This window comes from Schistocerca americana, chromosome 8 (genome assembly GCF_021461395.2).
Source record: "Schistocerca americana isolate TAMUIC-IGC-003095 chromosome 8, iqSchAmer2.1, whole genome shotgun sequence".
In the NCBI taxonomy this organism is placed as follows: Eukaryota; Metazoa; Arthropoda; class Insecta; order Orthoptera; family Acrididae; genus Schistocerca; species Schistocerca americana.
Genome location: NC_060126.1, coordinates 198749400 through 199902832, shown reverse-complemented (window position 1 = coordinate 199902832; position 1153433 = coordinate 198749400). Strand labels below are relative to the sequence as shown.

At 41.8% G+C, this 1153433-nt stretch overlaps 1 protein-coding gene and 1 long non-coding RNA gene across 2 annotated transcripts in view; one reads left to right on the top strand and one right to left on the bottom strand.

Moving 5' to 3' along the window:
* Positions 1–417, bottom strand: part of LOC124545184 (spermine synthase-like) — a 22496-nt gene extending 22079 nt beyond the window's left edge. Inside the window, exon 1 of the mRNA XM_047124045.1 lies at positions 355–417. Coding sequence (XP_046980001.1) covers positions 355–415 — 61 coding nt within the window. The 5' untranslated portion in view covers positions 416–417. The remainder of the gene's footprint in view (positions 1–354) is intronic.
* A 232282-nt stretch (positions 418–232699) lies between these two features.
* LOC124546002 lies at positions 232700–1005269 on the top strand. Its single transcript, XR_006967652.1, has 4 exons — positions 232700–233297; positions 444496–444525; positions 715482–715508; positions 1005057–1005269. It is a non-coding gene; the product is annotated as an uncharacterized LOC124546002 (long non-coding RNA).
* The last annotated feature ends 148164 nt before the right edge of the window (positions 1005270–1153433 follow it).

Sequence of the window (1153433 nt, the reverse complement as noted above, 5' to 3'; positions counted from 1 at the left end):
GTGTCGAGCGGTAATTCGCTTCCGGCAGCAGCGGAAATGCTATAGCTTTATCAGATCAATACAGACGGCTAAAGAAAGTCATCTGGATCGACATGCCCACAGCATTTCGGCTGCTGCAGCTAAAAACAAATCATCGCACGAAGCTTCCCTTTAATAACGACCTGTGCCATTCTCCTTTGTCTCCTCTAGCGGCGTGTTAAGGTACTGTGGCAGGGGGATATCAATGTACACCAGGGCTGCAAACTTAACGTATCGTTTTAATTTTTATTAGATCACAATTAAAACTTTATGAGTACAACCCGTACTGTGTTATCGCAGCATTTGAAATGTATCTTTAAAAATAGCGTAATTTACCTTCATTCGTAGTACACGAACGGTTGACAGAGAAACCTACAAGGATGGTGTCGACGGGCATGGTGGAGAGACTGGCTCGGTAACATGTAGACCCTGCTATATATCTGCCCTCCATGCGGCGCAACGTATCGGGCGTGTTGCAACACAAGGAAAACCGCGGGAGTATATTTCTTCGTGATCGCCTGGTACATCCCCGGTTTTGTTTGCAGGTATGCTTGCTGAATCTTGATTGTTACATAACGCTAGAGAATTGCAAACCACTCCGTTATATCCACAGCAGTTATAATCTCTTACAGTGGCAATTACTGCTTCCTGGAATTCTACAAATCGAGACGCAATATCTTCATGATAATCAGTATACTTCTGTTTTCATTTCCAGGACGAGTCTCGCTCCCCCACATATCTTAAGCTGTATGTTTTCCCGTGGGTGGCTCTAAACGATTGACAACAATACGAACGCTGCACAAATGTGTGTTCCACATCCGCTCCTAAACCATTGGACAGATTTCAACCAAACTTAGTACACGAATCCCTTAGTGTCTGGCAACAATCGTTGTCGGCGTAACAACCACCTGCCTGTCATACGCCGGGAGATATGACGTCATAAACAATGAGATGCGTCAAAAACGGCCGCATCATGTATGACGTTTAAATTTGTTACTTCTGTGCTGAGCCGGCCGCGTAGTTGCCGAACGGTTCTAGGCGCTTCAGTACGGAACCGCGCGACTGCTACGTTCGCAGGTTCGAATCCTGCCTCAGGCATGGATGTGTGTGATGTCCTTAGGTTAGTTCGGTTTAAGTAGTTCTAAGTTCTACGGCTTCAAGGCTTCGAGCTGCAACCACGGACAGGCCCAATTCGACAGTTAACCTGCGTCGCGGTGAGACGTAGCTAAACTTGCGAGAACGATAAGCGTAGATGCAAATTTTTTGAACATCATAGAATTTACACCTGGACTACAAAAATGAAGGCCTGAGCGGGAGTTGAAGTGTCGCCCCATACCCGTTCGTCTTCTGTAGCTCGAACGCAAACCGATTGACCACTGTGAACTCTAACGTCCGCCCTCTACACATAGATGTTTCAGTTAGGTTGTTGTTGTTGTGGTCTTCAGTCCTGAGACTGGTTTGATACAGCTCTCCATGCTACCCTATCCTGTGCAAGCTTCTTCATCTCCCAGTACCTACTGCAACCTGCATCCTACTAAATCTGCTTAGTGTATTCATCTCTTGGTCTCCCTCTACGATTTTTACCCTCCACGCTTCCCTCAAATGCTAAATTTGTGATCCCTAGATGCCTCAGAACATATCCTACAAACCGGTCTCTTCTTTTTGTCAAGTTGTGCCACAAATTCCTCTTCTCCCCAATTCTATTCAATACTTCATCATTAGTTATGTGATCTACCCATCAAATCTTCAGCATTCTTCTGTAGCACCACATTTCGAAAGCTTCTATTCTCTTCTTGTCCAAACTATTTATCGTCCATGTTTCACTTCCATACATGGCTACACTCCATACAAATACTTTCAGAAACGACTTCCTGACACTTAAATCTAAACTCGATGTTAACAAATTTCACTTCTTCAGAAACGTTTTTCTTGCCATTACCAGTCTACATTTTATATCCTCTCTACTTCGACCATCGTCAGTTATGTTGCTCCCCAAATAGCAAAACCCTTTACTACTTTAAGTGTCTCATTTCCTAATCTAATTCCCTCAGCATCACCCGACTTAATTCGACTACATTCCATTATCCTCGTTTTGCTTTTGTTGATGTTCATCTTATACCCTCATTTCAAGACACTGTCCATTCCGTTCAACTGCTCTTCCAAGTCCTTTGCTGTCTCTGACAGAATTACAATGTCATCGGCGAACCTCAAAGTTTTTGTTTCTTCTCCATGGATTTTAATACCTACTCCGAATTTTTCTTTTGTTTCCTTTACTGCTTGCTCAATATACAGATTGAAAAACATCGGGGAGAGGCTACAACCCTGTCTCACTCCCTTCCCAACCACTGTTTCCCTTTCATGCCCCTCGACTCTTATAACTGCCATCTGGTTTCTGTACAAATTGTAAATAGTCTTTCGCTCCCTGTATTTTACCCCTGCCACCTTCAGAATTTGAAAGAGAGTATTCCAGTCAACATTGTCAAAAGCTTTCTCTAAGTCTACAAATGCTATAAACGTAGGTTTGCCTTTTCTTAGTCTATTTTCTAAGATAAGTCGTAAGGTCAGTATTGCCTCACGTGTTCCAATATTTCTACGGAATCCAAACTGATCTTCCCCGAGGTCGGCTTCAACCAGTTTTTCCATTCGTCTGTAAAGAATTCGTGTTAGTATTTTGCAGCTGTGACTTACTAAACTGATAGTTCGGTAATTTTCACATCTGTCAACACCTGCATTCTTTGGGATTGGAATTATTATATTCTTCTTGAAGTCTGAGGCTATTTCGCCTGTCTCATACATCTTGCTCACCAGATGGTAGAGTTTTGTCAGGTCTGGCTCTCCCAAGGCCGTCAGCAGTTCTAATGGAATGTTGTCTACTCCCGGGGTCTTGTTTCGACTTAGGTCTTTCAGTGCTCTGTCAAACTCTTCACGCAGTATCATATCTCCCATTTCATCTTCATCTACATCCTCTTCCATTTCCATAATATTGTCCTCAAGTACATTGCCCTTGTATAGACCCTCTATATACTCCTTCCACCTTTCTGCTTTCCCTTCTTTGCTTAGAACTGGGTTTCCATCTGAGCTCTTAATATTCATACAACTGCTTTAATTTTCCTGTATGCAGTATCTATCTTACCCATAGTGAGATAAGCCTCTACATTCTTACATTTGTCCTCTAGCCATAGCTGCTCAGCCATTTTGCACTTCCTGTCGATCTCGTTTTTGACACGTTTGTATTCCTTTTTGCCTGCTTCATTTACTGCATTTTTATATTTTCTCCTTTCATCAATTCAATATTTCTTCTGTTGCCCTAGGCGTTCTACTAGCCCTCGTCTTTTTACCTACTTGATCCTCTGCTGCCTTCAGTACCTCATCCCTCAGAGCTACCCATTCTTCTTCTACTGTACTTCTTTCCTCCATTTCTGTGAATTGTTCCCTTATGCTCTCCCTGAAACTCTGTACAACCTCTGGCTTAGTCAGTTTATCCAGGTCCCACTCCTTAAATTTCCACCTTTTTGCAGTTAATCTACAGTTCATAACCAATAGATTGTGGTCAGAGTCCACATCTGCCCCTGGAAATGTCTTACAATTTAAAACCTGGTTCCTAAATCTCTGTCTTACCATTATATAATCTATCTGATACCGTCTAGTATCTCCAGGATCCTTCCATGTATACAACCTTCTTTCATGATTCTTGAACCAAGTGTTAGCTATGATTAAGTTATGCTCTGCACAAAACTCTACCAGGCGGCTTCCTCTTTCATTTCTTAGCCTCAATCCATATTCACCTACTATGTTTACTTCTCTCCCTTTTCCTACTCTCGAATTCCAGTCACCCATGACTATTAAATTTCGTCTCCCTTCACTACCTGAATAATTTCTTTTATCTCATCATACATTTCATCAATTTCTTCATCATCTACAGAGGTAGTTGGCATGTAAACTTGGACTACTGTAGTAGGCGTGGGCTTCGTGTCTATCTTGGCCACAATAATGCGTCCACTATGCTGTTCGTAGTAGCTTACCAGCACTCCTATTTTTTTTATTCATTAATAAACTTACTCCTGAATTACCCTTATTTGATTTTGTATTTATAGCCCTGTATTCACCTGACCAAAAGTCTTGTTCCTCCTGCCACCGAACTTCACTAATTCCCACTATATCTAACTTTAACCTATCCATTTCCCTTTTTAAATTTTCTAACCTACCTGCCCGATTAAGGAATCTCACATTCCACGCTCCGATCCGTAGAACGCCAGTTTTCTTTTTCCTGATAATGACATCTTCCTGAGTAGTCCACGCTCGGAGGTTCGAATGGGGGACTATTTTACCTCCGGAATATTTTACCCAAGAGGACGCCATCATCATTTAACCATACAGTAAAGCTGCATGCCCTCGGGAATAATTACGGCTGTAGTTTCCCCTAGCTCTCAGCCGTTCGCAGTACCAGCACAGCAAGGCCGTTTTGGTTAGTGTTACAAGGTCAGATCAGTCAACCATCCAGACTGTTGCCCCTGCAGCTACTGTAAAGGCTGCTGCCCCTCTTCAGGAACCACACGTTTGTCTGGCCTCTCAACACATACCCCTCCGTTGTGGTTGCACCTACGGTACGGCTATCTCTATCGTTGAGGCACGCAAGCCTCCCCACCAACGGCAAGGTCCATGGTTCATGGCTGGGGTGGGGGGGGGGGGGGGGGGAGATCAGTTAGGGAACAAGACACGTAAAACTTCTCTTGCGATTTTCTCGGAATTGCCAGAGCAGTGCACTTTACTACTTGCACATCGTGGTGTTTTGATGGCCTACTAAAGGTGTACAAAGTCTGAAGTAAATCCGTGATCCCAACGTCGTGTCCTCCCCTTGTGAGATGGGCGAAGAACTGCCGCATTCTGCGTGACGTTTAAATTTATTACTTCATTACTACTGACTCCATTCGCGAGCCATTTTGCAGACTGTTATCTACAGATGTCGCTGAATGTAACTAAACGATTATATCGTTGTACAGCACATAATTCGAGAGACGTGACGTCATAAACACTGAGATGAAAATGCCGCGTCATGCATGAAGCTTTAATGCATTTATACCTTACTATTAAGACTCTCCTACAGTCTAGTCGATTTAAGGAAACTACTGAAGCTGGCAGCTTTCAACTGCAAAGCGCAAACGCCTGAAGGCGAAAACATTCATATATGCAGGGTGTATTACAATTAATGGCGCAAACGCGTACAGTTGAAAGTACACTATACTAGAAGCAGAAAAGTCTCAGTAAACATATGGTCAAAAATGCATACCTTAGGAGCTACGAGCAATTTTTCATCTTCGATACTGTGAAACAAATCTCTTCTACTGCATACTCTTTTCTTTCCATATTTTGGGAAGTGGCAGTATGGACCAAAACAATAAAAAAATGTCGGGTAAACATGTGCTCTAAAACGTATATCTTATAAGTTATGACCATTTGTTCGTCAGAAGAGTTGTGTTTCAAGGTAGCGAAGACGAAAAAGTGCTCATAGCTCTTAAGGAAAGCATTTTAGAGCACATGTTTACTGGAAAATTTTTATTGTTTTGGTCCATACTGCCACTTCCGAAATTATGGAAAGCAACGAGTTTGCAGTAGAAGAGATTTATTTCACAGCGTGGGAGATGAAAAATTGCCCGTAGCTCAGAAGGTATGCATTTTCGACCCTATGTTTACTGAGACTTTTTTGCTTCTAGTTTCTTCTTCTTTCAACAGTATGCGTTTACGCCATTAATTATGATGCACCCTGTAGAGCTACGAAGAGGCATTGCCATATAGACGTTTACAAAATAGCGTCGTAGACAAGCGAAACGGAAACTTTTCGGGATATTACACCACGAACACAGTACATTCTTTGTTTTCGTTTCTACCGGAAAACTGGCAAAATGAACAGCCGGGGTTGTCAGCTAGTAAATAAATAAATTCGATTTCCGCCCACTTTTAGTACTAAAAATTTACGAGTGCGGGCTTCACCTCATGAAAAACGCACCTTGCCTCTGCGAAGTACGAAGGGCTTGAATAAGTAATGCAACGCTTTTTTTCTTAAAACAGGTTGGTTTTATTCAGGATTAGAATACGCCATGTTATTTCCCACTCTTTTGGCTATAAAAGCCTACTTTCCAACATGATCTCCTTTCAGTGCGACGCCCTTTTGCCACCTTACTGGGAGGACCTGCACGCACGCACGGTACCACGTTACTGGTCGAAGGCGGAGCCAATAATCTCCCCACATCCACCAACTGCTTCCCGCAGAGTGCATCCCTTCGTTAGGCCAAACAGGTGGAGGTCGCCAGGTGCGAAATCAGGGCTGTAGGGTGGAGGAGGAGTAACTGTTCAATGAAGTTTTGTGAGCTCCTCTCGGATACGTAGCCTTGTGCGACGCCTTACGTTGTCATGAAGAAGGAGAAGTTCGTTTGCATTTTTGTGGCTACGAAAACGCTGAATTTCAATTTCAAAAATGGCTCTGAGCACCATGGGACTTAACTTATGAGGTCATCAGTCCCCTAGAACTTAGAACTACTTAAACCTAACTAACTTAAGGACATCACACACATCCATGCCCGAAGCAGGATTCGAACCTGCGACCGTAGCGGTCGCGCGGTTCCAGACTGTGGCGCCTAGAACCGCTCGGCCACTTCGGCCGGCATTTCAATTTCCTTCAGTTTCAAATTCCTGAAGTTAGCACAATACAATTCAGAGTTGATAGTTGCAGTATAAGGGAGGACACCAACATAGCAACTCCTTCAGAGTGCCAGAAGACCGCCGCCGTGTTTTTATCGGCTGAGGGTGCGGCTTTGAACTTTTCCTTCGGAGGAGAGGCGTATGGCGCCGCTTCATGGACTGCCGTTTTGCTTTCGGTTCGAAGGGATGAACCCGTGTTTCTTCGCCTGTGACAATGTTCGGTCACGATCGGCCTCGTAACGCGCAAGCAATTCCGAACAAATGGTCCTCCGTCGCTCCTTATTGCCTGTACCCTGCGGGTCACACCTCTGAACACCCCGACTGGTGGACGAGTGTGTCAGCACTACCAACAGAGCAGCGAGGTGTTTGTGATCCGTTGATTACCTCGACAGAGATTGTCAGCACGTTCCATCATTTCTGGAGTCAAATTGTGTGTGGCCGTCCGGCACGTTGAAGATCGGTCGCGCTTGCGCGTCCTTGTCGCGACGGTGACACACGTCTCGCCCGACGATTCGCCGTGCTTTTGTTGCCTGCCAGATCTCCGCAGACATTCTGCAAGGGCCTGTGATATCTGCGATGCTCTAGCTTTCCGCCAAAAGAAACTCAATTACAGCTTCTGCTTCCTATCGGAACTTCATGAAAATATAGGGGCTGAAGTGGAAATATTCCACGATGTCCCGCAACAAATTCTCATTTTTTTCAACCGAAATTGACCGAGAAAGAAAAGTGTTGCATTACTTACTGAACGCCGTTCGTAAGAGGTGTGACAAGAAAGTAGTCTCATTACATTACAACCAGCCTTACAATCGTATCTGTATAAATGCACGAATTTCATTTTAACCTATAACTGTGCTCTTACGCTATTACAGATTCAACGTTCTCGATCAATTCAGTGGCAGCGCGCTTCACAAAGGAAGTTTAGAAGCACTGCTTCAGTTTACTTCTCGTAACACTGCAAGGATGAGTGATGTACACTAAGTGATCTGAAGTATCCGGGCACCGCTATGTAATGCAGAAGTGACCACCAAATGTCACGCCGGTACACAAGTAGGCGTGGGTTGTCTTGACGTCAGTAGAGAAACAGTAACAGCAGCTTATGTCACTCACGAGAGCTCAGTCACTTACAACGTGTGCTAGCTACTGGATGTCACCGGAGCACGGCTAAGAAATCCATCAACAACATTTCAATCCTAAAACGGCCCAAGTCAACTGCTGATGTAATTGTGAAGTGGAAAAGCGAAGGAACAACCACGGCAAAACGAAGATCAGGTACGCCTAATGAACTGATGAGTAGGGACAAGGGCTTAATTTCGGTAGAAACGGTTTTCCAGCAAGTCCCAGGGATTCTTTTGAAATCGCTGGAACAAGTCTGCACTGGAGATTTAAAACAGTACACCTGTATTAAATCGCAATGTAACTGAAACTTACCGATGCCGCGGCATCAGTTTAAAAAAAAAAAAAAGGCTCTGAGCACTATGGGACTTAAGTTCTGTGGTCATCAGTCCCCTAGAACTTAGAACTACTTAAACCTAACTAACCTAAGGACATCACACACATCCATGCCCGCGGCAGGATTCGAACCTGCGACCGTAGTGGTCGCGCGGTTCCAGACTGTAGCGCCTAGAACCGCTCGGTCACCCCGGCCGGCCGCGGCATCGGTGAACCCGACAATGGGCTACCAACGCAGTGCAGTGGACAGGAACGTGGGGCGACTTCCTGTGTGTGCGTGTGTGTGTGTGTGTGTGTGTGTGTGTGTGTGTGTGTGTGTGTGTACAGTATACCGATGATAGATGAACTTTGTCCCGAAGCTTTGATCGGTATGTATCGGTAACCTTCGTGTCGAGTCTCTTTTGTTTACCACTGCCAACGATCTTAGCAATACCAAGATATGTTGCGATCGGTACATTTCGCCTTTAAATTAAATCTTGTGGTTTTACTATTTTTATTACAATATATCATGTTTTAAAAAACTGAATTTCGAAACAGTATGTTGTAAAAAATGTTTTTTCACCTAAGTTTTACTACAGATTTTCAAAACTCGAAGCTCGCGATTTTTATGGCTGGGAGAGGTTTAGGTTGTATGGCTGAAAAGTTGCATTCCGTTACCTAAAATTTTAGAAATTAAGCACTGACACGGACCATCGAAAATTGTGGAGGAGCTATACCCTGAGACAATCCGATGGATTGAGAACGGCTGGGAAACAATACCTGCCCTCATGCATAGTGCCAACAGCGACGGAACTGGTATTACGGTATGCGGGTGCTTTTTTTCCTTGGTTAGGATGTGATACTATTGGTGTGCTTATAAGTACTCTAAATGCGGAAAGATATGAATAAATTTTACAGAGTTATGTACCCGTGGTCTAGGAGTAGGTCCCGGGTTCGAATCCTTCCGCTGCTTAAATTTTGATTAATGATCAGCATTGGCGGCCGAAGACTTCCGGCATAAGAAGTCATCCCTCATTCTTCCAACGACCTTATCAAAGAGGGCGGAGGTGCGGACAGAGGTACAGGGCACTCTCTTGTCCTAGGCGAGGGGGGGGGGGGGGAGGGAGGGGGGTCTGCCCCATCAGCAATAATCAACGGCATGAGGATGCAGAACGCAATGGAAACCACTGCATTAAAAACACGTAACGTGTATCCGCAGAAGTGTCATGATGATCTCTCCATTGGCAAAAGATTCCGGAATAGTTCCCCATTCGGATTTCCGGGGGGGGAGGTTACCATGAGAAAAAGATTGAATAATCAAGGGCAGGATAACGTTCTACGAGTCGGGGCGTGGAATGTCAGAAACTTTAACGTGGTAGAGAAACTAGAAAATCTGAAAAGGGAAATGCAAAGGCTCAATCTAGATAAAGTAGGAGTTAGTGAAGTAAAGTGGAAAGAAGACAAGGATTTCCGGTCAGATGAGTATAGGGTAATATCAACAGCAGCAGAAAATGGTATAACGGGAGTAGAATTCGTTATGAACAGGAAACTAGGGCAGAGAGTGTGTTACGGTGAACAGTTCAGTGGCAGAGTTGTTCTTATCAGAATCGACAGCAAACCAACACCGACAACGATAGTTCAGATATACATGCCGACGTCGCAAGCTGAAGATGAAGAGAGAGAAAAAGTGTATGAGGATATTGAAAGGGTAATACAGGGTGGTCGGAAATTCCCGTTACAGACTGAGCGAGGTGGCGCAGTGGTTAGACACTGGACTCGCATTCGGAAGGACGACGGTTCAATCCCGCGTCCGGCCATCCTGATTTAGGTTTTCCGTGATTTCCCTAAATCACTCCAGGCAAATGCCGGGATGGTTCCTCTGAAAGGGCAAGCCGACTTCCTTCCCCATCCTTCCATAATCCGATGAGACCGATGACCACGCTGTCTGGTCTTCCCCAAACCAACCAACCAACCCGTTACAGACTTCCAGGACTTGTAGAGGGGAGTGAGTACATCGTATTTTGAATAGGAACCCATGTCCGGAAACGTCATGGAACGAGACTACAGAGCATCAAAGTTATAGGCGCGGGCGTCTGTAAATGTACGTATACACGGGGTGATTCCTTGATGATGTTACAGACATCATCAGCCCACGTGGGCTCTAAAGTGCGTACCTTAACAGCTATGAACACTTGCTCAGTAGGGGAGATGTGTTTCACATTAGCGAAGATGAACGAATGGTCATAGCTCCTCACGTATGCAATTTAGAGTCCACGTTTATTGGACATTTTTTCTCGTTTTTGTCCACAGTACCACCACTGAAAGTTACCAGACCTACACGCTTCGCAACACAAGAACCAGTACATGTATTCAACTGTCAGAGGTATCAGAACGGTTTTCGTTTATAACTTTCGACTCCGATTCCGGTACAAGGATCGTTACTTCAAATTAATACATTTATCGTTCTCCATCGTCCTAGAAAGTCTGTAACATCATCACGGAATCACCTCGTGTATACGTACATCATTTACAGACGCCCGATCCTATAACTTTGACGCTCTGTAGTCTCGTTGGATGACGTTTCCGCACGTGGGTTCCTATTCAAAATACGATGTACTCATTCCCTTCTACAAGTCCTAGAAGTCTGTAACGGGAATTTCCGACCACCCTGTATAGTATGTAAAGGGGAATGAAAATCTAATAGTCATGGGGGACTGGAATGCAGTTGTGGGGGAAGGAGTAGAAGAAAAGGTTACAGAAGAATATGGGCTTGAGACAAGGAATGAGAGAGAAAGACTAATTGAATTCTGTAACAAGTTTCAGCTAGTAATAGCGAATACTCTGTTCAAGAATCACAAGAGGAGGAGGTATACTTCAAAAAGGCCGGGTGATATGGGGAGATTTCAGTTAGATTACATCATGGTCAGACAGAGATTCCGAAATCAGATGCTGGATTGTAAGGGGTACCCAGGAGTAGATATAGACTCAGCTCACAATATACGAGAGTTGGAACTTAAATAGTGGCAACTATTTATTCACAACTGATACAAAAGAGTTACATGTTTGCACCTGTTAGAGTCCCTCAAAGTAGTCACCGGCGTTGTGTAGAAACCGTTGCCAGCGAGGAGGAAGGCGTAGTATACCGTTAGCAGAACCTGTTCTGTTGATGGTGCGAATGGAACGGTCTATTGCCTGTCGAATCTCTGCAACAGTACTGAAGCGAATGACACGAAGTGGTTTCTTCATCTTCGGAATCAAATCAAAGTCACAAGGACTTAAGTCCAGGGAGCATGGTGGATGGTACAGTACTTCCCTGTCCCATCGACCGAACAGGGCAGCCACAGCTTGCGCTATATGCAGAAATTGCTGCTGCTTCTCTTCGCAAAGCTTGTCGCAGGTGATGCTCCAAAAATGAACTGACAGTCTGCCGTGGAGGAACGAAATGCGTTAGGATAACATACGTTACACCGCTCGCCCACAAGTGACCGTGTTTCCCTCGATTGTGCGCACGCCGGTGACGTGGGACGGGCGAATCCATTTGCTCGGAGGGAAGGTAGGTATGTCAACAACGTGTGCTATCAGCGACGATACTAGATTCCATTGCATAGTGTCTCCACATCAGTGTTGCCACTATTTATGTTCCAACCCTCGTAGTAGTGATGAAGAGTAGGCTGAAGTTTAAGACATTAGTCAGGAAGAATCAGTACGCAAAGAAGTGGCATACGGAAGTACTAAGGAATGGCTAGATACGGCTGAAGGTCTCTAAGGCTATAGATACGGCAATAAGGAATAGCTCAGTGGGCAGTACAGTTAAAGAGGAATGGACATCTCTAAAATCACAGAGGTTGGGAAGGGAAACATAGGTACAAAGAAGGTAACTGCGAAGAAACCATGGGTAACAGAAGAAATGCTTCAATTGATCGATGAAAGAAGGAAGTAGAAAAATGTTCCGGGAAACTGAAATACAAGTCGCTGAAGAATGAAATAAATAGGAAGTGGAGGGGAGTTAAGATGAAAGCGCTGCAGGAAAAATGTGAAGACGTCGAAAAAGAAATGATCGTCGGAAGGGCAGATTCAGAATACAGGAAAGTCAAAACAATCTTTGGTGACATTAAAAGTAAGGGTGATAACATTAAGAGTGCAACGGGAATTCCACTGTTAAACGCAGAGGAGAGAGCGGATAGGTGGAAAGAATACACTGAAAGCCTCTATGAGGGGGAAGATTTGTCTGGTGTGATAGAAGAAGAAACAGAAGTCAATTTAGAAGAGACAGGGGATTCAGTATTAGGAATCAGAATTTAAAAGAGCTTTGGAGGACTTAAGGTCGAATAAGGCAGAAGGGATAGATAACATTCCACCAGAATTTTTAAGTGGCAAGAAAACGACTATTCACGTTGGTGTGTAGAATGTATGAGTCAGGCGACATACCATCTGACTTTCGGGGAAGCATCATCGACACAATTCCGAAGACGGCAAGAGCTGACAAGTGCGACAATTATCGCGCAATCAGCTTAACAGCTCATGCATCCAATTTGCTTACAACAATAATATACATAAGAATGGAAAAGAAAATTGAGGATGCGTTAGATGACGATCAGTTTGGCATTAGGAAAGGTAAAGGCACGAGAGAGGCAATTCTGACCTTGCGGTTAATAATGGAAGCAAGACTAAAGAAAAATCAAGACACGTTCATAGGATTTGTCGACCTGAAAACAGCGTTAGACAATGTAAAATGCAGCAAGAAGTTCGAAATTCTGAAAAAATTAGGGCCAAGCTATAGGTCATATACAATATATACAATAGCCAAGAGGGAATAATAAGAGTGGACGACCAAGAACCAAATGCTCGTATTACAAAGGGTGTAAGACAGGGATGTAGGCCTTCGCCCCCGCTGTTCAATCTGTACATCGAGGAAGCAATGATGGAAATATAAGAAATGTTCAGGAGTGGAATTAAAATTCAAGGTGAAAGGATATCAATGGTTCAAATGGCCCTGAGCACTATGGGACTCAACATCTGAGGTCATTAGTCCCCTAGAACTTAGAACTAATTAAACCTAACTAACCTAAGGACATCACACACATCCATGCCCGAGGCAGGATTCGAACTTGCGACCGAAGCAGGCGCGTGGTTCCAGACTGAAGCGCCTAGAACCGCTAGGCCACTCCGGCCGGCGATATCAGTGATACGATTCGCTGATGACATTGCTACCTTGAGTGAAAGTGAAGAAGAATTACATGATCTGCTGAACGGAATGAACAGTCTAATGAGTACAGTGTATGGATTGAGAGTAAATCGAAGAGAGACGAAGGTAATGAGAAGTAGTAGAAATGAGAACAGCGAGTAATTTAACATCAGGATTGATGGTCATGAAGTTAAGGAATTCTGCAACCTAGGCAGTAAAATAACTAATGACGGACGGAGCAAGGAGGACATCAAAAGCAGACTAGCAATGGCAAAAAGTTAGCCAAGAGAAGTCTACTAATATCAAATAACTGCCTTAATTTGAGGAAGAAATTTCTGAGAATCTACGTCTGGAGTACATCATTGTATGGTAGTGAAACGTGGACTGTGGGAAAACCGGAACAGAAGACAATCGAAGCATTTGAGATGAGGTGCTACAGACGAATGTTGAAAATTAGGTGGACTGATAAGGTAAGGAATGAGGAGATTCTGAGCAGAATCGGAGAGGAAAGGAATATGTGGAAAACACTGATACGGAGGAGTGACAGGATGTTAGGAAATCTGTTAAGACATCAGGGAATGACTTCCATGGTAGTGGAGGGAGCTGTAGAAAGCAAAAACTATAGAGGAAGACAGAGATTGGAATGCATCCAGCAAATAATTGAGGACGTAGGTTGCAAGTGCTACTCTGAAATGAAGAGGTTGGCACAGGAGAGGAATTCGTGGCGGGCCGCATCAAACCATTCAGAAGACTGATGACAAAAAAAGAAAAAATGTTCGGCTTACTGCAGAGGAACAGTTCGGAGACGATGACTGTTTGTTTCAGCTTGTCAGTGCATCCTAGTTAGGTTTAATTAGTTCTAAGTTCTAGGCGACTGATGACCTGAGAAGTTAAGTCGCATAGTACTCAGAGACATTTGAACCATATATATTAATAACTAGGAATCTCCGCACATATGATGTCATCTATTTGATCTGGCCGAATTCTGTCTACTAACCAAATTAGAATGTGAGCATGCGGTAGGCCTCGTTTTTGCCATTCGACTGAATACACCCAGCATCGAGTAATCCCAAAGACGTGTTGCTTAACAATGTAATTTATTAGTGACCGAATTTTTTGCTTGAAAACCCGTGCGGTGATGTCGTGTCGATCACTTGATGTTTGTCCGGGAAGCAGCAATTGAATAATTTCCATCCATTTCGGATTACATGTAAATGTAATGAATAGATCTGGCCGACCATAATGACGAACATATGTCATTGCATCTTGTGCATATTCATGCATATGACGCGGGCTACCTGTGTATGTCGCTGGTAAAATAGTCAATCGACCAACATTTTCTGCATCTCCTTCTGTGCTTATTGCATCGCGTAAATGAATATACTCTTCCGAACGCAATTTAGCTTGATTCAACTGGATGAAAGTCAGGCGCTCCGTTTCGATTTTAACGTACATGTCAACGCAGTATTGTTGAAGCAGTCGACGAAATCGCAACAAATAATTGTCAGAATTTTCACGAATCATCAAACGATATGCGTAATAATTCATCGAACCAACCTTCTTGGTAGTTTCCTCACCTGAAACAAATACAGTAAAAATTGTATTTTAGAACCCCTAATAGGTTAACGACTCTGACAGCTACTCTCTACTAAATTAGGAGTGACAACTTTTTTTGTGTACCAAAAGCAAACAGAATAAAATGTATATCAAGTTAAAATGAAAACAATGATATTGATCTTACCATTCAATGGATTAATCATTTTGATATTAAAGTGATATCCATCGTCTCCTTGCCAAAACATCAGCGGGTATTGTAACGCGTCATATGAACGGTGTGTTTCATATATTCTTTGTAGTTGCCTAGTATTGCGTCGTGTAAGCACAATATCACGTGTTTCCAAGTTTTCACCAACAATCAGGGTTGCCACTTCGATTGTTGGAGCATTAAATGTGCGTTCATGTGTTCCAGCTGGTCTTTTATCGGCTCTGATTACAACTTTATAGTCATCACTTGGCATGCGCTCTAAAGCAGTCTTGAACAGCCTGACCAATGCATGATGTTCATGAAGCATTTGCTGCAAATCTTGGAGAATTGCTCTTTTCGTAGCTGTGTTGATCCCTTGACGCCGGTCAAGTTGTTCTTCCATATTGCCCATGAAGTATATTTGCAAGAATTTGTGCTGTGCACCTTCAATAGATTGCAATGATCCAATGTGATGGCAAATCTGGCCTTGAATCTGTAAATTCAAAGCCATAGATATAGTTAGATTTACAAACACTTTTTTTTCAAATAATAACATACCATTTTTATTTTAGAGACAAATACAGAAATCTAACAAACTACATTCCAAATTTTTTTTACAATCATAGAAAATAAAGTTTTTAACGTAAATTACCTTAAATGTCGGATTATATCCGTGTTCTTCGATAATTTCCGCCCCAAATGAAGTCATTTGGAAACAGACATTGTATTTTTGAGAGTTCGCTAGAAAATGTCGTGATTCTAGTGTTTCGCCATAAAGCAGGGAACGCAATGGCTCTGGTGGCGGGACCACTAATGGTAATGTCACTTTACCACTAAGGCAGCACAAACCAGGCGTTTCAATAGCAAACTTCAATGCGCCACAATGCTGGCAAACAACGTCCATTGGACCAATGCAAACTAAACGATGCAAGCTGTAGTCGATGGTGCAATTATATCGAAGCGCTGCTCGATTCAAATCAATACTTGAACCATTTCTTCTTGCACTTCGAAGATTATTCCTCTGTTCATCTGTACGATAAGCTCGACGATTTTTCGTTTCTAATCTAGCCGTTTCACGGGCTGCCTCTCTTTGCTCTTGTGTTTGAGAAGCACGAATTAAGGCCCTTCTTTGCTCCATCCTAACGCGGCGCTCTTCTCGGGCAATTTCTCGTTCTTCGTCAGTTAATTGACTCGCGATATTCCGTTGCCTAATTGCATTACGGCTCCGCTGGGAAAGATTAGATGGAAATACAGAAGCGTCCGATCTTACCCGTCGGCTTTGACCCATGACGTCACAAATGTAGCGGAAACGACTATAAACGACAATTCCAATATGGCGGATATAAAAACATCGCATACGTATTATCCAATATGGCGGATATAAAAACATCGCATACGTATTATAAACACTGAAATACACAAGTTTCACAAAAAGGCTAATGACTCTAACGGGACAAGCGTGGGAAATTGGGGGTTTTTGGGTGGGGACAAACTAAATATACACAAATGTAGCCACCGACCGCCATACAAAACCACGCAAAACAACGAAATAAATCAACATCACAAAACTGACCAAATACCAAAAAACACATTCCTATCCAGAATCGGACACTTCCCTTGACCTATGTAGCTCAACAGAACCTACCGATCACATCCTCCAATACAAAAAAAAAAAAAACGAACACTTCCCTTACACCTACATACATCTACAACAGCTCCCAATCACATAAATTACGATCGAACACTTCCGTTGACCTACATAGCTCAACAGAACCTACCGATCACATCCCCCAACACCAACCTAAAAAACCAACACTTCCCTTACACCTACATACATCTACAACAGCTCCCAATCACATAAATTACGATCGAACAAAGATAATAATAAACAAGTGGTACTCGATGCCAGGCAGGGGGGGGGGGGCTGCGCCCCCCTCTGACCCCCCCCCCCCCCCCGCCAAAAAAAAACCTCCCAACCTAACCTCGTATTCAGGGCTACGCTACAGATCAATGTGTAGGTCCCTAATGTCACGGGTCAAAGCCGACGTGTGAGATCGGTTGTTTCTGTTGACACAAAACACACATCAAAAACAAAAAAAAACGGAACTTACCTCAAAAAAGTTCCAGCCCCACAAACTAGATTGGCCACCACAATCACACACAAATGCACCCTAACTAACCACTTTCGGCCTATACATTTTACCCACAGCCCTTAAAAAAACCAGAAAAATGCAATAGGCCTCTGGGACACTCTTCCGCCAACAGTACTCATCTAAATGAGACTGAAGGTTGGAAGAGCGCCTCTTCCCCCTCCCAAGAACTGACTTAACCGCTCCCCACATCCCCTCAATTGTGTTAGTGCAAGCCCCAGTATCATAATTCTTAAATTCTAGACTGTGGTTCACTACTAAATGATTAAATCCCCTGTCACCCAACCCCCTATAAGAAGAGAAAGCATCAGAAACTATTGTGGACCCGGGCTCTACATACTCCTCAATTAACCCCACTAATTCAGCCTTCGACCTCCCCTCCACAACCCTAAAAACACATTCAGTACCCCCACCCCCGTGAACAACAGCCCCCCCACACCCAAAGACCAGCCACAGACTTCCCCCTCCCATACTTCCTTTTACCAAACTGCGACTCGTCCACCTCCACAAGCACCCCATGCCCACCCAACTTACCCCTGTACTTAATAAATTCCGAACACACTTCACGACAAAACGAATACCAGTCTAAAACAGTCCTTTCACTCACACCAGTCTCAAACGCGCAAAAACTCTGTGGGCATCTATAACAAAAATAATATGTAATAAGCACAATCTCACGCATGCCCAATCTAGACTTCTCGAACCAGGTACCACGCCTTATAGAACGCCATACGCCATCTTTCCGGCAACACCACATGTATCCGTCGCTGGTCCGAGAGGCCGGAACTTTAACCAATTTCATCCCCTCAAGGCAAAGAGAACACTTAACAACTTCGGCGATTAAACCGAATAGTTGTAAGAACTTGATAAGTTCTAACGCTGTCTCGCCCATCATCGCCCTCAACCGAACACTATTAAGGCGGTCTTTCATATCCATTCCTAAACAAAAAACCACAACCAAATACACTCAATAACAAACTCACCCGACATACAGCAATGAGCATTAAATTAAAACAAACGAAAACCATGAACACACCACCAGAGAGCACCACTAACAAAAACAAGACTAAACTCCGCGCCGTAATGACGTCACACACCACAACACGCTTACGTCACGGGTCAAAGCAGACGAGTAAGATCGGAGGTTTCTGTTGACCGATTAGATCTTCTAGGACGCGGCATTTTTATTAATAGCAATACTGAATATGCACTCGCACAAAACCACGTAAAACAATCGAGACATAGACAATAGCTTATCAAGAAAAATCATAGACAACCTATGAAAAGACATTTACACTTTTGTTAACCTGCAGAATAAATCTTTAATTAATTTAATAAATAATTTACGCAAATTAATGTCTAAAACAAACAAATATAACAGTACCTACCTGAACTTTCGAGACATTTTACACAAAATAAATTTCTGAACGCACACATAATTGGTTGTTACAGTATTTGACAGGATTGGACAACAAATGTTTGACATGTAATAAACAAATGAGCATTTATTGAAATGATGAAGTATTCATTACACATTTCTGAACGCACGCGTAATATTTTTCAATCTTTTTTTTAAAAAAATACACATAATAGTTTATTCATCCATTTTAAATAGTTTATGAACGCATGCATAAATGTCAATCATTACTTACAGATTTTGACAAAAAAATTTGACAGCTCCGAAACTAAAGAACTTTTAGGGAAAATAACGCATTTTTCAAGTATTCGTCAATTTTCATTATTTTTAAGATGTATTCTGCTATTCGGGGCGGAGACAAATCCAACAAATTAAAAACCATGAAAATTTTTATTCTTCAATTTTTCATTATTCTTAAGATGTATTCTGCTATTCGGGGCGGAGACAAATCCAACAAATCAAAAACCATGAAAATTGGTCCAGCAGATCTTGAGTTATAAGTGTTGTAACAAACCCGACTTTGTTTTATATATATATAGATTAAATTATTATTACTCTCTCTCTCTCTATTGCTTCTCTTCAAATCACATTAATCGTGGAATGGAAACACACAGCAACAGAACGTACCAGCGTGACTTCAAACACTTTGTTGCAGGAAATGATCAAAATGTCTTCCGTTAGCGAGGATACATGCATCCACCCTCCGTCGCATGGAATCCCTGATGCGCTGATGCAGCCCTGGAGAATGTCGTATTGTATCACAACCGTCCACAATACGAGCACGAAGCGTCTCTACATTTGGTACTGGGGTTGCGTAGACAAGAGCTTTCAAATGCCCCCATAAATGAAAGTCAAGAGGGTTGAGGTCAGGAGAGCGTGGAGGCCATGGAATTGGTCTGCCTCTACCAATCCATCGGTCACCGAATCTGTTGTTGAGAAGCGTACGAACACTTCGACTGAAATGTGCAGGAGCTCCATCGTGCATGAACCACATGTTGTGTCGAACTTGTAAAGGCACATGTTCCAGCAGCGCAGGTAGGGTATCCCTTATGAAATCATGGCGGTGAATCGAGGAAGTGCAGTACATACTGACGAAACTAAAATGAGCTCTAACATGGAAATTAAGCGTTTCCGGACACATGTCCACATAACATCTTTTCTTTATTTGTGTGTGAGGAATGTTTCCTGAAAGTTTGTCCGTACCTTCTTGTAACACCCTATATATAAAGAACTGTGTGCACTAAGTGGAAGAAAGGACATGTCACAGGCGAAATCCAACTTGTGCTTTTCTCACATGACATCCTGAAGCCATGATGGATAAAGCAAACAGTCGGATGCAGACTTTCTTGACTTGCAAAAAGCATTTGACTCAGTATCACATCTACGAAAGTACTATTACTAAAGGCAGCAGACGAAATTTTGGACTGAGTATTTCTCCGTAGGGAAGACATAGCATGTTATCATGGGTGCAGAGCCATCGACAGAATTAGAAGAAAATTCAGGTGTGCCTTAGGGAAGTCTGTTGGTACCTTTGTTACTCAAGTTGTATAATTATGGCCAGGCAGATAATGTAGATAATACTAAAAGTAACCTCAGTCCTGTCTGTTAGGTGAATATAACTGCAAACGTATTTAGTCAGATCTTGATAAGATTTCAAAGTGAAACAAAGATTGGCAAATTGCTTTAAATATTCAGAAATGTAAAGTTATGTATTCGTGAAATGAAAAAAAAGCATAGTCTTCCGTGACTACAACTGGAATCAGTCAACTCATACAAATACCTGGGTGAACAGTTTGTAGGAGTTTACAAAGTGGAACAAAAAGAAATGACCAAATTTTCAGGAAACATTCCTCACACGTAGCGGAAGAAAATACACTGCCGAGAAAAATTAATACACCTGGAAAAATGACGCCGATTTTAATCCGATAACGGCATATTTCACTTGGGGCATAGTAGATATACCGATAAACGTTTCACCCTCGTCCGCCAACAGACAGGATATGACATAGCCTTTAGAGCGCCATCTATGTCTACCCTTTAATACGGAAGGGTCACAGACAGAAGGCTCAGTGTGGCGCAAAAATGCGAAGTGAACAGGCAACCATGCGTCAGAGACGTACTCGTTCATCCTGTATCCAACCTAGCGAGTTTGAAAGGAGTCAAATTGTGGTCTTCCGAGTGGCGGGATAGTCCTTTCGGGGGATTGACACACAAGTTGGACGTGCTGCGTCAGTTACGCAGCGATACTGATGTCAGTGGTCACTGAACATTCCCACTCCTGTAGACGAGGTTCTGGACAGCCATGCAGCACAGAGCCCCCCAAGATCGTTGTATTGTAAGGGCAGCACTGGAAGATCTTACAGCTGCCACAGTGCAGATAAGAGGGCTTGTAAGCCCAATCGTGTCAACACGAACTGTTGCGAACTGGTTAATAGCTGTGAGACTACGGGCACACACACCTCCTGTCCGTCTTCCACTTAGGCAACAGCATCGACGTGCACGGCTCAACTTTTGGTGTCGGAGGATTACTTGGGTCATGGAATGGCGCGTCATGGCCCTCATCGATGAAAGCAGATTCTGCCTGCACTCAACTGATCGTCGTTTGCATGTACGATGTAGACCTCGCGAGCACTGTCTCGTAGAGTGCATTCGTCCAAGACGTGCTGGCTCTATACCAGGCGTTATGGTCTCTTGTGCAATAAGCTACAACGCTCGTCTACCCTTGGTGTTTCTGGAGGGGACGCAAACCAGCGCTCTCTACGTGCAGAGTGTTGCCATACGTGTTCTTTTGCCGTTCTTTCGGCAGGAAGGCAATACTTCGTTCCAGCAGGATAAAGCGCGCTCACATACTACCCGCGAAACTCAACGTGCTCTGCAAGGCGTGCAACAGCTTCTCTGGCCAGCACAACCTCAGGACTTGTATCCAATCGAGTACATGTGGGGTGTGGCGGGATGAGAAGTGGCTCATCTAACTTGTCAACCGACAACTCTTACAGAGCTACATGAACAGTTTGAGCAGGAGTGGCATAATGTATCCCAGAACAGCATTCGCCACCTGTACAATCGACCGGATGCCACCCGTGGAGGCTTCACCACGTACTTATATGAGTGTTTCAGTATGGGTCGATAGCTGTTACCTCAGAACTGCTCGTAAATGCAATTATTTTATGTACTTCATATGCACTGTTGCAATAATAAGTCTTGAGTGGATTGGAAACCTCTAAAATGGTGTACTAATTCTTTTACGGCAGTGGATGTTATATGGGCATGGGTCCGGAAATGATTTATTTTCATGTTAGAGTTCGGGTTGTACAACTCTTCGCATTTACAGCAGGTTCGGAAGTAGTACTCTTCGTACCCAGACAGTCTTTTGATCAACGTTGCTTGTTGCAGCTAATTGTCTCACGCTGACACTAGTGTTGTTGCTAACAGCACGAAGAAGTTCCTCCTCCAGTTGAGGTATCATCGACCTTCTAGGCCTCCCCCAGTCGCTAGTGGGCTTCAAAGTCCCATGTTCCCTAAGACGACGATCGATTGCTTCAAACCTCCTCGTGTAGGGTCACTTATCAAAGGAAGTCTACGGTCAATAGCGCGTAAATACCCAGATCATGCAGTATTGGCTGGAGGCGACTTAAACCTGCCGAGTGTAGTCTGAGTTGTCTATGGATTCATTCCGGGGGGTACAGTCAGACAGTCATGCGAAATGCGTTTGAAAACGTTTTCTGAAAATAGTCTTGAGCAGCTAGCTTGGCAGCTCACACGCATTGGAAATATCTTAGACCTTGTAGCTACAAATAGGCTGGACCTTATCGGCAATGCCAATATAGAAACGGCGATTAGCGATCATGATGTCATTATAGCAACTATGATTACGAAAGTTAATAAATAAATGAAGAAGGCTAGGAGTGTGTTTCTGCTAGAGACAGCAGATAAACAATTATTAACATCTCGCTTAAACAGTGAATTGGCGTGACTTAGTTCCAGTAAGATGGATGTATAGGAATTATGGACAAAGTTTAACCAGATTGTAAATCGCGGTCTGGAGAGTTACGTGCCTTGTAAGTGGATAAAGAATGAAAAAGCCGCATCATGGTCTAATAACGAAATTCAGCTGACGCTACCCTACGAACATACCCTCATTTGACCATCGGACAGATTTCTATATGGTGTCAATATGTACTAGGCCTCGTGGTGAACACACTGTTTGCCGCCATCTTGGATTACGGTATTTGCGTCATCACCTGACGTCACGGTAGCGCCCTCTGGCAGTGGCGATATGTACTAAGTCAATTTGAGTCCAGCCCTTGTGGCGAACACACTGTTTGCCTCCATCTTGGATTACGTCACAGATGAGAGCGCCCTCTGGTGGTGGCGGAGTGTGCTAAGTCAGTTGGAGTCCGGACCTTGTGTGGAACACACCTGTTTGAAATTGTTTAAATAAAGACTTATGTCCAAGTAATTTTTTCCACGAATAATTAGGAGGAGGTGGCGGTCGGGCGACTGAAGTTAGTACAAGTGTCCTTTCTTTCACGCCATTTTGTTAAGGTGCCATCCTGGGCTCTCATTTTAGCAAGATATTGCCTGCCAGCACATCGCAATAGTTTCTATTGATTGTCTTCGTGCTTGCCGAACCCTACCTTAACCAGCAAGGTCGCCGGATCTCTCCACAATATCAAACGTATGGAGCATTATTGGCGGGGCTCTCGAACCGGTTTGGGATTTTGACGACCTAACGCCCACATGGGCATACTTCGGCAGGATATCTCTCAGGAGGAAATCCAGCAGCTCTGTCAATCAATGCCAAGCCGAATAACTGCTTGCGCGAGATCCAGAGGTGGACCAACGCGTTATTTACTTGCTCAGTTTGTGTAGCTCTTTCTCTTGACTAAATCATGCAACTTTTCTGAAACTGTAATCATTTGTTTGTCTATACATGTACAATATATCTACCGATTTCCGTCCCATTTGGATAAGTCTTTCGTTATGAGTTTTTTTTTTTTTTAATTTTTATCTTAGACTGTAGTTCCGTGCATAACATAAGACTATTTTAATTACCTATATTATTCCACCTCGCATATGATAACTTGTACAGGAAGCACAGCAATGCGAAAAGACACATTGTCAATCGTTGTCACACTACAGTGCTTCGCTGTTGCTGACATATATATAGCCCAACAGTTTGCTCACTTTTCAGACTTCTGTCAAATGAAGAGTAAGACAGGCAAAGAAAAATGTGCCGAGGTGTCGTAGATTCCGTGTCTGAACGATACAGGGACCTCTACAACACTTTCAATCTTGTCGACGGAGTGTCTGTGAAGAGGTCAGACAAACACGTGGTTTCTAAAGACGAGCAGCAGTTACAAAGGCAACAGGCTGTATGACTGACTTATCTGGTCTTGTAATATTAGTCAATACGGCTTTGCTATGTTGGTACTCTAAATACCTCAAAACAAGGGGAAAATACTGCATACATATTTTCTGCTTTTCATAATGCTGATATCATCCCCTTGCTTAAAATGTTTCGGATGTAAAATAGTTCCTCCTTCGTATCTGTGGGAGCGGAGCACTTTGGAGGATCTTATTATCAGGAAAAAAAAACCAGAACTGGCACAGTGTGGAATGTTAGATCCCTTAATCGGGAAGGCAGCGTTAGATATATTAGGAAGGGAAATTAGTAGGTTTAAATTAGATATAGTGGCAATCTGTTAAGTGTGATGACAGGAGGATCAAAATTTCTGGTCAGGTGAGTACAGCGTTATGAATCAGGTAGGGGTAATTCAAGAGTAGATCAAAATGCAGACTGACAGTACGACAAAAGTATTTCTGAAAAAGGAATTTGTTAACAATGAATGTAAATTTAAGTCCTAGGAAGTCATTATATCTCTGTACGGAAGTGAAAAGTGGACGATAAACACTTTAGGCAAGAAGAGAGTAGAAACTTTTGAAATGTTGTGCTACAGAAGGATGCTGAAGACTGGATGGGTAGACCGTATAACCAATGAACTAACTGCCGTGTCGAGATGCTACGCTAACCTGTCAATGAGACTCCAGCCCTGCCATTATCATTAGCAACACCTCATTCGTAGTACGAATACAAAGTTAAATTTTAATGCAGTATTCTTTATTACATTTACGTCATCGTGGCTGCGCGCAGTTACCGCATGTGCAATGGCATTACAGAAGAACACTGGCATGAGTCACCAGTTCATGCATAAAGCATCAGTATGCTATGAATGCAATCAACTGACCCTAACAGTAAAATTAAGGCACGCTGAAAGTGGTAAATATATCTTAAGCGTTGGAACTAGTATATTCTCCGATAATACATATTTATTAGATAAACCTTGTGTCCTAGGCACTTGTTAAATGAGTCTTAATCACAAACTCTAATTCTGTTACACATGACTTTGCCATGGTAATCGTCACATCAACAAATCGTATTGGAATTATTTTCACGCAATATTATGCTAACCATGAACTATCAAATAGAACAATTGAAATTTCGAATACGTTAAGATATTTGTTAACTTCTCTGTGAGAGATAACTTCGGCTAGTGCTGGTCTTTTATAGCAAAAAAATGCTATCGATCGGTGAAATACTCTACGACAGAGTGCGTAAAATTACTTCATTAAACTCAATGCATATTAGCACACTTTACAAACCTTACTGGTAATTGCTGCTAATATTATTTACGGTTATTTCCGTTTAAATAGAATTCTCAAATAATAATTTTAAAACTCGTATCTTATAACGTGAATTCCGATGAATGCAATCAGTTATAATTTTACTATGGATCAGCGATAGAGCGTAATCTACCTCTGAGATATTTAATCTTTTTTATATTTTTAGACTTGTTATCTTTATTTCTTTAAATACTTGAAATAAACTATTAATTAGGGAAGTTATTACTTTTTTCTTTTATCGCTCAGTTGAAATTCTTATTAAAACTTTTTCCGATGTATAATTAACCTTTTCTATAATTGAATAATATTACGACAAATAATGGTTCATTGTTTCGTTATCTCTAAAACTCCTGAAAAAAGACACATCTTTGCGATTGTCACTTTTGGACACGTTGCAAAAAAAAACTGACAGCCCTCAACGTACCCTAATCCTCTCTTACGGAACGAAATCTCTTACTGGCAGACACACTGCACAACTCGTATTCGATAATCGATCACACAGACTAACAGATAAAAATTCCCAACAATATCTACATCGATATCTCACATCAAACCAGCTCATCGATGATATTCCCAACAAATTTAGCGTTTGCGATCTCAGCTAGATCACCGATAGTCTGTCTTTCACAGGCGACTGTTACACGCAATAACTAAATGTTGACTTTCCTTTACATGATCTGAAACAGAACTGACTATCTAACCCATATTAACCGTAGGGGCACCTACTTTTTGACAACATATTACGATTCCATCGCTTTTAACAATTCAATATTTATTGTCCTGCGGCCTTCGCTGCGTCATGTAGTGGCCAGCTGGATGAGATGGGATCCCTAGCGCGGTCATCTGTTGACTTCTGCTGCCGGCGCATTGGGGAGTCTTTGCCGCAACTTCCTCGTACTTCTAAGCGCAGACGTTTGCTCGCTTTTCTACAACATATTGACGTGCAATGTCATTAGCTCCATAACATCAATAAAGTTACAACAATGTTCATAGTTTTAACGTCTTTCCAACCTCTAAATTAATAAGTTGAAACGCTAAAGAATCCGTGACGGCACTCTAAATCTTTTGTCCCGTCACAAGATATTGCATCAAATTAGGGAAACAAGAAATTTATGGCACAACTGGACTAAGAGATCAGCTGATGGGACTGAATCAAGAAATCGTCAGTACAGTAATGGAGTGAAGGGTGAAGCGAGTTCAGATGGAAGTAGGTTCAGTTATGGAGAGACGCACGGTATAGCCTGGCGTGGACAGCTTCATGAGACCAGTCTTCAGACTGAAGACTGCAACACCAGTAACAGAAGACATCCTGTTGTACACTGTTAACGACCCATCTTTATTTGACAACTGATCGAAGCGTTTGATCTAAGTTCCTTCCGAACTTTACTTCTTGCATTTAAGCGTCATCATCGCTGTAAGCTGTTTTGTATCTATATGGTACCTGTTAATATATTGTCCTTTATCTTTACTTACATCGTAATTCACGTCTCCTCGTAAACTTGTTTGCATTTTAGCCGCGCTTACACAGCTGTACTTGCCCGACCCCAGGGCAGCACATGCCAGGGAACGCGTGAGCCACTTCATTTAGTTACTTGCGAATACTGTTTAACAATTTGAGAACAACATTAAGAAAGTTTTATTTCTCTGTGAATATTAAATTATATTTCGACTGCTTTTAATCGGCTATTCAGCTCGTCTCGCAAACCAATGTTAACATATACGATATTACAGTGCCTTTTTTTGTTCAGAAGTACGACGCATGTCCCTTTGGATATGTATGCACCGGGCAAGCGACTTTCAATTAAAATGCATCCCCTGTACGGGAATATACATAATGGATGTGTGAGTGTAGGTGGCACGCTCCCCGTGAGACCCACATTCCCAACTCAATGTCCACACACTACATTCGTAGTGGCCCTGCCCATTACACTCATTACTCGCGGCAGACAGTCTTACCGAGTCCCGTAAGAGTGCGGGCAATGCGTGTGCAGCCAGCACAGAAGAAGAAGGTCAATGGCCGGTTAGCCTAAACTATATATAAAGATGGTGTCTGTTCTTTCGGACATGTCAGAAAGAGCAGATACCAGCTTCATATACCTTTCTAAATAGTCGCCGCTCCGACTTAGACATATGTCGTGGTGTTGTACAAACTTCCCAGTACCCTCGTCGAAGAAAGCAGCTGCCTGTGCTTTCCGCCGATTCTCTACGTCCGCAGCTCGTGGTCGCGCGGTAGCGTTCTCGCTTCCCGCGCCCGGGTTCGATTCCCGGCGGGGTCAGGGATTTTCTCTGCCTCGTGATGACTGGGTGTTGTGTGATGTCCTTAGGTTAGTTAGGTTTAAGTAGTTCGAAGTTCTAGGGGACTGATGACCATAGATGTTAAGTCCCATAGTGCTCAGAGCCATTTGAACCATTTGATTACGCTGGTCTGAATTTCGTTGTTTGTGCCAGAATGTTGTCTTTATAGCTAGCGGTTCGTGTGAGCAGAGATGAGCGACGGAGGGAGCCAATTAAGGGCTGTATTGTGGGTGATCAGACACTTCCTATCGAAAACGCTGAGGAGCGCTTTCATTGCCTCTGCAGAATGTGGCTGAAAATTGTCTTGAAGAAAGAAACGAATGGCATTTACGTTATGTGGGGTGCATTGCTTCAGGTGAAATCTCTCATCAGATTCACATACTTAGCGGGAGATACTGTTGTTTGAGGCATTTCCACGTGATCACTTTCCTCTCTGAACTGAAAATATCAACGTGAAGCGATCGACAGGCACACTAAAGACACTGCCCAACATACATGTGCAAAGTTCCATAGGATTTCCACAGCGGTTTCCATTCCGCGCCTAATCGGGCCTTAGTTTCCGAATACGCCTTGGAACTACGCTAGAGACGCAGCGTGACTCACTCCTACAGAAAGTCAACCATCAAGATCAGCTTCCCTACCGGATTCGCGCGACCCAAAGCCTTCAAAATCGAACGCTTGGTATAGGAAGCGATCGGGGTAGATCCATAGGACGATAGGCATGCACCTCTCTATTATGAGTAGTGTGGTTTACCTTAAATTGGTCAACGACACAGTATGTGATACAATTGTACGTGACCATAAGAATGAGCTGAAATTAAAACATTCTGATGGCAACGTGCAGAAAGTCTCAATCGATCACGCAGGGTTTTCGAATTTCCCTTCGTAGTTCCGGAAGACGTAGTGGTCAGTGCTTTACAACCGTACACGTCCTCAGCCATGTCGCCGAAAAATGGACCACTTTTACGACATATCCCGTTCTTATTGGAGTGAGGCAAGTTCGCATCGAGCATACAAGGCACGCCCCATCTTACCTTCTTATTGGTGGCTGCAGAGCGATAATTATTTACGACCTGCTCGGATTGTGGCAAGGAGAGCCAGGTACAGAGTGCGTCAAAAAGAGAATAATTTTAGGTACCGAAGGGCGAAGTTCTACCACCATCCACGACACCATCCATGCCTCTGTCGTAAGCTGCCGCCTTCCGAAAAGAGTCTACCTTGCGCATTCCAGGAAATGCAGGAAGATCTGCAGCGGATAGGCACTTGGTGCAGGGAGTGGCAACTGACCCTTAACATAGACAAATGTAATGTATTGCGAATACATAGAAAGAAGGATCCTTTATTGTATGATAGCGGAACAAACACTGGTAGCAGTTACTTCTGTAAAATATCTGGGAGTATGCGTACGGAACGATTTGAAGTGGAATGATCATATAAAAGTAATTGTTGGTAAGGCGGGTACCAGGTTGAGATTCATTGGGAGAGTCCTTAGAAAATGTAGTCCATGAACAAAGGAGGTGGCTTACAAAACACTCGTTCGACCTATACTTGAGTATTGCTGATCAGTGTGGGATCCGTACCAGATCGGGTTGACGGAGGGGATAGAGAAGGTCCAAAGAAGAGCGGCACGTTTCGTCACAGGGTTATTTGGTAACCGTGAGAGCGTTACGGAGATGTTTAGCAAACTCAAGTGGCAGACTCTGCAAGAGAGGCGCTCTGCATCGCGGTGCAGCTTGCTCGCCAGGTTTCGAGAGGGTGCGTTTCTGGATGAGGTATCGAATATATTGCTTCCCCCTACTTATACCTCCCGAGGAGATCACGAATGTAAAATTAGAGAGATTCGAGCACGCACGGAGGCTTTCAGACAGTCGTTCCTCCCGCGAACCATACGCGACTGGAACAAAAAAGGGAGGCAATGACAGTGGCACGTAAAGTGCCCTCCGCCACACACCGTTGGGTGGCTTGCGGAGTATAAATGTAGATGTAGATGTACCAATGGATGAATATGCGTCCAAGATGACAAGCGAGGAACTCCCCGTTGAGCAGTAGCAACAAAAGTCCGACGTCGTGGGAACGGAGACGAGTATGGAAATCGGCCGGCTGATGGTACCGACGGCCGCTTTTGTCCCATACTTCGAAGACGACGGGGATTCCAGAAAGCATTCGGATATGGAAATGGATGAACAATAGCCAAACAGAGGTCACCAGAACGGCAAAAGAAAAGACGTCGCACAGTGTCGGACGATTGCTTTCTCTGTACGTGAGACGATGAACGAGAACAGGCAGACGGCACAGTAGGGAGTGCTGGAGTCTCCTACGTCGACCAACATTATACCATAGAATGTGAAGGCCTTCTTTCCACCATCGACCTTCAAGCAAATCCCCAGGATGTCCCAGAACTGGACACAGTAGAGAAAGACATGGTCATAATAGCAGAGGCTAAGAAGGTCCGCCCGCATGAGTCATCTTGGCAAAACTGGGTCGACGATAGGAAATCCAGCCGTCTGCACCCATGGTAATCACGGTTGAAGCAATACCCCCACGGAACCCACTTTGTAACCGACGATGCCCGACTCACTGTAGCCACCGATGTAGAGCACACCGACCAGGACAATGTGTGCCTAACACGCACAGTCCACAATACATAAGACGTCAAAAGGCGTTCCGCATCACATCCATTAATTCTAATATCATGCGATCGCCGATCAAAACGACCTTACCTGCTGATACACTACATGTGGCAGATATAGGTATTGCTATTTTACGGGAAGTACACGTCGACGAATTCCCGTTCCTCTATGGTTATGACAACTCGATGTCACCAGCTTCAGAAACTGGTAGTGGAATAGCGCTACTTCTTAAGGAAGGACATCACCGACTAAACACAGCAAGTGGAATGGCTGTAGCTGTACTTGGAGTGCGGCTTATCGACATCTACGCGCCGTAAGGCACGGATAAACGAAGAGAACGATCACGCTTCTTCATGGAAGAAATAGTCCCGCTCTTTCTATGACGGCACGCTCATTACATCCTCGGGGGCGACTTCAACAATATGCTGGCGCCGAAGAATCAGGTCCCACATTATAACGGGTGCCCAGAACTGAGTACGTTGGTACAAGATCTGCCGTTGGTAGATTCATGGGAACATATCCATGGAGACGGAACTGGGTATTCGTATGTAACTAACTTCTCCACCAGCAGGGACTGATCGCGTCTACTTCACGCGCCACTTCTAACTGACATCCACAATGCAGGACTATAGCCTGCTGCCTTCACCGACCACACGGTATATATCTGCAAGATCGCCCTCCAAAGGCATCAGGTGTGGCAAAGCCACGGCTTATGAAAAGTGAATATAGCCCACCTTAAAGCTCTAGAGTGTCACCATGTTATTAAAGAAGTCGACGTATATACATATCATACGACTTTACGTTGGTGGTTGGAATGTACCAAACCGGCGATACGGCGTGCATTGATTTCGTTGGTACCTGAAAATTCACAGTGGAGACAGCAAACTTTAAACTTCTGTTTCACGGTATTACTAGAATGTACCAACCGGATCCCCTCTCCTGAACGACAATGGCGGTTCACGAGCCATGGCACGAATGATTGCTATTATGCATTCTCATCTGGCAGGAGAGGCGGTCCGCGCGAGGATACTACATCGGGTCGTGGGCGAACGCCCTTCGATGCACCATGTCATTAATGAACATAAGCGGCGCCGCAGAGCCCTATTACGTTCCAATGACATGGCGAATGCCTTCGTTGACCATTACACTCGTTTATACGCCGAAGAAGAACATGGCAGGCCGGCCCTACAAGATGTTGCTCACACGCAGTTTGGGACGCTCGATCAAGAGGCGGAGGCCATACTACGGGACAAAATTGACGATGACGAAGTGCTAGAAGTGATAGGCAAAGGAGCGCCCCTTGGAGTTCTAACGAACCTTGGTGCCTCACTGCTGGACTGAAATCTGCTGCGAACTAATGTCTCTCGACGTACCACATCCGCCTAACTTTGTACAGGGGCTGATCATCCCATTATAAAAATCTTCATGCGGTACACGGCTTAGAGACTACCGCCCACTAACACTACTTAACAGTGATTTTAATATTTTTACCAGATTGATGGAGGCATGGCTTACAAGAATACTGCATCGCTTGATGTCACTTGACCAGATATTTCTAGTCGACAATAGCAGCGTCCAAGCGGCACGCGGCGAATACCGCGATTCGGTCGCACAGGCGAAAGCATGTCAACTACGTGGAGCTCTGACATCCATAGATTTCAACCGAGCCTTTGACAGGGTCAGCCATACCTACATTTCGAAAGTGTTAACGTAAATGATGTTTCTGCAGCCCCACACCGCCACGACGACTACAAGGGGCCACCTCAAAAGTGCTTATTAATCGCCGATTGGTGGGGCCCCTTACTATTCCGAGATCAATGCGACAAGATTGTCCCTTATCCACGATAATATATGTACAACACTTGAGAAGACTTACGATATGGGGACACACTTTTCAGTGCAAGTATACAGACAAGCTATTACTGGTGGTGCCGACTGGCAACGACACAAATGCGGCGTTGGACTGATCAACAGATATGGCGCTGCTACTGGTAGCTGTGTGAACGTAGACAAATCGGTCGCCCTGAATGTTGGTACTGTAGTACCTGCTGACTGGGATGTATGGTTCAAATGGTTCTGAGCACTATGGGACTTAACGTCTGAGGTCATCAGTCCCCTAGAACTTAGAACTCCTTAAACCTAACTAAGCTAAGGACATCACACACATCCATACCCGAGGCAGGATTCGAACCTGCGACTGTAGCGATCGCGCGGTTCCAGACTGTAGTGCCTAAAACCGCTCGTCCACTGCGGCCGACTGACGGCGTTGTACTCTTCCAGATGCAGGACAGTACAAAGTGTCTGGGGATCGTCTTTGCAAATGACGTGAGACCGCCTTCGACGTGATTCAACGGGTCGCCTACATAAATATATACTTGGCGTCGCGTATCCCCCATTAGGCACAGATTCTTCCGATGCGGACGATGATCGCTCGACGTATCCTGGCAGCGCGGGATTACTCTTCAAGATCCAGTATGATGCCCTGATCCTACCCACACGCCTCAGGTTTGTACACGTTCACGATCGTACGGTGGCCCTTTATCTCAGCACGATGTTGAAAATGTGGGATGGACAACAGCCGAATTTGTCGGGACTCTTGATAAACAAACTAACACCAGGTGCTCGAATTGCGCCGGTGAATATAAAGTACATTTTTGAACCATTTCATCATATCAGAGATTTTTGTCCTTGAATGCAGCTACGTTATGAAAGATCTCCCGGCCAGTAGGCCGCTGACAGCTCGAGATATCTATCGAATACTCACGAGCAGGAGCCTCGCCAACCCTGTGGAAGCGCAGCCCCCCGCAATCTACTGGCTGGTGATGTGGCGAACAGTTCACCATACCACCCTTGGCACAGAAACACGAACGACGCGGTAGCTGGTATTTAACGGTAAACAAGTCATCGGATCCTGTCTCCACGCCATCAATATACTGAACTACCCGTTATGCTAAGTGTGTCAGGTCAGAGACGACCACACCCACCGTCTTATGTGCGGTCTCTCTGCGGAACTGAGGCATCTACTGAAGAAGACGATTTCCTTCCTTCTCCGTGTAGGACAACAAGCCATTGACCCTACGACTTTTCTTTTTCTGGACAGAACTTGCTACGTATGAGCCAAGACGAACGCGGTGATATGGATACGAGTACAAGCGGTGCATTACCTGCTTCGTGACCGCCCGAAGAATGTGCTGGACTTCTGGAACCACTTGCATAAACGATATACGGAAATTGTGTGCAACCAGAAATACCAACAATATTTTTCTAATTTCGTGAGGAGTGCGTTCCGAGATCCCCCACGCAGTTGGAATGTACTGGGTATGAGAAGCTGATGTTGAGCACGATGAAGAGGGATACACTGGCCATGACGAAACGGTTATCTCCCCAGCTGTAAGAGACGACGTTCCCACAGGCAGCAGAGCCAGCGAGGACCGCGCTTATACTCACACACCAGTAGAGCTTTTTTTCCCACTTTTTTATTTGAGAACACGTATTATTTCCCTAGTGAATAGCGCCCTGTGGATAACATCGTCGTAAACTCAAAAAGAAGTGTCTTTTGTTTCCTTTGAGTTATTTCATTTTCTTCTACTTATGAGCTGTAATAAATAAATAAATAAAGTTTTTAAATGCGAAAACATGCCTGGCTGCATTATGAGGTACAACAGTTGAGCCGTGGTAAAATTTGCTGTTTGAAGAGCGCGCCGGAGCGCGTTGTGTGAAGCAGTCGCCCTCCGTTTGTGGCAGTGGCACCGCTGTGGCAATCGCAGGTTTGGTGTCTCCCTCTGGTGGGAAAGGGGAAAGGTAGCCTGTTCACGTGCATTTAAGGGGCGCTATGAGCTCGCTAGGCGGCGAATCTGGTCAGTTGGGTCAGTGTGGGGCAGTCAGTGTCTGTCTGTCGTCCGGAGTGCTAGTATGTGTTAGGCCGCCAGTCTGCTCGAGTTTGCTCAGGCAATGGGCATTGACGGTTGGATCGATCGGTTGGTCGGTCGCGCACTGGGACACAAGATGACTTGTCCGTCTTGAGCGTCGGCGCATGTGAGGTCACCACGTCAGTTCAGTGGGCCGCGCCGTATAGCGAGGGGTAGTGGCTTCGCGGCCGACACGAGATCAACAGGAGCCAACCCACGACATCCGTCTGGCCGGCGCGAGCTGCGACGCCGTGAGACGGGAGATCGGCGCGCCTTCCTGCGTCCGTTGAAGCGGCTTGGCAGCGGACGGTTCGGGTGAGCGTTTTGGGGGTTCTGCCCCAGGTCTTTGCCAGTCATCGCACTTTATTAGAAGTTAGGTGATTAGTGATATGTTGTTTCATTTGCTTGTTAAATTCTACTTGTTTTCTCTCGTCCCCAGCTTGCTCGTCTGTCTCTCGTCCGCTTTTGTTAGGCAGTTAGTGTTTGTCTGTCTGTCGGTCTGCCGTACGTTAATAGCTGCCTCTGTCATGCTTGTCGGATTCGGTGTTAACGAATTTATTGCTTAAGGTGTAAAGGCCGAATTCCTGAAATATGTTTTTATCTTACCTATCATCTAGAGAGGCGCTATATATGTAATGTAGAGCATGTTTGTACATTTTATGTAAGACTGCACTTCATGGGTTTTTATTTAAATGGTCATTTTAGTACATAAAGTTGCCACCCTGCCACCGTAAGAGTTTTCTTTTAAAAACAAGTTGCACTTTCGGTGGCAAGTAATTTTTTTTTATGTGAGTGTTTTGTACCATTTCCATCCCTCCTACGGGGTGCATAGTTTGTGTGTTTGTGTGAGTTGTTAAAATTTTTAGTTTAAAGTAATCTGATGTGTTATAGATTTCCACCAGTGTAGTCCTTCAGAGGTGGTTGTGAGCGGCCGTGACTACGGCCGTGTTAAAAGGGAGCGTCAGTTTCTCAGCCCGAAACCTCATACTGTCAACAAAAAAAAAGTTATTTTTGTCTCTGAATGAATTGTAAATTGATATTTAGAGTGTGCTTTCTGATTATAATTTTTAATTCCGGTTTTTTTTTTAAAAAAGAGGGTTTTTAGGAATAAAATTTCCATTTGTTGAAATTTAATTTTTTTTATCAGTTACCTACTGGCAACTACATCCACGCTCACATAGTGTTTTTAAATCGTTAGTAAATAAATTCTTTAAGAAAGGATTTTGAAAGTAAATCCGTGGTTCAACAGTATTGGCGAGAAACGCGACCACGAAGAGGGACGAAGTCCATTATTGTTTTGTACTTACGAAGCTACTTATATCTATTATTTGGCCCACCATTCCACTTGTTCTCAAATCCGATTCCTTAATAATTGAAAAAGTCCAAATGTATTTTTGTTTTAAATAAATGTGGGACAGTACAAAAAAAAAAGGCGACCACTAGCGATAAGCAGGAAATCAGAGTCCTAGGCCCGGTCCGGCACAAATTTTCCTTTTCGTCATTCCATTATACAGCTGATGGTTGTCCACATTCACAATTGCGAATACATTTAATGTTAGCTGTGGCTCAATGAGGCTGTGCCGTGCAGTGCGAAAATACAGGCCTATACACCAGGCACTTTCAGGTGCGAAAATGTATTTCATAATTCCAGTTGATCTCGGCAGCTGAAGTCTGCATACGGTATTTTCGTGAAGCAGACCTTAAGTCGAAAAAATCAAATCAGTTTTGTTGTTGTGGTCTTAAGTCCTGAGACTGGTTTGATGCAGCTCTCCATGCTACTCTATCCTGTGCAAGCTGCTTCGTCTCCCAGTACGTACTGCAGCCTACATCCTTCTGAATCTGCTTAGTGTATTCATCTCTTGGTCTCCCTCTACGATTTTTACCCTCCACGTTGCCCTCCGATATTAAATTGGTAATCCCTTGATGCCTCAGAACATGTCCTACCAACCGATCCCTTCTTCTAGTGAAGTTGTGCCACAAACTCCTCCCCAATTCTATTCAATACCTCCTCATTAGTTATGTGAACTACACATCTAATCTTCAGCAATTTTCTGTAGCACCACATTTCGAAAGCTTCTATTCTCTTCTTGTCCAAACTACTTATCGTCCATGTTTCAGTTCCATACTTGGCTACACTCCATACAAATACTTTCAGAAACGACTTCCTGACATTTAAATCTATACTCCATGTTAACAAATTTCTCTTCTTCAGAAACGCTTTCCTTGCCATTGCCAGTCTACATTTTATATCCTCTCTACTTCGACCATCATCAGTTATTTTGCTCCGCAAATAGCAAAACTCCTTTACTACTTTAAGTGTATCATTTCCTAATCTAATTCCCTGAGCATCACTCGACTTAATTCGACTACATTCCATTACCCTCGTTTTGATTTTGATGTTCATCTTATCCTCCTTTAAAGACACTGTCCATTCCGCTCAACTGCTCTTCCAAGTCCTTTGCTGTCTCTGACAGAATTACAATGTCATCGGCGAACCTCAAAGTTTTTATTTCTTCTCCATGGATTTTAGTACCTACTCCGAATTTTTCTTTTTTTTTTTCCTTTACTGCTTTCTCAATATACAGATTGAATAACATCGGGGAGAGGCTACAACCCTGTCTCACTCCCTTCCCAACCGCTGTTTCCCTTTCATGCCCCTCGACTCTTATAACTGCCATCTGGTGTCTGTAAAAATTGTAAATAGCCGTTCGCTCCCTGTATTTTACCCCTGCCACCTTCAGAATTTGAAAGAGGGTATTCCAGTCGACATTGTCAAAAGTTTTCTCTCGGTCTACAAATGCTAGAAACGTAGGTTTGCCATTTCTTTATCTAAGATAAGCCGTAGGGTCAGTATTGCCTCACGTGTTCCAACATTTCTACGGAACCCGAACTGATCTTCCCCGAGGTCGGCTTCTACTAGTTGTTCCATTCGTCTGTAAAGAATTCGCATTAGTATTTTGCAGCCGTGACTTATTAAACTGATAGTTCGGTAATTTTCACATCTGTAAACACCTGCTTTCTTGGGGATTGGAATTATTATATTCTTCTTGAAGTCTGAGGGTATTTCGCCTGTCTCATACATTTTGCTCACCAGATGGTAGAGTTTCGTCAGGACTGGCTCTCCCAATGTTGTCTGTAGTTCTAATGGAAAGTTGTCTACTCCCGGGGCCTTGTTTCGACTTAGGTCTTTCAGCGTTCTGTCAAACTCTTCACGCAGTATCCTATCTCCCATTTCATCTTCATGTACATCCTCTTCCATTTCCATAATATTGCCCTCAAGTACGTCGCTCTTGCATATACTCTCTATATAGTCCTTCCACCTTTCTGCTTTCCCTTCTTTGCTTGGAACTGGGTTTCCATCTGAGCTCTTGATATTCATACAAGTGGGTCTCTTTTCTCCAAAGGTCTCTTTAATTTTCCTGTAGGCAGTATCCATATCTGATCATTCCCATTGGCGCCACAGTAGTCTCAGTTTCCAGGAGAAGGCCATTAAAGCCTGTTCTACGCTAGAGGTAAAAATTGACTGCGCGCTGGGGTGCACTTCACGCGCCTGTGTGTGAATCAGCCACCAACCACATTGTATGTCAGTGACGTCAGTGATCAATTGACTGTGCCATCTGTGGAGTCTGGTCGTGTTTGACAAAGTTCTCGAGTGCATTACGTGTTCCCACCTCGCTCCGCGTGAGGTTACGTCCAGAACTGTCGAACATGACTGTTATGGTGCTCGAGGCATGAAGTTACATGGGCACGGACACGGGGCACTCACTGGTCAGTGTTATGTGACGCTCTACTTCTTCCCAATGCGCGTCTTTTCAACGATGTATTCGGCCCTGATTTCGTTTTTACGGATGGAAATGCGCGACAGCATCGAATGGCGCAGGTGGGGGAGCTCTTGAAACGAGACGATATTCGGTGAATGGACTGGCCTGTCAGATCCCCCGAGTTGATTCCCACCGTGCACGCGCTGCATGCGTGCGGAGACGTAATGACCACATACATCATATCCACCAACAACAACCCACCAGCTGTGAACCGCATTAGTGAAGGATTAGAAAGCCCTACCAAAGGAAATCGTCACCATCCTTGTGACCAGCAGGGGAGCACGTTGCAGAGCATGCACTACAGTCCGTGGCGATCGCACAACCTATTGAAAACGTCACGTCTTTTGTAATGTCCGAAGAGCCATCATGAATCGCGGCGAGCTCAGTGTAATTGTCTTACTCAAAGTGTCACTTCTATTCATCTTATTGCGTATTTCTTTCAATTACCTTGTCTAGTGTATTGTACTGTACTATACAGTAGCAGTTCTTTCTATATATGGTCCAAGTTTCGTAGAGCTATATCACTTCGCAGTGATGTTACTTTCATCCCTAAGCCTTTGGCGTAATTGTCCACTGCAGTCGACAGCTCTTAATCTCGCTTCTTAGAAGTTTTCAATCAATCCTGAGGCTACAGGACTGTGTGTCAGTCCTACGTGAAAGTACATTGTGTTTTGAAATTCTTCTTTCGCAGCATGCTAAAATTATGTGCTGCGTTCCATATGGAAGCTTGCTATGCTTGATACACTTAAGAACTGTGAATTTATGTCAGCCATACGATCGTTGTGCCACAGCAGGCCACATTGCAAGCATTCTTCGCAAATTTCATCACGGTGTAGTTATTATGTATTCTACATTAGGACATGGAATGGCTGTTTGGGCAAGCATGGGCAAACGTGCAATGACTTCGTTGTGCCACCATTGACGCAGTTGCCTGGTCTCATTATTTCCTCGTAATTTTTGTCAGTAGTATGGTCATAATCCCCGTTATATATTCTCCAGCTAATGTTTTACATTTGAAAATAACGACGTTCGTTGGAACCTTTCTTTTTAAAGGAAATATTTTATATCTGTGACTAAGGCTTCAATATTGTAGTGTCAAATAAATATTTAAGTAATATTTTAGTCACACTGCTTATGACAACCGTGTCAGAATATAGAAATATAAAGAAATGTCACGAGAGAAACACACACAATGTGGTTGTGATAGACCAAAAGATTCGTTTAGATACTAATGAGTGGAATTAGAGTTGCCATCCGACGAGCCTGAGTTATGGTTACATAAGTCTTCACTGCCGCATATCACGATGGTTCCTCAAATTCAACATGGCCGTATTATTCGCTCATCCTTATCCAAGTGAGCTAACGCTCCATCTCTAAAGGTGACACGTAACTCGACACGAAAATTGCGTATTGTCGACTATGTAATCCAACAGCGGTGTCAGGGGCACATTCGCAACACTGCTGGTCTCTATTGCGCAGTAATGTTTGTTGCGAGTGTTTACACGGGGCGAAAGCGAGCTAGTGCACTTGACCGTGGCTACTCTGCATTTACACTGTATAAACATAAAAATGAGCAGGAAAAAGAGAAATCGTGCTTTATGGATACGTTCTTCTTTAAGTTATCGAACTGCTTCCGCATCTTTAACGCCGTGAACTAATGTTGGTTACATACCTTTTCGAGAATGACGAAACACGATACTGAATATGTCCTTTAAAAACTTTTTTCGAAGAGTTGGTAAGCTTAATACCATATTAAAGACTATATGCCAGTTACAATCAGATTGGCGACCTCCGTTCAGTTTTTTGCTGCAGGTGATTCCTGTGGAAGTTTGATATATTCCTTTCTAAACTGTACTTCTCATCAGTATGGCTGTCGGTACAAGACGTTTGCAACACTGTGATGGAACGAATCAAGGAAATTATGTTATTAGTTTTAAATAAAATTAATTAGTTACGTTAAAACTTTCTCGTGGTCCACCATTACAACGATGGAACTACAAATTTCATAAATGCGGTACACCTACGACTAGGGTTGTGGAACGTGGAAAGTAATGTACGCAAATACCGTAATTTAAAAAAAGATAATTGGTAAGCTTCTCCTCAGTGAACACGTAAACATACATGATAATGAGTCTTCAAAAAGCTTTGAAGTCTTATGTACCCAAGCAGGGCCGGCCGGGGTGTTCGAGTGGTTCTAGGAGCTACAGTCTGGAACCACGCGACCGCTACGGTCGCAGGTTCGAATCCTGCCTCGGGCATGGCTGTGTGATGTCCTTAAGTTAGTTAGGTTTAAGTAGTTCTAAGTTCCAGGGGACTGATGACCTCAGAAGTTAAGTCCCATAGTGCTCTGAGCCATTTGAACCTAAGCAGGATAAAATTATGGCTCACTACTACGTATCTTCTACTACGACGGTAGTGCCGATAACTACTTTTTCGAATTTCGATCTTTGTGTGTGTTACGAGGGCGTACTGAAAAGTAATACCTCCGAATTATTCCTTCTATTTTCTGTAGATTTTGACAGATTACATGTCACGTATATTACTTCGTCACTTTTAGCTTCGCTGACGCAAGTTGCAACCCTCTTTCAGTATAGCGCTGCGAATTATTCCTCTTAATGTGGAGTTGTCCAACGTAACTACGTCGATGTGTGAGACCCCCTCACAAAACTGAAATCACTAATTCGAAGGGTCCATCCACTCACGGAGCACGCCCTCCTTCAGCATGAAATTTGCCAGACCACACGCGAGCACTGCGATATCTGCAACAATCGGACGCCTTGGGTTCCTTGTTATGATCATCCCCACACAGTTCTGATTTGGTCCCATCCCATTTTCATCTGTTTACAAAACCTAAAGAACACCTTCAAGGACTTCACTTCACAGCGATGAAGCGGTGCAAACAGAGGCGAAGCTGTGGCTTCCTCAACAAAGTCAAACACACTACACAGAGACGGTATCAACAACTGGTCTCTCGCTGGGAGAAATGAGTTTGTCGTAGTGCGACTATGTCGAGAAATCAATTTGTAGACGAAAGGATAAAGCTGCAGAATAATATGAGGTCGGTGCACAACTTCTTAGCGTTTTTCGTTTGCATGTTGGTATTCCGGTATTGGTTTATTTATAGATTGCCTTTTTTAACTTGTAGTTCATTGTTACTATTTGAGTTTACAAACTGTCATTTTGTCATTTACAGATAGTGAGTGGAGCTGTGGGCGCTTGAAAGTTGAGTGCCAAGTGGAGAAATTGGAACATTTCCGATATATTCTTGTGTTTGAATTCAGTACAAGGGTGACAGCAGCAGAAGCAGGCAGAAACATTTGCGCCGTGTATGGGATAACGCCATTGGACAGAGCACGGGAAGAAACTGGTTTTCTCTGTGTAAGGTGGACTGTTGCGATATTAGTGACTCTTTTCGTTCAGGGAGACTTTGGGAGTTCGATTAGGCTCGATGGGGAAGGTTCAAAAATCGGGTGTATGGATAGTGCATGCGCCAATCCAAAATTACAAAAATCAAAGCGTGGCCGAATGTGGATTTCCGCTTGCTGGTCATTAATTGTCTCGTGAACAACACCGACCATTCCTAGCCAATATCGTTACTGCTGACGAGAAATGGTGTCTTTATGACAATATAAGGAAAAGAAAGGAATAGTAGAAAAAGTAGCAACCCTCCGTAAAAAGACCTGCTCGCATCCATAAAAGGTAATGTTATGCATCTGGTACAACGAATTGCTTCCCCGAGGTGTAACCATCACTGCTGACATTTGTTGTCAACAACTGAGACGTCTTGCCGATGCAATCCACGAACAACGACCAGGAAGATTGCGTGAAGCGATGCTACTCCACGATAATGTCCGCTTGCATTCCCTAGAGTGACAAAAACACTGTACAGGAGTGGGGTTGGGCAGCCATTCGCACCCATCTTATTCACCTGGTCTGGCACCCTCATAATTTCTCCTTTTCCACTCTCTATCGAAGCAAACTTCAGGAAATTCCTTTCCGGATGAAACTGCGCTCCGAACGTGACTCGACGAGTCCTTCGCAATACCACTTGATTTCTACAGTCTCGGAATCGAAAAGTTACGGCAGCGTTGGCAGACTGTTTAAATAGTGAAGAAGAGTATATTAGTGATAACTAAAGTCTCTGTTACGTGTATCTATTGTGTGTATTAAACTGATGGTAAAACGCTGCGAACTTATGCACCAACTCAATAATAAAGTTTGTTTCATTTAAAAAGTTTAATAGTTTTCACATTACAAAAATCGGAGGCATTGCTTTTCAGCACCCCATCGTACTTGCTGTGTTCCCATAGCTCGGATGAAGATGTGTCACATTTAAAGGATTCACCATTGTCTCTTTTGCCCACTTCTATTTTTCCGTAGGCAACAAGCAAATAGAATGCCGCCCATACGCGCGTCATCTTTCGAACAGAGGCGAAATAATATTGTTTTGGTTCTCAGATAACGTGACTTGGCACTGCAGCGCTGACGGCGTGAGGGAAAGAAAGGAAGGCCGCGAGTGAGAGGAAAGTACCCACGGAAAAGGTCAGTGGTAAGTATTGCCCGGCCATGCGAAATATTCCCCATCCTTGGTGGAGAACAGTGGCAACATTAGGAAAATATGTCGGCAGCTACGTGCATAAGCGTGCTCCATCGTTGGTACTGCCCGGGTATAGCACAATATCGCTGGCAATGGGGAGTTAAACGCCAAGCTGTCTTCGAGACGTACGCTGCTAGAGCGTCGCATTGAATATGCATCTCGTCGGCGGCAGGGGACTTCCCGCGGGGCTCCGCGTATTTCTTTGTTTTGGCTGCGACGCGATATCTACATGCCTCGACCGCCTCTGGCGTGCGTATAGTTCACTGTGCGTTGGTTCCGCGAAAAGCCACACGCTTGCCGATGTTGAAATTCTGCAGCAGAAAGAAGGCAGGGCACTTGTCTTTTGTGACCACGCCCTCACTGATATGTTAGCGCAGAGACGAGGTCACATTTCCTTCAGGCCTGAAGGAGAATGTTAGCATGTTCTGGAAAATTCTCATATTTGAAATGCCAGTAGCAGGAAATTGACTACCTGAAATCAATCGCGGCTGTCGGAAACGGGTAAAACTATTCGGGAGCGTTCGCTATCTTTGCATATAAGTCCTTACGTTACCTCCATTGACTACTGTAATCAGTAAGCCACCTTAACTCGTCCTAACAGGGGGCGTGTTTCTGAAGCACTGGCCTATATGAATTCTTCCCGCACTGCCCAAGGCCTCAGACTATTTAGTCCACGGCCAGCCAACAAACTACTAGGCTACAAACAACCTACTAGACGAATATCAATCAGATTTCCGTAAACATCGCAACATATCATCTGCCTTAATAAAGGTAACATGTGGTCTGTAGCTCTCAGTGGGTGCAAAAATGGTTCAAACGGCTCTGATCACTATGGGACTTAACATCTGTGGTCATCAGTCCCCTAGAACTTAGAACTACCTAAACCTAATTAACCTAAGGACATCACACACATCCATGCCCGAGGCAGGATTCGAACCTGCGACCATAGCGGTCACACGGTTCCAGACTGAAGCGCATAGAACCACACGGCCACATCCACCGGCTCCGTGGGTGCACAAGAGGCGACTATTATGTTCTACTTGGATTTCAGCAAAGCCTTTCACACTTCAGTTGAGACATTTTGCTTGTCAAATTAGCAGTCTAAATTTCTAGCAAAGTGCAGTGCAATGGTTTTGCTTATGCGTGACGCCTCGCTAGCAGTGCGTCATGTCCGGCACCGTAAAGTCATCTGGAGACAGGTAGTATCTGGCGCCCCCAGTGTTCCGTATACTCTTTTCATTGTATGTCAATGATATGTCATCAGTTTCGTCCTACTGCAGATACTACATGAACGCTGATGACCGCCAAATGTATCGAAGCACAAAGCTAATCAACCTGAAGCCAGCTACAGAGTATCTCAATATCGACCTTCGTGCACTATCATAATGGATGCAGGATATGGGGTTAAAGCTCAAACCATCCAAACCCCAAGCGGTATTGGTTGGTCATTCTAGCTCATTAGCTCGAAACATCGGGAATCTCTGGGACAAATATCAATTTCTCTTCCTCTGCAAAGAGTCTACGAGCAATAACAAATGAAAATCTAAACTGGACTGAGCATGTAAGTACAATGTGCAAGAAAGTATCAGTATCTCTCCGTGCTCTACAAAAGTATAAAAGGCTCTTCCACCTTGATCTGAGAAAGAAACTTGTACATACACTTACGCATCCAATTTTTGATTACACCAATGTTATCCTACACCTTTCTCAGGAAAGGTCACGGCGTTGGAACTGATTAAGAATGTCTGTGTTTGTTATATCTATGATCGACTCTTTGTTCTTATTTCACCATCATATGCACAGCTGTCCTGGCTGTGTGCAGAGATGTCCATACTGTCTTCTCTATTGGCTTATCAACGTACAATGTGTCTCATATCTATCCTCAATCTTAACACTCTTGCCTCAATAGAGTGGCAACAACACCCATTCCCATCAGAACAAGTCCTTTCTATCCCATTCCACCGTTTAGCCACTTTATTGAAGTCCTTCTCTGTAGCAGGAACCCAACTCTGGAATAACCTCCCACATTGTATTAGAGTACTAAATAACTTCTACAGCATCATAAGACAGTTAATGACATATCTACTAATGCAGCAATACTGATTACCATTGCCTCTGTACGTGCTCGTTACTCCTGTACATTCTTCTTTCCAACCAGATCTCCCTCATTTTCCAGTGTGCTTAGCTGGTGCAGTCTCCTTAAATTCCCTTTCCTCAGCACTCGCTGTAACAGAAAACATCTATTTTATTTCATGAATACAGACCACCTTTTCTTTCTGCAATGCCTATTATTACTGCCAGACACGTTTCGCCTTTTACTTTAAGGCATCTTCAGTGAGATCTAGAATGATACAGTATTGTTTTCATATGTGATATTGGCCGATGACAAGACTCGCTGGAAACACGCCGCCAACGCCCTCTCAGCCGCCAGTATTTAGGATCGCCGCCGCGGACCGGAGGGCCGGATAGTTTAGCCAGTTAGCCAGTGAAACCATGGAAATGTTGACCAGTGATGCTAGCAAAACTGTTCCACACACAATGCGGAGAACTACTTGACAATAAACAAGCCTGCCACAAACTCATATTTAAACAAACAACTTGCAGTGTCTGAAGTTTTCAGTCCATTACTTTATGAAATGCTACAAATGCCTGACAACATGAAAATAAATTCCACCAACTAATCAATCTGATGTTACTCACAGTACTTTTTTGCAGTTGCAGTCATATTGCAATCCATTTCCTTGTAAAACTTCAAATACGGTACTGGAACGAATAAAAATCCATTTTAAAAATGTAGTAGAGGACAAGCAATTTAGGACGATCATGTCGTAAAATTCAGACTGTTACGTCACTGCTGCAATTAATCTTTTGTAATTTATTATAAATTTTAACAAAAGAAATAATGAAATGAAACAGTTTATAACTAATAATGAACAACAAACAGCTGATATCAATCACAACGAAATGAAATATGGAGATCTGTGCATGGCCATCTATTGGAGGAAATGAGCTTGGAGATAATTTGAACAAAAATGGATGGATGATGCCAACTGTCAAAACTTTATTCCCGAGAAACCTAGATAGTGCCATGACGGGACGGGACGGTCAGTGTGGATGCCGCAATTTTTAAATGCATTGCAGAATTTTTGGACGGGATGGGATGTGACGGCCAGTATGAATTGGCCTTTAGAACATTGACTTTGCTCCAGGCCGCAGTGTTCGACATGTATACCTTCTCTGGTTTCGACTTTGAGAAAGAATGGGCTGCCATTCCTCCAGACATTCACGCACCTCATTGAAAGTGTCCCTGGCAGAGTTTTAGCCACCATAAAGGTGAATTGTGAACACACTTCATATTAGCGTCCACCAATAGGTGTCTGGATACTTTTCATCACATAGTGTGTATACGGAGGTTGAGCTTTAATAGCAGAAGCTATTTATCTACAACTTCCGCAAAGTAGATTCACGTTTCAAAGTTTTACTGTCATTCAGAGTGGTCACCAGCGTTGTGTAGAACCCATTGACAGCGAAGTGGAAGTTATAGGATACCCTTAGCAGCACCAGTTGTGTTGGTAGTTAGCGGAGCTGGCACTTCGTTGACGAATCTCTGCAGCATTTCTGAAACGAGTGCCATGAAGTGCTTCCTTCATCTCGGGAACTCGCCAGAGAGTAAGCCCGGGGAATGTGGTGCGTGGTACTGCACTATCGAACAAATTAGTCACAACTCGCGCCACATGAGCCAGAGCATTGTCCTGCGAGATGGCGGGTGAGTCCCACAGAAAGTGTCGCTGCTTTTTTTCTCTAAGCTGGTTGCTGCCTGTGTACCAACAATGAACAGCTTAAGGCCTGGCCACATAGAACACGATCTGCCCGGGCGGTCTGTGACCTTGAGCAGCGGCGGGCTGGCCGCGTCGTTGAAATGCGTGTTGTTGCATCGTGTCGGTCACACAGACGGAGGTCTTGCCGCCGCGGCGACAGATCAGACACCCTTAGCGCCAGTCTGTCTCAAAGTACAGATTCGCCGCCGCGGTCAGCGTCTGTGAGCGCCAGCAGCCGCAGCTTTTTGCTGTGTTCTCACACCGACGTCTGAAACAGCACCGGCGGGGGGCAGATCCGTCGTATCGGTGGGCGTGCAGTGTACTCAGTGGTAATCATGCAAACAGAAAAACTTATCGAACAAGTGAAGATGTACAACTTCTTGTACGATGCAGAATATGAGAAAGAGCACCGAAGCATGGAGGGATATAACTGCCAAACTGGTTCAAAATGGTAAATATTTTTGCAAAAATTTTAATTTTCACAAGAGCAATAAGTTACATAAGATGAAGTACAGTACAGTGTTAAGTACTGGAAATCAGTTAGTGTATATTACATCTTGAAGCAACTGAAAGATGTTACAGCAATTATGTAACCAACCATGAGATCAAAAGAGAAAGCGACACGCAGAAAATCGAACTTCATATAAGCAATTACGTCTCGCATCCGAACGAAAATATGCTAGTCTCATAGTATTTCTAATGTAAAGACGAATTTTTTCCATTCTTGTTTCTAACACCAGCAACTGTAAAGGTTATTCCGTACAGGTGTTTTATAATAAAATTTAAGGCAATATCTCCTATCTTATGAGAAATTGTGTGCTTAACATTAGCAGTCAGTAAAGAGTTTATCTACTTGTTAAAACTGAACAAAGCACAGGGCCTCATGGAATCCCTATCAAATTTTACATTGCGGTGGAAGTAGCCTCCCCGTTAACTACAATCTGTCGCAGAGCCCTCTAACAAAAAACCGTGCCCAGTAGTTGGAAGGAAGCATAGGCCACATCCGACTACAAGAACGGTGGCAGAAGTAATCCACAAAACTACCGTCCAGTTTCCTTCACGCAAATTTGTTGTGATTTGGAACACATTCTGAGCTCAGACATAAGGAGGTATCATCCATGCCAACCAGCACAGATTTCGGAAACATCAGTCATGTGGAATCCAGCTCGTACTTTTCTCACATGACATACAGAAAGCCATAAATAAAGACAATCAGGCAGATGTAGTAGTTGTCTAGTTCCTAAAAGCATTTGACTCAGTATCACACCTATGCTTATTATCAAACGTTCGATCATTTGGGGTATCAAGTGAAATTTGTGACTGGAGTGAGGAGGTTTTGATAGCGAATATGCAGCAAGCTGTCTTGGATGGAGAGTCATCCAGAGATGTTGACGTAAATTCGGGTGTACCCTTGCTTTCCATGTTCTGTATTTATGCTCTTTTGAACGATATTAATAGTAGCCTCAGGTTCTAGCAACATCTGTTGTGAAGTACTGTCCGAAAGTAGCTGTGTAAATAAATATTCATTGATGTGTTGCTGTTGTGTAAGAGCACATGAACCACCAAACTTTTGATCTCTTGCGGAATGATCAGTCATTTTTCTTTGAACGTTGTTAAACGTGATGTAGGCGCGCTAATCTGAAATACGCGGTACTAAATCTACCCCGATGTGCTACATTGCTACTTTAGACTTAGTGAAACTTGGCATCACGGCCGTGAGCACACCTTCACTTTTACACATTTTAAGGAGCTTCTGCACATGCGCAACTAGCATGACATGATTGCCTTAGCCGCGCGGGATTAGCCGAGCGGTCTCAGGCGCTGCAGTCATGGACTGTGCGGCTGGTCCCGGCGGAGGTTAGAGTCCTCCGTCGGGCACGGGTGTGTGTGTGTGTGTGTTTGGTTAAGTAGTGTGTAAGCTTAGGGACTGATGACCTTAGCGGTTAAGTCCCATAAGACTTCACACATTTGAACATTTTTGATTGCCTTATGGGCCAAATACATACGGAATTGAGTCAGCCGCGGTGGCCGAGCGGTTCTAGGCGCTTCAGTCCGGAACCGTGCGACTGCTACGGTCGTAGGTTCGAATCCTACCTCGGGCATGGATGTGTGTGATGTCCTTAGGTTAGCTAGGTTTAAGTAGTTCTAAGTTCTAGGGGACTGATGACCTTAGATGTTAAGTCCCATAGTGCTCAGAACAATTTGAACATACGGAATTGATAAATAATGTGCACAGTTCATGGCGCACACTCCACAGATATGCCAACTCACTCACTATATAATAAAATTAGATCGATCATCAGTGTATGTTATAGTTATACTGATAGAAAAACCTATTTATGGGATTGTGAATGAGATATAGTACATTAAGTTTTGGATTTTATCATACAGTAATATATTAGACGCGCTGAGAACCATAAGGCACATCAGCGTCGATTGTGAGACTGTAGTATCTATTCATGCTTCTGCCATGTGTTGATCTTAGGGTGGGTCAGATTTATCTGTACTGTGGGTTCACATTGTACATTGCATTCACGAAAAACTGCCTCACTGGTTTCTCTGATATTCACTCGAATGTGAGGGGTTGAAGACGGTGTGCTTTTGGCCCTTATGGCTCTCAGCGCCTCATTTGTATTTTAGTCGTCCAGTGACCTTGTGGTAGATAGTACTAATTGAATTTAATAATTCCCGCAAACGGCAGTTTTGTGTTTGCAGTTGGTTGTTTACTGTACAGAAATCGGCTTTCCTGTGCAGCGTCAACATGAACTGTGTTGAACCTGCATTAAGCTCTAACAGAAAAGAAAATTACCGAGAAAAGTTATGGCAAAGGAAGCAGGGCCTCCCAGATCAGACCCGTTGTCTGAGAAATTGACGAAATCAAATAAGCGTGACTACAAGCGAACAACGAAATGTGTAATAAGCGTAAGTTATTGCGTGGATGCAACGTAAGAATGCCTGGTTTTCAGCCCGGAAGTTAATTTCCTAACTAATACATAAATTAGGAATCTTGCGCATTAGACCGAAAAATAAAAAAGCACAAAAACTTCCATTTACACAAAAATGCTACACAGGGAGCAGCGAAAGCTTAAACATTATTTCGTTCATGCCATAGACTTAATTGTGTACAAAACAATAAAGTTCCACAAAAACAATTCTTCCTTTTTTTCAGACAAGTTATGCGTATTACTACTGTTATTATTATTATTATTATTATTATTATTGTTATTATTGACAGCGGTTGAAGTTGTATAAATATGTTGATAAATATAAATGTTACGCAGCAGATGTTATTAATTTCGCACTCTGATATTTATCTGAATTTAAAAATTAGTGAGCACCCAATATGTATACCTAGGAGCCACCACTGAAAATTTCGATGTGGTGCACACATTGGCAACTTGCTTCACATTTTCAGAAATGTAAAATTGTTCGAAAAAACGAAATATCCTATTACTAAAATATCAACGAGTCACAATTGGAATCAGCCAAGTCTTACAAATATCTGTTTGTAATAGTTTGTAGGGATATTAAATGGAATGATCACATAGGCCCTATCATGAGTGGGGCAGGCCAGGTATCACACTTCGGTTTATTGGCAGAATACTGGGGAAATGCAATCAGTCTACAGAGGCTATTGCGTACAGATCACTCATCTGACGCGTCCTAGAATACTGCTCAAGCGTGTGGGACGCATACCAAACAGGACTAACAAGTGATACTGAACGTATACAGAGAATGGCGGCAGAATGGACACAGGTTTGTTTGATCTGCGGAAGAGTGTCACTGAGATGTTGAAAGAACTGAACAGGCAGATACTTGAAGATACACGTATACTAGCCCAAGAAATCCTGCTTAGAAAGTTTCAAGAATCGTCTTTAAATGATGTCTCTAGGAAAATAGTCAATCTGCTGCATAATGCTCCCATGTGGATCGTGTGGACAACGTTACACCACGCACAGAGGCATTTAGTCATTTTCCCGCGCTCCATGCGCGAATGAAATGGAATAAGCCCTTTACAACTGGTACAATAGGGCATATCCACTGCCACACACTTCAGAGCAGTTTGCAGAGTATAGAAGTAGACATAGAATTACGTCTGGGTACACAAAAAAAGAAATTAGGTCTTGGATTCAGTTTCGCAGAGGTGTCGCTTGATTCTCTTCCCTTTAAAGGTATTCATTTACTCAAATGTAGTACTGTAGTAGTCTACCAAAATGCCCATTACTGAAAATGCAACTTAGTTACCTCTGCAGTTAACTGCGCTATAAAATATTAGAGAGAATGCCTCTGTGGCTACGACAGGCTCCGCTTGATAAGTGTTGTCACATTTCAGATAATTTGTTATGTTTGTAACCTCCCCCTCACTTATCGACCTTAATGACAGTGAAAAATTAAACCGCGTGTACCTAATGGAAATTTGGGAAAAGCAATCGTCACCGAAGTTAATCTGTCGGTAAAGAGGGAGGAAAAGGTTACATCTAAATGAAAGTAAAAATGCAAATGAAATTGGTGGAAATTAATTTTGAGAAAAGGGTAAAATTAATAAAGAAAGTAAACGTGCGGTCGTTACGTTAACAATTAATTGGCGTTAATTACATATTTGAGATTTGGGGAAAATTACGGTCGCCAGTCCTATGGACAACTACTATAACTGAAAATGAAAGATTAATGCACATATAATTAGCACTAAAAGCGTGGCAATTGAAGGTCGACACGTGTTGCGTGAAAACTAAATGTTTGTCAGAAGTAATAAATGTCGCTACACTCTGACTTAATTTAGCAAAAGAATTAATAAAACCAGAAAACTGAAAGTTAATTTAGTGACTGAAATTAATAGTGAACTTTGTTTCTGAAGCACTACGAAATTCAATAAAATAAGGTTAGTCTTGGGCTACCTCAACAATCACTTCAAAAGCTACTTGAATCTACGCAATTTAGAAATAAGAGATTTAACTCTGAACTTGAATTAAATGATTCTGGACAATTAACAATAGTAACATTTAGTACGTATCAAGCTGAGCTGCAGTCACAGGTAAGCTAAAATATGCTAGCAAAACTCTAACTCTTAATTTGTGCATGTGTAATCTAACTATTGTAGCCAGCTATGAATACCTTAACTGAACTTTGAGATTAAAGCAGTAAAATGGAATGATATTACTTTAATGCTGGCGTATGAATTTCAACGACACTCGGGTTCATTCCGGAAAAGGAAGGGACCCTGCTTCGTAATGCAATTGGGACAATGAGCAACAAACGTTCATGCTACATTGCTGTAATTTTGTGATTTGAACAGTTTGAAAAGCTGAGGTCTGCCATACAGTTCTAAAACTTTACGTGCTGCCAGTCTTCCTTGTCGGTTGATTGAAGGTTTGAAGTCGTCGATCGAGGAGGTGGCGACAGTCACTCATTGTCGGCCGTCGCTGTTGCACAAGCTGGATGTTGGCGCGCCTTCTTCTCGACACGGTCTCCAGCCGAAACGGGCTCTTGATGTGCGCCAGCTAATGCTTCCCGTCCGCGACCCCGTGTCAGAAACTATCATAGCAATTCGAGCGCAATTACATGCTGCCAAACCCCGAAAGCGCGGCAACTCGCGGGGGCGTCACACAACACACCTGCTCCACTGCACTACTCCAGCCAGACTCTCCTCTGCTGGCGCTCCACCCGACAGTTAACACTACCAAAGATCCTAAACACTTTGGTTCTCCACACGACCTATCGATGTATTCTTTCGATAGCATAGTTTTCCCTAGGCCAGACTCAGCGTATAAATACAAATAATATTCACAAAACAAACCAATTATACATGGACGTAAATGCATATATATATACAAATAGTAAAACAATTACAATATACAAGGACACAGAAATGTTATATCTTCAGGTAACAAAATAAGGAAAAAATTTGCAGTGCAATAGATGGAAATAGGATGATATGCATTTCTGGCGTTACATGTTCTTGTGCAGAACATGCCATATTTTAATGCAAAGTTGCTTTATTGTCTTGAAAACGGTATAAAGTTCTACCTGAAGTGAAAATGCGACTGTTCCGCTTTTATTCGTATTTGTCAGGCATATGGGAAAAACGCCATTTACAACAGAATAAATGATCAACTACTGTAATTTTCAAAGTGTTTTACTTTTCTTTCTTGAATGTTGCGGATAATTTCAGGTCTGGTGTTACTCGACACAAATATCTATTTGATAGGTTTTTCCCGAAAGCTTCTTTGACCAGATCTAGGAAATAGTTAAACTGGGAAATACTTAACAAGAAGAACTCAGAGAACTTTGTCTTCGTTTGATAAATGACGATTGATAAGTATCGTAAATGAAAATTTGGCAAGCCTTGTTGAGACAAGATGGGACATGTTTCAAGTTTTCCATTATCCAACGGTTGGAATAAAATATCTTTTTCTTCATGGCTGTGGAGCGCTCAGGCAGCGCGATCGGCGCCAGCATGCACAAATACAGTATTTTAACTTCTATTTTCTCACATTCTACTGAGATACGGGTTTCGTTCCAACATTGAAAACTATTTCGATATATTAGCTACATTTATTTCACACCAACATGTCACCTAAAACGTACGAAACGTAAAGTAGCCAGCGATCACATTTTTCACAGCAAACCCTTTAAAATTTATGCTACATAGTAGTTGTAAAGAAGGTATCACAATAACTCTAACCAACATCGACAAAGTAGGCACTTCATCATAAATCTATAACGTGAAACTACAAGATATGGAAATATCAACTTTTTGAGCCAATTAGTTGTTTTTTATAGTGAAGAAAATACACAAAACAGAAAGAAGTGGCTTTTAAGTTTTTAAAAGAAGAAAAGAATATCTGTCGAAAGACTAACTACAGGAGTTGACATAGTTTTGCTGCATTTACATACAATATTTTTTACGGCAAGAAATTCGGAAAACTCACTTTTGTCGTGTACCGGTATGAGCCGCTGTATGTGAACCGCTTCCCGCGTGGCGTCCCTCGCCGCTGGAAGCCGCCACCAACTGCCGCGGCGTGAACCGCGCCGGCAGACAAGCCTAGAGAGAAGCGGCTGCGCTTTCTGCTGGAAAATAGAGATGGGGCCCCTCCACGCCCGCACCAACGTGATGACCAAACCACAAGTTCTACTGTCACCTCCGTCAACATGTTAGTTATCTAGTAGGTGGATCGCAGGATGCTGGGCTGTGATGTTATCCGTGCGTCTGAATAAGACTACGCATTAACACAGTCCATCAGGTGATAGATAGCGAACTAAACGCGGATGAGGGTAGCAATTTGAAGAGCAGAGGGGAAAAAAAAGTGCCAAGGCTCGTGCCGCGAGAAAAAAAAAACCTCTGCAACAGTGGGATGGGTAGTAAGAGCAGTAGTGGCTTACTAGCTGCGATAGTTCATGCAAGGTTGGGTTTGTTAGTGTGGGTATCATGCATCATTACCGTGGCAGGCGATGGCGATGTAGCCCGGTTTGCTGCAGCCGCTGCATTCCTGGAACAATCAGGATCGTTATATATTAGTGGGAGATCGGCCATAGATCATCTCACTGTGTGGGGTGTGTGTGTAGCTTGTCTGCATGTAATGTAAGGTACGGTTTCCCTTCGTGGTGCCAGTTATTCGGCAGTGTATTCCAGCTGGATATCCAGTAATGGCGTCTAATTAACAGGGGCTCATCTGTACCGTTGTGTTTGCGTGTGCTTGGCCATAGATGTTAGGTCTTTGCAAGTATGTCTTTTGGTCTTTTATGTTTCCATCTATGGTTGTGTTCGTAGTTCCCCAGATTCAGAATGAACGGGTTCTGCGAATGTCTGGAGTTTCTGTATAGTCTTGTGGTGAGTTTGTGGATTACCTCCGTGAGTCTCAAGTCGGTATTCCCGGTGAAGGTCCACGATGCGTGTGTATCGTGGAGCATTGCTTATGATTTTGAGTACTTTGTTTTGTATGATCTGCAGACGGCGCAGGCGTGTGGGCGCAGCCTATCCCCAGACAGGGGCTGCGTACGTCATCAGGGGTCGAATAAGTGTCATGTACATGGACCTCGACACACTTCTGTTCAGTGTGTTGAGCACAGGCTAGAGCTGTTTGAGCCTCGTGCTTGCTCTGTTGGTCATGTGTTGTATGTGGTCCCCCCATAGTAATTTCCGGTCCAGCCAGACACCGAGGTATTTGACTTTCTCCCGGAAACGTATTGGGCGTGCATGTAGAGTTATTGGTTTGCAGTATCGGTGTTCGCGCTGTTGCTTCGGTCTTCTAGTGAACAGAACGGCTTCGCACTTGTCGACATTTACTCTAACACGCCATTTCTCTAACCAAGGCTCAGCCACTGAATGCGGTCTGTAATCGTGACGTAATGTTTGATGGTTTCCAATCTTGCCCGAGGATGGCTGTGTCATCCGCGTAGATTGCCATCGTTGTGTTGTGTGTGGTTGGGAGATCGTTTATGTAGAGGTTAAACAGTAGGGGCCCCTAGGATGTTTCCCTGGGGTACTCCCGCGTGTATACCTTGTTGTGTTGATTGTTTTCCCTGCACGACAGTGTTGAAACTCCTGTCTGTAAGGTATGAGTGTATGAGACGCACCAGCCCGTCGGGGAACCCCGCGTCACTGAGTTTGCGAATGAGGTCGTTGTGCCATAGACGGTCGAAAGCGATGTCAAGGAACACCGCCCCTGTTGCTTTGTTTCTGTTGAAGCCATGTGTTATATGTTCGCCGACCCGTAAGAGTAGTTGTGTTGTGGAGTGGTGATTCCTGAAGCGGAATTGCTCCGGTCTCAGGATGTCATTTGTTATATAGTGCCTAGTGATGCGTTTGAGAATCACCCTCTCAACACTCTTGCTGAGCGAACTCAGAAGACTGATGGGTCGGTAGCTACCCATCGTTTTCCGGGACAATCCTCAGGCGCAAGTTGTGACTAATTTCTTCGATCGATGGGGCAGGGAAGTGCAGTACCACTCACCATATTCCCCGAACTCAAGGGGATGTTCCAGGTTTCAGGGGTGCCATCACCCGTCTGATGTAAACATTGCTCAGGATACCATTGTTGTGACTTTAGGGTGCTGCTAACAATTTGAAAAATAATGCGTATTCACTTTATAAATTGGTCGAATATCTGAAACTTCCGAAGAAAGATTCAGAGTGCGTCGATGGCGCTAACCCAGAAAGTCATACGGTGTGCCAGAAGGTTCGTCAGCGGATTAAACAAAGGGACGCTGCCTCAACGCATGTCCGAAATGTACGTTCCAAAAACACTCAGCCACTTCTGATTTTGTATTATTGCCATCAAGATGCTATTTTCTGAACGGTGTTTCAACTACTGTCGCCTATCCCACGCATCCCCTGATCGGACTACGACTGTGGTTGCCCGGGATACTGCCCGCATTGAGGCTGATCCCTCACCTGTGGTAGAGTGGGAGGTCGTTTCAAGGTGTGGCAGGGGGCGAAAGACATTCCGGAGGGCTGAACGGAAAGCCTCTCCAGTTTGTCTGACGAACCGGTTTCAGGCTCTGTCTCAGGCTGATACTGATCTTCGGCCTGACATGGCTGCTTGTCCTGTTCCAGAGGTTGCCCCTCAGTCTGCAAGATCCGGGCAGTCGCAGAGGGTGGGCTTACTGGTAGTTGGGAGCTCCAACGTCAGGCGCGTAATGGGGCCCCTTAGGGAAATGGCAGCAAGAGAGGGGAAGAAAACCAATGTGCACTCCGTGTGCATACCGGGGGGAGTTATTCCAGATGTGGAAAGGGTCCTTCCGGATGCCATGAAGGGTACAGGGTGCACCCATCTGCAGGTGGTCGCTCATGTCGGCACCAATGATGTGTGTCGCTATGGATCGGAGGAAATCCTCTCTGGCTTCCGGCGGCTATGTGATTTGGTGAAGACTGCCAGTCTCGCTAGCGGGATGAAAGCAGAGCTCACCATCTGCAGCATCGTCGACAGGACTGACTGCGGACCTTTGGTACAGAGCCGAGTGGAGGGTCTGAATCAGAGGCTGAGACGGTTCTGCGACCGTGTGGGCTGCAGATTCCTCGACTTGCGCCATAGGGTGGTGGGGTTTCGGGTTCCGCTGGATAGGTCAGGAGTCCACTACACGCAACAAGCGGCTACACGGGTAGCAGGGGTTGTGTGACGTGGGCTGGGCGGTTTTTTAGGTTAGATGGCCTTGGGCAAGTACAGAAAGGGCAACAGCCTCAACGGGTGCGGGGCAAAGTCAGGACATGCGGGGACCAAGCAGCAATCGGTATTGTAATTGTCAACTGTCGAAGCTGCGTTGGTAAAGTACCGGAACTTCAAGCGCTGATAGAAAGCACCGAAGCTGAAATCGTTATAGGTACAGAAAGCTGGCTTAAGCCAGAGATAAATTCTGCCGAAATTTTTACAAAGGTACAGACGGTGTTTAGAAAGGATAGATTGCATGCAACCGGTGGTGGAGTGTTCATCGCTGTTAGTAGTAGTTTATCCTGTAGTGAAGTAGAAGTGGATAGTTCCTGTGAATTATTATGGGTGGAGGTTACACTAAACAACCGAACTAGGTTAATAATTGGCTCCTTTTACCGACCTCCCGACTCAGCAGCATTAGTGGCAGAACAACTGAGAGAAAATTTGGAATACATTTCACATAAATTTTCTCAGCATGTTATAGTCTTAGGTGGAGATTTCAATTTACCAGATATAGACTGGGACACTCAGATGTTTAGGACGGGTGGTAGGGACAGAGCATCGAGTGACATTATACTGAGTGCACTATCCGAAAATTACCTCGAGCAATTAAACAGAGAACCGACTCGTGGAGATAACATATTGGACCTACTGATAACAAACAGACCCGAACTTTTCGAATCTGTATGTACAGAACAGGGAATCAGTGATCATAAGGCCGTTGCAGCATCCCTGAATATGGAAGTTAATAGGAATATAAAAAAAGGGAGGAAGGTTTATCTGTTTAGCAAGAGTAATAGGAGGCAGATTTCAGACTACCTAACAGATCAAAACGAAAATTTCTGTTCTGACACTGACAATGTTGAGTGTTTATGGAAAAAGTTCAAGGCAATCGTAAAATGCGTTTTAGACAGGTACGTGCCGAGTAAAACTGTGAGGGACGGGAAAAACCCACCGTGGTACAACAACAATGTTAGGAAACTACTGCGAAAGCAAAGAGAGCTCCACTCCAAGTTTAAACGCAGCCAAAACCTCTCAGACAAACAGAAGCTAAACGATGTCAAAGTTAGCGTAAGGAGGGCTATGCGTGAAGCGTTCATTGAATTCGAAAGTAAAATTCTATGTACCGACTTGACAGAAAATCCTAGGAAGTTCTGGTCGTACGTTAAATCAGTAAGTGGCTCGAAACAGCATATCCAGACACTACGGGATGATGATGGCATTGAAACAGAGGATGACACGCGTAAAGCTGAAATACTAAACACCTTTTTCCAAAGCTGTTTCACAGAGGAAGACCGCACTGCAGTTCCTTCTCTAAATCCTCGCACAAACGAAAAAATGGCTGACATCGAAATAAGTGTCCAAGGAATAGAAAAGCAACTGGAATCACTCAATAGAGGAAAGTCCACTGGACCTGACGGGATACCAATTCGATTCTACACAGAGTACGCGAAAGAACTTGCCCCCCTTCTAACAGCCGTGTACCGCAAGTCTCTAGAGGAACGGAGGGTTCCAAATGATTGGAAAAGAGCACAGATAGTCCCAGTCTTCAAGACGGGTCGTCGAGCAGATGCGCAAAACTATAGACCTATATCTCTTACGTCGATCTCTTGTAGAATTTTAGAACATGTTTTTTGCTCGAGTATCATGTCATTTCTGGAAACCCAGAATCTACTATGTAGGAATCAACATGGATTCCGGAAACAGCGATCGTGTGAGACCCAACTCGCCTTATTTGTTCATGAGACCCAGAAAATATTAGATACAGGCTCCCAGGTAGATACTATTTTTCTTGACTTCCGGAAGGCGTTCGATACAGTTCCGCACTGTCGCCTGATAAACAAAGTAAGAGCCTACGGAATATCAGACCAGCTGTGTGGCTGGATTGAAGAGTTTTTAGCAAACAGAACACAGCATGTTGTTATCAATGGAGAGACGTCTACAGACGTTAAAGTAACCTCTGGCGTGTCACAGGGGAGTGTTATGGGACCGTTGCTTTTCACAATATATATAAATGACTTAGTAGATAGTGTCGGAAGTTCCATGCGGCTTTTCGCGGATGATGCTGTAGTATACAGAGAAGTTGCTGCATTAGAAAATTGTAGCGAAATACAGGAAGATCTGCAGCGGATAGGCACTTGGTGCAGGGAGTGGCAACTGACCCTTAACATAGACAAATGTAATGTATTGCGAATACATAGAAAGAAGGATCCTTTATTGTATGATTATATGATAGCGGAACAAACACTGGTAGCAGTTACTTCTGTAAAATATCTGGGAGTATGCGTACGGAACGATTTAAAGTGGAATGATCATATAAAACTAATTGTTGGTAAGGCGGGTACCAGGTTGAGATTCATTGGGAGAGTGCTTAGAAAATGTAGTCCATCAACAAAGGAGGTGGCTTACAAAACACTCGTTCGACCTATACTTGAGTATTGCTCATCAGTGTGGGATCCGTACCAGGTCGGATTGACGGAGGAGATAGAGAAGATCCAAAGAAGAGCGGCGCGTTTCGTCACTGGGTTATTTGGTAACCGTGATAGCGTTACGGAGATGTTTAATAAACTCAAGTGGCAGACTCTGCAAGAGAGGCGCTCTGCATCGCCGTGTAGCTTGCTCGCCAGGTTTCGAGAGGGTGCGTTTCTGGATGAGGTATCGAATATATTGCTTCCCCTACTTATACTTCCCGAGGAGATCACGAATGTAAAATTAGAGAGATTAGAGCGCGCACGGAGGCTTTCAGACAGTCATTCTTCCCGCGAACCATACGCGACTGGAACAGGAAAGGGAGGTAATGACAGTGGCACGTAAAGTGCCCTCCGCCACACACCGTTGGGTGGCTTGCGGAGTATCGATGTAGATGTAGATGTAGATGTAGATGTAGAATCGGACCACTCTTGTCGCGCCAGCTAGTTGTGGAGACTGGGGCACATTTACGCCGATACCTTTACGATATTAAAAAGAAGTTTAGTTTTATCGTATTTAACATTGCTTAGTCTTATAACATGGTTATTAAAGTGTAAGGTGATACAGATATTTCTAACTTAACATTATATTTAAGAGTGCAAAATAATTTTAAATACGCTCAAGTCGAATGTGTAAACGTGCAACCCATATGTGGCGGGTTTACGCGTCTATACAGCCACATTAACCATATCATAGAACGCAATAATAAGTATACAAAACAGACTTCTAAAATTTTCAAAATATCTTTAATTGGCAGTATACAAAATTACACCAATTAATATCGTAAAATACAAATATTTTACTGGCAGTAAACAAATTCTTTGGCGAACTTCCGCCTGTTAGCATAAAATGGCCTACACAGAAATGTGAATGTTAAAGGCATAGTTATTATCATTATTCAAGCTGAAATTTGTACACACAGAAAATAATGATGTTTCCTGTGTCACAGACGTCGTGAGCCCACCTTTTACAGCAAAGGCCCTGGACTCATTCTTGATTTCTTTTTGACTGGTTGTATGGTTTTAAAGGCAATTTTCATCGTCTTCATCAGAATGCTGCAGGTAATGAGAGAAAGGAACTGGATGGACATTCGTTGACACGGGAGTGCTTGCTAACAGACGCTTTGGAAGGACGAGTTAGCGAGAGGAAGAAAGAGACACGACGTTGATGACGACTTAAAGGGAAACGAAAGTTAGGCTCACCTGAAGAGAATGGCATAAGACACGACAGCGTGGAGAGTTACCATGTGGAAATCTGTCTTTGGATAAACCTGATGTTATCAGAAGCAGGCCTAACCGCATTTCTCATTGTTCTTACTTTTAGCAATTTATTTCTCGTATCAGTACTCGCTCTCATAGAATTAATTATTTCTGCTTGAATTGCATTGATTTTAAATAGCTATGTTTTAGTAATTCCTACTTGTTACTCTCCTATACATTAATATTTTTTAGATTGTGTTTTAAGTTGCTGTTATCTTACAGTTTCCTTGACTGGGGTCTTAGTTAGGATGGCAATGAAAAACGCCGAATAAAAATATCCCAACAGAACTGTGTAAACGTGGCCCATCTCTATGTTCGAATAAATTCGAAACTACAGTAGCAACTTTCAGGCTTTCAAATTATACAGATGTATACAGTAGAAGAAGAATGGGTAGCTTTGAGGGATGAAATAGTGAAGCCTCAGAGGATCTAATAGGTAAAAAGACGAGGGATAGAAGAAACCCTTTGGTAAAAGAGGAAATATTGAATTTAATTTATGAAAGGAGAAAATATAAAAATGCAGTAAATGAAGCAGGCAAACAGGAATACAAACGTCTCAAAAATTATATCGACAGGAAGTGCAAAATGGCCAAGCACTGATGGCTAGAGGACAAATGTAAGGATGTAGAGGCTTGTCTCACTAGGGATAAGATAGATACTGCCTACAGGAAAATTAAAGAGACCTTTCGAGAAAGAAGAACCACTTGCATGAATATCAAGAGCTCAGATGGGAACCCAGTTCTAAGCAAAGAAGGGAAAGCAGAAAGGTGGAAGGAGTATATAGAGGGTCTATACAAGGGCGATGTACTTGAGGACAATGTTATGGAAAAGGAAGAGAATGTAGATGAAGATGAAATGGGAGATATGATACTGCGTGAAGAGTTTGACAGAGCACTGAAAGACCTGGGTCGAAACAAGGTCCCGGGAGTAGACAACATTCCATTAGAACTACTGACAGCCTTGGGACAGCCAGTCCTGACAAAACTCTACCATCTGGTGAGCAAGATGTATGAGACAGGCAAAATACCCTCAGGCTTCAATAAGAATATAATAATTCCAATCCCAAAGAAAGCAGGTGTTGACAGATGTGAAAATTACCGAACTATCAGTCTAAGAAGTCACAGCTGCAAAATACTACCGCGAATTCTTTACAGACGAATGGAAAAACTAGTAGAAGCCAACCTCGGGGAAGATCAGTTTGGATTCCGTAGAAATGTTGGAACACGTGAGGCAATACTGACCCTACGACTTATTTTAGAAGCTAGATTAAGAAAAGACAAACCGACGTGTCTAGCATTTGTAGACTTTTGACAATATTGACTGGAATACTCTCTTTCAGATTCTGAAGGTGGCAGGGGTAAAATACAGGGAGTGAAAGGCTATTAACAATTTTTGCAGAAACCAGATGGCAGTTATAAGAGTCGAGGCGCATGAAAGGGAAGCAGTGGTTGGGAAGGGAGTGGGACAAGGTTGTAGCCTATCCAAGATGTTATTCAATCTGTATATTGAACAAGCAGTAAAGGAAACAAAAGAAAAATTTGGAGTAGGTATTAAAATACATGGAGAAGAAAAAAAACTTTGAGGTTCGCCGATGACATTGTAATTCTATCAGAGAAAGCGAAATAACCTGGAAGAACAGTTTAACAGAATGGACAGTGTCTTCAAAGGAGGATATGAGATGAACATCAACAAAACCAAAACGAGGATAATGGAATGTAGTCTAATTAAATTTGATTATGCTGAGGGAATTAGATTAGGAAGTGAGACACTTAAAGTAGTAAATGAGTTTTGCTATTTGGGGAGCAAAATAATCGATGATGGTCAAAGTAGAGAGGATATAAAATGTAGATTGGCAATGGCAAGGAAGGCATTTCTGAAGAAGAGAAATTTGTTAAAGATCGAGTATAGATGTAAGTGTCAGGAAGTCGTTTCTGAAAGTATTTGTCTGGAGTGTAGCCATGTATGGAAGTGAAACATGGACGATAAATAGTTTAGGCAAGAAGAGAATACAAGCTTTGGAAATGTGGTGCTACAGAAGAATGCTGAAGATTAGATGGGTAGATCACATAACTAATGAGGAGGTACTGAATAGAATTGGGGAGAAGAGGAGTTTGTGGCACAACTTGACAAGAAGATGGGACCGGTTGGTAGGACATGTTCTGAGGCATCAATGGATTACAAATTTAGCATTGGAGGGCAGTTGGAGGGTAAAAATCGTAGAGGGAGACCAAGAGATTAATACACTTAAGAGATTCAGAAGAATGTACATTGCAGTAGGTACTGGGAGATGAAGAAGATTGCACAGGATAGAGTAGCATGGAGAGCTGCATCAAACCAGTCTCAGGACTGAAGACCACAATATCTTGTAAAGTAGATATATTTATCTGTTCTCAGTTCTAAAATGTATGCTCCCTAGGAGCTTCGCTGTTTGAGTAACGGAATTTACTCAGCTTGCTCAAAAACACAGATATGTTATTCGCGCTAAGACGTGCACTCAACTTGTGCCAGAAGTTAGTGGGAACCCTCAGTACATTGTAGTACTAATCGTTCGTTGTCGGTAGTGTTCTAGCAAGAACGCTTCCCAAGGAAAGTACTCAGAGTAAACGTGCCCTGTGCATAAATTTGACCCAGTTTCGTATACTTTGTTGACCTGCGCTGAAGAGTGTCGAAATATTTTCCCTAAAATTAATAATTCTGATGAACAGAACAGTATTGATTACAGTTGTAACAGTTTGCAGTGCACTAAGTAACATTGACATTCGACAATGTCTTCTGGGTGCTTTACTTTCTTTGTCAGCCAGTGTAGTACAATAAAATAGTTATGTAATGTTTGAAAACTTACTTCGTATTTTTATGTCCTGACTTTTAGATCCTTGACCGCCATTTTTTAAGTGACCAGTCTCTAAGTCCCCGTTTCCTGCGAATTGCATGTGACAGCACTAGGAAAGAGTTCATTTCTAACGGGGTCAATTTTCGCATTGTTATTCAAATCAGGAAACATACGTGTAATTCATTTTTTTCTTTAATTTTGAGTATCCATTTGTATATTGAACCTTGTTTCTGAGCAAGTACGAGGGGCACTCCAAAAGAAATGCACACTATTTTTGTAAAAATACAGTTTTCATTCTGCATGTGTGTAAGTGTGTAGATACATACTTCTTGCTTGTTTTCAAACTTGGATGTTGACAGTGACTCACAAAGAATTAAGAAAAACTGTATGCAGCGAACTTTTGGAACAGTACGAGAATGGTGGACATAAATTTCTTGGAAGAATTGTGACAGGTGATGAAACATGGCTCCATCATTTTTCACCAGAGACGAAGAGGCAATCAATGGAGTGGCATCATGCAAATTCACCCAAGAAAAAAAAATTCAAAACCACACCTTCTGCTGGAAAAGTTATGGCTACGGTGTTTTTCGATTCCGAAGGACTCTTGCTTGTGGACATCATGCCAAGTGGAACCACCATAAATTCTGATGCATGAGTGATGACACTGAAGAAACTTCAAGCTCGACTAAGTCGTGTTCGACCACATCGGCAAAATCAGGATTTTTTGCTGTTGCACGACAATGCACAGCCACATGTCAGTCAAAAAACGATGGAAGCAATCACAAAACTCGGATGGACAACACTGAAACACCCGCCTTACAGTCCTGACCTGGCTCCATGTGACTATCATCTCTTTGGGAAACTGAAAGACTCTCTTCGTGGAACAAGATTTGAAAATGATGACTCCCTTGTGTACGCTGCCAAACAGTGGCTCCAACAGGTTGGGCCAGAATTTTACCGTGCGGGTATACTTGCGCTGGTTCCAAGATGGTGTAAGGCAGTTGAGAGGGATGAACATTATGTGGAGAAATGAAAATATTGTTCCTGAAGGATTGTATCTACACGCTGTAAAACTTTCAAACCTGTTGAATAAAAGATGGATTAAAAAAAATAGTGTGCATTTCTTTTGGAGTGACCCTCGTAGTACACTGGGCAGCAATATGAATTGATCACGTTTTAGAAATCCCGTTGTTGCCTCCCATAGCGACCCATAAGACTGATATTTGGCTCTAAGGTGCCTGCAACCTCCCTCTGCAATGCTTGCGGCGACGCTTCAGACAGCAACGTGTCGACAGATGCGGGGCAAAGACCATAGGTCAAAAGATCACGTGAGCTGTAAGGTGGTTTAATTATGTCACATTGACACCAAATTTCACCACAGTTCTGCCCAACGCCACCGCGGACGTGTCACACGATGAGAATGTCGTCACAGCCCCACTTACTCACATTTTACTCCTTCTTTTCACGTCTCTGTGACAGAGATTAGACTCACGACACGCAGCACTGAAATCATCCCTTCCCTCCACTTCGACACTCCTTGGGCGGGGTTTGCCTACCTTCAGCCGCCGGGGTGAATTGGTGTCAAAGTTTCTGGCAGGTACATTGGTAACGTGCTCAACGAAGTTGCGTGGGTGGCACCAAGAGAGTTGCCCAGCTGGGTGTGTTAGAGAGATCTTTTGCCGTTTTATTCACGCACGTGCTAATGTTCCACTCCCCCCGTGGTCACGCCACAGGAGACTGGAAAATAGGAGAGCTGAAGAAGCGTAAGTATCCTTTGCTGCTTCGCATCACGTACAGATTTCGTGGAATGGTTTTGGACAGTCCCTAGTGGTTCCAAACTGTACATTACAGCAAAAATTGCGGTCGTGCTACACCCCAAAGGGGTTCGATCAGTTTAGTGGGGATGCAGCCCCACAATATCCTTAGAGAAGAGTTGAAGCGGCCGAGGGTGTCAGCAGTCTCAGTGGCTGTCAAGAACGTATTCCTGTAGCTCATCGCACTGCGAACTGTCGTTTACGACAGCGAAATGCATGTGAATCAACGTCCCAGTAAAAGGATGGTTTAATTGACGCACTTTATACCTTCCTTCCAAGCCTTTTCGTGTCGATTCCGATCGCCAGTGTGTCCCAGATTTCTTCGCCGCTCAGCCATAAGAAAACCGCGTGATTTCAGCTCTGGGTGTTGCGTTTCTGATCTCCATCGCAGAGGCATCAAAAGAAGGGATGAAATGTGCGTAAGAGCGGATGTGACGGTGGCGTTGGACAGAATTATGGTGAAACTTGGTGCCAATGTAACATCATTAATCCACCTTACAGCTCACGTGAACTTCTGAGCGGTAGATTTTTTTTCCGTATGTGTCGACACCTTGCTGTTCGAAGGATGCCTCAGGGCAGCACGCTTCTCCACCATTACAGAGGAAGTTTGGACACACCTTTGAGCCAAATTACAAAATTATGCGTCGCCATGGGAGGCAATTACAGGGTTTCGAAAATGTGATCCTTTAATTTTACTGGTCAGTATAGTTACTTGAAACTCAAAATTTGATTTAATGAACAGTTCTGATTCTTGTAAACAAGATACATACAACTTCACTGCCATGACTGACGTCAGTCTTGGAAGTCAGTCTTGGAAGGTCTCCAGCTAAACGCCATCTACAGCATTCCAAAATGACAATGTGCCCCTTTTAAGTGACTAATATTTTGTCCGATTAGCTTACTTTGGTTGGTTAATACAGTGCCTGAGAAAGAAGTGCTCAGAAAGCCAATGTAACTTCATACATGTACACACCATCAGCAGGTATGTAAACGATTAGAGTTGCAGTTATCTGTCGCAGATGGAACAGCCACGAACGTGCATCGCTGTTATTCGTCTTATTGTTGTTCCCCGGCCTTTTAGAGTATACAGGATGCTTGAAAAGCGTCAGATGTTGACTAATAACTGTGAAGGGCGCTAAAATACCGCCTATCCGTGTCAGACAGCGTTGTCAGCACCTGAAAGTGTTAGAAAGAGACCTCGTGGTTCTTCACTTGACTAGCTGGTCGAATCGTTCAGATTCCAGATTTATAGGGTATTCGCATGTGACAGTGGCCCGATTTTGCACTGCTTGATAACGTGGGGGAAGGCGTACTCGCCGTCAACGTTATGGCCGACCACGCCTGATGATCGCAAGGGGGATCGCCGTATTGTGCACCAAGCACGTTGTAACCCCTTGCCTTCCCAGAACGAGTGATGGATTCCGTGGAGCATTCTGTGTCATCCTGCACCACTGGACGGGGACTAGCAACAGCCGGAATAGGGAATTACTGCCCCATCCATAGGCTACCGTTAACACCACAACACAAACGGCTGCGTTTGGGAACTATGGACCGCTGATGAATGGCGTCGCACTGTGCTCAAGGGTGAATCGCAGCTCTGCTCTCTCTGCTCTATCTAGGACGACCATCGCTGGGGATTCTGGCGGCGACCGAGGGTGAGGTCCCATTTTTCCAGTGTTTTGGAGAGGCTCTATGATGTTACTCCCGAGCCATCAGGTATGACTTCAGGTCACAGCTGATTAGATTAGATGTACGCTTCGTTCCAATAGATCCATAGTTAGGTAATCCTCCAGCATGCAGAACATGTCAAAAAAACACGAACACACAATGAATATTTACAAAGATCCCAAGTGAAGGGTGTGGCCGACTGGTTCTAGGCGCTTCAGTCCGGAACCACGTGGCTGCTGCAGTCGCAGGTTCGAATCCTGCCTTGGGCATGGATGTGTGTGATGTCCTTAGGTTAGTTAGGTTTACGTAGTTCTAAGTCTAGGGGACTGATGACCTCAGATGTTAAGTCCCATAGTGCTTAGAGCCATTTGAACCAACGTGAAGTGTTCCTCGTGGACGTGGAATAAGTAAAGTAAAAATAATCTTTAAACACTTTTTGTTTAAAAGGTAATAAATATCTTGTCACAAAATATGTAAATGTTCAATACACTGAGTTACGTGTGATAATTCTTAAGCTAAAGCATCGTGGTGCCATTTTTCAACTGGACAATGCCCATCCACACACAGAATGTGTCTCTGTGAGCTGTCTGCCTGATGCTCAGGTGCTCCTTCGGCCAGTAAGATCCTCAGATTTGTCCCTGACTCAGCAAGAATGGAACCAGCTCGGATGTCAGCTCTGTCACAGTGCCAGTATCCGGGATATCGAGAGCCAGTTATAACAGATATGGGCCAGCTTGCCTCAGGAGGGGACATCCTTCCCTGCCAAATGAGAACGTGCATTCAGGCCACAGGGATTGCAAAGTCATAGCGATATGTTGGCTCATACTGCCAGGCTGTTAATATAACTGACTCAATTATGTAGGCCGGCCAGTGTGGCCACGCGGTTAAAGGCGCTTTAGTCTGGAACCGCGCGACCGCTACGGTCGCAGGTTCGAATCCTGCCTCGGCAATTCAGTAACATCACATATCCTTTAAACTCATCAATTTTCAAAAGCATGCTTCACTTTTATTTATTTTTATTTTTTATTTTTTATTTTTTGTCAGGCGATGTACAGGCCAATTCAATTGCCGATGATAATGGCCACATCCAAAATTGTAGCAGAAATTATTTCAGGCTGTAAACAAGCTAAATTATTAGCTCATTTTCATCCTTTACTATCTGAATCAACTTCTTTACAATGGCGACGGTAATGCTTTGAGTAAAAAAAAAAAAAATGAATATCAGCAGCAGCGGTTTGTATGGTCGCAGAAGTTTTCTGAATGGTGAAAATATAATATTGAAACATTCGGATGGAGAGAACCACTGATCTCCGGACGCAGGCATCTGAACGAATTTAATTCAATTTAGTACTGGTGAGTGCAGAAATTGGCATTCGGGCCAAGTATCCCTTTTATTGATTTTTCCTTCTGTAGTAAGTGGTTAAAAAAAAAGAGAAAAAAATTACGATTTACTGCAATCTGCATACTATTCCATATTTCTGATGTTCTTGATCTGATGAGAATTCCTCCTTACCACTATTAGTTTCTTACTCTATCGCTCGCGTCCCGTGAACGCCATATCACCAGATAACATTTTTTGTCCAGTTTAATACCCATGACGATAGTTTTATAGTGTGTCCCAGAAATGTCGCGACGAACTTCTAGGGAGGGGGGCACATCATAAGGAGTGAGACTTGCATAGCAATTAGAGTTGTAAAAATAAGGTAGGCTAACGTAGACAAAAGTTAGCGTGGACTATCGATTAGTGTCTTCCTAGATTCCCTTAGAAGCCGAAAGTGATGAACCGTCTAGAAACTGAAACGTACATCTGGACGTCGTCGCCTGAGGCGAATCGTTTGAGCCTCAGAGCCTTTTTAAGAGGACCAAAAACGGCGTAATCGCAGGGAGAGAGGTCCTGACTGTATGGAGGGTGACCGAGAACCCCCCATTTGAATTTCTGCAAGAGTGCCGCGACTGTGTTGGCCGTATGGGGCTTTACATTGTAGTGGAGCACAATGACCCCACGGGTGAGATTGCCTGGTCGTTTGGTTCAAATGGCTCTGAGCACTATGGGACTCAACTGCTGAGGTCATTAATCCCCTAGAACTTAGAACTAGTTAAACCTAACTAACCTAAGGACATCACACACATCCATGCCCGAGGCAGGATTCGAACCTGCGACTGTAGCGGTCTCGCGGTTCCAGACTGCAGCGCCAGAACCGCGCGGCCACTTCGGCCGGCCCTGGTCGTTTTGATTTGATCGCTTGGCGAAGGGTGGTCAAGACTTGCGAGTAACGCTGGGCATTCCACTGTTGTACCTTTGACTACGCCATTTTTTGTCCCCTTAAAAAGGCTCTGAGCTGCAAACGAATCACCTCGGACGACGACGTCCACCTGTACGTGCGGAACTGATTAACATCGCAGCCCCAGGAATTGTATGAGACAGACATTCACCGTCTTGTGTCACAGTGTGACAAGTGTCTCAACAGCCGGGGTCAATACTTCTAACATACAGGTACTGATTTCTGTAATTACGCCTCCGGCTCGTTTCTTTTTGAACGCCCCTTATATAAAGCGCAGCGTAACCTACGGAACATCATTGTCCTAGATGGTTATCCATCTGTCTGTTATTAAAAAAGAAATAGTATTTATAGAAAAACTGAAATTGTCTACTTTTAATTGTGGTTTTATTTGAAAACTGTTGATTTGGAACATGAATCAGAGGGTTTTATAGTAAAAGTTTTTTAAAAAATATATATATTTACCACATAGCGCTGGAAAACGCAATTTCCCAGAGAGCGGTAAAATTAAGGGAAAAAACTGCAAAACAAAAATGTATCAAACATCGCTTCATGTTACTTCTAACATGCAAGTTGTTTATAAAATACACAATGGACTAACACTGAACGATGTGCGGTTCTAATTAGGCGAGAAGGAAGAGAGAATAAGAGGGAGAGAGAAGAAAGAGAAGTCGTCGGCTCCCAGTTTCTCCCTCACACATTCATTTGTTTCTTTCCCTGCTAATGTTACCAATACTACCGGTTATCCTACTATTTACTACGTCGTTTATGTACTGTACCAAAACTTCCGAACCGTAGTTTTGGTACAGCGCAAATCTGATAGCAAACCATGGCCGCTAGATGGTGCTGTACACGAGAGTGCTAGGCAGCATACAAGGAGCATGGAATGGTATACGAACGACGAGCTTGGAGACGTACGCAATTATCGAGAACGCTTCCCAGACATCATCCGCACCATAGTTTGTTTGCAAGTATGCATCGAATTTTGTGCTAATACGGATCATTAAGAAACGGCTGGGCTATTAAGGGCAGGCCACGATCGAGCGTTCGGCCCTTAAACCCGAGCACCAGCATACGTGTCGTTGCCTCTGACGTAAGAATGTCAGCGTGTTTTGAACGCCGAGTCCTTAAATGCCTTTTATCTCGAAAGGGTGCAGTTATTGTACCCCGATGACCACCCTTCACGAATTCGTTTCGCACAGGGGTTTCTGCAACAAAAAGGCCGAGTTGTGAATTTCCTAGCTTAATGTGTTATTCACTGCTGAGGCCACATTCATTAGGTATGACTTACTCAGTCACCACACTGAGCGTCTGTGGGCACTAGAAAACGCGCACGGCGTGCGGCGCCACGCGGCACAACGTCGCTTCGTAGTTACGTAGGCCTAGTGTGTGGGCGGTCTGGTCGGCGACTGTTTAGTCGGGCCGTACTTTTCACCATCCCGCTTGACCGCCGCGTATTATCAGACCTTTCTGCAACAAGTTCTTCCTGGCTTGGTTGAAGAAGGCCCAGTAAACGTGACGAGCAGCTTGTGTTCACAACATGTTCAACTTAGATTGGCTCTATCTGCTACATGTGTTCCAGCATGTCCCGCACTCAGTGCTCCGTCAGTGTCAGGCATGCGTGGCGTCTGACGCTGCAGACGTCGAGTATCTGTTGTAACACTAGAGCTGTGTTCATGTTGTACACCTTGCGTACTCATCACGTCCAGTAAATATTTCAAATGAACCACTCTCTTGTTTCCTTTCCGATCTTCGGCCTCTGCTACCACTTAACCCTTACATTTGCGGCCGTGGTTTGCTGTGCAGTTCTCAACCCTTATGCTGTGCCCCACTTCCCCTAGAGGTCTGTCGCAACATTTCTGAGCACCGTGTATAATAGTAACCGGTAGAGTATTACTAAATACTAACTGAAATAGATCGTTACGTGCATTTGCTCTCACATGGTCTTCAAAATAGTAGATACTGTGAAAATGACACAAAACCAGTTACTGATCTCATGTAAAACATACGTTTCCGCTTTTTGATTGCTGAAGCAGTCTACAAATGGTTTCTGTCGCAACATTTCTGCGACACCGTGTATAATATAGTAAACGCTAGATTATTACTAAATACTAACTGAAATAGATCGTTAGGGGTACGTTGACTCTCATAAGGTCTTCAAAATAGTAGGTAGTGCGAAAATGACTCAAAAGCAGTTACCGGTACCGATCTCCTATAAAAGATACGTTTCCGTCGTTAGATTACTGAAACAGTCTACAAATGGTTAGGCACATTCCAAATAAACTCTTTGCAGTAAAGCGGGGCACTTTTCAGAGAGGAGACGTTGCAGTGTCCCATTAGGCCTAAAGCTTTTGTTGACGGAATACCAGTTGTTGAAAATGTCTGCCTTATTTTCTTGTGGAATCTGATTATCGCTAGGCTATATTGTAAAGTTCTCAGCTTTATAATAATTATAGATTTTATTTACGATATAGTACTTAATTTTTATCTTTTACTTAAAACGTTGCTTGTGTTGTAAGGTCACAGTATGCATTATCTGGCTACGCTATTCAGCAGCTAATCTAGGCCAAACACTTCATCTATTGAAAACAGAATTTTTATTGAATACATAAATGTTTCTTGGATTTGATAGTTGTCTGTTTCATAATCACAGATTTATTCTAATTTCGAAATATTAAATTGTTTGTAGATGAGAAATTCTGATGTGTTGGACGTCTGCACACATATCTAATACATGTCAGACAACCTTGGCAGACCTTTCCTCACACTCACGCGCAAAACCGCAAGAGAACGGAGAAACCGCCATTGACGCAGATAAAAAAATAAATAAAAATAATGCTTTGTTCTGAGAATCTAAGGATTCCCCGTGCGCGATTGCATCAGTTGTAGGAGTACGTGGCTGCGGAATCCTGATAGTTCCCAGCAAGGTTGCTACACAGCATTCCCAGTACTGCCTTCTTCCAAGTATTCAGCAGTTAGGAACGCTACCTAGGCAGGCGAAAACGAACAGGGGACTCCCTCCAGCACGTTTCCGTCCGGAGAACTCTTTGGTATAACTGTATTATGTAACGAGTAACGTTTCCGAGAATTTTATATAAGAGGCAACTTTGATCATTATTTCATTATTCATCAACCTGTTTGTGTGTTTCGCCTTGGGCGTGCCAGAAATTAATAAATTCATTCATTCATTCATTCTTAACCAATCCACTGAATCATCTTGTGTACAGAGAGTAGGCCTACTACATGATATGGGGCAAGTCATTATAGCAGTTAAACATTTAAAAATACATAACATCCAATTAAATACACCTAGACTTACACAATTGTATGGTACTTATGGATTACAAGATACAGTATTATTGTACTCACAAGTTGTTCAAAATTAAGGTCAACTAAGCCTAATTAAAATTAAAATTTGAGGATACATTTAAAATCAAATTAAGTCCAGATAAGCATTACATAGTACATACAATTAGATAAATTTTTAACAGTTTGTTAGGCCTTGTTGAAATTTACATTTTGAAGACAAATTATAGTACAGAAACATAAGTGTGCAAATATATTACATAGAAAAATCACATTCAAAATATTCATGTGTTATAAAAAAAGTATTATAATAATGTCAATTTGAGCCTTATTTTAAAATTTGCTGGATTCTTAATGTTTTTTATGTGTGGCGGTAGATGATTACAAGGTTTAATCCCCATGCATTTTACACTATCACTATATAATTTGGTGCAATGGGGAAACTGTGTTAGCAAGTATTTCCCTCTAGTTTTGTGCTGGTGGTAGTCCAGATTTTGCTTCAGGCTGCCAATTTTAGCTTGATAAAACTTAGTATCTCCAATATGTACTGGCATGAAAGTGGAAGAATACCCGGTTTTGGGAATGGTTCTTTACACAAGTCTCTCCACTTTTTAAATAACATTATCCTGACAGCTTTCTTTTGGAGCTTAAATATTTTATTGGACTCAGAACTGTGGCCCCAGAACATGAGACATATGTTAGGATTTAGTGGAAAAGAGCACAGCACACTGACTTTAGGATTTTTATACTTGTCACTTCCCTGACTGACAGAAGCGTAAAATATACTTTACTTAGCTTGGTAGCTAAGCTGTCAGTGTGCTTTTTCCAGCTTAGAGTGTCAGAGATAGATATTCCAAGGAATTTAGTTACATTTTCCAATTCAATATTATTTCCACCTATTTTTATAGTTGGGATGGTGGGATTTGTGTTCTGGACTGTATGAAATGTTAGGACTACAATCTTTTTTGTATTAAGAAGTAACCTGTTAGCAGTAAGCCATGAATCCAGTAGAGCTTTACATTGGTTAACTGCAGTTTCAGTGTGATCATCTGACTCAGATATCAGAATATTGGTATCATCGGCAAAAAGGTAGGTATTGCAAGTTGGTAGGTGAAGAGGAAGATCATTAATGAACAGGAGAAATAGGATCAAGCCTAAAACTGATCCTTGAAGGGCACCATGTTTTACGGTTTGCATATCAGAACATGAAACTGTGGATTTTCCTGAAGGGGTGACCTCACATAAGTGCACATACTGTTTTCTGTCTAGTAGGTAGCTTGCAAACGAGTCGTAGGCAGTGCCCCATATGCCATAGTTATATAGTTTTTGTATTCTGTGGTTTACAGTGTTGAAGGCCTTTGTAACATCAAGGAACAACCCCACTGCTGGCTGTTTCTTATCTATGAGAGTGAGAGTTGTATCTAGAAATTTATAAACAGCTTCAACTGTTGTTCCTCCCACCCCCACCCCCTGGAATCGATATTGATCTGGAGAAAGGATACTATACTTATTCAGAAATGATTTTAGTCTGTCAGTCACCAGATACTCAAATATTTTACTAAACACAGAAATGACTGCTGTTGGCTAATAATTATTGGGATCTTGTTTAGAGTCTTTTTTGCATATTGGAATAATTTTTGCTATGTTAAGTAATTTAGGGAATGTGCCTTGCAAAATTGAAGAAATAATGATATGTGATAGATGCTTATGAATTATACTTGAGCATTTGTGAACAAGGAAACAAGGGATTTCATCTTGTCTAGCAGAAGGAATCTTTTTTATTTTTTTGGCTGATTGTATTTTTGATTTCTGGTTCTGAGGTCAGTGATAAGAATAGTGAAGCAGTTGGGTTGCTCATAAGAGGGGCCAGCATAGAGTTATTCTTTAAGTGACTAATAAGGGTTTCAACAGGATTTGTGAAGGAGTTAAATTCATGAGCCATTTCTTTTGTATTGGTAATCAATCTTCCATTTATTTCTAGGATCCTGCTATTTGTAATGTTTTTAGTCATACCTGTATTAGTGTTAAATATCTTCCACATACATTTACTTCTTTTAGTTGAATTTTTGAGAAGTATGTCATAATGAAGGTTTTTAGCTGCCTTGGCAACATTTCTGAATATCTTTTTATAAGCAGTGAAGTATTTTTTTAAACTGAACACTCCTGCCAAAGTTTACTTTGCTCAGGGAAAAAAGCTCCCTCTTTCTTTTGCTGGAAGTTATAATGCCTAAAGTGATCCACTTTCTGGAATAGATATGAACAACTTTTTTAACTTTAAAGGAAAATGGTAATTGAAGTAATGGGAGAAAATGTTTAGGAAGGCTTCATACTTATCATCTTCGGTTTGTGATAGGAAGACTGTCTGCCAGTTTTCTTTACTCATGTGGGATAAAAAATTTAGAATATTGTTCTCTGAAAAGTTTCTGCTTTCTCTTACTACAATTTTGACTAAGACATCCCTATGCAGTAACTTTGCATTTATAATTATAGGATTGTTGTCTGAGAACTCTAGATGTACAGAGTTTGCAACACATTCTATGTTAGTGGCTACTTGGTCAATACAGCTACTAATATGGGATGTAATTCTAGTTGCAGATTTTACTTTCAAATGAAGGCTGGAAGAAGTCGTCAAATTTATGAAGGCTGTCTGGGTGCTGCCATCATTCAACAAGTCAGTATTAAAATTGCCACAGATTGAGTTTCACGAAGGGATGTTGAGTTATACAAATTCTTCCAATCCATCTGTGGCATACAGCAAACCAGTGCTTAACAGCATTTCACAGTGAATGGGAACGCATTATGCAGGTCTTGGTGTCACTCGCGTCCATCTAGAAAAGTTTTTACTGAGTTTAACAAAGGTGATGTTGGCCTTATATATTCGACGATGCCCTTTGGCTACACTGACTAAAGGATCCTTCTAAGAAATACCAAATTAAGATAACCTGAAGATGCCTAAATAAGGCGAAACATGTAGTTGAAAAATAAAAAACTAAAATTGCAACCAAGACTGTTTTTAACCAATATGGATGTAAATTTTTAAAGAATGAGCCTATGTTACCAGAGGGTGATCTGAAAACAGTTATTATGAGTAAATTGAGATCAGTAAGTTGAATCCCAGATAGTTCTATATCCTTTTCAACACTGTGAGAACAGCATATTTGGAGTGGATGGGCTTCAATGCTTTTCCTTGCAAATATGCAACTCCCTCCACCTTTGTAATTTTTCTTGAAAAATTGTCTATTAGTTTGAACTGTGGGAGCACTATATTTTCAATTTCTTGTGCTTCCATTAAGTGCTCAGTTATACATAGAATTTTTGCATCTGAAATTTCACTTTCAGAGTTTACTAACACTTCTAAGTCACATACTTTACTTCTGTAAACTGTACATGGTACCTCAGATTAAACCAGGAGTAGCCACCTTTCAAAAATCTCAACTGAGCAGATATACAGTTAAGCCAACTATTTAACAAGGACTTCATCAAAAATTTGTACATGATTGCAAGATACAGTAATACAGAAATCACAAGCTGCTATTTCACATTCTGTAATACATCTGTAAATCTCTTACGCTACCTAGTACAATTCACTGTTGATCCATAGAAAATTACAGCTGGTATCTTGAACTGCAGAAGGAGGTTATAAATATCGTGAATACAGTTAGCCAAAGGGAAATGAGTAGAGAAATTTTGAAGAACTTTTAATCATTACAATACTTTCCAAGATGAATACACAAACACAAAAAAAAGATGCACCTCTAAGGAATTATCCGAATGGGACGGAAATCGATAGATGTGACGTACATGTATAGGCAAGCAAATGATTACAATTTCAGAAAAATTCGTTGACTACCACTGTGCTGTAAGGGTGCCACAGATTTAACCAGCGGGGCCCTGCTATGAAGAGAAATGGCACACGAGACCATCGTTCCTGGCTGTCAGGCCGCTAGGGGAGCAACGGTGAGGTTGGTATCTCACTGTCTTGTATATTTCCCAGTGACTCCTAAAAGGTGCAATGTGAGCCAGTATGTTAAAATTCTTTAATTTCTGTCTATACATTTTATTAGATCTTTCCTTATCTCTGAGTTCAGCGCCTCATTAGTGATAGGTGGAGTAGTGACAACAACATGTATTATGTTCTTTATTCACATTTAGAAACAATTTTTAATAGATTTCCCTTGTTCCCTACATTGTTTTTTAACATTATCATCCATTTCATTTTATACAAATCCTCTGTTGGATCAAAACTGTAGAAACTGTCAAACAGGTTGAATATATATAGACTGGAAACGTTTCTGGCAGCCAGATATCAATGTTCATTGTAAATAAAAAGCCTTTATTCTGAAGACATGATAATGATTTTCATTTGTTGACAAATATAAGTACAGCTGTGTAAATGTTAGGGCATCGGTAACTGTGTTGACACAAATCACAAACAGAATATTGCTGTGTAATGTTATTTAACCATTAATTTAATGCATTAGTTTTTGCCAGCTACATCACTCAGTTTATCACTAGTTTTTCTCATTTCAAATTCCAGTGTGTTCACTTTCATATTGGAATCTGTACAACAATAAGAATGAACATCATTAGATGTAGAAAATTAGATGACTATCCTTCTGCATAACAGCATCATGTAGTGACAGATTACACACAGCTGCATCTGAAACTTTCCTAACGTCATCAGTCAAACAACACAATATCGGAATACTTTGTAAGTATCGATATGCTGTGCATCTTTAGTAAATAATTAGTATACTAACATAACACTACCAATATCACCATCAAGATGGATTTCTTAGAAAAATTATATCAAAAACAGAATTAATTTAAGAAATCTTATTAGAGAGAGGCAGAATGTCTACCCAGTCCTTACCTTTAAGAGATAAAATTCAATCATTGCCACCTTTTGTTCTAGGAACCCTGGTTTCTGAGTGACTTATCGCTCTTTCCCAACTTCCCCTCTGTTATCCTTGAGAAAGTAACTAACAGTACTGAAAGTTAGGAATATTTTTTTCACTTTTGTGTCTACAGGAGGCAAAATTGCAAGTGCTGATGACAGATGCAACAGAGCAAGTTGGAGTCATCCACTTGTCCTTATACCACCCCTGATAAAATTACAATTTTATTCTTATGAATGACACATGTTATTATTCCACAAATTACCTACTTTATTGTTCAAGGAGAGAATCTTAAACTCTTATTGTTCATAGCGTAATTTCCAGGTGACTAATACTTATAGCATAACTGGTTAGCCTAGAAATAATTTTAATGCGTAAATACTCGTAATTTTAGAGCCAGTGTGCAGGCCACTACCAATCTGTGGGTATCAATCGTAATTCAACATTTCAATTCTTTTTTCATAACAGCCAGTACTTTAATTCTTCCTACCATGGCCTCAGAGCTTCTTTCAACCATAGTTACCTCCTAGAAGTGGTTACTCATGGTTAGTGTTGATCCCAGACAAAGATTTCCCACAAAGCAGCCAATGAAATGAGTGAGGGATGTATCACGAGCTGGATGTGGAGGATGTGACTGTCATTTCGGAAGGGGGCTGGTGCTCCCTGCTCTTGACCCAGACTGAGGCCAGGGAAGATTTCAAAGTTTTAGACGTAGTACGCGGTCATGCCAGGAATATGACGGAGGGGTCATAGCAGTCATCACTCCACACTCCCAGTAAGGTCGGTCTACCCTGACAGTTTCCACAGATGGCCAAAGGTCTTGAGCATGACTATACATGATGATAATATTGAAGACATGCTGGTCAATATTTAAGAGGATATGGACAGTCAGTCGAGCTTGCTAGTTTTACCCTCTGATGATGAGTAGATATTGAAACAATCTTGCTGTCGCATCAGTGGTCTAGGAACAGAAATCATTAGTCCATTAGGTATACATCGTGCTGATACTGTGATTGGAGATGGACAGTATAGAGTTGAAATAGAGGCAATCAGGAAATAGGTTAGGATTTTTAAGTTATTCTGGAGAATGATTTTCTGCACCACTGTCAGGGAGTTGTTAACTTAAATTGCAAATATTCAGTTTAGTTCTTTAATTCATTGATTTGGTGGTAGTAACACCACAGAGACAGGTAGAAACTGGAGAAAGAAGCCTATTCCCCAAGTTTCGATTCAACCCCACATCTCAGTGTTAACAGTCAGTGCACCTGAAATCATATGTAACAATATGGGAGGATTTCTTTGGTGACAACTGAAATCTGAGAGCTTATCAAAACTGTATTTCAGGTTGAACTGCTTAGCCACAATGAATTTTTGGCTCGTCTCTAGATTCATGCCAAATGAGGTCACCCAAAGCAAAGGTTGCTACCAATTCAAGAACTGTACACAAGCACACCACCCCTAAGGAATCTGCTAAAAGAAAGATTGTTGCATTTGATAGAGACCTGCTGTATCCAGTGTTGGAGAAATTAGCATGGCTGTTTGGAAAAAGCCAGTATTTGTCAGCCACAGATATAACACATCACAAAATTCTAACAGTGAGTGTGAGACCGATAGTGCAAAAGCCCCATCGCATCCCTTACCATTCACGGCCAGTTGTGAAGAAAAGTATCCAGCAACAGTTAGATGTGGAATTATTCAATCTTCCTTCAGCCCTTGAGCATCTCCTATTGTTATCATACTGAAGAAGAACATTAATGATGAGAAGACTTATCATCTTTGTGTTGACATAGCAGTAAACGTGATGACTACTCCTAATACATATCTGCTACCTTGCATAGATGAGACATTTGACTGATTAGAAAATTGCAAGTACTTTTCTGCTTTGGACATGTAATCAGGTTATCATCAGATTCCCACTGGGCCTCAGGACATACCTGAAGTGGAATGTGTTGTGCCTTTGGGATTATATAAGCTTATTAGAATGCCTTTCGGTTAGAGAAACACACCTGCTACTTCCAAGCAGCTCGCAGAGAGTATTATTGCAGGGATTGTAACAAACTATGTGTTTGGTATATCTTGTTGATATTATTGTCTTTTCATGGATGACAGCACGCTTCTTAGCTGTTCACTGTATTCTTCTGTCGTGGTTATATCTATCTGCACCTACATCTATACTCTGAATAACCAATGTGATGTGCATGACAGGTAGTATGTACTACCGTACCAGTTATTAGGTTTTTTTCCTGTAGCATTCACATACTGAGTGTGGGAAGAATGATTGTTTAAATGCCTCCATGTGAGCTGTAATTAATCTGGTCTTATCTTCACAATCCGCATGGGAGTAATACTTGGAGGGAGTCGTGGTGTGGGAGAGGTGATAGTATCTTCCTTGAGTCATCATTTAAAGCCAGTCTTGAAACATTGTAAGTAGGCATACTCAGAATAGTTTATGTCTATATTCAAGAGTCTGCCACTTCAGTTTCTTCAGCATCTCTGTGACACTCTCCCAGAGATTAAACAAACCTGTGACCATTAGTGCTGTCCTTCTCTGTATATGTACAATATCCCCTGTTAGTCCAATTTAGTATGGGTCCTAAACACTTGAGCAATATTCTAATATGAATCTGGTCATGCCAGTGTTTTGTGTGTGGGCCCCATTATAGACTGATTGCATTTCACTAGGATTTTACTAGTGATCCACAGTCTGTTAACTATGTCACCTACGGCTGAGGTACGTGTTTGTTCCATTTTATATCCCTAAAAAATTGTTACATTCAGGTATTTGTAAGAGTTGACAGATTCCAACTGTGATTTGTTGGTACTGTAGGCGTAGGATGCTATGTTTCCTTAGTTCATGAAGTGCAAAATTTTACATTTGTGAACATTTAAACGAGCTGCTAATCTTTCATCACTTTGAAATCTTATCAAGATGTGACTGAAAATTTATGCAGCTTCTTTCAGAAAGTCCATCATTACAGATAACTGCATCATCTACTAAAAGTGTGAGATTAGTATTAATATTGCCCATAATGTTATTAATATATACCAGAACAGCAAGGGTCGCAACACACCTCTCTAGGGCACAGCTTAAGTTACTTACACAGCTTTTGATGGCTCTCCATCCAAGATAACTCGCTGCATCCTCCCTACCTTAATCCAGTCACAAATTTTGTTTGATACTCCATTCAGTCATGCTTTTGATAATAAGCATAGGTGTGGTACTGAGTCAATGCTTTTTGGAAGTTGAGAAATACTGCATCTATCTGACTGTCTTGGTCCAAACCTTTCAGTACGTCATGCGAGAAAAGGTCAACTTGGGTTTGACACCATTAATGTTTTCGGAGTCCATGCTGTTTGGCATGAAGGAGTTCATTTTGTTCGAGATATCTCATTAATAAATGCTTATATATTAACAAAAAATATTTATTTACATAAAAATCTATTCCTCACTTATTACACCTGAGTGCATAATATGTTCTAAGCTCCTACAACAAATTGATGTCCAGTATATTAGATGACAGTTTTGTGGATTACTTCTACCACCCTTCTTTAAATGGGTGTGACTGCATTCTTCCAACTACTGGGCATGGATCTTTGTTCAAGAGATCTACAATAGCTTATAGTTTAAAGAGTGGCTAAGTGAGCCAGAAACTGAGTATAGAATCTAAGTTTTCAATTCAGTACTGAAGCTTTGTTTAGTTTTAATGATTTCAGTTACTTCACTCATCCTTTCAGTGGTGACAAGGATTAAATTGGTGCAGTTCCCCTCTTTTGTAATGGAACACCTGAAAACAGAATATTCATGGTTTAGCTTTGCTACTGTAAATTTTGGTTCCTGTCTCATCCGCAAATGAGTGGGCACTAACTTTGGTTCCATTAACAGCCTTTAAATGCATCCCTCCCCCCCATGCCCCCATGAACTATGGCATGGACCTTGCCTTTGGTTGGGAGGCTTGTGTGCCTCAGCGATACAGAGCCATACCATAGGTGCAACCAGAACACAGGGGTATCTGTTGAGAGGCCAGACAAACGTGTGGTTCCTGAAGAGGGGCAGCAGCCTTTTCAGTAGTTGCAGGGGCAACTTCCTGGTTGATAGACTGATCTGGCCTTGTAACACAAACCAAAATAGCCTTGCTGTGCTGGTGCTGTGAACAGCTAAAAGCAAGGCGAAACTACAGCCGTAATTTTTTCCAAAGGCATGCAGCTTTACTGTATGGTTAGATGATGATGGCATCCTCTTGGGTAAAATATTCCGGAGGTAAAATAGTCCCCCATTCATATCTCAGGGCAGGGACTACGCAGGAGGACATTATCAGGAGAAAGAAAACTGGCGTTCTACGGATCGGAGCGTGGAATGTCAGATCCCTTAATCAGGCAGGCAGGTTAGAAAAATTTAAAAAGGGAAATGGATAAGTTGAAGTTAGATATAGTTGGAATTAGTGAAGTTTGGTGGCAGGAGTAACAAGATTTCTGGTCAGGTGAATACAAGGTTATAAATTCAAAGTCAAATAGGGGGAATGCAGGAGTAGGTTTAATAATGAATACAAAAATAGGAATGTGAGTAAGCTACTACAAACAGCATAGTGAGCACATTATTGTGGTCACGATAGATACGAAGCCCATGCCTACCACAGTAGTACAAGTTTATATGCCAACTAGCACCGCAGATAAAGAAAGAGATTGATGAAATGTATGACGAGATAAAAGAAATTATTCAGATAGTGAATGGAGATGAAAATTTAATAGTCATCGGTGACTGGAATTCGACAGTAGGAAAAGGAAGAGAAGGAAACGTAGTAGGTGAATATGGAATGGGGGTAAGAAATGAAAGAGGAAGCCGCCTGGTAGACTTCTGCACAGAGATTAACTTAATCATAGCTAACACTTGGTTCAAGAATCATGAAAGAAGGTTGTATACATACAAGAAACCTGGAGTTACTGGAAGGTTTCAGATAGATTATGCAGGGTGTTACAAAAAGATATGGCCAAACTTTCAGGAAACATTCCTCACACACAAAGAAAGAAAATATGTTATGTGGACATGTGTCCAGAAATGCTTACTTTCCATGTTAGAGCTCATTTTATTACTTCTCTTCAAATCACATTAATCATGGAATGGAAACACACAGCAACAGAACATACCAGTGTGACTTGAAACACTTTGTTACAGGAAATGTTCAAAATGTATTCTGTTAGCGAGGATACATGCATCCACCCTCTGTCGCATGGAATCCCTGATGCGCTGATACAGCCCTGGAGAATGGCGTATTGTATCACAGCCGTCCACAATATGAGCACGAAGAGTCTCTACATTTGGTACCGGGGTTGCGTAGACAAGAGCTTTCAAATGCCCCCATAAATGAAAGTCAAGAGGGTTGAGGTCAGGAGAGCGTGGAGGCCATCGAATTGGTCCGCGTCTACCAATCCATCGGTCACCGAATCTGTTGTTGAGAAGCGTACGAACACTTTGACTGAAATGTGCAGGAGCTCCATTGTGCATGAACCACATGTTGTCGTACTTGTAAAGGCACATGTTCTAGCAGCACAGGTAGGGTATCCCGTATGAAATCATGGCCGTGAATCGAGGAAGTACGGTATACACTGACGAAACTAAAATGAGCTCTAACATGGAAATTAAGCATTTCCGTACACAGGTCCACATAACATTTTTTCTTTATTTGTGTGTGAGGAATGTTTCCTGAAAGTTTGGCCGTACCTTTTTGTAACACCCTGTATAATGGTAAGAAAGAGATTTAGGAACCAGGTTTTAAGTTGTAAGACATTTCCAGGGGTAGATGTGGACTCTGACCACAATCTATTGGTTTTGAACTGTAGAGTAGAATTGAAGAAACAGGAAAAAGGTGCTAATTTAAGGAGATGCGACCTGGATACACTGACTGAACCAGAGGTTGTACAGAGTTTCAGGGCGAGCATTAAGGAACAACTGACAAGAATGGGGGAAAGAAATACAGTAGAAGATGAATGGGTAGCTTTGAGAGATGAAATAGTGAAGGTAGCAGAGGATCAAGTAGGTAAAAAGATGAGGGCTAGTAGAAATCCTTGGGTAACAGAAGAAATATTGAATTTAATTTATGAAAGGAGAAAACAAAAATGCAGTAAATGAAGCAGGCAAAAAGGAATACAAACGTCTCAAAAATGAGATCGACAGGAAGTGCAAAATGGCTAAGCAGGGATGGCTAGAGGACAAATGTAAAGATGTAGAGACTTATCTCACCACGAGTAAGATAGATACTGCCTACAGGAAAATTAAAGATACCTTTGGAGAAAAGAGAACCACTTGCACGAATATCAAGAGCTCAGATGGAAAACCAGTTCAAAGCAAAGAAGGGAAAGCAGAAAGGTGGAAGGAGTATATAGAGGGTCTATACAAGGGTGATGTTCTTAAGGACAATATTATGGAAATGGAAGAGGGTGTAGATGACGATGAAATGGGAGATATGATACTGCATGAAGAGTTTGACAGAGCACTGAAAGACTTAATTCGAAACAAGGCCCCAGGAGTAGACAACATTGGATTAGAACTACTGATAGCCTTGGGAGAGCCAGCCCTGACAAAACTCTACCATCTGGTGAGCAGGATGTATGAGACAGGCGAAATACCCTCAGACTTCAATAAGAATATAATAATTCCAATCCCAAATAAAGCAGGTGTTGACAGATGTGAAAATTACCGAACTATCAGTTTAATAAGCCACTGCTGCAAAATACTAACACGAATTCTTTACAGACAAATGGAAAAACTAGTAGAAGCCGACCTCGGGGAAGATCAGTTTGGATCCTGTAGAAATATTGGAACACGTGACGCAATACTGAGTCTACAAATTATCTTAGAAAATAGATTGGGGAAAGGCAAACCTACATTTCTAGCATTTGTAGACTTAGAGAAAGCATTTGACAATGTTGACTGGAATACTCTCTTTCAAATTCTGAAGGTGGCAGGGGTAAAATACAGGGAGCGAAAGGCTATTTACAATTTGTACAGAAACCAGATGGCAGTTATACGAGTTGAGGGGCATGAAAGGGAAGCAGTGGTTGGGAAGGGAGTGAGACAGGGTTGTAGCCTATCCGAGATGTTATTCAATCTGTATATTGAGCAAGCAGTAAAGGTAACAAAAGAAAAATTTGGAGTAGGTATTTAAATCGATGGAGAAGAAATAAAAACTTTGAGGTTCGCCGACGACATTGTAATTCTGTCAGAGACAGCAAAGGACTGGGAAGAGCAGTTGAACGGAATGGACAGTGTCTTGAAAGGAGGATATAAGATGAACATCAACAAAACCAAAACGAGGATAATGGAATGTAGTCAAATTAAATTGGATGATGCTGAGGGAATTAGTTTAGGAAATGAGACACTTAAAGTAGTAGAGGAGTTTTGCAATTTAAGGAGCAAAATAACTGATGATAGTAAAAAAAGAGAGGATGTAAAATGTAGATTGGCAACGGCAAGGAATGCATTACTGAAGAAGAGAAATTTGTTAACATCAAGTATAGATGTAAGTGTCAGGAAGTCACTTCTGAAAGTATTTGTATGGAGTGTAGCGATATATGGAAGTGAAATGTGGACGATAAATAGTTTAGGCAAGAAGAGAATAGAAGCTTTGGAAATGTGGTGCTACAGAAGAATACTGAAGATTCGGTGGGTAGATCATATAACTAATGAGGAGGTACTGAATAGAACTAGGGAGAAGAGAAATTTGTGGTGCAACTTGACTAGAAGAAGGCATCGGTTGGTAGGGCATATTCTGAGCCATCAAGGGACCACCAATTTAGTATTGGAGGGCAGCGTGGAGGGTAAATCGTAGAGGGAGATCAAGAGATGAATACACTAAAGAGATTTAGAAGAATGTACATTGCAGTAGGTACTGGGAGATGAAGAAGATTGCACAGGGTAGAGCAGCATGGAGAGCTGCATCGAACCAGTCTCTGGACTGAAGACGACGACAACAACAACAACAACAACAACAACAAGACAACACATGGATTCAGAGTTTCTTTGGGTTTTGTGAAAGATCATTGTGCTGCTGTAGACAATGAAGGCTTTACACACTGCAGTGCTGACCGTGTTTAATTCAGCATCTCTATCTATAGCCACATGGTTTGTTTTACACCTATTATGCAGTAGTCTCTGTTTCTTTAAGTTTTATTTACAGTGACTGTATATGATGGAGGGTCCCTCCCCAATTATGAACTGGGTACACACCTATCCAGTGCATGGTCAACTATTATTTTAAATTTGAGCTATAGCACGTCTATGCATTCCTGTGGAGTGCTAAAAGTTTAAAGTTCCTTATAGCAATATGACACTACTGCTTCTTCATCTAGTTTACTGAGCATATATAACTTTCCACTCATTTTAGATGCCCTTTGTACTATGAGCTGCATTGTTGCCAAAACAGCATCATGGTCACTGACACCAGTTTTGATTGGTCACCCTTGGAGAGATAAGGTCTGTTTGTTGCCATCAGATCTAACACATTTGCATCATGAGTGGAGTCCCAAATGATCTGTTCTAGATAGTTTTCGCAGAAGGCAATTTTCATTATTGACTGTTGGGTGATTGAAGTCACCACTGATGATTACAGTATGGTTGGGAAAATTAAGTACAAGTGAACTGAGGTTTTCTCTGAAGTTTTTGGTTACCTCAGGAGAAAATCTACTTTTAAAATTGGAGAACTGTTTGTTCTTTTGCAAGTCTCACATGCAATACATGGGCCATATTATAAGTTCTACTGGAGTGAAAGCAGATCCCTGTCTCACAGATGTGAGGGAAGTACTGTCATTTCTCAGGCTTGCTAATAAATGTTGTATATTTATTCACGATTATGCTCCTGTCACAAAAGCATCAACAAAGTTATTGAAAACGGAGACTGGCCAAGGAATGTGAGATAGCAATAAAACAGATTGAGGATGTTCTGACAAAATCTACCTTGTTAATCTATCCATATTTTGATTGTGATGTGGGTTGTGTCTTAGGCAGGAACAGGTTGGTGAGGAAAAGCAAACTGATTATGCATCTCACCAGCTCAATAAAGCAGAGATTAATTGCAGCACAACTGAGAAAAAATTGTTAGTCCTGGTATTTGGAGTACAGTCTTTTAAGTGATAAATGTATGGTAGATGTTTTGCAATAGATACCAATCGTGGCATTCTACAGATTGGAGCGTGGAATGTCAGATCCCTTAATCGGGCAGGTAGGTTAGAAAATTTAAAAAGGGAAATGGATAGGTTAAAGTTGGATATAATGGGAATTAGTGAAGTTCGGTGGCAGGAGAAACAAGACTACTGGTCAGGTGAATACAGGGTTATAAATACAAAATCAAATAGGGGTAATGCAGGAATAGGTTTAATAATGTATAAAAAATAGGAGTGCGGGTAAGCTACTACAAACAGCATAGTGAACGCCTTTTGTGGCCAAGATAGACATAAAGCCCACGCCTTTTACAGTAGTACAAGTTTATATGCCAACTAGCTCTGCAGATGACGAAGAAATTGAAGCAATGTATGAAGAGATAAAAGAAATAATTCAGATAGTGAAGGGAGACGAAAATTTAATAGTCATGGGTGACTGGAATTCGATAGTGGGAATAGGAAGAGAAGGAAACATAGTAGGTGAATATGGATTGGGGTTAAGAAATGAAAAAGGAAGCCGCCTGGTGGAATTTTGCACAGAGCACAACTTAATCATAGCTAACACTTGGTTCAAGAATCTTAAAAGAAGGTTGTATACATGGAAGAAGCCTGGAGATACTAAAAGGTATCAGATAGATTATATAATGGTAAGACAGAGATTTAGGGACCAGGTTTTAAACTGTAAGACATTTCCAGGGGCAGATGTGGACTCTGACCACAATCTATTGGTTATGAACTGTAGATTGAAACTGAAGAAACTGCAAAAAGGCGGGAATTTAAGGAGATGGGACTTGGATAAACTGACAGAACCAGAGGTTGTAGAGAGTTTCAGGGAGAGCATAAGGGAACAATTGACAGGAGTGAGGGAAAGAAATACAGTAGAAGAAGAATGGGTAGCTTTGAGGGATGAAGTAGTGAAGGCAGCAGAGGATCAAGTAGGTAAAAAGACGAGGGCTAGTAGAAATCCTTGGGTAACAGAAGAAATATTAAATTTAATTGATGAAAGGAGAAAATATAAAAATGCAGTAATTGAAGCAGCAAACAGGAATACAAAGGTCTCAAAAATGAGATCGACAGGAAGTGCAAAATGGCTAAGCAGCCATGGCTAGAGGACAAATGTAAGGATGTAGAGGCTTATCTCACTAGGGGTAAGATAGATACTGCCTACAGGAAAATTAAAGAGGCCTTTGGAGAAAAGAGAACCACTTGTATGAATATCAAGAGCTCAGATGGAAACCCAATTCTAAGCAAAGAAGGGAAAGCAGAAAGGTGGAAGGAGTACATAGAGGGTCTATACTAGGGCAATGTACTTGAGGGCAATGTTATAGAAATGGAAGAGGATGTAGATGAAGATGAAATGGGAGATATGATACTGCGTGAAGAGTTTGATAGAGCACTGAAAGACCTAAGTCAAAACAAGGCCCCGGGAATAGACAACATTCCATTAGAACTACTGACCGCCTTGGGAGAGCCAGTCCTGACAAAACTCTACCATCTGGTGAGCAAGATGTATGAGACAGGCGAAATAGCCTCAGACTTCAAGAAGAATATAATAATTCCAATCCCCAAGAAAGCAGGTGTTGACAGATGTGAAAATTATCGAACTATCAGTTTAAAAGTCATGCGTGCAAAATACTAATGCGAATTCTTTACAGATGAATGTAAAAGCTGGTAGAATCCGATCTCGGGGAAGATCAGTTTGGATTCCGTAGAAATACTGGAACACGTGAGGCAATACTGACCCTAAGACTTATCTTAGAAGATATATTAAGGAAATGCAAACCTATGTTTCTAGCATTTGTAGAGTTAGAGAAAGCTTTTGACAATTTTGACTGGAATACTCTATTTCAAATTCTGAAGGTGGCAGGAGTAAAATACAGGGAGTGAAAGGCTATTTACAATTTGTACAGAAACCAGATGGCAGTTATAAGAGTCGAGGGGTATGAAAGGGAAGCAGTGGTTGGGAAGGGAGTGAGACAGGGTTGTAGCCTATCCCTGATATTATTCAATCTGTATATTGAGCAAGCAATAAAGGAAACAAAAGAAAAGTTCGGAGTAGGTATTAAAATCCATGGAGAAGAAATAAAAACTTTGAGGTTTGCTGATGACATTGTAATTCTGTCAGAGACAGCAAAGGACCTGGAAGAGCAGTTGAACGGAATGGACAGTGTCTTGAAAGGAGGATGTTAGATGAACATCAAAATGAGGATAATGGAATGTAGTCGAATTAAGTCGGGTGATGCTGAGGGAATTAGATTAGGAAATGAGACACTTAAAGTAGTAGAGGAGTTTTGCTATTTGCGGAGCAAAATAACTGATGATGGTCGAAGTAGAGAGGATATAAAATGTAAACTGGCAATGGCAAGGAAAGCGTTTCTGAAGAAGAGAAATTTGTTAACATCGAGTATAGATTTAAGTGTCAGGAAGTCGTTTCTGAAAGTATTTGTATGGAGTGTAGCCATGTATGGAAGTGAAACATGGACGATAAATAGTTTGGACAAGAAGAGAATAGAAGCTTTTGGAATGTGGTGCTACAGAAGAATGCTGAAGATTAGATGGGTAGATCACATAACTAATGAGGAGGTATTGAATAGAATTGGGGAGAAGAGGAGTTTGTGGCACAACTTGACTAGAAGAAGGGATCGGTTGGTAGGACATGTTCTGAGGCATCAAGGGATCACCAATTTAGTGTTGGAGGGCAGCATGGAGGGAATAAATCGTAGAGTGCGGCCAAGAGATGAATACACTAAGCAGATTCAGAAGGATGTAGGCTGCAGTATGTACTGGGAGATGAAGAAGCTTGCACTGGATAGAGTAGCATGGAGAGCTGCATCAAACCAGTCTCAGGACTGAAGACCACAGCAACAACAACCAATCATAGTGCCCTGATGTGGCTTTTAAACTTAAAGGATCTAAGTAGTTAACTTACATGAAGGGCTTTGAAACTGAGCGAATATGATTACAAGGTACAGTATGTTCTAAATTGAGCAAGGTGCGCCAGAACAATGATGTATTGAGCCCAAAGGTTTATGTGTGGCAAGCATATGAGATACTTATTGTTGGGTCGAAGGTAGCACACGATCAGGACACAAAACTAGCAGGACTAGCATGCATGGAACAAAGGAGTGCTAGCTAGTCTTGCAAGTTTTACAGGGGAACTTCCGTGAAGTTTGGAGGATAAGAATGGAGGCGCTGGTGGAAATAAAACCATGACGATGAGTAGTTCAGCTGGTAGAGCACTTGTTTGAAAAAGGTGAAAGTACTGCATTTGAGTACTGGTTCAGCATGCCATTTTAATCTGCCAGGAAGTTTCATATCAGCACACACTCTGCTGAAGAGTGAAAATTCATTCCGGAAATATTTCAAGAATTTGTGCTTACACAAGCTAAGTTTAACACAGCAGAATTTACAGGAAAGTCAGTTCCTTGTCTTCTTAAATGAAAAATTTGATGCTCTCTCAGCTATAGAATATAGCTGTTGTGTTTCTCAATTATTAGTATTTTCCACACAGCACATCATACTGATCACAAAGTAACAGTTACCTGTGTGTTATAAGAGCACTGGTATGTGTGTTATAAGAGCACTGGTACTTGTCATTCAGCTATAAGAAATCTTTAGTTATTGAATTTATATAATGATAACATGTAGAGGGAGTGGTTGGCAAGCTATGCTTTTAATTTTCTCGTGACCTGTCACACAACTTGTCACATATATTTTTTTTCTTTCAGAAATGACTCTGTTCCATCAGTGAATCAGCTACTACTGACACACAGATACTTTTCCTCTGGTGATTTCCTTCTGTCCACTGGAGACCCTACTGAACTTGACAAGGGAACACCCAGCGGGTTTATTAAAAGGATGTAAATGATATTGGACACCATATGCACGAGTCAGTTTTGTTTATTTTGTTTCCTGTAATAATTAAATGAAAATAAAATACACAAATATATATATATATATATATATATATATATATATATATATATATATATATTGATTAATATATTTTTATTCTGAAATAATTTGTTTAAATTTTCCTTTTCTAATTCTAAATGCTCTATGCTCCTTTTATGAACCAATAAAATCCCCCCCCCCCCCCCCCCCCTTTTGATTCTTGTCATCATGCAACTTTTGAAGCAGCACCATCTGCAACTCTGCTAAGTCTATCACAGTTGAGAATAGGTATTTTTATTCCGTAAACAAAATTGACAGTTTTCAGATGAGATGATTGTACAATACAAGGAAGAACATAATGAAGGTGTTACATCTCTAGCTGCTTCCCTCACCACACTTCCCCCAGACCACATAAAGCTGCTGGAGATTATTGTGCAACCCAAAACTATGTATTCAGTGGTTACTGTTTCTCAAATATTTAGGTGGGATGCAATGACAATAGCCTCCAGTTAGGATATATGCCACTGGTAAACTTTTACCACAGAAATATAAAATGGGTTATCATTGTTCATTGTAAATGTTGGCAACTCATTTTCCATATATTCTTCCAATATAATTATTAGTAGCCATTATGTTATAGAAATAGGATTTGTATATGCCCAAGAACTGCAAAAGTGGATGGGTAAATAGTGTTCTGTAATTCAGCAAATGCACACACATCAAAAAAAGTTTTGCATCACCTTGGTTCTGCGAGTTCCGGAACCTGTACAGAAAACTGGAATAGAGATCAACATAAACATCATTTCCGCCCTTTTTGTTGCTCATGAAAACCATTCATTGCATGTTGTACCACCATACAGTGAGACCTTCAGAGGTGGTGGTCCAGATTGCTGTACACACTGGTACCTCTAATACCCAGTAGCACATCCTCTTGCATTGATGCATTACTGTATTCATCGTGGCATACTATCCACAAGTTCATCAAGGCACTGTTGGTCCAGATTGTCCCACTCTTCAATGGCGATTTGGTGTAGGTCCTTCAGAGTGGTTGGTGGGTCACATCGACCATAAACAGCCCTATTCAATATATCCCAGGCATGTTCAATAGGGTTCATGTCTGGAGAACATGCTGGCCACTCTAGTCGAGTGATGTCATTATCCAGAAGGAAGTCATTCACAAGATGTGCATGATGGTGGCATGAATTGTAATCCATGAAGATGAATGCCTTGCCAATACGCTGTTCATATGATTGCACTATTGGTTGGAGGATGTCATTCATGTATCGTACAGCCGTTACGGCACCTTCTATGACCACCGGTGGCGTACATTGGCCCCACATAATTCTACCCCAAAACATCAGGGAACCTCCACCTTGCTACACTTGCTGGACAGTGTGTCTAAGGTGTTCAGCCTGACCAGGTTGCCTCCAAACACATCTCCAACAATTGTCTGGTTGAAGGCACTATGCGACACTCATAGGTGAAGAGAACATGACGCCAATCCTGAGCGGTCCATTCGGCATGTTGTTGGGCCCATCTGTACCACGCTGCATGGTATCGTGGTTGCAAAGATGGACCTTGCCATGGGTGTTGGGAGTGAAGTTGCACATCATGCAGCCTATTGCGCATAGTTTGAGTCGTAACAGGGTGTCCTGTGGCTGCATGAAAAGCGATATTCAACATGGTGGTGGTGCTGTCAGTGTTCCTCTGAGCCATAATCCGTAGGTAGTGGTCATCCACTGCAGTAGTAGGTATTGGGTGGCCTGAGTGAGGAATGTCATTGAGAGTTCCTGTCTCTCTGTATCTCCTTCAAGCCCAAACAACATCGCTTTGGTTCACTCTGAGACGTCTGGACACTTCCCTTGTTGAGAGCCCTTCTGGCACAAAGTAACAATGCAGATGCTATTGAACCACAGTACTGACCGTCTAGGCATGGTTGAACTACAGACAACACGAGCTGTGCACCTCCTTCCTGTTGGAATGACTGGAACTGATCGGCTATTGGACCCTCTCCATCTAATATATCTTTGGGGCAGTTTAGTGACATCTGTGAACAGTCAAAGGGACTGTGTTTATGATACAGTATCCACAGTCAACATCTGTCTTCAGTTCTGGGAACCGGGGTGATACAAAACTTTTTTTTATGTGTGTATTTTATGTAGAATATCCATTATTACTGTGATGAATTAATCTTTCTAAGACATAAATACAATAGCAAGCTGCCCAGTGAGTAACATGCACCAAAATTATTTGTCAAATTACACTCTATGATGTCTGCACTGTCACATATTGTCACAGACTCTGAAAAGACTATGAAAAAGATGCAATGAGGAACATACATTGACGATTTCACAAACCGGATCACATTTCAAAAGTGCTACTGTATTAAATGTCTACTTACAGTTCATCATCTGCCATATAGCTACATATGACAATATATTATCTTACGTAGAAATGTTGCATCTGAATAGAACTAACTGTGGCATACGTCTGTTGAAAACTTCATCAAACTGTTTATTTTAGTATACATAACTTGGAATTTATGTTCGATATATGAGCTACCACCAATCTGTAGGTTCTGCTATCTTTTGTGGGCATAACATTTAGATGCTGTCTTTCTTTAGCAAATCATACTTCTGTTGTAGGTTCTATTTCAATATATGTGTAGCTGTTTGTGAACTGAAACTGCTGTATATTTTTTCTCATGCTTTATTCTGAAGTTTAGGAAGATCTCTTATGGTCAAAAAACAAATACCTGACCCTTTAACTAATTTTGAGGTAGATTGTTATGCTATACATACAGATATTTAACAAGACCGTTAAATGTTTTGGACTAATCTTCTCATTGCAGGAGACTGCATCAGTTTTGCGTTTTCTACTATTCTTTTGAACTTCTTTACAGCATTGATCAGCCTCAAAGTATCCACATGTGAATAGTATGGCGATCTATAATGCTTATAGCTCCTGTTAAACACGTTTTTTCTGCAGACAGTGACTAAATATGAGTGATGAGTATGAAAACACCCAGCATAGTCTACTATTGCTGCCAGCTTAAATGGATGGGAACACTGTTCCAAGAATAACTAACCAAGGAATAAAATGGCATCGTACAACACACACTCAAAGTTGTACCATGGTTAGTACATTCCTTGGTTAATTGTTCCTCTATTTATCCCAAGACTGTACAACACTTAGATTTTTTGGAAGACTTTTCACAGACACAGTGGTGGAACAGATATTATTATCAATTACTGATGACTTATGTAGTCTTGGTGCTGATTGCTAATATGATGGCTGAGGCAGCAATGAAACCATTTGTCACACATTTAGTTCCTACTTTTGGAAGCACTGATGCAATCGTGATAGACAAATTTTATGTCTTCTTTATCTGTGCATGTTTGCAAACTTTTGATTATTAAGCAGTGCAGAACCATCCCTTTTCACTCTAAAGACAATGGCAGAGTTGAATTGGTTCATAAAATGATTACAAGGACGTTATTTTATTATGTTAACAAAATGCACAATGATTGAGACAGGTATATACCCTACATTTTAATTGTCTACACTGCTGCATCCACAAATTAATAGGATATTCACCTGACAATGCTGTATATGCACGAAAAATGAGTTCTCCTTGTGAGTACATAAACTGCCACCGGATATTAATTCATGTGAGACCAAAGGACTGGGACAGTGACTTAAAACTATTTGGAAAAAGATATAGCAGAATAATTTTAAAGGAACTGTTATGCAAATTAAGGGAGGCAAGACATTTTACTACTGCCTTACCAACAGGGTGACTGGGTTTTGCTAAGAAACCTAGTACTCAAAAAGGAAAAGATGAAAAAAATCCTCCCATCCTATGAAAGATTGTATCCGATTATGCATCTGACATCACATGTCATTGTCAAGATACTGTGGTTGTGCACTCCAGTAGTATAATAAAGCTAACCTTTTCATACCTTTCACAGGTCAACTGAAATGTTGGATTCCATATAAATTTTCGCCAGATGTGGCTTAATTTTCTTACTTAAATTGTGTGTTTCCCATCTGTAGATATTTTTGGATTTTCGAAAAACCATTTTTCTGTCAATATATTTTTATTATTTATATCAACATATTTCATAGCATTGATCTCATACTACGAAAATTAGTAATGGCAGTTATTAATTTAAATGATCTTAAAACAAGTTTACATTACAGACAATATTTTTAGTCTTCAGTTCTTATGCAACCAAAATTTCTGTCTTCATTTATAATGTTATTAATTTTACTACTCATAATGAAATCAATTTTATAAAATAACAGGAAGCTCCTATTTTTCATACTGTCAAAATTTGCAGCCTTTGTTAATATTCATTAAGTTTATAAATCTTTACTTAAATGATTATTTTTGGAAAACAATATATAAATTAAAAGCAAAAACCAATCTGAATTAAGACTATCATGTTAGCATTAATATACACAATCCAGAATATGAAACTGTAACACATAGAATATTTTTAGCACCATGCATCTGGACAGATCAAGAGTATGGACATGGAAACAAGGATGGCTCCTTCCTGTGCCAACCTTTTCATGGGTTGCTTGGAGGGAAGCTTTCCTGGGATCCATAGGCCTTCAGGCCTTGGTCTGGTTTAGATATATTGATGACATCTTTGCCGTATGGACTCATTGTGAGCCTGGCCTGGTAAAATTCCTGGAATCTGTAAATACCTTCTCCCAATAAAATTTCACATGGCCCTATTCCGAATCCCATGCCATCCTCCCACTGCAAGACATGCCCTATGCACCATCCTACCACCACCTATTCCAGCCCAGTAACTGGCAAAACATATACTATCAAAGGGAGAGCACCTGTGAAACAGCAGATGTCATTTACCAACTGTTATGTAAACACTGTTTGGCCTTTTGCATCGGCATGACAAACACGCAGTTATCACTAAGGATGAATGGGCATAGACAGAGGGTACGTACAGGCAACACACAATATCCTGTTGCAGAGCATGCTGTACAACATGGCAGTCATGACCGTGGTGCCTGTTTCACCACACATGCCATCTGGGTTCTTCCCACAGAAACCAATTTCTCAAAACTCAGCAGGTGGGAACTAGCACTACAACATGTCCTTGTTTCGTGTCACCCACATGGCCTTAGTTTACATTAATTCCTCCTGTCTCAGCATTTATTCACAGTAATCACTCCTTCCTTCACTCCATTTTAGTTTACTACATCTTTCATTTTCTGACTTGTCTATTTTTCACTGTTCCCCCTCCCACATCCATTGCACACACTGCACTTAGTTTTTCATTCTTATTAACTTGGCATGATTGTTTTAGTAGTAATCTCTGACTTGCATGTTACCCTGTCTTCCAACCTTAAGCTCAGGATTTCAAATATTGCCCGGTCCAGTCCCCAACAATCAGTCTTTCCTTCTCATCCTGTCTGGTAAGTCTCCCCTAACCCTGGGTTCTGGTGAATGTCCTGAACTTTACCCCTTTCACTAAACCTCTTCATCCTTTTTCTTCACCCCTCTTCCTTCCTGTTCAACTCTTCTGACAGAAGAAGGAGACACTGGCTCCAAAAGCTTGTAAAAGTTAAATGCTTTTGTGAGTATGCTTCCCTGCCACCTGTTGGTGAGTAGATTTTTTAAATATTAATTTACATTGTATTATCAATAATTGGTTATTTTTCATTGTTATAACTATGTTCTTTGTATGGCACAAGCAAATTCCACAATGTACTTCTGAAGAAGTGTTACTTAAGCAATTGTAAAATGTTTCATGAACATGCAAATAAAAAAAAAAATAGTTCACAGAGCACAATGTTTCAGTGAATTGTCATTTAAAATAAACCTGGACAAGATCTTTCCAATAAGTTACTGAGGAACAAAGGAGCAGCCCTGACACTGAGACCAGCTTCACAAGGTAAGTGCTATTTATCTGCAAATATAATGCAATATCTCTCACAAACTAGTTTAAATATTGTCTAAACTATAAAATAGTTCATATAACACAAGAATAAAATTGAAATTCTTCATAATGTATGGACACTTAATTAAGAGATTACATTATAATAGGCTGAAGACATATCATTGCAATTTGACACTACCACCAGTCATAGTTTCTGTGAGTCTGCTGCGAGTCAACCCTAGTTGCTAGGAAGTGAAAAAATCATCTGACTCCAGCACATTTGCTTGCATTATGTTCCAGGTATTCTTAAGCCACGTATTAAAGAGACTCAGTGTGGTCCTCTCAAGTAGTTCTTATTGAAATTTTAGTCTCTTTCTTAGTAAATGCAGAGCCATCCTCCGGGACCTCATGGTTTGTGATTGTGTAGCAGTGACCACAGAGAGTCCTTGTTGATCACAGCTTTGTCATTTTCATTTTCATGTTACAATCCATCCACAACTCTATCATCTTTTGCATCAATACTCACTCATGTTAGTTGGACTGAAGTTTTTAATCTTCCATACTCCAGGAAGACTTTGAGTTTAACATACTGCAATCAGGATGAATCAGAAGAGATACTTCCCTGTCAGCCTCTTACCTCTCTGTTATATGTGAGCCAGTCCTTCAAATCTCATTTACAGCCTTGCTTTGTTCAGTTACTATTCAAAATTCCATGCATTTTACGTCCTATATTTGAGTTTCAATGTTCTAATATTCAGTATTCAATGATGAATATTCCATGTTTTATGTTCAGTGTCAATTTGATCACTCATTTGTCCACACATCCTCTAACTCCTTGTTGATAGGGTGGTAGTACGCCATCAGCAGTAACTGTTGAATTGACTCATCGCTACTACTGAGGAGACATTGATAACAGTGGTTTCCATTTGAACAGTTTAGTTCTTTTGCTGGTGTTAAATCTCAGTTCTTCTGCTCCCTCAATAGGAACTGCCCTCCTGCAAAGAAGTAAGTGTGACACATCACATATTGTTTGTGCATGTCCTTAAGGCTCTCATGTCTGTGGAGCACCCATGAGAATTACAGTGTAACTGGTTTTAGTATGGAAGCAATCTCCCCATGGTGGTGAACAAACAAATAGTACCATAACTGTCTGAGACCTAGTTTTTGACTTTCATTTATCTTCCCAGAACTTAGGGATTTGAAGTGGCAGTGGTGAGTCTGATTATGGAATGACAAGTAAGTCTAGTTTATGGTAACTTCTTTTTCTAACTAATTATTGTAAAGTATATGGAATTCGGCAGTGGACTGTCCTTGGTTCATCTGACTTAACTTGGTTTGCCAGTAGCCTCCTCTCAGAACAGGGTGAGACGCATGGCCTATGGTAATGAGAGCATGCATGATATGTGGTTTTCCCAACGATGTGGAGGTTGGTTCATTCAAATCGAGCTATTATCATGGCAATTATGAGTTTTATCATTCACCATAGCTAACTGAAATGAGCAAAGAGGTGATAATATCTTACATGATTGACGTACAACAAAAACACATGCAACACACTAGACTCTCCAGATGTGTGCTGCTCTAATCGAAGTTCATTCCTTCACGTAATTTGTTATGCCCTTATCCTTTTTCAAGAGTTGTTTCATCCGCTTTTTTTTTTTTTTACCTGACGCAGAGTTTTTGTATGCTCTGACCTGTTATGGTTTTTGAAGGCAAGTTGCTTCAGCAGTGATTAGATGCTGTGATAATTCAGTCTCTCTACCAATTTCTTGCTCTCTCTTTGTAGTTGCAGTTGCTTTTACAAATCAGTATTAAGCCAGTTAATGTGGCTGTCAGGCACACCACCTAGAGGTCTCAAGTTGCTAGATTTATGGCAGCAATCATTCCAGTGAGTCAACAGGTGGTGTCATGAGTATTTATACATCCATAATCATTTCACCTTCATCACTTATTGATTATCTGTGCATTTGTGCCAGTGTCATAATACTCTTTTGTGAGGTCTGTTGTTGAGGTATCATCACACTCTGTTATCAGCCTCTTATCTAGTTCACATAAAGGATTCATCTCTTATTGCTTAGACTAACTGTCTAAGTTAATAACACTAGTACCCTTACAACGATCCACACCTTATCAGTCAGTTATGACAAGGTAACAAGTGGAATTTTATATGTTTCTGCAATAACATCTGACACTTGTTCAAACTGCTGTCAGGAGTGTATCCTCTTTTGGTTACACCTCAGTACTTTAGTCATTTCTGCTCCCAATCCCATATGATGTATGTTCCTTCTACATCATGAACACAATAATGATCATCTATCCTGTAAACAACTGTCAAATATCATTACATGAACCTCCCCTTTACACTGATCCTTGCAATCTGCCAAAATATTGGCTCATTCTGAGATAACATCCAGTGTTCCTTGCGTGTATGCAGTGATGTGGAAACTGTTTCAATCATGAGACTCTTTCCCAATGGATCTGTTGCAAATATGCTTCTCGGGTTTGTCGCCAGATCGTATTGTGTAACTCGCACAATATTTCATCGATGCAACTGCTTGACATCATCAGGTGGTGGTAGCTGCTGCTGTCACTGCTGCAAAGCGCGAATGATGGTAATTTGGCAGCAGCATCAGAATTTATCATGCCAGGAGCAGGCAATACGCAAGTGCAGGAAGATGCTCGTAGTTGGAGGAAAGTGGCGCTCCTGGTGTCCCCTACTGGGGGCCGCAGAAAGGCCAACCGCATGTGTGCTATGGGCAATGACTGTGGTGCCAGACACTCCTGAGGTTAAAGTCTGAACTAAATCTCAGTTGCGCATTGCGTCAATTGATGAATCGGAAGTTCTTGTTTTTTCCTGTTTCGATTTAATGGCAACCAGTGCTGGATTCCAGGTGGTGCTTAGTTGAAAACCTGCATCCCTGCTGATAAGATTGTCCACCATAAGGATATGTATGGCCTCCTTAACAACACAGTCCCAGAAAGATGACGCTGGGGGTAAAATTTCTGTCTGTACGTAAAGCATACGATGTCCCATGTCCAGGCAATTCTCCGCTACCGCTGATTTATCAGGTTGCCCCAGGTATCTACGATGATGGTGTTTGATGCAACATCCTTGCACAGTTAGACATGTCTGCCCAATATAAGATTTTCCACATTGGGATGGGATTTTATACACGCCACATTTCCCAAGGCCAAGGTCATCTTTGACTGAGCACAATAAATTCCTGTTTTGCTGGTGGCAGAAAAAGACACTAGATGTCATGCTTTTTGAGGATTTTTTTCTCTTGTCAAAGACATGCTGCCACAATAGGGCAAGAACGCTGTTGCAGTGGGTGTCACAGCATCTTCATTTACACCCCTGCTTCGAGTTTGCTTGGAACAGAATGCATGGCTTAACTGCCTACTGGATAGCCATTCTGTTGGAATACCATTCTCATGTGTTGTGGTTCACCAGGTAGACTGTCGGCATCTGAGACTACGTGTGCACTATGCACCAAAGAGCGTAGAACACTACTGTGTTGCGCACGATGATGGCAACTTGTGGCCTCCAAATATAGCTCTGTATGAGTTGATTTGCGATGCCTGCTCCTGGCATGATAAATTCCACTGCCACCAGGCAATTACCATCAGTCGCGTCTTGCAGCAGTGACAGCAGCAGCTACAACCACCTGATGATGTCGAACAGCTGCATGGATGAAACATTGTGCAAGTTACACAATACAATCCGGTGGCAAACCTGAGAAGTGTATTTGTTTGAATCATTTTTTCAGCTTGGGCTGATAATCTGTCACTAACTGTTAAGGCCATTAAAGTGTGCACTCACTGTCTGCCTTTATGAAGACGACTTTTTAACAGCCACAATGCATTGCTATTGGCTCCTTCTCTTCTGTCAATAATTTTGCTGAAGTCTCATACACCTACACATTACAGGCCTATGATCCCTCAACACACGTGCCTGTGGACCAGCACTTTCATTCAGCCTCATCAGCTACACACTTATTTTAGTTACTGAGACTTCGTGAACTCCTGCTAGAACTTCTCAGCGACAGCCATAGGGGCCTCTGCAGTGGGTTTGCATTTGTGAGGCACCAGTATCAACTGTGCTGCACACTATTTTAGTTCTCTTGCTTGTGTCCTGACAGTACTCTGGTAGAAAGTTTCACTTGAAGCTTAGTGAAGGGAACAGCCTAGAATGAAACATGTGTGCTGTTTTAATCTTTCTCCTCCCAGTAGGTTCTACACATTCTCATTATGTTTACACTTTCTTAATTTATTATACAAAGCAATTTGTGTCTATACATCTACACACATATTTCTGAACTCTCTTCAATAATCTAGTAACACTTTTGTAAGCACACTTTACAATCTTGCCCAAAACAGCCATGTTTTAAGCAATCCTCTCACATATTGCTGGAATTGATCCCTGTGGATAGTGTTTCTAACCCACATATGCTTTAGTTCATTCATTAATGAAATCAACATGTGATTCTTTTCCACACTCCATATAGAAGTTAGGCATGACACATGTAATTTTCTGTTGGAGTACTTGGTGCAGTGACTGACAGTTAATGCTTTATGCACAACACCTGGTACCAATTCATGGGACAGATGATCACAGCAAATTTCACAACTGAAAATATCCCTTGGTTTTGAGTAATTTCATTTAACTAGTTGTCCTATCACATTGACACTCCAGGACATTTATCGAATCTTTCACAAACGTAACTTCAAACGAAGGAACAGTTGGTTTCCCTGTAATGCCAGAGCGACAATAAAACTTAATTTTTTCCTCAAGTTATGTTGTGTACGATCTAAAAACTTCATTTTATTACAAAAGAAGAGGGAATCCAGAACTGAGTTGAGAAGCACTACACAGCTTGAATACGCATCTGTACTTACCAGCCCAACCTTGTGTGACTAAAACCCTTTCTATGATATTCGACTGATAAAAGTATGGGAAATTAATTTTTAGAACATCCATCTACATAGCTTCTTCCAATCTAACACTACCCATAACACTGGGATAAATGATGCATTTCTGATACTAACAAAGAACCGTTGGTAAAATAATTGCTGCTGGTGAGCCTACTGGGTTGTGTGGCCATAGTCCATGAAACTTTTACATTCCTAATGTTTTGTCCAGAACAGCACTGGACATCTTCAGATGTGCTTCTGGTCAGGGGCGCTGACTTATAAAAAATATTGGGGGGGGGGGGGGCATACTGGGGGTCTTGCCCTGGGAAATTTTCTAAATTTTGGATGAAAAATAGTGAGTTTTAAAGTTTTTTTTCAGCATTTTAGAGTCATATGATCAACATTAGAACCCCAAAAACATGACTCTCGATAACTCAACACTCTGGGAAACTCGACAAGCCTGACACATTTTTTGGCTTTGAAAAAAGAAACAAAACATAAACATGCACAGTATTTTTGTAAAAAGCTAATTTAATTTACAGTAATAATCATACTTATAGACTATTGCAGAGCAGTGAATATATAGCACTGAAAATACTGAAATGATATTTAATTAAATCCTAAAACAATCCATTAAAACAATAAAACATGAAATATTGCTGTCACACAGTAATAGCACTTTGATTAATAAGTCAAATAGCTAATTTAAACTTACTTTGAATAAGGCTCAGGGTTCATTAAATAAAAACAATATCTCAAAGTTAATGATTGAATACAGTTAATAAAGTTAATATAGTATGCCTAACACTTTCCGTCAAAAAGTATGTAAATAGTGGGTTTTAATTGGGTCTTACATCCTAAAAATATTTAAGTATTTGAAAATAACTAATACGGTACTATAGTAATATACACTCCTGGAAATTGAAATAAGAACACCGTGAATTCATTGTCCCAGGAAGGGGAAGCTTTATTGACACATTCCTGGGGTCAGATACATCACATGATCACACTGACAGAACCACAGGCACATAGACACAGGCAACAGAGCATGCACAATGTCGGCACTAGTACAGTGTATATCCACCGTTTGCAGCAATGCAGGCTGCTATTCTCCCATGGAGACGATCGTAGAGATGCTGGATGTAGTCCTGTGGAACGGCTTGCCATGCCATTTCCACCTGGCGCCTCAGTTGGACCAGCGTTCGTGCTGGACGTGCAGACCGTGTGAGACGACGCTTCATCCAGTCCCAAACATGCTCAATGGGGGACAGATCCGGAGATCTTGCTGGCCAGGGTAGTTGACTTACACCTTCTAGAGCATGTTGGGTGGCACGGGATACATGCGGACGTGCATTGTCCTGTTGGAACAGCAAGTTCCCTTGCCGGTCTAGGAATGGTAGAACGATGGGTTCGATGACGGTTTGGATGTACCGTGCACTATTCAGTGTCCCCTCGACGATCACCAGTGGTGTACGGCCAGTGTAGGAGATCGCTCCCCACACTATGATGCCGGGTGTTGGCCCTGTGTGCCTCGGTCGTATGCAGTCCTGATTGTGGCGCTCACCTGCACGGCGCTAAACACGCATACGACCATCATTGGCACCAAGGCAGAAGCGACTCTCATCGCTGAAGACGACACGTCTCCATTCGTCCCTCCATTCACGCCTGTCGCGACACCACTGGAGGCGGGCTGCACGATGTTGGGGCGTGAGCGGAAGACGGCCTAACGGTGTGCAGGATCGTAGCCCAGCTTCATGGAGACGGTTGCGAATGGTCCTCGCCGATACCCCAGGAGCAACAGTGTCCCTAATTTGCTGGGAAGTGGCGGTGTGGTCCCCTACGGCACTGCATAGGATCCTACGGTCTTGGCGTGCAACTGTGCGTCGCTGCGGTCCGGTCCCAGGTCGACGGGCACGTGCACCTTCTGCCGACCACTGGCGACAACATCGATGTACTGTGGAGACCTCACGCCCCACGTGTTGAGCAATTCGGCGGTACGTCCACCCGGCCTCCCGCATGCCCACTATACGCCCTCGCTCAAAGTCCGTCAACTGCACATACGGTTCACGTCCACGCTGTCCTGGCATGCTACCAGTGTTAAAGACTGCGATGGAACTCCGTATGCCACGGCAAACTGGCTGACACTGACGGCGGCGGTGCACAAATGCTGCGCAGCTAGCGCCATTCGACGGCCAACACCGCGGTTCCTGGTGTGTCCGCTGTGCCGTGCATGTGATCATTGCTTGTACAGCCCTCTCGCAGTGTCCGGAGCAAGTATGGTGGGTCTGACACACCGGTGTCAATGTGTTCTTTTTTCCATTTCCAGGAGTGTAGTATTAAACAGGTACTAATATTCTGAAATGAAAATTTAACATTATGTATGTATTTAATTCTCTATTTTATAAAGATTTTTAATATTGGTCTAAATGCCATTTATTGTCTTTAGGAAGCTGCAAATGTCGACTCTCTGACTGTATTGCTGAATATGAAGTCATTGATGACTGGTCAGATATCCAATTCACCCAAAACATCTCGGTCGGCATGAAGAACAGCCAAGTTGTTCAATCGCTTCTGTCCCATTGTTGATTGGATGTATGACTTCAGACGTCTACGGGTGCTAAATAATCGTTCTGCTGTTGCTGTTGTGACTGGAACTACTTGGAGAAGCTTAATGCACTTCACTACTTCACATAACATTTCTCCAACTGCAGGCTCTTGTGTAATGTACTTTCTTACAGTTGTTTTTTATTAGCAATATCGGTTAACATATTCAAGTGTAAGTGCAGTCTCTCAATGTCTAGGTCATTTTTGAAAAACTCAGTTGATTTTTCCAATTTTGTTTCATCTCTGTTTACTAAAACTCTTGTTCAACTGCAATGACCTGTGTGAGTCCAGCAATGCAAGATTGCACCATTTCACATACTTCAATGTAAATAGCTTTGTAGTATTCCTTTGGGATTTTGGAAGTGTGCGGTGAGCTGGTTTCATTGTTTTCGTACTTCTTTGGTATACTTTGATTCTGCGGAAGTGAATGATCATCAACTTGTGAAGGTTTTTCTTTTAAACACAATTCCCAAAAGTGTTCAAATCTATCACGCCTCCATTCAATACACAAGTTGAGCCCTCTTATATTTTTTCCTGATCAGCAATACTTAGATGAGGGCATTGAATTTTTTCATTGACATACTCTACTGTGTTCACTGCATGACAATAAAGACATAAAAAGAAATAAGTCTTGAATTGTAACATTGAGTCAAGGTAGCCTTGCACATTTGTATCCTGCCTCTGTTTTGTCCTCTGCAGAAAATGTTTCAAAAAAATTCTAGAAGTTCTTCAAAGTTTTTCAATATTCTCAAGATACTAGAAGCTTGCATAGTCGATCGAGTTGGTCATTGGCACTCTCACAGCATATGCTTCTGAAAAGTCCTCTCCTTTTGTTGGATTCCCTTACGGTGTTTATTAAGTCCTTGTTAGCTGAGGACAAGCCGTATTATCCCTTATATCTGACAGATGGCTACTGGCAAATTCCACTTGCAAAGGCTCCAGTGGATATGGTATCGAAGAGGAATTATTTCAGAATTTTGGAGATGATGAGAAGTAAAATCATAGGACAATTGCCTTTGCAAGCAGAGCACTGACTAAATATGAGAGAAATTATACTGTAACTGAATGTGAAGCTTTAGTGATAGTTTGGGGATTCAAAAAATTCAGATTATCTGTGGGGGAACGAAACTATCATTTATACTGATCACAGAGCTCTCATATTTTTCAAGAAATTTAGGCTGATGCATTCATGGTTGACAAAGTGGACAGTATTTATGCAGCAGTTTGAGTATGAGATCAAATATGTTAAAGGTACACAGAACAGGGTGATGGACGCATTATCCAGGTTACCACTAGGAGCAAATGGTGAAGTAGGTCAAGATTTAGATGAAGGGCATGTAATATTATTTTATATAAAAGGAATTCCTGTAGACAAGAAAACAGAAAATATTTGTAAATTCATGAGGAGATATTAGAATCATGATGAGGTATGGAAAATGGTAAAGCGAGACTTGGGTATGCCAAATGCTAGTAACAAGTTGCCGAAATACTACAAAGTACATGAGAGAGTTTTATTTAGAAGAACCAATGAAAATTCAGAGGATTGGAAGGTGTGCTGGCCCAGTGAATACATAGATGACATAATTAACTACATTCATTTGAGTTTCAGACATGTAGGTGCTAAAAAGTGTGAACAGAAATTGAGAGAATGTGTAATTTTGAACAGTATGGTAAAGAGGGTGAATAACCATGTTAAGACATGTGACAAATGTCAAAGAGCAGAAGTTACAAATCAAATATGCAGGCTTCCAATGCAAAATGTTAAACCAAAAAACTTAATGGATTTATTAGCAGTGGATTTTTATGGCCATTTGCTGAAAACAAAATGATATTTTGCTTGTATTTTTGTAGTATTGGAAGTGTTTTGTAAATTTGTAAAGCTCTATCCTTTGTGCAAAGCAACTGGCAAGGCAATTTTGGCTAAGTTAGAAAAGGACTACTTTGTGAAAATTGGTAAACCCAAAGCTATGCTTTGTGACTATGGGTCACAGTTTACTGGTAAGAAGTGAAAGGGGGTTTGTTAGTCATGAAATAACTGTAATACATACATCGATTTATCATCCGGCAGGAAATCCTGCGAAACTTATATGTGGGAAATTGGCAGATTGTGCCGCACGTAATGTAGAAACAAGTGTAATTCATGGGGACACATCATAGAAAATATCAAGGATGTGATGAATACTGTGAATCATGATGTAACAGGGTTTACTCCTTATGAGATTGTGAAGGGAGAGAGGTCTTTAAGTTTCACAGAGGAGACACTGCCTTTTCCTCATAGGGAAGAATTAAGTTGGGATGAGAAAAAGAAAGTAATGAGGGGATTAGTAGAAAAGGGGTTAGAGGTGAGGAAGAAAAGACATGATGACAGGATAAAGAGGGTAGACACTAAAATAGGAGACAGTGTTGGTTAAGACCTATTAGAAATCCAAGGAGATAAATAGCAAAGTGTCAAATTTTTCAATGTGTACAGAGGACCTTTCGAAGTGGCTAATATCCCACATCTGAAAGCATTCTATGTGATTTATCCAAAGTCAAAGAAAAAATTTGCACTTAAGAATGTTGTTAATTTAAAACTATATAAGGCAAGAACAACACAGATAAAAACTGTGGATTTAATGAAGGGAATGAATTTTCTTTGCAAGATTTGGGACCCAGGAGGAAATACAGAGAGACGATTGGGTGTGAAGAGTGAACCTCAGGGGTTCACTACCCTGTAGTAAACATGTGCAGTGGTGTGTATAGGCCCCAAGCTGCAACGGTGCTGTTTCATTCTTTATTTTTCTGCACTGCTTCCTACTCTTCTACTATTCTTTATATCAGTAAAACAGCTCTTCAACTATTGAACTATCCAGAGCAAGGACTAAGTATACTATGTGACCAAAGTATCCGGACACCTGGCTGGAAATGACTTACAAGTTCGTGTCAGGCCTTGATGACAGCTTCCACTCTCGCAGGCATACGTTCAGTCAGGTGCTGGAAGGTTTCTTGGTGAATGGAGCACATTCTTCATGGAATGCTGCACTGAGGAGAGATATCAATGTCGGTTGGGGAGGCCTGGCATGAAGTCGGCATTCCAAAACATCCCAAAGGTGTTCTATAGGATTCACGTAAGGACTCTGTGCAGGCCAGTCCATTACAGTGATGTTATTGTCGTGTAACCACTTCACCACAGGCCGTGCATTATGAACAGGTGCTCGATTGTGTTGAAAGATCCAGTCGCCATCCCCGAATTGCTCTTCAACAGGGGAAGCAAGAAGACGCTTAAAACATCAATTTAGGCCTGTACTGTGATAGTGCCATGCAAAACAACAATGGATACAAGCCCCCTCCATGGAAAACACGACCACACCATAACACCACTGTCTCCGAATTTTACTATTGGCACTACACATGCTGGCAGATGACGTTCATCAGGCATTTGCCATACCCACACCCTGCCATCGAATGGCCACATTGTGTACCGTGATTTGTCACTCCACACATTTTTGCACTGTTCAATTGTTCACTTACACCAAGCGAGGTGTCATTTGGCATTTACTGGCATGATGTGTGGATTATGAGCAGCTGCTTGAACATGAAATCCAAGTTTTCTCTCCTCCTGCGCAACACTCATAGTACTTCCAGTGGATCCTGATGCAGTTTGGAATTCCTGTGTGATGGTTTGAATAGAAGTCTGCCTATTATACATTACGCCCCTGTTCAACTGTTGGCAGTCTCTGTCAGTCAACAGATGAGGTTGGCCTGTACACTTTTGTGCTGTATGTGCCCCTTCACATTTCCTCTTCACTATCACATTGGAAACAGTGGACCTAGGGATGACTAGAAGTGTGGAAATCTCGCGTACAGATGTATGATGCAAGTGACACCCAATCACCTGACCATGTTCGAAGTCCATGACTTCCGTGGAGCACCCCATTCTGCTCTCTCACGATGTCTAATGACTACTAAGGTCACTGATGTGAAGTACCTGGCAGTAGATGGCAGGACAATGCACCAAATATGAGAAATGTATGTTTTGGGGGGGGGGGGGGTGTCCAGATACTTTTGATGACATAGTATATGTACTACCTGATGTGACTGTATTCTCGAATGTGGCATTTTTCCTGATGATGACAAGATAAGGAGTTAGTGATGGAAGAGTGGTTGAGAGATCAACAATATTAATATAATTATTTGGGAACAGTTTCGTGTAGTAAGGTTGAAAGTACTAACAAAAGCAAAGACTGGTATGATAATGGGGTAATTAATCTGGTTTATAAGTAACTTGAACAGGGAATTTGAGTTCTAGTTGCTGTGCACTGATAGTCATTGAATATAAGAAAAACTGATAATGCGTGACACAGGTGCAAAGTAGTGAAGCTGTGGATGAGATCTGGTTGCGGATGTGTGTGGATGAAAGGATAAGAAGTGATTGCTGGATGAAATCATGAAATTTGATGGGAAATGGTAAGATAATGTAATAGGTAACTACTGAAGTGTGGAAGGAATAGGTCAGAGTAATAGTGAAGAAATATGTGGAAGATGAAATGAGTGATTATTATAGGAAAATTATGAGATGGAGTGAAATGGTGAAGTGGAGAAGGCATAGACGAGGAGGTTAATGAGGAAAGAGATAAAATAAGATGAGCAGTAGTTCAGAGAGGATTATAAAGTAAAATGGAGGAAAGGGTAAATAAATTAAAAGGAAGATTAGAGGATTTTATAGGGAAGCGGTCGGGGACCTTAACATTTTGTAATCGGAAGGACTGATTAGAGTTCAGTGAAGCTTGAAAGGGGATCACTAAGAGAGAAGGTTTTGAGGAATTAGCAATAAATGTGGAAAGTGCTGATCAGTATGGTATGGCACATCATAAAACCTTGAAGGAATTGAGTTAGTGGGAAACATGAGAAATGTACACAGCAATAACAAATTCAAAGAGGGTAACAGATAATATACTTAAATCTACCAGACTTGTTAAACTAGTCACCAGTCCATACATATGGCTGCTTGGTGTTTCCAGAGGAAACAAGTTGCAGTGTAAATGGTGTAAAGCTTTGATTATGGACTGTAAATGAGAAGTGTTTGAAGAATAATTTCTTGTGTACCAGTATATAATTTTTTTGTTTGAAACCAGATAGTTATTTTGTCATGAGAGAGTAAACTGATGGGAAATGTGACGTGCTTGATGGTGATGGTGTGATGAGTCAAGTAGTTATCAGCTCTAAGCAATCAGATGTGGGTTGTTATAGTAGACTGTGGCTTAACTTTTTAAGGATATAAGACAAAAAGGATAAAAGTTACATGTAGTGACAAATAATAAAGAACTTATAAAGAATTATATAATGTAATTGGGAATGCAGCTTGCCGCTAACTTGGTGTATTGTTTTGTCTGTAAAGACGTGTATTTGTTGCCTTTGATTCCTTCACTCTCACACATAAATCTGTACCGTAAAGTAAGGGCCTCCTGTTTTGTCTTTAGGCTGATCCGTGATAAGACAGGCAAACAATTATACTAATGGAGGACTCTGAGTATTTTCTCTAATTTCATTCACTCTCTCTCTCTCTCTCTCTCTCTCTCTCTCTCTCTCTCTCTCTCTTTTCTATGTACGATTTTTAAATATAATATTTCATTACGTGAAATCAGCCCAATAGAATCTCTGGTGGAGCCCTTCGTCTTAACATTCAGCGGCTGGCTTGCTGTAAAAGATCTTTATATCTATTATTATTGTTAAGCACTGCATTCAGTTGGGAAAATCGATCGTTTGAATAATTCGTTCCTTTTACGACAGATTTTGAATTTCAGATGTGTCCGAAGCCTTTTTGGACGATTTTATAAAGACTTGTCGATTGCAGGCTCTCTTCGTCACAGCTGAAACTTTCCCACTAATTACAGGGCCAAGACAATCATCAATGATTCAGACAAAGAACTCATTCGTCATTCACTCTAGAATAAAAGGGTCACAAACCTTATTTTTGAGGAAAATTGTATATTCAATCCATCTCCATTACATGTTCCATTTTCTGTTGATTCCAAGTCTTACTTAATTTGCACTTACAGTTTTTCTCTCTCTTCAAATAACCCGCTAGTGGCACAAACGTTAATAGCTCGCTTTAGCAAGAAGAAGAGCAAATATGTCTGTTTTAGAAACCCGACAATCTTCCAACAGATACCTCCGAAGCTGTCCTCGTTGCCCGTCTATAATAACCATGGAGAATACATATATGTCTCTCTGTTATTCCAAAGAATAAACGTACTGGAAAATACCTTGGCGTCGACGAGCTGTCGGCGCATATATTACTAGAAAATCCGATCAGATGCTTTTCAAAAGCGAATAAATGTGGATGATTTGATTGACCATTATTAATTATTGCGTGGTAGAGGGTAATTTTCCGTGGGGAGATTACAATGCCCCTCGCAGCGAGCGAAGTTTGTGAGCTCAATTTTGATTTACCGAACACACTTCGCGAGCTATCTATTAGTGTGGATAACCCGGAAGTGATAATTGTCAGTCCTACGACTGAAAAAGAATATTGTGTTTAAGACAGACGAAGAAAAGAAATATTGAAAACGGAAGAAATGAAGAGACAGGTACCGCGGCTGTATTGCTTTTACGTGCATCAAGGTGTTATGTCTGCTGTGCACAACCAAGGAAGATGATCTTTCATGCAACTGTTATCGGGGTCTACCCATTCGGGAACTTTCTTAAGCAGGGAAACCTTGGAAAACCTCTTAAGCCTAGACCCCCAGCCTACGGTACATAGAAGATAGGAAAGCCTATAGAAGAAAAAAAAAATAATTTTGAAATAGATCTTTAAAGGAAAGATAGGGATCGATTTATATAACGATTTGGAGAAGAGTGATTTGTGCCTCTAGCAAAAAAAAAAAACATTTTACAATAAATAACGTAAGATTTTCGTTTTACAATCTTGTTCCTAGGACAATATCTTGCGGTGCTAAAACTCCCCCGGGTCTTGCATGTCCCCGACGTCCACATTTGTAGTCAGTCTTCTACGCGGCCCACTTTGTAGTCGGTCTTCTACGCGGCCCACAATGGGAAGAGTAGAAGGAACAGGGACACCCGATTTCACATGCAACATTCATTCCAACAGAATTAGCAATGACCAAAAGGGAAACTCTTCCTGTAAAAGAACTGGTTAGGTTGCACCGTCCAAGATTCTCCTTTTTGAAAGCAAAATCCTTATGGCTTCATGCATCCTTTTTCTTACGACGTACTTCAAGGAATTTAGGCATTAACTAATGATGTTGCCAAAAACATCATCATATTTACTCTCATTTGAATATTCTTTTTGACTTTGCATCCCCACTTGTGCTTAGAAGTCCAAAAAATTCTGACACATTTTCTATCACTGATTTGTTCTTCGTAATTTAAAGGATTCATGCAACTTACAGTAGATTTTGGATTCAAATCATCGAATAATGGAAAGTGTGGTTTATTTTATACAAAGGCATAATCCATCATTTCCTTGAAAAGTCATATAATTTATCTATACTCAAACTTTTTATCCTAAATACATATATTTCTCCGCTTGATTGCTGTAATGTAAAAGTTATTAGCATTGAGGAATGCGGATTCACTTCTTTCATTTATTCTCTGATTCATACGGCGTTCATACATGCGCATATATGGAAATGGATTTTCAAACACAATTCCAAAACGAACACGAACCATTAAATAACTACTAATTCTATGAATATTACTTTCTTTAAACATTCATTAATAAATTAAAAACTCTTAACTTCTAATTATAACACCTTTTCCTTTTAAAGTTCAACATGAATCAGTTTACTCTCGCGTTTGATGCGAGTCTCTTACAAAGCATATCTGTGTCGTCTATATCGATTCTAACTCTCGCGCCGACGTCAACTGTTTTGCGCAGGAAATTATCTTTGCGGCATTAACCGTCGCTCACGATTCACTGCCACAACACATCCCTTCACACGTTTACACATCTAAGCATGCACTTGAAATTATATATGAACATTCACTCGGAACCTCTTTTGCTTATTCAGTGTCATTTGCGGGAAAAATTTCATTCTTCTTGAAGGTTAGTTAGATCCTTTATAAATCTTGATGACATTAGCAATGCTAAAGTTCCATGTTCACCCAAACCACAGGTGAAGCCTATCTCCACTATCTTCTTTGTAGCACCCGATAGTAATTGTTAGTCACTATTTCTATAATCTATGTCACTGATTAATTATTTCAGTTTAAAGTTTTCTAACACTACACACACAGTTTATTGTTATGTTTTTACGAGCGTTCATCTCTGTCACTCGCAACACCATTCCTCCCTATCTCCTAATCTTCATTAAATTTTTTCAAGTCGTTATGGGAAAATAATCCTTTTATTTTGTTCGATCCCGGGTATGCTAACAGATAAGCCCCAGGATTCGGAATTTGTAGGATAATGTATGGGCCAGTATATAATAACTCCCATTTCTTTATACTCTTCTTTATTAAGGATGATTTGGTATGTCTTTTGACTAGTACCTTTTCTCCGACACGGTGTGTCTGTACCCTCTTGATTAATTTGTCATATTGTTGTTTTCTCTGATCAGCCTTTTTCATCATATTTATGATGTCTTGTCTTATTTTTTCTTCCCAAGGCATCTCAGTTTCCTGAGTTTTGGGCATATGTTCAGTCCAGAAGTTTTCCTCTTTTGCTTCGAACATCAATTCATGAGGCGTATATCCAGTTGAGGAGTGGGGCATGTTATTGTATATCTGCTCAAACTCTTCCACATAATTTGCCCACGCAGTCTGCTTATTATGGCAATACGTCCTCATAAATCGATTGAACTCTCTAAAAATTCTCTCAACCAAATTGCCTTGTGGGTGGTAAAATGATGTTAGTATGTGTTTCACACCGACTTGAGACAAAGCCTGTTTCCATCGGAGTCCCGTGAATATCTTAGCATTGTCTGTTAGGATCGCTTGAGGTGTACCAACATGTGGAAGATAATCCCTTATCAATCTTAGTACAATTACTCTAGCTGTAGCCGCCTTTATCGGGTATAGCTTTACGTATTTCGTGCACACATCGAGAAATGCCAACACATATCTAACACCACCTCTTGAAGTAGGTAACGGTCCACACAGATCGCACGAAATTAATTCTTTTGATTCTTGGACTAATATAGAGCATAATGGGTGCTTACTCCCTTTTGAATCCGGTTTTGTTTTTTGACAGATTATGCATTTCTTTAAGACCTCATGCACTCTGCGCTTTATGTTGGAAAAATAACAGTACCCACTTATCTTGTCTGCACATTTTGTCGCACCGAAATGTCCCCAGGTTAAATGGGTGAACCATACGAGTTTCTCTATTTGCACCTCAGGTATACAAACACACCAACGGACTTTGTTTGGCCTTCCACAGCGGAAAATAATTTGCCATCTGATCCGAAGGTTGCTGTTGTAACCTTTGAATGACACTTCCCCATTGAGCATCTCTTTTCTGCAACTGGGCCATATGCGCACACAAATTGACGTAGTATGTCTTAAATGGAATTTCCTGCAGCAGCAATACAGGGAATTCTGAGTTATTATTTACTTCAATCTCTTTAGTCAAACCCTGCGGTGACCTTGATAGAGCGTCAGCAATAATGTTTTGCTGTCCTGAGACATGCACGATCTTAAACTGGTATTGTTGCAGAGCGAGAGTCCATCTAGCCAGTCTGGGGTGTAACAGTTTACACGTTTGTAAAAACGTTAATGATTGATGATCGCAATATACAATAGTCTTTGACCCATATAGATAATAATGAAATTTTTTAAACCCCCAGACTACCGCAAGAGCTTCTAATTCTGTCGTCGTGTAAGTTCGTTCACAGTTGGACAAAACACGACTAGCAAACGCAATAGGACAGAAGGTAAGTTGTCCATTTATCTTGCGTACTTGGAAAAGGCACGCTCCAAGACCCACATTCGACGAATCTGTTGACAAGTAAAATTCTTGCATGTCCGGATGGTACAAAAGCGGTGCATTTACTAATTGCTTCTTTATCTCTTCGAATGCTTCTTGACACTCTAATGTCCAGAGCCAGGGCACATCCTTCTTCAACAGACTATTTACAGCTGCTGCGTTCATGGCCTGATTTGTTATAAATCTTCTAAAAATTGAGGCAAGACCCATAAACCCTTTTAATTGCCTCCTATTTCTGGGTGTTGGAAACTTACTAATCGCAATTAGCTTCTCCTTGGTTGGTAAAATTCCCTTTGCGTCAATTATATGCCCCAGGAACTTGATTCTGTTTACTGCAAAATGGGATTTCTGTAGGTTAGCAGTTATTCCCATGGTTTTGAACATGTCCAACACCCGACTCAGTAAGGTAATATGCTCCTCCCAAGTCTTCGATGCAATAAGCAAATCATCAACAAACACTGTTATCCTGCTTCTGAGTTCTGGGCCTAGTGCATAATCTAGAGCTGCTATAAAGATTCCAGCACTAATGTTGAGTCCGAAAGGAACTACAGTAAATTGGTAACTTCTTCCGGAATAAATAAAAGCCATATATTTCCTTGATGACTCATCCAGCTTGACTTGCCAATAAGAACTCCGCAAATCAATGCTCGTCAAATATTGGACATCCTGGAACCGTTGTATAAGTTCGTCTATGTTTTCCGGATGTGTTCTCACTGGAATTATGATTTTATTTATTTCTCTGGCGTCGAGTACCAGTCTCACAGTCCCATTTGCTTTTGTCACGACCAACAATGGGGAGCAGTATGGGCTTGTAGAGGGTTCGATTAAACCCCATTTCAACATGCGATCTATTTCTTTTTGAACTTGAGCCTTTAACCTCCAGGGAACAGGATAGAAAGTTCTACAATACGTTTCGTGCGGCTTAATGTAGAGATGGGATATGTATCCCTTAATAACTCCTGGCCTTTCATCAAACACGTTTTCATACGCTAATAATAATTCTTTGAGCTGCTTCTTCTGATCTTCAATAATGCAGTCGGATTCATATAACTTCTCATACACTAATTGACCGAAATCTCCTTTGACTTGGAACTCATTAATTACGTGCTGTTTAGAATTTTGTGACATCCTGATTACTTGCACACTTATCCCACAATTATATTTTCTCGTGAGGCTTTCCTTTTTCAACAACTCCAACTCAATTTCTTGTTTATTAACATTCAACCAAATTTTTCCTGATTTAAAATCTATTCTGCATCCGTATTGACGTAGGCTGTTGACTCCGATAATGCAATCTACCACCAAATTTTTCACAACAAGGAATGTGCTTAATATTGCTACATTTCCGACTTCTACACTAAGTAGTGACTGCACTTTTACATTAGCCGATCTAGCCCCAACGGCGCCTATTATTCTGCAATTTTGAACTGGAAAAATTGGTACTCATCTTATATTTCTGATCTTGTTGAATAGGGCCTCCGAAATAACATTTGTGGTTGCAGCTGTGTCTAAAACCGCCACTATAGGTACAGTCTCCAAAATGACATGCACTTCGGCTACTGCCACCTGTTCCTTATCCTCATCTTGAGGTTCTAAGTCCTCGGTCAATTCATCTGCCAGCAATCGTCCATCATTATACGTTAGCATGGGTATACATATCCTGTTGCCCCTCAACCAATTGTTGACCGCTCCTCCGGGGCACGAGTGGGTCCTTACAAGTTTGTTGGATTTTGATTTGCCTGCTGGTTGACATCGTCCATCACTTCGGTAATTACCGGTTGATTCGTAGCTGTCCGTCCCCACTGATGTTGATTATTTGAATTCATTCCCCCCGGTTGATTCCACTTTCTATTACTGTTATTATTCCAGGCTTGGGGTCTGAAATTCCTTTCGTTCCCCCACACGGGATTGTATCTTTTCCCATTCCTGTTGTTCCTTGGATAGCCCCTCGCAAGACTAAAGCCGGTATTACTATTGAGATTTTGAGGGGTTTCTCCACTATTTAACGATCTCTGTGCATTCCCTTGCCTATCGTTTGGCGGAGGTTCTATCTCCCTATATTGGAATCTGTTATTACGGGCTTTCTGGTTGTTCTCTTCGGTAATATCTATATGGTCTAACGTCGTGAGGAACGACTCCAAGTCTTTATCATTGCCATAAATCAATTGATTCCGGATGCTGGTTGGTAGTCTTGCCTTAAGTATGTTTATTATATCTGGCAAGGGCATAGGTCTGTCCCAGTATCTAGTTTTATTTATATATTTTTCAAAATACTTCCTAAGGCTTCCTTTTGAAAAGGAGAAAGGCTCTGGGTAGAGCACCTCCTGCCTTAGGCGTTCCTGTACCCCTTCTGACCAGAACTTTGCTAAAAACGCCTTCTCAAAATCGTCATATGTCGAGCAAACAGAAGTCATGTCCGAGGCCCAGATCGCCCCCGAACCTTGTATATATCCTGTAACGAAACTGATCTTCTGCCACTCCGACCAATTTCTGGGTAGCACTCCTCTGAAACTTCGAATAAAAACAATTGGATGGACCCCCCTTTTGTCAGTGTTAAAAATCTGGAATTGCCGATGCTTTATCATTTTTTCTTCGGCATGGCAAAGGCTTTCGTAATCTCCGTTAGATAAGACTTCACGTGAACAACTAGCTCGTGGCAATTTAATGTTTGAGTTACTTACACGAGTCGGTATTGTATGCGAATGTGCAGTAACTGGCTCTATAGTCGCTGCCAACTTCTGCTGCTGGCCTGTATTCATTTGTTCTGAGCCTTGTTGTGAAACGCGCATCGACTCTTCTATTGTTTGTTTCCAATGCTCTAAATCAGCACCTAACTGCTGTCGCACTTCCTCAAGTCCTTTCGCAAACAAATTCTCTTCCTGTTTGCCAGATAGACTCTGGAATGCTGCCTTAACATTTTGCTCAACGTTTTCACACATTAGCCTTTTATTTTCTAATGTGATTTCAGATAATTTACCCGTTAATACATTAATTTGGTGGTCTATAACGTCTTGACGCTCTGTCAGATGTTCAACACTTTCTTTTAGGTTAGTCTGCGTACGTGCCAATTCAGGAAGTTGTGCAATTGCACATGACATGGCATCTTGCTTTTGTACTAATTGCGGAACCATTTCCACCTGTTCCCGTACGGTATCTATCTTCATAGCGACATACTCCTTCATTTCTACACGTACGCGGTGAGTAGATTCCTCACATTGAGCTTTTACCAATTCTATTTGTGCAGTTAATTTTCGTTCCGTCTCTTCGGCCTGATCTTTAAGTTCCTTGGTCTTCGCCTCTATCCGCTGCTCTAATTCGGAAAAACTGTCTTGTAACTGCTGCTTAATCTCAGTTTTCAAATTTTCCTGTCCTTCAGTAACTGAGGCTAATTTTGTTGCGTGCTGCTCTGCTCTGCTTGACTCATCTTAAACATTGCCCTAGTTAAAACCATATAAATGTTCTACCGTCAATATATATATCTTCCTTCTACTGTCACTATATGTAACTCCGTTCACACAAGAGTACTTCTGTGGCTAGTTTCTTACTGTACTTATACAGATAAATGCAACTGGGGCCGGTCAATCAAACTACATCTAGCATGAACACAATTAATCAATGTTCAAATATCCAATAATACTACATAGAAAAGCGTATACTTCATTTATACTAGCAAGCTTTAATAATAAAATTATAGATCTGGCCTTTTCTCTGCGCCCAGCGTGTTGTTTTATGTTCTTATTTGTAGATCCACTTAATTTGACTGCGAGTATTTCTTCTCTTTTCCAAGCGTCAGTTAAGTTGGCTCGTCGTAGTTCACATGAAGCAGAGAACAAAATTATTTTAGCAACGTCCACAAATGTGTCCTGTCACGGATTGGCCATTATAATGAATTATATAATGTTATTGGGAATGCAGCTTGCCGCTAACTTGGTGTATTGTTTTGTCTGTAAAGACGTGTATTTGTTGCCTTTATGATTCCTTCACTCTCACACATAAATCTGTACTGTAAAGTAAGGGCCTCCTGTTTTGTCTTTAGGCTGATCTGTGATAAGACAGGCAAACAATTATACTAATGGAGGACTCTGAGTATTTTCTCTAATTTCATTCACTCTCTCTCTCTCTCTCTCTCTCTCTCTCTCTCTTTTCTATGTACGATTTTTAAATATAATATTTCATTACGTGAAATCAGCCCAATAGAATCTCTGGTGGAGCCCTTCGTCTTAACATTCAGCGGCTGGCTTGCTGTAAAAGATCTTTATATCTATTATTATTGTTAAGCGCTGCATTCAGTTGGGAAAATCGATCGTTTGAATAATTCGTTCCTTTTACGACAGATTTTGAATTTCAGATGTGTCAGAAGCCTTTTTGGACGATTTTATAAAGACTTGTCGATTGCAGGCTCTCTTCGTCACAGCTGAAACTTCCCCACTAATTACAGGGCCAAGACAATCATCAATGATTCAGACAAAGAACTCATTCGTCATTCACTCTAGAATAAAAGGGTCACAAACCTTATTTTTGAGGAAAATTGTATATTCAATCCATCTCCATTACATGTTCCGTTTTCTGTTGATTCCAAGTCTTACTTAATTTGCATTTACAGTTTTTCTCTCTCTTCAAATAACCCGCTAGTGGCACAAACGTTAATAGCTCGCTTTAGCAAGAAGAAGAGCAAATATGTCTGTTTTAGAAACCCGACAATCTTCCAACAGATACCTCCGAAGCTGTCCTCGTTGCCAGTCTATAATAACCATGGAGAATACATATATGTCTCTCTGTTATTCCAAAGTATAAACGTACTGGAAAATACCTTGGCGTCGACGAGCTGTCGGCGCATATATTACTAGAAAATCCGATCAGATGCTTTTCAAAAGCGAATAAATGTGGATGATTTGATTGACCATTATTAATTATTGCGTAGTAGAGGGTAATTTTCCGTGGGGAGATTACAAACTCTATTAACTGAGTGCATATAAGTAAATGTGGCTGTTAGAAATGGAACTCAGTAATGTAGTGCTAGAAATTCTTCCAAAGACAACCCAGAGTGTGTGATGATAAGTAGCATATAAAATAGTTAAGGATCTAGCGAGATTAGTCTGAAGCAGTATTGTATAAGTTTATTGTAATTATTTGTTTATCTTTGAATTTTTTTGTGTTTGTGCTGTAACTCACATGTCTTGGTGTAGTCTTTACTATATAAAATATTCATTTCTTAAATTGATTTGCTTAACTGATGTCAGTGCTCTGTAAGAATTGTGTAAAACACTTTTTCATTATTGTTAAGTGGGATTGTCCTGTTCTATGATGAATTTTATCTTGGGAGGTTCTGGGGAACATCTCATGTTAAAATGGTAGGGCATATGTGAAGGCATTGCTAATTACCTATATAAATCTTCTTGCTTTAATTTTCTTTCTTTTTCTTTTCTTTTCTTATTTTTTTCTTTTGTTCCTACCAGCGTATGACATAATGTACTACTGTGGTTTTTAAATGTAAAGATGTAATTGTGATTATTTCGTTTGCCAACAGGTAAATGTGTTTCCTGCTTTGTGAATGTGGAAAAGTTTGTAAATTTCTTTTTTGGTATACAATTAATTGTGAAAATGCAGTCAAGAACATTTATAAAGATTTATGTAATTTGCAATAATGATATAACATCTGTAGACAGGGGACAGTGATAGCGGTATCGATAGCCACAAACAGAGGCAGTGTAATAGAAGGTATGGTGGATGATGCGTCTGAGACGCGTGTGCAGGAAAATGATGCTATGTTTTTATTAAAAGCACCCGGAATTGTATGAACAGTGACACCCAACTATGAGAATGTAATTTGCTTTACCACTGCAGTATATAAATCCATTACCAGCAAACTTTAGGAGGAAGTAAACCGGACTGTGAAAGTGCCGCTAACAAGGCTTTATTGTGACTGACACGAACAGTGCTTTTACACAAATGACTTTGCTGGCATTAATATTCAGGTAGTGGAACTGTTGTCTTTCGCATTCTATCAAGCTGTGAAAGTGGAGACTTTAATGAACTGTGCAGTATATCTGACTTTCAATGATGTTACAGAAGTTTGATCTGCGAGAAGAGTGGACATTGTTTACAGTGTGCATCACGTGAAAGAACAATAAACTGCATATTTGTGGCTATGGCTATATGAATGCGATGAATTGTGTAGTTATGGATAAAAGTGTCACAGACAGTGCACAAAGTGTATAAACGAATGCTGTCTACATAATGTACTTTGCAAGACGGGATATGTCAACAATGGTTGCATACCAGCGTCTTGTGGTTTGATACATGCCACTGGGTTACTGATTCAGCTGTGTAGAAACTATAGATCGCAGTGTGGAATGTCAGAACCCTTAATCACGCAGGTAGGTTAGCAAATTTAAAAGGGAAATGGTTAAAGTTAGATATAGTGGGAATTAGTGAAGTTCAGTGGCAGGAGTAACCTGAATTCTGGTCAGGTGAATACAGGGTTATAAATACAAAATCAAATAGGGGTGAAACCTGGTTGGTAGATACTCAGAGAGCGCACAGGATAAGGTTACAATTGTGGATGGGCCTGTAAACAGTTACTGCGAGTTGCACAATCAAACACAGAAATTTATTTTTCTAAGAACCACTTATTTACACACTACTTTAAGGATCACAATTAGACAATATGGCTGAAGGTCTAGTTCATTTCATTTCATTTATTTATTGGTCCATTTGATTCATTACATACTTAACAGTACATTGAATATAGGACACGTCAAAATTGCGAAAGGAGCAGAAACAACCACACACACACACACACACACACACACACACACACACACACACACACACAGAGAGAGAGAGAGAGAGAGAGAGAGAGAGAGAGAGAGAGAGAGAGAAAATTAATTACAGATAACAATCAAAAATTACAAGTGACAAATATAGCAATTTTAATTTAACCATTATTACATAATCATTGTTTACAAGGCTATTTTTTGTCATTTAAAAATTCTTTAACAGAGTGAAAACGTTTTTCCACTAGAAATGACTTAAGATGATGATTAAAAAATATTTTATGTTGCTGCACTTTTAAATCACTGGGTATGCTGTTATATAGCTGAACTGTTGTTTGTGATACACTATTTTGGTACAGTGCTGTTCTACACTGTGACATGTGGATATTATTTGTGTTTCTTGTGATGTGACTGTGTATATGTTTATTTTGTTGAAGATGTCCAGTTTGGTTTAAAAGATACTCATTTGCGAACAGGATACACTCATATATGTAAAGGCTCAGTAGGCTCATTATTTTCATCTGGATGAAATTTGGTCTACATGTTTCCAGTTTTCTTAGGTAGCAGATAGCCCTGATTGCTCTTTCCTGCATCCTGAAGATCTTTATGCTGGTGGCTGAATTTCCCCAGAAGATTAGCCCATATCGAAGTAGTGCATGGAAGTATGCATAATACGCCTGAATAACTGTTGACTTGCTTGCACTTTTATTTAACACGCGCAGAGCATAACAAGCTTTTGAAAGTTTTTTCTCAAGTTCTTTTATATGACAGTCCCATTTTAAATTATCTTGTACCCATAGGCCTAGAACCTTAGTGTCAGTAACAGAGTTCAGTAACGTATTTTCAAGGTATGGTACTGTAACAAAGTTTTGCACATGTGGAGAAGAGTGGAAATTCATAAAGACAGTTTTTCTTTATTTATTATTATTTTAGTTTTTTGAAACCAGCTAGTAATTTGGGACACTACAGTATTGCTACTTCCAATGAGATTTTGTCAGCATCTGTTATTAACATGCTGGTGTCATCAGCAAATAAGATTAGTTTTGCCAATTTAATAAAGTCATTTATATCATCAATATAAAGGAGGAACAGTAGAGGTCCTAGGACAGAACCTTGTGGCACTCTGTACTTTATTGTTGATTTACTGGAGACATGTGTTGTTGTGATAATATTTCCTTGTACTGAAATGTCATCATGCCTTAAAATCACCACTTGCTGCCTGTTTTCTAGGTAAGACCTTATCCACACCTTTTTGATCTAATTTGTGAATAAGGCAGTCATGGTCAATTATGTTGAAAGCTTTTGAATGGGCCAGAAAGATACCAGTAGCACCTTTTCTGTCATTCAGTGCTTTAAGCACAGCTTCTATGTACTCGTACATTGCTGCTGTTGTAGACTTTGATTTACTGAATCCATGTTGATTTGCTGAGAGTAATGAATTTTTGTAATGTAGCTTAGTAGTCTAAATGGTTCAAATGGCTCTGAGCACTATGCGACTTAACTTCTTAGGTCATCAGTTGCCTAGAACTTAGAACTAATTAAACCTAACTAACCTAAGGACATCACACACATCCATGCCCGAGGCAGGATTCGAACCTGCGAGCGTAGCGGTCGCTCGGCTCCAGACTGTAGTGCCTAGAACTGCACGGCCACTCCGGCCGGCAGCTTAGTAGTCTACTGCAGAAAATTTTCTCAAATATTTTGGAGAAAACACTGAGTTGGGATACTGGATGATAATTATTTTCATTTTCAGAGTCCCCTTTTTTGAACAGTGAAGTTACTTTAGCTGTTTTTAGGCTATTGGGAAAGATTACAGTTAAGGAGTTGTTTAATATATATATTAGAGGTTTTAATACATTATCAGATGACTTTTTAAAGACATAGTCTGCCACACCATCCAGTCCACATGAATATTTGTTTTTGAGTGACCTTATTTTTTGTTTCACCTCTGTTCCCGTGACTGTTTGAAGGGACATAGACTTAGCACTAGCATATAATAATTTGGTAGGCGTGTAGGTCCATCGTCATACTGATTTTCGATTAACTGCTTTACTATATTAGTAAAGTACATGTTAAACTTTTCAGCTACCTCTTTTGGATCTGAGTGTCTGTTATTTTCAATTTGAAGAGAGATATTTTGTGAAGTTGACTGTTCTGTACCAGTTTCTGCTCTAATAACCTTCCATACAGCTTTCATTTTATTGTTTGTATTTGAGATGCACTAATCATTTTTTTCGTATTTTGGCTTCTCTTATTACCTTGCTGAATATTTGGTTGTATTTTTTCACATAATTTCTGAATTCTGCAGTAGTATTTCTGTGCTTAATAAGACAGTGAAGAATTTTTTTCTTTCTACTGGAAGTTATAATACCTTTCGTTACCCAACATTTATTTTTTTCCTATCTTAATTATCCTTTTTTTCATTGGAAACGCTGTATGAAAGTAGTGAAGGTATACGTTGTGGAAACTGTTGAACATGCTATTTACTTCAGTTTCACTAAAGACATCGCCCCATGTTTCCCTTGACAGCATAAAATTAAACACTCTAATATTGTCATCACTGAAGTCTCTTTGTTCAACTATTTTAGCTTTTGGTCCACACTTAAGTGTCTGATTTCAGTTCAATAGACAGGAGCTGGGCTTCATGGTCACTGTAACCCATGTTTATAACATTAGGCTATAATTTAGGTCACATAGTCTTATAAAAACTTAGTCAACTGTAGTTTTACTATCGGCAGTAATTCTAGTTGGGGAATTGACTGTGTGTTTAAAACCAAAACTATTGACTATATTTAACATTTCATTTCTAAAGAAAACTTGAGATGCTTTCTGGACCGAATGCCCAAAACCACACCAAAAACAAGAACAGCTGACAGCCTGGCTTATAACTCAAAGCAATTAAAAATAGAAGGTGAAACTTAAAAACAAAAAACAAAAAAACCATGCAATTGAAAACAACTAGCAGCTGAAGGCCTACACTACATGTCTGAAGGACAACTATAATTAAAATACATTAATGAACATTATTTTTCTAACCAAGAAATTTCTTTTTAAACTTACAACAGAACGGCCGAAAGCCTAATTAAAGAAATATTAACTTATAGCACCAATGAAGGCCACACACAAATTTGAAACAATGGCTGAAGGTCTGAACAACAACTCAGACAAACAATTTAAAATAAACCCCTTCCTTCTTATAAAAATTTTCCTTCAACGAATACACACGACTGAAGGCCTTATCAAAAAGGGTTCACATAAATCCTTGGCTGAAGGCCACACATAACACATCAAACAACTAACGGCTTAGGGCCTGGATTACAAACAATTTCAGATAGAACAAATTTTAAGGATTTTTTAAAAAATAAAATCAATCTTCAAAATTTTAATTTAACATGGCTGAAGGCTTTTACGTAAAATTTAAAAAGAACTGAATTAATACACGGTTGAAGGCCTCGCACAATACTCCAAACTAAAATGAAAATCACAATCTAAAACAAACAGAACAAGTGGTACTCAGAAGTGTTCCAAGGGTCGGCCTGAGAAGGTAGCTCAAAAATAAGGTGAAGTGACACAGGCAGCCAAGAGCTGAAGTTAAATAATTGAAGGGGCGAGAATGATACAGCCCAAAGCCACACTTTTCTCAAAATACGTTTTTTGTGTTAGTTCAACTTCTGCTCATCAGGGGAACCTACTACGTAAATATTTTAACTTTCCCTCACTAGATGGCAGAGCAGTTCACACTTGTTGTTCTCATACTGTGAGGAAGCAGTCTTTTTCGAGTCTGAAACAACCCAAAGCCACAGTACAACGGTGCTTCCAAAGAAAAGGCTACTTCTGTGCATAAGCAAAAAAGAAGATTCACATATAGAAATGGCTAGTTCTGAAGACGATTTTTCGTCCAGTGGCAGCAGTTATTGTCCCTCTGATGAATTTTCATCTGAAAATGATATGGTAAGTCTAAAATACTTACTTTTTTAAACATTTAAAACATTGAGGCTTAGGTCTGTGTCACAGTGAAATATTATTGCATAATTATAACTGTTATATACGTGGTAATTAAAATATGTACATGTGAATCATGAACAAATTTTACTTCACCTATTAATTACTGCATTATTGGTAATAATTTAAATATTATAAGCGTATTTGTATAATATATTAATGTTTGGTATATGTGTTAAAGTGCCTTTGGTCTTTCTCATTCTGAATACTTTATTTGGCTTAGATAGCTGATGAATATGAAAGGTCTCCTGAACTATCACCTGGTAAAGAACCTAAAGGCACAAAAAATAGGAGAAATATGAGCAATTAGAGAAGGGAAAAATGTAAATGTCGTAGAAATTATGGCAGAGAGTACATATCTGATAAAACAGGGCAAATTGTTGGTGCTAAAATTCTTGGTACTGGATGTAAATGTAAAAACAAGTCTTGGAGCAAAATTCATGAATGTGTAGAGCAGATATTCAGTTCTTTTTGGGATATGGGTGATTTCAATTGCCAAAATAACTACCTTCTGAGCAATATTAAAATGCAACAAGTGCAAAGGAGGTAACTATGTTTAATGATAATTTGAAATTGATTTTTATATCATGAACTTTTTGTAAATAAAATATTATTATTTTGATTAATATATTTCACTTTTAAGGTACCCAAAGAAAAGGAAAAGCACAATTTCACAGCGAATGGTCACTTTTTCGTACCACGTTAAGGTTAATGGCTGTAATATTTTGGTATGCAGAGAAGCATTTTTAATTGTGCATGGGCTTCAGAACAATCAAGGATGACTTAAGAACTTACAAAAATACTTGCGTGATGGGCACACCACTTCTCCAAAAGACAGAAGAGGTATTTAATGATTAAATTAATGTTGCTTCAAAGAAAAACCATAATTTTGTTCTGTTGTGCTTATTTATCCAGTGTTTTTCTTTACATATCATATTCAGACACAAATTCACTAAATTCGTCTGACCTGGGCATTTATCTTTAAAATCACTTTTTCTTTTTCTTTGTTTCCAAGAAAAAAAGGGAACCCATCAAGGACAATTTCACGAGTAGCAGTTCAGACAGTTCACAATTTCATAAGTAATATACCTATGTATGCCATTCATTGCAGCCGCTCACAGAACCCCAATAAAGTGTACTTCGACCATGACATGTCCATTTCTTCATTATATCAAGAACATTATTTGAAATATTGTGAAGAAAATAATGCACATTTGAACAACTCTGAAGATATTATTAGAAGATTAAAAATTGAGAGGGACACACATCATGCCAAAACATCTGCTGAACAAAATATGATTACACAGCTTTCCAAATTAGCTAGGGAAAATCCTGAGGAATATCTTACAATAGCCTTTGATCTACAACAAACCTTTCCAACACCAAGGCTTACATCTGGGCCTGAATTCTATAAGAGGAAGTTGTGGACTTACAATTTTGGTATTCATGATTGTGGGTCTGAAAAGGGACATATATTCATGTGGAGTGAAGATGAAATAGAGTGCGGATCTGATGAGATAGAAAGCTGTCTGATAAAATTCTTAGAAATACAAAGGTCTCGGGCAAACATTCTTCACATTATTAGTGATAATTGCAGAGGCCAAGGCAAAAACTGGGCAATTGTTGCACTAGAGAGATAACTAGTGCGTTCAGGAAAATTTAAGGCCATTGAATATTGGTTTCCATAAGTTGGACACACGCGACTGCCCTGTGACCGAAATTTCGGTCGAATTGAGAAGCACGATAAGAACAGAAACCGCACTGTGTACACCCCTCATGACTGGGTTACAGTCATTAAAGAATCATGCAAGAATAAGCCATTTTCAGTTGTTAAAATGAAGCAAGCAGACTTTATAGATCTGACACCCCTGCAGATAAATATTGCAAAAAAGGACAAAAATGATGATGGATCTCAGCTCCGATTTTCTAAAGCGACAGCTTTTTGTTTTGATGAAAGAATGCCATCACGTTTAAAAGTGAAGTATCAGTACACTGAATTTGAAGAATTCAGAACTGTAACTATCACCAAAAAAGGACGAGCACATCAGGAGAGTAATCCGTTCCAGCTCTCAAGGAAATACTTAAAAGTCCATTCCAATTTGTGACAAAAAACTGAAAGATGTTATGTCATTAATGCCATACATACAAGATGTTTCGAAGGGATACTTCAACAGTCTGAGTGAATCAAAGGAGCAAAGTGATGAAAATGAAACAGAGCTGACAGATATTGCCTATATTGTGTGAAACATTGTAGTGACTATCATTGTAAGTTATGTTGTATATTGATATACAAATTTTTGTAAACCTTGTGTAAAGTTAGTATGAGAAAGGCCAAAGCCCAATGTTGTCACCCAGGGATAAAATATTTTTTTATTAATAATGTTTAACTTTGTTCACAATATAACTATGTAAACATATACATTAACGCATTAGAGAAATAAACTAGTTTTGTCAAAAAACCCAAAATGTTGAAATATGATTTATGGATTTATTCGAAGTTTTAAAATGCTCCCCTGAAAAATTTACATTTTGTGGCTTTGGATTATGTCATTCTCACCCCTTCAATTGGATGGCAGCCCAAACTAGGGACGGCCCAAGGACCGACCAACAATTTAAGCAATTCCCTTGCGTCTGACAAATGGACAACAATGGAAAATATCGGCCGAGGACGAGGAGACGAACAGCACTATGTCTTCAGAAATTGGCGTCCAAAAACAGCCAAGGTAACAATAACCACTCTAAGCAAAATATGAAGCAATCAACTTAAAACGCTGTTGAACTAGACGCCATGCCGGACAGCATCAACGCGATGAGGAAAGGCACACTGCCGGAAAACTACCAGGGCAGAAAATACCACTGGTGTACTTAACTGGCAAGTAACAGTCAGTTTAATAATAGATCACAATATAGGAACACGGCTGCTAGATTTCGCCAACTCCAGCACATCATACATTGCTGCTAGCACGAACGGTCCAGGGAGCAACAACCAGCAAATGAATGAAGAGATGTGACAATAGTTGAGATTTCATAACAAGTTAACTGATCATTCAACTTCAGTGTCCAGGTTCGGTGGGCAACGAACTTTGTCACTCTCGCAGCTAGCACCTCACGATCCAACAGTGTGTGCATGCCACCAGCAGTCCCGGCCTGGCCTCGCACCGTGGAGACTTCCTCGCTGCTCGGTCCCAACCAACTGACCACCACCACCACCCGGAAATACTAGCGGTCACACCAAATATAGTACGACAGTACTAGTATGGATAAGCGCTGCTGCTGCCACTCGAGGAGGCAAGCCAGAAACTTCGTTACACCAGTAAGTAAGGAAGAAACAAGATGCCAATCAATGGGACAAAATGCCAAAGAACAAATGGCAAGAACACGATCCGCACACGGCTCAAGGGGTAATGCTGGAGTAGGTTTAACAATGAATAAAAAAATAGGAGTGCAGGTAAGCTACTTCAGACAGCATATTGAATGCATTATTGTGGCCAAGATAGACATGAAGCCCACACCTGCCACAGTGGTACAAGTTTATATGCCAACTAGCTCTGCAGATGATGAAAAGATTGATGAAATGTATGATGAGATAAAAGAAATTATTCAGATAGTGAAGGGAGACGAAAATTTAATAGTCATGGGTGACTGCAATTTGATAGTAGGAAAAGGCAGTGAAGGAAATATAGTAGGTGAATATGGACTGGGAGTAAGAAATGAAATAGGAATCTGCCTGGTAGAAGTTTGCACAGAGCATAACTTAATCATAGCTAACGTTTGGTTCAAGAATAATGAAAGACGGTTGTATACATGAAAGAGGCCTGGAGATATTGAAAGGTTTCAGATAGATTATATAATGGTAAGACAGAGATTTCGGAACCAGGTTTTAAATTGTAAGTCATTTCCAGGGGCAGATGTGGACTCTGACCACAATCTATTGGTTATGAACTGTAGATTACAACTGAAGAAACTGCAAAAAGGTGTAAATTTAAGGAGCTGGGACTTGGATAAACTGACAGAACCAGAGGGTGTAGAGAGTTTCAGGGAGAGCATAAGGGAACAATTGATAGGAATGAGGGAAAGAAATACAGTAGAAGAAGAATGGGTAGCTTTGAGGGAAGAAATGGTGAAGGCAGCAGAGGATCAAGTAGGTAAAAAAGACGAGGGCTAGTAGAAATCCGTGGGTAACAGAAGAAATATTGAATTTAATTGATGAAAGTAGAAAATATAAAAATGCAGTAAATGAAGCAGGCAAAAAGGAATACAAATGTCTCAAAAATGAGATTGACAGGAAGTGCAAAATGACTAAGCAGGGATGGCTAGAGGACAAATGTAAGGATGTAGAGGCATCTCACTAGGGGTAAGATAGCCACTGAATACAGGAAAATTAAAGATACTTTTGGAGAAAATAGAACCACTTGTATGAATATCACAGATGGAAACACAGTTCTAAGCAAAGAAGGCAAAGCAGAAAGGTCTAAGGAATATATAGAGGGTCTATACAAGGGCAATGTACTTGAGGACAATATTATGGAAATGGATGTAGATGAAGATGAAATGGGAGATATAATACTGCGTGAAGAGTTTGACAGAGCACTGAAAGACCCAAGTCGAAACAAGGCCCCAGGAGTAGATAACATTTGATTAGAACTACTGACAGCCTTGGGAGAGCCAGCCCTGACAAAACTCTACCATCTGGTGAGCAAGATGTATGAGACACGCGAAATACCCTCAGACTTCAAAGAAGAATATTATAATTCCAATGCCAAAGAAAGCAGGTGTTGACAAATGTGAAAATTACCGAACTATCAGTTTAAAAGTCATGCGTGCAAAATACTAATGTGAATTCTTTACAGATGAATGTAAAACCTGGTAGAATCCGATCTCGGGGAAGATCAGTTTGGATTCCGTAGAAATACTGGAACACATGAGGCAATACTGACCCTACGACTTATCTTAGAAGATATATTAAGGAAATGCAAACCTATGTTTCTAGCATTTGTAGAGTTAGAGAAAGCTTTTGACAATGTTGACTGGAATACTCTCTTTCAAATTCTGAAGGTGGCAGGAGTAAAATACAGAGAGCGAAACGCTATCTACAATTTGTACAGAAACCAGATGGCAGTTATAAGAGTCGAGGGGCATGAAAGGGAAGCTGTGGCTGGGAAGGGAGTGAGACAGGGTTGTAGCCTGTCCCCAATGTTATTCAATCTGTATATTGAGCAAGCAGTAAAGGAAACAAAAGAAAAATTCGGAGTAGGTATTAAAATCCATGGAGAAGAAATAAAAACTTTGAGGTTCACTGACAACATTTTAATTCTGGCAGAGACAGCAAAGGACCTGGAAGAGCAGTTGAACAGAATGGACAGTGTCCTGAAAAAGAGGATATAAGATGAACACCAACAAACATAAAATGAGGATAATGGAATGTAGTCGAATTAAGTCAGGTGATGCTGGGGGAATTAGATTATGAAATGAGACACTTAAAGTAGCAAATGAGTTTTGATATTTGGGGAGCAAAATAACTGATGATGGTCAAAGTGGAGAGGATATAAAATATAGATTCGCAATGGCAAGGAAAGCATTTCTGAAGAAGAGAAATTTGTTAACCTCAAATACAGATTTAAGTGTCAGGAAGTCGTTTCTAAAAGAATCTGTATGGGTGTAGCCATGTATGGAATTGAAACATGGATGATAAATAGTTTAGACAAGAAGAGAATAGAAGCTTTTGGAATGTGGTGCTACAGAAGAATGCTGAAGATTAGATGGTTAGATCACATAACTAATGAGGAGGTATTGAACAGAACTGGGGAGAAGAGAAATTTGTGGCACTACTTGACTAGAAGAAGTGATCGGTTGGTAGGACATGTTCTGAGGCATCTAGGGATCACAAATTTAGTATTGGAGGGCAGCGTGGAGTGTAAAAATCATAGAGAGAGACCAAGAGATGAATACACTAAGCAGGTTCAGAAGGATGTAGGTTGCAGTAGGTACTGGGAGAAGCTTCACAGGATAAAATAGCATGGAGAGCTGCAGCAAACCATTCTTTGGACTGAAGAACACAACAACAAGAAACTTTGTTTGTGCTTTGCCAAAGAAGATTAACAAGTAGAGCTGACTGTATCCCTCTTACAACATCGTAACCCATCAACATCATACTGCCCAGCGCAACACTTCGTATGCAATGAAGAGTTAGGATATTTCACTGAACGCTATCCCCTGATCTAAAAGCTTTCTTTCTCTATTAAAAGTAGTAGAATTATGGCCTCTATTCAAATCATTTCTGTGCTTGTTTATGTTTGTGCACTGCTATGAAAAATAAAAGTACCATTAATGGACTAATAATTGCACTGTAGTCACTGTTGAAACACCAGTAAATATAAACTTATTCCTCCCATTAGAACTATTTCTCATTGTATGACAAAATTATTGCATCTGCATTATTTTATGTGATTTTATGTATTGTTATGAGTACAGCAATGTGATGGCCACTGCTAAGAGTATTTTGTCATGACATATGACAGCGTAAGTAAATTACAGCAACCACCATAATTGCCTGAGATCTGGCCAATGACATAAAAGCTGCTGTTTCACCATTGGTGCATTGCCATGAGTGTGAATCATGTGTCACTTGTCAAAACACGTAGGGAATGTTTACACAGTATTAAAAGCTTTGATATTGCATTGCTACGAGTCATAGTATTGAGAGATGCTGGTTATACTCAAAAGTGGGTAGACATGTGGTGAATCCCCCAAGTATTCATGTAATTATTAAGTGTTGAATGTGATTCACGTAATTTTGTCACCTTTTCTAAATTCTGTCAGATATAGTCTTTGATGTTTTTGAAGTTTCAGAGGGTATATACACAAATTTGTTGACTCAGGTCATTTTCAGAGCAATTTCTTGTCAACATTCAGTTTTTCAGTTCGTAAATAAAGTGGGATTGTGAAAAATTGAGAAGTATAACAAATAGTTTGGTCTTCCACCTAGAATGTTGGGTGACTTCTAAGTTCAGATTTTGTGAATTATTTTTCCCATGAGCTGAGGTCATCACAAAGTAGAACAAATCATGAATAAGTTGCAGTAGCTGGGTGATACTTTCCCCCTCGACAGACGTTCATGGGCACACAAGTACAAATGCATTAATTAACTTGTGATGATGATTTTTTAACTTATGCTGCCTTATTGCCAAACCTGCAGCATTCCACTTTGTCTCTAAATGTAGGTCAGGTGGATGGAATCTGTACCTAATTTATATTTGTTTGACTACTGTATCATTTGCTGTCACTCCACTGTTTCAATAATTTCTAGAGGTATTGCATTATAAGCTAAAAATATGTAAAAAATAATGGAAAAGATTCCCAATTAATCATTTGTGAAACACATACATAGAAAAGTAATAGTGGTTGTGGTATAGTCAACTGTAAAACACAGGATATAGATTTTTGTATTCACTTGGTAAGGCCTGTGCATTTTACAACATCCCTAAAAGAACAGGAGTATGACCTACCATTTTTAATTAGTATAGGACATGATTATTCTGTGAGGGTAAGAGTATTTTAATATTTGCCCCTACTTTGATTATACACATTGGAGTTCAGATTCTGGTTCAACTAAAACTTGTTTTGTAATGACAGGCTGTAAGTTTGCTTTGCCGTTGCTGCTGTATTCAAAGCAAAATAGTTTCTCAGCCGGTAAGGTTTAATCTACTAGGAAAATTTTTTAAAAAAAATTGTATTTGCATTAACTAACAGATATAACATTTTGTACATCGTGATTTACTTACTGAGGCAGGGTAATCTTCATTTCATTTATTTTATATTAGCTGTGTATCATTTATTGTCTTGCCCTCTAACTTTTGTAGTTCCAAGTTGTCCATTACATGTGTGAATACTGATCTATTTTACTGCATATTCCTATGCTAATATTAGCCCTATATCATTTTTCTGCCAACAGTTTTTTTGACCTTACTGATCTGTAGCCATTGAAATTAACTTCATTTATTCTATGAATTCATTAGCTAAGATTTAATACTAAGGGGAATTGTTGTAGCTGTTGATATGTTTATTTCTTTTCATGACACTTTAGTATTATGGAGTGGCATAGTGTATGCAATCCTTTTCATTTTTACGCTAAGGTAATCCTAGGACAAACTTGGTTATAGGAAACACAGTTTTTTATATACATTTCCATAACAATTAAAGAGCTACACATGGGTTTAGTGTTTACACACATGGTGGGATACTTTGGTTAACATTAACTTGTTAATGTGTCTGTAGTGTGCAAAGTCCATAAATACTTCTAGTAATGGCTGTCATGTTAAGAAGAAAAATTATATTGATAATAAACAGTGCAGACTTCTGTTAACTGCCTTAAATTTCTAAACGGTACTTCCCTAATCATCAGGCATGTGTGTACACACAACTGTAGTAAAAGCAAATCATTGGTTTTTAACAAATTTTCCGTATTCTTAGACATTTTCTCCCTCTCTAATTTTATATACAGTGAAATTAGACAGACATTAACTAGTGTCATGCAGATCATAATTTAAGTAATTCTTACCCGACACTTTGGCTTTTTAATTAAAGGTTTTTATAAACCATCCCTTAGCCTTTAATGTACTACTACTGTGTAACATTCCTCTGAGTCCCTAGTTTTGTATCAGTTGTCGAAGTGTTGCAAGGACACGAACACACCTGCTCAAGAGCTAGCCTGCCACCAATCTCGGCAGCCCAACCACCTAACCAACACATTGTCAACTTACACCACTTCATCCAACAACACAATCTGCTGACAACTAAGAGCCTCCATGAATGCCTGTATTTTGTACCAATTACATTACCCACTGTTACCAGTTACATGTCTTGTTTTGATAGGTTTTGAGAAATAGGATTAATTGTAACCTCTAACATTTAAGTCCCCTCCCACCTGGGCAACCCATCTTTTCATGTATAACATAATAGAATAGGCTAACATTTAATGAAAAGTATGATTCTAAACATATTGAAGAATGTGATACTGCCTGGTGATATCTACGCGAAGTTAAATAGATGCAAGACTCGGATTGTAATATTGTTGGATTACTTTACTGATGAGAATATGTCAACTTAAGATGAACTGTTATCAATTACGGTGAATTCTGATTAATTTCTAGAGGTATAGCATTATAAGCTAAAAATATGTGAAAAATAATGTAAAATATTCCCAATTAATCATTTGTGAAACTCATACACAGAAAAGTAATAGTGGTTGTGATATAGTCAACTGTAAAACACAGGATGAATCTTAGGGACAAAAGTCACTCTATATTTGTAAATTAATTATCAGGCATAATTAAGACATTGTTATCAGTGTACATTCCATGTAAATTTAATGTGTGAATTGCAATATTTCAACATACTAACTGCATCTGAAACATTATAAAGATTTGTGAAGCCAAATTCCATAACCAATTTTATAAAAGCATTGGATCTTAAAAGCAAATTCAATTTAACTTCAATTTAAACAATACTTTGTAATTGTTGGAACCTATATAAGCATACGTGGTGGTAGTCATACTAGGTCTGTATGTAATCAGTTTTCAGGCACTGAACCCATGTCAGCCTTTAATTAATATTTAAGAAGTGTAATGAGTGTTTCCACTACATTATTTTTTTATTAAATCAATTATTAATTGCCTGACATGTGTAAACTGGACCCAGATGTTATTTTAGTTATAGGACTTGCAATAAACCTGAATTACATACCTTGGTTATGTCTTCCACAATCAGCAAGTTAAGTAATTGAAATATAGTCACAAAAATTGGTTATGTTTTAACATGGTGTTGGGAGCTGGGAACATTGAAAAATTAGTAACCGAATTTTAAGTTTCAGGTATTCATACATGAGAAAAACTAAGTTTCAAATCAAAATTCAAAATTATGGACATGGACAGCACTGACAGTACTATCGACCAAAACTGAAACACATGGATGGAGAAGAAAAGTAATAAACCAAACAACTGGAAATAATTACATGGGACATCATCATCAAAAAACATAGGCAGAGATAAATTCTGAGGATTTTAGATTTTCTTCTGTACTATAGTGAAAGAAAGTGTTTTAGGTCATCCAAAAGAACTCTCTTTTTAAGATTGTTAAGTATTTAGACAATAATTAGACATGACAAATCAGTAAGAAGCAGTTTTAAATGTCAATCTGGAACTTAGTTTTAGTCTCATTGAAGCAGAGATAGTTATGAACAGTCATTAGGAACTTCATCAGATTCATAACGAGGAAGCAGAGGGTGGAAATGTTAGTAATGTTTGCAGTCCATTCTGAGGTTTTGACCATAGTGATCTCTTAGGGCCCAACACTGATCTTTTTAAACAGCTAAATACATTATAGTGGAACGGTTTAGCAGAATCAAAGCAACAAATACTGAGTTTAGCAGTAAAACAGGTGCACCAAAAAGCGATGAACTATAACAGTCATTGGGGAGGCGGGGTACACTTGATGTTACGAGAAATTATTTAAAAAAATTAAGAAACGAGATTTCAAACTTTAGTAACCAGTTTGCAGAACCAGGTGCACATTTTGGATTTTTCAAAAAAAAAAAAAAATATATATATATGGAAAATGTGGATTTTTTTTTTAGTCATCAGTCCTCTGACTGGTTTGATGCGATTCGCCACGATTTCCTCTCCTGTGCCAACCTCTTTATTTCATTCTAGCACTTTCAGCCTACATACTCAATTATTTGCTGGATTTATCCCAATCTCTGTCTTTCTCTGCAGTTTTTGCCCTCTACAGCTCATTCTTGTACCATGGAAATCATTCCTGATGTCTTAACGGATGTCCTATCATGTTGTCCCATCTCCTTCCAGTGTTTTCCACATATTCCTTTCTCTCCAATTCTGCACAGAACTGCCTCGTTCCTTACCTTATCAACCCACCTAAATTTCAACATTCATCTGTAGCATGACATCTCAAATGCTTTGATTCTCTTCTGTTCCAGTTTTCCACATTTTACATGTTTCACTACCATACAATGCTGTGCTCCAAATGTACATTCTCAGAAATTTCTTCTTCAAATTAAGGCCTATGTTAAATACTAGTATACTTCTTTTGGCCAGGAATGCCCCTTTTTGCCAGTGCTACTCTGCTTTTGATGTCCTCCTTGCTCCATCCGTCTTTGTTTATTTTGCTGCCTAGGTAGCAGAAGTCCTTAATTTCATCTACTTTGTGCCCATCAATTCTGATATTAAGAGTTAAGATTCTCACAATTCTCACCGAGCGAGGTGGCGCAGTGGTTAGACACTGGACTCGCATTCGGGAGGACGACGGTTCAATCCCGGGTCCGGCCATCCTGATTTAGGTTTTCCGTGATTTCCCTAAATCACTGCAGGCAAATGCCGGGATGGTTCCTCTGAAAGGGCACGGCCGACATCCTTCCCCATCCTTCCCTAATCCGATGAGACCGATGACCGCGCTGTCTGGTCTCCTTCCCAAACAACCAAACCAAACCATCTCACAATTCTCATTTCAGCTACTTCTCACTACTTTCATCTTTCTTGAATTTACTCTCAATCCATATTCTGTACTCATTAGACTGTTCATTCCATTCAGCAGATCAAGTAATTCTTCTTCACTTTCACTCAGGATAGCAATGTCATCAGCAAATCTTATCATTGATATCCTTTCACCTAGAATTTTAATTCCACTCCTGAATCTTTCTTTTATTTCCATCATTACTTCTTCAATGTACTGATTGCACAGTAGGAGTGAAAGTCTACATACCTGTCTTACACCCTTTTTAATCCGAGCACTTCATTCTTGGTTGTCCACTCCTATCATTCTCTCTTTGCTCTTGTACAAATTGTATATTACCCAGGTGTTGATGCGCTGCCAAAGAGAAGATGCAGAAGCTCAAACAAGACCCAATGTGTGTTGATGACAAAAAATCACTGTGACTGCACCTCCAGAGGAATTTGGAGACAGACATCTTGGAAATCAATTTCAGGAAAGAAGTAACCTGCTCCTATTCTGTCCATCAGCTCTTCTGGCCCTGGTAAAGGATAAGAATCACCAACTGTCTGAGGGTTAACTGTGGCCTTAAAGTTGACACATAATCACAATTTGCCAGAAGGTTTTGTGAGAATCAACTATGGAGATGCCTACTGACTAGCCATCATCGAGGTAATTATGACTTGATTCTGCCATTTTGTCAGCTCCTGAGCAGCTTTTTCTCTAATAGCTCCAGGAACAGGCCATGCCAGAAACAATCTAGGTTGTACATTGTGCTTCAATGTGATACACACCTCAAAATGTGATGCTTTTACTAAACTGTCCTCCATCACTAAACTCCTCGTGCAATTTGAAGACACTGTTTTGAGGCACAAAAATATTCACTGACAATCCGTTGTCCTGAATTTGCAACCTGTATGAATAAAATGCATCCATTCCAAAAATGTCTAGACTGTATTCTGAGCACAATGTAGTTAAAGACTGTGACAGGCAAGCTACAGACTCTAAGAAATGGAATGTGTTGTCCATTTTACAGCCGGCCGGAGTGGCCAAATGGTTCTAGGCGCTTCAGTCTGGAACCGCACAACCGCTACGGTCGCAGATTCGAATCCTGCCTCAGGCATGGATGTTTCATGTCCTTAGCTTAGTTAGGTTTAAGTAGTTCTAAGTTCTAGGAGACTTATGACCTCAGATGTTAAGTCCCATAGTGCTAAGAGCCATTTGAACCATTTTACACGGGGAGAGTTGCTGGTGACTTTTGGCGCATAAGCTGAGCTAGCCACTCATAAGTCCATCTATTCAGATTCATTACTGATGATCCAGTGTCTAATTGCTTGCACACATCCTGAGAATCTTCAATGTAATAAACAACTTATTTACTTGATGTTGAATAAGTGAAGAGTTCTGAGAGTGAAACACTGATTTTTAACTGAGTCTGGACTTCTTTCATGAAAACTAACTGGCTTAGACATTATAACATTAACATTCATTCTATGACACTTTGAGGAAGGAACCACATCCTTGTTTTGTCCATTCTTTTGTAAGCAGACAGATTGAACACGGCCGTGCTTACCACAATGGAAACATTATGTGTCACCGCAGAGGCATGCCTGCGACTTGTGTGCCTTGGAACAAAGGGGATATGACTTCGCATCTTGTGACTGCTGCTTGGCTCATCGCTATTGTTTACTATCATGTTGTGGCACTGACTGCGCCATACAGCTGTGACATCCATGGCCTGAGTGTGCGAGCTGTTTACTAGCTCTTCCTGCATGCATGACAAAAATATGTGGCGATTCAAAATCAACCGTAACACTGTGAAGAGTGTCTTGTGACTCCTCTAAATCTAGGACTTGTTTTAATGTTGGATCTGGAAACTTCAAAATTTCATCCATAGTGGGCCATCTGAAATGTTCTGAGTAATTGCATTGTACAATATAGTGTCACTGTAATATCTCCCACACTCACAACAAAATTTATACTGTCTAGTTAACCACTGCTCATTGCTTTGGTTAGGCTTTCTATGTAGTCTTGTACCAAGCAGGCACAACGCTCATCTGCTTGTCAAAATATTTGTCTAAAGCAACCAGCAATTCCCCCTACTGAACACTTTCAGCGCAGATGGTGGGAAACAATTTACATGTAAGATGGTACACTTCGACCTCTACTGTCAACAAAAAAAATGTAGGTCCATACCTTGAATTTTATGGGCTGAGAAGTGAGCATCAAACTATGCACTGTATTCAAACCATTCCTCTCGCTGTGCACTGAATGGTCAGAACTGTGGTGCCCAGGCATGTGTTGCTTGTTGTGGTGGTGTGTGGGCAGCGAAGAATGATTCTGTCACATCACTTTGGAATTGCAGTAACTTATTCATGCTTTCCATGTGCTGCTGAATGATTTGATTTAGTGACATGTTCAGTGATGCAGTAGTCATGACTCACAATACAGTAGCATGTGAAAAAATGTATGTGATGTGCACCAAAATGAAAAATAGATCACAAATAGCAACAATAAATTGGCCACTGAACCAATTTAAAAAACAAACACTGTGATATGAAATAATTGCAGTGCTAAACATGGTCTCTGGGAGAAATCAGAATTATGCTTCAATGCAATTGTACAAACACACTGGAAGCATATGCAAATTCAAAAGTGCAGTTTCTTCTTCCAACAACAAAGGCACATGTAATTCTGTTGTAGCCCACAAGGAGGAGTTTTGTCTCCTCTATTGTGGAGTCTAGTGGTGAACGAACTCATCGAGGAACTAAATTCCAGATAATGCTTCTGCCAAAGATATGCAGATGACCTTGTCATAGTAATACTTGGCAAATTCACTGACGCAGTCAGAAATATGGCACAAGGAGGGTTGGACATTGTGCAAAAATGGTGCATTAAACAGGATCTCAGAGCTAATTCTAAGAAGACTGCTGTGGTGCCATTTACAAAGAGACGTATTCAGCATGCAAGTTGGAATCTAAAGCTCTTCAATGAAACTGTACCTGTGAAGGGGATAGTGAAATATCTAGGGGTAACCTCAGATGAGAAGCTAACTTGGGCCCCTCACATAATGAGCATCTGCTCCAAGGCAAAAAGTACTTCAGTGAGTACTAGGAGGGGTTGTGGCAAAAACTGGGGCCTAAGCCCCACGGGTATGCACTGGATATATACCACAGTAGTTAGACCTAGGATTTCCTAGTGTGGTGGAAGAAGGTAGAACAGTGGGTTGCTGCTAAGGAGCTTGCTAAGGTGCAGAGATTAGCCTGCTTAGTCATAACAGGTGGAATTAGCACCACACCAACCGCTGGAATGGAAGCCATGCTGGATATGCCTCTACTTCCCCTTTGTGTTAAGATGGAGGCCACAGCTGGAGCACAAAGATTTAAAACTGGCCAAAACTGGGTCTCATTCGGATATCCAGAATCACACACTAACATAGTGAGTGAGGTAAATATAGGTATGGCTGGGGAAATGTCTGCCGGCTATGTAATAACTCCCAACTGCTTCGACAATCCTTAAAACATAATAATTGGAAGTATGGAGCAGTGGGAGAAAACAGTTCAAAAGCGTACGGGGGACATTGTTTGGTTCACCAATGGGCCGAAAACAGACCAAGGCATTGGGGCAGGGTTGTACAGGGTTCAGCCAAGATTGGAGAGCATCATCTCTCTAGGGAAACCGGCCTCTGTATTCCAAGCTGAAATTACTGCAATCAGGGCATGGGTGGAGGAGAATATGTGTAGGTGCTACAATGACCACTGCATCTACATCTATTCAGACAGCCAGGCAGCCCTGAAATCATTGGCAGCTCCTGCAACAAGATATAAGATTGTTGCAGATTGCCACAGGGCTCTGGTGGAGTTAGGGGGAAGCAATAGGGTGAACTAGTGTGGGTTCCTGGCAACTCAGGGATCTGTGGCAATGAACAAGTTGATAGATTGGCTAGGATGGGAGCAACAACACCATTTATTGGACCAGAGCCTGTCTTGACAACCACCAAGGCTATGATCAAATTAGAACCACGGAACTGGCTTAGGAAACAGCACGTAGGATATTGGACCAAGGTCCATAAACAAAAACATGGTAAGGTAATGATGCCCAAGCCATGTTTTAAAAGAAGCTCTGTAATCCTGGGATTGAACAGGAAAGAGATCAAACTCATGACTGGACTGATGACCGGCCATGGGAATTTTAAAAAACACCTACACATTTAATGGGTATAACAGAAGAGGACCCTAAATGTAGGATGTGTGATGAGGGTGAAGAAACTGCATCACACCTAATCTTCGAATGCATGGCATTGGAGAGTAAAAGATACAGAATCTTTGGGACAACTAGACCTGAAGAAATTGTGTCTAACAAAAAACTGGCAGAGGTACTCCTTGCACTATTTAAGCGCACTGGTTGGCTTTACTAGATCTACAAGGAGCGATACTGCACAATAAACCTAGTTTTGGTGCGGGCAGTGGCAGGTCAGACCTAAGTTGTTTTAGCTCCCCTGTTAAAATAAATAAATCAATCAATTCTGTTGTGACCGTTTGCACAGCATTTGGTTCAATAGCAAAAATAGAGTTAAAAAAACACATGCAATATAACTGTATCCTTAACTTGGTACAATAATTCCACTGAACGTTCTGATATAAATCCAGATGGTAGCTTGGAGTATGTGCAGGTATTGCTACTAACAAGAAGTCCTTCTTAAACTTTAATCAATGTCTGATAACAAGCAGAGGTTTGAGTCTGTTACACTTGCACTCTCAACTCTATCTCAGCTAAGCTGGCTTCGGACAGAGACTCTGGGGACTCGTAACACTGTAGCCGGAACACTGGAGCCCAAACACTGGAGAGTGGAGGCTCTGTGTGACAGCCTCTTATCAGTGTGGTGCATGGCACTGGCAACAATGATTCTAGGGGGCATCTCCCTCAGACAGCTTGTGGCTGGAGGAACTGTTCGCTCATGGCTCATTCTTGTAGTAACCTGCATAATCACTATTTTCAACTTTATACAGCAAATGATGTCCCAGTGTGGTATCAAATGCTGATGATACCACAGAAATCAGTGGAACACTGCTGTCTAGAAACACATTCTGTCACAGGAATTTGAAACTGCTGTGGGATTATATTTGGAGTTTTTATGTAATTAGTGATCAGTAATGTACATAAATTATGAGAATATTTCTTAAATTTGTTTAAGAAGGTAATTCAGTAAAGAATAGGTTCTCTCACTTTATCATGTTGTCGTAGTTAATTTGCCATATATAAGATACATATACACACTTGAATTTTGTACATATTCTACTTTAAATCATACAACTTGTGGTAACGTTAATATCATTGACCAGAAAAAAATGACTCACAGTCTTACCTCTGACGGTGGATGGTAGCAGGGCTGTTTGCTCTGTAACTCAAGTGTGTTATATTCTGTATTCTTGTTCGTATCAAGTTTCTACAAAATAGAGTGCATTGTGTACTCCATACCACTGTGCTGTCTATCATTTTCTATCACTACGTACAAGAGTTCCACATTGATGACCCCTGACTACAACGTCATGCCATATTTTCTTACTTTATTACCAAGGCGGTTACCATGCAGTGAGAATGCAGCCATTATCACACACTGCTGCTATGTATTTTATGCGGACTGGACAGTAATTTCCCTGCAGCCTTGTTTTATGTGCTACATTACAACACAGAACATTCGTGTGTAATTCATCAAACTGTATTTGGATTGGCACAACTATGTGATGTACCAGCTGCCCAGTGCATTTACAGTGTTCTGCCCCTCATCAGTGTGCAAGAGGTGGCTTGCTTGGACATGGAATATATAATCAACATATTTGGTACTGCACAACATCTCGTCCAACAGTCTCCAAAAGACTAAAATTCAGATAGGAGTATCATTACAGCAACAGACAGTGGCATGCTATCCAACTAGTTAGACAGCATGCTCTTATTGATGCTACCATTTTGACTGCACCACGTTCAGACAGTAAACATTTTCACTATTGTGCCTTTCAATCAGTTGAACAGTGCACGGACATTATTTTCTGTGCTGCTATTTTGTACAATCAACAATGTCTAACCCATGATGACAACAGTGGCAGCCACATTGCCTCACTGCAACTTCCATTCGCCTCACCATGGCGAGAACCCAAACTTGCACAAATTCAACTGACTATCACTGAACACAATACCCTCCTCACCGAGCCACCCCAGCTCACCAAAGTTTCGCGTCTCTGCCTGACCCCCATTGAAGAACTCGGTGCCCCCCACCTCATCCTTGACCCCCTCCCCCCTGCCTGGAGAACAAGGTTACTGCACTGAAAAAAACATTCCAGCAGCAAACCACATTTCCATCAACATCTAGTGGGTAACTTTTTACACACAAGAAGCCATCTACACAACTTCTGTACCTCCCCCCCCCCCCCCCCCCCCTGCACGTCTGCTGCTTCCACTCAGAGGATCTGATCATCACAGTTATAGACAAGGAGCTTGTAGTCACAGGGGCCCACAATGACTGCATGGTCTTACTTCAGTCTCTGGTACACCATTTCAAGAAGTTCTCACCTTACCCGAAAATGTTGATCTTGCAACTCAGCATGCATATTTCACTGATTCCACTATTCCTTGCCTCCTCTGCACAGTGAGCTCTTCTCTGAACCACCCGACAAACACATACTGGGGCTGGAGGATACATTTTTCCCTCCCATGCTCACCCATGCGGACAGCACTGTCCATGCACTCACTGACTTCTGTGACTATCATCTCTACACACTGCACCAGACCACCCTCACTTCTGCTCCGTGCCGTCCTCCCATCATCACCTCCAGTGTGCTCCGCACTACTGGGAGAGATTGGGAGGTGAGCGGGGGAGGGGCGAGGCCTGTGGGAATATTAGCATCACTGGCCAGAAAAATATCTGATGGTGGATGATAGCATGTTTGTTTGCTCTGTGATTCGGTGCATTATGTTGTGTTGGGGTTGTTTGGGGAAGGAGACCAGACAGCAAGGTCATCAGTCTCATCAGATTAGGGAAGGACAGGGAAGGAAGTTGGCCGTGCCCTTTGAAAGGAACCATCCCGGCATTTGCCTGGAGTGATTTAGGGAAATCACGGAAAACCTAAATGAGGGTGGCGGGATGCGGGATTGAACCGTCATCCTCCCGAATGTGAGTCCAGTGTCTAACCACTGCGCCACCTCGCTTGATATGTTGTGTATCCTTGTATGTATTGAGTTTCTATAAAATATAGTGTCTTGTGTGCTCCATACCGCTGTGTCGTCTATCATTCGCTATCATTATATACTGAAGTTTCACAGGTGTATACCTGTTAGCACCAATGTCATTAGCACCAATATCAATATATACTGAAGTTTCACGGGTGTATACCTGTTAGCACCAATGTTTGACAAGTAGTACTTTACCTTCAACATGTATACAACAGTTCTCTTATACAGGGTGATCAAAAAGTCAGTATAAATTTGAAAACTTAATAAACCACGGAATAATGTATATAGAGAGGTAAAAATTGACATACGTGCTTGGAGTGACATGGGGTTTTATTACAGAAAAAAAAAGAAAAAAAAAAGAAGAAAAAAGTTCACAAAATGTCCGACAGATGTCACTGTACAGCAAAATGTCAGTGACTGCGCATGGCAAACGTGTATGAAAGGAGCTATAATGAGAGAGAGAATCAGATGCGCCAGCAGTCGCATCACATTGACGTTACCTGAAAAGGCACTTTTAGTGAAGCTGTATTATCAGAAAGGGGAATGTGAGAGTCCAGCGTTACGATCCTATCGCCATAGGAAGGGGATTTGAACGGGTAAAGGTCCGTTGGCAAATGCAGCTGTGGCAAGAATGATTTTGCCATAGGAAGGGGATTCAAATGGGTAAAGGTCCGTTGGCAAATGCAGCTGTGGCAAGAATGATTTCGAAGTTCGAAGCAACAGGTTGTTTAGACGATAGACCCCATAGTGGCCAACCGAGCACAAGGCGTAATGCTGCTGAGACAGTTCAGGAAGAAATGGAGACTGTAGTGGGTTCATCTATGCATGGGGAAGTAAGCGCTCGTGCAGTCACAAGTCACACCGGCATTCCATACACTACTGTTTGGTTGGCACTTAGGCGTACCCTCCAATGCTATCTGTACAAAATCCATCAGCATCATGAACTGTTACCTGGTGATTTAGTGAAGTGGAGGGCATTTGCGGTGTGGGCGTTTCAAAAGATGGAAGAAGATGACGATCGGTTGAGTAAAGTGTTGTCGACCGACGAAGCTCATTTCATTCTCCGAGGATCTGTCAGTGCCCACAACTGCACAATTTGGACTACCGAAGATCCTAGAACTGTTGTGGAAACTCCATTGCACGATGAGAAAGTCATGGTAAGGGTTGGATTTACCACATCTACCGTTATCGGGCCTTTTTTCTTCGAGGAAATGTGTGATTCTGGTTTTGTAACAGCTACTGTGACGGGTGAGAGGTACACCGATATGTTAGAGAATCGCATCATCCCCAGCCTGGCTGATAAACACCCGCTGGAACGTACAATGTTTATGCAGGATGGCGCTCCACCCCATATTGCTAGAAGCGTGAAAGGTCTCTTGTGCGCGTCATTTGGTGATGATGGTGTGCTCAGCCGCCACTTTCATCATGCTTGGCCTCCCAGGTCCCCAGACCTCAGTCCGTGTGATTATTGGCTTTGGGGTTACCTGAAGTCGCAAGTGTATCATGATCGACCGACATCTCTAGGGATGCTGAAAGACAACATCCGACATTAATGCCTCACCATAACTCCGGACATGCTTTACAGTGCTGTTCACAACATTATTCCTCGACTACAGCTACTGTTGAGGAATGATGGTGGACATATTGAGCATTTCCTGTAAAGAACATCATCTTTGCTTTGTCTTACTTCGTTATGCTAATTATTGCTATTCTGATCAGATGAAGCCCCACCTGTCGGACATTTTTTGAACTTTTGTATTTTTTTGGTTCTAATAAAACCTCATGTCATTCCAAGCATATGTGTCAATTTGTACCTCTGTATCTACATTATTCCGTGATTTATTCAGTTTTCAAATTTATACTGACTTTTTGATCAACTGGTACTTACAAAGGTATACAATGCATAAGCAGATATATTATTATTACTGAACTATACTTTTGTGAAAGCGATACTAACATAAGTCTATACTCAATGAAATAAAACTGATTTATGGACTAGTTTATATGTGCAGATGCTTGACTTACACTTGACATGGCTGCCATGTCATTTACATTCATGAAATGTCTTAAACAAAATGCCAGTTACATTTTTTAAGTGATTTGCTTAGATGATTGATATTTGTATGAATTCCCTTTAATGGAACATTATAATATGGTGGAATATGATTTGCCCAGTACTGTTATATGAGATGGAAAGTTGTCTAGTTTCTGCCATGATAAGCAATATATATATAAATAGCAAACACTCATGTACGCCTTGTTAACTGAAGGATTAAAATAAGATTGTACTATAAAGTAGATATTTATAATTGCAGAAACAGAAAAATTTGACACATATGCTATTATACTCTTAATGTTACTTGGCGAGTTAACAAAGCGACTGAATCCATTTTTATTAGTAACAGATTTAATTAGTATTTTATCTTGCAAATTTTGAATCAAAATACTCTACATGCATCTCAAATGCTAGAACAAAACATTAGTCACTAAGAATCTTTAGGCACTGCATATGATATCGTTTTGCTATCTGAAATATAAACGATTACATTGTATACTTGTAGTGTTTAATAATATAATTACCTGTGATATTTAACTTTTAATTGTTTAATGTTAGTACAGTAACTGCTAAGTTTAACCATGCATCAGTTGTTTAGAACTGTACATATTTCCTGAAGTTGTGATCTGACTGTACTGTTAGTAATAGAGACTACGTGTTATTTCAAACAAAGACACAGTACTTGTATGAAACTGAGGAAAAGTGGCACGCTGAAAACTGATGCTTCAAATATGAGTTTTGGCAGTGCTTTCAAGTTCATGGAGGATCATTGAGAAGGCATTTATAAAAAGATATATACACTAATCATTTATGTAACAAAATGTGTACATGGTAAAGCAATTTGTTTCATAAAATATCTATGTAACATAAATTATGTAATAGACTTTTTTCTCTAATTTGTTTTACAAACAGATACGGACACCAGAATTATTATGCATAACAGACCTCCTATTCTGGTACATGCATACCATGACTAAATCTTGTGCATGACATCCTTATGTATGGTACTTTGGGAGAGGGTAGGGGGTGATATGTAATGTAGCAGGATAGGCCAATATTCAATGAAAAGTACAATTACAAACATATAATACCTCACGATGCTTACACAAAGTTACATAAATGCAACAGTTGGAACTGTAACGTCACTGAGTTACTGTATTGGTGTCAGTAAGTTGACTCAAGATGAACTGTGATCAATTAAGATGAATTCTAATTAATTTATAGAGATGTAACAATGTTATGAAAATGAAAGTTGCCACTCACCATATAGTGGAGATGCTGAGTCGCAGGTAGGCATAAGGAAGAGACTGTCACAAATTAGCTTCCATCAAAAATAGACCCCGCCCCCTCCCCACACACACACACACACACACACACACACACACACAAACACAACTACAAATGCACATGACTACAGCCTACGTCAACTGAAGCCACACTGTGTGGCTTCAGTTGCCAGATACTGCAGTCACGTGTGTGTGTCAGTTGTGTTTGCATGTGTGTGTTCATCTATTTTTGACAAAGGCCATAAAGTCCGAAAGCTAATTTGTGACAGTCTTTTCGTTGTGCCTATCTGCGATTCAGTATCTCTGCTATATGGTGAGTGGCAACTTTCCCTTTTATAATATTGTTACATTCCATTCTGGATTGTCCATTGTTTAATTTATATAAATATTGCACTACAAACTAAAAATATGCCAAAATAATGTAAAAAGGCCCAGTTATCTTTTGAGGAATTCATACATAGAAAAGTGAATGTAGGAGCAAAAAAGCACACTATATTTGTAAATTAATTAATGGAAATAATTAAGACACTGTTATGAATGTACAGTCTGCACAAATTTAATCTGAGAACTGCAGTAATTCAACATACTAGCTGTATCTGAAACATTATGATTTGTCAAGCTAGATTCTACAACCAGTTCTGTAAAAACATGAGAATCTTAATTCTATATTCAGCTAACTTTACTTAAAACAATACTTTGCAGTTATTGGAACCTGTACAAGCACCCACACTGGTGGCAGTATTATGTAAGTATGTAGTCAATTCTCAGGCATTAAACCAGTGTCAGTCTTTTCTGTGTTGTGATGAAATTAAGTATTAGAGTGTTTTGGATATGATGTTTTTTCATTAACTCAACATAAATTACATGACATACATAAATTGAGCCCAGATATTATTTTAGGTGGAGGACTTGCAAGAAACCTGAGTTACACATCTCAGTTACATCTTCTACAATCTGCAAGCTAAGTAAGTGAAATGTAGCCATGAAATCTTGATACGTTTTACACGGGAGCTGAAATTTTGAAATTATAGTTGCTGTTTCCACGGAAAGAGAAAGGACTGTGCTGATCATCAGTCTAAGACATATCAGAAATAACTTGTTAACACTTCAAATACTACAGTCAGTGATCAGATACTTCCTACCATGGAATCCAAGCCAATTTTAACCACAGTCACCACCTAAAAGCAATTATTTCTAGTTAGTGTAGATGACAGGCAAAGCTTGAAATGTATGTTGGGGGTGTCAAATGCTGGACATGGAGAATGCAAGCAGAGAATCAGTTGGGAAAGCAGTTGGTGCTCTCTGCTCTCAACTCTTTATCCAGCAGGCTAGATTTCCCCTCCCTCTTCTTTCCTACTACACTTTGGATCCTACTCCATCACCAATCAGCCACTATGTTACCTCTGAATGACTGATAGCTTGTATGCCATATCATAGACTATGTTTTTACCACTTAAATCCATTATTTTCTAATGAGCATATCCAACACCCTCACATCCTGACCTGTGCACACCAGACAGCAGGTACACCGGGGAAACCACATGGAAGTAGACATCAGAGTGAACTAATAAGTTGTTCTTACTTAAGTTATGTACCTCATCTGAAATATCTATGTCCCTCAGCTCAGTTGACACTTTGCTTTTTCCAAAAAATGATATCTCAAAAATTATTTATAATAAAAATTTTCATCTCCCACAATATTCCATTTTTAACTGATGATTATTCCCAAAATTTACCTAGTTTTGTAGCCACAATTTTTATAATTATGAAAATCTCATTTGCATTAGGGTCATATGTTAGTTTGCTAACTAACCTGCTTAAAGCCAAGAATAGTGTAATTTACTGCTCAAAAAGAACACATTCCTGGAAGACAAGTTACAATACAATTAGCAATACACAAGTGGCTGGTGGAGCCTTGTGATCTGGCCTATATATTAATTAGTTCCAACAGGGGCACAGCCGGCAGGCTGCACACTCAACTGCTGTCATATTTTTGAGTTCAGTAGAGGATGACAGCAGCACAGGCAGCCAGAAACATTTGTGCTGTATGGGGGGATAATGCTATTTGATAGAGAATGGCAAGAAAATCGTTTTCACATTTTAAGGAGGATTGTTTTTATATCAATGACTCACCATGTTCAGTTAGACCTTCAGGTTTGATGAAGATTGTTTAAACGTATTAGTCAACAATGAATCATGTCAGTATACTCAAGAACTGGCAAATTTGATGAATGTGATCATTCCACATTCACGCAACATTTGCAAGCAATGGGGAAGGTTTAGAAATCAGGTTTGTGGGCAACGCATGCTCAAATACAAAATCACAAAAATCAGTGAGTGGCCATATGTGCATCTCTTCTTGCTTGTCATCAAATGGTTCATGAACAACACCAACCATTACTATGCTGTATTGTTACTGGTGATGAGAAATCATATCTTTATGCTAACATAAGAAAAAGAAAGGAATGGTTGAGCCAAAACAAAGCAGCAGCTCCCTGTACACAAAGACCTGTGTGCATCCACAAAAGAGAATGCTACGCACCTGGTGAAACAGCAATGGTATGGTGTATTATGAATTGCGTCCCTGTGATGTAACCATCACTGCTGACAATTTCTGTCAACAACTGAGATGTCTTGCAGACGCAATCCAAGAACAATGACCAAGAAGACTGTGTAAAGTGCTGCTACTCCACAATAATGCCCACTCACATTCTGCTAGATTGACAAAAACACTATACATCTACATCCATTCTCTGGAAATAACCGTGAGGTGCATGGCAGAGGGCACGCCCCATTGTACAGGTTATTAGAGTTAGTTCCCATTCCAGTCATGTATGGAGTGTGGGAAAAATGATTGTTTGAATGCCTCTGTGCATCATAATCCCTATGTGAGGCATACATAGGGGTTTTTAGTATATTCCTTGAGTCATCACATTTAAAACCAGTTCTTGAAACTTTGTTGATAGACTACCTTGGTATAGTTTACATCCATCTTCAAGAATCTCCCAGTTGAGTGCCTTCAGTGTCTCTGTGACACTCTCCCATGGATCAAACAAATCTGTGACAGTTTGTGCTGCCATTCCCTGTATATGTTCCATACCCCAGTTAGTCCTGTTTGGTAAGGGTCTCACATATTTGAGCAGTATTCTAGAACCAGTCACATAAGTGATTTGTGAGAAATCTTATTTGTAGACTGATTGCACTTCCCCAGTATTCTACTAATGAACTGAAGTCTACGATCTGCTTTACCAATGACTAAACCTATGTGATCATTCCATTTCATATCCCTACAAAGCGTTACATCCAGGTATTTGTATGAGATGGCCGTTTCCAACAGTGACTCATTGATATTATAATCATACGAATATTATGTTTTTTTTTTTTCGTGAAGTGCACAATTTTACATTTCTGAACATTTAAAGCTGGTTGCCAACATCCGCAGCACTTTGAAATCTTGTCAGGATCTGACTGAATATTTATGCAATGAAAATAATCAATTCTTGATGTTGTTGTTGTTGTGGTCTTAAGCCCTGAGACTGGTTTGATGCAGCTCTCCATGCTACTCTATCCTGTGCAAGCTTCTTCATCTCCCAGTACCTACTGCAACCTACATCCTTCTGAATCTGCTTAGTGTATTGATTTCTTGGTCCCCCTCTACGATTTTTACCCTCCACGCTGCCCTCCAATGCTAAATTTGTGATCCCTTGATGCCTCAAAACATGTCCTACCAACCGATCCCTTCTTCTAGTCAAGTTGTGCCACGAACTTCTCTTCTCCCCAATCCTATTCAATACCTGCTCATTAGTTATGTGATCTACCCACCTTATCTTCAGCATTCTTCTGCAGCACCACAATTCGAAAGCTTCTATTCTCTTCTTGTCCAAACTGGTTATCGTCCATGTTTCACTTCCACACATGGCTACGCTCCATACAAATACTTTCAGAAACGACTTCCTGACACTTAAATCAATACTCGATGTTAACAAATTTCTCTTCTTCAGAAACGATTTCCTTGCCATTGCCAGTCTACATTTTATATCATCTCTACTTCGACCATCATCAGTTATTTTGCTCCCCAAATAGCAAAACTCCTTTATTACTTTCAGTGTCTCATTTCCTAATCTAATTCCCTTAGCATCACGCGACTTAATTCGACTACATTCCATTATCCTCGTTTTGCTTTTGTTGATGTTCATCTTATATCCTCCTTTCAAGACACTGTCCATTCCGTTCAACTGCTCTTCCAAGTCCTTTGCTGTCTCTGACAGAATTACAATGTCATCGGCGAACCTCAAAGTTTTTATTTCTTCTCCATGAATTTTAATACCTACTCCGATTTTTTCTTTTGTTTCCTTTACTGTTTGCTCAATACACAGATTGAATAACATCGGGGAGAGGCTACAACCCTGTCTCACTCCTTTCCCAACCACTGCTTCCCTTTCATGCCCCTCGACTCTTATAACTGCCATCTGGTTTCTGTACAAATTATAAATAGCCTTTCACTCCCTGTATTTTACCCCTGCCACCTTCAGAATTTGAAAGAGAGTATTCCAGTTAACGTTGTCAAAAGCTTTCCCTAAGTCTACAAATGCTAGAAACGTAGGTTTGCCTTTTCTTAATCTTTCTTCTAAGATAAGTCGTAAGGTTAGTATTGCCTCACGTGTGCCAACATTTCTACGGAATCCAAACTGATCTTCCCCGAGGTCCTCTTCTACCAGTTTTTCCATTCGTCTGTAAAGAATTCGCGTTAGTATTTTGCAGCTGTGACTTATTAAACTGATAGTTCGGTAATTTTCACATCTGTCAACACCTGCTTTCTTTGGGATTGGAATTATTATATTCTTATTGAAGTCTGTGGGTATTTCGCCTGTCTCATACATCTTGCTCACCAGATGGTAGAGTTTTGTCATGACTGGCTCTCCCAAGGCTGTCAGTAGTTCTAATGGAATGTTGTCTACTCCTGGGGCCTTGTTTCGACTCAGGTCTTTCAGTGCTCTGTCAAACTCTTCACGCAGTATCGTATCTCCCATTTCATCTTCATCTACATCCTCTTCCATTTCCATAATATTGTCCTCAAGTACATCGCCCTTGTATAAACCCTCTATATACTCCTTCCACCTTTCTGCCTTCCCTTCTATGCTTAGAACTGGGTTGCCATCTGAGCTCTTGATATTCATACAAGTGGTTCTCTTCTCTCCAAAGGTCTCTTTAATTTTCCTGTAGGCAGTATCTATCTTACCCCTAGTGAGACAAGCCTCTACATCCTTACATTTGTCCTCTAGCCATCCCTGCTTAGTCATTTTGCACTTCCTGTCAATCTCATTTTTGAGACGTTTGTATTCCTTTTTGCCTGCTTCATTTACTGCATTTTTATATTTTCTCCTTTCATCAATTAAATTCAATATTTCTTCTGTTACCCAAGGATTTCTATTAGCCCTTGTCTTTTTACCTACTTGATCCTCTGCTGCCTTCACTTCTTCATCCCTCAGAGCTATCCATTCTTCTTCTACTGTATTTCGTTCCCCCATTCCTGTCAATTGTTCCCTTATGCTCTCCCTGAAACTCTGTACAACCTCTGGTTCTTTCAGTTTATCCAGGTCCCATCTTCTTAAATTCCTGCCTTTTTGCAGTTTCTTCAGTTTCAATCTGCAGTTCATAACCAATAGATTGTGGTCAGAATCCACATCTGCCCCTGGAAATGTCTTACAATTTAAAACCTGGTTCCTAAATCTCTGTCTTACCATTATGTAATCTATCTGATACCTTTTAGTATCTCCAGGATTCTTCCAGGTATACAACCTTCTTTCATGATTCTTGAACCAAGTGTTAGCTATGATTAAGTTGTGCTCTGTGCAAAATTCCACCAGGCGGCTTCCTCTTTCATTTCTTCCCTCCAATCCATATTCACCTACTATGTTTCCTTCTCTCCCTTTTCCAATTCTTGATAATATAATGTAAATGGACAGATAAGAAAATCTTCTCACCAAGCAGCGGCAGGGGAACACACACTCACAAAAGGATTGAACTATCACAAGCTTTCAGAGCTTCTGGTGGAAGAGTTGAATGGGAAAAGCACTGGAGAAGTTTAGGGAAAGGTATACAGTTTAGAAAAAGTCACTCAGAACTCCAGGCCAGGGGAGACTTACTAGATGGAATGAGAAGGAAAGGCTGATTGTTGGTGACTGCACCGGGCGAGATTTGAAATCCTGAGAGTTCAAGAGTGGAAGACAAGGTAATATGCAAGACGGAGGTTACTGTTAAAACTTTGTGCATGAGTTAATAAGAGTGAAAAGCTAAGTGCATTGTATGTATGAGATGTGAGAGGGGGGATGTCAAAAAATTGACAAATCAGAAAATGAAAGATGTAGAAAACTAAAATGGAGTATAGAAAGGAGTAGTTACTGTGAATAAATGCTGGGATGGAAGGAATTAACGTAAATTAAAGCCAGGTGGGTGGCGAGAACTGAGGACATGTTGTAGTGCTGGTTCCAATCTGCATAGTTCTGAGAAACTGGCGTCTGGGGGAAGAACCCAGATGGCGCGCGTGCTGAAACAGGCACTGAGGTCACAACTGTCACGTTTTACAGCTTGCTCTGCAACAGGATATTGTGTGTTGCATGTATACAACCTCTGCCTAAGCCCATTCATCCTTGACTGGTAGTCATGCCGATATAAAGGTTGAACAGTGTTTACATAACAGCTGGTATATGACATGCTGTTTCACAGGTGGCTCTCCCTTTGATAGTATATGTTTTGCCAGTTACAGGACTGGAGTATGTGGTGGTAGGAGGGTGTGTAGGGCAAGTCTTGCACTGGGGATGGTCACAGGGGTCCTAAAGTCATGCCCTGAAATGAGGTACATTTTGTCTGAGATTTTGCCCACCACATGTAGAATAGCTTTTCATCTCCCTCCAAATCTCCACAATATCCTTCTCGGACCCTATGCTCCTTCTGTACCCCCACCCTAAGGTTCCTACCCCTCTGACTGTCCCCAGTGCAAGACTTGCTCTACGCACCCTCCTACCATCACCTATTCCAGTCCTGTAACTGGCAAAACATATACTATCAAAGACAGGGCTACCTGTGAAATGACACGTTATATACCAGCTGATATGTAAACACTTTTCAGCCTTTTACATTGGAATGATTACCATCCACTTATGTCAGGATGAATGGGCATAGGCAGAGATTGTATACAGGCAACACACAATATCCTGTTGTAGATCATGCTGTACAGCATGACAGTCATGATCTTATTGCCTGTTTCATCACATGCACCACCTGAATTCTTACTCCAGACACCAGTTTCTCAGAACTCCACAGGTGGGAACCAGCACTACAACATGTCCTCGGTTCTCGCCACCCACCTGGCCTTAATTTACATTAATTCCTTCTGTCTCTGCATTTATTCACAGTATCTACTCCTTTCTTCACTCCATTTCAGTTTCCTACATCTTTCATTATCTGACTTGCCTATTTTTTGCCTTCCTCTTCCCACATTTGTTACATACAATGCACTTCGCTTTTCACTCTTATTAACTCGTGCACAATGTTTTAGCAGTAATCTCTATCTTGCACATTACCCTGTCTTCCATCCCTAAGCTCTCAGGATTTCAAATCTCATATGGTGCAGTCACCAACAGTCAGTCTTTCCTTCTCATTCCGTCTGGCAAGTATCCCCTGATCCGGGGTTCTGGGTGACTTTTCTAAACTGTATCCCTTTCCCTAAACCTCTCCAGTTCCTTTCCTTCACCCCTCTTCCTTCCCATTCAACTCTTCTTACTGAAGAAGGAGCCACTGGCTCTGTAAGCTTGTGAAAGTTCAGTCCTTTTGTGTGTGTGTTCCCCTGCCTCTGCTTAGTGAGTAGATTTTTTTATCTGTCCATTTACATGAATATTTATGCAGCTTCTTTCAAACAGTACTTCATCACAGATAACTGCATTATCTGAAAAAAGTCTGAGGTTAGTATTACTATTGTCTGCAAGGTCATTTATGTACGATATGAACAGCAAGGGTCCTAACACACTTCCCTGGTGCACACCTAAAGTTACTTCTACATCTGAGAATGACTCTTAATACACATTAACATGCTTCATCCTCCCTACCAGAAAGTCCTCAATCCAGTCACAAATCTCACTTGAGACCCCATATGATCATATTTTTGACAATAATCATCACTGTGATACTGAGTCAAATGCTTTTTGGAAATCAAGAGATATGGCATCTACCTGACTGCCGTGATCCAAAGCTTTCAGTATGTCATGTCAGAAAAAAGTGAGTTGGGTTTCACTTGAATGGTGTTCTTGGGATCCATGTTAGTTGGCATTATGTTTGAGCTTGGAATATGTTCTAAAATTCTACAACAAATTGATGTTACGGATATTGGACTACCCTTGTTGTAGATGGGTGTGATGTGTGTGTTTTTTCCTAGAACTGGGCACGGGTTTTTGTTTGGGGGTCTATGGTGGACTATAGTTGTAAATGGGCTAACTCAGCCGCAAATTCAGTATAGAATCTGACAGGGATTCCATCAGGCCATGGAGCTTTGTTCAGTTTTAACAGTTTCATTGTTTCTCATCATCTTTTCAGTGGTACAAGATTAAATTAGGGCAATTCTCCTGGCTTTTCCTTTGTGAAGGGATATTTGGAAACAGAGTTAAGCATTTCAGCTTGTGATTTGTTACCCTCAGTTTCAGTTTCTGTCTCACTTGCTAGGGACTGGATATTAACTCTGGTGCCACTAACAGCCTTCAAATACGACCAAAATTTCTTTGGGTTTTTTGAAGGCATCATGCATTACTCTCTTGACAGCCAAATGTGTCTCATTCAGCATCTCCCTATCTATTAACCTACACTTTGTTTTATATCTATTATGCAGTAATCTCTGTTTATTTGCAAGTTACTTTAAAGTGGCTCTATACCACAGAGGTTCTCTCCCATTAGGGACTGTTGTACTGGGTATATATCTATGCAGTGCATGGTCAACTATTCCTTTATACTTGTGCCATAGTTCCTGTACATGTTCCTGCCCTGTGCTGAAAATTTCTAGTTCCTTACTGAGTATGACATTACTGATTTTTTATCTAGTTTACTGAACATATATATCTTTTTGCTTGTTTTAGTTGTCTTTTGTATCTTTTGGTAATCATTGTTGCCACAATCGCATCATTCTCACTGATACAAGTTTTGACGTGGAGAGCCTCAAAGAGGTCAGGACTATCTGTTGCCATTAGATTCAATATATTTCCATCATGATTGGGGTTCCTAATTATCTAGGTAGTTATCTAGGTAGTTTTCAGTAAAGGCTTTCAGCAATGTTTTACAGGAAGTGTTATCATGCCCACCACTAACAAAACAGTAATTTTCCAAGTTAATTATTGGATGATTAAAGTCTCCACCAATGATTACAGTACAATTGGGGAACTTTACATAGAAGTTAACTGAGGTTTACTCTAAAGTTTTTGGTTACATCAGTCTAGTGGGTGATAGAAGAATCTAATTATCATTTTGTGTCCACTCCTGATATTGAGTCTTGCCCAAAAAATCTCACATGCAGTTTCAATTTCTATCTCACTTGATTTTAGTTTCTTGTCTACCTCCATTTCCCATTTACCTAAGCTTTAAATATAAACTCAACATTTTTCAAAAAATCTCACTGCTATAAATTTTGGGTTTCAACCAGCTTTCTGTACCTAATATTATGTGAGCTTTACTGCATTTCAGGAATGCCTCAAACTGTCACTTTGTTGAGAATGCTCCAGCAGTTAACCATTAGGATTTAATACTCTCACCTGTTAGAGGCATTTCTTTCAATCTTAATCTGGTACTTTGGGGTTTCTACAGCTATCTTTATCTTGTTTGGATGGAGAGTTGCCTAAGTTAGAAAACCCTTGTGTGCAACTATCTGAGTAGCAGCCTCTAGCGTGTAGTGCATACTTGACCCATTTAGGGACATCCTACAGTTCTCAATCCTGTTGTGCAAGTCCAGGAGGTTCCTGCCTAGCTTGTCACACAACATTCAAAGTCTCTGGTTCAGTCCTTCCACTCCACTCAGAAACAAAGGGCCACAATCAGTTCTGGGGACAATGCTGCAAATTGCGAGCTTCACTGAAACTCCATGCATGAGGTTGGTCTTCTCAACCTTCTCTGCCATTCACTGGAATGACCAAAGTATGACCTTGGAGCCCAAATGACAGGTATCATTTGTTCCAATGTGTGTCAAAATCTGCAGTTGGTTGCACCCTGTTCCCTAAATGGTTGCAAAAGTAGCCCCTTCGACATGTTGAATGAACTGCCATTGATTAATAGACCACTACTCTTTTGGATTTGCCTCCTCTTGACACTGGACAAAATAGATTTCTCTAAAACAGTTGAAGTGAGTCCGACTGGCTCAGTTCCATTTTCAGTGAAAGGCAGCACCTAAAACTTGTTGGTTAAGGGAATTGGTACAACGCCCCAAGTCTTCCCTGTAACCTGTAAAGGATGGCTTGATCCACCACTGACACGCCATCCTCAATCAAGTGGGTGCGTAATAACAGATCCTGTACTTCCTGCTGGGGCAACAGGATCCTTGGAAGAGGATAGTACTTGCGGTTTCTCTGGTACCAGGATCACAGGTACACAACTCTCGGGAGCTGCCCTACACACCGATTTGCAGCAGCTGCAAATCATTTGACAGCAGTCATGGTGATTTCCAGTTGCTTATGAATGTCACCCAACTGAGAAAGCAATATGTCTGAGAAAGCATTCACAGAGGGGGTGCAATTTGGCTGGCGCAATGTATTACAGGACAGTAAACAAATAACTTTAAATTGGGCCCACTCATTATGTTTTAATCCATTAAGCTAAAAAGTTCCTAATTCTCTCTATGAATTGAAGAAAATATACAAAATGAGGTTTCCATTAAGGCAACAGAAAAACCTTTGGTAAAAATTATTAGTTTCCTAAAACCTTTTGTGGTCAAAAATGGAGTTAATTTACAATAAATGTAGATAATATGTAGAGCTACTCCTCTTTATGCGAAAACTAGATGCAACATGATATGTAGTTAGAAAAGCTTCTACAATAACTAAATCAAAAACGCCGATACTGCAAATTACTTGTAGATTATGCAAAGGACAATGCGAGCTTCTGAAAATTCTCAAAAATGCACAGCTATTTGCATTGATATACAATGAAATTCAAGGATGATGTATTCTTTGGCAGTAACTGTGAACCACAAACACTGATTTGTTATGAAATTAGATATGTATTCAAAACACTCATACTGGCAACTTAACAAAATATAGTTTTGCAAGCATCCAAAAATTCTCAAAAGTAACATATTTCTCACATAATTATACAGTGAAATTAGAGAATGATTATTTTGGACGAGGATAGGCCTACAATTGATGCCAACTGTACTCAAGAATGTTTGAAGTTTTGCAGTATATCACAGTACAAACCGGTGCTGGTACAGTTAATGACAGAGTACGCAGAAGCAATATGAACAGTAAAATGTGTAACTCTAGAACTTCAAATCAGCACATGCGTGTTGTACATGCAGTCACACATGAAGTAAAATTCCGAAGTTGGCTTTTATATATAAATAAATGTGTGTATTCCATGGATTTTTCACTTGGCTGTTTCTGTGCACACATCTACACTGGCGTGCTGAAGAACAACACTGCAGTATGAGTTTATCTCACTTAAAATCACTAAAATGTGCAGCACCAATAAAGAATGTCTTCTGTCTGTTGCAGCTAACAATGCTAGGAGTTGGTTTGGGAACTCATTCTGAACCCACCTTTTTTACCTGATCTTGTGCACTCAGATTTTCATCATTTCTGCTCTCTATTGAACAGCCTTCAAGGAACTTGCTTTGCGGATGAAAATGCACGCCAAACATGGCTCGATGAGTTATTTTTACAGTCGTGGAATGGAAACGTTACCCCAGTGTTGGGAGACTGTTGTAAATAGTGAGGGAGAATATTTTATTGATGGCTGAAGTATCTGTTATGTGTATCTGTTGTATTTATTAAAGCTATGGAGGAATGCTACAAACTTATGCACCAACACAATACATGGGCATGACAACTAGCAAGCTGTATTCTGCATGAATGGCCTCTGCCAGTCTGTGTCCAAAAGACAGCTGGACCACCCAGTTGCTGAACATGTCACCCAGTACGGTGTGCTTCAGTTAAATCCCTGCTTCACAGCCTGCACCATCTAGATTCTTCCCACCAACAACATCTTTTCTGCATTGCATAGGTGCTAGCTCTGTGTACAATACGGCCATTGTTCCTGTAACCCCTGGCCTCAACTTTCACAAGTCCCTGACCTCCACTCCCTATCCCCTTCCTTACCTCCACCTCAGTACTACACATGTCTTCTATCACACCAATACACCTACATAACCCTTTCCTCTTCTCTACTTCTCTCCTCTCTCATCTCCACCATCTCTAACGACTGCACTGTTGACACAATGTTAAACTCTCCTCTTTATTCCTTCTCCTCTCCCTTTCCTCTTCACCTTCATATTAGAAATAATGGAGCATCCATAATAAAATTTATACACTTTGTCTGACTGATTCAAATTCTGAGTAGTTGTCATTATCTGACTGAGATACATTTTTTCCTGGCATTCAGCAAAGATAAAAACCATGCACCTACTGTGTTTAATATTCTGCTATGTTTTACAGTCCCATTTGAAATCTAAACTGTTTGCTACTGAGTTGCTTTTCTGTACTGTTAATCAAGTGTATTTTATATTATATTCTCAAAAATATGTTGAAAATACTGGCAGTAATGAGATGGCTCAGTAATTCTTCACTAATGTTTTATCCCCTTTTTTGCCAAGTGGTTTGACAACAGCATGTTTAAATCTCTCTCAAAAAGTACCACTGTGAAAATACTTATTATGCAAGTAAATCAATATATTACTAAGGTCAGCTGAACAACATTTCATTAGTTTACTGCTGATTTCACCATAACCAATTGGATATTTATTTTTAAGATAACTGAAAACTTGTTTTGGAGATGGGGGATGAAGATGTATTTCATGAAACTTGTTTTGGAAGGCTTTTCTTATGAACTGTAGGCTATCTGCTACTGACATTAAAAAGTTATAAAATATTCTTGTAATTTAAGGCTGTCTTTGATCAATTAATTACATATCTTTCTCTAATTCATTATGCGCCTGTCTCTAATTTTACTATGTTCCAAAGTCTTGTTGCACGAGTATCTTACTTTTTCTTAAAAGTACATACATTTCAATGCTCTGACTTTGCTTAGGATTTTTCAGTACAGTTTGTAATGTGATTTAACTCTTTTATCAACCATTTTACTTGATGCCAAACAGAGTCTTCTCTTAGTTTTGCATGATATTCTGACCCCATTTGTTATGAAGAATTTTGGTGCATTTAATCTGCTTCCAGTGATTAGTTTCTTATGAAAACAGTTTTCAAAGGTGCCTTTTGCTATGTCATAGAATACATTATATTTTCATTACACCAGGAGTGTTGTGCACAGCCCTGCAGTCTGTATTTTGCAAATCCTTCTTGAATTGCTCAATTCCTTTTGCATTTATTACCCTAATAGTTTTCCACTTCTTTTATTTACATCATTCACTCTGATACTGAACTTCAGTAGTTGACCTCCATGGCCTGAGAGGTCATTAAGTATGTGAATTACACTATGCCTTTGCAGTCCCTCAGCACTTATAAAAATGCTGCCAACAGCAGTGTTGCTGGTTACTATAACTGTTGTTGGCAATTGTGTGAGGGGAGGTAGATTTATGAAATTGGAAGGGACTCAAGAACACATCTACAATAGGTATGCTCTAGAAAATTTAAATTTAAATCTTCACTTAATACTACCTCATCCTGCTTGGAAGTCAAGATGTTTAACAATGCATCAAATTGTTTCACAAATAGTTCATAATTACCACATGGAGCCCTGTTTATTTTCACTATCATTGTTGAGTCTCTATGAAAATCTACTGCAATTCATTGGCTAAGGGATAAAAGATTAAAGGTGAATGATGATAAACCGGAACACATACTTTTCTCCATCAGAAATCTTGATACTGGCATGCACAGTCTGAAGGAAAAGTCAGTGAACCAGTTAGGCACCCATCTCAACAATAAGTTATGTTGGAATACCAGACAAAAAGTTTGAACTACATTATCTGGAGTAGCGTACCTGATATGAAAATTAAAAAGCTGTGTCAGTCAAGACCTCCTCCTGATGGTGTAGTAAGCATTTTTCGTACATTCTTGAACTACAGGCTAACATTTTGGGGAAACTGCTGGAGCTAAATATGTCTTCCTCTGGCAGAATAAAGTAATAAGACGCATTTTTGGTATATGGAACACAACTTCTTGCAAAAAATGTTTCACCGAATACAGAATACTTACTGCTCCCAGTTTGTACATACTCAAAGTTCTTGTTCATTCCAAAGACAATGTATGCATGCGCGCACACCCACCCACCCACCCACCCACCCACCCACACACACACACACACACACACACACACACACACAGTGTGTGTGTGTTTGTGTAAAACTTATGAATTTGGCCACCTATGGATCACCTACAACTAAAGACTTACGGTGTGTCTTTTTCTTCCTTTATTCCCAGTACTTCTTCATTTCTATCCAACTGCTCATCTCTGAACATCTGTCCACACTCTCTTTGGTTGAGATTTTGGCATATCTTCTTCATAGTCTGTGTTTTATATGAGTAGTATGAAGCGATTTCTGTCACACATTATTTCTTCTGTAATGGCTGTTTTGTTAGCATCTTTCTTCACTCTTCTATCCATCCTACCATTTTCTTCAGGTTATTGACATAATTAAAAATTTTCTTTGTAATCTGTGTTTCTCCCATTCTTTTTAAATGTACCATGTAATTTTAGCCATCTCTTCCTCATTGTATCTGTGATTTTTTCTGTATTTTATATAAATCTTCATTTCTCTTTTTAACCCACTATTTTCATTGTTTTTCTCAGGACCTAGACTTTTTCTTAGTATTTTCCTGTCTCTTTTTTCTAGTTCTCTTAGTTCACCTTTCTTATTCAGTGCTAGGGACTCTGATCCATATGCTGCTTTTGTCTTAATAACTGAATTATAATGTCTAATCTCCATTTGAATGAATATTGATTTCTTATTGTAGTGGTTTTGTGATAATTTGTACGCAAATTCTAACTACTTTGCTCTTTTTGTTTATTTGTTGTGTTATCCAGTCTGTTGGTTTGAATTCGTTTTCTGAGGTATCAACTCTTTTAATTTTTCCATCCATTAGTTTCATAAATTTTTCTCTATCGTCTTTGTGTTGTGTATACTTGTTTTTTTCATAAGATACTTTTAGCCCAGTCTTTTCAGCAATATCGTGTAATAGATCAAGCATGACAGTTGCATCTGCTCTGCTTTCAGTTATCAATGTTTCATCATCTGCAAAGCCCAAACATTTTACTTCAAACTTTTTCTTTCCTTGTTCCATGTTTATACTTTTTATGCCTCTGTTTTTAATGTGTATTCTCATGTTTTTACTACTTTATCTACAACCAGGTTAAAGAGAATTAGGGATAGTCCATCTCCTCGTTGAACTTCTGTTTTGATTCTTAACAGTTTAGAAATTTCACCTTGAAACTTAAATCCTTGATATTATATCTGTGAGCATTTTTTCAAATCTTCTGGTATTTTCATCTATCCCTGATTCATAAAGTATCTGAAATAGTGTTTGTCAACTGAGTCATAAGCCTTCTTGAGGTCAAGAAAGTGTCTACAGTACTGCGTTTTTATTTTGTATAGCTCTTGCTCTCAAAATGGTTTTTAAATTAAGAATTTGTTCTGCATATGATCTACATCTCCTAAATCCTGATTCTTACTCTCCTTTGTTAGATCCTACTTGTTCCTGTATTTTGTTTAGTAGTGCTGCAGACAATATTTTTTATGTTACTAGTAACAAGGAGATACCCTTGTAGTTGATGGTGTCTGCTTTATCTCCTTTTTGTGAAGAGGATGGATCAGTGCTTGTTTCCAGTCCAAATGTTTGCTTTTGTCCAAATGTCTGTAATTACCTTGCGAATTTTCTTCCATGTGGATAAGCCACTAATTTCTACATTTCTGCCACTATCCCATCCTCTGTTGGTGCGACTTGATAATCTTTTATATTTTTTCTATTGTAGGTGGTTCTGATGGTGGATTTTCATGTTGTGCTTTTTGAAATTATAATCTGTCAATAGGCTCTTCACAATTTAATAGATTTTCAAAGTATTCAGCTAAGAGCTGGCAGTTCTCTTTAGTGATTAAAACCATGTTTCCATTTTTATCCTTAAAATGTAAGCTCTATGACTGGATTCCTGTGAAAACTTCTGTGAAAGTCTTATAGAAGTCCCCAGCGTTATTCTTTTAAAGTCTGAAACCATTTCGTCTTGTCCATCTTTGTTATACTTTCTTTTTATTGAACCGATTATTTCTGCTGCTTTATTCCCTTTCTTCTTTAAACTCTTCCCAATATTCTCGTTTCTTATTACTGTTCTGTTGTTTTTTCGTGCCACTAGTCGATTGTCAATTGCTTCATTACATAACTCATTCCACTGTCTGTGTCTTGGTATTCTCCGTTGTCGTCCCATTTCTTTAACTGTCTACAACCATTTGAAACTGCTTGCTGTACTCAAGCCTTGGCATACCTCTACAGTTCTTATCCTCCCCACTAAACTCACACACACACACACACACACACACACACACACACACACACACACACACACACACACGTTTCTGTCCATTACCAAACTGATGATTCCTTGATGCCTCAGGATGTGTACTATCAGTGAATATTTAATAAGGAGACTTAATGGGGAAAAATAAATTTGTGACCAAAAGAATGAATTACTATTATTCTAAAAAACATTTTGCAAACTTGTGATATTTGTCAAAAGCTGATGATAAACACCATACAAATACTCAGTCGTATCCAATTGTCCCTACAGGTTCATGGGTCAAAAAGTTATTTTTCTGCAGAAGTATAAGCAAAAATATTATTTAAAGTTGATAACTGAAAATCTTGCAAAAGCCTCTATGGGACCTTGGGGTTCTAACACTCAGTTGTCAATACATTTATGGCATTTATTTTTAGTAATATGAGTGAATTTAGAATGAATTATAAGATTCACATCTGCAATACTATAATTAAAGATAATTTTATTATCTTTGTGTCCACATCTACAGTTCAGAACTGATTAGGTTAGATTAGATACAGTTTTTGTTCCATAGACCCAAAAATGAAATGATTCTCATGGGTGTGGAAAAAGAAAGTATAACATAAAAAACATTGAATATAACAACAATACCCTGATCTCTTGTCAGGAGATTGTCAAAATAGGTCAATAACTACAGTAAACTGGAACTGCTAATATTTGCAGAATAAAACATAGTTATGCACTTTTAATAAATTTATCATACACAAAATACCTAATATTGACTGTTGTGACCAAGTGCTGTCAAAACTGAAGTCTAACAGACATTTTTACTTAAGCTGCTCTACCAGTCCCTGGTACAAAGCACAAGTAAAACAAGCAGAAATATTTCCACATTCAGGAAGCAAACTTTTTTATGGCTATATATCTCACTCCTTTCTGTGCCACACTAAGGTTCGGTTCAATTCAATTCAATTCAATCCCTTTATTCATCCATTAACAATATACATTGTATGGATGTAGTCAATTACAATATAATTTCTTATATTTAATTTGTTACAAAAACTCAGATAATAAATACAAATATTTCAGATCAGTATATATAAATACTATTACTTTTCCATATTCAGATATTCTTCAATGTTATGAAAACTATGTGTTGTAAAAATTGTTTAAGATCTACCTTGAATTTATCAAATTCTTTAATTTTCTTTATTGTTGAAGGCAATGCACTAAAATGTATTTTCGGCTGGTAGTTTACACTTTCCTGGTAGAGTGTTCCTTTGTGGCTGTCTCTGTGAAAATCATCTCTTTTCCTTGTTCCATGGTTATGAACCCGATTATTTAATGTTGAAAATTCCTGGTGAGTTTTCAGAAAGCACACATTCATAGATGTATAAGCTAGGAAGAGTCATTATTTTAAATTCTTTAAATATTTCCCTGCATGACACTCTACAAGGAACTCCTTTCATTAATCTACACTACTGGCCAATAAAATTGCTACACCACGAAGATGATGTGCTACAGATGCGAAATTTAACCGACAGGAAGAAGATGCTGTGATATACAAATGATTAGCTTTTCTGAGCATTCACATAAGGTTGGCGCCGGTGGCGACACCTACAACGTGCTGACATGAGGAGAATTTCCAACCGATTTGTCATACACAAACAGCAGTTGACCAGCGTTGCCTGGTGAAACGTTGTTGTGATGTCTTGTGTAAGGAGGAGAAATATGTACCATCATGTTTCTGACTTTGGTAAAGGTTGGATTGTAGCCTGTCGTGATTGCGGTTTATTGTATCATGACATTGCTGCTCGCTTTGGTTGAGATCCAATGATTGTTAGCAGAATATGGAATCGGTGGGTTCAGGAGGGTAATACGGAACGCCGTGCTGTATCCCAACGGCCTCGTATCACTAGCAGTCGAGATGACAGGCATCTTATCCGCATGGCTGTAATGGATCGTGCAGCCACGTCTCGATCCCTGAGTCAACAGATGGGGACGTTTGCAAGACAACAACCATCTGCACGAACAGTTCGACAATGTTTGCAGCAGCATGGACTATCAGCTCGGAGACCATGGCTGCGGTTACCCTTGACGCTGCATCACAGACAGGAGCGCCTGCGATGGTGTACTCAATGATGAACCTGGGTGCACGAACGGCAAAACGTGATTTTTTCCGATGAATCCAGGTTCTGCTTACAGCATCATGATGGTCGCATCCGTGTTTGGCGACATTGCGGTGAACGCACATTAGAAGCGTGTATTCGTCATCGCCGTACTGGGGTATCACCCGGCGTGATGGTATGGGGTGCCATTGGTTACACGTCTCGGTCACCTCTTGTTCGCATTGACAACACTTTGAACAGTGGACGTTACATTTCAAATGTGTTACGACCAGTGGCTCTACCCCTCATTTGATTCCTGCGAAACCTTACATTTCAGCAGGATGATGCACGACCGCATGTTGCAGGTCCTGTAGGGCCTCTCTGGATACAGAAAATGTTCAACTGCTGCCCTGGCCAGCACATTCTCCAGATCTCTCCCCAACTGAAAATGTCTGGTCAATGGTAGCCGAGCAACTGGCTCATCACAATACGCCAGTCACTACTCTTGATGAACTGTGGTATCGTATTGAAGCTGCATGGGCAGCTGCACCTGTACACGCCATCCGAGCTCTGTGTGACTCAATGCCCAGGCATATCAAGGCCATTATTACGGCCAGAGGTGGTTGTTCTGGGTACTGATTTCTCAAGATCTATGCACCCAAATTGCGTGAAAATGTAATCACATGTCAGTTCTAGTATAATATATTTGTCCAATGAATACCCATTTATCATCTGCATTTATTCTTGGTGTAGCAATTTTAATGGCCAGTAGTGTAATATCCCTTTTTTGAAGTTTGAAAGCTTGTTTTGCCACACCTGTCTTTTCGCAGAAGATCACACCATATCTAAGCAAACTGTTCATATAATGATTCAGTGTTGCAACGTTCCCGAAGCATTCTTAGCACATAGCAGCATTTACTTAGTTTTTTACTCAAAACTTCTAGAAGGTTTTCTCATCTCAAGTGCTCGTCCACCCACATACCTAGGAATTTTGTGTATGGAGCTTGTACAATAACATAGTTTCCTAACTCAGCTATCACTCTTCCTCTAGCTTTACTTTTAATATTACTGAAATTCATCAATACCGTTTAATCCTTACTTACCACCAAAGCATTGTTGCTAAACGATTTTCCTGCCTCATTTATTGTCTTAGACATTCTGCTGTAGATTATCCTTGGTGTATCCTTTTATAAAAATGCTAGTGTCATCAGCAAACATCACCGTTTCTGCAACTGTCAGATGGTTTGGCAAATCGTTTATACACAGCAAGAACAACAGAGGGCCTAATGCGGAACCCTGGGGCACTCCATAGCTAGTTTTTTTGAAATCTGAAATACACTCTTTGCCTTCATGACATATTTGTACTTCCTGTTGTCTATCAGAGAGATAAGAGTTGAAACATTTGAAGGCAAGTCTCCAGACCTCATAAAATTCTAGTTTCATAAGCAATAAGGCATGGCTGATTAGATCAAATGCTTTAGATAAATCTAAGAATATCCCGCAGCTTAATTTGTTCTTGTCCAAGGCATTTAGGGCCATTTTCATGAATTGGAAGACTGCCGTTTCTGTGGATGTGTTCTTTCTAAACCCATTTTGAGCATTAGTCAGTATTTTATTTTTATTCAGGAAGTCAGTCAGCGTTTCATACATCACTCTTTCAATTACTTTAGAGAAACCTGACAATAATGACACTAGCCTATAATTATTTATGTCAGCTGTACAATCCTTTTTGTGAAGTCGCTTTATTTTGGAGAGTTTTAGTTTTGATGGAACACCCCTGTCCTGAAAGAAGTATTAATAAGGTCAGTTAGGTGAGTATCTATACTGGTAGAACTATGTTTGATTACCCTGGCTGGAATTCAGTCAATACAAGAATACATTTTAGTTTTTAGTTTATTAACAGCATTTCTGACTTCACATTCAGTTTCTGGGTACAGGAACATTGTCTTTTCACAAGTTGGTACTTTTATGTTTCTGTTGTTTGAATTGCACAGACTTTTAATTAGGTTCGGTGCTATGTTTGCATAATGTTCATTGACTATATTGGCTATCTGTTGAGCATCTTCTGTTACTTTACCCTCACTTTTAATTTTGAAATTGTGGGTCTTGGTTTTACATTTTCCTATGCTTTTGTTTATAACCTTCCAAATCATTTTGATTTATTGCTTCCCTTGTTAATGTATGAATCATTGCTTAGCCTTTTTGCTGCCTGTAAAACTTTCCTATAGACCCTTCTATATTTCCTCTAGTATGGTTTTATTTTTGTATTTATTTTAGCATATTTGCTTAAGTTTCTAAGGGTGATTGCTGATTTTTTAATCCCTTGTGTTACCCATGTGTTTGTCTTCTCACTGACTTTAATTATTTTTAATGGGAACGCTACATCATAACAATATTTATAATCAGTGAGAAAACTGTCATACTTTTTGTCTGCATCATCAGTTTGTTCTATGCCTCACTGCACCCTTTTTAGCATACTATTAAATACCCTTATGTAGTTTGCATTAATAAGTCTTCTTTGTATATATTTTTCAGTGACTGTGCAATTCTTATTGTTCTCATTCCTTATCATCATTTTTAAAGCCATATGGTCAGAAAAGCCTGTATCTGTTACTTCAATATTGTACTCAACTTTGTTTGTTGGTAAATATCTGATCAAGTGTTGTTTCAGACCCATCCCCATATCTGGTAATTTCCTGCACAGTAGGTTGCATGTTGTATGTGTTACACAGATTTAATAATTGTACCTTGTTCTTACTACTTTTGTTAAAATTAATGCTAAAGTCACCAAGAACTATTGTGCATTGTGACCAGCCTCTCAGTTCATTTAAAAGATCATCTATATAATATGAAAACTGGGTAAAATCACCCGATGGGAACCTATAGATGCAAGCAATGATAAGTTCACAAATACAACATTCAAAATCTTTTTCTTCACACTTCACCTTGCTAAGTTTTGCCTCTTTGGATTTAACGTTGCTTCTAACCTAGATGCATACACCTCCACATTTATAAGTTTCCCTGAAAAAAGCTATTTATTAAGTCAAAGACTGGTATATTTGCTGCACAAATTTGAGTGTCCTGAAGGCAGTACTCATTGATACACAGAACAGAAATCTCCTTAAGATTATAGTTTAAAATTACTTCCAGCTTACACATTTTGTTGCCTAGTCCTTGTATATTCTGATACAGCAAAGTCAATCCACCTAGATTTGGTACACAGCTCACCTTAATGACCACTTTAGGTTTTGACCAAGTCTGTCATATATCAGGCTTGGTCAGCCTTATACGTTTCCGTAATCTGGTTCTGAGTTTTGAGACATACGTTCCAAATTGCTGATACAAGATAATTTGTTATTTACCATAATAAGTATTTTTTTGGGCCAGCAGTGTCTTTCCTATTCCACTTATGCCTTGACCATGTCTTGTATGACAAGTTCTCGAGCACTTACAATTGTCAGAAGGTTGAGTGAGGGATAGTGTAAATTATTTCTCTTTTGAGTATTATAGAGTAGGAGTTGCCTAAAGTCTTTCAAATCCTATTTAAAATGTGCTTTATCTGAAACCAAGTTTTCAATGTTTGTTGGCAATTTATTGAAAATGTCTGTTCTTGAATATTTGATCCCTTTTTGGACCAAGGTAAATGATCTTTGGTTTGTAAGTAAGTTGTTCTTATTCCTAGTATAGATACGACGTACTGAGCTATTGGTTGGAAATACAGATATATTACATGCAACAAATTTCATTAAGGAATAAAAACGCTGAGAAGCAGTGGTTAGAATACCAAGTTCCCTGAACAGGTTTCTGTATGATGTTCTTGAATTTACACCACAAATGAGTCTTACTACACACTGGAAACTTCTGCTTGGTTTGATGAGTTATGAGTTACCCCTGAATATGATCTCGTATTCATAATAGAATGGAAGTAAGTAAAGTATGCAAGTTTTCTTATATTTATATCTCCTACATCTGACACCATTTGCATTGAGTTCTGTATTGTAATGCGAAAGCCTGTAACAGATTGCTGGTAGACATTAGGCATAAACACAAAAACCCCAGATATTCGGAAACAAGGTAAAAGAGTAACTTATGAGCTATCCTTTCTATAATTTAAAGGAATCAGTTATATTAATCCTTTGTATCAAGCTGTAGATAGAAACCACTGAGTGCTGTAACAAGAACAGTGGCTCTCCTGGGAGATGACAGTCATGTGTGAGTGAGATGTGCTTGCTAGTGTGAATGAATGTGTGTGCGTTTCTTTTTCTTTTTGTGGCAAAGGTTGAGGCTGAAAGCTCATGTGTAAGTGTCTTTTAATTGGTCTGTCTGCAACTTAATGTATCATCTTTACAGTAAGTAGCAATCTATGTTCTCCTTATGTTGTTGTCTTTCTCCCAGTATACATGTAAAGTTACATAGAAATAATTGCAACAATTATAAGTGTATTAGATTACTGTGAGTCAGAACTTACTATTTTGCATTTTTGTTTGTTTTTCCTTGGTAAATGTAAACTGGTGCTTGTTCCACAATCATATTCAGAAAATACACACAAAGGGCAGGGATGTGTTAATCATTGACAGTTCAAATGTACATTAGACAATAGTACCCCAAAAGGAAATGGCAGCCGAGGATTGGAATGATAGCCATGTGCATACAGTGTGTATGCCAGGAGGCTTCATCTGACATGTTTAAGAACTGTTCCAGTAGCCATTTATGGAGCAGAATGCAACCAGCTACACATTGGAACAAACTATGCTTTTTGTATGGTCTTTGAAGTCATATTTGCATCATTCCAGGAGCTGGCAGTTTGAGAAGATAAACCTTGATCACAAAATTTCAATGAAGCTCACACATTTACAGCAGTGTCCTGAGGACTGGACATGATACTTTGGTACTGAATTGAGTGGAAGTCATGAACTAAAGAATTCAGAGGTTCTGTGATTAGCTAGGCAGTAACATTCTATACCTGTGCCATAGGGTCAAGATCTTCAGGTTCTCCCTAAATAGGTCAGATGTACACTATACATCAGAGGCTGGCATCCGTTAGGGGGGTGGACACAAGAATGCTTTAGAGTACAAAACCTTCAATCTGGCAGAAATAATGATACATGTAGTAAACTACAAAGTATCAGTGTTACTCGTTGGGCTTAGATTAACTGTAACACTGTCTCTGCTTGTCCATTTTCTGGTTGTTGTCTCGTATGTTCCCATTTGGTGATCAGCTGTTGAAACCCCAGACCATTTGGCCCGGCCTAATTAGGCCTCTCTTGAGTAATTCCTGACATTCAGTCAAATCTCAGTGACAATAGAGGGCATATTTCAGAAATATTTTAAATCTAAAGGCAAAATAGACGTGACTTCTTTGGGTATGTACAGTTGAAACTGGTATCAGTAGCCATAAGGTAGGTGTAGCACAACTGATTACTAATGTACAAAGCATAAGTAAAACAAGCTGAAAGATTTCCACATTCAGGAAGCAAAAAATTTTTATGGCTGTATACCTCACTCCTTTCTATGCCACACTAAGGCTGAGTGAAGGATGGTGTAAATTATTTCTCTTTCGAGTATTATATTTATGAATGTTTCTGTTGTTTCCAAACTGTGGCTGATTGTTGACAACAAACTTCATAAATAGTAAATGTACTGTGTGGTTGTTATCGGCATCACGCGCCCAAGAAGCTGAAGAGTTATGTAGAAGAGGTTATAGAGGGGACACCATGCATTGTGCTTATTAGTCACTTCTGTGCAACAAATTGTTGTTTCCTTTATGTTCTGGAAGAGGCAAGGAGAGGCAAGAACAGAAAAGACTACATAAAGTGGGATCTTCAAGTGGAACTGACCATAAATAAATAAAAAATATTGACAGTGGTGCATGTTTTTAATGGTACATAGTGATGTTACTGTATTAAAACTGACGAACTAATTACCAATACCCTACTTATACGAGCAGGGTACGGTAGAAGGTACTACTTAGAAAGACGCTACAAATACAAGTTGCCAGGGTCATCAAATTACCGGTACCTAACGACAATTAAACAAAAGCAATACTGTTATAGTGCTTCATTCTTCATTACTTACACATAATTGTTGTCATGTGCCTGTACGGTATACCTATATTAATTTCACGTTAAATATAATTAATAAATAAAGTACCGGTACGGTAGTGATTGTTTCTATTTGCGACTGGAGTAATGTTGCAGGCTAACGAACTCGTCAGGCGACTACAACACACGATACGGCAATGTTCCTCAGTGATTGGTCTAGTGTCACCAGCAGACAATCAAAAATGAAAAAAAGGTACGACATCAATTTGGCATGCGAAGCGAAATGTCCTGTGGTTTACCGTTTTGCATCTGAAGTACCGGTACTATTTTTGGACGTTCTGTACAGTAGATATGGTTTTTGAAGGAAATGCCCAACATTCTACCAATGAGGAATATATATATATAAAATAAAAACAAAAAAACCATTGGTAGAGCAGACTATTAACTGTAATTTTTTTATTATGTTCAAAGTAAAACTATTCATCGTATATCGCAGGTAGCGATTCTCAACTATTTCATTACTCTAGCCAATAATGAGAGGGTTATCTATGCGCGAGTTTAAAGTGAATAATCGAGCGGACGCGATTTGCACTCTGCGTGTTTTAATTCTACATATTATTTCTGACAAGGATGCCGTCAACGTTACAACGCAGCTTTCGTACGTAGTTCAATTACTGTATTTTGAGATTTACATACATAAGTGATTTAGAGACATAAATTCCTGTTAGAAATATGTGTTAGCTGCAGTAAGTGCATTACCGGTACATTGCTTGTCCTAGTTAATCTATAAGCCACCAGGAATTTAATGACGCTTGACAATTCTAATAACCTTGATTACCAGATCAAGTATTATTCCCGGCAAAAGCAGATGCCAATAAATTTCTTTAAGCACGTCACAACGTCTTGGAACAAGGAAATATACTATCTCTCGGATCTATAGCCTCTACAATGTTAGCTGCAGTCGAATGGGGAACCGAAGGTACTGAGCTTAGGTTAAATGTTTATAACAAATTTAATAATTTTTGTTAAATTAGGAAGATCTACATTCCTACTTTGGAATACATACTTGCGTACAAAACAGATGGTACTTTTCGTTGAAACATATATATATATATATATGTTTTGAAGATAAGCGACATCATTCTCCGGTATTTGTCTTGTTGATGTTATTAAAAATCTAAAGAATAGTTTTAAATTACCTATACAGACTTCTAGAACTTGAAAGAGCGCCAATCAGATACTGACGTGAATAGGAACCTATGTGCGGAGACGAAGATTCTCCGTAAGGGGACAGACATATAAAACAATATTTCCTCTCTATTGTGCCTCCTGGATACGTGAGACATATAGTAGCGCCTCTGGTAATTAGTACATTATAACTACCGGTAACTTACTAGTATAATTAAGATTGCCCTGTTCTAGATTACACACGAAACGTATCTACATTTCTTTTAATACATGTTGATATTTGGCCATAACTCTCCACTACCTGGCCTTTATTAGGAACGGTTAGGAAGGTTACTAAATTTAATTCAATAACAATAATACCGTAATAATAAAAATACAAACGATTAATACCACCCATGCTCCCCATATTTGACACATTCATTGTGGCCTCTTAATCCAATCAGATGTGAATACTATTCTCTCTTGGCTAGTGCTGGTCATGAGTGGCTTTTCGAAAGGCGGGATTTTCGCGATATTCCAATTGGAATGTGTGAGTTTCTCCGGTTGAATGGGAGGCGAGGGAGTTTTAAATAGCCGGCTTCGTTGTGCCACGGTAGCGTTGTTTCCTTGAATCTCTCATATAGAGTGAGGCATCTGTTCATGCTTTTTGATTCGCTGAAGATATTTATAAACTTTCTTCACTGTGGCGATTAGCCTTAAAATTGGCCTTAAAATTGCATTATCGTGACCCTGTTAACCACCGAATGCACGTATCAAATTCGTTTTTTCAGATGTTACTGTGGTATTTTTTTTTCCAGAATAATAGTTCTACATCTCTTTACGGATTTTCCGTAAGTTAGTACATTGTCAGCAATGTTACTATAACCTTATTAGTCACAGAGACGCATGTATCGCATTCGTTTTTTCAAATGCAGCCATGCGGTATTTTGGTTCCAGAATAATAGTTCTAGATTAGTTCTCTAGCTCTTTACGCGTTCACCAGTTAATACCGGTACATGATCAGATAATATCGGTACTTCATTAATAAACATCACAAGAGAACGAAGAAACATATACAAATTAATAACACAATGACACAAAACTTTTTACTAGTAGCTAGCAAAATCAAAGGAACTTTGTCATAACCCCCAATAGCCTGATATATACATACTGGCTAACACTGTAGTCCTAGTTCATTCCTATCGCAAATACACAATTAATATATCTTATAGTTCGGCGGCGTTTTCTTATGGAGAATTTGGATTAACGAGGATTCAGACCATCACAAAAAAATCAAAGAAACTTCATTTTAAATGAATTTTTACCTCAAAATTGTTATATACATATACACTACTGGAAATTGAAATAAGAACACCGTGAATTCATTGTCCCAGGAAGGGGAAACTTTATTGACACATTCCTGGGGTCAGATACATCACATGATCACACTGACAGAACCACAGGCACATAGACACAGGCAACAGAGCATGCACAATGTCGGCACTAGTACAGTGTATATCCACCTTTCGCAGCAATGCAGGCTGTTATTCTCCCATGGAGACGATCGTAGAGATGCTGGATGTAGTCCTGTGGAACGGCTTGCCATGCCATTTCCACCTGGCGCCTCAGTTGGACCAGCGTTCGTGCTGGACGTGCAGACCGCGTGAGACGACGCTTCATCCAGTCCCAAACATGCTCAATGGGGGACAGATCCGGAGATCTTGCTGGCCAGGGTAGTTGACTTACACCTTCTAGAGCACGTTGGGTGGCACGGGACACATGCGGACGTGCATTGTCCTGTTGGAACAGCAAGTTCCCTTGCCGGTCTAGGAATGATAGAATGATGGGTTCGATGACGGTTTGGATGTACTGTGCACTATTCAGTGTCCCCTCGACGATCACCAGTGGTGTACGGCCAGTGTAGGAGATCGCTCCCCACACCATGATGCCGGGTGTTGGCCCTGTGTGCCTCGGTCGTATGCAGTCCTGATTGTGGCGCTCACCTGCACGGCGCCAAACACGCATACGACCATCATTGGCACCAAGGCAGAAGCGACTCTCATCGCTGAAGACGACACGTCTCCATTCGTCCCTCCATTCACGCCTGTCGCGACACCACTGGAGGCGGGCTGCACGATGTTTGGGTGTGAGCGGAAGACGGCCTAACGGTGTGCGGGACCGTAGCCCAGCTTCATGGAGACGGTTGCGAATGGTCTTCGCCGATACCCCAGGAGCAACAGTGTCCCTAATTTGCTGGGAAGTGGCGGTGCGGTCCCCTACGGCACTGCGTAGGATCCTACGGTCTTGGCGTGCATCCGTGCGTCGCTGCGGTCCGGTCCCATGTCGACGGGCACGTGCACCTTCCGCCGACCACTGGCGACAACATCGATGTACTGTGGAGACCTCACGCCCCACGTGTTGAGCAATTCGGCGGTACGTCCACCCGGCCTCCCGCATGCCCACTATACGCCCTCGCTCAAAGTCCGTCAACTGCACTACGGTTCACGTCCACGCTGTCGCGGCATGCTACCAGTGTTAAAGACTGCGATGGAGCTCCATATGCCACGGCAAACTGGCTGACACTGACGGCGGTGGTGCACAAATGCTGCGCAGCTAGCGCCATTCGACGGCCAACACCGCGGTTCCTGGTGTGTCCGCTGTGCCGTGCGTGTGATCATTGCTTGTACAGCCCTCTCGCAGTGTCCGGAGCAAGTATGGTGGGTCTGACACACCGGTGTCAATGTGTTCTTTTTTCCATTTCCAGGAGTGTACATATATATATATATATATATATATATATATATATATATATATATATATATATAACACACACACCACTATTATATATGAGTATTAGGTTTCTTATGACATATATTCTAAGTATAGACTCATTTCACTCCTAGTAGTTACAAATTTTGTTGAGACAGTGGTGTACTGGAACATTATTTAAAGACTGTAAGTTCTCTCTGATCAATTTGTTTTCCTTAAGGATTTTCCCCAAAGAAATCCATATATGATCTGTCAAATGATGAACTAAAAAAAAAGACAAAAAAATAAAAAAAGGACCACGTGCTGAGAATATAGAAGAAAGTAATAGTTTTGAGAGGAAAATAATGTCTGGTGCAGTATATTAGTGCTGATCAATGTAAAAATAGTTATTTGTCACTTAAAATGTTTTTTAATGTTTCTGTATGTGAAGTTAATATGTAGGTCCAAGCAAATTGCTTATATATTTTAAAGCTGGATGAATTTTATGTGTCTTTTATCATTGTAAAATATGATCATGATGGCTGAAAGTATTGAAAGCTTTAGAGGAGGAGGAGGAGGAGGAGATTAGTGTTTAACGTCCCGTCGACAACGAGGTCATTAGAGACGGAGCACAAGCTCGAATTAGGGAAGGATGGGGAAGGAAATTGGCCGTGCCCCTTCACAGGAACCATCCCGGCATTTGCCTGAAGTGATGTAGGGAAATCACGGAAAGCCTAAATCAGGATGGCCACACGCGGGATTGAACCGTCGTCCTCCCGCATGCGAGTCCAGTGTGCTAACCACTGCGCCACCTCGCTCTGTTTGAAAGCTTTAGAAAGATCTAAGTTAATTCCCACAACACTGCTGTTATTGTCCAAATTACTAACTATTTCATTGGTGTAATGATTTATCACTATTTCTGTACTTCTACCTGTTCTAAAGCCATGCTGACTGCTATTCAGTAGGCTGCGATCATTTAAGTACTTCGCAATTTGTTGTTTCATTAATCTCTCAATTGCTTTTGAGAATACTGAGAGGAGTAAAATGGGTCAGCAGTTTTCAACTTTATGCCAATTTCCACTCTTGAACAAAGGTATCACTTTTAATTTTTTTTAATCTCTGAGAGATCACACCCTCAGTGAATGATAAATTAACAATGTGAGCCAAGTGTTTTGCAATTTGTAAAGGAGCATGTATTGTAAGTGGTGCTGGTACATCATCTACACCAGCTGAACTTTTGCATTTGAGGCTTTTAATCATATTTACTACTTCATGTTCTTTAGTTGGTACTAACTTCTTGCTGTATGCTGGTGTGTTAAACCTAAGTTTATCCTCCCTTGGGCGTGCGTATGTGTGTTGCCTTAGCGTATGTTAGTTTAAGTTAGATTAAGTAGTGTGTAAGGGACCAATGACCTCAGCAGTTGGGTCCCATAAGACCATACCACAAATTTCCAAATTATCCTGATTTTTGAAATTTAAGCTAAGTATTTGGGAAGCATTTATAAAGTAATCATTCGTGTAATTTTGCATGTCTTTTTTTGCCGATATTGACATCGTCGGCATTAGTATGAGTAATTCTCTGCTGTTCACGTACTTTCCCTGTTTTCTTTTTACATAATTCCATACAGATTTTGATTTGTTGCCCAACATTCTTGTTATGCTACTGTTTCTAAGGAGCTTTTGAGTTACCTGGGGATATATTTTCCTGTAAGTCTTTACATATACTATAAAGTAGGGACCTGTGGTTCTTTTCATTTGAGAATTGAGCATTTTTGAATCTCTACAGGATACTTAAATGCCTGATGTAATCCAGGAACCAGTTTTAGTGATCTGACATGAATGGGCTGTAGTCAGTTTCTTAGGAAAACACATTTTAAAACTGGACATGAAGAGAAAGCATCATAAACATTGTTAGTGCTTGACTGTGAAAGCACTTCTAACCAGTATTTATTATTTAGACTACTGACAAAACTAGCACAAAATTTATTTTACAAGAAAGAAGAACATTTCTTTTTTCCACGGGTATAGCTGGAATTGTAAGGACGAGGGCATTATGATCAGATAACACTAAGTCAGTATTAATAATTTCTGTCTCTGTGCTGTCATCATTTGAAAGTTTGTTGTCTATAAAACTTTCTGTTCTTTTTGTTGTTTTTGTGGGGCTTTTTATAAGAAGAAATATGTTGAAGCTGTGTGATATATTAAGAACCAGTTTCCTATATAGAGATTCATGCATGATATCTATGTTGAACTCCCCACAGACAATTACTGTGGCTTCTTCAATAAATGTGATGTCCAAAAGAGACTCCAGCTTACTAGCGAATGTGTGTGTGTCTCCACTAGGAGCTCTGTAAACTGCTGTGATTATTATGTTACCCAGACCCTATGCAGTTTAACAGAAGCAGCTTCAAAATGCTTTTCAATACTCAAAGCTTCTGCCTCACACCCTCTTTTATATTCCATATTAAATTTTAGGAAAATACAAACTCCACCACATTAAAGGACTGCTCACAAAAATATTTTTGCTCAGCATATTAATCAAGTGTCACACACAACCGTGCCATACAGAGCCCAGATGATAGCTGAACATGGCTAGAATGATTTATAATGCATAGTGGAATCCTTAACTGCACAAAGACTCTTATTAAAAAAAAAAATGACCTGCTCGTAAGAGAAACAGATCTTTGGAAACAATGAAATTTATTCATTGGTTCATTATCTTAAAAAAGTAGCTGACTTCCATTCATAGATAAATATTAGGCTACAAATAGGAGATAATGAAATATTATTGCCTCCTTTCAAAGCTGAACCATCCTTGCTAATTTTGGTATGTTAAATTTATGCCCCGTGTGTGTAGGTTCTATGTAAAAGTGTAGCAGTAGTCATTGTTAATATAATGAACATATTTAGTGTGGTGTCACCGCCAGACACCACACTTGCTAGGTGGTAGCTTTTAAATCGGCCGCGGTCCGGTAGTATATGTCGGACCCGCGTGTCGCCACTGTCAGTGATTGCAGACCGAGCGCCGCCACACGGCAGGTCTAGAGAGACTTCCTAGCACTCGCCCCAGTTGTACAGCCGACTTTGCTAGGAAAGGTTCACTGACAAATACGCTCATTTTCCGAGACGATAGTTAGCATAGCCTTCAGCTACGTCATTTGCTACGACCTAGCAAGGCACCATTACCAATTATATTGTGATTATGTATACACAAGAGAGATGTTCTCCAATTGTGGATTAAAGTTAAGTATTCCAAGAACTACGTTCTTTTCTTTATAGGATAATTACTTTACCTTGTTCCAGACCTCACGCCAATCTGCGTGAGCTTAAAAGCGTGCATTTCGGCCTCCTCTAGCAACACGGTATTGGCTCTTCTGCCAACACTTCATTTAGTTCCTAACAGCTGATTTTCTTTTGTTACTATTTAACAGTATCCAACATTCCCAAAAGTATTCTGTCATGCTGAGACTTACACTGCCTTCCCTAAATTTGGAAACAACCAACTGATGGTCAACAGAAAGGAAATACATGATAAAACTGCATTTTATTGTTTTCTAAACATTTAAGTTCAAATAATACTTACATAGATGAAACTATTAAATTTTAGATTCCTCAGAATAGCCATCCTCTGCATTATTTATTCATTTATTTTATTTATTTCTTGTTCCGGTGATCCATGTTGTGACAGTATCACACGATATGGAATGTGTCAGACATCTATCGTGGCACATAAAAACAAAATAATTTCATATTACAGTAAACAGTAACTTAGGTTCTACTGCAGAAAATCAATTTTGAGAGATAAATAAATATTACAAAATAATAAAGTGTTACAGAAAATAAATATTGCATAATATGTGTTTACAATAAACAATAGTCAGGATTACAAATGTAGATTTGGGCACATATTTGCATTTAACAATACAAGAAATGCTGAACACTGTAGTTCAGGAACTCTTCTATTGTATAAAATGATCCTTGTAATAGGAACTGCCTTAAAGTTTTTTAAACAAGGGCTCATCTTCTACCAGACCCTTGATTCTTGATGGGAGGGTGTTAAAAATCTTACAGCCAGTGAAATGGACTCCTTTCTGTACCACACTTAGATTTGCCTGCTGATAGTGGATATCATGTTTTCTTCTTGTCTCATTACTATGATACTCACTATTCAGTTTAAAAATGGATTTTTCTTTCCTTATGAAGCACATCAAAGAGAACATATGTTGTGCAGTGAATGTAAGGATTCTAAGTTTCTTAAAAAGACTCCTGCATGTGGATCTAGGATGGACTCCACACGTGATCCATGTGGCTCTTTCTTGTGCACACAGTATTTTTTTAGCCAGTGCTGATTACCCCAAAATATAATTCCGTATGCCATAATGGGATGAAAATAGCCATAATAGACTGACTTCATGGTTTCCATACTTCTGTAACAAGAAACAATGCATAATGGGTAAGTTGCTGAGCTCACTCTTTTGCATAGATCCAGGATGTGGTTTGACCAGTTCAGTTTGCTGTCAATATGCAACCCTAGGTATTTTGAGGTATCCACCCTGGTTATCACCAGCTCTCATATTTTTACTACTATTTCTTCATCTTTGAATGTTGTGTGGAAGTGAATGTAGTTTTTGTTAGTGTAATTTAAAGGAAGGCCATTAATATTAAACCAGTTCACTGTTTCACTTAAAACCTTATTTGCCGTTCCCTCGAGTTTATCTACTGAATTGTCAATAAGTAGTGTTGTGTCATCAGCAGAAATGGTGAATCTACAATATTCCATAAAGAGAGGTAGATCATATATACAGATAATAAAAAGTAGGGGGCTCAGAACAGAGCCTTGGGGCACTTCACATGTGATGGTACCCCATTCTGAAGATAATGGGACTCCATTTTGACTATCCATTACAGCTTTCTGTTTGGCCGGCCGCGGTGGTCTAGTGGTTCTAGGCGCGCAGTCCGGAACCGCGCGACTGCTACGGTCGCAGGTTCGAATCCTGCCTCGGGCATGGATGTGTGTGATGTCCTTAGGTTAGTTGGGTTTAAGTAGTTCTAAGTTCTAGGGGACTAATGACCACAGATGTTAAGTCCCATAGTGCTCAGAGCCATTTGAACCATTTTTCCTGTTTGACAGGTACAAGTCAAGCCATTTCCCTAACGAACCACTTATATCGAGATGTACAGATTTTTGTAAAAGAATCTGGTGACTGACACAGCCATGCACTTTTGTTAGGTCACAAAGAATCCCAACCATTTTTAGTTTTTTGGTGATAGGTTCCTAGACTTTGCCAGCAAATGCAAATATTGCATCTTCTGTCAACAAATCCTTCTGAAATCCAAACTGACTTTTGCTGATGGTATTTTGATCCCTGAGATGCTTAACTGTCCTGGCATGCATTAGTTTCTCTAAAACCTTTGAAAAACTTGTCAGTAGTGATATTGGCCAATAGTTAGTAGCATCCGTCTTATCTCTCTTCTTATTCAGCAGTTTTACAACTGCATACTTAAGCTTCTCAGTAACTATTCCTTACTTAAATGATGAATCAAAAATGTGTTAAAGAACTTTACTTACATGGCTGCAGCAGTATTTTATTAATATGTTACAAATATTATCAATCCTGGTAGAGTTCTTACTTTTCAGAGATTTAATAACTCTTTCAATTTCTTGAACAGTGTCTGAGTGGTGTCCTGAGCTAGGTACTCTGGCTTTCAAAAGATTGATGGCTTGGTTCATGGAGCCTTGTGAACCCATTTTTCCTGTTACTGTTAAATGTCTGTTTAATGAGTCTGCAACTATTTTTGGATTGCTAACAAGATGACCCTCACTTTCATATGCATATTTTCACTACAAACTGCATTTTCCCTTTTTCCTTCTTTACAAAATTCCAAATAGTTTTTACTTTATTACCTGGGCAATCCAATTTCTGCCTTCAAGTACATGTTCTTTGCTGTTTGTATGTTCTTGTTCAGAAGTTTATTGTAGAGTTTATTTTGCATACTCCTACTGGGATCATTTGATCCACTTAACAGAACAATAGGTTAAGTGCTGACAAAGGCCCAATCATTAGGTTAAGTCACCCATAGTACAGTGTCGAACACTAGGTTATGCAACATGTTTGTCCCATGTAATTGCTTCTTACAAGACCTACATGTCTCCAAACAGCAGAGAATGATGAATGAGAGAAATCCAACCCCACAAACAGATTTTTTTTTTTTTTTATAAAAAACAAATACCCTTGAATTTCCCACTATGAGATCCTTCCTCTCCACCAATTTCCATATATTCCATACACTCCCTGAATAAACAATATTTCCCACAATGTCTAAATTGTTTAAACAATATTCCATACACTACAATCGAGTTCCCTCCAAGTGATCGATCAGCTGAGTCTTTTTCCCACCAGTTTTCAGGAGGGAGGGTGGGAAGGAGGAGGATTACCAGAGGGTGGGGGAGTTTAATTAATTGATTAATTTAATTAAGTAGTCATTCAAACTGATAAGAGTGAGAGGGGCTATTCCAATAACTCAGACTTGAAAGTGTACCTGTAGCAGTGATGGGGAGGGGGTGGGTTGGAGTTTTCCTGAGGGGGGGGGGGGGGAATGGGAGGGTGTGGCGGAACAGTAGGTTAAGTGTCTGTCAATCAAAAGGAAGGATCCTTTTAGCAGAACAATAAGGAGAACAATAGGTTTGCCCCTGAGTGCATTCCTACCCCTGATGTAGGCAACCCACACTAACAAAATGGACTGAAACGACTTTTGCCTTACTGCTATCATACTGTATGTATCATTGTTTGACGTCAAGTTCGCTGCAGATGCCTACACAAAAACCATCCTGCAGCCCAGGTAATCGAAGCCAATACATGCTACCACAACTGATAGAAAAAGAAAATGAGTCACAATTCTAACTTCGAAATTGTCCTCGATAAACAATAATAAACTGCCAATAACCGAGGCACCCTCACTTCCCCCATCACCTCCCCCTCCCCCCCTGTCTTTCTCCATACACCCATCAATTGGGAGGACAAATGTTTCTTCAAATGGCCAGCTGCTTCCCCGAGCACCTTGCGGCAAGGGTAGGTCACGCGATACGCGGCATGCATTGAGGAGAAGGTCCTAGTCGACACAAAAGGGAAATTTAGTACAATTCCACCCATCCCGAGAATGCTCCAGGTGGCTGTTTCAAAAGTCGGCTGCTTGTGAAACAGGAAGCCCCTTCCACCTAAAGCTCTTGTAGCCTCACACTGCAATGTCTTCAAGTCAAAGTATGACACCAGCACCCCTCAGAACGAAAGTAGGTGAAGTCCGTTTTCTTTTAGTTTTATGAGCAAAATCGGTATAGTTTTCACGTTCCACTGCAGGATACAATTCACATCTCATTATTTTGTGATGACAACGAAGTGAACCACCACCGATCAAAAATGATCAGCAGAGACATGTCCATGCGTAAAATCAGGAAAAAAATCTTCGACTATTTTGCTGTGTAAATTAAAGATCACCGCAGAATGTCCTCACTATCTCGAAACCGTCTTCGGAGTAAAAGAAAAAGAGAGAATTTAAACTCTGAAGAAAATACATCTAAATTAAGCAATTTCTTTCAGCTTGTTGAAAAAATTACACGACCTGAGAGCGTCTCTCATGTTCTTTGTCAGTAAATAAACTGTAATGCACGCGTTTATTACAAACATTTCAGCCAATCATCCACGCAATTAGCTCACATGTCGGAGAAAAAAAATCATTCATTTTATGTTTGACAACAACAAGATATAATTTTTGCGGCAGTGAAAAAAAAAAGGAAGTACCTGTCAAGAATCATTCCCTGGTGCCCTAGCCATCTCCTCTACCCACCAGCCGGCACCTCATTGATAACAATTTGTTAGGCTAAGTAATGAAATTGAATATGAGAGACAGTTTGCATGGCGAGTAATTTTCTTTTTTTTTTTTCTTCAGTTGTCGGCTTACGCTCACCAGGTAGGTCAAACTGGAATCCGTCGAGGGAAAATGATTTTCTTTTCGAGGAAGCCTACTGAGAAATGACATCTGAAGCTGACCACAGAGGGATTACACTGCCCACAACATACATTTCGCGAAAGGAGCACACTATTAAAAACGCGATCATAACGCCTATGTTACTACCACCCTGCATAGAAAAGCGGTCTTGAATCTACAGGCACACACGCTGATAGTGTTACAGTTTCTGGTAGAAATGCTGTCTGCGATTTGGAATCAAGTCTATCCATTCAACCACATATTTGCGTTGGATCCTGTAGAGACGTCTTTTAATGATTACAGCCACTGGTGAATCATATTCATTGTTGTTGTTGTTGTTGTTGTTGTTGTTGTTGTGGTCTTCAGTCCTGAGACTGGTTTGATGCTGCTCTCCATGCTACCCTATCCTGTGCAAGCTTCTTCATCTCCCAGTACTTACTGCAACCTACATCCTTCTGAGTCTGCTTAGTGTATTCATCTCTTGGTCTCCCTCTACGATTTTTACCCCCCACGCTGCCCTCCAATTCTAAATTTGTGATCCCTTGATGCCTCAAAACATGTCCTGCCAACCGGTCCCTTCTTTTTGTCAAGTTGTGCCACAAACTCCTCTTCTCCCCAATTCTATTTAATACCTCCTCATTAGTTATGTGATCTACCCATCTAATCTTCAGCATTCTTCTGTAGCACCACATTTCGAAAGCTTCTATTCTCTTCTTGTCCAAACTATTTATCGTCCATGTTTTACTTCCATACATGGCTACACTCCATACAAATACTTTCAGAAACGACTTCCTGACATTTAAATCTATACTCGATGTTAACAAATTTCTCTTCTTCAGAAATGATTTCCTTGCCATTGCCAGTCTACATTTTATATCCTCTCTACTTCCACCATCATCAGTTATTTTTCTCCCCAAACAGCAAAACTCCTTTACTACTTTAAGTGTCTCATTTCCTAATCTAATTCCCTCAGCATCACCCGATTTAATTTGACTACAACCATCATCCTCTTTTTGCTTTTGTTGATGTTCATCTTATATCCTGCTTTCAAGACACTGTCCATTCCGTTCAATTGCTCTTCCAAGTCCTTTGCTGCCTCTGACAGAATTACAATGTCATCGACGAACATCAAAGTTTTTATTTCTTCTCCATGAATTTAAATACCTACTCCGAATTTTTCTTTTGTTTCCTTTACTGCTTGCTCAATATACAGATTGAATAACGTTGGGGAGAGGCTACAACCCTGTCTCACTCCCTTCCCAACCACTGCTTCCCTTTCATGCCCCTCAACTCTTATAACTGCCATCTGGTTTATGTACAAATTGTAAATAGCCTTTCGCTCCCTGTATTTTACCCCTGCCACCTTCAGAGTTTGAAAGAGAGTATTCCAGTCAACATTGTCAAAAGCTTTCTCTAAGTCTACAAATGCTAGAAACGTAGGTTTGCCTTTCCTTAATCTTTCTTCTAAGATAAGTCGTAAGTTTAGTATTGCCTCACGTGTTCCAACATTTCTACGGGATCCAAACTGATCTTCCCTGAGGTCCGCTTCTACCAGTTTTTCCATTCGTCTGGAAATAATTCGCGTTAGTATTTTGCAGCTGTGACTTATTAAACTGATAGTTCGGTAATTTTCACATCTGTCAACACCTGCTTTCTTTGGGATTGGAATTATTATATTCTTCTTGAAGTCTGAGGGTATTTCGCCTGTCTCATACATCTTGCTCACCAGATGGTTGAGTTTTGTCATGGCTGGCTCTCCCAAGGCTGTCAGTAGTTCTAATGGAATGTTGTCTATTCCCGGGGCCTTGTTTCGACTCAGGTCTTTCAGTGCTCTGTCAAACTCTTCACGCAGTATCTTATCTCCCATTTCGTCTTCATCTATATCCTCTTCCATTTCCATAATATTGTCCTCATATTCATGCCACTCTCGTATCTCGAAACGAGTCACCTTTTTTCCAACATATCTGCTAAGGATCCCATACGCCAAGAACTCCAGCGCTGTTTTTTAGACAGTCCCCCTGCATCTTGTAATGCTCCTAAGTCTCTGCCCAGTCCTCCCGGTAGCTTCGTCCATGTGATCGTCCCAATTTAAGTCGGACCTGACCAGAATCTAGAGAGAGTTATATCTAAGACCTTCTGCACCCTGTGGGGAAACAGGATGAGCTGAGTTAATGCGACACGAACGCGCTTTGACCACTCAGTGGAAATGGGAACATGTTGTAGCTCCGCCAACCATGTACAGCGTATAAGGCCAGCGCCAAACGAAGGAATAGTACGAGCAATTATGGTGGTGTTTCTTGTTGGAAAAATTAGGAAGACTCCACATCATACACGGCATGGAGGAAGGGTGAAGATTTTGCTACTGCATTGCGACACATCTCCAAACTACATACAGATACTGCAGTTCAAAGAAGATCAGTGTCTCTCAGGGTGCATTCACGTCTATCACCCAACGTATTTGGCGATACTGTTAAATATACAAGCATTGCTTCATTGGAGCAGGTAGTTCGTGACTTAAGTCACTTCCACAGACCGATGTAAAGGTTCATCACCCATACTGTTGGATGACCATATCCAACAGACGATCATCACACGAGAGGTTTCCTGTATTATTCCTTCATAAGCAGCTTAATACACTGTTTTTTCGGTTGTAAGACACAATCAGTGTGCACCACTATACACTTTGTTTTTCTACCATGACAGAGATCCGTGTCAGCTGCTGTTAACACAATTCGATCCTCTATCTCTCGCAGAAAGCTGAACATCACATGGCATAAACTGTCCAGCTGCCACAACACAGGCAATGTTTAACCGTGACAAAAATGTGGAAGACATCGCAGCATATGGAAACTGGAAGAGTTTGCGGTACTGTAGAGAGCTTTCAACAGCTATTCGACAGGGTAGCAGACGTCTCGCTGTTCCATTTCGAAAAGCATTGTTACTTCATTCTACAGTCATGTACATGATTACTGTTCCGGTTGACCATCGCTGGAAGGTGCTGTTCACAACACGCATGGGTTAGTACAAATAAAAAGAGGTACTGTCACCTTATTGGTGAAAAAAAAAAAATGTTTACGGCATTACAGCATATGCCAATACCACCAGTCTGTAGCACTGGGGGACGCTACCAAACAACTGTATGGGGGTGATGACCTCTACATTTAGTGCCATACTCCACAGCGGTAAGTAGTAGATAACTGGTGTTCCGCCAAGGCTCCCTCCAACCCATGTGAGTGATGTCAGTCAGTTAGTATGCGGTAATCATCAGCGTACCCAGTGAACAGTCAGGATAGGAAAGACACCGTTGATATGGAACAATGTACTGTGATACACACCGCAGTTGATAGCGAGATCAATTTTACCCAGAAGCTGGAGAGAGCTACATCTACAACATTCTGCAACCCGCGTAGAAACAGAGTGAGCTGTGTTAATGCTACAGGAGTGTGTTTTGACCACTCTGTGGAAATGGGAACATGTCGTAGCTCCGCCACCCGTTTACGATGTGTACGGTCAATGGTTCAAATGGCTCTGAGCACTATGGGACTCAACTGCTGAGGTCATTAGTCCCCTAGAACTTAGAACTACTTAAACCTAACTAACCTAAGGACAGCACACAACACCCAGCCATCACGAGGCAGAGAAAACCCCTGACCCCGCCGGGAATCGAACCCGGGAACCCGGGCGTGGGAAGCGAGATACGGTCAATGCCAAAGGAAGCCTGCTCCTGCAACACGACATAGTATAAAAGACAGTACGAACAGTTCTGGTGGTGTTTCTTGTTGGGAAAAATAAGAAGACCTCACATCATATAGGGCATGGAAGAAGGACGAGGGTTTTGCTACTGCATTGTGATATATCTCCAAACTGCAGTACGAAGCAGATCCGTCCCTCAGAGTCCGTTTACGTCTATCAGCCAAACATTCTACCATCGTTATTCTGTATCATACAACAGGGAAAAATTACGAACTGTAAAAGCTCCGCTAACGTCATCCGATAGATTTTTAACCATCTCTCTCTTCTGATATATCGAAAACAATACCATCTGCATGCCGGCATCGAGCATATGCGGTGTTCCTATTAAATATACAGTTACTGATCCATTAGAGCAGGCGGCCAGTGATCGATGTCACTTGCACAGAGCGGTGTCAAGTTTCATCGACTGTACTGCACGAGGACCATCTCCTACAGTTATCGGTCGTAGGAGAGGGTCTATATTTCGTTGTTTGATACTCCGCTTTTTCTGCTGTAACACGCTCTGTACACTGCCATACATTTGTTTTTTTTTCTGCCACTTCGACGTCTGTGTCAGTTTCTAAACTGACATTAACCCATTGTCTCCCCCAGAAAACTAGACATCACACGGTGTAAATCATGTTGGAGCTGCTGATCCCACAACACACCCACACAATGGGTGATTGAAATAAAAGATAGTCACAACATAAGGAAACTGGAAGAGTTTTGAGGCATTATGGAGCGTTTCCAAACTGCTGTCTGAAGGTGACTGACGACCCTCACATTTAAACTCGTCATACACAGTGACGGGATAGTTGATGGCGCTGTGTTCCATTTGATTAATTCCTCATATTGCTGCTATGCACGGGATCACTGTTTCGGTGTTAGCCATCCTTGGAAGGTGTTGCTCCCTCCACCTAGACTCTTTCTCCATCTCAGACAAGCGATGTCAGTAAATCATTATGTGATAATCAACAGCGCACCAGTGGATGGTCGGGGTGGAAAAGACACCGTCCATGTGCTGTAATAATAAGCATTATTGTTGATAGTACGATCAATTTTAACAATTTTATCTTAATTTCAACACAGACCAATGACGTGCCAGCATGCTTACCAATTTCTGTATCACCGATAAACAGCCCCTCCACTACTTTCCGAGTATCATCGACAATGTAAATAGATGACTGTGCAGTACGTTCATTCATTGTTACTCCTACGAACATATACACCAAACTATACCAGAGAGCGACCTACATATCTCTAGCACATCGATCATAGTGCGTAATTTACAATTTTCTCTATGTGGGATGGAGTCGCAGGGCACTGTCGCATTCTTAGGATATAGTTAGAGACCGAAAGATCTCCTCGCAATGTCTTTGACCAATGCTCCCCGCAGCACCGGCACCGATTTAATCTGCAGCTGACCACGTTTCGTGTAGGAACAGTGCGAACCGAAGCTGTAATTGCTGTCCCACACCCACCCAGGAGCACAAGATTTCTCCAGATGCGCGAATGTCGAAGAGGATAGCACCCCTTATCGGTGGATAGTAGATATGAATCTGTTGTGATGATATAACAGACGACTGAGAACAAGAAAGGCGTGGTTTTTGTGCATGATGGAGCTCCAGACGGACGGAGTTTGCTGCATTTTACGTAAATCAACTGCGCTACAATTCTAAAGTATTGTTCTAGTGTCTGGGGTCATTATCAAGAAGGTATTGGTAAGAGAGAACATAAAACACTTGCACTCCTAAGGCTACAAGTTTCTACACTTAAAACACGCTATACTGTTAGATCGTTGCGGTTTCCGACCTATTAGTCGTGAGGAATGCAACGCTGTTACTATCCCGATGTAAGAAATATGTTTCCAGCGCATGACATACATTCTCCTTGTAGGTTTCTCTACGATAAACTATGGTGATAAACTGTAAAATGAAAAACTACTTCCCTAAAACACCGATTCCTTGTGATACATGTACAATACCGCTTTCCAGAGGTGTATAGCCCCAACTATTCACATCAGCTCAGGGTTCATAAATTATATTATGCTCGCATCAGTTCTATATAAAATGATCGTTATTAACGGAGAATGTCTCTTATAAGAAAGAGACAAACACATAACAGCGGTGTTTGACATGTGAAATTACACGTCATGCCGCCACTAACTCCGTAAACAGGACATCTGTCAAACAGATGTATACACGGGGAGTGTAGTACATCACAAACACCTGTCGCTAACTTAGAATCACTGCAGTTATGAAACTGAAAACTCGATTTCATACCCAAGATGCGGCAGGGGGATGGAGTGACAAGTGCCCATCCAAAATAAAAAGTTCTTTCCTGGGCACACTGTTTTTCTTGAAAAAGGCTACCTATTGCAGAGATATTTCCTCAACTATCCATACGCTTTCACTCATGCATGAAATACATCCATTGGGCAAGTTAACAGTCAGCTCCGACATGTGTCTTTATCCCTTGAAGATAACAAGCGGTGGTAGATACGCACCTGTTGCGTTGCTACAAGTGATAGCGGTAAGGTTCTCGCCTCTTTAGGCGCTTGCCGAAGAAAGGGTCGCTTTTGTATCTTTCGCTTCAATGACCTTCGGAGGTCTGTTGTTGAGTGCCAACTCTGATTCGACCACGTTGTACACATGAGTAGATTTGTCATGGAGCAAGAGATTTGTAAGAAGCCTATTTACAAGTTCGAAATGCTGTTTAACAATCTCTTGCTTACTCCGGCTGCTTTTAATTTCGAGAGACCCTCTGCTTTTCTCAAAGAGAGATGATTTCTTTGACAGATTGAAATATACCAGTCGTTTCCAGCCGTGTCTTTTCAGGTGTTTGGTGTTGTTCTGGAATGATAGTCTGAAAGATGCAGTACACAAGTTTTTGTATGAATCTAAATTCTCTTTTTCACAAATATATTATTCTATTGGCAAGAGAAATTTCCAAATCCTTAGAAAATACCCCAAGAGAGTTACGACACGCATATTTTTTCGGTAAAAGAATACTAATTCAGATAATTTCATGTTTTTCTTATCGATGACGTCGATACAAACTCTTAAATGGCACTCCAAAAGTTTTTTGGTTTCTAATATTGATGTCCCTTTCATCGCTACTTGAATGCCTCCTCCATCGGCCCCTCGTGCCACTTCAGTCTGCCCCCTTTTATAGGCGCTCACCACCTAAAGTAAATTAAGTAATAATTAAACAGTATAACAAAATAGTACGTTTAGTAAATGGACTTTAATACCTCATATTCAATCAGGTTTCAACTAACCGTTCTTAAATTCTTTCGAGGTACTCATATTACCCGAAAGTACATTTAAACGCGATCATAACGTAGTTCCCCATTGCAGTAACAGATGGCAGCACCAGTCACGAATGTGGCGTAGAAAGAATACATTATCGTCTCTCAACTTACTTCATATCTTTCATTTCTCAAAAACTGCAGGAAATCCATAGCGAATACCAAATCAATTTTAGAAACCACACATGGACCAATTGTGAATTATTTACCTTCTACACTTTAAAACAATCTTGACGAGATTTCAGATGTCACAAAACTAAACAGACGTGGTCACTGGACAGACAAGACTCCCAACAACCATGGTCACTCACACAATGGCATTTCATCGGTGTTGATATCATGGCGCATGCGTAAAAGCTTACATTTATACATATAGCCCCTGTGTTCAATTAGTGCTCTCTATCCTACATACGCATCAACAAAATTTTAGCGTCAACCCTTTATTTGCGAAATTCAATGTAAAAAAAAAAAAAAAAAAAAAAAAAAAAAATTCTCTGAGGAACGCATGTATATTCATCTGCAGCGTGTTCAGATCATTAAAGAAGTGTAACGACGAAATTGTCTGTTTCCAGTGGAGGGTTTCTCACATCACTCCTGAACAATGTCAATACATGGTGGAACACCCCCTTGCTCGGATGCAGGCTGGAATCCATCGTGACATTCCATCGATGAGGTCATAAAGCCAATCCTGTTCCAAACTGTCCCACAGTTCTGTGGTGATTCTGCGTAAGCTGCACAGAGCATGTGGTCGGTATCAACGACAAAAAACAGCGCGTTTCAATCGATTCCATATATGTTCGATTGGGTTCGTACCGAGGGAACAGGCAGGTCACTCCATTTTCGTGATCCTAGTATGTTAAAGGAACACGATGAACACGTGAGTTATCATCCCTTAAGGTGTAATTTTCACCATAATGTTGTGGATACGGACCAACTATTGGCTACAGAAACTTTTCCCTGTACTGTAGAGCAGTGAGATCGCCCTCAACAACCACGAGAGGTGTATGGTGTCCCCATGTAATGCCACTCCAGAACGTAGCTCCAACACCACTCTGTTGCACATGTGGGACATAGTGTTGGAGCTGTTCGATATTACCAGGTTGTCTCTACAAAAGTTGTCTGCGGTTATGATGGTACAGACAGATCCAAGATTCGTCTGTAAACAACATCTGGCGCCAGACATGAAGCGTCCATTCTGCATGACGTCTTGCCCAGCTGTAACGAAGTCCATGGTGTTGTGATGTACACGTGGTACTCGTCGTGGTCGTGGAATGGAGGTTAGCATCATGCAGTTGTTTTCTGACAGTCTGATGCAATACTTAACGTCTTGTGGCGTCTTCGAATGCCGATTTCATTTATGGAGCAATCCAGCCCACGGTTCCTTTGATTCAAAAGTTGTCGACATCGATCATCCTGTGCACCTATTGAACGCGAACGGCCTGTGTGGTGTAAATGCTTCACACTGCCTGACAATTGGGACAGATTTCATGTCCCACCACATCACTTTGACTCTGGTGCACTCTTCGAGCAATTTCCCGTTTGACAAGCGTTCTGCACATAATGCGATGATGCAGACACGATGATTAGTGGCGACTGCCCTTCGTGACGTGATGGACATTCACTCTGCTGTTCCACAGATGTCTCTGGTGCTTTACTTTCAACTAAAATGTTGCAATCCATGCGGCGTTATATCCACAGGTAACGCTAATGGCAGTGTGTGTGTGTGTAATGTTCGATATTACATTTTCGGGCGTGCAGTTGCAGCTGTTATTTGTCCACTGTTACAGAGTTATTAAATTTAATAGTTTCAGTGGTGTTTCGTGCTGTTTGTGGCGAAATAACGATTTAATAAACTTCTGGAAATGTTCTCTCGCTGTGTTTTGTAGAGTTTTCTGTGTGTTGAAGTCGTTTAGCAAATTTCGTGCTTTAGTTTTCAGTTGACGTTTACTATTGTTTCTAGTAAAATATTTCAATGAAATGTTCGTTCAGTGTTTTAACTTCGTAGAGTGTTCCAGTGGCCGCTTGAATTTTTGGTTTTAGCTAATAATTTTGTGAAGTTTTGTTGGTATTGGTATTAGCTGTGGTGTAGTACTATTAATACAGGTGGTTGTTTTTTTAGTAGACAGAGAATTTCGAGACCGCTATTGTTAGTTCATTAAATAGTTCTGCTGGTATAACTGAACTTGGGTAACGTAGACATATAGTTTTTTTCAGTAACTGTAAAATTTTACCGTGAGTAAGAAGTGTGGACTCTGTCGTAGGTTTGTGAAGAATGGGTTACGGTGTGGGATTTGTTCAAAGCATTTTCATTGGGGGGGGGGGGGGGATGCAGCGGGGAAGCCAGTGGGCATTCTAGCGGGATCCTCTCGTGAGAATGCAGAATCTGTAGTAGAAATAAGTTGATAGAGGAGAAGGAGCGTAAGATCTGTGCCCTTCAGGTGCAGTTACAACGCGCAAAGGAGGGACTAGATAGGATGAGGAGGGTGAAGGGTGGTGGGGAACGGAAACCGGCAGCTGGCAAGAAGGCAGCCGCGAGGAAGTATTCAGGCAGTTATACTTTGCGGATATGCAATAGATTTGACCAACTGTCAGAGTGGAAAGGAGCCTCTTGTAGCGGGGCAGGAAGTGTTGGGGAGTGAGTACCAGGTCACCAGCATTGTGAAGCCCAGTGTAGGGTTGGCTCAGATGACTGACAGCATAGGGGAGTTATGTAGGAATTTTATGAAGGAGGACCGGGTAGTAATAGTGAGTTGAGCAGGGAACAACCTTCATAGGGATGGGGAATACGATATAGCTGGTGACCTGGTAAAGATTACTCAAACTGGCGGCACTAATGTGCATTTCGTGCAACTGTTTCAGCATCATTATCGGCCTCATCTTAATGGGGCAGTTAGGTGCGTTAACTTTGGGAGCTGATGGCAGAGGCCATGGGTCACATTTCAATGGTGCCAGTTGGGTCTATCAGTAGATTGGGTTTCACTAGGCATGGCCAGCACCTCAATAGGTGTGGGAAGGGAGGCTGGCAAAGCTTGTAGGTGACAGAGTAGTGGGTGGTGGTGGGTCCACTCATGGAAAAATTCCAGTAATAGTTGGTGTTAGGGCAGCATCTTTTTTTAGATTGAAGTCAGCTGATAGGTATGCCTGCTTAACCCTTTGTTGCCTGACGGTACTTAAAAGTACCAGTAAGTTTTGACTCTGATTATTTTCTCGTGGTGCAGTTTCGTGATCTGAGAGCCTGTCGGTACGTAACAGTAACTCTGCTCTACTGTTTCATAGATGTTATTGTGCAATACATAGACCTATCTGGCGGTCAGAGCTTGAAATTGTTTTTCGCGCGCTCCTGTGAAAACAGAAGATTGTATGTGGTTGTTTCCATGGTGTTGCCTGAATTTGTGTGCAATTTATTGAAACTTCCGTTGAGTTTTCCATTGTACGTACTTACCTTCTTTGTTTTTTTATAATAGTTTGAAGCATTACGTTACAAGTGAATGAGATAAAGTGGAAAATATAAAGCGGACTTATTAGTACCGTCAGGTTGTGCGAACACTTAATTGTAGCAACAATGCGTTACCTCTCACTAGTTGCTCTGTCCACTTTTTCTCACACAGAAATCCGTAAATACATTTGCCTGTGGAACAATTAGAAGAAACAGGACAGGTTTGCCAGGGAATTTACCTAAAGAAAAATGTCTAAACCGTGGGGAATCAAATCACAGAGAGTCATCTTTAGACCTAACAGTATTTCAAAGGAGGGAAAATAAAGTAGTGTATTTTGCGTCAAACTTCCATGGCACTGAACAGAGCGTAGTGACAAGAAAACAGAAAGATGGAACTGGTATGGCTATACCATGACCAGTTATTGCATGTGATTACAATAAACATATGGGTGGTGTGGATCATGCAGACAGATTACGTTCAACTTTCTTGACAGGCGATCAAAGAAATGGTGGCACCGTCACTTCTGGGGAGCAATAGAAATTGTTTTGGCAATGATTACGTCATTTTCAGTGATCTACATGGGGCACAACCACTGCTGGAATTCAGGAGCGCTGTGGCACTAGGGCTAATGAATAAACAGCAAGTGCCAAACCTCAAAAAGAGAAACTCTGGTAAAGATGAAATAACTCCCCCAAAGACAAGAAAGGACAACTTTTCTGTTCCGAAGAATGCACGTCTTGGTAACCGAGAAAACGATTTTGTGGTGTTCACTTGTAAAAGAGGAAGATGAGAAATGTGTGCGGAAACTAAAATTCAGTCGAGACCACATTCACAATGTAATACATGGAAAGTGTATTTGTGCTACAATGAGAAAAAGAACTGTTTCCTACAATTTCATGAGGTATCACTAACACTAAATATGTGATATAGGTAAGTTACTAAGTATTGTGAAGTTGCTCTAGAATAAATTTATGCGAACTTTAAAAAATAATTCAGAAATATCATATTTCTGTTAATACATTTTCTAATGTAAAAATATTTAATATTCATGTGGAATGAAGTACAAGTTATAAAAATTGGAGCATTTTTCTGCGCACATTGTGATTCTGTCCATGGAGTCTGACGGTACTTCTGAGTACCAGGAGAGAAAAAAGTTGTGAAAAATAAAATAAAATTTTACAAAAAATTCTACCGTCATTTGAGGCCACAATAGCATAAATTCTGCAAAGAAAATGTTAAAAAGTAAATTTTTTCTTATGTCAGGAAACAAAGGGTTAAAGGAAGTCCCTCTAACTAAGGGCTCACCTTCAGAGGACGACATGTTTCCAAGTAGAGAAGGAATTAGCATATTTCGTGAAAATATAAGAGGTATTACAGATAAAGTTAGTGAACTGCTTATAGATGTTGACTCTGAAATTATTGGTATATTGGAGGAGCACCAGTTAAATAATTTTACAAATCAGAGGTTCCCTTTACCAGGATACAGATTAGCTGGCTGTGTTTCAAGGAGCTCCTTGTGGGGTGGGTGAGTGGCTATGTACGTAAAAAACAGTTTTCCATTTGAGTCCGTAGACGTATCACGGCACTGCACTGAACAGATATTTGAACGTTGTGCAGGGGCAGTTGAATTTAGTGAAACTTAGCTCTTAATTCTTGTTTTTTTGTAGGTCCCCTAACTCTGAATTCAGAGCATTTTTGCTCAAGCTAGAGGTGGTTCTTGATTCACTTTGTAGGAAACGCCAGAATTTAGTTATATGTGGTGACTTCAATATAAATTTTGTATATGAAGGTGCAAGAAAAAGGATGTTGGTAGATCTCCTAAATTCATATGACCTGATGCAGACTGTGTTTTTTCCAACTAGGGTGCAGGGGAACAGTACCACAGCCATAGACAATATTTGTATTCATTCTTCATTACTAGATGGGCATTCTGTTAGTAAAAGGGTGAATGGCCTTTTAGATCATGATGCACAAATTTTAACACTAAAATGCTTTTATACTCAAACAAATGTCACATATAGTTACATACTATGCAGGAAAGTTAATCCAACAGCAATAGAGAGTTTTTAAACCTTGTCAAGGAACAAAAGCGGCAGGGTGTTTATAGAGCCGATAACATAGGTGATAAATATAATCTTTCCTTAATATATTTCTCATGCTTTTTAAGAGCTGCTTTCCGTTAGAACGTTCTAAATGGGGTACTAGCAGTAATACGAAGCCCAGGTGGCTGACTAGTGGGATAAGGATATAATGTAGAACAAAGTGGGAATTATATCAAAATGTTAGTATTCACAATCAAGCTACAGTAGCCCTTTACAAACAGTATTGAAAGGTGCTTAAAAATGTTATTAGGATGGCAAAGAGTATGTGGTATGCAAATAGAATAGCTAATTCAGAGGATAAAATTAAAACCATAAGGCCAGTTGTGAAGGAGGTGTGTGGTCAACAGCACAAGGTCGACGATATAAAGTCAGTTCGTAGTAAAAATATTTCTGTTGCTGATAAATGAGATATATGTACAGTACTTAACAATCATATTCTGAGCATTGCTGGTGAATTAAATAAAAATTTAGTTTCTAAAGGGAATCATATAACTTTCTTGGCAAATGCCTTTCCGAGATTGATGTCTGAAATACTCCTCTGTGATACAGACAAGGGGGAGACTGAGTCAATAATTAAATCATTGATGACTAAGGACTCTCATGGTTATGATGGAGTGCCTAGCAGAATATTAAAGTACTGTGCTGCACATGTTAGCCCTGTATTTAGCCATATTTGTAATTTTTCCTTTAGGAATGGTCAGATTCCTGAAGGATTAAAGTACTCATTAGTACAGCCGCTTTATAAAAAGGGAGAAAGGGATAATGTAGATAATTTTAGATCTATTTGTTTGCCGTCAATGTTTGCTAAAGTTATTGAAAAAGCTGTATATGTAAGGATAATTGATCATGTTATATCACACGATTTGCTATCAAATGTACAGTTCAGACTTAGAAGTCGTTTAACAACTGAAAATGCTATATTCTCTTTTCTCTGTCAGGTATTGGATGTGTTAAACAAAAGGTTTCGAACACTAGGCGTATTTTTTTATTTAGCTAAGGCGTTTGCTTGTGTTGATCACAAAATATTGCTCCAGAAGTTGGACCATTACGGAATACGGGGAGTAGCTTGCAGTTTGTTCACCTCTTACTTTAGCAATAGGCAGCAAAAGGTCATTATTCACAATGTTGAGAATGGCTGTGATGTGTGGTCTGAGTGGGGCATGTCAAGTGAGGGGTGCCCTAGCGATCAATGTTGGGGTCACTCCTGTTCCTTATTTATATAAATGATATGCTCTCTAGTATTACTGGTAACTCTAAAATATTTCTGTTTCCTGATGACACTAGCTTGGTAGTAAAGGATATTGTGTGCAACATAGGCTTCGTTTCAAATAGTGCAGTTCATGACATAAGTTCATGGTTTGTAGAAAATAAACTAATGCTAAATCACAGTAAGACTCAGTTTTTACAGTTTATAACACACAATTCTACAAAACCTGACGTTTTAATTACGCAGAATGGGCATATGAATAGTGAAACTGAACAGTTCAAATTCCAAAGTGTTCAGATAGATAATAAACTGTTGTGGAAAGACCACGTTCAGGATCTTATTCAAAGACTTAATGCTGCCATTTTTGCTATTCGACCGGGAAGTGAAGTGAGTGATCGTTCGACACAAAAATTAGTCTACTTTGCTTATTTTCATTCTCTTATGTCGTATTGCATTATGTTTTGAGGTAACTCTTCCTATTCTAAAGGGATACTTTTGTCTCAGAAACGGGCGGTTTGAGCAATAAGTTGTGTAAGTTCACGAACCTCTTGTCGATCTCTGTTCACGAGTCTGGATATTTAGACATTGGCCTCTCAATATATATATTCCTTACTGTCATTTCTTGTTAACAATATCAGTTTATTCCCAAGAATAAGCAGCTTTCACTCAGTTAATACTCGGCAGAAAACAAACCTGCATTTGGATCGGGCTTCCGTAACACTTGTGCAGAAAGGAGTGCAGTATACTACTGCATCCTTTTTCAATAAGCTACCACAAGATTTAAAAAATCTTGGTAGTAATCCACGCGCTTTCAAATCGAAACTGGAGAGCTTCCTCTTGGGTCACTCCTGTTCTGTCGAGGACTTCCTTGAAAAATTAAGCTGATTCTTGTTGTATTGTTGATTGCGTTTACTTAAACTTAAGGCAACACACATGTATGAAATCTCTGGGTGACGCGAAACTTTTGCTGATATGTGTAGTATATTCGGGTTCTTAAACATTTTACTTTTATCTGTTATTACCTTTGTGTTGTAATTTCCTGTACTGACACGTTCCATGACCTTGGAGATTTGCTCCTCAATTTGCTTCTACGGAACTTGACGTGTAAATAAAATAAATAAATAAAAACGTCAGGAGTGATCTTGCGATCGGTGCAATAACAGTCACAATGGCAACACACATGTATGAAATCTCTGGGTGACGCGAAACTTTTGTTGATATGTGTAGTATATATGCATGATATTGTTGGATTTCAGGTTTACTTTTACCTCTGTTGCACAGGGTACCTGAAAAAAATATGGTGTTGATATGATTATGATGATGCGAGGCACATAATCATCACATACAGAGGGTTTGACTGAAACTTCCTGGCAGATTAAAACTGTGTGCCGGACCGAGACTCGAACTCGGGACCTTTGCCTTTCGCGGGCAAGTGCTCTACCAACTGAGCCACCCAAGCACAACTCACGCCCTGTCCCCACAGCTTTACTTCTGCCAGTACCTCGTCTCCTACCTTCCAGACTTTACGGAAGCTCAGTTGGTAGAGCACTCGCCCGCGGAAGGCAAAGGTCCCGAGTTCGAGTCTCGGTCCGGCACACAGTTTTAATCTGCCAGGAAGTTTCATATCAGCGCACACTCCGCTGCAGAGTGAAAATCTTATTCTAGAGGGTTTGACTGTTTTAAGCCCTATTTATAATGCCAATTAACTCCCGGAATGTATTGTGGATTGTTATCAATGAATTTGAAACACATCGGGAATTTTGGATGGGCATCGATGAAGAGACCTGCTGAAGCCTGTCTTGGCATGGACAAGGGCCATGTGGAACACTTGTGCATATCTTCAGTTTGGGTCCTCGGGGGCTATGATATAAGGTGTTTGTGCACCTGCTCATAGTACGTCGTTTCAGAGCAACCATTGGTTTCTGGATCTCTGTTTGTTAGGAGTTTGCTTTATTCATTGTCCTCAACTCGTACCTTTCATTTATACCTATAATATTCAAACACCATTTATAAATTTGCTAAAAGACGAGTTTCAACTGAATTTTCTCCTACTCGACATTCTATTCCTTGTTGCTTTCTTTAGTTCTTGGTAGGATACTTTTTCTTCAAATCTGTCAGATTGCCATATCATCTTCTTCTTCTGCAACTAGTCAGCTATATCTTTCCCTCAACGATAATTTTTTGCAAATATTTTTTCTTAAGTTGCATTTAGAACTGTGTGCCTTGCGCCTTGTCGCCGGGTGACTGTGTTTGCCCCACTCAAGGAGAGGCAAGTGTGTAGGGGCATCTTAACATGTGCGTAAGAGCGATTCCATTCACACCTGTGTCCACACAGGGCGTCTCTACTTGTGTATGGGGCAAGCTACAGCCGCACGGCGACTAGCCACAAGGCGCACCGTTGTAAACACACCTTTAGAATGTGATCGATGTGGTTCATTTTTCTCCTTCCCATATAGTTTGCAAGAGCAGTTGTTTCCTTTATCCGTTTGTGTGCTTTATTATTACTTACCTTGTCTTCTTATTTAATTTCCTTCACTCTTGTATATCCATATTTTGGAGGATGCTGGAAAACGCCTGCCTTTCACATCCAGGCAGAGAAATGTGACATGAGCCCCACCTGGCGATGTTTACACTATCATAGTAGTTTCCGGCCGACTCGCCTTTCGGTTTTAATACATTTGTCAGACACTGTCATGAAACGTTTCAACGCCGAGGTCAACATGTGTGATATTACCGTTTTTGTATATTTAAGAACTTTCAAACACTGTTAAAAAGTATACCATTCGTTTAAAAAACCCATACTTGCCTCAGTATTTCGGCTAACACTATAAAAATATTATATGCTGCTGTGCATGCTATCATTTGCGGCAAAGCTTGTTTCGAGGCATTGAATCGCTTCACGATATAATAGAGATATTACATCCTTGTCGACAGTGTCAGCATAGAGACAGGGGTTAGTGGTCATGATATCATCATAGGGACTATTCTTACTCGTAAATAAGTCAAGAAGCCTAGGAGAGTGTTTCTGCTAGAAAGAGCAGAAAAGCAGTTGTTTCATTTAGTTCCAGTATGATGGATGTAGAAGAATTATGGGCAAAGTTTAAACAAATTGTGGCATGCTCAGGAGAAGTATGTGCGTAGTAAGTTGGTTAAGGCTGGAAAAGATCCACTGTGGTTTAACAATTAAATTCGGAAAATGCCGAGGAAGCAAAGGCTGCTGCACTGTTGGTTCAAAAGAGAATATGTAACTGACGACAGGCAAAGGTTAATAGAGATTCGTGCACCTGTAAAAAGATCTGTGTTCGAAACATACAATAACTACCACCGTCATAACGTAACAAAAGATGTGGCCAATAACCCGAGAAAATTCTGATCCAACGTAAATTCGCTAAGGGACTATAATGCTTCAGCCCAGTGACTATTTGACCAATCTGGTGTGGTAGTAAAAGATAGCAAAAGGAGTGGCAATGTTTTATATTTCACGTTTAAAAAATTGCGCACGCAGGAGAATCGTACCACCATACCGTCGTTTGAACATCCCAGAGACTCCCATATGAATGACATAGTAATTGGCATCCCTCGCATAGAGCCGGCCGGCGTGGCCGAGCGGTTCTAGGCGCTACAGTGTGGAACCGCGGGACCGCTACGGTCGCAGGCTCGAATCCTGCCTCGGCCATGGATGTGTGTGATGTCCTTAGGCTAGTTAGGTTTAAGTAGTTCTAAGTTCTAGGGGACTGATGACCTCAGCAGTTAAGTCCCATAGTGCTCAGAGCCATTTGAACCATTTGAACCTCGCATAGAGAAACAGCTGAAGAAGTTGAAAACAATCAAATCGCCAGATTCGGATGAAATCTCAGTTCGGTTTTTCAAAGAATACTCCACGGAATTGGCGCCTTACTTAGTTTGCATTTATTGCGAATCTCTCGCCCAGCGCCAAGTCCCAAGCGACTGGAAAAAGAGCACGTGACTCCTGTCTACAAGAAGTGTAAAAGAACGTAGCTGCAAAATTGCAGACCAATATCCTTAACATCCATTTACCGCAAAATTCTTGAAATGTTCTGAATTAGGTTATAACACATTTCCTTGAGGCTGAAAAACTTCGGTTCATGAATCAGGATGGTTTTAAAAAGCGTCGTTCTTGTGAAACTCTGCTTGCCTTTTTGTCACTTGATGCACTGCAAACTATGGATTAAGGACAACAGACAGATTCTATATTTCTAGATTTCCGAAAAGCATTTGAACTGGTGCTCCACTGCAGGCGGCTAACGAAGGTATGAGCATATGGAATAGGTGAGTAGCTTCAAGACTGCTTCAGAAGTGGAACCCAATACGTTGACCTCGACGGCGAGTGTTCATCAGAGACAAGGGTATTGTCATGGATGCCCCAGGGAATTGCGATAGAACCACTATTATTTTATATATACATAAATGTCTGGGGGACAGGGTAGGCATCAATCTGCGATTGTTTGCTGACGATGCTGTGGTGTACAGAAAGGTAATGTCATTGAGTGACTGTGGGATGATACAAGATGATGTAGACAAAACGTAGAGATTTAAATATAGTCCTTTCCTGATAGCGATGGCCTCCGTCATTTTATTATACTTCTTAGCCTCCTGTAATCGCTTCTGTGCATTTCATGCATTCTTCACTCTTCGGGCTATGGCTGCCACCCCTCGAGCTAAAGAACCAATAGCAAATATCCCTGCATCACGGGAATGGGATAATTCTACCAGATGTCTGAGATAGTGATAAAGCCCTAGGCATTGTGACATGTCTTTTTCGTCTCATTACTCCTTTCTGCTTCAAGGCATCTTTAGTCGCTGCCACCATTGTCTGGATGCAAATTTTTCGACATGCCACAAGCTTTTCCTTCAGTGTGTTTAGTGTATGACGAGTCGTGTTCATAACTTGTCGGAAATTTATCCCAGCATCCAATTTAAGTTTGGCGCACATTGTTTTATCAAATGCAGATGTTGCAATACATTGCCCTATGCCTATACCTATTTGCTCAGCAGCTTTATTGTTTAAAATTCGATCAACAGCGTGACGTCATGTCAAATCTTCACTTGCGGTGTACGCTAAATTATGTTCCCTGCAGGCCTCATCTAGTAGATTAATTCCTTTTTCAGCTCAGCTTTGTTCCAGATCCGCAGCAGTTGTATCAGATATTTGTAATTCAACTGTCAACTTACTGAAAATACTGCAAAATTCTCTGATCTACTTCTTAGCACTCATGCTATGCTACGGCACTGTTTGAGGTTTGTCCACCCTGTTATGTACCACATCATTAGTATTCAGTGAAATGTTGTATGTTGATAGGAAGACAAACCATTTAACTACAGCCTTGTCCTGCCGACATATTATGAAACACTCTATGAGAAACATATCCAATTCAGAGCTTTTCTATAATTCCTTTGTGCAGAAACTGCCAGAAGTTTCTGCACCTTTAAGATATACATTTATGGGTTTGTTTTTTACAGTTTGGATACTACAATTATCTCTACTGACCAATTCCACAGGTAAAATTTTTCAACGCGGTTTTGTATTTTGAGTCATGCACCTCTGAATTACTGCTAGTGTGGATTCACCATTTTAACACGACTATGTACTGTATTTAGAAGTTCGTTATCATAAACGTTAATTGGTCTCATTTGTATTGTGTGTTTTGTTCAGTTATACTGCCTGATTTCGTGTAGTAGATTCTATAGTCATTTTTGTGATCGTTGAAGATTAAATGGTTTTTTATCATTCTACAATTCTCGCTTTCATCTGGGAGAATGTCGAGTAGTTGTTTATTCCACATTGCTCCATTACAGTTTTGAAGTATCTACTGAAATATTCGCTTCCATTATCAATTTGAAGGTTGTGTAGGCAATGATTCATCCTCGTCTGCATCAATTGTTCAGGCACCTGAGCAACTCTCTTCCCGGTCATTGTTTTCACAGGAAGAGCACAGCCGAATTTGGGATACATACATATATATATATATATATATATATATATATATATATATATATATATATATATATATATATATATATAAACATTGAAGTGTATTTGAAACCTTTATTTACCTGTGAATATTGTGTTACATCTGTAACATCAGCCCGCCATAAACCAGGCAAATCTCATATTATGACACATGTGAAGGGGGAATGTTTCATAAGCCCGTTTGTAGAGTTCTCGGACCACAATCTCCATAATTATTATTCAATAACACATTTTTCTCAAAGCTCCGGAATGACTGATATTCCATTCCTGTGAGCTGTATTCCCTGTAGCAGCTGATACAGTGACCAGTCGTAACTGATCGGTTATTTTGTTGCGGCACCATAGTATACGTTGCTAGAAGTTTTAAAGAATATTATTTCACTAAACTGGGTATTAGTTCAAACTCCTTTCCAACTTGTAGCAACTGCTTACTTAAATGTATAGGAAGCTTTCCCAGTAGATATGACTAATAGAGGCCAAGGGAGCCCATACGATAGTTTGTTTGAGGGGACTATACCTGGAGTATGGAGTATTTTTAATATTTTGGAAGCACCCTATTAAAAACCTGCATAACACCAACTTTTAAATAATTTCCTTTAAAGAAAACCAGGAGAAAGAACACTGGCGTTCTACGTATCGGAGCGTGGAATGTCAGATCCCTTATTCGGGCAGGTAGGTTAGAAAATTTAAAAAGGGAAATGTATAGGTTAAAATTACATATAAAGGGAATTAGTGAAGTTCGGTGGCAAGAGGAACAAGACATATGGTCAGGTGAATATGGGGTTATAAATACAATATTAAACAGGGGTAATGCAGTAGTAAGTTTAATAATGACTAAAAAAATAGAAGCGCAGATAAACTACTACGAACAGCACAGTGAACGCATTATTGTAGCCAAGTTAGACACGAAGCCCATACCTAACATGAATTACAAGTTTATATGCCAACTAGCTCCACAGATGACGAAGAATTGAAGAAATTTATGATACGATAAAATAAATTATTCATATAGTTAAGGGAGACGAAAATTTAATAATCATGGGGGACTGGAATTCGATAGTAGGTAAAGGAAGAGGAGGAAAAGTACTGGGTGAATATGGACTGGGGATAAGGAATGAAAGAGGAAGCAGCCTGGTAGAATTTTGCGCAGAGCATAACTTAATCATAGCGAACTCTTGGTTTAAGAATCGTGAAAGAAGGCTGTATACTTTGAAGAGGCCTGGAGCCACTAGATGCTTTCAGATAGATTATATAATGGTAAGACAGAGATATAGGAACCAGGTTTTAAATTGTAAGACATTCCAGGGGTGGATGTGGGCTCTGGCCACAATTTATTGGTTGCAAACTGTAGATTCAAACTGAAGAAACTGCAAAAAGGTAAGAATTTAAGGAGATGGGATCTGGATAAACTGAAAGAACCAGAGGTTGTAGAGAGTTTCAGAAAGAGCATTAGGGAACGATTGACAAATACAGAGGAAAGAAATACAGTAGAAGAAGAATGGGTAGCTTTGAGAGATGAAATAGTGAAGGCAGCAGAGGATAAATTAACTAAAATGACGAGGGCTAGTAGAAATCCTTGGATAACGGAAGAGATATTGAATTTAACTGATAAAGGGAGAAAATATAAAAATGCCGTAAATGAAGCAGGCGAAAAGGAATACAGACGTCTCAAAAATGAGATCTACAGAAAGTGCAAAATGGCTAAGCAAGGATGGCTAGAGGATAAATGTAACGATTTAGAGGCATATATCACTAGGACTAAGACAGATACTGCCCACAGGAAAATTAAAGATACCTTTGCAGAAAGAGAACCACCTGTATGAATATCAAGAGCTCAGATGGGAAACCGGTCCTAAGCAAAGAAGGGAAAGAAGAAAGGTGGAAGGAGCATATAGAGGATCTATACAAGGACGATGTTCTTGAGGGCAATATTATGGAAATGGAAGAGGACGTAGATGAAGATGAAATGGGAGATATGATACTGCTTGAAGAATTTGACAGAGCACTGCAAAACCTAAGTAAAATAAAGGCCACGGGAACAGACAACATTCCATTAGAACTACTTATAGCCTTGGGAGAGCCAGCCCTGACAAATACCACCTGGTGTGTATGAGACAGGCGAAATACCCTCAGACTTCAAGAAGAATATAATAATTTCAATTCCAAAGAAATCAGGTGTCGACAGTTGCGAAAATACCGAACTATCATGGATGCAAAATACTAACAGGAATGCTTTACAGATGAAGTTTAATAAGTTATGGATGCAAAATACTAACAGGAATTCTTTACAGATGAATGGAAAAACTGGTAGAAGCTGACTTCGGGGAAGATCAGTTTGGATTCTGTAGAAATGTTGGAACACGCGAGGCAATACTAACCCTACGACTTATCTTAGAAGATACATTAAGTACAGGCAAACCGAAGTTTCTAGCATTTGTAGACTTAGGTAAATTTTTTGACAATGTTGACTGGAATACTCACTTTCGAATTCTGAAGGTGGCAGGGGTTAAATACAGGGAGCGAAAGGCTGTGTACAATTTGTACAGAAACCAGACTGCAATTATAAGAGTCGAGGGACATGAAAGGGAAGCAGTGGTCGAGAGGTGAGAAGACATGATTGTGGCGTATCCCTGATGTTATTCAATGTGTATATTGAGCAAGTAGTAAAGGAAACAAAAGTAAGCTTTGGTGTAGGTATTATAATCCATGGAGAAGAAATTGTAATTCTGTCAGAGACAGCAGAGGATCTGGAACAGCAGTTGAACGGAATGGCGTCTTAAAAGGATAATATTAGATGAAATCAACAAAACGACGATGATTGAATCTAGTCGAAAACCTCAGGTGATACTGTGGGAATTAGATTAGTAAATGAGACACTTAAAGCAGTAGATGAGTTTTACTATTTGGAGAGCAAAATATCTGATGATGGTCTAAGTAGAGAGGATATAAAATGTAGACTGGCAATGGCAAGGAAATCGTTTCTGAAGAAGAGAAATTTGTTAACGTTTAGTATAGATTTAAGTGTCAGGAAGTCTTTTCTGAAAGTGTTTGTATGATCAAGAGATGAATACGCTAAACAGATTCAGAAGGATGTAGGTTGCAGTAGTTACTCGGAGATGAAGAAGCTTGCACATGATAGAGTAGCATGGAGGGCTGCATCAAACCAGTCTCTGGACTGAAGACCATAACAACAACAAAGAAAACGACCTGATTATACTTTATTTCGTGCTTTCCCTAAGAGTTAAGGGGAGTCGTGGGCCCCTTTTGCTCCCTAGGTATGGTCGCCATTGGTTCTGTCTGTCCTTGTATCTCACATCTATTTTGCTAACAGTGTGATCGTTTATATAACTGGTAATTTTATATTCTCCTCTTCCTCCTCCTCTTCTCTGTCAATCCTTCATGTGTGAAAGCTGTTAAATACTTTCTGTTACTGGTCTAAAAGTTTCAGAGAGAGAGTGGTCTCATTCCACCTGCTCTATTTTTAGGTTAAATGTATAGGAATAGCCTTACGCAACTCTATAACTGTACATTTTGTTTAAATGCTGCTGCATTCTATACTGACTTGAAGGTAGCACCCATCTTATGTAGACTTATATGGAGTTTTCTCTTTGTATGTCTAAAACTGCTTCAATCTCATCAACCTCTATATTTGCTACATTGATTAATCTCAGACGGTTTCATTGCTTTCTACTGAGCTTTTCTTTCTGCAGTATTTACAGGAGTAGTTTTTTTCATATCTTCTGTTGTTTTTTCAATTTCATGGACCTTTAGAGTTATCATTTTCATAGCATCTCCCAACATTTGCATTTCCATAGCATGAAGTTTAAGTGTTTCGTTGATATTTTCAACTTCATTAGTATAGATTTTTTAAGCCCTTCATTTGTAGCTTCAGTTTTCGTATCAATGTATAAACATATGTTTGGCTTGTATTTCATTCCCTCAGAATGAGTGAATTGCATGAGTACTATTTTGTCCATAATCTACAATACACTGACACAGTTACATATTGGTACACTAATTTTTAAACAGAAACTCCTCGTAACTTCGTGTATATTGCCCATCATTCAGTTTTCTCGTTGTATGGGTAATTAGAAAGCCGTACATTACATTAACTTTATCGTTTTCCATGGATCCCTTGGAGATGAGTCTCTGGGATGCGGAAAGAGTCAAAGTTTTTTATTTATTTTTATGAGCTATAATCCCCCCCCCCCCCCCCCCCATGAACCATGGACCTTGCCGTTGGTGGGGAGGCTTCCGTGCCTCAGCGATACAGATAGCCGTACCGTAGGTGCAACCACAACGGAGGGGTATCTGTTGAGAGGCCAGACAAACGTGTGGTTCCTGAAGAGGGGCAGCAGCCTTTTCAGTAGTTGCAAGGGCAACAGTCTGGATGATTGACTGATCTGGCCTTGTAACAATAACCAAAACGGCCTTGCTGTGCTGGTACTGCGAACGGCTGAAAGCAAGGGGAAACTACAGCCGTAATTTTTCCCGAGGGCGTGCAGCTTTACTGTATGATTAAATGATGATGGCGTCCTCTTGGGTAAAATATTCCGGAGGTAAAATAGTCCCCCATTCGGATCTCCGGGCGGGGACTACTCAAGAGGATGTCGTTATCAGGAAAAAGAAAACTGGCGTTCTACGGATCGGAGAGTGGAATGTCAGATCCCTTAATCGGGCAGGTAGGTTAGAAAATTTAAAAGGGGAAATGGATAGGTTGAAGTTAGATATAGTGGGAATTAGTGAAGTTCGGTGGCTGGAGGAACAAGACTTCTGGTCAGGTGACTACAGGGTTATAAACACACAATCAAATAGGGGTAATGCAGGAGTAGGTTTAATAATGAATAGGAAAATAGGAATGCGGGTAAGCTACTACAAACAGCATAGTGAACGCATTATTGTGGCCAAGATAAATACGAAGCCCACACCTACTACAGTAGTACAAGTTTATATGCCAACTAGCTCGGCAGATGACGAAGAAATTGAAGAAACGTATGATGAAATAAAAGAAATTATTAAGATTGTGAAGGGAGACGAAAATTTAATAGTCATGGGTGACTGGAATACGAGTGTAGGAAAAGGGAGAGAAGGAAACATAGTAGGTGAATATGGATTGGGGCTAAGAAATGAAAGAGGAAGCCGCCTGGTAGAATTTTGCACAGAGCACAACATAATCATAACTAACACTTGGTTTAAGAATCATGAAAGAAGGTTGTATACATGGAGGAACCCTGGAGATACTAAAAGGTATCAGATAGATTATATAATGGTAAGACAGAGATTTAGGAACTAGGTTTTAAATTGTAAGACATTTCCAGGGGCAGATGCGGACTCTGACCACAATCTATTGGTTATGACCTGTAGATTAAAACTGAAGAAACTGCAAAAAGGTGGGAATTTAAAGAGATGGGACCTGGATAAACTGGAAGAACCAGAGGTTGTACAGAGTTTCAGGGAGAGCATAAGGGAACAATTGACAGGAATGGGGGAAAGAAATACAGTAGAAGAAGAATGGGTAGCTTTGAGGGACGAAGTAGCGAAGGCAGCAGGGGATCAAGTAGGTTAAAAAGACGAGGGCTAGTAGAAATCCTTGGGTAACAGAAGAAATATTGAATTTAATTGATGAAAGGAGAAAATACAAAAACGCAGTAAATGAAGCAGGCAAAAAGGAATACAAACGTCTCAAAAATGAGATCGACAGGAAGTGCAAAATGGCTAAGCAGGGATGGCTAGAGGACAAATGTAAGGATGTAGAGGCCTATCTCACTAGGGGTAAGATAGATACTGCCTACAGGAAAATTAAAGAGACCTTTGGAGATAAGAGAACGACTTGTATGAATATCAAGAGCTCAGATGGAAACCCAGTTCTAAGCAAAGAAGGGAAAGCAGAAAGGTGGAAGGAGTATATAGAGGGTCTATACAAGGGCGATGTACTTGAGGACAATATTATGGAAATGGAAGAGGATGTAGATGAAGATGAAATGGGAGATACGATACTGCGTGAAGAGTTTGACAGAGCACTGAAAGACCTGAGTCGAAACAAGGCCCCCGGAGTAGACAACATTCCATTGGAACTACTGACGGCCTTGGGAGAGCCAGTCCTGACAAAACTGTACCATCTGGTGAGCAAGATGTATGAAACAGGCGAAATACCCTCAGACTTCAAGAAGAATATAATAATTCCAATCCCAAAGAAAGCAGGTGTTGACAGATGTGAAAATTACCGAACTATCAGTTTAATAAGTCACAGCTGCAAAATACTAACACGAATTCTTTACAGACGAATGGAAAAACTAGTAGAAGCCAACCTCGGGGAAGATCAGTTTGGATTCCGTAGAAACACTGGAACACGTGAGGCAATACTAACCTTACGACTTATCTTAGAAGAAAGATTAAGGAAAGGCAAACCTACGTTGCTAGCATTTGTAGACTTAGAGAAAGCTTTTGACAATGTTGACTGGAATACTCTCTTTCAAACTCTGAAGGTGGCAGGGGTAAAATACAGGGAGCGAAAGGCTATTTACAATTTGTACATAAACCAGATGGCAGTTATAAGAGTTGAGGGGCATGAAAGGGAAGCAGTGGTTGGGAAGGGAGTGAGACAGGGTTGTAGCCTCTCCCCAACGTTATTCAGTCTGTATATTGAGCAAGCAGTAAAGGAAACAAAATAAAAATTCGGAGTAGGTATTTAAATTCATGGAGAAGAAATAAAAACTTTGATGTTCGTCGATGACATTGTAATTCTGTCAGAGGCAGCAAAGGACTTGGAAGAGCAATTGAGCGGAATGGACAGTGTCTTGAAAGCAGGATATAAGATGAACATCAACAAAAGCAAAAAGAGGATGATGGTTGTAGTCAAATTAAATCGGGTGATGCTGAGGGAATCAGAGTAGGAAATGAGACACTTAAAGTAGTAAAGGAGTTTTGCTATTTGGGGAGCAAAATAACTGATGATGGTCGAAGTAGAGAGGATATAAAATGTAGGCTGGCAATGGCAAGGAAAGCGTTTCTGAAGAAGAGAAATTTGTTAACATCCAGTATTGATTTAAGTGTCAGGAAGTCATTTCTGAAAGTATTCCTATGGAGTGTAGCCATGTATGGAAGTGAAACAAGGACGATAAATAGTTTGGACAAGAAGAGAATAGAAGCTTTCGAAATGTGGTGCTACAGAAGAATGCTGAAGATTAGATGGGTAAATCACATAACTAATGAGGAAGTATTGAATAGGATTGGGGAGAAGAGAAGTTTGTGGCACAACTTGACCAGAAGAAGGGATCGGTTGGTAGGACATGTTCTGAGGCATCAAGGGATCGCCAATTTAGTATTGGAGGGCAGCGTGGAGGGTAAAAATCGAAGAGGGAGACCAAGAGATGAATACACTAAGCAGATTCAGAAGGATGTAGGTTGCAGTAGGTACTGGGAGATGAAAAAGCTTGCACAGGATAGAGTAGCATGGAGAGCTGCATCAAACCAGTCTCAGGACTGAAGACCACAACAACAACGAGCTATAATCCTTGTAAAGGTATTCATCGATGGAGTAGAAGGTGTTGGCCAACAGGAAGTTCTTTAATTCACTCTGAAACCGATCTTTATCACTTACAAGACCTTTGATATGCTCTGGTAATTTACTGAATATGTGAGTACCCATGTATTTGACTCCTTTTTGTACTGATGTTAAGTTTTTATAGTCCTTATACAGATTTTTTTGGTTCTGGTGTTACAATCATATTTTGCACTATTTTGTCTAAAAAGAGACATGTTGGAAATGACAGAGGACATCAATGAGTATATGTACTGAGAAGCAGTAGTTAGAATACCATGTTTCTTAAAGATGTCTGTACATGATGATCTAGGACTGACACCAGATATAATTTTAATGACTCGTTTCCGAATTTTATAAATGTTTTCTTGGTGAGAGGAGTTTCCCTGAAAGATGATTCCATAACTCATTAGTGAATGGAAGTAGGCCGAATAAACTAACTACTTCATTTTTAAATCACCTATTTCTGCTATATTTCGTACTGCAAATGTAGCTGAACTAAGGCATTTCATTAAGTCTAGAGTGTGAATTTTCCAATTTAGGTTGTGGTCAATTTGTAGCCCTAAAAATCCGACACTGTCTACAGCTTTAATTTCATTGTTTGAATACATTATACTTATAGGGTCAGTTATTGTTTGAGAGGTACTAAACTGCATGTACTGGGTCGTGTCAAAATTCAGTGACAATCCATTTGCTGTGAACCACCCATTGATACTTACAAATATTTCATCATCTGATTGCTCAGTGAGATCATGGGTACTGTTTTTTATACCAATACTTGTATCATCTGCAAATAAGCCAAAATATGCAGAATGAGATTTTCACTCTGCAGCGGAGTGTGCGCTGATATGAAACTTCCTGGCAGATTAAAACTGTGTGCCCGACCGAGACTCGAACTCGGGACCTTTGCCTTTCGCGGGCAAGTGCTCTACCAACTGAGCTACCGAAGCACGACTCACGGCCGGTACTCACAGCCTTACTTCTGCCAGTACCTCGTCTCCTACCTTCCCAACTTTACAGAAGCTCTCCTGCGAACCTTGCAGAACTAGCACTCCTGAAAGAAAGGATATTGCGCAAGGTCACTCATCATCCTTATTGTTAAACGTTGGTCTTATCTCACAAGAGCACGTACATGTTTGACGTTTTCGTCTGGGTTTGAAGCTGAAGGTCTCCTTGAGCGAGGTTCATCTTCAACATGGTCTCGAGCTTCCAAAAATGATTTTTGCCAGCGAAAACTTGTTCTCTTGATAAAGGATGTTGCCCATGTGCCTGTTTTATCTTTCCAAGTGTCACACTCCGGGATTCCCCAAGTTCAGCACAAAACTTGATGGCATAACGGTGCTCTAAATTCCGCTGTTCTGTTTTCGTGACGCACAACAAAACACAGCTTAACTGATGACGCTCTCAAAAATCACGTGACGGCTGTATGGAGCGGAAACTTGGGCTGAACATCTGGAAGGGATAATGACACCGGTTGCGTTGCCAGATCGCTGACAATGTTGTCGGTATCAGTACTTTTCTCACACATCTCGTATGTTTTAAATTATTATTGCCCTGTTTGAAAGTGTTAGTAAGATTGACATTGTCTCTTACAAACTTCTACGGGATCCTGGTGTATGATTGGCTCAAATGAAAGACGTCAACACTCATATGTTGGCCAGAACAAAAACATTTCTATATTTGCTACTGGTTTTCCGCTGTTACATTGTCAAATATGAATACACTGGTAGGATTTACTGTTTCAGGTGACAGGATATCGCTGCTTTTGCTGACTGTCAGGTTGGTTACTCTGTCAATGCTGCGCAAATTCTCCTGTAATAGCTGATATTTGGGCTGAAATAATGTTTTTGAATATATATATACACTCTCGAAGCAAAATATACAGGATGTTTTAACAATGTTATAATAACTATCATCGTCCAGCAGCTGTTTGTTGTTGTTGTGGTCTTCAGTCCTGAGACTGGTTTGATGCAGCTCTCCATGCTGCTCTATCCTGGGCAAGCTTCTTCATCTCCCAGTACTTACTGCAACCTACATGTATGTTCCAACAATTATTGCAAGTATACAGAGTTTTTCGGTAAAGAGACTGGGTTTGATAAAAATAATTTATTGATATTATCGGTATATGTTGTTAAAATTCTTCAAAATACTTAACATAGTCGTCGATATATCAGAGCTAACGCGTATCCCACATTGCAAAGGCTCAACTGCCATGACCTTACAAAAATGTCCTGTTTGGTGGTCAGGCATGATAACTTTTGCTTCTGCATATCTCTAAGACACACAACCACCCTTCATTTACTCTACTGTAAAATTTATACGCATTGGACTTTAAATGAAAATGAGAAGACTTTTGCTTTGTGTAGTGTAACTGAAGATATAAAGTATTTTATTCCAAGGCTACCCCTTTTACTCCCCACATAAATAAGTAAAAAATGTTCAAATGTGTGTGAAATCTTATGGGATTTAACTGCTAAGGTCATCAGTTCCTAAGCTTACACACTACTTAACCTAAATTATCCTAAGGACAAACACACACACACACACACACACCCGTGCCCTAGGGATGACTCGAACTTCCGCCGGGATCAGCTGCACAGTCCATGACTGCAGGGCCCAGACCGCTCGGCTAATCCCGCGCGGCAAATAAGTAAAATTAAGACGTGAGTTCAAGGAATCTTGTCTATCTTAATAACAAATATAATTCAGTATCATCATAGATTTATTTCCACAACTCATGAATGACATGAAAAATAGCTCAATTATATTTATGCTCATGTTCAGAAAATGAAGTGTTCAGAAAATGAAGTGTATTGAAGTACAGTTTATAAATTGAAGAGAGGGTGGCAAAATCACTCAATTATGACTTTAAAAATGGATAACATGGTCAGACAGAGACTGGAACACACTATCTCAGTGCGCTTTACTTGGACGCGACTGCTGCTGCTGTGGATACACAGTATAGTGAGTGATATTCACTCTAAAGGTTCTTAGTGCCGGTGCTGCAATATGCTCACCATGCGCATGTAGAAATCTCGAATGCGGTGGCCAGTGTGCCTCTGCATGGGGTTGAACGGTGCACTTCTGTCTCCTCCTCTCGTTTGGATCCACCTTCACACCCAGACTCAGGTACCAAGCTTAAATCGACTTCCCTCTTACTCCACGGCACAATATCAAATTTAATTTTCGGTTCCAAGGCACCAGATGGAATTCTAACACATTCCGCCATGCCTCGTGCAAGTATGTGAAAGACTCCACATGGAGTACTTATCGAAAAGCCGCCAATCGAAAATGGTAGCGCTCTACTGCGCAAATCACATATCACCCTGTGTACCGTACAGCCTCCCTCTATAAGACGGGGAAAATTGTTCCTCCAAACCTAACACATCATGAGGAACAATAAATAAAATATTCCGGGCTATTAAGCTGTGGTCAGATAGATTTTCCTTTAAAACCCAATGTTTCGTCCCCCATTTGCGGAGGACGTTTTCAAGGGAGATTGTAGCTTCTTTGAATGTCCAATTCACACCCTTGCTCCCTACTGACAGCAGAAAAATTCCGTTTATGTGTGCTCCCGTTCAGTAACGTGACATCACCTGCTTTGAATAACTGGGCGCAGTTGGTCGTTGTCGGTTGCCATCGTCCGCTGTTGCTATCACTCCATGGTGGAAGAGTCGTACACGTCTTTTTCAGCATCATTCAATCAAACGCCTTCCTCCTTCCTACTGAAATTTCTGGGGTGTGTAACAATTTCAATGGCCTATCTGTATATACTTGGATGGTATGCTCTTGTGGCTGCCAGTACTTGAGTCCTATCAAAATGAATGTGATGCTCTCCTGGCTGCAAAGCATGTTCCGCAACAGCTGATTTGTTCATCTTTCCCCTCCCACAGTTGCTGTTGTGCTATTCTAGTCGTTTTTTGACCGTTGTTTTTGTTGTACCCACGTACACCTCCCCACAACTACACAGAATACTATAACTTACGCCTTTTTTCCAGCGATTTGCGAGCATCTTGGCCAATTTTAGATAGTCGTGTATCTTATGGGTGGGTTTGTAGATTACCGCGATGTAACGTTTTGCCAAAAATTTTTCCTATGCGTTCAGTAACGTCCTTAACGAAAGGCAGGAAAACTTTCGATTTCACAGGCGCTTGTACATCGCTGTGATTTCTGGGCAGCGGTCTTAGATATTTATTTACCTCAGCGGACGAATAACCATTCTTAAGCAATGCATTAGTGAGGTGTTTTAATTCGATGTCAAGCATATCTGGTTCACAAATGTTCCTTGCTCTATCGGCCAACGTTTTTATGGTGTCTATGGTGTCTCGCTTTTGTTGTGGATGGCTGTTAATAACAGTCTGTGTGCGTGTGTTTTCGGTAAACTGTATGGCCTAGACTACCATCTTCTTTCTTGAAACCTGTCATATCAAGCAAATTTAATCTCCTTCTTCATAGTGAGCTGAGTCCTCGAATTAATCCCGTTGAGATGCTTGTGAAAACGACATAGTTCGTCTCTGCCATGCCCGTACAAAACAAGCGTATCATAGAAAAAAAATGGAACCAGATATTATTGATAGGTTCCATTGGATGCTGTTCGGATTTTTGAATATAGAAATCTTCTATAATTCGGCTGAAGAAGCATCCCACAGACACGCCGTCAGTCTGTTCACAGAAGTCATCGTTCTATTTGAAATACATGATCGTGAGGCGATATTTAAACAGTTCTGTAATATCGGGCGGAAAAATTCACTCCAGCTGTTGCAAACTGCAATCAAGCGAAGCCATAGTAAAATGCAATACCATATCAAAATTAAGTAATATGTCCTACCGGCTGTATCACTGTGCTGTTTAATATGCTGATAAAATATGCCGTATTGTCGACATCAACTGTTTAAATACTGACTCGCGATCACTTTCAAATACAAGGATGAGTTCTACGTACAGACGAATGGTGTGTCTATAGGGAGCCCTTTAATCCCAGATATAGCGAATTTCTTTATGGAGAAATTCGAGCAGCAGGTATTGGAAACTGCAAATAAAAGCGGGAGATTTGGTTCCGTTATGTAGTTGATACACTTGGTTTGTGGAGGCGTGGTGGAGAGAGACTACGTCATTTTCACAAGCATCTCAACGAGATTAATCCGATGATTCAGTTCACCATGGGGGAGGAGGTTGGTGGATGATTAAATTTGCTTGGTGTGCTAATTTTCAAGAAAGTGGGTGGTAGCGTAAGCCACACAGTTTACCGAAAACGCACGCTCACAGCCTGTTACCTACACCGGGATTCGAACCACCACCCACAACAACAGCGAGGCATCCTAAAAGTGTTGACAAATAAAGCAAGAACATTTGTGAACTAGCGCTGCTTGATGCAGAATTAAAACACCTCGCAAATGCATTGCTTAAGAATGGTTATTCATCCGCTGAGGTAAAAAGAGAGGTAAGATCGCCGCACAAACATTTTAGTAATGCACGAGCGCCTGTGAAATCGTTTTCCTGCCTTTCGTTAAGGACGTTAGTGAACGCCTATGAAAAATCTTGGCATAACGGAACATCGCTGTAATCTACAAACCCAGCAAGAATTTGTAGGATTCTGTGTAGTTATGCGAAGGTGTACTTGGGTACAACAAAAACAACGGTCAAGAAATGACTAGATCACAAGGGCAACCGTAGGAGGGGAGAGATGGTCAGGTTAGCGGTTGCGGGACATACTTTGCAGCCAGGCGAGCACCACATTCATTTTGATAGAACTGAAGTACTGGCAGCCACAAGCGGATACCATCCACGACTATACAGAGGTAATAGAAATCGTTAAATTTCAGTACGAAGGAGAAGGGCGGAAACTGAATGACATTTAGATTCCGGAAGAAGGGTACGAGTCTTTCACCATGGGCTGACAGCAACAGTGGATGACGGCGACCAACAACGCCGGATTATTCAAAGCAGGTGACGTCAGATCACTACGCATGAGCACGTCTAAACGGAATTTTTCTACAGCAGTAGCGAGTGAGTGTGTGAAATGGACATTCAAAGAACCTACGATCCCTCTTGAAAATGTCCACCGCACATGGGGAAGAAACGTTGGGTTTTAATGGAAAATCCATTTGACCGTAGCTTGATAGCCCAGAATATTTTATTAATTGTGACATTCTCAGCCGTGAAAGTTTGCATTTTACATGTTTTGAGAGATGAAACAGGTGTCCATTGCTACGTTTTCTGATGTCACAGTTGGCGTCTGTGTCAACACCTGTTATTTTGTGCGCATTGGAAACAGCACGGCTTGTGTGCCTACATGGCCTCGAAGCAATAAAAAATAAAAAATAAACGGAACAGTCACAGTATTGGGTGTCTTGCAATGCCGCCCCATTTCGGCTGCTGCAGCGAAATGTTTTCCCAGGTCTAACTGATACCGATCTTGCAGAAAGGTTCCCAGGAAACAATGTGATGATCCCTGCTGAAATGGCGGAACGCACTTCTCCTTGGCTGAAAATAATTGTCAGTACCTTGGTACGTCGCAACTCGGCAAAAGCAGCTGTAAAATGTTCTGCCTTTGGCCTCTCGGACAATACGATGTGAGCCGCGCAGGGTAGCCGCGTGGTCTTGCACGCCTCGCCGCGGCTCGCGCGGCTCCCCCCGTCGGAGGTTGTAGTCCTCCCTCGGACAAGAGTGTGTATGTGTGTGTGTGTGTGTGTGTGTGTGTGTGTGTGTGTGTGTGTGTGTTATCCTTGCGTAAGCTAGTTTAAATTAGATTAAGTAGTATGTAAGCCTAGGGACCGGTGACCTCAGCAGTTTGGTCCCCTATGGGACCACAAATTTCCAAGTACAATACGCTGCTGCCCGCTCAGGGCTTGCCACTTCCCTGTGTCTTAGGTCGTATCCTCTGCCTTTGCTTCCACTATGCGAAAGCACTAGCCAGAATATCTTTTCGCTCTGTCAACACCTACTCTCACGTCCCACTGTGTTCTCTGACCTGTCACCAATAAACCTTCCCTGCCATAGCTGTGGCTGTTCCACAAAACAAGCGCTAAGTTCCACGACCACTAATAACCTCATGCGCGTAGCTACCACTGAATTCAGTATAACAATCACTGTCAACCCTCTCTAATAGTCTCAATGACCATAGAGCCTCTCTAACCTAATGACAGTACCCTAATTGTATGTGTCTGCTCGACTGAATAAATAAAATAGAACAATGGATCCAAAGTATTGCTGTCTTGCAACCTCTATCAGGGTCTCGGTGATAGCCTGTTGGGTGGTGGGAACAGGCTTCTCTTGAGTTCTGGGAACAGAAAAAGGTTCGGTGTGCTCATATTGGTATGTACAGTGGCTGCAGCAAAGTTTCAGCTTCTAGCTGGGCCAGGTAGGCGATTACAACGAAGGTGGTGTGGGTTGGAGCGTTGTCATGGTGAAGCTTCCAGCAGGAGCGTTGTCATGGTGGAGCTTCCAGCACTTGTCAACTTTCAAACGTTTCTGTTTGACCGCTCTGTACAGGCGTGCAAGGACTTCTTTGCTGAGATACAAATTCTTTGTTTTTTCACTTTGGCCACATTTTGTCCAAATCACTAGTTGAAGGACGTCCAGATCGCTCCATGTCTTCAGCAACCTCCTGTCCATTCTTGAACTCATTTAACCGCTGGAAGACCTGGGGTCTTGGCGGATATCACTGGCTATCTCAAGTGTTGAAGAGTGATGCACTTATTTCTAAGTACGAACAATGCACTATGCTGTGAATGAACTATGTCAAATTGATAGCCCTCCTACTGAACTGCACTGTGAGGATCGTAGAAAGGAACAAGCAAAATGATGATTTCTCAGTGTGTTTTTTTCTTTCTTTCTTAAAAAAACTATATTTGTAGTCACCGTAGATTAGTAAGCTGCTGAATTATGGTAATGGGGACGTATTTCTGTTTATGAATCTAACACAACACACACTAAGTTACGATGATTACAGGTTTTTATTATGTCTTTTTTCACATTAGATCCACACCTACTGGCACTGTCGGGAAAGAAGGAAGCGGCGCAACTGTTGTCTCTCTCTGAGAGGTGTGTGTGTGTGTGTGTGTGTGTGTGTGTGTGTGTGTGTGTGTGTGTGTAGGCAACCTCCACACTTGTTAACTCCTCGGAGTGACGCAGAGAGCGGGGACTCTTAGGTACATAGGACGTTACTAAGATATGTAGCGATGACTCATGACCATTGCCTGTTGTGTTTTGCAGAAGCTCTCAACGTAGGTGCGAACGCTGCGGCTCTCTATGGCCTGATGCTATAATACACATGCTAGATAGAGGCAGTGGCCATTGTGGCGCCGCTGAACCGCTTGTCCAGTTCTTCCTAGCCTTTGTCGTGTACTAACTGTTCAGTCTAGTATTTTTTACATGCGGCTTCTTCCAAAAGTGGAAGAAAGAGAGGTTAAATTAATGTAAATAGGAGTATGGGGTGCTGTTGTTTCTGATGTGTGGGCACCTCTCTCTCTCTCTCTCTCTCTCTCTCTCTCTCTCTCTCACACACACACACACACACACACACACACACACTCCAGCGAGCTGTTGCTACACATTTTTGTAAATCATTTTAAATGGGAACGTGGGGAAATTCAGAACGATTTTGCAGGAATTATATATGCAGGGTGTCCTATTTGTCTTTACCATCCGAAATAACTGTTTGTCCAGATGCAAATTACAAAAACTTTCAAGCAAATGTTCTTTAGCCGTCAGGGGGACATCAACCAGCATGATTGCCTTCGTTGTAGCTTTGTTTTTTTACAGAGATATGAACAGCGGTATGACTTTTTTAAATGGCAACCTGTATTTTTTATTCGGCAATTCATTTCCTCTCCTAAAGACCTATTCAAGAATATATCACAGTGTACCATTCACTGAAACACAACGTTATTAATTACATAACACAACATTGACATTGACGCTCCCAGCGCTTAGTGCAGGTACTCCGGGTAATGGAACACATCCACGTACGTACGTTGACAGAGAACAAATGTAAACATAAGTAGAATGCACACCCGTCATTCCGTCAACCATCGTCAGTTGAAGTGTTCTGTGAATAGGATGTACACCAACGAAGAGAAGGTAGAAATGCTACTCATCTATGGGGAATGTAAGTTAGCAGAACAGTAATTGCAATACTGATTTCTTATGTACGGGTACATTTAGTACAGTAGTTTAGTCCTTCTAAATACTGTGGTGTAGAGTAGGCATACAGTAAAGGCTGTCCTTCCTACAAGCTGCATCGACATCACGTTTCTTTTATTGTTGTTATTGAAAAGTGAAATGCTACGTAGGCTGGAACTGTACTGAGAGCATATCCTGACAAGAACCCACCTTCCTCACGTATGTTTTCTCGTCTTGTTACGACGCTTCAGTATGCGAGAAGTTTCAACACACGACAACGCAATCGTCCTATCATTCGCACAGACGAAGCTGCCGAAGTTACTGTTCTCGCTTCCGTTGCTATGAATCCACATGTGAGTACACGACAGCGTGAACACGAGATGCCCATTCCTAAAACCAGTGTACATAGTATTCTTACACGTCACCGGTACCATCCTTACCATGTACACCTATATCATGAATTGCATGGGAATGATTTCCAGAATCGTGCACAGTTCTGTCAGTGGGCACAGCAGCAAATCCTCTCTAGTCCGAACTTCTTCTCCAGTCTTCTATTTACTGATGAATGTCCCTTCTCAAACAGAGGACAGGTAATTACAAGGAACATGCGTTATTGGTCGAGCGACAACCCACGATGGCGTAGACAGGTGGAACATCAGCGTCAATGGGGAGTTAACGTCTGGTGTGGGATGCTTGGTACTACAATTATTGGCCCTTATTACTTCAATGGTAATCTAAACGGCACAGCGTATGCCAACTCCATCAGACGAACTCTTCTTCCTCTTCTGGATGAAGTGCCACTAAGAACCAGAATGCTTATGTGGTATCAACACGATGGATGTCCAGCACATAATGCCTTGCGTGCACGTCGTGTTCTGAACCGAAGGTATCCTGCCAGATGGATTGGTCGAGGAGGAACAGTTACTTGGCCTGCTAGGTCTCCTGATTTAAATCCTCTGGACTTTTTTCTTTGGGGATGCACGAAAGACGTTGTCTATTGCGATATTCCAACAACTCCAGAGGACATGCAGGAAAGTATCGTGCTTACTTGTAATTCTCTTCAGCAGGCAGCAATGGAAACATTAAATCATTCTTTCGTTCAACGAGTGCACAGTGTATCGGTTATCAGGGTCACCACTTTGAGCACCTTTGAATGTTCTACTCCTGGGCAATGGTCCAGGAGGGTCAAAATCACTTTTGTATTATGTTTTTACTTGATTAGCATTTGTTTTCTGACAACTCCAGCAAGTGGACGAATTTGTGAGCCAAGGCTCATAGGCAGTGTTGTGTTATGTAATTAATAATGTTGTGTTTCAGTGAATGGTACACTGTGATACATTTTTGAATAGGTCTTTAGGAGAGGAAATGAATTACCGAAAAAAATACAGGGTGCCATTTAAAAAAGTCATGCCGCTGTTCATATCTTTGTAAAAAGCAAAGCTACAACAAAGGCAATTATGCTGATTGATGTCCCCATGACGGCTAAAGAACATTTGCTTGAAACATTTTGTAATTTGCATCTGGACAAACAGTTATTTAGGGTCGTTTAGACGAATTGGACACCCTGTATATGTTACTAATTTACAATCAATCTGTTCCGAAATATTTTGCAAATAATAGATTTATCTACGCCTTAAATTCGACCTGAATCACATTCAATCCTATAGAAGCAATAACATGCATGGGTATTCCGCTTCTACGGATTTATAACTGTAGCGCCTAGAAGCGCTCGGCCACCCCAGCCTACTAGATTGTTCTGACTGACTCGTATTTACACTTCGCTCGTGTAAACAGTCTACAAAATCATAGAATGCAGCTCTGATATACTGGTGCCAGCGACACAATCTGTCACGATCCCTAATATACAGTATAGTTCACAGCAGTTTAATGACGCTTCCTTGTTTAATCTAAATAGACGTAGCGCCTGAAGTTCATTCCGGTACTGGCTTCTCCATACATGTCAACGATTAATACCGTTCCTTCCAAACAAATGAAAGTTAATAGGAGCGTCAGTGATTCCACTCGTACCACGTATGCTGAACTAGTACCAAGACAATGAGTATTCTTTACTTCAGTTATTACCTCAAAGTCGCTATCAAGTGCCACGCCTACATACACACACTTAGATCTAGTAGCAGTCAAATTATAGGGCTTTGACGAATACCATTATTCTGGAACAACCTAACTATGGCACAGTGAGTTGAGTTGCGAATACATAGAAAGAAGGATCCTTTATTGTATGATTATATGATAGCGGAACAAACACTGGTAGCAGTTACTTCTGTAAAATATCTGGGAGTATGCGTGCGGAACGATTTCAAGTGGAATGATCATATAAAATTAATTGTTGGTAAGGCGGGTACCAGGTTGAGATTCATTGGGAGAGTGCTTAGAAAATGTAGTCCATCAACAAAGGAGGTGGCTTACAAAACACTCGTTCGACCTATGCTTGAGTATTGCTCATCAGTGTGGGATACGTACCAGATCGGTTTAACGGAGGAGATAGAGAAGATCCAAAGAAGAGCGGCGCGTTTCGTCACAGGGCTGTTCGGTAACCGTGATAGCGTTACGGAGATGTTTAATAAACTCAAGTGGCAGACTCTGCAAGAGAGGCGCTCTGCATCGCGGTGTAGCTTGCTCGCCAGGTTTCGAGAGGGTGCGTTTCTGGATGAGGTATCGAATATATTGCTTCCCCCTACTTATACTTCCCGAGGAGATCACGAATGTAAAATTAGAGACATTAGAGCGCGCACGGAGGCTTTCAGACAGTCGTTCTTCCCGCGAACCATACGCGACTGGAACAGGAAAGGGAGGTAATGACAGTGGCACGTAAAGTGCCCTCCGCCACACACCGTTGGGTGGCTTGCGGAGTATAAATGTAGATGTAGAGGAAGCTCTAATGACTGCTGAAATTGCTGCGGCGTACAGAATACTCAAATGGCTGGTCCGAGAAATCGGGAAGGCCGTCTGTGGGTTGCTGTTGCTGTGGTGGCACAGCCACTAGTAACTCGAACAGCTGGGTGTCTTGGTCCAACATTTCTGACAGCACCGCATTAGGGGTCTGTTGTGCTGTTGAAAAATAACAGAACTTAAGTACAGACGCAAAGGATGTACTATTAATAATAATAATAATAATAATAATAATAATAATAATAACAATAATAAATATAGATGGGTGGACAAATACTTACTTTTGACTGTACAGTGTTCTTTCTTTTTTATTCTGGCCGGAGGCGGTGGCTGATCTCTGCTACTGCTGCTGGTGCTTCATGATCCTTTCACTACTGCGTATAGAACAAGAATGATGATCCTCGCGCAATTGGATTTATAATAAGAAAAGAGGTAAGAGGACGGTTAACTTGATTCCTATCGGTCTTGAAAGAAAAAGAGGGTTTTCCGCCATTTTAAATCCACGCAATTGCCCAGAAGTATGAGCGGACGTAGTGAGATAAGATCTTCATCTGTTCTAAAATTAGTACTGGTATCCGCCTCTTGAAGTCCTCAGTTGAATTCACGTTTTAAGTCAGATTGCTACATAAATTTGTGTTAGAATATTTATGATTGCATTTGTGCAAGAAAGAAACTCATGAAATTTTTATTTCATATTTGCGATTCCCAGTTTCTTAATTTTATTTCGATTGCCTCCACACTGTCATACAGAGTACATACTAACCAGTCTTTTATTTGGAGATGTACTTTAGTTCATTCAAGTGATCTGTTATATCTACCAGAAAAGCAAAATCACACATCCATTTTGCGTCCTTAAATTCAGTAACAAGCCTCCCTATTCCGTCGTTAATGTCTGTATTTTGTCATTTTGATCAGACACTCGTTTAGACATCTTGCCATAGTTAAGCCACCTGTCACTGATGTAACAAACAGTGTTTCCCTATTTGGTTCGACATTCGGTGAAAAGTTAAGAAAAATTTGTACCGCAAACAATGAGTACGAATGAAATTCACTACTTTAGTGACAACTTTCAAGACGCTAAGTTTGAGAATCTAGCACACAAGTTTTCGTATTGAATTAAGCAGTGATATTGCACTGTAGAATTGTTTCCCCCCTTAGCTACTTCTGTCAGGAGTAATTTATCTAATCGTCGGTTCCTCCGAATGAAGGACTTTCTTCAGTTGTCATTGCTGACGGATTTGTAAGTTCCGAATGAAGTCTGCTTATGGGTCCAATAATACCCTCCATTAAATTATTAACTTTTGTGGTTTCTTTAAGATGGTCTAAGTCACCCAGTTCGTCCGCAACACTGAAATCTTTATCGGTTCCCTCACAATAATTGCTAACTGCGCAGTACTGCTTGCATCACAGTTCTTGTCGTGTGCCAGAGAAGAAAATGGAAACTCCGTGGCTTGCCGTTTTAAAGTGTTCGCCAATACGATGAACTACAGTATGTCGTAATAAGTTTAATTTAGGAAACAGCACTTGCTTGTCAGTGCATAAAATCAGCAGCGCATCCAAGGGATTCTTTGACGAACTCCCTATATGAAAAGGGTTTTATTTCCTTGCAGTAATATCCATATCGACGTAACTCGCTTTGCCGAGTGAGTTGGAGTGTGAGAACATTTTCTTAAAAAGTAACTGACACTCCGAAACACTTAGCTCTAATTTCGAACATTTCGTCTTCACGAAACTGACCCTGAAATTTATTACATGATGAAGCATGTTTTATGCTGTTATGTCATGTGATATTATATCTTTTGTGGCCTGAAACTATTTCTTTACTAATTATATATATTGATTTTTCGTTTGTTTCAGTAAAGAAATACTGTTTCCTGCCTTCCTCCGAAACTTTTCCTTTCTTCTTAGTAGGTCCAGAAACCATAATCACTTCACTTTGATACGGACTTGAATATCACGGAAAACAAAACTTTCCGTAGTTTAACACAATTAACACTATTGAAAGCTTAAAGCTATACGTTCGCAGACTACCGAACATTGAACAATGAACGAATATTCAAAGAACTAGCGAGTGCTGTTGTATATGTCGGTGCTTTATAAACTCACAGCTGGCTCCACATGCACTTCATAATTTAAAGTTTCGAAACACTTGGATTGGATGCATTTGGGACTCCAACAAAAGTTCTCTGTCTTACGTATTACGTTCCCGAAAACTTCTGGGGAGCGAAGACGTTCTAAACCAGGCCGCCGTTTAGACACGTCTGATTTAGGTCAGCCTTAAGAAGATTTCCATATGAAACAGAGACCTCCCAAAAGAGTTCACGGAAAGAGTTATTAGTCCCTCGTTAAATATTTTGTATTCGTGTGACGTACTCATCAACCCGCTGATGCATGATGAATACTACACCTCATTCGTGTGAAGCCTTACATTCGTTCTAAATCGCAGACGTTACAGCAATTTGAGATTATGTGCTAAGCACTTGCCACAAATTGGTCATTACGAGCAGCTCGACCCGAAAAAGTAATTTTAGACCAAGATGAGAAAACATCCTCCTTTACATTTTCGTACACATAATGTCAGACATCTTACGTTGACATTTATGTCCTCCAAGATGCCGAGAGCTGCGTGTCTGCATTGCTTGGCGAGCGTTTAGCTGCACTATCATCTCGATTGAGCTGCTAAGTCTTCAGATTTGAAAGCAACAGAAAATCTGTGCTGTTTCTCTTTATGGCCAATGTAGCAGCTAGTAGTACGGCTACCTTTGTACGAGCACATTTTGTTAGTGCGGGTTGCCTACATCAGGGGCAGGTATGCACTCAGAGGAAAACCTATTGTTCTCCTTTGATTGACAGGTGCTTAACCTATTGTTCTGCTAAAAGGATCCTTCCATTTGATTGACAGGCACTTAACCTATTGTTCCCCAACCCCCTCTCTACCAACCCCCTCACTCCTACAGGTACACTTTCAGGTCTGAGTTATTGGAATAGGTCCTGTCACTACTATCAATCTGATTGACTGCTTAATTAAATTGATCAATTAATTAACCTCTCACCCATTGGTAAATCTCCTCCCCTCCCCCAGAAAATGGCAGGAAGTTCAAGTTCCATAAGGGCAATGCAAAATACCACGGCTACCTCCACTAACCTAAGAAAATGGCGGGAAAATGGGCACTTGGGCTATCTCCACTAACCTAAATCATATGACCACCACCTTGTCCCCTGAAATTGGCTGGAAAAGGACTCAGCCTGTGCTGGATAGGATGGACATAAAACTTACTTAACCTATTGTTCTGTTAAGTGGTTTTCCATATCACCCCCATTTCCTTAAACTATTGTACTGCCTTTGATACCAAATTAAGTAATTAGTTATATCCTTCCACCATTTACTCATACACTTTTCGAATTTCACATGCTTTTGTATGCAATTTATGGCGCATTCTTCTTTGTCACCCCCCCCCCCCCCTTAAACTATTGCACTGTGTTTTACTTAAAAATTATGCAAATTGATGTAGTGTTCTGCACTTAGCCTGCTGTTCTACTCCATGTCACCTACTCACGCACCCCTCCTCCCCTTAACTATTGTACCACTAACACCACAGTGATATAAAAATTTTATGCAAATTAATTAAATCAACATTTTTCACATGTATGGGGTAGTTTTTTTAAAATTCGCAGTATCCTACTTGTCGGTGAAATCGATGGACTACAGTTTAAACAAAAGATTGCTAATAAAAAACACATCCCCCACTCGACGCCGACGCCACCATCAGCTGCCAAGTGACGCATAGGTGTCACTTCGGGTCCCACAAGGATAAGGCAGCAACATCTCTTTCATACATGAGACCTGAGAAACTGCACCAAAACGCATGGTCACCCAGGTACCGTTGCTGGCGCGATGACGCATAGCTGCGGTGTGGGTTCAGCACCAAAATAGATGCTCAAATGCTTCCCAGAATAGCACAGGATGCATTCTTCCTAGCGATCCTCATGGGACAGCCCGTTCATCACTGAATTTACCCATGAAACTGCTGCTACTGCTGGTGGTGTGGGAGCACCATTATTTTTTGCTGAAGATGAGTGCTATTAAGGCAGTGAAGTTTAAGATGGGAGATAACAAAATATATATAATGGTTGCATGGAATTACGCCTATCATGCGACACGAATTGGGTTATGGGAGCAGGAGGCACATGACCATGTCCGCTTCCAAAGATGAAGAAAACCACAGACATATCATATGATTAAAAAACTATACACTGTCACAGTGGGAGCAGGGTTGAGAAAAATGATCACAGAGGTTGGGAGGTAAAAATTCATTTATTTCTGACCCAACTTAAAAGTAATTTTACATTTTCGTAAGCAGATACAGCAACACTTTTTCATACATGTTTTTGAGTCGATGGAGAGAAGGACACCAGTAGAATTCCAGGTCTTGAATAGCAGCAAACTTAAAGATTCGATGCATCTGTGAGATCTTCTCCTTCCTCTTCACAAACACGATGGCATTCGTGTGATTGAATAATTTAAGCACTGTCACCACATCCTTTATAGGGTATGCCAGTATCATCCCAGTGAAATCCATGGTAGAAATGTGTTAATCACTTTGCACTCTTCAGTGTCTTTTACACTTCACATACTTGAAAGACCTCAGTGATGCAATGTTTGCCAAGAATGTCTCTATTATTCCAGCATCTTGTGTGTACGCTACACACGCAACGTCTTTAAATATGAACTGTCTGTGCTCACCATCATAGAAACAGCGTTTGCAGTGATGTAAGTTTCTGTATGTCTGTGTATATCCATGTGTTGTGGAAGGCTCATAAGACGTCGTGGAAATAAAACACTAGTCCAATGGCTTGCTTTTCCTGCTACACAAAACAGTTGGACTGATGCCGACTATTTGCTATATAATGGGTGCGCATAGTCCACAACCACCGCAATAGCATAACATGTGTGCTAGGAGACACATTAGAGGAGGTGGTGGGATTGTAGATTGCCAGTGGAATCACACATCCCTGGGTATAACTACTGTGCACCTGGTACAAATCTTCAGAAACGCTTGGCATGAAATGAAAAGGGGTTTAATCGGTTGAATGAAGTGTGTATGGAACATGACATTACATACACTGAAAATAAACATCTATCAAGTCATCACATTGCAGATAGGATTTTAGCTGATAAGGCCAAGCCGATATGGAGAAGATAGGATACTGGTATAGGTTAACGCATTTCAGCATTTGCTGTTGATAAAACCATGCGAGGAAAAATTAAGTTGGGTTTAGGAGTGATGAATTTCAAGCGAGTAATGAATGCTGGACATTGTGCGCTAAACAAGAAGAAGGACAAGGGTGCGAACAGAGTTGTTTGAAGTGTATCCTGACAGCGATGTATGCAGCTAAAAAGGCACTGAAGCAGTAAGATAGGGGAAGAAGATGAGGATCGGTTAAAGCACCTTGAGTTCTACCAATACCTAAGACATCTGGCGGTTTTCTTCCATTTCTCATCCTGGCCCTCTCCACGCTCTCAGCAGTAGGGTCCCTCGCTGGTGGTGCTACAACTATTCCTCGAACGGTCAAGAATGCACAAAACTCCCAAGCACAGTTAGAAGAGGCAAGAAGACATAACCGCATGATGGAAGCAGCAGCCATTGGAAGAGGACTATACTTGAAACCGTACAGGAAAGGACTTGGTCTTTTCATAAATAAATAAAAAGCCCATTAGCAGTCCTAACAGATCGACCACTCACAAATACTGATCTTAAGTTTGTTAGAAACAAATTCAAAATACCAAGATTCTGTGGTGTGTTTATGCAGGATACATTACCGAAGACTATGTGGAAAACTGGTGAATGTGGCATTGTGAATTTAGATTTTGTTGGAGACCCTGGAACTCACTGGGTATCAAATGTTATGAAAAATGCGGATATTGTCTACTATTTCTACTCATTTGATGGCTTGCAAGTGCCAGAAGAATTACAACAATACTTCACTCACAGAAGACGTGTTCTACAATTATCGGCGCTCTCAGGGCTTTAATACATACCTCTGTGGACATCTATGCATCATGTTCTCTTGACGTCTGCAAAGAAGAAGAAGCATGCTTTATAAAGAGGAGCTTTCAACATTCCTTATGAGTTGAGGTTCAGATCCAATGTCATACACTTTGACGTTAATAGAATGATCATCTGTATTACCGCTGCCTCATCCTTGTGGGACTTGAACTGAAAACTACGCATTGCTTGTCAGCTGATGACGGCGGTGGCGGCGGGTGTCGAATGTGGGATGTGTTTTTTACTAGTGATCTTTTGTTTAAACTGTATTTCATCGATTTCACTGGCCAATAGGATGCTCCGAATTAAAAAAAAAACTACCCCCCACATGTGAAAAATGTCGATTTAATTAATTTCCATAAATTTTTTATACCAATATGGTGTTAGTGGTACAATAGTTAAGGGGGGGGGGGGGGGTGCGTGAGTGGGTGACATGGATCATAACAGTAGGTTAAATGCAGAACACTACATTAATTTGCATAATTTTTATGTAAAACACAGTACAGTTTTTTAAGGGGGTGGGTGACAAAGAAGAATGACTCAAATGGCGTTCAAAAGCATGTGAAATTCGAAAAATGTAGCAGAAAATGGTGGGAGGACATAACTAATTACTTAATTTGGTATCAAAGGCGGTACAATAGTTTAAGGGAAGGGGTGGGGTGACATGGAAAACCACTTAACAGAACAATAGGTTAAGTAAGACTTATGTCCATCCTACCCAGCACAGGCTGCATTCTCTTCCAGCCAATTCTAGGGGAGGAGGTGGCTGTCGGATAACTTAGGTTAGTGGAGGTGGTCCAAGTGCCTTTTTTCCCGCCAATTTCTTAGATTTGTGGAGGTAGTCATGGTATGTTGCATTGTCCTGATGGAACTGGAATTTTCTGGGGGAGTGGTGGGGAGGGGTATGGGAAGGGACTTAACATTGGGTGAGAGGTTAATTAATTGATCAATTTAATTAAATAGTCAGTGAAATTGATAGTATTGACAGGGTCTATTCCAATAACTCAGACCTGAAAGTGTACCTGTAGCAGTGAGGAGGGAGGGGGGTTGGGGGGAGAGGGGGTGGGGGAACAATTGGTTAAGTGCCTGTCAGTCAAAGGAAGGATCCTTTTAGCAGAACAATAGGCTATGTACCTGTCAATCAAAGGAGAACGATAGGTTTTCCCCTGAGTGCATACCTGCCCCTGATGTAGGCAACCCGCACTAACAAAATGTGCTCGTACGAAGGTAGCTCTACTACTGCAGCTCACTTGGCACTCATCGTTTTGTGGCAGATTCTCGCTACATTAGATGCACAAGTGACCGCGAATCGTGTGTAGTGACAATTTATATAATGGATTCTGCTCTGACTAAACGCAAACACAGAAGAGGTGTCATCTACAATACGAGCAACAGAAGATAAACACGAGCTGGCGACATGCATGTAACAGGAATAGAAAATGTGCATAAATTAAGATTGCATGTTGAAGATAGTGGAAAGAATGTTAATAAGAAATGAATTAAGAAGAAAAAGTATCTTTGAGTGTATTTGACAGTAGAGGAAGAAATGAAAGACCATACCAGAAAGATGAAAAATGGATATATGTAATTCCTTTGTTCATTTTGACAAACAACTTCTTGTAAGGCCATAAAAAATAAAAACTAGTATTTAAGAACATGAGAAATTCAATTGCGAAGAAATAATAGACGTAAAAATAGATGGACCAAGGAAAAGGAAGAACATGGGAGAAGAAAAGAATATGTAATGGTTGTTTCATCACAGTTTTCAACCAGATTTTTTCATTTTCTTTTGTGCTCACTTAGCAGAGAAAGAACTGTCGTTTGTTTTGTTTGTTGTTAGAAAAGAAGCCGGAAGTACACGACACAATTTCTTGTTGCTGCAGTAAACATAAAGAAAACAGTGAAGTGATGCCGAAAAAGAAGAGATTAAAAACCGAAAACATACCACACTCAGGAGTTGTGATTTTAAACTCGCAGCAACAAAGTTTCAGTCTGTGACTAATAGGAACAGTCACATTTTTCTGCATGTTCCGTATGTTTCAGTGTTGAACTTCTGTTAACTTCGGCTGTATCTGAATATGCCATCCCAAAGTAAAATAATGAATCAGACTCTTATTATGAAAGACTTGGTGGTGTTGGAAGGATTCTTGGAAAATATAATGCAGGTGTGAAGAAAACCGCATACAGTACCCTAGTGTAATCCATTCCAGTTTATTATTCCAGCGTCTGGAGTCCTTATAAAGTACCGTAGGCGTGAAAGCAGACATAGAACGAATTAAGGGTCGCGCTGATAGGATTGTAACAAGGCAGAAGAAAGGACGTGCTCAGTAAACGTAACTGGGAATCTTTGGCTGAAAGACGACGTTGGATAAATTTATAGAATTAAAATCTGTAATATTGGATCGAAGCACTGTCCGCCATAAACTATATTTCCCATTCTCTTGTAAACTCCTCGTCTTTGTTTTGCTATTCTTCAGTGTCATCAGCCACGCGGAGTGGGCGTGTGGACTAGCACGCCTTGCCACGGTTCGCGCAGCTCCCCCTGTCAGAGGTTCGAGTCCTCCCTCGGGCATGGGAGTGTGTGTTGTCCTTAGCGTAAGTTAGTTTAAGTTTGATTAAGTATTGTGTAAGCCTAGGGAACTATTTCAGCCTTACCGTAGCCACATACGATTTTCAGTTATATATTTGGAGAAATGTCGGCTGATAAGCAATACTTCACTTGTTGGTTAGCCTTCGAAAGAAAGTTCTCTTACATAGTATTAGTCACTTGGTATATGGAAATGCGAGGCATGTTTTTGACCTATAAGACATGATTTTCCTCTCAGAACACACTAATGGAAGAAGCCAGGGAATCGCTAATATTGCTGTCAGGTACCCTTTACCATGCACTGTAAAATGACTTCCAATGTGTTTTACAAATGCAGCGCTGTGCTCTTTTTTAACAGCATTCGAAAGCTCTTGAAAACACTAATGTAGTAGAGGAATGCCTGTTACTGTAGGCGCTGAAATTTTGGTGGATATATTCGAGAAGGATACTCAAATTTAAAGACACGGCAGCCGGAATCGGCTATTACGATGTAAACACCGCCAGATGGGGGTTCTGTCGAACCGTTACAACATATAGTCTATGTACTGGTAGAAGTAGCATATTGTTTTGCAAAGATGTCGAAGATAAAACTTATGAGTGTAATAAATGGCATATGAAATTTTTATAATCGTACAATGCATAGGTCATCTTTCAAAGAAAGACGTAATTTCCTATGAAATTAATTGCACCTAAAAGTGAAACTGCACCAGAAACAGGATTTTCCATTTAGGAGTTCATCGTCTTAAATTCTAATTGTGTTATATAGAGCATGTTTTCAGTGCTGCGAAGTTTCAGTTCTCGAGTGCGTGAAGTTATTTCTTTATGTAGGAACTCTAATCTCTGACGTAGTTTACTCCGAATCCGTAAGTTATGAACCAATTGCTGCAACGCCTTTGTTCTTCCCTAGTTGATTTCTTCGGCTATTGCTGCACGTGACCACCGCCTTTTCCTCTGTTTGTCGTAGCGAAGAACAGGAGGATCAAGCGGGAATCTGAACTGAGGTAGAGTGCAGTGTGATGGAAGACGAGCGGACGGCTACTCGGTCCGGTTCCCACCTGCGCAACCCGCAGGTGCTCCACAAACGGCGCGGGCCTGCCGGCCGCTAGGGTTATTATCCTCTGGCCGCCCGCCCGCCCGCTTGGCACCGTTTCAATTCCGGCCAGCCGCTCGCGAATCCCTCTTTTTATTCTATTTCATTTTATTCGCGAGTGCCGCGGCCCGTCCACCGTCCCCCTTCCTTTGCCCTCCCCCCTCCCCCCCGCCCGCCCCCCAAGACCCGCTCAGCTCCTTTCACCCGCTCGCGCGGTCCGGTTCAACGCCCTCTCACCATTTCTGCTCGCGAATTTTAGTTACGCAATGTGCCGCACACTGGCGCCACGGTCGCCTCTGACACCGCCGGCGGTCGCTAGGTGGAGCGCGCGTACAGTTTCTGCTTCCCGGAGGCTGCGGGACAGGAAATTTCGCGACGCGAAATATGTGGGTCACGGCGAACTGGCGCTTCGGAGTGGGAGAAGAGCGGCCAACGGCGGGTGGCCTGGCTGCGACGGCGACGCCGACTCTGCCCCTCTGCCTGCCGTCACCGCTATCGCCGTCGTCGTTCCACTCGATGCGAAAAGAAATTTCGCAACGAGGACGCTAGCCGCCCCTTCCCCTGTGCCCCCGTTCCGCTCCCCTTCTCTGTGCCCCCTCCCGCGGCGTTCGCGAACTTCTCCTCTGGTCGTGCGATTACCGCAGCGCGACGCACCGACCCGCCTGCCTGTCTCTCTCTCCGCGTGGCGCAGTTTTAAAGCCCGGGGACCGTCGGCCGTTTAAAGAGCGGCACCGCCGGCTGCCGGTCATTCCCTTTTGTTTTTTCGCCTTCCTTTCCTCTCCAGTCGCATTTTTCTTTGTTTGCCCTCTTCCACACCGTAAGCGCTCGTCAGCGAAATGGTAGAGGGCGAGAAAGCGCGCGCGGGGCGAGGCAAGTGTCAGCGAGTAATGACGACAGCGGAAACAGAAAAGCCAGCTAGCGGCGGTGGCTCCATATGGCAGCCAGTAGGTAGGCGTGCACGCTATCGCACGGTGCAGTGAGTGAGTGAGTGCTGTGTGGTGTGGTGAGCAGTGTCGTGCCGTGCTGTGCGCCGCTCCCCGACCGTCACACGACTCGTCGTTCGCCGATTTAAAGGAACGCCGTCGAGGAAAGGGCGAGGGGACACGTGTGTGGGAATGGTGGCCACTGCTTGTGCATCTTGACGCGAGTGCGTGTGACGCGCCCCCGGCCCTGCGGAACTGGTATGCTAATTTTCTTGTCTCTCCCTCTGTGCCTGTCTTCCCTTTTTTTACGATCTGGAGAGGGGAATGACCTGTCGGTGGACGTGCTCCATCAGTGAGTACAGTTTCCCGTGGAAAGCAGTCCACTCAAAATAAAACAAAACCAGAAGAAAAGATACAAAGGAAACGCGAGATGCACCGAATCATTTTTGCGCGGTATCGTCCAGAGCGTGAGCTACTGATTCCTGGAAGCTTTTCAGAAACTTCTAGGTTCTCACTCAATTTCCAGCTGTTGCGGGTCTGCATATCGACAGCCCATGATACAATCTTAGCTCTAGACAGAAAACACGTTTTGTAGACATCGTGTGCTTTTCTGGAGAGAAGTAAACGCGCGCAGAAAACGTTTGTCCAGCGAGTAGCTTCCCCAGTGTTGTAATCAAGTTGTGTGGAAATCAGTTAATGAAAACTACGAATTATGCAGCACTAAGGCCAACGCTTCTTCCATCGTTATTACGTAGATTATTAAATACTGGAAGTTTTCTGTTGTTACTCTGTATAAGCGAAAACAAACTATGACCCTCGCATTCCCTTCAATGATACTGTACGATCATCGGTAAGTGACAGATAGCGTTCGCAGAATTAGTAGACACATAACAAACAAAAGATCGGTTCTGTGAATGACATCCTCCTGAAAATCTAAATTCGTAAAGTATTCCAGTGGCTATGGCGTTTAATAAATATATTCGCGAGTTATCAACTGTTTTAACTAAATAGGTACCATGCTTTCGCTTAAAATATTATTTGCGAAAATTAGACTTCATAAAAATGTGTATATAAATTTTAAATATCTGAAGTCGAAGCAGGTAGCCTGAAATGGACAGCGTGATGCAATGACCACAATCAGTGAGAGAAAGTGGTTTTCGACGTATTTTTCCCGTGTGTGTCATTCAGTTACTGTTACTTTTGATAACAGTTGTCGATGTCAGTCTTTCAACTTTGACTTTATGCCTCTTTCCGAGCGTCCTTAGAGAGCAATAGAAGAAAGATTACTTTACAGGAGTGAATTATGAGAGGTGTTTAAAGTTTTGGATGTCGTATTATGGTTACCAACGTAATGCAAACTCAACAGGTAAATCGTATTAAAATTGTTCAAGTAAATCTGTTAACAGTTGCCGTTACCAAGTAGTGCCCATCGAAACGAGCAGTTGTAGTTGAGAGACGCATTATACGATTGTGACTTATTTGGAACTGATCTGAGTCACTACATTAACAGAGGAACTGTTTCTATCAACTCCACTACCCATTCTTTGAAGTGACTTCTGCATAACGACGAATACAAATATTTTTGTTTTGTTTTTTGATCTCTCATTGACGAGATCGTAGCAATATATTAAAAGCCAACAAACATGGCGAATACAAAATATCGATATCTTAATTCCCTGTTTATTTACACGCAAATAAAAGGTAAAGATAACTGAAGACTGCCTTGGCATTTCAGTCACGCAATTCAGGTACGCAAGGAAACCGACATGCGATGACAGTGTGTCTAATACTGTGTGACATGAGACAGAAGACAATAACGCTGTTTCTTAAAAAGGTACAAACCAGAAGTATTAACAGAAAAGTCAAAGGAAAAATAAAAGAACATCATGCTGACACACTGTAAACTTTACTGATTGTGGCACGGACCAGAGCCATGAGGAAAAAATGAGAGAAAAGCATAAAATTATATATAAAAATAGTTTGCTCTGTTTCTCGTAGATTTCAACATATGGTGTTAGCCATTATATTACTGTTACTGTTGCTTTTTTAGTTGATATTTCTCAAATATATTTTGTTGTCTTCTGGACAAAAGACAGTAGCTTTACAGGCATCTTGCTTACTTTCAAATTTATCAGGCATAAAATACAGGTAGTAAAGGGTTATCTACAACTCATACGGACACGAGACGGCTTTTAGAAGCGTCGAAGGACTCGAAAGGGAGGAGTAGTCAAGAAGAAAGTGGGGCACGGTTATAAGATCTTCTCCATGTGAATCGTCTACGTACAGAGCAACAGTAAAGAAGACCAAGTGTAAATCTGGAAAACAAGTTGAAGTTGAGGGAGAAATATAAAAACAGTAACGGTTGCCAACAACATTGTCATTCTGTCAGAAACGACAAAGGATTTGGAAGATCAGTTGAACAGAATGGATAATGTCTTGAAAAGAGCCCATAAGATGAACATTAATAAAAGAAAAACAGAAACAAACGACAGCAGTCGACTGAAGTCAGATGATGCTGGGGAATTTAGATTAGTAAATGAGACGCTAAAAATAAGTATATGAGTTCTGTTATTCCAGTAGCAAAATAACTGATGGCGGGAGAAGTAGACTGGATAGAAAATACAGAAAATAGCAAGGAAAGCTTTCCTGAAAAAAAAATTGCTTAATATTGAATGTAAAAGAATGTATTTTCTGGTACTATTTGTCTGTAATGTAGCCTTGCGTTGGAAATGAAACGTGGACAGTAAACAGTGCAGACAAGAAGAGAACAAAAGCCTTCAAAAGTGGTGCAACATAGTAATTTGTAGGATGGACAAGCGTAAAGCGCTGCATCAAACGAGTCTTCTGGCTGTCGACTACAACAACAACATTAATTAGGTGTTGTTAATAAAGATAAACCTTTGTGTATTTCTTCACGAAGGATGCTGAAACAAGCATTGGATTATAAAACAATAAACACGGTGCGAACTTTCTATACACTACCAGAGAATAGCTAAGATGACATGAGAATGGAAATCTGAAGCGCGGATGGGGATCCACAAGATCAAAAACGAAATCTCGTTGCGGATATGCTGAACACGTGTAAACTGATAAAGATGGTTGATAAGAGAGCTGCAGTGGTGGTGGTCGGGGCCGCGGCGGCGTCGCCTTGCCCTTGCCCCAACGGTCGCCGGTTCAAGGCCGGCTTCGCGCTACAGCAGCCCACCTGCCGCCTTATCTGTATCTCTGTTGTCTGCCGCGCTCACTTATCACACGCATTCTGACACGTCTTGTAGCCTCTTTTGGGCGTTATTTTCTTCCATTACTCGCTGTAGACAGATGCTAAAAATTTAATCCGGCGCTACAGCACTTTCCACTGTTCTCATGCACGTCGACAGAAATGCGTGATATTTACGCAGGCGCTGAACAAAATAATGTGAACATCCACCTATTATGTGTTAGCAGCATTTTTGTGGTCGAAGATAGTCTAAATCTTCCACGTGGTCGTTACGTATGAATACTTAGTTACGGTAAGTACGATGCAATTTCTTAAAAAAATAAACTATTGTTGGGGGACAAATGAGCCATTGACTGTTTTTACAACACAGGCCACAGTCGCTTGATACTATCCAACTCTGGCGTTTCTGAAGGAGAATGAAGATGCACTATTTTATTTTCATGTGCATGCACCCAATATTAAAATATTCAGCCATGTGAGTGGGACCATATCACTTTAGATGCAATCTCGTACTGTCTCATTGAATGAAAATGGTCACCTAAAATAGTTTCATATATCATTTACTATCTCTTTCAGTGTGCCTATAACCTCACTGAAAATCAATACTTCTCGAAAAAGCACTGAAGTTCACCATGCTTCCAAGGAGACCATGCCAAATGTTCGCTTTACATGGTATTCTTCATACGTAATCACTTCCCGTGGTAGGGAGCATTCAAAAAGAGGTTGTTCGGATCATATTAGCTGATCACATCGGTCTGCAGTAGGCGTGCTTCTTGCACCGCTATAAAATTTTCTTTGCATTCACGTGTTTCTGCAGTTCCTGTTGCATCGCTTATGTTGACATATTGTTGTACAGTCACATATTATTCAGATTTCTTGTCGGAGAGGAGAAATCAGCGATTAAAGAGATAAGACAGTTCACCATGGCAACACACACGTTGTGATTGGCAGACTTTATACGACCGCTTGTGTATGAAACAGTGACAACTATCCATGACAACCGTTCCAAAAACTGAAACAGTTTTACGATGTATGGTGCAGTAATGCAGGAAACTATGCAGAACAACTATCCATGACGACCGTTCCAAAAACTGAAACAGTTTTACAATGAATGGTGGAGTAATGCAGGAAACTATGCAGAAATCTGGTAGAAAAATTATCGTATGGCATTAGTGTCCTGGAGACCCCGTCTAGCTTGTTCGGCCGCCTAGTGCAAGTCTTTACATTTGATGCGACTTCGGCAACTTGTCTGTCGATGAAGATGAGATGAAACGATCTGGGCAGTTCAGATTCCGAGCGAAGAAAAGCTCCGACACGTTCGGGAAACGATCCCTGAACCTCACGATTTAAAGGCAGCGACGCTAATCAGTAGACCACAAGATGCGGACTAACTTCAGTAGAAGATATGTACAGAACAGGGGTAAAGTATGTACTGCGATGTAAGCTCCGTGATAGAAATACGTACACTCCGGAGCTGGTATTGTCATTATTTAACCGACAGTTCCTTTTGCTTGTACTTTAAATATCTTCCAAAAAACTCTTCTGAGCCAACAGTATGCCTGTGATCGTTGTGTTGTGTCCATCTACTCATCGTCTCGGAGCTTGCTGATGTGCAATGATGGAAAATGGTCAGTGCAGCGAGGAAAACGATCACATATCTGCTAAGAGCATCTAGAGCTTGTAGTATACCACGTGATAAGAATACGTCGTTTGCTATTCAAAATAGTGGACGAATAGTGATAAGCGACAGAAGAGTACTGTTATCTCTAAGAGGAAGACTAGTCATATCAAGACATTTAGCGGGTTGTATGGTAGTAGTGAAATGACTAGTTCTGTGTATTATTGTAGGGACAATATTCATCCATTGCTGCAGACATTGTTCCCAGCAAGAGAATCCATCTTACAGGATTATCGTATCCCAACTCCAACTACAAGAAATGTTGTAGGCTAGTTTTCTGAGAAAATTACATTTCTTTCCAGGTCCTCAAAGAATCCGTATTTGCGTATTATCGAGCCACTGTTGTCTGTAGCGAAAACACTATTTGAAGTCCAGAATGAGATTTTCATTCTGCAGCGGAGTGTGCGCTGATATGAAACTTCCTGGCAGTTTAAAACTGTATGCCCGACCGAGACTCGAACTCGGGACCTTTGCTTTTCGCGGGCAAGTGCTCTACCATCTGAGCTACCGAAGCACGATCCAGCAGCCCACAGGGAACTGGAAAGGTTTCTTTGCAAGGATTAAGGAGTACAATTCGGAATTAGTATACAGTGATCTCATCAGAATTCTGAATCGCAACGGGTTCATATTATTTTGTCCATTTCGTATACTAAACCAATACCGTTCCGACTGAATAGATCCAGCCGAATTAACGCTGTTGATTAAAAATTCTATTATATACTGTTTGGTTTAACTCCAGGGTCGAAACTTATCAACTGCACTCATTACTTAAAAAATCGTTGCTGTGACTTTTTGTGTCAAGCATAGATTCCATGGATACATTGCCCCAAAAATATAAGTGTTAAGTCGCATAGGCGGCAATGTTCGGATCTAGTATATTATAGAGATCACTTTATGTCCCGCCGAGAAGCGCTGGAAATTAGATTGATGTTTGGCAGCGATACTAAAGGTTTTGTAGCAATTTGTTTACATAGCGCGGCCCATTTGTGGTTTTTTCTACCAAAAAATGGTTCAAATGGCTCTGAGCACTATGGGACTTAACACCTGAGGTCATCAGTCCCCTAGAACTTAGGATTACTTAAACCTAACTAACCTAAGGACATCACACACATCCATGCCCGAGGCAGGATTCGAACCTGCGACCGTAACTGTCGCACGATTCCAGACTGAAGCGCCTAGAACCGCTCGGCCGCTGCGGCCGGCGATTTTTCTACCAACATCTTAACTGTGTTGTGTGTTGCACGTTGACGCATCTGTGGATTTCCATTCCTACGCTAAGGCCACGCATTTCATAAATTTTAGTGGCAATATTTTATAATTTTTTCACTCTGTTGTGTCTATTTACTACATAGTCAATATTAATATCTCCCACACACATATAACGTAATGTACGACATGACAGGGCTTCACATCCAATTGCTAGGTCAAGTCTGAAATTCAAAGAGAGCATTACCCCAGTGTACCTGAGTGCCTCCGCGTGCAGTTATATGGCTTCAAATACGGATTAACTGCTGCTAAGTTCCATGATTTTTTTTTCTCAGTTTGCCCTCGACTTAATCTAACTTTCACTTATGTGCATATTTTTTGTATGAAAAATACCTTGTTGCACCGTGAGTCGGAATCAGACTTGTCCCTGTCAAGCAGTGGAATGAAGGCAAAACAGAATCAAAACGAATCATTCCTAAGACACTGAAATGTTGAAACCAACCTTCGGATTCCTTGCCTTAGTTAACGTGTCACCTCGCTCTGACCTATCAAAAAGGTTATCATGTTTCTGAAAATGAAGATCTTAACGGGCAGTTCGTTATCTTTAGTTTACTGCTGTGTATCAGGCATGTTAGATAATTGTCTCAAAGGGAGCGGATTCTAGCCTGGCACAATTTTTAGCTACTCATCCGTCGTCTCACATTGTTCTCACATTGTGTCCGCTCTCCGTGAGAAAGTAATATGCATGAAAGCAGTGACAAATAGCAGAGTGGTCACTCCCATTTCTCACACCTCTAGTGTTCGTCAAGGCGAAGAGCAGCATTAACATGTGACATTTTACATTCCCTCCTGCATATGTGATACAAAACTAAACCACTTACAACGTGTGTAGGCAGCAATACCGAACATACGTGTTACAGATGTGTATGAAGATTGCTAAAGAGGTTCAGTACTGTGAGTTATTAGATGTTGAGACCTCTCCATAATCGCACTGCAGCCAATAGTACTAGCTGAATCTCTCAGTTTTACTGTGGTTGTTGATTAGTTTCCGTACAAGAAGTCGCACTGGAAGAAATAAACGTGGGCAGTGGTTTTATGGTACTTGTGGCTGGCAGGAATCAAAGGCTTAATGAAATGTTTCCAGTACTTGAAGATAAGTGCCTACCTCATTATACGATATTGTAAGCAGTGTGCAGAGAGTTTCAGCTTCGAGAAGCTCTGGTTCACATTCTTCATAATCACGAAAGATAGCGCTGATGTAGTATTAGCGGCTGAAGAACGATGTGTGTCATATGATAACGTAGAAGTAGTCTGCACCTGCAATCCACACCATTCTGCAAGAACATATTAAAGTAAGAAATATTTTTTGTGTGTGGGTACTGAAGCAGATGGACCAAAGATATACTTAAAAAAATCCGTAGCGTCGCCTTTTATTTTCCCAATTTTTTCACAGCCCAATTTAGCCACAGTTATGAATGATGAGGATGATGATGAAATGATGAAGTCAACACAAACACCCAATCCCCGGGCGGAGAAAATCCCCAACCTGGCCGGGAATTGAACCTGGAACCCCGTGATGCAGAGGCAGCAACGCTAGCCACTAGACCACGAGCTGTGGGCAGTTTCGTTATACTGGTCTTGTATTATGGAGCAGCGTGGCTCAAATCCCCAGACACCAAGATTTATATGTCCCCTGGTTTATATAACATTTGAGGCGAGTGGTGGAATGGTTCCTTGAATAGATCACAGGCCCCTATTCGTGTCCAACTGACTTCGTTGTAAACGACATGTCAAACTCCAACCTATCTTTCTTTTTTCCAGCCTTACCTACATCTAAAAGGAGTAGTAATAATTATCACATCGAAAAGATAAATTTACGTGGTTAATTTTCTGTTGTTTGTAGATACAAGTGTGAAATCCTGTGAGCACAGGTGTGTCAGTCCAATCAAGATGGCTGATGAAATCATCTGGATGGGCGTGATACAACTACAACATTTCTGTTGCTGCCGAAAATGAATTACCACATGATACTCTTCATCAATAGGCTGCGCCATTTTGTTTAGGCCCCAATAGTGACACGCTGCTGTGATGCGCTGCAGGGATTTCAATGTGTACCGGAGGTGCACGCATTAAGCTCTAAACAAATAAAACATTAATCATGTAACTTTATTTTTTCAACCCAAAAAACTTTACGACTATCCCTTGTATTCTCTGCAAGCTACTATGATAAGCATGGGGAAGTGTGCTTCCCAGTATTTCTCTTATTAGGAGTAGGGTTTTCTTCCTTTACATTTACGTATGAAACACGGAAGGAATGACTGCTTAAATGTCCCTATGCACGTTGTAAATAGTCTAATCTTGTCTGTGATGTCCCCATGGGAGCATTACGTAGGGAAGTGTAATATATTCATATATTCCTCACTTCTTGCAAGTTTATAAGTAGGTTTTCGCGGGGTAATTGGCGTCCATCTTCAAGCCGCTGGCACTTCCAGTTTTTCAGAATTTCCGTGACACCTCCACGTGAGGAAGAAAGAAACCTATGGCCCTCTTTGTAAACGTTTATTATTCCTATTAGCTTTATTTGGTGTGGGTGCTACACATTTGAGCAATTTTCTAGGTTGGACCGCTCTAGTCTATGTAAACAATCGCCTTTGTAGACTCATTCTCCCAATATCTTACCAACGAACCGAAGTCTACCACCTTTACCTGTGACTGAGCCTATGTAATTATTATTATGATGCTACAACCAACTGAGTGTTAATAATGGGGATTTACCGATCGAAATTTAATATTCCGATCTCAAAAGAAAAGAATGTTGGCTGTTTTGTACGCTCTTGATGAGTGTTGGAATATGTTTTGGTTGACCTTCAAGAAACAGAGGAAAATGGGAGGCGAGACAGTACCTGGGGCTCAGTTCGAAGAGGCGTCTGAAATAATGCGCCAAAAACAGAGATCAGATGATTACTTTTTCAATATGTCAACGCTCAAACTTAATGATCAAAATATCTACTGACAATTGAACTCCAGTACATTCAAAGTTTGCTGGAGTCCCCCATACAGCTAGCACTGATTCGTGTAACTGCCTTATTCCCACAAATGAAGACGAATGGCACCACTAGGTGTATATGAGGGTGTTAGAAGAAATACTGTGATTTCATTTGTAATTTCTATAGAATAGCAAGAAAATCTCATGGACTCGCTAAGTGTTTATTAGTGTCGGGGAGATGGGTCGCGGATAGATGGTGAGGATGGGGAGGAACAAGTACTAGGTTGTCGCAATCTAATAATCTCATATCATTTCCCCATACTCCTATCTCACAAATACAGCTCACCGCCCTCATGAACACAATGGCAAAATCACCTATTTTTCTGGCGAGTGGATTTGCACTTCGTTGCCTCATGTAACGCAATGCTAGCCCAATTAGAAGTAAAAATGTAGCTGTCACTTCTCCTGGCAAGCAATTGTTATCAATCGGTGGCTGGCAAGTAGCAAGATACCAATCGAAAAATAAATATACTCTCGAAACAGGCTACTGCTCGAAGAAGAAAGCGAAGGAATATGGTAATGGATACAAGTTTTCTCTACGCTGGAGACAGTGCTGCTATTTGGTCTCTCGAGTTGCGGTGCTTCAGGCCGGCTGTCCATGCAGACTATTCACCGGCGGAAGCAAAGGAGTTGCAAGCTAATTTATCTGGTAATTCCTGGAAGCGCGTATATAGAATTGACGTAAGTTATTACTGGAGGTTAGAATAAATATATTACACATGAAACTATAGATCCTCAGAATGCGCAACCGTATGCAGTACTCGAGTATGACATAAATGCGAGGAATTTAGCACCTGAAAATGTCCATCGACGATTTTTTGAATTAACGTCCGAATTATGATCTTGAGAAGGTCTTTAACTAAATTACCTTCTAAGGAACTATAACTTTAGAATGTATTTTTTTGATGTCTCATAGGACTGATGATAGTATCTTCAGTGCATGAGGAATATAGCAGAAAACATACGTCATCTTCATCGTAGGAGAAGAATTAAAGCGAGATGACAACTATTTTCTTGTAACTACAATAAGTGTTCGATTACAAATACATGTAAGGTATTACTCTTTTTTAATATGCATTACAATACGAAAGTTATGCGGTAACGGAGTGGCTACATTATTTAACAAATTAGTAACAACTATCGTAAAGAAAACAAGGAATACTTCTGTGTACTGAGGTTTCATTGCTGTTATCACCCACTGTTCGTGTCAGGTACCGGGAACACCCTATAGAAGAACCAAATGCTGTTTTAAAAATCAAGAAACATTCTTTTGTTTACATTTCTTACGCAAAATTCGTGTTTTGTAAAATATTTTCCTCATAGTACGATAAGCAAATGCTAGTTTTGAAGATCGTCTTCAATGTGGAGATTAGTTTGATGTAGCGCTCTACGACAGTCTGTCCTATGCAAGCTTCTTTATCTCTGCATTCTACATCCATATGAACCTGCTCACGTAACTCAAGCCTCGATCTTCCCATACAGTTTTTACCGTCTGTACTTCCTTCCTTTACCAAAGCAAACATTCCTCGATACCTTAAGATGTGATCTTTAGTCAAGTCGTGCCGTAAAACTATTTTTTTCTCTCGTTATGGTTCAGTACCTCTTCATTGGCTATCAAATCTACTTACATGATCGACAGAATTTTTCTGTAGCGCCAGTCAAAAGCTACTAGTCTCTACCTGTTTGTAGTGTCCATAATCAACATTCCCGTTCCCGACAAGGCTACGTTCCAGATAGATCCTCGTAGAAAATGCTTAAATTTGTATTCGATATTAACACAATCATTCTTTACGGAGAATATATGCCGCTTGTATCCTTTTTACTTCCCCTTTCATCAGTTATTCTGCTGCCGAAACAGCAGGACTTGTCTGCTACTTTCAGCGTTTATTTGCTCATCTAACTGCCACAACATAAGCTGACAATTCGACAACATTTAATTATACTTGTATTTCTTTGTTCTCAGATGAAAATTTAGATTAAAAAAATGACACAGGTAACGAATTTTATGGAAAATTCATAAATTACTACTAGTAAAAAAACGTAAAAACATCGCGTTTTCAGTTGGCACCTGAGAACTGGGTCCATCGGTGATAAATCATCTGAAAGAAGAAGATGGATAACATGAAAAATTAGATGATAAAGGCCATTAACGATATATGATGCTACCACACAATTTCCAACATGCTGAAAATAGGTCACCGTAATACATGACGAGGAGGCAGACAATTTTTCGATTTTATTACAATGCGAGTACACGAAAGTATTGAGATATATAACACAGCATCAATGTTTTTTCTCATTTGGAAAACAGTAATATATGTTTATGGTGCGATAAATGTTTTAGCAGGAAAAGTGCTGATATTACCTGAAAATTTTTGCTCACGTCACTCTGATAGCTTTCACCTGAAAGACCTTCTAAGAAAAATGGATAAGGTATGTATTGTATTATTGCCCAGAAGATAAATAACATCTACACGATTTCATTTAATCCAGTAACAACTTTCATTTCCTCTATACTATCGTTCTTACCGTTCCACGCAACCATTAATTTACATATATTGTTTCTCGTTAATTAAGAGAGAGAACTGAGCTACAAACGCGTGAAACTGAGATGAAGTAAATTCTTGTATTGCTTAATGGCTTTTTTCTCCGCAAACTTACTGGCAGTAGACTTTAATTCAGATATATTTAACCGTAGACGGCACCCTTTCCATGTAACAGAAGTGGATTATCGTAATATTTTAGTCTTTCTCTTTTACACTGAGCAACACTGAGCGACGAATTAAAAATTACATATGTATCATCGAAGGAACATTATCCATGAAGACTTATTTACCTTCTACCGCGATTATTCTCAAGAAGAAGGAGATTATATACCCCATCGTTATGCACGTATAGAAAAAATTGAAAAGGAGGCTAATTACGAATAGAATCCTAAATCGAGAATCACTACACATACAGCACCAAATTAGTGATATATTGAGGACAAGAAGGCATTTCGAAATCTAAAACTGTAATGTAAGAAGAAGGACTTACACAGGGCGAACTAATTCCTGTGCATACCCTGAAGGCTTCTCATATGACTAAATTTTGGAAAAGAAGTAGGGTGGTTTTCGGAAGTTCTTAAGACGATTTACTTCCTCATGAAGAAATAGCCAGTTAATTAAATATGAAATTTTTATTTTGAGCCCTAAGAAGGTGGACACTGTTCGTGAGAGTTTTGTAATTTTGTATACGAACTGAACGATAAAATTTGGAGGGCTGCCGGTGAAGAGTTTCGTCCATGGCTCAGTCTGAGCAGAATCCACTACAATTCAGTTTTCAAATTACATCACAAACATTAATCGTGCCATATTATTGCAAGAGGGTAATAATTTGTTATTCATTGTCAAGGATGACGAAATTAAGAAATTGGTGTGTGAAACAACAGAGAAAATTTCACATTTGTGATTTACCCGCAGAAAATTTTTTCTATATCAGAAGTCTTACGTTAACGATTTGCACTATTTCTAACAAAGTTGAATGCAACGTCGGATGCAAGACACCAAAATTGTAAAATAATTCTGAATTAAACTTATTATAAGTGTAGCAATATAGACAATTGTGCAAGCGCGTGTACGGCAAGGAAGCTCACAGTGATAAAAAAAAGAAGCCCAAAATGAATGCGGCGGATTACAAAAGACAAAGTTTGGGAAAGGTTCAGATAAAAACAAGAAATCTCTGTAGACAACGGAGGAGGCCGTTGAAGAGGAAAAATTACTTCGGTTGTTGATCGCTTGACACAGAGAGCTCTTGAGAAGACAGTTGCAGGACACAATAGGCCGGACACAGCACAGCGAGAAACATAAGGGTATCTAATGTGTAAATGCCAACACTTTTTCCTTTTTTTTTTTGTTATAACATCTAGGGATGTAAGAAGTAGTGCTCTCTGTTTCCTTTCGTAAGATTTTGCTGCACATTTCTTTGTAGACAGCTGTAACTAGTGGAATGAAAGAGATGACTTTTTAATGTTGAAATGGACTAGCGTTAGGTGACATAGGCTAAAGATAATTTTCCTTTTGTATGTTTTCTTGGCTCGACGATGTACTAGCTGGCAAGAATTCAAGTTAAGCCACTGTGTTTCCATTCACTGGGAAAACGTTTGTTACACGAAATCCATGTTCTACAACTGCTTGTGTTTCTGTTTTCATTCGCGTAGTCTTGGTAAAGTTTTTAAACATGAGCTAGTTGGTCTTCCATGTCCCTTGATCTTCCATGCTTCATACTAAGTATTGTTTGCCCACCTTTTACTTTTGTTTGAATGATCTTTTCCACATCGCAGTCGTCTTCGTTAACGGGAATGCGGCACAGCGAATAAGTTCGCTGCGTGGAGTTGACATTTACCCGCACTATAGCTTTAATTTCATTTTGCATAACTTTATCACTCAACGAAGAAGTAGTTTTTCTTTTATAAATTTCCATCTACAATACAAAAGAAAAACCAATTAATAATTTGAATAAATTGACATAAACATAACTGACGGTTTTCACCCGCATTCTACTGATCCGATTCGCCAGAAATGCAAAACATATTGTCCCATAAGTTGGTGGTGGTGGTGGTGGTGGTGGTTAGTGTTTAACGTCCCGTCGACAACGAGGTCATTAGAGACGGAGCGCAAGCTCGGGTTAGGGAAGGATTGGGAAGGAAATCGGCCGTGCCCTTTCAAAGGAACCATCCCGGCATTTGCCTGAAACGATTTACGGAAATCACGGAAAACCTAAATCAGGATGGCCGGAGACGGGATTGAACCGTCGTCCTCCCGATGGCGATAAGTGGGTAATCTTGCAGCTAGCACTATACCCTCTTCTTCATTAATAAATTCATTGGCTAATGATTACTTAATAATTTGCTAAACGAGTTATCAGAGATACATTAATTTGAATCCAACACTATTTTACAAAGTAAAATGTTTTCAGAATTTCAGGCAAACAGCATAATCTTCCAGAAACCTTAACACAGCATTGAAGACACCTAGGAATGTTTGTTTCCTACATCCCAATGTATACATCAAGCGTCAACAGTAAACGTGACAATGGCAAAACATCTTTTACCGCTTAGTATGTGACGACCAGGAGAAAATTTCTAGAACTGACGTAATTCATCTCTCGACTCTACCCGGCCGACCTTATCGCAACGGTATTTGATTATATAAAACAATGTAAAGTATTTCACATTACATTCAAGTTCTGTCATCAGATATGTTGTCAAATTATGATGTTACTAGTCGAGTGCACATCATAGTTAAAAAAAAGGCAGAAAATTGCGAGTGTGTTCATTGAAGTAAAAATATGTGTCACACGAAAACGAAAGTTGTACTTGGCAGATAGTAATGAGTTTATTGAAGAGCTGCTCCAAGAATGGATGAGCAGCTCTGGAAGAAACGACAATATTAAAACATTGGTTACTTCTAACACACGAAGAAAGTTAATGCTTTAATGCTCTCAGAAAACTGAAGAAATATGACAGAAGATTATCTGTTGTGATGTGGTTTTGACATTCCACAAATGAAAAGGACGTTTGATACGAAAAAGCTATGTGCTATGCTCCACACAAGCGACAGACGGTTTTTTGCCTCGATACCCTAACACCATCTCATCCAACTGCATTGCTGGCCTACACATGATGGCATGTAATGTTTTCCAGGAATTCACCAAACCCAAATCCTTCCTGCGGATTGCCACCAGGTAGTGTGATTCATCACTCCAAATCATTCGTACTTACGTAACGTATAATGGTTAATAATCCCGAATTCGTTCTCTCTGAAAGTCATATATCAGTTACATATAAACAGACGATTATCAAGCGACTTATAAATTGTCTACAGATAAGATGCCACGAAAAGCTCTGTCTGCCTGTCTCTCTCTCTCTCTCTCTCTCTCTCTAAGCAAGACTGAAGTATCAGGAAAGACAAACATTTCCATCTCTCAAGAACCGTTGCCCCAGGATTAGAGGTACTATACGATCTTGGAGCTTGCATTGTTAATGAAATATATGGAAACAGCAATTAATGGAATCGAGAGTGAATGAAAAGTAGTCATGCAGTACAAATGATAACACCACGCGTAGTTCACTTAAAAGCGAAAAATATTAAAACTGTTAGAATGCTGTAATTGAACGTTTTGTCTTAATATTTAATTGTTCCATTGCAGAATCTTTGTACATGTCAGTAGAAACTGTATATTTTCATAAATATACAAAAACTAAGCTGTTATATGTTTTTAATGTTATGTATCGTGCTACACATAACAAAAGGTCTTGACAGAACTAGACTCAAGTAACTCTGCTACTGAATTATTCTACCTACAATACATGTTGAAGACATCTTAGTAGAATCTGCTTGCTGTCGTAATTTGCCTGACTCTACTCTCGCAATATTTCAGAGGGTACGTCATCCGGGAAAAGGTTTTATACACAGATGGCACCGCAAGCGTTGTTGCTAACAATCCGCCGATGGAACAAAGTTATCCTTCGAAAAATATTCTTCCGTGGTGATAGAAATTTTCAGTACTGCTATGATGACTGTGCATAAAAAAAAATATTATTCTGTTTTTACCTGACTGCAACTGCATCATTTATTACGTCACTCCCAGTGAGATGATTTTCGATGATAGAATTTTATGAGAATGAGTCGAAAAGTCCCACTTCATTCAAAATATCTTGTTACTGGCTCTTTCCAACAACCCCTTGCCGTCACTAACAGACAAAGAACCTATGTTGATAGCTATATGCTACCATCTAAATATGCTCACTGAAAGTGTCTGTCGAATATTCTTATTCTAGGGAAGAGAGTACGAAGCAAGTGAATATTTGGTTAGTCGAAGAGAACGTTACAACAAATTAGCTCTTCGTCAGAGAGGACTTCTTGCGCTGTAACCTTAGCTGCAGATTCAAAAGCAAGTTTCTAAATTACTTATATATAAAACAACGATTTCCGATATAACTGCGAAATAATACGTAATTTTATCGGACAAGTTTTTATAAATGCTAGTGAGTCACATATTAGGATCAAAAGAATACTATTGCAGAGAAATATAATCAAATATATCAGGAGTACCCAGATTTTGGAGTTGGAAATGATATCTTTATTTGCTATAACATTTGTAATTTTAAAACTCATAGATTTAAAAATAAATAATTTTCCTTATAATAAATGCCACAAATAAACTTATGGAAAGTACTGTGGTGTTACCTTCTGTCGGTCGTTAGTGGATCTCGAGTCTATTCTTGACCTACGAATAGAAACTTTAAAAACATTATTACAGACGTTAGTTGAACCAAGTATTACGTGGGGGCGGGACTAGATAAAGAGGTAATGAGCATACTTCACATAATAATCTCTAAGACTCGGAGCAAAAGTATTACTTAAATGTTCACAAAGATAAACATTGCAAATATTCCTGCAAATAATGATACTTGTATCAGATGTTACAGTGATTAAAACAATCTCTATAGCATAAACATCACTCAACCTTAATCCGCAAATGTCGCAAGTGAAATTATCACTGGTATGTCGTAACACAAGTGTCTCCCCTTGCAAGCTAGGCATATGCTGCTGTTTTCTGTTTCTTCATGTAATGAACTTCTTTTTATGTGCAGTGAACACAGATAGCAATACGCACTGACTGATCGAACGTAACCGGACATCCATTAGAGGATATTAATATTGCGCGTGCCCACCCACTTTATGACGGCTTGAATTCTACTGTGGATACTTTTAATGAAGTGTCTATGGAGCTTAGTTTTGAAGAGCCGCGGTCTGGAGCGAAGTCGGCGTTCTGACTCATCCCAGCAGGCCAATCCATTTCAGGTATGTTATTGTCCATAAACCATTTCCTCACACAGGCAGCTTATGACAGAGTGCACTGTCATGCTGATACAATCAGTCATCGTCTCCGAACACTTCCCCCACAGTAAGCAGTACACTTTGCCATAAAATCAGTCCATATCTATCTAAATTCCGCATTTTCTTAAGCGCAATAAGAGGACGACACCTTAAACGTGAAGGACACCACCCAGACCGTAACACCACGTCATCCGTGCTTCATTGTCAGCCTACCCGTGATGGAAGATAACGCTCTCCAGGCATCCGCCGAACCGAAACACTTCTATCGGATTGACACAGCGTATAGTGTTATTCATTACACGTAATCTCATCCACTGTCCAGTAGCACCATACTTTACACCGCCTCCAGCGTCGCCTAAATCGATTATTCAAAAGTGTGGCTTCTGAGGGGTTCGATCATTATATCCTATTCTTTTTAACTCCCTACGCAGAATCAGTGGGCTAGCGGGACTTCTCGTAGCTCTTTGGAACCCACGAGTGTTACTTAGGCGACATCCGAGGGCTAGTTCACTGAGCTCTCCTGACCGACCCATTCTGCCGTTATCACTTCTCTACTGACAACACTATACTCTTACCCTCCATTTGTACTGGCGTGACATCTAGTGGTCAATTCCGTATTTCATACGCTGTCTGGATACTTTTGATCAGACGGTGTATGTTCTCAGAGTGTCATTTATACAGTTATACAATAATACATATGTTTCAGTACCCCCACTTTTTTCGAAGGAGTTGAGTTTTTAACCACGGTCTGTAAATTAGACGGCATTTCCAGCATTTCAAACAACAACAAGTCGCAGAAAATTCGTGTTTCTATATTTGCGGTATCATAGCTGTGCAATTTATTTTTAACAGAATCTATAAGCATATCCGCTAAAAACTGAGGTTTTGTCTTCTATTTTTGCTGTAAACTTAAACAGTTCTGTGTTGACATATGCTTATTTTGGCTTGATGCAACACCCTGTTCTAGTCCTTTCTTATTATACTTTATGACCTCTACAAAGGTTACGGTTTCACGGTGACCTAAAGTGTATTATTTCTGGCTCCTCGTGTTCAAAAGCAGAAAATCGGCCAGTACTAAATTTCAGAAACGTGTAGGGTGAAACACAAGTAGTATTTAGGTTGAGACCACGGCGCTCGTGTAGGGAAATCTGTAATGAGTATGTGTAATATGGTTTAACCCTTAGCACACTTGTTGTATTATTTGTTGTTTTTATGTTGCTCGTGGACTTCGACCCACATCTTTTAGCTGATATCAAACCCTGTTTCTTGAAAACAGCTGATATTGTTCTTTGACCAGAAAGTAAACAAAAACTTCCACAAATAACGCTTTCTGACAACACTGTGAAACGTCGGACTGATGATGTGGCGGAAGACATAACAAACCAGGTAGACAGACCTTGAAAGAATCACAATTTTCCGCAATACAGTTAGACGAAAGTACAGATGTTGCAAATTGTTGCCATCTGTTAGTTTGCGTTCGGTACATACAAAGCTATTTTCTACGGAACTGACAACTGCTTCAAAAGCTGTTCATATGATGACAGCGATATCTGAATTCTTTTGCAAGTATGAACTGTCGTGGCAAAAGCTAATCGGCGTATGCACAAATGGCGCCCCGTCATGGATCACGCTCAGAATTCGTGCAGATGGTCAGAGAAAAGAATCCCAATGTTCTTTCAGTTCACAGTGTTATACACCGCCAAGCTTTGACAGCTAAGACAGTTCCAACGAAATTAACGACGTCTTAAAATTATGCATCAAAACTGTGAATTCATGTCAATAAAAGTGCGTCAAATAGTCGTCTTTGTACGGTCCTGTGTGAAGATTTGGAAATAGAACATAATCAGTTGCTGTTTCATATGGAAGTACGCTGGCTATCAAAAGCAAACATGATAGCTAGGTTATTTGAACTTACAGATGAAGTGATTCAATTTTTGGGAATTCAAAACCAAACTGAATTGTGTGTGGGGCTCCAAAAGCCAAGTATTCAACTTGTTGGCTTATCTGCTAGATATTTGCTATTCCTTGAATTTACTGAACTTGAATTTGCAAGATGGAGGTTCGAGCACAATTTATCATCGGGGTGCCATCACAACGTATACCTATAAGTTTCAACTTTGGAAACGTAAAATTATAGCCTGCAATTATTCCTGTTTTCCCAAATTATTTGGAATGCTGGAAGAAGCACTCATTAAGCAAACTGATACTACGAATAAAATATAAAATCAATTGCAGCATCTAACTGACGAAATCAAACGCTACTTCCCTAGCTCGTGTTATAATGACTCTTACAGACTGGCAATGGATCCTTTTACGTTGACACAGATGTTCTATAGGAAACACTGCAAGAGTAAGCCTTGGAAATTAGAAACGATTCTGCAGCCAGATATGACTTTAAGAAGATGGATAAGCCGTTATTTTGGGTAAAATATCTGAAAGTGTATCCCAGCACAGCAAAGTAAGCACTGCAACTGCATTTAGCATTTTCAAACATTTATTTGTGCGAAACGGGATTTTCAGCAATTGCAGTAATTAAAACGAAATATAGAAGCAAATTTAATATTGCTAGTGGTTTACGTAGTGCACTTTCTTCTACTCAACCAAGAATTGAAAATCTTTGCAAAAATGTGCAAGCTCACCCGTCACATTGATTTATTTTTTTTTATTACCAAATGTGAGTGCAAATCGTATGTGTTCACAACACAAATTTATATTATAAAGTTTATGAACTTTTTTTTTATTACCCTTATACGCGCGAACGGTTGCGACAAGCCATAGTTCAGACGTCAAATATCGCCCTAATTCGAAGCACTTTGTGTGAGCTGTCTTCTGTTTCAGCCTGCTTGCAGCCTCACCAATCTATCAGCAGTTTTCATTTTTCTTCTATTCATTGCGATGTATTCCAACAGACTTTATTATTTTCACATCTTTTTGCTACAAATAAGCACCGCATTTGAAACTGGCAACTCTGTAATGGGTAGAGCCCGAATTTCCATGCAAATACGTGCATTGAACATTTTAGGGAATAAATGCCTATGTCGAAGAATTTTGTATTTAGTGTCTTCTATTTAGAAATTTATAAGGGATAGAAATAATTTTCCTGCCTTCAATGGAGGTGTTGCAATAACTTGCATAGGTCTAATAATTACTCTCTTTTCACGTGTGAATTGTTATCAAACTGAAGATAACGTGAAACTTGTGGTAATTTTAGAACCGAAACATTTTTCAATTTTTGGAGTGCTTCGTTTCATAGAATTGTGTGTAAAATACAACACAATAGGCCCAAACCATCTACGTCCTAAGTCTATATTAAGATGTTAGTCGACAAAGCAGAAAAGTTTCCTTGTCGCTCGCAAAGGAAGTGGCCGACGGAACGCACATTTTTAGTTGTTCTTCCCGTGGCATGTCTGAACACTTCGTATCGATAAATCTTTTTTCCCACTGGTGCCATCGTCAAAATCTTATTGTTGTGTCGTTAAAGACCCTAGGGAAATGGTGCTGTGTCGTGGTGTGTTATCCGCGCTGCCGACAATTTAAATAATAACGAAATGAGCGATTAATTTGCTTAGCGCGGTAACGTCTTTAAAACAGTTTGATTTTTCTTTATACATGCGAGTAACGCATTTGAAGATGAGCGTCAGTCTGTAATACGCAGTCTCGAATCTACGTTTCTTCCGTGTCAAATTTTTACCACTGCAGCTTTCTGGCACGATTCGCGCGATCTCGTCGGATGGCAGCTCCGAACCAGAGAGAGATAAACATTGCCCCTCTCACGTCACCCCTCACTACAGTGACAATGGTTCTCTCTCGCTCTCCTACACCAGCACGCCCTTGAGATAAAACATTAATTTCAAATGTTCGAACTCTAACAGATACTCTATCGCTCTTAATGCAATGTACGCGTGAACATCAATATACATTTATGTAGAACTGTGAAGTATACTCATCGCACTTACCACTACTGCAAAATGAGGTCTTGTCCCAAAATGAATTTTTAAGAATGAATATTGTTGTTGTGGTTGCTGTACGCGCAATTTTAGTTAGCGACTTACCTCAAAGGCGTACGTTATGCAGAGGGAATGTTGTTTAGCCGCCGTGTTCACGTTGTCGATCCACAGGTGCGTGCGCTTCCTACGGAACGGAACTGGTGCCCGTCGGCCAACGTTTCGAATAGAAGCACATGCGAAAATGAAGTAAATGTAAATATAAAAGTGAAACTGAATTTTGATACTGCGTATTATTATTGTTTTTTGCTTATTTGTGCAATTTTGACCTTGTGGCAGTTCATGAGTGCACACATTTTTAAGGTATGGTAGTGTATGGAAATGGGGCTCTAATAATGAGTCTTCATGAATCCATGTTACTTCCGTGCGATATTTACTCTATACGAGGCGCACGCAGCAGCTTTATGTTGGCAGTGCCGAGAGAGAAATTAATACATACGCATTTCCTGTTTCACGACACTCTCTCCTCGCCAAGTACACACTACTTTCCCTTTTAACCGCCCCCCCCCCCCCCCCCCCAACGGCCAAGACAATGAGATAATCGGTCGCGTGTGTAGGTGTTTGCTGTAGGTAATACAGTATTATTATTGTGAGGGGGTGGGGGGGGGGGGGTAGGCGTGAAGTTTCCATTTTTGACAGTAGAGGGGCGAGATCAAACATGCCCTAGACACTCCAGTATTAACGTACCTCAACCGTTCCAAAAACTCCTAAATCGTTGAAAATAGGCGCTTTGTTAAATAATTTAAAGGTGTTTCTTCTTGGTTTTATCAGTAATAGCTTTTAAACTTCTGGTATTGTATGTTTTTGGAATATAATACAAATTCACATTTTGACGTTAGTAAGTGCTTATTGTCATGCAAAGGATAAGAAAATTAATGATTTTTTTTTTAAAAACCATCTTACTCTTACTCGAACTGAGAGACATTTGTTTCCTGGTGAGTATGGGTATACGCTAGTAAACTGTCACCAACTTGTCCTCATCATACTATTGCTTGTTCAGTAGATAGTTATGGAATGATACAGAAAATGACAATGACTATTAATTGCACGAGGCAAATATGATAGTCGCTGTCAAAGTTCATAGTTTTAACGTACTTTGGTATATTTCAACAGCAGAAATGTAGTCTAATATTATAGACTTTTTTATATCTTTTATACAAAACTTGCACGTACTTCAGAAAGCTGTCTCATTGTGATAATCCTTAACAACATGTTGCTAACTTGTCAGCACCGAAAAGAGAGCCTCGCAGTACTTAAAATGCTCATTATGTGTATTCGTTGTGGATCTGGTTTTCCGTGGTAAAAAATTGCAAATTTGTGGTAAGGTCTTTTGAGACCAAAACACTGAGGTCATCGGTCCCTAAGCTTACACACTACTTAATCCAAACTAACTTACGCTGAAGACGACACACACACCCATGCCCGAGGGAGGCCTGGAACCTCGGACGGTGGAGGCCGTGCGGTCCGTGACAAGACGCCTTAGACCGCGCGGCTACCCCACGCCGCTGATTTTCCGTGGTCTTCGATATTTTTTTTTATTTCAAAATGGGCATTTTGTCTCTGTCCAGGGCGGGATATCGTCGCTGAAATGAGAGACTCCTTATATTGTTGGCTATAATACTGTTTTTATGATTAATGGATAAATTCTTCCTTCACTTTCTTTTAAATATATTCCTCTGCGAAGGTACTCCTTGTCATATACCTTCGTTCAAGGCTGCAAGTTGTAGTTCTATGTGTAGCAGTATTAATATTGTTTCTGTGTCTTGCCCACATGTTTAGCCTATATCTCATTTTATTTTTTTGTCTCATAGATTCCAAGTATGAGAAGACTGCTATGTTTCAGTCTTAGAACATTTGAGATATTTTATACTGAAATACGTCATACTATTGTATTGTATTAAAATCTTGGTTAAGGAACGTCTTAATTATAAGCACACGATACACCGTTGTGTATGTTCCAGTTAAAATCCAAAGCAGAAAGATATTAACTTAGTAAACAAGGCATTGACTTTATTATGAACAAAGGCCAAGGCACACGAGTTTAGAAAATTAACAACAAAAGTGGCTAATTATGAAATAATGACAGTATATAGTAAATTAATTTTTACCAACGTTGAATCAAATCATCTTTCAAACAGACGCGCCACTTGTTGGGTACGCATTGAAATGACAAAATCTATTTTGTTGTCACTCTCTCGCTGTCTCAACTGCGACTCGAGGCCGCACATGGAACCCAATAATACCGATCCTAAGGAAGCAGGCTAAACTCCCTTGCATTTAGCGCGATAAATGCTGTAGCAGATGGTATTTGATAGTTGACAAATCATTCTTGCTAACGTAAAACGAGGCAATGAGGAGAGAATTAATTCTCTACTAAATTCAGTTATCTATGTTTATTTCAAAGTAGTTATTTCACGCTGTGTTTTATTATATTTCATGGCTTTTACGTGTAATTTTTAATGTTTGCGTGACATAAGAATTCTAAATACTCTCAATTAACTTACCAAAACAGTTAGACAGAATTTAGCCTCCACATGTTCCGGTTTTAACAGTAAATCTTCTGAACTTAATTTAAGTCTTTTCATAGCTTTCGAAGTTATCATTAATAAGGGCGCAGAAATTGTGACATTTCACTCTCGGTGAACAGTAGCGGTATCACAGTCGCGAGATGCGTCAGTGCGAATTTCGCCGCCTGTATCTTCAAACGAACGTTACCTTGGCAGTGTATAAACATAGATGGAAAATAATCTTTGTAGTAGTATAAAAAATAGTGAAATTTTTGCTTCTATTAAAGAAAACAATTACTTTACTCTATTTACAACTAGTGTAACGTAAAATTTAGAGCTGCAAATGAGTATGTACTTCAAACCAGTAACAATGGGAACCGTCGATGCGACAACCAGTCGACATTGTAGGGATGCATTTCGCAGAATTATCGTGCTGGATAGATATATGTGTACATATAGAGAGCATCACTGACAGCATGAATGTCAACGTTTGGAGGTTTCTTGTGACTTGGGATAAGAAACTCTAACCCTCCTGCAGATGTTAACTGAAAATATATGGCCTAGGATCAGTTTACAACAGATGCACATGTTCCTCCGAAGAAGATGTCTGCACTATAACAAGCACGCAATAATGACATTCTTTTGCGCTTCCTTTACTGAATTTACTTTCTACCTAATTGTGTTTGTAATAGTATCCTTACAGACATGATTTAATCTTGCTCTAAATAGGAAAGCACAAGACATATACGCTAAAAACAAACTCACTGAATCTGGAGCATGTTTTTTTCTGGCTTTATCTTCCTTCGTTTGATATCACTTATCTTGGGAAAAAAAACCAACTGCACATAATGGACTACAAAGAAACACATCTCTTTTGTAAGATTATTGTGTTGCACCAAACGAACGGAACACAAGAGACATCGTTCATCGAAGCAGAATTTGTTTTAACTTCATACAAACGATAGGACGGTTCCATATTTTCCGACGACCTGATATTCTCAAAATACCTTAATTGCAGCTGAGTTAATGCTGCCATTTTATTTCCATGGCTTGGGTGTCGCGAGTGCTGATCTGCTCCCTGTTTGGTTTCCAACAAAACAGTATGATTGGAATCCAGACAGCGAACAGCGAACACTTAGACGATATACCGTGTAAACGAATGGTAATAACACAGCTGCAGATTCTTACAGTGTACAAAACGTGAATACGGTAAGTCATTTTTGTATCATCTACGTACTTCACGAGAAAAGGAATTGTCTGTTGATATACTGGGGATACAGATTTCATAGTGACGTTCTTCCCAGACCCCCAACGAAGCGTAGCCACGACGGTGAAACAATAGGGTGAGGACAGCGGTGAAACTTTCCGTGGTCACTTTGGAAGTTCCACCGAGCGAGATGGCGCGGGCACTCGGGACTCGCTTTCGGGAGGATGACGGTTCAAACCCGCGTCCGGCCCGCATGATTTAAGTTTTTCGTGGTTTCCCAAAATCGCTTCAGACAAATGCCGGGATGGTTCGTTTGAAAGAGCGCGGCCGATTTCCTTCCCTACCCTACTCTATTCCGAACATGTGCTCCCTCTCTAATGACCTCGTTGTCGACGGGACGTTAAACACTCATCTCCTCCTTCTCCTTTGTTAGGTCCCCAGATGTGTTTCTGTATGAAATATTTAGCCCAAATTGACCTCCTACTCTACAAAAAGTCTACGTGTTACGAAAACCGTTTACCCACAAGCTGTTATCCAACTTAAGCTCATATGCTAACCTTTGACTAATCAGAAACTAAGCTGAACTGAACTGTAACTGGTCTGAATACAACTTGTCTCTATATTAAACCCACAACTAAAGTGAAACATTTATCTGGCCCTAATCAATATATCCACTTATCTTGCGACTCGACAACATGGTTGCAGATTTCTCGAAAGCGCGACAGCAAACAATATTCAGGACAAAGATTTTGGAATGAAGTATATATTCAAAAAGGCGGAGTAAAGCTTCTCGTGATCTTCATAGATAACATTGGTCTGAACAATGCTATGCTTAACATAGCGAACAATGATTTTAAAAGGATATAATGTTAAAAGAGAATTTCTACAAAAACGAAAGAGCTTAATCAGTTGTATGTTAATGCATGACTCAGAGAAGCGAAGTGGTCTTTCTCTCAGCTCTGAGCAATGACATAATAATCATTCCGACAAACTAGCTGTGCAGTGTCGCAGTCCTAACTCAAACTTCTTCTCTTAATGGAAAAATAACGTTATTCAAAGTTTATGTTCTTTTCGCCTTTCAATATATACATAATATTCATCCTTGCTGACCTTTACAATAAATCTTTCTTCACCTAACAGATGCAATCACAAGTCAACGTAGCACTACTGAATACGTCTATCACCTACCACACTTCAACTAAAAATGTATCAGACTGAGGAGAGGCAAAGACTGTGCTACAACAAGACCAAAGACTGTTTAACAGTAACATAACCTGCTCTCTCTCTCTCTCTGACGTGCACAGCGATAACTTGCAAAAATCAAAATGACAAGCTCACTTCCAACTTAACGCCATTGCTGTCCGGACATGCTCTTGCACCTCTCTGTTCCATGTAGTTGTCTATAGATGACTAGGAAGTACGACGTGCATGATTGCTGTGACTGAAAAAGGGTGCTTATGCTGTGAATGAGGTATGTAAGTCGAAATAAAATAAAAAGCGCATTGGATGACATGTGAGCACCATCTTGGAAGTGCCGCACTCCCGGAGCGCAGGCAGGGCCCCGCGCGGCGGCGAGTGGCCCGCGGCCCCGCCGCGCGCCCCGTTAGGCCTAATTCGCGAACCCGCCTCGCTGCTGCTGTTACCGCAGTGCAAAAATTTGCGTGCCGCGTACGCCCCACAGTCGTGGCGGAGTGGCGCGAAGTCCAGCTTCTGACGTTAGTTACACGTTGGTATTGTAACGATACAGGTCGCATTGTCACCCTCAGTATAACTACTCCGGGCAAGTAACCGCGTCGTCATGTTGTTCCGTAAACCAACGGTGCGGTCACTGGCTGTTGGAAGTTGCCTTCATCAAGGTGCTGTATGTACTACTGCTCAATACTCTCACTATGAACTAGTAAATACAGGCTCCCCATCAGCCCCGCTGATGGACAAACGCCTTATCTTCAAGAAACATATAACACGCGTGGCAAATAAAGCTGTGTGGTTGCTGCCTCATATCCGTTGACAAACAGAAGGTCGTCTCTAAAAGGAAAATTACTTACCTATTCTACAAGTCGATAATAAGGCCATTAATGTTGTATGCATGCCCCATTTGGGGAAAAGCTGCGTCTACGCAAATTAACAAACTTTTGGCTGTCCAAAATAAGACATCGCGCATAACATTAAATCTCTATGTTTCGTTACAAACTCAACAATCCACAATGGCTTAAAAATTAAAACTGCTTCAGAAGAGATCCGCTCCACATCTGAAAGCTTTTACAGCAAACTTACTTACTCAGTCAACCCACTAATTTGTTAATTATCGACGTATGACATACATGACCAGCATAAACAACCAAATCTGATACTGTTAATCACATATTAACATATGTTACAGATCAGACACCATTGTAATTAATATTCCGTTCTTTTTTATTATAGTGCTGCGTGTTGTGTAATATTTACATATAAGAATCCTTGTAAACCATCATTCATTAAAATTTAGTTATGAGCTAGTCGTTGTAACACAAAACTTAATCTACAGACATGTTTATATATTAATCCTTACTTTGTCACTTTGCTGCATTTTTATTACCTCCACTGTAAGTTTTTGCCACAATATTATGATGTTATGTTTATTGTACAAAATGTTTACATAGTTGGGTATAAGAACCCTCGGGTCGGAACACTACAAAATAAAATATATAAAAGGAAAAATGGGCCGCTTAACAACAGTGGCTGGAACGTTGATCTATAAAAGAACATGACGACGCGGTCAAATACCCAAAATAACTTTGTTGAAAACAGTGGCTAGTTTTATGGACACCGCCAAACGAAGTGTTAAAAGTAACCGTCTTAAAAGATCGTATCGCCCTAAAATGACACATTATCTGTTTTCAAAACTCACTGACGTGGTCCATTTAACTGGCATCTTATTATGTACGTAGCGTGTCACATTACTGCGCTAATGGCGGCACATCGGTGGAAACGTTTTACCTTGAAAGAACAAAATACAAGACTAGGCGATTGAATGTTTCGTTCTAGGGCAGGAAATAGTTCTTCGCATTAGCGTTTTCGTTACTTTAACAATTTTTAAGAGGTTGGAACAATATAGGATATTAATGTGTGCAATGTGCAAGCAACACCACGCTTCTCATCGAAAAAATATGGTAAAGTGTTGTGCTTCAACTAAAGACTCTGACGGAATGACGTACCCACGCTTCTGCTTAAAATGGCACAGTATGTTAAATGCCTCAATGCAGTTTCGTTTCCTGTAAGGAAATAAGAATTGCTAAAACATTACTCTCTCATTTATAGTGGTATTAAACGTAGTGTGAAAGAGAGTGGTGAATGTCACTGTGCATAAAATTTTTTTGGCATACACTGTTGATTTAGGAATGTCCGTGGAAATCAATTTGCTCGAAGCTAGACTGCAAATGATGAAACTTATGAACTTGTTTCATCACGACACGGAATGTGAAACAGTTTATAAAAGTATCCAGTGCAAATTAAATGCTTAATAGAACTGAGTCGTAATAACAGAACAGAAATATTTCTGTTAAGTGCAAAAGAAACTCTGTACTTCATAATTTACCTTCCATTATATTTACTGATAATTCCATCGACGAGCAAAGTAGAAAAAAATCAATATGTAAGAGAATTAGTAAGATCTTAATATTTAAAACTAGTAAAATAAAATAATGGAAGAAAGAAAATGATAGAACCCATCAGATCAGATAATTTAGAAAAATAACGGACTTAAAACATCCAAGTGACGGAGCTATCTTTTACTGTAATGACATAAGGTTTTGTTCTTTGCCCGCAGAAAATTAAGTGCAATGTTTTTAGATTCAACTCACGACTCTGTGTGTAAGTATTTCAAAATTTCCATTCGAGCAAAGTGCTTTGTGCTTATCTTATTTGGAAAATATGCTGTAATTTGACATATTTATTACGTTTCTATTTTGCGAGAAAAGTATGATTACGTTCATTGTTTAAATTATCTTCAGGGTAAAACCGCTCTACGTCATTATACCCATGTATAAGCCCAAAATGAAACATTTGCTGTGGTTCTTTTCTAGATTTTAGAACGTCTTATTTGAGACATTGACTGATTGATTTTGTGTTGCACATTACTGTGTGGCACGTTCTTGTTTTCAGTGTTATAAATAAAACATACTTGAACTTAAGCACGTCTTCACACACACCCCTAAACCGAAGTGAGGAGCCATTTTATGTGGGTTGCCCTTCACCCACACGTATATGCTTAAAATCAGCAAGGAGTGCGTCGTATAGGTTAATTTCTACGATGTCATACATTAACATTTGTCCCTGTTACGTACAAAAACGGAACGTGGAAAAAATGCATACATGTCTTTGTGCGAGCTGTTATTGGAATAATTTTATCCTCATGACCTCCAAGTAGAAACGTAAAGGAAGAGTATCAGCAGATTCTCTTTTGGTCCGACTTCTGCGGGTTCCCAGGTCCGTATTATAGAAGTTTTAGGCTTCTTTCAGCGTTGAATGATACTAAATAGATTGAAGATGGAATTTCGAACTGAGTATTAATAAAATAACTGTTTGAGAATAAAATTGTCATTACACTATATACTTAGATTTGTCGTAGTTTGTATTAAAAATTAATCCACATAAATTCTCAAAAGTATGGATTGTGCCACCTTGTGAAAACATGAGCCTATTTTTGGAAGAACGACGTTCTGACGATGGAGAAAGTGATTATGGTATTATACACTCTCTTTATTTCTTTTCTATATAGTCACAGAAATATTTACAATTATGATTAGCTTCATGTTCTTTGATTTTGTCTAAAAGCATTGAAAGGGAGTGTATATATTGTCTGGCTTCGTTATCACCACACGCAGCAAGTACCCGCGTTGATCATGACATACGATTCGCATTAGGGAGGAAGGGAGTCTCAAACATCCGCTGGGATGTCCAGCTTTAATTTTTCTGTGGCTCCCCTAAAGTGATTAAGGCGAATGCCGAAATAATTTCTTTGAAATAGACGTGACTGATTCCCTTCCTTGTTCTAGTTCAATCCAAGCCTGTGACATTTCGCTAATGACTCTGCCGTCGACGGTACGTTGTAGCGTAACATTCCTTCATTTGTCTCGTTTCATCTGTGCTGCTTGTCACATTCAGTTTATTTTGCGAAAGTGACGTATTCAGGATAAAATACCGAACAACATTATTTTTACGAACGTTTAGGAAGCCGTTAAGGGAACAGTATTGCGAACGACAGAAATAATGGCAAACCTACACGAACGTACGGAGAAACTAATAGTATACGCGTTGGAATAGAATAAATTAAGGCAGTTGACCAACAAGCTAGTACAAAAATATCTTCATATGTTGTGTTCCGGTTGTGAATGCTGCTGACAATGTACAATACCGAACACATAAAAGTGTATCTCTGAAATGGTGCTATAGAAATGTTCGTAGGAAAGAAAGTAGTAAATAATCTGTTTTCTCATAAGAATAAAAATTGTATAATATTAGATAGACAAAATATCGTGAAACGATAGCTTTACGCCGGTCCGGCAGTTTTTGCTGTGGTACATTCCGCATGTGAGGGATGTACAGCCTCGTGTTCCGTTAGTTTATAAACAAACTAGAACAATACATCGTACAGGGAAAAACCCGAGACTGTAGGACAGGGGGGGAAACATTTTAAATGACGCTATTAGTAGTGAAAGAATAGGCTCGAACACAGCTCAGATAATAACTGTACTATTACTTCTTCTATGTTCTGTAATCATTCCAAAGATGTTTTTGAAATGTTGCTACATAACAGATTTCAACGATTTTTCTTTATGGTTTTTTATTTCTCATAGTTGTACTCGTTATTTACGTAAAAAGCGCACGAGCAGCATTACTGGTTATTAATATGGATACATAAACATTCACATTTACTTGTAGATGCTTACCCAGTAAACCATTGTATATAACACCGCGAAGAACATGATGTACCTGTTTAGTTGTTTCCCTTCCTTGTAAAACTCGCATTGGGACAGAATGATGATGATGCTATACCCTCTGGTGAGCTTTAATCTCTTTTGTCTTGTCCTTATGGTCTGTACTTGTAATGTTAGATAATGACGGTAGGATATAAACCTAATTAGTTGGTTTGGTACGCCTCTGAATTTCTTCAACTTCTTTCAACCACTGGAGTAGTAGGCAAGAAGTCTGGCGGGAAACTTCTGTGCTATTTACTTTGCAGATGCTGTTACCATACCGCAATTCTCCTAAACATATACATTTCGCTTTGTCTGAAAATGATTTTGCGTGGTCGCCTAACCTCCACTAGGTATTTAATCGCTATGACTGAGACCAGTTATAGTTAATACCGTAACAGAATACTGTGGTTGCTCTAATTCGCATCAGTCGTATTCTGTGACAGCTACTTCAGAAAGCTCGCAACCTATTTCCTCCCCACTCATGTGAATTGAAACGGTGTTTTTTCGTTTGTTAGTGAACTCTGTGCTCTAAGAAAATTAAATTCTAACTTTCTTTCGTAAGTTACGAGATTTTTCCTCATGTGATTTGCATTATCGAGGATAATGTTGAACACTAGCTGCCATGTATTACACCTTCTACAAATGTTGTTAGATTTGATCTGGATTCGTGCACAACTGCCTTGGGTTAATAGTTTCCTGTAGTTAACATTATCAGCGAATTACCTGAGGCGCGCTTAAGTTTACGTGAACTGAATAAGCTTTGTATCGGAGAGCCGGCCGGAGTGGCCGAGCGGTTCTAGGCGCTTCAGTCTGGAACCGCGTGACCGCTACGGTCGCAGGTTCGAATCTTGCCTCGGACATGGATGTGTGTGATGTCCTTAGGTTAGTTAGGTTTAAGTAGTTTTAAGTTCTAGGGGACTGATGACCTCCGCTGTTGAGTCCCATAGTGCCCAGAGCCATTTTTTGTATCGGAGAAGTTTTGCATTGTGTCTATTTCACAAGCGGGGTCTTCAAAAACTAGCTGAAGTAACAGGCAGTTGCAACAAGGAAAAAGGTCATATCACTATTTTAAACTCAAAATAAATATGTAACTTTCATATTCTGGGGAACTATTGTTATAACTTGGTTTCCTTCACTCAGATGCTTGTTGAAATGCTTCAAAAAGTGACACTTCCTTTTTGAAAAAAACTTATTTGATGCTAACCCAGTAGTATTTGGTAATTTACGAGGTGTAGTAGAATGCTTGCGCACTTGTGTTTCGAAACTAGTAGAAATATAGAGGCAGTCTGAATTTTACAACAAATATGTCTGCTCCTCTAGGTCGCCTGTGCCTGTTAAACATACAGCGTTATGCGACAAAAGCTCATTTCGCTCTCGCTCTTCAAATATTAGTATTCGAAAGAAGCTTGTCCAATACATTTGTAATAACAGCAAGAAATTCTCGCGATAATAGTAGTAAGAAAGGTTCTAGGTATCTAGTGTGGTATTTTTTACTCACCACGGTGAAGGAAACGGTAGGTTATTCGTGAGCCACGTCAGTTGTTGCTTATTGTGTTCAGACAGTTTTTGAAATTAAGTTCTGTTTTGAAAATGTAAAGATGCTTTCCAGAAGGTCTTTTCAAGACTGCTACAGTGAAATTGCAACTTAACTGTAATAACTGGACTCTTAAACTGTTTTTCTGAAACAAATTGTTTTCGTTTGATGAAAAACGGACGGATATTTTGTGACATGAATGGGATGGCATACCACTGTCATCTCGATACATTAGTACTGTATGTTCCTTTTCGGAGTCTCTTAAAACGAGCAGCTGCCAGGGACGCATCGAAATGACCCACAATGTAGCCTGTAGTTATAATATTCTTGTACCCAGAGCACTTTCATAAGTGAGAACACTATTATCGAACCACTGTGTGGTACCTATAAATGTCTCTGTTGTAACTCTAAAGTCGTTGCTATATTTTTGCAAAACAATATTTTCTTATAACGTTTTCCTGGCAAACTCTACGTTTGTAATTCAGTTCTGCGTGAGAGCCGCTGTATATAGTCAGTGACTTCCGTATCTGAGAGCGCATGAATCCGATATAAGGCATCCATTGCTTAAAGACATAATGCGTCTACTTAACGTTATTAAAGGTGTTTTGACTATTTATCTCGTAGCAGGCTTCAAATTTTACTATATAATATCCGTAATATAATCTCTGTTACTAGTATAACGTATGGAAATTACTTATTCAAGCCTGTAGCGTTCATAATCACGCTACGTTGATTATTTTTCCATATTTCGCCCTTGGCTAAAATTTTTATTGAGCTTTAGTTTGACAAAAGCTTTGTTCTACAGATTACTCAAGAGAGCCGAATTTATTTTCGTCGTTAAATACTATCTATATCCAGGAGCCATGCAGTTTGTTTTCCGATTCAGCAGTTTCATTTTTCCTCCTCTGGGTTTTCTTGCTGTGCGTGCTGCTTCTCGCACTTGTTCTGTTGAGCAGTCACCATTTCACGGCAAAGAATCCGAAAGTGAGGATTGAAGATTTATTCCATAATGTCATTTCTATTTCATTCGTCTCCCTATTCCCAGCTTACATATTATAATAAAATAATATAATATTTACATGTCTTTTAACATTTCTCTACAGTTTTGTGGCCTTACAATTTTCCTGTGTGCATTGACATGTTTTGCGATCAGCCTTACGGAACTTGCGACGTTATTCACTAGATATTTTATATAGAGAGTGAACCAGAACTCCAGCGACAAACAAAGAATTCGTGTAGAGTGATTTAAGAAACCCTAGAAAATTTGAACTCGGATGAGTGACAATGCTATTGTTCGGCGATATTATTTCTGCTCTCTCATTTTGTATTTTGGTCTTCCAGTTTCATTACACAAAGTTTTTGATCCGTCCGTGTCGTACGTATTAGTAAGGTCTTGCGATATCTATCTACTGGTGCGATATCTATACTTGCGCACGTTTCCATAAGTAGGCGACCTTGAATCTCTAATGCAGTATAAACAGACGGCTACAAAAAATGTAATGCCATATGCTGTAGCAAAATGTTTTACGCGTCCAACATTTCTGAAATGTTCAGACTGTATGCCGAATCGAGATTTCATCTTGGCACTTGCTTTCAGAGTACAGAGCTCTTTCACTTGCATCCTTGCACTAAACACGGGTCATCTCAAGGTGTTGACTTTTCACTAACATTCTGCATACCTTCTCAAATATGCAGGCGCTCTTCCATGACGCTGTGGGATTACAGTGGATTACATTAGACTGGCTATAAGAACTGTTTGGGATTGCATAGTTGTGAAAAAATTAGTAATGACTCATCTTCTGATGAGATAAAAGTATTATAATTGCAAGGGATCCATGTAGAGTTGTACCACAACATAGTAAGCACATAATTTTTAAAATATGATTTTGTGACCCATACGGTGTCGTGACCCATTCAGTCACCAAGTATCAATTGTTCAGATTGCCCCACAGACCGCGAGGAAAAAAAGAAGATAATTTTCCAGAGGGACAGGGAAATGTAATGTTCAATGAATTTTACTACTTTTCACTGTATTTTTATGTCATTCCAGAATCTTCACAGGAAATACTAGTATATTATTGATACTTGTAACGCTTCGTTGACGACAAAATATGCATAAATTATTTCCATACTCTCTCGGGACAGTAAAATGTAACATCAAAGTCGACATTTAAAAGTTGGATAAATTTAGTTTCTGTAGTTCGGAGAATTTCATTTAGCATTTTATGACAAACGTTTCTTTTTTTATATTTGTTTTTTTTCACAAGCTTGATTCCGTTAGAGACTGTTATCATCTTTGGAGAAAACAAATGATCCTTGGTTTTCTATTTTATTTTATTGCTCAGCTTTTGACTGAAAGAAACACATTGCGAAGTGAAGTGAATGTGCATCACATCATTTCATTCGCTGGAATTGATCTGTATGTGTTTACTTTCTAATTAGACGAAAGGGACTTCTAGTCTTGTATGTACCATGTCGCTGACGTGTTTCACGACACCAAATGCTCCTTCGATTTCTCGTCACAACACATTCATTCTTTTTATAGAAGTTTTTCTCTTGTTAATGTTTCGTGGTTAATTGCTTCGCCATGTCACTGAAGGGTTTGGCATCAAATGTCTGTCGTATGTTCGCGGAAAATGAATGTGATGGTTGATCTCACACATTTCTTGATTTAGTTTATTCTAGGAAAGAAACATCACATGCGCATCGAATAGATATAATTTTCTAACGCTGATGCCATGTATATGTCGGGTGTTTTTTTAATACAACTTTTGAAGTCTGAATGAATTCACCAGCTAATTTTTTTGTGAAATCAATTTTTTTCTACGTTAGAAAAGAGCTTTTTACCCATTTACGAGGCGGAGAGGTCGCTTCAAATGGATGTGGTTTGGATTTCGTAGCAAAAATTAGTGTGAAACAAGATAAACGTGGAGTGTGCGAAAGAACAGTTGGTAGACGTCTTTTGACCATCCATAAGTACAATAGGTAGTATGGCCCTTGCCCACGTAAAATAGGACGTTTCTGCTTTTAACATACATCGACTTCTAAATAACCAAAACGAGTTTTCTTCCCAACTGTGAGTACACAGATTTGACCCTTAAGTGGAAATACAAATTCTTCTTTTCTCTCCTACCTCTTCTCCTCTCGTTCTTTTAACTTTTTTCCCAAGCTGTTATTTTGGCACACCATCTTCCCGAAGCCAAAATGCTGAAGGCAACAGCGAAATACGTCTATCTGAATCATGAACTGCCGTCGACACGTCTTCTGTTCCAATTCGTTTGCATCAAGGGCTTTTCAGCTGCGAGGAATCAGTATTTATCAAACATATGTTTCCGGCCTCTTACTGTAATCAAAAACAAAGACGTATTTTATTATTTTTTTGTTCTACAACTTTTTTCCAGATCTTTCTGCTAGGCCAATCACATTGGCTTTCAGGCTTAATTTCTGTTGCTTAAGATGTACGTTGTAATAGCTTCTGTGATTGATCCTGTGCTTTTTTATAGCACTTTATTTATCTTAGAAACTTAGTTTGAAACTTTTCGCTTTAGAGTTTTTGTCTATTCCTTAATAAGGTTAGTAAATTTCTGGAGCTATAGTCTCCTTATAATAAGTAGAACAGCTAGTAAAGTAATTACCAATATTTTCTGAACTTGACTAGAAGAAGGGATCGGTTGGTAGGACATGTTCTGAGGCATCAAGGGATCACAAATTTAGCACTGGAGGGCAGCGTGGAGGGTAAAAATCGTAGAGGGAGACCAAGAGATGAATACACTAAGCAGATTCAGAAGGATGTAGGCTGCAGTAAGTACTGGGAGATGAAGAATCTTGCACAGGATAGAGTAGCATGGAGAGCTGCATCAAACCAGGCTCAGGACTGAAGACCACAACAACAACAACGTTCTTAGAGTGACCCCAGTTTCTACTCATAAGGCATTTTTCGATAACCTGAGAGTGGTTTCTATGTTATACAAATTTTAATCCGTATATAATTAGCCCATCGTTGAGAACGAAGTGTTCTGAAGAATTGCAATACGTGATTACCTATCTTATTCTCTCAGAAAACCAGGAGCTCGGTACGGTCACCCGTTTTGACTCTCCTGAAAGGTTTATTGCGGTTGCAACGTGCAGCAGAGCAATGAAAGGTTTAATTTTTAGCTGAATTTGTAAGCTTGTGCCTAACCGTAAACCATTATTCAGCATTTATAGCAGAATTCGTTTTGCATGGTCATCGAAATAGCCATATGAAACATATGCGAAGAAAGAAAAGAAGGAAATCGAAGCAACACTCCAGGCTGTACCCATTTTCGGATATCTCACATCATATATAAAGTATCTATCATTTCCTCATAAACGCAACATCTCGCTTATCTAGTTTCCTAACTGCTGCTATCCGCAAAATAAAAATATTCTCAAACCCCTTCTCCAGTGTCGCTATCCGTCTGAAACAAACTTCCCTGTACTGTATGGAAAATACAACATTCTGTTGCTGTTAAGAAAAAGCTGAAGCTCTTTATTTTGTCATTCATGTGATTTCTCTCCCAAAAACGGTTATGTTTTTTTCCCTTCCACTTAATTTGATTTTCCCCTTTTCTTCATTACGTGTTTTCTGTCACTCGCCAATTTCTTCTATCCCTTCCCATTATCGTTTTCCTAACGTCCTCTGCTGTCACAGCTATGTTCAGGCAAGCACCTGTAAATTTCCTCTGTTATTCTATTCTTAACAGACATTTTTAACTATGTTTTCGTCATGATTTTGTGGTTACTCGTTGTATTCTTTCAATCATTACTGTTTCTAAATGTTCGATTACATGGTAAATAAAACACCTAATTAACGAAGCATACTGGTAAAATGTGAAGAATGCCCTGTTACATGAATTCTAATTAGAGTAAACGAATCTGTAATTAAAATGAAATACAACAGTTTTCTTTGATTACTGCTTATTTCGCTAGTTGAAATGTGGTATGAAAGATGAAAAATGTATGCGTACACTATTATGAAGGAATCAGGATTCTGTGTAATATGTGTCTGTGTGTCCCATGCACGGTGGATTTGTCTAAGTGTGTACTTTGCGACAGGAAGTACAGCCCATTGATATCTGAACTAAAGTGTTAACGTGTGTCTTTTATGGTGACTATTATTTCTACCGTGGTGCCATTTACAGTAATGAAAACATTACCCAATAACCGGTAAGTGAAAGTTAGATGCACAGTAATTGACGCATATCAATAACTACCAATATTACATTTCCTATGACCAGATATATGATCCTATCTATCTTAAAAGATAGGCTAAGGAAAGGCAAACGTACGTGTATAGCTTTTGTAGACTTAGAGGAAGCTTCTTACTAAGTTAATTGAAATATTCTCTTCGACATTCTGAAGATAGCAGGGTTAAAATAAAGTGACCGAAAGGTTATTTTCAATTTTGACAGAAATCAGACGGCAGTTATAAGAATCGAGGGGCATGAAAGGGAGGCAGTGATTGAGATGGAAGTGAGACAAGGTTGCAGCCTATCCCCGATGTTATTCAATCTGTACATTGAGCAGACAGTAAAGAAAACCAAAGAAAAATTTGGAGTAGGAGTTAACATTCATGGGGAAGAAATAAAAACTTTGAGGTTTGCCGATGACATTGTAATTCTGTCAGAGATAGTATAGGACTTGGAAATACAGCTGAACGGAATGAACAATATCTTGCAAGGAGGCTATAAGATGAACATCAACAAAAGCAAAACAATGATGATGGGATGTAGTCGAATTAAATCTGGTGATGCTGAAGGAATTAGAATATCAAACGATAGACAAAGTTGTAGATGAGTTCTGCTACTTGAGCAGTAAAATAACTGATGATAGCCGATGCAGAGAGGATGTAAAATCTAGACAAGCAATGGCAAGAAAAACGTTCTGAAGAAGAGAAATTTGTTAATAACGAATATAGACTTAAGTGTTAGGAAGTATTATTCGTATTTATGTGTCTAGAGTGTAGCTACGTGTGGAAGTGAAACACGGATGATAAACAGTTTAGACAAGAATGGAAAAAAGCTTTTGACATGTGGTGCTGCAGAGGAATGCTGAAGATTAGATGTGTAAATCACATAACTAATGAGGAGATGCTGAATGGAATTGGAGAGGCAAGAAATTTGTGGCACAACGAGATTAAAAGAAGGGATCTATTGATAGAACAGATTCTGAGATATCAAGGGATCACCAATGTAGTATTGGAGGGAAATAAGGGGGGTAAAATTCGTTAAGGGAGACTAAGAGTGGAGTGCAATAAACAGATTCAAAAAGATGTGGTTATTCGAAGGTGGAAAGCCTTGCACAGGATAGAGTAGCATGGAGAGTTGCATCAAACCAGTCTTTGGTCTGAAGACCACAACAATAGGATGGTCCAAACGCTGTGCACTTAGTAATAGTTATAGTTTTTAAGGATTAGTGTAAGGGTCTAATTACCCGCGACTATATTTGAAGATGCTAGTGAACTGTTACCCAATTTTAGGCTAATAAGTGAAAATAGTATTCTTAATAAATAAATAAATAATAACAAAATGACGTCCTTTTCTAGAGTTAAAAAAGAAACTCTTCTACCAGGAAGCGATGGAGAATAAAAAAAAAAAAAAAATTGGCTCTGAGCACTATGGGACTTAACATATTAGGTCATCAGTCCCCTAGAACTTAGAACTACTTAAACCTAACTAACCTAAGGACATCACACACATCCATGCCCGAGGCAGGATTCGAACCTGCGACCGTAGCGGTCACGCGGTTCCGGACTGCACCGCCTAGAACCGCACGGCCACCACGGCCGGCCGATGGAGAATCCATTAATATAAGAAATTTTATAAATAGTCATTGATCCTCATCAGGAACATCTTTCTATATTCTTGTTCCTGTTCTTGTTCTCGTTCTTTATCTTCTTCTTCTTCTTCTGTCTATCATCAGATCAAAAGTCCTCAGAAGCTTTAATTTAGTACTTAACGAATCCACCTTCCGTTAGTTCTGCCAATATTTATTCTCACTCCTGACTGATGACGAATAATTCCTTTGGACTGTCTGTCGTTATAGGTACAATGTACACAATTTGATCTTCTGATTCTAGAATTTAGTTGTTTTCTTCTAAAAGGCATACGCTAAACTATAACCACATTTTTCTGTTTTTCATATTGTACCTCTTAACACCTAAATGTTTCCTTACAAACTTGTATCTTGGATGTGTTTCGTCCCTTCCTTTCGTAACATAGCGTATGGCCACAAATACAGCTATTACGTGTAAACCATTAAAATTATGTGAGAACTATTTCTTGACGGGGCATAATGCAGTGCTGTGGAGGTGTGTGTGTGTGTGTGTGTGTTTGGTGCTCACGAGCGCTCAACGGCGAGGTTATAAGCGCCCTCGGTGGTTAGGGATTGAAAGGCTTCGCAATCAGGATGACCTGAATTCATAATTCTAGTCCGGACATCCAGATATAGATTTTTAATGGATTCCGTGAATAATTCCAGAATGAGTTTTGAAAAGGCCACGACGACAGATTCCTGTGTCACGATTGTGTGATTCGAGCTTATATTCCTCCCCTAGTGACTTTGTCGTCGGTAGGACGTTAAACCTTAGTGTTGATTTTACAGAAAGCATGTTGCACAAACTAGTGTTGATGAATTTTTATATTTTGCCAATATGGGATTTATCCATGCGTGCGTTAAATATTTATAATGGCTGTCACGAAGAGTCTAACAATACGGTGGCGTGAATGAGCGAACTTCTGTTTCGGTAGTGTAATAAAAATTATTGCTGCCAGTAACGTGTCAAAGAATTCTTACAGGAGCCAGCGGCGGAGAGTTGTCACGAGCTCATTGTTACACAAATAAGATTTTCTAATAAAAAAGACTTAGATATCGAAAGAGTTTTCTGAACTGACCGATCTCCCGCAAGTGATATTGTAAAAGTGAAATGGGGTTTAAGAAAACTAAAACACAAAACAAAGTATAGTGGGGTTGTAAATGCGATGTGTTACAGCTCTATGATAATCTAATGAACAGGTGAAATACTCCATTTCCAGGCCATGGGCAAGAAAGAGTACCAAATTTACAAGAAGGTCTTACAGCAAGAGCAGGCATCCGCTTTAGACGTGATTTACGGATCTTGGGACTACTTAATTTCGGTCTAAAGAACACAGAAGCTATGTTTAGATCACTTGTGCATTTTATGGAAGTTGCCTGTTACAGTGAAAATCCCCATGTGAATAGCCTAACACACAAGAGAGGAGAGTATACTGAGAATGACGTAGCAGTAAAGTTGAAACTTCCTGGCACATTAAAACTGTGTATCGGACCGAGACTCGAACTCGGGACCTTTGCCTTTCGCGGGCAAGTGCTCTACGAACTGAGCTACCCAAGCACGACTCACGACTCCTCCTCACAGCTTCAATTCTGCTAGTACCTCGTCTCCTACCTTCCAAACTTCACAGAAGCTCTTCTGCGAACCTTACAGAAATAGCACTCCTGGAAGAAAGGATATTGCAGAGACATAACTTAGCCACAACCTGGGGATGTTTCCAGAATGAGATTTTCACTCTACAGCGGAGTGTGCATTGATATGAAACTTCGTGGCAGATTAAAACTGTATGCCGGACCGAGACTCTTCAGCAGTAAAGTTAATCACAGGAATGTATCAAAAATATTTCGCATTCCTACAGTTGCTATTACGTTGACATAGCACATGCTTATCTCCATAGGAAACAATGGCGATATTTTTAAACTGTTCATCTGCATTTTGCAGTCTTTCCTCTTGACAGTTTACTTAGAAACGTTTTAGAGTTTTGTAGTTTCCTCAGCATAAAAAATTCTCCATTTATATTACTAATTTATTACGTAAAATTTCGCCTTCTTGCCTTCTCTTTATGGCCATAAAGTCTGGAACATAACAGGTGATCAAAAAGTCCGTATAAGTTTGAAAACTGAATAAATCACGGAATAATGTAGATAGAGAGGTACAAATTGACAGACATGCTTGAAATGACATGAGGTTTTATTAGAACCAAAAAAATACAAGAGTTCAAAAAGTGTCCGACAGATGGCGCTTCATTTGGTCAGAATAGCAATAATTAGCATAACAAAGTAAGACAAAGCAATGATGATGTTCTTTACAGGAAATGCTCAATATGTCCACCATCATTCTTCAACAATAGCTGTAGTCGAGGAATAATGTTGTGAACAGCACTGTAAAGCATGTCCGGAGTTATGGTGAGGCATTGGCGTCGGATGTTGTCTTTCAGCATCCCTAGAGATGTCGGCCGATCACGATACACTTGCGACTTCAGGTAACCCCAAAGCCAATAATCGCACGGACTGAGGTCAGGGGACCTGGGAGGCCAAGCATGACGAAAGTGGCGGCTGAGCACACGATCATCACCAAACGACGCGCGCGAGAGAAGTTTCACGCGTCTAGCAGTATGGTTGGTTCTAATAAAACCCTACGTCATTCCAAGCATGTGTGTCAATTGTTGCCTCTCTATCTACATTATTCCGTGGTTTATTGAGTTTTCAAATTTATACTGACTTTTTGATCACCCGGTATATCCCGCCACCGTGTCTGATTGGTCAACGTTTGTAAAATCCATACGGTAGAAATTTGTTCTATCGCCGACACCGGCAAGAACGTTCCTTGGTAGTTTCAGAAAAACTCGAATGATTGCTGTTGTAGCTATATAGTTTCTTAACTTTCCATACAGTGTTCAAATGACCATTTACTGCTCCAATAAAGCAGGTCTTAGTCATCTTGTAGAATATAACAATGGTTTTCATTGAAGTAGAGAAAAATGCTTTGTACGAATTTTTTCGTATTTCATCCATACTAGGCAGCTTCTCCTGCCACAGATACTTAAGTATTAAAAATGAAAATATAGTTTGCGGATAATATGAGGTTATGAACGCCGATAAACTTGACGAGCTGCGTGAAGAATCTACGTTCAGAAGAATCTAATGCAACTGTGAACAGCGAAGCAGGGCTCTTCACCAAATAGATAGAATACAGTATGTTACTTAGAAACGAAATAAACTGAGACACACATTATCTTGTTTTGTCTCGTATTGTCAGTTCACTGAAGATATGAGTTCACACATTATCAACGAGAGGAAGCAACCATGTCTTTAAAAATCCTCCAGCTACCAAGAAGACCAAATCGAAAAGCAAGAAGCCCATCATAAGAGTCACTTAAGAATAGCAGACTTACCTAAAAGGTAATAAAAATCATCAAACACTAAAAAAATGGCGCAGTCCCTTAAGAGACGACAGTCTCGTTGTACCCGCGCTCGTAAGAGAGATGAGAAGGATTTGGATGCTCAGAAATATCTGTGTTCTTCGAAGTGGTCTGATGAGATGAACCTAAATAACATTGTCTTGTACAGCGGTTACTTACGGGGAAAAGGATCTACGATACCCGAATATTAATAAAGTTTGCCACATGGTGCAGCCGATATGCAGCGGAGTACATAGCCGTTTACTTTGAACACGTGGTGTGTCACGCGGCTACGTTCATTCAGAGCGAGCCCTGCCACGGTGCGTGTAGATAACCACGCGTTGCCGCTTTCCCTGCGGGCTGTGGCCGATCTGGGCGATTCCACTTCGCTTTGTCCGTGGTCATTCTACTTCGCTTCAGCGTTTTTTCACTCAGGTACGACACATAGAATAACACAGACCTGAAATGGGATCCATTAAGCTGAAACTTTCCCTTTCCATCCACCGACTTACTTCCTACAAAGCGGTCTAGGGAGCGTGCTCAGAATCCTTGTAGCCTTTTCACCTAAATAGCTCAAAATGGTTAAAATGGCTCTGAGCACTATGGGACTTAACATCTCAGGTCATCAGTCCCCTAGAACTTAGAACTACTTAAACCTAACTAACCTAAGGACATCACACACATCCGTGCCCGAGGCAGGATTCGAACCTGCGACCATAGCGGTCGCGCGGTTCCAGACTGAAGCGCCTAGAACCGCTCGGCCACCAGCGGCCGGCCCTAAATAGCCAGCAAAATCTTCCTTTCGGCTGATGGGGCGTTATCATGATGAATATTACGGCTGGAGAGCCCTGGTCTTGGATATATGATTTAGCGTCTTAGGGAAACATAGGTCCGGGCAGCTACTACCAGTGATTTTTTTTTTGGCTGTTCTTAAGAAATCGTAATTTCCAGATTATGTAGTTGTAGATACTACTTGAAACTACCTGACAGATTAAAGCCGTACATCGAACTAGAATTCGTATACGGAACCTTGCCTATGGTAGGTAATGTTCTAACCAACTGAGCTCTTCAGACAGCGCCGCCACAGCTACTGTCGTACTAGCAGCACTGTCCTATCTTCTGTACTTCGTCATGGTACTTACTGTTTCTTTCTGGCTTCGTCTTAACATTGTTGTAATCCGCAACGACGCTATTCATTCTGTAGGATGCTAAAGTTTCCGATTTTTTAAGGTTTATTTGCACCATAAGATGCGACTTGTCATTTGCATGTCGTCAAGGAGATAAAATAAAAATTTCTCTTTGCTGTGGTTTTGCAGAATGGCGTGAAAGTTTCCAGAAACATTTTCCAAAGATGAAGTAGAAAATCGCAATAATCAAACGCAGAAGTATGTGCAGCTGCTTGTTTCCGAATAGTTCTGGACTTGTCACGTTTGCTATAAAACACCTTTCCAAACAATCTCAGTTCTTTCTGCTTGTTGAAGATTCCTTCCCAAATCTCAGATATGAAATGCTCTGAACAGGAAGATATGTACATCCCAAACCAGTTCATAATATTAGTACATCGCATCACTCCTTTGTCTTGGTTGTAATACCATACAATCTTTCTGATTTGTATTCATCTAAAGCTGCGATTTACGAAGAAATCGTCAACAAGCAGACTGAATTGAGAAGAACAGTATTTATTTTATAGTTTATCAACTATTTTTTGGAAAGGTGGAATAATGTTAGATGTATAGTATTTACGTGACTAATCTGCATATGTAATTAACAGTGGTTACATATTATAAAATTTCTCTAGAATTACACCATCGCATTTAAACGTTTGCGAACTGTACCCGTGTAGCAGCTACCGTACAAGGACATAAATAACAAAAAAGGTGTGTGTGTTTTATTTTGTCGAATAAATTTCTTTCTTCTCGAAATTCGCACTCGATTATTTTACTGAGCCGCGATTTTTTCCGTAAAAGGTACCTAGTTTTGTCTTCTACTACCGTATCTTTCTTCGTTCAAATTGTTTTGTAAGCAGTTGCTATACGGAAAGTTTGTAGTTTATGTCTGATAGATTGCTGTACCTCCTCAGCTAACATAACTTTTGACAGAATGACTGTTGCTCCTCAGCTAATATAACTTTTGACAGAATGTAGAGCACATTCACCAAGATCCATCGCAAATAAAATAACGTCTTTGCTTCTCACGTAAAACCCAGGACATCTTTCTGTACAACTAAGAGAGAGACCAACTGTCGTGCACAATATTATTTGTGGTTCACTTTGTAAGTTATTTAATTACCTCCATATTACATGTTCTACTAATCACATTGACTTGGTTAGCGCTCCTAGCTCCAGGCTCAAAGGTTCTAGGTTCGATTTTCGAGTTTTGAGGAATAGGAAGGTGCAGAAAAGCCTCATAAGGACAGATGACAACTGAATCCTTTAAAAATTGGGCTCTAAGCAACCGAAGATGTGTCTCATTGAAGTCTAGGAGATTCATTTATACCCTCCTACTAGATCTACTAGTTTCCACCAGCGTCCAGGAATCTGTGTGTTCTTAAATATTTAATGACCATATTAGGGGTTACGTCAGTGTTTCACAGCTTTGCCTTCGGGTTTGTCAAAGTCTCTCAATGTTTATCAAATCTAAATCCATTCCTTGGCAAAACTCTCCTTGTTTGCCGATAAGCTGACGTAAAATAAATGAAGCGTGACTGATGCTAAGTCCTTTTATAAGATCTATTCGTTTTTCTATGAACAGGTATCCTCCTATTATTTTCAGTTTGCTGTTAAGAAATCTGACAGTTTTGAGAGAAATCAAGAAACTGCTAGAGAGTTCTGTTGCAAATTACGCCAACCGTAATAATCGAGATGAATAGTTAAATAATGGTAAAACACTAAAGCAGGTGGCAGTCGAGTTAATAGGAAAGAAATAACTTCCGTTATCTGTATGCTGACAAGAAAAATCGAACTCCAGTTTCTATCGGCATCTTCGAGGACAACTTGCGATAGTAACATTCGAATTTCTCCATAACACTGTCATCATCATATGACATCCTACTTCACTTTCATCCGATAAGTTGCTTTTTTTTTCAGCCTCTTCAAACATTTTCATCGTTTCACTGCTTTTCAATCCCGGCTACTTTTCGCTTCCAAACCGAAAATGTACCCATCACTTTTCACGGCCATAAAAGTTTCGTATTTTGTTACATCAACTTCCCTGAATACATTTTAACCCACCTCTGACATTTCTCCTCTCTGGCTCACCGTTCCCTTCCCGATTCTGAGTACTTTCTATTTTACTTGAGTTCTCGATTGTTATTCTGCCAAACCGTCGTCCTTCATTCTTCATGGATCTGTGTTATTATTAGCTGCTGCATTGAAGACGTACTGTGTATGGCTCTGAGCACTATGGGACTTAACTTCTGAGGACGTACTGTGTAGATAAAACGTTTTACACTGGGTTGATGCCGATTTACGACGTCATGTTAACATATCTAGAAAATCAGTAGTCGCTTTCATAGTTCAAGAGACTGTTGGCACCAAGTAGTATTTGACACTGAAACTTCTCGGAAACAGTCTTTCGACAAACGAGTGTTAAAATTCCAGTGAGCGACTAGCTTAAAAGTATTACTTCTTCCGCATATTCTTTGTTTGTATACAGTCAGAGTAAACTGTATTGAAATCAGAAGCATTTAAATAGGGCTTTCTGTACCATTGGTCAATGATGGAAAGAGAATCAATGAAAATCTGTGTAAAAAGAGATATATTAACCTACTGCACAGACATTTAACTTTTTATGTAACCATTAATACAGGCGAGGTATAATTGTGACTGAATAATCAAGTTATGTTTGGAATGCTTGTGATGTCACGAAAGACATTCACAGCTGTATAAAATAGGAACGAAGTTGAGGAAAGCTTCATCTGACAACAACACCTACAACTTCTGCGAGATGACAACAGATTTCTCATGAACTAGCACTATATACGGTGTCTTCTTCTTCTTATTCTGCTTCTTCGGCCTCAGTGGACTGCTCCAATCATTTTCTGGTCATCTTCTTCAATAGCTTTTCTTTCCGAATTGCGCAGTGTCTTACATATATTCTGATTTTTTTTTACCATTTCTCATCTGTAAATACACTTTTCATTGTTTGTCATTTGTCTATTTTTGGTTTAAATTTTATTTTTATATTTTTCAGTTTCTTTGAATTTTCTGTTTTATTTTGCAAATCGTCCGTGGTTGATTCTATTTCTTTTCATATCCTCTCTGATTCCCTTTATGTATCTTACTTCTCGCTTCATGTTCCAATGCTTCTCTTTAATATTTCTTGGTAATCTGGTTTCCGGTGTCCTCACAACGTGACCAAAGAAAAGGATTCTTTTTTCTGTGGTAGTACCGTCCATTTTTTTGATATTTGTTATTTATGCACGTTCTAGCTGTTCTTCTCTCTACTTTTAGGATTTTGCCGATTCTGTTTTTCCTGGTTGTACCACTGTCTTGTAACGTTTTAGTTTAGTTTTGACTGACAGATATTTTTTATTGTATGTAGACAATATTAATTTTTGAGCTTTTGTAATTTTATTACTTTTCTCTTGCCATGTAGATTTCTCGTCCAAGTTCCATGTTAGATTAATTATAAGTATTTAAATTGTTTCACTATTTTCATGTTCCTGTTATTTACTGTCGTGTTGTTTACTACTAGCGGATATGTTACCATTATCTCAGTTTTTTCGAATGATATCAGATATCCTTTTTTATGCTATATTTCGTAGGCTTGTCATTTGATTTCTGGCGTCTTGACTGTTATTAGCTAGTAACGCTGTCATCTGCGAATCCCAAGCAATTTAAGTTTCTTTGTTCATTTTTGGTTCCCAGTTTTATTTTTTTAGGATTTTGCTTGTACCATCCTTTCACACGTGGTCCAGAGTATCGTAAATGGCAGAGATATTTCTCCTTTTAATTTTACTTTAGATTTCCTGTTTGTTAGAGTTAAGTTTATCATTCAATTAAATTGGGGTGGAGACCGAAATTCCTTAGCACTTCAACATTGAAGATGTATTTATACAGTCATTAGCTTTTTTGAAGTCTACAAAGTAAGTAACTTGCAGTTTGTGCCCTCTTTCGTAGTAGTCCTTTACCAATTTCAATGTGATTATCTGTTCTTGTCAACTTCTCCTGGATCTAAATTCTCCTTGGTATTCTCCTAGTTCCAGTTCAAGTTGGTCTTTACAACGTTTGTATAGAACTCTTGACATGACTTTATATCTGATATCCAAGAGGAAAATTCCTCTATCGTTTACTAGATTTGATTAGTCTCCGTTTTTGTGTAAATAATGGATTACAACTGCAGCCCAGTGTTCTGGTAATTCTTCTTTGTTCCAGATTTTCACTATGCATTGCGGTAATGATATCTTCGCTGGTTGTGATGCGTATTTCGAAAGTTCCACAGGTGTTCGACCTTCTCCACTTGCTTTTTAGTTTTTGAGTTCTTTGAGAGATTTATGGACATCATGGATTGCAGGTGAGTTTATATTTTCTGCTGGTGTTTTAATAGGGTATCTGTGTTTATATGAAGTAGTTCTTGGAAATCTTCGCAATTTAGCAATTTTTTAAAGTGTTTGTGCCATGATTTTTGTATTTTTTCTACTGCTTTGGGCCATATTATTATTTTAATCCTTTAACACTAATGTTGGTGGATCATATCTTTGTAGTTGTCTGCTAAATATTTTGCAGTAGCCCCTTGATATTGTTTTCTTGCTATTCGTTTCTATCATTAGGAGTATATCTTTTTGATTTTGGCGTTTGACCCTTTGGGTTATCTTTCTTTGTTCTGTGAATTTCAAATGTGATTCTTCTGGCTTTGATGCCTTAACCAGGCTTGGTTTCTATTTACCACTGTTTTATCACACTCGTTGTTCCAACATTGGTGTTTTTTCTTTGACTCATTGGGACTATCTGTTCAGCTATTTGTTTTAACGTGGGAACTATTTCCTCTAGATCATCTGTTATTTTTGTATTCCTTGTCTGCTCTTCGTATTTTTGCTATTTATCAGTTTATGAGAGTCGTAGTTTCTCTTCTGTTTGTGCTGGGAGTTTTTATTTGTCAACCGGGTGAGTATAATTTTTATCATGTAATGATATGATACACTATCTGTCCTCTCAGAACTTTCCCTTTGTAGATTTTCCTGTTGTAATGTTTATCTATACAAACATAATCCAGTTGCCGTTCTCCTTCTTTCCAGTCTGGATGGTTCCAAGTTTTGAGTTTATTTGGTCTTCTCTTGGAGTGTGTTCAGTTTGAGCTTATTTCAAATAGTATGCAGAATTCCACCATTCTTATGCCATTCCTGTTTGTCCTTTCTTATGCTGGCCATTTCCCTAGTTCGTCTCTATATCGTCTTTCCCTTCCTAACTTGGTACTAAAATCTCAAATTAAAGTTTTGGTGTTTTTTATCTATGAATGTTACTGTGAGATCTAAAAACTCCCTAAATTCACCCATATCTTGTCTGTGTTCTTTCTTATTTTTTTCGTCATTCGTTTGGGCATGGGGATTTATCACTGTGTGTATTTTATTTGCGGCTTTTATGGTTAGTATTGATAGCCTGGGAGATTATGACTTAAATTCTATTACGGATTTAATTATTTTGAGATTGACCACAAATTCCGTTACAAATTGTGGACTTCGCTTCATTACTCTTTTTCTGGCTATTCCCTCATAAATTCTATATCTTTGTGATTCACTTGGCTCCTGATCAATGTTTCTCATTTCTTGAAGTACAGTATGCAGCAAGAAACTTTAATTTTTGCTCTACTGCTGTTCCGTATCGACGGGTGTTATCTTGAAAAGCGAATGTTTACAACGAGAATAAATGTCGTAACCGCTTTATGAGTTAGGCGGATAGTTGTCGGGGAAGAGGTGCAATTTCGTAAAGAAATTTGCTTGTGTTAATTTGAGCCGAGTCGAAACTACTGTCCACAGTCCTTTGTTGACAGTTTTCCCTAGTTGACAAAAAATGATTTGGTACTGCCTCCCACTAACGCTCTGAAGCTCCTTGCTGACGTCAAGGTCGTTGTGAAGTTGTACTTAATACGTGAGTCCTTGTAAATGTCACGCATGTGAGACACAAAACTAAAATGCCTGGCGCATCCTACCGTCGATGTTAGCAACTTTTCCTGTTATGAATGGTTCAAATCTACCAATTAGTATGAACATTAAATTCACTATTTTTTGTGTTACTAAAGAAAATGTGCAACCAAAAGAATCTTCGTTTTTTTCTGTACCGCAGATGTTTAGCAGCATATTGTTAACACATTTACTTAGGAATGTCAGTGTTAAACATGCTCGGGAGTCGTCCGGAAAATAAAGTTTGACAATATAAACAGATGGTTCAAATGGCTCTGAGCACTATGGGACTTAACATCTGTGGTCATCAGTCCCCTAGAACTTAGAACTATTTAAACTTAACTAACCTAAGGACATCACACACATCCATGCCCGAGGCAGGATTCGAACCTGCGACCGTAGCAGTCGCGCGGTTCCGGACTGAGCGCCTAGAACCGCGAGACCACCGCAGCCGGCTATAAACAGAAAAGTTAGTTAAGAATATTATTTATTAAATACCAAGCGTTTACATACTTTATGCTACTTTTTCAAACAATTTACTCAATTACTAAGAAATTTGTAGTAGGGTCGTCAAGTTTGTGTATGTCCTCTATGAAGAGGTTTTCAGCATAAGATAACAAAGGTTTCATGTACAACTGTTCGTGAATATAAGCATCAAAGTACATTTTTTTGTGCACCACAGAGAACCTATTTCAAAAAATTATGATCTTTTGCAGTATTCATTGATATTTCATTATCGAATACTTGTTGGATAGTAATCTTCTTTTCCATTTTATCTTGTTATCATTTTTGTTAATAATATTCAGATGACTTACTAAATCATTTCAGTATCAGAGTGATCGAAATGATAAAGGAAAGTGATTCATTTCTTTCATGTGGCGCTGTTTGATACTATATTCTAACCTGATACTATGCTTTTATTACTACTTTTGTAGCTATGTGCTGTATGATTAAGACAGTTGTACGGAACTATTTTTAAAAGTAAAGAATTCTTATCAATTGTTTAATTGTAATTTTGTGTTTTGACTTTTCCATTGGGTTTCATTTCATTCTGTATCAGACGTCATCTTTGGAAATAGCATTTGCAGGGACTTTATTCCACCTGTAATAGAGTTTGCTACCACAGAAGAAAACATATTTAGAGAACTTAACAAAAGACATGAAGGCTGCGGGAAAAGCTCTTAGGAGAAAATGTAACGAAGAACAGAGAAGTTTAACAGAGAGCAAAAATATTTGAGGCTTGTTCACTTTCTATACTCATTTTCCTGGTATGGATGTTTTATCATTGTTTAGCTGCTTTTTCATAGATCTCGTACATATTAGGTCGTATTCATCTGACTGTTCACCACGTGCCTACATAATCCTCAGCAGAAAAAGTTAACACACCTCTACCATTTTCTTGAACTTTGAAGCACAAGTCGGATTTAGCCAGTATATAATTGTTCAGTTTGATGTGACGGTAAAATAGGCTTACGGACTAAAAATATTTCATACAAAACCTTTAACCCAGTTACTTATTTTTTGTGGCTTCCTGCAAACGTACATATCTCAAATCCATATTTCGTAGTGAATAAAACACTTGAATTTTCTTTAGTTTGTGAGTCAGCCTACTTAGCTTCGGTGGAATTTCATTAGCACCTCTTAGAGTCGATTAAGTTCGGGTTATTTTTCTTAGACTGATTTTCCGTAGTACTCTGAATACCACTTTCCTTTCTTAGTTTAAGTTTTTCACTACATGAAGTGGATATATTACTAAATCCAGTGTATTTGAGTGAGTAGTTAATACATCATCTTATGATATAAGAATGCATGATTCCTGATGTATTCCTTCAATCATTATTTAGGTGTAGATAAAATGACATGAGATATTTCCTACTAAATAATTTCTTTTAGACATTGTGAGTATCAACATCACCTTTTCGTGAAATAATCTTTTATGTTAAACTGCAATTAGGGATCAACATAGAAAAGATACGAACATCAGCGGGGCTTGAGATAGCTTCAGAATGATTTTCAAATTTGAAGACATCTCTTCGTTTTCAAACATATCTACCAAAACCGTTCGTTAAGTACTTTCCCAAGTAATGGGAAAAAAGCAGGACAATAACAGTAATGTTTATTTCTCATTACTGTACCTACGGTCTTCGAATTATCTACGTGACGGACTCCTTTTAAGTCCTTGTAGATAGCGCCAGGTCAATTTGTGTACACCCTGTACGCAACATTTTCCTTTTGCAGTTACAGCTGGCTGGTAATAGGTCCTGTCGTTTCATCATCCTCTTAGAAGCATTTGAATATTCACGCTGTTGTCTCTAACATTCGCATAAACGTTCAGAATCCAAAACATTTTATGCTGTACAAACGTCGGACACAACGTCAACATAGCGAACACTCCCTGTAATATTTCTTTATGTTTTAATAGGGACAGTGGACGTTACATTTCAGATGTGTTACGACCCGTGGCTCTACCGTTCATTCGATCCCTGCGAAACCCTACATTTCAGCAGGATAATGCACGACCGCATGTTGCAGGTCCTGTACGGGCCTTTCTGGATACAGAAAATGTTCGACTGCTGCCCTGGCCAGCACATTCTCCAGATCCCTCACCAATTGAAAACGTCTGGTCAATGGTGGCCGAGCAAATGGCTCGTCACAACACGCCAGTCACTACTCTTGATGAACTGTGGTATCGTGTTGAGGCTACATGGGCAGCTGTACCTGTACACGCCATCCAAGCTCTGTTTGACTCAATGCCCAGGCGTATCAAGGCCGTTATTATGGCCAGAGGTGGTTGACTCTCTATATGGCTCTGAGCACTTTGGGACTTAACTTCTGAGGTCATCAGTCCCCTAAAACTTAGAACTACTTAAACCTAATTAACCTAAGGACATCACACACATCCATGCCCGAGGCAGGATTCGAACCTGCGACCGTAGCGATCGCGCGGTTCCAGACTTTAGCGCCTAGAATCGCTCGTCCACCCCAGAGGTGGTTGTTCTGGGTACTGATTTCTCAGGATCTATGCACCCAAACTGCGTGAAAATGTAATCACATGTCAGTTGTAGTATAATATATTTGTCCAATGAATACCCGTTCCTCATCTGCATTTCTTCTTGATGTAGCAAATTTAATGGCCAGTAGTGTACGTCTACACGGCGGTCCGTTATATGGTAGAGTGAGAGGACTCTCTCAGAGAGGATAGGCAAGCCACGCAGTCTGCTGAAATGAGGTGGCTTACGACTTCGCCCACGTGGCAGCGCCTTGCCTTGTGGCAGCGTGGGCGCACGCGCCGCTGCATCCGACTAGGCAGCCCACGCCAGAGCACAGCAGATACGTCGCCTCGGAATAAGGCTTAGCATTACTGTCACAAATATTTTCACTTGGTTTGTAAAAGACGTGTTGAAGATTTAGCGATTAACCCAAAAATTATTTAGCCGGAACAGGAGAACCGTCACTCCGACTCATACAGATGAAGCTGCATCTCTTCTTCTTCTTCTTCATCTTGCGTTACGGCCCTTGTAGGACCACAGGTAGCCCCTTCGTGGACTGCATTTTCCTCTTCTTCTCCCAGAACGTCTCCATTCTTTCTCTTCTTCTCTTCCGCTCTTCTTGCGAGGTCTTCAGTTTCCGTTTCTCCTGTCGGCCCACTGGGGACACCTTAGCCTTTTCCTGTATTCTTCTCTGTCATTTATCTCCGGCATATTTGTAGGTGTATATTTGTTCCTCCAATTTTCGTTTCCTTCCACCTTGATCCCCAATTCCAACCAGTCCTTTCGAAGTTCAACAACCCACTTGGTTCCTGTGTATCCCCTTGTCCTCCCTGTTGTTTCCCACACTCTCTTCGTCATTCTGTCTATACTCATCCTAACTACATGTCCAGCAAACCTTGCCCTTTTTTGTCTGATTTCCGCTGATTCTGTTCTCATGTTCCGGTACAATTCTTCCGTAGGTCTTCGCATCCACCTCTCTCCACCTCTTTTGGGACCTACTATTTTTCTCAGTATTTTTCTCTCTTTTTTCTCAAGTTGTTCTGCCCCATTTCTTCCTAGTGCCATCGTCTCAGCAGCATATAATACTCCATTCCTCACGGTTGCCTTGTAGTGGCTTATCTTTGCCTTTATGGATATATTCTTTTTATTGTATATCTCTCTCGTCATGCAGAAGGCTGACCTCCTCTTCTTTATCCTGTTATTCCCTCCTTGCTCCTCTTCCTTCCTGTTATAAATTCTCCCAGGTATTTAAATTTGTCCACCATTTGCACAGTGCCTTCCGGTGTTTCCCAGTCTGCAGTGGTATTTAATGGCTTTTTCTTGTTATAGGCGATCCTTGTTTACGTAATAGTATCGGTCATATAAACGTACCAAAAAGAACATTAGGAATTGTTTCTTGTTGTGTTGACCCGCCTGCTAGCCCAAGCGATTCAGTACGTCTGTTTTTGCCTTTTTGGAAATTTGTGAAGTTGTTGGTAACTAGCACTTCGGCCCATAACAGCAATGGAAGAGGAAGGGAGTCTTAGAGTACTTCCTTAAAGGTGAACTTCTGTCCTTACTTTTAAGGATATTTTGCGGTCTAGCGACTATAGTGAACGCAGATGCGTCCTTGTAAGACGCACAGTACATCCGTTACGAAAAGGAATTTCTTCATGTGGTGATCAATGTGAAAACGAACGGCGTTTGGTATTTAGCTCTCATTGAGGACGGGATCGTTAGAGACGTAAAACACATGTATGCAAGGAGAGGGAGAGTGAATGTGCTGTGCCTTTTTCAGAGCAAATATCCCTGCATTCAACTAAAGGAATTTGGAAAAAAACCGGCAACATCTTGATTTTGATTGGTGATTGAACCCTTCGCCTATTGGATGTAAGTTCAGGGTGTCAACCACTGGTCACCTCACTTGGCTGCACCCCAGAAGTCAGATAAGGATTGAATGAACATTCCCAACAAATCATAACCCACTGGCCTACATGTGTATTTGAGAGGAGCAGAGTTCAAATGTCTATACCGGTGATTCTAACGCCCACTTGGTCAAAGCTCTCGTTCTCAGCAATCCCCCACCCCCGAATTATCTTATGTTAATCTTTAAGATCTAAATGCGGAAAAGTGATCCACGTTATTTAAAAACAAAAATTGACATTTCTTTTAAATTTAATAATGAACAGCGAGTTTACACAGAAACGTGACAAAACAGAATTAATCTTCTGAACTGACATTCAAATAAACGTTAATATGATGGATGGATGAGTCCCTCATCTATTGCATGCGGTGTCTGGGCTTAGCTATCAACAGTGAAATGTTGTTTGCTGCAAGCCAGCATCAGTAACTTGTTGTGAACCATTGCGAAACATGTTTGAGAGAGCGGGTCACATGTCAAATTTAACTTGGAGGTGCTTAAAGAAACTTAAAACCACGTTCACCATGTCAGGACGTGCCACTATCAGATGTTCTATTATTCTCGAAGGCTTCATGGCCTCATTAGAGAAGACTCTTTCACAATTGGGCACTATGGTAGCTGCTGGTTTGTACTGCTGGTGATGATGATGAGGTCCCATACGGTTCCGGACTGAAGCGCCTAGAACCGCTCGGCCACTGCGGCCGGCCGTTGGCGATGGATAGCATTAGTTATTTCGACCGTTCTCACCAGATGTCACCACCAACCAAGAGCAGAAACTCGAAGTGAGGAAGGTATTAGTATTTGCTCTGTAGGTTCAGACATATCTCAATCGCCCCCACCCCCCTCTCACAGTAGTCCAAAACAGTGTAACCGCTCACTGATTTCCTCGCACCACCCCCCAGTGGTGAGGTACCAACCACAGTGAGAGTCAGTGGTCTATGAGATTATAGTTCCTAGGACTTTGTAAATGTTTTCACATGTATGCCAGGATTGTTTCTTCAATAAAATGACGAGTGACGAGTAATAACTTCTTTATCATCATTCAGCTGAGTTATTACCTCTTCTCTAACAGTAGACTGGAGACATAAAAAAATAAGATTAATCGTTCCACTAGTATAAGATTGGGTGTAGCATGAAGGAACATTCGAATTGCGTTCAAAGGCTCTGCGGATAAAACTACACAATTCACTCACTCACAGAAACAGTTGTGCCGAACTGAAGTATGCTCACAGGTACAATGGTGGGTTCTTTTGTTTGTTCCGGGAGGAAATATAGTGGAACTCTAATACTCTTCACTTGAAGTATTACTGACGTAATGTTCACATAATGTCCTGCCTAAGATTTAATATATCGTCGGCCTATGTGAACGATGCTGTCGTGTTGATCGTTAACTGCGAACTGAGCCTAGCGCTCCTCTGCTCAGCCGTAAGCAAACGTTGCGGTAGCGAAGAGAAGCTCCAGGAGGCGTGTCTGCGCAGGCATTTCTCATTCGTCGGTGAGGCGAGCAGCGGCTATCGTTACCTATACTCTTCTGTGGCTTCGTTGCGAGGTGCCAACCTTGCGTTGAGGTCCCGATCTTTGGGCGACACCACAGAAACGAACGAGTTTCGGTTGGAACTATGGAATGAATAAAAATAAGGACAAGAAGGCAGACTTTTGTAACTGACGTGTATTGCAAGGGATAAAATTGCATTGGTGGTAGCGGAAAAACAGCGAAAATTGGGTTCTAACAATGAACATATCAACAAACGAAAGACAGAAATCGCATTAGCACATCGTTAGCCTGATAGGAACATGTAATGCCAAAAGGTAAATGAATCAGTATATTATGAAGGAAAAATACGTATGCAACAATCAGACCATCTTGACTCTGATAGTGTGAAAACGACATTTCGAGGAATTTTGAAGTCAACACCAGACGTTTAAGAGATTTAATCTTTGTATGACAGGAAAATCAAAGCTCATGGTTACTAAAGTGCGCGTCATTTACGACGGCGGCCGAGTTTAGGTTCGTTCTGCGCATCTGACGTCACAAAACACAGTCAGCCAATAAACAGAGAACGACGTTGCCAGAGCTTGACTGCAGTACAGACTACGGACTAGTGGCTTCAGTTTTAGAAATGTTCAGTCATAAATAAAGTAATTGAACAAAAGCAATGTCTTGATAGCAGACTTTCTTTATAGAAAGTTTGGAAAAAGCATTCTCTATACCAATTGCTTCATATTCTATTAATTAATTAAACCAAACAAGCAATAAGCCTCCTAATTCAGGAGATAGCAAGGAAAAGTGTTCGTATCATTCTCACTAACCGCTTTTTCGCAATAAAGAACAGTGGTAATTGTTTATTTCCTATTGTACTTCGACGAAACGTGAATAATTCATGGTCATATCAACAGTGTTTGTCGGTATTTTGCGTGCTGTTTAGAGTCCTCCAGAAAGTGGTTTAAAAGACGAGCTGCATTAGCGTAATGGGTAAGATATTTGACTACTAAGTGAAAGGTTTTGAGTTCAAACCCTGTTAGGTGAACAGTATTTTGTTTATTTAAAAACAATATCGAAGGGTCTTACTTCATGAATTTTATTCGTTTGAACGTAATTTTTAAAAGTTTCTAGTTCTTTGTCTCTTCATTATAATCATAATGAGTTTTCGGTTTTTCTAATTTTGTCCTCCAATATATCTTTTCACAGCAATTAAAAACAATGAAAAGGCATACATACAATATTCATGTTATCTGTTTTGTTTGTATATCTTCTCTTCTGCAGTCACTGTTTTACTATTCATATTGAAATGTATTCTTTCTACAGTATTAAAAGTATTATTTAGAGCAGAATTTCGGCTCGTACGTTGCCGAGCTACTTGATTGTCTGACGCAATTATTTGCTTCGCTGCTTTGGCAACATCATCATATTCAATGTTTTCGTCAACTGATCTATGTTTTGGCAAGTATTTGCTGTCCGTTGTGCCAAACAAAAATTTTTTGCGCATTGCGCCTCACTGGCAATATATTTTAGTTTCTATGTTTTATTACGTCCACAATTCGGTTTTGTGTACTTCGCCAATTTTAATCAGAACGACTCTGGTATAAATAAAACTTTTATTACAGTCGCGAAAGACAGAATATTTCTCAATATTACATACGACACCTATCTGGTACTTAAATTAAATGAGATATTGTTATATAGTAAATTTTATATGAAATTTAGGTATACTGTCCACATTTCATTCTCAACATTGTGGCAACTAAAATCGACCATAAGGAAAGTATACGCTATGGACCTCTGCAAACTCTTCAAAATTTCGTGCAATGTTTTACTACATTTAATGTTGCACAATAACTGCGTTGAACATAGAAACAAAATTAAGTCATTTTTGTTTCTGTAATGTATCCCTCTTGCCTTTTAAACCTTTGATTGAATGCCCTGTTTATTTTTTCGTTTTTCTTTAAGCTGTAATGTACATATGTAACTTTTACTACTGTATAGAGTACTTTTGTAAGTCTTTTTGTCTTTACTTTTCCTTTTGTTCTTCTTGCTGTAGGCCTTAAAGGCCCGATAAGGCAATAAATGATGATGATGATGATGATGATGGGGGGAAGGTATCGGTCAAGAAGATGTGTAAAAATCAGATTTTTGGGCTAAATAGTTTTTGTGAAATCGAATGATAAGTGTTTCAAAGCAGCCGGAACACCATGTGTCAGCACAGGCGAGCAGTGCAGTGATGACAAAATCGCGCACAGCGCGGAATGCGGGGAGCACGTCTGTAGCAGCGAAAGGGTTAATGCGGCGGTGGTGGCTTCTACTTCATAAACTGCGCGCTCCCTCCTAAACGTAAGTTTGCGAACTATACTATACTACGGCGCTGCTTCTCTTGGTCTCGTGCGTCGTTTGCAACTGGCAACGCAGCAATCTCCCGCGTCTGGGCGGGCATGCGCGAGCCGCCAAGATAAAAGAATTGAACTATAAGTGTTCCATCAAAGGAGGTTGCAGTTGGGCTAAGAAGCAGAATAAAGGCGTGGAAGGCAGATACCTCTCTCTAATTAATGTATCTAACACCTGAAGAGACGATAATTTTGCTTTATTTTCCTATGCGTGTTTGTCTTTTTAACTAACGCAAATGATGTTGACGAACTGTCTAAGCGCTCGAATCTTGATGTCCGTTCGCACTTTTTCGGTGCAAGGAAGTCTCGCAGCATCCACTAAGCCTCGTGAGACCATGCTTTGATATAGCATCAGAGGTGCCTTGATTAGTGTGAAGCTTATGAAGGCTGACGTGAAGCAATATTCAATACACATATCATCCTTTATTTCTGTTTGATCTGTTAACGTCACCACTTGGGCGGAACGTAATCTTAATATCTGCAGTGCAGAAGTGCGGGCTGTTCTGCTAATTTTTCTTCCACAGCTTCTTACCAGGCTAGTTAGAAGACGGTTTGTATTATCCGCTGAGGTGACTTGAGTCACCTGGTAGCCAAAGCACAAATTGGAAGTGGTGCCATGAAGTGTATGAAATCAAACTGAACTGATTGATGCTGTCGTACATTAGTGAACCCGGCAACGCTTCGGTTTGCTAAATGTGTATGGCAATTGGATATGTATCCTGATCGCCTTACCCCCCTCCCCCCTTCTCTGTCTGTTTACCTCTTCCTCTCCCATCTGTTTGTTTACATTCTTCACCTTCACTTCTCTCTGTCCATTACATCCTTGCCCCTCTCTGCCCATCTCCTCCTTCCTATCTTTCCCCACCTCATCCTACCACCTCTCTATCCACCCCCTCCATCCCCATCTCTATTTCCTCCCTGCGATCCTCCACTGTCCATTGGATCTGCCCTTCTCTCGCCGACCTTTTGAGCCTTGTTTATCGTTATTGCGAAGGAAACCTTGATTGGGAATTGAAGTTGCTTAAAATGTATGGGTAAATCGGCTAGGATCATTTGTATACTGGATATGAGAGACCTCTCCCGCTGCTGGATGTGAGGATAGTAGATTCGGTGGAAGATTTCCCATAGCTTTGATCTACAAGCGGGTAGTATTACAAAGTTGTGGACGTTCCGATTCGGCAGTGGCATTCTAATTATAAGCCCGTAAGCCATAAATACAACATCCGATTTGCTCTTAAAACTGACTAAAGATAAGAGCATAACAGCACGTAGTTGTGTATATAATTTTTGTTTGAAATTAAAAACAGAAAGAATGTAAGTTGGAGAACAATTTGTCTAATGGTTTAAATGTCGTGCTTTGATAGTAACGACTGACTGGGAGAAAGAAAACAAAACCGCACATTCTCACAGCACACCAAGTTCTTTCTCGCGTTTCAGTAGAATACCTGTACATTTGTGTTTAAAAAAGTATATTGCGTATGTCCATCTAAATGTCAAAAAAAGGACTATCGTACAAAAATTTGAAATAAATTGGTCAAGAACTTTTCGAGATGTTTGCTACGACTTTTCCCAATTGTATATCTACTTCAGGTATATTTAAAAATATAGAACCTATATAAGTGGTTGTCAATCTGGTCCCTACCGCCCACTAGTGGGTGTGCCAGCTTTCATGGTGTGCTATAGGGTTTTTAAAATGATTTTCATAAGATTTTCGTAAAAATTAGACTTAAAGTATTTGGTAAGTAGCTGTTGTTGTGTGCTTTAACTTGCTACAACTCTCCTTTATAATTTTTATCAAGTTAAATTACTTTCGTACTTTATAAATCACCATTACTGTGGAGCCGGTGGATCTTTGACTTACGGTATCATGAACGTGCGTGAGTAAATAACTAAAGGCATTACTACCGATGGAGAGCCAAGTAGTCAGTCATGATCACTTAATAAGCGTTTGACATCAGATTTCATGGAAGAATTGCAAGTATCGCGCGTATGTTAGATGCTACTATGGGGCGTTCGTAACTTCCTTGACGTGTGGCTTCAGTGCAGCCGCAGAAGCAGCCCTTCGCGAGAGGATCGATAGAAAGTGGAGACCAAATTTCAGAATGAGACAAGTTTGAAATTCAAGTTCTCGTCTACAGTGTGGTAATTACGAACGAAGCAAAAGTTAGATTGTACTGAGGAAGAAAAGAAAACTTATCCCCCAAACACGTTACCATGAAGTGGTGGTGGTGGTGGTTAGTGTTTAACGTCCCGTCGACAACGAGGTCATTAGAGACGGAGCGCAAGCTCGGGTTAGGGAAGGATTGGGAAGGAAATCGGCCGTGTCCTTTCAAAGGAACCATCCCGGCATTTCCCTGAAACGATTTAGGGAAATCACGGAAAACCTAAATCAGGATGGCCGGAGACGGGATTGAACCGTCGTCCTCCCGAATGCGAGTCCAGTGTGCTAACCACTGCGCCACCTCGCTCGGTCACCATGAAGTGACTTAGGGAAACTGCGAAAGACTTAAATAAAAACGACTAAATGGGCATTTAGCTCATCTTGATGAGCATGTTAGAGATTTCAACAATAGCTCTGGCGGCGCATTCACCTGATTTGAAACTAGCTAAGAATTCACGGTATCTAGTTGATCTTCTACAACACTCACCCCCAAATTCGGTGATGTGACTAACCCATGAAACGATACAATTAAGTATTTTCCTCGCTGAGTTACAGTACTCGATTTACCTGTGTATGATTTGTGTCCAATAAGATATTTCCATGTGACGCGTTACAGGCCATCGCCCATAATACACTGAAGAGGCAAAGAAAATAGTGTACCTGCCTAATATCGCACAGGGCCACCGCGAGCACGCAGAAGTGACGCAACACGACGTAGCATGCACTCGACTAATGTATGAAGTAGTGCTGGAGGGAATTAACACCATGAATCCTGCAGGGCTGTCCATAAATCCGTAAGAGTACGAGGAGGTAGAGATCTCCTATGAACAGCGCGTTGCAAGGCAACCCAGATGTGCTCAATAATGCTCATGGCTGGGGAGTTTGGTGGCCAGCGGAAGTGTTTAAGCTCAGAAGACTGTTCCTGGAGCCACTCTGTAACAATTCTGGACGTGGGTGGTGTCGCATTGCCCTGCTAGAATTGCCCAAGTCCGTCAGAATGCACAATGGACATGAATGGATGCAGGTGATCCGACAGGGTACTTACGTAAGTGTCACCTGTCAGAGTCATGTCTAGATGTAACAAGGGTCCCATATCATTTCAACTGGGCACGCCCCACGTCATTACAGAGCCTCCACCAGCTTGAACAGTCCCCTGCTGACATGCCCGGTCCGCAGATTCATGAAGTTGTGTCCATACCCGTATACGTCCATCCACAATTTGAAACGAGACTCGTCCGACCAGGCAACATGTTTCCAGTCATCGACAGTCCAATGTCGCTGTTGACGGGCCCAGGTGAGGCGTAAAGCTTTGTGTCGTGCAGTCATCAAGGGTACACGAGTGAGCCTTCGGCCCCGAAAGCCCATGCCGATGATGTTTCGTTGAGTGGTTCGCACGATGACACATTTTGATAACTCACCATTGAAATCTGCAGCAATTTGCGGGGTTGCACTTCTGTTACGTTGAACGATTCTCTTCAGTTGTCGTTGGTCCAGTTCTTGCAGGATCTTTTTCGGCCGCAACGATGTCGGAGATTTGATGTTTTATCGGATTCCTGATATTCGCGGTACACTCCATTGCTATCTCGGAGACGATGTGTCCCATTCCTCATACGTCGACTATAACACCATTTTGAGACTCACTTGAATCTTGATAACCTGCCATTGTAACAGCAGTTAGCGATCTAACAACTGCGCCAGGCACTTCTTGTCCTATATAGGTGTTGCCGACCGCAGCGCCGTGTTCTGCCTGTTTACATATCCTGTATTTGAATACGCATGCCTATATCTGCCTTTTGTTGGCGATTCAGTGTATAACATATATGCAAAATGTAGTAGATATAATTATACATTGCATTAGCATACTTATTTCCATTTAACCTAACGTAACTGTAGATCGTTGGAGGAAATAGTGGAAAAGGAGGGGGTGAAGCAGTTCACAAACTACCTGTCTGCTGTCGTCTGGTTCCACTGTTGCTCAAAGTTTCGATACGAATTCGTTATTTTCGTTACATACAACATAGAACATTGTTAGCTTTACACCAGGAATTTATCACTTTTTGCTGCAGTTATGACTTCGTTGTGTTGCTGTACATGGCGAATCGTAAGAGGGTCGCAATCAGCGAATAGTTGAAGAGGCTGTTGTCGATCTGTACGATGGTCTTTTTTTAAGAACATATTGTCAAACAGCACGGTTTTCCATAGTAGGTGCCTGGGCGTTGTAATTATATAAAAATATTAAAATTCAATTTCAGTTATTTAAATTAGGATAGAGAAGTCACAGTTCAAAATAAATCTTGCTCTCGTTGTTAACGGAATGCCTATGAGACCTTCAGCAAATATGAGTTTCTTGCCGTTTAAGATTCTTATATTTATATAAGTCACTAATTACTAACGTACCCTTTTTACATAATTTATGGAGAGAGTTGCTGAATAATTATATACCTTTAAATTAATAATTTAGTTAGGATCTCATCTTTCCGTTTAAAATGTAGGGTATTTCTTAAATTTCTTCCAAAGACCCTTGCTGCTGGAACACAGTCGAGGATTTTTTGTAAAGAGCGAATATCACATGCTTCTGTAGTATCCTTTGATATAACTGAAGTCGTGTTTTTCAAGTCTGTAGTAATCACTGTGTTGTGTTTAAAGATTCTTACGTATTTTTCTAGCTTTCTGTATGTAATATTTCGTACATAGTTTTCAACCTCCAATTTTGTCTAGTTTCTTACAAGCTTTACCGAACTAATTTCAGTTAACATGGAAATGAAACGTAATATTTTTGGCTTTAAACAGCTTAGCCAGTTTACATATATATTAACATTATTACATATATTGTCCCTCACCCCCTCCCCCACCGACAACCCACCGAACCATGGTGGGGTAGCTTGCGTGCCTTTGCGATACGTATAGCTGTGCTGCAGTTGCAGCGGCATCGGAGGGTATCTGTGGAGGGGCCAGACAAATACGTGGCTTCCGAGGAAGGACAGCAGCCTATGCAGAGGTACCGGTCTGGATGACTGAGTGATGAGGCTTTGTAACTAGCCAACATCGATTTGCTTTTTTGATACTGCGAACAGCTGAAAACAAAGGGAAACTTTAGCCATAATTTTCCCGATGACATGCAGGAGTGTGGCTTAATAATGATGACACCCTCTTAGGTAAAATATTTCGTAGGTAAAATACACTGGTGTGTAAAATTTAAGGACGAAAGTAACTTTCGTATCATGTGTCACTGCCAAGTAACATAGCTTGATAAAACTGGTATCATACATAGAAATAAATGCTACACTGTACTACATAAGGTAACTGAAATTAATACACAATGTGATGAACAGAAGGATTCTTTTATTCAAAGCCAATAAGTACACTGAAGTCAGCACGGTACATGATGCTCGCCTGAATGATACAAACGGCAGAACATGTTGCTTGATAGGGTGTGTGGTCACGACAGACAGCAGTGCATACTCCGCAACGTGCTGCCATGCTGCCCACAAGCTAGGTAAGGAGTTATTATGGTAGGGCGTTCCGTTCCTCCACCACCACCATGGCCCTTGCGCAAGTGGACGTGGTGCAGTACGCCTTCACACCGCATTCCACATGTGATCTATGCGATTTAAGACGGGGGAACGGGCAGACCAGTCAATTTGCCGAATGTTTTTCGTTCCAAGAGTTCCTCTTGCACTTTTCGATGCGATCGCTCATTGTCATTCATAAAAATGAAGTTGGGGCCGAATGCAGCGCTGAAAATATGCTCTTGGGAAAGGAGTACATGTCACAGTAACGTTCACCTGTGAGTGTACTGTGTTCAAAGATTTGGAGGTCGGCACGTCCATGCAACATTATGAATTCTCACACCATAACACTTGACCACCAAAACTAACGTGCTTGGTAATAATGTTTCTGGATGCTTTGCGTGTTCTTACCTCTCACTACATGAGGGTACGTCCAGAATCACTACTCAGATTGAATCAGGTCTCGTCCGAGAACTTGTTTATCCACTCCCTTATCCTCTTGGCACCATTATTAACGGTGACGCCAATGTGCATGTCTTCCGACAAAGAGATCGCCCCCACGCAGCCGCTGTGTCATTGTTTAGCGTGAAATTGCGTAGTGACCGCTACGGTCGCAGGTTCGAATCCTGCCTCGGGAATGGATGTATGTGATGCCCTTAGGTTAGTAAGGTTTAAGTAGTTATAAGTTCTAGGGGACTGATGACCTCAGATGTTAAGTCCCATGTGAACCATTTTTTTGAAATTGCGTACTTTGCAGTCCTGTTAAATGTGGTTGCAATTGCACCCGCGGTTTGACGTGGATCCCTTCTCGCCTGTTGCACAGTGTAGCGGTCATACGCTGGTGTAGTTGACCGTGGTCAGCCACCTCCTCTCCTTTGTGCTTCAGATCGATCGCCAGGCACATGAAACGCTGTACCAAACTCCTGGGCTACATTCGCCACATTTCGTCCTTCTTCCTGTTTCCTGACAATTCTTCCCCGTGTAAACTCTTCGAAATATTACCTGCAGGCTATTGTGTAATGAACACCACCACCACACCGCACCGTAACTGCACAGTGATGGTCACACATTGACTTTTCCCGTTCTGTGAAGTATTCGCGTTGGGGGGCAGCCCCAGTTGGCGCTATAGTCACGCTGGCCTCAAGCCATGTGATGTTCAACTTCATTTGTACGACTGAAAGACCTCACTTTCATTCATTTCCATCGAGTAGGTAATATGTTATGTTGCTTTACCTATCTCGTACTTAATTTTGCAGAGCAGTGCAGTTACCCATTCGGTGTCCGAGTGGGGACTAATCTGGAGGATGTCATCAACAGCAAACTCAAGACTGGCGTAACGCTGTACCAAACTCCTGGGCTACATTCGCCACATTTCGCCCTTCTTCCTGTTTCCTGACAATTCTTCCCCGTGTAAACTCTTCGAAATATTACCTGCAGGCTATTGTGTAATGAACACCACCACCACACCGCACCGTAACTGCACAGTGATGGTCACACATTGACTTTTCCCGTTCTGTGAAGTATTCGCGTTGGGGGGCAGCCCCAGTTGGCGCTATAGTCACGCTGGCCTCAAGCCATGTGATGTTCAACTTCATTTGTACGACTGAAAGACCTCAGTTTCATTCATTTCCATCGAGTAGGTAATATGTTATGTTGCTTTACCTATCTCGTACTTAATTTTGCAGAGCAGTGCAGTTACCCATTCGGTGTCCGAGTGGGGACTAATCTGGAGGATGTCATCAACAGCAAACTCAAGACTGGCGTTCAACGGGTTCGAGCGTGGACGCTAGACGCCTTACACTAGTAGGTAGATTAGAGAATTTAAAAAGAGGGATGTCAAGATTGAAACTACACTTCTGGAAATGGAAAAAAGAACACATTGACACCGGTGTGTCAGACCCACCATACTTGCTCCGGACACTGCGAGAGGGCTGTACAAGCAATGATCACACGCACGGCACAGCGGACACACCAGGAACCGCGGTGTTGGCCGTCGAATGGCGCTAGCTGCGCAGCATTTGTGCACCGCCGCCGTCAGTGTCAGCCAGTTTGCCGTGGCATACGGAGCTCCATCGCAGTCTTTAACACTGGTAGCATGCCGCGACAGCGTGGACGTGAACCGTATGTGCAGTTGACGGACTTTGAGCGAGGGCGTATAGTGGGCATGCGGGAGGCCGGGTGGACGTACCGCCGAATTGCTCAACACGTGGGGCGTGAGGTCTCCACAGTACATCGATGTTGTCGCCAGTGGTCGGCGGAAGGTGCACGTGCCCGTCGACCTGGGACCGGACCGCAGCGACGCACGGATGCACGCCAAGACCGTAGGATCCTACGCAGTGCCGTAGGGGACCGCACCGCCACTTCCCAGCAAATTAGGGACACTGTTGCTCCTGGGGTATTGGCGAGGACCATTCGCAACCGTCTCCATGAAGCTGGGCTACGATCCCGCACACCGTTAGGCCGTCTTCCGCTCACGCCCCAACATCGTGCAGCCCGCCTCCAGTGGTGTCGCGACAGGCGTGAATGGAGGGACGAATGGAGACGTGTCGTCTTCAGCGATGAGAGTCGCTTCTGCCTTGGTGTCAATGATGGTCGTATGCGTGTTTGGCGCCGTGCAGGTGAACGCCACAATCAGGGCTGCATACGACCGAGGCACACAGGGCCAACACCCGGCATCATGGTGTGGGGAGCGATCTCCTACACTGGCCGTACACCACTGGTGATCGTCGAGGGGACACTGAATAGTGCACGGTACATCCAAACCGTCATCGAACCCATCGTTCCACCAATCCTAGACCGGCAAGGGAACGTGCTGTTCCAACAGGACAATGCACGTCCGCATGTATCCCGTGCCACCCAACGCGGTCTGCACGTCCAGCACGAACGCTGGTCCAACTGAGGCGCCAGGTGGAAATGGCATGGCAAGCCGTTCCACAGGACTACATCCAGCATCTCTACGATCGTCTCCATGGGAGAATAGCAGCCTGCATTGCTGCGAAAGGTGGATATACACTGTACTACTGCCGACATTGTGCATGCTCTGTTGCCTGTGTCTATGTGCCTGTGGTTCTGTCAGTGTGATCATGTGATGTATCTGACCCCAGGAATGTGTCAATAAAGTTTCCCCTTCCTGGGACAATGAATTCACGGTGTTCTTATTTCAATTTCCAGGAGTGTAGATATTGTGGGAATGAGTAAAATTCGATAGTGGGAAGAACAGGACTTCTAGTCAGGTTAGTGCACAAAATTAAGTAAGGTTAATGCAGCAGTAGTTCTAATAATGAAGAAGAAAGTATGAATGCGGTAAACTACTATATACAGCATAGTGAAAGCATTGTCGTACCCAAGATAAACACAAAGACAACATCCATACTGAAAAGCCAAAGAAACTGGTGCATCTGACTAATATCGCATAGGGCCACCGCGAGCACGCAGAAGTGACGCAACATGACGTGGTATGGATTCGACTAATGTCTGAAGTAGTGCTGTAGGGAAATGACACTGTGAATCCTGCAAGGTTCTCCATAAATCCGTAAGAGTACGAGGGGGGTGGGGGAGATCTCTTGTGAAAAGCACGTTGCAAGGCATCCCTGATATGCTCAATGATGTTCAACATGTTGCTACAGTCGGAATAGTTCATATAAGGTCGTACATCTTCATTTACTCCAAAGTTACTCATTTATTTATTTATATCAAGGTTATCTGGCGCTATGAAATTACTGATAGATAGTATTTATGACCGGTAGACTCCTCCTAACGCCTGAGTGCGAAAAGGCAGCTTTTTTAGGAAATTTTTATTAATAACAATTACTTGATTCATGCCAGAGTAATGTAGTTTCCCTGCTTGTCTCTTTGGTGGCGTCACGGGAGATTTCTGCATCGGCACCTCATCCTACTGGCTCCGAAAGCGCATGGCCAACTGTTCCTGCTAGCCAGCATGGGAATCTACCGCTCGCTCCTTACTCCGTACGTACTGCAGCGCTGATACATTCGCTTCACGTACGTGAAATAGCAGACCTGGAAATAAAGTAAACTGCCCTCTTTTTATCTGCAAATAAGGGGGAGCTTACAGACTGTTTAGTAACGCTCCATTTTGAAAGAAAAAAAATTGAGCCTTAGTTCCCTCGACTTCGAATCATAATTGATGGTACACGACCTCATTTGAAAATGACTGAGGGAAAAAAACCAAAAAAGTAGCTGTCTTAGCTCGCCTGAAGCAGTTTAGCGAAATCATGTAAAACCTAAAAGAAAACACTCATAACAGTTCAACAGTTGAAACATTGTGTCACCACATTATTATACGAAACACTTGTTTGCTAAGACGTGTGTTAGGTTCCGGTGTCTACAGAAAGTTATTGAAATCTTGCGTGTCAACAACATGTCACGAGTTTCTAATGTTAGAATAAATGAAATATTGTCTGTCGGCAAGTCAAAGTAGGGATGTTTTTCAGCGTTAAATGCGTTCTAGTCAAGTAACATACTTAGTCATTTTTAAAAATTCTGTCATAGAACCACCACCAGAAGAAAAGTAGACAATTTCCATAAACAGTTTAGGTAGCAAGATAGGAGCTGAAGACATGGCATAATTGAATCCCAGGGGTGGCGTTCTAGGCGCTACAGTCTGGAACCGTGTGACCGCTACGGTCGCAGGTTCGAATCCTGCCATGGGCATGGATATTTGTGGTGTCCTTAGGTTAGTTAGGTTTAAGTAGTTCTAAGTTTTAGGGGACTGATGACCTTAGAAGTTAAGTCCCATAGTGCTCAGAGCCATTTGAACCAATAGAATTCCAGATATCGTTGCGTAGTGACTTACGGCGAAATTGGCATTTACGATCTATAAATTATGTGCAAAACGAGAAAAGTTCCACAAGTTATTGTTCACGTAATAGATAAATCTAGACGGAAGACTGAGGTTTGAAGTCCAGTCGGCGACAATTCATAAGACTGAACACAAGCACAGATAGAGAAACAATGGTGAAAGAAATAGACCATGTCATTTTCAAAGGAATCGTTCTAGCATTTGCCTTTAAAGATTTTGAAAAATAGCAGGAAACCCAAATCTGAATGACGGGATGGGGATTTGAACCACCGTAGTACCGAATGCACATGGGATGTATTCCCAGTGCGCCACCTCGGTTGGTTCATTAAATACACTCAGGTATGATGTGAACGTCGTGCTTTACGTCTGAACGCCTGCATAACCCTACGTTTTTTATTATAATAACCATCAAATTGGTTATCTACGTCTTTCAGTCGTGTTACGACGGTCCTTCGTCCATCGCCGTTTGAAGAACGAAGAGTAGTTCGGTGAACTACATTAGGATCATCACATTGGTATGTGATATGCATTACTAAGTAGAGTTCTGGTTCAGGAAAGGAGATATTTCACTCCGTCTTCCTTATCTGGTGTAGTGTTGTAATTTGCTTGATACTTCGCTGTTTGGCGAATTTAATCTGCCGGCCTAGCTCGAATTAATGGTCCAGAAATCGGTTTTAATCCTTTCCGAAATTCAGTTTGTTAACAATTGAAAGAAGATGAAGGTACGATAGTTGTGAAACTGAAACAGATAAAACCCATTTTTTTTCAGCGACTTATTAAATCGCCTCGGAGTTTTGACCACTAATCTTTAGTACAAAACCCGGTTCATGTTTCACGGTGCATGGACTCAGTTGCAGGTTGCCTGTCTATCGGCTTGCAAGGACAACGAAAATTTAATTTTCAATATTTCATATAATTATTAACAGGATTTAAAACTTTAAAATGCCGACATAATCTACTCATTAAGAGGTTTCTTACGTTAAAGGTTTAATACAATAAATTAACTATTCTAATTATAAATTGTGTATACGAGTATGTCTTAAAGCAGCGTAACTCAGATTACCCAGTCTATATTTATCCAGTACTTAAGAATGAGAGCCCTTACAGACTTGCAAAAAACTTGGAACACAACTTAAGCAATTAAGATCCATCCATAAAATGACGAAAGTAAAATAAATAAATAAATAAAAAATAAAAAAAACGTTAAAAACGTTATTGATTACCACAATTTCGCCGTTCATGCTGTAAAACTTTATCATCAAGTATGAGGTTTTAATTTATCACTTCTTTACTATTAATCTAAAAATGGTTCAAATGGCTCGGAGCACTATGGGACTTAACATGACATAACATGTGAGGTCATCAGTCCCCTAGAACCTAGAACTACTTAAACCTAACTAACCTCAGGACATCTCACACATCCATACCCGAGGCAGGATTCGAATCTGCGACTGTAATGGCTACTATTTCTCTATTCGCAACACATTTTACAGACGGTAAATACATTTACCAATGAATGTACTTGCAAAATAATATCGTTGTAAGACACACAGTTCAGGAGATGTGACGTCATAAACAGTATTAGAGACCTTTAATCATAATTTCAAACCTCTTCTAAACTTTTACTTGCTACATGCTTAGCATCAAATGTTTAACACATGAACTCATCCGCAAAGTAATCAGACATTTGAAGCTGTTTTAGACATGGGATTTCGATTCTTTAAAGAACCGGGGTTTTACTGCTAAACATGAAAGAACTTAAATCTAATAGACACTGTAAAAACATTTGTTATTTCAAAACGGCTTTCAGTCCTATTTAAGAAGAAAAAGTTTGATGAAGTTTCTACTATTAAGACAAATTCAAACGGCGACTTAGTTATATTGTACGAATAAATTAGCACGAGAACCAGTGGTGTGCAGCTACGTGAACATCAGGCAGTGTGGCGGTTGTTACATTTGTTATTCTCTCATAGATCAGTGAAAGAACGGTTATTCGCGTTGAAATTTCGCCCTACCGACACTAGAGCACTTCTTATTCTCTAATGAATAATTGTCTTTATAATAATGTACATCCGATGGCAGCCGTGTGCCAGAATATTATCATTCAGACAACTGGTCAATGAGCTTCACAACATGGGGGTGAAATGGTTTAAGGCAATGTTGGTCACAAAAGCGAAAGTCGTAGGTTAAGCTTGATAACACTTCATGACCAGATATTGCATACGTCTTTTTACTATTTGTTTTCCTTTGGAGAGTTCTGTTCACGGATTTACAGAGAAGTCCCAGTACCTTGTATGAAGCAGATACTATTCCGTGAAGTTTACTATCTACATCTACATATACCCTGCAAACCACTGTGAAGTGCATGGCAGAGGGTACGTTCCAGTACCAGTTACAAGGGTTTCTTCTCGTTGTATTCACGTATGGAGCGCGGGAGTTACGATTGTTTAAATGCCTCTGCGCGTGCTGTAATTAATCTTATCTTCCCCTCACTGTCCCTGTAGAGCGAGCGTTGAATGTTGTAAAGTGTTCCTAGAGTTGCCATTCAAAGCCGGTTTTTGAAGCTTTGTAAGCAGGCTTTCCTGGAATAGTTCACGTCTATCTTCAAGAGTCTGCCAGTTCAATTTCTGCAGCATCTCTGCGACACTCTTACACGGGTCAAACAAACCTGTAACTATTCGTGCAGCCTTTCTCTTATACGTTCAATCTCCCCTGTTAGTCCTATTTGGTACGGGTTCCACATACTTGAACAGTATTCACGAGTGATTTGTAAGCAACCTCCTTTGTAGACTGATAGCATTTCCCCATTACTAAACCAAAAACCGAAGTCTACCACCTGCTTTACCCACGACTGAGACTATGTGATCATTTAATTTCATTGCCTACAAAATGTGACATCCAGGTGTTTGTATGAGTTGGCCGATTCCGACTGTGACTCACTGATATTATAGTCATAGGATACTACGCTTTTTCGTTTTGTGAAGTGCACAGTTTTACACTTCTGAACATTTAAAGCTAGTTGCCAGTCTTTGCACCACTTTGTAATCTTATCAGGATCTGACTGAATATTTATACAACTTCTTTCAGACAATACTTCATTACAGATAATTGCATCATCTTCAGAAGTCTGAGGATTCTGTTAATATTGTCCGCGTGAACAGCAAGGGTCCCAACACACTTCCCTGGCGCACGGAAATTTGTGGTAAGGTGTTATGGGATCAAACTGCTGAGATCATCGGTCCCTAAGCCTACACACTACGTAATCTAACTTATACTAACTTACGCTATGGACAATGCACACACAAAAACACCCATGCCCGAGGGAAGACTCGAACCTCCGACGGGGGGAGCCGCACGGACCGTGACAAGGCGCCTAGGACCTCGCTGGTTGGCATGGAGAATGTCATTCTGTTCGAGATACTTCATTATGTTTGACCTCAGAATATGTCTTAAGATTCTACAACAAACCGCCGGCCGGGGTGGCCGAGCGGTTCTAGGCGCTGCAGTCTGGAACCGCGCGACCGCTACGGTCGCAGGTTCGAATCCTGCCTCGGGCATGGATGTGTGTGATGTCCTTAGGTTCGTTGGGTTTAAGTAGTTTTAAGTTCTAGGGGACTGATGACCTCAGAAGTTAAGTCCCATAGTGCTCAGAACCATTCTACAACAAATCGATGTTAAGAGTGTTGGAGAGTAGTTTCGTGGATCATGTCTTTTACCCTTCTTGTAATCGGATGTGACCTCCGAGACAGAAATTCAAGCTAGGCTGTGACTTGCCTACTGCACAAATATACCACATCTGTTAACCATTAGCCTATCCTTTCGATATACATTTAAATGTTCCCCAGAAATCTCATTGCTTTCAGTTTCAGATTTCAACCAGCTTTCTGCACATCTGCTTTTCAGGAGCGCTTCAAACACTGTGACTTTGTTACAAATGCTTCGGCAGTTAACTGCTAGGAGTTTAATACTCTTGCCTGTGGCGGGAGAGGGGCATTCTTTTGGATCTTACATTTATGAGTTTCCTACAGCTGTCGTTATGTGGATGGCGAGTCGCCTGGATTAGAAACCCTTTTGGTCACCCCACAACAGTATGCTGCCAGGGTAGCGGCCTCTGATGTGTAGTGCACAGCTGACCTATTTAGGGGGATAATACAGTTCTCAGCCCTATGGCGGCAGTCCAGGAAGTCACAGCCTAGCTTGTTACAGAACTTGAGAAGTCTCTGGTTCCGACCTTCCACTCGACTCAGAACCAAGGGACCATCATCAGTTCTGGGGACATTGCCGCAAATTGTGAGCTTCGCTGAAATTCTAAGCGCAAGGCTGGTCTTCTCAACATTCTCTTTCGCGAGCTGGAATAATCCATGTATGACGTTGGAGGCCTGATGACAGGCAAGATTTATTCGAAGTTGCCTCACAGCCTGCAGTTGGTTGCACCCTGTTCCTCATTGGCTGCCGGAATAGCCGCTTCACCAAATCGAATGAGGCCCCCAGGAATATATACTGAGTGCACCTGGTGTTTTTCTTGTCCCTTGCTGCCATTTCCGTAAGGGGTACCATTATTCGTCGTAGTGTGAACTGCCAAAAATTAATATACCCCTACCATTTTGCGTTTGCCTCCTCTTGACACTGGACACATTAAGTGAGTCCCACTGGCTCAGTTTCCGTTTCAGTGAAAGGCATAACCTTGAACGTGTTTGCCAGAGGGATCGGTATAACACCACTGTCTGACCCGTACAGGGTGCAAGAGATACCACTGACACGCCACTCCCAGTCAGGCGCATGACTAATGACATTCCGTACTCCCTTCAGAGGAGGTAGGATCCACAAGAGAACATGATATTTGAGGAACTTTTGGTAATGGCTCCTCACGCAAAGACTCCCGCGAGCTCTTTCAGCTTCCGACACATCGATTCGCAGCAGTCGCCAATCGTTTGACAGTAGTCAGGGCGATTTACAGCTGCTTACGAACGTCATCCAACTGATCCCAAGTTCGAGAACAACATTTACAGTGGGGCTGCATTGTGGCTCGTGCAGCGTATTACAAGCCAGTGAACTAAGAACTTTGAACTAACCCTCCTGACTATCTTTTATTGTGTTGACCTAAAAATTACTAATTACCTATAAGAATTGAAGAAAATGCACAAAACAAAATTTCTATTAACACAACCGAAAACCGTGTGGTGAAAATAATCAGTTTCGTAAAATTTTTTGAGGTGAGTTTCGTTAACAAACATGAAAATAGAGTTAATTTACGATTAATGTAGATATTATACGCCCCTCATTAGGAGAAAACCAAATGTAACACAATATGTTAGTTACATTTTCTTGCTACCGTAAGTAATCACAAACGCCGATTTGCTACGAATTAGATTATGCACAGGACAATGGTAATTTCTGGAAATTCTAAATACATACCGTTTATTTGCATTAATATGCACTGAAATTCGGGGTGATCTATTCTTTGGCACTAACTGCGAATTGCAAACCCTGATATACTGCGAAAAATAAGTTGTCCGCAACATTCGTACCAGTACCTTATGAAAATTTTGAAAAATGTAGATTTCTTAAGCATCCGAAAATTCTCAATATAACTTATTTCTCACATAATTATACAATGAAATTAGAGAACAATTATTTTGAACAAGGATAGGCCTACTGTTCTCAAAAATTTTAAAAGAGTACATGTAATGTAAGCCTACATTTGGCGATAACAGTACGAGTTTATTGCGCACTCGCAAATGTTCGAAATTTCACAATGTATCACAACACAAACGATATTGATACATTCAGTGAAAGAGTATGCAGAAGCGTCAGGAACAGTGAAATATGCGAATGTAGAATTTATAATCTGCAAACGAATCTGGCACATGCAGTTTCGCACAAAGAAAAATTCCGAATTGGCTTTTACATATACATAAACGTGCGAATTGCGTGGACTTTTTACTTAGCTGATTCTGTGACAATTTCTACACTGGCTGCCGAAGATGAACTCTGCAGGGTCAGATTATCTCAAAGGACCTGTCAATCACGGAGTTTGAAGAGTCGTGGGTGTGTTGTAGAGGGAACTGTTCTGTGTACCTGGTTAGCGGCTTTTCGGAGGTTGGAACACTTTCACAGATTGACATCTGCACGGAGTGACACTTGCACGGAGCCTGAGTCTCTTTTCGGCCTAACCGACTTTGCACAGTTACAGCCACGCTAAACAGTCTAGCAGTTCAGCTCAGCTGCTCTGCGAGCTGAAATTCAACATCTCTTTTTCATATCTTGATGATGAAAAGAACCGGGGCAGCCACGTAAGAATCATAATATTTCTAACGACTGTTGCAGCCTTATGATGACTGCCGTTTTAGGACGAAATTTAAATTGACAGATGTATTTTTCCTTACAATTTTATTTAAACGTTAAACATAAATACACAAATGTCAGTGAATATTACTTATTTTGCATTTCGCTAAAGGATCAATGTCTGGTACCATATTTCGAGTAATGCTAATTCGAAGAAAAGCTCTTAAGTTAAAATCTACTAGTGAGCTTCTGTGGGTGGATTTCGTTCTCTTCATTCAGTAAAATAGCAATATGTACATGTAAGTCTAAACATCGACATAATCGTAGCTACAGACTTGTTAAGTCGTGAAAAGACTACGAGACTAATTTTGTTGTGAAACTAATCATGCAAACACTGTTGGTAAATATATTCTAGCCGTAGCAGAGTTTCCGCACTGTAACATAGCCCGAAAATCAGTGAAACTGCGCAATCCTTTGCAACATGAAAAAGCAGTGTTGTAACTTGATATAACTGCAGATTCATGCGTTGTGTGTTCCTTTTGATCTTTTGTATGAAAATCTATTGTAACGTTGTGAGACCTTAACTTTTCCCGGCGAATCGAATGTTCAAATAACTTACGGGTTTGCTGCCGGGTGACGTCGTCGAACACCGCCGATATTTTGACAGGCGTACACCCTGCCATTCTCAAGGCACAAATGCACATTTTTTTCTTCCTTGCATTTGTGCCTTGAGAATGGCAGGGTGTACGCCTGTCGAAATATCGGCGGTGTTCGACGACGTCACCCGGTAGCAAACCCGTAAGTTATTTGAATAGTGTAACATTGTTGTAAACTGAATTTTATCGTCGTATTCAAAGTTTTGAAGCACATTAATCTAACACTATGCGTATCAAGACACCATCGCATTCAATAGACATCCTGCACTGATACGTAGATGTGGAAGTGTCTGGCCACTTTGAAGTTCCTAACGCGACTATTATGCTACTTTTCTATTTCACATCTTTGCAGTGCTTATCCTTAGATCCAAAAACGGTTTGACTGTACTCGAATTACACGTGTGTCTATGGAATGTTTGAAATACTGACCGTTCACCAAAAGATGCCAAAGATAACTCTTGATTTCGATCACCATCAAACAGAACCATCTTTACTCCAACCATGGTATAAACTCAAACTGGGAAAAACGCAAGATTTATAGGTAAACTGAAGCGAAACAGCTGGCACCTAGTCGTTGGAAATCAATTACTATGCCCACTGACTGTGTAAATATAAACTTAAGGAACACACTGAAGTCCTGTTCGGAACAATTAACAATCTCTAAGGAAATAGACATTGGCTTACAAACAGATATCCCTTCCCTTGCACCTCCTCGAGATGGCTGTGAGTGGACTTAGAAAATTCAAGAAAAGGCTACCCTGATCTTGAAATTACAAGAAGAAGACTCATGTAATCATGAAGGGAAAGCGTCATTGTGCCAGAGAATTTTAATGGGACTGTGTCCTGTAGTAACATTCATTTTTTGATAAAATCTTGAAATCCATTTTACCACAAGTTTGTTTTTCTAGGCTGTGAGCCACCTTTTTCGTCATAAATATTAACCAACCTGAATGTAATTTTTCCAGGGAGTAGTTTTGATGAATTTACTTACTTCGCTGCATCAATATTATCTAAAACGTAATTTGCTTATTCTGTCATCACATTTATGTACCGATAATTAAACAAAATTTAAGGCTGAAATTTGAAATAAACAATGAAAACAAATTATTAACATTTCTCATAAAATGAATACACAGAACCGTTGAACTAGGTCTTGTGAATGTACTGAAAAAGTCAGGCATGTGAAGAATACCGTTAAAATAATGTCAGAAATTCAAAACTCGAAAACTAATGAAGTTATGGAATTTATTTTACTTGGGCATTGCTACATCTTTACATAACAGACACGATTTTAAAATGTGGTTGCTATCGGCAAAGTAGAAGGAAATTTTTTTTGGGTGGAATCTCCCCTTAAGCACCGAGCCGTATAAAATGTATGTTCGTATCTAAGGCTACGCCGAAACTAATGAAGGTCATTTCTTTGAAGGCAGCATATTGTTTTCACTTCTCCTACGCTACCTAACGACGTCTGGCCATCGCCTTTTACCGCGAGCGCTCGCAAACCAGACGGCGAGCGAGCGTGAACGCTCTTGCTCGCCTTGCCGCATCCTCAACAGACCTGCTGTTGTCATGTGTTACTAGAAATTAGTTCTGACCTGGATTGAAATGTTGCAAAACTGCGACCAGTCACTTTTTTATGATAATTTCTTTTGTCTTTACTAGCTTATGCGGGTTTGCTCGTTTGCAAACGGAGGGAGAAAGTATGGATTTAATTGCCTGTTACTTGGCTGCGTTTTCGCTGCAAAAATTTCCGGTGTCCGTCCATACAGAGTTTGATTCTAAAAACCACAAGGCGAATGCCGCGATTACTTCCCAGAAAAGGATCGGCGGGTGTCATTTCCAGGGAACACCACGAGGAGATAGTTTCTTTTCGTCCACCATTAAACTTATTAACAATATTTACGAGATTGCTAATGATTACATTGAACTACTTTTCAATAGTTACAAAATTTTCAGTGACTCTGAGGTTTAGTCGTCATTGTAACTTCTGTGCGTAGGCCACACAAGTCAGAAATGATTCTAATGTCCTATCAGTTCTAAGTTTCTTTAAAGCCTTTTCAATCTTTTCGTCAGTATTCATTGCTGATTTCTTCTTTTCCCATATAAGTTTAAAATTAGTCGGTAAAACTGGTGTCCCTGGTACTCTTCATCTTCTCGAAGATTTTTCACAAATAAATATACATTCGGATGAACGTTTGGTATTAATGTATTTATTCTCCGGTTCCATCCTGCTGAGACGTTGTTACTGCGATGGCGTCTTCCACTGTAATTCCACATCTCTCTTGGCATGTGTTCTTTATCAAGTCACTGATCCACTAAATAGTCAGAAAAATTCTGAAGCTTTTGGTTTTCAGGCGTGCTCTCCTTAATATGCAGCAAACCATCATTCAACATTTCCAGGGGAAAATGTGCTAGAGTAGAACATATTCTCATGTGACAGCGTATTTCCTCGTTTTCCTTACAGACTGGAACGAGGCCGCAACACTTACTTGTTTGCACAAACGTTGATTAAAATAATAACTGCAACCAGTATCCTCTGTTCCAGAAAACAATCTGTTAGCAACTTGGACGATGGCAATTTCGAAGTACATTACCAGGGATGCAGGTTTCCATCCAGGCACTTTAGTTTTAATAGCTTATAAAAACGTTCATCTTTTTCTCAATTTTTATTTGGCAGCAAAGCGGTAACAACTGGAATGATTTTTGTTCCCTTCCAAGACCTATTAAGGTCGGCGTGGAGTGTAAACAACAACTGTCCAAACTGCTTACTCGAACGCTTAAGTGTTCCATCCAAAAAGAATGATTTGCAGTTTGAAAAAGATGCTTTTCCCTTTCCGCTGTCAAACACCAGTATTTTTTCATTCAGTCCCCCGTTATCATCTACAAGTAAAAAGTTGCTGTCATCATTCATCGGTTAATTATTTTCCTGAAAGGATATTCCTTCAGAGTAGGTGGGTTCTTGTGTAGCTCCCATATATTTTCGCCTAATGCAGTTTAAAGAGTCCTTCCCTCTTCTGTGTGATATTACTCACTCATAGTCTCGACTGAAGAGCTGCCCTACTTATTCAACGTAAACTGATTAAACTGTAGCGTCTGTTTCTTTTGCCCGCTTCCTTCGCACTTCATTTGCTGATTTATGTCCAATACGAAAAGTCTACCTTCCCTTAAAACTGTGTAATTTTTTGTCGATAGTCTTCCTGTGTATTAATCGTTTTTAAAGTTTACTCAACGCCAGCAAGTCACTTCGTTTGATTATATAGCCCACTATATACCGATGCCCGTCGAAAATCAGTAAAGGTTTCCCTCTTGCGGTCTTGGTGAACTCCATTATCTCAACATTAAAAAAAGGGACACTACTTGCCAGGCAGAGGTCAACTGCGTACCGAACTCTGGGAGAAAGCCACACACACTGCGAACTGGTGCGGGGGCAGGGAACTTGATGCAGGAAATGGGCTTTGGCCTCCCCCAGAATACGTTGCAGGCAGCGGCGGACAAGCCTATGTACCCAACACATTCCCTCTCGTTACAAGTGTCACTCCATGCAAGAGTCACAAACTCATCAAACACAGCTCATAGTCGCCGAGAAAATCGATGTTGAAGTTCCACGTGTAACTTGTATATCCGCAATATTAACTGCTGCTTCTGTCGAGCGACCATAGCGCAAGTGGTTAAGGTTCTTGGCTACCATGCTGACGGTACGGTTTTCTGACCCTGTATGTTTATTTTTACAGATAGGTTAAAATTTTCACGAAAAGAAAATCAAAGCACTTCCAACTCGCAAAAGATTAATATAGAAATAATCGCTTCACGGGGAGATCCCATAAAAATAATGCACTTGCTGTCATAGGAATTATCAAATACGTGTGATTCACATCGCTGTTGATCGAAAGAAGAACAATCCTTTTGAATACAAACAAACTGTGTAATCTAGAACCCCTTCTGAAACGTCAGTGTGCCTGAAAGTCAGTGGTTTTCATTGAATGTGCATAGTGCTGTACGAATTTGTGTTCCATTGTTTCTGCGACGAATACCATCCGGAATTCTGTTCTAGAACAGCAAGCTGCTAAATAAGGCTAAAATGTATTCTGATGACCTTTTAATTTTTGTTCTAAAATGAACGAACGTATATTTTCATTGTGTTGTGTTTTATAACGATTGTAACTTTAATGGCCCATTGAGTATCGATATATAATTCACGAACTCGCTATGAGCATCCAAAGAGTCGCTTGTTGTAAGGGCCTTTACAGTTTCCTGCTTTAGTTTTGAGGTCATAAGAGAAAGCTTTCGGCGCAGTCTGCGAACTTGGTAGCACAATGTTTGACACTGAACTCTCATTCGGCAGGTGCAGCGGTCAGATCCCCGACATGACCCTCCGATTTAAAATTTCAGTGGTGTCCCGAAATCATTCCCGGCGAATGACAGAATGATTCTTCGTATAAATCATATCTGGCTGTCATCCCAGTCATTATTGGCCTGGCATAGTTATGCATCCGTAAGGACTTCATTGTCGACGGCAGATTAAATTATGGTTTTTCTTCCTTCAAACAGCTTGTCTGTAGCGTTAAAAGTGACTGGTAATAAATCTCTCATATATTTGGGATCAGGATTGTTAGTAGTTATGCTATAGTGAAGTCCCTCTGCGGATTTACCACAACGCGTTATTTTTTTATGGTTCATTTATTTCACTCTAAATCAACGCATACAGTGAGATAAATGTGCTTTAATCGTTCAACTGTTTTTAAATTACGTACCCCATATGAGCCAAAAACTGTATATTAATAAACCAATACATACGTAAACTATTTTTATTGGTAATGTGTAAGTCGTGTAGCGCAGGAAAAAAGAATTTATCTGAATGTATTGTCGGCGTGCATAATACACTCCTGGAAATGGAAAAAAGAACACAATGACACCGGTGTGTCAGACCCACCATACTTGCTCCGGACACTGCGAGAGGGCTGTACAAGCAATGATCACACGCACGGCACAGCGGACACACCAGGAACCGCGGTGTTGGCCGTCGAATGGCGCTAGCTGCGCAGCATTTGTGCACCGCCGCCGTCAGTGTCAGCCAGTTTGCCGTGGCATACGGAGCTCCATCGCAGTCTTTAACACTGGTAGCATGCCGCGACAGCGTGGACGTGAACCGTATGTGCAGTTGACGGACTTTGAGCGAGGGCGTATAGTGGGCATGCGGGAGGCCGGGTGGACGTACCGCCGAATTGCTCAACACGTGGGGCGTCAGGTCTCCAGAGTACATCGATGTTGTCGCCAGTGGTCGGCTGAAGGTGCACGTGCCCGTCGACCAGGGACCGGACTGCAGCGACGCACGGATGCACGCCAAGACCGTAGGATCCTACGCAGTGCCGTAGGGGACCGCACCGCCACTTCCCAGCAAATTAGGGACACTGTTGCTCCTGGGGTATCGGCGAGGACCATTCGCAACCGTCTCCATGAAGCTGGGCTACGGTCCCGCACACCGTTAGGCCGTCTTCCGCTCACGCCCCAACATCGTGCAGCCCGCCTCCAGTGGTGTCGCGACAGGCGTGAATGGAGGGACGAATGGACACGTGTCGTCTTCAGCGATGAGAGTCGCTTCTGCCTTGGTGCCAATGATGGTCGTATGCGTGTTTGGCGCCGTGCAGGTGAGCGCCACAATCAGGACTGCATACGACCGAGGCACACAGGGCCAACACCCGGCATCATGGTGTGGGAAGCGATCTCCTACACTGGCCGTACACCACTGGTGATCGTCGAGGGGACACTAAATAGTGCACGGTACATCCAAACCGTCATCGAACCCATCGTTCTACCATTCCTAGACCGGCAAGGGAACTTGCTGTTCCAACAGGACAATGCACGTCCGCATGTATCCCGTGCCACCCAACGTGCTCTAGAAGGTGTAAGTCAACTACCCTGGCCAGCAAGATCTCCGGATCTGTCCCCCATTGAGCATGTTTGGGACTGGATGAAGCGTCGTCTCACGCGGTCTGCACGTCCAGCACGAACGCTGGTCCAACTGAGGCGTCAGGTGGAAATGGCATGGCAAGCCGTTCCACAGGACTACATCCAGCATCTCTACGATCGTCTCCATGGGAGAATAGCAGCCTGCATTGCTGCGAAAGGTGGATATACACTGTACTAGTGCCGACATTGTGCATGCTCTGTTGCCTGTGTCTATGTGCCTGTGGTTCTGTCAGTGTGATCATGTGATGTATCTGACCCCAGGAATGTGTCAATAAAGTTTCCCCTTCCTGGGACAATGATTTCACGGTGTTCTTATTTCAATTTCCAGGAGTGTATGTTACTGTTGCATTAGGTAAATCACAGATTATAGGATTCAGCCATAGCCGAGAAGTTTTTAGGGTAGGTAATTCTTACCATGAAGTACCTCTCAGCCAAATAACATAATTGTCATTGTCATCTTAAGATGTGCACGTGACGACGGTACTATTTCCTCTTAGAATCTTTCCTGGCCGAATTCCGTGCATTCGCGACCAAGTGTTTTATTTAGAGAATAAAAAACAATAATTTTCGAAGGCGGTGTACATGGCTAGGGACAACTGTGGACGGATGAGATTTCTATTAAGTTAACCAGTTAGGTCCTTCGGAACAGTAACCAACAGAGAGGGAAGCTAAATTAGACCTAGATTCGCCTATCTACGCTCTGGACACTGCTTTGTCTTACTGACTTCCGTTACGCTGTATTTAAACCGTGCAAGCTACGTTACGGTGTTTGGCGGATGACCATTGACCTCAACATGCGTTTCTCGTGAGAAATTGTACCAATGTTACTTGAAACTCCCAAAATACTCGTCTTAAATTTCTAGAAGTTTGCTTGCCTATTACCTACATAATTCTTCTTTTCGCACGTGACATTGCCGTCTGCTATTTCTTCGCCAGACACCATAAGTTTGATTCTTTATTTGGAATTAGTCTTATTTTCAATTTACGTTAACGAAGAAATTTGTAGCAGCAATAGCTGCTACTTCTCTTATTGCAAATCATAAACAGGGAGATAACAAAATAGATCTTTAGAAATTACTCATTATTGAAATGTCTCACTAATAGGTCCAAGTATGATGGTTATTAAACTTCGCACGTTACTTCGAAAAGTGTAAATTATACTACTATGAGATTTCTTTACCCTAGTAGAAAACGTTTTAGAAGTATCCTCTTGTTATTAGTGTAAAATTCCTGCTGAATATAAATGTTTACGTACATTACGTCTACAACATTCACCTGTTTGGCCATGTCACAGAATTATTTTGTGCCCTGAATCCATCCACCCATATAATAACATTCTCAAAAACATAATTCATTGCTGCTGCACACTTCTGGAAAGAAGTGCCCCGTACTCTTCGAAAAAGTTATCAGTACGTTGCAGCCAAGAATTTGAGGAAGCCTTTACTTTCTTCATCCTTGTGACTTCTCTCTCAGAAATTAATATAATGACTATTTGTTATCTTTTCAGCTTTCGTCGTTAATTCTCTCTCTATAGTAGTAGTAGTAGTAATAGTAGTAGCTTTATTCACCTGTAGATCTCTTTTTACAAGGATATGGGACATGTCAAAGTATTTACAATTTAAAATAAGCTAATTCGTATACATATATATTTACAGCCTTCTAGTTATAGACAATAAAAAATGGTTCAAACGGCTCTGAGCACTATTGGACATAACTTCTGAGGTCATCAGTCCCCTAGAACTTAGAACTACTTAAACCTAACTAACCTAAGGACATCACACACATCCATGCCCGAGGCAGGATTCGAACCTGCGACCGTGGCGGTAGCGCGGTTCCAGACTGTAGTGCCTAGAACGCTCGGCCACCCTGGCCGGCTAGTTAGAGATAATCTTTAGATTTATTCCTGGTATACAATACTTTTTTTACAAATAAATTATTAAATAATGTAATGTCACACTGTTCACTCATATCTCACTATCAGTCCCTGCACACACTATACACACATTGTTTCATAACACTTCATTCACCACACACACACACACACACACACACACACACACACACACACTGGTAATCTCTGGGCCATTTTCTGTACTGCAACTTCCCATTTGCTATCCTGAAAAACTGAATCAGCATCCCTCCATAATGAGTGAGATGTTGAGCTCAGAAAGAGGAAGTGTTAGTATTGTGCTATGCATAGCTTGGGGGTAAGTATTTCTAGAAAGGAAAAAAGAAGGAAAACAACATAAAGTGAAGGTGTTATGTGGAATGTTGGATGTTTTATAATCATTATTATTGTTATTATTTATTTGTGTAACATTTTTTTATAAAACCCTACTCTGTTTTATCTAAGTAATCCTTCAATGTATAAAATGTATTGCATAACAGTACTTTTTAGCTGCCTTTTTAAATAAGTTTATTTTTACAATTTCTTTCATCTCTTTTGGTAATTTATTGTATAGTTTTATTCCCTTGTTAGAAAATGCTGTTTTGAGTTTTATGTTTATTTCTTCTTGGCAAACGTAAGTTGAGTATAGCTCTTGTTCCATGGTTATGGACAGAACTGTTTGTGCAGTAATTACCAATGTTATTTTTTATGTGTACAGCTGACTGATAAATGTATTCACACGGAGCAGTTAAAATCCTCGGTGTTTTGAACAGATCTTTACAATGAGCTCGACTACCATTTTTGGTTATGATTCTTATGGCTCTTTTCTGGAGATTGAAAATTGTGTTCATATATTGTGCATTTGTTCCCCAAAAAAAGAATGCCATAGCTAAGAATTGAGTGTACATATGAATAGTATGTAACTGAAAGACACTGCTTGTTACACACTGATGATAGGATTCTAAGAGCATAAGATGCTAATGGCATTCTGTTTGTAAATATCTTTGTGTGTTCACACCACTTCAACTGAGAATCAATATTCATTCCTAGAAATTTTGCATTTGTTACACAGTCTATAGAGGTGCCATCTGCATTTAATTTAACATTGTCATTTTTCCTCTTCAGACTGAAATTCATGGCATTCGTTTTCTTTATGTTCAATGTCACTTTATTGCTTATTGACCAATCATAAACTTCCTTGAGAGTTTCATTTGCTTTCTCAGCAAGGAGTTCTCTTGTTTTCTCAGTGACTATAATATTGCTGTCATCAGCGAAGAGAGTTTTTTCACCATGATTAACACTACTGGGAAAGTCATTGATGTATCTCAGGAACAGTATTGGTCCTCATATGCTACGTTGCAGGTAATGTATTTTTATTCTGACAAGTGTTTTACTAAATATTTAGATCAGTTTGAAGTATGTGCTATCTCTGCTCTTTGTACCCTATCTGTTAGGTATGATCGAACCCAGTCATTAGCTACCCCTCTTATTCCTAATGCTCCTAATTTATTTAATAGAATCGTGTGGTCGACTGTATGAAACGCCTTAGAAAGATCCAAAAATATGCCTGTGTCACACTCATCTTTATCAAGTGTGGTCGACTGTATGAAACGCCTTAGAAAGATCCAAAAATATGCCTGTGTCACACTCATCTTTATAAAGAGCATGAAGTACAACTTTTGTTAACTCTACAATGGCTGACTCCGTATTTTTGCCACTTCGGAAACCAAACTGTGATTCGCTTAAAAGATTGTATTTATTTAGGCAATTCATTAATCTGTCTTTCATAATTGCTTCTATTATTTTGTGAGAATTCTGACAGCACAGAAATGGGCCGGTAATTTTCTATGTCTTCTGCATTACCTTCCTTAAGGAAAGGTACAACCCTTGTCTGTTTTAACTGCTCTGGAAATGTCCCTGATGTGAAGTATTCATTTATTATATTTGTTAAGGGGCCTTGTATAACCTCTGTGCATTGTTTCAGTACACACATTGGCACTTCATCTAAGCCTACCGACTTTTTATTTTTTAGTTTTTGAACAGTTTTATTGAATTCATTCTCTGTGGTTGGAAGTAACATCATTGTATTTAGTTCAACACTATTTACAGGTGTTATATTTCTTTTAGGGAATTTTTGCTGGAACTTCTCTGCAATACTTGAAAAATGCTCATTCACGTAGTTTGCTAAGTGTTGTGGATCATTTACTACCTTATCCCCCTCCCTTAGCAGTATGTCATTCTGCGTTTTTTTGCCTATCCCCATTTCCTTTTTTATAACATCCCAGACTGCTTTTCATTTATTCTCTGAATTACAATTATTTTGTCATTAAACGACTTTTTTGCAGCAATCACCACCTTCCTATAGATCTTTTTGTATCTATGATAGAAATTTAAGAATTCTGGATCATTGCGAATCTTTTTCATGGAACCGAGGTGTTTAAGTGTTTGGGAGGACTTCTTAATACCTGCTGTTATACATCTATTTTTGTGAGATGTTGATACAGACATGCATACTTTTGGAAATGTCTTTTCAAAGTTCAATTTAAACAATGTGGATAATTTAGAGAATTTCATATTCACATTGGTTTCCTTGTACACTTTATCCCAGCTTTGCTTTTCTAGTTCTTTTGAAATTTTTTTTATTTTGATTTCTGATAGATGTCGTTTGTAGGTTCGTAGTTTAGGGAATGATTCGATGCCTGATTTTACTGTTGTTATTTGACATAGATGGCCTGATAGTCCGAGAATATTTTACAGCTACATCACATTTTTCCCTGTCCATATTTGTGGCTACATGGTCAATTACTGATGCAATCGTTGTAGTAACCCTTGTTGCACTATTGACCAATAGGGACATGCCAAAACTTTGAAGGATGCTTATGAAGGTGCTGCTGGATCCATTTATGATATTAGTGTTGATGTTAATGTCCCCACACAGAATTATGTTGACCTTTGTAACTGAGACTTTATCTAGAACTTCTCATAATTTATTGAAAAAAGTTAATTCAATAGCTGATATTTCAAAGTGTTTGTCTTTACTTACTGTACTGAAGTCATGTCTTGATTTGAACTGTGTTCCTTTTCTGTTAAAAACGCATGATCCTCCACCCCTTGAAGTAGTTTTGCAGTATGAGTTTGCCTTTTCATACAATGATAATACTACATGTTAGATTTCTGTGTCTCTACACCAGCGCTCAGTAATACAAACTACTGTGCAGTTCAAAGATTGGAGCTCAACTTCTAGTAGTTGTATTTTATTTTTTATTGACTGTATGTTTTGATGGAGAATTGTTAAGTCTGTGAAATGCCCCATGTTACTCTTTCCAGTGGTTTGTTTTTCTTTGTGACATCTGGTATATGTGATATTTGAAGTGTTAAATTCTGTTTTGTGAGCGATTGTTTCAGTTTATTTTAAACTGCTGGAGATACTCTCTAGGCAGGGGAACCTGTTGTCTGGATTTATCCTAAAAAAGACTTACTTTTCCTACCTATGACGACAGGTATTTGACCGTGTGTGGTCCATGATCCAACCCCTATACTTTCATGAATCAGCTTACCAATCTTCCCTTCACAGTCCTGTTTAGGTGTAGGCCATGCCTAGTGAAACCCCATCTGTTGATAGTCCCAACGGGAACCAGAGAAACATGAGCAAAATTGGCTGTCCTCATTGCCATCCCTAACTCCACATTGATTCACCTCACAGCTCCATCAGGGTGTGGTCGATCATGACTCCGGAACAGCTCAACAAAGTGCACATTGGTGCCATGAGTCAGGAAAGATATCTTGTCCAGGTCACCACCTATGTCATGTGCCCCATCCCTGTCCAAACTGTTTCTCGCCCCGCTCACTATCACTACATGGTCCTCTTTTGTAAGGTCCTTGCATAAAGACCCTAGGTCCTCCAGCACATGACTAGCTCTGCATTTGGTTTGAAGATACTGGTGGCCTGGTACGCTGCCCCTAAACTTTCCTGTAACCGAGGGCCTACACCTCGCCCATGGCTACTACCTAGAAGCACTTTTTTTTCTTCCTAAGGCTTTGTACATACCTAGGCTTCTTGGCCTCGGTTGAAGTGTGCTGCACATTTCTTGCTCCACGTTCTACCTGAGGCTCTTCTCCACTTAGATTCCGCACGTTCTTTCATCCCTCCTTCTTCGCCCTCCCCTTCGTCACATCCACTTCTACAATAGTCTAAATATTCTTAACAGTGATAATTATCTCTGATACTGTCCTACTCACAAACATTATTTTTGTAGTAGCTGTTACTGTAATAACTGTCATTAAACGTTATATTCAATACAAAACGCAAGATATAATTTGAATTATGTTACGAAATAGTGTCACAATTAATCCTCTGAAAATGTGGAAGTTCCTGGCTGTACATAAGAGAGGCCTTATGACTGATCTTACGATGGCAAATAAATCCATAAATTAAATAAATCAGAAAATATATGAGGCAGAATATTAACTTAACAACGCAAGTATAGTGTCAGAAGCAATATTTGTGAATAGGCTTAATTTAATCGGATAGTATAACTCGAACCAAAGATTATGAGTTGAGTTGACGATAGCCTTGAAGTGGAGATAAGTTGTTTACCCTTGTTTGCTTGTGCTGATAGAAGAAAGATTGAAGGGATTTGGAAGGCGATGACAATGACAATTTTGGAGGAAGCATATCAGCAACCACCAAGAATTTAAATCTTAATAGCCGAGAAAACTTTACGTCAATTTCTTCTCTAACAAAACGACGAGTGATTGCGGAGAGACGACTTCATACTGGAGAAGTATATAGGTACGACAGAAAGTGAACAGATACGAGAAATTCATCGGAAAAGCTAAATCCGACGAAGACGTTTCACGTGTAAAACATCAACAAGCATTAAGGCGCGGGAGAAATAAGAGTATTCTTTGGCGTTAAATGTATGATAGACATAGCTTGCTTTTGTCCCGGTCCTTAATAACAGATAACTTGTGCCATTTCTTAATTGTGGAGCTCAGCTGCAGGGTAAATAGATCTTTGCGTAAGCAGTAGGTACTGTTAAAGTCGTAAAGTATGAACAGAAAATAAATAGCTGCAGTTGGTTATGGTAATGTATTCTCGCAGTCCAAGGAGAATTAGGCTGACATCGCTTTATCAGTATATTGTTACTATGATTTTTATACTTAAGTGCTACCGCCAGGAAAATAAAATTCTTAACCAATTGTTGTGTGACGTCGAGTAGCACGTGTCTTCTGGTGAGTGCCAAGTGCCACCGAAAGTACTAACAAGTATTTCGGCATTATAGTGCCAGGAAAAATACTTTCTGCTGCGTTTAGAGTGAGTGGCTGATAGAGAATTTGAGTTACCACTATTCTAAATAGATAAATTGTCTTCTCGGTCCATTCTTTTTCTTCAGACTTCTCGTTACCCGCACTTTATGACATGGACTATCAGTTCCGCCGAATTATTCTAATTTAACACATTATCGATTGATGGCTGGTTTTCATGTCGTATAAACTCTTTGATTATTTATTTTACAACTAGCAGACGTTGCGGTCCTCTTGGCAATGCTAGTTAATTCATCCAGCACAATTTCACAGATCATGCCATTAAAAATCTTTTGTGTGACATGTACAAGAAGCCACGGACAAACATTTCTATTTGTGTGTTTAAAACACAGCCTCACGACTTTTGTACATCCATTTTAAGCGGTGTCCTGCAAGCAGGAGTCGCTGCAGAAAGGCAGAAATAGTTTACGAGAAATCACTTGTATCTGTTTATTGATCTACACGTGTTTCTCCTATATGTTATATCTATTTTAAGTATTAACGAACAAACATAGACCAACAAAATGTTCAGCATGTATTATAGGTAACAGCGAAAACCAACACGGGTGAAAGTATACGGTAAAATTAGTTTCTGTTATATGCTCCTTTCACCTTACGTAGCTGCGACGTCAATAAATAGTTTATTATCTTTTGAAATATGATGAAAATAGTACTATCTTAGAGCACTTTATGCTTCTATTTGACCATAAATGGTTTCTGCAATGCTGGCCACATGGACATTTAGAGCGGAATAAAAAGGAATTATACGCTGGAAGATGCAGTCTCCTACAATGAGCAATACCTTCCCCAGTTGAACTTAGATAATGAATGTACATCATTTACTTCCATCATTTACTTCCGGTATGATGGATGCAGAGGAATTATAGGGGCAAGGTTTAAATGGATTGTAAATCACACTCTGGAGAAGTATGTGCCGAGTAAGTGAATTAAGGACGGGAAACACTCACCGTGCTTCAGTAATAAAATTCGAAAAACGCTGAGGAAGCGAAGACAATTAGACTCTCGTTTCAAATGAGAACGTGCAAATGACGATACGCAAAAGTTAGTAGCGATTCGTGCATCTGTAAAAAATTGGTGCGCGAAGCATAGAACAATTACCACCGTCATAACATAGCATTCGTCGAAGCAATTCAGAGGCCGCCTACTAGAATTGTTACCGGCTGCTTCGATCAACAAGCAAGTATTAAAACGATGGTTTGGCGAACCAAATGGAATCCCTGGAGGGAAGGCGACGTTCTGTTCGAGGAAGCTGTTGAGAAAATTTAGAGGACCGGCCCTTGAAACTGACTGCAGAACGATTCTACTGCCGCCAACATACACTCCTGGAAATGGAAAAAAGAACACATTGACACCGGTGTGTCAGACCCACCATACTTGCTCCGGACACTGCGAGAGGGCTGTACAAGCAATGATCACACGCACGGCACAGCGGACACACCAGGAACCGCGGTGTTGGCCGTCGAATGGCGCTAGCTGCGCAGCATTTGTGCACCGCCGCCGTCAGTGTCAGCCAGTTTGCCGTGGCATACGGAGCTCCATCGCAGTCTTTAACACTGGTAGCATGCCGCGACAGCGTGGACGTGAACCGTATGTGCAGTTGACGGACTTTGAGCGAGGGCGTATAGTGGGCATGCGGGAGGCCGGGTGGACGTACCGCCGAATTGCTCAACACGTGGGGCGTCAGGTCTCCACAGTACATCGATGTTGTCGCCAGTGGTCGGCGGAAGGTGCACGTGCCCGTCGACCTGGGACCGGACCGCAGCGACGCACGGATGCACGCCAAGACCGTAGGATCCTACGCAGTGCCGTAGGGGACCGCACCGCCACTTCCCAGCAAATTAGGGACACTGTTGCTCCTGGGGTATTGGCGAGGACCATTCGCAACCGTCTCCATGAAGCTGGGCTACGGTCCCGCACACCGTTAGGCCGTCTTCCGCTCACGCCCCAACATCGTGCAGCCCGCCTCCAGTGGTGTCGCGACAGGCGTGAATGGAGGGACGAATGGAGACGTGTCGTCTTCAGCGATAAGAGTCGCTTCTGCCTTGGTGCCAATGATGGTCGTATGCGTGTTTGGCGCCGTGCAGGTGAGCGCCACAATCAGGACTGCATACGACCGAGGCACACAGGGCCAACACCCGGCATCATGGTGTGGGGAGCGATCTCCTACACTGGCCGTACACCACTGGTGATCGTCGAGGGGACACTGAATAGTGCACGGTACATCCAAGCCGTCATCGAACCCATCGTTCTACCATTCCTAGACCGGCAAGGGAACTTGCTGTTCCAACAGGACAATGCACGTCCGCATGTATCCCGTGCCACCCAACGTGCTCTAGAAGGTGTAAGTCAACTACCCTGGCCAGCAAGATCTCCGGATCTGTCCCCCATTGAGCATGTTTGGGACTGGATGAAGCGTCGTCTCACGCGGTCTGCACGTCCAGCACGAACGCTGGTCCAACTGAGGCGCCAGGTGGAAATGGCATGGCAAGCCGTTCCACAGGACTACATCCAGCATCTCTACGATCGTCTCCATGGGAGAATAGCAGCCTGCATTGCTGCGAAAGGTGGATATACACTGTACTAGTGCCGACATTGTGCATGCTCTGTTGCCTGTGTCTATGTGCCTGTGGTTCTGTCAGTGTGATCATGTGATGTATCTGACCTCAGGAATGTGTCAATAAAGTTTCCCCTTCTTGGGACAATGAATTCACGGTGTTCTTATTTCAATTTCCAGGAGTGTACATGTCGCTTCAGTACCACGAAAACAAAGCAACAGAAATTAGGGCTCGTACCAAGGCATATAGACAGTCGTTTCTCCCTCGCTGTATATGCGAATGGAACAGGAAAGGAAATGGTTAGTAGTGGTACAAGGTACCCTCCACCACGCGCCATACGATCGGTTGATGAAAATGTTTGTAAATGGAGATGTTGATGTGGAACTAACACAGTCATCTAAAATTATTTCATAAACGATAGCAATTACTTTCCTCTCAGCGTTGCCATTGGAACTATGCGAAAGTAGCCTCGTTAGACCATTACATTTGTCCAGTAAAGTCTAGGTTTTGTGCTCTTTGCATTACTGAAGCTTCTTCTGCTTATATATCTGGTTTACAAACTTCGTCTAGTGAAAGACCCTCAACCAGTCATCAACTTGGAAAATTTCTAAACCTTGGGAGACGAGACTATTGTAGCGACATACTGATGTAGAGACAATTTGTCAGTAGAATAATTTCCATTCCGAAGGTGGACTTACATGTAAAGCAGACACTCAGAGCGGTAGCCAAAGTACACCTACAGAACAAAAATACATCTGTCAAGATGACCACATCATATTCCCAACGATATTTTCTTCTTCTTGGTTTATTCTTTTATCCAATATTGTCCAGTATCTAAAGAGTTAGTTTCACTTATCTGTCACAGTACGAAACCTGTAGGTGCTAACTCACTCGCTTATACAAATTTAAATTGAAACGTGAACAGTGGCTTTCTGATTGTGACAGTTCACACTTAAAAACAACCATCCTCACAAACCGAGAAGTGACCAAATTAATTACCATCTTCATAGGTTGCGAAGCAAAGCAGTGCAAGATGAATGGGAAAAAAATCTTACCAGAACTATTGAAAAGAAGAGATAAAAGATAGAAAGGATAATGTATGAACAGAATTTTAAAGATAGTGATAAACATTTCATTTAACAGGAAAATAACACGTGTGAGACTGGTTCTGATCTGCCTTTCTACCACACTTGTGCAAGGACTCTCTGTGTTTTTGGAAATCTGGCGTTGAACCTATGGCCTGCAAGCTAGGAAGATACCATTTCATGCATGCAGAATGCATGCAGAAGAGTGCATCAGTATGGACAGTGATGTAATCAATGATCGCAATGTCTGTTCCACTACACTCCCTGTAAAGGAAACGTTATGGCTAACAGAAATTAGTGCACGGGTTCAGGAAAAAATGAAAATCTTCGATTTTCGTTATAAAGGTTTATTTTTACTTCATGACAGAGCAATTCTAGAAAAATTACGTTCAGGATCGTAAAATATTGATACTGGGTGTTCACAACTGTGAAGCGAAATTCCTTAAAACAGTTCATCAAATCCATAGTATAAAGCACTATACAGTGGCCGATCAATCGTTTTTGTTAGAGAGGGTATCTCGCGTTTCTGCTTCACTTAAGCCCGACAGTCGTGAATATGTTTAACTACAGGTCATGGTTGAATGTACAACAAAAAAAGGAGAGACGGAGATGACCGTGGTTCTAAGTGTCAATTGAATATCACACACGAGTGTGTTTGTTTACCTTTGGTCGGCGGCGGGAGTGGCTGCTGTCAGCGCAAGCTGTGAACCTGAGAATCTATTCTAAATCTCTCAACTGTTAAACACCAATTGGATACATTTCCTACATCTTCGGTGAAGCCGAGACTCCTAGTTATTCCCTAGCTAAGTTAGTCGACATGGTACACGCTATTTGGCTCGAATAGCACGTCAATCGCTCGCAAGCATTAACTGTCAGTGCTCTCCATACTACAAGGCTTTGTAGTTTAACTCCTTATGAGTTAAGACGAGCCTGTGAACAAGTGTTCACATAATGCCTCTCGCCATCGTCTCAGTGCGGCGCGAGTCGCCCTGATTAAACTCTCGACGATTTTCTGCAAGGGAAGAAGCGAATTGCTGCCTGCTATTTGCCTGCATCAAAGCTGGTGGCCACGCATTTTCTTTATGACCAGTCAGAGCATTCGTACTTGTTATAACTCCATCCACTAGAGTTTTTGTAGCCTATCACAGGCGTCGTTTCTTTCATAGGGCAGAGTTTAACTTCTGCTACATAATACTGAGATAAAGAGCTTTTTGTTTCACGTGAGTTTTAACACAGGTGGCTACAGTGTTCTGAGTTAGGTTTCTCCGAACGTTTATCTTGCACCTCCTTCCGTGTTCCTGTAGAAAGGTTTTCCGAAGGGTCATCGTCAAAAGCAGGACAAGGCGGGCGGCTTTTGCTGATGGCTTGTGCAGTAGCTCCGGTGTCTCATTGTGTCCTCTCGGTGTCCAGCTGTGGTTTTTCTTCGGCCTGCATGGGACAGGCATTGCCACTGTAAAATTCTCCTTCCCTCAGAACTGCTTCTCGTAGCTCAAGTCGGGGAAATTATTTGCGTGCAATTACTAGTGTGAATGTTAGTTTATTTGTTCAGTATGCATATCAATAAAATTCATACACTTTCACATAACTATGTCATGTGACATATCATGCTAACCGGAATTGTTTCAGGAATTCAATGCAAGGTGTGTCATTTGTTTGACACCTTACAACTGACATGATCATTAATTAATATTACAACAATTCGATATGCCAAAAACAGTAATTACACACACACGCACACACACACACACACACACACACACACACACACACACACACACACACACATCCATTAGTGGTACAAAAAAACCTTATTTGCTTGCTTAGTTTGCAACACAATCAACTTGTAAGAAATGTCGTGTCATTTACCTTTCTTCACATATGCACTCATATCACTGTAGGCATCTTGTTGCTTGGTATAGAGGCTTGTATCAGTTTGTATGACACTAACTGCTTAATGCAAAGGTCCTTACAGGTATGTTAAACAGATGCAGAAAACTATAGGCCTTTATCTGTGATGTCGGTCTGTTTTAGAATTTTGGAAGATGTTTTACTCTCACGTGTTACGCCATTTCTGGAGACCGATAATCTCCTCTGTAGAAATAAACATGAATTCTGGAAATAATGATCGTGTGGGGCCCATATCGTCTTCTTCGTCCACGAGACACGAAGGTGGTTGATACCGGCGCCCATGTTGATGCTGTGTTCCTTGATTTCCGTAAGGCATTCGATACAGTTCTGTACTGTCACCTAATGAATAAAGTATGAGTGTACAGAGTATCAGATCAGCTGTGTGATGGAATTTAAGACAGAAGTATTGAGATTTAAAAGTAACCTCGGGCGTACCTCAAATGAGTGTTACAGGTCCATGTTGCGATCAGCCAGCCAAGTGAACTGGCGATGTTACAAGACAAGGAGACGATGGTCGGTAATTTAATGTGATCTTAACTATTTCTAGTGGCGCAGCGAATTTATTGAAACATTAGATCCTTCTTTTTCCTACTTCCTTGGTGCTAAGAATTTATGTGCCTAGCGTCAATTCCAAACGCTGTGATTAATTTTAATACTTATTTGTGGAATGTGTGAAATGCCGAGGTAGATTACTTCAATTCTCGATATACTAAATCTATAATTTTTTGTGTTATTTCCCATAGGCTAGTAGCTCTCCAAACTCGGCCTTTTTATCATCATCCAGCAGCACTTGTTTGACACCTCCCATGTGGTGTAATTAGGCCATTTCGGGTTGCCTGAGTCGTTAGTTTGTTTCCCACGAGCGAGATGTCCCAGTGCTTTCGCCATTGAAGTCTCATTCGGAAGAGGAACGGAGTTCATACTCTCCTCTGTCCTGTGGCTTCCCCCCAAACGTTTGCTGTGAATGTCGGAATGGTTCAAATGGTTCAAATGGCTCTGAGCACTATGGGACTCAACTTCTGAGGTCATCAGTCCCCTAGAACTTAGAACTACTTAAACCTAACTAACCTAAGGACATCACACACATCGATGCCCGAGGCAGGATTCGAACCTGCGACAGTAGCGGTCTCGCGGTTCCAGACTGTAGCGCCTAGAACCGCTCGGCCACTCCGGCCGGCAATGTCGGGATGATTCCTCCGAAGAGGCAACAGCAGATTTCCTGTCTCGTCACTGTTTAACCAGAGCTCGCATTTCGTCTCTAGTAATCGTATTGTCCACTGGACGTTAAACCCTCATTTTTATTTCTAGTGTATTGATATTCTTCTCTGCATATCTTTACTGGCTGGCGGTCTCTATCTTGAATATTTAGGCCTTCATCTTGAATGCTGCCACTGATTATTCACAACGAACGGAGGTCGTACATTGTCTACGTTGCGGCCAGAGCACACACTTTCCTATCCCTTCGTTTTCATCGTGGTAGGCATCACACCACGCTTATGTCTGTTCCAACAGCCGACAAGGTGTATGTATATGATTGGAAAACAGATGACGAACAAGCACAGGGCACAGGAATTCCATCTAGTATCGGCTCCGAGTAGTAGTCTTCTAGAGTAAACTTGACATTGGATGATCCACACACACACACACACACACACACACACACACACACACACACACACACACACACAAATCATGGTGTAAATATGTTTGAACGAAAATTGCCACAAATGAAAATTAAAAAACCACATGAAAACAATAATTGTGTTGATAGTAAATTAATGGTAATGTTACAACCATTCGTATACACGGTCCAGTCACATTAGTGTCACCAACGTCTATGTTCGATGTCACCGTGCAGTAACCACTCACAGACGGTAGGTGGCAGCACTAGCAGTGAAGGGTAAATGCGGTAATCAGTGCAGTCGTTATCGTAATGCGGAAACAGAGCGAATTATCTGATGCCCAAAAGGGTATGGTCATTCACTTTCGTCTCAAAAGTGGAAGCATTTCTGAAACGGCTAAGTCTGTAAACCTTTCGCGCGCCGTGATTAAAGTAAACCGTGTATGGCAAAACGGCGCTATCCAAAACCGGCGTCGAGGTAACAGTGGTGTACCACGGCCGTAGATGACAGGGATGAACGACGACTGCGGAGGTGTGTACGGGCGAATAGACGTCCAACTGTTGAGCAACTGACCGCCCAGATAAACCAAGGAGCTACCAACTGTATCTCCTCAACAACCGTTCAGCGAACGTTCCTGCGTATTGGCCTCTGCAGCAGGCGCCTAGTTCATGCACCCATGCTAGCTGCTGTTCATCTGCGACGAAGACAGGACGTTTCACGCCGATACCGCAACTGGACGTCCACTGAGTGGCGACCGGAGACCTTTTCGGATGAATCACTTCACCGGACAAGTGGTCGTTGGTGTGTTCTTCGTGAAACATCTGAAAGCAAGCACCCTTCAACAGTCGTCGAAAGCGTCCAGGCCAGAGGGTATTTCATGGGTGATCTCGCCATTATGGAAGACACAATGAATCAACACAAGTATGCATATATCATTGGGGACTATGTCCACTTCTACATGCAGTTGTTTTACCTCAGCAGGATGGCACCTACCAGCAGCACAATGCAACGTTTCACACAGCCACATGCGTGATTCGAAAAGCACATTGATCAGCTTACCGTACTCCCCTGGCCACCAAACTACCTGGATTTAAATCCAATCGAGAATCTGCGGGAAAGCCTCGATATTTCTGTTCGCACCATGGATACTCAACCGAAAACTTAGCGCCAGTGGTCACCGAACTAGTGTCGGCGTGGCTCCAATCCGTTGCCGGTACCATCCAGAACCTCAATGACTCTCTTCCTCTACGTCTCGCAGCGGCCCTCGCTGCAAAAGGCGGCTATTCAGACTTTTGACAGGTGACTTGACAGTGTGTATTTCTGTATTAAGGGATGACTATTAAGGGATGACTGGAAAAAACCTACAGTAATATGTATAACAGCAAAGTGTGATTATTGAGCAATACAGCAATATCAATGTTACATGTGCCGTGAATTTTAACCAGTGATGATGCCGGATCAGTTAACTGTTATTCAGTTTCGGGCATAAGCGCATACTTAACCGAGAACAGTTCGATTTTGAATAAAGAGCTGTATAGTTTCCGATGACATGATGAATCGATTTTCTTGCAAGCGTATACCATCGAGTGAAATATTCTGTCATTATCTGGCTGCTAATGGAATGATAAAACAGCAGAAGACATAACAAAGCCAGCTTACCTTAACGGAAACGCTACGCTGAGTTAAGCAGTTCGTGAATCAACGAGATTCATGTTACACTTGCGAATGAGCCGAAATGTGAAGATATATTATTGCACATTTTGTAACGTTGTTGGACGGTCGAGAAGTTAAGCTTTAACTATACCATGTTCTTGCCAATAACTACAATATAATGACATAGTTTCCTGGAAACTGTTTATTAATGTTCGTTGCTTCCTTCGCTTACTACAAGTCGTTCGTTAATTCACCGAAGCTGGCATACTATATGCAAGGAATAAATGGCTGTCATTTTTCATACGACTTGGAAGTTTTCCACCGACACCTCTAAGGTAATACAAGCACGGGACGTAGATAGTAAAAGATATTCGTTTTGACATGTGAAAGTTGTCACACAGAGGTATAAATGGATTACGTAGTCCATAGATGCTAGTAAGATATGTATTTAAATGCAGAAAAACGGATTTAATGTCCTAACAGCTAATGAGCTCTGACATTTGGAATGGTGACTTTCGCTTAATTCCTGTCCAATAAATCTGAGTCACGAAGAAGTGACATATTAGTACATACAAATATGTTCGGAGTGAACATGTATGCGTACGTAATATTTGCAACGTCACGACCTATCAGAAATTTTGGTTATAATCTCACTTGATACTATAATGACGTACACATCACACTACTTACAGGTAAGTTGAAGAACATGGACTATTTTCAGGAGTTATTAAAAAGATCGCCTGGAATGTTCCTTTTGCATCATTTGATCCTTTATCAGACAGCTTCGCAAAAATTTATGTGATTAATGCCATGTTATAGAAATAATTGTCTTTTAATCACGAAAAGTCGATGAGAGTTTATGTGCATCAACAAACTAATGTGGAAATTCTAAGTACATCGTAGAATTACTTATTACAGCAATATATTTTGATGATTTTCCGCAATTGGAGAATGTAATCGGAAAGTGTGTGCTAGGCTTCCGCCACATGCCAGTACAGTAAACTATGTCCAGAATTAACCGCAGTGGTTGCCGGTACCGCCAACTGAGGTATACTATCTGATCAGACGTATCCGGACGTTCCTATGTAATGCGGAATTGGCCGCGAGATGTCATCAGAGGCTTATCCGTCAGTATTCAAGGAGGCAGGGAGTATCGCGTTGTGAGAAGACAGTCAATAATAAACAGCAGAATGAGTCGGTCAGGAGAGGCCAATGATTTCGAACGTGGACTTGTCATTGGATGTAACGTAACAGAGCCATCAGGAATATTACACCTATTCTGAAGCTACCCAAATCGACTGTTAATGATGTGACTGTGAAGTGGAAACGCGGAGGAACAACCACGTCGAAAGCTGGAAGATCTTATGTAAGGACGGACAGGGACTGTCGAGCATTGCAGAATGTGACTGTGAAAAATCAAAGTGCTGCAAGCAGTCTAGCTGGCACAGTGACTGTGTGTAGCTTGTTAAAAAGAATAGAGTACGACAGTCCAACGCGTGTGACAGCCACTGGACAGTGGATGACTGGAAACGATTGATGTGAACTGAGGAATCACGTTATACCGCAGTCCGATGGAAAGGTGTGGGTCTGGCGAATGACTGCCAACAGAGAAATACGGAGGAGATGGTGATATGATATGGAAATATTTTTCGCAGTTACGGTGTGGCCCCCTTGTAGCCTCAAGAAAACACTAAATGCGGAAGGGTATCAAAACATTTGACAGCATTTTATACTGCGTACAATAGAGGAAAAGTTCGAAGACGATGACTGTATCAGCATGACAACGCATCCTCTCGTGCAGCAGCAACTGGAGGACCTTGCTTTGTAGATAGTAACATCACTGAAGTAGACTGACCTGCCCAGAATTGCGACTCGAACCCTTTGGAACACCTTCGGGATTAGTTAGAAAGTCGACTTCACTCCAGACCCAGCGTTCAGCATCACTACCTTTTCTGGTTTTAGCTCTTAAGGAAGAATGGGCTGCCAGTCCTCCACGAACTTTCGGACACCTCATTAAAAACGTTCCAGCTGAGTTCAACGATCATAAAGAATGGACACCCTCCCATATTAATGTCCGGTGACAGGTGTTCAAAAAATGGCTCTGAACACTATGGGACTTAACTTCTGAGGTCATCAGTCCCCTAGAACTTAGAACTACTTAAACCTAACTAACCTAAGGACATCGTACACATCCATGCCCGAGGCAGGATTCGAACCTGCGATCGTAGCGGTCGCGCGGTTCCAGACTGTAGCGCCTAGAACCGCTCGGACACCCCGGCCGACTTGACAGGTGTCCTGATACTTTTGAGTCAATAGTGGAGGACGTTCTCCTGCCAACAAATACGAATTTCTCTTGCCACTTCAGAGCAATTAAGTGGTTGCAACGTACTGAGCCTGGAAAACGTCGACGTTTTCCACTTGTCTGAGGTTGGAGCTAGAAAATAACTCAGTTTACTTTACATTGTTAATTTTACTTCTTGGCAATTAATTCCCTTTCATGGTATTTTGTATGTCAGAATCTGTTAACGTAGACCTTATGTTATACTAGTTAATTCTCGGCTATTCCTGACAGATAATAGCTTTTTATCGCTGTCATTGTACACGGTACAACTTATATATTCGGATACAATGGCAAGGTATTTATCAAGCAAGAATCCTCACTATAAGGAGCGCATTTGTTTTTCTGGACTGGTTATTTTTTAGGAGCCAAATTCAGTAGTTTTATCGACGCCGAGTAAGGTTTCCATCTAAAACCCTGGTCATTGGCATTTCACTTATTATTTCCCTCTCACTATCATAAAGTATAAAAACGTTCAGTGCTACACTGGTAAAAGAAAAATATCGATGAAATACAAGCAAGAATGTTACCCCAAACTGTTACTATCGTTCTAAAGCCGACTTTGATTGATATGCTACAGATAGGAAGTCACTGATCGCCCCACAAATTCTTTCGTCGAATTTATCTTTGATGTATCTTGTCTGTCTTTGGGAATGAGAAACTTCTAACTTTTACAGAAAGCCCAATGCTTCTTCCTGCTCAAAATCGCATGATTATGCGTCTATTTAGATTTTTAAATTTGGGTTATTGCTCACTGACCCCAAGAAAGAGATGTTCCACATGTCAATATTTTCATTTTATTTTTGCACTTCTCTTCACGTTGCCTCTTTCATTTTGTTAAAATACAGAAAATACGGTCGTTAATTTTTCGTTTGATATTGAGTAATATTTTTAATTATTATACTGTCTTTTAATTGAAATAAGAATGACTCTTCGGGCGTGATACTTCATGTGGCAGCAAATTGCAGACCCTGCGGCTGGCGGGGAGCAGGGCGATGTAAGCGTTCTATTGAAGTACCGTGACGACAAGGTGGCATAAAAGTCGTCCTGTCCGTAAATATGCCTGGCCACTTTATTTATTATGCCCACTAAGCGCATTTCCAATTAAAATATTTTAGACCAAGTCGAAATCTGTAGCAAACTGCGTCATTACAATGGGATACCATATACATCTTAGGGTTAGTTAGTTAGTTTTATGTTACATGGATCATTTGGACGATAGACTGTAATGATATGGAACGATTTGTTACACATACACATCGAAACTTGATTTTTAAATATGGGTACGTGCTGAAAATTTATAATTTTTTTTTATACCTACAGATGTGAGTTAGTAATTCTACCCATCACCTTACAGTGATACAAATTCTTCTACAGAAGACAAGGAGTTGTCAAGAACAAGCTTTTTCAGTTGTCGTTCTTAATTTTTCTTTGCTGACTGTCAGATATTTTATATCAATGAGTAAGTGATAAAAATTTTTTGTTGCAGCATCATGCAACCATTTTTGTGATAAAGGCAACCTTATTTTGGAATAGTGAATATCGTTTTCCGCTCTGGTATTGTAATTATGTACATCATGTTCCTGTTCATTTGCTGTTGATTATTTACAACTAAGTTCATGTGGGAATAAATATACTGTGAAACAGTAGTCAGAATGCCCAATTTCTTAAACAGATGTCTACAAGATGAACGGGAGTGTATACCACATTACTCTTGGAGCACGGTTTTGCACAGTGCAGACCTTCTTTCCTAAAGATGAGTTACCCCAGAACGTTATTCCATATGACATTATTGAATGAATATATGCAAAATGTGTTAGGTTACTGCTTTATCTTGCCACAAGGTTTACAATGATTCTAAATGTAGATGTGGCTGAACTAAGTCGTTTTAGGAGTTCCAAAATGTGCTTTCCCCAATCTAAATTCTCATCAGTATGAACACACAAGAATTTTGATGTTTCCACCTTATTTATTATTTCCTCATCATCATTTGTGTCTTTTTAAAACTTCTGTTCTGTATATACGCTTGGTTGGATAAAAATATTAGAGTCATCTGCAAGAAGAATTAATTCTGTTTGTTGTATATCAGACAGAAGATCGTTTACGTAGATCAGGATCAACAGTGGACCTAATACTGAGCCCCATACATGATTTCTCCCCAGTTAGAATTACGTCCACGGACTACAGTGTTTGAATTGCTAAATATAACTTCCTGCATTCTTTCGTTTATGTATATTATCCATTCAATTTATCTAGGTGAATATTGTGACTCATACAGTAAAATACTTAATCAAATGATTCTTGCAGTAAACTAGGTGAGAGAGTGAGGCACAGTGATTTCTCTTAGCTCGCTGTTAGTATAAGTAAGGAGTTTGATCGGGATAAACTTATTAAAAAAACGTGCTTAAATGATTTAAAGAGTTCCATGGATTAAGAATTTTTTTGCGGACCTAAGATGTATACTATTATTCCGTACACTGATTAAAGAACAGTTTTTGGAACTATGATTCATTTTAAAGTGTGTGTAACACTAAAAGATATGTATGTCGCTTATGACGGCTGATATACTTTATTGAGCGTTCGGGGCAAGTTAAAATGAGGAAGTTCTTGTTATGCAGAGGTCAATGTGAGTCTATGTTAGAAACAAAATTGATCGTCTTATTAAGCAGTTGTTAATGAATAATGCCTCAGATCATAATATTAAGCGTGTATTAAAGAATAATGTCTCAGTCTAAAGGACAGTGCTGGTTAAAATTTGTTTGTGAATATTTCCAGAAGAAATTGCAAAATTGCAAAGAACAGGAATAGGCCACTGACTGCAGTTGTTCTGCCCGAGGATTCACATTCAGTCGGACGAACTGGGTTTTTGGTTCTACCTGTTTCAGTGCTGAAGGCCACAACTAACTGCATTTCCCAACAATTTTACACAAAGTAAGGATTATCACCCGATAATACGTCCAGTATTAATAAACAGTGAATTCGAAGACGAATGTGAAAGGTAAATTAAATTAAGTTAAATTCGCTTACTCATATCAAGTTAGTACTCAGTTCGATTCTGTGGCGCTCGGCTCAGAAGTAGACGGTTGAATACTTACAAGATGGGGAAGGATTTTTCATCCCCGGCATTTGTGTGGCAAGACGTTTACAGTTGGCGGCATACAGTTCCTCATCAGACTTTGTGGCATGAATGAAACCCCAGACCTAACCACAGTGGCTCGCGGAACGAGATTATGTGATTCTGTTGACGATAATCCGCCCGTCGGAGGGGGATTTAAATTCGGCGGCCTCTTGTTCCTATTCGAGAACAGTAGGCTATGAGTCATTATAAAATTCGCTTTCTCACTTCTTTTTAGTGGAATTATCATCCACAACAATACAAACACAATACTACACTGTAAAGCACTCAACATAGCCATTTACACGAATAATAACCTAACAAATACAAGGATTGTACCACAAAGTAGTTATCACCTGACGAAATACATCGGTAACTCTTTGGGCTGCTGTATGAGGGAAATGGGTTTCGAGGGCATATCAGTAATGTCCAGGTGGGCTTTTATCAATCACTTTTGTAGCTCATTGATAATGAATGACTGGCATAAAGCTGCCAGTCAGAAACACTGAATGTTATTCTTTAACAATGCCAGTGGGGACATGCGATCTGCTGATTTAAAACATGTATGGATAGAAGTCCTACTTCAGGATCGTCAATTTTCTTTATTTACTACCGGTTTCGGCTTATTGACGAGGCATCCTCAGATCAGTTTAATATGTTGTTCAGTGTGTGACAATCACTACACATCGTAGTGTTCTTAGATGTAAGTAACCCTAAAGTGAAAAATCGTGGTTGGTTCTTTAAACTGACAACGTTAATCACTAATCATATAATGATTTAACAATATATGATTAGTGATTAACGTAGTCAATTTACAGAACCAACTACGATTTTTCATTATAGGGCGACTTAGCTCCAAGAGTACGCGATGTATAATGATTGGCCCACATTAAACAACATTAAAGATTGATCTGAGGGTGGCTCGTCAATGAGCCGAAACCGGTTATCAATAAGGGAAATTTTCGATATTGACGTAAGATTTTAGTTCACATGTGTTTTTGTGTCATATACTTACCAGCATTTTTGTTTTGAAAACTAATCAACAATGTGCAACGGCCAAACATGTATTTCTTCGTCTTGACGCTTACAAGCACATGTAGTCCGCATATCACGAGAATGTCAGAGTTCATTAGAACTGCAATTCCTCTGTGAGCTACTGCAAGGATTCGCAAGTGGTCAGCTATATTAATGTATCACATGTTAAGCAGGATGGACGATAAAGTTTCACATCTCCTTGTAATTTGAGACTGGGCACACTGTCTCCTTGAACAAACGCTTTCTCTCTCTTTTTCTAATTTATTGGCTTTCGGGACGTGCTTATGCAGCCATCTCAATAGTTAAATGTCAGTTATGACGATACGAACGTAAGGACACCACAATACCCCGTCCCAGAGCGGAGAAAATCTCCGACCCTACCGCGAATCGAACCCGGTCCCATTCGGGCTACAATCCATCGCGTTGACCGCGCAGCTATCGGTCGGACATTTGTTGGACATACATGGGGAAGGTAATGGACTTTATACTCTTCGAGAATTCATACCATATTCTTCTTGAGTGATCTGGTGACGGAAATGCAAATTTAAATATGAACGTCCGGAAATGAGAACGAGTCGTTCTGCTCCAGAATGCGAGTTTATTGATTTAAATAACTGCGCTACTCACTATGAGTTGCAGTTGTATAATTTCTGAAACATAACACAGTTACAGTATACACAACTACAAAATTATATCAGGTTTTACAGTGGTCGCCAGTGGATTCCGTTAGGGCTGTGTTTTTCAACCTTTTTGAATAGGTGACCCCTTTCCAAGTAAAAATATTCTGGCGACACCCAGAACCATAATAAAAGTATGTCAGCGATTTAAAAGGCAACGTATTTAATTTTCTTTCTAGTGATCTCTATTCCAGGTTTTGGAACTCTCGGAACCGTGGTGATGAAATTTTTTATATTTATTCTTTGCCGCGGCAGAGGCGTGGGGATGAGATGTCAGCGGGTGCACAGTCGCGCGTTTTCGGTCACTACAATCAGTTGTCCGAGTACGCCAGCAAGTACGGACGTGATTATTGTCTTCGCGCTTCGCTCTGAGCGAGCATAAAGTGGACAAGTTTTTTTTTGTTTTTACCAGCCATGCTTCAACTGCTTTCTCCTGCGACCGCGACCCCCGTACACAAGGCTTTGCGAACCCCTTCTGAAGTCTGAACGCAGCAGACGTTTCTGGGAAGAATTAGAACGTCAACATCATTCCAGACCCTGTGTCTAACGTCACTGCCACCTATGGTTTCGGCTCGTGAGTAAGAATGGGGTGCCATTCGTCCACAAACATTTAGAAACCTTATTGAAAGTGTCCTCAGCAAAGTTCAACCCATCATAAAAGCAGAGAGTGGTCATACCCAACGAAAATATCCACTAATAGGTGTCCGGATTCTTTTTATCAGTTACTGTGGATATACCTACGACTTTGGCGGCATGTGTCCAGAACACTAGTGTCCGTCCTCCTACTTAAAATATTACTTCATTTTATGTTGCTACACAGCCTAAGTCTCAAATTAGTAACATGAAATATCACAGTACGGCACATAAATATTACCTTTTTCGCCATATTATGCTGTTTGATGCCTCTTTCATGCAGTAAACACATATGTGTCATTCATTTTAGGACATAGCGGTATATTTATAATCTTTTTTGGTGTCAAATAAGTGTGGCAGTATGTTATATGGTTTGAATTTCGTGCATCTTCTGATAAAAAAACTTTTAACTGTGGTAAAGGACCACCTCAAGAAACGTTTAGTCGTTGCTTTCAGGGTATTCCTCCATTTTTTCCTATGACGGTCAGGAGAGATCGATATTCTGCCATACATGTAAATGGATCTACATTTCAAAGATATTGTGCCCACTGTTGAGGCAAACTATTATACCTCTAAATTATGTGCATTCGATGCATTTTGCAAGCTGTAACCCCATTTTATACTAATAAACACGATTGTAACACTTGACTAACAGATATGCTACTCACAGTGTTTTATTTTTGCAGTATGTGACTTCTTCATATATTTCAAGCCGTACTTGACTGATCGACATTGTAATTCTGTCAGAGACAGCAAACCTGGAAGAGCAGTTGAACGGAATGGACAGTGTCTTGAAAGGAGGATGTAAGACGAAGATCAACAAAAGCAAATCGAGGATAATGGAGATGATGCTGAGGGAATTAGATTAGTAAATGAGACACTTAAAGTAGTAGATGAGTTTTGCTATTTGGGGAGCAAAATAACTGATGATGGTCGAAGTAGAGGTGATATAAAATGTAAACTGGCTATGGCAAGGAAAGCGTTTCTGAAGAAAAGAAACTTATTAACATCGAGCATAGTTTTAAGTGTGAAGAAGTCTTTTCTGAAAGTATTTGTATGGAGTGTGGCCATTTATGGAAGTGAAACATGGACGATAAATAGTTTGGACAAGAAGCTTTCGAAATGTGATGCTACAGAAGAATGCTGAAGATTAAATGCGTAGATCATGTAACTAATGTGAAGGTAGTGAACAGAATTGGGGAGAAGAAGAATTTGTGGCACAATTCGACTAGAAGAAGGGATCTGTTGGTAGTACACATTCTGAGGCATCAAGGGATCACCAGTTTAGCACTAGTGGGAAGTGTGGATGGTATAAATCGTAGAGGGAGACCAAGAGATTAATACACTAAGCACATTCAGGAGCTGTGGGATAGAGTAGTTACTCGGAGATGAAGAAGCTTGCACGGGGCATAGTAGCGTGGAGAGCTGCATCAAAGCAGTCTCTGGACTGAAGACCACAACAGCAACAACAACAACAATTGATTGATTTCCCTTCCGTATTTATAAAGCGCATATTTCGAACGGATCAATATTATGTTGACTTTATGCTATGTATAGCATCATAACCGACTGTCGTACTGATGAGTACATTATCTTCCAACTTGTAATTCACTTGTAATTCAAGCAACAGGTATTGAAAAAAGGTCAAATCCTTTTAAAGGCTGCCAGTATTTGTGAAAAACAGGTGTAAAAGCAGTTACTGATTTGTTGTAAACGAAATGCAGTGGAATATTGGTTAGAGACAGAGAACAGTAGTGGGAGGGGGGGGGGGGGGGGGGAGAAGCACAAATAACATGTGAGATTAAATGGAGCAATTCTGTGTGCGCGCATTAATTGTTGTTAGTAAATTTTGGAATATATTTTTCATGAATAATATTTCAAGCAGTCTATGGGCACTATATTATTGTGGCCTGGAAACTTTTACAAAATCTTATGCAATTAAAACCTTCAGTGCTTAGACTATCTATGGCGAAGATTATTATCTCCTCAAAATCGCGTCAAAATCATATTTCACAATTCATCAGCATGAAGACAATCCCCCGGACGAATGCACTATTGAGACCATGCCAGGCACTGTAAAATCATCAAAATTAAAGTGGTTGCTTGCAGATCTAGTTTTTTTTTAAACTGTGACTACTGAAACCGACCCATAAAATCTGCGTTCAAAGAAACTTTTATTTCAGGAATAAACTGAATTTCCGTTTCTGCAATGCAATTTTGCTTTAAATGACGAGAATTCTTTGTAAAGGTTACCCAAATTTCAGAAACAGTTATAGTAGCCTCTTTTGATTCTAGATGCTGATAAATCTTTGCTGTGTCTTATTACAGGTCGTAACCAGCCGATACAGCAATTTCCATGCTATATGCGTGTCTTGCACGACATGCTCTATTTATGTACTCGACTAAATCCACATGTTAATTAAATCGAAATCGGCTTTATACGGAAAACCCTTAAGATTTCAGTGTGTTCACAACAGCCAGAAATCCAGCGCATGTTCATGGTTTGAATATTTAGATTAATTACTACAGGGTGACCTATGGGAAACAGACGTTTTTAGATTGGCTAGTACACTGCTGTAAGTGACGATAGGGAGATGAATATACGGCAACCACATCGAACTGTTCGCCATTTCGGAATCAACCGAGCCGTGGACGATGGGTACAAGTTTTTTCTTAAAAATCAACGTACTTTTGTTCATTTGAAAACCGTCCGTTTCCAATTGTTCACCATGTACAATTTTTTGAAATGATAATTACAAACACAGGAGGCACCAGTTTTTTCTAATTTATCATGTGTAGTTGGAAGCACATCATTTCAATTTTCCATTGTAGATTTCTAGTTTTTTTTTTATACTGCGATAAATCGAAAGTTAAGTTTTTATAAATAGCAGACGACTTGCTTATAAGAATAATAATTCGTGACAGTAAAATACAATTAGAAATGTGACTATAGATTTTGTCGTAGCAGAATTTGATGCCGGCCGGAGTGGCCAAGCGGTTAAAGGCGCTGCAGTCTGGAACCGCGCGACTGCTACGGTCGCAGGTTCGAATCCTGCCTCGGGCATGGATGTGTGTGATGTTCTTAGGTTAGTTAGGTTTAAGTAGTTCTAAGTTCTAGGGGACTGATGACCTTAGAAGTTAAGTCCCATAGTGCTCAGAGCCATTTGAACCATTTTTTTAGAATTTGATGCTTCAGCTCCGAAACTGCAATGAGAGTTACTTACTAAGCCATGACAGTAGTTATACACGTATTGTGTGTTTCAGCAGACTGAAATTCGAAGCCATTTGATATCCATTGGTGGATAAAAGCCTCGTTCAAACTTTTCTATTCTTTTTGGTCTTCAGATCCGCGTTGCTCCTGTATTTTTTCTAATGTTATCTACGCGACTCCCACAACGTTGTCGTCTCAGTACGCTCTCATCTCTCGAAAAACGACAACCAACTCCCTTGGCCCTCCTATTGTCTATTTGCTTGAGAGCGTGTTCCACTCTGTTTTCTGATCCACTTTTACGTTTTTCTGCTTTCTGCTTTGAGAGAGAGCTGCCCTCAGCTTTTGAATCTTTTCTTATTAAAAGTCCACGTTAATTGGTTGGTTTCTTTTCTCAGAGACAGCCGTTGTCCAGTTATGAAAACCCTGCATAGTTCACCATGAGCCCTTCAGACCAGTTTTACACTCTTGTTTATTTCTTTTTCTGGCCGTTCAATAGCCCAGATTGCCCTAAACGCAAAAATTCTTCAACTGGTTTTATGACTTCATTGTTAATACGCACAATATTTTTTCAGTATGTTCATTGTACACTATTTTAGTCTTAATTTAATTGGTTTTCCGGCCCGCTTTCATACTGGCTCTATTAACTTGTTCCATTCGTTGTTGAAGTTTATTACCACTATAGAGAAACAGTACGATGTGATCAGCGAAACTGTTGTGGTCCAAATATGTTCCATTAACAGGTATTCCCCTTAGTTTTCCCATATTTTGTATTTGAAAACTTCTTTAGAACTGTTGTGAATTTTTGGTAGTAAAGAAACTCCTTGTCTGACTCACCGATATTTTCGGAACGTGACGCTGTCCTAAACTTGTACTGGCACTTTGGGATTGCCGTATATATTCTTCAGTATATTAACACAGACTGATCAGTTACCTTGTTTGCAAAAGCCGTTGATATAGATTTTATTGAAATTGAGTAAAAAACTTTTAGAAAACATATAAAATCACATGCAGAGCGCTAATTCATTCTCATTGCTCCATTGTGTAATTTCGTTCGCGACTTCCAAACGGCCGATTGTGCTATATCCACTTCAGAAATCAACTTGTTTCTTTTTCTGCTGAAATGTGTTTTTAAACGCATATAGTTCTATAATTTCTTGTGTCTTGCGTGTCTCCTTACTAGTGAAATACCATACTTAAATCACTGTACCGGTTTTGTGATCTGCCTACTTTTACAAACATTCTGCAATAATTTTAGTCGTTCCTTTTTTATAACTTTTCGTCCTGCTTTAATAATTTGTGCTGGAAGGTAATAATCCCTCGCAACTTTCCCTTTCTTTATTAGTCAGATGGCTTTTTATACCTCATATTGCATCAGTTTATTATTAATTATCAACATTTCACATTCATGTGTTGCACAATACAAACATTTAAATAAATCATGTACTTCTTGTTCTTTTTTCTCTGTTGTTAGTTACTGTTCCATCTGGCATCCTAACTGATGAAATGTGGAGTCTACTGAACATTTAATTCGTGTGATGCTTTCCCTGTACTCTACTTGTTTTCAGTTGTTCCTCTTGTTAAATTTTCATTGTATCTTTTGATATACACATGGAGGCATCTCCGAATAATTTTTATTATTATTTTGTTTAATTCAGCATTGAATGACATGCCCTTATCGTAATATTCTTCTCCTCGGTCCATTTGTGATTTTCTTTTGTTTTGCTTTCTTCGTGCCTCGCAACAGTTTTTGCTCATTTGGCATGTACTGTGATTAAAAGTTGATAATTACCTTTTATGTAAACAGAAGCAAAAACATTCAAGTTAACACGTCTCCAGAAACCAGACGTTTCCGAGAGAACTCGTTGTGGATTCAACACTGCAGTGAGTTATGACTTCCTTCTAACACTTTTTTCTTTACATCATATCTTCGACCATATCACCGGCAGTGCTACACACTTCACTTATGAGGTGGCCCCAGAAGGAAAAACCCAGTGGATTGACTTTAGGTGATCAATGGGCCGAGGTACAGTTCAAACTATCCACCTCATGCAATACTGGCGAATTTGATATCATCTTACAATAAAATGTGCTGTTGCCCCATCACGCATCTAACACATCCCCCAATCATGAGTTGCACTAGCTAGGCCAATATTTCATACTGAAGTCCGAGGTGGCCCATAATACACATTCATAATTATTCAGACCAATGTTTACTTCTAAACATGATAGAATTGCAATCCTCTGTATAAAAAAAATAAATAAATAAATATCAGATAGCTGTGAAAAAGTGGGCCTTAAGATAAATCTGTACAAAACAAATACTATTCACAACAAGCAGGTAACTGTGAGACAAATAATATTGAACAACTGTCTAAAAAGTCAATGACTATGTTTATTTTGGACATTGAATTAATGTCAAAACAGTCTTAAAACATGAAATGTTTCGACGACTCAAGCTAGATTGGAGTGCTTGTGGAAGAAACGCAACAGTTTTTAAATGTAATATGTCAACACTCTTAATAAAAGATTAAGCGTACTTATTACTGATGCCAAGAACCCTTGGCTGTTCATTCAGTATAAATATAAAAAACTCCAAACATTAACTTTTTCGAAATACTCGTTTATTCCATTAAACCGTTTTTCGAATTGTTTCAGGCTCATCTAAGGTTACCTCTAGGTCTTATTAAGAAAGATGGGAAAACATATGAAGACATAATGACAGTAACAGGAGTTTAGGATGTGTGGAAAGGTTCTAAAAGAGAAGTGGGGAGGATATGTCGCACGAAGGAAGGACAGAAGGGGGACAAAGGGAGCGCTAGAGTGGAACCCCGCAGAAGGACGGGGATTACAAGGCAGACCACCAGGCCCTTGGGATAAAGAACTGCAGAAAGTCATAGGCTTCAGTTGTCACAGGACAGCAGGACATAGAGAGGCATGAAAACAGCAATTGAAAATGTATTTGCTAACTTAAGATTCTGTGCCTCGGTGATAAAGTGCCAGAGTATAAATCCAGTGATCTCGGATTCGTTTCTCTCTTAATCCTGAGATTTTTATTTTAACCTTTGGCAAAGTTCATTGATGTTAAAAATGCCGAGTCACACCGTGATTCGGAATCCAAGTTAAACTGTAGGAGCCCCTATAAGTGGCTGGATAAGTCACTTAAGAGCTCGGAGGAAGGCAAGCGTATACCACTTTCAACAGAACCATGCCTAGTAAAGTACTATGGTGCCCAAAATGATCTTTGATTGTTGGCAGCTATACTCATTTTAGCTTAAGATTAAAGGGGTCACACTATTGGAAAGATTGAATGAGCTGAATAATAAACGAGTTTTAGTTTTTGCTAGTAGTTATGATATACTCTGTCTGTGTGTATGTGTGTGTTAAGATAAAACAATAAATTTCCCATAGACGCAAGCTATTGTTTCAGCGCGTGATCTGGTATTTAGAACTGGCAAGAGAATTTAGCTCGAGTCCGCGACGGACAGCGACATGTTTAATTTGAGCTTAGCGCGTGTGACGGCTGTTGGTGGCCCTGAGCAGTCGTGACAGGGTCGTCGCCCCTGCCGAAGCAGCCGTAACCTTGGCGCGCTGGCGCCGCCGCCATCTTGGCCCGCTGCCGCCGGCCCGGCTGCCGCGCGCGACCGGAGGGGGTGTCGAAACTGTACGACCACAGCATTTAGGTCCACGACTAAATAAATCCTTCAAAATTTTAAAGCCTTTTGCCACTCTCTGTTGGAACTGACTGATGTAGCGTTACTTTGTGCGACTAGAGTAATTTTAGGTTAATCAATTCTGAACCGTCCGCTAAATTCGAATACACTTAACGTCTTCACTGTTCAATAAACGTATGTGTGTTTTGTAACTATATTCTGGGGCAATTCTGCCCTTGCAAGCTGTATAATTAATTTGGCAGTCTAACAACAGCTAGTCCATTATCGGTACTCGGCTTATCGTTATCGACTCTTCGTTAAGATATCTCTAGTATTGATTACCAGAACACTAAGGACAAAAATGACTTCATTACTCATGCCTTACCCTTAGTCTGCGACATAAATTAGACTAAGTGTTGTGTATGTATGAATTGAAACCTCTACTTTATATACAATGTAACCATATTTTCATTAAGAAAATGTATCGTTTTTGTAAATCAGTTGACGTATTCCACATCATTGCTAGATGCCCATGCTTATACCTGGTAGAAACGTGACGTGAGTGTGTTCTCTTAGATATTCACTTTCCACTGACATGTGGCATTACACCTAGCGCACGAATGGGAAAAAGTTACGATGTTGGCGAAGTTATGGACTTTTCAGTGAAACCGATATGCTCGACGTCCCTTTTCGTAATATTCCGGTGCATCAAGTAAGAATCAGTCTTATCAACTGGGATAAAAACAGAAATAAACGGAAATGAGCCGCTGTCAGTGAAAGGTTAGACGACTCTCTGTCCGGATAGAACAAATATTGCTGCGTAGGGCTCCAAAATACTCGTCTCAGACCCCCAAGTAATGTTCCCAGTAGGTGAGAATATTAATAATAGACTATATGAGCAATTGGAAAAAGTGCTGCGGTCTAAAGCACTATTGAAAAGCTGTGGGATACACATAATACTTGGTAGCTCAGTTGGCTAAAACAAAAAATTCAAGCTCCGTGAAATGAAAGGCGTTAATTTCGTAACAGCAGATAAGACTTTTAACTCAGCTGAGACGGAAGCTGAGTTTGCGTTCGAAATGGTTTCGACAAGAATACCTATAAAACATAGGATTATGGTTGTAGTTGTATCCTTTTGTTGGTCTCCATACTCATCTATGGAAGTAAGTAACACTTTCGATGGAAGCGGTGCACTAGCACATATGCTCCCTAATCACGGGGGGGGGGGGGGGGGGGGATTTTAACCGCCCACACTATAATAGGTTGAGAATAATTCAAAGTCGTTAGGTACCGCACAAGACCAAACATTGTTTGAAACTGTTTCAAAAACTTTCTCTGACATCCAAGATGTTGTACCAGACGAAAAGGCAACAGACAGGTTGACCTTACTGATGATTTGTTTTTGCACAAATAGAAGATGAGATCAGTGATTAAGATATAATTATAGCATCAATGGTCACTGAGCATAACAAGCCACAAAATTGAACAAAAATGTCTCTCATGTTCAATAATATTGGGAAGAATTGGGTTATCTCATTTGTTGCACAGGAGATACGATTATTTCATTCGGGCGACAAATCTTTAAAGGATTTCCACTGATTTTCATGGATAGCTATATTTATTTTATTTTTGCTGTGTGAGTGGATGCCCTTCCTATCGCCATAGTCGTCAGTTAACCTTTGTGAATCGTGTAGATGTTTGTTCTGTGTGTTATCGTACTCTGCCTGACAAAAACTGTGAAGTACATAGAAAGGGAGAGGGAAATGAAATGAAAGTACACGGATAAGTGATGTTATTTCAGCGATTACAACATCAGGTCAAATTTAAAAAGAAATTTTCAGTATGCGCTGTACTATCAGTATGACGCCGCACCCCTTCAGACCTGGATGTATGTACTCCCCATCGCTGTCACGTCCCAATGCCCAACAAATCAGTATATAACACGATCTGATCAGCCGGCCTTGAGTACGCGACATCTCCGTGACATTCTCAGTGCTCACTCAACACCTGACGCTGTTCATGCCTCTTATATATCCCACCACGCCTGCTAACGACACTCAACAGCACTAATGCAATTCTCTGTGACAGCTAGAACGGCTACCAGAGGACAAATCTAATCATTTACAAACGACACGATGGTGTGCAAGCGTACGAAGTTACAACGGCATCCGACCGTGTCCTCTGGGTGCTTTACTGTTTTCATCAGCCAGTATATTTAATGCGGCGGAACTTGGGGATCGGCCCAGTATTTAGTTAAACGAATGTGTATCACCACCATAGGGGAAGCACACTCACGCTGTCCGATTCGTTAGATCAGTGATGATTAAGCCGTCACACGGCCTGCTCAGTGTCTGGCTCTCCTCAATCACCTCTGTCCCGAAAGCTATGGCGATGCACACTAAGCTATATGTACAGGTAAGCTATATGAGCAGGTGACAGGTCTAGAATTAAGCCAAAGAACTTCAAAAGCTACACACGTTCGTTGGTAATTCTATCTCTTAGACATAAACAGACTGATCATTTGAAACGTCCCCTTTTGAAAATTATAAATTACTGTGCTGGTAAACCTCTTACGTTATTTGATTTTCAAACAGCTGAGCAAAACTGAACGTACTGAGACATTTCTCTCTTTACTTATTCTGATCAACACTAAACTGACACATTATTTTTAGCGCAACGCAATCTGACTTTCAATAATCCCTACAAAAAAATGGCCCTGACTAACAATAACCCATCCCTTTCATGAATCACTTACATGCAGTCTTACGAAATTACTCTTTCTGATGTACACACGTCCAGATCGTCCGCTCTCAAACTTCTGCCATCTCTCTCCCCACATCCACCACCGCTGGCGGCTCACCTCCAACTGCACAACGCTACGCGCTGTGCACATCCATCTGACCAACACTACAATAGCGAATATTCCAACAATGCCAACCAGCCACAGATTGCACACAGCACATTCAGTGATTTTCATACAGAGCGCTACATGGCGTTACCAACATAAAAACCTAAACAGCCTACTTACACATTGAGTTCGAATTAATGTGTTCAAAAATGGTTCAAATGGCTCTGAGCACTATGGGACTCAACTGCTGAGGTCATTAGTCCCCTAGAACTTAGAACTAGTTAAACCTAACTAACCTAAGGACATCACAAACATCCATGCCCAAGGCAGGATTCGAACCTGCGACCTGGTCTTGCGGTTCCAGACTGCAGCGCCTTTAACCGCACGGCCACTTCGGCCGGCTAATTAATGTGTGCTTGTCTGCTGGATAATGTTGTATTTGCAGACTGGGGTACTCGCCTGCTGAGGACTCTTCTGGTAACTGCATATGTGGGAGATACCATCGTTTCGCCATATGATGACAAATATGTCGACACTACCTTAGAATAAAATAGAATAATAAGATAATATAGCTTTTTGGTGATCTAAGATTGTCTTTCGTACACATTTAAACAACCGCCACGTGGTGTGGGCTATAAAGTGTGGCGACCGTAATCTCGGGCGCCCAACTACCCTGCTCTTTCTTTACTATTGTGTGTGTGTGTGTGTGTGTGTGTGTGTGTGTGTGTGTGTGTGCGAAATCTTATGGGACTTAACTGCTAAGGTCATCAGTCCCTAAGCTTACACACTACTTAGCCTAAATAATCCTAAGGACAAACACACACACCCATGCCCGAGGGAGGACTCGAACCTCCGCCGGGACCAGCCGCACAGTCCATGACTGCAGCGCCTTTACTATTCGTTTGCAAATATTGTCACAGTGCGACCTGCGCGTAGCTAGTATCTCAGCAAATGCCGTTAGTAAACTTACGTTACTATATGTGTTTCATTACTTCCTGTTCACTGTTTGTGCAACCAATGCTGAAATGGAAATGTGAGATCGTCAAATGATGACGTAAACTGTAGTGTTCTCTTTTAGTTTACTTCCGGCATGAGGAGACTCGGTTATAACAAATACAGAGCCTTCAATCGATCTCTCTATCTGCTCTGCGTCGGCCATTGGAAGTATCCTAGAATAATAAATGCCTTTTTTTTCTGGAGCAGCCATATTTGAAGATCTTAAAAGAAATCACCGCAAAGCCATTCTACGTATCAATCAATTATACCCTTATTAATTAGTAATCTTCGTCTACCTATACGTTCATAAATAATAATTGACTATCAAAATAAACCAGAGAAACATAAACCAACCATTAAATAAAATGAACTTCTACAATCCCGTCACAAAATTATCAATGTAAAACTGTAAATGAGGCAAATCGGGGAAGTAATAAAATATTATACTGCAACAGAAAATTATGATGTGGGGCAAGACGCTATGGAAAATTCTCTGGGTGCGTGGAGGCAATGCTACCTGGGAGCTAGGTGTGGGTAGTCGGTGTGGCAGCGTGGCGCCTGGCGCCCCTCCAGCCATTGGTCAGGGAGCGCACCCCGACCTACCTCGTGCCGCCGCCTACTCCGCCCCCTATCGCGGGAGGATTCAATTCGCTGACCTACCACCGCAGGTCAGTGTTAACGTCCCCGGCTTCTGCGCCGCGCCCCTCAGTTACACGAGGTTTGGAGAGGTTGTCAACCATGGCCTATATGAAGTACTTCATATATTTGTCTGGAAACAACCTTCCTGATTTCTTTAATTATTTTTGAACTATGCGAACGGAAAAAAGTTGGGTACTGTGATTAAATACGTATAGTAAAAATGACGTAAACACCACTCAAGGCGTTAGGCCTGTTGCGACTGGCCGACTGCTGTCTTCAAGGCACTACGCGGAGCGGCTCATGATCGTGGGACGTGTGATTAGAATGACGCCAATCACTCTACCCGCTATTGTCATTAGATGAATCCTGACGATGAGACCACTGCTTCTTTATTAAAATATCTCCTGCTCTGGCCTCTCTAGGCTGAATGGACCCCGTTGCATACCTCTCTACCACAGAAAAATCCGAGAAAGTACAGGAATCGAATCCAGGTCCTTTCCCAAGAAAGGCAACGACGCTGACCATTTGACTACAGACGAGGTGTTAACTGTGTATAGCCATAACCGGTTTATTTCAAATGTTTACATGTTAGTCAAATAAATGTTCGGAGGGTGAACATACAGTGTGGGAACACTTTCAATTATTTATTGTACAAGAACATTGTACAGATATCATGCATATGTCATTTTGAAGAGAAACCCTGAATTTTTTTTTTTTCATGTATACCGCCACAGGGTAGTTTGGTAATTTGCCGATAGTCGCTCAAACATGGCGAGTTTAGGTGCGGAGCGAGCTTTCTGTGTGTTGGAGTTCGACAAAAAAAGTGTAGTACAGCTTTCAACGGACGTTTGGAACCAAGCACGGTAAGAAACCACGCGAATGCATTGAATTTGAGCGTGATTCCTCGAAGGTAAATGTTTTTTGTTCCTTGTCACGTCGAATACTGCACGGGCCATTCTGCTTCGCCAAGAGCACTGTCACTGGATATTCCTACTTGGACATGTTGCAGCGATGGCTGATGCCTCAAATTCAATGGGACTCTCCGTTCATCTTCCTGCAGGGCTCCACCCCATTTTCATCGTGAAGTTCGTGGGTACCTGAACACGGAGCTGCCGCATCGATGGATCGGCCGTGCTACAGAAGGGGACAGCTGTTTCATGAAATGGCCTCCACAATCACCAGATCTCACACCGTGTGACTTTTTTTCTGTGGGCACACATTGAAGATCTGGTGTACCGCCTCTACCACATGATGCAACAGAGCTCTGGAAGAGAATACGGGAAGCGACTGCTATAGTCGACGATACCATGCGGGGACGGGTATGGCAAGAATTCGATTACCGTATTGGCATCTGCCGGGTCACTCATAGTTCGCATATCGGATGTTTCTTAAAAAGACTTTCAGAGTTTTCTTCAAAATGCAATATGTGTGACATCTGCACAGTGTTTAGTTTTTGTGCAATAAATAATTGAAAGTGGACTTTGTGCACACACTGTATATAAAGGGGAAATGTTTGCAAATATTTCGAGAAATTGTTGACCGATTTACTTCAAATCTTTACACTGTAATGTCGTGTATGTCTGGCAAACATAAGCTACATGTTTTTCGTGTATATGGTGTATAGATATATATGTACTATATAAAGGGGAAAAGTTGTTAACAAAATCTCGAAAAGTTATTGACCGCGGTACTTCTGAATTCCATACGATATATTAAAAAATGGTTCAAATGGCTCTGAGGTCATCAGTCCCCTAGACTAAACCTAACTAACCTAAGGACATCACAGACATCCATGCCCGAGGCAGGATTCGAACCTGCGACCGTAGCAGCAGTGCGGTTCCGGAGTGAAGCGCCTGGAACCGCTCGGTCACAGCGGCCGGCCGATATATTTAAAATCACTATACAGGTTTCTGTTACAAACGACTGCGAGAAAGAAAATGCTGTGCTGTGATAATGTTTGCATTCGTATACTTTCTCGCAATCAGTTTTAAACAAAATAGCCGGGAATTTTAACAATTAGACAAACTGTTTCTCCCGGTATTCTTTCTCCTTACACATCTTGACCACGATTTTACCGCACTTGGACTCCCGTGGCTGTTATCCGAAATACACGGTGACGCTAGAGTAAACAAGTACAGTGACGACTAAGGAAACCGCATCGCGCTGTGAATAATTGCAATAAAATTCTGTATGTATTAAGTGGTTCAACGTGACTTGGCAAAATATCACGATAAAAAGCCGACTGAAGAGCTCTCACTCCCACGTGCAATAGCCGACTCATAAATTTAAGCAAAGTATGTGTACACATCTACGTGCTATTTTGTTTCCTTCCACACAGTCGATTTTAATCGAAAACAAGAAAGCTCTGTTTATGGCTTATCAGCTCATGATTAGAATACTATTGTGAAATATGAATCGTCCGTAAATTTGTACAGCTACCCGTTTGCAGATTAAAACTATGGAATACACTGCCACTGAAGCCTCTATTCTCACACATTCACAGCAGGATAAGTCTCTCATGCCCCGTATACCAATGATCCCATTTATTTTAAGCGGCTTCAATTCCCAATCAGGTTTCGTTGGCAATAACAACAAGAAAAAGGCTCACGGAAATTGTAGGTGGGGAGGGAGGGAGGGGGGGCTAATGGACATAGAGAGTGGGAAGGAGGAAATGAACAGATAGAGAATGGAAGAAGAGGTGGAGAGAGAAAGACAGGTGACAGGAGGAGAGACAGAGGGTGCCCTGTAAACCGCACGCAGTGAAATTTGGACGCAGGAAAGGTCGAGGAAGGGTCCACTAATCCACCATGGCCAATACCGCGTCTTGTCCGGCAGGTAGAAGAGCCAAATGCCCGCCCCAGCGCGCTCTTGTGTGGTGTGCTGATGAGGACTAGGGCTGCTCGAACAAGAACTCTAATGCCTAAATTTTTACAATCGGAAGTGATTATATAATTATTTTTGTTTCTGTCGGACCCTTTAATAATAGTTTTTACTTACGGCCAGATCTTCATAAAGTGCAATGGAAAACATTGAAACCGAATTACAGAAACGGAATTTAAAAATGTTATCTCTTCTACTCAACAAAGCATGGTGTATACTCGCAGATCAGCATATGGTACATGTAATTTATGAGGTCATTCTAACGAAAAGTCCATTTTGCACGCATACAGGGTGAACCAGAACTCAGCCGCTCTGAAAATACCTGCAAAACAGTGACAGTGTCGACGGTACACAACGTGTGTCCTTTCTTTGGAAAGAAACTTGTTCAATTCACTCACGGCACTTACTCTTGTTAACAGTAAGACCTCCTTCACTCTTCTTCCTCAAACTTCCGTTCAATACTGCGCGATTCAGTGTCGGGTTTATTTTCCCGCAGAGTCAATTGCACGTTAAAAGTGGTACACAAAGTACAGAAAGCCTTACTGACGGAAAATCGGGCGGTTTCAATGAATGCAATGGGAAAACGACACGATGATGATGTGATCAGCTGTTCCCGTAGCGACAGCAACTAAGTAACATCAGTTTTGCAAATGTACATAGACGACCACAAATAACCGGATTCATGCATGTCATGCATTACACTTTGGTGGTTGCGTATTACAGACTGTATTAGTGTTGTGAAAGCCGCACGGGGTAGCCGTGCGGTCTCGGGTGCCTTGTCACGGTCCGTGCGGCTCCCCCCGTCGGAGACTCGAGTCCTTACTCGGGCATGGATGTGTGTGTTGTCCTTAGCGTAAGTTAGTTTAAGTTAGATTAAGTAGTGTGTACACCAACTGCGGCATGGTCGCGTATACAAACAGTGATCCAATACTGTCAAATGTTTTTTATGGTTCAAATGGCTCTGAGCACTATGGGACTCAACTGCTGTGGTCATTAGTCCCCTAGAACTTAGAACTACTTAAACCTAACTAACCTAAGGACATCACACACACCCATGCCCGAGGCAGGATTCGAACCTGCGACCGTAGCAGCAGCGCGGCTCCGGACTGGAGCGCCTAGAACCGCACGGCCACCGCGGCCGGCAATGTTTTTTATTCCATTCACAATATGAATTCTTTAGACGATGACCGGTTTCAGTCCGTAATGACCATCCTCAGATCTTTTTTACACTATGTCCTAAAGTGGCCTTATCACTTTAGGGCATGGTGTAAAAGAAAGATCTGAGGATGGTCATTACGGACTGAAACCGGTCATAGTCTAAAGAATTCATATTGTGATCAAAGACTGGAATAAAAAACATTTTTAAGTAGTGTGTAGGCTTAGGGACCGATGACCTCAGCTGTTTGGTCCCGTAAGACCTTACCACAAATTTACAACTGTTGTGAAAGTATTTTTACAGAAACAAAGATAATTCTGGTAAAAAGCCTGTCGAGTCGCAATTACGTTATTACTTTGTAACGAGCACTGGCGACCACGGGTCCTTATACTAAAATCTTCTTCTTTTCCTTAAGCGTTTGTCCCGCATTTGTATGAGTTGACCGATTCCAGCTGTGACTCGTTAATATTGTAGTCATAGGCTACCACGTTCTTTTACTGTTGCGAAGTGCGCAATTTTACCTTTCTGAGGATTTAAAGCAAGTTTTCATTCTTTTCACCACTTTGAAATCTTATCACGGTCTAACTAAATATAGCCCGATGAGCCAAAACATTATGACCTCCTGTTTAATAGCGTGTTGTTCCAATTTTTAAACGCAGTACAAGAGAGATTCTACAAGTCCCTGACAGGATGCCAGAAGTATGTGACACCAGATGTCTACGCACAGGTCAAGCAATTCCCACAAATCACGGGATGGTGGTTTACGGGCACGCAGTTGGCGGCCGATATGTGTTCCGGTGACACATTTGTTGGCCGAAACATCAATATGAGTTCAATATAATGCACCTCAAACCGCCGTAGCACCATTCTGACCTTCCATTACGGGCAGTTATTCTGCTGGCAGATGTCATTGCCGTACTGCTGTCATGACGCCTTCGATTACTATCACAGATCCTATGGAAGATCAACTCAATGTACCCCATAGCATAATTCTCATCGACTTGCATCTGTGGCGTGGTGCATGTTTCGTGCAGCCATTCGCCTGGATGACCCAACAATCGCCTTAGTGTAACAAGAAATGCGATTAATTCGACAGGCGACACTTTTATATTGGTCCACGGTGAAAACTCAAGTGATGCTGTGCTCACTTCGATCATAACTGACGATGTCCTTGGATCACGACAAGAATGCGTAGGGGTCGTGTGATGGGAGCTGCATGTTCAACATTGCCCTTTGAAGGGTGTGCTCCGAAATACTTGTGCCTGCACCAGCAATATACTCTGTCGTCATATCTGCCACAGATCGCTGCCTACCCTGGATTACACAGTGGGCGATCCTCCGACTTCTCCGTTTTGTGATGAGACGTGGTCGTCCAATTCCATACGGCCTACTCGCCATTTCACCATACTTCAACCTTTTTCTTTAACCGCTCGTGAGCAATGTACCATTTATCGAAACCGCTGATATCAATGAATTTCGGCATTTGCGGCCCACACTTTCGCTGTAGTGACTGCCCATTCCTCTCTCTTCCGCTTACGCTCTTTCTTTACTACGTCGCCGGCCGGGGTGGCCAAGCGGTTCTAGGCGCTACAGTCTGGAACCGCGCGACCGCTACGGTCGCAGGTTCGAATCCTGCCTCGGGCATGGATATGTGTGATGTCCTTAGGTTAGTTAGGTTTAAGTAGTTCTAAGTTCTAGTGGACTGATGACCTCAGAAGTTAAGTCCCATAGTGCTCCGAGCCATTTGACCATTTTTACTACGTTACGTATCCGCATCACTACTAGAAGGCATTCAACCTCTCGGTGGGTGGTGATCATAATGTTTTGGCTCATTAGTATATGTGTATCTTTCTTTCAGTAGCACCTCGTTATTGATAACTACATCGTATGCAAAAGTCTGAGGTTACTAGAATATTGTCTGTAAGGTCATTGCTGTACAATATTAACACATGACTCCCTATAGACTTTCCTCCATCTGCTGATAAATTTCCATCCAAGTTAACTTGCTGCGTTCTCCCTACCAAAACATTCTTAACTCGGTCACAAACTTCGCTTGATACGCCATACGATCGTACTTTGGATAGTAATCGTAGATGTGGTACTGAATTAAATGCTTTTCGGAAATGGAGAAATACTACTGGCCTGATCCACGGTTTTCAGGATGTCATGTGAAAAAATTGCAAGTCGGGTTTCACGTGGTCGATGTTTCGGGATCCACGCCTTTTGGCATGGAGGAGATACGTAATTACGTTTGAGCTCAGAATACGTTCTAAGATTTTAAAACAAATGGATCTCAAGGGTACTCGAGTTAATTTTGTCGTTTGCTTCTGATGCGCTTCTTGTAACTGGTTGTGACGTGTTCCTTCCTCCAGTCGATGGGCACCGTTTTTTGTTTGAGGGATCTAACTCAGACGTAAATCTAGGAATAGAATTAGAAATGAGTCCAGCATTGATCAATTTTAGCGATTTCAGCTTTTTCCAAAACCACAGACAATGATATCTGTGTTACTTCTCTTTGCAGTGGTGCGAGAATTATGAGGGAGCAATATTCCTGGATAATTCTTGATATCATTGCCGTTATTGCAAAGTGAAAGCTAGTCCACATGAGCATTAGGGCCTATAAAAGTGTCCATGAAGTAAGATACAATTTAAAAGAACAGAGTATTCATCACAACTTACGTAACACAAAAGAACAAAAACATTTTAAGGTGAGAAAGCGTACACACTGAAGCGTCAAAGAAACTGGTATAGGCATGTGTATTCAAATACAGAAATATGTAAACAGGCAGAATTCGCCACTCCGGTCGGAGCGCCTATATAAGACAAGTGTCTGGCGCAGTTGTTACATCGGTTACTGCTGCTACAGTGGCAGATTTTCAAGATCTAATTGAGTTTAACAGCGGTGTTATAGCCGGCGCACGACCAATGGGATACACTATCTCCGAAGTAGCAATGAAGTGGGGATTTTCCCGTACGATTTCATGAGTGTACCACGAATGTCAGGAATCCGGTAAAATACCAAATCTCCGACATCGCTGCGGCCGGAAAAAGATCCTGCAAGAACGGGACCAACGACGACTGAAGAGAATCGTTCAGCGTGACAAAAGTGCAACCCATCCGCAAATTGCTGCAGATTGCAATGCTGGACTATCACCAAGTGTCAGAGTGCGAACCATTCAACGAAACATCATCGATATGGGCTTTTGGAGCCGAAGGCGCAATCGTGTGTCCTTGATGACTGCACGACACAAAGCTTTACGCCTCGTCTGGGCCCGTCAACACCGACTTTGGACTATTGACGACTGGAAACACGTTGCCTAGTCGGATGAGTTTCGTTTCAAATTTTATCGAGTGGATAGACGTGTACGGGTATGGAGACAACCCCATGAATCCGTGGACCCTGTATGTCAGCAGGGGACTGTTCAAGGTGGCTGGGGCACGGTAATCGTGTGGGACGTGTGCAGTTGGGGTGATATGGGATCCCTGATACGTGTGGATACGACTCTGACAGATGACACGTACATAAGCATCGTGTCTAATCACCTGCATCCATTCATGTCCATTGCGCAGTCCCATGGACTTGGGCAATTCCAAAAGGACAATGCGACACCCCATACATCCAGAATTGCTACAGAGTGGCTCCAGGAACACTCTTCTGAATTTAAATAATTCCACTGGCTACCAAACTCCCCAGACATGAACATTATTGAGCATATCTGGGATACCTTGCAATGTGTTATTCAGAAGAGATCTCCAGCCCCTCGTACTCTTACAGATTTATGGACAGCCCTGTAGGATTCATGGTATCATTTCCCTCCTGCACTACTTCAGACATTAGTGAGTCCACGCCAAGTCGTGTTGCGGCACTGCTGCGTGCTCGCGGGGCCCTACACGATATTAGGCACGTGTGCCAGTTTCTTTGGCACTTCAGTGTAGATTTTCATATTAGGAAAGAGTATACATGGTAGTGCTACTAATGACAGTGCCACTGAAGGGGAGTTATTACATACGGTTTTCCGAAATTCGTCCACCAAAGAGAACAAAGTAAACATTCGTGAATTCGAATCAAGAACTGCTGCCAACGTAACACAGAAGTAAATATCCTCGGTGTAACGAAGCAACTCAGATGACTTAATAAAGGAAAGTCTCCCGGTGCAGATTGTATACCAATTAGATTTCTTTCAGAATCTGCTGATATAATAGCTCCATATTTAATAATCATGAACAATCTCTCGCTCGACGAATGATGCGTACCCAAAGACAGAAAAGTTACAGTGGTCGCACAAATAATCAAGAAAGGAAATTTGAGTAATACACTGAATTACAACCTATATGACTGACATTGAATCGCAGTAGGATTCTGCATCATATACTGTGTTAGAACATTATGAACCACCTCCGCCGGCCTCTGTGGCCGAGCGGTTCTAGGCACTTCAGTCTTCTTTAATGAATCGAACTCGCATGCATATAACAGATTCAAAAGTCTGATTATTTTACAAATGAGTTAATGTGATAAATATTTGGCGTATAGCATATATCCGAGAGAAAGTTTCGAAGAGGTTTTAAATTATGTGTAAAGTTTGTCGTAACTCGTCAAGTGCGCTCGTCAAATAGTGGATGAGTATAGTCCGGTTACTTTGCAAGCCGTAAGGTACAGTACCTAGAGACATGTATGCTCTTTCCAACTGTAGAACTTTACTTGCGGTGTTAAACCTTTAAAGCATGATTGTACAGTTTGATGAGTAGATTATGACAGTATTTTAAATTTTTAAATGCGGTCAGTAATTATATGAAATACTGAAAGTCAAATTTTTGTTGCCCCTGCAAGTCGTTATACGCAACCTGCAGTTGGAACGGGTGACTGTACCCTGGGTTAGCTCTTTAGTAATATAAAAGCTGCTTTGCGACTGTGCATCCTAATATAACTAGGTTGCGTTTCGTTTCTTACTTAACAACTTAGCTTTTCACTTTGTTCATAGAATATAACTTTTCTTCTCAAAGTGCCTTTCTAACAATATTGCTCAGTAATTTGTATCCTGTTTTAAATGTAAAGTTATTTGTCGATTGCAATTAGTTCTCTTTGGCTTACATGTAGTTCTTTCTTCTTAATGCGGGTTTGTGATCTCACATTTCAGTAATTTATGTTTCGTTTGCCTGAAAATTAAAATTTTTGTCTTCTAGAAAACATGGAACTTCATTTTAAAAGAAATTAAATTTGTTACTCGTTACCGTAATGTCGCAGCCCAGGTTGTAGGACCCAAAATGTTGTGTCTGAAATTCTAATTTAAGTCATTGCTCATTGATACCTTAATTCTAGAATAATTAATTTGTTTGGAGTTAGTTTATGTTTAAAGAGTTAAATATATTCATTGAACTGGTTGCTGTGCTAGTTACTACAAAGCAGTTAAACTTGCTACAATGTGCGTACAGTCGTAAAAGTGAATTGGTAGGAATGTCGTACAAACATTAATGTTGGTACGCACGTGTGTTGAATCATAGTAAATAAGCATAAACAAAGTGGTAAAAGCTGTACAGCTGAGTGACTGATAGAAAACCAAATACTGACATGCTACTGCCGAAGAGCAAGATCCTCCCTTGACGTTTTGCCTGAGCAAGCACTGCGGACACAAATAAGGAATTACAAGTTACTCTTATTTTCTACAGTAAGACAAGGTTTTAGAACAGCACAGACCTTCAGAAAATCAAAGGACTACCGTTGGGACTAGATCGACGACGGAATAGCAGAAGCAGGTAACAGAGTGCTTTGGGTGGTTCAAATGGCTCTGAGCACTATGGGACTCAACTGCTGAGGTCATTAGTCCCCTAGAACTTAGAACTAGTTAAACCTAACTAACCTAAGGACATCACAAATATCCATGCCCGAGGCAGGATTCGAACCTGCGACCGTAGCGGTCTTGCGGTTCCAGACTGCAGCGCCTTTAACCGCACGGCCACTTCGGCCGGCAGAGTGCTTTGGGGTGGCTTGCGTAGCCAACGGCCCTCACGTCCACACCTAGGAGAGGTGTGCGGAATGTAGACAGCTGGCGAAGCTGCATTCTCGAAGCAGCGACGTCTAGTGAGGCATCAAACTGCTCCAGTGCTCAAATTGGTCAGAGCTCTGCGTCCCAGTGTTCTCCTCCTCGGCTCCAGTCGAACTGAGCTATATAACAAAAAGTGTTCTGCAGCTCTTATTCTCCTTTTCCAGTGACTTACTGTCACTGATTCATCCACCGTATGTTCTCCGACCAGTGGGATGTTATGTTACGGACTCATGGCTTGCACTGCCTACATGGCGCCACTCTATTAATCTGACAAATATTTTCTTCCTGGAGACATGTTGTGATCGGAATTTCTATGTTTTTCTGCCACGTGCTTCTGTCGATGGGAAAGTTAGTCCAAGCGCCCATCCGCTCGCATCTTTCGTGCGACTGTTCCGTCCTGCCGCTGTCGTACTCAACGGTTGGACGTTTCCTATGTTCGGGAGTACAATAGACAGCCTAACCGCTTAACCTAGTTCCAACGACCTGGGACGAAGATTTAAACACGATCGCTCGCCCTTCGAGCCATTCCACAGTTCAGCAAATCGGTTCAACCGTGTACCAATCTCGCAAGACTTTCGGAATTTAAGTACGCAAGATCCAACGGGTTTAATTTTGCGAAATTTTCGTAAGTAATTACAACTTCATGTAATACTTGTGTTAGTAATACCACAAAAGGTTTATTAACAATCAATACAATATAATATAAATCAATATAAATATAAATCAATAGCATTTATCTCCAAGTTCTGGATACATTAATAATTCACATAAATAGCACTCTTACAACGCAACAACACAAATCAGTAGTCTTCAAGGGTGTGATATCGTTCGAAACATACGGGTCCATGTAACAGAACTTTGCATCTCTTGCACTCCCACTTTGTTTCACTACCTTTTCTATTTTCGTGCAAACCTTAGAGAAGGCTTTCATTTTGATGCCGTTGTGTCAGTACGCTTAGGAAAATCGGCACATTGTTTCGCGAGCAGTCTCTTTGGTGATACTCCGTACGATACTCATCCTCGTCCTTTGTAATCTGGTTTTGGTATATTCTTCAGTTATGATACGCCTATTTCAAACCTATAATCAACGTAATTCTGTTTTTTTTTCAGTTATTTATTTTGTTGCACAAAATGTACGAACTGAAAAGACAAATAACGAACAGATAAAAGAAAATTTTTGATATCTTTTCGTATATTTTCTTGTGGTTGGAAAGCACGCTAATATTTGGTCTTGCTGATCAGTTTCAATCATTCCGTTGTTGTACCCAATAACACAACTCGGTTTCGAAGTACGTTTGGGTCCTGGTCTAATCATTTTTTTTTCGTGCTTTGTCGTCGTAATATGAACATCTTGCTATCTTTCCATTTTACAGCAAGTATTCGATTGTAGCTTCTCATTATCTGTTCCTCCCTCTTTAATTTTACTTACAGGAATCTTTTGGCATATTCTTTGTATTCGCACGTACTGTGCCAATGACATTTGTTTTATAATTTGCGAAGTTCGTAAAAACTTTCGGTGAGGAGTGCCTGTTATCTAGGAATAAAGTGTGTCCTCTGTGTAACATCGACTGTGATAGCTTTTTTACAATACTTTCGGAGGAGCTATCGTGCCCCGTACATATTTTAAAGTTGCAGCACGTGAGGCAATACTGACCCTACGAATTATCTTAGAAGATAGATTAAGGAAAGGCAAAACCTACGTTTCTAGCATTTGTAGACTTAGAGAAAGCTTTTGACAATGTTGACTGGAATGCTCTCTTTCAAATTCTGAAGGTGGCAGGGAGCAAGAGGCTATTTACAATTTGTACAGAAACCAGATGGCAGTAATGAGAGTCGAGGGACATGAAATGGAAGCAGAGGGAGTGAGACGGGTTGTAGCCTTTCCCCGATGTTACTCAATCTGTATATTGCGCAAGCAGTAAAGGAAACAAAAGAAAACTTTGAAGTAGGTATTAAAATCCTTTGAGGTTCGCCGATGACACTATAATTCTGTCAGAGACAGCAAAGGACTTGGAAGAGTAGTTGAACGGAGTGGATAGTGTCTTGAAAGGAGGATATAAGATGAACATCATCAAAAGCAAAACGAGGATAATGGAATGTAGTCGAATTAAATTGGGTGATGCTGAGGGAATTAGATTAGAAAATGAGACACAAAAAGTAGTAAATGAGTTTTGCTGTTTGGGAAGCAAAATAACTGATGATGGTCAAAGTAGAGAGGATCTAACATGTAGACTGGATATGGCAGGGAAAGCGTTTCTGAAGAAAAGAAACTTATTAACATCGAGTATAGGTTTAAGTGTCTGGAAGTCTTTTCTGAAAGTATTTGTATAGAGTTTAGCCATGAATGGAAGTGAAACATGGACGATGAATAGTTTAGACAAGAAGAGAATAGAAACTGTCGAAAGCTGACCATTCTCTGGACTGAAGACCACAACAGCAACAACATGGGACCTGAATGTGACTCACATAATATGTAAAACGTAATACTCAATCGTGCCATTTTTTATGAACTGAATAGTTTGTAAGATATACTTCCCTTAAATGTCATCAGCGATTCATCGAAGGTAATGTCCTGTTTCGTTGTATACACTTCTTCAAATTGTTGATTCAGAAGCTTGGTCACAGGTCTTGTTTTGCTCAATTTGTCTGTATTGGCAACAGATCATTATTTACTAAGTGCAAACATCTTGTAATGCTACAGAAGAATGCTGAAGATCAGATGGGTAGATCATGTAACCAATGAGGAGGTACTGCTGTACTGAGTAATTTAGTATTGGAGGGCAGCTTGGAGAGTAAAAATCGTAGGAGGAGACCAAGAGATGAATACACTAAGCAGATTCAGAAGGATGTATGTTGCAGTAGTTACTTGGCCATGAAGAAGATTGCACAGGATAGAGTAGGACGGAGAGCTGAAGCTGACCATTCTCTGGACTGAAGACCACAACAGCAACAACATGGGACCTGAATGTGACTCACATAATATGTAAAACGTAATACTCAATCGTGCCATTTTTTATGAACTGAATAGTTTGTAAGATATACTTCCCTTAAATGTCATCAGCGATTCATCGAAGGTAATGTCCTGTTTCGTTGTATACACTTCTTCAAATTGTTGATTCAGAAGCTTGGTCACAGGTCTTGTTTTGCTCAATTTGTCTGTATTGGCAACAGATCATTATTTACTAAGTGCAAACATCTTGTAATTTGGCGATATCTTTTGACGGCATTATTTTTCTAAATATGGCGTTTCTGTAACAGCTCTCTTGACCCAATCAGTCAAATACCTCGTGTTTTTTCACCTGCGCCATTATTATGGACAATGGAAAATATATTTGCATTTCATTACAGTCCACAGGAAACTAATAGTTGACGAGTTTTCGTATTCAGTTTGTATTGGTTCGTTTTTGTTCTGGGTACCGGTTAGTATCGGTTGCAGTATTATATTAAATATATCTGGTTGTCTTTTATTTTTTCCTTCCTGACGTAACGTTGCCTCTATTGTGCCAGGAGTAATTGTATGGTTCCAGATTGTCCGACAATTTCGTATTTCTCTCCAAATCCAGGGCTCTGGCAGTTGATCCTCGCCAGTGGTATCATCGTCAATGATCAATCGCCTGCATTTTTGTCGTACAGGACGTATGCAATCACTGCTGTCACTGTCGGTGGCACGAGTATCAACATAACACATTTACGTTTTGAATACATTCTGTGGGGACCTATCCCTGATATTTAAGAACAGCGTATTTCGACGTGCGAACATGACCAAGAATAACGTGTAACTGAATGTGATACAAATAAATAATGAGAATCTATCACAAGCCTGTCCTGCGCTGTTTGTTGTGGGGCACATAAGTCGCGACAAACATACCACGGTCCAGTCCCGCGAAGTTTACATGTCAACCGACCGACGTACAGTACCACGGTCCAGGCTCGTGATCACTATATATGGCCCGAATACAGGACCCGTTTCTGTCCCGGGAACACATATTTGCTGCGTTATTTACTTGGAACGCCTCATCTTATTCTTCTGGCACTCTCTTGAATCTGAAAACATGATTAAAACTGAATTTAATTTTGTGTTAGTTTAGTGTAACTTATTCCGAAATATTACTGTGACCCTTCAGTTGTCACGATACAACAAGAAATTCATTACTGTTGTACTGCTTTTACATTGCTGCATGTTACTGGGCTAAATAGTAACTTGCCAATAGACATATGAGTAGGTTCCTTATTTCTCGGTGTAAATGTGTGCATCGTTAGTTTTAGCCTTGTATGATACAAAATAAACATTTGAATAACGGCGAAGTATATTTCAGTTTAGTTCACTTGTAAATAAAATTTGATTAAACGGGGAAAAAAACAGTTAAATTTAGTGTTCTTCGAGCGGTAGAGACTGACACTTCATTCAGTTGCCATACTTTTAGCCTTTGACACTGCAGTAGTATCTGTTTATTGGCGACTGTTCAAAAATGGCTCTGAGCACTATGGGACTCAACTGCTGAGGTCATTAGTCCCCTAGAACTTAGAACTAGTTAAACCTAACTAACCTAAGGACATCACAAACATCCATGCCCGAGGCAGGATTCGAACCTGCGACCGTAGCGGTCTTGCGGTTCCAGACTGCAGCGCCTTTAACCGCACGGCCACTTCGGCCGGCGGCGACTGTTCAGTTTCCCTGATTCCCCAGTAGGCGCAATGCATAATCTGTGCAGTAGTATAACCCCCACACTACATTAAATACAGATTTCGGCACACTCAGAATGTGTGTGAAACTACGTGGGCTAACTTCAGTTACGTAAGAAATACGCTGTCTAACAAAAAAGGGAAGCACCCAGAAGGTGAGGGCGAAACGAAGTGAAACTTGAGTGATATTAACATCGAACTAAATTTAGAAAAAAATCATTGTGAGGACTCACCCTCTCTGGTCTGGATGTATGCACTGATTAGGTTGGAAGGATGTCATAAATCCTTTGTTTTCTCTCCTGAGATAAGCTGGCCGACAACTGTTGTAACTGGCGTATCCACGATGCCTACTCCTTTCACCGCAGCCGGCTGCCATCATGGTGTAGTATGGCTGAAGATGGTCACAGTTGACTGAAACTGGCTACCATTGGCAATATTCTCCACAAGAAATGTTCTCAAAAATTATAGATGACCCATTTCTTGGGAGAAAGATTCGTGAAATCTCATGTGTTGGGGAGCCACATGACTAGAGCTCCTTTACTGTTGATGTTTGAGTAACTTTTGTTTCCAGCTCCACTTACTGTCGCGTGTGATATTTTGAATAACGGAAGGTTCCGTATGGAAATGTTGTAAGAAGCTTAGATATTAGCTAATGGCAAAGTATTTTTCACAAGTGGCACAGTTATAACACATTTATTAGATTTTAGAAATTATTTCTCTTCCACTACTTAACCGATTTCTGTGTATTATAAACCTACATTGGGGTGAAAAAAGTCATGGGATACCTCCTTACATCGCGTTGGACGTCATTATGCCCGACGTAGTGCAGCAACTCGACGTGGGGTGAACTGAAGTCGTTGGAAGCCCCTGCAGAAATTCTGTCTCTACAGCCGTCCATAATTGCGAAAGTGTTGCCTGTGCAGGATTTTGTGCACGAACTGACCACTCAGCTATGTCCCATAAATGTTCAATGGGATTCATGTCGCACGATCTGGATGGGCAAATCATTCGCCCGAGTTGTCCAAAACTTTCTTCAAACCAGTCACGAACAACTGTAGCTCAGTGAAATGACGCATTATCATCCATAAAAATTCCGTCGTTGCTTGGGGACATGAAGTCGACGAACGGCCGCAAATGATCTCCAAGTAGCCGTACGTAACTATTTCCAATCAACTATCCGTTCAGTTGGACAAGAGGACCCAGTCCATTCCGTGTACACAGAACCCACACTGTTATAGTGCCACCTTCAGCATGCAAAGTGCGTTGTTTACAACTTGGATCCATGGCTTCGTTGGGTCTGCGCCACGTTCGAACCCTACAATCAGATCTTATTAACTGCAGTTAGGACTCATCTGACCAGGTTACTGTTTTCCAATCGTGTAAGGGCCAATCGATACGGTCAAGAGCCCAGGAAACGCACTGCAGGCGATGTTGTGCTGTAAGCAAACGCACTCGCGTCGGCCGTCTGCTGCCATAGCCCAAATTTCTCCGCACTATCCTAACAGATACGTTCGTTGCATGTTCCACATTGATTTCTGCGGCTATTTCACGCAGTGTTGGTTGTCTGTTAGCACTGACAGCTCTACTCAAACGCTGCTGCTCACGGTGGTTCGGTGAAGGTTGTCGGCCACTGCATTGTCCGTGGTGAGAGATAATGCCTGAAAAGCGGTATTCTCGGCGCTCTCTTGACACTGTCGCTCTCGGAAAATTAAATTCCCTAACGATTTCCGAAATGGAATGCCCCATGTGTCTGGCTCCATTCCTGCAGTGCGGCCATAATCACGTCGGAAAGCTTTTCACGTGAATCACCTCGTTAGAAATGACATCTCTGCTAATGCAAAGCCCTTGTATGCCGGCCGAAGTGGCCGTGCTGTTCTAGGCGCTCCAGTCTGGAACTGAGCGACCGCTCCGGTCGCAGGTTCGAATCCTGCCTCGGGCATTGATGTGTGTGATGTCCTTCTGTTAGTTAGGTTTAATTAGTTCTAAGCTCTAGGCGACTGATGACCTCAGAAGTTAAGTCGCATAGTGCTCAGAGCCTTGTACGCCTTGTATACGCGATACTATAGCCATCTGTATATGTGCATATCGCTATCCGACGGCTTTTGTACTCTCAGTATAATTCTTAATATCTATCAGGAGCATATGATCGTAGGCAATAGGTCTACCAAATTTTCGAATTTGTAGCCTCGTCCGATGTGCTTTCTTTTGACGTTAAACTTCAAAAATGGTTCAAATGGCTCTGAGCACTATGGGACTTAACATCTGAGGTCATCAGTCCCCTAGAACTTAGAACTATTTAAACCTAACTAATCTAAGGACATCACACACACCCATGCCCGAGGCAGGATTCGAACCTGCGACCGTAGCGGTCGCACGGTTCCAGACTGAAGCGCCTATAACCACTCGGCCACACCGGCCGACGTTAAACTTCAACTATTTCTGTGTAACTGCGACGACGTTCTCTCAGAACTTCTCGGGTCCGGGACGCAAACAGCATCCTATATTCAACAGAACGTTATTGTTGTCGTCATCATTTTATCTATCTTGTAAAGTACGGGGGGGTAGTTATAAAGTTTTAAGTATCACTTAGAAGAAAGAGAGGTACATATTTGGTGGTACATGTCTTACAGTCATGGTACACACTGAAATTGCTGTGCTACAGTAAGTTCCTTTTAACAGCGAAGCAGTCCATTCACAGAGTGCATATGGGCAGCATCATTTTGTTGCAGCGTGGTGTGGTGCGGCAATTTCATTGCGAACCGGGAGTGTAGACGTATACCTCCGAATATACAAAATGTTAGTAGTAACTACATTTTCTAGATGATAATTAAGATTTTACGTCTGCTCCTTATAAGTACTCAACTAGCCTTCGACAAGTTTTTTGGATCCCCAAACAGTGTTCTGCGGTAATGTGGCCCGATAATTGCAGTGAGTATCAGGACTGGAAATATGTACCTGCAAACGAACAAAAAGTTATTTATGTACTTTATTTTTTCGAGGTCAGCAGCGGAATACGAGTCTCAGAGTAAGGAAGGAATGGGACGAGGGAAGGAGGCAGGTTATTCAGTTTAGAGGCAATATCATTATAACACGAGAGTATTCGCCAACGAAATAAATGGAATTCACAAAATCGTGGACAGCAGATTTTTTCCGTAGTGCTGACCTGTACGTTAGAAGAGCCTTATATGGTGCTAATAGTTGCAGTTGAGGGCAGAATTACAATGAAAATGGATCAATTTAGTAACTGTATCCTTTGCTGAAGCAAGTATGTGTGCCCTAAGTCTAGCTCGATTGTTGTACTAGACAGACGCACTACAATGGAGCAGCAAATCCATCTACTGTACAGTATGCTGATGACCTTGCACTGCGTGCAGGAGCGACTGGCTGATACACCGTCCCAAGAAGGCGTCCAGCAACGCTACATCACTAACAACGCCCAAACCCGAAAGATGATAAAGGGGTGACGACAGTTATTGTGGTGCAATAATCAAGCGCAAGGAGTGAATGATGATCCGCGTAGTGGGTAACACAGTAGACTTGTTTTTGGGAGATGCGGCTTTCAGATTCCCGCCTGGATACTCAGATATTCTGACATTTTTTGAAATTGATTAATACAGAAACTGGGATGGTCTCTTCGAAAGCAGACTGACGTTTTATTTTGCATTCTTGTTGTATCTCTCTCGTGCTCCGTGTCAAATGACTTCGTCATCAACAGCGCATTAAATACTCATCTTCTTTGTTTTCCCTTTTTTTTTCTCCAATGACCACCGCCTGAGTGTCCTTACGGTACACAAAAGAAGAGCATCTTCGTCCTGTCTCGTTCATTTCAGAGAGTACTTAACATCGGCAGGGTGATAAACTCATTACACTTGAGCTATTCCCTCTTTAAACCCCTCGCCACGAAAAATGTGAACGGAATTTAAGTTTTTGATTGTTGCCCACCAGATTATTTTAATTTGTAACTTTCATTTTCATTAAGGAATTTTGAAATGCTCGTAGATCAATTTCGTTTACTAAGGCGTTTCCTGTGAAGCTAACACCATTCTTAAATTTGTTTGTAGATATTATATAGGAGGCATCAATCATTTTTGAATGTACAGCCTTTGCAAAATTTTCTTCCCTCGAGTTTTTCACAGGTTTCTCTATAAACTGTACAAGGCAGGACCTGGAAACTTAATTTCTAAAGTCTCCTTGGAACCTTGTAGAGAAAGCACATGTAGTCGATCTCTCACATTAGAGGTATTACTTTTATCCTTACCTACAGACCGCTTCACGACAACATTTTAATCTAGAACAAATGATAATCTAAAGCATATTTGTGATTCTGTATCCGAAGCGAACAGTGAATTCCATTACTCTGTTTTCATTTTCTTTCATTCTAAATTTTCATGCACTTATAAATGGTGAACTCGAACGATACTGAAAACATTTCGGAAACTGTTAAGTGGTGTTTTCGAAGTATTTTGTTAGGGTCTCGTGGTCTCTGTTGGGTCGTTATATAGTAATAATGTAACTATGTTTTAAAACGGCTTGTTACCCAGTTACCACTGTTTCCGTGTAAATAGCTTCAAAACTGTGAAAAAAATACGGCATCACCAAAATGTTGGGTAGGGTGGTGCCTCTGAATTATGGGGAAGGGTGGATAGACATAAGAAAATATTCTACTGCTCAGCCGTTGTACACAGCTCGGACGCCATTATGTTACGGTACCATTGCTAGACAAATTGCGCACTAGTGGCAAGAAGCTTTTTCCAACTGTATTTAATCCACACAATAGTCATCCAGAAGGAAATGAAGAGATAATACAGTATTGCTTAAAACAATTCGCCATGCAGTATTAAGACTCTTTAAAAAAGGGTCTATTCTTGAAATACATGGATGCTAGCTATAAATCTTTCCAATGCCAGTTGTATAGCGTCAATCTGGACAAAACAATTGGGAAAATCTGTTATAAATTTAAGAAACTGCTTACATTTAGAAAATAATAAGAGAATGGAGCCATGTGAATCAGGCTTCATCGTGATTTTTGGATGTAAATGTATGTATTGCATTTTTTATTGAAGTGTTTATGTAGCCTAATTACACACAATAATCACTCAGTCTTTCTACAAAATTTGCTATTGGTAAAATTTGACGTTCATGGTGAAAAGGAGATAGTGTACGAAATGCTGTGAAGGGATTTAAGTGCACTGGAATTTTTTCCTTTTGTCCCAACACTATACCATCACACAATTTCCTCCCTCCATGCACATTCCTAAATGATGAGTCCTACTTAGTTACCATAGAATCAGAAGACTACACAGATCCTTTAAATTTTTTAATTCTCCAAGAAATTCGGAAAGTTAGAGATCAGCATCATTATCATCATCATAATCGTCCTCATCCTCATCGTCATCATCCTCATCTGTTTTGCCAGCCCCAAATCAAACCACCGGTAGAGTCCAGGCAGAGTACCGTGGCACGTAGATGCACAGACGGCATGGTATGCGTGGGCAGAGCGGTAATTGTGGGGGCTACGGGCAAGTGCTATAGGGGGCAATGCCGGGCGCCGGAGGGGAAGTACAGTTCTCCCTCCACGCCCACACTTGCATGGTGACCATTCAAAATGATCTGTCTCCTCTGGACTGGTTAGTATCTAAAAGGAATTCCGCCGAAAATGCAGCGATTTCTTTTCGCTAGGCTTGTTAACCATTTTTAATGTTCAGACAAGTGCCACTAGTGGCGAATTTTGAGTAAAAGCTACGCACTTCACTTGTTGCCATGTTAAAATGTGCTTCTTTTGCCAAAACACAGCGGAGTTTATACAGTCTCACGTCACTAACATGTTGCGCAGACGCAGTTGCGAGAGAATTCTGAAACAGTGGTTTATTAAGTTTATTAATTGAGGAATTCAGGAGAAGTAAGGTTAATATGTTATGAAAAGCACATCCTCGGTACAAAATAAACGTGTAATGCCTTCACTTATGTTGCTCGAAAACCCATAGCACTTCTCGTTTCACCGGCTATCGATAACTTTTAAAAATTCCATTCTTTCAGCGAAAAAGTCTGTGGTTAGGGGAATAACATGGCAGATAGTGAAGTTCTGTATAATGACCATACAGCAAAATACTCTCTTCTTTTCATGCTATCATTTGCCAAAATATCGTATCTCAAACGATGTATGAAATATGAGGAATGTTGTGGATATTTCACTCTGGCTATATCGCTCACAGGGCGTTATCGTAAATGAATGTGCTGTGTCACATCAGTTTTATTGAAACTTGTGGTAGAGATCTCCACCAAAGACTAAAGAAAAATCCCATGTCTTAGCTAAATTCCATACGCAACGACATATTGTGTGGTATGCTGCAAATACAAAATCATAGCGCTCACTATTTTTCATTGAAAATGTTTCGAATTTCGTGCAGTGTCGTCCATGTAAATACCGCAATAACTATGACCATTAACGAAATGAAGGGTACATCATAGTGAACCTGATATATAAAACTAAAAGAAAAGCAAAAACTAATTTTTTACGGTATAGTTTCTATAAAATGGTTTGAAAAATATTGCAGGGCGTGTGCTTCGATTCTGTCATCACCAACCGACCGATAAGTGTCAAAAAATGTCGGCCTCCCCTTCCGAACAGAAGCGTGAACTCGCCCAGTGCTTTGGACGAAAATTGGTCACTGCACATCGGCCATCATATCCTGTGCGGACTCTACCACAGGTGCGAGAGGAGAGCAAAATTCGACTTACCTTCTGATTTCACCAGTGCATCTAAGTCTTTGAAGAGGGAAGAGAATATTGCACTTTGAAATTTCCCAAAGAAAGGAGGTCAAGGGTTGCAGAAATGTTCAAGAGAAACTTTCAAATTCAGAAGAGGATTCATCTTCGCCCCCATCTGTAGCTGCGTCAGAGGAATAAAACATACCTTTTGGTATCTTCAGCATTAAATATTATGACCCTAGATCTGTGAAGAAAGGGGAATGAATCAGATGTGATAAGGGCAAGGTGCTGCTTCACGAAATGTGTGTGGTGGCTGCTGGTCGTAACCAATTCCGATGCGAGAAACGTATGTAACAATCACTGGAGCAGTTTAAAAGTGTAATCGTCCATATTGCGTACAACTATATGTCAATTTACAATGATTTACGTAGCTCTATTTACGATTCAAATAGCCACACAAATTTTTGACTTTTCCAGTATTTCAGCATCTTAAATTTTGATTTTACAATGAAGAGGAATAGATCTTGAAGCAATCTACCTTTATCATGCAAAACTTATAATTAGGATCTATTCACCATTACAATGTCACATATGTAATAAAATATGTACTATCCCTTTGGGGTTCAAAATGTTGAAAAAAAATTCATTTAGCCCCACCTTGTACTAAAACACAAAACAAAGGGTAATGCAGTAACCCTCAGATGCAAAAGCACTGTGATGTGGCGCCGTCGCTGCGGACCAGCTGAGCATGACGTCACTGTGCAGCTGTGACACTGCAGTCAATGAATCCTTGCAACTCTTCGTCCGTGAACGCATCCATAAGGCTGTGTATCACAGTTAATGCGTAGCGACACTGCTGGAAAAACAAGCCCGAGACAGAACTGAGCAGTACTGAATAAAAGCTTCAGCCCGAAGAGTAAAATGAACATTACACTTCTCAAGAGCAAGCGCCATAAGTTTGTTTCTATAAAAGACGCATAGCGCATACCATCGACATTTGCGTTGTTGTATAGGTGAAGATACCCCAAATGTTGTTAAGAACTCAATCGAAGTGCGATTTCCCTATAACGAGCCACTGAAACCCCTTGTCCAAAAATAACCCTGAAAAAATGAAATTTTATCGGTGGATCGTGTTCACGCTCTATAACTGTTCAGAAGAAATGTGAATTATTTATCTATGCGAGTCCATCAAATGAACTTTCACAAAGGAGTTCTTCAGCTCTCATTTCTTGATGCTTCGTTTATATCTTCCATTATTGTATCTAATTTTCATTTTTCTATAGAGTCAAACCTCGGACCGACCATCCAGAATTACATTTTTCCCAGTCATTGTTAATAATTACAGGCAGTTTTAAGGGTATGTACTCAAACAGAATCTAATGAGGAACTATGTTCTATCTTTGTGACAAGAATTTTAGTAAATTCTGGTAATAGAAGCGAGGTAAATATACAATTGCAACAGCAAAAGATTATATATTAATGTAGAGCAAAGACTACATTTGTGTAGTTAACATATTTAGGTGATAAACATTGGAAGATCGCAAGTTAATGCACAGTTGAGATAAGGTATTGCAGATGTGAAATGCTTGACCATCAGTAACCGGTTTAACCGCCAGAATGTTGAGTTCAGGCATGCAAACGTGTCTGCATGTCTGCATTGTGTTATACAGTTGCCGGATGGTGTTCCATGCCTGTTGCACTTGGTGCCGGCCGGGGTGGCCGAGCGGTTCTAGGCGCTACAGTCTGGAACCGCGCGACCGCTACGGTCGCAGGTTCGAATCCTGCCTCGGGCATGGATGTGTGTGATGTCCTTAGGTTAGTTAGGTTTAAGTAGTTCTAAGTTCTAGGGGACTGATGACCTCAGCCGTTAAGTCCCATAGTGCTCAGAGCTATTTGAACCATTTTGTTGCACTTGGTCGTTCTATACAGGGGCGGTTAATGCTGTTTGTCGAGGACACTGGAGTTGTCATCCAATGATGTCCTATATGTGCTCGATTGGAGACAGATCTGGTGATTGAGCAGGCCAAAGCAACATGTCAATAGTCTGTAGAGCATGTGGCGTTACAACAGCGGCATGTGGGCGAACGTTATTCTGTTGGAAAATACTCCCTGGAATACTGATCATGAATGGCAGAACAACAGGCCGAATCAGAAGATTTCCTCACAGTTTTGTAGTCCGGGAGCGTGGAATAATCACGAGAGAGCTCGTGCTGTCATACGAAATCACACCATAACTCCAGGTGTAGATCCGGTGTGTCTAGCACACAGACAGACTGGGTGCAGGTCAGTAACTAGCCTCCTTCTAACCACCTCACAGCCATCACTGGCACCGAGGCGGAGTCAGCTATCATCAGAAAGCATAACAGCCATCCACCCAGCCTTCCAATCAGCTCTTGATTGGCACTACTGAAGTTGCAAATGGTGCTTGATGCTGATGTCACGGATGGTTGTGTTTGGGATCAATGAAATGTACGCATCAGGGCGTCTGGTTTAGAGCTGTTCTTGGAGTAACCTATTTGTAATAGTTCGTTCTGTCAGTGTTGTGCCAACTGCTGCTCAGATTGCTGTTGCAGATGCAGTACGATGCGCCAGACCCACACGCCGAATACGGTGGTTTTCCCTCTCGGTAGTGCAAAGTGACTGTTCGGAGGCAGGTCTTCTAGCGATCCTAGCGATCTTTCATTCTAGTGACTACGACTGCAGCAATCATGTACAGTGGTTACATCCCTGCCAAGTCTTTCTGCAGTATCGCTAAAGGAACAGCCCTGCGCAAACTCAGTAAGGTGTCCATAATAGCGTCTGTCACCTCAAAGGCATTCATGACTAACATCAACTCACCACGTCTAATCTCAAAAGTAACTAGCAGCCACGGTCGTTAAAGCGTGTATTTAGAGCAAATCTAATTCGCATCCTCATAGTGGCGCTACTAGCGGCACTCTAGTGCGATTAGCGAGAAATTTGAATATATATTATTTTTCAGACATAGAAACACGCCTACCAACTTTCGTTTATGTCGCACAGCTCTAGAGCTCTCTCTCCGTGTTGCAATTTTTTTTCCGTCAGTGTATTTCGCCATATCTTCTTTCTTCGCTGTCTAATTGCTGGACAGCTTCTCGCTTTCCTCCTTTTTTTCCTTGTCCTTTCTGAATTAATTGGAAATGGTCAGTCGTACAGCAGTGGAATAAAGACTTTTTCCACGTCATTTGATTTAGCTCTTTTCCCTTTTGTGGGTAAAGAGTGGTGAATGTGCTACCTTTAAGCTATATGTCACCTTATCTAAATGTTGCCGCCCACCAAGAGATGACAGCTCGGCAATCAACTGCTACGATATTTTACGCCATTCTACTGTAGCCGGTATCCCAGTCCTGCTGAAGCAGACACAATGACATGGAAAGGCAGAATATTCTACACTCCACGAAGAGTCTTTTAATCCTATGTACACCGTTTTTAATGGCAGTTGACGTTCAGTGAAGTTCTGTATTCCTTGGCCTTATATACACTTCTAATTGTGTTTTACGCAGCCGATAGTGCAACGCCATGTTCTTACACGTGTAATAAATAATTTAGGTTGTTTTTACTTTATGTACTTCTAATAAGATAGCTTTACGGAAGTCGAATATTAATTGGAACATGGGGAGCTATGTTATTTCCCCACGTGGTTCTATAGATTATTCTTGTAAACAATTGCCGGCCGAAGTGGCCGTGCGGTTAAAGGCGCTGCAGTCTGGAACCGCAAGACCGCTACGGTCGCAGGTTCGAATCCTGCCTCGGGCATGGATGTTTGTGATATCCTTAGGTTAGTTAGGTTTAACTAGTTCTAAGTTCTAGGGGACTAATGACCTCAGCAGTTGAGTCCCATAGTGCTCAGAGCCATTTGAACCATTTTTTTTGTAAACAATTTTCTGTACAATATTTTTGCGCAGAAATAAAAGAATAAAACTAAACTCAGCAGTTACATTGAAAAAACGCCAATAGATGACATCTGAAGCTGTTCGAAAACGGTCTTACAGACCAATGTTAAATAGCTGCAGGATTGTTATAAACTTCAGAATTGTTATAAACCTTAGGACGGTTAAAAAATGCAGAATGTCGTGTAATATTTGAGGAACAGAATGAATTGCATTGTCGAGTGCACCTGATAGAGTCCAGGAAAAACAAAAAAATTACACATTTCATGTGATTGGATGCCTTTTTGATACTCGTGTGTGTGTGTGTGTGTGTGTGTGTGTGTGTGTGTTTTGGCATACTGTGCTTTGGTATGGTTGATGTATTGATGGGCCTTTTTGTATCAGCTATAACAATCTTCACCTCAAAGGTTTTATTTCTGCTTGGGTTATGCTGCACCAAGTATTATTGTATGTAAACGTTATTTCACACCATGCAATATCGTCAATAAAAACTCTTCGGTTGCAAGCCGCGTTGTTTCGAATAAAACACTCTAGCTTTCAACAGCTGTCTCCACCACCGTCATCAGGAGTTGAAATATCTAACTGCCGGGGCTGGCATTGTGTTATGGTTATATAGATGTAATGGCAGCGTCTGGAACCTTCCGGAAGGGCCAAATTAGCGCGTGTGCGGATTTCAAGTTGGGCAGCTTCGAGCAGCTCCGTCGCGCCGCGAAACCGAGTAACATACATGACGTGAGCGGCAGGCGCAGAGTTTGAAACCGCCATTCCCGCGTTCCCAGAAGCGTCAAGCCTCTCTGGAAGGTTCCAGGCGCTGTCTTTACATTTATATAAGCAGGACACCGTGCCAGCCCCGACAGTCAGTGGTTTCAACTCCTGATGACGATGGTGGAGACAGATATCGAAAGATCGAGTGCTTTATTCGAAATGACGCATTTGTATATCAAGATGATTTTATTTGAAGCATGCCACCGCGAAAGACTCTGAGGACACATGCAGTATTGTGTAGGACTCCGTCAGCAAGAGAAATGTAGCAATCCACTGCAGAGAGACGACAAAGCTGTAGAGATATAAGAATAATGCTGTTACAATAGGCTCTGTCACTGCCTAATGATTAGAATTATTGTCCTTTCAGGATATGACAAAATTACTCGACTGTGATTATATAAATGAACGTTGCAGCCAGATAATTGTTTTATTGTCTTGATAATGTCCTTAGACATCGTGTGTGACATTCCTCGTCGTACAGTAGATTCAATTTTGCTGATGAGATGTATATAATTAAGAGAGATCTGAAGTGTACGGAAGTATGGGAGTACATTTCAACCAACCACTTTACTTACAACCATCAAATGAATGAATATGCGGATCATATTCACATTCCGATGAAACAGGCTGTTACATGCAACGATCCATTGTATAACGTGCGTACACCGTACAAAAATCGAATTATCAGCTACGTGCAACAGTATTCTGCCTTCTGTTCTCATATCGCATGGAAGGGAACGAAACCAACCTCATACTTGCATTTAAATTTCTGACTAACACTACATAAAAATCTGATGTCGCATTAGTAGTTTTAGCTTGCTGATTGGTTCGAGTAACTACTGGTTGTCATGTTTGTTCACAGTACAAAGTATATACAGAAGTAATCGGCCACAGAATATCAGTGGCAGATGGCGTGGCCTTCACTTAACAATATTCGGTGTGCACAAGCATATTATGGGTTGAACAGTACTGTACATCCTTAAGGGCTTCCAGTGTCCATTGTCAAGTTCTGTACAGGTTTCTTAATATCACGTCGTCGTACCAAATACTACGTAGTATGTAGCAGTGCATGTGAAACACTAATAGCAGAGATGTGTCCAATGGAAAGATGTTAACTGAAATGTGAGTCAGATGGCACCACTCATCAGACCAGCGGTTTCCAAACATTTTTGGAGAAACAGAAGCCTTTTGAAAAACTAAATATTTCACGGAGGCCTAAAATAAGCGAAACCTGGTTTTATATCCATTCTTTAATTGTAATCGTTTAATGGATGTCATACAAAAATAGGTACATTGTACACTGCTGACTTCTACAACTATATGGAGAACAACACACAATAATACAGTACACAAAATAATACTGTATTGTTCATTTGTAAATTGATAAAATTGTTTCCATGTAATGGGAGGTACGCAACTGTTTCTTGATAGAAGCGAGTTGAAGACACATTTGAGGCTCAAATGGTTCAAGTGGCTCTGAGCACTATGGGACTCAACAGCTGTGGTCATAAGTCCCCTAGAACTTAGAACTACTTAAACCTAACTAATCTAAGGACATCACACACATCCATGCCCGAGGCAGGATTCGAACCTGCGACCGTAGCAGTCGCGCGGTTCTTGACTGAGCGCCTAGAACCGCTAGACCACCGCGGCCGGCTTTGAGGCTCAACATGCACTTTATTGCATAAGCTGAGAGTCGCGTTTCACACAGATTTGTTGTTGGGAGCAGAAGAACAGTCAAGAGCGTATCAAGTTGTGGATATTCATCTTGAACCCTGAACCAAAAATTAGTAACTGACATTGTTTTTAACAATAGTTCCATGCTTGAATCTGATGTCATTTGTAAAAAGGATTCAAAAGTTTCATTTGACATAGTTTTCTGGTTTCTGAAAATTCGCTACAAATGGGTTCTGAATCGATGTATTAACTTTCTGTTTTGTATTCTGCTCTTCATAAAAATACGTCTCAGATGATGGGCGCATATCGTGAGGGCACTAAACCAGTTCTTCACTAACTCAACTTGTTATTTCTGCTGTTCCACCAACGAACACATAAAGCGTTAAAAAGCTTTTTAGTTGTCTCTTACCAACACAGGCAATCTAAAAATGTAATGCTTTTTGAAGGCCGCTGCTTTGTTATTAGTACTGAGAGCTGTTGTTTGTTTTTCTTGCTTTTTTCTTGTAAAGATAGATTCACTTCATTAATTTTTCCAGGTGTATCTGCCAAAAAGCTAGCCAGAAACAAGAAAGTCACGTCAGTCCAAAGTTATTAAATTAAAAGAAATGTCAGTCATAAATCTTGTAATTCAGCTCTTTCTTAGAAAAATCTTGCTGTGGTCTTACCACTTCTGACTTTGGTGTGAGAAGGTAATGTTTTTGTCTGCCTCCATAATCTTCACACAGTGCTGGAAACAATCGTACTGAATAGGGCGTGATGTTAGTAACTGATTATTTCTCCTGCTTCATCAAGAACCAGTATTAGATTTTCCAACATCTTGTTTGTTGCGAATGCTTGTTTATGCAGGATCCAGTGGCTGCTACTACAATTTGACGCTTTGCTTTTTATTAGTGATAGCGCTCCTGTTATTTTACGAATCATTGCCTAGGTCCCATCTGTACGGCTGCTACTACAATTTGACGCTTTACTGTTTATTAGTGATACCGCTCCTGCTCTTTTACCAATCATTGCCTGGGTCCCATCTGTACGAAAGTCGACAAAATCAGTCCAGTCGAGATAGTTTATTTTAAAAAAAATAGTGAATCATGTAGTCTTTGGAGTCGGGGTGTGTAGTTTTTCTTAAATGTCGGTGCATCTTAGCAGGCACCATGGAAATCTTCGGAATATACCTTGCTGAATAACATGCAGAGACAAGGACGTCGCCAGCCCGACGACTAAGAGTGTGTGTGTGTGTGTGTGTGTGTGTGTGTGTGTGTGTGGGTGGGGGGTGGGGGCAGGTGAGTGGATCGGATGAATGTACGTTACAACAAAAGAAGGTAGTCATAGGAATAAAAATTTAATAAACCAAATAAAATTTATTGCAACACAGGCTTTTTCTCTCGTTTTAAAACGTTTATAAATTTTCATCATAGTTTCTCAGAATAATGTTATGTGAATTTTTATTAATCTACTTAAATATCACGCCACAGTACTACTGTACAGGTGAGAGCACAAAAATTTTAATGCTTTTCCCACGTCAGAAATGTTTCCCGACTGTTTTGAGATATCAACGACAGTTACTTTAGTTGAATTCTATTTATTGAGCCACAGTATTCACCAATTTTTCATTACGTCTTTTTTATGTTTAAAATGTGGGGCAAAAGAACCCCGGGCGCAGATCCCCGAAAGGGGGATGGTCGGCCCAGGTGCCTAAGCAAATACACAAGAAACGCAAGTTTAGTATCTGCACTATTATTCTGAACCAAAGTCTGGGAGAAGAGGCCCTCACTGAACTTATTATTGTTAAATATCTTATCGCCATTTTCCATGCGGAACATAATCTTAAGGACATCCGTTGACAGTTTTTATGAGTATAACCTGAATTTTACACAGGACGGGGAAAGAGCGATTGGTTGCTTTAACTTTGGACACCAGTGTATAGCAAAGTAGAGGAATCCTCCGAGGCGGTTCGAGCTGTTTGTGAATCAGGGAGGGATGGGGAGAGTGTAGTGACGTATGTAGATAAGACAGCGCGCGGGGGCAGGTGGGGCGGGGGGTGGTGGAGGAGGAGAGGGGGCGGATGCGGGAGAGGAAGCGTCAGCACAGCAGCTGCGTACATATGTAGTAATGAGTATCGAGTTGCCACATACCTACTCGTGCCAGCTAAATTTTTTTGTTTGTATGTTTTGATCGTAGCTTTATTGTGAATTATTATGCTGCTTGTCGCCTTTTTTTTCATGTATTACGCACTGAGAGAAGAGACAACTTTTCTGAAACCAACGATGATACATCAATAGTGAGGTTACAAAAGTCATGGCATACTTTCTAGTATCCTGTCGGGCCACCTTTTGCCCGGTGTAGTGCAGCAACTCGATGCTGCACGACTCAACAAGTCGTTGGAAGTCCCCTGCAGAAATATTGAAGTATGCTGGTTCTGTAGCCATCCATAATTACGAACATGTTGCCGTTGCAGGACTATGTGCACGAACTGACCTCTCTGTTCTGTCCTATAAATGTTCGACGTTTGTCCAAATCAATTGCTCGAATTCTCCAGAATTTTCTTCGAAGCAATCGCGAGCAGTGTTGGCCTGGTGACATGGCGCATTCCCATCCACAAAAACTCCGTCATAGGTAGGGAAAATGAAATCCGTAAATGGCTGAAAATGGTCTCCAAGTAGCCGATCATAACCATTTCCAATCCATGACCAGTGCAACTGGACCAGAGGACCGAGTCCATTCCATGTAAACACGGCCCATACCATTATGGTGCCACTATCAGCTTGCACAGTGCCGTGTTGACAATTTGAGCCATGGCTTCGTGAAGTCTGCGCCACACTCGAATCCTACCATTACAATCTCTCATGGTTTTCCGTCGTCTAGGGTCTAGCCGATATGGTCGCTAGCCCAGGAGAGGCGCTGAAGGCGATGTTGTGCTGTTAGCAAAAGTATTCGCGTCGGTCGTCGGCTGTCATAGCCCATTATCGCCATATTTGCCGCTCTGTCCTAACGGATACATTCGTAGTACGTCCCACGCTGATTTCCACGCTTATTTCACGCAGTGTTACTTGTCTATTAGCACTGACAACTCTATGCAAACCACCGCTGCTCTCGACCATTAAGTGAAGACTGTCGGCCACTGCGTTGTCCATGGTGAGAGGTAATACTCGTCACACTCTTGACAGTGTGGATCTCGGGATATTAAATTCTTAAACGATTTCCGAAATCGAATGTTTCACACGTCTAGTCCAGCTACCATTCCACATTCGAAATCTGTTAATTCCTATTGGGCGGCCATAATGGGGTCGGAAACCTTTTTAGACATGAATTACCTGCATTCTAATGATAGCTCTACCATTGCACTGCCCTTTTATATCTTGTGAACGCGATACTACAGCCAACTGTACATGTGCATATCGCTATTCCATGATTTTTCTCACCTCAGTGTATGAGACTCATTTATCTCAGTGTTCAAATGGTTCAAATGGCTCTGAGCACTATGGGACTTAACATCTGAGGTCATCAGTCCCCTAGAACTTAGAACTACTTAAACCTATCTAACCTAAGGACATCACACACATCCATGCCTGAGGCAGGATTCGAACCTGCGACCGTAGCAGTCACGCGGTTCTAGACTGAAGCGCCTAGAACCGATCTTGAATGACATAAATAAAACAGCCACTCATTATGTAACCCCTTAGCGACCGTCTTGGCCATCTTCAAAATTATCTGAGCAACATGAATTGTGTAAATTGGCGCCATGTTCAAAAGTACATTTCTATGTCAGGGCCATTTGCTCTCGCACATAACAACCAGTGGGACGTCAGCATCAAGTGTGATGCCTGCACAGCAAAGATGCAATGACCACTCCAGCAGACAACAGCCAGAAGGTATCGCATGCCCACTGAGGCAGCCGGTAGCAGCATGATCGCCCCCGCCGACTTGCTTGCCCCTGAGGGGTCATGTGGCTGCAGATAGACCCTGCTGTATCCTGGCACTTCATGGCATTAAGGCCAGCGCCTGCGCTATACCAGGCAGTTCATTCCTAACAAGCTCTCTGGGGAAGAAGCCGATCACAGTAGTGGTTCATCCCTAAGAGTCCCGCTAAGCAGGATCTTTGATGTCGTACTGCAAATAGCAATATCCTCTGTATGGAGAGGCATAGCCATCACCAGGCTTCGCCAAGACGTGGCCTCTGCGCCGGGGACATGTGTGGACTTCGGTATGTGTCATTGTAGAGCTTTGTATTATTAACCTTTCCATTCCAAAGTGAACTCAGCGATTAACTTCGATATTTCTTGGGGCCATGAGTACAACAAACAGTTAATATGCCATTCAAATACAGTTCATGACTTAACCACATACTGTCAAAGTAAAAATTTACTCCAAGGAGGAGGTTTGATTTAATGTGTTTACTAATAAACTTGTTCTGCATTGTTTACCTGGGTTGCTTATTGCGCCTCCAGCAGCAAGGGACATGTCAGTTGGTGAGGAGGGTTTTTTGTTGAACTCAGTTTTTCAAACATATGCTAAGTTCCAGGTAGACAGTGTATCCTTCATATAACTTCCAAGTTTCAAGTGAACTGACGTAATTTCCACCCCAGCATGACTGAGCCGAAGTACGTTATCGTCCAACTGTTACTGCTTCTCCAGACGATGCAATAAACTCAAGAATTTCTGCTGGAGACAGTGGTTACCGTCAGTATAATGCGATAGGAAATCTCTAGCTATCTGTCAAGCATTGGTACGCTGGTGAGAGGATTCCAAATGGCGTCCTTGTCATTCCAGCTATTTGACAAAAAGGTCGAGCGATTGCCAAACTACGTGGCATGGCTTGAACAACATTGCTTCATGCATGGTCTAATTGGTGACATTCAGCAACCCACGTTCTTTCAGGCCTAAGCGGCCCCTACTAAACTGTACCATTTAGTGCAGCAACACGTTCGAGCGACGTGCCCATCCAAGTAAACGGATGAAGACGTCCTTACTAGACTACTTTGACCCCTGAGTGCACATCAGTACTGCCTGTCAGTGTTTTTCAACTGCAATAAGCACAGTTGAAAATCATATAGAGTGGATAGCACAGTTACAGGATCTTACCAGACACTGCCGTTTTCATTGTGCAAACCCCATGCAAACAGTCTTATGCCACGTCCTCAGTTTGGGACATGTTCTTCATTCACTTATCTGGTGAAGGGCTCCACAATAGTCTCCTTCAGCTTAAGAACCCGTCACTGGATATATGTCTTCTCATCATTGGGACTTTTGAGCAGTTCATTAAACCTTCATTAGAGTTTCGGTGAGCCAAATGTTCGGCCTGTGAAAAACAGGTCACAAGGCCGAAGTTTGTCACTCATCTCCCAAATTGAATGTGGATTGCGCTCGCCTGGAATCTCCGGATTCTGAATCAGGCAAGGTGACCAGTGTATGCAAGTCCAGGCCATTCTCCCTATTTCGAGTAGGTGCTTAACACTGGTAGTGGTTGTCAACACCATTCCAAGGGTTTTCCAAATTCGATACAATGTCATGAGTGACCACTGTCGATTGGGAAACATATCGTCGTCTGGGCCCTCCTCCGCTTCAGAAGTTCTCCAAATAACTCAAGAGCTACAGCAACGACACCATCGCATTCAAGAACCAGTTTAATGCGCAGGCCCAGTACCAGGCAACCTCATGTAGAGCATGCCTCCTCATGGTTGATGTGACAGGGGCTACGAACATTCTGCGCTTGAAAGTCCATGAGTATATTTACAGCATCCAGTCGTTCATCGCCAATTCATACGTACAGGGTATTTGCGCTGAATATGATTTGAGTCTTTTCTCTTTCCTCTATCAGCATCACAGGTTTTGAGGCACGTGTCGTGCTTCTCCCCTCGGCTAACACCCAGCTTCATGAAAGAACACGTTGTTTCTTTTGCACTCTGGGATAAGCTTGAGAGTGAGCTCCAAGGCCAGGAGTAAGAGGGCATTCTGACCCCACTCCCCAGCAATCCGTGGGCCACTCCCATCATCATCATAGAAAAATCGAATGTTTCGCTAAGGATTTATGGAGACTTGAAAACTACGATTGATTCCCAAACGTGTTTACTGCATCTTACATGAGAAGAACTGGGGGGGACAGGTCCAGAGGATATGGCCAAACCACGCAACATTCAGACAATCTAGAAACTTCCAATCCCCTTTGACATAAAACAAGTAAAATCCATACTTGCACAACTCAGCTACTATAGAAAATTTATTTCTGTGGCAGCAGCCGTTGCAGAACCACTCCATCAGCTGCTGTGGAAAATTTTTAAGTGGAACTGGACTCCCATATACGACAAGGCTTTCCGCAATCTCTAACAAGATCTTCTTCACCCAACTTGCCTGACTAAACCCTTCCAAGCTCTTAATTGTGGAGGCAGACGCATCAGACTATGGCTTGGAAGAGGCTTATAGGATGGAACGTTCTATTGTGTATCTCTCCAAGACACTGCCACAAGCACAAAGTAATTACAACCAAATAGACAAGGGGAACCTTGCTTTTAGCTTCACCCTGAAGAAGTTCCACAGTTACGTCTATGGCAGACATTTTACTCTATTAACTGATCAGAAACTTCTTTTGCCACTGTGAAAGGCCATCTCCAACATTACAACAAGAATGATGTGTTGTCTCTAGCGATGGGCATTATTCCTGTTGTGGTGCACTTATGACATACAGTTTAGGTCCGTAGTGCAGTATGCCAATGCCAATATGCTCTTAAGGCTGCCTCTTGGACAAGACCTAGAATTTATCTCGGTTCCAGTTATCTGTTTCCGTACGTATGCCAAAGTGGAAGACATGGTGGCCAACTTCCCCTAGGATTTAGTAGTCATCACCTGCCAATCTTTAGGTGAGCCAGTCATCAGGGAAGTGTTTCGATTAGTGGCCAGCAGAATGGTTCAAATGGCTCTGAGCACTATGGGACTTAACTTCTGAGGCCATCAGTTCCCTAAAACTTAGAACTACTTAAACCTAACTAACCTAAGGACATCACACACATCCATGCCCGAGGCAGGATTCGACCCTGCGACTGTAGCGGTCGCGCGGTTCCAGACTGTAGCGCCCAGAACCGCTCGGTCACACCGGCCGGCAGTGGCCAGCAGACCACAAACATCTGGACCACTCAAAAATACAAGCATACTGATAACACGGAAATGAAGCATCAGCTCTCAATGGTATCCTATTGTTTCATGGGGACAATGGTCACACCAAGTGGTAATTCTGCAAGTTTTGAGACAATGCGTCCTGATGTTCCTTCACAAAGGTTACTGAGGTTTAGTTCTGACCAAATGACTGGTTTGGCCTCTGTGTATTGGAGAGATATTGACAAAGATCTTGATAAATGGTTGCAGGATGCATCATCCAGGGGAGTAAACAGGTGGCTCCAGCTCAGCAATATTTTTGCTGGCCAGACGCATCATCATCGTAGGATCGCCTTCGCTTATACATTGCAAGCCCTTTCTTGGGATACTCCTGGTTAATAGACAGCGATGCAGACAGTGGTTTCCCATATGTATCCCGAGTGACTTAAACAATGAAAATAAGCCCTCGCTCACATTTTTGCATCTAAGGGCTCAAGGAAACCATCATGACAGGTACTGGCACTCACTTTACATCTGCTGAATTTGGCACTTTTTGTTCAGAGAATGACATTACCTGCATGCACACAGCACCTTTCCATGCAGCCTCTACTGGTCTCACAGAGCAGTTTGTCCTCAAATTCAAGACACAAATGGCCAAGCTGCAGTGGCACTATGCTTTCAATGAGGTGCTCACATTGTTTTTAGCCGCCTCCTGCTGCTCTTTACACGATGGGTCTAGTCCAGCTGAAAAACTGCATGGTAGGCTGCATCGATCACAACTCTTCATTATTCACCTGGCTGTCCTTAGCCTCTCCTTCTTTTCGGTGATCGGGTTGCCACTGATACTCCTTGTAGGATAAAGTTTGGATGCTCATCTTCTCCAAGGACTGTCAAAGCTGAATGCTGGCAATTGTAATACATCTGCTAGGTCAAACAAGTTCATCAATCTCATGAACCAGATGCTGACTATCATGGACGTTGACAGCAGCCCTCTGGGTTTGCTGATTCTGCAAGTCGTTGATGCCGAGACCATCACTTCCTGGGACTTCGAGATATATCATACACACTAGTCCATCTGGAGGGAGGAGGGAGGTTTCACCAGGGACCTTCGCCTTCTCACATGACAACCAGTCAGATATCAGCATCAGGCGTGTGTCCTACACAGCAAAGCGGTATGAGCACTTCTGCAGATGACAGCCAGAAGGTTTCTTGTGCCTATTGGGCCACCAGGGGGCAACATGATCGTTACAAGAGGGCGCTGGCCCAGTAGTCCTCCTAGCACTCAAGGAATCAAGTGGGTGCAAATGGTCCCTGACAGACATTGACTGCAATAGCAGTTCATCAGTCAGTATTTTGTCAAGGAACCAGAAGGATCCTCAATACTATATTCCAAACAGAAACATCCTCTGCATAGAGAGCTAGTGCTCTGACCAGGCCGCTGTATCGGAGACCTGTGTGGTCTTTCGTATTGACAATCATAGTGCTTTTTGTTATTAACATTTTAATTCCGAAGTGAACTCAGCAGTTAACATTGATTTATTTTAGGGCTGTCAGCCCAACAATCAGTTATTGTGCCGTTCAAGTATAGCTCTGTTTTAACTATATACCGTCTGTGTAAGAACTTACTGCAAGGCGAAGAAATTAAATTCATGTGTTTACTAATAAACTTGTTTTGCATTGTTTACCTGGACTGCGTTCTTATGGCAACTCCAGCAGCGTGGTTGATATAATATACAAAGGACATGAATTATTTATCAAAAATAGGTAATGATATGGATGATATCTGTGTTATTTATCAAAAATACGTATGTATGCACACAATGAATATGTCAAGTGTCACAATGTTATTCTCATATCTAAAATATCTGTAAAAAATATGTAAAGATATTGCTAATATTGGTTTATGTTGGTATTAATTTCCTAACTACATATCACACTACTGCTCTAGCAAACTTCAGTCTATATACAGCACTTGGTTTTATTATTATTCTGTTACTGTATAGAACAGATGTTAGGTAAAATAATGTCTCAGCTACTGGAAGAATGCAATTATTGTGTAACTTAAGATTAAGATGCACTTGACGAATAAAACATGTCTGTGGACTCTCAAATTAGGTGCCACAATGAAATTTCTATGTCTGAATTATCTGTACTTACGTTCTGTAACAGTTCAAAAGACGTTGCTAAAATGACATGCTAAACATGCAGTGCACTAGTAGTTGACACTTCAGTTTAGTCCTAAACGAAGCTATGTTATTGGTGATGCAAAAATGAACTTTCATCGCCTGACCAAGAACTATTTTAGTGAGGAAGAAGTTAATGCACCAAGGAAAATATAATTAACGCTATTGACTGGCTAATATAACTTTATTTATTACTTTTGGTCTTCGGTCTAACCATGGTTATATTCCATTTGCGAACAAAAACCAACATCTGAGTAAGTTTGCGATATTTACTGATTGCAACTCAGGTCCCAAGGCTATCTAAAAACGTCTGCAGAGTATCTCCATAATGAGATACTAAATCACACTAGCGTCTACACCACGTTTATCCAACTACGTCAGTTTTGCAAGACTTTAGCACAATAAATCAAACTGAAAACGATATGTTTCGATGAGATCTTTAATGCATTGTATGTATTCTTATTGAATATTTTTGTAAAAAACAAGTATAACTTCAGAATGTACCAAACACAATATGTGTATGTTAGATCCGTAAATGCTGCTCACTTGCTTATGTCAAAGACAATGATGGGCACAGTTCCATACAGATCTCTGTTTGTGAACAACTTCGGTCTCTGCACCAGAATAAAATTGACCATATTATTTATTAAAATGTACATAGATTTATTATTTATCAAAACACACACACGGCTCACTTATTGGCACTATTGTTCTAAGTTACTGATTGAAGAGCATTTTGTGTGGACTGACTTATGCTATCATGCAATGGAAACTACATGATGCCTCGATGAAAAGCGTACTGAACCGTAGGTTCAACATCTGAACTTAATGTACATAAGTATATGTAAGAAATGAGAGTTGCTATGCTTTCAACTACCCATTTTCAACTGCTTTTCAAAGCCAGCCAAATGTACCTTAACCTTTAAGCTAGAGAAGTAGGGCCAATGATTTAGCCACTTCTGTTTTGATAAATTATACAGACAGAGTATAGTTTCTTTAAAGTATGGTGTAAGAATGAACTATTTTCATCGACAAACACACATTATTTTTTTAAGTTAGGTCAGTAGTGCCACACGCGTTTTGTGCTTTTATAGAAGAAATCTTTACATATTTTGATAAATAATACAGACAATACGCAATACACAAAGTTCGAATTTTCGTTTACGGTCAGAGATGTGTGGAACTATGATCGTCATTGCATTTGCCATAACTAAAACAATAGTGTTTACAAAGCTAACATATCATGTCTGGAGCAATTCGAAGTTATAATTGCATATTACGAAAATACGCAGATTAATTGATACATCTCACTAAGGATCTCGTAAAACGCACCGTTTTTAGTATGGCTAGTTGTGCTAAAGCCTCGGAGACTGTCACGTCGATGGATAAGCATGCTATAAATAGTGGAATTATTTAGTATTTGATGATGGGGATACAGTCTGTAAATTTTCAGAGTCTGGGAACCATAGTTGCGATAAAAAAATGTCGTAGCCTTGATAAAAAGTTTATTTTTGCGCAACAGTGAAATGTAAGCACAGGTTGGTCGAAGATCAAAAGTAATAACAATGCTATATTAGACAGACAATAATGTCAGTTAGATTTTTCTAGTGTAGAACATGATGCATTATATTCTACGACTCTAAAATGATGCTTGGTCGGGTGATGAAAGTTTGTTTTTGAACAACCAGTAACATAGCCTCATTTAAGTGAAAGAGGAACTGTTAACCATTACTGGATTGGCTGCTTAGCAGTTATTTTACCGACATATTTTTTTGTATTGTTATATAACAACAATACAGACAATTTAGACATGGAAATCATGGTTTAGACATCAAGTGTATCTTAACCTGTATGTTATACAATAATATTGCACCCTCACAGTCGCTGTCACATTATTTTAGCTGACATGAGTTCATGAGTTTTAGACAGGTATAGACCGATAATGCAAACAACGTAGGCATGGAATTGTTTAATTCGGGCTCAATTGCACCTTGCACCAAGAGTGATACGAAGATCCTAGTTTGGTCATTGTACAGTGCAGCTAAACATGTAAGTTAGATCATAGTATTTTGTAGAACCAACAGTTCGACAGTTCATATAATCACTGTGTGTATGCTTTTTTGAAATAAAAAATGAAGACTTTCTAAAGGTGAAAATAACGTTGTGACACTTTATATAAGCATTCTGTTTATGCTTCCATATTTTTGACAAATAATACATACATTTTAGATGTGGAAATACTGTAAGCGACATCAGTATTGTCATTATCCTTACGTATTTTTGATAAATAAATCTGGTCATTCTGACACTTAAACATGGCATCAATTTATGGAATTTCATGTCATTCAGATACTTTGAGCACAGCAAAGTTTTCGACTCTGAGGCTACATATTGACTCATACTGACTGGCTACTTCACTTATGCAATTCAGGTCATTCAGATACTTTTGAACATGACACTAGTCTACATAATTCGAGTCGTTTGGATACTTTTGAACATGGGGCCATTTTATGCAATTCAGGTCGTTCGATATTTTTGAACATGGCACTCATTTTTGCAGTTCAAGTCATTCGGATACTTCTGAACATTATGCCAATTTACGCAATTCAGATTGTTCAGATAGTTTTGAACATGATACCATAATGGCCACCAGCACTAATGGACTAGTTCCACTACCTGGGATTGCATTGATTGGTGGTTGCAATGCATGACTGGGCTAGTTCCACCATTTCTTTCAAAAATTCCACCCATTTTTAACTTATGACAACTGTGCTAGCTCTGTCATCTTGGATATTTTCAAATTTCCCGCCATTGCGTGGTCTGCGTGGTCATGGATTGCGTCAACTTAGGTGGTGACATCATTGCCCTGCCCATGTACGTAGGCAGTCCACGCGTGTGACGTCATGTGGTTGAGGTCATGTTTGAGAAAACGAAGAATAGAGAGAGAGAGAGAGAGAATCAAGTTATTTTTCCTAGTTAATCCTAAATTTACCATCATGGTCTCATGGAGGGATTAACTACTCTGACTGATACAATAGCTGGAGAATCCGAGAGAGACTTTGCAAGACAAACTCGATGAACCTACTGGGAGAAAAGCAATTCTTGCATTAGAGATACGTGTTGTAAATATGCACTTAATTATTGAACAGGAATTAGACAAAAATACGGGAACATCACCAGAAATGCATACTTGGACATAAACACAGGTGCTAGCCAAGCCTGCAGCTTGCGCTGATGTATTTGACCACGAACGGCACATACGAAACGTTCTCAACAGGTTGCAAGTGTTAGTCATGGTCAGGATAGTGTTCTGTGTTGCTGTGAGTGCTCATGTCGGAGTTAAGTGAAGCAGAACGTGGTAAATTGTTGGTGCTCGTATGGTGGTTGCTTCCGTAACCAAGATAGCCGAGGTGTTTGGTGTTTCAAGATGCATCATCGAAGATTCATACCTCATAAAGAGAAAGTGTGTGGTGTGTGATGCTGTACGGTCATTGAAGAGGACTGTGACGAAAAATGAAAAAATGGAAGAACGTCAGCTGCAATAAACACTGCAGAACTGAATATTACTGTCGCGAATCCTGTCAGCACCAAAGCAACACTAAAGCAGCTCCCATAGGCGCGGAACTGCGGGACGCGGTGGAATGTCAGAAACAGTCTTCAGTGATGGAAATGTCCTTAAACAGGAAAATTTGGTATCGAAGACATGAATCTATCGAACAGTGGAATAAAGCAATCTGGTCGAATAAGTCTTATTTCATACTGTTGCTAACTTCTGGCTGAGGTTAGGGCGAGGAATGAAACACGTCGTCGGGTCGGTGACGATTTCGGCAGCCATATCGGGGTATACCGTGGACCGCATGGTTACTCCGCAAGGTCGCATTGCTGCAAAGGATTATGTGACGATTTTGCCTGGTCAGGTCCAGCCCATGGTACAATGTTTGATGTTTGTGTTCCAAGACAATACGGCCCCTGTTCAAATAACTCGCATCGTCCAGGCCGTTTTTTTGAGCAAGAGAGTGAATTGTCGTATGTCCCCTGGCCACCAGTCACCATTTAAATGTTTTTGAGCCTCCCTTGTCTGCTTTAGAGAAAAGGGTGCGTGATTGATACTCGTCTCTATCTTCGTTACCTGTACTTACCACTATTTTAAAGGAAGAATGGTAAAGTTTCCCTTGAAAACCATACAGGACCTCTTTTTATCCATTCCGAGACGACTGAAAGCTGTTTTAATTGCCGCGGGTGAAGGACACAAGAAGTTAGAAAATTTTTTTTTGAGGCCGACTGCAAATTGAACCGAGAAGCTTTGAATGCTCGGTTTCACAGTTGCTCACTAAGTCATCCAGTCAAACAGATAGATCTGAAAGTGAGAAACGTAACGATGGCTGTAGGTATACAAGAAAATAGTTTACATTGTCAGAGATGTTGATGTGCACTTACCGTTGTCATATATGTATGTAAATTGTGGATTTCATCAAATGACTCATTTCTGCTATTGCAGCAAAATGAGTAGCTGGGTGAATTTTACATATTTGTTGGTGTACAGATTCTTTCCTCCATGAACCTGGCTTATTAGTACAATTGATTAAGATCTAAATCCGGTACGGATAAGTGGACTTTAATAAACAAGTCGTTATCCTTTAGTCTTCATCTTCATATGAATGTTCTTGCCTTCTAACATGACAGTTGTCACTTTCACTGGGCACTATTTGCCCTCATGAGCATTTTGCAGCATCGTGTCTTTCTGAGTACTCGGCTGGATCTCCGAATCCTAAATTAGTAAATATCTATTAGTCTTTGGTGCACCAGGTGATACATACGACCTCCGCGAATTTCACGATGTCCTGCTTGAAGTAGTTGCTAGATGATCTTCCGTTCCCTTGACACAGTCACAAGCTATTTTCGTGGTCAAAACTAATGTCACTTGCTTTACAGTACGTTCTAAATACAAGTGACGGATAATCTCTGGCGAACATATTCCAGTCTGTCAGGGTCATGATAGACGAGATGACCAGGCACAAGCGTGTTACTAAATTGTATATAGACTGCATGAGACTCCGTCACGAACCGCATACAACGACCCCTATTCAAAAATCTGGGAATTCTGACATTGCCCTCACAGTATATATTTTCTTTAATGTCGTTTGTTGTTAGCAATATTAGCCTATTCCCAAGAGTTAGCAGCTTTCACTCAGTTAATACTAGGCAGAAATCAAATCTGCATGTAGAATGCACTTCCTTGACTCTTGTGCAGAAAGGAGTGCAGTATTCTGCTGCATCCATTTTCAATAAGCTACCACAAGAACTCAAAAATCTTCGCAGTAGCCCAAACACTTCTAAGTCTAAACTAAAGAGTTTCCTCATGGTTCACTCCTTCTATTCTGTCGAGGAGCTCCTGGAAGAGCTAAAAAATTAAGCAAATTCCAGTGTTACACTGTTGATTTTCTTCATTTAAACTTACGACTTGTCACCTGAATATGTTTTTTTGTATTTCATTTTATCTGTTTCTAATATCGTGTTATAATTTCATGTATTGACTCGTTCCATGACCATGGAGACTTCTCCTTAATTTGGTCCCACGGAACAATAAATAAATAAATAAATAAATAAATAAATACAATGATTCTTACATCAGTTGTGCTCCATTTCTAGTCAACGGCAAGCGAAGAGTCAACTATTTTGAATCTACTGACCACCAACATCTCAGATTTGGTTTAGGAGATTTTTACACCTACTTCACTGTGAATGGAGCGTCGTTTTCCAAATTAAACGTCATACAACTCACCCCACCAAGTGAGGTGGTGCAGTGGTTAGCACACTGGACTCGCATTCGGGAGGACGACGGATCAAACCTGCGTCCGGCCATCCTCATTTAAATTTTCCGTGATTTCCCTAAATCTCTTCAAGCAAATACTGGTATGGTTCATTTGAAGGGGCACGGCTGACTTCCTTCCGTGTCCTTCCATAATTCTTTAGGACCCAGGACCTCGCTGTTAGGTCCCCTCCACGAAATCAACCAACCAACCAACTAATCGTAAAGAAATGTGAAGTCTGGAACGGTTAAGGGTAAGTTTCTGTGTCATCTCTGAATAAAGGACGTTGCGATGTGTCAAACGGCCCTTTAAAGGAAGAATATAGGATGCATTTGGACAAATTTCGAAACTAAAGGAACTTGTTTTTGACAGTTAATTATTACTGTTAATCTGAAAAGTAAAGATGCGGTAATTTGAAAAAAAAAAAAATAGCAGAAATATATCCTTTGCTGATTGCATGAGACATAAGTTGCTTAACTATTGGGTGCAGAAAAGTTCATTCAAAGTGACTGCATACTCACCAGATCCCTCTAAATGCAAAGCTCCAGTTATGACAGAACAAGAAGATGTTTCTCTGGACAACAGTGTGACAGTCGATGATGACTTGGAAGCTCACCACATACCTGTGAATACGCTGTGCGTTGCATACGAGAACCTCTAGCAAATTAATCATACCTTTCAGATCTCGTCCTTCCATTTTTTCCCCAAACTGAGGGAATACTTTCGTGGAGAAAATTTTACAGACAGTGAGATGACTCAAAGAGAAGGTGGCGGTGTAAAACGAGTCGAACAGCTGCACAAAAAATGTACGGGAATTGTGTTTTGCAAATACAGCTAACGCTGCTGCTCTCTTCTTGTGTGTGTTCTTTACTGTCCACGTTTCACTTCCGTACAAAGTTACACTCCAGATAAATACCTTCACTTAATAATTCCTTACTCTCAAATTTATACTAGATATTAAAAAATTCCTCTTTTTCAGAAATACTTTTCGTGCTATCGCCAGTCTGCATTTTGTATCCTCTCTATTTCGACCATCATCATTTATTTTTCGGCCCAAATAATGAAATTCATATACTAATTTTCTCACTTCCTTATTAATTCCGTTAACATCATCTGATTTAATTTGACTAGATTCCATTAGCCTTGTTTTACTTTTGTTGATGTTCATATTTTAACCTCTTTTTCATTCTGTTCAACTGGTCTTCCATGTCCTTTGTCGTCCCCATCACAATTACAATGTCATTGGCAAACCATAGAACTTTCCTACAACCCTGTCTCATTCTCTTCTCAGCTACTGCTTCCCTTTCATGTCCTTCACTTATATAAATACCGCTTGGTTTCTGCGCAAATTGTAGACAACTTTTTGGTACTTGTATTTTATCCTTAATACCTTCTGAATTTCAAAGAGTGTGTTATAGTCAACATTTTCAAAAGCTTTCTCTAAATCTACAAATCTTGTAATGGCTGATTAGCCTTTTTGTAGCATAACTTTAATGTAAGTCATAGAATCATATTGCATCGTGTATTCCTACTCTTATCTGGAATCAAAACGATCTTTTCAGAGTTCAGCTTTTACCAGTTTTTCCATTCTTGTGCACATAAATCGTGTCAGTATTTTGCAAGTACGACTTAGTGAACTGATAGTTCGAGAATATTCATACCTGGCAGCGTCTGTCTTTTTTTTGGAATTGGTGTTTTTACATGTTACTTGAAGTGTGAGGCTATATCGTTTGTCTCATATACCTTTCAAATCAGGTGGAATAGTTTTGTCATGGCTAGCTCACCCAAGGATACTAGTTATTATATGAGAGAAAGTCGTCTAGTCCAGGGGCCTGGTACCGACTGTGGAGTTTCAGTGACCTGCAAAATTCTTCTCGCATTTTCATGTCTCCCAAGTTATTATCATCTACTTCCTCTTTCCTTTACGTAATGTTGTCTTCAGTTTCATTTCTCTTACATAGCACTTCAATATATTCCTTCCACTTTTCAGCTTCACCTTCTTTACTTAGTACTGACTTGTCATCACAGCTCTTGATACTCATACAGCTGATTCTCTTTTCTTCAAAGATTTTCCTGCAGGCTGCACTACCTTTCCTCTAGTTATGCATGCTTCTACATCCTTGACTTTCTCGTATAGGCATGCCTGCCTAGCCGTGTTGCAGTTTCTGTCAATATAATTTTTAGAAGTCTGTATTCCACTTTGCCTCCTTCGTTTCCTGCACTTCTGTATTTTCCCAAATAGTCAGTTCTATTAAATATCTCTTGCGTTACTTCGAAGTCTCTAATGGGGTTTGCCTTTTTACCTACTTCGTCCTCTGCTGTCTTCACTATTTCATCTCTCAGAGCTACCCATTTGTGTTCTGTTCTGTCCCTCACCCCTGTTTCAGTCAGTCCATGTCAATGTTGTTGTTGTTGTTGTTGTTGTTGTCTTCAATCCTGAGACTGGTTTGATGCCGGCCGCGGTGGTCTAGCGGCTCAGGCGCTCAGTCCGGAACCGCGCGACTGCTACGGTCGCAGGTTCGAATCCTGCCTCGGGGATGGATATGTGTGATGTCCTTAGGTTAGTTAGGTTTAAGTAGTTCTAAGTTCTAGGGAACTGATGACCAGAGATGTTAAGTCCCATAGTGCTCAGAGCCATTTGAACCATTTGAACTGGTTTGATGCAACTCTCCTTGCTACTCTATCCTGTGCAAGCTGCTTCATCTCCCAGTACATACTGCAGCCTATATCCTTCTGAATCTGCTTAGTGTATTCATCTCTAGGTCTCCCTCTACGATTTTTACCCTCCATGCTGCCCTCCAATACTAAATTGGTGATCCCTTGATGCCTCAGAACATGTCCTACCAACCGATCTCTAGTCAAGTTGTGCCAGAAACTCCTCCTCAATTCTGTTCAATACCTCCTCATTAGTTATGTGATCTACCCATCTAACCTTCAGCATTCTTCTGTAGCACCACATTTCGAAAGCTTCTATTCTCTTCTTATCCAAACTATTTATCGTCCATGTTTCACATCCATACATGGCTACACTCCATACAAATACTTTCAGAAACGACTTCCTGACACTTAAACCTATACTCGATGTTAACAACTTCTCCTCTTCAGAAACGCTTTCCTTGCCATTGCCAGTCTACATTTTATATCCTCTATACTTCGACCATCATCTGTTATTTTGCTCCCCAAATAGCAAAACTCCTTTACTACTTTAAGTGTCTAATTTTCTAATCTAATTCCCTCGGCATCACCCGATTTCATTCGGCTACATTCTATTATCCTGTCCATTCCGTTCAACTGCTCTTCCAAGTCCTTCGCTGTCTCTGACAGAATTACAATGTCATCGGCGAACCTCAAAGTTTTTATTTCTTCTCCATGGATTTTAATACCTACTCCGAATTTTCCTTTTGTTTCCTTTACTGCTGCTCAATATACAGATTGAATAACATTGGGGAGAGTCTACAACCCTTCTCACTCCCTTCCCAACCACTGCTTCCCTTTCATGCCCCTCGACTCTTATAACTGCCATCTGATTTCTGTACAAATTGTAAACAGCCCTTCGCTCCCTGTATTTTTCCCCTGCCACCTTGAGAATTTGAAAGAGAGTATTCCAGTCAACATTGTCAAAAGCTTTCTCTAAGTCTACAAACGCTAGAAACGTAGGTTTGCCTTTTCTTAATCTAGCTTCTAAGATAAGTCGTAGGCTCAGTATTGCGTCACGTGTTCCAATATTTCTACAGAATCCTAACTGATCTTCCCCGAGGTCGGCTTCTACCAGTTTTTCCATTCGTCTGTAAAGAATTCGCGTTAGTATTTTGCAGCCGTGATTTATTAAACTGATAGTTCCGTAATTTTCACATCTGTCAACACCTGCTTTCTTTGGGATTGGAATTATTATATTCTTCTTGAAGTCTGAGGGTATTTTGCCTGTATCATACATTTTGCTCACCACATGGTAGAGATTTGTCAAGACTGGCTCTCCCAAGGCTGTCAGTAGTTCTAGTGGAATGTTGTCTACTCCCGGGGCCTTGTTTCGACTTAGGTCTTTCAGTGCTCTGTCAAACTCTTCACGCAGTATCATATCTCCCAATTCATCTTCATCGACATCTTCTTCAATTTCCATAATATTGCCCTGAAGAACGTCGCCCTTGTATAGACACTCTATATACTAGTTCCACCTTTCTGCTTTCCCTTCTTTGCTTAGAACTGGGTTTCCATCTGAGCTCTTGATATTCATGCAAGTGGTTCTCTTTTCTCCAAAGATCTCTTTAATTTTCCTGTAGGCAGTATCTATCTTAACTTCTAGTGAGATATGCCTATACAACCTTACATTTGTCCTCTAGCCATCCCTGCTTAGCCATTTTGCACTTCCTGTCGATCTCATTTTTGAGACGTTTGTATTCCTTTTTGCCTGCATTTTTATATTTTCTTCTTTCATCAGTTAAGTTCAATATTTCTTCTGTCACCCAAGGATTTCTACTAGCCCTCGTCTTTTTACCTACTTGATCCTCTGCTGCCTTCACTACTTCATCCCTCGAAGCTACCCATTCTTCTTCTACTGTATTTCTTTCCCCCATTCTTGTCAATTGTTCCCTTATGCTCTCCCTGAAACTCTGTACAACCTCTGGTTTAGTCAGTTTATCCAGGTCCCATCTCCTTAAATTCCCACCTTTTTGCAGTTTCTTCAGTTTTAATCTACAGTTCATAATCAGTAGATTGTGGTCGGAGTCCACATCTGCCCCTGGAAATGTCTTACAATTTTGAACCTGGTTCCTAAATCTCTGACTTACCGTTATATAGTCTGTCTGAAACCTGTCAGTATCTCCAGGCTTCTTCCATGTATGCAATCTTCTTTTATGATTCTTGAACCAAGTGTTAGCTATGATTAAGTTATGCTCTGTGCAAAATTCTACCAGGTGGCTTCCTCTTGCATTTCTTCCCCCCAATCCATATTCACCTACTATGTTTCCTTCTCTCCCTTTTCCTACACTCGAATTCCAGTCACCCATGACTATTAAATTTTCGTCTCCCTTCACTATCTGAATAATTTATTTTATCTCATCATACATTTCATCAATTTCTTCATCATCTGCAGAGCTAGTTGGCATATAAACTTGTACTACTGTAGTAAGCGTGGGCTTCGTGTCTATCTTGGCCACAATAATGCGTTCACTATGCTGTTTGTAGTAGCTTACCCACACTCCTATTTTTTATTCATTATTAAACCTACTCCTGCATTACCATTATTTGACTTTGTATTTATAACCCTGTATTCACCTGACCAAAAGTCTTGTTCCTCTTGCCACCGAACTTCGCTAATTCCTACCATGTCTAACTTTAATCTATCCATTTCCCTTTTTAAAATTTCTAACCTACCTGCCCGATTAAGGGATCTGACATTCCACGCTCCGACCCGTAGAACGCCAGTTTTCTTTCTCCTGATAACGACGTCCTCTTGGGTAGTCCTCGGCCGGATATCCGAATGGGGGACTATTTTACCTCCGGAATATTTTACCCAAGAGGACGCCATCATCATTTAACCATACAGTAAAGCTGCATGCCCACGGGAAAAATTACGGCTGTAGTTTCCCCTTGCTTTCAGCCGTTCGCAGTACCAGCACTGCAAGGCCGTTTTGGTTAGTGTTACAAGGCCAGATCAGTTAATCATCCAGACTGTTACCCCTGCAACTACTGAAAAGGCTGCTGCCCCTCTTCAGGATCCACACGTTTGTCTGGCCTCTCAACAGATACCCCTCCGTTGTGGTAGCACCTACGGTACGGCAATCTGTATCGCTGAGGCACGCAAGCCTCGCCACCAACGGCAAGGTCTATGGTTCATGGGGAGGGGGGGTCCATGTCAATGGTCCCTTTGAAACTCTCTACAGCATCTGTTTCTTCGAACTTATCCATGTCCCAACTTCTTAATTTCCTACCTTTCTTCCACTTCTTGATGTTAATCGTCATTTCATAACAATAAATTATGGTCTGAGTTCATATGTACCACTGAAAATGTTTTTTAGTTTAAAAGCTGGTATCCGAATCTCTGGTTTATTATTCGGTAATCTATTTCAACCTTTCTGTGGCTTCAGGTCTCTTCTACGTTTACAGCCTTCATTCATGATTCATGAACCAAGTGTTAGCGGTTATTAAATTATGCTCTCTGCGAAATTCAACTAGGCAGCTTCCTCTTTCAACTTTCCATGTTCTCCTGCTATTTTTTCTTCTATTTCTTTTCCTTGTTTCGAGTTTCAGTTACCCACTAGAATTAAATTTACGTTACCCTTAACTACCTGAGTAGCTTCTTTTATCTCATTATGCATGCTTGTAATCGCTTCATCATCTGCAGGCTAGTTGGCATATAAACTTGTCCTATTATTATGGGTGTTGGCTTCATGTCCATCTTGGCTACGATAATGCGTTCCCTATGCTGACCACTGAAGCTTACACACGTTCTGATTTACTTAATCACTGTTAAGCCTTATCCTGAATTGCCCCTATTTGATTTTATATTTCTTCCTGCCACCGCATTTCACTAATCCCAACACTACCTAATTTCAATCTATTCACTTTCCTTTCCAAATTCCCTTGCCTGCATACCCGAATATGGTATGTAACATTATCCACTTGACCCGCAGAAAACCAGTTTTGTTTTTTTCTAATTAAGGCATCCTCCCGAGTAGTCTCCGCCTGGAGACATGTATGGATGACTATTTTAGCATCGGAATATTTTACCGTAGAGGCTGCAATCCTCATTTAACCATACATGTCTTTTCCCTTCGCTTTCAGCCGTTCGCAGTACCAGTATAGCAACATCATGCTGGCTAATGTTACAATGTCAGATCAATCAGTCAGCCAGACTGTTGCCACTGCAACGACTGTAAAGGCTGCTGCCGCTCTTCAACAACGATATGTTAGCCTGGTCTCTTCACAGATACCGCTCAATTGTGGTTGCACCTACGGCGCAGCTGTCTGTATTGCTGAGGGTTGTGACCCACGGCACCTTGGCGAGGTCCATGGTTCACGGAGGAGGCTAGCGACGATAAGGGTCACAAAGGGGGGGGGGGAATCGACTGATACAAGCGACTTTGACGATGAGCAGATTGTTAACTTCCGGCTCCAGGGAATGGGCATCTCCTAAATGTCGAAGCTGATCGGGTGTTCGCTTGGTGCTTTCGTGAGCGTCTATGGAAAGTGGTTGAAGAACTGTGTAACAACGAGTAGGTGACAAAGTGTTGGAGATCACACCTCGTCACAGAATGTGGAGGTCGTAGGCTTGCTCGCTCTGTAAAGTAGGATAGGCGGCGATGTCTGTCAAATTTGACGACAGTGTACAATACCGGACCCGGCGCAAATGTTACGCAGCACATCGTTGATTGCAGGCTGTTGAACATGGGGCTCCACAGCAGACGACCACTACATGTTCCCATGTTAAAGAGACGAAAATGTGAGTTATGAACGTGGTAGGCTATGGATCTTCGAGAATGGACCGCTGATAAATGGAAACATGTTGCCTGGTAAGATGAGTCAGTATTTTTTTTTTTTTTTTTTTTTTTTTTTTTTTTTTTTTTTGCATCATGTCGATTATCGTGCCCAGTTTAACTATCATCTAGGGATACAGATGTTCGAACTTGCAATGCACTACGGGCAAAAGCCGGTGGGATTAGTTTCATGCTATTGGGGACGTTCATCTGGGCTTCCATTGGTAGTAATCGAATGCACCATGACAGATATGGACTGTGTGAACATTATTGCGAACCACCTACGCCCTTTAATGTTTGATGTCTTCCCCAAAGGCGATGGTATCCTCTAGCAAGATAACTATCCTTGTCACAAGGCCAGAATCGCGCTGCAATGGTTTGAGGAGCACGATAGTGAACGCATGTTGTGTTTGTGCCACTAAATAGACCTGATTTGACCCCATGTGTCAGTTTCGCGCCCACAAGCCTGTAATTTACGGGGATTGTGTGATCTGTGCGTAGAAGTCTGGTGGCACATGTCTCCGAAACTTACCAAGGACTTATCCAATCTGTGCCACGCCGAATCACTTTTGTTTTGGTCCACCAGTGTATATACCTGAAAGTCACTTTACGGAATATGATGAATACTGGTACAGCCATCTTCTGCTTAAGGCCGTAAACGTATCTTGCCGTTATTAATCCGTTTGTATCCCGAGTTCTGATGCTGCCCAAGGCCTGGAGAAGTGAGTCAGCATTATTAACAAATGTTTAAGACTTACTTGTAATGCGTTAATTGACAAGTGTTATTTGTAGTATTGACAAGATGAAGCGTAATATAAAATGTAGCATGGCCACAGTTGAGGGACGGGCCGGCAGCTCCTACATTGCCACTCTTCAGCCATTGAATGGAAAATTAAAAAATTATGTTTCCTTGGTGAAGGAAAAAGAATGTGGGATGGATACTGGGAATGGTCAAGAAAACAAATGTAGGTGGCAGGAGGCGCGTAGAATTTTAGTTATGCAGGTAATGGGTAGAAAGTCTCCGCCTTTTGTCCCAAGGGTCACCAATACTCACATCTGAGTATTCCCCAAGACTTCCTGATTCTGTTACTAACCTGCCAAAGATTTTATCTAAATGCCAGAGAAGTCTTGAAATAGTCTTGTACCACATGCAGGAGTTTTATCCTTCCGGTCAAAAGAAGCATCAAAAATGCCATGAGAGGAGTATAATACTCCTGGATCAGCAGATTCAACAAAAAATGGTGGGGATTGGTAGTACCATAGTTCAGAATGGACAAGATCCCTTCTGTCATCCAGTGGCGATACAAACCTACAACTAAGACATCCGTTTGGTATTACACTCTGTAACGGTATCATATGTGATCAGGCGACTCAGAAATGTCCACTTGCCGGCCAGTGTGGCCGAGCGGTTCTAGGCGCTTTAGTCTGGAACCGTGCGACCGCTACGGTCGCAGGTTCAATCCTGCCTCGGGCATGGATGTGTGTGAAGTCCTTAGGTTGGTTAGGTTTAAGTAGTTCTAAGTTCTAGGGGACTGATGACCTCAGATGTTAAGTCCCAAAGCGCTCAGAGCCATTTTTGAAATTCCATTGGAAAACGTTACTTGTTGTCAATATGCAGTCCGCAGATACGAAATACATGATCGTAGAGGACACTGGCGAATTATGAATCGGCAGTTGCACACCATTAAACAATTCTTGACGACATCCTTCTACACTTTCTGGAATATATTTCGCTGATAATTCGTAGTCTCACGAATTTTCAGGATAATGATGTTTTGAAAGACTTTGTATGCCAATTTTGCCAAGTTAGAGGTCACAGCTATTGTTTACCAGTCGTCTGAACTCGAAGATGCCAGAGCTGCAATCATGCACACTGCCTAGGCCTACAGGTGGCAGCGCGATTGCCGCCAGATGTCACTGGTCCCGTGGATCTATTTGCCTTCATGGGCCACGAGACCCCAAATAGTTCCAGCAGTATCTCTTCGCGCCATGGGTGTTTAAGGGCAGTACAAAACTGCTTTGAGGTATCGTCCATCGAGCTCTGGGCCAGGTGTTGACTGCTCTAGCAGTTCTTCAATCAGAGTCTCCATGGGAACCTTTGCTATGTATGACGGCGTGCCCTACCAGCTACTGCCTTCACCATCATTGAGGACTCGGCCCCTATATCAGACACAACCAGGAAGCTGGTATCGGCCATCAACTTTCATTACATTATTTTTTTCTACTTTTAAATTGAATATCAGACCTTGACTGTTTCATTAGTAAGACCATTGGCCTAAGTTTAGGCTTGTACAAATCCAGCGCTAATTACGATCTACTTTAGTGTTTAACTTACCCCGAAGAAGGAGTACTTCAGTTTGGGTACTTTCCAATAAGACTGTTATACATTATTTACCTGGGCTGTGTTCGCATTGCACCTCAACTGGCACAAGACTTATGAAGTAGTGACGAGGAATTTTTTCTGTTAACCAAAATTTTCATGTGTGTTTTACGCCCCACGTGGACAGTGATGGTGTGTATATGACTTCTACATCCTGAAGATAGCGATTTTTAATCGATCATGTCTAGCCGTGCAGATGTTTTACTCAGATGATGTTGGCGCTCCAGGACGTACACAAGTCATGCAAGCGATGGTGGACAGGATGCCTAACATCACCATATCCGATCCAGAGCTGTACAACTGGCTGTCCTGCATCGATTCACTGGTGGAAGGATTCAGAGGACGCAGCCGCCGTTACAGGGTTTGACTGGGAGATCGAGCCCTGGGAAAACTACATGTCAAGAATGAGCAGCATCTCCTGGCTCATGGGATGACAGGAGACACCCAGGAACACACTTTCTCCTTAGCCTTTGCAAACACAGATATTTACGATTTACTGCAGCAACTCAACCCTGAAGTGGGGCCCAATGTTCTCCTATACGATTGCTTAAAGACCAGTTTAGTAGAATATTTCGACTCTCAGTTGCACGTTGCTGCTACCTGCCATAAGGTTTTTAGCTGACAGAAGCTTAGTGGATGATCTTAACAGAGAGCGGATAGCCAAATAGCAGTTTTATCCTGTGATTGTCGATTCCAGTGTGCAAACCTCAGTGTAAGCAGGCAAACACAACTTCTGTGTTGGGAGACATGATTTTCGTACATTCCGTTGGTGGTACACTGTATAACGACCTCCTCAAACTCAAAGGTCCGTTTTGGACTTGCCTCCCCATCATTAGGTCTTTTGCGCAGCCTTTACAGTCCTGTGCGACATTGCAAGACCATTCACAAGTATTGCAGCTCGCTAGACTCGCCGGCACAACCCTAGCCACATACTGCTGATTTATCTGCAGCTGGCAGAATCTTGACCAATGGGCATCACCCACAATGTCTGCCCTCATGCAGCAAGTGTTTTATCACTCACTCACACACTCACAGTAACAATGTTATTATCACTTGACTAAATGTTCTTCCTGCAGCAAGACGTGGCACAAGGCGGAAATTTGCCAGTTGTCCCTCAAGGTGAAGTAGATTACACTTGCATGAATGTCCCTGCCCTAGGACTTGATGAGGTGCCCAACACCTACGCTCTTTATGTCTTACATGTCCACACTGCATTTTCCGTCTCTGATAGACTCTTTAAAGTTCACAATGGAATCAACACAGTCATGGTGGAATTCCAGGTTGATACAGGTTCTTCCATGATTTGAGTACACCTCCACTACAGGAATTATCAAGTCAACTGCATATTTACAGCAATAACACTATCGAAATGATGCCAAAATTCACGACTCACATTCAGTATCATTCAACCGTCTTCATAACGTGTATCTTGATGGTTAACATTGAATATACCAAAACATCCTTGATTTGGACTTTTTATCGCTTTGGGCTTAGATGTAGACAGCTATACTAACAGCATTCAGCCATCAGAAGCTAACTCCTACTTACACGTCGTATGCTCCAAGTACAGGACAGTGTTTTCTCATCCTACTACACCGCATCACCCTCTTCCAACAGCCACTCCTCGCATCTTCAAAGCTCAGAATGTTCTATTTGCTCTCCAAGATAGGCCACAGACAAACTCCACTACCTCCGAGACGGCCTTCACTCCGTTCACCAGTAGTTAGTAGGCCAACCTCATCGTTGTTGTGGAAAAAACGAAGTGGGCACTTCGGAGGTGGAGGAGGAGGAGATTAGTGTTTAACGTCCTGTCGACAATGAGATCATTAGAGATTGAGCACAAGCTCGGATTAGGGAAGGATGGAGAAATAAATCTACTGTGCCGTTCCAAAGGAACTATCCTGACATTTGCCTGAAGCGATTTAGGTAAATAATGGAAAACGTAAATTGGGAGGCTGAAAACAGGTTTGAATCATCGTCCTTTCAAATGCGAGTCGTGTGCTAACCTCTGCACCACCTCCATCATCTGAGCACTTTCGATTTGTGGTTAGTTCAAGTGATAATTAACGCACAGTCAGTCACTGGCATCTAACGAATACAAAAGTGGATGATACGGCATGCCTCGCAAGTGTCAAGATTTTTACCAAGACTAATTTGTGAGATGCTTACCTTAAGCTTCCTCTGGACGGGACATTGTGTTCATTAACACTCCATTCATACTATTCTGCTATAACAGGCTTCCTTTTGATATTTTCAATGCTCTGGCTATTTTTCAACGATACTTGGAACAGCGACCATTTGGAGAACATTCTAGTCCCTTGTAAAAACGCTCAGGAGTTGGTGGCAAACGTTGATGCACTTGTTTGCTGTTCTGCAACAAGTCAGTCTCAAATGAAACAGAGACAAATGCTGTTTTTCGTCCCACAAGTGGAATACCTTGGCCACGCTCTTAGTGATTCATGAATACAACCCACCCAACAATATTTCGAAACTGTTCAGCAACTTTTTGTCCAGAATGACTTGAAGGAACCGCAATCTGCACTCGGGCAACTTAATTATTATAGGAAATGCATCCCACGTGCCGTGGCCACAGCAGAACTGTGTCATCAGCTGTTGTGCAAAAATGTGAAATGGCATTCTACCCCCTTTTCACCAACTGCGACATAACCCCCTCTTGATAAGGCTTTCTGAGATCTCACGTACTCCGTGCTCTGCCTTATGGCCTGCAATTTGTTGGGACCTTTAATGAGAACTGTTCACACTTATAGTTATGGCTTTGGTTTAGTGTTATCCCAAAAAAGAAAGAGGGAAGATTGGGTTTAACGGCAGTGTTATACCGTGAAGTAGATGATTTAGGAAGTCCTATTGCATTCGTATCCAAAACATTGACTCCGGCGCAATGCAACTACAACTGAGTAGTAAAGGAGGCTCTGTTTACTGTGTTAACTCTCAAGAAATTCCACAATGTTGTGTATGGCCGACGTTTCACGTTATTGACTGAGTACAAATCACTTTTACCATTAATTAAGGTAGATTTTAATATTCCAATCAAATCAGCACGCTGACTTCAGAGGTGAGCATTGTTTTTGTCTAGATACTCAGTGACATAAGATATTCTCAACAGCTCAACATGCCAATACTGATCTCCTCCTCCAGTTAGAATTGGAACAGCATACAGAATTCTATTTGGCACCAGATTTTTGCTGCTCAGTGTGCACATAAGACAAAGAAGTTACAGCTACTCTTCCTCTGAATGCAAAACACGTCGACCATCACTCCTTTGAGGACTCATTTACCTGGGAACTACTCTGTCTGGTGGTGGATATCATCCAGAAATCTAAGCCTTCTGGCACGGACACCATGAGTTCTCCATTCTCAGAAGAGTCCTCTTGTAGCAAGCAGAAAATGGCCTAATCGTGTCGTGATACCATCCATCTTGTGGCCAAATATTTTCTCTCAGGGGAGATGTGCTCATGAAAAGACTGGCTCAACAACGTATGTATTGGTGAGGCATCAATGCAGATACTGATAATATCGTGGCAGCATGACGTCTGCCAAAGCAAACAGACAACACTTGCTCACAGATACTTCGCTTGGCAAGATGCTTCAGCGCCATGGTCGCAAGTTCATTTAGACTTTGTAGGCGCCTTTCTTGGCTATTCACGATTTATCATGTTTGATGCAGGAACAGGTTTCCTCTACGTTTCTCAGGTGTCTTCAGTAATCTCGACACAGAACATCAAGAGTCTGGCAAAGATAATCTAAAAAACCAGGGTACGGACAACAGGCCTCAGTTCATTAATGTAATTTCCTTCCTAAGCTAAACGGCTGTCATGGAGTCTTGAATGAATCGTGTGCGCAACATCTTCCGAATTTACCTCTTTTATTTTCCTTCCAACACCATTGTCCTTATGCACACAGCGCATTTAATACAACATCCAAAGGATTAGCAGAACATTTTGGGCTCACCGTCAAGTCACACTCAGCAAAGTCGCATCATGATCATGATGTGGATGAAGCCCTCACTCTGTTTTTGGCATCTTGTGGTTCCACTCCTCAGGACGATGTCAGCCCTAGCGAAAAGCTCCGTGGGTGGCAGCACCATTGAAGACTGTTCACCCTCCTTTCTACAAGAGCACCATCTCCCCCTCAGCGGCCTTGGCACCACCATTATTCCGTCGAAGTTGACGTCAGGACGTTGGTCCTGTCCAAAAACCGTCGTCAATTCGGCCCCAGCAGTAGTCACACATTTATCAGGATGGCCCATAACAGAAGTACAACTACATACTGACACTGTTTATCACAAGCATGTCAATCAGCTGTTCCCACATAAAACAGCAACGCCTCCTAGCCGTAGACTGTCATGGTGTTGTGTTTCAGAGTCAGACATCATCACTACCGAGATCTTGACGACACAGCACATGTGCAACAGCCATTGGTTCCACGCCCTCTGGCCCATGGTGAGGATAGCCAGGTCCTGGTCTAGACACCAACTCCAATGGACAATGACTTCCGCCCACCAGGGTGACCAGTACGACAGCCGCCCAAAGGGGAGGCGTCAAGTTGCTCAGACATCATGATCTGCCACATCCTCTTGTCCTTCAAGGGAAGGAGCAGAGATGCTGCACACTGGTGTTACACTGTACTGTGTGGCATCTCTTCTTACACCAGTGGTTTATCAGTGGCCTAAACTCGAAGTGGATGATAGAGCATGAATTATGTGCACTACCTCGGCCAACAGGCAGCAGTGAAAGTGATGCCAGACGTCAACACGGGAGCGACAGTTTCCCTGGTCAATCTCCTGACATACACTCATCTGGTTACCCAGCATTGGACCAGCCTTCTCTCAAGGTGATTGCATATGGTGACAGCTCTGTTCTCGTCAGAGGTCAGTTCACCACTATGGTCATACACAATATGATTACATAGCATTAACGCTGTATGTTGTCAGCAGTCATTCAGCTGGCAACATTTAGGCATGGATGCTTCCTCGCTGTTGGGGTTATCCATCATGGACAAAGTTCAGATTATTTTGGACATAGTCTCTTTCCAGGGACTTGATGACCTTTGTGCCTCTTTTGCATCTCTGTTTGAGATGGGTCTGGGGTGCACCACCAATTTCGAGGCACTTATTTCTTTCCGTTCAGATATGGTGCCTCATTTCTGTCGAGCACATCCTTTTCCAATTTCTGTATGGATGGCCGTTAAGATCGAATTCGATCGCTTTCACGGCGCTGGGGTCATAGAACTGGACAAAACTAGTGCTTGGACCAAATGGCTCTCTCCAGCTTTGTGGAGATTTTAAGTCGATGATCAATAGACGAGGAATCGCAACACCTTGACTTATACAAACACAAGCATTTGTCTTTTGGAACCTCTTCTGCTCCAGCAATCATCTGTAGGTATCTGGAATAGTTAACCATGTACATCCCGGCTTGTTACAGATACTGTGCACGAAGGCCACGTGCATAACCTCTGTAGCCATTTTACTATATTGTGTGATGCAGGGCACAAGTGTCATCTGCCAAACGCCAGATTTTTCAGGATCAATTGGACTACCTTGGCCACTTGCTAACCAAAGACAGGATTCAGTCTACTGATCGTAATGTTTTCGTTATTGACTCTCCCATGTCCCCAAAACTTCCAGGAGTTGCAGGCTTTTTTGGAGAAAATGAATTATTATTCTAAGTTCCTTCCGCAGGCAGCAACATTATGCGATCTCTCAACCAGTTGCAGAAGAAAGGCGTTCCGTTTCAATGGTCGGCGACCTGTGAGCAGACCTTCACACAGTTGAAGCGCGTGTTACGTTCTGTACCCTGCCTTAGGCCCTTTTCCCCATCGTGCCCCCTTGTTTTGGCTGCAGACGCTTCTTCCTATGGCACTGGGGCAGTGCTGGCACACTGTAATCGTGATGGTATGAAGAAACCTATCGCCTATACATCCAAAAAGCTGACGCATGCCCTACACAATTACTGACAGATTCAGAAAGAGGCGGTGGCGATCGTCTTTGCCGTGAATAAGTCCCATATGTACCTATTTGGGACCCGGTTTACCCTCATTACAAACCAAAAACCATTAGTAGCACTCATTGGGCCACACTCACGGCTTCCCTCCAGCATTGGGCTCTTTTCCTTAGCTCGTACACTTACACCATCGAGTACAAGCATACTGCACAACATGTAAACGCGGATGCCCTCTCGTGTTTACCCTCAGGCCAAGACATGCCATTTGAGCATCTGGAGATCTCCTATTTTCACATCGATGTGGAATGACAACATACCTTTATGGTTTTTCCCATTACCGTTGCTCAAGTTGTGGCAGACATGTGCCGCGTTTCTATCTTGTGGCATGTCAGACATTGTATACTTCATGGATAACCCACTCATTTTTCGGAGTCAGTTGATCCAGAGCTCTAGGCCTGGGATTGCGTCTCTCATCATTTGTCTATCATCCTCAATGGACTCTGGTGGATAGGGAAGTGGGTGCCCGTCATGTTGTCATCCTGACTACCTAATGCACTCACGTCTGGGGACTCCTCCATCGTGGGCATTGGGGTACATCATGGTTGAAAGCCTTTACCAGGTGACATGTCTGCTGGCCAGGACTGAACAAGAATGTGGAGACTATGGTGCGCCACAGTTCTGCATGTGCTTACCATCAGGCTGTTCCACCTCAGTCTTTCGCCCCTTGGCCTACTCCCTATCACCATTGGGATCGCATTCGCCTTGACTTTGCTGTGACCTACCTCAGGTCTATGTGGCTCATTGTCATGGATGCTTATTCCCGACTACTCCCATGTGGTCAGGATAGTGTCCACCACCACAAGTCACACTAAATACCCTTCTGCAGATTCTCGCCACTGAAAGGCTTCCCCACTCCATTGTAACTGAAAATGTGGCCCAATTCACAGCTATGGCCTTTGAACAGTTCTGCACCGCCAGTGGCATCAAACACCTCCTACAATGACGAAGTGGAGTGGATGGAGCACACATTTAAGCAAAAAGCGTTGAAGGCTGTGGTTGCATATACCACAACTGTGATACTTATGATATTCCTGAGCACCTACAGATCCACCCTGTCCATGACCACAGCCCAGCAGAACTCCTCCATGGTCGACAGCCTCATACCATCCTCTATCACTTGGCACCCCAAGCCAAGGAATTCCAGACCCAACATGCTGGACAATATCTTTCAGGTTTGGCTGCTTGGGGCATTCGTATGGGGCCACAGTAGTGGCCACTCATGGACAGCATCTTATGACTGTTGATACCCCATTAAGTTTGGAGCGTCAGTACATTAATCAACTCTGTCCTCACCTCCAACCTACACCTCCAGTGATGGATCGCTCTGAGTTGTAGTCCTTGGCCCACACGTCCCTCCACCTCATGAGGACCGTTTGCACTCCGAGACACCATTGGTAGCTCCTGTAGACATGCATATGGAGGTCGATACATCACCACAGCCACCATATTCCCTGTAGTCATGAGTGATGACCATAGCAGTTGCGTCCCATAGTGCTCAGAGCTCAGAGCCCTGTAGTCATCCCTCACACGGCAGTTCCACAGCGCAGTGGCCAAAGTCCCACGTTCCTTCCTCTAGCTGGTGCCCTCCACTGATGGGACGCCACATGTTCACTTCCCAGAACGTCGTCCAGGGCGCTACAGGCTCTATGTACCCTTTTGTGGGGGGCGGGGGGGGGGGGGGGGGGAGGGGACGGATTTGGTGTCCCGGTCTGACAATTTTGACAGCTCACCTGAAGGCATGGACTTAGACGACAGCCGCTGACCAGTATTCCTATAGGTTACAAGCGCAGTTGTCGCTGCCACAGTACTATGCATGGGCTACGCCCATAAAGCTGGTAGTGCAGGGGCTCTCGTGATCTTTTGTCTATTCATTGTCGCTCTGATCGCTGATAGTTGGTACCTCTTCATATCCAATTTAGTTTTGTTCTCTGGTCTTGGTATTTCGCTGTGTGGTCTGTTTGTCAGTCGCCCCTGTTGTGTATGTCTGTGTTGTACTCCCGATTGCCCTTTGACGCTGTCGGCCGGTGCGCTCCAGTCTCGCTCGATTCTGATTTATAGACTTGAAGCTGACAACTGCTCTCGCAGTTCTTCAGAGTTTCAATAGGAACCTTTATTATGTATGACGCCATGCCTCACCAACCACCACCGACGGGGAAAGCTGCCAGTGCCTGCCTTCACCATCACCAGGACTTGTCCTCTGCTTCGGAGACTACCAGGAACTTGGTACTGGTCGTCAACTTTCACTACATTATTTTGCTCTACTTTCCAAGTGAATATAAGACACTGATTGTTTCATTATTAAGGCCTTCTGCCTATGCTCAGGCTAATCATGAGCTATCGCAGATTATTGTAGTAATTAACTTTCTCCAAAAAAGGAGTATGGTTGTTCAGGTACTTTCAATAAAACAGTTATACATTGTTCGCCGGGGCTATATTTACATTCTGTCTCGACTAGCTCAAGTTTACCATGTATGATGACTTCATTATGAGAGAGATTACGCAATGCGTAACTACTGCACCATCGCTTGACAGCCACATGACAGTACAGAAGCCTGTGATGAATATGTTCGCTTTTGCGTTTTCTGATGCAAATATATTAGTGATACTAATGGAAGACTGGCGTTTTAACATTTTAGCCTCACACGCTAAGTGACTTCCTAGTTGTAATACCACTCACACGAAAGTAACATTAGATCATTAAGGTCTACTTTTGGTACTCGACTGCGTGAACAGGTCAGGGTTACACTGATTCCTATCCTATGGATGTGTCAGAGGAAGTATCTGCCGATGTCGCAAATTAATTTTTATACCTAGAACCTGCTCAGAATGGAATTAGTATAATTAAGATTTTATTCTGATAATAACGGATACGTACCAACAACCTTTCGCCAAAATATTGCCGGTACTGCTATAATCTGTTTACAGTGTGTCTTCGCAAAGTCCGAAAAAACGCAGTATGACTCGAATTTCACTGTCTGCGAATGTACGTTCATTCACTGTAACTCGTCTTAAAACTTCTACACCAGGGAAACAAGTTACTAATATGATTTACTACATCTGGGTGTTGCAGACTAATTTGGTTGTTACGTATGGATGTTGCAGACTAGTTTGGTCTGTGAGCGAGTATTTTTCATTTCTTGTGTAGACCTACGTTGTTACTTCTTGGGCCGCCAGTATGTCCAACACTTTATCCGCGCATGTGTGAAGCTCCAGTATACAAAGAACTTTACACTGTATTGTCAAAATAACTATCATAACTGCTTACAAGTCAATCTGCAGCGCATTTGTTTGTTCAGGAGAGTTTGCAACGTTGTAAATAAAAACAGTATCTGTTATTCGGACTCTGTCGGTGAGCAAATATCTGACCAAGGACAGAATGAGCAATGCAATGCAATAGCTCAGACGAACCATAGGAGGAGAGATCACTCACAAATTCTGGTCATATGTAAAGCTGTTTGTGGTACCATAGTTAGTGTAGTCTACATACAGCCATGGAGGGAACAGGAGTTGTATTCCGAGTAGTAAAGCAATAGTAAATATGCTGAACTCCATTTCCAAATGTCCCTGTACAAAGGAAAATCCGGGAGTATCACCCTAATTTAATTCTCACGCTATTGGACAGATGAAAAATGTAGACATTAGTGTAACTGGAGTTCAGAAACAGCTGAAATCTCTAAAATTCAATAAAGCTCCAGGACCAGATGGAATCCCTCTCAGATTCTACACCGACTTTGTGATTGAATGAGCCTCACTTTTTACTATTATATTTGGTAGATCCCTCGAACAAAACACTATGCCCCGTAGTTTCAAGAAAGCACATGTCACACCCGTCTTAAACAAGAGCAGCAGAAGTGATCCACAAAACTGGAGTCCGAAGTCCTTGGCATCCATTTGTTGTAGAATATTAGAATATATTTCGAGCTCAAACGTAATGTGGCATCTCGAACAGAATGATCTCGTTCATGCCACCAGCATAGATTCCGAAAATATCGATCATGTGAAACCGATTTCATATTTTTCTCACAGGGCATTCTGAAATACAAGGATCAACACTGTCACGGAGTCGCAATATTTCTTGACCTCTGAAAGGCATTTGACTCAGTTCCACACTTATGCTTATTACGTAAAGTGCAATTGTTTGGGGCGTCCAGCGAAATTAATCACTGGACTGAGTGACAAGAATCATGCAGCATGTTATCTTGAACGGAGAGTGATCTGCAGATGTAGAGGTAACTTCGGTTACACTTCCTGGAAAGTGTGTTGGGAGCATTTCTGTTCATTAATAATCTTGCAGACAACATTAATAGTAACCAAAGAATTTATGCAGATGATGCAGTTGTCTGTAATAAAATATTGTTTGAAAACGGTGCGTAATTATTCATTCTATCTTGATAAGATTCCAAAGTGGTGCAAAGATTGGCAACATGCGTTAAATGTCCAGAAATGTAAAATTTCGCACGTAACAAAACGAAAAAAAACGTAGTACCCTATGAATACTATATACAGGGTGGTCCATTGATCGTGACCGGACCAAATATCTCACAAAATAAGCGTCAAAAGAAAATACTACAAAGAACGAAACTTGTCTAGCTTGAAGGGGGGAACTAGATGGCGCTATCGTTGGCCCGCTATATGGCGCTGCCATAGGTCAAACGGATTTCAACTGTGTTTTTTAAAAATAGGAACCTCCATTTTTTATTACGTATTCGGTAAGTACGTAAAGAAATATTAATGTTTTAGTTGGAGCACTTTTTTCGCTTTGTGATAGATGGCGCTGTAATAGTCACAAACATATGGCTCACAATTTTAGGCGAACAGTTGGTAACAGGTAGGTTTTTTCATTAAAATACAGAACGTAGATACGTGTGAACATTTTATTTCGGTTGTTCGAATGTGATACATGTACCTTTGTGAACTTATCATTTCTGAGAACGCAAGCTGTTACAGCGTGGTTACCTGTAAATACCACGATAATGCTATAAATGCTCAAAATGATGTCCGTGTACATCAATGCATTTGGCAATACGTGTATCGACATTCCTCTCAACAGCGAGTAGTTCGGCTTCCATGATGTTCGCACATGCATTGACAATGCGCTGACGCATGTTGTCAGGCGCTGTCGGTGGATCACGATAGCAAATATTCTTTCCCCACAGAAAAGAAATCCGGAGACGTCAGATCCGGTGAACGTGCGGGCCATGGTATGGTGCTTCGACGACCAATCCACCTGTCATGAAATATGCTATTCAATACCGCTTCAACCGCACGCGAGCTATGTGCTGGACATCCATCATGTTGGGAGTACATCGTCGTTCTGTTATGCAGTGAAACATCTTGTAGTAACATACGTAGAACATTACGTAGGAAATCAACATACATTGCACCATTTAGATTGCCATCGATAAAATGGGGGCCAATTATCCTTCCTCCCATAATGCCACACCATACATTAACCCACCAAGGTAGCTGATGTTCCACTTGTTGCAGCCATCGTGGATTTTCCGTTGCCCAATAGTGCATATTATGCCGGTTTACGTTACCGCTGTTGGTGAATGACGCTTCATCGCTAAATAGAACGCGTGCAAAAAATCTGTCATCGTACCGTAATTTCTCTTGTGCCCAGTGGCAGAACTGTACACGACGTTCAAAGTCGTCGCCATGTAGTTCCTGGTGCATAGAAATATGGTATGGGTGCAATCGATGTTGATGTAGCATTTTCAACACCGACGATTTTGAGATTCCCTATTCTCGCGCAATTTGTCTGCTACTGATGTGCGGATTAGCCGCGACAGCAGCTAAAACACCTACTTGGGCATCATCATTTGTTGTAGGTCGTGGTTGACGTTTCACATGTGGCTGAACACTTCCTGTTTCCTTAAATAACGTAACTATCCGGCGAACGGTCCGGACACTTGCATGATGTCCAGGATACCGAGCAGCATACAAGGCACACGACCGTTGGGCATTTTGATCACAATAGCCACACATCAACACGCTATCGACCTTTTCCGCATTTTAACACGGGTAATGTATCACGAAGCACATACCGTTCGCACTGGCGGAATGTTACGTGATACCACGTACTTATACGTTTGTGACTATTGCAGCGCCATGTATCATATAGCGAAAAAAGTTGTCCAACTCAAACATTCATATTTCTTTACGTACTACACGAATATGTAATAAAAAATGGGGGTTCCTACTTAAAAAAACGCAGTTGATATCCGTTTGACCTATGGCAGCGTCATCTAGCGGGCTAACCATAGCGCCATCTGGTTTCCCCCTTCAAGCTAGACGAATTTCGTTCTTTGTAGTTTTTTCGTTTGATGCTTACTTATTTCGTGAGATATTTGGCCCGGTCACTATCAATGGACCACTCTGTATATATCGGCAATGTACAACTGTTAGAATCACTCAAATCGTACAAATATCTGAGTGTAACGAATTGTAGGGATTTGAAATGGAACGACCACATGGGCTCAGTCGTAGGTGAAACGGGTGGCAGACTGTGTGTGGTTCATTGACAAAATAGTATGGCAATTGATTCAGTCTACAATGGAGATTGCTTACAAATCTCTCATGCGACCCATTGTACAATATTGCGCAAGTATGTGGAACGCATAGGTAATAGGACTAACGGGGGTATTGTAAGTATACAGGGAAGGGCAGCACGAATGGTCACAGGTTTATTTGAGCTATGGGAGAGCGGAGATACCCGTGGTCTAAGGGTAGCGTCTTTGATTCATAATCAAAACCTCTTCGGTCCAGGGTTCGATCCCCGCCACCGCTTAAATTTTGATAAGTAATCAGCATTGGCGGCCGAAGACTTCCGGCATAAGAAGTCAGCCTTGTCAAAGAGGGCGGAGGAGCGGATAGAGGTTCAGGGCACTCCCTTGTCCTAGGGGTGGGAAATTGCCCCTAAAGGCGGAAGAATAAGCAATGATCAACGACATGAGGATGCAGAAGGCAATGGAAACTACTGCATTAAAGACACGTAACGTGTATCCACAGGACATGTGGCCTGTATTTGAAGAAGTGTCATGATGATCTCTCCATTGGCAAAAGATTCCGGAATAGTCCCCCATTCGGATCTCCGGGAGGCGACTGCCAAGGGGGAGGTTACCATGAGAAAAAGATTGAATAATCTACGAAATGATAACGTTCTACGAGTCGGGGCGTGGATTGTCAGAAGCTTGAACGTGGTAGGGAAACTAGAAAATCTGAAAAGGAAAATGCAAAGGCTCAATCTAGATATAGTAGGGGTCAGTGAAGTGAAGTGGATGGAAGACAAGGATTTCTGGTCAGATGAGTATCTGGTAATATCAACAGCAGCAGAAAATGGTATAACAGGTGTAGGATTCGTTATGAATAGGAAGGTAGGGCAGAGGGTGTGTTACTGCGAACAGTTCAGTGACCGGGTTGTTCTAATCAGAATCGACAGCAGACCAACACCGACAACGATAGTTCAGGTATACATGCCGATGTCGCAAGCTGAAGATGAACAGATAGAGAAAGTGTATGAGGATATTGAATGGGTAATGCAGTATGTAAAGGGGGACGAAAATCTAATAGTCATGTGCGACTGGAATGCAGTTGTAGGGGAAGGAGTAGAAGAAAAGGTTACAGGAGAATATGGGCTTGGCACAGGGAATGAAAGAGGAGAAAGACTAATTGAGTTCTGTAACAAGTTTCAGCTAGTAATAGCGAATACCCTGTTCAAGAATCACAAGAGGAGGAGGTATACTTGGAAAAGGCCGGGAGATACGGGAAGATTTCAATTAGATTACATCATGGTCAGACAGAGATTCCGAAATCAGATACTGGATTGTAAGGCGTACCCAGGAGCAGATATAGACTCAGATCACAATATAGTAGTGATGAAGAGTAGGCTGAAGTTCAAGACATTAGTCAGGAAGAATCAATACGCAAAGAAGTGGGATACGGAAGTACTAAGGAATGACGAGATACGTTTGAAGTTCTCTGACGCTATAGATACAGCAATAAGGAATAGCGCAGTAGGCAGTACAGTTGAAGAGGAATGGAAATCTCTAAAAGGGGCCATCACAGAAGTTGGGAAGGAAAACATAGGTACAAAGAAGGTAGCTGCGAAGAAACCATGGGTAACAAAAGAAATACTTCAGTTGATTGATGAAAGGAGGAAGTACAAACATGTTCCGGGAAAATCAGGAATACAGAAATACAAGTCGCTGAGGAATGAAATAAATAGGAAGTGCAGGGAAGCTAAGACGAAATGGCTGCAGTAAAAATGTGTAGACATCGAAAAAGATACGATTGTCGGAAGGACAGACTCAGCATACAGGAAAGTCAAAACAACCTTTGGTTACATTAAAAGCAACGGTGATAACATTAAGAGTGCAACGGGAATTCCACTGTTAAATGCAGAGGAGAGAGCAGATGGGTGGAAAGAATACATTGAAAGCCTCTATGAGGGTGAAGATTTGTCTGATGTGATAGAAGAAGAAACAGGAGTCGATTTAGAAGAGGTAGGGGATCCAGTATTAGAATCGGAATTTAAAAGAGCTTTGGAGGACTTACGGTCAAATAAGGCAGAAGGGATAGATGACATTCCATCAGAATTTCTGAAATCATTGGGGGAAGTGGCAACAAAACGACTATTCACGTTGGTGTGTAGAATATATGAGTCTGGTGATATACCATCTGACTTTCGGAAAAGCAACATCCAAACAATTCCGAAGACGGCAAGAGCTAACAAGTGCGACAATTATCGCACAATCAGCTTAACAGCTCATGCATCGAAGCTGCTTACAAGAATAATATACAGAAGAATGGAAAAGAAAATTGAGAATGCGCTAGGTGACGATCAGTTTGGCTTTAGGAAAAGTAAAGGGACGAGAGAGGCAATTCTGACGTTACGGCTAATAATGGAAGCAAGGCTAAAGAAAAATCAAGACACTTTCATAGGATTTGTCGACCTGGAAAAAGCGTTCGACAATATAAATTGGTGCAAGCTCTTCGAGATTCTGAAAAAAGTAGGGGTAAGCTATAGAGAAGACGGGTCATATACAATATGTACAACAACCAAGAGGGAATAATAAGAGTGGACGGTCAAGAACGAAGTGCTCGTATTAAGAAGGGTGTAAGACAAGGCTGTAGCCTTTCGCCCCTACTCTTCAATCTGTACATCGAGGAAGCAATGATGGAAATAAAAGAAAGGTTCAGGAGTGGAATTGAAATACAAGGTGAAAGGATATCAATGATACGATTCGCTGATGACATTGCTATCCTGAGTGAAAGTGAAGAAGAATTAAATGATCTGCTGAACGGAATGAACAGTCTAATGAGTACACAGTATGGTTTGAGAGTAAATCGGAGAAAGACGAAGGTAATGAGAAGTAGTAGAAATGAGAACAGCGAGATACTTAACATCAGGATTGATGGTCACGAAGTCAATGAAGTTAAGGAATTCTGCTACCTAGGCAGTAAAATAAGCAATGACGGACGGAGCAAGGAGGACATCAAAAGCAGACTCGCTATGGCAAAAAAGGCATTTCTGGCCAATAGAAGTCTACTAATATCAAATACCGGCCTTAATTTGAGGAAGAAATTTCTGAGGATGTACGTCTGGAGTACAGCATTGTATGGTAGTGAAACATGGACTGTGGGAAAACCGGAACAGAAGAGTATCGAAGGATTTGAGATGTGGTGCTATAGACGAATGTTGAAAATTAGGTGGACTGATAAGGTAAGGAATGAGGAGGTTCTATGCAGAATCGGTGAGGAAAGGAATATGTGGAAAACTGTAGAGGAAGACAGAGATTGGAATACGTCAAGCAAATAATTGAGGACGTAGGTTGCAAGTGCTACTCTGAGATGAAGAGGTTAGCACAGGAAAGGAATTCGTGGCGGGCCGCATCAAACCAGTCAGTAGACTGATGAAAAAAAAAAAAAAAAAAAAAAAAATAGGAGAGCGTCAGGGAGATGCTGATGAAACTGAAGTGACAGACGTTTGAAGAAAGACGTAAACTATCCCACGAAAGGCTACTTACAATGTTTTAAGAACCAACTTCAAGTGATGAAGATTGGTTATACGTATGTGGCACTTCAACAGAGATTGCGAGAATAAGACTAGACTATTACACTGCGCATATAGCCTTTTAACCAGTTATTTTTCTCGAGTTCTATACATGAATGGAACGAAGAGAAATCTTGTGGTACAATGTGGTGTTCCCTCTGCCTTCGTTTGCAGAAATGAGTAAAGATGTAGAACAATGAACATAAAGATGAACTTTTAGAAATTATTTTACTATATTACGGAACCGTAATCGAACTGTTTTCGTTTTTACCCCTCAGAAAATTTCTTTTTACCCATCAGGATGTAATTACTCAAGGATGGAACCACTATGCTAAGTTTTGTTTTCTAGTCCCGCTTGCGGCGTTCCTTGTCAAGACTTAACGTTAAGGCTACGTAAAAATGTAAGAATACAGTTACTAGAAGTAGTCACTTTTTTCGTGATGACGCCCCTGCAGCAGCAGCTGTTGGCAGAGATGGTTTTTGGCAGTTCGCGGCCGTGGGCGAGACAGTCCCAGAGACCGGTTGCGCGTCTCATTAAAAGCCACCCTGCCGGCAGGCGGCCGGCGGCACCAAAAGGAACAATCACTCGCTTTGCAGCGCTCACACTTGTTGCTGATGCGCTCCTGCTGTGCCTCGAATTATTAAATTCTCCCATCGTGGTACCCTCTTCGCTGTGGAACCGGCAGCATCCGGGATGTAAAGCTATGTGACCTGGGATCGTGGTGCGGGTTATAAATTCTTGTACAAATATGGCAAGTCTGTAATCACATCTGGTTAAGTTCACAACAGAAACGCCTCCCTCTCAATCAGGGTGGCTCGCTAGATTCTCTTGTCCAATTTCCCAGTTTTTTGGAATTCACAATATCACAAATTATAGGAAACATGAGGATTGAAATCGCCGAACCAGACGTAGGATTTGACCTACGATGTAATGATGTCGAGTGCGAGGTTACACGTGCTCGAACAGAGATGGCAGAGAACGATAACAATATTTATTTTGGTTCTATACAATTGTTTTGTGATATAGTGTGTGGTGACAGTCTGGTTTATGTTGCAGTCCGATGTATACGTCACATTATAATGTAACAGTCTTGCTAGAGATGGTAAAGCCAGCGGATGAGATATCATGAGAATAGCTTTAATTCTCGTTGTGCCGCGTATTTCTCGTATTTTTAATTTGGCGAGTTGTTAATGTTCATCATTTTGATGACATAATGAGTCAAAGAATTCTATGGTATACACCTTGCAAATAATAGCCATCGCCGACATGAAACAAATTAACAAGCAGCTACGACGTGAATTTCGCACCGATATCTACTCGATAAATCCAGCCGCACAATTCCCACCAATCTCATACTGGACAGTTTCTCAAAACTAGCAACGATATCTGCATTTGGTAGTACAACTTCGATTCACCTCTGTAGCTAAACTGAATGATACTTTACGTCTCATACATAACAATACATTCATCACAGTTTCTTAAAATATATAAAAACAACATAAAAACATACACATATTTGAGGAAACTTTATCATAAAAATATCAAGGCTCGTACAGAATAAATGCATACAATGCAGCACCAGTTGGTTCTATCTGTGAAACAAACAACGTAAAAATAATTAGATCCAAATTAAATATATACCTGTCCTGATCCTCCTTAACACGCCATCCCTATTCCAACTCCCATTCGCCACCACCTCAGAACCGAAATAATCCCATCCACATCTATATATCCGAAACAGAACCTCTTTTTCTGCCACATCTACCACTCAAATTGAAATTTAGCTATTCAGTAATAAAAGAAGACTCTATTCGATGTGAACCATAAAAAATAAACGGATGCAACGTTCCATTCCTGGTGATGTTATGGATAGTCTACCAACCATTTCGTCCCGGCAGTGGCACATAAATCCATCACTGGTACGCGGAGGAGCAACTCTTACTAATTTCATGGTCTTCAAGAGCTTTCACAATAGCAGCTCTGCCGCCAATGTCTTGTATATGCTTTTCGCTTTGGTCTGTTTTCCTTAGCGCATACTACATTTATTAGCAGTTTTATAGCTATAGGTAACAATCATCTTTTATATCGTCCTGTCTTTACCTTTTGGTTTAATTTTTCTTGCACTATTGCCTTTAACAGCCGAAGTTTTCTCACAAACTGTGCTGTCATGATACTTGAGACAGCAATCATAGGCATCCATGACATTTTTATGAGTCACTGATGCAGCAACTAAACAGAAGCAGAAAATTCGCCGTTGTTGCCGATTTGTTTCGTCGACTCAGTCTTATTACGATACTAGACGTAATGGCGGCTCAATGCTGCATTCTGCAATGTGATTGGACAACGGGAAAACTAAAGACTATGTGAGTGGATCATTGCTAAATCAGAAAACAAGCGTTGGAAATTAGGTGTTTATAGCAATGTATGCTAATTATTTTGTACAGTTTCTGCACATGGGATACATAACTAATGTGCTGCACTTTACTAACTTAATTTCCATTTGTAACTCTAGTTTGGACTTTACTATTTATCTACAATAGTAACTTTTGGTTTTCTGGAGATAAGGACGGATAATAACTTCGGCGGGTAAATACTTTCTCAATATTTCTGATAAAAAAAAGAAACAACGAATGAAGAAGATAGTTAAAACATCGGACTTGTTTCGGGTAGGTTTCCAGTTTGCGTTGCGCGAGCATCGCATAGACCCTGTGTCTAGCTGAGTTTGTCTAGTGGAGTTCTGCTGAGCCTGTGTAGCACGTGTATAAAACTTGAGAGTTTGTGTGACGGGGGGTGACTGGACAAATTCAACTACACACAGAGGAACTAAACACAGTACACCAGGAGCCAGAGAGAATGTGTATAACACATAGGTGCTGCACATGTGCTGCACTTTACTAACTTAATTTCCATTTGTAACTCTAGTTTGGACTTTACTATTTATCTACAATAGTAACTTTTGGTTTTCTGGAGATAAGGACGGATAATAACTTCGGCGGGTAAATACTTTCTCAATATTTCTGATAAAAAAAAGAAACAACGAATGAAGAAGATAGTTAAAACATCGGACTTGTTTCGGGTAGGTTTCCAGTTTGCGTTGCGCGAGCATCGCATAGACCCTGTGTCTAGCTGAGTTTGTCTAGTGGAGTTCTGCTGAGCCTGTGTAGCACGTGTATAAAACTTGAGAGTTTGTGTGACGGGGGGTGACTGGACAAATTCAACTACACACAGAGGAACTAAACACAGTACACCAGGAGCCAGAGAGAATGTGTATAACACATAGGTAATAAACAAACTGAACAATGAAATAAAAAAGCAAATTAATAAAAAGCAAATCATGAAAAAATTGTCCGCCACAACAGAGAACTGAGAACACAAACACGTAAAAACCAGGAACGCCTTACAAAGAATACAGTATGGCGCGTGCTAACATACAGTAACAAAAACGTCCACAGATTGTAGAAAATCCTGAAGAAACAAGGACTACAATTATCATTCAGTACAAACAACACAATACAGAAATATCTGAACACTAAGACTACCTCCACTGGAAAATTCTCCAAATTTGGTATGTATAAGTTAACTTGTAGTTCATACTAATCTGTCTACATAGGCCAAGCATACAGAAATTTCAAAACGAGATGGTTTGAACACCTGAGAGCCTTAAAAAGTAGCACTACACACTCCACTTTTGCAGGTCATCTCATACAAGAAAATCACCACTCAAATAACACTGAGATTGATCTTTAGATCCTCGGAGAAAACAATAGCCTCTACAAAAATACATAATATAGGAGAATTTTAGCACACAAAAAGCAATGAAAAAGAAAAAAAACAGAAAGTCTTGAATGAACCAAGAACCCTCATATATTTAAAAACAGCTGTTTTCTCAGTCCCCTCCCCCTTTCCACCTCTGTCTCTCCATCCTCTCTCTCTCTTTCTCTCTCTCTCTCACACACACACACACACACACACACACACACACACACTAAACATAAGGTTAACAATGAACAACTAAGTAACAACAATAACATAGCACCTCTCACTGAATATGGAGGCACAAATGTCTTCTCAAATCACGTTTTCTGGAAAGTACATGTGAGGTATAAGTGTATTTATGCAGCAGAGGTACACAACAGGGCAGAAAATGTAAGTACAGCAACATACATATCCACCACCCACGGAAAAGTATACTTCCAAAATTTATAGATTTTCTTCATAACCGTTTTGCAGATCACACGCTGTCAAAACGACAAAAGGGGCGCAACAACCTATCTGTAAAAACACATTCTGACCAGCAGTGTAATTTTCAGGTGAGGAATCGAAATAAACCAAACAAAATACACATGATATAGTTTTTAGGTATACAATACATGAACGATCATAGACTTCGTATAATACTTTATAGAAATAAATTTGATCAACAGAAGATGACACATACGTGTTGAAATATGTCTGGGTGAACAGAAATAAATAAACAGAGTTTTGCATAAGGCGGCAATAAAAAAATAATAAATAAACCGCAAACATGGAAAAACATCATGAGGAGCTTCCAACGTGATCAATGGGATTCATATGCAATGATACTAAAAATGTTGCCCAAAGAATATTTTCAACATTTTCGTATAAAACCAATGGAAAGCGCAATATCCTAGATTTCTTGGAAAAAGTAAAAAAAAAGAAAGAAAGAAAGAAAGAGACTCTATCTTTTAGACACGACTAGCATGTAAGAAAATAAGCGTTGCCATTATTGTTGTTCCATACTAGGTTTCAGAGTTAAGAAGACAATAATGTTGTAATAGCCATACGCTAACGCCAAATCACGTTTGTGGAAGCGTTACGCACGAGATGCCGCAGAATTAACATTGAAAGTAATGAGTATAGAAATTCAGATGGATGTACTAAATGTCCCTGGTCAGTTTGAAATATTCTGCGGTTGGACTAGTTTTAAAACGGGCATAAACGTCTCCTGCGAGCAGCATTGTATCTTCCAGAATACATTATTAGTAAGTTGCTGATAATACGACAGTTACACGTGATTGACTTCAAAATTTGTAATTCCGTCCGTCGTTTCCTACAAGAACGGGAGTATCAGAGAAGCTACTGGTCAAACTGGAATCATCTCGAGTGAGAATATACGCTGCCAGATGTACCGGAGGACACCAAAACATAAAAAATAGTTTGCAAATATTTCAGTATCGCTGAGCCAGTCAATAGGTCCCTTCTCTACGCCATGGCCAGCAGAACTCTGTGATATGTGGAGGGCTACGAAGATAGTTATATGATTTTATAAACGGAGCTTTTCTCTGTACGACCAAAAACACAAACAAGAACTTTTGAGAAAATAAAATATAGGCTGGCAAACCATTGTAAATAAACGAGTACTGTTAGATCCGTGGGAAACACCATATAAAACTGGAAGAAAAAAATGAAGTCTTTAACGGTTCTTTCCACAGTGAGAGAAGAATGCAGAACGACGATTTGATACCAGAAGGCCACTGACACGAATGTTCCGTAGTGCTAAGGAAAATAAGTGAGTGAGTTGATGAACTATTCGAAAAGTCTAAGAGTACATCCTTTCTTCATAGGAGAGAGAAAAGTAATATGCAGTTTACGTATGTAAGGGTAAGACGTCCTGTCCAGTCGAAATTCTAGTAGAAGTAATAAAAACATTTGAGAAGTGGCGCATAAAATTGGTCCTGTACTCACTAAACTGTAAGAGTTTAACAACTGCTTTGCATCATGTAGATTCCACAATCTTTGGAAACGAGCACTCATAGTTGTTCTTAGAAAAAGGTCAGATAAAAAAACCTGCATCCCCAGGCTTCGCACACCGTATTTCTTATCGATGCTATGGGCAAAAGCTTGAAGAGACTTTTTTGTGGTAGTCTTATGTTATTAAATACGATATGGCACGACTGAGTAGTAGTTCATTTTTCACAAAGGTAATAATTTTTTTGGTGGCGGCTTACACGAAACTGTGGTAATCGAAAGGTTGGTTGTGGAGAGTAGCGTGCTGCTGCGCATTTTAATGTTTGACAGCATGTTATCTGCAAAGTAGTCGGAAGAAGTTTGTTTGTATGCTAAAACAGATGTACATGTTACAGTTTTAGGCCTCAAGTATAAATACAACCGAAAAGTTACTCAATATATTTACAGAAACAAAAACGAGGCCCACAGAAGATGACACATACTTTTCTAAACGTGTGTGGGAAAATAATAAGAAAAAGGAGAAACATTGTACTTTACAGAAAGCGAAGATTTTATAGAGTCAAATTTAATTAATTCGCAGATACGGAAAAATATGTCAACAGAGGCTGCGGACTTTAGCAAGGTTATTTCGCCGTGATTCAATATTCGTGTTGAAAGAAGGAGTACCCGAAAGACGTAGAGTGCGTCTTCAACAGCCAGCGATGGTTGAAAGATGACTCGCGTCATTATCCGCTTTTACAGTATGGAGCAGCGCCAGAGCTCTGCCGAAGGCGTTTTGCCTGAGGCATTCTCGTGCACGTGGGAGACGATTCCGGTGCTGTGCAGCATCGCGCGATGCAGAGGTCGTCAGACGGGCGGGCCGTCGTAATGACCGCGTCCTCAATGGCAGGGGACGCAATATTTACGTTTATTAATGTCTGGGGGTAGCGGTGGCGCTGGCGGTGGCGGTGGAAGACCGTTGGCGGCTGCGGCTGCGGCTGGCTGGCCGCCGTCCAGAACCTGTACCGCACCCGCCACCGGCCACGGCCGCCTCGAAATTTGCACGTGTCGCGAATGTGAGGAGCCGCTCCAGCCCGGGATTCGCACAGCAGAACCAGCTTCTGCAAAAAGGCCGGCTCGCGCGCCTGTCCCTGTGGGAAACTGCACACCTAACGGTCGCTCAATTTGCATATGCACTTTCTCTACCCTCGTCGACAACTGCGTCGCTTCTTCCGGCAAGTTTCTTCCATTCTTCCACCCTCTGGCGTGTGCCCTCGTCACTGTCACTTCTTTAGCTCCTACCAGTCGTTTCTGCAAATCACTTCACTTTTTGGATACTGCCGACCGCTATTGTACTAGTGGAAAACCAGATTGAAGGACATACAAAACCTTAACGTCTGGCGATAAGCGGACAGTAGATTAAATTTCCAATGTAAAATCTTATTTGAGTGCGAGTACGAATAATTTTCTTTTAAATGTTTTCTTTAGTTTTGAGGAAGCCGGATGAAAATGCCATCAACAGTTCCTTACATTAGGCGTGCCATCAAACCCGTTATCCTCTGATATTTCCGGAACGGATGAGTGTATCGACATAAGCTCTTAGCCAAATAGATGAGTACTATTCTATCTAATCAGTACTCGTCATCAGTTGTTTCGTCAGCTATTGAAGAGCCACGCAAGACATGGGTATAACTATGTGGCGCTTGTGCAGTGAATCTTTTCACAAAAAAGAACATCTTCGTTTTCAACCCCGCTACCCAATATCTGCGATACAAAGCAACTGAAACTGTGCTGTTCAGTAGTCTTAGCCTTCACATTGATCGCTTTCGCTGGCTGTTTTTGAGAAACATTGCACTGCGAACCATAGCAAGTATCATATCATTATACTATTTTTTGTATGTCGCACACATGCTATTAAATGAGAACATGGTACCATTTCAGGCAGCAATAACTGCATCAATGTTTCGACAGACGAAAAAATCATTAATGTTTGAACATACCTAAACCAATCGCTCTTTTGTCAATAACATTACTCTGATATTCTCATAGTTTATGGAAATATTTGAGATTGAAGTCTTATGTAACTCACATAGAGAAGTCGGGTAGTCACTTAACAGTTTGTGCCAAAGGATATTTTGCGCCATTATTATTGTTCCCTTTCTTGTTTCACTCGCAGGTTACTTGTCTATGTTCCTGATCTTTCTAATCGCACGCACCCTACTCTTTCTAATCCTGTGGTCATCATCCTTATCCGAAGTGTACGGCAGATGCACTAGAACTGCTTTGCCGTATGTCTCCAATACTGCTGATTTGAACTGACACGATAGCATGCCTAAGAAAAATATATCGTTCTTCCAGCTACTTAATTATATGTTCCCTACATTCGTAGAGTTTTCGTAACAAATCGGTGTCTTCCATTTGATTTCTCTAAAAGTAATTTCTCATATTCAGTCTACTGCATAACTGTTCGTAGCTGTACCCGCTAGTAGCTAATTTCTGTCCGTAATGTTGTAATCGCCTCGTGATGACTGGGTGTTGTGTGATGTCCTTAGGTTAGTTAGGTTTAAGTAGTTCTAAGTTCTGGGGGACTGATGACCATATATGTTAAGTCCCATAGTGCTCAGAGCCATTTGGACCAATGTTGTAATCGAAATGTGTGTGAAATCTTATGGGACTTAACTGCTAAGATCATCAGTCCCTAAGCTTACACACTACTTAACCTAAATTATCCTAAGGACAAACACACACACCCATGCCCGAGGGAGGACTCGAACCTCCGCCGGGACCAGCTGCACAGTCCATGACTGCAGCGCCCTAGACCGCTGGGCTAATCCGCGCGGCGTTGTAATCGAGTTCTTCGCGATTTACTATGTGGTTGCTCACGTCAGAGACAAAATTACTACTTCATAGAATGAGTGACAAAGCGTGCAAGATTTTCTTTCCGTTATCCGGCAATAATATTGTCGTGTTGGCGACAAAATAGTCGGCAAGTAGCCTGACTGTGGCCCTCTGTTTGTTTAACCGAGCTTTCATGTGCGTGACAAATATCAACGGTGCTACCACAATTCATTAGCCTGTCGAGAGTAACAATGATATTATATTAGAACACTGTAACTGCGAGTTGTCACGTTGTGCTAAGTGGCGATTATTCTAGAGTAGCTGTGTTTCAATCGGCGTCCCAGCTTTCTGATTTAGAAGCTGCATTGATTTCGCTACAGTTGAACTGGCTCTTATCTGTCATTCCATTAGCACTTGCACTTCGGTTCAGACATTGAATGCTGTTGTTTACGATGGAGAAGGGTTTCTTGTCGTTTTCCTAAACCAGTTTTGGGTGTGTATGTTGTTCCTTTTAATAATTCCCTTTCCCATTCTTGTCCAGTCAGAACTCTAATGATCTCGAGATCGACATCGACGATGTGTTTGGCTATAGCCTATCTCGTCTTCTACATGACTAAGCCATGCCTGTTCAGTATCCTTTATTCCAGGAGCGATAGTTCCCCAGGTGACGCAGAAGAGCTTCTGCTAAGTCTGGAAAGCAGGAGATGAGGCACTGGCGGAAGTCAAGATATGAGGACAGCTCATGAGTCGTGCTCGGGCAGCTCAGTCGGTAGAGCACTTGCCCGCAAAAAGAAAAGGCCCTGGTTTCGACTCCCGGTCCGGCACACAATTTTAAACTGCAAGGAAGAATCCAGATTTCTCACGTGTGGATAAGTTCTTTGATTTACACATGTCAACAGAGGTGAACCCTTGTGTTGGTACTTTAATGACGGTTCAGTTTAATTATATAGAAGTCAATTTTGTGCTGGCATCGGAATCATGGCCTGTTACATGCGGTTGTGTAAATATTTCATGACTTTGATGGTTTTCAATTTATCCTATGGGAAGTTGAATTGCATATCCATCTAATGTACAGTTTTTGTGTAAGTAATTCTACTTGTTTACTTTGATCAGTTTGACAGCTTATTTGTTTTATCACGTGTGGTCATTGTTCGTTTGGTTTGGTTGATATAGTCTTTCTGTGAAGACTAACATATAGTCTTCCAGTGACGACCGAAACCGACAGAAAATAAGGAATAAACTGACAAGCTGATAGCAAACATTAATTTTTTCATATGTGAGAACTCATAACTTGCTTCATTTATTATATGAAGTAGCTTCGTCTACGAAGTTCAGCATCCTTCTTTCCTGTTTTTATGTGCTTTGGATGATTTTTTGTGTTTCTTTGTCATGTTTACCTTACCTGAATTTCGATTTATTTGTATCCTTGTTCGTACTCAGGTATTAAACTTTTATAAGCAGGCTAACACCACTAGTACTTACTGCTTTCTTATCGTATTCTAATATTTTACTAATACCAGCAGCAGCGATGCATAAAATTTTAATGAGGCGCGTTTTGGTGGCTCGTTCGATGAAACACCAAATCCAAATATTCGCAATACGATCGACCGTAGATATAATTATTATTCTGTCATTTGAAGTTAATTCCTCTCTGGCAGTACTGTTTCTAAGTGGAAAGCTACTAGCTGAATTCTGGTTTGTATGTCGTGTTAAACGGTGCGCTACCTCGTCAGTAACTGGGTGACCCGAATCACTTAACGCAGAAAAGCGGGTACGTATCCCATCCCGTAGGGACTTGCCTTATAAAATGCTTTCGGATTCATAATTGCTTTGATAATTAGTGCAATGTTTTTTTCATTTATTTAAAAAATATAATGATGTTGTAAAAAATCTCTGGTCAGTTTTCATTATTTGTTGTTATACCTTGCTTAAAATAATCTGATTGCCCTTTCAGCCCAGCTTTATAAGTCAACGGTTGTAGAGCAAAGATAGTATTTTGTTCTTTATGCAGCTCACTATTTCTTCGTAAGGATCTCTTTACGTAGGATTCCCTTCTGCGACTTAATCCAACTTCATACTTGGTGCCGTGGAATCTATCTATTCGTTTCTTATACAGAAAGAGAAAATATTTCGGCACCATCCCGCTTATAACGTTAATCACCTTAAAATCTGATCACCCTCAGACTGATGCGTTCCATCTTCAGACACGCATCATCAAAAGAATCAGAATACCTTGTAGATAAAAGGCAATCTGGTTTCTATAATGACGTGTGTCTGAAGATGGAAGCTTGCTCTTATGAAACGCGTTAGTTTTAATGTAATCATGTTGTAAGCTGATAGAGCCGAAATATTCTTCCGGATGATTAAATTACAACTGCAACTTTGTTTCCATCTCGCTGTCGGTAAAATGAAAATGAATACCATGTTCTAGAAAATTTGCCATGGCATATTTGATGGCTTTTCTAACATTTCCAGAAATCTTGTGCTGGGATACTTCGTCTCGTGGCAAAAAACTAAAAATATAAAATATGTTATCAGTGGAGATATATTTCACACCAGAACGCATGACTTTAGCGCGTGTTCATCGTGGAAACTGCTTATCTGCACACGCAGACAAGCAGAGCAACATCGCGAACCACGTCTGCTGAGGGCAAAGTTGTTCAATGTTAGAAGCTCTGCGTGCTAAGGGCAGGGGAGAGGTAGGGCCGACAGTGAAGGGTAATCTATTTTCAGTAGGAGACGAGTGTGTTTTGATATGTGATATTATTTGAAAATACCTGCTCGTTATTGTGTAAATCAGTAACAGCAGTGGACTATACTGATTGCATTAGCTATTTTGAGAGAGAAGAAGCACAGTTAAGATCTACAAGATGGTATTATGCGACGCATCGCAGCCTTCAATGGTATGGATATTCTCTTCTCAATTTTCAACTCATGTTAACACGAATTTACAGACGTTATCAGACAGAAAAAGAAGAAAAAAAATGGCGATGACCACGAAGGAAATAGCAGAATGGAACGGAAGTTGGTAGATGTAACGTACATGCAAAGAAAAATAAATGATTACAATTTGAGAAGACTTGCATGATTTAGTCAAATGAAAGAGCTTCATAAATTGAGCAAGTTCATAACGCGTTACTCCACCTCTGGCACTTACGCAAGCAGTTATTCGGTTTGGCATTGACTGACAGAGTTGTTAGACATCCTCCTGAGGGATATCATGGCAAATTCGGTCCAACTGGCGAGTTAGATCGTCAAAATCCCGGTCAGAGGCTGGCCAACTTAGGGTATGGCATGCATGAAGAGAAGCAGTAGAAAGTCTCGCCATGTGCGGACGGGCATTACTTTGGTGAAATGTAAGAACAGGATGGCAAAACGGGGCGTAGAATATCGTCGACGTACCACTGGGCTGTAAGACTGCCACAGATGATAACCAGAGGGATCCTGCTATAATAAGGAATGGCGCCCCAGACCATCACTCCTCGATGTCAGACCGTATGGCGACCGACAGATAGGTAGCTATCCCACCGCTGTCCGGCGCGTCGACAGTCACGTCTTCACAGGTCATCGGGGCTGATCTCTGAAGGCAATTCTACTCCAGTCAGTTAGATTCCAGATCGAAGACGTGTCTGGAGAGGCCCAGAACGCACGCAGACATATGGTATACAGGGTGGTCCATTGATCGCGACCGGGCCAAATATCTCACGAAATAAGCGTCAAACGAAAAAACTACAAAGTACGAAACTTGTCTAGCCTGAAGGGGGAAACCAAATGGCGCTTTGATTGGCCCGATAGATGGCGCTGCCGTAGGTCAAACTGATATCAACTGCGTTTTTTAAAAAATAGGAACCCCATTTTTTATTACATATCTGTGTAGTACGTAAAGAAATATGAATGTTTTAGTTGGACCACTTTTTTCGGTTTGTGACAGATGGCGCTGTAATAGTCATAAACATATGGCTCACAATTTTAGACGAACAGTTGGTAACAGGTAGGTTTTTTAAATTAAAATACGGAACGTAGGTACGTTTGAACATTTTATTTCGGTTGTTCCAATGTGATACATGTACCTTTGTGAACTTATCATTTATGAGAGTGCATGCTGTTACAGCGTGATTACCTGCAAACACCACATTAATGCAATAAATACTCAAAATGATGTCAGTCAACCTCAATGCATTTGGCAATACGTGTAACGAAATTCCTCTCAACAGCAAGGAGTTCGCCTTCCGTAATGTTCGCACATGCATTGACAATGCGCTGAGGCATGTTGTCAGGCGCTGTCGGTGGATCACGATAGCAAATATCCTTCAACTTTCCCCACAGAAAGAAATCGGGGGACGTCAGATCCGGTGAACGTGCTTCGACGACCAATCCACCTGTCATGAAATATACTATTCAATACCGCTTCGACTGCACGCGAGCTATGTGCTGGACATCCATCATGCTGGAAGTACATCGCCATTCTGTCATGCAGTGAAACATCTTGTAGTAACACCGGTAGAACATTACGTAGGAAATCAACATACATTGCACCATTTATATTGGCCGGTCGCGGTGGTCTCGCGGTTCTAGGCGCGCAGTCTGGAACCGTGCGACTGCTACGGTCGCAGGTTCGAATCCTGCCTCGGGCATGGATGTGTGTGATGTCCTTAGGTTAGTTCGGTTTAAGTAGTTCTAAGTTCTAGGGGACTTATGACCACAACAGTTGAGTCCTATAGTGCTCAGAGCACCATTTATATTGCCAGCGATAAAATGGGGGACAATAATGCTTCCTCCCATAATACCACACCGTACATTAACCCGCCAAGGTAGCTGATGTTCCACTTGTTGCAGCCATCGTGGATTTTCCGTTGCCCAATAGTGCATATTATGCCGGTTTACGTTACCGCTGTTGGTGAATGACTCTTCGTCGCTAAATAGAACGCGTGCAAAAGATCTGTCATCGTCCTGTAATTTCTCTTGTGCTCAGTGGCAGAACTGTACACGACGTTCAAAGTCGTCGCCATGCAATTCCTGGTGCATAGAAATATGGTATGGGTGCAATCGATGTTGACGTAGCATTTTCAACACCGACGATTTTGAGATTCCCTATTCTCGCGCAATTTGTCTGCTACTGATGTGCGGATTAGCCGCGACAGCAACTGAAACACCTAGTTGGGCATCGTCATTTGTTGCAGGTCGTGGCTGACGTTGCACATGTGTCTGAACACTTCCTGTAACCTTAAATAACGTAACTATCTGGCGAACGGTCTGGATACTTGGACGATGTCGTCCAATATACCGAACAGCATACATAGCACACGACCGTTGGGCATTTTGATCACAATAGCCATACATCAACACGATATTAACCTTTTCCGCAATTGGTAAACGGTCCATTTTAACACGGGTAATGTATCACGAAGCACATAGCGTTCGCACTGGCGGAATGTTACGTGATACCACGTACTTCTACGTTTGTGTCTATTACAGCGCCATCTATCATATAGCGAAAAAAGTTGTCCAACTAAAACATTCATATTTCTTGACGTACTACACGAGTATGTAATAAAAAATGGGGGTTCCTATTTTAAAAAAACGCAGTTGATATCCGTTTGACCTATGGCAGCGCCATCTGGTTTCCCCCTTCAAGCTAGACGAGTTTCGTTCTTTGTAGTTTTTTCGTTTGATGCTTTTTCACCTCGCGCAGAAATCGCAATGCGTCCCTTTCAGATTGGCTTTGGGAATTGTAGGGTATTTCTGATAAGCTGCTTCTTATTGTGTAGCCCATATTTCTATCCGATTTTGGTCACAGTTGTATTCGGAGGACATTTTTTCCTCCATTCGTTCTACTGCCCCCTAATGTGAGTGTCGTTATACATTCAGCTGCTTAGAGTATCTGGGATTGTATTCAGTACCAAATTATTGTTTTTATTGACACTGTTTTTTACCGCACATTTCCTGCGTGAGTTGGTATGCTGTGGGAAGCTTTCTAGTCCTAGCATCATTTGTATCTTTAGTTAGTCCAGTAATTTGAATTATTTCTTCGAGGTTATTTAATTCTTAAACTTTTTTTAAATTTTCGGAAATAAATTTTTAGCGGATTGGTTGCATCCAAAATGTTTTTCATATACTCTTATTTAAATCTGGATATGTAAAGGCCTGATTTCTTTGCAAGTTTTCTCCAAAGCCTTTGTGAATAAGAGCTACATTATGCCGTCAGCTAAATAATTAGGTTATCTGCATAATCAGGGCAGTTACTCAGGACATTTCTTCTATCGGTACCGAGTGACTACTTATTCCAATTTCATACCATGACTTGTTCCCATTCTCGAATTTTTCGCAATATAAACTTCTCAAGTTTTGTGAGTTTTGCATCATTTTCATGTCTACAAACCTGTGTGGGCTTATATTCAGGAGAAACATGAAATTAAATAACAAGTCTTATGAAACTAAAAAAAACTATGAAATGAAAACCGTAGCCAATATAATGGCATTCTATTCGAAAGAGCCCAAATCTGGGTACTATTCATTACTGCGTTGCTTCACCCCATATATTGCAACGTGCTTGAATCCTCCGAGGCATGCTGTTCAAAAGGTGGTGAAAAAGCTGTTCAAGCCTGTCCCTGTTTTCGAATGTGGCGTTCCTGAGGACATCTATTTGTAATGAAGGTTCCTGCGACGATCCACTGCGACATTCAACTATCCCCATCCATACTAAATCGGGTCATGTTAGCAGATACCGCAGGCCATTCCATTCTGTTGATTCATGTTTCTTGGAGGAAAATGTTTTAGAAGTTATGCGCAGTGTGCTTGTGCGTTACTGTCTTGAAAGACCAACTCATCGCCTAAATGTTGACTGTAGGGCTAGACACTAGGATTGGAGGATCCTCTCCTGGTAATACACAGTCCTCAAATTACCTCCGATGATAGTGATAGGTGAAATCATTACTTGCCCACTTTCCCTCTAAACTCGTGAGACTACTTGAAGCTACACTGAACAGCCAAAGAAACTGGTACACCTGCCTAATATCGTGTAGGGCCCCACGAGCACGGAGAAGTGCCGCAACACGACGTGGCATGGACTCGACTAATGTCTGAAGTAGTGCTGGAGGGAACTGACACCATGAATCCTGCAGGACTGTCCATAAATCAATAAGAGTACGAGGGGGTGCATGTTGCAAGGCATCTCAGATATGCTCAAATAATGTTCATGTCTCGGGAGTTTGGTGGCCAGCGGAAGTGTTTAAAGTCAGAAGAATGTTCCTGGAGCCACTCTGTAACAATTCTGGACGTGTGGGGTATCGCATTGCTCTGCTGGAATAGCCAAAGTCCGTCGGAAAGCACAATGAACTTGAATGGGTGCAGGTGACCAGACAGGATGGTCACGTACGTGTCACCTGTCAGAGTCGTATCTAGGCGTATCAGGGGTCACGTATCACTCCAACTGTACACGACCCTCACCATTACAGAGCCTCTACCAGCTTGAACACTTCTCTGCAGACATGCAGGGTCCATGTATTCATGAGGTTGTCTCCATACCCGTAGACGTCGGTCGGCTCGATCGATCTGAAACAAGACTCGTCCGTGTTTCCAGTCATCAACAGTCCAATGCCGGTGTTGAGGGGGTCAGGCGAGGTGTAAAGCTTTGTGTCGTGCAGTGCAGTCATCATGGGTACACGAGTGGCAATTCCAGCTGAACAATGCGATACCCCACACGTCCAGAATTGTTACAGAGTGGCTCCAGGAACACTCTTCTGACTTTAAACACTTTCGCTGGCCACCAAACTCCCCAGACATGACCATTATTTGAGCATATCTGGGATGCCTTGCTGCGTGCTGTTCAGAAGAGATCTCCAACCCCTCGTAATCCTACGGATTTATGGAGAGCCCTGTAGAATTCGTGGTGTCAGTTCCTTTCACCACTACTTTCGGCATTAGTGGAATCCATGCCACGTCGTGTTAGGGCACTTCTGCGTGCTCGTGGGGGCCCTACACCATATTAGGCAGGAAAATTGGAAATTTGTGGTAAGGTCTAGTGGGACCAAACTGCTGAGGTCATCGGTCCTTAAGGTTATGCACTACCTAATCTAACTTAAACTAACTTATCCCAAAGACAACACACACCCATGCCGTATTGAGGACTCGAAATTTCGACGGGGGGGGGGGGGGGGGGGGGAGACCACGCGGGCCGTGACAAGACGCCCCCGACCGCGCGGCTATACCGCGCGGCTATCAGGCAGGTGTATCAGTTTCTTTGGCTCCTCAGTGTATAACATAAAAATGAATCAATACTGTCTGTTTCTCCTCCTTTGTAATCTGACGTCTTTTGGTGACATGGACAAACTACGAATAATCAAACAGTGTCAAAATAAAGTATGTTACTGGATCTACTTTTGAGAACTGTGCTTACTTGAATCTTGAAAGCTACATAAAAATGAACTCAAGTAATAAGTGAATTTGTTGCAACAATTCGGATGCATTTATTGATGTGAAAAAACACACCACGAAGGAATTATCCGAATGCGGCGGAAATCGGTAGATGTGATGTACATGTACAGAAAAAGAAATAAGTACAATATCATAAAAATGTATCATTTATTCAAGAGAAAGAGCTTCACAAAGTGAGCAAGTCAGTAATGTGTGGGTTCACCTCTGATGATTTTGCGAGCAATTATTCGTTGTGGCATTGTGTTGCATGTCTTCTTGAGGAAATTCTGTCCAATCGTCGCGTTGGATCATCAAAATCGAGAGTTGGCTGAAGGGCCCTGCCCATAATGCTCCAAACGTTCTCAGTTGGGGAGAGATTCGATGACCTTTTTGACCAAGGTAGGTTTTGGCAGTATGAAAAGCAGTAGAAACTCTCGCCGTGTGCGTGCATGCATGCTAAAATGTGCCGCGGATGACCACCAAAGGGGTTCTGCTATGAAATGAAATGGTACTGCATATCGTCACTCCTGGTTGTCGGGCTGTATGGCGGGTGACAGTCAGGTTTTTATCTCACCGCTGCCCAGGACGTCTCCCGTCATGTATTCGCTGGTCAACGAACCTGGCATCTCATGCAGTAGTTTTAATTCTGAACTCGAAAAATGGCTTTTTTACTCGCGTCCAATCTTTCTGTTTTAGATTTTATAAAATAAAAAGTTCAAGAAGGGGAAGAAAGCCTCTTCCAGCTGAACTAGTCAACAATCACTGATGAACGTGGCGGAAGGAAAATTTGCAACTTGCCATTTTGGAGTCTGCGCAGGGAAATGATTGCCTTGTTCATATTGCCTCTACCAAAAATTTGGGATTTGTTCTGTGTAGTCAGTGGTTAATAGGCATGCAAGGGAAGGGAAATATAATTTTAGAATACTGTTTGCAGACACATGCTTGGTGTATAATGATATATATTATTGCTACGGTCACTTTACTAGTAGACCACTGTACACATTACAAAGCTCCCACATAGCGCTAATCAGAAATACCATAAACCACTCAGATGTTCTTTAACATCTGCGCATTTTGTCAGACGTTGCACACTTGTAAAGCGACCAGCTGGGTAAGAACTCGTCAGTGCTGAGTGACTAGAGTACCACGTAAGTTAGCTGTTCTCATTTGGTTTTCAATTCCTACCTGAAGAAAAGTCATCGCTCCTTATCCTACTTATTTGATTAACTTCACGTATCTCTTAGTGCGCCTTTGTGTTACATCACAACGTTGAACGGAAAATACTTCTATTTTGAGCACTTAAGCGTACAATGAACGCTTCACGTAGAACTGTAGTTCTGAGTTATAAGCCTCCTTCACTCACATTTCGCTTCCATCCCCGCTCCCATTGGGTGATCTTTACGAGCTTTCCCATTGCAGCCAGCGACTTCTATCGCAAGTAATATACACATATCTGGAAAACGCCTGGTGAACCGTCACCTACCGTTTTACATGTCTCTTATCCGCTACAAAAACCAAGAAATCATTCCATTCTATTCAGTTGTTAGCTGCTGTATGCAGATGTTTGACAGACGTCAGCGCCTGAATTTAGGCAATATTTTCAGATTAATATTCTTGTACAGTATAGTCTAATTGCTTTATTGTATGACCAGCGGTAGTTTAATGACATTTTGAGATAAACGTTAGCTTATTGATTTCTTTTACAGTGTGTATTATCTGTTCCTTACGATATTACTTTCGTTACTGCTAAAGGCACTTACGAGAGCAATTGTAAGTCCAATGTGAGTTGATTTCAGTGACACGAAAACTACATCGGAGGGAGAGATTTTGAGTTCAACAAATAGCCAACATATTCAATGGCAATCCCTTTCTCACGGTTGCTGTAGAAGCCGATGTCTTTCGTAGCAGGTTGCATTCTCCTGGCTTTGTACGCTAATATGATAACGTGCGACGACCTGTTGCGCATGGAATCTACGAACAGCTGGTAATGGCGCTTAGAAGCATGATTTTGTGCCAGTATCGTGGCTGTTTGAGTCGGAAGCTTAAATAACTAATTTTTAATATTATTACTATGATGTTAAAAATCTTCTTTCTGTTGATTCCTTCAGTACAGAAAGTTTTCCTGTGAAAAATGTACCATTTTCTTTCAAGTTTTGTCGGAACATATCACAGTTTGTAAAACGAACAGTGTAAATAAAATAGCACATCTGACTATGACGATAAAGATAATTTGCTGTAATTCTAGAACACACACTCAGATATACATAGGGATCAAAATAAAGATAGTAGGTTTATGAACATAAAGCAAAAACATTAACAATGGCTTTTTGCTGTTGTCTTCACTATTAGAATCAACTTGTACTTGGTACGCAACCACGGTCTCAAAATTTCAGTTTCCAACAAAATAGAAAAATGGAAAAAAGTTAATAACTATGTGCATCTCAAGCAGAAAGGGAGTTCAGAGATTCCTATGTGTCAGCTTTATGCGAAATTCGAAGAATGAAACTTTGAAGAAGGACGTTGAAATAATAGTAAACGGTGACTTTTCTTGATAGTTTCACGCCACTTAAGGAAAATGAATTCTGCAGACGCCATATAGTTTATCGGATATTAATAGAAAAGTGTATGAAAACATAATAGTCAAACAATGTAAACTCCGTAGGCTTACTGTTGTGCACATAGTTCCGCGTAGTCAGCGCGTACACAACTTTCCCACTAGAGCGCGCCCCGCTAAGCACAACAGTGCAGGCGCAGCGCTCGTCCGTCTCCGCTCTACGAGATGGCGCTGTCTTAGAGATGGACCAAATTGTGCTTCCGCCGATCCGCGTATTAATATGTAACGCAGTCAATGAGATTGCTGCTAACGTAGAACCTTTTTTCCTCGCGGATCACACTCGCACAGTGATACCTGAACGCTCGAGGTATTATAACGAGTGTACAGACCTCCGATTAGTCAGTCTGCATTAGTCTGCATTTGTCTGTACCAGCCTGTAGTCAAGTTTCAGTCTGCGCCTAATAAGATTACCATATTCCTGTACATAGCCATGAAGAGAAATGTATAGACACTTTGTCAAGTATCAGAGATATGTGAGAATAAGATTAACGTACCAAGACCAAAGGAACTTCAGATTGTCAATTGTAAATAGCATCCAGAATCAAGTAAGTTTTATGATTGTTATTATTTTAATAAATGTGTGTGAAAATTAATCAAGTTCTGTTTAAAGTTGGTCACTGTCAATCTGCTACTCTAAGCGTGCAAGTGGCATTTCTATCGTCTGATCTAACGGAGGAAGATAAACACGCCACGATAAGACCACGAAACATATTGCTGACACTCGTTTACTTCGCTAGAGCGACATGTCAAATAATCTGATGGTGTGTGACTGAAGGTCTTACAGTACGCACACCACACTTACCACATAACAATAGTCATTCAAAATATGAAACCATCGGAGAAAGGGTGCCCCAGGGCTCTATTTTAGGTCCCTTTTTGTTCCTATTATATATTAATAACCTTCCATATGCAGACAGACTTATGAGCTATAATCAAAATGGGTCAAATGGCTCTGAGCACTATGGGACTTAACTTCTGAGGTCATCAGTCCCCTAGATTCCATATGCAGTGTCACAAAATGCAAATTTTGTCTTATTTGCAGACGATACAAGTATTGGTATAAAAAACAGTACCTGTGATCTCACTGAGCAATCAGCTAATGAAATATTTGTAAGTATCAATGGGTGGTTCACAGCAAATGGATGGTCACTGAATTTTGACGAGACCCAGAACATACAGCTTATGACCTCACAAAGAATACCTGACCCTATAAGCATAATGTATTCAAACAACGAAATTAAAGCTGTAGACAGTGTCAAATTTTTAGGGCTACAAATTGACCACAACCTAAATTGGAAAACTCGCACTCTAGACTCAGTGAAACGCCTTAGTTGAGCTACATTTGCTGTATGAATGATAGCAGAAATATGTGATTTAAAAATGAAGAAGTTAGTTTATTCGGCCTACTTCCACTCACTAATGAGTTATGGAATCATCTTTTGGGGAAACTCTTCTCACAAAGGCAACATTTTCAACATTCAGTAACGAGTCATTAGAATTATATCTGGTGTCAGTCCTAGATCATCATGCAGAGACCTCTTTAAGCAACATGGTATTCTAACTACTACTTCTTAGTACATATATTCATCGATATCCTTTGTCATTTCCAACACGTCTCTTTTTATACAAAATAGTGCAAAACATGATTATAATACCAGAACCAAAAACATTCTGTATAAGGACTCTAAAAGCTTAACATCAGTACAAAAGGGAGTAAAATACATGGGTACTCATATATTCAGTAACTTACCAGCGCATATCAAAGGTCTTGTAAGTGACAAAAATCGGTTTCAGAATGAATTAAAGAACTTCCTGTTGTCGATGAATATCTTCACAAGGATTATAGCTGCCGGCCGGGTAGGCCGAGCGGTTCTAGGCGCTATAGTCTGGAACCGCTCGACCGATACGGCCGCAGGTTCGAATCCTGCCTCGGGCATGGATGTGTGTGGTGTCCTTAGGTTAGTTAGGTTTAAGGAGTTAAGTTCTAGGGGACTGATGACCTCAGAAGTTAAGTCCCATAGTGCTCAGAGCCATTTGAACCATATAGCTCATAACTCTGTCTGCATTAGAATTGTACAATATCCACGAATCCGAGAAAAAAAAAACTTTGACTCTTGCCACATCCCAGAGACTACTCTCCAAGTGATCCATGGAAAACGATAAATGTAATGTAATATCAACAATGTAAGAAAAGCCAGATTTCCACTTACCGAAGAAGACACGTTAAGTTGCAGACAGTCAACAGCCTTCATGAGTAAGAGAGAGACACACACACCATTCATACGCACAAGCAAGCAGACCTCATGCACACATGACCGCCAACTCCCACATTTCGGGTCGAGCTGCAATGTGCTTGCTTGTGTGTATGAATGGAGTGTATCTCTCTTTTACTGATGAAGACTATGACCGAAAGCTTTATGTAAGTGTGTTTTAATTGTGTCTTTCTGCAACAAAACGCAGTATTCATTTGATGTGTGTTGATACTTGAACTCTTCTTTCTTGTGTATTCATCGAGTCATTTTTTTTCAGTTCTGTACTGCCATCAATCGGTTTATAAAGTACGTATGTAATAGTTGTGATGCCCTAAATATTCCTTATCATGAAACTTCCTGGCAGATTAAAACTGTGTGCCCGACCGAGACTCGAACTCGGGACCTTTGCCTTTCGCGGGCAAGTGCTCTACCATCTGAGCTACCGAAGCACGACTCACGCCCGGTACTCACAGCTTTACTTCTGCCAGCACCTCGTCTCCTACCTTCCAAACTTTACAGAAGCTCTCCTGCGAACCGTAGCACTCCTGAAAGAAAGGATATTGCGGAGACATGGCTTAGCCACAGCTTCTGTAAAGTTTGGAAGGTAGGAGACGAGGTACTGGCAGAAGTAAAGCTGTGAGTACCGGGCGTGAGTCGTGCTTCGGTAGCTCAGATGGTAGAGCACTTGCCCGCGAAAGGCATAGGTCCCGAGTTCGAGTCTCGGTCGGGCACACAGTTTTAATCTGCCAGGAAGTTTCATATCAGCGCACACTCCGCTGCAGAGTGAAAATCTCATTCTGGAAATTCCTTATCATAATTGTGGCTTACGAAATACAGTTATCACCCCTATATCACTAAACTGACAAACTATTTGTCCAATTAGTAGTCCTCAGCTACCATGACAACGTTGGATGATTCCAGCCATCATGATAGGATCGTAAGTGGCTTCTAGAGCATAAGCAGTTGAATACCTTAGCGGTCCCTCACTAACAGCTACTTTTTTTGATTGTCGCGAGATCTGCACTAGTCATTTATCTGTAGTAAGTCATACTGGTTAGGTTTCATGCCAAAATACAGGATGCTTATAATTAAATTTTCGCTATATGAGCCAGTGTAAACGAAAAACTATGTACAATATGAATACCCAACTTTATAGGACTGAAGTTCAGAATGTGCGCTCCAGGATTTGTGTTGTTAGTTTCGTTAGTGTAATGATTTGCCGTTACGCACTGGTACTGGTACGGCGGCGCAGGGTTGAAACGCAAGCATCAGTGTTCATTATGGTTGCAGACACTCAACATTACTCTGGACAAAGTGAGTAATCAAAACAACAGCAATAGTGCTGCTACTCTTCGCGTGTACTGACGCGTTAAGGAAATTCGACTTAACTGGCCATTTGGGGATTGCCCTTGGGAGGGACCGACGGCCAATTGGGCCACATGTTGTTGAACAAGTTACTGCTGTCAAGGATGTGAATACTGGACGCAATGTGCAGTCTTCGAACAGTGCACGAGCTGTGTCACGACTGCTGAACATTCCTTGGTCCAACATTCGAAAAGTGTTGCAAACAATTGTGAAATGTTACCTCTAATACAGGTTGTCGTGTATGGACATGATCGCCTCATTGAGGAACGTTTGTAACATGGAACGGAAATATGGTATGCGAGTATCAAATGTTGCACTCTCATGAGCAAATTAAAATGTGTTTCATTCAATGATTTATTCATTATTGCTCTTCCGAATGTTCTTAAAAATGTTTCCACAAAGTTTCATTGTCCCACGATCACTTTTTGGTGTGGGCCGTCTGAAGTAGCGAAAGTTTTATTATAACGCCCTGTATTTTCTTTACTCGTTCACACTGTGCCACAGCTTCTAAATATCTGAAGAAAATCATTACTAACCACGAAAAAGCTTCTGCAAGTATATTCTTTATTGCCGACATTAGTTTCTATCAATAAAATATCTTCAGCCGGCCTATGCCAACACGGGAACATACGTGTTATTGTATTCAGGACTACAAACAAGTTCCCGATGTCAGATCACAGGGAAATTAAAGTTAAAACTGTTTCGTGGAGTCAAAAACCGTAACAAAATATACTATCGTGACCATACAACATTATATGTTTGCATCATAGTGTCAGCAGTTGAGTACGACATCACAGAAACATATCTGTTAGACGTGTATTGACGCTGGCTAGTATCAACGAAACTTAAGGCTGGATCAGCTGGTATCTTTTCACCGAAGCCAGCGATAATTATTCTGCGATGTGAAGATGTAATGTTATTGATTATAAGATATAAGAAGCAATGGATTTCATTTTTTTCTTAGATAAAATTGCAGTTAGAGCTCGTCTTTTAACGTACTTATTCATCTTATACGTTGGATAACAGCCGTCCTTTGTACTAATTAACTTGAATTCCAAATTTGTTTTCATACATTTTCTTCTTTTAATGAGCAAGATACTGAGAAGCCCATTTTAACTCAATTTTATCCTCTTGAATCCACTTTGTCTTTAATCTACATTTTTTTTTTATCAAGGCGTGATATGGAGATTTCTCTTAGCTAATCATTCGTTGAGCAACTTTTGAATGAAAAGGCAGAAAGAAGGACGATTGATGTTCAACGTCCCGTTGACAACGGTAGAGACTGAGGACAAGCTCAGATAAGGAAGGATGTAGAAGGAAACTGGACGTGCCATTTCATGGGAAGTATCCCGGTATTTGCTTTAAGCGACCTAGAGAAATCATGGGAAACTTAAATCAGGATGGCCGGACGTGGATTACAAACGTCATTCTCTTGAATGCGTGCCCAGTCTGGTAAACAATGCGCAACCTCGCTCGGTTTTGGAATGAGGTTGCACCAAATGCTTGAACACTCTACTTTTTTCTCCTGCTGCGCTACAAGCGTTCGACTGTTATCGTATATCCTTGCAGAGCATATTCTAGTGTGTACCGAGCGAGGTGGCGCAGTGGTTACACACTGGACTCGCATTCGGAAGGACGACGGTTCAATCCCGCGTCCGGCCATCCTGATTTAGGTTTTCCGTGATTTCCCTAAATCACTCCAGGCAAATGCCGGGATGGTTCCTCTGAAAGGGCACGGCCGACTTCCTTCCCCATCCTTCCCTCATCCGATGAGACCGATGACCACGCTGTCTGGTCTCCTTCCCCAAACCAACCAACCAACCATATTCTAGTGGCAGAAGTAATGGAGTGCTCAACAGTTTCACCTTACTACTGAAAGACGGCATGAATTTCAGAAATACACACATAGCTATCGTGGATCGAATATTTCGATATTGTATTTTTTAGAAATTTTTGACTAATTAAAATGTATGAAACCAATTTCTAAGCGCTAATTTAAATACGTTTATGGTAAGACACTTGGTTCCATTTCCGTAATAGCGCTATCTCAGCGGTTTATTAGGTGTGTTACAACACAGCCGGCACTTCTCTGAAGACATTATTAAACTTCCGAATAGTAACAGATTATTTGTGCTCATTATATCTAGTTACTGTAAGACAGGTTTTGTTTCGTTATTGTGAAATAATAATGTTTATACATGTGAGCAACTTCTAATTACTAAAGTCTATTAAAATACTAGTCCACAAAATGAATGTATTATTTAATTGTGGATTTATTTACCCTGGCTGTGTTCAGGAGGCGACGCCAACTATTACGTTTAAAGAAGCTTTCTTCAAATTTTGTTGTCTCACATCCATTTCAATCGATGTCAGAAGACACGTTTTCTGAAGGTGTATCGCTGTAGACACTAAATTCACAGAGTTTGGGTCGGATGCTGAGAGACATTATGTAATGTGTCAACTGTTGACATTAGTGTTGTTTTGTCTGATAGTGATCTGTAATTATATAATATTTACTTATTTTGCAGGTTGACCACAGGAGCCATAAAACTTCGTCGGTGAGTCTTTTGCTTCACATTTATCTTTAATTTTAGTGTGTAATGAAGTCAGCTCTATTAGACAAGTCAACTAGCCACAGGTAAACAGGTAAATAGATGAGTACCCATGAATTTCTGAATTAAAGTTCATTGCTTTCAGTTCTAGGCGCGCAGTCCGGAACCGCGCGACTGCTACGGTCGCAGGTTCGAATCCTGCCTCGGGCATGGATGTGTGTGATGTCCTTAGGTTAGTTAGGTTTAAGTAGTTCTAAGTTCTAGGGGACTGATGACTACAGATGTTAAGTCCCATAGTGCTCAGAGCCATTTTTAATTGCTTTCATTTGCCCAATTAAGCTCTATTGGTTTTTGACATCCTATTGGTTGATGTTAAAAACATTTCCTGTGGCGGCAAATCAACATGACAGAGACGAAATAAGGCAGTCTAGTTTTGAGGACATCGAATGTCGAAACGTCTTTTCTAGGCGCTAAAAGAAGTCACTGAAATGTGTCGTTATTCACCTCAAACATAGGTCAGATTTGGAATGGTCATGTCAGTCGGTAAACTGGGAAATTTTATTCGAGTATGCAAATAGTTATGTCCACTTAAAAATAAAGCTTGTGTTAAGAAATAAAAACCTGTGTCTGTTCAATATCATGGGTCAGTTACGCAGTAGTTGGGAAAACTGTGTTCTACGTCTACATCGATACTCGGCAGCCATCTTTCGCGCATGGCGGAGGGTACTCCATACCACTATTATTTATTTCCTTTTCTGTTCCACTTGCGAACTGAAAGAGCGAGAAACGGCTGTCTATATGCCTACGTATGAGCTCTTAATTTCTCGAATCTTATCTTCGTGATCCTTATGCACAATGTATGTTGGTGGCAGTAGAATCATTCGATAATTCGGCAGTCAGCTTCAAATGCTGGTTCTCTATATTTTCTCAATAGCGTATCTTGAAAAGAAGTCGCTTTCCCTCCAGGGATTCCCATTTGTGTCCCCGAAGCATCTCTCTAACATTTGCATGTTGTTCGAACCTACCAGTAACAAATCTAGTAGCCCGCCTATGAATTGCTTTGGTGTCTTCCTTTAATCCGACTTGGTACGCACCCCAAACACTTGAGCAGTACTCAAAATAGGTAGCACTAGCGTCCTATATGCAGTCTCCTTTACAGATGAACCACACTTCACTAGAATTCTTCCAGTACACCGAAGTCAACTATTCGCCTTTCCTACTACAATCCTCAGATGCTCGTTTCATTTCATATCGCTTTGCAATGTTACGTCCAGATATTTAAAAAAACATGAATGTGTCAAGCAGGACACTAGTAATGCTGTATCCGAACATTATGGGTTTGTTTTTCCTACTCATCCTCATTAGCTTACGTTTTCCTACATTTAGAACTAGAAATTTTGTCTAAGTCATCTTGTATTCTCCTACAGTCACTCAACGATGACACATTGCCGCACACCACAGCATCATCAGCAAAGAACCGCAGGTTGCGGCGCACACTGTCCGCCAAATCATTTATGTACGCTGATCAGCCAGAACATTATGAACCACTACATAATAGCCGGTATGTCCACATTTGACACGGATGACAGCGGCGATGTGTCGTGTCATGGAAGCAATGAGGCCTTCGTAAGGCGTTGGAGAGAGTTAATACAACATCTGCACACGAAAGCCACCTAATTCTCGTAAATTCCAGGGAGAGAGACGATGAGCTCTGACGCCACGTTTAATCACAATCACATCCCAGATGTGTTCGATCGGGTTCAGATGTGGCGAATTGGATGGCCAGTATATCAGTTGGAACTCGCCACTGTGTTCCTCGAACCACTCCACCACACTCCTGGCCTTCTGACATGGCGCATTATCTTGCTGAAAAATGCCACTGCCGTCGGACAACATGATCGTCGTGATCTGCAACCAGAGTACGATACGCCTTGGCTGTCGTGGTGCCTTGCACGAACTCAGCTGGACCCATGGATGCCCGCGTGAATGTTTCCCAGGGCATTATGGAGACGCCACCAAATTGCCTCTGTCCCGCAGTACAAGGTGTCAAGGCTCTCTTCCCCTGGAAAACGACGGATTCGCACCCTCCCGTCGGCATGATGATGAAGGTATCGCGATTCATCAGGCCTTGCAGCGCTCTCCCACTGAGCCAAAGTCCAGTGCCGATGGCCACGTACCCATTTCAGTCGTAGTTGCCGATGTTGTGGTGTTAACAGTGACACATGCATCGATCGCCGGCTGCGGAGGCCGATCTTTAGGAGTGATCGGTGCACTGTGTGTTTAGACATACTTGTACATTGCCCAGCATGAAAGTCTGATATTAGTTCTGCAGTAGATCGTCGCCTGTCCTGTTTTACCAGTCTGCCAAGTCTACGACGTCCGACATCTGTAATGAGGTGTGGCCGTCCAACCCCACGACGTCTGGACGTGGTTTCACCTTGGTTTCGCCACGTGTTGAAGACGCTCACCACAGAAAACCTCGAACACACGACAAATTGTGCAGTTTACAAAATGCTCCGAGCCATCACAATCTGCACTCGATCAGACAGATCGCGCGCCTTCCTCATTCTGCACACGGACGGCACCCTCACTGATAATATATGCACTGTGTGTGTGTCTGACTAGCAGTCATTCCTCGCCAGGTGATGTTGCTATCTCCTGGACGGGCTTACATCAATAGTAAGTCGGTGGTCATAGTGTTCTGGCTGATCAGGGTATATAGATAGTAATAGCGGTCCTATCACACTTCCCTGAGGCACTCTTGACGATACCCTTCTCTCTTACGAACATTCGCCGTCGAGGACAACATACTGGGTTCTATAACTTAAGAACCCTTCGAGCCACTCACATATCAGTGAACCTATGTCATATGCTTCTACCTTCTTTAACATCCTGCAATGGGGCACCGTGTCAAACACTTTCCTGAAATCTAGAAATATGTAATCTGCATGTTGGCCGTCACCCATAGTTCGCAGTATATCATGTGAGAAAAGGGCAAGCTGAGTTTCGCACGAGCGATGCTTTCTAAAACTATGCTGATTCACAGACATGGCTCTGAGCACTATGGGACTTAACTTCTGAGGTCATCAGTCCCCTAGAACTTAGAACTACTTAAACCTAAATAACCTAAGGACATCACGCACATCCATGCCCGAGGCAGGATTCGAAACTGCGACCGTAGCGGTCCGTAGCGTGGCCGGCAAACTTCTCGGTCCCAAGAAAATTCATGATATTCGAAATGAGAATATGTTCAATGATTCTGCAGGAAACCAATGTTACGGATATTGGCCTGTAATTTTCCAGGTCCATTATTTTGCCTTTCTTATACACAGGATTCATCTGAGCTTTTTTCAATCGCTTTGGACTTTGCGCTGGGCAAGATATTCGCGATAAATGCAGCTAAGTAAGGGGCCAAAACCGTAAAGTACTCTTTCAAAAACCGAATTGGGATTTCATCCGGACCTGCTGACTTATTTGTTTTCAACTCCTTCAATTGTTTCCCTGCGCCAGTGATGGTTATTACCATGTTGTCTATAAGCAAATCTATTCGATGGTCAAACGACGGTATGTCTGCACGATTCTCCTGAGTGAACGATTTCTTGAACGTGAAATTTAAAAATTAGGCTTTCGTTTAGCTATATTCGACTGCCACACCATACTGGTCAACAAGTGACTCGATAAAAGCCTTAGATCCACTGAGCAATTTTACATAGGACCAAAATTTTCTCGAGTTCTCTGCCAGATCTTTTGCTACGGTGGTAGTAGCAGTATGCTTCGCTCATAGATCTTTTCACAGACGAACGAACGTCTGCTAACCTTCGCTTATCGTCATTTGCGCGTTCTCTTTTGAACCGGGAGTGCAACAGCCTCTGGTTCCTCAACGGTTTCCGAATCTCGTTGTTAAACCATGATGGGTCCTGTCTGTCCCTAATCCACATACTAGGCACATGATCTCTCGACCACGATTTACAATTTCTGTAAACTTGGCGCATAATTCTTCTACAGCCATCTTACTGGAACTAAGTGATGTCAGTTCACTGTTTAAGTGATATGCTAACAACTGCTTATCTTCTCTTTCTAGCAGAAATGCTCTCCTAGCATTTTCGACTGATTTGTTAACCACAGTTGCTACAATGACATCATGTTCGCTAATCTCCCTTTCTATACTGATGTTGTCGATAAGATTCGGCATATTTGTAGCTATAAGTCTAAGATGTTTCCATTGCGTGTGGGCTGCTGAATTAACTGCTCAAGACAGTTTTAGAAAACGTGATCCAAAGTACACTCGGTCGGTTGAGGTCGCCTCAAACTAGCAATGCGTGACCTGGTATTTAGCCGGCCGGTGTTTCGTGCGGTTCTAGGCGCTTCAGTCTGGAAACGCGTGACCGCTACGGTCGCAGGTTCGAATCCTGCCTCGGGTATGGATGTGTGTGATGTTCTTAGGTTAGTTAGGTTTAAGTAGTTCTAAGTTCTAGGGGACTGATGACCACAGATGTTAAGTCCCATAGTGCTCAGGGTCATTTGAACCATTTGAACCTGATATTTACGCGCTATTGACCAGAGACGTTCTTTGAGTGACTAACTGTCACAGAAAAATCAGGTGGCCGGTAAAAACATTCAACAATTAACTTGGTTTCACCTAGACTTGTTGTATGTGACCAGATAACTTCACCGTCACACTCAACTTCGACCCAAATAAAAACAATATTTTAGTCGACTGCAGTGAACACTCCCCCTCTTGTGACCTCTAAACTGTCTTTCTGATATACATTCGCCGGCCGCAGTGGCCGAGCGGCTCTAGTCGCTTCAGTCTGGAACCGCGTGATCGCTACGGTCGCAGGTTCGAATCCTGCCTCGGGCATGGATGTATGTGATGTCCTTAGGTTAGTTAGGTTTAAGTAGTTCTAACTTCTAGGGGACTGATGACCTCAGATGTTAAGTCCCATAGTGCTCAGAGCTATCTGATATACATTCCAAGCTCGAAAAATATCTCAGCGATTTCCTCTTCGGATTTCAGCCAACTCTTTGTCCCAAGAATAGTTTGAAGGCGAGAACTTCTGGGAGGTCAGTAAATTCGGGAACTTTGTTACAAATACTTTGACAGTTTACCGATAAAATTTTGGCAGTCAAAGTGTCTAATCTGACCGCGGGGTGACTTCCCGTCACTCGGGGAATTCGTTTTGGGTAATAATAATAATGGCGTGTGTCGAGGGCCTCCCGTCGGGTAGACCGCTCGCCTGGCGCAAGTCTTTCGATTTGACGCCACTTCGGCGACTTGAGCGTCGATGCGGATGAAATGATGATGATTAGGACGACGTAACACCCAGTCCCTGATCGGAGAAAATCTCCGGTCCAGCCGGGATCGAACCCGGACGCTTAGCATTGACAGTCAGTCACGATGACCACTCAGCTACCGGGGGCGGACGTTTTGGGTAATGATGAAAGGATAAATAACTTTTTATTTGCGACGATCTGCTGTGAATAATTAAACTTAAATTTTGAATGTGTACAAAAATGTGTGATTGCGTAGTGTTTAAACGCTTCAAAATTCTCCGAACCTGCTGGCTATTTTAAATACAGAACTACTCCGAAAGGCATGCTTGTAACGGATATGAAACGTAACAGCAAAACTTTGTCGCAAGAGCTATTTCATATACTTACATACCTGCGTATTAAGAAAGAATTCTTTTTCTACAAAAGAATTGTTGGGCTTGACAATATATGCAATAGAAATACACTGGAGAGCCAAAGAAACTAGTATACGCATGCGTATTCAACTACAGAGACGTGGAAACAGGCAGAATATGGCGCTGCGTACGGCAACACCTATGTAAGACAATAAGTGTCTGGCTCAGTTGTTAAGTCGGTTACTGTTGCTAAAATGGCAGGTTATCAAGATTTAGCTGAGTTTGAACATTGTTATAGTCGGCGCACGAGCGATGGAAAACAGCCTCTCCGAGGTAGCAATGAAGTGGGGATTTTCCCGTACGACAATTTCACGAGTGTACCGCAAGTGTCAGGAATCCGGTAAAACATCCAATCTCCGACATCGCTGCGGCCGAAAAGAGATCCTGCAGAAAGGGACTAACGACGACTGAAGAGAATCGCTCAACGTGACAGAAATGCAACCCTTCCTCAAATTGCTGCAGATTTCAATGCTGGGCCAACAACAAGTGTCAGCGTGCGAACCATTCAGCGAAACCTCATCGATATGGGCTTTCGGATCCGAAGACCCACTCGTTTACTCTTGATGACTGCATGACACAAAGCTTTACACCTCGCCTGGGCCCGTCAATACCGACATTGGACTGTTGATGATTGGAAACATGTTGCCTGACGAGTCTCGTTTCAGATTGATCGAGCGGATGGACGTGTACGGGTATGGAGACAGCAAGGGACTGTTCAAGTTGGTAGGGGCTCTGTAATGGTATGGGGCGTGTGCAGTTGGAGTGATATGCGACTCCTGATACGTCTAGATACGACTCTGACAGGTGACACGTATGTAAGCATCGTGTCTGACACCTGCATCCATTCGTGTACATTGTGTACGATCGTCGTTCACAAAGTAAGTTCCGTTTGTTTATATAAAATAAACGTGTACAGATACAAAAAAAATATTTATTGTACAATTATCTTCAACTGTTAAACTACTTTTCTGCATAGCTTCTGAAAATTTGTAGGCCCTTGACATAGCGTGGCACAAGTTTTTGTATGTCTGCTTCATAAGGTTACCGCCTGTGTATTCAACCATGTGGTAACATGTTCTTTCAGCTCGTCATCATCGCTGAAGTTATGACCACCAAGGACAGATTTTAGGTGTAAAAGAGATGAAAGTCGCTAGGAGTGAGGTCCGGGCAGAACGGAGGATGATCAAACGAATCCCAGTAAATTTCCGTAAGAGTTGTTTGGTCACATTCGCCGTGTGAGGTCAGGCATTATCGTGGAAAAAAACAACACTTTGTGACGGTAATCCTCAGCGCTTGTTCTGTATTGCGCGGCGCAATTCCTTAATGGTCTCGCAGTAACCACGTGCATTGCTTGCTTGGCCTCGTGGCAAGAAATCAATCAACAAAATGCCTTTTCTGTCCCAAAAAACGGTGCACATGACCTTTCGAGGTGTCAAGATTTGCTTGGGCTTAACCTCCGTTGGGGATGATGTATGCCTCCATTACACTGATTGCTGTTTTGCTTCAGGGGTGTCATACGATACCCAAGTTTCATCCCCCGTGACTACCCGAGAAGGAAAACCATCGCCTTCTTCTTTGTAGCGTGTCAAAAACTCAAGTGCACTGCCCATACGTTGAGTTTTGTGTCGTTCAGTAAGAATTTTGGGTTCCCAACGAGAGCAAGGTTTTTGAAATTTCAGTTTTTCGGTAAGAATTTCATGAATTAGTGATCGTGAGATTTGCGGAACTTCCATAGCAAGGGCACTAAGTGTAAACTTACGGTTGTGCTTAATCTTCTCTACAATTGTGTGAACCAGTTCATCAGTAGCCATAGACGGGCGTCCACTTCGTTCTTCAGCGTGCACTTTATCACGTCCTTCATTGGACAGCCTGACCCATCTTATAACCATTGAACCACTCATAACATTTTGTCCGTAAACCTCGCAGATTTGCCGATGAATTTCCTTCGGCTTAACTTTCTATGCATTTAGAAAATGAATCACAGATCTGATTTCATACGCGGCGGCATTTTCAATTATGGCTGACATTATAAAGAAGCGCTACAAAGCACACGTCAGCAGCAGCGATATAAAAATGGCGTACATGTTTTTCCCTTGAGTCAGAGTAACTGCCGCGCATGCTCGGAACTGCGATCGTAGCGCTGCCGCGGATAGAAATAGAAACGGAGCTTTGTGGACGACCCTCGTATTCCGACGGACTTGGGCAATTCCAGCAGGACAATGCGATATCCCACACATCCATAACTGCCACAGAGTCGCTCCAGGAACAGTTTTCAGACTCTAACAACTTGGCTTCAAAGTCTTTTATACCAACAAGCCAAGTTGTTCGAGTACTTCAGGCATGCAAAAACATTAAAATGGAAATACTGAAAACTAACCTAAGCACAACGTTCAACAAAGTCTGCTTGAAAGAGGATTTGACCCCCAAATATGTAAAACTAAAAACAAACAACAGTTCTTTCCCTGCCAAATTGGCTCAAAAGAAAGGTGAAAAAATATGGTTGAAACTGAGGTGAAACAACAGTACAAAAAGAAATACCACTTAAATATGTTAGCATATAAATTGCACTTAGAATTACTACTACTCACGCATCCATCTCAAGTACCTTTCTTCCAAAATGTCATTAATGAAGCTCTAAACGAAAATTTCAACAGAATTAAAGCAACACATATGAAGAAACTAGATCAGCTCAGACAGTAAGATACTTACCTCACTTACAACACCAAAATTCAGACTTCCCACAAATTTTTCCCAAGAGTAGTCAGTTCCACAAACATTCATTTTAACACCAACGAACTCTCTCTACTAAACAAAGGCCTTAAACATAACCTAAAACCTGAACTCAGTCAGCAGAACATTAGAGACATCATTTGCTCAGTCAAAATGGCAACAGATGTAGTCAAACTAAACAAAAAAGAACAAACAGAACTAGGACATAAAACTAACAAATTAATAGAGAAACACTTTAACAATAATCCCCTAAAAGAAGCTAAAGAAGAGAACCAGTTACTTAAGGGGACCACACCCTGCCTTTCTAACCCATGTTAATTTAAGCAAGTATTTGACCCATTTCTGAAAAAAACTATTTGATGCACGACCTTAATATTTTTACTGTATGTTACATCATGCTAATAGAGTCAACTGTACTAAAATCTACTGTATTCATTATATAGCTTTTAAGAAATACTTTTTTAAATTTATTAAAAAAAATATAAAGTTTTCTCTGCAGAATATATTTTTTGTGAACTTCCTAATGGGGGAATGTTAGTGAATGTAATACCAGAGGTGGCTTTTTATGTTATTCTGAATCTCTGAAAATTTCATCCCTTTATGCATGATGGTTTCTGATATAATGGGGCATATGTACTGAAAATTATAGTTTGCAGGAAATTGACTTTAAAGAAAAACTTTTGAAATTTGTTACTTACAGGTAATTAAAAGTGTCCTGCTGCATATGATGGCCTTTCTTTGGCCTCTAGTAGGTCTTCCAGCTTCTTTATCACCTTCCTGGATGTTTGTCTTGCTTTCTTGGCCATATTATATGCAGACCTGTCTGCATCAGCTATCCTCATTTTATCACATTGTTGCAGCCCAGTGATCATATTTTCACCAGGATTAATTCCCAGTTTTATCAGTACCCAACACTTTCCAATATTACCACAATTGAATGTAATAACACCATCATGAATTCCTAGCTTCATTGTGTGCATGCCTGCAAATACAGTTTTAAGAAGGCAGTTCCAAATTATGCTGTTGAAACATTCATTTGGGTTCTGTGTCTGCCCATGCAGACATTTCCTTAGAAGCTCAGGATGAGCTAAGTGTCTGGAAATAGGTTTAATTGCTGTAATAACAGCAGCAGTAAGAGAATGCTGGTGAGAATAAGATTCTCCAGTTGCCTGAGTCCTATTGCATTTGCACCACGAATTTTCCCCTGGTGAACACAATCCATGTCATGGCTTATCATCAGTAGAGGACTTATGGAAGAATAAGGCCCAAACATCTCTCTTCATTGCCTCCAGATTTTCTTTATTTCTCTTAATTTCCTGCCCATAGTATACCTGCAAGTTTTCTATTTCAGTTTTAGTTAACCGACCCTGTCCGGTCAACAATTTTCCATCTTCTAATTTTTTTCCTCTCATATCAAAAGTTAGTTTTCTCAGCCTTGTTCCCAAATGTTTTTGAACATGGCCTACACATTCTATTTTGCTAATAATGGCATCTCCGTATGGCTTAGAGTTCACAACATTGTTGTATGCCTTACTGTCACCATCGCCCAAATATTTGGTGTTCTGTACGCCTCTTGTTTCTACGGAGCGATGAAATATTTGATGTACTCCATGAGATTCCATACCACCACTTGTTCCTCTAAAATTAGCCACACAATTGTGTTCTTTATGTTCATTGAGTTGACAACATTTGCAATATTTAGACATTATCTCCAAATCTAACACTTTACCGGTGTCTACGCTCGTGGCAGTCATTACTCCATTCAGGGAAGTATGTCCTCTTTTCAGACAACTTCCATCAAGTGCACCTGCAATAACCGAACCCATCATTTTCTTCCACTGCTTCCGTAGCAGGCAGTTTCATGCTTTCCTCACTGACCTCACATACAGCTTTCACTAATATTACAGTCAGTTTTTCAAACTTGTTTGGTGGTTGATATAAGTTCATCACTGAACAAAATGTTCTCCCTGCATCCATACCCTTGCCACTGGATCAGAAGGCATAAACTAATCTATTATTGATTTCATAAGGGCCACTTGCATCTTGTTTTGAAGAACTCGTAAATGAAATCACAGCTGAGCATTTAGTGCAAATTAAATCCAAAGCGATTGCTAGGCCGTTTCTCTCACTGGCACTCTCACAAAGTTTCACACTCTGTGACTCACCACACTGTCTACATTGTACAAATTTGGAAATTACATCTGATAATATTCTCAGATTTATAATAATGTTACTGCACCCCTTGTCACTTACAGTAAATTCGTTGTAACTCTCTTGAAATGATGAGAGCTTCTTTGATGATGCACTTGTTGAAGATTTTCAATTAGGAACATCGTTGGCAGGCGACATAACCTCTTGTACAGAAAGCTTTCTAACTTGTTTCCTCTAAACTGTCGTTTCTTGAAAATGCCTTTACGTTTCGTCATCTTCAATAAACAAAACAAAACACACGTAAAAAAGCACTGCAAACGTAAGTATAACAACTACTCGCAATCACACTTGAACAAAACTAACCGCGTGTTTGAAAGCGTGTTGTTTACAAAAGCAGAAACCAAAGAATACCGACCGTTGCATTCGAAGGATAGCCGACACACTCGAGAGTAAAAAAAAATCCCTAACGTGCAATGTAGGGGATATAAATATCTAAAATATATGCAGAAAAGTGGGTAACAGAAGAGTGGGCGTGGCACATAAACACACATGGTACGAAAATACTCTTTAAATGCTCAAAAAAATTTTTTTTTCCGCTAAATCCTTTTCAGAGTACTTAAATAAAACCTTACTCTATCGAAATATGATGAACCATCAACAAGAAGCTCATTGAGGGCAATGCACTAACAGTAAAATCTGACAAAGGCAATACAGTAGTTATCATGGACAAACATGAATATGTAAATAAAACACTTGAGTTCTTTCAGAATAACCATATACAAGAAATCTCTCATGGCCCCACACAGGAATTCAACAGCAAACTAAAGAAACAGTTGAATAAAACATGCTTCTTATTAACGAGGGAAGAAGCACAGAGATTAACAATTATGAATCCAACAGTCCCAAAGTTAAGAGCGCAGCGTAAGATCCATAAACCTAATATCCCTATAAGACCAACTGTCAATGCTATAAATCATCCAAGCTACAAAGTTATGCGTAAGCTGCATTCAATTTTACAAAAACAATATAATTTTAAAACCTCATTTACAGTGAAAAATAGCTACCAAGCAATTCAAAGTATTAAAGATATTCATATCCCATCAAAAGCAAAGCTCATATCCCTGGATATAGTAAACTTATATAGCATCATACCCATCAAAGAATTCATAGATATAATCAAAAATAAGTTATTAAAAGGTCAGGCTATGTTCCCAGATGAAGTAGTTGAATTAATAGAATTGCTAGAACTTGTTCTTTCACACAGTTATTTCACATTTATTGGCAAAATGTACAAACAAGATGTAGGCCTAGCAATGGGAAGTCCTTCAAGTGAAATCACTGCAGAAATGTTCATTAACCACGTTGAAAATAAACTTCTTAACAACAAAGACATAATAACCCAGAAAATAGTACACTACTGCAGATATGTTGATGACACATTCATTGTATACAATGGAACTGACGAAGAAATAGAAACTCTAGTTAACAGATTCAATAATTTACACAACAACATCCAGTTCATCATAGAACATGAGAAACATAACAAAATTAATTTTCTATGCATGACAATAAGTAACACAGACCAAACACTAAATATCAATGTATACAGAAAACCAACATACACAGACACAGTCATTAATAAATCTTTCACACATCCGAACGCACATAAACAAGCTGGATTCAGATCCTTCTTAAACAGAGCTCAGATATTCCCACTTAATGGTACTGACTATGAGATAGAAATGAACACTATCAAATACATTGCACGTAATAGTGGCTATCACGAACATGAAATAGACACACTATCACAACGCATAACTAAAAATAGCAACAAACAATGTGACACAGATTCAACACACAACATCCAAAAAACCAGGTACATAACGTTACCATATTTAGGTGTCATATCAGACAAAATAGCCAAGCTGTTAAAAAAAGAAAAACAGACAACAGGATCACCTTTGCCACCAACAAAAACTTAAGAAAGAAACTGATACATGACATCTCACATCCCACAGAGAAACTTAACAAAGCAGGAATCCATAAAATTACATGCAGTTATTGCAACAAATATTTCATTGGCCAATCGGGAAGAAATTTTAAAACTAGCTTTAAATAACACATTGACTGTTTCAGACTTGGCAAACCGAGTAAATCAGCTATAGCGAAACATATAAATGAAACAGGGCACAGTGTTACGATAGACAACGATCTCAAAATACTACAGAATTTAGAAAAGAGCTGGAAAATGTGCATCTTGGAAGTAATGGAAATATTCATCCATGGCCACATGGGGAATAACGAGATCCTGAATGAAATGACGAACTTCAAAAATTCACATTTCTTTTCCAATTTCACTACAGTACTCCTAGAATAAAAGACACATAACATGCCAGGCGTTTGACTCTAGCCCCAGCAATAGCTTAGAAGTATGTAAAATAAATAGTTTATATCATGATGTGTTCAATAATATTGTAACAGCTGCTCAGTTGTAATGTATTTCGTCAACCTACATCTGTAATACGATAACAAGACGTGTAGAAGATATGTAAATATGTGACACCACATAGATCGACAAATCGATAGTCAAATCGAAACCGGCGTATTTCGACCACCATCTTGGCCACTGCACTACAGAACTGTTTTCGATCGTGTTTCCAAGTTACTGCTATGTTAGGCCCGTGACGGTCACCAGTGACGGTCACCGACAGAGATGCATTCGTCTGAACTGGAGCATTCACACCGGGACACTACAACGCCTCACCGGGCCACTGTGACGCAGCAGTGACTCACCCTCGCCACATGTGACGGTCACGGTCACTGTGTTCACAGCAGCACAGTCGGACAAGCATTAGTTTGAATTGGAGTGTTCGCACTGGGCACAGATCACAGACACAGCGCTGCAGATTTGCCAACAGACAGGCAGTAATTTCTGAGACAGTGCCACGAAACATTCATTATATATTATATTGTTCACATTGTAACCATGAGTTTAGATTTCATTAACAGGGAAGATTTTATAAGTGAAGTAGAAAGTCGTCCCGCTATTTGGGATGTCAAAAGCGATGACTATAACAACAAAGTGGAGGGTAGTAACCTTCAAGCACATCTGCATCCCTCGCCCCCTTTTCTTCTGCGTCCTAAGGCGTTCCAGCTTATGGTTCAAAAAATAGAGTTAAAATAATTTTTCTTAATTACAATTATTTACGCATATGTGACTATTACAATAATGCATTTTATTTATTTATTATTGAGGCACAAGTTCCTGACACACTATAATTTTAATTGTAAGTTCCAATCAGTTCAGTGAATACAATAATATGACTTCTTACAGTTAACATACTAATAATGGCACAGTGCACATCACAAATACAATGCCAGATGAGCAATGAAGCCTAATATTAGCGTTCACATAACATTTCTAGCAATTACATTTTTTGCAGCTGTCAAGCCACTTCACCTTCAGGGCTAACGAAGTAGTTTACAAAGTAATCTCTGATACTGTTCGTAAAATTTCCTCCACGGACTAAGCGAGGTGACATGTCCTGCAATCCCAGAATAGTTAAAGTATCCTCAAACGACATAAAGAGTATAAAACAATCCTTTCTCCAGCAGATCATGTAGCAATGGATGTACGTGTAATAAACGTTTTGTCTTTATTCTCCTCCTCCTCCTCCTCCTCCTCTTGCTTAGAAGTACCAACAAATTTCCTCCTCGCTCGAGTCCATTTCACTAACTAATCAGTTGGCAATACCTGCGGTGTCGGACACCGGTGATCCAGGAGTGTTCACCACAATTACCGGTGACCGTCACTGGCGACCGTCACCAGTGTCCCAGTGTGAAACGGGCCTTAGCGACAATTTGTGAAGTGACCGAGAGAGCCAGGGAAATGTAAACACCGCAACGCATCACAACGAGACTTCCACGCCAGAAGAACAAAGTGAGCGACCGTTATAAAACATTTTCGTGCAAACATCAGTCCAGCTTCCAAAGTGACATCGCCCCTTACTAAGATTTCTCTTCTTCCACAGTATGACAACAGCATTTACGAAAAGAGTACGTAACATCAGCATGACATTACTGTAAAGCTGTTTTTGTAATGCCATTTAGCCTGAAGATCAGGAATAACCCTCGAAACATGTCGCTAAATAAATAAGTAATACAATAGTTGACAAAGTTTGTGACTGGTAGCGATGATTTAAAAAAAAAAAACTTCACATTTTTCTTGAGACAGTCACGGTTTAGTAGTAAACTGTCAGCGTCTTGTTTCCTGTATTGAAATTTAACTGTCATCTGTAACGGGAGATTTGGGCGCACATAAGCTTTCGCGAATTTGAAACGATCTCAAAATAAAATTCTCGAGTCATGCGAGAGAACACAAGAAGCGGAAATGTCAGCTTCCATATTTGTGTGAGACATGCCACTGGTCATTAATGGAATAAATAATTTTACGAGGAATCCTTTAGGTTCTCATTTATTATTTGGTCAGTGTCTTTCTTAAAAGGAACAGGTCCCTAGTACAGCTTCTGATGAAAATCTGCCTCGGCTCTGAATATAACCTGTTTCGTTGTATACTACCTCCCAGAAGACCAAAAAGATCGCTTACCCCACTTATTGCAACATTTGATTGCCAGGGAGCATTTACAGTATGAAGTTCTTGGCTTGTATCAGATAAGCCACACGCCAGCGGCCCGGCGGGAAGCCGGTAATTACACGTCTGCTCTATCTACTCCTCTACAGCGTGTGTCTTCTTTTTCTTCTTTTTGGCTTCCCCTGAAGGTAGATTGTTGTTTTATGAACAGATGACTCAAAGAGTGCGATGGAGAGGGAAATAGCGACAAAAGAATAAAGCGCAAAAAGAACGACGTCTCCTTCCCCGTCTATTTCAGTTTTCAGGTTTTTGGATTTCTTCTTCGGCTCTATATTACTATTCTTTTAATATTTGCTTCTACACATATTTACAAAAACCACCGTACTCGACTATCTGCTTTGCATTTTCTACTCTTTGTCTCTATGAAATTTTTCCTTTCCAGGGGTACCTTACTGTGGCAACCTAGTTATTCACAGATATTAATCATACCCGTCCCTTCTTGTGGTATGGTTTTCCGAAGATTTCTTTCCTCACCTTTTCTTTCTAGTGCCTCTCCATTTCGCACTTTATCTGTTCTACCTATTTGTTACAACCAATTGTAATACCGTATCTTAAATCATTCCAATTTCTATTCCACACGATTCAGTAGTCCGCATATCACTTTGATTGACGAATTCCAGACGTACCATTTTATGAAACACTTTCTCAGTCCACGTCAACGTGTGATATAAATAGAACACTCGCATTGAAGGAAATGTGCCTGACCTTGCTTTTTTCCTCTTATCCCTCTTGCTTCTTTTCTAGAAAAAAATTTACACGTCGTTTAATTCACATCTTCTTCAATTTTAATGTTCAATATGCCATTGTGCTCTTCTCCACGCCTCATCATTTTTTTTCTTAACTTTGTTCACCCATAATCCATATTCTGAGCTACCCAATGAATTCAACAGGTGTCGTTTGTGCATAGCGCTGCAGGATAAAGTGGCCAGAAAGCCAAATGAATGTGTAAAAAAATGCCGCGTAATGGTCGTCGTTCTAATTGGAAGAAATTTATCACTGTGGATAGAAAATTATGGAAGACTGAGTCTTTCAGGCCACAGAATGCTGACCACCGTTTTTCAAAAATAATTATTTGCACAACAGGAGTTCAGGATGGATTTTAAAGTGGACATGCATTGTGATGACGTCTGTATCTCCCTCGGCCTTAGACACAGAACACGGACGTGGCGTTATCGAAGGATGATTCACCTGAAATGCTGTGAGAAAGGCATAGACTATTTCAGTGAGGAAACTGGACCTCGCGGCTACTTCAGTGTCTGTGCGTTGCTTCGCTCGGATTTACGTGAGTTATTAATGAATGTGCTCTAGATTTCCCATTACGAACGCCTACGATCAATTACATTGAAAACCACACTATTAAACTTCGTTAGCACAGTAAACATACAAAAGTGGCTGGTTTGAACAGCGACCAGGCAGCCCACACATACCGACCAACGCCGGGCTATTACCAGTTTTGGTAGCCGGGCGACAGCAACTGATGTGAAAGTTGGGTGCTGGCGTTAAGGAGGGCTTGCGCGTAGACTGGAATGCGGTCTCTCCTAGCAAGTGCCCGCCTCAATGTGCAAATCCAGTACACGACTCAACACTAAACAGGCAAATTTCTACACAGATACCGATTCGATCAAGTGTCTCCGTTATCACATAAGATTAATTTTTCTTTTTTGTATTCGTCCCAACCAGATGGCAGTCTACTTCTTTCGGGACTACGCAGACATTCCAAAAGTGGGCAGACAATGGGCTATCAAAGATGGATTCATAAAATTTGCTTAGACAGGGATTCCATACTCCACATCGGTTCTGACAAACCGTATGTCAAAGAGATCGTGAAGAACAATAGGCACCTAAGGACTTCTAGTTATGACAGCGTCTCAGCAAAACTAATAAAATCTTGTGATGATATGGTAGCGATTTCCGCGAGATGTGACTTCTGTAATCGGTCGCTGAGGCAACCTGTATTGCCTGGAAGACAAAAATATTTATAGAACCTTCCTACGGTTCGCGCGGCTCCCCCCGTCGGAGGTTCGAGTCCTCCCTCGGACATGGGTGTATGTGTTGTCCTTAGCGTAAGTTAGTTTAAGTTAGATTAAGTAGTGTTTAAACCTAGGGACCGATGACCTCAGCAATGTGGTCTCATAAGAACTTACCACAAATATCCAAAATTATTTATAAAGCTGGAGATCAGCAACTTATGTCTAATTAAAGGCCCTATCCTTTCCGAGTTCGAAATTTTTTGGTTATTTACATCACAACAGAATATTAAACCATATTTTTGAGAATAACCTTTCAGTAACAGCTCTTTTTGGTTACCGTAAAAGGTCCTCTATTGAACGAGCAATATGTCGTCTTGGAAACTCAATTGTGATAGAAATATGCGAGAAGAATTCCTTTAAATGTATAAATCATTAAACAGCTGACTCAGGGAAATTGAATTAGTATGCTGTTAAACGTATTCCCCGTGCTTGGACGTATTGGATGGATTGTTATACTATCAGTAGAAAGTAGAGGATCACATTAGCTGGGATACTAAACAAGTAAGATTAAATTCAGTGAGGTAAACATGAAATATGCTGGTCTGAAACATCCTCTTCTTGGTGTACATAAATGATTCACCCGCAAAACAGAAGGACTCTCCAAAACCTGATGACACAAGTGCACTGAAAATGGCCAAACACATTCACAATAAACACGCCAGGAGAAAAGTGAAGCATACTCGCAACTGATTCACAGCCAATAAATTAGCCCTTAATCTTACAAAAACTCATAATATGCAATTCCATACAAATATGAATAACTTATAGGTACCAGAAGTAGAGATAATTGTGAATGCACCGGATGAGTCTCAATGAGTGAAGTTCCTGGACATCTAAATGGTTGATAAACTGTCGCGGCAGAAGCGTAATACAGCTGAGTTCTGCCTACTTTGCATTTAGAACTCATTGTGACGACTTACTAGCATACTTTGCATACTTTTACTTAGTACTGTCCTATGACATAATCTTATGGGGCAATGTGGTTAGTGTCAAAGAAATATTTATTCCACGAAGGCGTGCTATAAGAACATTTTGTGACGTTGATAACGTTGGTAACGGAACATTTTGCACAAGCCTCTTCATGGACATGAGTTCTTACACTCGCATGCCGATGTCTATGGTTCTTGATGGTACTTATTGTTAATAGCAAGAATGAATTTAGAATAAATTCCTTAAAGTAAAACCACAATATATAAATAAAAATTATATTCATAAGGAGTTTCATATTCTGGTGCAAAAGTCGCGGGTTGGCCTGAAGCAGGATGTTGAACATACCCAAATATTTAAACACAAATCAAAAGAATACTCCATTATCATGTTCTACAATTTATCAAAATATTTGGACGTAGGAAAATGGATCCTGCACAAGGCTAATATTTGTATTAGGCAGATGGCTTTAGGAGTATGTGGAGAGCTGAGGTTTTCACCTGCCGTTGTTAGCTGCCTTACCAACGTCTATAGACACTGCTGTGGGGTAGCCATCCTCCACAAATGATACTTGTACATCGGTGATTAATTGGATCATCTCTGTATTCGTACCATAGCCCTTCCGAAAGCATAACTCCGTCGTATCGCCACTCAAGACTATACTTTACTATAGTTTACAGGACCTTTAGTACATACTTAGCGGCGTTATTGGTCTATAACTGGCTTCCTTTATCAGAACGACTCCTCGCTCAGGAATTTCAACTTACTTCACCGCGTGTCATGACATAGACGACAGAGCAGGTTTTGTCCTTGTCGTGACAAGTAAGTCAACACGGCATAATTCATGCTATTGAGGTCTGATACAGTATTCTTTCACACATGATAGCCTAATTATTTAGGAACTATCGAGTTTTTTCCCTCTGTCTTATGTCTCTTACTCGATGGAGTCGTGAATCATTATTTGAAAGAAGCAACCGGTGTGTCTTATGAGAGTTTTGTGCCTGCTAGAGCTCGTGCTGATTCATGTTCTCTTTACGTCGCGCTGAATCACTGTTTGAGGAGAGACCTTGTTTAAAGTTGTGAGCAATTTCGACCAAGAGCCTTTCTTCTTCTCTTTCAATACCCGTTTGTTTTCGACTCTCATCTATATCGAATGGAGTTAATTTATTTCATCTATGGTCCATCAACAGAATCGTAGAGCCTGCTCCGAGTCCTGCACTGCTGCACGAAATTTATCACCTTACCACACCGAAAAAGCGGCTGTTTTATGCTTGCTTCCTCTTCAGTGCTGGTCTTCAAGTTCTTGTAGTCTGCCTGTACCTCACCGCTTTCTGACAAATCCACGATATTCTCTACGATATTGCTTTTCCAGAAAGCAACCTTTCTCGTAAGGCCTTCTAGACTTAATACGTAATTTTCGCCTCAGTTTGTTGAATGATGGCAACTGGAAGGTGATCAGGGGCTAACGGTTCTTCTCCTACTTCCTGTTGCATCTTGATCCAATGGCAACTGAGGCTTCGACTCAAGCATCGATATCGACACAATATAATCGCTGACAGATATTGCGGCCCGCGTTGGCAGGCACCCAGAATATGCCAAGTGGTGTCTTAAGTACAGCCCACGGTCATATATAAGAAACTGCAACGGCACTTCGGTTGTGCGAATTATTTATGACATCGCCTGAATTGATCAGGAAAACATGCCATTGCCCATAGATTCGGATATGTGCCAGATTACCGTATTGCAGGACCTTGATATTGCATACGACTTGGCTTTGGATCATTGAACATTCTGCTTAGCATATCTTGTACTGTTTTGGGCTCTAGCGGAATTTGACACAGCATGGATAGAGAATGAACTAATTCACTTGCACTGTGGCTGTCATCTGACTGTGTGAATAAATCAGAGTATTCGGCAAGTTCGGTGCCATATACTTTAGTGGCAATGAGGACTCTATTTAGCGTGACTACTGGGGTCGAACCCTGAACTCTGATTGTAACATATAGTGCTGTCATGGACTCAGAATACTTGATGTTATGAACAAGCTAATTTGGAACAACTAGTACAGTGGTCTACCCATGCAATGCAGCACTCACGTACAGTTCCAACCTTCAAACCATCGCACATTTTGAGCCATGTACTACCTCTGATGAATGTTATTCATCGTAGTTACCTTTTGTCAAAAAAATCCTAAGTTTCTCTCTGTGATTAGTAAGCATGAGACGATTAGTAAGTTTGAGTCGATTGATTTTTCTGATATTTGTAACGTGTTTCCATCCTAATGTGAGCCACTTGAATGGCGCTTATAAAAAAGATCTCATCTCATCCAAAAGTGTGGCCGTACATGTGAAAACTTTGACAGTAAACAGTCTTAAACAGAATCTTAAGTGCGCTGTTACACACACACACACAAAAAAAGAAAAAAAAATGGTTCAAATTGCTCTGAGCACTATGGGACTTAACTTCTGAGGTCATCAGTCCCCTAGAACTTAGAACTACTTTAACCTAACTAACTTAAGGACATCACACACATCCATGCCCGAGGCAGGATTCGAACCTGCGACCGTAGCGGTCGTTCGGTTCAGGACTGTAGCGCCTAGAACCGCTCGGCCACTCCGGCCGGACGCGCTGTTACACAGCAGAAATATGCTATGGGCAACACCAAGCACCAAGCAAGGAAATCCAGGCCAATGCTCCCTATCGCAATCAAAATGACGAACAGTCAGAAAGCTGACGTTGCAGAAAGCAGAACAAACCCGAAAGATAGTCTCACCTCACTCAAGCAAGCGGTCGGAACCGTAAGCTCAGCGGCATGACCTCAGCGAGGAAAAGCGTTCTAACAGCGCACATTTATTTGCCAAGTGGGAGTAAAAGTTTCACAAGAACACGTGTCAGCCTACTGACATGGCTGAAAGGCAACAAGCTGAATTCCTGAAATCATTCTTGCGAAGTAGAGGGGTAGTGAATACCGCTAATGGATTAGGAGAAGTAGGCCACATTTGATCATCGCCAGCCAGGAATAACGTCATTGCCTCAGACAAGCAGTAATAAACACTCAGGGATCCGGCCCTCGACGTCTTTACTTTGCAGTACACCAGCTTCCAGGCTGAGCCTGTTATGCCCTGCTACAGTTTACCGATATGACTTCCGCCTTCTAGACTGCTACCTGTCGGGTTTCTGCACCCGGTCGTCGTGAGCTGCAGACCTTGCAACCACTGATGAGAAGACTTGGATACTCCTACCTCTGGCTTGCGGAGTCAGATGGATGGTGTTTGGTGCACCGTCCACCCGTCACTGTGTTTGAGATGTGCGCTAACCGCTGCGGCCCCACACTAGTACCTGTAAGCAGTCATCGACGTTCCTAACCTTCCTTGTTGGAGTGACTATGCTGTTGTTCATTTACGTATCGTGCAGAGCTGCTTAAAGATTACTCGACCACACTCCTTCGATGTCTGAGAGAGTACTATAGTAGTACTCCGTCGCTGCTCTGGGCGCCAACGCCAGATGTGCGGGTTACGCTGGCCGCCAGCAAAGCCTGCTACTCGCCCGACACCGTGTTTTCGTGAACCGGGCGTCATCAGAAGACGTCCTCCACAGCACTTTTCGAGGCCGTGCGCTGCGCTGCCACTAGCCTGGGCACCGATACAAACAGGAACGCAAGAATGTTAACTGTAATGTAATAAATTCTTATTTCGCCAACGATTTATCATCAGAGCGCAGTGCTCCGACTGGCCTGGTCCACCGTACTTCACGCTCCGTCATCCCGACAACAGTAGGGTCCTCAACCCAAGTCCCTATAGCGCAATGTCATAATTCGTTACACTCCTCATCGGGGAGTGGTATTATAAGTCTTGAAATTAAACAACTCCGTACTAGACGTAATTCTTGCTATCGCTAAAGCTTGCAAAATCTCGATGTCAGCACACCATTTGTTCGGCGGACGTGCTATGTATTCTGTGTCTGAAACTTCTCCTATCCACGTAGGTCTCCAGGTGGCCGGAAAGAAGAGAGTACGTCAACGGATAGTGATGTACCACACTGCTCTGTTTATAGAAACTGTTATGCACACAGAGTATATACGAGGGTCACTCCAAAAGAAAGGCACACTATTTTTGTAAAAATACAGTTTTCATTCTGCGTATGTGAAAGTCTTACAGTGTGTAGATACATTCCTCCCACTTGTTTTCAAACTTAGTTCCAGTGAGTGGCGACGTCACAGTACGTCTTCAAGATGGCTGCTACACTTGACGTTCGTCAGAAGCAACGTGCTGTCATAGAATTCCTGTGCTGTGGATACGAGACAGTGGGAAACATCCACAAGAGGTTGATATAGGTGTATGGAGATGCTGCTGTCGATCGCAGTACAGTTAGTCGGTGGGCAAACAGGTTACGTGATGAAAGCGGGCACGGCAATATTGAGGATTGTCCTCGCAGCGGCAGGCCTCGTACTGCACACGCTCCACATAAAGTGCAGAGAGTTAACGAATTGGTGACTGCTGACAGACGCATCACAGTGACGAATTGTCACACTACGTTGGGATAGGGGAAGGAAGTGTTTGCGGAATACTAAAAGTGTTGGCGGTAAAAATGGCTTGTGCAAGGTGGGTTCCCAGGATGTTGACAGTGGCTCACAAAGAAACAAGAAAAACGGTATGCAGCGAACTTTTGGAACAGTACGAGAATGGTGGAGATGAATTTCTTGGTGGCTCCATCATTTTTCACCAGAGACGAAAAGGCAATGAATGGAGTGGCATCATGCAAATTCACCCAAGAAAGAAATTCAAAACCACACCTTCTGCTGGGAAAGTTAAGGCTACGGTGTTTTTCGATTCCGAAGCACTCTTGCTTGTGGACATCATGCCAAGTGGAACCACCATGAATTCTGATGCATATGTGACAACACTGAAGAAACTTCAAGCTCGACTGAGTCGTGTTCGACCACATCGGCAAAAGCAGTATGTTTTGCTGTTGCGCGACAATGCACGGCCACATGTCAGTCAAAAACCCATGGGAGCGATCACAAAACTCGGATGGACAACACTGAAACACCCGCCTTACGGTCCTGATATGGTTCCATGTGACTATCATCTCTTTGGGAAACTGAAAAGCTCTCTTGGTGAAACAAAGTTTGAAGATGATGACTCCCTTGTACACGCTGCTAAACAATGGCTCCAACAGGTTGGTCCAGAATTTTACCGTGATGGTATACAGGTGCTGGTTCCAAGATGGCGTAAGGCAGTTGAGAGGGATGGAAATTATGTGGAGAAATGAAAATATTGTTCCTAAGAGATGTATCTACGCACTGTAAAACTTCCAAATATGTAGAATAAAAGATGGATTTTTAAAAAAATAGTGTGCATTTCTTTTGGAGTGACCCTCGTACTTCGTTGCGCGATATACTTCCCTCAAGGCGATCTGCAGCTATTCCGCACTGGCGCCGTAGTTTTAGCAACGTGCTGCGGAAAGCCCTATCTTTCCAATGTTCAAATAGCGCTTATAAATTACATGTGTTCTCAAAAAATATTTGAGCTAGGAAGTTGAAATTTTTTACAGGTTATTTATTGGAGTATTGGCTACAACTTGACACAGGGATTTTTAAAAATTTGAATTCAGTTGTTAGAGATTAGTTCTTTCTGTTATAATGAAAATTCACTACTTTTTGCGACATTTCTTGCTTATAAATTAACAATATACAGAATTTTGGAAAAAGGCTGTCTTAAGTTATACAGAAGGGGCTGTGTATCATTTTCTGAAAATTCGAAGCAAATTGGTTTGGTAGATCCTGAGAAAATATGTAATTTGTATGAAAAAATAAAACCTTTGGGAATCGAGCGACAAAGTTGGGGTTATCTTTTTAGTGCATTCCAGGTCCATAGGACGTTTTATCTTCATCTTCTGCAAACACCTCCTCCAGCTTCCTCTTTGTCCTCCTCCTGTTTACTCCGGCATGTGTTTCTAGGCTATTTACAGACCTGTCAACAACCCGAAGACGTTCCTTGTCTAAAGCAAGCATCGTTTGTACCTTGTTGAAACCTAGCTTGATTCCCATATTTCGAAATACTTTGCTCCTTACAACGTTGCCATAATCGAAAGTAGCAACAGCATAACGCACACCAAAGTGAAGTGTTTCTATTCCAATAAACACAATCTTGGGATTTTTTTGACCATACAACACTATTTACACTTTCATTGGGGTTTTGAGTTTCTCCATGTACACACTTTTTCAACACTTCAAGTGCTGCTAAGTCTATGAAAATAGGTTTTATCGCCTCCATCACTGCATCAGGCAGATTCGGTTTATGAGTGTACACTCCACCAGTTAGCAGTCCCTTGTTGTACTTAAACCAACTGTTTTCTCCTTTGGGACACACGTAATGATGGCGACTTTCATCGGTTGAAAAAGTATGAAAAGAAAGGAACACAAACAGCCTTCTTCATTTCACCGACACTATGTGTGTTTTGAGTAATAGCCATTCCATAATAGTTCTGTATTTTGTCAGTTAAACTGTTAGGTAACCTTTTCTTTCTATCCATTCCTTTACCATCATTGATTTTTTGTTTTTTGAACGAAGCTTTCAGTTGCCGAAACCTTGATCCCATTCGTTTCTGTACGTGTCCAGTAAACTCAAAATTCTGCTCTACGTCATCTTCATCATAGGGTTTCAGTTCTTCAATATATTTGAGACTTTTAGAATCACCGTCACCAAGATAATTCACATATCGCACTTTATCACACACAACTACCTGCAACAACAGCCACTTCCATTCTTCCACTACTACCACTATAGTTAGCTGCGCAATTATTTTCATGTGTGCCTTTATTTTTTTGTGCCCACCTACAACATTTAGGTATTGCTGTTACATCTAAACATTTCGCTGTATACATACTGGTGGCAGATACTACACCTTGAAGAGATGTGTGTCCCCTTTTATGCCAGGTACCATCGAATTCTGCAGTCAAGCCTCTATTACCACTGTTTTCTGTTACTGTCTCTTCCGCAGCCTTCTTCGTAAATTCTATACAAACATCTTATATTTTAGACCCTATAAATCCATTATGCTTCGTAAACTTGCTTGGGGGATTTGTAAGATTCTTCATGCCACAGAAAACTGCACCTGCAATAGCACCCTTACCAATTGTACGCAAGGCATAAACAACTCTAAATGTTGTATTCATAGATTTTGCTACTATTTTCTTAATTCAGAGTTACTGCAACACTGTTCCAAGAGGTGGTCATGTATGAACATTTATCACACTTCAGTTACATTTCAATGGCAAGTCCTATTTGATTTTTTATACAGAGTTCCAGACCGACTTCATTACACTTAATACATTTTACACAGTTTGCAAAAATCCCGTTGAGAACTGATACATCAAATGTGTCATTCACATCCAATTCGCCCATAAAACATTCATACTTTTCACTAAATGATACAAGCTTCTTCTGCTAAGTACTTTCTTTCCCATTTTCATTGCAATGGGCAGCTGTATCGGCAAGATTAGGTTCACACACTTGGTTATCGTCTTTACTATTTACGGCAATAACACCGACATTTAGCTTTCCAACGTTTCTCCTTTTTCTTGAAAGCCTTCAGAGGATATCTATTCACTTTATGTTTACCCCTTGATTATCCTTCAATAAAACAGAGACTTCAGTGAACAGAATCCACTACGAATATTTTCAGAATTACAAAAGAGTAATAAAACATGAAACACACGACAATCGAGCGAGCGATATATATCGAACTATCACAGATTAGCCTCAACACTTATTTTGTAACACTTATTTTCTCTCACATTACTAAAATGTACATGATGAGCATGTAGATTCGTGAGTACAACATTTGACAGCGCCACAGAGCGTCACGCCCATGCAGAACATATTTCAAAAATATTAAAAAAATTAGGTGTTATCTTCTGCACTGAATAAATTATATATCAATTGAAAGGGAAAAGTCTGTAGATTTTTAAAATGCAAAAAAGTAAAAATTTAACATTTCATGATTTTGAACCTTTCCGGAGCTCCTTAAGTACTGTGTCCAGTGACCTTTCCAGAATGAGTAATGTGATTATTGTAACAAAATCTGACACATGAGTGACGTCTTCGTAGCACGCACCAATGGCCAACAGGAGATTCCGTCACCACCACCACCACCACCACAGACCGCAGGAACAGCCTCGAACACGGCAGCGCAAACATGTCAACATATTTTTCGCTCTTTTGTATGTCCATCCTTTTAGTAGGAGGTCTCTGGAACGACGGCCGTTTACTATCGTGACAAATAAAAACACCTACAGCCGTCCTTATGATTGTATTTTATTTTGTCGCCACCAGTTTCAACGCTTCAGTGCGTCATCTTCAGGCTGTTTTTGACGCGCTACAGGTTGATATGATCCCCATGCATAACACATCACTTGCCAGCATTACTGGATACGCAGATAATGTGTCAGCAACCCAACCGTCAACCATCAACAGTCACTCAGATTCACAGTGACACAGCACAATTGGTAGCAGATATTGCAGTCTGCAGCACTCACAACACATCAAGTGGTGCCTACATGCATGGTGCATGGCCAGTAGCAAGGATAGGCTTCAGCCGTGCAACAGCACTTTGGATTTTCAAACTGGTTGTGAAATTGCCTGAACTTATTGTTGAAACCTGCCATTTCCTTTGGACTCGGATACATACTGGATTACAACACTGGACGATTTTGACGACTTGGAAGTGGACCCCTGGACATATTGATTAAACTCTCTCGTTCCCTTTTGGGCTTTAGTGTGGTGAATAAATCATAGTATTCGTCGAGTTAAGTTTCGAATACTTCACTCCTAATAGAAGTTCAGTTTGAATAGAAGTGCAACCAAGATATATGTCCACTGCAGGTGCCTTTCGGTGGAATTCTTGGATCCTTCTAGGACAGGCGTCGTTAACTGCTTATAGAGTTTTCGTCACCTGCGACTTCGGGGAGTAATTCATACGATACATTAACAACTTAGTGAAAAACCTGTGATAGCGCCTAAAACCGTTCACTGATGATGCAGCTAATCTCTGAAGATTTTTTAACCAGTTAAGAGTTCAGTAATATCCAGCTGGATATCGGGGTGCAAAGATTGGCCACAGTTAGAGAAATGAAAAACTTCTAAACTTCATGAAACGTAAAAGAGTGATGTACTTTGACTTCACGATAAATAGTTCACAACTAGAGTCACCCAAGTCATACAAATATTTGGGAGTAACAGTTTCTAGAGATATGGAGTGGAGCGATTTATAGGCTCAGATCTTGGTAAATCAAATGAGAGGCAATGATTAACAGGTGAGATACTGCAGAACAGGAGTTTCCCTTCAAAAGAGACTTCGTACTTATACGTAACGTGTATTTGGCTCGTACTTGATTACTGCTCTATGGGATTTTTATAAGGTCGGACTACTGGTAGACATTAAGCGCACTCAAAAAAGGCCGCTTTCTTTTCACAACAGGACCATTTCGGTTATCATCCGCGGCACTCTTACAGCACAGCTGTACGTCGACGATATTCTACGCTTGCTTTTGTTGTTCATGGCAAGCCATCTTGGGCTTACATTTCAGCTTGTCTTCGTGCTTGCCAAACCCTACCTTAGTCAGCGAGGTCGCCAGACCTCTCCCCAACTGAGAATGTTTGGATCATTATAGACATTGCCCTTCAACCATCTCGCGATTTTGACGATATAACGTGCCAGTTGGACAGAATTTGGAACGCGTTATTCACGTGTTCAATTTCTGAAGCTCTTTCTGTAAAATTATTATCACTTGATTGTCTGTACATGTACATCACATCTACCTATTCCCATCGCATTCCATTCGTGGCGCGTCTTTTTTTGGCTTAGAGTGTATTATTATTAGTAGTGGCCATACGCAAAGAGTTGGTAGCCAGTTCAGAAGTCAAAACCCCAGAAATCAAGTGATTTACAAGCTGTGAGTATAGCCCACACATTTAAACTTTGTTGACTTTGAATGGAGGTACTGTGTGAGAGTGAAGCAAGAGTCGGTTTGGAGGCGACTGGTCCAGATTTCTATTCTGAGAAGGAGATGTAGGTAGCACTCGCGGTACACCTTCATTTATTCTAGCTCACAAACTATAGAAACACAAAACATGGAAAAGAATCGTTGCGGTATATATGAACGGCTTATTTCAATAGTGGTACAAGTCCATTACCTCCACTTTTCTGCCTACAATGCTTCTGAAGTTAACGATCCAGACAAACAGAAAGAAAGGTTCATCTCTAGCAAGAAGCTATATGCTTGAATATTTCTGGTATCTCAACTGCAGATTTTTCAGCGCTCATTTAATTTAGGCCTCTGTATCTCAAGATGAACAAAAATGGACTTGTACCGCTATTGAAATAAGCTCTTCATATCTAAATATGTATGCGGTAGTAGATTTGTGACTAGGATGGCAATGAAACAAAAAAAATGAAATGACAGGAACGTACTTGGAGCATGAATTATGTTCTGCCCTGACTGAGAACAAACCAAATATAAAAAAGGTTATTAGAAATAAGCTGTATCTATACTGGTTTACTAAAACACATACAAAATATAAATATTATCGGTATGCATGCGACAGCATGAGCTACCAAAATGTTCCAAAACGCCGCGCATAAAAATAACGTTTTTCCGGTGCTCATACCTCTGGTTCTGTTGGTGATATAATGATAGGGTCATGTGTTTTGGCTAGACCTCGGGCTAGGAACAATTTGTATACCCAACTGAAGGATCGTCTTACAGTCCAGGATCAAGACTTGAATATTACACAGTTCTTCCATTTTAAGGAAATGAAGCAAAACGTGTGATTCTTTTTGCATTAGATATGATCTGCAGCGAGCCTTAAGGGCCTGATGGAGGCATGTTTTTGTTCATGGTCGGTTCCTGAGAAAACCCGAAAAAAGCATTTTTCACCTTTTTTTATCCGTTGGAAGAGGATATCTAAATAAGTAACAGAAGCAATTTGCTAAAGTTTTAACTGTATATTTTTTATGCATTTATGCAGGATTTCCATCTTCTCTTTTTCAAACATTTTTATCCGTTATTTAGAAACATCCAAAAAACATGGTTTTTGGGTACCAAGACCGGAGACGTGGAGTCCAAGATGGCTGTGCATAGCAAGTGGCTGTAATTTTTACAATAGATTCCTACGATCCTGATCTCAAATAGCTTTGAAAATTTTTCTTGACACCCTTATCCGTTTCAGAAATACAGAGGTCCAAAGTTAGTCTTCTTGTACCCATAAAATATGCACGTAAAATCCGATGCAAAACGAAAACATAGTTATAAAGTGACGAAGCACAGAGAAATGTGCATTAAAATGTCCCCGTTATCATCAGGAGCGTTCTGGAAAAACCGTGTTTTAGTGCTGAAGCAGATGAAGAATTGATGTGCGCGTGGAATCCAGTATGAGGTGTAAAATTCGTTTTGCGTTATTTGAATTTCACATAAGTAACATGTCAAAATTTTACTGACCCGTGAAGTTAGTGAAGATGCTAACAAACGGTAAAATCCTCCTCTCGGAGCACAAAAAAGGCGAATATGGTCCTATTTGAAAGACTATGACTGAGAAGTTGGGTGCCAGCTGCCCCATTCTACCTTCCTCAGCACCTTTTAAAAATTTTCCCAAGCGACGTATTCGTGATTTTTATGCTGAGAGAGGATAGTGGTAGTGGCAAAGAGACGAAAAAGTAACTAATACTGGGAGGTAGTAGACAATGGTTGTGTTATAGAAAGAGCCAAGGAGACAATTTCATTTTGAGAGAAAGAGAACAGTGGAAAATAGCTGACAGTGAGAGAATAGTACTAGGAACAGATTGGAAGAGACAGTGCCAGAAGGGGTGGAATAAAGAGAAACGGAAAGTGGAAGTGGCTGAGAGTCAGCGATAATGAGAGATAGTTCATGGCAGTGAAAACGAGAAAAAGAGAGATAGTGACAGTGAGAAGAGACCGTAGTAGTAGCAAGGAAGGGGTGAGATATTATCTGTAAGCGAGAGCAAGAGGGAGACAGTGTCAGAGGAGGCTGTAGTAGTGGGACAGAACGAAGGGGACTGTGGCTATGTCACAGGGAACAGTGACAGAGGGACACAAAGAGAAATGACAATGAGTTGAACTGAATAGGTGAATGAGAATGGACAAGTAAGAGTGGATGGGTATGAGCGACCTACAACGATGGACTAGTGCGTGTGAGCGAGGTACAATTAGAGGAGATTATGGGGATGAGAGGTGAGCTGCATGTTATAAAGAGCGCGAATGTGTTCGAACGCCAAAACTTCTGGGAAAATTTGTAAAGGCGCTAAGGAAGGTAGAATGAGGCAGCTGGTACCCATTTTTCTGTCAGTCTTTTAAACAGCAGCATATTCACCTTTTTGTATTCCAATGGGGGCATTTTTCCTCTAGTTTATCTTACACCATTTTAAAAAAGAAAATATTCGAAGAAAATTCTTTTTCGTACTGAAGGTTAGTTCGACACTAATGCTGGTGATGACGAGGGCACAGGGATAGTATTGTATTCTATGTTAACCGGGGACCCAGAAACGACGGATAGGCTCCGTCCCCGCCGCAGCCGCAGTGGTCCACAACCACACGACGGCTACCGCAATTCACTTCACCCCTCCGCCGCCCCACACCTAACACAGGGTTATTGTACGGTTCTGCCACCTGTGGACCCCCACAGGGAACGTCTCACACCAGACCAGTGTAACCCCTATGTTTGCGTGTTAGAGCAATGGTGTTGTACGCGTACGTGGAGAACTTGTTTGCGCAGCAATCTCCGACATAGTGTAGCTGAGGCGGAATAAGGGGAACCAGACCGCATTCGCCGAGGCAGATGGAAAACCGCTTAAAAACCATCCAGAGACTGGCCGGTTCACCGGACCTCGACACAAATCCGGCGGGCGGATTCGTGCTGGGGACCAGGCTCTCCTTCCCGCCCGGAAAGCCGTGCGGTCTAACCGGGCGGGCCACAGGGGTAGTGGTCTCAGAAAGGTTGGGAACCAGCTGTTTACGGCTGTTCGCAGATGATGGAATAGTCTATAAGAAGGTAGCAACGCCAGAGGGCAGTAACAATTTTTAGATGGACCTATAGAGGATTGATGAATGGTGCAGGGACTGCAGTTGATCCTCAACGTAAATAAATGTAACATATTGCGCATACATTGGAGAAGAAAGCCATTGCTGTACAAATATACTATGGATGAAGTTTCTGGAAACAGTACCCAAAGTAAAATATCTAGGAGTATCCACACGGCACGATCTTTATTCGAATAACCACATAAAACAGATAGTAGGAAAAGCAGATGCCAGACTGAAATTCATAGGAAGCATCTTAAGGAAATGTAATCCGTCCACAAAAGAAGTGGCTTACAAGACGTCTATTTGACCGATTCTTGAGAATTGTTTTCAATCTGGGGCCCTAACCGGATAAGACTCATAGAAGACATAAAGAATATCCAAAGAACAGCAGCGCGTTTCGTCAAAAGATCATTTAGTCCGTGCAAGGGCGTTACAGAGATGATCAAAAAACTTCACTGGTAGTGGCGTTGTACATCAGGGAGAGGTTTAGTACTGAAATTTCGAGAGAGTGACATGACCACATCGAGAAATCGGAGCTAATACAGAGACTTACCGACCATCAGGCTTTCTGCGCGCTGGTCGCGAATGGAACAGGGAGAGAAGATCAGTTAGTGGTACCTGAAGTACGCTCGGCCACAAATAGTGAGATAGCTTGCGGAGTATGATGTAGTGACTGGAGTGGAAATAAACCTTAAAACGTGATTAATAAAATGTACCCTCTTCCAGCCAGTTCTCAGTGATTATCAGACTGGACATGTACTGCAGCGGTTTTAAAATGGCTATGAAATCTCGAAGCTAGTCGAGAAAAATGCCTAGGACTTCGATAACTATGGCAAGACAAATTATTTATTTCTGTTAATCCGCAGTCACTTTACTTGGCACGACTGGGTAAAATTGAGACATCGTCTCTGGCTAAAGAAAGGGTTATGAAAGATCAGTTCGGGCTGGCCAGGCGAAGTTACACCAGGGATTACTTGCTGATAGGGTTGAGTTGTCGAGGCTGTTAATACAGTCTGGACCCAAGTTGAGGAAACGGAGTTGTAATAGCATTGACAAAGCAGAAGACAGATCCGCTGCGCTGCACGCTCTAGCCGTGGCTCTGTTATGGCTTACATGACAGGAAACGATGCTTTAACAAAACAGGGATGATTCAAGCTCGAATAAATACGATGATTACCCATTTCTGGACAGAGGTATTCCACTCTGCCGGCCACCAGCTGTGAGGGAGGACCTACGATGATCTACGAGTCCACATGATTCAACAAGTCACCAGCCAGAGGTACTGCTGTTCGCACACAGTCCGATGCTGCTGACTCAACCCCCTCCAACTGGATTCGTGGCTATTCCACGCTGGGTTTACGGAGTGATTCCGCGCGACATAGCGCGCTCCGTCCCGAGCAGCCACGTTGCCTCTAGCCTGCTTTGTGGGTTGCCACCCACTGCTGGAGCCAGGGACCATGTCGACTCGCTGCCATTATCGTTCCACGGGCCGTGCGACGATGTACGCTGGCCGCGTGCTGACGGCTGCACCTCTTCACCGACCGTAAACAGCTTACGCCCTGGGGGCGTAGGCTTCTTCGAGCATCCTCAGGACTGTTGTGGTTTTTTGAGAAGTAAACGAATCTTTCAACAACGCTTTTCCCATCACGACACGTCGGACGACTGCCGGGAATCCACCCGCCGCTCTACTGGTTCCCCGCCAAGGATAGCGACCTACTTGCCTCCTGACCTCTGCCAACCCAGCTACATATTCAACGTAGAGCCCTCCCCCCGCCTACCCCCTCACCCCCATCTCAGCCTCTATACCCCAGTGGTTATCTACTTGACCCTGTACCACTTCCTAAAGTCTCAGACTTCGTGGGGATCTTAAAATCTAGCTTTCATTGTCTTTTTTCCCCTGCTTAACAACTTCAGACTACAACGGATGGATAACATTATGGAACCAACAGAAACACAACACATTATCGTGCCTAACACGATGTAGAAAAACCGTTGGGATTCAAAATAACTTCCATTCGTCTCGGAATCTATAAATACAAGTCCTATATGATTTTCAAGGGAATATTATACTATTCTTCCTGAAAAATAGTGGCAAGCTGAGGTAACGATTGTGGAGTTTTATAGCGATCGATTGTGGAGTTTTATAGCGATTACGCAGCCTCCCCTCCAAAGGAGACCACAAAGACTCAGTAATATTGAGACAGGGCAGATGCAACAGTTCATCCTCGTGCTCCCGAACCTCACCGTTAGGGAAGAAGCATTGTACCATGGGATGGACCTGATCAGCCAAGACGGTGACATAATCCTTGATATTAATGCGACCTTGCCGAGGAATTATGGGGCCCATGGAATACCGCAATATGGCCAACCAAATCATCATCGAACCCCGCTATCTTCCACTTTTGGGACGATAAGCCTGCCATAAGTTGGAAACAGTCTGCAACAAACTCAACCGAACAAATGACTTTCCTCCATTGCTCCAAAGTCCAGGTTTTGTGGCTTCAGGACCTCTTTCTCCTGCATCGCTGAAGATTGTTTCTTAAATTTCACCTCGCCTTGAAATTCCCTGTTTAAAGTGCCGCTTTAGTGTTATTTTGGTGCTGGAAAGGTTCGCGAGTGCGACATTCAGTTCTGCAATGGCTTCTGCGGCTGCCGTACCCTTATTTTTTGTCACAGTTCTCTTCAATGACCGTTTGTTACAATTATTCAGCACACACTTTCGTCTGCATTGTGACTTAAGGAAGATGTTTTTCTGCTTTCCCCGTATCGGGTAAAAGTCTTTGATACGGTGCCTCTTGAAATACCAAACACTCCAGCTACCTTGGTTACGGAAGTACCCACTATACGAAAACCAACAATTTGCCCACGTTCGAATTCACTTAGTCCCGACATAATGCACTCACACCTATACAGAACACTGTTCTGACCACGACTGACATTTACAACGTACTGAGGACATTGCACAGCTGCCGTTCGTGGTCAAATACAACAAGGCAACCTGCAGAATTGGCTATCATTTGTGTTTATGCTCGAGCATGCATTCCTCGTGGCGTGTCTATATTTTTGTGCAGTTCCGGTATGTGCATTTTATTAGCTAATGAACAAGGCCCCACATAATTAACTGGGTTTTGAATTACTCAAACATCTTTCGGATGATAATAAAAAAAATGGCTGCTACTTGAAATTGAACAGAGAAGAAAAGAATTCAGTAGGCCAGTATTAGTATATAGATACACTAAAGTTCTGGTTAATACTATATGGAACACGTTGTCTAACCGGACTCATTTAAACAAGAAGTTTTTACTGTTGCGTTTCTTGTTCATTCTCTTCGTCGTGGACCACATTTCTGCTTGTCAGCCTCTTCAGATGTCTCGTCAGCTTACAAATGGAAAATACACTCATGACAGACTAATAGAAATAGAGGCTTGTCCCTCCCAGTATCGTTCAAGCATTTTGAATTGACACCACTTCATCGTTCAGTACTCCAGTGTTATTGCATGTATATTCAAGTAGCGTCTCATTACAATTGTTCGTCCCAGGTTTAATATAGTACACTGCTGGCCATTAAAATTGCTACACCACGAGGATGACGTGCTACAGATGCGAAATTTAACCGACAGGAAGAAGATTCTGTGATATGCAAATGATTAGCTTTTCAGAGCATTCACACAAGGTTGGCGCCGGTGGCGACACCTACAACGTGCTGACATGAGGAAAGTTTCCAACCGATTTCTCATACACAAACAGCAGTTGACCAGCGTTGCCTGGTGAAACGCTGTTGTGATGCCTCGTGTAAGGAGGAGAAATGCGTACCATCACGTTTCCGACTTTGATAAAGGTCGGATTGTAGCCTATCGCGATTGCGGTTTATCTTATCGCGACATTGCTGCTCGCGCTGGTCGAGATCGAATGACTGTTAGCAGAATATGGAAACGGTGGGTTCAGGAGGGTAATACGGAACGCCGTGCTGGATCCCAACGGCCTCGTATCACTAGCAGTCGAGATGCTTGGCATCTTATCCGCATGGCTGTAACGGATCGTGCAGCCACGCCTCGATCCCTGAGTCAACAGATGGGGACGTTTGCAAGACGACAACCATCTGCACGAACAATTCGACGACGTTTGCAGCAGCATGGACTATCAGCTCGGAGAGCATGACTGCGGGTACCCTTGTCGCTGCATCACAGACAGGAGCGCCTGCGATGGTGTACTCAACGGCGAACCTGGGTACACGAATGGCAAAACGTGATTTTTTCCGATGAATCCAGGTTCTGTTTACAGCATCATGATGGTCGCATCCGTGTTTGGTGACATCGCGGTGAACGCACATTGGAAGCGTGTATTAGTCATCGCCGTACAGGCGTATCACCCGGCGTGATGGTATGGGGTGCCATTGGTTACACGTCTCAGTCACCTCTTGTTCGCAGTGACGGCACTTTAAACAATGGACGATACATTACTGTACGCGCCTTTCCGGATACAGAAAATGTTCGACTGCTGCCATGGCCAGCACATTCTCCAGATCTCTCACCAACTGAAGACGTCTGGTCAATGGTGGCCGAGCAACTGGCTCGTCACAATACGCCAGTCACTACTCTTGATGAACTGCGGTATCGTGTTGAAGCTGTTTGGGCAGCTGTACCTGTACACGCCATCCAACCTCTGTTTGACTCAATGCCCAGGCGTATCAAGGCCGTTATTACGGCCATAGGTGGTTGTTCTGGGTACTGATTTCTCAGGATCTATGCACCCAAACTGCGTGAAAATGTAATCACATGTCAGTTTTAGTACAGTATGTTTGTCCAGTGAATACCCGTTTATCATCTGCATTTCTTCTTGGTGTAACAATTTTAATGGCCAGTAGTGTAGAAATTCCAAGGTGGTCACCGTGAATCATTACTCGCAGCTAGCGACGTTATCCTCTGAACGTGACTACCATATATTTTTTAGCTGCACTCTAAACATCTAATTTGTCATAATTTATCATATTTCTCATTGTGAAAACCAAAACAAATAGAATAACACAGTGACAAATTCAGATTGGGTGTCGGATGCGCATTCCTCAACATTTACGAACACACTGCACTACAGTGAAAGCAGGTACGCCGGGCGAGACGGCGGAAGTGTGAAGACACTGGATTTGTATTCGAGAAGACAGAGATTCAAACTCCTATCTGGTGAACCAGATTTAGGTTTTCTGTGTGTACGCTTACCACTTCTTTTGAAACTATATCTCACAAGGGGAAGGCCTCAGACACGGCCAACCGATTCGGCTCAAATTTGGCAGGTCGCTTGTGTACAACCTAAAACGAAGGACTCTAAGATATTTTGGGTCATCACCCCCTCGTTTTTGAGAAAATCACCCCTAAAGGTTGTGACGAGCAATCGACTCAAAATTGGTGGGATCGATAGATAATCGTAAATAGAGCATTTTTCATCATCAGGTATGGGGCACTCAAACGCAAAATTTTCCAGAAATCGAGGAAAGTAACTTTTATCGAAACGCTTTTTGCCGACAGCGCCGATAGCGCAACGGCCCAGTCCGGTGTTAGTAGCGGTGGGGCAAGGTCGTCGTGCCTGTGTCCCCCTGTTAGCGCACCGCGCGCGCGTTTTTACTGTTTACCTTCTGCTGCGGCGAGTGTCACGCGTCCGTGTCTCGGTAGTGCCATGGCGCACTCGCATCGCAAGTCCACAATTAAGATCACATTTCAAGCGGACTACGCAAGACCTCGAGCACTTGACATTGAACGTTTCATCCGGGAAGAACTTCATATTGCACCTCAAGACATCATTGGGATCCACTTTTCTATAACACAAAGTGTCGTCTACATAAGAATGATCAGTGAAAAGGTGTGCACTGATGTTGTGTGTCGACACGCTCATGGACTTAAATTCAAGCATTCTGATGGTCACATAGGAACTGTCACGATTGACCACGCTGGACTAGGCCTTCGCACTCTGAGGGTCTTTGAGCTGCCATTCGAAGTCCCGCCAGATGTTGTGATGACAGCTTTCAAACCGTACGGCAACGTGCTAAGCCACTTGGCTGAAAAATGACAAACGTTTGAGACGTACCCCGTCTTAAATGGAGTGCGACAAATTAAGATTGAACTGACGAAGCATGTGCCATCCTATTTAGTAACTGACGGCTGCAGAGCCATTGTCATGTACGACGGACAACCGCGTACTTGCGCCGGCTGTGCCCAGGAAGGACATGTCCGATCCGCCTGCATTCAACACCGACTGACTCAGACACCGGTTGGTGAAGTTCCATCCCCGGCGACGCCTGCTTCACTCCCCATCACGTATGCAGCGGCTGCAACCGCAACAGCTGTTCCTGCCCAGGATCGTAACACCGCATTGCAGTCAGTGGTCGATGACAATGTGGCATACAGCATATCCCCCTCTACGACGTCATCGGCAGACTTGCCTCAAGACGGTGATCAATTGTACCACCAAGACGAGTCTAAAGAGAAGATGGAAGTAGAAACTGAAATTGTCCCGACCTCTGCCTTCCTACCAATGGAGACCACATCAGATGATTGTCGCCCGCACTCTGACACAGAACAACATGTCCGGAAACAACGGTCCCCTCGAAAACGCAAGAAACGGCGCCATACGCCATCCGATGATTGCCTGCTTCGGATGTGTGACCCGGTCGAACATCCGGCGTCGGACGACACTCAGGACTCTACCACCACAACTCACCCTTCCCATCACGATGCTACGGCGGATACAATTTCTGAGCCTCAGCCTGACAACATCACTTCTGCTACTGAACATGCACGCAAGCGCTCTAATGACAGCACTCATTAACAGTTACCAATTGCTGCATCTGATTCTTGGTCGGTTGATGTCAAGGATGAGCCACAGCACCAGGAGGATGCCGAAGGCAGAGATGCTCCCTCGGCTGTACCCAGCACCAACCAACAACAGTGACTACGGCTGTATCGTCAGCCTCTGTGGGGCCGCCCCTGCCGCCCACACCTGGCCTCCTACACAATCCAGTTGCCGACCTGGCTGACCAAACATACCGTCTAGCGACGATTAACATCAACAACATACGTGCCCGACATAAACTAGCGATGCTACAGGATCTACTCAACGCAGCAGACATCGACAATGCGCGCCTTCAAGAGGTGCATGTCACAGACTTCAAGGGACCCTATGGCTACAAGACTTGGGTCTCACATGCGTCTGCCAATGGCAGTGGTGTGGCGATCCTCCTCCGCGAAGATATATCCGCAGAAGACGTCGAGTGTCTCCTTGACGCCAGAGGCATGGCTCTTACTATCCAAGGAGTCAAACTTGCTAACATCTATGCACCGTCAGGATCTGGTCGGCGTCGCAAACGATCCACCTTTTTCGCTCATACAATCACGCTCTCTTTATGGGCCGTCAGGACGCCTTGATAATGGGAGGGGACTTCAACTGTAGCCAAGCACCTAAGGATCAGTTACCACATCATTCTCCCTGCGCAGAACTTACGACAATTATCGGATTTACTCACTACACCAGCCATTCCTCCAGCCGCATCGACCGGATTTACATCTCGCGCTCCATAGCTGTGGGGACAAGAGCTGCAGAAGTTTGGCCCACAGCTTTTTCTGACCACGAGGTCTACATTGCGCTATTACCCTCGGCCGCCAGAAGGTATGGCACAGCCGTGGTCCTTGGAAGTTGAACGTCGCCCACCTCGCTTCTCAGGAATGCCGCCGCCTTATAGAGAACACGTGGGACTCTTGTAGCCGCCGGCGTGGCACCTACCGGTCTACACTGTCGTGGTGGTTACTCTGCGCCAAACCAGCCCTCCGGAAGACCTTGATAGGCTACGGCCGAGATGTTGCAGCATGGAAGAGACATACCATGGACTTTTACTACAGCATCTTAAGGGAATGTACAACACTGCCGTACTCACCTGTACGGCAGGTGACGGTGAACCGTGCCAAGGCACAGATCATCAGATTAACACGTTGGCACCTTGAGGGTGCGATCGTCAGAGCGCGCACTCAAGACAGAGTGGCCCAGGAGGAGCCGTCTATGTACCACGTCATTGCAGAACGACGGCGCCGACGCAGGGCACTGATCCAAACTATCACGACGGAAGACGGACGACGCCTTGATACCCAGCGCGACATAGGAAACGCCCTTCATGCTCACTACACTAGGCTGTACTCGGAACATCGACATCCCCCAGAGGTGATCGCCGAAGTCTCTCAACTCACTTACGGCTCGATCTCTCCGACAGCGGCGGTGGATTTGACTGCAGATGTAACGGAAGAGGAAACCATTGAAGCAATACAGGCTGGGGCTGCTCATAAGTCCCCGGGACCTGATGGCCTTCCTCTGGAATTTTACCGGACGTATCAACAATTGCTGGCACCAGAATGGACTGATATTTGCCGCGATCTTATGTCTCCCACGACGCAGATACCTGGGGCCTTCCTAGAAGGACTGATCGTGCCCATACACAAACCACGAGGCGGATCCAGGATCAGTGACTATCGGCCCTTGACCTTACTCAACAGTGACTCAAAAATTCTCACCCGGCTTCTGGCGGCACGCCTAAAGTGATCAGTACGATGTGTTGTGTCGCAGGACCAGGCATCGTTAGGCGGTGACCATAATATTCGCACTGCATTGTGCCGATATAGAGATATGATCGCGCTAGCCAAAGCTCGCCAACTGCCAGAAGTTTTGGCCTCACTCGACTTTAGCCAGGCCTTTGACAGAGTCGACCACACATTTTTCATGGAGGTACTGCGACACATGGGGTATCCGGACGTCATAGTTAATGCACTGATGCGTCTCCTACGCGGCGCGACGTCCATGGTGTTATACAATGGTCGTCTTACGCCGCCGATACAGATACAGCGATCGGTGCGACAAGGCTGCCCTCTTTCGGCGGTATTGTACGCCCTCGTCTTGGAACCACTCCTCTGCGGCCTCCGACAACGCCTGACTGGGATGTCCCTTGGTGGACACACTTTTTGCTGCACTGCCTATGCGGATGATCTGGTACTCCTTCTTCGCAATAATGACGATGTTCGTGCAGCACTGGCGTGGGTGGCGACCTACGGCGCGGCATCGGGGAGCCACCTCAATCTCCACAAATCACACGCCCTGTCTATAGGCAGAGGCCTACCCGACGAGAGCGTCGCACCGCCACGAATCAGTGACACAATCCGCTGTCTTGGCATTGATTTCACATCTGACATGAAGCGTTCAACAGCCCTTAACTACGGGCGTTTATTGAATCAGATGAGAACAGGAATAAGTGACCACCGTCTGAGACATCTAGACCTCCTGCAACGGGCACGATATGCTAACGTCTATTTGGCGTCACGTATCCCCCATTTTGCACAGATACTCCCCATGCCACCTACCCTGGCTCACCGCATGTTGGCGGGTTTGGGATCCTTTGTTAATACGGGCATGTTATTTAAGATTCGTTACGAGTCCCTAACCCTCCCGAGGAGCAGAGGGGTTTAGGCCTTTGTCATGTTCAGAACAGAGCGAAGGCCCTGTTCGTCAGCTGTCACCTGCAACTGTGGCGACAAAGTCCGACGTGCCTCACAAGTCTCTTACTGGAAGCCTTACGACCAATCTCACTCGCACCCCCTGTGATGATATCGGACATCCCAGCACCTTTTTTCTACATTAGCCAATTCTTCCTTGAATTAAGCTACATCCGCACCGCACTACTACCCACACGCTTGATGGTGACGAGGGCGATATATGCTGCCATGCAAATGAACAGTACACCGAATGTGATTGAAAGCAAACACCCCAATACAAAGTGGCGCGCTGTGTGGCAGGCAGTGAATGCCACCACTCTTGATACTAACGTGCAATCTGCATGGTACGTAACTGTTAATGGGAAACATTTGTGCCAGTCCCGCCTACATCACATCCACCTCGCTGATTCACCCTTGTGTGCCACATGCCAAGTGATTGACACGGATGAACATTGTTTCGAATGCGGGTCGCCAAAGGACGTTTGGGATTTGGTGCGTCAGATATTGGCTTTTCTCACACGCACGACTCCCGACAGGATAACTACCCGATCACTTCTTTTCCCCGATAAGATTTATTTCCCAAGAGCAAAAACGAACTCTGTGACGTGGATCAGCTGCCACGCTGTTCACTACCTCTTCGGTAATGGCGAAATGACAGTACCCGATTTTTGGTATTACCTCAACGAACGACATTGTGCGATCGTCAAGAACCCTAAATATAGGCAATATTTTTCTAATTTTCTTTGGAGCGCATTCCATAATCCGCCTCGCAGCTGGATTATCGATGACATGAGAAGATAACCATAGCACCTCTTCCCAGTTCCTTTTTTTTATGAGATTGAACAAACAACGGAAACAACACAGCAACGAGAAGACAGTCATCGTAAAATTCGCAGCGGGCTATAGTATGGAGCATCCTTTGTCAAAAATGGTTCTGAGCACTATGGGACTCAACTGCTGAGGTCATTAGTCCCCTAGAACTTAGAACTAGTTAAACCTAACTAACCTAAGGACATCACAAACATCCATGCCCGAGGCAGGATTCGAACCTGCGACCGTAGCGGTCTTGCGGTTCCAGACTGCAGCGCCTTTAACCGCACGGCCACTTCGGCCGGCCATCCTTTGTCGTAACGGGACGACTTCCTACTATTCTGTTTATGTAGCCGAAGAGGAACGGCCTTCCTTTTATCCATTTGTATAAAAATAAAATAAAATAAAAATAAAAAAAGCAGAAAATCAAACCTTCCAAAATCCTTTTTCCTTTTTTTTCATTTTTGTTAAAAAAAGGTGGATAGGATACCTGGCTACTAAAAAATTGCCCATTTGTGTTACGTACGCATTTTGTTATTGTAAGTAGTGCAGAAAAAAAAGTGGTCAGCGCTACAGTAAAATAAAGAAGAAGAAGAGAAAAAATAAACAAAAAATAAAGAAAATTAAAAAAATTAAAAAAGTCTTAAAAAAAAAGAGTTGGACTTGAAATCCAATGGGTTCTACCCGCACAGGTTCGAATCCTGTCCGCAGTGAAAATTAATAAAAAAAAAACGGGTAAGGTAGCTGGCTGGGAATCGGAAAACCCGGGTTCGAATCTCGAAGAAACCTAGCGGATGTTCTTTTCGTTTGTATTTTTTCATATCTCAATTGATAGGGATAGGAGGGTTGTAATGTTGTTGCTTTAATTTGTTATGAAAGCGGTGCCGATAGCCAATAAAAGCTGGTTAAAAGCTGTGAGCTGTCTGGGGAAGTTAACCTTGCATTTCTGCGCAACTGTTTCACCAGGTATCCAGTCTAGCTTACCAAATTCCCAACCAGACTAACATTAATTATAATCTTTTAATAGTCATACGACAACCGGTGATATATATAAAAGAGAATTTAAATAAAAAGAAATAAATCAGTTTATATTTGGAAATTTATTTTAACATTGATCATTGAAATTTCAGCATATTAAACTTGATTCATAACTAAACTGGTGCCTTATTTAGGATTGTGAAAATGTGAGATTATAATCTTACGGAACACATCAAATATGGAGCCAAGATTGGGAGACTGCATACAGCACTGCATTCATAAAATAACACACGAAGAACACATTCAATTTTCACCCAAAGAAGTTACGTTCGTATCACAATCCTGTCCGTCATGTAATTACCACACACTGGTATACTAAATTCATACTAATTCTCTGTGAAATCTTCCCGAAAAGAATAGCTGAGGGCTACTTTGATGATTACACCACATGCTTCACGTGGTCAACTTGGTTTACACAAAGAGTGTAACTCCACAATAATTTTGATAATTAAAATAAATTAGATCGAAAAGCAATTTACAAAAGAAAAACCTCGAACTTGTTGCTATCGTCTTACTATTAACCTGATGGGTCAAACAATTGTATAAGCACGTGGTACTGGTCTCACAAAGTACACCCCACGTGGGTTGAACATAAAGAAAAGTTGCTATATTGAAAAATATTGTCAAGACGAGACGTTATGATCTCACGCACATTCGCATTTAAGATTGATGATCTTAGTTAGAGTTACTGATCAACACGTGGTTCCACTTTACTCACAAAGTAGTGACAAAGCAACTACCGGAATATATTCTGAACTTCACACTCGAATTACACTGCGCTGCAATTTAAGATAACATTAGATATTTTAGAGCTAAACCTGAAATAAAGGTGATTAAATTTTCAGTTAGGCTGAACTTAAGAAATCCATTGTCCTACGGACTTAGCAGACACGCGCTTAGCCGGAGATCTTACCACTTCAGACGCTCGCCACGGACAGACTGCTGTGGTCCCTTCCTGAGGGTGGCTGACAAATACAAACGGAAGTGGCCAGAGGGGCAGCTTCCTATACCAACATGACATGGGACGGACAGGACCGTACTAAGAATAGAAACCTCTTTGCTTTTAGAAAGCGTAGCTTTCTGTTCCGACGTTGGTCCTACTGTTCTCTAGCAGACAGGCTTGTCTGCTACCATCCAGCATGCAACTAGAAATACATTTGCTCATTCATCCTCTCACACAGAAGGGAAGGGGGATGACAGTATCTTATCATATACAGTATATAAAAGAAAGCGGATGTAGGTTCCGTATGAGACTGTGTGACATGAATTACATATAAACTGTGTTTTAAAGTGTAGTAGTGTGACAGATCGTTCTTGTTTATGTGTAAAAGTAACACGTTCCACTACTCAGTCTCCTCCCAGATAGTCAGAAACGCCACAGTAAATTTAGAAGAGGAATTTATGCCGTAAATGACAACAGATTTAAGAAATTAACATGAAAGGAATCCAGCAGAGACCTTTCATAACCCCAACGCTCCAGGAAAAGACTGTGCAGGGAATTTTCTGGCCATGCTAGGACATTCCCAAGCAGGCTTCTCACACCCTACTTAAACCAAAAGTGTAAAGAAAAGACAAAAGGTCACCAGCTACTTGCTAAAACACAATAATTTCAACAAATCTTTAAAATCTACCAATTTCAAACAGAAAAAGAACACAATCTGTGACACCTATTTAAAAGATCGTGTAGACCTAATTCGGTCAGCAAGTAAAAACAATGGTCCCTGTGTCATTAATATGAAAACAATTTCTGGTTGTTACCCTTATGGAGTTCACCAGTATTTGCTCATTGCAAGAGCCAACTGATCACAGGAAAATTTATGACTGTTTATTAACAAGTAAAATTTATGAAAATAGCAAAGGTGGCACAGCAATTAAAAAAGAACATGAAAATAACATCAGTATTATAAAGCAGAACATTACAATGCACAATCTGCAATGACTTTTCTTGATACTGAAGTACTATACCATGAAGACGAAGCAGAAGGTGATTCAGTGGAAGATATCCCGACTAGTGAATCGCAAAATAGTCATAACACTTTGGAAAAAATGGTTCAAATGGCTCTGACCACTATGGGACTTAACATTTGTGGTCATCAGTCCCCTAGAACTTAGAACTACTTAAACCTAATTAACCTAAGGACATGACACACATCCATGCCCGAGGCAGGATTCGATCCTGCGACCGTAGCAGTCGCGCGGTTCCGGACTGAGCGCCTAGAACCGCTAGACCACCGCGGCCGGCACTTAGGAAATCTCCACGTCACTGGGAATATGTGCTTCATCTGTTCCCGATTATTACGAACCGGTTACTAAACGATTGAACTACGGCACTATACCCCTTGAAGTAAAATTAAAGGCGGTAGTGCTAGCCAGGAATAATCGTAATTTGAACTTACAAACACTGCAGTAGAATGGAGCAACAACAGCCCTGAAAAGGAAGAAGGAAGTGAAATTGTGGGAAAGTGATATCGTTAAAGGAGGGACGTGAGATGACATGTGAAGCTTACTTTAGAAGTCCATAAGTAGTATTGCATTTAGTGTGATTCCCTCTAAAATTTCCTGAATGACACTCAGATTCCTTATTTGTAGCATGTAGCCCAGGTTTATAAGTAACAGCTTTGAAGAAGGTGTGTACAAACCTCCAGCTCCTATTCTTTTGATAATGCTTCTGAAAAAAGGAAGATACGACAAACACCAGGCTATAAACAAACGTAACGAGAATGTAACAACGAGAATAACTCAGGAGTGGGTTGCAGGTGCAGCGCTTCAATATACGGCATTAGGATTTTACGTTTGCTGCATCATTATCTTTGGCAAGAAATTTCAAATCGGAGTATAAAATTCGTCAACGGCAAGTCACTAAATACGTCTCTCATAAGGAGGTACAAAATACAGAAGATATACAGAAAGTGGCGGCTGTTTTCTGCACGCAAACGGTGTCACTTATGGTGATTACGTGATCAACACCGATCAAACACGATGCGAGTATCGGGTGAACATTCGACGCACGTTATCGCATAAGGGAGAAAAACGAACCCTTGTCACAGTTGGTAGTAAAAACGAACTAACACATTCGTACACGGCGCAATATGCCATCACAGCCTCTGGAAAAGTGTTGCCTAAGGTTTTCCTGTATTTACAAGAAACGAGTGTTACATTTGGTCCTCGGGTTATTGAAGAGTTCAATCGTTTAACCGACTCTCTGAAAAATGTTTACATTACCTGCTCCAAATCCGGGAAACTGACGAATGTGATTTACAGAGAATTTCTTGAGAATGTTTTAAAACCACACGTTTCTGATAACAAGTCTTGTCTAATATTGGATTCCAGGAGTGGACAAATTAATACTACAATATATGACACAATATTCATAGCTGGCGAGGGTCTGCCGACGGGCACAGTAAAAGTAATACCGCCAAACTGCGCACCTCTATGCCAGCCGTGTGATGTTATTTCTATCGCCAGGTTAAAAACTTTATTTCAAGGCTTCAGAATTGCAGTGTGCTTCTGGAATCCCAGCGCGAATTGCACAACCGCATGGATGGAATAACTATTCACAGCATAATTCATAACCAACTTTTCAGGCAATGATATCGTGTGCGTGGTACGCATCAAAGTTAATTCCCGAAAGACATATGTTTAAATGTAAACCAAGTTTGTTTTCCGCCGACTCTTCGGAAGGAACAGTGTAGCTGTCGAAAGATTGCATTCATTAGATGTTCTTGGTGCCGTGAGTATATTTGTTTCGCCGGCCGAAGTGGCCGTGCGGTTAAAGGCGCTGCAGTCTGGAACCGCAAGACCGCTACGGTCGCAGGTTCGAATCCTGCCTCGGGCATGGATGTTTGTGATGTCCTTAGGTTAGTTAGGTTTAAGTAGTTCTAAGTTCTAGGGGACTAATGACCTCAGCAGTTGAGTCCCATAGTGCTCAGAGCCATTTGAACCATTTTTATATTTGTTTCGAATATTTATATGACAAGTAGCATCCATCAAGTTGTTCGAAGAAAAGTGAGGACACTTAACAGTGACTGGAAGAGCCATTGTAAAGTGACCTGGAGTAACATTTTAGTTGTTTACTATCCCAAGAGGTTTGAGAAATTTATTTGCCTACCTTATTATTACCATTCCTTATTGATTTACTTACCTTATTAACCCTCCTATATCTGTCAATTGAGATATGGAAAAATACAAAAGAAAAGAAGAACATCCGCTAGGTTTCTTCGAGATTCGAAACCGGGTTCTCCGATTCTCAGCCAGTTACCTTGGCTGTAGCGCTATCGGTGCTCTCGGCGAAAAGCATTTATCATGTTGGTACAGAAGTGGCAGTTGTAAAAGTTTCTTACCTCGATTTCTGGAAAAGTATGCGTTTTCGGACCCCATACCTGATGATGAAAAATGCTGTTTACAATTATCTATCGATCCCGCCAATTTTGAGTCGATTGCTCGTCATAACCTTTAGGGGTGATTTTCTCAGAAACGAGGGGATGTTGACCCAAAATATCTTAGATTCCTTCGTTTTAGGTTGTACACAAGCGACCTGCCAAATTTGAGCATAATTGGTTGGCCGTGTCTGAGGCTTTCCCCTTGTCAGTGTTCATACAAGATTATGATCCGCTTTTATGGCCTGAAATATCTATATCTACATATATACTCCGCAAGTCACCGCGCGACGCATGGTAGACGATACCACGTATCACTACTAGTCATTTCCTTTCATGTTCAATTCGCAAATAGACCAACGACAAAGGAGTGTCCAGAAGGCTCCGTACGAACCTTAATTTTTCGCTTTTGTCTTAGTGGTCCTTACGTGTAATATACATTGGCTGCAGTAGAATCTTTCTGCAGTCACTCTGAAGTGCCGGTTCGTTAAATTTCCGCAATAGTGCATCGCGAAAAGCGCGTCTTCCCTCCAGGGATTTTCATTTGAGTTTACAAAGCATCTCCATATTACTTGCGTGCTGATGGAACCCACCGGTAACAAATCTAGCAGCCTTTCTCTGAATTGCTTCGATGTCTTCATCTAATCAGGCCTAGTGGCGATTCCAAACATTCGAACAGTAATCAAGAATGGATAGCACAAGCGTTCTATACGGCGTCTCCTTTCTCAAATTTCTCCCAATAACAAGAAGACAAGCACTCGCCTTCCCTACTACCAAACTGACGTTCTCATTTCCTTTCATATCGCTTTTGCAACGTTACGCCTCGGTATTTAATCGATGTGATTGCGTCAAGCAGCACCCTACTAATGCTGTATTCGAATGTTACAGAATTGTTTTCCCATTCATCCACACTAACTTACATTTTTCTATATTTAGAGCAAGCTGCCATTCGTCAAACCAATTAAAAATTCTAAGTAATCTTGTATACTCCTACAGTCACCCAACGACACCACCTTCCCGTCATTAGTAAACAGCCCCAGATTGCTGCCCACTCTGACCGGCAGATCACTAATGCATATACAGAGTGTTACAAAAAGGTACGGCCAAACTTTCAGGAAACATTCCTCACACACAAAGAAAGAAAATATGTTATGTGGACATGTGTCCGGAAACGCTTACTTTCCATGTTAGAGCTCATTTTATTACTTCTCTTCAAATCACATTAATCATGGAATGGAAACACACAGCAACAGAACGTACCAGCGTGACTTCAAACACTTTGTTACAGGAAATGTTCAAAATGTCCTCCGTTAGCGAGGATACGTGCATCCACCCTCCGTCGCATGGAATCCCTGATGCGCTGATGCAGCCCTGGAAAATGGCGTATTGTCTCACAGCCGTCCACAATACGAGCACGAAGAGTCTCTACATTCGGTACCGGGGGTGCGTAGACAAGAGCTTTCAAATGCCCCCATAACTGAAAGTCAAGAGGGTTGAGCTCAGGAGAGCGTGGAGGCCATGGAATTGGTCCGCCTCTACCAATCCATCGGTCACCGAATCTGTTGTTGAGAAGCGTACGAACAAAAAAATGGCTCTGAGGACTATGGGACTTAACTTCTAAGGTCATCAGTCCCCTAGAACTTAGAACTACTTAAACCTAACTAACCTAAGAACATCACACACATCCATGCCCAAGGCAGGATTCGAACCTGCGACCGTAGCGGCCGCGCGGCTCCAGACTGTAGCGCCTTTAACCGCTTCGCCACCACGGCCGGCCACGTACGAACACTTCGACTGAAATGTGCAGGAGCTCCATCGTGCATGAACCACATGTTGTGTCGCGCTTGTAAAGGCACATGTTCTAGCAGCACAGGTAGAGTATCCCGTATGAAATCATGATAACGTGCTCCATTGAGCGCAGGTGGAAGAAACTAAAATGAGCTCTAACATGGAAATTAAGCGTTTGCGGACACATGTCCACATAACATCTTTTCTTTATTTGTGTGTGAGGAATGTTTCCTGAAAGTTTGGCCGCACCTTTTTGTAACACCCTGTAGATCGAACTGCTCTGGAATGCTCCTGACGAAACCCTTGTCTGTGATGAACACTCGCCGTCGACAACAACGTACTGGATTCTATTACTTAAAAAGTCTTTGAACCTCTCAAATAACTGGGAACATAAAGCTTATGCTCTGACATTCCTCTACAGTCTGCAGTGGGGCACCGTATGAAACGCTTTCTGAAAATCTAGGAGTATGGAATCTGCCTGTTGCTCTCCATCCATGGTTTGTAAATTGCTAGAAAAGTGGAAGCCGAGATTCGCACCAGCGATATTTCGAAAATACGTCTGATCTGTGGACAGAAACTTCCATATCTCAAGGAAATTTATTATATTCTAACCCAGAATGTGTTGAATTCTATAGCAAACCGATGTTCATGATATTGGTCTGTAATTGTTCGGGTCTGTTCTTACACCTTTTTTATACAGGGTGTATCATAATTAATGGCGTAAACGCATACAGTTGAAAGTACACGATACTAGTAGCAAAAACGTCTCAGTAAATATAGGGTCGAAAATGCATGCCTTAAGAGCTACGAGCAATTATTCATCTACATCTAAATCTACACGATTACTCTGCAATTCACATTTAAGTGCTTGGCAGAGGGTTCATCGAACCACAATCATACTATCTCTCTACCATTCCACTCCCGAACAGCGCGCGGGAAAAACGAACACCTAAACCTTTCTGTTCGAGCTCTGATTTCTCTTATTTTATTTTGATGATCATTCCTACCTATGTAGGTTGGGCTCAACAAAATATTTTCGCATTCGGAAGAGAAAGTTGGTGACTGAAATTTCGTAAATAGATCTCGCCGCGACGAAAAACGTCTTTGCTGTAATGACTTCCATCCCAATTCGCGTATCATATCTGCCACAGTCTCTCCCCTATTACGTGATAATACAAAGCGAGCTGCCCTTTTTTGCACCCTTTCGATGTCCTCCGTCAATCCCACCTGGTAAGGATCCCACACCGCGCAACAATATTCTAACAGAGGACGAACGAGTGTAGTGTAAGATGTCTCTTTAGTGGACTTGTTGCATCTTCTAAGTGTCCTGCCAATGAAACGCAAACTTTGGCTCGCCTTCCCCACAATATTATCTATGTGGTCTTTCCAACTGAAGTTGTTCGTAATTTTAACACCCAGGTACTTAGTTGAATTGACAGCCTTGAGAATTGTACTATTTATCGAGTAATCGAATTCCAACGGAATTCTTTTGGAACTCATATGGATCACCTCACACTTTTCGTTATTTAGCGTCAACTGCCACCTGCCACACCATACAGCAATCTTTTCTAAATCGCTTTGCAACTGATACTGGTCTTCGGATGACCTTACTAGACGGTTAATTACAGCATCATCTGCGAACAACCTAAGAGAACTGCTCAGATTGTCACCCAGGTCATTTAAATAGATCAGGAACAGCAGAGGTCCCAGGACGCTTCCCTGGGGAACACCTGATATCGCTTCAGTTTTACTTGATGATTTGCCGTCTATTACTACGAACTGCGACCTTCCTGACAGGAAATCACGAATCCAGTCACACAACTGAGACGATACCCCATAGGCCCGCAACTTTATTAGAAGTCGCTTGTGAGGAACGGTGTCAAAAGCTTTCCGGAAATCTAGAAATCTTCGATACTGTGAAACAAGTCTCTTCTACTACAAGTTCTTTGCTTTCCATATTTTGGGAACTGGTAGTATGCACCAAAACAAGAAAAAAAGTCCACTAAACATTTGCTCTAAAATGCATTCCTTAAGAACAATGAGACTTGTTCTCTTTGCTACTTTTAAACACAACTCTTCTAATGATCAAATGCTCGTAACTTTTAAGGTATGCGTTTTAGAGCACATGTTTGCTTGACATTTTTTTCTTATTTTGGTCCATACTACCACTTCCTAAAATATGGAAAGCAAAGAACTTGCAGTAGAAGAGATTAGTTTCACAGTATCGAAGATCAAAAATTTCTCGTAGCTCATAAGGTATGCATTTTCGATCGTGTACTTTCAACTATATGCGTTTACGCCATTAATTATGATACACCCTATATACACCAGTCACGTGCGCTTTTTTCCAGTCGCTTGAGACTTTGGGCTGGGGTAGAGGTTCGCGATAAGTAAGGGGCTAATGCCGTAGAGTACTCTTTGTAAAACTGAATTGGTATTCCATTCGGGCCGCGCGGGATTAGCCGAGCGGTCTAGAAAGCTGCAGTCATGGACTGTGCGGCTGGTCCCAGCGGAAGTTCGAGTCCTTCCTCGGGCATGGATGTGTGTATGTTTGTCCTTAGGATAACTTATGTTAAGTAGTGTGTAAGCTTAGGGACAGATAACCTTAGCAGTCAAGTCCCATAAGATTTCACACACATTTGAACATTTTTTTGGTATTCAACCCGGACCTGTTTTCAACACTTTTAGTTGTTTATCTACGCCATGGCGCCTGTTACTGTGTTCTTTACTTGGGAGTGTGTGCGATGGTAAAATGGCTCTGTGTTTGTACGATCCTCCTGCGTGAACGATTTCTTAAACGCGAAATTTAAAATTTCAGCTTTTCTTTTGCTATGTTCTACTGGCATCCCTGACTGGTCGAGGAATGACTGACTAGTGAGGCGTGCTTAGTGACTTTGTTTATGACCAGAGATTCCTCGGCAAGACATTTCGCTAATGTATGATGGTGGACGTTGTTGCCTGCTTCGTCCATTGATCTTCTTACGGACGCATGGATTTCTTTTGCCTATCGTTATTTGCAAGTTCTTTTTTGAACCGAGAGTACAACGACCTCTGTTTCCTCAGTTTTCTGAGGTACTCAGATAACCCATTAGACACAATCTGACTTCGAATGTTGGTTTCGACAAATCTTATGCAAATCGGAACGAAACGGAGTGTTAGTCGGAGGTAACAAAACTGAGTATTGAACTAGAGTAACTGAAAACCTCATACCATAGGACCCCAGAGTGTGTAAAAATCGCGCCTTATAGTCTAGGTTTGTACAGGACAAATATGTTGTCATCTGTTGCCTACACTACCTAATAACCTGAAACTAGAGATCTTCTGTGCTGAAAACAAGAATTTATGATGATGTTGCACCCGCCTACGTGTAACTCGAAAAACTGCTGCTGGATTGCTGCAAATTTCTTAAGGAAAATAAGTGCAAGCATGCATAGCATAAACCCTGAGCAAATCGCAGTAGAAGCGAAATGAATGTGTTTTGTATTAAACAGTGTTAAGTATTCCAACATGGAGGTAAGGTGCACATGATAAAATTTGTGAACAAGGAAAAAGGGTAAGGTAATGAATTCGCAGTGCTCAAATGTACGAAAAATCCAGTATAATACGTGAGCTTTGTAACAAATCAGAACATTTCACATCCCTTCCTAACATATGGCACAAAATTACAAAATGTTTAGAAATAACTTTCCGAGTGAGAGAATATGGCACTGAGTTTACAGATGCTACAGATTTCTACATGTTCTGAAGCAACTTAAAACGAGAACAAAACACGATGTTATGCATGGCAAGTCCACTTGCAAATGGCAGCAAAAAACGGTACGATTTTACCTGACTTCAACACAATCGCAGTTTCCAATCTTGTGAGTATAACCCGAATACTCGCAGTTTGCCGAAATCTCACCATTCTGTTAAGAGCTGCTGATTGAATGCGCCAGTGTCAAACACACAAGACAAGAGTCTCAAGACCTCTGCTCTGGTGTTCTCCCCAAGTAGAGAAAAAAGACGAAAGTGCTTTTGTTTTTGAAGCTGTAAGATGTTCTTGCATTGTATGAGTACGCTATGGTAGACCGTTCATTGAGCGCTTTATCCTCGTCTTTCCTTTGACGTCCTCATTCTTCTTTCGCTACTTACGCACAGTATGACAACTGACATGCAGCCACATTTTTCTTCCTAGACTGTAGAGCTGCTCACAAAACCACATGCCGAATGAGGCCACATTGCTAGCACTTCGCGCCAGAGAGAAGTCCTGTCGACGTCACCATACTGATTTAGGTTTTCCATAGTTTCCCTAAATTACTTCAGGCAAACGTCGGGGTGATTTTTACGTTAAAGCCATGGCCGACTACTTGTCGCCTATCTTCGTCAAAGCATACCTGTAAGTATGGAATTGCCTGTGTGTATGAATTTTGTTATTTTTGTTGCTCTTAAACTGTAATATCACTATGTGTCTAGCAATATTGTAAAAGATATGGTCAATAATGTTGTAGTCTGGGGAGTTTACTGGCCGGCAGAAGTGTTTAAACTCAGAAGTGTTCCTCTGTAGCAATTCTGGATGTGTGCGGTGTCGCTTTGTCCTGCTAGAATTGCCCAACTCCGTCGGAATGCACAATGGACATGAATGGATGCAGGTGATCAGATAGGGTGCTTACGTGTCACCTGTCAGAGTCGTATCTAGACGTATCAGGAGTCGCATATTACTGCGACTGCGCACGCCCCACACCATTACAGAGCCCCACCAGCTTGAACATCCCCAGCTGATATGCAGGGTTCATGGATTTATGAGGTTGTCTCTATACTCGAACACGTCCATCCGCTCCATACAATTTGAAAAGGAACTTGTCTGACCAGGCAACATATTTCCAGTCATCAGTAGGAGTGGGTCTACGGCTCCGAAAGCCCATATCGATGATGTTTCGCTGAATGGTTCGCACGCTGACACTTGTTGATGGCCTAGCACTGAAATCTGGAGCAATTTGCGGAAGGGTTGCACTTCTGTCACGTTGAGCGATTCTCTTCAATCGTCGTTGGCCCCGTTCTTGCAGGATCTTTTTCCGGCCGCAGTGAAGTCGGAGATTTGATATTTTACCGGACATCTGACATTCACGGTATACTCGTGAAATGGTCGTACAGGAAAATCCTCACTTCATCGCTACCTAGTAGATGCTGTGTCCCATCGCTCGTGCGCCGACTGTAACACCACGTTCAAAATCACTTAAATCCTCATAGCCTGTCATTGTATCAGCAGTAAACGATCTAACAACTGCGCCAGAAACTTGTTCTATATAGGAGGTGCCGACCGCAGCACCGTATTCTGCCTGTTTACATATCTCCGTATTTGAATACGCATGCCTATACCAGTTTCTTTGGCGCTCAGTGTAGTGGTAGTTGTAGTAGTAGTAACAGTAAGACGGCCGGCCGAAGTGGCCGTGCGGTTAAAGGCGCTGCAGTCTGGAACCGCAAGACCGCTACGGTCGCAGGTTCGAATCCTGCTTCGGGCATGGATGTTTGTGATGTCCTTAGGTTAGTTAGGTTTAACTAGTTCTAAGTTCTAGGGGACTAATGACCTCAGCAGTTGAGTCCCATAGTGCTCAGAGCCATTTAACAGTAAGACGGTTGGAGAAGAAAAAGGGGAAGGCACTCGGCCTGTAGCAAATCATGCGATACTTGATGCAAGACTTAAGGAAGAGACTACTTTTTACTTTATTTTATTTTTTTCGTTTTAGCTTTAGGCAACATCGATCATACAACCAGTCATAGTTATATTGTACAAGCGTAACGTACGGCTCGGTAGCTGAGTGGTATCTCAGCGTGTTTGGTCAGAGAATTAGTTGCCCTCTATAAAAAAAAAAAAGAGGGTAGATGGCTATCATGCGGAGGACCCGGGTTCGATTCCCGGTACTGCGAACTGGTATGTGGTGCACTGAGCCTCGCGATGCCACTTGAGGATCTATTTGAGGGAGTAGTAGCGGTTCCACGGTGTGGAAAGCCTGCAAAACGGACGGAAGATAAGGCAAGCAATAACATTTGGTCTTGGCTCTTTCAAGACACTTGCTGCTGAGTATTTTTTTGGGTCAAATACGACGAGTTTCTCTCGGAGTCGGCGTATACCATCGCTTTAGACTTCGATTTCTCACTCTTTAGGTAGGCGAATGCTGTGCTCGTTACTTCGCATATAAAGGGAAACAAATATCGTCGCTGAAGATGTCAGTGCCCTGGCAATAATGTCTCACGACGTAATCCATATGAAAACGCCGTATCTTTGGCGACGTCTAAGAACTGCAGGGAATCACGGTTGTCCGCAGCTCGTGGTCGTGCGGTAGCGCTCTCGCTTCCCGCGCCCGGGTTCCCGGGTTCGATTCCCGGCGGGGTCAGGGATTTTCTCTGCCTCGTGATGACCGGGTGTTGTGTGCTGTCCTTAGGTTAGTTAGGTTTAAGTAGTTCTAAGTTCTAGGGGACTGATGACCACATATGTTAAGTCCCATAGTACTCAGAGCCAGAGAATCACGGTTGACGACCCTGGTTACCTACAGATGGTGCAGTTTAGCTGTAAAGGCTGCTAAGACACGTTCGTCATGCTACTGGTAAGAGATAAAATTTGTAGTCTTACTACAGATTACGGTAAGCGCACGAGGATCGCATACATATGAATGTTCTTAAAGAAATCACTTTTATCCAGATTTCTTTACATTACAAACTTTGATATAAATGCACACAAATACTCTCATAGGAAACGTAGGTATGTATCCTGAATAGTTAGTAGAAAATTTTGACTGTCTTTCCGGTATAAAGTCAGCATGCTCTCTAACCATTGCAGTTCTCCTAATATATCGGGAAAAAAAGTCCATTCTCGATAAACAATCCTGATACAGAAACCACATTTGCCGGCTGAAGTGGCCGTGCGGTTCTAGGCGCTGCAGTCTGGAACCGCGAGACCGCTACGGTCGCAGGTTCAAATCCTGCCTCGGGCATGGATGTGTGTGATGTCCTTAGGTTAGTTAGGTTTAACTAGTTCTATGTTCTAGGGGACTAATGACCTTAGAAGTTGAGTCCCATAGTGCTCGGAGCCATCTGAACCATTTGAACCAAACCACATTTAAATAATGTTGTGTCCTAGGTGTTATACATTAATTTGTTGAGAAACGAGGTACCAAATAATTTTTGTTAATTAATTTATTGGAATATGACCGCAGAGAGTCCATCATCTCTAGTATAATGCGTGGGGCACACAGGAAACGGGAAATAAGGAATATTTTTATAAACCATGTCCGTAGAGTAATGAATACTTTGGACTACGCATTTCAAATTGTTGTTGTTGTTGTTATGGTGGTCTTCAGTCCTGAGACTGGTTTGATGCAGCTCTCTATGCTACTCTACCCTGTGCAAGCTTCTTCATCTCCCAGTACCTACTGCAACCTACATCCTTCTGAGTCTGCTTAGTGTATTTATCTCTTAATCTCCGTCTACGATTTGTACCCTCCACGCTGCCCTCCAATACTAAATTGGTGACCCCTTGATGCCTCAGAACATGTCCTACCAACCGATCCCTTCTTCTTGTCAAGTTGTGCCACAAACTCCTCTTCTCTCCAATTCTATTCAATACCTCCTCTTTAGTTATATGATCTACCCATCTAATCTTCAGCATTCTTCTGTAGCACCACATTTCGAAAGCTTCTATTCTCTTCTTGTCCAAACTATTTATTGTCCATGTTTCACTTCAAATTAAGTTTTTGTTAATGAACGCTGTAGACAATGCTGGCTTCTGTTCCACTGGTTTCCTGTCCACAGAGATGTTCACCGATACGTAGGCAAATATGTACCTAAATGTTAATCGTGTGTTGTTGTGTCATGTTGTGGTGAACGAGTAAGAAATAAGAGCAAGGGAGAGGTGGAAGCCTATGATGTAGTCCCTCGGTGTCGAATAGCAATAAGGGACCCGCCTATCACAAACCCATCTGCAATGACCTCCCTCGGTAAATCAGAAGTATCATATTCCTCAGCTCGTAAGATACGCCAGGGAAGTTGAGATATTAGCCACAGTTACTGGCACAAAGTCCGATAACAAGGAAGTACATTCCTATAAATATCTTCCTTTTGCCGTCCTACTTTTGACGGCTGAAAATTATTTCTACTTATAAGATCGAAACCTACCATCTCCACATCTGCAGCCAACACAGTACACGGCGTTAATCACCTCCGCCAAGAACGCATGTACAATGGTCTACGAAGAGTGTACGCTCTAGTAAAGGAAGGAAGCTGAGTAAAACACCACAGGAACAGAAGTTATCAGTGCTGTTTGTCTAAATATTTGATGTCAAAAGCAAATTATCTTCGAGCTCACCGGTCGTGTAACGGTGGGTGGTGTCGGCAACCTGGCAGATTTTGCAGTAAATAAATCATTGCGTACAGCTTGTTGAGCTGATGGACGTGTGCGTGTACACTGATCGTCAGGCTGTAGGGTACACGACAGCAAGGAACAACGGACCGACGGATGACGTAGACCACTGGGCGACCGGGGCAGAACACTAGCAAATTTTTTCGGCAAATTCCTGCACAGCGAGTGTTTACCCGCGGCGGCTTCCTGCCTGCCGGCCAGTGTAAACAGCTGCGCGCCGCCGTCGCCGCCTGTGTCGCGCCTGCGCCGCTCTCATTGTCTGCCATCTGCCATCTGTGTAAGAACACGACTTCAAGGAAAAGAGAGGACACACCACTCAACCTGGCCCTGACCCTGGACTAAGATGAAGGCAGGAGTGAAATACCTGGACCTTCATGTTGCCAGTAAATTCCAATGTCGAAGTTCACAGAAGATGCTGTAAACTACGAAAATTCCAACATTTTATTACGCGCTATCGTCTGTACTAGCTGGGGAACGGATGCATGTACAAGATTATACTGTGCCTTGATACATCTATTAATACGGATTACGCATGACTTTGCTTTGAGTCAGATCCTAACACAAGTCTTTCATGACTAGATAATATCTGTATACTGTGTCTCTGAAACAGTGGAATCTGTTCCGACTAACACTCTTAATTAATGTAAATGATCCGCCCCAGCCCCTAAGTCGCAAATATTTAAGCGTTTGTTTTCTTTTACTAAAACGATCACAGCTCTTACGGGTTCACATACAGCAAGACGTTCATGCCTTAATAGACTTGTGCTCTCCTTCCAGATACTGGCTCAACAAAAATTTTTCTTCGTTTGTTGAGCAATTACACAATCCAGGTAATTTATCAATAGAATTTTATCTGCACAAGAAATACTCTACAACGATTCACATTACTTTATCAGAAGCTCAGAACTACAAGTTTTATTGGAGTTAGACTTTGGTTTTGGAGACCGGAATGGCTGCGTTTGACAGAACATCTCTCCACCCATAGAAACGGAAGGCTCCCATATACCGACGCCTCGAAGAATGAGGAAAGATGTGGTTGTGCTTATTTGGATAACAGTTAATACCTTTGGGAATAACGATTAGGAGAACTGAGCTTGTGGCTATACATAGAACGCTTCGCTAGGCCGAGAAGCATCTGGATGATCACATCGCCTACGTTTCTGATTCCGTATCAACGGCTTAGTGTATCGTCCGGTGACATTGGACGTCACGAATCCGATATTAAAGCTCGCAACTAGGAATCACTGTGCTATCGTGTGCTGGCTAAAAGCTCACTGCTGCATTCCTGGAACTGAAACAGCAGTCAAGCTGGACAACGTAGCCGATTACGAAGGGGAGAGGGCACATAAATTCATTACTACTATTTTTGTTTCACTGATTCGAATACATTCACAACATAGCATTCTTATTTACATACATAAAACCCCCTCTCCCTTTTTCACTCTCTCTCTCTCTCTCTCTCTCTCTCTCAATTTTTCCTTGCCATAACACTGAGTACTACTATTTTTATTGAACTGTCTATTGTAATAGTAATTACTTTGTGCGCTTCAAGGCCTGGTGTAGGTCTTTCAATTGGATGCCACTGCAGCTACTTATGCACCCCTAACTTACCTTCCCAATTCATCCAACAGGGGGAATGGGATCTACAGTTTAAAGTCAAATCCAAAACACATTTCGTTTCTTCATCCTGCAGAGAGGTTAAACCTAAGCTAAAGACAGAACTGAAAAATTTCTTCAGTTTGACTTGACTTCGATTCTTAAATCTCTGTTTCGTATCGTGTGTTTCAGCACTTCTTTTTGTTTTATGTACCTGTCTGTCTTTTGTGATTTTTTTTCGGCAGTTCTGTGCGGATGTCGAATGACATCTCTCAAATTACATCGGTGCTGATTTCACACAGTATTTTTTATTACAAAGGATCGCCAATGCTCCTGGCAGAACAAACTGAGTTATTGTGACAACTGGCACTTGAAGCCCAACTAATTGTCCATAAATACCTCTACATCCGCAACAGAAAAAGAGCTCCATGATAGTTCCAAATATCCTGATATTTGAAGTGCTATGGTGTTGTTACCATCCTCATAATCCATGTTCAGTTGCCGATGAGATTAGATAACCATGACTGAATTTGATTGCCAGTTGTGATGTCACCTGAATTGTCTCAACAATTGTAACACTACGAGACCTAAAATGTCAGAAAGGGGACTATTTTCTGTGTAGATGAGATTCTGTTCTGCACGTATCTGTTGTTAGAGCACAGTGAGGAGCAATGTTTGCAGGACTACTACTTCTGACTCTACAATGGCATTTGTGGGAATCTCTGGGATGGGATCTCCAACAGTGCATCCTTGAGCTCTGTTGACCAGTTAAACTTCACTTCTCTCTTCAGAAGATGAATGAGCGCCTGAGCTGTTTCTGCTAATTTTAATAGAAATTTCCTGTAACAATCCGCCACTTCAAGCAAGACTGCTGTTCTTTTTCTATATACAGTTCCAGGAAATCCTGTATGGTTTTTATTATCCTGGGATCCATCCATACTCACTCTCAATTACTGCAGTTCTTCTAGTCTGGAGTGACACTTCTCTAAACTGAGTGTTAGGTGAACCACGTGCAGCTGCGTGAACATTGCCCTTAGCTGTAATATATGCTATTTCATGTTCTTGACAAAGAAGTCATGTCATCTAAATACACCATATACTGTGTCGGTTTAGATTCTGGCGTTAATCTAAGAGGCCCTGAAATATGGCCAGTGCATTTTTCAATCAAAACAGCATATGCTGATACTGGTAACGGCCTGATGAGACCATAAATGTCTATGGGTGATCCATTGGATCTCTAATTGATGATGATCACTATTCATATCCATCGTAGAAAAATGTCTACATTGCCCTGTATTACCCGATGTTTTCGTTATATTGAGGATTTAATAAGCATCTGTAACTGTACATTTGTTAAGGTACTGGTAGTCAGTACAAAAATGATATGTTTTTATGTCATCTGTACTTTTCTGCAGAACGATTACCAATGGCACTCTCCAGGAAGTGGTACTCTCATCCATAATGTCGTCTTGCAGCTGTTGGTTAATAAATTCTTGCGTCATTGATTGCAGGTTATGTGGTATACGGTCGAGTTTATGATACATTAGCAGTTCATTTCCAGTTGGAATTCCATGCTGTGTCACAAGTTGCTGGCAAAAAACCATGAGGACTAAATAGATCCTCATATTCTAAGAATAACTGCTCCATCACCATCTTCTCTGCTCCTTCCAGATATGCTATCTTTTCCCATAACATTGCTAAACAGGCAGATTTTTTAAGAATAGTTTACCCTACTTAAAATATCTTCCAGCAAGATCTCCAAATCTCTTGACCAATTTCATGTCCATAGTCCTCAAATTTCTATCCTGACGTGTACTACCTATTCAGTGTCTCACTTCTGTATGTGTACAGTATCCATGTGCATGAAACATGGTTATTTATCCAATTCATCATTTTCCTCGAGCAACTTATTTATAAAAGCTGTTCCTCTGTGGCTGTTAACAGGTTTTCTTTGAATGCTAACACATACTATCTTCACATACCGAAAAAACTAGACACTAAGGTAGCAGTAGGATATAGGATAGGTACCAGCACTCACCAAAAACAAGTTCTTTATTATTCGATAGCTACATAGAGGAGGTCGACCACTGTGCCTCAGGTACTGATTGTAGTGGCTAATAGCAGAAGGTGACAACTAATGAGGAGGCGAAATGCTGTGGCAACATAACAGCAGCTGTTGCCCTTGCTGAACGCTAGTCGGTTGTCAGATGTGCTGTGCAGAAAGCTTTATGGCTGGGCTTGGGTACGCTACACACAGTCTGTGGCAGCAGGCAGGAATGTTCAATGCTCCAAGTCGAACCCAAGATCCTTGGAGACTGGCTGGAGTCTCCGGTGTGGCACCCACTGGGCGGCTTCACCCTGACTGTTTGAAGGCCAGAACTATCAGGGCTAGCTGATGATTTCTAGTCCAGTAGTTTCCCCTAGCTGACAGTACAGCTTGATGAGATTACACTAGGCTAGCTGCACATTCCATTGATATCTGGCACGGAGACTGCCGTTGGACGGCAAGGTGCTGAAGGACTACTGCTATAGGCTGAGCAGGGAGCACACATACACACACTGGCTGGGTGCATTATGAATGCATCACATAGTTAGCTATAGAAACGCTGTGTTGTACTGCACCATGTACCAATTTAGTCCACTAGTGTTTGTAGAACACTGCATTTTAGGATACTAAACCATCAGTATTGCTGTGCCCAGGTGCAGAATTACGTCAGTGACTGGCTGCTTGAGGCTGATAATGATTTTGTTGTAAGCCAAGGAACTGGAGTGTTGGACCTTTCTGCAATAATTATAGAGACGCACAAGAAAAGTTTCGTAAGTTAGGATTTAGAAGCGATCAGAGGGAAACCAGTTCTATCAGTAATACTCTCATTCGCTAATAGAGACAAAGTAACCCGTTGAGAAATTTTACTCATTGCTTCTCCAGAATACTTTTTCTAGGAAACGTCATTGTATATGTCTTCCCAACACAACAATAGTTATATCTGTTATGTTCTTCACAAACTGAAATCGCTTCTTGCACCACCACACAAACAGATGTACCAATTCAATACTAGCTTCCGCCCCTGGTAGCTGAGTAGTCAGCGCGGCAGAATACCAATCCTGGGTGCTTTGTTGTCCTAATCATCATCATTTCATCCCCATCGACGCGCAAGTCGCCGAAGTGGCGTCAAATCGAAAGACTTGCGCCCCAGCGAATGGTCTACCCGACGGGAAGCCCTAGTCACACGACATTTTAATACCAGTCTGAAGGAAGTCAGAACATATAATGGAATTAAGCTTTGTCATAAAGCTAATAAAATTTCAGAATTTTTCATCTGAATTTATTTCTGTGTATCAGCATGTTTTCCCTGTTCATGTTAGGCATCTTCAGTGGTCAATAATATATAAAAAGATTAATTTTATTTTACATTTTTTGATGGGGGATTTGTAGCGATTCTTACTCAGTTTTGTTCAAACCTGGCTATTTCTCTTTATAAGTGTATGTTTGTTTTTTTACTTACATTTATTTTGTGTCCTGTTCATGCAACCATTTGTTGTGCTTTGGATACTAAATGTACATAGTACAGGTTTCTTCCAGTAAACATTTCTTTGCACCTAAACTTTACTGCCGTATACTACACATGCTTTCACTGTTTGGTCACATGCTTTAGAGGTGTCTGAGGTATCATGGGGGCTGTTGCAGGGGAGAATATTGTGGGATGCTGGACTGGTAAAAGGGGATGGGTGGATAGTGGACCTCAGTGATGTGCCTTTCTATTAGTTCAGTATTGTTTCATTCTTTCTGAACTTGTTTTCCTTTCTTCTTCAGAGATGTTTTTATTGGCTGGTTCAAATGGCTCTGAGCACTATGTGACTTAACGTCTGAGGTCATCAGTCCCCTAGAACTTAGAACTACTTAAACCTAACTAACCTAAGGACATCACACACATCTATGCCCGAGGCAGGATTCGAACCTGCGACCGTAGCGGTCGCCCGGTTCCAGACTGTAGCGCCTAGAACAGCCCGGCCACTGCAGCGCGCTTTTTTTACTGACTTGAAACTTTTGTAGTTTTATGTGTGGGCATATTGACTGTAATTTGGAGTTCTCTTAAGTCATTCTCGGTTTCCTTAAACCAATTTGGTTCGGTTTCTTTGTTGCAGAAGAAGTCAAAAAATTGTTTTTGTTGATCTAGTTAGGTTCATTCTAAGGATGTATCCATAAAAATCAATTCTTTTTTCCTCCCTGCGTTCTCAGCATTATTATAATTATAATAATTATTATTATTTTATCATTGTTATTTATCTTCCTTTATTTTTTTTTTTATTTTTGTAGCAGATTGTGAATTACTCTGAATATTGGTCTTCTGTTGCTCTTCATTTGCTTATCGAGAATGTTTCATAATCAACTTGTGGCTTTCCACATGAAATATTCTCCCTTTGTTTTGTTTTTATGGTTTAAGGTTTCCATGTCTGATTTTATCCCAGTGTGACAGTGATTTTCTTTCATTAGATGTTCTGCACATCTGAAGTGGGTACAGTCACTCTTCAATGCCTTATATGTTCTTTGTATCTATGTTAAAATTTCTTGCAGTCATCCCACTGTATTTAGAGTTGCAGCTGTTACATGTTAATTCATATATTTTTTAACTCTTGTATTTATCTTTCGCTTCTGTCAAAGTTTTTGATTTCCTTTTTGCTATGTGTTTGATGGATATATTAATTTTATGTTTTTTTTTTAAATATGATATTAATCTTGTGTGTGAGTCACTTGTGGTATGTTATAGTGCGCCATCTTTTCTTGCTGTAGACTACGTTTTCTGTTTTGTGTGTTATTGTTATTTGTAGGTATATCCAGACTATTTTTAAATTTGCTGTCTTCTGTCTGTATTTTCTTTTTAATGGCGTCTTGTCGTCTGTGTACTTTTCTGTTTTATGTTCATCGCTTTCTGCTATGTTAATGATTATGTTTAGCTCTTCTTGATAGTTATCTTTGTTTAAAGGTATTCTGCACAATCTGCATGCCAAATGTCTGATCTCCTATTATTTGAGAATATGAATGGTTTGATTCCTGGTGAATTATCATGTGTTATTTGGTTCCTTTGTGAAAATGTGGACATTGTGTCTGTTGTTAGATTTTATGATTTTGAGTTTATGGTAGTGCATTGCTTCTTCTGCTTCTGTTTCACTGGTGAATGTTATGGTGTATGTTATTTATCTGTCTACATAAGCTGTTATACGTTCTTGCAGTTCATCCGTGAGGCATATTATGTCATCTACATATCTTTTCCAGTATATTACTTTATATTATTTTGTTTCTATTACTTTGGTGAAAATTCTGTTTGTAATGTGTTTCAATAGCATATTTGCTAGTATGTATGAGACTGGGCTTCCTCCATCTCCACTCCAAAAACCCCACTCCAATTTCCTCTGCGACAGCTTCCATGGTACCTCAGTCCAAAATGAATGTAGGTAAAAACCACAGCCATATACATACTGATAGAAGCAGCAGGTTTGGATAACACTCTCAATGTATCATTACAAATCTTCTATCAAAACATATAAAGTAAAAATAGTCTTTTTTATATTTTACAGAACACTGAAGATGCCTAACATGAACAGGCGAAAAACGTATGGTACATAGAAATAAATCCATTCGCAAAAGAATTGGAATTAGTGACTGAGGAAAGTGGCTACAAATATTAACAACATGTAATTTAAGTTGAGGAGTAGCATGTGTACATAGAAACATTTCTGGTGAAATGTCAAAAGTATTTTGCAATTTACTGTGATGTTAATATGAATCTCTGCTTCCCCAGCTCAGATTTCAGATCACGGTTATGCTCTTCTATTCTTGCAGCATTACGGTAATAGAAATGAATTATTATTTCTTGTGCTTTAACAAGACAAAGTTAGCTGTTCCAGTTATATACCTTCTTGTGTCACTACTGCTGGACAACTGTGTCTCTCACATCCAGATCCTCTACATTATACAGAGTGTCTCAGCTATCTTGTCCACCCAAAAATATCTCTGGAACAATAACAGCTATTGGAAAATGACTTTCACCGGTATCAATGTAGGGCTGGGGCCCATGAATGTACATATTTGGAAACATTCTAAAACGAAAGCATATGTGTTTTTTAACACAAACTTATGTTTTTTAAATGGGCCTCCTATATTTTTTCTTCAGCAATCCATAGCATGACAAAGCACATACACAATGGCGTTGATTGCATCGCAAAATCCCCATTACATCCCGAGATATTAGGACGCGAAGTTGACGCTTGAAACACCCGACATGCGCTGCTACCGCACGTCCTGAGGCTCAGGCGTGAACCTCATGCTGCCCGTAATCGCGATGTGATTGACATGCGTAATCACACTTCCATACTTATCAAGAGGTCCGAAACGAATAATACGGTTTGCTGCCATCCTGCATTAACGCCGTACATTCCAGCAGGTATTTATCCCATAGGCTAGGGGTGATGCGGATCTGTAACACATCTGTGTACCGCAACGTTAGTCTCAAAGTTAACTTCGCTTATCGTTAATCCGTTACTAAAAAGGTAATGCCGTTCAACGTTAAAACTTTACTTTCCTGTAGATCTAGCGCAAGTGACAGTTAATCATTCACTCGTAATAGTAAAATTCATGTTGATGGTTTTAGTGAAACGAGCAAGTGGACTAAAAATTTTTTCCGTTGTTTAGGTAAAAATGTTTTGATTTGGGAAGTTCAGGTAGGACATAGAAGATGAATGTAAACATGTTTAACCAATTAGTTTTATTATCACATAATTATCAATGTTATGTTTATCTAATGCGTTAAATGACAAATTGTTGCAAACAAATGTTTCTTAACATCACTGGGTAAAATGGCCCTTTGTAGAAACTTCCACTGTGATACCAGCACTACATACTAAACATAGCGTTCACATCTCATGCTCAAAGTGATGCCTATTGGCTTGCATACATAGGGTCACTCTGCGGATGAAGGATGCCCTACTTCGTGCTACTGTTCCCTCTTTGATGGCTGTACAAGCATCAATAATGCGTTGCTTCATGTCCTCTGGTGTTGTTGGTTCATGTTGGTAAACAGCATCCTTCACTGCTTCCCAAAGAAAATAATCCAGCGGTGTAAGGTCCGGAGATCGGGCAGGCCACCTAACTGGGCCACCTCGTCCAATCCACCTACCAGGGAACTTACGGTTCAGAAGTCGTCGTGCTCGTAAGGCGTTACGTGCATGGCATCCGTCATGGTGATACCACATGACCATTCTCCGGTTCAGAGGTACGGTGTCCAAGAAAACAGGAAGATTGTGTCGTATAAATCTGGAGTATTGTCTGCCATTTTGGATGCCATTTATAAAGAAAGGTCCGATAATGGTATCTCCAATAATCCCACACCAAACATTAACTTTCCACGGACGTTGATGCTCTACCTGACGGAGCCATTTTGGATTGTCTGCGGACCAATAATGCATATTCCTCATATTGACAATTCCTTTGTTGGAGAATGATGCCTCGTCGGTAAAGAGAACATCTGCAAAAAAATTTGGATTAGTCAGAAGTTTTTGCTGAGCCCACCGACAAAATGTTACCCTATTGCGGAAGTCATTTACATGAAGATCCTGGTGTAAATGAACATGGTAAGGATGAAATTTATGACGTTTAAGAATACGCTGTGCACTTGATTTCGACACACCAACTTCACGTTCAATTTGACGTGTGCTGATTTGAGGATTCACAGCTATGGTAGCGAGCACAGCAACGTCAGCACGTTCATCTGTGCGTGTTCTAGGACGATGTCGAGGTCTTGGATTTAAGCTTCCCGTTTCACGTAGACGAGATGTGAGACGACCAAACATCCGGCGCGAAGGCGATGGCTTGTCAGGGGATCGTCTTCTGTACAGTCGTTCTGCCTGAACAGCATTTCGTCCACCTACAGGTATATAGAGTAGGGTAGAAAACAGACATATTAACTTAATAATCATAATGTTCGCTAACAGTACTATCAACAAACAAGCAATCTCATAACGTATTTCCCGTCAACGTACATTCTCCATAGATCAGCAGCATTTCTACCATATCTTCATGTGTGTACATTATACTGTACAGTATAAGTTCCACAACACAACGTTTATTCACAATGTGTACTACCTCCGTGCCGTCACTAGATTACTCTGATGCACGACTACACTGGCAAGCGGTGTACTGCACGCCAAAGCAACAACAAATGGGATGCTCGGAGGGTGGTGGAGTACAGGAGTTTGCATGGGTCGCAAATCATAAACAAGGCGAAGTGGTAACTGTGGCAGTAGTGGGAACTACGTTGGACACTTGACTAGGTAGAGCCATGCCCTGCGCGACAGGCACAGTGGGTCATATAACGCATTAGATAAACCTTATTTTGGGTGTGCAGGATAAATAAGACAACCTGACGGGTGTACACCGATCGGTACTGGCTCATATTGTGTACGTAGATACATAAAACGTGCAAGAGGGAAACCATTATGTGCTTATGAGAGTTGATGGCAGCAGACCGTATTATTCGTTTCGGACCTCTTGATAAGTATGGAGGTGTGATTACACATGTCAATCACATCGCGATTACGGGCAGCATGGGGTTCACGCCTGAGCCTCAGGACGTGCGCTAGCAGCGCCTGTCGGGTGTTTCAAGCATCAACTTCGCGTCTCAATATCTCGGGATGTAATGGGAATATTGCGATGCAATCAACGCCATTGTGTTTGTGCTTTGTCATGCTATGGATTGCTGAAGAAAAAATATAGGAGGTCCATTTAAAAAAACATAAGTTTGTGTTAAAAAACACATATGCTTTCGTTTTAGAATGTTTCCAAATATGTAAATTCATGGGCCCTATTGATACCGGTGAAAGTCGTTTTCCAATAGCTGTTATTGTTCCAGAGATATTTTGGGTGGACAAGATAGCTGGGACACCCCGTATATGAGCAAGTTGAGTAGATTTTTTGTCACATTTAACGATTTGGAACGAGTTGTACTAAACAAAACTAAAGACCAAAATTGTCAATAATGAGTTCCCGTGACTAATGCGTAAGCCTGGCTGTCAGGCTATGCATTGACAACTTTTCTGTTTTTCCTAGTGGTCCGTTTCCTAAATTTTCTCTTTGGCATCGAATATGACACATTACATTGAAGCTCCTCTTTTTAAATGCAAAGAGTTTTCTATGTGTTTTTCTCTACTTATTCTTTTCAGATTATTGTTGTTTCTTCTGTCACTAATCAATTGAGATTTTGTGGACCCGTTTATAGTGCAACCTTCCAAAGAACTAGTGACTTTATGATGGCTTTCTTTGAGGTCCATGTTTGATTGTATTGGAAGCCACAATCGAATGTAGCAGTTCAGAAAGCAAAAACCTAACTGAAGCTTCAGAGTGTCGTGTTCAGTATTCCCCCAAACTTCTATAATTTTCTTTATTAATTCATTCGTGCCATTGTTATTGAATTTGATAGCAGGTACAGATTAGGTGCATGATTCTTTCTGATTTGTTTGAATCCAAGGAACTCTCTACAGTGTAAGCAGTTATCTGTGATTTATTCTCTTTTTACGCAGTATTTTTATCATTCCTCTCCGTTATTGTCTCTGTTCTTCAGTAAGGATTCTTCTTAATTTGTGTGTATCTTTTTTTTTTAAAATCTTTAAACTGTTTACGTTTTGAATTTGTTTTGTGTTTTGAATGCTTCTATCTGGTATTACTGCCTTTTTAAGTCATACTGAATGTTGTTGATGCAATTGTATTTGTTCTTATTGTTGCAGTAATACTATACATCTGTTTGGTTAATCCCCATTCTCTCATTATTCTAAAATGTGCAGTAAAGGTAATGTGCCTTATAGTGTTACTGTTTATATTGAAATTATGGGAGGGTATTGCACTTTGGTAGAAGTTTCGTACTTCCAGTCCTGTAATATGAGCTTAACATGTTTTCTTACTCCTTGTTAAAATAATGGATTCACATTTATGTCATGCAGTCTTTTTCTGATATTACAAAAATTACTCTGGAAAATTAAGGCTTTTCAAGTATGAAAACATGCTCAAGGTAGAACATGGTCATGTACCTAAGAACAAATAATCTACTGAAATTTAATGCCATTGCAATTGAGAAAATCATGTCAGTACTGTATTCAGTCGTCCATTCGTTACATTGCCAAATTCAGTGTTATTAACGTTCAGTCATATAGTTGGTACCAGCAGATTTCTGTTTTGGACAGTGTGAAAAGTTAGTCTGACTGTCTTTTTTACATTAAGAAGCTGCGTGTTATCTTTAAGTCATGAGTTTAATTTATCTGTGGTTCTGTCTACACCAGACTGGAGAGTTTCTTCTGTAGCAGATATGAGAACTGTAGTGTCACCGCCAGACAGAACAGTTTTAGTCTTTGGTAGGCTATATGAAAGATCATTTATGTAAACAAAAAGCAATAAGGGGCCTAAAACTGAGCTGTGGGGAATGTCTTGCTTTATGATTTGTGTGGAAGCATCTTCAGCTATGGCTGTTCTGGGAGGGCTTAATTTCATTTAATTCAACTTACTGCTATTGATCTTTCGGGTAGATTTTAAACCAGTCATGTGCAGTTCCTCTTATTCTATAGAAATACATCTTTTGCAGCAGGATGCTGTGATTTACTGTGTCGAAGGCCTTTTTGTGAGGTCTAGAAAAGTACCTATGGCTGAAAGTTTTTATTGACAAGCTCCAGAATAAGATATAATAATTCATGTAGTGCACAATCAGTAGTTTTCTTTCCTTGGAAACCATACTGAGCAGCTGACAAGATTTTTGCTTTGTTTCAAAATGAATTAAGTCTGATTGCAATTATATGTTCAAATACTTCACTAAATACTGAGAGCACGGCAATAGGTCGATAGATGCTAGAATCTTCTTTACTTCTGTTTTTATGAATAATTATGATTCTTGCAATTTTGAGCTTACTAGGATATATACCATTCAGGAATGAGGAGTTTATAATGTGAGTCAATGGTTTACTGACAGGGCTGTTGCATTTATGAAGGAGAAAGCAGAGGTCTTTGTCTTGTTCACCAAATGATATTTTTTCTTTATTTTGCTATGAATTATTTCTTCTATCTCTGTTTGTGATGTTGGCATTAAGAACAGTGTGTCAGGGTATAAATTTGGTGCTAATTTTAGTAGATGATTTTTGTTGAGGTGGTCAGTCAGATATTCAACTGTTTTTGTGAAGTAGTGGTTGAATTCATGTGCTGTTTCTTTTTGCTGAAAAACGATTTTCCTTTTACTTTTAGATTAATGTCACTTGGCTGTTGTTTTCCTCTACCAATGCTTGTATATATGATTTGCCACATGCATTTGCTTTTATTTTAGAGGTTATCATTTTGTAGCTTTCTGGCCGCACTAACTACATTCCTAAATACCTTTTTATAAAAAAATAACGGTTTTCTTAAATTTTTCGTTACAGGCTAGTCCAGTTTTACTAATAGACAGAGGTTCTCTTTTCCTTTGAGATGATCTGATGATTTCTGTGACGATCCAGTTGCAGGCTTTTCCGCCGCTGTTTATACCTTTCGTGTCTAAGGGGAAGTAATAGTTAATGTAATACCGGAAAAATCTAAGGATGCTACATATTTGCTGTCTACAATTTGAACCTCATATACGTTTTACCAGTTTTCTTTCTGCATATCAGAGAGGAAAGCGTGCATATTGTTTTTATTTAAGTTTCTCCTCTGTAAACATTTTTTTGGGTTGAATCTTGTTCATTGGCAAGTTAACCTGCATAATCAACGCTTTGTGGTCTGAGAATCCTAAAGTTACACAGGATAACTGTGCAATTGATGTTACTGGCTACGTGGTCCAAAAAATAAATGCCGTAGTTTGTTATCCTAGTCGGAGTTAACCATAAAATTAGCGGTTCAAAAATTTTTGAAACCAAAATGACTGGTGTCTTCTGAGAGAAAATTTATGTTAAAATCACCACATATTAAAATACTAAAAGATTTTCTTTCACTTAATTTTTCTATTACTAATAATAGATTTTTGTGAAAGGAGCTCATGTTGCCGTAGGGTGGTCTGCAAATTGTTGTTATATAAACATGCAAGTCTGTAAGCTCAATGCCTGGCAGTTATATTTCATTTTCAAAGCAATGGGAATTGCATATGGTGTGGGAGTAACATTGATTTTTATGAATATGGAGCTCCCTCCACCGCTAAAAGCTTTTCTTGAAAAGTGACTCCCAAGCCTAAAATGTGGTAATGCAGCACTTTCTGTTTCGAAAGACCTCGTGAAGTGCTCATTAATACGCATCTTCTGTGCATATGACAGATGACTTTCACCTTTAATTCAGGTTTCTGATTCATTTAGGTTATGTTTTTAGTCCTGATACTTTTGGTTAAGTTGCATTGTACACTGATGAGATTTATTAGACACTGCCTTATTATTTGTAACTGCCTGTAAGGTTCATTGGAAGCATTAATGTGGATCTCACTAAAATGTATAGAAGAAGAAATTTTTATAAATGCTCCTCGAAACACAATCTCACATCTAACAACAACAAAAAAGACCGTAGAAAATAGCGGGAACTACTTATGGTGTCTCTAGCGCGTATTTACTTCATGCAATTATAGACTCAGCCACTAGACTGATTATCGATCAGAAAACATCATGTGTTTCTAAGTACACTACCCTCTAGGTTCAACAGTCTCTCCCCTACTTTTTGCAATGGAGCACCTGGTTTACAGACGTTTGAGGTTAGGCGAGATATGCTTCACTACTTTGTCCCTCAGCTCTGAAGGACTTTCATAAATTGTACCATGATGATCGCATTTTCTACGTTCTTTATACATTATTGTTTGTGAAAATTATAGCATGATGCAGGCACCATCAGAAAGTAAGTAAGATGGCATAAGAGGTATACTAACGCAAAGCTACGATCCAGTTTATAAGGCAGCAAAACAGTTATCGCACAATTGTAGCAATAGTCAAAGTTATGTCAATACCGAAAGATGAACTCTACAGTTCGTCGCTGCTTTACGATTCTGATATATTTCAGCCCTTGACGTCATACTATGAGCACCATTCCTAGGGTTATCTCTCATTACGTTCTCTTTGACCCCATCTTCCATACACGCACGGAGATAGCATGATTATGGCTGGATTTTCTCAAACCACATTCCGCCAAGGCCAGTTACTTTCCTGATTGCAAATGTCATAACTTTGTTGCATGATGTCATTTACCATTGCGCTTATTGTTCTATGCTTTTAACTAGCATATCCTGATTTGAATGTGGTTTATGTTTCGTATCCTCTCCAAGGTTTCTTCATGGTGTTATACGACACGTTAACAGTCGCATACTAAATCCTGCTTGCCATGAAGTCTTCAGTCACCTGCGTCCGCAATCATGAAGTATCGTCTCATCTCGTAAAGTGCCGTCTGTAGTCCAAATACTGCTTCGTATGTAAGTTTTAAGTGCGCCATCACTGTGTGACGGAAAAGAATAACAGAAATGATGTGAATCTTCAGGTTTTGGCGGCGCAAAGACTGTTCCATTAAGTTTCGGGTGTGCAGCAGCATTTGCATCTGTAGCCGCATGCGCAGTCGCGCGGTACACGAGTAAAAACGGACGAAGCTAGCACTGGAGCGGCAGTCTTGCTGCTCACTCTGAAGATGGCTGAACGTTACACGGCCGAAATATTAGGTGCACACCCGAAACTTAATGGAACAGAAATGATGTCTCTCTCGTGCTTGAGTGTGTGTGTGTGTGTGTGTGTGTGTGTGTGTGTGTGTGTGTAGCGGGGGTGGGCAGAGGTGAAAAATGTTATATAATGTGACATAACTAGTCCATCGATAATATTACGCAGTAAAAACAATGTGTGATAAACATATGAAAATGCTACTGCATACAACATGAAAACAGGCTTCCGTCCAGTAGCTTCGCTAGTCTGATATTCCGTAGCACGCATTTGTCTTTACAGAATGAAATAGTGTAACTGCACCGAAGGCTTACCGGAAGTCGAGATAACAGTCAGTACCTCCTGCTGCTGCTAATTGTCACGAAACATCGGTGGACGTGTGTTACTTCACATCCTAACTTCGTGCCCCGTATTTATACGGATATTCATAGCTGAAGTCCGGCGGGAAGTTTTATATTTCATATTTGTGATTGGGAGAAAGGGTTCCTATGTTGTTACACTGTTTTCTACCACTGAATAGTTCAGTGATATAAGTTTTCATATTCTAATGAATTATCTTGGAAACTTCCAGATGAGATTACAGCAACAGATCAGGTTCACTACCACCTCAACTGTATCCACACGAATGTATATGGCTTGTATTTGTAGTGTGTGCGCGTATGGACTATAACAGATGTTTTTCCTTCCTTTATTCAACAACTTCCTTTGTTTCTTGCTATTCTCAAAATTATTTCCTATCCTCATCTGTATATCTTTCTAAAGTTCGTATTCTTAGTTGGGTGCATATGGCCACTTCTGAATAATGCAGAGAGCCTCACTCTGTGACTGCTCAATGACACAGCTGGGAGCTTATAGTTTGGAGTCTACTGGTGAACGAAAAACATGCGAAACGTGAATATTCTGCTGTAGCTATATTTTTAGTAACCAGATTTCGATTTATAAGACCATCATCTGACAGCAACTGGCCATCGCTGTCGGAAGCGATATAAAATATACAATATTTACATCTGACAAAGCAAAATATGAGGAGCATAAAATTGCCATAACTGAAATCTAAGTTATCAGCAAGGGGAGGGGCATACCGACCTGCTACACAAATCAGTTTCATCTAGTTTCCTTAATTATTTTTTTCGCACTTCTCATATGGCTTGTCTCACTCATCCTTTCTTTTAATTTTTTTCTTCGTTGTTTCCAAATGAGGAGGACACTAACGTTTATTTACTTCTTTAACTCCCATTCTGTTATCATCTTTTATTTTTTACATTAGGGTTCCTAAAATTCTTCCATCTTGAATTTGAATTTATTTGTACGTCAATTTTTATTAGATCTTAATTAGCATCTATTGGCCATTCTTGTGAGTTTTCATCACTGTAACTGAATACACTAGAATACTTTGATGGTTGAATTGTTTTTTTATGGATTTTAAATTTTCAATATTTGCCAAATATTTCAATGTTTTAACAAGTGTACATATCTTCGGCATTTGTGTGATATTCTCCATGTTTATGGAAACCTTTCCCGATTTTTGTGCTCGCAACAGCAGACAAATCCTTGGTTATAATTTCCAGTTTAGACGTAACATGGATTTGAACTTATAACCTATTTAGTCTCACGTGTCTATCTCTTCACGTGCAATAAAGTACTTGGTTTCCATAGGTTCTGGTATTCATTCAAGTTCACTGGCATGCTACCTTCCTTGACAACGGCGATCAGCTGTCGTTTGATGATGCTTTCCGAGATGAAAACACATTAACTTGAAAAGAATAGAACGTTCACGCCTCGTGCTTTTCAGTTTGTTGTACGAAATCGTTCTAACATGCAGTGACAGAAAAATGTATTGACAATGCCGTACTAGAGTTTGAATATTTTTTATAGATGCTCTTTTCTTAACTTAAGTTGTTTAAATTTATTAACGAGCTGTTAAGACATAGACAGAATCGTGCTAGTTTTTCTTACTGTACTGCAAACAGCTTAGAGGACAATGACACTTCTTTGAGACAGCAACATGCCTATCGTATAGTAAAGAGCTCATTCATGGCATTCTCAAAAGGTTCCCGAGGCTGTTGGCGAAAGCCCGGCGATAAAAAACAGCCACGTGTTCATCACTGAGGATCTGGGTGCCGCGCCGCCCACATGTACTCCCACATGTAGTTAGCGCTCCCGTGCACTCTGTCTCAGCCCTCTTTGAAAAGTGCTCGTCTAACAGGGTCACGACTATCTACACTCGGAAACCCAGAAAGATATTACAGTATGTCATTTTTATTCACGTAGACTAGTATGTGAAGAACGTTTTGCCACCGGATGGTGTTCGAAGCTTTCGGAGCTGGTTTGGAACTACATGAGATATTCATTTCTATCATTGATTGCTTCGTACACTGATGATCTAAATGGAGACGACTGAATTGTTATTGTTTTTCAGTCCTGCTGTTTCAAATTTGTATGTATGTGCATACATTTCAGTAAACTACCGTACTGATTTCCAGACTCGGACAAAGAAAAAAAATTAAAAACCTTTCAGACACGTATAGTCCCTACGTTTTTGCTGTGAAGTTTCATTTGAAGATGGATCACTGACCTAACTGAACATAGACAACAGTTACGATTGCTGTAGCAGCTATTTTCTATGTGATACTTAGTAAAGTAAAACTATCACGACAAATCAAGTTTCGCTTTTCCCTGCGTGTAGGTAATGACAGAGCAGCTCATGCCCTCACAGCTTTCAGTGCTGGGTGCCACACAGATTTTTAGATTTTTATAAGTTCACAAATGTATTTGATCCAGATGAGCCCAAGATTTTGTTCATAGGAATAATCAAAAATCAAAAACATTTGGTGTCCTTCTATTTGTTATATATATATATATACTGCGATTAAAATTACTTGTGCTTTATAGACTGTAGTGGCATGGGGGCTATGTTGCCAGCACGCAGCCAGCCACAGTTCTGAAGGCGCTACGCGTACCCACAAAGTAGCGAACAGAACTCGCACGTGGCGCTCGAGAAACAGCTACGACTGGCAGGCGGCTAACCCCTACCAGTCTATTCGCTGAATGTCAGTCACAAAGTAATTTCAATCAGAACGTAGCACACCGCCAATGGACGGTGCTTAGATGAGGCAATGTTTAATGTTTAGTTACTTTGTACTTCTCATTAAAAATAAAGACTGTAATCTACGACCCTGTAAACAATGCTATTCCTGTTCTATAACAGGCCCCAAAGTGGAAATTTGTACACGGCCAAATACTTTTAGTCTAAGTGCAACATATAAACAGTTACAGTACAAAACACAAAAAACACGGTTAGCGTGATTCACAGACAGATGGTGTTCATATTCCAGTGAAATGAAGGGGAGATGTACGTGGGGTGAAAACTCGTAAAATGTGGCGCAGACTCAGTGAAGTAATATCACAAAAACAAAATGTAGCTACGTTAACTTTTCTTTCTCTGGTTATTTCATTAATATCTTAACGTATATTGCTGGCTTCTTCAAGCGAAACGTGAAAATATTCCTTCTCAGGTACAAACGCAGTGAGTGAAAGTCATTTACTGATTTTGCTTTTGAGTGGCGATATGTGTTTCGGATCGCGCTCTCACGTGGGGGCTTTCACATGCAGTTCCTTTTGTTTTTATGTAACGGTACACCGCTTTGGCTTTGGTAGAGCTATACATCGAGGTAGTTTAAGTCGGTTTCGCAACACTCGCTATCTTTTTAAAACAATAAAAGAGAGCTTATGCAAGTCTTACTCTTTATGCTCGTAGATGACTCTCTTGTAGCACATATGTATATAGAAGATTTACGTTATCCCAGGCACTCGAAGCTTATTTCTCTGCCTAGCAAGTGACACGTGGACGAGCACTTCCTTTTTCTTTTTTATCTAGTTGTGAGTGGATTAGTTTTTTCTTAGACACCTGTACTGTCCAGCTTCACCGTCTGAATCACGTTGCACGACCAAATGTGACAATCGACTACGTAAACAATAAACTTGATTATAAAGCGGGAACAGATATTGTCGAATGTGTATATATAATTCATGCTGTAACCCAAAGTGAGCTGCCGCAGGAGCGACTACTGGTCAAAGAATATGATCATCATTCTGATCTCAGTCGACCTGTCATGAATGTTGAGACTCGTACATTAAGCGCGCACACACTGGATGTATGAAGTCCCACCACTCATAGCATTGCCAGCCAAATGCCTGCACGTGCAGTGTTCTACGCGTTATTTTACCTTTTCTGACTCTTACCCTTCACATCTATTCTCCCATTCGATCCGGGAGAGCCTGTCATCAGTGAACGAGCGTTTAATTTTTAAGGGATGTGTAGAAGGGAGGCCAATCGCTCGATGGGAGTAATTAAAATTGCACGGCTAACTAACCACCTGAAAAGGGGTGGTCTCCTGCCGGCACTAACGAATTGAGTCGGATGTGAGCTTTTATTTATTTTGTATTTTACAAAAGGAGTGGGATGTTGTAAAGAGCGGGAGACGAGGGAACTGAAAAAAATAAAAATAGACCGCCACGTTGGCACGTAGTGAAGCTCTGGCTGGATAGTTTACTCGCTCACAACGGGGTAGAGGGGTAGGTACAGGGACCCTCGACCAATGGCGAAGCGGCGCGGCCGTGACGTCGCCCCCTGACGTCAGCAGACCCCTCCCCTTTGCCGCGCACCGGCAGTCCACGGCTGCCACGGCCCGCGGTAGGCGGCACGCGCTATGGCCCGACTCACGGAGAAAGGGACGCGGGGTGAAAAAAAAAACAAAAAAACGAAGAAAGCCTCCCCCTCCTTGAGATCCACACGTCTTTACGTCTCCACCTGCTCCTTCTTTGCTGCTGAACACCTTCACCTATACCCTGCCTATTCCCTGCTGAACACCGTCTCCGCCGATAACCAAACGCAAGGATTAACCGCACCGGTCCATCTCTTTTTGGCCATTTCCCAGCCGCGGGTTAGCGACAGGTGCCATTTACCGCAGTGCGCGCGTCGGGTTTGCAGTGTTTGCCACAGGCCGCCCTCAGGACCTCGCAGCTACAGTGGTCCACGAAGGTAGGTCGTTGCCCAACGCTTCACTCTTTGTCGTACCTCATTCCCGCTCTGCAGATTTAAGTGAATATCGCACTAGAATCTCTTCGTTGCCTCTAGCCTTCTGCCAGGAGCTTCCTTCAAATGTTAACGAAAGTTACACTGACGAGTGTTACTGTAAATGCAGAAATGTTACTTTGGCGGTCTTGCGGATCAGTGAGGTTTTTTCTCAGAGCGTATGATTCGGACAGAGAAGGGCAAAAGCGCGTTTCTCACATAATGGTATGTCAAACCCATAGCTGTAGCGTATTAACTTCTTGCTCTGCTAGCTCGCCAGGCAATTTTAGTGTAGAGTTTATAAGGCTGATTTTCATGTAATAGTGCGTAACGTAATTGGGTGACGATTCTGGAGATAGATCTACCTGCACTGACTTCATCGTCACAGAAAACATATATTTCATAAAGGCAATTTTTTTTCATGTAAATATTCTTACAGTTCCTTGATTCTGTATGGCAAACTGTTTAGTCACAATGTGAGCATTTCATGTGCTATATCGAAAAAAAGAAAATTTTACTGAGAATAATGAGCCTGAAGTACTCAATCGGTAGAATGTCCGTGCGAACGTGAAGATCTCATTCTGGCGTACTCGAGTACTTAAAATCTTATTATGTCTGTCTGCGTGCCACAGTCTCCGCCCCAACACGTCACTCCCTTCCCATTTTCCCCCTCTTCTACATTCTTCTCACCGGCTCCTCTTCCGCACCCCCCTACCTTTCCCCTTCTCCCGGTACCCCCGCCACTGTTCCCTCCTACATTCACTTTCAATTTTTTCATCACTTAGTTTTTGTGTCACGTGGCTTGTAATTACAAGGCTTTTAGGTTTTTGTTGGCATGAGGAAGGAGGGAAGAGGCGGTTCTTTCGATGCCATCATTCCGCTGTTCCTCTCAGACAGGTCTTACATTTGAAATTCGTATGTCAAAGAGCGACAAAAGAACCATTAAACGTAATATTTTTGTTTTGAATCCATTGTTAGTTACTCACCTTGTTTTCCTCTTACTGCGTGCCGTACTCGTTTATTTTATTGTCTGCTGCATATGTTGTTCACTTTCATTTACATCATCTAAACAGTTTTTCGCTGTTGTATGGAAACAGTTTTAAATTCGAATAAATGTCCGGCATTTCAACACAGCTTTAACTTGTTACTCTTTACGTTACGTTTCACTGCCTATAGTATAAGGTTTGTGACGCGCCTATTTATTCATTTTTACAGCCACATGTGAGTTTTGTTGTTACTTTTGAACAGTTGTATTTTATACGTACTTGACATGTATCCTTAAAATTAGATGTTATTTCTCCACGTTTATAAACATTTGTTGACAATGTTGCTTTGAGACAACCGTTTTTCAACTGTGCAGCGCTTCTGAAAGTACTGAATTCTGTAATAATATGCTACTCCATAGCTACTAAAAAAGTGTGTTACAGCGCTTCACTACTTTATCTTTGTTCATTGATGAGGATGAACTAAGCTTCGGTTTCATTTTTTTAAATTTATTTTTTATTTTGCTTGCATCGTTCTGCTCCAAAGCTTGACACTGTCCGCTAAGGCTGAGTTACATACACGAGCAGGGCTTACTTTCTCGGATTATATGGCTCAAGGCCAGTCGTGTCTTACTGTTTCTATATTTTTAACGCTAGGACCACTTTGGTAGTCTCAGACTTTTAAGTTTGACTTGCTGGTATGCATTAGTTAAACTTTCTTATCTGACTAGTAGTGTCCATTATGTCGTTCCCTAGCCGGCCGCTGTGGCCGAGCGGTTCTAGAGGCTTCAGTCCGGAACCGCGCTGCTGCTACGGTCGCAGGTTCGAATTCTGCCTCGGGCGTGGGTGTGTGTGATGTCCTTAGGTCAGTTAGGTTTAAGTAGTTCTAAGTCTAGGGGACTAATGACCTCAGATGTTAAGTCACACTGTGCTTAGAGCCATTTGAACCATTTTATCTCGTTCTCTTTCTATCCAGAGACAGCTTACAAATAGACAAAAATTTAATCTTAAAATATTCTGTTTGGTAAACAATTACGCTTATGTAATTAGTGTAAACTGCTGAATGACGGAAACAAATAATTCAATAAATCAACACTTGGCTCCAAAGCAATAATTTGGTCCATGACTACGAAATTAACAAAAATACATTTTTCACTATTAGTTAAAATTGACTCTATGTCATGAAACGGTGAACTGTGCTGCGACAGTCATTGTTGTCCAGTGATGCACGATATCTGATAAATGGAGTTGTCTTTAAATCAAACTGAAAATGTTTATTTTTGACACCTTGCGTAGGTTAGACAGTTAGCGTAAAGGATTGCGTGCCCACATCTATTATTAAGCTGAAATACTATATCCTGTTGTATTTACGCATCCGTAAATGGGTAATCAGCAGCGATACATCAACATTCTGATAAATAGTTTTTAGGTAACTCATTTTACATCATTACGGTGTATCATGCAAATGATGAACGCAGATAACTTCAGTACAGTGTCACTGCATGAGGTCAAATGTGACATAGCGCTCCCTTTTTATATTGTAATCAAACGTAAATGTATTCCGGTGACCATTTTATTCTCAGGGTACATTGATATTCTCATGTAAATGGACCTTGTAGCACTATTCTCTTGGATATATATATATATATATATATATATATATATATATATATATATATATATATATATATATCCTTTATTTTGTTATGATGATCGTTTCTCCCTGTGCAGGTCGGCGTCAGCAAAATATTTTCTCATTCAGAAGAAAAAATTCGTGGTTTAAATTTCGTGAAAAGATCCCGCCGCAACGAAAAACTACTTTGTTTTAATGATTTTCACCCAAATCCTGTGCATGTCCGTGACACTCTCTCCCCTATTTCTTGATAGTACAAAAGGCACTGCCTTCTTTGAACTTTCTCGGTGTGCTCCATTAATCGTATCCGATGCGGATCCCAAACTGCACAGCAGTACTGTAGAAGAGGACGAATAAGTGTAGTGTAGGCAGTCTCTTTACTATATCTGTTGGAGCATCTAAGTGTTGTGCCAATAAAACGCAGTCTTTGGTTCGCCTTTCCCACAACATTTTCTGTGTTCTTTCCAGTTTAAGTTGTTCGTAGCTGCACTTCCTAGGTATATAGTTGAATTCACGGCATTTAGATTTGACTGATTTATCGTGTAGCCGAAGTTTAACGGATTCCTTTTAGCACTTATATAGATGACCTCACACTTTTCATTATTTAGGGACAGTTGCCAAATTTTCGTTACTCAGATTGTCTCCTAAATCGTTTATAAAGATAAGGAACTCAGAGGGCCTAAAACACTACCTTGGGGGACGCCAGAAATCACTTCTATTTTACCTGATTTTCCGTCAATCACTACGAATTGTGACCCGACAGGAAATCACGAATCCAGACGCGTAATTGAGTCAGTATTTCATAATCACGCAAATTGATTTGAAGCCGCTTGTGAGATACAGTGTCAAAAACCTTTTGGAAATCCAGAAACACGGAATCAGTTTGAAATCCGTTGTTGATAGCATTCAGCAGTTCGTGTGAGCAGAGAACTAGTTGTGTTTCGGAAGAATGATGTTTTCTATATCCGTTTTTACTGTGTGCCAATAGTTTCTCTTCGGGGTAATTTATAATGTTCCAACACAATGTATGTTTCAAAATCCTGCTGCATATCGACGTTAAGAATATGATCCTGTAATTTAGTAGGGTAGCGCCTGCAAGATGCTGAATATCCACCTTCGCCAAAATCAATTCGGCGGTTGGCTTATCCATTTGCGGAGAAAAATGAAATATCTAGTCGATTCAGTAAGTGAAGTAAGCTGGCAGGCTATGACTGATTGAATCTATTCTTGCAAAGACATCCCACTGTTGTTGTAGGGAATGGCCTGGTCTACCCACTGCAAGAGGGCTGGGAATGTGTCAAGAAAAGTTAGAGAACTATTTTCCCTTGTTATTGCATACTTGCAAGGAAAACAAGTTGTGTCAGTAGCCTGAGAAAATTTGTGACATGGAGAAGTGTGGACTTCATCTGAGCAATGAACCTGGGAAGTCTAGCAGTGAAAGATTTCAAAGGTGTCCATCATGTAACGTCAGAAGAAAAACGCGCAACCATATCCCTAACTGCTTGCTGCAATGCCGAATGGGAATTCCTTCCACAATTTTGCATATTTGAAGCGAACAGGAAGAAACCTGGCTCCCACGTCGAAATGAATCATAGGTCTGCTTATGTGAGTACGATGTGTTTATGAACTGGTTGAACAATCATTTCATTCATCATTTGAATTTGCAGCTCCTTGTGGAATGAATCTGACAAAGTATTGCTAATTTGGGACGGACACAGGTCACACTCTTCTGATGTCAATCTTCTTGATTTTGCAGCTGAGAACCACATTATTCTCCTCAACCTTCCTAGCCATACTACGTAATACTTGCAACCCCGACGTCTAATCTGCTTCAAGCTAGTAAAAAAAATTGCAACAGGCTACCAACCATTGGGTTCACAAACATCCAGGCCACAAAGTTTTTCGTTTGCAGTTTGGACAGCTGCTAAATTTGCACAGCATTGTGCTGCAACTGTCGATGATGGCACTTCTGTATTTTAGTTCTGTGGATGTATTCACATGACCCATCAAAAACCCCAGACTACGCATTTGAAATATACGACAGAGCAACTGGCGGTACAGTTGACAATTTCAAAAAAGCAGGAAATGTAATACCAACACGCGATGTAGAACAAGCTAGTAATCCTACTGTACCAACCACGAGTCATGTTTCAGCACCTACGCATGCTCCAGCGCTACACACCAAAGCAGAGCTAGCTACTCTTATGTGTAATGCAGGATAGTTCAGATGTGCTGCAGGACCATCCAGAAGTCGTGGAGAACAATCTAATAATTACTCTTTTGATGATCTAAGCCCTGTTCCTAAAACTTCAACATCTAGGCAGACCAAGAGGAAAATGTACAGTTTAAGGATCCTAACGAGCAGTCAAAAAGAATACAGATGAGAGACAAAGCACAAATGAACGGATTCGGCGAAGGAAGCAGTTGAGACCAGCAAACAGTTCATCTTGAAGCAATGAGGAATCTTTACATCTGAGTGACACAAATTGAGAGAATGACAGCAGCTATATTTTTGTCTTGCCTGTAAGTGCTCCTTTTATGACAAAAAGGACCCAAGTGTGATTGGACCCAATGAATTTCCTGTAAGAAGTGGATGCAACTGGACTATGGAAATGGTAGTGACTATTGTAGTATTTGTAAAACCTAAATAAGTTAATACTGAAAAGCAAACGAAGGCCTTAAACTAATAACGCTGACTGCCAGGCTATTCTTGTTTGTATTTTTCATAATCAAAATAAATTATTTTTGTTGGTTATACTCAACTGATACACAAATTCTGTTTCTTTCTCACCGTTGCATCTTCCCCCCAGTACAGGTGGCATCTTACCCAGTCATCAGTGGAAGATACCAGCCGTAGAGTGCTTTCAATATAACTACTATCTATCATTTATTCAAATATTTACTGTTTATATTTTAAGTTAGTTAAATGCAGAATCAAGCTGCTTTAACTCAAAGGGAGGTCAAACTTTTTGGTTCAATCGCTGTGGAAGAAAACTGCTTAACTACGGCATCTTCTTCCGACAAACCTTACACATATGTTTACGGACATGTGTTTAATAAGGAGAGGACAGAACAGGTGGCCCACTGTGGCTTTGTTTAAGGAACAATCCCGCCATTTATCTGAAGTGAATAACGAATACCACAAAAAATCTAAATCATGATGACCAGAAAGAGAATGAGCCTCCATCCACCCGAATCTAAGGCCAGTGTCTTAAGGGGACCTGGTCGTCACGAGGGCCCCAAAACCTGGAATCTTTTTATTTGATAAAATTCTCTGATTCTACAAAAATATACTTTGTTTGTAGTACCTATTTTAGTGTTTAAATGCCTTTCTTTAGTAGATGCGGCGAGGGAACGCCTAGCTGTCACAGTACTGTCAAGCACGAAACCATGCCTACAATGTCTCGTTGTTTAATATAGGCACCGGTATTTTCTTAATAGCTCGTCTGTGTAATATCCTTGAAGAACAAATCGACTGTACTCTGAGCGGGGATTTATTGCAATCGAGCTTTCTGTCTATACAAGTAGATTACTTGAGTTTAGTTATGTTTGTCGCTTGCGTTCATGCTATAAACTTTTTGTTATGAGTGCTTATTTCAACCATTTTACATCGTAAATGGTAATCAGAATTATCTTGTTGTTAGAAATTGAAAAATGAAGATATTATTACGCCACACCGAAGTGAGTTTAGGCCTAAAAGTTCGCCAGTCGGCGCTTCGAAACACAAATTGAAACATCCTTCCGAAAATGAACAAGATGGTTTTGTAAATACTGAAAATAACTTACATTTTAATTAGTAAGTTCAAACTTTCAGAATTGCTTTTGTCTGTTGCTAATTGTAAATTATGTAACTGAAAAATCCCTTACATTTAGTGAGGACATAAGTAAGAGAAGAGTCCCGTCCAGCAAAATTGTCAGGTAACGAATTGTACAATGACATCTCCTGTAACATGTACAAAATATAGAGAGGTGAATATTCGCCTTGCTTATGGCATGAGGTGTACTGGGAATGGAAGAAAAGCAACCCAGACATTCTGTGCTGTGATAGATCTCCCATCGCCACTTGCCACATCTGAGTCGTATTACAAACGTTTGCATAATGCCCTAACAGTAGTCACTGGAGATTCTATGCAGAAGGCAGCGAAAGAAACTGTAGATATTCGTGAATCTGTTCATATTGTTGCTGCATTGGATAGTTTCCGGCAGAAGAGGGCCATGCATCGCTGAATGGAGTTGTCTCAATTACCTCTACAGATACATGCGAAGTGCTGGACAAAACAATACCAAGGTTGTACCAGTGTGGCAAGTGAACACAAATGTAACAAAAGCTTTGAAGACTTCGGTACGGAAAGTGAGGGGGAGTCTCTGTTTTAGTAGATCAATTGCTAGACATTGCGTGCTATACGTTAACTGGCTTGGCTGCTAAAGCATATGGTAAAACTGAAATTTTTTTTTAAACAGCATGAATAGGACATGTACAGAAGAGAATGGGGGCAAGAGTTATGAAATCCTGCAAGGATGTTACAGCAAGAAATAGGTCTCTGATGGAAAAGCAATTGGTGGACATGGCAGACTCACCAAATCAGAAATAAAAAAAAAAAACCTCACAGAAGATTGTGGTCTAGCAAACAGATGAAACAGCGAAAATGCCAGTGAGCTGAGAAAGGCAATTTAGGCAAATCTGTTTCAGAGAATATCCACTGATGAGCATCCGCAGTATGGCCTCTGCAGAAAAGGAAACACTTCATGGTGTAAGCATAATAGCTGTGAAGCAAATGGACAAAGACGTACACACGCATAACCCATGCCAGAAACTGTTATGGTAGGGCTAAAGCCAATATAAATATTCTGGAAAAATGTTGGCATGGCAAAATAAAAAATGAATGCTTCACTGGTTGTCTTTGGGAACGCTTCCCAAAAACTGTTTTTGTTGGCATGTCAGCTTTTCATTTTGGTGTACTGGATGCCATAACATGTTTTGATGATGCAGTAACAAGCAGATTAAAAACCATGAGCAGACCAGGCATCAGAATTGGGAACATAATGAAAAGTCAGCTACTACGAGTGAACAGGCAACATGTAGCTGAAGCTGAAACGCTGCTGAAAGCATGACGGAGGAGGATAGAATACGGAAGAAAAGATAGAAAACTGAAGTAAATGAAAAGGACACTCAAAGTCAAGATCATGGAGCTGGAATATTTTGACATATTATCACTGAGAAAAAAATTATAAGCAAATCTTTAGTTTCAGTTTCTCATAATCAACGTTTTCTGATACTTGGGTATCATTATCTCCACCAAATTAAAGCTACAAAAACAAAATTTTGCTTAGTAGTAATATAGTACTTGGCTACACGGTGAACCACATTATTCAACAATGTATTAAATATTTGAAGCTTGAGCATGTCATATGTTCTTAAATTATTAGGAGAAAACATTGACTTCTTAAAGGCATTTCTTTAAAACAGACGAAACAATAAAATGATAGACAAGTTAATAATCAAAACAATAAAATAGGTTTTGTACCTAAAATAAAAATTACACGTAATTCAGTATTTAAGATAAAAATAAGTATTCACTCCACTATTTATTCCACAGTTTTTAAATTTTTTTCACATAGAGGTAACAATATATTAATTTTTGCTTAAAGTTGGATTCCAATATCTATTAGAATTTTTGAGAAATTAAATTTCAAATTACCAGTAAAAACTACCGGCCATGCTGTCCAGGTCCTCTGAATAAATGCCCTACCTCCGTCAGTTATACCTAACATACGGTTCTCTTCCATTTGCGAATATCTAAAGCAGTTTAATTATATTAAAAATTATTCACTGTTCATTTAGTCTGTAGACTGCGTGCAACCACGCCTTTGTTACAACTCGTTGTCATCTTTTCTGCCTGTCTGAAAAGCTGAGCCAGCGTCCCCACATGATGTGTAAACTGTTGAAGGTGAGATGTTCGTGTTATGCGTCAAGAAGGACTGTCTTTTTATTATGAACACCTGCTTTGAATTTTCTTAGCAATCTTTACTCTATAGTATGCAATATTAAGAGGTATCCTTTGACTGGCTTTTTAAATTAGTAGATAATTAATACTAATTTGTAATAATTATGTGTTGTTAACACAGTCTACAAATTTATTATTTATGACTGAGTTGACAGAGTTATATTCCCTCGTCAGAGTGAAAGCCATAGTATTTGTTTTCTTTGGTTTCAATGTACGCATCTTCGAGTCGTTCATTTACTTTTTCATCTAGGAGTTTTGGTGTTCTATTAGAGACTATGATGTTGCCAGCCTCAGCAAACAAAATTTTTTCTCAACATCTTGTAACTCTGGAAAGTATATTAAGAAAAGAATTGGTCCCAATATACCCCCATGAGGAAAACTTGTGTTAATATTTTTGGGGTCTCTTCTACCGAGTGTTTCTAATTTGTTTAATGATATCTTATGGTCAACATTGTCAAAAGCCTTGCACGCGTTTGGAAATATGTCCCAACACTGTCATCCTAGTCGAGAACTTTAACCTTGTCGAGGACTTCAAGTACCATTTTTGTAAATTCTGCTATGGAAGGTAATGTACTTCTGCTACTTTGGAAGCCAAACTACTCTTTAAGAAGATTTATTTATCCAGGTAATTCATTGACATGTCTTTCATGATTGATTCTATTATTTTTGAGAATGACGATACTAGGGAAACTGATTTATAGTTTCAATATTTTCCTCAATACCTCTCTTGATTAGGAATACAAACCGTACTTGCCCTATATATTCTTGATAAATACCTGAAACAACTAATTTATCACGTGTGTTTATCGAATTTGTCTGCACGTCTTCACAACAGAGATTCGCATCTCATCTAAGTCTCCTCAGTTATGTTTTAGTTTTTGTATTTGCTTCCTGACTTCTTGTTCGGTTGTGAGATACATCATCATCGTGCTAGCTACGTAATTCATATTGGATGCTGCACCTGCAATAGGTAAATTCTGTTGCAGATCCTTTGAAATAACTGAAAATCATTCATTTAAAAACTTTTCTAGCTGTTATGGGTTTACTGCTAACTTACTTCCCTCTTTGATTATTGTGTTGTCGTACTTGTGTTTTGCTTGTCCTATTTCTAGATTTATGACTTCGATACTTTCTTACTTACTTCAATGTTTTGCTTTATACATGGTGTGCACAACTTAAGGACGACGGTAACTTTCGCATGAAATGTCACTGCCAAGTAACATAGCTCGATGAAACTTTGACCATACATAGAAAGAACTGCTGCAGTATCATGCAGAAAGCAACTAAAAAAAACCGCAATGCAACGAACAGAAATGACACTTTTATTCATACACAATAATTACACTGAAGTCACCGCGATTTATGATGGTCTCCTGGACCTTATAAACGGCGGGATATGGTTCTTGATATGGTGTGTGATCACCGCGGACGGCAACACATGCTCTGCAACGTGCTCCCATCCTGGTTCGAAGTTGGTTAAAATGTGTGTGAAATCTTATGGGACTTAACTGCTAAGGTCATCAGTCCCTAAGCTTATACACTACTTACCCATGTCTGAAGGAGGACTCGAACATCCGCCGGGACCAGCCGCAAAGTCCATGATTGCAGCGCTTTAGACCGTTCGGCTAATCCCGCGCGGCTCGAAGTTGGTAAGGAGTTCTTGTATAGGGCGCTCCATTCCTCCACTAGCGCGGCTGACGACTGCTGCATGGCCATTGGTACATGTAGATGTGTTGCAATACGTCTCTCTCATTCTCGTATGGGGTGTAATCCCAAGAAATTGTGCCATCTCATCCTTCGACTTCTCATAAGTCCCATGTATTCTACACACCCGTGTAAGTTCTTTGAGCACTCCAAGATTCTCTCCCCCTCTCAAAAATTGACGAAGGCGTCCTCTACCTGTCTCACCGCATTCGCATCTTAGGTGCGTTAAATACAACCTGTATCACGCAGCGATGCCTGGTTATTACCATATTTCTTGCTTCGCGAACGGCACCCCCCCCCCCCCCCCCACCCATCCAGGTGCTGGTCCCACAATGCTTCCATTCCGATGACGACCAGTAGCCCGGTTATGATCTGCATTATCTTCCCTCCCGGCGTACCTTACCTGAGAACGGGATACCTATTACTCTTTCCTCCCTCTAAAGTCCCCTGTTGCCCAGCAGCAGTCCATTTTGCCCGTACTAAACGTTATGCTAGACCTATATTCAACACATAGAAAACAAAAATCTTTTCTTTTCTCCTAGGTCTTAACCAATACGGACTGCTTATCACTACTTCACCTGAAACCTCTCGTCCGCTCCTCCACATCCTTTTTTTCACTTTCCATTTCCGGTCTGCTCCTCCATATCTTGGGACAACCTCTTGGCTCCCTCGACAAAGTTTCAATCATCCCACGTGCATAATTGTCTTTCTCGTCGGCAACTGATTCTTGACGTTCACTGGTGACGTAGTTCTCATAACTTGATATTGCGCTTGATACTTCGTAATAAATTCTTCATATTTCCCTTTAAGGTGTAATAAACCGATAACCCTACCCATTGGTCGACCTTGTATTGTGGTATTCTTGCTGCACGGATCACTGATTCCTCTTGCTTTTCCGATGTATTCGCTTGCGCACACTGTTCCATATTTCTCTTATTACCCTAGGAAAGTCCTTAACCGATTCTCCTGTCTTCCCCTTCTTGGTTTTCAACAGGTCATATAGCGATGGCATTTTACGACCATATATTTTGTCATATGACGACAACTCTGTACTTGTTTGCTTCTTCGAGTTGCACCCTGAAAACATATACCTCAAATAGACGTTCCAATAAGTATGGTATGGGTCCACATAGCGTCCTAGCATCTTCCCTATGTTTCCATTAACTCTTTCCGTTGATGTTGCAGAGAACTCATCCTCAATTCCTTCACTCATAACAGCTTACACAATTCTTTGGACAAATCTGACATAAAGTTGGTTCCCTGGTCTAGTATTATCGTTTCAGGTACCGCAGATTTTAGTATCCAATTGTTTATTAGCGCTTGTGTCACTGTTGCTGTCTGGCATTGCGACCATTTACAAATATCTCGAAATATGATATATAATCATGAGTACGTATTTATTCCCTGCAGGTGTTTTGTTGAAGGAACCTAAAACATCAATACCAAGGAATTCAGAGGGTACTAATGCTTCATGTAATCTCTGCAGTGGTACTCCCTTTTGACACAAATTAACTCTGTTCGCTCAATGAATGCAGTTACGCACATACTGGTTCATGTCCATCTTCCCATTTTTCCACCAATACCTCGCCGCTACTCTTCTGTGGGTAGACCTACATCCTTCGTGACTCACTAACACTTGATCCTGTGTCTCTTGTAGCACTCTATTCCTCAGATTTGCTGGTGCTACTATTTTTGGTCCCAACTTCGTTTCTCTGCACAGCAACCCATCCTGCAAACTACACTGCTTACCTCGTTATCAGTTGTCTGTGCTGTTTGCCTTTCGTTAAGGTCATTACCATCTATTTGCAACATTGTTACTTTCCTACTTAAGCCATTTGCATTCCCATGTTTATTTGTAGATTTACGTATGACCACAAATTCTAGCTAACTCAGTCGTACTGCCCGTCATTCAGCCTACTCGACGGGTCCTCCAGTCACAGCAACCACTTCAACACTGCATGATCCTCTATCATTTGAAACTTTTCCCATAGCGATAACATTGAAGTAGGTGGTTCTACAGACAGGACTGTCGTGAAGTAATTCCTCTTTGCTGAGTACATTTGCCTTGATGCACCTAGGCTACCAAATGCTCTACGTCCTCTATTTCTTGAGATAGCACACAACCAAGTGCGTGACTGGGCACATCGCGTGACAGAATGAATTCTTTGCTGAACTCTGGAAACATTGAGGTTGAATTGATATCAAAGCTTCTTTCAGTTTTTGAAACGCACTTTGGCAATCCTCTGATAAAACAAATTTCTGAAACTTTCTATTCTGGCAGCATCCACAGATCCCTTTACGAATCTTCGGTAGTAATTTGTGATCCCAAGTAACGATTGTAGGTCTGTTACTGACTCAGGCACAGAAAATTCACTTATTGTTTTAATTAACGTCGTGTCTGTCTTACACCCATACTTTATAATTATGTGACCAAGGTATGCCATCTATTCCAACACAAAATTACACATTGTCTAAAATTCGCTGCCCTGAACCTTAGGAAAACTTCCCTCAATCTTTCTATGATCTGTTGCATATCGATCGCATGATTATATCATCCAGATAGTAAAGGCTTTGCTGTGGTTTCAGTCTTCTGAGAACTCCTTCCAACAATCTATGAAACATCGCTGGTGCGTTATTTAATCCGAAAGGCATCCTCCTATACTGATAATGGCCCCTCAGTGGTGAAAATGCTGTTATTGGTCGATCTAACGCTGTTTTTGGTCGATCTCCCAGAGCGACTTCTAGATGGTGGTAGCCACTCCTTATACCTCAAATCCCTAGGGGGAATGCCCATCTTTTCAAAATATCGTAATCTAGTTAGTTACTTTATGTTTTAGACTTGTGAAAAAAATTACTGTTTTTAATAAATTCTTCTACTAGTTTCTATACATGTTTGAAATTTTTCAGTTGAACTTAAACAAATTTTTTAAGACTTAATAGTAGATTTCACTTTCTCCGATGAATGCCGTATTCAGTAGTTGCAGGTTCAGAGCCTTACTTACACATCAATATCTCTTTTAAATCTAATTTGAATTAACGACATTGGCATTTTTATATTTTTTTGAGTCCGTAAAGTTGTAGTACACGAAACTGAAGGAGCGTTGATATTGGTAAGTGTGCGCTGAAAGGTATTTTCACGTTCTGGACCCTACTTACACTTCAGTACCTCTTTAAAAGGTATGTTGTCAATATAATTTAACAACAATTAACAAATTTTGTTTTTTTAATTTTTTAGGGTGGACACCAAGTAGCCCACCCTCTTGGTAATGCACGTTATTGAAAATGCCTTGATACTGCCTAGGTTAAGTCCATCGTTGAAAAATATTTCAATGGCCCAAGGTTTTCGTTATTTTTGCCAAGGGTAGGCACCTGTTATAATCTTAGCATTCAGATGTCGACAGTCGCGACAAAATCTGTACTTGCATGATCCATCAACTGTCTTATTGGGCATGAAGACAATTCTGGCTTCCACTCATCGGCTATTACTCTCCTCAACGGTCCCATTCTTCAGCTGCAGATCCATAAATTCTTCCAGAGTCAGCTGGAAGTATCTCAGTATTTCCTATCTCGGCACTTCCTAGCCATTGCTTGTGTTCCACCAGATCCCCACTGGCAAATGATACATGCGCCCCTGTGTCCAACAATATCCACATGCGCCCATGTGTCCAACACTATCCTGTGATCCTTCTTTCCTAGTATTCCTCTGACCGCATAATCCACCTCTGCATACGACTTGACATGGTTTGCGTGGCTCCCCCCGTCGGAGGTTCGAATCCTCCCTCGGGCATGGGTATGTGTGTCGTCCTTAGCTTAAATTAGTTTAAGTTAGATTAAATAGTGCGTAAGCCTAGGGACCGATGACCTCAGCGGTTTGGTACCACAATCCTTACCACAAATTTCCAAAATTTCCATAGCTTGTTTCCGTTAATACCTTTCATTCATATCAGATTTATTCCTTTGCAATTCTCCACTTTAGGATTCTTAGCTAGCGCCGTAAATTCTTCGCGTTATCCATTCCATTGTGCACAAAAGTACAGCTTGGTTCTTAAAGGTGTGTCCGGCTCTTAGTTAATTCTCTGAATCAGATTAAAAAAAAAATTTGCAGGCAAGGAGTTTTGCACCCAAAGATTCTAGGTGGAATCGCTGTAAGAACGATAGAAAGTAAATTTTATAATCAGTATATATTATAAAAGTAAATGTACAATGTGCGTGCCGCTAAAACTCAGAAACAAGTCCTGGCACGATAAAGGGAGTTAAATGTTGTGGTAGCCCTGTGTCCTCTGGGGTTGGAATACTTGTACAGCGTTACACGTGCACGGAGCCTGGGGCTCTTGCCGGGCTAACCGCCTTTTCACAGGTACAGGCACACTAACAAGTCTAGTAATAATAATGAGCGTACGGCATTGGTGGCCGGGAGACCACTCGTGGGGCGGTTCGGCCGCCGCGCCACAAGTTCTTTAACGCCACTACGGCAACTTGTAAGTGAATGAGGATGAAATGATGATGAAAGACACACAACACTCAGTCATGTCGAGGCAGAGAAAATCCCCGACCCCGCCGAGAATCGAACCCGGGACCGCTACCACAAGACCACGAGCCGCTGACAAAAAGGCTACTAGTTCAGCATAGCTCTTCGTGCGAACTGTCCCACCTTCACACCACAGCAGTGAGCAGACATGTAACACTTCAAGTTTGTTCATTAACACGTTTGGTGGCAAATTAATTTTTAAGGCTGTTGTACTGGATGACATGATGGACGGTACAACATACAGCAGTCTTAAGAAAGAAGCAATGGATCGCAGAAAATGGAGAGGCAAAGGACCTGCTAATATAGCAGATAACTGATGATGATGATTATTGAGTACTGACAGTGAAATTCAACATAATGAGAACTGACAACGAAATTCAGCATCTCTTTCAATATTTTTATGATGCAAAGAACGGGGGTCAGCTAAGTGAGAAACAATATATTTCTTACGACTGTTGCAGCCTTAGGAAGTCTGCCGTCTTAGGACGAGATTTCAATTGACAAATTTACATTTCATTGCCATTTTATTTAAACGTTAAACATAAAAACACGCAATCTCAATGAATATTACTTATTTTGATTGTCGCTAAAGAATCAATGTCTGATACCACTTTTCGAGCAATGCTAATTCTAAGACAAGCTCTTAAGCTGTAATCTGCCAATGAGCTTCTGTGGGTGGGTTTCGTTGTCTTCGTTGCGTAAAAAAGCAGCATGTACACGTAAGTCTAAATATCAACATCTAAACACGTAGTCGCAGACTTGCAAAGTCGTGAAAATTTACACGGAGAAACAGAAATCTACGAGTCTAATTTTGCTATGGAACTAATGACACAAACGTCACACTATAGGTGTGTAAGTTCCAGCCGAGTTCCCACGCTGCCAACATAACCCGAAATCAGTGAAACTGCGCAATCCTTTGCAGGCTGAAAATTAGTACGGTAACTTTATCTAACTGCAGATTCATTCGTTGAGTGCTTTTCCTGAAAACGAAAACGTGTTTCATATTTTTTGGAAAATTACTGAGACGTTTATTTCCGCCTCTGTATGATGAATACTTTCTTCAGTCATATCGCTTAAAAGCATTTTCCCTTTTTTTGTTTTAATTTTTGCGCATCGACTTCTCGCTGATCGTCTTCCAAGTGTCTATAATCTTTTGCATCGAATCTATTGTAACGTTGTTGTAAACTGAATTTCTTGGCTGTTTTCAAAGTTCTGAAACACATTAAAAGAACACAAATCATATCAAGAAACCATCGCATACAATAAAAATATAGACTGGGTATCCTGTCTTGATATGAAGATCTGCATGTGTCTGGTCGCTTTGAAGTTCCTATCGCGACCAGCATGCTACTTTTCATCCATTTAGCAACAGCTACTCTCCATTTTAAGGGGAGACTCCATTATATATAATGGCTATTTCACATCTTTTGAGTGTGTATTCTTAGATCACAAAACGATTTGACTATATTCGAGTTACAAGTACGTCTAAGGAGTGTCCGAAACACGGATTGCGTAAGGGGCTGTGGCACCGAAAGATGCCAACGATAATTTTTTTTATCTCTTATCACCATCAAAATTCCTGCAAGATTTGCAGGAAACTGAAACGAAAAATTGACAGCCAGTCGTTGGAAATCAATCAGTTTGCCTATTGACTATGCAAATATAAATTTAGGGAATATGCTGTAGTCCTGTTCAGCACAATTAACAAACTCCAAGGAAACAGACATTGGCTTACAATCAGATAACCCTATCACTGCACCTCCTCAAGAAGATTGTGAGTAGATTTTTATTTGGAAAGTTCAAGAAAAAGGCTACCCTGATTTTCAAATTACGAGAAAAAGCCTGATGTAAGCAGGGGGCAAACATTATGGTGAATTTTAATGGTTATGTGTCTTGTAATAACATTCATTTTTTGATAATATGTTAAAATCTGTTTTACCAGAAATTTCTTTTTCTCAGCACAGCTTTTTTAGCATACATAGTAACCAATCTCAATGAAATTTCTTCAGGAAGTAGTCTTGATGTGTTTGTATATTTCTATGCGCTAATATTATCGAAAATGTGATTTTTTTTATTTTATCATCAGAGTTCTGTCCCGATAAATACAGAAAATTTAAGGTTAGAATTTGAAATAAACACTAAAAATAAATTATTAATATTTGTCATAAAATGAATGCACAGAACCGTTGAATTATGTCTTGTGTATGTACTTACAAAATCTGGCATGTGAAAATTGTGGTGTGAGTACCAAAAGATAGTTTTCAAGAATACCGTTAAAATCATATTAAAAATACAAAACTCGAAAACCAGTGAAGTTATGGACTTCAAAACTGGGTCTTGCAACATCTTTACATAATAGACACGTTCTTAAAATATGGTTGTTAGAGCCAAAATAAAAGAAAAATTACGTTTTTGGGTCAGACATACAGGGTCCTATCAAGCACATTAGTTTTAATAGCTTTAAAAGAATTTCACATGTTCCTCGATTTTTATTTGGCAGCACAGCGTAAACAACTGGAATGGTGTTCGTTTCCTTCAAAGAACTTTTAAGGTCGGCATAGGGTATACACAAGTGGCCAAACTGCTTGCTCGAATTCTTGAACGTTCCATCCACAAAGAATGATTCGCAGTTTGATAAACACGCTTTCCCCTTTTCGCTGGAAAACACCAGTATTCTGTCATTCGATTTCCTGTTATCATCTGCAAATAAAAAATTGCTACTATCATTCATCAGTAAACTAATTTGTTGGAATAATAGTCCTCCAGAATCGGTGGGAACTTGTGTAGTTCCCATATATTTTCGCCTAATGCGATGAAGAATTATTTCGCACTTCTGTGTGATGGTAACGAAGTTAGTAAGTCGTAACCTCGACTGAAGAGCTGCCCTTCTTCTTCAACATAAACTGATGAAACTGTAGCGTCTGTTTCTTTTGCCTGCTTCTTTGCGGTGTCAGTGTTTTCCCACTGCATTCGCTGCTTCATCTGGAATACAAACATGGCTACCTTCCCCTAAAAATTTGTTATTGTATGTGAATAATGCTCCTTTGCATTTATTCTTTTGAAAGTTTACACAATGCCTGTAGGTTACTTCTTGTTTGTTTATATAGTTCACCATATACTGATGCCCGTTGTAAAACAGTAAAGGCTTCTCTTTGGTGGTCTCGGTGAACTCCATTATTTCAACATTAAAACACGGAACAATACTTGCCAGCCAGGGGTCAGCTGCAATACTGAATTCTGGGAGAACGCCACGCACATTACGAAAGATGCTGGGTCAGTAGAGTTCCCCAGAATACGTCGCACATACATCGGCGGACAGGCCGTCGTACCCTGTCCACTCCCTACAGTGTCCCGGGTACCTTACAAATGTCAATATATTCCTACTCCGTACAAGTGTCACGCCATACAAGTGTCACAAACTCCCGTCCCACATCCATAAAGAAGGTGCCGTTTTTACCTGAAGTGCATGCTTTTGTGGATATAAGGGCTGGGAAGTTTCGCCCTCTAGAAATATCTAGAACACTCCAGGACATTCGAGAGTATTCGAGAACGTTCCAGAACATTCGAGAGTATTCGAGAGCGTCCCACAACGTTTCAGAATGTTCCGGAATGCTCCGCGATGATCCGGGTGTTCTGGAATGTTGGGAATAGTCTGGGACATTCGAGAAGATTCCAGAATGTTCGGGAACATCCCAAAACATCCCAGATCAGTGTGGAACATTCCAGAACACTCTCGAATGTTGTGGAACATTCTGGAACATAGTGGACCATTCGAAGACTTCTTGGTTTGTTCTGGAATTAGCCAGTAGTGGGGCTACTCATGGTTTGGGGGTTGGTTCGTACGTCAGATTCTTATCAGCAACGAAGGGAGGAACTGAAGTAGTAGTACAGTGAGTGAACAAAACGAAATAGTGACGTATGAGCAGTCGGCCATACAGTGACAGAATATAAACAGAAAATAAAGTGTTTAAAGTGTACTTAGTGTATTTGGTAGCAAAAAGCAGATTTAATTTATATTTTAGACAATGGCCAAACGTAAAAGAGGAGGAGACCTTACCAGTTCTGAAACAAAACGGAGAAAACAAAAAGAAGAGAGGAGAAACGCAATAGATGAAGAGCGCGAAGCACGGTTAATACGCCGGGAAGAAAAATGAAAATTGCTGTTTATAAGCAATTATTGAAAATAGTTAGAACGTGTTTTCAATAATTTTTTTTACCTTTTATAGTTTAAGTTTATCCATTCATTCCAACTACCACACAATCTAATATCAACTCCCTGAGCGAAGTCCCGTACCCCAGCTAGTCCCTTAAAACTGAAAGGGAGAATACTTTTTTTTTCTTTTTTTCTTTTTTTTAGCTTGCGGCTCACTGCCCATGGGCAACCATTTCGAACAACGAAATAATTGAAACAAACAGTGTTCAAATTATGCAAAACTGGTATTTAGCAACGACTGCGTGAAGACCTTTCAGTTTATAATTCCTTAACAGTCTCATGTAATAAAAAAGAGATTAAAACTATTGTATTTGTTATTTCTAGGACAAAAATCACCTAGACAAGAAGTCAAAAACCTAAAACTTTCATGTTACATATCGTTAGTTCTGTTGGGATGTTCGTTTCACGAAGGAATTTATTGGTGAAACGAGTTGTGAACCGCGATAAATCAAGTTTCTACAGTAAATCTCTGATCAGATAAATGTTGAAGTTACGTTTAGATTCGGCGAAGGTAGTAAAAGTCAGTCATTACTTTCTAATAATTAATTGTAAGCAATTAAATGCTAATTGTGTGGGATTCTTAAAGGATATCGATTGCGTGTTAATTAACGCTGCTGTGCAGTAGTACAAAAGTAATAAAACTCTGCTCAGTCCTGATAAAGGAAATAACTGTTAGGTTTCTTAAGTAAGGAGACAGGCAATATTTCTTGTTTCTTAAGTTAGCATTGTCCTTCTCTATCACTTTAGAAACATTTTGTGATTGGTTCCACGCGTTGCATTTGCGTTATAAGCAAAACGAAACGTCGTCTAATGTCCACCTTGCGAGTATGGCGTCAAGCACTTTCGATACCACGTCACATGTGGCAACAGCGTGCTCTTGGATCAAAACCATAGTGGCCACTTTAGGCACGTTTGTCGCCGTTGTGATGGCCTCGTTGAATGCCTACAGCGCCTCCCTCGTAAGTTGCAAACCGTCGGAACGTTTCGCCTCATATTCTGTCGACATTTTATCTGCTGTTCCTGTGTCCCCGAAAATGTATTTATGCACTGAAGGACGTACGTAGGATTTGCCAGAGGGGGTGCAAATACTTAAAGAGGACCCTGAGGAAGCTCATGTTTTTCATTTTATGCTGAAAAAGTATATTTATTTATTCATTTTATGTACATAATTGGCATTCACGAGGCCTTCATACATATAGTATTCAGTACATAAAATAAAGCAAAGCTTTGCCTAAAATAGTGCAACACATATTCTCAATAGTATATACAGGATGTTTGGAAATTCCTGTTATGAACGTCTAGAACTTGTAGAGGAGAGGAAGTATATAATATTTTCAATTGGAACCCACGTGTGGAAACGTACCGTTTTCGTGTACAGTCGTTTGAAAACATGTTTTTTAGGTTGGTTTGCAACAGGATAGTCATGATTTGGGGAGGGGGGGGGAGGTGCTTACGGCGGATTGGATGGTGTCATTTGATGTCTATTCTACCTCTGTGACCTAGCTCCAGCCTGATTCACGCGTCGGTAACAGTTCGTATGGAGTGTTGAAGGTGGTACGGATGTAGTTTCTGGTCGTTCATAGCATACGAGACGGTGCTTTGAGCAACATCCATTGCACGTGCAACTGCTCGTGTACTCGTTGCCGGGTTCTCTTCAACATGATGCCGTACGGCCTCTTCCAATGTGTGCGCCGTCTCCTTCGAGCACCACAGTCACGCCTGCTGACGGTGGAGAAAGTTACCCCATACTCGAGGCAGTTGCGTAATTTTGCTGACAAGGGTATGCGATAGAGTCGGGCGTCGTGCACAAAAGTGCTGATAAAGGCGCCGAACAGCTCTTCCATTATCGTTAAATTGACCATACAGAAGGATCATGTCGGTGTATTCTGCATGTTGCACTCACAGGCATGTGAATGAGGCTCGAACCAGGTCAGAGAGGTAGATAGATAGACGTCAAATGACATTAGCTAATCCGACGTAAGCAGCCCCCACTGTGAACATCCTGTTGCAAACATACATAGCAAACATGTTTCCAAACGGCTGTAACACGGAGACGGTACGTTTCCGAGCATGGGTTCCTATTCAAAATGTTATGCACTCACAAATCCTCGAACTTTGAAATGGGAATTTCCAAACTCCCTATCCAAATACGCAAGTAAATATTTCTTTATTTGGGAATATGATAACTTCACTCGACTGGCAAACGAATTAACATTCGAATATAATGCATTTCCTCTTTGTTAACAAATCACAGCTCCATCTTCTTATACAAGGTTCACTACAGGAGAGCAGCAGAATCTTACCGTTGGGTTGAATAACTTGTAAAGTTAAACAGGCTCAAACCCCTTTCTACAATTGCTATTTTTCTCTTACTACAATCTTGTATTTAAATTTACGGCTTATCTGAAACCAAGTCATAATTTTTTCAGCACGTCATAGCATCCACGTTCCTCAAAATGATCTCAAATTTTATTCTTCTTTCATTTCATTAAGATTCTTCAATTTCCTTAATGATCAAAACTGCTTTTAAAATCATTACTTCAACTGTCAGCTTAAAACTGTAGCAACCAAATTTATTTGTAAAACAAAACGGAATATACAAATACTATGAGCTACGTTTTGGGACCTTGACATTGATTCAGGTATTAATTTCAAACGGACTTCTAATGTATGCGACCTCATAAATGACATTTTGTTTATCCATGGTAATACGGTTATAGAGGCTTCGATGTCAATAAACTCCTCTATGATGTACAATATACGTTGCCGTTTATACGTCTTGTTCGCAATATCCGTTAAACAGTGTGTCCAACCGTCGCAACTGTTATCGTATTTATAAAAAACGTTTATATGATGTTTATTTACAAGTACGTTAGAGTTGTGACGGTTGGCCTCACTGTTCAAGGATATTAAGACATTTTACAGTAGAACATCGTTATTGCATTGAAACATGAAGATATGATATATCGCTGGTGCACAGGTGAGTCATCTTTATGCACATGTTCATAATACAAAATGACGATCATTAGCAGCCATCCAATGTAACCATGACTTTTCGCGCCGGGTGTCTCCAACGAGATGTTTAGCTCGCCATCGATCAGCTCTTTTAATTTAAGCAGAGGAGTTGCATCTTTAAGGAAATCGGAATCTGTCAGGAATGATAGGAAATCGGCAGGAATTAGCTTTGAGGAATTGGCTTTGGCCTGTAGTAAGGGACCAACCCAGACATTTGCGTAAATTGAAAATGGGAAGCCACAGAAAAACAGTTTTCAAGGTTACCGGCGGTTGGATTCGATCCACCTCGTCTCCCGAACACAGAGATTGCTAGCTCAGCTCCTCAATGCGCAGAGCTACCCCGCTCGGTGAAGGATCTGGAAACAGTTGTTTGTTGTACATTGGTTCCAAATAAAATAAATCCTTCGCAATGGAAGATGGAATTCTGATACTGCATGTTTTCCTTTAATTGTACATGTTTAGTCATCTGATAGTGCGTGACTGCATACACATTTTAAAATTTAATTGCGCAGGGAATTCGTGGCTTCCATTATTTAATATCGAAAGAGCGTAAATACACTATGTGATCAAAAGTATCCGGACACTTGGCTGAAAATGACTTAAAAGTTCGTGATGCCCTCCATCGGTAATGTTGGAATTCAGTATGACGTTGTCCCATCCTTAGCCTTGATGACAGCTTCCACTCTCGCAGGCATACGTTCAGTCAGATGCTGGAAGGTTTTGTTGGGGAATGGCAGCCCATCCTTCACGGAGTGCTGCACTGAGGAGAGGTGTCGATGTCGGTTGGTGAGGCCTCGCACGAAGTCGGCGTTCCAAAACATCCCAAAGATGTTCGGTAGGATTCAGGTTAGGACTCAGTGTTTGCCAGTCCATTACAGGGGTGTTATTGTCGTGTAACCACTAAGCCACAAGCCGTGCACTATGAACAGGTGCTCGATCCTGTTGAAAGATGCAGTCTCTATCGCCGAATTGTTCTTCAACAGTGGGAAGCAAGCAGGTGCTTAAAACATCAATGTAGGCCTGTGCTGTGATAGATCCACGCAAAACAACAAGGACTGCAAGACCCCTCCATGAAACACACGACCACACCATAACACCACCGCCTCCGAATTTTACTGTTGGCACTACACACGCTGGAAGATGACGTTCACCGGGTATTCGCTACACTCACACCCTGCCATCGGGTCGTCACATTGTGTACCGTGATTCGTCATTCCACACAACGCTTTTCCACTGTTCAATCGTCCAATGTTTACGCTCCTTACACCAAGCATGCGTCGTTTGGTATTTACCTGTGTGATGTGTGGCTTATGAGCAGCCGCTCGACCATGAAATCCAAATTTTCTCACCTCCCGCGTATCTGTCATAGTACTTGCAGTGGATCTTGATGCAGTCTGGAATTCCTGAGTGATGGTCTGGATAGATGTCCGCCTATTACGCATTCAACTGTCGGGGGTCTCTTGTCAGTCACAGACGAGGTCGGCGTGTACGATTTTGTGCTGTACGTGTCCCTTCACGTTCCCACTTCACTATGACATCGGAAGCAGTAGACCTAGGGAAGTTTAGGAGTGTGGAAATCTCGCGTACGTTCGAAGTCAGTGAGTTCCGCGGAGCGCCCCATCCTACTCTTTCCCGATATCTTCAGACTACTGAGGTCTCTGATATGGAGTACCTGGCAGTAGGTGGTAATATGAAAAACGTATAATTTTGGGGGTGTCCGGATACTTTTGATCTCATAGTGTAGATTTTGGACGAAAGGGCGGAAGGGGACACATGCAAGACGCAGGTGGCTCGGAGAATTCAAGCAGACCGCTGAGAAAATCTGTTAGAAACGAATGTACTATAAAATATGCCATTATCACATATCCCATCCGCTCTCCACAAATCCCTCCCCATCGTTCCGTTTTCATACTTGCGTACCGCCCGTGTGACCAGATTGGGCGATATCTTGTCATTCGGGCTAATAATGACAGAATTATGAGCAATTTATTTAAGGAAATGCAACCAACACCGTTTCGGCTACGTTTTTCATTAATCAACGCGATATTTGAACAGCACGGGAAAGCCAGGTGTATTTTTATTTAATGTTATTTGATTTTAATTTAATGTTATTTGTAATGATGTTTGCCGCTCCGCAGCATTGTGTAATACTCAAATATTACAATCTCCAAGGTTCTAGACGTCCCCAAATAATGACTCCAGTGCTAACATTAAACTCCTATAGATAGGTAATTAGGCTATTATTGTAGTGCGTATATATTTTTAAGTTATCATTCGTACAGACTACAAAAGATTTCATGGGAGTGTCGTGGTATGAACATAGGTCACAGGCAGATGCCGGCAACTATATCTTAAGTATTACAAACCACACTATTCATGAAACTTCCTGGCAGATTAAAACTGTGTGCCGGACCGAGACTCGAACTTGGGACCTTTGCATTTTGCGGGCAAGTGCTCTACCAACTGAGCTACCCGAGCACGACTCACGCCCCGTCCTCACAGCTTTACGTCTATGAGTAACTCGTTTCCTACCTTCCTAGTTCTGCAAGGTTCGCAGGAGAGCTTAAGTTTGAAAGGTAGGAGACGAGGTACTGGTAGAAGTAAAGCTGTGAGGACGGGGTGTGAGTTGTGCTTGGGTAGCCGAGTTGGTAGAGCACTTGCCCGCGAAAGGCAAAGTTCCCGAGTTCGAGTCTCGGTCCGGCACACAGTTTTAATCTGCCAGGAAGTTTCATATCAGCGTACACTCCGCTGCAGAGTGAAAATCTCATTCTGGGCACACTATGCATGTTATAAGCTGATCGTGATGTCACTTCATGCTATGACTTCTAAAATAAGAACACACATTGACATTACTGGTAAAATCTTGTTATGTGATTGGTTGGTTCTTGATGTCGCCTTAAACAAACGCAGGCATCCGTCAGCCTGAGCAGACGTATACGGTAGCCAACACTTCACAGTGTTCTTTTCTTGGCAGCAGAAGGCAAAAACGTTGAGTATATAGAAACTCTTCGATGAAGTCAGCCATCAGTACCTAAGGAGTGTGTTGCAGCATTTTTAGATTTCCACAAGCAACAATCAGGTTAACAACGAATACTGTCGCTATCGGGTTTAGCGTAAAAGATCATAACCTTTGTTTGGAACGCTGAGAGAGAATCGAGAAAACCGTAAATAGTAATAGAGGGAAGCGATCATTCGTCAGTGTGCTTGCAAAAGGTACAAGCAGCAAAGTATTTGTTGTTAAATAATGCGCTGCGGTAATTGTTTAACGCAGGATACCGGTGTATTTGCCTCGGCAATAGGCATAGCGGCAAAAATTTTGCGGGGAAGTTTTCGAAACAATTTACAGGAATTGTAAAAAATCTGTGACTATGTCATATAAAGTAGAGATTGCTGACGTTGTGACATAATACTTTGTTGGGATTTCTAACAGAAGTGGGCTGTGTGACTATCTAACAACAAACAGACGAACAATCGCTAATGCTACACATATGTCCCAGCCTTGTCAATCGTGATCGTCTCCATTTTTTTTTAAATGCTGTCTGCATTTCGACTGGAATACACCCCCAATATTAATAAGAAGGATTCCATTCCGTCTTGGCGTGGTGGTATAGCAACGATTTATTTCCACTATTTAAAAAACAGTCGTAGGTTGCATAATGCTCTTTATTAATTTAAGAGCGATGCGTTATCACGGCTGCTTCCTGTCGGCAGCTCCTATCTACTATATGTGGGCTTTTCAGGAATGCATCTATATTGTTCAGTGGCCAGAGTGCGGGCAGGGATGTGGAGGGGAGGATTCAGCCATTATCTAGAGCAATACAGGTCGGTGATTCCCCTTCTGTCGGGTGCGTAGGATGCTTAAGCATCTCATATGTGGGCGTCGATGGCTTTTGAGCACTGCTGGTTTAGTCATCTCGTCGGCTTATCGAGAGTCAGCACGTGAACGCTGCTCAGGAAAAGCTAAATTCTTATTGGTCCAAAGAGGAAGGGGGGTTATGAGGATTCTTGAGGGTTGTAGGGACATGGAAGAGTGTTTCCGATCGCAGCGGTCTCTCTTGTCAGCCTCCAAGATACTAGTAAATAGTAACGGAGGGATGTAATCATTCATCACTGAGCTTGCAGAAGGTACAAGTAGGAGTGGAGTAACTAACATTTTTCAGCATTTTGCAGAATCTGAAATACAAAACATCTAATAACTTACAAGAACCAAATTTAGAACGGATGTCAATGTTTGGAATAAATATGTTGGAGTGCTTCAACTTACTGGCCAAAGTTTTCAAAATTTTCCGCCATTTTGCAGAATATCCCATGATTTCATAAAATTGTAGTAATTCAATCGCACACTGTAATTTCAAAGTATCTTAGGTCATAAAATACGTTAATATTAACAACCATTTTGTAGGATATTCCAAAAAATTCCTGATAGCTTGCTGCTAATAGTGTTAAGGTATGAAATTTGAAGGTGGTCATTTTGGACCATAAATTGTGATAATGTTAACTACCATTTTTAAATACACATTATCACACAATTCGTCTGGAGGAATGGAGAGACTAACATTTTCTCACATTTTTGCAGAAATGATGTGATGTCATTAATTTATGTACACACTGTATGATCAAAGTATCTTATGTCTTAAATTACTAACAGCCATTTTGTAGAATATGCATCATTAATTTATACGCACCATGTAATGTCAAAATGTTTTATCTCATAAATTATGGTAATATTCACCACCATTTTTTACGTAAGATAACTCTGGTGCTGGTGGCCCTCTAGCTACAGCATACCGATTTCAAATGACATGCCTGAAGGAGCTGGGACAGTAAGAAATTTAGTTTTTTATTAATATGATTTATAACAAATACCCATAGCCTGATCTCAAACAAACCTGATCCTCTTACTATGATGCACAGCCCTCGAATAACGTGGCCCACACATTTGCTCTAGTAATAGAAATAGGAATTTGTTTCTTATTGGTTCAGAGAGAAAGGGGTGGAGGAGGCGGGGGGGGGGGGGGGCTAACCGTTTTTGCTCCAATTTCATATGGCTCTAGATGCATGGGCGTGGTATCGGGTTACATATTGACCTTTAAAGTAACTTGATTGACAGAATAGCGAGAAGTGGCAATCAGTATGTGACTTGTGGCTGCCCTGATAAACTTAATTTCAACAGTCGCTGTTTCCCGTACAAGCAATGCCTGCTCTCGTTGAACGTGACTCACTCTCAATTGCCCTAAGACTTGGGCGAGCATGTGACCGGTACTGGGTTCAGTTCTGATCTTGAATGTACCACATACAATTATCTCAGGTGTGTGTGTGGGGCAGGGGGAAAGGGGATGTCGCTGGGGGACGAGGGTGACAAGCCCATTTGTCTCAAGTGTAATAAGATATGTTATATTGTGACAAGCCCATTTGTCTCAAGTGTAACATGGTATGCCAGAAATCTTATATTGTCTCCGAAGGTCAAGAATATCTAGAATTGTCAGTGTCCTCCTACTTGCATTTTATAAAGATCAAGCAGAATTAATTCTTTTAGCAAATGATACAAGTATTATAATCAGTCCCAATAAATGAACACTAATAAGGAAATTTTAATTGATGTGAGTATAAGGATTGTTGTCTGGGTTTCTGTAAACGGTCGCTCTCTTGATTTTAATAAAACTTAACTTATTCTTTTATGACAAGTAAAGTGATAAATTTAAAACATGTGCAGGGTTTATTAAGAAAGAAACAACCATAAAACATTTTGGTTCCATGTATTATTGAGAATTCAAATAGGAAAAAAAAACAGTTTTATAGAAGTAAAATAGCTCAATTCATTCACTTTTGCAGTTCATGCTTTTTCGAGACTTTGAGAGAGACAAGTCATTTACTTTTTCCATTAAATTCATATGGAATTTTATTCTGGGGCATCTGATCTGTAAGAAAGAAAGTCTTCATTACACAAGTGCGTACCACATATATGGATTTCATCCTCGATCATCATGTAAACAACTGTTAAGGAAGCAGTTGTTTTGACTACAGCATCGTACTATAAATATTCTTTGATGAAATTTGTTTCAAACAATCCATCAAAGTTCAGAAAGAATAACAATGTCCATATATAGAATACTAGCAGAAAAAATTATACTTCACAGTAGCTTACAAATGGGTGAACAATACTGCTACGGGAATCTTTGGTCACATACCCAATGATATTAAGTATCTGACAGCTAGCGTAGCTTATTTGGTGCAAAGGTGTTAAAATTTACTGGTGTTATTATGTTGTTTTCTGTTATATGAAATCATCTGTAAATGGTCAAAATACAATCTTGTTTACATATCAATTGAATTAATATCCTGGAAACTGACTCGTTTCACATAACTATGATATATCGTGCAAAGTAACCCATGAAACATGTACAACTTCGGGAGAATCGCCTCCCTCAGCCCAACCGCTGTGGGCAACAAAATGTCGTCAGCAAAAATGGCTATTTATGTCGGATAGACGGACCACAATGCAGTAAATCTTTCTCCGTTTCAGTGATTCAGTACTTTCTGTGGTGTACATCAGTCACAACTTCCACTATTGGAGCGTAGCAGCTTTAGAACAGAGAACATTTAAACGTTATCAGCAACGCAAAACTGGAAACAACATCATAGACTGAGGAACGCAATACAGCAACACGCACTTGTGAGAAGGTCCTTAGATTCAATAACTTCGTCATTTACTGAATTCTCACAAAATATTTTATGTCTTCCCTACAATGACGGCAGTTGCGGCGACCGATGGACGCTTAACACATGACTCTTGCAGGTGAAGTACAGCGCCGCAGACTGGCCAGGAAATACTTTCCCTTTCCGTTTTCAAACAAACACCTTGCTGGGGGTGTCATGCTTCGCCGCTGTTCTATAGAAAGTGATGAAATATCTCCGGAAACGCAGCAGTTTCCAAGTGAAAATGCATGCACTCGTGTGGTATGGTTATCACGAAAAGCCATCTCGATTTCATAGCTTTGTTCTACGTTTCTTGTTTTCATGCATTTATTGTTTTTAGAACACGTTAACTATACATTTCATGAAATCGACATCACAAAATATGATTTTTAAACGCTACACGTAAATTCAATCGGGCATGTATCCAACTTATTTTCAGTGGACTTTGAAAACGGTGCATAGCTGAACGCCTTCTGAGGTGTAGGAAGACATGTAGACACACTGACTGAAGTGCAGACCAAGCAGTTAATAATCAAACATTCTTACTGACGAAATGCATCACTTGTGCAAGCGACGGTTAATAGACATGAAAGAAAACGATATACCTTATGACAGAGTTTCTTGTTGCCAATCTCTTGTCACCACTCCGCAATGAGCTTATACGAGAGTCACTCCAAAAGAAATGCACACTATTTTTGTATAAATACAGTTTTAATTCTTCATGTGTGAAAGTTTTACAGTGTGTAGATACATCCTTCCCGCTTGATTTCAAACTTAGTTCAACCTGTTCCCGTGAGTGGCGCCGTCACAGCATGTCTTCCAGATGGCTGCTATACTTGACGTTCGTCAGAAGCAACGTGCTGTCATAGAATTCCTGTGCTGTGAAAACGAGACAGTGGGAAACATCCACAATAGGTTGAAAAAGGTGTATCGAGATGCTGTGGTCGATAGCAGAACAGTTAGTCGGTGGGCAAGCAGGTTACGTGATGAAAGCGGGCACGGCAGTATTGAGGATTGTCCTCGCAACGGCAGGCCTCGTGCTGCACACACTTCAGACAATGTGAAGAGAGTTAACGAATTGGTGACTGCTGACAGACGCATCACAGTGAACGAATTGTCACGCTACGATGGGATAGGGGAAGGAAGTGTTTGCAGAATACTGAAAGTGTTGGCGTTAAAAAAGGTTTGTGCCAGGTGGGTTCCCAGGATGTTGACAGTGGCTCACAAAGAAACAAGAAAAACGGTATGCAGCGAACTTTTGGAACAGTATGAGGATGGTGAAGATGAATTTCTTGGAAGAATTGTGACAGGTGATGAAACATGGCTCCATCATTTTTCACCAGAGACGAAGAGGCAATCAATTGAGTGGCATCATGCAAATTCACCCAAGAAAAAAAAAATATTCAAAACCACACCTTCTGCTGGAAAAGTTTATCGATTACGAAGGACTCTTGATTGTGGACATCATGCCAAGTGGAACCACCATAAATTCTGATGCATAAGTGATGACACTGAAGAAACTTCGAGCTCGACTGAGTCGTGTTCGACCACATCGGCAAAAGCAGGATGTTTTGCTGTTGCACGACAATGCACGTCCACATGTCAGTCAAAAAACCATGGAAGCCATCATAAAACTCTGATGGACAACATTGAAACACCCGCCGCCTTACAGTCCTGACCTGGCTCCATGTGACTATCGTCTCTTTGGGAAACTGAAAGACTCTCTTCGTGAAACAAGGTTTTATGATGACGACTCCCTTGTGCACGCTGCCAAACAGTGGCTCAAAGAGATTGGTCCAGAATTTTACCGAGCGGGTATACTGCCGCTGGTTCCAAGATGACGTAAGGCAGTTGAGAGGGATGGAAATTATGTTGAGAAATGAAAATATTGTTCCTAAAGGATGTATCTACACACTGTAAAACTTTCAAACAGGAAGAGATGGATTAAAAAAAATAGTGTGCATTTCCTTTGGTGTGACCCTCGTAATATGAATTTTTTCCAGTCCTTGTGAGACAAAAAAAAAGTAATGTGTTTGTGTGTAAAATTGGCGATACTTCTCAAACTACAGGCCGCAGATCTCTTGTTTTTATGTCTGGTGCCCCCTTTTGTTGTTCTGCTGTGCTCTACAATCGTTGTGCGGTGGTAGCTGTTGTGTTTGTAGAGATATGGGTGTTTGAATGGTCGCCGTCGCAAGCTGGTGATCACTGGACACTGTCTCTTACACATCATTATATTTTTCAAGGGAAAAAATTCGAGGTTATTCCATAGCGTTCTAGAGCTTTAACGGTAATGAGTATTTTCAAATTTTCTATGATATTCTCGAATATTCTAGAACACAACTTGGAAACAGCACATATTGTATTGATCCTGCAAACACTTTTTTAACCGATGAGTTGTGAAACTTAGTAAAGACAGAGAACAACTCATCGAAAAAGTGCTCGGTTCCTATTTGAGTTAGGAACATGGGGTAAAATGTTCTTGGTTTAGCCCGGACAAGCGGCCGTTTGTGTAGCCATTCGAACATGTATCTTATTGTAACTATGTTTCAGTACATTCAACAAGGTTTGAACGACGAACCGGAGCTGGCGCCCAGGCAGATTGTGGTAATCGATTAATTCCTCTTGCAAAAGATTTTAATTGGACTGAAATTAATGCTCAGCTAATGGCGCCATTTGTATGTGCACCGTTCGGATTTTACGTGCAAAAACAATCACCCTCGTACGAATTTTACGGTCGAAAACAGTCACCTTTAAATAACTCCGTACTGGAACGAGAATGATTGTTCAAATTTAGTCCACCGATATACCGGAACTTCGTCTAAAATAAGTTTTAATCGTTCGAAAAAATCTTGCTTCTATTGGATTTTACTTGCAAAAAGCACGTATTCGTGGGAGGTTTTTGAAGCGCGCCACTTCGTACTTTACACTTGTGGTTATAGGTACGGAAAGCTGGCAAAGGCCACAAGTTAAGTACAGCCGAAATTTTTTCATTCAGCCTAACAGTATCTGGAAAGAATAGATTAGATACAGTTGGTGGTGGAGTATTTATTGCTGTCAGAAGTAATTTGATTTATCTTGTAGTGAAATTGAAGTAGGTAGTTCCTGTTAAATAGTGTGGGTAGAGGTTATACTTGACAATCGGACTAAACTATTTATTGGATCGTTTTACAGACCTCCGACTCAGAAGATGTAGTTGCTGAACAGTTCAAAGAAAACTCGAGTTTCATTTGAAATAGGTACCCCAATCACACAATTATAGTGTGTGGTGACTTCAATCTGCGCTCGATATGCTGGAAAAATTATACGTTTATTTCCCTCCATAAACCGGGTTTTCTTGACCAGACACTCTTGTTTTATTTGTGTCGACATTCATCTCATAATCTCTTTTCAAAATAATACCCAGTCTATTCAACCAACACCTTAGCCATCTCTGCCAGAATTCAAACGTCGTCTATAAACCCAAAAGATTTCGTTTCTTCTGCCTATACTTTAATTTCCTCTTCAAATTTCTCTTTAATGTCTCTTACTGCTTGTTCAAAGTACATTTTGAATAACATAGGGAATAAGTTCCTTTCTCAACCTTCCTTTCACGTCCTTCGAATCATATAACGGCAATCTTTCGTCGTACAAGTTGTACATAACATTTAGCTCCTGTGTTTTATACCCGCTACCTTCACAGTTTCAAAGAGTGTATTCCAGCCGACATTGTCACACTCTCAATAAATCTACAAATGCTATAAATGTCGGTTTGCCTTTTCTCAGTCTACATTCTAAAATAAGTCGCTCCTACATTTTCCGGAACCTGTTCGATCGTGTCCAAGCTTCGTTTGTAGAAGTCACTCCATTATTCTGTAAATAATTTCCAACAGTTTTTGCAACCTTATTAAACTGATGGTTTGGTAATACACACGCCAGTCAGCACTTGATTTCTTTGGAGTTGGGATTATTTACATACTTCTTAAAGTCTCGCTGTATTTGGTATGTCTGATATGTCCTGCGTACAAGGTTTTCAGTAATTCCAAAGAAATGTCGTCTACTCTGGAGCCCTTGTTTTGACTTCGGTCGTTCAGTGCTCTGTCAAATTTTTCTCGTAGTATCATCATATTCCTGTTTTATTTTCATCTACTTCATCTTCATTTCCTTAATACTGTCTTCCTCTGTTGGGAAATTTGACTGAAAAGACGAAGTCTGCCCTCACGAATTGGGAATGAATGATGTTATAGAAAACGAAATAAAGAAATCTTCAAATTCCTTCGCTTTATATAGTATTTCTGTATATTCCTTCAACCTTTCAGCGTTCCCTTCCTTACTTAGCGCAGGATTTCCATTTCGGGTCTTGGTATTCATACATATGCTTCTGTTTTTTTCCAAAGGTTTCTCTAATTTTCCTATGCGCAACACCTCTCTTTCTCGAAGTCATGGATGATTCTGCAACTTTGTATTTACCATCTTGCAATTCCTGTTCTGTCATTTTACAATTCCTGTCAATTTCATTTTCAGACAGACTGTATATACTCCCTTTAGCTTGCTTCACTTGTTTGTTTCCTGCTTTAGTAAAAAAGAAAATTCAATGTGTGATGTGTTATTGAAGGGCTGCTACTGGGTTTGTCTTTTTGGCTTTTATATCATCTGCAGCCTTTACTGTTTCATCTCTCGTATCTACTCATTCCTCCTCTATTATATTCTTTTTAGATGTTTCAGTCCGTCGTTGCCGAATATTCGCGTTGCAACTCTCGACAATTCCTGATTCTTTCATTTTGTGAAGGTGTCATTTCCTTGATTTCGTACTTTTCTGCAGTTCCTGTGGTTCATAACAAGTTATAGTAAGAGTTCGCAGGTACTCCTATAAATGTTTTGCAATTTAAAATCTAGCTTATAAATCTGCATTACTCTTATATAATCATTCTGAAACTCTCCGGTGCCTACTGATCGCTTGCAGTATACAGCCTTATTTCATGATTCTTAAACCAAATGTGGGCAATGATTAAATTGTGCTCTTTGCAAAACGTTACTAGTTACTTTGGTCTTTCATTCCATTCGCCCAGTCCATTTTCCCCCGTTTTCCATTGTCGTCTTTTCCTACTACATATTTGCGATTCCCCACCACATTCAAATATTCGTCTACGTTAGCGAACTCAATAATTTCTTTTACTAAGTTTGTCACCATATTGTATTGTTTCAGTCTCCCGTTAGTCTCATCTGCGAAACTAACAGGCTATACTTGAATTGCTGTGATGGGTCTTCGCTTTCTGCAAGTTTTGGCTACGCTAACGCGTTGCCTATGAGTGTCATAATAGTTCACCTACATTCCTACATGACCACTACTTGGTTTTGTGTTGATAATTCACCAGACCATAAATTTTATTCTTCCCACTAACGCAATTCACAAGGTCACTTTACATCTAACTTCGATCTCTTCTCAAGTTCTCTAACCTATGTACCCCATTAAGGAACATAAAATTCCATGTTCGGGAACTTAACTTTATTAGTTTAGAGTGCCAGAGGTTTTTTTCTGACAACAATGTCTTACTGAATAATCCTCGCCCGGAGATCCAACTGAGGGAAAATTTTACCTCTGGAATATTTTACCTAAGTAGATACGATCATCGTTAAACCATAGAGCAGGGCAACGTATCCTTGGGAACATAACGACTGTAGTTTCCTCTAGTTTTCACTCGTTCGCAGTACCAACATAACAAATCCATGTCAGCTAATGTTAGAGTCAGCTCAGTGAGTTATTCAGACTATATTCCCTGCAGCTACTAAAAGGGCTTCGTCCCACTTCATGAACGATATGTTAGTGTGTGCTCTCCACAGAAAGTTCTCCGACGTAGCTGCATCTATCGTACGGCTGCCTGCATAGTTGAAGAACGCAATTACCCCGTCGCGGCAAGGTGCATGGTTTGTGGAAGGACGTTAATCTGTATTCAGTTTTCATCACTTTCTTTGACCAGTGTTGTGTCTTTTCCTTGTCGTAGGAAAACAACAATTTTTATCTGTCTCTCCTTCTTCTACAGTTGGTTTTGTCACGTTCTACTGTCGACGCTGTTATGGGAATAAAAACCACAAGTACTTATTCTTATATTATTGCAACTGTCAACCGTAGAAGGCCCGTTACTTCTACCATCATCAGCTTACACATTATACAACAATAACAAGAAACTACTACTACTGCTACTACTACTACTACTACTACTACTCCTCAATAATAACAATACTACACTGAAGAGCCAAAGAAACTGGTATAGGCATGCGTATTCGAATACAGAGATATGTAAACAGGCAGAATACGGCACTGCGGTCGGCAACGCCTATATACGACAACAAGTATCTGACGCGAATGCCGGACATTTGCCACGCCGGACATTTGCCACACTTGCCCCTTCGCCAGGTAGCTTGAGTAGCGATCCCTCAGGTAAGGGACGCCCTTCCTGGTACTTCTTCTGTCCGCTTTCAAACCGCCGTCTCCACATCTTACTCGATATGACCAGTACGTAAGGGACCTTCTTCATCTTGGTGAAATACAGAGCTTCTTTTCCGAAATCGAAATATTTATAACTTTTGGGAAACGAAAGCAATACCGACGATTTTGTCAGTATGTAATTAGTTCTGCCTAGTATAAATATATATCCCTCTGTCTGTGCGGTAGCTTCCTTTCACGCTTACTGATTGCGATAGAAACAGTCCATCGCCATGGGAGCAACAAGAAACGAACGATGTAACGAGAATGCGAATGTACATTAATCATTTCTTTTTGATCACTGCATTTGTGCCTACTTAATTACTACAACTGCATACCCAAAAGACAATAAGGAAAGAATAAATGGGTATGTGAATGTTTGAAAAGAAGAACGACATACTCCATATTAATTTACTCTCTAAAAACATTAGTAAATAAAGTGTAGCGGGACAATGTTCAAAACATAACTGAAAACATGTTTACTAAATATAGATAAGAACATCTATGATTGACATGTCACCTAAAGTCAACGTACAGTTTTAAAATGTTAGAAATAAGGAAATGAAGTAATACAGAATGCTACGCTTGTAACGTACGTTGTTGTTCTACATTGTTTAGCTCTGGTATTGACAGAGTCACAGAGAAAGCATCCTAGGTTCTGGAGGGAAAAGCCGTAATTGTAATTATCTGGACTACAACAGAACCAAGAAGGACAACTTAAGGAAAAATAATGTAATGTGTGTTCAAGCTCACAATCGACATTGAAGCAGATAGTTCCTGTGACTTTGCGTGGGCAGAGGTTATATTCGACAACCGGAATAAATTATTAACTGGCTCCTTTTACCGACACTCTGTCTCAGATGAAACAGTTGCTGAAAAGTTGAAAGAAAACTTGAGTCTCATCACAAATAGGTACCCTACTCATACAATAATGGCAGTGACTTCAAAGTTCAAAAGTTCAAATGGCTCTGAGCACTATGGGACTTAACATCTATGGTCATCAGGCCCCTAGAACTTAGAACTACTTAAATCCAACTAACCTCAGGACATCACACAATACCCAGTCATCACGAGGCAGAGAAAATCCCTGACCCTACCGGGAATCGAACCCGGGAACCCGGGCGCGGGAAGCGAGAACGCTACCGCACGGCCACGAGCTGCGGACGGCAGTGACTTCAATCTACCTTCCGTATGTCGACAAAAATACATTTTCGTACCCTACTGTAAATAGAAAACAACTTCCGTAATTGTTATAAATGCTTTTTTTAAAATTATTTTTAACAATTAGTTGACGAGGCCATTCAAATTGCAATTGGTTACGAAAACACACTTGACCTCTTAGTCACAAATAATCCTGAGCATCACGACGGATACAAGGATTAGTGAACACTAAGTCGTAGCGAGGCTCACTTCTGTAACAAAGAAATTCACCAAAACTAAACGCGAAATATATCTATTTATAAAAGCAGCTGAGATAGTCTCCAATCATTCCAAACTATGTAAATGAAGACCATATGTGGCTTAAGTTCAAAGAAAAAGTATCAACAGCACTCGAGATGTTCATACCAAATAAATTAATAAGAGACGGAACTGATCCCCCCATGGTACACAAAACACGACAGAAAGCTGCTGCAGGAGCACCGCAAAAGACACGTATAATTTAGACGAACGCAAAATCTCCAAGATTGGTGAAATTTTTCTGAGGCTCGAAATTTGGTGCGGATTTCAATGCGAGTGCATTTAATAGTTTCCACAACTAAACTCGCTCTAGAAATGTGGCGGAAAATCCAAAGAGATTCTGGTCCCATGTTAAGGAAACCAGCGGAAAGGCTGAGTAAGTACCTTTACTGCGCGACAGCGGCAGTAATGTTACTGATGACAGTGCCACTAAAGTGGAGTTACTAATTGCATTTTCCGAAATTCCTTCACCAAAGAAGACGAAGTAAATAATCCAGAATTCGAAATGAGAACAGCTGCAAACATAATTTAGAAGTAGATATCCCTGGTGTTGCAAACCAACTCAAATTACAGTCAGTGACAGAGGAAATGATCAAATATCTTTTCAAAAAGTCTCTAATGTATAAGAAAAGTAGGTCTAATAAATTTGTTTGTGATGTTCTTTTGTAACAATTAATTTCCAGTAGTAAGCTCCTGGCTTTTACTGGCCTGTTTAATGATAATCAACAATTTAGTAAGACATTTTAATTTTTAAAGGAATATATCTAAATGTACTTACGTAGATTGACATCTTCTATAAATGTTTGCATCTAAACTGAAATAAAAAATATTTTAGGTGCCAAAATTGTCAACCTTAGGATCAGATCAGTTTTGGTATGTCAATTTTAGGTGCGATTTGAAGGTTCAGTTCCCATTTTCTTTTACAAAAGCGTATACTATCAGTTTAACAAACCATGATATTTTCGGTGATAGTTGCTACTCTTAAGCTTCAGAAAATAATTTTACAACTCTCAATTATTTAATAGTATGGCCAAAATACTGGAAGGCAAAAAAAGGTTATCTTAACGTGACAGCAATAGGGATACTTTTTGAGGCTTGAAACACTTTTTAATTTTTACATTAAAGGCTGATTCCCATCACACTTTGCACAGGCTTTGGACCGTCAAAACGATAGATGACTATTTACCATTCTGGCGTGTGTAAAATCAGCCTAAACACGCTGAACTAATGTACACTCTGTTTACAATTACAACTTAATATTAGCTCCGATTATGCTGCTTCTGTGTTTTAATAATTTTAACTCAGTAATCTGCGAGGACTCAGTGGTCGTCATAGTTTCTTAATACATTATTGTTAACGTATTTTAGTCCAGTTTCTGAATATGGGCAATGGCTTTCAAGCAAGGCCTAATGTTGCCAGTCTCTTCACAATTCTTTACGTCTCTCTCTGTCCTGTCGTCCAGATTCAAGTACTTCTTGTTCCTCTTCTTACCTTCAAGATTCATTTCCAATTTCATGTACATTCAGTTTGTGAGCTCTGCTTTCTTTTTCAAGCACTCTACCAAATAGTTGATTCTAGGGTGAGGGTTTCCAATAATACTATGTATTTTGTTGTGACACCCTTGAACAGCTTTCGTCGTTCGGTGCCTTTATCTGTAACAGTCCCACATTTCTATTGCGATATCCTCATTCTCTAGCCAGTTATCCACAAATTAGTCAAAAAATTGAGAGAACCTTCTGTTATCAGGATCTTCTGCATGAATCTCGCTCAATCCATCCATTGCTTACGTCCTCCGGTTTTACAAATGCCAGCGCTGCACACATGCTGACGTTAAGTCTCAAATCCTCGTTCTGGCGGTACTCCTCAGTTAGACCGAGAACTCGAATTCTTCTCCATAAACTCTTCTTCATATGGAAATAGAGTCCATTTATTTCAGTTGTAGGAAAAACTTGACGAATATCGCAGCTGCCTCAAAGTCGACCTTTACTTGTTTAGGACACCACTCAGGGACTGCCTGTTTTATCAGACAAACATATGTGTTTTTCTTCTTATTAGGGAGCAGTGCAAATACAGTAGGAAGAATGTTTGTTTCTTTAATCGGGCCTCCTAAGTCTACGTGTATGGTGTAGACTTGTGCAAACTGCTTGCTGCAACTCTTAAATGTTCCATCCATAAAAAAATGGGAACATGTTTTTAAACTTCCTTTTCCTCTGCTTCCACTAAAAATCATTATTCTCTCCTCTAATCTATCGTCTTCCAGAAGAAAACTACTGTCATCTTCCATTTTTAATAGATCTTCATGAAGATCAATTTCATAAGAGTTCTTAGGCTCTTGTTGGTTCCCCGCGCTTGACTCCATCGACGACGCGTGGTTCTCTTCATAGATTCTGAATAAGGCATCACTGTAACAAAGTCATAAACTTTATTATGTAGATTTCCCATTTAATCCGCGTATATCTCCGATAACTGTGTAGTTTCTTCTCGAGACCTTCTCTTCGCCCTTTCCACTTGCTTTCCCACTTTCAGAGCCGCATCGTCAGGTGGTCCACAGAGATGTTCTAATACGTTCAACACTCCTCCGTTCCTCGAAAGCAGCTTTCCCTTGCAATGATCCGCTTTTCGGCGTAAGCACATCCATGTAGCAACACTTTCTTTAGATTCCCTCTGTTCAAGATACGCGTAAGCCTTGTAATGAGCAGGAGGCCTGTCCTTGCTCATTGTAATAGCGTCCAAACTGATAGTCACGTTAGGAACTTCGAAAGCAAACTGGGTGGGCGGGTGAGGAAGGGGGGGGGGGGGGGGCGGGACGGAGGCAAGGGACCCAACCCTCGGAGCAGGTAAAATCGTGGCAAATGTCCGGCGTGGGAAATGTCCGACATGGCAACTGTCCGGATACCATCTGACGCGGTTGTTAGATCGGTTACAATGGCAGGTTGTCAAGTATTAAGTGAGTTTGAATGTGGTGTTATTGTCAGCGCACGAGCGATGGAACACATCTCCGAGGTAGCGATGAAGTGCGGATTTTCCCTTATGAACATTTCACGAGTGTACCGTGAATATTAGGAATCTGGAAAACATCAAATCTCCGACCTCGCTTCGTCTGAAAAAAATCTTGCAAGAAAAAGACCAACGATGACTGAAGAGAATCGTTCAACGTTCCAGAAGTACACCCCTTCCGCAAATTGCTGCAGATTTCAGTACTGGGACATCAACAAGTGTCAGCGTGCGAACCATTCAACGAAACATCATCGATATGGGCTTTCGAAGCCGAAGGCCCATGCGTGTACCCTTGGTGACTGCACGACACATGAGCTTTACGCCTCCACTGGCGGTCAGCACCGACGTTGTACTGTTGATGACTGGAAACATGTTGTCAGGTAGGACGAGTCTCATTTCAAATTCTATCGAGCGGATGGACGTGTACGGCTTTGGAGACAACCTCATGAATCCGTCGATCCTACATGTCAGCAGGGGACTGTTCAAGCTGATGGAGGCTCTGTATGATGTGGGATGTACGCAGTTAAAGTTATATGGGATCCCTGATACGTCTAGATAAGACTCTGACAGGTGACACGTGCATAAGCATCCTATATGATCACCTGCGTCCATTCATGTCCAGTGTGCATTCCAATGAACTTGGGCAATCCCAGCAGGACAATGCGGCACCCTACACGTCCATAATTGCTACAGAGTGGCTCCAGGGACACTCTTCTGAGTTTAAACGCTTCCGCTGACCACCAAACTCCCCAGACATGAACATTATTGAGCATATCTGGGTTGCCTTGCAACGTGTTGTTCAGAAGAGATCTCCACGTCCTCGTACTCTTTACGGATTTATGGACAGCCCTGCAGGATTCATGCTGCCAATTCCTCCCATCACTACTTCAGACATTAGTCTAGTCCATGTCACGTCGTGTTGCGGCACTTCTGCGTGCTCGCGGAGGCCCTGCACGATGTGAGGCAGGTGTGCCAATTTCTTTGGCTCTTCAGTGTATGTCTCGCTTACCAATATTTTACCATTTTAGCGCTTCTTTTACTTTTTTATATCAGTGAGACGACTGACAATGAAGTACAGATGAGCACTATTTTGACTTGCCACACAAGACTCATTTTACATTCACATTAGTTTTAGGAAGACGGAAACTCTTTCCTGTTTCAAAATTGCGGATAATTACTCTATGCGTTCTGTAAAAGGCCAGCGACGCCGTCGAGTGCAGCAACATTTTGCTGCCCCTGTATTTCAAGGTGACGGGGTCAAACCCCATTACTTCCTTTTTACCATTGCGCCACCTCTCTTACGAATCTGTATTGCTCGTCACAATTAACGCCGAGTGCACATTATTCCATGGTAGGCGACCACTGTCTTCCACCATTATCCTCGAGCTTCTTTCTTCGATTTCGTCCATCTGTGGACCACGTGAAGTAGCTTGATGTTTTATTCTCTGATTTTCATCCTTTCTAGTATTTCTTCTTGCTTTCAGTGTGTCTTTTTCGTCTTTCATCTGTCGGTACAGTAATGCACTTTTTGACTTTTTCCTGCAAACCCCTGAACTTCCCAATTTTGTTTCGTAATGTCCAAAATCTCTGCTTTCGTAACGTTGATTTCTGCTAACTCCTTTTTCACTTCCTTGAATCAGTGAATTGCCTTTTGGGATTTTGTTGTAATGGTCAGATGTTTTTTCAGTCAGGCTTTCCGGGTCCCGGGTTCATTCGAACAAAATTATCACAAATGATATCCTCTTTTCCCTGAGAGCATCAGATAGTTTTCAGTCTGCGTGTAGATTTCTTCATTACTTCTTCACAACCAGGCACTCCTATTTTAACAGTGTTGTAGTGTTGGCTTTTTGTTTTTAACGACAGTGACTTTTGATTTTAAATCTCCTTCGTTAAATGGTAAGTTATTTCCATTTTCTGTGTTCTATTTTTGTTTGCTTTTTTCTCTGGCCCGTTTGGCTGTACTATTTCCCTTGAGTACTTAAATTTATTCACTCTCTTGAGTCTACCGTATCTTGTTCTTAGGACTTATGGAAGATTTTTTGATGTTCATTACGAATTCTGTCTTCCCAAAAGAAATATGTAATCAGCCTTTCGTCGCGTATCCTCGAGGTGTTATATTCGTCATTTTTCCTCCTAAAATAAAAGTGTGTTGAGCAAAAGAGATGTCTTAAGGTACTGTTCGCCGATCACTGCAGTGGTTGGATGAAGACAGCGCTTTATCTGAAAGAGAGAATGTTGACTAGTAGTGTTGTATTTGTGATATATTTTTGCAAGCTAGTGAAAGATTGAATACTGCGTGGTAGTTTATCATAGTGCATGAAATGAAGCATTCTTTTTAAGCAGATTAGAGCAATCAGTAAAAATGAAAATGTAGCATTCGTGTATGTATTGAATGACGGAAGGTTCACTGATGAAATTAACTATGAATCCATTATAAAACAGCTCATTCAGTCCAGTATACTGAATTTCTGCAAAGGTTGTACATCACCTTCCGTCATACTGATTGAGTCTTGAGGAGCCCTTCTTGCAACAATGGCCTTTCTGATTTGTCTGTACCCTTCTCATTCCAGCGCACTTCTCATCCACAACGGTCCCACAACGTCTCTCTTACTATCCCCCTAGGTATTGAGTATATTGTTTTTCGTTTCTGTTTATGAATTAACGTTGTGTAAAATATCCACCAACCTCACTGCAGCACCACTAATTATCCTGTTCTCTGGCTCTGGATGAGTTAGTTGCTGTTCGTAGGCAACTGAAAATCGCCCTGATACTGTCAAGCGCTTCGGAGATGCTGTGAATAGGTGTGTAGAGAGGGTTACTGAGAGTCATGTAGCATAGATACGAATGGTACCTCAGGTGCTAGGCTCTCCCATGCCTACTGCCTCCTCTATAGGAAGTACAGTACCTCCCTCTATTCTTCCACTTAGCTTTGAACGGCGTGTCGTTGGCGGCTCTAGACGTACTTTACAGGGGCCACAACAACCATGGAGAATTCAGAATATACACCACTCCCCCTAACCAACAAGTTCGAGATGCTGACCTCCAATGAAGCTGAAACTGAGCTAGCGAGGCTCACTTCGCCAGCTGGGAAACGTACTATGCCCCGTGTCAATTGGAGCCAAAAACGAAAGTGTAAGAATCAGTTAGTCGTCAGCAGGTCGGACATGTCGCAAACTAATGGTACCCTTTAGGGAAATGACTGCGCTTATTGTGTATGCCTGGGAGCCTTATTCAGGCTGTTGAAGAGACTATTCCGGCAGCTATTGATAGGACGGGTTGGACAGGGTGCAACCAATTGCGGATTGTGGCGCACGTTGGTACAAGTGATGCCTATCGTGTGGGCTCTGAGCTAGTACTTGAGTCATTCATAGACACCAGTCTTGCTGTGGGAGTTGCAACGAATCTCACAATATGCAGCATTGTCCCCAAAACTGATGGTGGTCGCCTGGTTCTGAGTATAGTGGAAGTCTTGGACCAGAGATTCCGAGGATTCTACGACAAGCTAGGCGACGGCTTCCTAGACTGGCGCAATATATTCAGAACAGTAGGGTTTCCCGTCTCCCATCTACGCCGAGAACGAACGTCCATGGCATACAATTTCTATAAAGAAGCTTCCAGAGAAGGAAATTACCGTATATAGGTGTAAAACAAGGGATAGGGCTGTAGACAAATGTTGACGTAAAGACGGGCAATGCATGGGCCTTCAATCACTTCTGAAGCAGAATATTATCGAAAAATCTTTCACAAAACCCCAAGAAATTCTGTTCGTATGTAAAGACTGTTAATGGTACCGAGTGTCCAGACATATATGGGACTGGAACTGAAACTGCGGGTAGCAAATCAAAAGCAGAAATCCTTTCAAAATGTTCCTTTACAAGGGAAAACTCAGGAGTACTGCCCCAGTTTAATTGTCGCACCAGTGCAAAGATGCGTAACGTACACTGTCTGATCAAAGTATCCGGACACCCGTTAGTGGGCATTAATATGGCGTGTGTCCACCCTTCGCATTTATGACGGCTTGAACTCAGCGGGGACACATTCAGTGAGGTGTCTGAATGTCTTTGGAGGAATGGCAACCCCTTCTTTCTCAACAACAGAAACCAGGGAAGGTAGCGATGTTGGACGCTCAGGTCTGATGCGGAATCGACGTTCTGAAGCATCCCATAGGCGTTCTATTGAGTACAAGTTGGGTCTCTAGATAGGAATGTCTATATTGGTAATATTACTGTCCAAAAACGATTGCGTCACAGGTACTGCTTTATGATAGCGTACAATGTCTTGCTTACTTACTTACACTACTGGCCATTAAAATTGCTACACCATGAAGATGACGTGCTACAGACGCGAAATTTAACCGACAAGAAGAAGATGCTGTGATACGCAAATTATTAGCTTTTCAGAGCATTCACACAAGGTTTGCGCCGGTGGCGACTCCTATAACTTGCTGACATCAGGAAAGTTTCAAACCGATTTCTCATACACAAACAGCAGTTGACTGACGTTGCCTGGTGAAACATTGTTGTGATGCCTCGTGTAAGGAGGAGAAATGCCTACCATCACGTTTCCGACTTTGATAAAGGTCGGATTGTAGCCTATCGCGATTGCGGTTCATCGTATCGCGACGTTGCTGCTCGCGTTGATCGAGATCCAATGACTGTTAGCAGAATATGGAATCGGTGGGTTCAGAAGGGTAATACGGAACGCCGTACTGGATCCCAACTGCATCGAATGACTAGCAGTCGAGATGACAGGCATCTTATCAGCATGGCTGTAACAGATCGTGCAGCCACGTCTCGATCCCTGAGTCAACAGATGGGGACGTTTGCAAGACAACAACCATCTACACGAACAGTTCGACGACGTTTGCAGCAGCATGGACTATCAGCTCGCAGACCATGACTGTGGTTGCCCTTGACGCTGCATCACAGACAGGAGCGCCTGCGATGGTGTACTCAACGACGAACCTGGGTGCACGAATGGCAAAATGTCATTTTTTCGGATGAATCCAGGTTCTGTTTACAGCATCATGATGGTCGCATCCATGTATGGCGACATTCCGGTGAACGCACATTGGAACTCGATATTCGTCATCGCCATACTGGCGTATCACCCGGCGTGATAGTATGGGGTGCTATTGGTTACACGTCTCGGTCACCTTTTGTTCGCCTTGACGGCACTTTAAACAGTGGACGTTACATTTCAGATGTGTTACGACCCGTGGCTCTACCCTTCATTCGATCCTGTCGAAACCCTACATTTCAGCAGGATAATGCACAACCGCATGTTGCAGGTCCCGTACGGGCCTTTCTGGATACAGAAAATGTTCGCCGGCCGCGGTGGTCTAGCGGTTCTAGGCGCACAGTCCGGAACCGCGCGACTGCTACGGTCGCAGGTTCGAATCCTGCCTCGGGCATGGATGTGTGTGATGTCATTAGGTTAGTTAGGTTTAAGTAGTTCTAAGTTCTAGGGGACTGATGACCACAGACGTTAAGTCCCATAGTGCTCAGAGCCATTTGAACAGAAAATGTTCGACTGCTGCCATGGCCAGCACATTCTCCAGATCTCTCACCAATTGAGAACGTCTGGTCAATGGTGGCCGAGCAACTGGCTCGTCACAATACGCCAGTCACTACTCTTGATGAACTGTGGTATCGTGTTGAAGCTGCACGGGCAGCTGTACCTGTACACGCCATCTAAGCTCTGTTTGACTCCATGCCCAGGCGTATCAAGGCCGTTATTACGGCCAGAGGTGGTTGTTCTGGGTACTGATTTCTCAGGATCTATGCACACAAATTGCGTGAAAATGTAATGACATGTCAGTTCTAGTATTATATATTTGTCCAATGGATACCCGTTTATCATGTGCATTTCTTCTTGGTGTAGCAATTTTAATGGCCAGTAGTGTACTTATCTTACTTTATGCGATCAGGGCCGGAACACAGCGCGAAGACACAGTTAAAACTTTCGGTCTACTTCGGTCTTCTGCTATCAGTTTCCAGTTCTCCAAGACTCACAGCCGCAACGGGTCTTGTCATCCCCCGTCTATCTGGTTCTACGTTTTCCTCCCGTTTGTTGCCTATTGAGATCAAGCTCGTAGCAATTTTGAGTAATTTCGTTTTTCCAATTTCCACTAAAGGTCCGGCTCTTTGGAGTATTTTGGTTTTCATCGTACCAACGATGTTAGGCTCCTTCAATAGTTATTCTAGTTATGTTATTGTGGCACCTTCTGCAGGCCGGCCGATGTGGCCGTGCGGTTCTAGGCGCTACAGTCGGGAACCGAGCGACCGCTACGGTCGCAGGTTCGAATCCTGCCTCGGGCATGGATGTGTGTGATGTCCTTAGGTTAGTTAGGTTTAATTAGTTCTAAGTTCTAGGCGACTGATGACCTCAGAAGTTAAGTCGCATAGTGCTCAGAGCCATTTTGCATTCTGCAGTAGCTGGATCCCAGACTGGTCAATATACTTTCCTGAGGACCTTTCTCTCAAACGTAAGCAGTCATTTAAGGTCACCTGTCCGTGAACTCCAGATGTGACAACGATATAATAATGCTGGCGTTATTAGTGTTTCGTACAGCCTTAGTTTTATTTGTTGTTATATTTATCAAGTAATACTAGTAGCGTCTGTTTTCCGCATGCAGTCTTGTCTTTATCTCTATTGAAGTTGATATTATTTCAGTAAAAGTAGATCCAAGAAAATTGAATTTTTTTCAGATGGTTATACATGGTATAGCTCTCTGTCAAATCCTCGGAGTGATGGGGCTTTCTTCCTACAGTCATGTGTTCGGTTTGTTTGGTACTAATTTACAGCTCGAATCTCGATGCTACTGACCTCAGGGTCTCAATATGTTAGAGTTCTTCTTGTGTGCGTACTGTTAGGTCAATGTTAATTGCATGGGCCAAATATATTTTCACTGTTGATTCGAATACTCTGACAGTTCTCTTTGTTGAACTTCTTCATTACCTTTCCGAGTGCCAGATTGAGAAGGACAGGTAATAATCCATCTCCTTGTCTTAATCCTGTATCCACTTGAAAACTTTCTGTCATTTTATTGCCTATCTTAACATTAGCTTCTGTGTCGTTTGAGCATATCTCTACAAGTCTCATCAATTTTTTTGATATGCCAAATTCAGTTATGGTTTTAATCACACTCGGTTTCTGGATACTACGAGTATAAGAACTTAGAGTATATCAGGAGAAGATGTAATTCTCGACCATATTCGTACATTTTCTCACATATTTGTTTTAAGACAAAAATTTGGTTGGTGGCAAGATGTTGAGTAGCGCTATGCTGCTGTAGTTGTCACATACTGATGTATCTTTTTGTATCTTTTAGCTAATAATTTTGTGAAGTTTTGTTGGTGCTGGTATTAGCTGTGGTGTAGTAGTATTAATACAAGTAGTTGCTTTCTTAGTAGACAGAGAATTTCGAGATCGCTATTGTTAGTTCTATAAATAGTTCTACTGGTGTAACTGAACTTAGGTAACGTAGATGTATAGTTTTTTTTTAGTAACTGTAAAATTTTACCATTAGTGAGAAGTGTGGGCTCTGTCTTAGGTTTGTACGAGGTGCATTCAAGTTCTAAGGCCTCCGATTTTTTTTCTAATTAACTACTCACCCGAAATCGATGAAACTGGCGTTACTTCTCGACGCAGTCGCCCTACAGACGTACACATTTTTCAGAACACTGACGCCATGATTCCATGGCAGCGGCGAAGGCTTCTTTAGGAGTCTGTTTTGACCACTGGAAAATCGCTGAGGCAATAGCAGCACGGCTGGTGAATGTGCTGCCACTGAGAGTGTCTTTTATTGTTGGAAAAAGCCAAAAGTCACTAGGAGCCAGGTCAGGTGAGTAGGGAGCACGAGGAATCACTTCAAAGTTGTTATCACGAAGAAACTGTTGCGTAACGTTAGCTCGATGTGCAGGTGTGTTGTCTTGGTGAAACAGCACACGCGCAGCCCTTCCCGGACATTTTTGTTGCAGTGCAGGAAGGAATTTGTTCTTCAAAACATTTTCATAGGATGCACCTGTTACCGTAGTGGCCTTTAGAACGCAATGGGTAAGAATTACGCCCTCGCTGTCCCAGAACATGGATACCATCATTTTTTCAGCACTGGCGGTTACCCGAAATTTTTTTGGTGGCGGTGAATCTGTGTGCTTCCATTGAGCTGACTGGCGCTTTGTTTCTGGATTGAGAAATGGCATCCACGTCTCATCCATTGTCACAACCGACGAAAAGAAAGTCCCATTCATGCTGTCGTTGCGCGTCAACATTGTTAGGCAACATGCCACACGGGTAGCCATGTGGTCGGTCGTCTGTCAGCATTCGTGGCACCCACCTGGATGACACTTTTCGCATTTTCAGGTCGTCATGCAGGATTGTGTGCACAGAACCCACAGAAATGCCAACTCTGGAGGCGATCTGTTCAATAGTCATTTGGCGATCCTCCCAAAACAATTCTCCCCACTTTCTCGATTATGTCGTCAGACCAGCTTGTGCGAGACTGAGGTTGTTTCGGTTTGTTGTCACACTATGTTCTGCCTTCATTAAACTGTCGCACCCACGAACGCACTTTCGACACATCCATAACTCCATCACCACATGTCTCCTTCAACTGTCGATGAATTTCAATTGGTTTCACACCACGCAAATTCAGAAAACGAATGATTGCACGCTGTTCAAGTAAGGAAAACGTCGCAATTTTAAGTATTTAAAACAGTTCTCATTCTCGCCGCTGGTGGTAAAATTCCATCTGCCGTACGGTGCTGCCATCTCTGGGACGTATTGACAATGAACGCGGCCTCATTTTAAAACAATGCGCATGTTTCTATCTCTTTCCAGTCCGGAGAAAAAAAAATCGGAGGCCTTAGAACTGGAATGCACCTCGTAAGTAGTGGGTTACGGTGTGGGATTTGTTCAAAGTATTTTCACTGTGTAGAATACAGTGGGGAAGCCAGCGGGCATTCTAGCGAGATGATCTCCTGCGAATGCAGAATCTGTAGTAGAAATATGTTGATAGAGGAGCAGGAGCGTAAGATCTGTGCCCCTCAGGTGCAGTTACAACGTGCAAAGAAGGAACTAGATAAGTTGAGGAGCGTGAGGGGTGGTGGGGAATGGGAGCTGGCAGTTGGCAAGAAGGCAGCTGGGAGGAGAATGTATTCAGACAGTTACACTTTGAGTATACGCAATAGATTTGACCAACTGTTAGAGTTGAGTGGAGAGGAGCCTCATGTAGCTGTAGATTTAGGTAACATGCAGCAGTCTTCAGCAGTCAGGAGGCCTAGGTCAGTTGCAAAATCTAAGAGAAAGAAGGTTCTGCTGCTAGGTCGTTCGCGCGGTAGAGGTGTGGGCCAGCAGCTGCAGGATGTGTTGGGAGTAAGTACCAGGTCATCAGCATTGTGAAGCCTAGTGTACGGTTGTCTCAGGTGACTGACAGCAAAGGGTAGTTGTGTAGGAATTTTACGAAGGAGGATCTGGTACTGATCGTGGGTGGAACAGGAAACACTCTTGATAGGGACGGGGAATATGATGTAGGAGGTGACTTGGTAAAGATAGCTGCGCAAACTGATGGCACTATGTGCATTTCATGCAACTGTTTCAGCGTCATGATCGGCCTCATCTTAATGCGGCTGTCAGGCGCGTCAACACGGGGCTGGTGAGGGCGCTGATGGCAGAGGGCATTGGTCATATTTCAATGGTGCCAGTTGGTTCTATCAGTAGATCGGGTTTCACTAGGTGTGGACTGCACCTCAATGGGTATGGGGAGGGGAGGCTGGCAAATTGTAGTGGGTGGTGGTGGGATCACTCATGGAAAAATTCCTGTAGTAGTTGGTGTTAGAGATGCACCTTTTTTGGATTGGAGTCAGCTGATGGGTATACTTGCTTAAAGGAAGTCTCCCTAGGGCTCACCTTCAGAGAACACAATGATTCCAAGTAGAGAAGGAATTAGCATATTTCATGAAAATATAAGAGGAATTAAAGTTAGTGAACTGCTTATAGATGATGACTCTGAAATTATTGGTATATCGGAGCACCACTGAAATAATGTGACAGTTCAGAGGCCTCCTTAATGTGACAGGTCAGAGGCCTCCTTTACCAGCATACAGATCAGCTGGCTGTTTATCAAGGAGTTCCTTTCGGGTGGGAGAGTAGTCATTTACGTAAAGAACAGTATTCCATTTGAGTTCATAGACGTATCACGGCCCTGCACTGAACAGATATTTGTATGTTGTGCAGGGGCAGTTGAATTTAGTGAAACTAAACTTCTAATCGTTGTTGTTTATAGTTCCCGAACTCCGACTACGGAGCATTTCTGCTCAAGCTAGAGAGGGTGTTGTGTCTAGGCAAGACAGCCTAGACACAATGAGAGGAAGCCGAAAGGCACGCGCTTAAACTCACGCAGGCTGGCGTGAGGTCTGAAACAGGATACGTAATGAATGCTATAAAGAAAAGTACGTAGCTTCTGGAATACTTAACTTTAATCCACATTTGTAGAACATCGCTGTTGATGATACATGTTATAACCACAATATATGTAGCAAAGGATTATGGCGCCTTGCTAGGTCGTAGCAAATGTAGGTGAAGGCTATGCTAACTATCGTCTCGGCAAATGAGAGCGTATTTGTCAGTGAACCGTTCCTTGCAAAGTCGGCTGTACAACTGGGGCGAGTGCCAGTACGTCTCTCTAGACTTGCCGTGTGGTGGCGCTCGGTCTGCAATTACTGACAGTGGCAACACGCGGGTCCGACGTATACTAATGGACCGCGGCCGATTTAAAGGCTACCACCTAGCAAGTGTGGTGTCTGGCGGTGACACCACAGAGGGATCTTGATTCACTCTGTAGGAAGTACCATAAATTAGTTATATGTGGTGACTTCAATATAAATTTTGCATATGATGGTGCGAGAAAAAGGATATTGGTTGATCTCCTAAATTCATATGATCTGGTGCAGACAGTGTTTTTTCCATCTAGGGTGCAGGGGAACAGTAGCACGGCCATAGACAATATTTTTATTCATTCTTCATTACTAGATGGGCATTCTGTTAGCAAAAGGGTGAAGGCCTTTCACACCATGATGCACAAATTCTAATACTAAAAGGCTTTTGTACTAAAACAAATGTCACATATAATTACAAACTATGCAGGAAAATTAATCCAACAGCAATGGAGAGTTTTTTAAACCTTGTCAAGGAACAAGAGTGGCCGATGTTTATAGTGCCGATAACATAGATGATAAATATAAAGCTTTCCTTAACACACTTCTCATGCTCTTTGAAAGTTACTTCCCATTAGAACGTTCTAAACGGCATACTAGCAGCCCGGGTGGCTGACGAGTGTGATAAGGATATCATGCAGACCAAAGTGGGAATTATATCAAAATGTTAGTAGTCACAATAAAGCGACAGTAGCCTATTACAAACAGTATTATAAGGTGCTTAAAATGTTATTAGGAAGGCAAAGGGTATGTTGTATGCAAACAGAATAGCAAATTCACATGATAAAATTAAAACCATTTGGTCAGTTGTGAAGGAAGTGTCTGGTAGCAGCACAAGGTCGACGATATAAAGTCAGTTAGTAGTAAAAATATTTCTATTACTTGTAAATCAGATATATGTACAGTATTTAACAATCATTTTCTGAGCATTGCTGATGAATTAAATAAAAATTTAGTTTATGCAGGGCATCATTTAACATTCTTGGCAAATGCTTTTCCGAGATTGATGTCTGAAATACTGCTCTGTGATACAGACGAGGGGGAGATTGGTTCAATAATTAAATCACTGAAGACTAAGGACTCTCATGGATATGAGGGAGTGCCAAGCAGAATATTAATGTACTGAGCTGTACATGTTAGCCCTGTATGTAGCCATATTTGTAATTTTTTCCTTTAGGAACGGTCAGTTTCCTGAAGGATTAAAGTATTCAGTAGTAAAGCCGATTTATTACAAGGGAGAAAGGGCTAATGTAGACAATTTTAGACCCATTTCTTTGCCATCAGTGTTTGCCAAAGTTAATGAAAAGGCTGTGTATGTAACAATAATTGATCTTTTTGTATCACACGATTTGCTATCAAATGTACAGTTCGGCTTTAGAAGTCATTGAACAACTGAAAATGCTATAATCTCTTTTCTGTGAGTGGTAGTGGATGGGTTAAACAAAAGGTTCCAGAAGCTAGGCATATTTTCTGATTTAAGTAAGGAGTTTGAGTGTGTTGATCACAAAATATTGTTCCAGAAGTTGGACCATTACGGAATACAGGGGTTAGTTCACAGTTGGTTCACCTCTTACTTTAGCAACAGACAGCAAAAGGTCATTATTCACAGTGTTGAGAATGGCTGTGATGTGGGGTTTGAGTGAGGTACGGTCAAGTAGGGGGTCTCCTTGGTATCAGAGTTGGGGCCTCTCCTGTTCCTTATTCATGTAAATGATATGGCCTCTAGTATTATGGGCGACCCTAAAATATTTCTGTTTGCTGATGACACTAGCTTGGTAGTAAAAGATGTTGTGTGCAAATCTCCAGATTGTCTTCATCGCTACTCTGACAGTCAACTGATCCGATACACATTCAGCACCTCTTGCCGTCTTGAAGTTTTGTATCCACTTCTTTATTCTTGTCTCTGTCAGCACATGGTCAGTTGGTTCACTGTATTCCCATCCAGGGGTACTCAAGTTCCTAGATATATTTTTTTTTCCTGTCTGAGTCAGTTCCGTTTATGAACATCCGTCTCTCAAGATGATTTGAAGTGTTCAGTTGCTGTCTCTAATTCCTCGTAACATATATCTTTTTTTGTTACGTCTCTCTCTTCGTTGAGTGCATGACAATTTGTACATATGTCTGTGTTTGGTTGGTGTCCATTGTTATAAGCGAGATTCAACATTTGATTATTTTTAAGTCTACAAGACTGGCCCACAGAATTTCTCCGGCACAAAATAATTACCTACTGAACAGTTCGCTTCCGAGGCTCCATGGAACACGACACAGTTTTCCATTTCTATAGACCAGGTCTCTCTTCGCCTTGTCTCTTGCAGAGTCAGCAAGTCTATTCGATATTTATCCGCTTCCCTTACTACACATTTTGCTACCACATGTCAGTACAGGCTTCTGGCGTTCCAGGTTGCTAGTTGTATTTTCATTTCGTAGTCCATGTTCTCAGATCATTCTGCAGAACTTAGTCCTAAACGAGGCCCTTGTATGAGGTCCGTACCTATGGTTCATTTATTTATTTCCAGGACGGATTGGTAACACGTCGCCAATCCCTAACTTGAAGGACCGGAATTTATTAGTTAGTCGTGGTTTTCTCACGTAGAAAGATTGACCTCTCCGTGCCTATAGAGGTCTTTCTGCCCTTTGGTTTTCTGTTAGGTTCTTCCTTCCCTTTGTCTTTGGGCTAATTCCTGCTTGAAAGATAGCAAGGGCAGTACTTATAGCAGTACTTACTCGCTTTAACACAGGATCGGCACTGAGTAGATGTGGTGTTCACTGAGCATAAGCTTCTTTCTCATGTCCCTTTAACCTGTCGCCTCGGTCTGCGGCTACTTATTCGGGTCCTTACTAATTCGTAGCTAACAACCATATCTGAGGGCCATCTGGTATCCGCCATCTGTGATTCATCCGATAGCTGCGGCCAGCTCCGGTCATTGCGTTGTCGATACGTATAATATATTACAGCATTGTGTACTGCGTACAGTAGAAGAATAGTTTGGAGACGTTGAAAAACTAATGTCGCCTCCGAACTATTCCTCTACTGTTCGCAGCTGTAAAATGTGTTCATATCCTTTCTTATTTAGCGTTTTCTCAAACGCAATAAAGAGACCACACCCTAACCACGAAAAACACCCCCAGACCATAACACTCACGTGCTTCACTATTGGCACTATTCACGATGCCAGGTAACGCTATCCAGGTATTCGCCTAACCCTAATCTTCCCATCGGATTGACACAGGATATAGCGTGATTCATCACAACAATGGCATCGCTCTTTATACCAACTCAAGCATCGCTTGGCATTGATTACAGAAATGTAATCCAGGTGGACATGGCATCCCAGTTTGGTTTTACGAAGAGTACTGTACGTCACTGACTCATTAGTTATCTTGCATTAATCCCGAATCTCTGGCCCAGCGCAATTTCCCAAGCGAATGGAATAAACTGCAGGCCATTCCCGTTATGAGGAAGGTTCATAGGACAGATGCACATAATTATAGGCCTATATTGTTGACGTCAGGCTGTTGTAGAATTATGGGACACGTTTTATGTTTAAGTATTATGACTCATGGAGAATGAAAACTCCTCTATAAAAAGCAACATGGATTTTGCAAATAGAGATGTTGCGATACTCAGTGCAGTCTGCTCGTCCATCGGATGCATAGCGCTGTAGACAACGGCGCTCAGGTTGACGCCGTGTTACTTGACTTCAGATAGGCATTTGACACCGTGCCACACAGCCGATCAGTGGAAAACAAATACGAGGTTACCAAGTGTAGGACCAGATTTGAACTGTATTCATGATTTCCTTATAGACAGAACTCAACACGTCGCTCATATTGGAACAAAATCGAGAAATGTAAACGTAATTTCCGGAGGACCGCAAGGAAGTGTGATAGGACCATTACTGTTTACAATATATATAAATGATCTAGCAGGAAGCGTCGGAAGCTCCTTAAAACTATACGATACGTTTGTCTATAATAAAATAGCAACGACACAACCGCGCTACAGCATACTAAGCAATCGAGCTGCGACTCACAGAGATGCACATGGGTGTCTCTCACACAGAGCATCCCAGTGTGCCCCGGGGAGCTACGACACCAAGAATCGCTTCTCTGCTTTTGGCAAGATGAATGTGTAGTTATTTTAATATAAGGGTTCTTTGTTTATGATAAAATACAGTCAAATCACGAACAAGTCTTACAGCTTCCTTTACACGACACGTGGATAGCCTTACCTTCGTCTACTTTACGACGACCACGATCTCTCAAGACAAAAGCATGATGACCTGCAGAAGACTGATGAATCGGACCAGCTCTGGCAATCGATCATGAACATATATAACGTAACATTATGCATACATATACGTTAATGATGATAAAGTGTAAGAACAGTATCTACCATGAAATATCTAGGAGTAACTATCCAGAGCGATCTTAAGTGGAATGTCCACGTAAAATAAATTGCAGGAAACGCAGATGCCAGACTAAATTCACAGGAAGAATCTTAAGAAAACGTAACTCATCCACGAAGGAAGAGACTTACAAGGCGCTTGTTACACCGATTCTTGTGAACTGCTTATCAGTCTGCGATCCTTACCAGGTCGGACTGATAGAAGAACTAGAGAAGATCCAACGAAAAGCGGCGCGTTTCGTCATGGGTTCGTTTAGTTGACGCAAGAGCTTTACGGAGATGCTCAGGGACGCTACAAGAGAGGCGTTGTGCATCATGGAGAGCCTTACTATTGAAATTTCGAGAGAGCACTTCCGGGGAAGACTCGGACAGCATATTACTTCCTCCAATTGCTCGAAGTGACCGCTGCAAGAAAATTCGAAAAGATAGAGCTAATACAGATACTTGCCGGCAATCATTCTTGACATGGCGCCATTCGCGAGTGGAACAGAGAAGAGAGGATCCATTTGTGGTAACAGAAGTACCCGTCGCCACACACTATTAGGCGGTTAGCCGAATATATAGCTGAAGGTGATCTCGCAGACAATATTAATAGTAACCTAACAAGTTTCGTAGATGGAGCATTTATCTGCAATGAAGGACTGTCTGAATAAAGGTGCACAGATATTGGGTCGTCAATAAAGGGAACTTGCGGCATACGTTCAGAAATGCAAAATTTTTTAAATCATAAAACGAGAAAACGTAGCATCCTATTACTACAATGTCAGTGAGTCGTTGGTGGAATCAGTCAACTCCTACAAATACCTGCGTGTAACAATGTGTAGGGATCACTTAGTCTCAGTCTTAGATAAAGTAGGTGGCAGCCTGCGGTTCATTGGCAGAAAACTAGCGAAATGCAATTATTCTACAAAGGAGATTGCATAAAAAAACTCGAACAGCCCATCCTACAGCATTGCTCAAATATGTGGCACCAGTACCAAGTATAATGAACAGGGAATATTGAACGTATACAAAGAAACGCAGTACGAATGATCACTGGCTTGTTTAGCCCGCGGGAGAATGTCACTGAAATGCTGAAAGGACTGAACTAGCAAACGCTTGAAGAGAGACGCAAATTATTCCTTAAAATCCTATTTACAGAGTTTTAAGAATGAACTTCAGGTGGTGAATCTGGGAAGTACTATAACTCCTATCGATACGAGAAAACATTACTTTTATCTTTAGCGTTTTCTGTTATCAATATGATCTACCTTCATACTGTTCAGCGAGACTACGTTCGAGACTAAATGGGAGCGGCAGAAGAAACAGGTAATATACAGAATAAAGAGAAAACTGTGCTCGAAACACCTCATGCCAACATCTTGTCTCCCAGCTGTGTTATAATAATTATAAAAGTGTTCTCAATCACCAGCACGAAGTGATAATTTTGAAGTTATACTGATCTACTGCCACTATTTCGAAAGAAGTCAAATTGTATATACCATTCAGTTGTTTCATGCACGACAGCAGTCGCTTATTTACCAACGGAATCTCTACATCTGCTGTACCATATATAGTATCAGAAAGCATGAAAAAATCGAGAGAGAACGTGTTACATGTTACAAAGTAGTGGAAGAATAAGTCATTTCTTTGCTAAATATAAAACTCTCCGTCTGAGCACGCCTCGGAAGTCCCAATGGTACCGTCCGCTCGCCATGTCATCCTCAGCTGGGATGCGGATACGGAGGGGCAAGTTGTGAGCACCGCGTCCTCCCAGCCGTTGTCACTTTTTCGTGACTGGCGCCTCTACTTGTCAGTCAAATAGCTCCTCAATTGGTCTCACAAAGGCTTGCCAACAGCTCTCGGCAGACCCGGATGGTCACCCATCCAAGTGCTATCCAAACCCGACAACGCGCAACTTCAGTGATCCCGTGAGAACCGGTGTTACCACTGCGGCAAGGCCGTTAGCTGTGGTAACTATAGGAAGACAACAATTAGGCTGTCACATATAGCGAAGAAGCCACTGCGTATATAGTGACTCTGCTGCTCTACATGTCTGGAAGGAAGGGAGATTTGAGTTTATTGTCCCGTCGACAACACGGTCATTAGAGTCGGAGCACAAGCTCGGATTACGGAAGGATAGGGAGGGAATTCATATTATAATATCCACCAATCGGCAGAGCTCGCTAGTTATTTGCTGACGAACAATACTTTTCAGAAACGAAGCTGAATCAATAGTATTTGTTTCAAGCGTTCTTCTGTTTTCTTATTCTTGCTTATTATGAAATTAAAGTACCTTACTCGTAGAGAGGTAGTTCTTCAATTATTCCGTTGTCTTTCCATTAATTTTTGTGCCATGTAGGGCTCTCGGCCATGATATTATTATTAGATTGATTACTCATAACCACTGATTGATAACTCTGTTAAGACAAATTATCACACATTGTGTAAACACTGTGTTGATTCTAGAAATAAGGATAATATCATGTGCAAGCCACAAGTTGTACAATGTTTTGATCACTGATGCTGATGCCACGCATCTCATTCGCATTCGTATACTGTAAAATATTTTCATATAGTTAAGTAAACAGTTTAGAAGAAAAAAGCATTTCCCTGATATACTTCTATTGCAGCACTAATTATTAATCTTAGGTGTGCTTCGATGGTAAATTTTCTGACAATTCAGAAAATATTATTTTGGCACTGCCTGTTTAATTAGAGTTTTTAGAAGGGGCAAATGTTCTACATAATCGAGTGCCTTGACAATACATGTCACACATAATCTTATCTTGTACTCAAACGTTTAAACAATTTGACAGATTACCAGAATTAAATAACGTAGTTATTTAACACTATTGGTAGGCCTAAATGTTGCTGAAATCATATATGTTCTTCATAGGCAGTGCATGGTACGTAGTTTTTATAACTATTCTTACGATTCCTGCATACTGTGTAGATAAATAGTGCATTTTAATCTTCATTAAATTGGTGGTTTGTGATTACTGCACTGTCCAATCACATCAATGTGACGACCTGTCAAAAGCCGGAATAACACCGCCTTTAGCAGCGTGGACCTCTGACAAACGTGCAGGAAGACCGACAGGGATGTGAAGCCATGCTAACTCCAGTGCCGTGGGTATCTGGGTTAAGGATTCACCCGACCAAGGTGATCCCACAGATACTCTGTTCGATTTAAATTCGAAGAGTTTGGCGAGCAGGAGAGTACGGTGAACTCATTCTGGTGGTATTTGAACCACGCACGTACTCTGCGAGCTGTGTGACACGTTACATTGTCCTGTTGGGAGCTGCCATCCTGCGAAGGAGAAAGAAACTGCGTGTAGGGCGGACATGTCCCCGAGGACAGATACATGCTTGTGGAGATCTATTGTGCCTTCTAGAATGATGAGATCACCGAGGGGCCACTACGAAAACGTTTTCCAGACTATAACGCTCCCTCCTCCGGACTGGGACCTTTTCGACAATTGCAGCATATTGTTTGCTTTCAGACGTGTCGTGCCGTACAAGCCAACAGCCACCTGTCATTTGTAAACACAACCTTTCGCCACTCAATGGACGTCCAGTTGCTGAATTCGTGGCTGGCCCGGGGTGGCCGAGAGGTTCTAGGCGCTACAGTCTGGAACCGCGCGACCGCTACGGTCGCAGGTTCGAATCCTGCCTCGGGCATGGATGTGTGTGACGTCCTTAGGTTAGTTAGGTTTAAGTAGTTCTGTTCTAGGAGACTGATGACATGAGAAGTCCCGTAGTGCTCAGAGCCATTTGAATCATTTTTGCTGAATTCGCGTTGCCGATGAACAACAGCCAGCATGGCTGTATGAACCAGGCGCCTGTTACCCGTACGCAGCAACATTCGCTCAACAGAGGTTGAGGAGATGCTGTTGGTATCCCCTTGTTTGATCTGCTCAGTTAGTAATCTGTTGCGCGTTTATTCGCTCATACACATCTCCACAGCTCTCGTTCACGCCTCCCATCTATAGCTCGACGTGCACCACAGTTGCCTCGGCGCGGTTTTGGATAGCACCATTTTGTCATGCACGGTGCACTTTAACCCCGGCGGCTCGCGCACTAGTTTACGACTTTAACCCTTTCAGAAATGTTCCACCCTTGGCCGGAAAGCCAGTTATTATGCTGTTTTGGACGACAGATAAATCGCTCCATTTCCGTGTTAGGCCTCCGGCAACGACTGCACTGTTTTCGGCGTTTCCCCGACACATTTTATACATCCTCCACAACTAGTGCTGCTACCTGCCGTCTGTGAGTGGTATTGCACATTGACATCGTGGTCACATTATTGTGACTGGACCGTGTATTTTTTCCGTTAAACCTTCCGCACTTCCAATGCGGACACTCTTATATTTCTTACGTGTCTATGAAATTACGAATTAAAGTATCGCAATAGAAGTGTCGACACTTGCTCATATCAGCGATGTTGGTTTCGTCTTAACCTTACGAGGGGAATATAAAAGTAAAGGCCATTGTGTTAAGTTAGAGAAGAGGCTCCAGGAATGAGGTGTTCACAAGCGCACTGTAGTTTTGAGATTGCCTTAGCCCAGCAACACAGGCGCTCGCTGCAGGAGCGGCGGCCAGCGCCAGGTGCCTCCTTGCGCGCCGTCCCACGCGCCACTCGCGCCCAGCGAAAGTACTGCAGCGGCGGCGCGCCGTAATTGTGCGCCGTAGAAACCGAGAGCAGGCTGCTCGCCGCTTTCTCTGCGACCCGCCTTTTCCTGCCGACACTGTCCAACCGCATCCGGTTCCGCTGTCAAGTAATTACCCTACCTGCATGCGGATTTTCAAGACTTTTACTTTCTGCCAGTGGCATTAAATGGCAGAACAGATTTTAGCGAGGATGGCCTAAAAGGTAGCCCTGAATATGTTAAGAGTCGTTAACGCAGTTATATTCGAAATAGCACCTATGATTAGGGAAACATTGCGTTGGTGTGAAATGCTTTCAGGCTGACGTACGTTGGATTTGGGCCTGAAGTTTCAAAAAATAGTAACACACTGGAAAGGACCTCTTTACATCATACATATGTATTAATCGATGTAATACATTTCTGAACATTCGGCTGTGCGAGATTGGGTCCTTCGTATAGAACATTCTAAATAAAAAAGAAGTATCTTCCCATAATCCTAATGTCTTCCCCGTAAAAACATTCTTTTGAGAAGTCGCTAATAAATCATTTCAACATGTTGGATATGTATTTTGAATTTTGCATGGTCACGCAGCTTGGCTTCTTTTAATAATGATCGCCAGCTGTTCGTTTCATCTTAATTTCACTTATCAGAGATACCCAATCTACCCACCTAAACTTTGACATTCTTCTGCAAGACCACGTTTCAGAAGCTTCTTTTTCTCTTCTTGTTCGTACTGTTTATCGTCAACATTTCACGTTCACGTAAAGCTTCACACCAAATATCACAGAATAGCTTTCGTAAATTTCTGTTCGCTCTCAACATATTTCTGTTTGTTACAAAAGCTGTTCTTGCCAATGACAGTCCGCATTTTATATAGTCGTTAGTTATGACACGACTTATTTCACCGTCCAAATACAAACCTTCCATTCTTGTTTTAGCGACACTTTTCCTAACATAATTCCCCGATTCCACCTGACTTTTAATGATGTTTAAATTCTTTCTAATGACCCATAAGATCTTGGCTGTCTCTCATAGAATTACCATGTCATCGACAGTCCTTTAAGATTTTATCCACTGAAGTGACAAAAGTCATGGAATAGCGACATGCACATATAGAGATGGCCACAGTATCGAGCACACAAAGTATAAATGGGTAGTGCTTTGACGGAGCTGTCATTTGTACTCAAATGATTCATGAGAAAAGGTTTCCGATGTGGCTATACCTTACAACAGGAATTAAGAGACTCTGAATGCGGTATGGTAGCTGGAGATTGATGAATGCACATTTAATTACGGGAATCCTTAGCGAATTCACTATTGCGAGATTCACAGCGTCAAAATCCTGCACCGGCAACACTTTCGCTGTAGAAGCAGCATGGCTTAGTATTTCTGCAGGGGGCTTCCAACGACTTGTTGGGTCCATGCCACGTCGAGCTGCTGTACTACACCGGGCCGGAGGTCGTACGATCCGATATTAAGAAGTATCCCATGACTTTCGTCACCTCAGTGTCTCTCTCCCACGAATTTCAATTGATTTTTCAAATTTCGAATTAGTTTCCTTTACTACTCGTACTTGCTCTATGCCTAGATTGAATAACACTGAAGCCGGCCGGAGTGGCCGAGCGGTTAAAGGCGCTACAGTCTGGAACCGCACGACCGCTACGGTCGCAGGTTCGAATCCTGCCTCGGGCATGGATGTGTGTGATGTCCTTAGGTTAGTCAGGTTTAAGTAGTTCTAAGTTCTAGGGGACTTATGACCACAGCAGTTGAGTCCCATAGTGCTCAGAGCCATTTGAACCATTTTGAATAACACTGAGGACGGGTTACAGCCATTTCTCACTTTCTTTTCGACTCTACACAAAAGGATTTATTTGGAATGTGAGGCGAAATACGGAAATTATGCTATGCATGACGCAGCTTGATCACAAAATCAGACACAAAAGTAAACAGTAGATGTCAAATATTCGAAACAGAAAGACAAGTACGAGTCACGCCCTGTCCTCACAGCTTTAACTCCGGCAGTACCTAGTCTCCTACCTTACTCGAGTTCGAGTCTCGGTCCGGCACACAGTTTTAATCTACCAGGAAGTTTCATATCAGCACACACTCCGCTGTAGAGTGAAATATTCATTCTAGAAAGACAAGTATTTTTCTTGATATTAATTTAATACTGCAGTTGCATGCTATCATTACAAACACTCATTTGTAATAACCTCTTTTTTAAATACTAAATTTATTATTTAGAATACAAGACGTAGTACTTGTTTGGTAATTACGCTAAGTTTGCATGAAGCAACTTAAATATGAAATCAGACGTAAGCAGTGAAGTACAAACACTCATCAGGTGCAAGAGAAAAAAAAATCACTTGTACTCAGTCTAATTTGTGTCTTGTGTCTTGGGCTTGCGAGAATTCCGAAATAGGGAATTTACCCACTTCTGCTACTCGTTGAGAGGGGTTTGCCAGATTCTAAGTCCTTTGATAAGTCAGTGGAGGAAAACGTTCTTGAAAGTATTGTTCTGTAAATTTTGTATTGCCTTTCTTTGCGTACCTTTAATTCACATACAGCTAAATAACCGAATTAGCCAGGCTGTGTGACAATGATTCTAACTAACCAGCCAGGTATTATGAAACGTCGTCTGATTCTCAGGCTGGTTTTTCATTGGAAAATCATCTTCTGAAGTTTCCCCACTCTAAAATCAAGAATAATGGATGAGGGAGCTAGAACCAAGAAGCAGATAAATCTCAGATATTAACACACAATAAAATAATCTGGATTTTGCAAAAACAAAAGAAGAAGAAGACGCGAGGGAAACTAACGTGGAAGCCGCCTGCATATCGAAAGTATTGTAACGCTCCGGTAGCGGCGCAGCATTTACACTACCTAAAAAAAAAAAAAAAAAAAAAAAAAAAAAGGTGAAACCCCCAGAAGGGAGAAGGAAATGAGGAGAAACTACACAGGTTGAATGGTATGTGATATTATTTCACTGATTACAAACTCGACTCCGAACTTTATAGTATGAGACCACTTATTAGTATGACGTTGGACCCCCACTGCCCTGTATGTATGCTCTGATCCAGGTGGGGAGGACGTTGTATCCTCTTCTGAGGCAAACTCTCCCACAATTATTGTAACTGTTCTTGTATACCCCGGATAGTGGCATTGGGATGGAGTTGACGACCGAGGCCGGCCGCTGTGGACGAGCGGTTCTAGGCGCTTCAGTCTGGAACCGCGCGACCGCTACGGTCGCAGGTTCGAATCCTGCCTCGAGCATGGATGTGTGTGATGTCCTTAGGTTAGTTAGGTTTAAGTAGTTCTAAGTTCTAGGGGACTGATGACCTCAGATGTTAACTCCCATAGTGCTCAGAGCCATTTGAACCATTTGACGACCGAGTTGGTATTACACATTTTGTGTCAGGGTCAGATCTGGGAATATGGCCACTATAGTACCACGACATAATGCAAACAGTTCATAGAGAGACGTGCCATGTGTTGAAAAATGGCTCTGCGATACTGTCGCATGGGCGCAGGATGCCGCGCAGGATGCCCATGATGAAAGACTGTGCCACCAGAATTCCCTCAGTCACTACAAGCAGTGAGCAAAGTCATACCTAATGGCTCCCCGAATCATGACTCAATGAGCAACACCGCTGTGCTTCTCATTCATCAGTAATAAGTGCTTCCCGGTCACGGCACTACTCCAGACGCAGGCGTTCGTGTTGTGATGTCAATGACAGCCTGCGCGTGGGACGTCTGGTGCTAGTCTCCGGCCAAGTGCGGGATGATACAGAATCCTGTAGACAGTCAATTACTTTTTCTCGCATGGCAGGCGTAGATGATAAGAGGATTCGACAGTACCACGATCCCTGACGCGTAGCACGCAGAAGTGATCGAGCAGAACGTCGACGACGAGTATGCTTGCCCTTACGTTCCAATGCTGTCCGACATCGGAGCACCGTCATATCCGGATGTTTTCAAACTCAGTCGTATGCTGAAACGTTGTCTCTCACAAATATGCTCTTTCTACGTACCCTTTACAGCGAGCACCTAATATCTGTCATTGTTACGACCCTTGTATACCCTACCAGGAATGGTAATAACACTAATCACGAACAACAGCAATGCAATATGGCGTCGCTGTAGCTGTCATAGAGAACAGCAACTCAAATTACTTAAATACTGCGGTTGGTGTGTGCGCTTACGAAGTTACATTGACAACAGATTATGTCTTCTAGATGCCTCACTTTTTTTCTGTTAGGCAGTCTGTTTCTTATGTTTCAGTGGAAAACCTAAAATTAATATACCACGCCTGATTTTAGTATTTATATTTTATTACATTACAAAAAAAAGCTATTGATATTTTTTTTCGAATTTAAACTTTGCCCGTGAAACAACGCTTTTCTTGACATCTTGGATATTCGGGAATCCAGCAGGATATTCGCGTCGTTCTCGCACGATATTTCAAAAGCGTGCCTCGCTGTCTTCTTCAGGTGCTACCTGAAACTGGTCCTTTGGTCGATCGAGTCCAGTATTTATGCCCGGAAGGAGCTGGGCGTTCCGTCAACGGTCCGCACCGAGTGTTCCGTCTGTGGTCCGCGCACGCCAGACTCGGCTTCTATGGACCTCTCCAGTCGCGCATGTTCCGACTGCCGTCTGCGCCCGTTTTGGCCGTCCCCGACGGTTGTGGTCGTCATCTGAGGTGTGTCAGACCCGATCTGAGATGGAGGGGTCCATTGAAGCCGAGTTTGGTGGGCGCGGACCACAGACGGAACACTCGACTCGGCGCGGACCGATGACGGAACGTCCAGCTCCTCCCAGGCATAAATGCTGGACTCGATCGACCCAAGGACCAGTCTCAGGTAGCACCTGTAGAAGACAGCGAGGCACGCTGTCGAAATATCGTGCGAGAACGACGCGAATATCCTGCTGGATTCCCGAATATTCAAGATGTCAACAGATCGCCGGGAAAGCATGAAGAATAACACATTTCTTGTTTGTGAGATCACTCGAGGCATTGTCGGTTCAAGATATTAGAAAAGGAAACTTTGCTTGTCTGCATTTAACGCCAGCGTATTTTGTAGATGATGTAGGCAAAATGCTTATTATGTGGAAAGTTTCAATCAAAATACCTCAGCTTTGTGCACAGAGGAGGAGTTTTGCAAACATAGTACTGCCTACTAAGCCAGTCCTCTCGTGGACTACAGTGATGATACGGTTAGAGAACTTATGATTTACGAAGGCAATAGTTAATTAGCTTTCTGTCCGTAACAGCTAATAGTAAAGAAAGCAGACGGCCCAGCATTATTTGTGAGTCGCTTTGGAACGGTTTCCATAATGCGCAGTTCTGCCGCTGCGATGGGTGTTTACGTTGAAAGCGAGTAACCGAGCTTTGACATGATAAAGGTGACACTAGAAAGAGCGACGGCCTTTCCGGAAAAGCCAAATAAGCGAATAAATGGGAACGGGTACAGGGTGCGCAGCCGGCTGGCCGCGACGGGAGTGGCGTGCGTGGGCGGCCGTCGGCTCGGCTCGCCTCGCCTCGCCAGGTGTCCGCTCCGCATCCAGGCAAACCGGTTCCGCGCATCCGCACCCTAACAATTCGTCCCGCGGCCGCAGACGCGACTCCGTTGTCCGGGCGACGCTCTCGTCTCGATGTCTGCGCGAGCGGAGGCGTCAGTCTGGCACCAAGTAGTACGCCTCCAAACGTTCCCGGAAACTGTTAATTAAATTTTTTGCGTCTTGCTTGGATTTATTCCTGCACTATCGCTTCCATAGTTGTCCCCTAGGCACCAAATACAACGATTCCAAAGTTACTCCCACGTTTCAAACACTTCCTGCAAGTCTTTGTTTGTTGAGGTCTTTAGTACACTTTACGATTTCACGTAATCTTCTTCACTGTAACATATCATTACTCCCTTATTTCGTTTTTCGTCTTGGGACAGAGAAAGAAGTCACAGGGAGTCTCATAGTGTGATTGGTGGGGTATAACTGTCAAATTGTTCGTAGTCAAAAATTTATGAATAATGTAGGCCGCATGCGATCATCCTAATATTGCTATTCTTTTCTATAAGTTCCCGTTGCCTGTTTATGCACGTATGCCATATACCACATCATCAGTACGTTATGGGGTAAAAGCGACATCCTGTATCGGGAGCTTCAGTTGTCCCACGTTGCTGACAGCTGCAACGAAAAAATAACATTTTGAATCTCAGGTTTATGGTCGGTTGAAATTAAATAAGGCAGGAAGAAGAGGTAAACTACAATTCATTTTTTGTCTTTATAATGGATGAATATAAGAAGTACGACGCAAACACAATATTGGCACATATAGGCTAAGCATGCAGTTTAAGGGGAACACAATGACCGTCTTATAATCAAGGTGGAGTCATTTTATTCATCAACTTGAGACTAATCGACGTAGCTGAACATGAAGAGTTCGATGAAGAAGAAATGGCTTTAAATAGAGGAATACACCACTTGAATGTTCTTTGTTCTTACATAACCTCAGTGGTATTTTTCAAGTTTTAGCAACACTAAGACGTTGTTCCTTTCCGAATGTGAGGAATAGCACTTTATCTGGCAATCACAGATGCTTTTTCCCCACACTTTACTCCATTTCAAAATTGACTGTTTCTTCATAATCCTGATGTACCCCATAAATCTATCCCTTCTCTGTAATGCCTTAGTAACTTCTTTTCTCTCCGATTCAATCCAGTACTTTTTTTACAGCTATCCAGTCTAACAATCTAATCTTCAGCATTCTCCTGCAGTACCACATTTCATAACTTGCTAATCTCTTCTGATCTATTATGTTTAAGTGTTTCGTTGCATGTAAAAGTACACTCCAAATAAATTGTTTCACTTAAAGACTTCCCAACACTGAAATTTAAATTCAATGTTAACATATTTCTGTTTCTCACAAATGCACTTTGTGAAAACATGCTATTGCCAATCAGAATTCTATTACCTGTCTACATCCGCCATTGTCATTTATTTTACTGCCTAAATAGCAAACCAATCTATTACTTGTACTCTTTGAGCTCCTAATGCAATTCCCTCAACATCACCTAGCTTGAATCGTTCATTTTTCCATTTCTCTAGTTTAACTTCTATTGATATTCACCTCATAACCTCTCTTCAAGAGATCATCCATTCTGTTCAACTGATTTTCTCTGACAGAATAATAGCGCCATCTGCAAACGCTAAAGATTTTATTAATTCGCTCTCCAAATTTTTTCCTTACTTGCCTCAAGATTTTAAACATACGTAGTTTTGATGTTTGCTCTTTGTGGCTTTCGATGTGTATGTGTGGTTAAATGACTCTGTTATGTTTTTATTCACAATGACAGATGGTTTCGTTTTACTTCAACAATTTTTTTTTTTTTCGCTACCGTAGTATGTATTTTACCTTTTAAGTTACGCGAGATTCTCGCGCATAACACTAGTGTCCTCTCTCGTTAGATGTGTTCCGTAGCGCAAGCTTCATCTGCTTGACACCAGGACACAGGTAAATTGGTTTCATATTTTCTATTTTACGTAGATGTTTTTAAATGGTTCTGATATGTTTTATTTATTAAGACAGAAGATTTGAATTAGCACAACTTTTAATAATATTGATGCGCATGTGTATGTATCCATTGGGTCTTAATGTGCGCGAGTGTCTCGCGCATACCACAAGTGCCCTCTCTCGGTGAAACCGTCTGCCCTTGGGCTTTCACACCCTCTTCACGCTAGTTCACAGGCGAAGTAATGATGCTACGCTGTGTTCGCATCGCCCCTCTGTCCATAATTATGTTGTATAAATGGAGATGATGTTTTAACTACTGACCACGCCTTGGCACAATTGTTTTATGTATCTCCACTGCAGGATGTGATTTTAGTAAGTGACTAAAAGTTTTTGTGCTTGTAATTGGTAATTTTACAGTTACTTAAGCTATAGTGTTTTTTCTTTCTCAGTTCCGATGCTAAGTTTTTGCTAATGAAGGTGTCTTCCTGTTCAGGTGTATTTTACTTCTCATGAAGGTATATTTAGATATACCGAAGCCGTGGTCAAGGATTTCAATACGTCTTTATCCTGCAACTGTTTGGCTGTTATCATTTACCGTGAAGTCCTTACTTGCCATTTTATTGCCTGACTCAATAACGCTAGAAGCATTCTCTGAAAATTATTTCGAGCAGTTAGTTCATGAGCCCACGCGAATAGTAAACGGTTGTGAAAACACACTTGACCTCTTAGCAATAAATAATCCTGAGTTAATAACAAGCACCAAAACCGATTCAGGGATTAGTGAACACAGGGTTGTCTTAGAGAGACTGAATATTGTAATCCCCAAATCCTCGAAAAATAAGCAAAAAATATACCTATTTAAAGAAGCAGATAAAATTCACTTGCCGCCTTCCTGAGACACAGTCTGCACTCATTCCAAATTAACAATATAAGTGTAGACCAGATGCGGCTTGAATTTAAAGAAATAGTGTCGGCAGCAATTGAGAGATTTATACTAAATAAATTATCAAACGACGGAGCTGATCCTCCTTGATACACAACACTGGTTAGAACACTGTTGCAGAAACAACAAAACAAACATGCCAAATTTAAACAGACGCAAAATCCCCAAAATTGGCGATCTTTTACAGAAGCTCGAAATTTAGCGCGGACTTCAATGCGAGATGCTTATAAGTTTCCACAACGAAACTTCGTCTCGAAACCTGGCAGAAAATCCACATAGATTCTGGTCGTATGTGAAGTATGTTAGCGGCAAGAAACAATCAATGCCTTCTCTGCGCGATAGCAATGGAGGTACTATTGAAGACAGTGATGCCAAAGCAGAGTTACTAAACACAGTCTTCCGAAATGCCTTCACAAAAGAAGACGAAGTAAATATTCCAGAATTCGAATCGAGAACAGCTGCCAACATGAGTAACGTAGAAGTAAATATCCTCGGAGTAGTGAAGCAACTCAAATCACTTAATAAAAGCGAGTCTTCTGGTCCAGACTGTATACCAGTTAGGTTCCTTTCGGAGTATGCTGATGCATTATCCATACTTCACAATCGTATACAACCGTTCGCTCGATGAAAGATCCGTACCCAAAGACTGGAAAGTTGCACAGGTCACAACAGTGTTCAAGAAATGTAGTAGGAGTAATCCACTAAATAACATGTCCATATCGTTAACGTCGATATGCAGCAGGATTTTGGAACATATGTTGTGTTCGAACATTATGAATTACCTCGGAGAAAACGTCTATTGACACACAGTCAACATGGGTTTAGAAAACATCGTTCCTGTGAAACACAACTAGCTCTTAATTCACATGAATTGTAGAGTGCTATTGACAAGGGATTTCAAATTGATACCGTATTTCTGGATTTCCGGAAGGCTGTTAACACTGTACCACACAAGTGGCTCGTAGCAAAATTGCGTACTTATCGAATATCGTCTCAATTATGTGACTGGATTTGTGATGTCCTGTCAGAGACGCCACAGTTCGTAGTAATTGACGGAAAGCCATCGAGTAAAACAGAAGTAATTTCTGGCGTTCCCCAAGTAGTGTTATAGGCCCTTTGCTGTTCTTTATCTATATAAACGATTTGGGGGACAATCTGAGCAGCCGTCTTCGGTTGTTTGCAGATTACACGGTCGTTTATCGACTAACAAAGCCATCAGAAGATCAAAACAAACTGCAAAACGATTTATAAAAAATATCTGAATGGTGAAAAAAGTGGCAGTTGACCCTAAATAACGAAAAGTGTGAGGTCACCCATATGAGTGCTAAAAGGAACTCGTTAAACTTCGGTTACACGATAAATCAGTCTGTTCTAAAAGTCGTTAATTCAACTAAATACCTTGGTATTACAATTACAAACAACTTAAATTGGAAGGAACACATAGATAATGTTGTGGGGAAGGCTAACCAAAGACTGCGTTTTATTGGCAGGGCACTTAGAAAATGTAACAGACCTACTAAGGAGACTGCCTACACTACGCCTGTCCGTCCTCTTTTAGAATCCTGTTGCGTGGTGTGGGATCCTTACGAGATAGGACTGACGGAGTACATCGAAAAAGTTCAAAGAAAGGCAGCACGTTTTGTATTATCGCGAAATATGGGAGAGAGTCTCACAGAAATGATACAGGATTTGGGCTGGACATCATTAAAAAAAGCGTTTTTCCTTGCGACGGAATCTCCTCACGAAATTCCAATCACCAACTTTCTCCTCCGAATGCGAAAATATTTTGTTGACACCGACCTACATAGGGAGGAACGATCACCACGATAACATAAGGGAAATCAGAGCTCGCACGGAAAGATGTAGGTGTTCATTCTTTCTACGCGTTATACGAGATTGGGATAATAGAGAATTGTGAAGGTGGTTCGATGAACCCTCTGCCAGGCACTTAAATGTGATTTGCAGAGTATCCATGTAGATGTAGATGTAGAACATGGCGGATAGCCTCCAACCTTGTGCATAATAAGTCATTCTGTTCAGCTTCCAAGCGCAATGGTGTCAATTTCAATATTTTAGATTCGTACCTTCTGTGATACTGCTGCTAATAGCAGATTGTACAATAAAAATCGTTCCAATGTAACAATTCTTGATCTCATGACAAGAATATGTTTACGTACATCGGAGTGAAATGATTTGATTAGGGAGGGTAAACCTTACCTAGTTGATGTACATTGTCACTAAAACGATCAGTGAGGGCTTACCATAAAGTGAAAAAAAAACACATCCACTAGTGAAAACACATCCACTGTACTCGACTAGGCCGGCCGAAGTGGCCGTGCGGTTCTAGGCGCTGCAGTCTGGAACCGCGGGACCGCTACGGTCGCAGGTTCGAATCCTGCCTCGGGCATGGATGTGTGTGAAGTCCTTAGGTTAGTTAGGTTTAACTAGTTCTAATTTCTAGGAGACTAATGACCTCAGCAGTTGAGTCCCATAGTGCTCAGAGCCATTTGAACCATTTTTTTGACTACAATTTTTTGAAGAGAAATGAAGTGCTGGAAGTGAGTGGAGTAACCAAATTAATACGACCTGTAACTGAAGAAGGTAAGATTAAATACTAAGTTTACGATGAATAAGGGTATTATATTCTGCATGATGCTCATGCACTAACTGGCCACGGTGAACGCGACCGATGATGAAATGCTTGAAGTCAAAATTCTGTAATATCATATATGGGATGTCCAACTTTATATTAGTTTGAGTGAGCCTTGTTTATAAAAGCAAAAAGGTCGGAGAAAAGGAATAGTAGTGAAGCCAGTGCTGTTCAGGAGCTAAATTCCAGATGTCAAGTTGATCTCATAGACTTCCAATTGCAACCAGATGGAGATTACAAATTCGTAATGGTTTATCAGGACACTAAATTCGGTGTTCTTATGTCACTGAAGTCAAAAGCAGCTGACGAGGTATGTGACAACATTGTTAACACTTTTACGTTTCTAGGCACTCCCTCAGTATTGCAGTCTGACAATGGTAAATTCATTAACAAAATAATGAGCAGCTTAACTGAACTATGGCCCAATTTTAAGATTGTCCACGGTAAACCTCGACAGAGTCAGAGCCAAGGCAGCGTAGAGCGAGCAATTCAAGACATAGAAAATATGCTAACTACATGGATGCAGGAGCATAACACCGCGGAGTGGAGCCGTGCATTAAGATTTGTGCAGTCAGTGAAGAATAGCGCTGTACATTTTGGAATTAAAAGATCTCCGTACGAAGCGATATTTGGCTGCCCTCCTAAACATGGTTTGTCATCAACAAGTTTTCCTCCTGGAGAATTGATGAACGTTCACTCTGAGGCTGACCTTGAAAATATAATTAATCAAGTGAATGTTAGCAGTGAGACAGAGACTGAAACGTTGCAGGATAATGATCACAGTAAATATCCATCGCAAGAGGCTAACATACCAACAGGAACAGAGGTTGACAACTGAGAGAAAGAAAGTATTCCTGACGATAATGACTACTGCCTGACTGATTTAGACGATTTATCTCATGCAATTAAAAAACAAGGAACTGAAGCGTAGAAGTGCTTAGAAGAACATGCGCAAACAATGCAGCAATATTCAGATCGCTGCTTTCCAACAGTGAAAAAGGGCTGTACTGTGAGATTTCTAGTTCTAGACTTCGATAGAGGAAGAGGAGACGCTAGGTCGATCTTAAGTGTCGTCCACGAAACAATGACCGATGGCTGCCACCGAATCTGGACGAGAGATGGTGTGCTGAGCCAACTATACGCACGGTAATAAATTGTTTGTTTTTAAATGGAAGGGACGATGCGATTCCCATTGCGGCTATAATTACAACATTTTGTTTCAGGTCCCAGGTCAGTACTTGCCCTCCAAGAATAATTTCAGAGGAGGAGGTCCCAGCAGAGGAAACTGCTGCCCTGAGGACACTAGCGACGTTTCAATCGATGGGAAGGGGCCAGGGATTCTTCAAATGCAACTGCCAGCAAAAATGTCAGACTCTGAGATGCTTTCGCAAAAACAAAAATGTGTTATGCAGCTCAAAGTGTCATGGTGCACGTCCTTGCTGCAATAAATGAATTTTTCGCAATATGACTATTTTTGCAAATTACAGATGATAAATGCAACTTTCGAAATACGTCTGTTTCGTTATTACAGCCATGGTTCACATTCCTAACCTCTTGGCAGTGAAGGTATACATTCACTAGTGATAGTACACTATCGTTAGTCAATGTGTATTGTCTGACAGAACTGGAATCAGTAATCCTCTTTCACTAAATGGGCCAGTGAAGGTGCACTATCACCAATGATGGTACACTTTCCCTGAAACCCCCACTTCCACTATAACACATATACTGCCATTGGCACTTTGTACGATTCAGTACAACTGTAATTCGTGGAAAAGGAAGGCATGAAGCCACTACAAAAAGTGACATTTCCTAGAAACTTCCCGTTAGCTGTTAGCTCGCAGATGGTTTCGCACACCTCTAAAACCTTTTAAATCTAGCCCATTCTCTTGCCCATCGCAAACGTCCGTTCCTGGAAAACGTCTGTGAAAATCGAGACATCCCTGGGCAATAACGAGTGGTTGGGAAGCAGTCGCCAGAGGCACCTGCAACCACGCCTAGACAGTCAGCACCGCGGTTCGATCGCGTCCGCGTTTTTACTTTGTGCAAGGAAAGGCTCTCAACAAGGGAAGTGTCCACGCATCTCGGAGTGAAGCAGAGCAATGTTTTTCGGACAAGGAGGAAACACAGAGAGACAGAAACTACTGATGACATGCCTCGCTGAGGCCGCTCAAGAGCTAATACTGCAGTGGATGACCGCTACCTACGGATAATGGCTAGGAGGAACCCTGACAGCACCGCCACCATGTTCAATAATGCTTTTCGTGCAGCTTCAGGACGTCGTGTTACGACTAAAACTGTGCCCAATTGGCTGCATGATGCGCAACTTCACTCCCGACGTCCATGGCGAGGTCCATCTTTGCAACCACGACATCATGCAGTGTGGTACAGATGGGCCCAACAACATGCCGAATGGACCGCTCAGGATTGGCGTCACGTTCTCTTCACCGATGAATGCCGCATATGCCTTCAACCAGACAATCGTCGGAGACGTGTTTGGAGGCAACTCGGCCAGGCTGAACGTCTGTCCAGCGAGTGCAGCAAGGTGGAGGTTCCCTTCTGTTTTGGGGTTGCATTATGTGGGGCCGACGTACGCCACTGGTGGTCATGGGAGGCGCCGTAATGGGTGTACGATGCATGAATGCCATCCTCCAACCGATAGTGCAACCATATCGGCAGAATATTGGCGAGGCGTTAGTCTACATGGACGACAATTCGCGCCCCCATCGCGCATATGTTGTGAATGACTTCCTTCATGATACTGACATCGCTTGACTAGAGTGGACAGCATGTTCTACAGACATGAACCCTACTGAACATGCCTGGGATAGATTGAAAAGGGCTGTTTATGGATGACGTGACCCACCAACCACTCTGAGGGATCTACGCCGAATCGCCGTTGAGGTGTGAGACAATCTGAATCAACAGTGCCTTGATGAACTTGTGGATAGTATGCCACGACGAATACAGGCATGCATCAATGGGAGACGACGTGCTACTGGGTATTGGAGGTACCGGTGCGTACAGCATTCTGGACCACCACCTCTGAAGGTCTCGCTGTACGGTGGTACAACATGCAATGTCTGATTTTCATGCGCAATAAGAAGGGCGGAAATGATGTTTATGTTTATCTCTATTCCAGTTTTCTGTACAGGTTTCGGAACTCTCGGAACCGCAGTGATGAAAATTTTTCTTGGAAAACGGGGGTTAAATCGCTGGAGACCGCATTTTCCACCGTTCAGATACACCTCAGCACGTTTTATTCATAACACGTACACAGGAACTAGAGTTTTCTCGAACCGTTCTTGAGCAAACTTTTTGGTTAAAAACAGTTGATAATTTCACATCTTATAGACTCACATCGCTCCTTGAAAATGGACTATCTCTGTTTTCGTTATTGGTCATAGTTATTATATTGTTTCGAATTTGTATAATGATTTCATAGAGTTTGCGTTGAAAAATGTATTTGCTGACTGCTTTACGTTTCGTGCACTTTGGATCACACATTACTGCACAAAAATGTGGCTTATACGGAAACTATTTTTAAACAATCTCATTTGTTTCATATATGAAACTACGTTATATATAACGGAGTTACGTCACGTCATAGCTCTCGAAACTGGAGGCACAGAATATTTACTATACATTCAGTGGTAAGCTCAACAGAAAAAAATTGATCGCCCCAATGCACATGCACAGATGAATTGTTAAGCTTTTATAGATGGCGCAGCGATCGAGTTACGTTCTCAACGGCGTGCGCACTGACTCTGTGTTAGCATAACGCAATACCGATCAGTGATACATTTATGTTTCAGGCGGACATTGCACGTAAACATATGTAAATTTAAGGATGTGACAGACTGGCAAAAAGGGACAATCGCGTTTGGCCGTGCCCATAGCAATACGGTGTCTGTAGTTGCAGAATTTGTTGGTGTTCAGCGGCGTACTGTTGACAGTGTCTACAAGCACACACTGGCCGCAAAACAAGACGTCAGAATTGTGGTCGGAAGAAAATCCTGACAGAAAACCCGGACACGAGTTTCACTGCTTGTGAATCAAAACTGTTTCCAAACCCGACATGAATTGCTGCAGGTAGTGAATGTAGGTCCATACCAACCTGTTAACTAGAGAACATTGCGATAGGAACTGCATGGAATGAACATTTGGAACCGGTCACCTTGCAAGAGGCCATTGCTGACACATGCACATAATGACAACAACGGCAAAGTTCAGCGGGCTGAAAAATGTTTTTCTGATCACTTCCCCATCCTATTACATCTCGAATGACCTGCAAAATCATCTGATTTGAACCCTATAGAATATCTGTGGAACATGTTGGACCAACAAGTAAAATGCCGATATCAGCATCCCCACAATAGAATTGCGCGAATACTTTGCGAGTGGCTTAACCTGGATGCGACCTTGTGAACTCATTAGCTAACTGAATTCAGCTGGTTATCTAGTCGAGTGGTGGAATTAAATGATGCTTGTAATTATTTTTGCAGGATGTTCCATCTTCTTGTCTGAGCTGTGAAAGCTTTGTTCACAAAACAACATCGAGTAACCGTTAATGTTGGAATATATTAACAGCAGTTCGAAGAAAGAGCAAGTACGGACGAGTTTAATAGTTTCAATATATCCATTGTGGACGATGATATATCCATTGTGGATGATGAACTGCGACTGTAATTTAAATTGAAGATTTATCTGGTAGTAAATATGCAACCATTCGCCTTTTTTAGTTTTTTGATACGATTTATTCAATTTTCGAGCCACTGGAGGCTTATCATCTCATAGAATTGTTACAGGAACATTATGCTGTGGACCAACTGTTGCTAAATTCAGCGCTGATGCTGCTGGCGGAAATGCGGAAATTTAGTGCACTGCCGTCTGGTATCCATATGAAATCTCTTTCCATAATGTACATTATTAAGCTATGTATTCAAATGTACACAGTATTCAGCTGCGCTTGGTTTTACACTGTTCACAGAAAGTAAACACTGGATGTTTTTACAAAGAATATGGATATAATAGATATTATATTTTACTACAGCATGGTCTTTGGCATGAGATACATTCTATTACGCAACAAATATTACTAGTACAGATACTATATTTTAGAAAATGTTGCTATCTACAGGAGTGGTTTTATATTGCCAACGTACTTTTAATATGGGTGAACAGTTATACAAAGATAAATACATATAGTAGATATTTACTACGTAATTAAAATTTTTCATAAAGTACAGAATGTCATAGTTGTTAAATGACAAGGAGAACAGCATTTATGCAGGAAGGTGAATATGTGTTATTACTGTCGTTTTTGTTGCTTTGGTATCAGGATCTCCTGGAAATTCTGGAAGAAAAAGGCATATGTTGATTCAGTTTGTTCATTTAGGATATTCTGAGGTGATTTTAGTTTGTGGATGTAACTCTCTAATTGCTCAAGGAGGGCCATCTGTATTCCTTTTTCGGCAATGTGTAACACTGAAAGATTGTCATTGATATCACCAACAGAGTGTTCGCGATGAGGAATAGGAATATGTGATGCAAAACTGGAGTTATTTATGTTTTTGAGTCGAAGTGCGTCCGTATGTTCTTTGTCGCGGATTGCAAAATATGTCCCTGTTTGACCTATGTAGAGAGTTTAATAGTGTTCAATACACGACCTGTCTAACCTGAAAAGGAAACATGAGATTAGAGATAGGGATATTTAGGACTGTTCGGTTTTTTATTGACGTCATGTTGATCAGTTCTGCTTTCGGCCGAGTTGAAATTGATGTAAGATAATGATCAGTGATTCTTTGGAGACTATCGACTCACTATAATTCGTATTCTGTTTTCAACCTGTTGGGTGATCCCGTGATAATGTTTTAAACTTTCAGAGATGATGGTGAAAGGTAAATATATCAATCTGTGGTAAGGAGCCCTAGTCGGAAAACTATCCAGTCCAAAGATATAGTCTAAGCAAAAATCTACTCGGGTTCCACCTTAACCTCGCGCAGCGCTCAGACTGAGGATCCCAGCTATCAAAACCTGATCGTGAGGCCTGCTGAATACTCCTCAATACCCTCAGATAATTTCCCTAGTTGATAGACTTGTAACGGTGCACGTAATTTGATGTCTGCCAGAAGTACAGCAATAATGGATTCCATTTACCTGCACAGGTTTCACAAGCTGCTACCTTTACAGCAGTTGTTCAGAAAGCCGTCTCCCAGCGTCAGTGCAGGCATGGCATCGTCGCACAAAGTTCGACTCGATCGTTTCCGGACCAGTGTCCATTACCTCAAAGTAACACATTTACTCTTCTCCATCGTCCCTCAATGTTTGTAACGTCGTCACGGAGCCACCTTGTAGTTAACTAGTTTGTGAACTGGATTAGGTTATCATAGGTCATTTCCCAGCAAAAAACCTTTACTGATCTAGGTAAATTGTGGCATGAAAAAATATTGTTTAGTATTAGTATCTTTCTAAGTCTAAGTCATTCACTCCCCAACTTGTTTTTTCGAAAAAGTCTGCAGTATTACTTGATAACATTTTAAATTCGCCACTACCGTTTCTGATATTAGCTTGAAAGATAGTCCACTTCGTTGTTACTCCCAAACATTAGTGTAACTTGAATGACAGTGTCTGGGTGACCCTGTAAGTCAAAGGACACCACACTTTTCCGTTTCGTAATAAGCACACATTTCTATTTCTCTATATTAAGATCTAGTGCCCAGTTTGGCACTAGGCTGCTTTTTTCGCCCCCTTCCGAGTACTTACCGGATACTACTGCAATTTTTACTAGACTCAGTTTCCTCTTAGATTTCTACCTCGTATACGGAGAACCTAGATTGCAACTAATACAGTGTCATGCTTGTTGGGAAATTCTCAAGCTATTCGCAAACCTAGTTAGATATTGCAGAAGAACATAATTACTTGGGAAGACATCTGAGAGGTACTAAATCAAAACTCCGAATCAACCTAGTTTGCCTTACGTACGGCACTGACGTTATCATGTGTGAGGAGAAGAGTACAATTGAGCATCACATGATCCATGTTCTCGGAGCCATTGTTGATTTCCATTTTTCTTTCAGGCTGATCATAATATTAGAAAGTAGAATTACAAATTGTCGAAGAGACATCAAATTCTAATTCTTGATACTTATTTTCTTCATAAACGCGTTTTTTTCGTTTCTGAAATGTAGATTGTTCATAAGAATTGTATTTATATTCCTGCCGAGTTCGCATAACATGGTCTCATTGTTATAACACATTTCCGGCTGGTGATCTTTATCCTGAGATAGTTTGCTAAATAGGTCTTAATGTAATCCAAATAAAATTATTTTATATTAGATGCTGACTACTTCATAGGAGACAACGTATGGTATTAACATAAAATGACCCAACCTCATGTATCGATTTTTGACACCGAGTGAGGTGGTCCTGTGGTTAAGAAACTGAACTAGTGTTTGGGAAATACAGAGCTCAACTATTTATTTGGTCGTCTTGATTTAGGTCGGGTGTTCCGTGGTTCCTGTTCAAGTGAAGAAGAATACGGTCCCTCGAAAAACGCTGCATCCAGTGTCTTTACGGATGCTAGCACTTGGTGAACAAGTAGGTGGGAGAAACGCAAAAAATGCAACAAGCAGTCGGCGTGAGACGTGAGGCGTCCGGGTGCCGGGCCACGCCGTCGCGGCGCCGCTCGCCGAATTTCGGCAGCCCCTGTCTCATGCGCCGCCCCCGCCGCACGGCTCCTTCCCCGGCTGGCGCACAGATGGCGCGGGAAGCGTCCTCTCCGACAGGGGGCGAACAGCTCGCATTGTCCTTTTATCCATGACCCGTGTCCTGACCCGCGCATCACCCACTGAGAGGTCACCAACAAATGTGTCACTTTCTCCACACTTAACTTTTCTCGACTCTGGACTGCCACGAAGGTATAGGCATCGAAATGTCGCGGGAGGGTGGGGCTTCTTCACTCTGCGAATGTTTCCGTTTTGTCCAGCAACATCAGTAATCGGTGCTATGTATTTCTTTCATTGATTGCTCTGAATTTTCGTACGCAGCGTTACTCGGCCAATCCTAAACACCTTTGAAACTATTCTGCTACTCCGACCCTCTTCTAACAAAATTTTTGTAGAGTATTTCGCAGCTATTATAATTTTTCCAAAAATCTTTTTTTCTTATTTTCTGTTTCGTATTTTCTCCGCGTCTGTCTTCTTCTCATTCATTTGTATAACAGCCTTTCATGTTGTTCCAGTTTATATTCTTTTAACGTAGTTTCTAATTGAACATAATTTTAGATATTTATTTTTCCATATAGTGCTTTGTTCCGGAATAGTAAACTTCGAAATGTCTTCGATTACCGCGTGACAGTGCCCGGCAAGACTATTTCCTGTTATTGATTAATATGATAATCTCGTTAAAGCCTGCCATCTACACTGGAAAGTGTCGTCGCTATTTTCAGTAGAGGACGCGGCCCAAATTTCGGGTAGGGTTTAAAATTTTGGCTAGCTACATGTATGGTATCGGGAGGTGCTGCAGCCTCGCGGAAACCGTGTAAAAAAGTGCTTCAGGGTACGTCAGTTGCCCTTTAAGACTGTCACGAAAGTTCATTGTCGCATGCGACTGTAGTCAACATGTACTCCATTTTGACCATCTTAAAACTTTTGCAGAATTGTGTTAGTTATTTTTTCATACAGTTTCTCTGTTTATGAATAGTCTTGTCTCAAGTATATCGTGTTAAGGGTAACCATAGCTTTCAGAATATCTTTAGTTTTAATACCCACTATTTTTCATTGTTTTGTAATTAAACTATAACTCACGTAGCAGTAATAGTCTGAATTTTGGCTCTTACGTATGGTCTAAATTTGGGCTATAGCCAGATTCTCGACAATTCGGTCGATATGGCTGTTCTGAGCCATTTTTGTTCGAGAATGCCGTGTAAAATGTCCAAATTATCTCGCTGGGCAAGAGAAAGAAGTGGAACGAAACATATATGGCCAATGCGAATTGTGCAGTTGGGGATAAAACTATGGAGACAACATCTCAAGAGCTCCCATCCACTTAGGTTAGTACTATGATGGGTACTTCTGACGTGTCAGACCCTTGAATTCATTAACCCCAGCCAAACAGACCTACCGCATCGTCTGTTAGTCCTTACGAGGTACAACATTTCTCCCGTCCCAAAGGTAAACAAAGTAAAAAGCAAAAAAGACATAAAGCCATCTCAAGTGATCCGATAACTGACACCGTTACAAAATAGTGTTGGAAATGGGTGCTAAACAAGAAAACAACATTTCTACTAATCCTTGTCAAAGAAACTCTGGGAAAAAGAAACTGAAGTTTGAAAAATAGTGCGAAATTTCATCCAAAAAATGACAGTTAAGGAAAATGAATGAAAAAGGAAGAATATAAATGAAAATGGATGAAAAAACCAAAACGATAGCCCAGATGAGTGACAGATAAATGAACCGAGCACACCACTACTAGAAAAAATCAAGGCAAACACTAATGACCTAAAATGCATTTTTTATGAATGGAACTTTTCTGATGACGTGCGCGGAAATTTGTGTTTAATGTGCATCATGTGTCATGTGTGGGCATACAACGAATGTGCAGCGGATGATGAAAACTTTTATATTTGTGACTTTTGTCACGTGAATAGAATGTTTTATATTATGTAACAACGGTGATTTAAAAATAAAATATGCCATATTTTTCAACCGCAGTATAAAATGTTTATAATATTGTATTCTATAAATAATTCGTTTTTCATTCCTTTTAATGAGTTTTTTCCAGAAATATCTCAATATTTTTACGATTAGCTCAAATTTAGACCACACATCTAGGTTGTGTTAACTTGCCAATATTTCTTTAATTCCAAAGTAAGGAAAAATATTGAGAATATGTTACATTTCAGCATAATGGTTTAAAGCCGTGAACTTCGAAGTATTGCTTACTGCAACATTCTTAATTTCTTTTATGTCTTAAAATGGTAGCCCAGATTTAAACCACTTTCCCTATATTGTCGCCCGTTCAGTTTTTATTGTGTCACTATGGCTTGCATAGTAAATGCGAAGACTTGTTTACTTTGCTTACTTTCACTCTACTGTGTTCTATGGATCTATGGTATTATGTTTTGGGGCAGCTCTGTGTACTAACGAAGAATAATTTAGCTCGAAAAAAGACGATCAGATACATTTGTGGTATCAGTTCGCAACTCTCGAAATTCTAACATTCTCATCCCAGTTCATAATCATTGTCAGTCGAATATTATTTTTAATAACATTTCCACACATTTAATCATTTATAAGTTGTCCTTACTTGTATAGTGACTATGTCGCAGCTAATTGTTGTTGAAATCTAGCTCCTGCTTTATTTATTTATTTGTTGGGTTTCGCAACATGCCCATAGTGCCACTTCAGCACTGAAAATACTGTATTACGGATTACAGTTTGTTTTGACGATTCAAAGAAGACGCATAATCAGCGATTATATGTAATCACCACAAGTACATGGTGTTATTGGTTACTTTATTATTGCAGACTGAATGGCAGTTTCGCTTAGTGAAGAAGTATTTCATAAAATACAGACAATACTATTAGAGTTTCTCCCTTCATGTTAGTCGACACGAATCCCATTTGCTCTGCACAAACTCGCCGGGTCCATTTCTTTACTAGTTATTGATCCCACTTCCTTTATTTAAAACCTTGTGTTATTCGTAGCTTTCCATATGTGCCAATGACAGCATTCTTAACAAAAAATGTTTATAATTTCATGATCATCAAAAGAATAAAATGTATCATCTCCTCATAATTTTTACAGTGTAACCACAAGTCATAGCTGAAATAAAAATGAATGAGTTTCTTAGTTTGACAGAAAAAAAAATTACGGCAGCTACTGAAGAGTATGGTCAGAGTATGGTCATCCAAATAAATCCCCTGCCTCTTTTCTTATAGTGTCGCATTTACAGTTGGTATTCTGAATATTGTTCGTAACTATGCTTTAAGTCAAAATCATTGTTACAGAAGTGTGAACAAAATTCATTGGGCTATGTTTCAAGTATTTCGGCGACCAGTAACGCGCTAGCAGACAGCTTCCTCGCGTCTTGGAAGGGCGATATTCCCAAATGCCAGCCGGCTGAGTACATCAGCTGAGCAAACGTATTCCTCCTGTCGGTAGTCTAATGGAGAATCGGCAACCTTGTAGGATATGTTTGACAACTATGTGATCGTTGATGTACTTCCTGGTGTGGTTAGAATTGTCCTGCTAAATTCAATTGATATTTCGTTCTCATTTCCGATAAATAAACTGACTGATTCTCACTTAAGATGAAACACTGGAGTGCCAAATTTGTTATTTGATTTCGGAAAGTTCATTTCATACAGAATCTATATATGATCTCATGTTTAACATTACTAATTGTCTCTATTAATGAAGAATACCGCAGTGAGAGCTACACCTAGGAGTACCGGCCCGCTATATAATGATAACGTGGTTGCTTTATGTATGGAACGCTGCAATAGCACTTGGTTCTAATCGCGCTGAAGATCAAAACATTTCGTTTGCTTTTTACTTCTTCTTTTACCGAGCTATAAGCTTCCGGATTACGGATTACGGAAATCTTGACTTCACGATATTCAGTCTCATTGCAATTTCGATTTAGCGGTCCTAGGACCTAAAGATCTCTTGCACCTTTGTTAAAACTTACGTCTTCCTGCTTATATCGACACACATTTTAATTTTTTTTAAATACATAATTCAAGTGATTGTGTGTGGCTTTGAATAACTTGATGAATGTGTTCATTTTGAGTCTACTTTCACTGCAAGGTTTAAATATTTTGGTAGTATTCCTGAAATGCTTCTTGGGTTGGACGAAGGACTTCACGTAGACACAGGTCATCTGGGGCTCAAAAGTGCGTAATATCTTCCTAACGCGTGATGTTCAGGCAGGTTCGTGTTGCAGATATTGTTCGTTGTATTAAATTAGACTTGAGTCGTAAGGCTATCCTGGTAAGTTGTAAATCATTTGTACTAGAACAGAAAAGAACAGAATATATTTTTATAGCGTTTCTCATTGGTTTATATAATATAAAAGTAAACATAAGAGAGAAATTGATCGTCACCAACATATTCCCCCCTCCCCCATTAACTAAATTAATCTGACGATAGTCAGCCAGTTTCTGGATTCTCCATCTGTAGTGAGCTGCTACTTTGGAGATAAGGATGTCGATAATTTAACTGTAAAGGGCATTTTCGTCCAAAAAAAAAAAAATCTTCTTGATGGCTGTGCGATAAGGAGCGAGAACGTCAAACCCTTGGGAGCGTTAAACCTGAAGAAGAATTGCGGTAGGGACGGCTTTCAGCCAAACTCCTGGACAGTTCCTTTTGTGAAATCAGCTGTGTGTAGACTCGCACTCTCGTGCAGTAGCAAAACTGGTTGCAGTTTCCTTGGTCGCTTTTCATATGATCGACCACAAAGCGCTTCATTTATTGAGAGCAGATAACAGCTGCGATGGCCACATCCATGGCATGCAGTTCTTAACGCCATATGCATAACGTTACATTCTGAGGACTCACACTGAAATTTGTTAGGGCCAATCAAAGTTTTCTATTTATGAAGTTAACGCATAGTCGTTCAAATCCCCGTCTACAATCCTGGTTTGCGTTTTCCATTATTTTCTTAAACCGTTTAAGGCAAATGTTCGGATCTTTCTGGTGAACAGGACAAGTCGATTTCATTTCCCAACCTTTCCAACCATAGCTTCCCATTTGTTCCAATGAACTCATAGCTGACGGTATGTTTAACCTTTAGCTGCCTTTCTTTCATTTTCATTCAACATTGCTCACTGAGTGCATATTTTCCCACGGAGGTCAAATGGTCGCAGTTCATCATATTTTCCAGCTATTGGGTATGCCATATTGATAAACCCTAAGGAGGTCGTTCATCAGAGGCCATTGGACTTCTTGAGTGTGTCGAATAATTTAGGTCTAAGCGGTTCTACTTGAAATGAGTAAACAATTGTCTATGTGTTTATCTCATATACGGCACAAATCTTTCCTGCTGCCTCCACTGCCTGCAACCGTCTATTAAATGCAAAGAGAACAAAATACCACAAATATTAGACTTTTTCCATCTAACGCTTCGTTTTCTAGAGCGTACACTACAATCCTCGTAACCTTAAAATATGCAGCGTTCAGTAAGAGCTTAGTAAAAATGTCAGCTGATGAATATATTAACAACATTCCATAAAAATCTGCATGAAGTTGTGCACTAACCTAGTTTTTTCAGATAAACTTGGCCTTCGTGGGTTATGAACATCAATAATTTTCGTATAAACGTTGGTTCCAAATTCACGTCAAAGACGACGTCCGTTCGGTACTGATCAGAGGAGAGTCGGTGCAGGTTGGACCATGACAGAGGCGAAAGTCTTTCACCAGGTAAGCTTCCTTACATGAGATTTTTCTTATTATTAATGAGCCATTCGTCATGTAAGGCCACAGAGCACATATTTCTTATCATATTTGAGTTCGAGGTGTGGAAAATATTGGTGCTGGATTAGGATTCAAACTCTTCCCTTTCGCAATGTTTGACCCCGTTGAGAGGATACATTTCCAGCTTTTCATGGTTTCTCCACGAGTCCGAAATTCCCAAAGTCTCCAAGGAAAGTACGTGTCTGGGTTCGAAACCTGATCTGGCACGAAAGTTTCCATCGTGTCGTTTCAAGCTGTAGCACGCGCACACCAAACCACAGTTTACAAGTAATTAAAAATTTTAACGCCCCTCGTGCGTTTCCAACAATATTGATTGGTGCCGGTTTCGACTCCCAGTCAGGCACAGAACTTTTCGTCACATCATATCAGGTTCAATCATGGCACTCCTAGTAACTGGTGAAAAATAATTCGATAGTCAACGTCTCTTCAAGTATAGTCAGCAACGATGATACGTGTAGTGTTCGACTCCCAGTCAGCACAGAATTTGATGTCGTATGTATTAGTGATTAGAAATCAATGACGCTATGTGCTGGGTCCGAATACCGGTAAGGAAAAAATTTTTCGTCTCGTCATTTCAGTTTCAATCATGTCGTTACTGGCGAAGAACTAGGATTTCTAACATTTGATTGTGCTTAGCAAACAATCCGATTAGGTGCTGGGTTCGAATCGCCGCCCAACACAAAACTTTATGTCATTTCAAGTCCGCCTCCGTAGCATAGCAGTATCGTTACCACTTACCACGCAGGGGGCCCGGGTTCGATTCCCGGCAGGGACTGGGTGTCGTGTGCCCTTCGTCATTTTCATCATCATTGACTCGCAACTCGCCGTTGTGGCGTCACCTTAAAAGGACTTGCAATACGGCGGCCTAACTCCCCCTAATGGGGCCTCCCGGCCAACAATGCCATACGATCATTTCATTTTTTTTCATTTCAGGTTTAAACATGTTTACACTTTGTTGCTCGTGATTATCATCATATTTAAGATCTTTCGTGGTTAGTTAACAGGAATTTAAGCTGCTGGATTGGAGTTCTGGATCCCATTCCATCATAAAAGTCTCGTTGTACGATTTCAAGGTGAAAGGTGCTTCTTGAAATGTTATTTATTGTAGTAAATTTGAGTTGTCAAGCGTAATGCCTGAGTCTTTTCTAACAACGTGAGTCCTGATATTTGAATCATCGTGGTATTAATTTGCATCTGGACTGTTAATCGTACAGAGCAGTTATCTCTTCTAATAACCATTTTGTATAGGCAAACGACTGTACTAGACAGAGAGCAGAGGAGTTGCAAGACAGTTGCGTTATGGGGGTTACACAGAAATCAGGCGAAACGGAATTCACGTCGTTTGGATGCTAATGAGCATGATAGTAGATAGTGAAATATATTTAGATGCTGAGCGTTCCATATTCTGCTGAGTAGCACGTAAGAGTACAGTCAGTTAGCTGAGCTTTGGTCTTCCCCTAACATTCTGATTACCATGAGCATTAGATTAGCAGCCCAGCGAGCTGTTTCTTGATGTTGGCACTATGGACGAACTCTTACAGGAGTAATACTCATCTTGGGGTTGAAGCTCTTTTTTTCCGTGTTTGCTTTAACAATACATATGTTCTTGGATGGGGTCTGCCTTTAGTAAAACACAATTTTGTTTTTTATCCCAAACATGTTTCACTGCAGTTGCAGCATCAACATGTATTATGTTTTTACAGTCACCGCAAAAACATAATACATCAGGAAAACCACACCATGCGGTAAAAAGGTATGAATTCATAATTTATGTGTTTCTTCAAAAATCTGTAATTACGATTTTAATAACTAATATTTACATGTGTGCAAACAGTAAAGAACATTCTGTATCTTTAACAGCCATAAAATAAAAGCCCACTGATGATACTGCAACTGCAGTGAAACATGTATGGGATAAAAAACAAAATTGTGTTTTGCTACAGGCGGACCCCATCCAAGAATATATGTATCGTACAGTAGTGTATAGCTTACTATAGCGTTGGATGTTAACAAGGTTTCGTGGCGTCTTGGGAATTGACGACCGAGATTCAGAAGATTACTTGCAAGTGCGTTTATGTGGTACGTGTTCAGAGGACATTATAGAAATATATGGTTTGGATCTTCTTCCTCTATGCAAGCACATAGAGGGGTGGCGCTTAGATTGATCCGGTAGATATGGTTGTTGAAATTCCAGTGAACAAATTTCAGATTTGCTATTCCTCTCGCGAAGCTCCTTGATGTTTGTGCCTTATTATACCATGACACTCTTGGAATCGTGAGATAAATTAGTGCGTAATGACTGCCTTAGATTTTAAATGTCCGCGACCATACCTCTTGTCAGTCCTAGGACAACCGCTTCCTGAAGATGGGTATCATATCTGTCAGAGGGAGTTTATCATATTTAATAGCTCCATGCATAGATCCCTGTTTTACTAAGGCATCTAACTGTTCATTTCCAGGTATCCTAAAGTAGCTTTTCATCTGTATCATCACGATGTAGCGACAGTTTCTTTGCAACCGAAACACAACGTCGACAATTACTTCAACTATAGGGCTGGTACAGCTATTACGATGATTTATAATCAATTGTAGGGCTGACATATTATCAGAAACGATGACTAATGTGTCTGCTGTGGTCATCTGTGCGAGTAGTAGGGCTTCTAAAATGGCAGTCATCTCGGCTGTCATAATAGTGAAGAGTGGACCGAGCTTGTATAGGCCTTGTTACTTGCTTGAGGATACCCAATAGATACTACCAGCGCCATCACCGGACTTGGACCCATATGTAAACACAGCGTATGCATCGTGATAATGAGACGTGAATTCCTTTGCCATTGGGTTAGTTAGGTCCCCGTTTTAAAACGTTAAACTGATCCTGGCATCAATCTACAGAGTCGACGTTTCGTATTGCCTATTGCAATGTGCTGGAAGAGGACTTTTCGACACCTGGGCCCTTTAATGCCTGCATCTGCATATATTGAGCCTCGACGGGTTGAAGTCACTTACTTATCCAATATCTTCCGTATACACAGTAGGATGTTAATTCCCGGATTTTTCCTCAAGGGGCTCATATTCTTCGAACCAGAGTCGCAGAGGAATGTTAGTTTGTGGTTCATTCTCTTCAGTCAATAATGCTTTAGCTGTGTTGATAGGATTGCAGGCTTGCAGGCTTCTTCAGATCTGGTAATGGTATGTCGGAAATGGGGAATCCATCTTAGTTTATCGTCGATTATCATTCCACGATATTTAATAGTTTGCTCAGCTGAAAAAGTATGTCGTCGCAGGTGCATTGTTTGGAGAACTGTAATCCTACAATGAGTAAAGACCACAAGAGTAGACTTGGTATCAGAGATTTCGAAGCTATTTTCCGTATACCACTCATGCAGACGTATGAGACTACTGGCATCTTCAGATGACGAGACTGAAGATTACTGTTTTCGTAATATATGCATACATATTCTGCGTATTGTAATATTTGGATGTCACTGGCAAAAAGATCAGTAGGGAGACTGAATAATAAGGAAGCCAATACAGATACCTGCGAATGTCCTCTGCTACTTTCTCTGGGTCCCTGTGCAGTTCCGTGTTTGCAAAATGACTATTTTCCTATGCTCAGGAAGCTTATAGTGTTATGCAGTGTGGTTTTGGAATCTGAAGTTTCTCCTGTTTTTTCACTAAGATTGAAAAATCATACTTGCTTTAGTCATGTCTATGAACGCAAGTGTCATACAATTATTCCGGGAGAAATTTAGGTGCATGCCAGTAACTAACTGTAGAAAGAGTTCACTTTTTCCTTTTCGAAACCCAAGTTTTTTCCGGTACTATTTTCTTGTTTTCACACCACCATTCTAAACGTCGCTTAATAATTTCCATTACCTTCGCCGAACACGGTAGTTAGGTGACAGGTCGATACGACTTGGGTTTATCTCATCTTTTTCCGGGTTAGTGGATGGGAATGACACGACATCGTTTCAGCGAATCGATTTCGATATTTTGAGTCTGTACGCTATGCTAAATTTTGAGCAGCATCAGTTTCTCTTTGTGTGGGATGTATATTAGCATTGGATAATCAGTATAATACGGGCAAGGCGCAGTACCCTTAGTTTAAAAGAGCACCATCTGGAGTTCTTCCAATGAAAAGGATTGTGTAATTATCCCGTTGTTATCTTCATATTCCGCGTCGTCTTCCTTGTCCACTGTGTCATGTGGGGCTACCACATACAGAAGGATGCTAAACGTTTTTCTGATGGTGGATGTGTTGCATATACATTATAGAACAGTTGTTTACGTTCCTTGTCACATTCCAAATGCTGATTATTTGTGTTTCTTTGCAGACTGTAGTGCAGAAATTTTGCCACGATATTTTTTTGCGCTTGAATATTTTCTTGGCTATAGCTTGCGTTATCTTAAGAGCAATAAAGTTCGTATCCTTAGAGAGATTTTTGTATTTCTTCAATGCTTCCCCTCGTTCGTTGAGGGTTGCGTCATATTTTGAATCCCACCAACAGGGTGATGGCCAGTGAGTAGACCACGTATGTCATTTTTGATGTATCGGGACTTCCATAGATGTATTGATAAGCGATACCACGACCCCATAGTCCCTTTATGGATACTCAGTATCGACGAGCGATTCCAGTTTTTCTTCCAGTAGTGTTTCGTATACGGTGCATTTCGCTTTGTTTGTTTTCTATTTCCGGCTGATTGCGTGTTTAACGGTCTCCCTGCGTTCTGCGTTTATTATGATTTGAATTGCCAGATGATCTGAAACTACGGCATCCAGTATCACTACCCATCTCTTTCCGGTTGACAGTGCAGGGATGCTCTGCTCAAGTCCACAGCCGTCAGGACTCCATTTGGTCGGACTATTCGTGTGGGTGAGGCATCGTTTAGTAGTATTACGTTTTCCGATTCTAATACACTACTGGCCATTAAAATTTCTGCACCACGAAGATGACGTGCTACAGACGCGAAAATTAACCGACAGGAAGAAGATGCTGTGATATGCAAATGATTAGCTTTTCAGAGCATTCACACAAGGATGACGCCGGTGGCAACACCTACAACGTGCTGACATGAGGAAAGTTTCCAACCGATTTCTCATAGACTGCAGTTGACCAGCGTTGCCTGGTGAAACATTGTTGTGATGCCTCGTGTGAGGAGGAGAAATGCCTACCATCACGTTCCCAACATTGATAAAGGTCGGAATTGTAGCTTATCGCGATTGCGGTTTATCGTATCGAGACATTGCTGCTCGCGTTGGTCGAGATCGAATGATTGTTAGCAGAATATGGAATCGGTGGGTTCAGGAGGGTAATACGGAACACCGTGCTGGACCCCGAGGGCCTCGTATCACTAGCAGTCGAGATGACAGGCATCTTATCCGCATGGCTGTAACGGATCGTGCAGCCACGTCTCGATCCCTGAGTCAACGTTTGCAAGACAACAACCATCTGCACGAACAGTTCGACGACGTTTGCAGCAGCATGGACTATCAGCTCGGAGACCATAGCTGCGGTTACCCTTGACGGTGCATCACAGACAGGAGCGTCTGCGATGGTGTACTCAACGACGAACCTGGGTGCACGAATGGCAAAACGTAATTTTTTCAGATGAATCCAGGTTCTGTTTACAGCATTATGTTGCTCGCATCCGTGTTTGGTGACATCGCGGTGAACGCACATTGGAAGCGTGTAATCGTCATCGCCATACTGGCGTATCACCCGGCACGATGATATGGGGTGCCATTGGTTACACGTTTCGGTCACCTCTTGTTCGCATTGACGGCACTTTGAACAGTGCACGTTACATTTCAGATGTGCTACGACCCGCCGGCCGGCGTGGCCGAGCGGTTCTGGGCGCTACAGTCTGGAACCGCGCGACCGCCACGGTCGCAGGCTCGAATCGTGCCTCGGGCATGGATGTGTGTGATGTCCTTAGGTTAGTGAGGTTTAAGTAGTTCTAAGTTCTAGGGGACTGATGACCTTAGAAGTTAAGTCCCAAAGTGCTCAGAGCCATTTTTTGCTACGACCCGTGGCTCTACCCTTCACTCGATCCCTTCGAAACCATACATTTCAGCAGGATAATGCACGACCGCATGTTGCAGGTCCACTACGGGCCTTTCTGGATACAGAAAATGTTCGACTGCTGCCCTGGCCAGCATATTCTCCAGATCTCTCACCAATTGAAAACGTCTGGGCAATGGTGGCCGAGCAACTGGCTCGTCACAATACGCCAGTCACTACTCTTGATGAACTGTGGTATCGTGTTGAAGCTGCCTAGGCAGCTGTACCTGTACACGCCATCCAAGCTCTGTTTGACTCAATGCCAAGGCGTATCAAGGCCGTTATTACGGCCAGAGGTGGTTGTTCTGGGTACTGATTTCTCAGGATCCATGCACCCAAATTGCGTGAGAATGTAATGACATGTCAGTTCTAGTATAATATATTTGTCCAATGAATACCCGTTTATCATCTTCTTCTTGGTGTAGCAATTTTAGTGGCCAGTAGTGTATATCCATTAGTATTTTTCCCGTTTCGTTGCCATTTCTGCAGCCCCACAATGCATGGTGGCCGTTAAAGTCACCTTGTAGCAGAAGGGGTTTTGTGGCGGTGCCAATGATTGTTGTTAATTGTTGTTTGGAAAGCCTGTCGTTAGGTGCTGAGACCAAATTCAGATGGAGCTCCTTGATCTGTAGGCGGATACCTACCTATTTGTAATGCATCACGTGGAGAGCCAGTATTGAGAGCAGAAAAGTGGATATCTTATTTTACGAACAACGCTGCACCTCAGTAGCCATCATTCCCGTCGTCTCTAGTTACAGAATAGCTCGGGAATGTGAACGGTTCGTTCGGTTTTAATCATATAACGGTGATGGCACAAATGTCAATCTTAGTTCCGAGCAGGAAATGTTGAAGGCCATCTTTGCTTCCCTTGACCGATTTTCCGTTCCATTGGATGATTCTATAGACAATGATTGGCGCTCTTTGTCGTTGTGAGCCATGCCGGAGGCCGCGGTTTGTTCCATCTGCCCAGGTGTGCAGAAGCAGTCCAGCAGCCGAGGCCGCTTTCTTCGGTCCACCACTGGCAGATGCTGCCGCTTTGTATGAGGCCTCTGCTGACGTGCTGACCGCAGCATCGCGTCAACCGCTGCCATCGCCCATTGGTACATGCCACTCACCGTCCTTCTGACGGCCTGTTGGTGATACCTGCACGTTTCACAGGCCACACCCACCTGTGTCACAGAGGCAGGTGAACACCACTTCAGGTCCGATAATCCGGGAGGACGGTGGTTCAGCTCCTCATCTGGACATCCAAAGAACGTTAAACGCTAATCGTCCTTCCTTTGTCCAGCTCCGATTTCACCCTGCAGTTTCTACGGAATGAAACACTTATTCAACTACAGATGTTTCCATGACGGGTCACTGTCCACTGCAGCCACACCCCGGGATGTGAACTGCACTGCATTCTTACATATCACAGCCAGTTTCATCCACTACCGTAGAGGTCGTACACCACGACCTCTACCAGTAATATGCTTACATGAACTTGGAGCCAACAGTTTTGCATCATAATTATTCCTATGCAGAGGTTAGACCTGTAGATCGATGGTAATAAAATATCACTGTGGAGGATCATGTAATAAAATACTTAGAGGCAGCAGTTCTCCATCATAATTATTACCATGCAGAGATCATGCTTGTACATAATAGTAATAATAATAATAATAATAATAATAATAATAATAATAATAATAACACATCCCAGAGCAAACATACAAAGAACAACACCCATCAATTAAACAATCAGAGGAAAACGAAATCTTAAGACAACCACCAGAACAAGCACAAATAGAACAAGACGTGACCCACATGTTGGATATAGAAGAAACATTTCAGCTGACATACATAGAATACAGAGACACAAATACAGACATTATACCATTCTTGCATAGACCACCAAATATCCCACAAGTCTAAACAACAATAACAACTATCAACACAATAAAATAAATGAAAATACAACTATGGAAGAGTTACAACTACTGGTTTATATAGGAGCACTCACTACACTAAATATACAAACTAGGCAGAGATCAGAACCAACCAACACACAGAAGAAACCCACAAAACCAGCATGGCGACACAGGCTACAGATCAGAATAGAAAAACTGAGAAAAGACATTGGACAGCTAACACAATTTATAAGAAATGAAATATCAGACAAAAAACGAAAAACGTTAGGTAAAGTATCACAACAAGAAGCGATAGAGCAATTAGATGAAGAGAAGCAGAAATTACAAGCATTGGCCAAAAGACTTAGAAGATACAAAAAAAGTGAAAATAGAAGGAAACAAAACCAAACATTCAACACAAACCAAAAGAAATTTTACCAGACAATAGATAACACACACATTAAAATAGACAAACCACCAAACATGACATGGAACACTTCTGGAGCAACATATGGTCAAACCTGGTACAGCATAACAGGCATGCACGGTTGATACAAGCAGAAACAGACACATACAAGATGATACCACAAATGCCTGAAGTGATAATTTTGCAACATGAAGTCACCCAAGCAATTAATTCTACTCACAATTGGAAAGCCCCTGGAAAAGATAAAATAGCAAATTTCTGGCTAAAGAAGTTCACCTCAACACATTCACATCTAACTAAATTATTTAACAGTTACATTGCAGACCCATACACATTCCCTGATACACTTACACATGGAAAAACTTATCTGAAACCTAAAGATCAAGCAGACACAGCAAACTCAGCTAAATATCGCCCCATAGCATGCCTACCAACAATATACAAAATATTAACTTCAGTCATTACACAGAAATTAATGACACATACAACACAGAACAAAATTATAGATGAAGAACGAGAAGACTGTTGCAAAGGGGCATGAGGATGTAAAGAGCAACTGATAATAGATGCAGAGGTGACATATCAAGCTAAAACTAAACATAGGTCGCTACACTACGCATAAATTGATTACTAAAAAGCATTTGATAGTGTACCCCACTCATGGTTACTACAAATATTGGAAATATACAAAGTAGATCCAAAACTGGTACAGTTCCTAAACGTAGTAATGAAAAATTGAAAAACCACACTTAATATCCAAACAAATTCAAACGATATTACATCACAGCCAATACTGATTAAGCATGGAATATACCAAGGAGACTCATTAAGTCCTTTCTGGTTCTGCCTTGCTCTGAACCCACTATCCAACATGAAGTAATACAAATTATGGATACAATATAACTGGAACATACCAACACAAAATCACACATTTGCTATACATGGATGATCTAAAACTACTGGCAACAACAAATCAACAACTCAACCAATTACTAAAGTTAACAGAAGTATTCAGCAATAATATAAATATGGCTTTTGGAACAGACAAATGTAAGAAAAGTAGCATAGTCAAGGGAAAACACACTAAACAAGAAGATTACATATTGGATAACCACAGCGACTGCATAGAAGCAATGGAAAAACCAGATGCCTATACATATCTAGGATACAGAGAAAAAACATGAACAGATAATACAAATACACTCCTGGAAATTGAAATAAGAACACCGTGAATTCATTGTCCCAGGAAGGGGAAACTTTATTGACACATTCCTGGGGTCAGATACATCACATGATCACACTGACAGAACCACAGGCACATAGACACAGGCAACAGAGCATGCACAATGTCGGCACTAGTACAGTGTATATCCACCTTTCGCAGCAATGCAGGCTGCTATTCTCCCATGGAGACGATCGTAGAGATGCTGGATGTAGTCCTGTGGAACGGCTTGCCATGCCATTTCCACCTGGCGCCTCAGTTGGACCAGCGTTCGTGCTGGACGTGCAGACCGCGTGAGACGACGCTTCATCCAGTCCCAAACATGCTCAATGGGGGACAGATCCGGAGATCTTGCTGGCCAGGGTAGTTGACTTACACCTTCTAGAGCACGTTGGGTGGCACGGGATACATGCGGACGTGCATTGTCCTGTTGGAACAGCAAGTTCCCTTGCCGGTCTAGGAATGGTAGAACGATGGGTTCGATGACGGTTTGGATGTACCGTGCACTATTCAGTGTCCCCTCGACGATCACCAGTGGTGTACGGCCAGTGTAGGAGATCGCTCCCCACACCATGATGCCGGGTGTTGGCCCTGTGTGCCTCGGTCGTATGCAGTCCTGATTGTGGCGCTCACCTGCACGGCTCCAAACACGCATACGACCATCATTGGCACCAAGGCAGAAGCGACTCTCATCGCTGAAGACGACACGTCTCCATTCGTCCCTCCATTCACGCCTGTCGCGACACCACTGGAGGCGGGCTGCACGATGTTGGGGCGTGAGCGGAAGACGGCGTAACGGTGTGCGGGACCGTAGCCCAGCTTCATGGAGACGGTTGCGAATGGTCCTCGCCGATACCCCAGGAGCAACAGTGTCCCTAATTTGCTGGGAAGTGGCGGTGCGGTCCCCTACGGCACTGCGTAGGATCCTACGGTCTTGGCGTGCATCCGTGCGTCGCTGCGGTCCGGTCCCAGGTCGACGGGCACGTGCACCTTCCGCCGACCACTGGCGACAACATCGATGTACTGTGGAGACCTCACGCCCCACGTGTTGAGCAATTCGGCGGTACGTCCACCCGGCCTCCCGCATGCCCACTATACGCCCTCGCTCAAAGTCCGTCAACTGCACATACGGTTCACGTCCACGCTGTTGCAGCATGCTACCAGTGTTAAAGACTGCGATGGAGCTCCGTATGCCACGGCAAACTGGCTGACACTGACGGCGGCGGTGCACAAATGCTGCGCAGCTAGCGCCATTCGACGGCCAACACCGCGGTTCCTGGTGTGTCCGCTGTGCCGTGCGTGTGATCATTGCTTGTACAGCCCTCTCGCAGTGTCCGGAGCAAGTATGGTGGGTCTGACACACCGGTGTCAATGTGTTCTTTTTTCCATTTCCAGGAGTGTATTAAAGAAGAACTAAACGAAAAATATAGACAAAGACTAACAAAAATACTGAAAACAGAATTGACAGCAAGAAACAAGACAAAAGCTATAAATACTCAATTGGAGTAGTGAAATGGAGTAACACAGACCTAGAAGCGCTCAATACACTTACACGAACTCAATGCCACAAATATAGAATACATCACATACATTGAGCTACAGAAAGATTCACATTAAGCAGAAAGGAAGGAGGAAGGGGATTTATAGACGTAAAAAACCTACATTATGGACAGGTAGACAATTTAAGAAAATTCTTTATAGAACGAGCAGAAACTAGCAAAATACACAAAGCAATCACTCATATAAATAAATCGGCTACACCATTGCAATTTCATAACCACTTCTACAACCCTTTAAGATCACATAATATCAACAGATACGAAGAAAGTAAATTGGAAAAAGAAAACACTACATGGCAAGCACCCGTATCATCTAACACAGCCACACATCGATCAAGATGCATCCAACACATGGCTAAGAAAAGGCAATATATACAGTGAGATGGAAGGATTCATGATTGCAATACAGGATCAAACAATAAACACCAGATATTACAGCAAGCATATTATTAAAGATCCCAATACCACAACAGATAAATGCAGACTTTGCAAACAACAAATAGAAACAGTAGCTCACATCACAAGTGGATGTACAATACTAGCAAATATAGAATACCCCAGAAGACATGACAATGTAGCAAAAATAATACATCAACAACCTGCCATACAACATAAACTAATAAAACAACACGTTCCCACATACAAGTATGCGCCACAAAATGTACTGGAGAATGATGAATACAAATTATACTGGAACAGAACCATTATAACAGATAAAACAACACCACATAACAAACCTGACATCATACTCACCAATAAAAAGAAGAAATTAACACAACTAATCGAAATATACATACCCCATACATCAAATATACAAAAGAAAACAGGAGAAAAAATTGAAAAATACATCCAACTGGCTGCGGAAGTCAAGGACATGTGGCATCAGGATAAAGTTGACATTATACGAATTATACTCTCAACTACAGGAGTCATACCAAACAATATCCACCAGTACATCAACGCAATACAGCTACATCCAAACTTATATATACAACTACAGAAATCTATAATTATTGATACATGTTCAGTTACCCGAAAGTTCCTAAATGCAATGTAACATATACCGTACAATTAAAAGGAAGTCACGCTTGATCAAGGTCCGCATCACTTTCCATTTTTAACCAGACATAACGTCTGAGAAAGGAAAGAATAATAATAATAGCCGCCCGGGGTGGCCGAGCGGTTCTAGGCTCTTCAGTCAGGTTCGAATCGTGCCTCGGGCATGGATGTGTGTGATGTCCTTAGGTTAGTTAGGTTTAAGTAGTTATAAGTTCTAGGGGACTGATGACCTCAGATGTTTAGTCCCATAGTGCTCAGAGCCATTTGAACCATTTTCAGTAATATATCTTCTGGCGGATCATTTAATAAAATTTTCCTATGTCAAATTATTTTAGCTTTCTGTCTTCTGACTAGAGAATTAACGATGAGCAACTGGAGTTAGATAAAATTTTACATTCAGTGAACTTGTTTAACGTTTCTAATTGTTCATGAGACATACGATAGCAACAGAAGAAACGGTCTTCACAATATCTCGGTTCCCTGCAACGATGCTCAAAATCACCACAGTCTTTTTGTTTCCTATTGATACGATTTTTCTTGTCTTCCCTGACGCGGGTGCAAACAAAAGCAAGAGCGCTATTCGGCTATTGGGTAGCTACGCCGTGACCGCGCTCTGTCTGACCACCACACGGCCAACCGTGGCTGGCAACAGCGAGTTCTGCAAGGGTGGACAGGCCGCTTTCTGAGTGATCCTGAAGGTGACGTTATAGGACCATAAGGAATTAGAGGTAAGGAGACCGTTAGTTTCAGTCTTTCCTGGATTGTAAGAAGCAGTCAAACCTTTCTTTAGACTGTCATATATCTGGAAATGAGCTAGCATCGACTAAAGCACGGTAACTGTGTTCGTCGGGGTATTAGGTAGCACTTTTTCTTTTCGTGATTTACAGGGTGTTTCAGTGATGATAATAAAAACTTAATAAGCTTGATCAATTTGAGGTGTGGGCCACACACTGCTGCATGTTAATATTACTGCTGATCTGCTGACGATGATAAAAATCGAAGTAATCGAATTTTCGTAACAATGGTATTTGCGCACTTGCTTCAAGTGCACGGTAACAACAATTGCTCAGAGTGGCGATTCCATGGGTCTACATCGACGTGATTCCACAGCGCGGAATTGTGCCGTACTTACCAGGACAACATCGGCGCTCTTCGTCCAGTGTCTCAGACAACAAAAATTTTTACTAGATAATCTTCAGTAGTCTCACCATATATCTGGTAACAAGCTCTCAACACAAAAAGAAATCAAGCTTGGACAGATTAGGGGAAGCAGATGGCCACGAAACAGTACGTCGTCTCCCTACGACGTTTCAGAGAACGTCTGACAGGTGTTTGCGAGCAATTTGTGCAAGGTGAGCTGCGAATCCATCAGTTAGAACTAAATACTTCCACGTAGATTATCTATCTTCCAACGACATAAGAGATATCTCTCGCTGAAGCTCAGTGCACGCTGGCGGCGCAGTTAAACAGGAAAGAATCAAATACAGTTCTTTAAACGGTCATTGAGCATGCTCGCCTACAGGTTCGCAGAAAGTTGCTGAAGGGTTTTCACGACTGTAGCACTGAGATTTTCAACTGTTTCTTAGATGAATATTGCGATATTAAATATTCTGTCCATGCTGACACAGGCGTAACTCGAGAGAACTACGTATGTAGCATATTGAGTAACGCCCATACAGCGCTGCAAATATCCGATGACTGAACACAATGTGATATCCAAAGTCAAAAGGAATTGAAGCTTGCACGTTTGTGAAAAGTAGGATGTTGTTAACGTTCCCGTATTTCTTTGCACACAGCAGTGTGCGATACACGCATCTCACGTGCAACTAACTGAATTATCCTGCTCTTCGCGAGCATACACTGCTTCTTCAAAGCCGGAAGATCGCACAGTTTGTTACTCTCCTCAGTCATCGTATTGTGCTAGCACTTACTCTATCCCCAATAACTCGTGGAACAGTTCCGTAAGTATGGTGCGTTTCGGATGCATCCGATATGGACACTTCGCAATCTATCAGATTCTTCATAGTTTTCATTTGTCTGTGTGCGAAAGTGATACCCACTGATTCCACAATCGGAAACAAAGCCACTTCACTGAGTACCTTCGTCTTGTACGCAGAGAGTGCAGTTTTGCAGACCTATAAATTAGAACTATGCGAGTGTACACTCAGTCCGTCAGCAGTGGATTAGTGGAGTTCTTGTGTCCACTCGATTTGATTTGCTCCCACATGCTGGTCGTTTTGCCTTCCCTACAGTGTTAGCACCTATCAACATAATAAGTCAGTTAATTATATCGTAGAAACAACGATTCGTAAGTTTCATGTTGCACTGCAGAGTTATCCTAAAATATGTTTGGCTCAGTAATTTTCGGTTTATTCGTTACTGGACCAGAGTTCCTATTTCAAACTGATTCATGGATCAAGGTAATGAAATGGGTGCAGTATTTCTTGACTTCTGACAGGCATTTAAATCAGTACTACATTGACGTTTATCATCAAAAGTACAATCATATGGATATAAAACGAGACCAGTGACAGGGTCGAGGATTTCTTGGTAGGCAGGACGCAACATCTTGTTTTGGGTGTAGAAACATCTGTAGTTGTGAAAGTAATTTCAGATGTGCCCCAGGAGAGTTTGCTGGTACGTTCGCTGTTCATGTTGTGTGTTCATGACTTTGCAGACAATATTAACAGTTACCTCAGACTACTCAGATATTGCAGTTATAGATAATGAAGTATAATCTGAAAAAACCTGCACAAATATTCAATTAGGTCTTGATAAGGTTCCCAAGATGTTTCACATGTTGCCAATTTTCTTTAAATGTTCACACATGAAAAATTTTGCAGAACTCAGAATCGCAGTATACTTTGACTGCGATATCAACAAGTCACAAGTTAAATCAATGGACTCACACAAATACATAGGCGTATAATTTGTGGAAATATAAACGGGAATGAACACTGGCTCATTCGTAAGTAAAGCAGAAGGCTGACGTTTGTTCATTAGTAGGATAGTGAGAAAAATGGCAGCCTATAAATGAGATCACGTATTAAACACTCATTAAATACAATTTAGAATATCGCTCGAGTGCGTGGGACCTATACGAAATAGAACAAACGGGCGATACTGAATTATTCAAACAAAGGTAGCACGTGAGGTCACAGGTTTGTTGGACTCGTGAGAGAATGTCACTGAGAAGGCAAAAAACATAAATTAGCAATCACTTCAAGATAGACGTCAACTTCGTGAATTCCCTGGAGGGAGACGACGTTCTCTTCGTGAGAATTTCCAGATTCGACATTTGAGGCTGACTGCAGAACGATTCAGCTGCCATCATCGTACTTTCCAAAGATAAGATACGGGAAATAAGGGCTCATACGGAGGCATATAGAGCGTCGTTTTTCCCTCGCCCCGTTTGCGAGTGAAACAGAAAAGGAAATGACTAATAATGATACAAAGCTCTCTCCACCATGCAACACACGGTGGTTTCTGGAGCATATACTTAGGTGTAGGTATATCACGTAAAGAGCTTTATAAAGTTTCAAGACCCAATATTAAGTGAGGATTTAGAAGTATAGCCTACTTAATCCCTGATTTGAAGACAAGGCTTTTGAGCAATCATTCTACCTGAGCTTCATACGCGATAGGCACGGGAAGGAAAGCTAGTTCGCAGTACAATGGGCAGTATCCTTTTGCATCTACTTCATAGTCATTTACGGAGTATGGGTGTAGATGTAGATGATGGTTTTAATTATGGATTTTCAAATTTATTACATTTTTAAGTTTGCCTTTTTCTTGTAAAAATTTCTGAGTGCATTACGGCGTATTCTAGGACTCTGTGACACAGCCTCGACAAATGCGGGTTAAAGCTTTGAAATAGCACTTGCTGTCAGAGAGGTCTGCTGTAATGAAGCGTGGAGTGATGTACGTGAGGCCCGAGGCGAGCTGGCCGGTGCAGCTCGCAGCTGCGCGGCCCACGGCGCTGCCTGCCCGCTCAGCCGGTTGTGCAGGAGTCCCTCTACCTCAGGCAATAAACGTTGGCGCCTCACATGACTCACGCAGCCGCTTCTTTCAACCAGCTAACTATACACTTACACGGACCTTGCTTTACGAGCAAATATCGGTGACTCCGGCAGTTCCATGTCATCTCACCCGACCGGTCTCAGGTCTCAGGTCTGAGCGTACTGCCGGATTTCCGCGTCCAAAAGTCGCTGCATCACGCTCACTGACAAGACTAGACGTGTACACGTGAACTATTTTTGCTGTTGTGATGTTATAAAATTGTGGGGTGCCAGTTTAGAAGGCAATGCAGAATATGGTACTCGATCTAGTAGGGCAACAGTGCATTTGTTAGTGCGGTTTGCCTACATCAGGGGCAGGTATTCACTCAGGGTAAACCTGTTGTTCTCCTTTGATTGACAGATACTTAACCTATTGTTCTCCTTTGATTGACAGCTTCTTAACCTATTGTTCTGCTAAAAGGATCCTTTCTTTTGATTGACAGGTCCTTAACCTATTGTTTCCCCCCCCCCCCTCCCCTCCCCCCCAACATATCAGGAAACTTCTGACCCATACCCTCCCCCTCGCTGCTACAGGTACACTTTCAGGTCTGAGTTATTCGAATAGACCCTCTCGCTCTTGTCAGTTTGATTGACTACTTAATTAAATTGATCAATTAATTAACCTCTTCCCCTCTAGTAAACCCCCATCGCCTCCCACCCTCCCTCCCGGAAACTGGCGGGAAAAAGACTCAGTTGATCAGTCATTTAGAGGGAATTCGATTGCAGCATATGGAATATTGTTTAAATAATTTGGACAATGTATAGAATGTCGTTTAATTATTAATGCCTGTGTATGGAATATTGTTTATTTATTTAGTTAAAGAATTTGTCCGGAATCGAATGCAGAGTATGGAATACTGTTAAAACAATTTAGGCAAATGTGTGGAATATTGTTTATTTAAACAATTTATAGGATTCAAGGCAGTCTATGGAATATAGCTAATTTATTTATTTAAAATTGTTTTCAAGGAATCGATACCCCTCCTCGCTACCCCCTGCCTCACCACCTCCCCACACTTCTTCACCTCCTCTCCTTGCAAATGGCCGCTGTGCGGTGGAGAGGAAGGATCTCATGAAGGGAAATTTAAGCGTATATTGTTTATTTATAAAAAAAAATATCAGTTTGCAGGCGTTGGATTTCTCTTGCTCATCATTCTCTGCTGTCTGGAAGGATGCAGGTCTTGTAGAAAGTAATTAAATCGATCGCCTTTCTTTTCATTCCAACTGCGCAAGGAATACTGTCATGAAACACACATCACACGTAATTACACAGTTAAAAATCTTTCGATCGCGAAGCACGCACAGCCCACTGCCCTTGTTCACTGGACCACACAGAAAGCCACTGCACACGCTCACAGGAGTCGGTATGCGCTGGCGGTCCCCGCAGAGCAACGACGCGGCCATCAGCTGCCGAACCACGCTGCCGAAATACACTCACGTGTCAGTTCGCATGCATGTACATAGACGTACAGAAAACTGAGCAAACGCACTGCAAATATGGAATATGTGGGGTGGAGGCGACTGGATGCAATAGAGTAGAGCGCTATACTATGCCTCCTGACAAGAAAAAAAATTAGTGCATTTGCTCTAGGTGTTGTCGACTGTACTACATATCTAAGCAATTTTAGAACACGGGATGAGATGTCATGTCATGACCGCACAGATAGAAGTAACATGAAATCAATAAAGTTACGAAAAATGATGGAAAATACGTATAAATTGAGAGAAAATACACCGAAATGCTGGAAAATTGAGGATGTACTTGCGTATCTTCTGGTTGGCGCAGAAGAATTCTTGTACTTGGGAACGAGTACGCAACAGCAAGAGGAATACGAGCATCGGGAACCGGGGAAAGTGTCAGTTTTTTCGTCAAGGCAGCATTTTACTGTATGTCTATGAGGTAATAGTGATACACTTGAGTTGACTGCTGTCTTTGATGCTTTCCAGGAAAAAAAGAGAACCATCTGCCTCTAAAATTACTTACATCTGCATGAAAGGATGGCAGAGAGTAGATGGAATGGTTAGTTGAGATGGAGTTGTAACTAGGTAGGATTTAATTGTAGACCGATGATGGAGTCTAAAATCCTAAAGAGAGAGAGAGAGAGAGAGAGAGGGGGGGGGGGGGGGTAGATGTCTCTGCAGGTCATTTGAGCATTTTCTTCGATGTTCTGTCAGGATGCATCAGTAGTGTGACATATACTGTGTTCGACTCGTATTGTTGTGTACTTAGTTCCGTGTAATCAGCGCGTACACAACTTTCCCACTAGAGGGCGCCCTGCTAAGCACAACAGCACAGGCGCAGCGCTCGTCCGTCTCCGCACTACGAGATGGCGCTGCCTTAGAGATGGACCAAATTCTGCTTCTGCCGATCCGCGTATTAATATGTAACGCAGCCAACGAGATTGCTGCTAATGTAGAACCTTTTCTCCTCGCGGATCACACTAGCGCAGTGATACCTGAATGTGTGAGGTATTATAACGAGTGTGCAGACCTCCGATTAGTCAGTCTGCATTTGTCTGCGTTAGTCTGTACCAGTCTGCATTTGTCTGTACCAGTCTATAGTCAAGTTTCAGTCTGCGCCTAATAAAATTACCATGTTCCTGTACATAGCATCCAGAATCAAGTTACGTAATGTCTACGCTTTTTATTATTTTAATAAATGTGTGTGAAAATTAATCAAGTCCTGTTTAAAGTTGGTCACCATCAATCTGCTACTCTAAGCATGCAAGTGGCATTTCTATCGTCTGACCTAATGGCAGAAGATAAACTCGCCACGATAAGACCACAAGACATATTGCTGACACTCGCCTACTTCGTTAGAGCGACAAGTCAAATAATCTGATGGTGTGTGTACCGAAGGTCTTACAGTACGCACACCACACGTATACAATGTGTGTTCTGTGTGGGTCTTAGAGCAGTGTCTACTTGTGATCGTTAACAATAAACCTTTTGGTCATCAAATGCCTTCCATCTCATGTGTGATGAAACGTGACACATTCCTCTAAACGAATGAAGATTTATGCGATGTACTCCATTCTCCTGTCGAATCTTGGATATAAAACCAAGACTTCAGTTTCATATCTAAGATGATTCTAAGGTAGTGATAGGAGTTTGCGAGGCACTGCAATCCCTGTGAATACATCTGCTTGACAGATATCCTGTTTACAGAGTTAGTGGTGGCACAATGTGTAATTTCACATGGCAAAAACTGCTGCTATGCATTTATCTGTTTCCTTCTAAGAGGTGTTCTCCGTTGCTAATGATCATTTTATACAGGGCTGATGCTGGCATAGTATAATTTCTGAACCATGACTGGATGTGAAAAGTGGACGCTATACATCTCTGGAAAGCTACATTGTGCACATATCACACAGAATCGATATTTTAAGGAAGTAATGTTTTCATTTTATAGTTTGTTGCCGTAGTTTATTGTAGAGAAACCTGCAACAAGGATGTATTTCATACGCTGAAAATATATTTCTTACAATGGAATATTAACAGCTTTACATTCCATATGATTAATAGGTCGGAAACTGGAGAAATCTAACATTATAGCCTGTTTTATGTGCGGAACCTTGTAGGTTTAGGAGTGCGTGTGTTTATGGTCTTTCTTACCAATACCTACTAGGTACTGATCCCAGACACTAAAACAATACTTAAGAGTTGATAGCGTGCTTGATTTATGTAAAAATGTTCCAAACTCCATCCATCTGGAGCTCCAACATGCACGAAAACCAGTCGTTTCTTATTCTTCTTAACTGTCTGTTATCACATCACAACAGTTTCAAATCTGTTACTACACACGAGTAAGCGGTGCTACCCTCCTCGACATGGACGCATCTGGAAAAATCTTGTGTACTTAGATGGACGGGGACTCAGCTACCTCCATTCATTCGTGAGACACGGAATGTAGTGGTCATCTTCTGGTCAGCTGCAGATTAAATTGGTAATGGTGCTGCAGGATGGGATGGTCAAAGACAGTGCAAGGGGGCCTTTCAGTCTCTAATTTTATCCTAAGACTGCGAGAATGTTCTGTGACTTCCATCCGCAAAGAGATAGATCATAAATTATGCACTATGTTCGAGGTGCTAGAAATACACTCCTGGAAATGGAAAAAAGAACACACTGACACCGGTGTGTCAGACCCACCATACTTGCTCCGGACACTGCGAGAGGGCTGTACAAGCAATGATCACACGCACGGCACAGCGGACACACCAGGAACCGCGGTGTTGGCCGTCGAATGGCGCTAGCTGCGCAGCATTTTTGCACCGCCGCCGTCAGTGTCAGCCAGTTTGCCGTGGCATACGGAGCTCCATCGCAATCTTTAACACTGGTAGCATGCCGCGACAGCGTGGACGTGAACCGTATGTGCAGTTGACGGACTTTGAGCGAGGGCGTATAGTGGGCATGCGGGAGGCCGGGTGGACGTACCGCCGAATTGCTCAACACGTGGGGCGTGAGGTCTCCACAGTACATCGATGTTGTCGCCAGTGGTCGGCGGAAGGTGCACGTGCCCGTCGACCTGGGACCGGACCGCAGCGACGCACGGATGCACGCCAAGACCGTAGGATCCTACGCAGTGCCGTAGGGGACCGCACCGCCACTTCCCAGCAAATTAGGGACACTGTTGCTCCTGGGGTATCGGCGAGGACCATTCGCAACCGTCTCCATGAAGCTGGGCTACGGTCCCGCACACCGTTACGCCGTCTTCCGCTCACGCCCCAACATCGTGCAGCCCGCCTCCAGTGGTGTCGCGACAGGCGTGAATGGAGGGACGAATGGAGACGTGTCGTCTTCAGCGATGAGAGTCGCTTCTGCCTTGGTGCCAATGATGGTCGTATGCGTGTTTGGAGCCGTGCAGGTGAGCGCCACAATCAGGACTGCATACGACCGAGGCACACAGGGCCAACACCCGGCATCATGGTGTGGGGAGCGATCTCCTACACTGGCCGTACACCACTGGTGATCGTCGAGGGGACACTGAATAGTGCACGGTACATCCAAACCGTCATCGAACCCATCGTTCTACCATTCCTAGAGCGGCAAGGGAACTTGCTGTTCCAACAGGACAATGCACGTCCGCATGTATCCCGTGCCACCCAACGTGCTCTAGAAGGTGTAAGTCAACTACCCTGGCCAGCAAGATCTCCGGATCTGTCCCCCATTGAGCATGTTTGGGACTGGATGAAGCGTCGTCTCACGCGGTCTGCACGTCCAGCACGAACGCTGGTCCAACTGAGGCGCCAGGTGGAAATGGCATGGCAAGCCGTTCCACAGGACTACATCCAGCATCTCTACGATCGTCTCCATGGGAGAATAGCAGCCTGCATTGCTGCGAAAGGTGGATATACACTGTACTAGTGCCGACATTGTGCATGCTCTGTTGCCTGTGTCTATGTGCCTGTGGTTCTGTCAGTGTGATCATGTGATGTATCTGACCCCAGGAATGTGTCAATAAAGTTTCCCCTTCCTGGGACAATGAATTCACGGTGTTCTTATTTCAATTTCCAGGAGTGTATGTAGAGGGCTGTCTGGTATTCTTTGATGATGTATGTGTTTGAGAATTAACAATGAATGGACGTACTGCACATCCATTTATGTACATTTGAAATGACACTCACAAAGTAGAGAAGGGGAGGGGGGTCTAGCTATGATACTGAAATTGGGAAACATGCTGTTGCATCATTGGTTGGTGTTGAAATTACTGTAAAATTGCTAAAATTATTCGTACTATCAACTGTGATGCTTATTATTACAGCACATCGACGGTGTCTTTTCCATTCCATCCATCCACTGATACGCTGTTGGTTACCACATAATGATTGACTGACATCGCTTGTTTGAGATGGAGAAAGAATTTTGGTGTAGGGGCAATACCTTCTGGTGATGGCTAACACTGAAACAGTGATCGCGTACATGACTGCAATATGAGGAATCATTTGAAACAGAATGCAAAGCCTTCAGCTATTCTGTCACTGTGACAGATGAGTTTAAATGTGGAGGTCGTCAATCGCCTTTGGACAGCACTTTGGAAACTCTCCACAATGCCACCAAACTCTTCCAACTGTCTTTTATTTAAAATCATGCAGTGTGTGTGGTGTGTTATGGTAGCAGCAGTAACAAACTGATTTACACTGTGCGACAATTAGTTTGCTGTGAGAAGCAATGGATCAGAACGTGATAATGTCAATTTAGAACCCGGCACAGATTTCGAAGTCATGGCAGGAAAAACAAAATGTTTGGCAGTGTACAAAGGGTGTTACAGCATAAAAAAACAATGTTTCACACAGCAACACAGGGTCACAGGGAGGGTATCTTGTTACTTGCGGTATAGTTTATGGGATACGATCATCCTCCTACAGTACAGGTGATGCCACTTTACACTGGTCTGTGCAATGGATCAATACCTGTATATTTAATAGAATCGACACATGTGCTCGATGCCAGCATGCAGACGGTATTTGTTTTCAATGTATGGGAGCAGAAAGATGCGGTAAAAATCTTATCAAGTTCTCTATCGGATGAGGTTAGTGGAGATTTATAGTTCGTAATTGAATAACGATGATAGCATGTTGAGGTGATAGACATGAATGGGCCCTGACGGACGCAGATCTGTTTCAGACTGTAGTACTTGCTTGTTGTTTGGGCACGCATCACAACCCAGTAGCTAAATCCTCATCTTTCTCCCAGTTCCCGTACTGTCTTTTGTACTACCTCAAGTTACAGGCTTCGTTTGGCACTGACCTTACACATCGTACGCTGTTGGCAGAGCTGTGACAACATTTTCCTGTTTCCACTGAATGGTCAAAACACAGTCCTGTTGCAGTAACTCAGCTTAGCCTGTTTCTACAGGGGTTCCAGAAGGTGGTAGTTACAACTCTCTCCGACTTCTACTCAGTTCCCACTTAAACTGGAACGATCTCATGCACAAAGCTGCAGAAACATCAGCAGTTGCAAGAGGCAGAGGGTCTATCTAAAATTATACTGTAGCTGATAGGTTCAAAAAAGATGACTCGTTTCGGGATATGGAAGTGGCAGAGATACGATTCACTAGTGTCTGTAATCATTAAAGGACTTCTCCACAGGATCTGATGCAGGCATGTGGTTGAATGGAAGACTTGATTCCAAATACCAACCAACATTTCTACCAGAGAGCGTAACACTAGAGATCTGAACAGCTAGTGTACATGACTTAATACTTCAATCAGCATACCATCTACTGTTTGTGATCCTTCTCAATCAATCATTGTCTATAACTCAGTTGATATATCACCGAAAACCTGATGTGACATCAACACAGAATGCATTACAAATACTGGAGAAATATGTAGGGGCAGCATGAGGCAGTTGTAAGTATTGGTTTTATACCATGTTCCTTAGCCGAATCATTTTCTAATTTAGGTAATTTTATTATCAGGTTGCACCGTCAGCGACATGTAACCGCACTGTTGGTTTGATAATATACACTCCGGCGATCATCGTCTATATTCAGTGTCATGGTATTTGTCTGGAAAAACCACTTCCTTTGGAGGTAATGCCATATCTCAATTTATAAAGCTGGTATAGCTTTTAACATGGATACTTGGGTGCACCTGCAGTGCCAAGACCGCTTGTGACAGTAACATACAGTAGTTGTTGCGATCGTGTTTTCTAACATCTGACAGTTCATAAGACGATTATCCCTCTCTTTCTAAGACACAGTGGTACCACTCGCAAGAGAAACTCATGAGACATGTCCACCCATAGTTGATTTTCGCTCAGTATTATTTCATATTGCCAGCAATCAGTTATTGGCGAAATATTATACTTAGTAGTTGGGTATGCGTGATAGGTTCGCCTTGAGCATCAGGCTTATAAAGTATGTATTTGTGTTCCAACATGAGCAAAGGAAATGACTATGTCCAGTCGTAAGAAAGGTATGGATTTGACGTGGAATACTGTGATAACTGTTGTGTCTAGACAAGACAGCCTAGACACAATGAGAGGAAGCCGAAAGCCACGCGTTAAGCCAAAGCAGGGTGCGTGAGGTCTGAAACAGGATACGTTATGAATGCTATAAAGAAAAGTACGTAGCTTCTGGAATACTTAACTTTAACCCATCCTTTTGGTACATCTGGAGATTGTGGCGATACAAGTGAGACTCTTTAGATACATGCAATGTTACTAATGGCGCCTTGCTAGGTCGTAGCCATTGACTTAGCTGAAGGCTATTCTAACTATCTGCTCGGCAAAGGAGCGAGGCTTCGTCAGTGTAGTCGCTAGTAAAGTCGTCCGTACAACTGGGGCGAGTGCTAGTCCGTATCTCGAGACCTGCCTTGTGGTGGCGCTAGGTCTGCGATCCCTGACAGTGGCGACACGCGGGTCCGACATGTACTAATGGACCGCGGCCGATTTAAAGCTACCACCTAGCAAGTGTGGTGTCTGGCGGTGACACCACAATAACAAAGGGAAGAATATGTCAAGTCATAATAATGGTACAGATATTTCTATTGCCACAGCCACAGCTGGGTGTATTTCCTATACTTCGCTGATTGTCGAATGTCCACAATTGCAACATTTAATTATAAGTATAGCAATAGAATATGTATGTAGCCAGTTTTGTAGGACAATTCTGTCTAGGGGACCGGACCACACTTGCGATGGCCTGTGGTGGGAATGATTCACATTTCCCGTTAACGGCAGCAGCCATCTGAATGGAAATGCCTGTTGGGATGCTGGAATGTAGCTGACTTAACCATGTCGTCTTCTAGATGGCCGAATAGCGATCTAATACTTAGCATGTATTGGATAGCTTTCTTGATCGCATGGAAATTTGAGATGATTCAATATGGACATGTTTTTGCGCTGGACCATTATTCCCTCCCATGTAAATTGTCCGGTTGACTGCTTCTTCACATTTTGCGCCTTTATTTAATTGTGGGAACATCGATTGAGGTGTGTACATCTAAAGGGTGAAAGACGGGTGGAAGACATGTTTGCTGGTTCTCTAGACATGAGAAACACCTTAGTTGAGTTTGTAAATTATGGGGATGATCTGGAATCACCGACATTAGTATTTGCGAGTGGAAGTATGAGTTTTGTCTATTTTTTTCTACTTTTCACGTAAAGGTCTTTGCAGACGGGATAAGTTTCTAGTTACTCAGTCGTTTACACCATGCTCCACCTCGGGTTTCTAGAGAAATAATTTCCAGTCTATATCTTCGGAATTATACTGTGTGAGCGATACTGCTATGCAAGCGATACTGCTACGTGCTTGATATCGAGAAATATCGTGTAAATGGTATAATATTCTAGCAAACCACATGAAAGTACATGTGTTCTTGTAATCCTGGAGTCTGGAGAGAGGTGTAGAAAGCAAGCAATCAGGTCAGGATCAGAAACAGTAATGCCTTTGTGCCGAGGGGAAAGGAGCCGAACTTTGTACAACAGGTCTGAGAGTGACTTCAGTGCACTGAGGTGGATGACTTGTGACCGTCGGTGGATGACCGCCCGACCTCATGGGAAATATCTAGTTCTGGGAGAAGTATACCTACAGTGCATGTGCTTATGCTGTCTGTCTTCACAGTATATGTACAAGTGTCTGGCGGTCGATAGCTGTATGCATGACGCAAAAGGTGCCATTTTATACAGTGCAGTATACGAATTGTATGTTTACTACATCGACACGATATGCGGTGATATATTGCCAGGTTGGAGATTGATTCCATGCTCTAATTTCAAGCTTCTGTCCTCATTGGCGGAGCAGTGTAATTGAGCAAAAGTCTTTCCGTATTTGACGATCTGTAGGCCACTTTTTCTGGGTTTAACTGTCAGTGCAATATGGCGATCTGTACAAAATAATTTTGCCGCTGAATGTCTCGTCTGCAGAAAGAAAAACGCGGACAGTGCTTCCACATTGGCAGCACCAGTAATTTGGTGCGTAAATTCAGTAAGAGCCTATCAGAATGCTCCATTCATTAGCAAGACATCCTTTGTACTGTGACATAGGAACCTATACATAGTGGTGACAACATTTGCATTTTGGAGATGTTTGTTGAAAGCAGGACTTAATGATTTCCAGGAAGGGTAACACATGTTGTATGGGGTGCCACATTAGGACAATCAGGAGGAATGCATTTGGCGTTATTCTGGGCTATTCTGTTAGGAGAAGAATTTCCATCCAGACAAGTTGAGGCATTCTGAAAGCCCCTGCAAAAGCGATTGTTAACTATTTCTCCAGCACTTTACTATTTCCAAGAGGTACACTTGGCTCTTATTTACATAGACATGTGACGTCAGTATAGCATTGAGAACCTTTTAGCTGCAAATGCTACACAAACATCTCGCACTTGTCAATTAGGCCTGCACTGGACCGGCAGGTACGCATGGTGGCTGAGTAAACACATCTGCAGCCGGAGGCGTCTCAGATGCCGCGTTAGGATCGGTAGGGAGAATGCATTCTGTGCTATTCTGTGAAGCATTCCAACACTTTTCTATAGCGCGTTCAGAGGGTAGACTTGGTTCTTATTTACATACACCTGTGACGTAAGAATAACATTGAGAATCTTTCAGCTGTGTCTGCAAGGCTGAGCCATATGTAAACATCTTGCTGAGGGTGATATGCTATGTGAACATCTCGCTGGACCACAGGGACGAAGGCTATGTGTCATGGCGCCAGCAGCGGTGTCTAGGTAGACACTCGTTTTGACAGGTATTTCTCATGTGTCAAGTATGAAAGGGATGCCGCCACCTGGGAGCAGAACTGACACCCAAGCATGATTCGGCAGCGTAGCTCGGTACCTGACGGCTGCGTCGTCGCTTTGTGGGGGCTGCCAGTGCATACCAACTCCTGAGAGCGTGTGCAGTGGCCTTCTGTGTGGTCCAGTGGAGAGGGAACGTCAGGTGGTGCGTGCTTCACGATCGAAAGATTTTTAACTGTGTAATTATGTGTGATGTGTGTTTCATGACAGTATTCCTTGTGCAGTTGGAATAAAAAGATAGGCGGTCGATTTAATTACTTCTTACAAGACCTGCATCTTTCCAAACAGCAGAGAATGATGAACAAGAGAAATCTAACCCCCCACAAACTGATTTTATTATAAATAAACAATATGTGCTATAAATAAACAATATATACTTCATGAGTGATTTTATTATAACTAAACAATATATACTATAAATAAAAAATATATAATTCATGAGATCCTTCCTCGCCACTGCACAGCGACCATTTTCAGGGAGAGGAGGGGAGAGTGTGTGAGAAGGTTGTGAGGCGGCGAGGGGGGATGGGGTGGTGAGGAGGGGTATCATTCCCTGAATTTTTTAAAAATAAATAACTATATTCCATACACTGCCTTGAATCCTATAAATTGTTTAAATAAACAATATGCCACACAGTGCCTAAATTGTTTAAGCAATATTCCATATACACCATGATGTTGTAACCTGTATGTGTCCTAAGATCCGATGATGGCAGCTTTAGTTTCGCCAAAATCAGTAATCATGGAATAAAAAGAATATCTGTGATTTTGGCTACCTGTTTTTTCTTTTACAAGCATCTAGATTGCTCCCACATAGCACAATGTGCTCCCTACAAAATATTACATTTACTGCTATAAATAATTAAACAATATTCTATACATTTTCTAAATTGTTTTAACAATATTTCATATGCTGCAATCGAATTCCCTCCAAATGACTGTTCAGCTGAGTCTTTTCCCCACCAGTTTCTGGAAGGGAGGGTGGTAGGGGATGGTGGTTTACCAAAAGGGGAGAGGTTAATTAATTGATCAATTTAATTAAGAAGTCAATCAAATTGATAAGAGTGAGAGGGGCTATTCAAATATCTCAGACCTGAAACTGTACCTGTAGCAGCGAGGGGGAGGGGATAGGTTGAAGGTTTCGTGAGAGGTTGGGCTAGGGAGATGGGAGGGGGTGGGGAACAATAGGTTAAGGACCTGTCAGTCAATGGAGAACAATTGGTTTGCCCCTGAGTGCATATCTGCCTCTGATGTAGGCAACCCGCAATAACAAGATGCACTGGTAACCCTGTTGCCCTACTGCTTACATTATTTCTGGGGTCCGTTTATATGACACCAACTGTGATGGAACTAGCAGTCACATTTAGATGATTTGAAAAAATTCTAATGATGAGTGTAGCACTACTGCAATCAAGTTTTTTGAAGGACTTATAAGTCTAGGAATTTTAGAAACAAAACCATTAAGGTTCAGAACTTGCAGAAATCTGTTTTGATTGTAATCGGAGCAGTTGTGCTAAGTAATGTTTTATGAAGCAGATTTAAATTCTTGAATGATGAATAATGCATTTCATTACTATGTATTAAAACCGAATACCGGGCAGAAATTTCTTTCTCCGTTTGAGGCAATGCTAGATGTTTGTGACATATACTCAGCCAAATCGACTGGTAAAGGAATTCCATTATATGGTTTCTCCAGTTCCAGCTTCAACTGCCATTTAATCTAATTGATAACGACAATTGTGATTGCCCTACGTTCGAGATGAGGTGCAAACTGAGGATAATAACAATTAGAGAGATCTCTTAGAGTGCTTTATGTACAGACAGCCAGTATGTTACAGAAGCTTCGAAACAGTCAATCTGGTGTGCTTCGATAGTGCAGTTAGCAACAACTCCCTACGTTAAGTAGGAATCCGTATAAGAGTGCCCGTCCGCTACACAATTTTAACTCTTCACGCATAATCAACAAAGGATGTACCCACACAAGAGACCAGGAGATTCCCACTACAGTGTGTGACTTAGGAAGTGTCTTTGAGTGTCTACATACAGCAGAGATCTGTCACCAAGCCACTATTAGGAAGCTAATCAGGTTTGCTTTAAATACATGATCAGCAGTTACCTTTGAGACTGGATGTGGCGAGTTGTTGATAGTCACGAATGCCTGTTAGGCGGCAATGACGCCATTATCTACACCTCACTGAGTTTGAACGAGGACGTGTAATAGGGCTACGAGAAGCTGAACGTTCCTTCTGCGATAATGCAGAAAGACTTGGCAGAAAATTAGATCTTTTCATACCTAGACGAACATGTTTCCTAATGTTGAGAAAAATATATTTATGCAGTACGAGCTATTGGCGTCCCATATATGATCTGTCACCAAGCAGAATAATCATCTGCAAGTGCTCAGATATCGAATAAATCAGTAAGACGGAGGAAATAACATCGTATGTATACCCTGCGAAAGCCATAATGAAGGACAATTTGAATGTTAAATATAATAATGACATTAAATAGTGTATAAAACTACACGTACTGCGCCCGTAGCAGTGAAGTTCTATCTGACACTGGCATTCAGAATATTAATCATGTTTAACATTCATTTTTATTCTCTTAGTCAAGACAACTCTAATAATAAAGGAAATATAAATTCCTTTAGACATTTATCCGGAACAATAATAAGCGACTCACGAGCAATGGTAAGCAGTGTTAATAGGAGGCATGATTATGAGAATGAGTCTGTGAGGCAGGAATGTTGGACCATTATGTGATAGGACATCAGACGGGGATCGCAATCTTTTGATGTAAACCGTGCTGCACCACAGTTAGCATCAGGGTACGTTATAGTAAAATTTCACGAGGGTCACCCTCTCTCGAAGTAGGAGGAAATGCTTTGCCATTAGGCCTGTGTTCAGGAGCAGTCTTAGCAGTAACGCAGATATAGTCTTATTTGTTCAACATCTATTTTGAAGAGGTTCTGTACTTATTTGCTTGTTGCGAAGCGTACTACTACATACAGAACGCAGAAACTAGTAGGAGGAGGGAACTCGATAGTCTCCCATCGGATCCCTGACTCAATAACGTGGCACACCTCATGACATATACATGATTCTCTCAAAGAGAAAAGTTGAAATAGTAAATGAAGATTACGATAAAAAGAAGAATAGCAAAAATAACAAAACATAATTAATAATAATAATTCTCGACTAAACTCCGTCCGAACAGGCTTCGGAATGTGAAACGGTGTCGACCGACCGCCATGTCATTCTCAGTCGAAGTCGTCACTTCATGCGGATATGGAGAGGCATGTGGTCAACACACCACTCTCCCGGGTAGCTCCTCAATTGGGCTCACAAAGGCTGAGTGCATCCCTCTTGCCAGCAGAGCTCGACAGACCTGAACGGTCACTTATCCAGCTGCTAGCAAAGCCCGACAGCACTTAACTTCGGTGATCTGACGGGAACCGGTATTACCACTGCGGCAAGGCCGTTTGCAAATAATAATAATAATAATAATAATAAACACACAAAACAAAAACTTACTTCAACTTAAATTTACAAATGTTAATAATGGTAAAGGAAATGGGATGTTGCCGGTCATGGAATATTTGTACGAACTATCTCAGCATTCGTATGGGACGATTTGAGACTTCATACCATCACAAAGGTAAAGTTGGAATGACACGTGGGAGATGAAGTCCTTTTATTCAGATTTAGTTCTCGTGCAACCGTGACTTTGTAATAGGTATGGTTACATGAGAACTGAAGTTTTTGAGACGTGATAGAAGGTGTAACTGCCGAGTTCATTTCTGCATTGACTAATTTAGCCAAAATACTGCACTGGTAGACCTAACCTTCTTAGTCATGTGACACTCTAATCTTCTGTTTCCATTTGGATTCCACTTTTCTCGTTTACTGCGCGATTAACAGCGAGGTCTTTTTTTCCTAAAGGCCATATCGCCAAGTTCAAAAATGGTTCAAATGGCTCTGAGCACTATGGGACTTAACATCTGAGGTCATCAGTCCCCTAGAACTTAGAACTACTTAAACCTGACTAACCTAAGGACATCACACACATCCATGCCCCAGGCAGTATTCGAACCTGCGACCGTAGCGGTCTCGCGGTTCCAAACTGAAACACCTAGAACCGCTCGGCCACAACGGCCGGCATATCGCCAAGTGGATGAGTTAAACGATACTGTACATCGTTCAACCATTTGGCAGCTGAATGGGTGACTAGCACTATCGTGTTAATTGTGTTATCTGTTTCTGCGTAAAATTCATACGATGTAACTTAGAGATCTATTAAGCCTTCTTCAAGCGTACGTCGAAAACTACCTGAAAGCTGCTGTCCTGGTGGCTGATGAGTGCAAATTCTGTCACATATTTCCTCCCCAGTATAAATCGAAACACGTGGTGGTGACTGAAACTGGTATCGGAACAAAACAGTGGGCTAATCGGACGACAACTTTTGAAACGGCGTGGATAAAAATAATCGCTTGCATCCGATAAATATGGCACCTAATTTACGTACAGCAGTTTGACACACGGATCGCTTTGTGGCATAAATTTTGCGTGAGTCTATAAGGATGTTTATAAAGGCTGCAGTGGCCACAAACGCAGAATAATAAAAACACTCGTGTTTGGTAATCTTCATTGCCATACGGAATTCTGCAGAGACGTTTCATAATGTTCTCATAACGTTTATTCCACAGTTTGGTTTCGTGAGCCCTAGAGAACAGGTGACAAATGAATGCAGCGGAAAGAGGACGAGACTCACTAGCACGGCGACGGACTGCGCAAAAAAGACGCTATGACAGTGCATGATCTCTCTCTCTCTCTCTCTCTCTCACACACACACACACGCACACACACACACACACACACACACACACACACACACACACAATTCTCGTAAAGCAATATATAGGGTGTAACTAAATACTCTTAACAGACTTTGAGGACGGGTTCCTAAACACTGGTTCTAAAATACATATGACCATTTGTTCTTCCTCGCTGCTGTGAAATACATCTCTTCTATTGAACGAGTGCTCATAGCTCCAAAGGTATGCATTTTAGTGTCCATGTTAACAGCATTTTTTTGTTTTGGTCCATACTACCTACTCTCAAAATATGGAAAGAAAAGAGGTTGCTGTAGAAGCGAAGTGCTTCACAGTATCGATTAGGCAATTGCTCATAGCTCTTAAGGTACGTATTTTACAGTCCATTTGTACTAGACACTTTTTTTTTGCTTTGATCTAGGGAAGCTATCCTCAAATTCTTTAAGGGAAGTTTAGACACACTCGTTATATAGACTAAGAGGACTGTGAAATTGTCTAGCGTTCAAGTAAGTTCGAAAGTCCTCCAAGGAAACGGCGACATCATCGCGAAAATCTTAGTATACAAGGCCCTTTGCATAGCTCTCGCTCGTGGCGGGATATAACTCGTCGTCCCATCTATTGTTAGCTTTTATTATTAAGTTCGTTTGTAGAAACATGTAGAACAGCCCTAAATAGTTAAGTATAAGTGTAAATTTTTATGTCTTGGTTCTTATGGATCAAGAGTCTAGGTTCCAGTCTAGGAAAAGGTCCCAGTGATGCCTGCAATGACAGGATGGCAGAGTATCATCTATGACATGGAAAAGGACCGCGATGTTTCATAAAACAGCCAGCATTTGCACTTTAATCAGGCACCTACAGCTGGTGCATAACTACAACTTAATATTTTCTTACTTTAAAAAATAGATGCACAGATTCAGCTACCTGATGTGTGGAATTAAATGGGTGGTGTGTACAAGTGATGGCGGTGGTTTGAGATGTAAATGACTGCAGCGCACAAGAAGATGGCGCAGGCATCAAAACTGGTGAGGTGGTGAGCCGGAACAGTGGGGGTAGGGCCACGCGGGGTCCTGCGGGAAAGCCCGCCAGGGATCGATGCGCGGACCGCCGTACCTGGCACCGGCGGCGGGCACGCCTAACGGATTCTGGTCGGCCGCTTATCCTGCCGGCTCTGGCGAGGAGACACTTGCACACACTTCCCTCCATAGGTTAGGCCCTAGGTACTTAACAACAGTTTTAATTTCTTTCTAAGGCAGATTTCTTGTTTAGTGCTATCCAAGTTTTCCTAGACTAATAGTCGGCACAGTTGTCAAACACAGCATTAGTTCTACGTTGGTGGGGGAGCTAGTGGCTGTAGGTTCCTGCCAAATCACTTCATCCAAATAGCTAGATGTTAAATCTAAGACAGAGCGGAACTAACAACATTATCTTCCCGGAGGAGTAGTTCGTGTCTCTAGCATTAATCTGTATTGAAACATTCCAAGACTAATTTATGTTCTATGTTGTTTTGCCGGAGCTGTTGCTGTTGTTGTGGTATTCAGTAGGAACGACTGACTTCTTGCAGCTCCCAAAGCTAGTCTATCCTGTGGAAGCCTCTTCATCAATGTGTAGCTACTGTAACTTACATTCATTTCAAACTGTTTAACTGCAATCATTGGCGTGGCTCCTCTTATGCATTTTTTCCACTTCCCCTCTCCCCACACTTCCATCCACTTCAAAGTTGATAACTCGTCAATGCCTCAGGATGCGTTCTTTCAACCGATCTTTTTAGTCACGCTGTGTCATAAATTTCTTTTCTCCCATAACCAATTTAGAAATTCATTATTAGTTATCGATCATCTAGTCTTCAACATTCTTCCGTAACATTACATTTCAAAAGCTTTAATTCTCTTCTTGTCTCAACTGTGCATCGTCCACGTTTCACATCTTTATAAGTCCAAAGATCAGATGCCTACCTATAGACAAGACTTTCTAGATCTTAAATTCATATTCGATGTTAACAAAATTGCCTATTTCAGAAACGTTTTTCTTATTGTTGCCAGTATGCACGTGGTATCCTCTAGCGCAGCCTTAGTTATTTTCTTGTCCAAATAGCTTACATTTTCAAATTCTTTCATCCACTAAAGAGAGGGTATCGCTTACGTCGAAACCTATATGAAGCATACACTTTTAATAAATAATGTCCGGTGCAGTGCAGTTCCTGTCGAGAGATTAGGCGTCGAAGTCTTATGTTTGATGTTAACCTTCTCCGCAGTGTCTTAAGTAGTTATTTGTCTTGTTGGCAAATCGACCTGTTTGTTGCTTCTCGGAAATGGAGGCGCGTGAGCACTTGTCACTGTACTAAATTCCAGTGACCTCCGAAGTACGTGAAAGTCTTCTTTCATTTAATGACGCGACTGGCTGGGTCCAGAAAATATCATTTAAATCTCACTTATTCGATGGTACTGGCGTGGTACTTCAGTGGGTCACTGCTGCCACTATTGTATGCCGTGGAAGATTTCTTCAAGGTGCTTAAATCTCTGGTCAGACGGTTCAATCATCACACAAACGTCGAAATCGCAGGTACTGAGAAATTAATCGCGAAATAGAAACTCAACCATAATCGTTCAATAGTGGAAAAGTGTCTGGACCAGATGAGATTCCTGTGAGATCCTAAAGCGATTACGCGAAAAAACTTGGTCCCCTTCTGACAGTTTATCATAGATTGGAAAAAATTTACGTAATTGTAGGTCTACATTTCTTACACTGATCTTTTGTAGAGTTTGGAACATCTTTTATGCTCATGCGTTATGACAGTTCTTGGAATACCGTGAAATAGGAGTTTGTGAAACTCAGCTTGCTTTTTTTTCCATGAGCGCTATAGAAAAAGGCACCCAAGTTGACGCCGTGTTCTTTAGTTTCCGGAACACGGTCGATACGGGCTCTCGCTGTTGTGTAGAGAACCATATACTAACTTCAGACACTTTTCAGAGCTTCTCATGTTCAAATTATTTTATTTTAAAATTTATGTTTGTCTTTCTCGTGTATGCTGACATAGTCATTGAAGGTTAACCGACATATATATGCTGTGCTGAATTTACATGTATCTGAAGGAGAGCACAGTGTTTGTGATCTTGCTTTTCAATGTCACAACAAACCAGCTCGAGTATGTAAGAAGCGTTTTTCTCTTCATCTCAGATTTTCATAAAGCCCGTCCGGTTATTCTAGTAACTGAAGAAAGAGTGTACAGTACTCTCCATGTTTTATTAGAGACGATATAACTCATTCACATGCATTCAGCGTCATTATAATAGCAAAACTCGGAATACAGCACTCGTTTCCAAGCACAGAGGCGTCATGGCACCCATACCGCCGAACGGGGTTAGAATAGTTTCTAACCTCCTTGATCTCGTCAAAAACTGACGGAGGAGATGGGACACCTGTGACCAAAGTGTCGGGTGATGTTATTGCGTGACCTCTGGCAACGTCTGGTTCCGTTGTCGGTGCCACTGCGACCGCAGCGTTAATGGGACGGAATCAGTAGACGTAAGAGTAATTTCGGGTGTACCCAAAGGGATCATCACAGGACATATATAAATCATGTCGTGGATGTCGTCAGGAACTCCATGAGACTGTTCACAGACGACTTTGTAGTCTGTATGAAGGTTGCAACAGCGGAAGACGGTAGCGAAAAGCAAGAAGACACTACGGAGTGTCGATAATTGGTAATAAATAAATGTAAGATATTGCCCATAAATAAGCAGAGAGATCCGTTACTGGAAAAGCAGATTCCAACCGAGATGTATTGTAAGATTCTTAAGGAAATGTAATCAGTCTACGAAAGAAATGGCTTACAAAATAGTTGTAACCGGATTCTGGGACATGGCCATCATTCTGGAACCTTTACTATGTTACATTAATAGAAGAGACAGAGAGCGGAGCCAACGAAAAGGGGCACATTTAGTCGAGGAAGATACGACTCGCGAAATAGCCACGACATGAAAAACAGGGAAATTAGTGCTAATACGGTAGTTTATCGATAGTCGTTCTTCCCACGGGGCATTGTCGAATTGAACAGGGAAGGGGGGATCATTTAGTAATACCAAAAGCACACTCCGCCATACACCAGACCACGTCTTGTGGGGTATAGGTGCAGTAGATGTAGTACGAAAAACAGGAGTTGGCATTGGTCCTAATCTGGCCCTTATGCAAGCAGTTATTCGGCTTGTCATTGATTGGTAGAATTGTTGGATATCCTCCTGAGAGTGATCGAGCCAAATTCCGTGCAATTAGCGCCTTAGATCGTCAGAATTCCAAGATGGTTGTAGACAGCCGCCCAAAATAGTCCAAATGTTCTCAATTGGCGATAGATCTGGCGATGCTGCTGCGTTTGACAAGCACGAAGACAAGCAGCAGAAACTTTCTCCCCGTGCGAGCGGGCACTATTTTGCTGAAATTTAAGACCAGGATGGTTTGCTATCAAGGACAATAAAATCCCGGATGTACGGGTGTTACTGAAAAAGAAATGAACGCTATTTTTTTTTAAATCCATCTTTTATTCTACATGTTTGAAAATTTACAGAGTGTAGATTCATCCTTTAGGAACAATATTTTCATATCTCCTCATAACTTCCATCCTTCGCAACTGCCTTACGCCATCTTGGAACCAGCGCCTGTATACCCGCACTGTAAAATTCTGGACCAACCTGTTGGAGCCACTGTTTGGCAGCGTGCACAAGGGAGTCATCATCTTCAAACCTTGTTCCACGAAGAGAGTCTTTCAGTTTCCCAAAGAGATGATAGTCACATGGAGCCAGGTCAGGACTGTAAGGCGCGTGTTTCAGTGTTGTCCATCCGAGTTTTGTGATCGCTTCCATGGTTTTTTGACTGACATGTGGCCGTGCATTGTCGTGCAACAGCAAAACATCGTGCTTTCGCCGATGTGGTCGAACACGACTCAGTTGAGCTTGAAGTTTCTTCAGTGTCGTCACATATGCATCAGAATTTATGGTTGCTCGACTTGGCATGATGTCCACAAGCAAGAGTCCTTCGGAATCGAATAACACCCTAGCCATAACTTTTCCAGCAGAAGGTGTGGTTTTGAATTTTTTTTCATGAGTGAATTTGCATGATGCCACTCCATTGATTGCCTCTTCGTCTCTGGTGAAAAATGATGGAGCCATGTTTCATCACCTGTCACAATTCTTCCAAGAAATTCATCTCCACCATTCTCGTACTGTTCCAAAAGTTCGCTGCGTACCGTTTTTCTTGTTTCTTTGTGAGCCACTGTCAACATCATGGGAACCTACCTGGCACAAACCTTTTTTAACGGCCAACGCTTTCAGTATTCTGCAAACACTTCCTTCCCCTATCCCAACGTAGCGTGACAGTTCGTTCACTTTGATGCGTCTGTCAGCAGTCACCAATTCGTTAACTCTCTGCACATTATCTGGATTGTGTGCAGTACGAGACGTGCCGCTGCGAGGACAATCCTCAATATTGCCGTGCCCGCTTTCATCACGTAACCTGATTGCCCACAGACTAACTGTACTGCGATCGACAGCAGCATCTCCATACACCTTTTTCAACCTCTTGTGGATGTTTCCCACTGTCTCGTTTTCATAGCACAGGAATTCTATGATAGAACGTTGCTTCTGACGAACGTCAAGTGTAGCAGCCATCTTGAAGACATGCTGTGACGACGCCACTCGCGGGAACAGGTTGAACTAAGTTTGAAAACAAGCGGGAAGGATGTATCTACACACTGTAAAACTTTCAGACATGCAGAATGAAAACTGTGTTTTTACAAAAATAGTGTGCATTTCTTTTGGAGTGACCCTCGTACAATATCGACGACGTACCACTATGCTGGAAGGCTGCCGCGGATGACAATCAAAGGGGTCATGCTGTGAAAAGAAATGGTACTCCTGTTTGTCGGGCGGTATGGCGGCGGACAGTCGAGTTGGTATCCCATGTCTCGCAGGCCATCAGGGCTCTCTTCGAAGCGGGATTCATCACTGAAGACAATTCTGTTCCAGTCACAGATATTCCAGGCCGAATTTGTTAATATACAAATGAACGCTAAGTCAGCTCAAAAAAAGTTTTGCGCCACGTGTGTATCAACGAAGTTGTGTGGCCTACATTCAAAGGGAGATGCGAATGAAAGAATAAGCCATACGAAACAAAACAATTACACTGCCCTGAATTAAAACAAAGCGAGACTAAAATAAAGGCTGTCTGTTCGAAACTGCTAGTGTGCTCCCATGTGAGAAATAGAAATCTGATTTCGGATAATATTTAACAAAACATGCAACTTAACATGTTCGGTTCAACTTTGGCATACTGTCCGTAAAGTGGTCGAGACGTTGCTACTTAACTCTGTCCGAATCTGTCGAGACAGTTCTCTTGAGATTATACGTTAATAATAGTAATAATAGCATGTGTCCCAACGCCATGGTGGAATCTTTCCAATTGGATACCACTTTGACTGCTTGCCTATCTAGCCCAGTAATACAAGCGGGGAAGGGAGACCTACTGTTTAGCGTCGAATACGAACACCGTGTTGTTGCTGTTGGATTTTCAAATCACCGAAAGGTGAAAACTAGCTGAAAGGCAGACTGAATATTTCCTTAGTCCGATCATGATTCGATCTCGCCACCATCTTTCCTCCAGGTGCGCGCATCGCGGGTAGACCACCAGACCCAATGTAGATCAGACACCGTGTAAGGAGTATTTTTGCGCTGTATTGCGAGTTTCAACTGCTCTCAGGCACACCCGATCGGGTCATGTCAGCATACACCGCAGGCTATTCCTTTCTGTTGATTCCTGCCTTCTGGAGCAAAGTGTTGATGTCGTGTCTTTCGTCGTCTTGATAGACGGACCCATCATCGGTAGCTTGATTGTACGGCTTGGACAGTAGGTTGGAGGAGTCTACTTCGATAATGCATGACCCTCAAATTCCCCTGGAAAGCGTCGAGTGGCATCCGACAACGCTACTTGTTAGTGGTCCAAAACATGATTTACCCGCTTCCCTGCTGACCTGTAGGACTGCATGCCTGATATGTGCGTTTTTAACTGGACTATTTCACGCTCTTCTGCTGGCCACCAGCCATCAGAAAAATCCTGCACTCGTAGCTGCAGAGAAACGAACGTCTATGGTCCAGGTTTGCTCCCAAGTCTTCTCTTGCTCACACTCTTTACGCACCACGGTTCTGGAAAGTTTTTGCTGTACTAGACGCCTCAAGTCTAAATTGATCGTGTAGAGCCGGTTGTGTACTGTCTGACAGCTCTCCCAGGTGCCTGCAAAACGGCAGCCCTCAGCTCTGTTACATTGTCTTGGGTGACACTTACGGGATAGCGGCATTGTTGGCTGCAGTCGACAACTACATAGCAGATTTTCACTGGTTGTTGCCGTTGATAGTGGCTGGATGTTCAAATCAGTCCGCTGTAGTGTACGCCAGTTTGGTGCGCTGACAACCCTTCTTGCCGTTCAGGACAATGAGCGCGCCGTCTAACCTCCTAATGAATTTTCGAAGCTGAACAGCGTATATAAGCCACATTGTCTCGTTCGCTATTGGTGAGAAAAGAGCGTCGTTTTGTAATATACTGAGATTGTAGGTTTTCTTTTACATCCACCTCGCAGGTGTCTATACGTAGCTTTTTTCCTGTGGTCAGAAGGCTATTGCGAAAAAGGTTGCAGATCAAAACACACGTTTTATGTTATCAGGGTGTTGTACACTTTTATGAAGCATTGTATTCACCAATGAGTAAACTACAGGAGTTGTAGATGCTGTCACTGCGTGACTTCCGTCTCTGAGGACCGAGGGAGGACAGTTGCCCCTGGAGCAGTCGGGACCAGACTGCGGGACCGCGGCGCAGCACGGCGCGTCGCCCACACCGCCCACGCGGCGTGTTGACCTCGCCTGGCGGCGGCGGCGGCAGCCGTCTAGACGCTATTGATCCCGCCGGCGTCTCGCCACGCCGCCCGGGCCTTCCGAGAGAGAGGCCCTCGTCTGTTGCTCTGTAGGCGCTGCCCACGCTGACGCTAAGCGCTGAGTAGCTTACAGAACATTGTACTCGCACCTCCCGCCAGTCGCGCCAAACCTGTTTTACTGCGCTCGTATAAACTTCGGCTTAGTTCGAAAGTGAGGTTTGTCAAACTCCTTTCCTGCTGATCTCCGTCGTCTCGTGGTAGCGTCGCTGCCTCGTGATGCATGGTCGGGAATTCGAGTCGTTTACTGGAGAGTGACCTTAGTGTGTGTGTGTTCTGTGACTGCAAAATTTTAACGTACCTGTTGTTATAGCAAAATAAATAAGATACATTGAAACGCATGCTCACACAAAAAAGTAACTCGGTCTTGAGATAAAAATTGTTATAAGCTACTAAAAAAAATTCTTTCGTTTACCCAATGTTGCCGCTATGCTGCCACCGTCTCATTTGGATTTCTGCTAAGCCACACTGAAACACGATGAGACGACAGCTAACTACAGCCCTTGCCCTTACATCCTTCTGTCGCCGTCACCTGGCTAGCCTTGCTATTGACCACGGGGCATGACCAACAGTTTTTCTTAAGTGTTCTTAAGTGTTCTCAGTCCTTATCACTAGTAGAACGTTAAAGAAAACTCCATTTTCTGTCCATAGTAACCCCATAATTTGCTGTATTCGCCACGAAATAAAGAAATATAGTACAAAATCATGTATTCCGTTGTGATTGGAATAGTAATACTACCGCCCCCTACTGTGCCCTAAAAGCTCGGGCAGTCGGTTGTAAATTCTTCGCCATAGCATTTCAGGCCGATAGTCTCGATAGTGGAAGGCGGCCAACATTGTTCCTTCTTATAGGGAATCACGCTTAATTAGGAGAGTGAGGGAGATAGACAGGAGATTTAACACTAATAAAAACGATGAAAGGTAATTACTGAGATATATTCCACTGGAATTCATAAGCGTATACCTCGGAGTAGCCTTCACACAAGAGTTCATACACTTATGTACAGAGATAACAGCCTATGCAGAAGTCAGCAAACATTGACACCAAAAGTTCTTAAACGACACATGGATTATTAATGTACCTGAGAGAATTAAATTCATGTAAAATTGCAATATGTTACAGACAGAGGGGAATGCTTTCGACACATTACCGCGTGTCGAAGTTTGTCATTTCACAGAAACAACACGACGTAGTTGCCATTGCTAATTGAAAATAGTGACATTGCTATCTTCTGCTCATTGTAATGAACGGGTGAACTGTAATCTGACGCAGGGCATCAGGTTTGAGGAGCGTAATGCGTTCGCGTAGGAGTCGTCTTGCTGGTGCCGTCGGTCTGAAGAGAAGCTTGCAAGCTGGATCTGGGACGACCACGCTCTGATATTTCATGGCCATGGAGTGCCAAGACTCCAATCAGCTTGCGATTTCTAACAATAGGGCTAGTACCAACTGCTGGGAGAGACAGCTGCCAAAAACTATCTGCTGGGATTTGGGGAACCGATAATGTGTTTTGTCGTCTTTGTTTCATTGCTCCTCCTCAAGTAGGATGAAGAGTGATTTCAATTTTTACCTGAATTTAGTGGTAGCCACCATCTTGAACAAATACTGAAATCCTCTCAGAACTACCGCATCCTAAAGCAGATTCATGAATACCGTTCCTCAAAGTGTCAGGAATCTGTCTGTAATAGACTCTTTTCTCCCTGAACTTCAAAGGTTTAATGTGCATTTAATGTTTGGGAAACCCCGAAATAAAATTGATAACTCGACAATAATATCGGTGAGTCAATAATTAAGTACGTGTCTGGAATTTGCAATGATGTGTACTGAATATTAATTATTAGGGGTTTGTTTCTTTGTTAGTGGCTTCTCGCAAACGTACGTGTATGCGTCTCGACACACGACGAGTCTGGTTCAAATGGTTCAAATGGCTCTGAGCACTATGGGACTTAACAGCTGAGGTCATCGGTCCCCTAGAACTTAGAACTACTTAAACCTAACTAACCTAAGGACATCACACACATCCATGCCCGAGGCAGGATTCGAACCTGCGACGGTAGCAGTCGCGCGGTTCCGGACTGAAGCGCCTAGAACCGCTCGGCCGCCAGGGCCGGCGACGAGCCTGGCTAGGAACGTTGCGTTACAGTATGAGTGAGTCTTGGTGCTGAAAGAAGTAGCACAGTGGTTAAGACACAGGACTCTCTTTCGCGAGACTGGCGATCAGCTCCTCGTCTTGAGCTTCAAATTTAATTTTTCTGCGGTTTCCCTGTTTCGCTTAAGAGATGGTTCCTTTGGAGTGGACACGGCCCATTTCTGTCCCATTATTCCTCAGACTTTTTTATAGGATTGAAATGAGGTTAGTCGTAATGCGGTAGGGTACCTGAGCGTTCATCAAACCAGGAAGTTATGCGTGCATCTTGTGAACAACGCTATTATCTTGCAAGAGGAATATCCTCAACATACTCATATGAAGATACAGAAGAAAGGGCAACATATGGTCACCGATGACGTTGAAAAAACGTCCTAGTTCATATTCATGGAAACCCGAAGGAGTGGTCCCAAATCATGTTTCGAAAAATACCGCGAGAACATCACTCATCCGCCTCTGTCCTGAATTTCATCCTGCACGTATTGCAGACTAGACGGTTCATTGCGTCGCCGGTGCACCCAGTGGCTTGTATATTTGAAAAGAGGCAAAATCTGTACTCGTCACGCCTCCAGTCAGCTGCTGACTGGTTTCCCAGTGCAGACGTGCGGGTTTGTGTGCCACTGTGAGCACTGGCCTTTTGTGAGGTACTCGGCTCCAGATGGTCATGCCATGCAATTCCCATGTAAGGGCGCAAAATTTTTGGTTTACTTATTCTAGGATTGAAGACAACTGTGTAGGTTGAAATGACATGTTTAATGTCGCAATATTGACACAGAACTGCACGGTTTTACACAGTTTCCATTGTGACACCAAAAAACAGTTGTCTGTATAACGCATCTCGTCACGATCAGAAAGTGAAATAATCCTAAACACAACAATATTAAATATTAGTTCTCAGAAGGTTAAATTATCCTAAACACGCCAATATTCAAGTTAAACTAGAAGTTTCTTTACAAAATTGTTTGTATACTTACGTTATGATGTTGGTCAGTACTACGAAAATCGTCCGATTCCGGTTCAAAATTCGGTACTATTTTTAGGATGACAATAAAGTTTACGGTGAATGGTTAGTTATGTGACAAATAGAGCAAAAGATTACGTAAGGTCGCTCGAGTTTACAGTGCACGCAAGCTAGTGAACCGACAAGTTTACGCCTCTGCTCGCGGTATTTACCTTAAGCTGCGATGAGCTGTCGGCTGCTAGGCCGCTCTCTTCTGCTGAAATTCCTATAAAACTAATTACACCTTTGCTGAATTTTCCATCAGAAACTTTCTCTATGTTTCTTGTTATGCGAGAGAACGTGTACTCATCCATAGTCTTAGAATGGGGCGATGTACACGCGCACGGTGGGAGCAGCGGGGCATATTATTATGCCCGCTCAGTTCTCAAAAGAACAATTAACTAATTGGCTGGTTCATTTCTCTACAGTTAGCGCTAAACAGTGCTACAGCTAATTTGTAGCTGGATATCAGCCGCTGTGAAGGCAGTGTCCACACAAATTACTACTCTGCATCGTACAGAGTGTTATGCGCTCTATTCTGTACTTGACGCCAGTTCGGAGAAGAGTCCACGAAAATTTCCGTCTTGTCTTACTCACAGCCGAACTGTCTGAGTACTTTCGTTCTTCACGTCACGGCTTTTTTCGACCAATAGGAGCTTTCCTCTTATTTTGTGGAAACTTTCTCTAACAATTACGAGGTCCCTATTATTAAATTGCGTCGAAGCTTTGTCTCTTTTCTCCTTCCTAGCGTGTTTCCGCCAATCGGATGTTTTGTGCCCATTCCAGACGCCTAAATGTTTACATTGACACTGTCACATGTGTGCGGTAGCATTCTCGCTTCCCACGCCCGGGTTCCCGGGTTCGATTCCCGGCGGGGTCAGGGATTTTCTCTGCCTTGTGATGACTGGGTGTTGTGTGATGTCCTTAGGTTGGTTAGGTTTAAGTAGTTCTAAGTTCTAGGGGACTGATGACCATAGACGTTAAGTCCGATAGTGCTCACAAGGGAACCTCCCCATCGCACCCCCCTCAGATTTAGTTATAACTTGGCACAGTGGATAGGCCTTGAAAAACTGAACACAGATCAATCGAGAAAACAGGAAGAAGTTGTGTGGAACTATGAAAAAATAAGCAAAATATACAAACTGAGTAGTCCATGTGCAACATAGGCAAAATCAAGGAAAATGGGCGCGAAGGAGCGTCGTGGTCCCGTGGTTAGCGTGAGCATCTGCGGATCGCTCGGGTCCTTGGTTCAAATCTTCCCTCAAGCGAAAAGTTTGATTTTTTATTTTCAGTTTATGTGACAAACTCTTATGTTTTCATCACTTTTTTGGGAGTGATTATCACATCCACAAGAAAACCTAAATCGGGCAAGGTAGAAGAATCTTTTTACCCTTTCGCCAAGTGTACAAGTTAGGTGAATCGACAACATTTTCCTGTCATGTGACCCACATGCCGTCACCAATGTCGTATAGAATCTATCAGACGTCTTTTCCTGTGAAGGAATCGGTTGACCTATGACCTTGCGATCAAATGTTTTTGGTTCCAATTGGAGAAGCACATCCTTTCGTCTACTAATCGCACGGTTTTGCGGTGCGGTCGCAAAACACAGACACTAAACTCATTACAGTGAACAGAGACGTCAATGAACGAACGGGCAGATCATAACTTTGCGAAAATAAAGGAAGTAAACTTTTCACTCGAGGGAAGACTTGAACCTAGGACCTCTTGTTCCGAAACTACTCACGCTAACCACGGGACCACGGCGCTGCTGCGCGCAGATTGTCCTTGATTTGTCCTCTTGCGCATGGACTACTCAGTTTCCATATTTTTGCTTATTTTTTCATAGTTCCACACAACTTCTTCCTGTTTTCTCGACTGACCTATGTTCAGTTTTTCAAGGCCAACTTATAACTAAATCTGAGGGGGGTGCGATGGGGAGGTTCCCTTGTCAGAGCCAACTGTCACATGTGTACCACTCGCTGGACACGTGATCGAATTTGGAATTCCGAAACGCAGTTTTCTAAACGCTTTGTTTCCTGTTCTCCCTCAGATTGGCCATTATACCCGCTCTCCCCATCTGAGTCACCTGGTCGGTCGTTGACTATCCGCCTGGAACACCCCTTTGATTGGTTTCCGTGGTACCCCCTGTAGCGCGGCCTTGCCTCTGCCCTCGTCCCTCTGAATTCCAAACTAAAACGCCTCTTGCTACTTGTTTCAATTTCCGCTCAAACATGAATTATAGGAATGGTGTGTTAATTACCATCAATTGAGTGTCATCCCTTTTTGCATTACATACTGCTAGGCAAATTTGCTCATTACTGCCAAATTGAGTTAGGTGTCATATTCACCTTGCTGTTGCGATGTATAAAGCTTTCATGTAAGGTGCTAATCTGACTGTTTATTCTGCCACCTTACACTCTCTGTGTGTTCGCTCTAGATCTGGGTGCTGAGGTCGTCCTGGAGTCACTGACAACCGCAATTCCTTTCAGGTTTCAAATTTATTGTCACTGACAAGGCAGACACTCGTCTCAGTTCCTGTCGGTTAGCTTACTCTTACGCCTACTGTTCTTACGGCTGTTACATGGCTGCGTGTTGTGGACCATTCCTTATAGACGTGGTGGACAGTCTGCATTGATACAGCAACAAATCGAACAACCTTATTCACGTTGTGATCAAACTCAAAATCGATATCTGCCTTCTGTCATTCTGTCGCGTCCCCATGACGACCGATCTTACTGTACTTATGCATAAAACCAACAGGTACATTTGCTGCCATGACATTCAGCAGCAGTGGAGGTTTACATGACAGTGTGGTGCCAATTCTACACGATGTACAGTGGTCAATGTCGATCAGTGACAAATATTGTTTTGGTGAGCTTACATGCACTAACTGAAAGTGGGAACTGAACACTTCCAGTTTGGCGCTGATAGTGGCGTGAAGACAATCATTCAGAGAATCTTACTGTGCCAAACAAGGAATTACGTACTACATAATAAAATTTGGAACCTGTAGTGGCTGTGTTTGCCTGCTGAAAGAATGGTCAATTTTTTCTTGAATTTTTACTTTTCTTTTTTTTTTTTTTCGAGAATTGTTCTGTCATTGCAGACCTTTCGAAGGGCGCAAGTGGTATAATGTCGTATTGTGAGGAGGTGGATAATCGTTCTAAAGAGTTTTAGTACCACTTGGATTTATGTCTGTATTTTTGGCGTGCGCCAAGGAATGTGCACATGCAGGTCGTGCTGGTTTCGGATGGGAATTATTGCTAAATACACAGCGAAAACGAAATGAATTTAGACCTTTATTACACACTGAGTGCGTTGAGGGACCCTGCTGATCTATGCATGTTCCACAGACGCTCACAAAAGATTGTAGCGTACCAGATGTGCGCCATAGTAGCGAGAGCGAGTGACCTCTAGGGCTACGCATGTTCTGCGTAAAAGGTGTTGATGTAGTGGAGCGACCCTTAATCTGTAGCATGCAGACACCAGCAGGGTACTGCAAGCGAACAAACAGTTAAATATGATCTGTCAGCAGACAACTGTATTTTTCGCCATGAGGACGATTGCAGATGTAGCAGACGTCCTGTTTGAAATCACTGAAGTATAATCTTGTAACGGAATACTATTGTCGCCCTGAACGGTACTTCGCCGACAAAACATCGTTGTTGCTTTGAGAACGCTGAGCTGATGATAATTTCCATTGGCTGTCTCGAGTTGTTAGTAAAGGTACCCTTTTAAATCACGAGTTCTATGCTCCATAACAGAAACATGATTATTAAAAGTATGGCTGCTCTTATTCTGTTGCTCTCCAGTTGCACTGACAACTAATACGGTGCACTGAGACCCAGTTACCCTCCGTGTAGTGTAATCTAATTTACAGCGACTTCTGGTATCCACGCGTAATTGAGCATGTAAGCCAGATGAAGATATTACAATTGATTCATGAAACAGTGCCCATTGAGAGCTAAGAATCAATGCATATAGCGTCGAGTCTCTAGTGATGAACAAGTGATCTAAGAACTCACACATTGCACATACTCTGTATGTGCGCCTTTTGTATGGCTAGCACGAGGTCTCTCGGCGCAATTGAGCGCGCCACAGCCGCAGCGAACTGATTTATTGGGCCAGTTTAAGTCCTGTGCATCATCATCATCATCTTGGACAGTTTCCAGCCACTGGCTGGGTCTGTCGGGAACACAAGCCTCTCCATCGTGTTCTGTCTTTCCACCATTCCCCCTCTTCCACCTTCGTTCAGTTCTCTCCTCTTCTCGTCACACATTCCTTCACCCCCTTCACCCATCTATCTCTTAGTCTTCCCCTGGGCCTCTTTCCCTCCAGTTGCAGATCAAACATCCTCTTTGGAATTCTTCCCTCATCCATTCTCTTCATGTGTCCATACCACTGCAGTCTTGATTTTTCTATCCTGTCCTGTACTGGTTCCTCCTTTAGTCTTTCCCTCACATACACATTTCGCAATCTGTCTCGTCTTGTTACACTCAACCTGCTCCTCTGGAACTTCATTTCACTAGCTTGTATTCTACTTTTGTCGCTTTTGTGCATTACCCATGTCTCACTTCCGTATGCCAATATAGGGACAAAGTAGGTTCGGTATATAATTCCCTTGGATTTCTGTGGCACCTCCTTGCTCCAAATAAGCCCCCTAATGCATTTGAAGAACTGCCCTGCTTTTCTGCACCTTTCATTTATTTCCATTGCGTTTCCCCCCTTACTTTCAATCATGCTTCCCAGGTACTTGAAGTCCTCTCCCACTTGTAGTTTTTCCCCTCCACAAGTTATATCCACATTTGGCCTATTCTTCTTCCTTGCTGTGACAATTATTTCACTTTTCTTTGCAGAGAAATGCATTCCATATTGTGCTGCCGTCGCCTCCCATTCATCTAACTGCTCTTGCACCTCCTTCTCGCAATTTCCCCATAACATCAGGTCATCGGCAAAAAGCACTGCTTTCATTTTATGATCTCCAATTGCATCTGATACTTGCTGTAGGATTTCATCCATAACAATAATAAACAATAAAGGCGAAAGTGCACTTCCCTGTGGCAGCCCATTTTCCAGCTTGAACCATGCAGTACGTTCCCTCCCCACTTTCACACAACTCTCACTTCCCTCATACATTTTTCTGACTTTTCGTGTTATCTCTTCATCTATCCCTTTTGCGTTCAGCACATCCCAGAGCTTGTCGCTATAGATACTGTCATACGCCTTCTCAATATCTAAAAAGGCCATGATTAAGTCCTTCCCGTACTCATAGTGCCTTTCCTGCAGTTGCCCTACCGCAAATATGAGATCCGTTGTTGATCTTCCCGGTCTGAAACCATACGGCTCCTCATGCAGTCTACTTTCAATACTGCTTCTTATTCTCTTCTCCAGGATCCTTTCATAGATTTTTCCACAGTGGCATAGCAGGGTGATTCCTCTGTAGTTCTCACATCTCCTTTTATCCCCTTTCTTGAAGATCGGGACTATAATTCCTTTCTTCCAATCCTCAGGAATTCTGTTCTCCTTCCACACCACCCTCAGCACTCTGTATAGCCACTGGGTTCCTACTTCTCCTGCTGCTCGTATCATATCCACTGTTACTTCGTCCCAACCTGGTGCCTTGCCCCCTTTCATCCTCTTTATGGCTTCTTCCACTTCATTCCAAGTTAGATCATCAATTTCCCCATTATTATAATCGTCTGCTGCCTTAGGCTCTTCATCGCTGTTAGTTACCCGCTTGGCGGCATTCAACAGATCTTCAAAGTACTCCTTCCAAATCTTTTTGAGCTCATGCATTTCCTCCACAACTCTTCCATTATTATTCATGATCCTCAGGCACTCGCTTCCTCTTATTTCTTACCATGGTGTAAAGTACTTTTTTGTTCCCTTCACTGTCCTCTTCTAACATTCTTGTCCATTTTTGCATCCACTTCTTCTTCTCCGCCCTTACTATGGTCTGTGCCGCTTTCTTGTTTTCCTTATATTTTACCCTAGCTTCCTCTGTTCGGGTCTGGAACCATTCTCTGAAGGCTTTGTTCTTTCGAAGTACTGCCTCTTTACATATGTTGTTCCACCATGGGGTTTCCTTACTTCTCCTCTTTGTGCTAGTTCTTCCGCACACAGTCTCAGCTGCCTCAACTAGAGCCCTCGTAAAATCTCCCCATTCTTCTTCCACTGTTCTCTGATCTTCCTTTGGCAGCTTCTTCCTGATCAGTGTCTGGTACTGGGTCCTCCGTTCATCCTCTTTCAGCATCCATGTCTTCAACCTTTTCTCCTGTATGTCTGTTGCCCTCCTATCTTTTTTCTCTCTCAGGGTGGCTACCAACAGCCGATGGTCACTGTCTAAGGCCTCAGATGGAATGACCTTAACATCTGTGAGGCTGCTCATCATCTGCCTATCCACTAGTACATAGTACTGAAGTTTGGGACGAGTCTCCACTGTACCAAGTTATTTTGTGGCTACTTCTCTTCTTGTACCACGAATTTGCGATCGCCAGCCCATTCCTCTTCCAGAATTCCAGCAACAATTTTCCTTCTCTATTTCGGTTCCCCCAGCCCTCTGGTCCCATTATCTCCTCGAATCCTTTCCTGTCTGTGCCAACATGTGCATTGAGGTCCCCTATTATAATCTGATTACCTCCATTTAGCTGCTTTTGCATGTCATCTTCAAATTCCTCCTTCTCCTTTTTTGTACACCCCACCTGTGGGGCATATGCTTGGATGATTTCAATGCTTTTTCCTTTCACTCGTACTCTGGCTTTTATCATTCGGTCATTGATACCTTCCACCTCCTCCTGCAGACCCTCTCTGACCGCTATTGCCACTCCATTTCTTCCCCTCTCATTCCCTATCCAGTACAGTTTACATCCTTTACTTAGTGGTTTTTCACCAACTCCTCTCCACCTAGTCTCAGCAAGTCCCAAGATGTCCAATTTCCTCCTTTCCATCATTTCTACAATTTCTTCTAACTTCCCAGTTAGAGTCCTTACGTTTAAGGTGCCCAGTCGTAAACCATCTCGTAATCCTTTTGCATTGGTTGGTCGGTTTCCTTTAAATCCGTTCCGTGATCCGAGGCATGTTCCCTTTTTGAAAGCAGTTGATTTATCCACTACTGACTTGCTAGGCCTATCGCAGCTTCACCAGAGCCCCGTTAGCCGTCACGTTTCATGGTTCCCATAGGGCCTTCCCAGCTACCGTAGCGGTCCTGGGGCACACGAAGTCCCCGCTGTACATCGCCCCTATAGGCAGTCCCCTACTTTGTGCCGTTGCCCATCTCCCACGACTTGGACGAGGGGTTGGACTTATGGGAAATGCAAAATGAGGAAATTTGCTGTCAGCTATTTGTGGATATTTTTCTGTGTTATAAGCTAGATAATGTTCTTAGGAAACTGGGATATCTCTTGAATGTGCTACATACGTGTTATATCCGAAAGAAGTTGCCAGTTCTTTCATAGTTTACTTCATAATGCATTTTCGCAGTTACCTACTAGCAGTCAACACAGACACTAATGGAAAGTTCGAACAGATCTTGTGGAACAGCTCCACTGCAATCCCATTTTCTGCCAGCGCTAAGGCCTATAGTGCGTGTATTAGTTATTCTAACTCCGTACAGTTGCGTTACCTTTTACACTTATCCAAAGTACATGTTACAAACTTGCACTGAAACGACGTGGCCACTGCTTCGTTTTTTTGGGAGGTGTAAACCAGTGTGACTTCTGAGCGTTCTCTACATCTATTAAACCTTCAAATGAAAGCTACAACTTGTTGAGCATCGAATGGCAGTGGGTACTTCAAACTGTTGTTAGTTGTTTTATTTCAAACTTTACGGAACTAGAAGTTTTATTTATATACGCACTTGTAGGCATTATAATCTCTCTTATCTTTTCTGCTTGGTCTTTGTGTGACACATCTAATGGAATCAGCAGAGCTATTTCACTGTCTGTCTGGATTATTAGTTCTCCAACAGTGCTTCGCAAGAAGAACGTTTCATTTCTTCCAGCTACCTAATGTAAAGTACCTAGTTCACCATAAAAAAATATATATATTACATTGATAAGTTCAGTCTGAAGCAATACCTACAGCCAGATAGGATAGCGTGTAGCATACCGGACTCACATTTGTGATAACCGGTGTTCTAGCCCTCGTCCGGCTACCTCGATTTAGATTTTCCTAGGGTTCACTAAATTGTTGAAGCACCGGTGCTTCATTTTAAGACGATACAGTCGACTTCCTTCTCCGTCTTTTCCCTTCCCGAGTTAGTGCTCTGTCTCTGATACTGCCAATAAATGACTTAAAATTGTTGTATGATCCCACGATCATTGTTAGTCGTTAGTGTAATGATCAGTCTGGATCGCTTTTTCACTTTAAAAAAAATGAGAAAGATGGAAAATTAAAATAACCAATACTAATAACCTCGTCACCGACGGGCGGGTAAACCCTAATCTTCCTTCTTTTTTATGTAACACATTCTTGGATTCCGTTGTGCTCATTCTTCGAGCAGATTAGAGGACACCAAACACGAAAGCAGAATCCATTTGAGAATATTCTGGCTGTCATTTTTACAGATACACTATACGTTCCCTTGAATTCTCCTAGCACACCCAGTGATTCGATAATCTTCCATGTTGCAGGTATTTGTACACTTCGTGCCGGCCGCGGTGGTCTCGCGGTTAAGGCGCTCAGTCCGGAACCGCGCGACTGCTACGGTCGCAGGTTCGAATCCTGCCTCGGGCATGGATGTGTGTGATGTCCTTAGGTTAGTTAGGTTTAAGTAGTTCTAAGTTCTAGGGGACTGATGACCACAGAAGTTAAGTCCCATAGTGCTCAGAGCCTTTGTACACTTCGTAACATCAGCTCTAGATATTTGATTGATATAATAACAATTTGTCATCAATATTCTTATCTTATTAGCAAAATGGCTAAGCAGGGATGACTAGAGGACAAATGTAAGGATGTAGAGATGTATAGATACTGCTTACAGGAAAATTAAAGAGACTTTTGGAGAAAGAGAACCACTTGTATGAATATCACGAGCTCAGATGGAAACCCAGTTTTAAGCAAAGAAGGGAAAGCAGAAAGGTGGAAATAGTATATAGAAGGTCTATACAAGGGCGATGTACTTGAGGACAATATTATGGACATGGAAGAACATCTTTTCATAACAGCGCCTCTCCCCGATGCTATTCAATCTGTATACTGAGCAAGCAGTAAAGGAAACAAAAGAAAAGTTCGGAGTAAGCATTCAAATCCATGGAGAAGAAATAAAAACTTTGAGGTTCGCCGATGACATTGTAATTCTGTCACAGACAGCAAAGGACTTGGAAGAGCAGTTGAACGGAATAGACAGGGTCTTGAAAAGAGGATATAAGATGAACATCAACAATAGCAAAACCAGGATAATGGAATGGAGTCGATTTAAGTCGGGTGATGCTGAGGGAATTTGATTAGGAAATGAGACGCTTAAAGTAGTAAGGGAGTTCTGCTATTTGGGGAACAAAATAACTGATTATGGTCGAAGTAGAGAGGATATAAAATGTAGACTAACAATGGCAAGGAAAGCGGTTCTGAAGAAGAGAAATTTGTTAACATCGAGTATAGATTTAAGTATCAGGAAGTCGTTACTGAAAGTATTTGTATGGAGTGTAGCCATGTATGTAAGTGAAACATGGACGATAAATAGTTTAGACAAGAAGAGAATAGAAGCTTTCGAAATGTGGTGCTACAGAAGAATGCTGAAGATTAAATGGGTAGATCTCATAACTAATGAGGAGGTATTGAATAGAATTGGGGAGAAGAGGAGTTTGTGGTACAACTTGACTAGAAGAAGGGATTGGTTGGTAGGACATGTTCTGAGGCATCAAGGGATCACCAATTAAGTACTGGAGGGCAGAGTGGAGGGTAAAAATCGTAGAGGGAGACCAAGAGATGAATACACTAAGCAGATTCAGAAGGATGTAGGCTGCAGTAGCTACTGGGAGATGAAGCAGCTTGAACAGGATAGAGTAGCATGGAGAGCTGCATCAAACCAGTCTCAGGACTGAAGACCACAACAACAACAACATAACCCCAAAGAATTAAACGAAATGATAATTCTGCATAGAGAAAAGAAAGGGAGAAAGCTTGATGTTTTGGAAGAACTTGAAATTTTCAGGCACACACCAAATCAAGATGACATGTTGAATGAACAAGTGCAGTTGAAAAATAGAAATTTCTTTAATGCTTTTAAACCAGTACTCTCAGTTTTATGATACTTGTAATCCAGGTTTTCTCCTCCTTTTCAGAAACATTATTTTACCTCTGTTAAGTTACGCTCATTACTAACACACTAGATGACCTCTGTGCCCTAGTTATGCAAGCTGTCTTTTCAAATTTTGTGTTATATAGAGAACTGATCTTCTTCATTACGCAAGTTTTTTTTTTCCTTTATTGAATTTCAATTCCCCCCGATGGGGGCGGGCTGGCAGCAACTTAGTACGCTGCTCTACAGCCTACAGACTCTTTTAAAAAACGGAAGAAGAAAAGAAACAAGAAAAAACTGGCGATAAAACGGTGACTTAAAGTGTAAAATGGCAGAAAATTGAGGAAAGTTAAATGAGAAGCAAAGGGGTTGGCAATGTTAATAAAATACACAGGAATCAGACAAGTAACATAGTAGACACACAATTAAAAAAACATGGCGACAGTCTGGTTACTGTTCGCAAGAGGTAAAAAATCACACCCTGTGACAGTATGATGGCCGTTCGCAAAACACCTCCCAAAAGACACACAACACGGAACACTCACTGTAAAACACTCACTGTAAAAACACTGCACGAAAATGTTGGCAAAATGTTGCAAAAGGACTCGGGGGAGAGAAGGGGGCAGAGAGAGGGGAGGTGGGAAAAAAAAGAGGATGGAAGGGTGGGAGAGGGAGTCCCGGGGAAAGGACAGAGGAAAGGAGGGGGAGTGAGGATCAGAGTTGATAGGAGGGATAAGTGGTGGGAGAGAGGGCATCATCCGGGAGGGGGAGTTGATGGAAGCCACCTTGGGAAAGGAGATGAAGGGTGTAGAGATGGAGGGTAGGGGGGACACAACAGTGAAGACGTGGCAGGGGCAGGGATGGGAGAGGAGAGGAGCAGTCAGGAGGTGAGGGGGATCATGGCGGCAGGAGGTGTAGAGGATGCGGATATGTTCGAGGAATAGGAGCAGATGGGGGAAAGGAATGAGGTCATAGAGAATCTGTGTGGGGGACGGAAGGCGTATAGAGAAGGCGAGGCAGAGTGCATGATGCTCAAGGATCTGGAGGGACTTAGAGAATTTGGGGGGGGGGGGGGCAGATATCCAGACGGGACTGGCACAACAGAGGATGGGATGGATTAAGGATTTGTAGGTGTGGAGGATGGTAGAGGGGTGCAACCCCCATGTCCGGCCAGAGAGGAGTTTGAGGAGTCGGAGGCGGTTGTGGGCTTTGGGTTGGATGGAGTGGAGATGAGGGATCCATGTGAGGTGACGGTCAATGGTGAGGCCAAGGTAGGTGAGGGTGGGGGTGAGGCAGACAGGATGGGCGCAGATGGTAAGGGAGAAATCCAGGAGCCGGAAGGAGCGAGTGGTATGACCTATGATGATTGCCTGGGTCTTGGAAGGACTGATTTTCAGGAGCCACTGGTTACACCATGCAGCAAAAAGGTCAAGGTGATTCTGGAGAAGGCGTTGGGACCGTTGGAGGGTAGGAGTGAGGGCGAGGAATGCGGTGTCTTCGGCATATTGCAAGAGATGTACTGGAGAGGGGGGGGGGGGGGGTTTAAGTAAACGCACTCATCAATACAACAAAAATCAGCTTAATTTTTCAAGGAACTCCTCGACAGAATAGAAGGAGTGACCCATGCGAAAGCTCTTCAGTTTCGATTTGTAAATATGTCGATTATTGCTAAGATTTTTGAATTCTAATGGTAGCTTATTGAAAATGGATGCAGCAGTATACTGCACAGCTTTCTGCACAAGAGTTAAGGAAGTCCGATCCAATTGCAGGTTTTATTTCTGTTGAGTATTAACTGAATGAAAGCTGCTTATTCTTGGGAATAATCTGATATTGTCAACAAGAAATGACAGTAAGGAATATATATATTGAGAGGCCAATGTCAAAAATACCCAGACTCGTGAACATGGTTTAACAAGAGGTTCGTGAACTTACACCACTTATTGCCCGAACCGCCCGTTTCTGAGCCAAATATATCCTTTTAGAATGGGCAGAGTTACTCCAAAATATAATACCATAGGACATAAGCGAATGAAAATAAGCAAAGCATACTAATTTTCGTGTCGAAAGATCACTCACTTTAGATACTGTTAGAATAGTAAAAATGGCAGCATTAAGTGTTTGACCAAGATCCTGAACGTGGGCTTTCCATAACAGATTACTGTCTATCTGAACACCTAGAAATTTGAACTTTTTTGAGTTTCACTAATCATATGCCCATTCTGTGAAATTAAAACACCTGGTTTTGTTGAATCGTGTGTTAGAAACGGTAAAAACTGAGTCTTACTGTGATTTAGCATTAGTTTATTTTCTACAAGCCGTGAACGTAGGTCATGAACTGCACTATTTGAAACCGAGCCAATGTTGCACACAACATCTTTCACTACGAAGCTAGAGCCATGTGCAAACAGAAATATTTTAGGGTTGCCCATAATACTAGAGGGCATATCATTTATATAAATAAGGAACAGGAGTGGCTCCAACACTAATCCCTGCCCCCTCCCCCCCAATTGACCGTAACCCACTCAGACCCCACATCACAGCCATTCTCAACGCTGTGAATAATGGCTTTTTACTGTCTGTTGCTAAAGTAAGAGGTGAAAAAATTGTGAGCTACTCCCCGTATTCTATAATGGTCCAACTTCTGTAGCAATATTTTGTGATCAACATAAACAAACGCCTTAGTTAAAGCAAAAAATATGCCTAGCGCTCGAAACCTTTTGTTTAATCCATCCAGTACCCTACACAGGTAAAGAGAATATGGCATTTTCAGTTGTTAAGCGACTTCTAAAGCCGAACCGTACATTTGATACCAAATCGTTGGATGTAAAATGATCAATTATCCTTACATAGATAGCCTTTTCAATAACTTTAGCGCAAACACTGGTGGCATAGAAATAGTTCTACAATTGTCTACATTACCCCTTTCTGCCTTTTTTATAAAGCGGCTTTACTACTGAGTAATTTAATCCTTCAGGAAGCTGACCATTCCCAAAGAAAAAATTACAAATGTGGCTAAATACAGGGCTAACACGTGCAGCATAGTACTTTAATATTCTACTAGGCACTCCATCATATCCATGAGAGTCCTGAGTCTTCAGTGATTTAATTTTTGACGCAATCTCCCACGTGTCTGTCTCACAGAGGAGTATTTCAGATATCAATCTCGGAAAGGCATTTGCCAAGAAAGTTATATGATTCCCTGTAGAAATTAAATTTTTATTTAATTCACCAGCAATTCTCAGAATATTATTGTTAAATGCTGTACATATATCTGATTTATCAATAACAGAAATATTTTTATTACCAACTGACTTTATGTCGTCGACCCTGTGCTGCTAGCCAGTCAGTTCCTTCACAACTGAGTATATGGTTTTAATTTTAATTTTATCCTATGAATTAGCTATTCTGTTCGCATACCACAGATTATTTGCCTTCTTATTAACATTTTTAAGCACCTTAAAGTATTGTTTGTAATGGGCTACTGTAGCTGGGTTATGACTTCCTCTACGTTTTGATATAATTCCCACTTTGTTCCACATGATATCCTTATCCCACTAGTCAGCCACCCGGACTGCCTTTTACTGTTAGTATCCCGTTTCGAACGTTCTAATGGAAAGCAACTCTCAAAGAGCATGAGAAATGTGTTAAGAACAGCATTATATTTGCCACCTATGCTGTCACCATATCCTGCCACCCTTGTTCCTTGACGAGGCTTAAAAAACTCTCTATCGCTGTTGAATTAACTTTCCTGCATAGTTTGTAATTATATGTGACTTTTGTTTAAGTACAAAAGCCTTTAGTGTCAAAATTCGTACCTCATGATCTGAAAGACCATTCACCCTTTTACTAACAGAACGCCCATCTTGTAATGAAGGGTGAATAAAAATATTGTTTATGGCTGTGCTGCTGCTCCCCTGCACCTTAGTTGGAAAAAACACAGTCTGCACGAGATCATATGAATTTAGGAGATCTACCAACATCCTTTTTCTTGCACCAACACATACGAATTTATATTAAATTCACCACATATAACTAATTTCTAGTACTTCCTATAAAGTGAATCAAGAACCCTGTCAAGCTTGAGCAGAAATACTCTGAAGTTTGGTGACCTACAAACAACAACAATTAGAAGTTTGGTTTCACTAAATTCAACTGCCCCTGCACAACATTCAAATATCTGTTCAGTGCAGTGCCGTAATACGTCTAGGGACTAAATGGAATACTGTTCTATACGTACATGGACACTCTCCCACCCCTCAAGGAACTCCTTGAAAAACAGCCAGCTAATCTGTATCCTGGTAAAGGGACCCTCTGAATTGTCAAATTATTTAAGTGGTGCTCCGACATACCAATAATTTCAGTGTCAACAACTATAAGCATTTCACTAACTTTATCTCTAATACCTCTTATATTTTGATGAAATATACTTATTCGTTCTCTGCTTGGAAACATGACGTCCTCTGAAGATGGGCCCTTAGTCAGAGAGGCTTCCCTTAAGCAGGTATACTTATCAGCTGACTTCAATCTAAGAGAGGTGCATCTCTAACACCAACTACTACAGGAATTTTTCCATGAGTGATCCCACAATTACCCACTACACTGTCACCTATAAGCTTTTGCCAACTTCCCCTTCCCATACCTAATGAGGTGCAGGCCATGCCTAGTGAAACCCGATCTACTGATAGACTCAACTGGCACCACTGAAATGTGATCCATGCCCTCTGCCATCAGTGCCCTCTCCAGCTCCATGTTAACGCGCCTAACAGCCGCATTAAGATGAGGCCGATCATGACGATGATTCAGTTGCCCGATATACACATTAGTGCCACCAGTTGAGTAGCTATCTTTACCAGGTCACCACCTACAGAATATTCCCCGTCCCTATCAACACTATTTCCTGCTCCACCCACTGTCACTACTGATCCTCCTTCGTAAAATTCCTACATAACTTCCCTATGCTGTCAGTCATCTGAGACAACCCTGCACTAGGCTTCACAATGCTGGTGACTTGGTACTCACTCCCCAACACTTCCTGCAACTGCTGGTCCACACTTCTACCGTGCGAACTACCTAGCAGCAGAACTTTCTTTCTGTTAGACTTTGCAACTGACCTAGGCCTCATAACTGCTGAGGACTGCTGCATATTTCCTACATCTACAGCTATAAGAGGCTCCTTTCCACTCAACTCTGACAGTTGGTCAAATCTATTGCACATACGCAAAGTATAACTGTCTGAATACCTCCTCCTCCTAGCTGTCTTCTCGCCAGCATTTGGAATTATTTAGGGAATGACAAAGTCTTCGTTTCCATAGCACTTTTTTCCACTGATTTAAATAATGTTTCGCTCCAGATAAAATTTCTAGCACATGTTGATTCTGATATAATTTCTTGGTAAAGTAGTTTGTGCCTTTGCTAAATAGAATCTGCCTCTCAGAAACATATGTTGGACAGATGCGTGAGAGTGTACAGTTTCTTTCAGTATGTTCTCGAAATAGTGTATTTTGTTATCATTCACAGTAATTCGCTTGTAGCTTAAGGATCTGTTTATCTCGATATTCTAACAAATAGCAACCGTTGTTTAGCGAAATGCAAACCCCATCTGTTTCATTTTTTTCCTGCTTAAGTGTGTGTGTGTGTGTGTGTGTGTGTGTGTGTGTGTGTTTGTGTGAAAGAAATAGGCAGGAGGGGTGGTGTACTCGTCTTGCTGTTGTTGGGGTGCCTGAGAGCTCTTGAGAACAAGGGCTGAGTGGCGGCTCAAAGGCCCAATTGTGCCGCGCGGGTCTCGATGCAGCGATCTCCGGAGCCGCGCCCGCTCTACCCTTTGCTGTCCCAACAAAAGCGCGCTACTGCTTGCGACGGAACGTTTAGGTAATGACCAGATGATACAAGGCGAACGTTGCGCCGTTTCCTCTAGACTGATATCGGGTATTCATAAATGTGACTGTTTCACTGGTTGGCCTGGTCAGTCAGGTGTATACCATTTCTGTTACGAAGGTAACAAATTAATCAGCATCGATTTATATCATGATGACACTATATTTCTTCGAGACAATTCCTCTAACTATACGTCAACATACAAGTAGCTACAGTCTCCCAAAACTGAGTGGGGTGATGTAGTGGTTAAATTAGCAACTCAAACTGGTTTCTCCGAAATTGTTTAGACGAACACCAAGATGGTTCCACAAGAAAGGTCAGAGACAAATCTGGACCTCACCCTACTGTAATTTAACTATTACACCGACTGTAATGACGTAAATGTCAACGGAAGTACTTATTGGCCGAACTGCTCAAGCAAATTAAATTCGTAAAATTTGTTGGAACAGTTCTCAACAGTCATGACTGGGAAAATTCTAAAACGTTAGAATGAAGTTATCATTGCAAAACTCTAGCATCTTCTTACCAGTGGTAATTCCAACTCTCAAAGCATTTGTACATAGCTGAAATCTTTTAATGAATCATTGTAAATATGGATTGAGACAGTCTATGTTATACGAGAGATGTGGTATTTCCACTTTTGACCCATTGCTACCTGCCAGTTGTAGGTCATAATGTTTGCTAATTATATGTTTGTAGTACCATGAATGCTGTACTCCAGTGTTCTTTGCTTACAATTGTTAATGTGATAAATGAATTGCGTATATTGGAGGTCTGTCCTTTTGATGTTAATGTGAATGATGTTGCACTCAATTGAGAATACTGATAATTTATTTAGAGTTGATTTGTCATTTATGCGTACTACTGGACAAAACTTCCTCGGAGAGCAGGCGATTTCAAATAGCTAACGGACTCCGCTGACACAACATGTGCACCAGGTACAACCAAGGTTGCCATCGCTGGCAGAGCACAGTATGTTTGTAAGTATGATAGCTCCCATCCCGCCGCCCTCTACTATTAGATTCTCTGGAGTAAACATGCACGTCGCTATTCCTGAAGCTCACTGGTGGTGCTAGGAAGTCTGAAGAAGGAAGGAGGAACATAGGGTTTTAACGTTCCGTTGACACCGAGGTCATCACACACGGAGCACACGCTCGGAATGTTTCAAGGATGGGAATGTAAATCAGCCGCTCGGAATGTTTCAAGGATGGGAATGTAAAGCGGCCGTCCCCATTCGAGGGAACCATCGCGGCATTTGCCACCACCGATTTAGGGAAATCACGAAAAACATAAACCAGGATGGCCGGACATGGATTTGAATCATCGTCCTCCAGAATGCGAGTCTAGTATGCTAACTACTGCGCCGCCTCGCACGGTGGGAAATTGGAAAAGCTCTCACGCTGCAGAATGAGTGTTTGCTCTAAAATACCTCCGTAACTCAGTTACATAGCTGAGTACATAAAAATAGTTAGTGATTCCAACACGTTTTTTCTTAACAAAGGCGACGTAGTGTGCTTCTGCTCTTATCGACAAATTCACAATACCTCTCCTTTCCCCCTCCTCCACTTCATAGAATGTGGCGAATCAGTAAAGAATAAACAATGAAATTTGGTATCTTGAACCTCTTTACATATCACTATATCAAAATTAGTGAATGTTCTATTCGTTAAAAAGCTATGAAAAAGTTTTTTTTCCGCCTCAAAATGTTTAACAATTTAAGTCCACATCGGTACTGTTTGAAATATAACTCTCGACTCATAACTACTGCCACCTGCTTCATTGTACAATCGTGTCATTTCTGTTCTTCGAACTGTCTTCTTTTATTGAAACTTTCACTAGTCTTGCTATATCAACAGCAGCTCCGACAATCGAACCTACAGCGCTTACGCCTTCTGCAAACGTCAGAGTTGCGAATAATGTCGCGTAAGCCTGCAAATGTTGTAGTTGTGAATAATATACACTCTTGAGAACATCATCAGATCATCATCTTCCTCCTCCTCCTCTTCCTCCTCCTCCTCCTCCTCCTACTCTTCCTCCTCCTCCTCCTCCTCCTTCTTCTTCTTATTATGTAGTGCATGTCGTTTCCCTGCTTTCATCTTGAATTTAGCTTGTAAAACTTTATCAACAATTAATGCTATATACTTTTTGATTCTTGAATCATTGTTTTTAGAGACAGATTTGACTTGATCAGGCGATTTGGGTTCTGCACTGTGATGGCTATTGATGTATTGTCACACAGTCTACAAGCTTTGTCTTCTGAATTTATCCTTTGGTCATCACGCGCGAGATATCTTCTCAGTTTAGTTTCAGGTCCACAGTGATTATAACCAGGAATATGTAGTTGTAGAAGGAAATTATTTATTAACTTGTTAACCAAATCTCTGTTGTACACTCTATAGGGATTCTGAGGTATATTCAGACATCTGCGGCTATTGTTACACCTTTCCAGCTGTTGTTTGTTTGCTGATTCATGGGAAGCCACTGTTTATATCAGTAACAACACAGCAGTAGAAATTCTGATGTGAAAGTCAATTAAGAAAAATACATCACAGGCTATGTCAAAACGAAAGAGGCAATCGTTTTAGCTCCTTAGCCACCGTTACACTGTTTTACTGCGTTTCATTCTACTGGTATTGAGATGAAGCCACCGCTGTTAGGTAACTGTCGATAATTTAGAACTACAGATGAAAGGCATCGTGTCAGCTCATACGAATGTTTGGGACTTACTGTTGTATCAGGTGGAAGTAATGTAAGAAATACATCCGTCAACGGTGAGGACATTAGAGATGTACCAGAAGCTGAAGTGATTAAGGCAGGGAAAGAAAATCGGCCGGATATTTAATAAAAGAACCATTCCAACATTCGCTTATAGCGACTTTAGAAAATCAGAGAAAAACGAAATCTAGATGATCGAACCGTAATTTGAACCCAGATTCTCTCTATTGTGCGTCCTGCATCGTGTGTACTGCAGCACTTTTCCCACTTCAGGGGTTTTACTTAAGTATTTTCTTTTATTTTTAAACGATTCCCTGATAACATCTTCAATCATTATCATATTAAATGGCCATTATCATCATGGACCATGCAGGAAAGCAATCATTGCTGCTTCGTGGTTTCTGCGTTACATCTCAGCAGCATATTATGATTCGCAAATCCTCATACATTCGAACTCTGTGAACAATCCATGCTACTGAATGCGTTACCAAAAAGAGAAACACGTCCATGCCTGCATATCATGCAGGACTTCCATCTCTGCCAGCGACGCAAGAGAAAAAAGCTATCAACAAAAGACGATACTGTTTTATAATGATAGGCATGCACTTTATAGAGGTTCAACAGAATATTGTGGTCCGCAGCTCGTGGTCGTGCGGTAGCGTTCTCACTTCCCACGCCCGGGTTCCCGGGTTCGATTCCCGGCGGGGTCAGGGATTTTCTGTGCCTCGTGATGAGTGAGTGTTGTGTGCTGTCCTTAGGTTAGTTAGGTTTAAGTAGTTCTAAGTTCTCGGGGCTGATGACCATAGTGCTCAGAGCCATTTGAACCAGAATATTGTGAATACCCGCGAAATAAGGTGTAGGGTTGCACTGAAGTTGAGATGAGCGTGAATCTCCAAAGCACTGCCAGTTAAGACAGGCAAAGGTAAAACGTCGACCTCATAGTCTCAGATGTTATTGAGTTTGAGACATATTAAACTTCTGGACTATGTAATGAACATACAGTTCTTCTGTTTGTTCCGCGAAAAAAATTCTACATCGAGATATAGGCTGCTAAGAACGACACCGACCTAAGGCAACCTTCCTCTGGTGTGTACAATATTAAAATGCGGTATCTCGGGAAACTGTTTGTTTCCACCTCCGACTACTGAATGAATTCCGAAGCAGTTTTAAAATACATGTTCTAATGGCCCCTGATTGGCGTTGGGAGCAGCGGAATTTTTGAAAGTGCAAATTTCATATAGCCTCCTGATAATCTCTCCATGCTGTGTCATTATTGAAAATTCTCAGACTTTTTTCGACTGACTATGTGCTTAAAAAGCCAATGGCCAGACATCTCTTAGCTACCTTCGCAAAAAAAGTATAAATATGAAAAAAATTACTACACTCTTTTAGAGGTTTCCAATTCACTCAAGATTTATTGTTGCAACGGGGCGTGTGAAGTACACGAAACGATTACTCTTACATATCAGTAGCATAAATGATTCTGAGGTACGGGGTGTCGACACATGCTGAAACAACCAGAGATACAGTCGCCGTAGGCAGCAATGCAGGCACTGTCTCTGGCATCCAGTCGATCCTACAGATTGGGAATACTGTCCTTGGATAAGTTATGCCACGCCTGCTCGACCTGTTCTCGTCGTTCTGGAAGAGTGGTTGCCTGACGAGTAACACTCACATCTCGTCCCATCATATCCCACATGTACTCAATTGGAGACAAGTCCGGGGATTGTGCTGGCCAGAGAAGTTTCTGCACGCCTTGCAGAGCACTTTGAGTTTTGCGGGTAGTCTGTGAGCGCGCTTTAGCCTGTTACTACGAAGTATTGCCTTTCTGCTGAAAAAACGGCAAAGAACGGACCTAACACCATTCTGCACGTACTGAGCGCTGGTTAGCGTCCCCTGCGGAAACACCAGCGGTGAACGGGAATTGTAGCTTATCACACCCGAACAATATGGCCCGGGGTGGAGCCAGTATGTCTTAAACGAATGCACTCTACGACACAGCGCTCATCAGGTCTACATCGTACGCGCAAACGACCATCAGTTGCCTGCAGGCAGAATCTGCTTTCATCGCTAAAGTCCATGGCGCCCCGTTCCAAGTAATCCTTTGACGACACCAGTCGGGCCGTGCACGTCGATGCTGTGGCGTGTGTGGTAGGCGGGATGTGTGTGCCCGCAGTCTCCCTCCTAATAACCGGTTCGCAACAGTTCGTGTTGACACGTCTGGCCCCACAAGCACTCTTATCTGTGCTTGGGTAGCTGTACGATATGCCATTACTGCCCGTATAATACGAGGATCCTGGCGGGAGTCTGTGCTGGGGGCAAGTCCAGAACATTTTCTATTGGTGTGAGAATGTTTATGTGACCACTGATACTGCTACCGAGCACAACTGACGGAGCACGTCCAACTTGTGAAGCACTTCTCCGAAAGGACCACTCCGTCACTCGGAAAGCAACAATTTGGCCCCTTTCAAACTCGCTCAGTTGGCTGTAGGAAGAACGAGTGCGCCTCTATGGCATGGTTGCCTGCTTGCTCACATGTTTGCTCCACACTGAGCCTTCTGGCTATGAGCAATCCCTATTGAAGCCTTTACGTTAGCTAATGGCTGACGGCATTGAAATCATTGTCAGTACATCTACTATCCCCCAGGTGGCATATGCCATCATCAAATTAAATTAGACGTGGCTTTCCAGGTGTACTCATTTTTTTCCAGCAGCTTATATCCTCCCTTCGGAAAAGTGTGTCCAAGTTCTTCTACTGTAACTTTTCAATTTTTGTATAGGAATTTAGAAAAGATTTTGCCCAAACTTCCATTCCAATTTTTATTTTCAAATATTGATCAATGTCATACAATAAAACATACCCTGGAGAGTAGAACTTCCACGAGTGACATGAATAAAATTCTGCCACACAGAGAACAAGTTTCTACTACCGCAATTTTCACGTATTTGGACTTTTCGAATCTCAATCTTATTTGACATAGCATTATCTTATAATTATTATTAAGGATAGCTAATAGACACAGTTTTCAGACATAGTAAATGCTACCAAAACATATATACTAATTACAGAACACTCATGTTCCAAACAATACTACTGTTGTGCACTACATATAGAAGTAAATTAGCAATCCAAAGAACTAGGCATATGTTCCACTGAGTCAGCATCTTCCTTCGGTGCTGTGTGATGCCATCCTGCTGGGGCAGAGGGAGCTGGGTTACATACTCTCCGAAAACACTGCGAATTGGAAGTGAGCACTAGTGTCAATGTTCATGTCCTACAGCTGAAAACCTTTATCGTGCATACGGTGCACGTGGGAGCATAACATTCACAACAATTCCATTTAACTCAAAACTGGTATCTACAGTCTCTGTAATCCACCAGTCACCGTCAATACACAGACGACGAACATCCCTTTTAGTAGACTATGAATCTGAATGTCCTTCTGATGTTCTTGAGATCTTCGTTGGACAAATGAAATTTCATCTTTCTCGCCCCTTAAAGTTTGCCGAATAGCCGGCCGGAGTGGCCGTGCGGTTCTAGGCGCTACAGTCTGGAACCGAGCTACCGCTACGGTCGCAGGTTCGAATCCTGATTCGGGCATGGATGTGTGTGATGTCCTTGGGTTAGTTAGGTTTAATTGGTTCTAAGTTCTAGGCGACTGATGACCTCAGAAGTTAAGTCGCATAGTGCTCAGAGCCATTTTTTGCCGAATACATATGTCTTCTTAATTCCTTTTACAGGGGTAGTCTGGTTAAGCTATTTTTCTATTTTCCGCTGGCTGAATTCTTTGAGCAACACGATAAGCGCTGTTGGTGTGGATGACTTTAGCGACTCTGAAATGCTCCATATGTTGAATTACAGTTGTATTCGAGCGGCAATGATTATGTTTCATAGTGTGGTGGTCCAGTAGGTCTCCTACGCCATCGCAAGGTACTGTATACTCACTCCAACGGCACAAGCGACTTTATGAATTCAAATATTTGGTAGCGATTTTCGAAATGACTTGGGACACCATCAGAAACAGTAAAGATCTTGTCTGCCTATCAAGGCAATTGTTGATCAAATTCATGAATTGCCAATAATTCATTTACTGAGTCATGTTCCCTGTTATTAGTTTAACTGCAGTGCTTGTGGTATTGTTTCGAAAATATGCCATACCTGTGGTTGCCGTCACTGCGGGAACGGCTCAGCAGAGCGCCGTTCTTCAGTCGCACACCAGCCAACTCACTTATCCGTATTGTCGTGTATTACTGTTAATGTGCTACTAACAGTCGAAAAAACAAAAACAAGACACACAGCGCGTATCGTCGACATTTGCAAAGTTGTGCGATTCAGATACAAAGCTAATAGTGGCTCGAAACTAAATGAAATGCAATAAGTCTGTAATGGTCCGTCAGAGACTGTGGGTCCCTTGTATCTTCACAAGGTATCGCTGAACAACCTCTGAAAGTGTGTCAGTGGTCCGCACTGTATTTTATTGTTCAGTATCTGTAACGCGATTCTCTTCTTTCCCTGAAATAAACAGGTCTCATGGTCTACACCAGAAACTAGTAAGAAGTTTACACGTCCAACCAAGGTTTCATATGTTACGTCTTCAAGTAAGTTCTTGACAGTTACCACGAAAATTTCAAAATTTGTGCAATACACACATAAACAGTTCTCTAGGTGTAATCTATAAAATTTTGATCTTTCAACGTGGAATACAGTATGCCCCATCTTAAAAATAGCGGAAGTTTCTTTAACGTTGTAGGTCATTTATCTTTTCATTTTTATCACATTTCTTCGTGCTAGCTGATACAGTAATTGTGTCTTTATTGCTGGCACTCTGGTGAGAGCAGTCCCATTTATTTTCCAGATAAAATAACTTCAATTTGAACATGAGCTTAGTATTTAGGATGACCATAATAAGGATCTCGGTTTCCAAAAAATTTTTCAATCTTCAAATTTCTTGCTTCGTCCAGTAAGTATTTTGTTGTAAATGGAATGCGGTGAAAAATTTTGTTTTTTTGTAAAGGTCATTGGGATAACTGTTAAAACTTGCACCTTTTTCTTGTTGGCGGCATGTGAATCGACAGCTGAAATGATGTTTAGTCCAAATTCGTGACATGTTGTACAAGCTTCAAATGGTTGAATTTCTTCTCAGAGTGGAATTTCTAACTTTGAAAATCGTGGTCAGTTTTTTTCACCACTCATAGATTCAGTAAATTCTTAATGATTCTTTAACGCATTCGCCTTATGACCTCTCATGAACAACAGACGTTATCGTAGCGGGTGGTTTGCATGCCTTAATGATATAGGTAGCCGTTCCATAACGCAGGTGCAACCACAATGTGGGGACAGTAGTGGGCGAACGGCGGAAAGGAAGAGCAATTACAGCCGTTATTGCTTTCTTTGAGGCCATACAGCTCTGTTACATGATCTAATGTTGATGTAATCCTCTTGGATAAAATATTCAGGAAGTAAAATAGTCTCCCATCCAGATCTTCGTGCGGGGCTACTCAGAAGGACGTCGTACTCAGGAAAACAAAACTGTATTTCTACTGGTCAGAACGTGGAATGGTGCATCCCCTAATTAGTTAGGTAGGTTAGAGAATTAATAAAAGTAAATGGATAGGATGATGAGACTTCGTAGGCTTTTCCGGCGTAATGAGTCTTGAAAGTCTCTTCGGGTTTGCTGCTGGATCATAAAATCAATTGATTCGATATTTCGGCGATCCAACTGGTCACCATCTTGGGGAGAATCCTGCTTCTGCTGATGAATCCCGCTGAGAACTGACGCCAGGTTTTTTTTCCTTTATTGTCATTTGTTCACCTTATACAAAGGCGGGCTGGCAGGAGATACATCTACTCCGAGAATTACAATAATTGAGAAAAAGGAGACAGAAAAGTAACAAATCGGAGGTTAAAAAACAGGAGATACAATAAATAAAAAACATGAAGCCGTTCGCACTCGACGAAAACACACGAAAAAACTGCTGTCACTGCACACAAACACTGTCGAAGGAGACGGTACAAGTGAACGAGGAGCGTGGCGGCGAAAAACACTAAATCAGAATCACGACGGCACAGACACTAAACTGATGACGATGATCTCCGGCGCGCGAATGTCCATTTAGTGTGTGTGAGTCCGGGGACGTGCCAATAGGGGAGGAAGGTGGTGGAGGAGGGAGAGAGGAGAGCAGAGATGCCAATGGCAGGGGAGTTGGGGGGGAGGAATGAAGGTAGGAGGGGGTTGGGGAAGCCCGGGGGAGGAAGGGAGGGTGGACGGAAGGAGAGTGAAGGGAGAGAGGGTGCCCTAAGGAAAGGACACAGGAAGTGGGAGGGGAGGATCAAAGTTGATAGGAGGGGTAGATGGAGGGGAGGAGGGCATCATCAGGGAGGGGGATCTGGCGGAAGCCACCTTGGGAGAGGGTATGGAGAGTGGAGAGATGGAGAGCAGGTGGGACATGGAAATACAGACGTGGCAGTGGATGGGGGCAGGAAAGGATGGGAGAGACCAGCGGGTGAGGAGGATCGAGTTTACGGGAGGTGTAGAGGATCTGCATCCATTCGAGGAAAAGGAGGAGTTGGGGGAACGGAATAAGGTCCTACAGGATCCACGTGGGGGAGGGGAGACAGATGTGATAGGTGAGGCGAAGAGCATGGCATTCTAGGATCTGAAGGGATTTGTAAAAGGTAGGGGGAGCTGAGATCCAGACAGGGTGGGCGTAGCAAAGGATAGAGCGAACGAGGGATTTATATGTATGGAGGATGGTGGAGGGGTCCAGAACCCATGTACGGCCGGAAAGGAGCTTGAGGAGGCAGAGTCGGGAGCGTGCCTTGGCTTGGACTGTCCGGAGGTGGGGGATCCAGGAGAGGCGACGGTCGAGGGTGACGCCTTAAGGGTGGGGGTGAGGGCGTTAGGATGGCCATAGATGGTGATATAGAAATCGAGGGGGCGGAAGGATGGGGTGGTTTTGTCTACAATGATCGCCTTAACCAACCACTGGTTGAACTAAGTGGTGAACCGGTCAATATGGGATTGGAGAAGGTGTTGGGAGCGCTGCAGGGTGGGGGCAATGACAAGGAAGGCGGTGTCATTGGCGTACTGGAGAAGGTGGATGGGGTGTGAAGGTGGTGGCAAGGTACAGAAGAGGGGAGAGGACGGAACCTTGGGGCACACCGGCGTAGGGGAGGAAGGTGTAGGAGTCCGTGTTATGGATGGTGGCGTAGGAAGGACATTGGGAAAGAAAGGAGCCGATCAGACGGACGTAGTTAATAGGAAGGGCGAAGGTTTGAAGCTTGAAGAGGAGACCTGAATGCCACATGCTGTCATAGGCTCGTTCAAGGTCAAGGGAGAGGAAGATAGCGGAGCGATGGAAATTAAGCTGTCCGGAGAGGAGATGAGTGAGGTGAAGGAGAAGGTCATCAGAAGAGAAGGACGGCCGAAAGCCACACTGGGTAACGGGATGGAGGCAGTGCTGGCGGAGATGCTGGTGGATGCGTCAGGTTAGGATGGATTCCAGGACCTTGCTGAAGACCGAGGTAAGGCTGATGGGTCGATAGGAAGAGACAGCGGACGGGGGTTTACCGTGTTTAAGGAACATCAGGATACAGGAAGTTTTCCACAGGTCGGGGTAGTAGTCGGTGAACAGGACTACATTATAGAGCCTGGCCAGGGTGGAGAGGAAAGAGGCAGGAGCTTCATGAAGGTGGCGATAGGTGACACGATCATGACCAGGAGCAGTGTTGCATTTCGTGCGGAGTGTAGCGATGAGATGGCGATGAAATTGGTTCAAATGGCTCTGAGCACTATGGGACTTAACATCTATGGTCATCAGTCCCCTAGAACTTAGAACTACTTAAACCTAACTAACCTAAGGACAGCACACAACACCCAGCCATCACGAGGCAGAGAAAATCCCTGACCCCGCCGGGAATCGAACCCGGGAACCCGGGCGTGGGAAGCGAGAACGCTACCGCACGACCACGAGATGCGGGCAGATAGCGATGAGATCCTGTGTAGTGATAGGGGCATAGAGTTCGGTGTGTGCAATGTTGTCCAAGTACTGGAAACCAGGTGTGAGGGGAGGGACAGAGGTGTCAGTTTGGTCGCGGACATCTGGGAAGAGGGAGTAATCGAACTGGAGATCGTCGGGGATGGTAAAGACATCGGAGAGGTAGGAGGCAAAGTGATTGGCCTTACTTAGGTTGTCAGGGAAGAGTTGATTATCATGAAGGAGAGGATAGTAGGGAGGGGGTTTAGACCCTGTAAGGCGGCGGAAGGCTGACCACAACTTGGACGAGTTTATAGAAAGTGTAGCATTGAAACGGGCGCATGTCTGTCGCCAGTCCCGGCGTTTCTTAGCCGCGAGCAAGTTTCGGATGTGTTTCTGGAGTCGCTGGTGGCGTCGTAGTGTCTCCGGGTCACACGTGTGGAGGAAGGCACGGTAGAGACGGCGGGATTCGCGGAGGAGGAGGATGGCCTGTGGGGGTAAAGTAGGATGGTGGGGGTGGATGGCGTCTGAAGGGGCGTTGGCCTCCATGGCCTCAACAAGGTCTGCTGGAGAAAGGAGGCGGCATGGGTAATATCATCAGGTTGGTGGTAGGTGAAGGGGTGGCCATCGACCTGGGTAGATAGGGTACCCCGGTAGGCATTCCAGTCGGCACGGGAATAATCATGGACGTACTTCGGGGGAGGTTCATTACGAGGGTCGGGGCGGGGGCGACGACAGTCTGAAATGGTGAGGAGGACAGGGAAATGGTCACTACCAATGGGGTCCAGGACATCCACTGCTATGCAGCCAATAAGGTTAGGGAAGGAGAGGATGACATCAGGAGTAGAGTTGGATTCAGGGCGGGTGTGCTGGGGAATGGGGACGAGGTCGCCTTGAATGGAGGAGAGGAACCGATGCCACCGCCGTAACTGGGTGGCGGAACGACTATAAATGTTGAGGTCGGCGACGATCACGTAGGAGGAGAAGGTGCGGTTAATATGGGAGAGGAAGTCAGAAGGAATAGGTGCGTTAGGGCGGACATAGATGGTGGCGCAGGTGATGGTAAGGCCAGGGAAGAAGAGACTAAGGAACAGGTGTTCGGTGGGATCGGGAAGGAGAGGTTGGAGCCGAACTGGGATCTGGCGGTGGTGACCAATGGCAACTCCGCCACGCGCTGTCGGAATTATCGGAGTGGTGAAGGAGGTAGTGCGAGGTGTGTATGGTGTGGTGGGGCTGCTGGCTGGAACCGCTGGCTGGGACCGCTGCTGGCTGGCTGGCAGGCTGGCTGGCTGGCACCTGCAAAACCCTAACACTTCGATTAATGACAAAAGCCCCAATCGAAGGGCGGTATTCATACCGAAGTACCGCCGGAGATGCTGGCGCCAGGCTGCAAATCGACGTCTTGTATAGGCCTCTGTACCGTACAAGGCGCATGCGCCGACCATCACGGTTCCTGCCCTCCAAGACTGTGCAGGTGGCGCCGCCCTTAGTAGAACACCGGCGGCAACGATATATCGCACTCAGAGACGATTTTCGAACATTCGAGCTCGCCGTACCGAAGAACGTTCTGCTTTGATGCGGGATAGTACAGGATCCCATGCCCTGCCAAGAGGAAACCCATTGTCTACATTAATTGAATTTTCTGCCAATCTAATTTCCATTGCCTCTTTATAGACACGTTTCCAAAAACCGGAAGTAGTGGCAACTATCACTGTTTTGTCAAATTTCATATCGTGTCCCTCATTTAAGCAATGTTCTGCTACATCTGATTTCCCCTGCTGTAATAGCCTCGTATGACGGCTATGTTCCACACACTTGTTATGAATTGTGCGAAACGAACGGCCGATGAAAACCTTCCCACACTGACACGGCATTTTGTATACACCGGGTTCCCTAAGCCCCAAAGCATCTTTCACAGAGCCAAGGAGTGCCCTAATCTTGGTAGGTGGACGGAACACACTCTTGATGTTAAAATTCCTTAAAATTCTTCCACTCTTAAACGAAATGCCTCCAGCATAAGAAATAAAGGCGAACGATCTATGTTCCTCTTCATGCACATCCGGTGACGGTCCAAACTCCATAGCCCGACGAATCTGCTTCTCACACTATTCATTTTCCTTAAAAACAGCCATCAAATGCGCAAGTTCTTGGGTGAAGCTGTCCGCATTGGAAATGGCGCATGGCATAGGATGAGGTTAGATATAGTGGGATTTAGGAAAGTGTGGTGTAGGAAGAACAGGACTACGGGCTTGATCAGTCTGGATTATCAAGACAAAATCAAAAGGAGGTAACGCAGATGTAGGTCTAATAATGAATAAGAAAATAGAAATGTTTGTAGTCTACTGTGAACTGCATAGTGAACGTATTATCTACTCAAGACAGATGCAAAAGTCAACACCCTTTGTGGTGTCACCGCCAGACACCACACTTGCTAGGTGGTAGCTTTAAATCGGCCGCGGTCCATTAGTACATGTCGGACCCGTGTGTCGCCACTGTTTGATCGCAGACCGAGCGCCACCACAAGGCAGGTCTCGAGATACGGACTAGCACTCGCCCCAGTTGTACGGACCACGTAGCTAGCGACTATACTGACGAAGCCTCGCTCATTTGCAGAGCAGATAGTTAGAATAGTCTTCAGCTAAGTCAATGGCTACGACCTAGCAAGGCGCCATTAGTAACATTGCATGTCTCTAAAGAGTCTCACTTGTATCGCCACAATCTCCAGATGTACCAAAAGGATGGATTAAAGTTAAGTATTCCAGAAGCTACGTACTTTTCTTTATAGCATTAATTACGTATCCTGTTTCAGACCTCACGCCCATCTGCGGAGCGTAGCGCGTGCCTTTCGGCTTCCTCTCATTGTGTCTAGGCTGTCTTGTCTAGACACAACACCCTTCACAGTAGTACAAGTTTATATACCTGGTAGACTTTTGCATAGGGCATAATTTAATCATCGCCAACACTTAGTTTAATAATAATGAGGGAATGTTGTACCAAGCGAGGTGGCGCAATGGTTAGCACACTGGGCTCGCATTCGGGAGGACGCTTCCGGCCATCCAGACATAGGTTTTCCATGATTTCCCTAAGTCGCTCCAGGCAAATGCCGAGATGGTTTCTCTGAAAGGGCACAGACGACTTCCTTCCCCATCCTTGACTCAATCCGAGCTTTTGCTCCGTTTCTAATGACCCAAAAAAATTGAAATTTGTGGTAAGGTCCTATGGGACCAAACTGCTGAGGTCATGGGTCCCTAGGCTTGCACACTACTACTTAATCTAACTTAAACTAAAGACGGGTGGAGGGGAGGGGGGGGGGGGGGGAGCCGCGAGAACCTTGATAGGACGCCCTAGACCGCGAGGCTACCCAACGCGTCTGACCTGAATGTCGACGGGACATTAACTCAATCTTCCTACCTTCCAGAGATTGTTATATAATTGGAAGTGCCCTGTGGAGACTGGAAGGTTCAAGACTGATTTATAATACTAACGCAGAGGTTAGATTTTATAGTCTAAGACGTTTCTAGGGCTGTTTTGGGCTTTGACCACAATTTATTGGTTATGAACTATAGATTGAAGCTGAAGAAACTGCAAAAAAGTAGGGATTTAAGAGAATGGGATCTGGATAGAATGACCCAGAAGTTGTTGGGAGCTACAGAGGAACCGTTAGGAACGTTGCACTGAAACAGGATTAAGTAATACACTGGAAGATGAATACATACCTTTGAGAGATGAAATATTGAAGGTGTCGTGGTACAGTTGAGCTTTTGACATACCTCTGTGAATGACAGAATAATCCACACCACTCGTACAACCCTAGAGTCTGATCATTCCCCGTGTGCTCACATGCATTTAATCACAAAAGGTAACAAACAGTTTGGTCATCTAGCTAGGAAATATAAGAATAGTTCTCATTAATTCATCCTTAATACAAGGTTCCCTACTAACATATGCATGAATAAGGAAGGATCTATTCGAGCTCAAGAAATGCAGAGAAAACTGACAGTAACATGGGACTGTGCTAATCTAACCATTGAGTATCCTGGCAAATAATAAAAAATTTAAGAGAATAGGATAAAACTTTAATCTACAAATGGGTTTCGGATAAACAAATGTGGGTTGGGTACACGGTGATTCTCTGAATCCACCAGGACAATGAAAAAATACCACATTCATATAACCGATCTGATCAAATCATGAATGAGCCTTCAGACATTCGAGAAAAGCATAAGATTCACGGAACGTATCAACCCAAACAACACGCCTACAAGCACCCAAGCTGCAATTTCTTACTATATTCTGCATTCAGTAGCGGAAAGCTGCGAGCCCTGTGATCTGCTGCAGACTGCAACACATGAGCTGCTGATTGCTACAACAGGTCTTCTTTACAGATGCGGGCACAGTCCTCTATTCGGTGTCCCCAGATCAAGTATGTCAATTCGTGTCTCTATCTGAAGCGTTCTCAGCCAGCACACAGTTCTCCTCTCTACCCCGGAAACTGGCGTCTCGAATTCCCATTCTCTGCTATTTTTTTTAAAGATTAACCAACGAAGAGCCCCCTTAACTTTTCAGACATGAGGCTGTTCACTCCACTTAAGGTGACGCCAGAAAGTCGACCAGTTGCTTTTCAAAAAGAGGAGAATTCCTGGCCACAATGTAGCTCTGTCGCTTCACACAGAACGCAAGACTTCCATCAGTTACTGACTTTCCTCTGTACAGTGTTCTCGGATGGCGACCCTTTGGCACGAAACAAAGCTCCTTTGAAATGTGTTTTGAGCAGATGACACTGCTTGTAAAAAGATTCTGTGTGAGTGCAGGTATTTATCATGGTGTGTAATATGACTTCTGTGAATGTAGACCGTGTAGAGGCATTATGCAAAAAATTGACAGAAAGCAACACTCAGACGCCAGCCCCACACAGTGCTTGGGTTTACAAATGCATCTGCCACTAGCGGATTCTTTGTTCCATCCCATGAGTTTTGCTAACTGAGCAACAGTATTATTAATACTGGCTGAAATACAGACGATATATAATACACACTGTCGGTAGTTGTAAAAGCAGTTCTTGAAAAGAGTAATTTGTTAATATCTAATATAAAATTAAGTGTTAGGAAGTCTTTCCTGAAGGTCTTTGTCGGGGGAGTGGTCTTATACGGAAGTGAAAAATGGGCGATAAGGAGTTCAGAAAAGAGATGAACACACTCTCGGAAAATTTTACAACACCTTTGAGGACTACGTTCATTTATACCGAAGTATAACATGTCTATACTGAGGGGTTGCAGTGTTAGTGATTCATTTTGTTACGTGGCCAGTTTTCGCTGCATAGAATATTTTGTGCACATATCCCTGGATCAAATGGTCGATTACTGTCATTGTGTATAATATGGGCAATCGAGGTACAGTAGTTCCAGTGATTATTCCTTTTATTGCTTTCAGTGCACTTCTCTTTTGTAGTATGGTGGAGAGACTCCTCAATTGGAAACCTACAGACTGACTAGCAGAAGTTAAGAATCCTTTTAAAAAGGACCGGCTACCATAAACATGTGCTGTATGTACAGGAATTTTAGCTTTGTCCACAAAGGTTCTTCCGGTAGCTTCACTGTATTGTGTCATATCTTTTGTATCTTAAATAATCTAGAAATTCTGCTACTGAATAGAAGCAATGATCAAATAAGAATGCCCTTAGCATTTTACAAAAGAGTAAGAATGATGATATGTCTTTTACTTTATACGGAAGGCTATCGTAAATTTGTATAGCGCTGTTTACTGTGTAGGTTTTATAGGCTGATTTCCTTATTGACTGGATATGAAACTTTTCCTTTTGTCTTGTATCATGTTCATGGATATTAAAATTTTCATTTACACATTTTAAATTGTTTCTAATATATTTACAGATTTTCAGTATATACATACAAGGAAGAAGGAGAGTTGATGACTTTTGAAAGAGGGGTTTGCAAGAATGTGTTTGCCGAGCATGTTGCATTGCTCTTACAGTTCTTTTTTGAGTTGAGAAGATGACTGAACTAGGTGGTGTACTTCCCCAGAATATAATTCCGAACAATAGGATGCTGGGGTATTGGGCAAAGTAGGTAGTTCGGACAGTGGTATAACTTGCTTTGACAGAGAGTAAACGCAGACTGTAACATATTTTATTTAGTGTTCCAGTAATTTTGTTTAAATGTATGACATTTTGTTGGAGATTATTGTCACACTGGTGCAGCATGCATCACCCTTTAAATAGAAATTTAGGAATCTTGTTTTTTCGGTGTTTATCGTAAGTCCATTCCCCTCAAACCATCTATTTAGCTGTTCTGTAGTCTTATTGACAGCTGTTTGAAGCTGACTTAGGTTATTTCCTGTAATTAGGATGCTTGTGTCATCTGCAAATTGTGACTCAATGTTCAAGTCTAGATCATTTATATACAGGAGAAAGACGATTGGCCCAAGGATGAATCTGCGAGGGACTCCTTTATTTAGAACTTCTGCATCTGAGAAGCATGTCCTGGTGTTTTCCTTTAGTTCATGTTTCATTTGTATTTTTTATTTCCTGTTTGTCAAGTATGAAGTGAACCATTTTAGTGACTCTCATGCCATATGCTTGGAGCTTCTCCAACAGTATGTTGTGGGCCAGTATGTCAAAGGCTTTACTTAAGTCTAAAAATGCAAGTGGCTCTTTGTTTTTTGTCTATTGCTTGCAGGGAATTTTATATAAAATCATAGATTGCACTGATTGTTGATTTATTTTTCCTGAAACCGTACTGAGAATCAGTGAGAATTTAGTTTTTCTCTAAGAATTTCATTAACGTATTATACATTACTTTTTCTATGATTTTACTAAAGCCTGATAACAATGAAACTGGTCTATATTTCTTTTGTCTTCTTTCTTGTGGATAGCCACCACGTTAGCAATTTTTAAACTGTCTGGGAATGTGCCTGTCAGAAAAGATGAATGTGCTATATCTGCAAGAGGAAGTGAAATGTTTTTAATGCATTGCTTTATGATGTAATCAGGAATACCATCAATCCCTGATGGCATTTTCCTACGAGCTGATGCAACACTGATGATTTCATCTGGGGTTGTTTCATCAATGTAGATTGAAGAGGAACAAGAGTGTGCTTTGTTTTTCTGTTTCTTTCTAGTACCTGTTTTGTCACTGACTATTAAATTACTTGTGATCTCTGCAAAGTAACATTTAAAAAGATTTGCGATGTGTTGTGGATCAGTTATACTCTTGTTCTTATGGTTAAGAGTGATATTTTCCATTTTATGGGACACTTTATTTGCTTTCTTCTTTATGACTTTCCTTTCAGTGTGGCTTTTATTTGCTGATTCTGTTATGAACTTATTATTGACCATTGTTTTTGCCTGTTGTATCACTCTTCTGTAGATCTGAATGTATTCCTGTGTGTAACTGTTTAGAAAAGGGGGTATGTTATTGTTTTTCCTGTATTTGAGTAATTCTCTTTTCCTCGGACTTGATATTTTGATCCCTGTTGTTATCCATAGCTTTGCTTTATTAGTTGTGCCTCGTATTTCTTGTGTTTTTAGAGGGAATGCAATTTCAAAGTAACCAATGAAGATGCTAGAGAATTTCTCAAACTTTTTGTTGGTGTCATCTATTTTCAAAACTTCTTCCCACCTTTCTTCTGGTAACAGCGAGTTGAATGTTTCTATATTGTGTGTATTAAACTGTCTTGCTGTTACAGTTCTTTTATAGTTCTGCTTGGGCAGTAAGTGGCTTTGGATGGTGACAACTTGAGCATCATGATCACTATGTCTTGTACTTACACATTTTGCAGTACAATTTGTATTCATAAATATTTGATCGAAGGCTGTAGCAGTAGTTTTTGTGAGTCTTGTTGGGATTGTTATAGTCTGTTTTAAGTTGAAAGTATCTGGGAGGTTGAGCAACTATTCTTGTCTTTTGCTGGTTCCAAGAAAATCAATGTTGAAATCTCGACAAAGCACTATTGAATTTTTTTTTTAGATGAAGCCTGTTTAGTACATATTCAAGATTATCTAGAAATAATTCAGAATTTCCATTTGGGGAGCGACAAATATATGCTACAACTCTACAACTGTGTTTGACTTCAGTGAGTACCAGCTCAATGTCTCTTTCTGCACTGAGATGTTGAAACTTGTTGATTGATTTATATTTTAACCCATGCCTGATGAAAATTGCGGTACCTCCATTTTTATAGCTGTTTCTACAGAAATAATTTGCTAGTGTGTATCCTGGTATAGAAAAAGAGTCAATTTGGTCATTATTTAGCCAGTGTTCTGTAATGCACAGAACATTTATAAAGTTAATTTCTGTATTTAGTTAGAACTCTACATCTACAACTTTGTTTCTTATTGACTGAATATTTTATTGGCAAACAGAAAGATGTTTGTTGCTGTAATTTATTTGATTACCAATACCGTGATTTATATTAACATTTGATATTCCTAAGGGCATTTTTATTATATCACTGACTTCATTCTTGCTTGGTAAGGATATGTCCATAAAAAACCATCTATGTGGGAGCCTGGAGTCTCCTCCTGCATTGATTAAGTCTGCTTATTTTCTTCCAATGTGCTGTACACCGCTTCTGGATAACAGGAAGATGATTGGCGTGTTGGCGAACAGAGAAGATGTGATGATGTATCTGTTTTGTTTGGTGCTGTATGTCTTACCTCCGATTTCTTGACAACACACAGGCTTTTTTTTCCACAACAAGCTGCTTCCCTTGCCCATTTAGGTGTAGTCCATGTCTAGTGTGCAATCTATGTCCTATACCACACACATCAATGGCTTCTACGTTTTCATATTGTGTGAATATTTTCGAGAGTAACATGTTTGCAGCATTTATCTCTCTGTTTACTCACGACCACGGTGGTAGATCGTATCGGTATGGAATAGTCATTAACAGGACAGTTGAATGAGTCAAGTGTCCTAAACGCTTCTTTAATTCATCAGGAGCTTTTGGAGTTTCATTTCTAAATACGTCACTTGTTCCTCCAAACAAAACAATAAAATCGTTATGAGTTAATTTGTCGACTCCAGTCAGGTGGACGAGATTTCACATTTCAGACATGGGAGCAGCAGGCTTATCAAATGCTGTTGCTTTTTGAGATATTCTGTCACGGACCTGCGTAGCAATTCCATGATCATGACTGTCAGCAAGGACAATAAACTTTGTTTCTTTTTCGTGTTTTGTCACACTGGCGCTGTGCATTGTAATGACTTTCGGAATTTGCGGCAGATAGCTATGAATCTTCATTAAACCTTGGAGAGACGCATTACAGTGAGTCCTTTTTTTGTGTACACTTTGAAGCCCAATATGATTCGTAGTATCAATAAGGACATCCTGATTTCTGTTTCCTCGTCACTGTATGTCTGAATTGTTTATATTGTCGGAGTTATTTTCGAGATTAGTAACGGATTAGTTCGTCTTGTCTTGTGAAATTACACTACAAACTGTTGGGCTTTCCTGGTGAATAGTGTGCACTTTAACCCTCTTGTATAATTCTATCTTATATTTTTCAGGCGCTTTATTATTGGTATAACACGAAATGCATTCTTGATCGACATACAAAATCCTAGTTTTACTAGTCTGGCACATTTCAATGCTGTAATTAGCAACACTTCTAGAATTAAGAATCACACTGTTCACATTCGACATAGAGCACATGGTTGTTGCGTTCCGTAAATTAGCCACATCCTTCTGAAGTCGATCAATTTCTTTACTGAGGCTGCGAGTTTCATCAATAAACTTGTCGCACAGTAGCGATAATTCACAATTTAAGTCACTGTCCTTTACTTTAACTGTTTTCGTCGTGTTTTTGCTGCCGCATGTGATGTACTTACAAAGTGCTAGCAGTTTCGGATTTTCTTTCACAGAAGGATCAATTTTTCCGCTGCGAAAATGGAGACACTTTTACATAGCACACTAATAATGGCATTCTTTGCTGTTTTGTTGCACTTTCGACACTTTTTTCCAGTTAGATACTATTTTTCACGGGAGCCCAAACGACTTATTCTACTATAGCTGCCGCCATATTGAAATCACACCTCTATTAATGTGTATGTGCTTCGTATGATATCCATGTTGTCATGTTTTATGTGGCCATCCCTCCCTGCCGTGTAGGTCACCAGAGATCAGACTTTAGCATCATAGGGGTTTGCAAAACAGCAAGTCGACACTCCATAATTTGTCACTGTCATCGTCAGCCTAATGGCACTCTGGATGCCTCTGCGTGCGCCCTCTATTTTGACTCTACAGGCAGTAACTGTTCTAAGTTTAGATGTGAACAATGTGTGCAACATCGATCCCAGGGTACAATCATTCTCTGCCGAAGGGTACATTCTCCTGGTGAACAACTTCAGCCATTTGAACAAGGTTGCAATACGGGTCCGCGTTAAGCTAGGCGGGTATATTTACACTATATTGGTGGCGTGTAGCTGCTTTCAGCAGCGGTCTGTGGAATATATCCACACCCATAGTTGATGCAGTACAGAGACAAATCAAAAAATGGTTCAAATGGCTCTGAGCACTATGGGACTTAACAACTGAGGTCATCAGTCCTCTAGAACTTAGAACCACTTAAACCTAACTAACCTAAGGACATCACACACATCCACGCCCGAGGCAGGGTTCGGACCTGCGACCGTAGCAGTCGCGCGGCTCCGGCCTGAAGCGCCTAGAACCGCTCGGCCACCGCGGCCGGCTAGACAGACATCAAAATGGACGCATTGGGAGTGGATCAGTAACCCCTTGTCCTGGAGTTGCGTCGTCGTTCTCCAGTGATAGATCCATGCAGAGAGGCATCGTACGTGTTTTTATGATTCCGCAATGTAATGCGAAGTGCAGTGTAGAAGTTCCGATTCTCAACGCTAGTATACTAAGGTGACGGCAATATAGCTGCAGCCCACATGATCTGAGTTACAATGACAGGGAAAAAGGAAAATACAGGACGGATACTTGTACTTTAGCCCAAATAACACGGATTCAAAATTCACGTAACCTGATTCAAATGGTTCAGATGGCTCTGAGCACTATGGGACTTAACATCTATGGTGATCAGTCCCCTAGAACTTAGAACTACTTAAACCTAACTAACCTAAGGACATCACACAACACCCAGTCATCACGAGGCAGAGAAAATCCCTGAGCCCGCCGGGAATCGAACACGGGAACCCGGGCGTGGGAAGCGAGAGCGCTACCGCACGACCACGAGTTGCGGACACACGTAACCTGAAAATAACCTATAATTCACTCTTGTTTTCTGCATGGAAACTGAAAAATCAAGAGATGCACACTCGTGCATCTGATGGTGAACTCCCTTGTGCACTGGCTCTTTAAAAAAAAAACGTTTCAGGCACTATGCTTGCAAAATTCAGCACAGAAAATTGTGTGTGGGATGGACGGTGGCTACTTTGTCGAAAGTAGCACAACTAACTATAGGAGGCAATTGTACTCGGTAATTTCTAGTGGGATACTAAGATCGCTGACATTTTACATTTAGACTAAGTCTCAGTTTTTGCGGACGTGCTGCCACTGAAGATAGATCTTCATTTATCTTCAGGTGTGGCACTAAGTAAAGGTGGAGGTCGTCTGCTTAAAAATATTTACTGGACGACACAACCAACGAAATATCACTGACATATAAGGGAAACAAAAGTGGACCTAGGACTGACCCCTATGACATTCCTAATAGAACATGTTACCAGGACGACTTTTCATTCCCACACACAACACATTGCTGTCTGTTCTTCATGTAGCTTTCAAACCACTCCAGCACTTTATCTGATAAATTTAAATGTCTCAGTTTTTTGTGCAGTATGCCAGAGTTGACAGTATCGGAAGTTTCGCTGAAGTGTAGTGTCTGTATTGTGGCCTCACGATTGTCTGTGGCATATTTCAAATTATCAGTTATCTTAATTAGTGCACTGTTTGATCTATGGTGTTTACGAAAGCTGCTCTCTCTCTCTCTCTCTCTCTCCCTCTGATGGTTTGAAATATATATTGATCATGAATAAGCTGATATTGTTCCCTTTCACTTAAGGAGGACCACAGTCAGCGTCTTCATTGTTCGATTCTCGAGATTGTGTCCTGTTTGCACCACTGAAGTTGCATCTATGCATTCATTTTGTTTATGAAAGAGTTAGGAATAGCACTTCGTCCACGAATCTTCTGTTCAGGCTGCTCCTGTATCTTTGTGTGCGCACCGGTGTCTACTCTAAATGATTTTAGACTCACTAAACATTCTTGATGCTGGCATTGTTTTTAATTCCCACAGTTTTTGTTCCTCTGAGCTTGCTAGAGCAGTGGCGGAAGCAGCTAGTACACAGACACCGACGATACGCCTTTATTGGCAGTCTTTTACGGGCTTGACTTTACAGATGATAAGCCCAAGACTATGGCGATCACTGTGGTACTGTTAGCTCATTACACCTCCAACAATGTTGTGCGAGGAAAAAAAAAGACGCGACATGTCAGCAAAGAAGCTCTGTAAACGAAAGGCTTTCGCTAGAGCGGTGATATTATTTAGCGTAGCGCAGCCGTGGCAGGCGTGCAGGGCGCATCTCATTGCCGCGGTGGCACCTGACTGCAGCGCAGGTTACCGCCGGGCGCGGCCTTGAACTCCCGCTTGACTCAGCGGCGGCGGCCAGACGGCCCCAGAAACAATAAAAACAGCCGCCCGGCGCGGCCCGCCTCCCGCGCAGCCAGACGCCAAAAAACTCGCCTCCTGCCTGCGCCGCGCCGCGCCAGCCGCACACCGCCGAGGTGTCGTGTCTGCCAGACACGCTCCACCACATTTACAAGTCGACCCACTCACCCGCCGTTTCCCACATATCCTAGCTGCGACTCTAGGCGACGTCAGTTGATTCTTATAGCCACCCTCTTCTCATGTAGAGACTTTCGTTTCACTCTCTGGGATGTGTCAGTTTTCTCGCGACAGATTTTAAATACCCTACAGTTTAGCAAAGCTATTGTTCTGTGGGCAACTGCCCTATCGGAACATCAACATCTACAGCCATACTCCGCAGTCCAGAGGGCAGTGTGTGATGGTGGTCAGCTAGTGCACCAGTATCATTTTCTACCTTCTTATTCCCTCTGCAGATGGGGCCCTGCAGAAATGACTCCCACTAGGCCTCCCTACAACATTGAATCCTAATTTTAACGTCGTTTTCTAGAGGTGATCGTTTTATGGAAGGCAGTACCATGTTCCTCTATTCACCCTGGAAGCTCTACTTTCGCGAACGTGAGAATATAAACGACATATTTACTTACAAAAATTTTTCATAGGACTTTGCTAAGCATTAGGTTTTGCCTTCGCTCTTCTTTTGTAGTCATGCTCTTCGCGAAGGCCGGCCGCGGTGGTCTAGCATTTCTAGGCGCTCAGTCCGGAACCGCGGGACTGATACGGTCGCAGGTTCGAATCCTGCCTCGGGCATGGATGTGTGTGATATCCTTAGGTTAGTTAGGTTTAAGTAGTTCTAAGTTCTAGGGCACTGATGACCTCAGATGTTAAGTCCCATAGTGCTCAGAGCCATTTGAACCATTTTTTTCTTCGCGAAGGTCTTTACTGAAACTTCTGTAACTCTTACGTTAATCTATTATAACTTAGTATTTTCCTTTTTTCAGATCAGTTGTGGGTGGCGATATTTCAGTCTTGTTTCTCGTTCAACTGTAAAAAAAAAAAAAAAAAAAATGGTTCAAATGGCTCTGAGCATTATGGGACTCAACTGCTGTGGTCATAAGTCCCCTAGAACTTAGAACTATTTAAACCTGACTAACCTAAGGATATCACACACACATCCATGCCCGAGGCAGGATTCAAACCAGCGACCGCAGCAGTCGCACGGTTCCGGACTGCGCGCCTAGAACCGCGAGACTACCGCGGGCGCCGTTCAACTGTAACTTGCACCCAGTACTCCCCCATCCGTTTTCAGTCATCCGCCTTTCTTTCTTCTGTCCATGTACTAACACTTTCTGGCACTGGCTTTACTTACAAATTGTGGTGTGTTTCCAGTTTCTTGTTGAATAGGCCACTGTCCAGGATGTCTTCATTGGCGATCCACACTTAAAATATTTCGCTCAACCTCACTGAACCAGACTTCTCTTCTTGGTATGTAAAGCTGACAGCCACCACACTTTTGTTCCCCAAAGTTGCCATTTTAATTTTGAAGTTAAGTTACTAATTTGAAGGGTAGTATTGTATGTTAACCGGGAGCCTAGAAACGACGGAGAGGCTCCGTCCACGCCGCAGCCGCAGTGGTCCACAACCCCACGACGACTATCGCAGTCCACTTCACCCCCCGCCGCCCCACACCGAACCCAGGTTTATAATTTGGGGGTTTGTCACATTTTCACAGTATTTGGCACACTGAGATAGTGACACAATGCAGAGAGAGAGAGAGAGAGAGAGAGAGAGAGAGCAACGGTAGAATCTGAATAAACAGTTTTCATAATACTCATCTTGTATTCTTCTTCTTTGTGGTAATTTGTAGGCTCGTAGTTCGTTCTAAAACATAAGTTTTTCTACTTGTCTAGACGATGCTTGGGTCCATTTTATGAAACAATATGAACAGTCGTGGACTTTTTGGAATTGAGCACTTATATTTTCGGTCATTCCACTTCACAACATAACAAACATAAGTTCGCTTCATTTAATTAACCAACTTTTTACATGAGTTCTGCAAATTGAAGCAGCAGACCATGCCGCCATGCAGTGTAAAATATGACCATAAGATCAACAAATGCTACTGCAGCCTTTAATGTGCAATGGTACCCTGCTTCGATGAAAGATATTAGTGCCAATATGTGATCACAGTTTAGCAACATTCTTACTAGTAGTTTAAAAACTACCCTAAGTAGTGATACGGGCCTGCAATGTTATGCTCCCCTGCCATCTTTACGAGGTTTTTCGATAGCTACTACCTTTGCCACCCTAAATTTTGTGGGCAGTTTTCCAGTATCATATTACGCACATCAAAAAAAATTTTGCATCACCCCGGTTCCCAGAAATTTTGGAGATAGACGCTGACTGTGGATGTTGTATCACAGACCCAGTCCCTTTGACTGTTCAGAGATGTCACTAAACCCGTCCAAAGGTGTAAACAACCATGCATGAGCAGCGCCTATTAGACGGAGGGGGTCTGACAGCCGATTAGTTCCAGTCATTCCACCAGGAAGGAGGTATACGGCTCGTGATGTCTGTAGTTCAACCATACCTAGACCTTCTGTACCACGGTTCGATCGCGTCCGCATTGTTACTTTGTGCCAGGAAGGGCCCTCAACAACGAAAGTGTCCAGACGTCCCGGAGTGAACCAAAGCGATGCTGTTCCGACATGGAGGAGATACAGAGAGACAGAAACTGTCGATCCACATGCCTCGCTCAGGTCACCTAAGGGCTACTACTGCAGTGGATGACGGCTACCTACGGATTATGGCTCAGAGGAACGCTGACAGCAACGCCACCATGTTCAATAATGCTATTCGTGCAGCCACAGGACGTCGTTTTACGACTCAAACCGACTCAAACTGTGCACAATAGGCTTCATGGTGCACAACTTAACTCCCGACGTCCATGGCGAGGCCCATGTTTGCAATCACTACAGCATGCAGCGCGGTACAGATAGGCCCAATAACATGCCGAATGGACCGCTCAGGATTGGCATCACGTTCTCCTCACCGATGAGTGTCGCATATGCCTTCAACCAGACAATCGTCGGAGACGTGTTTGGAGGCAACCCGGTCAGCCTGAACGTCTTAGACACACTGCCCAGCGAGTGCAGCAAGGTGGTGGTTCTCTGATATTTTGGGGTGGCGTTATGTGGGGGCGACGTACGCCGCTGGTGGTCATAGAAGGCGCCGTAACGGCTGTACGATACGTGAATGCCATCCTCTGACCGATAGTGCAACCATATCGGCAGCATACTGGCAAGGCATTCACTTGCATGGACGACAATTCCCCCCCCCCCCCCCCCCCCCATTGTGCACCTCTTGTGAATGACTTCCTTCAGGATAACGACATCCTTCGACTAGAGTGGCCAGCATGTTCTCCAGACATGAACACTATCGAACATGCCAGGCATGGATTGAAAAGTAGCCGACCGGTCTAAGGGGCTGCAGTCAAGGACTGTGCGGTTGGTCCGGCGGAGGTTCGAGTCCTCCCTCGGGCATGGGTGTGTGTGTTTGTCCTTCGGATGATTTAGATTAAGTAGTGTGTAAGCTTAGGGACTGATGACTTTAGCAGTTAAGTCCCATAAGATTTTACACACATTAAAAAATATATATATATTGGAAAGGGCTGTTTACGGACGACGTGACCCACCAACCGCTCTGAGGGATCTACACCTATTCGCCGTTGAGGAGTGGGACGATCTGGACCTACAGTGCCTTGATGAACTTGTGGATAGTATGCCACGACGAATACAGGCATGCATCAATGCAAGAGGACGTGCTACTGGGTACTAGAGGTACCGGTGTGCACTGCAATCTGGACCACCACCTCTGAAGGTCTCGCTGTATGGTGGTACAACATACAATGTGTGGTTTTCATGAGCAATAAGAAGGGCGTAAATGATTTTTATGTTGATCTATGTTCCAATTTTCTGTACAGGTTCCGGAACTCTCGGAACCGAGGTGATGCAAGTTTTTTTATGTGTCTAATAGCCACTGCTTAGTTTTCGGACCCGCGTTTTTGAGGAACTCTGGATACATTTCGTCGAAACCAACCGATTTGTTTGTACGCACACTTGCCAAAGCTTCCTTCAGCTCATCAGTTGTGAACTCACGTGAGACTTCTGGACGGGGACAAATTGTGAGCGTTTGGATCGTAACCGCCCCAAGTCTAGTGCGGTTCTTGTTTATAGCTGCTTTAGACTTCTAAAATAATTGTGTCGCGACTTCGTTTGGTGTGATGTTGTTTTGGCATCCGATTTCTTCATTAGCTGCCACGCTTTACGACTCGACTGGGTGAAGTCGAGGTTCTCTGTAGCTTATTGCCATTTCCTTCATCTGCGGTCATTCAGTGCTTAAAGAATTTCGTATGCTGTTTTGTTTGAATGTGTTGCACATCACACTCATGGGACCATCCTGGGATGTGTTGTTTTCTGTTTCCTTTGAGTATCGTTCTTTTTTCTACCTTTGACTGATTTAGTAAATCTGTCATAGTTCTTAATTTGCACAGGAATGAAATCAACAATCTCGTCGAGTTTGTCATCAAATTTTTGTCAGACAGCTTTTTTAAAATTCCGGCGAGTTTTAGCAGTTGAATTTACTAACGGTGTCTTGATGCCATAATCTGTTAGAATGGGACTATGTTGAACGTACGGGAATGAGTGTATAATTTTCCTGTTTGCCAGCTCATTTCATTACCTTGAACGGTAATAATAAAGCATAGATCTGGTAATGTGTCTTTGTGTTATCTTGCGATCGGATCATTCCTTTGTACTTCGTACTAAAATCAAATACAGCTTATTCAAAGACAGCCAATCATGTAAGATGTTGCCATTTATATCATTATCCTTATATCCCTGAGCGTGGTGGTGGCTATTAAAGTCTCCAACTTAGATGGCAGGGTTAGTAAAAACTCCGAATGGGGGTGTGGGCCAGAGCACTATTGGAGATTTGCAGATGCTGATAATAGCAGTCTACATATTATCACTGCCAAGGTAGAAGTGTTGTCTGTGGAGTCCTTGGAAACCACTCTGTAATCGGCTGTGTTCACCCTAAGGTATGTTGCTGTTCCGTATACATGGTGTTCGTCGTGAAGAGTATCTGCCAGTCTATAACTTGGGATTTTTCCTCTGATTTGGAAATCACTCTCAAATTTTGTTTGAATTTCTTGCAACGTCATTATGTCCACATATTCTCACAGCACAGACGTGAGATATTCACATGTACTTTTAGAGATTCCTTCAATATTCAGGTCACGGATATCCAGGGTTGTAACCATTATCAGAATTTTGGGGTCTTGAGGAAGGCCGTTTGGAATTAATGTTTTTATTTTTTCTGCCTGAATTTTTCATTGGTTTCCTTTTCTGCTTGTACGGTGTACCGATTGAATAACATTGGGAATAGGCTACAACCCTGTCTCTCTCCCTTCTCAACCACTGCTTCCCTTTCGCGCCCCTCGAATCTTATAATTGCCGTCTGGTTTCTGTACAAGTTATAAATAGCCTTTCGCATCCTGTATTTATCCCTACTACCTTCAGAATTTCAAATAGAGTGCTCCAATCAGCATTGTCAAAAGCTTTTTCTAAGTCCACAAATGCTATAAATGTATGTTTGCCTTTCCTTAACCCATCTCTAACAAAAGTCGTATGCTCCGTATTGCCTCGCGTGTTCCTAAATCTCTCCGGAATCCAAACTGATTTTTCCCTAGGTCTGCGTGTACCAGTTTTCCTATTCTTCTGTAAAGAATTCGTGTTAGTATTTTGCAGCCGTGAATTATCGAACTGATTGTTCGCTAATTTTCACACGTGTCAGTAGCTGTTTTCTTTGGAATTTGAAATATTAAATTCTTCTTATAATCTGATTGTATTTCGCCTGTCTCATACATCTTGCACGCCAGGTGGAAGCGTTTTGTCATAGCTGGCTCTCCGCTGGCTGTCAGTGTTCCTGACGGAACATCTTTTACTCCCGACGCCTCGTTTCTACATCTACATAGATACTCCGCAGTCACCATACGGTGCTTTGTGGAGAGTACCCTGTACCACTACTAGTCATTTCCTTTCCAGTTCCACTCGCGAATAAAACAAGAGGAAATCCTTCTCTACGTGTCTCCGCTTGAGTCCCAATTTATCGCATCCTATTTTCGTGGTCCTTACGCGCAGTGTATGTTGGCGGCAGTAGTATCGTTTGGTTGTCAGCTTAAAATGCCGGTTCTCTAAATTTTCTCAATAGTATTTCTCGAAAAGAACGTAGCCTTCTCTCCAGGGATTTCCATTTGAGTTCCTGAAGCACTTGTTTGTTGTTAAAACTTACCGGTAACAAATATAGCGGCTCGCCTCTGAATTCCATCCATACGTACCAATCATAACAATGTCACTTGCAACAGTTGACCATCTGACCAACTACCTGTCCCTGCTGACGTCTTCAGGCTCTCCAGGAACGACACCACATACACAGCTGACCTGTCTGGAAAGGTGGTAATGAAACTAGTGGCGGCTGGATCTGTTATAGGCTCCAGTGGCAGGATCGCCACTAATTGATCCTCCCTAACTGCCATTTGGGTTGATAGCCTGTAGTATCTGTGGTTAGCTATGCTAACTTATCCAGTAATATCAGTATTGCCTCCCACTCTGACACAATCTGTGCCCCTGATTTCACCACCATAGAAACTTTATCTCCAGCTTAATGTAAAACTATTCGCAATGACTCACACAAAGTACAGCTCGCAATGAAATAGGTCACACTCTTTGCCTCATCGCGAATTCTCGACTCAGTGCATTCCCTAGCCATATGACCTTGCCCACGGCAAGTAAAACACATGGCTGCCACTGGCTCTGTACACAATGCACTGTGCACCCACAAGTTACGTGTACAATGGGAACACCCCACAGGCTGCAAATAATGCTCCCTTGTATTGTCCCTAAACTGCAACACGTTAGCCAGTTCTCATAACTATACTAATATGAGTCTCAAATTAATGCAGTTGCCCTGCCTGAACCCAACATCATTTGCACACACGAGTGAGATTAACAGATTGTTTACTCACGCTACGGTGTTGACACTGCGAGCTGTGATTGTGATGCCCTGTTGCGTAGAGGACGAACCTCCAAGCCCCTCGTGATGACTACTTCTTACACAAATGGAGTGGACTGCAACTGCAGTGCCCACATTAGTAGAATGGTTCAAATGGCTCTGAGCACTATGGGACTTAACTTCTGAGGTCATCAGTCCCCTAGAACTTAGAACTACTGAAACCTAACTAACCTAAGGACATCACACACATCCATGCCCGAGGCAGGATTCGAACCTGCGACCGTAGCGGTCGCGCGGTTCCAGACTGAAGCGCCTAGAACCGCTCGGCCACACCGGCCGGCCCCACATTAGTACAGAAATAGTTTGTAGCAGTGGGTACGATGAGGTGGCGAGACATTGCCAGCTCAAATAAAAAAAATTAAAAGATCACATCATGGAACTACAATTCCAGCATCGCTGCTCAATGACAGTGCCCCTCTAAGTGCTGCTAGCATGGCCGCGTGAGTGGTTGCATTTGTGAACCTTCTCTCAGCTCCATTGACATGCCTGGCATTGCTCACTGCAGTATCAACAGACACAGTACTTGTAGTGTACTTCCCACTTTACAGCCATTTGCATGACGAGCCAGTGGGGCGCACAGAAGGATACAGGAGCCCTCGTAGCAAATGCCAGCACGTGGTGCAGGAACTGCCCCTGCAAGAGACGGTATATGGCTCCTAGGTGCCCTCAGGGACATAGTAGCGTGAGTGGCCTGAACTACACCCCTCCAGGGCAGACATCTGAAAGCCAGAGCTCAATGTTGGAGAAGGGCCACCACTGGTGAAAACTACGCTGAGGAAGGGAGACTTAGTACTCGAATATGGCCTGGCAGTGGCTGATACTTGTAGTGGCTGTATGCTGTTCCATGTCTACATGGCAACTAGCATAGCCCTAACGTTTTGGTGCATACTACCGGACTGATCCTGCTTCTTGTAAAATTTGAGAGCATTTATACTCAAATGTAAACCTCTTCCTGTGTTGAAGTGCCACATTCCATTGCGTACTCAATATGTAGCAGCAACCCACAGTTGTGGCAAGAGGTAGCTGTTCCAGAGCCTGGCTGATAGGTTAGCTGGGTCACCAGTAATGCAGGTGTGCAACTCGTCTTGATGTAGCATATATTGTGCCGGCAGTTGTAACCGTGGAGTTACAATTTCCTTTGCACCTGTGGTTATCTTGCAAACACTGTGGCAGTGCTACTGTCTTCTGTGGCTGTGCATAAGAACAAAATCTCCGTACTAGTAGTATATTCATGGGGTTTCTGGACCAAAAGCATTTCCATCTAAAAATTCAAGGTTGTAAACTTGGAATTTTATTCTTTATAAATAACAACCAAAAAATCTCATTTGCCTATATCGAGAAGACTAAATTCTCATTTTCTCACTTAAAAATTTTCAGATGTATTAAATTTTTTTCTTTGTAAATAAGAACAAAAAAATCATAGGCACATTTTAACTGAAAACGTTATAATAAAAATTAAAAATCATTCTATATAAATATAAAGAAAACAAAATGAGCAATGAAGTTGAACTATTTAAGACCTAAGAAAATTATAGTAAAGGAAAGTATGGATTGAGTTGTAACAATTTAGAAAATTATTACAAAGGAACTGGTTATTCATATGTATCTAGAGAAGGTCTGTTGGAATATGTTGATTATTTTAATAGGAAAGAAATGAATAAAGGAAAAATTAAAGAGACAGGTAAATTATAAAACTTTAAAATAACTCCAATCAATTGCTAAAACAGAAAATTTAAAGAACTATTTCAATTTTAACAAAAATTAATGGATCTTATTGTAAATCCTATAGACAATATTAATAACAATAATGGATTGAATAAATTACCTTTAAAATAACTTCATCAAATTTGTAAAATGAAAGAAATAAAAAATTCTGAACATAGGAAAAGTCAATTAATCGATGTTATCAAAAAATCTGAAGGTAAAATTAGTCGCAATAACGATTTGAGTAAAAAATCTTCAAGTAAAAAAATGATAATGAGAACTAGTTTCAAAAAATTCTAGTAGATAAATAACAACATATAAACAAAAATTACCAACAAATTTACCAGTTTTCAATTTTCAAGGACATGATGATTTTTCAAACCAAATAAATGAATTTATAGAAACAGTTCTGCTTTTGAATCAAGAACCAACCACCAAATTAAAGAATATTTTAATTCAAAGAAGAGCAAAGAAAGTTAACATGGAATTTGATAGTAATTTTAAAAGACAAGAAGTACAAGAATATAATTTTAAGAAAACTAATCAAGTATTATTAAGAACAACTGATGTAGAAGATTATTATGAGAAATCAGCAAATAAACTATTAAATGAAATGAAAGAAATGCAAAAGAAAAAATCTGGCTGGTCTTTATTGTATATAGATAATTTTAATTAAACATTAATAAACACAATCCAATTTTTGGTTTTTCTTATATTGATTTACCAAAAATAATTAAAGATAAAAAGCTGTAATTAATGTAAGGAACGAAGATCAAAAAGTTTTCTTTATTCAATAAAATCAGCTTTATACCCAGTAAATGATCTTGTAGACAGAGTAAATAATTATAAAAATATTGGATTAGAATTAGATGATTTTTAAAAAAATAATATTCAGTTCAGTTAAACGATGTTTCAAAATTTGAAACGATTTCTAATTTTTCAAGTAATGTTTCTGCATACAAAAGCAATGTAACATAAAATATTATTGTATATCCTTTATAACATACACAAAATAAACATGAGAAACATGTTATCTTCTTTTAATCCATGAAGAAAATAATTCATATTATAAAAGGTTTGTCGAGATTGATTAAATCGCAAGCAACTAAATACAAAACGAAAATTTATCTTTGTGATCGATGTTTAAGGTATTTTTATTCACAATAAAAATTAGACATTCATGAAAACGATTGTAAAGAACATAAACAAGTAAAAATAGAGTTGTTTATAAAAGATCAAAAAAATGAATTTAATAATCATAATACTTCAGTACAGCTTTCATTTGTGATTTTTGCAGATTTCTCGTGTTTATTAAAAGATATTCAAACTTATCAACCAAATCCTGAAAAATCGTATATTAGCAAGTATTGGAAATCTTTTCCAGTTTCGTTTAGTTATTATGTTAAATATTATAATGGAAATTATAAAAATGCAGCTACTTGTACAGATAAAGGTGGAGCAGATAATTCGTTGAAATGTTAAAAGAAGAGTGAAGAGAAATTGCTAGAGTATGTGAACGAAATATTGCAATGAAAATAACTAAGGAAGATTTAATTTTTTTAGTAAACATGTTGAAGATGGATTCAAATTAAGATTTTTCGATATGTTTAAATTTATGGCTTGATCTGTTAATAAACTTTCTTGTAATCTTACAAAAGAACAATTTGGAGAAACAGCAAAACAATTTTAGTAGATATTTCAAAGGTCTTAGAGATACATGTACTAAATCTTATAAACTTAATTCATCTCAGGATTTTACAATTCCAGGATTACTTTGGGATTTTATGTCAAAAATGACAAAAACTGAATTTCATTTATTACATGATTCTGATATGACTTTGTTTCTTGAGAAAGGGATTTGGAGTGGAATTTCATAAAGTATTAAAAGATATGCAAAATCAAATAACAAATATATGAAAAAATTTTGAGCCAAAAAAAAACAATCAAATTATATTGCACATTTAGATGCAAATAATTTATATAGTTGGGCAATGTCTCAATTTTTTTCCATTAAAAAAATTTTTAGTGGATGAATGTAAAATGTTTTAGTTGTGAAAAAATACTTAAAATGTCACATGATTATAAATATGGTATTGTGTTAATGTTGATTTAGAATATCCAAGAAAATTACATGATTTACATAAAGATTTATCTTTAGCACCTGAAGTAGGAAATAAATTATTAATAACTTTAAATAATTAAGAAAAATATGCATTATAGATATCGGAAACAATGTTTAAATCTTGGATTATAATCAAAGTAAATTCATTTGATATATCAGATTGGTTAAAGAATTTATTTGATTTTAATACAGAAATGAAGACAAATGCTGTTAATGAATTTTAAAAAGATTTGTAGAAATAAATGAATAATTCGAAAACCAATGGAAAATGTTAGAAATAGACGGTATATTAAAATAATAACAGATCCAAGAAAATGTACGAATTGGCCCCAGTCCCTGAACTTGTGACGTCACGCTAGTTGGCTTGTCTGCCACACTTCATCTATTCTCTACTGCGTTCAGGGCCCACGGTAAATCAATATATAATTGGAAGGATACCGTCTAAAGGTCTTAAATTTTTTGTGTGCTATCGAGATCTTGTATGCATTTTAAACACAGTGTCAAAAATTACTGAACTCTTATGAAATAGTTATGCACTCTCCGCCGGAGACGGCTACTGGCACTCTAAGACCTGTAGTATCACTTGCTCGTGGCCTAGTTCTGCCTCTGGATCACTGGGTCCCGGGTTCGATTCCCCGCCGGGTGGGGGAATTTCTACGTCCCAGGGCTGGATGTTTGTGTTGTCTTCGTGAATGTGGTGAGACTGGATTGTGCAAAGGTTGGGAATTTGTACGGGCGCTGATAACCGCGCAGTTGAGCGCACCACAAACCAAAAATCACCACTTGCTAGATGTACGCAGCGCAGCCTGTTTTCCTCGTGGGCTTTGCACGAGACCGAGTGTCGTCAGTTGGTGCGAGGGGCTGGCGCCATGTTTGTAACGGTCGCTCCCGCCTCCCTATAAGCGACAATTCTCCGTCTTTGTCGACGATCGATGTGCAAAGGCCGCTCCCATCCCCTACTAAATGTGTACCCCTGATCCCTGTTAAAATTGTTGCTGTTTATTCTAATTTCGGCCGTTTCTTTTATAACTGAATGCTAAAACGATAACGTTTGTGCCAAAATTCCGTCTTTTCAAATTGTATGTTATGCACATTTTCTAGGCAATGTTCAGCTACGGACGACATCGCAATTTCCATTTGCTTAATATGTCGTGAGTGCTCCGCACAACGCTCGCAGCAGTGCGAATAGTTTGATCTATGTTAGTGTCATCACATTCAAAGAGGACACTATGCGCGCCAGAAACTCTTAAGACCTATGTTATCCTTAACATATCTCTTTCTTGGATGCAGGTCGGAACACTGGTCTCAGACCATGTCTTTTCAGCACGCATCCTGTTTTGCTAGTATTGCTCCGCATTATGGGAGAAGCTCAGTCGGGCCGGCCTGAGTGGCCGAACGGTTCTAGGTGCTACAGTCTGGAACCGCACGAACGCTACAGTCGCAGGTTCGAATCCTGCCTCGGGCATGGATGGGTGTGATGTCCTTAGGTTAGTTAGGTTTAAGTAGTTCTAAGTTCTAGGGGACTAATGACCTCAGCAGTTAAGTCCCATAGTGCTCAGAGCCATTTGAACCATTTGAAGCTCAGTCGGCTTAGCCTCTTCCGCCTATTCACGAGGCGTCTTTTGTCTGTGGTACCTGAAAGCTTTTGCAGTTTCTCCCTTGCTGTAATCACCTCCTCTGCACACGTGCTTCAGATGCTGAAATTCAGACCCTAGATGGTCGGCGGATAAATAATCTATGCCCTATGTACTAACGTGTTCAGCACCGCTTTCTTGTGTACACGGTGGTGAAAACTCGTGGCATTCAAGTAATGGCCAGGGTGCGTAGATTTCCTATACACTGAATGAACAAGCTGGCCTGCTGCCTTCCTCTCAACTAAAATAATCAAGAACGGAAGACTGTTACCCCTCTCCATCTCGACAGTAAATTTAATGTTGGCATGGACACCGTTTTTGTGGTCGACAAAATGCTGCAGTGTATTTTCACCATGATCCTATATCAAGAACGTGTCGTCATCGTATAGAAGGAATTAAGGTGGACGCTACCTCGCAGAGTTCAGAGCTTGCTCCTCAGAGTGCTGTACGAAAAAGTTCGTGACGGTCGAAGACAGTGTATCTTGTGTAATAATAAATAAGCAAATACCACGCATAAATATTTGACGGGAAATCTCTGTTAATTTATTTTGTTTGTCATTACAAGAAACTGCCTATTCTTGTTCTGACAATGAATACTGTGTAAACGCTTTCTCTACTCGGCATAGCGTATCTGTGATTTATTTGAATACAGCATTTTCACTCATTCATTTTTCATTTGTCTATCTCTTCCTTAGTTTTGTGGAGGTGCAGGTTTTCTCGTGCCAGTTATCTTTACTTGTGATTTTGTTTTCCAAAACTGCTGGCCGGAGTGGCCGCGCGGTTCTAGGCGCTACAGTCTGGAGCCGAGCGACCGCTCCGGTCGCAGGTTCGAATCCTGCCTCGGGCATGGATTTGTGTGATGTCCTTAGGTTAGTTAGGTTTAATTAGTTCTAAGTTCTAGGCGACTGATGACCTCAGAAGTTAAGTCGCATAGTGCTCAGAGCCATTTCCAAAATTTGTTTACCAATACTTGTGTTGAAATAGCAACTAAACTCAGTTTTTGTTATTTACATACGCACATACTATCGGCTAAATTGTCGTCTTTCGTCATTGTTAACTTAATTTTAAAAAAGCGGTATACCGCATTATCTCTGAATTGCTTACTTTCTTATTTTCTCGCATCAGGCCTTGCACTCCAGTTTCTATCTGATCCATTCAGTGTGCACATTATTTTTAGTTATTACTTGTCTCTACATGTTACTACAAATATTTGTATCGGTATTAAAAATGTGAGATGAAATATTTTTACAGTTTAGCAGAATAAACGCTGGATTGACATCCATGACAAGCTAAAGCTGTATGGCGCAACGGTTGAGTATCATTGAAAACTGAACACTTGCTCCTTTGGTAAAAACTACATTGTCCGCAGCTCGTGGTCGTGCGGTAGCGTTCTCGCTTCCCACGCCCGGGTTCCCGGGTTCGATTCCCGGCGGGGTCAGGAATTTTCTCTGCCTCGTGATGACTGGGTGTTGTGTGATGTCCTTAGGTTAGTTAGGTTTAAGTTGTTCTAAGTTCTAGGGGACTGATGACCATAGAAGTTAAGTCCCATAGTGCTCAGAGCCATTTGAACCACTTGAAAAACTACATTCCAGCATTTGGCTGAAAGGACTCAACGGGAAACATGATTAATTATTGATTGTGCTTCTGAGTACGAGGAGTTCATTGTCTCAGTGTCTTCTCCATCTCTCTCGGTGAAGATGTTCTTGTTCGGGTGTTGATGCAGCACATGTCTTTAGCTTTCCTCTATTCTTTACTTATAAAATACTGCAGTGAAACAAATAATTCTTTTTGAAGTGCATAACAGAAGGCTGTATTAGTAATTCTGTATTACTACAGATTTCGTTATTGAACTGTCTTACAGGTATCCGAATCAACCAAAATAAATAAAAAGAACTGCATAAAAATATGAAAACACGCCGTTTGCTAATAGGCTGTATAAGTAGTAATATTTAACAAAATTATCAATATTACTCACAGGCAATAAAAATTGCTAATTCATAAAACAACATATTACATATAACCTCCGCTGTTATGCATATGTAGAAAGACAATATGCGCTTATACACAGAAGAAGGGGTGACCCACTAGAACAGAAGATAAAACTGATCGTTATGCAGTATACACACTCGTATGCTACAGAGTAGATGCCTAGGATGGTTGGTACAAGAAATATATATATATATATATATATATATATATATATAAACTCCGTCCGAACAGGCCTTGGAAGGCCCAACGGTTCCAACCGGCAGCCGTGTCACCCTCAGGCCTACAGGCGTCACTGGATGCGGATATGGAGGGGTATGTGATCATCACACCGCTCTCCCGGCCGTATGTCAGTTTAGGAGACCGTAGCCGCTACTTCTCAATCAAGTAGCTCCTCAATTTGCCTCATAAGGGATCAGCATCCCGCTTGCCAACAGCGCTCGGCAGACCCGATGGTCACCCATCCAAGGGCTAGACCATCCCGATAGCGCTTAACTTCGATGATCTGACGGGAACCGGTGTTATCACTGCGGCAAGGCCGTTGGCTATATATATATATAGCTAGGAGCATAATGTTCAAATGTAAGAGTTAAACTTAAAAATTGAGGAATAAACTATGTCTCATAGAAGACCGGGTGTATTACGTTAAGTTCCAAAGATAGAACAACACATGATTCTCTATCAGGATTTGTTATTCAACATAAAACTGACTTTCTGTGTATGAATAACTGTGAAGATTTTATGCATAGTATGTGTTTTTCGACATCACAAATTGTTATGATATTTGAGTAATATTAATCTTTCCTGAGTAGTACTTCACCTACAGATTATTAGCAAACGACATATTTTCGTATTTTTATTTAATTTTTTTGCTTTGTTTTGGTCGAAACAAATACCGAAACCGCTTGCGATAAAGAATTATTAACACAATTCTGTATCACGCGTTTCCAAATATACAGTGCTTCTGTTGGAAGTCGCCTGCAAAAAATATTCAGACAAATAAGGGCATTATATTTATATACTGACAGAAAAAAATCGCTAGACTAAGGAAGAGTTATGCGACATAACGGAAGTTGGTAGCCCAGTTGCTAGATCTGAAAGATGATGTCTATTCAAATTTCGCTCCGGTCGCATGAGAGTCGTACTAGTAGAGCTGTTGTGGGGACGCAAATAAGGTTTGCTTTAAAAACACACTGTAACGGTCGTGAGCGTTAGTTACCTTTGAGATTGCGCGTGCTGAGCTGATGTAGATCAGGAATTTCTTTAAGGTGACAAAGACGCCGCTATCAACACTCAGTGAGCTTGAATGATGTCGTGTAAAAGGGCTCCGAGGAGCTGTATGTTCCTTCTGCGATATTGCAGTAAGAGTTGACAGGAAGTTAGCCACTGTACATGATTGCTGGTACCGGTAGTCACGACAGTGTACGGTTGCAAGAAGATCAGGATTCGGACGGTCACATGGCACTACCCAGAGGGAAGACCATCATGTTCAGCTTACGGTTCTGGTGTATCGCACTGCTTCTGCAGCAATTGGAGCAGCAGTTGGCACCACAGTGACACAACGAACTGTTGTAAATCGGTTACTTCAAGGGCAGCTCCGAGTCAGACTCTCTGTAGCGTTCATTCCACTGACTCCAAACCACCGCCACTTGCGAGTTCAGAGGTGTCAAGCGAGAGCTCTTTGGAAGGCAGTGTGGAGGTCTGTTGTTTTTCCTCATAAATGCTAGTTTCGTCTCGATGTCAGTGGTGACCATGTGGTGGTTAGAGGGAGTTCAGCGTGTGCAACTAAGCTGTCTGCGTGCTAGATACACGGGACTTACACTTGGGATTATGGTCTGGGGTGCAATTTCGTATGACAGCAGAAGCGCACTCGTGGTTATCCCACGCACCCTGACTGCAAATTTGTACGTCAATTTGTTGATTCGACCTGTTGGCCTGCCCTTAATGAGCAGCATTGCAGGAGGTGTTTTCCAACAGGATAACGCTCGCCTACACACCACTGTTGTAATCGAACATGCTGTACAGAGTGTCGCCATGTTGCCTTGGCCTGCTTGATCACCAGGTCTGTCTCCAGTGGCGAACATACGGTACAACATCGGACGATAACTCCAGTGTCACCCACAAACAGTATCAACCGACCAAGTGCAACAGGCATGGAACTCCATTCCTGCACCTGTACAACACAATGCATCCACGTTTGCAAGCTTGTCTTCAACATTCTGATGGTTACATAGGTTATTAATGAACAAGCATTTCACATTTGCAATGGCTTACCTCGCGCTTACGTTAACCTGTGATCTCGCAGTATATTAATCACTTACCTAGGCAAATGCATTCCTGAAATTTCATTACTCGACATTAATTATTTTTTGGTGTTGCAATTTTTTTCCCGCCAGTGTATGTATATAAACATAATAAATGCGAAAGTAACTCTGTCTGTTCCGCTTTCACGACTAAACTGCTGAATCGATCTAGATGAAATTTGGTGTAGAGACAGCTTGAACGCTGAGGAAGGACACAGGTTGCGTTAGGAAATACATAGTATAACATATAAATTGATTTGAAGAATATAACGTGAGATGTGGGATAATAATTACTCTTTGAAAAAGATGTTTGTGATTTTTGAATTTTATAGTAATTGTGAAAATGGTTTTATTGTTTGTTATGTTCTACATAATACGATCCAACATAGTGAATGCAGTGCTCGTATGATGCTCTACGTGTTTAATCTATATTTCCATAGTAATATCTGTCATAAGCACGTTGCATTTTAGCCGCTCTGCACCACTCTTTCCGTATAACTTCTAAGAGGCGTAGTGACTTGTATAAACAGAAAGTGGTCATGTGGTTGGCGTTACCTGCTCCTAGTCATGGGTTCGATTTCCGGCCAGAACCTTTTTTTCCGCTCGTGACGTGACTGGATGTCTACGTTGTCCTCATTACCATTTTATCATCATCGACGCGCAAGTCGCCGAAGTGGCGTCAAATAAAAAGACTTGCACCAAGTACCCTAACATCCCGACCGGGTCTCCCACTCAGTAAAGCCATACGCGTATTTCATTTCATTTTACTGATAGCGAGCGGAGCCGCAGGTAACAGCTAGAATACAATGTTTATACAATCATCAACGTGTTCAATCCATACTGTTTCATAATTGCATACTAATATTATAAATGCGAAAGTAGCTCTCTCGGTTACGTTTTCATGACTAAACCGTTTAACTGATGTCATGAAATTTGGTGTGAGTTAGCTTGGTCCATGAGGAAGAACGTAGACTGCTTTACAAGGTGAGTAGTACAAGATATTTATAGATTTGATGAATATTACACGGTTTAGGGAAATATATCTATTCTTTGAACGATGTCATGTTTGTAAAAATATTGTTATTAGTTGGTGTGTTCTGCGTAATATGATTCAACGTAATCAGAAGAACGTCTTTAATCCGTAGTTCCATACTAATACCAATATTATTAAATGCGAAAGTAGCTCTGTCTGTTATGCTTTTATAGCTCTATCGGCGAAGCGATTCCGATCAAGTTTGGTATGGAGACAGCTTGAATCCTGAGGAAGATCATAGACTAGTTTAGAAAGTTTTTTTTATATTTTTGAGTGCTATTTTCATTTTTAAATGTGGTACACGTGAGTGTGATGCAGACGACGCTGGCGCGATGGTTAGTGACTCTTAATGTGTACAGATTACTCCCTGACAGTGCGTATCCAATGTTATTATTCACACGCTTTATGATATTGAGTTGCTACACGTCTTTGCATAGCTGGAGAGTTTTTGTGGACATACAACAATGAAATCCGACGGTAAGCCTGAGAGCCATATTTAAAACAATTCCGATGTGCCTTGAGTACTTAAGTCTTGTTTTGCGCATAGATCAAAGAGAGTTCGAGCTGCGATCGTTATTCGAAAGCAATTAACCTCGGAGAAATCTTAGACCCGTTGGACCATGAGAGCTACAGAAACAGGAGAACAGTCAGAATCCTGTCGCATCTTTGACGCTGAACGCCACGCATCTCTTACAGCTTCTGAGAAGCTTGAAGACTCACAACGACTGCAACTGCTGTGTTCGGATGCAGGCTGAGTTGGCATCCCTTCGCTCCCAGCTTCAGGCAGTGTTGGCTTCGGTCACACAGCTTGAGGCTGTTGCCAATGGGCATCACTGTGGGGGTCGGGATGGGGGTTTGTCGGGGACGGCCAGCTCGTCCCACGCATCCCCTGATCGGACTACGACTGTGGTTGCCCGGGATACTGCCCGCATTGAGGCTGATCCCTCACCTGTGGTAGAGTGGGAGGTCGTTTCAAGGTGTGGCAGGGGGCGAAAGACATTCCGGAGGGCTGAACGGAAAGCCTCTCCAGTTTGTCTGACGAACCGGTTTCAGGCTCTGTCTCAGGCTGATACTGATCTTCGGCCTGACATGGCTGCTTGTCCTGTTCCAGAGGTTGCCCCTCAGCCTGCAAGATCCGGGCAGTCGCAGAGGGTGGGCTTACTGGTAGTTGGGAGCTCCAACGTCAGGCGCGTAATGGGGCCCCTTAGGGAAATGGCAGCAAGAGAGGGGAAGAAAACCAATGTGCACTCCGTGTGCATACCGGGGGGAGTCATTCCAGATGTGGAAAGGGTCCTTCCGGATGCCATGAAGGGTACAGGGTGCACCCATCTGCAGGTGGTCGCTCATGTCGGCACCAATGATGTGTGTCGCTATGGATCGGAGGAAATCCTCTCTGGCTTCCGGCGGCTATCTGATTTGGTGAAGACTGCCAGTCTCGCTAGCGGGATGAAAGCAGAGCTCACCATCTGCAACATCGTCGACAGGACTGACTGCGGACCTTTGGTACAGAGCCGAGTGGAGGGTCTGAATCAGAGGCTGAGACGGTTCTGCGACCGTGTGGGCTGCAGATTCCTCGACTTGCGCCATAGGGTGGTGGGGTTTCGGGTTCCGCTGGATAGGTCAGGAGTCCACTACACGCAACAAGCGGCTACACGGGTAGCAGGGGTTGTGTGGCGTGGGCTGGGCGGTTTTTTAGGTTAGATGGCCTTGGGCAAGTACAGAAAGGGCAACAGCCTCAACGGGTGTGGGGCAAAGTCAGGACATGCGGGGACCAAGCAGCAATCGGTATTGTAATTGTCAACTGTCGAAGCTGCGTTGGTAAAGTACCGGAACTTCAAGCGCTGATAGAAAGCACCGAAGCTGAAATCGTTATAGGTACAGAAAGCTGGCTTAAGCCAGAGATAAATTCTGCCGAAATTTTTACAAAGGTACAGACGGTGTTTAGAAAGGATAGATTGCATGCAACCGGTGGTGGAGTGTTCATCGCTGTTAGTAGTAGTTTATCCTGTAGTGAAGTAGAAGTGGATAGTTCCTGTGAATTATTATGGGTGGAGGTTACACTAAACAACCGAACTAGGTTAATAATTGGCTCCTTTTACCGACCTCCCGACTCAGCAGCATTAGTGGCAGAACAACTGAGAGAAAATTTGGAATACATTTCACATAAATTTTCTCAGCATGTTATAGTCTTAGGTGGAGATTTCAATTTACCAGATATAGACTGGGACACTCAGATGTTTAGGACGGGTGGTAGGGACAGAGCATCGAGTGACATTATACTGAGTGCACTATCCGAAAATTACCTCGAGCAATTAAACAGAGAACCGACTCGTGGGGATAACATATTGGACCTACTGATAACAAACAGACCCGAACTTTTCGAATCTGTATGTACAGAACAGGGAATCAGTGATCATAAGGCCGTTGCAGCATCCCTGAATATGGAAGTTAATAGGAATATAAAAAAAGGGAGGAAGGTTTATCTGTTTAGCAAGAGTAATAGAAGGCAGATTTCAGACTACCTAACAGATCAAAACGAAAATTTCTGTTCCGACACTGACAATGTTGAGTGTTTATGGAAAAAGTTCAAGGCAATCGTAAAATGCGTTTTATACAGGTACGTGCCGAGTAAAACTGTGAGGGACGGGAAAAACCCACCGTGGTACAACAACAAAGTTAGGAAACTACTGCGAAAGCAAAGAGAGCTCCACTCCAAGTTTAAACGCAGCCAAAACCTCTCAGACAAACAGAAGCTAAACGATGTCAAAGTTAGCGTAAGGAGGGCTATGCGTGAAGCGTTCATTGAATTCGAAAGTAAAATTCTATGTACCGACTTGACAGAAAATCCTAGGAAGTTCTGGTCTTACGTTAAATCAGTAAGTGGCTCGAAACAGCATATCCAGACACTACGGGATGATGATGGCATTGAAACAGAGGATGACACGCGTAAAGCTGAAATACTAAACACCTTTTTCCAAAGCTGTTTCACAGAGGAAGACCGCACTGCAGTTCCTTCTCTAAATCCTCGCACAAACGAAAAAATGGCTGACATCGAAACAAGTGTCCAAGGAATAGAAAAGCAACTGGAATCACTCAATAGAGGAAAGTCCACTGGACCTGACGGGATACCAATTCGATTCTACACAGAGTACGCGAAAGAACTTGCCCCCTTCTAACAGCCGTGTACCGCAAGTCTCTAGAGGAACGGAGGGTTCCAAATGATTGGAAAAGAGCACAGATAGTCCCAGTCTTCAAGAAGGGTCGTCGAGCAGATGCGCAAAACTATAGACCTATATCTCTTACGTCGATCTCTTGTAGAATTTTAGAACATGTTTTTTGCTCGCGTATCATGTCATTTCTGGAAACCCAGAATCTACTATGTAGGAATCAACATGGATTCCGGAAACAGCGATCGTGTGAGACCCAACTCGCCTTATTTGTTCATGAGACCCAGAAAATATTAGATACAGGCTCCCAGGTAGATGCTATTTTTCTTGACTTCCGGAAGGCGTTCGATACAGTTCCGCACTGTCGCCTGATAAGCAAAGTAAGAGCCTACGGAATATCAGACCAGCTGTGTGGCTGGATTGAGGAGTTTTTGGCAAACAGAACACAGCATGTTGTTATCAATGGAGAGACGTCTACAGACGTTAAAGTAACCTCTGGCGTGCCACAGGGGAGTGTTATGGGACCGTTGCTTTTCACAATATATATAAATGACTTAGTAGATAGTGTCGGAAGTTCCATGCGGCTTTTCGCGGATGATGCTGTGGTATACAGAGAGGTTGCTGCATTAGAAGATTGTGGCGAAATGCAGGAAGATCTGCAGCGGATAGGCACTTGGTGCAGGGAGTGGCAACTGACCCTTAACATAGACAAATGTAATGTATTGCGAATACATAGAAAGAAGGATCCTTTATTGTATGATTATATGATAGCGGAACAAACACTGGTAGCAGTTACTTCTGTAAAATATCTGGGAGTATGCGTACGGAACGATTTGAAGTGGAATGATCATATAAAACTAATTGTTGGTAAGGCGGGTACCAGGTTGAGATTCATTGGGAGAGTGCTTAGAAAATGTAGTCCATCAACAAAGGAGGTGGCTTACAAAACACTCGTTCGACCTATACTTGAGTATTGCTCATCAGTGTGGGATCCGTACCAGGTCGGGTTGACGGAGGAGATAGAGAAGATCCAAAGAAGAGCGGCGCGTTTCGTCACTGGGTTATTTGGTAACCGTGATAGCGTTACGGAGATGTTTAATAAACTCAAGTGGCAGACTCTGCAAGAGAGGCGCTCTGCATCGCGGTGTAGCTTGCTCGCCAGGTTTCGAGAGGGTGCGTTTCTGGATGAGGTATCGAATATATTGCTTCCCCCTACTTATACTTCCCGAAGAGATCACGAATGTAAAATTAGAGAGATTAGAGCGCGCACGGAGGCTTTCAGACAGTCGTTCTTCCCGCGAACCATACGCGACTGGAACAGGAAAGGGAGGTAATGACAGTGGCACGTAAAGTGCCCTCCGCCACACACCGTTGGGTGGCTTGCGTAGTATCAATGTAGATGTAGATGTAGATCATTAAAGGTTCAGCGACAGACGGGGAGATGTCGTGCTTTTACATGCAGAACGTGGGAGGCTTCTAGAGAGTGTGCGTTTCATTGGGCTTCATTAATGAACTAGGTTAATAGACGATTAATCGTCTTTGGGAGAAGGGATCAGAATTTCGGTATTACAATGTGGTGAAATGGAAGGAAGAAATGGTTGCTATGTGTTGCTCTGGTACAAAATCTCACTCCTAGTACTATGTGAGCCCTAAGAATCCCTGTAAACTCTACATCTTTACGAATGCAATGAATTGAAGCATTTTTAAATGTATTTAGAAAATACAATGCATGCTTTCGGATGACTTCATTTGCTGTGGATTTTCGCCTACTTTTACGATTTATGGTGAAATTTACGATAGAATTGGCTCTTTGCTTCCACTAGATCATCATCACCAATGAAGCGGACTGTAGGTGTAATAACGTCCAAAGTGTGTAGAAAAGAGGTAATTTTAAAAATTCATAGAATTAATTCATTATGTATCTATATATCAGCACCACAAACATTTATTCATACACCCATAGATATCTGTATCACTATGTATCCATATATATCTCCACTATTTAACATATAGGCTATCTAGTCTAGACTAAACATATACACACATAAAAAAAGTTTTCCATCACCTCGGTTCCGAGAGTTCCAGAACCCATACAGAAAATTGGAATAGAGATCAACATAAACATCATTTCCGCCCTTTGTATTGCTCCTGAAAACCACACATTCCATGTTGTACCACCATACAGCGAGACCTTCAGGGGTGGTGGTCCAGATTTCTGTTCACATCGCTACCTCTAATACCCAGTAGCACGTCCTCTTCCATTGATGCGTGCCTGTATTCGTCGTGGCATACTATCCACAACTTCATCGTGGCACTGTCGGTCCAGATTGTCCCACTCCTCAACGGCGATTCGGCATAGATCCCTCAGCGTGGTTGGTGGGTCACGTCGTCCATAAACAGCCCCTCTCAATCTATCCCAAACACTTTCGATAACTTTCATGTCTGGAGATCATGCTGGTCAGGGTCGAGCACGAAAAGCATTATTCAGCATGGTGGCGTTGCTTTCAGGGTTCACCCGAGCCATAATCCATAGTTAGCGGTGATCCACTGCAGTAGTAGCCCTTGGGTGACCTGAGCGAGAAACATCACCGACGGTTCCTGTCCCTCTGTATCTCCTCCATATCCGAACAGCATCGCTTTGGTTCACTCCGAGACGCCCTGACACTTCCCTTGTTGAGAGCCCTTCCTGGCACAGAGTAACAATGCGGACGCGATCGAACCGCGCTATTGACGTCTGGGCATGGTTAAACTACAGACAACACGAGCCGTGTACCTCCTTCCTGGTGGAATGACTGGAACTAATCGGCTGTCGTACCCCCTCCGTCTAATAGGCGCTGCTCATGTATTGTTGATTACATCTTTGGGCGGGTTTAGTGACGTCTCTGAACAGTCAAAGGGACTTTGTCTGTGATACAATATCCACAGTCAACGTTTGTCTTCAGGAGTTGTGGGAACCAGGGTGGTGCAAAACTTTTTTTGATGTATGTATTTATAAACTACTAGCGTACTTCCTCAGCCTCAGTAATCAAAACAAAACTACTGATAATCGATGGCAGCTGCAGGTATCTTGTAGTCATCTCTCCAAAGACTAGTCTGATGCAGCTCTCCATGCTACTCTATCCTTTGTAAGTCTCTTTATGTCCGAATAACTATGGCAACCCAAATCCTGCTGATCTGCTTGCTATATTCATCTCTTGGTCTCCCTTCACAATTTTTACCCCCAACGCTTCCCTCTAATGCTAAATTAGTGAGCACTTGATGTCTCAGACTGTCCTAGCAACCGACCCCTTCTTATAGTCAAGGTTTGCCACAAAGTTCTTGACTCCCCGGCTCAATCAGTACCTCCTCATTAGTTACCTGATCTATCCATACAAGCTTCAGCATTCTTCATCACGTATATAATACTCCAGAGGATAATAGTGTGAATCAAAACAAGACATAAATGTTGTATGACAACGGATCCTAGAAAATATACTTTCTGGTACATGACATAAACAAATGTTCATAGGAAGAGATTTTGTGACGTCATCCGTGGATATGCATTACTTGTCTTACTACAGACAACTACCCGACTATTAACGTTAATTACGACTCTGCATGGAATACTGCGATTTGGAAGGCATCACCAACATGTGGTTGGGGATATGAGCACTTTTGTTGCAATGGCACTCCGTGTCACACCAGGGCCAACAGCGTGCTGGGAAACTGCCGTGAATATGGATGTAAACAATAGTTGGCTCAGTGGTCTGCAGTGAGTTGTTCCGTTTACGTTGTGTGATTGTACTGTAGTCTTGTTACACCTGTTTATGTTCGCGTACATTTCTCCTAACTCGGGGTGCGTACCGTGACTTTTGGCCTATTTACAGGTCACTTTTAAAGTATATGTTATTGTGATGTTTGTGGTGCGTTACATGTTTTCTCTCTTGCAGATACTCTGACATAAGCTAACAACGGAGGTCTTTATTCCACAAGTGAAATTGCAGACATGATTTACTGCCTATGGTTTAGCAGATGGAGTTAATCTGAGAGCCCGTAACCTATGCCCTGAACAATTTCCATAACGCGGGGTACCATGTGTTAAGCTGTTCAGCTGATTGTTCCAGCGTCTTGGGGAAACTGGTTCCGTAGCACCCAGCAAAGTAGACAGTGTAAGGCCTTGTTCAGTTCGCACGCCTGAAATGGAGGAGCGTGTTGTAGGTGTAGCGGACGACAATTCTGGAACCAGTGGGCGACGAATAGCAGCAACTGAAGGTGTTAGTCATCCTCTAGTCTGGACTGTACTTCATGAGCAGTTGTTGTATCCTTACCATGTTGAGCGCGTCCAGGCCCTTGCGGCACAAGACCATCCTACCAGAGTGCAGTTCTGCCAGTGGTTCTTCTAGCAGCATGGTGCACATCAACGATTTGCCTCCAAGAATTTGTTTATTGATGGGAGCACGAAATTGAATTATAAATTTCCATAATCAGCATGTGTGTGCTGATGAAAATCCTCATGCGGGTCAAGAAACAATTCAACATTATCGATTCTCAATCAATGTATGGGTAGGCGTTCTCGGCGATAGAATACTATGGTCATACCTCCTACCACAGAGATTAACGCGCCTTGTTATCACCGCTTTATGAAGAACGTACTGCCTATCTTGCTGGAGGATGTGCCATGTCAGGACAGATGAAAGATATAGTTCATGCATGAGGGCACACCAGCACATTTTTTCTGCATTGTGCGTCGCACCTGACAAGGAAATTTGAAAACCAGGTCCCATACCGTGATCTGCTCGTTCCCTGGACCTAATTCCACTAGACTTCTGGAAGAGGACACATGTAGCAGTTGATCTACGCCACTCCAAGAAACGGTGTGCAGACACTACGCAATTGTCTTTTCCGTGCATTTCAGCACATTCAGAACCAACCAGCGCGATTTCAAAGAGTGCGTGAGCCCTTGCACCGAAGGGCAGAGGCATATATTGAGATGAATGGATGTCATGTTGAGCACCTCCTATGAACAAGTGGTCATATGTCAGAATGTATACTGTGTAGGATCCACGGTTATTAGACTTTTTTCTTGTGTTGATGTGTCCCAGTCCCAGTCGCAGGATGCCATCTACCGGCTTCCAGAAATAACGCAAATTTGATTTTCAGGATTTGTAAGATTGTTGACCGAACTTAAACATTTATAATGCTGTCACAATCTACTCCTTGAGAGATATAATCTTATGTCAAAGATTTGACACACTGTGACAAGTATTACAGTTAGAAACTGTGTGTCTGTGTGCGTACGTGTAATTCATGGCGCGCAAATTACCTAGTCTATATTTATCAAGTATTTGAGAATGGAAGCACTTACCTAAGGATTTCCCAAAAAATTTACCCAAAATTTTAGACATTATGCAAACATTTCCTTGCTGACAACCTTCACAAAATGATGAAAGGAAAGAAGTCATCACGTACTACATTTTCTCTGTTCATGCATTAAAACTTCAGCACAATGCTCAGTCTTTTATTTTATAATTTTTTCATTAATAACTCTATTCGCAGATAGCGTGCACGTACCCCACTGAATGGATCTGCAAAATTATATCATTGTATGACACGTAGGTCAGGAGGTACCACCTCATAAACATTGAACTGCTGGAGAAACTAGCTTTTGGTGGAAATGGAGCATAAATTACCCATATTAAATTCATACAGTGTTTGATAATGACAGCACTTCCTATCTTCAAACAAACTTTAAACATAATTTCAGATGTTTTCTGCTTACTTGCGTAACGTCAAATATTTAACATAGTAACTCATTTGTAAAGCAATCAAGTTTTAAAACTGTTTAATGTATGGGAGGTTGATTCTTTAAAGAATCGGAGTTTTATTGGGATAAGTATATTATGTATGTAAGACTGCAATTAAAAATAATTTCGTCTGTTACAGGACGCGGTGACGCCGCCACCTTCTGTGGTAAGTAGACGCGCTACAGCTGACGCTTGGGTGCACAATGGGTTTTGTTGCAAGTGGTGCCGTATCAGTTGCCTTGGGCATGTATCCTTGACTTCTCAAAACATTATCGCGATGTCTCCGTTCCAGAAATACTGCAAATTGATGGAAGGATTCAACGATGCCAGATAACTGAATTGATTATAGAGGAAACGTGAACAGCACGATTTTCTCGATCGTGCATAGTATTCTTGGAAATAGTAATCTTCCATACATTCCAACTGTGTTTAACAAAGAGCAACAAGCAAGTATTCGGAAGCAATTAATAGTCCACAACCTCGCGGGATGTAGATAAAAAATTTTGAGCAAACATCGGCTACCCCCACTGCTTTAAATATACAGTTCACAACGTAAGATTACTCCTTGACAGTAAGTTTGACACGTAATTATTTTTTAATTTGTGCCAAAGACTTACGACAAAATCAGATACTATCGAATACGAGATATTTTTCAACAATTAACGAACAGCACTCCTCATCCAGGCTAGCCTCACCTTTAGTTGCTCCGTACAGACAGTTTAAGAAAAATGACAAATATTAATGTTGAGGTTAAAGCTTATTTTTTGTACACATGTAAGTTGTCAAATAAGTGTGTTTCGAAAATGTACTTTGCCTTTAGAAACACAATTTTTATCTGTACATGTTTCAGAGATCTTTATCATCAGCAGCGGGCCTTTTTTTATCGAGCAATAAATAAGCAGCTAAAAATGTGCAGGATATTACATATAGTTTTCGGATTATTATAATTCCAGATGTTTCCTTGTCACTGCCATCCCTTCAATTAAAGTTTTTAGTAGCAGCTCATACCGTAATACCTGCACACTCAGTCCTCATATTCGTTTCATTAAATTCTTTGTTAGACATTTTTCTCATTGATTAGTAGGAAGATGTGTTTGTTCCTGACTCTATCGATCCATCTGATCTTCAACTCTTTTAACAGCACATTTCAGATGCTTCTGGTCGTTTCATTTATGTCCTTCCGTGCTGTCCACGTTTCACACCCAAACAAATCTACGCTACAAAAATAGCTCCTTATGAAAATTTTTGTGTTCTCAAAATTTATATTTTTGGGCGATAGAATTTTTTAAAATAGAAACTCCTATTTGCCTGTGCATACCAAGCTACTGAGTCCTTTTTGAATCTTCTTTTTGTGTCTAGTCGACGTCTGAGATAATGAAATTCATCTCTCTCTTCGAGAATCTCTTCTCCTAGTTAGCATTCAGCCACATTTCCGCCTGTTGCGCACACTACTTACCTTAGTTTTCGTTTTGTTCATGTGCATATAATAGCCATTAAGTATTTCAAGCTCTATTTCATTAAGCACACAACCCAATTCCAGTTCACTATCAGCGGATATTATCATGCTATTATTCTATCTGGGCTAAACAACTTTCCTGTTCAAATAGTCCTTTATTCCGTGCGAAGCTTTCTCCGCATTGTCACTACCATCACGAATTTATTCCCTCACTTACGAATACACGTTTCTACGCTCGACCTGCTCGCCTTCGTGTTATTCGCATAGCTTTTGCGCTACGCTTAAATCGCAAACAGAACTGTAACTTAGAAAAAGCGTATACAGTATAGAAGTTTCACCGTTGATAGAGCATCCAGATTTAGATCGAATGGAAATCAACTAGTACCAATATTAATACGAAAGGGAGTCCCATTCGTTACGTACCTAGTTGTAAGGAAACTCCCTCTACAAAAATTATGTACCTCCAGAATCACAACTTATACAAAGAACGTCATATTTTATAGTTTGCGCAGTAGTTAATTAAAACTGCAAGGTTTCCAGCGGCATTTCCGTACAAAATCAGTACAGAATATCCTGTTTTACACCATATATTGACGATACCAGATTTGCGGACACAACGAACTGTTACCAGTTGAAAACATAAATTTTACGAGTGTATACTGATCTAGGGTTAATGTAATTGATCTTATAATCTACGTGGAACTTGATATAAAGTCTATCAAAGAATTCTTATCAGTGTCTCTGACACGAATTAAAGAAAGTTACGACTCATGTTGCTGAAGGATTAGATGGGTTGTATGATGCAAAGCATTGCGTTACAATTTATTTTTTATTTTTTTCGAGGTATTTCAAATTAAAGCATATACTATGAAGAACGAGATGGATAGCAAGAAATGTATCAAGCTCATTGGGGGTAGTCTAAGAAATGTTGAAAAATTCTTATGTCTCGGATGGTCTAAATTCTACATCCTTTTTTTCCCGGAACTAAAAATTAGCAGAAATTAGTTTCAGAATACCGACGTGAAAAATATAACCACAAAATATCACTTTGCCATCGCAGTTATCAGGTGTTTAGAGAACAAACCAGGACTAATCACATATCCTCAATACGAAAGCTCACTCGCCTTTGCTAGTTGCGAATTGCGAGCTGCTTTGACCACAACTACACGTTCAGAGAGCGCTGACCTTCGGCCCCGTAGGCCAGAGATTCCGCACCGCGCTATTTGTTAGCTCAGTGGCGTCAAATTGGGACACGTCGAGGGAAATATGTAGGTCAAGGGGAGCGAGCGGCTCACCTGGTGGCCGCTTCGCCATCTCTTCAGTCGAACCCTCCCGATCAATACCGAGCGTCGGCTGGGAGCCGCGAAGCACTTCGGCCGCTTCCGCCGGCGCTCGGCGGACTCCCCGATCGTTAAACGCCGATCTGGAGCGCCAATGCCGGTGCCGTGTACCCCGCAAAAATTGGCGTCAGTTTCACGTTTGTTTACCGTAGTGAGTATCACATCTAAGTAGTTCGCAGTGTAAAGACGAATGCGGTCGTAGTGAAGGAAAAATTTGAGGTGAAAGGAGTGGGTACGGAGTGGGTACGGAGAAGCGTGGAACGCACGGCCAAGCGGCGCTATTCTTGCCTCGGACAGCGTACAGCGTCCCGGTTAATCTGTCGTCCCCGGATGGCATCTCGAGACGCGGCGCGTGGGCGTGCAGGAGAAGTGTCGGAGGGTGCTAGGGACGGCCGGTTTCGGCGGCGGTCGTGGCGCGGCGCTGGCAGCGTCGCGCGCCTGAGGTCGATTTGCTTAGGCAGGCCCGCGCTGCAGAGGCGGCCGCAGCCCGCGGGGTGGACCGCCGCCGCCGCCCCCGCTGTTTACTTTTGCGTGTGCTCCGGTGCCGTCGCGGCGCGGCGCGCCTGGGCGTCTTGCGACGGCGACGCCGGCGTCACGGTAAGGCTGGCCGGCGAGCCCCCACCCATCGCCCGCGCGGCGCATCCCCACCCCACGCTCCCCTTTGTGACAACCGCCGCTGCCGCAGACTGGCTCACTCCAGCTGAGAAGGGCCCATCTTGCTTAGACCATAGGAGATACAGATCGAGCTGCCATCATTACGGAGAAACCAACGTCTTGGTCAGCTGACTAGTGGCGCAATCCATTTGCAGACGATATCTGGGATACCGTTCAGTTTATCTCGAGTGCAGTATTTTCGGTAAAAGCTTCTTTATTCCAATGATGCAGTCCTGTGCAGAGTTTGGTTCCACCGGAGGATATTTGACAACAAGTAAATTTGTTTTAAAAACATACCCAAAAAAATTGCGAGAGTAAGTCAGTGAATTTACAAACACCACGGAGTGATATCGTTACCTAGCCGACGTGTGCGGTGTTCTAGTTCAGAATATTTATTTGTGTCTAAATATTACAAATTGAATGATAAGGGTAATTAAATATCTGTCTCGTAAGAATACCTTGGTCCTTACACCTAAAATTCCATGAATGACGAAGACATTGAGACTGTAGATAGTTAATATCTAATTCACTACAAGAATTCTCTCTTTAACCAACGTTTTCTAATATATTGTCCTTTTTTTCTAAACATTGTTTCGTTATCTGTACTGGATTAAGTGAAGGTCAGAAACACAAATGCTTGTTTAGAGAAAAAACCGGGCATTATGGATATAAATCGATCTCATTTCTTCTAAATCCACAATAAAACGTGCTCGCGTGTTGTTGAGTAATGGTCACAAACCTAAATGCTTCCTGCCAAACGCTTACATGTTGTTGAGGAATCATCACAAACCTAAATGCTTCCTGCCAAATCTTTACTCCCGTGGAAGCAGTGAGCTAGATGCCTTACAGTGATACAACAAGAATTCGCTGAAGATCTATAATTATGGTGTTTGTTACCATAAATGAACCTCAGTACAATGTTTCAATCATCTTTTTATGTTTTGACTTGGCAAGATGTGAAATCGATACCCATCGCATTAATGTTGGGAATTTTGAAAAAATTAGGTTACCTATGCTACTGGATATGTAAACTAACACAAGTCGTTTAGTTGTTAAAATAAATGCTTGATTTCAGCTGTAAATGAGGAAAACTTTATCTGATTGCTCCACTCCACAATATGGGTGATGACAGAAACTCAGCTGTTGCCTTCTGTCACGTGACTTAGATGTTAGTTTCAAACACGACAAGGAGCGTGCGCCGTCTATATTTATTTATGGCCGACGCCCTCATGGAATGATCGCCGTGCGCATTCGTGTGCAAATAAGTTGACGTGTAAATATTATGTAGTTAGTGTCAAAAGTTAGACTAGTCATCTTTATGTAAGGAATGACGGTCAGTATTGTCCACAGATATGTGTTGGACGCTATTTATAGTTTGTTTAGTTTCTATTCCAATTTATTTAAATCGGTCTTTATTCTCTGTGGGTAACTGTCTCGCTAGCCGGTCTGACATTTAGTGTGATTTAAGTCTCGAGCTCTCGAGTAAGTAAAATTCGCGGTACTGTGATCTTGATAATTACCACTATTCTAAACTGTTTTCTAGTTATCTGTTCGATGTGGTACAGCACATAGAAACGTTTTATTTCGCTTTGTCGTTAAAGAGTGATGCATGCTACATAGGTTGCTTAATGAATTGTCACAGTTGGAAGCTTCCATGTGACAAAAACGACACTTCAGTGGCAATTGCAGAATAGTGCGCTTGTCCGAGATCCCTGTGTCAAAATATACATCTAGCATAAAAGGTTAACCAAATTCGCGACCTTGGACGCCACTCTGCTATTCTTTTCATAACAATAGTACGAAAACGTTACTTACAAAACCTACTCTCGTGCTTATTTGGGGTAGTAAATGTACGTCAAAGATGCTGTAATCACATGTGCGACTAGTTGCTTCAGTCTAGGCGCTGTAGCTTTGCTGTGAGGCAATGCAGTCGCTAGACTTACATATAATTCGCGAGTTCGACTCCGGATCTAGGTGCGTTTTTTTTTTATTTTGTAGCTTTGATCTGCCCAGTATAACGAACAACCAAAATAAGCTTAGTAACAACCTTCATTTTCTGGCCTAATGAGAGTAGTGTGTGTACTTTTTCTTTCAGTCTCCCTCTAACAACTCCAAACATCTTCCACCTATTACAGCCATTTTTGAGGGTAGTTGCTCAAGTCTGTACCTAGTATGTTCCGGGCCTCTGTCTCCTGATATCCATGATTGTAAGCCAATCTCATGCATAACATAATAATCTTCGTCTTGTGGTCTTTAGCAGCTGATGCTGCACTATAATTGCATAGTTTTTATAATCAGTTACGGTGTGCATTACGGATTTGTCGGAAACAGTGCTTTTCTAGTTGTCTGACACGGTTTTTTCATCAGTTCTTTCAATCTGATCTTCAATACTCTATTCCTTATCTTATAATCAGAGTTCAAAAGGGTGGTGGGTCTTAACTTAGATTTCTTCCATTGTTGTATCTTAGAAAATAGTACAGGTATGTCTGTTCTTCGTTTATTACTTTAGCTCTTACTTTCACACCATCTAGCTGTTGCGATTTGATACATCAAATGTTAGCTTCAACGTTGTCTATCGCACACGTGGTTTCTACAACTACGGAAAAACGCACGGAGACATGAATAATAGAAGTTTAAGTTGTCTTCTTGTTCCCTCCTTTTGCAGCTGGAAAAATTATTAAAATTTTCCTAATCCTAGAGTTTGCCAGTTTCACCCACCAATCCAGTGGACTCGGATATTTATGCATTGTTATGTACAGGTCAACCATACATCATTCGTGTTCTAATTCCTTGTCTACATGAGTGTACTGACATTCAGCTTCCTTGTCTCTCCTGCACGTTCGATTTTCAGTGATAGAATCTGATATGTATCGTATGAGAGCAATGGTAGAATTTTATATGTATCGTATGAGAGCAATGGTCGAAGAAGGCGAGAGGAATATTTCAGAATTAATTACATCTGTTTTTAACTACCTTGTTCGTAAATTTCATCCAGCCAGCTTGTTGGTGCATTTAGTATACAGATTTAAGCCAGTAATGAAGCATTTGTTGATTTCCACGTGCCGTAGAAATCAAGGCTTGTCATGAATGTCTCTAGTTCTGCTGAAGTGTTGCAGCTCGGATGCTGGTTCGGAACATTTAATTTGCAATTTGAATCGCCACTTCAGACAGTTTTCTGTGGGTTCTTACGCAACAAGTGTGTTACATCATTCTTACAAAATTTTGCTTCTTCTGTTTCATTATGTGACCCAGAACGGGCATACACATTTACTATTACTGTGTGTGTCAAGAAAAAGTCCTGATAATCCACTACCTGAATCGAACTGCTATTTTTCAGAAAATGGAACTCTTTGCGTCACAAGTATGTCTGTTCCTCTTCAGCCATTCCTGGTGATATCCAAATAAGATTCACATCCTGGAACATGGACTTCCTCTACTCGAGCTCCTAGTAAGAATGCAACAAGTAATGATATTTTCAGTTTACTCATTGGTTTATAGACGTTGATTGTTCCAATCTTATAGATCTGTTTCAGTAAATTCCAGCGTATTTTGGGATCGATTAAAAAAGAATTCAAAAATTTCCCTGTGAATCAGGAGGTTTATCAGCTCAGGATTCGTATTTCTGACTGCCACTTACTTGTCCCTGTTCTTCTTCTTCTTCTTCTTCCTTTACTGTGCGTTGATCTAGTCTGTGTAGGCTGCGTTGTACTCGGCATTAGGCAAATTTATTTTTATTTAACTTTGCAGCCGGATGCCCTTCCTGCCACCGCCGTCGGAAGGGGAAAACGTGTGCGCCGCCTAGCTATGAATCGTGTAGACTTTGTTCTGTGTGGTGTCGTATTTTAATTGTTCGTATATCGTATTTCCTTAGGTGTAAATTGGCAAACAGTCCAGAATTTTCCTAAACGAGTGTGGGAAACCAGCTAAAAACCATACCCAGGCTCTCCAGTGCACCAGCCAAAGTCGTTAATCCGTTGCGCAGAGTCGAGCCCGGTCTGGCTCCTCCACCTGTCTTGCAAGGTAGCACACTGCGCATTACGCAATACAAACTCGGTCAGTGCCACATGTCTGTCACATACCCTCATATTCTTTTGCGTGCAGAGCTTTAGTGACACGTCACTTTATCTCTGTTTTCAGTCTTACGTTTCTTTTGTTACTGTCACCTGGGGTGTCAGCACCGTTTCTCATAGCGCAGCATAGTATGTGCCATTTCCACATCATAAATTTCTTGCTGAATTTCTTCACTTTGTTCTATTCCACTCGCTTTGTTTTCCGTTTCTGTCTGCTCATTCGTATGACTCTGACGCTGTTAATCCGTGTTACAGTTATCAGTTTTTAGTATCCATGGATCTAATTTGCTCACTATTTCCATTTAATTGGTTTTCACTGTGTTGTTCGTCATTCTCATGACTGGACTGCGATGCACTGAAATCATTTCAGATTGACGAAATGGATGCATACGTATTTATACGATGGTAGCCCTTGTCACTAAGATGTTTTACAGGCCTCTTGCGGTCACAAGAATCCCTCAAATGCTCCGTTGAGTTGCAAATTGATCAAATAAGGGGATGCTTTTCGAACACACAGTCTGTGGCCACGAATACTTCATTGCTGTTCCATAACTCTTATCGACGCTTTACTGTAACTTGTTGCAAAGTGTATGGTGTGTATCAGTAGCAAGCGGTGGGATGTGGTTGTGTTACGTGATGATGTGCTATGCCTGTGTTGTTGCGGTAACTAATAGAATAACAGGAATGAATATGGTGAAACTTGATTGCAACATATATCCAACTTCTCTCGAATAGCACTACGGCAGCTGCTGAAGAAGTCGTCTTCCGACGAATGTATCACAACCAATAGTGTCATGGGCGTCGACCGTGAAGAGGTTTCAAATGTAAAAAAGCGGATGATTATGGTTTAGTGTTACGTTTGCGACGGCGTCGTTAGAGACTGAGATTGAACAGATCGAATTCTATATGTTTAGAGTTTTGTCTCGACAACTACCCATTGACCTACCAACCTACTTTTCTATGCAGCAAAGTTGAACGATCCAACGACCTCCTACCTGACGATTGAAGAAAAAATATCGAATTTAAGCGTATCATCAAAACCAGACGCTGTCACATCCTGGTCGCTCACCACTGACCATAGCAGTGTGACCATTTGCTGTAAATCGTCAAACATGACCACTCCTACCACTTCTTACGACCTAGGATTTTTTTTTACAAGCGGCTTCCAACTATTGTGTGTTTTATTTGCGTTTGGTTTCAGAAAACCATTGCGTCTGTGCAATTCGCTACTAAAAACCTACCTGTTCTTAAGAGCGCATTTGTGTATTAGGTCCAATGGTGGCTAAGGCGTTATTACGGATCTCGTCACTAGCTGCTTAGATATACAGCAAATTATTGTGGCACTGTGGACGAGCGTACAACTTCCCTTGCTAGACTCGAGTAGCAACAAATTACTACGACAACACTGAGAAATAAGACGAAGGTTGCCCGTGGAAACTAAACTATATCAAATCATAAAAAGTCGTTTTGGGATTCTCTTTGAAAATTTTTGTATGATACTGTCATATGAGATTTGACTGTGGTTGTAAACCAAACCAAAATGCAGTCTGTTATTTGTGAGGAAAATCGATTGCTTCGACTGCATGACAATTAAGCAGCGTACTGCATAAATCGAAAGTTGGTCAACCAAAGTACAAAAAGATACGTTTATAAAATAAAAAAGTGGTGTACGCTGTATTTCATCTCAGTATTGTGTCTAAGTGTTTTGTAAATGTTGCGGAGGAAGTGTTTTGACAGAACGTTTTGTGTTAAAAAAGGTATTCAGTAACATAACTACAACATCACAGACCGCTGCTCAGAGTTCCCACCAAACCACAATAAGGCGTATCTCACATATTCTGTCAATTACGAATACGAGACTGTTATAGGCTACCCGTAATGACACTACGAGTAAGCTCACGAGTCTGAGTTACATAATGTCCCAAGAAACAACTCCTACTGTATCACACGTAGATGAGATAAACTTCGTGAGTCTTGTGATAAATTAGCTATTCTTTCTGCAAGGGACCGAAACTGCATTGCAGAATTCTATATTTCATGTTCAGAGGTTGAAGATAATATGAACGACCTCATGTCTGTGCTTCACTTCCGAGGTTTGTTATTGAGACTTCTGCAACACATAGTAGTCTCTTGGTACCCGCTCGTATTAAATTGAACAGCCAAAGAAACTGGTACACCTGCCTCATATCGTGTAGGGCAACCGCGAGCACGCAGAAGTACCGCAACACAACGTGGCATGGGCTCGACTAATGTGTGAAGTAGTGCTGAAGGGAACTGACACCATGAATCCTGCACGGCTGTCCATAAATCCGTAAGAGTACGATGGGGTGAAGATCTCTTCTGAACAGCACGTTGCAAGGCATCCCAAATATGCTCAATGATGTTCATGTCTGTGGAGTCTGGTGGCGAGCGGAAGTGTTTAAACTCGGAAGAGTGTTCCTGGAGCCACTCTGTAGTAATTCAGAGCCGGTCGTGGTGGCCGAGCGGTTCTAGGCGCTTCAGTCCGGAACTGCGCGACTGCTACTGTCGCAGGTTCGAATCCTGCATCGGGCATGGATGTGTATGATGTCCTTAGGTTAGTTAGGTTTACGTAGTTCTAAGTTCTAGAGGGCTGATGACATCAGATGTTAAGTCCCTTAGTGCTCAGAGTCATTCCAACCATTTGAACCATTTCACGAGTGTACCGTGAATATCAGGAATTCGGTAAAACATGAAATCTCCGATATCGCTGCGGCCGGAAAGAGATCCTGCTAGAATGGGGCCAACGACGACTGAAGAGAATCGTTCAACGTGGCAGAAGTACATGGTGAATGCCTTGAGGTCTCTTCATGTGTAAAGTTTCTATCTCGACCATATTCTTGTGCGGGATTTCGGAGCTTGTTCAGGGATATTTCACATTTGTTTGGTGGAGATGCCAGGAACTTCAAACCGTCTGCATTACCATGGCTCCGATTAGGCAATGTAAGTACATTCGTTTACACAGACACGAACTAGAATCCAAGCAGTACATCGTTTTCAAGGTCCGTATATTCAGGATACCCAGTGGATTCCAAAACAGCGACAAGTTAGCTGCACATCAGGCGCCCATCACCGTTTTCCAGAGACGATGGTCAGGATCCGACGAAACGGTTGAAAGGATTCGATAGAATTGCCAAATTCAGTAGGCGGGTTGACATGATTTATTTTGCAAATGCGTACTTTTACCTAGGCGGCTAGCAAAGACGGCAAGCCCAGCAATGGTTCGAGAGCGACAAAGAGAAGCTTGATAACTGGGATAATTTCCAGGCTAAATTGAATAAAACATTTCGTAGCTATTGTATATGACTCCATTTAGCAAGCAAGCGCCGCCCGCTGCGGCAGAGCGGTTCTAGGCGCTCCAGTCTGGAACCGCGCTGCTGCTACGGTCACAGTTTCGAATCCTGCCTCAGGCATGGATGTGTGTGAAGTCCTTAGTGTAGTTAGGTCTAAGTAGTTTTAAGTCTAGGGGCTGATGACCTCAGATGTTAAGTCCCATAGTGCTTAGAGCCATTTGAACCATTTTTGAGCAAGCAAGCTAATACAGTAAACAGAAGATTCATTTAACTCGAATTTCTCTAACCGTGCGAAGACTCAAGGCAAATAAGCAGCATGAAATAAGTCCAAGTCACAACAGTCGAGGAATTCATCAAGTGGCGTCAGCAACCGACCTATGCACGTACCGCTAACTGCTGTACTAAGTATAACGCCCCTCAGAAGGACAGGCATTTGTAAGACAGAGGAAAAAACGCCTTTGTGTTTCCACTGCGGGCGTCTGGAACACGTAGTACGCTACTTCAGAGAAAGACGGCGAGTTTTCGATGACCAGTATTCTGGCAGACGTCAACTACCACAACATTTCTATTCGTACCGTCAACTGCAGACGATTATAGTCGACATAAGGGACGAAACGGTTCGTCGTACACTGGATGAGGTCATCCCCAACTCGTTTTAGCCTTTCACTATCGCCATGGCCGTTCGCGTAACCGCCTAATTCAGGGAAACCAAGCGACACTACCACGTATGGCGGTGAGACAGCCACAGATGAAAATTCTATTTGGATTTCAGGAAATCTTATTGACATCACCATTGATAGCCAGCCCGTCCGGCGCTACTCGACGCTGAGGCATCCTATTCTGTAATGTCGATGCAGTTGTTCGCAAGGTTCGCCAAACCGACAGGAACATGTATTACAAGAATAGGTATCAGTGACAGAGCATAGCCTTTGAATTTTTCGTTTAATCAGAATGCAGTCATAATGTTAATCTCAGATGGGGCTTCTTGAAGACATCAGAAACAATTATAGACTGAGAAAGATCAGAGCTCCGGATTGACGAATCTATTTCAACAAGGAAACAAAAGTGATTGCTCTGGGCGGATGTTTGCCGCTGAAGATGTCGTTATCCCATCATGACCAAAGAAATGAGTTGTAATCATCAGTCGATCTACTCAAACTGCGAAGCTTTCGTCGATTGCAAAACTGTATTCAGCTTCACGAAAGAAATATACATGCCAGAGACGATCGTAAGCATATAGGTGGTCAAGGACACCTTTGGATCACTAACTGTCGCTAGGAGCTTCAACTCATCTACATCTTCATCTACATCCATACTCCGCAAGCCACCTGGCGGTGTGTGGTGGAGGGTACTTTGAGTACCTCTATCGGTTCTCCCTTCTATTCCACTCTCGTATTGTTCGTGGAAAGAAAGATTGTCGGTATGCCTCTGTGTGGGCTCTAATCTCTCTGATTTTATCCTCATGGTCTCTTCGTGAGATATACGTAGGAGGGAGCAAAGTACTGCTTGACTCCTCGGTGAAGACACGTTCTCGAAACTTCAACAAAAGCCCATACCGAGCTACTGAGCGTCTCTCTTGCAGAGTCTTCCACTGGAGTTTATCTATCATCTCCGTAACGCTTTCGCGATTACTAAGTGATCCTGTAGCGAAGCGCGCTGCTCTCCGTTGAATCTTCTCTATCTCTTCTATCAACCCTATCTGGTACGGATCCCACACCGGTGAGCAGTATTCAAGCAGTGGGCAAACAAGTGTACTGTAACCCACTTCCTCTGTTTTCGGAATGCACTTCCTTAGGATTCTTCCAATGAATTTCAGTCTGGCATCTGCTTTACCGACGATTAATTTTATATGGTCATTCCACTTTAAATCACTCCTAATGCCTACTCCCTGATAATTTATGGAATTAACTGCTTCCAGTTGCTGACCTGCTATATTGTAGCTAAATGATAAAGGATCTTTCTTTCTATGTATTCGCAACACATTACACTTGTCTACATTGAGATTCAATTGCCATTCCCTGCACCATGTGTCAATTCGTTGCAGATCCTCCTGCATTTCAGTACAATTTTCCATTGTTACAACATCTCGATATACAACAGCATCGTCTTCAAAAAGCCTCAGTGAACTTCTGATGTTATCCACAAGGTCATTTATGTATTATATTGGGAGCAGCAACGGTCCCACGACACTGCCCTGCGGCACACCTGTCTGTAAGGGCTGCCGAACCCCACCAGGAAGGCGACCTTAGGGCCATCGATGAAGAATCGTGTTCCGATATCACCACACAGAACGCATGGAGGAAGCTACTACTGAACTGCCAATAGGATTTGGCCTGGTCGAGAAAGAACGTGTGGGAGTGTCAGCCGTTTTTTGCCAATTTACGGGTGCTTTCAAAACCGAAGTGGCGAAAAGGCAGATAAACTAACCCATGGCAAAACGCCGAATTAACGCCGGCAATCATTCATTAGTTAGCCAGCGCTCGTATAGTGTGTGCATACTGAGGGACGAAAATCCGACAGGAAGTGGAAAACATGCTGCAAAATGATATAATTGAACGTTCAGAGTGTCCTCGATCCTCTTCTGGGCAACCTTGTGGTACTTCTGCATTTATTGCCGCTGACTGAACAAAGTCACGAAAAAGATGTCAATCCATTACTGCACATCGGCTATTTGGAAGGAGCAAAGTGTTTCTCAGCTATGGACATAGAGACAGACTACTCGTAAATCGAGTTTCACGAGGCTGGTCGGCAAAAGGCTGCCTTCATAGTTCCTGACGGGAGTTACGAGTTCAGAGTTATGCCTTTTGGGCTATATGACGCCCCAGTCACCTTCGAGTGTCTGATAGACAACCTGCATCTACGCTTTAAATGGGCGCCATGCCTTTGTTATTTGGATTACACTGTCATTTTTCGAAGACATTTGAAGAATGTATAACAAACGTGTTGTAGTGTGTTCAGATTGCAGGCCTCCGTCTCAATCCGAAAAAGTGCCTCTACATCTTGGGGCATCCAAATCAGAGAAATTAAGAGCCAGTACTGATTTTCAGACTCTTCGGTTCATACATGATGTGAGAAGTTTTCTCGGAATGTGCTCTTTACTACCGTCAATTCATAAGGGACTTCTGTACCAAGTAACTTCCATTGCAAGAATTGCTACAGGAAGACGACAAGTTTTCCTGAAAGAAGGTACAAGAAAGATGTTTTCTTCTACTCAAGGAGGCGCTAACATCTTCTTCAACCCTAACATTGTATGACGTGAATTCCGAGACAGAACTTCACACCAACGTTGACAGATATGGGGTAGGTGCAGTTTTAGTGCAAACTTATGAAGATGCCCCAAAATACTCTCCAAGATAGAAATGAAGTAATCTACAATTGAGAAAGAGCGTCTTCCATCTGTTTGGGCCATCAAAAGTTCTAGCTGTGCTTATTTCGCAAACCATTCACCATTGTCACAGACCGTTCTTTATGCTGACCGACTAACAAGAAGGATCCACCGTGCTGACTGGTGAGGCGGATACTGAGGCTACAAGATTATGATGTCTCAGTGATATACAAAAGCAGAAGCAAAGACAAGAACGCGTACTGCCTTTCAGGGAATTCTTTGGTGGAACACAACAACGGGGACGAAATCTCAGTCACTGTTGCTTAAATGACACTGCTGCTCAACAGAGAGAAGATGCAGCACTGCTAAAACCATAGAAGCTCTGAAGGAGAATTGAAATCAATAAATAGAGCATTGAATAAGATTAATTATGATCCATTGCGGTGGAAATGGTTGCTCATCATCCATGGTTGCTAAGGCCAGCTTCCCTGAAGCATTCCCATGACGCTCCGACATCTGACCACCTGCGATTCGTGGAGACTCTAGACAGAATTAGACACAGATACAACTGTTCAGGTCTCTACCAATTCGTTAGGCTCTATGTGAGCCACTGTAGGGAATGCCAGTGACGGAAATATATGCCACAGTTACATCTGGGACATCTGGTACAAACTCCGCCTACAGCAGCAACATTCCTCCGAATTGGAATCGACCTCTTAGGACTGTTTCCGAAGTTGACGAACAAGAATCGATGGATAATAGTCTCCACTGACTACATCGCCCGCTACGCTTTCACCACAGCCGTGCAGACTGCCAAAGCTCCAGAAATCGCGAAGTTCCTTGTAGAAGACGTTACTCTGAAACACATACCACTCCGTGTGATGATCTTTGATCGTGGTAAAGCCGAGACTGTTGTCAGAGGTAATTTCACAGTGCAACATCATCCGCAGGATGACAACTGCCTACCAGACACAGAAGAATGGTTTCGCAGAACGCTTTAAGAAGACATTGGTTGACATGCTCTCGATGAGCTTTGATGTCGAACAGTGACTCGGATGTAATGCTGCCCGTCGTGACTTTCGCATACGACATAGTGAAGAAAGGCACTATAGGCTCCATACCTTTCCCGCTTCACGGTCGTGAGGTCCAAGCGACAATGAATACACTTCTCCCGTTTCAAGTGGGCGACACTCAGGACGACTACTTGAAACACCACATCACCAGGAGGTAAGAAGCAAGGGAGCTGGCTCGCATACGCCCAGGAGAAAGACCGAGAGCGCTTTAACACCAAGCATCGGCTAGTGACGTACCTCTTGGAAGACTTGGTATGAATTTTTATGGCTCTCGGAAAGTGGAACAATCACAGTAGTTACTACACTACTGGCCATTAAAATTGCTACAACACGAAGATGACGTGATACAGACGCGAGATTTAACAGACCGGCTGTGATTTGAAAATGATTAGCTTTTCAGAGCATTCACACAAGGTTGGCGCCGGTGGCGACACGTACAACCAGCTGACATGGGGAAAGTTTCCAACCGATTTCTCATACACAAACAGCAGTTGACCGGCGTTGCCTGGTGAAGCGTTGTTGTGATGCCTCGTGTAAGGAGGAGGAATGCGTACCATCACGTTTCCGACTTTGGTAAAGGTCGGATTGTAGCCTATCGCGATTGCGGTTTATCGTATCGCGGCATTGCTGCTCGCGTTGGTCGAGATCCAATGACTGTTAGCAGAATATGGAATCGGTGGGTTCAGGAGGGTAATACGGAACGCCGTGCTGGATTCCAACGGTCTCGTATCACTAGCAGTCGAGACGACAGACATCTTATCCGCGTGGCTGTAACGGCTCGTGCAGCCACGTCTCGATCACTGAGTCAACAGATGGGGACGTTTGCAAGACAACAACCATCTGAACGAACAGTTAGTCGACGTTTGCAGCAGCATGGACTATCAGCTCGGAGACCATGGCTGCGGTTACCGTTGACGCTGCATCACAGATAGGAGTGCCTGCGGTGGTGTACTCAACGACGAACCTGGGTGCACGAATGGCAAAACGTCATTTTCTCGGATGAATCCAGATTCTGTTTACAGCATCATGATGGTCGCATCCGTGTTTGGCGACATTGCGGTGAACGCACATTGGAACTGGATATTCGTCATCGCCGTACTGGCGTATCACCCGGCGTGACGGTATGGGGTGCTATTGGTTACACGTCTCGGTCACCTCTTGTTCGCCTTGACGGCACTTTAAACAGTGGACGCTACATTTCAGATGTGTTACGACCCGTGGCTCTACCCTTCATTCGATCCCTTCGAAACCCTACATTTCAGCAGGATAATGCAGGACCGCATGTTGCAGGTCCTGTACGGGCCTTTCTGCCCTGGCCAGCACATTCTCCAGATCTCTCGCCAATTGAAAACGTCTGGTCAATGGTGGCCGAGCCACTGGCTCATCACAATATGCCAGTCACTACTCTTGATGAACTGTGGTATCGTGTTGAAGCTGCATGGGCAGCTGTAGCCTTACACGCCATTCAAGCTCTGTTTGACTCAATGCCCAGGCGTATCAAGGCCGTTACTACGGCCAGAGGTGGTTGTTCTTGGTACTGATTTCTCAGGATCTATGCACCCAAACTGCGTGAAAATGTAATGACGTGTCAGTTCTAGTATAATATATTTGTCCAATGAATACCCGTTTATCATCTGCATTTCTTCTTGGTGTAGCAATTTTAATGGCCAGTAGTGTAAAATTCTTCTTTAGGTTGTATCGTATCCCTCGTCTCTTGTCGGACATCACATGCGCATTCGAAATACTTCGTCAAGTAGAGAAAAGCGCAGAGATGACGTACACGTCCTCCGTACGAAACCCCAATACAGTCCTGAGGTACAAATCGATGATGGTTGCTTCTCTTTTAAGGAAAGTGAAGACCATTTCGGCGATAGCGAGGACTCGACAGTAGGGCTACCTGCGATGATCATCACAGTGAAGTGGACGAGACTCGGCCCCAGTGAGAAATTCTGAAACAGCGGGTCGCTGTTTCGTTAGAAGAGCGAGCAATCACGTGAGGTGAGGTGCATGTAGTGTGCAGTATTGATTAGCTTCGCTGGTTGGCGTGCTGTGGGTCATCAGTTCGAACCAGACCACAAGGAATTATTTGTTATTTAGAATTTATCGTTTCTGGAAGGTCCTCTAAAACTTCTATGTTTGTATATTAAGTAATATTCGATGTTTGTATAAATATAGTACATAGTAGCACTCTCCATTCAGGAGAACGGTTCTGTTCTGGCTTTATCTTTATGTTGATTCATAATAAATACGCTTTCTGTGGTAAGTGTTATGCTTCGTTGACGACCCTGCTTTCGGATTAGGAGTTGAGTGCGGTTACGACGTGTCAATAATGTAGTTATTATTTATTAGGTTTTTATTCTAATTACCTTCATTTGCGGGAAAATATTTTCACAACTGTGAAGAATAAAGAAGTCTGTAATACACCATCGGTGCAAAAAGTTCGAGGACTTATTTTGTCCTACGTTAACAGCGATGTCAATGAAGCAACTATGGTGTCATCTTGAATTAACAACAGTAAACCAAAGGTCTGCATTCGACCAATCAATCGTGGGTAGGCAGTTCTAAGTAGTGAATTGTTTTGATTGAAATCCATAATACTGAAGCGAGTGTGATAGCCGAATTGAACAAGAAGGACTTTTCTGACGAGTTCTCGTGTTTTTATAAACGTTCTGTGCGTTGAACTAAAGTAGCATTAAAACCACCATCTTAACTTTAATCTCCTTGTTATTAATAAAGTCTCGAAGTTTTTTGGACTGTCAGAAATTCAGTTACCATAAGACAGAAGGATCCATTTTGTCGCATGTACAGCTCACTATAACATCTTCGTGCCCCTATTTCACTGTATTCAGTGAATACATACAGGAGGTGCATATCGACCAACTCTTCGTCTGTAAACCTATCCATACTGGTGTGAATCACTTCTGACGTACAATTAACACTATGGGGTAAACAGACCCGAGAGAGAATTGAAGGCGAAGAATTAAGACATTACCGTTGTCAACAGCAAGTACCGGGAGAACATTGTAAAAGTTAGTTTCTAAGCAAGACAAACGTCGCGTACCGATGATATTCGTACTGTTGTGGAGATATTTTCAGTGCAATACGAGTACGTAGATGAAAGTAGATAGGAAGTGAAACCAAATGCTGTTGCTCTGTAGCGAGACACCGAAGATTAACTGTCCTTTACACCGACGTAACAAGAAAAACATTTCTGAAAAAGATTAGTTTATTAACATCTAACACAAATTAAAGATTTAGGAAGTGTTTTCTGAACGTTTTTGTCTATAATATAATCTTGTACGGAGACGAAACGTTAGCAGCTGAGACAAGAAGAGAATAGAATCTTTTGAAATATGGTGTAGAGAAGAACGCTACAAATTGATTGAGTAGATCGTATAGCTAATGAGAAGGTGCTGAACCGAACTGAGGAAAAAAGACACTTATGCGAGAAACTTACTAGAAGAAGGGATCGGTTCATAGGACACGTCCTGATGCATGAAGGAATAGTCAACCTGGTACTGGCGGGAAATGCCGGTGTTAAAAAGTGTAGAGGGAAACCTGGGCTCGAATGTGTAAGCTGGTTCAAATGGATGCAGGTTGTACTAGTTCTTCAACGAGTAAGAGGCTTGCGTAGAATAGATTAGCACGGAGAACTGCATCAAAACAATCTTCAGACTATAGATCACACCAGCACACTGAAATATTCAAAAATTAACCCTGACAAATTCGGAAATTTTATCGGTGGAGTACACGATGTCCCAGTCAGCGAGGTGACTTAGGTGAAAGTAGAGTCACGGCTCTTAGCGGTGCCGTGTTGGACAGGGAATGTAGGAACGTGATGCACCGGGCACCTCCGCCAAGTCCGGCAACAGCGAAGGCGGCGGGCAGCTGTTTGTGGCCGCCAAGGCCGCACGTGTCGCCGCGGAAGTGACCGGCGCCGGCCCCGGGCGCGCACGTGCCGCCCACCTGGCCGCACCGCCCCGCCCCCACCATCGACGGCCGCCGCCGCTGCAGCTTTGATGAGGCGCTTTCTGCAACAGCAACAGACCGCCCGCAGTCTCACGGCGCGCGCGCTTGTGCACATGACAGTTGTCTATGTGTCTGATATTGTATTTCCTTTGTCACCAGTACCAAGTGCTACGTCTGATATCTTTATATCTGATTATCCTGAGATAAGCACACCGTATAAAAAACAGTCACCCCCTGGATACATCAGGCTAAAACCGTGGAACACCGCCTCGCTTTGGGAAGCAAGAAAGTACGCAAGTTTCTTCTCGTGTGCCACATCCACCTGTAGCGATTCATTACGATTATTCTCGTAGAGCTACCAAATTGAGGGATACTGATTGCTACATTTCGCCAGCTCTCCCACTCTCCCAAATAGTGTTATGGCGCTTAGCGCCAGCTTCAAAAGACAAGTGTCCGAGTGGTAAACAAGCGTACAGAATACAATTCTTTTCAGGAAGGTGCATAAATCAAACATGGAATAAATAACAAACATCAATGTAAAATACACAATTGTGAATGCTCAGCTTATACACTGAAGATCTGCATGTGGTGGAGCACAAAGTCCTTTGCCAACTGATAGCGTTGACATGTACGACTTTTTCACAAAAGTAACTGTTCTAACCGTCAGTTGACGTCTCTGCGGCGCAGGAAACCTGAATAACGATGTACGTCACTATAATACTGGCGTCGTTGTTGACTATACTGAGTCCCGATGAGTAAGTGGAGAGTAATTGCTCTGTCGCAGCAGACACGGCGCATTTATGTGCGGTCGTGTATCGCGCCCTGGTTGCGCTGCCGCACGTGGGGCATGGGTCTGGCGCTGCTCGGGGTCTCACGAAACTCACCCTGAAGACATTGCAGAACCACCTCCAGCCTGAACTACACCCTCCACACACTGCGGATTAAACGCCACGATGGGTTGTCGGTGCGCTAGACGCCTAGTATCTTTTGAAAAGCGAAGTACACACCTTTAGTCAACTAGTTTCCAGCTTGTGTGTTGTTTGCCCGATTGAAGCGGTGCAGCTTTATCTGCCGCTGCGGGTAATGGCCTTTTACGAGGCACCCGACACCAAATGTCCATTGCACGCAGTTCCCTTCGCAATGTTTGCTCGAAAACTGCTTTAGCTGGATCTATATTCACGGACAGCATCAATTCTTGCTGGCTGCGGAACCGATTGTTGTTCGCAATCTGTTAGACTCATTTCCAGTCCCTGTCGGTTAGGGTCTCTATACTACTACTGTCCATCGGGCCTATGATGTGTTACTTAGCTGCTCCGCGTTGATATACCAACAAACTGGACAACTTCATTGACTGTATACATGATCACGCTAAAGCACATGCACGATCGTCGGTTTCTGATATTGTTAAGAATCGACGTCGAGCGATCTTACCACGCTAATTCGATACAACTGACTGGATACAAACATCCGCTTCACTATCATGACCTTGTCCTCTCTTAAACAGGTGTCTGTATTTTATCTGGTGAGCTTAGCTAAATAATAACTGAAAGATGAGCAACTTAAATAGTTATAAATTTAATGATGATGACAAAATAGTATGCCATTCAACTACTAGGAAGATAATTACCGTCATGTACTGAAGGCCATGCGTATTCGTTCTAATCACGTTTTGTCTACACTTTACATTACTTTTTAGTTTCAGTATCTCATGTTTTGCTCCAGCTCGCCTATTGCGATTTTCAAACCACAGTCGGCTATTGTAAAGCACCTCGGTTCCGAGAGTTCGGGAACCTGTACAGAAAACTGTAATAGCGATAATCATAAACGTCATTTCCGCCCTGTTTATTGCTCATGAAAACGTTGTACCATCATACAGCGAGACCTTCAGAGGTGGTGATCCAAATTTCTGTACACACCAGTACGTCAAATACCCAGTAGCACGTCCTATTGCATTGATGCATGCTTGTATTCGTTGTGGAATACTATCCACAAGTTCATCAGTGCACAGTTGGTCCACATTGTCCCACTCCTCAACGGCGATTCGGCGTAGATCCCTCAGAGTGGTTGGTGGGTCACGTAGTCCATAAACAGCCCTTTTCAATCTATCCCATTATCCTGAAGGGAGTCATTCACAAGATGTGCACAATGGGGGCGCGTATTGCCGTCCATGAAAGCGAATACCTCGCCAATATGCGCCGATATGGTTGCACTATCGGTCGGAGGATGGCATTTACGTATCGTACAGCCGTTGCGGCACCTTGTGTGACGACCAGTGGCGTACGTCGGCCCCACATCATGCTTCTCCAAAACATCAGGGAACCTCCATCTTGCTGCACTCGCTGGACAGTGTGACTAAGGAGTTCACCGTGACCGGGTTGCCTCGAAACACCACTCCGACGATTTGTTGGACGCATGTGCGACACTCATCGGTGAAGAGAACGTAGTGCCAATCCTGAGAGGTCCATGCTGCATGTTTTCGAGCCCATCTGTGCCGCGCTGCATGGTGTCGTGGTTGCAAAGATGGACCTCGCCATGGACGTCGGGAGTGAAGTTGCGCATCACGAAGCCTATTGCGCACAGTTTGAGTCGTAACATGACGCCCTGTGGCTGCACGAAAAGCATCATTCCACATGATGGCGTTGCTGTCAGGGTTCTTCCGAGCCATAGTCCGTAGGTAGCGGTCATCCACTGCAGTAGCCGCCTTTGGGCGGCCTGAGCGAGGCATGTTGCCTCCACGTCCGAACAACATCGCTTTGGTTCACTCCGAGACGTCTGGACACTTCCCTTGTTGACAGCACTTCCTGGCACAAAGTAACAATGTGGACGCGATCGAACCGCGCTATTGACCGTCTGGGCATGGTTGAAATATAAACGAGAGCCTTGTATCTCCTTCCTGGTGGAATGACTGGAACTGATCGGCTGTCATACCCGCTCCGTCTAATAGGCGCTGCTCATGCATGGTTGTTTACATATTTGGACGGGTTTAGTGACACCTCTGAACAGTCAAAGGAACTGTGTCAGTGATACAATATCCACAGTCAACGTCTATCTTCAGGAGTTCTCGGAACCGGAGTGATGCAAAATCGTTTTGGCGGCGTGTGTATGAAATTGTCTCCTGGATATGAAAAATGAATCGATTTTGAAGTTGAAGAAAGCAAACAGAACGGCAAATTGCGCAAAGAACGCCTACTCCACTGATTATTATGCTTTATACGTTTAAAGACAAACATTAGCAAAAGTACAGTCACATGCGCATATTAAAATAAGCAGATGTATTCCATACAACAGTTTATTAAAAATAAAATTTACAAAATACGCTTTTTCGGGTCGTCCGTTTAGAATGTCAATGATACTGTGAACTGACTGATTTGCAGTCTAAACATCGATAGCTCTGTCATACAGAACGCGCTCACACATCCAGACGGATCTTATTTAAATGGACTGTGGAAGCAGAAGTCCACATTTATATAAAAATAGACCTTGTATTCAAGTTAAAATATGAAAAAATTTTGATATGTAGGTCTTGGAACACTTTTGAAGAACTTATATCACTGATAATAACTGGAGTAGAAGAATAGTGTACATCGTCAAGCAGACACTGATTAAACATAATCAGCCTCGAGTGTCTAAAATCATATCTTCCCAGAATCAGGCCATATACTTACGATAATATGCAAGAAATATCAAAAAGCAGTTTCGTGAACAAGTTGTTCTGTTTCAGCACGGTAAAACACATAGTTGAACTGGGTCACATACAAAAAACGAGCCAACCAATTTAAAGATAAATTAGTTAACAGACCAATCGAATTCTGTTCCAATCATGCCTTTGCTAATTCAAATGATCTCATCGTATGAGTCCGCGTCCGCAGCTGAGTGGTCAACGCGACAGACCCTCACGCAAGGGACACGGGTTCTATTCCCGGTATTGCGGGGGATTTCTTCTTGGTGGGAGGACTCGTACGAGGTACACTGAGCCTCGCGATGCCAGTTGAGGAGCAACCTGATTGAGAGGTCCTGCTTGCAAGCTCAGAACGTCGACGATGGCCATAAATGCCGTGTACTTATCTAGTGCGCCACCATAACGCATCCGATGATGACTGAAAGGATAATACGGCGGTAGGTCGACTATCGCGTGGTCCTCAGTATCACATCGCACGGTTTCCTTTTCATAAAATGGTTCAAATGGCTCTGAGCACTATGGGACTTAACATCTGTGGTCATCAGTCCCCCAGAACTTAGAACTACTTAAACCTAACTAACCTAAGGACATCACACACATCCATGCCCGAGGCAGGATTCGAACCTGCGACCGTAGCAGTCGCGCGGTTCCGGACTGAGCGCCTAGAACCGCTAGACCACCGCGGCCGGCTCCTTTTCATAATGTAACACCATATCCTTTATTTCAAAATGATGTAATTCCGTATCCTTTTTGTCACTAAGTAAAGAATAAACTAACACGGAGAAGTATAATGTCGTCTTTAGAAGCAAGTGTAACGGCATTTTCAAGTACGTTATTAGTTTTACGGATATTAACCCCCTGGGAGAACTACTAAGTGGAAGTAAGTTTCCGATTTGCATCGTGAGCAATAACAATTTCACTCGCGCCTAGGCCTGTTCCAATTGTGTGACTAGACGACTGACTTTCGTGATTTTCTGTACTCAAACTACAATGAAGATCGTCCGTTTTCTTACTCACTTGATATATTGTATCTGATTTTCTGCCGAGCTTTACTGAAGAGGGATAAATTCTTTTCCTGTCTCTGGGTTTCTTTATTGCAACCATCTACACTACAAGTAAATTGTATAATAATGGAAGGCTGTAAGGAACGTTAGTAAGACACGAAATTCTAAAATCGAACCATGGTATTTATTGATATTTTTGTAAGTGATAACGAGGAATTTGAACAATGATACTAGAAGAATTTGAACAATGATAGCAAAGAATGCTCGTTTCAAATGTTTGCAGCTTTCACGAATTATCACCGGTTATGAGAGTAAACACTTCGTGTAAGAAAAATTGTGTCGTTCACACACTGTACGTTCAGCAGCTGCAGTGTGTATAATTTAAAATTTAAACACAGTTTCTGCTACTGTGCTTAATATCCCAAGTGAATGCCAGTAGATGTGGAAACTTATTCAGTACTGATGCGCTTTGCTGGAAACAATATTTTATATTCCGAGGATTAATTTAAGGAACAACACATACGTCATGAATGTCCAGGAATTGATTGTTAGGTGTGGGAGATACAGTAGTGCGTCGGCTTTGTCCTGCTTTTGGCGGTCAATTTTGCATTAATCTAGTTTACAAGCGGATTAGCAATAGCAGCTATACCATAAACGCTTTGTGTGTGCAGTTAACGTTTCAGTATTTTCGTCAGAAGTAAGTTCTTCAGCCGGCCGGTGTGGCCGTGCGGTTCTAGGCGCTTCTGTCTGGAACCGCGTGACCGCTACGGTCGCAGGTTCGAATCCTGCCTCGGGCATGGATGTGTGTGATGTCCTTAGGTTAGTTAGGTTTAAGTAGTTCTAAGTTCTAGGGGACTGATGACCACAGATGTTAAGTCCCATAGTGCTCAGAGCCACTTGAACCATTAAGTTCTTCAGACATACTTTGAGCTCAGCAGTAACTCTCTCCGTAGTGATATTCTGGAGATAACTGTCGCTCTATAGGTACTGAAATACTATGATGAATAAGTTAATCCAGCATCTGAAGTACTAGTAGGGGAGGAACAACGAAGCTGCTTTTATAAAGATATAAGGTCGTTGTGACTTCCGCGATAAGGAAATGGCTGACAGGAGAAGCGATTACTGTGGAGAATCAAAGGCGCGGCAAGATATCTGAACGCATTTTTCGTAATTCAAGAACGTGATTAGCAATAAATGGGACTGTGTATGAGAATACGCAGCGCTACCGTCGCTATGGTACACCTATATAACATATAGTTACATTCCGCTGGTACACTAAAATAACCGTAACATGACAAGTTTGCCTTAAAAAAAAATAAAAAAAAGACGCTCATGGACAATTTAAACAGCTGCGAACTGAAATGGTAGGCTAGCCGGATTATGAGAGTCGGGAGCGAGAAGAAGTTCCTAATTTATATAAACGATTTAGGAGACAATCTGAGCAGCCCTATGTGATTGTTTGCGATGATGTTGCCGTTTACCGTCTAGTAAAGTCATCAGATGATCAAAACCAATTGCAAAATGACTTAGACATGTTTATCTGTATGGTGCGGAAAGTGGCAATTGTCTCAGAATAATGAGAAGTATGAGGTCATCCACATGAGCACAAAAAGAAATGTGTTGAATTTTGGTGACACCATAAATCACACAATTTAAGGGCTGTTAATTCAGCTAAATACGTAGGAATTACAATTACGAACAACTTAAATTGGAACGATCACATAGTTAATGTTGTGGGGAATGCAAACAAAAGACTGCTTGTGGAAATATTTTATTGTCGCCAACCTACGTCGGGAGAATTGATTATTGTGAAAACTTAAGAGAAATCAGAACTCGTACACAAAGACTTAAGTAATCGTTCTTCGCTGTTAAAGAGTAGATCGGTAGAGAAAGAATCTGAAATTGAGTAGCCAGCCGTTGTGGCCGAGTGGTTCTAGGCGCTTCAGTTCGGAACTGCGCTGCTGCTAAGGTCGCAGGTTCGAATCCTGCCTCGGGCATGGATGTGTGTGATGTCCTTAGGTTAGTTAGGTTTAAGTAGTTCTAAGTCTAGGGGACTGATGACCTCAGATGTTAAGTCCCTTAGTGCTCAGAGCCATTTGAACTATTTGAAATTGAGTAGATGAACCCTCTGCCAGGCACTTAAGTGTGAACTGCTGAGTAGCCTCGTACATGTACATGAACTGCATTATGCACACCTCCCAGCAACAAAAATATACACTGGACATCCTACTTCTTCAATTTCCGTACTTAGGATGCAGAGAATCTTACAGAATGTCAAAACTTGAGTCTGCCGCCAACGTAAGGGCCTTGAAACTACTAGCGAACTTCCTTACCACACAGTGTGTGAATATATAACAATCATATTTTAACAACAAAAAAAGAAAAAAGTCTGCGTAGTTACCTGTTCGTAAGTGCATTGTTGTGATGTGAGTGGGGTAGTATGTATTGAAGAGTCTATTCGCCGGGTGAAAATTTTGTGAATATGTACTGCGAACGATAGTGGTAGCTGTGTGACGTGCGAGATTGCTGTTGCTTGTCAGATCAGTGCCCAACAGAAAAGAATATAATTCTCTGGAATATCGTCGTGCCTGAGTTAGCAATCGCACCCAGTAACCTTCAGTGTTGTTGAGATACGAAACGCGAGACAGCGGCGTGGTGCAGCGGTTAGTTGGCGCCTGTGCAACAAGGCCGCGGGCCACTGATCTAGGAGAAGGCGCGGCCGGTTGCGCGAGGAGACGAGAGGCCCGCCAGACGGGCTTGCGCAACGCCGTCTGCGCCGGCCAGGCGGCGGCGAAAGTGGCACGCGCCGAGCCGCGGCGCGGCGCGACGCCCCACCACTGGGCACGGCAGCAGCGGGCGGCGTGCTTCTCGCTGTCACATTCATTTCCACCCGTGAGCCCGTATTCTCGCCCGTCTCTCTTCACAGTCCTCATACACTGTCGAGTCACTTTAATGTGCCTACCTGTCATAAGCCACGGACCGCTGCGGAACGTACAGGATGAGAGTGAGGTTCTGCATAATACCGACAGGGTTGTGGACCCATGCCGACTCCGGTGTCGCGGCCAGCTGAACTAGGTTTCTCGGTTGAGGATCCATGGTGCGAGCAGCCCAGTCGAGATGGTCCCACAAATTCTAGATTGGGTTTATATCTTGGGAGTCTGGTGGGTAGGGCAGTACGGTAAACACATCCTGGTGATCTTCGAACCATGCACATACACTGCGAACTGTGTGAATTGTTGCATTATCCTGCTGAAAGATGCCATCTGCCGAGGAAAAACAAACTGTGTGTACAGGTGAACATAGTCCCCAAGAAGATATGCAAACTTAAAGTTGACCTGTTGTACCTTCCAGAATGAAGAGATCACCAAGAGAGAACATTCCTCAGCCCACATCTCTCCCTTCGGCTGCCTGAACCCTTCCGACGATAGCTGCATAAATGCAATGTCTTTGCTTTTAGACGTTTCACGCCATAAACCTCAATGTTCTTTTTTACGACGGAGCATAAGACGTGGTTCGTCTGAAATGGTCATCTGTCGCCACACAATGGACGTCCAATTGATGTTTAGGCGTGGAGATTCCAGCCTTCGTCGGGGCAGTGAACACAAAGTTAGCGTTACTGACTTCTGGTCAATGTTAACGACAGGGAAATTTTTGGTCTAGCATCTCCCACTGGTGAATGTTTTTCGTGTTTGACTGTCATGGATAAGAGGGGAACAGACTATTACTCTCGTAAGACGGCGCTGTTACGTCATGTATGTTTACTATCGCTGACGGTCATTTTATAGGAGATGATGAGAACATAACAAAGTTTTAGAACTATAAGCGCATATGAATTTGATAAACAGCTACTGTTATACACATCCGGGAACCGATAAATGGTTTGCGTAAAACAGAACAATGTTGTACGTTGTTCAAGGTAGTAATTACACCCTCTTAAAGTTTGTGATCGTAATGTGTGGAACCTGCTTGCGGGATGTATGTACCGCCAGATGGGATGTTCGCATTGTGTGGTTTGCCACCTCATCCTGTGTGCATACATCTCATACTCAAGAAAGGCGAAAAAATGGTCTACCATTTTAAAAATTTGCGCAGTTCGTGAGATACATGTGTGGAGCGTTTAGCTTTCAAGTTGTGGCTGTTTCGTGTCTTTGGGGGAAATGCGATTACCTTAACGTGGTAATTCAAGGGATAGTACTATCATATGTCAGAACTGCAAGGGAAGACTTTTGAGGCTTACCATAAGCAGCGTGAATTCGACATGTTATTCGTTGATTTAACAATAACATTGACAAGGAAATTCAATGATTTCCTATGTGTATGTCACCTATCACCTTTACAAATCGTAAGGGGGCTCCTTATGTTAAGTAAGCACTGTAAAAGTTCCGTGACATTACGGAAAATTCGACTGGCCGTGGTCGACTAGGCAACAGCATTGCATACCGGGTGACGCTGTCGGGTGCTACCGACCGCTCACCGCATTCCGTCTGCGCTTCGAATCTTGTGATTCAAACTGTAGTCTGTTTGTGGAACCTTGAAGCTGTGCCCTCGTGCTGGGAGAGCATGCTGGAGACCGTTGACTATACTATACCAACTAGATGGCATAGAACTCTGATGGTGATAGTAGTTCAATTTTTCGTCTTGAAATGTGGTACAACTTTTTGCTGCTTACCAAAATTCTCGTAGAAAATATCATACTTTCCCATCATTTGTATTTGTTGCCTTTTTTGGCTATGATTCGACTTGTAAGTAGTATAGTATAAGTGTATCTCATTCTCAAATGCTTTTTTTACATGCCTGGTGCATCGCGCGTTTGACGGCTCTGTGATGGATGTAGTTTATGTTAGTGTCGGTAAACAGCAACATCTAATTTATTTTTGTGGTGAAATTTACAAGCATAGCACCTTAATTTTTTTCTAGAGTCACCACACAAGGGTCCACCGTAGCGTTGGAAATCGGAGCTTCTAGACACCATTTCGCCTTATTCGCGTTAGATTATCGAATCAGCAGTATGCATGTATTGTGTCTCTATATCTATATCTACATGGATACTCTGCAAATCACATTCAAGTGCCTGGCAGAGGGTTCATCGAACCACCTTCACAATTCTCTATTATTCCAATCTCGTATAGCGCGCGGAAAGAGTGAACACCTAAATCTTTCCGTTCGAGCTCTGATTTCCATTATTTTATCGTGGTGATCGTTCCTCCCTATGTAGGTCGGTGTCAACAAAATATTTTCGCATTCGAAGGAGAAAGTTGGTGATTGGAATTTCGTGAGAAGATTCCGTCGCAACGGAAAACGCCTTTCTTTTAATGATTTCCAGCACAAATTCTGTATCATTTCTGTGACACTCTCTCCCATATTTTGCGATAATACAAAACGGTCTGCCTTTCTTTGAATTTTTTCGATGTACTCCGTCAGTCCTATCTGGTAATGATCCCACACCGCGCAGCAGTATTCTAAAATAGGACGGACAAGCGTATTGTAGTCAGTCTCCTTAGTAGGTCTGTTACATTTTCTAAGTGTCCTGCCAATAAAACGCAGTCTTTGGTTAGTCTTCCCCACAACATTTTCTATGTCTTCTTTCCAATTTGATTTGTTCTTCATTGTAATACCTAGGTATTTAGTTGAATTTACGGCTTTTAGATTAGACTGATTTATCGTGTAACCGAAGTTTAATGAGTTCCTTTTAGCACTCATGTGGAGGACCTCACACTTTTCACACCATTCAGATATCTTTGCTAGATCGTTTTGCTGTTTGTTTTGATCCTCTGATGACTTTATTAGTCGATAAATGACAGTGTCATCTGCAAACAACCGAAGGCGGCTACTCAGATTGTCTCCAAAATCGGTTATATAGATAAGGAACAGCAAAGGGCCTATAACACTGCCGTTGGGAACGCCAGAAATCACTTCTTTTGTACTCGATGACTTTACTTCAATTACTACGAACTGTGACCTCTCTGACAGGAAATCACAAATCCAGTCACAAAACTCTGACAATATTCCATAAGCATGCAATTTCACTATGAGCTGCTTGTGTGGTACAGTGTCAAAAGCCTTCCAGAAATCTAGAAATAAGGAATCGATCTGAAATCCCTTGTCATTAGCACTCAACACTTCATGTGAATAAAGAGCTGCCGGCCAGTGTGGCCGAGCGGTTCTAGGCGCTTCAGTCCGGAACCGCGCTGCTGCTACGGTCGCAGGTTCGAATCCTACCTCGGGCATGGATGTGTGTGATGTCCTTACGTTAATTAGCTTTAAGTAGTTCTAAGTTCTAGGGGGACTGATGACCTCAGATGTTAAGTCCCATAGTGCTCAGAGCCATTTGAACCATTTTCTTTAAATAAAGAGCTAGTTGTGTTTCACAGAAACCATGTTTTCTAAACCCATGTTGACTGTGTGTCAATAGACCGTTTTCTTCGAAGTAATTCATAATGTTCGAACAAAATATATGTTCTAAAATCCTGCTGCATATCGACGTTAACGATATGGGCACGGCGCTGTCACTGATGGGTGGTGGCACGACGGTGTGGCTGGTGGAGCTGTACTGCCGTGTCCTACGTGAGCGACAGAAGCGAGCGACTTCTGGCTACGCGACACTCCAGCGACAAGCAGCAGCATCGGGCGAAAAGCTTGGTTGTCCTGCATGCGAGCGACCATGTCGCGCTACAAGATAGCTGCTTAGAGCCAACCAGCTGTTTCTATAAAACGGCGTCCTTAACCTGCAGAATACTGCAGCTGGAGAGTAAGGCTACAGAATTAGCTTTACTTAAGAAAATAAAACGAAAAGGAATGCTGTGTATGAAATTTACAAAGGGAGGAATCTACATGGAGAATTTCATAAATATCATCAACTAGGAAGATCACCAGACAAATTCTTCAAATACACGTGAATGAGCAGAGGAGCATTCGACTATCTCATCAATAAATGAAATACGAATGTTTCTTTACATGATCAAGAACTTTGAACAGCCAATAAATTTGGAGGAATGACTACTACATGACTAACTACGCTAAATGCATACATAAGTATACAGATTGATACCAGTGAACGAAAGATAGCTGTGGTGTAGGAGTAGCGTGTACAGTTCGTGATTTCGTGATAGGAAGAAGGTCTGCGGTTTGATTCCAGGACGTTATTACATTTTAGTGACTCAGTTACAATTCTGTATGCTATGGTAAGTTTTATGTATACTCTTTACACTGCATCGATAAGTATATTTTTAAGTTCTTGCCAAAGAACTTGATCTTCACGTCTATCCCAGTATATCACACACATTTAATTCCTAATAAATTAAAATGAACCATGAAATTTTACAAATATTTGATGCAAACGTAATTCATCAGTCGTCAATGTTAAGGCCAAGCGTTTCAATTACTCTAAATAGTCTGTAAAAGTAAAGCTTGCAAAAATTTTGAAAAGGAAGTCAAACGTTTTGTGTAAAGATTTGTCTAAAAGTATGAAATAAAAAATATTAGGGAAACGTTTGGTGCACGTCATTTTCTGTTCATGATTTCGAGCATCATTCAAAGGCACGTAGAATGTTTCTCTGACCTACGTATTTCTTTTACACAAATCATTTCATAAAATATTTTACTGATTTCTTTCATTTTTTAATTCCAAGTTTTATTTAGAAAGCATGATCTTACTGACTCCTCGTTTGCCTTCCTAACACACTTGATTCGAAGGAAGCCTTTTTGATATTTAAGTACTGCACCAATGTATCTGTTTATGTGCAAGATAACTAGGTCTTGAACAGATACATTTTTTGACACTTCGTTTATACAGATTGGCGTCAGCTTTTCGTGAAATATTTCAATTTTTCCTCATCTTATTAATTCAGTTTTCGTTAATTACCCTGATTACTTTCAACCAGTTAAATATTTTCATGCCAAACTAGACCTCATGCTGGTCACTTTGATATCCCGTTTACCTGTTTCTCTCCCTTTGTTTGGCTATGAAAATTTGGACAAAACCTCATGGTGGGTCATTCCATCTCAAATCAACTAACAGTCTGAACCTTGATATCTCAGATTTGGATGAATTTGTTTTCAGGTAATGTACTCACTGACACTAGTTTAAATTTGAAATTTCAAATTTTTCTGACCTTTGGTTTTTGAGTTTCAAGGGTTCAAAAATAAAAAAAAAAAACTCCGGTTTTGATCAATCGATGATTGCTTTAAAATGCTGTAGCTCAAAAACTATACAACCTGGAGAGCTCAAACTTGCACCATTGTTTTCCTCTATAAATTCCCTTCAATTTGATATGTAACATGACTATGCTACCTAAATTTGAAAATTTTAAACTATTCCAAAAAAACATTTTTTGAAATTTCCAAAATACGTACCCTTGGATTTTTTTATAAAAATTGTATGTGTTGCCCAGTCTAACTGACTACATGCATGCAAAATTTCAAAATGGGATCTCAATGGGTTCTTGTATAAAATAATATATTACTACTGCAATACGCACTAGTGAGGTGGAAAGCAGACTATTTCTACGCTATGAATACTAAGGTAGGCCTATGTAATTCTAACAAACTTAAATTATTTTGTTAGCCTTTTCATGCAACATTACCCTCTTATTGTTTGTTAATTCATTAAATGATATTTTAATGCGAGAATAAAATATATAAAATAATAATAACTTAAGAATCTTAACGATTTTGTACGACATTCACTTTTTATTATAAAAAAGTGAGATTTTCATATAGGGTCAAGGCTCTAGTTTTGGCCACTACCCTACTTATGGCCACCTTGATGTAACAGGGAAGCTACACTGCATCCTTTCATCTTATATTATAAATGGGAGGGAAAACTAAAACATCTGCAGTATATCTTCATTTCAGATTGCCTGAAACATAATGCAGTCGCTTTCTATGTATTCCAGAAAAAACTGCTAGAAATCATAAACCAAAACTTGCCTTTTGCACTTAAAAAGATTACTTACTTTTCTGATGGCAGCGCTGCACAATATAAAAGTAAGAAAAACTTCCTTAATTTGTTTTTGCATAAAACTGATTTTGATTTTGAAGTTGAGGTAGAGTGGGAGTTCTTTGCAACATCCCATGGCAAGAGTGCATGTGATGGTCTTGGTGGAACTGTTAAGCGGCTAGCTGCTAAAGCCAGCTTACAAAGACCATATAACCAACAAATAACACCCAAATCACTTCATGTATTTGCCATGGAAAACATAAAAAACATTGACTTTGAATATTGCACAACAGAGGACTATGAACTGACCAAAGAATACTTACTTCCTCGGTTTAGTGACTCAAAAGTGATTGTGGGAACACAAAAGTTTCAATCATATAAACCCTGCACACAGAGTCAAATTGCTGTCAAGCCTTATCATTTTAGTCTGGATGAGTCTCTTGAATATGTGACAACAGTGAACCAAATAACACCGTCACATATGGAAAATATTATTTCTGGTTTTGTGACAGTAGCAAATGACGACTCTTGGTGGCTAGGATGCATTGAAGAAAAATACAGTATTTACAATATGTACTATCCACAACCAAGAGATATATTAGATGTCCCAAGAAATACTGTTTTAAAAACAGCGAATCCAACAACAGCTATGGGAAGAACCTACACTTTAAGTGCTAAAGAAATGAAGTTGTCTTCTGTTGCTTTGGAAAAATATCTTAAAAGATCATAAAAATTATGTTACACCTACCCTCACTAAACACTAAGTTGTATAGATACCAGGTGTATTAACTTTGTAAATACCAGTTGGTATTAGAAATACAGTTCTATCCATGCAGATATCAACAAGTTAATCTTTTCCCAAGTGAAATAACTTATATGCGAATTTCTAATTTAAGGAACTTGTTGTAAATGATTACAAATAACACTGGAAAACCAAGAAAAAGATAATCTCTGCCATTTACAACTAAGGATGAAGGTGAGTGGCTTTATTCAAAATTTTAACTTGTAGCACGGCTATATTACCAATTGAAATGTGTTCACTTCCTTCTGATGCATAGTTAAAAGAATCATGGACATTAAATTAAAACAATACAATATCATTTAATGAATTAACGAACAATAAGAGGGTAATGTTGCATAAAAAGGCTAACAAAATAATTTAAGTTTGTTAAAATTACATAGGCTTACCTTAGTATTCATAGCGTAGAAATAGTCTGCTCTTCACCTCACTAGTGCGTATTGCGGTAGTAAAATATTATTTTATACAAGAACCCATTGAGATCCCATCTTGAAATTTTGCATGCATGTAGTCAGTTAGACTGGACAACACATACAATTTTTATGAAAAAATCCGAGGGTACGTATTTTGGAAATATCAAAAAATGTTTTTGGATTAGTTTAAAATTTTCAAATTTAGGTAGCATAGTCATGTTACATATCAAATTGAAGGGAATTTATAGAGGAAAACAATGGTGCAAGTTTGAGCTCTCTAGGTTGTATAGTTTTTTAGCTACAGTATTTTAAAACTATCATCTACTGATCAAAAACGGAGTTTTTTTTTATTTTTAAACCCTTGAAACTCAAAAATTCAAAGATCAGAAAAATTTGAAATGTCAAATTTAAACTAGTGTTAGTGATAACATTACCTGAAAAAAAAATCATCCAAATCTGAGACATCAAGGTTCAGATCATGTAGTACAATTGGTTGATTTGACATGGAATGATCCTGGTGTTAGTTATAGGGATCACAAAATTACCAACCACTGCAGTCCAACTGCAAGGAATCCCTCCAACAGAGAATTCCGCCAAAAACAGCGCATCTTTTCCAGCCTCCAGTGACTACATGAAACTGTTCCCTACCATAAAAAAGCATTCAATATAACGCAGCAATCTGACGTCACCCCTCCTTACGCCAACTGTATGTCTTCCCGTCAATGTCCATAGCGTTGCAACCGGCTTCGAGAAATTCAAAGATGACCGCTACGAGTCTCGAGTTTGATTCCTGTGGTCTGCGTTTTCTACAAGCGGTAGATACTAGTATTCAAAAGAAGTCAGAAAAACACGGAAAAGTGGTCCCCCCACTCCCGCACGCGGCGCCGTACCGCCCGAGGCCGGAAATTAGCCGCCTGCAGTCCTTGTGGGAGGACAATGCTTGTCACCCCCTGTAGGTTCGGGCTCAACCCCACTTCCCAGGAACTTACGTCACCCAGGCTGCGGTCCCGTACACCGGTTACCGACCTTGTAAGTAGCCTGTTTGTATGTTGGCAGCGCTATAGACGGTGTTAATATCGCTGACAGCGCTCTGCGCCCTCGCCAAGAGACTCTGTTGTTGGACGGACTAGCAGCTAGCGAGTGGATAGTGACGTGTATGGTCATGTTTTTCTTAGTGGAGACTCTGCGTTGGTAGAACATTATTTTACATGTCCAGGACTTCGATATACAAAATAATTAAAATGGAACGTGATAAATAAAAGTACAATACAGTAATACAAGATTCTGAAAGTAATAATATTATACTGCTCGACGCATATGGTTTTCTAATAAACTGACCTCAATCTCCAGAATTCGGCGGTTTTGATGGCTTTATCACTTGCTGCATAAAGATCTTCTGTGGTGCAAGGATCGGGCAGGTTTCTGCATACCAGGAGATGTTGTGTGTTCTCGAGGTCGCCATACTCACATAGTTTCTCGTCAGTAGTGTAATCCCACTTGCTGAGGTTCGCCTTGCATCTTGACACTACTGTCCTCAGTCGGTTTAGAGCGTTTCATGTCACATGTGGCAAATGAAAGCCGGCGGCAGATTCCTCTTTGATGTTCTTTCTATCCCCTTCAGTTAATGAACCTTGCCACACCTCTGTTCGACGAGTTGCAGGTGCTGACGGAATTGCTGATGTTGTGTGCATGAAGCTCAAGCTCCTTCCATGAAGCTCCTTCTTGGTCTCAGCCTGGGTCTTCGTGCTTCATGCCGGAACAGGGGATGCCTGGGGTCAGTTTTCTGCTTATTTTTCACAGTTTCTGCGGTTGTTCTTCTGCGGATATCAGGTGGCGCTATACACATAACTTGATAGATTTTGGCGGCAGGAGTTAGTCGTAAGTAGCCAGTCACAATGCGTCCAATCTCATTCAATGCTTTATTCATCTGTTTAGCATGTATGGAGTTGCACCAGACTGGTGCTGCATATTCTGCTGCAGAGAAACATAGTGCCAGAGCGGATGTACGGACCACGTTAGGCTGTGATACCCAGGTGGTGCCAATAAGTTCCAATATGATGTTGTTCCGTCCAAGTGGTTTCAGCCTTGTTTCTTGGCAATGATCTTTGAATGTGAGACTACGTTCCAGCTTTATTCCCAGGTATTTTGGAGTATCGCAGTGGCATAGCTGTTGCCCTCTCCAGGTAATGCTTAACTTCCTCTTGGCTTCGTGTTCCCGGTTTCTTAGATGGAAGGCACCGACCAGCGTCTTCCTGGATTTGGGTTCAATTGGATTTCATCACAGTACTTGCCAGGATCTTAGGCTGCTCTCAGCTTCGCCTCCACTTCCTCAAAGGCTTAGCCTTGAGCTGCAGTTGCTCTGTCATCTGTATAAATAAATGTTCTTTTTCCAGAATTGACTGGCTGGTCTTTAGCGCAGACGTACAGCAGGGGCGCCAGTACGCTATCTACAGAGAGACCATTCTTCAAGGTCATCCGTCAGCTCTTCCTGTTATGCAGAATGACAAAAAAACCTCCTATTTTGCAGCAAACACTGGATGACATGTGTTAAGCAGTAGTCTTTTGTAGCTGACTATACCTTTCTAATCAACTTCTTGTCGCCGACGGTCTATGAATGCCACTCCTGTGACTTGTCTTGTTTCGCGTCCATCTTCTATATAGTGAGTCAGATTGAGGATTTAACCACACCATGATCTTCCTGGGCGTAAACCCGACTGCTCATTTATAAGGTTTTTATCAACAGGTTTTGAGATGCGATTGGGGATCACCTTTACAGGACTTTGTTCAATTGGCAAAGAAGAGAAACTGGATGGAAGATTTTAGGATCAATGGTTTGAGGATTTAGTTGCTGCTTCATAGTTTGTTTGTGTACCTTATCCAGTTTTTTTTTATTAGTCTCACAGGAGTTGAATTAGCATTTATGGGTGAATTTCTTCTTGCTATAAGATTCCAGGATCTGCGGCTGGAATGCGTAAAATTCAGTCTAGCTGTTGTATGTTCCATTTCTTTCTTCTGTTTTAATTGATAGCCTTCAATAGAGCTTCCGGTATTATATCAAAATGTGATTTCTGTTATTATGTGTACAATCCAATACATTCAGAAGTCGAGATCCGCTTGGTATGAACTTCTACTATTTAGCATTAGAGCATTTACAAATCGGTCATAATTGATTAATCTGAAGAGATCCACTGGACAGTGTAATTAATTCCATTCTTAAACTGATCCCCTTCTGGGCGATGAAAGATTAATCGAAGTTTCGGGACTGAGGTAAAAAGTAGAATTTTAATAATATACTGGATGACCTCTGGTTTGTGTTAGCTGTATGAAAATGGCATGACAAGTTTCCATATATCATGCTTTCGTCGCTCGACGTTGCTGAGGACACTATACACAGATCAGGAGAATAATCGTTTTGCCACCTGCCAGATCTGATTGTACCTGGAGGGTTATGATTGTAGACGAGATTGAGATTGTTCCCTCCACACAATTTCTGAGAGCGCCTCTGTATCCATCTTATTCCTTATATTCCCATTCATGGCTATGGTAGTTAAAATCCTCAATACATACTAGAGGTTAACTGAAAGTGTTATTGAGGGTGTGTATCATTAGTCTTTGAGGATGTACAGGTATTTGATACTGTGAAATTTGTAAGCTCATCTGCTAAGATAAATATATCTGCTAGCGTGTTGCGACGTAACATATGCATCGTTTCGATGCTTCTCATCATAAACTGCCTCAGCAATAGTAAAGCCACTTATTATTCCTCTCATATTCTCATATACATCCCCTTAGCATGGATCTTCCATATTGCTGTTACATGGACACCATTTTCCTGCTTCGAACATGAGAGATATACCCTCTTTGGTGGTGAGATCGACTACATGCTTGAATGAGAGATTTGTAAGCTGCAACCAATGTTAGTTGAGTAGTATGCTGTGTCTGTGTCTGATAGGTCCTGACAAGGACTGATTGTAAGTGCGTTTCGTTGCGTATCTTCTGTTTGTGTGTAGCAAAAGAGTTAGCCAGTATTACATCGTTGCCAGGTTACATCGTTTCCCATACAACTGACTTCAGTGATTGTAGACAATAATTTGACTGAAATAGCACATCCTACTTGACATCAATTCGTGTGCCCATCGATTGGCATGCACGTTTTGTAACATATTGTTATATCCGGATGCCTCTGTGAATCACTCACATCACGCTGTACGTGTATTCTGCCGTGACATTAGTTTTGTACTTAAAAACAGTGATATTAATACCGATTTGCTTATTCGTCGAAGTAATATCGCCTTGACTCAGAAATACATAATATGTTAGTGAATTTGTCGGATCAGCACTTGCTACTTCTTCACCTGTTATTCTTTTCTTCCAACGAATTTGAAATTGCATTGTTCACATCCTTCCAAAGGTTTTTCATTAATGATTTTATACATTCAAATACTCAGCCTCCATAGCCAAGCGGTCAGCGCGACAGACCCTCATGCGGGGCACCCACCATGGATTTTCCCTTGGTGGGAGGACTGGACCGGAATGCTACCAGCCTCGTGGTGCCAGTCGGAGAGCTACATGGTTGCGAGTACCGCCTCCAAGGTCGGAATGTCGGCAACGGCCAGAGGTGCCGTGTGCTTACCTCATGCACCTCCATACCCCATCTGATGATGAATGACTGAGAATGACAGGGGTTCGGTCCAGTATCACATGGTCTTCAGAGTCTGATCGCGGGGATTATGATCATAGGTTATCTTCGGTATACTGTTACTTCCAGTTCTGTTTATGTTTGCTTATGATACACCGAGGCGTTGCAGAGAAAGTGATCCTTAAGGTTTCGCCTCTCCCACATGTTACCAATACGTCTTTTGAAATTGAGGTTATTTTGCCTTGAGCATTTATTGATTGTATCAGAATCTGCTTTTTGTGTGACGTAAAGCGTACATGTAACGATATTTATGTGATTTACATCTAGCTTCTGTTTTACACATTTTTCATTCCTTGCTGTCGAGAGTTGGGAACAAATTTTGTTCTTTACAACCAGATATCCCAGCAGGCTGGGAGTGGGCCAGAGAGGCAGAGGGGCAGCCAGTGGGAGAGGAGACTTTCAGTTCCGCCATTCGCCTGATAATCGAGCGAAACCTTTCGAAATCTTTAAGTCTATTTGAATACGTCTCGCTGAAATGTTGCTACAAATATCTACTATTTTCATAAAGAACTGCAAGAACAAACATTCGTGCTGCTCTTCACTGAAACCTGTTGAGTTATGTGAAGTAGCAGGTAAAAGGTAATGGAACAGTGAATTACCAGTAAACCCCCGATTGTCTAAAGAATCGATCTCCCGGGCATTAGACAACTTCCAAAGTATAATTACTTTACAAATGAGTTAATGTGTTAGGGACAAATGTAAGAATTTACAAGCACTTAATACTAGGGGAAAGATAGATACAACATATAGCAAAATTACAGAGGCCTTTGAAGAAAGGAGAACCACTTGTATGAATATCAAGAGCTCAGATAGAAAACCAGTCCTAAGCAAAGAATGGAAATCTGAAAGGTGGAAGGAGGTGTGAATTTGCACCATTCCTCAAACACATTGGTGGCGTAACACCGTATTAAGCTGTCGGTACACTTGATTCCTTGCATAATTTAAAAAGATGCAAAATCGCGACCCGTCGGACCACATTGCACATTTCCACTCAGCCATGCTCCAGTTTGTGTTGACCGGACCATCGAAGCCTTGCAGCTACAAGTTCCTAGGTAGATGGGGTTCTAAGTTAAGTGGCATAGTAGTGCCAACAATAAGAACTGGTTTGTAGTTTACAATGATACAAAGGCTGTGAATAACAGAAGAGTGAATGACAATAGCATTTATTATTAACGTCTAAGATTCATAGTGTTTTCTAAGTAAACGTTGTATTTTTGTTATATGTCACGTTTGCCTTTAGGCAGGTAACCGAGGAAAAATTTAGGAAAGGTTTGAAATTATGCTTATTGTTCATTGAAGGTCGCTAAGTGTTCTCATTATGAAATACTAGATGTACTTTTATACAAACAGGTAAGAAAAAGATAGTGTTTCACGTATTTAAATGTTTATGACGTCATAGCTCCTGATCTGTGCGTCGTACAGTGATGTAATGTTGCAGGGGATACTGTCCGAAAACTGTGTTGCGAATAGAATTAGCAGTAAATAAGTAATAAATTAAAACGCCATTGTACATGAAGAACGAAAATATAATAAACGATAACTGTTTTCGTTTCACCATTTTCTGGGGGTGTCAGTGTCAGCTATAAAATGTTTCGTTAAACTTTGAAATTATGTGTAAAGTTTGTTGGAAGTGGCTAAGTGCTCTCAATATCAAATACTGAACGGATGTATCTGGGTTTCTGCGCACCGTCCGTTACGATGCCTCAAGACAAACACACAGTCTCTATCTGCAATACTTGTCTTATTATGTTAATGATTTAACACAAGATGTTACCTCTTAATGACAGCATTTTAAATTTAGTCGAAAGTTACGCGAAATATAAAAAAATCGAATTTTTGTTGCCGGTATGCTGAAACTGGCACCGAGTTCCGGAACAGAGTTTTAGTTATATTGACTGCATTGTGTGCTTGTTTTGTCAGTACTGTAAAATGATTGCTATTACGACTGTATAAATATGTTAGAAGCTACTCACCACCCTCGACTTACGCCATTATTTTAGAAATAGTTAGAGAAAGTCAGAGACGATACGACCATCTACAAGCTGTGCTCTGTGATGCAACGTCTCGTGATTATTCATGTTCTACACACAGTGCTGTAACGAACGCTGATGTGTTAACAGGATCGTATTATTAGCTTTGTGGGCTTAGCCATGAAAATATCTTAGCGCATGGCGTCTTATGGTCCTCTGAAACGATTATTACTGACATTAATTAATGCAGAAATGACGTACAAACGGCGTCATTGTGAAAGAACTGTGCTGACAGGCATCAGTGAGACGATAAACGCATCTCCCCTTGACGACAATTTATCATCATCATGTGGAAAGTAATGTAGTCTCACCTAGCATTTGTTCCATAGATCCAGTCTACGCAGTTTATCTACTGTTTTCTTATGTTCTCATTTTTCGTTTAGTATCAGTTTTGGGTGCTTATAATTAAACTTTCACTGCTTCAGCCAGTGCAGAAGGAAAACTGTTTATCGTATAGGTACGCAATTTTATAGGAACGGTGTTCAGACTGTGTCCTGTAGAATTTCCGTTCTTAGCGGAGAGGTCCTCTTACCTCACGGAGAGTTGCGGAACATAATTCGGAAGTTTAAAGTAACTGGCCATATGGTAATTGCTTCCGGGAGAGGGCGACAGTCAGTTGTGCCACGCATTGTTGAAGAAGTTGCCACGGCTGAGAATGCAGGGTGCAATGTGTGGCCTTCAAGTAGTGCACGAGCTGTGTCACAACAACTAAACATTCCGTGGTCCACCCCGTTCGAAAACTGCAGAGAACAATTGTGAAATGTTATCCGTACAAACTTCTCATTACTTTTGCAGAGAGGCGTCTAAGTCAAATGTTTCCATAACTTAAACAAAAAACGTAGAAAATAAGAAAAGTTTTGCAAATATAACTCGTGAAAGAGAAAATAACTGTTTCGCGTAAAGACGGAAATTATAAAGCATGCTAAAGCTCATGAAAGAAAGCAGCCGACACTAAAGTTCGGTGGGTTGCCGCCATAGTAACGACGATCAAAAATATTACTTCCAAGCCGGTAGCCTTGCTGTCCGGTTGTGTTATGTTTATGCTGTAAACAACTACATGTTTCATAGAAGAATATCGGATGGAAAGGCAAGGACTGCAACTTGAAAACGTTTGCTGTTACACCTCAAAAGTGTAGGGCCGCAACACCTTTCTAACGGCAATCTGCACTTGGTACTCCACCGGAAGGTTGATAATATCGAGCACCGTGCGTAGAACGCTTCATTAAGGTGGTTTGCATGCGTGCTGGTGACCGCTTTTCCGGAGGGTTGTATTTGTGGTGCACATGTGAATATTTACACTGTGAATTTCCAGTCAAAGAAGGACTCTTCTCTTTGCGGATGAGCCATAATTTGGCTTGCAAAATAACGGTAGACCTGAATGAGATTTCACTCTGCAGCGGCGCTGATATGAAACTTCCTGGCAGATTAAAACTGTGTGCCGGACCGAAACTCGAACTCGGGACCTTTGCCTTTCGCGGGCAAGTGCTCTACCAATTGAGGTACCCAAGCACGACTCACGCCCCGTCCTCACAGCTTTACTTCTGCCAGTACCTCGTCTCCTACCCGAGTTCGAGTCTCGGTCCGGCTCACAGTTTTAATCTGCCAGGAAGTTTCATATCAGCGCACACTCCACTGCAGAGCGAAAATCTCATTCTGGAAACATCCCCCAGGCTGTGGCTAAGCCATGTCTCCGCAATATCCTTTCTTTCAGGAGTGGTAGTTCTGCAAGGTTCGCAGGAGAGCTTCTGTAAAGTTTGGAAGGTAGGAGACGAGGTACTGGCAGAAGTAAAGCTGTGAGGACGGGGCGTGAGTCGTGCTTGGGTAGCTCAATTGGTAGAGCACTTGCCTGCGAAAGGCGAAGGTCCCGAGTTCGAGTCTCGGTCCGGCACACAGTTTTAATCTGCCAGGAAGTTTCAACGGCAGACTTCTTTTGATTTAGGTGGCAACTAGGAAAAAGAGAATTCAGTGTCTGTGTTGGGCATCATAATATCGTTAGGAGGGCACACCGAACGTCCGTGGCATTCCATGAGGTAGTGTGGCTGCACAGGCTTGTGGAAAAAGGGGATTAAGGCTTAATATCATCAGAAACAGAACGAAGCTCATATTCGAAACGAATGAAGAAAAAACCGGCTGTGTCCTTTTTTAAACGATCCTTCCTGTCATTTCCCCTAGGTGATTTAGGAAAACAGAGACCTGTGGAGATGACATAATTGATAGTTACATAGTTCTTGTGCCAGCACAATAGGTGGCTATTTCATTCTTGATCACAACAGCACTTGACCACACACAGTTCGCCTCTCATGAGCGACGGAATTAGCGACACATATTTACTGCAAATTGTCTCTGAAGACCTCGCATAATCGTTGTATGTCTGTATTAATGCTCCAGTACATGCGAGCTTTGACAGTTTAATATGCCTTCCCGAGTAAACTTACTTCCTTGCGTAAACAGAACAACTTCAGGACACTAAGGGTCTTGACTAGCTTCTTACAGAGTCCATTGTAAAAGCTCGAGCCAAGTTGGATAATCGTCTGGTCCGAGGGCCAGTACTCTGGTAGGACGAAAAGGATAAAGCATATTCCACACTTAATTATGGTGAACATCGAACTCAGCGGCCATTGCTTGTGGTCTGTCCGCTTTGGGCCTACATATCAGCAATGTGCCGATATCGTCCAGTCGATGGTGGATTGCAGTAAATGTGCAACAATATAGACATCTTTGTGCAGGGAAACGTTCGTGGTACATTGGCTGAGCTTTTCGACCATTGCCTTCAGCCGCACAGTAAACAACGTGCATGTCTCTCAGTTCCCTGGATTTGCTGCGCTCATGTTATGTACTGCGACTTCAAGCAGGCACAACAGCGATACATACTACGGTTTACTGGCTCGTCGTGTGCGTCTGGACGTCACAACGCTATGTTCCTCAAATCAACTTTGGTATAACGCTGTTTAAATAAAGTACTTTTTTTTATCTTCTTCGCCACGGACGTACTTGCGAATACTTCGTGCTCTCTCCAATAAGCGTTTCCCTCTCTTGGTTGCGTAACGAATATTTGTTGTGCGCTCACTCGTAATATCAGTCACCTTTGGTACTGAATTTTTTATCATTCTGCATGGCAGTGGTGGCAGTTATCTACATTTTGGAATCCGAAAACTGATCCGAAAAGAGCCGTACAATAGCAACTAATAGTTACCATTAATTAAGAGACATTTATTTATTTTGTTTTAAAATTAAAATGAACTTGAGTGTTGAATACAGTGATTCATACACACAAGCAGTCCCAAAAATCATTATAAGTGTCCGCTCTAAAAGTCCCACAAGTCCATTTTTGTGTTCTCGCATAGATGGTACACCATGGATAGCAGTGCTTACGATCTTCCCTTTGCCACTGCTTTTTTCACTAAAACACCATCCATGGTTCCTTTAATGTCGCAACCTCGAGCAGTAAGTATCCTTCAATGTAACGAAGCCTAGGAGCGTTTCTATTACCTACAAGTCATTTGTTAATTACAATATCCTACAAATATGACAAGAAGTTGTTGATATCTGTAAATTCATGCAAAATCAGATCATTTCTGAAGACTCACAATTTATTTACAGTATAGCAGTATAATTCTATAGCAGTATAGTGCTAATAACAGGAACTTGCAAATCTATTGCTTGTTTTCTAGCAGACCTTGCTAAATTATTATTTGGAGTTTCTCATTTCAGGGTGTAAAACAGAAAAAAATGGTGAAATATTCATCTTTATCTTTATAAACACTCCTTCCATGTGAGATTTCTCTGGTTTTGCAATATTAAAAGCCAAGGCGAAGCCAGCTTCCGTTGATAAATCTGTTTCAATCTTAAACATGAGCATTACCTTACTCTGATGCTGAAGCTTTTCCTTCAGTGACGTCAGTTTAGTTTTCCCTAACTTTATGAAACCACACTGCCGTCTTCTCGCAGTTTCAGATTACTGGTCTCGAAGTGTGACACTGTTTATCTCTACAGAAACGAATTCCTCTTCCGACTCTTTGTTAAATAGTGTATCCATTTCCTCATATTTACTTCTTAGACAAGATCATAATTGTTGGAGCACCAGCAATAATCTTACTGCATAGAGAACTACAATCATGTTACTCGCTGCAAATATGACTTACTGACTGCTAACTGATGCATATTTTTATCGAGACTACAAGAAGGTGACATGTGTTAAGCATTGCCAAGTCGATAAGGGCTACACTAAAGTGAGGGAAGAGCAGTATGTGCCTCGCGAGCAGCGTTGTGGACGTCTATGCAGTACATTGTTTAACATTGCTTTTAGTACCTGTCGAATATACACTACCTGACAAAAAAGTGAAGCACTCAGAATACATGGTTGGATGTCAGTGTAACTTCGTACACTTATACTCCACTGGTGAACATGTAAACGACTTGTGCTCCAACTCTCTGCGACAAGTAGAATGACCACCAGAGAGCATCAGTGTTGTTCGTGTTTAGTGTTGCTACCAGGCCTGGCAGAGCATATAAGTAGCTTGAAAAGTGTCGATGCTGAGTGATTATTGTGGAGAGCACGGAGATGCAGCTTTATCGGCACCTGTCAAGAGTAGATTATTAAATGGCCCTTATTGTGGTCGAATCGTGCAAAATCCAGATTTGTGGCGCATTCCGATGTGGCAGTGACCCGATGCCGTACTCACTATCAAGATTCCGATGGAGCGCATCTGGCCACCACAAGGGAGAACTGCCGTATTGTGCCCGCCACTCGAGAACAAGTAATGGACACCCTGCAAAATTCTGCGTCACTGTGCGCCATTGGTCGGAGACTAGCTGCAGCTGGATAGGGAGTTGCCGTCCAGTGCATAGGCTGCCGTTAATACCACACCAAAAACGGCAACGGGTGGAGCAATGCCGTGACAGGGAATCGTGGACTGTTGATGAATGGCGTCACAATGTGTTCAGGGATGAACCACGGTTCTGTGCTGCTGCGGATGATCTTTGCCGGCGATAAGGCGGCGACCTGGTGAGAGGTCCCATTCTTCCAATGTTTTGAAGAGATACAGCGATGTTACTTCTGGTGTCATAGCGTGGGGTTACATCGGGTATGACTTCAGGTCACAGCTGGTAGTGACTAAGGATACTCTAGATGTGCTGACTTTCCTTCGTCTCGAATTATGACGAAAAATGAGGTCAGAAAAAGGCCAATGGTCTACATCCTGTGTCCTCATGGTCACCTCTTAACAAGACAATGCTCGTCCATGCACGACACGTCTCTCTATGAACTATAGGTCCAATGCTTGATGTTAAGTTACCGTCTCAGTCCATGCATCCAGGCTAGAAAGGGTGCATCGTCATATTGATTTCCATTTCGTTTCCTTCATCCCTTCTGGGAATTTTACTTTTTTTGTCAGGCTGTGGAAGTTTTGTCTTTGTTTCCGTTTTTTCAACGTCCAGCTTATGGCATGTAAGTATTTTACGTACCAAGTATTATTCATCACTTTGGACCAAAATCATTTTGGCGGATAATTATTTTTGTGGATTTTTCTTTTTTATATAAACCGGTGTACTTAAAGTAGCATGCGTTAGCCTATAGTTTTTTCTTTAGTTTAGGACGCAGATATGAATGCTTCCAGGTATCAAATGCCCGTCGTTGAACTGACATCGAAGGCACCCATCTCGTATCTGGGAGGGTGACGGTTAAAAACGCCGTCTGGGCATCCAGATTAAGGTTTTTTGTGGTCCACCTAAATCGCTTAAAGCAAAAGCCGGTATGATTCCTTTGAAGCGAATTTCCTTCCCCATCCTTCAGCCATCCAAGCTTGTGCTTTGTCTCTAGATACCTCATCATCGATAGAATGTTAAATCCTAATCTCACTTCTTTATTTCTTTACTGACTCTTTCTTAATGTTGCTTACTGCTAAAATGCTATCAATGTGTACTGTTAATCAGTTTTTACTTTTATGTAAGCTGATAAAGAATGTAATTGGATTTAAGGAATATTACGAGGAAAACACGTGGAAAATAATGACTATTTCGATATTGTATTGACGCAGTTCCCCTGCGCCCTAAACTCGAATGCATCCATCCATTCATCCAGGCAATACGTCTTTCATTAGTAACGCACTATTTAGCAAAAATAACAGAAAAATCCGAACAGAATCTTTAAATTTAGGTATATGTGAAACTTAATTACTTCACTTACACATATAAAGTTGTTGAGAGTAGTTAAGAGGAGAACGTAAAACTTCCTACATTAAACAAAAATGTTGTCCGGGCACTGATCTACAACCGAGAGAAAATTTTTACATATTCATGACTGCCGTTACATCAGAACTAGTCCGACAGGAAGTGCTCAGAAAAGAGTATTGTGTTGCAGTTTGTGGTAGCTGTATGCAAGTTAATTGTCTGATTAATGCACTTGCAGCAGGTGTCGCATTACATCAGTCAAGGTACGAAATGTCAGTTATGCGAAACAGAAGACGTCTCTTTAAATTCACGAGCTAGCTTTCCTTCGTCTGGAATTATGACGAAGAGTGAGGCCAGCCAAAGACTAATGATCTACATCGCGTGGGTATTCTGTGGGTAGTAATAGGAGGAGTGACATGGGGATACAAGTCTCAATTGCTCCCAAAATGAGCAGTCGTCACACTCTGCATGATCTTCAATTCGTGGGTTCATTATAAGCAGGTCAAATGGGTGGCCTTACCACGCTGCCATGACGAAAGACAGAACGTACTGAGATGAGAACTGCTTGGATCAAAACAAGTAGGTTGTTGTTGGTGTGGTCTTCAGTCCGAAGACTGGTTGATGTAGCAGTCCATTCTACTCTATCTTGTGCGACTCTCTTCATCTCCGAATAACTACTGCAAACTACATCCTTCTGAAACAGCTTATTTTATTCATCTCCTAGTCTCCCTCCACGATTTTTACCCCCCCCCCCCCCAAACACACACACACTTTTCTCCAGTACTAAATTGGTGATACCTTGATGCCTCATAATGTGTCCTAGCAACGGATCCCTTCTTTTCGTCAAGTCTGCCACAAATTCCTTGTCTCCTCAGTTCTCTTCAGTACCTCCTCATTTGCTACGTGTTCGACACATATAATATTCAACATTCTTCTGTAGCACTACAGTTCGAAAGCTTCTGTTCTCTTTTTATGTAAATTGTTTATCATCCATGTTTCAATTCCATCCATGGCTGCACTCTAGACAAATACCATCAGAAAATACTTCCTCGCACTTAAATCTATATTCAATGTTAACAAAATTCTTTTCTTCAGAAATACTTTTCTTAGCATTGCCAGTCTATATTTTATATCGTCTCTACTTCGGTTATCATGAGTTATTTTGCTGTCCAAATAGCAAAACTCATCCACTACTTTAAGTGTCTCGTTCCCTTAGCATCACCTAATTTAATTCGATTATATTTCATTTTCCTTGTTTTGCTTTTGTTGATGTTCATCTTATATCCTCCTTTGAAGCCACTGTCCATTTCGTTCAAATGCTCTTCCGCGTCCATTGCTTCTCTGACAGAATTTGGGGGACTGATGACCTTCGCTGTTTAGTCCCCCTTAAACATCCCAACAACCACCACCACCTCTGACAGAATTACAATGTCTCAAAGTTTTTATTTCTTGGCCCTGAGCACTATGGGACTCAACTGCTGTGGTCATTAGTCCCCTAGAACTTAGAACTACTTAAACCTAACTAACCTAAGGACATCACACAACACCCAGTCATCACGAGGCAGAGAAAATCCCTGACCCCGCCGGGAATCGAACCCGGGCGCGGGAAGCGAGAACGCTACCGCACGACCACGAGCTGTTGACTTTTATTTCTTCTCCCTGAACTTTAATTCCTATTCCACATCTTTCTTTGGTTTCCTTTACTGCTTGTTCAAAAAATGGTTCAAATGGCTTTGAGCACTATGGGACTCAACTTCTGAGATCATTAGTCCCCTAGAACTTAGAACTAGTTAAACCTAACTAACCTAAGGACATCACAAACATCCATGCCCGAGGCAGGATTCGAACCTGCGCCCGTAGCGGTCTTGTGGTTCCAGACTGCAGCGCCTTTAACCGCACGGCCACTTCGGCCGGCTACTGCTTGTTCAATGTACATTAGAGTAACATCGAGGATAGACTACAACCCTGTCACACTCCCCGCTAAACCACTGCTTCTCTTTCATGTCCCTCGACTGTTATAACAGCCGTCTGGTTTCTGTACAAGCTGTAAATAGCTTTTCGCTCCCTGTATTGTAGCACTACTATCTTCAGAATTTCAAAGATACTGTTCCAGTCAACATTATCAAAAGCTTTTCCACAAATGCTATACATGTATATCTTTCCTTAACCTATCTTATAATTCGGAGGGGCAGTATTGCCTCAAGTGTTCCATTTCCCTGGAATCCACATTGATCTTCCCCGAGGTCTGCTTCTATCAGGTTCCCCATTCTTCTGTAAAGAATTCGTCTTAATATTTTGCAGCCGTGACTTATTAAACTGATTCTTCGATAATTTTCACATCCGTGAGCAACTGCTTTCTTTGGAATTGGAATTACTACTTTCTTCTTAAAGTCTGAGAGTATTTTACCTGTCTCATACATCTCTCGCACCTGATGGAAGAGTTTTGTCATGGCTGGCTCTCTCAAGGCTATTGGTCGTTCTGACGGAATGTAGTCTACTCTACGTCCACATCCCTTTCTATAATATTGCTTGCAACTTCATCTCCCTTGCGTAGACACTCTATATACTCCTTCCACCTTTCGGCATTAAATTTTCGAGTCTTTCAACTATCTTTATAATTTCTTTTATCTCATCAAATGTTTCTTCAGTCTCCTCAGCATCTGTGGACCTAGTTGACATGTAGACTTGTACTACTGTCTAGGCCTGGGCTTGGTGTCTGTGTTGGCTACAATAATGCGTTCACTATGCCGTTCGTGTTGACTTATCCGCATTCGTATTTTCTTATTCATTATTAAACCTACTCTTGCATTACCTCTATTTCATTTTTTATTTATAACCCTTTATTCACCTGACCAGAAGTCCTTTACCTCCTACCACCGAACTTCTTTCCTCCTGCCACCTAACTTCCATAACTCTCACTATACCTAATTTCAATCTATCCTTTTCTCTTTTTAAATTTACTTACCTACCTGCCTGATTAAGGGATCTAACATTCTTCTTTTCAATCCGTAGAGTGCCAGTTTTATTTCTCCCGATGACGACATCCTCCTAACTATCCTCGCCCGTAGATCGGAACTGGTGGCTATTTTACCTCAGGAAAATTTTACCCAAGAAGACGCCATCATCATTTAGCCGCACAGTAGAGGTGCATGTCCGCGGGAAAAATTATGGCTGTAGTTTCTCCTTGCCTCCAGCCGTTCGCAGTACCAGCACATCAAGGCCGTTTTGATTGATGTTACAAGGACAAATCAGTCAATCATTCAGACTGTTGCCACTGCAACTACTGAAAAGGCTGCTGCCCCTCTTCAGGAACCACACGTTTGTCTTGATTCCCGTTAATCGCTTCAGGCAAATTCCGGGATGATTCCTTTGAAAGGGCATGCCAAATTTCCTAGCCCTATCGTTCTCTAATCCGAGCTTGTGCTTCGTCTCTAAGGATCTCACTGTTCAATGGTTCAAATGGCTCTGAGCACTATGGGACTCAACTGCTGTGGTCATTAGTCCCCTAGAACTTAGAACTAGTTAAACCTAACTAACCTAAGGACATCACAAACATCCATGCCCGAGGCAGGATTCGAACCTGCGACCGTAGTGGTCTTGCGGTTCCAGACTGCAGCGCCTTTAACCGCACGGCCACTTCGGCCGGCTATCTCACTGTCGACTGGGCATTAAATACTAATCTCTTCCTCCTCCTCTAACAGAGAAGTTGAGGAACTATAAATGCGAGTCATTGGAAAAAGCACGACGCTGTTATCAAAGGAATTTAATGGGTTGGTTTACACGGAGTGATTTCCGAAACGTGAGAAAACGTCACCCGCAGAAAGCACAATTTGCCGACGAGAATTCCTCTTCCATTTTGGCCTACGGTTTAGTTAATAATTAAAGTCATAGGTCTTTTGTTTGTAGAAATTACCTTTGGAAATTCTCTATGGATGAACTGGCAGCTGCGCTCGAATGTCAGAAGAGGCACGGGTAAAGCTCAAGCACATAATGCTAGCAAATTTGCACTTTCTATCATGTGCGAAACAACTAAGCGGGCACACCAACAGCTTGTCACAATATGAAAACTGTGAGTTGCGACAGGACGTCATATCAAAGCAACGTCCCAATGATTTTAGCCCTACTAGAGATTCATGATATTTCCGAAAATATGGTTGTACCTGAGGGAAACAGATGACATCCATGCGCCACTCAGAAATCAGTTTCTTCAGATGTTGTGTTTGTATAGGGAGTTCATATCGTTATGTACTCCTATACATTTGACGTCTATAAGTAATACATTTTGCATCTGAGCAGCCCAATGCCCCAGTTCTATTCAAATTCAGAAGTGTCTGACACAGGAAAAAAGGAGTTTTGTGCCGCAATGACTGCTATTTTTTGGAAAAGCAGTGAAGTTAACGGTTAGTTGCACGGGAGGAGGCAGTACGAGGGTGATCAAAAACTAACGGGAACTTTTGTTTTCCGTAAAGAATCTTTATTTATTCATCAACATCAACATTGACCTCTTCAAAGTAAACCGCTTCAGATTTAATATATTTGTGGCAGCCCTTTTTTCAATTTTGGTAGCACTTCTAGAACTCACTTTTAGCTATGGTGTTTAACTCCTTCAGCGATTCTGTTTCTTCTGTCTAATCAGTTGTGGCAAAATGACGTCCTTTCAAGGTTCTCTTTAACCTTGGAAATAGAAAGAAGTTACAGGATACCATGTACAGTCTTGTTTTTTTCCAAAACAAAATCACAAACAAACATTACCGTGATGCAGTCTCCACGAGTGGTTTTACCACAATTCTGGTCGTTGTCATCGGATTGCTTCACGCAAACGGCGCATGACTTCTGGGTAGTATTCCTTAACGACGCACCACCACAGGCAGGAACTCATGATGCACTGTCCCATCGTATTCGAAGAAAACAGTGAGAAAAACCTTCATATGTGATCGAACTTGTTGATTCTTTTCGGTCTTGGCTTTTCAGGCAGTCTCGATTGGGACGAATGAGCCTTGGAGTCGACGTCATACCCATATATCCATGTTTTGTCACCAGTTATAACCTTTTTTCAGAAATTCTGGATCGTTGTCGGCATCATTTAGCAATTACTGAGCGATGCCTATGCGACGTCATTTGTGATGGAAATCTACAACTTCGGAACGAACTTAGCTGCTACCCGTTTCATGCCCAAAACACCCGGGAAAATTGCATGACATAAGCCAGAGGGTACACTGACATAATCAGCAACCACTCTGATGGTTATATGTCGATTTTCGAGAACCATTTATAGTACTTCATCCACATTACTATCGGTAATTGATGTGGTAGGGCGTTCAGGACGGTCATCGTCTTCAACAACTCCTCGACCCTCTTTGAAACGTTTATACCATTCGTAAACTCTTACCTTACTCATAGTAGATTCGCCAAAAGCCATAGTCGACATTTCGTATGCGGCACTACACTTTATTCCATATTTCAAGAAAAATTTAATGCAGATTCTTAGATCCATTGTTTTCGAAAGTAAAAATTCACCGAACACTTAAAAACACGTATAACCTTTTCGACTGCCAACAATAAACTAAATATTCAAAAGAGTCAAAAATGCAAACACACATGAGGAGCAAGTTCACCAACAAGATAAGAAAAATATTTGAAGATTATATACGTAAAGTCCGCGAAATTATTAAATTCTCGTTAATTTTTGATCACACCTCGTATATGATGTAGATACTGAGCGGCCGCGTGACTTGTTTAAACGACGGGTGGTCGCCTCTTGGCAACACGACCTAAGCGCCTGTACACTAGCGACTGCCCAAGGTGCTACCTCACGTGCAGGCAACCCAGTGAACCCTGCCCTGTACATGGACTGCTTTGTGTGCACAGACAACGGCGCCCTTTGTAAAGGCGCTCTCGCTCGCACAATCTATGGCGATGGGGGCCAGTGGTGAGGAATTGGACACAGCAGACTGGAAGGCAGCTGTTTAAAGTAATACTGGTCCAAACTTTCCTTACTGGAATACAAAAGGCAACACTTGTATCTATAAAAAAATGTGTAAAGATTAGACGTGACAATGTGAGCGCTCTCGTACAAAGTCACATTTTCAATGCGCAAATTGCCACACTCAAACTTCAGTATAGTTTTACTGTCGATTTTGGATAAGATTGTCGTTATTCGGCGTGTTTAACCAACTGTAATATCAGATTGTAAGTATACTGTCTTCTCTATCATATCCCTCTGTTTCATTTCCTCCTTAGGCATCCGTGGCTTCAATTTTAAACGTGTTTATCTGCTAGCTACTTACGTTATGTAAACTGAAAATTGCTCACAGAGCTGAAGCAAACGAGGAATGCCAAATCAAGAATATACGAGGGTTGGAACTTTAATAGTGGCAACTATTTAGCTACTGCTTGTACAAAATAGATACGTGTTTCAAAAGTTTTACTGACCTCCAAAGTATTCACCAACATTGTGTATAAACCGTTGCCAGCGATGTGGAAGTCGTAGGATACTCTTAGCAGTGCCAGTTGTGTTGACAGTTCGAGCGGCGCGGTCTATTGCCCGACGAATTTGTAGCAGTTCTGATGCGAATGCCATGAAATGTTTCTTTCAGTTTAGAAATCGGGTTGAACTCACGAGGGCTTAAGTCAGGGGAGTGCAGTAGGTGGTATAGCACTTAGCAGCCCCGTCAGTCAAACAAATCAGTTACAGCTTGCACTGTACGTGCTTGAGCATTGTCCTGCAAATGATGGTCAGGTCCTGCAGAAAGTGTCATCACTTCTGTCCCTAAGCTGGTCGTAAGTTGTGTTCCAAAAATGAACAGCATAGAGGCAGAAGTGATGACACTTTCTGCAGGACTTGACCATAATTTTGCAGGACAATGCTCAAGCACGTCTTGACTGATGAGGCTGCTAAGTACTATGCCACCTACTGCACTCCCCTGACTTAAGCCCTCGTAAATTCAACTCGATTTCTAAACTGAAGGAAACACTTCACGGCATTCGCTTCAGAACTGCTACAAATTCGTCGGGCAATAGACCGCGCCGCTCGAACTGTCAACACAACTTGCACGGGTAAGAGTATCCCACGACTTCCACATCGCTGGCAACGGGTTATACACAATGCTGGTGACTACTTTGAAGGTCACAAAAACTTTGAAACACGTATCTGTTTTGTACGAGCTGCAAATAAATAGTTGGCACTATTAAAGTTCCAACTCTTTTATCTCATCTATTGCAGTGCCCTCAATATCTTGTGCAATTCTGCATAAAATAGGTAAATTCAACGAGCAGACAAATCTCTGGAAAACAATTGTACAGCATATTTGGACCCATCTGTGGATACTGCTATATGGAAGAAGCAGTCAAATGAAAACGAGACAGATAGAAAAAAGTAAGTAAACTGTTAATTATTTAAAAAATAATCGCCATAACTGTTAACACATTTATCCAACAGTGAGGTAAAACGATCAGTGTCTTCATGGAAAACGGTCTATAATGCTCTGGGGAACACATAAGTGGGAATCCATGGGTCCAGTGGAGCACGTGCAAGACACGATGACAGCCAACGAGTATCGTACACTGGTTGCGGACCACTTACACTCCTTTATGACCATCATGTTTCCTGACGGCAGTGGCACTTTTCTACAAGATGATTCCAGGAGTGTGATGGAGTGGTTCAAGCAACACAATGGCGAGTTCCAGTTGATGTGCTGGCCCCCCAACTCGCCAGATCTGAACCCGGTCGAACACATCTGGGGTGTGATTGGAAGTGGCGTCAGAGCTCATCGCTCCGCTCCCTGGAATTTATGGGAATTAGATGACTCGTGTGCGCAGACGTGGTGCCAACTCCCTCCAGCGATCCACCAAAGACTCATTGCTTCCATGGCAGCGTTGCCGCTGTTGACCGTGCCAAAGATGGACATACCGGCTATTATTAGGTAGGTGGTCATAATGTTCTTGCTGATCAGTGTACATAATATGAATAATTTTTCAGCACTCAGCGGTACGTCTTGCAGAGTTCAAATAATGCATGATAATACGCTGGTAAAGTATTTATACTAACCTGGATAAGCATAAGGCAGATCAGTGTTTGTGACAACGTAGACAAGTGGCACGTGAAGGCGAAGGTTCCTTAAAAATACTGCATTATAGTCAAGCAAGGTGAGCACATGGTGCTTCTAAGACTTGTTAAAAGTGGTATGTATCCAATTTTTGTGGTCGTCACTTACAAATGTCACAATTAATTAAATGTTTCGAGCTATTATGCCGTGGTCGAATGGATTTCACCTTAAAACCCAATGTTTCGAACCCATATGCGGAGGACAGTTTCTAAGGGGTTCGTAGCTACTTTGAATGTACGATTCACATCCTAGCTCGCTACTGACTACAGCAAAATTCCGGAAGCGGAAGCCTGGTGACATGTCGCATTCTCATTTATAAAAATGAAGTCCATGAATGGCTGCAAATGATCTCCAAGTAGCCGAACATAACCATTTCTACAACTACATCATACTCCTCAAGCCCCATCTAATGATATGTGATCGAGGATACTTTTGTACCACTACCTGAGCCCTCCAACCCTGTTTCACTCGCGAATAGACCCAGGGAAGAATGACTGTAGGTAAGCCTCTGTATTAGCCTTGATTTCTCGAATTCTCTGCGTGGTCATTAAGCTAGACGTCTGTGGAAGAGAGGGAGGGGGGGGGGGGGGGGGGAAGTAGGAAGTACTCGTTACATGCTGTCTGACTCTTTCCGGAAACTGATGTCTCGAAATTTCAGTAGTAAATCCCTCCGTGATGCACAACGCCTCTCTTGTAGCGTCTGCCAGTGGAGTCTGTTGAGCATCTCCGTAACGCTCTTGCACAGGCTAAACGATTCCGTGACGAAACGTACCGATATTCTCTACGTCTTCTATCAGTCCTACCTGGTAGGGATCCCAGATAGATGAACAAAACTGAAGAATCGGTCGAACAACCGAGGGAGGGACTGGGTTAAGAACTTCTGCTGTGAAACACTTTCGGAAGACCGAATCCAATACTTCAGCCTTCTCCCTGCCATATTACGTTTCGGTGCCATTATGGTTACTAAGTGAATGAATGGATGATTTTGACCCGCTTACTAATTTTACATACGACCAAAACCTCTTAGGATTTATACGCAGATCGGTTGAAAAAGTTTTACTGTCAGAGTGATTGAACGCTTATCTCATTGTTTTCCTTACGTTCATTATGAAGCCGCCACCAACTTGCACACTGCCTTGTTCACTACTTGGGTCCATGGCTTCGTGGGGTCTGCACCACAAAAAATGGTGCAAATGGCTCTAAGCACTATGGGAACTAACATCTGAGGTCATCTGACCCATAGACTTAGAACTACTTAAACCTAAGTAACCTAAGGACATCACACACATCCATGACCAAGGCAGGATTCGAACCTGCGACCGTAGCAGCAGCTCTGTTCCGGACGGAAGCGCCTAGAACCGCTCGAACCCTACCATCGCCTGCAAACAACTGAAACTGGGAGTAATCTGATCAGGCCACGGCTTTCCAGTCATCTAATGTCCAACCGATATGGGATCACGAGCCCAGGGAAGGCGTTGCAGGCGATGTCGTGCTGTTAAGAAAGGTACTCGCGTCGGTCGCCTGCTGGCAATTGACGCCAAATTTCGCTGCACTGTCCTAACGGATATGTTCATCGTACGTCCCACATTGATTTCTGCGGTTGTATGACGCTGTGTTTTGTTTGTTTGCGCTGAAAACTCGGTGCAAACCCCTCCGTTGTCGGTCGTTAAATGAAGGCCGTCGGCCACTGCGTTGTCAGTGGTGAGAGGTAATACCTGGAATTTGGTGTTTTTGGCACAGTCTTGACACTGTGGTTCTCAGAATATTGAATTCCGCAGCGATTTACGAAATGGAATGTCCCATGTGTCTAGCTCCAACTACGATATCGCGTTCAAAGTCCGTTAATTCCCGTCTTGCGGCGATACAGCGCATACCTTATCACACGACTCAACAGAGAAAAGCTTTGACTTTTATACTTTGTGTATGCAATACTACCGCCGTCGGTACATGTATATCAAAACAGTCTCTACACTGTAAATCGCAGCAAGAAAAGCAGTTGTTTACAAAATTATACAGAGGGATCCAAAAAAATGTATCCACTGTTTAAAAGCCCATAACTGGAAAATTAATTGACGGAGTTGTCTCATCTTTGGTAGTGTAATAGTTTGTAGTTCCGGCAATCGCCACACAAGCGATGCATTGCGTTGTTTTGTTTTGTCAGATGACAGTCGCTAGATAGTCAGTGTTTTGTTCTTAGTTGCACATAGTTACTCGAGTAAACATGGCTGGCGCCAGGCTTACATTCGATGAAAGAAAGTCAGTTTTGAAGTGGTATTTTAAGTACGAAAACATTAATGAGGTTCAACGGCAATGGCGAAATGAGTATCAAACAGAGCCACCGACACGTTTAACGATTCGTCGCATTCGAGACAAATTTGAAGCCGAAGGCTGTGTTAAAGATGTACACAAACAACGATCTGGACGACCTATAACAGTAGCAAGTCCAGCTAACTCCCGTCGTGTGTTACAACAATACACTCGCTCTCCACAGAAGTCTGTGAGACAGTGTACCCGTGAAACTGGATTGAGTCGCTCAAGTGTTCGGCGAATTTTGATGACAGCAAAGTGGAAGTGCTACTCCCACGATTGCTACACGCAATGAACGAGGACGAGCCAGATCGTAGAATGGAGTACTGCGAGTGGTTTACTAACATGGTGCGCAACGATAAAGTGTTTGCAGAGATGATTGTGTGGTGTGATGAGGCACAGTTCAAACTCAGTGGTACAGTAAATCGCCACAATTCCATCTACTGGGCAGCCGCAAATCCGAACGTCCATGTAGAAAAAGCCGCGAATTTTCCAGGAGTAAACGTGTGGTCTTACCGGGGCTTGATTGGGCCATTCTTCTTTGACAGCGCAGTTACCGGTGAGATGTACTTTCAGGAGCTTCAGACATCCATTTTACATGCCATCTGAGATTTGTATGGAGACGGAAGAGTTTACTTTCAGCAAGATGGTGCCCCAGCCCACTACCAAAATCGTGTTAGGGCGTATCTCGACGAAAATCTACCAGGAAGATGGATAAGCCCTAGAGGTGTGGAGTATCCACCACGTTCCCCAGACCTAACTCCTCTGGACTTTTACCTGTGGGTAACACTAAAGGACGTCGTTTATCGACAAAAGCCACGCACACTGGATGAACTTCGAGAATCCATCGTACATTCATGTGCAAATATCCAACTGAACACGTTGCAGTCAGTAGTTCGTGCTGCAGTTCGGCGGCATCGTTTGTGTGTGGATGTTAATGGTGACCATTTCGAACACCTACAGTGATATCTTTAAGATGGACTTTTAAACAGTGGATACATTTTTTTGGACCCCTCTGTAGAATCGAGATGAAAGAATTTACAGGAGCTTTGATGGTAAGTGCATTTTTCGAAACAAGCACCGATCATCGCTGCCGACTGCGGCACGGCAAAGCATCTGCCCGATCTGAGAATATGGGCAGTCGGCAGGGAGGGCGTACGCCCGGTAGCGGCGAGTGGTACCTGCGAGCGCGGTAAGCCACGCAGTTACGTAAGGCGCACCGGAGAGAGCCGGACGGCTGCGGCCGGGCGGGCTGCGCTGCTGCCGGCGCGGCGCGCGGAATGCGAATTTTGCCCCTGGCGTTCCTTTTTTCTCGCTTTGTGTCTGCGCGGCGCGGCTCGGCGCGGCGAGCGCAGGCAGGCGAGCGAGCACGCAGTTTTTCCCTTTTGGTTTTTTGGCGGCGCGGCGCGGACCGCTGGCAGGGCAGCCAACGACACCCAAGGCCGGCGGTGGCCCGGGCCAGCTCGGGCCGGCGCTGTTGCCGCTGCAACTCGGCGCAGCCCGCCGCCGCCGCCGCCGCTGCCACCGCTACCCGCCTCGCTGTTGACAAACACCCACCTCCACTGCGGCCGTCAGCTGTCGCACACGTCGTACATCTGCCACGCTAATGTCAAACGTCATCGACTGACTGACTGGGAAAACCGTGATTCCATTGGCACTATAAACTCATTGACCAAAAAAAAAAAAAAAAAATCAGTCCCATCCGCTACACGCCTGTCCGCCTTTTAAGCTATTGCTAAGTGACACCTAAACGAGAGAAATATGCATGGAATATATATGTTACGTTGGGGCTGAAATTCATAGCGCCTTTGTTTTACATGTTGGTATTCCGAGTACTATGGGTTTCTTTATCGTCATTTTTTGTTTGTAGTTCACTGTTGCTATTTGAGTTTACATATTGTGACTTTCTTATTTAGACCTGTGGACGCTAGAAATCGGAACATTTCCGACATATTCTTCTGATTGATTTCAATAGAGAGGTCCAGAAAAATCTACTTCGTATGTGGGGATAATGCCACAAGATAGAGCACGGCAAGAAAATGGTTTTCTCGTTTTTAGGATGATCGTTTTGACACTAGCGATTTCCATGTTTAGGAAGACCTTCGAAGTTCGATGAAGATCGTATAAACGCATTAATCCACAATGATGCATGTCAGTGCACTCGGGAACTGCAACTGTGATGAAATATCTACCATCATACTGCATTTACATATAATGGGGAAGGTATAAAAATCGGGTATGGGTACCGCATGCTCTAAGCCAAAATCACAAAAATCAGCAAGTGACCATAATTGCATCTCTGCTTGCTCGTCGTCAGTTGGCTCGTCAGCAACATCGACCATTCCTGTCCTGTATCGTTACTGGTGACGATAAATTGTGTCTTTACGCTAACATAAGGAAAAGGAAAGAATGGTTGAGCCAAACAAAGCAGCATCCACAAAGATAATGTTATGCATCTGGTGGAACACCGACCGTGTGGCGCGCTATGAATTCTTTCCCCGAGGGTGTAACCGTCACTACTGACATTTGTTGTCAACAAGTGAGACGTCTTGCAGACGGAGTCCAAGAACTACGACCAGAAAGACTGCGCGAAGTGATACTGCTCCACGAGAACGCCCCGAGCATTCCGCTAGACTGACAGAAAACTCTATGGAGGAGTTGGGGAGGGATGCCATTCCTCACCCACTTTATTCGCATAATCTTGGGCCCTCAGATTTCCGCCTTTTCCGTTCTCTAGCGAACAACCTACAAGGAACTACCATTCCGGATGAAAATGCGCTCCGAATATAGGTCTTCAAGTTCTTCGCATGAAAACCACGTGATTTCTACAGCTGTGGAACCGAATAGTTATCCCAGCGTTGGTAGACAGTTGTAAATAGTGAAGAACACATTATCAATGACTAAAGTCTCTGTTACATGTATCTGTTAACTTATGAAAAAACTTTATGAACTTATGCACCAACCTAATAGGAATAAAGCAACATATAACGTCAAGTACCACAGCAGGTATATCACAGTAATAATAAATTTCGGGCAGTGTCATTAAGAAATAATATTTTCAAAAGCCAGTTACATTAATTGTAATGGAGGACTGAAATTCGAGAGTATGCAAAGGAAGAGAATAAAAAATAGTAAAACAGCTTGCACTTGAGAAATGAATGAAAGGAGAAGCCGCCTGATAGTAGGCCTATGTGCATGGAGCACTGACTACAGAGTCTTGGTTTAAGAATTATAAAAGACGGTTGTATAAGTGGAACAGATCTGGAGGCAGTGGAAGGTTTCAGACAGATTATTGTAAAGGTCAGAGAGCAATTTCGAAACCAGATTTTAAGCTGCAAAACATTTCTAGGAGCAGAGTGGACTCTGACCGTAGTTTATTGATTATGAACTGCAGATTACAACTGGAGAACCTGCAGAAAGAGTTGGGATTTGCATGAATTGGAAGAACGAGATATTGCGATTTACAAAAGAAATGTTAGACAAATTACTTGAAACTGGAGGGTAGGTGGAAGCAGCACAATAAAACTTTGAGAGATAAAATAATGAAAGCAGCAAACGATCGAATAGGCACAAAGACAAGGCCCATTTGAAGCTCTTGAATAACACTCGAAATACGAATACTACATACGATAGGAGAAAGTATAAAAATGCAGCAATGAAACAAACGAAGGAGAATACAGACGACTGAAAAATGACTTTCACAGGAACCGCAGAAAGGCAAGATAGGAACTCCTAGAGGAGAAATGCAAAGCTCTAGAAGCATGCATGACTATGACAAAGACAGATTCTGTCTATATGAAAATTAGAGATCTTTACAGAAAAGACATGCTGTTCTATTAATATCAAGGAGCTTATATGGCAAGCCAGTTCTAAGCAAAGAAGTAAAAGCTAAAAAATTGAAGGAATAGACAAAGGAAATGTACTTAAAGCCAAGAATGCAGAAAGGCAAGACGACGTAAATAAAGCAGGAGATACGATACTCCGAGAAATATTTGAAAATGGGTTGAAAGACTGAAATCGAAACGAGGTACATGGGAATAGACGAGTGCCCCTCCGAATTATTCATACCTTTGGGAGAGCCAGTCCTGGGAAAACCGTTTCACATGTTGTGCACGATGTAAGAGATTGGCAAAATACGCCCAGACCTCAAGGAGAATATAATAATTCCTGTTCCATAGAAGGTGGGTGCTGATAGGTGTGAATACTATCAGACTATCACTTTAAAGAATCAGATCTGCAAAGTAATAAAATGAATTATTTACAGAACAATAGAAAGAGCGTACAATCCGAGCTTGGGGAACATCAATTGGCGTTCTAGAGAAATGTTAAAACATATGAAGCAATACCGATCCTACGACTTAACTTAGAAGAATAGATTGGAGAAATGCTACATTTACAGCATTTGTAGATTTAAATGATCCTTTTTAGAATGTTGACTCGACTACACTCTAAATTCTGACAGTAACAGGAATAAAATTCAGGGAATGAAAGGTTTTTTGTAACTTGCATAAAAACCAACTTGATGCTAGAAGAGTCAAAGAACAAAATGAAATGAAGCTAGTCGTTAAGATGGGAGTGATAGTGGTTGTCACCTGCCACCAATGTTATTCAGTGAGTGAACTGAGTAAGTGTAAAGGAAACCAAAGATAAATTTTGAAAGGGAATTTAAGCTGACAGAGGAACTTCAAAGATGAGTTGAACGAAACCCGTAGTGATATGTTGTACACCGTTTAAGACACAATGAGATTAGTGCCTAGGTGGATTATGTAGAAAAAGATTATTAAATATTCGTAAACACAAGTCTCCTTCATGGAGTTTAAGTTACTTACTGATGAACGTTGGGTTGGTACTTTGAGTTCCAACAAGGAAAGCAAGTAATGATCAAGTGGGCAAAGGCCAAAGTGAAAAACAAAAGATTTAAGTTCAGGTTCATTTAGAATGTGCAGGAATTAATAAAATAATGTTGGTCACAGCAAAGGGAGGCAGTATGTGTTTAGTTTGCGTAAGGCCAAAGTCTGAAGATGTAAAGTCACTGCCCTAAGCTCGATGAGGATTGGAAGTTAAACAGCAAGGCGACAGTCCGATGATGATTCCTTAGTAGGAGCACTAAGTGGTGGACTATTACTGCGCTCGGCACCTGGCCCTGAGAACTCGAAAGAAGGACTGGTTCGACAGCTACGAGTGAAATGCTGTCCTGTGGTTGTGCACCAGTGTAAACACTGTTGCTGCACATGGGCAAGGCATGGCCTGCTAGTGGACTCGTGATATCGTGTAAGAAACCAGTGCCCGCGATCACAGAGCCACAGACATGGGAGCACGCTCTGCTAGCTGTAGACCTCTTGCCTATCCCTGCCAAAGACTCTGTATGCAACAAGCCAGCATGTTGTTGTTGTCTGGAATATTTAGCAACATTCGAGGCAAGCGTTGATCGGCGGTTCGCAACGGGCACTTCTGCCTCTGATAGGAGATAATGCGTGAAGCGTGTCCGTCCACGGGATCCGAGTGTGTGGTTGGCTGCTGGTTGCTGTCTTGTAGGAGACACAGCATCCCTTCCCCCAGGGGAAGAGATGGTGATTTCATCTTGTTGGAGAGTGACGATCTGGCGTTCTTCCTCCCCCAGGAAACGATGGCATGACTGTTAGGAGATACAGGGCGAGGAGTCAACGCGGCAGTGGTCCTGAGGAAGTGGCATCAGAGATATTCAGCAGCTGTCTCCATAGGCAAAGTTACCAAACCTTCCACGGAGCGGCATGGGCGGACTTGGGGCGGTTGGTAAGACTGGCAGCAGCTGAGGGGTGTGATCCGGAGCGAGTCTGCAAGGATACCAAAGACAGTAGTAGATATACTACATTCAGATGGCTGACAGGCGTCTAAAAGCACTGTCTAAAAGACTCAGGAAAAGTGCCCATGGAATGCGGATGTGAGTGAGAGATAGAAAAGCTGTGCCTGGATGGTGTATGTGAGCGCAGAAGCACCTGAGAAGTACAATTGTTGTTTCAAAAGGCATGGATGAGTATGGTAACACTAGGATGTAAAATAATGCTTCCCAGAGGGCATAGACGGTTGCACGAGCACTTGGGAATTAAAATTGTTGTGCCGGAGGTCACAGATATGTGCAGAAGCACTAGGGTTGTAAAATGATCGTACCCGGAGCTTATGGATGAATGTGGGAGCACTTGATAAGTGGAACTGTTATGCCCAGAGGGCACTGATTGTGGAGGAGCAATAGAGACATCAAATGATTGCAGGTGGAGGATATATACGAGTGTGGGAACACTTGAGGTGTAAAATTATTGTGCCCAAAGGACAGAATTGGATGCAGGAGTAGTAGAAAAATGGACAGACGATTGCACAGAAGAAATATTTGTAAAATATGTGCGTAGATTGAGCATAGAAAAGAGGATCAGAGATTGTGTGTGAGGATTAGGCACCTACTAGACCGAAGAACTCAACAAGACAGTTGTCTTAGCCTCTCTCACCTCGATTCTCCACAATCCTACCTACACGTGGTGCCCCCATTAAGCTGAGCAACCCAGTGGAAGGTTGGGGAACCAACCCCAGCGGGAAACTGGGTCAGCAAGCCGACAGGATGTGGAGGACAGTGGAAGACAACGGAAACCACCACTGGAATTACTTCCCTAGACGTTGATGGGATGGACCTCTTTGTGCAATATTCCGGAGGTAAAGCTTCCCCTCAATCGGATCTCTGGGAGGGGAATACAACGAGGACTCCAGAGATTAGGGCAAATGGAAAAGGAAGGAAGGAGACGGAAAACTTATTGAGGATTTGGAGTTGGAACGTTTTAACCCTTCTCCAGGAAGAGAAATTACAAAACGCCAAACATGAAATGACAAGAAACAAGTGGGATATGCTCGGAATGTGTGAGGTGAGATGGGGTGGTTGTGGAGAACTAGAAAGTGACGACCTCCGATTGTACTATTCAGATGAAGATAAAAATGGAATGTATGAGGTTGGAATTTTGATGGTAAAAGACTGAAGGGCAAGATTATCAAGGCTGAATATGCTAGGAGAAGAATAATGATGATGAGATTGAAAGGGAAAAGAAAGACTTAGTTATCATCCAGGTATATATGCCAACAAGTAATCATTCATATGAAGAGGTAAAAGAATGTTATGAGACGATAGAAAACTTAGCAGAGAGAGAGAGAGAGAGAAAAGAAATGCATGTATTGTTATAATGGGTGTTTGGAATGCGGTAGTTGGTGAAGGACCAGAAGAAAAATCTCTGGGAAAATTTGGACTGGGAGAAAGAAATGAGAGAGGGCAAATACAGTTGGAATACTGCAATGAAAATATCATGGTAGTTGGAAATACTCTATTTAGATACTTGGATATCTTGATTTGACAACAAAAGATACCAAATTGATAACATAATGATACAACAGAGATACCGACATTGTCTCAAGAGTGTCAAAAGCTATCCAAGGGCAGATATTTATTCAGATCATATATTAATAGTAGCTGAGGTTCTAGATAAATTGAAAAGAACCTGGAAAGGACAGAAGTGAGAGCACATTAATTTGAGAAACTGAAAGACAAAGACAATTGTGAAAAATTAGAGAATGCATATTGTGAAATCATGGTGCAAGGACAGGAAGCGGAATGCACAGAACGAAGGTGGGATTGTTTTGAAAATGGGATCAAAAAGGCAGCTAAGGAAACGCTCGGAGTCAAGGAGAGGAAAAAAGTAAAGAAAGAATGGGAAACACCAGATATGATAACCAAGATGGATGATCACAGGAGGTTAAATAATGAATTAAGAAGGGAGACAGTAAAAGCAAAGGAGAAATGGCTGACAAAAAAGTGTTACAAGATAGAGAAATTAGAGACAGAAGGAAAATATGATTTGATCTTTAAAGAAGCAATGGATTTGACATCCAGGGAAAAGAGAAACAACAATGGACTGAAGGAAGTAGAGGCAGCAGATGGTAAAATGGTAAGTGAACCCCAAGAAATAATGAGAAGATGGGAAGAATATATAGAATGGCAATACGCTGCAGACAGCCGATCAAGTGAAGAAGACCTTGGGATAGAAGGAGAAGATAAAGTTGCAGTTAATGACAAAGGAAATGCAATACTAATTAGTGAATTGAAGAGTCTATGAAGGATATGAAATATGGAAAGCAAATGGGAATTGATGAGATTCCTGCGGAACTGTCAAAGTCATTCGTGAAAGAAGGGAAAATGGAGTTGATTGAATTGTGTAATCAAATATACACGACAGGAAACGGGCCAAAGGACTTTATAGAAAGTATCTTAATACCTACAGAAAAGAAAAAGAACAGCAAAAAGTGTGAGGAACATAGAACAGTGAGCCTGATATCGCATGCAGCCAAAGTCTTGCTCAGGGCGCGTAACAGAAGGCTATATGGAAAGCTGAATTGCTTAATAGGAGATGAACAGTTTGGTCTCAGGCGAGGAGTGGGAACTAGAGATGCCATTGGGCTACTGAGAGTGATAGGGGAGAGGTACAAGGAGAAGAAAAGGAAGGTGTATGTTGTGTTCATTGATCTTGAAAAGGCTTTTGACTGTGTCAGATGGGACAAACTGATGGAAATCCTAAGGAAACATGGAGCTGACTGGAGGGATAGACGGCTAATTAGAAATTTATATTTGAATCAGAGAGCAAGGTTAAGGACAGGAGGTGTGATGAGTGAAGAAGTAGAACTGGGAAGAGGTGTAAGACAAGGTTGTTGTTTATCACCAACACTGTTCAATATACATCTGGAGGAAAGTTTTGATGGAAGGAGAGGAGCTTATATAGGGGATCGGAGAGTGGAGTGTATAAGATTTGCAGACGACATGGTTGTGAAGGCAGAGAGTGCAAGAGAGATGGAAAAAATGTTAGATGATCTAAACACAAAATTAGAAGAATATGGAATGAAGATTAACAAAAAGAAAACGAAAAGCATAGTAATTGGAGGAAAGGGAAGATAATAACGTATGAAAATAGGGGGAGTGGAAATAGAACAAGTGAATAACTTCAATTACTTGGGAAGTGTAATAATGGATGATATATATTGCTCAACAGAAATTAGGAAAAGAATTGCAATGGCAAAAGAAGGAATCAAGAGGAAACAGAAATTACTTTGTGGACCACTAAATAAAGATCTGAGAAAAAGACTTGCCAAATGATACATCTGGAGCGTTGCACTATATGGTGCGGAGTCCTGGACATTGAAGAAGGAAGCTGAAAGAAGATTGGAGGCACTAGAGATGTGGATATGGAGAAGAATGGAAAAAGTGAAATGGGAAGACCGAGTAAGGAATGAAGAAGTATTAAGAAGAATTGGAGAAGAAAGAAACATGCTAAAAGTTATGAGAAGGAGAAAACGGAACTGGATTGGACATTGTTTGAGGAGGGACTGTTTATTGAAGGAAGGAATGGAAGGAATGGTGGAGGGAAAAAGGGAAAGAGGAAAAAGAAGATATCAAATGCTGGACAATATAAAAGACGACAAATATTCAGAAATGAAAAGACTGGCTATGGACAGACAAAGGTGGAAGAGCTTAACCCATGACAAGACCTGTCGTAAGGCAGAATACCATACTACTACTACTACTACTACTACTACTAGACCGAAGGAAAGGAAGTAAGCTTGACTGCTGAGGTTCACTTCTGGGAGTCGCTGTAGGGTCTGTGTGTGGGGAAGTTTTGAGTTGAGGGTTCTGGTGCTGTGCCAGAAGCAAGAAACTGCGACAGTAACATCCGGAGGTGGCTGACCCTAGAGTGCTTGTGGGACCATGGTGTCGTAATGAAGCAGGCTAGCTACTCCAAACGGCTTCACTGCATCTGCTACATGTTGGGCAAGAAATATGCGACTTGAGGAATTGCTTCAACGTCAAAGACGAATATAGTCGTCGTCAACTGATATGACAGATTGTTGAGACGTAGCGTAGGAGCGAAGGGCCCTAATAGAGCAGATGAAAAATCGTTAGCTGATGAGACGAACGTTGGCAGGTGGTACAGGAGCCAGCGGCAGTGCTGGAGCGAATAACCACTTCGTCGTAGTTGATGGAAGGTGCGTAGGAGCGAATGGCGTCGCTATAGCTCATGAAAAGTCTTTTATCCTTGTCAGCAGCTGATAGGACGATACTTTGAGCATAAGCGCTGGAGACAGTAGTGGCGCCGGAACCAATGAAAATATTTACCCGTCTCGCGAAATGTTGGGACATAACTTAGAAGCCCTGGAGGCAAAAGCAAATACTGTTGACTGGGATTGATGAGAAACTGAATTCCAAAGAACATACTTCATTGCGAGATGTTATGGTCGGAATTTGGAGATGTGGGGAAAGTGGGATGGTGCTGGGGCCAGAAAAAGCCCTCATCACCAACTGATATGTTACGTACTGGTTGAGGTGCAATGGGAATACAGCCCAAGAAGACAATGCAGAACAAATATTCATAAACACAAGTCTCTTCCGTGGAGTTTAAGTTACACATGAATGAAAATTCAGTTGGTTCAAAAATGGTTCATATGGCTCTGAGCACTATGGGACTTAACTTCGGAGGTCATCAGTCCCCTAGAACTTAGATCTACTTAAACCTAACTAACCTAAGGACATACACACACTCATGCCCGATGCAGGATTCGAACCTGCGACCGTAGCGGTCGCGCGGTTCCAGACGGTAGCGTCTAGAACCTCTCTGCCACCCCGGCCGGCAGTTCAGTTGGTACTTTGAATCCCAGCAAGGAAAGCAAGTAATGATTAGACGGTCAAAGGCCAAGGTGAAGAACAAAAAGATTTAAGTCTTGGTTCACTTGCAGAGTTCTTGAGTTAATAAAACAGTTCGTCTTGGTCTCAGAAAAGGGAGATAATATGCACTTATTTGGCATAAAGCCAAATTATGAACAAGTCAATAGGGATCAGAAATTAAACAGCAAGGCGACAGTCCGACGACGGTTATTTACTGAAAACTCGGATTGACAGACCACAATTGTGCTCAGCACCTGGCGCAGAAAACCTAAAGGAATGATTGGTTCGATGGCTAAGACCGAACTGCTGTTCTGTGGTTGTACCCTGGTATAAATACTGTTTGCGTACGTGGATGTGGCATGACCTGCTTGAGGGAAGATGACATCGTGTAGGAAAATAGTGCCCGCGATTACGGCGCTGTGGTCGTGAAAGTGCAGTCTGCTGGCAGAGGAACTGGTGCCACTGACTCTGTCGACCAAAAGCCAGCGTGTTGTTGTTGTCTGGAATATTTACCAACATACGAGCTGGGTACGGATCAATGTTCGGCAACAGGCTCTTTTGTCTGTTGAGGTAGACAAGGCCTGAAGTGTGTTCAATTGCGGTACGTGAGTGTGTGGTTGGCTGCAAGGAAAATAGGAGGGACAAAGCAGCAGTTTTTATTTTTTATTTTTTTGGTCATCAGTCTTCTGACTGGTTTGGTGCGGCCCTCCACGAATTCCTCTCTTGTGCCAACCTCTTCATGTCAGAATAGATCTTACAAGCTATGTCCTCAATTATTTGTTGTGTGTATTCCAATCTCTGTCTTCCTCTAGAGCTTTTGCCATCTACAGCTACCTCTAGTACCATGGAAGTCATTCCCTCATCTATTAACAAATGTTCTATCATCCTGTCCCTTCCTTATCAGTATTTTCCACATGTTCCTTTCCTCTCCGATTTCGCGCAGAACCTCCTCATTCCTTACCTTACCAGTCCACATAATTTTCAACATTCGTGTGTAGCACCACATCTCAAATGCTTCGATTCTCTTCCGTTCCGGTTTTCCCACACTCCAGACGTACATTCTCAGAAATTTTTTCCTCAAATTAAGGCCGATATTTGGTATTAGTAGACTTCTCTTGGCTAGGAATGCCCTTTTGCTCATTTATAGTCTGCTTTTGATGTCCCCCTTGCTCCGTCCGTCATTGGTTATTTTACTGCATAGGTAGCAGAATTCCTTAACTTCATCTACTCCGTGACCATCATTCCTGATGTTAACTTTCTCGCTGTTCTCATTTCCGCTACTTCTCATTGCCTTTGTCTTTCTTCGATTTACTCTCAATCCATACTCTGCACTCATTAGACGGTTCATTCCGTTCAGCAGATCATATAATTCTTCTTCACTTTCACTCAAGTTAGCAATGTAATCAGCGAATCGTATCATTGATATCCATTCACCTTGAATTTTAATTCCACTCCTGAACCTTTGCCTTATTTCCATTATTGCTTCATCGATGTACAGATTTAACAGTAAGGGCGAAAGGGTACATCCTTCACCCTTTTTAATACGAACACTTCGTTCTTGTTCGTCCACTCATTATTCCTTCTTGGCTGTTGCACATATTGTATACGACCCGTCTCTCCTTATAGCTTACCCCTACTTTTTTCAGAATTTCGAAAATCTTGTAACATTTTACATTGTCGAACGCCTTTTCCAGGTCGACAAATACTATAAAAGTGTCTTGATTTTTCTTTAATCTTGCTTCCATTATTAACCGCAACGTCAGAATTGCCTCTGTGGTGCCTTTACCTTTCCTAAAGCCAAACTGATCGTCATCTAACGCATCCTCAATTTTCTTTTCCATTCTTCTGTATATTATTCTTCTAAGGAACTTGGGTGCATGAGCTGTTAAGCTGATTGCGCGATAATTCTCACACTTGCAAGCTCTTGCCGTTTTCGGAATTGTGTAGATGATGCTTTTCCGAATGTCAGATGGTATGTTGCCAGACTCATACATTCTACACACCAACGTGAATAGTCGTTTTCTTGCCACTTCCCCCGAATGATTTCAGAAATTCTGATGGAATGTATTATCTATCCCTCCTGCCTTATTTGATCTTAAGTCCTCCAAAGCTCTTTTAAATTCTGATTCTAATACAGGATCCCCTCTCTGTTCTATATCGACTCCTGTTTCTTCCTCTATCACATCAGACAAATCTTCCCCCTCATAGATGCTTTCAATGTATTCTTTCCACCTGTCCGCTTTCTCCTCTGCATTTAACAGTGGAGTTCCCGTTGCACTCTTAATGTTATCACCCTTGATTTTAATGTCACCGAAGGTTGTTTTGGCTTTCCTGTATGCTCTGTCTGTCCTCCCGACAATCATTTCTTTTTCGATGTCTTCACATTTTTCCTGGAGCTATTTCGTCTTAGTTTCCCTGCACTTTCTATTTATTTCAGTCCTCAGCGACTTCTGTTTCTATATTCCTGAGTTTCCCGGAACATTTTTGTACTTCCTCCTTCCTCCTGTTACCCACGGTTTCTTCGCAGTTACCGTACCTTTTTTGTATCTATGTTTTCCTTCCTAACTTCTGTGATGGCCCTTTTTAGTGATGTTTATCCCTCTTCAACTGTACTGCCTACTGAGCTATTCCTTATTGCTGTATCTACAGCCTTAGAGAACTTGAACCGTATCTCGTCATTCCTTAGTACTTCCGTATCCCATTTCTTTGCTTATTGATTCTTCCTGACTAATATCTTAAACTTCAGTCTACTCTTCATCACTACTATATTGTAATCTGAGTCTATATCTGCTCCTGGGTACACCTTACAATCCAGTGTCTGATTTCGAAATCTCTGTCTGTCTTCCCGTATCACCCGACCTTTTTCAAGTATACCTCATCCTCTTGTGATTCTTGAACAGAGTAATCGCTATTACTAGCTGAAACTTGTTACAGAACTCAATTAGTCTTTCTCCTCTCTCTTTTCTTCTGCTCCTTCCCCAACAACTGCATTCCAGTCCTCCGTGACTATTAGATTTTATCCCCCTTTATATGCTGTATTACCCCTTCAATATCCTCATACACTTTATCTATCTCTTCATCTTCAGCTTGCGTCGTCGGCATGTGTACCTGAACTATCGTTGTTGGTGTTGGTTTGTTGTCGATTCTGTTAAGAACAACCCTGTCACTGAACTGTTCACAGTAACACACTCTTTGCCCTTCCTTCCTATTCATAACGAATCCTACTCCTATTATACCACCTTCTGCTGCTGTTGATATTACCGTATTACCTGAAATCCTTGTCTTCTTTCCACTTCACTGATCCCTACTATATCTAGATTGAGTCTTTGAATTTCCCTTTTCAGCAGGTAGTTTTTGAAAACAGGTTGTAAGATGAAAATCAACAAAAATAAAAGGTAGTGAAATATAGCCGAATTAAATCAGAAGATGCACAGGGAATTAGATTAGAAAATAAGGCACTAAAAGTAGGAAATGTCATTTGCAGTTTGGATAGCAAAATAATTCATAACAGTCAAAGTAGGAAGAATATAAGATGTGGAGTTGCATGGCAAGAAATGCGTTTCTGAAACAGAGTTCGAGCTTTATACGTGACTGGAACGATTGAGAAATTGAAACAATTCTGTGAGCGCTGTAAGAAAATCGTAACTGTGAATTAGAGAATAATCGTGTATCGTTGTGGTGTAAATGAAGTGCCTCAACGGAACGTAATTTCCGTCGTACGGAACTTATTGCTTCATACACTGAGTACACTTTACCAGTGCTCAAAATACGAATGATATACTATGTGCACGCAATTATCTTGCAAGGTTGCCACGAAACTGTCTACTTTTAAAATCCTCTTACTTATCTTTGTAGAACACATACTGTCTTAAGGTGTGATTTAGTGCAGACTTAGCCGGCCGAAGTGGCCGTGCGGTTAAAGGCGCTGCAGTCTGGAACCGCAAGGCCGCTACGGTCGCAGGTTCGAATCCTGCCTCGGGCATGGATGTTTGTGATGTCCTTAGGTTAGTTAGGTTTAACTAGTTCTAAGTTCTAGGGGACTAATGATCTCAGCAGTTGAGTCCCATAGTGCTCAGAGCCATTTTTTTAGTGCAGACTTATAGCAAAATATCTCTAGCTGCGTTAGTTTATACTAAAGACCTGCCTGGGGGCAGCTGAAACGTTTGACCCTTCAAGGGGTGAACGTGGCTTAATAGCCTGGGCCTGTACTAGTTGTGGCCAGCCAGGCAGGATGGCTGATGGGCTGGCCGGCCAGCTGCAGCCTGGTACCCAGGCGAGGCTGAAGCGAGCGAGCTGGCGGTGGCAGCCCAAAGGGTCCCCGCCCGGGGACCAGCATGGTTGCAGCACATAAGTCTGCCGCTCCTTTTGACATAAATATGTTGACTTCCTCCCCTGGCATCAGTACAAGAGCGGCAAGCAGAAATACACATCAAGCCGGCTGTTGCAGTGACTCACTGGGAAAGATCAACTCAAGAGTCGCCAATCTTATTGGAGAAGGTAGATGTCAGAGAAGCTTTCAGAAGGTATGGCGTGTCACATATCAGTGTAACGAGATGGTAACGTACTACTTTGAAAGAGACACTACCATCAGAGCTCCTCCTCATGCAGGAAGTCAGCAGGAGTTCAGGGAGCTAGTGTCTAAAAGCAGAGATAAACCCCTTTGTGAACGTGAAGCAGATGCGGCGGGAGACCAACTTCCCCAGCTCCAGTGACACGATTCGCCGAAATCTGAGGGACGCTGGACTGCACGCACATCGATCTGCCGTGAAATACGAGCTCAGCGAAGACAGTGCTTTATACTGGCTGGCATATGTGGAGCTCCATCTGAGTGTGTCGTGGGAAACCGTCATTTTCACTATCGAGAAGGAGTTTTGAACCAGTAACGACGGTCGAAGAGTCGTTTACAGGTCACAAGGGACTCGACAGTGACGCGAATGTGTAACCATGATGAGAAGAAGTGGGTGACTATCTTTTCCTGCTGGGATGAATTTCTGCGAGAGATTCTTTGAACTTTTTCGATGTGTTCCATCAGCCCTACCTCATAGGGATCCCACACCGCGCAGGAATACTCATGAAGAGGATGGACAAGTGTGTTGTTGGCGATCACTTTAATTGATTTGTTGAATCTTTACGTTTTCCACTAACAGACGCGGCCTTTATGTTTCCTTCCCCTTAATATTTTCCATATGACAGTGCCAGTTTAACCTGTTCGTGATCGAAGCTCCTAGATATTTAGTTGAATTGACAACTTTTAAATGTGAGCGATTTATTATGTAACCCAACTTTAACAGAATTGTTTTGGTGTTCATGTGGAGCACATCACACATTTTATTGTTTTGCGTCAATTGTCACATTTTGCAGGGTGAAGATATATTTGGCACGGACTTCAATGCAAGATGCCTTTAGTAGGTTCCACAACTAAACATTGTCTCGAAATTTGGTAGAAAATCCGAAGAAATTCTGGTCGTATGTAAAGTACACAAGCGGCAAGACGCAGTCAATACCTTCGCTGCGCAGTGCCGATGGTACTGTTACCGACGACTGTGCCCCTAAAGCGGAGTTATTGAACGCAGTTTTCCGAAATTCCTTCACCAGGGAAGACGAATGGAATATTCCAGAATTTGAAACACGAACAGCTGCTAGCATGAGTTTCTTAGAAGTAGATACCTTAGGGGTTGCGAAGCAACTCAAATCGCTTGATACGGGCGAGTCTTCAGGTCCAGATTGTATACCGATTAGGTTCCTTTCAGATAACGCCGATACAATAGCTCCCTACTTAGCAATCATATACAACCGCTCGCTCACCGATAGATCTGTACCTACAGATTGGAAAATTGCGCAGGTCGCACCAGTGTTTAAGAAAGGTAGTAGGAGTAATCCATCGAACTACAGACCTATATCATTGACGTCGGTTTGCAGTAGGGTTTTAGAGCATATACTGTATTCAAACATCATGAATCACCTAGAAGGGAACAATCTATTGATATGTAATCAGCATGGTTTCAGAAAACATCGTTCTTGTGCAACGCAGCTAGCTCTTTATTCTCACGAAGTAATGGCCGCTATCGACAGGGGATCTCAAGTTGATTCCGTATTTCTAGATTTCCGGAAAGCTTTTGACACCGTTCCTCACAAGCGACTTCTAATCAAGCTGCGGGCCTATGGGGTATCGTCTCAGTTGTGCGACTGGATTCGTGATTTCCTGTCAGGAAGGTCGCAGTTCGTAGTAATAGACGGCAAATTATCGAGTAAAACTGAAGTGATATCAGGTGTTCCCCAGGGAAGCGTCCTGGGACCTCTGCTGTTCCTGATCTATATAAATGACCTGGGTGACAGTCTGAGCAGTTCTCTTAGGTTGTTCGCAGATGATGCTGTAATTTACCGTCTAGTAAGGTCATCCGAAGACCAGTATCAGTTGCAAAGCGATTTAGAAAAGATTGCTGTATGGTGTGGCAGGTGGCAGTTGACGCTAAATAACGAAAAGTGTGAGGTGATCCACATGAGTTCCAAAAGAATTCCGTTGGAATTCGATTACTTGATAAATAGTACAATTCTCAAGGCTGTCAATTCAACTAAGTACCTGGGTGTTAAAATTACGAACAGCTTCAGTTGGAAAGACCACATAGATAATATTGTGGGGAAGGCGAGCCAAAGGTTGCGTTTCATTGTCAGGACACTTCGAAGATGCAACAAGTCCACTAAAGAGACAGCTTACACTACACTCGTTTGTCCTCAGTTAGAATATTGCTCCACGGTGTGGGATCCTTGCCAGGTGGGATTGACGGAGGACATCGAAAGGGTGCAAAAAAGGACAGCTCGTTTTGTATTATCACGTAATAGGGGAGAGAGTATGGCAGATATGATACGCGATTTGGGATGGAAGTCATTAAAGCAAAGACGTTTTTCGTCGCGGCGAGATCTATTTACGAAATTTCAGTCACCAACTTTCTCTTCCGAATGCGAAAATATTTTGTTGAACCCAACCTTCATAGGTAGGAATGATCATCAAAATAAAATAAGAGACATGAGAGCTCGAACAGAAAGGTTTAGATGTTCGTTTTTCCCGCGCGCTGTTCGTGAGTGGAATGGTAGAGACATAGTATGATTGTGGTTCGATGAACCCTCTGCCAAGCATTTAAATGTGAATTGCAAAGTAATCATGTAGATGTAGATGTAGATTAATACAATTCCCTTGGCTTTTCTGAGGAGTCTATTAGACGGCAGCATTAACTGCCACAAACCTAAAAGAAATGTATCGATTGTCTGCCAAGTAGTTTGTATATACACTCCTGGAAATTGAAATAAGAACACCGTGAATTCATTGTCCCAGGAAGGGGAAACTTTATTGACACATTCCTGGGGTCAGATACATCACATGATCACACTGACAGAACCACAGGTACATAGACACAGGCAACAGAGCATGCACAATGTCGGCACTAGTACAGTGTATATCCACCTTTCGCAGCAATGCAGGCTGCTATTCTCCCATGGAGACGATCGTAGAGATGCTGGATGTAGTCCTGTGGAACGGCTTGCCATGCCATTTCCACCTGGCGCCTCAGTTGGACCAGGGTTCGTGCTGGACGTGCAGACCGCGTGAGACGACGCTTCATCCAGTCCCAAACATGCTCAATGGGGGACAGATCCGGAGATCTTGCTGGCCAGGGTAGTTGACTTACACCTTCTAGAGCACGTTGGGTGGCACGGGATACATGCGGACGTGCATTGTCCTGTTGGAACAGCAAGTTCCCTTGCCGATCTAGGAATGGTAGAACGATGGGTTCGATGACGGTTTGGATGTACCGTGCACTATTAAGTGTCCCCTCGACGATCACCAGTGGTGTACGGCCAGTGTAGGAGATCGCTCCCCACACCATGATGCCGGGTGTTGGCCCTGTGTGCCTCGGTCGTATGCAGTCCTGATTGTGGCGCTCACCTGCACGGCGCCAAACACCCATACGACCATCATTGGCACCAAGGCAGAAGCGACTCTCATCGCTGAAGACGACACGTCTCCATTCGTCCCTCCATTCACGCCTGTCGCGACACCACTGGAGGCGGGCTGCACGGTGTTGGGGCGTGAGCGGAAGACGGCCTAACGGTGTGCGGGACCGTAGCCCAGCTTCATGGAGACGGTTGCGAATGGTCCTCGCCGATACCCCAGGAGCAACAGTGTCCCTAATTTGCTGGGAAGTGGCGGTGCGGTCCCCTGCGGCACTGCGTAGGATCCTACGGTCTTGGCGTGCATCCGTGCGTCGCTGCGGTCCGGTCCCAGGTCGACGGGCACGTGCACCTTCCGCCGACCACTGGCGACAACATCGATGTACTGTGGAGACCTCACGCCCCACGTGTTGAGCATTTCGGCGGTACGTCCACCCGGCCTCCCGCATGCCCACTATACGCCCTCGCTCAAAGTCCGTCAACTGCACATACGGTTCACGTCCACGCTGTCGCGGCATGCTACCAGTGTTAAAGACTGCGATGGAGCTCCGTATGCCACGGCAAACTGGCTGACACTGACGGCGGCGGTGCACAAATGCTGCGCAGCTAGCGCCATTCGACGGCCAACACCGCGGTTCCTGGTGTGTCCGCTGTGCCGTGCGTGTGATCATTGCTTGTACAGCCCTCTCGCAGTGTTCGGAGCAAGTATGGTGGGTCTGACACACCGGTGTCAATGTGTTCTTTTTTCCATTTCCAGGAGTGTACAAGAAATAGCAGAAGGTTTACGTCACTTTACTTGTGGAATCACACTCATCACATCCGTTTCCCTAGGTGACTTCCCATCAGTGACTGCGAATTGTGCCATTTCAGACAGGAAATCACGAATCCAGTGATACAATTGAGATGATCGTCCATAGGAAAGCAATGTGGTCGGAGGCCGTTCATGAGGAATGATATCAAAAGCCTTTTTCGACCTTTGTAAATACAAAATCAATTTTAGAGCCCCTGCACGCAGTACATCGTGCGAATAGTTCCAACTGTCTCTCATAATAGTGCTGATTTTCAATTCCATGCTGGTTGGATGTCAATAGGTAATATATTTCTGGGTATCACATAACGTTGGGACACAGTATTTATTCACTCGTCGTGCTCCATGTCGATGTCAATGAAATGAATGTGTAGCTCAGTGAATTACGTTTATTTTCTTTCGTATGTGTGACGGTGTCTGTGCAACGTTCCATCCTCCTCCCTCACCATAAATACTGAAATACTCCTCATGACGTCGTAGGAAAAATAATTAAGCCGCTGCATCGTTGGTGCACAACATATAGTCCTAAATTATTAGCCCACTCAAGGAAGACATTGCCTGTGGAAACATAATCGCCCTGCTACGACTATAATAGTCCGGTGACGCTGTGATACTTCTGTTACTTCCTGTAATGACAGAGAATTATGTTGCAAGATTCGCTTGATAGGTATTTGTGGTATACCAATTAAAGATTCTGAATGAATTCAACTTTGGTGCGTCATCGACTTGTCAAATATATGTTTACAGACAGGGGAGATTACTTTCACACAGCAACTGTAACGAATCTCGTTGTCTGTACTGCGAATTATCTGTATCAGCCATTACAAGGGCAATGAGGAGGCGATGAACGCTGCACTTAGTCGCTTGCTCTACGAAAATGTCAACGCCCGGTAAAGAGTGGGAGGCAGTAGCTCTCATATCCAAACTGATGCAAGAGTAACATTCTACCTCCTCTGTGACAGAGCTACAAACAACTATATCGAACTCAGAAAGACATTCTTAGAATTTTTGTCATAAGACGTCTCAATATGTTCAGCAACCAGTAGATCTAGAGGCAAGAAACATAAAATACTGCAGAACTGCTACTGAAAATACGCTAATCTCTTAATGAAATGGTATCTTTGAATACCCTGTCTTTCATTCAGAAATTACTCTCACAGCTACATTGTCGTATTTATGCTGTAGTTCGGTAAAGTTACTGACAAAAGACTTCACGTTCAATTAAGATAGCCATTCGTTGTATGGTATTATAATGAGACACCACTTGTATTAGTCAGTGCATATTAATAACGTTCCCGTTACGTTATTGAACAAAGTAAACACAAATATCACCGGCCGTTGTGGCCGAGCGATTCTAGGCGCTTCAGTCTGGTTCTAATCCTGCCTCGGGCATGGATGCGTGTGATATCATTAGGTTAGTTAGGTTTAAGTAGGTCCAAGTTCTAGGGAACTGATGACGTCAGATGTTAAGTCTCATAGTGCTCAGAGCCATTTGAACCATTTTTGAAACACAAATATCAGAGAAATGGTCAACAATATATTCAATCTCGTTATCTAAAACTGCCTGAAGATGCGCGGGTAGTTTTTCAATCCCACGCATGTAGCGGCTTCCTGATTCTGAGTTAAGCCACATTTAAAGTGCAATCGCCAAAACAAAACAAACAAAAGAAAACAAAAATAACTTTGTTGGTTGTTGATCAATAAGCGTCGAGAGAGGTAAACACATGTAGGTACCGCATAAGTAGATGTGTGGCAGGTGTGTTTGCCAAACAGGCTCTTTGGTACTGTCTTCCAGGTCGCATGCGATCCGTAGAACGCCAGTTTTGTTTCCCCTGATGACGATCTCCTCTTGAGTAGCCCCCGCCCAGAGATCCGAATGGGAAACTGCTTTACGTCAGGAATACTTTACCCAAGAGGACACCACCATCATTTAACCGTACAGTAGAGCTGCATACCATCCGGTAAGGTTGCGGTTGTAGTTTACACTTGGTTTCAGCAGTCCCCAGTACCAGTACACCAAGGCCGGATTTGGTTGGTGTTACAAGGCCAGATCAGTAAATCAACCAGACTGCTGCTCCTGCAACTGATGAAAAGGCTGCTGCCCCTCTTTAGGAACCACACGTTTGTCGTCTCAACAGATACTCCTCCGATGTGGCTGCACCTACGGTATGGCTACCTGTGTCGCTGAAGAGTGCAAGACACCTCACCGACGGGAAAGTCCATGGTTGAGATCTGCTAAATTCAAAGCGTATTTACATTTAAAGCTCTCACTAGAACAAATAACAGACTAAAACGATAACAAGTGACACATTTTGTAGCATCGAACAAAAACGCTACGAACTTACGTATAAACGTAACACTTCCTTGAGAAATCTAGATGGTTTAACGTCACATTTCCTTAAATGGGCGATGTAGATTGGATACGCATTTTTTTCGTAGCTACTTCATCCGCGAATATGTTTGCTGACAGAGAAAAAGAATCAAAAAATGGCGAATATGCTTCCTAAAGAAGAGTTTCATAGTACATGCATAGCTGTATTTCAGCTTCCACTATTACTTCACATTGTCGTGAGGCATTCAAACGTCCGTTTATTCCAGTCCATGTCCAGCACTGCGTGATGAGTCTGTCCATCATGATACATAATTTCTGGGCCTATTACTTTCTACCAATGGGCAAAAATAAAGCAAACAATCACCCCTCAAATATCAAGTATTCTTTCATGTATTAGAAATAATATTTGATAATGTTTGCGTTTCGATAACATCAGATAATATCAATTTTTCGGTACATAACGCTGACTTTCAGAAAAACTTAATGATTTTACTTGAGCAGGGACAATTGAAGGTCGCATGACATATATTGTCAAATGAGTGGGCGGTGAATCCACTTACTTTACTTTTTCAAGTTACGGAGCTGTTGCAAGCACCGAAAAGTGTCAGTCATGTGCAGTGTAATTTTAGGAGAAATATTGACTCATAATGTTTGTCGAACATTAAAATTTCTAAAACGATATTTATGAGATTGTTTATAGCACGGTTTCAGACTTGGACAGATTGGCGCAAGACATGAAGAAACAGAAAGCCGTAACGGACAGGTGGAGGAGTGGTGGCGAGAAAAATAAAAAATGAAATGTGGAAAAAATATTGGAGCTGTCTTTTGTGTACGTAGCTGTGTGAGCAGGTCTTTATCTATTGAAAGTAAGGTGTATGAAAGGGATGAACGGACATTCACTTCAGTGTCGAGACAGAAGTGCAAAAGTCGGCAGATGGAGTGGAAAAGAGAACAGGAAGGAAGTGACGAAAGCAGTTTCAGTCAGATGTGTTGCGTCATTTGGTTTGATAGACACCGGACCACAGTGGAGTTCCATGACTTACCAGCTGATGGCCGAGTTCTCCGAGGTGCAGGAGTGAGATTTGGCGTGAGGGAAGGGGGTGGGGTGCGATGGGGGGGTGTTGGCAATTTTGTGTTTTAAATTCAATACTGTCACATGGTGACACACTTTTTGCGCACTCCCAACCAGATGCACGATACGTTCCGATGATATTTTATGGATATATGCAGCACTCGCCGTTGTCGAGTATATCAGCGGTACAGTTCATTCTACGTCTTAGGCTAAAGCCAAAATTTCTAATGAATGTGTACCCATCAACCTACGTGAAATTTGCAATCAAAAGTCGTCGATTACAGTATAAACTGTGTAGCACACTCTTAATGCGGATTCTAAGGATGTATACATTCCACCAAATCCAACAGTTCGTGGTTTATGGAGATAGCACAAACAGCCGTAATAACAATGAGCTTACTTAATACAAAACCTGTAGGCTATTCCGAATCCACTGGGCTGTAATCTACTGATTTGCTTCTAATTGAATGAGGTGTCGTATGTTGGTCTTCAGCCGTATCCATACACAGTAATTCAGTGATCTTATATCAAACAATCTGTATTACACTAGCTCAGGTGATGAGCGATTTATTATCTAAATGTATGGGCTCAATAGTATTTAGTCAAGTTCTTTAGTAAAGTTGACTCAGCGTGGTTGGCCATTCAAGTAACTTTCTCCAACCTATCTCATTTACCACTGTAGCACCACTTGACGTGTGAGAACACTATCTGTTTAATAAACTGCAGTAGTATACTTCTATCAAAATAACTTTGCTGTTGGTATTTCAGAGAGTAGAGTGGTAGACGCCAGCCGCCAGCTAATCGCAGATATTTTACTAGTGCCGCACTGTCGCTGTAACACCATTTGTTTAGGTACATGCACATCCCTGTGAGCGTGGCTGCACACGGGCAACACTACTCCCAACCGCCGCAATCGCTAGATACTTTCATTCCAGCTATTGCTTGGCTTCGTTCAGCTCTTATTTTTCAGTCAACTGTTTCTTGTGGACCAACAACAGGGATCGTTGGTTTGATGATACTATAGTTAACTTCTTTTTTAGAAGAGGAGTGCTTTGGAATATGAAATACCCGTTGTACAAAAGTAAAGCAGCCAATGCAGTCACAACCGATTAGTAAGAAGAGGCGATGGGAATGCCGGAGTTTTGAAGGAAGGAAACTAGACAGAAAATATAAAGCATCAAGTGAGAAAAACAGAAACGTATGATTTCCGTAGTCGAATGTTTTGTGTCAGGATAGTTAAACAGCGGCCACTAACAAGAAGGTAGGACACTGAAAGCAATTTTGTTGCTGCAGGTATAGCTCCTTTAGTTGAGTGGATTTAGGCTGGTTTTACCTTAGTATGCGAACTAAATCACTTAGCTAAATTAGTGGCCTAGTATGTTTCAGCCCTTAATCCAAGTAGTCCAATCATCCTTTCCACTTTAAATACTGCTATACGTCCGATACAGAAATGCTTAAATACTATGCACGAACGAATGTAGCCCATCGTGCATGAACCGTTTGCGTTGGCATGCATAAAAGACACAGCTAGGGGATCAATAAACTGCGTTCGTAGACACACAGGTATACATAAACATAGGGCATCACTAGATAGAATCGTCAGAGAGAGTTTGAACGTCGACGTAACGTTGCTTCATGAGCTGATACGACGAGTTTCCTTTCTTTCCGCCCTTAACATTACTTATGTGGTCAGTGTACGGTATTTGCTTCTATGGCCACTGGAATATGCTCCAGAACTTTAATTACGGAATCTTCTTTGTATTTCCATACAGATTAATAATTCTGGTGAAGTGTGTCGTTTCAACAATTCAGCGTCAAGCTGCAGTAATAAGTGTCAATTTTGCTACTCTCGTAGACTAGTTGAGGAGGCCTCGGACATACGGTATAACTTCGTCCATCGCCCACCTGGAAGATTGTTAAGTGTATCAAAGATGCAACTTTCACTAGGTGCTCACATTTTAAAGAGCGTTTGGGGACAGAAAGGTAAATACATTTGTTTCGTCCACAGTTCCGTTGGGCCTGACGTTGACCGTTAATGATGATTTACGTGGACTCCAGACACAGCAGTGTATGAGCTAACAGCACTGCTGCAGAGCCATGCACGTACAAGATTACTATTGCAGTGTCTTCTCCTCCGAGCCATGTCGTACCCCGTGCCAAATTCACTCGCAAAGAGCGCATCACAAACCGTTAGCTAAATGCTCACCTAATATTCACAGGCTGTCAGAACTTCTACATGTCTACGTAATCCACTACCCTGTCTCTGGGTGTGGGTAAATTATTCAATGCATCCAATGCATCCACTGTAGCAACAGTGTTAGAATATTTCTGATAATGTTTAAATTCATCTCTTTGTGCCACTGAAATGTCTACGCAGAGGGCCCATGAAGTTATACAATTTTTTTTTTCCTTGGCAAAATTTTCGGAAGTGTGAAACTTTGATGAACGGCTCTCGTTGTGAGACTTATAACTGATTAAATCATATGTGATGGGTGTGCCAGCGCTGTTTTCATTAGCTCTACAGTCACTTATACACAGAAGTTTCGCAGATGGACGATCATATTGCAATATTAGCTAGGAGACATAGCAAACAAGTGAAATAGGTGAACACATTAGCGATAGGGAGTATCGTCATATCAGTTGGCAGGTGAATACTATACCATGTTGTCTGTTACTTGCAACGGCTGCCCCTCACAGCGAGTACGAGCCAAACAGATGATTAAAGGAAAGGACAATTTGATGAACAGGTAGACAAATAAGAAGCAAACGCTATCTCTCTCACATACGACCATCAAAGAAATGTTGAACTGGTGTTGCTGTGCCGAAAGACTTGTCATAGACAGTTCGGCAATGTAGACGACTTTCGTTTGTTCTCATCGTCTTTGAGTGAACGTATATCAACAGAGAACGATATGATGGGATGCGGCAGAATCGTTATGTTTCTTCCACAATTTCCCACTAAACTGCTCAAAAACTGTTTCGCACCCTTTACATGTCTGCGACATTGTGTGGTGTTGTATTCAAGGGAAATATAGAATGAAAAAGTAAACGTTAGAAATCAAGAAAATAACTTAACTATGCAATAAAAACAAAATATCAACCAGAATAAAGGCAGTCTGTTCGAAAGTGAACGTCTGTGACATTAAAAACTGCTGCTGGGTAACATCAGTACCGTGTTGCTCCACCCCATGTCTTGCTTGGATCCTCCTTCGCTGCTTAAACATGTCTTACTCTTCAACGGCGGCCCTTCAGATGTTACCCACTATGTGAGTTGGACTCATGCGACGACGCTTTGCAAATTTTAAAAAATCCCAACCTTGGTCAATCGGGCGTATGCCAGCGTATACTGCATTGCGTTGATTCCTGCTTCCTGAGTGGTGTGTGATGTGGGCGTCAAGTGCGCTTGCATTATCATCTTGAGAGACGAACCAGTTGATAAAATGTTGACTATAGGGTAGACTTTTGGCTATCCTGATACTTCACAGCCCTCAATGTACCCTCGGTAGCGATAAGAGGCATCCAGTACCTGTAGTTGATACCACCTCCTCGCTGAACCCACGCCCGAGGAGCAGTAGCCTACGCACGGGACAGTAGTTCCCCAGTGTAGGATGACACAATATGTGGCCTGTTCACAATTTGTTTACTTGTTCTCGAACGGCAGTCGATACAGTGTGTTTTGTGCACAATATGACGCTCCTCTCTTGCGGTGGCCAGACGTGGTCGACAGAAACCTTGACGACGAGCATTCTTGACCTCACGTTTCCAAATTGTGAAAAAGCATACATACCACTGTCACATCCGAATGCCTCACAAATCTGGATATTGGACAATACGACCAGCTAGCCAACTGGAGATCCACATTGAGCCCCCTTTCAAGTTCTGAAAGGAGCTAATAATGCTATCTTACAGGATTACGCTGCATCTCCGTTTGCTCTACAGTGTTCACTCAACATCTGACGTTGATCACATCTCATTTGTACCCTAGCAGGCCTGGAACAGAAAACCAATCAACATTAATACACTCTGATGGTCGTTCTACTTGTCACAGAGAACTGCAACTCTGATCATTTACATACCTGCTGATGGAGTGTACATGTTTGAAATTGGACTGATATCCGGTCATGTCTTCTGGGCACTTTACTTCTTTGCCAGGCAGTGTATTTTAATATTAAATAATTATAAAAATGTATCACAGAATCTTTTAAATTTCATATTGACCTCTGCAAGCATATAACTACAGGACAATCGTTCAGTACAATGCTGCATTTATCGTAATCGAGTAACTAACAAGATCAAATATTTCAAACAATATGGAATAAAAATTTTATTGAGTACCATCAGATGTATGACATCATCGTTGCAAAATTTTGCTATTGACCTTAATATGTAGGAGCTACATAACATTTCCAGTTCATTTCTCAGAACAGAGCCTCACTCAACTCATAACTAACAATGAAATCACTGCAATCTAGTCAGTCTTTTTTATCACTGACGAACTGCATCATAAACATCAAGGTACCCAAAAGTTCCTCAGTTATGAACTTCTGTGCACTTACTGTGGTAAATGACATTTTTTCTGTATAAACTCCTGAACACTTGCTTCTGATTATTCTGCAAATTTACTTGTTTCAATATTTTTGAATTAATGATATCCATTTCATCTGTCATGCTCTTGGTGTTCTTAGAGTATAAGCTATTATCACTTTTTAGTATACTTTATAAAAGTTTCCTGTCATGATAATTTGTTTGAAAACGACCTATCTGAACCAAAGCAGGTGCTACTCTGACTCCAGCAGTCATGGGAGTCGTACCTATGTTGGTGATGACCGCCTGGGAAGTTCTTTCCAGAATCTCAGTTAACATGAAGCTGCCAATAGTAAGTAGTTGCTTGAAGTTCGTTTTGTTTTGTGTTCTTAGTGCAGGGTGGCTACATCAGGGGCAAGTATACATGCAGGGGCAAACCTATTGTTCTCTTTTGATTGACAGTTCCTTAACCTATTGTTCGCTTAAATGGCTTTTCCTGTGACCCAACCCCCTCTCCCTCCTCCTCCCACTCCCCTCCACTTCCCCCTCCTCCTCCTCCTCCCCATTCCCCTCCACTTCCCCCTCCACCTCCTCCTCCCCTATCCCTGTGCTTAAACAATTTAAACAGTATGTGGAATATTGTTTATTTAAACAATTTGCGGGATACTAGACAATGTATGGAATATTTAAACAACTGTGATGCTTTATCATCCCGATCACATAAGGAAACACATATTTACACTGTCACAGACCGCTTAAACATATTTGAGAAACTCTCTCGCTTCTCGGTTGCCATCTCGAGTGGTCTGTATGCGTGAACCAACCGGTCTGATACCATCGCACGCGAGAGATGCCATCCTTTCAAAGCAAATACCTGATTGGGAATCAATCCTGAACTACTGCTGAAGTTAATAAATACACTAAGTAATCAAAAGTATCAAGACACCTGGCTGAAAATTACGTATAAGTTCGTGGCGCCCTCGATCGAAAACGCTGGAATACAGTATGGTGTTGGGCCACCCTTCGCCCTGATGACAGCATCCACTCTCGCAGGCATACGTTCAATCAGGTGCTGGGAGGTTGCTTCGGGAATGGCAGCCCATTCTTCACGGAGGATTGCACTGAGGAGAGGTATCGACGTTGGTCGGTGAGGCCTGGCACGTAGTTGGCGTTCCAAAACATCCCAAAGGTGTTGTATAGGATTCTGGTCAGGACTCTGTGCAGACCAGTCCATTGCAGGGATGTTATTGTCGTGTAACCACCCCGCCACAGGCCGTGCATTATGAACAGGTGCTCGATCGTGTTGAAAGATGTAATCGCCATCCCCGAATTGCTCTTCAACAGTGGGGTAGCAAGAAGGGCTTAAAAAACCAATGTGCTGTGATAGTGCCGTGCAAAACAGCAAGGGGTGCAATCCCGCTCCATGAAAAAAATGCGACCACACCATACATAACACAACTGCCTCCGAATTTTACTGTTGGCGCTACACACGCTGGCAGATGACGTTCACCGGGCATTCGACATACCCTCACCCTACCATCGGATCGCCACATTGTGTACCGTAATTCGTCATTCCACACAACGTTTTCCCACTGTGCAATCGCCGATAGTTTACGCTCCTTACACTAAGCGAAGCATCGTTTGGCGTTTACCAGCGTGATGTGTGGCTTACAAGCAGCCGCTTCACCATGAAATCGAAGTTTTCTCACCTTCCGCCTAACTGTCATAGTACTTGCAGTGGATCCTGATGCAGTATGGAATTCCTGTGTTATGGTCTGGGTAGAAGTCTACCAATTACACATTACGACCCTCTTCAACTGTCAGCAGTCTCTGTCAGTCAACAAACGACGTCAGCCTGTACACTTTTGGGCTGTGCGTGTCCGTTCACGTTTCCACTTCACTATCACATCGGAAACATTAACTAGTTTCCGGTCACGCGATCGCGATGTAGGGTGTATAAGGCGGACACAGTGGCTATTTCAGACACACACAAATTGACGGTGTCACAAAACTATTAGTAGGCTGACCCGAAACAGACTTTCAAAAAAATCGTTGCATACAAAGAGAGAGAGAAAGCTATAGTTTGCAGATGACCTAGCAGCTAGCATGGAATACTTCATTCCGCCATGAGCTCTATACTGCCCCAGCCTTCCTGGTGCGCTTTCTTTCGGTGCATTTCACGAACTGCTTTAGGAGTTATTGATTCTGGTGAGGAATATCACATCTTGAAGATGTCACTAATGTTCCCTTAGAAGATGTGCCACGGGAAAAATTAATTAAATCGTTAATAAAGCTGTTGTGTCTAGGAATCCTGTATATTCAAACAATCAAACAACCCGTATTAATGTTTTTTATTACAACAAGTACAAATACAATTTTGGTCTGAGAATTCTTGTAGTCCTTTATTCATGATCATCCCAAGGGCAATTACACAGATGTGTCGCAAGCAAAGGGCAACATTGAAAATAATGTATTGTTCAGAATAAACAAACACAAGTACCACTTCTACTCCTAGCGACCGCTTCTAACAACAGTCTGTCAACTGAACTGCTGTGATTGCTGATCTCTAACTGTGCTACGTAGAGATTGCTAATGAAGAGGCTACACTGCGTCGGCCAACAAAGTGGCTAACGTTGAAGCTGCTATCGAAGTTTGTGCCACCAGTCGGGCGCTGAGCTTATGTCGCTGCTGTCGCGTTGTCGTCCTGGAGGGACGTCGGTCAGCGTGCGATTGGCTGACCTCTCCTCACAGCCCTCTTTTCTCTGTCGTTCCCGACTGGCTTTCAACAATTTGTTTCACACAGTTGAAAACTACCCAAAATAAAAAAGGTCGACACTGCACAGTAGTTAGCGTGCATAAACAACATGTAATGCTTTTGACAAGAAATGTCATTAAATAACCCAAACCCGTTATTATTTGACATCAGGATTGGAAGTGGTTTTGTATGAAATGACAGTTGAATTTTAAATTTCGAGGTGAATTTATACCGTCACGGTTACAGAGCTCCCGACCACTTTGGGTCTGCTAAGAGTATTTTCTTTTTTAAAGCACTACAGAATTCCTAAGTTAACTGGTTCTCTCCGCTACACCATGACGAAGAAGGAAGGAGGAAAGGGTCTACCATGCAGTGGTACAGAAGCAACAACAACAACAAATACCTACGCAAGACAGAGTACTGAGAAGCTGTAAACACGACTCACATTTATACCGCGATACAATAGTAGTAAGTTGTCGTAGTAATAAGATGTCAGAGATTGCTATATATCGGGAATTTGACGTTGCTATTACGTTTTTAAAGCACTATAGAATTTCTAAAATTGTTTCTCTAGACTACATTCGGAAGGAGGAAGGCCTACTGCATGATAGGATAGAGACAACAGAGAACACCACTGCAAGACAAAGTCCAGTGCGATGTATTGAGAAGCACTAAACGTGACACTCTTTAACCATGATCCAGTGCGTAGCAGTAGCTAGCATGGCTAGATGTCACAGATCGCTGAAACATTCGTACATCCGGTACGCTTATATCCCGATGTAAACTCGAAGCTTGACACCGTCGCCAGGCCCCAGAGGTCGGTGGAAACTACCTCTCCGGCTGGACCCGCAGTCTTGGACGCGCATGTATGCCAGATTGCACCACCCCCGGCAGTGGAGGGCATACACGGATGATTGAAGTGGTAGGAATTCGTATGTTATATTTCCAGCACAAACACACGCCCATAATGAATCTTCTCTCATGCAACACACACGTACGCTTCTGTCGCGCTCACCCAGCACACTGGTCACTTCGCCAGCCCTTGCTGCCGTGGGCAAGATCAGAAAGGTCGACCCGTTACAGGCTGAGTTATTCCCCAACTTCCGGTCACTAAAGCCTCGTGACCGCCCTGGAGCCAGCCGCGGTGCGCTGTGAAACAAGCACTTGCAGCTTAGATGCATAGAGTAGTTCTAAACAATGCCACTCCAACATAGACCCACCTGTTTACAAAAATCTACTTTATCCTATCTGAGGCAGCGGCGCTAATGACCATAAATCACGAATTTCTCACGTGAAATGTAGATTTCTCCCATTTATACGAGTTATTTCCGAAGACAGAAGAATTCAGGACGTACACACGTTCTCACACCGCCAAAGTATCGTTACTTGTTGCGAGAACCCTGTAACAGTATGGCATAGGATGCATTTCCTCTATGCATTTTCTCATCAGGTAGGAAAAAATCTTTTCTTACCTCTTACGTCATGCATCACAGGACTAGAATGTGAACCTCAATTGTGGCTCATGACAGAGTGCTAAGATCTACTACCTCTACCACAGGACGCCTCCTCACTTTCGAACTCCCTTACAGTAAGCATATGCTTCGCCACATAAGAAGTCTTGTTCTTGTTGAGAGCCGGCCAGGGTGGCCGAGCGGTTCTAGGCGCTACAGTCTGGAACCGCGCAACCGCTACGGTCGCAGGTTCGAATCCTGCGTCGGGCATGGATGTGTGATGTCCTTAGCTTAGTTAGGTTTAAGTAGTTCTCAGTTCTAGGGGACTGATGACCTCAGAAGTTAAGTCCCATAGTGCTCAGAGGCATTTGAACCATTTTTTCTGGTTGTGATCTTCAGTCCTGAGACTGGTTTGATGCAGCTCTCCATGCTACTCTATCCTGTGCAAGCTTCTTCATCTCCGAGTAACTACTGCAACCTACACCCTTCTGAATCTGCTTAGTGTATTCATCTCTTGTTCTCCCTCTACGATTTTTACCCTCCACGCTCTCCTCCCTTGATGCCTCAGAACGTGTCCTACCAACCGATCCTTTCTTATAGTCAAGTTGTAACACAAATTCCCCTTCTCCCCAATTCTATTCAGTACCTCCTCATTAGTTATATACCCATCCAATCTTCAGCAGTCTTCTGTAGCACCACATTTCGAAAGCTCCTATTCTCTTTTTGTCTAAGCTATTTATCGTCTATGTTTCACTTCCATGCTTGGCTACACTCCATACAAACACTTTCAGAAACGACTTCCTGACACTTACACCTATACTCGATGTTAACAATTTTTTCTTCTTCAGAAATGATTTCCTTGCCATGAACAGTCTACATTTTGTATCCTCTCTACTTCGACCATCGTAAAAAACTCATCTCCTACTTTAAACGTCTCAATCCCTAAACTAATGCCCTGAGCATTCCCTAATTTCATTTGACTACTTTACAATATCCTCGTTTTGCTTTTGTTGGTGTTCATCTTATATCCTCCTTTCAAGACATTATCCATTCCGTGCAGTTGCTCTACCAGGTTCTTTGCTGTCTGTGACAGAATTACAATGTCATCGGCAAACGTGAAAGTTTTTATATCTTCTCTCTGGATTTTAATTCCTACTCCAAAATTTTTTTGTTTCCTTTACTGCTTGCTCAATATACAGATTAAATAACATCGGAGATAGACTACAACCCTGTCTCACTCCCTTCGCAACCACTGCTTCCCTTTCATGCCCCTCTACTCTTTATAACTGCCATCTGGTCTCTGTACAAATTGTAAACAGCCTTTCGCGCCCTGTATTTGACCCTTGTCACTTTCAGAATTTGAAAGAGAGTATTCTAGTCAACATTGTCTAGGTCTACAAATGCTAGAAACGTAGGTTTGCCTTTCCTTAATCTAAGATAAGTCGTAAGGTATAGACGTCACGTGTTCCAACATTTCTGCGGAATCCAAACTGGTCTTCCCCAAGATCGGCTTCTACCATTTTCTCCAATCGTCTGTAAAGAATTCGTGTCAGTATTTTGCATCCGTTACTTATTAAACTGAAAGTTCGGTAATTTTCGCACCTGTAACACTTGCTTTCTTTGGCATTGGAACTATTATATTCTTCTTGAAGTCTGAGGGTATTTCTCCTGTCTCATACATCTTGCGCACCACACGGTAGAGTTTTGTCAGGGCTTGCTCTCCCAAGGCTGTCAGTAGTTCTGATGGAATGTTGTCTACTCCCCGGGCCTTGTTTCGACTTAGGTCTTTCAGTGCTCTGTCAAACTCTACACGCAATACCATATCTCCTATTTCATCTTCATCTACGCCCTTTTCCATTTCCATAAAACTGCCCTCAAGTACATCGTCGTTGTATAGACCCTCTGTGTAATCCTTCCACCTCTCTGCTCTCCCTGTTCTGCTTAGAACTGGTTTTCCATCTGAGCATTTGATATTCATGCACGAGGTTCTCTTTTCTACAAAGGTCTCTTTAATTTTCCTATAGACAGTATCTATCTTACCCCCTAGTGATGTATATATACCTCTACATCCTTACATTTGTCCTGTAGCCATTCCTCTTTAGCCATTTTGCACCTCCTGTCGATCTCATTTTTGAGATGTTTGTATTCCTTTTTGTCTGCTTCATTTACTGCATTTTTATATTTTCTCCTTTCATCAATTAAATCCAATATCTCTTCTGCTACCCAAGGATTTCTACTTGCCCTCGTCTTTCTACCTACTTGATTCTCTGCTGCCTTCACTATTTCATCTCTCAAAGCTATCCATTTTTCTTCTACCGTATTTCTTTCACCCGTTCTTGTCAATCGTTCCCTAATGCTCTCTCTGAAGCTCTCTACAACCTCTGGTTCTTTCGGTTTATCCAGGTCCAATATCCTTAAATTCCCACCTCTTTACAGCTTTTTCAGTTTTAATCTACAGTTCATAACCAATAGATTGTGGTCAGAGTCGACATATGCCCCTGAAAATGTCTTACAATCTAAAACCTGGCTCCTAAATCTCTCTCTTACCATTATATAATCTATCTGAAATCTTCCAGTGTCTCCACGCCCCTTCGACGTATATAACCTTCTTTCATGTGTTAGCTATGATTTCAAGTGTTAGCTATGATTAAGTTACGCTCTGTGCAAAATTCTACCAGGCGGCTTCCTCTTTCATTCTTTAGCCCCAGTCCATGTTCACCTAGTAATTTTGCTTTTCTTCCTTTTCCTGCTATCGAATTCGGATCACCCATGACTATTAAATTTTCGTCTTCCTTCACTATCTGAATAATTTCTTTTATCTTATCATACATTTCATCAGTCTCTTCGTCATATTCGCAGATAGTTGGAATATGAACTTGTACTACTGTGGTAGGCGTGGGCTTCGTGTCTATCTTTGCTACAATATACGTTCACTGTGCTGTTCGTAGTAGCTTACCCGAGCTCCTATTTTTTATTCATTGTTAAATCTACTCCTGCATTACCCCTATTTGACTTTGAATTTATAACCCTGTATTTACCCAACCATAAGTCCCGTTCCTCCTGCCACCGAACTTCACTAACTCCGACTATATCTAGCTTTAACTTATCCATTTCCTTTTTAAATTTTCTAATCTACCTGTCCCATTAAGGACTCTTGACATTCCATGCTCCCATCCTTAGAACGCCAGTTTTCTTTCTCCTGATAACAATGTCCTCCTGACTAGTTCCTGCCCGGAGATCCGAATGGGAGACTACTTTACCTCCAGAGTATTTTACCCAACAGAACGCCATCATCATTTAACCATACAGTACAGCTGCCTGCCCTCATGAAAAATTACGACTCTAGTTTCCCCATGCTTTCAGCCGTTAAAAGTACCAGGACAGCAAGGTCGTATCAGTCAATCATCCAGACTGTTCCCCATGCAACTACTGAAAAGGCTGCTGCCCCTCTTCAGGAACCACACGTTTGTCCATCCTCTCAACAGATACCCCTCCATTGCGGTTGCACCTACGGTACGGCTATCCGTATCGCTGAAGCACGCAAGCCTCCCCATCAACGGTAAGGTATATGGTTCATGGTAGAGGATCAGGTGGGGAAAAATCTTTCCTTTTCTGTTACATCATGCGCCACAGGACTAGAATGTTAAACTCATTTTTGGCTCATGACGGAGTGCTAAGATCTACCTCAATCACAGGACGCCTCCCTACTTTCGATCTCCCTTAAACTCACCAAAAGCTTCGCCACATACCAAGTTTATTAAGGTAACAGCAAAGAGAAGCTATAAAAATCAGGTTGATACTACGTGTCACTTTATAAATTCGGTAAGCCGGCCGGTGTGGCCGAGAGGTTCTAGGCGCTTCAGTCTGGAACTGCGCGACCGCTACGGTCGCGGGTTCGAATCCTGTCTCGGACATGGATGTGTGTGATGTCCATAGGTTAGTTAGGTTTAAGTAGTTCTAAGTTCTAGGGAACTGATGACCTCAGATGTTAAGTCCCATAGTGCTCAGAGCCATTTGCACCATTTATAAATTCGGTAATACATCTGATTTTATTACAACGGTCGTCTCCTTGTGTAGGTGAGAGACTGAAATATCGCTAAAAGATATCGCTACAGCGAAAAAAACGCCAAGTCAAGGACCATTTCCGTGGAGCCGTAGCCATCACTTCAGCCCGCCAGGCAGCACGTCATTGGTATCAAATTGATAGGGTAATTAATTAAATTGATCGTGAGAATCACTTTGCATGGCGAGTAATTTTTTTCCAGCAGTCGGATTACACTCAACACGTAGCTCAAGTGGGAATACCTGGAGGGAAAACGGTGTTCTGTTTTAGGAACGCTATTGAGAACCGACATTTGAAGCTGACCCTAGAAGGATTCTGTGGCCGTCAACATACATTTCGCGTAAGGACCACGCGATTAAAAACACAATCACAACTATTATGTTACTGTTACCATGCAGCAAAAGTGGTCTTGGTTCTACAGGCACACACAAGAGTCACTGATAGTGTTACACTTTCTGGTGGAAATGCTGTCGGTGATTTGGAAACAAATCTGTCTATTCAACAACATACTTGCGTTGGATCCCATGGAGATGTCTTTTAATGATTACAGCTACTGGTGAATCATATTCGTGACACGCTAATATCTCGAAACGAGTCACCTTTCTTTGAAACAATCTGCTACAGAAATCATTCCCGGATGCCTTCCATGGCCGGCTGCGGCCGCAGTCGCAGCAATGGTTTTCACCGACTTCTGAGCGTTGGCGCTGGTGGAGAGCTTCGTGTGGACATCGGGACATGAACGCACGGGATGTGCGAGTGTTTCAGTGATTTCTGACATCTACCCATGACAGTTACTGCTATGCACTGGATCGTGTTTTAAGTGTGTCGTGTTAAGTGCTTCTCAATACATCGCGGTGGGCTTCGGCTTGCAGTGGTATTTGTTGTTGTCTCTATCCTGTCATGCAGTAGCTTTTACTCCTTCCGAATGTAGTGGAGAGTACCAATTTTGGAATTCCATAGCGCTTTAAAAACTCAATGGCGACGTCAAATTCCTGATTTATAGCGATCTCTGATATCTAGCCATGACAACTTGTTACTATGGATTGGATCGCAGTTTAAGTGTGTGTCGCGTTTAGTGCTTCTCAGTCCATCACAGTAGACTCTGTCTTGCATAGATATTTGTTGTTGTTGTTGCTACTATCCCATCATGTGGTAGACACGTTCCTCCCCCTATCTTGGTCCTGATGTAGCAAAGAGAACCACTCAACGTAGGAATTCTGTAGCGTTTTAAACAAGAAAATATAGACCTATAGTGGTCGGGAACTCTGTAACCGTGACGGTAAAAATTCACTTCGAAATTTGAAACTTAAACTTTCATTTTATACATTTTACGACTATCAGTTGTGACGTCAAATAATAATAGGTTTGGATGGATTATTTAATGAAATGTCTCGTCAAAAACATAACACTGTTGTTTATACACGCAAATTACTGTACAGTGTAGATCTTTTTTATTTCGAGTAGTTTTAAACTGCTTGAAGCAAATTGTTTGAACGCTGTATTAACGATTTAATTAATATTTCCCATGACACATCTTCTAAAAGAACGTTTGTGACATCTTCATGATATCATATTCCACACTAGATTTAATAACTCCTAAAGCAGTTTTTGAAAAGCACCACAAGAAAGCGTGCCAGGAACGCTGCGGCAATATAGAGCCCACGGTGGGGTGAAATATTCCATGCTACCTCCTATGTTATCTGCAAACTATAGCTTTCTCTGTCTCATTGTATGCAACGATTCCTTTAAGTCAGCTTTGGGCCAGCCTGCTACTAGTTTTGTGACTTCCTCAATTTGTGTGTGTGTGTGTGTGTGTGTGAAATAGTTACTGTCTCCGCCTTATATATATATATATATATATATATATCCTACATCACGATCACGTGACCAGAAACTATTTATTAACGTCAGCAGTAGTTCAGGATTGGTTCCCAGTCAGGTATTTGCTTTGATAGGATGGCATCTCTCGCGTGCAATGGTATCCGACAGAAGTTGGTTCACGCATACGTACCACTCGAGATGGCAGCCGACAACCGACAGCGGTGCGGCGAACCCCTCCGGTGCGTCCCGACTCCAGGCAGTCCGCGCACGTGGAGAGAAGCGAGTTTCTCAAATATGTTTAAGCGGTCTGCGACAGTGTAAATTCGTGTTTCCTTATGCGATCGGAATGAAAAACATAGCAGTTGTTTAAATATGCCACACATTGCCTAGTATTTGGTGAATTGTTTAAATAAACAATACTCTACACACCGTCTAAATTGTTTAAGTAGTATTTCATATACTGCTATCGGTTTCCCACCGAATTCTTTACATAAATAAATAAACTATATTCCATACACAGCCTTGTATCTCATAAAATGTTTAAATAAACAGTATTCCAAACATTATCTAAATTGTTTAACAAATTCCATACATGCAATCGTTTTCCCACCAAATTCTTTAGATAAAAAATGGTTCAAATGGCTCTGAGCACTATAGGACTCAACTGCTGTGGTCATCAGTCCCCTAGAACTTAGACCTACTTAAACCTAACTAACCTAAGGACATCACACACATCCATGCCCGAGGCAGGATTCGAACCTGCGACCGTAGCAGTTGCACGGTTCCAGACTGCGCGCCTAGAACCGCGAGACCACCGCGGCCGGCTTTAAATAAAAAAATAAACTATTTTCATCCAATGTTTTGTATGCAGTAAATTGTTTAAATAAACAATATTGTATACATTGTGTAAATTGTTTAAATAATATTCCATATGTTGTAACCAATTTCCCAGCAAATGCCCAATCAAATAAGTCCTTTTCCCACCAAAATCCGGCTGTTAGAGGGGAGGTGAAGGTCTGGGGTCTTCTTTCCCAGAAGAAAGGGGGCTGATTAATTGATTGATTTAATTAATTAGTCAATCAAATTGATACTAAAAGTGTGCATGTGTGAGCGAGGGGAGTACCCATAGGTAAGGGGGAGGAGGAGGGGATGGGTGAGGAGGAGGGGGAGGGGAAAGAAGAGGCTGTGGGGGATCGGTGACATAGAAGAACACTTAACTGAACAATAGGTTAAGCACTTGTGAATCAAAAGGACAGATTATCTCCAGGAGGTCATAATCCTCTTAGCAGAACAATAGGTTAAGGACCTATCAATGAAAAGAAATCAATTGGTTTGCCCTTGAATGTATAGTTGCCCTTGATGTAGGCAACCTGAGCTAACAAAACGCCGCAAAACGAACTTTGTCCTACCACTCACAATCTGATTCAATTTCTCACATCTCTCAACAGTAATGTCAGACTCAACACCAAAGTTAAGTTTCATTTCAGTGAGAAGCAGCCTATTCAGGTCGCCATTGCAGCACAGTTAACCCTTGGTTGATCATGGTCGTACAAAATCTTCAAAAAATGTTAATGGTTTGTGTAGATGCAGCTCTTATTCCGACCAGGTCATCATATTTTCATCCAGACAGTTATCTGTCCAATCTACTAGGAACACCTCAATTTATTTGCCGAAATACTGGCATATGAAACATGCGGGCTCTGTCACTTGAGTACTCCAAGAATTTGCCTTTGCAGTATTTCTGGCCAGGTAATCTGAAACACATCGTTTGCATTGTGTACAAGTAAGAATTTATACACTAACATGCACTCTACATTTACAATGAACACAGAGCTGCTTGCTTTCGAAATGTAGATATAAGACCTACATAAGGAGTTAATGGTATACTTTAAGATAATGAAGCACATAAGAAAAAATAGGTAAATTATTTTGAAAGAATGGGTGATAACAACGAGTTATTAACAATAATGTATTATTACGAAGGCAGAGGGGAACGTAGTAGGGAAAGACCACAGAATATGTGAAAAAGGGTGAGAGACTATCTTAGGTAGGATTGAGCATGCCTTGGAACTCTTCGATGTCTCGAGGATGGAAGCTTGTCCATTATGAACTACAAACTAGCTGGTATAGAAGCAGTATAACAGTGCACAATGGCAGTCTATAATGCGTATTAGGCCTTACAGATCCTCGGATGCGCTTCTTTCAAGGTGTTTTTGCAGTGCTTCAGCACTTTCTTTACGCTTTTATATATCATGTGCGTTGTCCTCGCGTCCTAGATTTACCCTTTCTTTGCCAGTCACTTTGCAAAATATTATTATTATGATAAATTACTGTCCACTTTGCCTATTAGCATTCGTAAACTCCCATTTTAAATACTCGAAAAGCTCAAGGAGTATTTGGAATGCTTTAGTCCACACACACACACACGCACACACACACACACACACACACACACACACACACACACACACACACACAGCTCATCAATAACACTAAAGTTAGTCTAATATGGAAATCGTCATGGCAGTGGCCTCCTATCCAAACTATTGCGTAAGTAGAATGGAATGCAGTTTAGCCTTGAATGAGAAACTGCGAAAGGCTGGTGTGAGCTTGCCTGGTCTGCATCAAATGGACCTGAGAGGTAGATCGATCCTTGAAATCCAAATATCTAATGAAGTTATGCAGAGGAGTTAAATTAACGCAGTTTTTATGACAAGGTATCCCTAGCACTTGATTCCAAGAACCGACATTCCTACAATTATTATACTTATTAATTTAATCAGAGGGGATCTATTGAGTGTTAAATTAACCCTATGACGCAAGGAAATCTCAGTTTCATTACTAGTTATTGTGTGTGCACAGATCAACAGAAAACATTACAACCCTTCATTGTACTTCAGGAATATACAACTGATACATGAAATCAATTGCAATATTAAACACACTAAGAGTTTGAGAAGGCTTAGAACGTTGTTACTTTATTTTGCTATGAAAGCGGTGCTGATTGACCATAAAAGCAGGTTAAAGCTGTGAGCCGTCTGGGGGAAGTTAACCTTGCATTATTGAGCAACTGTTTCACCAGGTATCCAATCTAGCTTACCAAATTCCCAACCAGACTACCATTAATTATAATCTTTTAATAGTCATACGACAACCGGTGATATATATATAAAAGAGAAATTAAATAAAAAGAAATAAATCAGTTTGTATTTAGAAATTTATTTTAACATTGATCATTGAAATTTCAGCATATTAAACTTGATTCATAACTAAACTGGTGCCTTATTTAGGATTGTGAAAATGTGAGTTTGTAATCTTACAGAACACATCAAATATGGAGCCAAGATTGGGAGACTGCATACAACACTGCATTCATAAAATAACACACAAAGAACGTTGAAACATACGCAAGAGGAAATTAACCACAACCAACCGATTCAATTTTCACCCAAAGAAGTTACGTTCGTAGCACAATCCTGTTCGTCATGTAATTACCACACACTGGTATACTAAATTCATATTAACTCTTTGTGAAATCTTCCCGAAAAGAATAGCTGAGGGCTACTTTGATGATTACACCACATGCTTCACGTGGTCAACTTGGTTTACACAAAGAGTGTAACTCCACAATAATTTTGATAATTAAAATAAATTAGATCGAAAAGCAATATACAAAAGAAAAACCTCGAACTGGTTACTATCGTCTTACTACTAACCTGATGGGTCAAACAATTGTATAAGCACGTGGTACTGGTTTCACAAAGTACACCCCACGTTAGTTGAACGTAAAGAAAAGTTGCTATATTGAAAAATATTGTCAAGACGAGACGTTATAATCTCACGCACATTCGCATTTAAGATTGATGAACTTAGTTAGAGATTACTGATCAACACGTGGTTCCACTTTACTCACAAAGTAGTGACAAAGCAACTACCGGAATATATTCTGAACTTCACACTCGAATTACACTGCGTTGCAATTTAAGATAACATTAGATATTTTAGAGCTCAACCTGAAATAAAGGTGATTAAATTTTCAGTTAGGCTGATCTTAAGAAATCCATTGTCCTACGGACTTAGCAGACACGCGCTTAGCCGGAGATCTTACCACTTCAGACGCTCGCCACGGACAGACTGACCTGGTCCCTTTCTGAGGGTTGGCTCCCAAATACAAACGGAAGTGGCCAGAGGGGCAGCTTCCTATACCAACATGACAAGCGACAGACAGGACCATACTAAGGATAGAAACCTCTTTGCTTTTAGAAAGCGTAGCTACCTGTTCCGACGTTGGTCCTACTGTTCTCTAGCAGACAGGCTTGTCTGCTACCCTGAAGCATGCAACTAGAAATACATTTGCTCTTTCATCCTCTCACATAGAAGGGAAGGGGGATGACAGTATCTTATCATATACAGTATATAAAAGAAAGCTGATGTAGGTTCCATATGAGACTGTGTGACATGAATTACATATAAACTGTGTTTTAAAGTGTATTAGTGTGACAGATCGTTCTTGTTTATGTGTAAAAGTAACACGTTCCACTACTCAGTCTCCTCCCAGATAGTCAGAAACGCCACAGTAAATTTAGAAGAGGAATTTATGCCGTAAATGACAACAGATATAAGAAATCAAACATGAAAGGAATCCAACAGAGACCTTTCAGGCTGTCGGATAAGGAAATGTATATCAATAATAGGCAGATTCATTAAACCGTATGGCCTCGCGTGAATTCAGTGACTGCATTATAAGCTGCACGTGCCTGTGAATTCAGCCACGGTGAGCCTGCGTGATTTTTCTTGAATCCGGCGCAGTCATAACTTTATTGGAACTTGGTCAGCCGGACCTGATATTTCAATCTTATCACATCTGTGTGTAGACGAAATGTCTGCAGACGTGTAGGTGGAGGTCTCCAGAGTACCGACTGTTACCAATCTAATTGCATGTAATTCCTTTGCGTCCCTCCAAGTCCAGGACCGACCGTGCTTTCTGCATGTGAAGCAGCGCTAAGTGAAATCTTCAGACACAGCACTCCCAGCATCTCCTCGCGCGTGCTTTTGCGCTAAAATACATTGTCCGACAAACATAAGATTTTTCCTAGCTTCCGCCAATAGTACTTTTAGTTTTACTGCCACCATGCATTGTAAAAAACTTAGCATCCAGTCTGTTGTCCGTCGACCTGCTCTGTACTAAGAATCTGTGCTTAGGGGCTTCAACATGAAGCGGTTGTTTCGAATGTAAAAACACTGAAACGGCACTTTGTTTCTTCAGGAGTTCTGAGGACGCTTCTTCTGCTCGTGGGTGACAGATTCCTCGCATCCCATTGTCGTCTCTTGCCCCAGTCGCCTCCGCAACTGATGGCAAAAACGACGCATAGGATGTCTTTCGGAATGTTTTGCTAGCTTTCAGGCTACAGAAAAAGATAGGCATTTGTAGAAATGGGCCTTCCACTCCTGTCTTATGCCAATTTTGCTGCACGTCCAACTAAGCTTAAAAAATAGGTCGTGCTTTCACAGGAGAGCCGAAAGCTGCACAGTAAAAGAAGGTCGCGCCTCTACTGCGAAGATTCATTATGGTGTCGTCTAGGTGGAGAGTGAGTCTGTCAGTATCGTCCCTTAGCTGGCGAAAGCTGGCTTTCTGTCCACCGTGACGCCACACCTGAATGCATTTAATGTGCCTCCCAGTCGTGTCCTAAAACTGCGCGTCCGCCCCTCGCGGGCCAAGTGCGAGGAGGGATCAGCCCGGCCACTACCCGCGCTCCGCTCTCGGCGCCCCACCACGTGTTTCACAAGTGTGAAATCCAACTTAATCATGAGCACATATTTTAAATTATGGAACAAGTAGATGGTATGGTGTTAAAATCAGTGCTATTACTCTCTTTTCAAATCAGAGATAGATCCGATCGATTGAATATGATTTATCGAATTACGAGGGCCATTCTATAACAATGCACACTATTTTTTTTAATCCATCTTTTATTCTACATGTTTGAAAGTCTTACAGTGTGTAGATACATCCTTTATGAACAGTATTTTCATTTCTCCACATAATTTCCATCCCTCTCAACTGCCTTACGCTGCCGCGCGGGATTAGCCGAGCGGTCTAAGGCGCTGCGGTCATGGACTGTGCCGCTGATCCCGGCGGAGGTTCGAGTCCTCCCTCGGGCATGGGTGTGTGTGTTTGTCCTTAGGATAATTTAGGTTAAGTAGTGTATAAGCTTAGGGACTGACGACCTTAGCAGTTAAGTCCCATAAAATTTCACACACATTTGAACATTTTTGCCTTATGCCATCTTGGAACCAGCGCCTGTATACCCGCACGGTAAAATTCTGGACCAACTTGTTGGAGCCACAAGGGAGTCATCATCTTCAAACTTTGTATCACGAAGAGAGCCTTTCAGTTTCCCAAAGAGATGATAGTCACATGGAGCCAGGTCAGGACTGTAAGGCGGATGTTTCAGTGTTGTCCATCCGAGTTTTGTGATCGCTCCCATGGGTTTTTGACTGACATTTGGCCTTGCAATGTCGCGCAACAGCAAAACATACTGTTTTTGCCGATGTGGTCGAACACGACTCAGTCGAGCTTGAAATTTCTTCAGTGTCGTCACATATGCATCAGAATTTATGGTGGTTCCACTTGGCATGATGTCCACAAGCAAGAGTCCTTCGGAATCGAAAAACACCGTAGCCATAACTTTTCCAGCAGAAGGTGTGCTTCCGAATTTTTTTTTCTTGGGTGTATTTGCATGATGCCACTCCATTGATTGTCTCTTCGTCTCTGGTGAAAAATGATGGAGCCATGTTTCATCACCTGCACAATTCTTCCAAGAAATTCATCTCCACCATTCTCGTACTGTTCCAAAAGTTTATACATTTTTCTTGTTTCTTTATGAGCCACTGTCAACATCCTGGGAACCCACCTGGCACAAATCTTTTTTAACGCCAACACTTTCAGTATTCTGCAAACACTTCTTCCACTATCCCAATGTAGCGTGACAAATCGTTCACTGTGATGCGTCTGTCAGCAGTCACCAATTTGTCAATTCTCTGCACACTGTCAGGAGTGTGTGCAGTACGAGGCCTGCCGCTGTGAGGACAATCCTTGCCGTGCCCGCTTTCATCATGTAACCTGCTTGCCCACCGACTAACTGTACTGCGATCGACAGCAGCATCTCCATACACCTTTTTCAACCTCTTTTGGATGCTACCCACTGTCTCGTTTTCACAGCAAAGGAAATCTATGACAGCACGTTGCTTCTGACGAACGTCAAGTGTAGCAGCCATCTTGAAGACATGCTGTGACCTCGCCACTCATGGGAACAGGTTGAACTAAATTTGAAAACAAGCGGGAAGGATGTATCTACACACTGTAAAACTTCCACACATGCAGAATGAAAACTGTATTTTTACAAAAATAGTATGCATTTCATTTGGAGTGACCCTCGTATTAGATGTATTTGCATATCAGAAACGGAAGAAAGTGAGGAGGCTATGGAACTTCTGATGCTTCTCAAAATTGAACTACTTACTGAAATGAGATTTCTTGCTCCGTCTGGACGCTCTCGAGGCGTGTTACTTCCTTTCTTCCGCCCAAACTAACGATTTGTAACGCACGGTAAGTGATGGAAGTGATCAGTCCAACCGATGGCAGAAATTAGCTGATTCGTGTTCATACGACATCTGTCGTCCATTAGTATTAAATAATATGTGAGATTGCGGCTAGAGATGCGATTGTTAACCCTGTCTGAAAAAAACGTATCATCACGCATACGGATGCAATAAGATCTTCTCCCCGAGCGAGGTCCCGCCACAGTTATCACAATGGACCGTTCAAATCTGCACCCGACCATCCTGATTTAGGTTTTCCGTAATTCTCCTAAGTCGCTCTAGGAAAATGCCAGAATGGTCCCTTTGAAAGATTTCGGCTGACTTCCTTCCCTATCCTTGAAACAGTCCGAACGTCTGCTCCACCTTGAATGTCGTCATTGTCGACTGGACGTTAACCACTAATTTTCTTTCCTCCTTAAAATCTTATCGCGTCAGTTCGTAACGAAGATGGAAAGAGTATATTCAATTTAACGCTGAAATAAGTGCAATTACACAACGCGAAAACCTTTATTTACAAATACGGATTTCAAAAAACATGTGCGTAAATAATGCATACTACGCTGGAACTTATTTACGCTTAAGTGTGACTGCTGGAAACTCGTAGTTGTATCTAGGATAGACTGAGACATTCAAATCGCAGTGAAAATCATAGTTTCGGCAGCAATGATGGAGGAGAAAAATTTGCTCCTCATCTACTTTTCTGAAACCAACCTCATCATTCCATAATTTTCAAATTTCTAGACTAAGTGTGGAAACAAGGTGACGAATCTTATCGGCACGTTCATCGACCGTATAGTTTCGAAAATAGTGTCCTTCTTGTCGTACTAATATTTTTCCACCAAATCATGTTAACAACGTCAGAGCGTACGCCACCAATGCGTATGACAGTGTTATGAGGATAATTCCTGTCACTAAAAACATCTTGCAACAGTGTCACAGATGCATTGGTGGTGTCTGCTCTTTCTTTGTCCTGCATGGAATAACCGTAAGTCTTTTCGTTATTTGTTTGTTCTTTAAAAAAGATCACACTCGTGTTTTTATATCATGCATATATGATGCAACTGATGATGACTTTCAGGACTCCAACGTCGATTGTTCAACGATTTCACGTACTCCAATACATGTAGCCATGCTTCATAAGAAAAAAGGGCATTTGAGGATCAACCTCTCCTTCGTGCACAGACTGCATTATCCAGACGCAGTAGTGACATCGAGTAACAGTATCTGACTGTCCTGTTAGTCGATGCACTGTCATTACTTCAGAAGGTTTTAATTTGGAATTTTGCACAGCACAGCACTGTCAGCATATGCTGCAGACATACCAGCCTGAAGCGCTAAATCACGCAACGATATTCTGTAACTTCCTCCCAAAGCATTTCCTAACTCGTCATTTCGGCTGAAACTTATTCGTCACCTGCCAGAGTCCGAGGAACGCGCCAAAGCGCCACTGTCAATAGGACTCGGTCTGCTCAGCATTGTACTTTGCGCAACAGTTACATGCGTAGCGCATGGTTGTGAAAGCTCAACATTTTTTAAATGGATTCCGTATGAACTGACATATTCACTTAAAAAGTGTCATATGATCTTTGACCTTTGACTCGCTGTGGGTCTGGGAGTTACAATAGGCTGGAGGTATTCCTGCGTGTCGTAAGAGGCAACTAAAAGGACTCTCACATGTTTCGGCCTTTGTGTGATGGTCCCCTGTAGGGTTTGGCCTCCATTTTTCAAAATTTTTTCGAAGAGCTAGGTAATTGGAGAAGGATGCCTTATATGATGCATAGTGTCCATCATGCGCTGAGACCTCTCGAATCCTTCGTCAACGTGGATCTGTACTTCCGCTCATTCTCCAGCTGTTGGGCGATGTCACCCTCCTGGGTGCATTTTCCCTCCATCCTCTGCGCACTATCGCTTTCTGCGCTGTCGACGATAACGGACTTCTAAGCTCGTTTTCGCCTGATACCAGCACGGTAGCCAGTCCGTTGTGGTGGGGCTGCCATATACCCTGTTGGTTTCAGCCCACTGACCACACAGGGATCACTCTGCTGATACCTGCGCCGTTAACTCCCCATGTATGCCAAGGAGTAGATGCCTGCCACCCTGGGGAATCGGGATTCCTGGCAATGGCCATCCTGCCAGGTGGACTTTGCTTCGGCTGGGTGGCACCTGTGGGGAGGACCCCTGGTTGGAGTGGGTGGCATTAGGATACATGAAACGCCATGAAGTGTAGTACATCATCTCTTGCTGGTGGTCAACACCAGCAGTGGTCAAGGTCTAATTTCAATGCTAAGAAATACGACCCCAAATCATCCCTCCCCCCCGCCCCCCCCCCCCCACACACACATACCCCCTGGCCTCACGGTTGGAGGAACATCAGTCTAAGGTTGGCAGCAAAGCTTGTTCACCGCAGAACCACGCATGTACAAGAGTTAATGGGAAATCTTTCTTGTCAATGAAACCTCAGTTTTTTGTTGAGCATTTAGATGACAAGTTTTGGGAGGTGGAGGGCTTGTCCAAAATGCGGTCAGGGTCAGTCTTGATCAAAACAGAATCCTCTGCCCAGTCACGGGCACTATTTGCCTGTGACAAAATGGGGGATGTTTCTGTTTTCATCACACCCTATAAGAGCTTCAATATCATCCAGGATATCATATTTCACAGGGACCTTCTTTTGCAGTCTGACGATGAGCTGCGCGTCAATTTAGAGCAGCGAGATGTCCATTTCGTTCAGCGCGTCCACAGGTTGCCACTGGTGCCTTCATTTTGGCCTTCAAGAGTGTCACATTACCCGAGAAAGTCAAGGTGATAGTCTACCGCTGTGACGCAAAGCCATATATCTCTCCCCCGATGCAGTGCTTTAAGTGCTGTAAGTTCGGCCATATGTCTACTAGCTGTACTTCCAGCGGTAGCTGTCGGAATTCTGCACGTCCTTCCCATCCCAATACTCCCTGTGCCTCGCCTCCCACCTGTGTCAACTGTGGAGAGCGCCATTTGCCTTGTTCACAAGACTGTAGGATTCTCCAGAAAGAAAGAAAGCCGGCCACGGTGGCCGAGCGGTTCTAGGCGCTTCAGTCCGGAACCGCGTGACTGCTACGGTCGCAGGTTCGAATCCTGCCTCAGGCATGGATGTGTGTGATGTCCTGAAGTTAGTTAGATTTAAGTAGTTCTAAGTTCTAGGGGACTGATGACCTCAGATGTTAAGTCTCGTAGTGCTCAGAGCCATTTGAACCAAAGAAAGAAAAATAATGGAATACAAGACCCTGGACCTACACTGAGGCTAAGAGAAAATATGAGAGGCTACATCCTGCGCACATGACGCCAACCTACGCAGTCGCTACGACAATGGTTCTAAAGTTTCCCATTCCACCGCCTGCAGTTGGCTCCGCATGCCCTCTTGATGGTGGGGGCACTTACTTCCCTGTTGCTCCTGCACAACCTACTTCAGAAGCAACAACCCCTCTCAGCTGGGGAGGTGTAAGTCTTCTTCGGCTCCTCTCGCCAGGAAGAGATCCCCTGGTTCACTCCCTTCCCAGGGAGTGACAGCAGCCAGTGGCCGAAGCAACCATAGGTAACTGGCCGTAGGGCTTCAAAAATTGGTTCAAATGGCTCTGAGAACTATGGGACTTAACTTCTGAGGTCATCAGTCCCCTAGAACTTAGAGCTACTTAAACGTAACTAACCTAAGGACATCACACACATCCATGCCCGAGGCAGGATTCGAACCTGCGACCTTAGCAGTCGTGCGGTCCCAGACTGAAGAGCCTAGAACCGCTTTGCCACCGCGGCCGGCCGTAGGGCTTCACGGTCCTCCTCAGTTCCTGAGAATGAATCAGTGAAGCCCTCCCAGCTGGACAAACCTAAGGAGCAGCGAGAGAAACCTAAAAATAAGGCGGCTGGGGTGGCCGAGCTGTTCTAGGTGCTATGGTCGCAGGTTCGGATCCTGCCTCGGGCATGGATGTATGTGTAAGTTAGGTTAGTTAGGTTTAAGTAGTTCTAAATCCTAGGGGACTGATGACCTCAGGAGTTAAGTCCCATAGTGCTCAGAGGCATTTTAGCCTAAAAAGAAAAAGACCCCCAAGAACCAAGGCAGTGTGGTGGCACCCACACCACCAGCCAGTACCTACAAGCTCAGTGTCTGAGGATGAGGTGGAGATTTGGGCATCCGCTGAGGACCTAGATCTTGCTGGGCCCTCAGACACAATGGATGTCGACCACACAGTTATTCATGTGCTGGCAGCAGGTGACCCTGAGTTGTAGACTGCCTCATTGAGTGTTTGATTCCATCCCATTCTCATGATCATGTAATGCTCCAGTGGAATTGCGGCGGCTTTTTCCACCACCTGGCTGAGCTGTGGCAACTGTAAAGCTTTACATCTGCTTTCGGCATTGCCCTCCAGGAAACCTGGTGCCCGGCAATGTGGACCCCTCCCTACCATGGCTATAAGTGATATTACAGGAACCTTAGCGACTATAATAGAATGTCAGGTGGAGTTTGCGTCTATGACCTGAACTCAGTATGTAGTAAACCTGTGCCCCTTCAAATTCCTCTTGAAGCAGCGGCTGTCAGTATAAGGACGATGCAAGAAATAACTGTCTGCAATGTATATCTCCCTCCAGATGGTGCAGTACCCCTGAACGTATTGGCTGCACTGACTGATCAACTCCCTAAACCTTTCCTACTTTTGGGAGATTTTAACGTGCATAGCGCCTTGTGGGGTAGCGCCATGATTACTGGCCGAATTAGGAAGGTTGAAAATTTGCTGTCACCTCTGCCTCTTAAATACAGATGCCCTCTCACATTTCAGTGTGTACATGGCACATATTCGGCCACTGATCTCTCTGCAGTCCTGGTCTTCTCCCATCTATCCACTGGAGTGCCCTTGTCGACCTGTGTGGTAGTGACCACTTCCCCATCTTCCTGTCACTCCCCCAGCGTCATGCTCACTGACGCCTACCCAGATGGGCCTTAAACAAGGCAGACTGGGAAGCCTTCACCTCTGCTGTCACCGCTGAATCTCCGCCACATGATGCCACTGATGCTGTTGAGCATGTCACTACAACGACCGTTTCTGCGACGGAGAAGGCGATCCCTTGTTCTTTAGGGTGCCCGTGGCGAAAAACAGTCCCTTTGTGGTCGCCAGAAGTTGCCGAGGCAATTAAAGATCGTCGGCGAGCTCTACAGCGACGTAAGCGGCACCCTTCCCTTGAGCACCTAATAATCTTTAATCGGCTATGTGCCTGCGTTCGCCGGCCGGGGTGGCCGAGCTGTTCTAGGCGCTACAGTCTGGAACCGCGCCACTGCTACGGTCGCAGGTTCGAATCCTGCCTTGGGCATGGATGTGTGTGATGTCCTTAGGTTAGTTAGGTTTAAGTAGTTCTAAGTTCTAGGGGACTGATGACCTCAGAAGTTAAAGTCCCATAGTGCTCAGAGCCATTTGAACCATTTTTTTGCCCGCGTTCACCAGCTTATAAAACGACAGAAACAGGAGTGTTGGGGGACGTACGTATCGACCATTGGGTGCCATATGTCAGCTTCCCAAGTCTGGACGAAGATCAGATGTCTTTTTGGATACCAAAACCCAACAGGTGTCCCTGTCATTAACATCAATGGTGCGTTATCTACCGACGCAAACGCGATTGCTGAGCACTATATTTGAGCCTCAGCCTTTCGCATCCTCAAACGGCGGTTGAAAAGGAAAGTCCTCTCATTCACTACATGCCACAGTGAACCATATAACGCCTCATTTACAGAGTGGGAGCTCCTCAGCGCATGTGCACATTGCCCCGAAACAGCTCCTAGGCCGGATCGGATCCGCAGTCAGATGATTAAACATCTCATGTCTGACTACAAGTGACATCTCCTCATCATCTTCAACCGGATCTGGTGCGATGGCGTCCTTCCATCGCAATGGTGGAAGAGCATAATCATTCCGGTACTCAAACCAGTCAAAACCCACTTGATGTGGATAGCTACCAGCCCATCAGCCTCACCAACTTGCTTTGTAAGCTGCTGGAACATATGGTGTGTCAGCAGTTGGGCTGGGTCCTGGAGTCATGTGGCCTGGAGTGAGGGCTGCTTCTGTCAGGGTCACTCTACCAATGATAATCTTGTGACCCTCGAGTCTGCCATCTGAACAGCCTTTTCTAGGCGCCATCATCTGGTTGCCGTCTTTTATGACATGTAAAGCATACTACACGACCTGGCGACATCATATCCTTTGCCACATTGTATGAGTGGGGTCTGCGGGGCCCACTCCCGATTTTTACCCAAAACTTCCTGTTGCTCTGTACCTTCCATGTCCAAGTCAGTGCCTCCCATAGTTCCCCCCCGTATTCAGGAGAATGGCGTTCCACAGGGCTCCGTATTGAGTGTTTCTCTATTTTTAGTGGCTATTAACGGTCTAGCAGCAACTGTAGGGCCGTTGGTCTCAGTTCTCTGCATGCGGATGACTTCTGCATTTCACATTGCTCCTCCAGTACTGGTGTTGCTGAGCGGCGCCTACAGGGAGCTATTAACAAGGCGCAGTCATGGGCTCTAGCCCACAGCTTCCAGTTTCCAGCCGTGAAGTCGTGTGACATGCATTTCTGTCAGCATCACATCGTTCATCCAGAACCAGAGCTTTACTTTAATGACTATCCACTAACTGTAGTGGAGACATATCAATTCTTGGGACTGGTTTGCGACGCCCGATTGATTTGGCTACCTCACCTTCGTCGGCTTAAGCGGAAGTGCTAGCAGCACCTCAGTGCCCTCCACCGCCTGAGTAACAACACTGTGGTCCAGACCGATCTACGCTGCTGCAGCTCTACAGAGCCCTTATTCATTCTCGCCTTGACTATGGGAATGTGGTTTATCGTTCGGCGGCTCCCTCTGCGTTGCATTTACTCGACACATTGTGTGGCGTTCGCTTACCGACGATAGCTTTTAGAATGAGTCCGGTGACGAGTGTCCTGGTGGAGGCCGGAGTCCCTCCATTGAAGGTTAGGTGTGCACAACTGCTCGCCAGTTACATTGCACATCTTTGTAGTTCTCCCGCACATCTGAATTACCATCTCCTTTTCCCAACTACTGTGGTTCATCTCCCACATCGGCGGCCCAGGTCAGGGCTTACAATTGTGGTTCGCGTCCGGTCCTTGTGTCTCAACTGGAGTCTTTCCCATTACCAACTCTATTCGAAGTCCAGTCATGTGCACCTCCATGGTGTACACCTAGGCCACAGATTCTTCAGGACCTTTTGCATGGCCCTAAGGGCTCCGTTAAGGCTACGGCTCTCTGCTATCACTTCCTCTCGATTCTCGACATGTACCAGAGCCATGAAGTGGTTTACACTGACAGCTCAATGACTGAAGGTCACATAGGCTTTCCGTATGTTCATGGAGGGCATATTGAACAGCACTGCTTGCCAGATGGCTGCAGTATTTACACTGCATAGCTGGCTGCCATATCTCGTGCTCTTGAGCACATCCACTCATCCCCTGGCGAGTCATTTCTCGTGTGTACTGACTCCTTGAGCAGCCTACAAGCTATCGACCAGTTCTACCCTCGCCATCCTTTGGTAGCGTCCATTCAGGAGTCCATCTCCGTCCTGGACAGTCGCATCGTTCAGTGGTGTTTCTGTGGACCCCAGGACACATCGGAATCCCAGGCAACGAACTTGCCGACGGGCTGGCCAAATAGGTTATGCAGAAACCGCTTCTGGAGATGGGCATCTCCGAAACTGACCTGCGTTTTATCTTACGCCGCAGGGTTTTTCGGCTTTGGGAGATGGGATGGCATAACAGTACGCACAAAAAAACTGCATGCCATTAAGAAGACTACGAATGTGTGAAAGTCTTCCATGCAGTCCTCTTGTAGGGAATCAATTGTACTCTGCCGGCTCCGCATTGGCCATACGTGGCTAACATATGGTTACCTCCCCTGTTACGAGGACCCACCTTGGCGTCGCTGTGGCTCACAATTGATGGTCGTTCACCTCTTGCTGGAGTGCAAACTTTTAGCCACTCTGCAGCGGAATTTTAACTTTCCCAGCACCCTACCTTTACTTCTGGGCGACAATGCCTCAACAGCAACTTTAGTTTTACGTTTTATTCGTGAGGGTGGGTTTTATCATTTGATCTATGTTTTAGCACATGTCCTTTGTCCCTCTGTGTCCTTCAGCCTAATGCTTTTAGGGTGGAGATTTTAATGTGTTGCAGAGTGGCTGGCTTCTCCATTTTGTTCTCATGGTCAGCCAGCCATGGTAATCTGCTCTCTCGTTTTGATCTCTTCTACATGTTTCTTACGTTTCTCTGTGGTTTTCTTATCCACTTTTGTCCATTTTAGTGTTTGTTGCCCTTCTGTCATTCTTGTGGTTTTCTCTTTTCTTCCAGCTGTGTTTTGTATGTCTCGCTTATTTTACTCCCACCCTTGTATGATTATTTTAATCGGAACAAGGGACCGATGACCTAGCAGTTTGTCCCTGCCCCCCTCTTTTAAACCAACTAACCAACCTTTGATCATTGCCTTTTCATGCGGAGTAGAGAGGGGTGGAGTCTAACGATACGACTAGACATCGGACTCGAATCTTTCATTCCACAATGGTTGGTCAGCTGTTTTAAAACAATCTTACAAATTAAAACTATGTGCCGGACTGGGGCTGTAATCTCTAAGCTTTCCTTTCGTGGGGAATATTCCTACCGACTGATCTATCCAAGCTCAGATCACAAAGAGGGGTGTGAGCAACCATAGCATCCAGCATCATTCTACAAGGACAACGTCAGATCAGTGGGAAAAGGTTGAACGAAATGTATGGTCTGAAATGGGATTACTTCAAAAAATAGGAATATTTTAACGAAAAAACATAGTCCTTCGCTGTCAGATATGGAACATGCATCCGAGTTTCTCTATTTTTTTCGTCATAACGAATAAGGAATCCGAATATATGATGAAGTATCGTATGTACACACTCATTGTGGGACACAGGCTATCTCGGCTATAAGGATACAAATCGCAGAGCTCTTGTGTGAATGTTTTTTATTTCTTGATTTAACCCTTCTTAGTTAGCAACCTGAGAGTTGTGAACAGTAGTAAAGAATTGGTCGGACAATAGTTCTGTAGAATACTTGCTTCGTGTGTGGGTTTGCTGAACACTGTGTAATGGCATAATACTGCACTATAACCGCTGACACTTCCAACAGCCACAGACGAAGACCTGTCTACAAAGCAACCACTTGCTGTTGGATAACTTCCACGTCAACCTCCTTCCGAGCAATTGCATCGTCACCTAAACATTGCATCAGTTCAAGACGTTTTGGCGCAACACAGAAACATGGCTTCTTCTCCAATGGTCAGCTTTGGACAGTGGTATTTACACCTTCAGTACCAACCCATTACCGTCAAACAACTGGGCAGTAGTATAATGTCCAGACGGTGCCAGTCAGCACCTACTTATGATGTAGCCACCACAGCTATCTCCTGGACGTGCATCAGCGTCTGTTGACTCTGCCTAGGATCCTGGCAGCGAACCATCCATCATCGCCACATGGTCCAAGACACATGTGACCCATTCAGCGCCACTGCTCCGCATGCTGTGGGGTCCATGCTTTACACCTTGGGTAGACCCAATGGGTGAACCTGCCTATTCCCTGGCCGCTGATAGTTGCATGCTGCCCTTCTGTAGTAGCCAGCATCACCTGCAGCAATACAGAGGTGGTAAAAGCTGTACGGTGCCCTCCTCGAAGAAAGCCTGCATTGGTGCATCCATACCAGGGTGCTCGTGTTTGAGGGTCATCATCCACTGCCTGTTGTCTGCCTGCTGCAGACACACTGCTCTAATTTTTTTCTTGTGATTGTTAATAAAGAGTAGTAGCAACAACATGGCTGCCTACATCATCTACAGTCCGCAGCTCGTGGTCGTGCGGTAGCGTTCTCGCTTCCCGTGCCCGGGTTCCCGGGTTCGATTCCCGGCGGGGTCAGGGATTTTCTCTGACTCGTGATGACTGGGTGTTGTGTGTTGTCCTTGGGTTAGTTAGGTTTAAGTAGTTCTTAGTTCTAGGGGACTGATGACCATAGATGTTAAGTCCCATAGTGCTCAGAGCCATTTGAACCATACATCATCTACGATTTCACCCACTGCTGGCAGGTAGTCACTCCCCCACAACTTCCTATCGACATCTCCGTTACATTTGGTGCCAGAATAATTGGTGGAGGCTGTAATGATTGATCAACCAAGGGCAGCAATGAAAAGGATGCAGGAGCATTAGCCGTCAGTGCTAGAATCAAGTAGGTGCAACTAAGTTTTGTAACTTCTCTTGCTGTGTTTTTCCTTTCCTTTCTTTTTCACTTGCGTAATTGTTCGTGTGTGGTGGTTACTGATAATGAAGATTTGCATGGGGAAATAGACTGTTTAAAGGGTGAAAGAAGGGAGACCCTTTTGTGGTAAACCTGGGGAAGATGTTGCTATCTTTTTCGATAAGTTCCAGACAGCCACAAAGTTATGGAACTGGAGTATCAAGCCGTTGTTAAGTTTGATTAAAATTAGTAGTGTATGCTAGAATATATATAACGAGAAATGAGAAAACGCAAGATTCGCAATCCTTCATGGAGTAATAGAAAAGGTTAGTGGATCATTACAGAAGAAAGAATAAGTCTAAGTATTATTGGGAACAACGTAATGGTATAGTTAAAAGTTTTGTAGACCGAATCAGGAAAATCTATTAGTAGAGCACTTGCCCGCGAAAGGCAAAGGTCCCGAGTTCGGGTCTCGGTCCGGCACACAGTTTTAATCTGCCAGGAAGTTTCATATCGGCGCACACTCCGCTGCAGAGTGAAAATCTCATTCTGAAAATATCCCCCAGGCTGTGGCTAAGCCATGTCTCCGCAATATCCTTTCTTTTGGGAGTGCTAGTTCAGCAAGGTTCGCAGGAGAGCTTCTGTAAAGTTTGGAAGGTAGGAGACTAGGTACTGGCAGAACTAAAGCTGTGAGGACGGGGCGTGAGTCGTGCTCGGGTAGTTATGTTGGTAGAGCACTTGCCCGCGAAAGGCAAAGGTCCCAAGTTCGAGTCTCGGTCCGGTTTTAATCTGCCAGGAAGTTTCATATCGGCGCACCCTCCGCTGCAGAGTGAAAATCTCATTCTGAAAATCAATATTGATTCATGAGGATGGTCTTTCCAAGAAGGCCATTTTGTAGGAATCAGCAAAACAGGCACTTGATGTGTTTCTATGGGTTGTACTGGTGAAATGTCGTGCACATGGAATTTCTGAAAACTTGGACAACGTAGTAGCAAGTGCAGCAGCGTTCGCTGAAATTGAGTCGGTAACTAGGCTAAGAGAGAAAGTGTGGTTTCTAATACAGAGGCTATATGTTATAGATGAGGCTCTCTGGGTCACATTAGCAATTCTGTAGGAAGCTATGGCGTTAAAGCCGCCAGCATGCGGGGCACTCTGATCGAAAATGTCTGCAGGTGCTTGGAAGATGGAATGATGGTAACACGCACACGCACGTTTAACAGGACAGTGGGCAGTGACCACTGTAAAATGCACCCAATAAGTGTTACGGAGGGTAACCCCTTGGGAAATCAGGGGCAGAAATTTGTTTAGTTGTGTAACTTTTTGTTAGATCCAGGTAACAGGTATCTTATGGCGAGCCAGAGTATATTTGGTGCCGTAAATTTTAATCAGCCACATTATAAATTAAGTGATATGGGTTGTATTACTGTATACTCACTCATTTTACCATTTGTGGATTTCCAAATGGGGTGGAAAGACTTCTGACTCTGTGTACAGAAAGTCTGCTTAGCAAGGGCATAAGCTACGACATCATTATTGGGCTAGATTTTCTGGTTAAATATCACACCAAAGTCTATCTGCCGCAGCGGCTAGTGGAACTAGTTGGAACATCATTCCATCTTGCTTTTATTGCTGAAAGAACTGAACTGTCACAAAGAACAGACATAGGGTAATCCAGTTAAGCTGTGAACATGGTCTCTTAGATTTGGCTCATGAGATACAGTACTGAAGGCACAGGAAGACTACTTTGGATAAATGTAGGAGTTCATTTACCAAATAATACTTTATGTGTAGTGGAGTCCTTGCCAGGAAACTAGGAACTGGATCAAGCACAATGTTTCACATCACGTAGTTTATCCTTTGTGTACAAAATTGATGGAATCCGACGGACCTATCGCTGTAGACAATTTTGATCTGGAAGAGGTAAAGCATTCAAGGAGTACAGTGACAGCGAAGTTACAGGTCTTAGAGGAGACTGAGTTGAACAGGGATTTCAGCATAGAATACTTGAAGCCGGGATAGTCTGTCGGTAGAGATATTGGGGAAATATGCAGAATTATTTAACCTGCCTGGACTATTGACAGCTACACCGCTTGTGTAGCACAGAATTCCCAATGGTGACGAGCTGCCTTTATACTGAGAACAGCTTCCCATATCATATACAACCACTGATGAAGAAGTTTATTGATCAAAAGCCCCAGGATGGAATTACAGAAGAATGCACCAGTCCCTGGGCAGTACCTGTACGCATTCTTCCAAAGCACTTCTCAGATTATAAGAAGGCTTATAGACTGTGCTACGACTATAGATTTTTAAACCAACGGATAGTTATGGATGTGGCTAACTTTACAGAGACTTTACACAATCTGGGGCAATGGCATTATTTTACCACCCTGAATTGATGAAGCAAGTACCACCAATCAGAGGTAGCACCAAATGATTGACCGCTTTTTCATTACCAGTATCGTTCAATGGCATGGTGTTTGAAAAATTCACCGTTGACTTTCTAAGACTTGTTTGATGGGGTGCTACGGGGTCCGAAACTGCAGCAATGTGTGGTCTACTTAGACGATTTTGTTGTATTCTCAAAGGACATCCGGAAGCACATGGTGCACCTATGATTTTTGGCTGTGTGAATTTTAATAGTTAGTAATGATGATTACCAGAGTATTGAGGGCAAACCTACAACCAAGGTACACATGCCAATTCGAAAAAATTCCCAACCATTTGCCTGCTAACTCGTGTCCTATCTTAATAATTCTGATCGTAATTCCTACGAAAATGACTAAATGAAGTTCACATTTTAAATACAAATCAGATTATCCCTACGAGCCTAACCACACTTGTTCTGCATCCATATCAGTGGCTTAACACCACTGCAGTCGAGTTTGTCACTGGTGGTAAATTTCTTATGTCACCTTTAATTTAAGTCATTCCCTGTCTTTCTTAGTAACCTCACATCTATCAGGTAATAGCTTTTATACCAGATCATGCACAAGACATACATTTGCAATCATCTCTATATGTGGGCACAGGGCCTGCCGCGGTGGCCGAGCGGTTCCAGGCGCTTCAGTCCGGATCCGCACGACTGCTACGGTCGCAGGTTCGAATCCTGCCTCGGCCATGGATGTGTGTGATGTCCTTAGATTAGTTAGGTTTAAGTAGTTCTAAGTTCTAGGGGACCTCAGATGTTAAGTCCCATAGTGCTCAGAGCCATTTTTCATCGGTCCCTAGGCTTATACACTACTTAATCTAACTTACACAAAATTACAACTGCAAATACCTATGCACATGTGTAAAATATTTTGGCGTTTAGATGTAGCTTTACAGATTTTTTATAACGGCTGTTTTCTAGGTGAGTGCAGTCATTTAAGATAATGGTGGTTTTCAGAAAGCACTCATACTGCTATCGATCGTGGAATTACTGCAGTGCTGAACCGCGCCGGTCACCGTCTGTCCCACAAAATGGCATAACAGTCCCTGGATCATGTGGGTACACCCTGTTTCGTTCCAAGAAGGCTGCCAAGCGCCCCAGAGATGTCATTACAAGCGAAAACAAATTATTTCAAGAGATGGGGTCACACCGGTTATTCTCAGTACCAAGATCGGTAGTCATCATTTTCAGCTGCTATGAACAAGGTCTTTTCGCGACACACAGTGAACGGAACTGCAGGGCCAGAGGTTGTTAATAAACTGTACACGTTGCAACATTTCAGGACCTTCCTTCTGGTTAGTCGCAATCATCAGCAGAACCACAACTCTAAACACAAACAACTCGTTAATCTACCTGCCAGGTCTACCCTTCGGTGTCTTGCCCAAGGAGAATCTAACTTACTTAAATGACACACACGAAACCTGTTATGTTGCTGGATCAGGTGATAGCTACACAAAGTGGTCGTATGACGATGGAACATGTGCTGTACCAAGTGTAAAAATATCGGGCGGAACATTACAAACTCATCACTTTACGAACTTACACATCCGCTGCTTGCGTAAGTATTGTGTACTGCCACATCAGACAATGAGATGCCAGAGTCCCTTCCTTAGGCCGGCCTGGGTGGCCGAGCGGTTCTAGCCGCTACAGTTTGGAACCACGCGACCGCTACGGTCGCAGTTTCGAATCCTGCCTCGGGCATGGATGTGTGTGATATCCTTAGGTTAGTTAGGTTTAATTAGTTCTAAGTTCTAGGGGGACTGATGACCTCAGAAGTTAAGTCCCATAGTGCTCAGAGCCATTTGAACCAACCCAGCCTTACCTTCTTTTAACTTTTCGGTCCATAGTAACCATGTCAGCGCTATTGGAGAAGTGACTCAACATCAGTGAGTGAAGTGAAGTTTTGCAAAAAGTATAAACGGGGGAACTAGAAACTCTGTCTTTGAGAATCACAAGAGTGGGGTATTGTACATAATGCAATATCAGAGGGAAGAAGGACACGCCAAGGTGAAAAGTTCTGCAAAAACTCTAAACTGAAAAGCCATGCAGATGAATATAAAACGTTAAAACGATCATAGATACGAATATATTAGTGCCTCTGTTGCAGCTACACTCTTAAACAGCAATCTGGTTGGACGGACTTATATAAGGAGGGAGGAACTGCAACAGCATGAACCTCCACCAGAATCCACAGCCGTAACCAGGCCGCCGTCGCGCCAGAAGCTGAGGCTAAAGACCTGTCGACAAAGAAATCCTTTACTGTTGGGCCACTTTCATGTCCGCCTTCTTGTGAGTGATGACACGCGCACCTGGAACACTAGCCCCATTTCAGACGTTGAAGCGACAAGAAGTAACAGCTGCTTCTGCAAGCGTCAGTGACATACAGCGGTATTAACAAGCCCCAGGACCAAGCCATCACGATCGAACAACTAGGCACTAGTATCATGTTCAGTGTGTGCCTTTTATCTGTACCCTTTATTTTAATAACTGTGTAGCATACAGTACCGCCGTTGTTATCGACTCTTGTATCGACCCTCGTATCGTACAGGCTTTTGTTTGTTTTGGTTAGTGTAGCAGTGTCAGTTAGACCGTCAGTGACAGAGCACCTCGAGTTCCTGCTGGTAGTAACCCAAGGATACCGTTCGTTTGTTACATATTTTTACGAGCTTCAAACAGGAGCGATTTCAGTAATGGATAAGAACTCTGACTGCAGTGTACAAATGTGAGCCGAATAGGTGACCCTTCGCTCACAGCTCCAGCTGCTGCCAAGGGGCATCAATGTGGGGCGTCAGATGCGAGGAACGTGTCCCCCGATCCACTGCTGTGGCCGTCCTGGTTACTGCCTGCACTGAGGTCGACCCCTCACCCGTAGTCGAGTGGGATATCATTCAAAAGTCTGGCAGGCAGCGAAAGACTTTCCGAGTGGCCGATCGTAGAGCCTTCCCGGTTCGTTTGACGAACAGGTTTCGGACGGTATCTGGGACTGACGAAGTCTCTAAGCCGGATTCAGTCGTCTACCATGTCCCAGAGGAAGCTTCTCCGCCCGTAAGATCTGGGCATTCACAGAGGCTGGATTTGCGGGTACTTGGGAGCTCCAACGTTAGGCGCGTAATTGGTCCACTTAGAAACATTGCTGCCTATTAGGTGCACTCTATGTGCACACCGGGATGAGTCATTCCAGACGTGGAAAGGGTGCTTCCGGATCCAATAAAGAGTACAGGGTGCAGCCAACTGCAGGTGATGACTCATGTCCCTTTGGATCGGAGGAGATTCTCTCTGGTTTCGGACGGCTGGCGGAGATGGTAAACTGCCAGTCTTGCTTGCGAGATTAAGGCGGAGCTCACTATCAGCAGCATCGTCGATAAAAACGACTGTGATCCTTTGGTGCAGAACCGAGTGGAGAGTCTGAATCAGGGGCTCAGACGGTTCTGTGACCGTGTAGGCTGGAGATTCCTTGACTTGCGCCATCGGGTGGTGGATTACCGGGATGCGCTTAATAGGTCAGGAGTTCACTGCACAGAGGAAGCGGCTGCACGCGTATCGGGGGCTGTGTGGAAGGGACTGGGCGGTTTTTTAGGTTAGAGGGTCTCAGGGAACCACAGAAAGGGCGTCGGTTTAAGAGGGGGCAGGTAAAACACAGTAAGGTAATTGTAGAAACGATCGGTATTGTAGTCGTAAATTGTCGCAGCTGTGTTGTGAAAAGAACCAGAGCTCCAAGCCCTAATAGAAAGCACTGAAGATCAAATAGTTATAGGTACGTAAAGCTGGCTAAAGCCGGAAACAAGTTCAGTCGAATTTTTTTCAAACGACCTAACAGTGTTCAGAAAGGATAGATTAAATACAGTTGTTGGTGGAGTATTTATTGCTGTCAGAAGTAGTTTACCCTACGGTGAAATTGAAGTAGATGTTTCTGCGGAATCGTATGGGTGGAGGTTATACATGACAATCGGACTACCCTATTAATTGGACCGTTTTACCGACACCCCGACTCAGGAGATATAGTTGCTGAACAGCTCAAAGAAAAGTTGAGTCTCAATTCAAATAAGTACCCCACTCATACAATTATAGTCGATGGTGACTTCAATCTACCCTCGATATGCTGCAAAACTTATACGTTCAAAGCCGGCGGCAGGCATAAAACGTCATCCGAAATTGTACTAAATGCTTTCTCAGAAAATTACTTTGAACGATTAGCTCATGAGCCCACTGGGAGCGAAAATGGCTGCGAAAGTATGCTTGACTTCTTAGCAACAAATAATTCTGGACAAATAGGGAGTATCATGGCGGATACAGGGATTAACGACGACTAGGGAGTTGCTGCTAGGTTGAATGCTGTAACAACCACAACGATCAAAAAGAAACTCAAAGTACATCTATTTAAGGAAGCTGATGAAAATGCTCTTAACACCATTTTAAGAGACAGTCTCCACTCCTTCCGATCTGATAATGAAAGCGTAGAAAAGGTGTGGAATGATTTCAAAGAGATAGTATCGATGGCAATTGAGAGATATGTATCACATAAATTAATAAGTGATGGCACTGATCCGCCGTGGTACACAGAACAGTGCAGATCGCTGGTGCAGAAGCAACGAAAAAAGAATGCCGAATTTAAAAGAACACAAAATCCCCAACATTGGAAAAGTTATGCAGAAGTTCGAATTATAGCGCGTGCTTCAATGCGAGATGCTTTTAATAATTTCCACAACGAAACTCTGTCTCGGAATCTGGCAGAAACCACAAAGCGATTCTAGTCATACATAAAGCACTCCAGTGGCAAGACACAATCAATACCTTCACTGCGCGATAACAACGATGAGGTCGATGATTAGACAGTGCCACAAAAGCAGAGTTATTAAACACGGTTTTCCGAAACTCCTTCACCAAAGAAGACGAAGTAAATATTCCTGAATTCCAATCAAGAACAACTGCCAAGATGAGAAACATATTAGTAGATATCCTCGGTGTCGCAAACAGCTTAAATCACTTAATAAAGGTAGGACCCCTGGTCCAGATTGTATACCGGTCACGTTCGTTTCAGAGTATGCTGATACAATAGCTCCATATTTAGCGATTATATACAACCGCTTGCTTATAGAAAGATCCATACCTTAGGAAAATTGCTCAAGTCACACCAATACCCAAAAAGGGAAATAGGAGTAATCCGCCGAATTATAGGCCCATATCACTAACGTCGATTTGCAGTAGGGTTTTGGAACATAACTAGCACGAATTCAAAAAATATCGTTCTTGTGAAGCACAACTAGCTCTTTATACTCATGTAGTAATGAGTGCTATCGACAGAGGATGTCAAAGTGGTTCCGTATTTTCAGATTTCTAGAAGGCTTTCGACACCTTCCTTACAAGCATCTTCCAACCAAACTGCGTGCCTATGGAATATCGCCTCAGTTGAATTCGTGATTTCCTGTCAGAAAGGTCACAGTTCGTGGTAATAGGGGGAAAGTCATCGAGTAAAACAGAAGTAATACACGGCGTTCCCCAAGGAGGTGTTATAGGTCCTGATCTATGTTAACGACATAGGAGACAATCTGAGTAGCCATCTTGGATTGTTGCAGATGATGCTGTGATTTACCGTCTTGCAAAGTCATCAGATGACCATAACGAATTGGAAAATTATTTAGATAAAATATCCGTATGATGCGAAAAGTCCCAAATGACCCTGAATAAAGAAAAGTGTGAAGTTATTCCCATGAGTACTAAGAGAAATCCGCTAAGTTTCGATTAAGTGTTAAGTCACACAAATCTGAAGGCTGTAATTCAACTAAATACTTAGTGATTACCTTTAAATGTGAACATTTTTAGGTTAGGCTTTACCGTGACTGTTATTGACATTAAATGAAACAACAAGATGTGCCACTAGGCAGTGCCACAAGTTCCTCCAAAAAATCGTAACGCAACACACGCACAAATGTCATACTAACTAATGTAAATCCACTCGATGATGGAGGTTTAAACCTTCGAAACCGAAGACTGAGATTCACTGGCAGAATACTTACAAGGTGCAACTGGTCTACTAAAGAGACATCACGCTTGACCGTCCTGTCCTGGAGTATTGCGGCGCGGTGTGGGATCCGCATCATGTGGGGCCGAAGGATGACGTCTAAAGAGTTCAAAGACGGACAGCTCATTTTGTATTATCGCGAAATAGGGGAGATAGTGCAACAGACATGATACGTGAATTGGACTGGCAATCATTAAAACAAAGACGTTTTTCGTTGCGACGAGATCTTCTCATGAAATTTCAATCACCAGTTTTCTCCTCCAATTGCGAAAACATTCTGTTGGCACCCACCTACATAGGGAGAAATGATCATTACGATAAAATTGGAGAAATCAGGGCTCGCACGGAAAATTTTAAGAGCTCGTTTTTCCCGCACCGTTCGAGAGTGGAACGGTAGAGGGACAGTTTGAAGGTGGTTCATTGAACCCTCTGCCAGGCACTTTATTGTGAATAGCAGAGTAATCACGTAAATGTAAATGTAGATGCTACTCATCGCTGCACGGGGAGCAAACCGCCATCCGTTGACTGACTGAGCTCCTGGCAGTCAGCCCTCTGCTACCTCCACACGGCCCACCAACTCAACTGCAGTGAGATGTGGCTGGCTTGGCACCGCCGTCCCCTAGCCTGTGGGGCCCCGTGCTCAACACCTAGGGCGGGGTTGCTGGGTGAGCCTGCCTATTCCATGGATGCCGGTCGTCGCTCCACCACCACGCCATCCTGTCGTAACCAGCATTGCCCACTGTAATGCAAAGGTAGCAGAAGCTTGTGAGTTATCGAGCATTTCGCTCTCATCTAAATATATGGCTGAAAGAGACAGCCTTCCAGTAATTGTGAAACGAATTCTGTCGTCCAGGACTGTGTGCCACAAAGAGCGCAGATTCACCACGAGGTGGGGAAATGCACAGGCGTCTATTGTGTTGAATGAGGCCAGGCTGATCAGGCCTAAGCGTTGTAGTGTTCGAGTGAGACACGGCAACCTACGTCATAGGGAAACCCCATAGGGGCTGTTTGTGGCCGGGGAGGCGAAGCAGTGTTAAATATGGCGGACCTAAGATCGGAAACAAAGGGAAACATTTATGAAAACTATTTAATTCTGTTGTAACTCAAGGAATGAAACCACTGTAATTTTAATCAACCATCTTTCTCAGATTTTTACGGTGATCCCAATAAAACTTGAATATTGACCATATCTATAATAGTTTATTATTTATTGTTAAAGTGAAATTAACAAGTATTGTCACGAAGACCTGAACACTAAAATCTGAACGCTTTGGTCAATCTTAACGATCGACATTTCATATAAAAGCGCATCATTAAAATGACAAATGTTGTAAATATCAACTCGGTAACTTTATTTGTTTAAAAGATACAGTAAATTTAAATTATCAGTATTTACAGTTAAGAATCAGCTCATCATTTCCTCCACACAAAACACTTTGAACGATGACAGCATGATGCCTTATTGAATCATTAGGTAATAGAATATTTGTTGTAAAGTTTAGTACATAGTAGTTACTTTTTTTCTTTATATATTTATCAGAAAGCACATTGGTACAAGGCTACTGGCCGCGACATCCAAAGCTAAGAAGGAAATTGTATTGGTTTTGTGTAAAAGAATTTAACGTTTATTGTGTAATGGATATTATTGTTACTTTATATACACTCCTGGAAATTGAAATAAGAACACCGTGAATTCATTGTCCCAGGAAGGGGAAACTTTATTGACACATTCCTGGGGTCAGATACATCACATGATCACACTGACAGAACCACAGGCACATAGACACAGGCAACAGAGCATGCACAATGTCGGCACTAGTACAGTGCATATCCACCTTTCGCAGCAATGCAGGCTGCTATTCTCCCATGGAGACGATCGTAGAGATGCTGGATGTAGTCCTGTGGAACGGCTTGCCATGCCATTTCCACCTGGCGCCTCAGTTGGACCAGCGTTCGTGCTGGACGTGCAGACCGCTTGAGACGACGCTTCATCCAGTCCCAAACATGCTCAATGGGGGACAGACCCGGAGATCTTGCTGGCCGGGGTAGTTGACTTACACCTTCTAGAGCACGTTGGGTGGCACGGGATACATGCGGACGTGCATTGTCCTGTTGGAACAGCAAGTTCCCTTGCCGGTCTAGGAATGGTAGAACGATGGGTTCGATGACGGTTTGGATGTACCGTGCACTATTAAGTGTCCCCTCGACGATCACCAGTGGTGTACGGCCAGTGTAGGAGATCGCTCCCCACACCATGATGCCGGGTGTTGGCCCTGTGTGCCTCGGTCGTATGCAGTCCTGATTGTGGCGCTCACCTGCACAGCGCCAAACACGCATACGACCATCATTGGCACCAAGGCAGAAGCGACTCTCATCGCTGAAGACGACACGTCTCCATTCGTCCCTCCATTCACGCCTGTCGCGACATCACTGGAGGCGGGCTGCACGATTTTGGGGCGTGAGCGGAAGACGGCCTAACGGTGTGCGGGACCGTAGCCCAGCTTCATGGAGACGGTTGCGAATGGTCCTCGCCGATACCCCAGGAGCAACAGTGTCCCTAATTTGCTGGGAAGTGGCGGTGCGGTCCCCTACGGCACTGCGTAGGATCCTACGGTCTTGGCGTGCATCCGTGCGTCGCTGCGGTCCGGTCCCAGGTCGACGGGCACGTGCACATTCCGCCGACCACTGGCGACAACATCGATGTACTGTGGAGACCTCACGCCCCACGTGTTGAGCAATTCGGCGGTACGTCCACCCGGCCTTCCGCATGCCCACTATACGCCCTCGCTCAAAGTCCGTCAACTGCACATACGGTTCACGTCCACGCTGTCGCGGCATGCTACCAGTGTTAAAGACTGCGATGGAGCTCCGTATGTCACGGCAAACTGGCTGACACTGACGGCGGCGGTGCACAAATGCTGCGCAGCTAGCGCCATTCGACGGCCAACACCACGGTTCCTGGTGTGTCCGCGGTGCCGTGCGTGTGATCATTGCTTGTACAGCCCTCTCGCAGTGTCCGGAGCAAGTATGGTGGGTCTGATACACCGGTATCAATGTGTTCTTTTTTCCATTTCCAGGAGTGTAGAACGTGGAAGTGGTCAAGCTTTGATTATTTAAATATGTTAAAATGTAAAATAATGTAGAATAAGCCATAGCCAATCAGGTGGACGGCTTCAGGGAAGAGAACTGCACTAGTAAGTTGAGAGACGATGTTCGACACGCGGGAGAAGCGGCCGGAGACGGGCAGAGGGACAGTGCTGGTGCAGACGCGAAAGCGGACAGTTCGGCTGGAGACACCAAAGTGGACAGTTCTGGTCCAGACACCAAAGGGTACAGTTCGGATTGAGACGCGAAAGCGGACAATCGTTTAGGTAGCTAGGAAGTGAAACGACTTAGAAAATTTTGCGTTGTGTGGTATCGCGAGACTTTTTCTCTGAGCGGTGAGCAGCCGCGCGCCTTGTGTGAATTCTAACTTTTCGTGTAGATAACGAGGTGGAGTATTGGACTTGTATTTCGCGATGAGATTGTGAATGATCGAAATGTATCCAATGAATATGTGCTCGAGTGTAACAGTAACACTAAATACAAGCACTTTCGCTATTAGTTTTCTTTCTGAATAAGCATTATTTGAACCAAATCGCAACTTTGTGGCCTACATAATTTATGGGTCGTTGATTTAGTTCCCGATATTATTATTACTGTTATTATATGTTATATTAACTTTGTATGTTTCATACAATTTCGCAAACTTGCCATCAGTCAGACAATTTAACCAAAAGGTCACAAGTGTCTAATTTAGGGCGTGTAATAGCGACACGTGCGGTTCAACCCCTAGACAAGTTTGAGCCAAGACATTTCGACGAAGAGCAACCGCATGTGAGCCCGAACATCTTTCGGTTGATCCCGGACGAGCTCCCAATTGCAAGCTAACGTCCCAAAGATGTGATGAACATAGGACCAGTCTTTAGTTTTAGTAGTACTGATCTTGTTTGTTACAGCTGTAGTTGCTTGGTTCTAGTTGAAACAATAATCCGATAGAAAAGCCTTTGTTACGACCCAACAAAACTTAAATAGGATTTGATTTATTTGCCTAACTATGCATCTTTATTCATTGTTTATTCATTACGGAGAACTGCCAGAATAGGGGTGAGCAAGTCATCGGCACACACGTCACAGCACACAAACATAGAGCAGCGCCCACAGATTTTCCACGGCGGAGGGGGCGATACGAGAGCACGTTGGGGCGGCACGGAGGAGGATACACCGGACGCGCCGTCTCGCCGCTCGGTTCGACGCCCCGGGGAGCGGCAGCCACAGCCGCAGCCGCGGCAGATCAATGCGTCTGGTGCCTGACCTCGGATGACCTCTGGTGTGGCGCGGCCGGCGCGCGTTGCCATAGCTACAGCCGCTCGCCGGACACCACCTTCGCAGCTCCTACGCCAAACTCCCGACTTCACTTCAGTGCGCCTTATAACCTCTGCTCACCTACCCATTCTGAGTCACAATCGGCCATTTTACGGATAGCCCGTCTCCAGTCGGCCTTTTACCTGCTTTATTTGAAAATCGACCTGTCAGCGGGAACAATGTATGCCTAGTGGAGCTGCTCTTATAGTCTCCACAAGTAGTGGATCGAAAAAATAAAACTAGCCGAAACTGCGTACTAAACGCCGATCTAAAGTTTATACAACAGTCGTTCAATGTACTGGTGAGATTTTCTTGGCGCTGACGTGATGCGAGTCCATATACCGGACAAGCTGTATCAGGCTTCATTAGAAGAAACGAAAACTATGGATACAAGTGTACCTACATCTCTTCATTCAAAAACCTCCCGCAGAAATGAACATGCACAAATCAGTGTGAAAGATTTAACTCTTCCACAACGGAAAAACGTGTAATGATTAGATAATCCACAAATCCCTAGGTGGAGGACTAAAACTTTTGGATCAAAAAAAAAAGAAAAGGAAGATTAGGGTTTAATGTCTCGGCGACAACGTGGCCATTAGAGATAGTGATAGGCCAAGTACAATGAGAAGACAAAAGTCATGGGATAACTCCTAATGTCCTTTTGCCCGACGTACTGTATCAACTCGACGTGGCATGGACTCAATAAGTTGTTGGAAGCCTCTCGCAGAAATATTGAGCCATGCTGACTCTACAGCCGTCGACAATTGCGAACTGGAGCCAGTGCAAGATTTTGTACATGAAATGACCTCTCGGTTATGTCGCATAAATGTTCAATGCCATTCATGTTGGGCTCCCGAACGGTCCTAAATGTTCTTCAAACCAATTGCGAGCAACTGTGTCCCTGTGACATGGCGCATTGTCATCCATAAAAATTCCATAATTGTTTGGGCATATGAAGTCCATGAATGATTGCAAATGGTCTCCAAGTAGCCGAACATAACCATTTCCAGTCACTGATTGGTTCATTGCGACCAGACGACCTACTCCATTTCATGCAACCACAGGCCACACTATTATGGAACCACCACCAGCTTGCACAGTGCCTTTCTGACAACTCGGGTTCATGGCTTCGTGTGGTCGGCCGCACACTCAGATCCTACCATCAGCTCTTACCAGTTGAAATCGGGACTCATCTGACCAGGCCACGATTTTACAGTCGTCTAGGCTCCAACTGGTCCAGCTTATATGGTTGCATGGTTGCGAACCGAGAAGAGGTGCTGCGGGCGATGTCGAGCTGTTAGCAAAACAGCTGTTTGCTGCCATGGCCCATTAACACTAAATTTCGCCACAATGTTCTAATGGATACGTTAGCTGTACGTCCCACATCGATTTCTGGTGTTACTTCACGCGGTGTTGCTTGTCTGTTAGCACTGACAACTCTACACAGACGCCGCTGCTCTCAGTCGTTAAGTAAAGGCCACCAGACACTACGTTCTCCGTGGTGGGAGGTAACGCCTGAAATCTGATATTCTCGACACACTCTTCACGCCGTGGATCTTGGAACATCGAATTCCCTAAAAATTCCCCTTCTGTGTATCTAGCTTCAACTATCATTCCGCGTTCAGTGTCTGTTAATTCCCGTTGCGCGGCCAAAATCATGTCGGAAATTTTTTCACGTGAATCGCCTGAGTACAAATGACAGCTCTACCAATGCACTGCCATTTTATACTATGTTTACGTGATATTACCGCCATCTGTCTATGTGCATACCGCTATCCCATGGCTTTTGTTATTTCAGCATAATACACGAACCTGCCAAGGAGTAAGGCAGGGTTGCAACTTTCCCCACTGCTTTCAACTATAGGAATTGAAAGAAAACTACAGAAGTGGAGTAGAAGTTCGAAGTTAACCGGCGCCGTACCTTTCTGACCGAATGTAAGAAGGCCATAAAGACATATTTAAAGGAATGGGTAACATGCGAGTACATAGCACGAAATATCGCTTAAGGATAACAAGGACAAAGACGTAGGATCGATGGTAGCAAAAAGGGCAATAACGACTTGTTTAATATCGAAACCGAAAGGACACAATAGTGGAAATAGTGGAAGAATTCTCATATACAGGGTGTTACAAAAAGGTACGGCCAAACTTTCAGAAAACATTCCTCACACACAAAGAAAGAAAATATGTTATGTGGACATGTGTCCGGAAACGCTTACTTTCCATGTTAGAGCTCATTTTATTACTTCTCTTCAAATCACATTAATCGTGGAATGGAAACACACAGCAACAGAACGTACCAGCTTGACTTCAAGCACTTTGTTACAGGAAATGTTCAAAATGTCCTCCGTTAGCGAGGATACATGCATCCACCCTCCGTCGCATGGAATTCCTGATGCCCTGATGCATCCCTGGAGAATGGCGTATTGTATCACAGCCGTCCACAATACGAGCACGAAGAGTCTCTACATTTGGTACCAGGGTTGCGTAGACAAGAGATTTCAAATGCCCCCATAAATGAACGTCAAGAGGGTTGAGGTCAGGAGAGCGTGAGACCCATGGAATTGGTCTGCCTCTACCGATCCATCGGTCACCGAACCTGTTGTTGAGAAGCGTACGAACACTTCGACTGAAATGTGCAGGAGCTCCATCGTGCATGAACCACATGTTGTGTCGTACTTGTAAAGGCACATGTTCTAGCAGCACAGGTAGAGTATCACGTATGAAATCACGATAACGTGCTCCGTTGAGCGTAGGTGGAAGAACATGGGGCTCAATGAAGACATCACCAAAATTTCCTGCCCAAACGTTCACAGAAAATCTGTGTTGATGACGTGATTGCACAATTGCGTGCGGATTCTCGTCAGCCCACACATGTTGATTGTGAAAATTTACAATTTGATCACGTTGGAACGAAGCCTCATCCGTAAAGAGAACATTTGCACTGAAATGAGGATTGACACATTGTTGGATGAACCATTCGCAGAAGTGTACCCGTGGAGGCCAATCAGCTGCTGATAGTGCCTGCACACGCTGTACATGGTACAGAAACAACTGGTTCTCCCGTAGCACTCTCCATACAGTGACGTGGTCAACGTTACCTTGTACATCAGCAACTTCTCTGACGCTGACATTAGGGTTATCGTCAACTGCACGAAGAATTGCCTCGTCCATTGCAGGTGTCCTCGTCGTTCTAGGTCTTCCGCAATCGCGAGTCATAGGCTGGAATGTTCCGTGCTCCCTAAGACGCCGATCAATTGCTTCGAACGTCTTCCAGTCGGGACACCTTCGTTCTGGAAATCTGTCTCGATACAAACGTACCGCGCCACGGCTATTGCCCCGTGCTAATCCATACATCAAATGGGCATCTGCCAACTCCGCATTTGTAAACATTGCACTGACTGCAAAACCACGTTCGTGATGAACACTAACCTGTTGATGCTACCTACTGATGTGCTTGATGCTAGTACTGTAGAGCAATGAGTCGCATGTCAACACAAGCACCGAAGTCAACATTACCATCGTTCAATTGTGCCAGCTGGCGGCGAATAGAGGAAGTACAGTACATACAGACGAACCTAAAATGATCTCTAACATGGAAATTAAGCGTTTCCGGAAACATATCCACATAACATCTTTTCTTTATTTGTGTGAGAGGAATGTTTCCTGAAAGTTTGGCCGTACCTTTTTGTAACACCCTGTATAGGAAGTAAGATTGCACATGATGGCCGACGCAAGACAGATATTAGATGGGCGGAAGTGCAGAAAACTTCCTTCATTTAAAGAGCTCTACAGGTATCAGGTATTTATACGGAAGTGGGAGGGACATTCTTGGATGTGTACATCTACAGCAAAGTACTGTACGCAAGTGAAAATGGGAAACTGGAAATAAGGAGAAGAGGATACTGAAAATATTTGAAATGTCGAAGAATGGTAAAACGTAGGTTCAAATGGTTCAAATGGCTCTGAGCACTATGGGACTTAACTTCTGAGGTCATCAGTCCCCTAGAACTTAGAACTACTTAAACCTAACTAGCCTAAGGACATCACACACATCCATGCCTGAGGCAGGATTCGAATCTGCGACCGTAGCGAAAAACATAGGTGAGCCGATGTATGAAATGAAAGAGTACTGAAAAAGACCCCTACCAGAAGACCAGATATGCTAATGGAATACTTGCTACGACATGTTGGAGAAGTTAACCTGACGTTGGAAGGAATATTAGATGGGAAAATTTGTAGGGGTAGAATATGTAAAAACATATTGTGGATGGTTCAAATGGGTCTGAGCACTATGGGACTTAACAGCTGTGGTCATCAGTCCCCTAGAACTTAGAACTACTTAAACCTAACTAACCTAAGGACATCACACACATCCATGCCCGAGGCAGGATTCGAACCTGCGACCGTAGCAGTCGCGCGGTTCCGGACTGCGCGCCTAGAACCGCGAGACCACCGCGGCCGACCATATTGTGGAGTTATAGAGAATGTTGGATGTAATAGTTACATAGAGATGACTAGATCAGCATAACCTAAGAAAATCTCGATAAAAGCGTCAACTATCAGACTAAAAACAGAAAAAACAATGCTTTTCTTTTTGAAATATTGCGGCACAAAAGTTTTTATTTCCATTTTCAGAGCTAATCGGCGTCGGACTTTTCTGCAATGTTACCTTTAGATGAGCAAATTGTTACGGTGTTATGAATAATTTCGTAGAGTAATCTAATGCTCTATTTGCTATTTATTACTGTGTCGCAACATGTCAAAAACACAGGTCGGACCAATTTTACTAAGTGAACAGCGAAAATATAGCAAGCGATAAACATTTCCCCTCTCATCATTTTGTGTGCGTAGCGGTGGCGCCGGGGGGGGGGGGGGGGGGGTGAGAGAGGGGCGAATTGCGAATTATCAGCGAGAAAAAGTTTTGTAAATATTTAAAATTACGTGTAAAATTTGCTGAAAGTCGGTAAGGGTTCTCATTCTCAAATATTGAATGGATATGGTGTGGGTAATTTTGCAGATGTGATTTCCAGTTCCTCAAGACATACACACAGTTTCTAACCCTGATATTTCTCTTGCACAACTAAATATATTAAGGAGTAGAATCTGACAACATTTCAGATTTTTAAATTGGGTCAACAATTACACTGGTTTGCAAAACGTAAGGACGAAAGCAACTTTCGCCTGATGTGTCACTGCCATATAACATCGCTCGATGAAACTTGGCCACACGTGGGAAGAACTGATACGGTATAGTACAGTACTGTACAGAAAGTAATGCAAAGAAATAAGCGTTGATACCAACAGAAATGACACTTTTATTTAAAGAATAATTACACCTAAGTTACCGCGATGTGTGATGGCCCCTTGGACTTTACAAAAGGGGGAACATGGTTCTTAAAACGGATGGCACTGTGTGCCCTGCATTGCGCTCCCATGCTGGCTGGCTACGTGATCGGTAAGGAATTCTTGTGGCACAACGTTCCAGTCCTCCAGCAGCTCGGTTCATAAATTCTGGATTCTGATTTTGATTGAGATATTTTGGTTCAATCAGTCGATTTTATTCTAATATCTATCTGTTTGACATAGTTTAATATGGGCTTCATCTCTAAGCCATTGTATACTTGCTGTAATTCAAGAGAGTTACTCTTAATACTTTGGTCTTGTTGAACCTGTGTTCCCGATTAAAACCTCACAGTACGTGACCAGTCCGTCATTTAGCAGCTGTAGTAAATAAAGAAAGAAAGACAGAACATGCATCTTTCATTATGTATAGACAATGAATGGATCCATTCCCTCCATATTGTCTCACGCAGACCAATAAAAAGTGCGCCGGCGCAACAGTATCCTGAAACCGTAACAATATTTATATGCCACACGAACGTAAATCGGTGATATAGCAATAATGACTAATGCTATTTTAAAAAAGGAAACTACATATTGCGAACAAAGCGGCAGCACCTACTACGATTTGCATAGAATACTGAACTGTTGTCTCTTGAGCTTCGATTGCGAAACGAGTACTACTGTACAATTCGTAAAAATCTCAGATCAATGCTCTTAACAGGAGAGGAGCAGGTAAATAACAGTACGAGTCCACGAGACGAGTCTTAGCCCATTCCACAGTTTGAATACAAAAATGTACGAGAAGCAGATAACAGAGAATAAACAGATAATTTTTAACACAAAAACTAAACTTTATGTTCTTATGTTTTCTTCATAAAAATCAGAAAGACTTCAAACTCAATTTGAAAAATTACCCAAATTTTTGAAATATTTTCTGAGAGTTGTTGGGGCGCCAGCATTCCAGTCCACAGCGGGTCGCTGGGTCGACCCTCTGAGGCTGACGTGGGGTCCGTAGCCAGCCAGTGCTAAATCACCTGGATAGCTCGAACGAGTCTTAATACGGTACCTTCTACCTCTTCCCACTACATTTGGCCATCCTGATACATTTGGTGGCAGAAACTCCCACTACAGCACCTTCAACTAGAAAAATATGTGTAAACATAATTCAGTGATACTAAATCTGTATGAATCTTCTACATGTGTTGACTGCTGGTCTAATAATGTTACAGTGCAATTTGAAACTTTTTTTCAATTTCACATTTGATTTTTATGTGTTTTAGTAAGAAACAATTTGAATTTGGTACAGGAAAATTACAATACTCTAGTGCTCCTTAGTTTACCAAGTGCGAATTATCTATGGGCTTAAGATTTAGCTCACCATAACTGCACCGTAATTTGTGGTGTGAAAGAATTTGCATATAAATGTGTAAGGAGTGGTAGAGGTAAGTTAAAAAAATGGAATTATACGGCATTGATAATAACAACAAACCGAAAGGCTAGTCATTCAGGTTTAATTATTCTTCCTGATTCAGGAGCATCTACTGTCTGTGAACTGTGCAACATCTCGTCGACTACAGTTGGTTGATTGGTTAACTTGGGGGAGACAAACAGCGAGATAAGATCCCGTCGGATGAGGGAAGGATGATGAAGGAAGTCGGCCATGCCCTTTCAAAGGAACCATCCCGGCATTTACCTGAAGGGATTTAGGGAAATCACGAAAAACCTAAATCAGGATGGCCGGACGCTGGTTTGAAGCGTCGTCCTCCCGAATGCTCGACTACAGTAAAGAGTAAAATATCGTGAATAACAGTTTAGTTTATTTCCGTTCTTTCGAAGATTTTGTGACACTCTCATAATGGAATGATCCCATCGCCAGTTACACTCGTTGTACTTCTATTTTGCGATCTTATTGCATTTACGTTTAAAGTGCAATGTTTTCATTGTTGATGATATAGATGAAAGGAGAGGATGAAACACGATACCGGTACATTGTTACCTGCCTATATATTTCTTCTTGCCATAATTATTAGCCCCTTTCAAATATGTTCCTAGGACAGACTGTAAACTAAGTTATGTTCCGTATTCTATCGTTTGCGTAGTATGCCAAGAAAGTGCTGCTCTTTTTGAACGTCTCCCTTGATGGTTGGGTGGTTTCACCATACGGAAAATAAAGGATAGCAGTAAGGTAAACCATCTGCCAACAAACTACGTCCATAGAGTGCCCATGCCATAGACAACTACTAACAACATCACGTGTCGATACTTCATAAGGATCTGAACGCTCTGACAATCAAAAACTTGACAGCACAATCATTCCATCCACGCTGTATGTTGTAGTTAAATTTTGTGCCGCTATTGTGCAAACGCGAAGTTTTCTATAGAATTAAGTCCTACTGTCCACCCTTCTTTAACTAATTTATTCGTATGTACAGATAGTTGACATCAACGTCACACTGCGAAAATTATTGTGAATATTAATCATTAGTGTGCGAACTGACCGAAGAATCGAGTGTATACAGTCCGTAGTGAGCACGTAATGTGGGTAGGCTTAGGGTGCCGGAAGTGAATATGTCAATAGTGATATGAGCTGATGCCATTTCCGCCTGTTTTAACAGACACCCGTTGGTGGACCGCACACAGAGAACCGCATGGCATGTAGGACAGACGAATTGGTTAATCTTCCTTGCAAGAATGCTGACCACACTGCTCATGTGTTACAACCAGCACAATAGATATTCTGGGAATAAGTTCGGCTAAGAACGTTAAAAGGGTATACGATCTTGAACACTAACTATATAACTATAGCCCCATGCGTAATTGGCGTCGCAGAAGACCAACATTTGGCCGCTACACGCCTTGCAAACGAAGAGCATGCAGTAACAGGAACGAACTACAACATGCAAAAAAAGAAGAAGAGGAAGAGCTCAGCCAAAAGTGTTGTTAAAAGTAATTATAGATGTCACCCAAACACCAGAAGAAGGGAGATAGGTGAAAAGGAACGTTTCGTTTGGAGATGCAGAAGAAGAAATATTGTAGCTTGAGATTCGGAAGAGGAAAGAGGTCTTGGAATGGGCGCTGGAGGTAGGTGGTACATATCGTTTCCTGTCCACGGTTGTCAGCTCGTCCTCTTCGCTGTTGAGGATGCTGGATCAAATTTACAGTATTCAGAGGAAGGGGACATTTGCCCAAGCTTCTAAATGGAATGTCATTGGACTGACATGGCTGATTTAAAGGGAGTGTAATATTTCCATGACGGCCGGTGTTTCCCAGCACCTGGGGAAACAGACGTCTTTAGGTCCTGGCAGGAAACAGCACCAATGCAGTTATCTCTAATCAAGTACTGTCTATAAAAACTGCACAGATATTGTTATATCTTTATGTTATATCTTTAAAAAAATCAGAAGGATGTACAGTTTGGCAGGTCGCTTTAAATGCTCAGAATTGTAAAATTGTGCGCTTCACAAAAAAAGAACATTGAATATTGTACTACAGTGTCAACGACTCGCTGACTCGATTAATTGGTTCTATGCATTCTATAAAGGAGACTGCGTCCAACACACTGATGCGGCTGATCCTAGAATATTGGTTAAGTTTGTGGAACCAGAGGAAATATCAGGGGATATTGTTCATATACAAAAAAGGGCAGCACGAATGGTCACAGCTTTGCTTGACTCAAGGGAGGGCTTCACGGAGTTGTTGAAAAAATTGAACAGACAGACGCTTGGATAGCCCAATTATGCTGCGAAAATCTACTTACGGGTTTTTAGTAATTAACTTAATCTCCGATTATACTAATGACACTGCGTGTCGTTCCCCTAGTTACCTCGAGACTAAGATTAGACTAATTACAGCATTCACAGTCGTTTTCAAACGATCATATTTCCACACTCCGTAACGAATAGAAGAGAAACAAATTCTTTTGCATACATTTCACGGTGGTGTGTAGAGGGTAGATGCTTGAGGCTAACATCGATCTTGGGGAAATCTCCTAGATATGGCAAATTTTAAATATGCGCGCGTCTGCGCAACAGTACTCTGTAAGCAGGCGCCGTCGGCCTGGTGATGACTTCCGTGGCGGCTCCTTTGGATGTGGTGCACGGCCAGGGGGGAAGGTGGGGGTGGAGAGGAGGAAGGAGGCGTGTGCCGCGGCTGTGGCGTGGGCAGGGGTGGGGGTGGGGGCGGGTGCGGCGCTTCGAGAAGGCCAGACGGCGGCGGCGCTTATCTGGCGGTGCGGCCTTGGCGTCTGCGTCTGCGTCTGGCGGCCAGCAAGTGGCTCTCCGCTGGCTTCTCCCTCAAGTCACCTGGTGTCCAGATAGTAACGCCAACACATCACTTCTGGCACATCCTTTTCGTAGTTTTTTTGTTGTCCCCATAGACTGGGATTGTTCTCAGCTGCCAGAAAAGCCACGATGATTGTGCTGTAAGAACATTCAAAAATCAACTAGGAGTATCTAGAGTTATCGGATCTCCTCTCTTGATAGTACAGTGCAGCATAACATGTTTTGGTCTCAACTCTGTGCCAGCCCTGTTCGCTATTGTGTACGCTAGAGCCGTTTTCCCATATCAGGGAGCTGGGAGGGTGTGTTTGTCCTGGGGATTGTAGACTGGACTTCTGTAATCCTTGTAAAGAGCTTTTGTTTGGGGCCTAAAGGGCTTGTAACCCCCCAGGACATTAGGTGTTCTCTAGTAGCCATTAGGATGATACTGGCAGGAAGTAGTGCTTTACAGAATAGCGTGGTTAGTGTGAGCAGGAAATGGCTAATGGAAACGCCAGTACTGCGCCCTGATTAGTAGAAAGCCCTAGATGTCAAACAATACAATGGAGCGGTTGAGAGCTCGCGACGGCCCTCGGCTCTGTAGGAGGGAAGTTATGTCTCTCTGCGACAGTGGTTTTGTTTCCAAATGGTTATTATTCCGGAAGAAAAAGTTAGTGATCCTTTCTGATGAACGTGGGTATTTGTCGAGTATGGAAAACCTATAAAAATTCTAAAATGCATTCCCGTCTGCAGGTGTGCAATTAGGGTAAGGCGTTTTCTGGTTTTCTAGCCGAGTGTGCTAGTTTTGGTAGGTAGAAAGCAACCTTAGGTTGTGCACCCAGTAGTTGGCTAAAGGCGATGTTCGTTAAACGAAGCGGACTTGATGATGTCTAGCAAAAATTCCGTCAGAACAGGCCCGGAAGGTTCAGTGGAACCGACCGACCGCCATGTCATCCTCAACGATATCAGTCAATTACCTCCTTAATGGGCCACACAAGGGCTGAGTGCACCCCGCTCGCCAACAGCGCCTGGTAGACCCGGCCGGCCACTCACCAAGTGCTATCCAAGCCCGACAGCACTTAACTACGCTGATCTGACGAGAATACGTGTTACCATAGCGGCAATGCCATCGGCGATGGGGTCTCTTACAAACACCTAAATTCGCTTGTTCGAGTATAAACTTGAAGTGTAGCGTTTTTGTGCAGGTCCTTGCCCCTTCGACTTTATTTACCTATTTATTTCACCTTATCTGACTAGGACCATCAGGCCCTTTCTTATATCACACCGGGGTTTCACACGTACGGTACCCTTTTTGCATTATAGTTACCTAAGAAATAACACTTTTAATACGCCAAAGAGTATTAAAATGATTGGAGTGTCTTTAGAAACAATGTTAGTAAATAATATTGGCTATGAACTAGTAAAGTTAATACTGGCAGTATTAATACTACAGGAGTTGCTGCCGCCAATAGTGATAAAGACGGTAATAATAACAATAGTAATAATAATAACGACAGTAATAACAGTAATGAAAGTGGCAGATATAAAAAGACGTTGTAGGTGTACAAAATAGATGTTTTCTGATACAGCGACTTCTAGGAAAAGAACATTAAACTCTTCTCTCATTATGTTTGCACAGGAAATTATTGGCCATAGCTGCTATAAACCAGTGTGTGATAATGTAATTATTGTTAGTTGAAAATGTAGTCAATTCTAGTGATCACACTCAAGATCTTCCTGAGAGTATTTTATAGGTACAAAGCCCCAATTAATTATTGATTTTGAATTAGGGAGCGGTTTCTCCTTCCATCGTTATTCATAGCAACTCTTACTTTAGACTGATGTTATAAATATATCTGTGCAGAGAATAAGTCAGAGCCCGCGAATAAAAGAGTATGGACGAAATATATGTATAAAAGTCTAATGACAAGTCAGCTATGCAGAAACAGGAAGCAAAATTTACACTTCTTGCACAGATATAAATTGTCAGAAATTAGCAATAGAAACTAAATTAATTCTGTTGGGTATGAGGCTACTACATATTTTCTATGATTTATGTCAAAGTAGTTGATTGCTTGACCATGTTACACATGCCTATGAGTAGGGGCATTGTTTAATCGGGAGTGAACCTCATCAGTCGTTCCTTTGCAATTACGAAACACGAATTTACCCTAAGAATCCCTCCAGTATGATACAACCTTCCGTTCTTCACTGTTGTTTTTGAGGTATGTAGGAAAAAACTGTTCGACTTTCAAATAAAATATTTCTATTACCGTAGTGCAGACCTGGCCAAGATACGCGTTCCCAGAACGTGCTCGTGCTCCACGATTGCAGCCAAATCCGCTGACAACGGGAGAGTGCGAACTTCCTCTCACCGATTTCATTCATATTGACAGGTTGTTTACGGCACGACTAATGTTTCAACATACGTAAATATCAAGACGCAACTCACAACCGTTTTCGAGTTTGAGCATTTTAGGCGTGCTTATATGTTTCTTGTAGTCGCTAGTAATCAAGGACCACGTAGCCAAGCGAGTAAGCGGTTACTTTCATAAGCGTGAGGTCTGTGGGTCGAATCTCTCTTTCGGTACCCTGTTTTAATTGATTCCCACGTAATTCTCACAATAGATATGCGTGCTACGCCGCGAAGTTGTGTGATGGCCGAGAACGTTTACGAATTTAGCCCAAGTTTGTCTTGCTATAGCTACCTTGAAAAGGCCGTGCACGTGCAAAATACGCCGTTCATTAGAAGTGCTGCATGTTGCAGTAGCTGTTGTTTCCCATGTTCCTGTGATCAATATTATCCTGACTCATGGAGTGTTCCATATGTTTCTCCAATAGCGACTAAATCCAGTGTTCGAACATTAATTAATGAATATTACGAAAAGTAGGTATTTACAGAATAAATCATTCCTTCGTTATCAAATCAGATCAGAAATCCAGCGATGTGGATATAACTGGTTATTTGCTAACGCGATTTTTTTAACATGTTAACAAAATATCATTAATTCTGTTCTATTTTTCTTTACCTAAGTTGACTCACTAATTACTATATGGCTGCATGTTTTATAATGTTTTTCTTAATCTCAGAGTTAAATATGAACGTAGTCTTTCCTTTCAAGAGAAGAGAAGTGTTTTATTTTTATTTTTTCAAGAGAAGAGAAGTGTTTTATTTTTATTTTTTTATATTCTTATTGCGTAACATCAGGTCTGACTAGAAAAGTAATGGTTAAAGTTCTTTGTAATGTTGTAATTCACATACGAAATTTATTTTTCATTTCGAGAATCCATTCGCTGCCCTCAAACTCCACTGTGTCACTGAGCGAGATGGTGCAACGGTTAGCACACTGGACTCGCATTCGGCAGGATGACGATATAAACCCGCGTTCGACTATCCTGATCCAGGTGTTCTGTCATTTCCCTAAATCGCTGCAGGCAAATGCGGGATGGTTTCTTTGAAAGGGCACGGAGAATTTCCTTTTGCATCTTTGAGACAATCCGATGTTTTGCTCCAGATCCAACAACTTTGTTCTCGACAGGACTTCAAACCCTAATCTTCCTTTCTTCCACCGTATTCGCTAATGAGAGTAGTTCGGCCTGTTCTAAATAAAAGACTTATTGCCAATGCCACTATGGCTCCATCAGCTGTAAATTTCAATAACAAATCTCATCCACGTCTGGCATCTATCTAACAACAGTAATTCCAAATAATTTATTACAGTAATTCGTGGATATTCGAAGCAGACTTTCGTTCGACTGGAAATAACGTTGTTCCTGGTAATTATATTGTTGTTCAGTATCGCTAGGAAAAGGGTAACTTGGATGTTTCTAGGCTGAGTCGACAGTGAAAACATAACGAATCGAATTATCTAGTAAACAACAATAGTAGCCCCCATTTCACCGTCAAACTCTGTAATAGAGTATTTCTCTGAACTCTGATCAAACTGCAATCCTTATCACACAAAGAAAAGAAAACAGTAACCTCTCTCAATAGATAAGGTCCTGTCACAACACAGTTACCTCAAAATGGATAATGATCGGAAATACTACCGACCAAACACTGTTTCCACCCAAACAGCTACAACAAAGATTCGAAAAGTTACTGATTCAAATATCAACTAAGGGTCACTCAAATTTTACTCGATCGATAATTCTTTTATCTATATTTTGCCATATTACGATAGTAACAGTTTCCCACAAAAAAACTTCGGAATTTAATCCGAAATGCCATTATAGATCGATATACGCAACAGATTGTACTTAACTGAACCCAAGAAGCTGATTTCCATGTAACGTTTTAGGCGACTTTACGCAGTGACCCATCCATGTAGTTGGATCTCGATCAAAACCCGAACTCTTCTAAAAACCATTCTTAACTGGTGCCTGAAGTACAACAGAAACAAACGAACAGCGTTAATGACCCTTTTAACAATAATTATATTTTATGCAATTGCTTACGTGCTTCGTTAACATCCATGCAGTGTGCGCCCATTTGCTTCCATTTCTTCAATGCATTTCCGAAACTCTCCTTAGCAATAGGGTAATGTATGTTCTGGCGCTCTTTTGATATGCAAATTAATTAAATTGTCACAGCTGATTGATTTATGACTTTAACCTACTATTCTGCTAAACGGTTTTTCATCTAACCATTTTCCCTCACCTCCAATTAACCTATTGTTTTACTAATTAGTGTATGATCCCCTGGGCATAATCCACACTTCTGAGAAACCCCCATCCCTCCTCCTCCCTTTAACGTATTCTTCTGTTAATTGATTTATGACGCCTTGTGGTTGATTGATGACCCCATGGGAATAATCGATCATCCTGAGAACCCCCACCTCTCCCCTTCTCTTCCACCTTCCCCACCACTCTAGAAAATCTCCATCCCTCCCCCTCACCGATACAAGCACACTTTTGACATCAAATTAATTGAGTAATTAATTAAATCGATAAATTAATTAACCCCTCTCCTCTGCAAAATCCTCCCCCTTTCCTATCCTTCTGCACTTCCCCTTCCTACTTCTCCCAGAAAAAATTCACGAGAAAAAGATTGGCTTAAAATATCACAACTAAACAATATGGCTGAAGGCCCAGTTAAAGAAAACTTGAGATGCTTTCTGGGCTGAAGGCCCAAAACTACACAGCGAACAGAAGAACGGCTGAAAGCCTGGCTTAGAAATCAGAAGCAATTAAAAATAGAAGGTACAATTTTTTAAAAAAAAAGAAACATGCAATGAAAACACTTAACAACAGAAGGCCTGCACTACACGTCTGACGAACAACTATAATTAAGGCACATTAATAAACATTTTTTTAGCAAGAAAATTTCCTTTTAAACTTTCAACAGAATGGCTAAAACGTGACTAACTTATTGCACGGCTGACGGCCATAAACAAATTTGAAACAATGGCTGAAGGCCTGAACAACAAGTAAGATAAATAATTTAGAATAAACCCCTTGCTTCTTATAAAAAAATTTCGTTTAGAGAATACACGTGGCTAGAGGCCTTATTAAGCGGTTCACGCAACTCCTTGGCTGAAGGCCACACATAACACATGGAACAACTAATGGCCTATGGCCTGGATTAGAAACAATTTCAGATGGAACAATTTCTAAAAATAAAAAAAAAATTTAAAAATCAATGCTCAAAATCTTAATTTAACACGGCTGAAGGCCTTTATGTAAAATAAAAAAAAAAACTGAATTAATACACGGCCAAAGGCCTCGCACAATACTTCAACTAAAATGAAAATCACAATTGAAAACAAACAGAACAAGGGGTGCTCAGAAGTGTTCCAAGGGTCGACCTGGGAAGGTAGCTCAAACGTAAGGTGAGGTGAGACAGGCAGCCAAGAGTTGAAGTTAGGTAATCGGATGGCAACCCAAACTAGGGACAGCCCAAGGACCGACCAACAATTTAACCAATTCCCTTCCGTCCGACCAACGGCACGGCGATGTAAAATATCGGCCGAGAATACGAGCAGCACTACGCCTCCAGAAATTGGTGCCTAAAAAGAGCCAGGGGAACAATAACCACTCTAAGCAAATATGAACCGAGCAACTTAAAAGGCTGTCGAACTAAATGCTGTGCTGGACAGCAACAACATGACGAGAAAAAGGCACTATGCCTACAAACTACGCTAACGACCAGGGCAGGTAACTAGAGTATTAATGGCTACAGGGCAGAAAATACCGCTGGTGCACTTCAGTAATAAGTAACAGTCAATTTAATAATTAGTCACAACATAGGAAGACGGCTGCAAGATTTTGCCGACTTCAACACATCATACGATGCTGCTAGCCAGAATGGCCAAGGAGGCAACACCCACAAATGAGCAAAGAGATGTCACAGTAGTCGAGGTTGCATAACAGATTAACTGATCACTCAACTTCAGCATCCAGTTTCAGTGGGCAACGAACTTGTCGCTCTCGCATCTAGCGCCTCACGATCTGACAGCGCGTGCACGCCGCCAGCGGCCTCGGCCTGGGCTCGCGCCGCAGAGAGTAGCTTGCTGCTCTGTCCCAACGGACTCACTAGCACGCAGACAGCATTAAAATAACTGCTCAGTCAAATCACACAAGCCACACATGGTTCTGCGAAAACACTCCGACAAACAACTCGAACAATACTAAAACCAAAAAATGGTTCAAATGGCTCTGAGCACTATGCGACTTGACTTCTGAGGTCATCAGTCGCCTAGAACTTAGAACTAATTAAACCTAACTAACCTAAGGACATCACACACATCCATGCCAGAGGCAGGTTTCGAACCTGCGACCGTGGCGGTCGCGCAGCTCCAGACTGTAGTGCCTAGAACCTACTAAAACCAGTCACTGTGGAACAACAAGAACAAATCACAAGTCGACACACACACGCAAACACACACACACATACACACACACACACACACACACACACACACACACACACACACACAGAAAACCCAGAAGCGGTTGGCGACCATATACACGTAGTCCGAAGAAAAGACTGACCGAACGACCAACCAAGGTCGTCCACACTCAAGTCATGTGTGTTGCCAATGATCGGGCGAGTCATGGCTGTCCAGACCTCACTGCTACTCCATCCCGACTGCCTTCGGGCGGACGACGTCCCAGAGACACTGGCTCGGACCCAACCTTGCAGAGGGAACACCGGCCCAATGGCCACCCGACATCTCTGCACAAGGTAGGAACCGACCAAAGTCCCGCAAAATGATTAATTGAAGGGCCCCAGAAGCGATTGGAAGACCAAATAAACGTCGCCTGATGAGACGACTGACCGAACGACTAACCAGCGGTCGTGCCCGCTCAAGTCTACTTCCATTGGACAGTGGATGTGTGTCCCCGAGCAGTCGGGCGAGTATTGGCCTTGCGGACCTCCCTGGAGCTCCATCCTGACTGACATCCCGACATATGACTACCCAGAAATACTAGTGGTCGCTCCAAAGATAATACGACAGTGCTCTTATCGATAAGCGCTGCTGCTGCCACTCGTGGGCAGGCAAGCTAGCAACTTAGTGACGCCAGTAAATCGAATAAGAAACGAGGCAGCAGTACTGTAAAGACAAAATGACAAGCAATAAACACCACGAACACGAGTTGCGCACGGCTCACTGCTGTAGAAGAAAGAAAAAAGAAATTAAGTTCAATGTTTGATTTAAGGAAAGAAAGAAGAGAAGAATACAAGCAATCACATGGTTATAAGCGGAGTGAGTAATTACCTTTCCCGCTCTGGAACTACGGTGTGAGCAACTCATCTGTGTTGTCTGGTATTTCTACCATCTCCTCAGGGAAGTCATTCTCCTCCTCTAAAAAGGATAGGTCGCGCTGCCATTCTACCTGTTCTTCTAGGGCCATTTCCCCAAACCATTCAGATATTTCATTCTTGTCAGAATTGATATACTGCTGATCCATCTCGCCCACAACAGCAATAAGATATATATATTTAAATATAGATATTTGTTAGGGAAAAAAGGTATACTACTACAGACACAAATTAAAAAAATTAGAATTCTTTTTACACTTACAGGAATGCTCTACCGTCTCATTAGGTACTGATAACTGCTGCTGCAGATGGCGAATAGCCTAGGAGGAGTAAGCTGCAGCCACCCTCCTTGTGTTTACCCTTGCAATCAAGAATAAAATCTTGGAGCTGAACTGTAAAACAAGGAGAAGAAACTGAATTACTGACGAGAACTTATTAACATAATACATATTTTTATTGGACTCCAGACTCCAAACGTCATCGAGGACACACTGGATGGAGCTACTGCCTATGACATCTCAAATTGTTTAAATAAACAATGCATACAAAAAAAGACTTATGTCTGTCCTGTCTGGCAGCCCAGCGCAGACTGAGTCCTTTTCCCACCAATTTCCGGAAGGGGGAAAGAAGGAGAGGGGAGCAATGCATCCAAAATAAAGACTTAATCCATCCTTTCTGGCAACCCATCACAGACTGAATCCTTTTCCCACCAATTTCCAGATGGGGAAGTTGAGCGGAGGGTGGAGGGGAGGGGTTTAGATTAGTGGAGGTAGCCCAATTGACCTATTTTCCCGCCAAAATTTGAACTTCCTGCCATAACGTCACGGTGGCATTACCACATCTATGGCCACCTTCTTGGATCCGCCATCTTGAGTAAATATGACAACAGTGCAACGTTGGGTGGCACATACTTTTCTCTACTACTGGCATCACGCTCATGGTTAGATCTGGACGTCGATCTTCACTTACAAACTTCCTATCCCCTGAGTTGGATAGACCAAACTATGAACTGCTGGGTGTTCAGACTGTGAATAAAGACGCTGTGAACTATATCCGGACGTGTAGTGCTCATGCAGATCATTTAGAATTTCGCATCAAAATGGTGTCTAAAGAAGAAGGTAAAGGAACACCCATCAGTTTTAGAAAAATACACAGTGAATTAAGTGTGTACAAGAAATCTTTATTTTTAAAATACTGTACTGTTGTGAAATGAACCAGTGACTTCTTACTGCTGTATACCATTGCTGTGTATAAATAAAAAATTATTATTGCAAATCTTTGTTTTTTTTTTCTTATTTAACTACGTCATCACTATATAATGTGATGCCACTGTGGCGCAGTCGGTAATATGATTGTGCTATAGTGGCTAAAGATATTATTATTACAAATGTTCACTTCGACATAAAAACCCATTACACACCTAACCATGATGTAGTCGGTATCGTGGCAGTTTGGGTGAAACACTAGAACTTTGTTGTAAGTGACTGGTCCTGTGATGGTGCAGAAGAAGACTAGAAGAAGGAGAAGAATGGGATACTTCTACCCAATAATATACCAGTGATAATTGTAAATCCATACAACTGTGGAAGGATAAATGTTCTCATGTCACTACTGACACACCCAGATGCATCCTTCTTTGAGCGTGTCTGTATACGAGGGAGTTAAAAAAAATAAAAAAAATAGCGGAGCTTGCATAGCACGCATTTGTTCCGCTAGGCGAGTGTAGCGCAACTCTTTGCCAGTTCAGTGCAGCCTATGTTGTCGACCTGGCTTATTCTGGTCATCTGCAGTGATTGTTCTAGCTAGCGCTGTTTTGTTCATGTTTCGTCTTTTATAATGGTAGGTTTAAGGGAGCCACGTGCAGCTGTGAATTTTTGTTTTCTACTTGGTAAAAATGCCGCTGAAACTGTTTTAATGTTGAAAATAGCTTACCAGTATGACGCTAGGGGAAAAACCAAAGTGTACGAGTGGTTTGCTCGATTTATAAATAGTGACGTGTCGATCGATGACAACCCCTCTTTCTGGACGTCCAACAACTGCCCGAATCTACGAAAATATTGAAAAGATTGCTTGTGCTCACAGGCCGTCAACAAACAGTTGATCAACTGTCAAAGATTAATGTGTTTTCTTGCAGCTCGGTTCAGCGAATTTTAACTGAAGATTTGGGAATGAAAACTATTGCTACCAAGCTTGTTCCTCGAGTTCCGACTGACAATCAAAAGGAACATCCATTACTGGTGATGAGTCATGGCGCTATGTTTACGACCCAGAAACAAAGCAACAGTCAAGCCAATGGAAGAAGTCATCGTGATCCTGTCCAAAAATGTCGTCAGGTCAACTCAAATAGCAACACAATACTGATTTTTGATGCCAAAGGCGTGGTTCACTCAGAGTTTGTTCCCCCAGGTCAGACTGTCAATCAAATCTTTTATTCACAAGTTTTAAGAAGACTGCGCAACGCACCTGCACACACAGCCATCTCTGTTACACAGTTTTTGGCTAAATATGGCATAGTTCCGCTGCCCTACCAATCTTAGTCGCCTGGCCTAACTTCTTGTGACTTTATCTTATTTCCATATAGCCGGCCGAAGTGGCCGTGCGGTTAAAGGCGCTGCAGTCTGGAACCGCAAGACCGCTACGGTCGCAGGTTCGAATCCTGCCTCGGGCATGGATGTTTGTGTTGTCCTTAGGTTTAACTAGTTCTAAGTTCTAGGGGACTAATGACCTCAGCAGTTGAGTCCCATAGTGCTCAGAGCCATTTGAACCATTTTATTTCCATATATGAAAAGGGGCATAAAAGAACACCAATTTAACAATATTAAAAAATTCAAGACGAAAACGAGGGAGGAGCTGTCAGCTATTTGTACAGATGACTACAAAAACTATTTCGTAAAGTGGAAGCACCGGTGGGATCAATGTGTTAGTTGTAATGGGGAGTATTTTGAAGGGGTAAGGTGGTTTTGTAAACAATTTGAAAATATACAGCTTATAAAATAATTCCGTTTTTTTTTGGTACCCCTCGTATTTTTAAAAACACTGTTTCGACCCAAGTACCAGCTACTGCAAAAGATAAACACGGTGTAGATGTTTAACATATACGGAAGAGCAGTCAAATACCCCCACCAGAAAAAGCAAAGCCAAACATACATTCGTACTTGACGATGTTGAGACGCCCTGCTAAACCCTCAGGACAGGACAGGTAGTTTAAGTTGTGGGAAGGGACCAACATAAGCGGCTGTCAGTTACACTCGAACATAAAACCTTTTATTTGATCAAACATTACAAGAGCCAAGAAAATATAAAAAAAACACAGCTTTAGTTTTGGAACTTAATTAGCGGCTGAATGCGCCACATAATCTCATGCCTTAAGGACAAGACCACTTTAATTTAAAAACGGCTGAAAGCCAACAACTTAAAGCTCAACTAAAATCAGAAATTTAAAAGGGAAAGCCTTATCTTAAAACAGTTCCTTAATTAGGCTGAAGGCCTAAAGAATCTCAAACCTTAAGAGCAAAAAACTTAAATTCAAAATCGGCTGAAGGCCCAACACTTAAGACTCAATAACATTAATTTTAAAAATGCCAAAGGCTTTACATAAAACAGTTCTTAAATTAGGCTGAAGGCCCAAACCATCTAACACCTAAAGAGCAGAACAACTTTAATTCAAAATCGGCTGAAGGCCCCAAGAATCTGACACTTTAAGAGCAAAACAACTTAAATTCAAAATCGGCTGAAGGCCCAACACTTAAGACTCAATAACATTAATTTTAAAAATGCCAAAGGCTTTACATAAAACAGTTCTTAAATTAGGCTGAAGGCCCAAACCATCTAACACCTAAAGAGCAGAACAACTTTAATTCAAAATCGGCTGAAGGCCCCAAGAATCTGACACTTTAAGAGCAAAACAACTTAAATTCAAAATCGGCTGAAGGCCCAACACTTAAGACTCAATAACATTAATTTTAAAAATGCCAAAGGCTTTACGTAAAACAGTTCTTAAATTAGGGTGAAGGCCCAAACCATCTGATGCCTTATGGGCAAAACAACCTTAATCTAAAAATCGGCTAGAAGCCATACAAGTAATAAACAACGTGAACAAACAAGGAAAGTTAGTACACCCAAGGGTGCTCAGAAGTTCCGAGGGTCGGCCTGGAATTCAAACACTAACACTCACTTAGGTGAGACAGGCAGTCGGCCCAACCATTGTCGATCCAACGACAACCCAACAAACAGACAGTAAACGGACCTACCGACAAGATAACCTCCGCTTCACCCGACCAACACACAACAGGGAGTTCAATGGAACAACGTAGAAGATATTGGCGCCAATAACCAATTATACATTGAGGTGTCAAACTACACACTGTGCTGGGCAGTGACAACACAATGAAGAAAATACACTGCCTGAATTTACGTCAGCAGCCCTGGCAGGTAACCGGAACGTTAACGGTCACAAGGCAGAAGATTCCACTGCTGCACTTCAATTCAAGTAACCAAGTACAGTCAAACTCCACCGCAGGGTGGCTAAAATTTGCCAACTTGAAAACACTCATTGATGTTCCGGGAATATCCCAACAGCCGACAACGAAATCCAAACGACACAATGTGAACAGTCGTGACTTGCTGGTAGATTAAGTCAAAACTCAACTTTCATGTCCAGGATCGGTGAGCCACGAACTTCGTAGCAGTGGGAACAGCACCATACACTCCGACACTGCATAGAGGCCGCCAGCGGGCCCGGACAAACTATGCGCCGCGGAGATTACATGGATTATTTTCCTTCGCATGACTGTGGACACATTGGCAAAGTCACACATAAATCTATCACTCAATGAAATGATGTATGTGAGCATCGGTGAGTGGTTTGATGTTGCGTTTTGTTCTCTTGAACATAGCGTCTGAGGACAACCCAGGTGCCTTGTAATAAAAAGAAGAATATGTGGCCATGCACAGACTGTGGAACTTCTCGAAAACATCCGCAAGCAAGTGCACGTCTGTGCCCAGTAAAGCTGTGTATATACTCCTAAAGTGGAGATGCTGCATTCCCACCAGACATTCACAGCATTTTCATACTCTGCATCCAATATAGCATCAACTGTAAGGTTGCTGGAGTATGCATTTATATCGAGAAGCCCGGTTTTGTTGAGTTTTGCCATACTATCTAGGTACTAGTGTGGAAAAATCCCTTCCTAGCCGTGAGTTGAAAATTTTGCTCATCGGGAAATACAGCTTGAGTGATGTGTATATCCCCCAAGGTAGAGATTCAACGAGTTTATAGAGTGATGGCTGTATGAAATGTTGTGAGTCAAGAGAGTGGAGAGTAATTCTTGACATCATTCGTTTTGAGAATGAAATATATTTTTCAACGCTTTGAGGAAGGACACTGGCCTGACTTTTCTCGATGCTGAAATCAGCCAAGTGCTCAACAGGAAAATGAGTATCATATCCGCTTAAGTTATGGAATAACACGGGTATGTGTCCTGGTAACTGGTACTTAAAATGGCATGTATTATGAGTCGCACCACAGAATTTCCCTGTAACATGAGTGATCCCTATGAGGAGTTTCCGCCCTTCTGTCTAACGGCGGCCCACAAATGTGACAGTCAGGTCATGGGAACGTGTCGCTGTAAAGCTTATCAACCTCTCACGAAAGTTTTTCAAACTCAATGAGCAGCCAAACTGCAGGATTATCCCCGACACAAGATTTGTAGTGGTTAAGACTTGAATCATAGGATGGTACAATTTGGAATGCAGCTGTATATGGTATGTGTTTTTCTGTAAAGATAGCATGTCGGCAGTGAGTCACATTCCCCAGCAAGTAACAGGAGCAAAGAGATATTCAAAATCATCATACACCACAAATGGGCATCGCTCCTGATGGTGAACATTCTTAAACTTCACGAATTTGTTTTCCTCAGTGGGCATAATCACACATAACGCGTCCTTGAAAACGAGATTTTCTACATACTTTGCTGTGAATTCGCTTGCTGAAAAGGCACTGAGGCACCTTAAATGGCTCTGAGCACTATGGGACTTAACATCCGTGGTCATCAGTCCCCTAGAACTTAGAACTACTTAAACCTAACTAACCTAAGGACATCACACACATCCATGCCCAAGGCAGGATTCGAACCTGCGACCGTAGCCGTCGCGCGGCTCCAGACTGAGCGCCGAGAACCGCTAGACCACCGCGGGGGCTGAGGCACCTTAAGCAAATATGCTATACGCGTGTGTTTTTTGACAGTTGGAAGGAAAGGAGTTGTGACATTTCTTTGATCCAAACATAATGATAATTATCATTCTCTTTATTTTTCTCATTTAAAAATAACAGCATGTTTACATGCATCTTATACTCACCGACAAATTTTGAGAAATGGAGGAGGCGAAGATTATGTGCTCAGTTTTCCCACCTGACTTGTGTTTCTCCAGGTCATGAACATGAACCAATATTCCAGAATTCTGCACCTCAAACTTAGGTATGTCCTGAACCTTGATAAGGAACTTGATAACATCAAAGTTATACCTTCGGGGAATAGTATCTTTATGCATGTGGTAATTTCTCTCACAAGCAAGGATTCACCATGAAAAACAAGCCTGCTCGTTTTTTTTTTTTTACGACATTAATGGATGACTTCTTATCAGCTATATCCTTAGGAAGCTTGATATAGATGGATCCTCCATTTACCGGATCATAGACAAATATTGTGGATATCAAGGTCTACTATTTGGCTGAGTGCTTTAGCTGACCTTCTAACTTTCACCTCAGAAAACCAGTCCAATATAGCACTTAAGGTGGACTCACGAAACCACCTAGCGATAGATGTGCTCCACATTATCACTCCATCCCCCCCCCCCCCTCAACATACTGAAAGCTTGCCTCTTCAGTAGCAGAGGCTTTTTTTTGGGGGGGGGGGGGGCGGGACTTACGACAGTTCAATGCACAGCACGGCACTGCATTTAATGGCGGAATAATCAACAATCTTGAGGAGCTCGATTTCCAGAACAGAAAGGCATGCCTTCAGAAATCCTAAAGTTCATGGTACTCTCCTGCTGGATTTTCGATCCTAGTGAAGATAACCCTTCAGTATGTTTGGCGGGCGGGGAGGGGCGGGGGGAAATGGAGTGATAATGTGGAGCACATCAATCACCAGGTGGTTTTGTGAGTCCACCTTGAGTGCTATATTGGACTAGTTTTGTGAGATGGAAGTTAGAAGGTCAGCTAAAGCACTCAGCCAAACAGTACACCTTGATATCCATACACATGTCTATGAGTCGGTAAATGGAGGCTCTATCTATATCAAGCTTCCTAAGGATGTAGCTGATAAGAAGTCATGCATTAATGTCGAAAATAAAACAGAGCTGCTGGAAGTGTGGCTCGCTGGGTGTGGACCCTCCAGGTTCCACATGACCGGTATCGGCGTTGCACTGAAACTTGCATTTCCATTGTCACCTTAACACCTGTGGGGTGATATCGATATGTTATCCCACAGGTAGCTGGCTGTATTTCAAAATGTACAAGTGTTCACAACTGACTGGATCACGTCATCGGCCTGGCCGCTGAAGCATCCGTGCCAAATGGGGAAAATTACATAGTACAAACCCTGCCAGAATCCCACTTTCCATCACTGAGAGGGTCTGTCACCACTTAACCCCCACCAAAGATGAAATCTGAAACTATTGCCCCCCTATGTTAGAGCAGGATTCACAATTGACTGCAGCATGCAATACGGCATCTCGAAAAGAGACACTTTCAGTCGAAGCCTTGATACTTGTACGAGATCGATGTGTCGTATATGGCCGTCATCCGAGTGTAGCGCCCGAATTAAGTCGGTGTTGCCGAGTGAGGGAGGCCCGGAAAGACGAGCGTATCGTGGGACAGGTGAGAAGTGAGGAGAGGAGGGGCGCGGCAGGGCGTGGCGTCTGTCACTCACGGCCGGCCGGTGTATCGATTTCGGCGGCGAGGTCGCTGGCCGCGGCCTTTCTCACTCTCGCCCGCGTCGTCCCGGAACGGCCGCTGCGACCGCCGGCAACACTTCTGCGGCACTAGTAAATACACTCGTCTCGAAGCTAATCTACACTACCAGTTAAACACACACACACACACACACACACACATTGGGAGTAATATCGTAAAGATCCCATGACGGTCACGAGAATGCAATTTAAAAAACGTTTCTTTTTAACGTTGCAGTTAACAAACTGCTAAAAATATATCAGATATATGTTTTTCAATACTGCTTTGACCGCACCTTGTCGCCTAAGAAATGTCATTTACATGTCGAATTAGTCCAAAGACAGTCTCGCTGTGGAAAGGTCTTTGATGGTACTTAAGGTTCTGGCTGTATTCTACGATGTGAAGATTACACTTAGGTGACAAAAAGTAATCGGAAAGCGATATGCGCATAAACAGATGGCGGTAGTATCAGCCACACAAGGTAAAGCACATTGTACTGGCAGAGATGTCTCTCGTACTCAGGTTCAAATGGCTCTGAGCACTATGGGACTTAACATCTGAGGTCATTAGTCCCCTAGAACTTAGAACTACTTAAATCTAACTAACCTAAGGACATCACACACATCCCTTCCCGAGGCAGAATTCGAACCTGCGACCGTAGCGGTCGCGCGGTTCCAGACTGAAGCGCCTAGAACCGCTCGGCCACACCAGCCGGCAACTCACGTTATTCATGTGAAATGTTTCCGACGTGATTATAGCCCGCACGACGGGAATTAACAGACTTTGAACGGGGAATGGTAGGTGGAATAAGACACGTAAAACATTCCATTTCAGAAGTCATTAGGAAATTCAGTATTCCGAGATCCATAGTGTCAAGAGTGTACCGAGACGACCATGACTTCTCGCCACGGATAACGCAGTGGCCGATGGCAGTCACTTACCGACCGAGGACAGCGGGGTTTGCATAGAGAGAGTTGTCAGTGCTAACAGACAAACAACATTGCCTGAAATAACCACATAAATCAATGTGGGACGTACGACGAACGTATCCGTTAGGACAGTACGGCGAAATTTTGCGTTAATGGACTATGGGAGCAGATGACCAATGCGGGTGCCTTTGCCAACAGCACATCGCCTACAGCGCATCTTCTGGGCTCCTGACCATGTCGGTTGGACCCAAGACGACTGTAAAAACGTGGCCTGGTCAGGTGAGTCCCGATTTCAGTTGAAACGAGCTGATAATAAGGTTCGAATATCGCGCAGATCCCACGAAGCCATGGACCCAAATTGTCGACGAGGCAGTGTGCAAGCTGTTGGTGGCTCCAAATTGGTGTGGGCTGTGTTTGCATGGAATGGATTGGGTCCTCTGATCCAACTGAAGCTATCACTGACTGTAAATGATTATGTTCGGCTATTGTTGATGATTTGCAACAGTTCATGGACTTCATTTTGTCGCCCGCATCTCGTGGTCGTGCGGTAGCGTTCTCGCTTCCCACGCCCGGGTTCCCGGGTTCGATTCCCGGCGGGGTCAGAGATTTTCTCTGCCTCGTGATGGCTGGGTGTTGTGTGCTGTCCTTAGGTTAGTTAGGTTTAAGTAGTTCTAAGTTCTAGGGGACTGATGACCATAGATGTTAAGTCCCATAGTGCTCAGAGCCATTTGAACCAACTTCATTTTGTCACTGGGCCACAACTGTTGGCAGTTGGTCTGAATAACATTCTGGGCAGTTCGACTGAATCATTTAGCCACACAGATCGCCCGACACGAATCCCATCGGACATTTACGGGAGATAATCGAGAGGTCAGTTCGTGCACAAAATCCTACATCGGCAACACTTTCGCAGTTATGAACTGCTGTAGAGGTAGCATGGCTCAATATTTCCTCAGGCTCTTCCGACGACTTGTTGAGCCCATGCCACGTCGAGTTGTTGCACTACGCAGGGCGAAACGAGGTCGGATACGATATTGGTAGGTATCGCGTGACTTTTGTTACCTCAGTGTGAATAAATGTAATATTTCGAAGACGTAGAATTCAGGCAACAGATCAGAGACTATGTAGTGAACTTCTTTCTGGGTCATTGAAAACTGTAATGATAAGTAACTGCAGTGGACGCATGCACTGATTCGGTAGGGGAACTGTTATCTCTTCTCCTGGTCAATTGCTCGTTGAGATACTGGATACTGGCACTGAGAGCAGCTGACGTCCGAGTTGGTTCACACATGGTCAATCAGGGGCAGACCTGGGGTTCTTGCTGACCGCGGGACCGCGTCACGCAAGCATTTCTTAGAGACACGTGCCTTGTGCAGTCGAGCATAGTCCTGCTGAAAAATGACAACACAACCCTTCTGGGTGACAGATTAACAGCTGCGTATTTCATTATGTTCGAGACGTACCATTCTGGAGCCACAGTAGTAGTGCAACGGTGTGGATACAACCCCAGATAACGATTTTAGCTCAAAGTCACGCCCACGCTTCCAGGAAATCTCTCGCACACCTCAACACACGTCTTGAGCAAATAAATGAGGCACTTTCAAGGTCAGTGTGCAACCTGCTATGTGTCACGTGTCCTACCCACGCCTTGGGGCATTTGTGTGTGGCATATTCAAGGTCAAGATGTAACCTAATACCCCATCCATGCAACTTGGACAATTGTATAACAAAAAAAGTTTACTCATTTACTGTAGCGGTTCTACCACAGATAACGATCTAAGATGTAGTTATCCTCCCTCCACTGATATAGCCTAACAGGATGCCTTGAAAAAAGGAGGGGAAAATATTTTCCCCCACTCTTTTCTCTCCAGATAAATGGCAACAAAACTAAAGTAGCAGGAAACCCTCTTCCCATTTTCTCACTAGAGCAATTACTTGACTGCCGTTATCTGAGGTCTGTACGATGTAGTGAGAGGATCATCACCAACAGTTATCCTACTCAAAAAGTTACCATAATTTTGGAGATAAGACACTTTGGCATTACAGCGTGTGACAGGGTTGTGGTTAAATTACTACAATTTAATCACGTTATGGCATCTTCTGCAAAATGACAGAAAATATTAACATAATGTATGACATAAGACAGTTCGATGTTACAGCCTTTTATAGATATGAGTGACACCTGTTCTGTAGGACCTATCCAACAAAACAAACGCCACTCATACCTATAATTCCATGGGCAGGACGACTGTTTGATGAAAAAGCTGTACAACCAACGTCCGAAACCCCTGTGCGGACCAGAAATGTGAGTAGGGGGTTAACGGGCGGGAGTCGTTGCGATACGGCTAGCGAGAAGTTGGGAATTTGGGTCTGACAGAATGCCTGTCCGAATGACCGAGGCAGCTAAAGCAACCGTTCTAGAGAAGCGAAGTGTCCGTGTTATAGTCCCGGTCTGGCACAAATATTCAACTCTCGCCCTTGCATTGCCACAATGGCCCTGTGCAGCTTAAAGTCATTGTTGCCATCCTTCATCCCAAAACAATTATTACAGTGTGTGAGTGGAGCGCTGCTGGATTACTCTAGATTAATGACGTCACGAAATTTTCTGAGAGCCCTCCAACGTTCGAGCACCTCCCATTGTCATTTACAGTTTCGACCAATTTTCTTCAAATACCCACGTGTCCATTTTAAGATATATGTAATATGAAACTTTAAAAGTTTAACAGTCACAACACTTAAACAAATACATCGATATCCCGTATTAAACAAATAGAACAGCCTGGTACTTTAACGAATACACCTTTAGCTATCGTTAAACAAATAGCACACAGCAACGAAGTCTCGGCTATCCTTGCATTATTAGTGTGTGACGTCACTATAAGACTGCCCCGAGTAAATGTTTGACTAACGGCAGAAAAGTCCCTGAATGTATGGGGTGTCCGGGAAGTAAGGACTAATTCAAATTTTGCGCCATTTTGTCACATGACGGTTGGCAGCCGTGATTTTTTCATGTTTGTTATCTGCAATCCTTCTCATTAGTAGTCTGATAGCTTTTGTGTGCTGAGCGTTGTTGTTTGATGTTTATTTTCGTCATGGAGCAGTTACAACTGAGCAACGTATCAAGTGATCAAATTTTTTTTACAAAAACAGCGTAAGTCTCACGGCAACGATTCGTGAATTGCGCGTGATACTTGGCCGTAATGCTGCTCCAACCGAATGATCAGTTCGGAGGTTGATCCGGAAGTTTGAGACCACGGGTTCTGTTTCAAACGTTAAGAAAACAGGACGACCGTGTTCTGTTCGAACACAAGAAAACACTGCTGTCGTGCGTGACAATGTGATCGTAAGCCCCAGAAAATCGGTTCGCCGACGATCTCAACAACTAAATTTACCACCAAGTTGAAATCCTTTCGCCGGCTGCAGTATGGAACCGCACGACTGCTATGGTCGCAGGTTCGAGTCCTGCCTCGGGCATGGATGTGTGTGATGTCCTTAGGTTAGTTGGGTTTAATTAGTTCTAAGTAGTAGAGGACTGATGATCTTAGAAGTTAAGTCCCATAGTGCTCAGAGCCATTTGAACCATTTTTGACATCCTTTCAAAAGATCTGAAAATGCATGCGTGCAAGATTCAACTTACACAAGCGTTGAAGACTGCAGGTCATGGCAAGAGACGTCCACTTGCTCAATGTGTCTCAGCTCGACAAGCGGAGAACGTGAACTTCACTTCAGATGAGACACACTTCCACCTCTGTGGATACGTCAGTAAGACGAACTGCAGAATTTGAGGTAACGAAAATCCGCTAGTGACTGTGGAAGATGAGATGAATCCACAAGGCACGACTGTATGATCGGCCCGCACTTTTTTGGAAATGATGGGGGTTCAAATGGTTCAAATGGCTCTAAGCACTATGGGACGTAACATCTGAGGTCATCAGTCCCCTGGACTTAGAACTACTTAAATCTAACTAAGCTAAGGACATCACACACATCCATGCTCCAGGCAGGATTCGAACCTGCGACCGTAGTAGCAGCGTGGTTCCGGACTGAAGCGCCTAGAACCGCTCGGCCACAGCGGTGGATTAACAATGAGGGCGCTGCCGTCACTGTGAACGGTGACCATGATGGAAACATACTTTCTGATTGGTTATCCTCTCTTATTGATGAAAATGACGATTTTTGGTTTCAACAAGATGTGCGATACTTCTCACATCTCGTGAAACGACTGCTCTGCTGAATGAAAAGTTTCCTCAAAAAATTACCTCTGCGTGGCCACGAGGAATGGCGTGCCATATCGTGCGATCTTACGCCTTGTGACTTTTCTTTGTGGCGATTTGTGAAATCGAAAGTGTACGTGAACAAACCACAACCTATACACCAATTGAAGGAAGAAGTGAAAAGGGTTACTAACGGCATCCCACCAGATGTTTGTGAACGCGTGATCGAGAACTTCAGTGAACGCATTCCTCGTTGCGCTGCCTAGGGTGTTATAAGGAGGATATAATTTTTCATACATAAATGGGAGAAATTACTTAATGTGATTCGAAGAAAAACTCTACATTTTCAATAAATTTGGACCTTCTACAGTACTTCAATATTCGTGAAGAAAAAAATAATGACATAGTATGTTAAAGGAATAATGTCACTATAAGACTTTCCAAAGTATACTTCTAAATGAAACACAAAAAAAATCCACTCACGACGCATCGTTAAATGTACACTTTAAACAAGCTCGGTACTACTGATACTGAATGGATAGAAATATGCAATTTATTTAAAAACAAACAAACTAATGAAATGTCTATGATTAATCCCCCACATGTTCACACACGACCTATCAGATAACGAGAATCGACTGACACCACTGCTCGTGATACACGAGGCACCTTCTGCCCACTCTATAACCTCTGTGCACGATAGTAAGTGGCAGGTTGCAGCATGCATCTCGCGCCGCCTATCAGCGGCCGTGGTCTTCCATGAACTGATAATGTTACTGGAGACAGAGAGAGAGAGAGAGAGAGAGAGAGAGAGAGAGAGAGAGAGAGAATAGTCTCTCACTGTGTCGCACAGGCGCAATCAAAAAGCACCCCACGCGCCTGAGATAGTACTGGTGCAGCTCACGGAAGTCGCACTTGCGTCTTCCAGATATCAGTCGATTTCAAAGCTGCTTCGATTATTAAAGACGTCTGCCCGCCACCAGCACCTATGCTCATTTGGAAACCAGTGACACTGGCTCTGCCGCTGCCACGTACGGTAAAGCCCACGCACAGGCCACACATGTACGCACGCGCTCCAGCGGAAGTAACGGAGTTCTGTGGCTATGTGTGACGATAATTGAATCAAAGTGCTACTTGCTTAAGCGTCAAATACAACACAGGAAAGTGACTGTAATAATGTTTTAATAACTATGCTATTAATCGTTCAGAATATTTTGAAAAATGAACTGTTACTAACGTTCCGTATATCAGCGAAGTTCACCTGTACAGTAATATTGTTTTAGAGTTCACTGTATTAAAAAAATGCTCTAGGACACTGGAAATGATACTTATACAATGAGTTGTGTCATGGTCACAGTCTGACCATCATGAATGAATCATTAAATATGAGTTTTGTTTACATACACGGTGGTAAATTGTCATTGGTGTGTACATGGCGCAACCTCACATTTGTTCCTTCAAGGTAAAGTTTGCACTTCTTAGCTATGATACTTCTCTTTGAAGAAATATGAAAGCCGAAATAAATAATAAAATTTATTCTAAAAAGGAATTTTACGTCATTGTTCCATACAGCAGTTTTATCTTCGTTTAATCGGTATATATTTCCAGGGACTTTTAAAAAAGCATGAAAAACAGCCTGGACCCCAACATAGCAGAGAGGTAATCTATTCATTTCAACTCACAATTCGATCCTGCTTAGGCAGCACTATTTTTGTATCCCTTGGTTATAACCTTAGCATTTCTTAATGAATGTCTTACAATGTTCTACGTTAGTATTTAGTCACATACTACTGGACGTCAATACTGTGTCTTCCAGCCGCGTGGAGTGGCCGGGGCGGTTCGAGGCGCGACGTCACGGATCGGGCAGCCCTTCCCGCTGGAGCTTCGAGTCCTCCCTCGAGCATGTGTGTGTGCATGTGTGTTGTTCTTAGTATAAGTTAGCTTAAGCAATCTGTAAGTCTAGGGACCGATTGCCTCAGTAGTTTGGTCCCTTAGGAAATCACATTTTTTCAATATGCAATCTACATTTAGTAAAAGAATAACCACGACTTACAAGTGTGGGAAATGTGTGCTGATTATGCGAGCATTTGTCTTTTTCATAGTTCATCCTTGTAATAACCATATGCTGCTGGCTCTAAAGGAGAAAAATCCTTTAATTTTATTTACACGCTGCTTAGTACAGTATCTGCACCGTGTCAGATTTCGACTAGAGTGGATTGTGTCTCACCCCTATATGGACACTATGTGAACTCGTCCCTTTTAGTTTTCTAATAACGCACTGTATGATGACATATGTTTTTAGGAACTTAAACAGCTTTCGAAATACAAAAACTTTCCCAGATGATGCTAGTGTCTATATGGGGACAGTTCCGAGAAAATCAGGTTCGTAACATCTGCATGCTAACTTACAGTGTTTGGTAGAGAGTACATTAACACCGCATCATGTGGAAAGAAAGGCTGCAATTCCTCGTTGTAGTCATCTTGTTAGATATGTGTACAAGGAAGTAGTGTATTTCCAAAACATACCCCCTGGGATGTTTTCTCAACAGTAAATCTCAAAAAACAGTAAATGTCAAAAAATGGCTCTAAGCACCATGGGACCTAACAGCTGAGGTCATCTGTCCCTACTTAAACCTAACTAACCTAAGGACATCACACACATCCATGCCCGAGGCAGGATTCGAACCTGCGACAGTAGCAGCCGCGTGGTTTCGGACTGGAGTGCCTAGAACCGCTCGGCCACAACGGCCGGCTATCATCCTTGTCATACTGAGACAAAACAACTCAGCTGCAATTTGTGTGCAGCAACCAGTTCAACATCAATGACAAATGCAATACATTATCAGAAATTTTAATTAGGCCAGAATTTCAAAACGGTCTGGACGTAAACAGGCCTATTGATCGTACCTGACCTGGAATAAGTAAATGTTTGAATTTGTTTGCAAAATAATTACTACAAATCTTGTATTTCATATATTTGCAAATACTGGAGACAAAAAAATACACATTAACATTATAGCAATTATTTTATCTTCAGTTTCTGGATAATCTGTTGGAGACAAAAAAATACACATTAACATTATAGCAATTATTTTATCATCAGTTTCTGGATAATCTGTTATTTACAACTGATTTAACACGAAGCTCTTACCTTGAGTCTATCGAAAGATATTTTTCTGCAATCAGAATCGCAAAACAGATATAATAATTTCTCCGACTGCCTCGAGTTGGAAAGTTCCTAGAGAGTCGTTCCATTCTAATTTAAACCTTGAGTGTACGCACGCGAGACTGTGGTGTTTTGTGTTACGGAAAGGAACTGTCGCCCAGTACTTAGACCACAGTCCTGTAAACAGATCCCTGTTTATTCCAGAAGCAGAACGGCTCGGTATAACGTGTGCCACTGTTCACGGCAAGGCAAGTCGGAAAAAGCAAATTAAAACCGAGTGTACGTCGGCTATTGTTTTGACGAGACGCGGGAGTGCCGTCGGGAGCCCCTCGGCCTCGGCGCGGCAGCAGTGAAAGCGCAGGCCAGCTGGCAGTTTTCCGCGAGCCGACCGCTTTGTTTTCCGCTCGGTCGAGCAGCCAGGCCAGGGCTGAGCTCGCGAGCGCGAATGGCACAACAACGGCTGGCTTGCGCCTCCCCAGCGCCCGGCACAGCTCTTCCACGCATGCGCCGCGCCGCGCTGTTGCTACGGGGCTGTGACGTCACAGTCAGAGCACTCTGGCCTCGCAGACACTCCGTCTGCCCCGGCGAGCGAGCGACCTCGTCTCTTGCGACCTCGTCTGCCGTTTCCGGTACGCCGGCGGCGAGCAACGAATTGAGTAACTGTCTGTACGTCTGCGGTAGCGACCAGCGTGACACATTATCCTCATTATGACGTCCTCCACGCAAAACCTGTGCTTAAATCGTTTCGTAGAAAGAACCCAAGAAGACATTTGTTTCCTTTCCAGTCAAAATGAATCACGGAATGAATCCACTGTTGTTAAAAGAAAAAGGATACAATCTGCTCTTAGCAGAGCCACACTTCCTGCTGTTGGAAGTAAACTAGAGCAGCTGCTTGCCTGCAGTATGTTTTAATCTCATCTCGTCAAGGATTTTGAAACATCTGTAAAATGCGTTCGACTACGATATTGATAACAGAGACTGGGTTTAGGATAGGAACGACGTAGGTTAACTGAAGAACGCGAGATTATCTGATATTAGGTAAAAATATCTGTTGTATCGTTGTGAGATGAGCAGCTTCACCCTTCTAAAGAACTAGCCCCTCTCTCTTTCAGAGATTTTGTTTCCTACTAATCTATATTACTAAACTGCTATCCCAGAAACTAATAGCAGTTGCAGGTTGCCTATCTAACGCTTCAAGGCGCAACAAAAATTTGATTTTAAGTACTTCATATAATTATTGACCGAATTCGAAAATCTGAAATGCTTTCATAATCCACTCATTAAGAGCTATAATCTTACGTTAAAAATTTAACACAATAAGAGAAGTATTACCGTTAGAAACTGCGTATATATCTTGAGGCAGCGTAACTAACGGCGCACAAATACGCGGACTACATTCATTCACTATTTGACAATGAGTGTACTTAGCGGCCGCCAACAAACTTCATACGTTATTTCAAACCTTCACGACCACAAAATGCTGAAAAGAAAGAAGTTTATGGGTTACTGCATGTTCGCTATTCATGTAGTGAGAATTCCTCATCAGACATGACATTTTAATTTATTGCATTTTTACTACCGACGCTATCCGTAATACATTTTGCAGACACCATCCACAAATACCACTGAATATATCCACAAAATTATGTCATTCTACGACACATAGACCAGGAAAAACGGCATCATACACATTTAGATGCGTCAAAAACTAGCTTTAGCTTGTAATGGCGCATAAATTACGTGCATGACATTCACACAGTGGTTGATAATCAGAACACCCGCTACTTCCAACAAACTTTAAGGATAATTTCAAACATTTCCTGACTTTTTATCGCTTACATGCTGAATATAAAATGTTTGGGACATTAACTCGTTTGTAAAGTAGCCAGACGTTTGAAGCTGTTTTATTCATGTGAGTTCAATTGCTTAAAGAGTCGATGATTTACTACTTAAACACTAAACTGAGCAAATGAGCAGTACACACAAACTTAAAAAAAGAAAACCTGGCGTTTAAAGCTGCCTGTAGTCCGAAGTTTGATTGAAACACTGTTGTTCTTTACTTGGCATGCTCCTATTGGAGGATCTGCCTTCTTTCCACCTCGGAATTCACTAATCTAGACAGTTACAGGAGACCTCAATTTGAATCTGGACTCTGATACACGATACAATATCGCATTTTTCAGATTAACTGTCATTGCTAGAGGGGAGAGGAGAAAGGAGCGAAAAGATAACGGGGCAGTGAGACCCAAGCTTTTGGATTTCTAGTTTGACGCTTACCCTCTTTCCGCTTTCCACCCCTGTTTTACGCTCTCCAACTTTTTGGCTCATGTATTGGCATTCTCCCCCGTTTAATGTTATTGAAGCAAAAAAATTGTTTCACAAAGACTGTCTTTTTAACTTAAGATATTGCCTCGTTCTGTCTTAATAAACATTTCTCTCTAACTTATGATGATTATTAATTATGTTAAAGTGTTACACACTAATAAAACTTAAATTCTTTTGTCTTGTATATACGTAAAAGAACAACACTAGTAAGAAAAACTCAAAATCGTTTAATCGGCTTGCTAATAATTTTCTAGTTAATTTTGAACATAAAAATGTAAAGGATTTAAACGAATATTCTTTCCTCTCTTATGTTAAATGTTTTTATTGCACTGAGAGTGTGTAACAAAGAAAGTTTTAAAATACTTTGTCGTACTTACGTTGTAGGTTAACCCGTTAACTGCAAAATTGTATTTCTTCAATCTGCATTTATTTCTGGGTTGCCTGATCGACAAAGATTCTGGAAAAAGGAACGTAAAATAATAAAAAAAATGACCTTGAAATAAACGGTATATTTTATTCGATCCTCAAATGAGGATACATTTCCTCTTATTTTCTGTGCCAGACAACAATGCATTCAGTATGGGTTACCCCACATTGCACACAGAGAACTCATTCTTGACATTTTTCTTGCAAATTCCACGTTTTATTTCTTTCCCCAATGTCGTGCGTTCAGCTCGCCCTATTTGCCCAAGAAATTCACAGTGCCGTAGACACTGGCGAGCAGATTGATGCCGTATTCCTGGACTTCAGGAAGGCATTTGATACGGTTCCGCACTTACGTTTAGTGAAAAAAATACGAGCTTACGGAATATCGGACCAGGTTTGTGATTGGATTCAGGATTTCCTAGAAGAAAGAACACAACATGTCATTCTTAACGGTTCAAAATCTGCAGATGTAGAGGTAATTTCGGGAGTACCGCAGGGAAGCGTGATAGGACCTTTATTGTTTACAATATACATAAATGACTTAGTTGACAACATCGGTAGCTCCGTGAGGCTATTTGCAGATGACACGGTTGTCTACAAGAAAGTAGCAACATCAGAAGACTCGTACGTACTCCAGGAGGACCTGCAGAGGATTAATGCATGGTGCGACAGCTGGCAGCTTTCCCTAAACGTAAATAAATGTAATATAATGCGCATACATAGGGGCAGAAATCCATTCCAGTACGATTATGCCATAGGTGGTAAATCATTGGAAGCGGTAACGACCGTAAAATACTTAGGAGTTACTATCCGGAGCGATCTGAAGTGGAATGATCACATAAAACAAATAGTGGGAAAAGCAGGCGCCAGGTTGAGATTCATAGGAAGAATTCTAAGAAAATGTGACTCATCGACGAAAGAAGTAGCTTACAAAACGTTTGTTCGTCCGATTCTTGAGTATTGCTCATCAGTATGGGACCCTTACCAGGTTGGATTAATAGAAGAGATAGACATGATCCAGCGAAAAGCAGCGCGATTCGTCACGGGGACATTTAGTCAGCGCGAGAGCGTTACGGAGATGCTGAACAAGCTCCAGTGGCGGACACTTCAAGAAAGGCGTTACGCAATACGGAGAGGTTTATTATCGAAATTACGAGAGAGCACATTCCGGGAAGAGATGGGCAACATATTACTACCGCCCACATATATCTCGCGTAATGATCACAACGAAAAGATCCGAGAAATTAGAGCAAATACGGAGACTTACAAGCAGTCGTTCTTCCCACGCACAATTCGTGAATGGAACAGGGAAGGGGGGATCAGATAGTGGTACAATAAGTACCCTCCGCCACACACCGTAAGGTGGCTCGCGGAGTATAGATGTAGATGTAGATGTTATGTGTCCGGTTCGACTAGTCCTGAGTCCAACAGGACCACGTGAAGTGGAAGTCTTCGAGAATGATGGACGACCTGCCCTTTTTGGATCGGAAGCAGCGGACGACTGAGTACGATATACCCTTGCCACCAACCCTATGAACTGGAACAGTGGAATATTTTCGTTCGTGAGGCAGTAGATGACGCGAATAGCACATGATCCACTGCCTGAATCCGAATCTCACTTATTCCTCGTGAATGAATTGTTTTAGGTATGGAACCATTCCTTATCGATGCTCAAGCTGCCAGAAAAAAACTTGAAATTTCATTAAATTCTTATTCATCAAGGCCATCAAGGGAAGAATTTTGAAAAGTTTATACCTTTCGTCAATTGAGGGTCTCTTCAGATGTGCGTTTTCATTGAAGTGAAGGTGGCACATGATTTCCAAATATCTGTTGTGGCTCGTACACTGTCGTATGCACTTTATATCAAATTCATTCTTCATTCCAACGTAATTGGTCCTGTGGAAGAACATGGTACGCATTGAAGAGCAGAACACCTTAGAATTTTTTGTGTTGCGTTGGATCAGAAATGATTATTGGTCTGTGTAGGATAGTGGACACTTTCACTGGCAGTCAAGTTCAGGGCTCTTTCATTGAAAAATACCCCAAAGAAATCAGCTGCAGACTTTCCTTTTACTACTACTACCAATGGCATTGGCTATATTCAGTTTTTGCTAGGTAGGCGTAAGTTTTACTTTAAGTGCCATTTTTAGTTCTTCAATTAGAAGCGATTATATTATATTTTTCTTGCTATGGCCTGCATTATCTTTGCCCTCTCTGTTTTCATTAGTATGAAGTTCCAGGGTACCTGGAACGTCAGCTGTAAGAGTATATTACAGTATATTTTTGTGGATACCATTAGGTCAGATACCTCATCAGCGCAATCTGGAAGAAGCTCCACTAAGTCAATGGTCTCACTCACTTCACTGTCCTCACCAGAAGAAGCCAAGAAATTGGGGTTATTTACGATGTCTTCAATTTACCTTACAGAAGCGCTTTACAGCGACTCAGTGTTCCTTGGGAGGAAAGAAAAACAAAATCTTGTTTTACGCAGAAATTGCCATGAGCCCCAAATGCGGATCAAAATTCAGAAAGCCATCATGCGAAAATAAAATAAGCCTTCGAAACAAACAATCGATAAACATCGTCTAAAACCATGAAAGATTACACCAGAACATATTTACTGGAAGTTATTTACATTGTAATATAACTTTTGTTGTTTTGAAGGTGTTCAAGTCTTGTAACTCTGAGAAACGTTACTTCTTCACGCAAATAATTCTCTATAGTTCACTCGTTTAACAACAACTAACAATCAATTCACAAGCTTGACAAAGGTCTATACAAAATGCGAAATAGTGACAATTGCTGTCGACGTAATTACAAGTATAAAATTTTCGTTACAAGGTCAAAACCCCAAATGTGGATCGTGACAGTTGGTGGGCTAATCCTTGTCTTCCAATGTTGCTGCGGAAAACAGTCCTAAAGATTTTGTCGTGCGGTGTTTGACGAGCTTAAGATGTAGTGAGTGAAGTGACCAGTTAGTTAGTTATAGCTATTTTCGCTGTATTTTAGAGATACTTTCCAATGCACTTGCAAATCGTCTCTTATGGATATCATTTGAGTTGATGTCTTAATTTCCGTCGCCAATTTGTTCTGCGGCCAGTTTCACATCCGAAACGATTCTTTATTAAGAACAGATGAGCAGTGAAAATTTGACTTTGCAGTGTGAGCCCTGTGCTAGTTGTAATGTGTGTGAAAATTTTTCCAAGGTTACTACCGTTTCTGTCACCGCACCACACCAAGACGGTGTGACAGAAAATGAGTTTGTGGGTTTTTCCACAGATGGCTGACCCACTTTTTTGCGGGAATTTAAAGTGTTAGTTCAGAGTCACATAAACAGTCGAACACACTGTTTCTTCGGATACATCTTTCGCTAATGAAGGATGTTTGACATTTGAATAAATTTTTTCTGATCGTGTGAGCGCGTCGTGTTACGATAAAACTACCGAATTTTTATATAATATTGGTGACAGACTTTGTCAGATTGTTGTTTGAAAATATTGTGGTCACACACCTGGAAGAATTTTATGCAGGTGAACTCGGCCACGGCAGTCAATGCTCATAAACGTTTGAGTGTTTAATTAAAGTCATTATGCTACTTTGTGAAACACCCATCAGTGGTAAATGGTTCCTGTAGTGGATCAGCCATATTACATTAAGCAAACTACGAAAAAACACCATAGAAGTCGTTAATTTAAGCTGTTTAACATAGTACCCTGTGTTTATCAGCATTTTTAGTCTTTTCATGGGTGGCATTGGTCGCCTTTGATGCTCTTTTCGAAACATGATACATGTACCGAGACAATGCTTCAATATTAGGCGCCGATCAACTAAACTGAATTTTAAAAAAATCTTCAATGGTTTGTCACCATTTTATATGGTTTGTATGGGCGTTCTGTATTTTATTTAACAGGCTTCAATGAATAGTCCTTACACACAAGACAGGAAACAGGAATCGTGATAGCTCGAAATCCCATTTAAAAGTGCAACATCATGAACTATTATCTGAATGTCGGCTCTATGGGGATTCTAGTACATGTTATTACTGTGAGGAGTAATACTTGTGTCAGATCAGGGGGATGCTATAAATTGGTTATCAGCTAAATGAAACACATCATTAAACAATTACGGCTATAGTGCAGGCCTACTATCCAGAGTATCATTTGATTGCGAAAGTTGGCAGCGAGAAGAAACAACGTGGTAGCAGCTACAACTCCAACGATCTCTACCTATTCTTTACTAGGGACATGAGAAGCCAAGGAAATGTGGGTGCACTGTGCTGGAATTGAGGATTCGAGCTGCTTTCATATAAAGAGAAAATGTGTTATACATAAGCAGAAAGAACAATTTCATTCCGTTTGTAAGATCTCTATAATTTAAAAGACAAATTAATTTTCTAACAAAAATACAACCTATTTTTTCAAATTCGTCTGTAATCTTTACATAGTCCTACAAAAATTTACAATTTCTTGTGATACGCTCACGGAAAATTTTTATTTCAAGGCTTTACGTTGAAACGTTTCGAAAAATTTCGATGCGAGTGAATACAGAGATCATTTTGCACGGAAATGTATAATTTTCAGTATTTCGATTTTCCTGTAATGACAAGCTTATATAATTCATGCTTTTTCGAAACAAAGTGCCTCAAACGAACCTTAATAAACATTCTGGGTGAATGGCCTGCGCCATCAAATTATCTTGAATGTAAAAGGACTGTCGAAAATCTCTATGTTCATTAAATATACACGCTTGTAAGAATTTCATATGCGTCTGCAGAAAGGTGCAGTCGATTTGACACCTGTGTTTTGAGTACCAGCGACCGTAGCGGTCACGCGGTTCCAGACTGAAGCACCTAGAGCCGCTCGGCCACTCAGGCCGGCTAAGGGAATTATTCAGCTGGGCGTAACTCGACTGGGATGACCGGGGCACTGCTCCTGAAAAGAAAAATAGGGAAAAAATAGCGAAAAATCAAAGTAGTCGGGCAAAGTAGAAAAATTAGTAAAATCGATCAGTCAAGAGAGGTCTTTCGATATGTTAAAATACTCAGATATTGTTCTGGAAATTATTTTGACGTACGCATCATTTATCTCTTTTATACAGGTCAAGAATCAGTTTTCATTAGGATATGGACATCAGTGGACAGAAGATACGGAACGAAAGAGACTAGGTGCGAACAAGTGATTCAGGCAAGGCTATGACGAAATATCCGCCGTGAGCCGCGGACACAATAATACCCAGAAAAGAATCAAGTGACAATTTAAATTTAGTTCTTAAAGGTGCTGTAGAAGCTAAGAGTGTAATCAAGAAACAGCCCTGCATTTTGAAAGTTGAGAACATCTACAAATTTTTTGGTCACAATAAGCTTCAAAAATGGTTCAAATGGCTCTGAGCACTATGGGACTTAACATCTATGGTCATCAGTCCCCTAGAACTTAGAACTACTTAAACCTAACTAACCTAAGGACATCACACAACACCCAGTCATCACGAGGCAGAGAAAATCCCTGACCCCGCCGGGAATCGAACCCGGGAACCCCGGCGCGGGAAGCGAGAACGCTATCGCACGACCACGAGCTGCGGACAGTAAGCTTCAGTGGTAGGATTTTAAACTCGGTGCACGAGTACTGCAAAGGTAACGCTAAAGAAACCACATTCAACACGTTGAGCTGACAGACAAGAAACCATCTATACACTAAGACAGTCACTGACGTCCCTCAGACTCTGACAAAACATAATCGTAAGAGTAAGAAATGCACCGAGCGAAGTGAATCAGCAGCTCTTAAAAATATAATCTCACAACATTCAGTTTCAGAAGAAAGCTCTAAAAACGATTGATACACGACGTAACGCCTTGAAGTCTCAGAGTGTGGACGTTGCAGCTGCAACGGCGCTGTCAGAAATAAAATAAAGACGTCCCGTCGACGACGAGATCGTTAGAGATGAAGCGCAAACTCAGGTAGGGAAAAGATGAGTGTGGAAACTGGTCTTTGCGAATGAACAACTCCGGCATATGCCTCAAGGGGTTAGGTGGAAAACGATGGAAAACCTCAGTTTTGACGTCTGGGTGGGGATTTGAACCGCCTACGTCCCATATGCAAGAGTTCAGTGTCTTACCACTGCGCCACAACGCTCGGCTGCTGTGAGAAATAGGTAGCCTCAAAGGATCATGCAACAACTACTTGACTAAAATTTCAGCATCTGTGAAAGATGAAATAGGCGTTACAAGTTGCCTATCAAACGATTTCAAGCAGCAAAGATGCACTTCGATGAGCTTTTCGGGGACAAGAGACTGATAGAGGCCGTAACTAAACTTAACTTGTTCCGCTAAAAGACTTAAAGTAACATTTTTTTATCCAGTGATAGCCTACATTTATTCGCAACTGAATACCAGGTTTTAAAGATTATTGTGTGTTGTAGACGTATTCGTAGCAGTGCAGCCTTTCTTCATATCCACTTACTTTCGTCCGAAGAACGAGGTCTCATGTCAAAGTTGGTACATCACGACGTAACCACAAGTATAGACAGTCGCTGCCTGATGAAGGTCCATACTGCGCCGCTGCCGGAAGAGTGCTTAGGTTAGAGCGCAGCGCCGGTCAGCCCACTCCCTGATCGTTACCTACGAGCACAGAATCGTCTTACTTCAGATCCAGCGGCATGCGTTGTACTAGAAGTCATGACTTTATAGCGAACTATGTAGTCAAATGTACACTCAGAAGAGATCTCATACTGTAATATATCAAGTGATAAAAGATACAGTGTACAGCGACTGTAACCCACACAGTGACATTCCTGTGCACATGAATAGTTTCCAAGCTAAGTTTTTCAGATTGTTCGAGTTTTAAGAAAGTAATCTAATATTTTGTGTGTTGTTGCATCTGCTCGACCTCCTCCAGAAGTGAATCTAGCCTGCTAGGACTCATTATGGTTCCGACGCGAATGTCTCAAGCGTTTTTCGCCCGGCGCTACAATGGCAATATGGGTAGTTGCTAGTGCACTCCAGTATGTTGTTTCGTCCTTCATAATACTTACAAGGGAAACGACAATGTGAGTATTTTATTCCAAAGCATATGCTACCGCCCTGATCTGCCTTGTGGTTATTTTCAGTTTTCTCCTAGTCACGGCGGTCAAAACAATATTACTATATTCTTGTGTCTATTATGAAGTATTTCGAGCCCCAACGAGAAATGTCTCCGATCGAAGTTGTTCAGTTTCAGGACACAGCAGATTGAACGAGTTCTTGGTTCAAATGGCTCTGAGCACTATGGGACTCAACATCTTAGGTCATAAGTCCCCTAGAACTTAGAACTACTTAAACCTAACCAACCTAAGGACATCACACACGCCCATGCCCGAGGCAGGATTCGAACCTGCGACCGTAGCAGTCCCGCGGTTCCGGACTGCAGCGCCAGAACGAGTTCTGCTCAATGTATAACGTATGATAGTTTTACTGTCGGAGCAAGCAGTTCCACCACCGGTTGCTGTTCCCAAGTTTCGCTAGTTTAACAGTAAAGAAGAGAACTGGTCGAAATACTGTGCCCAGCTCGGAACATACGTGGTAAAGTATACAATACTAAGGGTGTGATGTACCTTGAATTTTTGTTATCGGCTGTTGATGGCGACGTGAACTGCCTATGTTTTCCGCGACTCTCGTCCGGAAGATATTGCTTATGAGAAACTCGTTCATAAACTAGATGAACGTCACGAATCGCAAATCCATGTCACGGCGACAAGAATTAAGTTTTTTCGTCTTAAGAATCACCCTCCAGTCATTAAAATAGTGGATTGCTGAAGTTAAAGGGCTAGCAAAACACTGAGATTCAAATTTATTGTTGGCTAAGCTGTAGTTATGTTTTGTTACGTGATGAAATCACACAAAATGTGATTCTAAAATTGCCAGATCCGGATCTGAAAACAGTTTTGTCAGTTATAGAGTCTCAAAGTATAATGGACACAACTAAGTTGATATTGAGATTCCGTCTGTTTCTCTTGCTCGTAGAGCATAAGGCACTCGTTCTAAAGTCAATGTTAAAAACCAACAAAAGCAGGGCTCAGATTAACAATGGACATAAATATAAAACCTTTCAGTCACGTCATGCAACAGGTGTAATTCAGAATAAGGTGAGGAAGTTTTGCCCTCAGTGATTTTCAAATTTTAACAGAAAAGCTTGTCCTCCTGATGATGAACAGTGTTTCCAGTGTGGTAAACAAGCTCCTATCCAGACAATATGTTTACAAGGCAGCTAGCGCAAGCGCAATCTAGCGTGCAGCTACAGTGTAGCTTTCAGGAAGCGAATATTGTGTCATTACCACCAGCGTGAATGAAGGCTCGCATTTGTGCATCGCGGAAACCTTCTGCTGTAGTCCACAGACAGAAGACCAAAGTTTAAGTCATTAAGAGTGGCTCCAAAAACAAATTTCAGTTAGACACAGATGCCAGTGTTTCCGCCATCAGTAAAGACACCTATGAAACAATCGGCATCCCAAGGTTAGAGAAGCGTACTTCTGTTTTGTGTGCTTATAACGGACGTGTTGACGCTGGATGTTTGCCATCAGTTTTTCGTGGCATTCTAAAGAGTGTTTCATTTCATGTTATATGTTCTAAAAAGAGTGCAAATCTTTTTGCCTTAGACTTGTTTCATTTGTTCAACCCGTGCTTAAAAGACTATGTCTTACAAATTAGTGTCCGAGTCCCTCATACTAATGTTTCTGACTTGTGCAATAAGTATAGTGAACTTTTTGAACCAGGACTGGGAAGGACTGAAGATTTCGAGGCGCACATTATAGAGAAGACAATGTGCAACTACGATTTTATCATGCTCGAACTGTCCCCCTTACTATACGTGAGCAGGTTGCTCAGGAAATGCAACGATGGAAACGCAAAGCAATAATACAACCCGTTTATGCAAGTCAGTGGGCATCATATGGAGGTTTATGTCTCTGTGCTGATATAAAAGCAACAGTAAACACGCATATTCCATGTAGTCATTTCCTCTCCCACAACCAGAGAAATTGGTAAACAAATTAGGATAGGACAGATTTTTTTCCAACACTGCGTTGTGGGAGGCATACTTACAGTTGCCACTGGGTGAGTAGTTAAAGCAGTATTTTGTAATTAACACTCATCTGGCTTTGTTCCATTTTCAAAGACTACCGTTCGGAAATACTTCAGCGCCTGCTGGTTTACATTGTTTCCTGGACACAAGTAAGTGCACATGTCCCTTCATGTAAAACATATATTGGCAATATTGTCGTCATGGGTCCGACGCCTGATCGTTCTTCAACAAAGAACTGGATTGTTTAATATATGTAATAAATGCGCAGGGTATTCATGCTGTTTTTTCACAGTTGTCTGTGATTAAAGAACTGCCGGTACCCAGTAATGTCGAGGAGCCACAAGCCGTCATGAACAAACTCACACATTACATTAACTTTATTGCAAACAGTGCACAAATTACTGCTGGGCTGTACCTGCTGTCACGGAAAGTTGTTTTTTCTTGTGGCTTAAAGAATGTCAGGACGTATTTCAGCTAGTAGAGGACAGCTTGTTAAGTTGTCGTCGTCTATTTCATTTCGACCGAGCTAGGCCTGTTGTGTTAGCCATTGTGGATACAGCTTGTTATGGGATTGGAGTTGCAGTCTTCCATAGAATTGGTTCATCTGGTCGACCTATTGCTTTCTCCTCGACAACTCTCAACAATGTATAGTGCACTTACAGTCAACTTGGAACAGAGGCGCTCGTTATTATCTACGGTGTTACCAAGTTCCAGAAATATTTGTATGCTCCAAGTTCTATTTGATTAAAGATCACCAGCCTTTAATAGCTTTGTTGAATTCTTCCAAGCCTGTCCCACAGTGAACAGCTCAAAAATTGCAACGTTGGGCTCTGGTGATGTCTAAACTCTGTATACAGAAGGCATTGTCCTGACTGACTGACTGAATCATCATCGCCCAACCCAAACCACTAGCGATAGAAACTTGAAATTTGGAGAAGGTGTGAATATTATGCTGCAGTGGTCGTTTAAGAAGGAATTTTTCGAAATGCCACCCCTAAGGGGGTGAAATAGGGTATGGATTTTTTTAAGTGTCGCTATTACGGCAATTTTGAAGCTAGACCGACGGAAATTGGTATTTGGTTCTCAGTCAGAAATACAGAAATACGTGTTCCAGCATATTTGGAAATTTAGCACTGTGGGGGTAAAATAGTGGGTGAAAGCATCTTTTCGAAAATATATCATTATTAAAGAACTACTAAAGTATTTTTAAATCTGCGCTATGAACATTGGCTTATCAGTTCCAAACACAAAAATACATGTTTCAGTGTTTTTAGAAACTGAACACCGGAGGGAATGAAACAGGGGGTGAGATTTTTATGGAAATATTTTATGATGAAAGCATTTTTAAAGCTAAATCTATGAAAATTTGTATTTGGCTTCTCTGTTAGAAATAAAACTTACACATGCCACTGTTTTTGGAAGCCGGCCGGGGTGGCCGAGCTGTTCTAGGCGCTACAGTCTGGAACCGCGCGACCGCTACTGTCCTGCCTCGGGCATGGGTGTGTGTGATATCCTTAGGTGAGTTAGGTTTAAGTAGTTCTAAGTCCTAGTGGACTGATGACCTCAGAAGTTAAGTCCCATAGTACTCAGAGCCATTTGAACCTTTTTTGGTTTGTTTTTGGAACTTCAACCCCTAAGGTGGTGAAATAGGGGGTGAAACGTTTTATGAAAATATTTTATTGTGAAAGCATTTTTAAAGCTAAATTTTGGATATTGGTATTTGGCTTCTCTGTTAGTCTTGAAGAAATACCGCCGGCCTGAGTGGCCGTACGGTTCTAGGCGCTACAGTCTGGAAGCGCGTGACCGCTACGGTCGCAGATTCGAATCCTGCCTCGGGCATGGATGTGTGTGATGTCCTTAGGTTAGTTCGGTTTAAGTAGTTCTAAGTTCTAGGGGACTGATGACCACAGCAGTTAAGTCCCATAGTGCTCAGAGCCATTTTTTTGAAGAAATACCTGTTCACTGTTTTTGGAAATTCAATTCCTAAGGGAGTGAAAGAGGGTCAGACTGATTCACTGACTCATCATCGCACAGCCCAAACTGCCAACGATAGAAACTTGAAGTTTGGAGAGAGTGTGGATCTTATACTGCAGCCATCGTTTAAGAAGTGATAGTCCGAAATTCCGCACCTAAGGTGGTTAAATGGGGGCTGAAAGGCTTTTTGAATGAATGTCGCCAAAAAGGAAATTTTGAAGCTAGAACTACGAAAACTAGTATTTGATTTCTCAATCAGAAAATAAAAATACGTGTTTCAGTATTTTTGGAAATTCAAACACTACAGTGGTAAAATAATGGGTGAAAGCTTTCTCTGAAAATAAATAATTACTAAAGAACTACTAAAGAATTTATGAGGCTACATCTACGGCAACTGTTCTCGGTTAGAAATGTTTCGCCGGCCTCGGTGGCCGTGCGGTTCTAGGCGCTTCAGTCCGGAAACGCGTGACTGCTACGGTCGCAGGTTCGAATCCTGCCTCAGGCATGGATGTGTGTGATGTCCTTAGGTTAGTTAGGTTTAAGTAGTTCTAAGTTCTAGGGGACTGATGACCTAAGATGTTAAGTCCCATAGTGCTCAGAGCCATTTGAACTATTTTTAGAAATGTTTCAGTGTTTCTGGAAATTCTACTCCTAACGGAGTTGCTGCCACGGATGCCCAGAGTCAGCAAATGAGCTCTCGTGATGTGTGTGTGGAGCATCAATCGATACCGCCGCGTTCCTTTCTCAGTGGGCACATTCGTCTGGACTGTGACAATGCATACACACTGATGTCGCGGATCCATTCTGGAGCATATGTCGGTTGTTGTTGGAAGACACGTACAGTAAACTTCTATTTGAAGTCTGCACGACATCTACCACTATAGGCTTTGTCTTCTATTTTTTGTCTTGAAGGTCCGTCCTGAGGTCCTTGTCTCGGACAATGGATCACAATTCACGCCAATCAGTTTTCAACAATTTTGTGCCAACAACGGCATACACAGAATAACTATTGCTTATTTTCACTCTCAGTCTAATGGTGAAGCTGAACGGTTCGACCGACCATTAAAAAGTTCTATTCCTCCCACACAAGGGTGCAAGCGTAAAAAAATTTCTTGCTTCCTACTGTTTGCTCCTTGCCACATGACAGGAAGCTGCTGGTAGAATTATTTTGTTCAGTCGGGCTAGACAAAGTTTCAGCCACAGGATGAAATTTTCTTCAAAGTTTTTGGCAAGAAACGGCGTTAGGAGCTTTGTGTCAACTCACAGCTCTTCCATCGTTCCTCTGGACTGCATCGGCGACACCAGAACCAGCTGCGGTGCTCTCAAGTCAGTTCTTCTGTCCCAGAATATTTGCTCACAGACCTAACAAACCGCTGGGATCTGCAACAGTAGTCATCTCTGCCTCTCCACCTGTTGCGGTTGGCGCTACCCAAAGCGGTGCCAGTCGAGACCGACGTCCCGCGGCCGCTGTCGCCGACGCCAGTAATCCTGCAGGCTGAGCCGATGTTCGTGAAGGTGCCGTCCCCAGCCAGCCATCACGATGCCCCTGGAACTCCGCTTGTAGTCAACCGGACCACTGCATCTGCGTTACTGTGGCCGGGTTTTTGGCAGGTGTTTCCGGTCGCTCACAACGTGGATACCGGGATGCGAACAGGAAGCTGCCATCGTCTGTCGCTAGACTCCCTATCTCCTCATCTACGTCTTTATTCAAGCCTCCCCCCTGTCGTCGCCACGTGACACAGCACTGCACAACATCGGTTGTAAAGTCTGAGATACAGGTATGCAGTGTCGTCCGAGGAGCAAGATCCCATGTCAAAGTTGGCACATCACAACGGAACGACAAGTAAAGACATTTACTGCCTGATGCAGCAACGAATTAGAAACATCGTCGTAGATACACCCCAAATAAGTTTGTCGTACGTCCGACCTTTGCATCTGCACAGTGAGTGCACTAATGTGTGCAAACTTAGCTTACCACTTACCGTGCAAATGGACAAAACATATGAACTGTCTTCTCAAGCTCAGGGTGTCAAACAGACATTCTAAATAAATATGACCCTGGCCCTGTAAGGCACCTAATATCAGGTGCGGATCATAACAAAAATGATTAGAAATGCTGCTGCCACATACCTAGAATGCATGAACTAATAAAATTGAAAGTTTGGGGTCTATCCTAGAAAGACAAACCAGCTATTCCCTACATTTACTTTATCAACTGTTGCTTCAGGAGTCAAGTGATAAATAACAATCATGTTCAATTACTTTCGACACTCAATAACAAAATATTTAAGTCTTGTACATATTGAAATGGCGATTATTAAAATCGTTATCTTTATACATGAAAATTTTTTATCACAGGAAAGAATGATTATTAAGAATCCACATCAGCTCATTTAAATCTATGTTGTCGTAGCTGGTCAATGCACTGAGTGGATGGAGAACAAATTTACCTTTTGAACCAATGACAAACCTCTCATGTACTCAATGTGAGGGTAGGTTAGTATCCTAGCTTTTGATATTCAATGCTCAAAATACACGCAAGTTGGAGTGAGCAAAACCTAGACTCAACATTTACTGTGGCCTAATGTGCGATAGTACTTTACCAAGCAGCATCTGCAACGGCATTGTCTCTGTGCTGGATATGAAACGCTAATTCCCTACTCTGGCCTTGACTGAATTCATTCAGTCACAACTTTCCTGCGTTCCGTAGAACATCAATCTTTTCCTAGTCGAAATAATGGCTATTGCACACTCACTATGGGTTGGAGTGACATGCACAGTTTCTTTGCCCGCAAAAATTCCCGCAGGAATACTTAACTACCACTTTGCTATCTGTCGCCACGATATGTGAAGCGTATCGTCCTCACTTCTCAGAAAGCAAAATTCTCAACGCCCTCGCTTATTTCCACACACTTGTGCGGTCTGCCACGAAACGAGAGAGAGAGATAGAGCCTTAAGGTCTCAAAATGCTATTATATAATGGGGATCTCCCCACCGTGTCGCGTCTGCATCGCCAAATATGACTTCAGCCAATTACCGTCTCGCTAGAGGTGAATAAACATTTTTATTTTTATTGCTGGGCCGCAGTCTAGCCGTGTTAATGACGTGCAGCCACTTACCCTCTGTCCCGGCCATATTTACGTTAAAATGAATAATGTATTGTTCTGGTCTTATCCCTTTCTGCGCTGTACCTCGCCATTCTCTTGCTAAATGGGAGTTTTACGATATCATTAACCACCTGCTCGGTTCGTCTCCAAAATGGGTTTCGCTTTAACTTCTTTGTTCCATGCCATTATCCATATTAGTAGAGATTGTTTTGGTAGTTTTCGGTACATGAGATTAATTGCAATTGCCTTTTGTTGTTATAACATAATTATTATTTTCTGAGGACCTCATACTGTATCATCCTGTCATTATGGATCAATCTCATGTAAAGTCCATAAAATCCGGATGCTTCACAAGTTCCATACGCCTACACTGCCAGAAGAGCACTCACGTAAGATTGCAGTGCCGTTCTGCCCACTCTCTAATCATCATCTACATCTACATTTACATCATACTCCAGAAGCCACCTAATGGTGTGTGGCGGACGGTGCTTTCGGTACCACTACCTGATCCCTCCAACCCTGTCCCACTCGCGAATAGTGCATGGGGAGAATGATTGTCGGTAAGCCTCTGTATTGGCTCTAATTTCTAGAATTTTCTCCTCGTGGTCAATACGCGAGATGTATGTGGGGGGAAGTAATATATTGTCTGACTCCTCTTGAAAAGTGCTGTCCCGAAATTTCTATAGTAACTCTCTCCATGATGCTACGAGGACAGCACCGTCTTACTTCAGATACAGCAGCGCGAGTTATATTAGAAGTCAGAACTATAGCGAACTTTATAGTCAGGTATATATTGAGAAGAGGCTCTCATTCAGTAACATATCAAATGATAAAAGTTATACTGTACAGCGACTCTAACCAATACAGTGAAATTCCTGTAGACATGGACTGTCTGCAGGTTAAGTATTTCAGATTGTTCAAGTTTTAATAAAGAGAGTGAATATTTTCAATATGTTGTACACTGTGCAACACAATTAATGGATCACTTATTCGAAATCCCATAGTTATAGCCTACTGCAACTTATAAGTTTGAAATTTTGGATAAAAGTTGCCTAAAACCTTCCTCTGTAATGATGCAAAAGCGTGGCATCCTGCGACTTTACCCTTGGTCTAAAACGACAAGATGTCGACACATGCGAAGAAATGGTAGAGCTCCGAATGTCAAGTGAGGTGTAAAATTAGTTAAAGATGTCAGAGTCGCTGCCGTGATCACGTCACAGAAGAGCGCAAAACGGGAGGGCTGAAAAAACAAAAAACGCCCTTTCTGCTTCGGTTCTGGTTCAAATTCCGTCTAATGGTTTTGCACGGTCCCTTGTGGTTTCATACCAGAATAAAATTTGGGGTCGCACTGCTCTCCAAAGACGTGCGATAATGTTCAGTGGGGTTACTGGGCCATGATGTCTTTAGAGAATCACAAACGTCGAGCCTCCTACGAAAGTGTCCCGTAGAGATCGTGCAGAGGCGCAGGTGTCATTCTTCACACACTCCATCTACGAATGGAACAGAAACAGACTTTAATGTATGGAGCAATAAAAAATATTCTCTGCCACACAGTTTACAGTGAGTCACAAAATAAGGATGAAGACTTCGATGTGTAAACTGATGTAGGAGATAAAGAAGTCGAAATAATAATTTTTATAAAATAAATGACCATTTTGCACATTTCAACGCCACCGTGGAGAAAAAACTCATGTAAGTATTCTGTGTTTTATGAGTAGTAGGCCGTAATCCAAAGCATGTTATGTGCTTAACATTTCGTCCCCTACTGCTGGAGACATAATCAGAAGCAATAAAGAATAACACAGCAGTTTGAAACTTAGACGAACTCAGCACGCCGAACCGCTTAGGCTCGTACAGTCTCGCTGACGTATTTACGGATCCTGTTGTGGGGAATAGTTGATGCTGTTTGCTATATTTAGCGCAAAGGCTCACAATTTGCCTAATTTCAGTCCTTCAAACGCACAAAAATAGCTTGAACAGAAAGCAATCATTTAACAGGAGGCCGCGCGGGGTAGCCGTGCGGTCTCGGGCGCCTTGTCATGGTTCGTGCGGCTCCCCCCCGTCGGAGGTTCGAGTCCTCCCTCGGGCATGGGTCTGTGTGTTGTCCTTAGCGTAAGTTAGTTCAGATTAGATTAAGTAGTGTGTAAGCCTAGGGACCTCAGCAGTTAGGTCCCATAGTCCTTACCACGAATGTCCATTTAACAGGAAAGAACCCTTCAGAAGCACGAAAACAACCTTAACAAAAAAAAAAAAAAAAAAATGGTTCAAATGGCTCTGAGCACTATGGGACTCAACTGCTGTGGTGATCAGTCCCCTAGAACTTAGAACTACTTGAATCTAACTAACCTAAGGACATCACACACATCCATGCCCGAAGCAGGATTCGAACCTGCGACCGGAGCGGTCGCGCGGTTCCAGACTGAAGTGCCTAGAACCGTCGCTGCCTAAAATCGCGGATTTGCGCCGACGTCTGTTATGGAGCATGTGGCGAGGAATAGTTAACACTGCTTGCTTTATTGACCAATAATAACTACATTTGTCTCATTTCAATCCTCCTTTCCTGTTAAGGTTGGCCGGCCGGAGTGGCCGAGCGGTTCTAGGCGCTACAGTCAGGAACCGCGCGACCGCTACGGTCCTACCTCAGCATTGGAGGACTGACCAGGCATCGAGTGGTCATACAAGATGGGGCCAGACCACATCCCACCAAAGAGGTGTTTTGCTTTCTTCATGAATATTTCGGGTCGCAATGTGACTCCTTGTGACTACTTTTGGTGGGGCACATTGAAAGACACATTCTACCAAATCCAACCCACTATGTTATAAGAGATTGAATTGGTGAATTGTGTGGCATCTGAATCCGTTTCCATTGGGACGTTACAGGATATGATGGCAAATATCATTGTTCATTTGCGCCATCTCCATACTGCGAGTGATAGAAATTTTGAAAAGACTGGAATGCGATTGCAAACAACGCTTGCGTCAGTTTAATTGTACTCACCAATACTGTACAAGTGCCATATGTTAGCAGCATTTCAGACTATTTCAAAACTTTTGTATAAACTTCTTACAACTTTGACAGTAAACATACCTTTCGTTGCACTCCTCTATCAATCTCAGTTTTTAAGATGTTTCATTTTGAAATTGGGGATTCCGTCGCTGGACAACCTGTATATATGTACTGAAGTGAATAAGACAATTTCAAGACAATTTTAGTTAAGCATCATCAAAAGGAAACAGTTTTCAGTACTTCCTGAGACGAATTACGTTAGTGTTGCGAGGAGGTGGAGTATCGGGTATTACGTAGAACTCGTGTTTTAACAAAATATACACTGAAGAGCCAAAGAAACTGGTACACCTGCCTAATATAGTAAGAGCCCTCACGAGCATGCGGAAGTGCCGCAACACGACGTGGCGTGGACTCTACTAATGTCTGAAGTAGTTCTGGAGGGAACTGACACCATGAATCCTGCAGGACTGTCCATAAATCCATAGGAGTACAAGAGGGTGGAGATCTTTTCTGAAGAGCACATTGCAAGGCGTCCCAGATATTCTCAATAATGATCATGTCTGTGAAGTTTGGTGGTCAGTGAAAGTGTTTAACCTCAAAAGAGTGTTCCTGGAGCCACTCTGTAGCAATCCTGGATGTGTCGGTGTCACATTGTCCTGCTGGAATTCCCAAGTCTGTTGGAATGCACTTAATGGATGCCGGTGATCAGACAGGATGCTTACATACATGTCATCAGCCAGAGTCATATCTAGATGTATCAGGGGTCCCATGTCATTCCAATTGCACATGCCCCACACCATTACGTCTGTAATGAGGGGTGGCTTCCCACCTCTACGACGTCTGGACGTGGTTTCACCTTGGTTTCGTCAAGTGTTTAAGACACGCATGCATTTCCCATTCTACACACTGGCAGCACGCTCACTGATACTACTTGAGCCAGCAGTCTTCCCTTGCCAGGTGACGCTGCTATCGACTGGACGGGCTAACACTGATAGTAGGTCGGTGGTCAAAATGTTTTGCTGATCAGCGTATAACTGATCCGCCTCGACGGGCAATGAGTCCACTATTCACATTGCAGATGTACAGTTACGTTCGACCTCCAGTAGGAATCTAAACATTAGCGAGCATGGAAGACGTGTACGGGAACAGTGGATAGATGGCGCTAGGTATGAGTGCGTGTCGGCCGAGAGCATCTCGGAATAGTTCGCGCATTTGCGATAAAGAAATGTGTCCGGATGATGCAGTGGTTAACGCAACTGCCTAATAAGCAGGCAATCCTGGGTTCGAGTCCCGGTCCGCCACACATTTCCACACGTCACCGTTGATTGTGTAAAAGTCCCGATTGAGCTGATATTCTTTCCTTCCCTTTCCTTTCTTCCCTCGCCTGTCCATCTTCAATTTGCATAAAACTGCGTTGCTGGTTAAAAACAGATTCTCACAAATACAGCCTGATTTTGGATTTAACTAGCAAATCCAGTAACGCTTCGCAATTGCTATATATGTGTTGGAAATGGATAAAATTACTCATTTCCTTCTCCTTCCTCTCTCTGTCCATCTCCTCTTTCCCCTTTCTCTGATCTTGATCCTTGTTTGTTTTTATTGCCAAGCCGCGCGGAGTGGCCGCGTGGTTTGAGGCACCATGCCACCGATTGTGCGGCCGCTCCCGCCGGAGGTTCGAGTCCTCCCTCAGGCATGGGTGTGTGTGTTGTTCTTAGTATAAGTTAGTTTAAGTAGTGTGTAAGTTTAGAGACCGATGACCTCAGCAGTTTGGTCCCTTAGGTATTCACACACTTTTTTTTTTTATTGCCAACGAAATATTGATTGGGAATTGAAGTCACTTAAAAAAGAATACGTAAATGGGTTGGGATCATTGGTATACAGGGTATGAGAGACCTCTCATGCTGCTAGATCTATGAGGATAGCAGTTAAAGTATTTCGCTTAGATTTAATGTGTGAACGGGTAGGATTACAAAGTATCGGACGATTCATATTCTGTAGTAATAATTATAAGCTGATAAGCTATAAATATAACATTGCGATTTGCTGTCCACCTATTTAGCTGAGTGGTAACGTGCTTGCTTAGATGCAGCAAGCCAGGTTTCGATTCCCGGACGGGTTGGAGATTTTCTCCGCCCGTGGACTGGGTGTTGTGTTGTCCTCCTCCTCATCATCTCACCATCACCGACGCGCAAATCGCCCAATGTTGTGTCACCTGAAGATTTTCACTCGGTGGCCGACTTTCCCCAGACGGGATCTCCCGGCCAATAATGCTACACGATAATTTCATTTTTTCCCCTATTTCCTGTTAAAACCGAATGCGAGGAAAAACAGTATATATGGAGAAAAAATTTGTCTAATAGTTTAAACGACCTACTATTATTGTTAAAAGTGGCTGCGAGAAAGAAATTGAAGTCGCTCATGTATTACAATACAGCATTTTTCTTTTCGCAGTCGGCTTTAACAGAAAAAAAAAACTATATTGTTGTTTAAAAAAATTATGGTCTATGTCAGTCTGAATTTTTACTAGACTATCATGTAAAAATTTGAAGTAAGTCGGTCAAGAACTTTCTTAGTTATTTTGGTGACAACGTTGAGCAACGACTTGTCTTTAGTAGTGCAGATTAAAATGTAATTTGGGTAGCGCGCAATAGTTGTTATGTGCAGTGATACAGACAATTTTTCACTTAAAATAAATTATTCTTTTTGAGTTATTACCATAATTATTACATTTTTTGACTCGTTTGGAAGGAGAACAGCCCGGTAATGATGTCTCGTTTCCAACTTGACTGTGCTTACGCCTCTTTTCATTAGTTATCTGAAATAGGCATATAATCATCAGCATTTCTACATTTGAAAAGCTTACATTCTCTTCTTGTGCAGGTTGTTTTTCGTCAACATTTCGGTTCCATATAAAGTTACACTCTAAACAAATGCTTTCAGAAATTAAATTCAAATGGCTCTAAGCACTATGGGACATAACATCTGAGGTCATCAGTCCCCTAGACTTAAAACTACTTGAGCCTAATTAACCTAAGGACATCACACACATCCATGCCCGAGGAAGGATTCGAACCTGCGACCGTAGCAGCAACGCGGTTCCGGATTGAAGCGCCTAGAAACGCTCGGCCAACGCGGCCCAACATTTAAATTTATAATGTATGTTAACATATTTCTCCTATTCACGTCTTTTTATTGCTAGTCTGCGGTTTATATAGTCTTAGCGTCTGCCGTCGTCAATTATTTTGCTGTCCAAAGTGCAAAGTTCGTCTACTACTTTTAGCGTCTCCTTTCCTAACCTATTATCCTCAGCATCACCCGACTTAATTCGACTACACTTCATTATCTTGTCTTGCTTTTATTTATTTTTATCTTATGCCTCTTTTCTACACACTATCCATTTAGTTTGCCTCGTCTTCGACGCCTAAAAACTGACAAAAATGTAATGTCATCAGCAGACCTCATAAAGTTTTTATTTATTCTTCGTGAACTTCAATTTGCATGCCATATTTCTCGTTTGTCTGTTTTGCTGCTTGCTCAGTGTAGAAATTACACAGGTTACAACCGTGTCCCATTCGCTTCTGAAGTACGGCACTGCTTCACTTTCATAGCCTTCGACGCTTATAACCACCGTATGGTTTCTATACAGGTTACGGATAACTTCTTGCTCCCTGCATTTTATCCCTTCTATCTTAATAATTGCAGTACTCTATGGAATCACTATTCTCAAAAGCTTCCTCTAAATCAATGGTCGTCAACCTGGTCCCTACCGCTCACTCGTGGCTGTTGCAACTTTCATGGTGGGCGGTAGGCGGCATGAATTTTAAAAACATTTTCATTAGGTTTTCATAAAATTTTGACATCACGTGTGTAGTACGCAGTTATTATTATGTATATGCTTTAACTTGTTGTAATTCTGCTTTATAAATTATAAGATAAAGTTACTTCCCTACTTTATAGGTAACTGGTACTGTGGAAACGGTGGACGGTTAGCAAATTTCCTATTAACAGATGTACAAAAATGGCCGTTAGGTAAGAAAGGTTGACTACCTCTGCGGTAAGTCTACGAGGGCATGCTGAAAAATAATGCCTCTGCATTTTTTATTCTGTTCTCAGTATCGGTTGGGGTATTATATGTCACAAATACTTTATTACTCGGTCGACTTTCCCGCTTTGTTGACGCAAGTAACAACCCTCTCCCATTAGAGGGTTCCCAAATCTAGCGTGTAATATGGATGGTGTGTAACGTAACTACGTTGATGAGCCAAAACATTTTGATCACCTGCTTAATAGCTTGTTTGCCCCTCTTTGACACGAAATACATCACTGATTCTGCGTATCAGGGATTCGACAGTTTGTTGGTAGGTTTGCTGAGGTATGCGACATTAAATGTCAACGCACAGGTCATGCAATTTGCGTAAATAACGGGCCGCTGATTTGCGTACGCGGTGATGGCACCCTATAGCGAGCCTGATGGGTTTCATAGGATTTACATCAGGTGAATTTGGTCGCGGAGACATCAACGTGAGTTCACTATAATGGTCCTCGAACCACTGTAGCACGATTATGACTCCCAGACACGGACAGCTAAACTGCTGAAATACGACACCGCCGTCGGCGAAGACGTCAAGCATGATGGGATGCAGGTGTTAGCATGATTACTACCACTGATCCCATGCAAGCGCAGGAGAATGTCTTCCATAGCATAAGACTGCTCCCACCAGCTTGCGCCCGTGACGCACTCCACGTTTTGAGCCGTCGTTCACCTCGATGACGGCGTTTGTGAAGGCGACCAGCGACCTAGAGTAGCACAAATGTGATTCACCCGAAGACCCGACACGTTTCCATTCGTCGGCAGTCGAATGCCGATGATCCTGTGCCCACTGCAACCTTAACTGACGACGTCTTTGGATTAACATATGGTCTGCTCCGTGTTCAACAATGAACAGCGAACGGTGTGCTCAGAAATACGTGTGCGTGCACCAGCATAGTGCTCTTTCGGCAGAAATGCCACAGATCACCATCTATATTACTTTACAGAGCAGACAAGTCTCCGATCCCCACGTTCTGTGAAGAGTCGTGGACGTCCAACAATTTAGCGCCTGTTGGTAGTTTCACTGTCCTTCCACCTCTTTCTGTAGATACTGACGACGATAGCAAGTGAACATTCGACACATTCGAACGTGTGTTCGAGATAGTCGTTCACTGGCTCTGGGCAATAATAATCTGCCCTTTGTCAAAGCCGCTTATCTCAGTGGATTTCCCCATTTGCAGCCCATATCTTCGCTAGGGTGTTACCTTGTCCGTGTCTGCTCCGCTTACATAATTTTGCTATCGCATCATGTTCACACTATGCCACCAGGCGGCATCCAACGTCACGATTGCAGTGTTCATAATGTTTTGGCTTATCAGTGTATACCGATGCGTAAGAAACAGAGTGCTGTAATCGAGTTTTGAAGTCGAAGATTTCGTCCATCCTATGCTTCACCACGACAGTGCCGGCCCTCACACGAGCACTGCGGCCTCTGTAACAATCCGGCGCCTCGAGTCTACTGCCATCAATCATCCTCCGTATAGTCCCCACTTGACACTCTCAGATTTTCATGTTTCCAGAACTTCAGGGACACTTTCGAAGATTTCACTTTGAAAACGTCGAAGCGGTGCAAACGGAGGAGGTGAGCTTGTGGCTTCGTCATGAAAGTCAAACAATTTACGCTATCAGCAAACTGCTCTCTCGTTGGTAGAAATGTGTTCGTATGTTCGTAGCCAGGGCGACTATGTTGATAAATAAATGTGTAGACATTTAGAATAAATACACACCATATACGAGGGCCACTCCAAAAGAAATGTACACTTTTTTTTTAAAATCCATCTTTTATTCTACATGTTTGAAAGTTTTACAGTGTGTAGATACATCCTTTAGGAACAGTATTTTCATTTCTCCACATAATTTCCATCCCTCTCAACTGCCTTACGCCATCTTGGAACCAGCACCTGTATACCCACACGGTCAAATTCTGGACCAACCTGTTGGAGCCACTGTTTGGCAGCGTGCACAAGTGAGTCATCATCTTCAAACCTTGTTCCACGAAGAGAGTCTTTCAGTTTCCCAAAGAGATGATAGTCACATGGAGCTAGGTCAGGACTGTAAGGCGGGTGTTTCAGTGTTGTCCATCCGAGTTTTGTGATCGCTTCTATGGTTTTTTGAATGACATGTGGCCGTGCGTTGTCGTGCGACAGCAAAACGTCCTACTTTTGCCGATGTGGTCGAACACGACTCAGTCGAGCTTGAAGCTTCTTCAGTGTCGTCACATGTGCATCAGAATTTATGGTAGTTCCACTTGCCATGATGTTCACAAGCAAGCGTCCTTCGGAATCGAAAAACGCCGTAGCCATAACTTTTCCAGCAGAAAGTGTGGTTTTGAATTTTTTTTTTTCCTTGGGTGAATTTGCATGATGCCACTCCATTGATTGCGTCTTCGTCTCTGGTGAAAAATGATGGAGCCATGTTTCATCACCAGTCACAATTCTTCCAAGAAATTCATCTCCACCATTCTCACACTGTTCCAAAAGTTCATACCTTTTTCTTGTTTCTTTGCGAGCCACTGTCAACATCCTGGGAACCCACCTGGCACAAATCTTTTTTAACGCCAACACTTTCAGTATTCTGCAAACACTTCTTCCCCTATCTCAACGTAGCATGACTATTCGTTCACTGTGATGTGTCTGTCAGCATTCACCAATTCGTTAACTCTCTGCACATTATCTGGAGTGTGTGCAGTACGAGGCCTGCCACTGCGAGGACAATTCACAATATTGCCGTGCCCGCTTTCATCACGTAACCTGCTTGCCCACCGACTAACTGTACTGCGATCGACAGCAGCATCTCCATACACCTTTTTCAACCTCTTGTGGATGCTTCCCACTGTCTCGTTTTCACAGCACAGGAATTCTATGGCAGCACGTTGCTTCTGACGAACCTCAAGTGTAGCAGCCGTCTTGAAGACAGGCTGTGACAGCGCCACTCACGGGAACAGATTGAACTAAGTTTGAAAACAAGCGGGAAGGATGTATCTACACACTGTAAAACTTTGACACATGAAGAATGAAAACTGTATTTTTACAAAAATAGTGTGCATTTCTTTTGGAGTAACCATTGTAATAAAGTCTGTTGTACTTTTAAAAGCTTTAAGAGTTTTGAAATAAAAAAATTCGGAGACAATACTTTTCAGTACGCTCTCGTACAGTTCTATAAATGTGTGTTTTGTTGTTCTTCAATCTACCGTCTAAAATAAATCGCAGAATCAGTACTGCCGCTGGTACTGATATAGTTCTCTGGAATTGAAACTTATTTCCACCAGTCACTGTATGTCTTGAAAAATGATAGATTAGAATGAAAAAAAAAAAAAGTGTACGTCTGAGGCCACTGAAGGTGCTGGTAAATAAACTGAACGAAACACGAATATCGAAATGTATTTATTCAACATGTATACTCAGAACAGTTTGTGTCTTGAGTTCGTTTTGCGCAAGTGTGTCAGCTCTTTACATTGTTTTTCGAAATGCAGATTCTAATCGGAAATGAGTTTACGTCACGGGTTGTCGCTCGCGACCAGTGTTGTGGGACTACTGCCGGTGTGACGGAGAGCAGTGGTGACTGCGATATGTGTAAAGTGAAGCGGTCAAGCGGTCAATGGAGCGGCTGAATGAGGAGGGGGAGAGCTCGCGTCCCGCCCGGCAACAGCTGGTCGCACAGCTATCGATTCCTGCGCGCCGCAGCCGCAGCCGCCGCCGTCCAATCAAGGCCATCCCTCTGCCTCTTCCTCCACGTCTCTGACGCTGTGCGAAACTCTTTGTCAGTTCCGCCAAGAGGTTCAAGGCAGAAACCCAGCGGGCATTATGAAGAAAAACTTGACGTTGAACTGCTGGAGAACCGATTTATAAGCCGCTGCAGTCGTCCAAATTCTTGTTCCCACTCTCTCTGTTTCTTCCCCAGTTCTTACGAAATGTATTATCGATTTTCTTTCTTAATAGCTAAGCGTTCTGTCCCCATCGAGAATCAGAATTAGCTCAGTCGGAAATAGACGGGAAGCAAGTGGCCACTGTCCGTAAACTACGTGTTAAACAAGAAAAGAGAAGGTAGCTTTAACCATACGGAAGATGTCTTTTAAATATTCCTGCTGAAGAAAAGAATACTCTACCAATGAGCTATTGAGGATGTGATGTTAATAGCTAAACGTTCTGTCCCCATCGAGAATCAGAATTAGCTCAGTCGGAAATAGACGGGAAGCAAGTGGCCACTGTCCGTAAACTACGTGTTAAACAAGAAAAGAGAAGGTAGCTTTAACCATACAGAAGATGTCTTTTAAATATTCCTGCTGAAGAAAAGAATACTCTACCAATGAGCTATTGAGGATGTGATGTTAATAGCTAAACGTTCTGTCCCCATCGAGAATCAGAATTAGCTCAGTCGGAAATAGACGGGAAGCAAGTGGCCACTGTCCGTAAACTACGTGTTAAACAAGAAAAGAGAAGGTAGCTTTAACCATACAGAAGATGTCTTTTAAATATTCCTGCTGAAGAAAAGAATACTCTACCAATGAGCTATTGAGGATGTGATGTTAATAGCTAAACGTTCTGTCCCCATCGAGAATCAGAATTAGCTCAGTCGGAAATAGACGGGAAGCAAGTGGCCACTGTCCGTAAACTACGTGTTAAACAAGAAAAGAGAAGGTAGCTTTAACCATACAGAAGATGTCTTTTAAATATTCCTGCTGAAGAAAAGAATACTCTACCAATGAGCTATTGAGGATGTGATGTTAATAGCTAAACGTTCTGTCCCCATCGAGAATCAGAATTAGCTCAGTCGGAAATAGACGGGAAGCAAGTGGCCACTGTCCGTAAACTACGTGTTAAACAAGAAAAGAGAAGGTAGCTTTAACCATACAGAAGATGTCATTTAAATATTCCTGCTGAAGAAAAGAATACTCTACCAATGAGCTATTGAGGATGTGATGTTAATAGCTAAACGTTCTGTCCCCATCGAGAATCAGAATTAGCTCAGTCGGAAACTGACGGGAAGCAAGTGGCCACTGTCCGTTCAATGGAACTATTCCGACATTGGCCAGAAGGGATTTAAAGAAATCGCGGAAAATTTACGTCTAGATGCTTAGACGACAATTTAAATCCGAATCCTTGCGAATAAAAGGGTATAAATTGGTAAAATACAGTGGGAAGTGAGTTCATTCTGTGACGACATCCCAGTGACGTATCTAATGACCAGGACACAACTAAATTTAAAAACCTCATTCGACCAGCATCTTCTAACCAAACGCTCCTTCTGGAATCTTCAGATTTCTCAGAAAAATCTTCTTCGCACCAAGCTGACATATGCAAGGTTTGGAGTAATCTGATACCTAAATTTTCTATCTGGAGACCATGACGAGATTTTACATTGATAATATTGTTTTACGGTTTCTTTCGAATTAGTCACTCAGTCAGAACGTCCAAAGTGTAATGTTTCATTCAGAAGAAGCAGTTCACAATGACAACAAAATATTCTTACTGAGTATGTAAATTCTGTATGGTGACATTTTAATCCGTGTGAATGTCTGTCTGGTGTGGCTTTATGCTTACTGGTGGCTTCGTGTAACCGTTAGCTGTAACTATGCAAAACTTTCGAAGTCTGGAGATCCTATGTACATAGTGGTGTAAGCTAATTGCTTTCTTTGTCAAGCCCACATATCAGATCTTCTAAATGTGATTCCTGTATAAACTTTATGCGTATTCTTTAGCTTTGCACTTATGATACAAAACATTTTTTAATATTTTGGGAATAATAAATCGCAATTCATATCACGCTGGAATTACAGCGATATCAACTGTTGTGAACATTTTTACTGAAGACACTGCAATATTTCGAAAACTACACATCGGATCAAAAAAGTTGTAAGTCCAGTTTGGTTGTCAAGGAGGGGGGCATCCAAGGATATCACACTCGAGGCAACTTAGAAATCTTCAATGGCAACACCTCTTTTTTATTGCAAATTACGATCCTAAGGCAAAATCTACATACGTTTTGCCTGTAGCATTTTCTTCGTTTCGTCACAGATGACGCTGTAAGCGGAGCAATAGAAATGGGTACACAATCGTAATTTACTCACTAGCCCTTGAATATGCAGTGGCACGTGGGACCCCACCTCCATGCTGCGATGGTAAAACAACCTAGCATCTCATAACTTCCAATTGGAAACCCCATTCGCAACGTTGTATTCCTCCGACATATCGAACAGGGGACTACTCTAAGCGCGACAGTGGCCGTGTAGCGAACTACGATGTATCACAAAAGGCAATACACTACGACTGGAGTCCAAGTGTCGCACAGGCTTAGAACAGATAGCGGCTCTCAACATTACAATACTTCCACAGTTTTATTGCCTGTACAACTACCTATCATTTGTAGAACAGACGTGCAAGTGGGCGATGAATGTTGCAACCACAGAAGAAAAAATTTAAATGATCGTGATTGATGGAGAATGTAGGAGAAATGTTGAGACTGCTGTTGACTTGTACGCCAAGCGTTTTCCAGAGAAAGCTTGCTCTCATTCGTTCCATTACAAGGTTGTGAACGTCTTTATGTCTGATGGCAACTTACAGACCTGCGAAAGGAAACGAAGCAAACGTGCTACAGGAGAAGTTAATGAAATAGCTGTACTAGCGGAAATGCACCACAACCCACGAATAGGCGGCCGGCAATTGCACCGCGGTTCCGGTATGCCTGTTGGTGGTATTGTCACAATACTGCAGCGTCATAAGTATCACCCGTACCACGTGTCACTGCAAGTACTTCAGGGCGTCGATTTCCAAAACCGGGTAGTGTTTTGTGAATGAGTCCGTCAACAAATCTTATTATAGGCTTACGTATGAAATTTAATAGTAACCTATGCATTTCGGTGAAGTTAGTGAAATAAAGACATTCAGAGAACACCGTTATTTTGCAGATAAGAAGGTTGTTCTTTCCGTCAACAAATCATGTTGTAGGCTTACGTATGAAATTTAACAGTAACCTATGCATTTCGGTGAAGTTAGTGAAATAAAGACGTTCAGAGAATACTGTTATTTTGCAGATAAGAAGGCTGTTCTTGTACTTTTGAAATATGATGTTATACAATTACTTTACTATACTTGTGGCAGACATGATTTACTCATTATTTTATTTTGTGCTGTTTCCATTGAATTTAAATAAACCCTGAAAATTTGACAAAACCTAGTGTTCTTGCGCTTAACTATTTTTTTTTTTTTTTTTTTTTTTTTTTTTTTTTTTTTTTTTTTTTTTTGCGGAAATTACGTTTTACTTCATGAACTTCAGAGTGCTACAGGCGATTTAAGGAAATGAAATTGATGAATTAAGTTTCTGCCCATATTATTATAGTTTTTTCTTAAAATTGTGGTTATCAGCCTTTTGGAATGTATTATCGATCCTAACATGTTACACTGCGTGAAATAAAATTATGATCAACAGTAAAGCTCTTAATTTCACACTTGACTCATATGAGATCTGGTTAGAGGGTATGGGAGAGTAATTATTATTGTTGGGCTTTCCTTAGATAATGCAGATTGTATGTAGAGTAGAGCAACTTTAAGTATTCCATAAAGAGAGTATCTCTGAAGATTTGTAAATTGCTAGTTGAATATTAGCTGTTAATAGAATTGTAGCACTCTGTTTCTATGAATTATGTTCACCTTAATTCTGTGTCGTTATTTAAAGTCTTTAGACTGGTATCATGCTGACATGTTGTTGTTATTGTGGTCTTCAGTCCTGAGACTGGTTTGATGCAGCTCTCCATGCTACTCTATCCTGTGCAAGCTTCTCATCTCCCAGTACGTACTGCAACCTACATCCTTCTGAATCTGCTTAGTGCATTCATCTCTTGGTCTCCCTCTACGATTTTTACCCTCCAAGCTGCCCTCCAATGCTAAATTTGTGATCCCTTGATGCCTCAGAACATGTCCTACCAACCGGTCCCTTCTTCTTGTCAGGTTGTGCCATAAACTCCTCTTCTCCCCAATTCTGTTCAATACCTCCTCATTAGTTATCTGATCTACCCATGTAATCTTCAGCATTCTTCTGTAGCACCACATTTCAAAAGCTTCTATTCTCTTCTTGTCCAAACTATTTATCGTCCATGTTTCACTTCCATACATGGCTACACTCCATAAAAATACTTTCAGAAACGACTTCCTGACACTTAAATTTATACTCGATGTAAACAAATTTCTCTTCTTCAGAAACACTTTCCTTGCCATTGCCAGTCTACATTTTATATCCTCTCTACTTCGACCATCATCAGTTATTTTGCTCCCCAAATAGCAAACTCCTTTACTACTTTAAGTGTCTCATTTCCTAATCTAATTCCCTCAGCATCACCCGACTTAATTCGACTACATTCCAATATCCTCGTTTGGCTTTTGTTGATATTCATCTTATATCCTCCTTTCAAGACACTGTCCATTCCATTCAACTGCTCTTCCAAGTCCTTTGCTGTCTCTGACAGAATTACAATGTCATCGATGAACCTCAACGTTTTTATTTCTTCTCCATGGACTTTAATACTTACTCCGAATTTTTCTTTTGTTTCCTTTACTGCTTGCTCAATATACAGATTGAATAACATCGGTGAGAGGCTACAACCCTGTCTCACTCCCTTCCCAACCGCCGCTCCCTTTCATGCCCCTCGACTCTTATAACTGCCATCTGGTTTCTGTAGAAATTGTAACTCTCCCTGTATTTTACCCCTGCCACCTTCAGAATTTGAAAGAGAGTATTCCGGTCAACATTGTCAGAAGCTTTCTCTAAATCTACAAATGCTAGAAACATAGGTTTGCCTTTCCTTAATCTTTCTTCTAAGATAAGTCGTAAGGTCAGTATTGCCTCACGTGCTCCGATATTTCTACGGAATCCAAACTGATCTTCCCCAAGGTCGGCTTCTACTAGTTTATCCATTCGTCTGTAAAGAATTTGCGTTAGTATTTTCCAGCTGTGGCTTACTAAACTGATTGTTCGGTAATTTTCACATCTGTCAACACCTGCTTTCTTTGGGATTGGAATTATTATATTCTTCTTGAAGTCTGAGGGTATTTCGCCTGTCCATACATCTTGCTCACCAGATGGTAGAGTTTTGTCAGGACTGGTTCTCCCAAGGCCGTCAGTAGTTCTAATGGAATGTTGTCTACTCCGGGGGCCTTGTTTCGACTCAGGTCTTTCAGTGCTCTGTCAGACTCTTCACGCAGCATCATATATCCCATTTCATCTTCATCTACATTCTCTTCCATTTCCAGAATATTGTCCTCAAGTACGTCGCCCTTGTATAGACCCTCTATATACTCCTTCCACCTTTCTGCTTTCCCTTCTTTGCTTAGATCTGGGTTTCCATCTGAGCTCTTGATATTCATACAATTAATTCTCTTTTCTCCAAAGGTCTCTTTAATTTTTCTGTAGCCAGTATCTATCTTACCCCTAGTGAGATGAGCCTCTACATCCTTACATTTGTCCTCTAGCCATCCCTGCTTAGCCATTTTGCACTTCCTGTCGATCTCATTTTTGAGACGTTTGTATTCCTTTTTGCCTGGTTCATTTACTGCATTTTTATATTTTCTCCTTTCATCAATTAAATTCAATATTTCTTCTGTTATCCAAGGATTTCTACTAATCCTCGTCTTTTTACCTGCTTGATCCTCTGCTGCCTTCACTACTTCATCCCTCAGAGCTATCCGTTCTTCTTCTACTGTATTTCTTTCCCCCATTTGTGACAATTGTTCCCTTATGCTCTCCCTGAAACTCTGTACAACTTCTGGTTTAATCAGTTTGTCCAGGTCCCGTCTCCTTAAATTCCCACCTTTCTGCATTTTCTTCAGTTTTAATCTACAGTTCATAAGCAATAGATTGTGGTCAGAGTCCACATCTGCCCCTGGAAATGTCTTACAATTTAATACCTGGTTCCTAAATCTCTGTCTTACCATTATATAATATATCCGATACCTTCTAGTATTTCCAGGATTCTTCTATGTGTACAACCTTCTTTTATGATTCTTGAACCAAGTGTTAGCTATGATTAAGTTATGCTCTGTGCAAAATTCTACTAGACGACTTCCTCTTTCATTTCTCTCCCCCAATCCATATTCACCTACTACGTTTCCTTCTCTCCCTTTTCCTACTCTCGAATTTCCCTCACCCATGACTATTAAATTTTCGTCTTCCTTCACTACCTGAATAATTTCTTTTATCTCATCGTACATTTCATCAATTTCTTCATCATATGCAGGGCTAGTTGGCATATAAACTTGTACTACTGTAGTAGGTGTGGCTTCGTGTCTATCTTGGCCACAATAATGCGTTCACTATGCTGTTTGTAGTAGCTCACCCGCACTCCTATTTTTTTATTCATTATTAAACCTACTCCTGCATTGCCCCTATTTGATTTTGTATTTATAACCCTGTATTCATCTGACCAAAGGTCTTGTTCCTCCTGCCACCGAACTTCACTAATTCCCACTATATCTAACTTTAACCTATCCATTTGCCTTTTTCAATTTTCTAACCTACCTGCCCGATTAAGGGATCTGACATTCCATGCTCCGATTCGTAGAATGCCAGTTTTCTTTCTGCTGGTAACGACGTCCTCTTGAGTAGTCCCCGCCCGGAGATCCGAATGGTGGACTATTTTACCTCCGGAATATTTTACCCAAGAGGACGCCATCATCATTTAACCATACAGTAAAGCTGCATACCCTCGGGAAAAATTACGGCTAGTTTCCCCTCGCTTTCAGCCGTCCGCAGTACCAGCACAGCAGGGCCGTGTTGGTTAGTTTTACAAGGCCAGATCAGTCAATCATCCAGACTGTTGCCCCTGCAACTACTGAAAATGCTGCTGCCCCTCTTCAGGAACCACACGTTTGTCTGGCCTCTCAACAGATACCCCTCCGTTGTGGTTGCACCTACGGTACGGCCATCTGTATCGCTAAGGCACGCAAGCCTCCCTACCAACGGCAAGGTCCATGGTTCATGGGGGGAGGTATACTGTACTGTACCTATATTTCTAGCTTCTGCTAATATCTTTATCTATAAATAAATATTACGCCTGTAGCCAGCAGCTCACAAAGTTCGGTAACATCACCGACTCCTGCTGACTTGTTTGAGATCAAGTCGTTCAGTGCTCTTTGGAACTGTGGTAACATTACTGTTCTGCAGCGGTCGGGTGAGGTGGATCTCTAGTGTCATTGGTGTAGCTGGGTTGTCAGAGATCACACTGGACGGGGCAATGGTGGATCAGCGAGTGAGTCCCTGTTTGTCGTCCAATGTTTCATCATGAAAATAACATTGTTAAAACATTCATTTATCGTTCGGCAAACTACAAGTGTCGTGACAATGCTCTGCGAACCCAACCCCCTCCCAAGGGGTAGCCCGCACACGGTCTGTGAGAAGGTGTGCGGTCAGCGAGCGACTTGTCGCAAGCCGCATGCGCCATCACTCGGCCGGTGAAATGATGACGGCACGGACTCGGCAAGGACGCTGAATCCAGCAGCAGGCGGCAGCCCACTACATCAGACGCAGACTAGAGGCAGCCGCGCAACCCAGGGCGAGGCACTCCGCAGCGCACAGAAACACGCCACGGGCCCATGGCTTTCAGCAGCAGTGCCTGCCCACGCATCTAGGGGCAGACAGCAAGCGGCTGAGTGACTGCACGGCCTTGGGCTCGATATGTAGACCACTAGGATGGGAGGCCGGCGGCGATTGAAGTATGGCCGAAGATGGCGCACGCGTTGGAAGGCGCAGGTCAGCAGCACTAGACTCAGCGTGAAGAGAACAGAAAGGCCGCACCTAACAGCGACAGAGTCCGATGGTGGCAACTTTTAGATTCACGTTGACTCGAAGACCGTCGTGGAACCTCCCTGCAAGCTGATGGGCGTCAGAGTGCATACTTCCGTTTAGAAACGAGTGGTATTTATACGGACTTGGCCTTTCCTTTTTTTGTTTTGCCAAGTAATCAATTCCCGTTGTGTAAGCCACAACAGAGTCACTATTTGAAGGTGAAGCAATAAGATCACGCACGACATAGTGGCTCCGCATTTGTGCTGTGTGAACAATGTTACGACCCTGGCCACACTGCTCCTCGGCGTTCTGTGACAACTGCTTCATGCTGTACTTGTGTCAGCAGGTCGCTCCACATGTGAGCGCCCGACCAATCACAGTCTGATCCACTTCCATGACGCTCTTGCATTGATCTGGCGATTTCTTCATTTTATTCGCCTTGTCAGATAAAGCGCAACATGCCTCACTCTTTTCAGCAGGTCCAGTCCACCTGACTGAGTTCATGGCAATTCTGCAGTGTCTCGACACTTATCATACAAGTTGAGAGTTAGGTACAGTACATTCAATTTTTTCTTTAGAGTAGTTCAGCTTAAACCAGAAGGTTCATTGATGGTTCCTTAATCAAAACGGTACTTTCTATAATTAGCCTGCTGAACTTTCCTTGCCTTTTCACAGGAACATGATTCCATTGGCTTATCAGTTACAATCTAGTACAATAACATTACCAAATTCTCTCTCCGGGACAAATTCTTCAACTATAACTTACATAAAATAGTTCCACTCAATTATTTCTTAACCTCCTTGTTTATCAGGTGGTTTCTAACGCCCTGTTTCTTTTAGATTATGGGAATGTTGTCTATGGAACAAATGACTGGATTACGTTTTATCAGAAAACACCTTCCGAAAACTATGTTCATACAAAACCTACGTACATTGCTCTCGCTCACAGCCCACTGGTCGGTAGCTATAATTCTTCTCTTTACTGTAATGCTAATTACAGATGGACTACTTCTTGTAATGCTATGGTTTCTGGTACCTTTGCTCTCCAGAACCAACTTCCTTCTGCCCTTTGGCACTTTATCGTATGAACTCAGTCTCGGTGATTTCGTTCTTAGTTCGGTTGATCTCACCCTCACGTCAATAGAATTTTGTGTCGGTCTATCAGTTGAAACAGTCTTCTTCGGCTAAAACAGTATCTCCCCGAGTTCTCCGGTGCAGTGCCGTAGAACAGTTAACGATGTATGAGAATGCAGGCGTTCTCGGCGAATCTCGATGATAAAATCTTCTCGGGTTGACAGCCGAGTCAATGCGTTGTTATCCAGCAACGTTTCAGCAAGTTTCGTGCTTGCTATCTTCAGGCGAAGTGGCAACTTGCTGAAACATCGCTGGAGAACAACGCATTGACTCGGCTTTCAACCTGAGAAGATTTAATTACGGTTAACGATGTGTCTTCTTACCCTCAGTATTTATAGCATTGCCAGTATCATCAATTTTACGAATCTCCTGATCCTTATGTACACACACCTGGACGGATTCATTCTTGACGGCCTAATCACTAGCCATCTAAGCAGTTTACCTCTCTCTTCTCTTCCCCCTTCCCTCCATCACAGATGTCGACGAATGTGTGACCTTCGTAAATAAATGCGTCTGAGCTACTAAATGAACCACAGCGTTAGCAATGTAACTAACATCATCAGTAGCTTGCTCTGCATCCTACACGCTGTCTAAAATCAAATTACCGTCTGCAGTTACACGCTGCGCGACACAGACAGTGGCCCATTGCTTTTCTGTGCATCTCACCTAGACTTCATGACCTCCGAACATCACTTATTATCACACAGTGCCGTAGTATTACTGCACCCAATCCAACATCACTCCTGTTGCCATCCACACACTCATTTACGTCAGTGCAGCACACACTCACTGAGTGTGGTACTATAGCTTACTCAGACTCCATATTTTCACAAGATATTGGAGCTGCTAATTCTACCGTCCTCTCATAATTTCCACAACGCTGGCACTTTGCGCATCAATTCAACTTACACTATTAACTTCTTTCTCTTTATTTCCTGCTTCCAATTAAATACTACTCTTCGCCTCCTGTAAAGACTAATGCTCTTTATCACTGGAGAAACATACTGATTGTAGTGAATCCACTAATCTTACCATTGGTGATACTTCTTCTCTGCCCCTTCTGGAGTAATTGGACTTCAACAATTTCGGTTTCTTTCCTTCTCACCTTGTACTTTCTCTGCTATGACTGCCTTGCTTCCACAACCATTATTTTTCACACTCATTTGCATTGCTTCCTTGAATCTCAGCCAATTCAGCTGCTAAAATTCGCAACGTTTCGTCCATGGTAGCTCCTTGTGGTATCGAAATCAACATAGCTGGCCCTTTAGCAACTACACAAAAAAAGGACAAGAGAACAACACAGAACGGCGATGAGAACTCTGAAATATACTGTAAACGTAACACTTCTTATTATAATCTTCCATGTGAATCGTTACTCATGACTGCAACTTACATACTTAAACACATCATTTGATCAAATACTTTGGTCATTCAAAATGGGGCAATCTAACACACATATTGCCTGCGTTCTCTTTCCTCGTAGTGTACACACAATTACCTGCCCAGTTACATTAACATGAACACCTGTCAAAAGCCTGAATAACGATCTGTTGCAGCACGGAATGCTACGAGACGAGGAGGAAAAGTGTCAGGGAGATCCTGGAAGGAACCACCGGGGATATGGAGCCACGCCGACCACAGTGGCCAGCTGCGCTAGGTTTCTCGGTTTGGGATCCATTGCGCAAACAGTCCGATCGAAGTGGTCCCATAGATTCTCAATTGAGTTTAAATCCAGGGAATTTGGCGGCCAGGGGAGTATGGTAAACACATCCTGATGCTCTTCGAACCACGCATGTACACTGCGAACTGTGTGGACACGTTGCATTGTCCTGCTCATAAATGCCATCGTGCCGAGGAAAAAACAAACTATATGCAGAAGCGGAGATGGTCCCCAAGGAGATGTGCATAGTTGTGCTGATCCATCGTGCCTTTCAGAATGACATCACCCAAGGAATGCCACGAAAACCGTTTCACATTACAAGGTGACTGGTTTCAGACATTTCATGCCGTACACGCCAACGGCACCTGTACCATGTAGCATAAAATGTTATTTATCTGGAAAGACCATCTGCCGCCCCTTAGTGGACATCTAGTTGCGGTATTGGCGAGCAAATTCCAGCCCTCGTCGCCGATGTGTGTATGAAGCAGGTGTCTGCTGCGAAGGCCCCTACGCAGCAGAGTTCAATGAACGGTCATTGAGGAGATATTGTCAGTCGCCCATTGATTTATCTGGGCAGTCTGTTGCTCAACAGTTGCACGTCTCTTCACCCGTACGCAGTTCTGCAGCCGTCATTCACCTCTGTCATAATACATATATGGCCCGTGGTGGACAACTCTTACCCTATCGCCGGTTTTGTATAGCGCCATTTTGTACTACAGTGGCATGAAAATATTCTTCCAACTTTTGCTAATTTAGGAAATAGCCGGGAAACCAATGTTCACGCCCTTTTGGGCCTCAGATAAATCGCCCCGTTTCCTCATTATGGCAACGACTAAATTTTTTCCGCGTCCCCCCCACCCCCCTCTCCCGAATGCGTTGTATGTCCTCCACTGCTAGTGCAGCCACCTGCGTTTAAGAGTGGTTATTGCATGCTGACGTCGAACAAGGCTGTCGTACCATTAATGTGACTGGAGAGGTACAATAAACATCCGGCGAAAAGACCACTGCCTCGCCATGACCCTCGCAGTCAAACAAAACACAATAAAACACACAGCTGCCACTTCTGTCACGTAGAAGTGACAGACCCTTCTGCCACCAAATGTAGAGACCAGAGGTGGTTGGCCTTTACAATGGGTGATGGAACTGTGTTGGTTGAGGTCAGGAAACCAGGAGTTCAGCACTTGCAGAGTATTGGTTTTGTGGCGAGTGGATGGCGCGTTGTCGTCCGAAGTTTCGACATGAAAACACCATCGCTAAAGCATTTATTTATTGATCAAACTACAACAGACGTGACGATCCTTGGAGAAGCCAAAGCTTAACAGGCTTTAAGTATACACAATCTGTGAGAATGTGCTGAGGTCAGCAAGAGATTCGTTATAGCAGGCCGCATGCGGCGTCGGTCGGCGAGTGAAATGATGACGGCAGCTGCTCGGCCAGGACACCGACTCCAGTAGCGGGCGGAAGCCTACGGCAGCAGCCACACAGACCAGAGGCAGCCCCACTGCTCGAGGCAGGGCACACCAGGGCGCGCATGTTCGATCTGTGGGCCCAGCGTGGAGGCCGGCTCTTGGTAACTGTGCCTGCTCCTGCAACCGAAGAGGACAGCACGGAGTCTGCTCTCACAGTGGTGGCTGAGTGACTGTTCGACCATGGGCTCGAACTGTAGACCACCATGACAGGAGACTAGTTGCGGCTGAAGTAGGTTTTCAGATGACCCACCAGACGGAGGGCGCTAAGTCAGCAGTATTACACACACTGAAAACAGCAACGTGCAGACTCTTGTTGACTCGAAGTTCGGCGTGGACTACCATACAAAGCTGGTGGCTGTCAGACTACCTACTTCATCTAGAAATGAGTAGCTTTTGTAACGCTCGTCCTTGTTTTATCAAGGTACTGATTCCCATAACATAAGCCACAACAGAATCATGGCTCGGACGTGAAGTAATCAGGTCACCCACGCTACAGGGGATCCGTCTTTCTTGATGTGTCACTGGTATTACGGCTGTACCGCCTCTGCTGAGCCGAGTTGTGTGGTAGCTGCTTGATGCCGTGGTGACAGTACTTGCTGTATCAGCAGATGCCTTCTGATGTAAACGCCTGACCGGCGCCAGTGTGATCCACTTCGCTTTAGCAGTAAATGTAGCGGCGTCCTTATTTTATTCAGCCGTGTGAAGTAAAATAGTTGCAGCACAACAGTTCTGCTCGCCCTCCATAACTTCTATGTTTTGGGGCAGTTTTTCTTCTTCATACAGGCGTTTGATGTACCCATCTGCCTCTCCTTTTAGCTCTGTTTAAAAAATATTTCTGCACCTTTGGGGATTGATACCCTTACTTTATACAGCTAAGCAGCTTCATTTTTTACAATTATTTCTCATTTCTTTATATGTCTCTGCGATCGACTGTAATTTATCTTATCACTTAATTTCACTCCTAAGCTGGTTCTGCCTCAGATTTAGCCTACTTATATTTTATTCTTTCATCTGTAAGATGGGCTGTTGTGCTATCGTTGTCTGTACTTATTGATAGAGGTCAGTGTCGCTGGCTCTAAATCACCGGGTCCCGGCTTCGATTCCCGCTTATGTCTGAAAGCTCGGAAGTTATTCTAATCATTTCATCTCATCTTCATCAACATGCACGTCGCCGAAGTGGCGTCAGATAGGAAGATTTGCACCAGGAAGCCGAACAGTGCTAATTGGGTTCAAAAAATGGCTCTGAGCACTATGGGACCCAACATCCGAGGTCATCAGTCCCCTAGAACTTAGAACTACTTAAACCTTACTAACCTAAGGACGTCACATACATCCATGCTCGAGGCAGGCTTCGAACCTGCGGCCATAGCGGTCGCGCGGTTCCAGACTGAAGCGCCTAGAACCGCTCGGCCACCCTAGTTGGGATCTACTAGCCAATAATGACATATGAACATTTTATTTCTGCTGTTTTTGAACGAGTGGTGTCCTGTCCGGTCTTAACAATGTCCCTTTCTATTATACTGTTTGTCATTAAAATTGGGACAAATGAAGATGGCACGCGATTAACGTCAAATAAAATGTACCACGCCCTTTGATACGTTAAATATTTGCTTTTCCGCGAAACCGCACAAAATAAGTAGGAGTAAGACCTAAGGCTATCTACAACCTGTAAAAAGAAAAGATTACACAGTGGAATTTTCACTTAAAATATAGAATTTCAGTGTCAATTTGTGAGAAGATCATATAACCCCTCGTTTAAGAAGTATAGACGACTGCCAGCATATGTCAGAATTAGAAGGCGGCAAGATCGTGGACTACTGACAGCATTTATGTTTTTATATCGCTGTTCACATTGGTTTGGGATCCCGTGACTGACAACCGAATATGGAAGTTATGTGCTCAGGAGGACCGTACTTAACGTTTCACAAGGTCCCAATGGTTCCACAAGATTAGAGCACGAGAGGACAGACATACATTTCTCTCGGCCGCAAAGGATCGTACGGCGGTGTAATTTACCTTGAGTCAAGAAATGGGATGATTTTCAGCAGAACAAGTGTTCATACGAGTAGTGCGACCCCGTCTGGTTATCACGGATTGTCAGTACGGCAACCATTATTGCAGTTTTCCCTGACGCTGCAGCAGAGGGAGGCGCCTATTTGCGCGCCACTGTCGGCACGCCTACAAAATGACGATATTATGCCACCCTTGTGTCCAGTGATGTCGGTGGCTGCAGCGCTGCCGGCTCGCTTCTTCTTGCTGCAGCATCGACTGAACCGTAACAATGCTTGTCTTGTTGACAGTCCGTAGTGTTTCACTGTATTGTCCGTGGTGATACTTGTCTTGCTGTAACAAACTTTCTCGCTCAAGGTACCTGATGGAGTTGTATTAGGACTAGTCCTAAAGTTTTAATTATCACCACGAAAATATACACTGAAGGGACAAAAGTCATTCGATACCTCCTTATATCATGTTGGACCTCCTTTTGCCTATCCTTGTACAGCAGATCGACGGGCAGCTGACTCAAGAAGTCATCGGGAGTCCCCTGCAGAAATAATGAGCCATGCTGCTACTATAGCCGACCATAATTGTGAAAGTGTTGCAGATGTGGGATTTAGTTCACGACCTCTTGATTATGTCTCATAAATATTCGGTGGGATTCATGTGGACGATCTGGGTGGCCAAATCATCCGCTCAAATTTTGCAGAGTGTTCTGTGGTCCCGTGACATGACACACTGTCGTCCATAAAACTTCTTCGTTGTTAGGGAACATGATGTCTATGAATGGCTGCACGTGGTCTCCAAGTAGCCGAATGTAACCGTTTCCAGTCAATGATGGGTTCAGTTGGACCAGAGGATCCAATCCATTCCAACACAGTAGACAGCATTATGGAGCCACTACCAGCTTGCACAGTGCTTTGTCGACAGCTTGGGTCCACGGCTTCGTGGGGTCTGCGCCACACTCGTGCCCTACCATCAGCTCTTACCAACTGAAATCGCGACTCGTCTTACCGAGAGGGCCACGAGGCCAGCACAGGCGCTATAGACGATGTGACGCTGTTAGCAAAGGTACTCTCGTCGGTCGTCTGTTGTCGTAGCCCCTTAAACGCCAAATTCCGCCCTGACCTAACGGATATGTTCGTCATACTTCCCACATTGATTTCTGTGGTTACTTCGTGTAGTGTTGCTTGTGTGTTAGCACTGTCAACTCTACGCAAACGTCTCTGTTCTCGGTCGTTAAGTGAAGAACGCCGGCCACAACGTTGTCCGTGATGAGAGTTAATGCCCGAAATTTTGTATTCTCGGCACACTCTTGACACTGTGGATCTCGTAATATTGAATTCTCTAACTATTTCCGAAATGGAATGCCACGTGTATCTAGCTCAAGCTGCCATTCTGCGTTCAAAGTCTGTTAATTCCCGTCGGGTGGTCATGATCACGTCGGAGAGCTATTCACATAAACCACCTGAATACAAATGACTGTACCGTCGATGCACAGCTCTATTATTTTCTGCGCGATACTACCACCATCAGTGTGTGTGCATCTCGCTATACCATGACTTTCATCACTTCAGTGTAAAGTTACGTCATTAATTTTCGTTTGTTTGCAGGTGCATGTCTGCTGTTCTAGAACACACTAAGATCACCACGCCAGAGTCCGTAGCGCGTCACTAAAGGGAGCGAAAGCCAGCGGCACAGCCCATTAATAAAATGGATTAAGGTGCAGTAGTTCGTTTTCTGTATTTGTTAACGAACGATGCTGCAACAATCCACGCTCAATTAGTGTAAGAGTACAACAATAGTGCGCCATCATATGAAATGATTACTGGTTGTTAGGTGGCGCAAGAAGGAAGTAGCGTGCGACCTCTATTTAAAGAATAGGGAACTGTAGGAGACCTGGAGGCCCCTTTGTTTGAAGAGCAATGTATGACAATAGAGGCAATAGGACAAAAAGTGAAAGTCGGTTATGGGTAAGTCTCAACATCTCGCACGACATTTTGATCCTGACAAAAATCGCCGCCCGCTGGGGGATTAGTGGAATACGTATATTTTGTTTGTGGCCAGTTCACTTTTAAGGGGTGAAACACACCGCAGAAGATAACTGGGCATTTTATGTTTTAAGACAATATCCTCGAAACAATGATGTATGAAAAATGGTTTTAATGTAACAGTTGATATGTTGTTAATGTTCTTGAAAATTGTATACTGAGATGGCAAAAGTCATGGGATACCTGCTAACATCGTGTCGTGTCGTGGCATGGACTCAGTAAGTCATAAGTTTCCTGCAGAAATAGTGAGCCATGCTCCCTCTATAGTCATCCATGATTACAAAAGTGTTGCCGATGCAGGACTGTGTGCGCGAACTTACCTCTCGATTATGTCCCACAAATGTTCGATGGGATTCATGTCGGGCAATCTGTGTGGCCAAATGGTTCAAAAATGGTTCAGTTCGCTCTGAGCACTATGGGACTTAACTTCTGAGGTCATCAGTCCCCTAGAACTTAGAACTACTTAAACCTAACTAAGGAAATCACACACATCCATGCCCGAGGCAGGATTCGAACCTGCGACTGTAGCGGTCGCGCAGTTCCAGACTGAATCGCCTAGAACCGCTCGGCCACAACGACAGGTGGCCAAACCACGCTCTCGAATTGTGCAGAGTATTCATCAAACCAGCCGCGAACAAATGTGGACCGGTGACATGGCGCATTGTCATCCATAAAAATGCCATCGTTGTTTGTTGCAAAATATTTTGTTCGGATACTTGGAGTCCATTTGCAGCAAACAACGATGGTCTCCAGGTATCCGAACATAACTATGTGCAGTCAGTAATCCGTTCAGTTGGACGAGATGACCTTATCCATTCCCTGTAAACACAGCCCACACAATTCTGGAGCTACCACCAGCTTGCATAGTGCCTTGTTGATGTCGTGGATCCACGGCTTCCTGGAATAGGCACGACATTCGACCTCTACCATCAGCTCTTACCAACTGAAATCGCGACTCATCTGACCAGGCTACTGTTTTCCACTCGTCTACGCTCCAGCTGGTCCAACCGATACGGTCACGAGCTCACTAGAGTCGCTGCAGGCAATGTGCTGTTAGCACAGGCACTAGCGTCGGTCGCCTGCTGCCATAGCCCATTAACGCCAGATTTCGCTGCAGTGTCCTAGCGGATAAGTTCGTCGTAATTCACACATTGATTTTTGCTGTTATTTCACACACTTTTGCTTGTCTGTTAGCACTGACAACTCTACGCAAAGGACTTTGCTGTCGGTCGCTAAGTGAAATCCGTCGGCTACTGCGTTGTCCATGGTGAAAGGTAATTACTGAAATTTGGTTTTCTCGGCACACTTTTTCCATTGACAATTTCAGAATATTGAATTCCCTAACGATTTCCGAAATGGAACATCCAAGGCCCCTATCTCCAACTACACAATAAAACCTGCACCCTAAAAGGACTACGGTGGAGAAAACAAAGGGACAAAGGACATGTGCTAAAACTTAGATCAAATGATAAAACACATCCTCACGAATAAAACGTAAAACTAAAGCTGCTGTTGAGGCATTGTCGCCCAACGCCGAAGATAGTGTGCTGGGAAAATTAAAAGTCCGCCGCAGAGCAGCTAAAAGTGGATAGTCCAGCAAGAGGTGGACGACCACCATTTGTGAGCCACAGCGACACCAAGGTGGTTCCTCGTGACAAACATGGTTCAAATGGCTCTGAGCACTGTGGGTCATCAGTCGCCTAGAACTTAGAACTGCTTAAACCTCACTAACCTAAGGACGTCACACACATCCATGCCCTAGGCAGGATTCGAACCTGCGACCGTAGCGGTCACGCGGTTCCAGACTGTAGCGCCTAGAACCGCTCGGCCACACCGGCCGGCTTCCTCGTGACAGACGAGGTAACCATGCATTAGCCACGTATGGCCAATGCGGAGCCGGCAGAGGACAACTGATTCCATGAGAGAGAACCGCATGGAAGACTTCCACACATTTTTAGTCTCCTTAATGACATGCAGTTTGTTGACTGTCTCCCAAAGCTGAAAAACCCTGCGGCGTATGACAGAACGCAGGTCAGTTTCGGAGATGCCCATCTCCAGAAGCGGTTTCTGCGTAGACTGTTTGGCCTGCCTGTCGGCAAGTTCATTCCTTGGGATTCCCACGTGTCCGGGAGTCCACACAAACACCACTGAACGATGGGACCGTTCCAGTGCAGAGATGGACTCCTGAATGGGCGCTACCAAAGGATGGCGAGGGTAGCATTGGTCGATAGCTTGTAGGCTGCTGAAGGAGTCAGTACACAGGAGAAATGACTCGCCAGGGGATGAGCGGATGTGCTCAATAGCACGAGATATGGCCGCCAGCTATACAGTGAAAACACTGCAGCCATCTGGCAAGGACTGCTGTTCAATATGTCTTCCATGAACATATGCAAAGCCTACATGACCATCAGCCATCCAACCATCGGTGTAAACCACTTCATGGCCCCGGTACATGTCGAGAATCGAGAGGAAATGATAGCGGAGAGCCACAGGGTTAACGGAGTCCCTAGGACCATGTGAAAAGTCCAGAAGAATCTGCGGCCTAGGAGTACACCATGGAGGTGTACGTGAATGGACCTCGCGGAGAGGTGGTAATGGGAGGACTCCAGTTCAGAGAGTAGGGACCAGATGCGAACCGCAATCGTAAGCCCTGACCTGGGCCGTCGATGCGGGAGATGAACCACCTTGGTTGGGAAAAGAAGATATTAATTCGGATGCGCAGGAGAACTTCGAATATGTGCAACGTAACTGGTGAGCAGTTGTGCACACCTAACCTTCAATGGATGGACTCCAGCGTCGACCAGGACACTGGTCACTGGACTCGTTCTAAAAGCTCCCATCGCTAGTCAAACGCCACAGTGGTGCACTGTGTCGAGTAAATGCAAGGCTGAGTGCGCTGCCGAACCGTAAACCAGACTCCCATAGTCAAGGTGGGATTGAACAAGACCCCTGTAGAGCTGCAGCAGCGAAGAGCGGTCTGCACCCTAGTTGGTGTTGCTCATGCTGCAGAGGGCATTGAGATGCTTCTAGCACTTCCGCTTAAGCTGACGAAGGTGAGGTAGCCAAGTCAATCGGGCGTCGCAAACCAGTCCCAAGAATCGATATGTCTCCACTACAGTTAGTGGATAGTCATTAAGGTAAAGTTCTGGTTCTGTATGAGTGGTACGACGCCGAAAGAACTGCATGACACACGACTTCACGGCTGAAAACTTGAAGCTGTGGGCTAGAGCCCATGACTGCATCTTGTGAATGGCTCCCTGTAGGCGCCGCTCGACAACACCAGTACTGGAGGAGCAGTACGAAATTCAGAAGTCATCTGCATATAGACTGTTAATAGCCACTAAAAATACAGAGGCAATCAATATGGAGCCCTGCAGAATGCCATTCTCCTGAATATGGGAGGAACCATGGGAGGCACAAACTTAGACACAGAGAGTATGGAGTGACAGGAAGTTTTGCATAAAAATCGGGAGCAGCCCCCACTCATTCAACATGCCATGGATATGATGTCTCCAGGTCGTGTCGTATGCTTTACGTAAATCAAAAAAGGTAGCAACCAGATGTTGGCGCCTGGAAAAGGCTGTTTGGATGGCAGGCTCGAAGGACACAAGGTTATCAATGGCAGAGCGACCCTGGTGGAAGCCGCCCTGACATGAAGTCAGTAGGCCACGTGACTCCAGGACCCAACCCAACCATCAACACATAATATATTCCAGCAGCTTACAAAGAAAGTTGGTGAGGCTGATGGGCTAGTAGCTATCCACATCAAGGGGTTTTTGTCCGGGTTTGAGCACTGGAATGATAGTGCTCTCCCGCCATTTCGATTGAAAGACGCCATGGCACCGGATCCAGTTGAAGATGACGAGGAGATGTCGCTTGTAGTCAGACAAGAGATGTTTAATCGTTTGACTGTGGATCCGATACGGCCCAGGAGCTGTTTCAGGGCAATGTGCAAGGGCGCTGAGGAGCTCCCATTCTGTAAATGGAGCATTGTAGGGTTCACTGTGGCGTGTAGTGAACGAGAGGACTCTCCTTTCCATCCGCACTTTGAGGGTGTGAAAGGCTGGGGCGTAGTTCTCTGACACAGAGTCTCGAGCATCGTGCTCAGCAAAGTGCTCGCCAATCCTGTTTGCGTCGGTAGATAACACGCCATTGATGTTAATGCCAGGGACACCTGTTGGGGTCTGGTACCAAAAAAAAGGACGTCTGATCGTCGTCCAGACTTGGGAAGGTGACGCATGACACCCAATGATCGACACGTACCTCTCCCAACACTCCTGTTTCCGTCGTTTTATAAGCTGGCGAACGCGGGCACGGAGCCTCTTCAAGGCGATTAGGTGCTCTAGGAAACTGTGCCGCTTATGTCGCTGTAGAGCTCGCCGACGCTCTTTAATTACCTCAGCGACCTACGGCGACCACCAAGGGACTGTCTTTCCCTGGGGGCACCCTAAATCGCGTTTTCCGCCGCAGAAACGATCGTTGTAGTGACCTGCTCAACGACAACATCGATGGAACCGTGTGGTGAAGATTCAGCGGTGACAGCAAAGGTGAAGGCTTCCCAGTCTGCCTTGTTTAAAGCCCAGCTGGGTAGGCGTCCATAGGCATGACGCCAGGAGAGTGACACGAAGATGGGAAAGTGGTTACTACCACACAGGTCGTCATGTTCTCTCCAGTGGATAGATGGGAGAAGGCCAGGACTTCAAACACAGAGATCCATGGCCGAATATGTGCCATGTGCCACACTGAAATATGTAGGGGCGCCTGTATTTAAGAGGCAGAGGTCGAGTTGAGGTCGAATTGTGACAGTAAATTTTCCACCTTCCTACCTCGGCCAGTAACCATGGCGCCACCCCACAAAGGGTTATGCATGGTAAAATCTCCCAAAAGCAGGAAATGTTTTGGGAGTTGATCAATCAGTGCAGCGAATACGTTCAGGGGTACTGCACCATCTGGAGGAAGATATACATTGCAGACAGTTATTTCTTGCATCGTCCTTATCCTGACAGCCACAGCTTCAAGAGGGGTTTGAAGGGGCACAGGTTCACTACATACTGAGTTCAGGACATAGAGACACTATTATATTCGCTATGGTTACTGCAATATCCCTTATAGCCAAGGAGGGCAGGGGTCTGCATTGCCGGGAACCAGGTCTCCTGGAGGGCAATGCAGAAACCAGATGTAAAGCTAAACAGTTGCTATAGCTCAGCCAGGTGGTGGAAAAAGCCGCCGCAATTCCACTGGAGGATTACGTGATCGTGAGACTGGGAAGGCATGAAACACTGAATGAGGCAGTCTATGCCTCAGGGTCACCTGCTGCCACCAGATGAGTACCTGTGCAATTGATATCCACTGTGTCTGAGGGCCCAGAGAGGTCTAGGTCCTCAACGCACGCCAGAATCCCCTCCTCATCCTCAGACACAGAGCTTTTAGGTAGTTGTGGTGTGGATGCCACCACAATGCCTTCGTTCTTGGGAGTCATTTTCTTTTTAGGTTTCTCTCACTGCTCCTTAGGCTTGTCCAGTCGGGAGGGCTTCACTGATTCAGTTTCAGGGACTTAGAGGGAACGTGAAGCACTACGATCGGCTACCAGTGGTTGCTTCAGCCACTGGCTGCTGTCAGCTTTGCCACTGGTAGGAACCTGGGAAGGAAGTGATCCAAGGGATCCCTTCCTGGCGAGAGGAGCCAAAGAAGATTTACGCCTCTCCAGCTGAGAAATGGGGACTGACGTCCCTCATGGTTGTGGGTTGTTGCTCCTGAAGTAGGTTGTGCAGGAGCAAGAGGGAGGGAAGTGCCCCCCATCATCAAGGGGGCGTGTGGAGCCAACTGTACGTGGCGGAATGGAAAATGGTAGAACCATTGTCGTAGCGGCGGCGTAGGTTGGCGTCGTATGCGCAGGATGTAGCCTCTCATATTTTCTCTTAGCTTCAGTGTAGATCAGTCGGTCCAGGGTCTTGTACTCCATTATTTTTCTTTCTTTCTGGAGAATCCCGCAGTCTCGCGAACAACACGAATGGTGCTCTCCACAGTTGACAGAGGTGGGAGGCGGGTCACAGGGAGTATTGGGATGTGGAGGACGTGCAAAATCCCAACAGCTGACTCTGGAAGTACAGCTAGAAGACATATGGCCGAACTTCCAGCACTTAAAGCACTGCATCATGGGAGGGATGTATGGCAAAGCACTGCTTCGGGGGAGAGATATATGGCTTTACGTCACAGTGGTAGACTATCACCTTCACTTTCTCGGGTAATGTGTCACTCTTGAAGGCCAAGATGAAGGCACCAGTGGCAACCTGTGGACGCGCCAGACGAAATGGACATCTCGCCGCTCAAAATGTGCGCGCATCTCATCGTCAGACTGCAAAAGAAGGTCCCTGTGAAATGCGATACCCTGGACGATATTGAAGCTCTTATGGGGTGTGATGGAAACAGAAACATCCCCCATTTTGTCACAGGCAAGTAGTGCCCGTGACTGGGTAGAGAATGCTGTTTTGATCAAGACTGATCCTGACCGCATTTTGGACAAGCCCTCCACCTCCCAAAACTTGTCATCTAAATGCTCCACAAAAAACTAAGGTTTCATTGACAAGAAAGATTTCCCATTGACTCTTGTACATGCAAGGTTGCGGGGTGAATAAGCTTCACTGCCATCCGTAGGCTTGTGTTGCTCCCACGGTGTGGCTGGGGGGGTGTGGGGGGGGGGGGGGGGGAGAGACGAACTGGGGTCGTATTTCTTAGCATTGAAATTAGACCTTGGCCTCTTAGAGAGTCCTGGTGTTTGACCACCAGCAAGAGATGATGTACTACGCTTCATGGCGTTTCATCTGCCCTGATACTACCCACTCCGACCAGGGTCCCTCCCCACGGGCTCCACCCAGCCTCAGCAAAGGCCACCTGGCAGGATGGCCATTGCCATGAATCTCGATGCCCCAGGGTGACGGGCATCTACTCCTTATATACATGGGGAGTTAGCGGCGCAGGTATCAGCAGAGTGATCCCTGTGTGGTCATTGGGCTACAACGATCAGGGTATATGGCAGCCCCACCACAACAGTGGGGAAATCAGGCGCAAACAAGCTTAGAAGTCCGTTATCGTCGACAGCGCAGAAAGCGATAGCGCACAGAGGAAGGAGGAAAACGCACCCAGGAGGGTGACATCGCCCAACAGCTGGAGAGTGAGCGGAAGTGCAGATCCACATCGACGAAGGATGCGAGAGGTCTCAGCGCATGATGGACACTATGCACCCTGTAAGGTGCCCTTCGCCAATTATCTCGCTCTTCGGTAAAGTTTTTAAAAATGGAGATCAAACCCTACAGGGGACCATCACATAAAGGCCGAAACGTGTGAGACTCCTTGTAGTCGCCTCTTGTGACAGGCACGAATACCTCGGGCCTGTTCTAACCCCTGGACCAGCAGTATGAAGAGTTTGTGCAAAGTGCAGTATCGTTTTTGTTTTGTTGGTGACAAAAAGAGAGAAGAGTTGGAGTGAGATACAGTGCTGGTTCATTGCTTGCTCCTTTAGAATAGTAAAAATGGGATCGCCCAGCTTAACATTTCCATTTGACGAACGCCGCCTCACCATCAGTAGTCACCTGCCCGCACTCCACGAGACACTGTGGATATTTTTGGAATGTAATTAGGCCAATGGCGGAAGGTATGATGTTCAGAAACTTACACTCCTCCCTCCCCCTCCCCTACCTCTCTTATCAACCATGTACTGGCAGTAAAAATTTCTTTCTCCCTCAAGAGTCGCTCCCCACAGCTCTGAGTCGAGCGCTACTGCGCAACCTCGCATTAGCGATCTCTCTTTCTTAGAACGATAAACTGAATGGTCACGAACCCCACGTTTACTGTAAAGCGTTGCTCACTCTTTTGATCAGTAGTGAAGAATATGCCAGGACTATAATGATCATTTCTGCACCTTATTTTACTGTATGACTTCTGCTATTCATTTTAAATAGGTTCATGCAGTCAATTCATTGCTCTGCGATGCCTGTGAAGGAATTCGCAGCCGTTTAAATCGAGGCCCACTTGAACTTCACGAATTACCATTATGTATAGCTCGTACCAATCGCTTTTGGACTAAAAATTTTGATGCCCGAAAATGTTATCCTATATGCCGTCACGGTATGAAAATATGCGGAGTCAACAATTTTCATTGTACCATTGGTGCTGACTGCAAATAAGACTCCAGTCGTTAAAGGAGGCTACATCCAGCTTCTGTAGCAGTTGCGAAGTACGTCTTCCGCAAGAGTTTATCAACTACAAGTATTTCTAGAAACGTACAGTTTTTGTAAAAAAAGTACAGCTGTTATAATCCGAATGTTAGTTTGAACATATCAGTGTTTCATTGGGCAGGCTCCTTTTGGATGAGCTATGTCCTTTCCCTCAATCTTTAAACTTTCTTACCCACCCTGTAGTTTAACTTGAACTCTGAACGACGAAAAACTCGGAATTTCTCTCATTCATACACGTTGCCCGTTGTCAAAGAAGTAACAAGAGACAAATAAAAATCCCAAGAACTTTCGATTTGTCGTTTGGCGCTCAGCCACTTAGGCACATTATTTTCAAGGGCCTCTTTCCGGCCCTTTAGCCTCACCTTATGGTCGGCATAAAACCGTCTCAATTGGCTCAAACTTGTAGCTCGTAATGATATTTTCCTCACGGCATTTGCTCTAGAGAGCCTTCCAGATTGCTGAAATAACTCTTTTTAAAACTAAAGCCTCGTCTTGATAGAAAATAAGATTCCTCTTGAAAAAAATAAATAACTTTTTCATGTAAAAGAATAAAATAAATATTCGTGAAAAAGAAATCATGTCAGGAAAAGAAGTTGGGACAAATTACTCTAGAAGGCAACAAGAAAGAAAACTATTCCTCACAAAGGAAAAAAAGACAGTAGCAACTCTTCTTTTAAAAGCAGCGTCGGTACGTTAACATTTCTGCTTTTCAACCGTATAGAAGTTTCAATTAGATAGTAACATATTTTCTAGAGGAACTACTGAAGATGCCGTGTGAGTGACATAGGCCAGATCCGCGATCACTTTCCTTTTGACTGGAGCACACGAAACAGTGTTCTAGGGCGTCTTGTAGAGAGTGCTTATGCAATATGGTCCGGTGCCGTTCCGATTCGAAACAGTTACAATCGCGTCACCTCCTTGTTAATGACAACGTCCCAGTATTGCGACTTGACGTTGGTGCGCGGCAACATTTGACGTCTATTAAGCCACACTTGCGCTCAGTTCGTTCTATGATAAACAGTTTGTTTTGGATGTAAGGAAGGTAATTCGAACAATCTCGTGAATAATATAGCCGTGGATAAGCATAATTTGTCCTCACTAGCCTCGATGTGGTATTGCCTGACATACGGAAAAGGGTAGTCTGCGTCAGGTATTTGAATTAGGCCGACATGTCTACAGGTCTTTGGTGGAGCATTAAAGTTTTTTTCACGGAATTTGCTTGCTCTTGAAGGGTGCGATTGTGACCTTTACGAACACAATGGGAAAATGAAGCCATGGATTTAAAAGACAAGTTCCTGCGACTATGGTCAGTGTTGCTCATTTGGAAAAGTACTTTAAACAGTTTTTCTGACCATAATCGCTCCCCGACGAGAACAGTGACACAACTCAAAAATGGAATAGCTGAGAAAACTCGACTTAAAGAATCAATTCTACCAGTGCAAAAATGCTCGTATCGGAGGATAAAAAGTGCGAATATGTTGCTGTTTATTTAAAAGACTCTTAAAAATGGGTACCATCTGGCTCATTCTACCTTACTCAGCACCTTCAAAGATTTTCTTAAAAATTTTGTGCATACAAACATGTCTGCGCTCGTTTTAACATGCAGTTCACCTCAAACTCCCTCAAGCTCCCATAGCTGTAACTCACTCACATCCACTAGTCCAACGCTAAGAGTCACTCATACCTGTAAACTTCCAGTTACCCTTCCTCAGTCATTCACTCAGCCTAATTCACTGACATTATTTCTTTGTGTCTCTCTCTCATTGTCTCCTGTGTCACAGCCACAGTCCTCTCATTGTCACTGTCACCCTCTTGCTCTCTCTTACTGCCAATATCTCATTCCTTCCTTCCTACTGCTATCTCTCTCGTCCTCGTTGTCATAGTCATATATTCTGTCTTTCATTATCACTGGCTCTCACTATTTCTTTATTCCTCCTCCTCTGGCTCTGGCTCTTCCAATCTTCTCCTAGCACTGTGCTGTCACTGTCAGCTATGTTCCACTGCCACCGTGTCCCTCTCTTTCTCTCACACTGACATTGTGTGCTTCACTCTTTATATAACACAGCCATTGTCTACTATCTTACAGTATTTATTCTTTTCCGTCTCTTTGCCATTGGAACTGTCCTCTTCTCTTTCAGCATAAAAAAGCGCTAATATGTTCGCTTGTCAAAATTTTTCGGAAGGGTTTTAATGGCGCTGAGGACGGTAGAATGAGGCAGCTGGTACAGCACGTCAGTCTTTTAAATAAATAGGAACATATTCGCATTTTTTGTGCTGTGATAGAGTTTTTTCGTTGGTTCTCTTCTTTTCCTTACTGTATCTCAAATGAAAATAAATGTATTAGTCAGTCAAATATAGATAGTTTGCTTACGTGAAACTGAATTAACGCAAAACTGCACTGACGAAAAAAATGGCAACACCAAGGAGGAATTGTGCGACATAAACGAAAACTGAAAAGCTGAAATATGTTGTCTATTGAAATTTCGTGCCAGCCGCATAAGAAGACGACACAAATCAGGTTTGCTTTATATACGCACTGTATCGGTCGTGAGCGCTAGGCACCTCTGACACTGGACGTGGTGAGTCGATGTTAATCAAGAATACGTTTAAGGTTACTTGCTAGTGAATCTGCTACAAAAATTCAAATTATTTCCCGTCTTAAATCAACATTTAGAGTTTTGTGAACAAAATGGTAGTTGAATGAATCAATTCGGACTTCGGGAACATCTTTAAAAAGAAATTTAAATATATGTTGGTATGTGAAGTACCTTGGAGACGGAACTCCAATGGGTTTGCAGATGTGTTGGAAAATATGCCTTATGGAAGAACTGTAAAAATTGAAAAGTTAGAGTGTGTTGCTCATGTCCAAAAGAGGATGGGCACACGTTTACGTAAGATAATAAAATATATGAAGGGGAAAAAGCTCAGTGATGGCGGGGTCGTCTTACTAAGGAAGAGGTGGACAAACTGCAGATCTATTATGGTTTAGCCATAAGGAGGAATCGAGACAATATTGAGGCCATGAAGAAAGCAGTATGGGCTACCTTTTTCCATAAGGCTTCTACGGATGACCATCCACAGCATGCTCGCTGCGACAGTGGTGTAGACACATGGATGGTGTAGATACAAAAAAGCAATAGCAAGTGGTGAGACTTATGCACACCATCACTCCCTGCCATTTGAAGTATTGTAAGCAATTAAGCACATATACAGGGACTTGAGTGACACTAAAATATTGTCATGGTGCTTACGTGGAAAGACACAAAATGTTAATGAATCCTTCAACCATGTGATATGGGAACACCTGCCTAAAACTGTGTTTGTTGGTTTCAATATCATGAGATTGGGTGTATTAGATGCAGTTATTTGCTTTAATGGTGGGGCAGTTAGCAGATGTGATGTTTTATAGTTGTTGGGACTAGCTCCTGTTTTCAATATGAGACAAGTACTGATGGCAATTGAGTCCTTGAGAGTGGCCGAAGGCGAAAAATGGGTTCGTGAGGCAACCAAAGAGGCCAGAACAGCAAAGAGAGCAAGAAAAGGAAGAGAGATGAGGAACACACAAACCAAGAATATTATGCAACCGGAGGGTTTTAAGAACAACAGAGGTGAGTAACAGATGAAATGTACCTTTAAACTGAATTTACCAAGAATCAAAATGTTCTGAAATGTTTATTTTATGCAAAAAATCTATTGGAGCTAGAGGTCTGAAATTTTTTGTGGTATTTCAGGCTACCATTTGGAGAAAACTAGACTGGAGACACCAGCTTACTATCACCAGGAGGAAAAATATACTCATATTAATTATAAAAAAATTACCTTGATTTTGATTGTCTAATTTATGTATTTATAGTATAAAAACCATTGATTGTAGTCTAACTTTTAGATAACAATGTCATAAATGTGTGCAAAAAGTTTCAAGCATCAAAGAAAAGTAGTTAATAAGTCTATAGACTTCAAACGTAGACTGGCAGGAAAAATTTTAAATTACTGACCGACATAAATGTTCATATAATAAAGTTTATATCAAAGCTATTCTGATTATTCTTATACCAAAATCTTCATCCTTAAAACACTTTCACTGTCCTAAAATTTCTTCGTATTCAGAGTTCACGTTATGTAGTTAGACCTTCATAAACTTTATGAAAATTCCAACTGTTTTTCCAGTCGTTCACTGACAAGTTACCTTAAGACGACTTAGACGCCATTCCCAACACCTCAGTTAGTTCGAACGAGGTCCTGTAATATGGCTACGAGAAGCTGGATGTTCTTTCTGCGATACTGTAGAAAGACTTGCAGGAATGTACCACTGTGCGTGACTGCTGGCAGCGGTGGTCCGAGAATCTACGGTCGCATGAAGACCGGACTCCGGACGGCCACGTGGCACTGGCGAGAGGAAAGATAATAGTGTACGGGGTATGGCTCTGACGCATCGTACTGCATTTTCAACGGCAATTTGAGCGGCATTTGGCTTCACAGTGACAAAACGAACTGTTAAAAATTGGTTACTTGTAGGACAGCACCGAGCCAGACGTATTGTAGCGTGCATTTCACTGTCCCCAAACCAAAACTATTAAAGACTTCAGTCATGTCCAGCGATAGCTCATTGGAGAGCAGGGTGACGGTCTGTTGTGTTGTAAGTAGGCTGTTTAGGTTTTCTTATTGGTAACGCCACGTAGCGCTCTGTATAAAAATTACTGGCTGTGCTGTGTGCAGTCTGTGGCTAGTTTTCATTGTTGTCTGCCATTGTAGTGTTGGGCAGATGGATGTGAACAGTGCGTAGCGTTGAGCACTTGGAGGTGAGCCACCAGCAGTGGTGGATGTGGGGAGAGAGATGGCGGAGCTTTGAAATTTGTAAGACTGGATGTCATGAACTGCTATATACATTATGACTTTTGAACACTATTGAGGTAAATACATTGCTTGTTCTCTATCAAAATCTTTCATTTGCTAACTATGCCTATTAGTAGTTAGTGCCTTCAGTAGTTTGAATCTTTTATTTAGCTGGCAGTAGTGCCGCTCGCTGTATTGCAGTAGTTCGAGTAACGAAGATTTTTGGTGAGGTAAGTGATTTGTGAAAGGTACAGGTTAATGTTAGTCAGGGCCATTCTTTTGTAGGGATTTTTGAAAGTCAGATTGCGTTGCGCTAGTTTGTGTAATTAGTGTAGATTTTGTTTATTGCTAGGGCGTAATTGTAGAGAGAATCTCCTTTGTAGCTGCAGTCTTTCATTGTTGTACAGTATAACAGGTGTGGCACGCATGTAAATTTGCACCAAGTATTTCGCAGCTGCGCTTGCAATTAACTAGATATTATTTTCAGTGCTATGTTAATGTGTTCTCTTAATTTTGCTCTTCAAATTGTGTTTTTCTGTGTTGTCGTGTGAAATATTGTGACAATAATGGCGTATGAAAAACGTAATACTAGGCTCCAAAGTAAACTGAGAAATGACAGTTAAGACGAAAGCAGTGTGTTAGCGCCACCATGTAATGAATTAACTAATGTTCAAAGTAGTAATTTGGTAATTGTGCATAGGGAAATGGAGCGGGTTGCAAATAATGGTGTAGGCAGTGAAACAATTAGTGAACAGGGAAGCATTATCGATCGATCGGTCGGCAACATCTCGCCTCAGGATTCCGAAATGACAGGACACAATCTTGCAAATACTGTAGATTCAGGTTTTGCTTCCTCACCGTTTTCTCAAATAAATCAAGACACATTCTCTGCTTTTCAAAATGCTAATATTGCCGGTTCAAATGCACTGCCGAATAGCACTGAGGAACATGTTTCAGACACCAGTGCACTGTTATTACAGTTAATGCAACAAATGGGACAAAGGCTACAAAAGTTAGACACAACGTTTGAACAAAATCAGAAACAAATGGGACAAAATCTTCAAATGTTAGACACAATGGAACAACACCAGAGACAAACACAGCAACAGTTAGACACAATGGAACAAAATCTTCAAAAGTTAGACACAATGGAACAACACCAGAGACAAACACAGCAACAGGTAGACACAATGGAACAAAATCTTCAGAAGTTAGACACCACACTTGAACAAACACGTGAAGATTTTCACTACTGAGTTACATAACATTGAATCGAAATGTCAAAAAGTCTGTAATGACGTAAAAACACAAATTTGTGAGCATTTCCAACCTATTTTTTCGTGTCATGAAAATGCATTACAGAATCACGAAGCAGCCATAAAAGAACTGCAAACTATTGTTCATGAAAATCACGACACCTTGCAAGCTAAAATTGACTCAGTTGCATCTACCGATTCGGTTACACAACTTGCAAAAACTCAGGAAAACTTAAAGGACACAGTAGATACGATTTCAACACAAATGGACACTCTGAAACTTGGTTCAGAAAAACACACAGAGGAAATAATTTCACTATTGGATAAAGTAGCAGAACTTTCAGATCAGTTCACTAACTTATCTACAAAGGTAGATGATGATCTGAATGACACAAGACCTGTAGCCTTCACGGACACTGAAGAGTATGAACAAATGACAAAATTCAAACAAAATCAAAATCAAATCAATACACAGTACAAAAGAGAAATCCGGGAAGTACAAGATCAGTTGGCACAAGTAATACAAGAATTACATATTTCAGAGGACACTCGCGCTCCAGTACGGGAAGAGGGACATAGAAATACGGAACAACCACAAAATAATAACACAGGACACTTCGGAAATTATGAAAGAAATTGGCAAGGCGCATTGAATTTTGAGATGGAACCGCCGAAACGAAGCAACAATGAGCGATGTGCGACTCGCCGACACGATGATTTTGACTATAAGCTGTTCATTGCTACACGTAAATTCAAAACATTTAAGAATTCTGACAACGACATTCATCCACAAGCATGGCTTCATCAATTCTCTCATTGTTTTCCTCCCAACTGGTCATTGGAGCATAGGTTAGAATTTAAGTGTGGCTACTTGGAGAATGAACCAACTGTAAGAATGCGATCGGTCATTCATGATTGTCACAGTGAAGGAGAATTTTATCAAGCCTTCCTCTCAGCGTATTGGTCTCAAGCTACACAAGACCGAGTAAAACATAGCATCATAACGATGAAACGTTTCGAACAATCTGAATTTTCCAGTCTTGTGAAATATTTTGAAGACATGTTGCATAAGAATCAGTACCTGTCAACCCATTCAGCCCCTCAGAACTCATCCGCATTTGCTTAATCAAACTACCTGAACATTTATGACGCATTATTTTGGCAGGAAGTTGCAAAGATGACATTGAAGCTTTTCAGGGACTGTTACAAGAATTGAAAATTGTCACTGACAATCGCTGAACGCGAAAACAGGAACACAACAATTACAGGTCACATCTGTCACAATTCCGCGATGACAGAAATAATAACTGGACACGACAAGACTATTCTCTCAACACAAATCGTGACCAAAACAGACACCACCCGTATGACAACCGTTGGCAGAGTGGTAATAATTACAGTGAAAGATCACATCTCTGCAGTAGTGACTATCACCAAGACGATCAGGGAAACAGACAATATGGGAACCAAAATAATTATTATCAAGGGAGACAGAATAACTTTAGACGCAACGGTCCAGCACACAGTTACGATTCAGGGAGAAATTCTCCATCATGTGACTGACAAGAAAGAAATTATGGAATCTACCGACAGGACGACAGACGATATAATCGTAACGACAGACCTGAACTGCATCAGAACTGGCGGGATTCAAACAGGGCTGGGCCCTCTTGGCAAGGTGAATTTGTAGAAGTTAGGTCTCCTAATCCCAATAACGATGCACGCCAGCAAAGAGATAGCAGACAATGACTCGCACCGCAGGCAGCCACGTGCGCTGGCTGGCTCAGAGAAAAATAACATAGACGCTAAGCTCGAGAAAAATTCCAGTATTCTTTACCGACGTATACCGCATGATAATTGCGTTCAGGTTGAATCTCTGAGTACTATGAAGAATAAAGGATTGCACCACGCTTCACATGTAAAACCGCTTATTGAGAGATAATCTGCTTCTTTGTCTTTGCCATAAAATTTTTCACTTCACGCTACTAGTACAATTTGTCACACTGAGAAACTGTTAACATGCAACAATGTTTTGAAGTTAACTATTCAGTCTAGAACCAATAGAACTTAGTTAAACAGAAATTACGAATGCATTGTTATAGTGAACAGACGACACAATGTTGTTATTTGTACATTCTTGCTTGTTAGTTGCACGATTATGTAACGACTATCAGGCTTACATACTTAGAACATATACTGCTAATGAGATTTTAATGCAACGTTTTGGTATACTTGAAAATACATTCTGGATTTAAAGTACTTTCTGAGAGATACCAGATGACACAGTGGTTAGTTTATTTGATAGCTACACGATTATATCACTACGCTACTAATGTGTGACACAGTTTACATTGTTGCTTTTGTGGAGTATCTGTTTTTTATCTGCACAGTTTTTATGTATTATTCTGGAAAGTAAAACATGTTTTAGTAGTAACTTTTGAGGTATAGCTACAATGAGGCAGCCTTTTCCCTAGCACAACAATACATTATATTATAGTACTTTCTTGATCACGGTAAGGTACGTAATAATTACGATATCTATACGCAAACATTTCACTTTTGTTTATTACAAGGTGAGTACATTGACTTCAGCAGAACTTTGCTTACAGAGGACGATAACTACGACACTTCCACAGAATTATCTTATGGCAAGACGCACATTTAGCGCTAAAGGACATGTATTTGAGTGATTAATTTTGTACTTAAAACATTTACTTTTTAAAGATTTTTGAATTACAAAGAAAGTTTTCCGTGATACATTTTATTCCATTTCTGTAATTTGTAACACCTGAGGGTATAATTACATTAATCCTCAGGGGGTACATGCTTACTTTGTGTACCATGTGCTTGGCAAGCACAAGGAGCCCTAGCTAATTTGGTATTTGCTTATACAACTTTACACATGATAATTGCGTTCAGGTTGAAACTCTGAGTACTATGAAGAATAAAGGATTGCACTACACTTCACATGTAAAACCGCTTATTGAGAGATAATCTGCTTCTTTGTCTTTGCCATAAAATTTTTCACTTCACACTATCAGAATACATAGAAAGAAGGATCCTTTATTGTATGATTATATGATAGCGGAACAAACACTGGTAGCAGTTACTTCTGTAAAATATATGGGAGTATGCGTGCGGAACGATTTGAAGTGGAATGATCATATAAAATTAAGTATTGGTAAGGCGGGTACCAGGTTGAGATTCATTGGGAGAGTGCTTAGAAAATCTAGTCCATCAACAAAGGAGGTGGCTTACAAAACACTCGTTCGACCTATACTTGAGTATTGCTCATCAGTGTGGGATCCGTACCAGATCGGTTTGATGGAGGAGATAGAGAAGATCCAAAGAAGAGCGGCGCGTTTCGTCACAGGGTTGTTCGGTAACCGTGATAGCGTTACGGAGATGTTTAATAAACTCAAGTGGCAGACTCTGCAAGAGAGGCGCTCTGCATCGCGGTGTAGATTGCTCGCCAGGTTTCGAGAGGGTGCGTTTCTGGATGAGGTATCGAATATATTGCTTCCCCCTACTTATACCTCCCGAGGAGATCACGAATGTAAAGTTAGAGAGATTAGAGCGCGCACGGAGGCTTTCAGACAGTCGTTCTTCCCGCGAACCATACGCGACTGGAACAGGAAAGGGAGGTAATGACAGTGGCACGTAAAATGCCCTCCGCCACACACCTTTGGGTGGCTTGCGGAGTATAAATGTAGATGTAGAATGTAGATGTAGATGTACACATCGGTACCATATTTCTCTAACACAGAATTACACAGCTATCTGATTATTTAATAGAGAAACAAACATTTTTTTTTTACCACGTCAGTGACAGATGTTTACGCAATTACACAGTTGGATAACTTCACACTTATGAAATTGTATTTCGTCTGTACTTTGTGAACTGTTCATATTTTTTCGGAACCATTGTGATACTATGAGAGCTCTGAATGATGTATTTGGTCTGGGCTCATGAGTTTTAAAGTACATTTGAGGTAGATGACACTATTGACATGAGCAGAGAATTTTTTTTAGGTTTTGAAATTATTGGAGGAAGATGAGTGTGACCAACTGATAAATCTCAGACAACAGGCGTGGCAAAATTGGTTGTGCAACAAAAATCAAAAGACCCTGGAAGATCTCAAAGATAACAGGAAAACAGTCACAAAAGCAATACGAACAGTCCGTAAACAACATGAAGACAAAAAATTGCAAGACATAGAAAATGATTTCAAGAAAAACAATTCCCGAAATTTCTACAGAGTATTCAAACAAAAATTAACAAAGTACTCTCCTCCATCACTCCAGTTCAAAAATGACCATGGGGAAATTGCTCATACCAACACCGAAAACTGTGAAATTCTTGCAAAATACTTTTCTAAACTACTGAATTGTGAAAAGCCTGCAGAAAAGTTTGAGTTCCATCGTACACAACGAAACCCAGACTCAAAGCCACCAAGTTTACAAGAGATTAAAGAGATAATTCAGTCACTGAAATATAACAAAGCATCAGGAGAAGACCAAATCATCGCAGAATTATGGAAAAATGCAGGAGGAAATCTTATTGCAAAACTCAAAGAAATTATACATGAAATCTGGAAAACTGAAAAAATCCCCACAGATTGGAAGACTGCAATCATACATCCTCTGTACAAAAAAGGAAGTAAAACAGACCCCAACAACTATTGTGGAATCTCTTTATTGTCAATAATACAAAATTCTGTCTAGAGCCCTACTAAACCGCGCAGAACCTCAGCTGGATTCAAAACTAGGCGAATACCAAGGTGGGTTCAGAAAAGGTCGATCTTGCGTAGAACAAATCCTTAACTTGAAAAACTCAGTGAAATATTTACATAGTACTTCAAACAAAAGTTATGTCATCATGTTTGTCGACTTTAAAAAAGCATATGACAGTATAGAGCGAGAATCTCATTTTGAAGTATTAGCAGAATTTGGACTAGATCAAAAGACAACAAACATCATAAAAGAAACACTCACGGAGACCAAATCCAAAGTAAAATTTATGGGAGAATTGAGCACAGAATTTGAAATAGACACAAGAGTACGACAAGGGGGTGTGCTGTCCCCAGTGCTCTTCAATTGTGCTCTTGAAAAAGTTGTTAGAGAATGGAAAAAAGCAGGTGCACCAGCACACAGACTGGGACCAAGACATAAGGGCATAGAATTACACTGTTTAGCATTTGCTGATGACATGGCACTGATCGCACAAGACATTACTGATGCACAGAAACAGCTAGAATTATTACAAGAACAGGCAGCTAAAATAGGATTACAAATTTCATTTGAAAAAACAAAATTTATGACTGACGTCAAAGATGCACCTTCTGATCTCAAAATTGGTAATAACTACATCTCTCAAGTAAAAGAATTTAAATATTTAGGTGAATGGATTGCAGAAAATTGTAATGAAAAGAAATCTGTCAGATCAAGAGTCCAGAAAATGGAGATGGCGTTTCAGTTAACAAAAAACATTTACAACAAAAAGAGTCTCTCATGGAACTGCAAAATACGACACTACACAACAGTAATTAGACCCGAAGCTCTCTGCGCATCTGAGACACTAAACCTTCAACATAGAACACTAAAAGAGGAATTAGAAGTGAAAGAACGTAAGATAATGAGGAAAATCCTAGGACCAAGAACTATAGATGGGGTACATTATCCAAAACCCAATGCAGAAATATATAAAAATGTCTCCAAAATAACAGACACAATGCGCATGAGAAGAATCCAATTCATGGGGCACTTAGAAAGAATGGACTCAAACAGGTTAACGCACAAAATCCATACATTTTTAAAGAACAAAACTACAAGACCGAACTGGTACAAACAGACAGAAAAAGACCTGAGAGAATTAGGGTCTCCAAATCTACATGATAGAAATGAAATCAGAAAAATCACGGGGTTTTGAGGAAGAAGAGAGAAAAACTAACCGACATACATGGTCTACGCAACGAAAGCTAGCCCATTCGTTGTTTATGAAGGAATACTGGGCAAAAAGGAAGGCCAACAAATGTTGATCACGCGTGGTCCTAAGTGATCCATCCACGAAGAAGAAGAAGAAGAAAGGAGGAAGCTACGACGTTTTTGAGAATTGACTGAGATGTTATGATATTATTACGACGACGATGTGTATTATGCTGTTGAGGTATGTTTATGATAAATAAGATGATGCTACCATATATGAGGAATTTGATCATGCTACGTATTTCTTATGATGAAATATTGAAGAAGTGTCGACGAATATGTATATGTATCATATGGTAAGGAATAATGAGTAGTGGTTAGGGACTCTGATTTGTGGAAAAAGGATGTTGGAAACCAAGAATCGTACTTTCAGAATTATGAAATGTACATATATGCATAAATGTATCACAACACCAACAAAATTTTTTGGACACTGTTATATTTATAGGATTTTCTTTCTACACATTTGTAACGCAAATTCTCGACCTGTGAAATTTTTTATATGAGACTGTCACTGTAGTGCAAACTGGCGTTGTAAATATATCGGTAAGAAAGTTAAGTGACCACCTTCACGTAATGCGTCATGGGCACCCAGCTGCGCGACAGTCGGCTGAAAAAAAGCCATTAGTGTGTGCCTTTCAGAGCCACAGGTGGAAGAAAAGAGGCCATTATCCTCGCTATTGACATTTCTTTGTAGAAAGCGTCGCAAATACGACACGCTCAAACTTGAAAACATATGATTACACTGTGGAGCTCTTAATTTATGATATTTACTAAAATTCCTAATGAAATGATGAGAAACATTTTTACATCTATTGTCTTTCTAGTTGAGAGATTGCTCAATTTGTTTAATATCTAGTTTCTAGCCGCACTGCAGCATTGGTTAAAATAAAATTTAATAGCTGTACTAATATAGATATTTTATGCCTACAGATCCAGTAAATAAATAATTTTATGATCTACTTCCAAAAAACGAGGGAGCACAAAAAGACATTTCCCTTCACAGGAATTGCATAGATAATTTTTGACAGTGACTTGGTAAATTTTTGGTACAATAAGTAAAGGTGATGCATCACTCTAGTATTAAGATGTGACATAGGTATTAAACATAGCCATCTTTACTGTAATATTTTTTATGCTTGAGCTTTGTCATGTTTAGATATTAGTTATTGCATTTGGTGCTGCTGTTTGCCAGGCATAGTGCTACTAAATTTCACTTTGTATTACTCTGTGAAGCCAGTTTTGCTACTGATTTATTTTTCTTTTTGCTGCACATTGGCTCATATTAGTGATAATGTTGCATTTGCTCTCCAAATTTAGATTTACTGCTGCTTGCTTTGCCAATTTGCATTTTTTGTCATTGCTGTTTGTGTTAATTGTTTTGTGCTGCTGCATTGCCTCGTCCCTTAGTTTATGCATCTGAGCTCAGTAGATTTAAGTTAACTTAAGAGGGGTAGACTATATAAGGAACTAACTATGATGAATTGGAAGAAATGCATTGAGAAGCTATAAGAAAATGGTTTGGCCAAAGAAGTATTTTGAAAGTGAATATGAATAAAAAAGTAGGGTTTAGAGACAACAGGTTTAGGTAGGATTTTCTTGGAAATAAATAATGAGGTAAGAAATACGTGAACATATAAATACAGAAAGCATACTCGGATAGGATTTTTTTGGTGGAAACAAATGTTGAAATAAGACGAAAGATCTATGGAATGAAGTTTTGGGTTGCACTGCAGTACCAGATGTTACACTGAAAACAAACCCTGCCCTTTCATCTTGTGTTATTCTGCTATGTGTTTGTGTACTCTTGTGTATTTGCGTTTTTCCTGTCTTTATGTGTTTAGCTGATGAGAGTTATGTTGTAGCATTTTTCTAATACTATGTTATTTACTTTGTAAAGATGTTTAGACATTATTTATTCTGCTTTGTTTTAATGCTCATGTGTGAAGTTGATGTTTCGAAAGTTATTCTGATCTTTTATGTATTTACTTATGTCATAATCCCTGTAGCACTGATGTATATATTTATTTCTATTCTTTCGTAAAGCCCCTATTACTGCAAATGTTATCTGTATTGTTATGTTCTTTAATGATGTATATTGTACCTTTGTTATTGTATTCTTGTTATAGAATTGTAATTGACACCAGTTCATCAAATTAAGTAACTTGTAAGTTACATTTCACTGCACACGTTTCTGTTGGTCATAGTATATGGACAATATGTGAGAAGTAGGGACTGATAGTGTTTGCACGTGTGTTAATAATTCAGCAAGGGACTGGTTAACAGCATTGCTGGTTCTAAGGACAATTAGAAAAAAACTTTGTGAGTGCACAAGTGGTGGTGTATGGACTTGCTATATTCTCCACAAGACTCTTCGATGGTGATTGTGCACCTGCACAGTCGCAACAGATGGCTGCTGGCCGTCTCTACAAGGACTACAGTGGGTCTGCATCTTTGATGGCCCACCACTACCATTATTTCTACAAGGACTGCAGTGGGTCTGCACCTCTGGTGGCCCACCAATACCATACTATCTACCAGGACTACAGTGGGTCTGCTCTGTGATGACCTACCTACCAATATTCTTCAAAACTTCGACTGACTCCGCTGTTGGTTTGCTCTGTTGTGGTCCATTACCTATCTGCATGTCGAGAGTCAGCACTGTCTTTCCGTTGGAAGGACAACACTACTTCTTCAAGACTGCATGGAAATCCACTACTTCCGTGTGCATTTTCTTTTAAAGCTCAGACTTTGAGAAAAACACTGCAATTTTACTGTGATGAACGATCAGGACTGTCTTTATGGACTGTGAGAAAATTTTAGGTTTTGACCAACATTGTATTAATAAGTGTGTGCATTTGATATCTTTCTTACTGTAATTATGAAAAAAATTTTCAAATCTGTATTAACCAGTGCCCAAAACAATTTGTAAAATTTTTTGTGGGGAGCATGGGGGCTATGTAAGTAGGCTGTTTGGGTTTTCTTATTGGTAACGCCACGTAGCGCTCTGTATGAAAAATCACTTTCTGTGCTGTGTGCTGTCTGTGGCTAGTTTGCATTGTTGTCTGCCATTGTAGTGTTGGGCAGATGGATGTGAACAGCGCGTAGCGTTGAGCAGTTGTAGGTGAGCCGCCAGCAGTGGTGGGTGTGGGGAGAGTGATGGCGGAGCTTTGAAATTTGTAAGACTGGATGTCATGAACTGCTATATACATTATGACTTTTGAACACTATTGAGGTAAATACATTGCTTGTTCTCTGTCAAAATCTTTCATTTGCTAACTATGCCTATTAATAGTTAGTGCCTTCAGTAGTTTGAATCTATTATGTAGCTGGCAGTAGTGGCGCTCGCTGTATTGCAGTAGTTCGAGTAACGAAGATATTTGGTGAGGTAAGTGATTTGTGAAAGGTATAGGTTGATGTTAGTCAGGGCCATTCTTTTGTAGGGATTTTTGAAAGTCAGTTTGCGTTGCGCTAAAAATATTGTGTGTCAGTTTAAGCACAGTCATGTATAATTGTTCTAAGGGGACGTTTCAGTGTTTTCTAATGAAAGCTGATATTCCCTCGGTGCCTGTGATGGCCTTCTGTTATTAGAAGGAGGCCTGTTCAGGACCTACAAGCAACCTGTCTTTGTGCTGGACACACAGGATCTACATCTGTCGTTGTGGTCTGGGGTGCGATATCGTGTGACAGTAGTGGCAATCTCGTGTTTATCCTACGCACCTTGACTGCAAAACTGTACGTCAGTCTGATTATTCGATCTCTTGTGCTGCCTTTCATGGACAGCTTTACAGGAAGTGTTTTCAACATGATAACGCTGGATCAACATGTCGCTGTTGTAATCCAACATGCTCTACACAGTGTCAGCATGTTGCCTTGGCCAGCTCTGTTATCATATCTGTCTCCAACTGAGCACATGTTGAACATTATCGCACGAAAATTCCAGCATCATCCACAATCAGTGTTAACTGTCCTTGTAGTGACTGACCACGTGCAACAGGCATGGAATTCCATCCCGTAAACTGACATCCGGCAACTGTACACCACAATACCATGCACGTTTGCATGCTTGCAGTCAACATTCAGTTATAAAGAATGGAGAGTCATCGCCAGATGTAAAAGTATGATCGGGAGTGCCTCAGGGAAGTGTCATTGGACCTTTGCTGTTCATGTTGTATATTGGTTCGAATGTAACCAGTAACCATTAACTGGCTTCACCAGTTATTAATATACCAGCATTTCACGTTTTGAAATGGTTACCTCGCGCCTACGTTAACCTACGATCATGCAATGTTAATCACTCGAACATTTTACCTAGACAAAAGTATTCCCGAAATTTCGTTATTCTGCATTAATTATTTTTCGGGTTGCGAATTTATTTCGATCAGTATAATTTTACACCTCAGACCGAATTTAGGTGCAAAAACATGTTGCGCGTGCTTCAGTACTGCAACATAGGAGTCCCAGATAATAACGGAGACACTTTACGACTTATTTCTCCGTGGAACGTCACTTTATAAACCACGTTTTCGCCTCACAGCGGATTTTACATGTGTATTTTATGTGTACAATTAGGGTAACTTTGAATCTCTGTATCTCTGAAACGGATAAAGATACCTTGGTGCTGCTGCAAGTACATCGTTATAATCACTGGCTTTATACAAGTAGTGTGAGAGTGTATAAGCGCCATGACATTGGAAACCACCTCCAGCATCTCCTCATGCCATCACAGATCCATCTCCATCTCCTCCACCCATTGTGGCATGTCATCATTCTCACACGAACCACTGTGGATCCACTGGTCCAGTTCCCCTAAATCATATCAACATATTGATTTAATAAACTAAAAATGTATACGCACTCAAAACTAAGATTTTTTTATTATACACTTACAAGAGAGCTGTGATAGGGAATGCATCACATCCTCCACCTCGCCCTGCTCCTCTTCCTCAAAATCCCCTACAACAACAAAGAATGTGTCGTGTCAGTACAACGACAAAATTTTGGAAGGAAAGAATTTTTTTTTAAGAATGTATCCCAGGGACATATATATATATATTCACAGCACTTCCAAGAAGAGAAACATATGTACTTACAGTGCTGCTGCTGGTGTCACTGCTGCATCCCAGCTTTCTACTGATCCATCATTAGGTGGATATATATACTGAAACAATAAGAGGAGGATACGTATTCAATACTACGAAATTCTTAGTGACTGAATTGTGAAAAAAAGTTATAGTTATCGAATTGAACATGTACTTATCCGGTAATACCCATTCCTCTGATTACCTAAGGCATTTGCCACTGGCACTGCTGCTGTTTGCTGCTGCTGACTGCTTCGTAGTAGATGCACTATCGAAAACTCTACGCACTAACGAGGACCACTGAATGTAACAAGAGCAGAATGAGGACGACTGGGGGTAAGGATAGGCTTTGTATACCTTCACAGACTCAGCATTAAGCAATAGGAATACAGCTTTTTGAGGAGGGATGAAAACATTCATCTACGCGTTTGGACGCGTTGTTCATGCATGAGTTCACACAAACAGGAAGTAACCATTTGAGAGAGAAAGAGAGAGATAGGAGGCGAGAGTTCCCTATCAAAGAAATGCTACCACCTGATGCTTTGTTCCGGCAAATCCTTGGGCAGGCAGGCACGTGCATCTGCCTGGACCAGTATGGGCCATCTGACACAGGCATGGCCGGGCATGGTGGCCGAGCGGTTCTAGGCGCTTCAGTCTGGAGCCGCGAGACTGCTGCGGTCGCAGGTTCGAATCCTGCTTCGGGCATGGATGTGTGTAATGTCCTTAGTTAGGTTTAAGTAGTTCTAAGTTCTAGGGGACTGATGACCTCAGATGTTAAGTCCCATAGTGCTCAGAGCCATTTGAACCAATATACAACATGAACAGCAAAGGTCCAATGACACTTCCCTGAGGCACTACCGAACATACTTTTACATCTGGCGATGACTCTCCGTTCTTTATAACTTTTAGTCACAAGTTTCGTTCGGTATCCCATACGATTGTACTTTTGGTAATAAGTATAGATGTGATACTGAGTCAGACGCTTTTCGGAAATTGAGTAATGCTGCATTTACCTGATGGCTTCGATCCATGACTTTCAGTATGTAATGTCAAAAATGTGCGAGTGGGGTTTCACATGATCTACATTTTCGGAATCCATGCCGGTTGGTCATTCTGTTCAAGATATTTCATATGTTGAAGCCCAGAATATATTCAAAGATTGTACAAAAAAATGAAGGATATTGGATGGTAGTTTTGTGGATCACTTTTGTTACTGTGCTTGTAGCCGTGTGGGAGCTGGGTTTTTTTTCTTCCAAGTGCTAGACACAGTTTTTGTTCAAGGGATCTACGGCAGAATTGAAAGAGGGGCTAACTCAACCATAAATTCAGCATAAAAGAATGCTGTATGCATGGAAGAAGCCTAGAGATACTGACAGGTTTCAGATAGATTGTATAATGGTAAGACAGAGATTTAGGAACCAGGTTTCAAATTGTAAGACATTTCCAGGGACAGATGTGGACTCTGACCACAATCTATTGGTTATGTGACCTGTAGATGAAAACTGAAGAAACTGCAAAAAGGTGGGAATTTAAGGAGATGGGACCTGGATAAACTGAAAGAACCAGAGGTTGTACAGAGTTTCAGGGAGAGCATAAGGGAACAATTGACAGGAATGGGGGAAAGAAATACAGTAGAAGAAGAATGGGTAGCTTTGAGGGATGAAGTAGTGAAGGCAGCAGAGGATCAAGTAGGTAAAAAGACGAGGGCTAGTAGAAATACTTGGGTAACAGAAGAAATATTGAATTTAATTGATGAAAGGAGAAAATATAAAAATGCAGTAAATGAACCAGGCAAAAAGGAATACAAACGTCTCAAAAATGAGATCGACAGGAAGAGCAAAATGGCTAAGCAGGGATGGCTAGAGGACAAATGTAAGGATGTAGAGGCTTATCTCACTAGGGGTAAGATAGATACTGCCTACAGGAAAATTAAAGAGACCTTTGGAGATAAAAGAACCACTTGTATGAACATCAAGAGCTCAGATGGAAACCCAGTTCTAAGCAAAGAAGGGAAAGCAGAAAGGTGGAAGGAGTATATAGAGGGTCTATACAAGGGCGATGTACTTGAGGACAATATTATGGAAATGGAAGCGGGTGTAGATGAAGATGAAATGGGAGATACGATACTGCGTGAAGAGTTTTACAGAGCACTGAAAGACCTGAGGCGAAACAAGGCCCCAGGAGTAGACAACATTCCATTGGAACTACTGACAGCCTTGGGAGAGCCAGTCCTGACAAAACTCTACCATCTGGTGGGCAAGATGTATAAAACAGGCGAAATACCCTCAGACTTCAAGAAGAATATAATAATTCCAATCCCAAAGAAAGCAGGTGTTGACAGATGTGAAAATTACCGAACAATCAGTTTAATAAGTCACAGCTGCAAAATACTAACGCGAATTCTTTACAGACGATTGGAAAAACTGGTAGAAGCCGACCTCGGGGAAGATCAGTTTGGATTCCGTAGAAATGTTGGAACACGTCAGGCACTACTCACCGTACGACTTATCTTAGAAAATAGATTAAGGAAAGACAAACCTACGTTTCTAGCATTTGTAGACTTAGAGAAAGCTTTTGACAATGTTGACTGGAATACTCTCTTTCAAATTCTAAAGGTGACAGGGGTAAAATACAGGGAGGGAAAGGCTATTTACAATTTGTACAGAAACCAGATGGCAGTTACAAAGAGTCGAGGAGCATGAAAGGGAAGCAGTGGTTGGGAAGGGAGTGAGACAGGGTTGTAGCCTCTCCCCGATGTTATTCAATCTGTATATTGAGCAAGCAGTAAAGGAAACAAAAGAAAAATTCGGAGTAGGTACTGAAATGTCGCGTGATGAGGGCCTCCCGTCGGGTAGACCGTTCGCCTGGTGCAAGTCTTTCGATTTGACGCCACTTCGGCGACTTGCGCGTCGATGGGGATGAAATGATGATGATTAGGACAACACAACACCCAGTCCCTGAGCGGAGAAAATCTCCGACCCAGCCGGGAATCGAACCCGGGCGCTTTGGATTGACAGTCTGTCGCGCTGACCACTCAGCTACCGGGGGCGGACGGAGTAGGTATTAAAATCCATGGAGAAGAAATAAAAACTTTAAGGTTCGCCGATGACATTGTAAATCTGTCAAAGACAGCAAAGGACTTGGAGGAGCAGTTGAACGGAATGGACAGTGTCTTGAAAGGAGGATATTAGATGGACATCAACAAACGCAAAACGAGGATAATGGAATGTAGTCGAATTAAGTCGGGTGATGCTGAGAGAATTAGATTAGGAAATAAGATACTTAAAGAAGTAAAGGAGTTTTGCTATTTGGGGAGCAAAATAACTGATGATGAAGTAGAGAGGATATAAAATGTAAACTGGCAATGGCAAGGACAGCGTTTCTGAAGAAGAGAAATATGTTAACGTCGCGTATAGATTTAAGTGTCAGGAAGTCGTTTCTGAAAGTATTTGTATGGAGTGTAGCCATGTATGGAAGTGAAACAAGGACGACAAATAGTTTGGACAAGAAGAGAATAGAAGCTTTCGAAAGGTGTGGTGCTACAGAAGAATGCTTGGATAGGTCACATAACTAATGAGGAGGTACTGAATAGAATTGGGGAGAAGAGGAGTTTGTGGCACAACTTGACTAGAAGAAGGGATCGGTTGGTAGGACATGTTCTGAGGCATCAAGGGATCACCAATTTAGTATTGGAGGGCAGCATGGAAGGTAAAAATCGTAGAGGGAGACCAAGAGATGAATACACTAAGCAGATGCAGAAGGATGTAAGTTGGAGTAGGTACTGGGAGATGATGAAGCTTGCACAGGATAGAGTAGCATGGAGAGCTGCATCAAACCAGTCTCAGGACTGAAGAGCACAACAACAACAATAATTTGTTGCGGGATGTATCAGGCTATGGAGCTTCGTTCAATTTTAGCGATTTCAAATGTTTGTCAATGCCACTGAAACTAATATGTACTAAAACTCATCCTTGCAGTGGTGCGAGAATTAAACTGAGGAAATATTCCCGGCTTTTCTTTTGTAAAGGAACATTTGAAAACAGAGTTAAGCACTTTTGCTTTTCCTTCCCTACCTTCCATTTCAGTTCCTCCCAAATAGCTGGAGTGGCGGGATATTAGAGTATACAAACAAGCTTGGACAGTAGGAGAGAGGTACTAGTAGAATTGACGCTGTGAGACTCGGTCGCGCCTAGAAAAGCTTTGGCCGTGTATGGCAAGGTTCCTGGTTCGAGTCCCACTTCTGCGCACAGCGTCAATGTAGAAAGTCTCGGGATTTACTCTGTTTTATTCAAAGTAACAGCGCGTTAGATGTGACCCGAGAGTGTTTCTCTGTCCTGAAGATGATTTTCTGTATTTTTCAGTAACAGCCCTTAACTTGTATCCGTAATCCTTGTACCATTTGGAAACAAAAGAATTGTCGAGAGCATGTTGTGGCTTTGTTTTGGGGTCTCTCTTAGACAGTCGTTACTCAATAAGTAATTTGGCCCTTAATAAGTCTTTTGTGACTGTATAATGCCTTATTTGGACCAGACGTATTTCATTTTATTTTAATCTCCGATGTGCATTAAACAAAGCGAAACGCGTCTGGTCCAAGTAAGGCGTTTTGCAGACGGAGTAACTGCCATACTACTTGTAACTTGCGAGAGGCTCGCTGCAGTGGAAGGTAAGTCATTAACGTTAGTCAGGAAAAGAAGTGACGAACATACACGTCCCATGTTGCAGGTATCCCAAGTCGCATTCTCACTAGCGAATTTCGTGTAATGACCGTCAGCGTTGTACTGCTCAGGCACGACTTGAAACCAATTGAATGTTGCGTAATGTCGTAATAAATGGCGTGCACTCATTACCCGCTGCGTTGCGGGAAGCGCAACGCCGGCCGGCGGCTGACCGGTGACCGAGTTTATCTCGACTCGACAGCTGTATCCTCGATTTCTGTCTCGTCTGGCGCTCGTGGCCTCCAGACGGTGTGACGCAACGCCGCCGCCGCCGCCGCCCGCTGCACGGCCCGCTGCAGCTCGGCTGGCTCCGCGTGCCTCCGCTAATGGGCACGTCCACTCAGCTGGCCTGTCCCACACACACCTCACCATCTTGTCGTACTCAACTCTTACTCACAAAGCTCTCCCACAATATTCACCAAGATTACTAATATTTGCCGTGGTGTTACGAAACGACCCCGAATAGTAAGAGTACAGTATGTAGTACGCGGTCTTACGTGGGCCTTATAACTTGTGAGTGACTTGTTTCAGACAGCAATTATCCATTATCAAACTCGTATGCTGCAGGGCAACACAGACCGACCTATCAATCCAGTATTAGTTCGAAGATAAAACTTCATGTCCTTGTGACTCTGTCCCGCTTCTGCGCAGGGTCGGTACGGTTATTAACACCTTTGGCATATTTAAAGTAAGGAATGGCCAGATGTCCTTCCTGTCACTACCCCATTACCCAACGGCGTGAAAAATGTATACCACAACTGTCTGTATTTAATGTTGTTCGTGTCAAAGTAATTGCAATTCTGTCAGAGACAGCAAAGGACCTGGAAGACCAGTTGAACGGAATGGACAGTGTCTTGAAAGGAGGATATAAGATGAATATCAACAAAAGCAAAACGAGGATAATGGAATGTAGTCAAATTAAGTCAGGTGATGCTGCGGGAATTAGATTAGGAAATGAGACACATAAAGTAGTAAAGGAGTTTTGCTATTTGGGGAGCAAAATAACAGATGATGGTCGAAGTAGAGAGGATATAAAATGTAGACTGGCATTGGCAAGGAAAGCGTTTCTAAAGAAGAGAAATTTGTTAACATTGAGTATAGATTTAAGTGTCAGGAAGTCGTTTCTGAAAGTATTTGTATAGAGTGTAGCAATGTATGGAAGTGGAACATGGACGATAAATAGTTTGGACAACAAGAGAATAAAAGCTTTCGAAATGTGGTGCTACAGAAGAATGTTTAAGATTAGATGGGTAGATCACATAACTAATGAGGAGGTATTGAACAGAATTGGGGAGGAGAGGAGTTTGTGGTACAACTTGACAAGAAGAAGGGATCGGTTGGTATGACATGTTCTGAGGTATCAAGGGATCACCAGTTTAGTATTGGAGGGCAGCATGGAGGGTAAAAATCGGAGAGGGAGACCAAGAGATGAATACACGAAGCAGATTCAGAAGGATGTAGGTTGCTGTAGGTACTGGGAGATGAAGAAGTTTGCACAGGATAGAGTAGCATGGAGAGCTGCATCAAACCAGTCTCAGGACTGAAGAAGACAACAACAACAACGTGTCAAAGTGAACGAAAGTTTTTGAAATGTTTGCGAATCGTCTGCTGCGGGACTTGGGCACCAGCTCCGTATTCACTCAACGGGTTGCCCGCATCTCGTGGTCGTGCGGTAGCGTTCTCGCTTCCCACGCCCGGGTTCCCGGGTTCGATTCCCGGCGGGGTCAGGGATTTTCTCTGCCTCGTGATGGCTGGGTGTTGTGTGATGTCCTTAGGTTAGTTAGGTTTAAGTAGTTCTAAGTTCTAGGGGACTGATGACCATTGATGTTAAGTCCCATAGTGCTCAGAGCTATTTGAACCAACCATTTCAACGGATTGTGGAAAGCCGCGTAAAAACCACATCCGGCTAGATGTAAGAGAAGTTGCATCATTATTGGCTGCTCTCGAAGTTCATATACTTATTATTTACTGTAAATAGTTCGAAGATCCCTCTCTGCAGTGCCACAATGTAGTTATGAAGTGTCTTTTAACTCTTACACATTGACTGCAGATTGTCAATAAGAATTCTTAATTATCTGCACTCATTATTTACATCCCTAATAATTTTCATAACCTAATCTTAAAATTAGAAAAAAAATAGTTCGTGCTTCAGGAGAGTTGTACCTGTTCACATTTTACTTATTTCGGTGTCACTTCATTTGTTATTTGCTTCTTTTCAACTTCCGTTTGTAGAAAAACACATTTTTATTTTGTATGTGCCATTAACAACATAGCAGCACGTAGGTTTGTCAGCTTTACGGAACACAGGAAACCGAGCGACATTATGGAGAAGTAAGACAGTGCACCCGTATGCTGGAGGATAGCGGCTCAAATCCCAATAAGATTTAAGTTTTCGGTGATTTCCCTAAGCTGCTTAAGGGGAGCCGGAGGTGCATATGCTGCGCACGTTAAAATCACTAAGTTTGAGGAACATTTATGAATAAACTACCAAATAGAAAAATTTGAATTTTTTTTACATATAGAGTGGTTTAGTATTGCAGTTATGACAGAGGGATTTTGGAGTATCTTTTCTAGTTTCCTTCCAATTATTTTTTTTATTAATGACCCAAATTTTTTTACAAATAATTGCTTTATAATTAAACTGAAATGAAACTACTGAACATATTGCCAAATGGCTGTGTTACAATGTAAGTTTGACCACTAGGAGTGCTGTATAAAAATTTCATCTCTCTAGCTTGAGTGGATTTTGAGAAAATGTTCCCTATATTCGAAAAATTCTAATTTACGGGAAATGGCTATCAAAGTTTCTCAATACATTCCTGCACTATAGGATGGATTATCAGGGTCTTCTTCTGCATCCTCCAAAAGCTTCCTCTTCTGTCTTCTTTTCTGGCCTGTTGTTTCATCATACTTCATATGCCTTTCTCTCTGTCAATATTTCTTAGTGCTCGTACAGTGTTCACCCCAGCTGTAAATCCTAATGCCTTCAGAACTTCACACTTCACACTGTTCCCTTGGTTGTAGGTTGCTATTGCATCATAAATGCCAAAGTGCAGTGTTTTTATGCTTACAAACACCCTTTTAGGAATCACTTTCCAAATCAAATTGTTTACGCTCTCCCGTATAGACATTTGTGTAACAGTTCTGGCTGTGCTAAGTCGTGAAAAATTGGTTTTATTGCATTTATCACAGCTGCTGCCAAACCATGCTTGTGATCATAGTCCTTTTTTGCATTATATTTGCACCAGGAATCTTTTGGGCACAGACTGTGTGGAGGGTATTCATTGGAAGAGGCAGTATGAAGGAACAATGCCCATACTGCTTTTCGCATGTCACTAACATTACTAGTATTTTGCCTTATACCTACCCATAGTATCTTTGTAGACGTTCAATCACCTCATCAGTAAGCCTGCCTCTCCCTCCTATTGTCTTTCCATCACTGAGCTTACTTGAACCCAAAGTTTGTTTGAGCCTTCGAAGCCGTGCAACCATACGCTTTTGCACATGCCCAATGCATTCCAACTTTTCAACTACAAATTCATTTCCATATGGTTTCAGTTCCTCTATAGTCTTGAAACCTTTGGAGTCACCATCCCCAAGGTAGTATTTGCTAGAAGATGTCACAGGGCTATGGCCAGCCATGTGTTGCTTAGCAGAAGAACGCACTGTTTCAGTAATTGTAGTATCGCAACTTGGTATTAGTGTTAATTTTCTTTTCCCTACGTTCTTCCTCTTCTTATATACACGGTTACTAAAACGTGGCATCGTAACCAGAACAACGCTTTACACAAGAAGTATAATACCACCAACAACAGGCACAACACTGAACTAATTCGAAACGGTAAACAGCAAAGAGACGATGTTCCGCGCTCTTAGCGCTTCATTTGTCACAGAAAACAATGTAGCCAACCCTTGCACACTCGCCGTATGCGTAACATAAGGCGCTGTATGCGTAACAGGCCGAGAAAATCCCAAGCAGTTCGCCAGGAAGTCACGAGAGGGTGTTAGATGCATTCAGCGGCCGCCCATTTCTTCTGCAGGCGTGGGGGAAAATGGTAATAACTCCACTTCTAGGGCGAGTAGAACAATAATTCAAAGTTTACATTAAAGAGGAATGTTCCAATTAATTTTCGGTAGCAAAAAAAAAAAAAAAAAAAAAAAAAAAAAAGAAAAAAAAAATCGTAATTTTTTTTGGATTTGACCACCTCCGGCTCCACTTAAGGCAAATTCCCGGTTGATTCCTTTGAAAGGGATTACCCATCCTTCTCCAGTTCGAAGTTGAACTTCGTCTCTAATGATCTCGTCCTCAACAGCACTTTGTGCCATGATTTCCGTTTCTGAATCTCGAAGTTCTGCTACTTAGAACTGACCCAAGTTCATGGCGAAAAACAGTGATTGTGTTAGGTTGGTACATAAGTTCGTAGCGTTTTCGTTTTATATGTTGGTATGCCAGATGCTATGGTTTGTTTATCTATTGCCATTTTTTTGTTTATGGTTCATTGTTGCCTTTGCAGTTTACGTAGTGTCGTATTGTCATTTGGAGATAGTGAGCGCCGCTGTGGACGCTAGAAAATGGTGTGACAGCGGCGGAGGCAGCCAGAGAAATTTAGCGCTGTGTTTGAGGATAATGCCATTGGACAGAGCACGGCAAGAAAATCGTTTTCTCGTTTTGAGGATGATCGATTTGACTATAGTGAAACTCCACGTTCAGGAAGATTTTCGGGGTTTGATGAATATTGTTTAAACGTATTATTCCACAATAATCCATGGAAATGTACTCTAGAACTGCAAATGTGATGAAATATGATCGTTCCGCCAACGTGCTACATTTGCATGCAGTGGCGGTGGTTCAAAAAACTGGTGTATGGGTACTGTATGCACTAAGCCACTCTAGAACTGCAAATGTGATGAAATATGATCGTTCCACCAATGTCCTACATTTGCATGCAGTGGCGGTGGTTCAAAAATCTGGTGTATGGGTACTGCATGCACTAAGCAAAAATCATAAAAATCGATGGGTGGCTATATGTGCATCTCTGCCGCTGTATCGTTACTTGTGACGAACAATGGTGTGTTTATCCTAATACAAGAGAAAGAAAGGAATGGTTGAGCCTAAACAAAGCAACAACTCCTCCCGTACAAAGACCTGCCAGCACCCGCAAAGATAATGTTATGTGATTGGTGGAAGAGCGACGGTGTGATGTACTACGAATTACTTTCCAGAGGTGTAATCATCACTGCTAACATTTACTGTCAATAACTGTGACGTCTTGTAGACGCAGTCCAAGAACAACTACCAGGAAGACCGCGTGAAGTTACGCTATCCCGCGATAACGGACGCCCGCATTCCGTTATACTGACGAGAAACACTATACAGGAGTTTGGTTGGAAACTCATTCCGTACCCACCTTATCCACCTGATCTTGTGCCCTCAGATTTTCATCTTTTCCTCTCTCTGTCGAACAACCTTCAGCGAACTTCCTTGCCTGGTGAAAATGTACTCCGAACATGGCTTGACGAGTTCTTCGCCCCAAATCTACGTGATTTCTACAGTCGCGGAATGGAAGCGTTACGCCAGCGTTGGCAGGCTGTTGTAAACAGTGAAGGGGAATATATTATTGATGACTCAAGTGTCTGTTACGTATACTTGTTGTGTTAATTAAACTTGTTGAAAACGCTACGAGCTTATGCACCAATTCAATACTGTTCAGATTTCATAAATGGGTAAGTGCCATACTAGAAATCCGAACATTCACTACCAATCGATCATAGAACTTTTTTTGTATCACTCATGGCTTCTTTTACTTGTGGCAGTGATCTGTTAATGTGGAACATGCGACGCTATTCGAGACTCAGAGTTCAGGCCAGCCAGTCGATAGGCCACAAAAAGGCTAAGGTATATAACGTCGAATAGGACCATGGCTAGAGATGCATTGCAGCGTTTATACCTAGCTTCTACATCTACGTCTACATCCATACTCCGCAAGCCACCTGACGGTGCGTGGTGGAGGGTACCTTGAGTACCTCTATCGGTTCTCCCTTCTATTCCAGTCTCCTATTGTTCGTGGAGAGAAAGATTGTCGGTGTGCCTCTGTTTGGGCTCTAATCTCTCTGATTTTATCCTCATGGTCTCTTCGCGAGATACACGTAGGAGGGAGCAATATACTGCTTGACTCCTCGGTGAAGGTATGTTCTCGAAACTTTAACAAAAGCACGTACCGAGCTACTGAGCGTCTCTCCTGCAGAGTCTTCCACTGGAGTTTATCTATCATCTCCGTAACGCTTTCGCGATTGCTAAATGATTCTGTAACGAAGCGCGCTGCTCTCCGTTTGATCTTCTGTATCTCTTCTATCAACCCTATCTGGTACGGATCCCACGCTGGTGAGCAGCATTCAAGCAGTGGGCGAACACGTGTACTGTAACGTACTTCCTTTGTTTTCGGACTGCATTTCCTTAGGATTCTTCCACTGAATCTTTACCGACGATTAATTTTATGTGGTCATTCCATTTTAAATCACTCCTAATGCGTTGTTGTTGTTGTTGTTGTTGTTGTTGTTGTTGTGGTCTTCAGTCCTGAGACTGGTTTGATGCAGCTCTCCATGCTACTCTATCCTGTGCAAGCTTCTTCATCTCCCAGTACCTACTGCAACGTACATCCTTCTGAATCTGCTTAGTGTATTCATCTCTTGGTCTCCCTCTACGATTTTTACCCTCCACGCTGCCCTCCAATGCTAAATTTGTGATCCCTTGATGCCTCAAAACATGTCCTACCTACATGTACCTAATGCGTACTCCCACAAAGTTTATGGAATTAACTGCTTCCAGTTGCTGACCTGCTATACTGCAGCTAAAGGATAAGGGATCTTTCTTTCTATGTATTCGCAGCACATTACACTTGTCTACATTGAGATTCAATTGCCATTCCCTGCACCATGTGTCAATTCGTTGCAGATCCTCGTGCATTTCAGTACAATTTTCCATTGTTACAACCTCTCGATATACTACAGCATCATCCGCAAAAAGCCTCAGTGAACTTCCGATGTTATCGTCAAGATCATTTATATATATTGTGAATAGCAACGGTCCTACGACACTCCCCTGCGGCACACCTGAAATCACTCTTACTTCGGAAGACATCTCTCCATTGAGAATGACATGCTGCGTTCTGTTATCTAGGAACTCTTCAATCCAATCACACAATTGGTCTCATAGTCCATATGCTCTTACTTTGTTCATTAAACGACTGAGGGGAACTGTATCAAACGCCTTGCGGAAGTCAAGAAACACGGCATCTACCTGGAAACCCGTGTCTATGGCCCTCTGAGTCTCGTGGACGAATAGCGCGAGCTGGGTTTCACACGATCGTCTTTTTCGAAACCCATGCTGATTCCTACAGAGTAGATTTCTAGTCTCCAGAAAAGTCATTATACTCGAACATAATACGTGTTCCAAAATTCTACAACTGATCGACGTTAGAGATATAGGTCTATAGTTCTGCACATCTGTTCGACGTCCATTCTTGAAAACGGGGATGACCTGTGCCCTTTTCCAATCCTTTGGAACGCTACGCTCTTCTAGAGACCTACGGTACACCGCTGCAAGATGGGGGGGGGGGGGGGGGGGGGGGGGGCATGTTCCTTCGCGTACTCTGTGTAAAATCGAACTGGTATCCCATCAGGTCCAGCGGCCTTTACTCTTTTGAGCGATTTTAGTTGTTTCTCTATTCCTTTGTCGTCTATTTCGATATCTACCATTTTGTCATCTGTGCGACAATCTAGAGAAGCAACTACAGTGCAGTCTTCCTCTGTGAAATAGCTTTGGAAAAAGACATTTAGTATTTCGGCCTTAAGTCTGTCATCATCTGTTTCAGTACCATTTTGGTCACAGAGTGTCTGGACATTTTGTTTTGATCCACCTACCTGTTTGACATAAGACCAAAGTTTCTTAGGATGTTCTGCCAAGTCAGTACCTAGAACTGTACTTTCGAATTCGTTGAACGCCTCTCGCATAGCCCTCCTCACACTACATTTCGCTTCGCGAAATTTTTGTTTGTCTGCAAGGCTTTGGCTATGTTTATGTTTGCTGTGAAGTTCCCTTCGCTTCCGTAGCAGTTTTCTAACTCGGTCGTTGTACCACGGTGGCTCTTTTCCATCTCTTACGATCTTGCTTGTCACATACTTATCTAATGCATATTGTACGATGGTTTTGAACTTTGTCCACTGTACTTGAGATAAAACTTTTGTGTTGAGCCGTTAAGTACTCTGAAATCTGCTTTTTGTCATTTTTGTTAAACAGAAAAATCTTCCTGCCTTTTTCAATATTTCTATTTACGGCTGAAATCACCGATGCTGTAACCGCTTTATGAGCGCTGATTCCTGTTCTGCGTAAAACGTTTCAAATAGTTTGGGTCTGTTTGTCACCAGAAGGTCTAATATGTTATCGCCACGAGTCGGTTCTCTGTTTAACTGCTCAAGGTAGTTTTCAGATAATGCAGTTAAAAATAATTCACTGGATTCTTTATCCCTGCCACCCGTTATAAACGTTTGAGTCTCCCAGTCAATAACTGATAAATTAGAATTTCCACCCAAAACTAAACACGGTCGGGAAATCTACTCGAAATATTTTCTAAATTTTCCTTCAGGTGTTCTGTCACAACAGATGCTGAGGCAGTTGGCCTATAGAGACATTCAATTACGATGTTTGAGCCTGCTTCTGATGGAAGACGCTTTGATTTCAGGATTTAACTCTTACATACAAGAGAGTACACAGTTAAGGGTAGTAGCCATCTCCGCTCGACCTCCAGATAAAAAAGAAGTTACTAACTACGCAAACATATCGAGAGCCATTTGTTGCGAAATCTCAACATTTGAGGAAAAAAATAAATTTGGCTTGCCGAGTAACATAGCTCCATGAAACTTGGACCATGCATAGAAAGAACTACTTCAGCATAGTACGAAGGTAACTGAAAGAAATATGCAATGAGACGATCAGAAATGGCACTTTTATTATGACAATAATCACTCTGAAGTCGTCGCGATTTATGATGATCCCATAGACATTAAAAAAAAGACGGGACATGGAGTTTGTGATCCTCACGGACAGCAGTCGTGCTCTGCAACGTCCTCCTATGCTGGCCACAAGCTTGCTAAGAGTTCTTGTGGTAGGATGGTCCCTTCCCTTCCTGCATCAGCGCGATTGACGACTGCTCGTATGGTTGTTGATGCGTATGGACATGCTGTGATACTCTCCAGAATTCATCCCACACTTCCGCCGTGGGATTTAAGTCGGGGAACGCGGAAGCCAGTCCATTCGACGAATATCCTCTCATTCCAGAAGCTCTTCCACCTGCTCTGTTCGATGCGGTCGCGCATTGTCGTCCATAAATGTGAAGTCAGGAGCGAATGCACAGCGAAAAATAAGCATATGGGGAAGGAATGCTGTGCCGCAACAACGTTGACCGGTGAGTGGACCATGCTCAAAGATCTGGAGATTAGTACGCCCATGCAACGCTATCCCTCCCCACACGATAACACCTGGATCACCAAACTGATTATGTTCGACAATGCTTTTATTGCATTACATGTTTCCACCTCTTCTCGTACGACGATACTACATGCATTATCACAAATCGTTATCATAATGGCAGACACTGATTCAACGTACACTATTGGCCATTAAAATTGCTACACCACGAAGATGACGTGCTACAGACACGAAATTTAACCGACAGGAAGAGGATGCTGTGATATGTAAATTGTTAGCTTTTCAGAGCATTCACACAAGGTTGGCGCCGGTGGAGACACCTACAACGTGCTGACATGAGGGAAGTTTCCAACCGATTTCTCATACACAAACAGCAGTTGACCGGCGTTGCCTCGTGAAACGTTGTTGTGATGCCTCGTGTAAGGAGGAGAAATGCGTATCATCACGTTTCCGACTTTGATAAAGGTCGGATTGTAGCCTATCGCGATTACGGTTTATCTTATCGCGACATTGCTGCTCGCGTTGGTCGAGATCCAATGACGGTTAGCAGAATATGGAATCGGTGGGTTCAGGAGGGTAATACGGAACGCCGTGCTGGATCCCAACGGCCTCTTATCCGCATGGATGTAATGGATCGTGCAGCCATGTCTCGATCTCGGAGTCAACAGATGGGGACGTTTGCAAGACAACAACCATCTGCACGAACAGTTCGACGACGTTTGCAGCAGCATGGACTATCAGCGATGGGCATGTTCATCCTGTTGGACCCTGCTGGATCGTTAGTGGACTGGGTTTCCATGTTAGACAACCTCTGAGAGCTAGTGCAAGGATTCTTGAAGTATTATCAATCTGGACAGGATGATCATAAATTAAGTAAAAATTATTTATATGGTAACTATGATTGGTTCATCATATGACCATTTTACGAAAGGATTTACCTTGAGGTAATACTGATTGCATCACTAGGTAAACTGATTGAGATAGAGCTAGAGAGACATTTGGGATGTCTGAAGGGTAGAGCAGAGGGCTTGGAAGGCAGTATCATCAGCTCACTAGAGGTGGTGGACGGGAGAGGTGTAGAAGATCCATAACAGTGGTGAGCGGATAGGTACGGAAAACGGAGGTGTATTTGATGACGAGGTAGGCGTTGGGATAGAAAGAATGTAACAGCGTGGATACTGTTGACTGGAAATTCATGCACCTGAAGTTTTAAGATGAGACGAGAATATTGAAAATAACCTATCTTTTTCGAGATCGAGAGACCAAGACTGGCGGATTTTTGTGTAACTGAGTGATTAGGATATGTGATGAATGAGGTACAGGAGTTGGTCATCAGAAGGAAAACAGGGTCAAAACCTATACTAGGTGCTGGTTGAGTGCGTTGGGGGATACCGCTTCGAACACCCTGCTAAACACTGAAGTAAGTCCTATAGGGCGGTAGGTGGTGGTTCTACGCAGAGGCTTATTTGAACAAGTTAGGATTTAAGAGGTTGAAACTTCCTGACAGATTAAAACTGTGTGCCGGGCCGAGACTCGAACTCGAAACCTTCTGCGAAGTTTGGAAGGTAAGAGATGAGGTACTGGCGAAAGGAGAGCTGTGAGAATGGGTCGTCAGTCGTGTTGAAACGTCTTTATTTATGTGTTTACTTATTTGGACTAAAATAACTCAGAAGGCGAAACTTCTAAATTTAATTCTGAAACTGCTGAGTGAAACTGAAGTACTGTTTCTTTGCTTGTCTTTATCATTTCATATCTGCTCTACAGAATCATTCCTGACAAATACAACTCAAAGGCAATCTGACTGCTCAAATAATTAACACAAAAGAATGGCTCTGGATTAGAAGAAATCCTAACAATAACCTATACATTTCATTAGACACCTACCTCATAAAAAATCTTCATTACATGAACTACAGCGATACAGCAAGCACCAATACAGCCAGCTAAATAAAGATTCTAACTACTGTAGGCTCTAACTACTAACAGACACGTGGTGAGCAAATGAAAGATTTTGTTACAGGGCAAACAATGTATTTAGCAAATTTTACCTTAATAATGTGACATCCAGTTCAGAAAATTATATAATCGTCCGTGACATCCAGTTCCAAAAGATTAATAATCGTCAATAGTTTTTAAATATCTATGACGGACACGTCCAGACCGTCCGCATGCGCTAGCACTTCAGACCTCTAACCTCCATCTCTGCTAACTACAGGGTGTTTCAAAAATGACCGGTATATTTGAAACGGCAATAAAAACTAAACGAGCAGCGATAGAAATACACCGTTTGTTGCAATATGCTTGGGACAACAGTACATTTTCAATCGGACAAACTTTCGAAATTAGAGTAGTTACAATTTTCAACAACAGATGGCGCTGCAAGTGATGTGAAAGATATAGAAGACAACGCAGTCTGTGGGTGCGCCATTCTGTACGTCGTCTTTCTGCTGTAAGCGTGTGCTGTTCACAACGTGCAAGTGTGCTGTAGACAACATGGTTTATTCCTTAGAACAGAGGATTTTTCTGGTGTTGGAATTCCACCGCCTACAACACAGTGTTGTTGCAACAAGACGAAGTTTTCAACGGAGGTTTAATGTAACCAAAGGACCGAAAAGCGATACAATAAAGGATCTGTTTGAAAAATTTCAACGGACTGGGAACGTGACAGATGAACGTGCTGGAAAGGTAGGGCGACCACAGAGGGCAACGCGCAGCTAGTGCAGCAGGTGATCCAACAGCGGCCTCGGGTTTCCGTTCGCCGTGTTGCAGCTGCGGTCCAAATGACGCCAACGTCCACGTATCGTCTCATGCGCCAGAGTTTACACCTCTATCCATACAAAATTCAAACGCGGCAACCCCTCAGCGCCGCTACCATTGCTGCATGAGAGACATTCGCTAACGATATAGTGCACAGGATTGATGACGGCGATATGCATGTGGGCAGCATTTGGTTTACTGACGAAGCTTATTTTTACCTGGACGGCTTCGTCAATAAACAGAACTGGCGCATATGGGGAACCGAAAAGCCCCATGTTGCAGTCCCATCGTCCCTGCATCCTCAAAAAGTACTGGTCTGGGCCGCCATTTCTTCCAAAGGAATCATTGGCCCATTTTTCAGATCCGAAACGATTACTGCATCACGCTATCTGGACATTCTTCGTGAATTTGTGGCGGTACAAACTGCCTTAGACGACACTGCGAACACCTCGTGGTTTATGCAAGATGGTGCCCGGACACATCGCACGGCCGACGTCTTTAATTTCCTGAATGAATATTTCGATGATCGTGTGATTGCTTTGGGCTATCCGAAACATACAGGAGGCGGCGTGGATTGGCCTCCCTATTCGCCAAACATGAACCCCTGTGACTTCTTTCTGTGGGGACACTTGAAAGACCAGGTGTACCGCCAGAATCCAGAAACAATTGAACAGCTGAAGCAGTACATCTCATCTGCATGTGAAGCCATTCCGCCAGACACGTTGTCAAAGGTTTCGGGTAATTTCATTCAGAGACTACGCCATATTATTGCTACGCATGGTGGATATGTGGAAAATATCGTACTATAGAGTTTCCCAGACCGCAGCGCCATCTGTTGTTGAAAATTGTAACTACTGTAATTTCGAAAGTTTGTCTGCCTGAAAATGTACTGTTGTCCCAAGCATATTGCAACAAACGGTGTATTTCTATCGCTGCTCGTTTAGTTTTTATTGCCGTTTCAAATATACCGGTCATTTTTGAAACACCCTGTATAAACTTCTAACCTCCATCACTACGCCGGCCGGAGTGGCAGAGCGGTTCTAGGCGCTACTGTCTGACCCGCGCGACCGCTACGGTCGCAGGTTCGAATCCTGCCTCGGGCACGGATGTGTGTGATGTCATTAGGTTAGTTAGGTTTCAGTAGTTCCAAGTTCTAGGGGACTGATGACCTCAGAAGTTAAGTCCCATAGTGCTCAGGGCCATTTGAACCAATCCATCACTGCTGGCTGTTCACCTCCAACTGCCAGTCCGACTAGCCACAGAGTCTCTTACAGAGGACGCACGGTGCTGTCAGAGTTATTAATGCAGTCTAGTGCGCTGCCAACTTATAAACATAAAAACAGGCTACTTACAGTGTTTGGGTAGCTCAGTCGGTAGAGCACTTGCGCGCAAAAGGCAGAGGTGCCGAATCCAAGTCTCGGCCAGGCACAAAGTTTTAATCTGCCTGGAAGTTTCATATCAGTGCATATTCCATTGCAGAGCGAAAATTTCATTCTAGATTCAAGAGGTTTTTCGCTGCTCAGGATAGTAATATGTATAGAGAACAATACTATAAATGGTTGAAAGGATTAGTACAAAGGTGGGGAGGGTGCACTGTTTAAGGTGTTTGTAGGTAATACAGTTGTGGCCGAGAGCAAAGTTGCTAATTTTTATGTACAAATGGGTGGGGTATGCTCAGTTTTGGCAGTATGCTGTTGCCCTTTTAGTGAGGAATAGGGATTAGGTGAGGTGGAGATAGTCAGGAATTCTGAAGTTATCGGAGAAAGAGCACGTAAAGCGATTAGATTTTTTCATGTTATCAGACATGGAGAAGCTTACGTGGGGGACTGGTTTGGAAGGTGTGGAATCGCCGTCAGTGAGATGGTAGAAAGTTCCCTAGTACTTGAAAAATTATGGGGAGTGTATAATTATGTCTAATGTTAGGTATGGTGCAACTCTCAGCGGGTTTTTACAGTTTAGTAAGCTTATGATGTGTCTTTGTCTGTGCCGCTAGCGTGTAAATGCTTCCTAGTCACGAGTCCGTATGCAGAAACTGTATAATCGACAAGGTTTGAAGAGAAAGAGCAGAGCGTTGGAAGGAGAATGGACTGTTTATGATAACTACGTTAGGTAGGATGGAGCTTGGGAGGATGATATGTCTGATAAGATTTTGAGGGAGGAGATGGCATCAGAGGTATGATGAAGTTGCAGAAAGGTAAGTGAGTGGCTTCAAGAACGAGTATTCCTGGATTCTCAGTAGGACATCCAGGTGAAGGAGTAGTCTTGGATAGCTTTCTGACGAACGTTGGGATTTGACATGTAAGGTTTGCGCTGTCATTATATTTTACTGGATTAGACTGTCAATACATACATTTTGGGCGAGATCGATAAAAGAGTCAATTTTTTATAGATTCAGTAATTACCACAAGCCTATAGTACTGTTATATACAAACAAGAAAATTGGAATGGGAATGTAAAAATGTCTATTTTTCTGTCTGCAAAAGATGGACAAAACAAAATATTATTCTTAAGTGCATAAGTTAAGGATTACTGGAGATCCTTGGAAAAACTACGTTATCATGGAAATACGATTTGCATCCAACTGTAATGAGACAATACGAACCGAGTGACGTGAATAGCAACCCAGTACGAGATCGTGCGACACTGCCTGTTGCTTCGAAAAATCGAAGCCTAGAACGTAGAATGGCTGCTACTTTCTGCATGATCAGAATCTGGAGAGCCCCAAGCCCATGAAAAACTCTACAAACTTAGTCAAGCTTGTGGTCGTAGAGCTAAATTACTGCGAAGATACAAGGTTTGAATGACACACAGTGACAAATTAAGGACAGGTTAAGCTAACGAGATCGAGAGCTTTGGTGAGAAATGGAATTGAGGGAACTGGTTTGTAGGTATCCATAGTTGACTCGGGATTCTGATGGCTTTTTTGCTTCGAGCGATCGTGCCTCTCATAGTGCTAATTATTGGCCATTCCTTTAGGGACACCCTGTATAGTCTTAGCGACCCCCGTATACAGTTAACCTGCAGGAATATAAATGCAATGAGGGTCCGAGATACAAACCGCCCTTTGACCTTAGGGTTGCCTACATGATGTAGCATGGGTAAATGCTTGACATCTCAAAACGGCCTTTGGCCTTGAGCGCATGACATCATCAATGACCTTAAACACGTGACACCATCACGCCTGTCTGCTTCCCTTCCTTCCAATCCAGGCCACTCTCTTCCTCTCCTCTCTCCTCTCCTCTCATCCATTCAGAACTCAGGATTTTATTCGTCATTAAAACGAAACAGCCAATTATAGTGCAGTGTTTTACCAGCAGCTAAAACGAACTGGGCCAACAGTATGCAGCAAGCATCTTGGCCATATTAAGAAGTATCACAACAAGCTGAGTTTCAAAACGGTTGAATTAACTATTAGAAATATTTAAAGATATTAACAATACTTTTCACATCTCTCTCCATTTTATACTTGACAAAAATGGTCATGTCAAATATTGTCCCTATAATTCTGTCTCAATTGTAAACTTCAAGTTGCATGTGTGCACGAAGAATAAAAAAAAAGTAAAGGGTGCAACTTCCAGTTTTTTCACATCAAAAATAGGGAAACACTTAAAATTCTGCATCATTAATAAATTTCATCATACACACACACACACACACACACACACACACACACACACACACACACAGTAGTAATACACATTCATGTACATCATGAATAAGGGTTGCTACACTTTCATTTAAGCAGTTTCGGCTAATGTTGAAAGTCACTCAGTCACTATAATGATGCTATGCTATGGTATTAACTTTACGTTGCAGTACAAAATACAAGATATGGCACCATATCAGTCCTTTCAAAATAACCTTGTTTAGCGAAACATTTAAACATCATACCTTGTTTTTATTGTTAATTGTTGCATATTTTCTAATTTTATTAAAATTGTAGACTTTGAATTTAGCATTTTATGGCTCTGTCATCTTCATGTTATTATACACAGTAGAGAGTGTACTATGTTATTGTGACTGTACTGATAAACTAAATCTTGCAGTGTATCACTCCATTCGAGAGAACTTGTGCAGTGAAGTCATTGAACATCTTACCCTTAAGAGTTCTATTGATTAGGCCTGCAACTGAGGCTTTCAGAATAAAAGACAATAAATAGTGATTTTGTAATACCTTCATGAAATTATCCTTCCCTAAGTCCCTTTGTAAATGATCCAGAATCCAACTAATACTTTTTCAGTATATTTTTGTAAGTGCATCTGCAACTCAGTACCAATTTTAGTCTTGAGAGCAGTGTCAAATTTATTTCTGAAGTATGCATCAATTACTGTTCAGTTACTCAGCTGCACCAACTTACATACTGAATACAAAAGCAAGATCTCATCAGAATGAGGCATTTCAAATAAAATATTTCTTCACACAATATATTACAGAAAGGAAGGGAAGGAACAGATAAAAATATTCTAGATATAGATTTATTATTATTTATTATAAAACATTACATTTCTTTCCTTTTTTATCACATAATTAAATGTATGAATTTAACTCACATTCTTATTCACTTTTAACAGTTCAAATCTCATACATGTGGTATTTATAAAAATTCCCTCAATATTCTAAAGGTTCTCCCAAAGTATATTTTGTATGATCATTAAGATCATCATCATCATCATCATCATCCTGATCATAATCATTATCATCTTCCTAATTTGTGAGATCAATAAATGTTAAAGAAAAGAACAAAATCATGGAATGGTGTATTTACAAACATGATGTTAATTTTAATATAATTATAACAAACTCTGAACTCTTAATAGTCAGTAAAGAAGAACATGTGATCAATACTCTTCCTTCTGTCGTCATTCAGCATGCAGGACCATAAACGACTGTCACTGTTATATAGACTACCAATAAGAAGGAATATGGAAGATGAACTCTCATGCGTTTTCTTTATCTCGCAGTGTTTTCCGCTACCTAGCCCACAACAACAAATCTATCTTGCAGAAATTGAAGTAGACATGTGTTAAAAAGCTATCTCAAGTAGATGTAATCCCATCCTGGTCTGCCTAGTTGCCTGAAAACTTCTGCTCTGTTAAAGGTATTATGCACCCATCTCCTATATTTGCAGATGTGAATGCAGCTGGAGGCTGCATGAATCATCTCGAACTATGGACCTAGCGAGATGGTGCGGCTGCGTTGGACTCACATTTGGGAGAATGACATTTCAAATTCCCGTCTGGCCATCCAGATTTAGGTGCTCTGTGATTTTCCTAAATCCCTTACAACAAATGCCGAAATGATTCCTTTGAAAGAGTACAGCTAATTTCCTTACCCATCCTCCACAGATCGGAGCTTGTGCTCCACCTTTAATGACATCATTGTTTACAGGACGTTAAAAGCTAATCGTCCTTCCTTCTTATTCTGAACAAGAAAAAGTGTCTGTGAATGTCTTGCTACCTAAGAATTAGACAGAATATCAGTTTTGTTAACTGAACAACAACCTGAGTGTTTTAATAACGTTGCATCAGAAGACTGCAGCCTGCAGAGAAGACATCTGAATATTGAAATCGCATTCAGTGATGACCTACCATTTTCATTATCCAGATTTGTGCTCAGGATACATAAAAGCTTCCGAAAGTTGAACTTTATGGTCTTGAAAACCCAATGTTTCAGGAGTTATTAGGTATGTTTAATTGAAACTGAGATGAGTAAATAAGACTACAAATAAAAAAGCTACAGTATGATTTTGTATGGTCGCTATGCTTTCAACTACCCACTTTCAGCAACTTTTCGATGTCAACCAAATATTTTAGCACCTCTGCACTAGGTTAAAAAAAATTATCCTGCCATACAAAAGTCTGTCATCCTCTGCTGACGATGCTAACTTATGCTATCCCAAAGTGGAGGCTACATAACACTTCACTGAAATAATATGCTGAACAGTAGATGGTGTCTGATATTAACCCTCTGTTGTGGTGATTACAGTTACCCAACACATTCAACACTTAACAAAATAAGTGCTGATGGTGGGTGCCAGCTAATCGAGCTTAAAAACGGTATTGTACACCAGAAGTGGACAGTCTCTATGCCATACATGATTTAAAAAAACGAAAACAAAAATTGTCTATGTTATTTATCAAAATCTAACTTCAAGGAAACTGTAAGAAATTGCTCCCTTATGCATCATCGCCTTGTTACAAAAAAACTGCAGTGAAGTTACTGTTCGAAAACTGAAACAAAGTAATAAAAAATATCCTAAGCAGACAAGATGGTGACAGTTGACACAAACAAATAGGCGTTCAAATTTCAAGTAGTCCTCAGACATCAGAAGCTGAGAATGTAGATGACCATAACATGATAGTGGATGTCAGCTACTGGACATCTCCCTCACCCCACAATCAGTTACAGCCAGCACCAAACAAACTGTCCCATTTTATATTCAAATCATTTTTCTTCAACTGTCGCACACACAGCCACATTCTCGAAAACAACTCCTCATCTCCAAAATGTTGCTGCTGTCTTATATATGCTAATCACATTCTATCATAATTTGTGTATAACTTTACATGCCTGTTAAATCTACAATTTTAAACTCTGATCAAGATGCCCAGCTGGTTACATTATATGATATAGCTCCATACAATAATGCAGAATAGTCCTTCAAAGTAGTGTATTCAACTAAAAATTTAACAGTTCAGAATTTTAGGAAAAGCTTAGAACAGTTAGACTGGGATCAGATGTACAGGGAACATGATGCTAATTTAAACTTTAACTTGTTTCATGATACCTCTGTGAGTATATTTGAAAACAGTTTCCCTAAGAAAACAGTGAAATATAATTGCAAGAAACCATGTAAAAAGCCATGGCTTACTAAAGATGTAGAAAGGGACAGAAATATCTTATAAACAGAAAAGGGAAATGTATCTTATAGCTGAGTGGATTAATGATCCCAAAACAGTGAAACATTATAAAAACTGGTGCACTGTATTAAGAGAAGTTATTAAAATGTCTAGAAGTATGTGGATTATGTCTGAGATTAACAGATCTGATAATAAAATTAAAACAATTTGGAATATTGTTAAAAGGGAAACCTAGAGCACAGGAAGGCTGTATTTCTATTAAACAGAATGAAAAGTTTGTTAACAAGAAGTCAGAAGTAGAAAACATTTTTAATAATCATTTTTTAAGTGTTGGAGAGAAAGTAGGATCTAGTTATTCAATGAAAAATGCAAGGCACTATATGGAAAGGCACCACCTATACAATGTAATAAAAATGAAATACAGCCCACCTCTCCTATTGAAAACAGGAAAATAATAAAATCACTCAAATGTAAAAGGTCACATGGAATTGGTGGCATTTCCAACAGAGTACTAAAAGCTTGTTCCCAACAAATAACTGGGATTCTCAGCCATATATGTAGTAGCTCACTGAAACAGGGCATTTTTCCAGATAGACTAAAATACACTATTGCTAAACCATAGCATAAAAAAGGGGATGGGTCTGGCGCTAACTTCTACTGCCCAACCTCGCTTCTGACAGCTTTATCCAAAATTCTTGGAAAAAGAATGTACTCAAAGTAGCCTCAGATATTTGTAAAAATGAAGTATTAACAAAATGTCAGTTTGGTTTTCAGAAAGAGTTTTCAACAGAAAATGCTATATATGCTTTTACTGATCAAATATTAAATGCACTGAATAACCAAACATCACTCATTGGGATAGTTTGTGATCTCTCAAAAGCTTTTGATTGTGTGAATCATGAAATTCTGCACGTTAAGCTAAGTATTATGGTATGAGTGGGACAGTACACAAATGGTTTAATTCATATTTAACTTGGAGAAAGCAGAAAGTGTAAATTAACAGTACAGGTAGTCTGCAAAAATCAGGAGAGTCCTCTAAATGGGGAGGTATCAAGAATGGTGTTCCACAGGGTTCACTCTTGGATCCCTTATTGTTATTAATATATATAAATCACTTGCCACTCTGTATTTATTAAGATGCAAAGCTAGTTATTTTTGCTGATGATACAAGTATGGTAATCACACCCAATAAACAAGAATCAGCTGAGGAAATTGTAAATCATGTCTTACAGAAAATCATTAAGTGTTTCTCTGCAAATGGGCTGTCACTAAATTTTGAGAAAACACAGATTATACAATTGTGTGCAGTAAATGGCATAACACCATTGACAAATATAGACTATGATCAGAAATCTGTTGCTAAGGCTGCATGTTCAAAATTTCTGGGTGTGTGTATTGATGAGGAATTGAATTGGAAGAAACACATCAGCGATCTGCTAAAACAGTTAGGTTCAGCTACTTATACTAGTACTGTTATTGCAAAGTTTGGTGATAAACATACCCGTAAATTACCGTAATATGCCTATTTTCATTCACTGCTTTCATTTCGGGGCAATTCGTCATTAAGAGATAAAGAATTCATTGCACAAATGCACGTAATCAGAATAATAGCTGGTGCTCGCCCAAGATCACCTTGCACACATTTATTTAAGGAATTCGAGATATTTACAGCACCCTCGCAATGCATATATTCACTTATGAAATTTGTTATTAATAACCTATCCCAATTCAAAAGTAACAGCGAAATGCATAGCAACAACAGTAGAAGAAAGGATGATCCTCACTATTGTGTATTAAGTCTCACTTTGACACAGAAAAGGGTGAATTATGCTGCCACAAAAATCTTTGGTCATTTGCCAAATAGCATTAAAAGTCTGACAGATAGCCAATTAACATTTAAAACCAAATTAAAAGAATTTCGGAATGAGAACTCCTTCTACTCAATAGATGAATTTTTAGATATGAAGTAGCTGGCCGGAGTGGCCATGCAGTTCTAGGAGTTTCAGTCTGGAATCGCGTGACCACTACTGTCGCAGGTTTGAATCCTGCCTTGGGAATGGATGTGTGTGATGTCCTTAGGTTAGTTAGGTTTAAGTAGTTCTAAGTTATAGGGGTTCTAGTTATGCTCTTGCCTAGAGTTTCTTTTAGTTTTGTTTGAGATTTTTATTTTACATTTTTAATTTTTTCGCAATAATTTTGTAATTGTTTTATGTTGGTGTTGTCTCTGTTTTATACTCTTCATGTTGTTATCGCTGTTACCATGGATATGTGTTATTTAATCTCTGATTTATTACTTTACCCGTTTTCTTGATTTATAATGTGAATAACGCTCTCTACGTACTTTTTGTGCTTTAGATCGGTTTGTAGGTTCAGTAAATTTGTTGGGTTGCTGTATTCATGTGAATATATCTGTGTGTTCCTCGAGGATGTTCATGAATGTTGCCTTGTGGGTAATATGGATGATTTCTAGTGCATCGTTTATAGGGTTTTACGTCGTGTTTTTCTGTTTGTAAACGTTGAAAAAATGTGGATGGGTTGTTTTCACTTTCTCTGGTGTGCTGTTTATATCTAAGGTTGAAGTTTCTACCCGTTTGCCCTATATAGAATTTGTGGCATGTGCTACACGAAATTTTGTATATGCCGGAATTGTTGTATATGGGAATTTTCGAGCTGCCTTTGTGAATTTTGTGTTTGAGGGAGTGTCTGTTTTGAAATGCAAATGCGATGTCGGTTTTGTTGAATAATTTGTTGATTTTGTTCCAGATGTTTGCTAGATAAGTTCTGGTTACGTATTTTGTTTTCTTCTTTTTCGTTATGCGTGTGTTTAGTGTTATTTCTTTATGTATATTGTGCCTTTCAGGTTGTGTTTTTCTGTAGTATAATTTGGTCACAATTTTGGGGTCGTAATAGTTTTGCTTGGCAATGTATTCCAAGAATTTTATTTCCTTCTGAATTGCTTCGTTTCCTAGTGGTAAATTTATTAATATGCTCAGAATTGCGTGGAAGTATGCGAGTTTGTGGGTTTTCGGATGACATGAGTGTGAACTGATAATGAAGTCTGTCATGGTAGGCTTTCCGTAAATTTCGGATCAATGTTTGTTGTTAGTGTTCTTAATAGTTAGGTCGAGAAAGTTAATTGTTTTGTTATTTTCGTGTTCTATGGTAAATTTCATTTTCGGATGTAATTGATTCAGTGCTTTATGTATTTCGTATATGTCAGTAAGGTTATCTTCTATAAGCATTGAAGTGTCGTCTGCATACCTAGAATAGTATATGCTATTTTGATTAGTTGTGGTTTTTGTTTGAATAAATTTTTCTTCTAAGCTGTTAAGTAACACGTCAGCAATGATTCAGCAATGCTACATCCCATCGCGACTCCATCTTTTGTGTATACATTTTATCATCAAACTTGGAGCAATTTTGCTGTAAGACAAGTTTTGTTAGTTGGAATATTAATGTAATGCACTGTACTGAGATTTTTCTGTATTTGAGTAGATTTTGTTCTATGATCTTTATTGTTTCATGGATTGGGATGTTCGTGTATAAAATGGTTCAAATGGCTCTGAGCACTATGGGACTTAACTTCTAAGGTCATCAGTCCCCTAGATCTTAGAACTACTTAAACCTAACTAACCTAAGGACATCACACACATCCATGCCCGAGGCAGGATTCGAACCTGCGACCGTAGCGGTCGCGCGGTTCCAGACTGAAGCGCCTAGAACCTCTCGGCCACACCGGCCGGCGTTCGTGTATAGGTTAGTACGGTCGAATGATACAAACCTTGTACTTGGGGGTATTTTTATGGCTTTGATTTTTTCAGCTAATGTTCGAGAATTCCTTATTGTATATTTTCTGTTTTATGTGTAAAATTTGTTAAGGACGTAGTTTAATTACTTCCTTATATAATATGTGGGACTGTTAACATTGTCTACTGCAGGATGTATAAGAAGAGATTGTTTATGTATCTTAGGGTGTCCACGGAGATTTGGTGTTCTCAGGTTCATGGGTATACATCCTTTTTTCACATTATGTAAGTATTGTACGACATGCTTTAATGGTTTTCTTGGTTTGGGTTACAAATTTGTTTGTGGGGTTCGTATTGGTTTGTGTGATACCATTGCTACCAAAGAAATCGTTAACGTTTTGTATGTAGTGATTTTTGTTTATGGTAATTAAACTATTGCCTTTATCTGATTTAATTGCTAGGACATTGAAATTCGTTAATTTTTCATTAATTTGGCGTAGTGTTTTGTTATCTGAATAGGTGTTATAGCTTTTCCTGGTTCTGAGCTCTCTTCCTGTTGCCTTTGCTATTTTGATAGTTATTTCATTCTGCTGTTTTATCGGTAAGTTTCCGATGTCTAGCGCTACTTTTGCAAATGCTATTCGCTGTATTTGTACAGTATTGTGGAATCTAGGTTCGATTCTATACTTTAATTCTTTATCTAGTAGTTTTTGCTGTTGGTCATTGAAAGTAATTTCAGTCATGTTGATGGTTCTTTTTTTTTTAATTGAAGGGAGAAATTATGTATTTAGTTTTGGCAGTGGAATATTGTTTTTCTGTGAGGCGTTTGATTTTACTTTTGTCAATGGATCTGATCTGGGTGCTGATGTTATGCACACACATATTTATAAAATGTGACATGGTGTTAAGAATTAATGGAGCAGTATAGTTACTTAATTTTAGGTGAGCCGTACACATATCTCGATTTAGGTGTTCCTTATAAGATAGTTTACAGTTAATTTCTCGTTGGACCTATAATTTTGCTCCATATTGTCTGATGTGAGGTACCAATGTCGCCTGAGTGGCTTGGAGGGCTTGCTCCGAGCCAAGCGGCTCTTTGCAACTGCTCCCACGGAACATTCTCTCTCGCATTCGCAGTTCCACGGCGGCATTAGTTCTTAGGACACTGGTTCCTGTTTCTCACCATTGACTCGTCGTCATGGCGAGTGTAGGCTGGTGGCCACGGTCTAGTCGATCTTCCTTCGTATATCACATTATGGTGCCCACAGCAGTGAGTTTAGTCTTAGCTGACATGTGGTCGATAACGGCACTTTCTCCAATTTTTCTCGCTTTCCTGAAAGTATGACGTCACTACCTGACACTTCGACGCTATATCTGCGTTATACCGAACGCTTGATGTTACGTAGTTGAATCACACTGAACTCGCATTCGGGAAGACGACGCTTCAAATCCCCTTCCAACCATCCGGATGTAGGTTTCCCTACATCGCTTGAGGCAAGTGTGTTACTTTTCTCTAAAGCTAGAAAAAATTCACGCTATCCTTGTGTCACATTGAAGGTACTTTACCTATTTCTTCCTCTGCTGCCCAAATATATTCACTCGTCTTCTACTGTAATCCCTTCCCCTACTTCAGTCAAACATTGTGTAATCCTTACTCTGAATCTATTAATGATCTCTGGTTTCTTTTTATCAAGATCGTATTATATTCTTCCTAACTTGTCGGAGTTTCTTCAGTTTTATTTTCAGTTCATAACCAGTAAATAATGTGCAGGTGCCACATTTGTCACTGGAAATGTCTTAAAGTTTACAATCTAGTCCCTAAATCTCCACCTTAACATTATATAATCTATGTGAAGCCTCCCATCGTCTTCAGATCTCTTTCATGTATGCAGCCTTCTCACATGATTCTTAAACCAAGTGTTAGCGACGATTAAATTACTCGTATGCTTTGTCCAAAATTCTACCAAGGATCTTACTACTTTTTTCCTTCTTCTCCTTATTCTACTATAGACTTCCCGTCCTCCATCACAAGTTAATTTTTGTATTAGTGACGTATGAAAAATGGTGCCGGACTGGGACTTGAACCCGAATTTTCCGCTTATCGCAAGCGATCGCATTTTCCACTTTGTCAATCTGTGGACGCTCTCCGGACCGACCCAAAATTCCATGTGTCACTTTGTCTACATCCTTGTGCTGTAGCCCACGATAGTCATCACTTAATGCTTGCCAACATTATTAACTGGATCCCCGCAACAGATACTATGAGACTACGAGAAATCGATCTATGTTGTTACTGTCATAGCCTTTTTAATACTTAATTGCATGTCTGAAAGAACAGACTTTGTTGACGATTTGCATTTCACGAGTGTTTCTTGAATATCAGAAATCCGGGAGAACATCAGATCTCCAACATAGCTGCAGCCGGAAAAAGATGCTGCAAGAATGGGACCAACGACGACTGAAGGGAATCGTTCAGCGTGACGGGAATGCAACGCTTCCGCAAACTGCTGCAGATTTCAATACTGGATCATCAAAAGTGTCAGCGTGCGAAAAATTCAACGAAACATTAGCTATATGGGCTTTCAGAGCTGAAGACCCCCTCGTGTACCCTTGATGATTGCACGACACAAAGCCTTACGCCTCGCCTGGGCAGTCAACACCATTGGACTGTTGGTGACTAGGAACATGTTGCCTGGTCAGACGAGTCTCGTGTCAAGTTGTATCGATCGGATGGACGTGTACGGGTATGAGTCCATTGACCCTGCATTTCAGCTGGGTAGTGTTCAAGCTGTTGGAGGCTCCGTAATACAGCGGAGCGTGTGCAGCTGGATATGGGACCCCTGGCACGTTTAGGTACGACTCTGACAGGTGACACGTACGTAAGTATCCTGTCTGATCACTTGCTTCCATTCGTGTCCATTGTGCATTCCGACTGACGTGAGCAGTTCCAGCAGGACAACGCGACACTCCATACGTGCAGACGTACAACAGGGTGGCTCCAGGAACAGTCTTCTGAATTTAAACATTTCCGGTGGTTACCAAGCTCCTCGGACCTGAACATTATTTAACATATCTGGTATAACTTGCAACGTGGTGTTCAGAAGAGATCTCCACTCTCCTCGTACTCTTGCAGATTTATGGACAGCCTTGCAGAATTCATGGTGTCAATTCCCTCCAGCAATACTTCAGATATTAGTCGCGTCCACGTCGTGTTGCGGCACTTCTGCGTGCTCACGGGAGCCCTACACGATACGAGGCAGGTGTACCAGTTTCTTTGGCTCTTCAGTGTACTACGCGTTCAGGATGTTGCACTGATCATCATCATAATATATCAAGGATTCTGTAAGGATAAGTCTGCTCTTGTCGAGGATTTAGTGGGGGCGGAAGGAGGAGGCAGAAAATGGTCCCGGGTTAGTCGTTCACATAACCTTCTTTTCGAATAGAGTCTTCTTCTTCGTAGCTTCTACAAGTCAGTCTTATCAATCTGTGCGAGTTATAGGGCGTCGTATATTCCAAAATGCTGCTTTCGTGGATGCCCGTGTCTTTTTTTATCATTACATTATTATTGTTGAACCAAGCAATACGGCACATTATCATCATATTCTTCCTTGTATTATATCACGTGATGATTGAAATCGTGGATACATTGCACATGCTGTGTCACTGTGTGTGTGTACTTGGACAACTTTTTTTAACATACGCTGGACTGTATCGGTTTTCAACTACCGCAATCGATCACCAACGGTCCGGAGGGAATTAATTCAGCAATTTTAAAACACACACACACACACACACACACCCGCGCGCGCACACACATACACATACACATACACATACAAAAGCCACTCCAGGCAAATGCCGGGATGGTTCCTCTGAAAGGGCACGGCCGACTTCCTTCCCCATCCTTCCCTAATCCGATGAGACCGATGACCACGCTGTCTGGTCTCCTTCCCCAAACCAACCAACCAACATACAAAAGCGCGCACGCGTGCGCGTAAACCATGTAACACCTGAATCTGAATAACAGAACAAGGATTTGGTCCTCACCCAAAATACGCATGTCAGACTCTTTAAGTTTCAGATAAAAATGAACGGTTGCTGACAGTTTGAAGCTTTGAGAGGAGGTATGGGGCGCGCATGCGTTGTTCACTCCGCAAAAGCATTTCCCGAAAAAGTCAAGGGACTAATTTCGAAACGCAGCTCACTACACACCTTTTATCTGTCGATAAGAGACAGAGCATCGACCGAGTCATATCGCATCATATCCTCCCTCTATAGGTGCCAGCTCGGCCGCGTAGGCAGGAGAGCTCTCAGTCTGGAAAGCTGGAGACAACTGTTGGTAAATTTAAACTAAAGTGTGCTTCGATAACTGGCTCAGTGTTTCAGAAACGCCCGCGGAGGGCATTCTTCTGGATTGGAGTCCCAGCGTAAACTACATTACAGAGAAAAGAAAAAGGTTATTTCTAACAACAAATACTTATAACCATTTTTTCTAAGCGAGTTCAGGCCAGATTCATGTCGAACTAGAGAAAATATTAAAGTTCGACGACCTTCTTGTCTACCGTGTCTGTGCACTACTTCAGTGCAATAGCTGATACCAGTGGTACCATTGTAGTAGACTGTCTATATATTGGTAGTATGATGATGTCATTGTTCAAAATGGTATGCATTGTCAGACCCTCCGTCTACAACGAGAGTCTGAAATTTTTAGCGGCGAACCGGGACAGCTGTTCATGTGAGAAAGCGCACCTGTGGGAATTTCCCGGGACTGCCAACTGGCGAACCGGAGAGAAGACGAGCGCAAGCAGGTTGGTACCGCCGGCATGCTATTGACCCAGGGAGGCGCGACCCGCGCATTCGGCAGAGCCGTGTTTATACAGCGCGCTCTGTGGCGAGACACGTTAAGTCCCCCAGATCCAGGCCGCGGCTTTCCATTGACCACCCAACGGATTCCATTTTTTCAGAACTACCCGCTAAGGGCATGCTTCTGGATTGGAGTCCCAGCGTAAACTGCATTACAGAGAAAAGAAAAAGGTTATTTCTAACAAGAAATACTTATAACCAATTTACAAGACTCACAGTCAGTCGTACGTCGTCTCATCGATTACACAAATTTTCTAAGGTGGACCACATACGAGTGACGGATCGCAGCCATTCGTCGACAGGTCGTGCGATCTGTCCGCAGATCGTAGTGTGAGGAAAATCGATGATGATAGCGATTGATCGCTGATTGCAGTGATCGATGGCTGATCGCTGTAAATTCCTATACAATTTAACAGCCGCATTTTACGTGTGACAATATGGCTGCCTGGCTGCGACTTGGTTGTGTAGTTTTGTTTTGTTTCACTTTGTCCGCGTTGAGTAACAACTTTACGTTGGAATTTATAATTATCCAAGCAGCAACAATCGCTCTCCAAATTTGAAGCCATAGTCGTCATTTACGTTAAGAAGTACTGCAAATATAAAAATACAGATACCCTCAGAATTTGCAGTGGCTTGGATTTTGAAGCTTGTCCTGTAGAAGTAGAATTAATAGGAGATTCATAGTAATAATGACATACTGGCCTTCATCAGGTGATTCTGAGTTATTTGTTAAACAACTACATGTATTAAGCTATTAAAGTTTTTAACTTCCAAACTGACTGACTTACAGTATGCTAATATTCAACTGGACATCTTAATTTAAATGTTTAGGGCAATCCTATTCTAAAGCTATAAACAGGTACCTCGTCTTTTCATACAACCTAACTCTCCCTCATACAGTTTACAGCAAGTGTAGTGGTAATGAACAGTGCTGCTGTTGACAGCGTGTTTGTAGATACGTCAAGAAAGCAAAATACTTACAGTTAAAGTGCCAGACTAATGCATGAAAAAGGAATTCAGAAGAAATAAACGAAAAACAAATTGTATTACTACAGTGAAAACCGTATGTAAGCAAATTTCCTTCCATGAAAAATGAAAGGGAGAGTAAAAACCTGCTAACAAGAAGAGCATTTCAAGACAAGTTTACTAAATGTCAACTCATTTTTTCGCAAATATTCGTCTAGATTCGAAAATCAGTTGCCATTGTTGCTAAACATAGCAGTAAATTTTCCATAGCAACACATGCTGATATAGAGGCGTTCGTGTTACTGGTTGAAATTTCTTGGTAAATCCCTTGTGTGCTGAGAGTCAAAATGATTGGCCGATTGACCTGTCTCCGTGTGTGGGTCCTCTAAGACACCTAGATAGATACTCAATATTGGGAAATTTGAAGGAAGAGAGAGATACTGTCCAACTTCCAATCAACCATGGTGACATCAAACACAGAGCACAATCTCCTAGAACATATGTGGGCATTCCATATCATCACCAGTTCTTACATCCAGGAATTTGTATAAATTCATTGATTTCAATTGTGACTCATTGATATTACAGTCAAATGTTATTATGTTCCTTCATTTTGTTAGGTAGACAATCTGACATTTTTTAACATTTAAGAGAATTGGTTCGTGAACCGAAGGAGAAATCAAGAAAAAATTGTTAGTTTTCTAAATAGTGTGGCTTAGAGAATAAGAGTTTTAATCCCATGTAACGGTTACCATCTTTTAACAGATTATTTGGAAACAATTTGATATATGAACTACAGCTTTTGGTCTTATAATTTTTTCTGAATTGTATTTTAGTTGCAATCAGAATAAAGCACATTAATTATTTATGTAGACCACAGGTACACATATCTCAAAATAAAAACAAACCAGGAGCCTGATTTTTTTCTGGAAGTTTCTTGCGCTGTTATGTTTAAAGCAGACTGTTAAAAAGATGTTCCTGTCGTAAATTATGTTTCAAAAAAAATTTTAAAGATCATTATCAAAAACTACAGTAATTAACTCATATTTTTTCTTAAAAATCTTCAATTTTATAACTTAAGTCATAAGAATAGTCACCTACTTTTTACTTAAATATGTATTAAGACAGTATACAAAACTGCAGCCCTCTGTCTCCAATAGTTTTAACCAGTGTGAACCAGAACATTAAAAAAATGAACTTCTGGGGAATTCAAGTTAAACTTTGTTCCTCTACCTATCCTACATAATACTAACGCATCCTAGATCCGTATTCATATTGTTTCTGGTGTTGTTCTCCTTCCAGTTCCTTTTTCAGACGTCCTCTTTTTGTTTCTGCTTCATTGGTGGCTTCCAACAATGATATCTCTGCTTCAAAGAGTCTCCTGCAGCAGTATTACAGTCACTGATGTAATAAGAGAATTCCTCATCGAAAAACCAAACGAAACACTCAGCTGCTCAAGAGCAATAAATTGCAATATGTGAGTAGCACATCTATAGACTGTATAACAAAGTTTCTATTAGCGAATATTGATTCTTTGTTGAAGTAATATAAACACACAAAGATACTTTCAAACAGAATTTCATCAGCATGCTATACCCTTAGAGTCCTGTCATCAGTGAGGCACAGTCAGTGGCTTTTAGTTTTATATTATTCATATACACACTCATTTCTTAAGTATAGCAGTTTTTTCTGGGGAACAAATGCACAAAATATAAATGCAGTTTTCAAACTACAGAAAAAGGCCATCAGAATAATAATCAAAAATAGTAGTCGAGCTCATTGATAACATCAGTTCAAAACACTTGGCATTTGAAATGCTCTGTTTGAGTTCGTTTACCTATCAGTTACATACATCAAAAATAACATTGATAATTACTGCACAAATAGCTCTGTCTGTGACCATGGGACAAGTTCTAGACCGAATTAACATATACGAGAATACACTAAACATAAACGCAAAACAGTATTTTATATCAAGGAATAAAACAGTGCAATTAATTATGCAGTTTGTCCGAAACTGAGCACAATAAACCGAAAAAGGACTCTGAAGAAATTGCCAAAGGAGGATTGTAAAAAATTTAGCACAAATAAGTAATAATAACTGTAATACAACATCTAACATCCACATAACGCTTTTACACGATATTTTTTTTCTTTTTTACTTTTCTGTAAAAAACTTTCTCCTAAAGCTGTGCAGTGTGTAACACTAACACCTCTTTCTGGACTCAGCACCTCACTCATTATAGAGCGGTGCTGACTCAGATTTTCAGATTGCAAATGGGAAGTTGTGGTACACAGAATGGTCGTGAGTGTTATGAAGTAGCGTGTGTATAGCATGTGCAGCGACTGGGAATGAGAAATGAATAAACAGTGTATTATCAACCTATCACATGAATAAATGTCTGTTTTGTCAACCAAACGAGGTAGCGCCACTTTAAACAGAGTAGCCCTGTATTTAGGTGCATGGAGGCTCCAAACTCCATCCAGGCATCCTGATTTAAATTTTCTATGGTTTCCCTAAATTATTTCGGGCAAATGCCAGGATGGTTCCTACTGTAAGGTGACAGATGTCTACATGTCCCATCCTTGACATATTAGAGCTGCAAGTATGTAAATGTCTGTAAATGTCAATTACTTTATTTTTGTTTTTCTGAAATTTTAATGCCAAGACATGTCCAATATCCTTGTAAAAGAAATCTATGGATCAATAAAACTGCTGCTACTACTACTAATGCTACCTTAAATACACTTTATAGAAAAACCTGGATATGAGTGTGGTATACATATTATAAGCATTTATTGTAAATAATGATGGAAACTGGTCATATGTTGGAGAGATCACATAAATCTTTGGATCAATGGAAGTTAACAATATTAAAGGATGCATTAATTTTCTTAAACGTCCTCGTTTGTATGGTTACATTGTATCTAAATGTGGCGGATCGACTTTATGCAGCAGAAGAATTTCTTGCAGAATTAAAAACTTATGGAGTAACTACATTTAATGGACATTTGTTTGCAAACTTAAATTTTTATATGGAAATTTTCGAGGAACGTGAGCTGGAAGAGCTGCCAACATACACCAGTTTAATGCAAGAAATAAGAGACAAAATTTAAATTTGCGATTGCTCTTGGCCAGGAGAATTGCGAGAAGGGACCGAGTTAATTTTTAACGTCATAAAAAAGAAATACTTTACTGGAGAAAAATTACATATTTATCGGAATTCGAGAATATACATGCTTTTATTTGTCAAATTATTGCTTGGAGAAAGAGTTAGACGATTTAGATATGAATTTAAATTACAATTCAATAATTAAGCCTGACGTTGTTAAAACTACATCATGCCTGCATAAAAACAGAGTGATTTTCTATGTGTAAATGTACATGCAGACATGAAAGGGATAGTATGTGTGAGAGAGACAGAAGAAACTATGTCATAACTGAAGATTCATCAGTGAGGCTTACCTGATCATTGCTCTGTAGAACAGTTAATCTGCTTCCTCCCATATTTTCGTAATCAGAAACTGTTGCTTTCGAAGTAAATGTGCTTCTATTTTTGTAAATGTTACATCACAACTTCTTCATAGTCTAATGGTGCACTAGCCTGTTAATGGCAGAGGATTCTTAATACCTCAAAACTGCACACAGCATGCTAGCAGCCAAAACATCCAAGTAACTACAAGAATGTAATCTATTAAAAAAGAACGTGGAGCATTGTAAGATGCTATACTGAGAAATGAAAAGGTTGTAAACGAGGAATACGTCTAAGTAGATGCTATTTAAGGAGGACCGAACTGGTAATCTAACATGGAAAGATTAGCACTTTGCTATGTCGGAGTGCTGGCTATTCTATGTGTTTTTTTAATGTCCCTGTAAATATATACCAATTAATGAATACGTAAAATACAACGAATAACCGCATAGAATTCTGCTTTAAAATCGTTTTGTTCATAACAGTACATAAACTGATACCATCCTCCACATTAAAGACACACTGATAGTATTTTTGACAGCTCTCATGAGGGACACGCCAGATCTATAGATGATGCTAGATGTTTGGATACTTCCAATCACATGTTGTATGTCGTCAGCTGACGTAAAAATGGTCACTGTAGAGGAGAACTTTGCTAATGATAATAGTAAGTCAGGGGGATAGAATGTTAATAACGATTCATTACCGGAAATAGCCCCAGGTATTAGATAGCTAATAAAAAAGATTAGATTGTGTAATACATGCAGTGTCTGCAATCTGCGGTCTAGGTCATGAGTTACAGCTCGCCAGCTGTTAACTACCATGTGTGGGCAATTTTTTGATGGTTAGTGCCTGGGTAGCGGAGGGCAGCCAAGAGGCCACTCTCCATCTTAACCGCTCTCTCTGGTAGCATTATCTATCGTGTATGGGTTGCGAAAAAAATCCCCGAGAGGCCATCTCACTCGCAGTCATTTATCCGGTGTGAGGGCTATTCTGCCTGTGTGACAAAAAGTGGCCTTTCACCACAACATTTGCATGCCAGTATTGTAACTTGCATTGTAGCGGAAGCAGGAGGACTGCGAACCGGTCGGTGCAGGAAGTGCGGAGGCCTCGCGCATTTTGAAGTCGGTTCCGGAAGATATGCTTCTGTTTGGATACTTTTACCAATCCTGAGCAGTTCCGATGGCGGCAATAACAGCAGAGGTGGGAAAAATTCTTTATAGTTGACTGCAGCTTTTTTTATGAAAAATACTTGTCTGTAGAAACACCTCTTCTCAGAATTTCGAACCGATATTTACAAGTTTATTGTAATCCTATAGTGCCATACTGCTCTAAGACAGTGTTATAGTGATGTTATTGTTTATAACCATTAATAATGCGAGGATAAGTTCCTTGTAGTGTTTTATATAGTAAGAGCATATTTGTTACACTGTACTAATTGTTTCTCAGGACATTCAATGCATTTGTTAAAATATGACACTGCGCAAATTGTTTAACATTTATGTCTAATATTTAATGTTCATGTGTCTTAGGCTGGCGATCTTAAAAACTGGGAGACAATCGGTTTAAAAAAGTAAAAAATTTCTCCAAAATTATAAACAGCAATGGGAGGTGGTCATATATTGTAGTGCTTACAGAAAATGTCATGGCTTTTAACGAACTATGACGTCATACATAAATTATGCAGGCACAAGTTCCTCATGGACTAGGTAGAGAACAATAATTTATATATTTCAATAGTGCACTGTGGTAATTGCTAAACATTACATGTCTCATATTTGTGTGTGTGTGTGTGGTTGGCCATCTTGAAAGGTGGGGGGAATTAGGCAAATAATTACCTAAACATTGTAGATAGCAATAGGAGGTGGTCGTAAGTTAGGTTGCTGTTTTTAACACACTATCATGCTAATGAGAGAAAGAGGTTAATAATGCTTTTTCTTTCTGTTATCCCTGAGAGCAGTTGCTGGTCTCTCTGATGATCCTGCCACTATAGTTCACTTAACTCAAAGGACAATGCTCACATAATTGGATTAGAGCGAAAATGGAGAGGGGCAGTTTGTTTTCCCACCATTTTTAAGTCATCCTATTGCCCTAGATGAACAAGGGAAGGGGGTGGTCTCTATTTTCATGCCATTTTTTAGTCAGACAATTGCCCAGGAGGTGAAAAGGGGAGTTTCCTTGAGATGTGATTGATATTAGGTTACTGCCTGACTTTGGATATGTCACATGAAAGTCTCCAAGAGGCGTGGGCGATAACCTTGAGATGAGATCGTTATTTAAGCTGCTTTTGGTACTGTTTCACTACTCAAGACCCCCCTCCCCCTTCTACCCACCCCCCTCCTCCCTTTGGGTTAGTGGGCGTAGCTGTAAGAAAGCAGTGGTCATTCCCATCCACAAGAAAGTTAACAAAGGCTATCCACAAAACAACTATGCAGTCTTCTTGACATTCATCTGTTGCAGAATGTTAGAAGATATTCTGTGTTTCAACTTAATGACGTATCCCAATAGGATGGTCTCCTTCACACCATTCTGGAAATATTCGTCAGTATTGCTTGACTTCCGAAAACTATTTGACCCAGTACCAAACTTACGCTTATTATTTGATTGGGGGTTTCTCTGTAGGATGCACACAAAATGTTGTCTCGAATGGTGAGTCATCGACATATGAGATGTAACTTCCGGTTTGCCCCAGGGAAGTGTGCTGGGAATCTTACTGTTCATTTTGTATATTACTGTGATGAGCTTGCACACAATATTAATAGTTACGTCAGACTTTTTGCAGATGATGCAGGGTAACGGAATAGATAATGAAGTATAATGTAATACCGTCTGGAGAAAGCCTCACAGATATCCATTTAGATCTTAATAAAATTTCAAATTGGCACGAAGATTTCCAACTTGCTTTCATTGTTCAGAAAAGTAAAACTGAGCTTTTCTCAAAATGAGAAAGTAAACGTGTTATCCAGTGACTGCAATGTCAGTGAGTCACAATTGGAATTAGTTAACTAACACAAGCACTAAGTGTAGCGATTTATGTGGATGTGAACTGGAATGATCACATAGGCTCAGCTGTAGACGAAGCGAGTGGCAGACTGCGGTTCATTCATAGAATACACGAAAATGGATTATTCGGCAGAAAATTGTTTACAAGATGGCACGATTGGTGACAGGCTGCTCCGACTCATGGAAGAGCCTCACGTAAATCCTGACAAAACTGAACAGACACGTGCATGAAGACAGATGTCAACTATTCCATGAACGCCTGGTCACAAAGATTTAACATCCAGTGTGAGTGAGAAATCTAAGAATTACTACAGCCTCCTACGTAGCAAAGACAAGATCAGACTTATTACTACTCGTACAGAGGCCTTTAACCATTCATCACGTGCTCCAAAGGCGAATGGAGGGGTAAGAAATGCTAGTAAATGGTATGAGGTGACATACTCTTTTGCCCCGCACTGCGTCTAAGCTTGCAGAGTGTGGATGTAGGTGGGTTTCAAGCGCATCACGTGGGCTGGGATGTGTAGTTAGGCGAATGGATAGACAGGTGGATTAAAAATATGTTGCCTGCTACATTCCAAGAGATAAGACAAGACCGAGACGAAGGTGTGTACTTGACATAAGAAAACATGCAAGAGCAGCATCTGCATACGGCTGCACATCGTAAGATACTAGCTCTGGAGGGAATCGATATGCAACGGTTTAGTTTTATGACTGTGGTGTTGTTGTGCTCTTCAGTCCAGAGACTGGTTTGATGCACCTTTCCATGCTACTCTATCCTGTGCAAGCTTCTTCATCTCCCAATACCTACTGCAACCTACATCCTTCTGAATCTGCTTAGTGTATTTCTCTCTTGGTCTCCCTCTACGATTTTTATCCTCGACGCTGCCCTCCAATACTAAATTGGTGATCCCTTGATGCTCCAGAACACATGTCCTACCAACCGACCCCTTATTCTAGTCAAGTTGTACCACAAATTTCTCTGCTCCCCAATTATGTTGAATACCTCCTCATTGTTTATGTGATTTACCTATCTGATCTTCAGCATTCTTCTGTAGCGCCACATTTCGAAAGCTTCTATTCCCTTCTTGTCCAAACTATTTATCGTCCACGTTTCACTTCCAAACATGGCTACATTCCATACAAATACTTTCATCAATCTCTTCGTCATCTGCGGAGCTAGTTGGCATATAAACTTGTACTACTGTGGTACGTGAGGGCTCCATATCTATCTTGGCTACAATAATGCGTTCACTATGCTGTTTGTAGCAGCTGACCCGCACTCCTATTTTTTTATTCATTATTAAACCTACTCCTTCATTACCCCTATTTGATTTTGTATTTATAACCCTCCCCCCCCCCATGAACCATGGACCTTGCCGTTGGTGGGGAGGCTTGCGTGCCTCAGCGATACAGATAGCCGTACCGTAGGTACAACCACAATGGAGGGATATCTGTTCAGAGGCCAGACAAACGTGTGGTTCCTGAAGAGGGGCAGCAGCCTTTTCAGTAGTTGCAAGGGCAACAGTCTGGATGATTGACTGATCTGGCCTTGTGACAATAACCAAAACGGCCTTGCTGTGCTGGTACTGCGAACGGCTGAAAGCAAGGGGAAACTACGGGCGTAATTTTTCCCGAGGGTATGCAGCTTTACTGTATGATTAAATGATGATGGCGTCCTCTTGGGTAAAATATTCCGGAGGTAAAATAGTCCCCCCTTCGGATCTCCGGGCGGGGACTACTCACGGGGATGTCGTTATCAGGAGAAAGAAAACTGGCGTTCTACGGATCGAAGCGTGGAATGTCAGATCCCTTAATCGGGCAGGTAGGTTAGAAAATTTAAAAAGGGAAATGGATAGGTTAAAGTTAGATATAGTGGGAATTAGTGAAGTTCGGTGGCAGGAGCAACAAGACTTCTGGTCAGGTGACTACAGGGCTATAAACACAAAGTCAAATAGGGGTAATGCAGGAGTAGGTTTAATAATTAATAGGAAAATAGGAATGCGGGTAAGCTACTACAAACAGCATAGTGAACGCATTATTGTGGCCAAGATAGATACGAAGCCACACCTACTACAGTAGTACAAGTTTATATGCCAAATAGCTCTGCAGATGACGAAGAAATTGAAGAAATGTATGATGAAATAAAATAAATTATTCAGATAGTGAAGGTAGACGAAAATTTAATAGTCATGGGTGACTGGAATTCGAGTGTAGGAAATGGGAGAGAAGGAAACGTAGTAGGTGAATATGGATTGGGGTTAAGAAATGAAAGAGGAAGCCACCTGGTAGAATTTTGCACAGAGCACAACTTAATCATAGCTAACACTTGGTTTAAGAATCATGATAGAAAGTTGTACACATGGAAGAACCCTGGAGATACTAAAACGTATCAGATAGATTATATTATGGTAAGACAGAGATTTAGGAACCAGGTTTTAAATTGTAAGACATTTCCAGGGGCAGATGTGGACTCTGACCACAATCTATTGGTTATGACCTGTAGATTAAAACTGAAGAAACTGCAAAAAGGTGGGAATGTAAGGAGATGGGACCTGGATAAACTGAAAGAACCAGAGGTTGTACAGAGTTTCAGGGAGAGCATAAGGGAACAATTGACAGGAATGGAGGAAAGAAATACAGAGGAAGAAGAATGGGTAGCTTTGAGGGATGAAGTAGTGAAGGCAGCAGAGGATCAAGTAGGTAAAAAGACGAGGGCTAGTAGAAATCCTTGGGTAACAGAAGAAATATTGAATTTAATTTATGAAAGGAGAAAATATAAAAATGCAGTAAATGAAGCAGGCAAAAAGGAATACAAACGTCTCAAAAATGAGATCTACAGGAAGTGCAAAATGGCTAAGCACGGATGGCTAGAGGACAAATGTAAGGATGTAGAGGCTTATCTCACTAGGGGTAAGATAGATACTGCCTACAGGAAAATTAAAGAGACCTTTGGAGATAAGAGAACCACTTGTATGAACATCAAGAGCTCAGATGGAAACCCAGTTCTAAGCAAAGAAGGGAAAGCAGAAAGGTGGAAGGAGTATATAGAGGGTCTATACAAGGGCGATGTACTTGAGGACAATGTTATGGAAATGGAAGCGGATGTAGATGAAGATGAAATGGGAGATACGATACTGCGTGAAGAGTTTGACAGAGCACTGAAAGACCTGAGTCGAAACAAGGCCCCAGGAGTAGACAACATTCCATTGGAACTACTGACGGCCTTGGGAGAGCCAGTCCTGGCAAAACTCTACCATCTGGTGAGCAAGATGTATGAAACAGGCGAAATACCCTCAGACTTCAAGAAGAATATAATAATTCCAATCCCAAAGAAAGCAGGTATTGACAGATGTGAAAATTACCGAACAATCAGTTTAATAAGCCACAGCTCCAAAATACTAACACGAATTCTTTACAGACGAATGGAAAAACTAGTAGAAGCCGACCTCGGGGAAGACCAGTTTGGATTCCGTAGAAATACTGGAACACGTGAGGCAATACTGACCTTACGACTTATCTTAGAAGAAAGATTAAGGAAAGGCAAACCTACGTTTCTAGCATTTGTAGACTTAGAGAAAGCTTTTGACAATGTTGACTGGAATACTCTCTTTTAAATTCTAAAGATGGCAGGGGTAAAATACAGGGAGCGAAAGGCTATTTTCAATTTGTACAGAAGCAGATGGCAGTTATAAGAGTCGAGGGACATGAAAGGGAAGCAGTGGTTGGGAAGGGAGTAAGACAGGGTTGTAGCCTCTCCCCGATGTTATTCAATCTGTATATTGAGCAAGCAGTAAAGGAAACAAAAGAAAAATTCGGAGTAGGTATTAAAATCCATGGAGAAGAAATAAAAACCTTGAGGTTCGCCAATGACATTGTAATTCTGTCAGAGACAGCAAAGGACTTGGAAGAGCAGTTGAACGGAATGGATGGTGTCTTGAATGGAGGATATAAGATGAACATCAACAAAAGCAAAACGAGGATAATGGAATGTAGTCGAATTAAGTCGGGTGATGTTGAGGGTATTAGATTAGGAAATGAGACACTTAAAGTAGTAAAGGAGTTTTGCTATTTGGGGAGCAAAATAACTGATGATGGTCGAAGTAGAGAGGATATAAAATGTAAACTGGCAATGGCAAGGAAAGCGTTTCTGAAGAAGAGAAATTTGTTAGCATCGAGTATAGGTTTAAGTCTCAGGAAGTCATTTCTGAAAGTATTTGTATGGAGTGTAGCCATGTATGGAAGTGAAACAACGACGACAAATAGTTTGGACAAGAAGAGAATAGAAGCTTTCGAAATGTGGTGCTACAGAAGAATGCTGAAGATTAGATGGGGCCCGCATCTCGTGGTCGTGCGGTAGCGTTCTCGCTTCCCACGCCCGGGTTCCCGGGTTCGATTCCCGGCGGGGTCAGGGATTTTCTCTGCCTCGTGATGGCTGGGTGTTGTGTGCTGTCCTTAGGTTAGTTAGGTTTAAGTAGTTCTAAGTTCTAGGGGACTTATGACCACAGCAGTTGAGTCCCATAGTGCTCAGAGCCATTTTTGATTAGATGGGTAGATCACATAACTAATGAGGAAGTATTGAATAGGATTAGGGAGAAGAGAAGTTCGTGGCACAACTTGACGAGAAGAAGGGATTGGTTGGTAGGACATGTTCTGAGGCAGCAAGGGATCATCAATTTAGTATTGGAGGGCAGCGTGGAGGGTAAAAATCGTAGGGGGAGACCAAGAGATGAATACACTAAGCATATTCAGAAGGATGTAGGGCAGTAGGTACTGGGAGATGAAGAAGCTTGCACAGGATGGAGTAGCATGGAGAGCTGCATCAAACCAGTCTCAGGACTAAAGACCACAACAACAACATTTATAATCCTGTATTTACCTGATCATAAGCCCTGTTCCTCTGGCCACTGAACTTCACTAACTCCCACCATATCTAACTTTAACATATCCATTTCCCTTTTTAAATTTTCTAACCTATCTGCCCGTTTAAGGGATCTGACATTCTACGCTCCGATCCGTAGAATGCCAGTTTTCTTTCTCCCGATTGTATAAACTGCATATTCATCAAACAAGGAGACGCCATACAACCAAAACTATTCTCGGCCGTCCTAAAGGAAAAAGAAGTTCCTGCCAGTGACTAAAAAGCTCGTTAAACTTCATTATTTCCACATGTTATGGGTTTCAGGTAACATATTCCAGATTTCCCCCCTGTCAGAGTGGCTGTATTGTCAGCGACATAATTAGCATTTCCTTTTCAGGAATTAGTTGTAAATATCCAGAAGGTTCCATCCTATAAAATATGAAGGATGTGGTATAGTGCTTAATTAGATGGGGCCTTCACCTGAAAAAAGAGGACTTTATATCTGCCACCTGACATCGTGCTTTTGGGTTCCCGAAGTGACAGCGTGACGGCCGATTTACTTCCCAATCAGTTTGTTCCATCGACGAGGCGTTAAATTATGTACACTCCGTTCCTCTTCGTCAGTCCACAAACTAGTCGTAGAGCGTATGCTCGTGATGTATTACTCCTCCTGCCCTCCTAAAGCAGTATATTTGTGTTTTCACGGTACCATTTCGACTGCTTACTGAGTATCAGTGTATCTACTCGACAGTTTCGCTCTGGGTACGTTCGTCATGCCCCGTGTGCAGACACGCAGCTTACGGCTACGCTAGCGCAAATGCAGCCACGCAAACGGTACAATTATCCGTCAAGGACGAACGAGCGCAGACTGATTTCGCCATGGCCTGGATGTCGTAAGCAGGACAGTCACGCACGCGGCGTCTGGCCGTGACGGAGCGGCGCGGCCAGCCCCAACAGGTACGCGCCTGTGCTAGTACCTGGTGACGAGTGGAGTGTCTGCGCGGCTGGCGCTCGCTGCCTTATCGCATGTCTGCGCCGCTCCGGAGTTCGTTGCCCTCCCCTCCCCTCGTCGCTCCCCCCACCAGGCCGTTTCGCGAAGCGGAGGCGGCGCCGCTACGTACCGGAGGCAGCAGCCGCTCGCAGAGTCCAGCCGCTGCCAGACATCCGTATCAGTTCTGCCAGACACCGTTTGCGTTTCCCAGTTTACAATTTACTCACGGCTCACCGTTTAGCTTAGTTAGACTGTGCTTGTTTCCTGTGCCGGTGCCGTTTTGTGAGCACGTGACGTCGCCCAAGTGTTTGCTTGTGTTCACGCGCCAACGTTTGCCCGTTTCTGCTCCGTCGTGTATCCTCGACAGCAACGGGGACGAGAAACGTATATATCTCGCTTTGAGGGAAAACTTACCGAAATTGCGCTTTGTGAACCATCAGTTCAACTGCATAAAGTGACGCAAACATTGTAAGTTCAGTTGCCTAAGTGACGGTTGAATTCTGTCGCCGCGGTTTTTGGTTCAGACTGTATCTCAGATGCTGCTTGTGGCCAATGCGCGAAAGTCGTCTACAACGAAAGAGCAGTGCCCTGTATCTCAGTCACTTTTCTTCCCAACGATGGATATAATTTTATATTTCACTCAAAAAATAATAGAACTGTGTGTGCTTCTTTATCAGAAATAATTTTATTATGCAACAAAGAACGAAAATGCAATGAAATGTAGAGATATCCATAGATCATTTTCTGTGAAGCTGAGCGTGACAATGTTTATTGTGGCTTCTTATGAAATTCAGATTTCACACGTACCTTATGTCACTAAACACATTTGTGTAACAACCTATGCAGTTTGACACTGAGTAATCTTCTGGTACCTCTCCTGTAAGTTACGGGGATATCCTTATTAGCCCATTGCACAATTTGTTGAAGCGACAGTTACTCTTCTAATGGCACCAGCAAATCGCGTAATTGCATTAACCAATGTTGATCACATTATGCTATCTCGCCATGGGCGTATTAGGCTGTACCGTGAGAAAACATCAAAATAATTCTGAAATAATCAAGTCCTAGAAGCGTGTTGGATTACAGCGATCTGCCCTATTCACGATTAGACGCTATAATAGATGACGTGCCAGTAACTGAAACTTGTTCTCAAGTTGGCAAGCTTGTAAACATTTTTCTCTCGTTCACCGCACTCACATGAACGTAACAGGTTGAGTGGAAAGATGCTAGTGTGTTTGGTAGTGTGGTTTTATTTATTAACTGTAATAATGACATAGACTTAAAACTCACAAAATATGCGGCAGCATACTGTTAATAGTTTTCATTCGTTACTATACATACCACGCTTTACTACTATTTTTAGAAAGTGCCACATTTCGTCGGCTTCCTTCAGCTTCAACGAGAAGTGACCAGAGATACTTGTTTTAATTATTATAATACACTTTCTCGGTGTCTCTGTTTACCTTGTGTGAGAGTTCTAGCAAGTTTGTCACGTATTCTTGTCCGTACGACATGAAAGCTCAGTATCGTTTTTTTTTTTTTGTAATAATGCTGCTCAGTAAACATATCAGCATACTTGTTGTTCGAAGTGTTTTATGTTTCTCTGAACTTCATTGGTAATGCATCACTCTTTTAGCCGTGTAACTGATATTTTCCTGTCCTTTTTTACTTCCACTATAATAGGTAGATTCAAAGTCTAAATTATAGTTTCTTTTAAAATAAAAAATAAGTAAGCATGCACTTTCTTCCCTATTTAATTAGCGGAAAGGCAACAAATTTTCTTTTTTTTGTTTCGATAGATTAATATATTGCGGCATTATGAGAACTTATTACTTAATGTCGTCTAGTTGAAACGCAAACTCAGTGTAGCCGCTTATGTACTGTATAGCGGTTTATCTATATCTTCATGTTCCAGTATTCATTATCTGAAGGACGTTGCACAATACGTCTTTTCCTTTGGACATTTTCTGCTTCACATTTTCACGATTAACGTCTTCATCCCCTTTAACGTCTTATGTATTATAGTGCGTCGCAAATGCGATTTTGTGGAGTATTGTCATGTTTTAACTTTTTAAAATGATATTCGTCATCCTATTCTGTCAGATAGCTCACTCAAGTAGTGGGCTTTCGTACAGTGTGGTGAAAAATGTCACCTGATAAATTTCATCGTAATAGCATTCGGTAGTTCGTATGATTTTGTTAGGAGCTGCAGCTATTATATTCCTCTTCAGTTGCTACTTAATTTATGTTCATCATTGATAGAAACAAATATTAAACGTCTTTTGGAATTGAATGTTACTTTGTTTGGTTAAAGGCAAAATAAACAGTCTCTTAGAAAAAACGTATACTTGTTCCCATCTATAAACTAAACATAATCCTGTTATTTTGTTCAGACGGTGCCCTATAGCTTGTAAATGTTTGGAGAAAGGCACATTTAACATTTAGCAAGAGTCGCTGCCGAAATAAACCATTATTCATTACCAGTTATGATAACGAATCATCAGCGAGTAACATAACATGATTTGCATCAATCTGCCCCGTAAGGCGTCGTTCTTAAGGTGACATCAAAAAATAAAATTCCAAGCACGCTATATCACTGAAACCGCCATAAATAATGAAATGCATTAATATAGTTAACAATAAAATGCACCGATGTAGTTAAATAATTCTACTACACCGCCTGTATTCAGGAAGCTGAATAGAAACACTGTAGTGTAAAAAACGGTTTATTTCATTAGCAACACTTGGTAATTCTTAAATGACTTTCTTTAATCTACTGTTTCTCCACTTTTTAACTGACAGGGTCGAGTATATATGCTGACGTGTATCAGCTTTGGAATTAAACGTTGCGGCGCTGATTTCCAGCATTTCTTATTCATTCTGCAAATCTACTTTCCAAAAGTTGCCTAAAACAACGATCCGTTGTGATTAATGATTTAAGCTGCATACTGAAGGCTACAGAAGTAAACAAATACCTTTATAGCGCTTGTGGTCTACGAAAATGATAACTTTGCTAACTCCCAAGAACAGTATCTTTATGGCACTGAAAACGTTTAGTCGTGAACACACGCCGTTTCAAAACTTGTAATCCTGATGAGCACTTGAGCAACAGCAGATTTTTTTTTCAATGTGTCGTACATACTATGCATCATCAAATACTTGTTACTTGCTAGCTTTGTTGAATGTTGCTGCTGACTGAAGAAATAATTGTATTCAGATTACATGAATGTCACAAGAAAATAATTTTGAGAGCTATTGAAATGTATGTTTTCAGAAGATATATCATGGAATTTAGTCATAGGATGAGAATCGGTATAGCGAACACGAAATACTGCTAGGCCTAAAACACTACCGTCTGTACGGCTGCTGCGATGACTACCCAGGATCCGTTTTAAAGGTATAAGGGAAAGCGACAATTCTTACTCTCTAACATCTAGGTCATAAAGATCAGGGCATGGGTTCACTCGGACAAACAGAGTATCAGCTGTGATCTTCTTGATTTAACATACAATCGCTCTCCTGTTTCACTTGCTTGTCTGTAGAGATTACAAGTTTTTTCAGCCATATTTCAGCAAGGAAAGAGAAAGGTAGTAGCTATTCCCATCTGCGAATAAAGGGAAAAGAACAGGAAATCAACCACTATTCTTACATTCCGAAAATCTTAATCGAGATTAGAAGATGGGATCTCAGACGAAATTTGCAGTGAGTACGCGTAATAAGTGAAGCGTTTTTCGGACGTTTCCCTGACGTAACTCAGGGTCGTACTGAAGAAGGCGAGGCAGAAAAAAAGTGTGAAATGAGAAACTGTCAAAATAGTGACTTCTTTCGCTCGAAAATGCCCGGCCACGCAATTATTGAAGTTCTGAAGTAGGCTGCAGTTTGAGAGTTCTGCAGATTTTTATTACATTACCATTTTGATAATGAAATAATGCTGATATCTCACGGGCTAATCGCCAGTGACTCTCATTTACACACAGTTTGTCTGTTATCTTTGTTTGTTGAAACACAAACAAATATTTTATGTTCAAAAGTCTCCTTTTTAAAATTTATAACATTTCATCGGTAGTCTTGTTGTAACATTAAATTATTTTTATATTACAAATTACAGTGCTTTAGACTAAATGCAGTGATATAGTTTTGGATTGTCTACATGATGAAATAGGTACTGCTAGTAATTTTATAAGCGTTCGTAGTAACCTGTTATGTTGAAGTAGTACTGCCTTTCGACGAAACATGTGCCATATTTCCATTCTGCTGTGAACGTATTTGTAATACGGCAAATGGGAAGATTTGGCTCATGTAAGGACATTACATTTCGTCAACTTCCTTCCATCTACAGTTCTGATTTTGATAGTATCGTACAATTTTGTCTCCTTCAAGAGATGAATATTCAAGTGTGGAATCAACCAGGCAGAAATGAAAATGGAATCTTTCGACCACAATGCAACACTTGAAAATTACAACTTCTTAGTAGTTCTTTGAGCTAGTCTTGGAGAGTGCATATTTGAATTCAGAATGCACAAGCGTACATATCTTACTTAGAAGACCTACACAGAGTATAGCATCATTTTCTGACCTTTAACTGTATCTTCTCTATTTGGCATGCGTGTAAACTGAGGTGGTAGGTGCGAACATAGCAAGTAACCCACTGTTACTATAGTAAGATCGTATAGAATATAGTGAATGCTTTAAGTACGTTTGATCATTCCAAATCTGCGAGTATGTGCGTTTCTGTAGACATTATCAAGTTAAAATTAGTGCGTGAAATCAGAGAAGTAATACTATCTCCTCGACACATTTATCTTTTAACAATTTTGCTTTCTTTGCGGAAACTAATCCTAGATAACAACTCAGTGAGTCATCGTATTTCCTTCACTTACAGGTTTAGATAACAATTACCTATTGTATTTTTGCATGACCTCCATTCACGTCATCCTTCTGAGAGTTTCTTTTGAATGTATTGCAAATCACTTCAACGAAAGGTACGTGATATGCATTATACGAGGTGCATTTAGAGTAGAATAACTTCCTTGTGCATCCCAGAATGTTGGGCTTCTGAAGTTCCCACATATTATGTTCCTACGAGGCATTCTGCTGACAATCGAAAAGTTGTGATTATCAGAAACGAGACACGCTCTTGTATTAGCAAATGAGTCGTCGTTCATTTAGTGTTAAATATCGTTCACTTGGAAGGCTAATCTTTATGTTCATACTTATCGGTTGCAGATTAAAAATCCTTATTGGTTATAGGAGTTGATTCACGCAATATCCATCGCAAAAATGGTCTCTGGGATTATTGAACTGTAGCGTGAGACTTTTTATGGCGCATTCAATCCTTCATTTACTGTTCAAGTAAAGTAGGGGATGGTTCGCACTAAATCCTAGAAAACTAATGGGGGAAAAATATTATAGTGTCACTAAAACAACGTAAACTTTACTACTCCATATTTTAGTCAAAAGAAGTCATAGTTATACAAAAGTTAATTGCGACTATACTGTTTCCAGAGGTATGTCACCTACAAAATAAGTAACAAAGCCCTGTTTTACCCCCTATACTGGCAGTAACAGATGGGCGGGAACCGCGAATTGTTGCCAACTGCAATCGTAAATTATACGAAGATTTAGTAATTTTGGGCTAAGCAAAAATTAATATTTTGACTCATTCGTAATAAGTAATCTAAAACCAACTTTACGTAAGATTTATGTGGTTTCTCTACGTTTTCTACACTAAATCAATTTAAATGTAAAAAATCCTGTAGAATGAAACTTAACTGCAAACTGCAAATAGCACAAAGATGTGATTGCGCACGATTCCCCACCCCCATAAGAAAATTACACACAGTGGTTGGGGGATTGTTCGCTTGAGAAGCAACTGCCCAACTTACCTGCACAGTAAAATGTATCTCTGTTTTATTTTCTACATTTTTTTTTGAATTTCTATGGCTTCCAGTTACCACTTATGATTTTTGTTCACACAATATACAATAAAGTACTTACTAGTAAATTATTCGCATCCTGAAATGAGTTCCATTTTAAATGTTGTGTGTCGCGCACTGAGATTTTAGTCACTCTTTTCCAACTATTTAGTGTAATTATAAAAAATCTTGTTTATTTTAACCCGGCTCTGTTATTCAGCTTTTGTGTGTGTTCTTATTGTGTTTGAACTATAACGATTTGAAATATTTTGGCAAGAATATGGAGTAGTTTCGAAAAGAACATACAACTACAAAGTACTTTAAGCTATGAAGCAGCCAATAAAGTAACAACTTTTATCCCCCTCTACAGCAGACCAGATTTAACATCCAGTACAGAGAATAGTTGTACTCTTCCATACCATAGTTTCAAATTTTCGGAGAGATGGTGTTGGCACAATTTTGACAAATGTTCCGTTAAAGTCTTTTCCTTGTGTTTCCTACTGGAACGCGGCTGAAATACGCTTGCTCTCACCCAATCAGATAATTGACGTATTTTACTGTGTAATCTGGCAATCACTTTGAATGAAAACTAGTATATTTTGTTCCTTTTTGTTAAGCCGCACAGTAGAACTACATCAGTTTTCTTCTTCACTGTCTTACCGAAGTTGTGAAGTAAATCTGCACATAATCAGTGTTAAGCGTTCAAACCCCGTGTTTAGGAAAACTGTTTTTTGGTTGTTTTACATCTGATATTTATTGTCTATGCTGGTGTCCCATTATAACAGCTATTAAAGACCACTGTTTGCGCAACGAAAAATGTTAGATAAAGGTATATTTGGCAAAGAAAACAAAGATTTTGTTTCACAAACAGCATTGACGCTGAAGATGAATTTCAAAATCTTGTAGGTACACTTTCCATAAGTACCACAGATGTGTGGTTAGTCTATTACTTGCAGGAAGAGATGAAGTAAGAAACATTTATTCCCTCCCTGCATAGTTGAGTTATGATTCTTTTTTCCTTACACATTACGGACGTTGAACTCACTTTTTGCTTGACTGTTGTCCTAGTTCATAGACAAATGTGAAATTTCCCCGGATCTATGATGTGTGTAATATTGCCATATGACGATTTATAATTGCGCATTATGTTTACATTTATTATTTAGTGTTACAGTACTTCATTTTGTAATGAGTTGGGAGAAGTACTGCGAGGCAGCTAAGAAACTGGGGTATATTGTTACTGCAGACTGACCTTATGTTGGGGCTCTATTTTCCGCTTTTAAAGCCGTCTGATATTAACGGAATGCCTAGGTAGCTAATTAATGGATTTGATCTTTCTCTTCTCTTTTTTTCGTCTTAAAATTTATGCAGAATACTTTTATTTCTAATGACTCACTGCAAATAACTGGAATAAGAAGCTCAGAGAATTAAAGCATCAAATTTCACGCGTAAAAATCAGCATGAGACAAACTGTAAGTTTAACAATATCGTATAGAATGCTGAAAACTTCTGTCAAAAATGCTCTCATAGCAGTGCCCTAAGTTTATTACTCATAATGTATGAACTACCTTCGCCGCAGTGAAACACATCTCTTCTACTGAAGAGCTGCTCACAAGTATGCATTTTAGAGCCCGCATTTACGAGACTTGCTTCGAATGATTATTCCTGTAATATCCTTGAATACTGACCATTGACAATCCATCTTACTAAACGACTAATCCGAGGCGCGATCACCCACTACTTTGCAGTTTGCCTATGTAACGGCGTCCGGGAGCAACAGAAATTTTATTTTCGACATTTCGTATAATTACTGACTGAACTTAAAATAATAAAATGCTGTCGTAATCTACTCATTAAGAGGTATAATCTTTGTTAAATGTACAACTCAGTAAGACCAGTTATAAACTATTTGTCTTGTAGGAGCGTAACTCACGACCCACAAATTACCAATAGTGAGAGTGAAATTACTTAGCGAATGCTAACAAACTTTACACATAATTTCAAGCGTTTAAGAAAATTTACCTCCCTGAGACTTTCGAAAAAATGATGAAAGAAAAAAAGATTCCTACATTTTCGTGGTTCACGTAATAAAACCTCTGCATCAAGCACGACGTCTTTATTTATTACTTCGTTACTACTAAACTTATTCGTAACACATTTTTCAGACAGCATCTACATATACTACTGAATGTACCTCAAAAATTATGTCGTTGTACAATACGTAGTTCAGAAGATATGATGTCATAAACATTGACATGCGTCAAAAACTAGGTTTTGCTTAAAACGGGGTGCAAGTTACCCGGACCATACTCATACATTATTTGATACTGCGAGTGCGTAATGACTTCGAGAAAACTTTAAGCATAATTTTAGACCTTTACTAAACTTTTTCTCGGGAGTTTACTGGTCTTCTACTATTGTCACTGTCGATGCTTCATTGCCCGATTCCATAACAATGCTTATATCATCCGCAAACAGGATTAATTGTGTTTCCTGGTTCGAATAAAATTTCAGATTATTAACATAAATCTTGAACACATGTGGGCGAGTGATCTAGCCTTTGTTAGGCTGTCACTGTAATTTCTCCTCATTCAGATAATGTGGCGTTCCTCTTTGTATTAATCGAGCAGCCTGGGATAATTTTCTGAATTCTCTTTCTTAAATTAAACCAGTAATGTGCTGAACTATGTGTTTCATTAACTCCAATAATAGAATATTGAGATCGATCGCTTTACTCGATGATTCCTTCGATAAGTCACAGAAGGTACGAAATGGTGATATTTTATCATTCGAAGATTTTATTAAAAGCTTAATAAATTTATAAATAGCTTTCTCGTTAGAGCAGTATTTTGAAACCAAAATTGTGGTTCGCCAAGTATCTCACTACTGCTCAGGTAGGTGACTAAACGAGAGTACTTTACAGTCTCAATAGGTTTGAGGTGATATAGGGAGTGATATTGGGCCTTAGTTATTAACGTTTGTGGAGTGCGCGAAAGCAGATATATATACTGCAAAATCACACAAAGGATAATGTTGGATGAAGTTCAGATGCCTCTTAATTTATTCTTTAACCTCTTTCGTACAAAATAATAGATTACGAGCAACGATATTACAAAAAGTGAAAACATTATCAAAGTAGACCTTTTTTTGTCCTTGTTTATAGATGTGAGTGACGTCACGTCATGGTATAAAAAGTTTTAACATGCCCTGAGTTGTTATCTGCAAATGAATTGGTAGTCACTGATATTTAAAAAACGGGATCTAACAATTCTGATTGTAGATTTTCGGATCGGTGTGTCAGTTTTCATTTTAAATGTAGGTTTGATACATAGGTAATTTTTCTTCGTACTAACAGCTAAACACATATCTTTACATGTATTTGTAATATAATAGTAAGCAAATAGTAACTATGTAGCTACAAAGACGATAAATGTGTTTTATTTAATATGATACATGTTACAGGCTGTAGCTGTGCATTGAAATTTACGTCAAACTTCAGAAATTACGATAAGTACTGAATTTGTTTCGTGGTTTTATTTTACAAGACAATAATTAGTTCCATCTGCAGTGACACCTATCTGTAGATGCGGATTTAAACTCATTATTACTGTAACACTGTAGTGATAAAGGTTTTATTTTTTCCATGTACGTAACTAAAATTAAGCTTCAAAACATAGAAGCGTCCGTGGAAGAAGGTGGTACTCCAAAAGGACATATTTTGAGTTATTGTATGCTACATGGTTGCTTAAATTCTACGACAAGAACATAAATACAAACAAGTATATAGTAGATAGTACTTCATAGCGGTGCATTTGTAACTTGTTAGCAGCATGTGGCGGATTCATTTGGAAACCCAACGGATAAAATGGTCATGCTAATCCTTACTAAATTGACAGAATTTTTTTCCACCGAACAAAATATTTCCATGTGCCCCCACCAAGTTGTGGAGCCACAAGATGATCGTCATGTGTCTTCTTAAGTATGCGGAGAAAGATACCTAAATATGTTAAATGATACAACAACTTTGCAGTTACCAGTCACTGTTTTTAATGCGAACATTTTTGGTTAGGCTTTACCGTGACTAATTAACATTAAATGAAACAACAAGTTCACTGTTACCAACCACTGTTAAATGAAACAATAGTGACTGGTAACAGTAAATTTGTTGTTTTACTTAATGTCAATAACAGACACGGTAAAGATTAACGTAAAATGTTCGTATTTAAAAGTACCTAAATACATGTTTACTCATTCATAGTTTTCAACGCATCGTTAAAGTGGGTGAATTATTTAGTTTCTAGTGTCATGTTGTGAACATATCTTCAAATTTTGGATTAACTGCATTGGCCATTCTTTAGTATCTTACAGAGATAGAAAATACAGAATATTAAATCCTCTAATTTTCATCGTAGCAAAAAATAAAACACAACCAACTGGCTTGTATGAATTTAATAAATAAATACTTCACAAAAATATGTTTCTGTAACAGGTATACAGATATGAATTTAGAAATAATAATTTGTAGAACGTGGCCATTATGAAAGTTGTCTCGACATTACTGTTCAATAACCTTGAAGAAAGTTGCTGATTAATTATTTGTGTTCATTGTCTACGCTCAGACTGATACCAGGCAACTTTGTTTATAGTAATCAATGTCCACCTCCCATCTAGGACCAATACATAACATTTTCTCCTTGTACGTCTTACAGAAACTACATTGAAAGTACCTACAGAGATTCACTGAACACAAATTGTTTATTCTGGACTAAGTATGGAAATATCTAATGAAAGAATCCACTCACATTTATCGAAGAATATCCATGTTAGATTGTCACTCTAACATTCAATAAAACTGTAATGTGTGATTGTTACAATGTCTGCTACTACAAAATGACAGAGCCACGTATCGGCAGACGTATATCTTCAGTACTATTCAACAAAACTATGGCGTTTTTCTCACAAATTAAGTTCTAGCTAGGACTCCTTTAACTTTTCGGTTCTGTACACGTGAGTTATAAAACAGCTACCGACAATATGATGAATTACGTGCAATCTACCATTTTTTTCGTAAAGAACTATGCGACGAACGAGATTTACCATTAACTGCGCCCAAAAAATTTTAGCCAGCATTAAAACGCCACAAAAGCAAATATCCTTAATATACCCATTATTCTGTAATTTATATTCTCTATATAAATTTCGAAAGCGCAGTTGATGTATGCGTTCTGAAAATATGATAATGATAATAGAAATAGAGTAATAATAATGGTTATGATATACTTTTGAATGACCATTTTGTTAACGTATGTGAGCAGTTGACTATCTTGCTGGTTATAGTGTTTTAGAGAATATGTACATTTGTAACAGCTTATTAGAAGTGTTGAGCGTACTAAGTCATTGACTTGACTGTCAAAACACGAATCAGTTATCGCAACCAAAACAAGAATAGCATCCTGTAAAACCACAGATTCTGTTAGATATGTCTTGGTTTGGTATCCTCCGTGATGTCTGAAAAGCAACAGCCCTATATCTTTAGCAGAAAGTCTTCCTAGGGAATGATTCAGAGGGCGAGATCAGTGGAATTCTCTCTGGTCCCCTTACTGCGAGGAACCTTTATGACGTTAATATGGACACAGATTACATAAAAAACATCAGTCTCATATTAAGTGGCAAATAGGAGTCAATGGTGTGGTTTTTCTTTATTCTGCTGGTTGTTGTTTCCATTTTGTTCATGAAATGGAAACGAAAACTTGGCGGTACACATGTAAGCATACCATTAACCAGTCACACCGAGAAAACCTGCGGCATTAAAACAAGATTTGCACGTACAGTCGCTAATGTTCGTTGTTGTAAATTGTTGAAAAACACTGACAAATATACTGCCGAAATACCATGGAATTTTATAACACGCCGTTGAGTATGCTTTGTTTCGTTTCCATCGGATCATTAATGCGTCAAATTGTTAACTTGTGATTGCGTGGTACTTGTCATACAACACAGTCCACAGCCACGAACCGCATGTCAGTGAAATGGACAGTAGGAAAAGTTATACGGAACAGAATCGGTACATCATCTGTTACGTGTTACCAGGGAACAGAAACATCCGATTGAATAATTTTTATATTACTATGACGACATGACCCTGCTCTTCGCTAATCTATTCACTCCCTAACAGTTGTTTATAATGCACATGTGTCACGCGCTAAAGTCATACTACTAAACTAACGCATAGTTTGGGGGCCAGAAATGCATAATCACGCCAATCTACGCAGCGTCGCAAACTAGTACTGTAAAAGGTCAGATAATTTTCAGGGCTGAGCTACTTCAAGTGCTGACTGCAAATTACGTCGAAACTTCTACGCCTAGTGGAAAGGACCGTGGTGGCAGATTAACACTGGTCCTGGGCGGGGCTCAAAATCGATCGCTGGCATTTATGGTGAACGACGATTTGTCTTATCGGAACTTATTCCACTCCTAGTTAAAATCTCATAAAACATGACAATGTGTAGATATCGATATGCAGCGTAAGTTACTTTAAAAAAATGTCAGTGTGCCGTTACTTCTTGTCACAACATCCGTGTTGCACGTGATCGGGAAGTTCAGCAATATAACTACCCACTCTTTAAGCCACTATTCAAAATGAAAAAGAACATGTTGTTTGCTGATCTTTTTGTGTGAGTCTCCAATTGTGTTAGAAACATTTGTAATTGCAATTGAAGAAACATTCTGCACAACCAGTTCCACAGCGATGATGGTGGAAGCATCCTGCGAATGTTTCACTGCTTTTTACGGAGTTCTATAAAGCTTTCTACAGGAACACACTAGATTGTCGAACACGTGAACTGTCAAAGGAACATTAAAGTAATCCAGACACGAGCGTCCGAGCGACTGAAACAGTCGATATTAAAGGCTTCGGATCTACCGTCAGGAACGAAACTGAATGCAGCTTTATTCTTCAAGAATCAGAAAGTGATAATAGAAATATAGTTAACAAGCATGTCCTAATGAAAAGTGACAATGCTAAAATTAACTTGGTCAGTTAAAAATGGTTTCTTTATTTACTCACTGACGCTACGTCCCTTGGTAACGGCTTTTACCGCAGAATTCTCTCAAAGTAGAAGCATGAGGAAAGCCTTACAAGAATGCCTTCTAAAAAAAAGATTGTTCAAGAAATGTTCGAAATCTGGTTATCCATTTGCACACTTTAGGTGAAGAATAAAGTTGAAAAACGACACAATAATCGATTGGATGCGGCGACGGCGTCAATTGCTCGATTCTGAGCCAGACAGAAGGCATTTAGTGTCGGCGGTGTTATAAACCTCGGCTTGGTTTTAGATATTGCCAGATATTACGGAAAAGGAATATCTGCGTTTCAAAATCGAATTCATCGCTTCAAGGACTCGCGCATGTTTAAAAAGATACAAAACCGTTATCGAGGAAAACCTCGGAAGCAATCTGAAAAAAAAAAATCGAAGTTCGTAACAAGTGCAAAGAATAAGATCCCTAGTTTTAGTGAGTCTGTGTAATAAAGATTATTCTAATTACTTGAAAGGTCCATTAAAAAAGCAGTCAAATCAGTGAGTCGTTTGCTTCATTTGTGACTGACCAGCACATTGGTACTCTATAATGACCGTGAACAATCTGCCTGATTTGTTGTTACCTGTATTATTGTCTTCAAGAAATAATCGGAAACGTTCGACCACGTATTTGAAAGTCTATAAAGAAAATTGTGGGGTACACTTAACAAATTTTAGGAAAATGGAGAAGTGAAGATATGTCATTTTTGGAAACCAAAAATCTCTTCTATTCTAGATTGTTGGAATGATCATAAATCTTCTGAACCATTGTCAGCCACGTTTAACACCAACTCTGACAAGGCGACAGAGATTTCATGTGATACGAGTAATGTAGAAGCCTTAAGGACGTTATAATACACTTAATTTGTAGTCATTAGTACAGTAACAGTTTTCCTTCCCCAGTTTAAAAATCTGTTGAAATACACTTTTTATTATCCAAAATATCTATACATATATCAGGCAGGAAGACTCGGTCAAGTTTTGTGAAAAATCGTTGAAGCCTGTCTTCAGCTAACAAGACTGTCAAATTTCGTCCTTAGTCGTGAATGATAATGAAATTAAGGGAATATTTGTATCATTCACATTCGTGAAATTACAGAAAATAAGTATTGACGTGTTAAAATAAAGTATCTGTCGTGCATACTCCTTACTGTTGTGGATAGAACGTTAAGGGGAAAATAATAATCATATTTTATTCTGAAAATATTGTTTTTTCGGGTGTTTTCGTCTGGGGATGCAACTGGTTTCCTGGCAAAAACATGGAAGTAATGATGACAGATCACAGCGCTACACAGTAGGCCAATTGGGGGTTTAAATAAGACAGTTTGAAGTGCAGAGAACATTATCTCATGCACCGTGATACATGCTTCCTGGAATCGCCTCCTAGGGCTTTTGAGCGAAGTATGCGGGGAGAAATTCCGTGGAGCTTGGTAAAATAGCACAAATGAACACACAGACATAAAAATTGCACTAGCTCCTGTGCTGTGTGTGACTGCCTCCGTTGGCAAATGATACCTACGCCAAAACATTTGATTTCGATTATCAGTACGGTGCGATTTTTTGGGGATTCGTTTCACATAATCAACAACAGATTAGCTATCAAACTGATATTTGTGAAGGAACAGAAAACTGATTGTCTCAGGAAAACAGCTGCACACACTTCAAGTGCCATTAACGCAGCTGTCATAATTAGAAGAAATTAAGTGCTAACAAACACGCTATTGAGCGCACTAAACCCAAACAAACAATTAATACTGCAAAAAAGTCTGCGTTAAGCGGCGTGTAGTATCAGGAGTATGCTGGAATGCCTTGAATTCGTCTCGCTAGTAGTATAGTAGAAAAAGAAATAAAATTAATAACCATTTTTCCAGTTGGGGATCCAGACGAGGAAATTTACTTCTTATCGTTCCATTAATTTCATTCATAGAGTTGAGAACAATCTGTTAGGGAGATTGTAAATTCTCTTGTACGTCTTGCATAAAGGAGATCTATTTTATATAGTACACTAAGTTTTGCATGGTATAGCTAAGTTTAGAATGAAAATTAAAAGCCCTCTCACTCTCTGAAATCATGAATTGTGACTCAAACGAGAGGTAGTCGTCTACATTATAAGTCGTAGTCTATAGGTAATTTTCATTATTTTGTCTGTATATTTGTTATTGTGGTTGAACATGAATAGCGTACAAAAGCGTTGTGGACTACATTAAGAGCCGCTCCGTGCCGCGTATGAACCATACGGCCAATAGCCGTTTAGTTTGTTGTTTCTACATCAACTATTCCGTTTCACATAATCTGCATTTGTGTTTGCTACTTTATAATTATGTAATTCAGAGTGTAACTCAGCTACAATTATTGATTTGTACTTTTGTTGCAGGTATGAGAAAGCCGTCGCTGCCAACACAGCTCTCCATGTAAGTAGCTAACTTGAGTAGCTTCTTAACGTTCTAGGAGACAGTACGACCTTAGAAACCACGTGCTTCACATTTTATAAGAGTCCAGTCTTTTGAGAAGGAAACATAGGGACTTTCAGACTGCAGAGCTGACACTTGAGACGCTAAGAACAAAAAAAAAAAAAAAAAAAAAAAAACCATGTACCGTTTTTGCAAACTAGATATTCAGAAACAGTGCCATTACGTGATACCACCACTTTTCACCTGCTACAGAGTAAAGGCGCGCAGGATGACTCTTGGACAAGCTGTGACAGTACGATGTGTGTTCTATCTCTGCTTTTACTGAAAATTTTTACTCTGATTCTCCTTGTGTATAATTCCTCAACAATATTAGTTATTCAAGACGACCACTCTTCATTTCTAGTTGTTTATTCTTTTTTCTTATTTGTTTCATTTTACTTCAGGAAATATATGCAAAGATTTTTCTTGAGTTGCGTACACATCATCGTAAGTTTTGTATTTATTAGGTGAAACAATCGAATATATCACATCTATTCTTTTGAAAAAAGTGGCATCTAAGTGCAAAAGATCAAACAAAAGATATTTATCTCGGTCATCGACGCACCTGAATGTGCAATGCATGTTTTATAAGCTTTAAAGAAAACTGCTCTTTTGCGATTTCTTAGGAGAGTAAAAGTATTTGACACGGAGTCAAACGATTCACTATTACATCAATAGTGCTTTCTGGTCGCGTTTCTTCAAGGCATTACCAAACAAAGCCAAAAGATTCATGATTTTTTCAGTGTGGAAATGCATGCACTTTCTTCATATTTGCCGGTTTTGTGAATAACTTAGAAATTATAAAAGTCCTATTAGTACCAAGGACGCTTATTAAACATTCTCTTTCAGCGAAATACAGTAACTGAACCCAGAACCAACTATCCTAGCGCATTTTTAAATGAACACAATCCGATTTTTCAGGCCCACAATATGAGCTTTAGATACTTCATACAATTTCATAGAACAGTTTCAGTTATCTATTAGTATTCAGACCTGTCATCTAATGTACAAAAGTCAACGTTTAGATTAAAAACGTTTGAAGTTATAGTTGTCGTGGCGAAGTACATTTTAGAAACATTAAGCGCCCTGCTATCGATGTACAGAATTCTGTGAGAAACAGAAAATACATAATCATCAATATTAAGAGCTATTTAAATCGCTGGACTAAAGGAAACGCAGTAAAAAATGTTTTGGAGATTTATAAGGATAATTAGAGACAAGTTTTAATACAATGTTACAGTATTTTGCGTTGCAAACTGCTACAGACATAAATAACCAGTAAATATAATGAACTCCGCTTATTCAATAAATGTCGTACGGAATGAATTGAAATATCGAAGAACTTATTGGAAATATGGCTTAAAATATTTTACATTCTTGTTTACATTAAATAACAAAGACAAAATTCTTATTTCAAAAAGAGACAGTTAGGAATGAAAGAAGTTCTCTTAAAATGGAATCGTGATTTCTTCGAATGTTTGATTGCTGTTAGACACAAAACTGCCCTCTAGCACTGATAATAACCTTAGGCTCGTAATAAATTCTTGTGTGTCAAATTCCTTGCTGTCAACACGGATAATCTGATTCGTCACATTTGTAGTTTTCGTAATATCAACTTGCATGATAACGACAAGCTTCCTGATTAAATTAATAAGCACAGATTGATGATTCCAAAAATCGGTCTTTTATTTGGGCTTTGAATAATATATCCAAAATTAATATTTTTTTACTCGTAAATGAGCAATGAAAACATTATGTAGGATACGTTAAAAATATCTTGCAATGGATCTTTCAATAGATTTATAATTTATAATGCTTATGAAACAATTTTTTTGTTCATTGTTCGCAGCTAACAGTGAAACTCAATCTCACACACAATCGAAAGTAGGAATGCGTGGGAGAACACACAAAAGTAATTTGTACAGGTTGCTTAACTTCCGTTTCAGAGTTTCAAAAAGAAATCCAGTAGCCTTGCGCAAAAACTTTTTAGTAAAGTTCCGGCACACAGAACAGTGATGGAATCTCTCATTAATAGAAAAATGAAGTGTTGGAGAGTAGTTTATCTGCCGCACTTTGTAGATTATCTGGATTACCGGCAAATGAAGTAGGGGTGATGCTCTTTGCAGGAGCATGTACATCCTTTTGCTAAAATGAGTGTTTACACTAACCTGAAGTGTGTTCCTGTCATTAGTATCTGCAGAACATCATGCATGCATCTAACATTTACAATAACTTTTAGAGAAAGCGAATCAAATGACTGGATTTTTAGCTAATAAGCGTACTTGCGAAAGAAGATCGTATACAAGATTCTGGGTTTTTCTATTCCTGAATGCTGCCTGAGTGTTTTAAATCTACACCAAGGTGAACTCAGGGAAGGAATCGAATTAAATTTAGTGAGATGCTGCTCGTGCTGTTAACAGGCCCTATAAAAGCGTTATAGAGATATTCAGATATCTTACATGGAAATCGTTGAAAGACGGCGCTATACTTGCTGAATTCTATTGGGGAACTGTATAGCTAAGAACAGTACAGACTGAGTAAGGAAGACTATGGGGGTAATCACACGTATCAAAAGCTATATTTCAACGGTATGTACTTTAAAGAAACAAAAACGGGGCTAATTAATAACGGTAAGATGAATGCACTGCCAGGCGCTGAACAGTACCGAGCACAATACATAGTACTTAAAGGAGTACCACCTACTACCAAGATATGTTGCGTTTCAGTTGACATAATCCAGTTACATCTTCATCATTATTGGTATGTCATATATTTACGAGATAATTTATCTGTTCATTATTACATCTAACAATGAAACTAAATTTTGCGCAAATACGAAACAAACGAAGAATAATGGAAGAATACACGAAAATAATCATTATTATACCACTTGGAAATAAGTACAACGCAAACACTTCTTGCCATAAATAAGAATTTATAAAAAGTATCTGGCTGCTGTATTTCTTCTAGTAACTTAATCCACAGACAGTGAGCTCAGTCACCAGTATCATGGGTAAACGAGCTATTATAGTATTATAAGATTAAAATGATACAGTCGACACATCGAAAAGAAAATAGTGTTAATTGGAAATAAGTCACAATTTAACTGTTGAATATTGTACCCATTACAGATAAAGACTATGAGTGGATGAAAGGCAAAAAAAAAAAAAAAGAAGAACAGAATTCAAATGACCTTGAGTTATTCTGATAAACTAACAGTTCTGTAAAACCAAGTTTCTGCTGTGTCTGAAGCTGAGAATTAACATACAGTATATTTTACCAGTTATGACTTACAGCAGTGAGACAGTGACTTTCAGTGCGAAAACCGTTTTAAAGTTGAAGATTGCTCAACGAGCAGTAGACGGAAGAACGTTGGAATTTACTTAATCAAATAAATGGATGAGAGAACAGACTGAAGCAGAAGAGGATAATGTAAATGAGCTGGAAGTGTTGTACAGGATGGACGAAGAAAGTTCTCTGCTGAATTACGAGATATGAGAGAAAACGACACGAAGATGAACTGATAATATTAGGCATTTACACGCTGCCTGTTAAGTCAAAAGATACATAAGTACGTGTAAACTCTTGACTAAGCTTTCGCAATAGTGACATGGTTTGAAGAAGACAATGACTTATTGAAATCGTTATTCTAGAGTTGTATATGCCGACCAAGAATGGGCAAAAGGTATTATAGACACAAATTGACTGATATTACTTCTGGAACTGGGTTTGTCTCAGATGTGCAGTGTGTTCAATAGTGTATAGTTGGGAAATGCTGGAAGATCTGCATATGAAGGACTGACAGCTTACTGTCAACGTAAACAAGTGGAATTCAATGATCGTAAATGAACCGCAAGAACTTATAGTATTTTATTTTATCATTTCCAGTCTAACACTGGAATCTGTCATGCCCTTCAGTTACGTTCGAGAATCGATCCAGAACGCTTAAGGTGGAAGGACCACAGGAATCTGCGAGGAAAGCATATGTCCTAGAGTTCATTAGAAGAATTTGTGGAGGCCCTATTCTCCTGCCAAGGATGTGCCTTCGAAAATTATCGCCTGACCGATTCTTCAACATGCACCTGTGTTTACAAGCTACTCTACAGTGTCCGGCGGACGGTATTTCTATTTCTGCTAGCAGCACGTTTTTCCTCCTTCCCCATTCAATTCGCGAGTTGCGTGTAGAAAAAACAATAATCGGTAAATCTCTGTATTAGCTGTAATTTACTCATTCTGTTTATTTAGTAGGATGTATGAAGTAGGAGGTAATATGTTGCTCGAATCTTCCCAGGACGTACTCTCTCAGAATTTCATCAGTAAGCCATGCAGTGATGCATATCGCCTCTCTTGTAGCGTCTGCAACGGAAGTCCGCTGAGCATTCCGTTAAGGCTCTCGCGCCCATTAAGCGGTCACGTGACAAAACACTCCGCTATTCGTTAGATCTTCTCTACTCCATCTATGTGCTGCGGGTCCCAGACTGATGGTCAGACTCAGAACCTTGTCTAACAAGTGTTTTGTAAGCCACTTACGTCCTGGATGAATTACATTTCCTTAAGAATCGTTGAATGTATGTCAACCTCATATCGGTCTCTCCTACAGGTTGTTTCATAAGGTCATGACACTGTAGATCGCTCCGGATTCTACCATAGTTCTGTTTTCAGTGGTTTGTCGCTAATAGTGTAGTCGAGCTGTACTGAATCCTTCCACATATTTATGTGCAATTCCTTAAATTTATTTGCGTTCAGGGTCAACAGGCAGTCCCTGCACCAATAATCGATACTCTGTAGGACTCGCTTCAAATCTGTACAGTGTTGTGAGCTGCTTCCGTATAAACAATCGCAAGCATCCGCAAACAGCCACGTGGAGCTTCCGACGGTATCCGCTAAATCACTCTCCCTGTTTTATCACACTTCCTTGGGGTATTCCTGAAATTACTCTTATAACTGTCGATTCCGTTAAGAGCGACGTATTGAGTTTTACCTATAAGGAATTCCTGAGTCGAATCACAAGTTTTGTTCTTCAGCCTGAGACATGACCATATCTCACAACAATGAGGTGAACTCTGCTACCATGTGAATTTACTATCTACAGCCGCATGTGTGTTTCAATTTCCATGAGAATTACCGCCAGTGTTTTGATTATGTTACTTATGTTACTAATCACAGTTGTTGCCACCACTGTAAATACTCTCTCCGCTTTTGTAATAACGGCTTCCGTGCTCATACCCAATTTGAATTTGTAACGGAAAAATTCGAAATATCTGAAGGCATGTTTCTACTACTGAAAGATGATTATTCAATGTCACACCACTCGCGTAAGAGTGACGCTAGTAGCACCACTGTGAGGATACATATCAGATTTGCTTTTAAAAACACGCTGTAACGGTCATGAGCGTTAGTTACCTTTGAGACTGGACGTCGTGAGTTGATGTTAGTCAAGAATGCCTTCAAGACAACAAAGACGTCATTATCCTCACATCACCGAGTTTGAATGGGGTCGCGTACTAGGGCTACGAGAAGCTGGATGTCCCTTCTGCGATGTTGCAGGAAGACTTGCAGGAATGTAGACACTGTACATGATTGCTGCCTGCGATTGTCTGAGAATGTACGGTCGCAAGAAGACCAAGTTCCGGATAGCCACCTGACGACGTGGGGCTTTAGCGCATCGTACTGCATCTGCAGCAGCAATCAGAGATGCAGTTGGCATCAGTGGCACAACGAACTGTTACAAATCACTTACCTCGAGGACAGCTCCGACCCAGACGTCCTGTAGCGTGCATTCCACTGACCCCAAATCAATGCCATTTGCGACTTCAGTGGTGTCAAGCGAGAGCTCTTTGGATGCAGGGTCGAGATGTGTTGCGTTTTTTTTTATGAAAGCCGTTTCGGCCCAGGTACCAGTGATGGTCGTGTGTTGGTTAGAAGGAGGCAAATTGGCTCCAACCAACATGCCTGCGTGCTAGACACACTGCACATACACTTGTAATTATGTAAGTATGGTCTGGTGTGTGACTTCGTATGACGGCGGGAGCACTTTCGTGGTTATCCCAAGCACCCTGACAGCAAATTTGTGCGTCAATCTGGTGATTCGACCACTTATGCTGCCATTCATGAATAGCATTCCTCTGACTGTTTTCCAGCAGAATAACGCTCGCCCACATACCACTATTGTAACCCAACATGCTCTACAGAGTGTCGAAATGTTGCTTTGGCCTGCTCGATCACCAGATCTGTCTCCAATCGTGCACATATGAGACACCTTGGAACGACAACTCCAGCGTCATCCCACAACCTGTATTAACCGTCCCTGTATTGTCCCTTCAGGTGCAACAGACATCGAACTCCATCCCACAAACTGAGATTCGGCACCTGTAAAACACAAAGCATGCACGTTTGCATACTTGCATTCAACATTCTGGCGGCTACACCGGCATTTCACATTTGCAATGGCTCTTCTGGCGCTTACATCAACCTGTAATGTTGCAGTTTTACTTAAATATGTTACCTAGACAAATATTTTCCATGAAAGTCATTTTTTCTCTATATTAACTATTTTTTGGTGTTGGAATTTTTTTCCCTTCAGTATGCAAGGTGGTCCATTGACGAAATAAGCGTCAAACGAAAAGACTACAAAGAACGGAACTTGTCTAGCTTGAAGGGGAAAACCAGATGGCGCTATGGTTGGCCCGCTAGATGGCGCTGCCACAGGTCAAACGGATATCAACTGCATTTTTTTAATAGAAACCCCCAGTTTTTATTATATATTCGTGTAGTACGTAAAGCAATATGAATGTTTTAGTTGGACCACTTTTTTCTCTTTGTGATGGATGGTGCTGTAGAAGTCACAAACGTATAAGTACGTGGTATCACGTAACATTCCGCCAGTGCGGACGGTATTTGCTTCGTGATACATTACCCGTGTTAAAATGGATCGTTTACCAATTGCGGAAAAGGTCGATGTCGTGTTGATGTGTGGCTATTGAGATCAAAATGCCCAACGGGCATGTGCTATGTGTTCTGCTCGGTATCCCGGACGACATCATCCAAGTGTCCGGACTGTTCGCCGAAAAGTTACGTTATTTAAGGAAACAGGAGGTGTTCAGCCACACGTGAAACGTCAGCCACGACCTGCAACAAATGATGATGCCCAAGGAGGTGCTTTAGCTGCTATCGCCGCTAATCCCCACATCAGTAGCAGACAAATTGCGCGAGAATCGGGAATCTCAAAAACGTCGGTGTTGAGAATGCTACATCAACATCGATTGCACTCGTACCATTTTTCTATACACCAGTAATTGCATGGCGACGACTTTGAACGTCGTGTTCAGTTGTGCCACTGGGCACAAGAGAAATTACGGGACGATGACAGATTTTTTGCACGTGTTCTATTTAGCGACGAAGCGTCATTAAGCAACAGCGGTAACGTAAACCGGCATAATATGCACTATTGGGCAACGGAAAATCCACGATGGCTGCGATAAGTGGAACATCAGCGACCTTGGCGGGTTAATGTATGGTGTGGCATTATGGGAGGAAGGATAATTGGCCCCCATTTTATCGATGGCAATCTAAATGCTGCAGTGGATGCTGATTTCCTACGTAGTGTTCTACCGATGTTACTACAAGATGTTTCACTGCATGACAGAATGGCGATGTGCTAACATGATAGATGTCCGGCACATAGCTCGCGTGAGGTTGCAGCGGTATTGAATAGCATGAAATATGGATTGGTCGTCGAAGCACCATGCCATGGCCCGCACGTTCACTGGATTTGACGTCCCCATATTTCTTTCTGTGGGGAAAGTTGAAGGATATTTGCTATCGTGATACACCGACAACGCCTGACAACATGCGTCAGCGCATTGTCATTGCATGTGCGAACATTACGGAAGGCGAACTACTCGCTATTGAGAGGAATGACGTTACACGTATTGCCAAATGCATTGAGGTTGAAGGACATCATTTTGAGCATTTATTGCATTAATGTGGTATTTACAGGTAACCACGCTGTAACAGCTTGCGTTCTCAGAAATGATAAGTTCACAAAGGTACATGTATCACATTGGAACAACCGAAATGTTCAAACGTACCTACGTGCCGTATTTTAATTTAAAAAACCTACCTGTTACCGACTGTTGGTCTAAAATTGTGAGCTGTATGTTTGTAACTATTACAGCGCCATCTATCACAAAGCGAAGAAGGTGGTGTAGCTAAAGCATTCATATTTCTTTACGTACTACACGAATATGAAGTAAAAATGGGGGTTTATATTTAAAAAACGCAGTTGATATCCGTTTGACTTATGGCAGTGCCATCTATCGGGTCAACCATAGTGCCTTCTGGTTTTCCCCTTCAAGCTAGACAAGTTTCGTTCTTTGTAGTTTGTTCGTTTGACGCTTATTTCGTGAGATATTTGGCCCGGTCACGATCAATGGACTACCCTGTTTATCAAGTTTTGTACCTGTTTTTTCTTAACAGGTTTTAAAGTAGGACGTAATTCAACAGGACTTCATTAGTTAGAACGTCTATCTGTGCACAATTATTCTGGCGTGCAAGACTTAACGACGGTAGTAACTTTCACATGATGTGTCACCGCCAAGTGAAATATCTCGATGGAACTTGGACCATACGTAGAAAGAACTGCTCAGTATAGTAAGATGATAACTGAAAAAAATATGCAGTGGGACAAGCAGTAATATTGATTTTATTCAAAGATAATAATAAGTTCAACGCGATTCATAATTATCCCCTGGATATTACAAAATACGGGTATTATCAACACAGCCAGCAGTGCATGCTCCGCAACATGTTCCCATGGTGGACACAAGGCTGACAAGTTCTTGTGGTTCCATGCCTCCACCAGACAACTGCTAGATTGTCGTTAGTGCATCTGGACACGTGCTGTAGTACGTCCCCCCCCCCCCCCCCGCCCCCCCCCAAACACGTCCCACACGCGCTCTATGGGATTATTTAAGTCAGTGAAACGGCCAGACCAGTCCATTCGCCAAACGTCCTCTCATTCCAAGGGCTCCTCCACCTGCGCTGTTCGATGTAGTCTCGCTAGTTATCCATGAAAATGAAGCAGGGCGAATACACCCTGAAAAGACGCACGTGGGGAAGGGCTGCCGTCTCACAATAACGCTGATCGATGAACTCACCGAGTTCAAAGATTTGGAGTTCGGGACGCCCACGCAACAATATGCCTCTCCACCTCACAGCACCTGGACCTCGAAAACGATCGTTTTCGACAGTGTTCGTGAGCGCATTCGGTCCTGTCTTCATATGTGTGGATAATAATGCGCGACCGCGACGAACAGCGCAGGTTAGTTAGTTACTTAGTGGGTTAGTTACGTGCTTCATTGATCAATAGCACGGAAAACCGTTATGATGTGGAACGTGTCAAAACACAAGAAATGCGCACAGGAAACAAGTTCTATTTTTATCTTTATTTTTTTGTTTACATTATAGTGTTATACCTAAATATTTCTGTTATCGATCCCATTCCCTTAAATGACACAAAATGCATATATTAAATCTCTTGATTTATGTATTCATATTCAAGAATTCATCTATGGTATAGAAGGAGTTATCAAGGAGGTATGATTTCAATATGTATTTGAAACTATTACTGCTGTCTGTCACACATTTTATTTCATCTGGTAATTTATCAAAAGTTTTATAGCAGCTTAATTTACCCGTTTCTGTGCCAAAGATAGGTTAAGTAAAGGATAGTGTAAGTCTTTCTTTTTTCTGGTATTGTAATCATGAATTTGATTTTAAACTGGTCCGTGTTGTTGAGAAAAAATTTCATTACTGAGCAAATTTACTGTGAATCAGTTGTAAGAATTCCTAAACTTTCAAACAGATGGCTACAAGATGTGTGACTATGAACCCCACACATTATTCTAACTACTTTCTTTTGAGCAGTGAATACCTTTTGCCTAAGTGTTGAGTTGCCCCAGAATATTATCCCGTATGACATCAGAGAGTGGAAGTATGCAAAGTATGTTAGCTTACTAATTTCTACATCCTCAAATTGGCAATTATTCTGATTGCAAAAGTTGCTGAACCTAGTAGCTTTAGGAGATCCAAAATATGAATTTTCCAATTAAGATTCTCATCTGTATGTACACCCAAATACTTAGTGTGCTCTACCCTGGCTACTGACTTCTTTTGATGTGTTATATTTATTGAAGGAATTATACTTTTTGCAGCAGAAAATTGGATGTACTGTGTTTTTTCAAAGTTCAGAGTAAGCCCATTCGCAGAAAACCAATTAATAACTTTTCCAAAGACCTTATTTGTAATATTTTCTATCGGACTTTCTTTTATGCATTAATAATTATGCTTGTATCATCAGCAAACCGATCCCTTCTTCTAGTCAAGTTGTGCCACAAAGTTCTCTTCTCTCCAATTCTATTCAATACCTCCTCATTAGTTATGTGATCTTCCCATCTAATATTCAGCATTCTTCTGCAGCACCACATTTCGAAAGCTTCTATTCTTTTCTTGTCTAAACTATTTATTGTCCACGTTTCACTTCCATATAAATACTTTCAGAAACGACTTCTTGACACTTAAATCTATACTCGATGTTAAAAAATTTCTCTTCATCAGGAACGCTTTCCTTGCCATTGCCAGTCTACATTTTATATCCCCTCTATTTCGACCGTCATCAGTTATTTTGCTCCCAAATAGCAAAACTCATCTACTACTTTTAGTGTCTCATTTCCTGATCTAATTCCCTCAGCATCTCCGACTTAATTCGACTACATTCCATTATCTTCATTTTGCTTTTGTTGACGTTCATCTTTTATCCTCCTTTCAAGACACTGTCCATTCCGGTCAGCTGCTCTTCCAGGTCGTTTGCTGTCTCTAACAGAATTACAATGTCATCAGCGAACCTCAAAGTTTTTATTTCTTCTCCATAGATTTTAATTCCTACTCCTAATTTTTGTTTTGTTTCCTTTACTGCTTGCTCAATATACCGGTTGAATAACATCGGGGACAGGCTACAACCCTGTCTCACTCCCTTCCCAACCACTGCTTCCCTTTCATGCCCCTCGACTCTTATAACTGCCATCTGGTTTCTGTACAAATTGTAAATACCCTTTAGCTCCCTGTATTTTACCCCTGTCACCTCCAGAATTTGAAAGAGAGTATTCTAGTCAACATTGTCAAAAGCTTTCTCTAAGTCTACAAATGATAGACACGTAGGTTTGCCTTTGCTTAATCTATTATCTAAGATAAGTCGTAGGGTCAGTTTTGCCCCACGTGTTCCAACATTTCTACGGAATCCAAACTGGTCATCCCCGAGGTAGGCTTCTGCCAGTTTTCCAATTCGTCTGTAAAGAATTCGTGTTAGTATTTTACAGCAGTGGCTTATTAAACTGATAGTTCGGTAATATTCACAGCTGTCAACACCTGCTTTCTTTGGGATTGGAATTCTATATATAGATAGTTTATCTGTAGGTTCTGATAAGTGAGTTTGCGGGTTTCAAAGTGTGTGACATAAATGGCCGTATCTTTTTATGGCATTGACTTAGCTTATTTTTTTCTCCTCCGAGGGATCGAACACCTTTGTTTTTCTTATGTATTTGGACTTCATACGTCTACCCGCTCCTGAGAAAAGGGGACGGACACACAGGCGGATAACGGAGTGATCGTATATAAAGGTTCGGTTTTACTAACTGAGGTACGGAACTCTAAATAGTGAGGAACTTTCCACAATTCATAGAGGCTCTGGAAACAAGCTAAAAGTAAGAGATTGTAGCACACATTCAATATTACAAACACGAAATTCACGAGATCGGTTATAGACGACTCGTTTGAGGTCTCTGGTTAGAGACATCCTCGAAATAAGACTCTTGTCTTGCGGGGACTTTTGAGCTGCATACAGCCTACTGCATGTTCCTAATACGATGTTATCAGTACCCTCCGTTGTATTGAACGCGGCAAATAACTGTTGCTCCTGAGTCGGTCGTATGCTTATGTGCTGCATCGTTATTCCACGCAGGATACTTAAAATAGAAAACATACTACAACTGAAAGCCATAGTGGCTGTTTCTGTGGCAACACATCCTGCAGTAATCTACCTTATCTGACTAACGGATATTTTTAAAGAATGTGACAAGATTTTTTCATCTCTGCCTTCTCTGCACCGTAGAGAACATCTTCACGATATACTTATAAAGTGCCGACGATTAAGAGCTACATCTGATGTTGCGGTATTGGCTAGACTCCGAGCGATAGGTGATCGATGCAACGTCGTTGCTGTTGCTCACTCAATCATAGCTCAAATTTCGTTGATGGACCACTTAATGTTTTCAGTGCCGTCATCTCTGCCACTGTCACTTTCTTTCGTGTACATCCACTATGCCCTACAGCTAATCACACGGCACCGTAACTGGATGCGTAGAAGCAAAGGAAACCACATCATCTCATGGAGACATGATCTAGACTCTCGTTCTACAGTACTCTCCATTGATTTTTAAAACGGCCATTCTGTGCAGATTTTATTCCTTAAATGAGCAAATAGATCTTTAGATTAACTTGATTGTCGTGTGGAAGTTAACGAAACAACGAAAAATGGTAAGACGTTCATGTTGTGACACTTAAGCGATCTAGGCATTGTTGGAGTGCCCGTTACCTGAAAATTTGTGATATTATGTTCGTCTAACAATGGAAGTCGTCGAAAAAGCGTTTCACTGGAAAAGTCGTTATCATAAATACAACGGTAGATCCATCGAAGCCAGCCGCTGTGGTGGAACGGTTCTAGGCGCTTCAGTTCTAAGTCTAGGGGAGTGATGACCTCAGATGTTAAGTCCCATAGTGCTTAGAGCCATTTGAACCATTTGATCCATAGAAAAAAAATCCCACGGGCATCAGATAAGAATACGAGTAGTTTAAAATCAAATTATGTTTTCCTAGTTGCAGAAGTCCGAATGTAATCCATACATATTATAAAATTGGATGTAGCCTATGTATGCATGTACGAGTATGTCCCATATTTCGTCCTAAACCACTGGACTGGTTGCAACTAAACTTAGTGTACATATCACTTACTGCCGGAAAAGAAGTAGGATATACCTAACAGAGGAGTAGGAGTGGGTGTGAAAAATAAATGTAGCCCAGGACGCGCGAATACCCAGATTGATTCATCCAGTATTTGAGAAAGAGAGCACTTGCAACAAATTTTGCGCATAATTTCATACCTTTACGAAATATTTTCTCGCTGACAATCGCTACAATATAATGAAAGGATAAAAGTTTACTGTTTACTACATATTCTCTATTCATGGAACAAAACTACTGCGTGAGGCACGATGTTTTAATTTTTTACTTCTGTACAACCAATTCTACTCGTGACACGTTTTGTAGACAATATTCATATACTACTGAATATAACTGCAAAATTATATTATTGTACGACACATTGTTCAGGACGTATGACGTAATAAAACACCGAGATAAGTGAAAACTGGCGCATCATACTTGATGTCTAAATTTGTTACTGCTTTGCTTCTAAATCCATTCACAACATATTTCGCAGACAGTATCCACATAAGCCGCTGAATGTATCTTCAAAATTATACAATTTTGGACACGTAGTTCAGGAGTATGACGTCATATACAGTGAGCTGCGTGAAAACGATACTGTGGGGTGAAATTCGCTAGCGATACGGGTAAATTTGTGTGCAAATATTTTTCAAATATTTTAAATATATGTGAAATATACGTGACGTTTGAGTACGCGGGCAGGGCCCTGGTAAAAAATTCCCCCTGAACCCGAGGATCGACTTTAACCAAACATGGTACACGAAATACTTACTGTCTGGAAAGAAATACTATGGAAATAAGAAGCAGCAGCCTTCTTCAGGGTGACAATTATTGAACTATATGAAAAAATATTAATTAGTTACAAACCAACGCGTGCACACACTTTATTCAACACGTAAACGTCACTACAGATATTCGGATTTAAGCTGTGACATGTTCGATATGCCTGTCATCATTGGCGATGATGTGGTGCAGACGAATAGCGAAATTCTGCATTACCTGCTGAATTATCGGAACATCGATGACCTCCTGAATGGCTGTTTTCAGTTCAGCAATGGTTTTGGGATTATTGCTGTACACATTGTCTTTAATATAGCCCCACAGCAAGGAGTCGCATGTATTCAGATCCGGAGAATATGGCGGCCAATCGAGGGCCATGCCAATGGCCTCTGGGTACCCCAGAGCCAGAATGCGGCCCCTAAGGTGCTCTCCAGGACATCAAACACTCTCGTGCCTCGATGGGGTCGCACTGCGTCTTGCGTAAACCACATCTTGCCAAAATCAGAGTCACTTTGGATAATGAGGATGAAATCATCGTCCAGAACCTTCACGTACCGTTCTTAGTTACCGTGCCATCAAGGAATATCGCACCGATTATTCCGTGATTGGACATTGCACACCACACAGACACCCGTTTAAGGTGAAGAGACTTCTCGATCGTGAAATGCGGATTCTCAGTCTCCCAAATGCGCCAATTTTGCTTACTGACGAACCCATCCAAATGAAAGTGGGCCGGATGTCATCAGCTTGAACTCGGTAGCAAACTTTCTTCGAGCCCCATCTGGGCTATTATTGCTCGCGTAGTTGGCCTTCACGAACGCTATACGCTCAGGCACATTGTACCGTGACATTTTCAGTGTAAATGTCCGACAGCAAGGCGCGTGCGCATGCGCATACTAATTCCCATTATGCCCCGCGGCCAGCCGTTCTGTTTGAACGTCCTAACGTAAACCGTTCAGACGTTATGACGATTTTATTTCATGTAGTTCAATAGCTGTCACCCTGTATTTGGCTACAGGTGATAACATGGAGAGAGACGGGGGTAGGAGGAGGTGATGATGATGATTTATGGCGGAGGGCGCTAGACAGCTAGGTCATCAGCGCCCTTGCATTAATGTTATACCGAAGAAGATTTTCACAATCTATGAAGGACATCAATAAACTGGAAAACTACGTTTGATCCCACCACCGGAAACGTAAAGCAAACCCAAAAAAGTGAGGTTAAGGAAAGCCCATAATAAAACCCGAGAGAGACATAACGGGATAACTAAATAAAATCATGGAGAAAATACCGGTAAGGATGCTGTTAAAAAAGGGACAAATAACAGTGGCTGGGTGACGATTTAGAAATAATGCGTGACCCAGTCACTCTGTGACACATTAAGATCTCACACCAAGTATTCTGGGAAGACTTCCGGACACCACACAAAATTTTAAGACACTAAAAACACTCGCCTTGTTATCAGTTAAAATAGAGGGAAGATCCTGTGGGAGACCCAGTTCAACCCTCAGATCGTCATATAAAACACACTCAGCTAAAAGATGTCGTACTGACAGCTGTGTCCCGCGTCTCTGACGTACTGGGGGCTCCTCACGACTTAAGAGGAAGCAATATGTCAATGGACGCAGATCACAGATGGGGGGGGGGGGGGGGGGGGGAGGAGATGGACAGATAAGGGAAGGATAATGGACAGAGATGGAAGAGGAGGAGATGGACAGAGAAAGATAGAGGAGGAGCTGTACAGAGACTGGTGCGAGGACGAGATGGACAATGAGAGGGGAAGAGAGGAGATAGGCTAACAGAAGATTGGAGTAAACACATATGCCGACTACGTCGCCGTTTTGATTTATATTCAAAAAGATGTTTGGAATTCTGTTATTGTTCATTCTGTCAATACGTTTTTCCCATTTTTTAATGTGCGGGATTCTACATAAAAGTGTAGAAAATGTTCAGTTCCTTCTACATATTATTTCCTTTTTTATCCAAGAGTATTTACTGCCAGAGATCTTAAAAGGCTTACCATATCAGCTTCTAAGTTCATCTTGCCTAATACATTAAATGTCGATTCCTCACTGCCATATTTTCTTTCATGGACTGTCGCCGCCTTATAGAACGTAATTTGTGATTTCTGGTTTTCCCCCTTGAGATAACGATCATTGTACCATATTTTCCTTTTAAATTTGTTTACGTTATTGTCCCTATTGTCTCGCGGTAAGATAGATTCTACACTTAGCTGAAATTGGTTCCTTGTTATAGAAACGTTATTTTGTGTAACTATTTTAGTCCTCAAATGTTGTCTGCTTTGAAGCCAAAGGTCTTTCTTTTTCCAATAGGTATCTTCAGGTTTAAATCTTAATCTATATTTACGAACTTATTCAGTACGGAGAACGAAGCCTTTCGCGACAGCACTGTTGTATAAAACATTCTCGGACTTCTTGCCGCGTCAGTTGAGGGTAAAACCTCGATCTTTCGATGATTACCTCCGCCGCCTTCGTTAGGGGCCACTGACTGTCAACGCTGCTGCTATGGTGGCCTTATATAGCCCATAGACGGCTTCTGATCGGTCGATAACTATGGAAAGGTGTCGCAGGTGGTGTCAACGTCTCCACAGGTCGCTTATTCAGTACTAATTATATGTTATTTCTGAACATCTAAAAATAATCACGACATCATCAAATAAATGGATATTTAAAATCATATTGACTATATTAAAATTATATGTCAGATTGCTTTGCCACTCCTCAACGATTTCGTCTATCTGTGGATTTGTCTGTTTCCAACTCTTACCTACATATTATTTTACTTACATGTTTGAGATATCTGTCGTAGCTTTACCTAAAATGTATATCTTCGTAAATCTGAAAATTCGCTACGCATATGTCTGCGAGTTTGAATCCGATTTTCTCAAGACTTTCATGATGCACTGAAACATTTTGACGTCCGCTTGAGAGACACCAGGGATACAACATAATGTATTATTGTACGATTTATAAACTGAAACAGCAGCCATCAACAAGTGCGGTTTAAAAAAGTTTATTTAAACTATTATCGGTTTGGGAATAGTTACAAATCCATAAATTCAGATGGCTCTTACACGTTTTTTTGGCTTGGGCCTCGTTTTGTAGTCGTTTTTGATTCTGTGCTGCGGTGTATATGTCTTTGCGACGCATTCTCCGTGTATTACTCTTTACATTTTAAAATTTTCGTATTTCGATATGTGCACTCTGTGAGTGCCGTTAAATTTTCGAAACGCTGACTATACATCATCCTTGGTTTTAAGGCAGCACATGTGCCTGGTATCTCTAAAACGTGGCCTAGCTTCACAGAAGTAACGATAGCATTAGTTTCCAAATGCTAAACTAGTAAGGACGTTAGGTTACAGATGTAATGTAAAGTATATGTTCACAGTGAAATATGACTTTGCTAAAGACATGGATTTAATTTAAAAATGCTTCTGGTACAGGTCTCATAATGTATACTTTGGGCAGAATAGCGATAATGTATTATATTTAACCAAGTCACACGAGGATTAAAAAGTTTTGGTAAAGTGACCTAACCGAGTTGTGACATCTCAAAGAATTGTCTCTTCGGCAGAATAAATGGCTTTCATTTGTCATTAGTTGGAAAATACCAATGTCTGAAGGGATGTATCTCTGCGAAGAAGACCATTAAATAAAAACAATACACATTTTCCATTTTGATGCAATCATTCCGGCTACAGTATTATAGTGTGAGGAGGACAGTTCTGTGTCATTTTGTGACAGTACACGGGGGTCAACATTTGCAAACACGGAAGTGGTGATCCTTAATCCCCTCGATGACGGCATCCATTGTACGACAGAGGACGACACGGTAACCTAAACGTAGTAGCAAATAAAAATGGTTCAAATGGCTCTGAACACTATGGGACTTAACTTCTAAGGTCATCATTCCCCTAGAACTTAGATCTACTTAAACCTAACTAACCTAAGGACATCACACACATCCATGCCCGAGGCAGGATTCGAACCTGCGACCGTAGCGGTCGCGCGATTCCAGACTGTAGCGCCTAGAACCGCTCGGCCACCCCGGCCGGCAGTAGCAAATACCAGTGGCTCTTAGTCATTACGGTACTTCAGCAGGTAGCAGGCAAAAGTTAGCTCCGTCGTGTCGGTAACTGTTTCTTTCTTTAAATCCTCCAGGATTTTAAGCCGTTCTATATTTACTTTTCTTTCTTCCATTTGTGCACGTTTACCCTAAATTTCTTGAGTGCGCTATGCTGAATTGAGAATATTTGGATTTCTCACACATATTCTTCTCATGCTGACTAGTCCTGGAATTTTTCGCACATGAGCAACTAAACTGGCCGTCCTTCTGATGAAGATTTTCTGTGGAATTCCTTCCGCATCCACTCGTTTAATATATTTGAATGTAGTATTTTATCTGCGCGCTTAATCTGAGTATCATTCTATAACTTCTAATTCAGAAAACTCCAGTTATTTCTTTCCGTTTTCCCAACGTTGAAGTTTCATCTACACTTAGTTTGTTCATCATAAAGCAATCTTTGGGGCGGTACATTTCTTTTGGTGACGAAAATATTCTTTTCCCTCGGATGTCTGCTCCGTGTATCTAATTCGCGTTGTCGATCGTGTGCAATCCAGTGTGCGTGTTGCGACAATTATTTCACTAGTTCTACACAATTTTTTACAATCTTGGCCTTCAGCAGTGAGCTGTACATGTTGGCTGTTTCCCTTGCTTCAGCGAGACGAATGTTAAAGCGCTTTGATGGTTGTTAAAACCTCTTGATGTCATTTCATTATGCGAGTTTGTAATGTAAATTAATCATCTGCTTTAGTGCTTTTTCTCTGTTCTCTGCAGAATCACAAACATCTTAATGCGTACGTGAAATCACCGGAAGCTTTCCTAAAACAACATGCATCCCGAAAGTACCCTCATTTCTCTTATTTTGCATTTCATTACTAAACGTTTCATTTCGCGTTTTTTGTTTGAGGAGTATACTTCTGTGCTCTTTTAGGTCCATAGATTCTGAACACTATGGTGAGGAATCAGCTCCATTTCCTTACTAAGGCCCCAAAAAATGTTTTACTAACTACGAATGCGTGACATGATTACTGAGTGTGCTGCTATGCAGGGTGTGAGGCAGTACAGTTTTCCATCACTGTCAGATAAGCATTTTGAGCCCTGGGTGCCGTGGGTAGCGAGCAATTAAAAGAAAGAAAGAAAAAATATGTCACTGTCTCTATCCTCCTGAGTTGCATTATGCTATATTTTTGTGCTCCCATCAATGAATAAGGATTCAGTGTAAGTGCAGAACTCGGAACGAGCTGGCGAACATTCCCGCGAGGCCTTAGGAGTGACGTGGGAACCGGCGGGGAGAGGAAAGCCGCCGCTGTAGCAGTGCGCCAGCTGGTTGCGATGTTGCAAGCTTCTGCTGGACATGTCGCTGGCGCGCCGCCTAACCTGTTGCCGCCCCACTCCGTCTTCTTACGTATCCCCTTTCCTATCCGCGAGTGCGTTCACATCACCGAGGTGTCATCTACGCTGGCGAGGTGCGAAGCGAAACAAGATTAAACGACGAGGCTATTACGTAGCCTGTGAGTTGGGTCCGGCTAGTTCGTAATGCCCATCTGGTTAGTTGTAGAAACAAACGACGGCTTACGACAGTAAGACTATGTTATACAAATTTATCTTTCTAATGTAAGTAAATTGCAGTTTTACTTACAACATGTAGTCTCGAATAATCGTCTTGACTTTCTCATAAAAAACGATGGGAAAATACGTCACTACGGCAGAACCGAATGCAAGAAACGTGGTTTGGTTCCTGTTAACTGCTCTAATAACATCCTCTCTCACAAATTCTGCATTAAGAACCTTCATCACCTGACTTCTATACTAGTCGATTACCATATTCTGGAACATTTTCACCTGCTCATTTATTAATTCAGTCTCTAAACCTCGAGTAACTCCACTGTTGTTAATACATCCCTGATATGGCTTTTCACATTATCGCACGCGTTGAAAATTATCTGGACTCCTGTCCTTCTGCAAAGATTTGCAGCTTGGTATGAGACTGTGCCTAAAAACGAATCCACACAAATATTTTTTTTCCCTCGGGTTACCTTCCATTAAGAACGTGGGTGCACTCAACGACTGTGATATGACTTTCAAATGATAGAGCACAGCAGTCAGTCGTCCTTTTCTTGCAGGTTTTATTCGGCAAATCTAGACTTCGGCTAGTGCCTAGCCATTGTCAGTGCACCATTTGATCGTATCAGTGCAAGTTCTAGTATGTCAGTTCCCTGTTGTTTGGGCTTTTGTCACAGTCCTTTCAAGGTTAATAATCTTCTTCAAAATTTTGAATCAAATAGCCAAAGCAACAACAAGAATTTATTGACACCATAATGCTTCCTCAATAGTAGCCAAATGCAAGTGACAATAGCGAGTAATTTAATTTGATTGTGACTGCACAATCCCAACGAATAAAAGCAGCAATACTCAAAAATTTTAAAACCAGATAATGAATGTTCACTAAAACAAGAAAGCTATACACAGTTGCAGTGTACAAAATGTGCAATGTCCAGTAATCATTAAAATATTGAAAGCACAAAATAAATGTAGACTATTACATTGAATGCAAATAATGCAGAGAACCAAATAAAATTAGTCAATAGAATAGATGGGAAGTTCCGTATCAGTTAACAGAGCCCACAACTCTGATGAATTATACACTGTGAATGAATCAGAATTACCTCTGAGCCTGAGATATGTCTAATAGGCTGGTACTCAGATACGTATGCAGTGGAAAGACAAAGCCAATTTAATCAGTGAGCGTCGTCAAGTAAATCTACAATCATACTTATAGCTTCTGCTCAAAGTAAGTCCCATAAACATGTAACAACAGAGTAAATTAATGCGGTCAAAGTCACACAGAGCCATTGCCTATATTCACCGTACAATTCTGCGCTCCACTTGCCATAAACACAGCACAGTCCGAGCCACAGACAGACTTACAGCATACCGCGGAGCCTGGAGATTGTTGCACGCTAAACGGGTACATACACACATCTCAAGCCTAACCTGAGTTCTCACACACTAGTAAGCGCACAGCACAGACTTGTTTGTTGAAACCACGCCGGATGTGTCGTACTTGCTTCCGTCACACAGCACGTTCATCTTTCCAGCTGTCTGCCCAAGTGTATCTATGAATGCTTCTTGTTCTACTATTCCGCTATGAGTTTTGGTGGTCAACGAAGTTTCTCTGTGATACTCGACATTCTGTACGTAGTGCATAGCGGCCTCCCACCCCGCCCCTGGACGGTGCTGACGTAGCAGCGCCCTCGTGTTGCAGCAGCTCTGTTCGCGCAGCGCTTCAAACTGCCAAGGAGTGTGAAGTCTAGTGACAGCACAATTACTAAATTGATGATTCCTCGATGTCTCTGATTTTTCTTATCAACCGTTCCCTTCTTTAATCAAGTTGTACTACAAATTTCCTTTTCTCCAGTTCTATTGAGTACCTCCTCGTTAATTACGCAACATATCTATCTAAGCTTCAGCATTCTTTCTACAGAACCACATTTCAAAAGCTTCTATTCTCTTTTCGTCTGAACTGCTTATCGTCCACCTTTCAGTTTCGTACAAGGCTACACTCCGGACAAACATATTCAGAAAAGATTTGCTAACACTTAAATTTGTATTAGTATTTAACAGAATATTCTTTACCTGACATGCTTTCGTTGCTTCGTGTTATATCCTCTCTACTTCGGCCATCATCACTTATTATAGTGCCCAAATAGCAAAACCCATCTACCACTTTTAGTGTCTCATTAGCTTATCTGATTCCCTGAGCACTGCCTGACTTAATTCAACTTTATTACATTACCCTTGTTTTCCTCTTGTTGATTTCATCTTATATCGTCCTTTCAATACCTTCACTGTCTATGACAGAATTACTAAGTCATCGGCATGCCTGAAATCTTGCCGGCCGAAGTCGCCGTGCGGTTAAAGGCGCTGCAGTCTGGAACCGCAAGACCGCTACGGTCGCAGGTTCGAATCCTGCCTCGGGCATGGATGTTTGTGATGTCCTTAGGTTAATAAAGGTTTAACTAGTTCTAAGTTCTAGGGGACTAATGACCTCAGCAGTTGAGTCCCATAGTGCTCAGAGCCATTTGAACCATTTGAACCAGAAATCTTGTTTTTCTTCCCCTGAACTTTGATTCCTTCTCCAAATTTTTCTTTGGTTACCCTTGCTGCTTGCTCATTGTACAGATTGACTAACATCGGCGATACGCTATACCTCTGCCTCACTCCCTTTTTAACTGCTACTACCTTTTCATGCGCTCTGCTTCATGTGACTGCTATCTCTTTTCAGTACAGTTTGTAAATAACACTTCATTCCCCGCATTTTACCGCTGGTACCTTCAGAATTTCAGAGAATGTATTCTAACCAACCAACACTGTCAAGAGCTTTCTCTAAGTCTACAAATGCTATAAACATAGGTTTGCCTTTCCTTAGCCTATCTTCTAAGTAGTAGGACCAGTATAGCCTCACATGTTCCTACATTTCTCGGGAACGCAAACTCATCTTCTCCGACATCGACTTCTACTAGTTTTTCCATTCTCGGCAAATAATTCGTATCAATATTTTGCAACCATGACTTATTAAACTGATAGTTCGGTAACATTCACATATGTCAGCACCTTCTTTCTTTGGTATTGCAATTATTGCATTTGTCTTGAGGTCTGAGGGTATTTCTCGTATTAAACATAACTTTTGCACCAGGTGCAGTAATTTTGTCATGGCTGTCTCTCTCAAGGATCTCAATAATTCTGAGCGAATGTCGTCTAGACCAGGGGTCTGTTTCGATTTAGGTCTTCCAGTGCTGTGTCAAAGCCTTTTCGCAGTATCATCTCGTATTCATCTATTTCCTCTTTCCTGTACATAACATTGTCTTCAAATTCATTTTCCTTCTGTACCCCCACTAAATATTCCTTCACCGTTTCAGTTTTCCCTTCTTTGCATAGTAGTGTTTTTCTGTCTGAGCTCTTGATATTCATTCAGCTGCTTCTCTTTTCTTCAATGTTCTTTAAGTTACTTGTAGGCGATATCTATGTTTCCCCTAGCTACAAATGCTTCTGTACCCTTGCATTTGTCCTCTAGTCATTCCTGCTTAGCCATTTTGCACTATATGTCAATCACATTTTTAGACGTCTGCATTCCATTTCGCCTTCTTGATGAATTTTTGTATTTTCTTCTTTCGTCAGTTAAACTGAGTATCTCCTGTGCTATTCAAGGCTTTCGAATTGGACTAGCATTTTTACCTATGTGATGCTCTGCTGTCCTCACTGTTTCCACTCTGAAAACTACCCATTCGTCTTTTATTGTATTTCTTTCCACTGCCTCTGTCAGTCGTTTCCTAATGTTTTATTTGAAACTCCTTTGGTTCTTTCAACTTATACACATACCATCTCCGTAATTTCATAGCTTTTTGCAATTCTTCATTTTTAATCTACAGTTCATAACCAATAAAGTATGGTTAAAGACCACATGTGCCTTTGGAATGTATTACAGTTTAAAATTTGGTTCCGAAATCTGTCTTATCATTATATAATCAGTGTAAAACCTGTCAGTGTCTTCAGGTCTCTTCCATGTATACAACGTTCTCTCACGCTTCTTAAACTATGAGCTAGTTGTACTCCTGTCCTGGGTGTGTCTATTTTGGCTACGATAATGAGTTCACTATGCTGTTCACAGTAACTTAGCCGCATTCCTATTTTCTTGTTCATTATTATTCTTACTGCTGCCTTACCCTGTAAGTTCAGCCTAACCATTTTCTTTCCCATATTATCTAACCTGCCTACTCGATTATGGGATCTAACATTAAGTGCCATGCCCCGTAAAATGCAAGTTTCGTTTTTTTCTGACAACGATATCCTCATGAGTAGTCCCCACCGGGAGGTCTGAACGGGAGACTATTTTACTGAGGAAATATTTTATCCAGGAGGATGCCATAATGATTTAACCATGCTGCAGCGCTGTAGTTTTCCCATGCTTTCAGCCGTTCATAGTACAGGGTGTTTCAAAAATGACCGGTATATTTGAAACGGCAATAAAAACTAAACGAGCAGCGATAGAAATACACCGTTTGTTGCAATATGCTTGGGACAACAGTACATTTTCAGGCGGACAAACTTTCGAAATTACAGTAGTTACAATTTTCAACAACAGATGGCGCTGCAAGTGATGTGAAAGATATAGAAGACAACGCAGTCTGTGGGTGAGCCATTCTGTACGTCGTCTTTCTGCTGTAAGCGTGTGCTGTTCACAACGTGCAAGTGTGCTGTAGACAACATAGTTTATTCCTTAGAACAGAGGATTTTTCTGGTGTTGGAATTCCACCGCCTAGAACACAGTGTTGTTGCAACAAGACGAAGTTTTCAACGGAGGTTTAATGTAACCAAAGGACCGAAAAGCGATACAATAAAGGATCTGTTTGAAAAATTTCAACGGACTGGGAACGTGACAGATGAACGTGCTGGAAAGGTAGGGCGACCACAGAGGGCAACGCGCAGCTAGTGCAGCAGGTGATCCAACAGCGGCCTCGGGTTTCCGTTCGCCGTGTTGCAGCTGCTGTCCAAATGACGCCAACGTCCATGTATCGTCTCATGCGCCAGAGTTTACACCTCTATCCATACAAAATTCAAACGCGGCAACCCCTCAGCGCCGCTAACATTGCTGCACGAGAGACATTCGCTAACGATATAGTGCACAGGATTGATGACGGCGATATGCACGAAGCTTATATTTACCTGGACGGCTTCGTCAATAAACAGAACTGGCGCATATGGGGAACCGAAAAGCCCCATGTTGCAGTCCCATCGTCCCTGCATCCTCAAAAAGTACTGGTCTGGGCCGCCATTTCTTCCAAAGGAATCATTGGCCCATTTTTCAGATCCGAAACGATTACTGCATCACGCTATCTGGACATTCTTCGTGAATTTGTGGCGGTACAAACTGCCTTAGACGACACTGCGAAAACCTCGTGGTTTATGCAAGATGGTGCCCGGACACATCGCACGGCCGACGTCTTTAATTTCCTGAATGAATATTTCGATGATCGTGTGATTGCTTTGGGCTATCCGAAACATACAGGAGGCGGCGTGGATTGGCCTCCCTATTCGCCAGACATGAAACCCTGTGACTTCTTTCTGTGGGGACACTTGAAAGACCAGGTGTACCGCCAGAATCCAGAAACAATTGAACAGCTGAAGCAGTACACCTCATCTGCATGTGAAGCCATTCCGCCAGACACGTTGTCAAAGGTTTCGGGTAATTTCATTCAGCGACTACGCCATATTATTGCTACGCATGGTGGATATGTGGAAAATATCGTACTATAGAGTTTCCCAGACCGCAGCGCCATCTGTTGTTGAAAATTGTAACTACTGTAATTTCGAAAGTTTGTCTGCCTGAAAATGTACTGTTGTCCCAAGCATATTGCAACAAACGGTGTATTTCTATCGCTGCTCGTTTAGTTTTTATTGCCGTTTCAAATCTACCGGTCATTTTTGAAACACCCTGTACCAGCACAGCCAGGCTTTCACAATACCAGAACAGCCTTTCCACACTCTTGATACAATTTGCTACAGTTAAATATCATTTAATGACACATCATAGGTAAAAAACCTTTTAGCAGACCCTAAGATAAACGATATTAATACTAATCGTTGTCTGTGGTCGCTGTGTTCTTGTGGTTAGATACGTGAGCTTGTGGAGTCGAAGGAAATAGGTTTGCGTCCTGCTACATGCTAATATTTTTTCCCGCCTTCACATTAGTAACAGATTCTGGTTCTTTCTTATCCATGTGATACAAGTATGTTCTGCAATATTCGCTGTTATTTGAATATAAGAGAGTGCTCTCTCACGAATGAGTCTCTTCAATTTTGTGACTTTAGTCTGATTAAAAAACAAAAGTTGAAACTTCTACAGGTGAAACGACCAGCAATAATATTTATGTTCTCGATTGTGTGTTAAATCTTAATGGGACTTAACTGCTAAGTTCATCAGTCTCTAAGCTTACACACTACTTAACTTAAATTATCCTAAGGACAAACACACATCCCCATGCCCGAGGGAGGACTCTAACCTCCTAGTCCATGACTACAGCGCCGTTGACCGCTCGGCTAACCCCGTGCGGCTGGATAGCTTGAATTCCTACTAGTAAACTAAGAACAGTGACATTTATATTCTTGCTTGTCTCTAATATTTAGCTGCAATCGAATCGTTAACAACGCTTCTTTAAATCTGGTGCTCAACACAAAGTTCACAGCACACAGTCAGAGAGACACATCACTTTACTCGAATTCCAGCCAAACGCTGAACGCCTGCTGCAGCTTCTAAATTTTAGTCACTTGTGCGGAATATTGATACTTTCAAATACTTTATAGTTCAGTAGTAATTTGATGTTTCATCACAGCACAAATCCAACCATATCAACGTACCTATGACACTGATGTGCATTTATTAAGACTTCAATATTATTATTATCACCAGAACTACCGAAGTTAGGTGATTACAGTAAATGAATGCTCTCCGAAAAATCACTGAAAATGATTAACCGTTGAACAGTTCACATGATCATGACAGATGGGTTGTTGGATGATAGCCTAGCACTACAGCTATCATTATACACTCCTGGAAATAGAAAAAAGAACACATTGACACCGGTGTGTCAGACCCACTATACTTGCTCCGGACACTGCGAGAGGGCTGTACAAGCAATGATCACACGCACGGCACAGCGGACACACCAGGAACCGCGGTGTTGGCCGTCGAATGGCGCTAGCTGCGCAGCATTTGTGCACCGCCGCCGTCAGTGTCAGCCAGTTTGCCGTGGCATACGGACCTCCATCGCAGTCTTTAACACTGGTAGCATGCCGCGACAGCGTGGACGTGAACCGTATGTGCAGTTGACGGACTTTGAGCGAGGGCGTATAGTGGGCATGCGGGAGGCCGGGTGGACGTACCGCCGAATTGCTCAACACGCGGGGCGTGAGGTCTCCACAGTACATCGATGTTGTCGCCAGTGGTCGGCGGAAGGTGCACGTGCCCGTAGACCTGGGACCGGACCGCAGCGACGCACGGATGCACGCCAAGACCGTAGGATCCTACGCAGTGCCGTAGGGGACCGCACCGCCACTTCCCAGCAAATTAGGGACACTGTTGCTCCTGGGGTATCGGCGAGGACCATTCGCAACCGTCTCCATGAAGCTGGGCTACGGTCCCGCACACCGTTAGGCCGTCTTCCGCTCACGCCCCAACATCGTGCAGCCCGCCTCCAGTGGTGTCGCGACAGGCGTGAATGGAGGGACGAATGGAGACGTGTCGTCTTCAGCGATGAGAGTCGCTTCTGCCTTGGTGCCAATGATGGTCGTATGCGTGTTTGGCGCCGTGCAGGTGAGTGCCACAATCAGGACTGCATATGACCGAGGCACACAGGGCCAACACCCGGCATCATGGTGTGGGGAGCGATCTCCTACACTGGCCGTACACCACTGGTGATCGTCGAGGGGACACTGAATAGTGCACGGTACATCCAAACCGTCATCGAACCCATCGTTCTACCATTCCTAGACCGGCAAGGGAACTTGCTGTTCCAACAGGACAATGCACGTCCGCATGTATCCCGTGCCACCCAACGTGCTCTAGAAGGTGTAAGTCAACTACCCTGGCCAGCAAGATCTCCGGATCTGTCCCCCATTGAGCATGTTTGGGACTGGATGAAGCGTCGTCTCACGCGGTCTGCACGTCCAGCACGAACGCTGGTCCAACTGAGGCGCCAGGTGGAAATGGCATGGCAAGCCGTTCCACAGGACTACATCCAGCATCTCTACGATCGTCTCCATGGGAGAATAGCAGCCTGCATTGCTGCGAAAGGTGGATATACACTGTACTAGTGCCGACATTGTGCATGCTCTGTTGCCTGTGTCTATGTGCCTGTGGTTCTGTCAGTGTGATCATGTGATGTATCTGACCCCAGGAATGTGTCAATAAAGTTTCCCCTTCCTGGGACAATGAATTCACGGTGTTCTTATTTCAATTTCCAGGAGTGTAGAAAGCTATATATTTGTACATTATGTGATCAGAAGTATCCGAACACCCCCAAAATCATACATTTTTCGTAGTAGGAGCATTGCGCTGCCACCTACTGCCAGGTACTCCATATTAGCGATTTCAGTAGTCATTAGACATCGTGAGACAGCAGAATAGGGCGCTCCGTGGAACTCACGGACTTCGAACATGGTCATGTGATTGGGTGTCACTTGTGTCATCCCACGGTCCACTGTTTCCAATATGACAGTAAAGTGGAAACGTTAAGAGACATCTCGTCTGTTGACTAACAGAGACTGCCGACAGTTGAAGAGAGTCGTAATGTGTAACAGGCAGACATCTATCCAGACCATCACACAGGAATTCCAGACTGCATCAGGATCCACCGCACGTACTATAACGGTTAGGCGGGGGGGGGGGGGGGGGCGGAAAACTTGGATTTCATGGTCGAGCGGCTGCTCATAAACCACACATCACATCGGTAAATGCCAAACGACGCCTCGCTTGGTGTAAGGAGCGTAAACATTTGGCGATTGAACAGTGGAAAAATGTTTGACGAATCACGGTACACAATGTGACGACCCGATGGCAGGGTGTAGGTAAGGCGAATACCCGGTTAACGTCATCTGCCAGCGTGTGTAGTGCCAACAGTAAAATTCTGAGGCGGTGGTGTTGTGGTGTGGTCGTGTTTTTCATGGAGGGGGCTTTCACCCCTTGTTGTATTGCGTGGTACTATCACATCACAGGCCTACACTGATGTCTTAAACACCTTCTTGCTTCCACTGTTGAAGAGCAACTCAATCGAGCACCTGTTGGTAATGCACGGTCTGTGGCGGAAGGGTTACACGACAATAACATACTTGTAATGGACTGGCTTGCACAGAGTCCTGACCTGAATCGTACAGATGGGATGTTTTGGAACGTCGACTTCGTGCCAGGCCTCACCGATCGACATCGATACAACACTCCGTGAAGGATATACTGCCATTCCCCAAGAAACCTTCCAGCACCTGATTGAACGTAAGCCTGCGAGAGTGGAAGCTGTTATCCAGGCTAAGAGTGAGCCAACACCATATTGAATTCCAGCATTACCGATTGAGAGTGGCACGGACTTGTAAGTCATTTTCAGCCAGGTGTCCGGATACTTTTGATCACATAGTGATATACTTTCTTTATAACATTATTCAGTAGTTTGGATATTTTAATAATTTAACTGTGTCACTTATATTCTCCACAGTCACACAACAAATTATTGCAACATGGCATTTCTCGTATATCTCCATATGCTACCACATTAAATTTGTCTAGATTATTAATTTATTCTCAATAATTTAACTTCTAGCCTTTTCACCACAGCTTCACTTGCATGTAAAATTGCATCTTCACCTCCGTTGTCTCTTTATCTGTTACCTCCTCACCATCACTATGTGTCCTCTTCTTCCTCTCCCTTTCTCACTGTCCACCTCATCCTCCCAGTTCTATGTGTCCATATCCTCCTCCCCCTTCTCACTGTTTATACATTTCCTTCTACTTCTTATGTTCATCCATCCGTCTACTCCACTCCTATCTTTGACGATATCCTCCTCCCCAGTTCTTTATCCACATCTTCCTCCCCTTTCTCTGTCTTTTTCATCCACCCACCTCTCTTTCCTCCCCTCTCTGACCATCTGTTTATCCTCTCTCATCTCTCTCTGTCCATCTCATCCTACCCCTTCTTTTTTATCCATCTTATTCTTCCCCTCTTCTTGTGCAGTCTCTCCTATCCTCTCTCTCTCTCTCTCTCTCTCTCTCTCTCTCTCTCTCTCTCTGTCTCTCTCCCTCTCCTCCTGCCCATCTGTCTATCTTCTGCCCCTTATACCTGTCCCTCTCTGCCTTTCCCCTGCCCCCATCGATCTCCTCCTCCTCCCTCTTCTTACCAGTGTTCTCAACCTCATTTGTCTCCCTTCTTTCACCCCTATTTCTGGCCATCAGCTCCTGTCCACTCTCTCTGTCCATCTTTTCCTGTCCCACATTTCCTTGTCTATCATAACATGCCCCCTATTTCTGTTTATCCCCCAGCTCTATCTATCTCAAATTCCTCAAACCATCCCAACATGCACATACATCCCCAGCAAAACAGGTTGATAAAGCAGTCTGATACTACTGCCAAAATGCACTTGTTGTGATAGATGAGCTACTCATCTGATGCTTTAAAAACCATTTTTTCCCTGATGCAGAGGCTGCCTTGCAAAGCAAATTATTAATATGTGCCCTTACTATTACAACATACCTGCCATCCGGGGCAGTCCACATGTAGGGGCTGGAAAACTCTTTGTTGCCCCTGACACATAGGCTGACCTGCAAAGTAGATCTACAAGTCAGACCAATACTGTTTGTGTACAACACACTTGTCATGCAGAGCAGCCTATATGACAGGGCCGTAAAAAATAACACATTTGCCCTTTTCTCCACTCCTATTGGAGCTAGAAGGTTATAAACCCCACAGTGCTTTTACTTGTGAAGTTTTCTGTTTTGGTGCCAAATTTTGCTGAAATAGGTGCAGGCGTTTGGGAGGAGATGCTGGACTTGTATTAGCAATAATTACTGTCTGCTTTATATGCACGAGCTCCTTATTTTATTTATATATGTCTAAACTTTTGATATAGAATACTGCATTTGGCCTTATTGAAACCATAAGAGAAAGAGCTTTATTTAGCTCAGAGTCAAATTTGTAATTTTTATATTATTCAGAGGGTGGCCTTTTTCTGTAATTTTAAGTAAGTTATGCACCAGTGAGAGGAAAAATGAGATCTCATTGGCAGGAGAAGACAGTCGCCTGGGCATTCTGGATCATGTATTCACTCTTGGGAAGATCAGTTCACACAACAGTCGATTTGTGATGGTGAATTCAAGCAGAGCAGTCTTCAGGCAACATCTCAGGGAGCTGACAGTGCATTGAAGTGTTGGTTTTTGAGCGGTAAGCAGCGACACTAATACTCTAAAATTCGCTTTTACCTATATCAGTTTTGAGTGAAGTGGGACTGTGATTCTGGGAGATAGCAGCAACTTTAATAGTTCACGATCTTCACAAAATTTTAACTTTATTTACCTACTGTTTTGGATTGCCATAGTGGACATATACTTTTATGAGTTGACGATTATTTTGTGCCAAGTTCAAATGTATGATTTTTTATTTTGCAGACCAGTGATGGTTCAGTTATCTCTAGGAAATCTGCTACAATTCTTATTACTTATTCATGAAACCTTTATTGCCATTGAATATTTTTTTATTTTATTTCTTGTTTAAACTGAATTATTGTAGGACCACTATTTCTGTTTTTTTCTTTGAAATAACTCAAAAAATAAACTGTTAGTTCAGCATATGTCTTGTGAAGTTGACAAAGCTATTTATAAGTAGATAAAATCCTTTTTGACCCGACAGGTTATCCGAGAGCACTAATGCGCTGCTTCCTGGACTCAGGTAGGCGCGCCAGCCCCAGATCGAATCCACCTGGCGGATTCACGTGTGTCTATGTGCTGCCCAGCCTGGATGTGGTTTTTAGGTGGTTTTCTACAGCCCACTAGGTGAATACTAGACTGGTTCCCACATCACGCCTCAGTTACACGACTCGCAGCATTTGACACACGTTCACACTATTTCATGTTTTACTCTAGACCCAGACAACTGGGGTACACTAATTTGGTCCCAGGGGGTATGGTGTGGCGGCAGGAAGGGCATCTGGCCACCCCTTCACATAAACCATACCAAATCCGATGTAACCATGCTGACCTTGCGAAAACTGCTGGACAAAGGCATAAGCAAAAGAAGAAGAAGAAGAAGAATCCTTTTTTATTACTACATTTCAGTACAATTCATTATTATTAAAAATTCTGTAACTTGGCGGTCCTTAGACTATTTGACTATACATTCACATATTATAACTATTTCTTCAGTGAAATTAGCTAATGGGTATGAAAGCAGATGTGTATGACTGGATCCTTCGATTGCATCGAGCCATAGCTTAAAAGAGAGTCATACAATGCCCTGTCGTGTCTATTGTTAAAGCTCGTCTCACGGATTTATTTACTAACGAGCATTAGTACCGGTAAATCACATGGTCTTCAGCCCAAATACAGGTTTCATCTGTCTCTGCACGCAAGACTGTTCTGTATATGGCTTTTCATCTCTAAGCGCAACCTGTATCTGTTTCAATCTGCTTGCTGTATTCAAACCTCGATGTCCCTCTACAATTTTTACTTTCCACACTTCCTTCCCTTACGAAATAGACGATTTCTTGATTTCTCAGGTTGTTTCCTATCATCGGATTCCTTCTTTTAGTTCAAAATGTTCAAATGTGTGTGAAATCTTATGGGACTTAACTGCTAAGGTCATCAGTCCCTAAGCTTGCACACTACTTAACCTAAATTATCCTAAGGACAAACACACACACCCCGTGCTCGAGGGAGGACTCGAACCTCCGCCGGCAGCAGCCACACAGTCCATGACTGCAGCGCTATAGACCGCTCGGCTAATCCCGCGCGGCCTTCTTTTAGTCAAATTGTGCCATAAATTTATTTTCTCTGTATCAGATATTCGATGTACGAGTGCCCTTCTAATCAGCATTCTTTTCGAGCATCACATTTCTCTTCTCGTTTGAAAAATTTATCGTGCACGCCTGTACTCCAAACAAGTGCTTTCAGAAAAGACTTTCTGACGCTGAAATTTATGTAGATGTAAACAGATTTCTCTGTTTCTGAAAAAAAGAGCCGTGTTACTTCACAAATCACAGTGGTGTGTAGGAGTAGTAGATATTATATTCCCGCTAATCTACGAAGAGCGAGCAGAGATTCAAAAATAGTTACTCGATGAGTTTTGTTTTTGGCACGTACATGGGGTGATAGCTGTGTACCAGCTTATTTGACACTGTTAGTCGACTTGTCACAGTTCACGGTCATTACGGATTAAAGTTATCGGTACATTTTCTTCGGAGCTGGCCTTTTTTCTGAGCGTGGTGAGTTATTTTACTCGTCAGAACTTTTTTCTGGCTTTTCTTCGTTAGTGTAACTAAGTTTAAATCGAATAACATGCAGAAAATTACTTTCTTCTCTTCTCACTTTTCACAGATAACTATAAATGTGCTTCACGTTAGATAAAATTAGTGCGTACTTGGATGAACAACGCTTCAAAATAAAAAAAAGTGGTTCAAATGGCTCTGAGCACTATGGGACTCAACTGCTGAGGTCATAAGTCCCCTAGAACTTAGAACTACTTAAACCTAACTAACCTAAGGACAACACACACACCCATGCCCGAGGCAGGATTCGAACCCGCGACCGTAGCGGTCGCGCGGTTCCAGACTGTAGCGCCTAGAAACGCTCGGCCACCAGCGGCCGGCTGAACAACGCTTCAAATAACGAACAATAGATAAGAGCATAGTTCTAGCAATGTATTGTAGAAGTGCTCTGAAGACAGCAAACGCAATTAACTTATACGTTGTCCTAATATTGTATGAGTGTGCGTTGAATTAACAGATGCACAAATGGGTGTAATAGGACATACATGCTTGTTATTGACCCTGCAGCACCACAAGATGGTTCCTCAGTGTCCGTAATGTCGATGTGTATAACAGTAGCGTACTCAGGTAGCTGCTATTCTACTTCCACCGCACAGTCAGACTTCTGTCAGCGCTAGATAAAATACACTCCTGGAAATTGAAATAAGAACACCGTGAATTCATTGTCCCAGGAAGGGGAAACTTTATTGACACATTCCTGGGGTCAGATACATCACATGATCACACTGACAGAACCACAGGCACATAGACACAGGCAACAGAGCATGTACAATGTCGGCACTAGTACAGTGTATATCCACCTTTCGCAGCAATGCAGGCTGCTATTCTCCCATGGAGACGATCGTAGAGATGCTGGATGTAGTCCTGTGGAACGGCTTGCCATGCCATTTCCACCTGGCGCCTCAGTTGGACCAGCGTTCGTGCTGGACGTGCAGACCGCGTGAGACGACGCTTCATCCAGTCCCAAACATGCTCAATGGGGGACAGATCCGGAGATCTTGCTGGCCAGGGTGGTTGACTTACACCTTCTAGAGCACGTTGGGTGGCACGGGATACATGCGGACGTGCATTGTCCTGTTGGAACAGCAAGTTCCCTTGCCGGTCTAGGAATGGTAGAACGATGGGTTCGATGACGGTTTGGATGTACCGTGCACTATTCAGTGTCCCCTCGACGATCACCAGTGGTGTACGGCCAGTGTAGGAGATCGCTCCCCACACCATGATGCCGGGTGTTGGCCCTGTGTGCCTCGGTCATATGCAGTCCTGATTGTGGCACTCACCTGCACGGCGCCAAACACGCATACGACCATCATTGGCACCAAGGCAGAAGCGACTCTCATCGCTGAAGACGACACGTCTCCATTCGTCCCTCCATTCACGCCTGTCGCGACACCACTGGAGGCGGGCTGCACGATGTTGGGGCGTGAGCGGAAGACGGCCTAACGGTGTGCGGGACCGTAGCCCAGCTTCATGGAGACGGTTGCGAATGGTCCTCGCCGATACCCCAGGAGCAACAGTGTCCCTAATTTGCTGGGAAGTGGCGGTGCGGTCCCCTACGGCACTGCGTAGGATCCTACGGTCTTGGCGTGCATCCGTGCGTCGCTGCGGTCCGGTCCCAGGTCTACGGGCACGTGCACCTTCCGCCGACCACTGGCGACAACATCGATGTACTGTGGAGACCTCACGCCCCACGTGTTGAGCAATTCGGCGGTACGTCCACCCGGCCTCCCGCATGCCCACTATACGCCCTCGCTCAAAGTCCGTCAACTGCACATACGGTTCACGTCCACGCTGTCGCGGCATGCTACCAGTGTTAAAGACTGCGATGGAGCTCCGTATGCCACGGCAAACTGGCTGACACTGACGGCGGCGGTGCACAAATGCTGCGCAGCTAGCGCCATTCGACGGCCAACACCGCGGTTCCTGGTGTGTCCGCTGTGCCGTGCGTGTGATCATTGCTTGTACAGCCCTCTCGCAGTGTCCGGAGCAAGTATGGTGGGTCTGACACACCGGTGTCAATGTGCTTCTATCTCATACTACTGACTCAAAGAAAGTACACACGCACCGAAAGCTGCCGAATACTGCTTGTTGTTAGACAAAATGGCCAGAATCGATTAACAGCAAACAAAACTGTTTATCCATACCTACATTGAGCTCTCATTGAAGGTGAATATTGTCTGTGGAGGGGAGTACCTTGCGATATTACAGGCATGTGTAATATAGACCTATATTTGCAGAAGAAAGCGGGTCTATGGACACTACGTAATATCAGTTTTCTGAAATGAAACTTGTTATGTTCTGTTATCGTTGTCTAATACGGAACCAAACACTGCCTACCCCATATCTGTGAAAGATGTTCTCCGCGCTTACAACTTCACTGGATTGGCTTCTTCTCAAATATAACGTTACACGTGGACATTCGCTACTGCTGTTCCTAACCCGCTAGATACTCCATTACTACTTGTACAACACTGTCTCGGGAGATCGCGTTCTGCTCATTTTAATGCAAGAACAACACAGCACCCAGCCTCGAGCGAAAAAATCACCGACCCGCCAGGAATCGAACCTGGATCCCTTCGCTTAGTAATGCGCCGCGCTGACCGCACAGCCGCCGAAGCGGACTTATTCTGCTACTGTCTGGGACACTGAAAGCAGAGTTGGCTTCAATTCTTCCGGGAACCCTGTAAATAAATGACGCAACGCCTTGCCGGAGAGATGTTTACTGGGGCTGCGGTCGGAGTTGGAACAAGCAATTTAAATTCTTCCGAACACGGTGCAATGGCTCTTGCATTCTGGGCAAGGCGTTGTCATACTCGTACTAGATTCTCACATGCCTCTCACGTCATGTGCCGTAAAATACTGTCGCATAAAACATCTTCCACTGCACAGACCAAGCAGAGCCTTGTATTCACATCGCTCGGCATCAGAGGCGAGTCTGTAGTCTGTAGGCGAACTGTTTTGTGACCGATCTCTTTAAATGAATGGAAGTTGACACCATATCGAACGACTGATGCGTCGTTACCGCGTGGTGGGGTTTGCGGTGCTTATCAGTCAATTCCTGATACGTTCAGAGAGTTGATGATGTTAGAATTCTACTTTTACTTTTCAATAACAGACTTAATCGTTGTCCAGCACATCTGTAATAACCGTAAATTACTTGTGTTCTGCTCGGAATCGCTCGTCATCAGAATTATAACTTGAATGTAGCATCCAGTCATAGGTACCGTTCAAACAATTTATTCACAATTAATCATAACTAATTTCGGAGTACTTAATATCTCTTGCAAGCTTTCATGCTGAACCTTTGATTTGTGATTATTAATTATATGGTGCCCCAGGGCAAAGAAAATTAAGGATAATGAACGGAAAAAATTTTCATTTCAGGAATCACGCGGAAAATGGTATCAAGTTGATTCATACATAATTTGGCGAAAACATACATGATTTTTGTTCCTGTGCAACGCTTTCGTCGAGATTTTTTGTTGTATCCAAAAATCTCAGTTCCATAATTATCGGATTAATAAGCACTATTCTAAACTATACGGTAACAACCCACGCACTATGATCGATATTCACAAAACGTGGCCGAACTTCACAGGGCTCCTTAGTGTTGTTGTCTTCAGTCCGACCACTGGTCTGATGCAGCTCTCCACTCTAGTCTACCCTGAGGAAGATGCTTCACCTGAACTGCTGCATTCTACATCTATTTGAACCGGCTCACTGTGTTCGTGCCTAGGTCTCCCTCTACAGTTCCTAATCACCCCTCTTCCCCACCCCCCCACCCCCATCACACACACACACACACACACACACGCACACACGCACACACACACACACACACACACTTCCTTCTATCACCAAATTGACTATTTCTTGATGCCTCAAACTATGTGCCATCAATGGTTCCTTTCTTTTAGTCAAGTTGTACCGTCCATTTTTCTACAACTTCATTTAGTACCTCTTCATTAGTTGTACGATCGGTACATCAAATCTTTATATTCTCCTGTAGCACCACATTTCAAAAACTTCTCTTCTTGTCCGAACTGCTTATTGTCCACGCTTCAACCCCACACGTGGCTACACCCCAAACAGATACCTTCAGAAACGACTTCATGAATCTTAGATTTGTATTAGATGTAATTGAATTCGTCTTTTTCAGAAATGCTGCTCTTGGTGTAGTCGGTCTACAATTTATATCCTCTCTAATTCGGCCACAAACAGTTATTTTACTGGAAAATTAGCAAAACTCATCGGCTACTTTAAATGTCTCACATCCAAATCTAATGAATTCAGCATCACCTGTTATAATTCGACTAAATTGCATTACCCTTGTTTTACTTTCGTTGTTTTTTTTCTTCTAACCTCAAATGGTTCAAATGGCTCTGGGCACTATGGGACTCAACATCTTAGGTCATAAGTCCCCTAGAACTTAGAACTACTTAAACCTAACTAACCTAAGGACAGCACACACACCCATGCCCGAGGCAGGATTCGAACCTGTGACCGTAGCAGTCCCGCGGTTCCGGACTGCAGCGCCAGAACCGCTAGACCACCGTGGCCGGCTCTTCTAACCTCATTTCAAGACCCAACCCATTCCGTTTAACTGCTGTTCCAAGTTCTTTGCTGTCTTTGACTGAGTTACAGTGTCATCTTAAAAACTCAGAGTTTTAATATCTTCACCCTGATCTTTAATTTCCTTTGCAAATTTCTATTTGGTTTTCTTTCTGCCTGCTCAATTTATAGACTGAATAAAATCGAGCATAGGCTGCAATCATGTCTAATACCTTTCTGAACCATTGCTTCCCTTTCATGCTCTTAGATTATACAATTGCAGTCTAATTTCGGTACATGTTGTGAATAACTATTCGCTCCCTGTATTTTGTCCTGCTACGTTCAGAATTTCAAAGAATGCATTCAAGCAAATATCGTCAAAAGTCTTCTCTAAAGATTTTCTCCAAGCTGTCTTCTAAGATAAGTCGTAGGGTCAGTATTGTCTTATATGTTCGTACATTTCTTCGGAACCCGCATTGAAGTTCCTCGAGATCCGCTTCTATCCATTTTTTCATCTTCTATAAATAAGTCGTGTCAGTATTTTACGAGTTCCTTGTTCTCGTAAAGATAAGGTGTTTAGATTGAAATAACAGTTTAGCGCAGGTTACTGACTGAATGCATGTAATAGTGTGTTTCTTGTGCTGAAAGTCTTTTTCTTTTCTTTACGTTTTACTCCAAACAACGCGAAAATAATGTAAAATCGGGCTGTACTCGTATGTTCATTTACGTTTGGTGCAGTTAACTCAGCTTTTTCTTTCTATTAGTTAAAGTAGAGCGTATCCCTTTCTTATTTAGTTCATATTTCCGGAACTTAGCGTATATTCTAAGTTATTTGAACCAAAAACTTTGCATAACTAGTTTGTTTACGTATATTTGCGTATGGGACACATTTTGTAAATGTGTTTCCTTATTTATCGGTGAGTTAATCGACTTGTCCTTACTGAAGTACTAATTCTATCGTGAGTGAAATGTGTCGTACTTGCTGTAGAATTGTTAGTTTCGGTGTGCAGTGTAAAGAACGCTGTAATTGTTTTCATTGGGATGACAGTAGTGGCGTCAGAATTGGAGAAGTACATGAGACTCTATAGTTGTTTTGTGAGATTTGTAGGAGATATAAAAAGATAGTGGAACAAGAGGAGAAATTTGCTGCCCTTGAGGCTGAATTAGACAAGGTTAAGAAAGACCTGGATGAGTTAAGGAGGGAGAAGGGTAAAAATGAATGGGAAATGGCAACAGGTAACAAAAGGAACAGGCTTAGAGCTTCATCTAACAGCTCTGTGGTCAACGTGGAAAATAAGTTTGACCTGTTGCTTCTATTAGAAACTCACGAACATCAGGCAGATTTAGGTGTAGACAGTGCGCAACAGACACTCAGCAATAATTTGAAAATAAAGAATATAGGGAACTCAATAAAGATAAATAAAGTTATGTTGTTAGGTAGTTCTCATGCTGGAGCACTATGGGACTTAACTTCTGAGGTCATCAGTCCCTTAGAACTTAGAACTACTTAAACCTAACTAACCTAAGGATATCACACACATCCATGCCCGAGGCACGATTCCAACATGCGACCGTAGCGGTCGCACTGTTCCAAACTGTAGCGCCTAGAACCGCTCGGCCACTGCAGCCGGCGCATAGGCCAACTTTGGCAGGATGAACTAAGTTAAGAATACCAGGTCACCAATTTTTTTTAAACCTAATGTTTGTGTGGATCAGGTGACACAGGATTTAGGATTACTTTGTGAAAACGACACCAAGGAAGACACCGTGGCAATAGCGATTGGGCGAGATAACAGTACTGACAGACATCATGGGTACAATATAGAGCATGACGTGATGAAGATTGCATCAGCATCGAGATACACTAGCGTTTAATTTGTATCTGTTCTGAGACTCCATGACCTAACTCATTTGAACGCCTGTGACAGGAAACTTAATTTGGAATTGGAATGGCTGCTTATGTCAGATTCTGGGTCACATATGGGTTACTATTTATTCTGTCTGTAGATGGGATTATATTAGACATGACCTTCAGCTCCGCAGAAAGAGGAAAGTTGGGCAAATAGTGGAGAACTTGAGGGAGGAGGCAATGTCAAGATTGATTAAATGCTAATGGTCACAGGTGCCAAAGCAACACCTTTTTTAGAATGCGAAGGACAAAAAGAAATAAAGTTTTAAGAGAGGTTAGTATTGAAACAAATCTTCAGTCTGAGAAAGAAACTGAACAACGAAATTCTAGCATACTGTATCAGCATAAACAGTAGTTGGTTAAACACCTTCAGCAATCATCAGAAATTTTATTTCCAGCGAATTTTACCTCAGTCAGTGTTAAATGGCAGCTATCTCTAACGGATTAAAATATTCGAGGACTGAAAAGTAAAATTAATGAACTACTTATCTGCATTGATGGATTGAAGTCATCAGTCTCAGTTGACACAATCTGCCTCTCTGAATATCATCTAGGTACTAGTACGGATGTGTGAAGTGTTACAAGATTTAGGATACACCTCACTGTTGTAGAGCAAAGATGGACAAAGGATGAATTGCCATATTGAGCAGGAATTGTCATGAGTTTAAGAAAATAGAAATTCGTAAATTTTACCTATAGTAGCATATGCAGCCTATGTAACAGAAGTAGAAATTCTTAATAAATCTTTCATAATAGTAAGTTTATGCTGAGCACCTCCAGGTAACTGTAATTTGTTGGTAAATCATCATGAAGCTCTATAACAGAAAAAAGAAGCGTTGTTGCTGGAGATTTTAAAATAGATTTTCCTAAAAAACCCTCGTAGTAATAATTTATTACTGTCAGTAACACTGTCATTTAACTTAATTCCTGCTGTAAACTTCCCAACTAGGGTAACCAATTGCTCAAAGACAGTAATTGGTAATATCTTTACAGAAATATATAATGAACAAAATTATATTACAAAACAGTAGTCAATGGCTTTTCAGACCATGACATGCAGTTCCTTTGTTAAATATTGATACTGAACAGGATATAAAAGCTACTAAATCTCAGTTCAAGAGGCCAGACAGTAATCCAAAAATTGATTATCTTAGGAAACTATTCATAGCATGAACTGAAGTGATGTATACAGTGTTCATGGCAGGAATAAAGAAATGCAACATGTTTATTAATAACTTCCTTACCTTATTTGCTTATTTGATAACTGTTTTCGCCCAAAACTAGCTCAGATTAGTTCAAAGTCTACACAGAAGCCATAGATTAGTCAAAGAATATAGGTATCTTGTAAGACAAAATGTAGGCTGTATCTCTTAAAAGTTGCTCTGACGTTGAATTTATAGCTCATTACAAGACATAGTGCAAAATATTAAACTAATAATGTTAGAAAAAGATAGCCGCATCAGGTAACAAGAGATGGAGCGGAGCAGATAGCACTGGTTGCAGATGTGTGCTGTGTTTTTTAGCAAAGGTTTCACAACTGTCACTGGAAGATGGGGTTGTTAGGTTCGATAGGTGCTACCATGGAATATCTCAGACCAGTCACTACAAATAACTTAAATAATATGAGTATGATCCTCACTAAACAGTAGAAACAATGTCCATTAGAAAATGTTTAAAATAAAAAAGCCTAGTAGTTACGATAAAATGTCAGCAGAGTTAGTTGAAGAATATGCTTCTGAGTCCAGTAACGTATCAAGTTATCTGTATAACCGGTCATTTGTCAGTGGAACATTGCCTGACTTGTTGAAGTATGTTGAAGGTAAGCCTTTGTTTAAGAAAGGAGATTAAGAAATACCATGAAATTTCCGTTCAGTTTGACTTTGCAAGCATTCTCGAAATTTTTGGAAAAGGTAATACACCATCGGCTTCTTAACAGCAGACAACAAATAACATATTGGCAAAATCATAGTTCGGATTTCTAAGTGACAGTTCGATAATATATATATATATATATATATATATATATATATATATATATATATATATATATTACCGAACGTTATACATGTATAAATGGCAGATCAGAAACACACAAGATAAAAGCGTCCATATTCGCATAACTTGAAAATTGTCAATGAAAGGTTATTTTAAATTCTCGAATCAGAAATTCATAACAAATATTTCTGATTTGACAACTTTGAAAAATATTATTCCATCAATCACTGAGAAATGAAGCATCTTCAGACAGACATATGTATGGAACTTTCTTTCCTGTTTTGGTGTGAGGAATGCGTCCCAAAAATTTGTAAACATATTTCTGATACACTCCATAAAGATAATCAAGACCATCTAGAAACGAAAATGCGTTAAATTTTCTCTTCCGTTATAATCAATATGCATCCAGCGACGCTGTATAAAGTGCAAGAAAGTATTTGTACCAGTTGAAATGATTTGAGTCTATTGTATTTGGCATTTATATTGATAGAGTGACGATAAATGCATGAAAGCCGCGAAGGTATATTGTTGAAAATTGCACATGTATTAGAGTTGCAGGTCCACAAAGTTTCTAAGTACAAGTTTGTTAGTAGCATTTTCTCACTGTACAACCGACAGAGCAGATATATGTTCGTCACAAAAAAATGGAAAAAAAGAAAACAGTTTGTACACATTTTCTCCGTTCTCTTATTACATGACGGAAACTTGTAGCCTACCGATTAATTTCATAGTACATACACATAGGTACTCCACAAGCCACCGTAAAGTGACTGGCGGACGTACCCTGTACCACTAGGTGTCATTTTCCCTCCTGTTCAACTCGCAAATAGGGCGAGGGAGAAACGACTGTCGACTGTCTGTACGCCTCCGTGTGAACCCTAAATTCTCGTATTTTAAGTTCGTGCTCAGTACGCGCAATGTACGCTGGCGGGAGCAGAACCTTCGGCAGTCAGCTTCAAATGCCGGTTCTCTAAATTTTCTCAGTAGTGTTTCCCGAAAAGAGCGCCGCCTTCCCTCTTGGATTCCCATTTCAGTTTCGGAAGCATTTCCGCAACACTTATGTGTTGTTCGAACCTACTGGTAACAAATGTAGCAGCCCTCCTCTGAATTCCATCGATGTCTTCCTTCAATCCCACATGGTACGGTTCCAAAACACTCCAGCAGTACTCTAGAATAGGTCGCACCAGCGTCCTATACGGGATCTCCTTTACAGGTAAACCACTCTTTCTAAAATTCTCCCAGTGAACCGAAGTCGACCATTTGCCTTCCCTACCACAATTTTCAAATGCTCGTTCCACGTCATATCGCTTTGCAGCGTTACGCCCAGATATTTAAACGATTTGTCTGTGTCAAGCTGTACACTGTATCAGAACATCGCATGTTTTTCCTTCCTACTCATCCGCATTGACTTACTTTTTTCCACATTTAGGGCTAGCTGTCATTCATCACACCAACTGAAAATTATGTTTAAATCGTCTTGCATCTTCCTACAGTCACTCAACTTCGACACCTTACCGTACACCACGGCATCATCAGCAAACAACCGCAAATTGCTACCCACTCTGTCCGCCAATCATTTATGTGTATAAAATAATGAATAGCAGCGGTTCTATCACACTTCCCTGGGGCACTCCTGACGATACCCTTGTCTCTGATGAAAACTCGCCGTCGAGGACAACATACTGGGTTCTATTTTAAGAAGTCTTGGAGCCACTCACGTATCTGTGAACTTATTCCATATGCTCGTCCTTTCGTAAACAGCCTGCAGTGGGGCACAGTGTCAAATGCTTTTCGCAAATCTAGAAATATGGAATCTTCCTGTTGCACTTCATCCATGCGTATGAGTATATGATGTGAGAAAAGGGCAAGCTGAGTTTCACTCGCGCGATGCTTCCTACACCCATGCTGATTCATGGACATAAGCTGCTTGGCCTCAAGAAAGTTTATTATATTTGAACGGAGAATGTGTTCAAGGATTCTGCAGCAAACACGTTAGGGATATTGGTCTGTAATTTTGCGGGTGAGTTCTTTTACCTTTGTTTTATACTGGAGTCACCTGCGCTTTTGTCCAATCACTTGGGACTTTCTGCTAGGCGAGAGATTCACGATAAATACAAGCTAGGTAAGGGGTCAGTGCCGTAAAGAACTCTTTGTAAAATCGAACTGGATGTCCATCCGGACCTGGTGATTTATTTGTTTTCACATCTTTAAGTTGCTTCTCTACGCCGAGTATGCTTATTTCTATGTTGTCCATACGGGAGTCTGTCCGATGGTCAAAAGACGGTAAGTTTGTATGGTTCTCCTATGTGAACTATTTCCTTAATCTGAAATTTAAAACTTCGGCTTTCGTTTTGCTGTCTTCAACTGCTACACCAGACTGGTCAACACGGGACTAAATGGAAGCCTTAGACCCGCTTAACTATTTTACATACGCCCATAATTTTCTCGGGTTCTCTGCCAGATATTTTGCTAAGGTGTGACAGTGGTAGTTGTATGCTTCGCGCATAGATCTTTTCACAGACGCACGAATCTCTACTAATCTTCGGTTTTCGTCGTTTGTACGTCCACTTTTGCTTCCTATAGCGCAAGAGCCTCTGCTTCCTCAGCATCTCAGGAATTTCGTTATTAAACCATTGTGGGTCTTCTCCATCCTTTATCGTCCTCGTAGGCACGTAAGTCTCCAGATCACGATTTACAGTCTGCTTAAACGTTGCCCATACCTCCTTTACATCCATTTTACTGCTACTAAGTGATGTCAGTTCACTGTCTAAATAAGATATTAATAACTGCTTCTCTGCGCTGTCTAGCAGAAACACTCTGTTAGCCTCCTTGGCTGATTTATTAACTTTCATTAATGGCTATGATCGCTAATCCCAGTTTCTATACTGACATTGTCGATAAGGTCCGACCTGTTTGGTCTATTTCCATTGCGTGTGGGCTGCCGAGCTAGCTGCTCAAGACAGTTTTCAGTAAATATGTTCAAAGGTATTTCGCGTGACTGTCTGTCTGTACACCCCCTACCCCCCACCCCCCACCCCCCCACCCCCCGGAATGAATCCATAGACATCCCAGTCTATACTTGTCAGTCTATACTTCAACGAGTTTTGCATGATCTGAGTATTTACGCGCTATTGAATATAGACTTTCTTTGGATGACTAGAACTGCCACATAGGAATAGGGTGGCCGGTAAAGACATTCAACAATTAACTTAGTTTCACCTACATATGTTATACGCGACAAGACGACTTCACTGTTACAATCAACTTCGACCTCAATGGAGATAACATTTTTGTTAACTGCAATGAAAACTCCCCCTCCTCTGCAATGAAAACTCCCCCTCCTCTGTCTCTCCGATATACGTTGCACGACTCGATAAATACCTCAGAGCTTTCCACTTCTGGTTTCAGCCTGCTCTCAGACCCAAGAATAATTTGAGCGCGAGAACTTCCCTGGAGGGGAGTGAATTCGGAAATTTTATTATAAATACTTCGACAGTTTACTGGTAAAATTATGACAATCGAAGAGTCTTTATTATGAACGCCGTTTGACTTCCCTTGCTGTGAATCAACTGGCGAGTGTTCATCAGAGCACCTCAAACTGCCGTCTAGTCTAAAAAATCATCATGTGGACTCCACAAGTACTATGCTATCCGAGTTGCTGCTTCCTTTGTGTAGTGCTCAGATTGTCTCCCAAATCGTTTATATAGATAAGGAAATGCAAAGGGCCTATAACACTACCATGGGGATCTCCTGAAATCACTTCTGTTTTACTCGATGACTTTCCATCAATTACTGCGAACTGTGACCTCTCTGAAAGGAGATCGTAAATCCAGTCACATAACTAAGACGATATTCCATAAGCACGGAATTTCACTACGAGCCGCTTATGTGGTACAGTGTCAAAAGCCTTCCGGAAATCCAGGAATACGGAATCGATCTGAAATCCCTTGTCAATAGCACTCAGCACTTCATGTGAATAAAGAGCTATTTGTGGTTCACAGGAACGATGTTTTCTAAACCCATGTTGACTGTGAGTCAATAGACCGTTTCCTTCGAGGTAATTCATATTGCTCGAACACAATATATGTTCTAAAATCCTGCTGTATATCAACGTTAACGATATGGGCCTGTAATTTAGTGGATTATTCCTACTACCTTTCTTGAATATTGGTGTGACCTGTGCAACTTTCCAGTCTTTGGGTACGGATCTTTCGTCGAGCGAACGGTTATATATGATTTTTAAGTATGGAGCTAATGCATCAGCATACTTCGGAAGGAACCTAATTGGTATACAGTCTGGACCAGAAGACTTGCTTTTATTAAGTGATTTGAGTTGCTTCACTACTCCGAGGATATTTACTTCTGCGTTACTCATGTTGACAGCTGTTCTCGATTCGAATTCTCGGAATGTTTACGTCGTCTTCTTTTGTGAAGCAATGCTGGTGACTCTTATAGATCCGTCTACATTAACTTATTGATAAATCTGAATGTGATGTACAGATGACAACATAACTGTCCGTGCCCAGTACTGGAAGGAATAGTGCATGAATAATAATACTATAGATGCCAGTAAAATTCACTGGACCTTCGAATGAGTTGTCGCAGCATGCTAGTGTTTGCAGCGCCTAAGCGTTAGTCCACACGTCTATCACTGTCGTGCTCTACTTCACCATCACGCTATTACTTAGCATTAATGATCTAACAGGGACTAAACATTGTTTTTTCTGTTTCCTGACTCTGTATCTACTATGAATATCCAGTTCATGGTTTCGACGAGACATTAACATCGATTTTATCATCTGAATCGCAACATTGTTGACATTCCCATTTTCAGGCCTATGACAGTGTAGTGGAGTCTAAGCGCTTTCTTATTCTTCTTGAATTCCATTTAGCGATATACGAATAGAAACTGTATGCACATAAAATACATTCGTTCAACTGGGTTAATACTCTGTAGACAAGAACGCACTGCCTTGTGTTATTGAACGTTCAAGCATGTGAGCGGACAATCGTAGCACCATCTCCATCTTTTATTTCTCTGTACGTCCACTTAAATTTTTCTCTGCACTGAGAGCATGTATATACATTATGTTTGGAATCAGTAGCGAATTCATGACGTCTTAATCAGCTTCGAACCTCAAATAAATCTTCTCATCTTGGTTAGGAACTCGATTACTTACTGTTTATCCATCTTAACTCACCGGCCAACAATGCCATACTATCATTTCATTTCATTTCATTTCAGTGCCCATAGACTGAAACAATGCACACATATCAGATGCCTCCCTCTACCCAGCTCCCCCAATAAACTGGCTACACCGTTTTCTTAAAGATATTTTTTACAGTATTGAAATTTTAACGATTTCTCCAACTAAATCACAACCCGTTTACTTCCTGCTGCAACCCTTGACTACCGAAGACAGAAAACTAAGGAGTAATTGTAGGATAAAGACCCCTCTTTTCCAGCTACATGATTTCTACATAAAGATTTACAATCGCTGTATCTGAAAATCGGATGATCGTGCCGCCTGGTGCAAGTCTCTATTTGACGCCACTTCGGCACTTTGCGCATTCTCGTGATGGAGATGAGATGAAATGATTAGGATCTCACGAACGCCCAATCCCCGAGCTAAGGCAGTGATGTTATCCGCTAGACAACGAGGTACGGGCATCACGGTATCTGACTAATCAAGTGTTAACGATTTTTTTTAAAGAATTACTCAGTGGTTCTCTGAAAATGAACTCGCGCGAAATTTTGAGGGAACACACCACATTCAGTTCTGTGCAACAAAGAGTCATATCAGCAACTGATGTAGCACGTGAAAAAGAGAGAGTCAGTAAACAGGATGAAACCCTCCACAGTTTTGGGTGAACATACTGGTGAAACTTTCAACTGGAAATAGAGTATTACGAAACCTGTCCAACAGTTAAATTCAGCAACTTGTGCTCGTCGTAAAATTACCAGTCTAGGAAAGAAATGAATCAGGCTCCTGATATATTTTGCGTATTTCCAATCAATAATGTCTTATGGAATTATTTTATTGGGTAGTTCATCGCTTAGAAAGAACGTATTGATTTCGCAAAAGCGAGAATTAAGAGAATTATTTGGCGCCCACGCGCAGTCGTCATGTAGGTACCTTTTCAAGGAGCTAGACAATTTACTTGCAGAGTCACAATACATATATTCTTTTATGAAACTCGTCATAAATAATCTGTCACAATTTGAGAAGAACAGTGACAACCATCATAAATCATCATGGACCATCCTCCCCCCCCTCCGCAGCACCATCCAACACAAAATCACAACTCACTGAAATTAAAAACAGTTATGTCCTCGAAATTGCGTTTCTCTTCTACTGCCTCTGCTCTTGCTTTCCCTTCCCAACATGAATCTCTTGCCGGTCCATTAACATCTCACCCGTCATCGTCCACATTTTACACATGCGTAGAACTATCTATGACCGCAACCCGGATTCCAGTATCCATGATTTTACTATGATTTCCATTCCTGGTGCACTGCTGTCCCTATACCAATATAATCCCCCCCACCGGCCCTACCCTCTGCCAGTTCAAGTTCAACACACTCTCACTTCACAGAGACCAAGCTGACATCTGTATTTCCAATCAGATTTACCCCAGTCTTTCGTTTTCCATGTCAAAGATGCTCATTATTGCCCACATTTTTACCTTTCCTTTTCCTTGCTTTCTTTTTTTTTCTCTCCACCGAGAAGGGTAGCGCGGTTGTAAGACACTACTCGTATTCGGGAGGACTAGTGACATTTCCCCTCACGAAAATTTCGTTAGGTAGGGGCACTTTGTGTCGGGATGCTTCCATTAATAACAATAACTCGCACAACACAGTTCTCAAGAGGTCCTAGAGGGCTCCACGAGTTTGTTTTATAACTGCCTTATTATTAGTAAAGTTTGGCACACTTGCCTCGTCTTTATTTCGGGAACAAGAGTATGTATTCCCATAATAGTGTGCTAATTAAATGCACAGTCCGACAGAGTGATGAAGCACTGACAAGCTTCCTTATAAATTGTATCAGGAAATTCAACAGTATGCCCAAAGCCAATGCCTAATTTCGTAGGTATTACGAAGAACTGAAAGCAGTGGTCTGGCTATCACATTCCAGTCTCATGTCCAAAATACCTGTATGACATTTGTCTGCGAGTCTTGTGAGCAGCTACTGAAACTAAGTGGTTCGATATTTCTCCATATTTCCATTTAGTCGTTACATGGAAGCGCCTCTACGCCGTAATATGGAGGGGGGGAGTGTATGCAACATAGCGCGATTCCGATGTGGATGTACAATATGTCATCAAAAGTATCCGGATACCCCCAAAAACATACGTTTTTCATATTAGAAGCATTGTGCTGCCAGGTACTCCATATCAGAGACCTCAGTAGTCATTAGACATCGTGAGAGAGTCGAATGGAACTCACGGACTTTCTAACGTGGTCAGGTGATTTGGCGTCACTTGTGTCATACATCTGTACGCGAGATTTTCTCACTCCTAAACATCCCTAGGTCCACTGTTTCCGATGTGATAGTAAATTGGAAACGTGAAGGGACACGTACAGCACAAAAACGTACAAGCCGACCTCGTCTGTTGACTGACAGAGACCGCTGACAGTTGAAGAGCGTCGTAATCTGTAATAGGCAGACATCTATCCAGACCATCACTCAGGAATTCCAAACTGCATCAGGATCCACTGCAAGTACTATGACGGTTAGGCAGGAGATGAGAAAACTTCGTTATCGAGCTGCTGCTCATAAGCCAACATCACGGCGGTAAATGCCAAACGACGCCTCGCTTGGTGTAAGGAGCGTAAGCACTGGACGATTGAACAGCGTAAAACGTTGTGTGGAGTGACGAATCAGGCGCGGTACACAATGTGGCGATCCGATGGCAGGATGTGGATCTTGTGAATGTCCGGTGAACGTCACCTGCCAGCGTGTGTAGTGCCAACAGTAAAATTCGGAGGCGGTGGTGTTATGGTGTGGTCGTGCTTTTCATGGAGTGGGCTTGCACCCATTGTTGTTTTGCGTGGCACTTGCGTCCCATTGCTGAAGAGCAATTCGGGGTTGGCGATAGCATCTTTCAACACGATCGAGCACCTGTTGATAATGCACGGCCTGTGACGGAGTGGTTACACGACAATAGCATTGCTGTAATGGACTCGCCTGGACAGAGTCCTGACTTGAATCCAATTGAACACCTCTGGGATGGTGTGGAACATCGACTCTGTGCCAGGCCTCACCGACCGACATCGATACCTCTCCTCAGTGCAGCACTCCGTGGAGAATGGGCTGCCATTCCCCAAAAAATCTTCCAGCACCTGATTGAACTCATGCCTGCGAGAGTGGAACATGCCATCAAGGCTAAGGGTGGGCCAACGCCATATTGAATTCCAGAATTACCGATGTAGGGCGCCAAGAACTTGTAAGTCATTTTCAGCCAGGTGTCCGGATACTTTCGATCAAATAGTGTATAAGCACCGACATCTGGGCAAGGGATTAGTATGGCTTCGGTGTATTTTCAACGTGCGTGCGGTAAATGCACAAATGTGAACTTCGGCTACTCCATTACCTAATTCAACCCTTGCTTCAAGACATATATAAACTAAACTTATATGCCGTACTTATGAACATTATCAAGAAATTTTTGTGGTTACTGAGGGACTTCGAGTAAGTGTTTTGGCATAAGGAACTCAAGGATTTCAGTGGTTCGTTACTGACTGAACTCGCACTTCCCATAAAATGTTGTTGTTGTGGTCTTCAGTCGTGAAGACTGGGTTGATGCAGCTCTCCACGCTACTCCATCTTGTGGGAGCCTCTTCATCACCGCATAACTAGTGCAACCTACATCCTTCTGAATCTGCTTCCTGTTTTCATCTCTTGGTCTCCCACTACAATTTTTACCACCCAACCTTCCCTCCAATACTAAATTGGTGATCTCTTGCTGTCTCAGAATGTATCCTATCAACCGATCCCTCCTTTTGCTCAGGTTGTACCGCAAATCTCTTGTCTCCCCAATTCTATTCAGTACCCCCTTATTAGTTACGTGATCGAGCCATCTAATCTTCGACATTCTTCTGTAGCATCACATTTCGAAGCTTCCATTCTCTTTTTATCTAAACTGTTTATCGTCTATGTTTCACTTCCACATATGACTACACTGCAGACAAATATCTTCCGAAAGGACTTCCTAATTCATAAACCTATATTCGATGATAATAAATTTCCCTTCTTCAGAAATGTTTTTAATGCCATTCTTAGTCTACATTTTATATCCTCTCTGCTTCGGCCATCATCGCTTATTTTGCTGCCCCAATAGTAAAACTCATTTACTACTTTAAGTGACTCTTTTTCTAATTTAATTCCTTTAGCACCATCTGATTTGTTTCGATAACATTCCATTATCCTTGTTTTGCTTTTGTTGATGCTCATCTTATGTTATCCTTTCAAGACACTGTCTATTCCGTTCAATTGCTCTACCAAGTCCTTTGCTGTCTCTGCGAAGTACAGTCTCAACGGTTGAACTGTTAGAGTTTTTATTTCTTGCTCCTGAACTTTTATTCCTAATCCAAATTTTTCTTTGGTGTCCTTTATTGCTTTTTCAATATACATACTGAGTAACATCGGGAATACGCTACAACCCTGTCTCACTCCCTTCTGAGCCACTGATTTCCTTTCATGCCCCTCGACTCTTATAAATGGCATCAGGTTTCTGTGCAAATTGTATTTTACCCCTGCTACCTTCAGAATTTCACATATACAGGTCAGCATCGACAAAAGCTTTCTCTAAGTCCACAAATGCCATAAATGCAGGTTTGCCTTTCTTTAACCTATCTTCTAAGATAAGTCGTCTGATCAGTATTGTCTCAGGTGATCCCATAGTTCTGAGGAATCCAAACTGATCTTCCTCGAGGTCTGTTTCTACCAGTCTTTCCACTCTTGTGTAAAGAATTCGTGCTAATATTTTGCAACTATGATTTATTAAATTGATTTTTTCGGTAATTTTGAAACCTGTCAGCAACTGCTTTCTTTGGAATTGGGATTACTACATTTCTCTTGATATGGGCCAGATGGAAGACAGGCGAAGGTGGCACTAGCGGGGAAACCAAACACCATACGCCCCATTGGACTACCAAGGCAGCGCTGGATGGACGACCTGGCGAAGGACCTAGCAGTCATGGGAATTGAAGACACCTGGAGGAACCGGGCCCAAAACAGGAAGGAATGGAGGCAGTTTGTGGAAGCAGAGCGTGGTCTGCAGGGCCTGTGATCGCTGAATATCTATCTATCTATCATGGGGTATTTCACCCGTCTCACACATCTTGCACACCAGATGGAGCAGTTTTGCCACTGGGTCGCCGAAGGCCGTCGGTAGTTCTAACGGAATGTCGTCCACTGTCGGGGCCTTGTTTCGACTTAAATCTTTCAGAGCTTTGTCAAATTCTTCACGGAGTATCACATCCCCCATATCATCTTCATCTACGTCCACTTCGCTTCCTATAACATTGCTTTCAATTTCATCTCCCTTGTATAGGTCCTCTGTATACTCCTGTGATCTTTCCCTTCTTTGCTTAGGACAGGTTTACCATCTGAGCTCTTGATATTCATAATGCTGCTTCTCTTTTCCCCAAATACCTCTTTAATTTTCCTGTAGGGGGGATCTATCTTTCCGCTATTGAAATTTGGTTGTAAATTCTTACATTTGTCCTCTAGCCACTCCTGCTTAGCCGTTTTGCACTTCCTGCCAGTCTCATTTTTTAAACCTTTGTATTTCCTTTCGCCAGCTTCATTTGCTGTATTTTTACATTTTTTTTCATCAGTTGAATTCAATATCTTCTATGTCATCCAAAGATTTCTACTAGGCCTTGCTGTTTTACGTATTTGATCCTCTGCTGCCTTTAATATTTTATCTCTTAAAGCTACCCATTCGTCTTTTACTGTATTCCTTTCCTCTGTTCTTGTCAATCGTTGAATAATGCTCCCTCTGAAGCTCTCACCACCCTCTGGTTCTTTCAACTTATCCAGTTCCCATCTCCTTAATTTCCTACCTTTTTCCAATTTCTTCTATTTTAATTTACAGTTTATAATCAAGAAATTGTGGCCAGACTCCACATCTACCCCTGGAAATGTCTTAAAATTTTAAATCTGGTTCCTAAATCTCTGTCTGACTAATATATAGACTATCTGAAACCTTCCCATGTCTCCAGGTACTTCCACGTATACAAGCCTCTTTTATGATTCGATAACCAAGTGTTAGCGATGATTAAATAATTATGCTCTGCGCAAAATTCTACCAGGCGGCTTCCTCTTTCATTCCCTTTCCCCCAGTCCATATTCACCCACTATATTCCCTTCTCTTCCTTTTCCTACTATCGAATTCTCGCCCCCCCCCCCCAAATCACAATTAAAGTTTCGTCTCCTTTCACTATTTCAAAAAAAAATTTTTTTTATCTCATCATAAATTTCTTCAATCTACTCATCATGTGCGAACTTAGTTGGGATGTAAATCTGTGCTACTGTGGTAGGCGTAGGCTTCGTGTCTATCTTGGCTACAATAATGCGTTCACTATGCTCTTCATAGTACCTTACTCGCATTTCTATTTTCTTATTCATTATTAAACCTACTCCTGCATTACCCGTATTTGATTTTGTATTCACCTGGCCAGAAGTCCTGTTCCTCCTACCATCGAACTTCACTAATTCCCACTATATATAATTTCATCCTATTCATTTCCCTTTTTAAATTTTCTACGTGTCCGATGAATGGGTCTAACATTCTATACTCCGATTCGAAGAATGCCAGTTTTGTTTCTCCTGATGGTGACATCCTCCTCAGTAATCCCCGCTCGGAGATCAGAATGAAGGACTATTTTACTTCCGGAGTATTTTACCTAAGAGGACATCATCATTTAATCATAGATTAGAGCTGCATGTCCTCGCGAAAAATTACGGATGTAGCTTCCCCTAGCTTTCGTCTTTCGTAGAACCAGCACAGCAAGGCCGTTTTGGTTGATGTTACAAGGGCAGATCAGTCGATGATCCACACTGTTGCCCCTGCAACTACCGAAAAGGCTGCTGCCCCTCTTCAAAAACTACACGTTTGTCTGGCCTCTCAACAGATACCCCTCCGTTGTGGTTGCATCTACAGTACGGCTGTCTGTATCGCTGAGGCACACAAGCCACCCCACCGACGGTAAGGTCCATGGTTCATGGGGGCGGGGGGTTTGGACATTTGTCGCTGTAATTAATAGGGTCATGTGGTTTGAACATGATGTGGTACGACTGCCACGGTACGTAATATGAGAGACTGCTGTCTGTGCACAGTTCGGAAAGGAATAGCTTGTTTGTTACAGTTCTTTTCCATGACCAGTTACGCTACAAGATATTTTGCCGATGGACTTCATCTTCTGGAGTCGTAACGAAGCCCTTAGTATCAAGGCTCACAGGACTGACCTACTGGAATTTGCCTCATCCGTTAAAGGCGTAAGCCAATTCTATGATGCTAGAAAATTTGTGAAAATATCAGTTGTAGTCCGCCAAGACCGTAGCTCACAGCGGTCGAAGTATTGAACATGTGCTTTGAAGAAACTGCCACACAATAGGAAGACAGATAACTGACAGTATTTTAATGTAATTTATCAAGAGAAAATCAAAGAGACATTAACCAGCGTAGACACTTAACTTTGATTGTTACGAAGACATTAGCAACAGTGCGTCTTTTTTTAAATATCACCCTATATTTTCTGTTTGCTAAATGAATTCCTTTCTGAAAGCCTATTCAAAAACGTTTAACAGTATACTATTTACGCAAACATGACATAGTGCAGATTTCCGGTGTAACATAACTCGTCCACTTTCTGGAATTGACAGCAAACAAACTGAAACTAAAGGAACATGCAGATCGGTTATTTGGTCAGCCGTCTTCAGTTGAAGGTTTTCGTGAGTACTGTGCGCACCAACGAAGAGAAGATAGAAATACTAGTTATGGATGGAGAATATGAAGGTAGCAAAACAGTAATTCCAGTAAAGTTTTCTTATGTACAATACGAGTGCATGTAGAACAGTATTGTAGCACTTGTAAACGATATATGGTAAAGGCTGTTCTTTATTACTCACATAAGCCTTCAACTGCTTTGTCAGCCCTGCTGTTTTATGGGACTGCTGTTTTATGGTAACTCATGATAGCACTTGAAATGACTACTTCTACAGCTAGGACTGAGGTCGTACGCACTGTTTCCTTTATCACACTGTGTATTAGCTTAGTTACGAGCGTTTGAACTTAGCACGTGTCTTACTTATTTTTAAAATATCTGAAGATGTTCTGCAACTAGACGCAGCCGGTCTTTACTGTGAAAGTATGTGCGACAACAGATTGCAATAAAATATTTTTTTAGTAATTCAGTTATGGCAGGTTTTCTTCAAGCCTTCATGAAATTACGTCTTTTGCAGGCATTGGTAAGTAGTTACTTTATACATTTTATTATATTCATTGGCACACGATGAGAGGTTTATTGATTCCTCGGTTTTTTTTTACCAAATCTTTGTGGACAGTCCCGATACATAATAAGTCTAACTCATCATCATTATCATATTAGTCACTAACGAGCCATTTGAAATTATGGTGTCCTTATAACAAACACTGCATAAAACATCTCCAAGTGATCTTTGAAAGTAGGGTATATGTCGACAGAGTTCACACCCTCTCTGTACGTTACAGTACCTTTTAGTTACTTGTCGTGAGCGACATGTATTCTGGTAATTTTTGTAGCGAGTAACAGGAATGATTTCGTGGAAATGTACGCGCTGATAGTTTGCTAGGTTCTGATAACAAAACGGAGGGATAGAAACTGCGGTATCAGAGCCGGGCAGATGGAAGCGACCTGACCCCGTCACGGCGGTTAAATGGCTAAGTGAAGAGGCCAGCCGCCAGCTCCCGCGTCCAGCACGCCAAATACTGCTTCTGACAAGTCCAAACCGGGTCCTGCGATTTTCCTTAGAGCAACGAAAGGCTTCCCGTAACTACTAAAAAGTGAAACACTTTTTTCTGTTACAAAAAAGTTTCCATCCCGTGAAGTCGCTCGAAAATGCGATTAGTGTGCTACAAAATCTATTTGTGAAAGCTCCATTGGCTGGACGATCTTGAGGAGATGACGATGCTGGTTTATTAAATACGAAATTCCATCTCTCACAGTATGTTATCATCCCATACTGTCCAATTGAGACCTTAACTGAACCCGAAATCACCGCTTGTGTGGTAGTTTTGGCTAGGATGACTCCTAGGGCCTTAGCCACAAGAATCGGAAAGCTGTTCCTTATTGCTGTTTATATTGTGACGTGTGAGTTTTATGTAACTGTTTCGTTTCGCTGTTTGGTGTAGATAATTGTACACTGAGTGTAGAGTGTATTGCTTATATTTTGTTAATGATGGTGATGATGAGAGAGACAAAAGGTTATTGCAACATGGGGGTCGCCTAGTCTAAGACCCTCTTTCCGAAAGACACACCCCATCCAAAAGTCTCCCATGACCTTCACGCAAAGACCATACGGTGAAGTTGCACAGATGCAAGTGCTGACGACTGGCAGCTGTGAACCTGCACCTCTAGTTCTCTTGCGAGTGACAGATTCACGATGCCGCACTTAGAGACCTTGAATATAAACTAAATAGCCAAAGAAACTGTTACATCTGACACCTCCCTAATATCGTCTAGCTCCCCCCCCCCCTCCCCCCCCCCCCCCCACCCCGAGCACACACAAGTGCGGAGGCAACACGACGTGGCATGGACTCGACTAATGTCTGAAGTAGTGCTGGATAGAATTGACACCATGAATCCTGCAGGGCTGCCCATAAATTTGTAAGAGTACGAGGCTGGAGATCTCTTCTGAACTGCACGTTGGAAGGCATCCCAGAGATGCCCAATGATGTTGGTGGCCAGCGGAAGTGTTTAAACTCAAAAGAGTGTTCCTGGAGCAATTCTGGACGTGTGGGATGTCGCATTGTCCTGCTGGAATCGCCCAAGTCCGTTGGTATGCACAGAGGAAATTACTGGATGCTGATGATTAGACATGATCATTAGTATGTATGGGTCACCTGTCAGAGTCGTATCTAGATGTATCTAGATGACTCCAACTGCACACGCTCCACACCATTACAGAGCCTCCACCAGCTTGAACAGTCCTCCACTGATATGCAGGGTCCATGGATTCATGAAGTTGTCTCTATACTCGTAATGTCCAAGCGCTGCATACAATTTCAAACGAGACTCGTCCGACCAGGAAACATGTTTCCAGTCACCGACAGTCCAGTGTCGGTGTTGCCTGGCCGAGGCGAGGCGTAAAGCTTTGTGTTGTGCAGCCATCAAGGGTACACGAGGGGACCATATAGATGATGTTTCATTGAATGGTTCGCACGATGACAGTTGTTGATGGCCAAAAATTTAAATTTGCAGCAGTTTGCGGAAGGATTGCACTTCTGTCACGTTGAACGATTCTTTTCAGTTGCCGATGGTCCCGTTCTTGCAGGATTTTTCCAACCACATCGATGTCGGAGATTTGATGTTTTACCGGATTCTTGATATTCAAAGTACACTTGTGAAATGGTCGTACCGGAAAATTCCCACTTCATCGCTACCGCGGACATGCTATGTCCATCGCTCGTGTGTCGACTTTAACATTTTATAACCTGCCTTTGGAACAGCAGTGACCGATCTAACAACTGCGCCAGACACTTGTCTTACATAGGCATTGCCGATCACAGCGCCGTATTCTGCATGTTTACATACTGAAACGGTACAGTCGTTTCCGCTCCATAAGCAGCAGGTTTCGCTGCTCGCTCGCAACGGGAAATACAAACAGAGGCGGCTCCGCCGCCCATTTTATTGCACGACGCGGCCGGCCGCGGATGCAACAGAACCCATGTGGACGGGTGGAAAGAAATGTGTCAGGCTTCATAATACGTATTTAGTTCTGTAGTATAGTAGTGCCAACCTTACTCCTGGGTAGGGGATCAGAGAGACAGGGCAAAGACGTTCCAGTGTCACAAGATTTGTGGTGGAGAGGTTGGTCACGGCCAAGTGGTTCGACCATCCCCTCCACCGGGGCCCAGGAAGACCTCTGGGTGCCCGCGATATTTGGTGAGTGTTACAGAAGACGGGTAAGTGAGCAGACATGCCCTCAGTGCGTCTGTCTCGATGTTCACGCGTGGAAGAGAGGTATTTGAATATTTGCACTAATTCTTTTATTTCCAGCTTCGGATTGTGAAAGGAAATGAATGTTCTCGTTTAATTACGGAAATTTGATCCCCTGTGTTAATGTATCTGGTCCCCAGTTTGCCCGTTATCCTCCTCTCATAGTGGATGTCCCATGTAAAATATTGGGAGACTTTGGTGGTATACATTTGGCCAACGCAATTCCGTCTTGCCCATAGAAATGTGCGTACAGATTAGTATATAATATACCCGAGCTACAAGTTGTAAAATTGTAATATCTAAACTGGAACAATTGCTGCAATCGCTGTAAGGTCGAGAGACAATGTTTAAAATAAATACGTAATCAGTTGTCATCAATCTTTAACATACCCTAAAAATCACATAGGAGTCAAGTCAAAGGAATTCATTTAAAATAAAGATATAGAATGCAGAGTATCGTACAGAGAGGGCACGCTCTCTTGGTAGCGCTCTCAAGCTCCACTCCCCAGTTATCCGTTGCACAGTTTTCATTCAGGGCTTGACGACATCAACTTTCATCTGACGTCTCTAGGCAAGGAGGTTTGACAGTAATCTTTCAATAGCTCTGTATTTGGATACACATGCCTATACAGGTTCTTTGGCGCTTCCGTGTAGTTCTGTGTGATGTTTTTGAACTGAGGATACGCATTCTAAGTGGAATGCAGAAGACCGCTAGATATGACTGTCGTTGAATACGAAAAAAGTTGAACAGATGTACTTTTTGTTCCATGAACCCACAGTGAGGGAGTCCTCAAGGATGTACAAGATGTCATAAAATAATAACACACATTTGCAAAAGAGAGAAGAGAGATTCTAATGTCCCAGTCATAGATCTCAAGCGAAATGGTCCTTGTGGACGTGGAAAAAGTCAAAACATTTTAAAATGTTTTTGATTAAGAGGTAATAATAAATGTGTCGTAAAATATTCAGATTACAGTAAATAAGGCTTATGAGTGTGCAGTAGCCTTGTATCATGAAACAGAAAATTAGTTTATAACACTTACATTGATCCCAAACTGTGCGTAAACACATTATTTGGTGATATACACATCAGTCGTTTCTACTAAGAAATTCGCCAGCGGGGTATGAGTACTCGGCCTCCAATAAGTCATTTAAGCTCCTCTTAAACTGAACTTTAGTAGAAGCTACTCTTTTTAGGACTGTTGGCAAGTTGTTGAAAATGTCTGATGTGGAATAATGGACACTTTCACTGGATGTTATTTCAGTGATTACAAAATCAAGTCCAATTTACAAAGAACTCTGCAGTATGAGCCAACTTATCGGTATGAGATAGGGAAAGGTATCATGTAGCCATTGTATCCTCTCTTGAGTCAAGCTGGCCCACAACTCTTGTAGATGTTCCTTGACTTCTTGGATACTGGCACAGAAGTTGACGTCTGAGCTGGTCTCACGGAGGGTTCTGTCTACTGGAGTACCTCAATGTCACACAGACAATTCAGACACATGTGCCATATGTAGGCGAGCATTGTCCCGTTGAAAAATGACGCCACAATACTGTCGCACAACACACACACGAGAGCGTACGATGTCCTTGACGTACCGTTGTGTCGTTAGAGCTCCATCAATCACTCGATGGCTCGCTGCCTTACTCACCTATGACAGTTACCTGAAATAGTGTAAACCGCGATTCATCGCTGAATTCAATGCAACGCCGTTCGTCAGCAGTCCATACCGGTTACGTCACCACTCCAAACGCAGCTCCATGTGTAGTGGTGTCAATGGCAGCCTACGCACAGGGGACCCAAGATGGACTCCAGGGGAGGCAGGAGCTGTGAAAAAGTGTTTCAATGATCTGAACTTGTTTTATATTACCACTTAATGAAACTGTTTCTGGTGCTTTTCGTTACCGATAACCAGATTCGGGACATTTACGACTATTGGAAAAATCGAAAAAAGTACATAATTTTTAGACTGAGGTACGAAACAGGCTTTGTTAGGTATGGGTACCTGTGCAACTTTTGGGTGGGATGGGGGGTGAGGGCGGGGGGCGGACCATTTGGCCTGCCCTCACGTTCCCATACAGTCCAACATCGGACCCCTGTCACATCCCTCACAAATGCAGATATTGCACGATTCGACCATCTGGCCAAATGGAGACCCACAATTAGGTCCCATTCAGATGTCGATAGTGCTGGCTCACACGAGTGTGTGGCATCTCTCTGACTTTCACAGTGATCACTGATTTATGACGCTGTCACCTCCCTTTTATACCCTCTCAGATCTGATAGCAACACTAAACACGAGCAACCCTGTACACTGTGGTGGCCATTCTCCCTGTAAGAGAGAACTGCAACTGTTATTCATTTACACTGCAGCCAAAGGAGTATACGTGTACGAAGTTACGTTGACATCCGACCATGCGTTCTTGGTGCTTCATTTGTTTGTCGAGCAGTGAATTATTTACGGCAAATACGCTAACGTACAATAGGTGTAGGCCAACACTAGGACAAAAAGTGCAAATCGTTGTTTATAGTAACAATGTGCCCAACGGAGTGTATCGAACTGACAAATTGAACCGCCGCGACGGAATGGGACTGTAATACGAATTTTTCTTTTTTGTGAAAAAATTAGTCTCTCTTAGGCAACCGTGCAGGCTTTATGACTTCATCCTAAGCTTCTATCTCCTAGTACTCTCTCCTAAATTTTGTGTGTCACCAAATGTAACGTACATAATTAATTTGTATCTGAACGTAAACTGCAAATAGGTACGCAATGTTCCGACGAAAATAACGAAGTTAGTGCGGAGTTTTACATACATGACTTACGAAGCCCTCACTGCAATAACACAGCAAAAATTTTTCCGCGGGCTACGATAGCAAACGTGGTAGACGAGAAGAGGAACTTAACAGCGTCGCTGAACATTGCTAGCAAGTTTTCAGCTGGCGCGTTTGCTGTGGATTTTCACTTTATTCAGAGAGTAATTTGTAACTCTTTTGACAGTTTGTCAAGGGTAGGATGTAGGCCACATACTCGTACCTTTGATATAACTGCAGAAGGCTATTCATTTTTTGATAGCAGCATACGGATTCGCAAGTGTAAGGAAGAACGACTGTAGCAAACATGGCTCACTTCCGTGAATCGCGGTCAGGGAAGCATGCAAGGTCCTGGAAATCCGCTTTAGGTACCCATGGTCTTGCATGGTTGTCGTGAAAGAAGAACGAACTGTCGTTCTTCGATTTGCGATGAAAGACTTCGACACCCGTACGAGCAGCGATAGCGTGAAACACTTCCCACTGACCAATGTTTTTGACAATCGAGCGCTACCTATTTCGGTGCACAGTTGAGTGTGAAGAAGAGCAACCATTCTCTTCTTGATAGGGAGGGACTTTCGATTCTCTGTAGTTGTATCGTCATCTTCAAACACCCACTTTTAGTTTCAAGATTAGCTGGCTGCTATTCTTGTATCGATGTAAAACAGGTTGAAATACAGTATATTCAGTGATCGAAGCGGCGCACTTGTTGTGGCTGTGTACTCGCTCCCGGGGAGAGAGGGCCTCAAATAGCTGTCCGTAAATCGCAGATCCTTTGTAAAGAATATGATCGATTTTCCTTCCCATTCTTGTCAGTCAAATCTTTTGGGTGTGTCGCCAGTTTCCTCATCCTATTTCACGCAGTGTTGCTTGTCTGTCAGCACTGACAACATTGGAAGGCCGACGGTTATTGCGTTATTCGTGGTGAGAAGTAATGCCTGAAAGTTGGTATTCTCGGCACACTCTTGGCACTGTGGATCTCGGAATACTGAATTCCCTAACGATTTCCGAAATGGAATGTTCCTTGTGTATATCTCCAACTACCATACCACGTCCAAAGTCTGTTTGATTCCCGTCGTGTGGCTATAATAACTTCGGAAATCTTTTCACATGAATCACCTGAGTACAAATGACAGTTCCGCCAGTGCACAGCCCCTTTATAACTTGTTTACGAGATACTGTAGCCATCTGTGTATGTGCATATCGCTATCCTATGATTTTTGTCGCCTCAGTGTATGCTATAGTTGCAGTGATGTGGTGGTGTCATATGACATTAATGCATTACACCACCATCAGAAAATATACGTAATTGTATACTGTAAGACGTACGCCATGAAGACAGTCCGGTGGAAATTTTTAGTTTCCTTTTTATTAATGCACTAATGCAATTTATATTTGCAACACAGGAAAAGTCTACACATGAAAATAAATTAAACTAAAAAGTAACAAGAAAACACTACGACTTTTCACGCTTCCGAACTAACAGTTCAGCACGTAATCCCTCTCACACTTGTTTGCAATCAATTATAACAAAATACGGGTGGTAGATCTAGAGTGGGAATGGATTGAAAACACAAAGTTTCGATTGCAGGAGACCATACACATTTTGACAGCATGAAAAAATACATTTGATACAGAGAAGACAAATAAGCAAAACTTGAGAAGAATATTTCCAGATGAAAAACAGCGGATTAGACATGTACTAAAGAATGCCATACAAGAGATGATCGAGGAGAAGGACACTTCTAGGAGCAGGTGAACAATAGCTGAACGGAAAAGAGTTCCATATTTCACTTTTTATATTTTAATCATTAACTAAAATAAAAGAAAGCAGCTCGTTGCACAGACTAATCCTAGTGCATTTTAAGTTTTCGTTACTGATATCGCGCAGCAACGGCAAAGTTTTTCAGATACCTCAGGCAGAAAGGTTGCGCCTCCAACTCGGCCGACAGACAAGCTGTTCTCGTAATTAGGTTCGATATTCTTTGTGCTACGAAGTTAAAAAAAAAACTGCGACACAAATATGACACGTATACAGCGACAATCCAATACTTTGGTTAGCACTGAAGGAAACTAATTTTCACAGAAAATTGTGTTCCCCCTCGATCTGCACGCATTAGTATCGGAACGGATGTCAGTATTATTTATCGGGAATGCTGTCTCGTACATTGGTGACATCAACCTCCTGCGTTTCCGTGCTGCTGAAACTCTGAAGGACGCGTAGCAGCAAAAATTAGTACAAGTCTTCTGACATGTTCCTGAAAATAATCATTAAGAAATATACCGGATTTTGACTGAACAAATCGCCATGTCATGTTTGGGAAACAAGTGTGTGACGGATTATGTTCTGAGCTATTAGTTCCGGAGCATGAAAAGTCGTAATGTTTTCTTGTTACTTTTTAGTTTAATTTCTTTTCGTATGTAGAAATTTTGTGTGTTGCAAACGTAAATTGCATTAGTACATTAATAAAAAGGAGACTAAAAATTTCCACCGGACTGTCTTCATGGCGTACGTCTTACAGTCTACAGTTAGTATATTTGAAACTTCCTGGCAGATTAAAACTGTGTGCCAGACCCAGTTCGAGTCTCGGTTCGGCACACAGTTTTAATCTACCAGGAAGTTTCATATCAGTGCACACTCCGCTGCAGAGTGAAAATCTCATTCTGGAAACATCCCCCAGGCTGTGGCTAAGCCATGTCTCCGCAATATCCTTTCTTTCAGGAGTAGCTCTGTAAGGTTTGCAGGAGAGGTTCTGTAAAGTTTGGAAGGTAGGAGACGAGGTACTGGCAGAAGTAAAGCTGTGAGGACAGGGCGTGAGTCGTGCTTACGTAGCTCAGATGGTAGAACCCTTGCCCGCGGAAGGCAAAGGTCCCGAGTTTGAGTCCCGGTCCGGTACACAGTTGCATTCTGCCAGGAAGTTTCATATCAGCGCACACTCCGCTGCAGAGTGAAAATCTCATTCTAGTTAGTATATTTGTTGATAATGGTGTAACGCATTAATGTCATGTGACAGTCGTATGGTGCCATATAAAATTGGGAGTACGGCTACGAACATAATTTTGTTTTGTGACTAAATTTTAAACAAATCTTAGTGTAAAATGGGAAGGGATGTTAATCAAGTTATATAGGGTAATACCGTCTTTCGTGAGTATAATATTAGTCTTATTGAGGGCTAATGTCCAACTTTCCTTCTACACCCAGTATACGAGAGAGGAACCAGAGACTAGAAAGGCTATGGATGTGTTTAAGGAATCATCGTGGGCATAACTGGCAGTTGCCTTCCAAATAAAAGTAAAGTGCTTCACCCAGTATGCCGCTTCACTCGCTCTGAATATATGATCGAACAGTGAACGCTAATTTTGTAATAACAGAATTTTGGGTGGTCCTAGCTTACTTATACAATCGTAAGCATAAGTTTATGCTGCAGTAAGGACGTGTATCGTCCGTATGTGCGGGCGCAATGCCGCGCGAAATTCTGGGACAGGGGCAGACTTTATTCTTATCGTTACTTTACCTCTCGTTCTCGATCCTAGCATATATTCTGCTTATGAGAGGGTCTCAGAGAGTTGTTACAGAAAAAGTTTTCTTTTTGAATGTTTTAATTTTCCAACACAAAATAAGTCATTCACATAAACAGTTCCTCTCCAGTTGCATAACTTTTGGTGGTCCGCGCATTGGCCTTGTATAAAATATCTAAGGGGTTCTTTTATAATTGTACGTTATCGCTGGAAGTAACAGAACGGTCGTTTGCTGAGTTAATGATAGCATTCAATCACGAAGTTATTCAAAGCGTGGAATATCTTATCAGTTCCGAAAGAATGACTAAGATCAAGACCTAAGGTCACTTGCCTAGTGTCCAACTTCTTGTCTGCCACTATCAGCATCCTTTAGCGCGTATCGCGTGCACTGTGTTTGAGAGTTACTGTACGCTCACTCCCGTACGTCTTCCTTGGCAGAATGTCAGTAGGCGTTTCCACATCCCATTTTATGCAAGCAATCAAATGAATGAAATTTTAAAGCGTTTCACTCTGTAGCTTCTTACGTTATTAACTGAACAGTCCGAAAATTTGTATTGGCAATCAGCAAATAGCGATATGTGGAACCTACTTTTCAAATATCATGCAGGCTAGGAACTTAAAAGACTCGTAACTTAATGACGCTTAACGAGTTTCGTGAAATAAAACGCTTAGTCCTTCGGTTATTTACAGTCGCCGCAAACACTGAAGTTAGAAAAGTAGACTAAAGACAGTCTAACTAGTCGGAGTTCTACCACTTACTTCAAACGGTATCAGTAAAACGATAGTTTCATGTTTCAGATCTTAATGCAAAAGACAAAAGTTTCACCAAACTGCGAACATTAATGATTCTAGGTGACTGTGTAGTTTGTAAAAATGAAGTTTCATTCTTATCGCTTTATTTCTTTACGACATGACCAACTGTCCCTGGACAGTACGGGCAATGTGTCGCGTGCAACATAAGATAGTGTGGTCGGTTGTCTATGGGAATCATCTTGAAAGGGACGAAAGTCGTGTGTTGGCCTCGTGAGAAATATATTGCGAACGGAGCGCACAAGGCACGACAGACCGAACATTTGATCGGACGCAGATAAGAACGGCGTAACGCACGAGAATCTGCAGCTGCGAATTATCGCAGCCATTACGCTCCTCAAAGTGTCAGTGGTTCAGGGTGACTATTTCGTCTAATGCCAGTTCCTATGATGCAGGACGTAAGCACACCGGGCAAAACCGTAACTGGACGGACCACACTAAAGCTCATCTAATCACCTACTGTCGAGTTTCATTGTTCTGTGGGCCAATAAAGAAGTGCAGATTTATGTATCGCGTGAGCCATAGCCTTTCACGAGGTCCCCGTCTCCAAATTTCCATTGCATGCTCTTCCCTTGGCGGTGTTCTCTCGGAAGTGGGCATGCATTCACTGGCGGCAGCAGTACCTGTCGGGTTTGTAAGCGATCTTCGCTGACAAATATTCATCTCCTGGCGGTCAGGATCTTTTTGCAACTGTGTCTGGAACTGCGCGACCGCTACGGCGCAGGTTCGAATCCTGCCTCGGGCATGGATATGTGTGATGTCCTTAGGTTAGTTAGGTTTAAGTAGTTCTAAGTTCTAGGGGGCTGATGACCTCAGCTGTTAAGTCCCATAGTGCTCAGAGCCATTAGCAACTGTTCTTAAGCCATCTTACGTGGTTGAGAGTGATATATCATTCCTTGAAAACACGGTGGGCACTTCGCGTTCACACAGCAACAGATCGGACAATTTGATTCATATTGTGGTCATCGTTAACGCCAAACACGTTAGCTACTTAGTGCCATTCCGTCACGTCTCCATGTCGACCCCTCTTACTGCGGTGATCCTACACAACCGGGTGGCACATACGCATCGTTCCACTGCAGTGACTTACCTCGCCATCTAAAGCAAAGCTCGAGGAAAGGGAACAAATGCCTTGTCGCTGAAACAACCGGTTTTCGGTTAACCATCAGATTTTTTTCCACGCCAATTTAGCCTGTCTGTTAAACCCCGCTGAAAATAACCGGTTTCTGAAGTAACCTTTTTTCGGTTTCTTATTCCTTTGATTTCCTGTAATAAACGTAAAAATCCAAAAAAGATTAAAAAATTTTGACTCTCTTAGTGTCAAGATACATATAATCGAAACATTAAATTACATTGGCAAATAAAGAAAAAACCTTAGTCCGAAAGAAAACCTTTTCTCGATAAGTAGTTGAATGCTAAAAAAGCTCCTCAGTGTTCTCCTATAGATTATAATTTCTTTAAACTGTGCTAATGTTGTAATCGAGGATCATACAACTATTCGGGCATTACGAATTGTCAGCTCTTAAGGGTGAAAACTGAGGTTGAACAGCTCTGTTTTTGGTGGTAATTTGTCCGTTTTCAAGGATACAAACAGATGAAGGCCTGTTATGCAGACACAGACAGCAGATCAGCTACTTCCTATTTTTATTGTATACTATGAATGAATTCTTAAATTTTTTATTTAATCATAAATTCTTTCCTCTTTTATTATTTCGTAGAAATGTTAGGCAAATCTTTAATCTTATAAAACAAATGAAGCCTTGTCCTTCATTGCTGTGTCACTTCGTAAAATGTTGCCAGACTAGGGTTGATGTCATTCTGCAGTACAACTGATATCCGACGACGACATCAAGAAACAATCATATGGACCGTGTGGGAGCAAGTCTTGGACACTGCACGTACATGTCTGCCTTAGGTCACTACACACGGTAACAGGAACATTACTGTCTCAGCAAGCTGTACCAGTTGTCAAGCTTTGTTTTTGTTGCTCGTTTCTGTAGGTATTGTTAGTCTATTAAAAATTACACTGATCGCTTTCCTCATTTTCTATAACAACACATTATTTCAAACAAATGCAAATTTTACCAATAAAAGTTACTCGTTTTTTAAAAGAGTTTTTTTTTAAATATGAAAAGCTTTATCACCGCTGCTGCAGCTAATTGATATTTCCGTTTTTGTACTCGCTCATTAGTAAAAAAATATAGAAACACACCGGGACCAAACAAATACCGGAAAATACTAGTTATTCGGAACTAAAATATCGATATTGGTTTTAACCGATCGGTTTTTCCCGTCCCTAAGCTACAGTACAACAACATGCCATCAGTTTACCAGTCTCCTCGTTTTGGTGAACATCCATCACCGTACTGCACAAGTAATCTGCTAACTATACATCACAAAAAATGGCTCTGAGCACTATGGGACTTAACATCTGAGGTCATCAGTCCCCTAGAACTTAGAACTACTTAAACGTAACTAACCTAAGGACATCACACACATCCATGCCCGAGGCAGGATTCGAACCTGCGACCGTAGTAGCAGCGCGGTTCCTGACTGAAGCGCCTAGAACCGCTCGGCCACACTGGTCGGCTATACATCACAGGGCGCTAGGATGAGCATGTGCACAGAATCATCAAGCCAAGCTCGAAGCATGGCAAACGGTTGTCGGAGCTGATGAGTCGCAGATCTGTGCTTGTATAATTGGGTAGGCTTCGGCGGCCAGTGTCAGTCGACATAAAAGTTTTCTGGGTATGGTACCGCCTTATAATGTGTAAAAGTACTGCTGCTGGGCGTTTCGGCCGCAGTTGCAGCGGCCTTCTTCTGGGTCTACTCTGCAACTGTAGCCGAAACATTGGTTTTTGTCCAGTAGCAGCAGTTTTATACATTATGGTGCGGTACCACACCCAGAAAACTTTTATGTCAACTGTGTTTGTGTTTGTTTGGTTTTTCGCGACTGGAGACCCGTCTTCAACAAGATACTGCACCTATCTATTGCTCCCAAAATGAATCGCAGCAGTTTGAGTAACAGTTCACACACAAAAAAATGCTTGCCTGTCTGCTGACGTGCGCGTACTGGACTACTGCGCTGGCCGCTCTTTGTGAGTCTTTGGCGAGTCTTGTGTTTTGGATCATCATATCTTCTAAGCGCTTTTGTCGTATTGTCTAACCAATGTCACGATTAGTAACCGTTGTTAACAGGTTGAAAGATGGTACCGCGCACTCCTGGAGAGTATCTTATCATAGTTATTGTTAGGTTTTAAATTCTGTTCTGTATGCGGAATATGCACCTTGTTGGTTACGAACTGTCTGCCATATCCAAACTGGAACTCTTCTCCCTATCTGTCAAGAACAGTGCGTCACCATTAGCGGTATGCGAGCGCGCTTCACGCGCCCACTCCAACTAGAAGACCGAATAGAAGTGAGCAATCTGTCTTATTTATACCGTTTCTGACAACGAACGGGAAATAAAGTATCCCACGATGCAAATAAAGGGTCAAGATGTCCAGAAATGGAGCATGCTGTTAGCCCTATGCAAAGAGCACCGTTATTAATCAGTTTTTGACAGAACTGTCCAGTTTAAATTGCCTCCATTTTTTATTTTCCTCATTTTTCCTCTGGGCCAGCAATACTTCAAACATATTACAACCAGAAAGCTGTGGGAATAGTCCACTCAGCTACATTTATACTCCGCAAGCCACCTTTCGATTTGCAGCGCAGGGTATTTCTGGTACTAGCTACGATTTAATCCCGTTGCTGTTCATGTCGTGAATGATACCGTCGGTTAGACAGTCATGGTAATGTTACGTTGTAGGACGTAAAGGAACCTGTGGCAGTACATGCTACTCTTTATTGGACCATATTTATCTGTACAAAAAAACTCAGGTAGCTTTAGCTTTAGCCAGAGCAGACTGCTAAGCCCTGTTGCCCCCTTGATAGCTATCGAAGTGACCTAAGCAAATCGTCGCTTTCATAAAGTGAGCCAGGGATTCTCATCTGCTTGGAACCAAAAGGAAAAAAAAATTGTTGCTCATAATTATGCTGTTTCTCCAAAGCTCACACATCGCCTTCCTCAGTTTCTTTAATTGTTGAAGGCGACGTGTGCGACACTAAGGCAGGTTTCTAAACTGTATAAATAAACATCTACAATGTTATAGTCACTATATCCAACATTCTGTTCTTCGTGCAGTGAGAGTTGCGAAGAATTTTCTTTCTTCATGATAGGAATCAGTTTTTCATTAGCAGCGGGGTCGTCGACGGCGATAACTTACAGAAAAATGGAGTTTGTGATTTCATTTAGCTATCCCAGCAGTTACTGTTTGTGAATCGGTAACATAACACGAAATGCACCGTAGTTCACCGGGTCATTGTAGCCACCAACGCACTATTTGGTGAACCCCCCTTGCCACGTAAAACAGCTTCCATTCTTTATGTCCCGGATTCAGATAGTCCCTGGTTCATGACTGGAGACTAATAAGTAAGTCTTTTTTTATACGTCCGAAAGAACAGAAGCCATTCGTGATTCTGTAGCCATATATATACGTGTCGCAAGAGAAATTCCAACATTAGCTGTAACTGGGTATTGAAATAAATCCAATGGCGACAAATGAAAGTTTATGCTGGCCCGGGTCTCGAACCTGGATTTCCCGCTTATCGCGAGCGGTTGCATTATACACTTCGGCTATCCAAGCAGGCTTCCCGTCCAACTGAATTCCCATTCGTCACAGACTACATACGTATTGTCCCCTGTCCATTATCCTCATTGCTCGCAATCTCACTTGATTCTCGCAAGAGGTCGAAAGAAGAATGCACCCGCACTGAAGGTATAATTCTTTGGGTCATGGCGAATATATTTGTATTGTGATGTCTGTTCCTTAGGACATATCCGAGAGAACAGACACCAGTCCTAATTCAAAAATGTTCAAATGTGTGTGAAATCTTATGGGACTTAACTGGTAATGTCATCAGTCCCTAAGCTTACACACTACTTAACCTAAATTATCCTAAGGACAAACACACACACCCATGCCCGAGGGAGGACTCGAACCTCCTCCGGCTCAAATGGCTCTGAGCACTATGGGACTCAACTGCTGAGGTCATTAGTCCCCTAGAACTTAGAACTAGTTAAACCTAACTAACCTAAGGACATCACAAACATCCATGCCCGAGGCAGGATTCGAACCTGCGACCGTAGCGGTTTTGCGGTTCCAGACTGCAGCGCCTTTAACCGCACGGCCACTTCGGCCGGCGAACCTCCTCCGGGACCAGTCGCACAGTCGACGGCTGCAGCGCCCCAGACCGCTCGGCTAATCCCACGCCAAGTCGTAATTCTGCAGCCGTATGTATAATTGACGAAGGAGAAATTCCGACGTCAGCTGCAGTTGGGTATCGAAAGAAATCAAATGGCTGCAAATGAAAATTTATGTAATTCTGCAGGCTTTCGTGGCCGTTGTCACTGAAGTTAAAATCTTCTGGGTTATTAGGCCGCGTCGTATTTCTACTAAAATGAACGACGTTTCGACCCCTCTGCTGGGATCTTCCTCAGGATCTTATGGTGTCCACTACTCGTACTGCTAGAAAATTTGTGCCCGACTAGGCCTCGAGACCGGATTTCCCGCTTTTTGAGAGCGGTTACCTTAACAGCTTCGGCTATCGGAGCACGCTTCCCGCCCAAACCAAATTCCTATTCGCACCTACGACTCACGCCGTGGTTGTGTCCACCAGCCAGACACCTTTACGTGATAATCCTGTTATAGCACACGGAACAAGATTCGCCTGACCAAGAAGTTCAGTTATAAGTAGCTTTGTCTGGTCACCATATTTTAGCGTCAAATACAATCTTAACAATAAATGCCCAAACATGAGTCGTTTGCAACAGATATATCGAGCAACAATATGCAGTGTGCAAAGTGCTCCAAACTAAGAGCTCATTCTCCGATTTTACGCTCGACTGTCTGCCGCCCATAGACAGTCATCCACAGTACAGCTCTTTAATTTCAATAAACCGTGACTGTTATCAGATATTTCAAATATGAACAAAAAAAGACTTTATTTCTCAAACCAAGCCATTTAAATACAATACGAACACGGTTTGTGTTGTATTTTTATCAACGTATCTTCCCTTAGATTTAATTACTGCCTTACGCACTCGAGGCATGCTGGCAATAAGTTTCTGCATGTATTGCGAGTCTATGTTGATTAATCAGATCCTTAATGGCATTCTGGAGATTTTTTTTGCTTTTGATGTGATCTTTCCGGATATATGTGTCCGCATCATTGGAGACCATTTCATTTCACTTGGATGACAATCAATGTTTTTGAACGGTCACACCATATCTTTCACTACCTTCTCTTCTCCCTCTGAAGCAATGTACTTCTCATAGAATGCCGACCAGCGTTTTGGGGTCAATATCCTTTTGCAATGTGAATCCTTTACACATTAAGCGCAATCCACACAGTACTCTGTGATAGTGAAGTATGCGTTGGTAATGCTTCTGGTACATTATACTCCTTTATTTTCATGATTTAACCAAACCATAACACAACCACCTCCGTGTTTAAGTGTAGATAGAATGCACTGCTGGGCCACTTCCTCCTTCAGGTCGACAAACAAATGTCCTCCTCCTGATGCGAATAATCTCGCATTTCGATTCATTTGTGAACAACGGTTTCTTCCACTCTTCAAGTGTCCACTTACCATGTTCCCTAGGCCATTCGCGTTTCTTCTTTTTGTTACGGGCTTCAGAAGATATTTCCTCACTGCAACACGTCCTTTCAAGCCGGCATCTATCAGGCTCATTTTAACAGTTCCAACAGTTATATTTTCCTTCTTCATTTCTATCAGTTCTGCGCGAATTTATGCTGCTATTTTAAATCTATATGTCTCACTAGGAGGCCTAATTCTGATCAATTTGTCATCACTTTTAATTGTTTCACGAAGTAGTCCCGGTCATGGTAGATCCTTATTGTTACCTATTGTCTTCTGATCATGGAGGCTGTATTGCACTCCGCCTGTAGATACGCCACAGTGTTTTGCAATTTGAGACGTAGATAAACCTGCTTGTCTGAGCGCTACAACTGCAGCACGTTTATCTGCGGTTATGTCCACTCTTGGAGCCAACTAAAGTACAGTAACCACATAGTACATATCGTACCACTACTTGAAGTACATTGCGGACATCACAACACTGCAGGGAACAGCAGGCCAGTAAGGAATGGGCTTTCATTCGTCTCACAGGTAAACAAACTTACCAGTTCAGGTAACTATTTTTTATGTACACTACATTGTAGTGGATAATACTGCATGTAGATGAAACCAAACACGTAAATCAGATATGTTTCCTAATTCTGTACTATTGCTTTGCTTACTCAACCTTAGCCACGGTGTTATATGGTATGTGGAAAGTGTTAGACATTAGTTAGTATTAGGTTTTTTGATAGTAATAGTGTGTAATATGTCGCCAAAACTCTTATAGCAGTCTTGAGGGTGGTAGAAAGTCTTCTAGCTTCTCTTTGTTACTGTACATCTGTTTAATTTGTGGGAAGACGTTGCACTAAGTTCGGAAACACAGAAAATAATATTTATTTGCTAAAAGCATGTGAGAAGGTGTGTTGTCCGTTTCCTGGCGACCTTAGAGTTGATTGTAAACACACTGACAGAAAAATTGCAACACCAGAAAATAAATAATGTAGGGTACTGGCAGTGAAATTTCGGGAATAAATTTGGCTCACGTATGTAAGTCATTAACGTTGCAAGGTCACAAGTTATGTAAGCGCGAGGTAAGCCACTGCAAGTGTGAAATTCTCGTAAATTAATCACCGCTTCAACCGCCAGAATGTTGAATGCAAGCTTGCAAACATGCATGCTTTGTGTTGTACAGGTGCGGGACAGTTTGTGGTATGGAGTTCGATGCCCGTTGCACTTGGTCGCTCAAAACGGGGACTGTAATACTGGTTGTGGATAACGCTGCAGTTGTCCCATAATGACCCATATGTTCTCGATCTGATACAGTTCTGGTGACCGAGCAGGCCAAGGCAACATGGTTATATTCTGCCGAGTTACAACAACTGTCTGTGGATGAGCGTTGTCCTGTTGGAAAACACCCCCTGGAAGGCTGTTCATGAATGGCAGCACAACAGATGGAATCACCAGATTGACGTGCGGTTTTGCAGTTAGTGTGCGGGGGATAACAACGAGAGTGTTCCTATTGTCGTACAAAAACAGCACACCGGACTATCTCCAGGCGCAGGTCCAGTGTGTCCAGCACGCAGACAGGTTGGTTGTAGGCTCTCAGGTGGCCTGCTTCTAACCAACACACGGCCATCACTGGCACCAGAAAACACAACAGACCTCAATCATGCCCTCCAATGAGCTGTCGCTTGACACCAACGAAGTCGCAAATGGGGGTGGTTTGGAGTCACTGGAATAAACGGGGGCGTCTGGTTCGGAGTTGTCCTTGAAGTAACCGATTTGTAACAGTTCATTGTGTCACTATAGTGCCAACTGCTGCTCAAATTGCTGCAGTACGATGCGCCAGAGCCATTCGCCGAACACGATGATCTTCCCCCTAGGCAGTGCCAGGTTGCTGTCCGGAGCTTCGTCTTCTTGCGACTGTACATTCTCGTGATGACGGCTGCCAGCAATCATATACGATGACTATATTCCTGCCAAGTCTTTTTGCAGTATCACAGAATGACCGTCCAGTTTCTCGTGGCCCTATTACACGACCTCGTTCAAACTCAGTGCCGTGTTGACAAATGCGTGTTTGTCGCCCTAAAGGCATTGTTGACTAACATCAACTCACCACGTCCAATCTCAAAGGTAACTAACGCTCACGACCGTTACAGCGTGTAGTTAAAGCAGAACTGATTTGTATCACCATAGTTGCGCTACTAGCGCCACTCTTATGCAATTGGAGCGAAATGTGAATAGACGTCATCTTTCAGACGTAGAAACATGCCTACAAACTTTCGTTTGTGTCGCACAATCCCTTATTGGTGTTGTAACTTTTTTCCGTCAGAGTACATTCCTTAGAATGTAATGGTTGTAGCTTATGGACAGGAACATTATAACCTTGATAACAATACATCTACTCTAAACTGTTGCCACTGTGTGGAAATTGTAATAATGCTCAAAAAGTTTTTAATAAAATTTGCAACAATTTTCCACCGTCTACCAAAATTGGTGGTGCGAGAACAAATAAGGAAAAACTGTAACCACCTCTCCAGATTGGCACCGTTGTCACATCACAGATAAAATTGTTCTCCGGAATGCTTGAGGTTCGAATAAGTCCATCTGAGTGCCACACGATGAATCTTCCTCTGCTTTATTGTTCAGGACAGCGTTGCATGAGCCTCTCTCATCATCTGTAGCTTCTAGAAATAGCAGAACTATGAGACCTAGTTCTCATCACTTCTATGCAGATTGTCTCTCTGCTTTAAAGGAAGGCTTATGCATAGCTGAAACGTATCTCTGAAGATTGTTCCTGTGCTTTTCAATGGGATCGTCCTCGATGGCTAATTTCTGCGGTAAACCAGAACAACAATTGAGTTTAATGTTTTCCAGTGTTATCACTTCATAAGTGGATCTTTCCAGATGTAACTACATTGAAATCTATTTGACGGAATGCACGAACTTGATGGCTTCTAGTCATGCAACAATGTAACCCACTCGTTTGTCTGTGTCATCTGATTCTGGTAGAGAATGCGTATATTATGCTGATCTGATATGTCTGCACTGATACGCTATCGGATATGTGCTCCGCTGTTACGCATTCAACGTTGAGCACAGTTTGTGGAGAGTTGTGATCACTTAGCAGAGAGAGAGGATAGAGTCATACGACTGTGGGTTCGGATAACTTTAGTTCACTTGCGTTTGCACTTTCAGTTCCGTAGTTTCGATGTATATGAAGGCGAGCATTAATTTCTGTTCTCATGATAATTTTTCTCAGCTGTCCCATGTGAAAGTCGCATAATACACTTCGTATCTCTATTCTCCGCACATGAACGAACTGATGAATTTTTCTACTGGAATTGGTTGTATGCTTATCAGTAAATGTCAGAGCCGTAGTAGTGCTCATTATTACAGCAGAGCAATGCTTTCGATGATATGTGCGAAAGAGAAAGTGATTCGAGACAGTCATGGACTGTGCGGCTGGTCCCGGCGGAGGTTCGAGTCCTCCCGCGGGGATGGGTGTGTGTGTTTGTCCTTAGGATAATTTAGGTTAAGCAGTGTGTAAGCTTAGGGACTGATGACCTTAGCAGTTAAGTACCATAAGATTTCACACACATTTGAACATTTTTTTTGGATTAGAGACAAAATGACCCTAAACGCAGGAAATGAAATACCTATTTATGATGTGTCTTACGGCTAAATTTGCTGTAGTCAATCACAGCTACATTGCAAGAATGAAGTTTTCTTAGTGACGAGGGAGGGATCTGGTTCACTGGGCTACGTCGCTCGTTCTTGTATGTCGGTGTTATGTATGTGACTGTAATTTTCATTATACCATGAATTCAGCGAACTTTACGTTCCATAGCTCGGCGGTTCCTTCTGTGTCTCTGTGTAAGGTGTCGTTAGTCCGTTTTTATCATTTCGAGTCCCACGAGAACATCGTCGTGGGTGCACCAGTATTTTCCTTAAACGTAGTTCTCGAAATTAAACACGTGTGTTTTATCGCAGATCGAGTGAATGGCAGTTCATGTTTGTCCCTTAACGGCATTCAACATAAACTATATTCTTTGAAAGGCTGCAGCTATGTCTACAATGATTTAAATTATAAAACGCGACTCCAGTTACTTTTTTCATTCATAGCACGGGAGTTTATTCTCAGTTCCAAGTTCTGTGGGAGTTTTACATTTATTGTTTGGGATGTTTGCGTGTGCGTTGTTCTGCAGGGCGTGAGAAGTAAAAAACACATAGCAGACATCACACGTAAAACTAACGTAAAACTCACAAAGCACTTGAAAATGGGGGTAAATTACTGAAACGTGCCATGACGTGCACGAAGAAACGTAACTGGTGCAGGGTTTCGTTATTTAAATCAGATTTTTCACTATATTTGTTACTCGCCGTCGAGAGAGAACAAAGCATATCCTGCCATCCTGCCATATCCATGCCGAATTCTTGGTCTGCTCACATCACTCCTTCTTAGCCCAATGTGACAGAGACCTTATACATTCAATTGATAATCGAAAATAAGTCGTACAAGTTATTCATAGGCAGTCTTTTCGTAGACAAGCTGCATCTTCCTAGCCTTCTACAAATGAACCGAAGAATGTTATTCGATTTACTGTATCAACGTTCTAGCTGACGTGAACGTGCCATTCCTTATTCAAATGTTTTGCTACTCCTGCAGGCAGCGCCTTTCATTGCCTAGCAGACTTCTGCCACGTACCTACGAAACAGGCAGCGCAGCGAGTACGCTGACAATGGCCCCTGCCACTCGACACACTCAAATGTCATCGAAAGCTTGTTTTAACTTAATTAAAGTAAAGCCTGATAATATAGCCCACAACAGTGCGGCTGCAACAGAGGAGCGGCGAAATACTACACAACCTCGAACAAGTTGTTTCCACTTTTTAAAAAGGGTAATTCAGAAGCAACCTGTTACAGAAACCGAGCAGAAATATAGTAAGGACTTTGTATTCAGGGAGAAGAAATAAAAACTTTGCGGTTCACGATGACACTGAAATTCTGACAGAGACGGTAAAGGACTTCGAAAAGCAATTGAACGTATTGGATATTGTCTTTAAATGAGATTATAAAATGAACACCAATAAAAGTAACATATAAATAATGAAATGTAGTCATCAGGCGATTTTGAAGGAAGTAGGTTAGAATATCAGACTCTTAGAGTAGTAGATGGGTTTTGCTATTTGAGCAACAAAAGGCAAACATGAAGAAATTACAACATACAGATTGGCAATAGCAAGAACTGCATTTCTGAAAATCCTTGTACGGAAGCGAAAAGTGAAGGATTAACAGTTCAGGCAGAAAGACAATTGAAGATGTAGTGCTGCAGAAAATGCTGAAAATTAGATGGGCAAATCGGGTAACTACTGAGGAAGCACTGAATCCAATTGGGTAAAACATAAATTTTTGCCATCACTTGATTAAAAGAGAGGATACGTTGAGAGGACACATCTTGAGGCATCAAGGAACAAACAGTGTGGGAATGGAATGGTGTGTGTTTGGGGGGGATGTAGTCGGGCACTAGGGCTTGAATTCAGTAAGCAGTTTCAAATAAATGGAGGGTATAGTAATTACGCCGACGTGAAGAGGCTGTCACAGGACACACTAGCGTGCATAAAGGATTGAAGACCACAACAGCAGCAACAATTCAGTGTCAACAACGCACTCGGTATCTACACGCCCTTTCTATGGTTGTGGTTATCTGTGAATTAGGAAAGTAATTGCTAGTAAATAATAAATAAATTGATATAAAAGAGGATACATTCAATGGGGACAATAATAACGTGATAAAGCAGCATATGGCGATGCAATTCAGTAACACATAACGCTTTGCTAAGTAACCGTTTTTGCAGAAATTTCTGTTATAAAAGGAATCCGTCGATTTCTTAAAATGGCCCGGAATCGCCAGAAAGTTTTTGTGTGAATAATCAAGAAGATAATGTGTTTTGCAAAAAAAAAAAAAAAAAAAAAAAAAAAAAAAAAAAAAAAAAAAAAAAAAAAAAAAAACCGGATCATATTCCTATCGTGTGTTAATGAATGGCGATAAACATAAAGAAGTACGATGGAAATTCCTTTGAGACAGTTCTATTTCCAAAAAAAATTGCGAATTACATCAAATTTCCCCAGAAGCCTAGTAGCAGTTGCATCGAGGATCCTTCAAGTCGCAACGTGTTAATGTACGTTACGAATCTACACAAGGCGGCTAAATATTTTAGAATACGGTTATGTTGCACACAGACCTTATACGCTGGGCGCTATCACCTATGAAACATAGAAGAAATTATACGGGAAACAGCCAGGTAATGAACAAAACTAGATGGGCAAAATTAGATGGGCAAATCGGGTAACTACTGAGGAAGCACTGAATCCAATTGGGTAAAACATAAATTTTTGCCATCACTTGATTAAAAGAGAGGATACGTTGAGAGGACACATCTTGAGGCATCAAGGAACAAACAGTGTGGGAATGGAATGGTGTGTGTTTGGGGGGGATGTAGTCGGGCACTAGGGCTGTACGTCGCATTACAGTGAGATTGGAAGTTCTTTCGCAGTATGTCTCAGCAAAGTATCTCGATTGTTCCACATGAAACAGCTTTTCTGTTCTGAACAGAAGAACCTTATTCCTTGTCGTCCCAATATTGGAGAGTAAGTTAACAGGAATTTCGAAAAAATTTCATCTTGTAGTTTCTTTCACATTGCCCACCCTGTTTCTGTATCAAAATGTGTAAATATAGACATCAGTAGCAATTTCTACTGGAAACGAAAGATTTGCTGAGTGTCATCGTTTTATTTGACGACGGTTGCCAGCAAGTTAATTTTAAGTGAAGAACGTTGACACTGAAATGAATAAGTGCACGGTGCTGTTTACATCTATCAACTGCGAGCAGTTGGGTGAAACTGTAATGTTGAAGAATGGAAGAGACATTCATCCATGAAACATGTTGCTGCCGAATTCGAATTTGAAACTGCTGCTAGGTAACACTAATGTTTTAGAGTGTGACTCAGTCATTGCGTGCGAAGATGACGCAAGTCTAACGCTTTATTCCCGTTTATTGACAGATTCAGCAAAATTTGTCATTTAAGAATGAGAAAAATTTTCGTCGAGAGTGCGGGCCGCAACAAAATTTCCAAAGTGGGTGATGCTGTCCATACAGTTGCCGGAAACTGTTACGATACCCTACATGCAAATCGTAGTAGTCGGCCGGCATTGTTAGTGCTGCCGGCATTGCGGCCATCGCGCTATACGGTTTGAACTGGCCAATGGCGTGCGGAGGAGGGCGGTGCCCACTTAGTGGTGCCACGCCGCTCAGACCAATCAGCAGCGGACACGCCCCTCGCAGTGCTCACCAGATCCGACTGCTGGGTGCCTTCCACGTGGCCGGTGCCCTTGCCTCAAGGACACGGCAGCCTTTAAGCGGTTTTATACAGCGACTGCAGTTGGCATCTCGTCCAGAGACATGATATTACTGCCGCTGTTATTTTGAACGAAAGACAATTTCGCCTTGCTTACTCACAAATGACACTGATTCCTTTCGTTGTTTGAGGTTTTCACTAATCCAGCGTTTCTGATTTTTAGAGCTGATTTGATCGGCATTCAAGTGCACCGTCACCCACCATACCTTCGTTTATGCTTGTCTTTCTAAGAGGAGAGCGTCATTCACAGACTAATACCCGGGTGGAGCAAAGTTCTTATCTTAAAATCGTAATTTACATTTTCTCCAAGTTCACTAAATGCACTTAATTAAAATGCTACTGTTCGGTTGAATTCTTTTCCTATCCTTTTATACTAGCTTTATACGAACTTCGTGCTTACAAGTAATAGTTTCGGTGACAAATAACGTAGTAAATCTCGTCCCCTTCCAACAACCGTACTTTTAATTAGGGCGTTAGTGTATTACCTTAACTTTACCTTTTTTAGGAACGTTCACTAGCGACACACGCATTTGATCTGTTTTATAATACTCGACTTTCTTACATGTATAATCAGGAGCGATGGCAAGGAGGGGGAGGGGGGGGGGTCTGACACAGCTTTTTCGAGAGCTTCAGATCTTCTGGACAAATAATGTACGAATGCAGAAGAGTCAATATGTAAAGTCGTTTCTTCCCAAAGAACCTCTGTATCGTCATTGTCCCTTTGTTAATAGACGCAAGTGGTCACTAGCTTAAAATACCCAATTTTATTGCGCCAGTTGACCAGCAGGTGGAGTACGAAGGGTTTGCTTGGCGCCGCCCTTACCATTGCGTCAATATATCTCTTCCGGTACACTTACCAACTCGGGGGTCAGTGGTGTAGGCATTGTAACTATTTCTCTGTATTTGGTCGCTAATGCTTCATGGCTGTATGGCCAACAACTTTCATCTTGCAAAAATCACAGGAGTAATCACGAGGACCACTCAGAATATCTTGTGGGAACCAGCCAATAGAGCGAGTGTCATACCGTACGCCGTTGGGTCATCAGTCACTGTCGTCTATATAAAATTAATTAAAATAAGTAACACACCAAAAAAATGTACACAACGTTACGAATAGCTCCCACCAATTACACAACAGCCTGTGCTTATTTGTTTCGTAAAACACTGCCCGAACCCTTAATAGCAAATACCTAGACGCTATATCAAGTTACGAAATTATATCTGCGCTATAGAACTGCTGAAATTATTTTCAAAATGTAGGCCTAAGCAAATAGACAGACGTCTTTTCATCGTCGATGAAGTTAAGCATTTTACCACCTAGCAATACACACAGTAACTCTTGAGCAGGTCTTACCATTTAGGTAACAGACAAACTCGAATATATGTACGATAATGATTGAAGCAGAAGAAATGAACTAAAAAAATAATTATAAGATAGAAATTAATGCTTGGGAAAAAAGCTAGGGAGTTATTCCTGGCCCTAGAAAGACATAAACAGTAGGCCGCCTCTGTATCTAGTGCGAATAATAGAAGATTCTTGTAAGAATCATACAGCCATGTTTGGCTCGCAGACTTTGGCTTGAAAGAAAAAGTCAGAAAAAGAAGATCATTGTGCTAAGGGCTGTGAATAATTTGGGCAACGATAGTGCGATATCGAGCTAGGCTGCTGAAAATAATGGGCAGATGCGAGAGATTTTTGCCTTCAATAATCGCAACAGCGATTCCTGGATAGCTGAAGCTAGCTTTATCTTCGTTACAAGTAGCAGAATGTGTGTGTATCAAGTCAAACTACACACGCTTTGCTCGACAATAAAGATTCGTTTAGAGCAGTCCATCTGCACAACCTACGGTCCTTGTTATTCATTTCGGGACACCCATTTCGCTATGAAAGTTAGCGTCTAACACTGTCGTTGTTACAAACTTATAGGAGTCAATAGTGTAAAATGTATTAAAATGAGAGATACCTTTTATCAGAAACTGTTGGGAATAAAAATTAGTAAGAGCTGTGGCTTGTAGTTTACATATTTTTAATCACTTTAACAGAAGGATTTCTGAAGATGTTGATTAGTTTTAAGATAATGATTATTTTTGTAAAAAATTGACATCGCAATAAGAAACTTGTCTTCATTTTTCTATGTACATGAGGTTTTAATTTCTTTCAGACTTACAAGCAGGTAAGCCCCCATTTAAAATAAGCACAGTATTCACATTAGTATATCCAGTAATTCTGAACGTATTATGGTATTCTGGCAAGTAGAAACGGAGAAAAAGAACACTTTTTTCTTAAAAAGCACAACTTACAGAAAATAGCCATTAAAGTTGTTAATACATTCCAGCTCCATAAGATGGGTTGTCGGAATCTTCTTCCATCTAATAGCAATGTCCTTTTTTCTCCTCGGCCGCCCTGTCTTGCCGTTGTTTCAAGGCCTCTCGTAGCTCTCTCTCTGGTCCCCTAACTTTCTTTCTCTAAATTTAACATTTTATTTCACTGTGGAACGACCGACAGTTTGTTGCAGTCTTTTCAGGACTTGATACCTTGCAAAATTTCCTTCATCGAACGTTGCCACTGCGTCACATACGCCGAAACGCAGTGTCCTAACTGACACAAAAATTGTCTCGGGAATTCTGGTCCATATTACGCTGGTTATGCACGCGTTAGGATTCTGCTTGCGGCCACGAAGAGATTTCTTCAATAGTCTTACATCTGACGGACCTCTGAAACTTTCTATCAAGGCCTTCTTTATGGCAATAGGTGTAGCTGGTTTGTGAATAAATTTCTGACCTATTTGCTGTGCTCTGTTGCATTTGCACCACGAATCACTTTCTGGATGGTATTGGCCGCGAATGGGTTTATCTTCTGTTAAAGAGAGACGAAACAAAACTGCCCGTACAGCTTTTTTCGTATCTTCTACGCTACTAAAATTTTGCCTGATGGCCACACCATAATAATTTTGGATTTTATTTATGGCAGATTCTGTAAGTCCGTCCTTACCATCTAATTCTCTGTCACCTTACAATTTCCTTGCCTTGTATGTAGCCTCGTACCCATTTGCTTTATGTACACGACCTATGCATTCCAGTTTAGTGATGGTTACATCTGCGTATGGCTTCTCTTCCTCAACGGCTTTGAAAGCTTTTGAGTCCCCGTCTCCTAAATAAATGACAAATCTTACCTTCTTCAGTTGATCAGATTCTTGGAAAAAGGTCAAGCCCACACACTGCTGTGTTTAAATAAATGAATAAACCAGCAATAAAGTAACAATATATATGTGTTATATATAATTGGAAAAGGGAAATTTCGTAGATTAAGATCAATGAAAGAAGGAAATTTGAAAATTTTGAGATTTCAGCTGTTAGGGAGCCCCTAGGTGTAATGCTGACTGAAGTGCTGCTCACGAACGGTGGCAGAGGAGAGAGTATACGTGGCAGGGAGTGGAGAGAGCGAAGTGACGCGAAACCCTGCGCCACGCAGAAGCCCGTGCGCTGCAGCGACCGAGTGCAGCGCAGTTGGCTCGCCAGCTGCACGCCACGGGACTCCCTGCCCGCGCCACGTGCGCTGCAACTGTGCGAAGAGTCGCGCCGAGGGGCGCTCTCCAGCAGGCCGCCACTCTCAGCTTCTAACGTCTGATTAGACTGCAAATGTCGACGTTAAGCATGCAAGCGAGAGAAAATTTCAGAAGTGGTTTGAAACCATGTTTAAAGGTGTTGCAAGTTGCTAAGTGCTCTCCTCACGAAACACTGGAGAAACGTTGTTTCGATAACCTGCGCTCCACTTTAAGCAGAAGCTTGTTTTTCGTGTACCTCAATGTTTATGACGCCGTATCTCCTGACCTAAGCGTAGTACAATGATATAATGTTGCAGGGACATTCAGCTGTATGAATACCGCCTGCAAAGTGTCTTGCGGATAGAGTTACTGGTGCTGAAGTTTTACTGCGTAACAGCGAGAACGTAATAAACGATAAACTGTTTTTCTTTCGCCGTTTTGTGGGGTGCACCAAGAAAAAATTTCACGAAGGTTTGAAATTATGTTTAAAGTTCGTTGGAAGTTCTCAAATACTTTGCCTCGAGAGAAACACACAGTTTCTAACTGTAATACTTATCTTTACTGTGTTAAGCATTTAACGTAAGATTATACTTTTTAGTGAGTAGATTATGACAACATCTTAAATTTTTAAATACGGTCGGTGGTAGTGGTTACGCGAAATATTAAAAATCAAAATTTTGTTGCTCCGGGAAGCCGTTAGATAGACACCCTGCAAGTGAAATCATGTATCAGGTTAGTCGTTGAGTAATAAAGATAAGGTAAAGGGAAGTGTATATTCATGATAGATTTGCATTAACTACATTCTCTAACATGAAAATATTTCATCCAACTCAATATTAACAGCGTCAACTACAAATAAGAATATAACAATTTCACTGTTTCAAATTGAATTTTAAGTGATGAAGAAATACCGCTGACACTGCTGGGTAATTTCGTAATATGGACAGGTAATTTCGTGTCAGTTGTAAGATGATCAGTAGAGCAAATGATATGTACATGCTATTTGCCCAGTGTAATTAGAGGGACTTCTAAATTCGTACATGCAGAGGCTGCCGAAGATGTGTAGTACACACAGGAAAAGTTAGTAAGGAGATGCTGTTCTCGTTTTCCGTCTATATTGTGTTTGAACTGGTGTGCAGTGCACGGGAGTCCATGATCAGGACAACTGGCCGTGTGAGTGGTATTGAATTGCTGAAAACACGAGAACCATTGCACGAATATCTCGTTGTTTATATACCTTTGGAGATAGTTTTACAGCAACGTTTGGTAAGCGGTCAGTATTTAACTGTTCATTCCATTGAACGCCCTTGAAAATTATCAGAAATGATATCCACGTCTCACTTTCACAAACACATCCAGGTACCTCGTTCTGCAAAAGTTCTTAATCAGGCATTTTCTCCTCCCATTGGCGTCGTTACTTTCCAGAGTTTAACAGCGTACCCGCAAGCCAGTTTCATTGTAGTTCCTGATTGTATCAGGATTGTCCTTGATGTTTAGCTTCATTAGAAGCTTCTCTAATTTGTTATAGAAGTCTTCAATAATCTTGTTCCCCATTGAAGCTCTTCAGATAGCGAGAACCTCTGGACTCTTCTCGTAAGTAGCCCAGTACCGTCTACCAGCAGTGTCGTCGTCAGGGTTTAGACATTGATGTTAACCAGCACTTCTTGCTACCTAATAGGCAACTGTCCTTATCAGGATAACTGTCTTTCCAATCCTATTTCTTGCAGCATTGTAATATAATTAAAGAGCTACATTTCCATATCTGATGTCAATGCAAACTGCTTTCTACATTAGGCAAATTTAATAATTCTTCCTCGCCTGAATGTCGACAAAGGGAGTCTTTTAGTAAATTCCATGCGACTTCCACACTCTTTGCATATGCAAAAACTGATGCTATCTCATTTTCTACTTCACTGCTACTATTAATTACTTCTCCGATATTTCCCATATCTTTTCTTTTGGCATATTCTGACCTGAAATACCATGGACGTATTTAAAGGTAGGTAGTTTCGTTATATACCAAAAGGAAAAATGTTGACATGTACGTGAAGCTAATTACATAGCCAATCAATATTGCTTAGAACACTTATGTTCATAAAGTACAAAGAATCCGAGCTATAGCGCAAAACAATGGACCGCGCGCATACGTCACCTTTACAACTGCTACGAATTTCCTTCTGAGACTTAAGTTGTACCTCTTGTCAAGTAAATAACAAGACAAGGTGAAATACATAACGAATTAGCAACTTTCTTGCTTAGGAAAATGATACGTAGTTTTTGCTCTTATCTTGATGGATTATCTCAAATTTTCAGCAATAGTGATCACATTGTTACAAGTAAACAATCACAAAAGTACTAGACTTTTCTCTCTCATCTGAGCGTTTGCACCTGGAATAACACTATTCTTCCACTGCCAACAACGATCTCCCAAGATCTACAAGCCGGAGAGGCGCGTTACCCCTCCACTTGTGCAATCGCACAGAGTTAACAAAAAACATATTGCAAAATTATCTGTATCCTCGAAAAAGCTCCCTTCACTCATTATTCATTAGAATAAATCAAAATAGTGAAACTTGTAGAGGATGAGTTAGTCCCCCGGTTTATGTGTTTCCTATAGAGGAAAGGCGGCTGATACGGACCAGTTAAGCCAAAATTGGTATAAAACCTTTGTTATTGTTTTAAGAAAGGTATAACTTCGTAAAACTATTGCATGGACATTGTTTTGGAGTAAATGGTGAAAAAATATTTCTGACCCTAACGACACACAGCAAGAAAAGATTTTCTAACACAATTCGAGCTGTTAAGAAAAGAGTTGGGTAATATGTGCCATATCACAAAATATACGTTTTTAAATAAAGAGGGCGTTTTTATGGTTCACAGACAAATTAATGGGTTTATACCCTTCAATACAAAAAAAATAGTTACTGACGCAAATGACTCTAAGCACATCTGAGGTCATCAGTCCCCTAGACTTAGAACTACGTAAACCTAACTAACCTAAGAACATCACACACATCCATGCCCCAGGCAGGATTCGAACCTGTGACCGTAGCAGCCGCGTGGTTCCGGACTGAAGCGCCTAGAACCGCTCGGCCACCGAGGCCGGCAATATCGACGCACCACGATGGATTATCCGCATGTCACGGAAATCGGAAGATGTGATGTACATGTTCAGACAAACAAATAATTACAGTTTCAAAAGAACTGGATGATTTATTGAAAAGAAACACCTTTACTTGACACTGAGTGATAGAGCCGTTGGGTGCCAAATTCTGTCCAATTGGCGATTTATATCGTCAAAATACTGAGCTGGTTCTAGTGTCTTGCCCATAATACTCCAAACGTTCTCAACTGAGGAGAGATCTGGTGACCTTGCTGGCCGAAGTAGCGTTTGGTAATCACGAAGACAAATAGTGTAAACTCTCGTTGCGTGCGGATGGGAATTATCTTGCTGAAACGTAACACCATTATGGCTTGCCATGAAGGGCAACAAAACGGTGCCCAGAAAGTCGTCGACGTACAGGTGTGCTACAAGCGCGCCGCAGATGACAACCAAAGGACCTTGCTACGAAAACGAGTAGCACCACACACTATCACTTCTGGTTGTCGCGCCCTGCAGCGCGCGACGGTCAGGTTGGTGTCCTACAGTTAGTTGTCCGGGGTGTCCCTAGACACGTCATCTCCGATCATCGGCGCCCAGTTCGAAGCGGGACTCATCACTGAATTCTAGTCCAGTCGATAAGATTCCGGGACGAAAAGCTTCTGGTGATGCCCTGGACAGTGTTGGGATTCCAACCTAATTGTCGCATGCCACACGACACAACAACCAAGAGTGATGGTCCTGGTTACCATTTCATTTCACAACAGGACCCTTTTGGTTATCATACACAGCACACCTACGGTACAGCGGTACGTCGACGATAATCTACTCCTCGTTTTGTTGCCCTTCACGGCAAGCCATCCTGGGCTTACGTAAGAGTTCTTACAGCTTGTCTTCGCCCTTGCCAAACACCACCTTGGTCAGTAACGTCTCCGGATCTCTCCCCAATTGAGAAATTTTGGAGCATTATGGGCAGGATCCCCCGATCAGCTCGGTATTTTGACGATCTAACGCGCCAATTGTTCAGACTTTGGCACAGTATCCCTCAGGAAGACAGTCAGTAAGTCTATCAATCAATGCCAATCCGAATCTACATCTACATCTACGTGGATACTCTGCAAATCACATTCAAGTGCCTGGCAGAGGGTTCATCGACACACCTTCACAATTCTCTATTATGCCAATCTCGTGCAGCGCGCGGAAAGAATGAACACCTGTATCTTTCCGTACGAGCTCTGATTTCCCTTATTTTATCGTGGTGATCGTTCCTCCCTATGTAGGTCGGTGTCAACAAAATATTTTCGCATTCGGAGGAGAAAGTTGGTGATTGGAATTTCGTGAGAAGATCCCGTCGCTACGAAAAACGCCTTTGTTTTAATGATTTCCAGCCCAAATCCTGTATCATTTCTGTGACACTCTCTACCATATTTCGCGATAATACAGAACGTGCTGCCTTTCTTTGAACTTTTTCGATGTACTCCGTCAGTCCTATCTGGTAAGGACCCCACAATGCGCAGCAGTATTCTAAAAGAGGACGGACAAGCGTAGCGTACGCAGTCTCCTTAGTAGGTCTGTTACAATTTTTAAGTGTCCTGCCAATAAAACACAGTCTTTGGTTAGCCTTCCCCACAAATTTTCTATATGCTCCTTCCAATTTAAGCTGTTCGTAATTGTAATACCTAGGTATTTAGTTGAATTTACGGCTTTTAGATTAGACTGATTTATAGTGTAACCGAAGTTTAACGAATTCCTTTTAGCACTCATGTGGATGACCTCACACTTTTCGTTATTTAGGGTCAATTGCCACTTTTCGCACCATTCAGATAGCTTTTCTAAATCGTTTTGAAGTTTGGTTTGATCCTCTGATGACTCTATTACTCGATAAAAGACAGCGTAATCTGCAAACAACCGAAGACGGCTGCTCAGATTGTCTCCAAAATCGTTTATATAGATAAGGAACAGCAAAGGGCCTATAACAATACATTGGGGAACGCTAGAAATCGCTTCTGTTTTACTCGATGACTTTCCGTCAATTACTACGAACTGTGACCTCTCTGACAGGAAATCACAAATCTAGTCAGATAACTGAGACGATATTCCATAAACACGCAATTTCACTACGGGCCGCTTGTGTGGTACAGTGTCAAAAGCCTTCCGGAAATCCAGAAATACGGAATCGATTTGAAATCTCTTGTCAGTAGCACTCAACACTTCATGTGAATAAAGAGCTAGTTGTGTTTCACAGGAACGATGTTTTCTACACCCATGTTGACTGCGTGTCAATAGACCGTAGAATATAACTGCTTGCATAACGGCCAAACGTGGACCAACGCGTTATTAACTTGCTCAATCTGTGAAGCTGTTTCTCTTAAATAAATCAACAAATTTTTCTGAATTGTAATGATTTGCTTGTCTGCACATGTACATCACATGTGCTGATTCCCATCCCATCCGGATAATTCCTACGCAATGCGTGGTACAAGATAATAGAAAAACAGTTGTTTAAAATTTTTTCAACTTGTGGTCCATTAAACCTGACACAAGCCATTAAACTTGGGGACTGAGTTTTCCTGTATTGTTTGACTACTGTTTTGACAGAAATCCTTACCTGCCAGTTTCCTTTCTCTGTTTTAAATTTTGTGCAAAATTGTGAGCCAACTTTTGAAACTCAGTTTTAGCTAGTGGCATTAATCTGGAATCTAAATCTCTCATGCGTTCTTCAAATGTTGGTTGGAGGAAACCCATCTGAGGTATCATAGATGTATGCTGATTACCTACAATTTTAATTTGCTCTGCAGCGTAGTTGTAGGAACATTAAAGCGATCGACAGCAGCCCTTTCGGTAACTTCGCCTCCCAAAACACTTGAAAGCACTTGCTTCTTTGCCGACTCGGAACACTCCCCTCGATCATCACCGGAGAGCTTATTCAGGCTCAGTACCGTTCCCTAAAGAAACAAACTATATTTAAATACTATGACAATGTTACATTTTGTCTTTAAAAGTATAAACCAATTCCGAAAATTACATCGTTGACGAGTGTCGACTCTCAAAAACGAATGAAATTTACTCGTGACACAAATTCAACAGCTTCATCACTCAAGTTCTGGCAAATGACGGAGTGGTGCCTCTGCATTATTCCAAATACTGCTAGCGTCCGCTGTTTTGCGGCGAACCCGAGAAACACTACATGGCCCCTACTACCCGCCGGCCCACACCACACTAACCGCCGTTCTCCTACATTTACGATAACAGTCACAATAACATTTCACAACGCAGTAACCGGTTTCGAGAAGCCAGTGGTATTCATCAGACTAAATCCGCACGCTGCACACAATGCCGTGACGTTCCCATACCGCTGTCAACATAAGGCCTATAATGTCCTGTCTCGAGCAAACTGGCATCTGCATGCTAAATGTTGAGTTATGCAACACTGAAACACAGTTTTTTTTTAATTGCTGACGGCCAATGAGAGAAATTACAGAAGCGAAATCCATCTACTCATCCGGAATAGTAGCCGAACAGACATCGATCATTATGTCATCCGATTGACCAGTCAGCATCGACGCTGTGTCACGCTCTCACTCCACGGGACACGAGGAACTGTGCGGTGTGCACCTCTAAAAATGGTAAGTGGTGAAAGTGTTTGACTTCCGCCCTACGTCGCGCCTCATCCTTCGTTTACACATTCGCGAATCTTTTCCAGTCTCTGTAAAACTACAGTCTTCTAAGTAATGTAACACAGCAACAGCCACAGAAGACAAATTGTCCACTGAGCTCTCCAGACACAAACTTTAGCCTAAATAAAATGCTACGTTAAGGCGTTGCTCCGACAACGTTGCAGCGCACATTTTATTGTGCACTGATGTGGGTGAAATCGAATAATTAAATATAGTAGGGAGCCCCCTTGGTATACAGACAATATTGAGAAACTTCTTGAGAAACAGTGCCTGTTACATAATAGGTAAAGAACAAAGCAAAAAATTCGCAAATAGAAACTATTAATTGTAATGTGTTTGGCCACCAGACGGCAATTTGTGAAACCTTCAATATCTACATTAGCAATACATTACCCCAAGAACAGTTTCAAAAGTCCAGTGCATGATACAGCTGTCTAAGAGGAAACTCTGTCCGGTAAAAATTGCAGAAGGCCCAATATCCACGTAGATCTTAATAGAACTTAAGCTTAGCTCGTAATGTAGAATAATGCAAATATGCGCGTTTTACGAGATGTAAAATTGTGGCGCCCCTCCGTTGAATCATTCAAATATTTGGGAACGACAATATGTATAAGTATGAAGCGGACAGCGCTGTCGGCTAAGTTGTTAGTAAAACAGAGAGCAGTCTACGGTTCATTGGCAGGACATTGAGAAATGGCATTTTATCTACAAACACTTTTACGACCCATACTTAAAAATTGCTTGCGTGTGTATGGAGTCATACCAGTTCGGCAGCAGGGGATATCGAACTTAATACGAAGAACAATGGTTAGGATGGTCACAGGCTTATTTCTGTTGTTGTTTTATAAATATTTCGCGTCCTACACATTTAAGTGCTGTGGTTTATTGTACATAGCTATTTGGAATAAACTGCTAATTCTTGAGCTACACAATTTGTGTTGAATACAATGCGAAATACTTTAGAACCATTTATATAACGTTAAGCAATACTTTGTCGATTGTGTACCATCTTGTACCTTGCAGCAGAAGAATGTCTTTCACCATGCAACATGCGGTACTTGCAAATTAAGAGAATTTTTTAATGTCTGAAAAATTGTAACTGTATTGGAAATAAAAATTGCATTTAGTTTCCAATAGCTTCTATGTCAAAATGCATTTACATTGTAACTGGTTTTTCGATAATACTTCTGCTTAATATGATTTCAGTTACTGGATGTGCAGTAGAGTAATAATGTAACTATAGACGATTCGTTTTGACAAGGTTTTCTCGACTGCAGCAGTTTTAAATGATAATAGAATATTTGTTCTTGTGTATGTGACCACATTGTGCCTTGGAACACGTTTTCATATTTCGAAAAAATCCTTAATTTTTCGGAATAATTTTTGTAATTTCAGAAAAAGCCTGCAGCACATAAAAAGTGACTGCCATAATTTAAAAAACTGAACAAGAAAATATATTAAACTTCTATTACAGGGCAGAAGTCTGAAAAGTGTAGCAAAACACAACACTGTCCTGCCGTAGTTCAGAAAAATCAAATCAGGGTGCCAGACAGTGATTGAGGCCTCACTAATCCCCAATACGAGTCGTCTCTTAAGGGGGGATGTTACGGAAAATGAAACCATTCATTAAAAAAATCATTACAGCCATATTTGTTAATGGACAAAGCAAAAGAGATGTGTTTTAACGGAAAAATACAATAAAATATGCAGGATTAATATTTTGCCAGAAATTTGAATTTTTTATTTTTTATTGTCCTTTTTATAAGAAGCCATAACTCAAATTCTAATCATGAAATATATCTGAAAATTTTACTGTAGTTTACTGAGGAGACCACTGAAATACAGTTATTATTTTATGGTACAAATTATATCATTAACAGAGTTTTTAATTTTGCACATCCAAAATTAACTTTTTTCTGCACACAATCATCGAAAAAATCAGAATGTAATTGCAGGATCTCGCATTTTTTAGTTCTAGGGATACATAAACACGTTGCGAACAGTTCCTGAAAATTTCAACCATTAGCGCATATACTTTTTGAGAAAAGATTTCTTATAACGTAAAAAATGTAAAACAGAGAAAATGAGGTTCAAAGATTTTCTTCTCATACTTCTACATGTTATAACCTTACTTCAATTTTAAAATCCTCCATACTGATGTTCCTCATCCTCCAGGTTTCTTTCCTCTCCTCTTCCAATCTTCTTGGCCTTATTTGCAGGTAAGACACCGATCTGTTAGCTTTCGTGACCCTGATCTCGTCGATGGTGTAAAATGCTTTTGGTGTAAACACACCAGGATCTATACCAACACTCTTCAGCAATTCAATTCTGCCATTATTTTCGTTATTGTAACATAAAACTGCATCACAGACACTTATTTTGAATACTTCAAGTCCACAGAATGTCCTTTTTGAGTATCTAATCCAAATTAAATTACTGAGACTTTCATTTGCGTTTTGTGTCTTTCCGTGAAGACACTTCCTCAATAAATCAGGGTTTGCAAGAAACCTGAATGTGGACTTAATTGCACTCATAACACGTTCTGGTAATGAGTGTTTATGTGAATACGTCTCATTTCTGTTTCTAAACTTACACCAGTCGTCTTTCGGACACAGATTGTGCATTCGTGTTTGGTCAGTGGATAGTTTGTGGAAAAAAATTGCCCACACAGCACGCCTCATTGCCTCTAAAGTATGTATATTTTTCTTGATAGCTCTCCCATATAATAACTGAAGAGAATCAATTTCTTTCGGAGTAAGCCTGCCTTTTCCTCATAGTGGTTTTCTATCCTCAAATACTTCACCTTTCTTCTCTTTCAGCAAGCGACGAAGCCTATCACCAAGCCTCTTTTGGCTGTGGCCAACACATTCCAACTTCTGTGTTGTACAGGTTTTTATCTGTTACAGCTTTGAACGAAGAGGAGTCTCCATCACCAAGGTATTTAGTATACCTAACACCACACTGGTCCTGAGATCTGGAGAACATCCTCACAACTGCAGCCCCACTTGAGCCACTATAATTTTTAGAGTAAGGTACTGCATGATTTTCTTGCCTCAGCTTCTCACTGTCTTCATTGTTGGACATTTTCCTTGTTGCACACTGGTGACAGTATTTAGACATAATTTCTACATCTAAAACTTTATCTGAGTCATTACCAATAACAGATGCAACTCCATACAGAGATGTGTGACCTTTTCATCCAGGTCCCATCTATAGCCACACACAGGTCAGTAACATTTGTAGGATATTCACTGTGATGAATATGTACCCCAAGATCTATTTCTTTTCGGTTTATTTCCACCAGTTCAATCACTGCCTTCTTCATTGCAGCTTTTGCAGTATCTCATACAGCATCAGACATTTCTTTATTTATTTTTTGAAGCCTTGCATAAGGTGGAGGCATGTTCAGAAAACCACACAATAAATTACCTCCTTCCCTGCCCTTTCCAACGCATCTTAGAACATATGCTAATCCAAAATTGCTTTCATAGGTACCAGTTTTTTTGGAGAAAGAAAATGAAAATTCGTAGCCACACGAATTACAAATTAATTTATAATTACAAGCTATTCCCACTCTTCTTTCTTCACCAACAATCATACATTCCGTATTTTTACAGCTAACACATGAACATGAAACCTTTATAGCCTGGCAGAGAAGCTCTACATGAATGTCTGAATCCAGTGGAATACATGTCAACATCATGACGCACCTGTACAATTCTCCTGTCCCAAGTTTCAATGCTGAAGCTGAGGGCTTATCTTCTTCATTTCGAGCTGCTTCCTCTTTTTTGTTGGTAAACCTATACCCATGAAACCTCCGTTTCCTAAACACAGTTTTTCTACCAACCATTATGCATCAATCGTGACTTCTACGTAAAGGTTTGCGAATTCAACCTTCCACCTACTAATATGTGTTAGTATTGTCAAAACGTAAATAAACCACATGCAAGAGAGTTTTCAGGCAAAGATACAGATGCCAGCCAGAGATATAGATGTCAGCCAAAGATATCGAAAGAAAATAGCCTTCAAACTGACAAATATTCCGCTGAAGCTAGCAGTTTCCCAAATGTCGGAAAAATTGGGAGTGGCCGCCAGTGCAAAGTTAATAAGTTTTACAATTTAAAGGCATTTCTGAAGCTGCTATCACGATAACATTCACACACAACATAGATATAATAATATTTTTAAAAAATCGATTTTTTGAACCAAACTTCATTACATCCCTCCTTAAACACTGCTCTTCCTCGCACAATCCTTCCGCTGGAGTGATATACAACAAATTTCTCTAGTCCCTTACATACTGCATTTATCTCAGCATGACTTATGGTTACTATCATTCGTTGTAGTTATATGCACCAATCTAAATCTACATCTACGTTTATACTCCACAAGCCACCCAACGGTGTTTGGCGGAGAGCACTTTACGTTCCACTGTCACCGTCTAAATTATACAAGTTCTGTAAAAACCCAATCAAAACCACATTTAGAGCATTTATAGTTTTACAAAAAGATTTTGACAATGTAGACTGTAGTACAATAAAATACAGGCACCTAAATATATCCTACAACAAGTGTAGAAGCCAGCTGACAAGTATAAGAGTCGAAGGCGATGAAAAAGAGTCACCAACTGAGAAGAGTGTGTGACATGGTTTCCATGTTATTCAATCTACATATAGAGCAAACAATAAAGGAAACTAAGGAGAAATTTGGAAACGGGGTGAGAGTTCAGGAGTGAGATATGAACACTTTAATGTTTGCCGGTCTCGCTGTAATTTTACGAAAGACGGTAAAAGACTTTGAGGTCAATAAAACGGAACTTCTTGGGACAAAGTTATAAGATAAACATCAACAAAAGAAAAACAAACATAAAGGAGTCTATTAGAAATAAGTTAGATTATTATGGGGGAACCGGACTAGAAAATGAGACTTTAAACGTAATAGTCGAGTTCTGTTACCTGGGCAGCAAAATATGTGACGACGGAGGGATATAAAATGCTAACTAGCAATTGTAAGAAAAGCATTTTTTAAAGAGACAGTTGTGTTGCATCGAACATAAATTTTAGTTAAGGCAGTCTTTTATGAGGGTATTTGTCTGGATTCTATCCCCTATTTGGAAGTGAAACAAGGACAACAAACAGCATAGAGAAGAGAGAGTAGAAGCATTTGAAACGTGACACTACACAAGAATGCTGTAGATTCGATGGGAGTAAAAATTGTAGAGGAGAACCAAGGTTTGAGTTCGCTGAGCAAGCTTAAATGACCTTGCGGTCGCCAACGGTTGTATAAGACAAGTCTCTAGTGCAGTTGTTAGATCGGTTACTGCAACTATAATGGCAGCTTTTGAAGATTTAAGTGAGTTTGAACGTGGTGTTGTATTCGGCACACGAGCGATAGGACACAGCATCTACCAGGTAGCGATGAAGTGGGAACTTTGCCATACGACCATTTCACGAGTGATCCCTGAATATCAGGAATCTGTAAAACATCAAATTTCCGACTTCGCTGTGGTCGGAAAAAGAACCTGCAAGAACAGCACCAACGACGACTAAAGAGAATCGTTCAGCGTTACAGAAGTTCAACCCTTACGCAAATTGCTGTAGATTTCAGCGATAGGCCACCAACAAGTGTCAGCGTGCGAACCATAAAACGACACATCATCGATATGGAGTTCCGGAACCGAAGGTCCACTCGTGTACCCTTGATGACTGCACGACACAAAGCGTTACGCTTCCCCTGGGCCCGTCAACACCGATTATGGACTGTTGATAACTGAAAACATGTTGCCTGATGGAACGAGTCTCGTTTCAGATTGTATCGAGCGGATGGACGTGTGCGGGTATGGAGACAACCTCGTGAATCCATGGACCTTGCATGTAAGCAGGGGAATGTTCATGCTGGTGAAGGCTCTGTAATGGTGTGGGGCGCGCACAGTTGCGGTGATATGGGACCTCTGACATGTCTAGACACGACTTTGACAAGTGATATGTACATGACTATCCTGTCTGTTCACGTGCATCCATTCATGTCCATTGCACATTCCGACGGACTCGAGCAATTCCAGCAGGCTAATGCAACACGTCCCAAATTGCTACAGAGTGTCTCCAGGAACACTCCTGAGTTTATACACTTCCGCCGGCCACCCAACTCCCAAGACATGAACATATTTGAGCTTATCTGCGATGCCTTGCAATGTATCAGAAGAGATCTCCATCCCCTCGTACTCTTACGGATTTACGGACAGCCCTGCGGGATCCGTGGTGTCAGTTCCCTCCAGCACTACTTCAGACATTAGTGAGTCCACGCCACTTCGTGTTGCGGCACTTCTGCGTGCTCGCGGGGGCCCTACACGATACTAGGCAGGTATACCAGTTGCTTTGGCTCTTCAAATTGTATACACGAGAATATACTGTTTTATTTTCTTCGTTGCAGTCAGTTGTAACAGGAAAGAGGAGTGCTGTATTTTTCCCGTTATATATTTCCTTAGTATATGTGGTACATTAATGAATGTGTAATACATAAAGGGGAAACGTTGTCAGAAAGAAGCTCAAGAAGTTCTTGACCGATTTACGTCAAATTTTTACACAATGCTTTACTAAACGTTTGGACAGATATATACAACAGTTTGGACAGTTATACACAACATATATTTAAAGACTATGTAGTCTATAAATATATGTTATATATAACTATATAAGTAATAAATAAAAATGAAACGCTGTTAGGAAAACTTTCGAAAAGCTCAACAGTTAATTTGAAATTTTTACGCGAGCCTCCAGTAGAAATGCGTATCGACATGGGATGTACGCTTTTGAAATACATATAAAGAAGAGACGTAGGTTAGCAAAAACCTCGAAAAATTCGCAACCGATTTAATTCAGATGTTTACATGATACTCTGATTTACGTTCAGATGGATATAGGCTACATATTTTTAATATATATGGTACACAAATATGTATGCAATACAGAAAGGGGTAACGTTATTTTCTGTTTTAACACCATACTGCAACAAACTTTCAGACGAAAATGGGCTAATATTTTTTAATATATGCGGTACATAAAGAAGAAACGCTGTTAGCAAAAATCTCGAGACGTTCATGACCACTTTTTTTTAAATTTTTATACAGTGCTTTGTAAACATAGAGACGCGCACTGTCTGCATATTTTTTAAATATGTGTAATGTAAAAATATATTTTTTAATATATAAAGTGGGAAAAGTTGTTAGGAACAGTCTCGTAAATTTCTTGAACGTTTTAATTCAAACTGTTGCACGATGCTCTACTAATATTTATAATGACATAGGCAATATATTTTTTAACTAACAATGCACAGATTTTCTGCTAAAACCTATTACGAGGAAGAAAAGGCTGTGCTGTGAAAATGTGTGGCTTCGTTTTCTTCCTCGGAGACATTTCTAATTCAGATATCAGGTTATTTAAACTATTAGACTAATTGCTTCTTCCACGTACATTCTTTTCCCATATGTATAGGTTTATATACACAAGAATGTGTTGTTTTATTTTCTTCGTTGCAATCAATTTTAATAGGAAAGAGGAGTGTTGTATTTTTCGCGTTATCAACTTATGATAAGAATACTACTGTACTGTGGAATCTGAATAATCTGAAACCTAGCAGTCCTACCCACTTTGCAATGCTACACATTCCTATCCATAGCCAGTCATTGAGCCTACTGTCCTCACAGATCCAGCAGCTGGAGGGTTCTGTCCTGTACCTCTTATATTAATGATCCCAACCGATTACCCATTCATTTTAAATGACTTCATCTCCCAATCTAGATTTTTTTTGTAATGAGAATAAAAAGGCTCAAGATCAAACAGTGGGGAAGAGGAGATGGAGAGGAGGGGGAGAAAATAGAGGGAGGGGGGGAAAGGAGGAGATGGACAAAGGGAGGGGTGAGAAGGAGAGGGACTGGGGGAGGAGGAGATTATTATGTAGACCTGTTTACAATTCCCGTACATATTTAGGAATTGTGGAGCACTGCTGGGTTCGCTAGTGTTTCATTTAGACTACTACACAATTCCTTACCTGGGAAAACTTTCATCTTTTGTGCACTTTGTTCTTATAATTTATACGATGCTGTTAACATGTTTTGGTGCTACTTTCCTACTTATGCGATCGTAATGCCGCAATGTCGCTTGCAGTACGACGCGGAGTTTATCTTGAAATTAATTATGCTATCTTCTCTGAACACCGTCTTTTCAAAGAATTTTGGATATTTTATCTTGTAGGTTTAGAAACAGATCGGAATGGATGTAAGAAACTAAGAGGAAGATATGCCCTATTTATAACGAAATAGATACGCATTGCTATTCTCAGATTTAATAAATGAGTCGCTTATTGCTCGAATAAATTGCTTCTTTAATTGAAAACGCTTCAGAAGAAACTTATTATACTCAGATGTTGTATGAGTAGTATTCTTCTCATCTAAAGAATTTTATCCCACAGTGACTTGAGATTACTAAAACGACAGAAAATAAATCTCTCAACTGGCGGCATCTTCTTTCTGAATTGTCATAACGTATCTATTAACCATTATGTTTCGCTAAGAAAAATACATTATGGAGAAATTGAAGTCGTTATTCAGAATGTTTATGAGTATTGCAACAGGAAGTAAGTGCAGTATCTGCAGTTTTTATTACATAGTAAAATACAACTGCAGTGGCTTGGCACCAGAGTTACTCATGCAGGTGGACATTACACAGTGGAAGAACAGCCAAGGACAAGTCTGGTAACGGACAAAGTTCGTTATACCAAAACCGCGAAACACTCCTTGTCGGCAAGATGCGTGAGGGGAGGGGCGGGTCCGCGCTGGCTGCGGCCGAAGAAGGCGCCCTCGCTTCTGTCTGTCGCCGAATGCGAATTCTGCGGCCTTTGTAACGACCTAGGCGGAAGCGCCGCTACGCCAGCGAAATTTAAATCAAGGTTCTCTCTGGCGCGTGTAGCCCGTTTCGTCTGGAATCTAACATGTTCAAATTTAAATATGCTGAAGATACGATTAATCGTGTATCATATCGATGTGGCGAGATATTATTGAGTCTGAGACTGTTTTGCGGTGTTTGCTATCATGTGTGATCGGTAACTCGCTTTCATATAATCATATTAGAATATGTCAAAAGATTCTCTAACGTACAGGCAAATAAATTTTGGTGGATCACAACACTGACAAGAACCTGATAACTCTAGGAACCTGCCATGTCAATGCGTATCTTGAGTGTCTGTTAGTCACTGTTCATGAAGAATTCGTAGCGTGCATCGGATGTTTCTCGATTTTTAGTGCACCGAAATTTGTCTACGTACTTATGGGTGTTTTACATGAAGTGAAATGGCATACAAATAAGCAAGTATGCACATGCAGTTCGTAATAATACAAAGGCTGAATCTAATTAGTAGTGTGAAATTAATATTTTGCACACATCAAAAAAAGTTTTGCATGACCTCTGTTCCGAGAGTTCCGGAACCTGTACAGAAAATTGGAATAGAGATCAACATAAACATGATTTCCGCCCTTTTTATTGCTCATGAAAACCACACATTGCATGTTGTACCACCACACAGTGAGACCTTCAGAGGTGATGGTCCAGATTTCTATAAACACTGGTACCTCTGATACGCAGTAGCACGTCCTCTTGCATTGATGCGTGCCTGTATTCGTCGTGGCATACTATCCATAAGTTCATCAAGGCAGGCCCAGATTGTTCCACTCCTCAACGGCGATTCGGCGTAGATCCCTCAGAGTGAATGGTGGGTCACGTCGTCCATAAACAGCCCTTTTCAATTTTTCCCAGGCATATTCGATCGGGTTCATGTCTGGAGAACACGCTGGCCACTCTATCCGAGCGATGTCGTTATCCTGAAGGAAGTCATTCACAGGATGAGCACAACGTGGGGCGAGTATTGTCGTCCATGAAGACAAATGCCTCGCCAACATGCCGCCGATATGGTTGCACTATCGGTTGAAGGATGGCATTCACGTATCGTACAGCCGTTACGGCGCCTTCCATGTCCATCACCGGCGTACGTCGGCCCCGCATAATGTCACCCCAAAACAGAATGGAACCTACATCTTGCTGGACTCGCTGGACAGTGTGTCTAAGGCGTTCAGCTTGACCGGGTTGCCTCCAAACACGTCTCCGACGATTGTCTGGTTGAAGGAATATGCGACACTCATCGGTGCAGAGAACGTGACGCCAATCCTGAGCGGTCCATTCGGCATGTTATTGCGCCTATCTATACCGCGCTGTATGGTGGTGTGGTAGCAAAGCTTGACCTCGCCATGGACGTCGGGAGTGAAGTTGCGCATTATGCAGCCTATTGCGCACAGTCTGAGTCGTAATACGACGTTCTGTGGCTGCACGAAAAGCATGATTCAACGTGGTGTTGCTATCAGGATTCCTCCGGACGCGGTCGAACAGCCGTATTGACCGTCTAGGCATGGTTGAACTACAGACAACTCGAGCCGTGTACCTCCTTGCTGGTGGAATGAGTGGAACTGATCGGCTGTCGGACCCCCTCCTTCTAATGGGTGCTGCTCATGCATGGTTGTTTACATCTTTGGGCGGGTTTAGTGACATCCCTGAACAGTCAAAGGGACTGTGTCTGTGATACAATACACACAGTTAACGTCTATCTTCAGGAGTTCTAGGAACCGGAGTGATGCAAAACTTTTTTGATGTGTGTATTTTAACGTGACTGCTTGAGTTGAAAATCATTTCTTTCACACGACTCATTGAAGTTATAAGGTCTTGCATGAAATAAACAATATTACTTTGTTGAAATGAAATACACCCGCCTTCAAAGTACTTTAGAAGAAACTCAAGGCTCTAAAGGAAATATACGGAACGCGATTTGATGTGCCAATCCAGTTGCTGACTTTACAATGCCGGGTCTTCCCGCAAAAAGTACCCACAGCATTGGAGTTGCTATTTTACAAACCTTAGTTTTGAGTTTCATTTTACAGTCGAACCAGTCAAATATAACAGTGTATATAAAATCTACTAAATGGGATACTTTACTAGAAACCCTAACAGAGAGCTCGCGTATAAATTTGCCTCAAGGAAAAGTATTGTGGATTCTAATACTCTTCACCTGGTCTGATGACATAATAATACACACTTGGCTAAATAGTACTCCAGAAAAATATATCACAGTAACACAAATGTCGTAATTATTGTAATTCTTAAAACAAAATATTTTATTCAAAACGACAATTAAACTATCACACTGCGCAACACAGTGACCACCCCGTAATTATCTCTTATTGTGACGCAGAAGTTTGAAATTTGGTACAAGCATGCTTATAACGTCCCTCTATAAAGATACAAAAGCGTGGCGCCCTGCGACGTCACCATCTGGCTCGGAGACAATTCAGACACATGCGAAAATAAACGGAAGAGATCTGAATTTCATGTGAGGTGGGGTGTAAGGTGACTTCATGATGTCACATTGGCACCTAATTTCATCAAAATTCTGCTCACCGCCACCGTGGACGTACCACACGATGGTAAGGTCTTCACAGCCCTTCTTAAGTACGTTTACCGCTTCTTTCGACGCCTCTGCAATGGAAGTCAGAACCACGACGTCCACTGTTGTAACGACAATTTTTCTTATGGCTGGTGGAGGAAAACATTTCAAAAACGTCGCCGACCAGTATCGACACGAAATACGTCAAGGGGGGGACCTCAAGGACGCCAATGAAACCACTTCTTCCCTTGCGGCATTGATTCCCACACATTCTGCGGTCGAAAACGACAGTTCGCAGTGTGATGAGCAACATAACAGTTCCTTGACAAAGTTCGGCACTGCTGACTCCATCCTGACGATTCAGTCCTCCTCTAAGGACATTGAGGGGCTGCAATCCCAATGGACATCATCTGATCTCTTTGGATTGTAGTGAGACTGCTATATTAGCTCTGGTGTACAGCGTGGAATCTCTAGGTACCGTTCGAAACCATTCGACGAAATTTGAACGTGGTCCGAAGCAGCAAAGGATGCGTATTCTATATTTCAGTCCTTGTGTTGCATGTCCACATGTAGCATGATCACGGAGGTTGCGACATTGACAAATTCGTGGTTAAAACGGCAGTGGGTCCTTCCAAGACCCCTCAGTTCGGAGATACCTTCAGTGCTACCCATGCATCGCTGTTGAGCACTTTAATTGGGCACTTTAACAATGTCCATGTAGAGAGACAGTCAGTCACAGATTACTGTGCTAGGCTCTGGCGAGACAGGCATATCTCCCCACAGTCATTTTTCGCATGCGCCAAGCAGCCGCTAGTTGAGCAACGTAGTATCACCCAGATGAGGGGCGTCGAAATGGTTGCCTGTACACTGACGCCTAGGAATCGGTGAATGGCTCTCTCTGCGCAGGGGCAGTTTTAAAGCGCTCGACAAAGGTGCGAGAGTTCTGCCGTAGGTGTTACCAAACCAAGGGATCTTAGAGGGACCCGTTGCCGTTTTATTCACGCATGTGTCGATGGCCACTACCCGCGACCACGCCACAGGGAGGGCATGAAATAGGAGGGCTGAAAAAGCATAAACTCTTTGCTGCTTCTGATGACGTTCATATTTCGTGGCTCCACCCTGTATAACAGAGCAAGAATTACGGTCGCGCTACGCTCCAAAGGGATGCAGTCACGTTAAATGTACTCGCAGGCCCACGATGAACTTAGAGAAGGGTTGAATCGTCTGGCAAGGGCAGGGGGAGGGAGGGCAGAAGGGCGTTACCAGTTTCAAAGGTGGTCAAGATCGTTGTTCTGTTGCTCATCATGCTGCGAGCTGTCGTTTTCTATCGCGAAATAAGTGAGAGTCAACGCCCCAAGGGAAGGGATGCTTTGGTCGGTGCCCTTTATGCCACCCCCTGAGGCCTTTCTGTGTCGATACTGGGCAGCAGCGATTCTGAAATGTTTTCCTCGGCCAGCCATAAGAAAACACCGTGATTTCAAAGCTGGACGTCGCGGATCTGACCTCCATTGCAGAGGGGTCGAAAGAAGGGGTCAAATGTGCTTAGGATGGTGTGTGACGACCTTCCTAACATGCCATACGTCCACGGTGACGTTGGGCGGTATTGTAGACAACAGAAACTAGGTACCAATGTGACAACAACCCACCTTACAGCACACATATCTTCCGAGCTCTGCCGTTGTTTTTCCGTGTGTCGATGCCTTGCTGTTTGAAGCGTCGCCTAGCCCGAAGATGACATCGCAGGGCGCCATTCTTTTGCACCGTTACAGAGGAAGGTTGCACGCAATTTTGAGGCACATTTTTGAACTTCTGCGTCGCAATGGAAGACAACCACGGGGTTTCGAAAATGTGACCCTTTAATTGTGTTGCGTAGCGTAAAAAGAACTTGCAGAACTTGTTCTTAGACATATGTAGATATTAAAACAAATTTTTAAAGTTTCGTTGCTAATATCTATACAATTTTCTCAAAGACCTAACCGCCATTTGACTGTTCATGTTTCATTTTACAATCTAGTTTTCGGCCCTAGTCTATCAATTTTATCACGAAGAAACACCAGTTGCTTGACTGAAACGGTCTTCTGATGTCTTTTTTGCATGTAGATGAAATGGTGTTATTGCATCGTTTCTCTTAAGGGCAACAGAGGAGTCCTTAGAACAGAAACTCAACATACTGCTATCGGAACAAAGGAAATGCAGTTGGTCCACGGTGCTTCGTTCTGGATTTATTTATTTATTTAGCTTATGACATATAACACATCATATAGAAAAGACATAAAAATCGTAAGACACAGAAATAAGGAGTAGTCAGTGTGTAACATATAGTTGTAGATATAAAAGTGTTTAAAAAAGTGTATATAACAAACAAAAGTTAACAAACAAACATCCAGATTTGTGACATAGTCTATTGCACTTTCAGTCGCGGTCAGAAACTCATTGGGGTCTCCTGCAAAACGTCTCAGAGGGCAATCTTCCACGATGTGACGAATCGTCTGCCGGTCCGCACCGCAGTCACATCTCGGGGTGGTGATTTTACCCCACCTATGGAGGCTGTCTGCACATCTGCCGTTATTTGTCCGAATTCGATTCAGGGTCGTCCAAGTTTTCCTTGGCAAATTGAATCCTGGTGGTTGGACATTGATGCATGGCATATTCTGCAGGTTTTGGGGCACAGATTCTCTCCACCGCATTTTCCAGAGGTTGCCATAATCCGGGTTGAGAGGATGCGTATTTTTTGCCTCTTTTTAAAGAGGGGTGTCTTGAGCGCAATATGTTCATCTCCAGGGCAGGAATATTCTTATGGATAGGCAGTTTCTCGATGTTCAGCACTTTTCCATATTCGCGTATGAGAGCGTTCTCTCTGCGCAGGTCCGGTGGGGGAATGTTGCTCAGTATAGGTAGCCAGTGTAAAGGCGTTGGCTTTATTGTTCATGATATCATCCTCATTGTGTAGTTTAGTTGAGCATCGATCAAGCCTGTGTGTTTACTGTTTAGCCATACCGGTGCGGCATATTCTGCTGTTGTGTAGACAAGTCCCAGAGCCGAAGATCTCAGTACAGCCGCGGAAGAGCCCCACGTGGTCCCACATAGCTTCTGTATGATATTATTTCGAGTTTTAAGTTTTGCGGCTGTATTACGTAGGTGTTCCTTGAATTTTAGGGTTCTGTCAAAGGTGATGCCTAGATATCTGGGGTAATTATTATGGTTTAGCTGCCTGTTTTCGAAATGAACGTTGAGCTTTCTTTTTTCTTGGGCATTGTCGAGGTGAAAGCATGTCACCTCCGTTTTTGTCGCGTTTGGCCGTAATCTCCACCTTCGGTAGTAATCTCCCAGCTTTGTTAGATCCGCAGTTAATGTGTTTTCCGTTGCCTCCATTGATCTGCCTCTTGCAGCTATTGCCCAGTCGTCGACATATCCGAATTTTTGAGAAGTGGTTTCAGGTAAGTCAGATATGTAGAGGTTAAACATCAATGGCGCCAGAACGGAGCCTTGTGGTAAACCATTGTTGAGCTTCATTTGGTCGCTTTTTAAGTCGCCCATTATGACTCTGAAACTTCGTTCTGGAGTGGTAGCGTGTGCCGTTCGTGTTTGTTTTTGTAGTGAAGAAAGCAGTCTGGCATGGGATAAACCTTGTGTTATGTGCTGATCCTTGCAACTGCCTGTTGTGAATGTAGCGAAGTTTGATGGCAACATCACACATCATCCGAACACATCATAAGGTAATAGTAATAAAGAATGAAAATTAGGCCGGCCGGAGTGACCGAGCGGTTCTAGGAGCTACAGTCTGGAACCGCGCGACCGCAGGTTCGAATCCTGCCTCGGGCATGGATGTATGTGATGTATTTAGGTTAGTTAGGTTTAAGTAGTTCTAAGTTCTAGGGGACTGATGACCTCAGAAGTTAAGTCCCATAGTGCTCAGAGCCATTGGAACCATTTGAATGAAAATCAGCTCTTCCTGATGAACGTTGCCTGTCACTGGGGAAGAATTCACAGCGTGAGCGTGTGCGACGAAAGCGTCTTTTTCAGGATCTTGAGCAGTCTTTATGTTACCGCGCTTCGATGCGAACTGCACTAACAGAAGATTGGCCACGACCTACGAAATTTTTCCGATCATAAAGTACACATAGCATAGCGTATACGTTGCTAAGATCTTTTAACACAGACGAATTTTGAAATGTCTTCCGATATTTCCATATGCAGCAGCAAAATAGCGCAGACTGTATGAGGACCCGTAGGCGCTCCTAACACGATGACCTCCCAGGCGAGAACCACGGCGTCGACGTGGTGATCACTTCCCGCCATGTTTGCTGCATTGTAGTGGGTGCCAGCGGCACACAGACAGCGAGAATCATTCTGCAGACGTCACTACGATTCGTCTGAGATGAGAACTTATCCTTCCGTTCGTGGATTCACTCACATTGGTGAAAACACATCACCCGCACCAGGCTGTGCTGGAGAAGAATACCTTCTGAGTCATCGAGTTTACATAAAAGCCTCTCGAAGGCGACGTTATACCATCTGGCGTGCGATATGTGACCCAGGCACTAGTGCGGATTTGGCATCCAGTACTAATAGAAAGTCTTCGCACATTTTGGGAGTGACGGCCATAGGGGTGCGGAGTTGTAGCATGTGTCTGTACTTCAGCGAATGTTACCTCAAACTCACTTAGGAGAACCGTACCCAAGTCCTCCGCCTATGGGAACATTACGCTGTCTCCTACGTTTGTGACACGCGCAGACAGTCTATTTCACACAACGCTTCCATTACACATTTTTTTTTCCCTGGATCACAAAGATATCTCCACTTACGAACACGAGTGCATATGTTTTCCTTCAAACAAGATGTATCAAAAACAGTGACAACTAGAAGTATATTGTGCGGAACAGCAAACTGATCATCTCTTAAGAATAACCGCTGTCCGAAACTGAATAGTTTCGACGCTGTGGAAGTCGAAGTTTGAAAACGATGGCGTTAAACATTCTTCAAATTAGTTACGCGGGCCATCAGCAGGATCTGGGTCCGGAACCCCGTCTAGCCATATAGATTTTGGTTTTTTATCGTTTTCTCTGATTCCATTAACACGAATGCCAGAATCGTTCTTATCCAATTCGACACTAGGTACGACTATAAATGATTGTTGCAAGTAACTGAAAAGGCTTGGACTTACCAAACGTGTATCTTATATTCTTGGGTCTCGTCTGATGCAACTAAATGACAGGCAATTTGTATTGTGCCATACACGTTTCGCTTCTTTTTATTTGTGAACATCTTCAGTTGCCTGCAGTACATATTTTGATTTTGTGTATAATAACTGCGTTACATAAAAATAACAGATTTGCCACGACATTACAATTTTTTGTTATTCTCTTGCCGTGAGGTTAGAAATAACATCTTGTTGCACATATTTCGTCAGATTAAATTATTATATTTTTCTATTTACCATTTGTAATATTAGTGCATGTGCACCATCCTGGAGTTTAACTTAGTTGGTCTGCGTGCCCAGGGTGCCCGATTTTTAACGTTTCTGGAATACGTTTGAATTTAACACCACACTTTCTGAATTTACTGTGTTTTGGTTTGGTATTTTCTTTTTTTGTTTTACATCTCTGTTCTTGTTTTAGTGGCTAATATGAACAGTGAGCTGGTACTTACATTAATTTGACCATTTATTACTTTCCTGTTCATTGCAAGGGCTCTTTCTCTGTATCTTATAGGACAGAGGAATTATCAAGTGCCCGTACCGTTGCTATACCTAGCTTCTTGAAATCTCTAGTTGTGCTACAGATGATCGGACACGCGTGACTGGAGAACCATTTACGAATGTAAGGTATGACCAAAATCTAGGACATCATAATGAATCTTGCGAGTCGAATGGGTATTTCGTAGACCCAGCGCCAGACTTTTGTACATACGTGATGTGTTTCTGTTCACAAGGATGCTTAAAAACCATTATCACCCTTCTTGCTGTAATAACCCACTTTATTTGATGAACATCCTCTTGACATTCAAACTGTGGTATAGGCTCATGTGGTGCAAGTCATTTTTGGGAGGTAATGGTGTGGTCGTCATGCAATAAAACTTTATTTGGCAGCTGCATTTTGCGAAGGTTCAGAATGGTTCTTGTCGAACTCGACGGGTAAACTGAAAACTAGGTGCCTGCAAAAGCTTGCTAGTTATGGCTTCGTGTATTAGTCGTACAGAGGGAGGTGGCTAGGTCTTGTGAAATTGTTGAGAAAGACGTTCGCACTGGAGAATAATCACGTATTACAACTCAGGAATAGCCACGGTAACTGAAGACTGTTTCGCTGACAAAAAACATACCAGGAAAACGAGGCTTTTATTGGAAAATGAAAGAACCAATGTTTTCTGTAGACATCAGTCATCTATTTATGGAGTTTTTTTTATAAAGCTGAGCATCTGATTTCGTTAGGTGCACGTAGTCGTGGCATGAATGTCGTCCTTTCCCTGTGATTTACTTTCTCGATGGTCGTAAGCGAGCATATGGATGACTGTTTCATATCCATACGTTTGTGAATTTAGACTTCGGGAGTGGAGAGGAATTACTTTCTTCCAACGCCACGATTTGCGGTGTTAAGTACAATTATTCGAAGATCGATAAAATAAAATGAAATGAACACCCATCAAAAATTGCAGAAGGTCAGATGCTTCTGGGAGGGATATATACCTACTGTATAAAACTTGTATAGTCGTACGCAGAATTGTATTTCATTTCTGGCAAATACATGTCCAAGTTGAACGAGGAATACTGCAGTAAGCTAACAAGGTTTCTAATTGTATCTCCAATATAGACCACAATACTCCGTAATATTGAAATGTGACGACTTTCCCTTTTACACATACAGACGAATGAAGAGAATTTACCATCTTGAGAGATGCAGTGCCCTGCTGAGAACAGTTCCTCCGTCTATAATCAAACATGAGTCCCTCAGATGGTTCTGTAGGGTATGCCACTTACCTGTCCGTTTACTAAGATCACAGAATCTACAGGAAATACGCTGTGACCAATTCTTCAAAAGATCTCCATCATGGTTGACAGAAGAAATTGTACGGTTCTTCCGATATCTATAGGTAAATATGTCTTGCTGTAGAGAGAATGGTCTCGTGAATTCACGTTGTTTCTATCGATCTACATCTACAGGTACATACTTACTCCGCAGGTCACCGTACGGTGGGTGGTGGAGTGTACGTTGTACCACTACTAGTTATATTCTTTCCTGTTCCAAACAGAGAGAGGGACAAACGACTATCTATATGCCGCCGTATTATCCTTGATTTCTCTCATCTTATCTTCGGGGTTCTTACACAAAATGTACGTTTGCGACATCTGGATCGTTCTGCAGTCAGCGACAAATGCCGGTTCTCTAAATTTTCGCAATAGAGTTCCTCGAAAAGAATGTAGCCCTGCCTCCGCGGACTCCGTAATACTCCTCTGTTGCTCTAACTACCAGTAACAAATCTAGCAACCCACTTCTGAGTAGCTTCTGTGTCTTTCTTTAATCCGACCTGGGTGCGCATCCAAAACACTCGAGAAGTACTAAATAATGGTTGACACTAGTGTTCTGTATGCGATCTCTTTTATAGATGAACCACACTTTCCTAAAAATCTCCCAATAAACCGGAGTCGACCATTCTCCTTCCCTACTACAATCCCTTTCATATCTCTTTTCAACGTTACGGCTCGATAGTAAAGCGATCTGATCGTGTCAAGCAGCACACTGCTAATGCTGTATTCGAACATTACGGGATTGCTTTTCCTACTCATTGCATTAACTTACAGTTTTCTACGTTCAGAGATGGCTGCCTTTCATCACACTATTTACAAATTTTGTCTAAGTCATTTTGTACCCTCATACAGTCACTCAACGAACACCCATGCCAATACACCACAGAAGACTATTTAAGATTGCTTTCAGCCTATTTAACAGATCATTTATGTATATACAGTATAACAGCGGTCCTGTCATACTTCCCTGGGGTGCTCCTGACGGTGCCCATACTTCTGATAAACACTCGCTGAAGAGAACAACGTACTGTGTTCTGTTACTTAGAATGTCGTCGAGTCCCTCACACATCTGGGAACCTATTCCGGATGCTCGTACCTTCGTTAAGAGTTAACAGTGGCGCACCGTGTCAAACGTTTTCCGAAAATTGTAGGAATTGCCTGTCTCCCTTCATCCATAGTTCGCAGTAATCATGTAAGAAAAGGTTTCATTTCACACGAACGATACTTTCTAAGACTGTGCTGATTTGTGCGCAGAAGCTTTTCCACCTCATGGAATTTTACTATGTTCGAAGTGAAAATATGTTCCAGACTTCCACAACAAACACACGTCTTCGGCTCCTAACACCACTGAACACATATACGTTCATTCTCCTCTTGGACGAGAGGTTGGTTAATTGCGACTCTACAGTGACTGCTTTGTTTTCACAATAGTGTCGCTTAGTTTTAATGTATTGTGTTTCCTACACACAGATTAAAGGCAACAGTCATTTTCGTGACTGCAGTATCAAGTTCTTCGGACGCCCTCATGACTCGTTTCCTTCCCCAACCCGTCTCTAATAACATCACTGACATGACGTTAAACCAAAATCATCCATACATTCTTTTAAATGACTCCATAGTCTTTTCACGGGAGTTAACCATTCATTCCAAGGTTCCCAATAATGTCGCAAACTCAATGGCAGCTGCATCTATTGGTTGGTGCTGGGTGGCCTAAATATCAAGTCATGGGGTCGGTGATAAGTGTAACTCAGTAGTTATTATTGATTCGTCGTGTTTATGCATCAGACAAAGTAATCTCTTCTCATGTATTTCCACGAATACGTTACCGAAGTTGCGTTACATGCACAATTGGTCTAAAGATGTTTTTGTTGAATCCTGCCTAGTCGTCGAATATGGGGTGTCTAGGAAACCTGCTTTCTTGGATCGCTAGATTAAGAATACAAACCATATTATTGCAAAAAATAAGTGACAATACTTAAATTTGTGTTAAATAGATGTGTTGCAAGCAAAGGACGACAGACAAAATAAGAAATCTCTTCAGTATAACAATTCCGAGTTTGAGCTACATGCAGTGTACAAGCAAAGTAACGTGTGTTGACGCTTCTGTCCTAGTTGCTAGTGTTGATGCTGCTGTAGAACTCTGCCGCGACCAGTCGGGCGCGGCGCTCATGTTCTCTGCGCATAGAGGTCGCTGCTGTCGCGTTGTCGTCCTGGAGAAGGATCGGTCGGTGTGCAATTGGCTGACGTCTTTACAGCCCGCCCTGCTCTCTCGTTCCCCACTGGCGTATCGGCACTTGACTTTAAGCCGTAACATTTTTAATGTCTGGGCTCCTTCGCTAGACAAACTTCGTTCTAACGGGAACTACAAACAAATCTGTCCGCTATTTTGTAACTATATCTTTTTCTCGTGTGTATAGATTTCTTTTCTGATGTTGGCCCTCGCGACTCTTCATATTTTAATGTAAATTATTGCCACAATAATGACTACATTGCAATGTTGTTCAGTGACTGTTTCACCTTCAACTATCTGTTAAACACACATTCCGCTCACTTCTGTATCTATTATACACTGAAGAGCCAAAGAAACAGGTACATCTGCCTAATATCGTGTAGGGCCCCCACAAGCACGCAGAAGTGCCGCAGCACGACGTGGCATGGACTCGACTGACGTCCGAAGTAGTGCTGGAGGGGTCTACATGAATCCTGCAGGGATGTCCGTAAATCCGTAAGAGTACGGGGGGATGGAGATCCCTTCTGAACAGCACGTTGCAAGGCATCCCACATATGCTGAATAACGTTCACATCTGGTGAGTTTGGTGGCCAGCGGAAGTGTTTAAACTTATAAGAGTGGTCCTGGCGCCACTCTGGACGTGTAGGGTGTCGTATTGTCCGGCTGGACGGCTGGAACTGCCCAAGTCCGTCGGAATCGAAATGCACAATGGACATGAATAGATACAGGTGATCAGACAGGATGCTTACGTATATGTCACGTGTCAGAGCCGGCTTTGTGACCGAGCGGTTCTAGGCGCTTCAGTCCGGAACCGCGCTGCTGCTACGGTCGCAGGTTCGATTCCTGCATCGGGGATGGATGTGTTTGATGTCCTTGGGTTAATTAGGTTAGTTAGGTTTAAGTAGTTCTGAGTCTAGGGGACGGATGGCCTCAGATGTTAAGTCCCATAGTGCTCAGAGCCATTTGAACCCTTTTTTTCTGTATTTGAATACGTATGCCTATACCTGATTCTTTGGCGCTTCAGTATAATTCCTCCTTTAATCATGTAAATATCACGTTGACAAGTGTAGGAAGCATTTTCCGTTAGATCTGTTGGGTAACTGACTTCTTTTCCTTACGGAATATTTTCTGTATGTTATAAAGAATAGTTTACAAGATAGAGAATTCCTAAAGAAGATTAGAGAAAATTACATATCACACATCAGGAGATTATATATTTGCTGTTTGTAGCCGGGACAACTTTGAACTCAAATGTCCATATACACATCTCTTCAATTTTGAATGTAGGTTCCAGTTATTTGAATGTTATGCATAAACGAAACACCACAAAAATATTGAAAAGCGCACAGTTAAGTCTTAGAATGAAAGTACTGACAATGAAACATAAATTATTAAGAATAGTGAGTTTTTTAAAAATGTCTACTACCCACGGGAGTAAGCACTCGCAGTATTAAGCAGAGATGGGCATTATTCGAATAAATGCCTAGACAATTATCCGAATACGTAGATGATTGAAAGAAATTAGTCTAAAAATAAATTATTCGCGGATAAAAGGATTATTGCTGCCTGAGATTACAATTAATCTATTTGTTTTTTATTATCCATAACTAACGTAATAAATAACGTAGAATGTTACCGTATTTGCTTTGTTCATTTCTTATACAGAATTCTACAACTAGTATTTGTGCCTGTGGCTAAGAGCAGTTTCTTTTTGTTAAGTTATTAACAGGTTGTACAAAAATGTGCCTCGATAGCTCAGTGTACCCAGAGCATCAGCGGCAGTATAGTGAAACCAGCATTGCTATATTACGCTGAGAAAGAAGAGAGAGAGAGAGAGAGAGAGAGAGAGAGAGAGAGAGAGAGGGGGGGGGGGAGGGGGGGGAGAGAGAGAGGGAGAGAGAGAAGCGAAAGTTCAATACTACAAAGCTAAAGGTCTGTGGTTCGATCCCACGTCCATCGTACGATTTCATCTGTTACATTGTTTCTTTCACCCTCCAGCAATGAGAAAAATGTCAAGCCATGTTGCATCGTACTTCGGTGCACACGTTGAACTGGAGGTCCCGCTCTAACTGGCTGTGTAGGTCGGTTCAGAGGTGGGAGAAGATGCAGGCCTGACCCAGCACTGCAGTGTTCAAAATATCCTTTGTGCTGATGACGGCTTTACTAGCTTTACAGCGCGACAGATGCAACATAGAAATACTTAGTAGGCAGACAGCCTTAGCAGTTACACGACGCGTTCCAATTTTACTACCTCTGCACATTCCAGTTCTTTTCCATTCACCCTGCTAACAGGCGGAGGTATTTTACGGAAATAACCAGAGAATGTAGCCAATAGACACACTTAAATCTGCCACACCTTCTTCCGTTGTACCAACGCTTCTAAGACTATCGGACATGGATGTCTCGTTGATGTAATTGTGGATTTGTTCGGGTAGGTACTGCTCCAAATGAGTGAACAACGTAAGAACTCTGTAGTTGCTAATGACTGAAATCGACAGATTATTATTTTTTGTTTTGTTTTGGTCTTAGGGCGCAAAACTGCTATGGTCATTAGCGCCCGGTCAGAGACTTAGGAAACAGTAAAAACCGAAAATGGAAACCAGCAGCAATGGGAACGAAACTCAAAAAATTGGAGAAACAAAGCAGAAGGAAGGCTTAAAAATCCATTACAGAAAGGGGTTGGTTGTCCCCCAAAAAAGAAGCTTCAAATGACTGACGTCATTTCACTGGCACTAATAAACTCGAGAACGCGAGTCATCTGCTAAAATGGACGATATATCAGGCGACAGCTGTAGACGGGTGCGTAACGGAGTAAAATAGGGGCACTCAATTAAAAAGTGTCTTACCGTCCACAGCTGAGAGCAGGGGGGCAGAGTGGGTGAGGATCGCCGCTTAAAAGATGTCGATGGCTAAAAAGACAATGCCCTATCCGGAGTCTAGTTAAAATTTCCTCCACCCGACGACGCGTTCGGGAGGAAGAGGTCCAAGCACAAGGAAGAGCTTTCACGTCCCGCAATTTATTATGGGGAAGTGTCGACCAATGTGCGTGCCATAAAAGAACGACACGACGACATAAAACACTCCGTAGATCGGCGAAGGGAATCGATTGAATAGCTGGCCGAAGAAGAGAGACTGCAGCCTTGGCTGCAATATCGGCCGCCTCATTTCCACAGATACCAACGTGTCCTGGGAGCCAGAGGAACGCCACCGAGACGCCCCCCAGGTGGAGCAAGCGCAGACAGTCCTGAATCCGGTGGACCAGAGAGTGCACAGCGTAAAGAGCTTGGAGACTGAGGAGAGAGCTGAAAGAATCTGAGCAGATAACATACTGTACCCGCTGATGGCGGCGGATGTAGCGGACAGCCTGGAGAACAGCGTAAAGCTCCGCAGTATAAACCGAACACTGGTCGGGAAGCCGAAATTGATTTGGGGTGTCGCCAACAATATAGGCACTCCCTACACCTAACGATGTTTTCGAGCCATCAGTGTAAATAAATGTGGCTTCCTTCATTTGTGCACATAGAGCAGCAAATGCCCTACGATAAACAAGTGAAGGGGTACCATCCTTGGGAAACTGACAAAGGTCACGGAGCAGGCAGATGCGGGGACGGAGGCAAGGCGGTACTGTACCCTAAGTTGTGAAGAAGGTTTTAGGAAAGCGGAAGGAAAGAGAATGGAGCAGTTGACGGAAGCAGACTCACGGTGGTAGTAGGGAGGAGGGGCGGCCTGCATACCCTACATCAAAGGAGGCGTCGAAAAAAATGTCATGGGCTGGATTAGCAGGCATGGAAGACAGATGGCTAGCATAACGACTCGGACTGCTCGCCGATTGGACAGCGGAGGTTCAGCAGTCTCAGCATAAAGGCTTTCCACAGGGCTGGTGTAAAAAGCTCCAGACACTAAACGTAATCCACGGTGGTGGATAGAGTCGAGACGACGAAGAATATACGGCCGAGCAGAGGAGTAAACTATGCTTCCATAGTCCAATTTCGAGCGCACTAAGGTGCGATAGAGGCGGAGAAGGACCACTCTGTCCGCTCCCCAGGAGGTACCATTCAGGACACGGAGGGTGTTGAGCGATCGCAGACAGCGAGCCGAAAGATAGGAAACGTGGGAGGACCAGCAAACATAAGACCTAAGAATTTAGCGACGTCCGAAAACGGAAGGTTGACAGGTCCTAGATGTAAGGAGGGTGGAAGAAACTCCTTACGTCGCTAAAAATTAACACAAACGGTCTTACTGGGAGAAAAACGGAAGCCGGTTTCGGTGCTCCAAGAGTAGAGGCGATCGAGACATCCTTGAAGACGTCGTTCAAGAAGTCTGGTCCGTTGAGAGCTGTAGTAGATCGCAAAATCGTCCACAAAGAGGGAGCCCGAGACATCAGGAAGGAGACAATCCATAATTGGATTGATGGCAATAGCAAACAGTACAACATTTAGCACGGAGCCCTGGGGTACCCCGTTTTCTTGGGAGAAAGTACGGGAGAGAGTAGTGTTCACCCGCACTCTAAATGTGCGCTCTGCCATAAATTCTCGAAGATAAAGGGGCAGCCGACCTCGAAAGCCCCAAGAGAACAGCGTCTGTCCAACAGGTATCATATGCTCTCTCCAGATCAAAAAATATTGCTACTGTTTGGCGTTTCCGGAGAAAATTGTTCATGATATAAGTGGAGAGAGAAACAAGATGGTCAACTGCAGAACAATGCTTTCGGAAACCGCATTGGGCAGGTGTTAAAAGACTGCGGAACTCCAGCCACCATGCTAAACGGCAATTGACCATACGCTCCAAAACCTTACATAGACTACTCGTGAGAGAAATGGGGCGATAGCTAGAGGGGAGATGTTTGTCCTTTCCAGGTTTTGGAACAGGAACGACGATAGCTTCCCGCCATCGCCTGGGAAAAGTACTGTCGGTCCAAATTCGATTATAAATGCGAAGGAGGTAACGCAGAGTATGGGTTGATAAATGCAGCAACATTTGGATGTGGATACCATCCGGTCCTGGGGCGGAGGAGCGAGAAGAAGAGAGTGCATGTTGGAGTTCCCGCATGGAGAAAACAGTATTACAGCTTTCGCGATTTTGAGAGAAGAAAGCAAGAGGTTGCACTTCCGCTGCACGTTTCTTCGGGAGAAACGCTGGCGGGTAATTTGAAGAGCTCGAAATCTCAGCAAAGTGTTTACCCAAGGAGTTAGAAATTGCGACGGGGTCAACTAACGTATCACGCGCGACAGTGAGTCCAGAGACCGGGGAGAAACTAGGTGCGCCTGATAACCGTCGAATCCGACTCCAAACTTCCGAGGAGGGGGTGAAGGTGTTATATGAGCTAATAAAGAATTTCCAGTTTGCCTTCTTGCTATCGCGGATGACGCGACGGCATCGCGCACGGAACTGCTTATAGCGGGTACAGTTGGCCAAAGTAGGATAGTGGCGGAAAACGCAAAGAGCACGTCGCCGCTCACGTATTGCGTCACGGCATGCCTCGTTCCACCAAGAAACTGGGGGGCGCCGGAGCAATTCGGAGGTGCGTGGTATTGAACATTCCGCAGCTGTAAGAATAACGTCGGTAATATGTGTGACCTCATCGTCGACGCTAGGAAAGTGACGATCATCGAATGTCGCTAGAGACGAAAAAAGTGTCCAATCGGCTTGGGCAAACTTCCAGCGTCCCGGGCGCATATAGGCTGCAGTCTAAGGACACATGGAAAGCGATCACTCGAGTGTTTATCATCAAGGGCGAACCATTCGAAGCACCGAGCTAGCGGAACAGTACCGACCGAAAGGTCCAAATGAGATAAATTTGTCGTGGAGGCAGACAAAAATGTAGGGACCCCAGTGTTGAGGCAAACTAGATCCGCTTGGTGCAAGACGTCTATCAATAGTGAGCCACGTGGACAAGGATGTGGAGATCCCCAAAGCGGGTGGTAGGCATTGAAGTCCCTGACCAGCAAATAGGGGGGTGGAAGCTGACCAAGAAGATGAAGGAGATCAGGTCGTGCCATTGGTGTGGACGATGGAATGTATACAGTACAAAGAGAGAACGTGTATCCGGAAAGGGAAAGACGGACAGCGACAGCTTGGAAGGAAGTGTTTACGTGGATTGGGTGATAATGGAGAGTATCATGGAGAAGAATCATGAGTCCTCCATGGGCTGGAGTGCCTTCAACAGAGGGGAGATCAAATCGGACGGACTGAAAATGGGGTAGAACAAAGCGGTCATGGTGACGCAGCTTTGTTTCCTGAAGACAGAAGATGACCGGCGAGTAGGATCGTAAGAGGATCGACAATTCATCCCGATTGGCTCGAATGCCGCGGATATTCCAGTGGATAATGGACATAGGGTGAACAGAAAATGGAGGAATGTGACCAAGGTTGCCGTCAATTCAACGACTGCTCAGAGCTTGCGACCGACAGCATGGAATGGCATTCAGCCAAAGGCAGAAGATCCCGATCCATAGGTTGTTCAGGAGCAGCTCCTGCCACCAGCGATGGGCCGGTTGATCGGCCGCCAGCAGTGCACCTCGGCGACACAGAAGACGGCCGAGGGCGATTTCCGCCAGGTGGTGCTGTAGATGGGACACGCCTTGGCGGAGAAGGAGATGAACTGGGTTTCTTAGTAGCCTTCTTGGAAATATTTTTAGATGGAGGAGGAATCGATGATTGCGAAGTTGGGGTACGTAAAAAATCTTCACGAGTGTGCTCTTTTGTGGAAGTCCGGGTGTCTGACTTTTGGGCTCGAGATTTAGCAGAACCCGATGAAGGGTGAGCCATAGAGTGGGCAGGCGAAAGTGGTGAGGTTGAACGGGCGATCTTTGCACTGGCCGATCTGACGACTGTGGCACTAAAGGTGAGGTCGCAAGTCTGCGTGGCCGCCTCCTTTGTTGGCCGAGGAGAAGTAAGGACAGTGCTGTATTTTCCTGTCTGAGGCACGGTGGGCCGTCGACTGGCGAATAATTTTCGAGCAGCAAAGGTCGACACCTTTTCCTTCACTCTGATTTCCTGGATGAGCTTTTCGTCTTTAAAGATAGGGCAATCTCAAGAGGAAGCAGCGTGGTCACCCATACAGTTGATGCAGCGAGGGGATGGAGGTGGACAAACACCCTCATGGGCATCCTTGCCACATGTAACACATTTGGCTGGATTGGAACAGGACTGGCTGGTGCGATTGAACCACTGACACCGATAGCAACGCGTAGGGTTTGGGACGTAAGGGCGAACGGAAACTATCTCATAGCCTGCTTTGATTTTCGATGGGAGTTGAACTTTGTCAAATGTCAAAAAGACAGTGTGGGTTGGAATGATGTTCATGTCAACCCTTTTCATAACTCTATGAACAGCCATTACGCCCTGGTCAGACAGGTAGTGCTGAATTTCGTCGTCAAACAATCCATCGAGGGAGCGTGTATAAACGACTCCACGCGAGGAATTTGAAGTACGGCGCAGTTCCACCCAGACAGGGATGGTGTGGAGAAGTGAAGTACGCAGCAATTTTTGTGCCTGGAAGGCACTGACTGTTTCTAACAACAAGGTGCCTTTCCATAATCAGGAACAAGACTTTACAGGACCTGCAATTGCGTCGACACCTTTCTGAATAATGAAAGGGTTGGTCGTGGAAAAGTCGTGACCATCAGACTGAGAAACAACAAGGAACTGTGGCAACGATGGAAGAACTGTCTGTGGCTGAGACTCAGTGAACTTACGCTTGTGAGCAGACATAGTGGAAGGTGAGGAAACCATTGCGGAAGAATCCCCCATGATTACCGGCGTCTCCGATGGCGTGCTCCTCCCTTGTGGGGGCCCTCTCTGAGGGCACTCCCGCCTTAGGTGATTGTTCACACCTCAGGTCACACCTCCTGACAAACAGACGGAGGGACCAATCGGCACTTTCGGAAGGTATCAGCTCGGGTAATCACCCCTCCCTGGGCCTGGCTGTTACCAGGGGGTACATACGTGTCCTACCTGTCTACCCGGGCCGGGGAATTACGCGTTACCCCCTCACCGGCTACGCACGAAAATGCGTGGGTCAGCCTTCAGAGATGCCCAGGGAGGAAGAAAGAGAAAGGGAAAAAACAAAGAAAGGGAAAGGAAGCCGCAGCGGAGAAAAGGGTAAAGAGAAGAGGTAAGGAAAAGAGAAGGACAAAGGAAGACATACAAGCAGAGAAGGCGAAGAATGCGTTACATTTACGAGCGTCCGTCTCCGGACATAGGCACAAACCATACTCCCAGTGGGGGAGAAAGGGAAGGAAAGAGCCAGAGGTGAGGGGAGGGGGGGGCGAAGACGGGGGATAGGGAAGGATGCGGAAAAGGAAGGTATGCAGCCCGGAAAGAAAGGAGGGCCACATTAGCTCGGGGTCCCGTGCTCGCTACGCACGTATCCACAAAAGAGTTGTGGACCCCCTGGGGGGAAATCAACAGATGTTAAAGTATCCTAAACGTTCTGATACTGGACGTCCAACATCATCCGAAAGGTTTTTAGGACGAACTCAGTCTTTTGTTCCAAAGATGGAACACTTTTCCGATCCTACTTGCGTCTATGCACTTTCACATAGCTTTGTGATTTCAGAATTTCGGAAGATATATTGTGTCTGAGTATATAAATGAGTTCAGAATATTCCAGCACACTGGCATTTTTTTTTTTTTGGAAGAAGTAATGCACAATGTTCTATACATGATTTAAAAAAAGAAAAAATGAGGCTTACAGACATAGCAGGTGTCCCTCGTAAGAGTCTTTAGGCGCACTTGCTCTGATGTTTCGGCAGATATTTGCAATTTCGTCCTTTGCAATGTATAGTTGAAGTCAGCCCAGACGACTGCTCTTCACGTAGTTCTTTCAAGATACAGTGTTGACGGAAAGTGACGGTTTCTTTCCCGTTACAAACAAAACTAATTTTGAAGCGGAATTTTATGTACATATTCGATAGAGGGGTCTGAAATTAGTCGATATTTGTTTTATCGACATTTATTGACGGGGCCAGTGAACCATGAAGAGTAGCTACGAGCAGTACACCAGCAGCTACTGACCAGCGCTGATGCGTAGCGATAGCAGTCATCACAAGTCAGGGCGGTGCTGTGTAACAGTGGAGAAAATGCATCTGACAGCTAATAGGAGGGACGCCTTGCATAATACCCAAATAAATGTAGACGAAATCTGGTCACGGGTTTCAAATGATAATATGACGTAAAAAAGTTTATTTTCAACGCGATTTGGATGGTAAAACTAATGTTGACTCGCACTGCGTTTATTTGCCAAAAACTAGAGCAGAATTGATGATTTTTCAATTTTTGCTGAAAAAGATTTCGATCTAAAACTCCTATATCGTTATCCATATGTAAAGACAATTTCAGGGGATATAACGCATTGCTACCCTATTTGCATATGGTGATTGTATTTTCTTTAGTGTGAAAATGAAAAATTTTCTTACGAGATTTAAAAAAAAGAGTTGTTCCGAAAACTAATTTGAAAGCAAAAAGTACATTTGTGTAATAAATGAGTAGTAATTTAAGCAATAGACGTCATTAGATTTCAGAGTTAGTGTCTATTATTCGTATTGTTTTTTATGCGCTGCTAAAGAATACATGTTTTATTCGTGTAAATAATAATGTTTCGAATAAATATCTTTGTTATTCGCGAAAAATGAATAATAATCTTCAGCTGTTTTCGTTATTTGTCTTTCAAATAAATATTGCCCAACACTGATATTAAGCGTAACCCTTCTTTGGAGGTCTTTGTATAAATTTATGTAACTAGCACCATTTACAGCACGAGCGTGTAATTCATCACGCGTGAAAGTTCCTTTGTAACTGATTAGAATGAATGGCCGACTACTGGCAACTACCTGTCGATAAAATTCCCTCCTTCAAGCTTCATTGTCTGCTCTGAAATATTGTACTCACTGACTGCGTACAGGATAGGAGCTATACGTCTAATTTTCGTCGTTCTTTCGTGCGTGGTACTACGACACGTGTCTAAGATCTTGGTATGTTTGTCGTGGTACTAGGTTCTAATGAATAAAGAATGCCGTCTACTTCATCCACATTTTGTTCAGTTGTACGTTCAAAATACGTGTGCGTAATGGGAACTGTTCTAGTCTGAAGACGTTTGTTGAAACACGAATGAACATTCTTCAGTGTGGTTCTTTGAAGGAGAGGAAGCGTATTGGCCGCAATCAACAAGAGCATTTCCATTGCAAATACCCACAAACAATTAGCATGTCTGCGTATTAAAAACGTCTAAATATGTGCGGCATTGTTTGAATTAACAATATTCTCAGAGATAGTCCGCTTCAAACTACGGTCTTCCTTTGCTTCAACTAAGAATTACAGGCGCGATCGTATGTTATGTTCTCCAGTGTTACACACGCTCATCGCAACCTATGTGTCAACTTCAAGCAGCTGTTAACATCTGTATCCAGGGTTTGAAACATTTGTAACAACTGCACAGCAAAAACTTGTGACAAGCTAAGACTGTGAGCAAGGCCGAAACACGAATCCCGAAACCTGTCTTTCGTGGGCTGTGAGCTGCCAGTTACGGCATTCGAGCACGTCTATCCACCGAGGGCCTGATTGTTCGAGTCCCGGTCCGTGAATCAGCTTTGTCACCGCTACTGATCTCAACGTTTGCTTCACTAAAATAGAGCTTAAGTGAAGTTTGTAGCAGATGGAGAGCAACTAGTGACTCGTTAAGACTGAGATGGTTCTCAGGCATTTTTGCATTGCGTAATTATTATTAATTACTATCCATCCCCCTTGCGTACCATAATCGTTCGAAAATTTTGCTTTTGCTTGTTCGCGTCTTAATGAGTACGGTGATTTCTCTCACAGCAATTAATAGTCCTACATACATTATAACTCAATGACGAATTTGAGTCGGAAGCCGTTCTCGATTAATTGGATACTGATCGCAAGAAAGTCACAAGAGAATACGTTTCTCACACAGATATTTGGTGGAAAATATTCCAAAAATGTCGCACCCATGGTATTGCCACATTTGAAGTAACGTACAGTTTTCCAGCGTGTCTTAAGAATCGTTCGGATCATATGCCGTAACAGTTTTGTGACGTGAGGTCTTCCCCATATCTCTTTGATACCTTTTGGAACTTCAAAGCGTAATTTCATTCCCCGATAGAATAACTGTTTAATTTTTACTTTATTCTTCCTAATTATGTGCAGATTCGACTGGTTTATAGCCTGTTCCATCATAATGTATAGGGTTTGTGAATACTTAATATTTTTGGTAATACATTAAAAATTCGATAATACACAGTTCAAGAATCACAGTACACATCACATTTGGCAAGCGCGTACTGCTCTAAAAAAGCAGTTTTTTTTTAATTTTTCCTCTGCCTGAAAATTTTCTACATTGTTTCTCTCTGGCAATACGCCGGAACCTACTCTATTGCTGTCACGTGTAAAGTTAACTGTTCGATGATGCCTTTTGCACTCTAATAACTTATTGATGTACATTAAAACTAGTATTACACCCAGTATGGATCCCAGAGATGCCCGTTCGCATATATAATTTAAATACAAACGTGTCTTAGCAATTTAGCTACATTCGAAGTCTGTTATGCTTTAAGGCTTTGTATAATCGCGTAATTGACTAAGAACTCGTGCAGTGTTTAGTTTACTTGAAAAGTTTTATGATTAACAGAGTCAGATTCTTCGGACAGAAAATACCGTCGTTAATCGTATAATCCAAAACTTCGTTGGCATCTTTTATGGAAAATCTCATCCTTCTGTAGTTATTGAGACCTATCTGTGCTCGGTAATGATTGCATACTTGTCTAGATCTTGATCAGTCCATTTTTTCTGCTTGTGCCTTTTATTACAGAGAATATTAACTGACTTGCCACGGTTTTCTTATTTTTCTTAACCGCATCTTCCTGACAGGGAGCTTATCTTTTCCCTGTTTCATATGTCACAGATTCCAGCCAGTCGTAATTTCTGACTTAGTATATTCACGAGAGGAGATTTTATACTGTCTACAAATTAGTTTACGTCACAAAGTGGTACTTTGGCTCGACGTAGCGAGTCTTTAATTATTTTTATTTCAGATATGTGGTAGCTGGCAGTAACAATGTCTTTACTGTACAATTTGTAGCAGGTGCTGCATAAAGTGTGCTGAAAAATTTGTTTTATGCTCATTGCGTTATGGTAAGATAATGATTTACAACGTGTGCTTACGTTCGTGGAATAGTTTTAATCTTCTTCTGGACTTCATTCGAGGCACCATTGTTGGTTTTTCTATTCCTGTTTACTGCTTCCCAGTGTTCCAAATACCTTTGCTTTTATTATCTGCGCCGGCCGAAGTAGCCGAGCGGTTCTAGGCGCTACAGTCTGAAACCGCGCGACCACTACGGTCGCAGGTTGGAATCCTACCTCGGGCATGGATGTGTGTGATGTCCTTAGATTAGTTAGGTTTAAGTAGTTCTAAGTTCTAGGAGACTGATGACCTCAGAAGTTCAGTCCCATAGTGCTCAGAGCCATTTGAACCATGTTATGTGCAGCAAAGATGATTTTATCGTTTATTACAGCAAGCAAAACAGTGGTCTATATGTATACTGTAAGGTTGGATGTCTTTGGCCTTTTATGAAAGATTTTTGTTTTGTTGACTGTACGTTTTGATAGGTGTTTCAAAATTGTAATGACAGTTCGAAGGAAGTTTTGAGATTGACCACAGCAAGGGCGTCGAGGATAAAACAGACAGAACAGGGTTAGAGATGATAATATGCTGTTACATATTCAGTGAAACCAACCAGGCATCAGTCTGGTGATTCGGAGATAGCTGGACGGCTGAGCGGGAAATTGGAACCCGCTCCTCCCGAAGACAAATCGTGTCCCTTTAAGCCAAGTTCACCTCACTCTGCCTATATTTGGAGCCTAATACAGAGATCGTAATACTCCTTGTCTGTTCTCTAGTGACTTCTGCCCTGTGTTACGGTATTTCTAGAAATCTTTGTTGTACAGTAGTTGTTTCGTGGTCTTTTCTAGATCTACTTTCAACTTTGCTGTATAACAGAAAGTGTCCAGTCGACTCCAATATTGTAAGACAATGTCAGAGGAGGACTGAGCTGGTTTCTAATCGGTTACAGTAAAATATTATTCTTGTATCAGGTAATTGTAACTCTGCCTGAGAAAGCAAATGACTTGGAAGAGCAATTGAAAAGAGATTATAACATGATCGTCAGCGAAAGTAGAACAGGGTTGACGGAATGTAGCTGAGTTAAATCAGACGATGCTGAGGGAATTAGAGTAGCCGACGAGGCATTAAAAATATATGAGTTTTGCTATGTGGCAGCGAAATAAGATGCGGCCGAAACAGAGAAGATATAAAACGCAGACTGGCGATGGCAAGAGGAATTTGTTAACATCTATGCATATTATAAATTAAAGCTTCCCGCCGCCTTTTTCTGTGTGTATGTGAAGAACTACTTAGTGGTTGTGACACGGTTTGCACTAATAGACAGACTGATTGTGTGTACTGTAGTACCGCTACCTGGTAAATGATCCCCAACCGTAGATATTTAGTGCTACCCATGCGAAGACAGGTCGGGTCACTAGTGTAATATAAATTCGAGTGTTAGGAAGTCTTTTCTGAAGGTATTTGTCTGGAGCGTAGCCTCGTCCGAAACTGAAACGTGAACGATAAACAATTCTGACGAGAAAAGAATAAAGGATCTTGAATTTTGGTGCTGTTCAAAAATGCTGAAGATTGGGGAAAAAGGAATTTGTGGAACACCTTTTAGAGAAGAATGGTTGGGTTAATAGGACACATCCTGAGGCAGCAATGAATCATCAGTCTGGTAATGGAAATAAGTGATGGGAGAAACAGTTGTAGAGGCAGGTCAAGGCTTGACTGTAGTAAGTACGTGGAAATTGATGTGGACTGCAGTAGATAAACAGAATTGAAGAGTCTCACTCAGGATAGACTGTCACGGAGAGCCGCATCAAGACAGTCTTCGAATTGAAGGTCACAACTTCAACTTCAGATACAGTTCGTAGTTTCTCGGCTTTCGGAATAACGGCTAATCGGAATAACGGCCACGATCGCCCGAGGGACTCATCGTGGATAAAATAAATTTATATTGTGTTGATTAAAAGGCGAGCTGTCATCTCCACTTCTTTAAATGTCAGTTTATATCTAAATCAATGTCATGGGTGTTTGGCAGATTGCTGAAACATTATTTTTGAGTGGAATATTATGCGACAACGACTATTCATTAAAACGCGTCATTATTTAAAACGTGCCAGAAATTCAAAATCAGTATTGCATATTTCCAATATTGCTTCAGAACTATTGCGACACAGTTATGAAGATGAGAGGTGAAATTCTTCAAAGGAGTAAGACGTACGTGAATTGCAATCCCGTCAGTATGTCTTTGTGTTTAAGTCTGTCTTCTCTTACACATCACCAATCGCTATTTGTATTAACCACTAGCAAACCTAAACAACATCCTACCCGACTGATGGTCATAGACGACACTTTGTGGAAACGCAGAACAGTTAACAAGGTGTACAAATTGTATGTCATTTAACAATGTATGCTGTGTGAAAAACCAGAGGGCTTGTGTGTGTGTGCCACCTGAGCGGTCGTGCTAGACGCATTCTCGCAGTACGTGTCAGCAGTAAACGTTGAATGAGAGATTAATAACCCTCGTAGACCATATAACCAAGTGACTTAGCTGAAAAGTGTGCGAATGATCGACCTACTCGAATGTGGTTTGTATTGTCATAAAGCTACAATTTCTGTTGAACATAATCATACTTTAATTATATATGGAAGACGTTGGCTGAAGATAACAGTAGCTGTGGATTAGAAAATGCAATGATGGCTCGGAAACTCAGATATCTTACATGTGGCAGCAGTGAATCTCAGACCATTTCGAGAGGCTGGGGTGACTGTCTGGGCAAACAGTTCTACCATGCGCAGGATAGGCCTGACGGCAAAACCAAAGAAGCCGCCGGAACCAACAGACACGGTGACATAGCAGATATTATTTCCGATAAGTTTCGCTTCAGTTTGGAACACAGTGATGACTTGAGTTCGCTTGAGACGTTGTGCAGATGAAAGTCAGATCCGAGAGTGCATTACCAGGTACCATAACCGGACGAACGCTAGATATTGTCCACAGGGACGCAGGTGGGTACCATAGACAATCGCGACTGCCACTAACTGTGTGATCGAACATTAGGAAGCTGTAGAGTCGTTATGGAAGTGCCCTTCTACAGCGCGCTCTGGAGCTGTATGAAGCAGGACTGTGCTCTTCTCACGGGCAAGGGACGCTGTACTCTGCACGACAGACGCCACTGCCTGGTCTAGCCGTCCTCCTGAAACATTTCCCGTTGAATATGTGTGTGTGTGTGTGTGTGTGTATGCGCGCGCGCGCCGGGGGGGGGGGGGGGGGGGGGAGGGAATCATTGGCCGGCAGGTCTCACGTCCTTCACGTATTCTAAGTGCAGGTCAACTCTGGGCGCGGATGGAAGCTATCTGGAATATCATTCCTTCGGTCTCATCGAGAGCCTTCTCCATCCATTGTCATGACGTGGCGGGACGGTACTAAACCGCATACTGATTTCGAACAATTCTTATCCACTACAACCAATTATTTGCGCCACTTCACACTATTCGTGGACTACTTTAATTGCTTTTCCATCACCCCTTCATGCTACAAGCAGCAGAGTAAGAAGTAGTTGTTGTTGTGGTCTTCAGTCCGAAGACTGATTTGATGCAGTTCTCCATGCTACTCTATCCTTTGTAAGTCTCTTCATCTCCGAGCAACTACTGCAATCTACATCCTTTTAATTCCGCGTAGTGTATTCGTCTCTTGGTCATCTACGATTTTTACCCTCCACGCTTCCCTCCAGTACTAAATTGGTGATCCCTTCATGTCACAGAACGTGTCCTATCGACCGATCATTTCCTCTAATCAAGCTGTGCCACAAATTCCTCTTCTCCCCAATTCTATTCAGTACCTCCTCATTAGTTAGGTGATCTACCGATCTAATCTTCAGCATTCTTCTGAAACACCACATTTCAAAAGCTTCTATTCTCTTTAGTCTAAACGATTTATCGTCCATGTTTCACTTCCATATGTGGCCACACTCCATACAAATACTTTCGGAAAAGACTTCCTAATACTCAAATCTATACTCGATGCTAACAAATTAACGAGAAATAGTTAGGATGTCATTTTGAGCGTGACAACTAGAGTGTTCCCATTCTCGCTGAGCGTAAGACACTTCACTGACACGTTTATTCATTTTCTGTGATGGGTACGCGCTACAATGGTAGATGAAAAGTCCCCATCAATTGATTTGGTATTTTCATCAGCGTTCATTCACTGGGAACTGTGGCCTAAACACTAAAGTGGAAGTAGCGGTTTTGGATCTTTCCATCTTGAACAAAACACAAGAAAATGAATTCTCAGGGTGTGAGAACTGACTTACAGTTAGTCAACAAAGGAAAATAAGGAAAAAATAACCATGTAGTCGCAAATTTTTGCACATTGCTAGAAGGAAATGTCTTGAACAATATACAAAATATCTTGACTGGTTGGGTGTGAGCATTGCAGGTGCGGGAAGGGGAAGTTTAAAGGTCTTTTTCTTCTATTTTTCTCGAATAACTGGAATACCGCGGTTCCCAGCGAAAATGTTTCCTATTATAAAATTAAACTACATTAAATTTCCGACAAAAAGTGTGTGTGTCATTTTTTCTCTAGCACAAATAGCGCCCGCGTTGTAGCGGGTGGAAAAATCACAGATTATTAAAAATACTGATGTAATCGGAAAGAACTGATGTTTATTCTTAAATGAAGTGGGTGAAGATATCTATTATATGTTCGTACTATATCAAAGTGCAGTAGAACCGTAATGAAGGTTACATTGTGTTGTGGGGGTGTAACAGTGAGGGAAGGTGGGGTTGAAGGTTGGAAGTGTGAGGGGAGGTAGGTTACCTGATTGTGATCATGTACTTCCCTCTTTCATAGGCCTGCAAAATGAAGAGCTAGCAGGCAATTGTCGCACTATGTCACAAAAAGCAACTACAGGGTATTTCACAAATTTAATCGAACCTTGCACAGCTCGCCTCATCAATCACTGGTGACGCATTTTGCAGACAAACGAGGGGGGAGGGGGATGTTTATTTCACACAGTGTGATAACACTACACTGAGTACAGATATGAGCTACTAATGACACAAGCAGATGGGTAGAATGTACACGGTGAAATAAAATCGTCAACTTCCGAATGGTTTGCGTTAGGAGTTCAAACTGCACAGTTGGCGGCGGGGCATGATGGGAATTATTATGCGAATATATGGTTTGGTTAAGCGACGAAGCCCACTTTCACCTTGTTAGGCTCGTCAATAAGCAAAATTGGCGCGTTAGGGAGACGGAAAATCCGCATTTCGCTATAGAGAAGTCTTCACCCTCGACAGGTAACTGTGTGGTGTTTAATGTCCAGTCACGGAATAAATGGTGCGATATTCCTTGATGACACGCTGACTACCGAATTGTACGTGAAGGTTTTGAAAGATGATTTCATCCCCGTTATCCAAAATGACCCCGATTTCGACAAATTGTGGTTCATGCAAGACGGAGTTAAACCCCATCGAAGCAGGAGAGTGTTTGATGTCCTGGAGGAGCACTTTTGGGGTCGGTACCCAGGACACTGACATGGGTCTCGATTGGCCGCCATATTCTCCCGATCTGAACACATGAGATTCCTTTTTGCAGGGCTATATTAAAGAAAGATGAACAGTAATAACCCCGAAACCATTGCTGAGCTGAAAACAGCCATTCCGGAGGTCATCTAGAGCATCGATCTTCGGATACTTCAGCGGATCATGCAAAATTTCGCTGTTTGTCTGCGCCACATCATCGCCAGTAATGGCAGACATATCGAACACTCCATAACCTAAATCCGAATATTTATAGTGACGTTTACATGTTGTGTGCACGTCGTAGTTTTGTAACTAATTTACGTTTTCCTTCATATGTTTCAATAATTGCCATCCTGTATGAAGATTTCCACTGCTACTGGGGAAGCTGATTCTTAGTCATCTTGTTTGGCAGTTGTTGCTTTGTTCCCGGAATTCCTGTTCAGGTCTTATGTAGGTAGACGAAATAACTTCACTGAGTTCGTGTTTACATAGTGGAGCTATTTTCATAAATGAAGACCGCTAGTTTACTTTTGTTACACAGTATTAATTTATTATGTTAACCGGTTTTCGACTTTCAAGCACATCTTCAGAGATTTATTGACTATTGTCGCCAAAGAAGTTACAACGTTTGTACACAACATTGCCAAATAAGTTACACATCTAGTCTGAAAATAGACGTAGAAAAGAGTGGAGGTTTTATTACTTCACAAACTTAAAGCCGATGGCCGCCATCTTAACTGGCGCAAAACATGATGTTCACCGCGGTGATACTTTCTCGTGAGTCACTGTGACGCGCCCGCGCCCAGTTTCCATAGTGTTTGATGCTTTGCTTGTGTGAAGACGTAGTTGTTCCATCGAAAATGCCAGCTTGCGTTGTTTACGGGTGTACTAATCGATCCGATTGTAATCTAAAATGAAAGGAATCACATTTCATCCGTAAGTGGAGCAATTCAAGCAATGTTTTCTTTTGCATACATTAATTATTGATGCACTGTTTACTTTTATTGTAACGGTTTTATGTTTGTCATTTTATTTACGTTTACCTTATTTTACTGCCCTCCAAGTCGCGAACGCTCCGACATTCGAGCTACACTGTATCAACGGTCTCGTCCCGGCATAACACACGACTAATAACCGCGCCGATTGTTGGGGGCAGCATCTTCTGCCATAAATTCCTCTCGCCGATAATTATTATTCATTATTCTCATTTCCTATCCCTTTACAAAAGATTTTGGATAGAACACGCTCAGACACTAGTCATGCGTGCGTACGTATTAATAAACAAAACCAATACAATAAAATAAAATTAGTACTTGACAAGGCTACTTCAGGAGGTATACGAATAGAGAGTGATATACAAACCAACTAAAAGAAAGAATTATCGTAACTACAGAACATATGAAGAATTTAAGCAATATCAATAAGATAAACATAAATGAATAAATGAAGGAAAATGGAGGAGTGCTATTTGCAGCTTATTATGTCAGTACCTATTCCCAGTTGTTTTGTGACGTCTTATGTAGAACACTGCTAGAAGTGTCTACTACACTGCAGAGCTTGTCCCAAGTGTAACATGCTGACACTATGTATTCGGTAATGCCTGTTTCATTGTCTCGACTGAGAGTGGCTGGAAAACTTTTTTACAGCATGAGCGGTATCACACTTAACTCACTTCACCCAACACCTCAGAGACTTAAATTGCCCCCCTCTGCAACAGAAGTAGATCACCTAGGTGTTACAGAACTTCAGATATTTCAATGTAGGTCAGGCACTGCATTACAACATATTACTGTTGTAAATTTAAAAATAATCAGTCCCATTCCATCAGACTTACTGACACCTTTCAACATATACTGTAGATGTAGTATGTGGCTTCATTCAGTGAAGCATATTCTACAAGTGCCAGCAATTTCTGAATGGAAGAGATTTGTGCGGTCTGTCGGTAACACAATTAATGGTGAGGAAAATGCAGTAACTTTCTGGTTATTAATTTAATCAGCACCAAGTGCCTACAATACCGTGACATGGCTTTACAGAACGTATTTTACATAGATGTTTACAAAACGACTGCACATAAGTACACACGTAATAAGCTGAAAATGATTTGTTATTTTGTCTTCTTACATAAGAGAAGTGGCCATTGTGTCGCCAGTGATTCATAAGACGAGCTGTGGAAGGTTTGATATAACTTTGTGAAATACCCGGTCGTTGCTTTTTGTGATGTAGTGCGGCAATTGCTTCCTCGCTCTTCATTTTGCATACAGGGAAGCTCATGACCACAATGCAGCGACCTACTTTCCGTCACACTCCCAACAACCCACCTTTTCTCGTTGTAACACCCCCAGAACACAATTTATCGCTTAATACAGTTCTATTGCGCTTTGATGTGGTGCGACCATATAATACTTATAATTCACCCACTTCATTTAAGAACAAACATCAATTATTTCCCAGTCCTTCACTATTTTTAATGATCTGCGGTTTTTACATCCCCTGCAATACTGAAACTATTAGTGCTAGAGAAAAATTAGTAGGAGGGAATTTAGTTTAATTTAGTGGAAATTGGAGATTTGTGATAAGGACTATGGGACCAAACTGCTGAGGTCATCGGTCCCTAGGCTTACGCACTGCTTAGCCTAACTTAAAGTAACTTACGCGAAGGATAACACACACACTCATGCTCGAGGGAGGACGAGGGGAGCCGAGCGAACCGCGACAAGGCGCCCTAGACCGCACGGCTACCCCGCGCGGCTTTAAATTTGTGCTGGGGAAACATTTTTTCTAGGATACGCAGTTTGAGTTATTCGAGTAAGACATAAAATAGTGAAATTTAATCGTCCCCCACAACCCCCCTTCACAACCAACAAAGGTCACACCCCACCGGTCAGAATTTTTAATGTGTCTTTCAGGTAACTCCGTCCCAACACCATGGAAAATTTTGGACTGCATGAATTTTTCCGCTAATCGTCGCAGTGTGCTCTTGGTCGACTGGGCTGTTGGGGGGGGGGGGGGGGGGTGGATGACGCTGCGCGGCAACAGCGCGGACGGCGACCTCTCAGTCACGTGACGCGGACTGTGCCCCTGGCCTGCTCTAGACTTAGCAGTCTACATAATGGCAGCGATATTTTCAAAACATACCGCTGCTTAGAGCCTTATACAAGAGCACGGAACAGTGCTCAGTGTGGTAGAATAGACATTAATTATCAGAAAAAGGATAATAAAAAGTAGAGCAGGAATTACATGAATGTTTACTGCCACAATATTTGTTCAACCTCTATACAACAAGTTTTTGTGTGTCCATCCTTGTGACTGGAGGTCTGTGGAACAACGGTTATTAACTATTTTAAGAAAATGAAACACCTACACCCGTCGTTATGATGTCCTTTATTGTGTAGCTGCCAGTTTCAGCACTTCAGTGCACAACCTTCAGGCCGTAGTTGATGCTGAAGGGGCTACTACCATTCCTATACACGATACATGAGCGGCTAACATAACTAATTTATGCAGACCACCCGTAACTGTTGTCTCTCCAAACATCAACTGTGAACTGGTTTGAGAGACATCACAGTTACAGGTAGTCTGCATAGACCAGTTATGTTGACCACTGAAGCATGGTATATATGGATGGTGGTAACCCAATCAGCATCAATTAAGGCCTGAAGATTGTGCACGGAAGCGCAGAAACTGGTAACTACACAATACATGACATCATAAGGACGGCTGTAGGTGTTTTCTATACGAAGACGTGAGAAACTAGCAATGAAAATGGCACGGGAAGTTCCATTCCGGAAATCGTTAGGGAATTCAATATTCTGAGATCCATATTGTCAAGAGCGCGACGCGAATACCATATTTCAGGCATTACCTCTCACCACAGGCAACGCACCGACCGACGACCTTCACTTAACGAGCGAGAACGGCGGCCTTTTGATACAGTTGTCAGTGCTAGCAGACAAGCAACGCTGCGTGAAATAGCCGCAGAAATAAATGTGGGACGTGCGACGAACGTATCTGTTAGGACAGTGCGGCGAAATTTGGTGCTAATGGGCTATGACCGAAGTGAATTCCTTTACTAACAGCACAACATCGCTTACAGCGCCTCTCCTGGGCTCGTGACCATATCTGTTGGATCCTAGACGACCGTGGGCTGAGTTTACATGGAATGGATTGGGTACTCTCGTCCAATTTAACCGATCATTTACTCGAAATGGTTATGTTCGGCTACTAAGGACCATTCGTTTATGGACTTCATGATCCCAAACAAAGATAGGATTTTTATGGATGACAATGCGCTACGTCATCGGGCCACAACTGTTTGCGATTGCTTTGAAGAACATTCTGAACAATTCGAACGAATGATTTTGCCGCCCAATAGCTCGACATGAATCCTGTCGAATATTTATGGGACATATTCGAGGGGTCAGTTCGTGCGTAAAATACTGCACCGGAGACACTGTCGCAATTATGGGCAGCTATAGAGGCAATATGGCTATTTCTGCAGGGGACTTCCAACGGCTTGTTGAGTTCCATACCACGTGTCCGCAGCTCGTGGTCTACTGGAAAGCATTGCTACCTCTGGATCACAGGGTCACGGATTCGATTCCCGGTCGGGTTGGAGATTTTCTCTGCCCGGAGATTGGGTGTGTTATCATTCGTGAAAGTAGCTAGACTGGGCTGTGTAAAGCTTGGGACTTTGTACGTGCGCTGATGTCCGCGCAGTTGAGCGCCCTACAAAATCAAACCATCATCGATGCCACGTCGAGCTGCTACACTATGACGGGCAAGAGGCGGTCCGACACGTCAGTGTATTCACACCATTATAATACGAGCCGTCGTCGAAAAAGACGCACAGATAAAAATACTTGAAGTAGGTTAAGTACAGGATGTTCAGTTGATTTGTTATATAGCCAACAAACGACAAAATCAATAGATTTTGTATGGGAATTAAAAGAAGAAACTCAACAGCTTGACACCGTTTTCTAGGGTGAAACATTTTTCGTACCAGATACAGTTGTGTTTCTTACGTAACACACTTTCCTGAACATCAGATAAGAGTTCTCCTTTTTAAGTGTTCATTCAATTAAGAAACGTAAAATGAGACTCATGTTGTTGAAGTAGAGTTGAAGGCAAACTTCTGAGTTGCAGAAGGAGTGAGAATTCTATCCCTCAGCGTGGTTTAGAGAGCACGTTGCATTGCAGGTCTCCCTTGCAATTGATCACATGAACTATCATGTACGAAGTAAGGATATGTGAAGCCAAGGAAATGGGCACTGTGATGTTCAAACTCACCATCTATTTGAGGCTTTCCGTATTATTTTGTCTGACACATGGACACAGCAAGTGAAGAGAGAAACAGGCAGGAACGGGAGAGAAGATAGAACGACGCCGTGAGCGGCGGCACAGCTCGGCGCTGTGTGTTTTGGCCGTCCTGCTGGGAGGCGTCGCGCATCTATTTGCGTCGCCTCTGCTAAGTAGGACACCCCACAAGCTGCATACTCAGAATAACGCAGCAATGTTGCCATTTCTAGCTCTCATCACAAAAGACGCTCCAAATTCGCAGTCTATACGTTATCGTCTTCATTTCATGTTACCACATCTGAAATTTTAAAATGAAGACGAAATACAGCTGGGACGGCTGCTCAACTATTAAAGTCGTCATTTCTAACCGACCCATCTTGACATGATGCGCTCACGTTTCCAGACAATCATTGTAACGCAATCCCCAATAAAACTATCGGATGCTCGAATGCTTCCAAGATTAGACACATCAAAGTCCTAGGAAAATAAAAAATCATCTCCTAATCCTTGCCTCATTTCAGTCCCTGTGTGCAGAATCATTCCGCCGAGAGGTACCTCCACAGGCAACAGCCTCTAATGCTAGAAAGTTAGCCTTTTAAAAAGTCGGAGTTGTTAGTACTGATATCCTGTCTTCATCAAAACTAAGGACACTTCAGTATTCGTACTTTACTAGTAATCCACTCCTGCAGAATATGTATTTCATAACAAAATTGTTCACGGGAATACAGGCATACAGAAACATAAGTCACTTAGGAATCAAATAAAGCTGAAGTGCAGAGAGATAAAGACGAAATGGCTACAAGAAAAACTGGGAGAAATCGAAAAATAAATTGTCGTTGGAGTGGTTCAGCATATAGAAAAGTAAAAGTAGCGTTAGATTAAATTAAAAACGAGGGCCTCAACATTAAGCGTGCAGTACGAATTCCTCTGTTAAGCGAGGATGAGAGAGCACATAGGTGGCCGGAGTACAATGAAGGCCTCTGTGAGGAGCAGGACTTTTCTGATGACGTGATAAAAGAAGAAACAGGAGTCGACAGGCAAGAAACAGGGGATCCAGTATTAGAGTCAGAATTTAAAAGCTCATATAGGGCATAATAAGGATGGACAACATTCCAAAGAAAGCAGGTGTTGAAAGGTGTGAAAATTACCGAACTATCAGTTTAATGAGTCACGGCTGCAAAATACTAACACGAATTCTTTACAGACGAACGAAAAAACTGGTGGAAACAGACCTCGGGGAAGATCAGTTTGGATTCCGTAAAAATATTGGAACACGTGAGGCAATACTGACCCCTACGACTTATCTTAGAAGATAGATTAGGGAAAGGCAAACCTACGTGTCTGTCATTTGTAGACTTAGAGAAAGCTTTTGACAGTATTGGCTGTAATACTCTCTTTCAAATTCTGAAGGCGGTGGGGGTCAAATATGTTGTGGTTGGCAGGAGAGCCAACACCGGGCTACGAGAGGAAGCCGAAAGGCACTCGGTTTAGCTCACGCAGGCTGGCGTGAGGTTTGGAACAGGACAAGGAAATTAGAATTTAGAAAAAACTGACGTAGCTGGTGGAATACTTAACTTTAATCCATTAATGGTGAACGTCGCTCTTGACGGTACATTATTCACAGTATCAATAGTAACTGGTAATGGCGCCTTACTAGGTCGTAGCAAATGACGTAGCTGAAGGGTATGCTAACTATCGTCCCGGCAAATGAGAGCGTATTTTGTCAGTGAACCATCGCTAGCAAAGTCGGTTGTACAACTGGGCGAGGGCTAGGAAGTCTCTCTAGACCTGCCGTGTGGCGGCACTCGGTCTGCAATCACTGATAGTGGCGACACGCGGGTCCGACGTATACTAACGGACTGCGGCCGATTTAAAGGCTACCACCTAACAAGTGTGGTGTCTGCCGGTGACACCACAAAATACAGGGAGCGAAACGCTATTTACAATCTGTACAGAAACCTGGAAAAACAGTTGAACGGAATGGACAGTGTCTTGAAAGGATGATATGAGATGAATATCAACAAAAGCAAAACTAGGATAATGGAATGCAGTCTAATTAAATCAGGTGATGCTGAGGGAATTAGATTAGGAAATGCGACACTTATACTAGTAAATGAGTTTTTCTATTTGGGGAGCAAAATAACTGATGATGGTCGAAGTAGAGAAGATATAAAAAGTAGACTGGCTATGGCAAGCAAAGCGTTTCTAAAGAAGAGAAATGATTAACATCGAGTATAGATGTAAGTGTCAGGAAGCCGGGAAAGACGAGAATCGAAGCGTTTTGAGATATGGTAGAATAGAAGAATGTTGAAAATTCAGTAGACTAATAAGATACGGAATGAGGAGTTCGCAGAATCGACGAACAATGCAGTATATGGAAAACGCCAGTGCCTCAGCGATACAGATGGCCTTACCGTAGGTGCAACCACGACGGAGGGGTATCTGTTGAGAGGCCAGACAAACGTGTGGTTCCTGAAGAGGGGCAGCAGCCTTTTCAGTAGCTCCAGGGGCAACAGTCTGGATGATCGACTGATCTGGCCTTGCAACACTAACCAAAACGGCCTTGCTGTGCTGGTACTGCGAACGGCTGAAAGCAAGGGGGAACTACAGCCGTAATGCAGCTTTACTGTATGGTAAAATGATGATGGCGTCCTCTTTGGTAAAATATTCCGGAGGTAAAATTGTCCCCCATTCGGATCTCCGGGCGGGGACTACTCAAGAGGACGTCGTTATTACGAAAAAGAAAACTGGCGATCTACGGATCGGAGCGTGGAATGTCAGATCCCTTAATCGGGCAGGTAGGTTAGAAAATTTAAAAAGGGAAATGGATAGGTTGAAGTTAGATATAATGGGAATTAGTGAAGTTCGGTGGCAGGAGGAACAAGACTTTTGGTCAGGTGAATACAGGGTTATAAATACAAAATGAAATAAGGGTAATGCAGAAGTAGGTTTAATAATGAATAAAAAATAGGAGTGCGGGTAAGCTTCTACCAACAGCATAGTGAACGCATTATTGTGGCCAAGATAGACACGAAGCCCATGCCTACTACAGTAGTACAAGTTTATGTGCCAACTAGCTCTGCAGATGATGAGGAAATTGATGAAATGTATGATGAGATAAAATAAATTATTCAGGTAGTGAAGGGAGACGAAAATTTAATAGTCATGGGTGACTGGAATTCGAGAGTAGGAAAAGGGAGAGAAGGAAACATAGTGGGTGAAAATGGATTGGGGGAGAGAAATGGAAGAGGAATCCGCCTGGTAGAATTTTGCACAGCGCATAACTTAATCATAGCTAACACTAGGTTCAAGAATCATAGAAGAAGGTTGTATACATGGAAGAATCCTGGAGATACTAGAAGGTATCAGATAGATTATATAATGCTAAGACAGAGATTTAGGAACCAGATTTTAAATTGTAAGACATTTCCAGGGGCAGATGTGGACTCTGACCACAATCTATTGGTTATGAACTGTAGATTAAAACTGAAGAAACTGCAAAAAGGTGGGAATTTAAGGAGATGGGACCTGGATAAACTGACTAAACCAGAGGTTGTACAGAGTTTTAGGGAGAGCATAAGGCAACAATTGACAGGATGGGGGAAAGAAATACAGTAGAAGAGGAATGGGTAGCTCTGAGGGATGAAGTAGTGAAGGCAGCAGAGGATCAAGTAGGTAAAAAGACGAGGGCTAGTAGAAATCCTTGGGTAACAAAATAAATATTGAATTTAATTGATGAAAGGAGCAAATATAAAAACGCAGTAAATGAAGCAGGCAAAAAGGAATACAGACGTCTCAAAAATGAGATCGACAGGAAGTGCAAAATGGCTAAGCAGGGATGGCTAGAGGACAAATGTAAGGATGTAGAGATTTATCTCACTAGGGGTAAGATAGATACTGCGTACAGGAAAATTAAAGAGACCTTTGGAGAAAAGAGAGCCACTTGTATGAATATCAAGAGCGTTGATGGAAACCCAGTTCTAAGCAAAGAAGGGAAAGCAGAAAGGTGGAAGGAGTATATAGAGGGTCTATACAAGGGCGATGTACTTGAGGACAATATTCTGGAAATGGAAGAGGATGTAGATGAAGATGAGATGGGAGATATGATACTGCGTGAAGAGTTTGACAGAGCGCTGAAAGACCTGAGTCGAAACAAGGCCCCGGGAGTAGACAATTCCATTGGAACTACTGACGGCCTTGGGAGACAAAACTCTACCATCTGGTGAGCAAGATGTATGAGACGGGCGAAATACCCTCAGACTTCAAGAAGAATATAATAATTCGAATCCCAAAGAAAGCAGGTGTTGACAGATGTGAAAATTACCGAACTATCAGTTTAATAAGTCACAGCTGCAAAATACTAACGCGAATTCCTTACAGACGAATGGAAAAACTGGTAGAAGCCGACCTCAGTGAAGATCAGTTTGGATTCCGCAGAAATATTGGAACACGTGAGGCAATACTGACCCTACGACTTATCGTAGAAAATAGATTAAGGAAAGGCAAACCTACATTTCTAGCATTTGTAGACTTAGAGAAAGCTTTTGACAATGTTGACTGGAATACTCTCTTTCAAATTCTAAAGGTGGCAGGGGTAAAATACAGGGAGCGAAAGGCTATTTACAATTTGTACAGAAACCAGATGGCAGTTATAAGAGTCGAGGGGCATGAAAGGGAAGCAGTGGTTGGGAAGGGAGTGAGACAGGGTTGTAGCCTCCCCCCGATGTTATTCAATCTGTACATTGAGCAAGCAGTAAAGGAAACAAAAGAAAAATTCGGCGTCGGTATTAAAGTCCATGGAGAAGAAATAAAAACGTTGAGGTTCGCTGATGACATTGTAATTCTGTCAGAGACAGCAAAGGACTTGGAAGAGCAGTTGAACGGAATGGACAATGTCTTGAAAGGAGGATATAAGATGAACATCAACAAAAGCAAAACGAGGATAATGGGATGTAGTCTAATTAAGTCGGGTGATGCTGAGGGAATTAGATTAGGAAATGAGACACTTAAAGTAATAAAGGAGTTTTGCTATTTGGGGACCAAAATAACTGATGACGATCGAAGCAGAGAGGATATAAAATGTAGACTGGCCAATGGCAAGGAAAGCGTTTCGGAAGAAGAGAAATTTGTTAACATCGAGTATAGATTTAAGTGTCAGGAAGTCGTTTCTGAAAGTATTTGTATGGAGTGTAGCCATGTATGGAAGTGAAACATGGACGATAAATAGTTTGGACAAGAAGAGAATAGAAGCTTTCGAAATGTGGTGCTACCGAAGAATGCTGAAGATTAGATGGGTAGATCACATTACTAATGAGGAGGTATTGAATAGAATTGGGGAGGAGTTTGTGGCACAACTTGACAAGAAGAAGGGACCGGTTGGCAGGACATGCTCTTGGGCACCAAGGGATCACAAATTTAGCATTGGAGGGCAGTGTGGAGGGTAAAAATCGGAGAGGGAGACCAAGAGATGAATACACTAAGCAGATTCAGAAGGATGTAGGTTGCAGTAAGTACTGGGAGATGAAGAAGTTTGCACAGGGTAGAGTAGCATGGAGAGCTGGATCAAACCAGTCTCAGGACTGAAGGCAACAACAACAATTTATTAACCAACGATTGCTGACGCGCTGCGATGTTGAAGGTTCTTAAATACGTTCCTTCCTTTGGTATCGACCAAAACTAGTGGTCTGTACCCAAGCCAGGAACAGCATTCCCTTTTGCAATATCCCACCGAATTCCATTGTTGCCACAACACGTTCGGTTCAGCACATTACACCAGGGAGGACCACACACGTTCACATAAGGAAATGAGTATCATCATAAAACCTTCACCGTCTCACTGTAGAGCTAGACTTAGGTCGCGAAGGCAATCGGGGTAATAAGTGCGACTGCCACATTACCCAACTGCCCTCTTTGTCAGTGCATTGCGCGTCGCTTACGAATCGAGCAGCACTAACAGTAGACCTCCGACACAGCTGTTTTACTGTTACTTGGCAAGATTTGCATCTTTCTGCTGATTATGGGATTTTAATTTCTTTTGCATATGTTGGTATAATCCACTCTGAAAAGTTACTGCAGAAGCATCCTTTCCGAACGAGGTGACGCAGTGCTTAAGGGACTGTAAACGCTTTCTGAGGAGCGGAAGTTCAGGTTCCCGTCTATCCATCCATATCTAGATTTTACCGGGTTGGTTCGTTTGGAAACATGGCCGACTTCCTTTCCCATTCTTGCCCATTCCAAACTGGTACTCCGTTTCCAATGACATAGTCGCTACGAAGCTTACACCACTGTCAGCAGCATGATAGGTGAGATTAAATGCTTGTGCGTAACAGCCTGACGAATCTTTCTGTCGTTTAACAGTGCCCCTGAGCTGTAACGGTGCAGTATTGTCTGGGGATTGACGAATGCAGTACGTTATACGAGTACACTTCCGTAAATTCAGTTAAGTCGTAAGTCTACCAATATGAAGATTGCCATTGATATTTTCCAGACGTTTTTAGTCCGCGATTAAATGCCTAACAGTAGACGTGGGTAAAAGTAGCTCTTGGCCTGTATATACATACTAAATTAGAACTCACGCACGCCTATCGACTCCTGATGGGAAAGACTGCGTGGAGGATTCTCAGCGTGACGAATGGGAACTGCTGTGTTGAAAACGACTGCACTACGGCCTTAAAACCATTTCCGGATAACAATCGTCTTATGTTTTTATCACATACAGATAATTATAAAACAATAAATGTCTAAATTGCAAAATTTTACTTTTTACCACACTCGAAGAACGAGGGCTCCTATAAATAGAACGTGAAGTTCACATAACTGAAATAAATGCTGTTGTCCCTATATCCCATGTCTTCCACTACAGAAGCGCGAAGTATCTTCTGGATAACAGAGGTAGCCTAGACGTCATGCAAGAAACAGCCCATCTGTCGACTTCTCAGTCCAAACCGTACAATCTTAGTATCGCAGAGAAGGTGTCTGTTTTATACCCACGAGTATAACGTTATCGGAAGATCCTTGGTGCCTAACAGTTGAGACATAAGCGTTGTTATTGTGTATACAATTAGTCTCTCATTGTCAGACTCTGAAACTGACTTAAAGAGACAATATTTTGGCTCATATCACTTGTCTGCCGCGACAGACAAGTAGCCAGTCACCAATAAGTGCAAGGCGGGCAAGATGGCTGATAACTCCATCTCACCCATCCCAGAAGGACCCCCGCCGTTATACACAGCGAGTGCGATAAGTATCCTTCCATTGTAAATATTTAGTATTTTCAGCAGAAAAAAAAAGAAATTTAATTTGCACTTAAAACTCCTGTGATTTATTTTAGGATGTCACAGTATGTGCAGCCTATAAATTTTCTGTATTTTGGAGGAGATTTACTTTCTGTGGTGAAGTGATTAATGTCATTGAACACCATGGGTTTCCAAGGCACCAATACCTTCCACTTCTTTGTGGTCAATCTTGAAGTTCTATCTTTTTGTTCGAATGGTAACAGAGTGCATGTGAAATTTCATCTTTTCATTGATGATGTGGTCCTGTGTTTTCCGGTGATAAATGTGTAGGTGTTACGCTGTAACTACAAGTAACAAGAAGTGTTACACGAGCTGTAGATTTTGCAATAAGCCTCGGTGTTTCCCATTTTAAGCATGCGTTCATATCAAGTTCTCTAGATTAAATTAGAAATTATCGCAGATTTAATTGTGGCTTCTGTAGCTGGAGTGTGATGACTTTCATTTAATGGAAACAATTTTTGTTACAGTATATTGCACCTCTCTGGAATTTGTATACCATTAGCCTTTGAATCAATTTCTATGGACAAAATGTAGCTACGGGGGCGCAGAGCTAGTTCATTGAACATGTAAATAGTCAATTTATTGATCCAGAAGTGTTTTGTTAGCTGAATAAGTATTCGGAGAACTTTTTGTTTTCCTAGCGTGACTAAATTCGTAGTCAGCGATTACGAAGTTGCATTATATTACCAAATTTGTATTTCAATCAACTGAAAATCTTTCCCAGTTCCGTGTTGAAATAGTAAGAAAATTATGTTGTCCCAGTTCTTCGTTCAAACAGTGGGAAAACTATTGAAAATGTAATTCTCTCTTATGGATGTACTGCCACGTCTAAATACAAAATATTTTAAATTCTGAAACCAGTTGCAGCGGCCATCCTCAAATGGTTCAAATGGCTCTGAGCACTATGGGACTCAACTGCTGAGGTCATTAGTCCCCTAGAACTTAGAACTAGTTAAACCTAACTAACCTAAGGACATCACAAACATCCATGCCCGAGGCAGCATTCGAACCTGCGACCGTAGCGGTCTTGCGGTTCCAGACTGCAGCGCCTTTAACCGCACGGCCACTTCGGCCGGCGCCATCCTCATGAAGTATGTTTGAGCTAACGGTGGATACATTAAATATCGCGTCTCTGTCGATGTCTTGGACCGCCGCCGTCATTATTCGCTGCTTTTATTATCTCTGCAAACATCACTGCTCTGCCGGAACAATAAGGAAAGCTGTTCGTCTATGTCGAATCTTAACTCATGTATATCCCTATTTGCATAGTTTGTGCATGGTCTGGAGGCGTGCTCAGATAACCTGATGGATAAGGCACCTAGTTGCGGAAAGCAGGGAATTCAGATAAGAGTCCCGGTCTGGAACAAATTTCTATTGTCACAACTAATTTATTATAAATTTTATTTCAGTCTCATATATCATGTTGCATTTTTAGATTGCCTCGGTTGCAGTGAGTAGAGAAAATCACGAAAATAAATCCAGCAGTCAGTGATATGTGAGTGAAAGAAAACAGCTTGGACGGGCAACTTGGATGACGGTGTCGAGGCATATTGCACTCGATAAACTGTGATGGACCGCCTTTGACAGTTGGAGGTAGGTAATGCTCACACGAAGGTGGCCTATTGATTAAATGTTTGCCATCCTTGTTAATACATCGTAGACATTAGATAAAATATTTACGCTCTAGTTCTACACAAAGAAGGTGCAACCAAATAGTATGCTTGACGGTGGCCGATATTTGGCGTTATGCATTCCAAAGAAAGATGCGCGATTCAAGGCCTGTGGTGCTGGAAGCGCGATATCATCGAGTTTTGTCGCGTGCTGTTCAAAGAACGTTTCTGGAAATGATGGCCAGCCATATGTGAGTGACTCGCCGTTTATCTGCAGAGAATACAGTACCATGTGCACCACACTGTCTAGGAACGGAAAGCCATTCTCTTCACTGATACGTCCTGACATAACTTGCAATGTTACAGCAGTCTTTTGGTTTTGCTGAAGTGTGCAGCTTGTCACTAATCATAGAGGCAGTGTCTGAGGGGCGGTATATCTTCAGATGGAACGATAAACCTTTAAGTCTTTCCAAGTGAAGAGCAGATTGCGCACGTCTCTCGGAATAACTTCCCTTATGCTTTAAGTGTACCTCATACTTGTTCAATATGTGTCTTTTTAATCCAAAAAAGCTGATTAAGCTCCACAACAGTGGGTTCGCCTCATTGCAAACTAATCAGTGCGTGGAGTGGTCAGCAGATGTGACAGATGTGCCGTATGCTTGCAGGCCTCCTTTCCAGACACTGAAAGCAGTTTTACGAGCTTTCAGACTTGTCTGTGTAAAGAGCTGATAGATGACTGAAAACATCTCACATGGCTGTACATAGCAGAAGCTACACTGGGTACTGAGTCACTTGCGCTGAACAAAAGTGATGCATCCAATTTGCTTACATTGATCGAGTTCTGACATTGGACAAACATTATTTTTCTTGAATTATGTTGTACTTTGGAGTACCATTTAATGTCTTCCATAATTTGCAGAAGTTTCACCACGCTCCACGCACATTTTTCAGTTATCGTTATTTTTTATTCAGAGCAACCCTATTATTATGCAAGTTGCAGATACCACTGGCAGTTACATCTTTTTGAAGATTCTTTCAGACTTACAAGGGAAGGCCACGACGTTTGGAACGCGGATTTACTGCAAACTTCGTACACTCGTAGTACTCCACGAGGACAACAAAATGTATAAGCAGTAGCGCGTTCTTCTCAAGCGTTATTGAGAAAATCACAAGATAATTTAGGTCGTCAAATATATACTTCTGCGTGGCAATTTTTACCATGAAGCGCCGGCAGCCGAGTGGTTAGCGTTCAATTACACGTATTTTTACCATTACATCAACTGTAATATAAATAGTAAAGAAAATGATTGTGTTAGAAATAATTTTAAAAAATCTGACGAGCGGGACTCGATCCAGCTACCCAGCGGTTACGGGGCTTGAACGATAACCATTTTTTAAAATCTCATTTTGTTCGCTTTCGTTCGTTGCATCTGCTCGGGGCGGACGTCGTAAGACATCCGCTGAAGTTCGTTGTTGATCGATTAACTCAGTTTTTTTTTTTTATTACAGAGGACTGCTAACCCTCTGACCGAACATGCTGAGCTACCGTGCCGGCACCACTCGGGTGACGGCGCTTCATGGTAAAAATGGCCACGCACAGGTGTATATATATATATATATATATATATATATATATATATATATATGACGACCAAAATTATCTTGCGATTTTCTCAATAACGCTTTAACACTTTTGAGAAGTACGCGCTACTGCTTACACATTTTGTTGTCCTAATGGAGTACTACGAAGTTTGCAGTAAATCCGCGTTCCAAACGTCGTGGCCTGCCCTTGTTAGTTGCTTCTTTCATCTTTTCTGAGACTCATTGGGCACTGGTCTGAATGAATCTATTGTTCAGTATACAGTCACTGGAGACTGAACGTTTACTGTGAACTGTTGTGAAGTATTGGTTTTATTTTAGCACACTACTCGAACTGTGTTCTTTCCATTTAGAGATCAACTTCCATTGCTTCAATGCCATAGTGGTTGTGATATGAAGTAACCACTTTTCAGTCTCGTCCAGTCTAACTACATTGCTGTGAAAATTCCAATCAAACCTGGAAGCTAATGCGGGATACTGATCAGCCATAAAATTATAACATACGTTTTATACCGCGTCAATCCCCTTGCCCAGGAAAATAGTTGCCACTCGTATTCGAGTAGATTCAACCAGGCCTTTTAAAACTGTAAGTACACGATGACAACTATTGGCGGATGGGCCACATATTTCCTGTTTAATACAATGACATAACATAATCTCTAGTGCTTCATCGCCATGCTTCCCACCTAATGAAGAACCCGTGTACTTACTGTATTTAGGCAGTTCAATGTTCGATAGATTTTTATCACAGTTTGTATCAAAATTATGTAGATAAAATAAATTTACGGGCCACATATACGAGGGCGTGCTGAAAAGTAATGTCTAAGATTTTTTATATGAAAACTCTTTAAGCTTTTTAAGTAAAACAGACGTTCGTCAACTTTATATTTTGAATGCCTGCTATCTGTTCTTTCGGGTATGTCCGAACTGATACACCTCGATGGGCTATGAATCCACAATCATTAATCCAGATGCACATTTACTTTTGACCCCCAGCGAACACGGAGGACCATTGATGGGGACTGCGGGTAAGTGGTAACGCTAGGTGGGAATATGAGTCGGCCGAGGAGCGTGCCGAGATATTCCGCACGTTTGCGATGAACAGTGTGTCCAGGTGGCGCAGTGTTCCACGCAACTGTCTAGGGGTCTAGTAAGCAGGAGCTCCCGTGTCCAAGTCCCAGTCCGACACACATTTTCACTCGTCGCCACCGATTCCGCATTAAGTCTCGCTGCAACTGGTATCATCAGATTTTTCCCTTTCTTTTCATTTCTCACCTCCGCCTTCAACTTACATAATAACCAAGACTGTACTAACGAATGTCATTTCGTTCGGCACAACAAGAAGTACAACTGGAATTTCTAACCTCTTAAAGAGGGACTTACAAGAAACTACGGCGGATGAACGCCACATATTGAAACCGTCCCGTCTCCTCTATATCTCTTTTGTTACGCAACCTTCCTTTCTACAATAACCTATGAAACCTTCCCTTAGGATTTCTACCTCTTGCTTAATAATATCAAATGAAATCTTCCCTTTGAAATTAATTCTCTTTCTCAATAATAATAAGTGCAATCTTCGCACACAAATTTAATTGCTGCTTATTAAAAGTGATTTGCTGATTATTTCGACGAAACATAGAATGTGTCGTCGTCGTGGCCCTCAGTCGTTACCTGCAATAACCCAAAACTGTTCCTTACCTTTTTTACTGTTACTGGATCGCCATCTGGCTGCTACATCGAACTGCGACATTAATATACTTACTCTGTTTTAATATACTCTATTAGCTGCTGGTGGGCTGTCATGATAAGTGGCTGTATTTATTACCAAAGCTGACGTTATTCTTTAATAGCAAAGCTGAGGTTATTTTTTAATTAATTTGGCTGAAGTTAAGTAACTCTTTGTTAAACTTTTCTTGACAACAATAAAATTTTGCAAAGTTTTACGTTGATGGTTTTTGGGATGCATTATAATCGGTAATGCAATTTTGCTGGTAAAAATTAATTATATTCTGAAAACGATTCTTCAAATATTTACTGTTGGTAATGAAATGATTTTACAAACGTTCAAACGGGACTTACTTTTTAAAATAATCTTACAACTAGCATTGCGCAAATATACCTTCAGTAGTCTTGAGTTTCTCAAAAAAAAAAAAAATCAATAATATTAGTTCCTCTTATGATAATAGCTAATGTCTCTGTACATCCGTTTTTGTAAATCATATCAGGTGGCTGGCAGGCACACCGCTCCTCTCAACGTCTCGCTTCAGGCCTGCTACCGAATCGCTTCACATCTCGCTTACTGCTGATTTCCTACGAACGCTCAAGTGCGGTGTCTCCCGCCAACAATGCTTTCTGCTGCAGACAATCCCTGCTACCATTCCAAAATGCATCAGTGCGCCGTCTTTCCCGCTCTTTTCTTAAAATGTATCTATACGCGGTCTCTCCTGCCCTTTTTAAAATTATATCACTGTGCGGTCTCTCCCGCCAACAATACTTTGGTGCAAACATTTCCTGCTACCACAATTATTTTCAAAATGACAAATATTAATTATTCTTACTTCATCCTATTAATAAAATATAAACATTTTTCATAAATTGTGGTTTGACAATAAACAATAGAAATATACACGTCTTACAATATCATTCTCATGTTTCGTTATTGTACAGTTATTGCTATCCCCTGAAGTTATGGGTAATCCCAGAAAATTGTCCAATGAGCCGCTAGTATGTGGAAATACACAAAATGTATTCATCATTATCTAGCAACTAAGTAAAGAATAAAAGTTACTGAACTTAGCTGTTTCAGAAACTCAGTAATATGTTTCCTCCATTCTTAGGCTTGTGGGAATGACAATCCTTTTTAAAAATGCCGTGTTCAGTGGGAAAGTCATGAGCCACTAATAAATGAAAGTAATTATGAATATCTGCTGCAGGCACAGCGTGTAAGCATTGCAGTCATTCACTTACTGAAGAACGCTTCCCCTGATATAGTGACAAGGAATCCCTTAAGTGCGAGGTCGCAAATTTAGCCTTCTTTTGAGTAAGGCTCATTAGAAAGTATGTGTTAACAATTATGACAGGAAAAATATTTGCTGCCAATGACTCACCATGTGCATCCGAAGGGCGACAGAAAATGAGTATCCGGAAGGTATGGGGTGTATGTATTTCACTTCACATAATAGGCATCGTCGACGTTCAACAAATGTTCAAAACAAACCATTTACTTGCACATGAACATAGAATGAAAAATGGCGCGCCACATTGATCATAAAGATTTGCACCATCAAGATGGAAGGCGAAGTCCTTGTGAGTTACAAACGTGCAGGGAGTTCAGTCAGTTATCCACTCTTTAAAAATGCGTATAAAATCATATTGGTGTAACGGGAGTGACGAGAACTCTTGGACTGTGATGACAAGCAAACGAACACGAAACAGTCTGTCGTAGAGCTTCTCGTGAAATTGGCCATCCTTTAAAGCTTAACTGCAGATAGTGCGATAAAATGTTTTATAGGCACACAAATATCCAGAGGCTGAAATTATCCAGTGGTTCCAAGTGCTGTGACCTGCAATGTCACGCGCTTTTCAGGAGGGATAGTTTGCTCTAATGGAATATGATGTTTGTACGCTGACCAGGAATCAACCGAAAGCAAGTTGATGGCCAGAAGCAGTGCTTATACCAAAGCTGTAGTTTTCTGTTGCACCCTTTTTCCCAACTCTTCCTTGTTGTGACGTAAATATTCCCTGCGGTCCTTGCAAGATCACGCACACGAGAAAGAATCATGGGGGACAAAGCATCTCCAGCTTTTCGTTGCAAAATTAATAACTTTCGAGCCATTTTTATCATCCAGGTTAACAGTCGGCATATTTGTATACCAATGCGTTAAGACACAGATGTTAGTTGATATTGATACAACTTTCTTGGTATCTCTAATGCCCAGTGTTGCTTTCATGTGCATTTCCTCTTCAAATCAGTAGGTCGGAGTTGAAAGCAAATTTCTTACTGATCGATGGGATAAGTTTGTTTATCCTACCTACAAATTTACGTGCCGATTCCACAGTTTGCTGTGCATCGTCATGTTGGCGCTTTCTTTGGTACTTCGTCATCTTATGTCTTCTAATTCTGTAACACTGTCTGAAGTTATACAACCGTCCACTGCTTCCCTTCAAATCACAGTAATCGATGTCGAACGCAATCTGATGTGCATAACGTAGTAGGTCTCTATCATGAACATTTTGCTCATTATATTCAGCATTCTTGAAACGCGCAAATACAAGGATTTTTAACAAGTGCACCATGCCCTCCCTGGATATCCATAGTCTGTCTTATGCACTACATGTTCATATTGTAAGGCCGCTCATAACCTCGCCGTTGAACGCCCATAAACCACAATACAAACACACACACACACACACACACACACACAAAATAGTTCTCTCTCTCTCTCTCTCTCTCTCTCTCTTTGAGAACTTCATTCTTGATTTATTCGTCTACGTTATTCGAAATTTGTTCATAATTTTTTTTTTTACTATGGTACGGATGATCTTCCATGTACGTAATTATGTTTATTATCCGTTATTTGGGCAACGACGGTCTTTTACTACGTGTCACTGGAAACGGTATTCGTGGCTCCCTGTCCGACAAAAATGACGAACTACATGGCTAGTCACCTGTTTCAATATCACTTTCCCTTGTTAAGCACGCATCGTCATCACTGTACGCCTCATGTACATTGTCCACACAGTTGTGCGTATACAACACCACACATTCCACTGACTCATCTTGCAGAACCGCTAATACTTTATCCGCCACTTATTTCTCACTCTGCAAAATTCCTTGGTTTCGTTTTTGACCAAATGTCAACTTCGGCAACCGTTGTTGCGTA